This window comes from Vulpes lagopus, chromosome 24 (genome assembly GCF_018345385.1).
Source record: "Vulpes lagopus strain Blue_001 chromosome 24, ASM1834538v1, whole genome shotgun sequence".
Taxonomy (NCBI): domain Eukaryota; kingdom Metazoa; phylum Chordata; class Mammalia; order Carnivora; family Canidae; genus Vulpes; species Vulpes lagopus.
Genome location: NC_054847.1, coordinates 13,084,965 through 14,123,724, shown reverse-complemented (window position 1 = coordinate 14,123,724; position 1,038,760 = coordinate 13,084,965). Strand labels below are relative to the sequence as shown.

Sequence of the window (1,038,760 nt, the reverse complement as noted above, 5' to 3'; positions counted from 1 at the left end):
CAATTTTTACAACTTTTCTATAAATCTAAAATTATTCCAAAATAAAATGTTTATTGAAGTGGGAGATAAAAAGAAAAAGGAATGGGAGGAGAATAAGAAGGGGGGGGGGTATGTGTCAGAAAAAATCATTTGTTTTATTCTCCTTTCTTCTAATCCCATACTGAGAATAAGGGCTCTCAGATGCCAACCACAGACTGTGTGGCTGCCTTAACATAAAGGTCAATACTAAGAAAAGCTACATGGTGGTGTTGGACGTCAGGATGTCTGTCACCCTTGAAGGGGCAATTGTGACCAAGCGTGGGCCTGAGGGAACTACCAGGGTTCTGAAAGTTTTTTGTTTCTTGCTCTGGGCACTAGTTACATGGATATGCTCACTTGGTGAAAAATCATCTAACCGGACAATTAAGATTTTTTCATTTTTCTGTTTTTGTATTATACTCAAATTTTTAGTATACTCCTTTTTTATATGAAAAAATGAATGCCAGAGGGAATAAAGCACAAGTTTAGAGTTCACTTAAGAATTGGGTCATCCATCACCTTTAAGTTTGAGATTGTATTCTACTAACTGCATTAAAACTAACTCCAACCTCTTCTCAGGGTGATCTATAATACAGCCCGCACATGCTGCCCTTCAAATGCTAGCAGCAGACGGAATTCACAGTGGGGCTACCTCATTCACTGGATCATACCATAACTCTTTGGGACTTGACGATCCATTCTGATCTCAGAAAGCAGCAGAGCACAGGATTGAGACCAGATGGACTCACAGAAGTAAAGACACGGTTCCTGATAACTTTGTGCTAAGTCTACCCGCATGGATCCGTATGTTTTCTTTCAAGCCTCAGTTATTTTTAAATTCTTTATGTCTGGCTGGGAAAAAGAAAAGAAAAGTCATTTCCCCCTTTTGGAGAAATTCATTTGGAGAATGGGGTGCTCATTTTTTCACATGACTTGAAGTTTTCTGAGGTTTGTCCATAAGCAGTGTCAGGCAACCAGGAAATATTGCTGTGGCACAGGGAAAAATATGGAAGGAGTTTTTGACTCAAAGGCACTACTCAGAACAGACTCTTCCGTAAGAAATACCTATTAAGTAGCTTTAAAATAAATTGGAAAAAGAAGTAGAAAAAAAGTATGTGTAGGGGAGGGCAGGGCAAGTGAATGAAGAGTCAGCAAATGAGCAGGTTTCCATTTGAAATTTAAATTGGCAGCTGGCACTATTTGAATCATTCTGCATTTAATATAATTTGAATGGGGTAGATGATAGTGTTGCATTTTGAAGAGGCAAAGCAAAACCTTGAATATGAGGAACGTACAAACCTCTGATACTCTGCTTTGCTCAATTTGACACACTTCCCTTCACTAGCTTAGAAGAAAATGAGCTGTAGGTATTTTAGTTGTTTATTCCTCATCAGCACAATGCACAAACGATGTAAGAGCAAGATTCAAACCACATGCTATGTGGCTGTAAACTATTAAGTGAAATTATTGAAACAAGAGGCAAAAACGAAACTTTGGGCTTGAGATAGACTGAAAGGGAAATATCTAAAATGTGGACATTAAACTGGGCTTAAAAGATAGTCATTATATAAACTGATGAATCACTGAGATCTTTGTCCGAAACTAATAATACACTTATATGTTAATTAATTGAATTTAAATTTAAATATTAAAAAGTCATTAATAATAAAGTGTACTAGTAAAGGTTAATCAGATAGGGATGATCTAAAGAAAGGAAAAGTTAATATCAGAAATATGTAAAATTGGGGTGCGTGGGTGGCTCAATTGGTTAAGCATCTTCCTTCGGCTCAGGTCATGATCCTGGGGTCCTGAGATCTAGCTCAATGGGGAGCCTGCTTCTCCCTCTCCCTCTGGCGCTCCCCTTGCTTGTGCTTGCTCTCTCTCTGTCAAATAAATAAATAAAATTATGCTGAGTGAAGTAAGTCAATCGGAGAAGGACAATCATCATATGGTTTTACTCATATGTGGAATATAAGAAATAGTGAAAGGGATTATAAGGGAAAGGAGGGTAACTGAGTGGGAAAAATTAAAGAGGGAGACAAACCATGAGAGACTCCTAACTCTGGGTGATGAAAAAAGAGTTGCAGAAGGGGAGGTGGGTGGGGTGTTGGGGTAACTGAGTGATGGGCACTGAGGAGGGCACTTGATGGGATGAGCACGGGGTGTTATACTATATTTTGGCAAATCGAACTTCAATAGAAACAATGAAAGATAAAATCTTTGGAAAAAAGAAGTATGTAAAATTAATTTTCATAGATCCAAGAGAATGTACTTTATTTCACCCAACTACTGATTTTGTACATTTATTTCAATTAACATTTTAAATACACACATCCCCAAAATACAAACCCTTCAAATACAAGGAATAGTAAAATTAGGCTGGAAAATAAGTCAGAAAACAAAAGGATGAAAGGAGAAGAATTTTATAAGCAAGACATTGCAACAGGCATATGGAACACATGGTGTCTTAGACACATGCTATGCATTTTATTGTCTCACATATTAGAGAAGGGAACTAATAGTTATTGTTCCTCTAGAGAGAAGAGGCACTTGCCTGTATTATCACATTTTACCCTCATGACACTGAAAAGCATGTGTTACTATTTCAGGTTTATCTGTGAAATAACTTAAGCTTGGAAGAGTGAGTAATTTTAGGACCATTAAAATCAGAACCCTGGCCTTTGTGAGCCTGAAAGCTACTGCTTTTGTACAACATTTTCTGGACTTTCTGTTTTCCTTAGTGATTACCTATGAATACACAGATAATAGAAAAATACCTCAGGGGAATCTTAATACTTATTTAGAGCACGAGGAACAAAATGGGGATGTTTTCAATTATATTCTTTTCCTGAACTGGCCTGTAATGAGACAGAAAATAAACAAATAAGTGATACTTGACACTAGGGCATGTAAGTGCCTAGTGATCCTAAAAGAGTGAGCAAGAAGTCTGGTTGGGACCCCAACTCTCCCTCAGGGGCATGATGCAAAGAGAAGCAAATCTTAAAGTCATCCTGTTTGTGGTTTGGTGTCTAACTCTACACAACTATTTATATGATTTTGCACACAACCAACCCCACCCCAGAGAGAATGTACACCACTAGGGTTCATTGTGAGTATGAAATAGGTGAGACACGTAAAGACTCGAATATAGATGCATTAGATGTCATTCCGTCCTCATTTTGTACACTTGCTTTGAAGAGCAGAATGAAGGACACTGACAACCAAGGGCTGGGTTTATTTGCGCTGCCCATGGCAAAGAAATATACAGAATCCAAACAATTATTCAGCATCATGTGGATCAAGCATAGAGATATTCTATTTTTTTTCCAGATTCTTGGATTCATGTACATAAATTTACTTGTTGCTTAAGGACCAAAAACTGAAATGTTCAAAGTGGAGTTGCTTATTCAAGTGGATCCAGTTCACCAGTTCCCAAATTTCTGCTTTTCTGTGAGAATGAGATCTTTCTGGCAATTAGCTCTCAGTATCCACAGTTCACTCAATTTCCCTAATTCTGGGTGTTAATACTGTGTTAGAAATAGGAGGGCAAATAAGCTCAATAATTGGCCGGTATAACTCACTTCTCACTTAAAGTGTCAGCCTGGAGAAGACAAATATTTTATGTAAATTCAACAAGAAGTAAAAGAATATAAATTATCAAGTAACCAATATCTTAAATACATAAGCTGAGAATATAATCAGGCTTGAGGGTTCCAGGAAAGGTGTTTTTACAGTGGTGCATAATTTAAAAGGAGAGGGCAAGTATAAATATAGGTAATAAGGAATGAAAGTATTTAAACTTTTAAAATATTTAAATGCAGTTTGATTACATCCCAAAACAACTTTTTTGCCCTGTCATCTGGCATGACTAAATATAGCCTTGTGTTCCGGTAGATCAGAGATGGATGTACTCGATGGATAATTAGCCTCTTGTATTAAAAATAAAATGTATAAATATCACCTCATTAGTGGGATTGTATCCTGTTACCTGCTCTCTTCATGATCTGGAATGATCCATGGGACTGATGTCCAGAATGGAATATCCAAGGCTGGATTTCAGGACTACTGGGTGTTATGTTATGGGTCAGTAATGAAAAGTGATGGCTCTTGGATTTTAGATAAGTGAGCTCTGAAAGGATATAAGGGAAATGAAAAGACCCTGGTATTGGGAGATTTACTCTCTCTCTCTTTTTTTTAACTTTCTGTATATTCTTCTTAACTTTTCTTGCATTTCAAACCATTGTGTTCTCACCAAGAAGATAACGATGAGTACTTGATTGTTAGTTGTTTTCTTTCAAGTGAGTCCATAATTCTATCAAAGGCAAATGGTAATGCCATAATCCAGTTATTTTAAGGATCACCTGTGACTGGGTTCAGATGTGCATACATTAACATAAATGCACAAAGTCTGATAGTTCTTGACCATTGAGGAATTTAACATTTCCCCAGAGTTTCCAGGAATCACCAAGAATATGTCCAATCAGTATATTGTTCATGTCCCAATCTTTCTTTGAGTTTCCTGAGAACTCAAGGGCACTGCTTTTGAAGTACCAAGCATTCTACTTCCTTCTATCTTGAGCATAGAAGTGTTTTGGGGTACCACTCTGGTGCTAAGGGGTACCAACACAGTATTCTGCACTGTGGGCCAATGGGAATGAGGTCTGGGCACCTCCTCCCATTAACAGGATTATTCCTGATTACACACCCCCTGATGGAGAAAATCTAATGTGAGCAAACTCCTTTAGTCCTCACTCTAGCCCTTCTCTCATAACTATGTTCTACATCCAAAATCAACATAATATTATGTGCAAAGGATAGTTCCATCGGAAAAATCTTAGCCAATCAATACTGCTTAAGTTATGCTATTCTTAAGTCGCAGTGATTTAGCACCAATATGTGTGTGTATATATCTATCTCTATATACATATATATTCTTTTTCTTCTGAAAGATATCTCAGGTGGTATAATCACTCCCCATCTCAAATTCTACTGAGATGGACAGTAGAATGGACAGTTCTTTTTAATGGACAGTTATTACTTGACCTGAGAGTGACACATATCACTTTCACTTACAACATGGCTGTGGCTGTCACATGACTTTACTTAAAAGAGGAGTGAGGTCCAGGAAGTACTGATTTACCAGGTGCCCCAGTGGAAGGAGAACTGGAAAGATATGATGAACAGCACCACCAATTTGCATTTGGGTTCAAAACCAGTCTGAGTGAGGATCACTGTAAGCCTGTTGCCTGTATTATTCACCACAATTTCATTTTCCTTCTCCAAATCTCTACCGGGGCACCTCTATACCACACCACTCCTTTAGAAAATAAACAGAATCACCCATCCATCTCAGGAAGTCAGGTAATGCAAAAAAGACATCTTCACAGCTTCCTTACTCTCTAGGGTCACTAATCTAATTTAGACTCCGGGAGCAGCTGAGTATAATATAGTCTTGTTTCTGAAAGATGTTTACATTACAAGCTACCTTAAAAGCTGTTTTACTCTCACAAAAACATTTAAGACCAAAGTAAGTCTATTTGATGTTATGAAGCTAAATCACAGAAGTTTCCTTAAACCTACCCAGCTAGTTAATGGTAAAGTTTAGTTTATAATTTTCGAGCTCAGGTCTAACTATTCTTTTCTTTCTGGACCATTTAAATTCCTTCTTAAAAAAATGGAATAAGTGGAATTATACTCTAGAGGCTATAGAGAATTTCTTTTTTCATTTTAGTTATATCACTTTCTTTTCATAATAACTGGGAATGATGGGTGAAAATCTGAGTAGAAGAATTTGTTCTTAAATCTTAATTATCATAAAGGTATTAACTGCTGGATAATCTTAGTAAGTGGTCATCAGATTTTTAATTTTACATATTCACTAATCACAAAAGCATAGATCAGGAAAACTAGGCATATTACAATAAAATCAAATGCTAGTTGGTGATACTGAAGTGCATAATAATCTCAGTTAATACTGTCACGATCCAACCAATTACTCAAGTAAAACATTTATAATCCTTCCTGACTCTTCTCTTTTCTGTACTCTCCTATCCCTACCTAATCCAGCAGGAAATCCTATGATAGCTCTTATTTCAAAATATATTGAAACCAACCTGGTTTCACCAACTGCACAGTTAGTCCCAGCCGCCAGCGTCATTCTCATGAAGCAGAAAAACAGCCTTGTAACTTATTTTCCTGATTCCCTGCTTGCTTACTGGAGTCGTCTTTCAACCAGAAGCCAGAATTATCTTTTTTTAAAAAAAACTTTTTTTATTATGTAACATAATTCACATATAGAAAAGTGTTTAAAGCATAAGCATAGGGCTTAGCCAATTATTATAAGGTGAACACTCATGTGGTTACCAATTTAAATAAGAAATAGAAAATTATCGGGATGCCTGTGTGGCTCAGGAGATGCCTGTGTGGCTCAGCAGGTTTAGTGCCTGCCTTCAGCCCAGGGTGTGATCCTGGAGTCCCAGGATCAAGTCCCACATCAGGCTCCCTGTGTGGAGCCTGCTTCTCCCTCTGCCTATGTCTCTGCTTCTCTCTCTCTCTCTCTGTCTCTCATGAATAAATAAATAAAAATCTTAAGAAAAAAAAAGAAAGAAAATTATCTATACCAGGAAGCATTAGTGTTAGGTATCCCTAATCAAGGTGTCCCTGATCAAAACCATTTTTCTCCCCCTTACATGTAGTATTTATCCTGAATTTTATGGTAACCATTTCCCTTATTTGTTTTATATGCACCCTCAAACAATATAAATTTTCTTACTTCTTTTTAAATTTTACACAAAAGGATTAAAATTATTATTATTATTGTCTAGCTTATTTTGATAAATTTATCTATTTGTTCATGTGTTTCTATGGTTTTGTTGATGTTGTTCCAGTTCGCATAACAAGCCACTCCCATTGGCACTCAAAAGTAGCATAAAATGAACAACTGTTTTCTTCTGCTCATAGATTTTGGGGGTTAGCAATTCAAATAAAGCACAGTTTAGAGACTTGTCTCTGTCATGCAGTATTGCGGCCTAACTGGAAAGACTCTAATGTCTAGGGACTGGAATTGTCTGGAGGCTTCTTCACTCACATATTTGACAGCTGGGCCAAGATAACTCAGTGTCCTATCCATATGGCTTGGGCTTCCTTACAGCATGGCAGTGTCAGGGTAGACACTTCTTTATGTGGCACCTCAGGACTTGAGAAGTGATTGTTCTAGCAGATTTGGGTAGAAATATATAGTCTTTAATGGCCTAGACTCTGAAGACATGTGGCATTTCCACCAAAATGTCAGATTTGCCACAGCCCAACTAGATTCAAAGGGATCATGGATCCCAAAGGGTATGTTGACCCCACCTCTCGACTAGAGAGGCTGTATTTTAAATAACATGATAGCACTCCATTGTATGAATATACTATAATTTATCCACACTTTTCATTTTTAAAAATTGTCTTCTTTGGGGGTGCCTGATTCCCTCAGTTGGTTGAGCGTCTGCCTTCGGCTCATGTGATGATCTCAGGGTCCCAGGATCGAGCACCAGGTTGGGTACCCTGCTCAGTGAGGAGGTCTGCTTCCCCTTCTCCCTCTGCCCTTCCCCACTGCTTATGCTTACTCTCTCTCTCTCTGTTAAGGAAGATAATTTTATATTTTTAAAGATTTTATTTATTTATCAAATAATAGCAATATTAGGAGAAAACTATATTGTGAATCAGAATTTCATCACCTTAACTAAATAGGTATTTTCACTAGTCTGTAATCCCCTTTAGAGGTTTGTCCATATAACTGAATAATCTTACCTACCTGTTATCATAGTTTTCTACTCAGGGCTTTTCACAGAACATTATAACATTGAACACGTTTTTGCTGCTTTTTATCTATTTTTATTTTTTAATTTGATTCATGTATCTTCTGTTTATTTTTTATTGAAGTATAGTTGACATACAATGTTATATTATTTTCAGGTATATTGCATAGTAATTGGACAATTCTATCTATACATTACCCTGTGCTCACCACGATTAGTTACCCTCTGTCACCGTACAGCATTATCACAATATTTTATTACCATATTCCCTAAGCTGTACCTTTCATCCTCATGACTTATTTATTTTATAAGTATCTCTTCTATTCTTAATAGACATTAGGATTGTTTCTATTTTGGACAACTATGAACAATGTCCCTATAAACATTCCTGGGTATCTATCCTGGTACACATTAGCATGCATTTCTAGGAGAAACATACTTAAGAGTAGAATTGCTGGGTCTTCTCTATGAAATATTCAGTTTTACCAGATACTGTCTATGTGTTTATCAAAGTGATTGCACTAATTTACATTGATCCCAGGCATAGATATAAGAAAACTTTTGCTAACATAAAATAATCTCTTTATATATAATGCTTTTTGCTTTAATGCTCCATAGAGATTCCAATAGCACTTGCTATAAAAAAATTAAATCCTTTCCCATGGCTTACAAGGGCCCATATGGCCTGGTTTATGCAAACTTTTGTGACCTCCTGGCACATCACCTTGCCCTAAAGCTCCAGCCCTACTACCTTTCCTTCCAGTCCTAATATAAAATACACTTGTCCCCTACATAAGACTATTGCACCCCAGTTTCCCATGCTTGAAAAGCTTATATCCCCCAATTCAAATATCTGTTCATTACCTGAGTACCATTCTAAACTGTGTCCCACTCTCCACTCCTGGTCTCTCTCTTCCATGCTCTTCTTTTATCATCATATCACATAAAATTATCTTATTTATGTGCTTATTTATTTGTTTTATATATGTCACCAATAGGCTCCACAGTGACTTAAAATGTGTAAAAGACTGTTTTTCAAACTAATGCATTATTATTATAAATGATAAATAATTGAGCAAACTCGCCTAGGTGTTTGAAAATAGAAGCTATGTTTTATATTCTTCTCATGTATTTCTTTACACCTATTACCATGCTTAAGACAGGTAAATATTCAATAGTATTAATAATTTGAATAATTTGATCAAAAATGATGTTGAAATCGTATCATGTAGATTGGCTCTTGAAAGTTTGAGTTGATTACTATTGAGTCTGAGATGTCAATAGGAACTATGGCCATCCTTGAGTTTGAAAAGACAGTTTGAAAAATAAAACCCACTTGACTGCTATCATTATCAATTTTCTCCATTTAATATTTTCAGGGTTTTCTTTGTTGTCTCTCCCCCCACCCTTTGATAGATAATGCTCAGGCCTCTTGCTGCAGGCTATTAGGATGCTAAAATTTGACTCTAATATTTTTGAAACTGTGATAAAAGTAGCAGATGCTAGAAAAACTGTCTTTTCAACACAGCAAGCAGCTCTTTGTTTAGCAATATGTGGAGACTTAAAAAAGATTTTGGTGCAAAGTGTCCCTTTTCGTGTGACCATCACGTGAATGGGTCAGTTAATTATGTGAATTTAAAATTTCTGCAATGAAAGCAGCTGAGAAGCTGCATATGAAGAAGTTGCACTGCTCTGGAGAAAGACATAAATGGTCAGTTCAGTTGAAGGCAGTTACAGCTCAGCTGAGGGCGATTCCTTCAGCATGTGATTTTTCAAGCTTTAGCTGCATCAGGTTTGTTAAAACACTGAGTGCTGGGCCCCTCACCCAGAGTTTACTCAATAGATCAAAGGCAAGTGGAGCCTGAGAATTAGCCTATCTAACAAGTTCCCAGGTGATGTGCATGCTCTGGTCTGTGTGTTCCACCCACGCTGTTTCCAGACAAGCTGTTCTTTCCCACCTCCACCCCCCACCCTGAAGTCTCTGAATTCATGCTCTCTGATTTTACCCTGGAGTTCCAAAGACCTAGACACAAATACTCAGTTTTACCCCCAGCTCCACCTTCTTTTGGAATGTGACTCTCTTATTTCTGAATGATCAGTAGATATTTCTAGCTGGATGAGATTTTGTCAGTTCAGACTCATTGACCTTGGGCACATCTTCTCAAATCCTGCTCCATCTCATCCTCCCATATTTTGGTAAATCACATGCCCTTGTTTCTCCTGTTATCCAGATTTAAATATTTTCCACCTGTTTTACTTCCTCTCAATCTTTGCTTTTGGGTTACTTGATTATCATAAATATGAAGAGTGATTTCTATCTAGAGTAACAGTTACTGATGACAGATAAATTTATCATTGTGGACAAAACCTCTACATCAGCTCTTTCTGAATTCTGGTACACAGACAAGTCTCGGTGGGCTGAACAAGAACCTCCTGGAGGAGATTACAAGTAAAACAAGGAGTTTCCAGTTTGGCAGTTTTGAATCAGAAATCCTGAGGATGGTGCCCAAGAATCAGCATTTTGAAAGAGTAGTCCTTGAACCAACCTTTGCAATCCACTGATTTAGATGGTGATATGAGATATTTCAATGCCTCTTGTTCAAGTCTGGGGTAATCCAAGCCTTTTTCAACCCTATGTACTGAGTTGAGAGTCATATTTTCCAGCAATATCAGTATTTCCAACTTTTCTTTATCCAACATTCCCTTGGTGTGTGTGCAAATAGACGTTAGTTTTATGTTGCTGCATTGATGTTATTTTCTTTATTCCCTGCTGATACCCACTTTGGAACTCTGCATGCAAAAAACATGGATAATGATGTGACACAGAGAAGGGTCCTCACCTTGAGTTTCCCTCTGAGCCTTTTTTGCTAGCATTCTTTAAGTTTGCCATAGCAGTTTATTCACACAATTGATCTTATCTTTCCTGTCAATGAAACCAGCCCAGAGGTTTTCCCCAGAAGACCTTTCTGATAACACAGAGGCACAACAGAAAGGGCATCATGTTAAAAATAGAATAGATAATATTTTCCCAGCAATATGATTGCCCCCACCTGCTATGTCTTTCTCATCCCTGGGTTTCTCCTTTGGGAGCATTTTTTTCCCGAGATTTTTTCTAAGGCAGAGCCAACGGGAAGGGAAACAAACTAATGTTCTGAGGCCTATCGTGAATTCTGTGGCACAGAAGAAGCTGGGAGGACATTCCTCACCTCTCCTCCCTGAGCAACCACCACCACAACAAAATGGCATTTTGTATTCAGATTTCAGTTGACTAGAGTGGGGAAAATAGAAACTCTACAAATTACGCAATTTGGTTATTAAACTGCAACATTGCAAGAAGCCTAAATATATACGGTGAAGGAGGAGGTATGTCAGGGAATGAATGACTGGAGCAATTGGGGTGTTGTTTAGAACCCTCAAAAAAAAAAAAAAAGAACCCTCATTGTCCCATCTCTGAGCACAGTGTTCTTAGTCCATATCTTCTTTCCACCAATGCTACTACTGCCCCCACCTCCACCATCACCACTGCCACCACCTTCCATTTTTATCACTGCCCCCTGTCCTTATCACTTCCACCATAGCAGTAACTTCCCATCCCAGTGCCACCAACCATCACTCCCCTTACCCTGCCAGCCACAACTTGCCAGTACCCTCTGCTCACTTCCCATTCTCCTTTCTGAGGAAAAAAATCTCATTAATACTATAGTTTAAAGGACAGATGGGGCTTGATCCATGTGCTCTCTCTACAACAGAGATCAGTTGTTGTTGTTGTTTGTTTTTTTTTTTTTTCTGGACTCACATGAGTGGTTCATATTCCCCATTTTTCATAGGGCAAGGCTTTTAAGAACAGAATCTCTCAATAGAAGAGCATGTTTGGGGCCTGATATCTCTGCCTTCCAACCCCCATAGGAACTGTTCCAGACTCCACTCAGCTTTGCCCTGAGTTGTGGTTGCTCTCCACAGGTTTCCAAAGTGAAATCAGACCTCTTGTTTAAAATAAAACCTAAGCCCCCGGGATCCCTGGGTGGCGCAGGGGTTTAGCGCCTGCCTTTGGCCCAGGGCGCGATCCTGGAGACCCGGGATCGAATCCCACATCAGGCTCCCGGTGCATGGAGCCTGCTTCTCCCTCTGCCTGTGTCTCTGCCTCTCTCTCTCTCTCTCTCACTGTGTGCCTATCATAAATAAAAAAAAAAAAAAAAAAAAATTAAAAAAAAAAAAAAAAAAAAACAAAAACCTAAGCCTCTGTGGAAGAGCAGCGTCAAAGAATGCTGCTTGGAGGTAGCACCTACTTTTAATTTTTAAGTATTTTATAGAGAAGTATGTAACTCTACATACTCTGTGGGATTGTTGTTTGCAGGAACCATTAGTTAACACCAAGGGATATTTGAAGTTAGAAGTCCTCAAGACCTTGATTTGCCGTATTTTAATGACTCCAGTATTTTCTCAAACTGACTGCATCTTTTTCTAAGGAATAATAACTCAAATATAAAAAAAAAAAACATGCAGCATCAGTGCCTTTGTTCTCCATCCCCACATCATCCTCTACCCCTACTTCCACTTACACAGTCTGTAGGATTTTTGTCTTGTTTTGTTTTATTTCTGTTGTACATATTCCAAGATAATAAACTGGATGATTGTCACAAAATGAAAACATTCGCAGCTCTGTTCTCACAAATATACAGTTTGGGGCTTATAGAGGCCAGTTCTCCAGTTTACAGAACAAAGCGATACATGCTTGGGTAAGGCCCCAGGGTAGCATGTGATCTGTGTTATTTTATGTTGGGGGGGTTCTGTGGTTACCCTGATCATCAGCATTGAGTTGCATACGTGCAGTGTGCGGCATGCAGCAGGTTACCTATGCACAATTAAGTCTCAGGAAGGCTGAATTCCAAACAGGGCACTGCTCATCTGAGTTTTCCCTATGATATGCGTCATAGTCATAATTCATATGGTCTATACAGTGATCACAAGTATCCCTGAAAAAATCTTTAACTGTGGCCTCCTTAAAGCAAACAAAAAGATGTGTTGATAGACACACAAAGTGTTTGAGATGGACAGACACTCCAGGTGGAAAATGGTGTATAATTTACTACAAATAATCCTGTATGAAAAGAATGCATATGGGGCACCTGGGTGCCTCAGTTTGTTAAGCATCCAACTCTTTTTTTTTTTTTTTCTAGATTTTATGTATTCATGAGAGACACACAGAGAGAGAGGCAGAGACACAGGCAGAGGGAGAAACAGGCTCCATGCAGTGAGCCCGATGTGGGACTTGATCCCAGGACCCTGGGATCAGGACCTGAGCCAAAGGCAGATGCTCAATGCTAAGCCACCCAGGCATCCCAAGTGTCCAACTCTTGTTCAGATCCTACTGAAAAAAAAAAAAAAAAAAAAAGGCAAAATAAAACACATCATCAAAGGAAGGAATTATGCAACCCAACATAGACCTATTTGATTTTAAATTCCAACCAAATCACAAGCTAGATATGGGAACTCTGATGATTGGGCTTCCCAGATTTCCATTTTCTTAATCTGCAAAATGGGAATAAGAATACCTAAATTATACACAATATTTGCAAAATGATTGGATCTATACAGAGTAAGCACTTAGTAAGTTGTGTCTCCACAGTCTTTGGGTTCTGTTCTGAGTCTTTAGCTTCTCTTCAACAATACTGTTCCTACAAAAATAAGTCTGATATTGATGACTAGTATCTATTATACTGTTATGATCTATGTTATAAGTTTTTTTGCTTCAAAGCCCTTCTGCTTTATTCTAGTATTAAGTCTTGTGAAAAGTATGTCTGAATGGTACTAGGACACTCCAAGTCTCAAATCTAAGAATTTATTGTCACCAGTGTATTTGGCAGAAGCATCATGTCTATAGGACTCACATTCTCCACTATAAAGCTCCTGGTTGGGAAGGAGAGAGAACCACTTTCAGTGGGGAGAGGTTTTTTGGCTGGGAATGGAAACTGAATATGGAGTCCTCATCAGGAATATGTCTCTTATCACCCCTAGTGTGTATTGCTATTAAATATTTCCCTAGGATTGATAGCTGGGGAAAAGGGAGTCATGTTTAATAACTTCATGCTAAATATTGTGTGGCCTACACTGGCATACACGCATAAACACACACATACAACTAAGCTGGCCATTCATTCAATAACTATTTATTCTAAATCTCTGCTTTTATCTTATTTTGGTTAATCAGATGATCAATATTTATTGAGTGCTTATGTGATTCATTATTTTAGTAGACCTAAATTCATTTCATCATTCACCTAGATTCATTATTTTAGTATCCATCCTAGGATGGATAAAGACAAGTATTAGGATGCATTCCTTGCTTTTTAAAAGCTTACAGAGTCCTGGAGGCAGCAGAACAGAATCATTTGATACTAATCAAGGACAGATAATGGTTTGGAATGGGGATGATTTCCAGTGATGTGAGCTTTCAGAGGATGTCAGAGGATTAGTTAATATATTATTCTCTTTGGAAAAGGGAATTAATGAATTAATGATGTTTAGAGTCTTTTCTTTGTTCAAATTGGGAAATTGGGTGAGGGTTATTTACTGTTTTGTGACAATCATCCAGTTTGTTTACTTATTTTCAATTTTTTAAATTTCGTAATTCCATTATAGTTAACGCACAGTTCTGTGTTAGTTTCAAGGGTACAATATAGTGATTCAGCAATTGTATATATTACTCAGTGCTCATCATGATAAATGTACTCGTAATCTCTTGTCTAATTCACTCACTTCTCTGCCTCTGCTCTGGTAACCATCAGTTTATTCTCTATAGTTAAGTCTGTTTTTTGGTTTCTCATTTTTTCCTATGTTCTTTGTTTTGTTTCCTAAATTCCACATATGAGTGAAATCATGTGGTATTTGTTTTTCTCTGACTGACTTATTTCACTTACCATTATACTTCTAAATCTAACCATGTTGTTGCAAATCGCAGGATTTCATTCTATTTTATGACTGAGTAATGTTCCATTGTGTACCACTTCCTCTTTATCCATTCATCTATTGATGGACACAGGCTGCTTCCATAATTTGGCTATTATAAATGATGTTACAATATACATAGGGTTCATATATCTTTTCAAATTAGTGTTTTTGTATTCTTTGGATAAATATTCAGTAGCAGCATTACTAGATCATATGGTATTTCTATTTTTAATTTTTTGAGGAACCTCCATACTCTTTTCCACAGTGGCTTCACTAGCTGGCTTCCTACCCACAGTGCACAAGTGCCCTTTTCCTTCACATCCTTATCAACACTTGTTTCTTGTGTTTTTGATTTTAGCCATTCTAACAGGTATGAGATGACAACTCCTTGTAGTTTTGATTAGCATTTTGCTGATGACTAACAATGTTGAGCATCTTTTCATGGGCCTCTTGGCCATCTGTATGTCTTCTTTGGAGAAATGTCTGTTCATGTCTTCTACCCATTTTTAATTGGATTATTTGGGATTTTTTTTTTTTTTGGTGTTGAGTTATACAAGCTCTTTATATATTTTGAATATTAAACCTTTATCAGATATTCCATTTGCATATATCTTCTCCCATTCGATAGGTTGTCTTTTAGCTTTGTTGACTGTTTCCTTTGCTGTACAGAAGATTTTTAATTCGAGGTAGTACTGATAGTTTATTTTTGCTTGTTTCCCTTTGCCTCAGGAGATATATCTAGAAAAATATTGCTACAGCTAATATCAGAGAAATTACTGATTGTGCTCTCTTCGAGGATTTTTATGGTTTCAGTTTTCACATTGAAGTCCTTAATCCATTTTGAATTTATTTTTGTGTATGGTGTAAAAAAGTGGTCCAGTTTTATTATTTTGCATTTAGCTGTCCAGTTTTCTCAACACTATTTGTTGAAGAGATCTTTTCACATCAGATATTCTTATTTCCTTTGTCAAAGATTAATTGACCATATAATTGTGGGTTTATTTCTGGACTCTCTGTTCCTTTGATCTATGTATCTATTTTTGTGCCAGTACCATACTGTTTTGATTACTACAGCTTTATAGTATATCTTGATACTCAGGATTGTGATATCTCCAGTTTTCATCTTTTTCAGGATTCCTTGGCTACTTGAGGTCTTTTATAGCTCCATGCAAATCTTAAGATTCTTTGTTCTAGTTCTGTGAAAAATGCTGTTGGTATTTTGAAGGGAATTGCATTAAATCTACAGATTACGTTGGGTAGTATGGACATTTTAATAATATTTATTCTTAAAAAATAATATTTATTCTTCCAATTCATGAGCATGTAATATCTTTCCATTTGTTTGTGTCATTTTTAATTTCTTTCATCAGTGTTTTATAGTTTTCAGAGTATAGGTCTTTCACCTCTTTGTTCAATTTATTCCTAGGTATTTTATTATTTTTGGTGCAATTACAAACAACATCGTTTTCTTAATTTCTCTTTCTGCTTTTTCATTATTAGTGTCTAGAAATGCAATGAATTTCTATATACTGATTTTGTATCCTGTAATCTTAACTGAATTCATTGATCAGTTCTAGTAGTGTTTTGGTGGAGTCTTTAGGGTATTCTATATATGGTATCATGTCATCTTCAAACAGTGGAAATTTATTTCTTCCTAATCAGTTTGGGTCCCTTTTATTCCTTGTCTGACTGCTGTGGCTAGGACTTCCAGTATCCTATGTTGAATAAAAGTGGTGAGAGCGGACATCCTTGTCTTGTTCCTGATTTTAAGAGAAAAGCTCTCATTTTTTCCCCATTGAGGATGATGTTATCTGTGGGTTTTTTATATATGGCCTTTATGTTGACGTACGTTCCCTCGAATGCTATTTTGCTGATGGTTTTTATCATGAATGGATATTGTACTTTGTCAAATGCTTTTTCTGTATCTATAAAAATGATCATATGGTTTCTATCCTTTCTCTTGTTGATGTGATGAATCATGTTGATTGATTTGTGAATATTGATCTATCTTGCATAGCAGGAATAAATCCCACTTGATCGTGATGAATGATTTTTTAAAAGTTTTGTTGGATTCAGTTTGCTAATATTTCATTGAGGATTTTTTCATCTATGTTCATCAGAGCTATTGGCCTGTAGTTCTATTTTTCTGTAGTGTTTTTATCTCATTTTGGTGTCAGGTTAATGCTGCCCTCATAGAATGAATTTGGAAGGATTCCTTACTCTTCTGTTTTTCAGAGTACTTTAAGAAGAACAGTTATTCACTCTTCTTTAAGTCTTTGACAGAATCCTGGGTGAGGGTTTTTTATTCATCTTCTGTTTACGTTCTATCTCTTAACCTTACTTGATCTCCAGTTTTATTTTTCTTTTCTCTAGAGCAGCACTGTACAATACCATAAATGTAATATTCAATTTAATTTTTTCTAACAACCACATTTTTAAAGTAAAAAGAAGGATGAATCAATTATAATGATATATTTTATTTCAGCCAACATATTCAAATATTATCATTTCAACATGTCACACTAGTACATTTTAAGTGTTCATTAATCACATGTGGCTAGTGGTCACTATATTTATTGGATACAGAAGCTCTAGAGTCTAATAACCACTGGATGACATCAGGGAGATCTGGGCATCACCATGTCTCCTGTTAGAAAGAACACTGACGGGATCCCTGGGTGGCGCAACGGTTTGGCGCCTGCCTTTGGCCCAGGGCGTGATCCTGGAGACCCGGGATCGAATCCCACGTCAGGCTCCCGGTGCATGGAGCCTGCTTCTTCCTCAGCCTGTGTCTCTGCCTCTCTCTCTCTGTGACTATCATAAATAAATTAAAAAAAAAAAAAAAAAAAAAAAAAAGAAAGAACACTGACTTCCTTCATAGATGTTCCACTTTCTTCTCCCTCTCTCTCTTTTTTTTTTTTTAGAAATATTTATTTATTTATTTATTTATTTATTTATTTATTTATTTATTTATTTCAGAGAGAAAGAAAGAGAGAGATTATGCATAAGTAGGGAGAGGGGCAGAGGATAAGACAGGTGATACAGACTCCTCACTGAGCAAGGAGGCTGCCTTGGGGCTCCATCTCAGGACCCTGAGATCATGATCTGAACTGAAACCAAGAGTCAGAAATCTAATGGACTGAGCTACCCAGATGCTCTAGAGGTTTCACTTTCTAGAAAAGTACATTCTCCTGTCAAACACATCTTCTTCTTCTGTTTGTCTGCAGTAGTCCAGGTGAGAATCCTGTCTTAGTTCTCAGCTCTTCCTTTCTTCCTCCAGTTGCTGCTGCTGTTGTTCAGGGAAAGATGAGGGCAGAGCCACACCTTAGAGGAGTTAGCCCAGGTTTTGTGGACTTGGATTTTGGGCATAGAACATCCCAAGGGACCTGGATGGTGTTTGATTAGGATCACAGAGAAGGGGGAAAGAGAAAGGCAGTGGCAAACCTGAACAGAAGGACCCTCCTGCCCTTCTGCTTTCTCTCACTTCAGTGCTCCATTAATATGATCTGCCAAATCCTGCTTCCCCACATGAGGATGGTGCTGGCAGGTGGTGGGGTCAGAGAGTCAAGAGAAGAGAAAGAGCCTGATTTGAACATTTTCAATTTTACCATATAATTCTACTTACATTTTGCATACAAGTTCTGAGTCCAGAAAAGCTCTATTTTGGTGCTTGATCTGGAATTATTTGTATCTAAGAAATTTACTTCAAAAGCATAGCCTCAGCATCTAAAGTTTGCCAAGGTCTAAGCCAAGGGATGAGGATATAATGAAAGGTAGGAGCTGGTCCTTATTCTCAAGGTTCTCTGTCACACACTAGACAGGAAGTTTGTGGGTGTCATCAAATTAAAACTTTCTGAAAACATTTGTTCCTTCATTGAAGATATCTTTAGTCAGAAGGACTACAGCTATTCTTGCCTTGTTGTCTTATTTTTATTTGAATGCCATGCACTTCTTTAATTACTCTTCAGAAAAGTTAGTGTCTAAGTGAACAAAGTAAATAGGAACAATTATTCTATAACCTAGGTAGAGTTGCTAAATGGTTGACCTTCTGATGGTGGAATTTCAAGCATCACTAAACACACAGAAGATGCATTCAGAAGAACATACTATCCTTCTACTCTCTCAATTATATTTTTACTGTCTATGAGAGCAGTTGAGGTGTGGAGGCTGGTGTAGCAGGAACTGGCAATTAGAAGTAAAATGTCTTATTTCTCATGAAGTCACCAGCCTCTTGGATTTGAGAAGGTCCCAACTCAGCCACTTGCCTTTTGATCTCTGACTTAAACTCGTTTAGCCTTTATTTTTCTCACCTCTAAAATGAAACCAATTATTTTATCTGACTAGATATGTATTAGGAAGAAATGAGATAAAAATCTGTATATGAAATACATCTCCTAGATTTTGGTATTTCAAAAGTAAATACAGATCATTTCACCCTCAAAATAAAAACCAAAGTGTCTTCATTCCCCATGTAGAATGAAATCCAGTCTGTTTATCATGGTTTTGACCATGGTTTTGTTAATAAAACAGGATAATGTGTACCCTATGCTGTCAACCAGCATGCTCAATCTAATGTCAAGTGGGTGGCTTTGCAGTGGATACTGAAGGCCCTAGTAAAATGAGGCAGCCTTTTTCTTCTCTGCCCTCTTTAAGAATAATTTTTGTAATGGGAGACAGACAAAAATTCAATACATAGTGATAGTGGCACGTCAGATGGTGTTTTGACATGCAACTGAGGGCGCATGCAAAAGGTTTAACCAAAGAGAATTTAAAGGAGTGATGAGAGTACTATGTACAGAAATGAGCACAAGCCTAAAGAAACCATCTGGGAAATGTGAGGCACTCAAGGACTCATAACAGTCAGAAGTCATTCCAACTCTTTAGCCAGAAGGAATTAGAGAGGAAAATTATATTACCAGAGTCCAGTGAGACTAGATCCTGAAGTCGAAGCCAGCCAACAGAAACTCTGGCCATGGAGAAATGTGGTTCTTATATACAAGTACCTCAGCAGGCCAACCTTTCTGTCATTTCCACTCTGCTAAACCCAACAGAAGTCAGAGGGCATGAGAGCTGATGTCTGCAGTCTATAGAAGTCAGGCTTCCTGGGTACCAAGTTAAGACAGAGCATAGATCTGGCACTGAGAGCTGGGGAGAGCAGAAGAAAAAGAGCTAGCACAGTAGGTAAGGTAGGTAAACTACATGATAAGAGATTACATTTTAGAAATCTGCATTGATTCTGTGGATTTTATTTACTCTGCAGTATGGGAATGAAATAGAAAATACAGGATCAAAGAAGTTTTATGGGTATGTATTTTTAACACTTAAGGAAGTAGGTCAGAATAGTTCCAGGATTACTGGCAGAGTTTGCCTAACTCAAGCCAATCCATTTGAAGGCTACAGTTTTGAAGGATTAGAAAATACCTTTCCACTCTGATGCCTGGGGAAGAAATATCCAGAACTAAGTATAATCTTTTGCCTGGGAAAAAGAAACCAGAGTAAAATCCTTCATCACCAGAACAACACTGAATCTTCATTATTGCTGAAAACAGAAAAGAGAGAATTTACACGTTTCTGGTAATGAGGGATAATCACTTGAAAGCAATATGCGCTGCCCCCTCCCCCCCCCCTTTTTTTACTATTATCAAGCGAAATAAAATCTCTTTTTGTCTGCCAAAACAAAAATTACAAAACAAGATCCTGAAACCAGCATCCTAGGACTGTGATCTCCAACAGAAGGCCACTTTGCTTTAACATCTACTAGAATGAACACAAATTAGATGCTAATCCACCTAGCATCCACAGATTATATGCTTGCCTAGAGGATAAATATCATGCTATTCCTATGAGTCTTTTCTACCATATGCAGCCTTCCTTCACACTCCTTGTTATTATTTCATTGCTATTTCTTAATAAGTGAAAGTATAATCTTTTGCATCTTTTACACCACAATTCTTCAAGCAACTGTATTTTAAACTCTTGTTGTGAAATGATAAATTTGATTTTCCCAAATTACTAGTTGCTTTATTAATTGACTTGTGATAACGTGACCTAACCTTCTTGCAAAATCTTGGTCCCAGTGGCTGCTGGAAGGAAGGAAAGGAAGTGCTGTTTTTTTTTTCCTTAGCAGATTTCAGAGCACGATTCTTTTATTATACTAAAGTATTTATCTCTCATGATGTTCAGAGTTGTCTTCACATGATCCAAGCAACTTATTTTATAGTGCTTTCATCATAGATGTTATTAAGCCCTTTCTAAAGAGAAATTTAGAAGAAAGTGGAATTTGTATGAAATATTTTTAATAGCTGTCTATTTGAAATTGAAGTTGGTTTCATTGTTATGCTGGTTTAGCTGCTAACTAACTTTGTGACCTTAGACTAGCCACTTACCCTCTGTGGTCCCAGTTTTCTCTTCTATAAAATGAGAGGGATGGGTTAAGAGGTCCCAAAAGCCCTTTATAATTCTAACAGACTGTGATTATGAGTCTATGTTATCCCTGGAAATATCATGAAAAATAAAAATAAAACTGATTGAGTTGAAAACGGTCCAACAATTACAAAGAAATATTTGACATTGTAATCATGAACTCACATCAGTTAGTCTTTTGGCTTTTTAATTTGGGAAGCAGATGCTTGATTGCTTGTTTAAAGACTGTGTAAAAAGCCCAGCCTAGCCTTTCGAAAGCTCAAAATATTCTTAAGCAGGGATATCAATTACATAATTTTCTAGACCTGACAGTTTGGTTGAAATTAACCCACAGCACATTTGAAAGCCTTTTTCTTTTGTGAACATCTAGAGTATTTCCTATTGCTCTCCTCCTGGGGATCCATTTGTTATCAAAACCAGAAGCACAGTATGGCATCCAAACTGAAGTTCAGTGTCAGCTGAGGTTACTTTTCTACATTTCCCAGAAAAGGAACTATTGTCATAGGAGAGGATTGATGTGTGGCCATTTGGGGTCCTTATTATAATCTTTTCTTTAAGAATGAGGGATTGGAATGTTAATGCATTCAATAATCTATGAATTATAAAGGTAGCTATACTGCTTTGACCTTTTCATCGTTTGGTATTTTGATTGAGTGGCTATTCTGAGTCCGTTCTTTTTAACAGCTCTATTACTCTGTAGGAAAAAGGAAGGCTAGCCAGGTTTTGAAAATACATTCATCTTGAAGCAAGAGTAGTAGGATTAAGTTTCAATGTGCCAGAGACAGTGCTGAGTGTTTTCAGAACTTTCTCATGTAATACTAACAATGTCACTTATGAGAGTATTATCAGATGAAGGCACTGAATGAAGCCCCAAGAAGTGGCCACAGTACCTGAAAGGTAAAATGGAAAGACAGACAGCAATAATTTCAGGACTGTGTGGTGCCAAGGTCTATGCTTTTCCAGAGTATGTCAGTCTTTAAGTTTTGAAAGTTGTTGAGTATATATATATCATACTCAGTAAACCCAAGTAAACATCCTAAAATCTCCTCTTATTCTAGACTGAACTTTTAACATTGGCATCTCTTAAGAACCTATAAGTGCCAAGTACTCTTCTGTGGCTGGTAGAGTGATGAACAGGACCAAAATCCCTACAGCCTAGGAGTTTAGCTCAGGGGTAGGAGAACACAAACACACAAGGAATGCTGAGGTACCCAGTGACGAGCAATTTAGGGCACTGATACCTAATCCCTCTGCTCAGATCTTAATGGATAGGGGAATAAAATAGTGTTATGGGAGGCTACTGATAAATGAGAGTGGATGAGGGGCTACCCAGTAGGAAGAATATTTCTGGACAGCAAGATGAAATGCTGTGACCAGAAGAAAAGGAAGAAGAAATACCACATTTTCTTTCTTGTCCTCTCTTCTCCTGACAGTGCCTTCCAATAGCTAAAACCAACCAGAGAGCAGCCATTAGAAAAAACAGTCTGTAAAGGACACCCTTTAGTGACTCAGAGCAGACAAACAACATGGAAAGTTGAATAGGAAAAGGATGTGGGATCATCAAGACTGTTTTTCAAAGCAAAGGAATAATGTGGCTCAAAGATAAACTCATATCTCTATTTCTTTCAAAACATAGTAACTACCTATAGTTTTTAACTGATGTCATTTCTCAGCTTCTTCACCCCAAAAACCTCTATGGAGTTTTAGCTAGAGCAACCTTACATGTGGAACACTGAGGGGATAAAGTGGTACTAGGGATAATGGGATGAACTCACATCAATCTGCGCTTATGACCTAGGTGTTAAGAGTGAGAAATGCAAGAAATATTGTCCTTCCTCATTTAGTTGTAGAGATTCTAATCCTACACTCTTCTTCAATTACTGAGATAACAGCATATAACTGATGATGAATTCGCAGATAACATTGGGGCTGTGTGCCTTTGAAAGATTGAGAGAAAGACTCTTGATATTGATGGCCCATCAGAACTGAAGATGAGATTTCAGAATGACAGTGGTAATGAGGATTCTTTATTGGCTCCTGCCTTGATTCAGTTCTATACAAGGCAAAGAAATAAATACATGATTCCCTTGAGTAAAGTTCAGGCAAAAGCTGATTCTGTGACATTTTTTAGATTGCTTTCAGAGTCGATGCATTCAGCAAGTTTTAGTCTTCTAGGATATTTGATAGACTACAGTTTTATGTTAGCTTATTTTTTTATTTTAAGAATTAATTATTATAAATAAGCTACCTAGAATACTGGTCAATAAAAGGATGATAATGAATTATATTATTTATTGCTAGGAAGACTCTGGAAATATTAATAGTTTTAAAAGTGAACCATTATGTGAGGAACCTTGACTTTTAGCACGCATAAGCCCAAGTGCCAGAAAAATATGTAAAAAGGCTTATGTAATAAAATTTCAGAAAACCAGGGGAAAATAGCCTTATAAAAGAGCTCTATATTCTCTCTCATAGACATGCTATTGCAGATAAAGGAGAGTTGTGTTCCAATAATAAGGATAGTGAAATCTTGGTTAAACATTCTGGAGTGATATTCTCTAGCAAATAGTCCTGAGAGTAGGTTTTGCTTTGATTTACTCAATATGTATTCATTGAGAATCTTCTCTATGCTATTAACTCAATGCTGTAGAAGGTATAAAAGTTATCATCAGATCAACAGTAGACCTATAAAGAGGAATGCAGTTATCAAGAACTTCAAAAAAGTGTACTTTCTGCTGTGAGCCTTAGTAACCTCATCTATTGGCATGAAATCTATTAGGAGTCTTCCCAGTAGGTTTCAAGAGTGACTATATGTCTCCCCATCCAAAGCATTTATCCAGGAATATAATTAGTTTTACATTTAATATCTGAGACTCCCTCACAAGCAGAAAATGTCATGAAAGAGGAAAGTACTGGGAGCTAGGAAGAAGATGATTTTTTTTTAAAGTTGGAAGGGATACATTTAGCCTGCTTTGCCTTTGATATGAATTGTATGCCTGCAACTTCTATTTCCTTTGTGTTCGTGTGCTGGCTGACTCATTGGCCAGCTGGGATTAGGGTGACCACCCAACCAGGTATACTTATTTCACACTAGGTTGTCCTAGGATTTTTCTTGGATTATGGAATATTTTCTAAACATAAACAAGTTATCTCTTCTACTTTTTCCTAAAACATTACTTTCTTATCAGGTTTAGCATAAACAAAAGATACACTTAGTTATATGTTGCCTAAAAGGATGATTCATTGAAGCATATTGTGAATTTTATGTTCTCTCTACCCAAAACATGGACCTAGGATTTGAGATGATTAGATATATGCAGTTTAATATGGTTTTTATCTTTTTTTTCATAGGGAGTGACTCTGAAGGAATAGATGTTCACTTCAGTGATGCTGAAGTATGTAGTGACAAGTATGAGCAGTTTATATATGGTGGTGCATAGCTGAAACAATGGAGGGTGAAGGAGGTTAAAGAGAAAGAAGGAAGGAAGAAAAGTTGTGATTCTTTCTATTGGTAAGGAAAGGAGACGATTTATAATGTAGCAAAGAAATTATCATGGTGTTTCTATTATCTATGGAGCTGTTTTTGGCTTCAATTTCAAAGTTAATCTTTCTCCCCAAAGAAGCAGGTTACAAAATGCCTTTCAATTGCTGCAGTGATGCAGACAAACTCAGAATATTTAGAAATGAGCAGATCAAAATTCTGTCTTTAAAAACAGAAAAAACAACATTTTCAATTAATTAATATCTGCTCTCCAGCATTTTGCAGCATATGGAAGGGGTAGAGTGAAACTTTGCACTGATTAATTAAGAGAGGTTGCAAAAGCCATAGAAACTGTAACTGAAACTTAGTGTTTAAAGTCTGAATTTTGTAAAATTACAGACAAGAGACAGAGAAGTCTAAGTGGCAATATGTAATGAAATATGAACAGAAATGTCCCAGGAAAGTAAATTGAAAGAACCCTGATAATGAAATGAATTAGGTGTGGTTAATATATAGTAAAATTTATTTATTTATAGTGTTAGTGAATGATGTTTCAGAGCATTTAATAGGCATGGAGAATGTTAAAATAGAAGTAAATATGTAGAAGCACCCATACTTAATAAACCAGAAGTGTTTTTCCTAAAAGCTTCCAGGAATAAGTGCTTTTGTATATATACTTTGGGAAATGTTTTTATAGGATGCATATCTGACCCAGGTTAACTCTAACTGTAAGCATTATGGTTCCTCAAAGGGATGGGCTAGATAAATCGCGTGCCTTCCAGGTATGTATTTGAACATGTTTAATTCACATGATGAGCAAGTATAATAATGTTGAATGTGCTCTAAAAATAGAAACCTGATCTTCATTGAACTTATTTAAACAAAAGATTATTAAAGAATCAAAATAAGGGTTCAGTCATCACAAGTGGAATCATGGAAAGATCGCAGAGGATAGAAAGGTGACCAGGACGTGGTAATCTGTAGAGGTGTGTGATCATTAATGTGGAATTAGACCACCCTAACCATAGCCAATGCCAGTCAGGTAATAGGAGATGTTTCATGGGAAATGATTCAGTAATGTTTCAATCGTTGAATCTCCGTGTAAGAGAAAAGCAATTGTAGATAGTAATTTGTCCATGAATGTATTAAAGAAGTTGGGGTACTGCCTTGGTGATTCTGACTAGTGGGGACAAGGCCACAGTTACAGTTCTACATTATAATTATGGCTAAAGTCCTTCAGCTGATTAACAATTGTCTATATCCAGTAAATATATTTACTATACCTGACTCCTCAAACCACTTTGTTGGTCTACTTTGTTGTTAATTTAATTTTTTTGGTGTGTATGTGTATGCTCTTATGTGCTGGCAAGTGTTTAATTCTTTAAGGTCTCTTAGCACATCAAATGTGTTTGTTTTGTTTGTTTTTGTAAAAAGATACACAGTTATTTAGCTGGCAGTGGGGAGGGGTTCCAAGAACAAACACATCTTACAATTCTGTAAGCACTCAAAGCACTCAACATTTTTGTTTTCTAGTGAGTCTTTTCTGCCTTTCAAAGGTGAGCATGCAACTTTATTTTCCCTCTTTCTGGCAATCTGCTTTCAAATATGATTTTTTTTTACCTTGAGTTTCACCATTTTCTTATTTTGCAACAACAAAAAGCAGATTTTTACTCACACATGCGGTGGCTGTTTTTTTTTTTTTTTTTTTCACTTTGTAGAAAAAAGCTGCACTTACTTATTTATTCATCTTTTTTTTATTGTCACAGTCAAAATGAAATTTGCTTTTCCTGTTTACTTTGACATTTCAATGCCGATGTGCTATTTCTGAAAAAAAAAAAAAAACAAGTGGCAGTATTCTGTACGCAATACTTTTAGAGACACAAGTGAGAAAGCATGAAGAATAGAGCAAGTTTCATCCTTTGATAGTGGTTGGATATTCTGAAAAGGCTAGTTGTATGAGAAAGAGAGACAAAACATAATTTTTTAAAAGATTTTATTTATTTATGAGAGAGAGAGAGAGAGAGAGAGAGAGAGAGGCAGAGACACAGGCAGAGGGAGAAGCAGGTGCAGGGAACCCGATGTGGGTCTCGATCCCTTGACTCCAGGATCACACCCTGAGTCGAAGGCAGATACTCAACTGTTGAGCCACCCAGGCGTCCCAAAAAACATAAATTTGTATGTAATTGTATGACATCACATAAGGTTCATTATAATCAACTTATTTTTATTAGCACTTCTTTCTGTTATTGTTACTTATAGAAACTTGTAGTGATATAAGTGATTCCACTCTGGACCTAGTGAGGTCATCCACCTGTGAGCCCTCTGCCCTCCCCTAAAGGAAAGTAATTTTACTATAACCAACCCCATTTTTTTTTTTTTTGCCTAGTATAACTTCCTCTCTCCTGTTCTCTTCTGTCTATAAATGTCTTTCATTCTGTATAGGTCCTCGGATCTCTCTTCTATCTGCTAGATTGAATGCTGCCTGACTCAAATAGATTTTTGTTCAAATAAGCTCTTAAAAATGTTAATATGCCTCAGTTTGTCTTTTAACTATATATATATATATAGTTATACATATTAAACTATATATAGTTATATATACACCATAAATGTATGTATTTAATTATATCACTATAAGTGCCTGTATCTCTGCCTCTCTCTCTCTCTCTCTCTCTCTCATGTTTTCTCCTCTGTGATCTCTTCACCCTAGTTGGTCTCTCCTACCTCTAGTTGAGTTTCTGCAGCCATCTCAGAATTTTCTTTATAAATGCTAACAGGACTATATAAGTTCCCATGTTATAAGCCTTTATTACTTTTTCTTGCCCAGAAGATCATGCCAAACTCCCTGACATGGTATTTGTATGTGTTATACTATGGCCATCAATTAGTGTCTCTTACACTATTTCCCATTACTTTTTTCTATTTGCACCTCCCAGAGAGTCCATGTGCCTCTCAGCCACTGTTTTGTTTGGTTGTGCTCTTCTCTGCCTAGAACATCCTCCTTTCCTTCTTTTGGCTGAAAAATTCCTATTTACCTTTCAGGACTCAAGTAAAATGTCACATTCTATTTGATCGCCCACTATAAAATATTGTAATATCTTAACTTTTCTTTTCCTATTTCTATACAATTGCTACAGTGACTTACTTATTTAAACATGCCTGTCCCCCTTCTGGTTATACCCAGCACACATAATGCCTGGCATATAGTTCATTCTTTGAAATTGAGGCAGATCTAATAACCTCTTATTTGTTAAAAACACTTCCATCTTTTTATTTTATTTTATTTTATTTTATTTTATTTTATTTTATTTTATTTATTTATTTATTTATGAGAGATGCATAGAGAGAGGCAGAGACAGAAGCAGAGGTAGAAGCAGGCTCCCTACTGGGAGCCTGATTCAGGACTAGATCCGAGGACCCTGAGATCACAATCTGAGCCAAAGGCAGATGCTCAACCACTGAGTCAACCAGGTACCCCATAAAACTACTTCTATCTTTTGTCAATTTCTTCATGCTGATGGATATCTTTTTCAGTATCTCTGCCACAGGGAGAGAAAAATTTATATATAGTTTCTTTATTAGGCTTGTTAGAGGCTTATTTTTGCTATATTAACATAGAAGCAAACTCAAACAACTTGTTAAATTAGATAAGTGACTAATTTTACATTCACTCTTTAGATTGCATTAACTAGACTGATTAGTCACTTTTTAAAAAAAAAAAAAGGTTTTATTTATTTATGTGTTTGAGAGAGAGGGAGAGAGAGCAGGAAGGGGCAGAGTGAGAGAGAGAGGGATGAACACACCCTGCTGTGCACAAAGCCCAACATGGAGCCTGACAAGGGCTCAATCCTACCACCAAAATCATGACCTGAGCCAAAACCAAGAGATAGAAGCTCCACCGATGGAGCCACCCAGGTGCCCCAATCACTTTTAAATTTATAGTCAGTTCATGATTTAAAAAAAAAATCAACAAAAATTCCTCAAGCCTTTTATTTAGTGTTAGGTGATCTGCATAGTTTTAAATGAAAAGTTTCAGTTTCAACCTACAATGGAAAATCTAGATTACGCAGAGATTTTTTTTTTTTTTTTTTGCTCTATTTTCCAAGGGCATCAGAAATCTTTTGTTAAAAAAAGTAGATGATACGGTGATAAAAGCACATTTTATGTAATAGAAGAAATGATGAAAATAAGAAAGTACTAATGTTATCATCATAGCACTCCATTGTCTCCACTTTCTCAACTTTTTATACTAAAAGTTCTTCAGTAGAATATACCTTTAAAAATAGTTCTCCTTCTAATAGGTTCATGTACTTGTGTCCCATATTTCACTATAGGGGATGTTTGTAATATATTTTTGGAATGAGAAACAGGTCAAATATCCAGCAGTTCAACATTTCACATTTATGAACAGAGCCACCAAATTGAAAATTAGCTTCGGGTGTTTCATAACCTGGGACCAACTCAGAAATAAAGGCCTTTGGAAGGCACATAATTATGACCCAATTTACAGAGACCATGTTTATTTTTTGTGGCAAAGAGGAGGTATCTATCTAAGTTTTAATTACAGGCATTGAGTGTCTCTAGCAAAAACTGTCAGTTCCATGGGGTGTTAACATGAAAGATCATTTGGGAAAGCTGGATTTGCAGAAAAGGAAAGAAAAAGAGAAATTAGATGTATAGAGTTAGATATTCTGCACATAATTTGCAAAACCCTAAGCTCATCAAAAGGAGAGATCGAAATTTGATTTAATGGCATTGGAATTAAGTTGCAGAGGAGTACAATTTAGCTAAAATATCACATTGATACTTCAAATAGTTTATCAGCAAGAAGACTAAAGAAAAAAAAAAAGACTGGCTACGTGTCCAGATAAGGTTTGCTTTTCTCTTTATCTTTCTTGGAGGAAAAAAAAAAATCTCTAAATATACATAGGACTTTGGCCAAGGCAAAAAATAAGAGGCTATCTTGATGCCCTTTGTTCTGTCCCCCTTCCTCCTCTTTCTCTAAACATATATTCATATGCAACATATTCTTATCTTCTCCAAGTTAAAATTGTTTCAGAACCTTACTTGGACACATTTAAGTGATTGACATCTTTTGCTTAACTGTGCTTTCCATGATTTATTTACCATTTTTTTTTCGACTTTCCAGAACAGAGTCATTCCTTGGTTATGAAACACCAAAAGGAGTTCATGGGAGAATACTTTGAAAGAGCTTTTTATCTCACAATTGAAATTAAGTCACATAAATGCAGAACATAACTCTCATATCTTGCTCACAATAAAACTAAAAAAAAAAAAAGAAAAGAAAAGAAAAGAAGAAAAGAAAAGAAAAGAAAAGAAAAGAAAAGAAAAGAAAAGAAAAGAAAAGAAAAGAAAAACAACAACAGCAACAACAAAAACCCACACCACGTCATCCTATTGTTGCTGAAGGTTCTGGAAAGAGGCTGGAAAAAATATTTCCAAGTGTTTACCACTTGTGAATGAAATCTAATCAATAATAACAAGAACCATTTCCTTTCGTCTGTGATTCTGCCCAAGAGTGACTTAGTTTTAGATAGCCAATCTTCACCATAAATTTACCCTTAACTGAGCAATACTATTTAGTGTTGATATAAAATCTTTCAGCAAATTTGTACAACCTTCATATATAACAGGGTAAATGGGCAAATATCACTGTTTCCTATTTATAGAGATATCTAGAAACTTGAACAAATATTTGAAATCAAAATTGCAATACAATGTATATATGGATAGATGAGTGGATAAACAGAACAATCTAGCCCAGTTCTGAAATGCTGTGTCTATACACCTCTAGCAAACAAACAAATAAAACACACACACACACACACACACACAAATAACATGAATTAAAGCTACCTAAGCATGTTTCTGGGAAATTTCAAGTGATCTAAATATTTATTATACTTGACTAACCATGATTGCCACTTGGAAGTGGTTAACCTTGAAAACAAAATATATATACTGTGTGTACATATATAGTCCCTCCCCCAACTGCCACCTTACATAAGGCTTCATTTTCTGTAGTAGTTTCAGTTCGCAGTGGTTAGCCATGGGCAGATGTTCCTCCTTTTGATGAATCCTCAGAAGGTCAACGTAAACCTAATGCTACGTCACTACACCTGTGTCATTCACCTCACTTCATCTCATCAAGAAGGCATGTTATCATCTCACAACTTCACAAAAAGAAGAATGCGGAGCACTTGGGTTGTTCAGTCAGTTGAGCCACGGACTTTTGATTTTGGCTCAGGTCATGATCTCAGGGTTGTGGGATTGAGCCCCTGTCAGGCTGCACACTCAGCAGGGAGTCAGCTTTGGATCCTCTCTCTCCCTCTCCTGCCCTTCCCCCTTGTTCTCTCTCAAATAAACGAATAAATAAATATTTTTAAAAAGTTTAAAAAGAAGAAGGATGAGTACAGTACAGTAAGATATTTTGACAGAGATTGATCACATTCCCCTTTTATTACAGTATATGGCTATAATTGTTCAATTTATTATTTGTTATTATTGTTAATTCCTTACTGTGCCTAATTTTTAAATTAAACTTTATCATAGATAGGTATGTATAGGGAAAAAAACCTAGTATATATAGGGTTCAGTACTCTCTGTGGTTTCAGGCATCTAAGGGGTCTTGGAACACATACCCTATGGAAAGGGGGTGGACATTGTACATACACATATATGTGTGTGCACACACACTCATACACATACACACTATAATTTATAATCTTAAGGAATATAATATTCTAATTGTAATTCTGGTCAAAATAACTAAAATTCACATATTCAATACTGTAGAAACAAGGATGACTATTTTTTGGACTTGTCAGTGAAAATCTTGACATTTTTTTCCTCCAGCTGGATTTTTCTATGGCATATTCATTTGGCATAATTTTCTGTAAATTTTGTAAAAACAACATATTAGCTACATGATTTACTAAGTCAACTGAAAGAAATTTTAGATATAATTTGTGGAAGAAATGATCTATGATGTGACTGTTATGTTTAAACATTTGCAATAAGTTGTTTACAAAAAAAATTATTGGAATTAATTAAGTTTTAAAAATCTACTCACTTGCCCGAAATTTTTTACTTCTTTCAATTAAATTATCTAGATATTTCTCAGGTTTCACTGTAGATCTTTTCCTCAGTAAATAACCTTTTATTTTTTGTTTTTTAAATATTTTATCTTTTATTTATTTCTTTGAGAGAAAGCAGCAGAGAACAAACAGGGGGAGGGACAGAGGCAGAGGGAGAAGCAGGCTCCCTGCTCAACCCAATCAGGAGCTGAAACCCAGTGTCCTAGGATCATGACCTGAGCCAAAAGCAGGCCTGTAGCTGACTGAGCCACCCAGGTAGATAATCTTTTATTTCATTAAATTCTTTCTCCTGAATAACAAAGATGTTTTGTTTTGATTTAGCCATAAGGCCCCCAACACAAAAATAAAATAATATAAGGAAGGCTTGAAAGCAGTGAGCATAGTTCTTTCTCTTCCATACATATAGGTGGAGAGGATATAATATCATGGAATATACTGTGACATAATAACTTTGGGCACTGGTTTTTGGTTGCTTGGTTATGCTCTCCAGAGTCAGGCAGCTGTAGGTTTGCCTCCTTACACTGCCAGTGATCTCCTTAGTCCTTAGTTTTCCTACCAGCAAATGTGACCACTGTTCTTTATCTCATTATGCTCCTATGAGTGATATATAAAATGAGCTGCTGCATAGAACACCTTTAGCTTAAAGCAAGACATAAAATAAATATTCAAAAAACGGTATCTATAGACAAAGCGACAAAAGGATAAGAATTGATGTGTTCAGAATCACAAATCCTCGTTTGCCCTAATGAAAGCCCACAGGCAAAACATTTCTGTGACACATGGTGATGCTTTTCCCTTATTAGTGACCCAAAGCCAATCTGTGAAAGCACAGTGACTGAGTCTGTAGAACTGCCACTAAGAGATGTATATGAATACATGCACGTATGTACGTATGTACACGTATACATATACCTTTTCCGATTTTTTTTTGTCACATTAGCTTCTAACTAAATCACATTAATGACAAAATAAGTATGTGCTTGCTTTTCTACTCATTTGTTTGGTTCCTGCCAGCATATTCGGGCTTTCTTAGCAACAGGCTGGTCTCTTGCTCCATAAATCTATGTAATCCAAACTGTCCTGGAGGGACTCAGGCATGTTCCCAGGTGAGGTCAAAATCTTGTTTCCTAGTCAGTAAGAGCAGATTTACTCTTAGTGAGCAGAGCATAGGAGCAGATTTATTTTACTTATTAAGAATAAAAGTAAACTCTAGAAATACTTGTGAAAATCCTTGTCAATCTGACAAATACAAATACCTCTCATGTCCCCAGTAGGCTATTAAACTCTAGGAAAAGAAATATGGCCCCTGTCACTGAATTTACAATTCCATCAGGGAGAGAGGAAAAAAGAAAAAAAAAAAAAAAGACTGTATCTACTTATTACTGAGTTGTCTGATGAAGTATATAACCAGAAAGTCTCTTACTTTGAATCCTGATAACTGAGAGAACCCTTTTGATTGAGTGACTAGTACTTATATTTTCTTTTGTCTTTGGTCTCCTTTGCAGGATTAAAAAGCAAAAAGATCTATCATTGGTCACTTGTAGGTTTTGGTGCTTGTGGGTAGTGATACCTTCATTCTTACCAACAAAGCCCTCCTTTCCATCCACCCCTAACTTTCCCCTAAATCTCTGAAAGTCCCATCCAAGGTGACCTAAAATATTCCTTCCCCTCCAAAAGAATTTCCTGACTCCCACCTAGAAATAAGCATTCTTCTCTGCTTTCCATGGCACCCCATGACACTGCTCTATTTGTGACTTGTGGTACATTCCATTATAGTTCATCCACAATTATAGTTATAATTCTCCAGTTGTCCTTCTTGAAGGCAAGGTTCTTATCTTATCCCCACAGCAGTTAGCAGATTCCTGAAGATAGCACATATTTTAAAAATATTTGTGAACCCATGAGTGCATTTCAATAATTTGAGTACTTCAATATGAAAATTAAATGCTTTAACTTAGCTTGTATAATGAAAGTCTCTTTTCTGTCCAAAGAAGTGCAGAGCTTGAAAAAAAAAAAAGTAGGCACAATATTGGAGCAGTAAGCAGCCATGTGTTAGATCAGGCTACTTTGTACTGTGGCAACAAACAGACTCCTATACCTCAATGGCAATTAATATTTATTTTTCACATGATCTGCTGCTTATGTTATTGTAGGAGGCAATTTTACCAATGTTTATCATTCCATAAAATACTCATTATTTTCCTAGCCTCTGATATCAGTTTCTTCATCCCCCACTGGTCAACAATACTACTTATTTGCAGGCTTTGGATGTAATAGCAGCCCACCTATGGTATTAATTTATAAAATTAGCAGTGCTATGACAATCAATAGATGCTCAAATATCACTGGCATGACAAATTAAATGCTATTTTCTTATTCATGTAAGCCCAGTGTGAGTAAGCCAGTAGCTCTCCTCTATCTTATGGCTATGCCATCCAAAAATGTATCCTTAAGGTTACCATGCTTAAGATGAGGGAGAGCTGAAATACCACGTGGAATACTTTCAAGGGCCACACCACTTCTTCCAAATTCATTGGCATGAACTTCAAGGAAAACTAGAGGAGCACATGGACACGTAGTAAGCAATAATAGCCCTTGGCACAAGATCCTACAGTGGACTTTAAAAATTCACTTAATTCTTGTGACAAAGCTGATTTTAAAAATTACTGAAAGCAGTTCCAGTCTCTCCCCAAGACTATGCCTTATGTCAGCCCAGCAGATGCTAAAGGTGTATTTCAGGGGTTACCATGGAGTGTCCTTGCATGTGATCAGAGCAAATTGCTTCTGGGTCTTGGAACCTGTCATATCCCATCAGTGTAGATTGCTTCCCCCTCCCCATACCCATCTCTCTGGGCTTGGGCTGACTGTGCCCTATCTTATACATTCTTAGCCCTTTCCTTATGTCTCCCCATTTAGATGCAGTTTTATAGTTTAACAAATATTTTGAGAATATTTTTGTTAATGTTAATTATATTTTAGAATTGGATTTTGTGTTTTTTTCCAATGTAATGATAAATATTTTAATGCTTCAACATGATCTCAATTCTAATAACAGAATCCTAATAAGTATACTATTGAAAATCATCCTCATAATTAACAGAGATATTACTTCATTTCACTGCAATTTAATCATTGCTTGCCTTATCTTAGCAATTATATCTGGGATGGCAAAACTGTATAATCTGTATTGCCACATGGGGAATATCTAGATAAATGGTAATTAAATATATCCTATTAAAATACAGTGTGAGAGAGATGGATTTAAGTTGGAAAATTGCTTCTTTGTGACCTTAGAGAGTTTCTAGATTGATAATCAGATAAGTCTACAACAGATCCCATAGAAGGTAGTATGAATTTAAGTGAATGTATTGAACTAAGCACGTATGCCATTTCCATGAGTTACTCCTTATATCAAATTCTATTAGTGATCATCAATAAAAGATATTAAGATAAAAATAATAAGGCCATTTGAAAAATAATTACTGCTCATTTGGAATGAAAACAGTACAATGGTGAAAATGAAATCTGTGAACTTAGGGATTTTTGTTAATTAACCAAAGATTTTCCTTTCATGGCTTTCAAGGAAATTCTTACACTTATCAACTGTCATACTTATTAACTTTCTTCTCAAACTACTTTATTCTGCTGTTCTTTTACAGTTTTGTTCCAAAGATTGCCCCTTCTCTTCCTACTAGTTTTTGTTTTCTTCTCTCTGTAGCTAGCTTGAGAGAAAATCAATTTTAGGACTATGTAGGGGAGAAAAACATTTCCCTTTTCCCTTCTAGGGCTTGGTCTGTTCTAATAATTAAATTTGTATAAGATAGTCTAAAAGAAAGAAAATAATAATTTTGTACATACAGAGACCCCAAAGACTTTAGGCTTCATGATAGTCAAGCTTTAACTAAGTTGTATGCCATCCTGAGCTAAAGAGAAGGAGGTAGGGTTCTCAGGCTTCAAAAGGGACAAAGACAAGTCATTGTAAGAAAGGTAAAGCAAGTGTTTGATAAAAAAATGTTTGTATCTCATGCAGATGCATTTTTTTTCTAGTATAAAAATTTATCTCTGGTATTAGCTCTCTTCCTGGTACAGGCCCTCTAAATTATTTTAGGCGGTTAAAGAAGTTAAAAAAAACAACAAAACTTTCTGAGTCTGTTAGGCCTTGATTGCCTTTAGCTCAAAATAATCTATATGCCAAGTGGAATGTTTTGGGGTCACATATCCTGCTCCCCTCTCAACTGTGAGATTAAAAGGGAAATTTGCCCTTGTTTATGGCAAATATTTAAGAAGGAAAGATGAAAAATTCTAACCCATTTAGGAAACTAGAAGAGGATATAAGATTTTAAGAATTACCTTTAATACTATTGAGTAGCTTTGTATACTCAGAACCCACAATAGTAAAAAAGAATCTGGGCAGTTTTATGCATGAAAGATGCAAGAGACAGCTGCTGGTCTATATGTCATTTTAGGAAATGTGGTAGTTCTCTCCAAGTTTATGTAAAGCTGAAGTAGAGTAATATTTCTACCACTATGAAAATCCTTCTAAGGCCTTCACATAAACCTGTTAAACAACAAACCAATATTCTTCTAAGTCAGTACCTAGTACTGGCTTTAATGAAATCCATTGAAAATATTAATAAAGCATATATAACTTGTGATCCCACCCTTGAAAAGTGGTTATGGATTGAATGGATGGAGAGAATTTTTTTTTTGTTTGGTTTGGTCTGGCTTGGTTTGGCATACCCTAGAAGAGAAAAGTAGAATAGTTTTTGAAAGGAAGAAGTAGTACTATCACTAAAATGGGAACAACAAGAAAACTCACTGCTCAAAAAGAGATACACATTCAGAGGGCTACAGGAATTATATTCAACCAGTTGTCTTGGACAGGTTATTTTATTTGAATCACTGTGCTGGGATTCAAATTCAGAATTTTCTGGTTCTGTAACCCCAAGCTCTTTATTACGCAACTTTAAAGCTAGCTGAGTAGATTTCAGATTTTGAAATAAATTCAAACTCCCCAAAACTTAAGAAATGTACTTCCTTTTCACCATTGAACATGGGGAAACAAGTGGGAAGAAGAAGAAGAAAAAAAAACACCTCCTCTAAAATCCTATCATCCCAAACCGTCAGTTTAATGTAATAGATTTATTCAAGAGCAGTTGTCACTCTGTTTAGTTAGAGGTTGCCTATTGTTTTTCATCCTTTAACTGTATTTGATGCCAGCAGTCACAGACTATTTATGCTCTGTGGTTGTTTTTCCCTCACTAATCAACATAAGGGAGAGGAATTTTATTGTCGCACTATTAAACAGCTTCTTTGACAAGTTTGTGATTTTCCTGTGATTTTTCCTCAGCCTTGTAAGTGACTCATTTAATTATGACTAGAATCCTGGGCAGATGGAGTTTTTTTTATCCATATCTGCATCTGCTGCATGGGCATACAAAATCAGCCCTACAAATGAAAAATATATATTAAATTAACAAGACTCTACCAGACTGGAAGTTGCCATGGATTGTTTATGTGCCATGTTTATCCCTATATACAAAACTGAACCTAGCCCAGAATGACACAGTAGAGATTCAGTAGTTAAAGTATATATTTCGTTTCTTAAAACCACACTGAATTTGAGCTATGTCTTGTTGTATACCAAGAAGGGAAAAGCAATAAAATCAATTATATAATGAAATAATACTTTTGATATTTGCCCCCTTTTAACTATTTTTTAGTTGTGTTATCCAGAAAACTAAGTATTATTGAGATTTGGCAAGCTTTGGTTTGGCAAGTTGGTTCATTTGACCAGGTAAGTTTGGTAGCCTCCATCCTTCCGAAAACCTGACACCAAGTAAGACTAAGGAATATGGGCAATCCATTGAGGTTAGTTTTCCAGGTTTAGGGGTAGTTTGTAGTCTGAAACAGACACCCCCCCCCCTTTTACAAAACTACCTGGAACATAATCCAGTTAATGACTGCTTCTAGGACATTGGGTTCAGCAAATGATAGTCATTTATTTCAAATGGGGGTTCAGTGTGAAAATCTGGGATGGATAATAAGTTTATATTTTTCATATGGAACCAACAAGTTATGGATTGAAGTCTTCCAGAAAGACAGGTACTAGCTAGGGTTTATAGTCAACCTCCAGGATTGAAGAAAAATTAGAATATTAGATAAGTTAACAAATCTACCAAGGAATTAAGAATCAAAGTCAAAATTTAATCCTATGAACTGAAATGAATATGGACAAGAAAAATTATGAATTAGGACTACATGGAAATCTGGGAATTGTGGTGCCTCAGGTTGAGGTTCTGTCTGGCAGTAAAGGAGTCTTAGAATTAGAGAAGGCCTCCACACATGTTGGGGTGCACCAAATTAAAAGGAGTATGGCTTGACACTAAGACTGACTCAATGATGAGAAAAAAAAATAGTTAAATAATTTATTTATCAGGCTTTGCTTATGAACTGGACTAGAATTAGAATGATCATATAATTTATTTTCCTTACTAGTTCACTTTTGAGCATGGAAGGAAGCACCTAAACAATCGTCATGACCACATACAAAAGCTTGTCTTGTGTTAAACAGACTAGGATACCCTAACTAGAATAGAGTGTCTAGAAGGTGGTGGGAGTTGAGCTTCAAGTATTATTCTGGGAGGAGTGGAGATGACAGAAGTATGAGAAACTGTGTTAGCTCTGACAATCACATCTTCCTGTGTGTGAATGTCATTTGGTCTTTCTTCCCAGAAGGCATTAATGACCAGATTAGACTGGAGAGAGCCAGTGATATTCTGGAGGCTTGTAGCATGCCCATGGAAGGGATGCTGAGAGGAAATTCTTCATGGCCACATTCTGTTTTTTTTTTTTTTTTTTTGCAATTTACTTTATTTTTATGTTGCTTAATTTTGTAGACATTAAACATATCATACATACACACCTGTTATACAAAAATCTATAGAAGATCCAAGTAATTTAATATCTAAAAAAGGAAGAGGGAGATACTGCATTTGATTTATGGCCACATTCTTTAGAATTTCTGAGTCAATCAGGAATTAGATGGTTGAGAGGAGTGAGTGAGCCTACAGGACAAGTGGAAATAGAGCAGTCAAGATGCAGGGTAATTTCCCAAGAAAGTAGCACATACAGATCCAGATACATGTAGATAGAGTTCTTCCCTTCCTCAAGAAAATATCTGAGGTGACTACTTAAGAACATGTTTTTTCATGTCTTAGGGACTCATATTTGGGACAATGACATTTGTGGATTTTCTGCCATGGCTAATCAATTCACGTCATTGGGTAAAAGTACCAATTTTATTTTGCTCTTTATTTGCTGGAAGATTCATAAAAGCTCAATAACTTGATTTTCCAGGCAATGTGGAAGACTGCTAGAAAAAAAAAAAAAACAACAACCCTAGAAATACTGAATAAAATATCACAGACATCCTTAAATGCAGTTCTAAACTGCTAGAAATTTAGAAAAATCCCCAGAGGGGGGGAAAAGTAGAGACAATTGAAAACCTGAGGCACACAGTGACTGCTGAATAGGCCTAGATCAAGAAAAAGGAGACATTGGAAATGAGACACTGGTATGAAGACAGAGAGCCCTGAAAACGTGATATCCTCAGTATTAGGGTAGATTTGGAAAAAAATATGCCCACTGTCAGGGAGATAAGAAGAATGTCTGGACTAGGATGGGAACAAGCAAACAAAAAGTTGTTTGAAGCTCATGCCATAAACATGCCCTCACGATATTTGTGCTTTTAATTTACACCATTCCCTTACATGGCTCTGAACTTAAAAGTAATCCCAGGATGGTAATATTCATGTGATTTCTTGGCCAAAACCAATACAAAACCTTGTTGGAGAAACAATGTCCATGGGGTTTTTAAATAAATCTGCATATTACTCATGTTTTTATCATTGTTCCTCTGAAGAAATAAATATGCAGCCTCAGGGATATTTTATGAATTGCTATTTTAATTCTGGTTTGAATCCTTGTCCTTTTTCTTACAATGATGCATAATGTTTTTGACTCCATGCCTTCCTGTGCTCTGATTGTTCAACAAAATAAAGATAATTTAGGAGTGGACAGACTATGCAGGGCTTTCCTGAACAACAAAAAAAGTAATCTTCTCGTCTCCACTGCTTATTTTTAGAATGTGTCCTTAAATTTCAATGTTTGTCATTATCGTTGGTAAAGCTTATCTATACTGACCTTTACTATCCTTTCTAACATCTTAAAAGCTTCAATCATATCTCTGCTCTTCAATGTCTTTTCTTCAGCTATTGTAATCTCAGTTTTTCTAGCTCTCAAAAGTAATATAACCTCCTTTCCCATTTATCATTCTGGTCCCGTCAATCCCTTCAGCCTCCTCAATGTCTTTCCTGCAACATTATTCCTTTCCCTGCTGAGGGAGATTGTCTCCAATGGTAAGTCACTGAGTGTATTTAATCAGCCACCATTACACTGTCTGGCTTCCCAAGACATGTTTGTAGCCTATTTCATAAATTTATTGTTCTTAAAAGCAAACCTAATTTCGCAATGAAACTACCCAATCTCCTTTTCATCAAAAACCAGGGTAAAATATGTCTTTGGTGTAAACAGTTCTGTTCAGTCGCTGTGATCTAATTGGGATTAGTTTACACTGTGTGTTCTCTAAAATCATTTCTCTTGGGCTTCTTATTAGAATGGCTATTGCTTTGATTCCTTCTTCAGTCCCCTTTTGTCCTCTATTTCTTCTCTATTTTATCTTTCCTTCACTTTTAAGTTGGGCACATTCCTATAACCTAAAGCAGGCTTTAGGTTGCCCACTGCCCCAGGATACTGTACATAATGATCTCTGTGTGGTGTTTGTATGCTTTACATCTGATCCATGGGACAACCCTGTAAAAGAGGCAGCTTGGTTACTAACACTCAAAAGATAAAGCTTCCTCAAAGGCTGAATACCTTGCCCAAGATTAGATAATAATTTACACAGGAGCCAAAATGAAAAGTCAGATCTTGACCTTCTGAATTTGATAACCTGAAAACTGAAGATATTTTTGACATCTGAGTCTAGGCTAGTGGGATATCACAAGGTGCTTGATAAGGTTAAGATTCCATTTTTGTGACTACAAGAATAACTGGATTTGCATATATTTGCATAATCATGCCAAAGTCCCCAGTGCTCAGTACATAAGTTGAAACATAATGAAACTACTGAGGTCTACATGATTCTCCTAAAAACTGCCTTTGGGAGTGTCCCAGAACATTTCTCAATGCCTAAAATTAAAATAGTTCTATTTCTACTTTCTCTGTGATCCTTCTTTGTCAATCTTCCTCTTTTTCCTTCTAGGTTTAGTGATAAATGTTATCAATTTATATATTTACCCATTTAAATTGAACACTTAGGCAAGATAAAAGTATCTGAATTCCAGGGGGAAAAATTACTATAAAATTAGAATAGTTAAGGGGTGGGATGGAATAAAAGGAGAAAGATCATGTTCACTAAGTTACTTACCAAAGTCTGTGCTGGAAATATTGCACACACATTCTCAGTAGACACATTCTCTTACAACATTTGTGCAATGTAGTGAGTGGTATTTTACTTACTTTTAATGAGAATTGAAATTTTGAAGAATAATAGTCATTAATGAAGTAAAGGGGCAGGATTCACATTTGGTTATGTCTGATTCCAAAGTCAATGTTATTCACACCACATCAAGCTGTCTCATGTGATAAGGCATCTCTACATGACATTATATCAGGATTCTTTAAGGCCCTGGCATCTCGATCACTCAACCAAAGGGCATCAGACTCCTCCCAGATATGGGACACTGAGAGGTCGAGATGTAATCTTCCTAATCAAGATACTTACAATCTCATGAGGAAAACAGGAATAGCAGATATCAGATGATTGATAAACACTGCAAAATAACTCAATGTGCATGCTTGAGCTTGGGGAGCATATAAGAACTGTCTATGTCTTCCACTTAAGTTTGCTGCGAAACTAAATCTGCTCTAAACAATAAAGTTTATTAATTTAAAACAAAATCAAAGAGAGTTGAAGATTTCTGAGACTTCTTACAGTTCCCAGAATAAGATTCCTACTAGAATATCTAATCCAACCCAATATATCTCTGTGAGGCAGAAAGGGCCACCAACAACAGGCCTGAGATCTAAGCAATTTTTAACAGCATTTTAGTTATTTCTCAGCAACTTTCATGTTGGTGGGTTTCCCCAGAGTGTTGCCTCACTCAGCTGGGTGGTATGTGAACCACAAAATGAATTGCAGCAGCATTGCAGGTTAACATCTACAAGAAGTGTGAAGCAATAGCTTTGGGTTGTCAACAGGTGTGAAAAATCTAGCCATCGAAATATTGCCAATCACTTCTAAATGGACACTTTTTCAGGAAGCCTGTTTTCTTTCTTATTTCTCACTCTCTCTTGTGGCAGGGCTAATGTATAATAGTTGAAGATGTTTGAAGAGCAAACTCCATCTTAACCTGTTTATTTCCCTAGCTGAGACTCTGAAGAATACACCATGAGTAGCCTGGAGAGAAAACTGTTTTTTGTTTTGTTTTGTTTTGTTCTGTTTTTTAAAATCATGACATCTTCCTTCTGACTCACTGCAGATATTTCTTTCTCACACAAATATATTTTTATATATTCAATCTCCCTGAGGACAAATTTAAGGAACAGGCAGGCTGAGCTAATATAACTAAGCTGGAGGCTATTCAGCTCTGTTTTTTTACTAATAATTTCATCATAATATAAACATAAATGTTTCTGATGAAGTATTAATAAGAATCCATCATTATTTTGAAAAAAAATTGATAGCATATGTTTGATATAGTATAGTTTATGATAGTACATGTTTACCTTGAATGGAGGCTGGTTAAGAACCCAGTTTCTCTAAAGTTGTCTCATCCCTATGACATATTACATTGAGAAATCAAAATACCAAGCCATGACATTCAAGTTGTTTTCATGAATTTAAAGTGCTGATCAATTACTCAATAAATACCTCAGGAGAAGACTGTAAGGATCTGTTGGATTACCAAGTGTCTGAAACATGGGCCTTTAAGAAACAAGTAATTCATTTCTCATGTCCCATCCTTCTTTCCTACAGTTTAGACCCAAATTGGTAAAATTAAGTTGTATTGGTTCCTAAATATAAGTTCCACACTCAAATTCTGATTCTTCTGTTTCAAGATGAGGATTAAAGATGGCCAAAGTTATACTCTTCTGGATCCAACTCTGCACTGGTATTAACCTGACTATAGTTGAGACTCCCTGAATACTCCCTAATTTAATCAAGTTCCACATTCTGTATCAGTAGACTACAATTTCAGAGTTGTCCATAGGAACATGAAGGAGAAAAAAAACACCTCTACTGATCACCCTACTGATTCCTGGTTAAGTTGTTTTCAAATTGTTATTAATGGGGGTCAAGCTGTGGAAAAGGGCTGATGACACCTGTTCATATGGTCAGATATCTGGGTCTGTCATAGGAGCCAAAATGTCTTTCTAAAACACAAAGTCTGATTGCACAATTCCTTTCCTATTTTTTTTTTCATTAGCATGGTCTATCCCTCTTTGCTGACTGAACTTCAATATGGTGTGGTCCTCAGTTGCCTTCAGTACCTTGAGTCTTGCTGGACCTTGCCTCAAATTCTGTTTCTTGCATGCCAATTTGTAACAGTTCTGTTATCTACAGATTCCCTCATAGTTTTACGCCTGGACTGTCCACCTCTATATTCCCCACATCCAAACCCTGCAGCCCGATCCCGGTTATTTACTTTCAGTTCCAACCGTGGGGTGATGTCTGACTTCCTGGAGCACTTCCATCTCCTCCTCCCAGTACAGTAATTGTGGTTTTTGATCATTGACTCTACAGCAATTTAGTTTGTAAATTCCTTAAGAATAGGGAGATACTCTTATTCATTTCTGTACTTCTAACCCCTACAATAGTGCCTAACACAATTGAGGTTATGGATGAATATTTCCAGAATGATTGTGCTAATAAATTAATGAGCAAAGAAGCAGCTCATCTGTAGAAAATAAGTATTATGTGAGTGTATCCAGGGATAGCCTTTTGCAAAAGTAAAATCCTTTATTTACATTGTGTGATTTTAATAGTCTTGGTAAAAGTTCATCTTCATAAAAGTTATCTTTTAATGGATCTGCTATAATGATCACTTCTTTATGTAAAGGCATTGGTTTCACTAGCTAAATGCACCAAATAAATGGTAGGTTGGTGCTATAGTTAGGGAAGGAACAGTGAATCATGGCTCAGGAAACAGAGTAAACTAACATTGCATGTGTCTACTAACATTAGCTATGATAGTAGTATAACAACAACAACATCTGAAAGAGTTTAAAGACAAAGAGAAGAAAATTGATAGCTGTTGTTTTAAATACATGTTATTAAATTGTTGTTTTTAAAGTCAAAGTCAAGGTAGTTGGCTTCACTTACGCTGCCAGAAAGTACCAGACTTGAGAAACAGTCCTCTATGTCTAAAATATTAAAAAGCAAAGGTGCTCAAAATACAGGGCTCTGCACCCAGGTGTGTTGGGGAACTGGCCCCAACTTGGGACCTTTCAAGAATAGCCCAAGTACGTATAATAGACTCTAGATGAACTTGGATAACAAATAGAAGATGACACAGAAACTGCCATTTTTCTATCCCATTGATTGTAGAGAAGAAATTTTCCCACAAGAAATTTAAATGCCTGGTGCTGTGCATGAAAATGGGGTTAGATTTACTTCATATTAGTAAGAGCCAAGAACACAATAGATATGGATCCAAAATTCATGAAACCCTTGGTCCTAACAAAGAAAATTTAAAACTATTCTATAGAGATACTTTCTATAATCCAGGGCACACAGTACTTAAAAAGTAAATAAATCAAGCCCAACAAAAAATGAGTTCTAATAAGATTGTAGTTCCCTTGAGGAGATAACAATAAGGGAGTGTCAGAAGATGCAAAATACAGAAATTTGATGCCCCAAAGACTATAAATAGGGAAAATTATTTGACATTTCAAATTTTTGAGATTCAAATATATGGGGTCACATAGACACCACTAGGATTTTTCATCAAAGAGAAACTTGATGTGAAATTGAAGAAAATGAGGTCACTATGATAAATAACCATGCCACAGTGATTTACACAAGTCTTGTCTTATCAGAAGGTCTCAATTTGATTTGGGGAAAATTGAGTAGTTTTGTGTTTCAGGAGGGAAACACTTCAAAGATCTGAAAGTTTTTAGAGCAAAAGCACCTACTAATGAAAATCCTCAAAGATATGTTAGTTTAGGGGCAAGATGACAGAGGAATAGGGTCTTCGACTCACCAGTCCCACAGCTTACCTGGATAACTTTGAAATCATCCTGAACACCTATGAATTCGACCTGAGATTTAAAGAGAGAACAGCTGGAACACTACAGAGAAAAGGGTTTTCACTTCTAACAAGGTAGGAAGGTGGAGAAAAAAATAAACAACAACCCAGTGGGGGAGGCCCCCGGGGAGCCGGGCTAAGGGGACGGGGAGAGCCTGGGGACAGGCAGGCCCAGCGCCGGGAAGCGGGAACTTTCCACCCCGCCCTCCTCTCTCGGGAGGAAAAGGCCTCCAGGGTGTCGGCAGGGGTCAGGCAGGCCGGCAGGAGGGCGGGGGAGCCCCCAGGTCCCGGGGTCACGAGCAGTGGAGGGCGCCGGGGGAGAGCGCACCCCCACCGCGGCCCATCTCAGGGCAGGGCTGGAGCGCACCCCGGGGCCTCGGGGGAAGCCAGGGGTCGGGTGGGGGACCCGGGGAGGGGGCTGCGCCCTGCTGCCTTCGGGGGCTCCCGGGAGCGATCCCAGGGGGACACAGGCCTGGGAGGCATCTGGCGGGGGCGGGGCATCCCCCAGGGGCGTGCACCTGAGATGCAGCACCGCAGGCCCTGCCCCCGGGAGACCAGCTGGAAGGACAGGGGAAGGGCGAGCCAGCAAGCAGGCTGGGAAGCTCCAGGACCGAGGCAATAAAGTATGTAGAACTAGAGGGTACCTTTTTTTTTTTTTTCTTATTTCTTTTCCCTTTTTCCATTATGACTCATTTTTATGTAAGACTAAAAATTTCCAATATTTTTCCTCTTTTCCCACCTTAACAACTTTTACCAGCTCTCCATTTTCAAGTTTTTTTCCTTTTTGACTTTCATAAATTTACAATTGTATGTCTTAGATATGTTTTTCACTTCTGGGTTCCCTTCAATGTATTCAATTTAATTTTGGCAGATATACGAGATAATGGGTTTTACTTTTGTGTTTTTTTGTTTTTTTCTGTCTTGTTTTGTTTTATAGTGCTGGAAGTTAATACCTTCTAAAACACAACCAACATACACCCAGAACCAAGTGGAACACTGTACTGGTTCATTCTGAGATTATATTCTCTCTTCCTTCCCATTCTGCCCCCGTCTTTTTATCTTGTTTATGTCTTGGTGGTTAATGTTGGGGATTTCTACAATTATTGCTGGTTTATATAAATTTTGGATTGAGCTTCTTCTAACATACAGAACTTAATACACTCAGAACCAAGAGAATCACCCTATAGGACCCCTCAAGCAGACTACATTCTCTCTCTACTACCACTTCTTCACCACCACCATCCCCTTGCCCCCTTATTTTCTTTTTCTCTTTTTCCTCTTTTCTTTAGTTTTTTTTTTTCCTTTTATCTTTTTTTTCTTTTTCTTTGTGGTTTTGGCTTTTTATTTTGACTACTTTGTTTTAAAATTTGTTTTCCATTTTAGTGTTCCTTTTGTTTTATTTTGTTCTCTTCTTTGTCTTTTATTTTCTGGTCTCTGATCTCTTTGGAAGCATCTAGGGTGTATTTTACTTAGGTCGTGGTTGATATTTTTTGCTCAGCCCAGTCATACAGCCACTCTGCACTGGACAAAATAACTAGAAGGAAGAATTCACCACAAAAGAAAGAACCGCAAACATTACTCTCTGCCACAGAGTTACAGAATTTGGATTTCAATATGATGTCAGAAAATCAATTCAGGAGCATAATTATAAAGCTACTAGTGGCTCTGGAAAAAAGTATAAAGGACTCTTGAGACTGTTACTGCAGAATTGAGATCTAATCAGGATGAAATTAAAATAGATTAAATGAGATGCAATCCAAACTGGATGTCCTAACTGCTAGGGTTAATGAGGTGGAAGAGAGAGTGAATGACATAGAAGACAAATTGATGGTAAAGAAGCAAGCTGAGGAAAAAAGAGAAAATGAAGAACCCATGAGGAAAGGCTTAGAGAAATAAATGATAGCTTGAGAAGGAAGAATTTATGTATAATTGGAGTTCCAGAAAAGACTGAAAAAGAGAGAGAGAGGACTGCAAGGTATATTTGAACAAATCATAACTGAGAACTTCCCTGATCTGGGGAAGGAAACAGGCATTGAGATCCAAGAGATAGAGAGGACCCCCCCCCCATAAACCAATAAAGAAAATTCAATACCTTGACATTTAATAGTGAAACTTGCAAATTTCAAAGATAAAGAGAAAATTCTTAAAACAGCATGAGATAAGAGACTCTTAACTTATATGAGGAGAAATATCAGACTAACTGGAGACCTCTCCACAGAGATCTGGCAGGCCAGAAGGGGCTGGCAGGATATATTCAGGGTCCTAAATGAGAAGAACATGCAGCCAATAATACTTTATCCAGCAAGGCTGTCATTCAGAATAGAAGGAGAGATAAAGAGCTTCCAGGATAGGCAGAAACTGAAAGAATATGTGACCACCAAACCAGCTCTGCAAGAAATACTAAGGGGGACCCTGTAAAGAAAGGGGACGCCCAAAGAAATAATCCACAAAAACAGGTATCATGATGACTGAATAGGTATCATGATGACACTAAATTCATTTCTTTCAATAGTAACTCTGAACGTGAATGGGCTAAATGATCCCATCAAAAGACACAGGGTTTCAGACCGGATAAAAAAGCAAGATCCATCTATTTGCTGTCTACAGGAGACTCATTTTAGACCTAAGGACACCTACAGCCTGAAAATGAAAGGTTGGATAACCATTTACCATTCAAATGGTAGTCCTCAAAAGAAAGAGGGGTAGCAATCCTTATATCAGATAAATTAAAGTTTATCCCAAAGACTGTAGTAAGAGATGAAGAGGGACACTATATCATATTTAAAGTGTCTATCCAACAAGAAGACCTAACAATCATGAATATTTATGCCCTTAATGTGGGTGCTGCCAAGTATATCAATCAATTAATAACCAAGGTAAAGAGATGCTTAAATAATACACTAATAGTAGGAGACTTCAACACAGCACTTTCTGCAAATGACAGATATCCTAAGCACAACATCACCAAAGAAACAGGGGCCTTAAATGATGCACTGGACCAAATAGATTTCACAAATATATACAGAACTTTCCATCCAAACGCAACTGAATACACATTCTTCTCAGGTACACATGGAACTTTCTCCAGAATAGACCATATACTGGGTCACAAATCAGGTCTCAACAAATACCAAAAGATTGGGATTGTCCCCTGCATATTTTTAGACCACAGTGCTTTGAAACTAGAACTCAATCACAAGAAGAAATTTGGAAGAAACTCAAACACCTGGAGGTTAAAGAGCATGAAAGATGAATGAATCAACCAGGAAATTAGAGAAGACTTAAAAAATTCATGGAAAGTAGTGAAAATGAAGCTACAACTATTCAAAACCTTTGGGTTAAAGCAAAAGCACTCCTAAAAGGCAAATGCATCGTCCTACCTCAAAAAATTGGAAAAAAAAACTTGAATATACAAGCTAACCTCACAACTAAAGGAATTGGAGAAAAAAAAAACCAGCAAATAAAACCTACACCAACCAGAAGAGAGGTAATAAAGATTCGAGCAGAACTCAATGAAATAGAGACCAGAAGAACTGTAGAACAGATCAACAAAACCAGGAGTTGGTTCTTTGAAAAAATTAATAAGATAAACCCCTAGCCAGCCTTATTAAAAAGAAAAAAGACTCAAATTAATAAAATCATGAATAGAAGAGGAGAGATCACAACCAATACCAAGGAAATACAAATGATTTTAAAAACATACTATGAGCAGCTATATGCCAGAAAATTAGGCAATCTAGAAGTGGATGCATTTCTGGAAAACCAAAAATTACCAAAACTGGAACAGGAAGAAATAGAAAACCTGAACAGGCCAATGACCAGTGAGGAAATTAAAGCAATCATCAAAAATTTTCCAAGATACAAAAGTTCAGGACCAGATGGCTTCCTGGGGAAATTATTTATTTTTTTGTATTTTATTTTATTTTATTTTATTTTATTTTATTTTATTTATTCATGAGAGATACAGAGAGAGAGAGAGAGAGAGAGAGAGAGAGAGAGAGGCAGAGACACAGGCAGAGGGGGAAGTAGGCTCCATGCAGGGAGCCCAACATTAGACTTGATCCCAGGTCTCCAGGAGCATGCCCTGGGCTGAAGCCAGGTGCTACACTGCTGAGCCACCCAGGCTGCCCATTACCAGGGGAATTCTATCAAATGTTTAAAGAAGAAATAATACTTATTCTACTAAAGCTGTTCTGAAGGATAGAAAAGGATAGAATACTTCCAAACTCATTTTATGAGGCCAGCACTACCTTGATTCCAAAACAAAAGACCCCACCAAAAAGGAGAATTATAGACCAATATCCCTGGAGTTGTTCCTGGCTGCAAAAATTCTCAACAAGATACTAGCCAATAGGATCCAACAGTATATTAAGATTATTCCCCATGACCAAGTGGGATTTATCCCTGGGATGCAAGGGTGGTTCAACACTCATAAAACAATTAGCATGATAGATCACATCAACAAGAGGAAAAACAAGAACCATATGATCTTCTTAATAGATGCAGAGAAAACATTTGACAAAATACAGCATCCATTCCTGATCAAAACTCTTTAGAGTGTACGGATAGAGGGAACATTCCCCAGTGTCTTAAAAGCCATCTATGAAAAGCCCATAGTGAATATCATTCTCCCTGGGGAAAAGCTGAGAGCCTTTCCTCCTAAGATCAGGAACACGACAGGGATGTCCACTCTCATCACTGTTATTCAACATAGTACTAGAAGTTCTAGTCTCAGCAATCAGACAACAAAAAGAAATAAAAGGCATTAAAATTGGCAGAGAAGAAGCTAAACTCTCCCTCTTCATATATGATGTGATGCTGTATATAGAGAACCCAAAGACTCCACCCCAAGATTGCTAGAACTTATAGAGCAATTCAGCAGTGTGGCAGGATACAAAAATCAATGCCCAGAAGTCAGTGGCATTTCTATACACTAACAATGAGACTGAAGAAAGAGAAATTAAGGAGTCAATCCCATTCGCAATTGCACCCAAAAGCATAAGATACATAAGAATAAACCTAACCAAAAAGGTAAAGAATCTATAGTAGATTTCTAAAAACTACAGAACACTTTTGAAGGAAATTGAGGAAGACACAAAGAGATGGAAAAACATTCCATACTCATGGATTAGAAGAATAAATATTATGAAAACGTCTATGCTACCCAGGGCAACTTACACGTTCAATGAAATCCCTATCAAAATACCATGGACTTTCTTTATAGAATTGGAACAAATCATCTTAAGATTTGTGTGGAATCAGAAAAGGCCCCGAATAGCCAGAGGATTATTTAAAAAGAAAACCAGAGCCGAAGACATCACAATGCCAGATTTCAAGCTGTATTACAAAGCTGTGATCATCAAGACAGTGTGGTCCTGGCACGAAAACAGACACATAGATCAATGGAACAGAATAGAGAACCCCGAAATGGGCCCTCAACTCTATGGTCAACTAATATTCAACAAAGAAGGAAAGACTATCCACTGGAAAAAAGAACAGTCTCTTCAATAAATGGTGCTGGAAAAATTGGACAGCCACATGCAGAAGAATGAAACTAGACCATTCTCCTACACCATGCACAAAGATAAACTCAAAATGGATGAAAGATCTAAATGTGAGATAAGATTCCATCAAAATCCTAGAGGAGAACACAGGCAACACCCTTTTTGAACTTGGCCACAGCAACTTCTTGCAAGATACATCAATGAAGGGAAGGGAAACAAAAGCAAAAATGAACTACTGGGACTTAATCAAGATAAGAAGCTTTTGCACAGCAAAAGAAGCAGTCAACAAGACTAAACAACTTACAGAATGAAAGAAGATATTTGCAAATGACCTATAAGATAAAGGGCTAGTATCCACATTTCTATAAATAACTTATTAAACAACACCCAAGAAACAAAAAAATCCAATCATGAAATGGGCAGAAGACATGAACAGAGATTTCTCCAAAGAAGACAGAGACATGGTCAACAAACACATGAGAAGATGCTCTGTATCACTTGCCATCAGGGAAATACAAATCAAAACCATAATGAGCTACCACCTCACACCAGTGAGAATGGGGAAAATTAACAAGGCAGGAAACAACAAATGTTAGAGAGGTGGGAATGTGAACTGGTACAGTACTCTGGAAAACTGTGTGGAGGTTCCTCCAAGAGCTAAAATTAGAGCTACCCTATGACACAGCAATTGCACTGCTGGGGATTTACCCCCAAAGATACAGATACAGTGAAATGCTGGGACACCTGCACCCCAATATTTATAGCAGCAATGTCCACAGTAGCCAAACAATAGGTTTTAACTAACCTAAAACCTAAAAATAAAGGAAAGAGCCATGATGTCCTTTGACAGATGAATGGATAAAGAAGATGTGGTCTATATACACAATGGAATATTACTCAGCCTTCAGAAAGGACGAATATCCACTATTTTCTTTGACATGGATAGAACTGGAGGGTATTATGCTGAGTGAAGTAAGTCAATCGGAGGACAAACATTATATGGTTTCACTCATACGAAGAATGAGAAATAGTGAAAGGGATTATAAGGGAAAGGAGGGGAATTGAGTGGGAAAAATTAGAGAGACAAACCATGAGAGACTTCCAACTCTGGGAAATGAACAAAGGGTAGCGGAAGGGGAGGCAGGCAGGGGGTAGGGGTGACTGGGTGATGGGCACTGAGGAGGACACTTGACAGGATGAGTACTGGGTGTTATACTATATGTTGGCAGATCGAACTTCAATAAATCAAATTACTACCAAGCTTCTTTTGATTGATTTCCACACGGCTGAGTGATGCCTGAGCCCCCAACTTCTCTGAACTAATCACATTGGGATCTCTTTTCTCTTTTCTTAGCTGTCCTTTGCTAGGACAATGGGGTAAATGGGGTGAAGGGAGGGGAGATTTATAAACACCTTTTGCTTAAAGTAGTTTCTTAAATCCATGTTCCACACAAAAATGGGTATCAAAACACAAATCAATATATCTTTTTTCTGTTATCAATAGCCGAGAGGTAGTTCAGGGACAGCATTTTGTGTGATCTCAACTTGCCCAAAATAATCTAGATAACACAGCATTTTTATCTTACTATCCTTGACCCTGATCCCAGACACCTTTTATTTTTAAGGAATCAGAGAATTGCTGTATCCTAATATTTTTGATAAAAATTAGGTCGATATTAACTAACCTAAAACCTAAAAATAAAAGATGAATTGAAAGTCTATTAAAGTAATTCTTTTTATAGAATAGTATCTCAATATAAATAATAAATATTGCAAGTAAACTACTGCTAATTCTTTTAAAATGTTTGCACTGCTTGACACAAATCATTTTTAAAATCATTATTATCATGCCCTAAGAGGTAGCCATCTCATTGTTCCCAGGTGTATTTCATTTTGTGTGTGTGTGTGTGTGTGTGTGTGTGTGTGTGTGTGTGTGTTTTAAACTGGTAAAATCTTAGTACAGATCCTAGAGACTAGAGCCAAGTGAACTTGGGTACAATCTTTATGGATGTTTCCCAAGCTGCTTCTTCCCTATTTCTGCATCCAGACTTGAGAATGGAATCCACTTCTTTCTATAGGTACCATAGAGGGTCAAGGAGAAGGAAACTCAGACTGTAAAGGGGTCTCCTTTCCCTAAGATAAGAACTCCAGAAGACTCACACACCAAACACTTCACAATAACTGTTTATTGCATTTAGTCTTAAGGATTTTTTTTTCCTGCACTATAACCAGCCATGTTATGTTAGTGTATTTTTTCCATATGTTTTTAGTTTCTTTGGAAAGCTTCCAGATTGTTTTGTTCAGAATTTTTTTGTACAAAAGGAACTTAAACCATTTATAATATTTAGAATAAAAAATGTTTATGTGATAGGAATGTATTCTCTAGACAGAATTTTATATAACTGTTTCATTTTGATTTAGCACCTCTACTCATTTTTACCTCATTATTTTTTTATTATAGAGAGGATAAAAGGCCAGCAAAGGGAAGATCAAAAGCTAATTAAAAGTAATCAAAAACTTTTCTCTTTAACATTTATTTCTGACAACACTTTTGGCTCATATCATTTGTAGCATTTTTAAAATCAATGTTTGGAAAATTATTACTCAGATCCTTATTCAGGGTTTAATGGTTTTCTTATAGATATTGTTAGATGGGAGTTTATGTGTGTTACTGAAGGCAAAACTAATACAATTAACAACTGCCATGCACTGAATAGTTATTCTGTATCATGAAGTACCAAATTTTTAAAATCTATACTTGAACTTCCTGCTCACGATAAGTCATAAGACGTCCCCATTCTACAGGAGCTCTTTAGTTTGGATTACTAATTTTTTGCACTTAACATATTGAGCACCAAATATGTGCCAGGCGCTGTGCTAGATTTTAGGAGTTTAAATTAAAACAAATTAAGTTCCTTCTCTTAAGGTTCTCAATTTAACAACAAGGTTAGTTACACAGTTATGTAATTCTGTATTTTGACTCAATCTACATTAATGATCCTTTCATGTAATGGCTTTAAACTATGTGAGACAAAACCTTAGTTCAGAAAAAAAACACATCCCCGTGCCCCCACAATATACATGCGTACAACTAATACGGTTTTATGTTGTATAGTGTCAGGAGACTCGGGGACCTCTAGAATACCTGGGCACTCTCAGGATTCAAGGATGTCTGGAAAGAGCCTCCGTGAGAATGAGTTATACCTGTAACCTTTCCTAGGGAGGATGAAAGAGCCCTGCTGTTGCTGACTTCAGGGACCTCTCTGAGATGCATCCCAGGACAGGGTCTAGGTCCTCATTATCTCTCATTTATATCATAATTTACCTCTTTTGTGGCCCTCCTCCCATTTTCTCCTTTTTTCCAACTCATTATTTAAATTGCTGCTAGAGTTATTTTCATGCAAATCTGATCTTGCCTCTTTCTTAAAATGTTCCACAAGGGATGTTTGGATGGCACAATCAGTTACGCACCAGACTCTTGGTTTTGGCTCAGGTCAAGATCTCAGGCTCTTGATGGCTCATAGAGTAAATATAAGCTCATAACTGTGGCTTGCACAAGGTTCACTGCCTGGACAGCCCTCACCTCTGCAGCCACATTCTCTAGTCTCATTGCTTCACCATGCCATCTCTCAAATGTGTTATGCCCATTTTTTCTTAATTTTTTATAGATATTGCATCCTTTCTTTTAGCATAACCCCTAATATATATGTCAAACTCCTAGTTATTCCTTCTAAGCCTACAGAGCAGACTTCAAACATTACCTCTCTGACCTTTCTAGAGAGCTAGGGTAACTATTCTTGATCTGCTTGCTTCCATGATAGTACTTGTGTTGTAATCATTCCTGAATCTGTAAACTAGAGCTCCTTTTGATTACAAGCTATGCCCATTGATGTTTATATTCTAGTCTTGTATTCCAATACCTGGCATCTAAGAAGAACACGATAAATATTTATTTAATGAATTTATATAAACAAAGGCTCTCTATCTGAAGAAAAATCCAGAAGTTTACTTTAACTCCCAAGTATGCTACTGTATGCTACTTCCAGAAAGTATACCTCATCTCTTAAGTAAATTTTTGGTGATAAGAATTCCAAACACCTATACAGCTCCATTTGGAATACATGGACTTCTGACTGGACTCTGGATAACCATCTACTACACTTAAAAATAAGGTGCATTGAGTTAAAAAAAGCTAGATAAGTAAACTTATTCAGGATAGGATTCTATTTAATTAAAGTCTAAAAACTAATCTATGGGAATAGAAGTCAGGGTAGGGGCTATATTTGGAGGACACTGGTATCTGGTAAGGGGTTTGAGAGCCTTCTGGAATATTGCGATGTTCTCTAATTTAATCTACATTGTAGTTACATGGATGTAAACATGTATGAAAATGCATCAAGCTGCCAAGGAAATAGCCTGACTACAATAACTACTAGTAGTATTATGGTAAGTAAGGCTGGTTCTAAGACTTTCAATATGATATATATACATCAGCAAGGCCACCATTCTGAGTCAGCACTAAAAGAGGGGCATAGTTGGTTAGTCAGCTTCAAGAAGACTTGAAGCCCATTTTTGCAAAATTTCAGGGGTTTTAAGGACCTACTGAAATTGACCCATGGCTCTCACCCTATTAATTTTTATAGATGCTATGACAGTTTAAAGCCATCTCTGCATTCCAAATTCTTGGATATTTCTCTCCTCAAGAGGAGGGCCTAACTTCCCTCCCCTTAAGTGAGGGCTGAACTTAGTGATTCACCTCTTTCAATAAAAAACAGCTAGTGAGAAATGAAGTAGTGAAATTTTGGAGACCAGTTAATAAGAAGGCACTAAGGCTTCTGTCTTTTTCACTCTCTCTGGAATCATTCACTGTGGAGAAAGCCAGCTGCCCTGATGAGGAGGGCTCTATGGAGAGGGCTATATGTTGAGAAACTGGGGTCCCCACAGTGGCTTGTGAAATACTGGAGCAGTCTTCCAACACCCATGTGAATAGGCATGGAGTAGATTTCACAGCCCAGGTCCAACCTTCAAGATGTCTGCAGCCCTGGCCAATATCTCAATTGTCACCTCATTAGAGAGCCTGAGCCAGAACCATACAGCTAAGCCACTTTTGGATTCCTGACTCTGGAAACTCTATACAATAATTAGTATCTGTTGTTCCTAGGTTGTGAAATCATTTGTTATGCAGCAAGAGATGACTAATACTTAGTGGAAAACTAAGGCCCAGAGAGGTTAAGTGGTTTGTGTGGGATCACAGATGGACATTGGCATAATCAAGATCCGATCCACATTCGTCTCTTATATTGCCTAACTCCTAGAGTTGTTGTGAGTCTAAGAAGAGATGTTCTTGTAAAGCATTTAGAACAATTTTGACACGTGGTAAGTTGTCAACAATATTAGCTTCTCACTTATTATCCTTCTTCAGAATTGGTTTTTACCAATTAAAGTCTAAAACAAAATGCATGTTAGAGTTTGTATCTTCACCTTAACTCGATTGTTATTAAGTACTTTCTTTTGTTGTCATTAAATATTTTTTAAGAAACACAGATAAAGAGGTCTTCTATCTACAATGTTCAAAAGCCTAAGACTATTCAATTTATATGAATACTGACTGAAAACATAAAACACCTCTGGCAGGGAGGCCTGTTGATGCTCAAAAACTTCAAGAAGACTTTACAAACTCAGAGGAACAAGAACAGGTGCCATAGTCGGAAGGCAGATATGACCTTGAGTGATAAAGAAACAAAGCTTGAAGAAGTCCTCAAAAAAATCTATACTTTCCTTTGTTATGGAAATTGTAAAGACTAGGAGGAGATGGTTCTTGAATTTTGCTGTTTAGTAGCATAAAAGTAAAATTAAGGATTGGGGCATTAGCTATATGGCACTTTCATTTATTTTATTCTCTCTAATTTGTCAATGAAGCGTTCATATTTTGTCATATTTCATTTGGGAGGTAGAAGTTTGGGAGTGGATATCTGATTACTTCACAGTGGGAGAGTATTTGTGCATTTGTGTGCATGTGCATTTTTATAAACCTTGTTTTAATCTGTGAATCCTTTTTTTCTGTTTCTTTTTTGTTGTTGTTGAGCTATCATTGACATATAACAGTGTATTAGTTTCATGTGTACAACAGTGACTCGGTATTTGTATACATTGAGAAATAGTCACCACAATAAGTCTGGTTAGCATCTGTTGGATAGTTACAAAAAATGTTTTCTTATGATAAGAACTTTTAAGATCTACTCTCTTAGCAACTTCCAAGATGCAATACAGTATTATTAATTATAGTTACCATGATGTACATTTTATCCCTATGACTTACTATTTTATAGCTGGAAGTTTACACCTTTAGACTTTCTTTATCCATTTCTCCTGCCCCCACTCCTTACCTCTGGCAACTACCATCTGTTTTCCATCTATGAGCTTGTTGTTTATTGTTTTCAGACTCCACATATAAGTAAGATCACAGGGTATTTGTCCTTCTCTAACTTATTTCACTTAGCGTAAAGTCCTTAGGATCCATCCATTTTGTTGCAAATGGAAAGATTTCATTCTTTTTTATATAGGAGTAATGTTCCTGTGTGTGTGTGTGTGTGTATGTGTGTGTGTGTGAATGTGTTATCCAGTCATCCATTGATGGTTATTTGAGTAGTTTCCATATTATGGCTATATAAACAATGATGCCGTAAACTTGGTGCCAATATCATTTTGAGTTAGTATTTTTGTTTTCTTCAGATAAATACCCAGATTTTATGGTAGTTCTAGTTTTAATTTTTTAAGGAACTTCAATGCTATCTTCAATGGTGGTTGCACCAATTTACATTCCCATCAATGGTAGAGAGGGGTTCCTTTTCTCCACATTTTTACCTACACTGTTTTTTTTTAAATCTCTATCATAATATCTGATAGGTATGAAGTGATATTGCATTGTGATTTTGATTTGTTTCCCTGATGATTAGTGATGTTGAGCATCGTTCCATGTGTCTGTTGGCTATCTGAATGTCTTGGAAAAATCATATCTCCTGTCTATTTAAAAAATTCAATTTAAATTCTGATTAGTTAAGATACAGTGTTATATTAGTCTCAGCTGAACAATGTAGTGATTTAGCACTTCCATACATCACTTGGTGCTCATCACAACAAAGGTACTGCTTCCCCATCAACTATTTCACTCATTCCCTTCACTTCCCCTCTGGTAACCATCAGTTTGTTCTCTATAGTTAAGCATCTATTTCTTGGTTTGTGTTTCCTTCTCTTTTTTACTTTGCTCATTTGTTTTGTTTCTTAAATTCCACATATAAGTGAAACTGTGTGGTATTTGTCTTTTTTTTACTTATTTTGCTTAGCATTATACTCTCTAGCTCTCACCATGTCATTGCAAATGGCAAGGTTTCAATCCTTTTTGTGGCTGAGTGATATTCCATTACATTGCATATAAACACCACATTTCTTCGTCCACTCATCATCAGTCAGTAGACACTTGGACTGTTTCCATATCTTGGCTATTGTAAATAATGCTCAATAAACATAGGGGTGCATGTATCTCTTTGAATTAGTATTTTGTATTCTTTGGGCAAATACTCAATAGTGCAATTGCTGGATCATAGAGTAGTTCCATTTTTAACTTTTTGAGGAGCCTCCAAACTGTTTTCCAGAGTTTGCATTCTTACCAACAGTGCACAAGGGCTCCTTTTTCTCATCCTCACTAACACCTATTGTTTCTTGTGTCATCGATTTTAGCCATTCTGATGGGTATGAGGTGATATTGCATTATAGTTTTGATTTGCATTTCTCTGATGATAAATGATTATGAACATCTTTTCATATGTCTGTTGACTATCTGGATGTCTTTAGAAAAATGTCTGTTCTTATCATCTGCCCATTTTTAATTATATTATTTGTTTTTGGGTATTGAGGTTTTTTGTTTGTTTTCTTACTTGTTTTAGTAATGTCTGTGCCCAGTGCAGAGACCAAATTCATGATTCAGAGATCAAGAGTTGCATGATTTACTAACTGAGCAAGCCAGGCACCCTTGGATATTGATTTTTATAAGTTCTTTATATATTTTGGATGCTAAACCTTGATCAGATATGTCATTTGTAAATATCTTTTCCCATTCTGTAGGTTTCCTTTAGTTTTGTTGACTGTTTCCTTCATCATGCAGAAGTTCTTTAATCTGATGTAGTCACAATAGTTTCTTTTTGCTTTTGTTTCCTTTGCCTGAGTATGTATCTGGAAAAAAGTTGCTATGGCCAACGTCAGAGATGTTACTGCCTGCACCCTCTTCTAGGATTTTTATGGTTTCAGGTCTTACATTTAAGTATTTAACCCATTTTGAATTTATTTTTGGGTATGGTGTAAGAAAGTGATCCAATTTCATTCTATTGCATGTTGCTATCCCATTTTTCCAACACCATTTTTGAAGAGACTTTCCCCATTGGATATTCTTTCTTGCTTTGTCAGAGGTTAATTGACCATATAGTTGTGGGTTCATTTCCGGTTATCTGTTCTGTTCCTTTGATCTATATGTTTGTTTTTGTACTGGTACCATACTGTTTTGATTACTACAACTTTGTAATATTATTTGAAGTCTGGAATTGTGATGCCTCCAACTTTGCTTTTCTTTTTCAAGGTTGCTTCAGCTGTTCAGGGTCTCTTGTGGTTCCATAAAAATATTAGGATTATTTGTTCTAGTTTTAGATGAAACATGCTTTTCTTCTCCCCATTTTTAAAATCAGATTGATTGGAGAGGTTTTTTGTTTGTTTGTTTGTTTGTTTAGTTTAGTTTTGCTATTGAGTTATGTGAGTTTTTCGTATATTCTGGCTATTAACCTCTTATTAAACATATGGCTACAATTATCTTCTCTCATTCCATCAGTTGCCTTTTTGTTTTCTTGATGGTTTCCTTTGCTGTGAGGAAGCTTTTTAGTTTGACATAGTCCCATTTGTTTATTTGTACTTTCATTGCCTTTGCTTTTGGTGTCAGATATTAAAAAATTATGTCAAGAAGTTTATTGTCTATGTTTCTTCTACGGGTTTTATGGTTTCAAGTCTCACATTCAGGTTTTTAATCCATTTTGAGTTAATGTTTGCAAATGGTGAAGGATAAGCCTAAATAAATAAATAAATAAATAAACGCAGAGATATTCCTGGGGGCACCTGGTGGATCAGTCAGTTAAGTGTCTGACTCTTAATTTTGGCTCAGGTCATGATCTCAGCATCCTAAGATCCAGACACAAACCCTGCATCAGGCTCTGTGCTCAGCATGGAGTTTGCTTGTCCCTCATCCTCCCTCTCTGCCCCTCCCTCCTTTCTCTTTCTCAAATAAATAAATTAAATCTTTAAAAAGACATATTACTTCCTGTGTGAAATCATTGGTCTTCTTCTACCTACAATCTCTAATGAGTCCACAGAAAAGCAAAAAGATAAAAAGTACTGATTGAGATGCAATACAACAAACTCCCTTTCCATTCCAGATAGATCCAATTTGAAATTTAGTCCAGAAGAGAAAATGTCAGGGAGGGAATGAGAAGGGAAGGAGATAGGAAAAGAAGGGGAAGATGAGAGAAGATAGGACAAGGAAGAGGAGGGAAGGAAAGGGAAAGGAAGGGAAGGGAAAAGAAGGAAAAGGAAAGAAAGGGAAGGAAGGAAAGATAGAAGGGAGGGAGAGAGGAAGGAAGCAAGGAAGAAAGAAGAGAGAGGTAGGAACAGGATTTAAAAAAAATAATAGGGATTCCTGGGTGGCCCAGGGCATGGTCCTGGAGTCCCAGGATCGAGTCCCACATCAGGCTCCCTGCATGTAGCCTGCTTTTCCCTCTGCCCATGTCTTTGTCTCTCTCTCTCTCTGTCTCTCATGAATAAATAAATAAAATCTCTTAAAAAATAAATAAATAAAAAAATTAAAAAGTATTTTAAAATACATGGAAGTAACACAGGCCCTCTACTGTAGGACCTCATTGAGAACACCATCTAATATAAAATAGACATTCATTTTAGAAATCTGTCATAATATATGTTATCCAAATTAAAACGTAATCTTAGAAACTCCCCTGAACTATCTGTAGCCCGTATATATGAGCACAGCTTTCTTCTCTGTGCAATGTTAAAGCTGTCTAAATATCAAAGTACTGTTGTGCTTCTCTCATATGTGCTTCTCTCTCAAGGTTGTTCTGTTATCTAGTATGCAGATAACACACACAGCTTACTAGAGACAAATAGGGACTCCTGCCACACCCCAAAATCAGCACCTTATATCATAGAAATAATTTATAAGAGGAAGTTTTAAAATTTTATAAGTCCATGCAATTTTCTTTTGGTAATTCTAGTTTTTTTAATGGCTTAGTCTCAGTATATAGTCTTGGATGAGATGTTCTGTTATCTTAGATCTGACATAAATACACTCCAGATAATTTCTTGAATGTTAGTGTTGTGAGGCATTTTGGCAAAGGTCACATCTTTAGGCATCTCTGAGGCTAAAGGAAATGCCACAGAACAAACTGTTAATATTTTCCTTCAAGTGGCAAATTATTTATATTCTGAATATATAAAAATTTTTAATGAACCAGAAGGATAAAGGAAAAAAAACAAAAAGACAAGAAATAGGAAGAGTTGAATACATCAATAAGAACTTTATATAAGAAAATACTGAAGTGGTAAATAAATATATAAAAAGAATTCAACATTATTAGTTATCAGTGAAATGCAAATTAAAATTCCACGATATGTCATTATACATCCACTAGAAATGGATGACTTCTTAAAACAATTAAAAATACCGCATGTTTATGATTGTGACACAGAGAAATAGAAACTCTTACTAGGTGTCAGTGGGAGAGTAAATGGGAAGAATCCCTTTGAAATTGCCCTGTATCATTTCCTAAAATTAAATACACACATTCTCTTGATCAGCAATTTCAATCCTAAGTTTGTATAGAACAGAACTGTGTAATATTGTCACCAGAGCTAAGTAGAGACTTTCTGGGGAAATACTATTTGTAAGTAGCTAAAAACTAGAAATATTTCAAATGCTCATCAACAGTATAAATATCTTTACAAATACAATACTATATGCAATGAAAAGGAATGAACTGCGACATAGAATAACATCTCACACATGTAATATTTTGTGGAAGAAGTTAAGTACTAAAGAAGACAGCTGTACAAATTCTACGTTTATAAGAATCTCAAGAAGCATGCAGAACTAATCTCTAGTATTAAAAGTCAGAATTGTGATTAATCTGAATTGATGGGGAAGGTACAAAACAGTTAATTCTTCCTTTATCTAGATTCTTGTTATATCAATATGTTCACTGTGTGATAACTCTTCTAGCTGTACACATATGATTTGTACACTTTTCTATACTTCAAACTATAAAACTCACTGGACAATGATAATAATACAACAGTAGTGACTACTATCTTTTAAAGATTTATTTATGTATTTGAGAGAGAAACAGGGTGTGCACATGGCTGGTGGTAGGGATGGGGGAAGGTTGGAGGGAGAGAATCTTTGGAGCAGACTCTCTGCTGAGCTTGGAGCCTGTCGTGGGGCTCAGTCTCAAGATGCATGAGATCAAGACCCATAAGATCATCATCTGAACCAAAACCAAGAAGAGCTGAACACCCAACCGACTGAGTCACCCAGGTGCCATGTAGTGACTAGTATTTTTCAGTGCCTTGTACCTTTCCACTATAATAAATATAATATAACAATTAATTCTTACAAAACTTTTTCTGGATACATATTATTATTCCTTTTTGAAAGGAAAAGAGTCTTTGAGGATTTGAGAGGCGATGCAACCTTCTTGAATCACCCAGAGCTAGAAATTGAGAGGACCAGGATTCTAGGATAGGTGCCTCTGAATCCAAAGCTTATAATTTTTCCTGCCTAATTTTTAGTATATAGGAATTTAGGTTCTAGTTCATCCTGTAGTGCTTCTAGATTGATAAAAGATCCATTTATACACTATATAAAATATTGTATCCTTATCCATACTGTAATCTAGAAAAAAAGGCCCCAGTTTTGTTTTGGTTTGGGGTATGTGTGTGTGTGTGTGTGTGTGTGTGTGTGTGTGTGTGAAAGATGTTATAGAATAGAAAAGAAAATAGAAAAGCTTTTAGATAACACTGTTCTTTACAGAGCCCTCCCGTCTTCTAACCTATTGGCCGGTCTCTTGAATCCCTGACCTATTAGTGGGAACTTTTATCGTTTAAAGATAAGTAGGATTGCCTGCACCTACTGGCCTACCCTCCTTGGGTATATGCTTCAGTACACTCTATACTGAGCTGTTTTTCTTCTACTTCTTGTCCTTCCCTTTTGGATGTTGGCTCTATGCTCTGAAGTTTAGTTCCTCTACCTCCTCACAGTCATCCCAGGCCCTGGAAATATTCCTTGGGCTTTCATAGGAGGGAATTTTGGACAAGTATTAGTCATGCTCGCGTTGTAAAGTCTCACAGGTAGGAAGAAGTTAGCTGTTAGAAAAAATAAAAGTAAGATACCTGACTGAAATAAATCCATGAAGAAATTTAGAGATGAAATGGATGAACAATCTCTAAGAAGCAGTTGTCCTTATTTAAATCAGCATTCAGTAGGTTGATATTCCACTCTACATTGATAGCTGGTTCCCGAACTTTTGTGAGGCAGGTGCAGAGTAGTGAACTCTTTCTGCTTATTTTATGCATGACTCTGAGAAGGTAACTTGGCTTTTGCATCTCAATTTCCTCATGTATAAAATGGGAATAAAAAATATCTAACTCATAGCTCTGTAACAATTTAATTTAATGAGGAAAATTATATAAGTGTGTCTTATGACTTATAAGAAACTGCAAAAATAGGGGTTTAGTTAATATTATTATTTAGTTTTTTAAATCTATTCCCCATTCCTGAAATTCTAGGGTATAATGATACATTTTAAGTACCCTTTGTATCCTCACTTTTTGTTCTTCTTTTATTCTTTAAAAATGTACTTTAGAGCATTTTGCGTGTCTATGAATTAATTCACCATGATCTAGCAAACAAAGTTGATTGCACTATTTCCTATGCAATAGGTTACTAATAAAATGTATATCAATTGTGTTCGCAATGAACATTTACTTAAAGAGCTTTGCAAAAATGGCAGTATCCTTTGTGCTTCACTTAGAGTAGTAATTAAAATGTGCACTCTGTTGAAACTCTGAAAATGATCAGATTATTTTATGAGTGTTACAACTGTGAGTGGAGTTTCTGTTAAGGTTTAAATAAGACATAGAATAATATTAGAATTATTATTATACCTACCGCTCATATGATGTTTACAATGCATTCTATGCCTGTTCTTAGTCCTCAAAACAAGCCTGTGAGCTGCTTTTTTAATATTTCCATTTTACACCTGAAGAATTATGGAAACTTTTCCAAGGGAATTTAGGAAACCGGGTATACTAAGAGGCAGAGCTGGAAATTATATCTGAGTGATTCAAATCCTTTGCTTTGTTCCCATATAGAGTCTATCTGTATAGATTATCCTTTGTTACAAATCTCAACAGAAGGAGCATCTGATATTCACCTTGTGTTTACACAGCGTCAAAATAACTGGTTGAGAAATTAATCATTTAATTGATCATTAGGTTATTAAATGTTCCTGTGACCACACCATATTTTTTGCCAGATTTCATATTTTACTTAATTGAAAGTGGGTTTTAATTTATTTTCTAACAACTAATCAATTTGTTTCAACCGATTGTGCAAAGGAAGAAATAATCAAACTAGTTATTTGATTTAGATATAGCAATGATGTTATATGTGATTTGAAATAGAACTCACATCTTCCCAAATTAGTGCAATACTTTTCCCACAAAATACAGAAAAAAAATATATATGCATATGTCTCACTGTGGCTGTCTTTGTGTCTGCTGTCTGTCTGTTCATCCATCCATCTCTCCACCTATCTAGGATCTTTCCCTCACAAGGGATTTTGGGCATTTTTCACTTCTCTATTAGGTGTTTTCACATAATTTTATCGATTTTTACCTGAATTACTCGAGTTTATTGTTTTGCTGATAATTATCACAATTTTAGATTTAGTTTATTCCTAGATTTCTAAAACATTAATGTTTCATCAATTATCTGGGGATCTTGTTAAAATGTAGTTTCTAATTCAGTAGGTCTAGGATGGGCTCAAGATTCTGCATTTCTAATAAGTCTCTATATGATGCCTGGCTGCTGCAACTCGGTTGACACTTTGAGGGACAGGGGGTCTATGCAGACCTGTTAAGTAACAGATTGATTCATTCAAAAGAACTTGGGTTTTTACTGGGAAATCTGACTTATCTTAACTCTTACAGGAATTAACTACATGAGTTAATAAAATCACACATTCTCTAGGTTTTGATTTCTTTAAGGTTATATGTGGTTTTATGATTGATTCTATGATTGTCCCTATCTTGGCCACGTTCCCTGATCGAATATGAAATCATAATATTACATATAACATCACTACTGGTTAACTAACTTACTGAGTACTTGCATGTGCTAAGCATTGCATTAGAGACTGTACTTACCTTATTCCATGTTTATCTTCACAAAAATTCTACTGGTGGTTACTAGAGGGAAGGTAAGTCGGGGGCTGGGTGAAATACATGATGAGGATTAAAGAGCACACTGATCAGGATGAAAAAAAAAACTCAACAAAATAAATACTATAGCCTTATTTTTAGATAGAGATATTGGGCATTAAGAATAAATACATTTTCCAAGGCCACAGAGTGATTGGTGCTAGAACTAGAATTTTATTTTCAAAATTTGTACTTTTGTTTAAAATTATATTTTATATGACTTTTTGATAGAATTTGTAAAGATGTTTTTGTGTAAGCATAGTATTTGACCTTAATGGCACATATTTATTTGTTAACATCTTGGACTCTTTTTTTTTTTTTTGATGAAGAAAAGCTGAAATTCAGCATGACAAATTAAATTTTCAAACTTTAACTTTGGCTGTATAACGAAACAGGGACAGAAATTAGTGGACATTATTATATTGAATATTACATCCTTTTTTCACTTTAGCTTACATCTTTATTTTGCCCTATTTTTTTTTACTTTTTTATTGTAATGCATTCTCATGATTCAATATTCAAAGTACATTAAAGAATATATGATAAAAGTATTTCTCCCAATGCTGTTTGTGAGCCACTGGATTCTCCTCCCCAGGGGCAATCGATATTTGACCTCTAAATTCTTCCTGGATGTCTTAAGCTTTTATATAAGCCTAAGACAAAGTTTTTTTTTTTTCTCCATTTTCCCTGATGTATTCATTTATTTAAAATTTTCCACATGAGGAGCTAGGGTTTAAACCCAGATACTCCTGAATCAGAAGCCCATGCTTTCAAACTCTACAACATACCTTTTCTCTATTATGAATATATGGTTTAAGTGTAAATATTTTATTACAAAAGCAAAATATGTAGGTCCAAAGAGCTTCCCTGGCTTAACCTCCATTATTTCCTTAGAAACTTTGTTGCAGGGAGCCACAGATCTGCCAGAGCCAGAGAGTAGGCTCATCCAGCCTTCATTAGGCACACTTCCCATTGCCAAACTCTGTGTTCATGTGGAACCCAGAGTCTGCAACAGTAGATGCTACAGAACTCAAGGTTATGATGGGTTATCATCTCCCACATGATACAGGCACCTAACTTTGATTATTATGAGTCAGTCCACACCATCAAGACTATGCCAAACCCTGGGAAGTAGTATTCTCATAAAAGTTAAGAATATGGTTCTCAACTAACTGAAAAGTATCACTATGTTTTCCAAACAAAACAAACAATCACAAAAATATCCAATTAGTTTTATTACCAATAAATACATAAACTATCATTATAGTGGTCCTAATTTATTTTTCACTCCAGTATCAAAGAGAGTCAGTGAATATTTAAACAAGTAGACTCTTGAGCCAAATCAATCAACAATATTAAGTCGTAACACATGGAAACATGTGCCAGATAAGGTTGAGTGAACAAGCGAGAAGATTGATTTGACCAGCTTCTGCAGGTGGTCCTTGGGTGACTTTGTTCAGGCCATAGTCTGAGAAGTTAGTCCTCACTAAGCAGTGTTTGATTTATACAGCTCTTATTTTTCCTAATGTAAGTTGTTCCACAAAATAGCTAAGTAACACTGGGAAATATGCCTAATTACCACCTCTCTGTGATCATGTTTTCATCATCTATAATGTACAGTGCTTGAACTAGATACTTGTAGTTTGTTTTGAAGGGACTGGATAGTTTACTCTTTGGTACTTAGAGATAGGGCTTAGGAAAAAAACACTTAAAAATGAGTGTCCTCTACCCGAGAGTAAAATATCCTAAAAGGAGAAAGATTGTGTCTCCACCAAATAATAATAATAATAATAATCAAAATAACTAGGTGATCATTTTTTTTTAATTTTTATTTATTTATGATAGGAACACAGTGAGAGAGAGAGGCAGAGACACAGGCAGAGGGAGAAGCAGGCTCCATGCACCGGGAGCCTGACGTGGGATTCGATCCCGGATCTCCAGGATCGCGCCCTGGGCCAAAGGCAGGCGCCAAACCGCTGCGCCACTCAGGGATCCCTAGGTGATCATTTTTAACCAATCAATTCAAATAGTTTTAGTGCATATAGCACAAAAGGTTGATTCATATTCTTATTCCAAGCCCAATGATCTTTAATTATTTTTTAAAACAAAAAATGCATAGAAACAAATCCAGAATTTTATTACTTACATCAAAATTCCTCTTTCCAATATAGCATTATTACAGACAGCAGCACCAAACATAGATTTTAAAGTCCAAGAGAACAAAGGCAAAACCAAATAGATTTTTAAAACTCTGCAGATACAACTCCATCTGGAAAGCTATCACATACAACTGTCCAAGTGGAAAAAAAAAAAAAAAGACTAAGAACTCACAGCTCATGTAAGATAAAAAGAATTTCTTTCTCCATCATAAGATGCTGCAATTGCATTTTGCTATTTCCCCCCAATGTCAGAACAGTATGATACAATATTGGCGACGTGTGTGCTAGCAGAGTGGAAAAAAACTAAATCTTACACCCGGGAACCAGATGCTGACAACCCTTTTTGGCAGATGGACTGTGATTCTCTCTCCTGTGAAATCAAACATTCCAATTAAAATGGTTCTTTGATTTGGGGGCCATGATAAAAGGAAAAAGAGGCTACATGAAGAGCAGACAGAAAAGTTAGGACAGAAAAATGAGCAAAAGGGAGATGAGATAAAAACTGGTGAGAAAAATATATCAGGAATAAATGTGAAAGATGGGAAAACAGAAGAGAAGAAATGTAGGTTGAAGATTATTTGAACAAGCGCTGTGTCAAAGCACCGGTGATATTTGACAAAAGTCAGGCTATGATGTGTGAGGTTTATTTACTATTTATAATAAACAAATTTCTCATTTTACTAGCTGCTCGAAGCCCAGTCAGGTGGTATTATACATTAGGAGTTTTCATTTTAGGACCAAAAGATCCAGTTTTATTTTATAGGTTTGTTGTGTGGCTCCCTCAGTTATTCAATAAACATGATTTAAGCACCTCAGATGTGCCAAAGACTGTGGTAGGATTTGTAGCAGGTAGGTTTACCAGTGAGTGTCTGTGTATGTGTGTCATGTGCATGAGCGTTTGTGCACGCATGCACACACCCATACACAGGCATCCGAAGAACATAATGAAATCAAAATATCTGTCTTAATTTTCAGGGTTGACTAGTTTTTTTTTACAGATTTTATTTATTTATTCATGAGAGAGAGAGGCGGAGACACAGGCAGAGGGAGAAGCAGGCTCCATGTAGGGAGCCTGACATGGGTCTCGATCCCGGGTCTCGATCCCGGGTCTCCAGGATCACGCCCTGGGCTGAAGGTGGCGCTAAACCGCTAAGCCACCCGGGCTGCCCCCAGGGTTGACTCATTCTCGGTGCTGCATGTGTCCCCTTGAAACAGGTATCCTGTACCTTGATGGCTACCAAAACCCAACTTAAGAGAGGTGACCAGCTTTTTGGATAAATGCCAAGGAACAGGTTAACTAGAATCTAGTTCCTCATGGGACAGTGTACTGGGTTGTTCTACTTGTGAACTTGATTATTCTGGGAATTACATTTCTGTAGATCCCTTTTCTGTATGATCCTTTATTTCAAGGATTGGAGTTGATTGAAAGTGAAGTGAAACAACTGCCATCATGTCCTCTGGTAGTGAGAGACAGACAGCATAGTGTTGGTGGGTTCCCTGTCTTCACCATCAGCTCTCCATCCCAATTCCCATCCATGTTGATGTGCAGCTATTGATCTCAGGGCCAAAAGGCTGCAAACTCAGAGCCACAACACCTAAACCTGTCATAGACTTTTTCATCATCCCCTTTCATGCATTCATACATGTATCTTGTTTGCAGCTCTGACCTGATAACCAGCATATGGGATAGTTAGGATTTTGCTCCCTTTCTTGGCTTTTTTCTCCCCAGTTCTTTCCAAATTGTCTAAGGTCTAATTCATAATTTCATAAAAATAATGGTAGTTCTGCTTCCCCAAATTAACCCTAATGAATACAGACAGAATGTCTTCACTACTGTGTGATTTGAGACGGGACAAAAATCAGCCAAAGTTCAACTACTTCTTCAGATACTAGAAGGTTACAGCCATGGTTGAAGATACCGTGTTTGTATTTCCATTGATTTATTTATAAGTAAAAGGAGAAATTACTATTTTTCTTAGCAGTGCAAAGCTGCCCCCTCACCACTACCCCCCAACTGTGGCTTTGTTATTTCTGTGCCTGTCCTTTGCACACTAGGGGAAGATGTGGATGAGTAATTTGATAAATTGCTTGGGGTGGGGCTCAATGCCTCAAAGTCATGTTTGCATCATGCAGCTGGTTGCATATCTGCCTTCTAGAGAATGTCAGTTCAGTTAATTGAAGGACTTTTATTCTGCTCAAGGGACAAGCAATTTGAGGACAGAGCTAAAATGCTAAGACAATAGAGGATATTGGAAATACTGTTTTAGAAAAAAATGAACTAAAAACAAAAGAGCTGATGCTAAAAGAGAAATATAGAGAAAGAACAGAAATGTCTAACAGAGAGTTTTATTAAGTTGCTTGCAGTATTCCCATGAGATATAAACTCTTATTTTCCTATGGAAGCCAATAAAATCTACATTTCTCACTTTTTTTGTAGTATAGATTTATTTTACCAATGTGACATTTGAAATAAGCACAATGATGCATAAACAGTTCTTGAGTGTTTATCCAGCTACTGCATTAGCATGGGGAATATAGTATTGCCCAAAAGAACCACACCTCCTCCTTAGCAGCCCCACAGTCATCAAGACTGAGGGTAGGGACATCATTAACAACTCATACGGTCCAATCATGAAACACCATTTTAAAGGAGGAGATTGAGAGAAAGCACTCAGTCCCACTGACAAGTGTGTTTGAACACATCACAGCTGGGCATTCCATGGATTGTGCTCCTGGAGAGGGAGCCTACACTCATGCTGCTTTACTTATTGATAGGGAACTTGGGAGGAGTCAGGGAGCATGTAGTTGACCACCCATAGAAAAACAGGAGCTGTCTGGCCTGTGAAACCGTTTGCTGAAAAGAGTAATATCAGGTTTGGAAGTCAATTTGTATGGTAGTGCGCACGCCTGTGCAGTATCACCTATGAACCTTGTAGCTCTTTCTGCAATTCTGGCTCTAGCTTGTTGTTTAAGGTGGAAGAAAGGGAGTCATGGGGGACGTTCCACACAACAGACTTCCCTCTCCTCTGTAGTTCTTTAGAACCAAGAACTATTACTTATTTGAATAGTTAGGATATAGAAGTAAAGAATGAACCACTGCTATCACGCAACTAAATTATAAAGTCACTACACATCTTTGTTTAGGCAATAGGACTCCCAAAGTAAAATGGCCAAAATCAAGCTTAGGACCTGAATAGACACATCCTGTTCTACTTTTAACACTTCAGATGCAAATTTCCAGAGATTGACATGAAAATGTTAACACTAGAAAGAGCTCTCAGAATAATTTCAAAGTGATTAATAAAGTTAAATTCAAAGAGATACTCTGTAATGTTGTCCAGCTGTACAGTGACCCATTTAGGAAGTGATTATGAAAGTCCTCTTGTTTGGCTCCAGCACTACTTAGATGAATGAAAGGGGGATACATTTAAACTAATTTTCCCTAATACCCCATATTAATTTAGACAAATAGGAGTTGTAACAATATTCTGTTTTGTCAAGACATGCACCTCATGTAAATTGTCAAGTGAACGAATAACTAAAATGCTCTGAAAAGCCCTATTTGAGTGGCAAATACCTAGTCCTTAATTTGAAATCTATTATCTGGGGAAAAATTTAAAAATTTCTGAAAATGAGATTACAAGTGTCTTATTCATCTTCTTTGTCTCTCTGTCTCTTAGTCTTTTCTCTCTCTCACACACACACACATTCTTGTAGTTTATTCATCTAATTTATGAATCCTTTCATTCCTATATATTGAGAAATCTTTAATATGCCTAATACATCTGATTTTTATTAGATTCCTTATAAACATCAGTTGAAAAATAAATGGCAATTCTTTAAATTCATCTTGCTGTAGGTAACTTTTTGACCCAATCTTCACAAAACAATTCTTACCGTTCTCTCTTGGGAGACAACTGGTCATCCTAAGAAATGATGTGAGAAGGGTTTTCTTTTTTCATAAAAGGGTTTCTTTCTAATGTGAAAGGTCATCCTAGGAAATAATAAAATCTAGGAAAATATGCAGAGAATAGTAAATCATCCTAGGCTTGAGGAGTGGAGATGGACACTTTTTATATCTATTCTAATTGTAAGCACAAGTTCTCGACTATCTGATTCTATGGAAACAGTGACGGCTGCTATTAAAGTTGTACTGTGATTATCAATTATATTTTCATATTGAGGACCTCTAGGTTTTTATACACCCTAAGAGAGTACAGTTTCACTGCAGGAGTCTTAGAAGTAAGGTGAAGCATTAAGTCAGGAGTGCCTTAGTTATCCATACTAATTGGTCTGAAAATGACAGTTATGTAAAAATCTCAGGGTCAGAGATCTGCATTATTTACTGGTGGAACAAGCTTTCAATTCTTTAAGTAGAAAGAAAAAAATAAATATTTGCTGCATGAGTTGCTTACAGAAAAGGTGAGATAAATTCATAAATAAATCTATTACAAAGCCTGACTGAAAACTAATGGTCTACTTTACACATTAGAACTTAAAATGCAGCACTCAATAATGGGAAAGACATTCTTAATCTCTTCACTGTTATTTAATTTAACATGTTGGGCAACAGGTTCATTAATCATTTCACATTAATATTCAAGTGAGAGAGGAGATGCTGGGACACGTTCTATTCCAAATAGCAATCCCATTTGGCTGGGTGTTGTCTTAGGCATGATGGGGAGGAAACAGGAAGGAAGATTAACTTTCTGATACACCTATTTCTGCTTCATTACTCTGAAAATCTTTTCCGAACCACTAGGAAAACTTAACCAGAGTAAAGCCAATCTTGACACCTGCTCAATTCTAATAAATTATTTTATTTAAAAGTTTGTTTATTTATTCAAAACATAATCACACTTATAAATCATGGCAAAGGAAGAATGGTTATTAATTTCATCCTAGATTTTTACTCACCTTTGGGGCATATAGTAGCTAATGAGAAAAGAAAAACAAAAACAAAAAACCTGTGTATTGAGCTCTTATTCTGGCTCTGAACTTGTGTTTTTGTATTGTTATCTAATAAGTTAATATGCATGTGAAAAATACCATATGCTCTATATACTCTGTGCAAAGTATTCCTATTTGGAAAGTGTGATATGAGAGGTGCTATATAATTTACAATATTTAGGTTGCCTGTGGAAAGATTATGTACATTGTTAGTAGTAAATATGAAGCTTTATGGAATCGTAATGATAATGTGTTAGAAGCCTTAAAATCTTGATCTTATTTGCCTCTCAAAAGTAAATATTTTTATGCCTATTTAATTGTCAAGGTAGTTGAAGTTTGGAGACGTTCAGTAACTTTCCCAGGGTCACACAGCTAACTGGTGAAGTCAAGAAGCAAAACGTAAAGCCTGTACTCTAGTCATATATGCAAGGAATAGAACAAGTGGTAAATTCATCTCCCAGAATTTAGTAGCCTGTGATCTAAGGAAAGGAGAAAATATGCTCCACAAACCTTCCCTTGACCTCTGTGGTTAAAAGTGGAGACTGGACACTCCTCTAAGAGTATGTAAAGGCTCATTAACAGTTCAAATATTATCACATCCACATATGTAGGCTTTATTCCTTACTAGCTTATGAATGTTTACTTTGAACACCTTTCTAGGTTAGGGGAGATTGTCGCTGGTTCCCTCCTTGACCCATCATGTAACTAATTTATTTCCATGAAGAATTTTGCGGTTTGTATTAATGAACAAAGTACAGAAGATGAAAGACAAGACTCATTACATTTCTTTGCTTCCTTCAAGATCTTTGTTTACTTCTGTCTTTAATCAAAGTGAGTTGTTTTTCCAGGGTTTGTGCCACCTCTAAAACAAGAAGATTCTTGGGGGGCAACTCAGACACATAGAAATCTGGGTTAGAGAGTCTCTTTAGCTCACTCCCGATTCTCATTTCCAGCACAGAAGAGCCTCACCTTTTGAATGATCTTATTCAATATGATTTGAGTGGTGGGAACTTTTTAATTACCCTTTCTGGAACCCTTTGTTCAAAGATTTTCATTCTAGTTTTCAAAAGATAATGCAATCAAAACTGGACTTATTGGATTTTAAACATCTTCCCAAATCCTTTCCTTTTAGGAACACAAATATCAGTTATGCTTTTTAGCTTCTTTTTGCCCTCTGGGCAGAAAGTGCCATCCAATTATGTTGCTACAACTTTCCTTATGCCTCTTTCCTTATAAGTTAAAATCTCATTAGGTTTTATGAAAAGTTTCAGTAATATGCAGTGTATTGCAATTATGAGCATTGGCATCTGTCTTAATATGATCTTGTACAAACTTTGAGAATATTTATTTATGACTATATGTCTCATTATGCACCAGGCTACAGCTTGCTAAAACTGAAACCATTTTCATGCCTATACCATGTTGTGGAAGGAAGTAAGATTCGCCTGATAGATTGCTCTTTTCCCTTCTAGAGAAGTCCAAAAGCATAGCAAGATGTTGATATCCAAAGGAAAATGAGGTCTTGGTGTCACCAGTAAAGGCCTTTGGATCAGATATCCCAGGCTTCACATGTGACCCTTAGCTCCCCAGATTCAGAAACTCAACCTTGTTGGGAGTATCTCACACTTGATTAGATCTGAACACTAAGTCCAATTAAGACAGTTCTCATGAAATTATATTCAAAACAAGAATGGCCAGGTATTAATTTTTAGTTAGATGGATTACTACCAGAGGAATGTGATAGTCACATCACCTAGTCAATATTCTCTCCTGGTGGCCCAGTACATTAAAGCCAAATTATGGTCAAAATTGCTTGATGTTAACACAGTGAATTCATTATGATTTGAATATTCAAGAGCTTCAAGAAATTATGACCTAAGGTGTTTATCTAAAGAACTATTTGCCAGCAAAACTATATAGGCTGAGTCTTTGATTTGGATCCCTTCCCCCAGGAACTGCTTGAACAGTGAATGGATTTGTCTCTGGCCCCATGCTATTCACATATTCTGTTATCAACCAATCTGTTTTCCTGACTGACACTTGATTATATATATATATAATATATATAATATATATGATGTGGTCACAGTTAAATATTGCCAGCCTTGAGACAATTGTATTTTGAGAGGTTTTTGTTAAAAGAACTACTATATCTTAAGGTGATTTTGACCTCATCCATAAGGTGTTGATTTGTAGTTTAACCCTCCAAGGGTGATTTTATTTTCCCCATTGTACCGCCTTCACTTTCAATTCAGTTCATGATAGAGTGCCAGAAATGGTCTGTTTATCACATGAGAATCATGAGACCAACTTGAAGAGACAAGGAATAAGCCAAAGACACGTACCTAGTATGGGCAAGCAAATGACAGGACATTGATTTTGTTAGATTAAATTGAGATGAGTCCTAAGATCCAGGGTAAATCTGGGAGATGGACCCCCCCAGCAGGAAAAAAACAAACAAAACCGTACACCTAGATCTGATAGGAATTTCAGGGGCACTTGAGCTAAGATTTAAGATGAATGTGAAGTCTAAAGACTTGTTAAATTAATCTTGAGAAGTAATTATGATCATGAGTTTTAGGGTCAGCCAGAGTTGGCTCTGACACTTGTTAACTGTGGGAATTTGTTAACCTAGACAACCTATCTGAGTCTGTTTCCTCAGCTTCAAAATGGGAAAATAAGAATGCCTATCTCACAGGGCTGGGAGAGTTAAGGAAGTTTATGAAAAGATTGAGCTCAGTGTCTGCACCATAGAAAGCACTCAGTCAATGAAAGTTGCTGTTATATTTATTGAATTTAGAGGTTAGTTTTATATTACTTGGGAAGGATTATCAATTGATGGCTAAGAGCATCATGATGCTTTATTTATGAAATAAGCATATGCAGTAAGGAATGAGTTTTGGCTTTTATTGGACTAGAAGGTACTATATATATATATATATTTGTAAAAACAAAGTTGTTTTTTTTTTTTTTTTTTTTACAAATTGGCAGGACTAGCTGAAACAAAAGTATGTGCCACAGGGATGAAGCATTTGAAAGTAGTGGCTCTGGAGCCCACATGCCTGGGTTATAATGCTGGCCTCTCTCTTTGCTAGCCATGTGTACTTAGGCAAGTTATGTGCCCTCCTTGAAATATTAAATAGGAATAATGATTGTAATTTTTTAGGGGTGGTGAGAATGAATGAGTTAGCCAGTATAAAACTCCACAGAGTATCTGGCCCATAATAAGCACCACATAAGGATACTCATTTTCACGTGATTGGTCATAGTTAACCGTGGCAGTATGTAGACATCAGTGTTTACTATAAATTGGATCTTCCATTACACTTCTTACTCTAAAGTTGCATTTCCATACCCAAAGCAAGATTGTTCATCAGCTTTCTGTAGTTTCTCCTTGGGACTACTCCAAGTTGCTTTTCATAGAAGACCCTACAATCATATTCAGAAAAGCTTTCAAGTATGAACTCAGAAAGTTGTTGTTCTTGGTGATCCAAGCCTTGTCCCATCTTTGCCGATTAGGAATTTATTTTTGCATCTAAAAGAAAGGAATTAAAAAAAGGAAAAATGAAAGAATAAGCAAACAAGCAGGAAATCACCAAATTCTAGGGTTGATAACTAACCAGCTAATTCTCTAAGTTCACTAGCCGATAGTGGTGAAGGCAGATGCAGTAATATCTATGATAGATATTTATTAAATCATTCATTAAACAAATACATATTAGTCACCTTCTAGAACTTATACTAGCTGGCTGGTGAATTATAGATAAAAGCCACAGCTCTTTCCCTGGAGGTGTTCCAAATCCAGTGAGGGTGACTGACTGTTAGTTTGCTAAAGCTGCCATAAAGTACCATAGACTGTGAGGTTTAAACAATACAAATTAATTTTCTCAGAATTCTAGAGGATAAAAGTCCAAAATTAAGGTGTCAGCAGTGTTGGGATATTCTGAGTGAGATCTCTCTTCTTGATTGTAGATTAGTCGTCTTATGGCTATGTTTTCACATTGTCTTCCCTTTGTATCTATGTCCAGATTTCTTTTTTTTTTTTTTTTTTTAATGAGGATATCAGATTCAGGACCAAACTAATGAACTCACTGTAACTTAATTACCTATTTAAAGACCCTCTTTCTATATACAGTCGCATTCTGAGGTACTAGGGTTGCAACATCAACATACGTATTTTTGGAGGACACAATTCAGGCCATATCACTGACTAATATGTGGGCTGTTATCACCTGGTGTGTGAAAAGTATAAAGATGAAATAAGTGTATAATAAAATGGGAGCCTAACTCTAACTAGGGGAGATGGGTAGTGCGAATTAGGGAGGGAGATGGTGAGGGAAGGTAGAAATTCAAGGACTTTCTGCTGGTTTTTCACATTCAGGAGTACTTGCAGGGTTCTAGGTGGTCCCTAGATCACCTCGAGAGCTACCGTCTCTGCCCCCTTACAGGACTTTGTTCTATGGACATCAGAAGCTGACTGACCAGACTCCACTGTACCTTCACCTATGGCCTTTAGAGAGCAAGTCCTGGGCTTTTGTCTAACTGCAGAGGACAATGTGGTCTTATACAACTTTTCATAACTCATCTGAAGAACAAACACAGCTCTTTGAAGATTTTTAACGATAGGGAAAGAGACAGTAGAAAGTCACAATTGTACAAGAAAAGTCAGAATAAAATTCATTCCCAATGTGTGTAAGAATCTAAATGAACCTTCTCTCAAACATGTAGCTTTCCTGGCTCTTCCTCTAATCTTGGACATGGTTCTCAGTGAAGAACATTGTCACCCTGAACCTGTTATTTTTGTTCTTTCCAATAGAAATATAACATAATCATTAACTTTGTTTCAATATCCATTTTTGTATTAACTACTTTTTTACCTTAAACTTCTCAAGGCCTCAGTTTTCTTTTTAGTAAAATGATTATAATAATAATCCTTCCTTCTCATAAATTCTTTGGTGAGAAGCAAATGGCATAATGCATGAAAAACACTGCATGCATACTTGATCCAGAGTAAACATTCAATGAATTATATTTCCTATTTTACTGCAAAACACACAACAGTGATTCCACGTAGGGATGAGAATGGCAGTGTGTAGTTTGAAACTTTTATTCCTTATGGTAATAAAATATTTCATAAGGGAGAATAGATGGTCTATTGTTTGGGCAATAGAAGGTATAGATAGCTGAAAAGTGGAAGGGAAATCCTTGGCTGGAATATACAATAGACTGAGGAGACATTTAAAGGTGAAGATACCTCCCTGGGGTGATTGTTACAGAATCTCAAGAAAATATGAGGTTTTAATTCTCATAACAGAACATAAGTTTCCATTTTTGCTAAAAATGGGCTTCAGTGGTTAGGTAAATATAGGATTTAGGGATACTGAAACATCTGTATTAGCTCATGGAACTAATACAAAATTCATTTTATCAACAGATAAATGCCTGTTTTAAATACATTTCCTCAGGGCTCCTGGGTGGCTCAGTTGGTTAATCGTTTGCCTTTGGCTCAGGTCATGATCCCAGGGTCCTGGGATTGGGGCCCTACATCTGGCTTCCTGCTCAGTGGGGAGTTTGCTTCTCCCTCTGCCTCTCCCCCTGCTTGTGCTCTCTCTCTCAAATAAATATGTGAAATCATTAAAAAATAAATATATTTCTTCTTATTATATGATATCCATCAGGATCTTTCAATCAACATAAAGCCCTGGTGAGAATAAAACATTTAGCACATCTTAGTTGGGTTTGTTGTAGCACTTGCTGATTAAATGATTGTGAACCCCTAAAGGACACAGGCAATATTCTTAAAAGATCAAAGAGAACCAAATGTCAGCTGTGTCATTGCTCTTTTCTTTTTTTTTTCTTTTCCTTTCTCTTTTTTTCATTTTGTTTTTGTTTTTATTGAAATTCGATTTGCCAACATATAGTATAACACCCAGTGCTCATCCCATCAAGTTCTCTCCTCAGTGCCCTTCACCCAATCACCCCAACCACACCCACCCACCTCCCCTTCTGCAACCCTTTGTTCATTTCCCAGAGTTAGGAGTCTCTCATGGTTTGTCTCCCTCTCTAAATTTTCCAACTCATTCCCCCTTCTTTCTCTTTTTTTTTTCTTTTTCTCTCCCCTCCTCCTTTTTCTTGCTTCCTTCTTTTTTCTTTTTCAAGTTAAAACAGCACCCACTACTTTTCTTTGTTTTTAATTTATTGCCTTATGGAAGATGATGTACATATGGCATTCCTAGTTACAGTTATCAATGCTCCCTATGAGAAAGTAAATATTTACCCTCTAGCTTTTCATATTTGGACCTTGCCCAAACCTGGATTTTGCCCTATTTTGGAGAAGTTGCTGCCACGAGTCTCTTCAGAAAACAAAACAAAACATAACACTCCATAAATCCTCATAATAGGCAAGTAATATTGGGGAAATAAGACTTATGCCCATAAAGTAATTACAAAGAAATTCAAGGTGTTGTAAAATTTCTAAATGCCCCAAATCATTTTCCAATCAAAATGTGCTGTACACATCAGGAAAGGGAGAAATTAAAGTGCCTGGAAGGATTCTAAGAAAGATCTAATAATGGAAATAGAGTTTACTTTGAACCTAGAAAGGTACAAAAGATTATCTATCATGTGAAACTAATAAGAGCTAACAATCACTAAGCTCTTGGTGTGTGCCTGGAACTGTACTCAGCACTTCTTTCTGAATTTTGGAAGGCCCAACACCTCCGTGATGTATATTCTGTTATTACCTATATTCTATAGGTAAGGAAATTGAAGCTTAATATTATTAATTTGTCCCACTGCCACACAGCTTACAAATTGAGAAGAAGGCTTTTGACCTTGGGTACTTTGAATCCAGAACACCTATTATTAAACTTTCCCTTGTACTACTGGAGAAGGAGCTGGTGGTTTCTTGGCTATTCCAGTATGTTGGATCAAACAGTCCTCAAAGTCACATCTTCATACAACAACAGCAACAATACCAACAAATACCAGTAACACATAGTTTGTCTGCAATTTGGGTGCTAGGTCTCATTTTTCCATGAAAATGTTGTTAGGAAGTATGGCTCTATGATATAATTTGGATTTTTGTAGTTTGCCTTTAATTCATATTAACCTCAATGACCCGGAGTCAGAAGTAACTATTAAAGGTTTGGGAGTTACTGGTGCCAGTCATATAATGCTTTTTTTCAATATTCATTAATTTATCAGACATTTATTGAGCCCCTATAATGGGCAGGGCATTATATAGAAGAGGAGGTCTAAGAAGACAAATAAGACATGGTTTCTATTAACAAAGACCTCACAGCCTAATGGGAGGGCAGACATGTAAATGAATAAATTACAGCACAGCATAATGAGTGCCATAATGCAAGCTGCTAAAGGTATTTGTTGTTGTTTTGTTGTTGTTTTTTTCCTTACTGCAGATTATTGCAGAACTAAAACTAATATCTTTATTTTGGTTCTGACTTGGAATAAATCTTACTTTGCCTCCTGGGATGCTGAAAGCTCTGTTGAGAAACTAATAAGTTCAGCCCAAATTCTCAGCAGTGTGCTTGATGAGAAATAACAAATTTGGAGAAGAAGAAAAGGAGTAAGGCTGTTCAGCTTACCAGAACTTGATCCAAATATTCAGAGAAAAATTCAGGCTATGGTTATCTAAATAAACAGGTGGAGACAGTTAAGAAATTAGCATAAGTTAAATAATGAAACATTCATTTTTGCACAATTGAATTACTGAAATCCTTGGCATAAACACATCTCTATGTCATATGCTGCTTTATTGTTACTAGTAGAAGGGAGGCATGTATAATTTAAAGAGATACTTTAATTAGAATATCAATTACTTTCAAATATATATATACATATAATAAGAAACAGACAAGGGCATCTTTAAAGCTATAAATCTGAGTATCATTGTATGTGTAGCGGAATATGACACTTTAGAATGAGTTTTTAGAAGTTCCAATATATTTATATACTTTGAATTTTTATAAAGTGAAATGTCTTGGTCATTTTTTAGAGTTTTGTTACTATATTCAGTATTCTTGCAAACTATAGATAAAGTAAATGACTGTTCAAATATTTGACAAGGAGTTTATAAAGAAAAATATGAATGATGTAAAATACAGAATATAATATAATGAAAAGGCACAGCAAATACTTTCTCTTTTATACACTCATATTTCTCAATTTCTGTAACTATCCTGTAAGATATTATGCAATATTGGGAGATGGATGAATTGACAAGACACAGTGAAAGGGATATTCATTATTGGCATCACCAGCAGTGCGGGGAAATCCACAGATCAGAGCAGACAAGGAATAAAGTCCTTTGCTGTGTTCCACAGACTTCCATTCACAACAGGCTCCATAACTTGTAAGCGAGCCTCATTCAGCCTGCGAATTTCCAATTATGGGAAGCAAAGTAGCCAGGACATGCTCTTGTTGAACTCCAAGGTCTTTGGATTTGAACTATGGCTCTACCCTTTATTAGTTTGTGATTTTGGGATGACCACTTCTAACCTTCTTTTATAAAATGAGGAAAATGATGTATATTTCATGTCACTCTTATAAGGGTTGAATTAGATAATATATGTCATCACATAATTTCTCCACTACTTTACCTGTTACTCAAGCCCCAAACTAGTTACCCTTGCTCCCTCCTCCTTGGCAGTGCTTTCATTAAAAAGTCCAGTTAACTATGCCTCTAGAACAAATCTTGTATCTGTCCACTTTTCTCCATCCTCCCTGACATCCTCTACACCAGGAATTCTCAACTTTGACATTATTGATGTTTGGAGCCAGAGTCAGCTACATAATTTACAGGGCCCAGTGCAAAATGAAAATATGAAGTCCTTTATTCAAAATGCAAGGAAAATGTGACATTAAAGCCACTAAAACATAAAGCTTTTTCCTATCTTCTGCAGCTTCTCTCTTTTCTTGTCATGGTGTTATTTTTCTATTTAATGTTGTTCTAGCAAAGAGAAAAGGTTAAATTATTAGCATAAGTTTTACCATTCATTTTTACATCGTGCAATGCCAGTTTTAAATGTAAATTTGAGAGCATTTAACTCATACATAGAATCATGGAAACTACACAAGTAGAATTCTATTACCTGTGCATGCATATGTATTTTATTTTTACCAGAACAGTGGAAATGCTGCACAATACCCAACTAGTTTTCCTTTGCTTCCTCATGTGTACATTCCCAATGCATTCTGAGTAATAAGAGAAAGAAAAAGGAAACAAGAGTTGTCTTTTTTTTCACTGTCCTTCAAATACCATTATTTTCAAATAAGTTGGTAGCCAATATGATACAGTAACACGAGTCAGAGAGCATACATAAGACTTCTTGGTCATGCGTGTTGCTTTAGGAAGTCATTGCATCTTTGTGCATTGGAAACTATTTCAAACAGAAAGTGTGGTCACCTGAGGTTCTTAGGCTCTGCTTATTAAATCATAGACGTAACATGGTTATCTTTTATTCTCTTTGAGTCTCCTGAAATTCCACAGGTCACCAGAGCTCTGTTGCTCATCAAGAATGGCAAACCCTATGTGTCAATGGGCCAGCAAGGATAGAGGACATGCTTAATGCATATATTTCCTCTACTTAGAGGCATGCTTCATTGTCCCAAAGGACTTAACTCATAAATGGAACATTCGAAGATAAGATTATTAAGAATTTCATGGCAGTGACCAATAAATCTGGTGTGGCTACCTCCTGAATGTATTTGGGGACCTATGAGATTGCACAGGGTGTAACCCATGAAGTTGTCTCTGTTGACCCTGGATAATTCTGTTTGCAGGGGCTGTTCTGTGCTCTGCAGGATGTTTATCAATGTCCTTGACTTCTGCCCACTAGATGCTAGTAGTAACCTCCACTTTCCCAGTCATGACCACCAAAAATGTCTTCAGACGTTGCACATGTACCCTGGGGAAATGTCCCTCTTTCCCATTGAGAGCCACTGCTCTAAACCAAATCACCCTTGTTTTTTGCTTGGACCACAGCCGGACATTTAACCAGCTTTCCTGGCTTCCAAGATTTACATCAAACATTCAACTGCTACATACCAGAGTGATCTTTAAAAAGATTTTGCCACTCTCCTGCTTAATGCACTACAGTGCCCACTCCTCCCCAAAGCCCTCCACAGACAAATGCTTACAACTATCCCCACACATCTATAACCAAATTCAAACTCCTTACCCTAGCTCAAAAAACATCTTAAAATCTCTTCCCTGACTACCTGTGCTTCTTCAGGTTCCTCTACCTTCTTCTTGCCAACTATCCTCAGCCCCACCAGCTTTTTTTTTAAGGATTTATTTATTTATTTATTTATTTATTTATTTATTTATTTAAGAGAGAGAGAGAGAGAGAGAGAGAGAGAGAGAGGGGCAGAGACACAGGCAGAGGGAGAAGCAGGCTCCATGCAGGGAGCCTGATGCGGGACTCGATCCCAAGACTCCAGGATCACTCCCTGGGCCAAAGGCAGCGCTAAACTGCTGAGCCACCCGGGCTGCCCCAGCTTTTTTAATTTAATATTTCTCATGACTGCTTATGATTCTGAATCTAAAAATTATTTCCTCAGTTTGAGTTTTCTTGACCATTTTAACTTTAAACAGAACAAAGAGCAATTTTTTAAGTGAAAAAATTAATTTACTCTGGAATAGCAGGGGAATTGCAATTTGGGACAAGCAAGCTATGATGAACCATAGGCAAGTCTGAAGGGACAAAGGGGTCAGCATTTATTAGGTTTTATTTATTTATTTTTTTAATTTTTATTTATTTATGATAGTCACAGAGAGAGAGAGAGAGAGAGGCAAAGACACAGGCGGAGGGAGAAGCAGGCTCCATGCACCGGGAGCCTGATGTGGGATTCGATCCCGGGTCTCCAGGATCGCGCCCTGGGCCAAAGGCAGGCGCCAAACCGCTGCGCCACCCAGGGATCCCATTTATTAGGTTTTAGGAAGAAATTGAGGAGGGTGGTTCTAAATGAGAGTTTATTGGAGAAGAATAAGAGTTTGAGGTTGTTGCAGTTTCCCGTAGGCTGCAGGCGGTGGTTAGTGCATTGTGGCTGATGCAGGAAGGGCTCTTCCTAACTTTTCTTAAGTGTGAGAGAGAAATCCTGTATGAAAAGTGCACTCCTTTGTCACAACAATTATCTTTCTTCTTCCTGCTGGTTATGTAGGCTTCAGAGGGAAATGTACATGAGAGCTCCCCTTTTGGGGCTTCCCTACTGCATTCTGAATGAGATCTCTTCTACTTATTTTCACAATTATCAAAATAACGTAGCCATCCAGACATTCTCTATTACATCACTGCATCTGTAGGTTTTCTGTACAACTCTCATCGCTATTATTTTTTTCTTGCTTAATTATTTACATGTCAGTTGTCTCACTTCCTTCCCCAATAAAGTAAGGTCTGTAACAACAGAGACCTATTTGTCCTTGTTCTCCATACCACCCCCCCGCCCCTTGCATTGACCCGTGAGTGCCTGGGACAGAGCAAATATAGAAGCCATAGTTGTTGGATGTCTGAGGAGTCAGAGTACAAAGGCTGTTACATACTTGTTAAGTGAAGGGAAGGTGAAAGGTTCCTAATAACTCTGTTCTCTCTTCTTGGATTGCTTAATTGTTTGACCCTCACCACTCAGAAATTTGAACCCAGCCCATCCTAGAATCCCTGTCTATTCAACAGACTGTGATGACCACTCTTCGTGTGTTTCACCGATGACTTTGAAAGCTACTGTTTCACCTTTGAGCAGGGGCATACCTCAAGGGCAGGTAGCTAACTACTCTACTGTGTCCCTAACACTGAATTTAATGTTGCATTTGCTACTAGAAACTCAACTAATATCTGTGTCATTAAAGACATTTTTGTTGTTACTGTGGCATAGAAAGAATACTATATTTGAGAGTCAGGAAATGTAGGGTTCAATTATTGCTGTTGTCAATTACTAGCCCTTATAGTTTGGTCTAGCTTCTCTGCCTTTCACTTTCTTTATCTTCAAACATGGGCTGAGTCTTTAAAATTCTCCAAATTCTAGGGGTACCTGTGTGGCTCAGTTGACTAAGTACTCAACTCTTGACCTCTTGATTTCAACTCAGGTCATGATCTCTGGATGGTGAAATTGAGCCCTACATCTGCTTGTCCCTCTCCCTACTCCTCTGCCCTGTGCCCACTAGAGCGTGCAAGCTCTCTCTCTATCAAATAAATAAATAAATAAATAAATAAATAAATAAATAAATAAAATCTTAGAAATAATAAAATTCTCCAAGATCTAAGATTCTGTAGCATTTAGAAATTTTTTAAGTATTGTTTTAGAATAAGAAATTCTATAAAATTATCAGACAGATGCTATGGCAGGTAAATAAAAAGAAATACTCTCTGAAGATGTACGTATATACACAGTTAATGAAATCCACTAGGGTTGTGATGTAATCTTCTTTAAAACTTCAACCTTTGGGAAACTCTCAAAAAATTTACCTTGAATTAAAGCATTAATTAAAAAACATCACACATATCAGTAAGAGCAAATTAATTGACTTTAAAAAACCACTTCCTTTTTAATGTCCACAAAGTTGGGGAAGGCTATTTGGAGAAGACTGGTCTTGCTAAAGTAAACCGTGAAAATTATATATAAATAAATAAACTCTGTCTCTAGTATAGGGTTTCTGAGTGTGTGGAGGAAAAGGGTGGGGGGAGTGTTTCTACAAATGGATTCCTTCAATCCGTAATGAAGACATGATGGAGTGCTTGCCCGTGGCAAAATTGTGGTTGACCATTCGTCTTGGTGGCATTCTGTCAATTCTCCATCACCCCAATCTACCTTCCATTTGCCCACCATCAATTTCTGCTTGAGGGAAAATATTTATCATTGTCAGAAGCCAAGCAGCCTCTTCAAGGTGCTATAGGGCCACAGCTATCACATAAGTAGGGGCTAAAGAGAAGGACAGAAGGAGGTGGGTGGCATTATTTGGCAGGCAGCTCTTCTAATAATATCATACTACTCTCCCCTTACCTGACCCTGTACCTGGTTATGAGCATCTGGCTGGGACTATGGATATGAAAACCCTATAGCAGGTCTTTGTTGCGTCCTCACAAACACCTGCACTCATCTGTTGCTACTTCTCTTTTCTCTGCCTCCCTGATCATTGATGTAACTTACCACTGCTTGTGGATTATTGATGGGTTCAGCAGTGGCCCTAGAAAGTTGTTACATGTTCTGTTGGCCAAGGGTCTTTGATATTTGTCATATAAGATTCATGACTTTGGAGTTGGACAGTATTTTAGAGTTCATTTTTCCAAATTCTGCAGAAATTCTCCATTATATCTCCAAAAGATAATCTATCTTATAGTTTCTGCTTGAATCACATTAAATGATGGAGAACTCACTAGTTTTTTAGGCAGTTCCTTCTACTGTTAGACATATCTAATTGGAAGAAAGTAGCTTTTATCTTGACTCAAACCAGACTTTCCTCTGACTTGCACTTACTGATCTCAGTTCTATCCCATTTGAATGCCACATAAAATAAGATTACTCTTTTTCCTCCCTAGTTACCAAGTTTGTTCTCATGTTCCCTAAATCAGGGGTTCAAAAGTCATATCATGCACCCTGAATGAAGTTCACAGTTATACTTTGGCTTATACAATGATATTCCTACTCTGTGTTTTAAAGTTGATTATTTTAATTTGGCTATCATGTTATAGGACCCTCTATGTGTCATTAATTTTTTAAATGTTTTAGAAATACTAATTTGCTACTCATAGTATCCTTATGAAATAAAGTTTCATTATTCTATTATCATCCCCTTTTGACAATGAGAAAACTGAGGCACAGACAGCAAGTCAGTAGTGGAACTGAGATTCAAACCCAGGCAAAATGGCTTTAGGGCCCATACTCTTCCTAGTTATGGTGCTATGTTGTGCCCTTTAAAATATTAACATTTTATAGGATAATCTAGATTTCTGCTTCCTCTTGAAACATGAGATATTTCAATGCCACTGAGCTCACAATCCCATAAAGTCAGAAACTACAGGAAGTGAAGACCATTTCAATGGGGAAATAGGCTGTTCAATTTGTCTCAATTTTAAACCATTTTTCTGTACTCTCTAGCCTACCCATTTGTGGATGCTTCCTGCCTGTGTCCCCTAAGTATTGATGACATTGAGTCAAATTTTATCTTTTCTGTATTAAATATATTTTCTTCAACCATTTTTCATAGATTCAGAGTTCAAAGCTCTTGGTAAAGAGACACAGTAAAAAACTTGAATAGACAAAGATAGGTTTTGGGAATCTCATTTGTGCTTTCTTTTTGTGTGCTTTGGGATTGAAGGGGAAGGATCTGAAAGGGAAGAAGGGATCTGAAGGGGAAGAAAAAAGTTGACCTGATAATAAAATAATTTATAATAGTCATGGTATGTGAAAGAATTTGAGGCCATATAGAATCAAAAACATTTGAGTACATTTTAATAATGTTAATGATCTGAGATCCCATGGAGAACATGGCATTGTGAATACGATAAAGACTACTGGCTAGCCTTTCATCCCAGACAAGTGCTATTCCACGATTTGGCTGTGTCGAATGGATATCTTTTTGCCATTAAGAATGAAGGCATAAAGAGAAAAAAAAATTACCTTTAAATATGGTAGATGAAGAAATGACTAGGTCAAATATAAAATCAACCAGTCAAAAATATGTATGATGTATTTAATATTTATAAGATACCAATGAACTATAGGAGAGAGGGGATCAGAAATTTCCTTATTTATATATAAACAATGTTCAGAATAATACTTTCTAAAACACAGAACTTCAGCCTAAAGAACCCATTATGATTTTGTTTGAATAATTCTAGGGAAAAAAAACCTACCTGGATAACTATGTATGGATTTACATGAAAAAATTTCTTTCACATTTCCTTCTGTCTTTGATTCATACAACAAGCTTTTGTTAGGTACAGCAAATACCATCAGTACCCTCATTGGGTTTGGTTTTATCCTCTTTTTATAAATTTTTCTCCTTATGACCACAATGTTGCCATGTATACAAAACATTCCAAGTATCTGATTTCTGACTCATGAAATTCATTCATATCCAGCTTTCTTTTTGCTGCCTCTGAATCTATAATTCACTGACATACCCTCATATCTAAAATCATCCTGGTTCCCATGCTCAAAATTACTTCATGGTCTAAGATGGCAGTTAGAGCTCCAGTGTTTTCATTTGCATTCTGCATTTATAGAATACAGCAAAGGGCCAAGAAGGCCATGCCTCACCATTTAAGATCTTTTCTGAAGCTTTGTAATCATACTGAGTTTGAATCCTGATTCCTTAAACTATGTGTTCTTAGGTGAATCCATATATATATATATATATATATATATATATATTAAAAATATATATATTATATATATAATATATATTATATAATATATAATATATATATCGGGCAGGGAGCCCGAAGTGGGACTCTATCCCAGGATTCCAGGACCATGCCCTGAGCTGAAGGCAGACGCCCAACTGCTGAGCCACCCAGGCGCCCCAGGTGAATCCTTTAACCTCCATGAGCCTCATCTTCCTTATCTATAAAATCAAGATATGAACTTACCAGAGGAATTGACATTTTGTGACATTTATATGAAATTGGTCAATTTAAAGTATGTAGAATTACCTGTGCCTAACCCAGAAAATTATCATCATCATCGACAACATCATCATCAGTATTGTTACTATTATGATTATTATTAGCCGATTAGTTGTAACATTTTCTTACACCCCAGACTTTTGGTATTATTGTCTCTATTTTTTGTACCTTATTTAATTTGTATTTAAGACTAACTGTAATTTAAGTACCGGCTAACAAGTTTAACAAAATCAAATTCATTCTTCTTGTAATGTCTACTTAGTAACCAAGCTGTTTCTTTCTTTGCCTCTTTATGTAGTCACAAGTATTTTTATCCAAACTGTTTCCCCAGTCATGTGTATTTCTGACCCAAGGAGAAAAACATTTGAGGAGAAAAGCATTATAACTACAGTTGTCTATTTGGCCATTTTAAATAATGAAACAGTGAAAGATCTGGAAGGAAAAGGCCACTGGTTATCTAAATACCCCAGCCCCTTATGTGTGCCCACAAAAGGAAATAAAATGAAAATGACATTACTAAAGAACTATAAAGACAAGCAAAAGAAAAAAAAAAAGTCCTTCATAAATTAATCAATACAGACTTTAGAATAAGAAACATCAAAATGATTTTTAAATGATTTAGTCAGACATTTAGAAAAAAAGTCACTCAAACTGATTGATTAGCTGGATTCACCTAAGAAAATTGAACTCATTTCCTTGTAGACATGATCTAAAAGATCCATTGTATACCATGCTATTAAAGACAAAATATACTTGGCCAACTATTCTTGCACTTGTAATATATATGCCTAGTATTTCCATGTGAAAGGAATAGGATTTGCTAGGAAGGTGTGTGACTCTCGTTCCTAAGATTTAGTGGCAGTTGGCAAATATTTGCTTGTCTGGGGTACTGAATTATTTATGTCCTTTGGATTTAAAAGATGATTCAAATAATAGACGACTTTAGAGGTAAATTATTTTGCCATTTTCTTCATTTGTCCCTCTCTCTACTTCTCTGACTGTTAAACTGAAGTTAGTGCTTATTTATTGACCACTTAACCACCGAATAGGCTGAGCATGTGGGCTAAATGTTTTATAAGAGATAGTTCCTGTCCTCAAGGAATCTACTGTCTAGCAATGAATAAGTTTTTGTTATTTCACTAGTTTTCTGCTCAATAAACTGTCCACTTTTATTGCTATTATCATTATCATTTCTCAGATACCCTCATTTCCCTTTAGCACTCCATCATAGACCTATCTGGCAAATTTATCTGAATTCTTAAAGCTATTTAACTTGGCAGTCTCTGAGGAATATCAGGAGCTGAGAAGCATGAAAATTAGTGTTTTTACATTTACGGCGCACCTTTTCTTTCACTAAAAAAAGCAAACAGTTGCATAATTCTCAAATTATTTCCAAGTGCAAATAGGAAAGCTTCAATTATAGTAAGGTAAAAAAATCAAGTGTGTTAAAAAACAAAACTAAATGATTCATGAATAGGTCAGCATCCTACTAGCAAATACAAAGGATGTCTGCTGACCTGGGGGAAAGGAAAGGTTTGTTAAGGCAGGGAGGGGGACAGAGAAAAAGGAAATTAATAGCAAAGAATGCATTATTTTAGGCAAGGTTGCCCTCCTAAGGGGAACAGTAGGGTCTATCAGTGGGTTATCTCCTAATGCTAAGCAGCAAACTCCAGGTTGGCTGGTTAAAGGTCATATTCCTAGAGGGAGTGAAACTGTAGTTAGATTAGGTTTTAAGTCTTGGTTTGCTGATGTGAAGCTTTAATAAAAGTGACTCTACTTTGGGCCTGTGGGTTTGTTTCTTTTTAATACATGATTCCAATAACTGTAACATCAGCCTCCAAGAAAGTAGGTAGTTGGGTGGGTGAGTGTCTGTGGTAACTGAAATATTTGACAGTTTAAAAAAAGAGAGAGAGAGGCAAAAAATGTGCTTTAGAATTCAAGAGAGTAAATAACTCAAGAGAACTTTAAAATAGTTTTACATGGAAGGTTGTTCAATGTGGTGACCACTTCTTCTCATTGCAGGAGATTCCCTGTACTGTCCATGTTTCTCTGCAAGAGTTAGGATGCTGGGATCTTTTGAATTGGGTAGAAGAGACCATACTTAGAGAATTTAGTACTAATAAAGATGAGGATGATTGTTTATAATGGGATTTCAGAATTTTAGCAACCCTAGTTTAGATGACAAATGCCATCACATAAAGTTTTTTATGACAACATATAATTATACTTATTCCCTGTGGAACTTTGTCACCTCCATTTTACCTACTGTTAGGATCTGCCCTGAATAAGTAGTGGAAACTATGAAATTTGATTCCTCCCAAACACTAAGGGGAAAATGTTGAATAAATCTACATAAAAGACATCCACAACATAAAGTTGAAGAGCTTAGTTTACGTGTTAATCATTGCTTTGTGCTGTTTGCAAAACAACCACCAAATTTGGCCCAAGACAAAATAAAGAATATTGCCTCATTAACAAATTTGGCAGTGCTATAGTGACAGTAATCACATTTTTATTCTATTTTCATATTCAAGACTTCAAAGAAGCTTAAAAAATATTCATTAACAAAGCAGGTTGCAGCATGCCAACAAGGAGCTGCATCAGCACTGTCGTATATAATTTTGTGAGCGTTATCTAGGAGGGCAGAGTTTAGTTTTAACTGCAGGAAATACACGCACACAAAGAAACCTGCCAGATAAGATTAATGAAAATGTTCTCTTAAAAATAAATGAGTTTTATTTAACAAGTGGGAGAAATAATTCTACAGTGTAATTTGTTGTTTGGGTTTTAAGTGCTATGATCAGTTGTTAATGAGCAATATTATTTAAGGAACTTTCCAAGGACTGAACTTTCACTAAATACAATTATATTAAATAGCAAGAAAGTATACCAACTGTACCACATTTTTCAAACTTAGTCAAAAACATAAAATGAGGCAAATACATTAACACATTTACTTGGAAATGTAAAAGATGAGGTGATATGAATGAGACAGATGAATTGGTTTCAAAATCAAATACAGTGTAAATGTCATAGAATTGTGTGCATCCATATTGAAAAAGAAAATCCAAAAATCTGGTTTCTCAAAAAAAGATTTAGGCAAAGGACTAGACTGGATCAGAAACATGGGCTAATTGCTCTCTGAAGGCCATTCCTGGTTTATCTTTGTGATGTTGATGTCACTGTAATTCTGACAGGTTTTATTTAGTTCACCTCACTTTGACTTGATTTCTGATCACCTGTGCTAGAAATGGAGCAGATATTACCTGTGTATTTTGTGGATGTTTCATGGGTCTGTATTTGTAGACATGAAGATCCTAGAAAATAATTTATTTTGACTTTAAAATTAAATCAAATCAGAAACCTCAATACAGAAGAAGAATGGCCCATTGCGATGTTGATGGTGGATAACATGCCTTACATGTTGTCTTACACAACATTTAGCTGAGGTAATGTGAGATATTGGGGCCCCTTGTCTCTAATACCTACCAGATGAGAGGCCCCAATTTCTCAGATATCAAGAAGCTCAGGGCTTCTTCACATGGCATTTTGATTCCAAAGAAATTTATGAACCTTTTGTACATTTACTCTAATAGATTGCATTGAATCTTTTTTGAGCCATATGGACAGATTATCTATCTATCTATCTATCTATCTATCTATCTATCTATCTATCTATCATCTATCTATCGATCATCTATCTATGATGTTCAGTTAATAAGGCAAATTTAATAAGAGATGAGGGGTAATTGAATGACCTAGGATATAGTCAAATGAAACAATAGAGGTTAAAAAATCAGCCCTTTGGTCACTGAAGATTATGCCACTAGCTTGTACAAGGAATATTCTTTCTTCTGGGAAATTCAGAGAGGCACCAGAGATTCTTAAGCCATAGCACATATGCCAACAGCAAATGAATTCTATTGATAGCTATACAAGTATATTGGCTCCTGGGTAAGTGTACTTGTTCTAATGTCCCATGGTCATTTAAAATCCAAAAATTTACCAGATAGTTCACGGTGTCCTAAAGTTATATCAGAGGTGGGCCCATTCCTTCCCCTATAACAAGTATGTGTTGATACATATGCATGTTTGTTTTAAAAAGCTATTTACTAGCTTTTTTTCATAAACTGTTTGGAGTCATTTATACATAATGCATATGATGAAATTAAATACATAATCAACACCTAAAATAAAATAACATGAAAAATTTCTACAATCAAGATTAGGAAAAATTTGAATTATAATAAAAATCCAAGCAGAAGAAAAAAGAACATATAAAACTTATTCGAGAGTGCAAAATCCACACAGTAGCTATGGTTTACTTTCCTGATGGGTGAAACTAAAAGAGAAGAATATGCCAATTCAGGTCTTCTCTTTAAGTATAGAAAAATGAAATAGCTATTGTTCCAGTTAATAAATTTTATCTGTGCTGTTTAGTTCTAAAGTGCTAAATTTCATTTCTCAAAGAGTGAGACAAAGAAGGTAAGTTCTTACCTCTCAAACTATAAGTGAAAAAAAAGCAGGTTTAGAAAAACTAGGTGTCAAATCCAGAATCACACAATTACTTACTAAAAGCTTTGGGATTAAGACCAAGTATATTGGGTTTTGGGTACTTTTCCTAAAGTCCCAGGTTCATCTCTTTCTTGAGGACTACGGAAGGAGCGACTACACACTGTCTGGGGTTAGAAGAGCCTGGTTTTGCTTCCTGTCAAATGATACCAATGTGGGCAAGGCTATCAGAGCTTGTGCCTATATGTCTTATAGGTTGCATTCACAGCATCCCATATAGTATAGAGGATAGGAGCTCAACTAGTATTTGTTGATTAATTAAATATAGTTTCCTATAGCAATAACAATTTCTAACACAAGTTAGTAGGGTGAGACACCATGAAAAAATGCTATTCTTTCCATGAGCTGCTAGACTTTCATTCTCAGTGAGTTAGGAGTAGATGTGAATAAGCATATTGTTAATTGTTGAAGCATGCTCATTGCAGTTCATTTGGTCATAACCCTGGCTTGTTTTCCTGACCTCTTTCAATGTATTAGTAAAATCCTTCTTTATTTACTTGATCTATAATAGAATATTTCTGAGAGCAATATTTTGATGAAAAATAAAACATAGTTGCATATCTACATTTCTATCCCAGCTATTATAAAGCAGCTGAACATCAAATACTTCCTTAAGATGTGCCAGAAGCCAGCCTGATCTCACCTGGGCCAAGGATGGGGTCTCAGATGGCCTCACTCAAGTGTCTGGCATTTGGTGGGGAAATGGGAACAATTGGGACCCCATGTTTTAAAACATCTAGCAGATATTTTAGGCTTATCTTCATGGCATTTAGATTCCAAAAGCCCAGAGAGTAAAATAAAGCCAAATATTTTAAAAGCTTCTCTATGTAGGCATAAGGTTTACTAATGGTAAGAATTAGAAATATTTGGGTCTTTATTATTTTTATTATCTTTTATTTTTTGTCAGGCCTTCTACAATGAATGCTAGTATTATTTTTTTTTATAATTGCCTTGCATTGTGTTATTAAATTGACATGGCTCTTTCATATTAAAGATATATTAGAAATAAAATGAATAATAATATATTGAAGAGCAGTTTTATAAATATAGCCCCGCACTAGCTGATAGGAGAAGTTAAAATGGGCCCTTACATAATTCAATTAGTTTATAATATATGGTAGTCTCCTTGATGAGATCAAGAGATTGTTGTCAATGTTCTCAAATTTCCTTATAGGTTGGACAGATTTTGTAAAGAGAATCTCTATTGCTGCTAACTATTCTTAGAACTGGAAGACATTTGTCCATACAAACGACAAAGCAACAGAATGCAAACAACCCAGTGCAATAAACCCAGAGTTGCTGCTAAAGTAGGATCAAGGCTGAGATCAAAAATACAAATATTTCTTACTCATGGCTGCCCCTTCATTTTTATATTTTTCAACTGTTTGTTTAAAATTCAGTGGGCATGGGATCCCTGGGTGGCGCAGTGGTTTGGCACCTGCCTTTGGCCCAGGGCGCGATCCTGGAGACCCGGGATCGAATCCCACGTCGGGCTCCCGGTGCATGGAGCCTGCTTCTCCCTCTGCATGTGTCTCTGCCTCTCTCTCTCTCTCTGTGACTATCATAAAAAATTTAAAAAAAAAATTCAGTGGGCATGAGAAGAAACTGATTTTTTATTAGAAAGTCTTTATCAAAATCTGAGGGATTTATTATGTGCACACAGTTTAACATGGGTCTTTGAACTTACTTGAGTTTGCCTTCATTGTACTCCTTTTCCACTTGACAGTATTCATCACTGATACTCATTAGGTAATCTCCGGACACCTAAATACTTTATAAAAATAAGGGGAGATATAAAACTACATTCAGAAGTATGCTATAGATGAGGACTATGGATTGTGGTTTAGCAAGTAGAATATATGGTTGATTCTCTGGGTGCAATCCAAGTTCTTCCACTTGCCTTTCGTGCAAATTATTTAACATTTTTAAGCATCAAATTCCTCCTCTGAAGAATAAGGATGATGATTTCAACCTCAAAGGATTGAGACAAGTATTAAAGGACCTAATGTATAAAGAGTTCTTTTTTTTAAGCTTTTATTATTTGAGAGGGAGAAAGAGAGAGAGCTAGAGTGAGAGAGAGCATGAGCAAGGTGAGGGGCAGAAGGAGAAGCAAACTCCCCACTGAGCAAGGAGCCCAATAAGGAGCTCTATCCTGGGACTTCAGGACCATGACCAGAGCTGAAGGCAGATGGCTAATCAACCGAGCCACTAGGTGCCCCTGAAGAGTTCTTAACATACACTCAGCACTCAACAAGTTAGAGCTATTGTCTTTAGTTTTATTCATGACAATGTTCTGACCGTTATAAACTTAAATTTCTTTAAGTCTATGAATATAATGAAATGGTTTTTGTTTTTGGACAAAACTTAAAACAATACTGAGAGAGATAAAATTTTATTTCTAGTAGAATGTACACTCTTATTTTTATTTTTTAATTTTTTTTAATTAACTTTTATTGGTGTTCAATTTACCAACATACAGAAAAACACCCAGTGCTCATCCCGTCAAGTGTCCACCTCAGTGCCCGTCACCCATTCCCCTCCAACCCCCGCCCTCCTCCCCTTCCACCACCCCTAGTTCGTTTCCCCGAGTTAGGAGTCTTTATGTTCTGTCTCCCTTCCTGATATTTCCCAACATTTCTTTTCCCTTCCTTTATATTCCCTTTCACTATTATTCATATTCCCCAAATGAATGAGAACATACACTGTTTGTCCTTCTCTGATTGACTTATTTCACTCAGCATAATACCCTCCAGTTCCATCCACATCGAAGCAAATGGTGGGTATTTGTCGTTTCTAATTGCTGAGTAATATTCCATTGTACACATAAACCACATCTTCTTTATCCATTCATCTGTTGATGGACACCGAGGCTCCTTCCACAGTTTGGCTATTGTGGACATTGCTGCTAGAAACATCGGGGTGCAGGTGTCCCGACGTTTCATTGCATCTGAATCTTTGGGGTAAATCCCCAACAGTGCAATTGCTGGGTCGTAGGGCAGGTCTATTTTTAACTCTTTGAGGAACCTCCACCCAGTTTTCCAGAGAGGCTGCACCAGTTCACATTCCCACCAACAGTGTAAGAGGGTTCCCTTTTCTCCGCATCCTCTCCAACATTTGTTGTTTCCTGCCTTGTTAATTTTCCCCATTCTCACTGGTGTGAGGTGGTATCTCATGGTGGTTTTGATTTGTATTTCCCCGATGGCAAGTTATGCGGAGCTTATTAAACTCAACACCAAAGAAACAAACAATCCAATCATGAAATGGGCAAAAGACATGAAGAGAAATCTCACAGAGGAAGACATGGACATGGCCTACACTCTTATTTTTAAATCCACAGTTTATATGAAAATTTGCAGGAAAAATTATTTTTAACATCTGAGTAAATATGTTCCTGAGGCTATCCTGGATTTTTTTAAGATTTTAACTTTTTAGAAAAGTTTTAGATGTACAACAAAATTTAGAGGGAGACAGACACTTTCTATATACCCTTGTCCTCACACATGCATAGTGTCCCTCATTATCAACACCCTTCAAAAGAATAGTATACTTTTTACCAAGGATGGACCTACATCAACACATTATAATCACCCAAAGTCCCATAGTTTACCTTAGAGGTCACTGTTGGTGTTGTATATTCAGTGGGTTTGGACAAATCTATAATGTCATATCCATCATTATAATATCATAGTTTCACTTTGTCAGATAGGCTTTTTTCACTTAGTAATATACATTTAAGGTTCCTCTGTGGTTTTTCATGGCTTGATAGTGCATTTGTCTTTAGGGAGGAGTAAAATTCCATTGTTTGTATGTACCACAGTTTATATATCCACTCACCTACTGAAGGACATGTTGCTTGCTTCTAAGTTTTAGCAATTACGAATAAAGCTGCTGTCGACATCCTTGTGCAGGTTTTTATGTGGACATAAGTTTTCAACTCCTTTGGGTAAATATCAAGGATCGTAATTGCTGAGTTGCATAGTAATTATGTTTAGCTTTGCAAGAAACTGCCAGCTGTCTTCCAGAGTGGTTATACTATTTTGCAGTCTCACTGACAATGCATGAGAGCTCCTGTTGCTCCACATCCCCACCAGCAGTTGATGTCATCAGTGTTCTGAATTTGGGCCATTCCAGTACATGTGTAGTGTCATGTTTCATTGTTGTTTTGATGTACATTTCTTGATCACATACTGTATGAAGCATATTTTCATATGCTTGTTTGCCATCTGGATACCTTCTTTGGTAAAGCGTCTCTTAAGGTCTTTGGCCCATTTTTTAATCAGGTTGTTTGTTTTATTAATGTGGCATTGAAGAATTCTTTGTATAATTTGGATTATAGTCCTTTATCAGGTATATCTTTTGAAAGTATTGTCTCCCAGTCTGTGGCTTGTCTTCTCATTCTTTTGAATTTGTCTTTTAGAGGGTAGAAATTTTTAATTTTAGTGAAGTTCAGTTTGTCAGTTATTTCTTTCATGGATCATGCCTTTTGTGTCACATCTTAAAAGGCATCACCATACCTAAGTCATCTAGGTTTTCTCCTGTGCAATCATCTAGGAGTTTTATAGTTTTGTGTTTTACATTTAGGTCTCTGATCCATCTTGAGTTAATTTTTATGAAGGGTGTAATGTCTATGTCTAGATTTATATTTTTGCATGGGGACATCCAGTTGTTTTAGCTCCATTTAGTGAGGAGATTATCTTTGCTCCATTGTGCTGCCTTTGCTCCTTTGTCAAAGATCAGTTGACTGTATTTATGTGGGTCATTTCTGAGCTGTCACTTTTCTTCCATGGGGCTATTTGTGTATTCTTTTACCAATACCACACTGTCTTGATTACTATTGCTATCATAAGTCTTGAAGTCAGATAGCATCAATCTTCAAATCTGGTCTTCCCCTTCAATCTACTTTCAATTTTAACTCTATCTCACATCTCAGGAGTAAAAATAATTCATCTTAGGTGTCCTTCTTTTCAACATAACACAAGCACCAAAAACATTTTCTAGGCTCTATTTGATATTTTATTGTATAAAAATATGAATTTCCGGTTGCCATTATCATGGGAGTATCATCATGAGATAGTCCACCAGAGGTAACTTTATCCAGAATTTCCTCATGTACCTACAGACTGTATAATCAGCCCTATCTTTGGAAGATCTGCTTTTGAAGATATCTCATATACTTTGTCAAGGGCTAAGGTCTTGGTTATGACAGCCCTAATAAAACACATCCCTGTTCATTTGTCTCTAGCATTGGATTTAGAAAAATCTCCCATATTATTCCTTAATCTGCCCAATTTGAAATATGATCTTCAGGTCTGGATTTATGTGACTCTAAGTAAATTTTAAAAATTTTACACACATTTTTGCACATATTTCTAATGATATTATTACATGAACATGAACCACATCACTGTCATATTTACTCATGATAGCATCACCTTTCACTTGAATGTACAATTTTTAAAATTTCTATGTAACATTATAAGCACTTAATTTTATAGGGTATTTTTATAGGGCAATTTTTTTTTTGTCTTTCTGAATAGCTTTTGAAAAGAAAGAAGCCCAAAGAAAATCATTATCTTAGAAAAAATGGTTCTCTCAATTTGTCTCTACCTAACTCCAACATGTCCATATTAAAACTGATGAATGAAGTCATCATAATATTGCTTCCAAATATCAGGTTATTTGACAGATGGCTGTCACAATTGTTCCACTTTTTTTATTCGTGTTTTGCAGTCTAAAGTAAGAATGACTAATATTTTAATTGAAAACATTTGGCAAAAAGAAAAATACACATTGTATACATCCTTATTGTGTCTGTTCAGATATTATTAAAGTCAATATTCATTTGCAAAAATTAAGTTTCTCATGCCTGTCCTGAGAAGACGGGATACAATTCCACCAATGCTTATTGGGTTGACATTGAAGCCATCAGTTATGGATATACACACGGATATGCCATGTCTTCCTCCCTCAAGATCTCATGGTCTGATGGAGAAACAAACACAGTTTAATGTCACTTAATGTAATATGTGCTAAGAGGGACACCTGCATATTCTAATGCTGATCAAAAAGCTAAAGAAGTGATCTCAGATTGACTGATTCACTAGCAGGTGGTAAGACGGATTTGATGCAGGAGCACATTTTCTAAATGACTTTGTGTGCTTCAGGGCAAAGAGAAAACATGTTGTCCATGAAATAGGAGATAGTTGGGAAAAGGCAGTTTGATCATGAAAGGCACAAGAAACAATATTGAGGAGAAAATGAGGATGGGAAATAAGTATAAAATCCTCCCTAACCCAATTAAAGTAGAGAGCAGGAGCCTTGGAGAGATGAGAGCTTGAAATAGAACACACACAAAGGGGGAAAAATTTGAATTTGATCCACAAATGCAGAACAGTCCTCAATAGCCCCAAGCCAACTTCTCAAAATTCTATAAAAATAAACCACAATTAGAGCAATTTAAATTATCACCCATTTGTTGTTGCAGCCAATATTCAGATACTTATTAATATCATTCATTCTTGAAGCATTTATTGAGTGCCTACTATGTTACTATATTCCAATATTTCAATGACAGATCAAGTTTGAAGCCAAGTGAGGTATGGATGATGCATATCAAACTTAGAAATAACAATATCTTAATTTTTCCTATTTATTGAGTATATTCAATGTGTAGAGCACTGTAGCATTGTACAATATGGGCAAATGCTGTCACTCTGCTTAAAAAAACATATCAAGCTATATCTGGTACTCATTTCAGTTGCCAGTAGTTCTGGAATATCACATCCTGATGAAAGATGCTATTGTATAAAGTCAAAACTAACTTTTTGAAAAAGGACACATAGGGAAAAATACGTCCTAGAGAAATTCCAAGCCAAAGAGGAATGCTCATCTCAATGAATTCTATGGAAAGAATATCTTTTGGAAGTGGTTGGCAACCAAGTGTCCAGGTACTGTAATGGTGAGGTAAAGAAGTGTCACAGGAAGATATTCCAAGGACATATTAAAGTAGAAGTTCAAGGAAAAAAAAGAGGCACTATTAGGTCACAGAATAAGCCTTGGCACAAATTATGTGACAAATGCTATTTGCCACATATACTTAATGTGCAATTAGAAACCTAATTTTGCCTCTTTTTACCTTTCAGGACTATTATGAGTTTGATGTGGTACACAGGTGTTAAAGTACCCTAAAAATGTTAAATACCAGATAAATGGAAAGGTTTATTATTAAAAATTAAGCTTAACTGTATGAGGAAATGCCACAAGTAGACACACGTGCAGAAGGGTTGTCTTCAAGTATGAGGCTATGGGGAATGAACCAAGGATGAACTATCAGTCTTAATTATGCCCACACATAAAGCCATTGCCACCAGCAGTGCTTTTATCAAAAAGGAGCATAATCAGTCATTAGCAAACAATTTCAAATCACTGCAAAAAAAATCATGTGACCTTGCTGAAGAGTCATTTTGCAACATCTTTAAATGTATTTTTTTCCTGGTGGATGATTAAATAGCCTGTTAATCTCCTTTTGCTATGAGTGATTGAAGGACACTGAGTCAAAATTACAATTTAGACAAGAAGAGGAAATCTGCACTTATCTTTCAATATCATATGATATGTTAAATGATGATTTACACCCCAGTCCTTCTTGGCAGGATGTGCTCTTCCTGAAGATGTCTGTCTGTGGAAATAACATATGCCTTTTTTTTCATGGAGCCAGTATCAGCTCTCTGTGGGGCAGAATCTGTAATTTCCTTTAGAATGAGAACCCCTCTAACTATCTCTCTCAGCTGGCAACTAAAAATGTCAGCAAAATGGTTGCAGATAGTTGGGAGATGCTCCCTACAACTAATGTCTTAAAACTTTATACTCATTTAACAAATATTCATTAGATCCTAACCATTTTTTGCTAAGTGCTGTAGACTAAACAACACACAAAGATAAACTTCAAGGAATTTATTGGCTGGTAAGGGAGGTAATTCATATATATCAGTGTTTTAAGATAATAGTTTGTATTAACCATCTATTCTCGCTACCCTTTCCAATCTCCCTTGAACTCTGAAGTTCCATCCTGACTCTACACCTCCAAAGTAGCCAAATAGACTTAATACACCAATTCACTTGGATGAGATTTTTCTTCGGAGAATAAAGGAAAGACAACGTGAAACTCTTGGCTCTTATGTTCAAATGATATGGTCCATTGAGTTATTAGACACACACATACACACAAATTTTTTAAAAAAAGAAACAAAATCCCTGATCCAGTTTGTAATCTCCAAACCAAAACTAGTCAAAGGATCCTCAGGCTGAATGAGAGAATGAGGCCAAGTACCATACAAACTGGAATGGAGTCATAAAGACAACCCTCTTGGTTCTGCTCCATGAGCACAGAAAGTAGCTCCAGAGAGCCAGCAGAGTTCTTTGGCTCCTTGAAAACCACATGCAGATAAACCTGTATAATGCCTGTGACAGAGTCAAATTATTTTTTTTCCCTTTGCCATTTGATGAAGACAGCCAACAAACTGCAGCGTGTAGCTTTTTAATGACTCATATTGCTCAAAACTTCTCCCCCGCCACCATATCCTTCCCACGTGGAGAAGCCTCCTTTCCAAAACTCAGGACAGATGATGGAGTCCTAGACTCCAAGAAAAATGGCAGTGACAAGAAAAAAAAATTCCCATTAAGTAAGGGATTCTTACTTTTTCTGCTATTCTCTTTGTATCTGTTCACTTGTGAAGTAAGGATGATGAGATTTAGCAGAGCTAACTTAAGATCTTCCACTGAACTGAGGCAGTAGTAAAACCACTGCTCATTGGACATAAGGTTTTTCCTAAGTGTATTCCATGGAACATTGATATACTATAAGAAAATAGGGTCTTTATTATTTTAAAAAATCATTAACTTCATAGTTAAATAAGCTTTCAAACACTTTATATTCTAAACACCTCCTTGACTATCTTAGAGCTCCAAGAATTAAATACTAGGGAGAAATGACAATTTCCTAAACATAAATGATCCTAGAATTCTTTTTCAAAAAACACCAGTCTGCCAGTATACTAATGATGCTCCATGTAATGCAATTTGCAAAACATACATTCAGCATTAAATATATTGCACATGTACTGTGAGTTAAATATGAATCTAAAATAAACTAGAAAGCAACACGAGCCTTAACAGAGATGTAGATCAAATGTTATGAAGGTTCAAAGGAGATAACTCATTTTAGCCAAGGCAGTTAGGGGAAGTTTCAGGGACATGGCATTTAGGCTTGGACTTGAAATCATCAGGCAGCTTTTGGACATTTGGAGGTGTATGGGGCAGCAAGAAGCCATGCTGGGACAAAGGAATACCAGGCACATAGGCACAGCATAGAGAAAGAGAACCAGTAGGAGGAAGAGTAAGTAGCTTATCTTAACTGTGAAATGAGGAAACTCAAACAGATTTAAGAGTTATCAAGGTGGAAGAGGCTAGTTGGGACCAAGTATGGAGAATCATGATTTCTAGAAGAAGCAACTTGATCTTTCCTCCATAGAAATAATAACAATCCATTCCATGTTTATGAACAAGTTAGCAATGCTTTTAAAACTTGAACTTCATTTCATCAAATCAGCAAAATAATGAAAATATTTTGATATAGCTTTTAGAGTGATATAAAGCCAACTCTCTAATTAAAATTGGGAAACAAAAAAAATAGTTTTTGGCATTGCCCTTTGCTCCTGCTCCCTATAACCTTACCAGGGTTAAGTCTGCTCCTATTCAAATTTAGCTCCCAGACACCTAAGAATCTTTGCTACCACCTTCTACTTCCTCATAGATAGCTTTCATTTTCCTCGCCTTTTTCTGCTATTCTCTTTGTATCTGTTCACTTGTCAATTATTCTTCATATTTAACAAAGCCCCATGAGGGAAGAGTGTCCAGCTGGTGCAATTTATTTGAAAATAACTGATATTTACATAACACATGCTGCATTTAAAATTTTGTACCCATTTATTTTTTTATATTACCTCCGTAAAGTACACATTATTATTTCCATTTTACAGGTGAGGAAGGTAAAAAATCAAATGACTTTGTACAATGTAGTCCAGGGATTCCAATCTATCCCTGCCAGATTACAAAGGCTGTACACACTTCTAATAGTCTGGAAGCAGTTTATTTCTGGGTCTCCAGAGACAGTATTATGTAACCCTTAAGTAATTCTAGTTAAAAGAAAAGTAACAAAAAACTTTAAAGGAGGTCGCAGGTGTAAATTTAGCCTTAGGAAATCCATAGGCCATTGAATGTTGGCCCATTCCCACCAGGCAAAACCACTATATTTAATAACTCTATTAATCAACATCCTTGAAAAATAATAAATGTTCCTTTTTTGTCTAAAAGGTATTTATCAAAACAGCAGAATAGTAATTGCAATTAAGTAGTCACTTTTCAGAGTTACACTCAGCACAGGTAATTCTTTTTAAGAATTAATAGATTTTAAAAACACCTACTTTATATGGTCAACAAAATTGACTTAACAAGAAATGAAACCAAGTTCAAAACTTAAGCACAATTTACCAGAATAAACTTAATAATAGATGTGTGATTATATGTCAAATTATTTTTTAAAACCTGTATTAGGCCTTCATAGAAAGATATAAAAAGACAAAATAAATGAAAAATATTATATCTATAAAAGATAAGAAAATACATAATTTGTGGCAAAGAGATTATGTATAGAAAAAGTAGTGTGTTGTCAATTAAGTTGAGCAAAAATTCTTACTAGAAATATGATAATTAAACAAGTTACTTAAACTCTGTACTTAGTTTCCTAATCTACAGGAAAAAATAATGCCTCCTCCTTATATAGTTGTTGAGAATTTAAAAATAGTAAATAATTGTAAAGGATGGAGGAGGTGCTTAGTATGTGGCATGAGCCACATAAATATTATCTATTATCATTATTTCTAAAGGATCTGAAAATGAGGACTATTTAGCATATGAAAATGAGTATTTAGCATATGGCTTGAAAATAAAATAATGCAGAATGGATGCTAAAATATCAAATGAGTTATAGAAATGTGGTTGGCATTAGTGCTGAGAATAGAGGCATTATGGCAATGAATAGAAATTCATCACATCCCTCCTCTTCTTCATGGGCACATAGTAGGACTTCATTTCTGAGCCCTACTGCAGTGACAGGAGGCCATGTGAGGAGCTCTAGACAATGGAATATGAACGGAGATACATAGGCCATTTCCAAATGTAAATTTTCAAATTATTCCACAAGACCCTTGATGTTCCTTCTCATCCTGGACAGATGCCAAAGGATCCAGGGGAAGACCACTGACCTTTGATAGCTAGGAGCTGGAGGAAGCCTGGTCCCCTAAAGGCTGTGGAGTACACAGCCCCTACCCCTCAACCTGGCATCCAAATTTTGGATTGTATTATTCTTTTAAAACTGAACATTTATTTGTTTTAAGCCACTTGGATACTGGGGGTTCTTGTCAAGAGTTAGCCTGCCATAACTAATACAGTAAAAAGAAATTATTCAAACAGATTGAATTAGGACTCTTGTGTCCAATCTGTAATTTCTATAGCTATGTACCTTTAGATAATTTAAGTAATCACTTTAATTTTCCTTTTCTTTGCTATAAAATTCTCATCACAAAGTTGCAAGAATGAGAGTATAGTTACAGAGCTTAGAAGAGAGCAGAAAACCTGTAAGTGGCACTAATTATACCCAAATTTAATATTATCAGTCCTAACACACCACTGAAATATCTATACTATAGAACAATCGATTAAATTATGTTTTTTTTTAATGATGAAATAGTTTTGTTTTGTTTTGTTTTTTTAATTTTTATTTATTTATTATAGTCACAGAGAGACAGAGAGAGAGGCAGAGACATAGGCAGAGGGAGAAACAGGCCCCATGCACCGGGAGCCTGACGTGGGATTCGATCCCGGGTCTCCAGGATCGCGCCCTGGGCCAAAGGCAAGCGCCAAACCACTGCGCCACCCAGGGATCCCTAAATTATGGTTTTAACAATAATACAACTATTTAGTTGGCAGAAGATTTTATTTTTCAATAGTGTGTGTTGATTTCACATAGAGGCAGTTCCCAAAGTGCTTTCTTCAGATACATGGCATCGACATACTGAAGAAAAGAACAGAGTTTTATTTTCTTCCTGATGCCTCTACACCAATTTGCCCAAACTCTTCTCTAATAGAGTTGCCCGTATTTAATATGCACAACAAGTGCAGATCATTAATTCTCTAAGTCACTCCTAAATCAATCCTCCTTATGTGGACTAGAATCTTAATGCAGTTTTGGTAGTTGGGAATCTCATCTAATTTATTACATGGAGAGAGGTGTGACACAGGAAAAATGTATATTAACTATTTAGATGAACAGTTTCTAAAAAAAACAAATATTTTAGGAATTCACTGTCTTTTCCAAATGGTTATGAACAGATTGCTACCCAAGAAGGCTATTCATAGTAGCTTAATCAATATAGAAATTCTGTGTATAAATAGACTTTTATGCATGCATACATTTCATAGCTAATTGTTATCTATTTTCTAGAGTCAGCTAGATGGTAGTTAAAAGCAAATTTCATTTTTTTTTCTTTTGAACTTTTTATTGGAAAATAAAATATATGACCAGAAAAAGTGCATTAAACATTGATGTAAAGCTTAACAGCTTGCTATTAAATAAGCTATTGTACAACCACTACATAGAACAAGAAATATAATAGTGCTAGCACCTCAGAAGCCTTCCATGTGACCCTCCCCCATTAAAATTCCTCCCACTCCCCTAGATGAACCGGGCTCTTGCCTTTCATGATAATGAATTCCTCACTTTCATTATACTTTAACCACCGAACTATATACATTCTTAAAAACTGTAGTTTGACTTTTATAGATTTTTGAAGCTTACATAATGGGACCATCACTATTATTCTTTTCTGATTTTCTTCTTTAACTCAAGAATACATTTGTAAGATTCACCCATGATAATACACAGAGCTGCAGTTCTTGCATTTACTTTGCTGATGATATTCCAAATTTTATGTCTGTTTTATACTATTGATGAACATTTGAGTTGTTTCAGTTTGGGGCTATCACAGTTGTGTTGCCATTAATATTTTGCATATGTTCCCTGGTGGCCCTGTGTATACCTTCTATTGTGTATATACCTGGAAGTAGAACTGTTGACTCAGAAGCTTATAATTTACATTTCCATCAACAGATTATGAGGGCTTCAATGGCTCCCTTTCCTTGCCAGCACATGCTATTATCAATCTTTTTAATTGGCAATCTGGTGAGTGCATCGCGTTATCTCATTGTGGTTTGAATTTTCATGTGCCTCATTACTAATGAAATTGATCACATTTTCACATATTTATTAACAATTTGGAGTTCCTCATTTGTGAAGTGCCTATTCAAATTTCTGTTTATTTTCAACCAGGTAGTTTACCTTTCTCTTTTCCACTTGTATGAATGCTGTCCATTCTGGATACAGTCTCTCATTCATTTATATGTTGCAAATAATTTTTCTCATTCTGTAGCTTGTCTTTTCATTCTCCTCATATTTCATTAGATTGAAGTCCCTATTTTTAATGTAAGATTTACCAACCTTGTCTTTTATGACTATTGTTTTTTGAGATTTGGTTAAAATATCTTTTTCAAACATGAAGGTAAAAGGTATTCTCTTATATGAACTTCTGGAGGCTTTGCAGCAAAATGTCTTTTAAACTTAGGTGTAGGGATCCCTGGGTGGCGCAGCGGTTTGGCGCCTGCCTTTGGCCCAGGGCGCGATCCTGGAGACCCGGGATCGAATCCCACATCAGGCTCCCTATATGGAGCCTGCTTCTCCCTCTGCCTATGTCTCTGCCTCTCTCTCTCTGTGTGTGTGACTATCATGAAAAATTAATAAAATTCATAGAAAAAAAAAACTTAGGTGTATAATATACTTGATTTATTTACATGATGTGATATAGGTATCAAATTTAATTTTTGCAAATGAATATCCCATTGTTCCCAAACCATTTACTGAAAAAAAAAAAACTGTCCTGTTACCTCTGCTCCACAATGCCACCTTTATAAAAAATCAACTGCCTATGAATGAAATGATTTACTTCTCGACTCTGTAATTGTTCAGTTGTCTCTTTTCAATCCTTGTACCAATACTACATTTTCTTAATTGCTATTGCTTTAAAGTAAGTCTTGATATCAAGTTGAGAAACGCCTATGTTCTTCTCTTTAAAAGAATCTTGGCTATTATTATCGGTCTATTATTTTCATGTACCTTGAGAATCAGCTTATTAAGTTCTCCTCAACTCCCACCTCCCCAAAAAAGTATGATTGTATTTTAAATTGGACTGCATTGAATCTCAGTAGGAATTTTTGGAGAATTGTGATCTTTATAATATTAAACGATCTAATCAATGAACATGTTATAGACTGAAATGTATCACCTCAAAATTCTTATCTTGAGGTTTTGTCCTCTAACGTGACCATATTTGGAGATAGAGGCTTTGGAAGATAATTAAAGTTAATGAGGTCATAACAGTGGGGACCTAATCCAATAGGCATGTGACTTTATAAGAAGAAAAGAGAGAGATCTCTGACTCCATATACATGTACCAAGGAAAGCCTCTATGAGGATATGGTGATAAGGTAGTTATCTATAGGCCAAAAAAAAAAAAAAAGAGAGAGAGAGAGAGAGAGAGAGAGAGAGAGGCTTTAGAATGAAATCTACCTTGTTGGCACTTTGATCTTGGACTTCTCAGCCTCCAGAATGGTGAAAACTAAATTTCTGTTTTTCAAACCATGCAGTCTATGGTCTTTTTGTTATGGCAACCTAAGCTAATACAAATTTTTGGTACCAGGAGTGGGATGCTATTATAACAAATACCTAAGAATGTGACAATGGCTTTGAAATTTGGAGTAGAGGCTGGAGGACTTTTGAGGCACATGCTAGAAATATGAATATTCAGGGTAATTCTGGTGAGAGCTCAAAAAGAAAAGAAAAGACTTGGAAGATAGAAGCTTTCTCCTTAGATAATATATAAATCATCATGAACAGAATGTTGGTAGAACTATAAAAATTGCAAGCCATTCTGATGAGGTCTGAAATGGAAATGAGGGACATGTATTAGAAATTAGAAGAAAAGAGAGGATTATTATAAAGTAGCAAATAATATGGATAAATTATTTGTGTTCTAGTGTTTTGTGGAAGGTAGAATTTATAAGCTATGGAACTGGATATTTAGCTAAGCAGATTTCTATGCAAAGTGTTGAAGGAGCAGTATGGATTCTCCTGATTGCTTATGGTGAAATGTGAGATGAAAGGGATGAATTGAAGAAGAAATAATTTAGCAGAAAGAAATAAAACTTGAAGATTCAGAAAATTAGGCTGCCCGTATTGCAAAAAGTGAGAGCCACATTCTGAAGAGAACACTACTGGTATGACTGGACTATAATTCAATAAAGAGTTTATGGGATTATATGAGCAGAAGTGGTGCAGTTTGAATTGAAGGAAATGGGGATGGGAGGAAATGAATAAAGGCTGTCAGACTCCTTAGATCTGACAAGACTGATTAATAGAGCTATTTGGCTATGAAATATGCTATTCTTCAAGACGAGGGGAAGATGAATCAAAAGATGACTCTGATATCACCGAGGCCACTAGTGCAGTTTCAACAGGCACAATGGCTGGTTCCTGGGGCCTCAGGGGTGGATCACTCTCATCAAAACCAGGTGTTTCTGTTGCTAGATTATTTGGTATCTTTATCTTATTATATATGATCTATGTGGTGACCTTATTGTCTGTTCTTTGCTGAATCGTACCAAAATCTCTTATTAATTATAAAAATTTATCTGAAGTTATCTCATATTTTATACCCAAATCATTTATCATTCTATAATAGTGAATGGCTTATTTTGATTTCATTTCTTTTTATAACTTTATTATTCTGACAAAAGCCTCCAATAAAATTTTGGGGTAAAAAGTGGTGATAGAGGATGTCCTTGTGTTTTTTATTTTTTTAAATATAAGTCTTCAGCATTTCATCAAGTACTATGTTTGCTTTAAATTTTATTTTACAAAACATATGTGAAATCCCTTTCTATTTTAAAACATTTTTATTTATATATAATTAATCTATCATATAGTTAAGACATTTAAGATAGAAAATTTGGTGTTTGTAGTATATAAAAATGGGGTTGAGATGCCATCAAAATATTCTAATTTTAGGATATTTTTCAGTATCCCCCAAGAACCTCCATACTCATTAGCAGTTACTTCCCTTCCCACCTTAGAAAACCACTGATCTACTTTCTATTTCTATAGATTTGCCTATTTGGGACATTTCTTATAATAGGAACCATACAATAATCAGTTTGTTTTTAGGGGTTTTGTGTGTGTGTGTGTGTGTGTGTGTGTGTGTGTGTGTGTGCTTGGCTTCTTTCACTTAGCATAATGTTTCCATATTCACCAATTTTGTAGTAAATATTACTACTTTGTTTCTTTTATACTGTTGAATAATATTCCATTTTATGGATAGACCACATTTATTTATCCAGTGATTTCCAATGATGGACATTTTGGTTGATTCTACAGGCTATTTGAATATTTGTGTACAGGTTATTTGTGAAAGAATAAGTTTTCATTTATCTTGTTCTGTAACAAAGGAGCAGAATTTTTGTTTCATATAATAGCTATATATTTTGTAAACCCTACCAAACTGTTTTCTAAAGTAGTTATATCAATTTGCATCCCCACCAATATTCCGTGTGTTCAAATTTCTCATATCCTCACCAATACTTGATATTCTCTGTCTTTTAGTATAATAAGCATCCTAGAGGTTGTAAAATGGCATGTCATCATGGTTCATATTTTTCTGCTTAATGACTAATGATGCTGAGTATCTTTTCATGTATTTACTGGCCATTTGTATATCTCTGTTGGAGAAATGTCTATGCAGATACTTTGTAAATCATATATTTACCTCTTTGGTAAAAGTGTACACATCTTCACTTCTGGTTAAATTTATTCGTAGGTATTTTATTCTTTCAATGCTGTTTTAAGTAGATCTTTTTCATTTTGAATTGTATATTTTAGTGTATAGAATGATTATTTTTTTGTATATTGATCTTGTATCCTGCAACCTTGTCAAACTTGCTTATTAATTTTAATAGATTTTAGTGGATTTACTAGGATTTTCTATTTATATGATTCTGTTATCTGCAATACAAAGGTTACTTCTTTTTTTCCTGTTTGGATGCCTCTTATTTTATTTTTTTGTCAGCATTTTGTAGGTCTAAAGAGTGTTAGGAGCCCTAGGCATTGTGTCTACTGTGTTTAATGGGTAATCAGGCTGTGAAGGACACAACAATAATATGTCAACAGCCAGATTTGGGAAATAACCAAATAGAACTTCCAGATTTTAAAACATTCAATTATGAAAATTAGAATATTAATAGATAGCCTAATAGCAAACTATTGGTCAGATATATTAGTAATTCATCATATTTAGAATTCAAGATTCAAGATGGCACAATTTGTTGCAGTTATTTATAGATAATAACCAGGGACTGGACATAATCTAAGAAAGTATTGACTTTAGAGAGAGCATGATTTATTACCTACAATTCATGTGTATGAAAACTGAGATGATTTATTTTGCCAATTTTTTTCTGAAATCTTTTTTTCTTTTAAAATTTCAGTGTTTAGTGTGGGCCTGAGTCATGTTATTTCTTTTGCCAGAGGTACTTTCAACATATTTTCATTTGTTACCTAATGAAACAAATTCTATTGGATGGTGTAAAGCTCTATTTTGCTTACAGCACCTCTTCAGATTTACCAAAAGCCTCTGAGTAAACTGACTGCCCTTTATTCTGGAATTGATATTTTGTTGTTGTTCTTACCAGAGAACATCTGCTTTGCATTGTCACATTCCTTATCCTTTTGTCAATTACTAAGACTCTAAAGATGCATATTTTCTCGCCTTGAAAATTAATAATTTCTTCAAAAGTTGAAAGTGTTCATAGAATCCTTGCCACTTAGCATGCTGTTACCTATTTGCTGAATTTTAAATATGGAAGAAACCTCAGAAATACTTTGGTTTAGCCTATCTGGTATATCTGAATTATGAAGCCATTTGCTCAAGGTCCCCTAGTATTTCAGGGCATATCAAAACTTAAAACACATTTTCTTATTTCTGATCTAACATTTTTACTACATTCTGATTTTTTTAAAATTGGGGAACCTGTAGGCATTAGTCACTTGTTTTGTGCCTATAACTGTACTGTATGGCATGATAGGCATAGATATGGGTCTGAGAATAGGTAAAGATATAGATACTCTTTGATTTGGAAATTCTAAAAATCTTTGTGCCTAGGATATTTCTAAAACCATACTCTAAGAGCTTATCCTTTAAAATATAATAGTTCATGCTCAAAAGACATCTAATACTATTTGGAATATAGGACATAAACCTTAATAAGCTTATTCAACTTCATGTTGATCTTTTTGTTCTAATGTAATCGTTAGCATCATTTCTTTTGATTTCATCCTTCCCTCCATGAAGGAAAGTTGAACTTTGAAGAAATGTATGGCTTTTTCATGTATTTTAACATTCAAAAGTGGCCACTATCCAAACTATAGATAAGAACTGTACATTTCGAGGATCCCTGGGTGGCTTAGCAGTTTAGCGCCTGCCTTCGCCCCAGGGCATGATCCTGGAGTCCCGGGATTGAGTCCCACATCAGGCTCCTATGTGGTGCCTGCTTCTCCCTCTGCCTGTGTCTCTGCCTCTCTGCCTCTCTCTCTCTCTCTCTCTCTCATGAATAAATAAATAAAATCTTTAAAAAAAAGAAATGTACATTTCTGTGTGCATACTTCATTCAGTAAATATTAGGCTGATATAAAATAAATAAGTTACCTGATATGTTCTCTTTATTCAAGTACTTAGTATGAGTCTAAGCACAAATATGTCAAATAAAAGTTTGAAATCAATAGACTTCCCTTTGTCCCCCATTTATAGAAAGATCTCACTTTTGAATTAAAATTTTCTGATATTTTTGTTCTCTATTTTACTTGAATTTATGTTTTAATTATTTTCTTGGACGTCCTTTTATATTTTTTTTTAATTTTTTTAAATTAGTTTCCAACATTTAATAAACAAAGTTTAACATAAAAAGCAGCTTCTTATGAAAAAAAAAGCCTTTAATTTGGCTGGACTGGGCCCAAATACCCACCCAGCAACAACAGGCTGGAGCCAAAGAATGTCCCCTTTATTTATTTTTTTTTATTCTTTTGTTTTTATTTTATTTTATTTTATTTTTTAATTAACTTTTGCGTCCTTTTATTTTTATTTATTTATTTTTTATTGGTGTTCAATTTGCCAACATATAGAATAATATCCATCCAGTGCTCATCCCATCAAGTGCCCCCCTCAGTGCCTGCCACCCAGTCACCCCCACCCCTGCCCACCTCCCCTTCCACCACCCCTAGTTTGTTTCCCAGAGTTAGGAGTCTCTCATGTTCTGTCTCCCTTTCTGATATTTCCCACTCATTTTTTCTCTTTTCCCCTTTATTCCCTTTCACTATTTTTTTATATTCCCCAAATGAATGAGACCATATAATGTCTGTCCTTCTCCGATTGACTTTTTTCACTCAGCATAATACCCTCCAGTTCCATCCATGTCGAAGCAAATGGTGGGTATTTGTTGTTTCTAATGGCTGAGTAATATTCCATTGGATACATAAACCACATCTTATTTATTGGACGTCCTTTTAGTATCAAGGTGACAAGTAATAACCTCCAAGAGGGGAAGCAATCTATTTATGAATGATTTTCTGTACATAGCCCGAGTTTATCTATTTACTCATACATTCTTTTCCCCAGTAGAAATTTGTGGAACACCCAGTCTCTGCCAGGCATGGTGTTGAGCACTAAGGATAATACATAAGAAAAGACAACAAAGATCTCTGCCCTTCTGGATCATAGCGAGGAAAAGAAACAATAAGCAAGTAGGGCATAGAACAATTGAAACATCTTTGTGAGGGTATAGAGTTGGTATTGTGATGGAAAATAGGGGAACGTGAGCAGCTATTTTAGGATATTCAGGAAAGCCATCTCTAGAGCAGTGCCATTAACCTGAGGCCCAAATGAAAAGAAGAAGCCAGCCATGCCAGACAATCTTGCAGAGGCACTGTCAATGCCAAAGGCCCTGTGTGGGGAGTAAGCTTAGTAGTCAAAGAACTGAGGGAGGGCTAGATCACTATAGCCTTTGTGGGCCATGCTAAATAAGCAGGACTTATTCTACTAGAGTGGGAAACCTCTGAAGTGTTTAATCCAGTGAGTGACAATGAGATTAATGTTTATATAAATCAAGCTTGCTGCTTTATGGAGAATGGATGGGAGGAGGCAGTGTGCAAGCCAGGCAAGGACTTAGGACAGATGATGATGGCTTCACTAGGTGTATGTAGTGCTGCAGAGAAAATATTTCCATTTTTCTGCATCATTAGGGCTTTCTAGAGGGCAAATTTAACTAAAACTTGGGAACTGGCTTTAAAAGGACAAACTTGGGGCAGCCCTGGTGGGTCCGGTTTAGCGCCACCTTGGGCCCAGGGCGTGATCCTGGAGAACCAGGATGGAGTCCCATGTCAGGCTCCCTGCATGGAGCCTGCTTCTCTCTCTGCCTGTATCTCTGTCTCTGTCTCTGTCTCTGTCTCTGTCTCTCTGTGTCTTTCATGAATAAATAAATAAAATATTTTTAAAAAATAAATAAAAAGACAAACTTTGGAAGTTAAATTATAACTGATTAGATAGTGCTAAACTATCTAGAAAGATTTATCTCCTCAAAGATGTGCATTTATATTGTAAGGGAAAGGAGGGGAAGAGGCTCTGGGACCATAGGCGTGATCCTATGTTATAAAGTTGGATATGCTTGTCTTATCTCTCTCTTACAGACGTATACATTCCCAAGGAACCATGGATCCTTCCCATGTTGGATTTGTTTATTCTAGGGAGCAAAATATTTCTCTCCATCACCCAGGAAAGGAGTTAAAACAGCTTTCTATCTGTTATATCCAGCATTGTATATTCAGGATTCCTTATTTACCTATAGCATGGGATGATATTCAGATCTACCAGAACTGGAACAAAGGGAATACAATGCAGTTATTTCTATGAATAAGTAATATCTAATCTGCTTATATTGCAGGAAACCTCAAGGATAATATTAATTCATATAGTTATTCAAAAACTTAATACTAGGTTAGTAGAGATAAAGAAAAGTAGATGGACTTTAAATATATTTTTAAAATGATGCAAGACTTTCTGACTAATTAAATGAGGGTTGGGGAAGAAAAGGGAGGAGTCAAAGATGACTCCAAGTTTTATTTAAGTAACTGAAGGAAGAGTGGCATTATTTATTGAGATGAAGAAAGACTAAATATGACCAGGTTGTGGGTGGAACAATAAAATTCTGTTTTGTCCAACTGAAGTGTGTGATACACATGAGACATAAAAATAAGTTGTCAGATTATATAGTTGGATGTCCATATTTATGGTTAGGAAAAATCACAATATATTGTACTTTTAAGAGAATTTGCGACCACACAGTTACTCTTTTATCTCACAAAGTCCTCAGTTATTCACAAGCAGGGTATATTTCCTAAAGACAAACAGTTTAGTGACACTCCACTAGCGTAAATGGGGCAAGAGAGATGTGAAAGAATGAACAGAATTCCATAGAACTAGCCCACAAATTAGTCTTTTGACTTTGAAGATGTTAGATTGTAAAATAGTTGGCATTATGATCAACTCTATAATTCTGTATTTCTATCATTCTAATTAAATTTATGGACTTCTCATTACTAAAGTTACTAGTGGTAACTATAGTTGAAACTATACCCATAATCTTCCTGTAACTCAACAGACTTTCTTCTTGAAAAGAGATAATATAACAAAATCTTGCAAATATCACCAGCTCTGGTTAGCTATTACTTTAAAACCCAACCACCCTAAAATTCACTGGTTTTAAACAATCTGTTAAAATTCTGCTAGTTGACTAACATACATTGGTAGTTCTCACTTGATTTCATGTGTAGTTATAGTCTAACCGTGTTTAGACTAGAGTCATCTGAAGACATCTTTAATCATATCCTCAGTGCCTAGGCTAAGATGATGTGATATTGTGATATCTAATAAGCAATTTATGTTTGGTCTTTGTTTCTGGCACAAAGTTTCTAAAACCCTTGACATTTCCTATGTGAAGAAAGCAATTAAGATACCATTTGTTGGGATGCCTGGGTGGCTCAGTGGTTGGGCGTTTGCCTTTGGCTCAGGGTGTGGTTCTGGAGTCCTGGGATTGAGTCCCACATTGGGCTTCCTGTGTGGGGCCTGCTTCCCCCTCTGCCTGTGTCTCTGCCTCTCTTTCTGTGTCTCTCATGAGTAAATAAATAAAATCTTAAAAAAAAGATACCATTTGTTATATTAATGATTTGACTTTAGGAAAACACCTAAGGATGTGAACTGGTTGCCAACTATGTGATTATACAGCGTTGGAACTTCCAGCCTCACACTTTGACCTCCCTGGAAAGGAAGAGGCTGAAGGTTGAATCAATCACCAATGGCCAATGATTTAATCAATCCAACCTACATAATGTAGCCTCTGTAAAAACCCAAAAGAACTTGGTTTAGAGAGCTCCCAGGTTGGTGACACATTGAGATATGGGGAGAATGGGAGTCTCAAAGAGCACAGAAGCTCCCTATGCTTTCCCCATACCTTGCCCAATGCATCTATTCAATCTAGCTATTCCTGAGTTATATGTTTTATAATAAACAAGTTATGTAGCAAGTAAATATTTCTCTGAATTCAATGAACCACTTTAACAAATTAATCAAACCCAAAGAGGACATCCCTAGAACCTCTGATCTGTAGCCGGTCAGTCAGAAGCACCAGTGACAACCTGAGCTTTGCAGTTGGCATCTGAAGTTGGGAAGAGGGAAGTCTTGCATGACTGAGCCCTCAACCTGTGAGATCTGATGCTATCCCCAGGTAGAGAATTTCCAATTTTAGTTGAATTGTAGGACATCCAATTGGCATCACAGGATTTTTCCGATGTGTGATGGGGAAAACGCCCATGAAATGGAATTGGTGATCAGAATCTTAGATGGGCAGTTGGAAGCTAGATGGGCATCTCTCTGGCCTTTGCATAGAGCTAGCCTGGTTTTCCTAACAGCATTGAGATCCAGGGCTTGAACTTTGTTTATTATAGCTAATTTTTCTTAGAGCCCATGGTCCACAAGACCTAAGAGGAAACTACAGTGTTTCTTCTGATCTAATCACAGAAGTCTCAGAGTATTATTTTTACAATATTCACTTGGTCAGAGCAGTCCTAGAACAGCCCAGATTCAAGGGTTTGGAGGAATAGACTCCATCTCTCCTTGGCAGAAATGCTTACGTATAGAGGGATGGAATGGGCCAAGAGCACCTAATCTTGGAAACAATCTATTACCATCTTTCTGACCATAGCCTGGTTCAAATGGAAAGGAATATTGTTATTTTCCAAATATCAGCTCCCAGTTGGAGATACTAATCAGATACAATAAATAGTGGGCTGATAATTAGGGCACAGATTCAAAAATAATAATTTATAAAGCTTAGCGCTCACTCACCTCTAACATATAGTCTTTAAAAGTACTAAGAAGCTGGCATATCTGATGGCCTCCTACTTTGGCCATACCTTTTCCCTTCTTCATGTATGCTATCACCTATGGTAAAAAATACAAACTCTACCAATCTTATAACTCTTTCCTTACTTCTTGCTTGTTTCCTTACATTTCCACTTTAATTTTGGTAATTCTACAGAGCTCAGAAGTTCTCTACTCTACTCTAGAACTGTGATCTTCACACTGTGCTGATACATTAGCCCACAGTGACATAGAAAGACTTTCCACTGGTGTGTTTGTACCAAGAGTTTTAAGGGTACTTATTTCCATGTCCTCGACCTTCAGATTCTTGCTAGAATTGATCAACTCGAGAATGCAGCAATACTCACAATACTCTCAACTTATCAAAATAAACAAACAAACCTCTCACCATTACCAAATCTTACTGTGCTATTGTAAAATCATCCCTGGGTTGTAAAACCCACCTGGCCATCAAACAAAGAAGAAATTGAAATATTAGCTTAAGAAAAATACATTTTAATATTTAATTTAGACAACATAAATTCATAAGGCTACTTATCTTTTTCTGCCTTGTTATATATTTCCATAAGGGAAGGATAAAGCATGCTATTAATAATATTTTGACCTTTTTGGAGATCCATGCAATTCATAGAGCTGAAGCTATAGGTTAGTGAGCTGATTCTTTGAAATGTAGTTGAAATGCATTGAGAATATGTCACATTTTAAAATATATATTTTGTAAAACATGTAAGTAAAACTTCTACATAATGTATCTCAGATATTTTGTGTTTAATACATACTTAAAATCTATCTTAGCAAATCATATAATGAAATGTATCCTAGTTATAGTCATTCATATTTTATCTTATAATTGTTTCTAACTACTATAAATAAGATATATTAATCCAAACTCATAATGAAAATATTTATTTGTTTTTAGAGGAGAGAGAGTGATTGTGTGCATGCCCAAGGGTAGGGGCAGAGACAGGGAAGGGGAGAGACAGAGAATCTTGAGCAGGCTCCTGCCCAGCTTGGAGCCTAATGCGGGGGCTTGATCTCATGACTCTGAGATTATGACCTGAGCCAAAACAAGAGTCATATGCTTAACAGACTGAGCCACTCAGTCACCCTTCATAAGAAAATATTTAAATGCCAACCTAAAAATGTGTAGGGAAGACATAGTTTATCAAAATTATTTTAGGCATTATATAACCAAAATGAATAGATTATCTTAGCTTTATTATCTATTTTGTTTATCAGGCTTTGTGGAATATTTCTTTAGTTTGACTTTACCTCTGGACTGTAGGTCACATTACTGCAGGATAATATGTAGCCATCAGAGCTGTATCCCAGATGCCTACCACAATGCCTCACATTTAGTACACATTTAATGAATCCATTGAATACTCATATAAATGAATGGATAAATGAGCAAAGGGAAAGATATATAGGATGCAGTAGTAGTCTTTTCTTATTTAAATTTGTATTAATTTTTATAGAAGCCACACACTGTAGTCATTTCTTTATCATGATGTTTTTATCTTTTCAAAAGTATAAGACATCGATCTTGGATACCAGCCCTTTATCTGATAGGTCATTTGAAAATATCTTTTCCCATTCTGTAGGTTGTCTTTGAGTTTTGTTGACTGTTTCTTTTGCTGTGCAGAAGCTTTTTATCTTGATGAAGTCCCAATCATTCATTTTACTTTTATTTCCCTTGCCTTCATAGATGTATCTTGCAAGAAATTGCTGTGGCCAAGTTTAAAAAGGGTGTTGTCTGTGTTCTCCTCTAGGATTTTGATTGATTCTTTTCTCACATTTAGATCTTTCATCCATTTTGGGTTTATCTTGGTGTATGGTATAAGAGAATGGTCTAGTTTCATTCTTCTGCATGTGGCTGTCCAATTTTCCCAGCACCATTTATTGAAGAGACTGTCTATTTTCCAGTGGATAGTCTTTCCTGCTTTGTTGAATATTAGTTGGCCATAGGTTGAGGGCCATAGGTTGAGGTGAGGGCCCATTTCTGGATTCTCTATTCTGTTTTATTTATCTATGTGTCTGTTTTTGTGCCAGTACGTCACTGTCTTGATGATCACAGCTTTATAGTACAACCTGAAATCTGGCATTGTGATGCGCCCAGATCTGGATTTCTTTTTTAATATTCCCCTGGATATTTGGGGTCTTTTCTGATTCCACACAAATCTTAAGATGATTTGTTCCAACTCTGTGAAGAAAGTCCATGGTATTTTGATAGGGATCGCATTAAATGTGTAAATTGCCCTGGGTAACATTGACATTTTCACAATGTTAATTCTTCCCATCCATGAGCATGGAATATTTTTCCATCTCCTTGTGGCTTCCTTGATTTCTTTCAGAAGTGTTCTGTAGTTTTTAGGGTATAGATCATTTACCTCTTTGGTTAGGCTAGTATCCAAGATCTATAAAGAATTTATTAAATTTAACAGCAAAGAAACAATCCAATCATGAAATGGGCAAAAAACATGAACAGAAATTTCACAGAGGAAGACATAGACATGGCCAACAAACACATGAGAAAATGCTCTGCATCCCTTGCCACCAGGGAAATACACATCAAAACCACAATGAGATACCACCTCACACCAGTGAGAATGGGGAAAATTAACAAGAGAGGAAACAACAAATGTTGGAGAGGATGTGGAGAAAGGGGGACCCTCTTGCACTGTTAGTGGAATGTGAACTGGTACAGCCACTCTGGGAAGCTGTGTGGAGGTTCCTCAAAGAGTTGAAAATAGACCTGCCCTACGACCCAGCAATTGCACTGCTGGGGACTTACCCCAAAAATACAAATACAGTGAAATGCCAGGACACCTGCAGCCTAATGTTTATGGCAACAATGTCCACAATAGCCAAACTGTGGAAGGAGCCTCGGTGTCCAGTAACTGATGAATGGATAAAGAAGCTGTGGTCTGTATACAATGGAATATTACTCTGTCATTAGAAATGATGAATACCCACCATTTGCTTCAATGTGGATAGAACTGGAGGATATTATGCTGAGTGAAGTAAGTCAATCAGAAAAGGACAAACATTATATGGTCTCATTCATTTGGGGAATATAAAAATTAGTGAAAGGGAATAAAGGGGAAAGGAGAGAAAATGAGTGGGAAATATCAGTGAGGGTGACAGACCTTGAGAGACGCCTAACTCTGGGAAACGAACTAGGGGTGGTGGAAGGGGAGGTGGGCGGGGAGTTGGGGTGACTGGGTGATGGGCACTGATGGGGCACTTGACAGGATGAGCACTGGGTGATATGCTATATGTTGGCAAATCAAACTCCAATAAAAATAATAATAAAAATTTTTAAATGTATAAGACATAGAGGGCACATGATGCGATGAGCTCTTGGTGTTATATGTTGGCAAATTGAATTTACATTTAAAAAAAGTACAAGAGGTAATAACTGAACAGTGTATATGTTACATGTTATTTAATTTACCATTTGATTTTTAAATGACAGCTTTATTGGGGTATGAATTCCATAGCATAAAGTTAACTCTTATAAGTCTTAGTGTAAAATTTAGTGGTTTTTAGTGTATTTATATAATTCTATGGTTATGACAACTAATTTTATAAATTTAAGCACCCTAAAAAAGAAACCCTATACCCAGTACAATCACTTCTCCTCTCCCCCTAGGTAACCACTAGTCTCTTTTTGTTTCTATAGAGTTGCCTACTCTGGACACTTCGTATAATTCTTTTTTTTTTTTTTTATGATAGTCACACACACACACACACACACACACACACACAGAGAGAGAGAGAGAGAGAGAGAGAGAGAGAGACAGAGACATAGGCAGAGGGAGAAGCAGGCCCCATGCACCGGGAGCCCAACGTGGGATTTGATCCCGGGTCTCCAGGATCACGCCCTGGGCCAAAGGCAGGCGCCAAACCTCTGTGCCACCCATGGATCCCTGGAGACTTAGTATAAATGGACATTTTGTATAAATCATGCAGTACGTAGCTTTTTGTGTGTGTGTTATTGGCTTCTCTCAGTTAAAATAAGGTTTATACATGCCATACCTTGTATCAGGACTTCAATTTTTTTTTAATTGCTGAACAGCATTCATTTGTATGGATATACCACATTTTGTTCATCCATCAGTTGATGGACATATGTGCTGTTTCCACTTTTTTGGTTGTAGTTATCAATAAGTTGCTCTAAGGATTCATGCACAAGTTTTATATAGACGTGTTTTTATTTCTCTTAGGTATATGCTTAGGAGCAGAATTTTGGGGCCATATGGTAATTGTGTTTAACACTGAGAGACTGCTAAATGTTTTCTGAAATGACTGCACCATTCTACAAACCCACCAGCAATGTATGAGGGTTCCATTTTCCACATCCTCATCAACACTTTTATTATCTCCCTTTTTGATTAGAGTGTCCTAGTGGATTTGGTGTTTACATTTCTCTAATAACTAGTAATGCTCAGTATCTTTTCCTGGACTCATTGACTTTATTGGACACCTTCTTTGGAGAAATAAATGTCTAGTCAAATCTTTTACTCATTTCTAAGATTAGTTTTTTTTATTAAGTTGAAAGAGTCCCTTGTATATTCTAGATACAAGTTACTCATCAGATATGTGATCTTCCAATACATTCTCCAATTCTTTGACTAATTTTTCACTTTCTTGGTGGTTTAGTTTGTAGCACAGTTTTTAAAAATTTGGATGCAGTCCAAATTATCTATTTTGTTATTATCACTGAGCTTTTGGTGCTATATCTCAGGACACTACTTGATTTTTAATTAGCCTTGTTGAAAATCACTATCAACCAGTGCCATCCTAATTCACTTGCTATGTGTGACTCCCCTCATAGTACAAATCCTATAGATCTCCTCAGACCTTTAGCTGGAACTGCCATATGTTTTCTTTAAAACAAATCCCGAATCCTTAATAAGGTTAGACTTACCAGAATTGCCTTTTCCACTGTTCGGTTGAGATGTGAGATGCACTTTGCAAAAATGGTTTTTACCTTTAAAAAAAAAGGAAGAAAAGAACCAAAAAAAGTAAATGCAAACAAGAAGAGAGAAAAAATGTAGAAGATAAAGTTGAAAGTCTCATCAAACAAAAAAAAAATACCTATTTTAAGATAAAGCCCAGGGACATCAGAGAGCATAGTATATTTGGGAAAAGGAAATAAAGCTAGTCTGGTGGAGGATGCACCTGCTGTTGAGAATGGAGGCTCTCCCTTATTATCATTGGGAGGGGATTCTCAATTGACCAAATGCATTCCAGTCCCTCAGGGAAACCAGACAAAACACAACAAAAACCAAAGCAACAGGTGCAAGATTAAATGTATCGTTTGATTCTGCAGAGCTGTTCTTCTCACACTTTAATACATGTACATCACCTATTAAAAATACAGGTTCGGATTCAGCAGGTACGTGTGGGGGCTTGAAATTCTTCATTTCAATTTTTTTTTATATTTTATTTTATTTTATTTTATTTTATTTTATTTTATTTTAAACTTCTTCATTTTTAACAAGCCACATGTGATGCTGCTGCTGCTGTTCTGGGCCCACACTTTGACTATCAGAGCTACAAAGGGCAGAAGAGAACAGTGTCATTCACTCCTTCAGAAGGGAAGAGAGTTTCACTTTTCAATCAGGCTCTGTTTATCGAGATGATCTTTTTGCATGTGTTCAGATTTAAAGGTCAGATCTGTTTTCTTTTCAACAGCTGCTTGGGAATTGCTCATCTTGCAGTTCCTGTATGGGGTTTGATTACCTAAGTGGATCAAAAAGCTACAAGATAGCTTAGAGGACAAGCCTTCTAACAGCTTCCAGCATTCGAGGGTTCAAATTTGAAAGACAAGCTTGCAAAGGCAACTTCGGGTCATATCTCTGGTCCTCTTGAGATAGGAGAGCCCACAAACTATCCTCTCCCAGAGCCCAGTGGCCATGTGTGCATGTGCATGTGCATATGTGTGTGTGTAGAGAGGTAAATTTAGACCCTGCCACAGAAGTTCCCCCGAGGAAGAATCCTGTCTTCAAATGTGCCATTAAAGCATCCATTGGACACTCTAAGGCCCAACTGCAAAATCAAAGAAGTCTTTCCTTGATAACTCCTCAGACAGACAAATGGTCTGACAAACTATTCCAAATGTCTAGCATATTCTAAGCACACTGTTGATGTCCTGAGGGACAGAGATTAGCAAGTTCCTACTAGCAAAAGCACACAGTTTGATGAGGAGACTCCCAATTAAATAGACAATTGCAACCTAGTAATTAAGGTGGTACAATAGAGTTAAGCACAGGTTGGAGAAATGTGTCCGATTCAGCCTCTGGAGACAGAAAGCTCAGGAATCATTGTTCAAATGTGATGCTTGAACTTGTCCCTTCCTTTCTCTCCCCCATCCCAGTGCCCTTTGCAGGCCAGGAACCCTCCTGTTAAGAAGTGGAGTAGGTGGGGATGGGGGGGCCTCTGAGGAAACTCTTTACCTGGTATTATCGATGGTGACATACCCTCTGATTCTTTGTCCTTTTCACCACTGAACACTATTCTTAAAACCTGTTAGGAAGGGAGACTATTTGGGAGTCGAGGCACCTCTCTTAGAATCCTTCAAACCATACTGCTGGATGGCTGATCATTTAAGCCTGAGTAGACCATGAAAGCCCTTCCCTGGAGAAAGAGGTCTCCCCCAGGACTAGGCTCAACTACCTGGCTGGTCCTTGGATTTCAGGACTAGAGACAAGCATCAGGAAAATGCTAACAGCCTGCTCCCCTGTCTGACTACAAAAGAGTCATTTGTAGTAGTAGCAGGTACTTTCCTCCTCTGGGAAAGAACAGTAACCATGCCTCTCCCACATGGGCAGCCTGGCAGGTGACTTAATGTGAAATGACACCTCTGGAGGAGACAGGTGAACCCTTGATCACCGGGGTCAGGTCTGAAAGGCAGCAGAGTATAGATTCAAAGGTCAGTGGGAGTTTAAAGTGACAACAAGACATGAAATTATTTTCTTCTTCAGCTTGAAGAAGACAAATTTCTAAGTAGCATCCGAGGCTAAAGTGTGAATCTGCGAATCCAACTGATGCTGGGCTAGCAGTCCTGGAAACTGACTTTGTCTCTCACTTGGGAATGGGCAGCATCTGGGTTGCAGGAAAGGCAGCATGGTTGGTGTGGGCTGACCGTAGAAATCTGCTGCTGCCTTTTATTAACTGCATGGCCTTGGATAATAACCAAGCTGCATGTCAGGGCCCTTCGTGAAAAATACAAGTAATATCATGTCAGTTAGGGTTACTCAGTAAAATGCTGAAATCCCAGTTCAAATCTTGGTGGTTAAAAGAACAAAAATACATGCTTAACTCATACTAAAGGTTTTGAAAATGGGAACTCACCTTGGCCCAAACACATGGCCACACCTACCTTCAAGGAGGCAGAGAAGCATATCTTTCCCAGAGGGAGACGTAGGCCAGAATATTTGTGAACAACCCTTATGATCCTTGGAGTTCTGTGTAATAGACGTATTTGTATTTTTTTCATTCTTTTTTTTTTTTCTTTTTTTTTTTATTTTTTTCATTCTTATATTCATTTATCCAGCACACATTTACTGATTATCTGTAATGAACAGGCACTTTTTTGGACATGTGGGGGAGATAAGATAGAATGATCTTGCTCTTATGGAGCATATACTCTAGCTAGAAAAAAAAAGAGACATTACAACATTAATTGGTATTGTGATGGATGCAATGACATTTTGACCATTGTTGATGCAAAGTACACAAGCTTTAAAAAAAATTAAAGGAAAAGGAATAGAGTTTTATTGGAGCCCAAGTTAGGACAGCCGCCCTCAGTACACAATCTTCACAAAGAGAAGTGCTCTGGGGAAGGAATATTTGGTGTAGGGTTATATTTGTTTGTTTGTTTTATGTATAAAGAGTTACAAATCAGGACAAATGACATTACATAAATTTCCAGACTTTATGTTCTGTTAGTACGTGCAAGGGAACTGATGTGATTTTAATCTGATGGGAAATAGTAAGGTTTTTTTCTTCTTATCTTTATGTTTGGAATACTCCTTTTTGGTTATTTTTTTTTAATGATGCAGATGTACAATGTGTGCTCAGGGCAGAAATAGAGCCTGTGTTTTGAGGTTTTGCTGAGTCATTTTGATTGACCTTGGTAAATGTTGAAGTCTAGCTTCCTTGGGAGCTCAGAAGCAGAGCCCACAATCATGAAAAGTTGAAAATTTCCTCCATTTTGTCACCATTTACCTTCATCATTTTCTTTAAGACCTAGACCTCTCTAGGCAGCACCAGCTGAAGTCTGTATGGTACATTCTGGACCATCCTTCCCCACCATTGACAACACTTCAACAGCTCCATGAGTCGTCAGCAGCTCCATAGTTTGGGACAGAGTCCAACTGTCCAAGCCAATGTTGAGATTCTAAATTGCATTAGGAGCCGAATGCAGAGTTCAGAATAATCAGACAGGCACAAGAAAGTCTAACAGGGCTTAACACTCACTGCCGATAAAGCACACGATCCAACCAAATATTCTAAAATATTGACTAAGTTTGCAAAAGTGGAAGGCAAAGGCAGAAAAACACTAACAACAATGACAAAATATCCTGCAGGGTGAAGGCTACAAGATAGAAAGTACCCAGAAGAATATCAAATACCTGGAATAGAGGTTTTCAAACCTGATTCTGCATCAGAATTACCCAAAGGGCTATTTACCCAGATTCCCGGGTCATATACCCAGATCCTGTCACTCAGTAGATCCAGACAGAGAGCTGAGGCTTTCTGTTTTTAAGAATTCTCAGGTCAGGCTGATTCTGTTTGTCCCCAGGCACACTTTGAGAACCATGGCACTAGATGAAGAAAATGTACAGTTGAACTGTTCTCCCTTCCCTCTTACTTTGAACAAACTGCTTTTATTCTCAGACAGGAAACTGAAAAGTTCTGCATACTGCTGCTATTATTTTTATTAAGATATAGGGACACCATGACAGTGAAACCTCCCCTGAGTTCCTGGGGCTTCCTCAAGTCCATTACGAACCCATTAACTTTGCTACTGGTCTCTTATTCATTTACAAAAGCGCCTTTTTTCTTTTTAAATGTATTTGTTAAAATGAGTGGGAAATATCAGTGAGGGAGACAGAACAAGAGAGTTTCCTAACTCTGGGAAACAAACAAGGGGTAATGGAAGGGGAGGCGGGTGGGGGGACGGGATGACTGGGTGACAGGCACTGAGGGGGGCACTTGATGGGATGAGCACTGGGTGTTATACTATATCCTGGCAAATCAAACTCCAATAAAAAATATACCAAAAAAATGTATTTGTTAGGTTGACACTACAAAGGGCAACTGCCCCCCAGGCCTCAGAAGCTGGACCTGGATCTAGTGATAGGAAGTGATCATGGAGGCCCTCTTGTAGGGGACACTGGGGCCTTCTAGTGATGGGTGGTCCTGCTCAGGGGAAGGTTAGTGAGATAGTGGGGCTGGAATAGGGGATAGTAGCCCGGCAGTCATTTTCATCTTGCAAACATCTTTTCTCTAAGCTCTTACAAAATAATATTTTAATGCATTTTTCCATTAGTACTAAACAACTGGTAAATTATCCCATTATCATTATAATCATGTCTATTCATGTGAAGACATTTTTTGAACCTTTAACAAGTGCCAATTACTGGTACAGATTTTGAAGATTCACTAATAAATGAGGTAAATCTACCACAGGTACTTAAGTTACAGGGATTTTTTTTTTTTTAAGCTACAGTCTTTTAATCATCTCACTTAAAATCCTTTCATCCTACTCCTCTACCTCTCATCGTGCTCCCTCTACTTCCAGTGTTCTACTCTTATCTCTCCCTACTATCCTAATCAATATGCCACTTTGCTTGCTCTTTGCTCATTCTCTTCTACTGTTGAAAAGAAAGGTCCTCTCATTGCTTTTAAGCCTGACTCATCCTCATTCATCTGTAAAAGTCTGTATCAACCACCATTTTTCTGAAACCTCTTACATCACTGCAGCCCAGAGTCCACACACTCTCTCTCTCTCAGTTTCTTTAGCACTTAATGTGTCCATGAGGCACTTAAATATATGCACTATTGAATTTGTATTGAGCCATGTCATGTGTAAGTGGTCCCCTCACCCTGCAATTTCAATTCATCAGATTTATAGATGAGACTTGCTGGCCCTTCACAGAATTGTCTTTCCACAGTAGTGTCATTGCAACTATGATTGCAATCTGGAGCTTGGCTTAAAGGAATAGACAAATTTAGCCATTCCCAAATAAATTTTGCTGGTCAGAAGTAATCACCTGAGTTGGTGTGTGTGTGTGTGTGTGTGTGTGTGTGTGCGTGTGTGTGTGTGTGTAAGTCCCAACTGTAGACCAACTATATGGAGACTTTTAAATTATGTGTCTTGGGAATCCATCTTTTAAATAAGAGCCTCCAGTGAATCTTTATGAAGAAACAAGTTTGGGAATCTCTGGGCTGTATATTATAATGAACAATCTAAGGGGTTTATAAAAAACATCCATATCCCAGAATAACTAACTCTGGGGGTGAAGTTCCCCTGGCATAAGTAGTTGTTTCTAAAAGCTCCCTGAAGGACATCTGGGAAGCTCAGTGGTGAAGTGTCTGCCTTTGGCTCAGGGCATGATCCAGGAGTCCTGGGATCGAGTCCCACATCCGGCTCCCTGTGTGGAGCATGCTTCTCCCTCTGCCTGTGTCTGCCTCTGTCTTTCTGTGTCTCTCATGAAAAATAAGTAAAATCTTAAAAAAAAAAAAAAAAGCTTCCTGAGTGTTCCTAATGTGCAGCCAGAGTTGAGAACTACTGCAGTCTAATTTTAGTCAGTAAACACAGGAATTTGGCACAAAATTGAGTCATGTATGTTTCTTCCACAGGACGTGTGGGGAGAGGGCCTTTAGATTAAAAACAATATTCATTCCAATTCAATTCTGATAATATAAGTAATATTCATTTTGGAAAAATTCTAAAATACTAAGCAGTATAGAAAAGTAAATAAAGCCACACATCATGCCAACATTCAATGCTGTGATGTATCTCATCCTAGCCAATATCCATTCATATTTTAAAGATAGAGGAGAGATAGAGGTATCTTGCTCTGTTAGCTCTATTGGTAATAAAATTAGTTCTATATTTATATACTATTTTAATATACATTTTTCTTTTAATATAATATATATTTTACATGTCATTATGTTTTCCTAAAATATAACTATAAAGAATGCTATTAATGGGTATAAGAAATTGTTTAGCAGAAATCTTTTGTTTCCATATGTTTTCCCATTATTTATAATGACACTGTAAATATTTTATACTTACAGTTTTGTACATACTACTGATCATCTTCCAGTATTATGACAGAGCTTATCTCTTCTGTATAATATAACCTCTTCTCTATCACATAATAAAACGTAATTATTTTTCAAGTAACTAGAAGTGGCTTTCTGAGTTAAATGGTGATCATATGATTCTGGATTTATTTTCAGAAAAATGATGGCAGCTTACCAAATATGCATGGAATTACCTGTATCCATTAACACCATTATTGATAAACATATTTAAGTGCTGATTTTTCAGGCAAAATTTGTGCCTAGTTGTTCAATTTGCATGATTAAGAACAGTGACTTTGAATATTTTTTCCCCAGGCATTAGTCTACTTATTCCTTTTGAGAACTGCCTTGGCATCCCCCGCCCACTCACCCCACCCCCGGCTTTTTTTGGATCCGGGAGTAACCTTTCTAACTCATTAGTTTGTATGAGATCCTTATGTTTGGTAAGTTCATCATTCCCTTTTTTCTCTCATCATGCTTCTTCCCTCTTATGCTTTTTTAAAAAAGATTTTTATGACAAAAAAAAAATGGAACCGTTTATTTAGTCAAAGCTACTCAATTATTTCATTTGAGGCTCTTGATTTTGATATTATTCATGTATTTCCTAATCCAAGTTCAGATAATTATTTACTCATTTACTTTTTCATTCTCTTATAGCTTTGTATATAGGATATAAATTTCCATGTGTGTCAGTGTATATATATATGTATATATATAAATTGGCATGTGGAGTGTGTACTTCTAATCTTTCTAGAATGTATTGCAGTAAATGATCCAGTCATCCTTTTGTTCACTTTAAGAAATAATTATTCATTTCTCTCAGTACTGATTTAAAACCATTTTTACTTATTCTAACTTGTGTACTACCTTTATCGTATGTTGAATTATTTCTACACTTGTTTTTCCCTCCATTTTCAACATTGTGTGATTACTGTCAGCCTATCTTGGTGCCTATTTCACTCTGTTTAAAATATTTCAACTCCATAATACATGTGAATACCACTTAGTGCAAACCCTGCCTTATTTCTCCTTTACAATACATTTGAACAATTTGAACTGAATCTAAGGTGATATTAATAAAGAAATGAAAGATGAACATAATATAGATAAAAATCTATAATAAATCTCATCAATATTTAATCTAATTCAAACTCTTAATTTTGAAAAAAAGTATTGCATTTTGTCCTACTCATATAAACACCCTGGAATATGTGTTTAATTATCTTAGGATAATTTCTGTATTTCATCCACCACCACCTCCACCACCCCCTTTTCCACTCTGGGGTTGACCTACATTTATGGCTCTACCAGATGTATCAGTAAGCTTGGGCTGCCATAACAAAACACCACAGACTGGGTAACTAAAAAAGCAGAAATTTATTTTCCCACTGTTCTGAAGGCTGGAAGTATCAGGGCACCAGCATGGTTGATTTCTAGAGCTCTCTTCCTGGATGGCAGAAGGCTACTTTCACGCTGTGCCTCACATGGCATTGCCTCAGTGAGCATGCATGGGAAGAGAGTAAGGGAGCTCTCTGGTGTCCCTTTTTACAAGGACATCAATCCTATAGCATCAGGACCCCAAATTTTCATATCCTTTAACTTTAATTACTTCCTTAGAGGTCCCATCTCTAAACATAGCCAGGTTGCCTGTTATTTAGGGTTTCAACATGTGAATGAGAGTGTTGGGGGCGGGCAAAAACATTCAGGCCATACCACCAGATCATTCTTCGTGAAATCAATGTTTTACTTTATATATGAAATGTAACTCATAGCATAATTTTCTGGAATGCATTACTGCATAAACTGAGGTATGTGGGTCTACAATGGATCACAGAATAGATATCCAAAGTATCCTAATTGGCACGCATGTAAAGGACTTACGAGTAGTCTCTTGTGACATTCAATTACTCACCTTGCTTATGTGTTCTGCCAGTTTATTTAAGCTTATTTTAATCCCTGGTAGTTGGGTAAACATTCATAATGTATGTGAAACAATTATTTCTAAAATGCCTTCCTTCTAGAAGGACGAATAATCAAAAGGTTAATGCACAATCTAATATTGTCCTTTGTGGATCAAGCCTGTAACTATTACACGGTGAAACTCTCAGAAATTACCCTCTTTCACCAAGAAACTTAAACTGCTCTTTGAGACACAGCCCTTTGGATAGTCTGTCTTGTTGTGTTCCGTTGATACAGTAATCAGTTAGAGGCCAGACACATGTTTTATTATAAGAGCAAACAGAGTACATCTGCTCTAGGGATCAGAGAGAGAGAGAGAGAGAAAGAGAAACGTACAAGATTTGACAGCCATAGACTTCTAAAAACAGACTAGCCTGAAATGAAAATTTTTGTGAGCTTGAGCAGTTAGTGTTGTGACTGTCAGTTTACATCTAAATATCAAAATCTCCACCAGAGACCACTCAGGAAAAGTGATGTTTTAATAAGATTCTTGCATGTTTGTATTGGTTCGGCCAATAAGCAGTGTAGCAAACCCCAGATCAAGGTATGAAAATTTGTCTTTACCTTGTGTTAAGGGAATATCAATTAGGTAGAAAAGAAATTAAAATGTCAGGCCTTGATAACATAGCATTAAGTGATAAACTGAACTGCCAAGACAGCAAAGCCATTACGGTAACAGTATTGTGCATTACTATGACTTGTGTTTACTTCTGTGCCACACACATTTTATTTTGCTTGTGTCTTCTAGTCTCTGGACTCTTAAAATGATTAAAAGCTGTAATTTTTCCTTAAATATATCTCCTAAGTCACTAATTACATTCTCTAGACTCTCACATCCTTCTTTATGTGACCATTGCTTGTATTTTACAATGGGACTATTGTCAGCTGAACAATCTAGCCGTAATGCCCAGGCAAGGCCACACACACTCAAGGCTAAATCACATTACTAAATACTTTTATTCTTGGAACTTGTTTTATCGAACACTTGAGAAAGCTTTAATTGCAAAGGTGCTAAATGGGAATTCAAAAACCTGTTCCTTTTTCTTAAGCAAATTTAAAACTACTTTGCTGAAAAGCATTAATGATGCCTCAGGTATGTGTGGTATCAAAGAATAGACAGACATGACTCCAATCTCTATGGGTTGGTTTCCACATGCTTTGGCACCCATCTTGTTGTCTCAACTGTCCACTCCAGGGCATTTGCTGAAAGTTTCAGATTTCTTTAATGCTTCTGAGTTCCTATTTTCTTTTGTGTCTATTAGATACCATTCAGTTCTAAAATCTAAACACCCAACAGCTCCCACAGTGGTCTCTCCATGAGCAACCGCTGTTTATTCCATCAAGGAACCACATGTTCCCAGGAAAATAGTTATTCCTTGATTGTTCCCGAGTTAGCAAAACAATTATTTTCTAGGTATTACAGCATAGGGGATACACAAATCATAAGCATAAGAATATTATTTTAAATGTCTACAGCATTTCATGATACTCCAAGTAATTCTCCATCTTTGAATATTGGGGTCATATGGTTCAGGGGTCCTAAAAGTTGCTGTATTACATTGCAACATATGCTAGATTCGTGAGATTCAGTCAATGTCATGAAAATACACTCTTAACAGATGATAAATAGCTGTCATACACTTACTGTCTATACCAAGTAATGCACTCAATGTTGATTAACGTACCTGTAGCAGCTGAAAAGGCACATTCCCTAGCTTGCATTAATTATTAAGCTTGCATTTTTTCTGCCACACCATGATGACCTCTGTGGGCAGCTGAGAAATGGGAAGATTTTAGAAAGGCCTTTACAGAAAGGCTTTGGAGACAATATGCAATCCATATAGAGAACTGTAGCTCAGATAACCTTGGTTCTAGACATTTTATGAGATCAAAGATTATGGTATTGCTACACTATCATTCAATGTTTTTGACTAGTTCAGTTGGTCATTTCCAGATGGTGAGTGTCGCTGGAGGACTGAGACCAGGAGAAATGAGCCAAACCTGTCTTTTGATTAGACTAATCAATTGGTTATTTTTCAAAATTGTTGTTTTGCTTGTCAATATACTTCTGCAGCTCACTTAGGCCCTGTGGCAATGGTCAACCTGCTATTTTGTGCCCCAATCCCAGCACTATTTTCCACAGACATTCTTAAATTAACTAATTTACCCCTCATGCATCTTTTCCATCTACTGCTCTGGTCAGTCTCTTTTACTGTAAAGACATGTACACACACTCCATCCTGGTCTATGTAATACAAATTGTATATATGCTAAAGACCGAGGTCTTTCATGGACATTTAGATTTTGAAATATCATAATAAGTCTTCTCAAAACTAGAAAGATAATTGAGTTAAACTGAAATAATTCTTTTCTTTCACAGTCTAAGATAAGCCTGTTTTTTTCTAATCACAATTTAAGTCATGAATATAATAGAAAATATAGACGTTTTGGAAAATATTTTAAAAATCAGCCATTACTCCAGAGAAAATTATCATTAAGATGTTGCTCTATTTCCTTTCATTGTTTTTAAAAATGGCTTAGACTATATAATATGGGGAACATTCCCTCACTCCAGTCATACTAAAACTTTATAGCACAAATATTTCCCCATGTTATTATTTTGCTTTGAACATAAGATGTTATGAGTGCACAATGTTTCATTGTATTCATATGCTGTAATTTATTTACTTATCATTTCATTATCATGATATAGTTTTATAATACACATTTTAGGGTAAAATATTTTTTTGTTAATTTCAATTTCTGTGTGATGCTTTTCTATGAGAAGACTATTTTGTGTTTGTGCATTACAAAATATTCTTGGGCACGGAATGGCAACTTACTTTCCCTTGGATATGTATGTTTGGGGAAAATATTATTTTCTTGCTATTATTAATAATACAATTTGTAGTCACATTTCTTGACACTCTACTGTTAATATGTGATTTATTGTTAAGCCAGTATAGCAATATGTATATATTTATATTTATATTTAACTATTTAAACTAAATATAGTTTAACTATATTTAACTATTACTGTCTTTGAAAACTTGTCTAATTTGACAGAAGAATAATGGTACTTCGATTTCATTCACATTTCTTTTTCTCTGATATCCGAATTTGCCTTACAGAATTGTTTGTTAGGCATCTATATCTCATTCGTTAAATTCATTATTGTTTGCATCCTCTATTTTTGACCTGCACTTGAAGTATTCCTTTCCTTAATGTTTTTTAAACTATATCTCTTGTTACCTAAATGTAGGAAATAAATGGGCATGATACTTTGTGCCAGGAATCATTTATGTCATGACCTGAAGGTTTCTGGAGCCTTCACATGGCATTACAGGTACTCCTCTTTCCACTGGAAATGTATAATGCAATAATGACTACCACTCTATGCCACTCAGGTTTTTACTAGGCACTTTATGTATATTGCCTGGTCTAAGCCTTTACACTGTAGAATAGATTTTGAGGTTGAAGGAAGTTTAATAAATACTGAATATTTTTGTTAGATTTGTATTTTCAGATTATTTGTATCCAAATCAAGAGTTGATTAGCTTACTTAGATGAATTGAAAACTCCCCCCCGCCCCACCACCTCAGTTTTGTTGTTTGAATGTTAAACTAACTTAAATTCCTGGGGAAAATCCACGTGTTATTAAAATTTTTATATGTTGAAGGATTTAGTTTGCTAATATTTGGTTAGGTGTTCTGTTTTGTCTGTCTCTGTGTCAGTGAGATACAGGCAATTATCTTTTCATGTCTTACAACGGATTGGTGTCAGGCTTTCTTTGGCATCATCAACATGTTGGCAAGCATTTCCTCCTTTCTTTTGCTGTAAGGGTTGGGTAAAATTGCTACTGTGTCTTCCTTCAGGGTTTAGAAGCATTCTCCAAAGAAGACTTATAAGTCTGTAGTTTTCTTTTTCTTTCTTTATTTTTTTTTTTAAGTCTGTAGTTTTCTTACCGGGAAGACTTTTACATGTAAATTAGATTTCTTCTTTTTTTTTTTTTTTTGTAAATTAGATTTCTTAGACAAATCTAGGAATATTCAGATGTTCCATTTCTTGTACCAGCTTGGAAAGTGGTGTTTTTCAAAGAATATGAGCATTGCATCTAAATGTTCAAATGTGTTGCATGATATTTGTCTATTTGTTTAATCATTTTCTGAGAGAATCAAAATATTCAAGTGAAATTTAAGAAGAAACTTTGCCTTTTAGTTCATCAGTTACTTCATATTTTTTGATGCTACAGAGAGGTCTGCATATATTTTCATTTTTATTTCTTTTTCCATTAGCAAAATTTATCAGAATATAATATCTACTTGGATATCATCAAGTTTCACTTCTATTTTTTCATAAGAAAACCACATTATCTTCCAAAATTATTGAACTAACATACATTTTTTTCCAATTAATAAATTTTCTTGATATTATTTCAGTGGATCTTTTATAAAATTATCTAAGAGCCAATTTTTATATTCATGAGGTGGATTTCAGTTCTGTTATAATTACAGTCATTGTTATTGTTAGCTAATTCCAAACAGTGTATCTCTCTCTGTGCTGCGGTTTTCTTTGATTTTTATCTTCTTTATATTTTCTTGATTAAAAGAACTTTTCTTCAGTTAGTTTTAATTTATATATTCTTTATTTCTCAACCTTTACAGGCCCTCACATGTTTATTTTTCTAATCAACTTATAAATATACAATATAATATAATTATATATACATATATATCTGTATACCTACATCTACTATATATTTATCTGTCATAATCTTATTTTCTCCAAATAAAGAAAGTTCTTCAGCATTTTTCACTAGTTGTCCTGTTTCTATGTGCCATTCCTATCCCAAAACATGTTTTGTTGGATTCCTGCCTTTTGTCATTGCTTTGGTTGACATTAAAATTCCATAAGTTGCTTACCTTTTCATATTTTCCATACTTCTTTGCTTTTTGCTATAGTAATTTCTTGAAAAATCCTTTCAAAGAGGATTTTAATAAGATGATGTTTCTGAGCCTGTGTAACACAGAAAACCTCTTTATTTTTAAAAAATGACAATTCTGATAGACATACATTTTAAGTTCAAAGTCTTTTTTTTTTTTTTTTTTTCCTGACAGGGACTTTGTAGATGTAAGTATTTTCCCTCAAGAAGTTTTTAGAAAAAAAAAATGTTTGGCTGTTAATGTTGTTAAATTTAATTTAGTTATGTTCTCAAGTGTTCCTACCTTCACCTCCATCTCCATGGTTTAGTTTTGTTAAAAAACATAATTTAACTGAGCGAATTTTAAAGATCATATTGGCTTTATTCAACAATTCATGAATTAGGCAACATCCCTTCTAGCTGACAGAAAGGAGCTCTGAGGAGCTGTACAAAATGAAAGATGTTTATAGGCAGAAGGGAGCAGGACAAGGAAATTATACTAGCAACAAGTGGACTCCTGTGGCAAGGTCACTTTCCTTCCAGGGAGGACAGGGGTCTACCCAGCCAATTACTTCATTAGTGCTGACCAGGTGATTCCCCACAACTGAGTTGAGGTCCCATTTCTACAAGGGCCAAAACTGTAATTAAGGTAAGTCCTGGTTTGGCAACTGGAGGCTTAGTATAAGTTTGTTTTTAACAGTATATTATGAACCCTTTTAATCTGTGGTCTTAGTTCTGAAAAAATCTCGGTCATTATTGCTTCAAATATTCTTCTCGTATTTTCTCTCGTGGAACTATTATTAAATGAATATTAACATTTCTCCTTCTATCCTTTCTATCTCTTAGCTTACTTTGTCTTTCATTATTTATTTCTTTATCTTTGCCTTCTGGGAGAATTCCTGAACTTAATCGTTCAGTTTACTAGTTTGTCCTTTAGTTGAATTCATCTGGCCATGTAACCCATCAGTAAATTAATATTTTCTTTTTTTATACTCATTATTTCTCTTTGGGTTTTCTTTAAAATTATTTTTACTTGGGCAGCCTGGGTGGCTCAGTGGTTTAGCACCTCCTTCAGCCGGGGCCTGATCCTGGGGACCCAGGATCGAGTGCCATGTCAGGCTCCCTGCATGGAGTCTGCTTCTCCCTCTGCCTGTGTCTCTGCCTCTCTCTCTCTCTCTCTCTCTCTCTCTGTGTGTGTGTGTGTCTCTCATGAATAAATAAATAAATCTTTTTTTATCTTTTAAAAATTTTAAATCTTTTAAAAATTTGTTTTTATTTAATATTTTATTTAAATTTTAAATAAACAAAATTTTATTTAAATAAATAAAATTTTATTTAAATTTTATTTAAATAATATAAATAAAATTTTATTTAAATTTTATTTAAATAAAATATTTTATTTAATATTTTATTTAATATTTCCAATATTACTTCTTTACCTTATAAGGATATTGATAATGCTTCTGGAGATTTTAGAAAGAAAGTTAAATGCTTCAGAACAGAAAGGCTAGAATATATCACGTTCATTTTTCTCTCTTCACCCAACTATCATCATCTTCTTCCTTTAGGATTTTTTCTGGAGGACTATCGTATCCAACACTGTTGTTCTTCCATGGAAAGAGATTTTTGCTAGAAATATACCTATATCTCTTAACCACTCTCCACCCTAGTTAGGCTCTAGAACTTCTCAAACTTGAGTGCTCCTAGCTTCCTGCCAGAAGCTCCTAGCAAACTTGTTAAAACAAATAATTTAGCCCCACCTCAGAGATTTTGGTTCACAAGGCCATACTAGTTGGTGCCCATGAGTTTGTATCCTAAGGCATTACTCCCAAATTCTCTGGTTTGGGTTGGGCTAGTCTTACTGTTTTTGTTTCTGTTTGCTTTCTCCTTTTCAGTGCTAAGGACAGAGCATTGACTCACCCATTGCAGTGATGAGTGGGGGTCAGGGAGAAGGAGGAAACAATATGAGAATTTTGCCTCAGCCTCAGCTCTGGACCACTGTGTAGTTTCTCCCATTAGATACCAACCATCTTTAATCTCTCCAAAAGATTTTTCATAGTTTTAATGTGTCTGTAGTCCATCAAATTCCTTGCTTCTCTGTGGCATCTTCCTATAGATTAGATTTCAGCAACCTATGTTGGTTCATCGTCTTTTCAGAAATCTGAAGGTTAATGTAATTTAAAGGAAATCCTGAAAAAGCCATTGAATGCCATGTTCATATATCCATATGCCATTCCATTACTTTGATAATCAGTTTAATTTAAATGGCTTTTTATAGCTCTCTATAGCTACAGTAATGTAAATTCAACCCTGTCTTGTCTACATTGAACAACGTATTTCAATTATATTATTTCCTTTAACATCTTTACAAGTCTTTTGTCATTATTGTCAAATTGCCAAAATGACCGTCTAGGTGAGCAAAGAAGCAAAGATGATAATTTTTTTGAATACAGCACTTTGAGTAATGTTTAGATTCTAACATCTGTACTAAGAAAACCTGAGTTCTCTATCCATACAATGTGTAGATAAGCACACTGTTTAGTTACTTAGGTTCTAAAAGGACAATATTAACAAAAAAGAGATACATTTCTCTAGAGCCTGAACAATTTTGCCAAATTAGTGACAGGATTTCAAAAATTGAAAAATGTTGGAGCCTTTTCAAAGACTGGAAAATAAATGACATGGAAAAACAATATATGACAATGAGACAGATGTGAGCTCATATCTGGTAATGAGGGTCCATAGACCACTTATTTGGTGGGTTGAACTAACATTTACATTTATGTCAATTGTATGGATTATAAGGAAAGCATCTCTTGTTGGGATGACAATAGCAAGATACAATGCTATAATGAAATCTAATTGTTATTAGCTACTGCACTGGAATGTCAATGAGGGGCTGCTTTGTTCAAAAGCTGGCATTGGCAAAGTTATTAAATTGGTTGGTTCATCAGGGAATATAGTACATTAGTGAGGTATTCAGCCGTGACTGGGTATATGTATTAGAAAGCATGCCTTCATAGGTTTCCAACATCATAAATCAAAGTAAGATTTAGTATGAAACACTCACAGGAAGGAGCGGTCGTATATTTTACAAAGTTTAGCTCAAGTAAGCTAAACCCTCAATCATCTTTGAGTTAGTATTTCATTTTTATAATTTGCTTCATGCCATTGTCATGTTTATTGTATCTGGTTCTTGTACAGGAAACTTTATAATGAAGATGGATATGATAACTGAGTGATAAAAAGATGATCCCTTCAGATTTCTATTGAGTTTCCTCTGTGCTTGGTAAATAAATTGTATTTTTTTGACTTTTAATTATATATGCTTAAAAAGTGATCATAATCAACCAACTTTGCATTTATTTCCCAGGGTGCTTCCATAAGTAATTACTCTAGGTTATTAGAAGTAAATCTAAATATTATAAAATACCCTAAAGCTAGACTGAAAATGAAGGGTTTTAATAATGAAAGGACAAAAATTATCTTAAAGTAACAAAATAAGAGATTTATTTTCTTATACTATTCCAGCTCAAATATCTCCTTCTTTTACTTTTATCAAGTCTTCCCTAGTTTTCCAAACTGAATTAATATCACTATTTTAGATTATATTGCTTTGCTTTACATTTATTAGAGCTCTGAACCCATTTGGCTCATATTAGAGTTTTCACATACTCATCTCTTCTAATGTTCTATTTGTCTATTGAGAATAGGAAGCATACCTGATAAATTTCAATACTATCTCTCTTTCCTCTAAAACACTAACAGACACTTAAAGTGTCAATATTGGTTGTAAGAAAATTGATATTTATATGACATTATTATAAGATTTGATAGAATCTTATCAAATATGTGTTTGACTTAGCAATAATGATTACATCAAAACTGTATTCCTTGGGGATCCCTGGGCGGCTCAGCGGTTTAGCGCCTGCCTTTGGCCCGGGGCACGATCCTGGAATCCCGGGATCAAGTCCCACGTCGGGCTCCCGGCATGGAGCCTGCTTCTCCCTCCTTCTGTGTCTCTGCCTCTCTCTCTCTCTCTCTCTCTCTCTCTCTCTCTCTCTCTCTATATATATATATATATATATATATATATATATGTCTATCGTAAATAAATAAATAAATCTTAAAAAAACCCTATATTCCTTAAGTATTAATTGATATAAGTAATTTACTCTGATTAGAGATATGAACATATTAGTTACCAAAATAACATACTAACATCTCAATAGAAGATATTTGGGGAGGATTATACAATCAAGTAAATATGTAATAAATATACATTGTATATGATAAACTTCCCATGCATAAGTTTATAAATATAAGTGGATATATATAAATTACATTAGTATATATCCATTTTCTCTACATTTTCATCAACATATGCTACCTTTTATTTTTATTGAATATTATTATTCCTATTACCATTGTAAGGGGTATGTACTGGTGTGCCATCATGGCTTTGATATATGCATTTCCCTTATTATTATTTTTTCATTTCCCTAATTATTAATGGTATTAAATAGCTTTGCATGTCCTTATTGGCCATCCATATATCTTCTTTGAAGAAATGTCCATTCAGACCCTTTACCCATTTTTAAATCAGATTATTTTCTTTTTGTTATTGAGTTCAAGACCAGCAGCGTATGAGAGTTCTACAGACCAATTTAGATTGTGGTCATCATTTTGGTGCAACATACACACCTCATTTATAATTAGGAAACAAACAAACAAACAAACCAACAAACAAAATTAACCAGGCATCTGGTGCTAAGCAATACTCATCATGTATAGGTGAATTCCCAGCAAGAATGTGTCAATTGTTCATTCTACTATTTGAAGATATATACTCCATCTTTTTGCCAGCTGGTATTTCAGTGCTTTCTCAAAGGCAACGTGTTTATTATATTATGAACTTTCGCTCTAAAGAAAGAAAGTAAAAACAAAGATGTTGTTACTATGGCTCTCATTAACAAAAGCCTATTCCTAAAGAAAAATTTGTAATAAATAATAGAGGACTATGCATTTAGTAATCTAGTGTCTCTGATGTGCAGCAAGTATTTTGTTCATATACACTTTTGTTGGCTGGGATATGATGAGTTATCTGTGGGTGTAACTGCTGGAAAACTAAGGTATTGGAGTATTCTTTGTGAAGCTAATATTTTTTACAGCTGTTAATTTTCCTCACTTAAGAAAATATAAACAATTTTATCATGCATTAATTTCAAGTAGCTGGACCATGAGAAAACTAAAATATGATTTTGCATGTTTAGCTTATACAGGTGGAATCTCATTATCTTTCCTCAAGACCATTTAAATGAAAAACCAGTTGCAATCATAATAACACTCTGCACAGTGGTGATGGGTTATATCCATATAGTTTCTGCTCCAGTGAAATCCCATTTTAAGAAAATACTGTATGCTATTCATTCACTGGACATTCGTTGTAATGGAATGTCATCTGTATAACCAATATGAATTGTAATCTTCTGTCAAGTGGACATATGTTGAGGTATAGGTGAGTTTGAGAATGATTCTATACATGGTAACTGACCAATGCGTTTTTCTGGCTATGAAGCTCAAATGAGTTCACTGGGTAGCAATGGTTGGTATCCTATCAAAAACAGACAAGGATGCATTTTAACTAAAAGGTTTTTTGTTTGTTTGTTTTGTTTTATTTCTTTACATTTGAGCAGACAATATTGGAATAGCATAAAATATGTGACATCTGCCAAGCCATGACTCTTTATGTGCTTTTATAACGCCTTGTAAAATGTAATCAGAGCATTTGTCATACTGTATTTTTGTGTGCGTTTGTGTGTTTGAGGGTGTGTGTGTGTGTGTGTGTGTGTGTGTGTGTGTGTGAATGACTGTGTTTCACAAAAACCTGAGAAATGATTAAGGGTATAGAATGTGTGGTTTATCTTCAGTTTGCCAGCACTTTAATGCAGTATCTGGCTTACAAAAGTTTCTCAATTCTAGTTCATGAGTTCATAAATAGGGCTGCTGCTGAATTCATACTATTCCTACTATTGATAACTATTATTTACTGAATGCTGATTGTATGCTATCATCTTTGTACTTTATCTCCTTAATACTTACGTATCATGTATAATATCAGTACTCTTGTTATTCCAATCTTATCAGTGAAAAAAATGAGATCAGAGAAAATAATGCTGGCAAGAAGTTAAATATCCTTTTATAAAAGTGGATTTTTGGCTATTTTTGTGTTTGTGTATTGGTTTGTGTATATGCTTTGCATATATAGTTTCTTCAGAACATGTGGAGGTACAGCCATAGGATCTAGTGTGTGTTTCAAGAATAAGTTACAGTTAGTGGGATTTGACCCCATGAGAATTTATTTTATTCCTCGTGCATTGCTAGGGGAAGGAGAGTGGGAATGCACATGTGATTTTTTACTTCAAGCATCTAAGAAGAAAGATAATGTCTTCTTTTATTTGCCTTTCTGCTCCAAACCCACATTACAAAGCTTGTCCAAAGTGAATACTCACTAAAGATTATTGATAGGCAGTCTACCTGCCACACATCGTCTTTGTTAAGTGAACCATAATGAAAATACTTCAGGTTATGATGTCTGCCCTTTGAGAGAAAGAGAATTTAAAGTAACCACAGACTTTCTCAGCCTGCCGGAGATATGAATCTCTTGGCACCTATTAGCATAATCTACTTATGGAAGAGACATAAACGTGGAGCTGAAGACCAGCAAAATGATTTGCTGGGCACTATTGTTGAGCTCTAATTTAAACCACTTGGTTTTCTCCATTATTATTCCAAAGCCTCATCTGAATCCTTCTGATGCTAAATATACTTTATAGGGACAATATATTTTCATAACTTGCAAAATCTTTAATGTAAGATTTATATATCTTCAGTGAGATGGATGAGAATAATTACTTTGAGTCTTGTTAAGTTCCTCAAGCAATGCTGTTACAAATTTGTCAAATAGAGAGAATTAAAATGTCACAAGATGTATTTCTGAGGATAACAACCTTAGCATTTAAAAACATTCTTAAGCACACTATTTCTTTAAACAAAAATCCATGGATTATCTTTGCATCTATTTACACATGAGGACAGTGTGGCTTTCCTGAAACTGTAAGTACTGAGACCCAGATTTCAGGTTCACTGGAAGTGTGATTGCTTCATGTGGAGGCAAACATTTCACCACAGTGGCAAGGGCACTGTAGTTTTAAACAGCAAATGTGAAACCACGCCACTGGTTTCTGAATAAACTTGACAAGAAAGGACACAAACTTGGGTTTCCATCCAAAGAGATGCAATTCAAAATGCATGCCCTTATACCAGTTAGTAGAATCATTTTTTTATTCATAAGAAAGTTTTATGTCAAAGACTTTAAGTGAGCCTTCTCTAAATACAAATGCTGAGACTTAAATGCAAGGAAAGAGGTAATAGTTGCATATTATGGCATAATTGTATTTGCAATGAGGAAAACAGTTAGAGCCAGAAGCTCTTCTGGGTGCTTCATTGAACATTTGGATGCTTGTTGAGCTATCATTTTTAGAAATACATAATTTGTTATGCCTGATGTCAGTCTCATTTCATTTACACTTAAAAACTCATTCATTTATTCATTGCATGTTTACTGAGCCTGTAGTTTGCCAGGCACTGATCTAGGTTGTGCAGGTATAGCAGCAAGCAAAATGCATAAAGTTTCCTGCCCTCCTAGAGCTTATTTGCTAGTGAAGGAGGCAAGACAAACAGGTAAATCACAGCCCAATATTTGGTCTTTATTCCATGTGAGATGAACAGGCATGTTCATAGTTTGAACAGAGGAGTGACACAATGTGACTCAGTTTTTAATAAACATTCCCTGGCTGCTTTGTGTTCAGACTGAGGGAGGAACAGGGAGGCTACTCTAACGGTTCAGTGGAGAGAGTGGCTTAGACCAGGGTGGCAACAGTGAAGGTGGCCAGAGGCAAATCACATTACCCACATGCTTTGAAGGTGGATACAGTAAATCTGATTGTCCATCAGACCAATGCAAAGAAGAGGAAAATGCAGTTTCCTTATGCCAAGAAGCAAGGGGAAAACATACTTTCATTTCAACTCATATATCATCTCTATAAAAATTTCAGGATGGATTATTTTATTTAAATCAAAGATCAGACTTACGTGACAGTGTTCAGGTAAATTTTCATTCTCGTCAGGTTATATTTAACAATTTTGAGTCATCGGAAACCCCAGACATGACTCTGCAGATGGCTTCACTGATTACAGCCACTGTCTTACATTATCAGGGAAGTTCTTTGAGTCTTTAGTAGGGAGTACATTTTAATGCAGATATAAGCATGTTAGGGGAAAATATATTTTTCCTTTCAAATTAAGAATGGCTAAGATTATTGTGTGGGTAAGACTGTTTCAGGTTAGGCTAGTGTGTGGTCTATTGATTCTCCTTTAAATGTATTTAAAAGGATAAAGTACAATGTTGTCCAAGAAGAACACTCCGGCAGCTTATGGGTCTTAATGGTGCCTACATAATAAAGGAAGAGAAAGTCAACAGATTTCTGCCATTGCCAATGTGAAACAAAGTTTTGTTATATAGTTCCCTCAAGGAAACTGAACTTGGGTCACCTGGGTGGCTCAGTAAGTTAAGCATCTGCCTTTGGCTCGGGTCATGAACCCAGGGTCCGGGAATCAAGTCCCACATTGGGCTCCCTGCTCAGCGGGGAGACTGCTTCTCTCTCACCCTCCACCTGCTAGTGTTCTCTCTCTCATAAATAAATAAATAAATAAATAAATAAATAAATAAATAAACATCTTTGAAAATAAATGTGAAGCCATAGCAGGATAAGGGTCCAGGAACATGGATGTTAAACAATTAGAAGAGAGGCTATGCAAGATTTACTCTGACTCTTGATCTCTCATTGGAGTTGTATTAATAAGGAAAGTAGAGACTGAGAGACAGTAATATAAATGACTCTCCTAAATTGAAAGAACTCTTTTTCCCATGACATATTAAAATAGCAAAGTAGTGGCATTTCATATATTAACAAAACAGGTTTGCTTCAAGTGTCAAAGATTTTCATAGATTCATTCATTCATTCATTCATTCATTCATTTTTCCTGTGACATAAAGGGCTAAAGAAACAGAGGTCTCTTTAGGAAGAATTTAACTTTAAAAAATGAATAAAGACCCATATGGCATTTATTATCCCAGCAAAATCAGGTTTATAATTCAATGTTGGATCATTCAGTGTTCAGAGAAATAGGACCACTAGGAGATTGTGTGTGTGTGTGTGTGTGTGTGTGCATGCATATGGATATACATTAATATTATATATTCTATATATATACACTCTATATGTGGATGATATATATGGATATATATGGATCTCTATATATTGAATTTGTATATGTAGAATCTATATTTGGAACCTGTATATGGAATCTCTATACATAAAGTCCTTATTTAAAATCTCTATGTATATATATCTGCAGAGGCCAGAGTCCCTTATGACAACCTAAACACCCACCTGGTGCAGGAGTCAGGAAAGCGGAAGGATTCAGGGGGTCAGTAAAGTGGTTGCAGGCACAACTGTAGCCTCACAGCAACGAAGGGGTAGCAGGTCAGTGATAACATATGTGAGCTGCTCCCTCATTTTTGCCCTCCAAATCTCCCATGAGAATCTCTAGTGGCCCTTTATAACTGAAAACACATAGGAAAGAAAAGTCTAGAAAATGTAGTGCAGCCTAGCCACATGTTCAGGCATGCAGGACCAAGAACAGAAAAATTAGGCCCAAGTCATAACTTCACTAACTATAGGATTTGCATGGAGTTGTATAACCACCCTGTGCTTATTTCCTTAATCTGTAAAATCATGTTAATAATAGATAGTTGTGAAGATTAATGTAGATGCTTTGTATTAAACATATTAAAACAGTGCCTCATTCTGACAACTAAAAATACTAATTTTATTTATTTATTTGTTTGTTTGTTTGTTTGCTTTTAAAAAAGCATGGGCATAATTTGTTTCTTAATTTTTTTTAATAGTAAAATAACATTTTTGTAAACAATATATAAATCGAAGTTAAAATACTCCTTAGACTCCTGAAACATCTGTTAAGAAAAGGAAGTCTTATATTAGTAACTTTAAAATATCAGATCAGAATTTTTCAATGTATGAGTAATATGCAAACTATTTTAGTAAATAGTATTTAAAATTGCAACTTTGAGACCATTGAGGGAATCCAGATTTATCATCTTTTCAAAAACAAAAATAAGAGTGATAATTTGTTTTGAGAAAAATGCCTAAGGAAAAAGTTAAAAACCACAGATCCAATTTTTAGATTGAATACACAAGAAGTGTGTGTGTGTGTGGGAGGGGGGGGAGTTTGTAACACACATACAACCAGAGATATAAAATTTATATGTGGGGGATCTCTGGATGGCTCAGTGGTTTAGCGCCTGCCTTCGGCCCGGGGCATGGTCCTGGAGACCAGGGATCGAGTCCCACATCGGGCTCCCTGCATGGAGCCTGCTCCTCTGCCTCTCCCTCTCCCTCTGCCTGTGTCTCTGCCTCTCTCTCTCTCTCTCTCTCTCTCTCTCTCTCTCTCTGTCTCTCATGAATAAATAAACAAAATCTTAAAAAAATTTATATGTGGCACTAAAACACCACATTATGGATTCCCTTTTCTCCATAAGCAGGCTGATACTCTGTGCCAATGTAAATACAGTTATTAAAGCTCTTGGTGCAGCAAAAAAGCAAAAGAATTCAGAGAAAGTGCTGTCCTCAGCTCTTACCTGGCTGCCTCAGCATGTGGGCTGAGCTTCAGAGCCCACAGGAATGACCTGAGTCTTCCAAGGAAGCAGTGAAGAGATGATTTCACCTGACAGTCTCGGTTGCAAGGAGCTGGCTGGAGATCAAATCCTAAGGACCCAAAAGAGCTGGATAGCCAAATGAGAAGTGGACGGTGTAAAACAGAGACCTAGCAGAGCTGAACTCGGGCAGGGTTTTTCAGAGGGGAAGCTAGTCCTTTGTCTTAGTCTCTATGGGCCCCTGTAACAAAATACCATAGACTGGGTGGCTTATAAATAAAAGAAATTAAAAAAAAATAAATAAAAGAAACTTATTTCTCATAGTTGTGGAGACTGGTAAGTCCATGATCAAAGCACCCGCAGATTTTACATCTAGTGAAGGCCTACATCCTCATTCATAGGTGGCAATGTTTTTGCTACATTCCATGGATGCAGGAAAGCCAGCACAGGTATAGCACAGGTGCACTTAGGATGGATGTGGTGGGAGAGCCTGCAGAGGCTCTTTGCTGATTGATTGTAGGTTCTCCGTGGAATATGAAGCTGAGAATAAGGCTAGTACTGAATGTCTAAGGACATAGTAGATAGTGGAAGAGTGAAGAAAAGAAAGGACTAGAAGAATCTGGCAGATTGCCAGACTATACTGTGGGCCCAGAGGAAGTCAGCCCTGGGAAATAAAAGTGTCTCAGTCATCACTGGCTTGTGATTTTTTTCAAATTATCTATCTCCAGCTATAAAATGCAGATAAAGTGTAATCAGGGCTCTGGATTTAACCAGGTGTTCCTTTTAAAAAAAAAAAGATTCTTATTTACTTATTCATGAGCGACACAGAGAGAGAGGCAGAGACATAGGCAGAAGGAGAAGCAGGCTTCCCCGGAGGAACCTGAAGTGGAACTCGATCCCAGAACCCCAGGATCACGCCCTGAGCCAAAAGCAGATGCTCAACTATGAGCCACCCAGGTGCACCAACCATGTGTCTTATATATCAAAATAAGTGTAACGGAATGTAGAGCTGGGAACAAAGCAGTGAGACAATAAGCAAAGGAGTGGGTATGACTCATCACTTCAGCAAACAAAGTAAGAAGGAAAATGTGAAAAGGAGGGAATGGGGGGTATAAAGGAAGGACAGTGAAAGCTGAGAGTTTGTACATTGCAGTGAAGTAAAAGGATTATCTCTATGTTTTCAAAGCTTCGTATTGGTCCTAAGATCCATTGGTCTTAGTTATTCCATCTGCTACAGTGTCTTCAGCTTCTTTTTATTCATATAGACACTGCTTTGTTTCAGGTTATCATAATCATTATTCCAGGGACATTTCCTTGCCTCGAATCCAGTACTAATCAAAGTATGGTTCACAGACCAGCAGCATGAACATCACTTGGGAGCTTATTAGAAATGCAAATTCTTGGGCCTCAACTCAGGCACACTGGATAAGAACCTCTAAAAGTGGGGCTCACATGATTCTTTATGCACATAGCATGTCAAAATTACTGCCCTTGCCGTGACCCACTCCTGAACCACTATCCAGGGATTTTCCAAATAAGCAAACCTCATTATATCACATTGCCTCTCAAAATTTTTCACTGGGTCCTCTTTACCTAAAGCATAACATCAAAAATTCTTTACTTAGTCTATTTCCTTAACCCGTCTTATGATCAAGCTTTTGTTTATCCAGTCTTCATGACTTTACCTCTGCTATTGTTTGCCTTGAATGGGCTTCCCAGTCTTTCTACACAGACAGGAGCAAATATGATTCAGTCTTCACATGTTAGCTGAGACCTTTCCTGGTTCCCCTATGTCAGCTTGGATGACCTTCCTTCTCTGTTTCCATTGGACTGTCTATATATAGACTTCTGTTTCAATATGCATCTCATAATCTTATTATTGTTTTACAATTATTACTCTCCTCTAGAAAGAAAGGTCCTTGATGGTAAGGATGTTTTTCTTCTATCTTTGTAGTTCAACATCTAAAACAGTTATTAGGCATTCACGATATATTCTTAAAGGATGAGTGACTGAATGTGTTATTCCAAAGTGAAATGGTTTCTGAATTCAGATGCTATGCCATGTCCACATCTGATTCACAACAATTTATTATGTGTTATGCACAGCCAGAAATAATGAACAATCTGTTTATAGGTATATTTCTTTGTACCAGGCCATTTATGACTGTATTAAATAATAAAATATTCATAATACTTTCATTCTTCATATGTTAAAACCAACATTTACTAATTTTTCAATAAGACTATGTGATTTGAGTGAATTATTTTTCTTGAACTACATGGAATTTGTTCCAAGTATTCATATTCTTTCCCCAAGAGTTCTCTTGTGGTTCCTAGAAATATTTGCCTATTCCTTTGTCAGGGCAATACAACTAGTCTTGTCATTGTATAGCAGAGTTTTCCAATTTGAACAATGATTGAGGCCATGATAATGGCCTCATAAATTTCACATTCTGGACAACTGAGCCAACCAGGCCCATTCAGATTTGTTATGCCGTTCATTTCGTGGGGCCATACGAAACAAACACTTTATTGTTAATCTCGAACAGCTGGGCCAAGTGACACATTTGAAGAAATGATAAGATATTCTTGGACATAGGAGATACAAAATGGCAAAATGTTTAATTTTGAAATGTCTATATCCAATAGCACAGCTTAAGTAAATTTTTTTTTCATTTAATGTTGGTGAATTAATAAAATCCTCTGACGGGTAAACCACCAAAGATTTTAGGTTTAGTTTCAATACTTTTGGCTCATGTAATATACTTTTCAAATAGTAATACAGACTCATATTAGCCTTGAATTATTACAGTAAATGTGTTACTTCTTAAATCCAACTGTGTAATACCCTTGTTTTAAAGGGATCTGTAAATTTTGGGGCAACTACCTGTTTTGGAAGAAGTTCAGTAATTTTACAAAGGAATTCACATAGCTTCCTTTCATAATGTTTTTACAAAATAAATACATTATTTGAATTTTGGTTTTTCTCTGTTATACAGAGATTACAACCATGATATACACACTAAATTAAATGAACCTGTGCAGGACAGTTTTACAAAGTTACATACCCCTGAGATTGACACTCGTGAGGATCATCTGCTTGAATTTTTGAGATATTGCCTGTGGCAGATTATATCAGTGCTGATAATGTGTGTCCTCTCTCTTCTGGGGCACAAGATTGACTCCATTTTCCAGCATCCTATGTAATTCTGGTCAATGCAATATGAATGGAAATGATATGTGCCTCTTTTCAGGGAAGGCCCAAATAGCATCTCTAACACTCTTTTCCTGTCATCTGGCTGATGGTTCAGGATTCTGAAGACCTGATTCTGAAGAGGTTCCATGGAACGGATAACACCCACCACCCTCCAATCCTCATTGAATTACAATGTGATTGAGAAACTTGAATTGTTTTTCACCACTCAGATTTCAGGATTTACTTTTATAGAAGCAAGTATTGTTTGCCTTAATTAACATCACTAGAAACTACTCTCTATAGCCAAAGTCAATTTTCTCCTACCCTTGACTTCTCCTCAAGTATGGTTGAATGTCCAGGCTCTGCTTGGCAAATGATTTAGACAATAAGAGGGCAAAAGTAGAAATATGGGCAGGGATTAAGGCAGATTACAGCCAAATTTAGCCTGGACATACATCAACTTCCAACATGATGTCAGTAGGCTTACTTATAGCCTCATGATGAAATGAGGGGAAAGTTAAAATGGGGTAATAAGTCTGGCCTTAGGAATCTAGATATGGTTTAGATGAAGGTGAAGTTGACGAGACTAAGAAGAATGAATAAAAAGAATAAAAAGAACTCTACTCTCACAGTACTTCTGTCATCAAGCGTGTGGGATTTCCCTCACCTAAGCAATTCTGACACCAACTACGCAGAATTAGCCAGACCCCAAAGGAAAGGGCTCAGTACCACAGGACTGTCTCCCACTTCAGATTCCTAATTGCAAGTACAGAGTCCTCAAGTTATCCATACTTCTGTCCAACTTGACTACAAACTCAAGGTTTCCATGACTCCCTCCTGAGATTCCATTATTTGCTACCATGGCTCATAGAGATCAGGGAGAGACTTTAACTCATTATTATTGGTTTATTATATAGGATACTTAAAGGATAAAATGGACAGGCAGATGAAGAAGTATATAGGATGAGGTCTGGAAGTCTCTCATGTGTAAGAGTTTAGGGCACATGGCCCTTTGGGAACATGTGGATCTGTTCACCAACCCAGAAGTTCTCCAAACTCTTTTGTTTGAGGGTTTTATGGAGGTTTCATTATGTGGGCTTGGTTGATTGAGCCATTGGCCATTGATAATTAACCTCTAGCCTCTCTTCCCTACCTAGATTTGGGGGTGGGACTAAAAGTTTCAACTCCTCAATTACAGTTGTTTCCTCTGGTATTCAGCTCCCACCAAGAGTCAGTATAAACTCAGATATGACTGAGAGAGACTTCTTATGAATAACAAAAGATACTCCTCTCACTCTTATTACTCAGTAAATTACAAGGGATCTCTGGGCTAGGAATAGGGACAAAGATCAAATATATTTTTTATTACATCACAATATCACAGAGGCAATTATGAAAACTTTTTTTTTTTAGAGATTTTGAACTATTGAGGTTTACTGATGAAAGCATTATGTCAGCAACTCAGACTCTATGTAGCTCAATCATATTTTAAAAGCACCCCCCCCCATAATGGTGAACACTGTTTCCTATATTGGTAGTCTAAATATAAAACTAAAACTAAAATTAAAACTCCTATATGCATTTGATGAAGTTCAATGTTGTCTTGGCACACTGAAGAGAAACTGGCAATAGGGACCCATCATAGGCAGGCCAGACAGTGTATAATCTCCTAATACCTGGAACTATCATCATCAGATTTTCTCAGGATGGAATAAAATCCAGGCATCTGAATTTTTATTAAAACCATAGCATTTATTTAAACCATAGCACCTGGGTGGCTCAGTTTATTTAGTATTTGCCTTCGGCTCAGGTCATGATCATGGGGTCCTGGGATGGAGGTCCCTGCTTAGCAGTGGGGCAAAGTCTGTTTCTTCCTCTCTCTCTGCCCCTCCTCCCACCCATTCACTGCCTCTCTCTTCATCTCTTTCGTTCTCTCCCAAACAAATAAAATCTTTAAAAACATAAAAACAAAACGATGGCAGCTAACCAGAAACCCTCATATTCAGAGTTTTTTCTCTTAACTGTACATATTAGCAACTATTTCTTTCTTGGTAGCAATCTATTAATGCAGCTTTGTTTACTTCACACCAAATTAAATTAAGATTTAGCAATAAATTGGTTCAATTTGTTTATTCTTTCATCCTATCCCAAGGTTATTGATCTCTAGTAACTGGATCCCAGCCTTCAAGGGATTCAAAACTTAATGGAGTAGACAGGCATGTGATAGATGGCTGAGTTAAACACAGGCTATTAAACTAGCATGTTGGATGTGCATTTAACTCAGACTAGAAAGTTGAAGGACAGCAAACGGAAGAATTTGTTTAGGAGATTATTAGCATATAATAGTCCAACAAGATAAGTTAGACAGTTGTATTTTATAACATGCATTTTGTAAGAATAACCCAGATTTTGTGGCTCAATATATATTCTATTTGAATAAGAGTGGAATTTGAGTACCTCTTGTGTGTCAGAAACACTGTACCCAATGTTTTAGTTATGTTAACACATTTAGAGCTCACAGCAATTTCACAAAGTTGACATTCAATTTGAAAGATAAGGAAACTTATTCAGATTTTGATGTCACATTTGGATACCATAATTTATGGCATGCTAACCACTTTAAGAAACTGCATTTTTACAGCCATATATTAATTTGCTAGCTTACCTACCCATTTACTTATTGTTTGGCAAAAAGATAAACTAGATTATAATCACATGGCACCATTAATAGTCCCTTGGGAAAGGGTTTTCATGCCCTCTTAAAACCACTACAACCTACTCACTTATATTTTGAATCTGGTTTAGAAGAAATAAGGCTTTCCCTCTATTATTAGAGCTATGGCTTTAGATGTAAAAACACCACTGGAAGAAGCAATGCATTAAAATTGATACACACAGAGATATAAATGAATGCCAACCTTCATTTAATTTTCTGTGAATAAACAAAATTATACTAGCTATATTGTGACTAAAAAATAACAGTTGGAGAGGGCAAGTAGAACTAAAGAAGTGGAGAGGAAGAGGCCATGAAGTTTTATGCAAAACACAGAGAAAAAAGAGGTAAGGAGGAGTGAATAAAAATTTAAGACTACTTCCTATTTTCCCTAAGGCACAACTTATTTAGATGTTTAATCTCTCATTATTAAAGAGGAAAACCAGCCTTCAAAAATAGTTGTTTTTCTCTATTATTTTTATGTCTAATCTTTAGATTGAGACAGTCCAGTTTAACTTCATATAGTAATTTGCAGTAGTAAAATGGCTGAGGAGAATTCTCTGGTTTAATCATAACCACTGTGAAAATCAAGCCAGCAAACCTGAATTCACTGATATCATTTGTCATAGGAACACTTAAAAACCAAGTTAGGCTACTATGAATAAGTTGGTTCTTCACAGTTTATTCACTGTTTTGTTAAAAATCTCACATAGAATGTGATTGATTTAGTTGGTAATCGCAAATATTCCTAGTTGGGGATCACTCCTTGGGCTTCACATTTTGCTATTGTCCTGGAGAAGCATCAGCTTTGAACTTGCTCTAATTCATTTTCTGAACAAATATTAATTTACATAGAAATGGTTAGGTCTATGTTCAAAACCAATTTGACTGACTTAATCCGAAATTAGGGAAACTTCTGATTAGTCCTCTGAATTTCACAGATTTAATGTTCAGTTTTGAAGACTCACAAGGTTGGAAGATCCATGGCCCAAGTATTTTGAAATTATACTCAAGCACAAATTTGATTATTGTATTTTATGTAGTATGAAGGATTGATGTTCTGGACTAATGAATGAATATCTCAGTCAGGGTGCTTTAGGTATCCTACTCAATCCATTTGCATATGCACAAAAGACTTAACAGGAATCTAGAGGCATGCGGGGCCACAGGATTGATGGCTTCATTGAATCCCTGAAACTAAAGTTTGACCACAATTCCCCCCTGCCATAGTGCCAATTTTGTCTTATATTGATCTTCCTAATATCTGAAAGATGATTTCTATTAGCAACTAGATGTTTCTTTGCATATATCTAAAGGCTGAGGAAAAAGTGTTCCTGTCTAGTATTCTAATTAAGGAAGAATGGGACGCCTGGGTGGCTCAGGGCATGATTCCGGAATCCAGGATTGAGTCCCGCATTGGGCTCCCTGCATGGAGCCTGCTTCTCCCTCTGCCTGTGTCTCTGCCTCTCTCTCCCTCTCTCTCTGTGTGTCTCTCATGAATAAATAAATAAAATCTTTTAAAAAATCTAATTAAGGAAGAGTTCTATGATTTAACCTGATTGAATTGTCTAAATCACATGTTCACATTTAATATTCACTGTGGTTAGAGGAGCATAATTAATTTATAAGGATGAGGTCATACTTTACATACTCTGTTTTATAAAAAGTGCAGTGGCCTGTCTGCATTGACATCCATTTAAGTGACAGCCTATGGGGCAATAGATGTTCATGGTTGGCAGGTACCTCTCTAGTACAACCACGAACTTATATTCCTACCAGTTGAGCTGCCTGTTAAGTCAGAAAAGTTTACTCCCCCCCAAAAAAAAATTAAAAAATAAAGAAGAAAGAAAGAAAGAAAGAAAGAAAGAAAGAAAGAAGAAAGAAAGAAAGAAAGAAAGAAAGAAAGAAAGAAAGAAAGAAAGAAAGAAAGAAAGAAAAGTTTACTCCCAAACCTGCTTATCTAGGTTATAGCTGTTATTTTCATTTTTTAATGAAATATTATATAAACTGATGGAACATGAAGTTGAAAATATAAGAATTATATCTATGAAAATTAAATGGAATATTTTTGAAAGACATGTTACAATTAAGTTGTCAGAAATTTTTGTGGAATTAGTGTGGGAGAGACAACTGTAAACCATTCCGATGAGATTTAAGAAAAAAAAAATCTAGAAAGATTTGCATTCAGACTATTTTGCAAACATTTTTAATGTTAATGTGTTGCTTATCTTTAAAAAATGAAATTGAAAGTTGTAGAAAATATGGTTTCTACAAAGAGATATGATTATTTTGAAAGGAAAAATTTTGTACTTCAATTGGTATATATATGCACAAAGAAGAAATGTTTATTTTACATCAACTAGTGAACAGTGACTAGTGAGAATGTCTTCTGGTTAACATAAAAATGTTAAAATATGTTTTAATTTCCATTTTAACTTATTATTTTTAAATTCAATGGTCAATTGCTTTACATGAGAATACTTTCTATTTTAAATTAGAAAATTAAAATAAATTTAAAGGAAACCAAGTAAATTTGACTTGATTTTAATGGAAATAAAATAATTTGAAGACCAATTTTTAAAAATTGCTGAGCTTTACATAAATGTTTTTTATTACAAGAACCCTAAAAAACTTGCTCAGAAATTTTTTGAAATATGAAAATTATTAAAATATGATTAATTTAAACTTTGCATTTCATTTTTATAGTCAGTTGATTCTTTACTGTGAAAGACACGATGATTAGAATTTTTTCTCTTCCTATTTCTTTCTTTTAAGTTTCTTCCAGATTCTGTCACTTTATTCAGCATTTATATGGCATTCTGTGTCTGTAATTTACTTACCATATTGTCTAAGCGTTATATTTAAATAGATGCAAAGCTTACCTTTAGCTTTTCTACCTTGGAGTCTCCATTTTTGTGTAATTTATCTCTTTGTTGAATTTCACCATTGAACAGTTTATTTTTTTCAAGAACATAAGTGTAATATTTCCTGAAAAGAAACAGAATTTGAATATTCCCTATTGCTTTTTTCTCCAATGACAATACAGTAGGAAATAACGGAATTATTGAATTATACTTTCCATTCTGAATTTTGTAAGTAGTTTTACATTGTCTTTTAGTAAAGAATATTTCGGTGGAGAAGATTGGAAACAGACTATTTTTTTCTTCCTTACAAGTGCTTCTTCTTTTCTGCTTATAGGATAGTAAAATGTTTTCTTTAGCTTTGAAGTTCAACAAAAAAATGTACTAGAATATATATGTACATACTAGTTGTTCAGTGGTAAATTTTCCTGATATTTTATTTAGTGTACCTACTTAGTATGCAGACTCAATGCTCCCCTATTTCAGGAAATGTTTTGTTGTATTGCTTTCCTCAGTACTATTTTCAATTCTATTTGTTGGATTTCTACTTCAAGAACAACAATAATCTTTATGTTCAAATTTCTTTGTCCCCTTTCCATATCCATCATTTTCTATTGTTTTGATTTCTCTGTCTCTTCCTTTGCATTTACTCTGATTATTTCCCTCCATGCCAATAATTTGATATTCAAGGGCCCACTTCGTTTAAAATGGCTTCCATTCATTTATAAGCTCTGTACTGAAGTTATTTTAATAGGCAACTTGTTTTGATCATTTTTATTCTGCTGTTATTATCACAGCATTTTTCCTTTTTTGTTGAATTCATATTTATACTGTTTTTATCTTATGCAGCAGTCTCTGTTTCTTTGTTTTATGTCTTTTGTTTGTTCTGTTCCCCTCAGCACACACCTCATCCCTGCTTAAATATGTTTGCATAACTATCAAGCAATTGTCAAAATCTTGTTTATCTTTGAATTGGGCAGCTCTGTCCCTACCTTCTATTTACTTTTTCACTCATATGAATGAATTCTTCTTCACATTTTAGTCATCTTATCCAGCACCTTTGTTTTTCCCTTGAAACTATAATTTAAATGGTAGATATCAAGTTTAAACTATTTTTCTGTATCAGAGGTCATGAAGACAAGGGAATGAATGGGGAGATCTTGGATGGAGCTGAGACCAATTCTTGCTGGAGCATAGAGCTCTGTTCTGTTCTTTGAAATGATATTAAAAGTTTTGTACTAGAGTCAACTCTCCTAGTTAGGTAGGCAACCCTTATTCCCTCATGCCCCCCCAGATAGGAATCCCTTTAGGCTTTTCCTATCTTGGCCAAAGCCCTTTATTTATATGGAAAATTTTCCAGTCCTAATAGCTGTTGCCATTCTTAAAATTGTTCCTGCTTAACAACTTGCATTCCTAATTTCTTAATTCTCTTTCCAAACTGGAAAATATCATTAAAGTTGAGAGTACTTAAATAACTCCCTCTCTTTTCCCAGTAGTGCTGTACTCAGTTCTAGATTCTTCCTTTTTCTTCTTGGCAGCCACTTTAAAGTGTTTATGATTATTTGCTGCTGGTGAAACTTGGCAATTAATTTTGACAGGTTCTATGGTTTGTGCAAATTTGAAAGAGAGAGATTTTTCAACACTGCTTCCCTTTGACACTTTAAGCCCCAATTCTCTCGTTTCTAAAGTAATCTGATCATGACAAAAGTGAAATAAACAGAAGAAAGTAAAAAGAATGAGGGTCTTAGAAGTTTTGGAGTAATTGAAGATAGCATAATGAATTCAGCAGTGGTTTGGATCATTGACATGACCTAGGTAATGTTAACCAATAGAAATCTCTATGGTCATGGAAATATTTTGCATTGTTCACAAACAGAAATTCAACTGAGTAAATTCCAGGATCTAATTAGCTTTATTAAGTGATTCATGAATCAGTCAGCATCTTATCTAGCAAGTAGAGGGGAGCCTAAACTAATTGTACAAAATGGAAGGTTTTTATAGGAAAGAGTGTGGGATAAGAAAATTATTAGCAAAAGAAAAGATTGTTCCAAGCAAGGTAACCTTACCTCATTACCTTTGGTGCCAAAGCAGGGGGTCTTATTAGAAGGATTACCTCATCTTCCTTTGGGAGATGGAGAGAGTCCTTATGACAGATTACCTTTTTGGTGTTGATTAGCAAATTCCTGAAAGAAGGTTAAGACTTATTCTGGAAGAGGTCAAAACTGCAGTTAGGTTAGGTATTCAGCCTATGTGTTGACTTGGCCAGAATGACACCATTCTGAGCCTGTGGTTTTCTTTTTGACAGTTATCTTTACTCTCCAGTATGGTAGTCACTAGCCAAATGTGGTTATTAACCACATGAAATGTGACTAGTGTAATTGAGGAACTGAGTTGTTCTTTTTATTTTAGTTAATCTGAATACAAAACTGAATAGCCTATGTGGCTATCTGCTACCATATTGGAGAGATGAGCTGGTAGTTTTCACACTTCACATGCATGACAAATCCCTTTGCATGGATTGCTGAGCTCCAACAAAAGTGATTTTCATTCATTCGGTACATCTGGGATATGGCCAGTGATGATAATGCTCTCTGTCCAGGGTACCACACTTTGAAAAGCAGCTCTAGGTAACCAAGCTTTCTTTACAGATTAAGAACACACCATTCATAAAATTGTCAGAGGAAAAGTATCAGTTCATGAAAAATAGTGGTATTTAACAATAGAGAGATTCCCAAAAATATCAGAACATAAACTCCAATAAAAGACAAAACACTATTCTTTGTTCTTTCCTCACAGAAAATAACTACCTTGACTGTCCCATCCCTTTCAATTTTTACGTAGCTCCCTGTGGTCATAGAGTTTCAATCTTCCAAATCCTGGCTTGGGATTCAACGACCTTTTAAAATAAGAATTAGGTTTATTTCCAAACAGAAAGTAATAGTAATATTTTAATATAGATATATATTCAAATGATTTCTACATGGCATTGCTAGATATTTTATCAATAAATCAGTAAAGGCAAATCTTTTGAAGATGAGGAATCTTTTATTTCATACATACCTGCCATCATGATCAACAAGATAGGGATTGTAATTACTTCCTCCCTTACATCTACTCCTAATACACGGTTGACATTTCATGTTGCTGGACCATATAATTCACTATGGTTCATCTCACACAACTAAGACACTTTGTCATGTTCATACACAGAGAAAAACACAGCCCTGTGTTTCCTAGATAAATAAAATTGGCAGCATTTTCTTCCATTAAAATAATCTCATCATGTAGTTTTATTAGTCTAACGAATTATTTTTCATAAATCAGTTGGATTTTGGAGATATTTTTCAATAGTGTTTTGCAGAGAGATTCATACTAGCTCTAATATTTAAAATGGGGAATTTATCTGACTTTATTAAAATGTTAACAATGCACATGGGGAAAGAGAACCAAGATAATCAAGACACCTATTTTGAATGTTTCATTCAAAATTTTTTATCTTTAAGTATATGACAGATCCCATCAGTTCTCTCCACCAGTTTTGTGTTCCTTATCACTTATATTATTTATATTTTCCCCCATCATGTTTATTATTACTTGAGTTTATTATTTAGTAGGCTTTCCCAACGGATTTGGGATTAGGTTCTACCTATGGATTTGTACTTAATTATCTTGGATTCCTATCACTAGTTGAGTGAAGCTACTTGATATTGGGTGGTAATTACTGAACATCAGTATACTTAATAATGTGTAAAAATTATGGATATATAATCTTATAGTTTAAAAACTTTTAACTACAAAAGATATACTTAGCCCTGAAAAGAGTCAGAGGGGAGATTTATTTAGGGCACATTTAAAAATTTTGCAGCATCTCTACACAAACTAGTTTCAAGAATAAATGGTAAAGGGATCCCTGGGTGGCACAGCGGTTTAGCGCCTGCCTTTGGCCCAGGGCGCGATCCTAGAGACTCGGGATCGAATCCCACGTCGGCTCCCGGTGCATAGAGCCTGCTTCTCCCTCTGCCTATGTCTCTGCCTCTCTCTCTCTCTCTCTCTGTGACTGTCGTAAATAAATTTAAAAAAAAAATTTAAAAAAAAGAATAAATGGTAAATAAAAATTAATTTAGCTACATTGGTAAATACATTAGAGAATTAGAGAAAAATTATTTAAAACTTATAAAATATTGATTTTAATTATATAAACTATGTGTTTAGATAAATTTCTTTTATAGTATAGGAAGACCCAATCAAACAATAATTTTCTGCCTTCTGGCACAAATGTCAATTGATTTCTTCCTCAGAAAATTTTGCCAGTTTTCGTAGTCTTTTCTAATTATTAATACATAACCTAACAATGTGTGTGTGTGCTAAATCTCCATTAATCAACAGTGAAGATAATTTCATTTAGTCTTTTGTTGATTTGGAGCTTTTGTAGTTGTTGTTTTTAAGTGACTTTATTCCCTTACCTTCTATTATTTTTCTTGATTCCTCAGTCAGACTGCCCCTCTCTGAGAGCAGTGATGTGAATGCAGTATGTTTCTGTGTGTCTGCTCTATTGCTTTATCCCCAGTATCTAGAAAAACATATAGGAGCAAGTAGAAAGGGTAATACTGTATAGATAACTATGAATCTGATATTATTTATCTTATAAAAGTTAATATAGTCACAAATTTTATGCTTTCCACTAATATGTACAAATGACTCATAATACATTTTATTTTTTAAGATTTTATTTATTGGAGAGAGAGTGTATGCAAGACAGCACAAGTGGGGGGAGCAGCAGAGGGACAAGCAGACTTCCCACTGAGCAGAGACCCCAACATAGAGCTCTATCCTGGGATAGAGCTGGGGATCATGACCTGAGCCTAAGGCAGATGCTTAACCAACCGAGCCACCAAGGTGCCCCTCATAATACATTTTAAATATCACTCTTACATGACACTGACATTGAATAATATGGTTAAGAATCATTACTCTACAGATGCCAAAGTTCCATAAACAAATTTCAGGGACAAGTGACAAATTTGGAAAATTACTTATAACCTATATGAAATACAAAAGAGAAAAGCTATACTTTATAAAGGGTTTCTAGAATTTGGAAAGAACAAAAGGATGCTATGGAAAGATAAATAAAGAATATAATTAGGAATTTCCCTAATATAGAAATACAAATAGCCTAAATCCAATCCTAGTCTCAATTTAGTTCAAATCCTAACAATGATAACACAGCAAAATTTGACCATTGAGATTGACAAAATGTAAAGAATGATATGTAGTGTTTCAGAGAGTATAAGGAAGACAGGCACTGTCATACACTATTGATAGGAGAATAAATTGGCCCAACCGTTTCAGAAAGCAATTTGTCTGTATTTCTCAAAAATGTAGATGCTCAAATCCATTAACTTATTAATTCTACTTCTGCAAAGGCCTTCAACCAGTGCTTCAATGTCTGTGCAAATGGCCTCTGAAACTTGTAGGTAATGGTAAAATATTGCAAACACCTCTATGTCAATCTTTGGTATCATAAATTATGTAGAATCAATAGAATGGATTACTTGCAGTCATTACAAAGTAAGAAACTCTGTGTGAAAATTTATCTTTCACCGAAGAAAGCAAGTTGAAAGACAACAGAGCTAGTTATAATTCTTTTTCTTTTCAGAAAAGATATGTACATTTACAAAAATGTATGAGCCCATATAGTTTTATAAGTGTAAGGAAAAGGTCTAAAATGATATACTCCAAATTGTCAACTATGATGGGATTTGAGATTGGGTAGCTAAGTAAGAAACCTTAATGTTTTTATTTATCAATTTTTTTAAATTTAGGATGGGTATGTATTATATTTGTAATTCTTAATTTAATTTTAATGGCATTTTATATTCCATTGTATAAAACAATATATTATTCTTATGGTCTTTTATTTCAAGAAAAAATAATTACATGAATGTAGTTGTATATAGGTATGTAATATCATTCTTTTGTCCCAACTGAATGAGTTAGGCAATAAAATTGATTATACATGTCATATCAAGAAATTTTCAATAACATACAATGTGCTTTTTCTTTTGGTAGGGAGAGTATAATACATTAAATTAATAACTTTAAGCATTATAACTAAAATAGATTTTAATTTACAACATTGTAGACCATTATATTTTCCTATTGCTCTATTTTGTCCAGTTATTTATCATAGAAATTCTTCAGCTATTCCTTCTCAACACAAAGTTTATAATGATCTATAAAAAAATCTCACAGGAATAGAGCCAGTAAATTGTGATAAAACCTTTTATAATTTTCCCATCATACTCATCCCACACATTTTATTGTTTTAGTGACGGAGTGTTTGTAATAAAACTAACTCTAGTAAGTGTACTTTCTTTCAGCACTAATGAAGTTTCAGCAAGATAACAAAATATTAAGGAAAAATTTAAAAATTGTTTACTTCAAATATAGTTTTCAAATTCAACTTTTAAATCTGAAAGATTTTTATTAAACATTATTGTCCTACTAAAATATTATTACTATATATTAACTATCCTCCAGTGATTTTAGGTTCGATATCAAAACTCATTTTCTTTGTAACAATATTAATGGCACTACTCAGAGCTAACAATGCATTATACACTTGATTATTAATTTTGTGTTTTTTAAGTGAATATGAAAATTGTATACGAAAATAATGAAAATGGTCTTCATTGCTGTGAAGATTTCCTTTCCATGATTTTAAATCAGTTACCAGATGATACAATTTCTCCCTAGAAAGATTTAATTAGTTACACTTGTTGAAAAGTTTGACATAGTTCCTAGATGCCTTATATTTAAGGTTATTTTATAATTAAATGTCATATTATAAAGGCCCTTCTTGCTTCTGAATTAACTTATTAATGGATATTGAATTAAAAATCATAAAACTTAATACTAACTGGTGAATATTTCTTGAATCTTGACTAATAAACAGTTGGCATATGAACGTTCTTATTGAAATATAGGAGATTTTTACTGGTGAATACATTTTTCTATTTAAAATTTTTATGCTGATATAATATAATTGGTTCCATTAAGCCATTATAATATAAATTGCATTCCCCTAAGGTCATTTTAGCCTTTACACATGGTTAAAGGCGTTCATCAGTTATAAAAAATTGAGTGCTGTCAATGAATTTTACGATTGAGTAGGGAACTGCCCAGTAGACTGAATAACTAAAAAAGTTGAGAAAAAGCAAAATACGACTGACCCTTGAGCAATGAGGGGTCAAGGGGGCTGGCCCCGCACACAGTTGAAAAATCCATGTATAACTTTTGACTCTGCAAAAACTTTACTAATAGCCTGCAATTGACTGGAGGCTTTACAAATAACATAAACAGTAGATTAACATATATTTTTATGTGTTATATACAGTATTCTTACAATAAAGTAAGCTAGAGAAAATAAAATGTTATTAAAAGAAAATCATAAGGAAGAGAAAATACATTTACAGTACTCTACTGTGTTTATAAAAAAAGAAATCTTGGGATCCCTGGGTGGCGCAGCGGTTTGGCGCCTGCCTTTGGCCCAGGGTGTGATCCTGGAGACCCGGGATCGAATCCCACATCAGGCTCCCGGTGCATGGAGCCTGCTTCTCCCTCTGCCTGTGTCTCTGCCTCTCTCTCTCTCTCTCTCTGTGACTATCATAAATAAATAAAAAATTAAAAAAAAAATTAAAAAAAGAAATCTGCATGTTGGTGAACCTGCTCAATTCAAACCTGTGTTGTTTAAGAGTCAACTGTAGGCTTACACCATCATGCATTTTTAAAATTGTCTCACCTATATTAAATAATTTAATTCTTTTAAAACTTTAGAAGTTTGTTCCTATTATCATGCCCATGTTAAAGTTGAAGAAATAGTCCCGGAGAGGCTAGGTAATTTACCCAATGCCATAAAGCTAATAGGGAATTTAGTATGTGAGCCCGATCCTGTAGTTCCACTGGCCATTCTCTGACCTAACCATTAATCTACACAGCCTCCTGTGCAGATTAGTTTTGATTGACAGACAGGCACTTGGAACCAAGTGATATATAAAATTGCAGACACAGATGGACTTGACACTTCATAACTTTAATGTGCTACCAGACCAGAGACCCATTGGACAGAAATTCTGATTCCTCTACTTATTTAACACTTTATTAGAGCCACTCCAATAAATCTGATTTGATTCAGTTTTGCTGCCACTCAGCATTAAACTCTAAAGAACTGTAGCTGGTTGCTTCTAAACTCCTGCCAGATAATTAATCCCAAAAAGGATAAGCTTTCCCATCCAAACCACTGATGCTTTGTCTTTTAAAAGCCTCATTGTTCTCCCATTTTTGTTAGAAGATGTGTATTTCATTTAAAATATAAACCATGGGTGTTGGAGTGAACCTGATACACATTTGTGACTGCTGTCTTTGATTTCAAAAGGCCATCTTGAACCAGAAGGAAGCTTATCTAAGGTGATTATATTTATAACACATTTGAGCAAAAAGAAAAAAAAAGAATGGTCCAAGCTGCAAGTCAGCAGAGTGTATCAGTGCCACAGACATATTAAGAACAAAAGCAGGAAAATTGCTGTTAAAAAGCAAAAAAACAACAGTTAACAAAGTTTGCAGATAAAAATGTGTCATTTGTAATGAAAAGACCTACCAATTACAAGTAACACCAAAATAGGTTTTAAGTAAATTTGTGTCATCCAACATGTTGTTCTCTCTAGGATTCTTCTCTGTGAACAAAAAATAAAAGGTTAAAAAAGGAAAGGAAAAAAAAAATAAAAACAGCAGGCACCATTCTGTCATTGAAAACCTACCCTTATCTTAAGTTTTCCCTTTCTCTCATTTCCTTGCTGTGACATCAGAGCCATTAGGAAGCCCTGAGGTTCACTTTGAAAATGAAGGTAGAATGTAGCACTTTCTCCTACTTCATTTCTCCAGCTCCCCAGCCCCAGGTGTGATCCTGTCCTCTCTGTGCACATTTCCATGGCTTCCCCCTCCCCTCCAGTTGTCCTCCTTAACACACTCCAGAGAACTTTAAATTAGAAATGAGATCATATCACTTTCTTGCTTAAAGCTTATTTTAGTGAGAAGCGGAAAACTCGGTGCATTCCCATAGACCTTTGAATAAAATCCAAACTTCTTTGCAAGGCCTGATGACTGTGTCATCTTGCCTTTCTCTGTGTCTTCTTTTTAATTCCTTCCCACCCCATGCTTTGCTTCTTCCCAGTTATATGATCCTCCTCCTCCAAAGAGCCTACACATTTTCTTGCCTAGGGTCTTTGCACTTTCCCTCCTTTTTGGTCTGGAATGTTCTTCACAAGCCCTTCAAATGCTTACCTCAATCTTATTCAGTTCTCCACTCAGTATCACATTCTCAGTGAAAGCTTTGCTGGCAGCTATTTAAAAAAGAGGTGCTAAATCCCTTCTTGCCACCACTCTGTTTATTTCCTTCATGACAATTGCGACAGTCTAAACTGTCCTCCTTCCTTATTTAATTATATGTGTTTTGTTTGCTCTACTAGACTGTAATCTTCACCAGAGCAGGATCCCATTCTGCTTCATTTTGACTGTGCTGATCTAAATACTTGGCATGTACAAGGAGCAGGGTAATTCGGTTCAATAAATGAAACTAGTGGTGAGTTAGGTCAAAAGGAAGAGACCATGACTGAGACCATGGCTGGTGAACAGGTTTTTTGCATGTTCAATAGAATAGAACAGGTTTGAGGAAGTCATATTGGAGCCGAACCCTCTCTTGTATTAAATGATGAGGACATAGCAAAAGAATGATGTGTGTGTGTGTGTGTGTGTGTGTGAGACACTCACTTTTATCCTTTCATGAAAATTGTATTTGATTGTCTTCAAATTTAATCATAACATGGCCATAATTAAAATAGGAAAATAGATATATAAAAGGGAAAAGCTAAAAAAAATAAGTGCATACCATCCTGAGTGTTCAGAAGTTAGAAATTTAAATAAGGATGCCTTGATCCTCAGTGTCAGATTAACTAAAGATATAGTGTGTGATGTGGCTGTCAAATTACATGGTTAAGTAGTCTCTGTAATTGAAATGCTTATACATAATTTGAGTATCATCATTTGAGATGATAAATCTACAGCAGCAACTGAAATAATGTTGGTTAAAAGTGAACTTGTCTTTTGGAAGTTAAAATAATTAAGTAGTAAAATATAGCAATTTAATACATGTTATATTTATATTGTATTTTCCTTTCATTTAAAGTCCAGTAAATCTGTTCCAAAAACCTTTAAAAGCATTGAAATGTGTGGTTAACCAACATCAGAATGGCCATTGTTTGTAGTGAAGGTTTTCCTTTCAGTTTGGGCTGGGCCTTGAGTTTGCAGTAATTACCACAAAACTCAATTAAGACTTAGCAAGATTTTAAGGAGGAGATCACTGCATTCATGTTCTTTCCAGAAATTGCAGCAATGTCATTTACAGCCCCTCCCCAACGTTTCATCTCATAAACCCTTTCTGGATATAATTATTTAGAGAGTATAAGAATCTTTGCAAACCACTCCAAGAGCATGGTCATGATTTTATATTAACTGCCACAACCGATCAGATCTAAAGAGCAACTTATTTAATGAACACAAGTCCATAAAAATAACAATGAAATTGCCAAACTCATCACTTAACAGCAAAAAGGTAAATAATACAAATAAATAGCATGATTAAATAGTAAGAGGTAATGAGAATCTAGGCATTTAAGATTATCTGCAAAAAATCTAAAGCTGACTTTTACAAGTGCATTGCTGCAGGATGAACTTTCTAATTGCCTTTAAGAAATTTGGGGGGAGGGGTCCCTGGGTGGCGCAGCGGTTTAGTGCCTGCCTTTGACCCAGGGCGGGATCCTGGAGACCCGGGATCGAGTCCCACATCGGGCTCCCGGTGCCTGGAGCCTGCTCTGCCTGTGTCTCTGCTTCTCTCTCTCTCTCTCTGTGACTATCATAAATAAATAAAAATTAAAAAAAAAAGTAATTTGGGTGGAAAAAGAAATTTTGGGGGAAAAAGTGTCAAAGCTCATTGAAGTGTACACTTACCTGGATGAATTTTATGGTATGCAAATTATACTCCAGTAAAACTGCCAGAACTATTCTCCAACTTCATCTCTACTCCATGTCTTCAACTTTGTTCACTCTATGCCCTAGACACTATCTCCTGCACTCACCATGGCTTTCGCCTCCCAGTCTTTTCCTCAACCCAAATTCCATCAACTACTTAAACTGATTATTTTCAAGGACCTTATACTCGGTATAACCTCTCCACTATTAAGCAAGTGTTTCTAAGTTATAACTTGGCATAACTTCTCCCTCCCCTCATATCTTCCTTCCTTCTTTCCTCTATTATTTTATTTCTGTCCCTATAATCCATGTGTTCTCTCAAAATGTTATCCTTCCTAATGTCTATAAGCTGTGAAAGGCTGCATTTCTTTGAAGTTCCCCTTACTTCTGAATGGAGTTTAGCTATAAGCACTTTCTTAATGCTGAAATTAGTAGGAATTGCCCTTAATCTTGCTCATGTAGAAAGAGCCAGAGATCTTGTGTCATACTAGGGTGCTATCTCTCACTAGTAGTCCAAGACTGTACTCCTTGAGTGCAAAGGTTGTCTGTGTGAGAAAGAAATGACAAAAAAACAAACAAACAAACAAACAAAAAAAAACAAACAACAACAACAAGATTGTCCCTTCTTCTAGTATGTTGGTCCCTGATCCTTCAGGCCATTATACCATAAGTCTTCACATTTTTCATCATGTACAGTTACTTTATCCACCTTCTGAGCATGCATTCATACTCAGAGCCATCTTCTTAATACAAAAAAAATCTTTCCTTGACCCCTTTCCCCGTGATACAGTCATTTTCCCCTTCTTTTCTTTGTCAATAACATATCACCAATATTATCTACACTTCTTCATCTATCAGCTCAGCTTCAATTCTGGCTTTTTTCTACGTCACTCTTATGATACTTCTGCAGAAACGTCATATATAACCTCTTAATAGTTAAGCTGTGTGGTTTATAATCAGCCCTTCTGTCCATCAAAATACATTGTTTTCACATTTTGCTTGATCCAAATAAATATCTAGAATTTTCAATAATAGAGAGAGAACCAAAATCTCTGTTGCTCATATTCAATGGCAAACAAACTCCAGCCTGAGTTGACAATGAATTGGTCAGTTTAAATCCAAAGATAATTATTAACAACCACCTGTCATATAAAAGGTATAGCAGGAACATAGCAATAAATGAATGAACCAAATAGTATTTTTTCCCAAAAAAGACTGTTATGTAGTGGTAAAAACAAACATAAACCATGCTGTGATGATAGAAGACAGAGAGCTACATACCAGGAGAACAGTTATTCTGCTTGGGGGGCTTGGTGGTAGCAGGGGGTGGTTTATATTTCTTTTTTTTTTTAAATTGTTGAGATTTGCATTAATCACATTTCTCAGTTTATGGAAAAGTGTAGTTATGGACCTCTGCAAGGCTCTCTTATACTTTATGTATTTATTTACTCCCTGCAACTTCACTTTCCACTGAGAAAAATTTTATAAAGGAGATCACGTATTAAGTTGACCTGATGGGATGAACTAGTCCATAGTTCAAGGGAGCGAAGGATACTCCAGAAGGAGAGCAAAGGTGAAGAGAGGGAATAAGAACTGATTACTGCTTAAGTCTGGGGGTAGTGACAGCAAATGTGTCTGGAGAGCTTGTTGCAGCCCAGTGGTAACAGGCTCAGATTCATGTAAGATCATTTGAATGGAGGTAGAGAATATCCATTTTAGTAACTGAACGGGAGAGATTAGTTTGTCAGTGGTCCATTATTGAAATCATAATCACTACGCAGATTTAAAGTAATATTTCCCACTGGGACAGCAGTTTAGAATAAAACAGATCTATTTGCAAATAATTTTTTCTCACATTCTGGTCTGATAGGTTTTATACTAAGATTCTTTTTCAAATATTTCTGTTTTCCTTATACAGACTGTTGGAGTTTTTGATTGACTTCGGAAATATAAGAGTGATGATGATCATTGTAATCATTCCGGTACTAAACCATAATATATCAAGTGGTAGACTGGCAGATTCAACTTCTTTAATTTACCATATAGATATTTTAGTACTTTTCCTCCTTCTCCCTCCCCCTTTCCTCTTCCTCCCTTCTGTTCTCTTCCTCTTCCCTTTTTCCTTCACACTTTATAACAACTATTCTCACAGTCACTGGTGATGTGTTTCCCTGGCATCTGGTTTCTTGTAAACTGTATCTTTCCTTCCTTTCTCTGAATTAATCAATATCAAAGTGAATAACTGAGCAAACCTTCATTAATTATTAATGCTTCTTGTATCGAAGCTAATTAGTTATCTTTGTTGTGCAATTTAAAGAGACTGAAGTTTTATAAAAAGAAGTAGCTTCTTTTTTTCTGTAAAACTGACACATGTATAAACATATAATCATAGTTTGGACATATTAACAATGTGGCTTTCAACACAGTCACATAGGAACTATAAAAAGGGAGATGCTAAATCTTCTGTGATGACATTCTATTAAAAACCAAATGGAAGTGTGAGAAAAAAATTACTTGAAGATGTGTGTCTGCATGCCTGTCTGTCTGTCTACCTATCTACCTATCTCTCCCTCTTCAGCCTCCCTCTCTTTAACCAGCCTCCTGACTTTGAATTTTTTTGTGTATCTTTGATTCCCTGGTTTCCATATATTAGGTTTATCAGTAGCTGAGCTATTTGCTCAGATTTTTTTATTATTCCAATATAAATTTAAATTACTCTTTCTTATTCTAAAAAAATAACGCTTTTTTTTGCCCAACAGTTACCTGATAACTTCCTTTTATTAATATCCTTTCCCCATTCAAGTATGTAAAGCAATATTATTTTTACTTTTTCTTCCCAGCACTGTTTTCTTTCTTTTTTTCTTTTTTTTTTATTTTTAATAAAAGAGCCTTGACTTGGAAATCTCTCTGGTCAGAGTTTAGACATCCCTTTGAAGTTAACATCTTGTGTTTTTCAGAAGAGAGTTTCTACTCCTTTCTCATATTCTTTGACCTTAGCCCAGCCTTCAATAATACATTGAATTTGCTGTCTCTAGCACCACTGCCACTGACATTTCATCACTGTTTTTCTTGCTCTGTGGAACTCAAAGTCTTAGTTATTCTCAAAATATTTTCATAGGCTCTATTAGCACTTAAAATTTATAAATAACAACCAATGGCATGTCTGTTACATGTGTTGTATAATATACTTCCTATACATCGAAGGTGAAGTTTGTTGAATTTTAGGATACCCCCATAAGTGAATAATAGGTAGGACCCAATCGCAGTCACACAAACTCAGATTATTTGGAAACTTTTAAGGATGCTTCATATGTTTGTCAGTAAATATAGATTTGCTTAGGCTGTAGTAAAACATCAGTGTCTTACAGCGAGAAAATTATACTTTATCCCAAAGTCTACCACCAGCCTGTCCAACTGTCCAGGGCAGCTGTCTTCTCAGTAATGGCTCAGTAGTCAAGATTTCCTGATCATCAAGAGAGGTGGAGAGTTCTGGAGTATTCACACCAATAATTAAGGCATTGACCTAAACACGATAAAAGTTACTTCCTCTGAAAAGCCATCAGCCAGAATTATTCACAGGTTTTCACTCAAGAAAAAGGAAAAAAGAACAAGGAAGGATGATTTCCTTGAGTAACCATAGAAATTCAGGGAGAGATATGGATAATGACTAGAAATTTTTACTACAATATTACACAGTGAACCCCCATCTTAGTGCTAATACCGTGTTAACTTTTTTTTTTTTGACTCCATGGCTGGCAATACCACAAGGTATGTTAACTAATTAACAAGTATTAAAGAAGAAAGAGAAAATTTATTATGGACGAGGCATTACAGATCTGATGAATGTAAATAAATTATCTGTGGCTAGAATAAGCCCTGCAAATATAAGAAAAATAAAGAGGATGTATCAATTAGAAGGAAGGAAGCATATTCTTGAGAGCTTTTTAGAGATAAGCGTGGGGAGAATGGAGAAAATGTAGCAGGCGGGAGGAATTATATAGTGGCTTCTTAATGACTATTAACACCAAAAGACAGTGTCTGAGTATGCCTGTGTTTAAGCAAGTCCACAGATGGGCAGGGATCTTGCTGGAGAGAAACAAGGAATGGGTTGTAGAGGTATACGGGAACAGACCACCACCAGGTATTTGAAATGAAAACCAGGTTAAATATATCAGATGTGAATCCAAAATCAATAGCCAAAAAACTGACTTATGCCTCATACAGTTATTGGGAAGCTGGGGTGAATATGGAATCGTGGTAGAGAAAATAAAGACGTGTTGAAGAAGAGGAGCTTTTTGAGGTCCTAATAGATCTACTGTGAGTGCCCAGAGTGGAAATACATTTTTCTGCAATCTGTGTGTGGTTTCATCTGGCTTTTCTTGTTTATAGTTAATAAAATGTTAGCCATCTGCCTGGTCACAAGATAGCCTTCCCTAGCTCCCTGTTCAGAGGTCCCCAATGGGAAGTTTTGGGATACATTAATGTCAGCCTCCGGTGGAGAACTTACACAACTCCTGCAGCTGTGGCTTCCAGATCCAACCTAAGTCCTGCCTTATACCAGCTACTTGTTTAATATTTACTCTTATTCCTTCCAATAAATCCCCTTTTGGGTGATGTTAGCCAGAAGCAGACTCTGTGACTTGCACCCAAAGAACCAAATTAAGACTGCCCTCCCCACTCCACAAAAAATGAGATTTCTACAACCCAGGTAACTGAGAAGCATCTGAAAAATGAAGAGCAGGTTTCAGATCCATTCTAAACAGCAGAAGCAAGAGACCTTTAAAGGAAGAATGAGCAGAATTTGATGACTAAATTGTTTTAGTGAGGAAAATAACAAAGAAAGAGAAGCAGCAAAATTAAGAAGAATTTAAAATTGAGGGCATCTGAAAGATATGAGACCATTAACAATTATAGAACATCAGCCTGTGGACTATTTATGGACAGTGAGTGGTATTTATATAAGAATATTCATAAACTTGAGTGTTACTATCTCAACAATTCCACAAGGAAGAAGGGGCACCTGGCAACTTTCCTTCTCCAGTGTTACTTTTCCTTAAAATCACGTTTTCAACTACACCCAGCTATTTGCATTTCTCTGAATATTTCATGCCCCCGAACACATATATATTTGCACTGAAGCTAGTCCTCCCTCACTGAAGTGTGTCTTTCTCCCTTGCTTGCCCGTTACTTCTTAGATCAGTTTTCACTCTGTGACACCTCTAAACAACAATAAGGACTGCAGAAATCATTGCTCACTACTTTCTTCATACAGTTCCTAGAATCTGCACCTCATATTCCATTTATCAAATTGCAGCCTATCATTTAGTTGCATCTATTCTCTACTCCACAGTGAGTTCCTAGAAGTGAGGCTGTGACTTATTCTTTATTGCATCCCTGGTATTTAGTACAATTAGAGTGAGTAATCCTTTTCTTCAGTTATTATTGTTACGTGGATGAACAAATAAATAACTGTTCCACCCTTCAGGTTTCTCCATGTCAAAATCTGACATGTATACACAGATTTTCAAAGCTTTAAGTTTAAAAAAAAATCAATAAACTAAAAGCGGTACTATCCTATTATTTTTAGTCTGTAAACTCAAATGTGACATGGGATGAGTTTTTATTGTATATTTATACAATGTGATTCATGCTTTAATATTTAAGTATCTGTTCTTTTTTTACACAAAGCCAAATTTAGCTTGTGCATATAATTTGCATAGCATGCATGTGCTTGCAAATAGTTTACATTATCTTCCTTTAATCTACTCATGGCTTGTATGACTATCTGTGTGCATGTGGTTGCGTGTGCGTGCATGTATGTGTGCACATGAGTCTATACGTGAGCAGAACTTAGGGAGCAATTGCAAAGCTTGGTGAGGACCAAATTGACTTTCTAAATATTTCTGTGACAACTAAATCATTGACCTCGTCATTTCCTTCCTGATTAGCCATATCCCTCTTCCCCATCTTCTCAAGGATCGCTCCGTGCTCCTGATCTGAACCTTTATTCTCTCATTGTCTCTCCATTAAGTGTACTCTTTATGAGACTAACAGGCTTTATTTTAGGACAGTGATTTTACTTACGTTAAACTAAGGTAAAAAAAAAAAACCAATTTTCTGAAGATTCTAGGTTTTCTTATTATTATTGTTGCTAACTTACAATCTTACATTTTTGTTTTGGCCCTGCGCAATCCAGTGGTTAGCATAAATGTATGAAATGTAAAAGGGAATTTTTTTAATACACTTGAAAAAGTGCATTAAAACTCTGGATAGAATATGTGAAGCAAATGTAATTACTATGTATGGTAGCATAGTATTCACATATTACATGAGAAAATTACCTAGGGAAAAAAAATATATATGATTTTTTTAAAAATTCAAATGACCATTATCCAGACTAAGTCTCAAAAGTACTGTGAAGCAGTAGAATTTATATTGGGTACTTCCATGGCTTCCTTTTTACATCCATCCCTCCCCTTTCATATAACCAGTGCCTTCTGGGTACCTCCCTTCACCTCTCCCCCTACCCTGTTAAAAACTACTCTACTGAGAACTATCCAATGTGTCATGTACACTCTCCAGGCTGTGACTCCCAGTTTTCTGTAACTCAAATTCTCAGCACTCAGGCTATCTTTGCCCTCCATATTTGCACTTGATGTACTATCATATGCTGTCCCTATAGTTCCACTTACTCATTATATTCTTTCTGTATATTCGCTTTTGATACATTTACAATTATCTGAAATGCCCATATTTCCTTGGCAAATGACCATTTTTCCTTATGTCTCGGTTCCTCTGAGATCACCTGCTCTTCCAATGACATAGCAGTTTTACAAATTGAATTATATCTATGGTCTCCCTTATCAACTGTAATATTGTGATTACCACACTGGATTTATTTCTGTGTGCAATTTTTATATTAGATTGAAAAACTGTTAGATTGAAATTCATGATCTCTCCCTGTTTCCTTTTGCAATGTTACTTTGTGGTGTCTGCCCACTTTTAACTCTGAGTCCAACCACGTGAATCACTTTGGCTAATAGCATGTTTGCACATAGGATGCAAGCAGAGGTTTGAAATGTACTTTCACACTGAAGTGCATTTGCTCTTGCCTTTTGATAAGAGATGACATGAGAACCTGCCTAGGCTGGTTCTGCTGGAGGGTGAGAGATACATGGAGTAGAACCTTATTGTGTAGGTTATTTCCACCGTGGCCATCTTGGACCAGCTGATAACCAGCTGACCAGCAGATATGGTGGAATACAATATTATTGTAGCAATCAATAAACAATATGATTGCTCTGATTCCACCCTTCGAATTACTAGGGAGTGAGGACTGTATGCCTTGAGTAACCCTGTTTCTTTCACACATAGAACCAAAGTTGACCTGATACATTTTGATTGAATTGAACTTGCTTATGCCATTATTTTCCCTTTACCAAAAGAAGGGAATTCTATATCTTCTTTTTAATAGGTAAATTAAAATTTAGTCTCCTCTCAAAGAGATTCTAAACAAAAATAAAGATATTGGAGAGAGAATTGTGTAGTCTCCCTCAAGTAATCAACATATACACATGACTAATTTACATACCTTTATAGCCAATCTGAAGCTTATCAAGAGTCAAAATTATATATTTTTCCTCAATTGTCTTCAGGTAATGTTCTGCATTTCTCTGAAATCAATTGTAAGAATTGTGCCTGTTTAGGGGGAGGAGGAGACAAACTTTGAAACATCATCAGTGTTCTTTTTCTATCCTTCCTCTAGTGAACATATCAGGCTCTGTCCATTTTCAATGTAAAATGCATGTATAAATTGTCTCTCCTGTTCCATGTACTTGATAAGGTACTATTTCTTGGATACATTTTTAAAATAAAATTATGTATAAATCTGCAAGTCTGGCAGGTAAAACCAAATAGGTAAATCTCTCACTTTTATAGAAATAATGAAAGCCATACACATAAGATATGGATGTAGACAGATTAAGAATTCTAGGATTCAGCTATTTGGAAAGATTGCTCTGACCCCCCTCACAAAGGACTTCTCTTTCAAGCTTTGAAAGAATCAATCTATGTAAGGATATTTCTCTAAGCTGCTAGTGCAAAAGTAATAAACATCAAGCTTATGGACGGGTTTGGAAACTGAATGGCTTTGCTTTTCTTCCAGGGATTTAATTTATTTTTAATATCACAGGTGGCTTGAGGCAAGGTGTAATCATCTGTCACTCTTCAGTTAAATCATATCCCCTCACTTCTGAAATATTCTTTGATCTTCCTACCTGTAAATCACATTCTACTTTCTTTGTCGTAGACTGTAGTGTGTAGATATAATAATGACATTATAAATTGCCTAAGAAGGTGGGAAGTACATCCATTTAAAAGATGATTGAGGGACAAAACACATGCAAATATTAGCTCAGACATTCACTATTTTTTAATGTTTTTTCTTCTTTTCTGACTTAGTTACCAGAAAATAGAAGTTACATACAACAGTGGTTAAAGGCAGTTTTTAATTTCTTTAAATTAAAACAGACCAGGCATTTTCTTTTCTTTCTTTTTTTTTTTTACTGGCTTTATATTTTAGGCAATATCGATACCTTAAGTCCACAACTCTCTGTCTTGAGCATATAGATTTAAATGTCCTTCTTATCAATTGAGCAGATCCTTGTCCAAACTGAAATTCTCTAGATGTATACTACCTTAATAAAATCTTGGTTTGTAGTAACAAGTCAGTTCACAGAAATTTCCTAAGCGAGTCACTGGGTATAATATGTACTACTAGTTTATATTTTAAAAAAACAATAGATAAAAAAATAATTTTTGTTACTTCTATATGAAAGGGAGCCTTTTCTTCTCCCAGCCAATGTAATCATTAAATAGTTTATAAGAAATTTAAATATTGCAAAAAGATGTCAACCCTCACAGATGAAAGTCATAGATGGAACACATTTCTGAAAAATTTAACCTTTGAAAAACTGTTAACATTATAATTATATACATTGTATAGTTTATATATATTTTACAAAAGAGACAAGAATTGGTAAAATTACAACCAAAAGAAGTCAATGTAAAAAAAAAACGTTGACAAAATGAATCAGAACTTCTGGAAAGAGAAATGTTGGGATGGAAGGAAGGGCTTCTATTTCCATGAGGGAAGAGATCTGGAGAGAAAGGAGAAAGTTGTGTACTAAATCCTCACTAAATCCTTTTCTGCTTTTACAGTTCTTAAGGGCAAATAATCTTGAATTTGGCATTATCCTGTTGAATGATTTTCAATGTTGGGGTTCTTTGTCACGTGATGGTTTGATTCTTTTCTCTAATTGGAACAATAATCATTCACTAAGAAAATTTTCAGGTTTGAGTGGGTTAAGAACGACTAATTTATGTGAGTTTACATAGAACTATAACACTGGTCCAAACCAACAAAACTATATAGGAAGAGTGACATGAAGCAACATTATTAATTTCTAATATTGGCACAATTAGACTGAAACTGCTTCTATATTTACTGTGAGCTAATTGAATTTGGCAATTTGGTCAAGTCTTGACTTTGGAAAGGAACAACATGAGTGCATTTATCAAGTCCTTAATTTGAGAATTTATCTTTATGACTTGTATGGTTGACAATACCTCCCTTAAAGACCACTAATAGGACTCAGTCTTAGATCTCCCTGCCTCACCTGTTTACATGGAATGTACCTGAGGGTCTCACAGCCAAAGGTTTACCCCAACCTGAGAAGTTCTTTATGGACTCATAATATGATTCCAGTGTGGGCCTCTGGAGATATAGCCTTATGGTGCTCACGTAAAGCAGTACTCATATTCATAATCCAACCCAAAAGCTATTGTGTAGTAGCTTAAGAATATCTAGCTTTGGTGTAGTATCATGCATTTTATTTTCTTTGGAGCTTTGTAAGAAATTTATAAGAAAGTAAGAAGAACACACGCAGTTATAACTGTCTAACATGAGAAAACTAAGTAGTGAGTTGCCTTAACCAAGGAAAGAAGTTTCTAGTCTATCACCAAGGGTCTGCTAAGTAATGGCCTTTTTCCTCCATCATTAACATCTAATTGGATATAGAACATTAAGAACATTGCTTACCAGTATCCGTAATGGTGGATAGCAAGACAATCCGGAACTAATGATTATCAAAAGAGATTTAGTGTCCAGTTTTCTTAAAAAGAGTAGAGTATTTTACATGGACAATGGTCTAGTTGCTAGGACATATGCTACAGTGTAGTATTTCATTTTGCTCCATGAGATAGATACCTGGTATTTTTAGGTTATTCTCTAGTAAATACTTCTTTTTCATATAAGTGCTGTTCTAATATTCATATTGTTAGATAAAAAAATAAACAGCCTAGCACTTTCAAAATAACACCATTTGCATTTTTGATGGTTTATTTCTCTGAATACTAAAACCCAATTTTCTGATTCTTCACAGTACATCCTGATACGTTTGACTCAGACTCTTTTTTATAAAATTATAAAATTTTAAATTTATTTTTTATTGGTGTTCGATTTGTCAACATATAGAATAACACCCAGTGCTAGTCCCATCAAGTGCCCCCCTCAGTGTCCATCACCCAGTCACCCCCACCCCCTTGCACCTCCCCTTCCACCACCCCTAGTTCGTTTCCCAGAGTTAGGAGTCTCTCATGTTCGGTCTCCCTCCTGATATTTCCCACTCATTTTTTTCTCCATTCCCCTTAATTCCTTTTCAATATTTTTTATATTCCCCAAATGAATGAGACCATATAATGTTTGTCCTTCTCCAACTGACTTATTTCACTCAGCATAATACCCTCCAGTTCCATCCACGTCGAAGCAAATGGTGGGTATTTGTCATTTCTAATGGCTGAGTAATATTCCATTGTATACATAGACCACATCTTCTTTATCCATTCATCTGTCGATGGACACCGAGGCTCCTTCCACAGTTTGGCTATGGTGGACATTGCTGATAGAAACATCGGGGTGCAGGTGTCCCCGAGTTTCCCTGCATCTGAATCTTTGGGGTAAATCCCCAACAGTGCAATTGCTGGGTTGTAGGGCAGGTCTATTTTTAACTCTTTGGGGAACCTCCACACAGTTTTCCAGAGTGGCTACACCAGTTCATATTCCCACCAACAGTGCAAGTGGGTTCCCTTTTCTCCGCATCCTCTCCAACATTTGTTGTTTCCTGCCCTGTTAATTTTCTCCATTCTCACCAGTGTGAGGTGGTATCTCATTGTGGTTTTGATTTGTATTTCCCTGATGGCCAGTGATGCGGAGCATTTTCTCATGTGCTTGTTGGCCATGTCTATGTCTTCCTCTGTGAGATTTCTCTTCATGTTTTTTGCCCATTTCATGATTGGATTGTTTGTTTCTTTGCTGTTGAGTTTAATAAGTCCTTTTAGATCTTGGATACTAGCCCTTTATCTGATATGTCATTTGCAAATATCTTCTCCCATTCTGTAGGTTGTTTTTTAGTTTTGTTGACTGTATCTTTCACTGTGCAAAAGCTTCTTATCTTGACTCAGACTCTTTCATCAAGAATATATTCATTTCTGGTTTTAATGGAATCTTTTGTATATTGGGCAGCATCCTTTTAGCTGCAAGTAAAACTAAACTAAGCTAAACTAAACAGAATAAAATGCAGTACTGACAAGGGATAGTGAAACACCCTGGGGCTAGGAAGAACAGGAAGTTATTATATCTAGGCCTGGTGAAGCAGAAATAGAGCAGGGAGCTCAGAGAGGGAAGCTGCATGGGGAAGACCTCCCAGAGGGACCCAGCCATACTGATCTCTGCCTTCTTCCACCCTCCTAACTCCTGCCTACCCATTGGCTGAAATCTATCAGAACCTAGTGGATCAGAGTCTAATGGCCATTTTCCTGGGGCACAGAATAAAAGAAAAGGGGTGAAGAGTGATTTAAAGGCACAAACAGAAAAAGCTCAATAGGTTATGGCTCATATTCATTCTTTTTATGATTTTATATTTTATATTATTCATATTCCAACAATTCTTTATTTAATAGTCATTCATTTTATAATTTGGAGGCAAAACACTTTTTTAATTATCCTAGATTAAGTGTGAGGATATATGCATGCATACCCAAAAACAAGCATAATTCCACATATTCCCCACATCTCACCAATTCCCAGTCCAACACACCCATCTGTAGATTTCCCATCTTCTCATGTCTTCTTAAGGGAAAACTTCTCTGCTTTATAATAAAATTGAATTCTAAACCCACCTCTGCCAAATTGTTCATTAATAATGAACAAGTTGCTTAACATTTAGGCTTCAATTTTCTCTCTGTACAAAGAGAAATCTTCTTTCAGTAAAACTTTTAGTAAACCAATATTCCTATAACTTTTTTTTTTTTTCCAGGCGCTGAGTTTTCTTTTTTGGGTCCCACAGCTAGTGGAGCAGTTCTTCTCAAGCTGTCGTTTCTCAGACCTTTCTTCTGTTGTCACTTCTGCTCCATGATCACAAACAAGAACAATTCTCCACTTTTCAGAATTCATATGTTACACTGGGCCCACCTGAATAACTCAGAATAATCCCCTACCTCAAGATTTTAACTTAATTAGTCCCTCCTGTCATGGATAAAACACATTCATGGGTTCTGAGGATTAAGATGGAGACATCTTTTGAGGGGTCATTATTCTATCACAAGCCTGAATTTATTATGTTATCCTAAGAATTAATTGAGAGAGTGCATATAAACTATTTAAGATAGTGTTTTGAAAATAGATTGTCAATAAATGTTGAAACTGTAATAGTACATGAAATGTTATGAAGAGGAAAGCAGTTAGCTGCGTGATACAATTTCAAGAAACTGACGTGGGGTTTTTTTTGGATTCATAATATCTCATCCTTTGTCTTAGTGCTTGAAATATCACCAATGGTCATGTTTTCCTTTGAGTGCTAAAAAGACGAAATTGTCCTCAATAACCAAGTACTGAAGCAGGCATTTCATTAAGTGTGGAGAAGTTATACTTGAGTCAAAGCAGAATTTGTTTTGCTTACTGCTTTACTCTCAGTGTTTATAAAAGGAGCAAAATAAATAGTTGAATAAAGGAATGAATGTGTGAGTGAACAAGTAGGGAGAAAAAGCTTGAATGCGCAGTTTTGGGGAGTGAGAGAAAGGGAGGTTTCAACAGCATAGCTGCTGCCACTTCTGGAGGCTTTCCTTATCTCTCTTCCGTATTGCTTCCAAGAGTCCCTGTGAGTTCTGAATTGCACTCCCATCCAATCATTCCTCATTTTAGCTCTCTGAGGAACCTGCCCTACGACCCAGCAATTGCACTGCTGGGGATTTACCCCAAAGATGCAGATGCAATGAAACGCCGGGACACCTGCAGCCCAATGTTTCTAGCAGCAATGTCCACAATAGCCAAACTGTGGAAGGAGCCTCGGTGTCCATCGACAGATGAGTGGATAAAGAAGATGTGGTCTATGTATACGATGGAATGTTACTCAGCCATTAGAAACGACAAATACCCACCATCTGCTTCGACGTGGTTGGAACTGGAGGGTATTATGCTGAGTGAAGTAAGTCAATCAGAGAAGGACAAACATTATATGGTCTCATTCATTTGGGGAATATAAAAAATAGTGAAAGGGAATAGAAGGGAAGGGAGAAAAATGGGTAGGAAATATCAGAAAGGGAGACAGAACATGAAGACTCCTAACTCTGGGAAACGAACTAGGGGTGGTGGAAGGGGAGGAGGGTGGGGGGTGGCGGTGAGTAGGTGACAGGCACTGAGGGGGGCACTTGATGGGATGAGCCCTGGGTGTTATTCTGTATGTTGGCCAATTGAACACCAATAAAAAAATAAATTTATTATTAAAAAAACATTCTTGAAAACAAACAAACAAAATTTTCATTTTACAACTAGAATGAGATTTCCTTAGCCAAGTCTCATTCTCTGGTTAACTTCCACCTGGAGTTTCCTTTTGCCTGTCTTAATAAAAATAAGTTCCTGGAACACCTTTGAAGATCTGGCCCCGGCCACCATTTTCTCACACTTGGCTCTACCTCCACTTGAAAACTATGCTGTTTACTGGCCTCTTATCCCTACTTATCCTGACACTTTGGTCCATGCCAACTCCTCCTTTATGTACTCTACCTTTCTCTGGCATTTTGTTTTGATTTCAACACTCAACACAGATGCTACCTTCTCCAAGAAGCTCCCCTGGCTTCTCCCTCCTATCAACTCCTTGTAGGGGAAAAGCAAAACAAAAGAAGGCAAACTTTATTTCGTTTTTTTGCATTCCCTTTGTGTGGCACAGGATTCAGCACACAATAAGAGTCTTAGCAAGAAGTGAGCTAAAAACTGCCAAACAACAGATATCCCACTTTGCAACGGATAAATAGACCTTAAGAAAGCTAGACATTAAAAATATAAAAACATAAAAAATGCCTTTCTCCTTTGAGATTGAATCCTGGTGCCCCCAGCATACGGGCGTGGGGAAAGAATGACAAAGATAAGTTTATCCTCCCTGCTTTGCAATTTTGTGAGACACCCACCAGCCATACTTAACCTCCAGTTCTCTCTGTTTGATATGTGTAACGGTCCCCCAGGGGAAAGAAGAGTCTAGCAATAAATGCTGTTTCTCTCCTCTCTCTCAGTATTCAACATCATTTCCATGGGTGGGAAGAACCCTGAAGGGCTACTGTAAAACCAGAAAATTTGACAGCCAAAATTAGGAGAAGAACTGTTTTAGAAAGCATGATATGGTCTGAGACTGTGAAATCCTTAACTGCTCACAATGGTTCTTAATCCTCTCTGTTGACCCCGTACCTAATGTGTGCCTAGCTCAGAGATAGAAGTAAGGCTGTATTTGTTCAATGACCCAGGATTCATGGAAAATGAACTCTAGGTGCAGAATGACAATTAACAGTGTAAGTAAGTCTGAGCAAACTTAGTAAATGTTCAGCTTTGGAATTCTCATTTGCCAAACAACATTAATGTCTATATGAGACAACAACTAAGTCCCATTCAACTATTAACTTCATATAATATGCATATGGCTTCTGAAATTTATTTTTGATCATCAAACTCACAAGTGAGTAAATAAAATGGCCAATGTATCTATGAAAATACTCTCAAATTACCCAGTAGTCAAAAATATGTCAATTAAAACCAACATGAGATGCTTTTTTTCATCCTTCAGATTGTCAAATATTTTTGAAGATTGATATCTGGTTCTAGTAAGAAAATCATGCCAAAAGCAGGTGGGGAAAGTGCTATATTTCTAAAAGAAGCAAGAGTTCCAAAATTTTATTTAAAGGTTCTGTTATAAAAAAAAATAAAATAAAATAAATAAATAAATAAATAAATAAAGGTTCTGTTATGTAACATTTTAAAAGATGTACAATGTTACCATCATGGGAAGTCAATGTTGTCTTTGGATTTTCTTATGTTTATTTTTTTTTAATTTAAATAACATGTGGAAGTAAAGAGATACTATAAGATTTTTAGTACTCAGAGCTCAAAGTTTATTCTAGCTTTAGGTAGAAATGCAAATTGCTATAACCTAGCAATATCACTTGTAACTCAAATGTACAGAGTATTTTACCAACAATTCCAAATTGGGGGTTCTGTTTCATAACAATACAAACAAAAATTAATCATTTTATATAAAAAAAGCATCTGCTGCAGTATTGTTTCAAGGCAAAAATCTAAAATCAAGCATATTTCATCAATAATAAAAAGCTGACAAACATCTATTTAAAGGAATGAATTGTATGAGTATGAATCTGGAGAGATGCCCATGGTGTGCAGTTGGGAGAAATGGAAAAGTCAAAGAATAAAAGCAAGTTGCAGATCAATGTAATGGTAAAATGACCTTTAAAGGAATACAAATTATATGTATATGATAAACATTTAAGTAAATACAATACATAGTTTTGTAAAGTTATACATCTAAATTTCTGATTTCAGTTACCTCAGTGGGTGAATGTACAAGTAGCATGTTAGAGGAAATATTAACATTTTAAAAAATCAATTATGTTATATTTCCCAATTTCAAAAGCATATTTTACTTTTTGATTTAAAAATCTAATAAAATACCTGTCTCTGCCTCTCTTTCTTTGCTCTCTCATGAATAAATAAATAAAATATTAAAAAAAAAAAAAAAAAAACAGAGGTGGGGACGCCTAGTGGCTCAACGGTTGAGCATCTTCAGGGCGTGATCCTGGTCCAGAGACCAGGGTTCCCTGCATGGAGCCTGCTTCTCCCTCTGCCTATGTCTCAGCCTCTCTTTCTGTATCTCCCATGAATAAGTAAATAAAATCTTTAAAACAAATCTAATAAAATACAAAAGTAAAAGTTTAAAATGATAAAATTTGCTGGAGGTGGAAGTATTGATTGGAAGGAGGAGTGAGAAAAATCTTGGAGGTATTTAATAGAAATTCTCTTTATCTTGACTGTGGTAGAAGTTGCATAAATGTATACATTTAGCAAAACTCATCAAATTGCACCTTTAAAATACGCACATTTATGATTTGTATATTATACCTCAATAATTTTAAAAGTCTGAGGAGGAGTTATAGGACTTATTGTTTTGTCTTCCACCCTATACTTACATGTGTCTCAAGAGCTATTGTGCCCTAAAACCCCGACTTGGTTTCAGTCTTGGCAAAGGAGTCAGCAAGAGAGGAACTGCTACCAAGTTTTTATGACTTATCCTACTAATCAATTCAACTTTCCCTGTGGAAATATGATGTGTCTATGTATTTTTCCGGTTGTTATTTTTAATAAGATTTTTAAAAAAAATTCATCAGCTTCCCTTTCCCTCTTGCTCATTCCTAAATTCAGTAGAATTTCCAGCTAAGTTACTTACATTTAATCTAGTGTATTTTATGATCTTCCCATTTCTGTTTTCTGACCTTTCAATCTCATCTAGATAAGAACCTAGTGTTGAGTCCCTTTTTAATTAGTTTTATTCTTAGTTTTGCAAATTAATTATATACTTTAATAAATGCCTAGAAACAATTTATAGAAAAATAAGACCATACAATTTTAAAATCTAATTCATCAAGTTTCAAATTAGTGTTTCTTATACATCTAAGATTGCTTGAGATAAAAGAGAAATAAACACATGCAAAAAGCATTAATTCGGAGTCCTACGTCCTAGAGTTGAGAATTGGTGCCATCAATATTTTCTTGAGATAAAAGAGAAATAAACACACGCAAAAGTCATTAATTCGGAGTCCTACGTCCTAGAATTGAGAATTGGTGCCATCAATATTTTCTTTTTTTGGAGTTAAGAACTCCAGAAAAAATCTCCCAAAATAACTGTGTTATGTAATGTGGAAAAGAAAAACAAACCTAGTTAATTTTTTCAGAAGATTTTGCAGTACCTGTGGTTAAGAATAAATTTGCATCTTTTACAATAGTTTTTTGTCATTACAGTAAATAGCTTCAGATGGTTATAACCTACTCTGTTGCTCATAAAACCCATTTGATGTGTGTTTAATCATTTGCTTATAAGTAGCTTTTCATTTCTGTTTGTTCCTACCATGGTTATAAAATATGCTACAATAACAGTTCTTAAACACACAATAGCACTGTAAAACAGTATCTTTGGTGGATATTTAAATGACTTTAATGTCAAAGCAAAATAATTTGATGCCCCTCCCATATGTTGAATGTTCCTAAAGATATTAAAAAATAAATAAATAAAACTGTCACAACTGAAAATATCCCAAATTCTTTTAAACATATTCAGGCTTATGAGTAATTCCACCACCAATCAAATCATGGCATTAGACAAGAAGGAGATAATTCAGGCATGTCCGTTTTCTCTAATATTCATTGTTTCAGAGCTGAGAAAATGATTGGCAATTTCAGATCTTGGTTTTGTGACATCTATGACTTTTGTGGTGTAAGAAAATAAGAACTTTTCAAATAAACTTTGAGGTCCATTTGTCCTGCTCCAACATTTTCTGTATAGCTAAATTTACATCCTTTCTATTATCAATAAAAGTGTTATTTCTATTTATATTCAAGATATACCTTTCCTCATTTTCTTTCTTTTTTTTTTAAATTTTTTAAATTTATTTATGATAGTCACACAGAGAGAGAGAGAGGCAGAGACACAGGCAGAGGGAGAGGCAGGCCCCATGCACCGGAAGCCCGATGTGGGATTCGATCCCGGGTCTCCAGGATCATACCCTGGGCCAAAGGCAGGCACCAAACCGCTCCGCCACCCAGGGATCCCACCTTTCCTCATTTTCAATGTTAACTTTGACATCTATATAACTATCTATACATCTATAACAATGTTATATTTCGACATTTTGACTTATGTGAAGATTTTTTTATATTATTTTGAAATAAATTGTGATATTTTTATTTTGTAAGTTAAATATTTAACATAAGGATATGGAGAATTTTAGAACAATTACATCATTTATGTAACATGAATAACTCACAAATTTCAAAGCATACATAATACTCAAAACTGCTACAAACTACTGGGAAAGAAATATTTTATATTCATGCCGATATTCATCAGTGTTTCTCATATATATAGGACTTAATATATAAATGGAGAACAAATTTTAATAGCAATCTTCCCAAAGTTATATACTTGATTTATTATATTTTATAACAATTTTATATTATTAATATATATTACTAGATTTTTCATCAATCCAATGAATATTTTCTTAATCCTTACTATATGTATGGAACTATGCTATGCACTGAAGATATAAAGTTCCAGAAACATCATTTTTGCCCTCCAGGAACTTTCTTTTAAAGAAAATAAAATAGATAAAGTAGATAAAATGTAGTGTGATAAGTACTCTGATAGTGGATGGTAGGTCTTCAAAAACTTTTCTTCTGATCTATCTTCAGTCTGTCATCTTCTTCATTTTGTGAAAATAAAATGTAGTTGAATATTTTTGTGTTTTTCTTGATCATTTGGCCATTCATAGTTGATTTCTGCAAGTATACAACTTTATGATTTTTATAAAGCTATTCTAAAAATTCTATGGCCAATCAAGTAAAGGTAATGCAGAAAGCTAAGCATCAAGCTTGTAATATATGGTGACATACTGTGAAAATGTGTACATCTGAATGTAACAACAGAATCGACTTTTAATGTATTCCTGCTGGTAGATAATAACAGGAAGTCATGCAGACTAATGTGCAATTGCTATTTATCCAGTCATACGTTGTTTGTAACTAAGCAAAATGCATGAGACCTTTTTTCTGCCTCACTAAATAAGTTAATCATGTAAATCGGAGGGAAATTTCTTAGAAAATATGGATATAGTTTAAACACAAATGATGCATTTTTCATTGCCAAGAATAAAAACAGATGTGACAATGCCCAGGTGTCAATTACAAAGCATTATCATTCTTTAGTATCTATGTGAGTGAATGAAAAATTAAAAGGTCAAATTGATATATACTGATATCTGTAGAACATGATCACCAATACAAATCATTCTGCATAATTAAAATAAGTCTAAAGGGCTCAGATGCTGTGATAAGAATTGAAAAGTGGATGCATATCATTTCTGTAAATTGCAATGAGATACTTTTGCAACAGAAGCTTAAATATCTTTCATTTAGTCAATGAAAAATCCATTAATGTTCATTTAGTGAATTCATAGCAATAAACTTGGCACAGCCAAATCCTTTTATTTTTCCCAACCCCTCAATGTTCCACACGCCTTCTCTTAGTATAAGCAGTACTAGCCAGACAGAGGAAGCAACACCTGAAAAATTGATGGGGAGAAAGGGAATGAATGAAGACGAGGCTGTAGAGATGGTCATTACAAGGCACATAATTAAGGTACTGCCTCCAGAGACAAATACAGGCCCTAAATTCATTGATATGTTATACTTTCATTTCTAATCAGTTCAAAATTCCTTCAAATTTTCCTTTGATTCTTTGATTAACAGTTTATTTTGACATTTTATTTCATTTTAAATGTTTGGGCACTTTTGCATATATTCTGTTTTATTCCTATTGTGGTCAGAGAATATGCATTGTATGGTTTTAAACATATTAGATTTATTGAGACCTGTTTTGCAGCTCAGAATACAGTCTATCTTGATAAATGTATGGTGTGCACTTGAAAAAAAATGTACTTTTTGCTTTTGTACGGTGTTTTATAAATGCCAATTAGGTCAAGTTAATTGACAGTGTTATTCACATCTCTTACATTCTTCTTGATCTTCTCTTTGTCATTTATCAAGAGAAGAATCTTGAAATTTCCAACTATCACTGAAGATATTTTTCACTAAAATTCTATCAATTTATTTCATGTATTTTGCTTCATTATTAGGCATATAAAAATTCAAAATTGTTATGTCTTCCTAAGAAATTTGGTTTAGTGTGAGCATGATACATCGTGTTTCATTATCTTTTCACCAACTTGCATATCTATATTTCAAGGGAGTTTCTTGTAGAGCGTAGACAGTAGAGTTTTGGTTTTAACCTGACATGACAATCTCTTACCTTCATTTGGCATTTATAAGCCATTTAAGCCTACTGAATGTGAATATTAATATACTTGCTATTGCTTTCTATTTATCCTTTTTTTCTTTTTCCTATTTCCCTCTCCTCTATTTATATTAAATTATTTTTAATGACTCCAATTTTATTTCCTTTTTGACTTATATGCTATAATTCTGGTTTATTGGGGTTTTTTTGTGATTGCTTTAAGATTTATAGCATGCACATATCTTTAATTCAAGTGATATATCTACTATACATACTATACATACTATACTTTACATATAGTATGCAAATCTTCCTAAGGTTACTTCTATTTCTACCATCCCTAGGCTTTGTGCTCTTGTTGTCATGTTTTATTTTAACAATATTTTAAATTCTTCGATATGTTTTTATTACTGTAGTTTAAACAGCTGCCTTTTAAAGAGAATTAAATAGTGTGAGAAATAAGTCTTTCTGTTTGCTCACATAGCTACAATTCTTTGGTGTTTTTCATTTTTTTGTGCAGATCCAGGTTTCCATATCATTTTCCTTCCGCCTTAAGGGCTTCCTCTAATAGTCCTTATGGTACAAGTCCGCTGGTTTTAAATTAAGCTTTGATAAATTATTGTTATAAATTATTTATATTGTTAAAAATTATTTTTATTTCACTCTGAATTTTGAAAAACATTTTTACTCAGTCTAAAACTCTAGATTGTTGTGTTGTTGTTGTTGTTTTCCCTGCCAATGCTTTAAAGGTTTTACTAAATTGCCTTCTGACTTACATTGTTTCTGCTGAGAGATTGGCTGTCATCATTATTGTTCCTCTCTATATATTATATTATTTCACTCTGGTTGCTTTTGGGATTTTATATTTATCAATATTTTTTGAAATTACAGTATAGTTAACATACAGTTTTATATTAATTTCAGAATATAGCAATTCTACACATTACTCAGTGCTCATCATGATAATTGCACTCTTAACCCCCTTCACATATTTTATCCATCGCCACCCACCTCCCCATTAGTAACCATCAGTTTGTTCTCTATAGCTAAGAGTTTTTTGACTTGTCTTTTTTTCCCTTTGTTTTGTTTCTTAAATTCCACATATAAGTGCAATCATATGGTATTTTTCTTTTTCTGACTTATTTCACTTAGCTTTACACTCTCTCGATACACTTGTGTTGCTTCAAATGATAATATTTCATTCTTTTTCAGGGCTGAGTAATATCCCATTATATAATGAGATATATATATATTTATAGTATATATATTTTCATATTTATATTTATATATATTTATCTCCCATAATATAATGGGATATTACTTATATTACTTATATATAAATACATATATTTATTTATCTCCCATAATTTGGCTATTATAAATAATGTTGCAATAACCATAGGGGTGCACATATCTTCTTAAATTAGTGTTTTCATAATATTTGTGTAAATTTGGAGATTATTCAATCTCATATTAATTCCATTTTTAATTTTATACAGAACTTCCAAACTGTTTTCCACAGCAGCTACACCAGCTTGCATTACTACTATTGATGTACAAGCGTTCCTTTTTATCCACATCCTTGCCAGTACTTGTTATTTCTTGTCTCTTTGATACTAGCCATTCTTATTGTTGTGAGATGATATCTCATTGTGGTTCTAATTTGCATTTCTATGATGTTGAACATTTTTTCATGTGTCTGTTGGCCATCTGCATGTCTTCTTTGGAAAATGTCTGCTAAAGTCTTTTGTCCATTTTTTAATTGGATAAAACTTACGTCCTTGGTATTGAGTTGTATAAGTTATTTATATATTTTGGATAGTATACCTTTATCATATATGTCATTTGCAAATATCTTCTCCCATTCCAAACTTTGCCTTTTATTTCCTTTGCTGTGCAGAAGATTTTATTTTGTTACAGTGTCAATAGTTTGTTTTTGCTTTTATCTCTCTTACCTCAAGAGATATATCTAGAAAAGTGTTGCTGTAGCCAGTATCAGAAAAATTACTGCCTGTGCTCTTTTCTAGGATTTTTATGGTTTCAGTTCTTACACGAGTTAATTTTTGTGTATGGTGTAATAAAGTGGTCCAGTTTCATTCTTTGCATCTAACTGTCCAGTTTTCTGAATTCCGTTTGTCGAAGAGATAGTTTTTTTTCCAATTGGATATTTTTGCCTCCTTTGTCAAAGATTCATTGACCATATAATCATGGGTTTATTTCTGGGCTTTCTACTTTGTTCCATTGATCTATGTGTCTATTTTTGTCTCAGTGCCATACTGTTTTGATTTCTAGAGCTTTGTAGTATATCTCCAATTTTGTTCTTTTTTTTTAAGATTGCTTTGGTTATTTTGGTTATTTGGTGTCTTAATGATTCCATACAAATTTTAAGACTATTTATTCTAATTCTGTGAAAAATGCTGTTGTTGCTTTCATAAGACTTGCCTTAAACCTGTAGATTGCTTCGAGTAATATGGAAATGTTAACAATACATGTTCTTCCAATCCATGAGTATGAATGTCTTTCCTTCTGTTTGTGGAACCATGTATCAATGTTTTTAAGTCATTTGATTGTAACATCACTTGGTATAGATTCCTTCATTTTTCTTGTGGTTTTAAGTACTTTGAACCTCTTGGACTCTGTGGGTTTATAGTTTTCACCAATTTTAGAAAAAAATTGGCCATTAATGTCTTCAAATATTTTTTTTCTGTTCTTACCCTTCTTTCTTCCAGGGACTCATATTATATGTATATTTGACTACTCGAAGTTGTCACACAATTCACTGATGCTTTGTTAGTTTTTTTTCTAAGCTTTTTTCCCCTCCATTTAATTTTGCATAGTATCTATTTATTTATGTTTATGTTCACTAATCTATTTTTCTGTAATGCTAATCTGCCATTGATCCTATGTAGTATTTTTGATCTCAAAAATTGTTTTAGTCCTTTTTATAATATTCTATCCTGATGTTATTTCTGGGAGGATTTCAAAGGATTTTTCTCATTTTGAATCATATTTCCCTGCTTCTTCAAATGTTGTTTGATTTTTTTAAAGCTTTTACTTATTTATTTCAGATAGAGAGAGCAAGCAAGGGGATGGGCAGAGGCAGAAGAGGAGAGAGAATCTCAAGCTGACTCCACCCTGAGTATGGGAGCCCAAGATGGGGCTTGATCCCACAATCGTGTGATCATGAACTGAGCCAAAATCAAGAGTCGGATCCTCAACCGACTAACCACCTAGACACTCCTGATATATATATATCAATTTTCTGGGTATTTTTTCATGTATCTAAATGTAATTGAGCTTTGTCCTGATATTCAGTTAAAGTTATTTGGAAGTAGTTTGATTCCTTTACATCTTGCTTTCAAGCTTTGTTTAGCAGGTCAGAACAGTGTTCAGTCCAGGTCTAAGTTTGCCCCACTATAATGGCAAACTCCTTTGAATATTCCATCCAATGCATAGCATAGTGGTTCTTTCCCTGACCCACATAGTTTCCTTTTCTCTTCTTTTCTAAGATTTGTTTATTTATTCATGAGACACACACACACACACACACACACAGAGAAAGAGAGAGAAAGGCAGAGACACAGGCAGAGGGAGAAGCAGGCTCCATGCAGGGAGCCTGATGTGGGACTCCATCCCGGGACTCCAGGATCACACCTTGGGCTGAAGGCAGGTGCTAAACTGCTGAGCCACCCAGGCTGCCCCTTCTCCAAGATTGTATTTACTCATTTGACAAAAACAAAGAGCACAAGCAGGGGGAGTAGCAGAGGAAGAGGGAGAAGCAGGCTCTCCTGACTTGGGAGCCCGATGCAGGGCTCAATCCCAGGACCCTGAGATCATGACTTGAGCTGAAGGCCGACTCTTAACCAACTGAGCCATCCAGGCACCCCTGACTCAGGTGCCCATAGTTTCTTTAGTTGAAAAGTTTAGGGATCCTCTGCATGTTGTGCCCTGTTTATGCAGATTTCATCCTTATGGTACTCTCACACAAGCTCATGAAGCCTTGGTGTTCCATGACTCCTGCCAACTATTTTCAGTTCATGGAGATCTCAGAGTTCTGCCTAATTTATCCTCTCTCTGCACCATATCTTGGAATCTCTCCAGTGGTTAAGTCTTAGGGCTAATTTAAGTTTACTAACTTAGATTCTTAGAATCACTATCCTTCACTGACTGACATTTAGTGTCTTGACAACCATTTTTTCATGTATTTGCCTGGTTTCTTGTTTTTGTTTTGGTTTTGGTTTGGTGTGGTTTCAGTTTCTGTTTTTAGTTGTTTTAAGCATGATGGTAAATCTGTTCCCTAGGACTCAATCCTATCCTAAAATGGATATCTGAATTTTGAAATTGCATATTGACCTTAGATTATGTTTTACCTCCTGAGGGCAGGATTTGCTTAAGAATATAATTTTCCAGAAATGAGATAGATAATGTAAGGAATTTTTCTCTAATATTTAATCAGGGTACCATTTTGGAACATAGTCTCATAACTCTTAAGATTCCATTGTCATTGAAAATCTTTTGACACGTTGGCCTTGGCTAAAAGCTTTTTTAGCATAAATTGCTATTTTTCTCACTCAGACATTTCTCACTTGGAAGCATTCTAAACACCATACAACAGGTTTCTTATATACTCAAAAGTGCCGACATACCGCTTATACCTTCTTTTCCTCTAGAAGAGTATTTCCCAATATCTTAGAAGAATTACTTGGAGAGAATGATGTCTCCTGTCTATTCAATGTATATTTGGAGACGGGAAAAGATCCTGGAATGACTTAATGAGATTCAAATTCTGTGAAATCATAACACTGATCTCTCTACCTCTGTTGATAGCTAATGCGTATTACGGGCTCTCTGGATGGCTTATCATAGAAGATGACTATGAGCTTGCTTGGTTTGTGTCCAACAGGGATACATTGAGAACCCAATTATTTAACTTTTTTTTTTCCACCTCTGTTCACCTTTAAGAAAATAAACACAGGAAACTTCCTAGATCATTGAATCATTGCTTTCTCTAAATGGAAGTCATCTTCTGCATGTAGATTGTATTTTAAACATAAGCAGTTTCATAGATGTTAGAATGCTGTTGAAAGAAACAAAGAGAAAAAGTGAGAATTTGTTCTGTTTATCCTTTTCTTCAATGATTTCATGGAAGAGTAAATCTTTACAAAAGCTCTCAAATATAGCTTAAGAATAGCTTTTTACAATGTGAACAATGCAGCTTTTAACAGTTTAGCATTTCTAACCTTGCTATCTGACTTAGGGGAAATTTTCTTTGCTTTCTTCATGTCAGGTTTCTCACCTGAAATATAGCCATAATGTATTTTGTTCTTGCATGGACGACATAAGATAATAGTTATAAAAATCACTTTGAAACACAGACTACCCATTACCTACATAATATACAACCACAATGGTATGTATCATTGCTGAATTATTCCTTTATAAATGCTCAATATAATGGAAGAATGCAAAGCTTGACTCTATCATATATAATTTTCTTATAAAATCCTCTAAAAGAAGAGTCAAAATAAGAGAACAGATTACTCTGACTTCCATGTAGTCTTCATGAGAGTGAGAACAAAGTAGTTAAAAATAAAACAAGTAGGCAGTGTTTGTTAACAACAAAAGGAAATATCCTGGTATCTATTTTTCTTAGGAATGGGCAGTCCTTTTCAAGTCATGTTCATTCTGAAATTACCTTTTTTTCCCCTATTAAAATGCCAAGAGTATCCATACAGAAGAACAAGGACCATGCAAAGCAGAGAAATTATTCGCAGAGTATATCACTGCAGTTTGCAGATAGGGAGATGAAGTAAAACCCTGAAATGTTAGTATCATACATTTCTATGTAGTTAATAGAAAGAGTTGGTCATGATTCCTGATGTCTGTACCTTGAACCATATCTAGACAAAGACTCAAAAACTTTGAAATTAAGTAATTGTGTTTAGTGTTCCTCTGAATTAAAAGAAAGATATTTATTTCCCTTAGCAATGAATAACTGTTAATATTCCTTAGAGATATGGAACATTTAAAAGTTATTTTATAAGCAATATAAAAAGAATAAAAGAATATCCCATGTGTATTTAGAATATAGGTTCATTGTTAGGTGACCTTTGTCATTTTTGTTCCCTTTTTTTGCTTTATCACAAAGACTAGTGATTCTCCTTCTTTCCACAATGGCACCTTACACTTATCTCTTGAATATAGCAGTTAGTTTTGGGAGGACACTTACCCAATAGTAGTGTGTCCTATTCTCACAAGCCTTATCTCATTTGATCCTCCCAGAAACACTGGGGATGACGGGAGGGGGTACTACTAGTTTGCCTTTGACAGATAGGAAACCGAGGCACATAAAGGTTTAGTAACTTCTTGGTTCACACAATTGATAAGTGGGAGAGTCAGAATTCAAACTGAGCTGCTTGACTCCAAACACTGAGGCCATAAACATGTGAGATATTACATTTGTTACATAAACTTATTCTCTCACTTTGTGGTCTCCCCTAGGACTACACTCCATCAATAATCACTCTGCATCCTGCTGACCTTCCATCACTACCTTGTACCGTAGCTTCTCCATCCTTAGTGGCCCCTTTTGCTCTGTTTATATGTTAAAGTGGTTTTCATTTTTTTCAAAACCTTAATAATACCGTCATCCTTACCCTCCAGCTCCAACTGCTGCTGCGTCAGAATTCTCGAGGTGACAGTCCACTTGGCCTCTGTCCTGACTTCTCATTCACTTTGTCACACCTAATGCAACTGAAATGGACTCCTAGAATTTACCACCCATTTTCTAATTCCCAAATTTTTACTTTCAGTTCACCTCCTATTTAGATTGAATGCAAAACTTGGCATTTTTACTGCAATATCTTTCTTTAAACTTTCTCCTTTTTTACTTTTTTCCTCCTGATTTTCCCTTTACTTCATTTTGCTCATCTTTACGTTTTATCTTCTCTCCCTTTCCTTATGTATTTGTGTTCCAAGAATTCCAACTTTTACTCTCTCCTCTTCTTGTTCTACAAAGCCCCATTGATGCATGGACAGTAAGAGCCATAAATATATATCTCCAGCCCTGACCTCTCTCTTCAGTGTGGAACCTATGTCACGAACATCATGATAGACATCACCACCCAGAGGATATGTAGACTTCTCAAATATTTCCAAAAGCAAACATATTATCTCCCACTGCCCTCAGTATTCTCCCCCTCTTCTTTATCCTCTACATGTGAAATGGGAATCATCATTCAATTATCCAGGTTCAAAACTCAAGGCCTTCTTAAATAAGTTAAAACCTGTAAAATGTTTGAGTCCTGCACCTTGGAAGCTCTCTATATTTATAAAGTTATATATATATATATATATATATATATATATATATATATATATATAGCCTTTAACTTGAGCACTCTTCCTCATTGCTATATCCAACTGATTTCCAGTCATGACAATTCTATCACTGCGCAGTCTCTGGAATTTCTACCTCCTTTTGCACTGACATTACTTCAGTTCTTTCACACTACTGATTTATAAAACAACTGAACTGGTCTCCCTGACTTTAAATTCTAATCATTTCTATTATATTTTCCCAGTACCTGCAGAGTTATCTTGCTAAATTAATCAGGATCACAGAGTTATGTGATAAGTTCATGTAATCATGCTACATAAAGTCTTTCTCAATGTAAACACAAATTACCATACCAGTCACTCCAGTTGCCGTTTACCTTATAACACATTTCATGCTGTGCTCTAGCCAGATTGCTTCTCAACTCTGAGACTAACCTTTCTGTGCCTTCACACATCGTATTCTTTTTACATGTTTCCTCCATGGTTTCTCTTTTTGCCTTGAAAAACTCCTACTTAATTTTTAATCCTAAACTTAAACATAAATCTTTTCCTATTTATCTCCCTATCCACTTCCATTCTTAGCCCCGTTAGGCAGAATGGAGTGCTAGCTCCTCAGATTTATATGCAATTTTTAGAAACCAATCTTATAACACAAACTCTTTATCCATCACTTCCATAATATTGTATCTTTACAATATGTTCTTTTTATTGTACACTACTTGAGCAATAATTAATTACAATTACCATATATTTTCATGGAGGAAATTCAATCTTGTTTAACTTTGGATTCCAGAACAATTAATGTATTTAGCACATAGCAATTCTCAAAAAATATTTGTGGAATGAATAAAATTAGACTACTCTTAAATTTCACCTCCTCAGCCAAGCCGGTGTTGAACTGTGATTATGGTAGAAACTGCCTTTACGCTTCACATCCTTCCTTTGGATCCTTTAACACCCCATGTAAATGTGGTAGGAGGCCTGAATCTCTATTTGAAGATTAAATTCTAAATCTCGTTATCCTCAATTGTAAAGTGATGCAACTACTTCATAAGGATGTCACGTTATTTTAATAAGTTTATATTCATAAAATAATAGCATTAAAAGTAGTACATGCTTTAATAAAGCATTAAAGCAGTACATGATTAGCATCTAAGAAAATTAATTATTATTATGACTTATTTATTTTCCTGTTTCCCCCCTCTGGTATCTTTGTGCACAGTGCTTCCTAAAAATCATATTAATGTTGTCCTATGTTTTCCACCTATGAGGCAGAGAGCAGTGATCCCTCTTGAAAGAAAAAATATACATATGTATTAAGCCCTGTAATGTTTATTGTTGAAAAATTGTCAGTCATAACAGAGTGCAATTATTATTTTTTGTTTATTATTATGTTTTATTATTATAAGAGCAAGGAACTTTTAATCAAATTATTATAGTCTCCAGTTAAAAAATCTAAAAATATTTAAAAGTAGTGTTTAATTATCACATAATTCTAAAAGTTTAACAAAGGAAACAGAAGGCATTGATGTGCTTGTGCTTGCTCTTATTTTCTAAGTTAGTACCTCAATGTACAAACTACTTGGCACTTCCTAAATTCTCTTCAGTTAATGCTTCATCTGACCACAATTAGTTTTTTGTTGTCATTTTACATTGCTGTTTTTTTTTTAATCAGAGTACTTTATGCTCATTAACCCATCATCTATATACATTTACAATTCAGTATCTCAACATAAAGTTTTCTTGTTACAAGGTTGTTGTTTTTTTGGGGGGAGGGGGGAGAATTAAAGAAACTTGAATCTTCTACAGTAGAAACATATTAAAATGTAGGAAAAGATGTATCTGTAAGTTTCCCCAAATCTGCAAAACATGAACCACCTCTTATCACTCACTTTTTCAGGCCTCAGGATTGAACTAGCTCCGAGAGAAGACCATGTAATGTTTTTTGAGAGGGAGAAGCAGTGGGTTCAGGGCCATTCTTCTCCCTTTCCAAGTGGATTAAGCTGCCAAGAGAGTCATTTGTCTACCATCACAGACCAGAACTCAATAGTTAAGTACAAATCATGTGAAATGCACTGAGCAACCTGTGGCGGGGTGTGTGTTGACAAATTTAAAAATAATCTTCTGGGATTACACATTTTTAATGATTTTGCTCTATCATTTGGTTTGTACTTCCTAAATATTATTATTTACACATATTGAAGAACTAGAAGATTCTGAAGGAAAGATAAAAATTATTAATACTAAATATTCTAAATATTCTAAAGTTGTTACTGGAAATCTTTGTAGACCCATGTAATATGTGTGTGTGTAATATATACACATGTATGTGACAACAATTTTTTTTCTTTCCTCTTTCTTTCAAAAATCTTAGGTGAAGTCCTGGGTCATTTATTCATGGCTTTCTTTCATTTTTAAAACAAATATACACTTAGCAGCTACTAAGTTCCAGGAACTCTGCTAGGCAAGAGAAACTAAAGAAGGCAAAAGGATCACTCTCAAGAAGTTTGTATTTCCTATGCAATGATTTTCAAAGTGTGATACTGAGACCACTGACATGAAGAGTCCCTTGAGTATTTGTTAATTATGTAGATGCTTGATGTCACTCCAAATTATAATTTCTGTTTATGGGCTTCCAAGATCTATATTCTTAACAAGCACTTAGTTGATTATTTTGCTCTTTAAGATTTGCACACTGACCTGGGTGTCTCAGTCAGTTAAGCATATGCCTTCAGCTCAGGTCATGCTCTCAGGGTCCTGGGATTGAGTTCCCGCTCAGTGGGAGCCTGCTTCCTCCTCTCCACTGCTGGTGCTCTCTCTGTCTCTCAAATAAATAAATACAATTTTTAAAATAATAAATAGGGACACCTGGCTGGCTCAGTGGTTGAACGTCTGCCTTCAGCTCAGGGTGTGATCCCAGAGTTCCGGGATTGAGTCCCACATCAGGCTGCCTGTGGGGAGCCTGCTTCTCCTTCTGCCTGTGTCTCTGCCTCTCTCTGTGTCTCTGCTGAATATATAAATAATATATTTAAAAATAAAATAAAAGATAGATAGATAGATAGATAGATAATAGATAAATGTGCACACTGAACTACCTTTGCTACACAATGTATGATCTGAGAAACAGTGAATATATATATATATCAGCACTTCCCATCCCCATACCTTCTGTATCAAACTCTACATTTTAACTTGTCAGGTGGTTCATGTGCACTTTAAAGTCTAAGAGGCATTGATCTGGTCTGTATGATCTCTGAGGCCAACCATATAATGAAGCTATGTAATTGAAGAGTAATGAGTGAGACACTAACTCAAATGTTCTCCAGAACTTGAATTATACCGTTACCTATTATTCTATTTTAACATTTCACAAGTAAGTCTATTTTAACTACTATACTTGAGTTTCTTTGTTTGTTTAAGTTCCCAAAAGGCACCAAAATTTTGAATAGTCATGTGTTGTTTGGGCTGATACATTAGTGTCTGGATACCTATTGTCTGCCTGGGGGTGTAGGCAATGAATACAGGTGGAAGATCTGTGTTACAAAATGAGAAAAAGAATAGAAGTCAGTTCAACCTGTCTTCAATCATCTGTTCATTTATTTTTTTGTAAATTTATTTTTTATTGGTGTTCAATTTGCCAACATATAGAATAACACCCAGTACTCATCCCACCAAGTAGGGGAGGTGGGCAGGGGTTGGGAGTGACTGGGTGATGTTCATTCATTTTATTTTAAAAAATTGAGTAAGCTTCTGCTATAAGCCAGAGATTTAAATAGAATTTAAAATACCAACTGTTCAGTGTTATGGGTAAGGCTCTGGTCAACCACAGGCTACTAGTAGTTCAGTTTGGGGGGAGTCAAAAGTTATATGCATAATTTTAACAATATGAGATTTTTGCTTCTAACTCCTGCAATATTCTGGGGTCCACTGTATAAAGTTTTTGGTTTTTTGCAGGACTGTAAGTTTTGAGATGGGAGGGAAGTGGAAAATGACGGACAGAGAAAGTAAGGGGCCAGATATTGCAGAGTTGTATGCCATTCAAAGAATCTCAGATTTATCCCATAGAAGGTACATGTCTATTGAATGGCTTTGATTAGATAAATCATTTCAGATAAATTGATTTTTAAAGAATGACAATTAATAGTGTAAACTTTTAGATACTAGTGAATCCAAATTTTCTGTGACTGCATTTTTTGGCTTCTGGAGAATAAATACATAAAGGAAACAGCTAGCTGTATTGTGAGAATTTGTAGATATTCTGGCCCCAAGAAAAGGGTCAACATGATATGATTTCTTAGACCAGAGAACAAGACCTTCCCAGTAGTTTTTTGACCTGGCTAATTATGTGTACACACTTTTCCCCCATGAGTTAGTGAATTCAGTTGTTTTTCTTGTAGGTCAGGTGCATTTAAAAAAATTGTTTTGTGATTACCTCCATAATCATGGCCGATTTTTAAGCTGTCATTTTAAAAATAATTTTTAGGTTGTTTGGTACATTGGGATCTTAGAGACTGCATATTATTGGGCACAATAACTAATGGTGCCAGACTCTACTGAGGTACGAGTGTACATATCAGGGGCACCTGGGTTGTTCTGTGGTTAAGTATCTTCCTTTGGCTCAGGTTATGATCCTGGGGTCCTGGGATCAAGTCCTGCATCAGGCTCCTCACAGGAAGCCTGCTTCTCCCTCTGCCTGTGTCTCTACTTCTGACTCTCTCTCTGTGTCTCTCATGAATAACATAAAATCTTAAAACAAAACACGTGTACATATCCATCAGCAACTGTCCAATGGGCAGGGTTTTTTAAAAAGATTTTATTTATTTATTCATGAGAGATACAGAGAGAGAGAGAGAGAGAGAGAGAGAGGCAGAGACACAGGCAGAGGGAGAAGCAGGCTCCATGCAGGGAGCCCGACATGGGACTCGATCCTGTGTCTCCAAGGACACGCGCTGGGCCTAAGGCAGTGCTAAACCGCTGAGCCACCTGGGCTGCCCGAATGGGCAGTTTTTAAGCATTGCCTTACTAACACTAACTCCTAGTCCTCAACCTGACACTTACAAACCTTCATCTGATGAATCCATCCAACCAAACATTCTGAAGACCAACCATATAAATATAAACATAGATGATACTAGAATCTAATTTGTTCAGCCTCCCTCAGATCCATTCAAGCCACAGGTATATGTCTTATCTTACTTTTAAAGCTTCTAATTCTAAATTGTTTTAAAAAGTGGGCTAATTTATCATTATCATTAATTTATTTTTGTACCTAAGTAATTTTAGTACCAATTTCAGGTACAAACCAAGAGGAAAGGAGAAGACTTACCCTACGGTCTTGTCTAGAGCAGATATTTATTATTATTTTTTGTATTCTGTGATCACCCGGCCCATAGAATAAAATGACTTATTGATGGGATCTCTTTCATTAACTAACTTTCAAGGAATACCAGTTCTGCTCCCACTGATGTGATTTTCAGTGTCTGGCACTTGTGTCTTATGAAACAAATAATCACTGGTTTCTTACTTTGAGTTTGGCCTGGCATCCACCCAGGAAAGAAGGATTGTACATCATTCTTCCTGACCATGAGATGTTGCTTATCTGATAGGATAAAATAGAGAAGATCTCCAGCTTTGTGATTTTTTTATGACCGAAGTCAGGATGTGAACTTAGGGATCTCTCCTTTTATGATTTAAAAGTTATATTCTTTATACATTTTTCATAGTAACAGTGCTGTTTTCTTCGTGGTGTTTTTTGTTTTTCTTGCTGTTTCTTTACTTTTCCCCTTGTATCACAGTGGAACTTCTTCACTCTCTTTCTTCCACATAGTATATCTTTCTAGGTCACACCATGGCTGCCTCAAGAATTTTAATGAGAGTTATAAATCTACAGTGTCCACATACCTGGAAATTCTCTTCCTGACCTTATCCTTCATCATTTTCGCATGAGAATTTGTTATGACTTTGAGGAATGGTATGTTTTAAGAAAACAAATTCTATAAATAGGCGATGCCCTTTGTTACACAGTGAGGATGGCATGAGCCTACTGGTCATCTGTCAATAAGCCATCTGTTGCTTGTTGGTTTTCTACAATAGAGTTCTCATTATGAAGCTTGCACCTCCTTTCCTCAAATTAAGCTATGTTTTGTTTTTGTTTTTGTTTTGCTGTCTCATTATTTTTCTCTCAAGAACCTATGATTTAGTAGAAAGAGCATTTAAAATTAAAAAACAAAATGCAAGTTTCAGTTTGGGGCTGATCACCAATTCACTAAATGATTCTCAGTTCCCACATCTGTTAAATGGATAAAAAGATAGCAAACTTCAAAGGATTGCTCTAAGCTTCAAATCATGAAATATAGGTAAAATGCTAATATTTTATCTTATAGATAAAAACCTGGTGTCATTGCTATGTAATATTGTGAACATATTTTACTCCTGATTGTTGATTTATGGAGTGTTAGAACCAAAACATTTCTTAATTTCAGCCCTTCATATTGCAGGCTAGGAAAGGATGTTGCTCAAAGAGCAGAGGGCAAAAATAGACTAGTCTCTTCAGACCATCATGATACTCCAGTTTCAATTCATGCCATAATCTATTTTATTTTATTTTCCCCATGCTGGTATTTTTCTACTTCCTCCTCTTACTTCATAACTTTCACTTGTAGACCATTTTAAATTTGAACCTAATAATCAGGGAGTCTGCCTAATTAACTAAATCTGCCTAATGTTTCATGCAAAACCCTTGGACTTTGATATTTTGCATATTAAATAATTTCATAATTTTGAGTTTATTTCAGTAATGATATGTGCATAATTATTTCACCAAGTAGTGTTGTTTGGCCAAAGCTATACTCTACCCCACAGACATAGGCAGATTTCCCCGGTTCAAGGGTGCTGTGATCTATTTAAGCCTTGCAAGCCAAACTAATTAAGATATTTCATTTAGGGAATTCAGAGTGTTAACTTTTTTTTTTTTTTGAGAGTCTCTGATACTTTATGTATTAATAAAGAAATATTTATTCTGTTGATTTGTTTCTCCTTAAAATATAATGTGATGTTGCATGATTGGTTTAGCCAGTTTTGATTATCAGAAAATGATGCAAAATCACATGAATCTTGAAAAAGTCATATTTATTTGAAAAATCAATTGATTGGACTGAAATCAATTCAGTTTCCAAGATCACAAAATTTGAGAGACCTTACAGGTTTGTTAGGCTGTTGTTTATAAGCACCCTTATCAAAGTATGTAGTCATATAAATACTAACAATTTGAATAGCTGGTAATTTAAAATGTCTTCTTTTACAGAATGTACATCAGGCTTCATAGTTTTCAGTTTCTAAACTCATCATATATGACTATTAAAGAAAATACAGTGAACCCTCAATTATTCAGGGATGGACCAATTGACATATCCATCAGTTTCTTAATTCTTCTATTTCCTTGCTGCTTGTTTTGTGATCCTTATCAGTATCCACTAGCAACTTGGTCAAAATGAAGAAAAGAAACTTAAAAAAATATCCAATTTAAGTTTTGTTTTTTTATTTGCAAGTTAGCTTTTAAATTTGAAAGTAGAGAAAACATTTGAAACACTGGCTTTTATTGGAAGTTTTGATGTATCTGTATATATAGATATATATAGATATATATATAGGTATCTTTTATTGGAAGTTTTTAAATATCTGTATATTAAAGATATCAAAACTCTTCCCCTCTACTAATTCTGTGGTGTTCAAAGATATATTTTGGCCAGATAAAGAAGAATACAGATGATACATTTGATTTATCAATTTTGTTAGTTTGTGTTTTTCTGTTCAACTTTGTTTCATTTTGTTTCTTTCAGCAATTTGGTGAGTAATTTTCTCAAATTAGTGTTTGCACAAGAGAGATGTTTGATGTGTGCTGGGAGACTGTGTGTATGCCTTCTGATTGATGTTAAATAAATTCAATTGGTAATTTTGAATTGACCAGCTATTTTCATGTAAAAGCAGTAACAGACATTTTGGTAAGATAAAAAGGGAACTTAAGGTTCTAGCAATTAATTAAAGTGTAAACAATTCAATATCATCTCCATCTATAAAGCCATCATTTTCACAAATCATACTGTTTTAAACAAGGACAGAATCTATCTCTGGTTACAAAGGATATTAATTTTTATCTAATGAAATAAAGATAACTACTCAAAACCATATCATTTGAATTCTTGGAAACTTTTAAAGCTTAAATAGATTTCTACCCTTCACACCCCATGGGCATTTTTAATAAGCCACAAGATATGATTCTCAGCTTGGGTGAGGAAATAAAATGGGAATCTCTCTCTAGAGAACCTTTATATATATTACATCCAATTAGACCTGTGCTGGCTCTGTGAAGTCGTCCTAAATCACGGTGGATGATAACAGTTTGCAATTTTCAACCAGAGAATCCACCTTAGTTTGTAACTTCAGTAGTCAGTGCTTGCCAGTAGAAACTTATTTTGATAGAGGAGACATATAGCAACTACCTTGTAAAGGCTGAAGACCAAAACATTCAATTGTCCAAAAATATTATGGAGAGAAGGACATATTCTAATATAATTAATTTTAAAATGTGATGATAGTATATTTATTAAAAATGTATTATTTCCCAAATTCTTTTCAACCTTTGCATAAATTTGCTATATGTGAATTTTATTTATTTCAGCATATCCATTCTGTTTTTGTCTCCTATGAGGTTTTTTTTTTTAAGATTTTGTTTATTTATTCATGAGAAACAGACAGAGAGAGAGAGAGGCAGAGACACAGGCAGGGGGAGAAGCAGGCTCCATGCGGGGAGCCTGACATGGGACTCGATCCTGGGTCTCCAGGATCACGCCCTGAGCTGAAGGCAGCACTAAACCGCTGAGCCACCTGGGCTGCCCTTTTAAAAATCTGAATTGCTATTTCTTAATATTATTACAGATTTTAATGTGTGGTTGGTTATATTTTGTATTTTAATTTTGTTTTTGTTATGTTAGCTTCATCAGCAAAATACCACCTGGTACATGTTAAAAATGGACAGTATCCTCATTCAATTTAGTTAATGTTCAGAATCCAAAGTCGAAGAGGTGTCCCTCTATGTTGCTTTGTAGGCATTTGTTGTTTGCAAGCATATGAGAATTAACTATTTTAATAGTAGTAACACATATATATTGTTCTGTGGAACAAGATATTCCTTGATCCACAAAACACATTGAAAATTTTATAAGTTATAAAGGTGCTGGATAGGTGAACCTCATGCCAGTGTTGAATAAGTCAAATGTTTTGTCATTTTATCGATTCTTCTAACCAGTTATCTGATTTTGACAAATATATCTACACTGTACCCTTTTAAATCCACTTATTTTGTCATTGCTCTTTGCCAGAGATGCTAAATGTTAATTAAATCTTTACTATATCAATCACTCTTATGTTGCAATTGAAAAAATACTGTGTATTCAGTCTCATCTTAATATTTCTCAACTTCAGAAAATATTTGTCCATAGTCATACTGTAGTTAGTATGAATTATTTCTAATCATATTTTAACCCCTTCTCTTTCATTCTTTTAAATCAGTAAAACTTTAATATTTTTCTTCCTTTCTTTTAAGTCCAAACGTTGTAGATAACAATAGTCAATGTGAGTCATATACAGTTTAATATGTTTAATATGTAAAATAAAAGTGCAGCAACCTTGACATCTGAACAAATTAATAATGAAAAATATATTAGACATAAAAATAAAATTGTAATCTTCCAAATAATATTAAATAAATAGATAAATAAATAAGCTATATTTCCTGTATCTTCCAAATAAGATTAAATAAATAAATAAATAAATAAATAAATAAATAAATAAATAAGCTATAAGGACAGTTTATAAAATTAGAAAATCTGAAAGTAATACATATAATAAAATCAGTAACTAAAAGAGAGGCTCTCTTGCTGATCTTCAGGTACCAGAAATATCTTTTGCCAGCTCCCCAAAATGTCTCTTTCTCAAACTATTTCTGTCTGCTTACCTAAATATGACTTCTCACTCACCATCCCTTTCAGTTTCCATTCTTTATGAATCAATCCCTCATCTGCTGTGTCTACAATTTACTCCACCTTGTAAACAGTAACATTCTATGTATATAGAGCTCAGTTTTATAATTTTCTTACTCTCTAGTGATTTATCATATTTTTAATTTAATTTTACATATAAATGACTTGTTCCCTCAAACTAAGTGTAAAGCCACTAAGGACTAGAATCCATTTTATTCTTTTGGCCTGCCCATGATCTCTGGTACAATGTCATGGCTAACAGCCTATTGAATGCATACACTTGGATGTTCTCCACATATCTAAAATTTCACCCATGCTCAACTTCTCATCTCTTTTTCCTTGTTTTTCAACTAAGTAGCTCCAGCATGTTACTCATTGGTCAAACCAATTGAGGAATGTCATCCTCCCTAGTCCAATTAATTAGTGAGTTTTATCTGGTGTTATTTCAAGTTTCATGTTTCTCTCAAATGTCAGCAAGTAAATTAAATGCAAGAAGTTACGTCTTCACAATTTTACCACCTGCAATTAAAGAGAATATGTTTAATAAATATTTTAATGAGCAAATGGATGATTGAATAGATAAATGATCAGATAAATAAGTACTAATACATAATAAATAAGTGTCAAAGGAACGAGCCATAAAATTATATAGCATGGAAAAAATAACATATTACTTTCTTTTAAAAATATTTTTAGATCCACTTAATAACACATTAACTTTAGTATAGTATAAATAATGATAATAATGATGAAGTTGGCCATCCAATATCTTAAGAAGTAACATTGTTAAATATTTAGTGCATGCTGGATATTTCACTGTGTCCATTTATACCAACATAATATATGCCACACTTAATTGTTGATTTTCTTAACAGTCTTGAAGAGTGTATCAGACTGTAGAAAGCTAGCTCTGGCTTCTAAGTCATCAACAAAACTACTCACTTATAGTTTTTCATTCCCTGTCCTTATCTATGCAACAGAGATACTATTTGCTGACTTTATGGCTATATAGTTATGAGAAGTGAAACAAGATGTTGGGAATAAAAATTCTATAACAAAGATATGCCAAAAATGTAGCTATTTGGATGACAACAGAGTAAGACCTAGAAACACACAAACTACCAAAATGATTCAAAAACAGAAAATCTGAATAGACTTATTATAAAGAGATTAAATTGGTAATCAAACACAGCGCATAACCACTGGTGAATTCTACAAAACATTTGAAGAAAAATCCATTATTTCTCAAACTCTTCCAAAAAATGCAATAGGAGACAACACTTCTTAACTCATTATATTAGATCTAAAAATCCCTAATACCGAAGCGAGGCAAAGGCCACACAATAAAATTAAACTGCAGATCAATATCCCTTATGAATATAGATAGAAAAATCCTCACAAAATACTAGCAAACTGAACCCAGCAGCATATTAAAAAGATTATACACAATGACTAAGTAAGATTTATCCTAGGAAACAGCAGGTGGTTCAACATTTAAAAATAATTTAATGTAATACACCGTATAAAGAGAATGTAAGAGAGGAAAAAACACCATATGATCTCAGTAGACCCAGAAAAATCCTGGCAAAATCTAATATCATTTTTATGACCAAAATATTCAGCAAAATATTCAGCCAAATAGAACTATAATGGAACTTCCTCATCTTGATAAAGGGCATTTATGAAAATCCCACAGCTAACTTCACATGAATGGTAAAAGACTGAAAGCTTTTGTGCTAACATAAGGAACAGGCCAAGGATGTCTGCTTCCATCATTCTATTCAACAATTACCGAAATTTCTAGTTGGAGCAGTTAGGCAAGAAAAATAAATAAAAGGTATCAGCACGGAAAGAAGCAAAACAATCACTTTTCACAGATGACATGATTTCATAAATAGAAAACCATAAATAATCCACAAGAATACCTATTAGAACTAATCAATGAGTTCAACAAAGTTTCAGGATACAAGATACCAAAACTCAGTTGTATTTTAACATACTTGGAATGAACAATTCAAAAGTGAAAATGTTAGAAACATTCCCACATATAATAGGATCACAAAATGAAGCATAAGAAAGCATTCCTAAATATAATAGCATCACAAAGAGTAAGATACTTATGAGTAAATTTAACCAAGGAAGTACAAAGCTATTCATTGAAAAACACAAAATATTCTTGAAGTCAGTTAAAGATTTAAATAAATTGAAAGACATCCATGTATATGGATTGTAAAATATAATATTATTAAAATGGCAATATTTTCCAAAATGACCTACACTTTGAATACAATCCTATCAAAATTCCATCTTCCTTTTCTTTCCAGAAATAGATAAGTTCACTCCAAAATGTGGATGTCATATGTCAAAATGATTGATGTCATATTTAAGAAAACCCTACCTAATCCAATCATAATGAGATTTACAAATGTGTTTCCTTCTCATGTATATATATATATATATATATATTTCAAAAAAAAAAAATATATATATATATAATTCAAAATAGCCAAAACAATATCAAAAAAGAAAAAGTTGGAGAATTCACAGTTCCTGATTTCAAGACTAACTCCCAAGCTGCTGAGATGGCCATGTAGTGTTTTTTCATCTCCTATATTTTACTTATGTGACATAATGCAGTAATCAAAATAGTGTGTTACTGGGCGACCTAAGTGGCTCAGTCAGTTAAGTGTCTGCCTTCAACTCAGATCATGATCTCAGGGTCCTGGGATTGAGCCCCACATCAGGCTCTCTGCTCAACAGGGAGTCTGTATTTCCTTCTCCCTTTGCCCCTCCCCCTGCTCATACTCTCTCTCTCAAATACATACATACATACATACATACATACATATATACATACATACATACAATGTGGTACTGGCATAAAAATAGATATGTATGTCCAGAAATAAAACCATACATGTACAGCTAAACTGATCTTCACTGAGAATGCCAGGACATCTCAATGGGGGAAAGAATAATCTTTTTTAACAAATAGTGCTGGAACAACTGGAAAGCCAGAAGAGAAAGATGGAGTTTGGACCCTAATTTCATACCACATACAAAAATTAACACAGAATGGATCAAAGACATAAAGGTAACTCCTAAAAAAGATATAACTCTGAGAAGGAAACACATCAATAAATCTCCCTATGATTGGATTGGGCAGGGTTTTCTTAAATATGAGACCAGAAGCACAAGCAACAAAAGAAAAAAAAGGTAACCTGAACTTAATCAAATTTAAAAACTTATTCCTCAAAAGACAATATCAAAAAAAGTAAAAGGATAGCCCATGGAATAGGAGATGATCTTTGCAAGTAACATATCTGATTATCTGATAAGGATCTCATATCTGGAATATGTAAATAACGTTCACAACTCAGCAGCCAAAAGATAGCCAAACAACTGAAAAATCAACAATCATCTGGTGTGAATAGATATTTCTTCAAAGATCTACAGATGGCCAGCCAGTAAGCACATGAAAAGATGCTCAACACCAAGGGTCATTCAGGAAATGCAAATCAAAACTGCAATGAGATATACTTCAAACCCATTAGAATGGCTGGGTAAAATAAATTAATAAAAATAATAAACAAAATTGGTAATAATAAGTGTTACTGATAAAAGTGGAGAAGCTGGAATCTTGGCACATTGCTGGTGGTAGTAGGAAATGCTGCAGACAGTATGAGGCATAATTTGACAGTTACTCCAAAACTTAAACATAGAGTTACGATGTGACTCAGCAATTCCTCTCCTAGTCTTAACTAAGAGAATTGAAAATATGCTTTCACATAAACACTGGTCCATAACGTTCCTATCCACATTATACACAAGAGGTGGGAATAACCCAAATGTCCACCAACTGGCAAATGGATAGACAAATAACTGGTATAATCATGCAATGGAATATTAATTCAGTCATAAAAAGGGACAAATACCGATACATACATGAGCCCTGAAAACAAGATGCTAAGTGAAAGAAGACAGATGCAAAAGGCCATGTATTGTAAAATTCCATAAAAATAAAACATCCAGAATAAATAGGACATTCATAAAGACATAAAGTACATTACTGGTTACAAGAGCTGGGGGGCTTGGGAGAATTGGTACTGAAAACTGAATGATTCTGACATTTCTTCTGGGGGCAATGAAAATGTTCTACAATTAGATAGTGGTGATGGTTGGACATCATTGTGACTCTACTAAAGATGACTGAAACATACTTTAAAATGGTAAGATGGGAAATAACATCTCAATTTTTAAGAATTGGAAAAAGAAATATCTAACAGAAATTTTGAAAATGAATATGAATGTGGAAAATATATCTCATGTACTTTCTTTTTTTTCTCTTTTTTTTCTCATGTACTTTCAATGTAAGGTGTATTTACATGAAAATTCGATTTTTCAGACTCTTTCTCCAAAATGTATAACGTACTCATTTACAACTTATTGTCATATCAATAAGTTAAATGTTAAATGACTTATTTATGTTCTGGCTTGGAAGAATCAAGTTAATATACTATCACTGGCAGGGCCTTGCCCCATTTTTGCCTTCGAGTAAATGCTTTTTTGTCAGTTACAAAATGAATAGAACAGCCAAAACATGTTAGGTTCATGGAGATCAGATCATTTAATTGATGCACATAACTAAAATTTTAGCTAATTTTCTTGTACTTTATGGAATATGATCAGGTTATATCATCTTTGGTTTTAGTACCAAATATTCTGTGGCTCCTTAGATCCTAGAACAATGTAAAAGAAGATGGAAAAGTGGTCCACTTTCTAGTCACAGAGACTTTCAAGCCTTAAGGTGGTTGACATTGATGAACATCATATTTGACTCTTGCTTCCTGAAGGCAACTCTTAAAAACTTGAGTCTGTGGAACTCAGTTCTAGCATCACTTCCATCCACGACACTTCATTGCAAGTGACAGAGTGGACTTCTCTTCAATAACATTCTTGGCGGGGAAATGTACTATGCGGTTCATGTTTGTAGGTTCTTGTGGCAACTAGAGTGAAACTCAAGCTTTAAGCAAACAACTAAAGGTAAAATGTACTTTCTTAATTCAGCTTTTGGTCTATGATAGCCTCATACCTGCTCTGAAGTAGAAATAGATATCATACTTGCTATACACAATTTCCTTTCAAAATATAGTATGTTTGGCTTCCACCTTTCACTGTATTTCTTTGCTAACATATTATTATTTTATTTGAACATCCCTTTTGAATTGCCTACAGTCCTTTAATAATAATGCTGCTATTTATTTTTGTAGTGCTTGAAATGAAACTGTGCGATTGGTCCATCTTGTCTGTAATTTCTCATGCAGCTTGTTTTCTTTCAGTGAGTCAGGCTTTTACTAAAACACAAAGATGACACGAACTACTACTAACGTCTTGACTACTCGAGGCCCCTGGAATATGTTTTTTTTTTTTTTTCCATCATTCTCTTAAATTTCCAAACAGCACTCACCACAGGAAGTAATAATACACATAAGACTTCAAAACTACCATCACAACTTTTTCATTGTTTTGAAACCTACTGTAAGTGATAAATATAGCAGAATTCTTATCAATCAAATAACTTATCAATGTCATTCTTGGAAAACGTAGCTTTCTTTTTCAATGATGGTAGAGCTCACTTTTTTTTGACAAAGTGTTTGGTAGAAGATAAACAGCAGGCTAAACACCACCTGACCAGTTAACTTTAAGGAACTTTTCAAACTTGAAATTCTATCATTCTCTCAACTTCATAATTTTTATACTGAATCTCAGAAACAAAATGAATATTTAAGGAGCAAACTATCTGGAAATGCATATTTTCAACCAGTTTTCTAAGGGGGGCTTGAAGGAGATTCTACAATTGTTGATGGAAGTAGCGTAATTTGTCTGCCGCCCACTTCCAGAATGCAGGGCTAGCTGAATCTTTGTTGCATCCAAGCTACCGTAAGAGAGAATTTGCTCATAATTTCATACTTATTATTTTGTAATAGTCTCAAACATTTGCTATCATTTAGCCTTCCCTGTCATATAACAATGTAGAGTTTTAATGATATAAGACTAAACATGTGTCATATTAGACTCCCTCTTTGAAAAATTAGCCCATTATTCTGCATTTAAGACTTGAAGAATTTATAAAGAATGCAATGAATAGACATACCTGCTGCCTGGTTTAATACATAAAATACTGCCCCATGTCAAATCATTGTTTCTTACTTCTTTTTTAAAAAAGATTTCATTTATTTATTCAAAAGAGACACACGCACAGAGACAGAGAGAGGCAGAGACACAGGCAGAGGGAGAAGCAGGCTCCATGCAGGGAGCCTGATGTGGGACTCGATCCTGGGACTACAGGATCACGCCCTGGGCCAAAGGCAGGCACTAAACTGCTGAGCCACCCAAGGATCCCTGTTTCTTACTCCTGAACATCTCTCACAGAGGTAAACATGATTCTCTTTGACTCCCTGAATCTCCCTATTTATTGACTGCATATAAGTATGGATCTATAAACAACAATCTGGGGTTGTAAGGTGGAGCACAATAGGCTATACTTTACAAAAGGATGCATGAGTCAAGGACACTGTAATTTGAAGACCAGCATGAACAGAGTATAGCTAAGTTGGCACTGAAGTACTAGTACATCCAGCATCTGAAAAATGTGGGTTTTTACATACAATCATGTCCCAGATAGCTATGAACCATGGTCAGTGTAAGTTCAATGCTGTACATCCGTCCTCTCCAAATGGCCCGAAATGGAGGCCAGGGAGTGGGACAGTGAGTTAGAAGAAATTGAGTGGGAAGAAGCTAGTTTAAAAGAGAACCACTCCTTAAACAAGAACAACAACAAACAGTAACAAAACTATGTTTTGTTTCTACCAAAGCTTATATCTGGAAAGAACTGTACAACTGAAGCTGCTACTTTCTGTTTAGCCCTTTTTGACTCCTTGGATAGGAGCTGCCAGAAAAATATACCAAGATACCAGCTTATCTCAGCACTATATCCCCTACCCAACTACTCACACCATGTGCCAGTCTACCTGTTTATCTGCTACGATGGGAATAGAGTTTTGCAAATGTTCCCTTCTCCTTGCATTTATTATATATGAGAAAAAATTATTTTAGAATTGAATGGAGGAATGGAGGGATTGTGAAAACAAAGGCTTACATTTAACTAAGGATTTAGAAGTTTCTTACTTTTGCATCATCATTATTTCAACTATGGAAGCAGGTAGATATACCTGCTTCCATGAGATGAGGCAACCAGGAGTCAGATGAGGCAACCAGGAGTCAGTGACTTGCTGAGAAGGTGCGGAGTTGCGGTTTTTATTGGGTGATGTTATCTTCCTATGGAAGGACAGAAGGGGGATAGGGTTTTTGTTTGCTTTATTTTGTTTTGTTTTAGTAAATGTGCATGTTATTACAAAAAAACAAAACAACATGGTAAATTATTCACTTTAGGACTTCAAAGAACTTCTACTTTATAATTAGTCTCAGAAATCAATAGATCATGGGTATAAGTAAGAGTCACAGGATTTAGGAGATGGAGACAGGGCTTTTGAGGTCATTCAGGGCAACCCATCCTAGGGGATGATTTTGTCCCAACACCTCTGAGAAAAAGTGGCCTAGGCCATACCTACCAGTCTTGTCTAGGTTTGAATTTGGGTGAGAATTTTCACTTGGGGTCGGTGCAAGCTTGCTTTCTCTTTGGTTTATTTACAAAGCAGTAAATAAGTGTACAAAAACTCTACAGGAGCTAAGAATGTTTTGTGTCTTCAAATCCTTGCTGTGTTCACACAGGAGCATTCTTTCATGTGACCTGCTCTGGAGGGTTTAGGAGATTTCCTATTTTGTTTCTTTGTTTCTTCCATGGGCAGAGCTGCCCATGATCTAGCACAAGAAATAACCCAGACTTTGTGACAACATTCCCCATAATGGGTAGTTGACAAACATCATAGAGTTTTCTCTTTCAGTTTAGGAAACATAATTGTCAGCCTTTCTTCGACAGCTTTCATATTGAAACCAAGGCTGGGTTTGAATCTTACAATGACAAGAAACAAACTCCTTAAAAACTCAGTTTCTGCTGCTCGTTAACAGCCTCTTCCTCTCATGGAGACATGAAATCCATCTCTCAAATTTCTAACTTTTCATACTATTTTTGTAGTCTGATCCAGCACAGAGAAACTAACTAATCTTTTCTACAAAATGACCCCCTTCAAATATTTCCGTGAATTACCTCCTTTCCACAGTCGCTTCTAGCATTGATATTCATTTTTGTTTTCCAGTCCCGAAATCCTGATACATCGTCCCTTCCCATAAGACAGACTATTTTGCCTTTGTGTACTCTCACTAGAACATTCTCCAGTGTGTCACTTCCAGTTTTAAAGTATAGATTTCTTAGCAAATGCAAGCTGAGCTCCACCATTCTAACATCCCTACTAAGGATCCATTCCTAACTAGATTGGAAATCCTTTATTGTCAGTCCTCCCACTAACAGTGGCACCTGCTCTAACAATAGTATTGAAGAAAAAAAGGGGAGGGAGGGAGGGAGGAATGAAGGGAGGAAGGAAAAAAAGGAAGGAAAACAGGGAAAGAGGGAAAGAGGAATGGAAGGAAGGAAGAGTAAAAGAGGGTAAAAAAGAAGGGATGGAGGAAGGGAAAAAAGGAACGAAGATAAGAAAGGAAAGAAAGAATGGGAGAGAGGAAGGAAGAGAAGGAAAGAAGGAAGAAAAAAGAGGGAAGAGAGAAAAAAGAAGGAGGCTGAGCAAGGAAAGAAAAAACAAAAGAAAGGAAAGAAGAAAGGAAAGGAAAGGAAAGGAAAGGAAAGGAAAGAAGGAAAGGAAAGGAAAGGAAAGGAAAGGAAAGGAAAGGAAAGGAAAGGAAAGGAAAGGAAAGGAAAGGAAAGAAGGAAAGGAAAGGAAAGGAAAGGAAAGGAAAGGAAAGGAAAGGAAAGGAAAGGAAAGGAAAGGAAAGGAAAGGAAAAGAAAAGAAAGGAGTCTACTTTGGCATCATATGTTCTTAATAAATCACACAAGTTTTAAAGAGTCTCCTTTTGTCTTCTAAGTTCTCATAAACTATTTGACAAATATTGCAGTAGATACTTGTTATTTGCCTATGTAATATCCATTCTCCATTTTTCTAACAGTACCCAAATTTCCTAATGGATCCAGGCTCCCTCACTTCCAGTGCAAGTGTATTGGGAGAGCTCTGTCTTATATGATCTAATGAAGTCTGATCTGACCAGTCAAAAACATTTTATTCCTTTATCCGTGATAACTAGAGATGGACATCTGACCCATTCAGAGCCAATCAGAGCTAACCCCAGGATTGTGAGTAAAAAGAGCAAATGATAAGTCCTATTTCAACAAGTTTTGGAAGAAAGCTTGGGGCTGCTAGGAGCTCCAAGAGGGAAAAAAGAAGATGTGGGGAAGAAATGACTAGGAAAAAAAAAAAAAAAAAGACCCAAGAGATGGGAACAGCTTCCTGATAACCTGGAAGTACAGAGAGTACAATATGTCAAAAAGTCATTTCTACCAGTGACCTTTTCAGTTACTTACACTTTTTATTTAAGCCCCTTTCAGCTGGGTTTCTTTTATTTGCAGTACAAGAGGCATGCATGACTAGTAATATTTACTTTCCCCAAGCAGATGTCAAGTTGCACTGGAGTTTCCAAAATCAATTATTTCCAATTTAAAACATGAGGATGATGTTTGTACATCTTTAGCATTCTTTCTTTTTCCAACCTTTTCTTACTTTGATTTATTGTCTAATTATTTAAACGACGTTCTTCCCCCACTAATGTAAGTTACATGAAAGTAGGAAGCATTATTTGTTCTATTTTGTCAACAAATATATTATGTGTCTAGCACAGTGTCAAGCACTCAGTTAACACAGCATAAATATTTAGATGATAGATACATACATACATAAAAATAATTACATGAACTATCAACTCTCCCATTCTCCAGCATTCTTCAGAATTTAGTAGCATATGCTTTGGGAACTCATTCACAATATCTTGTATTTTTCTAACAAGTTTCATCTTTTGATCATATCCTTCCCTGAAATCTTCTTCTCCCTTCTGATTACATCCTGGATTATTAATTTTCCTGTCTAAGGAATGTTAATTTTATGTAAATAATAAGCTGAGCTCAGGAACTTGCTTCTCAAACTCTTTAATCTTGGCAAATATCCCTGGTAATGTGTGGCAAGGGTTCTCCCATCATATTTGGGAGAACAGATATGCTCTCTCCACACTCATACACTTCAGTCTTTTTGAAGGTTTATGCTGTTATGCTTTCTGTTGCATCTCAAGATAAATTAGAAATTCTCTATGATGGCTTACTCCCCTTTAAACAATTAACCAGGATTTTTTTTTTTTTTGGTTACTTTGGAGACTTTTTTAAGACTCTTAACATTTTACTTGTCTTCTCCCAAGGCATTAGAGCTACAAGGCTTTAAATTACCACAATTAACAATACTGTTAAATGCCAGAATCATTATTCAACCTCATAAAAACAATAGAAAGGGAGACATAGAGATTTCCCTCCTATTTAGGCACTTGCTTAAGAAGCATCAAACCTCTGCAGAAGCTTCTGGGAAAAATTATATTTTGTCTATTTGTTATTAAAAATTCATAGATAAATGCAGATGAAAATGACTCATTTACTTTTTTTCAGTCATGCCAGAATTAGCCAAATGGCTTTTGAAGCTGGTAATTTCCAGTTGCTCTTTGCAATGGAAAAGTGCTACCAATTTATGGAGAGAGGCATTATAGTGGTATCCAATAACGCAATTTGAGCAATGACTTACACACAAATAACACATTTGGTCCCCTCTGTGCAAAAGCTAAGCCATTTGCAATTTGTAAATATAGACTTACATTGAATTTGTTCTTAAGAAATTTAAAAATGCGTACTAATTATATGAAATGCATAGTATCTATAATTAGGAAAAATAATAATTGTAATGATGATGATAATAACAGTAGCTAAATAGCACTTATAAAATTGTTTTTTTTTTAATTTTACAAGTGTACCAAGCATGCTCATAAGTGCTTCATACAAATTAATTTAATTTAACCCTCCCAAATATCATTTGAGTTAAGTGGTATGATCATCCTAGCTGAGAACTGAGGAAAATATTACACAGACTAGACAGTAAACAGCAAGTGTCAAAGGTCAGAGGTGACACCTATCACAGCACTTTGCATGAACCACAGGGGGTCAGATGCTTTCATATAATTTTTTTTATAAATTCAATTTTCAGTTTCTTTATAATACAAGTTTCTTTTAATATATTAATTTTTTAATAAATTTTTTTATTGGTGTTCAATTTGCCAACATATAGAATAACACCCAGTGCTCATCCCATCAAGTGCCCACCTCAGTGCCTGTCACCCAGTTACCCCCACCCCCCGCCCACCTCCCCTTCCTCCACCCCTAGTTCGTTTCCCAGAGTTAGGAGTCTTTCATATTACATTTTTAAGCAAAGAGATATTTAGCCATTTCTGGACTTTTTTAATTTTACCTTCTAAATATTTTGCTCAGAGAATGTGGCCTTCTGTTATATAATTTGTTCTGCTTTTTTTTTTTTTTTTTTTTTTTTTTTTTTTTAATTTTTTTTTAATTTGTTCTGCTTTTAATTGTGATTCATTATGTGACTATTTTAAATAGTCTTTTATGAGTGTCTGAAAAATTGTATTATTATCTTAGAAGTACAATTCTCTCTGCCTCCTTCTCTGTACATATATATTGAATATAGATGTGTAGATATCTATATATAGCTATTAAATCAAATTGTTTTTTGAATAATCTATTTCTCTTTATTTTTATCTTAATATCACAATCAAATACATTTAAAATGAAATATCCTTAGGCTCTAACATTTACAAATTAGTAAATTTCTCCTTATATTTCTATCAGCTTAGTTTTATATGGTTCAATACAATATTTTAGATACATAAGGTTTCATGATTTTACTTTTACCAATATGAAATATTTCTAAGTGCTTCATTATTATTTTGTTTTCTACTATTAGGAACAGAAAATGCTGGAGCAATGCTTATTTGTTTTTGTTGTAGTGGTTATTGTTAAAATTTGCCATAAATACTTTCCCCATTATTTTTTATCATATTTTTAAGTGTCTTACTCTCAAACAGCATATAGCTCAGTTTGAAATTACTGTTAATTTGACTTCTTCCTTTTTCTTCCTTTTAACTTTTGTTTTTATTTGCCTAGCGCTAGGGCCTTTGTTTTATAATAAGGAAATATGGTGTTTATGGTTATGTACTAACTTAATTAGCATTGCTTAAGTTGAGGTCCCCAGAGAGAGGAGCCAGAAGCATAAGGTTTACATGCTTCTACTACTTTGGAGAGTATGGTCCCAGGGAGAAACAGTGAGGTCAATTGGAGGGGAAGCCAGTTGAGAATGTCTTATTGAGCAGGCTACCACAGTGACTCTGACCTTCAGAATCACTCTCCCAGAAATTATAGGACTTGGAACAGTATGATCTAAGGAGACAGAGTGAAAGCTTATCCACTCTCTTATTGCCACACTACTTCCCCATCACCCTCCTCCCCACTGCCCCATATCCTGGTTGGACATAGATGGGCATCGAGCACTTATATGTGAATATGTGAGAGACAAAGGGTGGGAAGAGGAGGTATGAATGGGGCACAAGGCAAGGATATTGCAGTGACAAGCCAGGAAGTCACACCTGTAGAAGTTGGTCAGTCTTCTCAGAGCTGGCCATCACAGAGGTGGCTGAGAGAAGAGCAGGTGAGCATGAGGAGGGAAATGAATGGTGAAATAGAGTTTTTTTAATACAGTCTTCCTCCTGACATCTAATTGGATTTCTTTATTTCATTTTACTATATCGAATCATCTTTTCCCAATTGTTCTAGTTTAAGGCGTTATGCATCATATGCCTGTTACTCATGAATGTTTAATATATATTTACATATTATAATTTTTGAAGGATAATTTAAATTAGTACCTATTTAGGAAATTAAAATTACATGCATTCCCTATCTTTGTACCCTACATGCTTCATCTCCATCAGTTGCTTCCTATGTTGACATTCTCAGAGTTTAACATTAATTTTTTGTAATATTCCTAGATTGTTACACACAACTGGGTTACATATTTCTTTTCTGAATTTTTAAAAAGAAACCTATTTCTGAAGCTCACTAGTTTCTTTTTTTTAAAGATTTTATTTATTTATTCATGAGAGACACAGAGAGATAGAGAGGCAGAGCACAGGGAGAAGGAGAAGCAGGCTCTATGCAGGGAACCTGATGCGGTAATCGATTCAGGACTCCGGGATCATGCCCTGAGCCAAAGGCAGACGCTTTAACCACTGAGCCACACAGGTGTCCCTCACTTGTTTCTTTTATAGCTCTATCTGCTCCTCAATTCTACCTGTCAATTGAGTTTTCTAAATGCTTTATTTCAGTTGGAAACTAAAACTGTAAAGCAAATTCTCTAAAAGCAGCTGCTTGATAGAAACTGGGAAGGGATAAATGAGGAGTGGGTCATCTGGTCCAGTAATCACCCTGATGAATGACCAGCTGGCCTCTCCCTTGCTTGGCATCCACTCACTCTGATCACTAGGGTCTTCCAGACTTACAGCCTTAGCAGAGGATCTCACAATACAAAATGTTGGGGCTCTGGGTTCTTATGTTTATTTTATTATCTTCAGAGTGGTTTTTAATCTTCTTTCTGAGTTCCAGGGATTCCTCAAAATTTCTGGTTCTCTAACAGTACTCCAGTTTTTTAGGTGTTCATTTTGAAAATGTACGCCTGTGAGTACAGCCACTTTTTTCGATGGTAACCCTCCCCCTACTTCTTCTCTCTCTTCCTCTCTTCCATCCTACTTTATTCCCTGGTATTTTCTCATTTTACATGATTTTGAAAAAAACAGAACAGTAGAGTTGTGTATTCAGTCTACCCCTTTGAGCCAATCTACAATATACTTTCTCATCAAGAATGCACATTTGTGACTCTTAGTTTTCAATAGAACATACTTACCAAAAGAAAAAAAAAAGTGAGTTTGTGTGGCAGAGTTTAGTGGATATCTTTTTTCATCTTACAATTTTGTCAACTTTAGCATGTTGCCTGCCATCGTGCAGTTGATTCAGCTTCTGAACCAGAATAATACTTAAAGTAATAATTAATAACCAACTAAGCCTTTAGATCTATCAACATTCTAAATGATGCATATTTTCACCTAAGATATCTAAATATTTCATTCTGTGTTAATAGTGCTGCAGATTATACGGTTTTAGAATTTAATAGCAGTTGCAATTTTTGTCAGACATGTGACTACTTGTGTACCTGTGTATATATGCATAGGTACACATTAAATCTCTACACATTATTTCATTAATAAGGGCCACATTCAAAGATATTTAAAACCCAAGGAAAATACAAATAACAGTATAAAAAGAGCTAATGTAGTTATTTGTACAACCTAAATATAGAATTAGAGCATGCTTCAGGTATCTAATGGGATCTTGCGGTCCATTACATGGCCCAATTGATTTAAAATTGCAAAGTCTCTCAAATTTAGAAAATTAAAAGTTACCTTCAACTTAAAGCAAGTGACAATAACAAGATGTTTGAATAACATATGGCACTAACCAAATTTATTCTAAATGGCCACCTGTTCCTAATACCTATAATTTTCTCAACAGATAATTATTGGATACCTGCTGCTCAGTTCTGTTTTAGGCATTAGAAGTATGATGATGACTAAAGGAACAAAATATCAACCTAGAATGATTCTTATTGTTGCATTTCTCAAAATATTTAGTAGGGTAAGGAACAATAATAACAGTATTTTGTTGTTGTTGTTAAGCATTGGGTTTCATGATCCCAATAAAATAAGAAATGATCAAAGATATACCATACTCATAAATTAAAGAAGTAATATGGTAAAATATCCACACTACCCAAAGCAATCTGCAAATTCAATGCAATAACTATGAAAATGCCAGTGGCATTTTTCACAGAACTAAAGCAAATAATCCTCAAATGTGTATGGAACCACAAGAGACTCTGAAAAGCCAAAGAAATCTTGATTTAAAAAAAAAAGCTGGGAACATTATACTCTAACTTCAAACCATACTACAAATCTGTAGTAATCAAAACAGTATGGTACTGGCACAAAAACAAACATGTAGATGAAAGGAATGGCATAGAGAGTCCAGAAATACACCCACACTTACATGGTCAATTAATCTTCAACAAAGGAGGCAAGAACATACAGTGGGAGAAAAGACAAGCCTCTCTAGTAAATGCCTGGGGGAAACTGGACCACTTTCTTGCACCAAATAAAAAAATAAACTCCAAATTGATTAACGACTTAAAAATAAGACCATAAGTAAAACTCCTAGAAGAAAACATAAACAGTAATCTTTTGGATTGATGTGAGCAATATGTTTTTAGGTCTGTTTCCTCAGATAAGAGCAATAAAAGTGAAAATAAACAGGACTACATCAAACAAAAGCTTTTGCACAGTGAAGGAAGCCAGCAACAAAATGAAAAGACAACCCACTAAATCAGAGGTGTTTGCAAGTGATGTAACTGATAAAGGGTTCATATCTAAAATATATAAAGAACTTATACAGCTAAATATCAAGAACCAGCCAACAATCCGATTAAAAAATGTGCAGAGGACCTGAATGGAAGGCCAACAGACACAGGAAAAAGATGCTCAACACCACTCATCATCAGGGAAATGCAAATCAAAACCACAATGAGTTATCACCTCACACCTGTCAGAATGGCTAGGATCAAAAAGGCAAGAAATAACAAGTGGTGGAAAGGGTGTGGAGTAAAGGGAGTCCTCGTACACTGCTGGTAGAAGTGCAAAATGGTGCAGCCACCATGAAAAACAGTATGACATTTCCTCAATAAATCAAAAATACAACTACCCTATGATCCAGCAATCCCAATTCTGGATATTACCTAAAGAAAATGGAAACACAAATTCAAAAGGATATATGTACTGCAAGTTCACTATAGCATTTTTTTTGCAGCCAAGATGTAGAAGCAACCTAAGTGTCCATTGATAGATGAATGGATAAAGAAGACATGAAATACATATACAGAGCAATATTACTCAGCCATAAAAAACAAAGAATGAATTCTTTTGGGACAACACACGGACAGACCTAGAGGGTATTATGCTAAATGAAATAAGTCAGACAGAGAAAGACAAATACCACATGATTTTGTTTATATGTGGAATCTAAAAAAAAAAAAACCAAAACAACAGAACAAACATAACAAAACAGAAATAGACTCATAGAAAACAAACCTGTGGTTGCCAGAGGGGAGAGGAGGATGGGTAAAATGGATAAAGAGGATTAAAGGTTATAAACTTCCAGTGATAAAATAAGACACAGGATGCAATGTATAGCATTGGGAATATATCCAATAATATTGCAACAACTTTGTATGGTGACAGATGGTAGCTATATCTGTAGTGGTGGTCACTTCCTAATGTATAGAACTGTTGAATCACTATATTGTACACCTGAAGCTAATATACTATTTTATGTCAACTATACTTCAATTTAAGAAAGAACTATCAGATTAATTAACTGATATCTAAAACTAGGTTTCCAACCAGGTTCAGGAACCTTAGGGGTCTGTGAAGACATAACGGATTTTCTCCAGACTGCTCAGGCATTTTCTTACAGAAATTACAGTTTTACTCTCAATATCCTCAGTAAGATTTCAAAGACTAACTAAAGGATTAATGTTTCTTTGCTTTTGTCAGAAATGCATTAACTCAGTCTTTACTCAGTTTAGCATATAGTGGTAAAGTGTATGAGCTTTGACAGTGATCCAAATTTGAATTCTGGTCTCATAAGTTACACTATATATATAAATGAATATAAGATTCAGCATAAAATAACCACCTACCTGTAGGGGTTGGATGTGGTGTTTGTTAACAAATCTAGTGTGTATGTTTATATAGTGTACAAATTTAAATAAAATTGATTTGAGCTGAATACCCTGGAAGGTAGATTTATATCATCATAATCTATTAGGTTAAAATGTGGATGCTCTAAAACAAACAAACACAATGAAACCCCATGGGCTCATAAAAATATAATGAGAAATACATTATGTGGTGATAAGAGATAATACTTCATGCAAATGTGGCATTACATATCTCTTCGTGTTTAGGAATTAGCTTGTCAGCTATGCAAACGCTAGTCATTATTTCTTAACATACTCTGATCCTTAAACAGCACGCAGAAACAGGTGCTATATTTCAATCATTTAGTACATTATAGTATTGTGATCTTTTAGATAAAACTGAAAAGAACTAGATTGCCCTACCATCTTTCATCAATGTTCAGAACAAATATATGGCAGAGAATTATTAAACAGTACTTCAAGCATACTCTGTCCAGAGGGCGATAGATTATTTAGCACCGTGTCAAATCACATAAGCTAATTCAGATATGATAAATTACAATAAAAAAGCATGCTGATGTTTTGTCCCTGAATTCTAATAATGAGCGTAAAACAGTGCTAACTACAATCAATCAGACACATTTATTAGCATGATAACCCACCGACTACGATGTATTGGCTCTCAAACAGGTAACAGCATACGATTATAAAACCGATATAGACATTACTCCCAGCATATGGGCTCATTTACTTTAGGAATAATAAGTACAAAGAAAAGTGTAGCAATACTAATTTGTTAATTAAGTGTGGTTAAATTCATGATTATCGACAGTTACTGGCTGTTTCTTTTTGCCTCCCTGAATTTTAAATTAAAAGTGCATTAAATAACTTAAATTTTCTCAAATTCATCTTTCAGTGCATTTAGCCTCAATCTAATAAAAATGTGTATTTGGCTTCAGGCATGAAATTTTCCAGATAGTCAAAAACAAATCTGCCCAATCAATGCCAATAATTTTCTAAGTATTTTTGAAAATTAATATTTATAAAGGACGAAAGGTTACTTGCCTAACTTTGCAATTAAATGACTATTTTCTCTTCATAAATAGAAATTAATGAATCAATGTTTATGCAATTGTCTGCTTGCCAATTAAACACTTATCTTAGAATTCATAAATGTCCTTGCTCTTCAAGGAGTCAGCAATAGAGAATTCTTTCTTTTTTCTTTTTTTTATAAACTTTTCTTTGTATACTTTTTCCCTTATCCCTCATACTTAACTATTTTTTTTTTTCTCATCTTCTCTGCTTTTTTACTCCTTGCTCTTTTCTTCTCTTTCCTGAGCACTCACATAGGGAAGGAGTTGTGATGGGCTGTGGTGGGAAGGTGGGAAGCAAGGTGGGAAGCAGTGGCTGAGAACACGGTGGAGGCACAGGACAGACACCATGTTCAGAGGGTCTGATCACCTTCACTTAAAACATTTTGAAGCCAAGAGGGAGGATATTCCCTGGCCCCTTAATCTATGGACTCACACACACACACACACACACACATTTCCATTAGGTTTTTTCATATGAATAAAAGATAACAATGTTCATGACAATGAACAGTGTTCACGATACTCAGTGTCATTGACAGGGCCAGACCAGGCAGAGCCAGAGAGTGAAGAGTTAGAGGGAATGAGAACAGCAAGAGAGAGATCATCCAGTTGTACACATGAGAGTTTAACCCAGAGTTAAGATAATGGTCATGGATCTGGAAAAGACAGGGAAGATATTGAGAATATATAGAAGAGAGACACTTTAGGATGCAACAATAGGTTGGAGAAAGGACAGAAATGAGTCACAGATTGGAAATGGAATAAATGCACATTTATGCATTCTTTCCCATCTGTTTTTTTAAAAACCACATATATCACCTGATGGTTATCTGAATGAGAGCCCTGCTGAAGAAGATGACAATCAGACTAAGCCAAGCAGACAAGTAACATTGCTATAGGGAACAGTCCTAGAAACAGGTCTTACGATTTAGCATAGATATGTCTTTTTTCTTAAAAGAAACAATCTTGGCTTATATTTTATTCATAGAAGCCATTCTTTACTCTATTGCCTTGAGTGATTTTGGCTGTGTGTAGATGTGAGTATAGTAGCTTTAAATTCACCTGTGCCCTTGAAACAGCAGCCTGTAGTACATTCAACATTGTTACCCTGCCTGCTGCTCTGCTGCCTTCTCTGTGAGCCTATCTCCTCTTTTCCGAAAACTGTGTCCCGGTGCGATTACCGAATTAACACTTTGCTTAAACACACACACATCTTGGACAGAAAGTTTAAAACACAAGAGCAGCAAGAAGGCACATTATCTATGAAGAGTATTTAGGCGTCTAAAATACCTGCTTTCCATGAGTTGCAAGGGAGATGCAAGGATTTATTAATAATGAGTGCAAATGATATATATTAAATAGAAAGTGAAAGGATATATTTTCTTTCAGATAGAAATAGTAAGCATAATGTTCCTGAATCTGTCTCCCATATTAAAGAATAATTTGCCTATCTAAAATTTAGTGTTCATTTGTATACTAAATTTAAAGACGCAATGATACATTCCTAAAAAGAATTTGAACCGTGCTTTCCAACCTTATCTGCACGTTGGAATCCTCTAGAGAGCTTTAAAAATACTGTAATCTGAATTTTACCCTGAGAAATTCTGATTTTTAAAATTCCCCCTGGTCAGTCTCGTGAATAGCCACAATAGGGAATCACTGTATTAGGGCCTGCCCATGGCTAAAAAAAAAAAAATCTTCTCCAAACCTACCTATTCTTTTTTTTTTTTCTACCTAACTATTCAATAGGATGTTGGAGGAAAGTTTCTCCTGATATAAAATCAACCTCATTCAGTTTATAATAATTCTTTCACAGAATAATCTTATAATAATTCTTTCACAGAATAATCCTGGTAACAAGTAATCTGGGCTACTCCTGATTTGAGAAAACATAGTCTACAAAGATTAGAATAGGGATTTGAGGGGTGCTTGGGTGGCTCAATCAGTTAAGTATCTGACCTTTGATTTTGGCTCAGGACATGACCTCGGGGTCCAGCAATTGAGCCCAGCACTGAGCTCAGCACTGAGCACAGAGCCTGCTTAAGATTCTCTCGCTTCCTCACCCTCTGCCCTCCACACTGCTCTTCACTCGTGTGCACACCTGCACACACATGTGTTCCCCCCTCCTACCCCACCCCCCACCATAAAAACAAAAAACAGGGATTTTGGAATCAGAGATGTTACCTGGAATGTTGGCTCAGCCATTTACCTGCTGAGATACTTAGGAAAAGCAAAATCTCTTGCAATATCAATTTCATTTATAAAGTAGAGGTGGTTAAAAATATATTCAACCAGATTTGCTCAAATTAAATGGAAGATATGTAAATGGAATATATGTAAGACTTAGCGCATAGGAAATATTCAGTGTGTGTTTCCTCCTCCTTTACAACTGAATTATAACCTTTCATATGATCTGCTGCTCCTTTATTATAAAATAGGAAGAATCAGGTAAGGGTCATCCAAATCAAGCCAGCCTATTTACTACTTCAGCAATGTCTTGTAAAGACTGGGGAAAAGATTGGCACTTTTAAGTTTAAGGGTGGGAAATGATTTTTTTTTTAACACACAAAGCAAAATGTTTTTGTCTTGATAAGTACCATTCAACCTAAAATCCTGAGCTATGAGAGCTCTGGGGTCATTCCAAAGACACTGCTACTGCTGAAAAAAATTCATAAGCACACATGTGAAATTGCTTTCCAGAATTTAGGGCACATAGGCAGGATGATAATATAATGCAATTGCAGGGTGCTAGGAATAAACACAAACCTGAGAAAAACAAGCAAGTTTCTTGACTCTACAGTTTACCTTTTAGAGAAAGATTTTAATCAAGCAATCCTATATGTCATTGGAACAAATAAAATGCCACAGATAGGAGGGAATCAAATGTGGACAACAGCAGATATTTGAAGGTAACAAAATTGCCTAGGTGAGAGAGATGTAGGTACCCTGGACTAGGGGGGGGGGTGGAGACAGAGAACAGTTGATTTGCATAAACTACATGGGAGAGAGAACCAACAGGATGTGCAGGTAGAGAGGATTTCTGCATATACTACTTTAGAGGTTAAATCAACAGGGTATGAAGGAGAACCTTGCCTGCGATACCGATGTATCTGACTTGAGTAGCCATTTGAACAGTGTTACTATTCAGTAAAATTGTATATCCTGAAAAAGTCTTTCATTTGGAATGGAAGATCATGTTCTTTGAACACACTGAATTTTATGATTCCCTTGGGGTATCCAGGATGAGAAGCCACATAAGCCGTTGGAGAAGTCCTCAGCCCCATGGAGGAGAGATGTGGAAAGCAGATAAACATCTGTGGGTCATTGACTGTGAGATGGTAAGGGGGCAAGTGAGGTTGTGAGTGTGGGAGATCATAGGCAAAACAGGGAGAAGAGTGCACACATTCTTACTGAGGGCTGCCTGTGCTAACATGGACTGCCTGTCACGCTGATGCTTTGCATAAAATACCTAACCCACGGGGTCCTCTTCCTTAGAAGCTGTTCAGAGGTGAAAGCAGAGCTGCTCGTCAAGAACTGTTTTTTGCATTTACATGTAAGTCCTAGGAAAAGCCAAAATTTCCGAATGGCCCTTTGATACAGTCATTGTGCAGAATGATCAAGTAGAAATTCCAGATTGGGAACTTTGAAGATTGTTTTGCCCTTTTAGTTTAGAATCCAGTCCAGAATCCTGAGATTGTTTTGAGACCCTAATGAAATAGTTATCTGTGGAGCTTTTGCCGAAATGCTCTCCTTTAAGAAATGACTTGCGTGTTTGTCAGCTGCTGTCTGTAATCTAAAATTTAATTAGGGGTCCTAAGTCTTCTCTGAATCACCAATAATCTTAGCAGCTCTAAAGGAATTTGAGAATTACTAGTTCTGCCCATCTTACTGTGGGGAAAGGAGCAAGAAAGCAATAATGAAGGATTTTTCCTCTGTTAAGCAATTCCCTCTCCTCCATAATGCAGAAAACACCAGCTGGTTACTTAAAATTCTGTTTCTATCCACCTTAGGCGGAGTGGTTGAATTCTTACTATTTGAGGATAGTGAGTCAATTTAGAACTCCAACAAGTAAAATTTAGTCCACCATTTCTTAAATTTAATCTTACCATTCAGGGTCAAGAGTGCTTTGATAATTTGGATTCCAAATAGAGTGCAGGAAGCAATTAAGAAAGAGTGCTGCTGTGAATCGTGCACCGCACTCAGAATCAAAAGGTCTAGGTTTCCATTTAGCCCAGCCAACCCACAGTATGTGCTTGTGAACTGAGCTCTGTGGCAACAGACACATTTCTCAACTTCCCTACCCATATGCCTTCCTCATCAGGATTTGGCCTTTCCCTTTGTTTTTGTCGCTGTTGGAATTTTGAATTTTAATTGTGAAATATTTCAGACACTCGGGTGAGAACTAAGGTGTTAAAGTGAACATCATGTTTCATTGTGTTAAATTAGGAAATAATTATTTTATATATTTTTAGGGAATAATTATTTTTATTTATTTGTTTTATTTTTTAAAGAAATTAAACAGTAGAGATACATTCGAGATCCCTTTTCTACTCTTCCCCTGCATAAGTTCATTTTCTTCTTCCTTCAAACTAATCGCTAAGGAAAATTCAGTACACATAAAAAAAGAGCTTTTCTTTTTTCTTTTCTTTTCTTTTCTTTTTTTTTTCTTTTCTTTTCTTTTTTTCTTTTAATAGTTGAAGACCCTTACCTGTGATTGTAGAGAGAGGGAGGAAGTCAGAGATTGTGCTCAATCTCTAGGCATTGGTCCTATATGTTGAAATTATAATAATTTCTATACAGGCATTCTATACTTTCATTGCATAATTATGTATCCATAAATGCATGTAGTGTTTTATTTTTTGTTCCCTTTATTTAAGTAGTGTTTTACTACATGTAATATTGGATGCCTTACTTTTACTCAGTATTTTGGTTTTGAGTATTATTTATGTTGGTAGAGCAAGTCTAATTCATTCCAACTGGTACACAGTGATGGGGTTCAGGGCACCCCACCCCAAAATAGGGTACCTTGGCAGACTGAATACTTTAAGTTGAAGGAGTTTGAGAAAACAGCAGAAACAGGGAAGTCACTCTCATCTCCACCATCCCTTCTCCCCTAAAGCAGATCATAAAACCCTCATGCAAGAGGTGCTCTCTCTATACCTACAGTAAAGGAGCACCTTTGTCTCCAAAGACAAAGGGGATACTAGCTGAATCTGAACAAACAGGCTTTGCTAAGTTTCCTCCAGCTTACTATATCTATCTGACACTCGTTGACCTACCACATTTCTCTGTAACCAACCATTTTTCATCAAACCTCGCATAAAAATACTCAGGTTTAAGTGAGTCTTTGTTTCCTCATGAACTCCTGTGTCACATAAAACCATATTAAATAAATCTGCATGCTTTTCTCCTGTTAGTCTCCTCCTGTCAGCTTAATTTTCAGACCCAGCCAGGAACCCTAAGGGGGTAAAGAAAAGATTTTCCTCCCCCATGGTAGTATTCCGTTTACAATTATACCAAAATGTACTCTTCCACGTTCCCCTGGATAAATGCTAGGTTGTTTATAGTTTTATTATTATAAATAATGAAGCAATGGGCACTGTTGTCCTGGCACATGACTTCTTGTGTTCATATGTGCAAGTTTTATATTTTGAATATTTATTTTTGATATGGATTATAAAATTGCTAACATTTACCACCACTTAATTGCATAATTGCTCTCTGAAGTAGTTGTAAAACTGTTGTAACCATGGGAGTACTCTTTTTTTTTCATATCTTTACCAAAAAGTGGTATTTTCTTTTTTTCATATGTTGGCGCAATTCTATTCAGAATTTCACGGCTACATCTATGAAAAGTTGATATTACCGTCATTGTCACTGTCATCCTCTCTACAAACACCACCAGCTCCCTGATTCTTTTTGTATGGGCAATTCTTAAATATTTAGGTACAATGAAATGGACTAAAGACTGTAGTCTAATATGTGACTGTGCATAAATCAAAACAACCTAAGTAAATTCTTTTATTTCATTCACCATATATCAGCTAGTGACAATGAAAGTGGTTATGATTCTTATTCAATAATAAAAAAATTAAGGGATTTTGCAAGCACTGATGAGAACATACCAGATTCACCATGCACAAAGGAACCATGCAGAAAATTCTTCTTGTATTTGAGTCAGATACATAGCATCTGACCCCAGCAGTAAACTAGGAAATTGAACAAATTGTTAAACCATTCTTTAGCTCCATCTCCTCTTCAAAATCCCCTCATTTCATATAATTTTAGAATTAAAAAGACTATGCTAGCAACTTTGCCCAAGCACATTATTTAAAGTTGAAAAATGATTTTTCAAATTATGAGACCCCAGAGAAGTAAAATGTCTTGATGAAGTCACATTACAACCGTTAACTTCTAACATCTTTTATTTGACTTTTTGGCAACCTAGGATCTTGAAGTGTGCTTGAGGTGTGATGCCCTGCCAAAACATGCTAACCCTCTTGTCCTGGAGAACAGTTCAAGTGATCAAGATTCTGCTGCTTCACTTATTTACTCTAACATCTCACCTATTACTTAGATATGTTACTTAGATATTATTTCAGGACTTTTCTCCTTGGTAACAATCTGGTAAGCAAATTAGCCAGTACTAACAGTGGGCTTAATGCTCCCTCTATCCTAGAATACATTTGCCCTGGAGATAATTTTTTTTTACTTTGTTTCCTTTTTAGTCACTCAAAAAATTATTCTATAAGCATCAAACTAAGCTTCTTAGATTTAGGGGGAAAACAGAAGTAATCTTAGGGTTTTGGGGGTTTTTTGGATTCACTTAGATATCTTTAAGGAAACTCCTCTACCATCACCCACCCCATAAAGGCCTAAGACAAACTCACCATTTAAATTCAAAGATACAAGCACAATATGCTAATGCAACTAAGTCAAATACATAGGTAACTGTTTTTAATGCCTATTAAGTATTGTTAAATTATAATGAAACATTTAAGAAAATATATGTGACATTCAAATGAACACCTAATGATTTCATTTCACACTAGTCAATATTAAATTAACTCCATATTACATGAAAATATTAAACATTACTGAAATAAGCAATAAAAGAAAATTATGCTGTAATCTCACAAACATATCATTGTTGGAAATTTGTTATTAAAAAAAAGAATAGGGTAAATATTGTAAAACTGTTTTAAAGTCATTTATTTTAGAAGTAATTAAAGGGAAATAACATCACACCAGAAGTTCCATTATGTGTTTTAAATCAATGAACAAATGGAACACATTACAATGCAGGCAGGCGTAAACAAATTGCTATTTGTACATGCAGTGCTTAGTAAAGGTAATTTAAGTAACTGAAAATAACTGAACATCTAGGCAATATATAGAATGTATGAATGCAAACTTTTAAAATTATGTTTTAAAATTTAAAATTGAAGTAATTAACTGAAGGGATTGCTAACCTAAACAGTCCTGAATTTGTAATAGACACATGGGATTGGTCTACTGACATGAATATTTAAATTCTTTCAAATTCATGCCCTTCATCGAAACAAAAAGTTTCCTTTGTCTTTATACCCATTCTCATTATTTCCACACATTCATTCAAATTACAGACATGTTTAAATATTACCAATAATTTAAATTACTCAAGTGATTAGTTAAATTGCTGAAAGTCTAACACCATAATTACTATACAATAATATTTTGATTAATTTGACCTCTTTATAATCATGCTCAATAGATATTTGTGGGTTATTTGATTAATGGGTGATGTTGATTTGGATTGATTCTATAATAAACTCAAGGATAACAGCTTTGTTGTTTTTCCAGTTAGTGTTGCTCTTGTTTTTGCTTCATCCAATCATTCATTGAAACAGACATGCACACTTAATTGCATGCCCAATCTACAGCATGCTGAGACACAGAAATAAGAGATCCTCAAGGAGACCACAGATTAATGTGGAAGACTGACACACAAGAACATATTGTGTGGCCATTGGTGCTTGGGAACTGTAGTTGAGTACTAGGAGTCCAGAGGGACTGTGTATGCTGAATTTGGAATGTCATCCAAGTGAAAGTGCAGCCTGGGTGGAGCCTTGAAAGACTAGTATTTGTCACTAGACAATGCTGGGGAGGAGGATCAGTATATAGAGCTCTCACTCCTTGCAAGCAGCCAGTACACCAAGCTCAGGAGACTGTGGTGTTCAGTTCAAGTGGTAAATTGAGCTTGGATGGAGTGGGGAACAAGTGGTGACAGTAGACAGGAAAGATCAAATCCAGGTCATAAAGATTTTGTGTCATTGTGAGGAATTGGGGCTTGATGACCACAGAGAAGCCCTCAAAAATTTTGAACCGGGAAATGTCATTATCAAATGTGTGTTTCAGAAAGCCATTCAAGTTGTTTCGTTGTTATTGAATATTTCTTATAATTTACAAGAATTAAGTGGAAATAGAGGAAGCTGTGTAATGCACTCCCAGTGTCACCCCGACCTGTGCCTGGAGAGGGAGGAGTCAGAGCCTGTGCTAAATGTGTAGGTACTGGCCCCCTATATATTAAACTGTAACAATAAAGGACAGGATGAGAACTTGTTTGGTCTTTCCTATCTTTCCACTAAGCATGAAGGTAAATCAAAAGAGCTCAGGAGTAGAACTGGAAGTTCACTAAAGTTAGGGTCTGTACACTATGGCCTGCAGGCCAAGTGTGGCCCACTTCCTGTTTCTGTAAACAGTTTTATTTTAACCCGGCCACATTCTCCTACTTTTACACATTGCTTATGGTTAGTTTTTTTCACCATATCAGCAGAGTACTCACAAAAGAGACCATAGAGTGTACAAGCCTAAAATATTTACACTGTGGCCCTAATATAGACAAAGTTTGCCAACCCCTGAGTTAAGAGATAATTCAGTCTACAGTGTGTGTGTGTTTTTTTCCCCACTTATTTCCACTTTATTTGCTCTTTATTTCTTCTTATACCTGAGACATGCCTGGGATCATCTTCCTTCTGCCTCATGTAGATTAGATATTGTTCTGTGCAGTTCTGCCACGATGACTCTTCTTCTCACTTTGTGTGACATCCTTTTTCACTGACATTCATGATATGTTTTCTGGGTTGTAATCATTCTCTTTTACACATTGAAGATGTGATTCCTCTATCAATTGTCTTACTTTGTTGCTGTTAGAAGTCAACCATCAGGGATCCCTGGGTGGCGCAGCGGTTTGGCGCCTGCCTTTGGCCCAGGGCGCGATCCTGGAGACCCGGGATCGAATCCCACGTCGGGCTCCCGGTGCATGGAGCCTGCTTCTCCCTCTGCCTGTGTCTCTACCTCTCTCTCTCACTGTGTGCCTATCATAAATAAATAAATTAATTAATTAATTAATTAATTAAAAAAAGAAAAAACCTTAAAAAAAAAAAAAAAGAAGTCAACCATCAGTCTAATTCTTTGAAGATAATCTCTCCTTTTTTGTTTGCGCCTGGCCTCTCAAGATGTTTCGCTTAGTCTATTTTTTCCTGCGCTTTCTATGTAATGTACTTAGTTGCAGATTTCTTTTTAACAACAGATCTGTGGGCTTCTGGAATCTGCAGATTACTATCTTTTGGGTCTAGAAAATTCTGAACCACTGCATATGTCTGCTGTCCCAAATACTCTCTTCTCCGTCTAGGACTCTGATTACAGATCCCAGACCTTGTTAGACTGTCCATCCATGGTTATTAGCTTCTGTTTTGCACAGTGTCCTCCTTTGGTCTTTCAAGATAATTCTTTTCCAATCATCTTCCTCTAGACCATGTCTGTCTTTAGCTCCTCTTAGCTTGTTAAGCTCACTCACAGAGATTTTATTTTCTATTATGTATTTTTCCAGAACTTTTTTTTTTAATTTGCTATGTCACTTTTTACAGTCCCAAGCCCTCTGCAGATATCTTTCACTTGGTCCTTCATTTATTTAAGCATCATCAACATAGCTGTTTTGCAGTTGGCATCTAATTATTTCTACATCTGAAATCTTCACCTTTTCCTGCATTTGTTTCCATTTCTGCCTTTCCTGTGTATCCACATTTATTTGCACCTACTTATTATTTTTGATGTTTTGAACTTTCTACTTGAAACGGTTTTGGACTAATCTCTCAAGCAGTTTTTCAAAGAGAAAGGCCATTGCTTCATCAAGCTCAGGGCTTGATATGGATAACTCAATACCTGAATGTAATTCTACTCAGGCTTTGCTATTTCTTTAGGGTCTGGCTGACCAAGAAGGAGACTGATTCAACCATCTAGGTTTATTCAATTCTGGGCTTTGATTTGGGTCCCATTCTCAGAAAGTGTCTGCCAAGAAGTCATATACCTTCAGGGCAAAATCACTTTCCACGTTGGCATAAATCTCTGGGTTTTGTTATATTTTCACTTTGGCCTGGTAATTCCTTACTATCCTGTTGTCTGTGCGATGCTTTTAAGAAGCTCTTTTGTAATATTTTATCCATCTTTTTAAAAGTGGTTTTCAACTGGAACATTCATGTCAATAACCTGGCCCTGCCATTACTAGAAACAAAATGTCTTCTGAACTTGAATTAAAAAAAAAAATAAGGAGACTAGGTTAAATGAGACCTCAGCTTTCTGCTAAGAAGAATGCTCTCTCTGCTGCTTGGATGGGGTAAGGAGAAATTTCTCAGTATTTAACTCTCTGTAGATGTAAAGGGTTATAGAAATGTGCCTTGCTCTTTTTGCTCTGACACTTTAAAAAGCTCACGCTAAAATAAATTGAGGCCATTTTTGTCCATAAAGGGCTGTGGCTATGGAGAAAACCGGAATTCCAAGAACTGTTTGCTGGTACTGCAGGAGATTGAGAAAATGGCAATTCATCGTACCTTTTCTGCCCTTCGAATCTGAGCAGACCTTTATCTTTCTTTGGTAGACAAAATGCTACAGAAAGGATGTTATATGTGTTCTAAGAAGAGTTTCAAGAATCTTTGAGTACATCCATTCTTACTTTTGGAGCCCTGTGAACCTGAGCAAGCCAGTGGTAGACTACTGGATGCTTTAAAACCATATGGGAAGATTCTCCACTCACCAGAGCCAGTGAACCTTCCATCTGACTGCCAATCCATGAGAAATCTTACCTGAGATCAACTGAGTTCAGTCAAGTCTGGCCCAGATTAGAAAATCCACTAAGCCAAGCCCAGCCAAGGCTGTCAACCTGTGGTTTCGTGAGCTAAATAACTGGTTGTGTTTTGAGCCACTAAATCTAGAAGTGGTTTGGTTCTCAGAAAAAGCTAATTCATGTAGCTCTGTTACTTTATTAAAATTATTCTTGCTAAAGTCACTAAAAACCTCTTACTTGTCAAATCAATAGACATTTTTCAGTCCTTATCGAAGAAGACCATTTGCATCATCTGATAATGTTGATTACTATTTAAAAACCCATACTCTTGACTTCTGTGACACCATTCCTTCTTCCTTCCACTAGAAGCTCTGCCCTGTTTTTTCTCCATTTCCCTTGTGGATTTTATCTCTTCTGGTTCTTCCTTTAAGTGTTAGCCAGGTTTCAATCTTCTTGCCACTTCTCCATCTACAAACTATCCTGTGGACTCTCTTCATTTTTTTTTTTCTTTCAACAACCTGCTGTATGGTTATGATAACATAATCTCTATCTTTGTACAAAACCTCTTCCTGCATTACAGACTTGAATATGTAATGTGACGCTTAGCCGACAGTTAGATACATGTCCCCGGGCCCTAAGATTGAACATATCCCCAACTGTGGAATCTCTGTTCTTCTCTGCCATCTGCTGGCTTGCTGGCTACTCCTCCACCTCACATCATGTCACAGGTAGTCACCAGCAGCCAGCTAGAGAAACCTGGAGGTAACACAGGACTCTGCTGGACTCCATTCTCATCATATTTGTGTCTTCTCCAGAGCCAATCGCACTGCCCCAGTCCAGGCCTTCCACTTCTCTGTCTTGAAACACTGATAGCTTCTTGAGTAGTTTCCCTAACTCTAGTTTGTTTCTCTCTCTCTCTCTCTCTCTCTCTCTCTCTCTTTTTTGTTTCTCTTATAGCCATCTTAAACTTACCTGCCAAAATAAGTTATTAAAACAAACAAACAAACAAACAAACAAAAATTTTCAGAAGCTTAGCATTTACTGTAGCAGATTTGGCAAATCATAAGTACATATGCTGCTACAATTATCTTCTTTGCCTCTGATACTCATCCCAAAGTCATTCCTCTACAAGACAGCCCAGCCACTACCAACGGCCAGGATATAGCTTTAAAGGTGAAATCTTGGGATCCTGTGTCCTTAACCAGGAATGCCTGGCCATTCTCCTATTATTCACCGCATGTACTACTGCACTTCTTTTAAGATTCAATTCTATTTTCATTCAGGTGGCCTTTTATGAAACATCTAGATGCTCCTCCTTTATGATGCTATTCAACCCCACAGGGATCCCTATAAATATACCTGTATACAATTTTGCAGTTTTTTGATAATGTGTCCATTTACTTTATTAGAACTATGTGAAGTCAAGTATTGCATCTTAAATGTCTTTATATTCCCAGCATTTAGCTCAGTTCCTGATAATTATAGTCATTCTGTGTCTCTAAAATAGGGGAAAAAAACACTTAAAGGAAAACATTGATCTCCCCAAACTCCAATAATGCTGTGGATTCAGCATCATCTGAGAATTGGTCTTTCAGCCAGGATTATAATTCCAAAATCACTAAGGGCTACAGGCAACATTTTCTCTTATCTCAGGGAAATTCCCAAGGAACCCTACACTTTGTAGACAAGTGTTGTTTGACAAAAGGTTGTGAAATCAGGTTCACTGCTCTCTCAAATTCGGTCTGGTGCTATGATTTTAGTGCCTAAGCAGCCTGAATTTCCTGGGCAAGAGTACACTGTGCTGTAATAATTCAGAAGCTGTTTTTTTGTTCTTGAAACATATGGTGCTAGCTAAGATTTATCTTGGGAAAAGCTGGTCAGGAAGGGAAAGTGCTGAAGAGCTGAAATCTCTCCCAACAGCTAAGGAAACTATGGAGGGGCACTGGCGTCCTTCCCCGGAGAGCTCAGGCTCTCTGCCAGTTTGTGGTCCATATGCTGGACCCAGAGAGCTGCTTCCATTGTAATAATGATTGCCTCAAGTTGTGTGGGGTTGATATTCCCCCCTGAGGGCTCACAGTTTCAAGTATACCTAAATGCACTCTGTTAGACAACACAGCCTCAGAAAAAAAAAAAAATGGATTAGCACATCTAAGAAAAGAGTTTATTTTTATTCTTCCTGGTTACAGAGTTGCAAGTTCGCTGGTTCAGAAAGAGTTCTACTTTTGCACCCACTGCTGTTCAGTTGGGTGCAACATTTATTCTGGGGAGAGCACATAGCTCAAAATATGGTTACAGAGAAAATGCTAACTCTCTCTGGGTTTATCTCTTGTAAAAGAGTTTGCACTGGGGCTAAGACTATCTGAAAATGAATATGTCCTGAAAGTACAATATGTATCTACCTATGCATATATATATATATGCATGTATTATGCATGTATTATGATATATATATGCATGTATTATGACAGACTGAATTTGAGTCAATAATTTGCCCAAGGAATACAAAACTTTTCCTTGACTTGTTTCTGTGCTCTTTTGTAATATCAGCTTTATCTACTCAAGCAATCCCATCCTCCTCACCTCCTCCTGCTCTTCTCTCCTCTCTTTTATTCTCTCTCTGTGTATGTTTCTGTGTTTGTATAAATTAAATATTTATCTATATATGTATCTATGAGTAGATGCATATTTAAATATATCATTTGCATATATGCATATTTAATATAAATCAGACTCTCTGAGTGATTATAACAGACCTTATGACTTGAAGTATATATATTCAGGTACCTTCCAGACAAGAGTAAATGTTAGTTTCCTAGCACTTAGGAGAAAAAAATAGGTTAGTAAACATGTAAATATTGCAGGGGAAGAAATTTTAAGAAAATACTGGCAATATGGGATGCCTGGGTGGTTCAGCGGTTGAGCTTCTATCTTTGGCTCAGGGCATGATCCCAGTCCCGGGATCGAGTCCCACTTCGGGTTTCCTGCAAGGAGCCTGCCTCTCCCTCTGTCTATGTCTCTGCCTCTCCCTCTCTGTGTTTCTCATGAATAAATAAATCAAATCTTAAAAAAAAAAAAAAAGAAAGAAAATAAGAAAATACTGGCAATAGTAAAAAGCAGTTCAAAAGTTGGGGAAAAACACTGAATTTAGAAAGGAAAAATATTTTTATTGACTTCTAATAGAAGGAATGGTGTTGTATAAATATTGCATCTTTATTTACAATAAAGATTAACAATGTAGCATGTTGAGTTAGAAAATATTCTGATTTTTTAATGATTTTTAAAAGTAGTCTTATTCTAATCTACATAGGTCATACTTAAAGAAAGAGATTGAGAGATTAAAGACTAGTGTTAATACACCCATAACATTAATTTCTAGTTAGCTTACCAGGGAAAGCATGTCCTAGATAGGATACTCTGATTTCCTATGTATATAATTTCGAGGTGTGTGTGTGTGTTCATATTCATTCTGTGACAGTAACTGAAAGCATGCCATTTGCTGGAACAGGTAAAATATTTCCCCTGAAATATAAGTATGTTTGGAACATCTCTTTCAAAAAGAATAGAAGTGCTAATTTCAACCCAGTTATTTCCAAATTATAATAAATTACTCTAATCTGAATAGATGAGTTTGTAGTACTATATTTAGAAAATACATAGTTAAAAGGGAACATTCTAATAAGTAATACTTCTCAAAAAGCTGAATTTTAACCTGAAAAAATCAGAAGTAGATATAACCTGAATATTTGGCTAATGCCATTAAATTATAGGGTAAGAAAGCTCAGTGTTTCCCCCTCACAACCTCTACTGAAAAATAATAATAATTTAAAAAAATTGTTCCCCAAAAAATATCCTATTTAAATCAGCCTTTTTAGTCTTGGCTCATTAGAATGCTGTTTCTATCGGAACTATTTTATAACATAAAATATGTTTTTATAAACAGCTAAAATATCTTACCTTACTCTATCTTCCAAACTATGCCTTTAACCCATGATAACAAGCACTGCAGGCTCTTGTGTCTGGCTCTTACCCCAAGAATATTAGCTTACAGGACCAATATCTTCAGCCAATAAGCACTTTGTGTGTTCTAACTTGAGTTTAATGTGTTTTATTTATTTTTGTTGCCCTCTTTTGTGGTTCTGCCATTTATCTTATCTTATAGTAAACAGGTTTGATCCATCATGGTTAAAAGAAGCTGAATCTGCCAAACTGAAACTCCCAGTTGAATACACTGGATGTTAAAATAGCAGCATTATGATGTTTGTAGGTACCTTCAAGAAAACAGCTGAAGGAAGCAATGTATAGCAAAGACTTGTAGAAAAATATGGGTGTTGGGAGGCCTGGGTGGCTCAGTGGTTGAGTGTCTGCCTTTGGCTCAGGGTGTGATCCCAGGTTATGAGATCGAGTCCCGCATGGGGCTTCTTGTGGGGAGCCTGCTTCTCCCTCTGTCTGTGTCTCTGCTTCTCTCTCTATGTCTCTCATGAATGAATGAATGAATGAATGAATAAATAAATAAATAAATAAATAAATAAATATCTTTTAAAAAGAAAATTATGGATGTCAAAAAATATCATTTGATCAATTAGTATAAATAACTTGTAGAGCAGCAGTCCTAAAATTCAAGCATGCATCGGAATCCCATAGGAGTCTGGTTAAGGCACAGAATGCTGGCCTCATCTTCTGAGTTTCTGTTTACTAATCTAGGGTAGGGCCTTAGAATACTTATTTCCAGCAAGTTCCTAGGTGATAATGATGTTGTTAGTTAGGGAGCATACTTTGAAAACCATTTTTCTGGAGCTGTAACTATTATTTATTTATTTAGAGGGAGTATGCAAATGGAGGAGGGGCAGAGAGAGAGAGAATTGGAGGCTGACTCTGCACTGAGCATGGAGCCCAATGCAGGGCTTGATCTACGACTCTGAGATCATGACCTGAGCTGAAATCAAGAGCTGGATACTCAACCGACTGAGCCGCCCAGGCACTTCTAGAGCAAACTATCAAAGAGGGGTTTTCAACTTGGATTTCATCAGGTTTACTAAAATACTATTTGAGCATTGTTTGAGGAACACAAAATTGATGCTATTTAGCTAACTTCTACAAGGAATAAAGAACAACATTCACACACACACACACACTGTATATATTTTATATAGACTAGAGAGAGAGAGAGAGAGATAGTGAGATTTATATTAATTTTGCATTCCTTTTCCACTGAACAATGAGTGAAATGTTGAGTGAATTTTTGGCCAAATTTAGCCAAGAAAAAAATCTCAATTCTAGCATGATCTGAATTCCTACACACAGTAGACTTCCACTCATTACTGCTCTCCCATTTGGCTCCTCACCACCCCGAGTAACATCCTGGAAAACTGTCATTATGCAAACCTCCTCCACCTCTTATGTTTTAAATTCTGATATGTCATCCTCTTACCTCCTTGAAGCTTCAAGGCTCTGATTTCCTTTTTCTTTTTAATCTCTTTTTCCTGAGGTTCTAATTTCATTCTCTTTGGCCTTCCTCGTTTTTCTGAACACACCTAGACTTTGTGGCAATCATCACAATCAGGAAGAAATGACCATTTCTTTCTACTATTAAAAATCTCATTGCTTTCTTGTCATTCTTACACGTGGCCAAAATAATCCAATCCAATCCAATCTTTTTTGCTTTGACTTCTACATTACTGATCATTGCTAGAAATAGATGGTATAGCCATTGTGTGAATTTGCAACTGGAAATGTGTGAGCTCCAGTATTACTTGGGCAATAGTTGTATAGCACTGTGATTAGCACTTCCTGTCATTTTCCACAATCCCTAGTTCAGTATCTTATTACTGAACTACATTCTCCATCACACTCTGGAAAAAGATTTTTCCTCCTATACCAGCCACACAAAATAATAATAATAGTAAAAATAAATAATATTATTAATAATAGCCACCAGTCAGTTGTCCCTTTCAACTTCTTTCACCCTTTCCTATGCTGGTATTTCTGTCTTCACTAGTCTGTGCCTCATTGCTTCCTGCTTCAGAGGAACATAGAGCAGAAACAAGAGCCAGCAGCACATGGGTAGTGTTGGGAAAGCACCGCATTTCACTTTATGTGTCCATCACCAGGGCAGTGCCTGAAAAAGTAGACAACACTTCAATGTTCAGAAATAGGATCCACCTATAGCAGTCTGCACTTCCATTTACTAAAACAAAAGCAAAAGCAAAACCTCACTCTGTTGAAATCATTTCTTTCCTGGCCTGTCTCCTAAGTTAGACTGTGCACCATCAGTTCCCTGCGACTCTCACCTTTCATCTCTGATTCCAACAACCAGCTCAGGAGCTGGGGCATCACAAAGTTAGCTCAGTACATGAATCAATGGGTCCATCCCCTTTTTCCATTGTCTCGTTTTCTCTGATTCTCACTTTGTGCCCCATCGTCATTTCCCCTTAGTTTTCCCTTCTTCACTATTACTTTTTGTATGACGTTTCATTTCCTTATCCATTTACCAAATGTTTACATCTCACTTTTTTTAAATGTAAGACATAAACATGCAAAGAATTCTACTCACCCAGAGGTGACCTTCACTGGCACTCACAAAATGACATTCTGAACATAACTCTATGCATATTTAAAATTTGTAGTCCCTGGGTCTGTGCTGATTTCTTTCAGTTACTGCCTCTGTTTCAATGGAGGGAATGGCATGGGAGTGATGCCATCTGGAGTAGGTATTGAAGATGAGTGAAGTAGAGTAAGTGGGGGAGGTGGGGCACTTGCCTTGAAACAAACTGAAACACATTCAGGTTTGTTGTTCCAAATTCCCTCTCACAAAATCTAGTATGTCTTCTGATTTAGGAACATCTCTCTGTTTAGCATTGAGCTTTTAGGGCAAAGCTGCAGCTCAAGGAAGTCCTATGATGTAAGCAGACGATCTGTTTCCCCTCCGCCCATCTTCTCTTCTGGCGGGTCACCTCCCTGTGCTTAGAAGCAGAGTTGAAGATAAAATGGCACATCAGCAGGGATCCTCAGTAGGTGCCTCTCTCCCGTTCTGCTTGGTAGCTTGTGGTCTGCACAAGGTCACTCTCCCTCTCCCCCCTCAGACCATGCACACTTCTGGACCTTGTCAACACTCTCCACAAAGTATTTTTGAATCACCTTTTCAAGACCATCTTCCTCTCTTGTAGAGAAGTCTGCAGTTATCCAAAGTCTGAGAAGATAAATATCGACCCTAAGCAGCCATAGTCATTTTGATCCAAACTTTAGTGTATGACGAGGATATTTTACAGTTTTAGGTTTGCAGTGAGGGGCCTTTCTTGGCACTTTGGGAAAAGAAAAAAAAAAAAGTGTCCTCTCTCTTCCCTCCTGCATGTACATATTTGTTCAGTGAGACGTGAGGGAAGGGAGTAGAATAAAAACGACTGTAACATTTTTCACTGGAAGCCCTGTCAAGTTACATTGAAGTTATCTTTATGAACAATGTCTTAAAAAGGCAGAATTACAATGAAAAAAAGCCAAAACCCATTTGTAGTCGTAATCAGCTCTGGGAAAGGCTTCATTTTGTTTTCATTTGACCTGCAGCTCAGTTCAGTTTCTCTTCTCTCAGAGTAGACAGTCGTACCCCTTATCTGTGATTTCCCTTTCTGCAGTTTCCTTACCAGTGGTCCCCTGCCTTTGGAAAGCAGATGATCCTCCTTCTGAGGAGTTGTCAGAAGGTCAACTAAGGCTAATGCTAAGTCATGGTACCCATGTCATTCACTTCATCACATAGGCATTTATCATCTCACAGCCTCACAAGATGGGCGAGTATAGACAGTAAGATATTTTGAGAGAGAGAGACACCACATTTACCTAACTTTTATTTTAGTATATTGTTATAATCATTCTATTTTATTGTCACTGCTAATCTCTTGCTGTGTCTAATTTACAGGCTAAACTGTGTGTGTGTGTGTGTGTGTGTGTGTGTGATATATCACAGTATATACAAGGTTTGGTACTATCCATGGTTTCAGGCATCCACTGGGAGATCTGACACTGTACTCCCAACTGGATAAGGGGAGACCACTGTACATATGCAGCCCACCTGCCTCTTCATTGTGTTATCTGGTGTTACAGTTTTGTTGTTCCGTACTGAGAAAAACACCTTGTTATTAGTGTAAAATGAAAATAGTCACAATGGTGCTCTGAGACTTTCTAGGGAATGCCGTTAAACAGTGATCCTGGGTCACCTGGGTGTCTCAATTGGTTAAGCATTTGACTTTGGCTTGGATCATATTTTTGGGGTCCTGGGATTGAGCGCCATATCAGGCTCTATGCTCAGGAGGGAGTCTGCTTGTTTCTCTCCCTCTCCCTCTGTCCGTCCTCCTATTCATGCTCTTGCTCTCTCTATCTCTTTAATTAATTAATTAACTAATTAATTAATTAAAAGTCTTAAAAAAAAAGTGATCCTGATTCTAGCTACCCAAAGATACTACTACAAATAGTAAGTGTGGGTGTCACGCAAGGCACTCTGTTAAGGGCTTTTATATATTTTATTTATTTATTTATTTATTTATTTGTTTATTTATTTATTCATTCATTTATTTATTTTGCTTTTATATATTTTAATCATTTTGGCAGCCTGAGACTTGTTTAGTAGCATTTTTTAATAAAGAACCTAAACCTCAGAAAGCTTAAATAATTGGTACTACTTTATCAAACTAATAGATTGTGGATTCTCTCTGTTCAACTTCAGTCTATATTCTTGAATACAATCCAAACTACTACCAAATAACTCACTTTCCAAACAATTTGTGTCTATTATCATGTGATTCACACATTATCACGTCACTAATTTGTTCATTTTATTACTCATTTCCAAAATGGTTTGGGCATTCTTTTTAACATAAAACATCCTATCCAGTCTTAAAGAGCTAGTTTATTTCTCATCTTGCATCTTGTCCTCCCCCTGATTACTCAGCATGATGTAATGTATCTTTTTTCTATTCTACTAAGGTATGTCTGTTTCTAATGCTTATTTTTAATGTACCAGGTCATGTTGGAAAAACACTTACCATCTTTAGGTCTCAAGAGTTGTACTTTGCATCTCCCACTCTACCTGGTACCTGACTGTTTTTCGTTTTTATTTTCAAATTTGATTTCAAAAAATAATGTCAAGAGAGAAGGCATGATAAAATGAAAAAAAAAAATAACATAGCACTTGACATAAGAAGATTTAAGTTCAATTCTAGCATTTCCTAGCTGTGTAATGTTAGCAAATGTAATGGTATTGCATAATCGTATTGTCCTCTGGAAAAATGGTAACATAATAATAACACTGGTTTACTTTTCACTTTAGGAGAGAATTGAATAGGATAATGGATGTAAAAGTGTTTTTACAGCTCCAAAGTACTATGTAACTGTATTTTATCCTTGCTACTAAAAAAACATTGATTGACTAATTACTGAATTGACTTTTAGGCAACTATATAGTAGACAGTAAACAAAACAAAACAAAAAGCAAAAAAACTTAAAGCCAAGACTGTAAATCTGAAATACAGTAGTGGAAGTTGTTGACCCTGTCTTCCCTTCAGCTGAAGTGCCTCTGGGCTTTTTCACTGCCCATTAAGATAAAAAGGCTAGAAGATAAAAATCAGGAAAAAAATGGAGACAGGAGGTCAAAGTCTAGCTAGAATTCAATGCAACAAACCATACTAAGTCAAGACTCATCTTAGAGAAGGGGTAGAAGGCCTGTGAAACTGTTTCTACACACAGAGATGCAGTTGCATGAAACAGTTGACATACTGGTGCTCCTGGGGAATCTGCTAATGTGAGCTCAGGCACATATACATAATAGTATGCATCACAGGACAGTATTATAAATGTCAACAATGTGTTGTATATCAGTTCAACTAATATAAGGAATATACTACAGTGAAGGACTATGCTATCATTTATACTATTACCTGACAATTCTAAAAGACAGCTACACTTACAAATGAAACTTTCTACATTTAATCCATACTTTAAAAAAGGATAGTTATAAAAAGTTTATTTATTTTACTTTGGAGGGAAACCGAATTTGGAGACATAGCAAGGCTTTCATGTCACCTAATGTCTGGGAAAGAGTAGATACCTAATAAACATTTGTTGAATGAATCAGTGAATGGCAGCCACAGGAATTATAAGCGAGACAGCCTTTCTGGGTAAATGACAAGGCTGAAATAAGGATTCTTTTGACCTGTGAGTGCTGGGTCATTAATTATACTTAAAAAGTAGAATTGAAAAAAAAATTCTAAACTTTAGGCAAATGCATTATATATCACATAACATGTTCTCTGTTCTCCTAACTTAATTTGTTGTCATTTAGGAGAGTGTATCTTGTCTCTGTATGGACACATTTATGAACTACTTTAAAGAGATTATTTTTTTCTTTTTAACATTCCAACAAAGGAGAAATTCTTCTTTGCATTCATGAAACATATATTCTCAAAGATATTTTATGAAACTGAATGGGTAATTTAAGGATAAAAAAGAAAAGTTTCATATGTTACAGTGTGATTTCTTAAAACTGAGTGGGAGGCTTTGAGACTTACCTGCTGTATTTTTAGAGGTATCAGGTAACTTTGAAGTATTAAAGAGTGAATTGTGAATCATGGAGTTCATGTTTCCATTAAACGAAAAGAGAAAAAATGTTCATGTATTAGATTTAATCATTGCTACTTTACATAGTGATGTACCAATTAAAGTCAAGATCATGTCATTTAAATAGGTTTATTCTATTCAGAGTTAAAAATATGACAGCAGCTGACCTTCGTGGTTACGCTTTGGTGTGACAAAAGCTCTGTGGATGTTATTCAATTTCTAGTGTGAATTGACTGAAAGTGATGAAAGAAGTCAAATATCTGGACTGGGTACATATCTTGGGAGAAAGAAAAAATTATTTTCCTACCTTCAGCAAATTTTCTCATTGATCATAAGAGTCAAAAGGCAACCCTCAATCCTCTAACTTACAACAGGTGGTAAACTACTTCAATCGTAATATATGATATGAAATCTAAAGGAGATATTCTCTGAGTAAAATGAGGAGATCTCATTGAATTGTGAGCTTCCTGTCTTATTAAATTTCACATCCCCTGGACCTAGCACAATGCCCATTTTGAAATAGAAGCTCCATGAGTATATATTGAGGTTAACAGAATTTGGCTATCTGAATTCAGATGTAGTTGAATTACCTAAGCAATTAATTTAGCTTAACTAGTTATACTTGACTGATGGTGACAAACAGCATTAAAATGGGCACTGAAATAAGGATACTAAAGTTTTGCAAGCCTTTTCTATATAGAGCCAGATAGTAAACATGTTAAGCTTAGAGTATCAAAAAGCAAAATTGAGGCTGATATTCATATATTCATATTCTCTTTGGCCTACTCCTGACTCTCTCTTCCTCTAGGGAAGAAAAAATTAAAAGTATGAAAACTATATATATATATATATATATATAGTTTTTTATATATATAAACATTCTCAGCTCACAGGCCATACAGAAACAGACAACGGGCACTTTTGGTTCATTGGCTGTCGTTTGCTGACCTCTGAAATAGATCCTTGTGCAATAAATTTGAAGATTCTGTTCACGTAGCTGACCTAAATATTTCTGTAGATTTGGTCCTTCATGATGCAAATTTATGGACAAAATGGTAATCAGGTGATGGATTGAAATCAATTTCTTGTGAATTCAAAGCAAACAATTGAAATGAATTGTTTAATTATGCCTTTTTTTCTTATTTTTAAATTATGCCTTTATTTTGCACATAAGTTAGCAAATTCTAGGAGCTGTGTGGGTGATGCGGATACTAGGGCTTAAATGAATATGGAAATTCTACTGAGAATGATATCATCGGGAGAAAAAAAAAATCGATGGAGTTTAAAGTGCACCTTAGAAAAAGGATGGCTTTAGATAAAGGAACATATCATTCCTGGCAGTAAGAGGAAGATCAGAAGCAAATGGGTGTTAGAAACAATGTGAGTGTGAGGTAGCTGGAGCCGGAACCACTGCTTGCTCTATGAGTGGGTCAGGCCATTGTCCTTGAGGTCTGACTTCTGAGGTAAGAATTACCTGGCCCTGGGAACTGTTAAACACAAGTGAGGAAACTGTGCTATCATTTGCCAAAAGGAATTCTGCACTTCTGCTTTTATTTTTCTTAGAGATTTCCTATATTTCAGGGTCACCTGGGTGGCTCCGGTAGTTCATCTGCCTTCAGCTCAGGTCATGATCCCTGGGTCCTGGGATTGAACCCCGTATCAGGTTCCTTGCTCAGTGGGGAGTCTGCTTCTCTCTCTCTCTTCCTCTGCCTGCCACTCCCCCTGCTTCTGCTCTCTCTCTCTCTTAAAATCTTTAAATAAAAAAGATTTTATTTATTTGAGAGAGAGGGATCAGGAAGGGGGAGAAGTAGAGGGAGAGGGAGAGAATCTTCAGGAGACTCCACACTGGGCACACACCCCTGTGTGGGGCTCGATCCCATGACCTTGAGATCATGACCTGAACCAAAACCAAGAGGTATATGCTTAACCGACTGAGCCACCCAGGTGCACTGAAACTCTGCATTTCTTTCTGAACAACATGTGCAGTATAATACATAGGAGCAATGGAAATGAACTGTAATCAATTCATTTCTGTATTTTAAGTGAGATTAGACCACGGTCCATTAATGTTGCATTATAAAAGGAGTCACATTCCATTTTCCAGACTGTAAAATATCTTACATATAGTACCTTCAAGTGGCATAACGATAAAATTTGTAAGAAAAACTGAAAAACTATGAAGGTAGGCAAGGCCTTTAATCTTTCAGAGCCTTAGCATCTTCATGGGTCAGCTGAAGAGACTTCGCTTAATGATTGCTAATAACCTGTTTATCTTTGAAATGCCAGGGAGCCATAAACTTTCTATAAATTAAATGTCTGAAATGCAAAATTACTCACCAAACCACCCAAGGTACACCGACGTTAACGTATGTACTTATTCAACACCTAGACCCATAGTTCCCAAACTATATGTCAAAGTGTCCTAATATCTTGCTAACAGATACATAAAATAAATTGAGACAAAGCACAAATGCTCAGAGACACAGTTCTAAGCTATGGCAGCTTGATGCTGAGATGCTGAATGTTGTTCCCTGGGAGGAGCTTGGCGGGGGCACGCACATGGTTTAGGGCGCATGCTGCCTCTATAGCAAATCACTGCAAAACAGATGCTGAACACTAGTTTTGCTTTTTGCCTTTTTTTTTTTTTTTTTTTTTTTTGTAAAAGTGAAAATCTTCTTTAGATTGCTTTTGGTTAGAGAAAACAGGTACTAATGTAGGTCTTTTCTAAAAGCAAAGTGGCATAATGTGAACTTGCTAAAAGTGACAGATACCTGTAAGGTAGTTTCAACTCGTTCCTTTTCACTATGTCCTATCTCTTAGGAACTGGCTTTTTGGAAGGTGCTCTTGCAAACAGCAGGAACCATGTGAAAATAAGTGTGGAACAGAAAATGAAGGGTTGTGTACAATCTGATTCCAAGTTTTGAGAAGTGGCACAATGTTCAACAGGTTGTTAGGATATAAATGATCATTACTTTTTAAAAATATTACGAAGCCACTAAGCATGCTGTGAACCAAGAAAGTTTGGGAAACTCTAAGATGATGTATACATCCATTCTGGGTCATGTCTTTCTAGTACATTTGATTTTCTAATTTGGCTAAATAACCCAAATATTAAGTATATCTATCAGAGTAATTGTGATTTAAAAACCCAATCAGTCGGAGAAGGACAATCATCATATGACTCCACTCATACGGGGAATATAAAAAATAGTGAAAGGGATTATAAGGGAAAGGAGAGGAACTGAGTGGGAAAAATTAGAAAGGGAGACAAACCATGAGAGACTCCTAACTCTGGGAAACAAGCAGAGTTGTGGAAGGGGAAGTGGGCAGGGAGGTTGGGGTAACTGGGTGACAGCCACTGAGGAGGGCACTTGGGATGAGCACTGGGTGTTATAGTATATGTTGGCAAATCAAACTTCAATAAAAACAAAATTTTAAATAAATAAATAAATAAACAAACAAACAAACAAACAAATAAATAAATAAATAAATAAATAAAAATGGAATCACATACTTTTATTCTTCACTGTTCTAACCACAAAGCCACATTTGATTTACAAAGCAACTTCAGACTCACGAGAGATACAGGTTCTTAAAGAATTGCATGCAACCCTAAAACACCATTTTTTCTGTGATAATATGGTAATGGTGGGGTGGAAAAGGGAGGGGAGGGAATTTTAGTCATACTCGGGAGACATCACATTCATTGTAGTCTTTTTAACAATATACTGTATTTCCATGCATTCCTAGGAGTATGATGAGAATTTAAAAGTATGGGGTGAGTGGTAGGTAGAGAAAGAAAGTGAGTAGAGGAGAATCACTGGCGATTAAATATCTGAACAGGCAATCTGCGTGAATTTGTTAGGGTGAGGTCCCACTAGTGAATATGATTCCGGGGCAGGCAATCATTTTAGTGACAAAACAGATGTGACTAGGTTGTAAATTGTCCTTTCCATGAAGGTATGGGTACTCCTTAAAGGAAAGGAAAACTTCACACCGTTAGATGTTCAGATTAATGTACCAGTTGTCAAAGATTGAGCTAGAGAAAATTCTAACATCAGAAGTAACTGTACCCAATATACATGGGAAACCCAACTCAGCAGAAATTAAAATGTGGGCCAAAGTAACAAATACACACACACACACACACACACACACACATACACACCAAGAAGGGTCTTGACTTAGAAAAATACCTCTTAGAAAAATACCTCTTTTTCACCAACATAATGCAATGCAATGTACAGGTGCAAAGGAATAGACATTAGTCCACAATAAGTCACAGAAACAGAAAATCCACACCAGCAGAAAGACTGGTATTTAAAGAATTGATCTTAACTATGTGCAGAAAGAGTCAGAGGAGCCCCACAGGATGTAAAGTACCAGGACATTGATATTAGCAAATAAACCCAGTTCAGGGAGGATGAATGCAGATCCAGGTAAAGGTCAGTGAGGACGAATGCAGATCCAGGGAAAGGTTAGTCTAAAACTGGTCTCTCAGACTTAAATGCCAGATGGATAGGATGGGCAAGAAGAATTAGAAGACATGGGATGTAGGAAAGAGCAGCGAACCAGAGAATGTTCAAACGTTGAATCAAAGGTGTCAAATGTGTTAGCAGTTATCCAGCTTTTTGGAGGATAGTGAGATGGCAAAGCAGGACTATCATTATCAGATCTTCTAACTTTAGATAAGCCAGATAGCTAGATGTCTTATTGTGAAACCTGCTAACCTTAATATGTTAGCAACTAATTAAAAACTAAATTAACAGGAATGAATTTGGAGGCTGGAAGTCCAAGATCTGGGTGCCAGCACAGTTAGGTTCTGGTGAAAGCACTCTCTTGGGTTGGAGAGTATCGGCTTCTTGCTGTGTCCTACCATGGTAGAAAGAGTCTCTTTTATTTTATTTTTTAAAAGATTGTATTTATTTATTCATGAGAGACACAGAGAGAGGCAGAGACATAGGCAGAGGGAGAAGCAGGCTTCCTGTAGGGAGCCTGATGTGGGACTCGATCCCAGAACTCTGGAATCATGCCCTGAGCTGAAGACAGACGCTCAACTGCTGAGCCATCCAAGCGTCCCAAGGGGTCTCTTTTTTAAGAGTCCCAAACCCATCCATAACTGATCCACTTTAATGATCCAATCACCTCCCAAAGACCCTAACTTCCTACTATCATCACATTGAACATTAGGATTTCAACATATGAATTTGCTATGACAGGGGAAGGGACACAGATATTGACCATAACACTGATACTTTTGGGTTTTTCCCAAAATCTTCCAAGCTACTTGTTAGAGAGACATCAGTTTCATACCCAACCACAGAACCAGACAAAGTCATCTGAGAATTCTTGGTGACTTAATCGAATTGCATTAAAACTACAGTGTTTAGGGAAGGCTTTCACTTAAAAAATATATATATATGTATTTTTGCTTTAGACACAATCCTAACATGTCAAGTATAATTTTCCAGCCAATGCCAGGATATAGAAAATTAGAAAAAGGAAATAAAATCTGAGGATACTGCTGAACAATCATAAAATTTAAAAAGAGCTATTTAATTCTATTTAATTACTTGGTTTCGTGATGACTGTTCCATACAGTTATACCCATCAATAACTCCCAAGGCCATTGCTCTATTAGAAGCCTATATATAAATGACACTAGAGAATGCAAAGCTACTCATGAATATAGGTTAAGTTATATTCAACATATTCGGGGGATCCCTGGGTGGCTCAGTGGTTTGGTGCGTGCCTTTGGCCCAGGGCGCGATCCTGGAGTCCCGGGATCCAGTCCCACGTCGGGCTCCCTGCATGGAGCCTGCTTCTCCTTCTGCCTGTGTCTCTGCCTCTTTCTCTCTCTATGTCTATCATGATTATATAAATAAATAAATCTTAAAAAAATAATCAACATATTCTCTATAGGGAGATAAGATAAAATGCCAGAGAGTTGTGAAAATGTTCTATCGTGACTATTCCCAAGTTTTTGTAGATTCATTTTTGAAGTCCTGGAAAGTATTTTATAAGAAACATTTTGTTTCCTGAAGTTGCCAAATAATATGAAACAATATAATCTAGAGTATATTTGAGAGGAGTACATTCCAAGAATAAAAGAAAGAAATAAAGAAAAAGAAAGAGTGAGCGAGAACATAAACTTCTTCAATTTCTTTATGATAAGCTTTTAATATGTGATTTTTCTAATTTTCCCAGTAAGAAATAGTCAATTTTTAGAATGCCTTGAAATTCAGCTTGTCTCTGACTTAATGTGACCATTATAATTTGATGGATGTGATATTCTAAACTTAGGACTCTAAGCTACCTTACAGTTTCTGCTCTTGTTTTCTTAGAATGCTACTCTGATAACACCTTGAGAAAAAAAGGGATGCTAGCTTTCTTAAGGATAAGGGACCAAGTGAGAGATGTCCCAGCCAATATTCAGCACCAACCACTAAACACAAGGGTGAGTCTCTCTTGGCTGATGGACTCCCTGCTGAACAACCAATTGAGTGAGTGAGCCTAGAGGAGACCTAAGGCACAGTTCTCCAAATGGACTCAGTGTAAACTGCCAACATTCAGCATCTGGAGCCAATAAAGGAGTGGTGTTTTAATTCACAAACTTTTAGGATGATTAGTTTCACAACAGAATATAACTAATACAGTGTGTATAGATTAGGGGTTAGCAAACTTTTTCTTAAACAAACAGCCAGCTAGTAATATTTGTGGTTTGTGGATCATAATTTCTTACACAGCTACTTAACTCTGTTGTTGTAAGACAAAAGCAGCCATAAATATTTTTTATGATTTTATTTATTTATTCATGAGAGACACAGAGAGAGAGAGAGAGAGAGAGAGAGAGAGAGAGAGAGAGGCAGAGACACAAGTAGAGGGAGAAGCAGGCTCCATGCAGGGAGTCTGACGTGGGACTTGATCCTTGGTCTTCAGGATCAGGCCCTGGGCTGAAGGTGGCGCTAAACCGCTGAGCTACCAGGGCTGCCCTAAATATATTTTTTAAATGAGCACTCTATATTCTAATAAATCTTTATTTATAAAAAGGGGTAGCAATCACACAAGTTGTAGTTTCCTGAACTCAGATTAGATTTAGATGCATAGATATATAGGTACACATTGTACAAATATATGAAGAGTTTCCTGGTTGGTGAGTAAGATAGAATGAAAAATAAGTGCTTAAGTGGAGAATGGGGAGAAGGAAGACAGGAAGTAGATTAGAGATAGCCTGGGTCAAAAGGAATAAAGACCACTAGAGTGAACAGCTTAATAAGTTTAGTATATAATATGCACTTCTACGCACATATAAATACCTATAAGTATTTATGTCAATTTCTCTAAGAAACATTGCTAGTAAATTCATTCTTTATATGTTGCAATGCTTATTTCAGATATGATAGTATCTGGTTTATATTTCTCTGAAAGTTGTGTTTCAGATAAATCAATGAGTGTTCATTTTAAACCTATTTCTCAAGTTTAAATTCATTCCCTTGTTGCTATCTCTTAAATAGTAATAAAAGGTTTTGCTCAAGCCAAATGCCTACCTAATCTAGATATTATACTCTTGTGAAAATAACCACTTTGATAGTAAGGAGATAGCTCAGTCTGGTTAAGATTAAACTAAGCCAGCTATGTAACTGTGTGCTGACATTCCTACTGGCCACATTAGCAAGATCCTACATATAGGGACATTTTTTTTTTTTACATAATTAAAGGTGATAAGACTGTTGCAGTCTAGCTAGCAAAGACCCTCAAAAAGTCTTTTCCACTTAATCAGTGTTCCCCTAACTTCATGTTAAAGATCATCTCGATCCTAGTTAAGAATCAAAATTTTTATATATAGATACTTCAGATCGGTATCTATATTGAATTCCAATGTGACGGTCCTTCCTAGAATGCTTTGAAAGAGATTAGAAATATTGATTCTCATTTAAGTACTCTTAGATCACTGAAATCTCACTAATGAAGAATTTCTTTAGATAATGACCACTATTGTCTAGTTAACAAACTATATCATGAACATGTAATACATTAATCCCCCAATAAACATGACCCCAAATCTCTAAATGATAAAAGTATCACTTTGTTTTCTGCCTATAATTGATTAAAGTGTAGCATTAATGAATTGTACAAGGCTTGTTCAAAATTCATTTGGGTATAACTTCTAAGGCAATAATAAGGCTGCAAAATTTCTTGGAAACCATATTTGACTTTCCTCAGATAAGAAAGAGATATGATTGGGGTACCCAGAGTGGGACAGTAATATCAGATAAACTATAAAGTTTATCCTGCTACCTGGAAGTGTTTTGTTTTGCTTGTGCTTGTGCTTTTGGTGTCTTGGGGTTTGGAGTTTGGTGGTTTTTTTGTTTTCTGATAGTTCTTGAGGCTGAATCCTTGTCCCTAAGTCTCAATTCAAACACCACATTTGTAGGGAGATCAGTATGATCACTCTTTTAGATAGAGATCTCCAGAATTTAGACTTTGGGACAGAGATATGCATGTAGGAATTTTCCTGGTCAATGTCCTTGGGATTAACACCCATGAAGGAAACCAGTTTGGGCAGAGGCATGCAGTCAGAATCAAGGCCTCATCAGATTTACCTTTTCCACCAGCTCTGGTGCTGGGATGTTAACAAAGAATTATCCCAACTTGTTGCAAAGGAGAAAAACATTTATACCTCCTCATCAGTCGAGCATTGAATGAGCAGTGGAGACAAAGTTGTGGGTATATCAGCTCACTTTGGCTGAGACTAAATCTCAGAGGAAGGTCCTGGCTGAGAGCTATCAGCCAAAAATACTCACAGAAGCTAGGGGATAAGTAAGAGCCTCAATCCTGCAGAAAGAAATGATAGCATACAAGAGCATCCACTGCATTCCACTCCCTGCACTATCCAGATCCTTGTGCTTCATACATTAAATTCTGGGACAAGCTCCTCCATAATTCCTGGGGAAAACATACAAATAGTAAATGAGATGAGCTAGCCCACACCATACAGCTAGTCTGAAGTCATAAACTATACTCATTGTTTCCCTTCTCCATTACCACTTCTAGATTCCCCTTTCCTTTGTTTAGTGTCACTGCTAATCTAGGGGCCTCACAGACTGAATGTTATTGAACATCATGCCAAGGGTGTTTGGACTTACTATCTATAAGCTTCTCAGGCTTTGCCTGTTGCACTCACTGTCCAGTTACTATAAAAAACTGGCAAGAAAATATGAAGAGATGCCTGGTAAATCACCAGGTAAATCATGTGGGGGTCATGCAATTCCTTCCCTGTCCCTAATGTGCAATAGTAGCCTTACATTTTCCTGATGATCAAGCTGCCTTCCCAGGATAATGATTTCTTTATCTGTTGGTCTATCGGTATGAAAAGCTCAGAGTGACTTGGTAGTAGCTATAGCTTAAATTTTAATGAGGCTTTTGTGACCCTCTGTGATCTAGCTCTTTAAACGTAAGGAATCAAGATTTGTGGAAGCACAAATTCCTCAAGTGGGTCCCTGCGAGTAATGGTAAGTGAAGCCATCTGTTTGTTCCCATATCACATATTATATCTGTTGAGGACACAGTTATACATAATGGTCATTGATGCTTAGTGCATACTTTATCCACTGGAAGATAAGGCCTTATCCTCTCAGTGTGTCATATCCAAGCTAAGGTCTCAACTGTGCCTTCATAAGGGCCTCCTATTGCTCTATAAGTCGGGATATTTCTGAGTGTTGTGGTTTGTGATGGAGTCAGTGAATCCCGTGTTGAAGTATTGAATACGTGGTTCAATATGATGTTATGTGGATTCCATGTTGGTAATATCAAACACTTTTTAGTCTATTTTATAATGGTGCTGATGAAGGAAAGGCAAATCTACTCTTTGGTACATGGACAATTCTAGTCAAAATGAATGTCTGCTCCTTCCAAGGGAAAAAGGGATCTGATGCAATCAATGCACTAATAAAGTGCTTTGGTTTCTTCAAAGGATGGTGCACCACTGGTTTCTTTGTCATTTACAAGTAGCAGTAACTTAATCAAACTGGGTGAGTATGAGCCCATACTATTGGACTTATGCACAGATTCTATCCTCATCATCAGAGCTGCTCTATTTTTCATTTTTTATTTACTTATTTATTTTTTTGCCTGAGATGGCAGATGAAAAAGCTTGACTGACCTGAACTGGCTCACTTAAATTTGGTTGATAAGTGCTTCTATGTTCAGCGTTCTCTGTTGAGTGTTCACCTATGCCAAAGTTTTCATACTTTGTGACAATCCTCCTAGATCCATCCACATACCTATTCCTCATATACTTCCTTATCTCAGTTGTTGAATCTTCCCTCCTCCCTCCCAAATAATTGGCCATTCACCATAGTCCATAAGTCCATGTGCCCTTGACACATTGGTCTTAACATACCGAGTAGAAAACCAGATGCACCAGTTGAAGCTCTATTTGGGAAACTCTGAGATGTACTCATACAGCTGTTTTTCAGGGAAATTTTTTTCATTTTTTATTTTTTAAAAGGATTTTATTTATTTATTCATGAGAGACACAGAGAAAGAGAGGCAGAGACTTAGGCAGAGGGAGAATCAGGCTCCATTCAGGGAGCCTGATGTGGGACTCGATCCCAGGACTTCAGGATCATGCCCTGAGCTGAAGACTGATGCTTAACTGCTGAGCCACCCAGGTGTCCCTCAGGGTCATTTTTATTTATTTTTTTTTCTTCAGGGTCATTTTTAGATTGCACTCTCATAATTAGCCAACTACCTATAGCAGAGCTCAATAACTTGCCCACCTGTTAGCTAGTCATAATGGTCCTCTCCATAGGTGTGTACTGAGAGATAAATATAAGAGTGATGGATGACATGAGGTTTAAACTACCTGTTTGTGCATATTATTTATGCCTCCTGTCCCTATTCTTGCTCAATCCAAATGTACAATTCCATCTTATGATGAATTTCTTTTGGGTTTATCCCACCTTAGGACTTTTTGGGTCTTTCAGAAATCAGTTAATGATAGAAAGATCTGGCTGAATGATCACTTGAATATCTCAGAGTCAGCTGACCTGTATCTTCTGAAAAATGCTTTTTGAATAGAGTTCAGTTCTCCATTGCAGGTGGCAAAATCTTGTAGCAGAACCCTTGGGGTCTATTTTGTGATTTTTTAAAATTAGAGCTTACAGTAAACTTCACATGGCATCCTTTCCCATCACTGATACAGGTAATAGTATAGAATCTGTTGGATCACATGCTCCAAGCAGTAGAACTACCTGCATTCCGGACCTGCTACAGAGACCTTATTTTTTCTCATCTTCAGTGAAAATTGGCCATCTTTGCTGTCACCTAGTTAATGGATCAAATAAATATTCCCAAATATGATGCATGCTCTAGAATCCAAAGTGGTGTGATAACTTTCTCTTTTAATTTTGTTAGATTCTTCCAATGCCTCAGACCATTGGATTCCTAAAAGCATCACTGATATGGCTGGCTCTTACATCTTAATAAGGTTTATTTTTTATTTTCTGGAACATGTGTCTTTTTGAGGTCCCCAGCACATTTGTAACTTCTTGCTATTCTTGACCAGTTAACATGACGTCATTGATATGGTGAGACGATCAAAATGTCGGGGAATCTGAACCAAGTCTGCAAAGTATCTACATGATCCAGATTTCTTCTAACTAATTATGAATAGAAGGAATGGGAAGTTAACATAGTGTTGGGTCAAGACAGTAAATATACAGTAAGGTATGTTGGTCTGCTCAGGCTACTGTAACAAACTACCATACTCTGTGTGGCTTACTTAGACATATATTTCTCACAGTTCTGGAGCCTGGAAAGTCCAAGTTTAAAATGCCAGAGGATTTGGTTCCTGGTGACATTTCTCTCCCTGTCTTACAGATACTGTTTTTTCTCTGTATTCCAATGTGGCAAAGAAAAAGAGCACTGAAAAAAAAAAAAAAAAAAAAAAAAGAAAAGAAAAAAAAAAGAAAGAGCGCTGATAGAGCTTCTTCTTTTTATAAGGACATTAATCCCATTCTGAGGGCTCCACCCTCATTACCTCAACTAAACCTAATCATCCCAAAGGCCCCCACCTTTAAATTCCATCACCTCACAGAGTAGGGCTTCAACATGTGATTTCTTCAGAGGGATTCAAATATTCAGTCCAATATTATGGGAAAATACGGGAATTTTGATAAAGATTTGCTATGTTGACGGAAAAAAATACAGAAGAAAGTCCTTTTGAGCCCAGTAACTTCCTCTCCACATCCTATCCCTTCTACAGTTTTCCCTCACTCCATGATCATAGTGTCTGAAATGATGGCAACTACTTTTGGCCATGTAACAATAAACACAAGGACAAAAGAGGCAATGCACTGAAAATGGTGGAAGGATGATAGTCTCCCAGGATACTGATCCTCGAGCTGCAAAACTTTCCTGGAGTTCTTATTACATTAAGAAGATTTTTCTTATTTAAAGCTCTAGCCATTTGGGTTAGTTGATGCAACAATACATGCTCTAAAAATAAACTCCAAAATATCAATAGCTGATACCATACAAATTACATATCTCTCACTTAACAGTTAAATTAGGGTGTTTCCAGTCAAGTGATTCTCCTATAAACAATGATAGTAGAACTATGGCTTCCTTCAAATTTTGGCTACACCAGTCTTCAAAATTGGGCTTCAAATTTACCTTGGGGATCACCTCATGTCCAGCTTTAGGAAAAGGGGAAAGAACATGGAAGATTATGCAGGGTAGGTTTTTAATAAATTAGGCCTAGAACCAGCATATATCACTTTGCTGACATTTTCTAGACAATATGATTACTATCAACTGCAATTGATAGTGAGAAAGTATTTTTAAAGAAAGAAGTGGAAAGGGTTTAATGGTTAGTTGAGATGTCATAGTCCATTCTCTTGTGCCTCAAATATCACTTTGCTCCCTTCCTCTACATATTTAACACCTTCCAAAAAGAGACAACCCAAAGTTCCTCCCAGTACTGCCACCTGCTCAAATTTCACAATTTTCAGGTGAAGTACAATATCTTTTTTTTTCAGATCCAGATGTGGCTCTTCATGATGTAGCAAATTATCAACCAAAGTAAAAATTATCTGTATCCTGACCTAATGTGTAATGGGAGGTCCGGCAGCTAATAACTGGTGATTATCTTATTCAGTAAAGGAAGAAACACAAAACAATTCTTGGTCCATAGCATTTATGAACTCTTGTATGAGTCATGAAGGCTTCCAAAATAGGATGGAAAAATTCTTCATCAGATCGTGATCCTGCTCTCTTTCAGAAATTCCTTTTGTCCATTGTTCTCTGTGGTTTTTGATTCCACTCTCCATGATGATATCTACAGTGTTTTCTAAAAATTCTTGTAGGGGAAGAACATCGCTCACCACATGCTTCCTATCCTGGAAGATTATGAATCCAAGAGTTGTTTTCAGGATGCAAATGCCAAAGGCTTTTTAAAAGACTAAGTTTATAGAAGTTTTGGCAATACAATTTCTTTAAAAACTTAGTAGGCATACGGTCTATTTTATTCCAGTCATGTTCCACCTACTTGTAGTCGCAACCAAATTTTTTTCAAGATATACTTCTCAAGCCAGATTGATTTATTTAATTGTTTGCCTTCACAATTTGTATTTCAGTTAATGATGGAGATGTTGGGGTTTTCTGGTGCAACACTTTTGGAGGAGATGGCTACAGCTTTAATCTGATCCTTGCTTCCAGGCTGCATACGAATAGCCCTTAATCATTCAAAATATTCTGCCTCTTGTCTGATGCTCTTCGTGGTCTATGCTGTAAACTTTGGTAACTATTTAGCACTCTAAAATCTGAACTCTTTAATTCCTCTTTATTTTTTTCATGATTCAACAAATTCTCAACTGGATACACAATACACAATGTCAATACACAGTCTTACGCTTATCCATTTCAACCATTTTCTCTAGAGGTACAGGCTCAGTAGATACCAGTCTGATTCTTGAATTATCATAGGCAACGATTTTATTAAATAGTTTATAGCTGTACTACATACATTGGTTCCCATCTGAAATGCTTCCAATATTATCGGTTCCCTTCCTGCCTGCTACCGAACCACTAAGCTACTGTAGTTTATTTAGTTGTTATAACAACACCCTATTTTCTGGTACCACTCTCCATTTTAAGCTTGTCAGAGCTACTATTAGAAATAATCATGTTTATTTCTTGTTTTTGCTTGCTTAATACCTGCCCTTTCTTACTAAAACATAAGTTTTATGAGTTTTATGTCCATCTTTCATCACTTAATCATCTGTATTTAGAGCTGTGCCTGACTCATACCACATACTCGACATATAACCATTTAATATATGAATAAATAAGTAGTTTGTTTTACTGTGTTTCACAGCCAGGATTATATTTTGAGAACTAAATACATATCTTTTCAATATTTTACATGACCATAGTAAAGGATCTTGGAGAATATCATATATATAAAACAGTAGCAATCTACTGTATTTTTAGTAACCATATTATGTTATTTTTCTGGTTCTTCACACTGAGTCTCGTTAGTGTGATTAAGAGGTAGTCTTTTTTTTCTTTGCCAACAACTCAATGAGAGGCCACTGCCCTGTAACATTTATATACAAAACCAAAAATCCCTAATCAACTAAATAAGACATTTTCTCAATCTTTTGTTAGGAAAAAACAAAATCATTTATCCTTAGCTCTTACTTGGGTCTAGGTCTTCCTCACTATTGATTGTGCTTCCTTTTAATTTTTCTCTTAAATGGTCACACTGTGATTCTAAAAATCCATATGATTTAACACATCAAAATGGGTTAGCAAAGTTATAGATCACTGAGTAGGTTCCAAAGCCTATTGTTAATATCAATCCTTAGCAAACAAAATATTTATGTTTTCTAACAAAAGATGTACTGAAGTTAAGCATGCATATTTGATGAATCTTTCACTCTTCTGTGTTTTATTATTGTTGTTTCAGTACACAAATTTTCTGTGATTACAAATACACAAAGACTACAAATAAACAAATGAACATATTTGGAGGAGATATTGAATACCAATGGCAACACAAAGGTTTTAATTTTTGTTTTAGTGTAATTTAGACACATTAAAGGCATAGATCAGTTTAATTCCTGACATAACCCAGTTTCTTAAACTTTGTTTCCTAGTTCTAAAGACATGGACATACAAATAATTTCTATCACTTAAAGCTATTTTGGCATCATTGTGATATTTCTGCAAATTACTTTACATTTCTTACCATTTGGCAGTTCTTCCTGTCAATGCCATGTCTCTGATAATGTCACTTTGAACAGTGATTGTGTAAATGCTTAGAATTACTGATAATTTCCACAGACCGCATCTTGTAGTGAAGTAGGATGGGAATATTTTTCTATTCTGTGCCGATGTCTTACAGTGACTGACTTCCTACAAGATGGCTTTTTTGGCGTCCAAAGCAAGGGTTTTAGTCCCAAGAGAAAACTCTATGCACAAATTAGAAATGAATGAAAAAAGTTTCCTAAAATAGAGCTGCATTGGAAGACGCATTCTCTCCCCAAAAAATGTTTAAATTCTGATAATCTCTAATTAACAAAGATTATTATAACTCTAAACACAGAATTTTGTGAGGTAACAGGAATGTGAAGGTCTTTTGTCTGAACGATTTTTATATCACTTTATTTGGGTATTATAACCTGAAGGGAATAGAAACCACCTATTTGACAATCTATTGCTTAGTCTAATTGTTTACAAAGCTGAATTTCCTTAAAATATTAGAACTCTAGGTTTAAAAATAAATGACTTAATAGAGAAAGAGGGAAAAAGAAAATATAATAAAGAAGAGCAATAAAAATGTTTTTGGATTGGTTATAGCTTTATATATATATGTATATATGCATATATATCGTACATCTTTTTAAATTTAAGTCAAAATGCTCTTATGCATTACCACTTGATCATAAATTCAAAATGTACTCTAAAATGCTAATTTATAGAAAATATAATGCCTAAGGCAATTTTACAGTATTTGTGATTTGTGCCATTACTGTCTTACTTATTATAATTTCAAAAGATTTATAGAACTTTTCTAGTCATTCATTTTAAGAAGACCTGAACATGCAAAATTTAAAATAGGACATTGTCTTTCTAAAAGGAATATATTAATATATTCTCATCTTTGGAGGAGAAATGAAGTTGAAGAACACTTACTTTATTGCAAATTTTAAGTGTGCACATGTCTTGATCAACATAACCTTTTGAGATTACTTTACACAAAATTAATCTTGTCATAATTGTTATTGTTAATCTGACCATGTAGGATAACATTGAGTCACCCATTATTTTTCATGATCCTGGTTCACTTTGACCAGGCTATTTCCCAGGGTTATACATAGACCCTTGATGGTTATTTATCCCTGGAAATAAATTTACTTATTATCAATATGTGTATGTCTTAAGAGACATAGATGAAATATACAGGGAAAGGAGATTGTGGATGTGTGAATCTGGAGTAGGATCAAAGAATCATAGCACTTATAGACTAGAGTTTTCAAACTTAGATGCCAGCAGAGGCTTGGAAGGTAATATAAATGGATTGCACAGGCAGGTATAATCCAATAGACTGTAGTGAACATGAAAGCCTATGCTTCCTCAAAAAAAGAGAGCATCTACAAAGGTCAAGCAATTGTTTCCCTGCTGAAATGTGGACTAGATATCACCAGCATAGGAAGACAAGTCAGAAATAGTTTTTTTATACCAACTCTCAATTAAATGTAGGGATCCAGTTCAAATTATTGAACAGTATAAAAACCATACAAAATATATCACTATGGTCTACCCACAGACAATTTTAAGCCATAAATAGATTGTGTGTAGAAATTAGAAACTTACTATTATTTACTGCAACTTACTGCAAAATAATTTTTAATTGAATGTAAGTATCAAAAAAAAAAGAGTGTAAGTATCTTTCAACATTGTTCAGTCATGGCTCCTCTCATTTCTTATTATCTCATGCCTGTTAGCTTAACTTTTTTCATATTAATTTATTTGTTTTTAGATTTCTGAATACTCTTGAGATTGTGGCCAGTGTTGGTCCAAAAATCCCAATGACAATGGTAGTGTGGCCACTCATCAGTGGAAGAGAAGGTGGGTGTAAGGTTGAGAAATGGAGACAAGAGACTTAGAAGACTGGTTGATAGGTTAATTCAAGGAACCGAGACAATCCCTCTTGTATCAGGAGTGACACCTCTTCATCCATTTTTCTTATTTCTAACTAGGTGGAAAAAACCTGAATTCATGTCATTAATGGTATTTTTATGTTAAAACAGCAAGAGAAAATTCTACTCTAAAGTATCAGTCCTAGGAAATAAAAAAAATAAAAGAGTTGGACCCACATCCAAAATTTGGGTTGAGAAGCAATAATTTTTGAAAGCAATAATTAGCAGAACAGGCAAATGAAATGGCTAGAAAATTATTGTAGACAAAATTCAGCTACTGGTGGAACTAGTTTTGCTCCCCCATTTCTCCCTTCCTCATCCCCACCTCCCATGGGTTCTGCTTCCTGTTAAATTACAGAATAAATTAAAGTGGTTTCAGAATGGAAGAAACACATCTGACATGGCTGCAAAAGGTAATCTCTCCATGGCAGATCAAGTTTTGGCTTTATTTCTGTTCCACCTTTGCTCCCTTGAACTAACCTTGTCAGTGGTGAGCCATTTCTTAGTCACCGAGACTGCTCTTGGAGACAAGTTGGCTTCTCATCAATCCAGACCTTTGGGAGGCAGTTTAAGCAAAGGTTCTATGCCTCAGGCAATGAATCTCATCACACTGTTTTCTCATTTAGAGTCACTCACTACAGCTAGCTTTGCCCTGACCATTTCAATACTCAGCTGACATGTCAATTGTGTCCTACGCTGACAAATGCATAGATGTTAGTTCTTGAGCAGCTTTTTATTCTTGTTTCCAGCCTGAGGGTTCCAAACAAGCCGACTTAGAAGGCTGTGAATATAAGCAACTTTTGAGGTCATGGAATGAAATATCTTTTTCTTCTTCTTCTTCTTCTTCTTCTTCTTCTTCTTCTTCTTCTTCTTCTTCTTCCTTCTCATCATCATTATTATTATTACTCAGCTATGTATTTACAATGTATATTCCACATACTTTTCTTTTTGAATTAAAATTGTATCTTAGGTTAAATGCAGGATTTTGATTCTGTCCTAAATGACATCTTTGTCATTGGCATTATTTTCTGTTGTTGTTGTTTGTTTGGTTCTCTGTGTTATCATAATGTCAAATAAAAAAACACATCTGGATCCAGATAAAGAAACACTTTATTTGAAAACAAAACAAAACAAAACAAACAAACAAAAAAAAAAAAACAAAACATATTACAATGGAGTGGGGGGATGAATTATTGTAATAGCAGGAGGGGGCTTTTGCAAGAGAAGAACATCTAACCAAGAGATGACCAGCTTCTCAAACATTAGCCAGAAAAGCTCTTTTCTTGGTAAAGAGAATTAAACAAAGCTACAAAAAGATGAAGTTTGAGGAAGTGAAGGAGCAGGAGTAAGATAAGTGAGAGAGTAGATGGGAGAACGTTTTGTTCGGAGGTATGTCTACTCTCAGGGTTGGGATCTTAAAGAGAGGATATAGGTAGGCTCAGGCTAAGAGTAGATCAAAGTCTGGAGACCTGGGAGGAGAGAAACTTAATCAATTTGGTTACAAGCATTTTGTTCTGATTTATCGGTGGGGACAAAACAGTTCATCTAATCATTCATCAGACAAAGAATGGGAATTTGGAGGGTCCACGTCAGGGTCCTCCTTGTCAGAGGTGAACACGTGGAATGTCTGTTGTTTCGTCTAAGTCAAATGCAGAATGGTGGTTCCTTGCAGTTAAGTCCTTCCCTGAACACAAAGAGGTGGAGGGATTGCCTAACCATGGCTGCCTTCCAGACTCACTTGGCCCAGATAAAATTCAACCTCCTCAATAAGAATTTCACAGTAAGGTACAAAGAGAGAACTAAAGAGAATCCAAGTGCAAGGAACTAAAATCCATTGGGGGGATAGTCTGCAATATAATAAAGCTCAAGAAGATAATCCATACCTAGGACAGTGGTTCTCAGCTGAGATTGATCCCTTCATCCTGTGCCCTGGGACATCTGGAAATACTCTTGGTTGTCGCAAATGGAGATGGGGATGCTACTGGCATCCGGTGTGTAGAAGCTGTTAAACATCCCCACAAGAAATAATTATCCAGTCCAAATAGTCAATAACATGGAGGTAGAGAGAAACTTTGCTTAGGGGAAAAGACACAAGTTAAAGAACTGGATAGTTTGTTGCCATTTTTTGGCTGAGTAAACTATCATAAGTAGCTAGTTTGGGCCTGGATTTCCTTACATATTAACTGGAGACAATACTATTTATTTCATAAGGGTTGTGAAGGTTAAAGAAATAAAATCTGTAAAACACCTACCACAGTGCCTGGGAAATAAAAGTCAGATATAAAATATTATTTGCTGGGACACCTGGGTGGCTCAGCAGTTGAGCATCTGCCTTTGGCTCTGATCGTGATCCTGGAGTCCTGGTATCGAGTCCCACATTGGGCTTCTTGCATGGAGCCTGCTTCTCCCTCTGCCTACCTAATATATATATATATATAATTATATTTATTAACATATATATGTTTGTATAAAACATATATATGTACATGTATAATTTAAAAAAAGAAAATATTATTTGCCTATGCATTTCCCAATTCTCCCTCTGTTGACTTTTATCCATTTCTCACATTGGCTCTTCTGGATTAACTCCTTTGGCTATCATTCATTTTCCATTAATGGAATGAGAGGCCAGCCACAAGAAACTGGGTTTGAGTTTGGGAGGACAGGGCTCAGAGCTTTTGTACCTCCAGGATGAGTTTGATGACCTTAGGCAAAGCAACTTACTCTCTGTTTTATTTTTCTTAACTGTCAAGAGGACGAAAGACATTTTCCCTTACCTGTTTCAGGAATGAAAACAAATGACTTAATAGAGAAAGCAATGGCTTGCCCAGAAGAAGTGATCAATAAATGATTTTTACTTCAACAACATGTGAAAGCACTTTCAGAGGGTATGAGCATTATCTAAAATGAGGGACATAAGTGACTATTAAAATTTATTTCACTGTAACTTACTTACCTAGTCTTTGGTTGATATGGGTGCTCTTTAACTTTCTTAAGGTTATATTTTAAATTAAAGAACTATCTACAGAATTTCTAAACATGTGTATGTATGAATCTCAAATTAAGAGTGTAAAATTGGGCAGCCCTGGTGGCTCAGCGGTTTAGCGCTGCCTTCAGTCCAGGGTGTGATCCTGGAGTCCGGGATCAAGTCCCATGTTGCACTTCCTGCATGGAGCCTGCTTCTCCCTCTGCCTGTGTCTCTGCCTCTCTGTCTCTCATGAATAAATAAATAAAATCTTAAAAAAAAAAAGAGTGTAAAATTATTTCTACATTCCTACCCATTTCTTCTCTGGCTAATTTCTTTTCATAGTTTCTGAATTTTATTTCTTTGGGTACTATCCTTCATATGCTTAGAATAAATATTTTTATTTTTTCATGATTTACTAATATTTGACAGTATTATTTGATTCCAGTCTTTGAAAATTAATCATATAGTAACTTACCCAACTCTGTGTTCTTTTCTCCCTTGTCACCTAAAGTTTATTGCTTATACTATTATTTTAAAATTTCTAAGTTTATAAAAAAAAATAAAATAAAATTTCTAAGTTTATAAAAAAAATAAAAATAAATAAATAAATAAATAAAATTTCTAAGTTTATAAATTTCACATCTGCAGTGCAACTATTTGTATTCCAGTTTTACTATGGGTTAAGTCCAAACAGACAAGGAAAATGAAAATAATTTACAGTTATTAAATTATGTAAATATAGTAAATTGTAGAAATATGTAACCCAAATGCTGAAATTAAAACTGTAAAGGAAGAAATATAATCTTATGATACTGAAATTTTAATGCACAAAGGAATATCCTAAACATCTGTATCTAGTGACTTCTCCTTTCTTTTGAGCTTACTTTATGTATGTGTGTGTGTAAATATATATAATTTCAGAGACCACTAATGCATAATTATCTTGTCATTTTCTTCTTGAATACTTTTTTTTTTTTTTCTCTGTAGTTTCCTGTTGCAGTTAAGTTTCCCCAGGTAGCAGACTCTGAGACAGAGATTTGTGTTCAGGAAATTGAATTGATTGAGTCTTGCTCCTAAGATCAGCCTGGTACAGGATGGATTGGAAGGAGGATGAATTGAAGAAAGGAGCAGAATTGAGGTAAAAGGAAAAGCTGAGCTGAAGTAGTCATAGCAAATGCCTCACATGATCTCACGAGGATTTCTTGGCCAGAGATATTCCTTCAGAATTGTGCCAACTTAGGACAAGAGCGTAGGCACTGGGGGTGAGTTGCACCGAGGAGGCATGATATTGGGACAATATTGGGGTGGCTGGTGGAGAGGAGGCGAGCTACTGTCAGCAATCCAGCAGCTTGGGGAAATGCATGCTCAGACTCTGAAAAGGGTCATAGCCAGGGAGGAATCTGGGAAGCCCACAGTGGGATCCAATAAAATTGCAAGGAGTCCTTTTCAATATGAGGTCCTTGAACATTTGAAACATTGGATTTTTTTTCTTTATACTTCACTGAGAATTTGAGTAGATTCCCTTTTCCTCAGATTGTATCTTTATTATCTTTTTAGCAATAGTGTTCTTATGAGAAATCAGTCAGCCAACAGATTCTTGCAGTACGTCAAAACTTTTTTTCTCTTTATGAAAGGTCATGGAATTTCTCTTTATCCTGTGAAGTTATGTAAATCATATGGTATGGGTCTTTTTCATTCTAATCAGCATTTCTATGTGTCTGTGATATGAATGTCTTTCTTTACCTAAGATAATCTTTATTTTATTATTTATTCCATTATTTCTTCCCATTCATCATCTCAGCTCTTTTAAGATTTTATTTCTCTATCTAGAGAGAGGCAGAGGCACACAGGCAGAGGGAGAAGCAGGCTCCGTGCAGGGAGCCCGATGTGGGACTCGAGCCCGGACCTCAGAATCACGACCAGAGCCGAAGGCAGACACCCAACCACTGAGCCACCCAGGTGTCCCTCAGCTCTTTTCATCTAGGACTCCTATTCAATGAGATCTAGAGTCTTGGGTCTTTCCTCCTTGGGAAGAATCTCCCTTTTATTATCTTTCCCTTTGTCTTTTTCTCTTTTTGTCTTCTGGACCATTCTGTCAATTTTTCTTTTTCAGATCAACAACTAAATCCTTAGCTTTGTTCATCTTACTTTCCATTCTATAAGTTGACTTTAAAAATTATCTAGGTAGTTGTTCTTTTAATACTCTTTTTTTCCTTGACAGCAGTCTCTTGTATAAGTGCCATAAATGCTTGTTTTCCTCTGAATACACTAAATCTATCCTGTAGATGGTGTTTTCTTCTCTATATCATTTCTATTTCTGCCTAGGCAGCTGTATGTTTCCCTACCCTGGTATTTTCTTTAATATTTTGCTCACATTTGGTGACTCATGATTCATTAGTTCATGAACAAAAACAACTAGTTTGATTACTATAGGTTGTTTTCACAGGTTACTCTGCATATAGATACGTCTTTTTCCTTAAGTGACTATTAAATATGCATGGGGTGTGTGTATGTGTGTATCACTATGGGCTAGGCTAGATAGATAGATAGATAGAATCATATGTATCTACATATAATCATTTGTATCATATATAATGTATATTTAATGTATGATATACTTAAATATCATATTTAATTATTTACTTATAAATTTCTATATTATATATAATAGTTAATATATGTTATATATTTTATATTGTGCTATATTTATGTTTTGTTTTATATGTTTCACATGTTATGTTATATATGATTTGTATATATACAAATACATACATTTTTTTCAAATACATGTGTTTATATTTATATTTAGACACACATATATTGTGTGTGTATGTGTTTAATCTAAAAGTCCTAAATGGTTCTTCTGTTCCCAAATATCTCCTTTATTAGTCTCAAATTCTCATTATTTTAAGTATCTTCATAATGTATATATTTTTGTCATGTTTTCTACTCTTTTCTTCCCACAACCATCCTAGCTTTACTTCTCATCCCCAGTCCCACACCTTGGCCCAATGAAGACATTTCTGATCTGATTAGTCAGCCATCAAACAATAATGAAGTCATTCTCATTAATGTTGAGTGTGCATTAAGTCATATGCATCCATTTTCTCTATCTCTATTCTTTTTCCATCTCTTTTCTATCTTCCTTGATGTTTATTTGTTGGTGGAAGAGCTCACCAAGGGAATTGGCCATCATAAGCTTATTCTTATCTCTACTTTTTTAATTTATGTGACTGGTCTGACTGTGATAAGTCCCTAAGGTAAAGATTTTTGGCAACATATAAGGTCCCACATAGGCTACTAGAAACTAGACTCTACCAGAGCTATGTATGAGGTATCAAGCTTTTTTGCACAGCACATAATAATGTCTAGGTTCCTGGTCATGATTATTTCTTTTGCGTATTACCCTTCTAAAAACACAGACAAAAGAAAGTATGATATGCAGGCATTTGATTTAATGAATACCTCACCATAATTCCTAATAGTATCAGTTCATTTGTTTTCTTATGTCTACATGAATCCATCTAAAGTTATAAATATTTATTAAGAGTAAACCTATTTATGGGGTGCCTGGGTGGCTCAGTTCAGTTGAGTGTTCAACTCTTGATTTCAGCTCAAGTCATGATCTTGGGGTGGTGAGACTGAGCCCTGCATTGGGCTCCACACTGGATGTGGAGCCAGCTTGGGATTCTCTCTCTCTCTCTCCCCCTCTTCTTTTGCCTCTCCCCCCCAAAAAAGAATAAGCTCATTTATCAAATAGCTTCCACCAACATTTTTTTTAAGATTTATACTTACAATTTAGACCTTCTTTATGTGCCACCAACCACCACACCCACCTTCACTCCCCAGCCCACTCAGGTTACTGAATTTTAATTTTACTCCCTCATTTCAATTCTGCTGGGAGAAAATAAAGCACATTTCAATACAAGTGAGTATTTTTTATACTGATAACCTTGAAGAAAGTCTAATTTAAATAAAATATCCTTCATATAATTTTTGCATTTTATCTAATATTAGTAACAAATTACTTTTGGCATGCCTCTCTCTTGATTAGGGCATGCCAGTGTCTTTCTACTTTGAGATTTAGAAATGTAGCATTAGCACATTGGCATGGATTAATTCCTTGATTTAACTAGAAAATTCAAACAAGGGAAGTGGGACATAGATGGTTTGTTAAGAATAAAGAGCATCCAAAACTTCCCATTACCTGCAAAGGGTAATCCTTATTAATGTACAACTTTGAGAAGAGGTGAGTAGCCATAGGGTACCATACAAACAGTTACAAATGCAGTTGCCTATGTGTATGGCTGTGGGCATGCACTGAGGAGGTGGGATGGGGAATTGGCAGGAGATGTTATAGAAAACTCTTCCTTCTTCACAGTTTTGCCAAGAGCTCTTATTGTTTCCCGACATCACTGTGTCCAGAGGTAGTGGGACTATAGAGCATTATCTGAATAAATGACAGAGATGTGGGAAAAGAAGGGTGAATGACCTGAAGGCAGAAGAGTGTGAAGACGCTTGTCTGGGCTTCAGAGTCTGTCACTCTGTTGCTGAGGCAACCATTTCTAGCATAAAAAATAAGATCCATTGTTACCTTTATGGTTGTGTTGTGTTGTTGGAGGAAAATTAGAAAAGAATTTGGATCATCCATTCTCAGGAGACCCATTTGAATCATTGAAGCTTAATGTCATTTGTCTGTATCTCTTTCAACTACACATTCCACATACCAATTTGCTTAAATGGTGGATGCACATGCCAAATCTAATTATCCCTTATCTCACAAAGTCATTAATCATTCCTATCCATTATTCATTGACTACCGATAGCTACTCCAATCTTTAGTACATGAAACTTCAATATGCATTAGAATACCATGTTTATGAGTGGCATTTATTTTTGAAATGTACTGCATGGCATTTCTTAGTTAGATGAAGTATTCTTGGCGTGAAAACTGGTGGTGTGTTTTATGTTGCTCTCCTCCTAATCTATAAAAATAATAAAATAAAAACAGTATGCTAGAGACAATTGTAAAACTGCTGATAATTATTCATTGTGATGTTAATTAGCACAGTGGAGTGGAAATGTTGTGCAGCCTAAACAGTATCCAAGAATCTCAAAGCACACTGAAGAGAAATTGTAAGATATCGCAAGCATCAGATGGGAATAGTGTGAGGGGAAAATAAGTCTAGTTAAAAGAAAAAATACTGTGAAATAGGATAACTACAGCATTCTCCAGCTGTTTAGCTTCGTCAACTGCTGCATTCTAAACAATTCATATTGCCCCATATATATCTTGATCTTTTGTTTTCCTCTAAAACATTGAGTGGTACTGAGATATGTGTAAACAAGGATCATGGTCAAGTCCCTTTTAGTTTCAGACCCTCAGTCTATTGCATAGCAGAGATTTGAAGTTGGATCTCATGACTGCAATCTAAGTTTTCATCCATGGATACCAAAGGATATAACCAAAATTTTTTCAGTGCCTCCTTCACAACCAGCTGTGTAATACAGCAGTGTTACATATTAGTTTCATTATCCAAAAGACTACCTATGTTAATATCTATATTTATATCTATACCATCTATCAGTTGATCAATGAAGAATAAAGGCACATCAGGGTTAAGCATCTTGTCCAAGTTTCCTAGATACCAAATGGATCTGCCAATATTTGCATCCTGGCCTGTCAGATTTCAACTATAATCTGCCTATTTCCAAACACTCTGCCTTTTGTTGATTTCCTATAATGCTGGACAAATAAGAAAAACTTTTTCATTATAATAGAAACTAATGTTAAATTTCAGAGACTCTGTAGAGAACACTTAATGTAATTCCCTCATTTTAAAAGTGAGAAAATGGAGGTCCAGAGGTTACTGCTTTTGCATATATATATATATATATAGTTAAATTTGGTTAAAACACAAATTCTCTAGCTTTTAATCCTGTTGATACATCCCCGACAACACCACAATTTACTCTTGAGCTGCTTGTAATTGGAATATTGTATCATATCAACCTTTTCTTTCATTTCCTCTCTTTCTAGCTAAAATCTATATATAGTAACACCAAGCTCAAAACATTTATCTTCCATAAATCTTGACCAAATTTTCAATGCACAAAAATTTATCTTTTCTTGGAACTAGTAGAACATATACATGGTACAATGAATCTGTTCTTACTTGCTGTATCTTTTTATTTATCTCTCCTTGTATTCACTTATGTAAAAATCACCTCTCAAAAATATGTTCAGATCTTGTCCCACCAGCTAGACAGGAAGTTCTGTGAGAAAAACTTGTATACTTCCTTGTAGCTCTTTACTCTTCCCAGGGTATTGACTTTGCCCTGGTAGGCACTCTGTCCTTATTTGGTGATTGCTTGATTGATTCTGGTCATGACAGCCAATTATTTGGTTTATTTACAAGGTATGCCAAGTCAAATGATGTGAACTTTTTTCACTGAAAATAATAAAAAGGGAATTACAGAGACTGGAAATTCACTGCCTGCTACCACACAAGTGGAAAATCAAAATAGCAATTTCCGTAGCCAGTCTTTTCTTTTGTGTGCCAGTGAGTTCCATGTTTGAATGTGAATTGCCTGAAAATAATTGCTAGTATTTATATTTAAAAGTGTTTCCAGGGTTGCCTGGGTGGCTCAGAAGTTGAGCATATGCCTTTGGCTGGGGTCATGATCCTATGATCCCGGGATCAAGTCCCTCATCGGGCTCCCTGCATGGAGCCTGCTTCTCCCTCTCCCTCTGCCTCTGTCTCTGCCTCTCTCTGTGGGTCTCTCATGAATAGATAAATAAAATCTTTTATTAAAGTAAAAATATTTATTTTTTATAAAAATAAAATTTTTTATTATATTATTTTTATAAAATCTTTTTTAAAGTGTGTCCATATATTTTTCATACTTTTGGAGCACTGACTTGTGCACAATTTTCTAAAGAGATTTTGTAAGCTTACATATGACGAAAAGGAATATGAGGAGGATTGAGCTGATTTTGTTAAAAATTTTGCAGAGGTATGAAAAAAATAGGTATGATTACACAGGGGAGCTTAAGAGAGGGGTAAAATAATGTGCTTTTTCTCTTTTGGTACTTTTTGATATATTTATCAATTGCCTCAAACATCTTTAGGGTAATCATGTTGGGGAGAGGATGGAAGAACATGGAGGAAAGAGAAAACCTTGAAATGCTATGTAAAACCAGATTCCCAAATGGAAGCATCCCTAGGGTGGCTTTTCACGGATGTTTTTACACGACAGTAACTTTTGCCTTAGCAAAGCCTTCTTTACCTAAACCCATCCCTTCTCTAGGATAGATTCTAATTTTGATAAATGACACCACCATCCAGCCAGTTGCTCAACCCGAAACCTGGATGGGACCCCTTTGTTCCTTTCTCTTTCTCACCTACTACATCCAATCGACCATCAATTTCTGCTCATTCTATCTCCCACATATCTCTTAAGTCTTTCTACTTCTCTCTAGTCTATTTCTATTGCAATAGTATGAACCAACACCATGTCTTATCTAAACTATTTACTCCTTCAAACTAATTTCCATCTGTTTCTACCATAAAATAAGTAGAGAGGTTAAAACTGCTTTAAGTGAACTTGTTGATTGACTCCTACACCCTCTCTAACCACATCTTTGCCATTCATATGCTTATTATCTGATTTATAGAACCACTGGCTTAATTCAAATTCTTAGACATATAGGACTCATTTTGGTTTAAGCCTTCACATAGGCAGCTTCCTTCCACTTTTCCTGGGCTGGACCATCTCACATCTTTCCTTAATTCCTGGTGTTATTTCAGAACCCGTCATAAAGAGCACTTCCTTAGGAGCATTTATTATGTGACATTATTATTTGATTACTCAAAATTAGATGAAATCTTCTTTTAGGTGTAGTTTCATAAGACCTAGAATTATAGCCAATTAATTACTTATGTAATTATATGTTTTTGTTCCTTCCCGTCACGTAAGTCTTATTACATTAAGTTTGTAGTGATAAATGAGCAATGTCTGTTTGTTAATTATTGCATCACTGGTGTCTAAAACAGTACCTGACATCTAGGTGTTGTTTAGTAAATTCTTATTAAAGCAATTAATCAACCGGTGGATTAGAAAAATAACTGTAGAGTTACTCTGATTCTGTTCTTTGACTTACGAGGGGCTTCATCCTATATCTTCTTACCAGGAAGAGAACCAGGGACAATTTAGAAATAACCTATTCTTTGTATTCCCCACTTTAGAGAAACCTACCAAGTCCATGCAGCAATGTAAAAAGGCAGTCTCCAATTTCCAACTGTCAAAAGTTCAACTGCTTTCCTATTCACTGTCACTGTGGAAGGAATCCCAAACATTAACATGGACATTAGTGAAGGTTAGTTAGCCGATTTATAAAGTTTTACATTGCTAAAAGTGGTCATCTAAGGGTCCAAAATTCAAGTGGTAGAAGTAACAATATCAGTAATACTAGGATAAAAAAAAATCTTGGAACCATAAACAAGTATTTCTCATCTGATTAACATCATCCCTGTGCATGCAATATAAATTGCGAGAGGTATTGTTAAAGAGTTTTCAAACTAATTCTAAATAGAAAAAGACAAAATAAGGACCAGAAATTTGGATCTTGGCAGGCACCTTAAAACCTAACCTTTTCTATTTTCCAATGTGGAAAAGAAATGACATTTCTAATTTGAGGAAAACCAAACACATATAGTATAAACCTGGGTATCAGAAAAACTGGAAGTCCATGTACAATTTTTAAATTACTTCATTTCTTTATTTCTTTAAATAGTGAACCCTATCAGATCCATAGTTTGATTTCAAAAATATTTCAGTTAGATTTTTAAGAAGCCATACTATTAAGTAAGAGACCTGTTTCATAATTGGAATTGTACCTATATTTTCACAATAGACCAAGTACAAGTTTTTGTGGAAACAACTTCATTTGTTGAGTATTTCCATTCATAACATTTTACTGTAGTTTACACCATCTTTGCTATTGATAAAAATTAGATAGTACTTTTTTATTTCAAGTTATTTTGTGTTTTCTATGCTTAGGCAATCTTGGTTGACTCTGAAAGCTCTCTTGTTGTCAACCTGGAGCAGTTGGAACATATTTATTTAAAAGCAATACTAATGATACAAGTAGATAGAAGCATAGTATCACCTGGCTAGGATTTTCCAAGTAAGAGAAAAGTTTATGATTAAAGTGAGGAGATAAGGTGAATAAATATATTAAAACTAGTTTGTTTGTTTGTTTTTTTTTTTTACATTATAAGTTCAAGAGTTCTTTTTGCTCTTGTTGTTCTTGTTCAGATGATCTCTCTCTTGTTCCTTTTTGTGTGTCACAGACATTTATATTCCTCTTTTCCTAACCTAACCTTTCCCTGATTACAGACTTTGTGCTAATTACTCACCGTGATTCCAAGGTTCGACACAGCCGGCTTTGTTTCCATTTCTGCAAAGGCACACAGCTGCATCAACATTCAGTAGGGAGTTCTTGAAAATAACCTAAGGGGCATTTGGGAATAGATCTTCCTCCAGTGGGCAAATACCTATTCAAATCAACAAAATATACATTCAGTAAGCATATTTTTAAAATGCTACAGACTTTCCAAATGAGTCTTTTTTACAATGAAAGATTCATAATATGCTAATACAAAAGTAAATAATATATCAGGTCACATCATCTAAGGATGGACAAGCCTAGTAAGTAGAAATGTCCATTACCCATTCAAGATTTCCTGGCAGACTAGCTGTTATACTATATATTGGCCAATTGAATATAAATAAAATTAAACAACAACAAAACAAACAAAAAGATTTCCTCCAATAAAGGATGCATGATAGTATCATTTCTTAACTGTAAAGAACCAGGAAGTTTCATTGTTCTTGTCTTGTTTTGTTTTGTGGGTATGTATAAGCACAAGGTGCCAACTGTAGGGTCTAGTATGTGTTTTGTTTCACTCTTGAATTCTGATGCTCTTGTTAAAAGGATTAATTCCTATTTGAAAAAAGTCAGATAGTAACACATAAGTACTGGATTTCTGTCTTCTCTTGAAAACTATGAGGATCTGCCAACTTTTATTTTCAGTCCTGGTTGGCAGCAGTAGCTAGCTGCTGCTGAGTGGTGGCCGCACCCTCAGTCAGTGCTCTTTCCCCTCTCTCAGCCTCCCACACACTGAGGCTTAGAGTCCAGCACCATTTATCTATTGTTTTTCTAACATTAGAGTTGACAAAATAAATTTTTTTATACCTGTATCCACGAAGTGTAGTTACATTAAAAATGGACCCAGATATGGCTATATGTTTGAAATAAAACATAGTGCAAAGATGTAGTGGGAGGAAATAGTATATTTCCTTGTGGAAGGCAAAGAACATTCCATGTATTTAATTTGTAATGTGTCTATGTGAAAGACTGCATCTTCAACACCTCACCCTCTCTAGCCTGCTACACACATTTATATTAACTTTCTTACCTCTTAGGAGTTTAGTTTTTAGCCACTATGACATGGAGTGGGCTGACTTTTCAGAAATGAGTGTGTGAACGTGTGTGTGCTTAGGAAAAATTGGCAAAGGATATTCCCAATGTCAACTGCATTATCTGGTCATTGCATTTATGAGTGATTTTAACTTTCTTTTGTTTACTTTTTTTTTTTATAAGATTTCTACCATGTGCTTGAGTTATGTTTAAAACCAGGAGCAACAATGAAGTTTTTAAAGAATGAAAGAAATGGTTTGGTCAGAATGCTAAAGACATATTCCCTATTTATTCCCCTCTGGATGCAATTAATGCATAGTTCAATCTTCATAGAACCTAACCCAAAAATGCAAGGGTCTTTATAATCAGCCTTGCCAAATTGATTTTCACTCAATCAAAACCCTCCTCTCCAGGCATATTGATTTTCTCATTGTGGTTTAAACACACCTGAACCCTGAACTGTTTCCTCCTCAACATTTTTATTTATTCCGTTAACCCTCTCAGCTTCCATCCAAATCCAGAATATCTTATTTTGTGAATGCTCAAACTACTCACATCATTCAGTGTCAGTTCCAACTCCTCATTAATGTGGTCCCTGATTTCTGAAATGATTACTGGCTTCCCTAATAGCAATTGCACTGACTGTAGCAAGGATTTGAATCTTTGCAATAATAGTCCCTTATTTGTCCTCTGAGGAATACTAAGTCCTTAAATTAGTAATAGTGTTTACGATATAAAATAGTACAGTGGTTTTAAAAAAAAAACAAATAACTTTAGAAACTTTAGAACAGACTAATTTACTGCCATAATTCTGAGAATCTTTAGAAATTTTCATCTATGGTATTTTATAAACTCTTATCAGCATCAAACTCTCTTTTAGTCCACATTTCTTTCTTTCTTTTTTTTTTTTAGTCCACATTTCTAGTAGAATTTCATGGAACACTACTCTGCAAAGGACTTTTGGCCAATGCTACTTCGTAATGTAGTTTTATATTTAACCCTTTCTTCTAAAGCAGCTAGCAAGTTTCTAAAGACACTGAACTTTCTCTTACCAATCTTTTTGTGCTGCTCCAATGTTCTGAACGGCTATAAGCACACCGTGTGTGATGGAGGTAAGAATAGCACAAGCAATGTGTTATCCATAGGCTAACATGATGGAGTAGCAGCAAAAAGTGGGGTGGGGGGTGCAATACAGTAAACAGGAAGAAATGCCTAAAAGAGCACTAGGTAATTTCTCAACATCTAACATTGTTTCTTCTCTTCATGACATTTGTTCCTTGTCATGTCTCTTCTGTCTGAACCAAATGATTTCAGACTCATGGTTCATGCAGCTCTCCACTGTGAAAAAGGCTTTTAAAGAGATAGGATCGCTTAGATTCAAGGGGCAGCCTTCTTTTTCCTTCTACTATTCTCAAATTGATGAAAACTTTACATCTGTCATGTCTTCTTTTAAACTTGAATGTGGGGAAGGTGGATGATAATTCACTCAATATGTATTCAACTTCAAAATTAATGGTCAGTTGAAAAATTTTGTGATGTCTGCATCCAAAAAAATTAATCCAAAGAAATATTTGAGCTGTCTAGCTACCATCCCTAACAAGTGTTGCCCATTTTATATCTATGTATTAATTGCTAGAATTTTCTTTTTTTTTTAATTGCTAGCATTTTCTTTATGTTTTCTTGCACATCTTAAGATATCCTTAAACTCAGAGGCTGGACCTAATGTGCCTTGTGTTATTCTCGACAAAGGAGAGACATACACAGATTAAATAAGAATTTGGTACATTTTTTTAAAAGATTTTATTTACTTATTCATGAGAGATACATAGAGAGAGAGGCAGAGACATAGGCAGAGGGAGAAGCAGGCTCCTCGCAAGGAGTCTGATGCAGGACTTGATCCCAGAGTCTGGGATCACATCCTGAACTGAAGGTTGAACTGATGAGCCATCCAGGCATCCCAAGAATTTGGTACATTCTTAATAAATACATGAACTACTTGTAAAATGCATTCTTGTTGTTCCTCTTTGCTATGTTTTGTGACTTGTCAAACTAGGTCCTTATTTTGCATTTATGTTGATTACACTCAAAACCCATGTGCCTTACTCATGCACTTTCCTCTATGTCCTTATCTCTCTCAAAGGGTGGTCAGAGAACCAGTAGCTCGGGCATTACCTGAGGGCTTGTTTGAAATACAGAATAAAAAAAAAAAAAAGAAATACAGAATCATAGGTCCAACCCCAGACACAGTGAATCAGAATATGCATTTGAAAATCCCATGGTGATACTTACACTCATTAAAGTTTGAGAAGTTTTGCTCTATTTCTCTTCTGGATTTCCTCTGTGGTCTCATGCACATGGCTTACTGTGTTGCCCCCCCTTTCACCTGGCCCTGTTATCCAAGGAGATTTCTTCAGCTTTTCTCCTTTCTTCTTTCAGTGAGTCAGCTTGCTTGGAACTCTCCAAACCACCTTCACAATTTATCTCCTTGCCCAATCAAAGCCTTTTTATCCATGCATATATTCCATTACCACTCCAAAAAAATTGTTGTTTTTTTTTTCTTTACATCTGCCTTTTCCATAGCTTGCTAATGCAGATAGAATTCCTTTCTCTGTCAAGATACTCAAGATACCCTACTCCACTGTCTAGGCATTCTTGGGCTCATTGCCAGCTCTATCAGTCTCCCGAAACTTCTTAAAGTCACAATTATTTTAAATTGCTGGACACAATGAACATTTTCCAAACTTCAGTTGATGCCTTTCTCCTTATATCTCTCTTTTCCCTCAGCTTCTCTGGCCTAATCCTGTTCTGATTCTACAAAGACTCAGATCTTTAATTTTTCATTTCCCTACCAGTGCTTTTTTATGAGATATATTGTCTCCAGACACCCCCATCCTCACTCTTTCCTTTTATCTCTCTCATAGTTTGTGTAAGTAATGTTACCTACTCTCAAGATTTCAGCTACCAAGTTCGGTGTTACCAGCTGCTTTCATGTGTGGCTGTACTTTCTCTCCCGAGCTCCAGCCTCATGTCTCTCTTTACATGGTAGATACCTCTCCTTGTCAGCATGCCCCCAACTGAACTTACTTTCTCTTCCCTCATTCTACTCTGTATGTCTTCGCTGGGCTGGTAGAATGAAATGCCTTTCTCAATTGCTCCTTCCCTTTGCCCTCCATACCCAATTATCTCTGAGTTCTGCCAATTTCACTGTCTTAATAACTCATTTCTATCCTCTCTCTTCTATGATACTGTTACTGACTCAGTTCAGCATTTCTTCATGATTTCCTACTTGCACTGTAATAACTGCCCCCCTACTAGATTGTCTTGTTTTTCACCTGCAGGGCTCTTTCTAATTAATCTTTCTCACTTCCTCCAGAGTGAAGAAGGTTCCTTCCTCAAACTGTAGTCAGCTCAATGGGTTTCTCCCTGCAGGTCCACAAAAGGCAAGGAAGGTCTCCTGAGGTTGCAGCAATGTGAAAGGGACAGGAAGGGAAATAATCCAAATGAAACGTGGTTCCTCAGGCAACATTTCCTTCTAACAGCCATGTATAAATGAAAATAAAGCAACAGTTCAAATAGATTCCAGGTCAAAAACATGACTGCAAATTGTTCTTAAAATTTTCGATCTTAGCCTTTAGCTAGTAATGCTTAAACTCCACAACTTGCCCGACTAATTTAGGTGTGGTTTATTCATATCTCTGCGACATCCTCATCTTTTACATCTTTGACTTATACCTGAAAACTCTGCTCAGGCATAACTGTCTCTCATTGCTGAATTCTCCACGCTCAATTGACTTTCTTTTCCTAAACCTACTTCTTCTAAAAGGGAGTTGGGAGACCGACTTATCTAGTTAGAATTCATGGGCTAAGTTTGGGAAAAGGGAATTTTATTCCAGGAATTTATAAGGGATTCCAAAATCCAAACAGAAAAGGAATCTCAAAAATCACCATTTGATAAGCCAAAGATGGGGAGCAGGATCACTAAAAAGGCCTTTCATAATGCTGGGACCAAAGCTAAGTCCTATAAAACCAGAAATCCAAGATCCTGCTAGACAAGAGCATATGCCAGGAAAAAAGTATGTAGCAGTCACTTGCATTTACAATGGGACATTTGCCTAACTGACTGCCTGGGGCTGGAATTCATGTTCAAGCACTTGGTGGGTTCAGTAATATTTAATAGTACAGGTGAGCCTGTAATATTTAATTAGGTACCATTGGTATATGGAGTAATGTTTTTTTATTACCATTGTATGCTTGATTCTACATTAGAAATGTGAGTATGCGAGAAGGCCCAACCTAAATTAGGATGCATAAGGGTTCCCTAGGTTAATAAAAGGGGCAACCTCAACTCCTGGCAGAGAAAAGCCTAGCAGCTCCCTCAGGTGAGGAACTATCTCACTCAAATCTGTCTTCTCAGGGCCTGTCATACCAGTAGGTCCTCTAACTTCATTAATATGCTAGTCTCTCATTTGTAATGACCTATTCTATCTAGCAGTAATTAGGAAGAAACAAACATGGGATAAATGCAGAAACCAAAACAAATGACCATAGAGTTGAAACAAATAGACCAAAGATGAAGCTTGTACAGATTTGTCCATAATTAATGACTGTTCTGGTATTACTCTGGTCAGCAGGGCTTCTGTGAATCAAAATCCGTTCACTGGATGCCGTTTGGCAAATGGGAAAATTTCTAAATATAACTATGAACTATAGGATTAATAGAAAAAATTAGTTTGCAAACTTGAAATTTCATCACCTGACCACTCGAACTGTTAGAAACATACCATTTAATCAAACCAGTAGACAATCAGATATTTTTAATATGAATTCATTAAACTCTTCAATGTAGACAGCTTTTGAAACATGTTCAAAATGCTACGAGAGTCAGAAGAGCTAAGAGCTTTATTGAAGAATTCCAGTATCAAGTCTACAAAAGTAAGTGTACAGTGCCTGCTTCTTTTGAATTCCAATACAGAAACTAATGTACAATCCATTAATGCTTTCCTCAATAACATGTAAATATAAGTTCACACATGAAAAGTGATATTAATGGATAACCCCTAACAGTACAGACTGACCAGGGACATTTTTCTTTAGGAGCTTAAAGATCAAGGAACTCAGGGGCACCTGGGTGGCTTAGTAGGTTAAGTGTCTCAATCTTGATTTCAGCTTAGGTCATGATCTTGAGGTCTGAGAAGGAGCCCCCTGAGGGGCTCAGCACTCAGTGTAGAGTCTGCTTGTTCCTCTCCCTCTGTCTCTGCCTCCGCCCCATATCCTGCTCCTGCTCCTGCATGTGCAATCTCTATCTCTCAAATAAGTAAATTTAAAATCTAAGAAAGAAAAATCAAGGAAGTGAACTGAGTAGTTATTATATTCCAAGATCTGTTACTCATGGCATTTAAATAGGTTTTCTTATTCAATCTTTAAAAAGTTCTATAAGTAGGTGTTATCAATTGAGGAAAATGAGGAAAAATAAGTGAAAATAACAACTAAGTACTTAATGCTGAGGACTTTATTAGGCATATGGGCTATTATTGAAACGTCATTTTGCAGATGAGGCATGCTGCTCAGAAATCGCAGGTGACTTACTTAGAGAAAGACCACCTTTAAGTGGTAAAGGGGAATGTGAAGTTTTCCTACCTGACTTCAAGGCCCGAGCTATTTTCCTTATAAGCACCTGCATTGCAATCTTTAAGACAGCTGAAGACCATTTTGGAGACAAGTGAACCAAGCCACTTATTTGCTTTTCAATCAGGTCTCTCTGCAAAGATGTCTTCCAGATATTTTGTATCTGCCCCCCAATGCCTAGCACTACCATACTCAATAATCAATGAACACTGGCCCAAATGATGGAAGATCATTAAAGAAAATTATCTCCTCTGAAAACATGTTTTGTAAAAATGAGATTTTTATTATTATTTGGAGTTTTTTGGGGGTACCAATCTTTAATACAGTTAAGTAGCTAGAAGGAAAAAAAAGAAAAAAAAGTAGCTAGGACAGGAATAGCATTAGCAAAACATTCCTTTATAAGACATGGTAAAAAATAATTATTATTTGATATATAGATTTAAGTATGAATTAACAGAACTTCTTATAAAGAAATAACTAATTGTCTATGCTTGAGTATCCAACCAAATACCTCTTAATAGATAATTTCACATATATGCTACTCATCAGTAGAATCCCAAATAAGTGTAATAATTTGGGCCCTATCCTCCACACATGAGCAGCAGGATGATACCTATTGTGTCTGTCCTGCATTAGGCAGCTAGCTAGGTACACATGGCCTGCCTACAATTGATATTCAAAACAATCATGAAATATGTATTCCTATAACCTTATTTAGATGTGGAAACTGAGTCTGGGAGAGGTTAAGTTAGTTGCCCGACTCACACACCTCACTTCTTAAGGCCAGAATTTAAACCTGCCTGTCTGATTCCAAAGTCTTTGTTTTACTTATAGTATGCTAACTCCAATGACTCGAAATATAAGAAAGACACGGCGATGCAAATACAGCCTTCATCCAAAAGAATCAGAGTAATAGCGTAATGGGTAATAAAATATTTATAATATCTACAGGGTCAAGGATAAGTGCATTTTTGGAAAAAAAAATGACTGGAAGGAAACACACCACAATGTGGACAGTGGTTTCATTGCATTACATTTTGTTATTTTAGTAATGGAAAAATTTTAACTCATAATAAAGCAGGATAAGTGCATTTTAGGACAAGGCTCTACATCAAATTATAGAAGAATTCTGGGGAGGAGCCTTGTGAGGTCATCTTTTAGCTTGGAAAGAGGGAGGGAAACTTCCATGCTGCTGTTCTAACTAAACACAAACCATGGCAGTTCGCACTGATTTGTGAAATTACATTTTCACTTCAAACCCAGGATAGGAACAGTAGTCATGGCTGGGTGAGAATGCTGAAGAAGAGAACAGTGGTGAAGCCTTCTATTTATTTATTCCCTAAAGCAGTCAGGCAGTATGCGAGATGTTAGAGATAGAAAGGTGGACAGCCAAGTAGGGAAATACAGCATCCTCGGGGATGGATAGCTCTAGTCCTGTTGGGTCCTACTCCTTTACAGCTCCCCTGAGACTGGGCACTGGAGTTACATCTCGCCGTATCTGTGTGCCTTCTCCCTGCAGTTTTGATGATGAAGCACAATCCAGAGATTTCGAAGGAGAGCCAAATGGTAACAAGAGCAAATAAAATTTAGTAGTTTTTATTCCTCCTCCTGCAGAGATTTTACTCCCTCCTTCCTTTCTTCCAAATATATGTTCTCTGCACCAATTTCCTAGTCGCCTCCTTATATCCTGGACAGGTTTGGAGGATATATTGATTTTGGCTTTCTTTATCAATAGCACTCAATTACCTGTTTTATGAAAACCAAAACAAAATAAAACAAAACTCAGATTTTACACATTCCATTTTTAATGCCCAGAAAGAGAAGAAGTCACCAGCATTGTGATAGTGCTGCCAGATTGAATGGCCTACCCATTAGGACACTGCTCATGACTTAGAATACGACATTGTAATGCTTAATGAAACAATTTCTGGTCCCCAGTACGATGTACTTTGGTTCTCTCACCTGACGAGTTTGACCTGAATGTGGTAAATTGGGGTCTTTTTAGTTCTCCCAGTGAATGTGAGTGTAAACGTCAAACCACCAACCTAGTCCAAGGGGTAGTTTCCTATGAGTCTTTGAGGCTGGATATTCAATCTTCAACATTTTACTCCTAAAGACAGACCTTTCTGCAGAAAGGCTTCTTGACTTCCATCCAGGATCAAAGGTGAGTTTTCTCATGGTTTGTGACTCTCATGCCTCAAATGAACATGCCAGAAAGTCACAAAACTTCTCTCCCTTTCCCCTTTAACTTGAGCACTCAGGCCTGCTAATTTGGCCTCCTGCTGTCATTCGGAATCTTCCACCTGAAGAATTTTGTGAGAAGCAGGAGACAGAACACTTAGGCAAAAAGGTAGTTTTAATTATTTATTTTTAAGGAGTGGGAAGAAAAAAGGGATGTCTTGTGTCTTTGAGGAGTCTTTCATGTATGAAACTTTATGGGACTAAACAGAAACTACTTGGTTTATACTGAAAAGAAAAAAAAAAGTGAATACAAATCACAATGCCGCAAAGGCTCTGAGGTAGATGGAACTCTGAGGCGCCCAGCACACCCAGATCCCTGTAAGCCTAGCTACGTGTGTTAAATTGTATACTGGGGAAGATGTGTTGTGCGTCTATAACCACAAGAGTGCACCTGTATGAGTCCTGTCTCAGTATTTGTGAGGATGTGGATGTGCTGTGAAGATATTTGGAACAAATGGCAATGTTTTTCAAGCTTTTATGTCTTCTCATAGAATTTGTAGGGACACATCAACTGGGCAGAGTTACGGCTATGAGCAAGAAAGTAAGGGCATAATATTTCAAAAATTATTCTTCCTAAAATTTCATGCGTATATTCTCAAGAGATGTCCTCAGGCGCTCAGTCAGAACCAATGTATTTTTATGTTACGACCTATTCTTCCAAACATGGCTATCTCATTTCGCAGGTCAAAACAGATTAAAAGGGGAAATGCTACTAGCAATTGGCAAAGGCAAAAATTGCAAAGAGATAGATAGAAAAACCATAAAGCAGACCTAGAGATTTACAGAGCCAAGCAGTGTGAGGACACCTATTTTAGGAGCCAACAATTACACCTCTGCTAATAATCTTTGGGGGCATAGCACAGAAATTGATGTTCCAAATGTTGACCAGAGTCATCATATTTAAAATCCCCAGGGTAAGAAAGCTGAGAGCAATGTAGTAATTTTAGAAAACTGTCCATCCAAAATAGATTTTAAAATATTTTCACTTAAAGAGAACATTTCCCTTACCAATGATATGGGATGAAGTAGGTATTATTCCATTTGGGTCCAACATTTAGTTAACTCGGTGTTTTTTGCATTAGGTGTAGGTGGTGGCTACTCCCTTATATGATCCAGATGATTTCACTCTTTTTCAACAAGGCAGTGCCAGAGCCATTAGCATGCAAACCATGCACAGGTGTTGGGGGGTGGGGGCATGGGGAGTGGGTGGGAAGAGAAGGTCATTTGTGCTAATGGAAAATAAACTCAAAGGGCATATCCTGTCTCGCCCTTATATGTGAAGGGCATCTGTTTGCTTTCCATTTTCTGATAGGGAGTGATAGATTTACAACTAATACAGTAAATAGAGCTTTAGGGAGTGCAACACGAGGATCCCAGTCCTGGCCAATGATTTGATTTGCTCTAGCACATCTATCTGATTGAACCATCTGGCAAAAAACCAGTATATCAGCACAGCAAAGGGTGTAAGCTTGAGGCCGGCTAGCCCCTTAGCACACAGACTAGGGAGAAAGTGCAAGATGTGGCAGGATCGAGCCTGGCCAGTTACCCAGGCTGCAAAGGCTATGAAGGCAGAAAAGGGAATGAGTGGTCCACGTCACTTGTCTAGTGTTTGGCCGGGCCAGGGGTGGAAGGCATCCAAGCTCAATGACCAAAGAATCTCTAAGGGGTGGGTCAGGCATTAGGGAAAGTCAGGTTCTAGTTAAGAAGAAGACACTGACTGGCACTGTGGTTTATAGAGAGAAGTCCATTCATAATAAGGGGGAAGGGAATTCTATGGGAAGGAGAAAACATTCCCCAGTTGGAGGATGGTTAATGGGTTAACAGAACTCCAACTGAGAAGCTGTTAAATGACAGTATCTTTCCCTTCGGGGAATTGGAAGGGGTCTTATCTGCCAGAGGACCTCATCTTTCTTTGTGGGGATGGTGGGAGCCCCTCTGGCAGACCTCTTTGAGCTGATCAGAAAAATTCCTGCCTGACGGATTGTGGGAGAGGTTGAAATTGCACTTAAGTTAGGTATCAAGCTCTGGTTTGGGAACTCAGTCTAAGTGACACTATTTTGGGCCTGTGGTGTTCATTTTAACAAAGTCTATCAAGAAACAGGACAGTTAGATATGTAGATAAGGAAGGATCTAGAGAATGTCGTGACTTAGAGTGCAGGCAACCACTACATTCCCAACACAACTGTGCCATTAGACAAAGAACTAATTCAAAGTTCTCTTCAACTATGAGAGTAAGGCTGCCAGTAGTTCCCACATGTGGCTAGGCCAGACTTACACTGAGAAATGTGGGTCGCCAGTATGCAGATAATAGATGTTGAAAGCTTAAGAAAGAAGAAGTAGAGGATATGATGTAGGGACTGGCAGAGGCACTGGCATCCATGACACTGCATTAAGATGGACCTTACAAAATTGGAACAAATACATTTTTTATTCTAATTTACTTTTCCAAAAGTTACACACATAAGTACTTGCCATGGAGGGCTTGGGTGGCTCTGTGGAGAAAAAAGAAAAAAAGCTTATCAAGGTTTTTTTGTTTTGTTTTGTTTTGTTTTTTGTACCCTATTGAACACATCACTGCATTTTAATCTGGAACAGAGGGTGGAAAAATAGCATCTGGTTAATCAGAGGTTTATAGATTATTTGGTGATACAACTTAACTGTGTTGATGATGAAATGAAAAATTGTGTGTCTTCCCTAGAGCAGCATTATAAAGCATCCTGCCTGGTACTTAAAATTGATTGTGCATTATATTGGTTAAAGAGTGGCATTTTGAAAATAAAATTAGGGCTGATTTGCATTTGTGTTGAAATAGTTGCACATGCATTTAATAAGAACATTTTTTCCCTTCTAGAACACATTTACAGTTTGCATTAATTTATATTAACTCAATGTTTTCACTCAACATTATTTTAAAAAATAAGACAAACATAGATATAATTACTCAGTAGGAAAATAACTCTTGTGAGTAAGAATGATTGCTATGTATTTCATTTGGGAAAATAAAATGCAAATGTGTTTTTTATTAATTAGAGCACCAGCAATACCTCCGTAAATAAACCAAGGTGATTTAATTTTTAACTGACAATTTTGTAAAGCATTGGGAAAGTTATATATCACTAATTTTCACATCTAGAGTTGCATTTGTAGATGGTATCGGGATCCTTAATCAATATCTGTTTATTAGGATTTAAGCTCCATGACTTTGTTGCATTATGTTTAATTTACATGTATTTCCTTGATTCATACTCAACAGTAAATTCTTATAACTTACATGTGGGCAAAATGTCTTTAAAATCATCAGTGACTTCCAGGCAGTAGAAAAAAAAATGAATTTAATATTGATGGTAAAGTAAAACAAACTGCTGTGTGTGATGCACACGGATTTATTATTTAAATAAATCTTTATTTCTCCTTCAAATATGATTGAGAGTTATATTCTCTCTAGAAAATTCCATTTTCCAAGAGGGTGTTTGCAAAGGCATCATGTTAGCAATTAAAATAGCAACTATTCCAGTAATTACAACAGAAATTAAAAATATGCAAAAAGAAAAGAATAACTATCTTATTTAATTTATGGCATATTATCTTTGAAAAGGGAATCAGGAACTTAAAAACATGCAAAAAGAACAGAATAACTGTCTTATTTAATTTATGGTATACTATCTTTGAAAAGGGAATCAAGAGACTTAGTATTCAAAATTTTAATCACATAAGTGAGAAAATATATCACTGTTATAGAACTCATGTTATAGGTGATGTCTGAGACAAAAATACAATGGAATTTCCTAGATTTCGTTTTCAATTTTTAAGTTATTTAGTGTAAATCTCCAATGAACTCTGGAAAGACATTCTTAATTTCTCTCTCTCCCTCTTTCTCTTTCTCACACACACACCCTTCTAAAGCTTCACATTTTAAAAGACCAGGTAAATACTACTGAGACAGTGAAATATGTAGTAAGCATCTGTTTGTAAATCTAACCATAATCATCTAGAAAAATTGACTAAAACATGGACATTTGGGGCTCAGTATCAAAAGTTTAATACATTAAGTTCTGTGAGGCAGGAGAGGGGATTGAGTTTCAAAACAGTCTAGAAGTCAAAAGCAAGAATGGAAAGGCGCTCCTGTGATACATCTAAGGCATTAACAGAAGAACCTAAACTTGAAAGATCTGAGAAGTAAAAATAATAAAATCTTGAGACTATTTTGTTATAAAATAACTTGATCATTACGTGCTAATGACACACGAATCAACCTATCATTAAGACATGAACTTGGTAGGTGAACTGGCTTGAATATGAACCTCTTTGCCCTAGGCAAATGGTTCTAGGCTAGAAAATTTAAGCTCTGGAACACTGGGTTCCACTGAGATCAAAATCCATACCTATCAAGTGCCTCTCAAGTGCCAGATCCCATGTTGTATATTTAAGGTACGGAAGTGGATAAAAATAGACAAAGGCCTTGAGCTGTGGAGTTTATGTAACACCAAAAGAAGAGAGATAATAAATATTAACATGTTCCAGGAGGTGATGGGTTTCATTAAGAAATAATAATAGTGGGGCAACTGGGTGTCTCTGTCAGTTAAGCATGTGTCTTCAGCTCAGGTCATGGTCCTGGGATCTAGCCCCGTGTTGAGCTCCCTGCTAACTGGGGAGCCTGCTTCTCCCCCTCCCTTTGCCTGCCACTCCCCCTGCCTGTGCTCACACTTTCACTCTATCAAATAAGTAAATAAAGTCTTTTTTTTAAAAAAAAAGAATAATGAACCAGAATAAAGAAGATAGAGAGTAACAAGGCTGCTACTTAAGAGAGAGTACTCAGGAAAGAGCTTCCTGGCATAGTGGCATTTGACAGATATTCAGGAGAAGTAAAGAATGAGCCATGTGGATTTTAGAGATTGCTTCGATGTGGATGGACCTGGAGGGTATAAGGCTGAGTGAAATAAGTCAATCGGAAAAGGGCAAACACTATATGGTCTCATTCATTTGGGGATTATAAAAATTGGTGAAAGGGAATAAAGGGAAAGGAGAGAAAATGAGTGAAAATATCAGTGAAGGTGACAAAACATGAGAGACACCTAACTCTGGGAAATGAACAAGGGGTGGTGGAAAGGGAGGTGGGCGGGGGTTGGGTTGACTGGGTAATGGGCACTGAGGGGGGCACGTGGTGGGATGAGCACTGGGTGTTATGCTAAATGTAGGCAAATTGAACTCCAATAAAAAGAAATTTAAAAAAAGAAGAAGAAGAAGAAGCGTGCTCCTGACAAAGGAAACAGCAGGGAAGCTCGGACAGTTTCTGTTTAAGGACCAGTAAGGTGGCCAGTAAGTCTGCAGGGGTGTGAGCAGAAGAACAGTGATTGGAAACGATGGCTCAGAGGTAGTGACAACAAAAGAGCAAAATCAATGAGAGCCTTTGGGGCGTTATCGGAAATTTGGCTTTTGTTTTCAATTAGAGGAGAGGCCATTAGACACCTTTGAGTAAAAGAATGGTATGAGCTGACTTCTTTTTTTTTTTTTTTAAATAGCTCTTTTTGACTTCTCTGAGAAAATTCAAGGGAAAGGAGGGTATAGGAAGGGATGACAGCAAGCTTTTGCCACCATCCAGACAAAAGATGCTGATAACTTGAACGGAGTTTCACACAGTGGAAGTAGTAAGAAGAGGTGGAATCCAGGATCTATTTTGAAGGTAGGGTCAACAGGATTTGCTGATAGAATGGATATGATGTGTGAGAGGAGAGAGATGGGAAGAGAGGAGTAATTGATGACTCTGGGTTTTCCAATCCAAGTAATTAGAAGAATGGAGTTGCCATTTACTGAAATGGGGTGGGTTATGTGAGGGAAATAAATCAGGGGTATTTGTGCATGATAATTTTGAGATGCCTATTGGACCTTCAAGGACAGAGGAAAAGAGGTGAACCATTTATCTTGGAAAGTAGGAGAATGCATAGAGTAGAGGAATATCATACGTTGACCAGATAGCCCTAAAAATCCACCATAGTTTGGGAATTTCCCTGAGCGCTCTAACGTTCAGCCACGAATGAAAGCTATTGAATAGGACAAGAGGGTACAGATGTTCGGTGAAGTGGTTAGGGCTATTGGAATTACTTGGAGGTATTCTGCATCCACACACGACAGTGGTGGTATCAGAGGGGACGGGCTGCAAAATGAGTGGCTTCGAAATGTTCCCTAGCTGATTGTCACGGCCTTTTCCCAACATGGAAATCACCAATGTAAATGCAGGAAAGAAATTTTTCTAGCTTCTCTCAGGAGTATTCTCAAACTAATACCCAGACACTTGGCATTTATAAAGGATGGCAAAGGGAAATTCATAGGATGCGTGTTGTATCCCAGATGATTGTGTTTGCTGCTTTTCACATACTATTTTAATTGATCCTCCCAGCATATGTTTGAGAGAAGACTCTTAGCTCTATGTTAGAGGTGGGGAAATTAAGGTTAAATCATAATACCTAGGTGATTTAGCTAGCATGGGATAGAACTAGCATTTTGCCTTACCTGTGTTTTTTTTTTTTTTTTTTTAATTAGAGATGGAGAGAGAGAGAGAGAGACAGAGAGAGAAGCAGAGGGAGAAGCAGGCTCCATGCAGGGAGCCTTACATGGGACTCGATCCCAGGTCTCCAGGATCACGCCCTGGGCTGAAGGCAGTGCTAAACAGCTGAGCCACCAGGGCTGCCCCCTGTGGTCATTTCTATCTGAAGTTGAAAAGATGCTTCCAAATATTTTGGTGTAAGATAGGAGTTTAATAATTTAAGTGCACACAACACATTATATATTATTAGATTCTGGAAGGAAATACATCCAGGTTTGTAATCTGCATGAGGAGAGAGTCCATGCTGTCCTATACACAGGTGTCTTCTTATATTCATTCATTTGTCTCACATTCATTGAGTGCTTTTGGTAGGCAAGGAGCTATGTACTCCATAGCCAAATAAGACACAGTTCTTGCTATCAAGGATTTCCTATTCTATCAGAAAAGACAGATAATAGCACAGTGTTTCTGCTTTAAAGGCTGTATTCCTCTTGCTGTTTAATATTCATCAACTGCCTATAATCCTGGGCTTTGCAGAAATCATTCACTGCTTTATGCAGTGATCAGTTAATCAAGCATGGCCACAAAGGGGCTCAAGCAAGGGTGGTACAAGTCTGGATTTTGGAATTCAGGAAAAGCTTTTGCTAGCCAGAGCCCAAGGTTCTAAATACAGACAAAGTCAAAGCCTGGGAACAAAGCAATGTATGCTCTTTACGTACCCTGAACACAGGAGATTAGCCCTGGGAGTGGAGATCAGATGGAAGCCAACACTGCTGATCTAAACAGAGGCAAGCCAAGCTTAGAAATTCCAGCTCAGAAGCTTAACTGATTCAGAGAGGCGGTTTTGCTTAAACATGAACTAAAAAGTAGGGGTGGGTGTGGCAAGGCTCAGGGGCCCCCAGAGAGAGATGATCAACTGGGATACCCCTCTAAATCTCACACACTTCTGAATGGGCTCTATAATTTTCTCTATCAAGACTCAGGGAAAGATGGCTTATTCCCTAAGAGTGTTCACTGCTATGTGAGAAGGAAGAGAAAAACCTGGATCCCAGGTCCCCAGTTCCAGAGTTCCTTGGGAGTCCCTGGTCTACCTCCATTCCTCTTTCAAAGCCACTTCACTCTGAGCAGTGTTTCTTTTTTTTTACAAGAGGGGCCTGCCCCCTTTGGTCGTGGTGGTGTGGTTTCCTAGAAATGACAATTGCCTGGGCTTTGAGGGCTGTATCCTAGAATTGCATTTGAGCTTGTATTAAGGGACGGGGCTTTTGATCCACTTTTCTTTGGTGGTTTGCTACTCTCAGAGAAGTTCCATTGCTGAGCTCTCTCTAATTGGGCTGGAGATTTCTGGAGGTACTGAGTTCTAAATCCCTCTGCTAGATTCACCTGCCTTCGGATGTTGCCTGGTCCCAGGAGGAACAGTAGGCCATACCATGACAGATGTGGACAAGCATGGTGCTGTGAGGCTGGCTGGATTTGCCCTGGATGACGTAGAACAGGCAGAGAGATGCATCATTTATACCTGGTAGGGTAACCCTTTGCTAGTATGTGGCTGGATGAATAAACTATAACCCCTTTCAGAAGCTGGAGGTTAAAGTATCAGTTATGAAACTAAAGAAAATATACAGGCAGCTAGAAGTGATGGTTCATTATGATTTTTAAAAAGATTTATTTGTGTATTCAAGACACACAGAGAGAGGCAGAGACACAGGGCAGAGGGAGAAGCAGGCTCCCTGCAGGGAGCCCGATATGGGATTCAATCCTGGATCCTGGGATCACACCCTGAGCCAAAGGCAGAGGCTCAACCACTGAGCCACCCAGGTGTCCCAGTTCATTATGATTATTAAAACAACAACAGCATTGGCACTTCCCAGGCTAAGGGGATATTTAAAGTATTATAAGATGCTTGGGTAGAACAGACTTGATCAACAGACTGGAAAGATTAGTAAAATAGGAGATGAAATAGATGACAGAGAATGAATGGATCTGCTCAGTGAATGGGGGCGTTATTCAAAATATAGAATAATTTCCACAAAGCTATGAATTCTGTGGGGAAGGCACAAAAGGTTTAAAATGTGCTGGGGATCTTAAATATGCCAAATGCGTTACAGAGTCCAACAAGCTGGATCCTGCTGAGGATGGCTATACCTCACGAGAGTTTGGTGTTCTGAATCTTGGATAATTTCTTTGATCTTATGGCCTAAATATGTTTGACATCATGAAATGGGGTGAGACCATGTTGGAATGATCTTCTCAGACACCCAAGGGTGTCCTAGCACATCTCATTATGTTTTTTTTTTTTCAACCCCAGTACCAGTAGAGGATGGAGAGCCTCCAAGATGCAGCTTCTGTCCCATAGATCCCTTTAACTGACTTCCTCTAGCCTCCGGGAGATGATCCTCACTTCTCCAGGGTCTGGGTCTAGATCTTCTTCAAACTGTATCAAGCAAAATGCCAGAAGAAAATGCAGATATTCTTTCGGCTGAGGTCCTGTATGTTACATTATATCAGAGAATCATGAGAGCTGTGTATAGCAGGGGGTACAAGTCACTTGGTTTATTTTTCAACATTTAAATAGTAGAACTTTTTCTAACATAAAACCATTTGGCCCACTCAGTGACTCACAGGAAGATGGAAAACTCCTGAAAAACTGTTCTTGAAAGTTTAGAGTTTCTCAGAGGCAACCAGGGCTATCTGCTTAGGACGCCCAAGAATGGGAGGAAGGATGCACACATTGGAGAGACCCAAAAAGTACTAACTGGCTCCAGATGATGCTGGTATGTTACCAGTCAGGGCTCTGGAGGTGACTACAGTCCAGAGGCAGTGACTGGACAGTTCAGTTATAAGACAGGATGGAAAAATTGGGGTGATGTCCAAAGGATTAAACTGGCCTTAATTTTTTGTTAGAATTCATCAAGGGAGGAAAAGTGATAAAAATAATTTTATGTAGGGCAACCCTGGTGGCTCAGCGGTTTAGCGCTGCCTTCAGCCCAGGGTGTGATCCTGGAGACCTGGGCTCGAGTACCACGTTGCGCTCCCTCAGTGGAGCCTGCTTCTCCCTCTGCCTGTGTCTCTGCCTCTCTCTCTCTCTCTCTTTCTCTCTCTCTCTGTCTCTCATGAATAAATAAATAAAATATTTTTTAAAAAATGAAAAATAATAATTTTATGTAATTAAGAAAAATAATGAAAGATCATTACAAGACACTTAGGATATTGATGAGTATCTAAGATTGCTAATTTTTGGAAGGCCTGTTCTATGCTAGAAACCTGCTAAGCATTTCACAGATCACATTGCTCAATAAGGTATAATGTGAACCATATGTATAATTTATAAAATTTTAGTAGTCAATTTGAAAAATAAATATATGTGAAATTAATTTTAATATATTTAATGCAACATTATATCCAATAATAACCAATATAAAATTTGTAAATGATATGGGTTCCTTTTTTTGTGCTAAGTCTTTAAAATCCAAATGTGTATTTTTTTTTCACCTAGATCCCTGAGTTCAGAACTAATGTTCTTTCTTCGATATCACATTTTCTTACTTAACTATGAGGGTAGCACCTACCTTTTCTGTATTAGTTTGCTTTGTTATTATCGACTTTATTTTTAAAATCAGTTTTATGTTTACAGAATAAGTAGAGTCCCCATATGCTCCCTAACAAACACACACAAAATTTCCTGCTATTGTTAATAGCTTGTATTAACATGATACTTTTGTTACAATTGATGAGCCAGCATATTAATATATTATTAACATTGATGGTTTATATTAGAGTTCACTATTTATTTTGTATGTACTGTGTATTTTGACACATGTATGACATATATTCATCCCCCAGTATAATACAGAATAGTTTCACTGCCCTAAACATCTCCATAACTCCACTTACTCATCCCTCTCTTCCTACAAAACCTTGGCAACCACGGATCTTTTTACTGTCTCTAAAGCTTTGCCTCTTCCAGAACATCACATAGTTTGAACTACACAGTATATAGACTTTTTAGATTGGCTTGTTTAACTTAGCAATATACAGTTAAGATTGCTCTGTGTGTTTTATGTGTCTCAATAGCTCATTTCTTTTTATCAGTGAATGATATTCCATTGTCTGTATATACCACAGTTTGTTTACTTATTCACTAATGGAAGGACATCTTGGTGGCTTGTAAGTTTTGGCAATTATGAGTAAGGCTGCTATAAATATCTGCATGCAGTTTTTTCTATGGATATATTTTCGACTTATGTGGGTAAATATCAATGATGGAATGTGCTTACTGGATTGTTAGGTTAGAGTATATTTAGTTATATAAGAAACTGTCAACCTGTCTCCCAGAATGGCTATACAATTTTACATTCCCACCAGCAGTGAATGAGTATTCATTATTCCACATCCTCACCACCATTTGGTGTTATCAGTGTTCTGGATTTTTGCCAATCTAATAGGTGTGCAGTGGTACCTCATTGCTGTTTTAATTTTAATTCCCTCATGACATATGACTCTGAGAACACCTACAATTTTTTACACTAGTAATACCACCACTACCACTATGTGCTAGCAATTATCACGTCTTATGTACCAGGCATTAAGCCAATCACTTTTCATGTATTTTCTCACAAAGCTATGAGTCAGAGAACATTGTTATTATGCATTTTACAGAAAAGGAAACTGGCATTTGGAGAAGTTAAGTACATGGCAAGTAAATGTTGAATCAGTGACTCTCTGGTCTTTCCAACTCCAAATTTCTTCTCTTAACTGCTGTATCTTTAATTTTGGTCTCAATGTGGAATTCCCCAATCTCTTCAAAATCAACTAGGTGTTAATAAAAATTCAGATTCCTAGATATAACTCTATTGCATCTTCACAATGGAGATCTGGAAGTGAGAGATTCTGAGAAGCACCCAACACGGAGAACCACTACACTATCACACTAGAATGACCTAAAATCCAAATAGAAGTTTCAGTATTTTGTTTGTATCTTTCTTCATGCATTTGCCTTTGAAGCATACTTACCAAAACACATTTATTATTTATTTACGTCGAATAAATTATACTGAAAATTGTCAAAGACTATCTCAAATATAGGCAAATAGGTGGTTCCCTGTATACTCTGATTCGAGAATACTATATAAATTTTTCTCCACAGCTTTCCAGACTTGCATCTGAAAATTTCTGCCAAAGATTCTTATTGTTAGTGTAGGCTTTTGGATACAGATTTTAAAATACAGGTCTTCTCACTTAGATAAAGATTTTTAAATAATATATCTGAATGAAGAAGACTGCATGTAACCAATAGTTCATAAGGATCGTGGGGTGGCATAGAGATAATTATGATAGCAGAAAAAAGAAATCCTACTGAACAACTACTATATCCTCTGTGCTAGATAAATTGGACAAAGATCTTACAAAATACTTTCAATGTTATGTCATCTACCCATTTCATTTTATTTATTGCCTTTTTATGGGGTAGCTATATGTATATACTATGTACATACAGATATACTTAGTATATACATATATATTTATATAGTATATATACACACGCATATACTTATAAAATTTATAATATATTACATAATAATGGCAGGCAAAAAAATCAACATAGCAAGCACTCTATGAAACTTTATGGATTAAATTAAATAGACACCTAATCTTTGTGAGTTTTGATATAAGAAAGGATATTACTAAGGATACTTGCAATAGTACCACCTGTGTTCAAACCTCTTTTATGCCTCTAAATAGCTGTGAAACTTTGGATGACATCTTTTAAGCCTAGGTTTACAGGATTTTAAATGGAGGTAGAGCTAACATCCACCCTATAGAGTTGTTGCATTAAAAGCATTAGACAGTGCCTGAGTCACATTAAGCAGTCAATAAATATGAGTTATTATTATTTTCACTATTATTATTATTCATAGGAAAAATTCCAAAATGGGAATAGACTCGATAGAGTGGTAGAGTGGAAAGAGTGCTAGAAAACCAGTGTGATGACTGATGGTACAAGGAAATAAATGATACGAGACAAATGCGTGGTAAAGAGATTAAGTGCTCTAGGAATGTAAAACAGAAGGAATCACTTTTCACTGGAGTGGGCAGGGATGGCTTCTTTGAAGAGTCTAAATGAATTTGGAAACATTTTGAGGTGGAGAAAATGTGCATTTGGAGGGGGTATCTTTCCAGGGATGTACAAATGCAGAGATTTTAGCACTTCTTGGCAGATAGAAGAACCCCATTTGGACCCTCAGACACAGCCCACTGTGCCAAGATCTGGCAGTGTGGACAGAGATAGTTCCAAGGCAGGTGCTACATAAGAAAGAAGTATGGACATAAGGGAAGAGAAGACATTCTTCTAATACTAATTGAAGCTCAGCTTGAATAGCAACTGTACACCTGTTTATAGCCAGACAATTGCAGACTGAAGACTATAGCCCTTCAAACAGGCATGTCACTGAGTCTGGGAAGGCAAGAGGCATAGCCACCTGAAACCACAAATCCTGCTAGGAAGAGCACGGATTGTTCTGTACATCACACTGTCTGTGTAGTTCTGCAGTCAATAGGAGAGAGTGGGCTCAGGCTGGGACTCATTGCTTTTTCCACATAAACTTGGAATTCAACAAAATCGATCACAATCTACAATTTTCTCCATGGTGTCAAATGTAGGCTAAGTTACTTTAGTATTTAACAGTATGTTAATGGTCTTGCAATGAGTTAATGGTCTTGCAATGAAGATCCCATAGGGGATCCCCATCAAAACATAAAGTGCCTTTCCCTTTACAACCTCCTGTCTATCTTGGTGTTTGCTAACTCTGAGGAGTTCTAGAATCATACACAAAGTTATTACACCTTTGATGACATAAACGTGTTTTGGAAAGGCAGGAGCAATTTTGTAGCTCTACATACATTGGAGAGAGAGAATATGACCTTGAGAGCTGGAGGTTTACCATCACTTAAAAAAAACAAGATGGAAGGAATTGTTCTAAATGTAGTCCTTATCTTTTACTTTATAGTCTTTAATAGCCACCCTTTATTGAGTGTTTACTAGGAGCCAAGAACTCTATTAGGCATTTTTTAAGCTTTTATGTAAAAATAAAACACAGGTACAGGAAATCACACAAGATTATTATTAAACCAAATACCATTTTAGCCACCACCCAATTCAAGGAAGAGAGCATTGCTAGCTACTCACACTGTTCCATATACTTTGTCCTCCCTCCCTCCTAAAATGAACACTGTCCTGATTTTTATAGTAATCATTTCCTTGTATTTTATGATGGTTTATCACTTAGGTGTGCATCCAAATGCACTATGGCTTAGTTGTCCATTTTCTAATTGATATGTTTTGTAACTTCATTTTAATCAAGTCATCCCTTCCCCCAACCCCCACTAAACTCTCTTTTCTCTTCCTTAAAATTTGTCTGTAGATGAACTTGATGAGTTGAACAGAGTTTAAGCCAGGGTAGAGTTACTGACTGTGTGAATGTTCTCTGCCTTGTACTTCTTACAAATGAGAGTAGACCCTTGGTCAGACATAGCTTTGAAGTGTCTGGCAAGACTATAGGTAGTCTTATGTTCTTTTATGAGGGTACAAGCTGATGCTTAATATGTCAATTCATTATTTTATTGGAGCTTCCAAAATGGTAATACTCTAATTATATCCATTATTTTTTTATCTATTTGCTAGGATAATTTTATTTCAAAAGAGATGCAACCTCTCCAACAACAATTGGAGTAACAGTTTGGTTACTCAGGCATGCAGTACCCAAAAAGGGCAGAATCAACGTTCTATTTCTTTACCTTGTTTCCATAATAAAAAATTGGTTCCCCATAATCCTTGGGAGAGGACCATTTGGCTCTTAAACATACCTGATGGATTCCCATCAACTATAATTGTTATCCTTACCAAAGTTAAAATTTTTCTTTGGCTGCCTAGAACTTTTTCAAGGTTGCCTTTTAATTCCTTTTAATATTATCCTAGTATTTTTTGATGGCTTCCATGCTAGCTTATGCAAAAATGTTCCAAGTTTGTCTGGTACATTTCTCATTCCAGATACAGATTCATTTCTCTAAGAAGCCTTGGTTTCTTTTATGACCACAATCTGAGTGTAAGTGATAATCACTGCTACTAGGGTTGGTAAAATTAACAAATAAAAATACAGGACCCCCAGGTAAGTTTCAATTTCAAATAAATGACAAAGAAATTTTAGTGAAAGCATATCCCTAAAAGTCCACAGTGGACAGCTTATACTAAAAATTTATTTTTCATTGAATTCGAAATTAATTGGACACCCTGTATTTTACCTGACAACTCATTGCAAGTAGGTTGGTCATTATTGCTAGACTGTGTTAGTCTAGGTGCTCTAAGAAGTAGGTGTGGTTAGACATGTAAGAGTTATTGGAGGAAATGCCTATGAAGGAACAAAGGGCAGTATTTAAAGGAGTAGAGAGAGATCTCTGACAGTGACACAGAATTCACTGCTGTGAAGGGTAGAGGGAAAAAAGGAGAGTTAGAAAATAGTTTAAATTTACAGTTTAAATCTAAGAACATGAACATGAACATTTTGGGGCTTCTAGGTGGCTCAGTTGGTTAAGCATCTGCCTTTGGCTCAGATCATGGTCAGGGAGTCCTAGGATCCAGCCTCTGTGGGAAATCTGCTTCTCCCTTTCCTTCTGCCCCTCCTCCTGCTTGTGCTTGCTCTCTCACTCTCTCTCAAATAAATAAATATAATTTAAAAAAAGAAGTATAAACATATATAAATACATAAAATTTCTGGCCTACATTTTATTTTTTTTTGCATATTGTATATATAATTTCATTTTTTCCCTTGAAGATAAAGTGTTGTTGTGGAAAAGTCTAATGATAATATAATATTAGTTACTTTTTAAGTTAAATGTTGTTTTTGTCTAGGTGCCCAAATCATTCATTCATTCAATGACTTATTTAAGATCCTTTAATTTTACTTGGTGCTAATTGTGCTGCTCTGATCTCAGGTACACTATATGATTTTTAAATAAGTAGTCTTAAATTGTTTTTTTTTTTTATTTCAGGTTCATTCTCATGATTTAAAGTTCTTAACATTTTTCCCACCCCATTCCCCCAACCTTGCTTTGATTTGTTCTCCCACTCAGAACTCCCCTAGTCTGTATGTTGGATCTTCTTTGCCACCTCCAGTATTTGTTGCTTTGTCTTGAGTGTATTTTTTCACTTGTTTATGGTTAACATTTTTTTTCCTTCCTACCTCGATTTCTCTTAGAGTATCATTTGTTGTGTTTATTTGCTCTTATGTATCTCCTAGAATAGTCTCTATTTCTCATATGACATTTATTTCACATTCTTTCTTGAGTTCTGTCCCTTTTTATTACTGAGTTTTTCTAATTCTGATTAATGTTATTCTCTCATGTATTCGTATGATATTTTTAAAATGTTCTTTAGCTCATTTTGAAATAGTATGTTGCAGTTTTGAAAAATTTTTGAGCATGACTTTTTTGGCAAGCTTTCTTTGTCAATAGCAGAGTTGGCAAACTTCCCATAAGGTGCAAGAGAGTAAATATTTTATACTTTGCGGGCCATATGTTCTCTGTCACAAACACTTAACACTGCCATTGTAGCATGAAAACAGTCTTCAGCAATATGTAAATAAGTGAGTGTGACTATTTTCCAAGAAAACTTTATTTATAAAAATAGGAAGAGGTCCGGATTTGGCCTGTGGACTGTGATTTACCAATTCCTTATCTATAGGGATATGATTCTTTTTATTTCTTGTGGCAGTTTTGTTTTTAAGGTGACACTTATCATAGGCTATGACCAGGATAGTTTTGTATTGATCATTTTTATGTGAATTTAGTTTTCTTGAACTTGTTTTGTTTTCTTGAACTTTAAATAGTTATAAGTTCAGAGAAGAGAGGCTTTCCAACTTCAAATAGATCCTTATATTTTTGTTTTCATGTAGTATTAAAAAATATATGATGGCTTGTGCTCTTAGGTTGCCTGGATCTGTCTATCTTTTGGCTGAATTTTATCTTTTAGTCATCTGTGTTACTTCCGTTCTGCTCAATTTTGCTTCCACTTCTAGTAGTTTTTCCTAGTATGGGATTTTGTGTTGAGGAGAAATGCTGGCGTGTCAATTTCAAGGATTCATAGGATCTAGCTTTCTCCAGCCACCTTAGATCTTGACATCAGCCTGTTAAGAATTGAGATTTTATACAAATTGCAAGCTAACAAGTCAGTCAACTGGCTTTATGGATATTTTCAAAAGACATGGGACTTTTGAGTCAGAGACAAAGAACTTTATTACCCATGGTACAGCAAATAGAAACGGGGGGTCTTTTTTACACACTGGAATTCATAAAAATCTTCTAGTTCTCTTGGATGTTCTTAAATTGATCCATTGTGCTTTCTAGTGACTATCTACTGACTATTTGGGGGCTTTCTTGAATGTTTTGGGATTATCAGGTTGGTTATTTGTCCCACAACTTCCATATGCTTTGTCCTATTTAGACACCAAAGACTACATATGTATGCAATGGAATATTACTCAGCTATTAGAAATGACAAATACCCACCATATGCTTCAACGTGGATGGAACTGGAGGGTATTATGCTGAGTGAAATAAGTCAATCGGAGAAGGACAAACATTATATGGTCTCATTCATTTGGGGAATATAAATAATAGTGAAAGGGAATAGAAGGGAAGGGAGAAGAAATGTGTGGGAAATAATCAGAAAGGGAGACAGAACATAAAGACTCTGGGAAACGAACTGGGGGTGGTAGAAGGGGAGGAGGGTGGGAGGTGGGGGTGAATGGGTGACGGGCACTGAGGGGGGCACTTGACTGGATGAGCACTGGATGTTATTCTGTATGTTGGCAAATTGAACACCAATAAAAAATAAATTTATTATTTAAAAAAATAGACACCATAGACATCCAAGCTGTGTTGCTTTTGGTATTTAGAAATTTGGAGAGATATCTTGCTATCTAGATTTATTGTAAATGTTGTGCTTTTGGTTTTGATATCTACTTCTCTGTTTAGCCTAAACCCATGCTGGCATCACTGCAGTCTATCTTCTTGAAATAACCCTGTCATTTAAAGTATGTCCAGTGTGATTTTACTTTTTCTAAGGTCCTATTTTGAACATCAACTTTATTATGCCATGATGTGGTTATACTCTAAGATCCAACTGAGTTGCATAGGGATGTTTGCCTCTTTTTCCCTCCCCACACTAAATGGTATTAATTTGTTCTATTACTTTAAGTGGAAGGTCCAATATTTTTCTTTTTTTTTCTCTAAGTATATAGATTTTCCTTTCTTGCTATTATTTGTATACCCCATCCAATGACAATCCTCTCACACTATTTTTGAAATGTGGTCCAAAGGCTAGTAGATTAGGTAAACAAATTTGCTTGAAATGTATGGAGAGGACACAAGGCAAAACAAATTATGAGCTAGGATTAGGTATAATCCTGAAAAATTCTATTGACCTTGTGTTAATTTTTGGCATTTTATAGGCAAGCTATGGAAATTTAAGCTATATTTAAAACAACAAAATATCTTATTCAATTAAACATTTCCTTATCATTTTACTCAGTATAGCTCCTCCTTTCTCAAGGAGTATAATACTTATGTATTATGGGTGAAAGAATAAATTAGGAGTGGTACTGCCAATATAGCTGTTATCTCCAAATTCATTTTGCGCTTTGAGTTCACAGCATTGGAGGTTCAGTATTTTATTAACAAATAGGATCTGCTCATTAATGTGGAAAATTCCAAATTTATCTGACTTTTACTTAATGTTTTGCAATCAAGCAATATCTTGTGGGCCGTTACTCATACCCAGCATCAGAGGAATATCAAGATTATATAATTTCTACATGGCATAGTAAAGGTGAACAATAGACAATAGAGAGAGAAAAAATATTTCACCTGGTGACCCTGTTCAATAAATTAAAAGAAAGCAAAACAAAACAAGTGTATGGAAGTTTCTGACAGAGCTTAATATTCAGGGGGTGAGGAGAAGAATTTTTTTTCAACTTACATATCCCCCAAAATCTCTACTTAAGCAAGGAGACTGATATAGACCCCTACCCAGAACCCTTTGCACACACACAAACTTTAAGTCAGTCCCCAAGGGGCTGTTCTCTCTCCCCGAGAATTTACAGTTTGTTAGGAAAGAGAAGTCACTTGTGACAATTGGGATGCTACACAAGCCAGTCCAGAAAAGTGTCATGAAATATGTAATGACTTTTACACTATGAAAATACTGAATGAAGAAAATCCTTGTGAACTTGAGTTGGAGTTTGGAGAGGAGCTGGGTCCTAACAGGTCAGTCACATTTGGGAAGATGGAAGAAGGAGTGGAAGGTTTCTCCACAGGGAGGACTAGGGGACTCCAGGAGAGAGCTGCTCATTCATCTGTGAGGCAACTTTGACATCCTATCATGTAGGATTAAACACTCATACAAATACTGCTGATTCAATAAAATAGCTAGTTAAAAGGCATTTTTCTAGTCACTGATTTATATAAACTGTGCTATTTGTTATAGATTCTCTCTACCTTCTCCATTGGTGCTTGCAATCAACTATTAGGTGCAAAAAATGATAAAATATCACAAGAAAATATAAGGTTGATATTATTGATTGAAAATATCAAATATACAAGAAACCAGAAAAAAAATTCAACACCATTAAAAAAAAAAAAGAAAATATCAAATATAAATCAGCTAGAGAAAAATAAAGAAATTAAAATTTGGACTATGCTTTCTAAAATAGCCAGCAGCAGGAGCAATACATAGGATCTAACCAATAGGAATTATAGTATTTCTAGTCCTCATGTGAAAGCATGAATAAATATGAAAGGCTTAATATACTCTACTATCTCCAACAGCTTCAAAATGCATTGTTTTGGCTTTTTTATTCTCCTCATTTTCTCCATCCACTTTTCCTTAACCTCTTTCTCCTCTTTCTCTGATTTAAATAAAGAGATGACATTAGTAAATATTTAGATGTTTAAGATAGATATTAAATGACTCCGTTATTCTCCCCAAAAGATATAGATGGACAAGAAATACGTGAATATGAAGTGAGAGAGTAGGGTTCTTGTCTCACAGAGTTGAAGAATGAATCTCATGGACAAAAGGTAAATAAAGTGATAGAAGTTTATTGAACAAGGGTACAAAAAAAGCTTTCAGTAGTGAGAGGGGTCCTGACAAGGTTGCCACTGGAGGCTTATAGGGTTGGTCTTTTATTGAAAGCCAACCAGGGAACCTAAGTCCTTTTAACATCTCTATTGATATCAGCATTGAGTACCGACTGACTAGTGATAACACTTTCATCGGTTTACTTCCTTTTTATGGTCCTGTAATTCTCTGTTGATCACAAGTAGCTGTTATAACAAGACCCTGCATCTGGCACCTGGGACAGGATTGTCTGGTTTGTTCATCTCTGGTTTCCTTTCATCTTCACATTTTTGGGATTTTTGTGAGGCTGGTCCTATGGCCCCCTATCTATCTCTCCCTACCTAGCCCTGCCTGTCCCTTACTCAAATATTAGAGTATAAGAAGTGATCTAGGGATCCCTGGGTGGCGCAGTGGTTTGCTCTTGCCTTTGGCCCAGGGCACGATCCTGGAGACCCGGGATCGAATCCCACATCAGGCTCCCGGTGCATAGAGCCTGCTTCTCCCTCTGCCTGTGTCTCTGCCTCTCTCTCTGTCTCTCTGTGACTATCATAAATAAATAAAAATTAAAAAAAAAAAAAGAAGTGATCTATACCAGTAGCAAACAACCCATCTAGGCTAATAGGTTAAACAGTGTTCAGTAATGAGAGATGTATCTTAATGTGCCTCATTTCAATAGAGGTCACATCCCAAGATGTCCTGAAACTATATTTGTATAATCTAAACAGATGACTGTGTGGTAAAAGGACTAGCTGTGAATCCAAGGACTTGGCCTCAATTTTTTTTTTTTTTTTTTAGGAGAATAATTCCCAGTGTTAGAGAGTCAATTAGTGGGAAAAATGCCAGGAGCCCTTTAATGTCAGTGGATGCTCGGGAGCTGCTTCACCTATATGCTAGACTATCTCTTGTTTTCAAAAGGAAAATTCATGGGAAAGTCTGAATCTAGTATTAACTCCTTAAGAATAAATTGAACATGATGAAATTTTTACAAAAGATGGAAATTCTCTCTTCTCTCCAAAAATTAGGATTTCACGGTAGCATTTTCTCTTGCAGTTTGTGAAAGATTTCCCTGAATGGGAAATGTGCTTTGTGCTGTTGTGGGAATTATATAAGGGAAAAAGTTAGGTAACTATTATGAAATCTGAGTATAAGAGATGTCTCACTAATAATGTACTTTCCAAGAACAAAGATAGAGATATTTTGACTTATTAGAAAATCTAATCTTAGTTATGAAAACGAGAAATACCAAGTTCAGAGAAATTTATTTATCAAAGGCAGACTCACTGCCTGAAAAGAGCAAATGTTACGCCAGTGTTTCTAAATACTCTTCCACATCTGACAACCTTTCTGTTATTTGCAGACAGAATCTGATTTGGAAAACCTGATTTTATTTCTAAAGAAATATGAAAATCAGACAAAAAAATAACCACTAATATCAACTGAAAAAGATAAAATGTCTTTTTTTTTTTTTTTTTTGCTAAGCCAATATAACTGATTCATTAAGTAATTACTCTTAAAAAAAAATCAAATAAACAAACACGGACCCCTTGTCAAGCTTCTACTGGGTAAAAAGAATGACAACAGGTAAATTTCCCACATTCTCAAGTGTTTGGTGTTGACTCAGCTATATGAATGGAGAGAAAATATTACACAGAAAAATCATAAGCATTATTTTCCTGTCTTAAAACCATTACATATGTTTTAGAAGGGCTGTGTTTGTTAAAGAGGCTGTGAGGTTTGTTAATATAACAACTAAGCAGACTCTATAGCACTGGGTTTCAATGTGAATGAGCAGTTTGTCAATATCTGCAGGTCTCCAGTGAGCAACAGAATGGCTCTCAGGATATTGCAACTCTGTCTGCTTCCACCAGAGATCATAATTGGGCTATGAATTTTTACAACAGGAAAGTCTTCCTGTCATAGAGACCGACAAAAAATTTAGTTAAATTAATGCTGCAAGAATCTCTTAACAGTATGAGTAATGTACATGGTTATCACTTAAATATTTAGGGCCTTTACTTCTTTTCCTTCCTTTTTTTATTTGTTCTTTTTAAAATGAGTTTTTTGAGATATTTTACTAGTTAGGGTTTCTAAAATATAGCTTGTTTCTGAGGATTGCTCAACATCTCGGTTTTCTGCACAATGACATGATGTGCACTTTGGGAAATTCAAGAAGCCGATTGAGGTGAGTAGAGGTGATTGATAAATCGAAAGCAAATGATAGCAGAAGATGTGAACTAAAGCTATTTCTTGATCTGTGAAAAGCTAATTGGACACATTTCAGGCCAGGTCTCTGAAGGCACAGCTCATGAACTCTGTCTTCCTGATGCTGTGCTCATTAAGGGCACTCAATAGAGGACTGGCTAATGCTAGGGAAATCCCCATCAAAGTGGCCTTTACATGACACTGCAGAATTATCTCAGGAAAGAGAGAGAAGAGAAGGAAAAGGTGTGGACAGAATCCAGGGCACTAGTTGCTTACAGAATCCTGTTTGCCTTATCTGATTTATCTGAAACTGAAGAATTTATCTCTAAAGGCTACCCTACTTCTCAAAATCTCAAAGGACTTTTGTCTTTCTCTGACATATCAGAGTTTAGCCAGGCCTTGCTGTGGGGGGTTGTTAAAGTAAATTAGGGATTTTAGGGTCCTGGACTTACTATTTGATATGGAAGACTGAGTATAGCACACATGACTTAAGTATCTCTGGAACATCCTCTGTTTGCCACTGACACTTAAACATTTTAATGATTATCTTCAATAAATTTAATTATTATCTAAATCTCATCAGCCATCCTCAATTATTCATGTTAATAATTTTAGGTAAAATGAAATGTACTGAATTGGTATCTCACTTTTGAAGAATCAAATATCAATGAAAGATATTGTAGATGCTTACAATATTTTATGCAAGAAAATTTTTGAGGGACTTTGGAAATTATCAGTATGTTGAGGATGCAACATGATAGGTCATATCTCCATGGGAACCCAAAACTAGGATTTGAGCCGATGAAAATTTTCAGAAGGAAGTGATGGAGTCTAAATCCTAGAAATCTTTCTGAGTATGTTGCAAAGTTTAGAAATTTATAACTTAAAATAGAGGGAATTTTGCTAAGCAGTCTCTCCACAGATTGGAGACAGGTCTTTTGCAGTTACGAGAGTCTGATCCCATTCCACAAAATCTAGGAAAAGCTCTTTTACTATTGTATCAGTATTTTAAGTTTTATGGTTATCCATGAGTTAGTTCATCAAACATATGAGGAAAAGTACTCAAAAATATTCTATTAATTTCTACAAAGCTCTCCTTGAATCTTTAATTTTTAGAAATGATATGCTGTAGAGAGATTGTTTTAATTAATACCTTTAACTTAGACCCCCAACAGATATAAATAATGCATTTAGCTTAGACAAACCCACACAAAAAGATGGACTCAAATCAAAGAAACTTTCCTTTAAAAGATGATACATATACACATATACACATTATATATGAAACATATACAACTTACATCTTTTGTTTGTAACCAAAGTGGATTTTATAATGAATGCTGAAAAAGAATGCAAGTTGAACCGTCGACTTCAATCAAATAAGTAATCAAATAGGATGACAATGATTCCCTCTGATCTATGCTTGTCCCATGTCAACAAAAATCTTTGTACATAAACTCTCAAGTTTAATCAATTGTCCAAAATGGAAGCACATTCAAAGGATGAATGTACTAAAATGATAAGCAGAAGAGCAAAATATAAGGTCAGAAACACTTTTGGAATAATGTAGACCCCTTTCTTCCTTGGGGGAAGAGGGGTAGCATATGGGAAAACAGAGATTGCCATGTTTACTGGATAAACTACTCAATAGCTACTATACCCATGTTTCATTTTTTAAAAGATTTATTTATGTTGATAGAGAGAGAGGGCACAAGCATCCAGTGAGCCAGAGGGCAGGAGGAGGTGAAGATTTGGTGGGGGTGCAGAGGGAAAAAGAGAATTTCAAACAGACTCCCTCTGAGCCTAGATGGACCAGGGCTTGATCTCAGGACTTTGAGAGCATGATCTGAGCAGAAATCAAGAGTCCCATGCTTAATGCCCTAGCCACCCAGGTACTCCCCATGTTTCTAAACTTTGCTTTATACTTTTACAAATAGCAAAGTTATTCCTCTCAAAAACTTATTTCCATTGGACTGATGCACTATCAGAAGTAACTCATAATATTCATTCGACTACCTAGTTTTGAAAAGTAAGCTCTCATCATTCAAATCCAACCTTTCTGAAGAAAAAATTCATATTTTTATTTTCTAATCTAATAAAACCTAGAGATCACTTTTTTTTAATTTTTAAAGATTTTATTTATTTATTTATTTATTTATTTATTTATTTATTTATTTATTTATTTATTTATTTGAGAGAGAGAGGGACAGCACAGGGGCAGAGGGAGAGGGAAAAGCAGACTCCCAGTTGAGCAGAGGGCATGTGGGGCTAAATCCCAGGACCCCAGGATCATGACCTGACCCAAAGGCAGGCGTTTAACCACTGAGCCACCACCCAGGTGCCCTTGATTTTTTTTTTTTTTTTAACATATTTTAAAGGAACTGTTGTCACAATACTCAGGACAAATGTGACAGTTCACTAACAGGCAAGAGCACAACTCCTATTATCCTAGGATAGCCTCTCTCTAGGAATAGCTAGTTCATAGACTCAGACAAGGGTGGGGGAGCTAGGCCTTAGCCAATAAAAACAAACTCAAAGCTACTAGCCGCACTCCCCCATCCATATGCTCCATCCCTTCCCACTAGAACCTTGCCACAACCCTGGTACTGAGTGCAATAACATCCGGTTATTTAACTGCTTCCAGCCTTTTCTCTGGTGAGCAATCTCCAAAACCTGTGCCTGAGACTGGGGACTGCTCGTGGCCCATCTTCTTTGGACAGGCCCTTCTCAGCAACAGGGAAAACCAGGTAGTAATGCACCTAGATGAAGCCGGTGGACTTGGTGTGTCGTACCCACCCACAGGAAGACAACTTCCAAAGAGTTAAATGGACTCATTTGACTCATTGGTTCATATCCCTGCTCTAGGCTCCCAGTACCCACCGTACCAGGTACACACCTTGCAGGCAGGGAATTTGCTAAATTTGTCTGGGTATTTAGTGTCCCCCACAACCCCCTCCCCCAACCCCCGCAATCCGTGTCCAAGCCTTGCAGTGTGTGTGACGCATGATAGGTGCTCAGAAAACCAACTTTGGAGGCGGAGAGGGTTGTGTTAAGCCAAGGGAAGGTTGGAGACAGACGGGACTTAAAATGTGAAGACTTGTCTATGTATCCTGGGGGGGGGGGGTGAGTAGTGGAATGTCATCCCTCGTTCTCATTGTTGGCAACCCAGCCACCTTTGGGAATTCCACTGGCAGCTAGCGGAGGGGGGGGGGGGGGGTCCAGGCTGGAGACTCCAGGCTACCGCTGTCCATTGGCACAGATGGAGAGACGCAGGGGCTCGGCCCGTGCCCTGGGGCCGCCCCTTGGGTCCCGACAGGTGCGGGCAGCCCCAGCGCCCCCAGCCCCCTGCCCTCCCCGGGCGCTGGAGCATGCCCGGTGGCAGCGGCACAGCCACCGAGGGCTTCGCACGGGCGCGCTCCGCTGCTCCGGGTTTTGCAGGAGCCGCGGGGGGCGGGGGCGGGGGGCCCGCGGCGCGGGGCAGCGGCGGCCGAGCGTGTGCGGAGCGCGCAGGGTCCCTCCCGCGCTGCGGCTGCTCGGGCGATGCGGGCGCGCTGAGCGCGGCGCGGGGAGCCCCGGGGCGGGGGGCGCGGGGCGCGGGGCGCGGGGGGCGCGGGGGGCGCGGACTGCGGTAGGATGTGCGAGCCGGGCCCCGCGGGCGCCGGGAGACGCGGCTGGAGCGCGGTCAGGTGCCTCTCGCGGCGCCGCTAACTTGCTCGGTCGCGCTCCCTCCCCGCGGCTCCGCACGCCCGGGAGGCGGGGGCGGGGGCGGGGGCGGGGGCCGCGGAGGGTCTGCGGTAGCGGAAGGAGGGGTCTGGCGCGCGGAGCCCGCCCGGTGCCGCTCCCCTCCCCTCCCTCCCTCCCCTCCCCCGCCGCTGCGCCCCCCCGAGCGCGCCGGCTGCTGTGCCAATGCCCTCGCCGCCAAGTGACGGTCCACGCGTCTGAAGTGCCCGCGAGGAAGTGAGCGCCGACGCGGGCCGCCGGCGATGACAGCCATGAAGCAGGAGCCGCAGCCCACCCCCGGGGCCAGGGCGAGCCAGGCGCCGCCGGCGGACCAGGTGAGAGCGGCAGGGGCCGGGCCCGGAGGGGTGGCTCGGGGCGCGCTCCCCCCCCGCCCCGGCTCGGCTCGGCTCGGCTCGGGCTCGGGCTCGGGGCTCCCCGCTCCCCTCCGCTCCTCCGCGGACTCGGCAGGAAGTTAGAGCATCCGCGCGCGCTCTGGGGCCGGGCGAGAGGATGCGCGGGGCGCAGAGCCGCGGGGAAGGGGGCAGAGAGGTAGAGGCCGGGCTGGCCCGGGAGCCCCGGGGGGGGCGGGGGGGCTCAGATCCCCGCGGGGTGGGGGCTCCGCTGCGCCCCGGGGGCGCCCGCTCGCAGGGTCGGAGAGGGGCGAGCGCCGCCAGAGCCGCCCACTAGGCGAATGACCTCCAGCCGCCGGAGTTTCCCCCCTGCTGCCCCTCTCTGGGGGAGACGGGACGGGGCCGGGGCTGCCCGCGGCGGGCGGTGTTGCGGGCTCCGAGGGCCGGGCCGGGAGCGGAGCTGGGGAGCAGAGGGCGTCAGTGCGGGAAGCTGGCGGGGCACCGGGGCCAGAGGTGCTGGTCTGCAGCGACGAGGTGCCTGTGCGGCCCGAGGGCTATTTCTGGCCCCTTCCTTCCGCACCGGCCACCCCCCTCCCCCGCTTTATGTGGCGTTTCGGGGTTTGTAGCCGAGCCCGTAGGGTGGACCTTCCTCTGGTCTCCGTGCCCGGATTGGGGTGACTCGGGAGTTCGGTGTCGCTTTCTCCCAAAGTTGTAGGGTCGGGAGCGCCGGGGTGCCCGGGCGGGAGGAGGGGCGCGGTGCTGAGCCCGCTCCAGGCGTCCTCCCGTTTACATCCATCGGGGACCCGGAGCCGAGAGGGCAAGCGTCAGGTCAGCGGCTGACGACGGGGGCGCCCGGGGACCGGCGGGCGGCCCTTTGCCCCGAGCGCACGGGTCTGCCGGACGCGCTCCGAGCCAGCTCCTTGCTGCAAAGGGGCCACCGCGAGGCTCCGGCGGTCGCTCGGCCCTTCGCGTAGTGCAGCCCCGAGGAGCAGGGCAGGGGAGCCGCGCGGATGGCCCGAGGGGCGGCGAGCGGAGGGGGGATGCCAGGGCTGCTCTTATTAACATCCCAGGCTTGGCCATCCCTCCTGGCTTGGGGGCTCTGTCGTCTCCCCTTCCCTTTCCCCCTCATTTCCCGCACATATGTTCACACAGGTGGCGAGGGTTGCTCGGTGCCTTACAGCCCCCCCCCCCCCCCAAGTACTGGAGTGAACGTTGCAGTTTGTGCAGAGCAGTGGATTCCTTAAACTGGCCGCTTTACTCCCCGCCCTGAGAACTGTCACGATATTGACACGTCTGTGTTGTATTGTCTGTCCTTTTCCCTTACATCCTTTTCCCCTGCCCTCTCCAACTACAAGGTGGCAACTGGTCAGCAGATTATAAAGGGAATCTGGGGAGAGGAGCATGGGTTTAAGATCCTCTTTCAAGCTGACAGCCCTTAAATTTCATTAACAAGGCGCTGAGCCTCTCTCTCTACTGCTCTTGGAATGATGCTTCCAATAGGAATGATTAGTCAGGTGAGAGTCCCCCCATGAAATCTTTGCTCACTAACCTGTGACACCAGCTGGTTACTTGAGGTGCTGCAAACTGCTCCAGTGCCAGTGGAGGTGGGGAGGAAGAAGCAGAGCAGAGCACGCAGGGACTGAAAATGTGTATGTAAACAGTGGACAAGCTGCATGTGCACCGGGAAGCCTTTTGTCAGGACTAGTCGGGTACTTAAAATTCATCTGGAGAGATAGAGTCAAGCTTGAAGCCGTCTTTTTGGTTCGCGTGCATTTTTGTGTTTTTTGTTTATGGCCACTTCACATATTCAGGGAGTGGCCATTTGCAGAACTCTTGTTTTAATTGAGTTTTTTAAGTGCCTTTTTGGACATTTACAGGATTTTGAAATGTCAGTGGCACGCATATTATGCTTGGGTTAAAAATGCAAGAGAATGGGTTTGCTAGGGGAAGGAAAGCAGAGCGCAGTCCCATTGAGGATTTTCCAGGCGCTCCCAGAAAACATCTACATCTAGCATATTCTTTGTCTGAAGCCTGACATGTGAAATGATGACCAGATAATGTGGATGATTGCTGTGATTGCTTGAACTACTTGCTCTAAGAGTACTAAGTTTTTATTAACCGTGTTAGACATTGTGGCCTGATGCTGCGATTGTCCGACAACTCTCATGTGGCACTAGCTGTAATACCCCCAACTAGATGTGAGTGATTGTCTGATTTCTATATTTCTGAAAGAAAAAATTGATTCACAAATTTAAATAAAAATATAGCTTTATGAAGTCCTACTTAATGGTTAAATAGGGGGCATGCTCCAGCTAATCACTCACTGTGTATTGATTTTGAGTGATTTAAGCTTTCAAATATTGCCAGAAAGGTCTTTGGCTTTTCATGGTAGATATTTTTTTATGAAATCTCCAAAACGCCTTGTCCCGAGGTCATCAGCACACCTGTTTCCACTTACAGAGCAGTGGAAGACTGTGGTCTTTCCTCTGGGTGAAATGGTTATGAATGATATAATTTGGTTGTTGTTATGGTCCTTTAGTGGGCTTGACCCCCCTGTCTCATCTCATCTGTGACTCTCCTAAGGCACACGGTGCCACGACAATAGTCACTTCTTCCCCAGGGAGAAGCAGCCACAAAAATAGCAGGGACTGTGTACCTTTATTAATAATCTGAATCATTGGAAATGTTATCATTTCAGTAGTCTTTCCTTTAAAACTTCATTGATTAAATGTTTATGACAGTTATTTTTGTTGTTCTCATAATGCTCCACATTTACAAAATCTCTAGGTAAATGATTTGATACGGGTGGATAGAATTATTTTTAATATGATCAGTATCCCACTTTACATCGAGGGATCTAAAATCTTGTGTGACAAATTGTAACTTACTATTCTTAAAAAGTAACCTCCTGAATGCTGGCCATGTGCAGAGTACTGTCCTCTGGACTGATAAGGTAACATTTATTAAATGCATCTTTCTACTTGGTCCTCAAAGAAACTTTTTGAGTTAGGTACTGTGGTTCTTCCCATTTTAGAGATGAGAATATAGAGGATTAAAGAAACTAACTTAAACTTGTCTTCATATGTGGTGGAGATGGAACTTAACCCTAGTCTGTGGTACATAAGATAAAATATGGTCATTTAATTCTAAAGCCCTACCTTCTAACTTCTACACAATTACAGTTCAACACATTATTATTATTAGCATAATTAAAAATAATTACAAATATTTTGTGTGTACAGATTTACTTTGAATATAACATGAAGAATTTGTTTAAAGCTTTGATTAGAAATGTAAATAATAGCTCTTAAAATTGAAAAATTAACTTAATATCTCTTCCATTGATGGAAATAATATAAAAAGAACCAGGTAGGTCCTGATAAGTACACAGGAACTTAAAAAAAAATCTTAGTAATGATGGGACTTTCAAGGTTTTTTAAATGAGGTACGTTTTTATAGTTAAATCTGGTTTATCCACATTACCACCAGGTGGCACCCTTCTGCTGAATCCAATGGGTAAAAATATTTCCTAAAATGTTTGGTGGTCCTCTCAGCTCCAAAAAAACCAAACCAAAACAAGTTAAAACAAACAATAACAACAACAAAAACAAAATTCCAAACAAAATGAAAAGCTAAGCAAACAAACAAAAAAACCCCACAACCCTACTTTCTGAAGTATGACTAAACAATATATTTTTATAAGCAACAATTTGGTAGCAAAGACATCATTAGTTATGCATTTTTCTCTAACAAACATATTCTGGTGGAAAACCAGTCTCTTATGGTTCAGTATGCAACAGCCTCTTGATGAAATAATTCGTGGTCAAAACTGCAATTAAATATGTAACATGCAAAATGCCTCTTGTAAAATATCTCTTGTACTTCTCACTTATAGGTAATATTAATCCAAATGTTATCATACAGAAATTAGGATTCAGTCTTTTTATTTCAAGTTTGGTAAGGCAAACTTGATTAAAATTTTCAACTATATTCTTGATGAAAATTTTTTCAAAAGTTATTTTTCCATCTTTCCCTGACAAATATAAAAGATGTTATAATTTAGTCTATAAACTATTGTTTTTAACACAGAACCTCAAAAGTAGCTCTTAGAAATCATGCTGAAAAAATACTTAATAGGCCATTTATTACTCTTTACTCAACATGACATAAATATATCTAATTGATCGGAGACTTCTTTTGATTTGGTTTACAAAAGATAATTTACATTGGGTAAAGGGTGCTCACTTCGGGCACATATACTGGAATTGGATTGGGTAAAGGTATTGTGTAGAAGTCTTTATGACTTAGGAGATATTATACACTTTCTACTATCGCTTAATTTCTTATTACATATGCATGGTATATCTTATTACATGTATATATGCCATTTTATCTAGGGAGTTTAGAACATTCCACAAAACATCCCTTGCTTGTAAGCTTCTAATCTTTTTGTTTATTTCAGGGACTGAGCAAATTGCACATTTAAGAAAAATTAAACTATATAAAAAGAGGTTAAAGAAAATTGTATTATTAAATATTAATGCTGCATTTTCTTATAAAGTGCATTATATTAGAACTAAAACACTGAAAACAAACTTCTCTCAGCCTGAGTAAAAATAATGCTATTTAAAAATTTTGGTTCATTGAATCACTTACAATTACATAATGTTACTATTGTCTATGCATTGGGTTATGCACTGGAAACCACAGATTCAAGTTTATATCCCAGCTCCACTAGTCATCTCTGCTTCCTTGGGCAGGCGAGCTTATTTTCTATATTTCTTTTGTGAATGGAGGTGATCCTTTACATATTTATTGTAATTATTAAGTGAAATAATATGTGAAGACTTTTGAATAAAGCCTATCTCATGAACAGGAACCTAGAAAAAGGTGGGGGGGGGGAGGCTTAGAGGATCATCGAGTTACCTATAACTGGTATGTTATTTTAACATTTTACAAAACATTGCACTGTTCAGTACCCATGTTAGGATTACATATGAGGTTGCACATGCACATACATATTATATTAATAATATGTATTATGTGGTTTGAACATCAGGGCTGATTTGGCAGAAACATACTCTATTACATCTCTACTTCCATTCAGGCAAAACTCACTTCTTTACCATCCTACTCTCTAAGGACCCAAACTGGAAGTAAACTTTGGCTAATTCTCACTAACAGGTGAATTAGCTGCAGAATATGCTGCACTCTGTTTTCAGTGTAATATGCTTCCTAAGGTAATGAGCATGGAGAAAGGAGATATTTGAAATCCTCTTTAATATTTAAGATAATATTTCATATTTGGTGTTCCAATTATAAAACTATATATTTCCATATATATATTCCATATATTTCCATACTCGTTGAGTGGCTTTACCTGTGTTCCAATCAAGTTCATATTTTACGGAAACATGATACAATAGCCCCACCCTTAGCCCCATTCCCATTCGTTGTTCACTTTCCACAATTTCAGGTCCCCAGGTCAGCTGAGATCCCAGAAACAGACGATTCTCTGTCAGAGATAGTGTCAGAAGGTCAGTAGTAGCCTCACATTCTGCCCCAATGCTTGCATCATTCACCTCACTTCATTTCCTCACATAGGCATTTTATCTTCTCACATTGCCATCATCATCATCATCATCATCATCATCAGAGGATGATGAGAGAGCACATTCATATAACTTTCATTATGGTATATTATAATAGTCCTATTTTATTAGCTATTGTTAATCAGACTGTACCTAATTTATAAATTGAACTTTATCATAGCTATGTGTATATAGGGAAAAACATAGTGTTATATATATAGGGTTCAGCAGTATCAGAGGTTTCAGGCATCCACTGGGGATCTTAGAATATATCTCTCATGGATGAGGAGGGGCGACTAATGAGGACATAACCTGGGACATGCATCAGCAAGGAAAATTGGAGCTTGTCCCATCTGAAGGCCTGTAAAAGGTCCCCCCAAAAAGGGCAAATAAATAATGGACTATAAATATCTTAATTAACACATGTCCTCCTGTAAATTTAGAAGTGTTTCTGCCCTGGTGTATGTCCTAGTGTATGTTTTAAAGTTTGTACTGACCTGATCTACAAGCTTTTTGACAACACGCAGTCTTTGTTTACATTCTCCTAACTAGACAGTCCCTGTCCTCCAACATTTTTAAACTGTACACCGTCTCCTGGTAGACATTCTTTTCATTTATTATGTATTAACTAAAAGGAATGATTGTTACTTCCAGGATGATAATGTGGGAAGTAGGTTTAGTGGGGAGGATGGAGACTGAAGAAAAAGCTCTTCTCTTATGGATTCATTTTTGTTACATTGTACTGATTCCTCAGGGTTTCAGACATACCCTTATATAATGGTAGATGTAACACTCACTGCCAGGATACATACAGAAAATTTGCTTTTATCCAAAACTGATAAAATATTTTACTTTGAACTAATCCATTCAATAATTGATGTTAACAGTACAGTACCCCTTGTAATGTCTTCCATATAATAAAAAATGATTTCCTTTTTCTTTTCAAGGTTGGCATGCTATAGTTTATTTGAAAGTGACTGAAATATTAATACTTTTTAACTTAATTTTCAGATGATATGCTAATTCCATTAACCAGAATAGTATATTCTACAATAATTTTGGAATTGACAAATGATATTCAGATTTAATTATAAGTGGGGGAGAGGCAATGTGATGTAGGATTGAGAACAAAGTCAAAACAGATTTCATATTAAAACTTTCTTCTACCATTCCCTATGCAATGCAGGGCAGACTATTTAATCTCTCTAAAACCATTTCCTCATCTTGAAAGGAAGAGGATGGTGAGAATGATAACAAGGATTAGAGACAGTCTGTGGGAATGGACTTGCATAACCTCTGGCCGAAGATAGAACTTAGCATTTTTATTCTTGTTGCTACTATGATTCTAGATTATCTGAGAAGATTATTTCATGTTTTGCTAAGACAATTTTACATTAATGAAAATGGTGAATATATGTATGTGTGGGTGTGTATACATAACAAACACACCACATGTATATACATATAAACACTTATCATCTAAATATATGGGGTATTTTAGAGTTAGATTATTAAAGAGCATTAGGTAGAAATCAATTCATAACAATCTGACTAATTTTTGCTATTTTTAGATGATAACCTGTTTTCCTGAAAGCCTTAGGATCTTCTTCAAAGTGTTCATGGTTTAATATTCTCTTTCTGGAAGTTTGGTTTCGAGAAATGATGGACTTATAAATTCGTTGCATACAGGAGCTGATAATAGGTTGGGTTAAAATTTAAGTAATGTTAGTTGAGTGAATAGTCAAAACTGATTGTGCATCTGAGAAAGCCAAGGCAAACTGTATATTCTTCAGCCAAGTTGAATATCACCTGACTTTCTTATTATTGCAATTTATCATACTTACTGATTTTCTCAGGTCAATGCGAAAGCCTGTGTATCAGGTTACAAAGTAGCAAATGAAGAAAAGTGAGGGAAAAAAGGTATTTTTATTATCTTTATTCCCACCCCCTTTTTGAGATCTGAATGAAGATTCAATTTTTTATACCATCTGAAAGCCTCTGCTCTGAAAACAATGACAAACCTGAATTTTATAATTGAGAACTTGAATGGCAGGCTCTCCTGCGATTTATTTTCAAGTAATGGACCAGTGAGACCACTTGAGATTGCATTAATAATGCTTCTACAGGGTTAGAAGTAGGCTTTTCCTGTTATTGTTACTTGGATTTACTTTTGGCAGGAGGAATCAAGTGAAAACTCTTGATACCCTTGCTTCCATTAATCACATCTCATCTCCAGGAAGGGTTTTATTATGAGTTAATGATTGCAAGACATGGCTGGTTTGTTTTTTGTTTTTTGTTTTTTTCATTTCACATGTTTTGAAAAAAGTGTCAGAAAGTTGTTGTTATTGTTTTAATAAAGTGACCTTTTAAATCAATGTCTTACAAACTTGCACACTGATTCTTCTGCACACCAAATCAAAGATTACGAGTCAAGATACCTTCTGAGTAGAGGTCAGAAATAGGTCTTTTCAAGAATAAAAATATAAAATTCATAAATTTCTAAAAATATAGAAATAGGTAATTTGTTTGGATAGATTAGTATATAATTTGTATTTCCTAGTGTCTGAGTTTATCCTATCTACTCCACTATTTTTTATGGGAAAAGAATATACATTTGTTTGTTTCTTTTCTAAGTACCATGAAGGGATTAGAATTATCCATTTCCTCTGATCCTAGGAATTATGTGTATTTCACTTTTTGACAGTCCTATTGGCAGTGATAGGTGGGTGTGAACTGAACCTCGAGTTGATAATGGAAGAGATCCACCCCTGTTCACATTTATGGAGGTTGCTTATTATTGTTCTAAAATGAGATTTACCTAACAGTTGTGCCACAGTGCATTATAAGCAGTTTCTTCTGCATCTGCCATTCCTTAAAAATGTCTGCTTACAGAATCAGTGCCTCTTATGTTACAGGATGGTGATTTTGAATCCTTTGTCTGTATTTCCACCTGTGCCATATCCAAATCCAAATCCATTTCCTTCCACCTCTCTCCATTTCTGAGATTGATCTCTGGCCAAGATTGATACTCTGATGTCTAAACTACTTTGATGTCCACAGTGGCCTTGCCTTTCCAAATTCTTCCTTGAAATGGCCATAAAGTAATAAATGATGGTAGCATTTTGAGAAAGTATTCTGATTGCTGAATCTAATGTCTTTGTTTTCAAATCAGGAGATATCCAATGGAGAGATGAAGTATCTTGTCTCAGGTCACACAGTAGGTTAGAATCAAGAGGCAGTACTTGATTCTGGGCCTCTTCACTTATGGCCATTTGCTGCATGTCCTGCTGCTAGATTCAGCTGTTGATATAGCACTTTTGTTGGTGCCTTAGTGACACATCTACCTTGTTAGCACTTGACAGAGGAGTAACTTAAAAAAAAAAAAAAAAGTCCTTAAAACCTTTGAATCTTTAGGCAGAACTCACTTGACATTTCTTGGTTTCTCCTTGGTTTCTCCTAGGCCAGTGGTCCTTAGACTTTTAATATCTTGCCACAAAGCTTTAGAGAACCATATAAGCATTTTCTCCAACTTGCCATGACAAGAAGTCACCTCAGTACCATAAAGCCATTTTGGAAGTAAACTGAGATCCACTGTTCTAAGGACATGTTAGCACCTTCCATTATACATGCACATCCTGGCATTCTTAAATCTCTTCCTCTCAGCATGAATGACCTCCCATTGATCTCTCCCTCAGCATTTGAAATTACAATTTAATAGTGAGCAGACTAGTGACTGGTTGACTCCCTCCTTCAGAAAGGAGGGGTATACTTAGGAACTCTGGAAAGCATGTCGGCGAATTACGGAACTTCCTTGAGAATAGAAATAACAGGCTTCTGATTCACTGGATTTCTTGTAAGGCAATTTTAGACCCTCTGATAATTTTGTCAAAGTACCAAGTTTCAATACAAGACCCGAGAGACTTCTTTTTAAATTATTTTTTTAACTGGAGTTCAATTTTCAACATATAGTATATCACCCAGTGCTCATCCCGTCAAGTGCCCCCCTCAGTGCCCGTCACCCAGTCCCCCATTCCCCCCACCCACCTCCCTTTCCACTACTCCTTGTTTGTTTCCCAGAGTTAGGAGACTCATGTTCTGTCTCCCTCTCTGATATTTCCCACTCATTTTCTCTCCTTTCTCCTTTATTCCCTTTCACTGTTTTATATATTCCCCAAATGATTGAGACCATATAATGTTTGTCCTTTTCAGATTGACTTATTTCACTCAGCATAATACCCTCCAGTTCCATCCACGTTGAAGCAAACGGTGGGTATTTGTCGTTTCTAATGGCTGAGGAATATTCCATCGTATACATAGACCACAGCTTCTTCATCCATTCATCTGTCGATGGACACCGAGGCTCCTTCCACAGTTTGGCTACTGTGGACATTGCTGCTAGAAACATCGGGGTGCAGGTGTCCCGGCGTTTCACTGCATCTGTATCTTTGGGGTAAATCCCCAGCAGTGCAATTGCTGGGTCGTAGGGCAGGTCTATTTTTAACTCTTTGAGGACCCTCCACACAGTTTTCCAGAGTGGCTGCACCAGTTCACATTCCCACCAACAGTGCAAGAGGGTTCCTCTTTCTCCACATCCTCTCCGAGAGACTTTTTTTTAAATTTATTCATAGAGATGCAGAGAGAGAGAGAGAGAGAGAGAGAGAGAGAGAGGCAGAGACACAGGCAGAGGGAGAAGCAGGCTCCATGCAGAGAGCCCGACGCGGGACTCAATCCAGGGTCCCAAGGATCACGCCCTGGGCCGCAGGCGGCGCTAAACCGCTGCACCACCGGGGCTGCCCCCGAGAGACTTTTATTTGCAAAATAAATAAGAATGTTCAAGGACACAATTTTTTATAGTGGGAAGAACTAGGACTTTTTCTACATTTAACCTCAGATTAAATTCTGTTTACTACTTTGAGTAAGTTACTCTGTCTCTCTCTGAATTTAATATTTCACTTGGAAATGGGATGATGCTTATATTGCAGGATTGTTCTGATGATTAGTAGTGAGATAGATTTATTATCCAGGAGGTGCTGAAAAAAAGTTCGTGTCTATTTATTTACTTTTTTGTTATTAATATGTATTGGGCTACTACACCAGACAGAGGCAAAGTGATGCAAAACCAAGTTTCACTGGATGTTGAAACATTTGGGAACATTCCCAACATTTGGGAATACCAGCTTTAAAGCTCATTTCTCCATTACTTTAACCAAAATACAGAGTAAATTTATTATTAAATTCCTGTTTTTACTGATATGGAGATTATATGGAAGTATCTTGGCTCCAAAGCAAACATGGATTAGGGATTAATTAAGAAAATATATGGCATCCATTTTTATATTACTTATAAGTACAGGAAAACCAACAAAGTTTGCATTTTGAAGGTGGTGAACTGAATATATATTTGCTTTTCCTGAATTTTTTTTTCTTTCCCCATTCCATGCCTAAGTTCTCTTCTCATGCTTATAATACATTCTACATTTGAAGTGCTGCTTCATTTCTACTCAAAGCTGTAGTCCTTGGGCTGTAACAGTGAGTCAAAAAAAAAAAAAAAAAGAAAACTAATATAGAATCACAGATGGTGCAAATATTTGAAAATAGGTAAATACAATTTAGGATTAGCTACTTGGGCTCAGAAATGTCAGCTTGATATTGCTTATTGGTCACATAAGGCAGTTTCAGTTAAGGAGAAACCAGGACAAAAGCATCATGATATAAAATTGCTGGTATGGAGCTATGCAACATAGCAAGCCCATAATTGTTATATAAAGTCTAAAATGCATCACTCTGTAACAAGAAAAGGTGTTTCAGAGAGGTCACAAAGTATGAAGAGGTTATACTATACAGGGGATAAAAAATTAAGCAGTTATCATAATGTGGAACTGCTGTACAGTACCATTTTCTGTTTAAAGCCATTTTTTTAAAGAGAAAATATTCATTCTTATGGATATCCTGTAGGCAAGCACATATTAAATGACTCGAGTGTGGGAACGAACAAATTGCCAGCATCAAGTCCGTTGATGGTGATTATTAGTTATATGTGCTGTGTGTTCCTACTTCTGAATGAGAGTTTGAAATAATGCAATCTAATTTTCCTTTATTTTTGTCTTTTTAAGAGATACAGTTCTTTTTAAAGGATCCTAGAACTAACCGTGATGATTCAGTCACCTCATTTACTGATAAGATGGTGGGAATGATAAAGGCAGACTTGTTCAAGGTCATACCAGTGATGAATTTGGTAGATCAGAAATCAGAGCTTTTCCCTCCTAAGTTAGGAATTGCTAGGAGACTCACTCAATCATTAGGATCATAAAAATCATTTTTGGTTGAATGTATTGACATCAGATGAAGAAAAAGTAGATGATAATTAAAATGGGAAGTTTCCAGTTGGTCTTAAATTTGTGGGGTTTTTTCCTTAGTTTTTTTTCCAGGAAATAGGTTTAATAAAATTAGATCTGTTATATAGATTGTATCTGGAAGTATCAAGGAGCAGAATGTCACATGTGTAATGGTTGGAGGAGGCCTACGTTTTCTGTTGTTTCTCTTTTCTTAGATGAAGTGGCAGAGAATAGGAAGGTGTGGTGCAGATCACATGTGAAGGTCTGAAGAACACAGCACTGATCCTTTCAAAGTATATGTTCACAAATAAAAAATCCTGGTTCCTATCAAAATTTACAGAGAACAAATGTCAAGGATTTAACTTATTAATAAAGGAATGGTGAAGATGGTAAAAGTAGCCCAAAGAGCATTTCAAGGAGGGTGATTTATATATTCATTCAGGAAAGGAATGGCACAATAGTTTGCAAAATAAGATGCACAACTGGTTAATATCTGACAGCATTTAAATCATAACTTTTGTGGTTATCTATAACAGACAAATATTTTGTAACTTCTACAATTAATGTTTATGTTGTAGATTTATGACAAAAGTAAATAGTGTAAGAAAGGTGTATTTTCCTAAAATTGTGTAATGCTTGTGTGCACCAATTAGACCATGATTCAGCCTGCCATCGAAAAGATGAACATGCAGTCATACTTAAGTTTTATTTCCAAGTTCTCAAAAATTTTCTTATCCCCTAACTCACAAAAATGGTGCCATCTGGGTCTACACTTGATATCACAGCCAACTTCTTAGGCAATTTTATCAAAGCTTTCTACAGGCCCTGTGGAGCTTCAGGTGTCAAATCTAATTCACCTGCAGTGAGGTCCTGGAATGCAGCCAGTCAGCCAATACTGTCTCTCAAGTTCATGCCAACAAATTGGTCCAGGTGTTTTTGAGGGATGGAAGGGAACAACTTGGTAATTTCAAATAGCTGTTTGCAGGAAAAGATTAAGTAGAATAATTGCCCACAAGGTGGTGAAAAGCCATCCTTGAAGATTCAGCAAAATAAGGTTCAGATGAAGTTGTGTGGTGGTGATTGTCTCTAGAAGATGGCTGCCCTTAGGAGGAGATACCATACCTATCCACACAGTCGGATTTAAGACGTGTAAGTTTTCCTTCTGTTGACACTCATTTTCTTTATTGCCAGTCAAGAAATAGCTTCTTCTCATCCATCTGCATATTTGGGATTCTCCCATGATTTTCTTTGTTCCTTTGATGGTAACCAAGGAGTAGTAACAATGTATGTATTACTTGAATGTATTTGTCTCTGTGTGATGGCTTAGTATGGCCTGTCTTGAGAATTGACGGTTAGGGGCCATACAAAATGAAGGCCTTATGAATATGAAGGGAAATAAAGAAACATAGAAATGGGTCTGGAAATCTCAAGAGAGAATCATGGCTTGCACATGAAGCAAGCCACTTCCCTAATTGGCCCTCTATTTTCTTTCTTTCTTTTTTTTTTCCCCTCTATTTTCTAATCTGAGTTTGAAAGAAAAAATGTTTGAATGAATATTTATGTACTGTGTGCAAAGGGATTTGTGAATCTGGGGTTGAAACAATCTTATCGAACTATTAAAGCTTATTTTCCTGATATATCTTTTATTGCCTACAGAAACCTTTTATTTATAGGCATTGTCCAATAGTACATTCTGGAATGATAAAAATGATCTATATATGTGCTCTCTGGTGTGGTACTCATCAGCCACATGTAGTTAATAAATCCTTAAATTATGGCTAGTGTCACTGCGGAACTCATTTCCAATTTCATTTAGTTTTAATTAATTTAAATTTAAAAAGCCATATGTGACAAATAGCTACTGTATTATTTGTAGATCTTTGTTTTTCAAACTTTAGCATGCATTGAAGTCCTTTGAAGATAAATATGATATAGCAGATTCTAAACCAAAGAATCTGGAATGAGGTCCAAGAATCTGCATTTATAACATGATGATTTTTTTCTGTGGACCATACTCTTAAGTAAGGCTTTATTTCTTGACAGCAAAGATTCTTGGTTGAATTTTAATTTATGGCTTTACCTAGGCTGGCACCTGTCATGGAAGGTAAGCCTGTGGTGGCTTATAGCAAAATTATAAAGTATAGCTTTGGAAATATAAAAGGAAAATAGTTTTGGTGATAAAAAATTGTCATTTTTACTATAATTGAAACCTGAAATTTCAAATCCATAGTATTCCTATATGCAAAGCTTAGGTGCCTATATCTCATTGAATCATCACCATAAACTCTATGTAACAGGTACAACTTTCATTCTGGCTTTGGAAAAGAGAAGCTGAGAATCATATCATATTAATTATCAATTGCTTTCCTTTACTGAAGTTAAATGATTTATTTGATGTTTATATGATACTAAATGATTTAAATTATATTAAATTATTTGTTGTTTGTGGCTGATCAATAAATCATAATTTGATTCACTCCCATAGATAATAGCAGTAATAGACTATAGTTAATAAATCATCATCAGAACTCTGTGCAAGTTAGTATTGTCTTCTTACTTTAAAGATGAGGAAACTGAGGCATAGAGAAAGTAATTTGAATAGGGTTGCATGATGTCTAACTGGCAGAACAAGGTTTTGAACCTTGGCTGTTTGCCCCTTAGGCACACATGCTCATGTGCTCCACTAGATAATTTTTGAGTTGTTTAGTGAGTATCTGTTTTAGGCAATGTGAAGAGATCACGATCCTTGTCTTCTGTGGGCACACAAGTGACCAAGCAAATGCATGCACCAAGACTAGTTATCAATTTATGAGACACAGAACTATTAATCATGAATAAAGGAAGAAGATTTACTGATGAATGAAGCAAACAGAGGCTCTATTTTGATAATCTCCAGATTTTTATAAAAAAAATAAACAACATAATAATGTCATATACTTTAAAATAAATGTGTATTAAAAAAGATGGAGAAAATGTTGGATTAGCTTGTATATGTGAACATTTCTCTTCAAAGGAAAAATGAAAATAATAGTAGCAGTGATCTATTAAGATAATGGTACAATGAGAAATTGAGTTGCAGAGGAACAACTCTAGGAGAGAAACATTCCACAGCATATATTTGTGTTATATCTGGTTTTGAACCATGTGACTATGTTATTTAGAAATTAATGAAGACAACTGCTTTATTTAAAATCAGGAAATAAAGAAGTAGACTTGGTTAACATTGGTCATTTAACTAAACAAAATGAACTAAACAACTCTAAAAAAATAAGGCTTAGATCTTATACTTAGGTTACTGAATAACCAAGGCTGAAGAAATCACCTTTTCACTCATTAAAATGAGGCCAATTTGTTGTTCAAGGTTATTGGGAAGTAATAAGGCAGATAATTTTAAGCTTCTCTAAATTGTGGAGTTTATACACATTGTGCACACATGCAAGTGGGTTTTTTTTCTGTTTTTAAAATACTGTGGATAAACAGGAAATTATGCATAGTTAAAATGTTCAAAGTAAACTGCATTTGCCGTGAACATACAGTAAACAAGAATCATGCTCTTAACACATTGTCTGACACACAATAGATACTCCCTAAATACCGAGGAAATTGTCTTGCAGGACAAACAAGAGCATAGACTCTACAGGCAGATAGTTAGGTTCAAACCCTAGTTTTGCCACTTTAGACATCATGCGACTCTAGTCAAATTACTTTTTCTCTCTATCCCTCAGTTTCCTCATATTTAAAATAAGAAACAGTATTAGCCCAGACTTCTGATGAGGATTATTACATTAACTGTCAGTCTGAGTATTACTATTACCTATGGAAGAGAATCAACTATGATTTTAGATCAGCCACACAAACAGATTACTTAACATAATTTAAATCATTCAGTATCATGTAAATATCTAATCATTTAACTTTAATAAAGGAAAGCAATTGATAGTTATTATGGTATGTATGATTGTGACCAAAAAGATGTTTTCTCCATTTATTAGCTGTTCTACCATGGGAATCTCTTATCTTCTCTGAATCTCATCTCCTCATTTGTAAAATTGTAATAAAACTATTCAATTTAGCAAAAAATTATTCAATTTGTTGGCATTCACTTCACTGCCATCTATCTATCTGCGCCATATGTGTGTGTGTGTGTGTGTGTGTGTATAAAACCTTTATAGAACATTGATCTCTATATGAGATTCTTTTAACATCTTGAAAAGAGTTTAGCTTCCTTCCTGTCCTAAACATTAGACTCAAGAATAAGTGACAGCCTTTGCAGTCTAAAAATTTGTATATAATTGATGAGTATTTCCCATGTTTCTAAAGACAGGTCTATATTTTGTGTTTTATTCATGTTAAGGAAATGAGACAGTATTTAGAAATTTTAATAGAGAATTTTATTTTTTTATTTTTTTAATTTTTATTTATTTATTTATTTTTTTTATTTATGATAGTCACAGAGAGAGAGAGGCAGAGACACAGGCAGAGGGAGAAGCAGGCTCCATGCACCGGGAGCCCAACGTGGGATTCGATCCCGGGTCTCCAGGATCGCGCCCCTGGCCAAAGGCAGGCGCCAAACCGCTGCGCCACCCAGGGATCCCCTTAATAGAGAATTTTAAAAATGCCCTGTGTCTTCTGTAAAAATAAGGAAGATTTTGTCTTAGAGTAGATGAATGAATGGTCCCATGAAGCCAAATGTCTGCCAAGGGAAAGGATTCAGCATTGTGAAAATATGGTTTCTTTTAATTTTATTAAGGGATCTAGAGACTTTTAATAAGTGATCATGAGTACATTAACATGCTTGCATTTTCTTATATCCTTTGGAATTCATCTAATTTGGGAAATGGGAAGCACCTCTTTAAGGAGCATAGTACACACATTTACATCTATTATTGGGCCTGGAAAGGCTGTATATTGCTTTCAGTTACAATTATTTATTCTCCTAGTGAAGAGGAAGGAAAATAACAGTAGTTGAGGAAGAGATGAAAGGCTTTGGCCTTTGCAGAGTCCTTCTTTATTTTCAAAGAAAAATTACTTCAATAAATTAGAAATGCATGAATTTTTATGTCCTTACCACCTCATGTAATGAAGAAGCTGAGAACCATTTCAAACTCAGAAAATTGATTTGGTCAAAATATTCCCCTCATTTCCACCAAGTAGTACTGAAAATTATTAACAAACACACCAGGAAGAAAAATGGTAGTTATCAAATGTTTTATTAGTCCTTTAAGGATGACCAGCCCTTCTAAGACTTCAGCTACTTTCAAAGGAAGAATTTTTAGTTAGACTATTCTTAACAATAGGAAAAACAAGGTTTATTTTCCTAATTTATTTTAAGATTCTGTAAAAATTACAGAGCTATTTAAAACCAAATACCTTTTTTTCTGAAAAACTTTAAAGGAAAATCAATTTTTTACAATACACCTGCTGCATTCTGCTAGAACATACTTTGTAGCTGCTAATCTTTAAACACTAAGAAAAAGAACTTCTTTTCTAATAGCTCTGGAAAGTCAAAATACTGAACTGGAGGTGGTTCTTAGAGTTCTGAACAGGCATCCTTGGTGTCCTGCCTGAGATATTAGAAGAATATGGGCACAATTTAGGGGAGGTACCTTGATAGGAACTAAGCAAGGCTTTTATAATTTCTTTTTTTTTTTTTTAAGTCTCTTTAAATGACCCAGACCAAAAAAAAAAAAAAAAGTATCGTGTGAAACAAGACCAGAGAGATTCCTGATTTCATGTTGTAAAGGCTGAATGAATATGATTTAAACCTTAATATATTACTAATCACATATTCATACATAAAGATCAAGAAATGGTACTATTTGATTTTTATCATGAGGAATTAGCCCTCCTTTGCATTTTAATCCAACATCTCTTAGTTTAGGCCTATTACTTTTCCAAATTAACCTGGAACCCTAGGTTAGATAACTCAAGTTTGATGAAACAGGGCAGTTTGTCAGGAAGTCAGGGTTCCTTTGGCCTGTGGATGTTAGTATGTTGGTGGCACAGCAAACCCTCTATTTCCCCAGATTGTCAGATATATCTCTCCCTCCCTCCCTCCCTCCCTCCCTTCCTTCCTGCCATAAAGAGATAAGAGGAAATAAAGAAGTGAATAAAAAATCACTCTCTTCCTCCTGAAAATGTGCATCCTTTAACAAAAACACCTCACCTTTATTTTGATTTGTGAATACCGAAAATTTAAAAGCCACTTTCTAATGTGAAACTGCTTTATGCTAAGAACTCAGAAGGCACATCTGTTTCTTTTATCCTAGACCTTGAGAAACAATTTTCAGACAAACAGTTTTGCTGCAAAAATTCTTCAAATGAACAGCTTTCATTGTTTTTAAGAAGTTGCAGAGAAAAGTCTGGTGAATTATTGTGCTAACCTGTTGGTGTTCAGAGAGTATCTCAGGCATAATTCTGTTTTGATTATCTATTGCTTCCTAACCTATTACTCCATCACTTGGTGGCTTCAAACAACTACTGTTTCACTTTTTCATGATTATGTTGGTCAGAAATTCAGGCAGGGTTTGGTGGCGGCTCTCCTGTTCCATGTGTTGTCATAAACTCACCTGAATTCAGCTAGTAGCCAGGTTAAACTGACAGGCAGTGAAGACTTCATTCATACATGGTACCTTGGTGCTGCTTTACATGGCCTTTCTCTCTCCACACAGATAATTTGAACTATTTCACAGTACAAGTCTTAGGACTTCTTACCAGGTAGTTGTCTTTCAAAAGGGAACTTTCCAAGCAGTGAATGTAGAGATTGCAGATATTTTAAGGATTAACTATAGATGTTACAGAGCTTCTCTTCTGCCACATTTTATTTTATTGGTGAAAGCAAGACACAGGGCCAACCCAAATACAAAAGGGAAAATCAACTCCTTGTCTCCATTAGAGATGTGTAAAGAATTTGCAGTCATCTTACATCCACCATGGACTACCAAAGAACAGCCCAAACAACAAACCTATATTTGGATATAAATGTTCACTATATGAGCATGTGGAGAATTTAAGGGTGCTTAAATGATGAAAATATTGTAAGGATAAAAGTAATGCTACGGTGTCAGTGCTGTACTTGGCTGTAATCTGTGAATATATGTCCCTTTAGAATTTTGAAGGCAAATTATAATTGATAGAGAACAGCCCTTCAAATGCGATGGTTCTTAAAGTATGAGGGTTCATATTTTCATTGTAAAATAGAAATATATATAAAACATTCACCTTTATCTAAGTTACTCATTAAGTATATTTATTTGGGAGTAAATTTAATGTACTGCTTGGTTGAAAATATGGCATGGTCTAAATAAACTCTTAACTTTAGGGAAATTATGACCATGTAGAGTAATTTGGTGCCATAATGTAAAACATATATCCAGACTTCTGAGAAGGTATATATCATAAAGGAAGGGACAACACTGTGCACAGAAGTTGACTATTATGGCTATAAAGGTACTTTGATTCTGAGATATAATTACTTTAATGAATTCTGTCACTGTGAAATATTTTATGTTGTCACATTTCATGCTGGAAGAAGCAACGAAGCTGAGCTTGATATGTTCTAGAGGTTTCACACAAAGTCTGATTTTTCACATGAGAAGAAAACGATCTGGGGAAAAAATAACATTGGGGTTTTCAGGAAGGCAATGGAATTCTCTTTAAATTGTTCGTGTCCCTCCTTAGACACTAAAAGTGCATGAAAAACTACTCTGCTCTCAGTGGTTTAACTTTTTAAAATGGATTCCAAGTGCCAAGTGTAGATACTTTTGTGTATGGTATATGTCCTTCTTTATGATAAATTTCCCCTTTATTTACCTCTTGGATCAAGTGAAAGTTATTTAACTAAGGGAGAAGGTGGGAAGGCTCTCTCAGGAGATCCCTATTTAACCTGACTTGATGGGAATTTCCTTTCTTGTACTTCCCCCTCCTCCATACTGCCTCATCTGCTTGAAATACTGCTTTATACCTCTATCTTTCTTTATTTTCAGAGGATATGAGAATGTAGAAACTGAGAAGTCCCAGGTGGTCAGCTGGACCACCTAGGAAGAGTAGCCTACACCACTTAGAGCACCAGCTGCTGCAAGTCATTTTAGGAAAGTGAAAAATTTCAAACCCCAAACATACCCACACACATCAACTAAGGAAAAAAATAATAACTTATTTGAAGATCTGTCTCGATATGATAATGTAAGACCTGCACAATTAGTTGCGACCACATTTTAACTCTCTCTTGCCCTAAAGCAGAAAAGAACATAGAGGAAACTGTTATGATGTCATTCTACCTCAAAATGCCACATAAGAATTGTCTCTCATTTCTTAAACATTGGTTCTTCCTTTAACACTCCAAATTCCATGGGGAAAAAAAAAATCCTGTTCTTCCAAATTGATTCTGCCTTGTGGTCCTTGGGAGCATTTTTAAGTGTTCCGATCTTGGTGGTTTGGGCTAAGTGCCCTCCAGCCATATTTTCACAGAACCTTTTTCTCAACTCCATCATACTTGGAAATTTCTTGTTTACTGGTGTCTCTCCAAATAGCTACTTTTTTTTTTTTAAAGGAGAGTGACTAGGTTTTGCTAATTCTGTATCATCAGTGAGGAGGTTTCAAAAATATTTATCAATTTGTATTTGTAGTAGAATGCTTTGATGAAAAAGGAGTCTGGCATTTAGGAGGGGGCACATGGCAATCTTTATCAAGCTGATTAGTGTTTACAGTAGTTCCCAATCTGTGGATCAAGGGTACTACACAAGGTGGGCTAATGAGGCCTGGATGAACTCATTGTGAGAGGTGGAATGAATATTTAGTGTTTTGGTGTATGATCTCATAGAGAAAATCTAGAGTTAGTTAATGCACAGCAGAAGGACAAGAGCTTCAAGAGCTTCAAAAGCTGGATCAAAAGGATTTTAAAGAAATTTGGAGAGGCATACAGGGGAGATATGGAATCCAAGGTGGTAGGCTAGGAAGGATGTGTGTGCCTCATGTGAGCCTCCAAAGGCCTCTACAGAGATAATGCCAGTTGGAGACTTCTCATGGGAGCAGGCAATGGACAGGGCAAGGCAAACGGACAGGGAAGTGTATTGCAATGTGAGTTTTAACTTTGAATCCAATCATTGTCTTTGGACTTGAGGCCCATACAGGGTGAGGGAATAGACACCTCAATGACTTTCCCACTAATCAGTCACAAGAAACTCTATAAAACCTAATAAGAATGATGGCCACAAAGATAGGACCTATCCCAAGGGAGACAATGTGTCAAAAAGGGAACAGTACATTAAACCGTGTCCTGTCATCTGAATGATGTCAGCTTCAGTTATTATTTTTTTTCACCATAATAGAATATTAGGAAGAACTCTTGTACTGCCTAATTGAGGATTAATTGCACATCTGAGCTGACTCTGCTAGCCTGGATTGGTAGGGTAGAAGAGGAAGTTTCAAAAAGGAGGGAACAGAGAGAAGGTGTGTGAACATCTGTAGATGATGTACGTGAAGTCAGATTTCTTCTGTTTCTTAGAATATTGCAGGATGAACATCTGTAGATGATGTACATGAAGTCAGATTTCTTCTGTTTCTTAGAATTTTGCAGGATGATGGTACCCACCAAAAGGGACTTGACAAGAGTAACATTATCTTTTCAGGCTACCCTTGAGGCATGTTCCCATTTATCACAACTGCACAGAAGTCCTATATGGGGGAGCTATAAAAGACAACGCCAAGCCATCAATAATTAATGGCTCAGGCCAATGTTGGTCTTTGAAGTAATTGGGTATTAATAAAAGTTAGATAAGAAAAGCAGCTATTTATCTCTTCACCCAACATACTTTCAAACATTTGTACAAGAGATAGATATCCTAATGTAAACATTCGCCGCCTCACATATTGTTGGAATCTCTTAACTGTGACAGGTGACAGCAGATTGCCTTAAGTAATTGCAAGGCAGCAGAATAATCCAGTAGGAGCTATTGTTATCCTAAGTAATATTTTCTGCCAAACATTGTTAAGATAAAAGAGGAACACTTTTTAGTAATGTATAATGTAGAAGTCAAAGAGGATATTGAGGATCTTAGAGGATACTTTATTGCCAAATTCATCATTGCTTGAGAAAAATTTAAATTTTATATGGTAGTCTTTTGTTGTGTTTATCTAATAATGAAATAAGTTGCAGTAGAAAAATGGCATTGCTTGATATATATTTTTTTATTTTTAGAATTAGATTAGGACCATAAAGTAAGGTAGATCATAGTAGGATTATAACTTTTAAGTTATTTTTTTAAGATTTTATTTATTTGAGTGTGCACACAATGCATGTGTGCACATGCAAGCAAGTGTGGGGAGGGGCAGAGGGAGAGGCAGAGAATCTCAAACAGACTCTGTACTGAGCACAGAGCCCCAGCACCAGGCTCAATCTGATGATCAATCTGATGATCCTGAGATCATGACCTGAGCCAAACCAAGTGTTGAACCCTTAATGACTGAGCCACTCAGGAGCCCCATCTTTTTTTTTTCCTCAAGATTTTGTTTATAAGTAATCTCCACATCCAATGTGGGGCTCAAACTCATAAATCTAAGATCACGAGTAGCATGCCCCACCAACTGAACCAGCCAGGTCCCAAGTTCTCACTCTTATAAATGCTATGACATTGTTTTAAAGGTGTTTCATGCCCAGCAGACTAACTGGCTTGTTTCAAGCGTTTGTTTTTACAGATAGGGAAGGATTTTTTCCTTCTTTTTTTTTTTTCTTTTTTGACTTTTGAACTGTACACATTCAGTGAATTACAGAAACCTCTGACCTGTTTGAAGAACTTTGGAGGCTGAACCACATTGTATTAATGGAGAAGTTAAAGTCAGGGAGTTAAATTTTTAACATCCATTAACATATATTTAGACATTTCAACAGAGAAATAAATATAATGACAAAAGTTTTAAAGTATTGTGAAAGAGTCTGTACTAAAAAAAGAGCTCATAGAATATTAACTGTTTTATCAAGCTTGTTAAGCAGAAGAATTATCACTAGAGTCCTAAAAACTGATAGATTTGAAAAAACAAAACATGTAAAATTTGTTATTGAGAAATATTTTAACTTTATCTCAATTTATATTAAAGCTTATTTCTGTAGCAAATTGCATTAATAATATATGGTTATATTAGATTATGATTAAATAAACCAAGAGGAAAATAATATAAATCAAGATATTTAATGTTATCTAATTGGGCATAGATGGATGCGGCTCTAATTCAGTGTAGCAGAAACTCTGGGAAGCTAATTTTAACAAAAGGATATAATCTGGACAATATTACCTATGTAGGTCACTATACTTGAAGTAATTACTATAATTATAAACCTGTTAATATAGAGTATAATGCAAGTGTAATCTAGAGTTCTTCAGGAATTATCCTCACTTTTCCTGGTGAAAAATGCTAAAATTACTTTCAAGAATAAAGCTGATTTAAAAAAAAAAGAATAAGGCTGATTACAGTATAACAGAGCAACTCCCCACCACCTTTACCTCACAATAAATATACCCAACATTATTATGTTATGAACCTAACAAAATACATTAATTGGTTGAATTTTTAAAAGTCTATTTTGCTAATTATTTTTAACTCTTTCGCAATTAAATAGAAATTTTCTCTTATTTCCTCCCCTGTTCTCTCTCTCTCACCACTCAGTGATTTCATTGTTTTTGTATCTTATTCATAGTTTTTGTTCTCTCTGTTGGTTTTATTTAATTGTAAGCTTATATTTATGTATATGGTTTTCTATGTAGAGAAAATAAAGGTATATTTTATATGCTTGGGACAGCAACATTTACAGAATGAACCTTATGCACCAAGAACTGTGTTAATTGATGGATTTATAGAAGAAGACATGATACAGCTCTCACAACCTAAAATGGAATAATATGTAGACTGACCAATACAGTAGTTTGGTGATTGTGATAAAGTATGCAATGAATGCCATAGTTTTCTTGTAAGAGCTTTGCTTAGCTCATCCTTCATGGTGGTAGTGGAATCAAAGAAGTCTTCTCAGAGGAGATGACCTTTGACTTGACACTTGAAACATGATCAGCAGATAGAATAAAGAATGGAAGGGGATAGTGGTCATTTCACGAAATATAGTGTCATGCACAAATTGTTTAGATCCCAATCACTTGGTACTTATGGAGGAATTACAAGCAATTTTTTGTTACGGTCATATAAATTCAAAGAAGTGGTATGTGATGAGGCTGGAGGAGCTACATCCCAGAAATTGTCTTTATAGGATATTCAGAGCAGCTTGGGCCTTATTCTAGAAGATGAGGAGCTTAGGAGAGGACTTAAACAGGTGACTGACATAGTCAATTCACAGATGTTTCATTTTGGCAGCAGTATGTAGGATGGACTTAGAGTAGTAATATACTAAGGCAGAGAGTCTAGCCAGAGGCTGCCAACAAAATTCAGATGAGCTAATAAAGCACCTGGACTAAACTGATTGTAAGGAAAGAACAGAAGTAAAGTATTTGAAAATATAGTTTTAATTCCTCATGACTTGAGAATCAAGTAGGATGATATATCATCAAGGCTGACTATTTGAGTAAGAACTACTCTGAGTGGGTAGCGTAAGACTACAATGCTTCTAAGTTTTTAGCTCTATTGACTTAGGGAGGAGATGTGAAGACTCTGAATATATGGGGAGAAACAAATCCAGCTGAGGACAAGTTAGTTTTTGATATGTAAAGTTTGAGATACTTATGGACATTATTGGGCTGAGACTAAATCTTGGAGGAGGAAATAGGACATAAGTTTGGAAACACCAGTACATAAATATGAATATATATGTATGTGTGTCTGTACACACACACATATTATATATTTATAAATATATAGTTTATATATGTGCGTGTGTGTGTGTGTGTGTATATATATATATAGAACTAGATGGACTTTGCAGGTTTAATGTGTATAATGTTTTTCTTTGGTAGTCAAAGAAAAAACCATAGAGGACAAAAGTCTAATAGACAGATAGAAGAACAGAAGTCCATGAGGCCACCAACACCTGATGGCCAGAACGGTAGGAGGAAAATCAGGATAAGGGCATCATGGAACCCAAGGAATTATGAGATTTCAATGATAAGGGAAGAATTTCCATGTTAGAGGCAGCAGAGAAGTCTGAAATTGAAATCAATACATTTTGTAGCATTTGGAAAAGTAGCGGTGAAAATGTAGTGGGTTGAAGCAATGAGAAAGAGCAGATGGAAAGTAAAATTTCAGGAGTTTTGCTGAGCATTGAAGGAGAAAGACTAATAAGACTAGAGGAGACATGGAATAAAGATTTCATGTTTTTAAATTTTGTTTTCTATTATCTGTGTGACTTCTCTTATTTTTTTAGAATAAAGAATACTGAAAAGTGTTTATAGTCTTCAGACTGAAACTAGAGATATGGGAGAAAGGGGGATAATCAAGGAAGCAGGGTCTTGGGGGAACATTAGTTAACTGAATTTTTCTGTATAAAGAAGAGATTGGACTATGATCTAGAAATTACATGAAGGTTGCTAAATCTTCATTGAATTTTCACTGAAAGGAAGCATAACTCAAGTAATTTTAACCTAACTGAAATTTATTAAGAAAACATGAAGTCTTTTTTGTCTCTTCAGAAAATTCATGGACCAGGTCACGAAATACAGGACATTCAAAAAGTTCAATGCTAGAAAATGGTTACAAAAACAGAAATGCAAATGCTTCCTAACTCTACATAACAATGTTTATAGTCTCACATAAAAAGAAACACAAATTTAAACAGTATTCACTACCAATTATCACTTTTTGGATTGGCAAAAATTGAAAAGTTTGATACAACTGTGGGAATTGCTGATAGAAATGCAAAAAGGTATGATTTCATATGGAGAGGAAGTTGGCAGTATCTAGTAAAATTCTGTATACTTTTGCCTTTTGACTCAGCAATCCTGCTTTAAGAAATCTGTTTCAATATATATTGGCAGGAAAAAAAAAGTACACCCAAGACTATTTACAATAGAAGACCAGAAACAATCTAAGTTTTCTTGATAGTGTTGTGATACATCTATACAAATGTAATTTGCAGCTGTAAAAATGATTCAGAAATACATCTGTTGTTATATTGTCATCATTATCTATCTATCCTAACACAAAAAGTGGTGAAATGCATACTACCATTTTTCCAAGAAGGACAATATGTATTTTCTTGGATAAATGATACATAGTATGGTTACATACACAGGTATCTGCTCATATTTTAAAATAAAAGCCTGGGAAATACATAGAACATTTAAAAATATTTATTTGTGACAGGAAGAAGGAAATAATAAGGGAGAGGGTAATGAGAAAAATGCATATTATTCTTTGAATACACGTTATCTTGTAGAAGTTATTTTTAGGATCTCTATAAATAATTTACGTAATTTAAATTATGACAACTAAATGAATGAAGGAATATCTAAATGTTAAAAATAAAACATATGAACAGATCTAAACGTGTGTATATGAGATTACACAGCCACACAGGAAGAAGCTATTCCAAGTAACTTAAAAAAATCGTAATTTGAATGTATATGCCTAGTGTAATATCCTTAGATTTAAAAATAAATTACCAGAAAAATAACTCTTTTTAGTTTTTTTTTGTTTGTTTGTTTGGTTGGTTTTGGGGTTTCAATTTTTTTTTTTTTGGAGTATGGTTCTAGCTATTCTGGGGCTCTCTGTATGGAATGTAATGAGATATATGATCCCTGATGCACAGATGAGGAAACTGGAGTTTAGAGAGGTTCATAACCCATTGACCAAGCTGACCTTCAAAAAGAGGTCTGACTTTCTGACAGACATTCTCAGCTCTTTCCATGCTGCTCTTGTAAGAGCTTAAAGTGATTGTCAAGCCACTGTTTCCTGCTACCTTACAACAGGCTATGAACACTTGCTGTAATCTAGATGGCAGGGGACCAGAGTGGGCATTTATGTGTGAAGTTCAATACACTAATGCAAGATGTTTAATACAATAGGAAATTATGCAGTGTTTCACATTCTTGTCACTTAAGCTTGGCAGAGGCAGTATCTCAGTTTCCCTCAGGAAGACAGCACTTTCTAGAGTCTTCACTGTGTTATGCATCAGCAAATTGTGTTGGTCAACTTCCTTGTGTTGAGTTTTGGTGTCTGATAATTCTATTTGGGTAGTGTCAAAGGCAGATTTGGGGTTATATTTCAGGCATTCTTTGCATGTTCATCTTTATCAACGAGGAGCAAACATGTTGAAGAAGCAACATGTAATTAGCAGCTGAAGGGTGCTCTGTAATCCAAACACTGGTTTCATACTCCTAAGGCCTTGTAGAGGATTCTAATTCTGATTCATGGTGGCTCCAAGAAAACCATGTCTTCAAGATCATGTAATTACTGTCCTTCTCATGCTTTGTTGTGTACTATTAAAGATGTTATGCGTAAATGTTATTTATGTTCTAGTATGATAAGGAAGAAAGACCATACCCCACACTCATGTGTAGAGATGAATATTTTGTTGGGTTTGCAACTGTGGAAGGCAGAGGCTTGTTTTGGACGTTTGTTTTTTAAAAGTGTGAATATGTTTTGTGTGTGTGTGTGTGTGTGTGTGTGTGAATATATTTCTAGATATTACTTTGAGCTTGTGCTTTGAAAGCCACCCAGTTACATCCTTATGTAGTCACACTCTCAATTCTACTTCATTAATGTGTTTGATTGCTGTATTATGTTAGTGCTTTTGGCTGCATGTGACCAGGAACTATTTTCTACAACCAAAAGCTGGTAATGATACAAACCCTGTGGGACCTTGATTTTTCATTTAGAAATGGTAGCCTTTTGATGAGTTGTCAGAATTTGTAAGGCTGCTTCTCCTTTGGTTTTGCTGCACGGTATTCCTTTTCTTAATGACCCTGGCAGTATGTTTTGTGGCATTCCATCCTAAACAAAGTAGCAGGCAGGTCCTCTAATTTTCCCTTGCTTTCTTCCACATTTGTGTACAAACAAATAGTACATCACTTATTTTATTATTTCCAGTTTGGTGAAAAAGTGAATTTGCCATGACAACCAAGTATTTAATGGAACAACAGCGTAGATAAAGAACACATCTTGAAAGGAATACACAGGAACAATATTTCATGTCAATCTGAGGTGTTTTCAGCATTGGGGAAAAATATGTGTCATTGAAGTGCCATTTTTCCAGGGACCAGATGTTCATTTTATTTATTAATTGTGGACAATCCATGAAGCACAGCAATATTTTTCCGGAGATTTCCAATTTCAGCTGAGGCTGAAGAATTAAAGTTCACCTTACATACATTTGATCATGGGAGCATGTTCTTCCCTCAGATGTCAGATATTTAACAAAACACATTAACATCTGCCTTGGTGAATCTTGCATCTGCCTGCTCCGCATATAGGGGCTTGGTATGTTAATAGTGACCTACTAGGTTAGTTGTTCCTCTCTTCTATCTTATAAAAGCATATTTAAAAAATATTACTATAAGATAATGTTTATCTTAAACACTCTTCAAATAATTGGGATTTCAGTGTTTCCTGTGTTGAAAATCCTCTTTCCTAAATATTTCCCTATTAATTAATTAATTAATTAATTTAGATTTTTAAATATTTATTTATTCATAGACACACAGAGAGAGAGAGAGAGAGAGAGGCAGAGACACAGGCAGAGGGAGAAGCAGGCTCCATGCAGGGATCCTGATGCGGGACTCAATGCGGGGCTCGATCCCAGGACTCCAGGATCACACCCTGGTCTGAAGGTAGTATTAAACTTCTGAGCCACCCGGGCTGCCCAGTATTTCCCTATTTAAAAATCCTATTTCCCTTCCTTTTAGTGAGTAGCTATCTCCATGAATAAAGGACAATGTTTAAAAGATTGACATTTACATGTATTCTACCATAAGTAAAATCAGGCAAGACTTCTGACCATGTCCTTCTGAAGATTGTTAAGGCTTGCATGAATTTTTATTGAGCTCTCTGCGTGTACCTCTGACTTTATTCACATATATAGAGGTGCAGATATGGTATACAAGCTAACTTTCCTGAAGAAGCTTATCAGAGAACATTTAGAAGAAAATGCACAATAAAATTGAAGCATAAAGTTAAATATATCCACATACAATGATGAAATGTGTGGAGCTGAAAAGAATAGAGCTTCCTGTGGGGTCCTGCTTTATTTTAACACTGTAACTAAGTCACATCTCGAACATGAAATGTATAATATAGGCCTAATTTTGCAATGGTGAGATGGTTGAGAGTTGCGGGTAAATACGACATGGACAGGGTTAAATGATGGTATATAATACTTGAGAAACAGGAATAAGTAAAGTTGAGGATATCGACTTAAACTTACTTTCAGGAGTTACTGGAACAATTTCACTTCAGAAGTGCTCAAAATATCACTACTGAAAGTCAGCTTTAACCATGTTTAGTCACTGTAATTCTCAGAATTCAGATTTTAGGGCAAGAGATCTTATTGGCTCTATCTTCAAGTTTTTTGACCTCTTATTTTCTATACTGCATTTAAAGCCTACCATAAACCTTCAAGAGACGACTTGATTCATTGACAGAATATGGAGTGTTGGTAAATCTTAGCCATAAAATTTGGAGTTGGCTCAATCCATATCCTACTTGGATGAAGCAGCAGGATACAGAGGTCTCGAAGTATGCTTATGAAAATGAATATTCTATGGCATTTATAGTTGGCATGATTCAGAATTCAGCTGGATATACTGCATAGCATGTGTCTACATTCTTCAGGATCTTATTACCGACTTTTGTAGCACTCCTCAAAGAGTAATTTTGCTAATATGTGGTGTGCCTATAGTCATGATAAATGCTCTTACTTCTCCGTGATATGTAATAGCTCATCTATGCAGCTTTTTCTCTTTGAAATATTTACTGCCAAGTGATTTAATGCATTTCCTCTCTAACTCTTTTTCTGTATTTCTCATTCACTGTATTTTCTCGTCACAACTTCATGATCGTTTTCTTGAAAATGATACATGTAATTTCATCAAGATTAATTAAAATAGATATGTCTGTTCTGAATAATGTAGGCTAAGACTTAAACGAGCTATCTTCAGCTTAAAATGCTTAATTTTTCCCCCTTTTGCTCAGAGTAAAAGCCAAAGTTCTTTTAATGGTTTGTAAGAACTGTTTAATTTAATATCCTAATACTTCTCTGAACTCACCTCCTCAAATTCTCTCTTACTCATGCCATTCAGCTTTTTGGTACTACTGTAGGTTATTGGAAAAGGTATCAAATTAAATATCTGCTGTCTGTGCTTTGTGTGTGAGTGAGTGTGTGTGTGTGTAACTGTGTGCTGTCACATCTGGAAGATACTTACCTCTTATGCCATTCTATATGGAAGATACTTACCTCTTATCCCATTCTATATGGACACCCTGAAATTCTTGCTATTCCTCAGATATGCCTTTGTGCTTGCTGTTCTGTTAGGAATGATCTCTCAGATATCTTCCTGGATTCCTAAGCTTTTTTTTTTTTTTAAGAGCTTTATTTATTAATTTGACACACAAAGAAAGAGCTAAAGAGCACAAGGGGGTGGGGGTAGCAGAGAGAGAGGGAGAAGCAGGCAGAGAGCCTGTTGTAGGGCTTGATCCCAGGACCTAGAGATCATGACCTGAGCTGAAGGCAGATGCTTAACCGACTGAGCCACCCAGGCACAGCATTTCCCTCAGCTTCTTAATGATATTAATCTAATTACTTCTCAGTGATTCTTTCCTTAAAAGGATTTATTTAAAATTGCACCGCTTTCCTTCTAAGCACTCTTTATTTTTCTCCACAGCACTTTCTTATATATTGTATTTTACTTATTTATTCTCTTTGATTGTATCCCTTCCTCATCCACCACAGAACATCTGTTCATTGAGGACAAGGTTTTTTTTTTTTTTTGGTTCCTTTTTTACTATTAAATCTCTGCCACCTAAATCAAATCCTGGCATGGAGGAGGCAGTTAATAAATGCACAGTGAATTGATGAATAGAAGTTTTTTTCTAAATAAGAATCTACCATTATCGTTACTTGTCAAGGAGATCTAATGATGGAAAAAGATGGAAAAGCTTTTCCTCTTCTAACCAAAAGCCTTTGACATGCTTGAGGCATAAATGGATCCAGATTCTAGTTTTCTATTTTCATCTTTAAAGATTTTCAATATATGAGAACGTGTCAGAAACTAATTACAATGGTATAGACAATAATAGTGCTAGTACTCCTAATTTTATTTTATTACTAGTAATAAGTACTGATAATAATAATAATAATAGCTAATATTTATCAAGGACATTAGTTCTCAGCCACAATTTTTAATTAATTAACAGATCTTATCAAATTCTAAAATGTTAAATTTCTAAACAAACTTAGAGCTTTTGATAAGCAATCAGTTGATAATCTTATTATGGTTACTTAAGATATGATGGAAATCAGCCAGAGAGATTTAGGAGAATTTGCCCAAGGTTAGACAGCTAGTAAAAAGAGTAGATGCCAGATACCAGAGAGATACCTGCCTCGGAGGCCACACTACAGCCAGTGTGCTCTACTGATCACTACTAACTACTATCTTATTTAGTAGAGTCTAGATGGGGCGGGGGTGCAAAGGACTCTTTAATCTCTTGTTTGTTTGCTTGCTTATGTGCTTCTCTGTATGTATGTGAGTTTTCTACTTGGAACCTCTCATAAATTTGTATGTGGGTTTTACAAAAGCTGTATGTAGTATGGAGAATATCAGGGTCAGCTAAGTTCTATTGCCTTTTTTAAAATTTATTGAATTTGAAGCACTGGGAGTCAAAAACTCTTATAAATAACCATTAGGTTGTTGTCATTTGACTTCTTTTGTCTTCTGCACTGACGGAATCGTGCTTTATTAGTCATTTGAACATCTAGATGTTAGATTTGTATATCACAAATACCTGTGAAGACCTTTTTGTCTACCCAGAGCCATGTAGCTGTATCTTTATTTCAATATCATGGTTCTTTCCCAGAAGGATTTGAGGGGAAATCTGTGATCCATTTAGGATTTGACATTTTTTGGTTCTGGTGTTTGTTTTGTCCCTCCTTTTGTGCCCATGCTCTTTTTTACATTTGAGTCTCTGTTCATAGTACTGTGTGCTTTTAAATTTGTATTTAGAGTGAAAGGTGATTTAAAGAAAATAATTATTATGTTATGATTTCCTTTTCATTCATTGTCTTCATGAGATGGTTAAAAATCTCTGGATTTCATAAGGCATACTTCACAGGTTGTAGATCTGAGTTTGAGACCATGTCAAATAGTATATGAAGCCCTGTACTTGGCACTTTTGAGATCAAACACTGTCCTAACACCCACAGTGTTTTAAAATAAGGCAGGAGGCTGGCCTCCTACATGGATGACCTTTAATCAAGAGGAAGTATATAAAATGTCTCTAGAGTGGAATGATTATATTCCAAACTTAGACTACACAGACATGGCACCAGCTCTGGGTCCTATCACTATTTCTGTGCATTGGTTGTTGCATCTGAGAGGCAGAGTACTTTTTGCTCCCCCACAGTTCATCTAGTTTGAAGCAAGAAAATTTAAGAGTGCAGCAAAACAAACTGCCTTTTCCAGCTGAACTCTATCTTCTCTGACAGATGGTTTGGTTGGGCGTCTTTTCCATCCAGAGCTGAGCTATATTTGAAGAATGAAAGCATTGAGAGAGATCATTTGTGGTATAGCAGCAGAGTTTCAAATAACCATTACTACTGCCAATCTTGGCTGTAATTCTTAGATTTTCACATAGGTGTACAAGAAGCCCTGTGGTGAGATTAAACATTTAGCTAATGTTTTTTCCAAAGTCATTAAGCACCTAGCATTTAATCTTTTCTATAAGCAGATTAAAAATGATGGTTGATTAAGTAACAACAAAGGAAGATTCATTCAGAAAAATTGTGGCATATTCATTGGTGTCTTTGGTGGAAATGATTAAGCTATTATGCAGAAAGTAAGACTTTATAAGAGCATTATTTCCCTATGCTGGTATAGCTCTTATGAAGGTTATGGAATAGCTGTTTACTTTGCTAATTTAATTTACCCCCTATTTCTCTCGTCAATGCCTTTTTCCATTTTGGCAAAGAACACTTCACCTAGGACTACTCTGCTGAATGCAGGTCAGGCTCTAGACCCTTTTTAATCATGTCCTCATGTATCATGATTTTATTGTTCTTTATCCTTGACTACTTGAGTCCTTCCATATAATGGAAGTTTATTTTGTTTACTAATTTAAACTACAGTGCTACTGACTGACTTGTCTAATATATTTGCATTTTTTCCTGAGGACTTCAGAGCTTTATCCCAAACAAATAATAATAATGGATGGGAAGTAGACATGCAAATCATTCATTAGGAAAGGGAGAAAGCAAATTTGGAAATAAGAGAGATTTCTTTGTTCCTTAATTCGTGGCACTTACCTAGTCCTAGTTGAGATCATTGTATTTATCCCACTAAAAAAATAAGTGGGAACTCAGCCCTCATAAAATCTAAAAGAGTTTTAAAAGCTAAAAAAAAAAAAAAAAGACTGCTTTGAAACTGTCTCTTATCAATCCTCACCTCTAAGTTAAAGAAGTCTTAACTAAGATCTACTTGTTGTGTCTATACATAAATAGCTTGGAAGTGAGTCCAAGAAAGGAAACAAGAAGGACTCCTTGGCAGGTAGACAATTCTTTTCAAAAGCTCAAGGTACCCTCCAGGTTATGGGAATCCATTTTTTTTTAAACTGGTCTACACCAGTCCCACTCTTTCCCCATACAGTAGAGTCATAAGTGAGTTAACTCTTGATGTGTCCTCAGCAGTAATATTTTTCCAGGACACCTGGGTGGCTCAGCAGTTGAGTATCTGCCTTTGGGTGGGGCATGATCCTGGAGTCCTGGGATCAAGTCCCACATAGGGTTCCCTGCATGGAGCCTGCTTCTCCCTCTGCCTGTGTCTCTGCCTCTCTCTCTCCCTCTGTCTCTCATGAATAAATAAATAGAATCTTTAAAAAAAAGGAGTAATATTTTTCCATATTCAGAATTACTATCTTGAGGTTAAAAATCCTTATTCGAAGAAGGAGACTATTAGAGAATTATAGCACGACAGTGTCTTTCTCATCCCCTTACATTAGGATCTTTCCTTATTTTTTTTAAGATTTTATTTATTAATTTGATAGAGAGCACAAAGGAAGAAGCACACTCCCCACTGAACAGAGAGCCCAATGTGGGGCTCAATCTCATGACCCTGAGATCATGACCTGAGAAAGCAGACATTTGATTGACTCAGCCATGCAGGTGCCACCATTAGTGTCTTTCTTTAAAATATAGTGCTCTTACTTCTGGGGGTGCCTGGGAGGCACAGTTGGTAAAGCATCAATCAGACTCTTGGATTTGTCTCAGGCTGTGATCTCAGGGTCATGAGAGCGAGCCCCGGGTCAGACTGTATGCTCATTGCAATCTGATTAAATTTCTTTCTTTCTCTCTCTTTGCCCCTCCCTCCCATACATTTGTCTTTGTGCATGTTTGTGTGCATGCTCCCCACCTCTCTTTCTCTAAAATAAATCTTTAAAGTTAAAAGTAAAATAAAATGTTGTGCTCTTATTTCTTTGGATGTGGCTCCTGTATTATGAAAGATTCTAAATTTTATGTTAGTGTTTATGCATTCTTAAAAATGCTTATTACCAACATTATTTAAATTTGATCAAAATTTAGCCACAGGTTCATAATTCATTTCATTAATTGATTAATTGAAAATTCAAAAAATAAAGGCCACTGATTTTAAACTCAAGCACATTTCTGTATCCTAGCAACTTAAAGTACAACCTTTTTCTGGTTTGTTGCTAAATGAAAAATACCTGTTAATTAAGAAGGGGGAAATCATAATTTTGTGGAATTGAACTGATGTCAGTTTTCTGGTTAAACCCCCTTGGAATTTTAAGCTCATCTACTTCAGCTTCCTGTTGAGATTTTTTTTTTTTTTTTTTCCTGTTGAGATTTTTTATTTTAGTTGCATAGCTTCCATTTAAGTACTTCCAATGGACCTGCTTGCCTCTCTTTTTTCCTAGAAAGTCTATATCTCTGACAGTTGTATTTATTTGGGAGTGTTTCATTATTTTAAGTCCAAATTAGATTTCTTATAACTTTTCCTATTTCTGTGCTAGAGGTAGACTGTCAAGTGACACTTTCTATGATGAGGAAAGAAATATTGTATATTTGTCCAATAGTGGATATGTGACTGTCGGGCACTTGAAATGTGGCCAATATGTTGAATAACTGAATTTTTTTTTATCAAGTATTAACTATATTAAATGAAAATAGTCATAAATGGCTAGTGGCTGCTGATTGGCTATTGTGGCTCTAGAAACACTGCTTTCATCAGGGACAGGGTATTACTGCCTCACAGGCAATAGACACATACAATTTTTTTCACTTAATTTTGAGAAAAAAATCTTTTGGTATTAATGCTTATTTTTGCATAGAAAAAAAGCATTAGGAAAATTTCAGTATGTCCAACTCAACATGAGAGGATAATCAGTACTTGATGGTAATCGATCAAGGAAGAGATGGGTAGGGAATGTATGGAAGGGGAAGAATAGAGAGGGCATTAGAACAACCAACCAGGGGCAGTAATTTGAATGTACTGACCAAGTTCATGTTTTCTACAGGAATAGATGGGTCTTCAGTACAAGAAATAGCGTTGCCTTGAAGTCTAGACTTAACTTTTTGTCTACTCATCCTTCAGATTTTTTTCACACGTTGTTGTTTATAAAAATCCAAAGATCTTTGCCATTTCTCAGATCTCTACTGAAGAGTTCGTTCTGTAAGTGTGAAAGTGCTACGAAGATGAGAAGGTGGAGGGATATATATATATATATATATATAAAATTTTACTCTGATTTGACCTGATTTTAGATTACTTGTAAAGAAAAAGAAAGCTAAAGAGCACCTGGGTGACTCAGATGGTTAAGCATCCAACCCTTGATTTTGGCTCGGGTCATGATCTCAGAGTTGTGGTATCGAGCCCCCTGTCGGGCTCTGTGCTAGATATAAATATGGCTTGTTTTATATGATTTTTGTCTTTTATATGATTTTTCTCCATTCCTAATTCCAGGGTAAACAGATTAGAGAGAAGATGCTGAGTTGCATCATTTTGAGTTGAGCTGAATTGATCAGAGCTAATGGTGATATCCTTCCCCAAAACCACAATAATTTATTTTCAGCCTTATGTAATGAGTGTAGCAGCTTTTCTCCTCTGGGGGAAAAATAAGGGGGAGGTAGACAAACAGAAAGACACACGTGTGAATACACACACACACACACACACACACACATACACATACACACACAAACAATACCATGGAGTTGGCACTATACCTTTGGCCTCTCATTTTTCTTTTTGAACTGCTCTGTACCTACCTGAACCTCCCATTCCAAACACAATATTTTTATACTATACAAGATTCTTTATACTATACAGTATATTTTGTCATGTTTTCTTCTGATTAATTTTTCTCCTCCCTTTCCAACAAATTTTTTTTTTCCTCAGCATATCAGAGTTTACTGTAATTATCATACTAAAGCAATTCATACTCAGAAGTAAAAAAAATTTTCTCTGGGTTAAGAATAAAAACTGTAGAGAAATTTTATCATTCAAATGAATATCTAAATGATGAAAGTCTGCAGGAGTGAATGACTTTGAGCAGGAAAGATTTCCCTTCCCTTCTATAAGTTTTCTTCAGTTACTCTGATTTGACCTGATTTTAGATTACTTGTAAAGAAAAAGAAAGCTAAAGAGCGCCTGGGTGACTCCGACGGTTAAGCATCCAACCCTTGATTTTGGCTCAGGTCATGATCTCAGAGTCGTGGTATCGAGCCCCCTGTCAGGCTCTGTGCCAGATGTGGAGCCAGCTTAAGATTCTGTACCTCTCCCTCTCCCTCAGCTCTTCCATCTCCCCTTTCCCCTCCCTTTTTCTCCCTGCCTCTCTTAAAAAAATAAATAAATAAAAGCTAATTAGTGAAATTATCTTCTATAGTTAAAAATCCATTATGCCTTATCTACCTGTCTCTGCTTAAAGCTATGCATAAGCTGGTGGTCTCCTAAAACACCAAGTGCCCACTTCTAATTTAGGTGCAGTAGAAAAACAAGTAGCACAGAAGGTAATTTAACTTGCTCTAGGGAAGTCTTTATTGATACGTGAACGAAGAACTGGCCATGTGTCTGACATTGTCCTGAGCATTCAAGGAATTAAAAAAGCAAAGCCTCTGGCAGCTGACAGAAGCAATATATACCACAAGGACTGTGTAGATCCAACATGCAATTGCGGTGAATTCTATGCCAGTAACAGAGAAAAATCTACTAAACCTTTAGATAATGCCGGGATTTTGAAATCCTCATATTCATGTAAATGCTAATCTGCAAACAACCCACAAAGCAGGTTATCACCACCTGCATTTTACAAATGAGGATCCTGAGGCTGAGGGAAGTGGCCTCTATGGATGAGACCTTGGGCCCTGACCCTGGCTGGAGAAACAGAGAAGAAAAGTATCCACACTCTCAGGGCAAACAGGTCATAAATGAAAGAGGAAGCTGCTCAATTTCTTTTCCCTGCCTCTTCTATCAGTTCGTGATAGCTCCTTCCCTGGGGAGCAGTGACTTTGTCAGTGAGAGAAATCCAAACAGGGAAAAAAAACAATGTCTCATTCCTGGAGGAGACTAGTGTACACTGGTTTTTAATGGGACTGTAAGGACAAGGAAATGTTCCCCCCTCACTGGTGACTGGGCTGCTTCCTAGATGTAGTAGTTAGGTAAATGCATTAGTATGAGATAACGTAGTAGATGCCACAGGAAACCTATTGCATTTTTTTTTTTTTAAAGAATCTGTAGCACCTTAAATCAGTGTTTTCTGTTATGTTGTTAATAACAGAATTCTCAGAACAAGAGTTTCATGAACAAAGGAGCACTATTTACAAGTACATGTGGGGGAAACTTCCTACCAGATTCTCCTATTCAGTGCTCTGAAAAGTACTTCAATACAGAAAACATTTGATATTTGTTTAAAATATTTCTTCCCACCTTTGACAGTGGAACTGTGTGGGGTTTCCCCCCCCCCTCCCAAAGCCAACCTATTTACATATCAGTTCTATAGAACACATGAAAAAAACATTTCATTAAACTGAAAGAATGAGTGGTATGGAAAATTCAGACAAATTTATATATCCTAGTGGGATTCGGGTAACATTTTTGTCAGGAATTTGATTTAGGCAACCATTTTGTTACACTATTCAGCTAGGTTTATACCTCCATCGAGTGGTATCTGGTATTGAGAGGGTTGCATTATCTACTTTTCTGGGGTCATAGAACCAGGTGGCTTTTCATTTATTCTGTAAATGCTAAGCAGTGTTAAATATGAATGCTAAGGTTAAGCATGTGCATGTTATTTGCTTAATCTAGATTCAGGAAGGGCGCAAAGAATTATGTGACATGAATGAACCAGGTTGAGGGTGGGATCTCTCTAACAGTCTTCCAATACGTGATCGTTGAGATTTGTAAAACTAGAAAGAGAACATGACTGAACAATTATGGATTATGGGAGATTTTTCCAACTGCCAAGAAGTGTTTTGTTGACTGTTCCAGACTTTTCAAAGTGCTGTAACTTCAACATCCGAACCCCCTTTTTGTGTGCATAATAAACATTTCTGCTCTGTGTAATTTTAACTAGACTGAAGGATGCTTACCCTATCCAGATACCAGCTGTTGAAGCAGCAACTTTCAAATGATTTTGCAGATCGGCAAACACATTATATCATTGTGGGTTTTGCAGCTGTCTCTTCGGTTAGGCTTGCTTTGCTTTTTGCAGAGTAACTTGTGTACAGTTACAGAAGAGTATTTGTTTTCCTCCACCAGTCTTGGCAATTAGTGCTTTCCGATCCCCAGTTTTTCTTCAGCGCAATAGGTACTCTGTACTATGAACCATTTACAAACCGAGGTAATGACTTACAAGTTTTTAAAGAGCAATTACCATAGAAAAATAAAGGGAAGAAGGGAAAATGCCTTTTCCTGGCTTGAGTCGTTTAAAAATTAATAAACATTTGAGTTCCTCTTGTGTTTAAGGCACTCTGCTAAGTGTTTTACAGCCTTTGAATTGTTAATAGTTTAAGTCAGTTGGATCAAGGGTAGAGGGGAAGGTTGTTCTTAAGGGGCACCCAAATTCCAAAGGTGAGAGTGCATTACTGTCTTAATGCAGTGGAAGGAAACCCAGTGAGGTGAGAACAGAGTCCAAAATCAGAGTATCTTGAGATAAAACTTGGAACTCAGCAGGTAGATTGTGTGTGAAGGAACTTGGAAGGGAGCCTGAGGTAATGGAAAGAAAGCTTTTGGAAGATTTTCAGCAGGAGATACCAAGGTCAAATTTGCGTTTCTAGATGAAGATGACTCAGTATAGTGAGAAGAATAAATTGGAGAGAGTCAGGCTAGAGGCAGGAAAACCCTGGGGATGTTAGTGCCTCTTATTTTACAGTGGGTTGTCAAGAAAGGGATAGATGGAGAGTCCCAAGAGTTTTCTTAGAGGCATCTATTAGCAGGTAGATCAGTTATGAGTTAAGGATGATAGAATTTTAGGACTAGAAAGTCCACTAATCCAAGCCCTTGGTTTAAGATGTAGAAACAGTCTCAGGACAATTCACCTTGCGAAAACTTTAGGGCTCATTAGTGGCAAAGCAAGGATCAGAATCCACGTCTCTAGGGAAATGTGGCTTTATATCATGTCTTCGTTGTGATTTTATTTTGTATTTTATTACCTTCATTTAGCCTTAACTGCATGGTATTGAGTAAAAGAATAATTTCTTTTAATATCGTTATAAACTGCCAAAAGGAGGGGTTCCATGGTAGAGGGGAAATGCTTAGTGGCAGCTGCTTCTGCCTCAGTCTCTTGCTATTTGACTTTGAGCAATGCATTCATTTAGCTCTAAAATCTGCTTTATATCCTGTACTTTACCAGTCTCTCTTGTCTCCATTATTCAAGTAAGCAAGTATTGATCACTGCCCATGTTTCAGGGACCATAGTAGGTGTTGGGAATGCACAGTGACTGTAGCTGTGTCCTTGAGGTCCTTGCAGCAGTAAAGTGTACAGGGCAGCAGGTGAGAGGAAGCACAGGCTGCTGGCTTTCCAGCCACACTAGTGGGACATTCAGCCCTCTCCGAGGACTGAGATAGGAACAGCTGCCTGGGCTTGAAACTTTGTTAAGGGCTATGCCAACATCATAGTTTCTAATTGTCTGGAAGTGTTAAGTTTCAGAGGAAATTTACAAAGGTATAAAATAATATTCATATTTTGTACCTGACACTTTCGATCGGTTGTGAAATATTTATTCTGAAATGGTGTCTGGGGTTAGCCTAATGGACAACACTGTCAGTACTCAGATTATAGAACTGAGTCACTATAAACTGGTAAACTGAATGTTGAGTATTTCAGGCCAGACCTCAGTCTTCAGCTGTGAAAATGATACGTACTCCTGAGACATTCCTTTCTATCCTAGATTATATCATCCAGATCCCAAGGAGGTATCCTTGATCTTGAACACCTTTCCACAACTTCACACGTTGAATGAATGCAACCCTTCTCATTTTAAGGAAAATGTTAGTGCTTCATAAAACCCATATTCTGTCCAGGGGGACAAATATGCCTCCGTAGGGAACATGAGAATCTTGGCAGAAAATAAAGCTGTTTCCAGATCTTATATTTATATTTGGTACCCACTCATTCTTTAATTGCTTTTATGAGACAACTTTATATAGCAAAATTTAAGATATGCAAATTAGATTCAAAATATATATTTGCATATATCTAACATATTATAAATATATTTATAATATATAATATTGTATATTATATTTGTATGTTTATACTTGAAATAGTCTACACTTAGGCTTAAATGTAAAAAGTCTTGATATGTGAAATTGCAATAATTTCATTTAGTTGCCTTCTTGCTAAAGTGGACTTTATTCTGTGGGGTTTGCTTCTCTAGTATTGCTTTCTTAATACTTTTTTTTTTTGGTCCAGTGTAACTTTCTTGCTTGTAACTTATACCTTGCTTTAATCATTTTGCTTTTGTTCTTGCTCTTCTCCTGAGCAAGCAAACAAACCTCTGGGCAATGTGGTCTTGTAGCTCAGAATAGCAAAGAAAAAATAAATAACACTATAACTGTAAGGAAGAAACTGTGTCCTGGAGATGAATTCATATCAAAGCAGATGCAAAAAGAAGCTGCTGCTCTGGCAGGGACAAGAAAGAACTACAGCTGTCTCAACATTTATACTTCGTAGATTTAGTGATACTGATAGTAACACAGATTAAAAAGCACTACGTTTCTACAATATATTCATCACAGATACTAAAGATATAGAGAGGAAGACTAAATAAATCCAAGCAATACCAAAAGAAATACTCAAGACATTTTTATTTTAATGCAATTTGTTTATTTTGCATAAAGCAATCCACGACTGTTCGAGTGATGATGTAAATCTGATAAATCTGTACTTTAAGAATTAATATGTAATGACATGAACAATACTGTCTTTTAACTTCTACATCATTTTGCTAAATTTCAATGTGCTGTTTGGAAAAATGAGTTGCTTGATTTCCTTTGTTGATATTCATAGTGTTTTGTTGCCCTTTTGTTTTAGATCATAAAATTTCCAATGTAACTCTATTTTTTTTAAGTCTTAATATCAGTGTAGTTAACATACACTGTTACAACAGTAGAGTGATTCGTCAATTCTATACATTACTCAGTGCTTGTCATGATAAATGTGCCTGTTAATCCCCTTCACTTATTTCACCCAACACCCCTCCCAGCCCCCTTCTGATGTCCATTAGTTTGTTTTCTATATTTAAGAGTTGATTTTTTGGTTTCTTTCTTTTTTCTTTGTTTTGTTTCTTAAATTCGACATATGAGTAAAATCATATGGTATGTGTCTTTCTCTGACGTATTTCATTTAGTATTCTATCCTCTAGTTCCACTCAGGTTGTTGCAAACGGTAGAATTTAATTCTTTTTATGGTTGAGTAATACTCCATTGTGTGTGTGTGTATATATGCCCCACATCCTCTTTATCCATTAGTCTGTTGATGAATACTGGGTTGCTTTCATAGGTTGGCTATTGTAAATGACGCTGCAATAGACATAGGAGTGCACATTTTTCAAATTAGTGTTTTTGTATTCTTTGGATAAATACCCAATAGTACAATTACTGGACCTTATGGTAGTTCTGGTGATTTTTTTAAATTTTGTTTTGTTTTTGTGTTTGAGGAACCCCCATAGTGTTTTCCACAGTGGCTGCCCCAGTTTGCATTCCTACCAATAATATCTGAGGGTTCCTTTTTCCTCCACATCCTTGCCAACACTTGTCGTGGATTGGATACTAACTCTGTATTGGACATGTCATTTGCAAACATCTTCTCCAACTTAGTGGGTCAGCTTTTCATTTTGCTGATGGTTTCCTTCTCGGTGCAAAAGCTTTTCATTCCATGTTGAATAAAGGTGGTGACAGTAAACATCATTGTCTTATTTCCTGCTCCTAGGGGAAAAGGTCTCAGTTTTTCACCATTGAGTGTAATGTTAGCTGTGAATTTTTCATATATGATCTTTATTATGTTGAGATAGGTTCCCTGTAACATATTTTTTTTTCTGTAACATATTTTTTGAGAATTTTTGTCATGAATGGATGTTGTACTTTGTTGGATGCTTTTCTCCACCTACTGAAATGATGATATAGTTTTAATCCTTTCTCATGTTGATTGATTTGTGAATATTGAACCACTCTTGCATTCCAGGAATAAATCACACTTGATTGCATTTCCCTGATGATGAGTGATGTTGAGCATCTTTTCATGGGTCTGGTGACTGGATGTCTTCTTTGGAGAAATGTCTGTTCATATCTTTGGCTCATTTTTAAAATTGGATTATTTGGGGGTTTTTTGGTGTTGAGTTATATGAGTTCCTTGTATGGTTTGGATACTAATCCTGTATGGGATAAGTCCTTTTCAAGTATCTTCTCTCATTCACTACATTACCTTTTGTTTCTTTGCTGAGAAGAAGCTTTTTAGTTATTTATTATTATTTTTAAAGATTTTATTTATTCATTCATGAAAGACATAGAGAGGCAGAGACACAGGCAGAGGGAGAAGCAGTCCCCATGTAGGGAGCCCGATGCGGGACTTGACCCTGGGGCCCCAAGATCACAACCTAAGTTGAAAGCAGACTCCAACTGCTGAGCCACCCAGGTGTCCCAGAAGCTTTTTATTTTAATGTAGTCTTAATAGTTTATTTTTACTTCTGTTTCCCTTGTCTTAGGAGATCCATCTAGAAAAATGCTATGGCCTGTGTCAGAGAAATTAATGAATGACTGAGTTCTCTTCAATGATTTTCATGGTTTCATGTCTCATATTTAGGTACTTGATCCATTTTGAGTTTATTTTTGTGTAAGAAAGTGGTCCAGTTTCTTCTTTTACATGTTGTCCAGTTTTTGTAACACCATTTGTTAAAGAGACTGCCATTTCCCCATTGCTTATTTTTGCCTCCTTTGTTGAGAATGAATTGAGCATATAATCAGGGGTTTATTTCTGGGCTCTCTATTTTGTTCCATTGATCCATGTGTGTTTTTGTGCTAGTACCATTCTGTTTTGTTTACTACAGCTTTCTAATATAACATTTTGTTTATATTTTCCAAGATTGCTTTGCTATTCCAGGTCTTCTGTGTTCCATACAAATTATAGGTTTGTTCTAATTCTGTGAAAAATGCTGTTGGTATTTTGATAGGGATTGCTTTGGGCAGTGTGGCCATTTCAACATTTGTTCTTAGAATCCATGAGAATGGAATATCTCTTCATTTCTTTGTGTTGTCTTTAATTGCTTTCATCAGTATTCTATAGTTTTGAGAGTACATGTCTTCCTTGGTTAAGTGTATTCCTAGGTATTTTATTATTTTTGGTACAATTGTAAATGGGATTGTTTTCTTAATTTTTCTTCTACTTCATTATTAGTGTATAGAAATACAATGGATTTCTTTTATTGATTTTGTATCTTTCTGCCTTATTGAATTTATCGATTCTAGTAATTTTTTGGTGGAGTCTGTAGGGTTTTGTATATGTAGTATCATGTCATTTGTATATAGTGAAAGTTTTACTCATTCTTAACTAATTTGAATGACTTTTATTCTTTTTTCTTGTCTGATTGCTGTGACCTGTAGTTTTTCACAATATTCTCTTATAATCGTTTGTGTTTTTCTGGTGTCAGTTATTTGTCCTTTTTCATTTCTGATTTTGCTTATTTGAATTCTCTCTTTCTCTGTCTTTTGAAGTCTAGGAAGGGTTTAGCAATTTTGTTGATCTTTTCTGACAACCAGCTTCTGGTTTCATTGATCTGTTCTGTTTTTGTTTTTTGTTTTTCTTTTTTTTCCTTTTTCTTTTTTTTTTCATTTCTATGTTACTTATTTCTGCTCTTTATTATTTCCTTCCTTCTACTGGTTTTGAGTTTATTTGTTTTATAACTCCTTAGGGTGTAGAGTTAAGTTGTTTATTTGAGATTTTTCTTGCTTCTGGAGGTAGGCCTTATGTTGCTATAAACTTCCTCTTAGGAAGGCTTTTGCTGCATCCCAAAGATTTTCGACCTTTGTGTTTTCATTTTAATTTGTCTACATGTATTTTTTAATTTCCTCTTTGATTTCTGTGTTGGCCCATTCATTGTTTAGTAGCATGTTACTTAAACTCCACATATTTGTTCTCTTTCCAGATTTTTTCTTATGGTGATATTTAGTTTCACAGTGTTCTGGTTGGAAATGGTGTATGATATGACTTTGAATTTTTCTGAATTTGTTGAGACTTGTTTTGTGGTGTAATATGTGATCTATTCAGGATAATGTTCCATGTGCATTTGAAAAGAATATGTTCTGTTTTAGGATGGTATATTCTGAATATATTTGTTAGATCCATCTGGTTCAAAGTGTCATTCAAAACCTTTGTTTCCTTGTTGATTCTCTGTTTAGATCATCATTCATTTGCAATAAGTGATGTAGAAAAGCCTCCTACTATTATTTTATTATCAATCATTTATGTTTGTTATTAACTGTTACATGTGTTTGGGTGCTCCTATATTGGATGCATAAGTATTTGTAATTTTTATATCTTCTTGTTGATTGCCACCTTTAATATTATATAGTGTTCTTCTTTGTCTCATTACATTCTTGTTTTAAGGTCTGTTTTGTACAATACAAGTATTTCTACCTCAGCTTTCTTTTCACAGCTCTCCATGATAAATATTTCTCCATCCTTTCACTTTCAATCTGCATGTATCTTTAGGTCTGAAATGAGTCTCTTATAGGCAGCATACAGATGAGTCTTGATTTTTTTTTTTTTCCGTTCTGTCACCCTGTGTCTCTTGATTGGAAGGAACATTTAGGTTACTTACATTCAAATTAATTATTGATAAGTATGTACTTATTGTTATTTTGATATTTGTTTTGTGGTTGTTTTTATAGTTCCTCTATGTTCCTTTCTTGATTTCTTCTCTCATAGTTAGCTTTCTCTAATATGGCTAGTCTAGTAGTAAAGAATTCCTTTATTTTCTGTTAGTCTGGAAAACTCTATTTCTCCTTCTTTTCTGAATGGTTAGTCTTGCTGGATAGGGCAGTCTTGGCTGCAGGTTTTGTTTTTGTTTTTGTTTTTGTTTTTGTTTCTTTTAGCACTTTTAATATATCATGGCACTCCCTTCTCACTAGCCAAGTTTCTGTTGAAAAATCTGCTGATAGCCTTATGGAGTTGCCCTGCTATGTAATTGTTTTATTTTCCTTGATATTTTAAAATCCTCTATTTAGCACTACATTTTGCCATTTTAATTACTAAGTGTCTTTTTTTTTAAGATTTTAGTTGCTTATTTGATAGAGACAGAGGGCACAAGCAGTTGGAGCAGCATAGGGAGAAGCAGCCTCGCCGCTGAGCAGGGAGCTTGATGTGGGGCTCAATCCCAGGACCCTGGGATCAGGACCTGAGCTGAAGGCCAATGCTTAATTGACTGAGCCACTAATGTGCCCCTAAAACTATGTGTCTTCGTATGGACCTCCTTGGGTTGAATATTTGGGGGTACCTCTGTGCCCTCTAGATCTGGATTTCTTTTAATATTTTATTTATTTATTTATTTGAGAGAGAGAGAGAGAGAGAGAGAGAGAGAGAGCGAGAACACATGCAGAAGGAGAAGCATACTCCCCACTGAGCAGGGAGCCTGAGTTGATCCCAGGATCCCAGGTCATGATCTGAGCCAAAGGCAGACACTTAACCTACTAAGCCACTCATGCCTTCCTGGTCCTAGATTTCTGTTTCCTTTCCCAAATTTAGAAAGTTTTCAGCTATTTTTTCTTCAAATAAATTTTGTTCCTCCCTTTTCTTTCATTTTTTCTTCTGCTAATCTCAGAATGTGGATGTTGCTGTGCTTCATCATATTGCTGAGTTCCCTATATCTATTTTCATTTTTTATTGTTACATTTTTTTCTCTCCTGTTCAGCTTGATTGTTTTCCATTACTATGTCCTCCAGGTCACTAACCTGTTCTCCTGCTTCCTCTAGTCTATTATTCATTACATCTAAAATATTTTTAAATCTCATTTATCAGGTTCTCCATCTCTGATTGGTTCTTTTTTATGTTTTCTGTCTCTTTGTTAAAGGTCTCATTGAGATCCTCCACTCTTTTCTCAAGTCCACTGAGTATCTTTATGATTGTTGCTTCAAATTTCCTATCAGGCATATTACTTACCACCTTTTCACTTAGATCTCTTGCTAAGATTTTGTCCTGTTCTTTCATTTGGGATACTCTTTTGTTTCTTCATTTTATCTAGCTATCTGTCTGTTTCTAAATTTTAAGAAAGTTGGCTACATTTCTTGCTCTTGAAAGTTAGTGGCCTTATGATGAAGAGTTTCTGTGGTGCCCTACTGTGCAGTGCCCACTGTTCACCAGAACCTGGTGCTTCAGGGGTGTCTCCATGTGTGTTGTGTGTGCCCTATTGTTCTGGCTGAGCCACTTTTGCCTTCAGTCCAATCATTTGCAATGACTCTTTTTGCCTGTTGTGGGCACAGTTGGGTCCCCAGTCCCTGTGTTGTTAGTGGGCCAATCTGAGGCCACCTTGGGCCTGAGGTAAATCGGACCAGGCATTTGCCAGAGACAAAGTAGAAAAAACTGCAAGATGCAGTTACCTGTTTTGTCCTTTGGAGAAGCTTTTGTTGGTGGGCAGGGCCTATAGTCAGGCCAGCTGTCTGCCCCCAGCCCTCTGCTGGGGCCACAGTCTGACTCCTGGGATAGGAGTCATTTTGGAGTGGTGTTGGCCACTGTCAGGGCTGCTTGTTCACTGTGAGGCTTGTGACACCTCTTTGGGTGGGCTCTGACCAAGACCATATTGGAGGGGGCAGTCTGCAGAACATGGGTAGAGGAAGCAGAGTTAGCATGGTTTGAGGGGGTCTGCTGGGGAGGAGACCTGGAGCCAGGCCTGGATAGGGGGTGCCTATAGGAAAACACAGGGGCTGGACACAGTGTTAGCAAATAAGGTAGTGAGTGTCAGACGTTGCACTGGTTCCTGCAGGCAGCCCTGTGTTTATGGTAGGAGTAGGGGGAGGAAATGGTGTATACTACTTCCTGTTTTGCTGGAGGAGTCTCCTAAGGATTGCTGCCTCTCCAGCACATACTCTGAGATTAGTAATCAAACCTCCTTCCCATATATCCCAGGTGTTTTTCAAGTTCTGCTTCTATGCTGCAGCTCTGCAGGCTGTTTGTTGTGCTGTCTCTTTAAGGGCAAGGACTTAATTTCCTCTAGCTCTCCAGGCCCTTCCAGAACTGAACCTGCTGATTTTTAAAATTCCATGTTTTGAGCCCTGCTGATTGTAAGAACTCTCAAAATTCGGCCTCTCTGGTTTTCAAAGCCAAGTGTTATGGGGATTTGTCTTCCCAGTGTGGGCTCCCTGGTGTGGTAGTCTATTTCTCTGCACCTGTGGGGTTTCTCCCTCCTACAGACAGTCCCTCATGTTCCTCTAGCTCCTGAATGCATCTCTGTCCTTCCTACCCTCTTTGATGTGGCCGCTTCTCTACATTTGGCTGTAGAGAGTTTGTTCTGCCCATCTTTGGGTGGTTTTCTGGCTTATTTACTTTGATGCGAATGTTATCTAGTTGGATCTGTGGAGTGGGGTAAACTTAGCACCCTCCTACTCTGCCATTGCCCTGGAAGTCCCTGAGACTATTTTTGAAATGATCATTTATCACTGGGCAACAAAAAGTTTCAATTTGTAAATCTATTTAAAAATGTTTGACCAGTTTATGTGGATATAAAATCAAAGATCAAGTTTGAATAAGAAAAATGATTTTTATGTGTGTGTTCTGGAATTTCTGTAAATCACTCTTAAAACAATGAGATTTGCTAGAAGAGAGAACACCCTAGTGTTGTGAGTAGGGCATTGGGCTTTGACACGTGCCAGCAAAGACTTAAAGGGTTGGTCTTCTTCTTGGCTGTGTGACATTAGGTGAGGAAGGACAATGATGATAGTTAAGCAGGATCCAGGCTTCTTCCTTGTAAAATGGCCCAAATATCAATGCCTACCCGAGAAGAGAGTTATGAGACAATACATGAAAATTACCTAGCATAGCCACACCCTGAATAAATGGCCATTGGTTAATAGTATCATTATCATTTTCTAAATTTTATTAGTTCCCATTTATGAGATTAGTCATACATCATCTATCATACAGTACAGACACATTTTGGATTTAATAACATTGGCTTGTTTGTTATTGAAGTATGTTTAGAATGTACTATGTATAATGTATTATATAATCCAAGGAATAGCTCATTATATTATATATAATATATATAGTCTAGCATATAAAATGTATATTATATGCTATATAATTATATATATATACACACACGTATATACTATATATATAAAGCGATCCTTCCTTATAATGTTTTCTTTTGTTTTATACTTAGAATATTGACATTTGGAGGACATTCACTGTATATTCTTTCATTTAATAAGGCAATAGTATACTGGTTGTCAGTCAGTTGTGCACATCAGAAGCAATAAAATTAATGCTGCCTCAGTCCATTCATATTTTGTCGATATATGTGCTTTTGCATTTCATTAAGAAACAACTGCTGTCAAAATTTGTGTTAAATACAAAGATGAACTCTTAGTGATACTCATTTTTTGTTTTGTTTTGTTTCTTGTGTGGGAGGCAGCAAATGCTTTATTTGAATGGTTGAAATGTTTTCCCATTCAATGTATTACTATTTTTTTAATTAACAAGTAAGTGCTAGTTAACACTGCTTGGTTCTATAGTTATTCAACACCTTATGCAAAAGACAGGTCAGAATCATTTGATTTATGGAGTTAAATGTGCATTCAACGTTATGCAAAACAATAACCCAGGATGCATGGTTTAGCTGTGACCTTAGCCTGCAATTATTTCTCAATGAAGCTCTGCCAATGCCTTTGTCAAGTACTTGTACTTTACCTACCAATTAGCCAATTTTCAAGTTGTGATGTTAATCTTTATCTATGTTACCTTTAAACTAAATACTTATTGTTCCATTAAGCACTTTAGTACTTTAGAAACTCATTGGAGTGAACTTCCTTGCCTGAATCTGTTATGGCATGACCTGCTGATACAGGCTCCTTTGAAGATGTGAGGTGGTTTTATATTAGGCAGAGATGATCGGAGCAGTCTACTTTATGAAGAGAATCAGCCCGATTCTCATAGACAGTGTTTCCTTTTGCCATAGGACACTCACTGGTCATTAAGATCAGAGACGGCCTTCAGTTCCAATAGCTGAAAATACCACTTTGATCTGCATCTTCTTAGATTCAACATAAACTTTTGTGGAGCATGCCTTTGAAAAGTCCATGCTGGCACTCAGGGGGTCACTATATAGTACTACACTCTTAACATATGAGAGAGAATGACATTTTTGTTTGGTAGAATGGTAATCTATGTAACCATAGTGTGAAACCACATTTCTTCAAATGCTACCTACCTGAAGTACATACAAGTATGCTAAAATGTCTTTTACTTTGATACACTGATAAAAACTTTATTATAATAAAAATGTGTATATACATGGTAGTATTTGTTCCTAAATTCTTAAACTAACATGGTTCTACATGCTGTGTCTTAGGCGAGTTCAATGAGTTCTATATTTCATTCTGATTCTGAGAAATACTTGAGTTTATTACATATGAAACTAAGAGTATTTTACTTCTTTCAGAATTATACGCACAGTTCTTTTACGTTAGTACAAAGGGAAGACCCACCACATGACTAACCATGTCCATGAATATTTAATTTTTATTGCTGTTATCCTTTAAATTAATTCTTAATTTAACTCTTGTATGGCTTATAGAATATAGTTGAAGGGATGATGTGTACTTGCAGGAGGGTAGAGTTTCCAGGAAGATGAGAGGAAAGTCTTCACTGAAGACTCATTTTAGAGAGCTGGGGTATTTATCCACCTCTGAATCTGTCAAGATATAATGCAATTTCATTTTCCAGAATTTCAGAGTTAATAAGAGATACATTGGAGTAGGAAGCCTTGTTCTTGACTGCTGTTAACTTAGGGAAAAAAAACTGAGACTGTGAACTCAAACATGTTAACGACACCTTTTCAAATCTCATGGGTCTATATATGCTTACTTTATCCATCTTCATCCAGACTGATAGTAAATGTTTATCTTTCTTCTTTTCAGATTACGCTATTTTTTTTCTTATTTTTATTCCTTGTTCCTGGCAAGTGGTTCCTCTGACATTTTTGTTTCATGTAATTTTGTTGTTTAATGACTTCGGTAGGAGAGAATAAAGTCTGTATTTTTATTTGTGATCTTGTCCTAATTATACCTTGTTTTATTTCCAGTTGTATTCCTGCAATTAATATTTATGTTTGTTAACATCCATGCACTTAGTGCTGTGAATAGTAACAGATGCATTACAGTGCACAGTATGTTCAGTATGACTGGCAAGTCCCCATGTCCTAAGTACTAGGATGATAAGCTTAGGTGTTTAATACCTAGATTGCTGTTATTTCAGGGCTTACTATAATCACTAGATTTTTAGGAATCTTTACGAGCTTAATAAACTGACTTGGATCTCTAAGGTACTGAAATAAGGGCAGGATTTATAGATGGAAAAAAATAGGCAAGTGCTTTTTTAAAAAAAATTGAGAAAAAAAACTAGGGACACATAATTTTTTTTTTTTTTTAGCACTATTTAACATTTGGACTTCAGTTATGCAGAGAAATCCTGTTTGAGAAGCAAGCCTTCCATTGACAGAAATTGGGAAGCCGACTTGAGACTGTAACATAACAACCTGGCAAATGTGGCCGGTGGATTGGAGAGTGCCATGCAAATTGAGAACCGTTGTGGCTCTGCAATGAATGGGGGTTTGGTCTGGGTGCCAAGTCAATGTAAGGAATGAAAGCTACATCCCATGAAGATGGTTTAGTGACAACTCTGGCTTTCAGCAAGTTGATGAAAAGCTTTATTATTCCAGTTCTGCTGCAGTTGCAGGAATCCATTTGGGGGTTAAGCTTACCCAAGATATTACCTCATTTGCACAGAACTTGAAAAATTTCAGTGATTGATTTTATAAATATACATGTGTCTAACTTAGCATAATCAAAAACATGCATTAAAATATTTAAGAGTTTAATTGCAATATACCTTTCAAATCGATATGTAGCATCTGTTTGGATTTATCCCTTTATCTGTCAGATAAGCTTCTATTAATCCTCAAGACCTAATTCACATATTAATTTCCCATCTTCTCCTAGGTGAATAGTTTTCACTGCTGGGTTTTACCAAGATATTCCATAATTAGGAGCAAAGAACAGACATCAGACAACCTAACTGTGAATCCTAGGACTGCTAATTACTAGCAGTTTGACCTTGGGGTAACCATCTCATGGCTTTAAATCTTGATTGCTTCATCTGTAAAATGATAGACTAGTAGCTACTTAATGATAGCTACTGGACTTCTTTTGGGAGTAATCAATAACATAGTGTATGGTAAATATCTATAAAATGCTTATTTATATAAAGCTCATTTAGCGATCATTCTGTTTTTGTAAGCAGTAGTTACTATTATTTACTTAGGCCTTCTGACATTTTTGTTTTAATTTTCTACTTGTAGTACTTCCTCTGTTATGCTGAGGATCTTCGATACAGCAATAACTTGCTATGTATTGATATTCCTCAGTAGACAGCATGTGTTCTGAATACAGGTATTTTATTAATTTAGAGTGAGTAAAGAAAGAATGCCATTCCTTTAGAAAATGCCACCAGATGGACTTAACAGATACACATTCAGTATTATGTACCCTCAATGCCACCCATCACCTGTCCTAAAGCATCTAATATTCTGCATGTGAAAATCAAGCTCTTTTGAGAACTATGTCACTGGTGTTGGTTCCTGTCATTTTGCCCAGCAGTCTATATATTGAACCTATTTTGTCTCCTAAAGCACACTCCTGGTTCACGTCTTTTTACTCACTCAGTTATTGTTTACTCATATCTAAGACTGTCCTTGTCTTATTTCTTTGTTTAACCTGCTTATTCCAAGACTTAGCTCAGGCATCACCTTGTCTCAGTCTTCCAGCTAGGTATAGGCTCTCATTTTGCCTACTCGTCCTATGTTACATAACCTTTGTTGTTATTGTTTTGGTCTCTTCCCCATGAGATTTTATTGTTTTCAAGGGCCGGCCCAATTCCGGTGTCTTAGTTAATTATGAATGATTTGTCAGTTCTCAGTTCCTTGAAAAGATTCAATAAACATGTGTTGAGCTGAACTGAATATTTTATATAGAATTTTGCTTTCTTGATACAGCTTTTTGACATGTATTCAAAAGGACACAATTACTATATTTGCATTTGCCTGTGTAAGATGTTACTTTGAGGCCCTTGTAACATAGCTGCCAAATATATGTAAAAATGAACTCAAGAAATAAGTAACTTTGAGCTTTTGGGAAAGAAAAGAAAAAGGATTTGATTCTTCTTGGAACATGATATGTAGCCTTACATCTTTTCCATGATTTTGATCAGTGCATAGCAAGCAAGTTTGCTGGATCCTTACATTTTCTAGAAAAACTTTTATTCTCTTACTTCTGCTTATATTTGGCTTCTTTAGAGCATGATATTTGAATAAAATATACATCTTAGGAAAAACATATTTCTTTTCAATTCTATGGTTTCTGGTATTGTACTGGCATAAGATTTATTTATTTATTTTTTAAAATTGGAGTTCAATTTGCCAACATATAGCATAACACCCAATGCTCATCCCTTCAAGTGCCCCCCTCAATGCCTGTCACCCAGTCACCCCCACCCCCTGCCTACCTCTCTTTCCACCACCCCTTGTTCGTTTCCCAGAGTTAGGAGTCTCTCATGTTCTGTCTCCCTTTCTGATATTTCCCCTTCTTTCTCTCCTTTCCCCTTTATTCCCTTTCATTATTTTTTATATTCCCCAAATGAATGAGACCCTATAATGTTTGTCCTTCTCTGATTGACTCATTTCACTCAGCATAATACCCTCCAATTCCATCCATGTCGAAGCAAATGGTGGGTATTTGTCATTTCTAATGGCTGAGTAATATTCCATTGTATAAATAGACCACATCTTCTTTATCCATTCATCTTTTGATGGACACTGAGGCTCCCTCCACAGTTTGGCTATTATGGACATTGCTGCTATAAACATCGGGGTGCAGGTGTCCCAGCATTTCACTGTGGCATAAGATTTAAAGCAGTAGCCAGGGATCCCTGAGTGGCTCAGTGGTTTAGCGCCTGCCTTTGGCCCAGGGCGTGACCTTGGAGACCCGGGATCGAGTCCCATGTCAGGCTCCCTGCATGGAGCCTGCTTCTCCCTCTGCCTGTGTCTCTGTTCTGTCTCTGTCTCTGTCTCTGTCTCTCTCTCTCTCTCTCTCTGTCGCTCATGAATAAATAAATAAAATCTTAAAAAAAAATAAAGCAGTAGCCAGCTGTATCAAGTTTTGTAAAGAAAAAAGATATCCTTTAATAGAACAAGAAATTGATTTCTTAACTAGGCTCCCCAACCAGTGCCCCTCCTCCAAAATTCCAGCATAATCTAAGTAATTCTAATGCTATAAAGATTCTAGCCTCCTTTAAAATAAACTAGTTGGAAGCAGCAATATCTTGTTTTCTTTCACTCCACCAGGCTGTATCTTTCATCATTTTTTCTTTTTCTTTGAGAATGTTGTAAGTAAAATCCTTGGCTTTCTTCTCATTTCAAGGAAATCCTCTGTATAGTGGTATATACTGAAAATAATTGTAGCAAACTTACAATTTCCCATGTATAGTGTCTGGTTGCCTAATGTTCATGAACTGTAAGCCAGTTTTGTGATTTTTTTTTTTGCCATAATTTAAACAAATAATGCTCCTGAATTAGATTGTGTTTTAATTGAGAGAAACATAATATAGTTTTTATAATATATATTTTCCTAAAGGGGTCAATAGTGTATGCTTAAATTGAAATCAATTAACCTGTTAGTGCTAGAAGCATTAATATTACCCATCCTAGTAGCCATGATCATGGCCCACCAAATCACATTGAGTGCTTAAGATACTAGGCTCTGTGTTCAGTGATAACACGTACTAAGTTATTTATCAAAATATCTAAGGCAACTATTATCTCCACTTATAAATAATAAATAGGGCCACGGAGAGTTCATAGTTACATAGTTTTAAAAAGTAGAAACGGTTTTCAGTTCTATAGCATAAGATCATAAACACTCAAAATATAGGCTTACATTTGCCTTTTTTGTATCTGAGGTTCTAGGTATACTAATTTTGGTTTCTAGACAGTGAACTGCTTGAGAATGAGGAAAATTATATTGCATCAATTTCTCTACTATTTACTACATAATAAGGATGCAATTAATTTTTGTCTGGTCTTGAGATCATGTACATATTTACATGGTTCAAGGTTTCCAGCTATAATTCTAAGTACTTTTCTATATTTATTTTACTTAAAGCCACAAATATATACTTTCATTCTTATTATTGATCTTTCTTGTCTATGGCCCTGAAGTCCAGAAACATCCATAAGGAATAACAACAATGACAATAACATAAGGAGCCATATTCATCAACCATCAAGATGATTGATATTTATTATATGTGGTACCTAACATAGAGAGATTTGTAATTCTTAAAATCTTATCCTATATTCTCAATTTAAAAATTAGGAAAACTTGGGGTACTCAGGTGATTAAGTGTCCAAATCTTGGTTTTGGCTCAGTTGATGATCTCAGGGTCATGAGATCGAGCCCCACATGGGGCTCTATGCTCAGTATGGAGTCTGCTTGAGATTCTCTCCTGCTCTCTCTGCCTTCCTGCTGCTTGAATGTTCTCTCTCTCTCTTTCTCAAAATCAATAAATCTTTTAAAATTTTAGTAAGAGAATAAAATAGCCTTAAATACCATTAGCTAAATTACGAGGCATAGAACGTTAGAGATGGAACCACACAGTTGCACAGTTGACATGGAAATGAGCTGAGAGGAAAACACAATTATACTGTCATATTCTTGTTCCCTTTAATGATGCTACCTTGCTTTGGCTTCTATATTAACAGAGAAAAAATTGCTCTAAGAATATGAGTGGTTGAATTTTTTATCAGAATTTATCATCCCTCATCAAGAGCTAGAGAGAGAGGTGTGAGCCAGTTAGCCCCAACCTAATTAACTTGCTGTGATAGAGTGATGGCGGTGATGCTAATAATACCACTGATGACTAGTATTTATTGGGTGCGATCTTTATAAGCATTATCCACTTTAATCTTTAACCCATAAAAACTAAAGTTCCTATCATGTAGATGGAGATCCTGATACTCAGGGAGATTTAATTGCCCATTTCCCTTGGCATTGTTGCAGGGTAAATGTTTGAAGACAAAGTAATATCACAGTCTATACTTTTAGCCATTATTCTGTATTTTCTACTTGGGTCCATACACCACTGTAATCTGCTTGTAGCTAGCAAAAATGTAGGAATTCTCACTACCAAAGACTAATTTTGTGAGTTCTTGTTAGACAGTGGTAAGAAAAAAATAGTGGGGCCCCTGGGTGGCTCAGTCAATTAAGCATCCTATTCTTGATTTCAGCTCAAGTCTTGATGTCAAGGTCATGAATTCAAGCTCCAAATTGGGCTCCACGTGGGATGTGGAGCCTACTTAAAAAAAAAAAAAAAAAAGTGTATTTCCGATTTATTTCCATTGTTTAGATTTTTCCATGTGATCTAATGAAGGACACCTTGAGTTTAATATTATTCTAAGAAAAATGCATTCAGAAAAATTGTCATCTGTGGGTGATTATGTATAGTATAGACATAACTAACCCTTGATAGGGGAACAATATATCACTGATACAGATGAGCTTGAGAAATTAGTAGGCCTGGCTTACCTGTGAGTTTCCTTAATTGATATTTCCAAAACCAAGACAAAACAAACCACTGTGATGATTCTTGAGAGGCTCAAAAGGTAAATATATTAATTGTTCACTACTCTCATACCAGATGCTGCGCTATGTATTTCACATAATTTACTTTTAACTATCATATCCATTCTTCAAAAAAATATATATATAAATATATTTTATTTATATGTAACTAAATTATTATTATACAGTTAGTGAATAGAATTAAAACCATGGTGTTTATTTTGATTCTAAAACATTAAAAGGTGTTAACTACATTATAAGTTACAAACTTTTCAACCTAGGCCAAATGAATTATGTATTACATGTGTACTCCAATATGTATTTTTTTCCCAAAGTATTGCCCAAAGTGTTGTTAGAATTTGTTAACAACATTTAAAAATTAATTTCATAAAGAAATCCATATTTCAGTATTTGAAATAATAATTGGTAATAATGGGCTGCACAACAATGTATGTATGTGTGTGTGTGTGTGTGTGTGTGTGTCCATTGATATGCTTCTAGTTAGGCGGAAAAATAGTAAATTAATCAGTGTTTTAATAAAAATGTGTGGCACAGTGGCCTCAAAAATGAAATATAATCTCTTAAAATTGAAGTTTTAGGGGTATCTGTGTGTATGCATAAATCTATGTATTCTTTTTAACAAACAGGATTAGGGTAATACAACATAACTTTGTCACAGTGTACTGTGAAGAGATGCAAGGCCCAATGAAATACCTAGAAATCACCAGTTTAATTATGGCTGTGCCAGTTGCTTGTTAAGGAGGTTTTGACAAGTAAATTCTGAATCCAGTTAGATTCCTGAAAATGGAAAAACTGTGCTAGGTACAGACACTACGTATATAGTAAACTAAGATTATGCATATTATTTGTAACAGTTTGAGGGGGAAAAAGTGAATAGTTTTAGTAGACTGTATCCAAAACGATACTGAGCATCAGGCATGTCCCCCTGCAAGGCAGAAAAAGATTAAATGAAAAATATGAAACTAAAGAGAAACTCTTAAGAAAGAGTGTAGTCTAGCGGCAGCAATATACTAGAAAGCCTGAGAAATAGAAAGCTGTTGGGATCAGACTGATTGACAAAAAATACTGAGGGGAAACTCTGAAACTTCTATACAAAAATGATTAATAACATGCACAGAGATGCTCTATAATGTTGATCACACCAGTATTTGTCATAGAATTTGGAAGTAAACTTCACTCTCATCAAAATGTATTCTTTAATAAATCATGCCATATAAATACTTTGGGACATTAATGAAACCATTAAAATGACATTGTAGAATTGTATCCATTAATATAAAAGCTGAATATCACACTTAATTTATTGAATAAACATTTATTAAGCCCCTATTATGTATGAGATAGTATTATGAGTGTTAAAGCTCCAATGATGATCCCAAACTACCATGAGTTCAGCCCCCTTTGGGTTTATGGTCTGTTAAATGAAAGACATCCATCAGGTAAATATGCAAATGAATGAATGTAAAATTACAACTGTGAAAACACTGTGAAAATAAAAGTATGTTTTAGCAAAGTATGCAAAATGGGTACCTGGTCTAACTGGCCTTCCTAAATCTGAAAGATGGGAGAATTAAGAGTTAACTATGTGTAAGTCAAGAGTTAACAATATAAGGAAGAAGAAGAAAGGAACGAAAAGTCTCTATGGCTTTTGGTTTTTTTAGCCTAGAAACTGAAATGTATAGGTGGCTAGAGGTTAGTGAATAACAGTGGATTTAGGAGAAGTGGAACTGGAGAAACTAGTATAAAAAATTGCTAGGTAACAAATACCGAATATTTACTATATATCCAACGATATGCAATTATTACATAAAATACTCTCAGATACTTTTGAAGTAGATATGACTATTTTCGTTTCTACAGATGACAACACTAAAATTAAAAATTGGCCCCAGGTCACACAATCCTGGCAGAGCTAGGCTTTGAATTCAGATTGAATCTTATTCACCACATCATACTCACCTTTTAGGTAGGAGCCAGATCGTAGGTCTATTTATGATATTGCAGCCTGTTCATTCTAAAAGTGAAATAAAACCATTGGTCCATTGGCATTTTTAGATAAATTCCTCTGATGTTTGTGGTGAGGAGTTTTCAAGAGAAGCAGCAGGGACGGCACAGAGAGACCAGTTAGAAGGCTATGAAATACTAGGGATCCCTGGGTGGCTCAGCGGTTTAGCGCCTGCCTTTGGCCCGGGGTGTGATCCTGGAGGCCCGGGATCGAGTCCTGCATCGGGCTCCCTGCATGGAGCCTGCTTCTCCCTCTGCCTGTGTCTCTGCCTCTCTCCCTCTATCTCTGTCTATCATGAATAAATAAATAAAATCTTTAAAAAAAAAGAAGGCTATGAAATAATGCACAAGATAGATCATGATAGCCTGAAGTAGGGAGAGGACAGTAAAAATGGGGAAAAGATCACAGACGAAGAGATGTTTAACAAGCAAAGTAGATGGTCTTTGATTTGTTGAGAAGTGAGAGAGAGGTGTTCAAGAGACCACAGATTTATGACTGATCAACGAGATGGAAGGTGAGATCTTCTCTAAAATGGGCAACTCTGAACAAGCACCAAGTGACAGCAATGATAGGCACTTGATTTTCATCTTGACTGCTTTTGAAACATGTTAATGTTGAAACCAAAGCAGATGAATAAATCTGGGGCTCAACGGTGATAATTGGGCTAGCGATGTAGATTTGGGAGTCAACTGTGGAGAGTTGACAGTCAAAACTGTGGGCTTAAATGAAATTACATAGGAAAATATATTAATGGATATGGGTAAATGTAAATCACATATTAACGGTAATTATATCTCTATTGCTCTAAGTATTCTATGTACTTTTTCCTATACCTGAGGTTTTTAAAAAATATTTTATCTATCTATCTATCTATCTATCTATCTATCATCTATTTAGAAAGTGGGAACGGGGGGAGGGGCAGAGGAAGGAGAGACAGGATCTCAAGCACACTCCCCACTGAGCTGTATGTAGCCAGACATGGGGCCGCATGACCCCCAAGATCATGACCTGAGCCGAAATCAAGAGTCAGATGCTTAACTGACTGAGCCACCCAGGTTCCCTAAAATCCACATAAAAAAAATGATTTTATTTATTTGAGAAACAGAGAGCATGGGAGCAGGAGAAGGAGAGAGAACCTAAAGCAGACTCTGCACTGAGCATGGAGCCCAGGGTGGGGCTTGATCAGATGACCCCAAGATCATGACCTGAGGCCAAATCAAGAGTCAGCCGCTTAACTGAGCCACCCAGGTGTCTCTACCTATGTGTATTTTTAAAAAGTAATCAACATATATTGTTCTCTGTGGGTCAAAATTAAATAACTTTTTATTCCACTTTATTGAGATATAGTTGACAAAATTATATTTAAAGTATATAGCATAATGAATTGACATATGTATACATTGTGAATGAAGTTCTTCCATGCTTTCATGGAGGAGAAGCATCTATGTATTGATTATTAATCTATGTATTAATTAACACATCCATTATCTCACATATTTAATTTTTTGTTTTGGTGAGAAATCCTACGCTCTATCCTCCTAGAAATTTTTACTCATACAATACAGTATTAACAACTATAGTTAGCATGCTCTACATTAGATCCTCAGACATTATTTACCTTAAATTCAAAGTGTGTATCCTTTTACCAACCTCTCGTTCTTTCTCCCACTCTCCAGCCCTGACAACCACTATTCTACTGTGTCTATGCATTCGACTTCATTTTTCAGTTTCTACATATAAGTGATACTGTGCATATTTGTCTTTGCCTGGCTTATTTCATTTAGAATAAGTTCACTTTAGAATAAATTCAACTATGTTATTGCAAGTGGAAGGGTTTTCTTCTTTTTTAAGGCTGGATAATACTCCACTGTATTTATTTGCCACATTTTTTTAATCCATTCATCTGTAGAGGGACACTGAGGTTGTTTCTATACTATTGTGATATAGTGGGTATACAGAGAGATGTAAAAGAGGTATAAAAATATCTTTTGGGGGGCACCTGAGTGGCTCAGTGGGTTAAGTGTCTAACTCTCAATTTAGGCTCAGGTTATGATCAGGGTCATGAGATCAAGCCCTGTGTCAGGCTCCATGCTGAAAGTGGAGCATGGAAAGTGGAGCTGAAAGTGGAGCCCTCTCTCAGGGGCGCCTGGGTGGCTCACAGTTAAATGTCCCACTCTTGATTTTTGGCCCAGGTCATGATCTCAGGGTCCTAGGATCCAGCCCTGTGTAGGGCTCTGTGCTCAGCAGGAAGTCTGCTTGTCCCTGTTCCTCTGCTCTTTCTCTTACTTGTGCTCTTTCTCTCAAATGAATAAATAAAAATCTTTTTAAAAGATTCTCTGTCTCACTCTCCCTCTGTTCCTCCTTTCTCACTTTTTCTATCTCAAAAAAAAAAAAAAAAGATAATTCTTTCAAACAATGATTTAGTTTCTCTTGGTTATATGCCCAAAGTGGGATTGCTGGATCAAATGGTAGTTCTATATTTAATTTCTTATTTTTCATAGTGATTGTACCACTTTATATTACCACCAACAGTGCAAATGTGTTCCTTTTTTCCACATCTTTGCTAGAATTTGCTATACCCTGGCTTTTTAATAATAGATAACCTGACAGGCATGACGTGATATCTCATTGTGGTTTTGATTGGCATTTACCTGATGATGAGTGATGTTGAGTACCATTTTATGTACTCATTTGCCATTTGAATGACTTTGGAAAATGTCTACTCAGATCGTTCACCTATTTATTTATTTACTTATTTATTGGTAATTGACTTGTATGAGTTACTTGTCTCATGAATACTAACCCCTTGTCAGATATGTACTTTGCAAATATTTCCCCTCATTCCACAAGAATTGGACATTGCTTTGTTGACGGTTTCTTTTGGTGTGTAGAGCTTTTTAGTTTGATGTAGTCCTACTTGTTTGTTTTTGCTTTTTGTTACCTTTGCTTTTGGTATAAAATCTAAAAATTCATTGCCAAGACCAGTACCAAGTAACTTAACCCATATATTTTCTTCCAGGAATTTTAGGTCTCAGGTTTGAAGTCTTTAATCCATTTTGAATGGATTTTTGTGTATGGTATGAGATGATGTTCCATTTTCATTTTTTTGCTTGTGGCTCTCAGATTTTCCCAACACCATTTATTGAAGAGACTGTGCTTTCCTTATCATGGATTTTCAGCACCTTTATTGAAAATTAATTGAACATATATACATGGGGTTCTTTCTGCACTCTTTGTTTTGTTCTGTTCTGCTGATCTATGTATCTTTTTTATGCCACTGCCATACTCTTGATTACTATAGCTTACAATATAGTTTGAAATTAGGGAGTGTGATGCTTCCAGCTTTGTTCTTTCTCAGTTGCTTTGGGTATTGGGTATTGGTGGTCTTTCTTGGTTCAGCTCAAATTTTAGGAAATTTTTTTTTCTCTAGTTCTGTAAAAGATGCCATCAGAATTTTGAGAGATTTTGTGCTGAATCTCTAGATTATTTTGAGTAGTATGGACTTTTTTAAAAGTAGGTCCCACACTCATCATGGTGATCAAACTCATGACCCTGAGATCAAGAGTTGTGTGCTGTACCAGCTGAGTTAGCCAGGAGCCCAGTCTGGACACTTTAATATTAATTCTTCCAATCCTTGATCATGGAATATCTTTCCATTTATTTGTATCATCTTCAGTTCTCTCATCAATACCTTGTGATTTTCAGTGTAGTGATTTTCACCTTTCTGGTTGAAGTTATTCCAAGTATTTTATTGTTCTTAATACTATTGTAAATGAAATTTTTTTTGTAAATGAAATTCTTAATTTGTTTTTGATTGCTTATTTTATTTTTAAAGGTTTTTAAAATGTATTCATGACAGAGAGAGAGAGAGAGAGAGAGAGGCAGAGACACAGGTAGAGGGAGAAGCAGGCTCCATGCAGGGAGCCCGACGTGGGACTTGATCCCTGGTCCCCAGGACACACCACGGGCCGAAGGCTGCACTAAACCGCTGAACCACCAGAGATGCCCTTAATTGCTTATTTTAGTGTATAGAAATGTAAATGAATTTTGTTTGTGGATTTTGGTATCCTGCAACTTTTTTGAATGCATGTATTAGCCTAACATCTTTTTCAGTGGAGATTTTAGGGTTTTCTGCATACAATATCATCTTATCTACAAGAGAAAATTATACTTCTTCCTTCATATTTGAATGCCTTTTTATTTATTTTTCTTGCCTTAATTGCTGTAACTCAGGTTTTTAGTACCATGTTGAGTAAAAGTGGCAAGAATGGGCATCCTTGTCTTGTTTGGATCTTAGAGGAAAATCTTTCAGTTTTCACCATTGAGTATAATGCTGTCTGTGGGCTTGTCATTTCTGGGCTTTATTGTACAGAAGTATGTTTCTTTTTATCCAATTTATTTTAATGTTTTTATCATGAAATGATGTTGAATTTCCTTAAATGCTTTTTCTGCATCTCTTTGGTTTTTATCTTCTATTCTGTTAATGTGGTGTATCATATTTGATTGTCATAAGTTGAAACATCCTTACATCCCAGAAATTAGTCCACTTGATCATAGCAGATGATCTCTTGACTGTACTTTGAATTTTGTTTGCTAATATTTTTTGAGGGTTTTGTGTCTGTGTTCATTAGGGAAATTGGCCTATAGTTTTCTTTCCTGGTAGTGTTATCTGCTTTGATATCGGGGTAATACTGGCCTCATAAAATGAGTTTAGAAGTGTTCCCTCCTCTTGTATTTTTTTGGAAGAGTTTGGAAAGTTTTGATATTAATTCTTGTTTAAAAGTTTGATAGAATTCACCAGGGAATCCATCTGGTCCTGGTCTTTTCATTGTTGAGAAATTTTGGAGTACTGATTGAATCTCCTTACTAGTAATTTGCTCCAATTTTTCAATTTCTTTGTGATTCAGTCTTGATAGGTTGTATGTTTTTATTATTTATTTATTTATTTATTTATTTAATAAGGGATCTCCTTTTTTTAAGGTTTTATTAATTTATTAGAGAGAGAGAGACAGGCAGAGGGAGAAGCAGGCTCCATGCAGGGAGCCTGACGCGGGACTCGATCCCAGGACTCCAGGATCACTCCGTGGGCCAAAGGCCGGCGCTAAACCGCTGAGCCACCCAGGGATCCCAGGTTGTATGTTTTTAGAAATTTATATATTTCATATATGTAAATAAAGTTTAAAAAATATTGAGGAAAAAAAGTTAAAACTTGCAATGATAGGATAAATATCACTGCATGTGATATTTGCAAAGCATAAAGTTTAGAATTCAAAGATGGGCCTGGGGTTTCATGTCTGGGTTAAGAGGCTTTTCTCATCTCATTCTTTTGCAGTGCTCATTCCACTTGGCTGATGACCATTTTCTCTGACTCTCTCATAGTATCATCTCCATCAAAACTCTCATTGTCAAATCTGTCATCTGACAGCAATGCAAGCTGTTGACAGAACTTGTCAGCAAAGCTTACATTCAGGTTTACTTACTATTCAACAAACAGAGTGTATATGATATGAATCTTGTCACTTAGAATGCTGTTGTCATCTGCCTGGCTTGCAGATTTAGTTGTCATGATGCAATGAGCAAATTCTGGTATTAGGTGACCTAGACTAAGTATTATTTTCTCTCATAATGTATTTATCATGCACTATTTGGTATGTTCTTTATTAAAGATGTAATTACTTACAGCTCTCTCTCTCTCTCTCTCTATATATATATATATATATATACATACATATATGTGTGTATATATATATATATATATATATATATATATATTCATGTGTTGTATATATGTGTGAATGTATGCCAAACTGTTATGCTGAGATTGACATGTTTCTGCAAGGACACAGTGAGAAAAAGAGGTTGTTGTTGAGACCTTTTGATTTGGTTTTGAGTGAGAAAAGTTTTTTTGCCACTTAGTCATCATGTGGTTCTCTTCTATATGTCTATGAAAATCATTTTTGGCAAAGCAAACCCATATTTTTAAATTAATACTTACAAGTATACAGTCAGCTATCCACATAGCAAAATAGAACTTGAGAAGCATGAACAAAATCTTCAAACTGTCCCTGTATTACGTTAGGTAATCTCATTTGGCTATGAAATGCTTAATGCTTTTGAAATGACACTTCACTGAGCACTTCTGTCTATAACAGAGTTTATTAAAATGCTCATTTCAACTACTTATAACTGTTGTATCAATTCACTATTTCTAGTTGTAGTTAGAGGAAGCACAATTTAATTAAATATCTTGAAGGAGGAAATTGATTTCAGAGCAAAAGTTGCTATTTCAAATTACTTATTTGGACCTCAGATTTTGCTGGTTAATAGAGTTACCTATGTATAACCAATTGTAATAGGTTAAGCTTTCCATGTGGCATAATGGATATGTTCCTCTCTAAAGATCTACAAATTTCAAGTAAGTCAAAACACAACAAGAAATCACCACGCTAAGGCACATAATTATTGACTGTGGATACCAAGGCACATTTTCTATTTATATTAAAGGCTGGAAACTCCATATGAATACTCATGTTCCCAGGACATTCTTATACTCTGTGAATGCAGGACCATGTTACATCTTGCATTATTATGATGTGAAGACACTTGGATGGAACTGATCTTCTCTAGATTAAATTTTAAATTGTTGCTTAGAGTTATACCTGAAGTAAACATATGCTTTCTTTTTTTTCAGCTTACATAAAATAAAATATGTTGTGGATAATGTGAATTATGTGAACATGTAAGATTCTAGAGATTTAATGAAATAAGGAAATTGTATATTACATTTCTGTACAGACTATTTTTAGCAAAAAATTATCAGAGTGAGGTTAAGCTTCAGAATACATGAAATCATTTGGTAATCTTTATCTTTATTTTTAAGATCTTATTTATTCATGAGAGACACACAGAGAGAGGCAGAGACATAGGCAGAGGGAGAAGCAGGCTCCCTGCAGGGGAGGCACTTGATCCCAGGACTCCAAGATCAAGCTGAACCAAAGGCAGGTGCTCAACTGCTAAGCCACCCAGGTGCCCCAGAAGTATTTATCTTGCAGTAAAGGAATATGCTGATTCTTCAATTTGGAGGATGCAATTTACATACAGCAAAGTTCATTCTTGTTAGTGAACAGTTCTCAGTTTTGACAAATGCATATGCCATGTAACTACTATCAGGATTAAGATACATAAGAGTTCCTTAAAACTGTCTCTTAGCCCTTTTTGGGCACCCTTCTTTGTCAGTTATTCAAAGCTACTGACGTATTTTGACGTATTTTGACGTATAGCTATTTTGTCTATAGTTTTGCCCTTTCAAAATTGTCATAAAAATAAAATTCTACCATATGTAGTCTTTAGGGACTAGCTTCTATAACTTAGCATAGTACATTTGATTTTCATTCATGCTGTTGGGTGTATCAATAGTCATTTTCCTTTATTGCTAAACAGCAATGTATGTATTGTATGTATATACTATAGTTTGCTCAGTCATTTTATGCTTTCTTTTTATTTTATAGATAGTGTTCCTCCCATGAACAATTAGCATTTTATTAACATTCTAATTATAATTTTCTGTACTTTTATTTTCTTTTAGGATTTTTCTAATAAACTTTCCTTATTTAAGTCTTTGGAAAGAGGGAGCTTTATAAACTTATATTTTTTGTACACATTTACATTTTAGTAAGTATTACATTTAATGAAAAATGAATCATATTAGAAAAGATTCTACTGAACCTCCCAAGATCTGGTAATAATTTATTTGTTGTACTTTTGGGGGGATACTTTTTTGGTATCAAATTAATTGTAAAAAATTTAAAACTATGGGTACATAAAAACTATAAGGAGAAAAATCTGTAATGCTTTAATACTGCTTATGGTTTGCTGGAAAAGAAATACAATTAATATCTTTTTCAGTCTCTAATGTCCGTAAACTCAATCTCAAGGACTGAGAACTAATGACATAACTTGGAAGTTTTAAAAGTGAGACCAAAACTAGTTAATTTAATTAACTTAGGAGAAGCAAGCTGAGGTGATGGAGTGTGAATGAGAAAGATGATTCAGTGTTCTAAACATAAAAATAAAGAGTGAAAACTAATTTATTGTTTGAACTAGGTCACATCCTTCCAGGGAGTTCTGTACCTTTATTAGACTGTATACAACTGTGTTTCATGTGGAGTTAAAACTGAGATATTTAAAATTTTCCAGTAGAAAAGTAGCATGGATCTATAGACTAAAACATAAATTACTTACACGTAATTACCAATCTAAGTTTATGAAATATGGAAAACTGATTCTAAACTCAGTAGCTTAAAATAAAAATGTGCATATTATTTTACCTTTATTAAATCTATATAATAACACACTTTCTATTTGTAAATGAGTATGTCTGTCCTATAGCACATATATTTATGATCTTTTGTTGTTGCTGTTATACTCCTCACATTTTCCCATGAAGAGTTTCAAGTACCTATTTTATACTGCAATTCATATTAATATATAAATGTTTTGTACAATTTATAGGTCCATTTAGAACTGAAAAGGGCTTTAGAAATCGCCCTAATCAAATACCTCATTCTTCTGAAGAAATCTTCTCTTGAATGGTTAGTGAACAGAAGTGTTCCAAGAGCTATAAGAACTCTAAGTCTCAGTTCTGTAGAGTATCTCCTATTCCTTGTTGCATCACTAATGAAACTCACCAGAAATTTTCTATACTTTTGTTTGGAACAATAAAACAACCTCTAGCCCCCAAATCTTTGATTCAAGAAGTAGACACATGGAAAGTAAATCTAATCTAGTTCACTTTTTTTTTTTTTTCCTGTGGTTCTCCCCTTGTTCCCTCCTCATATTCACAGGGCCTGTACCCGGGTCATTCCAACACTATTTCTTGTCAGACCAGTGGGTTCTCATACTTTGGTGGGTAGAGAATCCTCTGGAGAGCTAATATTGCACACAGAGACTCAGGCTTGCATGGACTGGACCTTTAGATTTTTATAAATTCTATGTGTGATTTTCATGCCCAATAAATGAGAATCACTGGTCTAAGGTCCTGCATGTACATCCACATGGGCCCTTCCAGCCTTTCTCATTCTAATCAAAAAAGCATCCTTTGGTGGGCATAGTCTTCATAAGGCCCAGTCCATTTTTTTGTTCGAAATCTATGTTATTGGCATCCATTGAATGGGATCATACTTTCTGCCTCACTATTCAAGAGCCCTGGCCCAACTTTCTAGCCTGTGTCCCTTTACACCAACACCACTAAACTCATTACCATTGAGAGGCAACGTTGAAAGTGTGGTTTCAGCTCTTGGAGACTTGAGCTACATTCATAGTTACTCCTAATAGAAGTTTTCTAGGCTTGACTTTTTTTTCTCTGAAAAATAATAATTATTTGTTATAACAACAATAAAAATTATTATTATAACAACAGAGCTTTTTATTAGTTTTAAATATAATATACATAATATGTTGAACCTAGGGAAGAAGGGACTGATTTAACCTAGAGACTGAATTAACCTGCTTATATGGCAGGCTAGTCCCCAAAAGTGCCATTTTGTCCCTTTTCTCATTAATTATTTTGCTTATGGTGTTTCATAACAATATAACAGCTTTGATTTGAGCTTGCACGTACTTGAACGCCCAGGTTTGATTTCACAGACTCTCTGAAGCCTTCTGTGGTTTTCCCTGTCTTATGAACTCTCTTTCTCCTCTGCACATGTGTACTGTGGTCATGTGCCTGCTGTTGTGGAAGATATTCACACACATGTCCATATATTTTCTACAGTATCTTCACATAAGGCAAAGGAGCTAATTTTATTCCTTTTCATCACTGCACATGACAAGCTTCCTAAAATGCATATTGAATTCCGTGAATACACTCATTTTGAGCTTTTAATCTGTACAGCATTAATATTTCCCAATAGTCATAATAACAGCTGCTGTTTATCCAGTAGTTAATATGTACCAGCATTGCTAAGAATTTTATGCATATATCATCATTATATATCCTTAGAACAACCATCCTGAGATGTAGGTTTATTAACTGTATTTTATATATGGAGTAATTTGAGACTCAGAAAAGTTAAATAACTTAATTTGTTACATTAGCTGTTAGGGATCTGAGCTAGATAATAAATACAGATGCTTAGCAACTTTATTGATAGTGTCCATAATCATCTTAATCTTGACTATAGATTATCTTTTCCAACAAAATGAACTCATTGTGGCAAAGCCATTAAGTGACTATCTTGTCATATTTTAAAGGCTAACAATGACAGAATTTTTTCTGTAATACAAAATCAAAGGTGATCTCACAAACAAGTTAAAGAAGGTTTGTAACTGTGTTAGAACGTGTGTGCATATGTGCACGCATGTGTGTGTATGTAAAATTTGTTTATATAGTTTGATTGAGGTTAGATAGGTGATATGCTTTTCTCCAGTAACTGTTACCACTGTGCTTTCTGGAAGCACAGTGTGTGCACAAGATCCTAATCCCCATATAATTTCTTCAGCATCCTCTGACTCCAGGAAAACTCCTGTATCTCTGGCATACCAGGTCTGGGAATGCAGGCTCTGCTCTTCTCTACCCCTCACAAACACCCCATCTCTGTTCTCCTGCTTCAGTGGTAGCAGGTGGCTTTAAAACACAGAATTCCAGACCCTCAAATCAGTGCGAGGGTAATCCTCAAATCAGTGCGAAGTTTAGTGAAAGAAGTGGGGGAAATGCCTTCATGTCACTTTAACCTTAAGGAAAGGAGTGAATTCTAGTAAGTGGTAGGAAAAACTCAAAGAAATAGCTATTTTCTCCCAAATTCAGTTATTCCCATTTTAGTGTTAGATCAGTATTTATCATTTTTATCTCTGGCCCAAAGTAGGAAATGTATTTTGGGTCATAATTAATTTCTCTGCCTCGCTCTGTCTCTTATACTCACACACACCTCTGAGATACATTAAAAAAAAAAAAAAACCTGATCCTTTTCTGTACTACACGCCCTGCACTATAATTTCTATTTCTCTTCTATTCAGTCCTATCAGTTTTCAAGACATTTGTTTCATGACCTACTAAACTGATTAGATAACCTTTGAACAGATTGAGTCTCACAGTTCATAAAACATGGCTATAGAGGGTAAAGACTAATAAACATGTTGGCCTTTCTCTCCCCAGTACAATAGATTCTCAGATCAATAGCTGGACTTTCCTAAAATTGGTCTGGAAAAATTTTCAAATCTTAATTTTCAGCAGAAGTTTTGTCTACTCTAATCCCTGCACTCCTGGGGAGCATTTGGAGCCAGGAGAATAGCAGTCAGTATGTCATGGCAACTACTCACCGTGGCCACTCTGACTAGAGGATAGCCGTGTGTGTGTGTGTGTGTGTGTGTGTGTGTGCGCGCCTTATGTTTACTAATCCAATTTTATTGCTTTCTCTGAATATGACAATGAAATAGCCTATTGAATTATTCTGAAATATATAAATGAAAAAAATTGCCCAGGTTTTCTCACTCCTGCCGAGTAGGCACTATTTCAGATCTTTTTCAGATTGTAGACAATGCACAAATACACTCATGCACACTTGTATTTAGTAGTCTTTTCATTTCTACCAGGGTTTTATTTATTCTAGAAGTTGATCATCATAGACAATATGACCTTGGTATAAAAGTCAGCTCTTGCTCTAGAGTTTAGACTAGCACCTCCTTATTGCTTTGAAGGGTAGATTTATGATCTCTCTGGGATGAGAACATGATCTTTAGACTCTATTAGCCTTTCTCTACCTTCTCTCTCATTTAACATGAAAATGCTTAGGTTTTTCTTTTTAAATTTCTTTTTTTTTTCTTTTTAGCTTTTATTGTACACTTGCTAATTTTATTCTCAGTGTGACCTCTCAGATATCCACAGGGAAAGGCAAATTGCTCTAGGAAACTTCTGTGCAAGGAAGTTCAGAAAACAGACTTCTCTTTGTGAGAATAATATGGGCTAGAAAATGGTTCGCAGGAGCACAAAAACCCTGTGCATACCAAGACTGAAGAAGACTAGATGCAATGATCTGGACAGTAAAAATAGTAGTAAGACTTCACCTCAATTATTTTTTAAGTATTTGTCATTTGAATTATTAGGGTATAGGTCTCTGCTTTCCAATTTACAAAAAAAAAAAAAAAAGAAAAAGGAAGGAAACTGGTACAGACTCCTTTAAAGCATTGCAATTCTACTTTAAAATCAAGTTGCCTTATTTGATTATTTCAAAGCCAAGTATATTGCATTATTTTCTGAAGTGCTCCGGTTTATCCTAAAGTTGAAATTTGACACTGTGACCCCAAGAAGTACATTTTGTGGGATGGTTTTGTCAGTGCTAGAGTCGGTCTCATGGGCGATTTCTCAGTGAAATGTTTAAATCATCAAATCTCTACTATCATTCCTTATCTCATGACTAAAATTAAGGCTTTACTCTCGATAAAGAAGTGCAGGAAACAACCATAACAAAATCCATACACATTCCCCCTTTTTACACACACAAGCACACGCTCGGAGATCTCTGTCAATGTCTGTGATGATGATTGTAACCATATATCAACAGCTTTTTGTGTGTTTGCCTGACCACAATGCTAAACATTGTCAGTAAATCCTCAAAGAAAAATGTTGAGTCAAATATTATCAACGTTTTACAAATAAAATTAAAAAGACTCAGAACGTTTCTTATTGAACTAACATCTCGCTGGTGGAGTTTTTACTCAAGTCCTCAAGAATATCCTCTGGACATTGTTGTCAGGCAAATGTGTTAGTGTACAGTTACCCTATGTTAGTTAATCATGGATACCTTTCAAATATCTGATGGAAAGCCAGTAGTTGCCTAGTAATAATGAAGATAAAGATGGAGAGTAGTGGTTTCTTTGGTCCTCTTATTTCTAGGCAACATGTTTGTACTACTAATAACTCCCTAAATGAGCATCAGGGCTTCTCATTTACTTTCTTTTTCTATGGCAGACATTATTAACCTATCATAGCATTCTTTCCAGTGGAATCCTTCTTAAACAGCACTTCAGCCAGCCATCAGCAATTAGTTGTTTAATGACATTAAACATTGAAACCATTGTGCTGTTCTGGCCTTCTCCCATCCAGTGACTCTTCTACTCTGATGATTGAAAGGATAGTTTTAAATTCTATAAGAGATATGTTGATTTGCAAGGGACACTTATTAGTCATTATTCAGAATAAGCTGGTTAGCTCACAGGATACTCTTTGTCATGGAGGATAGCATAAGTCCTGCTTTCTCCACTAATGCTGCTCTACATTAAGAGGCTGCCAGGAAAACAATGAAAACAATGAAATCTATCTTGAACTCTAGTTGTTCATGGCAAATCCTAAAATGGAGAGTGCAAATGTAACGCTCTTCCCTCATATATAGCATCTAGCAACAACCACCACAATAATAATAAAACTTTCCTGCCTTCTTAGTGTGAGGCTAAGGTCTTTACTAGCTACTGCCTATGCACTCAAATGCAATTTTCATAAAAATCTTATGTACAAATAGAACCAAAATAACTATGATTTACTCTTCAGTAACAGATAATAACTGGCAAATCCTTCACTAAATACCAGGCCTGGTTCTCCATCTCTAAAGCTTATTATGATACAACGGAGAACTTAATAATAGCAGTGCCTTTGAGTAGCAAACAGAAAATGAGTTTTTCTGATATCTCCAAGACTAACTTTTTACAATCTGCATGTTTAAACATTTTGATAGACTCTAACATTTTGATTATCCTTGGTAGCTACAAGTTTCCTCTATATCTTTTCTTAACTTTCTGAAAGAACACAACCGACCTCATTTCTGACATCCTCAGAATCTTGCTTTGTGTAGATCATTGATATAAAATAGTAATGTACTTATTCATAAAATATGTTCTTAGGTATTGTGATTTACAACAAATCAGTAATAGCTCATTGAACTTCCTCTGCTCCCTATCAGCATTGGTGATGTTTGTGCTGGGAATTTTGTAGTCATGGCATCATAATGAGAGAGATACACAAGCTAGCCTTCTGCTGTCAGCCACACCACTTCCACTTCTCCCTGACTTTTCATTAGACTTATTTTGGCTACCTATGACATAGGAACACTTTATACTTCATACTTTATACTTCAGAATAGAACTTCTCTTACATATATATATACATATATATATGTATGAATATATATATATATATGTATATGTATATGTATTTTTGGTTAATTGTTTGACTTTCACCAAAGCAGCCAGTCCTTCTGTGCCTTAAATTTTATCTTGAAAATAGAGATAACTCTAGTTATAAGGTTGTTTTAAATATTTTAATATATTCATGAAAGATTCCTTTGATATTAGTGCTCGGGACGCCTGGGTGGCTCAGCAGTTGAACATCTGCCTTCGGTTCAGGGCATGATCCCGGAGTCCCATATGGGGCTTCTTGCCTGGAGCCTGCTTCTCCTGTCTCTGCCTCTCTCTCTGCCTTTCTCTGTGTCTCTCATGAATAAGTAAATAAAATCTTAAAAAAAAAAGAAAATAAATTAGTGCTCAACAAGTGCTCATTGACTTATTAATATCATAGGCACTACTATAAGATAGATTACACTTGGATATATAATTTCTAAGAGTTAAAGAAAGTAAGATGAGGTATTGTCTCATATTTTGAAAAGTTTGAAGGGGCAATACTTAACAGGAAAATGATTATTAATATTTATTATGTAAATCCTTAATGGTATTCGGTGATATTTCTATAATTTCACATAGACTTATTACTTTTCAAATAAATTAGAATAATGGCTATATATACATATATATATGCATATACACACACATCTCTCTATATACACACATATATACACACAAATATGAGAGTATTTGTGTACATGTCCATAATGTTTCTTGTGTTTTACTAAATTGTGGGCATATATTTTGGCTTCCAATTTACTGTAGGTACGAGTCTTACCTATGTTTTGCCTTAGCATAATCATGGAAAATCATCTTGCCAGCCTCCAATATTAGTTTCTTGGAACCAGATACCTTATAGCTAAGGAACTGACAACTCTTTCTGGTCTAATTGTAGCAGCATCCTGCTTTGGTTGGTACCGAAGTGGTATAAGGTCGATTATGCACATTAATCCTAGTGATAGAACATCTCAGTGGCTGAACACATAAAGCCTGGTAGTTGTCTTAAAGCCTGAAAATAAAACTATGCTTAGGTTAAAACAAAACAACAAAAATAAAACAACAGAAGTAAAAGTTAGCAAAAAATCTATTTTTCTGTATTTTTATTCCCTCACGTTTCCATGTAATTATGTAATTATTTTTGTAAGTGCTATAATAACAAAAACTGTAAAACTAGTCACCTGATAAAGAGTTTTGTTTTTAACCGAAAATAATTGAGTGTAAAATCTCATTATGATCTTTGACTTAATTAATGATAGCTTTGGAAAACAATTTATATAAATTAAAAGGCCATAACCCAGGCGATCAAGTATTTGATTTTTCCAGATTCATATCATAAAGTCTATTGGCTCAAAATGTTGACTTCTCTTCTTTTTTCCTTCTTCCTTATTTTTCATTTACCCATTTCTCTCCTCATAGTCACTATTGAAAGTTTATGGGGAAGTTAAGATAAATATTAGGCAGTGTTTTCAAACAATATATATGCTTCACTAGACAAGGATCTGTGTAAAAAAAATAGTTAAATGTATTGGCTAAAATGGATAATCTACAGGTCAAAATGCTATTAGAGTTTGGGTGACTACTTACAGGATTTCTTATTATTTTGAAATTCAAAAATATTTTATATATAATCTATTACCTTTTAAGATTCAAGTCTTTAATGTGTTGGCTATTTACTAATCTACAGAAAGTGGCATCTTGGGGTAAGAAACTAAATGCCCATTATAATAAGCAGATTAAAAACCCATTTGACATTAAAACAAAATTCTGTGACATTTATTTTTGTGTTTGTTAGCATCAGAAGGGAAGACAAAGCCCTGGCATTCTATAAATATGTACACAACTATATTACTTATATATTTTAATGTCCAGTATGATACGCTGGTCTTTTTAAATTACTTCTATAATTGCTGTAATTATGCCATAGTGATAGCAAAGTATTTTGCCAAGATGAAAGTAATATAAAAATGTTTTGGCATTATGAAAATTGCAATGGCGAAGTTAGAATTTAAAGCCAAAACAAATAACTTACATAAATAAAACAGAACTTTGTGGTAAATTTTTTGGCCTCGTAGTATAAAATATTTCTTAGTGATTCAAAGAACACTGTGAACACTATAAAATGAGAGTGTGAGAGAGAATGCATTATATTTAAAAGTTGGAGAAATAAACAGAAAGTCTTCCATAGTTGTATATTTTAAGCATTTATTCTGACACTTCTGAATACATTTTAGTAAGAATAAAAGAAATTAAAAATTAGCATAGACTTTATATACAGTTAACCCTTGAACAATACAAGGGTTGAGGTGTTGACCTCTGCACAGTTGAAAATCCGTGTGTAACTTTTGACTCACCAGAACCTTACCTACTACTAGTCTACTGTTGACTGGTAGCCTTATCATTAATATAAGTAGTCAATTAACCCATATTTTTGTTGTTTATATTATATACTATATTCTTACAATAAACTAAGCTGGAGAAAAGAAAATGTTATTAACAAAATCCTAAGGAAGAGAAAATCTATTTACAGTACTATCCCTCTATTTATTGAAAAAAATCCATGTGTAAAGTGGATCCATGCAGTTCAAATTCACGTTGTTCAATGTCATCCATATATATTTTCTCCCATCTGTGTCCCAAGACTTTCTCTGTCTTTACCTTTGCTTTCAGATTTTGTTTCACGAGTTGTGGAAGTTCTGTGATTGAATAGGAATACTTGCCATATTAATACATGTAAAATTCAATCAGAGTAGGAATAAAGGAAATATTCTTATGTGACCTCCTTGTAAATTTCTTAATGAGACCAACAAAGTGGCAGTATTAATTAACGGAATTTCAGGCTCAAAAATATATCAACTATCTCAGATATCTCTCTCTTTTTTAAAGATTAACTTATTAGAGAGAGAGAGAGAGAGGGAGGGAGGGAGAGAGAGAGAAAGCATAAGTTGGGGAAAGGGAGAGGGAGAGAGAGAATCCTAAGCTGACTTCTTGCTAAGCACAGAGCTGGAAGCAGGGCTCAATCTCAGGACCCTGAGATCATGACCTGAGCTGAAATTAAGAGTAGGCCTCTTAATCAACTGAGCTACCCAGGTGCACCAATTTCAGATGTATCTTAATAGGGTATTTAAATTGCATTTTGTACTGGTTACTTTTGCTTTAATTTTTTCTGTTGAAATGTAATCAGCATAACATATTAATTGCAGGTAGATGGTTAATGATTTAATATTTGCATGTACTGTAAAACAATTGCAATAAGTCCAGTTAACATCTAATGCCATACAGTTTACCGATTGTTTTTCTTGTGATGAAAACTTTCAAGATCTATGCTCCTATCTACTTTCAGATATGCAGTACATTATTAATTATAGTCGCCATGTTGTATATCACATCCCATGATTTACTCATTTTATAACTGGAAATTTGTACCTTTGTCCCCCTTCCCTGCTTTTACCCATAGCCACCTCAGACATCCATCAGTCTCTTCTCTGTATCCATGAACTTGATTTTTTGTTTTTGTTTTGTTTTAATTCTACAAGTGACATCATATGGCATTCATAGTTTTCTCTCTGACTTATTTCACTTAGTATAATGCCCTCAAGGTCAATCCATGATGAAACAAGTGACAAATATTTTTATGGCTGAATAATAATCCATTGTATAGATCGTTCCCACATTTTCTTTTTTTATTTTATTTTATTTATTTATGATAGGCACACAGTGAGAGAGAGAGAGAGGCAGAGACATAGGCAGAGGGATAAGCAGGCTCCATGCACCGGGAGCCCTACGTGGGATTTGATCCCGGGTCTCCAGGATCGCGCTCTGGGCCAAAGGCAGGCGCTAAACCGCTGTGCCACTCAGGGATCCCTCCCACATTTTCTTTATCAATTGATGGACATTTGGGTTGTTTCCATACCTTGACTATTATAAACAATGTTGCTGTGAACTGGAGGTGTTGATATCTTTTTGAATTAGTGTTTCCAGGTAGAATGGCAATGTAGTGATATGCAGATGAATCTTAAAAGTATCTTTTCTATTAAATTAATGTTTTGATATAAAATACGTTGTAAGAAATATTAAGCACTTAAAAAAGTAAATGTTCTGGGAAGTTCAAACAGCAGGTCTATATGAAGTGATCAGAGAAATCCTTGTAAACGATGACATTTTAACTGGACTTTAAGATGGGTAGCATTTTAAAATGCCAGGGAAAATATGGTGTATTCCAAGAAGAGAAAACCTGATAGACAAGATAACAGGAATCAGTGAGCAGTGAGGATAGAAAATCTGGCTTATTTTTAGTAGGTCAACTGCTTTAGAAGGGAAGTTAAGAGAAATGAAGTTGAAAGTGAAGTAAGATGCTAAGCCATTGCATACCACATTAAGAGTATCTTAAAGAATTTTATTGGCATTTTTAAGTCAAGTTCTTATATGATATGAAAGTTTAGAAAGAAATTACTGCATAACTTTTGAGTTATGTATTAAAAAAAAAAAAGAGACTTCATAGAAGAAAGAGAATTCAAGTCCTTGGACAAAAGGAACTTTAGTTTTCTTCCTTAAAGAGCTGGCTAGTTGATGTGGAAAAGGTCAATATGGTTCTAGGAGAAGAACAGTAATAGCTGGGGTCAGGGAGGGTGCTGTGGTGAATGAAAAATGATCCAGCATTCCTGAATGATAGTGATTATGGCTATTGTGTATTACTATGATTATCTTTTATTTATTGAATTTTTGCAATGGGTGAGTTACCAGACAGTAAAGAAATATGTCCAGTAAGCTGATCAAACACTGAAAGGATAACAGAAGCATAGTGCTTTTGGCCTTTGAATTCACTATTTAAGTATTTCCCAAAGCCACTAGGTTTTTTTTTTTTTTTTCCTTCCTGTTCACTCTCTGTTTATTGTCCCTGGATGGAATAGTTGCTTATGTTAGAATATATCACACGATCCAGATCTTTTTCTAATGGATCTAACTAGCAAAGTCTGATTTTACAGCTAACATACATTGTTTAATTCTTTTGTAAAATAGACACATAATGTCAGACTACAGTGCAATAGACTCATTACCCAAAACCAGTGACCGTACTGCACCATAACTGATTAGGCGGGTATCTACCATGAATCTGAACTGAGACGTAGATCTTGCTTTTTGTGACAGAGGTTAAAATTTAAAGTTTGTTTTAAGAAGAGAAATTCATTGAACAATACTTTGGACCATGTACAAGATCTGTGAGCAAAAAGGTCCAGAAAGAAGGGAGAAAAATGGAATGGATGTATCAATGGGGTATGTAGGGAATGTAGGGAATATGGAATCAAGAGTATGAGCAATAGGGACAAATATGAGCCTATGAGGTATGGCGATGATAGTCTTAGATCTCAGAACATCTATATTATGCAATCTTCTTAGATTCCTGGAGAATTTTCCAGGAAAAGTATTGCTATGGATGCCAACCTAATAACAGCTTATGTTCCAAAACTGTATTTGGTAGGTATTGACAACTAAGAAAGTTTTTACTTCAGCAAAAGTACTATGTGGTATCTCTTTCCCATGTTGGCCTACCAAAGTCTTCTCATAACTTCTGGAATTATGTTAATGAATGATAGTAATATAACTTGCTATTCAAACATGGTTTATGTGGGGAAATGTGTATGGAATATGAGTGAAATGCCAATATTCTATATGTCCAAATCGTGACAGTCTTGTGTGTAATGGAGAAGATTCCAAGAGCTGGGACTTCTTTGTAGTAGCAGTGTACAGGGGAATGGAATTGAGAGATCTGGTTTGGAAAAGTGTTTCATTACTTTCTTCTTTGGTGGCTTTGGAGGGATGTGCAACTGCAGTTACTGAAAAAAAAAAATACAGTTAGAAATAATAGCAACCATTGGTAGTTAACCAGGGCAGGATTATGTGCTTTGGAAATTGAAGTACTTGTATCTGTTCCTTTATCTTGATTGGAATCCACAACCATTTCAAATACTTTTCCACCATTTTTAACAGTTTCACTAAGGAAAGCTCCACAGCTTTCTCTAAGAAAATTTTGAGATGTAGGTGTGACTGGCCTAATTTTATTAATGACTGTTTTAACGCATATTGAGATTGAGGCTGTCATTGCTAAACACAGCAACTTTTTTCCCTAAATACTGTTCCCCACACATATACACACATCTTACTTTTCTGCTACCTTTTTAGCTGTCTCCAGTGTCTCTGTTGATCTGCAAATTTAGTCCTTGGGGAAAATGATTTTTATATAATTTTCTTATTAGAAAGCTTTTATTTGAACTCCAAATACCCCAAATCTGAGCTCTAAGTTTCTTTAAATATCTATAGAAGATAATGGAAGTAGTAAAGCATAACAGAGAGAGAAAAAAGAAGCAAAATGAAAAGTGGGGGGTGATGTCTGCAGAATGGTGGCAATGGTATTTCTAGTGTTTGCCTCCAAACCCTGCTTTCCAAAACATATATCTGAACACTATCCACACATAAAAAATACCTTCATAAGATACCAAGGTGAGGAGTTATAGCACCTGGGTGGAACATAGAAAGAAAAAAGATGCATTGAGGAAGGTAAAAAAAATAGATTCACATTACCTCCCATCACTACTCCCCTCTTGTCTGGCTACCTGTCATGGAGAGAGACACTTCCTTTGTGGGGAAAAGGAGAATGAAATGAGTCTCAACTTCACCACAAACCTGAGAACCAGTCTTTACAGGCACTAGACCAACTACTGATGCCTTAGATATCCTGCCTTAGGTATCCTCGGTTGCTGAAAACCCAGGTTCCAGGCTTACCTAGGTGCCTGCCAGCAATAGTGACCCCAGGTGCCTCCCATGGCCTCCAGCAGCTTTCAGGACACCAGGCTCTTGGCAGATCCTCATAAACCCAGGTCCCTGGCCCAGCCAGATTCCAACTACCTCCTGCAGCCCCAGCCAGCACCAGGTTCCTGGTAGTCTCCTACAAATCCAGTCCCAGCACATTTCAGCAACTGCCAGCTCCCACAGCTCTAGGCATGACCACAGGCTCCCAATCAGCCCCAGGGACTTAAGTTCCTAGCCAGGATCAGTGCTGCACCAACTACTGCAGCTCAGGTCCCAGGCTCACTCCAACAATAGGACATATCTTGTGGTCCTAGATTTCAGACTGACTCCCTCAGATACAGGCTCCTGACCCACCTCAGGGCCAGGCCAGCCCCCATGACCCTACAATCTGGCTTTTACAGACCCAGGCTGCCAGACTGACCCCTACAAAGCCATCCTTCAAAGCTATTCACCCAGTTCTTAGTTTACAGGCTTACTCCATGACCCCAGGCTTCAGGCTTGCACTTTGTTAGATTGGTCTCTCTCATCCCAGCCTTTAGGCAGCTCCTATAAAACTAGGCTCCTGGCCCATCCTAGTACAAGAATGGCCTGTGTGGACCCAGTGGTTCTTGGTATATGGATGGACTCTGTGGACTCAAGATCTAGGTTTACCTATGTAGACAAAGATTGCACGTCCAGCAACACAAACTCATGTGCCAGTCCTGCCCTGTGAACCCAGACTCCCCATGTACTGAAGCACGAGGCCTGCCCAGCCAATGACTTTAGCAGTGAGTCTACACACAGATACCAACAGATCTCATCTAAAATCTCTGGGTCAGCTGACTAGTGAAGGGCTTTACCCGCTGAAGCCAGTATATAAGGACTGAAGAGGTGTGTGCTTTTATAAATGCACAGACAACAACCCAAGGCCTCAAGGGTCATGAATAATCAAGGAAATATACCAATAAAGGAAATTAATAAAACTTCAATGACTGACCCTAGAGAAATGGAAATCTATGAACTACCTGACAAAGAATTCAGACTAATTTTAAGAAAGTTAGTGAACTAAAACTTATATAGATAACTAAATAATATTAGGAAAACAATTCATGAACAAAATGAGAAGTTCAATGAAATAGTGGAAATAATTTTTTTAAAAAAAGGAAATAAAAAAATAAAATAAAAAGAAGTAAAAAACCTGCAGTTAAAGAATACAGTGATTGAACTGAAAAATTCTACAGAGAGCTTCAACAGCAAATTTGACTAAGCAAACAAAGGAATCAGTCAACTAGAGACAGCTCATTTGAAATCATTCAAAGGAGATTATACACACACACACACACAACACAGTGGTAATGGTAAGCATATAATCAGATTCATACACTCCAGTACTGTAAATGGTGAAATGTTAGCTACTTAACTCTAGTATAATATTTAAAAGACAAGAGTAGTAAAAATAATTACAGTTGTAATAACTTGTATAAAAAGGGGAAATGTTTACAAGAAAAATATAAAATATGGGGGGCAGTAAAAGAGTAGAGTTTTTGTACACAATCGAACTGAAGTTATCAACTTAAAAGTAGATTATTATATCTATAAGGTGTTCTCTGTAAGCCCTGTGATAACCACAAAGCAAAAACCTACAGTATATACACAGAAGATAAAGAGAAGGGAATCAAAGCATACCACAACAAAAAATCATCTGTTCATAAAGAAAGATAGCAAATCAGGAAGAAAGAAAAAAAGGAACAATGAATAAGATAACATTGGTAAGTACTTCCTATTGACATAATTTTAAATGTAAATGTGTTAAATTCTCAAAAGACATTGGCTGAATGAATTAAGAAGCACTCTATATGCTGCCAACTAGAGATTCACTTCAGTTTTAAGAACAAACTTAGGGTCCAGATGAAGGGATGGAAAAGATAATCCATGCAAATGGAAACCAAAAGTGAACAGGGATAGCTGTACTTACTTATATCAAATGAAATGGAAATTACTTATATCAAGTTAAATAGACATTAAGTAAAAAACTGTAACAGGAGATAAAAATAGTCTATAGAATTATAAAGAGGTCAGTACATCAAGAGGATAATACAATTGTAAATATATTGAATATTGGAGCACCTAAAAGTATTAAGCAAATGCTAACAGATCTGAAGGGAGAAGTAGACAACAATATGATAGTGGGGGATTTCAATATTCCATTTTTAACAAAAGATCATACAGTCAGAAAATCAATAAGGAAATAATGGATTGGACTATAATTACATGAACTAGATCTAACAGACATATTCAGAATATTCTACCCAATAGCAGCAGAATACACGTTCTTCCCAAGCACACATGGAACATTCTTCAGGACATGTTAGGTAACAAAACAAGTCTTAACAAATGTAAGAATATTGAAATTATACTCAATATCTTTTTTTTCTTTTAGGGTTTGGGTGTTTAATTTCATTTTTTTATTGGAGTTCAATTTGCCAACATATAGCGTAACACCCAGTGCTCATCCCATCAAGTGCCCCCATCAGTGCCTGTCACCCAGTCACCCCCACCCTGCACACGCCTCCCTTTCCACCACCCCTAGTTCGTTTCCCAGAGTTAGGAGTCTCTCATGTTTTGTCTCCCTCTCTGATATTTCCCACTCATTTTCTCTCCTTTCCCCTTTATTCCCTTTCACTATTTTTTATATTCCCCAAATGAATGAGACCATATAATGTTTGTCCTTCTCTGACTGACTTATTTCACTCAGCATAATAACCTCCAGTTCCATCCATGTCAAAGCAAATGGTGGGTATTTGTCGTTTTTAATGGCTGAGTAATATTCCATTGTATACATAAACCACATCTTCTTTATCCATTCATCTGTCGATGGACACCGAGGCTCTCTCCACAGTTTGGCTATTGTGGACATTGCTGCTAGAAACATCGGGGTGCAGGTGTCCTGGCATTTCACTGCATCTGTATCTTTGGGGTAAATCCCCAGCAGTGCAATTGCTGGGTTGTAGGGCAGATTTATGTTTAACTCATTGAGGAACCTCCACACAGTTTTCCAGAGTGGCTGCACCAGTTCACATTCCCACCAACAGTGTAAGAGGGTTCCCTTTTCTCCGCATCCTCTCCAACATTTGTTGTTTCCTGTCGTGTTAGTTTTCCCCATTCTCACTGGTGTGAGGTGGTATTTCATTGTGATTTTGATTTGTATTTCCCTGATGGCCAGTGATGTGGAGCATTTTCTCATGTGTGTGTTGGCCATGTCTATGTCTTCCTCTGTGAGATTTCTCTTCATGTCTTTTGCCCATTTCATGATTGTTTCTTAGATGTTGAGTTTAATAAGTTCTTTACAGATCTTGCATACTCAGAATCTTTTTCAACCACTGGTATAAAGCAAGAAATGAGTGACAAAAATGAGGAGGAAAATTAGAAAATTCAGTACCCTACTGACCAACCTATGGGTCAAAGAAGAAATTATATAGGAAATAAAAATGTATCTTCACAAACAAATCTTGAAACAAATGAAAATAGAAATATACTGAACTAATGGGATACAGCAAAAGCAGTGTTAAGAGAGAAGTTTATGACCATAAACACCTGCATCAAGAAATAAGAACGATCACAATCTAACCTTTACCTCAAAGGGATAGAAAAAGAACAAAGTAGTTCACAGTTAGCAAATGGAAGAAAAATAAGCAACAATCAGAGCAGAAATAAGTGAGAGACTAGAAAACAATAATAAAGATCAACCAAAATAAGTCCTTTTTTAAAATTAATTAATTAATTTATTTATGATAGTCACAGAGAGAGAGAGAGAGAGGCAGAGACACAGGCAGAGGGAGAAGCAGGCCCCATGCACCGGGAGCCCGACATGGGATTCGATCCTGGGTCTCCAGGATCGCGCCCTGGGCCAAAGGCAGGCGCTAAACCACTGCACCACCCAGGGATCCCCCTGATTTTTTTTAATAACAAACTTGACAAACTGTTAGCAAGAATAATGAAGAAAAAAGATGATTCAAATAAAATCAGAAATGAAAGAGACATTAAAAGTGACACCACTGAAATACAAAGGATCATAAGAGACTACCGTGAACAATTGTATACTAAAAAATTGAATAACCTAAAACAAATGGAAAAAGTCCTGAAACACACAATTTGCAAGACTCAGTCATGAATTTTAAAGCAAATACAAGAGCCAAATAAGGACACTACAAGAAACCTCCAAGACTATATCTTGATGAAGATACTTGTAACAATTATCAACAAAATACTAGCAAACCAAACTTAATCATGCATTAAGTGTCTTATATACACCAATATGAAGGGAATTTGTACCTGGGATGAATTGGTGGTTCAGTATATGCAAATAAACAAATGTGATATACCACATTAATAGAATGAAAGTTAAATATTGTGATCATCTCAGTCAATGCAGAAAAAGCATTTGTAAAATTCAACATCCTTTCATAATAAAAACTCTACACATTGGATGTGGAAGTAAAGCACCTCAACATGATACGGGTCATATATGAAAAACTCACAATTTCCAATGGTGAAAGTTTAAAAGGCTTTCTCCTAAGATTGGGAACAAGATAAAGGTTCGTACTCTCATTATCCCTGTTCAACATAGTACTGGAAGTACTAGCAAGAGCAGTTAGGCAAAAGTTATAAAAGCCATCCAGGTCATAAAGGAATATAAAAAGCATCCAAATCAGAATTGAAGAAGTACAATAATATCCAACTGCAGATGGTTTGATATTATATATAGAAAATCCTGAAGACTCAACCAAAAAAATGTTAGGACCAATATACAAATTAAATAAGGTTGCAGGATATAAAATCAATATGCAATTTAGTTGCATTGCTATACCCTGATAATGAATTTTCATATATAATTAAAAGTCCTGTATACAGCATCATAAAAAATAATAAGATACTTGAAAATTTTATCCAGGAAGATGCAATATCTGTATACTCAAAATTGCAAGATATTGATGAAACAAAAGACACAAATAAAAGCCCATGTCCATCAGAAAAAAATAATACTGTTAAAATGTGTATACTACCCAAAGCAATCTACACATGTAAAGTAATCTCTATAATTTTCAATGGCATTTTCCATAAAAATAGAAAAACAATCCCAAAATTCATGGGAGACCCCGAATAGCCAAAGCAATCCTAAAGAAGAAAAATAAAGCTGGAGATATCATACATTCTGATTTCAAAGTTTATCTCAAAGATATAGTAATCAAAACAGTATGTACTAATACAAAGCAGAGACTCAGACCAATGGAACAACATTGAGAGTCCAGGAATAAACCTGTGCATATATGGTAAGCTAATATTTGACAAGGGAGCCAAGAATACTCAATGATAAAAAGGTAGTCTCTTCAATAAATGGTGTTGGGAAAACCTGATACTCACCATTTTTCACCAGAATGGGAATGAAATTGTATCCCTAGATTCTAGTTATAAATTTAATTCAAATTAAAAACTAAAACTACTAGAAGAAAACCAGGACAAAGCTTCTTGTTGTCGGTCTTGACAATCATTGTTTGGCTATGACACCAAAAGTCCAAGCAATAGAACAAAAAACAAAACAGATAGGACTATATCAAACTGAAAATCATTTGTGCAACAAAAGAAAGAGTGAGCAAAATGAAAGGGCAACCAGTAATGGGAGAAAATATTTGTAAATTATATACCTGATGATTGGTTAATATTAAAAAATATGAGAAACTCATATAACCCCATAGTAAAAACCCAAATAAACCAATTAAAATGGTCTTGTGTAGACATTTTCTCAAAGAAAACATAGAAACAGCCAACGGGATGTGAAAAGATGCCCAACATTTCTAATCATCAAGGAAATGCAAATCAAAGTCACTTCACACCTGTCAGAACGGCTGTCATCGAAACCACAAAAGGTATCTAATATTGACAAGGCTGTGGAGAAAAGAGAACTTTTGTGCACTGTCAATGGAAATGGAAGCTGGTACAATCCCCATGGAAACAATATGGAACGTCTTCAAAAGATTAAATCTAGAAATACTGTATTAGGCAACAGTTCCACTTTTGGATATATAAGTGTAAAATCACCATCTTGATGAGACATCTGCACCTCCATGCTCTTTGCAGCATTATTCAAAAGATGTGGAAACAACCTGAATTTCCATCTATGATTGAGTGAATAAAAATATAGGAAATATATTACTATGGAATATTATTCAGCCATGAGAAAAAAGGAAATCCTATCTTTTGGATAACATGGATTGACCTTGAGCATGTTACACTAAGTGACAGAAACCCTACAGTAAAAAGCAGTACTTAGGTTGTTACTTTTATATGACGTCTAAAAAGCTACAGACTAGAATGGTTTCCTGAGGCTGGGGAGTGGACTAAATGAAATATGTTCATAAAAGTGTACAAATGAACTCTATAAGTTATAAGAAGAAAAATTCTGAGGATCTACTGTAAGTAATGTCTCAATAAAGCCGGGGGGGGGGGGGGGAAGCTAAAAAGTATTTGAAAACATAATGGGTAGAATCTCAAGATGTTTTATAAAGTAGAAATTCATGAGTGTATGCTATTAGAAAAGGAAGGAAGAGATGGACAGAGGGAAAAATAAGAAGAAAGAAAAAAGGAAAAACATTTTCTTTATTATAAAAGGCAAGATAGTATATTTAGAAGGAATGATGGTTTTCAAAAATTGAGTGCTTAAACTAGTAGGAGACAGCTTAATGAGAAAAGTGTATTTACAATCTTTTTTTTTTTTAAGATTTCATTTATGTATTCACGAGGGACACAGAGAGAGAGAGAGAGAGAGAGAGAGGCAGAGACCCAGACAGAGGGAGACGTAGGCTTCCTGTGGGGAGCCCAATGTGGGACTTGATCCGGGGACCCCAGGATCACACCCTGAGCCAAAGGCAGATGCTCAACCACTGAGCCACCCAGATGTCCCTATTCACACAATCTTAAGTATCTTACCACAAAATACTTTTAAAATGCCAATAAAATAATGCCACTATACAGTAAAGAAATCTGCAAGACGTCTCTTTAAACAGATGATTAATATTAACATCATCACACTTGGGAAAAAATGACATTATCTGCTTCCAGATAAGATACACTGAGAGTAATACAACATTGTGTTAGTAGTATTTCTACCAAAAATCTAAATGTAAGAAAACACCACATAAATTAAGATTGAGATGATTTTACAAAATAACTGGTCAGTTTTCTTCAAAAATGTCAACGTCAAGAAAGGCAGTTTATGGAACTGTTTCAGAATTTAAAAATTGAGAAATACAACTATGCAGAGTGCACAATACCAGATTGCATCTTGGACTGGGAAAAAATGAGAACTATAAAAAATGTCATTCGAAATTGATAAATTCTGTACTTGTACTGTAGATTAGGTAATAATGTCATTGTTTCATTTTTTTTGAATTTGATATTTTCATTTTTACCTGTACTTCAGAAATATATGATATTTAGGATAAAAAATAATGAAGGGGAAAAGAACTAGGAAAAGTAATAGAATGTGAAAAATAATTATTTACTCTGATGCTCATACTTCTCTAGATGTAGTTATTTTCCAGTATAATTTTACTATAATTAGAGTATCGGTGAAAGAAATGATGGGAATTAAGAATTTAGCATACCTGTGATGGGCCCTGGGTGATGTATAGAAGTTTAAATCACTATATTGTACACCTGCAACTCATGTAACACTGTATGGTAACTAACTGGAGTTAAAATAAAAACTATTATGGTTGACCTGTCAGCTAGGAGTACTTCAACTGAAATAATTATCAAGATTTTTGATTAAACTATAGTTTAACTGAGAGACTACATTAATGCTACATTGTGTATGTTATCTGTATTCTGATCCTTCTCATCTGCTTAATTATGATTTATAGGGAGCAGCCTTTTTCATCCCTGTGTTTAGTTCAATCCACAGAGCCTATAGGAAGGGAACTCTGATGGATTTGGTGCTCACTGTAGTTGTTGGCTTTAAATAATTAAGATTTTTATTTTAAACTTAGTCCTGAGAATAAAGCATTGTCATAATTTTCTTTAGGTACTTGAATGAAGTTTGCTTAAACTCTTCAAATCTCCAAAGTCTCAGACTAATTGCTTTCTTTGGTGTATTGCTTCTCTATCCCAATTGCATTCTTTGAAATGAAAATTATCTCTTTTAACCCTCTAGCGATAGAGTTTGCTGAAGGCAAAGCTGGTAACAAAGATTTTTATTTCTGATCTATGGTTCCAACTTTCTTTTCTTTTCATTTTAATAGTGAGTAAGAATGCAGTATGTCCTAAAAACCATTTTATCTGGAATGGAGGAAAACCTGAAGTAGAAATATGGTCATTTTCAGATAGGTGTGGAGTTTTTTCCTAAATCACATAAAATCGTGGCCTCCATTAATCCATTAATCCATACATATTTGCCTTGATAATATAATCTATGTTGTATTTGAGTTTAAAATTATTTAATAGGATGTTTTTGAGACAATAATGCCAATGGAATTGAATTTAAAGTTACAAAGAATTCTAGAAGAGCTTTTTGTTCAGGAAAGGAGTCAAACTGTGGAAGAAAAAACACAGAATTTCAGGTGGAACTTAAAAAGTTGTGGCCTGGCTTTTCTTTTTCTTTTCCTTCTTTTTTTTTTCTGTTCTTGTGATTACTCCTAATCCTTAAACGGAAACAGCTGTCCTTAAAAGTTGAAAACATTTCTGTTTTGAAAGCAAATAGGATTTATTGATGCCAGAAACATCAATAAAACAAAAGTACTTTCAAGGCAATTTTGTTATTGTTGTAGTACAAAGAAATAGAATTTATTTTGTTTTATGGGTCTGAAGTTAGTATATTAGGCAAAAGAATTAGAAATGAGAGACTTAAGCAAATCAACAGTGAAGACACTGATAGTAGTAGATGTCAGCTGACCACTCACTGTGTGTCAGCTACATTCATTTTTGTTGCTTAATTTTCTTGACAACCCACTGAAATATAATTCTTGTTATCATTCTTGTTTTATAGACGACAAAGCCATTCAGAGAGTTTAACTGATTGTAAAGCAAGAGAGTAAAGACAAGAATCTAGGAATAAATAAAATCTCAAAGATGTTCAAATTAAACCTCCAGAATTCAATTTGGCAAATTAAATCTCCATAATATTTAGTTAAAGTTTAATTAAAGATGAAATTAAATTGAAAATAGAATAATATTTTTAGACCAATGTTTAATAAAAACCACATACACAGTATTTTAAATGAGAAGAAACAGATTTCTCACCACAGGCAAAATTATTCATTCATATATATATATATATATATATATATATATATATATCACAACCAAACCTTAGATTCAGCTACATTCATCAGAACAGCACAAATAATATGGCTATAGCAAAGTGGATGCTTATTTGTCTTGTAAAATTAATCCAGAGGTTCGCATTCCAGGGCAGTATATAGGGAGCAGTTGTCTTATTTCCTGTATCCTGCTAACAATTATGTTCCAACTGCTGCTGGGGTTCCAATCATTGTGCCTGGATTCTAGGTAGAAGAGAGGAAAGATGAGGAAAAGAAGCAGATTTCAGCTAGCTGTACTCTTTTTAAAGAGCCTTCTCAGAATCTGCCTCAAAAAAGTTTGCTTACTGTTCATCGGTGAAGAACTTTATCACCTAGCCACGCTTAGTGATAAGAGTTTCTAGGAAATAGTCTATAGCAAAACATATTGCTGCCCTAAGGAGAGTTATTTTGTTTAAATATGTGCAGGTATGTTGAATGTCAATTATACCTCAATAATGATGTTTAAAAGAAAATAAAAAAGGATAGGAAGAAGTATATCAAGCAAATATTATTAACAAGAGAAACAATGAGATCTAATTCATGCAATAAAATAGACATTAAGCCAAAAATCATCATTAGTGTTAAACATTACTGTACAATGATAAAGATTCAATTCTTATTAGACTGTGATTTCTATAGACTTAAAATGTATGGTGTTAGATATAAAAATACGAAGTTTTGTGCACAGATAGTCTCAGAATATTTTTCTAGCTCAAAATAGAAAGGAGTTGTTAACTAATCCCTCATTATACTGGAATCTTTCAGTATACCTCTCGTAATCGTTGATATATTAAGTAGACATTAAATGAAACTAAAATTTGGGGGAATGAAACAAAATTTTAAAGTCAGAACCTTTTCCGGAGTTCACTAGTTCATTAAATTAGAAATTAAAAGTAGAGGAAACTGACAAGGGAATTGGGGCATACCACGGAATTACTTTTGAAGCTAAACACAAAAGTGAAACTGTGTCAAAATCATAATTAGTATGTGCCCTTGAATTGTCCTTGTTAGCAGAAGTAGAACAGAGAAAATACTGCATAGAAGCATTGGCTAGAAATAGTGTATTTCTTAGCCAATAAATCCCAACTACTCTAGCAAGAATGTAATCAAGAGGAGGGTCTGTAATCCGTGGGTGAAAAAGAAAAAAGAAAAGAAAAAGAAAAACACGTGTACATTTCAAACTTGCATCATGGAATCAGTGGAGTCTGTGCCCCTCAGGATTTCATTGCCACCAGGTAAAAGCTGTATAGGAATTTAAAAAAAAAATAATAAAAATGTGTTCTGAATGATCCAATTTTAGTGACCCTAAAAGGCATTAGGTAACATAATTAACTTTAGTAGGTCATTTTGCTTTAGGTATTTCTAGTATGTACCCTGTCAGTGTGATAAGGAACTTGTGGTGAAGTGGGGTTAAGTGGACCTGGAAGGTGGGAAATTTGCCTTGGCATTATGGGGAATTCCCATTCAGTCTTGAGCATTTTAAACTACCTTGGCCTTTCTGTCTCAATATTTCTATAATCCAATTTATCACTCGCTTTTTTGTTGAGAGGAAATAAAATTGCCACATATTTCTTGAGTACACGTGTTGTAGAGGATAAGGAGAGAGTTTATTTGTATGGAAGCCAACATTTTGTGTCTGTTATAAGACCAGAAGCAAATGTTTATAGGTGATAAATGGTTCGAAATGCATGTGAGTCTCTTGCACTACACTCAGTGGTTATTACAAAGTTTCCCATCTGTCTTTTTAACCTTTCTCAAATTCTTCTATTTGGCAGAAGTATTTTACTCATCTCCATATTGACATGTCTTTTCCAACATTTAGTTACATTATTGTAACTCTTCTCAGATGGCCCAGACATCCTCCCAACTCATGACCCAGTCAAATTCTACTAAATGAGTAGTAGTTATCTTAACTTGACCTTACATAAACAGATTCTAGAAAGTCTTACCAGTTTGGGATTTTAGTTAAAGGCAATTGGCAAGGAATTAGAGAGGACTTCACAAGCAGCCTGCAGATTAGATGCTGTAGGAAATCTTAACCAGAGATTTAGTGCTGAAGCTGAAATAAAAGTGTCTCATTGAAATACTTTCTGAAAATCCTGAGCAGTAAGGTAGAAACCTAATGTGAGCCAAAGGAATCAAAACAGAACAGGTGGGTGTAGATATAAATTGACACTCTAGAGCCAGAATGCCTTCCTTTTGGTGCTTACCTAATTTGCACATGTTTTATTAAGACAGCCCAGCCCCACTGGTTGGAGAGGAAGTTCTTAGGGTCACTTAGTTGATTTCAGTTCTTCTCAGAGGGAAATTATCACCTGAGGCATAGAATAGCATTCTTCCATCTGACCTTGACTGGAAGTTGAATACCCAGAGCAAATCCATGTGATGTATGGAACCACAGTAGTCAGGCAGTAGGTAGATGACACTGATGCTCAATAGAGAGGAAACTCACAAAACCCCACTGAATTTAGAAAGCTTTTAAAACCATCAAGATACAAAGAGCTAATTATCTTCTTTATGTTGGGGAAAATGGTGACCTCCTTGGGCAGTTTCAAGGAAAATTGGTGAAGCTGCATTCTTTATTATATTTAAATGAAAATCAGTTATAAATCCCTTTGAAATGCTTCATACCCCTTCAATTTCCACATTGGGAAACATTGAAATGGTGGAATCAACAAAATGATACCCAGTAGAATTATATTATCACTTCTATTTTTTAATTAAATTGTACTTAAATGATTTTCTGTATCATTAAAATTTTTATCTAGGAATGAGTTTAGACCAGCTGGAGTAGTAATTTTGGAGGCCTTCTACCTTAGTCTTCAGGGAGATAGAAAATAGTCTCCAGGTTTATTATTCAGTAGCACTTAAAAATTTTTTTATTTATTTATTCATGAGAGGCACAGAGAGAGAGAGGCAGAGACATAGGCAGAGGGAAAAACAGGCTCCCTTCAGGGAGCCCAATAGGGGACTCGATACCAGGACCCCAGGATCACGACCTGAGCCAAAGGCAGACAGTTGACCACTGATCCTCCCAGGCATCCCAGTAGCACATTTTTTTAAAAACATGTGCTGAAGCTGAAATAAAAGTGTCTCATTGAAACACTTGGTGTTTGAGACTTCATGGTGTCTACATGGTGTTTGAGACTTCATTTAATTACTTTATCATGCATTTATATCAGACCATCAGGAGAGAGACAAGGTTTATTTTACTGGTACTGTGATACAAGGGAAAGCATTTCCTACCTTTTGTTCTTTTCTTTCTTTTTCCCCCCTTTTTGAGTTGATGCTTAACTTACTAATTTTTAACTTTTGCCATATCTAAAATATGCATTCAAAATACTTAATCTACCTTTGCCCCTTTAGCTTTGTTTCAAATGTTTGATATGCGATATTTTTATTTTCATTTAATTCTAAATATTTCTAGGTTTCCATTATTAGTAGTTATGTTCTGCATGTATATTTACACTTTTCAAAATTCCAAATCAAATTTTTGACTTTTTATTGTTTTACTGATTATGCATTTTAAGGAGCATTGATGGAAATTTCTTTTGTGTTATATTATTCATATTTGATTAGAGTATATACAGAATGAACCATATATTATATTTATAAATATTAATGTCTACTTGAATAGAATGTATATACTTTAATAAATTTGATGAAGTTTAATATATATATAATCAAGCTGTTTATACTGCTCAGATAATAAATATTTTTATTCATTTATTTGAGTCCTTCAGTCTTATATTTTGAGTAATTGCCTTGACTTTTTTTTTAGATTTTTTTTTTTATTATTTGAAAGAGAGAGAGAGAATTCATGTGAGAGAGAGGATGAGCAGGGGCAGAGTAGAGGGAGAAGCAGCAGACTCCCCACTGAGCAGGAGTCTCAAGACTGAATGGCTCTATCCCAGGCCCTGTGGATCATAACCTGAGCAGAAGGCAAATGCTTAGCCACTGAGCCACACAGGTGCCCCCCCCCCTTTTCTTTTAATTTTACCACATATAGATACGTCTAAAACATTTTTTCTCATACTTTTAACACACTCACATATATTCAGTCTTTTAAACTTTACAACATTTTATGTTCTTCATTCATGTTGATGGGTAGCTGGAGTTCATTAATTTTTATTTTAATGGAGTATCTCATTGTATGAATGAATATACTACAATGTACCTATCCATTATCCTTTCTTTGGACATTTAGATTATTTCCAGGTAATGCTAAACCATTTCATGAAGGGAAAAAGAATTCCAATTGCCCTAATTATTTGTCAACATTTGATAATGTCTTACCCTTTTCCCCTAATCTGTTAGATGTGTGCCATGCATCTTGCAAGTTTTGGCTCAATTTTTTATTACTAATAAGGATGAATATATGTATATATATTCATATATATTATGAATATATTCATTCATATATTCATGATTACGTATATATATAATTGTTGGCCATCTGTACTTTCCTCTAGAATAAGGCAATCATTCAAAGTATTCTTTAATTGAATTCTATTTGTAGAAATTTTATATGTAGTCTGGATCTTAATTACTTGTCAGTTATATATATTGAACATTTCTTTTTTCAGTTTGTGGCTTGCCTTTTCATGTTGTTTGTAGTGTTAGTTGACAAGTAGAAGATTATAATCTTGATTTAATAGATTTGCTAATATTTCACTTATTATTTATATTATTTATATCTTGTTTACATAATCTTCTATCCTGAGATCCTTCAAGATATCACTTACATTGTTTTTAAAACTTTCATAATGTCTTGATCACATTTATGTTTTAAATCACTTGAATTGGATTGTTGTTTTTAGGGTAAGTTAGCGTTAACTTTTTCCATATAGATATATAGAATATTTAACTGAATAAGCAACCTCTACTGATCTGTAATACTATAATAAATCACATTTCCATATAACAGTAGGTCTTGTACAAGGACCTCAGTTTTGCTGTATTAGTCTATTTTTTTATCCTTTATGCCAACACCATGCTATATTTGCTACTATAGCAATACAAGTCATGAGAATTCGTAACATAGTTCCCCAGCTTGTCTTTTTCTTGTTTTACCTCAGACATAAATTGGTAATTCATTGTCATTCACTCTTCCATGTGAATATCACAATGACAGTTTTCAAGTTAAAAAAGAAAATTGCTGGGAATTTCCCTGCTATTGATCATTTTGGAGAGAATTAAATATACAACACTCAGTTTATAAAGGCTATGTTTAAATGATGAGATAAAGCACTATGGTTTTCTAAAAACACTTGTTTTTTTTTAATTTTTTTTTTGTTTTTAAAGATTTTATTTAATTCATGAGAGACAAAGAGAGAAAGAAAGAGAGAGAGAGAGAGAGAGAGAGAGAGAGGCAGAGACACAGGCAGAGGGAGAAGCAGGCCCCAGGCAGGGAGCCTGATGTGGGTCTCCATTCCAGGACTCCCAGATTATGTCCTGAGCCAAAGGCAGACAGACACTCAACCACTGAGTCACCCAGGTGTCCCAAAACATTTGTTTTAAAATGTATTTCTACATATGTATTTATACCTGTTTGCATATATATATATATATAATATTGAAATTATTTTAAATTTCATCATTTGTTGCTGATTTATAGAAATTGATTTGTTCTTGTCTGCAAACCCAGAGCTGCTTCGAGATTCTCATAGATACTAAATTTATGCTTTGTATTTTTCTTGATATAAACCAATTTTATTTACTGATAATGACAGTTTTGTTCTTTCTAATCCCTTTACTTTTTGTTTTGTTGTATGTGTGATTACATACAAGTGTCAGGAGCTCTCCTTCTGATTTATTTCTAGTTTTAAAGAGACTTACGTATTTTAGAATTAAGTATGAAGTTTGCTGTTGGTGTTTAATAGAAAACATTTGTCATGTTAAAAAAGCTCCATTCTATTTCTATTTAAAAACAGACAGGGACTCCCTGGTTGGCTCAGTGGTTGAGTAGGTCAGGGATTGAGTCCCGTGGTGGGCTCCCTGTGAGGAGCCTGCTTCTCCGTCTGCCTATGTCTCTGCCTCTTGTGTCTCTCGTGAGTAAATAAATAAAATCTTAAAAGAATAAAACAAAACAAAACATTTAATTCCATGAAAAACTTTAAGTCTTGGGGTGCTTTTTTATTTAAGAAACAAGTTATTCTGTCAACAGAATGAATGGATGAATGAATTGAATTGAATTTCTAATATTAAACCAATCTTGCTTTCTTAAACACTGGATTTATGTTGCTAATATTTTGTTGAGGCTTTTCATCAATATTCATATATGAAATTGGCTTTTAAGGTATTTTGTTTTTACTGTCATTAATTTTTGGTCTCAAGATTATACTGTTCTCATGAAAAAAATTGGGAGTTTGTGTTCTTATTTAAATTTGATATAATTTTTTTGCTTGTTTGCATTTTTCGAGAGAGTTTGTGTAAGATTGTAATTATCCTATTCTTTGAAAGTTGGGTTAAATATATCTATAAAACTGACTGAAATAAATATTTATGGGGATGTTTCTAATCACTTGTTCAGCTTATTTAATTATTACACGATTATTCAATGTTTATGTTACTAAGTGAAGCCCGACCTGTGTATCTAGAAGTATTTATTGGCTGGTCTTTTCTGTCTCATATGCCTATACCAACTTTCTTTAGGTTGTTTTCTTCCTGGTCAGTCATATCACTTTCTAGTATTTTACTTTCAATCGTTACATTTTTTATTATGGTTTAGGTATGCCTTTTGTAAATAATAATATTAACAGCAATAATAATAGTAGTAACATTAAGACTCCGGTTTTTAGCATATTTTTGTAGTTTCCAAATTCACCTCTCCCACTTCAGAAGGAGTCCTTTTTGTACGCTTTTTCTGATTTTCATGGTTGCATCTTTATTTCTGGCACATAGAAATTTTTTTCTTTCTCTGTAACATATTTAGGTATTTTTAAAATACCTGATAAATAATTTATCTTGCATATCTGTGTTTTTTATTTTTTTTTTTTTTTATTTTTTTTTTATTTTTTTTTTTTTTTTTAAATTTTTATTTATTTATGATAGTCCCAGAGAGAGAGAGAGAGAGAGAGAGAGAGAGAGAGAGGCAGAGACACAGGTGGAGGGAGAAGCAGGCTCCATGCACCGGGAGCCTGATGTGGGATTCGATCCCGGGTCTCCAGGATCGTGCCCTGGGCCAAAGGCAGGCGCCAAACCACTGCGCCACCCAGGGATCCCCATATCTGTGTTTTTTAATAGAAAGAAGTCACAAATTAGTTCACTGTGTCAATTTGTCACAAGTCAAAAAACGTGGGCTATTATATCTTTGATGTATTGGTCATTATAGATCTGTTGCTTTTGGTTTAACACTTCATTTTGTCACCAGTTTTTTTCCTATTTCCTTTTAGTCTTCTCTCTCCAAATTTCTTTCATATCACAACAGCTTTTTTTCCCCTTCATTTTCATATATTCACCACTATTTTATTTTTATTTTTTGAAATATTTTCTCAGAAATCTAAAATGTGAGTGTATATGGAGCAGTATTACTCATTCTTTTATATATATATATATGTATATATGTATATATATATATAGAGAGAGAGAGAGAAAGTCACATAATATAAAGCAACTGTTGATTGTGATGTGTACATTTACACTTAAAATTTAACATAATCTTAAAAAATGCTTCTTTGTATCCTAAGCAAGTGTTGGTGATTGATATTGAGAAAAATTCAATATGTTAAAAAAAATTGCAGTTATCAAAAATCAGATAAGGTGATCTTTATACTGAAAGCAGTGAAGGTTCTTAGATAAATTATGTGCTTAAAAATTTCACTTTAATAGTTTTTCTCCCCATATATAATCCTCTCCCACTTATTGTCCTAGCATCTCTGTAGTCACTGCTCTCATGAATTTTTTTTATCAAGGTCCTATTTAAAAGATAAACTTATTATAATATGTTATATATTAATACCCAGATTCCATGTATTCCCACAGGACAAAATATAAATTAAAATCATGATACTTTCTGTGGAAGCAGTAGAACCATCCCAAGAAGTTATATTTTGTAGGTTGTACCTTCCACACTAATGATTAAATGAACCAATAAAATATTAGCATTTTTCTTACTCTAGAAATAATAGTTGTGTTCTAGAGCAAGTAATTTAATTTCCCTGGATGTAGTTTTTCACTTTACTAAATACCATATGGAGTATTTCTACAACAGAATTCACTTATTGTTTTTACTAAAATGCCCATTTTAATAAGTCCAGTCCTTTGGTCCCTGGCCTAAAGTGATCTTTAAGCTATAAGTAGCCATAATATCTATGATTGTTTATTCAATGAATGCTGAAGGGATTATCATATTACAATATGTGATATTCTATCTTTTGAGGATCTTACCAGGTACACATTTGGCATCTTTAAAAGTGATAGCTAGGTGGACTAGTTTAAATGCTTTATCCTCTTAACAACTACCAATCCACAGAAGTCCTACTCTTATATAAAAATATCTCAAAAACTATTCCATTGTAGGAGAGTTATTCATTAGTAAGTTAAGAGTGCTTCACTGCTGCAGTATTTATTTCCAAACACATGATAAATAGCTTTGTTCTCTGCAAATAGATTCAAAACTTTATTTTTCCTTTGAAAATGGTAGTACAAAAACCCTGAAGATGCTTAAAATACACATACACGTGCACACACACTCATTATTAAATACAGTAGATGGCAGCCGATAAGCCCATTGGTTTCTATATGTCTGAACTCAAGCATTTATAAATTATATTGGATTGCATTTGAAATGGACAGGAGAAGCAGTCTTATTTCATTAACAGAGACTGGAAAGTAGTAAAAAATGGTTCCTGTAATAAATATTCAAAAGGATGATAAATTTAGAAGAGTGTATATACCAAGAAATTCATGCTGAAAAACTTAAACCATTGAGGCTTTTCAAGAGTGCTAATGGATTTTTGTGATTTATTTTTTAAACTTTAATTTGGTTATTATGATACTCTGAGCTGTGAAGTATATTAATCATTTTTACTAAAGTAAACCATCAAAACTCTCAATGACAACAAAATATTTATTCTTCACTGAAGGGACTGCACATTGGTTGGTGTGACTCTACTTCATGTTATTTGTTGGGTTATTGTCTCTTCCACATGTCTCATGTTTCAGGACTGAAATTAATTAATTAATCAATCATTAAGTAATACTTGGATAGTTTAGGGAAGAATTGCGTATGTAAGCCAAACCATACTAACACATTTAAAGACTGGTTGGATATGGTTCATTATATCAACACACACCGAATGGTCAGAACAAGTCACAAAAACAAGCACAAAACCAGTGAGGAGGTACACCACTAAGAAGTCATTTCAGGATGAGGAAGGAAGAAAGGAAGAAAGAATTGTGAACAAACAATACTCTTCATCATATGGAGTGTGCTTCGTAATACTCTGTATCATTTTGGATACTTTATGTAGCAAATTTATAATTTGAGAAATATGATAGACAAAGATACCATATATTTAGGATGATGTTGTTTAGACAGATGGTGTTATTTTAGTTCTATAAGCTATTTAATGTTTATTCATATGCCATCTTTGCTTTAAAATATAAAGCTTTATTTACCATATGTGAAAAGTAGATAACAAATTCTGGGCTGTGTGAAGGAAATGGTCATAAGAAAATGATGAATTTAGATAAACACCATTTATGGATTTTATTAAGTGTCAAATGTTCCATGTTACATTGAAGAAAAACAAGCCCATCTTTCATATTGGTAGGTGGTACGTCTTGCTGGTATTATAACCTATTGTAGATTACACTTGAATTTTATGATAATCCACAAAAAATGCCTTCACTGAAGCGTAGTACTCAATGTGCCACATAATCTTGGGCCAAATCAGAACTGCTCTAGGCAGCACTGAAAATGAAATTTGACCTTGGCAATTTCACATTCCCCACTTTTCTCATTCTGTAGATATTCACTGATACTCCCAACATCCCCCCAATTCTGTCCTTTAGATTTGGCTTCCCTTATGTGTATGTGATTCTCCTAATTTCATGTGGTTTCTACCTACCCATTTTATCCATTTATTTAATATATAATTCTTCATTAGACACCTAATGTTTAGATAAGTATGAGATGTGGTCTACTGGGATTATTACTTGCAAACTTTTTATTCAGTCTTGTAGTAATGTAAGAAATATTCACTGCAATTCACTAAACACATATCTATAGACATAGATAAAACAAAATTTCACAGGTAATACCTACCCTTACTACATGTGATGTATTCTCATCTATTTCATTGGGGATAAGGGCTGGAAGCAACTCACTAACTGAATGTCAGTCCCACTAATATATCTCAATTCACTGCACAATGCTACTTTAAGATTTTTAGGTCAAAATGGTGACCAGAGCTAAAGAACAGAAGAGACATCCACATTTAACATATACTCTATGGTATCAGTAAGTACTAAATAAATAGTGCAGGAGACCCCTGGGTGGCCCAGTAGTTGAGCATCTGGCTTTGGCTCAGGTCACGATCCCAGGTCATGAGATTGAGTCCCACATGAGGCTCCGTGCAGTGAGCCTGTTTCTCCCTCTGCCTATGTCTCTGCCTCTCTCCATGTCTCTCATGAATAAATAAATAAAATCTTTTTAAAAAACTAAAAAAATAAAAATAGTTCAGATTATAAGTACTAATAGTGTCTAACAAGGAATAGGCTAATTTTGGTTAGAATATTAATACCAGACGTCATTACAGATGAAGGAAATGATAGGACTTGATTTCATGTTGATGTTTCAGGAGGGTTAACACGAGAAAGCGTTTTAATTGTTAGATTGGTTTGGTCATCAGCTAGCCATAGTTTGGAAACTGATTGGATAAGATGCATTACATGTAGGAGTTCAGTTTGAAATTCTTGTGAAAAAAAACGTGAAATGCAGGATTGATTCCAAATTACATTTAAATGTGAATTCCAGGCCAGGTATCTTAAATTTTATTCTTTGAACAGTGGGAAATTTCTTCAAGTTTCTAATATGGAAGCTGGAATGATGTAAGAAGTGTTTAAGAGGGGAATTTGGTAGCTGTATGGCATGGCTTTTTAGCCATTTATTGTATTTTTGCAGGTTTTTCTTAGACTTTCCAATAAACCCTTTGATATTAGGGCTGTTAATTGCTGAACAGATTTAATCTACCCCATCTTTTAGGAGCTTGTTTTCATTTTTTTAAAAGATTTTATTTATTTGAGAGAGAGCATGAGAGCATGAGAGCACGCACTAGGAGCAGGGTAAGGGGCAGAGGGAGAAGCAGACTACCTGCTGAGCAGGGAGCCTAATGTGAGTCTTGATCCAAGGACTCAGATCATGACGTAAGCTGAAGGCAGATGCTTAGCCGACTGAGCCACCCAGGTGCCCTATTTTTTTTTTTTCATTTTAGTGGGAGTTAAATAGAATAGTGTTTTAACTCTGCTGAAGAGTAACAATAGGTATAATATTGAGAAGCTGTCTATGGGGATATGATGCATTCATCTCTCAAATCATAAATTCAGTCCTGAAAATTTTAAAGGTTCTTAAAAGCGTTATTCTAAGTATCACATATATGTTGCATCTGCTCATTACTGTTCAGAATGGTTTTATCTTTGCCTGTGGTCCTGTGCAACTTGGCTTCAGATTTGAGAATGATGATAATTTGGTCAACCTGTATTTTCTAAGAAACTAATTAACGAGAGTTTTTAGAATAATTAAGTAGCATGAAATATTTACAGTGACTGTATAGTGAAAACCAGAGATTTCACTATAACCCTGGTTTCAGAAACCAGGGATTCTCCAGAGAATATCAGCAAAGCCCTTATGGTTTCCCTGTGGTGGCGTGGGACAAATGTTAGATTAATTATGTTTTAAGGCACTGGATTTTGTTTTATTATAGGCGGAAAATATATTCACTCTTTAGACTCACTGTCAAAGCTGATTTACACTGTTTTCATATCCATCCCTATAGGGAGGGCTTCACTAAGCTAAAAACATCTTAAATGCCATATAACTTTATTTGAAAAACTTTATTCTGCAGTCTAGAAAGATGCTAATGTTTAGGCACTAAAGGGAATCAAGGGAGGTTTGGAGGAACTATTTTTGTATTTTTTTAGATTATCATCTTGGAAGCAAATCCTGGTTTCTGTGAGATGTCCCTCGGTGCCTATCTCAGAGACAGAACAGAAGGCTGTGCTTTCATGGGGCTGAGTCTGAGGGGGAATTTAGCTTAACACATTTCTAACATAGAGACATATATACAATATATTTTAAATAACTGCAGAAAGATAAGTCTGCCTTGAGACATAGTTATTGAAATTTCTTATTTCACGAATAGGAATGCATTGGCATATCAGAGAATTGTCTTTAGGAAGGATCTGCTATGCATTAGCAAGCACTATTATACCTAAAAGTGATTTTTTTTCAGGACATAAAGGATCAAATTCTTGAAAATGAGAGCACCATCATTATCGTATAACTGCATTTCAGCAACACTTTTCACCAGTCTGTGATATATGCCCCAGGAAGCTTTCTCTTTCTCATCTAGCTCTCTCTCCCTTTCCCTCCCCCACTCTCTCCCTCACCACCTCTTTCTGCCTTTTAATATAGTTAAGAACACTTTTCCTGCACTTTGCTTCCTTAGGACACTTGCTCATATAGTTTCTTCTGCTTTGCATATGTTTTTTCCTTTCTATAGGTAAACATGATACCTAGCCATTTTTTTTAATCCATTTCAAATCACAGAGTCTTTAAGAAGTTTCCTGAAGCTTTCATCGGATTTAATTTTGTGTCTTTATTTTCAATGTAGCTTGTGCCTTTTAAATTGTAGTTGCTCTTCTCTGCCTTATTTGACAGTGACTTATGTATATGCCCACTTATTCTTTTCCTAATATTCTGCTATAGGTCATGGCTACGTCTGTCTTACACACATCTTAGTTATTGGCACAGAGTTGGCACTTAATGGGTATTTACGCTGAGTTTCTACTATAAATTGTTTCTAATCATGTATGTGGCTTTATACTTTATTGATATTGTCATTTACTTAGAAATCTCTCTCAAAAACTACGTGTAACCTTAATACTAGCAGTATGTCTCACTTATCTGGGTGTCCCCATGTCTGTAGCTACCACTTACTGTGTTCTAAATATGTTTCAGACTCACTTTTAGGCTCTTTGCACTGTAATAGACTCATCTTATTACACCCTCATAATAACCCTTTGAAATAGGTAAACACTAATGTCTTAAAATTGCAGGAGAAACAAATTATGGGTCAGAGGTTGATTTACTTCATAAGATCTTAAGATCCAGGCACTGACAAAACCAGAATTAAAACTCAGAGAACTCTGATGTGAAAGCTTCATCACCTTCTGCAACCCTTGAACAATTTAATGAATAAGCAAACATGACTTCATAGCTATAATATATGTTCAGCAGGAGAGAGAGAGAGAGGCTACCATGTGACTTTCTAAAATATGATGTGTTAATTCTATTCAGCATGTATTGGAGTCAATGAGAGAAAGATGTTAGGGGAAAAATAGAGTAGGAGAGAAACAGTGGGTCTGTTTATTAAATGTTTAAGTGATTTATCATTATTTTTATTCTATGAGTATTTAAACTTTATTTTCTTTTTAATCTTTCAATTTCCATTCTATTGTAATTTCATTGTGTATAATTGTGAGAGTAAGACATTTTATCTTCATATGTACTGGACTGTTACAATGCCTTATATGAAATAAATGCTTATTAAATGCTATTTGGGCAAAAGCATTGGTTGATTTAAAGCTTAGGGTTTGTAAACAACTCAAGATTATGCTTTAAAAAATAACAAAATCTACCATCTGTTGAGCTCCCATGAAAGCATCATACGATACGAGGAGTAAGAATACAAAACACCTGTATAAGTTATCTATTGCTACATAACAAATTACCCCAAAACTTATGGCTTAAAACAACCAACATTTATTATCTTCCGATTTAAGATCTCTAAGGAAAAAAAAAAAAAAAAGATCTCTAAGGAGATTGCAGTAAAGCCGTTGGCAGGGGCGGGGAGTCTTGTCAGTGGACTGGGGAAGAATTGCTTCCAAATTCAGTCAAGCGAGTTTCTTTTTTCTTATTTTTCTTTCTTTCTTTCTTTTTTTTTTTTTTAATGGCAGTAGCCCAGATACCTCTTCACTCAGTTGCTTGTCATGTATGTTGTTCCACAGGGCTTTCTCATGACATGACACGTAGTTTCCCCAGAGTGAATAGTCCAAGGGTGTTGTGTGTGAGTTCCAAGGTGGAAAGCCAGAGTCTCTTATACTCTAAATTGAAAGTGACATTCTTTTACCTTTGCCACATTCTAAGGGTTTGAAGTATGTCACCAAGTCCACCCCACATCCAAGGAGGAAGGATGATTGAAGGGCATAAATATCAGAAGAGGATTTGGGGGGCTTGCTTGGAGGCTGTCTACCACAGTACAGCCATTCTCTATTCTCAAACCCACGTCAGCATACTGAAAATGCTCAAGCTCTTTTTACCACGTGATAGTGTTTTCAATATAAGTTTATTGCAGCTTCAATGGGATTTTCATTTAGGTATGTGTGAAATATCAACAAATAGGTGTTACAGGAACAGCTGATTTTTTACAAGAATACTTAGAGGAAATCAATTTGATAACCCTGATTTAAACGGCATTAAAAGGAACATTTACCCATATTCTGTACTTAAGAACTACTCCTGACCATTCTAAGATAGTTAGGTACTTTACTAGGTGACGAAGTTTTGAAATAAGGACATTTTGACTGAAGTTTTGAACAGTGTATTCTTTATCCTTTCAAACTGTGAAAACTATGCACTTTCCTAAGAGTAGATTTTTAAAGTCACACAAGGGATCAGGCTGAAAATTGACTTCCAGAGTCTTTGCTCTGCAGGTTGTTGCATTTTTTTCCTTTATCATTGAAAACTCTCTTGTTCTTGCCAGTTTTTCTTACTGCCTTTAGAAATGTAGTGACAAGCTCCAAATTCTCACAGAAAGAATAAGCAGTAAAGATACTGGGTACCACTGAACAGCTGTGATGTCTTTTGAAAATACTTTTTTTTTTCATTTGAACTGGAAACTTCAACATCTATCTGAAAGCTAAAATATAAGTTGGAAAACAAAAATAGGTTTTAAACAACCATAGGTGAGAAACACTTGGGTAGGAAAATATGAAAAAGAATGGTAAAAACTTTGGATGATAATATGATGCCAGCAGGATAATTCATAATGTAGTTGTTTTTATTAAAATTTGACAAATAGGGGCTCTTGAGTGGTGCAGTTGGTTAAGAACCTGACTCTTCATTTGGGCTTAGGTAATGATCTGATATTGAGCCCTGCATCTGGCTCTATGATCAGGTGAGAGTCTGCTTAAGGCTCTCTCTCCTTCTTCTTTTGCCTCTCCCCCCTACATTCTCTATCTCTGAAATAAATAAACCTAGAAAAAAGAAAAGAAAATTTGACAAATAGTAACAAAAACGTAAACATGAAATTAGTGGTAGATATCTTAATTGAGAAAGATGAAGTTGGCAGTATTTTTAAAGATTTCCATGAGTTCCATTTGTGTTGAGAATAATATTTTCATTTATTCAGATATATGTGCAAAATGTTAACTAGATAGGCCTTTTAGAATTTTAGTAGAAGATGAAAGCAATGTAAGCATATATGCTCAACCAGTTATATTCACATGCTCTATAAATGATCTTTTAAGATGAAATATTTTATAAATACTTACATAATAAAATTGAACAAAAAAGGTTCTTGGCTAAATTGATGTTACTTGTTTTACAGACGTTTGGTATTGTTATAAATCATTCTTCATGTAATATCTTAAGTATCAAAGAGATTGACTTAGCATCAAAACATATTCTAGGAACTGGATACTGAGCTGTTAAATGAAGAAATGAGCACTTATTTACTTATTTATTTATTTTTATAGGTATATTTTTTATTGGAGTTCGATTGGCCAACATATAGCATAACACCCAGTGCTCATCCCATCAAGTGCCCCTCTCAGTGCCCATCACCCAGTCACCCCATCCCCTTGTCCACCACCCCTTCCACGACCCCTTGTTCATTTCCCAGAGTTAAGAGTCTTTCATGAGAAGAAATGAGCATTTAGATTGGCAGAGTAATAGATAATGTTAGGCTGACAGAAATGTTGACTTATGCTCTGAATGCCCAAAATAAGACTTTCCAATTTTTCTTAGAAAAAAAATATTTTTATTTGGTTTATAGAAATATTACCAATGAACAGAAAAAGTCCACATTTTTACCTAGAATATATGAATTCATTAAAGAATAAGTATGCTAATTTTATACTGCTTTGAATTAGTCTTTACCTTGAGTCACTAAAAGGAAAAGAGAGTAGAACCAAGGTTATTATAAACATTATAGGCTTCACAATAAAATATTTCTTAGACATACATCCAGGTGGTGGAAAAAAAATACCTGTCAGATTTTCACGGAAGTTATCTGAAAGAGTGGCTTGATCTGCATTAATTTATTGTTATTGCTTATGTTTATTTGGTACAAACAAACCAATAGAATTTATTAAAACTATTTCTTTTATATATGAAGCGTTTTTAAAATGAATGGATAGATGGATGGGCCGGTGAATAGATGGATTAATGGATGGGTAGATGGATGGATAGATAAATAGATGATAGATATAGATAGGTAGGTAGATAGATACATAGATAGATACATAGATACATAGATATGGAAAGAGAGAAGTGACAGGGAGACAAATAACTGTATTTATTTACTTTTCTCAGTTCCTTGGAAGTGTTTATCTTTCTTGCTTCAATGTGAATTGTTTGAATGTTCAAGAGTGGAATACATCCTTAGTACATTCCTGTCTGATCAAGGTTAGACTTTTTATTTTTCACCGTTACTATATTTGTTTTTAAAGACTATTTGTTTTTAAAGAGGTCTCGCAAATAGTAGCATTTATGACTACCTTCTGATCTACAATGTGATATTTCAGAACATATTATTGGAGATTTGAAATGATATTCTTAAAAATCATTAAACTTAGTGATTTTTTTCCTAAAGCTCAATAATGAACACTATTTTTTCCTGAAGATTGAATTTGGAACATGAGGCCCATTTAGATAGTTTCCATAACTGTTTTGAGTATAACACAAGTAGTATGTTCTTTTTTTATTTATTTATTTTTCTTGTAGTGTAGTTGACATGTAATGTTACATTTAACTTTCAGGTGTGCAACATAGTGATTCAACAATCCTGTATATCATGCTGTGCTCACCGTAGTATAGCTATATCATCTGTCACCATACAACACTATTAGAGTATCATTGACTATATTCCCTGTGCTGTACCTTTCATCCCTGTGACTTATTAATTCTATAACCAGAGTCCTGTCTTTCATTCCCCTTTACCTATTTTGCCCCATTCCTCTACCTCCCTCCCCTCTGACAACCATCAGTTTGTTCTCTGTCTTTATGGCCCTGTTTTTGCTTTATTTATTTTTTAAATAAATTTATTTTTTATTGGTGTTCAATTTACCAACATACAGAATAACACCCAGTGCTCATCCCGTCAAGTGCCCTCCTCCCCTTCCACCACCCCTAGTTCGTTTCCCAGAGTTAGGAGTCTTTATGTTCTGTCTCCCTTTCTGATATTTCCCACACATTTCTTCTCCCTTCCCTTATATTCCCTTTCACTATTATTTATATTCCCCAAATGGATGAGAACATATGATGTTTGTCCTTCTCCAATTGACTTACTTCACTCAGCATAATACCCTCCAGTTCCATCCACGTTGAAGCAAATGGTGGGTATTTGTCGTTTCTAATGGCTGAGTAATATTCCATTGTATACATAAACCACATCTTCTTTATCCATTCATCTTTCGATGGACACCGAGGCTCCTTCCACAGTTTGGCTATTGTGGACATTGCTGCTAGAAACATCGGGGTGCAGGTGTCCCGGCATTTCATTGCATCTGAATCTTTGGGGTTGGGAAATATCAGGAAGGGAGACAGAACATAAAGACTCCTAACTCGGGGAAACGAACTAGGGCACTGAGCTGATAAGTATTCTATTGTATCTATATACTGTGTCTTCTTTATTCATCCATCTATGGATAGGCACAGGTTGCTTCCATGTGTTGATCATCATAAATAGTGCTGCAAAAAACATAGGAGTGCACATATATTTTCAAATTAGTGTTTTTGTTTTCTTTGAGTAATTACTCAGTGGTAGAATTACTAAATCATATGCTATTTCTATTTTTAACTTTTTGAGGAAACTGTATCCTGGTTCCCATAGTGGCTCTCCCAATTTGCATTCCTACAGATAGTGAGCCAAGGTTCTTCTTTCTCTATATCCTCACCAACACTTTTTATTCCTTGTCTTTTTGATTCTAGATTCTGACAGGTGTAAGATAATATCTCATTGTGTTTTTTATTTAATTATTTATTTATTTTTAGAGACAATGCACATGAGTGGAGAGTGGGGAGTGGGGAGGGGCACAGGCAGAGGGAGAGGGAGAGAGAATCTTAAACAGGCTCCACTCCCAGTATAGAGCCTAATGCAGGACTTGATCTCACTATCCTGAGATAATGACCCGAGTTGAAATCAAGTTGGACATTTAACTGACACCACACAGGGGCCCCTTACTGTGGTGTTAATTTGCATTTCCTTGATGATTAGACATATAAAGCATCTTTCTATGTGTTGTTGGCCATCTATATGTCTTCTTTGAAAAATATCTATTAAGGTTCTCTGCCCATTCTTCCATTAGATTTTTTTTTTCTGTTGAGTTGTATACGTTATTTATATATTTTGGATATTAACTCATTATCTAATACATCACTTGCAAATATCTTCTTTTATTCAGTAGGTTGCCTTGTCATTTTGTTGATGATTTCCTTTGCTGGACAAAAACTTTTTATTTTCGTGTAGTCCTAATAGTTTATTTTTATTTTTGTTTCATTTTCCTGAAGAGACCTACCTAAGGAAAGGTTGCTTAAGGTGATGTTCAAAAGAAGTCTATGTTTTCTTCTAGAAGTTTTATGGTTTCAGGTCTCACATTTAGGTCTTCTGTCCATTTGGGGCTTATTTTTGTGTCTGGCATAAGAAAGTGGTCCAGTTGTGTTCTTTTGCATCTGACTGTCCAGTTTTGAAAAGATGGTCTCTTTCTCATTGTATATTCTTGTCTCCTTTGTTGTAGATTAATTGACCATATAAGTCAATTTGGACTTATAGCCAAATGAATTTGAGGATTACAAAGTTAAATGGTTTGTAGCTGTTCTATAAACTTCACAGAATCTACTGCACTAGGATGTGTCATGCTACTGTCTCTCAGAAAGATAGTGTAAGGTGGAATGTCATTGATTGGAGTAGGCAAAGAACTCCTGCCTCCATCTCTAGAGCATTCTGAAGAACTGAATGAACACTAAAGGTGTATACCCTTTAGATCACCAGTTAATAGTTATCTAAATGAGTCTTACATTTGAATGGTACTTCTATTATACGTAATTGTATAACTATTCTTGAAAATACAGTCTAATTCTTTTGTCTTTTATTTTTAAAGATGATTTTAAAACTTAACTATTATGACTCCCGCCTTGTCATGTTGAAGTTCTTTAATACTAGAACCTGCAGAATTTCACCAGCTCTGATTTAAAACTATTACATTCCCATCACCTCTCTCCTATCCCCTAATTCTTAGGTGAAATTTGAGATCTGATTTGTTATTGCTCTAGTGGTGTGGCCAGAGTACTTGCTCTTTTCTTTTTTCATCTTTTATTTTTTGTTTAATCTACAGAGAATTTCTGACACCCTCCAGAGCTGTGGTCGGTAGACTTATCAGTGTATCCACTGCCAAAAGATGTAATAAAAAATTTACAGAGTGGAAGCTTTGGTTAAATGAATTATTCATTGACAACTATCCATTGGGGAATTAGAAATTTATGGCAACATGAGTGCGAGAAATAGAAAAAATAGCGATTATCAACTTCTTGAGTGGGAAAGTCAGAAAGTGAGACAGAATCTGAATTTTAACCCATGCTCACAGAGAAGACACAAAGTAAAACTGAGATGCAAACTGTTTATGTAGCTCATTATCAGATGAACCTTAGACTTGTCATTTAACAGTCATTGCCTCTTTCTTGTCTTTTTCCTCCACCTGATTAAGCATAATAATATCCTCAGAACAAGGATGTTCTGGTTTGTAACTTTTTAACATTCCTCTATAAGATTGCTAGTCTTTAGCACTTCAGGCAGGCAGAACCATTCCCAGAATAGAATCTTATTTTGTTTTCTTTTATATTAGTAACAGTCCATTGCATCTTGACAAGGTGTTATGAACCAAAGAGGAAAGGTCAATGATTTAAACAAGCTTTAGTAAAAGCACATATATAGAAGTTGTTTCTGCCTTTCTGAAATGAATTTTAACAGCCACCTATAATTGAAAGCATTTCATGCAGGGCATTTCACAAAACGGACATTCAAAACCTCCAGGTTGACCAGTATTGCAAAAGTAGAGTTGCTCTTTGCCTTTGAGAAGTACTCTGAGATAAATCAGGTACCATGTGTATTGAGTTCCCTGATTAAATAGTAATCTCTATCTTATATCTCTCTAGCTAGCCATCCGTCTCTAAGTGTGTGTGTGTATACACAGATGCTCAAATATATTTTACATAATTTATCTATTGATGTATATGAATAAGTAACTACCATGCATCTAATGCTTGAGGCATGTGATTTCATATGCACTTTGCAAAAATCTATGAGGAAAATAGTGCAATTAATATTTTATATATAAGGGAAGCCAAGGTTCAAAGAGTTTAAAGGATTTTTCCATGTTTACATAGTAAAGGAAAAAGTTACTGCATATGTCATTTTGGCAGCAAACGCTAGCATTTCTTCTTTTTCTAGATATCATATAAATGTTATGTAGACAAGTTTCTTTATAAATTCATGCCAGGAGAATAATTCCACAGTTTCCATCATATTCTGGGGGATAGAAATATCTTTCTTATATCTCACCTAGAGGTGAAATCTATCCTCATTTCTTTATTTCTTAATGGATATATGGTGAGACCAATTACAATCCTACTTTTCTCTTGGCTTTTAGCATAATTATTGATAATGAGAAAACACACAATTGTCCAGTTGCCAGTTGGAGAAGAGGGAATAAAGATACATAGAGCCTGGCCACTCCAAATTTGAGACAGCCATCTTTTAAGAAATGGAGAGTTCACTAAGGTTGCTAATGAAGCTTGTCACTTATATCACTCAAGAGGATAATTTGTAAATGGCTGGTAGAAAATCACAGGCCAGAATCTGCTCTCTTTTCTGAAAAACACATTATATTGAGCTAATTATCTGTGCATTTTTTATCTAAAAAAATGCTTTTATAATTCCACAGGCAAATGCATTTTTTTTTTTCTGAATATGGGCTACATTCAAGAATCTAAAGTCACTCATTCTAGGGAGAGAACAATGCTAAGTTGACTGTCTAAGGGACAACTATCACAGGAGTTGCTACATTACTGAGAAAGGAGACATTACTTCAGAGGAATTTAATGATGCCATTTATTTCCTGGTGCTCTGAGGCACAGCCCCCATTTAGATGGATTACTCTGAGACTTCTGTAAGATATTCAATGAGATACAATCACCTTTATTGGTGGCAGTATAAAGGCAAGCATGAGAGATTTTGGCAAGATCATCTTATTTTAGAGACACGTTTATCACTTTCCTTTTCTTCTCCTTTATTAAGTAGGTGCTAATAATGTTTCTGATTCACTGCTGCTGTATTCCCAGGACTGCACTAATAATATAATTTTCATAAAGCTCTTGACCACGATTTCCGGCTATTGACCTATGCCCCTCCGTTTCTAGGCTGATCCAAAAGATATTTCAGCGCACAGGTACTTGCCAACAAGTTTCAAGTTTAAATTTTTAAAAAGTCCTATTTCTTTCTTGTTTTCCTAAAAGAGAATCTAAAATGAATTTATTGAGCAATTTTATTGAGATTGAAAAATAAAAACCTTGTATTTTTATACAAGAAAATTATACCTGGTATATTTTTAACTTAGATATTCCTTAAAAATCAAGTAATTCCTAAAAAAAATTTCCATTTTTATTTCCTGTCTCAGAATTTAGGGAAACAGCCACTGTATAGTAAAGTAACTAATGCATTTTCTTTTTAAAAAAATATTTATTTGACAGAGAGAGCACAAGCAGATGAAGCATCAGGTGGAGGGAGAGAGAGAAGCAGACTCCCCATTGAGCAGAAAGGCCAATGTAGAGCTCCATCCTAGGACCCTGGGATCATAACCTGAGTGGAAGGCAGATGCTTAACCAACTGAGCCACCCAGGCACCCTGCTAATGCATTTTCAATTATCTCTCAATAAGGGATCCTGAAGTATCTGACTCTCCATTTCTGTTGTGAACTAAACAGTCAAGTGCCATGGTAATGAATAACTTTATAAAACTCCTTGCCTTAAGGGCAGTCAGTTTGCAATACTATACAATCTTTTAGTACAATGTACTTTTTGGTATTACTGTAGGGATGGAAGAGAATGATAATGACACTTAAATCCTGCCAGTTTTTTTTTTTTTTCCTATACTCAATAGCACTTTCCTTGTACTCCATACATTACATTATATTATAGGATGAAATGTTTTATAATAAAGTCATTTAGGCACTTCAGTCACTGTGTCTCCTTGTAAAGAATAACTAGATTTGGGGTGCCTGAGTGGCTCAGTTAGTTAAGCATCTGCCTTCAGCTCAGGTCCTGATCCTGGGATTGAGCCCCAAGTCTGGCTCCCAGCTCAGTGGGGAGTCTGCTTCTCCCTCTACCTTTCCCCCTAACTTGTACTCTCTCTCAAATAAATAAAATATTTTTCTTTAAAAAAAAAGGAATAACTAGTTTTGTAATAAAGGGCATCCCACTGATGCATGTATACTTTCTTCATATTTTTTTTTAGTAGTTGAAACTTAATGAATATAGCATAACTTGAGAACAATTTCTGTGGTGGTATTGCTTACTAAATAAATTTCAAACTTTTATTACTAAATGTATCACATGAACAGAAAACTATATGTAATATTGGTGACATTTTGAAGCACAGACATTTAAACTTTCATAAAGTATATACAATTAGCATTGTATGTTGTTATAACTTCTGTTATTAACATTGTCATAAAAATTTATGGTTGACAGAGTACAGGACAGTGTTGACTTTACTGTCAAAAAATGTGCAGTCCTAAAGGCCTCCATAAGTGTCCTTGACCCATACTTAGAGATGTTTCATTGTTGTATGATTTGATGAGGTGGTTAAGGACATAGTTTGGAAGACAGACATTGATTCCAGTCCTGTCTCAAGCATTTCTAATTATGTGCAACCTTGAGCCTGCCATTTATTCTTTCTAAGGCTCATTTCCCTACTCTGTCAATGGGCAAATAATGCTTTCCCTATAACTTAAGGTTGTGGGAATTCTGTGCCAACATGCAAATGTACAGTAAAGTCTTATACATACCTACATATCAATGGTTGCTTCCTTATGATCGTGTCACTCAACCACAGTCTACTCACTGCCTCTGATGTGAAGCTGTCCTGTGTACACTGTCTAGAGGTTGAGCCCTTCCTCATTTCCAGAATAATTATTGATGATACCACTTACTTGCCTATTGAATTCATTGTTGTAGATGCCTTACCGAGTCTGACTACTCAGAAGCCATCTTTTTTTTAATAGCTTTAGAGATAGCTTACATATTATACAGTTAACTGGGTTAAAGCATGAAATTAATTGTATTTTAGCATTTTTACATGCTGCCACTGCCATAATGAAACTAGAAAACCCTTAGAAAAAAATAAAGATGTAAATCTTTGTTATATTGGGTTATATAATGATTTCATAGATTTGACAACAAAAGTACCAGCAATAAAAATACAATGGATAAGTTGGATGTCACCAGAATTAAAAATAAATAAAATAAAATAAAATAAAAAAAGCTTTTAAGCTTCAACAAACACCATCAAAAGCCATTATTACACCATGTGACTGACCCATGACCATGCTTGATTAGATTAGAACTGGACATTTCACCCATGGTAGTCTGCCAGATACTCTTTCACGTCAGAATTGGAGACAGACACAGGGAACTATCATGAAGACCATCTCTATAGATTTATGACTTTTGAACTTTAGAAAACTGCTTTCACCATATTTTACTCACTGTGTGGAATGAGGAGCCAGAAAGTCAATGAAGAGAAGGAGAGGAGGGAACAGAAGAAAGAGGAGGGAAAGAGAACTTCATCTAGGAGAGAGTGGTACTCAGAGCATGGAGTGCAGATCCATACCAGCCCCTTGTTGGTGATCTCTACACGATAAGGAGCTAATACTGGAATGAATAGGACAGTAGACATATCCTTTCGGTAGCAAGATTTGCTAAATTAAAAAAAGTGCATGTTGATTTCCATTTAATATAGTCTTAGGGTCAGAACTAACTTTTGGGGTGGTATTCTTTCAGATTATTGGAACATCAAGCTTTTTGAAGGTACATGTTGTATTTTTCCTATAATTTTATGTCCAATGGTAGCAAGTGGCCTGACCTAATCTTATAGAACTTAACAAGTATTGGTTGAATGAATTGTGGAAGAGTGAATAGGAAGGTAAGATCTTGAGGAGGGTAAGATTATATGATTTTTAAAGAAAAAAAGTGACATGATGAAAAATGTGTCTTTAGGATCAGCAAACCCGTGTGAAAACTGGTACTGAATAGCCTTAGAATTGATAACTAATAATGAAAACTCCATTACTGTTTTGCTAAGACATGAGTGAAAACTTCAAATCTGTGTCTTCTACTTTCAGGTATGCCGGTGAAATTATTAGTAAAAAAAAAATAAAGAAAAATATTTTATCAACTTAAAATCGTAGTCTGGAAGTTTTGAATCTAAGGCTTTTAGGAATTCAGGCTTTTCCCAGGAGAACTGTGACATCTTAAAATATGCTCTATAAACAATAAGTAAATATCAGTTTTATGGTTCACTGGTCACCTTTCATGATTTCTCACTCATGAGCAACATTATGGTAATTAGACACTCATGAAACAGTTTGGATTGGGCAATGAATCCACTTTAAAGCAAAATATCACATTTGTTCTTAGATATTCCACATGTGTTGAGAAATTGTATCCCTCAAAGATTTCCCTTAGACAATTAGCCTCTTTTGCAAGGTTTGAAAGAGTCTTCATTTTCTCTGCTCATTGTATTCTGTTATCGACATCCTTCCTCCTCGATTTGTGAGAGAGAAGTGGTAGCTATTTTACTCTTGGTTATCTAGGAAGGTCATATGAGCAAATGCCTTGAATATCCTAAATCTATGTCTATGGCTAACTCTATATCTCTGTTCTCATCTGATTTCTTTTATACCCTTTTGAACATGAAAATTTTACCCTGTCCTCCACAAAAGCTATCGTTGAAATACATATTTCATGTATTTGTCCATAAAATGTGAAAAGATCAGTCTGGGGAGATGAAACTGGAATTTGGTGCTTGTTAACAATATTCTGCATACTTTTTGTGTTTGCTTTTTTGTGTCAGCTAGACCAAGAACTAGAGATTTAATTTTCCTCTTTTTATCTAGCTGCTTCTAAACAGATTTCCACTACATCCCCTAAACTTCAGTTCTCTGTTAATATTCACTCTTAGGATAAAGTAGAATTCTTGTGTTGCTTCAGTAGAAACTAGAATTAAGTGCCTTAATGAGGCAACTCCTGATTCCATTTCAGAACCAGGTAAAACTTTTATTTTCCATTTCAGAACAAAGACAGGCCTTTGGTGTTGATATGTGTGTCTCAGAGAGGGTTTTTTTTTTTTTTTTCCCCTTTCTGTATTTACTAGGTAGACATGTGAGACAATTCCCATAGGGTAATTGTGTCTGAGACACCACAAACACGAACACTTCATAGAAAAGGATGCTTCTTCCTCAATGGAGCTTATTTGTTAATAGATGCCATCCTGCATGATCGATGCTGGTTTGAAATGGAATACCTGCTATAGTTGTGCTTCTTGGTACAATCACATGAAGCCCACTAGAAATAGGATATGCTTATAGGATTAAATATAACTTATTTTCAAAAAGTATACATAACCTCACAACTTTTGTTGTTTTAAATTATTATGACATTAATATATTTTGCCTTTCAGTGGCCTAGCAAGAGAATGTCCCCCATAAATATTACTTGAATTAATAAATGCTTTAGTCCAAGTAGTATATAAATATACTTGATCAATATTCTGCAAAAAAAACTAGATCTTAAAACATTATAAATTGAAATGTGGGAAAAATTTGCTCTATTTTATGATTATAAAAGTAGAGTATGTCCACAGGAAAATATTAAAAATCACTGTGATGTTTATAGGGTAAGATTGCATTTTAGAAATTCTAAAATACTAATCCAGGAGTAATCTTGAAGTTTTGTATTGATTTTTATATATGTACTTTAAAATTACTATTGTTGTTGCTATTATGTTTATAAAGTCTAACTATTAGTGATATATTCTTTACTTTGAATTGGGGGCAGGGAGGTTGTTTAATAACCGTAGTATTTTTTAAGAGAGGTGAGCCCAGGGATCCCTGGGTGGCGCAGCGGTTTAGCGCCTGCCTTTGGCCCAGGGCGCGATCCTGGAGACCCGGGATCGAATCCCACATCGGGCTCCTGGTGCATGGAGCCTGCTTCTCCCTCTGCCTGTGTCTCTGCCTCTCTCTCTCTCTCTCTCTCTCTCTCTGTGTGTGACTACCATAAATAAATAAAAATTAAACAAAAAAAAAAAATTAAAAAAAAAAAAAGAGAGGTGAGCCCTGCCAACTTGTAACATTACTTTAGTAAGTGTAAGAAGATAAATACACATCAAACATAATTGCATGATACAGGTATAGTTAGCTTTATGATGTTGATTTATATACAGTAAAATTCACTAATTTTAAATAAACAATGTGGTTAATTTTCCTTAATGTATCTAATCATATAACCATAATCATGTACCTTAAAGTGTTTCCATCGTTCAAGGTTTTTTGGATTTTCTTCTAAAAGTTCTATACTATATCTAATATTCAACTCTACACCCTTCTAAGTTAATATCTTTACATGGTATAAGATCATGATTATGGATCATTATTTTGCAAATGGATAGTCAATTTTTCCAGCATCATTTGTTAGAAGACTATCCTTTCTCCATTGAATTACCTTGGCATTTCTGTTGAGTATCAATAGACCATATATTTTGTGTGTGTGTGTTGCACTATAGTGTTCCACTCATCTATGTGTTTATCTTGACCCCAGAAATGTACTATCTTGATTATTATAGTTCTTATAGTGGGTCTTTAAATCAGCAGGTAGTGCAAGTCCTCTGGCTTTTTTCTTTTTCAAAAACTATCTAGGTTCTTTGCATTTAAATATAAATTTTAGAACCTGCTTGTCAGTTTCAGTTTCTATAACAACAACCTAAACTTGCTGGGAGTTTGATGGCATTACATTGAATCTGATATGATTAGAAATAATATCTTAATAATGTTAAGCCTCCCCAATTTATAAAATGGGTATGTATCCCATTTATTTTGGCTCCCATTAATTTCTCTCAATGGACAGTAGTTTTCAGTTAACAAGCCTTGCACATTCATTAAATGTATCATTAAGAACTTTATTTTGGATGCTATTGCAAATGGCAATTTTTTTAACATTAGATGTGTATAAAAATATACATTATACACCCTTATACTCACAATGGATTTTTTTCTAGTCAGTATCCTATGACCTTGCTAAACATACTAATAGTTCTAGGATTGTTTTCATCTATGTTCACTGGGATTATTTTTCTATAGACAATCGTGTCATCTCTGAATGGAGAAAATTCTTATTTTTCTAATATCTGAATGGCTAGTATTAATACTTTTCTGTACATGATATTTACTCTGTCTTCTGAAAATAATATTAAAAACTCATGAAATCTTTTTTTCCCCTGAATTCCACTCCAATTACATTTTATATTTTAGATTCTCACCTAAAAAAAATCTTTTTTTTTAAATTTTTTATTTATGATGGTCACACAGAGAGAGAGAGAGGCAGAGACACAGGCAGAGGGAGAAGCAGGCTCCATGCACCGGGAGCCCGACGTGGGATTCGATCCCGGGTCTCCAGGATCGCGCCCTGGGCCAAAGGCAGGGGCCAAACTGCTGCGCCACCCAGGGTTCCCACCTAAAAAAAATCTATAGAATACAGTCTTTTAAAAGAGGAATTCTTTTTGTTTAGAGCCAAGAGGGTTTGCTCCTCAGAGGATCTTTTCCAGAAAGTAACCCATATCTGCAACTGTAGTATTTCACTAGCTATCTTTCCTTTACATGTGCTAGAGCCTACTTAAATATCAAAGGGGGATGAGATAGTCATGTTTGGGGATAGAAGGTAATGTCCACTTTTAAGCTATTGTTTCAAACTAACAGTATTTGCAGATTTCGAGATTTGGGTGGGGGGGTTAAGTCTCTAGCAAAATAATATTTCTATCTTATGCCCTGTTTTCCACTTTGAGCTTCAGAGTCTTGATTCAATCTTTAAATATGGACACTTTTTGCCCGGTCTCCTTCTAACATGTTTGGATAAGGATCATACTAATAAGTGTATTGCAATCTATTTTGGACATTTGAGTATTTCTTAATTTCTAATGAGACTATGCCTTTCTTGGATTGGATTCTATAACCTGGCCATGATTTTTCTCTCAGCCTTGTTACTAGGCTCGCTTTTTCCTATTATAATATCATTTCCTGCCCTGGCCTCTTTTCTTTTTCTTTTTTTTTTAATTTTTATTTATTTATGATAGGCACACAGTGAGAGAGAGAGGCAGAGACATAGGCAGAGGGAGAAGCAGGCTCCATGCACCGGGAGCCCGACGTGGGATTCGATCCCGGGTCTCCAGGATCGCGCCCTGGGCCAAAGGCAGGCGCTAAACCACTGCGCTACCCAGGGATCCCCCTGGCCTCTTTTCAAGAGTAAAGATAGTAGCGTAGGTTTCTATTTCCTTGGGTTGCCTGGAGATAATGCAGATCACTCAATTATATTATTATAAATCATCTTTTTGAATCATTTAATAATATCACCATCTTAATAATTTAATTCATAATTGGATTGGAATTAATCAGTGAAGAACTTTGTGATATAGAGCATTACATTTTTGGATGGACAATTTTATTGAAATTCTTGCAGCTAGGAAGTGGTATCTGCTGACGATGTTTGTTGGCTGACTCTCTTCATGCTAGTTGTTTTAACTGTTTAACTGTGTTTATTATTTATTGCTTTACATTGGTTGAGGTTATTTTTTTAAAGTCAGTAATAGGTAGTCAATCTTGATAACTTTTGCTTATTTATCTTAGGTGTGAAGTATCTGATACCTCTTGATCAGAGCCTCTGATGATTGGTTAAGCTCAGTGTTAAACTCAGTCTGATGGCGCTGTTACTTATTAGGCCAAATAACTAACATTGATTTCTAATCAATCTGACTGTCACTGAAAATGTGGCTTCCGGAGTGTGTATACATATGATACGGGGTTGTAATTATATAAACCAGTTATTACAAACAGAGCTGATACAAACAAAATAACTCTGTTTCCTCCACAGTATCAAAATCTTAAGTAATTCTAAGTCAAGTAGTCACGGAAAGAAAATCTACATCATTGTGCTGAAAAGTTCTGTGTAGTTTCTGTGTCACCAGAGCTATTAATGACATACTCTATTAATTTTTGGTGACAAAGGCAAATTACTTTCACAATATGCCTGTTCTCTGTAACATTCTGATTTGTTTAACCTGGCTATGTTTCTACAACACCAAATGAACAGAGAGGGCCCAACAGTTTAAATAAATAATATATTACCTCTCAAATGCCCTATTAATCTTTTGTTTATAATCTCTGAGTGGTCTTGATAAGTCAAAACATGGACTTATACTCTAACCTGTCAGATCCTTAGGCATGCAGTAATTTTTCCTGAACTTTTAATTAATTGCACACAATACTATCTGTGATGCATGTATGTTTACCAGTTATAAAACAGGACAAAACTAGCTTTAGGCTCAGTGAGGAAGAAAAAATGTAAATGCATTTGTTATTGTTTGTTAGCAGATAAATTATGTTACAGTTTTGCTATAGGAAAATGAGATGTTTCTGAAATAGATACAGGGATGAAGAAACCTAGTAGTTACAATGTGCACTTTACAAACCTGTGCCAAGGTACCTCACAGAGAAGGTAGCCCTATTAGGAACAGTGGAATACAGGTAAAGTCAACATCAGATTAATTTTTCCTTTATCCTCTAGATCATTTCCTTTTATTTTTCTTTCTTCTAAAACATACCATTCTCCAAAATCTGCAACCATTGTCCGTGAAATTCTCAGCTTCTCAATGGTGTTGTTTATCCACCATGTTTTCATGTCCAAAGTATGGGTTTTGTAACTAAGTATGCTAATAGCTAAATGTTTACTTTATATTGACAGCGTGTCTGGCTCTGCCCTAAGGGCTTAAAACACATTAACTCACTTAAAACCCTAATGAACTCTGCGGATGAGGAAACCAAGGTTCTAGGAATTGAGTCACAAATTTAGCCAAGTGGAAGAGCAGGCGCAAGGTCCATGTCTTTCCACAGTCAGATCCCAGTCCTTAATTGCTGCTCTCCTGTATCACCTATGAAGTCATTATTGTGCTAATTGTCTTTAAAAAGAGAATGAAGATCTGCTATTTCATCAGCTAAAAGATACACTGACTGTAATATTGCAATGTGATGTAACTTGCCATATATCTAAATGCAGGTGATAATGAGCATTTAACAGGAAGTAAATGGGAGGCAATAGCAGGAGAGATCATTATCTGTATGTGCAGACTTCTTTTAAAATTTCTTTCAGTATTTATTAATACTTTGGAATGTGTGCAAGTTATACGGGTGACCTTTCTACACAGAACTCCAATGAGGAAAGGCATCCCATTGTTAGATGAAACACTTTTCATTTCAAGCATGTAAGCAATACTACCTGGTGGATTAAAGATCGATTGATCTCAGCAAGCGAAGAACATTGTTAAATTGGTCAGGCCTCTTTTCTGGCTTTCTCTTTTTGCTAGGAATGGAAAAAGAGAAGGCCCCACTCTCTATTGTCTCATTCTTGTACCTAGGATTACAGTTGCCACAAATCCAAGAACAATTTGGGTTTGGTTTCTATGTGTAATTACGTTATAGCTGCTTCTCTGTTTGCCCTATAGTCGTGTTTGCAATTTGTGATTACAGTATTAGTGGAAATCAAGTAATGATATATTGTAGTTAATGAAGCATTTTCTCTATCTGTTGTTTCTTCATTGCCTTTATTTCTTCCCATAGGTTAACATATTTATGTTAATTTTTATGCATGCTGTGGTTATGTTTCTATGTATTATTTAAGGAATCTTTTACATTAGTGCTGATAAACTGTTAGGTTTAAATCAGAGTCGTGGTCTACTTAATTTATTTGTATTTACTCTTTTTTATTACTGCAGGAGGAAACAGTCCCAGTGTTTTATTTTTATAATAAAATACTCTGAGAAAGAGTTATTATGGGTCCTAATACTGGTATGCAAACATCATTAAAGTTTACACGGCAGTGGCTTTTCATAACATTTGGAGAGATTTGGGCTGGTGCTGTTTTTGTGCTAATATTTTTGCTTTAAAATAAGAGAAACTTTAAGGAAGGGATTTAATCCTTCCTAGGATCCTAGAAAATGCTGATGTCATATTAGGAGTGTAGATTTAGAAGCATTTAACTGAATTTCTTTTTAAGGTCTACATGTGGAGTCACATCTTGTCACTTTGAAAGTTTAAGATAGGATTTATTTTCCTGTGTCAGGTGGCCTGTGATGATCAAAGTGGAAAATATAAGCAGAGGGCTGAAAATTCAGCCAGTAATGACTCACTCCTGTCAATAGCAACAGGAATAGGGCTTGGGAAAAGGCAAAGTGGGTTCATTTGGAGAAGGAGATGAGGGTGTGGATTAGGGTGGTTAAGTGAGTTGACAAGAGAAGGAGGAAATGAAGTTTATTGTTAAAATCTTCTCTATAAAAAGCGCTAATTTTGAGTGATCATTTTGCTGTTGTTTTGACTCCCTATTAAAAATGAATAGGATCGCTGAGGATGTAGCCAGTTTTGATTTGATATGCTTTCGATAGCAAAGGGAGTGTACAAATCTTTGTCAGGAAATTTCCTGAAGTAACATGACACTGATTTGTCACGAACCAGATGTACAGTAGTAATAGCATCCTATTTAAATTCCCTGCTTCTTTAGCCATCTCTCTTTGTAAGAGATGGCTAAAATCCTACAGAAATAATATTACAGATTCAAGTACCTATTTGTGATGTAGAAGAACTGATGAGAGTTTTAATAATTGGATTTCTTCATTCTAGAAGGGCAGAAAAGGTAGGACTGTATAGTCAGCATTCATGAAATTATTAAATAGACAAATAGAACAATGGATTTACAAAGTCCCAAAGTTTCAGAAAATGGAGGAGGGGTGGGGGCCTGTGAAAGTTTTACTAAAATTTGAAAGAGGTGAATATCAAGGCAAATGGAAAGTAACAATACCTGAATGTATGAGCTTTGTACATTTCACTCTATGTAAATTTACCCCCCCCCCAAAAAAAAAGTTAATGCTATGTACAACAAAATAATAATTCTGGATCCTAGCTGCTGAGTACATGGTTGTTCTCTATGCATTTTCCTCAACCTTTCTATACGCTTAACAATTTTCATAATGGGGAAAAAGTAAAGCTACCTGAGACAGTGGTAAGAAGATTATTAATGGCTATTCAGGTAATGATAATTAAAAATGAAATTACTTTTAAAAATCAATTGATAGTCATAGATTATATAAACAGTGTTCACCTCTATGAATTCCCCAGTGTTCTGAAATTATAGGAATCCTGAACTAAACTGTGTATTTGATCAAAAATATCCATTTTTTAAGGATTTTATTTATTTATTCATGAGAGACACAAGAGAAAGAGGAAGAGACATAGGCAGAAGGAGAAGCAGGCTTCCCATAGAGAGCCTGATATGGAACTGGATCCCAGGACCCTGGGATCACGACCTGAGCTGAAGACAGATGCTCAACCACTGAACCACCCAGATACCCCCAAAACATACAGTTTTGATGTGCTTTTGATACAAAAGAAATTATAGCATACAAGTATTTGGCAGAAAATTTTATTCAGTCACATGATCTCTTGCAAATCAGATGTGTATTAGAAATAAATATTGAAGTTTCCTGCTTCTCGGTATACAGATTGATGTGTGTATTTGGAACCTAGACTAAAGCAGGGATGAGAATAAATGTGAAAATAGCCTTTACATGGAGATTATTGTCTCAACCCAAAAGATGTCACTGACGTTGGATTAGTTAGCATTTCTTTAAGGTGGTACATTATGTTTTGGGGAAAGATATTTCCTTTGGTTTTCTAAATCATGACATAGCAATAAGCATACATATACAGTAGGTTGTCTCTAATTTCTCTAACACTCCCATTATCACTTGTTGGGGAGACTTTGCTTTTTCCCCTTAAAAAGGTGAAGATGGGCAGCCCAGGTGGCTCAGAGGTTTAGCGACGTGACACCTTCAGCCCAGGGCGTGATCCTGGGGTCCTGGGATTGAGTCTCACATTAGGCTCCCTGCATGGAGCCTGTTTCTCCCTCTGCCTGTGTCTCTGCCTCTGTGTGTGTGTGTGTGTGTGTGTGTGTGTGTGTGTGTGTCTCATGAGTAAATAAATCCTAAAAAAAAAAAAAAAAAAAGTGAAGGTAAGGCAAATCACTTTACAGTCTCTGAGGCAGGCTATATCACTGCTGATCTGCCCATCTTCCCAATTCTAATCCACAAGGCAAAGGCTAAAGTTGTTATATGATTGCAGATAAGGCTCTGTTCCTTTATCGCATACCACTTTTTAAACCTTCCCCAGACTAAATATTCAAGGCCATTAGTAAAATGTTATTAAATTTGAAGACATAAAAATCCTGACTTTAAGCTTTACTAACCAACATAACATATTGAATTTTACTCACCACAAATTTCCAATAGCTGGTAAATTAATGGTGTGTTTTGTTTTTCCTCTTTAAATACTGGATGAAGCACAGTCTTGCTGTATACTGATATCATAGTACTTGTCTTCCTGAACAATTTATATGGCCACTGTATCCATATATTTTATTTATTCATATAGTTTTCTATCACTGTCTTTGTGTAAATGATGGATGTGTTGACTCTTAAGCCCATTTATCCATAAAAATGAAATTAACTATAGTTGGAAACTTTTGTGAGTTATATAGGCATGGGAATGTCAGAACTGATCTTTTATGACAATGAAATAGTCACTGACCGAATCTTCATTGTAGACTCATTACTTTTCAACATATTTATCAAGAGCAAGACCTTGATAGTGACTGGACTTTATGAATCTATAGCACTGTGCCACTGTGTACTGCTAAAAAAATCCATTACATACTGTAGACCATGTTTTCCCAACCTTAAGGCTAAGAAAATTTCGTTGCCTTTTCTGCAAGTTTACACAATAAAAAAAAAAAAAATCTAGAACTGGAAAGCATTATAAGCAAAACACTTGCTCCCTTATATAACTAATTCTTCTTTAACTATCCAAGATAGGCAACACCAGTTTCTGTTGTAAAATGTTCCTGGAGAAAATCTTTATTCCATTTAAATGTCATATGTGTACCCAGTCCTTCATTGTATCTAGTTATTAGTCTTGTTTTCTTCAGTGCTGTGTAAGCCTTTATGAATCTAAATTTCACCTCCATAGAAATGAATCCCTCCTTGTAACATCCTTTGTATAGAAAACTTCGTATATGTGTAAAACTAGATTACGTTTGCTTTTATATGCATATGTACTACATATAAAACAATGATACTTTCTATATATATTTATGTTTATAATGTACAGTTTACACTCTTTTGATCTTAGTTTACAGCAGCATTCTTCACACTTTCTTGCTAAATATTAACAAGAAAACCTAGAAACTTAATAAAAACTAATACTTTTTTTTAATTGAAGTATATTTGATACCTAAAATTACATTAGTTTCTGCTGAGCACAATGATGATTTGACAAGTCTGTACCCTATGCTCTGCTCAAAGTATAGCTGCCATCTGTAACCATGAAACATTATTTTGAAGCTATTGGCTACATTCTATACACTAAGACTTTTCATTCCTGGGACTTACTTATTCTATAAGTAGAAGCCTGTAACTCTCACTCCCCTTCACCCACCTTGCCCATCCTTCCAACCTCCTCCCTCTGGCAACCACCAGTTCTCTGTACTTATGAGTCTACTTCTACTTTTTGTTTATTGTTTTATTTTGTTTTCTTAGATTCCGTGTATAAGTGAAATAATATGGTATTAGTCTTTCTCTGTCTGACTTATTTCACTTAACGTGATACCTTTTAGGCCTATCCACATTGTCACAAATGGCAGAATCTAATTTTTTAGTGGCCAAGTAATATTCCATTGTGTTTATATACTATAAATTTATTTATCTATCGATGGGCATTTGGGCTGCTTCCATATCCTAGCTATTGTCAATAATGCTGTAATAAACATAGGGAAAAACTACTTGAAATTTCTTTGGGATCTAAATGATTTGTCTTTAAAACATACCATGTACTGTTTGCTTTCTACTCCATTCTGAATCTATGCTTGTTTCAAAATACCATATTTTAGGTTAGTAATTAGATAGAACACTTCCACGTATCAGATGTTAGATGTTTAGGTAGAATATATTCTCTGTGAATGGGCTTTGAATAGATTATGTAGCTTACCATATCCTTGCCATGCTGCTGTGTCATCCAAAGTGATGTATGTCCAAATCCGGGGGGCATAGCCTTAGTGGATTACAGGTACAATATAATTTTTGTTTCCCCAAAATTGTTTCTTACAGCTACTAAAACATGGAGGTATCAAACTGAAACATTTACTTCTAAGGATCTAAGCATTGTTACATGATGTGTTAAGATGTGCTCTTGCTAAGTGTGTGTGAGGATGGTGACTAATCCTGGAAATGTGTCTATTGTGAAAGTGTGAAAGACAGGTGATTGTCAAGTTCAGACTACCCCTTGGCAAAGTCATCTTGCCATGTTTCTCATAGCATGTCATTTATTTTGGTGGATTCTCCTAGGTACAAGATATGTCACTCAATTTTAAGGCACGGATCCTTTGATGTTTATAATCACATTAAATTGATCCATTTCTTAAGTGCATATTCTCATTAACCAATGGCACAACTGGCAAATAAACCACAGAGCTCTTGTAAATTAAGAAATAAAATAAAAATGGCCTTGTAGCCTGCAGGATTCAGATCATTCTAGTCATACCTTTATGTCCCAGTTGGTAAGTATTTCAAGGAAGCTAAGTGAACATCTAGAAGTTGCTTGGTGAATATGGGATTAGAATAAAGAGAATTTGTTTTATGATTATAATATTTAGAGCCCAATATTTCCTTATGTATTTATGTCTTCAATAGAAATTTATGTGTTTGGGGGATCAGAATGGTCAAGAACCAGAAGGGCACTGTTGGCATTGACCTGATTGCTACATAGCCTTTTCCAGATACAGTTATGAGGGTACAGGGAGTATCTTTCTCTGTAGACAGAGCCTGTTCTGTTTCTTATGATTCAACTCTAAGAAAGCATTTCTTCCTTTTACTCCCCCAATTCCCTGCTATACCATCATGCGGTGCAGACAAGCTTCTGATAAGGAAAAAATATAGGGAAATATTCAGCTGTTCAGAAATTGTGGAACTTAATAACACACAACAGTGTCATATATTCAGCATGCTGGGAGATAGGCAGAATGAGAATTCAGAAATGAGTTTTACAAAGAAGAGCAAAAGGAGAGAAAGTTGAAGGACAGTTATGCTAGATCCATATATCCTGAATGATCTTCTGAAAGTTCACATTTGATCACTGAAATCTAAATCAACATGCATGTCTGTAAATCTCAGCTTTTACTGAAGGAACGAACTAGGCTGAGAGAAATAGTTTATCTTGCCTGACAGCCAAATCAAAGGAAAGAGATAAGCAATAAGCAGTTTTGTGACATGAAGAATAACAACAAAAGAAACAAATCTTTCCTTAATAGAAAATATTTGCAAACCATATATCTGATAAGAAGTTAACATCTAAAATATATAAGAAACTCCTACAACTCCATAGTAAACATAACAAAAGAAAAACAAAAACAGTACAGTTAAAAAATGGGCAGGGACCTGAATAGACATTTTTTCTAGAAGATATAGAGATGATCAATAGGTACATGAAAAGGTGCTCAGCATCACTCAGGCCATTGCAAATCCAAACTGCAGTTACTTCCCACCTGTTGGAATGGCTGTTAATCAAAAAGACAAGGGCTAATTTGTGTGGGCAAAGATGTGGAGAAAAGGGAATGTAGAGCACTATTGGTGGGACTGTATATTGGTGCAGCCACTGTAGGAAACAACATGGAGGTTCCTCAAAAAATAAAAATATAACTGCCATGTGATGCAAAGATCTAACTTCTGGGTGTATTTCCAAGAGGAATGAAAGCAGGCACTCGGAGAGGTATCTGTACTCCCATATTCACAGTAGCCAAGATATGGAAATAAACTAAGTGTATGTCTACATTTGAATGGATAAAGAAGATGCAAAATACATACTCATATGTACACACACAATGAAATATTATTCAGCTGTGAGAAAGAAGGAAATCTTGCTCTTTTTGACAACACGGATCAACTTTGAGGGCGTTATATTAAGTGAGAAAAGTCAGAGAAAGACAAATATTATATGATTTAATTTACATGTGAAATGTAAAAAACGCCACACTCATAGACACAGTAGAATGATGGTTACCAGGGGCTGGGGAATGTGGAAATGAGGAGATGATGGCTAAGGGTTCAGCCTTCCACTTAAAAGGTGAATAAATTGTAGTTAACAATACGTTATTATATATGTAAAGGTTTCTGAGAGAGTAGATTGTTAGTGATGTCACCACAAAAGGGAAATGGCAATTACATAAGATGATGGAGGTGTTAACCCTCCTATGGCAACTGTTTCACAGTTATGAGTACATCACACCATCACTTTGTGTATCTTAATCCTGGACAATAGCTATATGTCAGTTATAGCTCAATACTGCTGGGGGAGAAGAGAAAATAGATCTTTTCTGAAAAGAAAGACACTCAGTCTCACTATTAAAGTGTATTCTTTGGTACTCATTCCCATCCAGTTCACTAAATATTTATTGATTAAAAATATTAGTGGGTAAGACATATGAAAGTGGACAATCAGATGCAATGTGATAAGTGCTACCATGAGGATAAGTGAGGATGCCATGAATCAACTGGGGAGGGTGCCTTGTGCAGCCTTGGTGCATCATTCAGTCATTCTGAAGAGGCCCAAAAGGCCATGGTGATATTGTAGATATACATTGATTAGGAGGTTGGCTTATGAAGAAAGTATGCTTCTGGTCTTAGAGTTTCATTTGCTTACCAAATATACGTTGAGATCTTACTATACCTCAGGCTCTGTTAGCACTGTGGACACAGTGAACAAACAAGATTCAGATCACATGGCGTTCTTATGCTAGTAGACAGATTTTGTTTATTTTTGGATTGAAAAGTATACATTTACATCTGGAAGAGATTTTGCTCTCTCTCCCTCCTTGCACTTCCCACATTTTTTTTTTTTTTTACTTTTTCCAGGGAGCTTCCAAAATAGTATTTATAGCTTTTCTTCTTTGACAAGTTTAAAGCTATCTTCTTATCTCTTCTGAAAGACTTAATGATATAAAAAATGGCTAGGTTCATGTTGGTAAGCTTAAATCCTTTGTGATTATTAATATGGAATCCTTACATTGATGTATTTTATGAGGGGAAGCTTCTGATTGGTTTGAGACCACTATTAGCCCCAAATTCTCAGATTGCTTTTTATGCTAATAGATATCACCAGAAAATGTTGATGATGATTTTACAAGAGGGAGAGACATGAAGTTAGCTATCTTTTCCTGGCAGGTGATTGTCACTCCCACCTCCTTTTCCCCAATGCAGACATTAGGTTGATAGAATTTTATTCTCTTCTTTTAGAGAATGAAAATATAAGACCTGCAAAATAATATAAAACTATAAGATAGATTTAAACTACCCATAACCTAATAACTCAGGCAAAATGAGCCTTTAGAGCAAACCTCTTTTGAAAGTGAATGGGGGATGGTCTATTTTGAACTAGCAGTACTGAGGGGACATTCTGAGGACTGCTGCAGATACTGGCTACTGTATTCACAAAGACTAAGGAAAAAGAAGACTCTCTTCAGCAGATGAATAGAAACATTGACTGGCTTTGAGGCAAGTAATTGCCTTACTCATCCATACAAAAATTTCAGCCAGAGAAGTCCTCTTTTAAGCAGAGCACAAATAATGCATAATGCATACTTATGCAGATAAAGTATAACTCACCTTGGATTTATTTAATTATTCCTGGTCCAGGAGGCTTCTGGAAAATAATCAGGGTCCTACCTTACTGCAGATTTAAATTAAAGGCCCAAATCTCTGTTAATTTCTTTTCTTCATTGAATAGTGTGCATATATAGTATATACGTGTTAGAATTGATTATAATCAACACAGAGTGGTAAAAAAGTTAAAGCACACACATCCTTAACATTTCCAATTAAAAGGAGCATAGGAATATCAATTACTACAGTGGAAGTATAATCTGTTATTTCTTTCCTTCTTAAATACCTATATGATACTTATTAACATTTTAATGGCAAAAGCAATAAAAATAATTAAAAGCACATTTAGTTCCTGTTCTGCCCCATTTCATTAATTTCTGCTTTTTTTTCTTCTGAAGAAAAAGTTGTATAATTGATGTCTTAGCTATAGCTGCCTCTTTATGATATTAAATTTCTGTATGTGAAGAGGGAATTAGATTTTCTCCTACACACATGCTGTCCTTAACACACATACTGTCTTTAAAAAAGAAAAAGTGGCTGTTTCCATTCCTATTACTAAACAGGCAGAGTTGGAAAGTTTTACAGTGACGTGAATGCTTAATTTTCAAAGTGTATTATGTTTTCTTTTTTTGAGAGTTCACATGTAATAGATGTTCACTAAGTAAAAGTGTCAAAAAAGTAAGTTTTGAGCAATATCACAAATGACTATTTCAATTTAATATTGGGTTTGACTCCTTAAAAACCCTAAGGTATTTCTGCTGAAAGAGGTGAATCCTTCCTAGCCAACGACTTTTTCTCTGGCAAGGGATACAGAGAAGTGACACTTGCTCCTGAAGAGAGGGCTTTCCAGATTGGACCCAGTGCTGACTTGCTGGGAAGGTTTTTGGCTTGGGACATGGTGGTGTACAAGTACAGTTAGTTAACATCGGAGCTGTAGTGAAGGGCCAAATGTTTCCCCAGATGCTCCGCAGCATCTAAAGGTCAGCTGTGTTTGAAGAGCACATTAATAGTGCTGGCTTTGAACTTAGCTGGAAGCTGTGGCTGCACTGGTTCTTTTCAAGCACTCATATTTTGCCGGTGGCTTTACTATTTTCTTAACCTTTGTTTGGAATCTTATTTGACTGCTGGACAACTGCAACCTCTAACCCCTAGAAAAGGCAGCAAATTAAACACACCTTGTTCAACTGAAAGAGAGAACAAGGAATGAGGTTTTCCTCAGGTTGGGATGATGTTCTTCTGTCTTTCATGTTTAAGCTCTTCCTAATCAAAGTCTTCTTTAACTAGAGGAGAGTCAATATAGGTTTGATCTTTAGCATACCTTACACTAGCATCATCAGGGACCTCCCTCTTCTCTGGAATCCTATTGCATGAAGCATCTAACACTACAGTATTGAATTTTTTTTTCTGTTTTTCCCCCTCTGTTGCTTAATAAACTATTGCCCTTCCCGACAAGATTGTCATTTATTTGAATGCAGTGAGCGTATCCGGAGTCCTTTCTCTCTTCCTTTCTCCTTTCTTCCTTTATTTTTCTTCTTTCTTCCACCCTTCTGTCTTTCCTCCAGTATAAATTGACCTCTACCTTAGCAACAGGCTGAGGCCATACTTCTCCTTCCTTATCCTGATCCTTCCTTATCCCATACTATCCTTTTAGTATGTGTTCATTAAGACGTTACAGAAGTCTTAAAACTGTTTCAAAAGGACCTACTTTTCCTTACTCATTGACAGTTAATACAGTTGCACATAGTTTTTTTTTTTTTATTCTTCCAATTCGAGAGACATGGTTACAAAACTTAAGTGGATGCATATTGAATAGTTTATGAACAGTTTTCACTGGCATTATTTCCTGGAAGGCTCACAAATATATACAAGTTGGTAATATCACCCCTATTTTATGTGTGAACAAAGTGAGGCTGTATCTCATCTAGTAGATTGGAAAGTGGGAATGGGTTTTGTGGCATATTTGATGCATCAGATAATTCCCGATTGCATTATTTGGACATACACTGCTATTTCTGTTTGATGCCTAAGAAAATGAAAGCTTTACCTTAAATCACACAAGTAATTATTAATGTAAGCAGACTAGGCTACTCGGTTTACTATTTTCCATCCCTCTACAATGAATATTTCTCATAAGACATAGATAATCTATTGTTAAGTTAGTTTTATATCACACATTAATATAAAATTAGTTTTAAAATACTATTAAAAATTAAGAATTGAAATTCGGAAAGGACCTTCATTTTTTTAAAATTTTTATTTATTTATGATAGTCACAGAGAGAGAGAGAGAGGCAGAGACACAGGCAGAGGGAGAAGCAGGCTCCATGCACCGGGAGCCCGACGTGGGATTCCATCCCAGGTCTCCAGGATCGCGCCCTGGGCCAAAGGCAGGCGCCAAACCGCTGAACCACCCAGGGATCCCCGGAAAGGACCTTCAAAGTAAAGATAAAGATTACATATTAAGCCCCCAAATGGTTTCTTAATTGGTTACGTTCATATATCCCATAAACATGGGTACAAAAAACTGCAAGGGGCAATGCAATATTATGAGCAATGACTAGATTCTTCCTTGTGCATAGGCAAGAGGTTAAAGTACTAAAACTGGGGATCCCTGGGTGGCGCAGCGGTTTGGCGCCTGCCTTTGGCCCAGGGCGCGATCCTGGAGACCCGGGATCGAATCCCACATCAGGCTCCCGGTGCATGGAGCCTGCTTCTCCCTCTGCCTGTGTCTCTGCGCCTCTCTCTCTCTCTGTGACTATCATAAATAAATAAAAAAAATAAAAAAAAAATAAAGTACTAAAACTGTAGGAAGACTGAACCTTCTCATTTCCTGAAATCTCGTTCAAAGATTGGATTGTTTGACCTGTTAGCAATTCATGTGGGTAATCAACCATAGAACTTTAGGGGTATTGATCCAATTTATAGATCACTGAGATTCTTTTAGTGCTCTTGAACCACAAACATTCAGCCCCTGCGATGAGTTGATGGCTAAGTTCCTGGAATGTCTCTTCTCCTTAGATTTCAGATGAAGATAACTAGTTCAGCTCCTAGTTTCCATGTGGTCTTTAATCCCTCAAGATTAAAGACCCTATTCTTAATTCTTAGAGCATAAATCTGAGCATAGTGCTTCAACCTAAATATTTTTTGGCTATTTACCATCTGCAGTACTAGGTCTTGAGGATACAAAGATGAATATGAAATGATCTCTGACAAGGTACAACTCATTTGAGACTAAAACTTGATTTGCTTCCTAGAGCGAGTAAGTAGATAATTGGAGATTGAAATCTTGATGTACTGGCTACAAAGCCACTAAGTCCTAATGCTTCCACAAAATTCCTCTGAGACTAAGATGGATCATTTTAGCAGTTCCAAAACTATACCACTTCAGAGCTTAATTTCTGTGGTCAGCTTCTCAGGCTTACTGTGCCAAGGAAAGATGCACAGGAATTGTTAAGGGTTTGTTGCAATAACAATTGCTTAGCCTTTCCACAGAAACTTACTGGGTCTGTAGTGCTGAGTAATTTTTATTCCTATAATCTCATAGGTGACACTGACCATTATTTGCGTAGCTCTGACCTTGGGGAATGCTTGTCAAACTTTAGCATAGAATGGAATCATCTGGAAGGCTTGTTAAAATAAATTATTGGGCCTGCTCTAGCCATGGTGAGTCACAAGGTATGGGGTGGGACTGAATAGTTTTTATTTACAATAAGCTTTCAGATCCTGCTGGGGAGCATCTAAAGGTCAGCTCTACACTGCTGGTTCTTGGACTGCACTGAGCTAAGGAATTATCTAAATAGATCAACAAAAGCAACCTACTAAGAATCCCAAATTTAAAACATGTAAAACCTTTGATCAAAATAGGTACTTCACTTACCATGGAGCTCTCCTCATCAGTGTAGTAGAAAAAAGTGACAGACTGTGAATGGCATGAATCTAATGGACAGTGTTAAGAAGCAGTAAGTACTATTAAGTGACAGGTGATAGTGATACGTAAGATGTTATCCCTACAGAAGGAATTATAGGATGCTTGAAGGATACAGTGATGATGTGTAGCAATCTGCCTACTTCGAGATCGAGTTTTTTTTTTCTTTTAAAAATAGCTTGTCCATTCATTTTCTTTTTAACATTGACATATTAAATTGCTAGAAAATGTGAATGATGAAAAAGTGGAATTGGACTATCACTAGAAATACTGTTCATGGAGAGCAAAAGAGAGGAGTCAGGGCCAAGAGCTGGGGAATTCTAAAGTTTAGAACTAAGTCTGAGAAGAAATCAGTAAAGAAAAGGGAGAAGTAGCCATAATTTTAACACTGGAGGATTCAAAAAAACAAACAAACAAAAACAGGAGAATGTGGTGTCCTAGAAAGCAAGAAAATATTTTCTTGGGAGGATTTAACGGTTGATGAGGGAGAATGTTGCTAAGAAGCCATGTAAGAAAACAGAAAAATTGTCTGATTTGGCACCCTAGAGATCGTGAAGACATCTAATTTGAATGTTGTGTGGAACCCCAACCTTCCTTTCTTACAGAAAGAAGGTATAATGAGAAAATGGATTATCAAAAATGAGTAATTCTATGTTTGTGTTTATCCATCTTTTTTCTTTGTTTCTAAAGCTTTTATTAATGTCACACTTTTTTTCTTTAGAGCAGATTTAGATTACCTTTCAAGATCTGGATTCTGTCATTATTTTTCTTTGTTTTAAAATTATTCTATTCTCATGTGATAATATTTCCATATGAACTTTAAGATCATTTTATTAGTTTAAGAAAACAGAGTTCTGTTAGGATTTTTATTGGAATTCCTTTCAATTTTTTGGTTAATCTAAAAAAAATGAACATATTTACCATATTGAATTTTCTTTACCAGGAATTCAGTGATTCCCTTCATCTTTTATGTGGTGTTGATAAATCCTCCAGTAAAATCTTGTGGTTTTCTTTCTTTGGACACTACAACTTTCTAACGTAATTTAATATGTATCTTGCTATTATGAATCCGCTGTTATCTACATTTTTAAAACTGTGGCAAAATATGTATAACAAAAATTCCCATTTTAATTATTTTAAGATGTATATTTCTATATTAAATATATTCACATTCTTGTGAAACCATCGCCACTATCCATCTCCAGAACTTATCTTCTTAGAATAAAACTCTGTATACACTTAGCAGTAGCTCCTTCTTTCCTCCTCTTCCCCAGCCCCTGGTAGGCATCATTCTAATTTCTATCTCTATGAACCAGACTGTTCTAGGTAACATTTATAAATACTTGTATAACTGGAATCCTATATTTAACCTTTTGTGACTGTCTTATTTCACTTAGAATAATGTTTCCAAGGTTCATCTGTGTTGTAGCATGTGTCAGAATTTCCTTTCTCTTTAAGGATGAATAATATTTCATTGTATGTATATAATATATTTTAGTTTTCCATTCCATTGATGGGCAATCAGGTTGCTTCCACTTTCTGGTTATCGTGAATAATACTGCCATGACCATGAATGTGGAAATATCTTTTCGGATCAGACTTCTTATAGCTCCCTTAATTTCTCTTCGGTTACTGTTCACAGGGGATGTCTTTTCATCCTTTTGATTTCATCTCAGGTGTGTCCTTAGATCCGAAGAGAGTCTTTTGTAAACAGCATATAGTTGAATCCTGTTCTTTTTTGTATCCCCTTTTATCCATTTTGCTAATCTTTTTTTGATTGAGGGCACTTGATCCCTTTACTCTAAAAATAATTACTCAGGGAAGGACTTACTGTTGTTTGTTTTTTCTATGCCCTATAGTTTTTTGTACATTTCCTTTTTTACTGCTTTATTTGTTTAGTTGAGGTATTTTGATCCCCTTCTCATTTCCATTTGTGTAAATTTTAAAGATTTTTTTTTGTGGTTATCATGGTGATTATATGTAACATCCAAAAATTACAACAGGGGATGCCTGGGTGGCTCAGTGGTGGAGCATCTGCCTTCGGCTCAGGTCGTGATCCCAGATTCCTGGGATCAAGTCCCACATCGGGCCCCTGGTAGGGAGCCTGCTTCTCCCTCTGCCTATGTTTCTGCCTCTCTCTCTCTCTCTGTGTCTCTCATGAATAAATAAAATCTTTAAAAAAATTACAACAGTCTAGTTTAAATGAATACCAACTTAACATCAGTTGCATACAAAAAGTCTTTTATAGTACTATCCTTCCTATGTTATTAGTGTTATAAATTACATCTTTTTATTATGTATTTATAACCTAAACTTATAATTATTTTTAGTTTTTATTATTTAAATCCTGTGGAAGCCTAAAATGTGGAGTAAGGAGCCAACATTATTACAATAATGCTGTTTTGTTTTTTTTTTATAATTGTCTTCATATTTACCGTTATGGAAGAAGTTTGTATTTTCATATGGTTTCAAGTTACTGCCTAGCATTTTAATTTCAAATTAGACTCCTTTTAGCATTTTGGGTAGGGTAAGTCTAGTGGCAATAAGCTTCCTTATCTTATGTTTGTCTGGAATATCTTAATGTCTTTCTCTTTTTCAAAGGATAGTTTTGCTTAACGTAGAATTATTGGTTCATTTTTGTTTTCCTTTCAGCGCTTTTAATATATCATCCTGCTGTCTCTGGCCTGCAAGGTTTCTGCTGAGACAGCCTCTGATAATCTTATTGTAGATACTTGTAAGCAACGAGTCCCTTTTCTCTTTATTCTTTCAAGATTCTCTTCTTGTCTTTGGCTTTTGGTAGTTTGATTATATGTGTCTAAATGTGGGGCTCTGTGTTCATTCTGCCTGGAGTTCATTTGTGCTTTTCTGTTTTTTTGTGTTTTGATATGCATGTCTTTTCTCAAATCTAGAAAGTTTTAGTCATTATTTATTTAAATAAGCTTTCTGATCCCTTCTGTCTTTCTTATCCTTCTGAGATTCCCATAATGTATTTATTGATTCATTGAGTGGTATCCATTAAGTCCCTTGGTTTCTGTTCAGTTCTCTTCATTCTTTTTTTTTGGCTTTTTGCTCCTCAGACTTAATAATTTCAAATGACCAGTCTTCACTGATATGTTTTTTCTGCTGATTGAGTCTGGAGTTGAACCCTTTTAATGAGTTTTTTCAATTATTTTTCCAAGCCAGAATTTCTAGATTTTTTAGAAATAATTTCTATAGTTTTATTAATATTTATATTTGGCTTATACTGATTTCCTTTAGTTCTTTGAGCATATTTCAGACAGTTGTTTTAAGGTCTTTCTCTAGTAATTTTGAAGCCTTTGTTATTTCACAGTGCAATTCAGAAAAATTGCTTTGTTCTTTTCAGTGGACTATTTTCCCTGATTGTTTCTATTCCTTTTGCTGAAAATTGGGAATTTAAAAATATTAGCACCTCTCTCAGTCTTTATAGTCTGGCTCTGTGCAGTAGAAGATGGTCACTAACTACTACAGAGAGAAGGCTCAAGATCTTCTTAGATCTTTATGCAGCATTTGTCTTCCTTACATTTGTGTGTGCACTTTCCCTCCAAATTCCCCTGTATATATGGATATTTTTAAATGTTTTAATTTCCCCAAAAGTTTCATCCCTGTTTTTTTTCTTGAGGCCTTAGGTATTCTACTTTGTTCCTCTGCCTGTCATTTTTTGTTGCCATGTTCTGCATGTCTGTTCCACGTAGTTTCCATGCACCATGGAAACTATCACTGCCCTCTAGGTCTTCCAACCTGAGACCCAATCTATGTAGCCATTCTCACCGATCTCCAAGTCAAGCAAGACAAAAATGAGTCCTTCTGGTAGCCCACAGACAGGCAAGAAGGTGCAAACAAGTTCCATTGATTTCCTTCCATTTGAGGGAAAAAACTGGGATTGGGCTACGTCCTCTTGACCATGCTCCACTATATAGGAGGCAGGAGGAAGGTAGGGAATTAAAGAATGCCATGAAATTCCTTTTTGAATGTAGTCTTGATTGGACTTGTGCTCAATTGCTGCAGATCCTTAACTGGTTTGAAGAGCGCCCACAAATTATTTCAGTCTGCCGTTGTTTACTTGATGTTTATGCGGGGAGAATGAGAGCCTAGAGCTTCTTAGTCAGCCATCTTTCTCATATCAGATCAGGGTTTTTGTTTTCATTTTGTTTTGTTTTAAATGCTGTATTTTTAAGTTGTGGTTTTGAATTATAAATATGTCCAGAGTCACAGATACTCAGGCAACCCATAAATCATGATAGAAATTTAAAACTATTACTACATAATATATTGATGATAGCCATCATCTTTGTTTTCTAATTTAATGGTGGTCTATCTAGGAGTGTGTCACCAACATCATAATTATTGAGGAAAGATAAATGTCATAGTATTACTAAGATAATTGCTAGTTTTCATAAACAAATTAATGGTGAACAAATGAAAACAAATCAGATTTAAAAAAAATAAAGCAAATAGCAATAAAAGATCCTATTTTGCTTATCTAACAAGCTCCCAGGTGATGGTAATGGTATTGTCTGTAGTTCACACTATGAGTAGCACTGACTCAACACTGCTTCATGTACATTGACAGCTCAAAACTATAACAAGCATAATTTTGAAGAATATATAACTTGTGATCATTTACCAAAAATGTAGACTTAGCATAGAGTCCTCTACTCAGAGAAGCATGATGAATGAGAAAATCATGAATGGCCATGAATATAATGGGAAATTTTCAGAAGTGGCAGGCATTATAAATATTAACTGCAAATTAGAAATGAGACACCATCTCTATGATTCTGTTTTTATTGATATTCTTAATATGTTGTAGGAAACTATGGCTGTATCTCCTAATATTGGCTCATCTTTCATAATATTTAATGATTATTTTATTAAGCCTCTGCATCTAATTCACTAAAATTTTATTTGATAAATTGTCATATATATTTATTTAAATTTTAAAATTTCTTTATGTGCTATATTTTTTAGACATAGTATTGAGACAATGTAGGAACTTAATAAAATTTAGAATTTTTCCTTCTTTCAGTACACTCCAAAATGTTATAAATTGGTAAAGGAATTATCTGTTCCTTGGAGGCAGAGTCTATGGTCCTCTGTTCTGGGAGAGATCCCTAAAAATCCTCACAATTTTGTTTATTGGGCTGTTCCATTTTGTAAATGTTGTCAATTATTTTTGCTATAAAGAAAAGAAGTGCACACTCTGTTGAATTCCTAAATACCTAAGTCTGTATTTTTATGCGCACTTCACACTTAAAAAACTCCTGTGATTCCTTTTTTCAATCCAGATTCTGCATAGTTATGTAATCTCAGCACAACTAGCACCTCATTTTTTACAAAATGCTGATTGGGGTGTTCAAAGCAAATTTTTTTATTTCAATAAGGAAATCGAAACTTCTCCCCTCATTTCCCATACAAAAACTTTGTGATTTCCTGCTTTATCTTTAGTTGCATAACCTAATATTACATTGGTGGTTAGCAAACTCTTCATTAGAGTTTATGCTCATTGGGGACAGTTCTTATTTTAATTTGTATTCCTAGCTGCATCTAGTGTAATATCTTATACACTAAAATATTCCAGTATATTTTGTTAAATAGGATTGTTTAAAGATAATTGGCTAACTGTTGAATCCCTGTATCTCAAGGTTTTTCAAGCCAAACTCATTTAAACCTTTCTTAGGAATGATATAAAAGTATTTTTCACCATTTTGGAATTTTTCCAAGGTATCTGTAAGACTCTTAACTCTAACATGCTGTGTTGTTCTAATATCATTAAATAATATAGAACATTTGAAAGTATTTTAAATTTAATTAAGGTATTTTCTAATTATTCAGTATAAAAGTCTGGATTATTTCTAAGCTATTTATAGTTGAGAATTTGAACACACGTGTAAAGTAAAATTATTCAAATAAAAATAATCCAAACTCGTGAGCTATTTAACCAAAAATGAAGTGGTGGACTGTGTTGTCCATGGTTTTGTTTTGTTTTGTTTAACTTAAGGAACTTACCTGAATTCATTTAAAAAAATATAAACAGTCTGTTTTTGTGAAAACTTTAACATATCAGAGGGTTTTGAAGTAATAAGTACAGTTAGGGGATAAAATAAAAGTGAAGACCTGAGTTTTTGGATGGTTGGTATGGTTGTGTTGAGAACCAAACTAAGAATCAATGCATTAAATAATAACACTCTAAACCCGGAAATCTAAGTTCAACCTTTTCAAGTAGCAGTAAAGATATTTTAAAGAACCTTCTCTATGATTCTCTGAAAGTAGACATGTGGTAGAAGAAAATCTATTTTTATTAAAACACACTCACATCTAATCTACAGGCATAATTTAACATGATTTTTCCCTTGAATCTTCCTCTAAATGTTATCACTTTTTGAGACTATTTTAATATATAGACGGATCATATTTCTTCTCATGGTGCATATGGCAGTGAATACATTGCAGTTGTCTAAAGGGAAGTACAAGTGGAATATTATAAGTTTAAAAAGCTCTCAATTTTTGGTCTTCTTTACTTTTTTTAAGAAAATAGAATCATTTTGCCTGTTTTCCCTTATTTCACTAAATGAAATGATATATAAATCCTGTTCATTGCTTATGTATTTTGCTTATGATTTCCAGCACCTTTTTCTTTGCACTTGAACAAATAAAAAATGCATTTGGATTTCAATAAACTCTGTATGTAGTGCACAACCTTGTCTTATAAATTTAACTCTTCTCTGGAAGATGATGAGTAGATAGGTAGATGCAAAATGAGTAGCTAGGTTAGCTAGGTTACAGATCCATTTCCCCTCTAGCACCAACATTGTCTCTAGACAATCACAGCACTGAAAATTATCTGGAATTGTACACAGGTCTTTCAACTGATACATCTCTCCCTGGAGGGCTGATTTACAAGCAGCTTTATATATGAATTATTACCTGTTTGTCTTTGTGACTTTGAAGGTACCTTAAAGCCCATCCTGGGAATAAAATTTCCCAGCATTGACTCTGTTCTGCCTCCAGAGCATCCAGATACCTCACTACAAACTTCTTAGCATGTTTTCTCAGGTTGCTGCACAGCTCCATACCTGTGCTGTGGACCTGGCATGTGCACTTGATTGGGTTTCAGGTGTTGGTTTATAGGAAGTCATTGAAATGCAAAGTCAATTAGAACCACTTCCCACAGCAATAGAAATTATCAAGTTTGTTGAAGAGGAAGTTAACTTGAAGATTGGCAACTGCATTTTGGAAAGCTAGCATCAGATAAAGGAAGCTAAAAATAATCGCAGTCAAATTGATCTTTAGCAAGTCGGTACATTTTAAAAGTTTGCCATTAATGTGTATTTGACTAATGGTACTGTACCTCCATCCCCATTTGGGTTTCCATTTATTCTACTCAATTAATGGGGCAATTATTTTCTAAGCACATAATAAAAGAACCAGAGGTTGTTAAGTGGTCTAAGTAATCTAAAGTTGTCTAAGATGTCATTCTTACTTTAAGCAGATAGTAACTTTGACAGTGATATGATGGCTTTAATATACGGCTTTAAGCATTATCATCAGAACCACTGCCACCATCATCATTATCATAGCTGCTATCATTCATTCATTCATTTAAAAATTATCTATAACATACCTAGTATGTGCCAAATATTGTTCACACTGCTAGGGATATAGCAGATGAACTACCCTAATGACACCATGAAGTTTCTATTCTGCAGAGCTGAGAAAGATAGAATGAACATTTAAATGCCTTAATATATATATATTCTTAACTAGCTTAATATATTATTATAGATACATGATTAAATAGGACATGTGATATGCCTAAAATGATAATGCTGTGAAGAAAAAAAGAAAGACTAGTGAGAGATTATAACTGATGTGAAATGTTAGAGAAGGTGATCAAGAAAGAGGATTTGAAATGAGACTTGAATGTAGAGAGTGATCTACATTAAGTGTGTTGAGGAAGAACATTCCAAGCAATTCATTTAATGTGAACCTTATTGTACCGAAGAGTTTTGTTTGAATAATTGGTTTTAATACTCACATCTAAAAATAATTATATCATTCTATTTGTTCAGCTAAAACAAACCAAAAAAAATCTGAGGCTCAAAAAAATGCGTCTTTGCAATCTCACAGCTCTTAAGTAGTAGAGGTGGATTCAGTCTATTGGTATTTTAGACATTTTTTTTTCAAAGGAAGGAAAATCATATTTGGGTTGCATAATTAGGTGAAATTCCCTAGAGGAGAGCCATTAGCGGTTGTTGAATGATTGGCTGGGCCTATAAGTAGAGGCATGCTAAAGGGATTGGTTGGGGAAGAATTAGGAAGGAAGGTGATATGAAGGTTGAAGCATTTGAGACATATGTGCCAAATGGTAATCAGAGCTGTTTAGGGTTGTGTTCTTTTTCAAAAGGGTTCAAGCTGGATGAGGAAACTGGAGCTTGGCTATAGACAATTGTTATGCTAAATTCTGTCATTTGCATTTGATTCTTTAGATAGTATAAGGACATTAAAGGATTTTATAGAATAAAGTGACATAAGTAAAACCATGCTTTAGAAATATTGCCATGGTAATAGAATCTAAGATGGATAGAAAAGAGGGAATTATATTAGGAGCTCATTAAGTCTGCAGTTCCTAAACAGACGTGTAGCCACCTTGGGTATTGATGAGTCATCTTAAAGGAGGCACACATTCTTACATGCATCACTTTATGAACGGAAGTTTTGTTTTTTTGGTTGTTGTTGTCATTTTGTTTTGTTTTTTACTCAAATGTATTTTACCATTTTAAAAATCGTGTATTTTCTCAGTCTGCCATGACTGGGAAAATATAAATTTATTTGAAACCATTACAGAATTTGGAATAGCTTTTATTTAATTGTGAATGTTGTTAGACAAAAAGTAATAAAGTACAACTATTATTTGCTGGGGTCCAAATCGACCTTCAATTCATTGATTTGTTTATTGATTCATACATTTATCCTTGACATATTTATCTTTAGAACAACATATTAAAGTGGTTAAGATCCAGAGTTTATGGACTGGCCCATGAGATCTTCCATTTGAACAGTCAGTGGATTTTTAATTAATCTCTCTGAATCCCATTTTTCTCATCTGCAAATCTATCAAAATAATAGTAACCTCACCTGATTTTTTTAAAAGATGTTATTTATTTATTCATGAGAGGCACAGAGAGAGGCGGGGGAAGGGGCAGAGAAATAGACAGAGGGAAAAGCAGGCTCCATGCAGGGAGCCCAGTGTGGGACTCCATCCCAGTATTCCAGGATCATGCCCTGAATCGAAGGCAGATGTTCAACCACTGAGCCACCCAGGCATCCCTCTCACCTGATTTTTATGAGGATTGTGAGATACTATGAATATAAAGTGATGAGGGAACACAGGGCTAGCTGGGGACAAAGTAGAAGCTACGGGTGGCACATTGACAGGTCCTTGAAACAGGCAGAGGGATGTTCCTCTATGGATTCAATTGTCTTGATGTTACTTCTTTGCTAAGGGTAAAAGGCAATCTTAGCTGAACCCCCAGGATCCGGTAAGTCTACTTGAACATATAAAAATTCCTTTAGATATTTCCTTTATCTCTACCCCCAAGATATGTATTGGAAATCATTCTCTGAGCACATGGCTCACCGATACACATCTGAAGGGTCTCATGACTAAGGTTTTATTAGACAGCAATAAATGACCTCAACAATAGCTAGCCCCCTCAAGGTCCTGGAAACTTTGCTTCCAAAATTCCTTAGAAAGTATGCTATCCCCAAACCCCTCCCAACTCCCAGGTATATTATCAGCCACCCCTCACAGGTCCAGGGCAGCAGCTCTTTCTGCCCACAGGTCCATTCTTGTGCTTTAATAAAACCATCATTTTGCATCAAAGATGTCTCAAGAATTCTACTATCTTGTTTGTCGGCTCTGGCCTTCACCCACCAAATTTCACCTACATTCCAAAACTTCATCATAAAGCATTCAGTATAATAAGATATCTAAAGTATTATTACTGTTAGACAACATTTGGTAGACATTACATGGTTACATCTTATTCAAAAACTGAAAAGTATACTCAAGTCATTTCTTTAATAATTTGCCTTGTATTCAAGTGTATGGTACCTGCTGATAACTAATTTGGGAAAGCATACCCTGAATGCCCCCATTAATCATTATCTTGAGACTGTAGAACTCCTGTCCTCCCTCTATATTCCAATGAAGAAAAATATACAAAAAAACATGTTGTTGAGTGTTCAAGGTCAGAGGCTCTGGGGCTGACCAAACAGGAGCATCTCCTTTGTAACAATGAGTGTCTAGATGGCAGGCCTTGGTCTCCTTTAGGGCTCTGGCCATGTAGGGAGGGAGAGGCAACAGATAGTTGCTAAGATAAGCTGTTGTGGTATAAAAACATGCTGCATGTAGATCCCAGCAGTGTATGCTTGTCTAGTTGGCCATTCCTGGATTTCCTGTATGTAAGTTTCCCCAATAAACCTAAGCCTCTATCACTGTCTCTGGGTCTTGTCTTTGGCCTTATGGGACTATCACTCACCCTAGGTTTAGAGTCTGTTGATGTGCAGCTGCATATCAAGGAACAGGGAATCAAGATCAGAATCAGTAGATTTAAAATTATAATTTATCTTGATTCTTTTTTTGAAGTGAAACATCGGTTGTAATTGCTTATGCATTTGACCCTTGAATAATGTGGAGGTTAAGGACACCAACCCCAGCATAGTCACAAACCCATTTATAACTTTTAATTCCCAGAACATAGCTATTTATAGCCTACTGTTGACCAGAAACCTTACCAGTAACAATAAATAGTTAATTGATGCATATTTTGTTATATGTACTATATACAGTATTCTTAGAATAAAGTAAGCTTGAGAAAAGAAAATGTCGTTAAGAAAATAATAAGGAAGAGAAAACACATTTATAGTACTAGACTATAAATATCCGTGCTTTTAAGTGGACTTACACAGGTCACGTATCAATGGAGATTCTAACCAAAATGCAAGAGAAATAGAGGTATTGGATAATGAGCATTAATAAGCCTGAAAAAGAAGTATGAAGACAGTTATGTTAAAAAGAGAGTAGAATTGACTGCTGCTGGATTTGGTTCATCAGACTGAAAGACAAAGCAGTTGATCTGAGAAGCGGAAAAACAAGAACAAAAAGAACAAAATACCTTCCATGCATGTTCTCTTCTTGCATTTATTTAGGATCTTGTTCTGTATGTCCAAAGTGTTTATGGCAGAATTGAATGCCAACATCACTGTATGAAAATTTGCTCAATGTTTTAATCTGTGAGTCACAGGAATCCATTTCTAATTTATTAAATGTTTGCTATTCTATTTATCTTTGTTTTAAGCAGGGCTGCTCTATGGCTTGTTGAGTGATTTGTGCACACACAAGGAGCTGGATACCTTTATGTTTTGTTTCATTTGTCTTCAAATCATTTAGCTAGTTTTGAATAAAGGCTTTGTTGGGAAGGAGGAAAAGAAGCTGGAAGATGGGGTAAGAAGAAAGAAAGGAGAGATTCGTGTTTTTTGAACTTCATTGCAAAGAAAATCTGGCATTCATTTTAATTCAGTGTGGTGTTTGCTTTGCTTTGGTGAGTTATGCTCACACATTTCTAGTCAACAGGGTAGAACACAGATCATCTGAAAAATGAAAAGCTTTACTCTATGTATTGTGAGAGATGTTCAAGTTTATCCTTCTCCATCAATCTTATCTCCTTGCCAATATTAGGCATGCTGCCTAGGGAGAGGATGCTATCAACCATTGATATAGAAGCACTCATTTAATTTAGTTACTACATCCTGTTGATTTTTATGAGTGGTGGGGGAGCTGTTTAAAAAGGACCTGTTGTGTTGACAGATGTGCCCTGCTCTGCAGCATGGGGCATTTTGAATGATTTTCCCATCTCAAATCTTTTTCCCCACTAGCCAGTGAGAAAAGTAGTCCACAGTGCTTAGGAAATATTTGTATCTAAATCTTTATTGTAGGTTCTATTGTAGTAAGAAAAAATGTAAGTAGGTACACTTTATTTCCATAATTATGTTGCAGAGTATTTTGGCTATTGTCCTAGTGTTTAAAGTCAATGCATTTTAACACCATCTACATCTTGGACAGCAGGCAAAAAGCTCTGTTGGTTTATCTCTTAGAGAAAAGAGATTACCCCCCAAAAGATAGCCATTTATAATATATGCACCTTAGAATAATTAAGTGAGCTGCTGAAGAGGAAAAGGATCCTAATCAGCTTTCACACTGCGATTGTGCCATGCACTGAATCATTCCTTTATGAATACATTTCTTTTGGAGCATGTATAATTATGAACCTTTTTATTTTTTCTATCTCGGTAGGAACTGGGAAGTAACAGCCCTCCACAGAGAAACTGGAAGGGAATTGCTATTGCCCTGCTGGTGATTTTAGTTGTATGCTCACTCATCACTATGTCAGTCATCCTCTTAACCCCAGGTAATCTGTCTTTATTCCTCTCTTATGATGGTATTGCGGATGATAATTTCACATTCAAATGCCTTAAGAGGGTAGCCATATGTGGTATCTTAAGACACATTACATTGGTTGGAATAAAAAAAAAATGCATAACCAGACATTTTGCAAATGGCACAGTAATTTTGTGGTTCAACTCTCATGTAAGATATTTTTGGAAAATGAATTGTAAAATATATACATTGAGAATGCCAAAGAGATGTTTAGTCTCCATTGCTGCTTGGAGACTTACTATGTTAGTCGGTTAATAAATTCAGGGGACTTTTGACTTTTATTGTGCATTGAAGATAAGGGAGTAGAGTCTGGAAGTCCCCATATGGAGGTGATAGCTCAAGTGTAATGAGGGTGGTGAGGGAGCATTTGAGAGACAGTGAGAGTTTGATCAAAAGAGAGTGAGCTAAGCCTGTACATGCTTGTTTCCTCTATTTCTTTCTTTTCTTAAAGTTTTAATATTCCCAGTCTCCCCTTTGTCTAAAGAACATCGCCAAATTGCCCTTGCAATGATCTTTAAACTGTGTCCTTTATATTAAGGAGTTTAGCACTAATATATAAATTAGCAGTAGGCTTAATTCTTCTTTGGGGATTATTTCAGTACCCAGAAGTTTTACTGCTCTTTAGTAGGTGCTAATATTGGAAGACAGACAAAGGCTTCTGACTTTTAAAACTCCCCAAAATGTCTTCTGGTAACAAATGCATTTGGCATGCTGCTACGCCCACCCAACTAGCTTCCTCAAAGACTGGACACCCATAGATTACTCAGGAGTCTAAAAAATAGTCGTTTCTAGGATAGGATTAAGCTATTCCCCGTATCAACTGATATAATGAAGCTACAGCCTATAGTTGAATAATATGTATTTACACTTCAGTTCTTGCACCACTTTTGTTATTTACAAGCCCTTAAACAGGTTGAACTTATTTTCCTATGAACAAAATGGGATTAACAATAATAGCTCTCTTTCAGAGTTAGTCAACTAATTATAGTGACTAATTATACAAATGACAATATCAATTGTTCCAATGTGGTACTTTGTGAAATGTATCATCTCTGTAAAAATATTGTTTTAAAAATGTGTAAATTGCCAAAAATAGTTTGTAATTATTAATTAACATGAAGAGATTGAATATGAAATTAAGGGAATCAGGAGGAAGGAAAGGGGAGAGAAAGAGAATTAGAAAAGATAAAAAGGAAAGAATGGGAAGGAAAGAAAAGAAAAGAGAGAAAGAAAAAACTTCCTTGATAAGAAATGACTTATCCAGCATTCTCTGTAGGAACCCTGTCTTAACTGTCTCCTATGTACATCTGTCATACAGCCTAACTGAGCAATGTGATGGCTCTAAGTTGCTGAAGAATGACAAGAATCATTGTTAAAGGAAGATAAGCATATATTCAACATAGTGTTCCGCTTAAGGAATTTTATTTTAATTATTAAAAAATGAATGGCTTGGGTATACTGCATTCTACTGGGGACTGTTAAACAAATGGAGAAATCGATGCCCTGATGTCCGTGTGTATATTTCTCTCGATCTTTCTTTCATCTGATTATAGTAACTTTTCCCACTGTTTCATTCTCTCAGATTTTCTTGTTACCCTCTGAGGCAATCATAATACTTTGGGGTCTTTTGGGTATTTGGTATCACAAGGCCTTATAGAGTTGGCCATTGACTAAATTAAACTTCCTCTACCCAGCTATTTCCATGTTGTCCAATATAAAAAGAGAGTATGATTGGAATCACTTTGTTATACACTTATTCATTTATTAATACAAGGACTTTTGGCAAGACACACCTTGGTTTGGGTTCTGAATCTATAATTTCCTGGTTTTCTGAAATTGGCCAGTTATTTAACCTGTTCATTATTTCATTCAGCTGTAAAATGGGTACAACATATAGTGCCAAATTTCCACTGCTATTACGAGGGACAGATGACATGAAATAATTCAAGTGTTTGGTATAGTGTCTAGCCCTGCTGTTCCTATTCCTTTTATTATTGCTATTATCAATGCCCAACCCTGTGTTACTTGAGGGAGATTTCTAAGAAAAAAACATAAAGTCGCTTCAGAATATATATCTGTGATTTCAATTTTGGATTATGGCAGATAGAAAAGAACTAAATATTTAATCTGGAGTGAGCCTTTCAGTGGTCTGTTGGTTTATTCATCAATAAATAATTATAGAATTCTTACTACATTCTAGTTGCTATGGGCTATTGGTCTTGCTTTCTCCTATTTTATATCCATCACCTCAAATCCCTTTTCCCTAATGACACAAACACATAATGACCACACATCCTAAACCCAAAGACTTAATTTCATGTGAATTAGTCATATGAATGGAAGTATCAATAATTATATAGATTTATAGTTTAAGTGCATTTAACATACTACATGTTCAGAGGTCTATGGTTTTTACTGTTATTTTTTCAAGAATATTATATGAAAAATAAAGGTTGGTATGTTGGAGTGGAAAAAGTGATGCTAAGGGAAACAGTTAAACTGCGTTGTGCATTCTTGGTGTGTAAACTCAAAGCCACTGGAAACTTAGGAAATTCTAGAAATTTATGAAGTAGGTAGGTGTAATGAGAGTAGTTAGGAGTTTACTTGAGTTATGAACAAGCAAATACCAGCCTGGTTACATGGCCTTCATGGTGGGCTCAAACTGAGTAGCATAGTGAAATAAGGCCAGGAGACTGTTTGCAGCCTAAGACTTACATCATAAGCCTGGAAGCATTCTTAGAAGGTATGTAGTCTTGACTCCCTCATGAAATATGAAAACACCTGAGATTGCTTAATCTAGAAAATATATTGAGACCATTAGTGTAGACTTTTGACTCAGCTGGTGTGTGTGCCTCTGCATGTCTGTAGTCAGACTCTAGTGCTCTAACCACACCATGTCTTCTTCTGACTCTCAGGTTTAAGACTCCTCAGCTGGGCTGGAAGAGACCCACAGAGGAAAACCTCCAACTAGAAAGATAATATACTATACCCCCTTCTGTTGTTACCTTTGTCCACCAGTAGTCTCTAAGGCCAACTTAGAACTACTAAGGCAGATAGAAACTTTTAACCAGGAAGGGGAATCCATGTCCTAAGGAGAAACTTCTGATCCAGAAATTTTCAGCAAAACACTAGACCTTGAAGACTAAGGGCTGACTCCAGAACAATCCTTCCAATAAGGGTGGGGTCAGAAATCTATATGCCTTTAAGAAATTATTTTATTTATTAATCTATTAGAGAGAGAGAGAGAGAGAGAGAGAGAGCAAGCATGGGAAGGAGCAGAAGGAGAGGGAAAAGCAGGTTCCTGCTGACTGCGAAGTCCCATGTGGGGCTTGATCTCACAACCTTGAGATCATGATCTGAGCCAAAACCAAACCAAGTGTAGGATACTTAGCCAACTGAGCCACCTCGGTTCCCCTCCATATACTTTTTGTAGCTATAAAATAACCTTAGGCAAATCACTTACCTCATTTGACATCAAGTGTTTCATTGAAGAAGGACATCTTTAGTTTAGTAGACTATGAAGTGATCTTTTGAAGTTTATTACAGTTCAAATATCTATGATCTAATATAATATCAGTAACAACAATAGCAATAATTATGGCTTTTTTGATAACAAATGTAGCAACAGATTAAATCTGGTGAATTCTTATAGTCTCTTCTATTTTGAAAATATATTTAATGGATTTTTTTGGGGGGGGAGGCAGAGGGAAGAAAGCATATAAAAAGTTATCTAGTCTAAGAAATGATTTAGAAACTGTTTTGCTCAAAATAGCATCACATTTTGGAGGTAAGTGCTAAGGAATGCAAGCCTATAACCAGAGAAACACATGTTCATTGTAATTTTGGTTTGATTGCAAATTTTATTATAGCAGTAATTTGACACAGGTGTCTTAATTTCCAAGATTGTCAGCAACTTCCCTGCCTGGTGAAGAGAAGTCCTAATTATTTTTGAAGAGTGGGTTAACCATTCAAGTATTTCTTTAATAAGTAACTATTTTTGAAAAGAACAAATTATTCACTTCATTTTTTTATTAAAGGGCAGACTTATTTAGATGCATTGATCAAGCTTACAAATTTTTTTTTGTTTGAACTGAATCAGCTTAAAGAGAGCATCCACATTTATTTTCAGAATATGTAACTATAAGATTAATACTTACACTCTACAAATTAAAAACTAGTCTTGCATAGCCATGCATTCACTTTACAGTCTCATATTTTTATTGAACATGTAGAATGAGAATGGTCATGGTCTGGAAATATTTCATGCAGAATGTAGTTATCCATTTTGATCTGTTTTGAGAGGAGAGACATATTTTATGAGTTAGAATGTAGTAGGTGAAGAATATTCGTTAAGCTTTGAATTTGGTTGCCATATTGAGATAGCCACCGGTGTGGGCTGTGTGTAGTAACCAATTTTCAGCAACAGTAGCCTGTTGCCCTTTGATTGGTGTCTGTAATCACCCAGTGTCAAAACAGCATCATTGGATTAATTTACTACCGTGGCTGACTAAAATCATAAGGCACTGAAATTATGCCTTTATCATTAGCTTTAGTTTCTTCAACAATTTCCCAATCCTTTAGTACCCTTTTTGGGTGAGCATCTTGGGCTGGTCTTTGCAGGTCTATCAGAGCATAAAAGAAAAGAAGCATTCATATATAAGTCATCGGCATTCGTGTGTAAGCCATCAGGACTCTGCTAGATCCCACTTAAACAAGAATTTAATAGGGATGGTCTACTTTCACTATATGCATGACTTTACTTTCACTTCTAAAAGTATTTCTAATAATAAGAATTTTACACTAGTTTCAGATGTCATGTTGGGAAAGCATTACACATGTTGAGATTACCACTGTGGTGTTAATAGTTAGGTAAATCTTTATGTCAGGTAAGGATTTGATCCATGAAATTATGCTCAAACCATTCACTAGAGCCAAGATTTAAAACTAAGGAAGTGGAGGGAACCAGAGAGATTTTGGCAGCCTTAAATCCAGAAAAATAAAACAGAAACTAGAAGCTAATACTTAAGGACATGTATCTGTCTGAAGAAATGCCCACTTCCATCTATTTTTCAAAGAGAGTGTATCATCCTATCATTTATTCCTCATGAGACACCAGCTCAAAGAAAAGGCAGTTTTCTAGGTAATACAGCGAAGGCCAGGAGAATTTGGATGACTGAGGTGCCTAATTTGTGAAGAAAGTATTGCAGAGTGAGTGATTACAGTGACCTTCACATCAGACTGACTTGAGTTCATGCCCTAGTCTTGATAGGTACTTGAAAATAAGACTTTGAAGTAAAGGATTCTTTCTTCCTGTCATCTTACACACCAGGTTTTTAAATAAAGAATGGTTTGACCCTTTGAACAGAGGCTTACAAAAGATTAATCTGTTCGTATTTATGAAAAAAATAATTTTCTAGAAAGCGTTTGATAAAATTAAATATTTTATTGGAATGGTGACAGCTGATTAGTTATTGTTATGCAAAAACTCAAAATGAATTTATTCTCATTACTATTATGTTCTACCAAAACAATCGCTCCTGGTGATAGTTAGTTAAAATGTCATGTTATATTATGTTGCAAGCAATCTCTTGGCAGCTGCAATTTAAAAGGTGTCATTTAAGCATCTGACCTGTGTTTTAAAATGTCAAAGCAACAATTAAACCATCCCATAATGCTTTTATGAGAGGGAAATAATGTTTTACAGATTTTAAGATTAGCATTACTCACTTGTAAACATCAACATCAACCAAGATGCAAATTGTTTATTTTATTTTGTTGAATTAAAAAAAGGAGATATGTTGTATTGATAGGCATAAGCTAAATTGTCTCTGCTTGTTTTTCCAAGAACAGCACAGATGAACCCATTTGAATATAGTATTACCCAGGCATAATCAGGTTGCCAAAGTGAAAACAATGACAGATTCTAACAGTTACCCCCTGGATAACATGGCTTATTGTTGCTTTCCTAGTAGATTTATCTCTCATGTTGAATGAAAAATAATTTTCTCTGACATCAATAAGTAGGAGTGTTATATTTTTGTGTCTTTGCTTTACAGTTACATTTACATTTAAGTGAAATCTGATTACTTCTTCTCATCTTTTTGTGTTGTCTAATCAGGTAAATACTGGATTTAGTTTATATTATAATATACTCGGTTTCATAAGTCAGAAAACAATCTGTTTTAATAAGTAACATTTATTAGCTGCTTATTACAAGTTAGATATTGTGCTAAGTGCTTTGCACACACTATTTTATGTATCCTACACCGCTAATGTGAAATAGATACTGTTAATTTATGCATATTCTACATTATTCAGTTGAGTCGTACAAGTTAAAGTAAATTATCTGTCACAGAACTGGAACATGGAAAAGCTGGATCACTATTTCAGGGCTTTTTGACTCTAGCATGTCTTAACCTTTGAAATATAGGGTAAGATATATCATTGCACCCATGGAAAATATGGATAAGAAACATGTCAAAAAAATGAGCTCTGCTTCATTCTGACCCTGATATTTTTAATAAGTGAGTTGATTTTTTGTCTTCTTTAAATGGGATGTATTACAGAGAAGGAATAAGCTGAGGTACATAAAGGATAAATGGGAAAGGAGTGGCAGCAGTGGGCAATTGAAAATTATGCATATAAATTCTGTATGAATTTTTATTTCAGCTATTATGTTTTTTTGAAACCTCATATACCCATGATAAAATATAAGGGCACACTTACTTTTCTAAACCACATTGTACAAAAATTATTTATATTTCACTGTACAGCTTTAAATATTTTGTCATATTTTTCTTTGAAATATAAATTTAAAAAATATGAGAGCCTGGGCTCTCAAAATCGGGGGTGAGGGTGGGGGGAACCAAGGCAGCTTGACCCTTGAGATCAAAGTTTCCTTAAAAGTGGGAGTTGAATTCAACTGCCTGTCCTCCTGCCAGAAGAAAGAAGAAAGCTTTTAACATACATTTGTCCCCAGTGTTTGTGGGAACGGGGTATTTTAGTATGCAGTGATTTTCTAGGAAATTTATCATCCGGTTCCTTGTCTTTGAACTGTAACTTAAGTCATCCCATTCTAGAGTTCATTCATTAGGTGTAAGAGGAGACTCTATCTGTAAAAACAAATGAAAGAACAAATAAAAACCTTAATTAAATAGCTCTTTAAATAATATCCTACTTTCTGCCATTGTTCTGGAAAATGAAATTTTAGCTGGAACAATTTCAATGAGCGTTCATTGCTTTGGCCTGTTTTCCACAATGTTTCTCTTGGTCTAAGATTATTCTACGGAGTGTAAAGCCCAGTTGAATAAACTCTAGAAAAACTGGAATCATTTACACGAGACTTGGGAAACATCTTTATTTATACAGAAGACTTTCTTAAATTTGTGTCTCACAATTTGCTTTTGCATAGGGGATAACATATCTGCAATCCTAGATTCAGAGCTTACCTTGTTTCTCCTGGGGCATCACCTGTGATTATATAACAAGGAAGAAGAACAGTAAATTTACTTTTTTATATAGAGTATAGTTCAACATTTACAAGTCTAGTTACTCTGATCACCTTATCTTTTCCAATCATATTCATTATCTTTATTCTCTGACTCAAAGCTCTGTGTTGAGAACAATTTTCATCTTATTAAAATGCAATTCACAGAGTACCTGGCTGATCCAGGCAGTAGAGCATACAACAGTTAATCTCAGGGTCATGAGTTTAAGCCCCATGTTGGACGTGGAGCCTACTAAAAACATGAAATTTTAAAGCAATGGTCAAGTGTACATTTAGTACATTCACTACCTCTAGTTGCAAAGTATTTGTGTCATCCCAAAAAGAAACCTTATGCCCTGTCACTCCCAGTTAATACCCATTCTCCTCTTTCTCCTGGCAATCACCAGTTTGCTCTTGGACTCTACAGATTTGCCTATGTAAATATTTCATGTAAATGTGACCAAACAATACGTGAAAGTTTTGTGTCTGACTTCTTTGACTTGATATAATGTTATAGAGGTTCATACGTATTGTTGGATCTTAGTACTTCATTCCTTTTTCTTGCTAAATAGTATTCCATTGCACATATGTACCACAGTTTGTCTATCCTTATATTCACTGATGGGAATTTGGGTTGGTTTTGCCTTTTGGCTATTGAGAATAATGCTGTTATCAACGTGTGTACCTGTATTTTTTTGAGTCCTATTTTTCCATGTTTAGGGGTATATAACTAGGAATAGAATTAAAGAATCATAGTTGTTTTTTTTTTTTTAATCATATGTTTTTTGAGGAAAAGCCAAACTATTTTGCATAGCACTGGAACCATCTCACATTTCCAACAGCAATATACATGTATTCTAGTTTCTCCACATTCTCTCCAACACATATTACTATTTTTTTTTAATGATAGTCATCCAAGAGATGTGAAGTGGTATCTCATTTGGCTTTTATTTGCATTTCCATAATGTTAGTGATGTTGAGCATCTTCTCATGTGCTTATTGGCCATTTGTATATCTTCTTTGAAGAAACATCTATTTAAGTCCTTTGCTAATGTTTTAATTGGGTTGTTGGTTTCACTGTTGTTGAGTTTTACGAGTTCTATATTCTGGATATAATCTCCTGCCAGATATATGGTTTTCACATACTTTCTGCTATTCTGTAGATTGTCTTCACTTTTTTGATAGCGACCTTTGATGCACAAATTTCTTAATTTGGATGGAGTACAGTTTATTTTGCTGTTGTTGCTCATACTTTTAGTATCATATCTAAGAATCCATTGCTAAATCCAAGTCCTAAGGGTTTACCCGTATGTTTTTTTAAAGAGAGTTATAGTTTTGCCATATCTGTTTTAGATCATTGATTGATTTTGGGTTAATTTTGTTATATGCTGTGAGGTAAGGAATCCAACTCCAGTTTTCTTTTTCAAAGATTTTATTTATTTATTCATGAGAGACACAGAGAGAGAGGCAGAAACACAGGCAGAGGGAGAAGCAGGCTTCACGCAGGAAGTCCCACGTGGGACTCCATCCCGGGTCTCCAGGATTAGGCCCTGGGCTGAAGGCGGCGCTAAACCACTGAGCCACCCAGGCTGCCCACCAACTCCAGTTTTTATATAACTTAGATTTCTATTGCCATCATTTGTTGAAAAGACTATTTCCATTTAATGGTTTTTCAACCTTGTTGATTATCATGGATCACATATACTATGGATTTATTTAAGGATATGTAATTTTCATATATTGCTCTATGTATCTATCCTTGTGCCTTCATCACACTGTTTTGGTTACTGTAGCTTTGTGTAAGTTTTGAAATGAGAAAGTATGAATGATCAAACTTTTTAAAATATTGTTTTACTATTTAGAGCGCCTTGCAATTCCATATGAATTCAAAGATCAGCTTTTTAATTTTCGCAAAAATAGGCAGTTGGGGTTTTGATAGTGGTTGCATTGAATATGTGGAATCACTTTGGGTAATATTGCTGTCTTAGAAGTATTAGTCTTGCAAGTGAGAAACACAAATTATCCTTCTATTTATTTATGTCTATGATTTATTTCAGTAATACTGGAACTTCTTTTCAGTTTTAAACATCCAAGTCTTTAACTCTTGGTGAAACTTATTCTAAGTATTTTATTCTTTTGGGTGTTACAATAAAGATAATTGATTTTTTTTTCAGTATCCCTTACTTTTGGATTGTTCAATACTGTTGTATATAAATACAACGAATTGTCAAGTGTAGGTTGTATATCCTTTAAACTGTACTGAATTCACTTATTAGCTCTAGTAGTTATTAAAGATTCTTTGGGCTTTTCTATGAATATGGTTTTATTTATTCCTTTCTAAATTCACTTCCTTTTATTTCTTTATCTTACCTAATTATTCTGGCTAGATTCTAGTACCTTGTTGAATAGCAGTGGTGAAAATGAGATCCTTTTCTCATTTCTGATCATAGCAGTAAAGCTTTCAGTTTCTCACCATTGACTATTGTCTTAGTGTTCTTAATAGATGACCTATTGAGCAGGTTGAGAAAGTTTCCTTCTATTCCTGGATTATTTTTAAAAGAATGCTTTTATAAGTAAAGAGTGATGGATTTTGCTAAATGCATTTTATCATCAATTGGGATGAATATGTGTTTCTCTTTCTCTCTTTTCTATTAATGTGTTGTTATTTTGGCTGATTTTCTTTTTTTGAGCTACACTTAATATTTCTAGGGTAATTCTCTGTCCTTAATGGTGCATAATCCTTTTGATATGCTGACAGATTTGACTTATTAACTAAAAACAACCAAGAAACATTCTGCCATTCTCTGCTAGTATTGCATTGAGTATTTTTGCACTTATATTTATAAGGAATATTGATAAGTGGTCTTTTCTTGTGTTATCTTTATCTAGATTTAGATCAGGATAATTCTAACTTTATAGAATGAATCAATAAGTATTCCCTCTTTTTTTGGTCTTTGGAAGAGTTTGAGAAGCATTAGTGTTAATTTTTTTAATGTTTTGTGGAATTCACAAGCAAAGCCATATGCTCCTGTATATTTCTTTATTGGAAATTTTTTCATTACTAATTTAATTTCTGTTTTTTAATTAAATTTTGTTACCTGTTATAAGTCTATACAGAGTTTCTATTTCCTAGTAAGTCTGTCTGGTAGTTTGTGTGTTTCTAGAAATATGCCCATTTTATCTAGGTTATCTAATTTGTTGGCATACAGTTGTTGATTGTATTTTATAGCAATCCTTTTCATTTCTGTAAAATTTGTGGTAATGTTCTCAGTTTTGTATCTGATTTATTACTTGCATGTTCTTTTTTTATTCTTAGCTAAAGGTTTGTCAATTTTGTTTATCCTTTTAAATAAACAACTTTTGATTTTGTTGAATCTCTCCATTCTTTTGCTCTTTTTCCCTACTTTATAGATAAAGCTAAATTACTGATTTCATTTCTTTCCTTTTTAATGGAGATGTTAATAGCTATTAAAAATCCTTTAAGTAATGCTTTCATTGCATCCCATAAGTTTTCGTATGCTGCCTTCTCATTTTCATTTGCTCCAATGCATTTCTAAATTTCCCTTGTGATGTCTTCCTTGAAACATTTCCTCTTAATAGTGTGTTGTTTAATTTCCTTATATAGATGAATTGTCTGGTTTTCTGTTGCTTATTTCTACCTCCATTCCAGGGTATTCAGAGAAGACAATTTGAATGTCTTTGGTATTTTCAACTTATTGAGACCTTTTCTGTGGATTAAGATATGTTGTATCTTGGAGAGTATTCCATGTACTTTAATGTATTCTACTGTGTTTGGGTGGAATGTTTTATATATAAAATATATACACACATGTATATGTGTGTGTGTGTGTATATGGGTATGTGTATGTCTGTCTACATATACATATATAAAATGTCTCCTTATTAATAGCATTGTTCAAGTCCTATATTTTTTTATTAATCTTCAGTCTAAATGTATCATACATCTGGAAAGTGAGCAATTGAAGTCTCCAAATACTTTCAAAGACCTATTTCTTCATTTGCATTGATGTTGGATTCATAGAATTTGTGATTCTGTTGTTTGGTGCAGGTAAAACTATTCTTGCTATATCTTTTGGGGACAATGATTTTCAATACATAATATCTTTATTTGCCTCATAACAATTTTTAACGTATTTTTTTCTGAGATTATAATATAGTCACCTCTGTTCTCTTTTCATTACTATTTCTATGGAATATATTTATCCATCTGTTCACCCTCAACTGATTTGTATCTTTGGATCTAAAATGAATATATCTTTTAAAAAAATATAAAATCCATTCTGCCATCCTCTGTCTTTTTGATTTATTTATTTTATTTTTTTTTATTTTTTATTTTACGATAGTCACAGAGAGAGAGAGAGAGAGAGAGAGAGAGAGGCAGAGACATAGGCAGAGGGAGAAGCAGGCTCCATGCACCGGGAGCCCGACGTGGGATTTGATCCTGGGTCTCCAGGATTGCGCCCTGGGCCAAAGGCAGGCGCCAAACCGCTGCGCCACCCAGGGATCCCATCCTCTGTCTTTTTGTATAGAGAGTTTAACGTAGGATGCCTGGGTGGCTCAGCAGCTGAGCATCTGCCTTTGGCTCCGGGCATGATCCTGGGGTCCTGGGATCAAGTCCTGCATTTGGTTCACTGTGAGGAGCCTGTTTATCTCTCTGCCTATGTCTGCCTTTCTCTCTCTGTGTCTCTCGTGAATAAATAAAATCTTTAAAAAAAGAAAAAGTTTAGCTTTACATTTACATTTAAAGTAATTTACATTTAAAGTAATTATAATAAAGGATTTACTTCTAACATTTTGCCATTTATCTCCTATATGTGTCTTTTCTGTTTCTCAAGGTCCTCTGATACTGCTTTCTTTTGTCTTTAATTGATTTTTGTAGTTTACTTTTTTTTTCTATTTGTGTGTGTATATGTGTTAGATTTTCTTATGATTACTGTATTACTATTAACATCCTAAATTTACATCAACTTATTTTGTATGTGTTTTTTAGGGAGAGCGGAAGGGCAGAGAGAGGGAATCCTCAAGCAGACTCCCTACTCAGTGCAGAGCCTGATATGGGGATCAATCTCATAGCCTTGAGATCATGACCTGAGCCAAAATCAAGAGTCAGATACTTAACTGACTGAGCGACCCAGGCTCCTCTATAACAACCTAACTTGAACTGATGCCAGTGCAACTTCAATGGCTTTTATGTAACCTTGCCCTTCCTTATATTAGTTTTGTTGCAAATTATATCTTCTATATTATGCACACCCTTTAATAGAGATTTTTAATTATTTCTTTATGCATTTATCTTTTAAATCATATAAGAAATATACAGAGGAATCCCAAACCAAATATATAATAATACTGGCTTTTCTATTTACCTATATAGTTATTTTTACTAGAGTTCTTAATTTTATTTCACTTGATTTTAAGTTACTGCTGTCATTTTACTTTATCTCAAGAACACCCTTTAACGTTTGCCAGAGGCCAGACTTACTTGTAACAAAGCTTCTCTACTTTTGTTAATCTTGGGATGTTTTAGTTTCTCCTTTAATTTTGAAGGATGGTTTTGCTGAATATAGAATTTTTGGTTGACAGCTTTTTTCTTCAGCACTTTTATAATGCCATTCATCTTCTTCTGGCCTCATAGTTTTTTATAAGAAGTCTGCTCTTAAACATATTGAAGATTCCCTAACTCTAGGTTGATTGTCTCTTGTTGCTTTCAAGATTGTATATTTGTCCTTAGCTTGTAGCAATTTGATTACAATGTTTCTCAGCCTGGTTTTCTCTGTGTTTATCCTTCTTGGATATTTTTGAGCTTCTTGACCTGTAAATGCATGTCTTTTGTCAAGTATTGCAGGTGTTTGGCCAGTAGTTCTTCGAATATTTTTTTTTTTTCTGTCCTTTCTTTTCTTTTCCTTTGGAACTTCCTTTGCTCATACATTAATATGCTTAATGATATTAAACATGTCTCTTAGGTTTTGTTTTTCTTTCTATTTTCCACTTTTTGTTCCCCAAGGCAGGTGATTTCAGTTAACCTAAATTCTAATTTACTGGGTTTTTTTCTTCTGCCTCTTCAAATCTACTATTTGGACCTTCTAGTGAATTTTATTTCCCATTGTAGTACATTTTAGCTCTAGAACATATGTGGATTTTTTAGTCTGTCTCTGAGTGCCTGGGTAGCTCAGTGGTTGAGCATTAGCCTTCGGCTCAGATCGTGATCCCAGGGTCCTGGGATCAAGTCCTGCATCAGGCTCCCCACAGGGAGCCTGCTTCTCATTCTGCCTGTGTTTCTGCCTCTCTTTCTGTGTGTGTCTCTTGTGAATAAATAAATAAAATCTTTTAAAATTATCTATCTCTTTAATGTTATTCTTTGCTGTTCTCATGGTTTCCTTAAACTCTTTGTCCGTGATTTCCTTTAGTTCTGTGAGTATATTTAAGACAGTTGATTTAAAGTCTTTGTCTAATAAGTAACTTGCCTGTGCTTCCTCAATGGCAGTTTCTGTTAATCTCTTCTGTCAGTAGACCATAATGTCTTGATTCTTTCCATGCTCTAGATTTTGTATTGAAAACTGTACATTTTGAATGCAGCAATATGGATCACTTGCTATTGGATTCTTCTTCTTCTTTAGAGCATGTTTTTTGTTGTTTGCTGTAAGCTAAAGTTGTTTCTGTTGTTGTTTAGTTGACTTTTCTGATGTATCTTGAAACATAATTTTTTGTCAAGTGTAGTCTCTGAAGTTTCTTTTCTTTAGCTTGTATTCAGTTAGTGTTTTTGCAAAGAATTCCTTGAATGTTAGGAGCCAACAAACATTCCCATTTTTTTTTTTTTTTTTTCAGATGAGTTCTGTGCTGAGGCACTTGTTTACTACTTAGCCAGGGAATTGGCAACCCTGCCCTAGCCTTCACTTCCTGTTTTCACTAAGCCTGAAGTTCAGCTAGAAGTGAAAACTTAGGGTTTTCTCAGTTCTTTTCTGAACATGCAACCTGGTCTGGGCATGCATGTGGTTTTCTGAATTTCCCGGTATTATATGTAGGCACTTTGGATGCCTAATTTCTCAAAGAAAAGCTCTCCTCAGCTTTTCATCTCAAGCTTAAGTGCTCTATTTTATGCCTTACTATACCTTTATTTTCCAAGTGGCTGTTTCATTTGCCTTGCAATGTTTTTCAGAATATCTACTGATTTTCTTTGCAGAGTATTCTGGGTCAGGTGTTAAGAAAAATAAGTGCCTCATGACAGTCCTTTTGGTAGCCCCAGATAGGAAAGAGAAGGCAAACAAAAGTTTTTTTTTGAGATAAAGTCTATTATGCTTCCTCTAGAGCCCAGGGACCAGGGTCCCATTCTTTAAATGTAAGCTGTTGACTTGAAGATCAACACTGATCAGGGAGGGGATTGGAGTAATGGCAAATAAAAGTGGCACAAAGCTTTTCTACTATTTTTAAGTTACGTTTTTCTTGAGTCTGTGTTTGCTAGATTGTTGTAAACCTTTGACTGATTTCCAGAGTTCTGACAAATTTTATTCTGACAGTTTTGCTTGCTTTTTGATGCTTCTGTGGAGAAACCGTCTCCTGGAGCTGCCTATGCCTCCATGTTCATTGATATTACTCTGATATCTGACAAACTTTGCTGCTGTAATTTGCATGTGCATTGGCCTCTGTCTGTGATTAACATGAATTCTTTATTATATTTGAAATCTCAAGCATAGGATTTATGTCTTTACCATCTACACAATTCCCTATGCTTATAATACCATGCATAATATTTTATAATCAGTTCATACTGGGTTTCCAGTAAAATCTGACCAGTGACAGATTTATCCAATTATTCACTCTTGAATTAAAAAGTAGATAACGTAACAGAAGTATTTTGTGAAAGTTCATGAGAATGAATATAATAATAATCGAGTATGATCATTAAATCTGATGAAACAAATCTGATGAAATAAATGATGATGTTGTCAAAAATAAAATCCACATGTATAGAGACCTAGAATATTATTTACTATAAATTTAGCAGTTTGAAATGTAAAAATAATAAAATACACAATGATGTATATACAGTAGAGCTTAGTGTAGGATATTCTAACCGATTTTTGAGAACCTCAAAAATAGTTTTTGGGCATATCAGTTGTATCTGTAATCATTTACTGGATTGGAAATTAAAATATAATTTCTAAGACATTTTCTAAAATGTTTCTTAATCACTTAAAATGACAATAATAAAACTATATGTGTAAATATACATAACATGTAATAAAATAGTGATATTTTTCAAAAGAAAAATGAAATGCAAACCACATTAGTTTATATATTGTTTGCAAATCTATTTAATGTCTAGATAAATAGAGGATATCAGAACTCTCATATGTGCTCCTGTGTTAATTCTTTTGTAGTAAGTTGTTTTGGTTGATATATATGAAAGAATCATAGTCTCATAATTGTATGTATTTAGAAATGGAAGATGTGTTTTGATGGCTTTTTCATGTAATTGTCCTTCCTTAATCCTCCTTATAAACTTAGCAAGTGATTTATTTTCAAACTAGTTGCCATGTGAAATTTGAAACTATGTCAGTGAACTATCAGTACTTTGCTACATTAAAACCAACAGGTCCACCTTTTACTTTAAAAAGATCTCTTACCTATGTGTGATTCTGTAATATTGTGCCTTGGCCATTTGCAAAATATTGGTTCACTGCATTATGCTAATTGTTGGTGGGTTTATTGTACAACATAAAAACAAAACAAAAACATAGTTAACATCACTGATGGTACACTACTTAAAAGTCTCACTAGAAGAGTTTGGGGGGTGCACCTGGTTGGCTCATTCGGTAGAACATGTGACTCTTAATCTCTGGATTGTGAGTTCAAGCCCCATGTTTGGTGTAGAGACTGCTTAAAAAGAAAATGTTAAAAAAAGTTTTCAATAGTTGTTCAAGAGCTATACACTGCAAACCTGGGCTTTAGAATAATAAGGGTAGGAAACAAAAATTTGCTCAGGGTAACATAATTGAAACAAACGGTATACTGGTGGGAGGAACTTAAACTAAGTTGTAGAAGAACTCAAAGGCTCAAAGTAGAACCAGAGCACTTTAAGGTTAAAAAAAAAAAAAAAGAAAAAAGACATAACCAGAAAGTGTGCCTGCATGTGTCTGCATCATTGCATAATTTTCTCACAATGTGAAAAGCCTTTGTGCATGTACAGTTCTCATATTTAACTTTTCTACTCATATTCAGGAGATGTTAATTTGAAAAAGGCCTCAAAAAGAGGTTTCAGAATGATTAGCATTTTGAATAATCGACTAATTTGACTAATTAAACCTATGAGTAAATCCTAAAGCTCTTGATTTATTTATTCAAGAGATGACAAGTTTGAGGTGGAACTTAATAAGTCCTTCAGAACCTGAAAATACATTCTTTATTTGATGAGCACTTAGAGTCTGCTGAAAACAAGGAGAAGGTTGTACAAAATACAACAGAAACCAGGGGGGATTTTAGAGATGCAAGCTACTTCATAGGCCATCATGTGTGTATGTGTGTGTATGTGCATGCCAGTGTGTGTTCATAGTATTTCCAATATAATTTTATATGGAGAAGCCAAAAATATATTAAAGCAGAGCTGTTCTGACTGTGGAGTTCTGACCACATAACCCCAGTCCTTCCTCATCTGATTTCTGTCCTGAGAGAGCTTATAGGAGTTTCTAGAAGATAGCTGGCAATGGTATAATTTGGTCCAGGCTTTTCTCTCTACAAGAGAAAACTGGTACCTAAGTAGACTAAATGAAAGTGTCATTGGGCATATGCTAGTTAAGGGTTGAACTAGAACTTGCATATGACCTTCTAGCTCCAATGTCTATTACTCAGCATTATTGGTTATCCTTCTTTGAGGATAGAGAATGGGAGAATAGGTCCATAATTGTGTCTGTGGGGGGGGGGGCGGAGGGAGGACCTTAGAGAAGATGAAGGTATCATTGGAGGTAAATTTCATGGAATCCATATTTCATTATTTCATAGTCAATATAAAATTCCTAAAAACTCTCCCCATGTATGGTGAAAAAGGGGCAGTATGGGAAAGGGGAAGAAGGAGGCACATAAATAAATACAGAATAACTTTTTTGCCAGCTGTCCTGTTCAATTCTATTTAGTATAGACACAGCTTTGGTCATATTTTTGTAGCTTTTCACATAGCTTATTTTTAATATGCATTTTTTATAATTAAAATATGGCTTTCAGTGTGAAAGCTATTTGAGAAATACACTTAAGAAGGAACAAATGTTCAGTGGAAGATAATCTGATTTAGGGAATACATTCAATTAGAAGAGTATATATTAGTAGACTTTATAAGATATTGGGTTAATCTCAATCAAGAGTAGTTCTAGGTGAAAGAAGTGATGAGGAATTAACTGACCTCTTTGTTCAAGAAACTTAGATATTGCCACAAGATATTGGAGTAAGAAAAGGCAAAGAAAGAGATACAGAAGTAAATTCCCAGCATTCCGGAAGGAACAAAGGTAGTTTTCTGGGACTATAAAACAGATGTTATGTGATGCACTAATTCTTTTTGTGCTTTTGCATGAATGGCTGAATGGTTGTTCACAGCAATACTAAGTGACAAGCTGCTTGAAGTTTCCTTCATTGAAAAGAATAAAAATTTAATATTTGTTGATTCATATTTTTGACCTTATGGATTCAACATAGTCAATTGTCCTTCTTCCAAAAAGAGACTTTTGAATGAATTTTACATTTTACCCTTTTTTTCCCCCATTAATTATAAGAAGAAACTCAATACTGAGCTTCTGGTAGGGTAAATCTGAGAATGTACATATTGAAACATCTTGACTTAAGGAAACAACTATGAAAGAGGAGGAAAGTCCAGAAGAATAAAAAAAAAAAGAAACTTTTCTTTGTGGTTCTGAAATTATAAAATTTAAGGCTACTTCATATTGACATATGTTTTAGTGTTTTAATCAAAATAATGATAATGACTAACTTTAAGTGAACCAAATGTTTTGCCTAATGATTTCCATATATTTGCTCATTTATTTTAAAAAAGAAATAGGGGGGCACCTGGGTGGCTCAGTTAAGCATCCAACTCTTGATTTCAGCTCAGATCATGATCTCAGGGTTATGAGATCAAGCTCTACAACCAGCTCCACACAGTCGGGGTGGAGTCTGCTTGAGATTATTTTTCCTTTCCCTCTCATACTCATGCTTACTCATGCTTTCTCTAAATCAATCAATCACACCTTTATAAAAATGTCCACCTCTCATAATCCTTATTCTTCACTAAATATTGGGTAACATGTCTCTAGTTATTTTGCAACTAAATATGAGATACCTCTCTGATGTGTGTATATATGTGAGTGCATATCCATGTGTGAAAGTCTAAAAACCTATAATAACTAATAGTTGCTGATAAAAGCCTAGGTATTTGTTAAGCAAAGGGTCCCTATGGTTATAGTTATAATAATGAAGAGCATCACAAAAATCTAATGAGATGCACAATATGACAAACATCATAAGAGGATAGGGGAAAAGAGGAGTTGGGGGTTGGGTAAAATAGGTAAAGAGGAGTGGGAGAAATAGGCCGCTAGTTATGGTATGAAAAAGTCCTAGGAGTAAAAAGCACAGCATAAGGAATACAGTCAATGATACTGTAATAGGGATGTAAAGGGACAGATGGTAGCTACACTTGCTGTGAACATAGCATAATACATAAGCCTGTCAAGTCACTAAGTTATACATCTGAAACTTATGTAACATTGTAGGTCAAGTATATTAAAAAAAAAAAGAATTGGAAACAGAGTAATCATTCATTAAATAGTTACAAAATACAGAATCTTAGCTAAAACATTCAGCTTTGGCAACATGAATTCAGTGCTACAACTGACATTAAATAATTCATTTCATTTTTTTTTTTCTGCTCTAGTCTGTCTTTTAAGATCATAGACTGTTACTGGTATTTGCGTGCTTTCTTCCAAAAATCCAATCTTGCTTTTAAATGGCCTTTTGAAATAAGTTGACTGCATAATCTTAGAAGAAAAAAGAAAATGCTTTAGTATTGAACCGAAGAAAAACTAATTTATGACTTTCACTTCTTGGTTTCTCTTTATAGAAACTAATTGTGTTACTTTGTATCTAGTTTACTCTTACATCGCAGGTTCAGAAATATTTCTTTTAATTTAAATCCTATTGGAAATAATTTCCTGTTAACACACTAATAAGAAATATCTAATCAAGTACTTAGAATTTCCCGCAAGAAGTACAAAACTGTTTCCCCTTTCTGTTCATGTGATTCTCTTTTCTCTTCCAATAGCCACCATACCACCACCTCCATTTCCAACTGCAATGTTTAAATCTCTGTCTAATTTTACAGATTGTTCTCATTTTCTACATTTAGTGTCACTGTAGACTACTCTTGTAGCACATTTCCATTTTAAACATTGGTGAGTTTTTAAAATTCATTGAAATGATAACACCCCTGCCACCCCTTTTTGTATAATAGTCATGGATAAATTCCAGACCTATGCAAAATATTTGTTGTTTGTATATTTCCTAACCAGTCAACAGACCATAAAGTTTTTATTATCTAACAGCTGAAGCATTAGTTCCCTTCTTATTTTCCATCATTTTTCCCCATCCTTTTCTTTAACTGGGATGCTGAAACACTTACAACAGACCAAATGTCAACATTTATGTCATTTGAGATCAGATACACAATCCCAAATTCTCTTTGTTTCTTAATTTATCACCTAGGAAATGAATAAAGATTTGTTAATTACCAGTTAAAGAATTTTATAGTTCATAATGTAAATTTTAAGAATGAAAGCACATATTATTGAAGCAGGGGGAAAAATCACAAGATTTCTATATCTATTTTTTTTTTATTTTTTAAACTGCTTTTTATTTATTTTATCTTATTTTAGAGAGGGAGCGAAGGGCCAACCAAGATTGGGGGTGTAACCAACTGAGCTACCTAGATGGGCACTCCAAAAGAGGTTGGATATTAAGTCTAAGTATTATTTTGCTATATTAGGAAATAGGTAGTGTTTCAGAATTTCCTATTATGAAGATTTTTTTTTGTTTTTTTTCGTTCTTTAATTTTTTTAATAAATTAATTTTTTATTGGTGTTCAGTTTCCCAACATACAGAATAACATCCAGTGCTTATCCCGTCAAGTGCCCCCCTCAGTGCCCGTCACCCATTCACCCTCACCCCCCACCCTCCTCCCCTTCCACCACCCCTAGTTCGTTTCCCAGAGTTAGGAGTCTTTATGTTCTGTCTCCCTTTCTGATATTTCCCACACATTTCTTCTCCCTTCCCTTATATTCCCTTTCACTATTATTTATATTCTCCAAATGAATGAGAACATATAATGTTTGTCCTTCTCCGATTGACTTATTTCACTCAGCATAATAGCCTCCAGTTCCATCCACGTTGAAGCAAATGGTGGGTATTTGTCGTTTCTAATGGCTGAGGAATATTCCATTGTATACATAGACCACATCTTCTTTATCCATTCATCTGTCAATGGACACCGAGGCTCCTTCCACAGTTTGGTTATTGTGGACATTGCTGATAGAAACATCGGGGTGCAGGTGTCCCGGCGTTCATTGCATCTGAATCTTTGGGGTAAATCCCCAACAGTGCAATTGCTGGGTCGTAGGGCAGATCTATTTTTAACTCTTTGAGGAACCTCCACACAGTTTTCCAGAGTGGCTGCACCAGTTCACATTCCCACCAACAGTGTAAGAGGGTTCCCTTTTCTCCGCATCCTCTCCAACATTTGTGGTTTCCTACCTTGTTAATTTTCCCCATTCTCACTGGTGTGAGGTGGTATCTCATTGTGGTTTTGATTTGTATTTCCCTGATGGCAAGTGATGCAGAGCATTTTCTCATGTGCCTGTTGGCCATGTCCATGTCTTCCTCTGCGAGATTTCTCTTCATGTCTTTTGCCCATTTCATGATTGGATTGTTTGTTTCTTTGGTGTTGAGTTTAAGAAGTTCTTTATAGATCTTGGAAACTAGCCCTTTATCTAATATGTCATTTGCAAATATCTTCTCCCATTCTGTAGGTTGTCTTTTAGTTTTGTTGACTGTATCCTTTGCTGTGCAAAAGCTTCTTATCTTGATGAAGTCCCAATAGTTCATTTTTGCTTTTGTTTCTTTTGCCTTCGTGGATGTATCTTGCAAGAAGTTACTGTGGCCAAGTTCAAAAAGGTGTTGCCTGTGTTCTCCTCTAGGATTTTGATGGAATCTTGTCTCACATTTAGATCTTTCATCCATTTTGAGTTTATCTTTGTGTATGGTGCAAGAGAGTGGTCTAGTTTCATTCTTCTGCATGTGGATGTCCAATTTTCCCAGCACCATTTATTGAAGAGACTGTCTTTCTTCCAGTGGATAGTCTTTCCTCCTTTATCGAATATTAGATGACCGTACATTTCAGGGTCCACTTCTGGGTTCTCTATTCTGTTCCATTGATCTATGTGTCTGTTTTTGTGCCAGTACCACACTGTCTTGATGACCACAGCTTTGTAGTACAACCTGAAATCTGGCATTGTGATGCCCCCAGCTATGGTTTTCTTTTTTAAAATTCCCCTGGCTATTCGGGGTCTTTTCTGATTCCACACAAATCTTAAAATAATTTGTTCTAACTCTCTGAAGAAAGTCCATGGTATTTTGTTAGGGATTGCATTAAATGTGTAAATTACCTGGGGTAACATTGACATTTTCACAATATTAATTCTGCCAATCCATGAGCATGGAATATTTTCCCTTTTCTTTGTGTCTTCCTCAATTTCTTTCAGAAGTGTTCTATAGTTTTTAGGGTATAGATCCTTTACTTCCTTGGTTAGGTTTATTCCTAGGTATCTTATGCTTTGGGGTGCAATTGTAAATGGGATTGACTCCTTAATTTCTCTTTCTTTAGTCTCATTGTTAGTGTATAGAAATGCCATTGATTTCTGGGCATTGATTTTGTATCCTGCCACGCTACCAAATTGCTGTATGAGTTCTAGCAATCTTGGGGAGGAGGCTTTTGGGTTTTCTATGTAGAGTATCATGTCATCGGTGAAGAGGGAGAGTTTGACTTCTTCTTTGCCAATTTTAATGTCTTTCTGTTGTCTGATTGCTGAGGCGAGGACTTCCAGTACTATGTTGAATAGCAGTGGTGAGAGTGGACATCCCTGTCTTGTTCCTGATCTTAGGGGAAAGGCTCCCAGTGCTTCCCCATTGAGAATATTTGCTGTGGGCTTTTCGTAGATGGCTTTTAAGATGTCGAGGAATGTTCCTTCTATCCCTACACTCTGGAGTTTTGATCAGGAATGGATGCTGTATTTTGTCAAATGCTTTCTCTGCATCTAATGAGTGGATCATATGGTTCTTGGTTTTTCTCTTGTTAATATGACAAATCACATTGATTGTTTTACAAGTGTTGAACCAGCCTTGTGTCCCGAGGATAAATCCTACTTGGTCATGGTGAATAATTTTCTTAATGTATTGTTGGATCCTATTGGCTAGTATCTTGCTGAGAATTTTTGCATCCATGTTCATCAGGGATATTGGTCTGTAATTCTCCTTTTTGGTGGGGTCTTTGTCTGGTTTTGGAATTAAGGTGATGCTGGCCTCATAGAACGAATTTGGAAGTACTCCATCTCTTTCTATCTTTCCAAACAGCTTTAGTAGAATAGGTATGGTTTCTTCTTTAAATGTTTGATAGAATTCCCCTGGGAAGCCATCTGGCCCTGGACTCTTGTGTCTTGGGAGGTTTTTGATGACTGCTTCAATTTCCTCCCTGGTGATTGGCCTGTTCAGGTTTTCTATTTCTTCCTGTTCCAGTTTTGGTAGTTTGTGGCATTCCAGGAATGCGTCCTCTTATGAAGATTTATAATAAATGCACTTTACGTGAGGGGGTCATCTCTAAAAATTGTTCACATTCTGTTACCAATTCTCTTTGATATACCTTTTTTGTGTTCAATGTAAATGATTTGGGATGAATGAATGGTGTCCATGATTCTTTATTGTCAAGTAAAGCCTTCATGTTAAAATACAGAGAAAATTGTTAAAAATGTATCAAATAAGATTTCTCCAGATTAAAAATAAAAGATTTGGGTAGCCTGGGTGGCTCAGCAGTTTAGTGCCACCTTCAGCCCAGGGCCTGATCCTGGAGACCCAGAATTGAGTCCCACATCCGGCTCCTGCATGGGGCCTGCTTCTCTCTCTCTGCCTGGGTCTCTGCCTCTGTGTGTGTGTATCTCTCGTGAATAAATAAATGAAATCTTTAAAAAAAAAGATTTCTCCAGATGATTCTAATATAAATTAAGTTTCTATGTAATTAGGTTCTAAAGTATGTTATAAATGTTTGCTGGTGGGATGTGATGGGGAATGCTCCTGAAGTGGTGACATGAAATAGCACCCAGCAGTGAACAGAGGTTTAATTTGGAATTTTGCTGACATGTTTCAGGTAATTTTCTTGTAGAAAACATACAAACAGCTCTACTTCTTAGTGAGTGCTGTGACATCACTCTGAGAAAAGAAAAGGGCAATGACAATGGTATTTTTTTGGTCAAGTTGGGCCAGAAAGAAATGCTAATAAGGTCTGGAGAGGGTATGCTGAATAGCCAAATTTCAATTTGGGGAAGGGTTCTTGTGGCTAAAAGAGAGTAAGAATATTCTTAAAATGATGTTTATAGAACTGTACATTGTTTTTCTTAAGAAGATGTAATTGGTATAGTCTTAAAGAAGATGAGGAGAGAAAACTTATTTTGAGAGACAGAAGAGCAATTCAGAGAGGTAGAGGTTCCAGCCTCAGTCTTGCCTGTTACTACCCACCTAATCTTTGTCACATTTAACCTTGCTGGGGCTTTTTCCCCTGTGGAGTGAAAATACTAGTACCCAATATGGTTTGGAAGGCATTTTTGAAAATGGAAGATTAATTGCAAAGGATAAGCACCCCCAAAAGATTATGAAGAGATTTGAAGAGACAGGAGATAGAGGATGGAAGCCAACTTGGGAGGGTATTAAATGAGAAGCTTATTTATTCATTCTATGTAGGCAGAAGTCTTTATTACAGGACCGAAAAATTCAGGAGACCTCAGGGATAGTGCTCAGCGGCTAAGGTAAATTTAAAGAAAAGAATGAAAAAAAAAATGGAAAAAGGAAAGAAGATAGGAATGAAGTATATAGCTCATTCTCTCAGTAATGATTGAAATCAAAGAAATCAGAATCACACACATACACACATCTGATTATTGCTTGAAAGGAAGATTAACTACAATAATTTGAATTACTTTGATGAGTTGACTTTAAAATCAATTCCAGGTACAATTAAATTAAAAGAAAAATTCTTTTTTTTTAAATAAGTTACTACAGGTCACAGGAAAAGTTAAAATACATTTAATATATTGTAATATTAAAATAACTAGTGATGAGTATGATACAAATTGAAAAAAAACAATAGATTGTGTAATTTTTTTCATCAACACAGATATAAATATTTAAGTAAATATTTTTGCATATTAATCTAAGAGTATACAATAATAATAATTCACCTGACCAATTGGGCTTGGTTATAAAGATAGAAGTTGACCAGAAATAGGAAGTCTCATTTATATAGTTTTTATATTAGTACATTAAAGGAGGAAAAATACGTTCACATGAGAGAATCTGGAATTGCATTATGATATAGTAATAATTTCAAATAAAAATTCTGACATAGTAAAAAAAATATTGCTTACAAATGATAGACATTCCTTACCCAAATTCTAGAAAAAATATATTATCATATAATGAAATATTAAAGATGGTGCCATTGTAAAAGAAAAGGATAGGTGTGTCATTAGCACCGTTATTTTTCAACATTGTTTTTGACATCCAACATAATGGAATAATTCACTAATATGAACTAAATGCTTTTTAACAAATGATGCTGGAGCAATTGGGCATGTAGTAGAATAACACTTAAATAAGATATGAATCTCAAACTAATCTTTAAACCACATATAAAAAGTACTTCAAAATGCCTCAAAATGTAAATTATAAAACTATGATCCTGTTAGAAAAACACATAGAAAATCTTCAGGATCTTCTAATAGGTGAAGGATTCTTCGCTTTGATGGCAAAAGTATGATTTATAAAAGGAAAAATTGATAAACTGGACCACAATGATTTAAAAAACTTTTTCTCTGGAAAAGTCCCTTTGAAAAGACAAGATGGAGACTATGAGGGAAATAGTCTCCTATTAGTTATTAGGGAAATGTAAATTATAACCACAATGGTATATCAGGACATTGATATCAGAATAGCTAAATTAAAACACGCGCACACACACACACACACACACAAAACGTGGCAAGAATGAAGAGAAACGTGATCATTTATATATTGCTCTTGAAAATGCAAAATGATAGAACTACTCCAAAAAAGCTCTGACATTTTCTTGCAAAACTAAACATATACTTACCATATGACTCAGCAGTTGCATACTTTGGCATTTATCCCAAGGAAAGAATAATTTATGTTCAAACAAAGCCTGTCAGAAATGCTTATAGAAGCAATAGTCATAATAACTTAAAACTACAAAGGACAACACAGATGTACTTCAACAAATAAAAGGTGTAACAAACTGTGGTGCATTCATACCCTGTAATATTACCCAGGACTAAAAAAGAAACAGAATATTGATAGACTCAACAACTTAGGTGGATCTCAGAGTGATGTTGAGTGAAAAACACCCATTTCCAAAGGTTGCATATTGTATTATCCTTTTTACATAGTGTTCTTGAAATAACAAAATAACAGAGATGGAAAGTAGATTAATGTTTTCTAGTGATTGCAGAGGGAGGCTATAATAAAAGTCCCTATCACCAGGATAGAACTCTTCTCTACCTTGACTGGTGCTGGTCATATATGATAAAATTGCATAGAACCAAACATACTCCCATATACATGCACAAATGAGTACCTGTAAAATTCAAATCTAAATAACTCTGAGTGTATAAATATTAATTCCTTTTTGTGATATTGATTATGCAAGGTGTTGTATGTACTTAAGAGAAACTGGATGAAATATGTAAAGGATTTTCTCTCTTTTCACAACAAATACCTCAAACTGCATGTGAAACTGCAAATAACTTACACATATATATGTAATATTTAATATTGAAATAAGAATGAGAAATATTCTGTTCAAGGTAATGATAAACTGTATACAAGAAGGATTAAATCTAATAGGAAAAGTAAAGGATCTATACGAAAAATAAAAGATGTGATATTATAAATGTACATAAAATGTGACTGGTATAAATAGTTCTGAATGAAAAGCTTCAATATTACAAAGTGGTTAAAGTTTTCAAATTTACTATGCATATGTAGTCAATTTTAATAAGATTCTCCATTTGGTAGGTTGAAAATGATTTTTTTTTAACATTTTATTTTATTTTTTATTTATGATAGTCACAGAGAGAGAGAGAGAGAGGCAGAGACACAGGCAGAGGGAGAAGCAGGCTCGAAGCACCGGGAGCCCGATGTGGGATTCGATCCCGGGTCTCTAGGATCGCGCCCCGGGCCAAAGGCAGGCGCCAAACCGCTGCGCCACCCAGGGATCCCTGAAATATGATTTTAATGCCTATATAAAGGAAAACATGTTTGAAATATCATTTGAATTTGAAATATTATTTGAAAATAAGATTATTTGGTATGTGTACTTGCCTTATAAGGTATTTTTTATATTAGCATCTATATCTATATTTGTATTATAAAAGATGTAGTAATAAAATATGTGTAAGCATCTATATCATAAAAGATACAGTAGATAAAATATGTGGAATTTATTTAGAAACAAAAAGAATCTTAAAGAAAAATAGGTGTGTGTATATATATGTGTATATATATGTATATATATATATATAGGGTTTCTTTTTTTAAGATTTTATTTATTTATTTGAGAGAGAGTGCAGTGGGAGGAGCAGAGGGATGGGGGGAATAATCTCAAGCAGACTCAGTGCTGAATGTGGAGCCTGATGTAGGGATCGATCTTGCGACCCTAAAATCATGACCTGAAGTGAAATCCAAAATAGGGTGCTTAAACGACTGAGCCACCCAGGTGCCCTGGTTTAGACAAATGTATGATGACTTGTATCCACCATTGTAGATCATACAGTGTGGTTTTATTGCTCTAGACATCCTCTGCACTCCACCCATCCGTTCTTCCTCCCCCACACTGTCCACAATCCCTGGCAACCACAGATATGTTTAGAGTCTTCATAGTTTGCCTTTTTCAGAATATGACATAGTTGGAATCACATAATGTATAGATTTTTCAAATTGTCTTCTTTTACCTAGTAACAGGTATTTGAGTTTCCTCCATGTGTTTTCATCCTTGATAGTTCTCTTTTTTTTCTAAAAATTTTATTTATTTATTCATGAGAGACAGAGAGAGAGAGAGAGAGAGAGAGAGAGAGAGAGAGAGAAAGAGGCAGAGACACAGGCAGAGGGAGAAGCAGGCTCCATGCAGGGAGCCTGACGTAGGACTTGATCCCAGGTCTCCAGGATCAGGCCCTGGACCAAAGGTGGCACTAAACTGTTGAGCCACCCGGGCTGCCCTGATAGTTTATTTTTTATCACTACATGATAGTCCATCATCTGGATATATCACAGTTTTTTTTATTGATTCACCTCCTGAGGGACACGTTGGTTTTTTTCCAAGTTTTGACAGTTATGAATAAAGCTGCTATAAATGTTCATATATGTGGATATAGGTTTTCAACTCATTTGGGTAAATGCCACAAAGCACAAATGCTGGATTTTATATTTAGTATTGTGATTAACCACTTAACTGTCTTCCAAAGTTGCTATAGCACTTTGCATTCACTCCAGCAATGGATGAGAGTTGGTCATTTTATTTATAACTGAGACCTTCTTTGATGCCTTTTGCAAGATACTTCTCTTCCTTTCTTTGAACTTCTACAATACTCTGCATCTTCATTCTGACATTTGGCATATTCTTTCTTGCTTTGCAAGTGTGAAACCCTCAGGATAGATCATAGAAAGGTCTCCAGCAACTTACAATATTTCATTTAAAATTTTGAAAACTAAAGATCCAGTATTTGTTGAATGAATAACGAAAGTTCATATTCTGATGTGACAGACTATCAAATGGAGCATTTTGTTTTGAAAATTATATATAATCACAATGTCCAATACTAGCCTTGGGATCATACAGTTCTTATTATCGCCATTAGTAAAAAAAAAAATTTCCAGGTGTTTCTTAGCAGTTATTTTGTGTGTTAAATATGTGGTTGATTCATGTGAAAGGAAATTGCATTTGAAATTATTAATTCTTTACCCCAGCTTTTTGGCTGGAAGAAACAAAGCTCCCACTGCAATAAGTGCTGAACTTTTAAAAAACAATATCTAATGAGGTTAGTATATATCTTTGACATTTTATTTCCAACCGAAGTGAAGGTCAGCACTGAGAGGTAACAAAGGTGAATTTATACAGTAAATAAAAAGTGCCATTGAAAAGAAAATGAAATACTGCTAATATTCTATAGCCTCTTGTATCAAAAGCATGTTTGTTATGCCTGATTTTGGTACTTAACCATAGTATCTTACACTTCCTAGATTCTTGAGTTTAAAAGGGGAGTGCAACTAATTTTTATGTCAGGGACATATATAAATGTCTGCTTTTTATTAATATTCTGGATTTGTATTATTTGAATTCTTATACTTAACTCCTAAATCTATTTAGTATTTGTTTGGTGGTAATTGTTTGCTGTAACTTGGTATTCACTCTGTTTATTTGGTGAACTTACTTCTGAGTTGGGAAGTTTTCTTTATCGTTTATATCAGGATCTTCAACTCTCTTATCTTTAGTGTTTATAACAAAAATACAAATTTAGCATTAGAAGAATATGTCAAAGTTATTTTAGAAAGTAATGGACTAGATTATGGTTAATCCCTGAAAAATGTGTGGTACAATGCAGAACAGGAACTCTTCAACTGCTTATATATTATATATTGCTCCATAGCAATTGGTTGCTCTATTAAATTTGTGCTAGATGAAGACAATTATAGTATTTCAAATAGCTTAATACCTTGAAAAAATTCATGAAGCAAAAAGCTTCAAATGTCAAAGACCATATGAAGATAACTGTATTGTTTTCTAGTTAACATAACTTTGAAAGAAAACATTCCAAATTTTATAACTCATTAGTTTTAAAAACTAACATGAGATAAGTGCCTAATCTCAGATTTATTTTATTTTAGATGAACTTACAAATTCATCAGAAACTAGATTGTCTTTAGAAGACCTCTTCAGGAGAGATTTTGTGCTTCACGACCCTGAAGCTCGATGGATCAATGGTATGTGCATGAATTTGTATGTGCATGAATTTGTATGTGCTATATTTATTTTGAGTTCCATGTAATTAAAATTAAAGCAAATAATGATATTTATTAGTTAGTATTTTAATTGACATTGTGCTTCAACAATTACGTGTAGCAATACACTATTTAATCAGAAATTAATATCTTGGCTCTTGTGAGATAAAACTAATTCCTAAGATAGATCATCAATCAAATTATTCTCCAAGTATTAGACATACTGTTCTATCTCTGCTATTCTTCACGATCACCAATTATGTGGCTTTAAGCATGGTTTAAATCTTAACATTTCTCTGGATAATTCTTCTTGCTGTGGAAGTATAGATTTTGAGAGCCTATATAAGCAAGTGCTTCAAATTAGGCAATCAGATGCATTTTCTTTTCTCTTTTTGGCTTTTCTTTTTAAGCTCCAGTGCTACAAAGTAGGAAGGATCTTTGCAAAGTTGAAATACTTAGATGTGGCCTGGAAATATATTGCACTTTGTCCTTTTCTGGCTTGGCAAAAACATTGCCTCCTTTCCCTCGGGTTATTTCTGATTTTATTATTATCAAAAGTTCTAAAAAAGCATTTAGATTAAAAAAGAAACAACCAAAAATAAAAACCACTGAATATCTTCATGGACTGTGGTTTGTCTTAATGTGAGGTAATAGGGGACGTTACTGCAAAATCTAGTCATGAGAAATATGTTGGTAAAAAGGAAGTCATGTATCCATTCCTTGAATATTCCAAATTGCCTGACCATACTAATCACTGTTGTTAGATAGCTGTTAATCTTTGCCCTTCACTTTATTTAGACATAATAACTTTGCTTGTTTGCAAGGCATGGAGTCAATTATTTGTATGACAGATAAAAAGAGCTTTGCCTTTTTATCTAATAAAGATCATCTCACATATAGTCCATTCTTTCTTCTCTAATATTCTAATTAAGTGCATTTATGCCTGCAAATTAAATGATAATTTGTGGAAGGTATAAAAAGAATGTAATTTAGTTTGTGAGGGCAGAGGCCAAATCATACTTGTTTACCTAGCACTGATACAGTTCCTTGAGATCAGCAGGCACTCAAGATTTGAATAAATGAATGAATGCATTTAATTGAAGTCCAGTGTTACTATTTTTAGATAAACTCAAGGTACAGTTAAAATTGGCTGAAAGATGAGTGTGTATCATGGTGATGGTACATGATGGTATTATAGATAGAGAGAACAAGATAGCATTTTATTAAATCATTTGTATATTTATATTTTGAATTGTTCATAAATTTGAGACTTGCCATACTGTTGCTTTGCACTATGATTACTTTAGATGTACAGTATGTTTAGTTCAAATGAGCGCTATGGCTAAGGAAGGCTAAGAAAAAGGTATATAATTACCAGATATTGCATGGACCTCTCACAAATCTTTCTCCTGCTTTTAATTTTAGAGTCATTTTTGTACTTCCTAGCATTTCTATTTTGTATCAAAGGTGACATAAAAATTGTGGAAGAAACTCAGGGTTATTAGATTTGAACTGCTCAGGAACATTCTGTTTTATTTAGCATGATTTTGGCCAAACAGCAGAAACTAATGTAGTCTTTGACTTTGGAAAGCAACAAAAAATCATGGGCTTCATCTCCCTTCTCAGGTGAGCTTGGACTATTTAAAGAGGCATTTACTCCTGTGTATAACTGACACTTTGATATTGAAGTGCCAAAGGCCTGGACAGATACTTAAGCAGTGAACTGCATACTAAATTAAGCCACATTTCAATATCTAGGACACACATTCTACTTTAACGCTTTAAAAGATACTGAAATAATATAATTGCAGTTAATCATTTTCATCATTGTTTTCATAATTTCTTTACCAATCATTGGTAAGTGATCTTGAGAGAATACCCCAGGACAAAGCTGCAGCCTTATTATAATACTCTAACTAAAACCTAAGGCCTAAACATTTATAAAATAATTTGACATAAAAAATTTTTTTGAACAAGGTTAAACAAAATTTAAACTTTCAGGTGCATGCAGTCTTTAAAAATACCACTGAAAAAATTGACTCACTGTCAGTAGATTGTGTGCACCAGGTTGCTTTTCATGCTTTTCAAGTAGAGGAATAGATTTGTGCTCATTCATTTCTCTTATCCAACTCAGATCTCCTTTCTGGCAATCACTAGATACTTGGCCTATTTACATATTCCTCACATAGCCAGAAAATACAGTGGGAACTATATGGATAAAATGTGTAACCTTGGCCTCATTATCACAGATTATATCTAAGGGTGAAATGTGATCTTTTTCTTTATGAGATGTCTCATAGGTCATCTTACCATATAAGTGGCTTGAAGGAGTCAAAGCTGAGCTCATTTGGAGGCTTCATTTAATTCTTGGAGGTCACCTAGGAACACTTAATGCAATACTGATCAAGGAGAAGGAGGGAGTTGAGATGGCCCTGGCATGTCTAAGATGTAGCACAGCCATGTCGTTCATTATGCGGTTTCTCAACTAATATATCTGTGAATGTCATCGCAGCCTTGGATGGGTGCTCATGTTCATGGCTAGCTTAACAGCTGCCTTCCCCCAAATCTGCTCATATCCTTGAAATCTCCATTTTTATAGCATCTTCTTCCTAGTTATGTCACCTTGAAACCTGGAAATCCATCTTCGGTAACATTACTCATCTCCTCACATACATTTGATGATCAATCAATCATCAAAGAAAGACCTAACATTAATTGACAGCCTTCTGTGTTAGGTTTTGTGCTAGATGCTTTCTATATATTTTTCATGAATAGCATGTAAAGTTAAAATTATTAACCCCAGAAAACTGAGACTTCAGCAAAAAAGTGTATCCGAAAACACTGCTGATAAGAGATGGACCCTGGTTTACTCATTATGTTTAAATGTAAAAGTTACTGTTTTTCATTGTTCGGCTCTGAGATACCATTCTCAATCTCTAACGTGTGCCAGCTACTTTAATAATCTCCTTGCTATAGATTTCATTGCTTTAATTATTTAATATTACAGTGATGTCCTTTCCCTAGGTATATCCATATAATGTTTTACCTTATGTGGTCACTTAAAAAAAAAGATATATAAGCATTTTTATTGATAGGCTTATGAAATAAAAAGTGAACAAAGAGGCCTTCTAAGCAGTGTTGATGGCGTGTGATATCACACTATCTATATTGTGTACCAGTGAATGTGTCCAGAGGGCTGGATTTGGACTTTTTTTTTTTTCATTTTGCCTATATATTTTTTCTAAATTTTCTTTACCAAAGAATATATTTATGTGACTTTTATAACTAATTAAGAAAAAAATGCACTCCCCCTTTTTTAGTCATATAGGTCTCCAACCAATCCCTCTACCAGTTCTTGTCAAATACAACTTTATAAGGTCCAGCTGAAAGGATTCATGCACTTCTCAAAAAACATCAGAAGAACCCCTTTGCCAGTTGCGACAAGTTCAACTCATTTCCCAAGATGATATCCAAAATAGATATGTAAATCGGGGTTTTTTAAAATTATGTGTGATATTATGACATATCGATATAGGAAAGTCACTAAAATGAGACAAACCAGGGCAATTTTTAAAAAAATACTAATACTACTAATGTTAATGTTTTATTTTGCTTTCATTTAAACTGGGTATGATAGTTCCCATATGTAGAAGCATAGTGAAAGTTAAATAACATAATATATAAAAAGCAAATATAACAAAGGTAAAGGCAAAAAGAAAAAGGTAAGAAAATATGTAAGTAAAAAATGAAGATCTGAAGCCTTATACATCTTCAAATGGTTAGGATCCTGATAGCCTCTTTTAGACATTCTGTAGACTAAGGGGGGCACCTGGCAGGTCATCACTAGGTGTTATGCTATATGTTGGCAAATTGAACTCCAATAAAAAGAGAGAGAGAGAGAGAGAGAGAGAGAGAGAGAGAGAGATTCTGTAGATACCAGATATTTCTTTGTAAATACCCCTTTCATCCTGATGAACAGTATACGGGATATTGAATAGAAAATGAAAAGCCATTGTTGTATTCTTCATGAAAAAAATAAAGCAAATGATGGAAATAATATCAATAATAAGAGAACTAATGATTGGGTGAATCAAACAAATGAAGCTTGTTAGTTATTTTTTGGCACTTTTATCATACTAGAATTTTTGTCTATCCATTCACTGTGTTGCAGAAGCTTTGGATATTTTTGTAGATAGAGAGCTAGTTACAATTCTGACAACATTCTCACTCCCAGCCCTCCCGGTCATAATTTTAACTCTTTTGTCTTATTTTTTATCTTCCAGAAAAAAATTTATAACCATCAATCAAAATGATAGAATTGAACTCAGGACTATGAGATTTCAGGGGATAATTTATATTTTTATTACAATATAATATATAAGGACAAAATGTTGTTAGTATATGTGCAAAAGTGGATATACAGTTAGATGATTTATCCTCATCTAGTTTTCCATCTATTTAATGGAATATTTTAAAGCTATAAAGTGATTTTGTGAAAGAAAAAAACTAGAACAGATCAGAATAAAATGTGAACAAAAACAGTTGAATATAGAATTGCAGTCATATAGAATTATGTGCACAGTACATTCATAGTTATGTTACGTGCATGTACACAATATAGATGCAAAGAACATGGTATCAGGATTAAATATGATAATATATCGGGACGCCTAGATAGCTCGGTGTTTGGGCACCTGCCTTCAGCTCAGGTCGTGATCCCAGGATCTGGGATCAAGTCCCGCATCAGGCTCCCTGTGAGGAGCCTACTTATCCCTCTACCTATGTCTCTGCTTCTCCCTCTCAGTCTGTCTCTCTCACATAAAAAAATAAATAAATCTTAAAAAAATATATGATAACATCTTAAGTAACTTTCTGAGGGAGTGATTATGAGTTACTGTTTTTAATTTTTTCTCCTTTTTTGTCTGTATTTTGCAAATATGCAACAAATGTGTTGTTACTTCTTTAAGATATAAAAAATTACTAAAATTCTTACTAAAATGTAAATACTTTCAGCTCACTAAATATTTATTTTGTCACTGTTTAGGGCACTTATTTATTATCTTAAAACAAATTAGATAGTGCCTGGAGGACTCAGTTAAACATCTGACTCTTGGTTTCAGCTCAGATCTTGAGATTGAGTCCCATATCAGGATCTGTGCTCAGTGCAGAGTCTGCTTCAGATTCTCTCTCCCTCTCCCCTTTGCTTGTTCTCTCCCCCTCTCTCAAATAAATTAAAAAAATCTTTTTTAAAAAAATTAAGAAAACAAGTTAGAGACATGATGTAAAATGAGTGCCAGGGATATCTGACAGGGGCTGGGGAGTGTGGAGCCCTTAAAGATGTGAAGGAGGACACTGGAAATACAGTATCATTTAGGGAGACCTAAAAAGAGCTCCCCAGCCCTGCAACCCTAGGATGAAAGACAGACTATGTTCCTTTTGCACAAAGACCAACATGAGAGAGAGAGAGGTACAGATAGAACATAGGGTTGTTACTAAGCCTGGGAGAAGGGGAATGTTCTTAGTGCTGTGCCCGACGGCCTTTAAAAAAATATTTGATTATAGTTGATACACGATGTTACATTAGTTTCAGGTGTACAGCATAGTGATTTGACATTTCTATAGGTTATGCTGCGCTCGTGCAAGTGCACCTGCCATCTGTCACCATGCAATGCTATTGCAGTATCAATGTCATATCCCTAATGCTGTGCCTCTTCTTCCTGTGACTTACTCATTCTGTAACTGGAAAAAACTTGCATCCCCCACTCCTCTTCACCCATTTTCCCTCCACACCCTCTGCCTTCTGGCAACCAACAGTTCTCTGTATTTATGGGTCTGATTCTGCTTTGGGTTCATTTGCTTATTCATTTGTTTTGGTTTTGTTAGATTCTACCTATGATTTCAGTCCAGCAGGATCAGATCTGGACTAACTTCAGGGGTGAAGTATTTTTTTTAAGATTTTATTTATTTATTCATGAGAGACACACAGAGAGAGGCAGAGACATAGGCAGAGGGAGAAGCAGGATGTAGGACTTGATCCCAGGATGCCAGGATCACGACCTGAGCCAAAGGCAAACACTCAACTACTGAGCCATCCAGGTGCCCCAGGTGAGGATTCTTATCATAGGAGTTTTACTCCGTATTTCCCAAGAGATTGGGACAGACTAGTCCCTGTATTTTACTAATGTTCTTTTCTTTTCTCAGTAATAAAAACATATAAAGGATGATTAAAATTATGACATCCCTAGTTCCTGATGCATAGTTCAGATAACTGAAAAATTAGGTTAAAATATAATTAATTGTTTCCTGGCCAATGTTTTTTTTTTTTTAATTTTAACAGTAACATATGTCAAAACAACTTATTATCAAAAGTAGACCATTTCCTTCCAAAATTAAGTAAGTACTTAGAAAAGTATGCCATTAAGATAATTTCTAATCTCTAAATCACCAAAAATATTTTCCTCATCACTATATGATTTATATGTCATAAATTTTAAATTAATCTACATTAGGGTACTTGAAGTAAAAAATAAAATATTTGCTATAAAAAATCATACTATGGTGACCTTATATACTTAACTACAAGTATTCAAATTTTTATTTGAAATTTAAATATAAATAGCTTTTTTAAGGAAATATTTTTAAGATTCCAGCTTGCCTTAAAATGACATAATTTATACTAAACACTGAGAGAGAATAGAGGTAAGAGTTTACCCATAAAATCCAGTGTTAACATTTCAGGGGGAAGAAATTCAGGAAGACAATATTTCTATGTTTTAGAAATACAATAATTACTTTAGAGAATTTAAATGGAGTTGGAAATAGAAACCAGACTTTAAGAGAACTGTATTTCAATTCATAAAAGAAGGTGGGAAAAAGTCTAAGTAGGATGAAACAGTTATGTTTTAAGTTTGTCAACAAGCATTACTGAGTTTCAACTATTTGCCCTGCATAAGCTTTCGTATATTTCAGGTGGGATCTGTGGACATTTGAAAGGTTTGTGATAAAATAGTCATAGTCATAGTGCATTTCACACAATTGTGGTTAGTCTTGGCTTTGTAGGCCCAAAGACTGAGTTTGTCAACACAAATGTAGACTAATAGACATTTTGACATTGACATATATCTTTCCACTAATTTGTCCATCTATCCTTTCACATGCTTAAGACATATTCATGGAGCATAGCCAACAATTCTTGTAGATACAGGGGCATAAAGATGAATAAATGTAGTCCTTTTTTGCCCTAGGAAATTATGAATATTAACATTCTATCCCCATTGTGTACAGTATATTTTCTGATAACTAGGGTTTAAAGAAGTGAAATTAGTCATCCAAGGCTGCTATTGGGCTGAAAGTAGAGATAATGAGATTTATGAGAAGTACTTAGTACAAACTATGATGAGGTTTGATTCACCTTTTTTCTCCATAATCTAAAATAAATCTGCACATCCCACACCTCTCTCTCAGATATGATAGCGGATACACACTAGCACATTTTGGTTTTTGAACAATTTTTTGTTCTTTTTGCCTCACTTTATTTGATATAGTCTTCACTTATATGTGTTAATAGTCATACTAATATATACAGGTATCACTGACAAGGTTACAAGAAATAGAATATAATTAAGGTACCTAGAAGATTTATAAACTATATGAAAATTCTATGATAAGTTTCTGGATTAATACTTATATAAACACACGAAACAGTTGGAACTAAGAGATTAGTTTGATTTAAGATTAACTGGAATAATGTTTACAGAAGAGATGAAGTCCAGTGTCCATGTAGAGGGCAGATAAGCATAGGAGAAAAGAGAGGACATCACTGGGAGAATAAGGCTGTGTCGTGACAGTTTCATAGAGATTAGCATAATATATAGGATTAATGAAGAGTAATGCTTTGTGTGTGTGTGTGTAGTGTTTAAAATTAATGGTGAAGAAGTTGATCAATTCAGTATTGGCATATAATTAATATTATCATTTTACCCCACTTATACTTTATTTATTTTTATTTTTTTATTTTTTTTTCCCACTTATACTTTAAATACTATTAGATTTAATATTTTTTATTAAATCATTTTGAAACAGAGGAATTTGAAGTTGCTCTGATGATTTTTAGCTATTTTATTTTTTTAGAATTAAAAGGAAGTTCACTTTAAAGTTTATAGTATACTCAAATTTACATATAGTTTCCCACTTTTCCAGGATATTTCCACATTTCATTTATTTGCAAGTTTTTCTTTGAAAAACTTACTTTGGAAGTCAAAGTGGCATTAATTTTGTGTTATAGATGAGTAAATTGAGACACAAAGAGGTTTTCTTCACTTCTTTGCAATTCAAAATCAGTAATGAACTCTGGCTGGATTCCAGCCTTCATGTGCAATGTTCAATAGAAAAAAAGAGTCTCATGAATTTTTTGTGTTGTCATTAAATTAACATTTAGTAATGCTTACAAATTAAAAAAAAAACAACACCACATTGACAGTTTAATGAAAAGTGTATTAAAGGAAAGACCCAATACTAAGTGAAGATTTCCTTTGACTAATATCTGACTGAATTTGATTAGAATTTCTTAGGTGATTTTCAGAAAAAGTAATCATTTTGTGTCATTGATTGTAACTGAAAAGAAAAAGCCTTGCAGCAAACCATAATAACAACTTACATTTGCATATTAAGCTTTTAATTCATCTTGCTTTCCTTGAACATATTTTCTGCTGTTGTGTGTGTGTATGTGTGTGGGTGCAGAGGTGCATTTCTTTCTAAGGCTAATTTTACTTAATGGGCTTGATCATGTAGTCAGTTTGGATGGGCCATTGAGATATTTACAGAGCACACAATTAACTATTCCATAATTTTGTATTGAATAAACAAGTGTTAACATGTAGGCACATTTCAGAAAATCTTTAGTGAGAAGACTTGCTAGAGATAATATTGTTTATCATTATTCTCTATGGTAAGTCATTTCAAGCACAAGCATTGAGTCAACTGAAATGTTTCTTCCAAGCAGTGGTTTGGTTTCAAGCATGTTCATGTGTTGTGTTCACATGTAAGGGTAGATTTACTAGATCTAATTCTATTTCTTTTCCATATTTGCCTGTTATTTTGTTTTTGATTAAAAATACATGATATGTTTTATTATAATTATTTTAGGGATGCAAAAAATAAACTTGTAATATCTGCCTTCATCAATTTGTTGTTAATGATAATAATAAAAGTCATGCTTGGTGGGGGCTTCTAATAGTAGTCAGGAGTCATGATTTGCATTTTTAACTTATTATATGTAATTTTATATTTTCCTAAGTAGAAATATTTTCATTTTATAAACAAAGAAACAGAGGTTTAAAGCAAATAGGTGATTGATATCTTCAAGTTCACACAGCTTTTCAACATGGATCTGTAAGTCCTAGCTACAGCAATCAGACAAAAAAAAAAAAAAAAAAAAAATCCAAACTGGTAAGGAAGAAGAAAAGTTTTCCCTATTTGGAGATGACATGTGTTACTATACATAGAAAACCCTGAAGACTCCACCAAAAACACTTACTAGAAGTGATAAATTCAATAAAGTTATACAATACAAAATTAGTATACAAAAATCTGTTGCGTTTCTATACAATAATAATGGAGTAGTAGAAAGAGAAATGTAAAAAAAAAAAAAAATTACAATTGTACCAAAGAGATTGAATTGCCTAGGAATAAACTTAACCCAGGAGGTGATAGACCTGTAATACAAAAACTATAAAGTACTGATGAAAGAAATTGTAGATGACAAAAACAAATCAAAATTCCATGCTCATGGACTGAAGCAACAAATGTTTTTTTAATATGTCCATACTGCCCAAAGCAATCTATAGATTAAATGTACTCCTTATTGGGGCACCTGGGTGGCTCAGTGATTGAGTATCTGCCTTTGCCTTTGGCTCAGGGCGTGATCCCAGGGTCCTGGGATGGAGTCCTGTATTGGACTCCCTGCAGGGAGCCTGCGTCTCCCTCTACCTATGTCTCTGCCTCTCTCTGTGTCTTTCATGAATAAATAAATAAAATATTTTTAAAAATGTACTGCCTATCAAATACCAACAGCATTTTTCACGGAACTAGAATAAATAATACTAAAATTTGTATGGAACCACAAAATATACTGAATAGCCAAAGCAATCTTGAGAAATAAGAAGCTGGAGATATCACAATCCCAGATTTGAGATATATTACAAAGCTTTCATAATTAAAACAGTACAGTGCTGGCACAAAAATAAATACATTGATTAGAGAGCTCAGATAAATCCACACTTATGAAGTTGATTTACCTACAATAAAGGAGACAAAAATACACATTGGAAAAAGATAGTCTCTCCAACAAATGATGTTGGGAACACTGGACAGGTACATGCAAAAGAATGAAACTGGATCATTCTCTTACAACATACACAAAAAGAAGCTTAAAGTAAAGACTTAAATGTGAGACCTGAAACTATAAAACTCCTAGAAGAAGACATAAGCAGTAATTTCTTTGACATCTGCAATAGAAATCTTTTTCTAGATATGTCTCATCAGGCAAAAGAACAAAAGCAAAAATAAACTGCTGAAACCACACTGAAAAAGAAGGTCATTTGCATAGCAAAGGACCTCAATGAAACAACAAGGCCACCTACTGAATGGGGAAGATACTTACGAATGATATATCCCAAATGTAGAGTTAATATCGAAAATGAAGAAAGAATTTATACAACTCAATACCGAAAAAAAAATTGATTAAGTAATCAAATAACTTAATCAAATAATAATTCTATTAAAATGGGCAGAGGACCTGAATAGACATTTTTCCAAAGGAAACATACAAATGGCCAACAGACACATGAAAAGATGCTCAATATCCTAATCATCAGGGAAATGAAAATCACAATGAAATACCACTTCACAAAGATCAGAATGGCTAAAACTAAAAAGAGAAGAAATAACAAGGATTGTTGAGGATATGGAGTCAATGGAACCCACACACACTTATACTGGGAATGCAAATCGATGCAGCCACTGTAGAGAACAGTATGAAAGTTCCTCAAAAAAATAAAAATAGAATTACCACGTGTCTAGTAATTCCATTATTGAGTATTAATCCAAAGAAAATTGAGACACCAACTCAACAAAGAGAGAGATGTACCCTTGTGTTCATTGCAGCATTATTTATAATGTCAAGATATAGAAGCAGCCTAAGTATTCATTCATAAATTAATGGATAGAGAAGAAGAGGTATATACATAAAATGGAATATTACTCAACCATAGAAAAGAATGAGATCTTGTCGTTTGTGACAACATGGATGGATCTAGAGGATATGATGCTAAATGAAATATATCAGAAAAAGACAAATACCATTTGATTTCACTTGTGTAGAATTTGAGAAACAAAACTAACAAAGAAAAAAAGAGATGAAAAATAACATCTTAAATACAGAGAACAAACTGGCGATTGCCAGAGGGGAGGAGGGTGGGTGTTTGGATGCAATGGATAAAGGAGACTGAGTACAATTATGATGAATAATACGCAATATGTAGAAATGTTGAATCAGTATATTGTATATCTAAGAAACAAAAAAAAAATAAAAGGTTGAAGAATCAGAATTTAAGTTCTCATATTCCACTGTTAAACTAATGATGAGCATAGTAACTGTTAACAAATATAAGTTTAAGAAAGAGCATAGTAACTATTAACACATGTAACTTTAAGAAATAGAATATTAAGAGAAAACAAGAAAATAATTTTACACATGAGATTAAGCATATGCAACACAGAAAAAAGTGAAATTTCTCTGATAAGTGTATATAAAAACTTTGAAATAATATGTACACACAACTGAAATTTAAAACAACGTATGTGGAAAATAGAGTATTACACTGGGTTTCAGGAATCCTGGCTCAATGGTTGAATATTCATCTTGGGCAAACGTTATCATCTTGCTGGACCTCAGATTCTTCATCTGCATGAGAAGAGGGTTTGAATGACACATGGGATCTCTTCACTTTGCTCATTTTGGAATTATCCAAATACGGGTGTTATAGTTTATAGTGCAGTAGACTCTAAAGCAAAAGATAGTATGGCTAGTGCATATTACTAAACTGCATATCCCCTGGCTTGGGTGGAAGTCTTATTATTATTTAACACTACTAGTGAGTATTTTATAGTTTTCTACTATCATTTTCAAAACTTGATTTTACTCTTTCTTAACTACTAATGGACTTGCTAAATGGCATGAGTTAAGCTGATAATCAAATTTATGATCTCTTATGTAAGATGCCAATATTTTTTTAACATCAGTAATGAATTAATGCCCTTAATGCACTATACATCCTGTGAATCAAAATATGAGTTTTACTTTGTTGTAAATGAGACGTGAGAGTTTGGGGCAGTGCAGATAGTCTGAGAATGAGATATTCTGATTATGTCATCTTTCATACAACTTTTATAGTGCAACTTTCTTATTATACATAAAAGTGGAAAGAGTAGTACAATGAACCTCCAAGTAATTATCACCAACTTGTGAATGGTTGCCATGATCTTATGAATTGTTTCATCTCAGGATAGAGATATGAGTGTGAATAACTGAATTATTGAAGTTAGAAAAATTATGTTTCTAACATGTTATATATGAATTAGAAAAAATAAAGGAATAAATCTAATTGAAGTAGAAAACAGCATAGACTTCTGGAGATGTGGTCAAGGGGAAGAATCTATGCTGATCCTAACTGGTTGCTGGAATTGTACTACTTCTGGGTAAGAGTTTATTGTTAACCATGTTTGCAAAAAAGCAAATCAGAATTATGAGCTAGAATTCCTGAAATATGGTTGTAGAAATTCAGACCTAGAGAAGCAAGGAATTAAAAATGTTACCATAAAAAAATAAATAAAAATAAAAATGTTACCATAAGCATCACTGGATATGAAAGGTCGTCCTGTGAGTAAGAAATCAGATTTATTCTATGGACTTGAGTTAACTAAATGAAAGTTAGCAGGGACAAGTGTCTGCTCCACTGTGGTAAATTTAATCTGGCAAGTGCAGTTTTCCAACTTTTGGTTGGAGTGAGCTAGAAAATAATAATAATAATACTAAAATTTGGGTAATCCTGTGATAAGAATACCTTACCAGGATTCATATAATTGATATGAGGTGATAAAGATGACTTCTAAAACCAACTTTCATTCTAAGGTTTTGTCATTTATCTCCAAATCAACATAAATGGTTTAAACCACTCTTTTAAGTCTTTGGTTTAGAAAACAATTGATTCTTTGGTCTAAAATAGTTCCTGGGGAATGAATGGTTTCAGCTTTCACAGACATTTATCTGCTTCTCATTTCCATATAGGAAACCTTCAGTATATGACATGGAAGTCTTTTCTCTTTGGTCTGACTAGCCATATGGAGTAGCTGAAAAATAATTTAAAAACTGATCTCATTTTGCACTTTCAGTTGATAACACCTCAGTATAATCCTTCATACTGTCAATACTCATGCTGGTTTTAATGAGGTTGAGCATTCATTGCTGGGGCTGTGTACCCAAGCCATTAACTTGTCACTACCACGTGCTTGTAGATAGCATCTGAAAGCAGGTAGCTCGCAACTACCTGGTCTCTGATGATACTCAATTTGTAAGTGAAGAAAGAAAGCAGATATTAATTAGTTGTATGTGTGTACATTTCCCTCTTTCTCAAGAGTGTGAATGTTAACTTGGTTTTCTGCCATTACCTGTTCTGCTAATTGTTTTAATTTTTTTTTCCCTGTGGCTCACATATGTGATGATATAATATTTATTTTAAATATTGAACACCTTAGATTTTATTTCTACCAAGATTCTACCATACTCTAAACATTAAAAAAAAAGATATATACTATTCAGAAAAGTAAGTATGACTTCCTGGAGCATAAGGACTCCATAAGGCTCATGATTAAATGAATTTGGGGCTTTGAGCCATCCAGATGTATCATTCTCTAAGGGCCTTATCAGCCATCAAGGTGGAGAAGCGGACTGTCTGTATGTCAAACAGATGTGTGACAAACCAGGGGTTAGATTTCTGGAAGTCAGAGCTTTACTTCTTTCTCTGGTCAGCATGGTAAGCAAGTCATTTGACTTTTTGAAGTTGCCATGTTTTCACCCATACAAGTGAAAACATAATTCCTCTCATGCCTTATTTCTAAAACCATTGTGAACATCGTAAGCAATATATGTTCTCCAAAAAATTTAAACTACCTACCTTTTTTTCTCTTTTTTATTGAATGAAAATTGATTTTCACTTCACTAGACTGTATGACCTTGGGCAGGTCAGTCAATATTTCTGGGCATTACTTTTGTCAAAGCACAATAGCAATAACAACTAGTTATTTATTGGGTGTTGAGTATGTGCCAGACACAGTGTAACTGCTTTTAATGATACAATATTATTTATTCTTTACAACCATATGATTTTTTTGTATTATGATCTCTAGTTTATAGCTGGGAAAACAGAACTCAGATCCCCAGGCCCACACAGCCTAACTAGAAGATGCTCTAGATCATTACATAAGGAGGGATTAAAAGTACAAAGGTTCAGTGATGCAAGACAAATTCTGGGGATCTGATATACAGCAGTGTGACAATAGTTAACAATACCATCTTGTTATACTTGAAATTTGCTAAGAGGATAGACCTTTAGTGTTTTCACCAAAAAAAGAAAAGGAAAAAAAAAGAAAGAAAGAGAGAAGAGAAAAGAGAAAAAAGAAAAAAAGAAGAGAAAGGAGAAAAGGAAGGTAACTCTGTGGGAGACAAATAAAAAAATATATATTAAAATATTTAAAAATTAGTCCAAAGAAACCTTGCCTAGAGAGTGCATGAGTTGGAAGAAAGTAAAAAGTAGAGAATGAAATATTTACTACTTGACTTTTTTTTTTTCTTTTTGCCCAGTAGCCTATATATGCTCTCCTAATTTGCTTTGAAATTCAACTGCTGCTGTCACTTTGGAGGGCTACCTCTGCCTTTCTTGCTATGTTGAAGTTCCTATTTAAAGATCATGTAACTCACTGAATGAGCATAAAAGCCTTAGTTATACTGACCTGGTGTTTTCCTGTTATGCCAATATATTATCCCAGTATAGTGTTCCTCTCTGCTCCCTGAGCCTTGCCATACCAAGGAACAGGGAGGGCTCAACCCCTTGAAAGAGGATACCTTATTGCATATTCCCCAAATCTACTCTCATTTCCATACAGAAAGCATATTCCTACTTTTACTTATAAAACATCAATTCTACTCTAACTTCAGCTCTGACTTTCCCAGGCATTTTTATATATAAAAAAAAAATCTCCCTGGACTATTTTTATGCTCTGCCCTGTTTGAGATCCAAGCTCCTAAAAATCACTTTCCTCAGAACAGGGATATTAACGTTTTGTCTGTTTCTACCATCAAAAACATTGCTTAGTAGATAGCTACCTTGGCAAATGAATGTGTACTTTGACACCACAGGCCCACATTTTAATTTTTTAAAAAGATTTTATTTATTTATTCATGAGAGACACAGAGACACAGGCAGAGGGAGAAGCAGGCTCCCTGCAGGGAGCCTGATGTGGGATTCAATCCCGGGCTCCAGGGTCATGCCCTGGGCTGAAGGCAGACACTTTAACCGCTGAGCCACCCAGGTGTTCCCCACATTTTAATTTGAAAACAGACATAATTGTGAACGTAAACTTTTAATGTTTAATGTTTCCTTATAGTTTTAGAGAAAATATAAATACTGGAGAACATTATTTTTTCTTTTAACAGTTTAAAACAAGGAACTCCATCAGTTGGCTTTAAGCAGAAAAGAACAAAATCACTGTGACCAACAGTGTGTAGAGGGTGGTGTGATTACTGATGGGAATATATAGGAAGAACAATATTGTTGTCCACGATTGCTGAGACAAATTCTATGAAATAGAAGTATTTGTTTCTGTTGGGACACTTGAAATACTCATTTTTGTCATGGAACTCTTGAGCATACCAAATCTCCCAAACTAGACACACCATGCTAGAATCCAGTAGTCTGTTGGAGGTATCCTGCATGCTAAAGGGACAGTGGATTTTGCTGAAGCCTAGAATTATCTAACTCCAGATGGGATATAAAATAAAAATTTTAAAAATGCAAATATGTAGACTTTTAAAATAGAAATAATTTGGACCCTTAAGAGAGAAGTATGAGTTAAGGGCTAGATGGTTCCTTAGGGTCATCTGGATACCAAGAACTAGAAGAAACTGTAGACATCAGCTAGGGATGATCCAAGTAATCAGGCAGGAAATTGATGAATTACTCAAAACACACTGTATCTTCAGTAACACCTATGGGATTTTCAGGTTCAGAAGTTGCTTTTTTATCTTCTTTTTTAAGACTGGGTTTTTATATATTGAGTCTTTTTTTTTCTTCTTGATTTTTCTACCTTCTCTATACAATTCTAATCCTAGAATGCTAAAACTGGAAGAGTTAAGTAGGCTCCAAACCCAGCACAAAGCCCAATGTAGAACTTGAACTCATGACTCTGAGATTAAACCTGAGCTGAGATCGAGTCAGGGCACTTTACTGACTTAATATATATGTACCGAAGCCATATCCATTAGTTGCCACCATCCATGGTCATCACCCCAAGCCTTGTTTTAGGGTTAAAGGAAGTAAATCCTAGGATGACTCTGGTTTTTCTCAAGGTCACAAGGCACAGAGAAAGCTATATTTAAAATCGACCAGTGATTCTTAATTTTGTTATTAATCAGTATTAATATATTGCTAGCTTTTCTGACCTCCTATAATGAAAGTTTCTGATTATTGATTTATTGATTTCATGCATTCTAAAAGATCAGTTTTAAAGGAAGAGGACATAAAGAGTGACTGGTAGTCAGTGCCTGGGATTTTGCTGAGAAGTCACACTTAGATAAAAGAATTATCTGGTTTCTTCCCCCAAAGAGACCTATGATGCTTAAGATGACTCTATAGTACTTTGCTTTTTTATCACTTTGTCCCTTATTACTTTCGTCTTTTGACTAACCTCCTTATTCTGAGAGTTTCCCAAGTTTACCTTTTACATGTTTCCTTTTCATTTTCTTTCTTTCTTTTTTTTTTTTTTTAATGCATCAATCCTTTTCAGTACTTCCAATGCTGCTAATGAAATTTTGGTTCCATTAAGATCATAAATATATTCTTTCTTCTTTATATCATTTTAAGTTTTTTAATCTCCATTTTATTCCTTACAGTTTTATGCTATGATTATATACAAAGCACATTGTCATATTATCCCTTTTAGTTACTAAACAGATTTTTAAACTTTCTTTCTTGGCAAAAAAAAAAAAATCTGGTCTTGTACAACTAAGTCAGTACCAGTCACTGCCTTTCCCTCTGATTCCTCAAGATGATATTTTGTAGTTTTCATTTATAAACATTTTTTCCTGCTTATCTTTGGAGGTAGGACTGTCTACTTAGACGCAGTGTTTATTCCCCTTGGTTTCAATAATTTTCTAAGATCCAAAGATAAAGGATGGGTAGAGCTGTCTAGTTCCTGGGTCGCTTCTCAGTCTCTAAACAGATGCTAGTTAGTGAAGTCTCATGGGAATTGATATTGCATTTTTTTTCTCATTTCTTCATTTCTTGCCTCCTTGACTCTAAAGAGCATTGATAGAAAGCAAACACTTATATTCCCAAGAATTCCCTTTTAGGAAGGTTCTTCTTGCTTAAGTTCAAGCCTACATTCTTATGTGTAGGGTCTCCATCACTATCTTCTCTAAACTACCCTATATATACCAAGGTGTTTTCTGGAAGTTGATATTTTAATGGATATTATAAGAGTGATACTGTAGGGAGGAGTTGGAAGGTAAAGCACACATGTGGGAAACTTGACATAACACCTATGCAGCAGGACATGGCTAGCTTAATTACCTGGTTGATACATCACTTGAATTTTATTTTTATTTTATTTTACTTTATTTTATTTTATTTATTTATTTTTTAAATTTTTGAGTGGGGAGGGGCAGAGGGAGAGGGAAACTGAATCCTAAGCAGGCTTTAGGCATCCAGCACAGAACCGGATGAAAGGCTCAGTCTCACATTCCTGAGATCATTATATAAGCCAAAATGAAGAGTCAGACACTTAACTCACCTAGTCACCCAGGCATCCCCACCACTTGATTTTTAGATGCCAGGGACAAAGAGTGGTGACAGATTGTAGATTCTTCTTGATTTTTTGTATTGTTTCTATTTTAGCCAATTTTTGGGCAACAGCCTGGTGATTCAAATATTGTGGATTTTAATCTAATGCCAGAAGCATTATAGGTGATAGAAATTCTTCCAAGTTTCCTGGAGACTGTTCTACTTTTCAGTATACTGATGCATACTAAATCCACCTATTCTGTTTCCATTTATAATTTGGTAGAGTTTTGAGAGACATATGAAAAGCACTGCTAACCAGGTACCATTTAATATTAATAAGTTTATGAAATTTTTTACTTTTTAAATTCTAAATGCCATTTTTTGTCTTGACTGATTTCAAAATTCTTCAAATCACCAAAATATTTCTCATAGTTTAAAGGGAATTAGGATGAATAAGTCACTAAAACTTCAATGAAGTACACTACTGAAACAGTCTTTTCCCTAGAAAGAAATTGTAATTATTAATTAATAACAAGAACTAATGAACTTCTACATGTTTTGTGAGCTATATGCTTGCTGTTTCTTTATTTTGAAGTTAACATAATAGTAAAATTCTCTATAATAGCTAATAAAACTAACTTTAATATTTATGAAAATAGAAGTTGATATTCAATAGATGTTCAAATCGAAAAAATAATAGTGATTATTCTAGATTTTGGATTGACTTTTAAGATTTCCAAATGAAAACAATTTAGAAATCAAAAGTACTTCGTCTCAGCTCCAACTCCATCTTGTGTGTAAATTTGGAAAAATTATGTAATCTCGAGCAGCCTGGGTGGCTCAGCGGTTTAGCACTGCCTTCAGCCCAGGGTGTGGTCCTGGAGGCCCAGGATCAAGTCCCACGTCAGGCTCCCTGCATGAAATGGAGCCTACTTCTCCCTCTGCCTGTGTCTGTGCCCCCCCCCCTCATTCTCTCTCTGTGTCTCTCATGAATAAATAAATCTTAAAAAAAATTATGTAATCTCAGGCATATCACTTAGTTGGAGTTGATCATTGAGTTTACTATACTTTTTCTTAGCCTTCACAGTAAAGTCAGTGGCAATAATTAGAATGTCTAGGAACTCCTTAAAGCATTGGTTTTCCACATTTTTGTCATAAGATTTGTTCTGGTGAGCCTCTGGGAGCCTTTATGGAATTGCAGGACTTCAAGGAGCACTGGATGGAAATCAAAACATGTAATATGTTTTCTGAGATCAAAGTCTGTATTAGTACCTTTCTAGTGATATGCAAAGCCTACATATATTAGGTTAAATATTATTTTATTTATTATTATTTTACTTATTTACTATTTTACTTGTATTAGTTTTATTATAAAGTATCCATCTTTTTCTAACTTATTATTTTTAAAGCATTTGAGATAGTGTATTATATTATTCTTAATTATCTTTTTATGCAAGATTTAATTGAGTCACTAATTTGAATTGCTTTTGGTAGGAAGGATGAGAAGAAATATTAATTTGTAGAAAATGTAATTATCCCTAGATTAAAATGCAATAATTACACACTTTTTATGGCTCAGTGGTTAAGATATATTTTAGTACAGTGTTGTTTTACTGAAGGGCTGAATGTCCTTATGCACTCATACAGATGTTTGATAGATACAGTGGTTGATTCCCTTTTTAATTTAAAGTACTTTGAGATATTTTCTTTGAGCAAAAATTGACACTATTATGAAATATTTATTATATTGACTAACTGCCTTTATATGCTAACATATGGTAAGTTTATATCTCATTATTTCTTTGATTGCTATCTATTTTACTTGCTGATAAAAATGAGGTTTTCACTAATTATAGTCGTCACTTTAAATAAACATGGGATCTATGTATATTAACAGAGAGTTTTTGAGTTCAAGCTTTCATTGAAATGGTTTCCTAAGAGCTGATTACATATGAGAGGGAAATTTTTCCTAAAATAGCTGGAAATTCATATTTCAGTATTTCTATATCCAATGGCAAATGATTAGAAAACTACCCAATGTGACTTATCTTTAGCCTTATTAGACTGAAAGTATAATCAAATAAATCAGTAACAAACATTGATGAAAAGAAAATGTTCTCAGAAGTATTTAAAAGATCAAAATTAGTTTGTAAACTCATCTATATACTCACAATTAAACAGAAAATATTTGTTTGGCTTATTATAAACAAAGAGCATTTGCCTCAATTATGATCAGTTAGTTTTTCTTTGAGTCTTTAAACAATTTCACATGAATAATTGTCTTAATTTTTCTTTGTAGTTTTGATTAAAACATACATTTACTGAGTGTCATGTGACAACTTATGTTTTATGTTGGAAGTAGAAAGAAGAATAAGGTATTATACAGCTCAAGGATCAGATAGGATGTAGGCAAATAATCACAGTAGAATGTTTGGGTATCATATAATGTTAGAAATTCATTTAAGATAAGTTTAAGATAACAGAAAGATTGACCTTTTTTTATTTAAAAAATGAAGCTTTTGAATGGGAGAAGATATTTGAAAATCATATACCTGATTAGGGATTACAATCCAAAAAATATTTTAAGAACCTATATAACCTAATAAACACAATAAATGAACAAACAAAACAAGATATAAACAGACTCTTAGATGCAGGAAACAAACTGTCAGTTACTAGACTGGGAAGCCTTTGGTCGGGTGGACAAAATAAGTAAAAAAGATCAAGAGGTACAAACTTCTACTTGTATAGTAATAAGTCATGGGGACATAATGAACAGCACAGGGAATATATTCAACAATATTTTAACAACTTTGTATAGTGACAGATGGTAGTAGATTTATTGTATAGTGACAGATGGTAATAGATTTATTGTGGGGATCAATTTGTAATGGATAAAAATATCAATGTACTGCACACCTCAAACTAATAGGATAGTATTATGTCAGTTATACTTCAATTAAAAGAATGAAATCCTGACATATACTACACATGAATGAACTTTAAATACATTATGCTAAGTGAAATAAGCCAGTCATAAAAGGACAAATATTGTATGAGTCCACTTATATTCAGGTCCCTACGGTAGGCAAACTCATGGAGATAGAAAGTAGAATATTGTTTGCCAGGGGCTCAGGAGATAAGAGGGGATGGAAGTTATTGTTTAATGGGGACAGAGTTTTATATTGTAATGATGAAAAGTTCTGGAGATTGATGGTGATGGTTGCACAAAATGTGAACACATTTAATGCTATAGAACTGTTTATTTAAAAATGGCTAAAATGGTAAATTTTATGTGTATTAACACAATTTTAAAAATGAAGAAATATATAGTATAGTAGGCATTCAATAAATAAATTCTTAAATAGATGAACAAAACAGAGCTTTCGTAGAATTTTCAAGAATGAATAAAAGTTGCTAAATCTACAAGGATGGGATTAATAATCATAGGTCAGAGGCTGAGGAAATAAGAGTGTCTTTACATGGAGAGATGCAGCCTGAATGCTTTTCTACTCAATATCTGAGAAATGTCTGTTCCTTTCTTCTATTGTTCAGTTTATTTATTGACTTATTACTCTGCCCAAGCCAAAAACAACAAAAAACCAACAACTTTCCATTTGTGACAGTTCTTGTAAATCTATCTGTAATACATGTAAACATACTCAGAGAAAAAATGTTTTTGATCAAAGTTTTCAGACTTGACTAAGCAAAAAGTTTGCTTTCACATTTGGGTCTCTGGAGCTATGGAAGGAGCAGTACAAGAAAAGATTTTCTGATTCTCTGCTTCGGCCAGAACAGTCTCACTTTAAACTGGTTTTAATACTGAGGTTTCTCATCTGGAGGAAAAAAAAAAAAAAAAAAAAAGATTCTATTGCAAAAAGTAAATGTACAAGCAAGATACACTTAGATACATTTAACTGAATTCCCCTGTCAAACACTTAACCTTGTATTCCTTCTGTTTGTTTATTCTAGATGATAGAGTAAATGAGAATTTATTCATAAAATTAGAAACATTCATTCCTTGAAATCTATGTTAACCTATTTGAAGATCATTTATTTTTGCCCCATGATGATTTTAGAAATCAGAGAAGACGTACTAATTAATCATGTTAGAATGGAGTTAAGCCATGAAAAACTGGAAGTTTGATCTTGAAAACTGTAGCACATGAAGATTTTGAGAGAAAGAGAAAATAATTAGAGACGTGGAGAAAGAAGAATAAATATGGACGAAAAGCTCTAAAATAGTGTCAACAACTGGTGTGCTAGTCCTAATTTCATCCCTTGTTTAGAAAAGAAAAAAAAACACAAAAAAAAACAAAAAAAAAACATTGAAAAATTAAGGTTTAATTTCTGGGTATGTGATTTGTAAAATGAGAAGATAAAATGAAACAAAAAGATATATTTAAACATTGATTATGTGTCTTGGAGCCCTTGTCTGTCTCTATCATCTACTACAAACATTCATGCTCAGAAAATAAAAGGTAAACCAACTTCAGCATGTATTAGAATCACCTGGAGCCTTGCTAAACCAAGAATTGCCAGGCTTCATCCTGAGTTTCTGATTCATTGGTCTACATTGGGCCCCAAAATGTGCATCTTTGACAAGTGCCAGATGATGTTGCTGGTCCCAGGAATACATTTAAAAATCCTCTAAGAACAACAAATTGCAGGAGTTTGAATTTCTGAAATTATATCTTCTTCAAATAAGAAAACACAGTAATGACCATGCTCTTACCTGAAAACTTGAGGAAGTCTTTGTAATTGAGCAAATTAAACTAGTTTTGTTTAGAAATTAAAAGTTTAAAAAGTTTGCCCAAGTGAATATGGCAATATCCCCTACTTCTATGTTGACACAGTTATTTGATTTCCAGTCCCTTTCTATTAATCTTTTCCACAAAAATGAACTAGATTTGATCAGTTGATGAATTTATCACATTTTATACCCTTTGCTTTCATAGTATGTGTGTCATGTATATTTTAAATTTTATATTTAGATTCTCAGGATGAACTGTCAAGTTGAACTCTTTATGACCCTCAGATACTTTTCCTGTAATTTGAATATCTTGCTGCCAGATGGCAGAATTAATACTTTAAATAAACCTATCTTATGAAAATACGTGCAAACATCTTTTTAGCAAACAGCAAACCAAGGCTTTTCATTTAAATACATGAACCTGAAACTTTTTATGAAACGTTGTTTAAAGATGATTGATTTTCAAACAAAAGAATTTCAATGTACTCATAGTTATATAATGCCTTTTTTCCTGAGTGAAAATTTTAGTATAATTATTTGGATATGGACCCAAGCTTACTAAGAATGCTGTGATCCTCATTGTGGAAGAAATGTATTAAAGGGAGAATAATACAGATATTCAAAGATTTTAAGAAATAACATTTGAAAAAATGGTATAGATTTTTTTTTCTTTTTAGCTATAGCTTTATAACTTTTCATAGAGGGAAGTTATAGGGAAACCTATTTCATCCTAATATAATAAAAAATCTAAACAGTAGTAGATCATTAAATAATGTGCTGATACTTTCCATAAATGTCTTCAAATTGTGATAGAGTGGATGCTTATGAGAAATATTGTACAAGGCATTCTTGAATAGGATGAGTATTAGTTTGAATGCTGTTCTGATTTCTTTGTGGCTCTAACAATGACCCTAGTATAATTTAAGCTATTTTTTCCCCAAATGCTTATTTTCTATGTAATTAACTAGCTTTTAAAGTCTTTTTAATATTCATGTAGTTAAAAGTGTAAAATTCCTTGGGGTCTTGCATTCTAAAGATATTTTTTTTTTCATTAATAGACGCAAGTGTGTTCTCATATGGTTTAGACCATGAAACTATATTGGAGAAATGCTATTCTCAATTCTCAGTGCTATTCTTGTTATATAAGGGAAAACAACTGAAAATAAGAAAGACCTTAGAAAGAAAGAAGAAAAAGAGGACATGTAAGCTTTTTTGGTTTTAAAAATATGAACGGCCAATTTCTGGTGGTAGTTTCTAAAAATTGCAGTTCTTTTTTGGCTATTTCTTTAGCTTCTAGATATCACTTAAGACAGTGAATGAAAAGGTAATCATTACCCTTCAGAGGTAAAAGAAAATCTCTGTGGGTTTTATAGAACCTGCTTGATTTCAATAAGTATTAAAAGGTTTTGTAATTTTGCAATGTTCCATATTCTGGGTGAAGCCAAGTTGATTCTGCTCTGAACTCAGCAGGATGAAACTTTTAGCAAGTATGAAACACTCTTAATTGGCCCACATTCTTTCAGTGATATAGCACACAGCCAGAGGCCATTACTTGTGATAACTGGCTATTGACTCAGCAACTGCACCAGAGAAAAAGGTTCTTAATGAATCCTAATCAGAGACCAGATTAGCTGACCAGGCCCTGGAGTTTATAATCCAGCATATGGAGTAAACATAAAGCCATCATTGAAGTCAGAGTAATTTAAACACTATACCAGAGTCAGTACAGCCTGCGCGCTATTGCCAGGTTTGTGTTGAGTCCTAGCCCAGACCTTTATTATGACCTAATGCCAATTATTTAATTTATGTTAAGCACTAGTAATATGAGTGTAATCAAGCCTTAGTATTTGCCTGCTCTCAAAGAATTTATGACCAACGAAGTTGTTGATGCAATAAAGTTATTGATATTACAATATATAATATATAGTATGGATTAATGCCATAGAGCTCGATGGTGCTATGGTAATGGTTATACAGTCAGCCCTAGGAGGGCTTCCTATTTAGGGAGATCGGGGAAAGTTCTCAGGAGGAAGGAACAACTTAGTAAAAACCAGCAGGAGAAGTAGAATGAATAAGTCTTTAGTAAATATTGAGTGCTTGTCTATTTGTGTCAGACATTCAGGTAATAACAATATAAACAAAGTAGTTTAGTAGGGACAATCCAGTGAGATAGGCAATCTTATTCTGTTTCCTCCAGATGAGAACTTAGATGTGGAGGGAGGTTATATAAAATTATTGCAATGTTGCAGCTAAGCTGGGAGTCAAAATGAAGTTAATGCTATCAATTTCTGTGCAATACTGTGCAAAGGATTAGACAAATGAATTTGTAAGTCTTTTCTATAAAGATGATATTGAAGCTATAGAAATGGATTAGATGCTCACTAATAATAGAAAGAGGGGGAAAGAAACCAGAGCATTACACCAGGAACTCCCTCCCATAGGTTGTAAGAATAGGAAAATAAAGAGCCAGAAAAATAAGTGAAGAAACTAGGAATGAGAAGAATGTTTCAAAATAATATAGTCAGGAAGATAACATAAAATCATTGTGGCTTTAGTACTTTTCAATTCATTAATAGTCTTTGATGGAGGAAACATATTAGACTGCTGAGTGTGAAGCCTCCAACAAGACATCAGTGGGTGAGTGGTGAGAGAGGGAATAAGAAAGTACAGGGAGTTAAGCTCATTCTTGTTTAAAACAAATCAGTGGAGCTATGGGTGGAGACAGGAGCATGTAAAACAAATACATTTTTGTCTACTTGTTTGTGTGGAGACTAGAGGCTTTTATAGGGAATTTGCTTCTCTTGTAACCATTATATATTCTGTCCTAGGTTTTGTGAGATTGGATGGGAATGAGGGTAGTATCTCCTAGAGTTTAAATTCCAAACTGAAAAAGCAACCTGTGAATTTTATAGATGAACACCAAGAACTATTTTGGGTTTTGTCCCCAGTTTTAGGAAAAGGTGAGATTTTTATTATTATTATTATTATTATTATTATTATTATTATTATTAATTCATGAGAGACATAGAGAGGCAGAGACACAGGCAGAGGGAGAAGCAGGCTCTACCCAGGGAGCCCAATGTGGGACTAGATCCCTAGTCTTCAGGATCAGGCCCTGGGCCAAAGGCAGTGCTAAACTGCAAGCCACCTGGGCTACCTGGAAAAGGTGAGATTTCAGAGTATTTCCTTCAATGATTAGAAAGCCTGGCATTTACAGTATTACCAAGGAGACAGTCTCAGTTCTCTCCCTCTTCCCCCGCCCCCCACTCTTCCAGACTGACATTCAGAACTTGAATTACTTAAAGAGATCTCATTAGTTCTAATGGTCTCTTTCCATTGCCATGTTTATGTTCAATTCATATTATTTGGTTTCCTCTCCCATCTAAATTGTTTTTAGTGGAGAACAGATATGCAGAGCAAGTATGATTTATAGAGAAAAATCACCAAACCCAAAAGCTGGTTCTTTGGAGACATCTCAGTAAAATATATGCCTCTAGCCAGGCTAAGAAAAGAGAAAGGACAGATATTGCTAAGAAAAGAAATGAAACAGGAGAATCACTAGAGATCCCATGAACATTAGAGGATAACTTTATGTTTATAAACTTGGTAACTAATTCCTGGACCAATTCCTTGAAAGACATAAACTGCAAAAACTCCCACAACAAGAGGGATGCCTGGATGGCTCAGTGGTTGAGCATCTGCCTTTGGCTCAGGGCTGTGATTCCAGGTCCTGGGATCAAGTCCTGTATCAGGCTCTCTGTGGGGAACCTGCTTTTTCCTCTGCTTATGTCTCTGCCTCTCTCAGTGTCATTCATAAATGAATGAATGAATGAATGAATGAATGAATGAATGAATGAATAAATATTAAAACAAAAACTCCCACAAGTAGAAATAAATAATTTGAATAGGTCTATTCAACAGAAATTGGATTAATATTAATAATCTTCCTAAACAGAAAGTAAAGGCCCAAATGATAAGTTCTATAAAATTTAAGAAATTTTACCAATTTCTACAATTAATTTCAGAGGACATAAGTAGAGGGAATACTTCTTAGCTCATTCTATGATGTTAGCATTACTCTAATACTAAAGCCAGACAAAGATATTACAAGGATAGAAAACTGCACACCGGTATCAGTCATGAACATAGATTGTAAAATCCTCAACAGAATATTAGCAGGTCAAATATAACATGTATAAAAAGAATTATACATCACAATCAAGTTGGGTTTATCCTAGGAGTGCAAGGCTGGTTGAATATTTGAAAATCAGTACCATCCATCACATTAACAGGCTAAAAAGGAAACAGTACATGAGCAATATGAAAATTATCAGTAAACTAAGAATACAAGAGAATTTCCTCAGTTTGATTAAGAATATAAATACCTAAAACCCCCTATATCTAGCACTATACTTAATTTTAAGAAGCTAGAAGCTTTTCCATTAGAACAAGATAAGGATGTTCCTTCTCACTGTTCTTTTACAACATCATAAGTTAATGAACCTGGAAATCCTGTTTTGCTTAAACTAATTCAGACTGTTTCTGCCATTTGCAACTTTGTCAAGTTAGTCTAAGAATCGTCTTAATTTGTAGTTACCACTTTTATGCTTATTTTGCCATAGCATTATCAATTTATATCTATTAAAAGCATAGATTATATTTTTTTATGATTCGTGGTTTTTATAGAATAATGATTTGGAACATATTATGGTACTCATTTTTTTTACTCTGCATTTGCTTATTGTATTAACCAGAAAAGGTTAGGATAATTCACCTTCAATGTAGCGCTGCCTCTCTGAAAGACTGCCTTACCTATTTTCCTAATATTAACCCAAAAAGAACAAATAGGGCGTAAGTAAGAAACATGACCAAATATGGACTACTTGCCTAAGCATTAAATATAATTAGAATCTAGCATCTTTATACCAGTATGTACTTATTTTACATAAGGTATGATGTACATCTGGTCAACAAAATTGTCAAATACCAACAAATGAGCTGAAATGTTATTCTGACTAATTTTCCACATGGAGGAATTAATATTGATTAAACCAAGATTGAACATTAAGATTTATTAAATTTATTTTTTAAATATATGTTATATGATAGAAGAAATGGTGATTGGACAATTTGTATACCTTATATTGACTACTTAGAATCTTCTAGGGAATTAATTGTATTGGGCAATCTTTATAAAGGCAGCCAGAGTAATAGAAATACTATTTTTTAAATAGAAATGCTATTAATTAAAAGCATCAAGTAAACAAGGTAAACAGGCATCTTTTTTCCATCTGCCCCAAGTGAAAATAGAAAATTCTGTGTCACAGGATAGATTCATTTTTAAATGTTTTTTTACCTATCAGTATATATTTTTAAAAGATTTATTTATTTATTTGAGGGAAGGGTAGGGGCAGAGGGAGAGAGAATCCCAAGCTGACTCCAACTTGGGGCTTGATCCCAGACCCCTGAGATAATGACCTGAGCCAAAGCCAAAAGCCAGATGCTAATGGACTGTGCCACCCTGGTGCCCCTACCTATCACTATTTTTTGATTACATGTTCAGTTCTTAAAAAAAAAAAAAAAGCTATGCAAGAATACTGAAATAGGCATAGTACATCATTTCAAATACAACTGTAGGCCTTGTAAATATCTACCTTTTTATTTTCTTTTTATTATGAATAATTTCAAACACACCGAGAAGTAGAGTGTAATGATATTTTGTTAGGTCCTGGGTCTCTGTGTTCTTATACTTTGTGGCATTCCTGGATGATTTAGCCAGCTCTGTTTCTTTATTTATACTTCCAGTAAGATCATGAGTAAACTACCATTGTAGCATCTAAAATGCTGGTGTTGGAATTTCTGAGATTGTCATTTTTCTTTTCTCCAGACTATAAACCTTTTGTGGACAGAAAAAAAAAAATGTGTTTCCCACAGCATTGTGCTCATATTCAGTGCTCAGTACATGTTGTGAAGAGGAATTATTCAATGGTATTTGCTTTACATTCCGTAATTGTGCATTCTCATAAAACATGACTCCCGCTATTATATCAACTAAAAATTCAAAACATACATATGATGTATAATTATGGCTCTTATATATGATAAATATTGTTATATATGCAATATATAATGTATACTATATGAAATATATATCACAATATATGCTATATATATGATACATGAGAATATTTGTATGTTACAAATTGTTATATATCATACTTTTCGTATATACTTATGTAATATAATGTATGTTATATGACATATAATTATGGTGCTGTAGAAACTTTAAAGAGTATTTCTTTTTTAACCCTTGAAAATTAAGCTTAGAAAAATATAGTGTAATCTTCCTGTGATCATGGCAAGAGTAGTCAAACACATATGTTTTCAACTTCTTGAAAGGAACCAGATATAAGTCCTCATTTTTCCTTTACCAAATCATAAACCTGATATCTGAACTCATCTTTTTTCCTTTGCTCCTTTTGCAATCAAAGCTATTCCCAGAGGGGCACCTGGGAGGCTCAGTCAGTTAAGGGTCCAAATCTTGATTTCAATTCCAGTTACAATCTCAGGGTCATGAGATCTAGATTCGTGTTGGCTCTGCACTCAGCACAGAGTCTGCTTGAGATTATCTCTCTCTTCCTCTGCCCCTCTCTACTGCTTATATGCACATACACTCTCTAAATAAATACATGAATGAATGAATGAATGAATGAATGAATAAAATTATAGAAAAAAAGAACTGCTCCCAGTTATCTTGGTAATGAGTATAATCCTGTCAACTTAATGAAATCAGTTTTCGAAATGTTTTCAGAGCAAACAAAATGCACCCAAGCAGTATTCCCTCTGCCTGCATTTAGGTACTCTTGAAATAATCACAGACATACACACTCATTCTACAACATTCAACTACATGGAGTTTGGAATTATAGCTCAGTGATGGCAAATCATATAATTTCTTGGCCCTTTGAAAATTAAGATTGAAAAATCATTTGTGTAATAATTTTTATTTTTGTCTGTCCTCTAGCTCTCTGACAGGGCATTACTGTATAGATTTTCTATCTACTTTGTCTCACATGTGCTTGACACTCGGAATTCAACAAATTTTGCATGAATAAATAACTTATCTAAACTAAAGAATAACCTTACTGAATCTAATGTTAGAAAGTCAAGTGTGGTGATCTCCAGGACAGTGTTGCTGGGTAGGAGGATGAGAAGAGTCCTGGTTAGAGAAGCACCAATGAGTTGTAATACCCACTGCCAACAAAGCAGCAGTCATGTTCTAGAGTAGCTCAACTTAATGTGTGAGGACTAGGGAAATTCTTGAGAATAGCAGTCACAACAAAGCAATATTCAATATGTAATTATTTGTCTTAGAGTCCCTGAGTGAATACTCATTTGGTGAACATGTTTCATTTCATAAAACATGACACTCTTAGAATTACTCAATGAGGCTTCTCTATAATTGATTCGTATTTCATTTAGTGTAACCCATTTGTTATAAAAAAAACCTTCCAATCTAACCTAAAACTAAGCTCTGATTGCATCAAAGCTAATGCACACTTAGTCACCATGGGGGAAATAAAGACCATGTGAGAATTCTTGTGTGTGTGTGTGTGTGTGTGTGTGTGTGGAATAAAGGACTTCTACATTCAGTAAGATTCTTTACTAAACTCATTTCCTTATTTTGTTGTATGATTTTTGCTATTTAGTTCTTACTGAAGGGACTGAAAACTTAGAGATACTGAAGTACTATTTGTTTTAAGTTGAATGAACAAAAACCAGCACATGAGTTGAAATGGTTTGTGTTTATGTACCCATAGATGCTTGTTGACTACACACAAACAACCATGCTGAAGATAATCACCCAAGGGAACAAAGCTAAGCTGAGATAATTCCCACAAGGGCTATTTTTAGTCAGTAATAATTATATGTTAACCAACTGGTGTTTTCTGCTAAAGGGGAGATGGCATTTCTGTTGATGATAAGTTGTATGTGTTCTACAGCTGCATCTTCGTGGTATAACAGGCTCCAAGTTTCCTTGCAATAAGAATTAACTATCACATGATCTTGCCCTTTTATTGTCACTGCTTTATCTTTGTGCCCTGCTTGATGTAAATAGGGGTACTGGCCATTGCTTAAATGATCTTTTTTTCTTTTTTTTATGATCTTTTTTTCTATCTTTCATTAAGCATACCAGTTGTTTTCTTTAATACTTAAGCTTAATGTTGAGAAAGAAAGGGTCTCAAAAAAAAAAAAAAGCTTCTTAATGGTTGTATTTAATTAATGGCATAAACAGCTTTTTGTTAAAGATTTTATTTGTTAATTCATGAGAGATAGAGAGAGGCAGAGACATAGGTCGAAGGAGAAGCAGGCTCCCTGTGGGACTCAATCCCAGGACCCTGGAATCATGACTTGAGCCAAAGGCAGACGTTCAACCACTGACCTACAACTTTTGTTTGAAAGCGTTATATGATAACTAACATGCTAAAATTTTACACTGTATAAATTGAATGGAAACACATTAAAACAAATACCAAAACTCTCTAGACCTTAACTGGAATCTAACTGCCTTATTTTAGTAGAGAAGTTTGAAGTAGGAGTCATTAAATAATTGGTTTAAAGTGCAGAGTACCATCCCAGGATTATTTACTGCATCCCACTGTTTTTGTCTGTATTCATAACCAATATCAGCCTATACAGGTTATCTTCTCCCTTAAAATAACCTTACACAAAAATATTGCTTTGTCTTTCTGGTTGTCACTGTTTGAAATCCTAGTATTGGTTTCATGAAGTCTCTTATACAAAAGCTTGTGATGTTAAAAGGAAAAAAAGAATTAGGGGAAAGGAGAACTGCTCAGGAGAGCTGGTGTCTGTGAGTTTTAGGCACCACAGGAGGAAGTAGATTGGGAACTCAGAGGTGAAATCAACTCTTACCTAATATGTGACTTTATGCCATTATTTGCTATTAGCCTGCAATATTCAGAAAATATTTGCTAATCCAGAGTCTTCCAAAGCATGACTATACAACAGTGGGATAGTGATTAACAATATGGACCTACCTATGCCTATATCTAAGTTTTCTAATGAATCCAGTTACTATGAAGACCTGGCTACTGGGCACAGACTATGTGCCAGCATAACACCCTACATGATGACACTGATCGTTGGAGCATGATCATGTTCTGAGATCATTCCATCTCATGACAGCTAACACGGAGTGCATTTAAAGTGCTGTGAGAGCATTCAGGACAAATACTGGCATCCTGAAGGAATGGATTTTGAAGTGGTATATGAAATAGCAAACAGTTTTGATGTCAGACAGGTCTACATTTGAAACTTGGATCCTCACCCTAATAACTTTATGAGCTTCAGCTAACCTCTTTAAACTGCAGGTTCTGAATCTATGTATCTGAGATAACAATATCTAAACTTTAAAGGTGCAATTAAATGTGTGTAATACACTGAATATGATTTTAGCACATATAAATAATTTAAAAATCCTTTATCATAATTATAAATCTGTATCTGTAAATAAGTGGTCCAAAATTCATTTTATTTAACTGAGACCAAAAAAGAAAATATTTAATTTTTTTCTCCTCCTGGGGTGCCTGAGTGGCTCTGTCAGTTAAATCTCTGACTCTTGATTTTGCCTCCAGTCATGATCTTGGAGTCATGATATTAAGACTCACATGAGGCTCCATACTCAGAATGGAGTCTTCTTAGGATTCTCTCTCTCTCTTTTTTTCTCTCTCTCAATCAATTTTAAAAAAAAATTTTCTACCCCAAATTAATGGGAGAAAAATATAAAGTGTGTTGTAGGAGTGATATATGAATGAATCATAATATCTTTATAGTTAAGCCACTTCACATATTCATTTCTCTTTTTTATATAAACAAATTTTAGGAAATTAAAGAGCTAGTTAATCAGATGATCCATTAGGAGAGTCTTAGGGCCGTAACAGAAATGGTATTGACCCAGGCTACTAGGATGTGAGTTCTCCCAGTAAATGCTTGTGTAATCCAGGACAAGTCAGCTATTTGTGTGCCCATCTTCACATATGAATAATAGAGAGTGGGTCCTCATGGTGTTTGAGGCCCCTTCTGGATGCAAATTTCTGTGGTTCTGTGAAAATATTCTCTACCTGCTGATATAATAATGCTTCTCCAAATTATTCATTCTTGTGCTGCCAAATGGGAAATCAACAAAAAGCCTTACATTTTAATGTCATTTTACTTATTTTTTTATTTTTATTTTTTTACTAATTTTTTTAAAAGACATTTATTCAGCCTCATGATCAGACTATTACATTTAGCAATCAGGACCAGGTGAGCCAAAAAAATCTATACTAAAACCCTCTGTTTAGAATATTTTACTTTCCACAGAACAGAAACTAAGATAACTGTTATGTAAATAGTCACAAATATTGTCCTCAAGTTTTTACCCATACACTTAAGTAGTGTCCAAAACATGTCTTCTGGGCAGCCCAGGTGGCTCAGTGGTTTAGTGCTGCCTCCATCCCAGGGCCTGATCCTGGGGACCCGGGACCTGGGATCGAGTCCCGGGTCGGGTTTGGTTAAAAGATGTAATAAAAAGGCAAATTAGCCTTCCAGACCTGATCTGTCTGGCTTGGTTTATAAAGGCAGCAAAATCTAAGCTGCCATAGGAAGCATGACTTGGAGCTGGCCAGGCCAAGTAAGTGAAGGTGATATGTTAAGCTATCTGGGCCAGTGAAATAGCATATATGTAGGTCCATTGATAAGAGAATATGGTTTATTCTAGTAACTGAAAGGAGTCTATGGTTAATATAATGTAGACATGAAGTTTGTTATAGGTAGCAGGTGGGCTCTGATGGAGGAAAATGGGCTGTAGTTGGACTATTACACAGAGAATGACTTACAGTTTTATCACACTTGTAAAGAACTTTAAAATTGATTTAGAAGCCACAAGTAAACAACCCAGTGTTTTAACTGGAAAGTGACATGATCAAATTTCCATTTCAAAAATTGGAACTGAAAATTTTAGATTGTTGGTATCTTAGAACTTCTGAAGCTAGAAGATAAAAGATGGCTTGTGGTCATCTTCCGTAAGAATGCAGGTCCCCAGAGAAATGAAATGACTTGCCTCAGCATCACAGTGCTCTGGGAATGGAATGGAAGGTCTATTGAAACACAGACCATAGCTCTTGAAGGCACTCTGGGGAAGGTAGAAGATACTAAAATTCTTTCTTTAATAAATTAAAACACTCTCATAGGCTGCTATGAGTCATTGAAACTCACCAACAAACAAAAACAATGAAAGTGGGGCCCCTGGGTGGCTCAGTGGTTGTGTGTCCACCTTCAGCTCAGGTCATGACCCTGGGATCCTGGGATCCTGGGATGGAGATCCACATCAGACTCCCTGAAGGGTGCCTGTTTCTCCCTCTGCCTGTATCTCTGCTTCTTTCTCTGTGTCTCTCATGAATAAATAATTAAATCTTAAAAACAAACAAAAAAAACAATGAAAGTAAGAAAAACAAAAAGAAAGAAGAAAAAACCCTGCTCTCTGACACCAATGAAGTGGCTGAATAAAATATATATTTTTTAAAAGCATTTCTCCTAGCATGATACAATTTTCTATGAGAGGTAAAGATTTAAACGAACTATCAAAATAGTTCATGTCAAGCACAATATTTTTCTGGAATTACCAGGTTTTTGTAAAATAGAAATCTAAACAGAGTAGATTTTTAAGTGTCACCCCACTATCATTTGCTCATGGAAGCACAGATTTTATTACTCTGCAGGTCAAATGATTATCTACTCCTCTGTATCCAGATAGCTTTTGATAATTTATTTATCTTTCTTGAATATGCAAATTATAACAATAATAACAGTGTTAGACTTACTTGCTAAGAGTAATGGTATCAAGATATTATCAAGAGTTGATGGTGTCTCACAAGAGAGTTAAAGATCAAGAAAAAGACCAAGATCATTTTGGCCCAGGAAAAAATAAATGCTTCATCCCCTCCTCCCAGTGTTTGCTTTCTAACAATGTAGGAAAAAAAATGCTCAAATTCTCCAAAGGATTTTCACATAATACACTAGTCACCTCTGCATTAGTTTGCTAGAGCTGCCATAGTTAAATACTGGGTGTCTTAAACCACAGACTTTTATTTTCTCACATTTCTGGAGCTGGAAGTCCCAGGTCAAAGTGCTGGCAGAGTCAGTCTCCTCTGAGGCCTCCCTCCTAAGCTTGCAGGATGGTCACCCTCTTACTGCCTCTTTACGTGGTCATCTTTCTATACATGTGCTCCTTAGGGTCACTTTTTTGCATGTGCAAATTTTTCTTCAGGATTAAACTTGGATTAAGCCACACTCTAATGCCTCATTTCAACTTCCACTGAAAAGGCCCAAAATCCAAATACAGTCACATTCTGAAATACTGGGGTTATAGCTTCAGTGTATGAATTTGGTGGCGACACAGTTCAGCTCTATGACAACCTCTAAATGTTTCAGTGATGCCTTATTACCAGCTCAGACATACCTGTGACTTTCTTTCTAGGCCTTCCCCTATTTGCCTTACTCTGCTAATTAAAATTTGCTCATCCTTCTATCTGATTTTCCCTACCTAGTAAATGTCTACCCCTTTTGCATCTATTTCTGTAAAAGCTACCTAGTACTGGCTTACAACCCACTTCAGAATCTTCACGAATAATTTTACAGATAAAAACCTTTGCTCTAAAGAAAACTTATAGGTCACTAATATACGATTTTCCACTTAATTTTAAGTTTTTCTATGTTGCATTCTAACTATCATATATATTTCAGTTGTCTCCCATCTAGATTATAGTTTTGAATATGGGAATGATATTTTATATCTTTTTAATATTCAACAGAGTATTGTGTACATATGCTATTCTCAAATAATGCTGTTTAATTGAGTTGCTGATCAGTAACATATGCAGCTACCTGAATTTTTCTTTTCAATGTCACATTGATGGCTTTGTGAATTTCCAGCACTAACTTTGATTTACCATATTACTTTGTAAACCTCTACAGTGCTTGAGTGGGCTGTTAAGTGTTTTAGATAGCATTGTAGCTACCAGTGCACTGCCATACAGTGTATACCTCATGGGTTGTCAGCCTGGTTTTTACTGATGTGGATGGATGGTTATCTAGTTGTATTCATCATATCTTGCATTTCCTTGTGTGTCCTTTCAAGAAGACAACCTGGCCTGATAGAGAACTATTTTTCTTTAATTAATGTTATACAAGCAAGCATCTGTGCTCTTTTGTGATAATCTTGAAAATTATGGGTAGTTTTGAACTATGCCACAGTATTAGGTAAAAGATTCATATTGATCTCCATTAATTATCAAGATTTGTTTTTAGAAGATTTGTGGAATAATATTAAGAAATAAATTGATATCTGAACTAAGTAGCCAATAACTCAACCCATTTCTCATGTGATTTCTTTTTTTTTTTTTTTAAGATTTTATTTATTTGAGAGAGAGAGAGAGAGAGAGAGAGAGAGAGAGAAAGAACAAGTAGGGGAAGGGAAAGGGATGATTAGACTCCTAGCTGAGCACAGAGCCCAACATGGGGATACAAGATCATGACCTGAGCCGAAACCAAGAGTCAGACTCTTGACAGACCGAGCAACCCAGGCTCCCCCTCATGTATTTCTTAAAATGGATATTCCTTAGTGTAGTCCTTCAGCTTGAAATAACAAAATGTCAAAATGAGTAAAGGGCTTTCATTAGCCATTGTTTGTTTATTCTTTATTCTTTATTGTTGCCTACTAAGTCACTTAGAGAGACACAGCATACAATGTCAATAGCTCCCACTGTGTTAGTGTTTTACTGTTCCAACATATGTCCTAAAGTTTAAAAAGCAATTAAAGGTTTCTATTCCACAGTCATTAGCTTTGGTTGTTGCAGTCAATCACCCATAGAAGTCAGAGCCATGTCAGTTTTTTTTTTTCTCTATCCTCATTGAACAATCAACTACAGTCATTGTCCATCTTTATCATAAAAAGGAAAATAAACCAAGGAAACTGCCAAGACTCAAAAGTGAATTTGTAATGTGAGAAAACTCTTAGCACATTGAGGGAAGATCTCCTCATCATGTTGAATAAAAAAATAAAAATATATGAGATTAACACTATAAATGAAAGTGTTTTAAACGGATTAATCATTTTCTAGTATTAAAATGTGTATTTACTTCAGAAAAAATGACATGGATCATTGACAGACATACTTAGATAATTTTAGATGAAATTCACTCTTTGTGACTTGATCACTTCTACTTAAAACATCATTAGGAATGCCAATAGGATTTGAACAGAACCTGATCTGTCTATATAATCAGAAAGTAAAAGAAAAATAGAAAAATAGAAAAATAGAGGATGGTCATTTGAGTGTTCTTGATGGGTTATGTGCCTTAAAGCAACTTTAAATAGGTTAAGGAAAAAAAAATTTTTTTTAAAAATAAATAAATAGGTTAAGGAAATTATTTTTTTCAATAACTTCATTTTGAAAGAATAAATTAGAAACAGATGATTTTATCTTTACTTATATCTTACCCTCTAGTTTTCACATTTTATTTCAACTCAAGCTGCATTTATTGATAATATATTTTGTGTTCCTTACATCATTTAAAAAAGAAGGGATAGTGTAGCATAGTCATCTAAATGACTAGAGTTACATTCCAAACGTTTTGATATTCAGTCAGTTTTTCATAATTGAGTTAAACCTATGTGAATTAAAAACATTTGGAAGTGGGCATCCAAGGCTGATTATGAAAACCATATACAAGTAGTCTTACTGAATACAAGTTATAGCACAATATGCTTTCACTAATCAAAAAGGGAGATGATGTTTTACTTGTTACTTATGGTCAGCTTCCTCTTTAGCTTATACCCAGTTTTGGCCCAGAAAATTCTTCTTGTGTTTTTGGCCAGAACTTTTTATTTTATTTTTTAAATATTTTATTTACTTATTCATGAGAGATTCAGAGAGAGAGAGAGAGTCAGAGACATAGGTAGAGGAAGAAGCAGACTCACCACGGGAAGCCTAATAGGGGACTCCATCCCAGGACCCCCGGATCACCACCTGAGCCAAAGGCAGGTGCTCAACCACTGAGCCACCCAGGCACCCCGTGGCCAGACTTTTTATTATTCAAATTACCAGTCTGCCTCCTTTGAGGTAATATTTTCAGAGTTAGTGTTTGTAAGGGTTGAGAAATGTTTGCCATAAGTATTTTCCCCATATATTTGTTTATATTCTTAAACAATGGTCCTTGCTTCCATCCAGATACCTCGGTCATCCCACATTTGCCCCTTCTGCAAATTGCTAGGCTATTAGTATGAAATTTGATCTGGTAATGTCACATAGAGTAAATGTTTATGATTATTTCATAATTTGATAAAGTGATGAAATTTATGGATGCTTTCTTCGTAAAGGTGTTCATGACACAAACAGTTGTATATAATTTAAAGATTCCTTTTTGAACTTGACCTGGCTTAGAGGTGACTTTGAATGCTTTTCTTTGTATATTTTCCTTACATATGATTTTTCTTTCTTTTTCCCTTGGTTATATTAAGCTGCTTATTAGTAGTTAGGAAAGTGCTACTTAAGAAACTAGAATATCCCTTTCCATATGAATATGTGATAAAATTTATTGCGACTCACATGATTTATTGAACTGAGTCACCCCTGAAGCAAATGCATTATTAAGTAGTTAAAAAATTCATGGCATGTCCTTAACATAGTAAGAGTGCCTTAGAGAAGCTCATTCATCCAATAAATATGTGTTTAACAAAATTACTTGAAATGAATCTCTTTTATGGGTTTTTGTAATTATTGTTCTTATTTAAGACATATATTTATATATGTATATATCATAAATAACAGAATGTTTTTCATATAGAGTTGTGGTTTGTTTTTGAATGCAAATAGTCTTTTGTGAGTATGTAATAAAATGCTTTTTGCATCATTAAAACTGCTCAATAGGCTGTGATGTCCTAGAACATATTCTCTACCTTGTACATAGCTGCCTTTCTATTTTGATATTTAAAGGAATATCACAGTGGAAACCTTCTATGGTTTCTGATTATAGGTATTGGACTCCAAACTCAATCATTTGGTTGCAGAATGAAGATCTTAAAATTTAACTTTCCTGAGTTTTCAACCATGTTCAAAGGAAAAGGGTATTCTGTTTTCTTTGTCATCTGAAATAGAAGTGGTTCTCTATTAGATCATATCTTTAGATATATACAATCAAAGACAAGTCTACCTCAATGACCCAGTGTAATTTCCCTACATAGCAACAATTATTTAGAGAACAGGACTCTTTAAGAACTGCAGCTTTCCATTCCTTTAGCACTTATTCATACATGGATTTGCATTGTTGCTTAGAACATTACATTATTTTGACTATGTATTCTGAGTCAGTGTCCGTGACCTTTCATTGGCACCTCCCCTTGCCTCATTACTACTATTACTACCAGTACCATTATCGCTAATAATTACAACTTACTGAATACTCACACTATGCCTGACACCAAGACAAACACTTCATTTATTTAATGATGTTGCAGATAAAGAAACTGGCACCCAGTGATTTTAGTAACATGTACAAAGGCACAAAGGAGATGACTAGGAGAATAGATAAATAGATCGAGATACATATCTGTATATTTGGTAATCCAATATATAATCTAAAAACACAATGATACAATTATAAACTACCTTTCAAATTTGTATTAATTGGGCACTTATGCAATAGGAACACAAGACTGAAATTTTATTTTTATTTACCTAAACTGTTTGAATATTCCTAGTTATGCTCTGCATTTCCCGCTACATTATTTGCCTTCAAAAGAACCTTAAAATTTTGTTAAAGAATCAACACTGCTTGCTGCAGTTTCATGCATTTCTCTCTTTCATTTCTGAAGTTCATAATATATTAATATATCTGCTTAAAGGTCATTTTATGTAGCTTTCTTTTTGAGTTAAGAATCTACCTTGAAGAAAGAAAAGTTTTATTTCAACACAATTTCATCCAGGTCCTTTAAAAATGCTCAGATGATTCTCTTGACTGTTTGAATTTACCAGATCAACTGTGAATAGAAAAAAAAAGTTAATGAATCCCAGCTAATAAATGTACTTTAGATTAATTATTTCAAGAAGCTGAAATAAACCCTCCTGTTTAAATTAATTATAATAGACTTTCAGTTACGACAATATGAAGATGTCACGTTCTCCCCAAAACAAAAGTATAATATTGGGAAAGATAAATGTTAAAAATATATCAGGGTACTGGATACCAACCAAAGCAAATGACAAGTTGATAAAAATTTACTCTTGTAAGAAATGCAAGAGCTGCAGGTTAGAAGACTGAGTACCTGTCGCCTGTTTGCGTAGGTGTCTTCCATCTTTATTTGCTACCAGAGTATGGTCAGCAAAAACAATGTTATAACAGTTAGCATGGAAAGCCAAAAGCTTTCAGGCTGTAGAAAACTGACTCAATTCTGAAGAGTACATAAAAATCGATGACTTTGACAACTAAAAGTAGGGACCTAGACGGGAACAAATGGGAAAAAAAAAAACACCTCACAATTTTGTTCACTCAAGTTTGTCACCCTGGTTGAACTGAATAGTGGAGCAGCCAAAAATTTAATCAGGAGATCCAAGAAATTAAAAAAACCATGGGAGGGCTGAGATGAGCTGTCCTCATATCAATGGTCGATGGAAAAACTTGACATCTGTCAGGGAGACTTTAGAAGACATGGGAAATACAAATGCTGTGAAAGAATAAAAAACTAGGTGCATTTATAACTGAGCTTCCCAAACCACTAATTAGAGTGAAAAGGACAGACACCTAATGGGAACAAGGATGTTGAGCATACCTTTTGTCCAAATAATTAGATGACCTCTAAACTCTAAAGGCACAGGAGAGATGTCTAGAAAAGTAGCCATATACATAAGGAGAATGATAATAATAGGAAAGCTAAGCAGAAAAATCACAGGTTGTGTGTCATGGGGGAGACAGATTCTATAGTAAGTTCAAGAAAGTCAATTGGAAGGAAGGAAGGAGGGAAGGAAGGGAAACAAGGAAGGAACGAATGAACAAAGGAAGGAGGGAGGTAGGGAGGGAAGGAAGGAAGGAAGGAAGGAAGGAAGGAAGGAAGGAAGGAAGCTAGCTCAGCAGTTGAGCACCTGCCTTCAGCTCAGGGAGTGAAAAAATAAACCGTAAGTAGTCACTTATTTACAAATAAGTAAGTTATGATTTGTTCATTTATTTTGTTAACTTGTGTCAGTTGGTATTGTTTTTTCATAGGGATAATATTACAAATGTTGGCTTTTTTAAATAGACAAACAGATTTATTTCAGGTCATGATAAAGCTGAATACTTTACTAAAGAATAGAATACTAAGAATACTAAAGAATACTTAGGATAAATTCAAATTTAACAATTTTTTCCCTCAACATTGTATTATGAAATGTTCAAGCATACTGAAAATTGAAAGAAGTATAGGAAGCAATACATCTATTGTCAACTTTAAAAATTGATCATATTCTGCCCTATTTGCTTGTTCTATATATGCACTATGTTTCTTTTAGTTAATTATATATGTGAATTGAACTTGGATACATCATAGTATATTATTATTAAATACTTCTGCATGCGCCTGTATTCAACTTCACATATTGTGTTTATGTTTTTCTATTTCCTTTAAATCAATAAGTCTTCCCTGTCCATTTATCTATCTACTATCTGTCCATTTATTTATATTTCCTAAGATTTTTGTTATTGTTGTTTTTTATCATAACCAGGGCCTTCGCCGGAGAAGGCCCCCATTATAGATTTGATTTATTCTCGTTTTGTGTTGTTTGCTTTGTTCACATATCCCCTAAAATACCAAATACTTGGAAGTTGGGTTTAAGGGCTTAATTATTGCTAAATTATTCTTGGTCTTGGCAAGAATAACTCAGAGGCTATTTACTTCATATTGCATCACATCAAAAGCACAGTTTGTCAGGTGGTTCATTTATTAAGGATGCTAAGTTTGGTAATCTGGTTAAGGAAATAGCCACTGTACTCCCGTTGCAAAATTATATCTTTGCTATTATTAGCAAGAGATTTCTGATGTGCTAGTTTACTTTAGCACCAAGCTGTCCTTCAATCACCTTTTATACCCAAGGTTTTTAGCATATACTTACAACCTTTACACAAGTTGATTTTTAACTTGGCATTTACAAAATGGTGATTGTTTTCATAATTTGGTTATTTGTTTTGTATTTATCACCCATCATTTTGTAAAACTTAGCCTTTTCTTAACAGAAGACAATAAATACATTTTTTTTAAAAGCCAGATAACATTATTATTATTAAGTGGTTAGAGTGATAGCAAATGAGTCTCTGTCTCTCTCTGCCTCTGTATCTATCTCTCTTGCTTTTTCCCTCTTTTTCTGGACATTTGATGTCTTACTATCAGTCACAGCTCCAGGCTCACAAGAAATTACCTTTCTCCAAAACCCTGGATTTTTTTTTTAATAAAGAGTACAGAATAATATTTAAAAAAGAAAAACAAGATTTAGGGATATACCTTTATGTGTATAATTTTAAAAACTCATAAAGTAATTTTAATGCTTAAACTTAGGGTTCTTCTCAAGTCTATTTTGTATTTGTATCTCTTTTGTTTTACACTGAAAACTTTGGTTCCTACTACATTAACATATTTAAACATTTTTTTAATTCCATGATAGTTATGCTAGCTTCAAAATTATAGTATGGTATTATTAATAACAATCTATGAGTGAAATAGAGTATTTCTTTGAAGTTTGTCTTGACCTTAAAATGTAAGAATGCAAATAAGCTCAGTGAATGAACTTGCAGAAGTCACTTAAAATAATTCTTTTATATCAGTGGTTATATTAACACTTTGATACACAATTAGGTGAAATTTGTCTTCCATTTTATTTTCCTTTTTTAATTTAATTATATTTGTTTTAATTTGTAAAATATTTACATGGTTCAAATTTCAAAGTGTATTTTATTAAAAAAAAAAGAAATCTGTATAGAAACAACTCAATTCACTCTGTTCCTTGTCACATGATGGCTCCTCAAAACTCAAATAACCAGAAATGGTGGTTGTTTCTCCCTGTGGTAAAGGAGCATATTATTTTGATAGAGTCATAGTGGAGTCTCGGAGGGAGGAGAACAAAATTTGGATATCTTTCAGAGTTTTAGAATGTGGTTTAAAGAATTCTTTCTTGAGATAGCTTGATTAGGGATGGGTAAGGGTTTTGGTTTGGTTGTTTTGAGGAGAGGGTTTAAAAGAACCAGGGGTAGTACACTGTGCTGAACTATTTGATGTGATCAGATTTTCAGGAAGCTCCTGGAATAACAAGTTACTTTCAACTCTTATCTTCCTGGAAAAGCTTTCTAGAATTTAAGATCATGTGAATGCTGGCAGTGGAATAGTGAAATCAGGATAATGTAGGCAGTAAGCTGTGTCGAGGCTGGATGGTTTTGGTTCTCAACTTCAACCCCAATTTCCCTGCTTCGAATGGGTTCTCACGTATAGTAGATGCTGAATTATATATCAAGTGTTTATTTTTGGGGAAAAATAGTGCAATTGCAGATGGTGTTATTTTTTAGATACGTGGTCTGACCATATGTTTATGTAAGCACCTATTATAAACCATGAAAGGAGCTGTGCTTAGAGACAAAACTGGTCTAACAAACAAACATCCAAACAAACAAAACACACACCAGAAACAAACAAACAACCCCAACATTTTGTCCCACATAAAAACTCATTCTAATTTCCTAATTAAATTGCTAAAGGCACATAAACCAAGAAGTTGTCAGGAATTGGTAATGGTTTGGGAGGACAGGAAAGTTCCTGTCTACTCTGTTCACATGTAATTGACTGTTGAGAGACAGCTGCTGCTATGTGCATTGCTCAAAGGACTATAAAGAGTCTATTATGACATTAGAAGAAATTAAAAAGAATCATGATATAATATTTAGATAACTTTACACTATCCTTTAATTAAAATATAAATTTTTGATTTATGGGAAATAGATCATCTTTAGACAATTTGACTAAAAAGGGCAGATTTTGAGGAACAAAAAGAAACCTCTTTGTAAAGACAGGTGTATATTTGGAGAGCCATTGACATTTAAATTTGTTCTGATTCTTCACAATGAGCTTTGAATAGCATTTTCACTTGCAGTGTTACTGGTCTAGGGTTGGTATACAGTTGCATGTGATGATCTTTGTTTCCTTTATGGTGACTCTAGATGACTTACAGTAGGATTTTCTTTGGCACAGCACTAAGCTATTCTGACCTATTCGACAGACTGTCAGTACTTGGGATTGTTCATCTTTATTACTTTTTGTATTGAGAAGGTTTTCCCCTCATTTTTTTAAACAAACAAGTTATTTGGGGAAAACAAAACCTTTAACTTTCACTGGGAGGGAAAATGAATTTTCTAATCCTGATATATGGCCACTTGATGTGGATAAAATAATATGTGCTCCCATTGTACTTTTAAGCGCAGCTCAAGAGAGGATCACCATTGTACCAGGGTACAATGGAATATTCATGACTATTGGTTTCTTCCTTTATATAAATACTGTAAGTAATTATCCTTGAATTACCAATGCCATCAAGTATTCTACTGCATGTTCTTTCTTTCTTTCTTCTTTCTTTCTTTCTTTCTTTCTTTCTTTCTTTCTTTCTTTCTTTCTTTCTTCTTTCTTTCTTTCTTTCTTTCTTTCTTTCTTTCTTTCGTTCGTTCGTTCTTTTATTTTTCTGAGATGTTGTGTGTGCACAACCACATCCCATTTTCCAAGGGTTTCCCTGTATATGAGCCATCAAGTCTTGTTCCATGAAACCCTCCTACTTGGAACACAGCTAATTGGACCAGAGAAGGGCACTGAAGGAAGAGGCTGTTTTTGGTTGCCTGGCCAGGAGTTGACAAAGTACCTGGTCGCCAAGCTCTGCCCCACAATGTTACTCTGTTGAATCATAATTGAAACTATCCAGCTCTTCTTTCTAATGGTGTCCAAATGTAAAGCATATAGAAAACAGACACAAAGAGAGGCACAGGAGAAAGTAAACAGAGACCCTGAGTCAGTAAAATTCATGAAATACAGTGAAGAGGAGGTCAAAAAAGCAGATTGGGGCAGAGCCTCCACAACAGTGCAGTATGAGAGTCAGTTATCTCTGCATAGTGAGGATTGTGTAAATTCAATTTCTTTCTTTTTATTTTCTCTATTTTTTAGGTTGTCTGCAATAAGAAATGTTATTTTTATGATCAGAACAACATATCCAGATTACATATAAATGTATCTGAAAATTCTGAGAAAAAAATCACTGGTTAATTTAACTAGATTTTCTTTTGTTTATCATCATGACACTGCAAAAGCTACCACATCTGTTGCTTTATGAATGAAATACTGATTGGGAAGCCAAAACACAGTTTTTCAGATCTCATATTCAGGCCACTGTAAAAGCCTTTTTTTTCTGGGAATGAACCATTGATAGCTATCCTGTGTTCCAGCAGAAGGGCAGTTGTGGATGGTGGGGGAATTTCAGCATGTTAGTCATCAAGTCTAATTCTCCAATTGTGTGTTTTAACCATTTGGCTTTGTCTGAGGAAGGTAATTTGTATCCCCCAGTGATTTTTTTCCACTTAGATTTCTCTGTTATAACAGATGTCTTTGACATACTGGCCAGAGTCTAAGGGATTTGATATATACTTCCGATTCAGTAGCCAAGGGTTGTTAGGGATACAACATTTTTCTGAGGAAGGGCCTTAAGCTTCTCTCTCCCATTAGTGTGCACTAAATTCATGCCATGTTTATGCCAAGTGCTACCTGAGCGAGTAATAAAATACATATATAATTACCCTGCCCCAAACTCTACCTATGTGGAGTGATTTCAGAATCTTATTTCAAACCTAGATTTTAAAAATAATTTAATGTAACTATTATTGTCAAAATGAATACATGTAAACCCAGCTCAATAAAGTGACTTGCCAAGATTATATAAAAAGTGCAAGACAGAGCAGAGTCTAGATCTCTGTTGTCTTCTTTCTTGTTAGATGCTGCTTCTACCTGACCTGGAGGAGGTACATTCTCATTGATCTTTTATCCAACACTTAGTATTTATTCCTGACACTTAGTAGGAGATTAGTTAATGTCATTTAAATGAATACTGAGTATACTCTGTAACACATATCAGAGATGTTGTCTTCGGAGAAGATTTTACATCCACAGCATACATGTTACAGCAAATTTTGAAACTAATATATATTTAACATCAAATAATACTTATATATAAATTTGTGCTTGGCACTCTGCCAGGATTTGCCAAAGAGATTAATATAACATTAGCCTTGCCTTTCTGAACACTTAATGTCTCATGCAAAGTCAAAAGAGAAGGAGAGAAAGGGAGAGAGAGGTGGAGAGGAGGGAGAGGCTTAAAGAAAAGTGCTGAGCTCCTAGAATACTTTGAGCAAAGCATGTATCAAAGACCAAACTACAGAGCCACTATCTCCCAAGTTAACATTAAAACAGAACACTGTGTTCAGGAAGCACACTGGAAAGAAATCACAGCTTTTGACTCAAAATATCCAGATTCCCACTGATAAGCCATGTTCCTTAAGATGGGGACAGATTTCTTTGAAGAGCTATTGCTAAAGTCAACTTTTAAACTTTCCTGTGTCATCAGAAGGCTTCAACATGATCTCAGATTTTAGAATTTCCTGTGTGCTTTTCTCTTCTTGAGCTTTTACTGATGCCAGTGATTTGTGATCTGTTTGTAGATCTAAGCCTTACTACTTTATTTGCCTAGTAAGTGAGGTGTTTAATTCTTTTTTTTTTATATTTTATTTATTTATTCACGAGAGAGAGAGACAGAGCCAGAGCCAGAGACACAGGCAGAGGGAGAAGCAGGCTCCATGCAGGGAGCCGGACATGGGACTCAATCCCGGGTCTCCAGGATCAGGCTCTGGGCTGAAGGTGGCGCTAAACCGCTGAGCCCCCTGGGCTGCCTGAATTCTGGTCAAATTTCTCCTCTTGCTTTCTTCTCTTTTTAACTGGCCTTACATATTCTTTCTGTTTATTATTGCTCTGCCTCAGCAACTGTATGTCTGGCTGTACCCTGGCCAGTTTCATTGTTTGTGGTTTTTGGGTTTTGATGCCTCCCTAGATGATCAGTTCAAGACCTAGCTCTGTTTGTTGGAAAATTCCATGGCCCCATCGGAGGCCAGACCTTTTCAGTAACAGCCACATCTGCATCTCTCTTTGACATTTGTGTTCATGTGTATTAACATTCTACCAATAGTTGTTTCTAAAGGGTTAACTTCTAAAGTTCATCCTTTTGTATATCGTCTCTGTTTAAAATGAAACTAGAAAGTAACACAGTCTGTATTAATTAAAAGGTCCATTAAGGGCTCAATGCCAAAAGCTGGATAGATGAAAGCTTGCCAAGTGCACAGGGCCAGAAACTTAATTGCACCTTTCTTTAGCAAGAGTTCTATTGACTGTAATTCTCAAATATGACCTTCCCTTAATTTTGTGCTAATGCATAAAATGAGGGTCCTGCTTGTCTTTGTGCTTGCCATTTGCATGATATATATGCATGTGCCGTAAAATGGAGTTTGCATATGTATATGTGAAAGTAGGGATCCTGACCTGATGTCAGTAAGAAATAAACTGACGGCTCTGCCTGTATGCCTGATATTTTTATGTAAATATATATACATTCATATTTATTTTAATGAGCAAAATATTTTAGGATATTCACAATGAGTTTTTAATATATTGTATATTCTGATTCTAATTATTGCAATTTTTCATACAGCATGGAAAGGAATCCTGACACAAATCTGAAAATGAAATAGTAAACTTGAAGTCATTTGTGTTTATTTTCTGAGAATATTAAGCTAATTAGACTACAAGATATCCTTCCAAAATTGAAATTATATTTTGACGCTTGCAACTAGGTTATACTACACAATATGTTGCCATGGAGTGGCCACTCTAGTGGCTGTTGAACAGACATTTTTCTTTGCCAAGTCACAGAGGGAAGTAACAGGATGGGTCCTGTGTTGATAGAATGCAAAAGTCAGTCCACACTTTCCAGCTCCCTGGTGTGCAGTGAGTGCACTTAGGGATTTTGGAGAAGGGTTAATTAGGGTCTTCTCCCTTCTGTTCTCATAATTTGCTGATATTGGTTTCAAGCTTATTTCGAGTAGAAAACAAATCAGCATTAAACTGGTAGCTTTCTCAATGGGTAGCTAATGTAGGTGGATAAGCAACCTCGAAACCATAGCTAAATAGCCAAAACAAGTGGATGGGAAATTGATAGTACATTCTGGAGATCCTGAGCTATACTACTCTGTATCATTTTTTTGTCCTTGCCCTTCCTTGTTATCAAGCACTTAACTGGTAACTTAAGGCTTAGAATAGAGAATAGAAGCTTGGAAAATATTTTTTAGACATTTTTATACTCAAAATACCATTAATCAGTTAATTAAGTCATAATTTAGTGTGTGCCTTTCATGTGGCAAGCATTTTATTAGTTCTGGTCTTATAAGAGATAAACATAAGACACCATTTCTGCCCACCGAAAGCTCAAAGGCTTTGTGGGAGTCAGACCAATAAATAGGCAATTATAAGGCTGTGTTCCAGTTTCATGAGTAGCAATTTACACAAGGAGATTGAAATCTATGAGATTTCTAGAATTTAGATGTGAGAGGGACTAATCAAGTGAAGAGACTTTACCACAAGAGGTTGTGTCGCTTGCTATGTGATTGCTGCCTGGTGACATCCTATAGGTCTTATTTTATAACATTTCAGAGACTTGTTCTGTAACTCATACATAAGCAACAAAATTCTGATATTTCCACTCATACTTGCCATATAAGATTGATACAATCTTGTGTTAGCTTTTCCTCTGAAGAACGGATATTGGACAGTGCATATGTTTGAATTAAGTGCTCCTTGGTGCAAATAGAGCTCTTCAACATAGATACAAGTCTTTCATTATTAATTTCTTGGTACTGTATACTCTTTTTTTATAAGGATAGCAGGTTTTATTAAAAAAGATTTTATTGATTTATTCTTGAGAGAGACAGAGAGGCAGAGACATAGGCAGATGGAGAAGCAGTCTCCCTGCAGGGAACCCAGTGTGGGACTAGTCCCAGGACCCTGGGATCATGACCTGAGCCAAAGGCAGACGCTCAACCATTGAGCCACCCTGGCATCCTGGTACTGTATATTCTAAATTGCCAAGGGCCTAATAGAAAAAGATAAGATCAGTAGATACAGACTCCCAAAATAATGTAAAAATATCACCTCCCTGACTCTTAGATAGCGGTGTCAACTTCTTTCTAAGGAATATGGTTACTGTGGCATTCAGAGAGAAGTACAATTTAAAAGGGTTTGGGAAACAATTTGCAGTTTGGAAAAGGGCTTATATAAGTTTTGGCAACAGTTTACATCAAGATTAATAATATCGTAACAATATAGTTATTGTAGCCAACTCTTCTGTATTGAAACAATATTCCCAGTGCTAGAGATACATTAATTCTTTTAATTCTTATAAGAATTCCATGACAGGGATCCCTGGGTGGCGCAGCGGTTTGGCGCCTGTCTTTGGCCCAGGGCACGATCCTGGAGACCCGGGATCGAGTCCCACGTCGGGCTCCCAGTGCATGGAGCCTGCTTCTCCCTCTCCCTCTGCCTGTGTCTCTGTCTCTCTGTGTGACTATCATAAATAAATAAAGCCACTCTGATCAACTAAAGAATCTTAAGCAGCCACTGAGGAAGAGACGTGCAGAAAACCGAGAATTCCCAGGACATGATGGGTGGAGGACTTCAAATTCCTTGCTTATAAAAACTAGATTTAAAAAAAAAAAAAAAAAAAAAAGAATTCCATGACATAGTTTTCTATATAACTCCATTTTATATGTAAGGAAACAGAGGGAAAAGGAGATCACAGTTATAGCTATACCAGTCATAGCTAGCATGTGTCACTGATTGGTTTTGTGTGTTATTTTCAGCTTCATAATGTCTCTAATTTCATTATGTCTCACTCTTTCTTCTGTGTTGTGCTTGGTGTTTCTTGAGATTTGTTAATTTTTCAGTGGAATTATCTGTGCTTTTTAGGTATTCAGTCTTGTCACCAGTATATTTTTATTCCATTCATTTTCATTTTTCTCTATTTTTTTCTAGTCCAATTGTGTTAGCCAGTACCTCCAAAATAGTGATTGTGGTAGTGGACATTTTGTCTTAGTGTAAATGCTTAATTTGTTCCATGCAGTATGTGTGCTTTGAGGTTCAACTAGATATATTTTAGAAAATTAAGGTTCATATGAGAAAGCAACTTTAGTAATCCAGGTGAATTATGTATGTATGAAGTATGTAGCATGAAGAAGAGGAGTGAGAGTCCAACTCATCTTGAAGGTAGAGTTTATAAGATTCCCTGATGAGTTAGATATGACATGCAAGAGAAACAACTAATTCAAGAAAGGTTACTTTGATCTGCAAAACTTTGAACTGAAAAAGAAAAAGTTCATTATTTGCCAAGTTATGGAAAATACCAGAGGAGCAGGTATGTAGAAAAGATCAGGAACTTTTTCATTTCACATGTCGTACGGTTCTCCAGAGAATCAGAATCTATAGGAGATGATAGATAGATAGATAGATAGATAGATAGATAGATAGATAGATGGATGAGGGATAGATAGAGTTTAAGGAATTGCGTCAAGGGCTTGCGGGGCTAGCAAATCCAAAATTTTTAGGACAGGCCAGTGGGCTAGAAATTTTGGGAAGAGTTGATGTTGCAGTCTTGAGTCTGGAGGCAGAATTTCTTCCTTTATCGAAAACCTCAGTCTTTCCTCTCACAGCCTTCTTCAATTGATTGGAGTTAACATACAACAAGTTAACACATAAGATCAACCTTCACAACATATTAGGCTTTCAGTACCTATTAGACATCTAAGTAGAAATGCCAAATAGCCAGTTAAGATCACGTTCCTCAGCACAGAGATGCCTTTTAAGCCTTCCCACTGGCTAAGAAAATCTTATCCCCGAGTCCAAGTGAAGAAAGGGAGTTTAATGGTTCAAGGAGGGAGTGATTATCTGTATTAAGGCAGCTGATGAGCCAGGTAAGAGTTTGAAGATTAGACTATTGGGTATAGTATTGCTGAAGTCATTGTTGTCCTGACAAGACTAGTTTCCACTGAGTAGGGAAGGTATAAGCTTGTAGAAGTAATACGAAGGAGGAGTGAGGAGGACATGAATTAGCAGTGCTTTTAAGTGATTTTGGTGTAAAGAAGAATAAGAGACAGTAGCTGTGAGTAAAGGAAGGTGTGGGGTCGACTAATTTTTTTAAATAAAATGCACTTTATCATGCTGTATGTTAATGAAAATAGTCTAGTAAAGATGAAAAAGCTGATGTAAGAAAGAGATATATAATTGCCAGAGGTTTGCATTTGATGAGGTGAAAAGTTTAGGACTTAGGTCCCAAAAGGAGGGGCGTTTTCAGAGAGTAGAGCCTGATAGTTGATCCAGAGTAACAGAGAAGGCAGGGCACATAGAAACAGGTGCATAGATCGGGTGCTGGGATAATGAGATAGCACTCCTCTGATGGCTTCTATTTTCTCTGTGAAGCAATGCCATCTGGTGAAAGTAAAAAAGAGGAAGGAGCTATTGTGTATTTGAGGAGAGAGAAAATATATGAATTGATTGTCTAAGAGAGTGGTACATTTGTAGAATTCAGCAACAGCTATTCTTTAAAAATGATGCTTTTCTGTCACCTGCCAGAAAATTGCTATAATACGTACAAATCTACAGTGACTGTGAATGTAAATGGTACCCTCGGTAGTTGAGCAGTGCTCAAAATACATGTTGATGCTGTACTAGGAAATTACAGTAGAAGAGTTTAGTATTTATTTGCTGACTGAATGAATATAAAGCAGAAAATTCCCTTAAAAGAAAACTAATGAAATCTATTTAATTTAAGATGGGTGACCAAGCTTATAGCATTTAGTTTATATAGTTTGCTCTGTGAGGTAACCAAAATTAGGAGTGGGATTAAGAGATAAAGTCCACCACTAGCTTTATGATTTAATGTTTTGCCTAACAGTGTCCAAATTATTAAAGTAAGCTTTCAAACATTTATTCGAAAATAGGCCATCCTTTTCTGTTCTTTATGACTTAAATGAGTCCATTTTTCAAAAAAAAAATGTATGTGCTGCTTGAATTCTATAGAAAAGAAAGAACTAAAATACATTTTAAAAATATCTAAAACCATTAAAATGTCCCCTGGTGATATTTAAAATGAGAAATAGGGCACTACTTATTTAAGTAGTGTATTAATAATGTATAAATGGGTTGAATCTTCTCCTCTTGGGGTTCTGGAACTTTTCTCGTATAATTGTATATACTCGTAGATGAATTATATTGTTGATAACTGAGATATAAAGAATGTGACATCAAAGTATTCTTGACTCAGGTTCACATACTTTATGTAAAATGTCAAATGTAAGTTATTAGAGGTAAAGGTGAGATTTTGTTTTTCCAGAATATTTTGGGCTGATAGTAAACCCAAATCCTATCCTACCAGTCATGAATTCTCCCCATGGAGTTCTTTAGAAGCTATACATTTGGACCTCAATGTATCACCTCAGCAATAGTAATGTTGGTTGATCTAGACTCAAGGCCTAAGAAATTTCTATTTTCCCCTTCATATGTGCCTGGTTACTGGTTTACACAAGCATGTATGCAGGAGAGACAGAATATATATGACTGAGCCAAAAAGAATCCATTGATATAGATATCACAGAATAAAGCTGAAATAGAAATGCAAAGACAAGGAGAGAGTGAATCATGGATGATTGCTTGCTTATTAAGGCACTATTTAAGCCCGATAAATGCCTAATGCTCTGACCAATGAGCTCTGCAGCTCATCCTTCACAGAAAGATCTGGAAAAGTGTTGTGAGGAGCCTGCATTATGTGAGAAGTATGAGAAGTATGCCAAAAGCCAACTGTGATGTTTTAGAGATGTTATACCTCTTCACCTCAATTGATATAATTTAGGGGATGGCAGTTACCTTGTAAGACATCTACTTTAACTCACTGATAGTGTCAGGCAAGTAATGGAAAGCCAGAAGGCTTAAATGACTTGTCCAGAGTTTCAGGGACACTTAGAACCAGTACCATAACTTGACTCTTTCCTTGGGAATTTTTTGGGTTCCTACATATGTATAAGTTGTATATAAAATCTTTCACTTAATAATCATAGGATATAGAATTATCTGGCTAGTTGGTGAGAATATACCACTAGGAGTCTATTTCACATGAAAAACTAGGATGTGTCCTGGAAGAGACTTGTCCCTAAGGCGAATTTTTTTGTGTGTGTATTGTTCCAGCAACTGAATCTGAGCTTGATAAAGTCATCAGTAAAAGGGAGTGGGGTGAGGCAGGCCAATGAGTGAACTGCCCAAGTGGCTGGATATCTGTGATTGCCACTTATTGCTGTGACATAGGACACATGTGATTTGCAACTCATCCTTCACAGAAAGATCTGAAAAGGGATTGTGTAGAGCCAGGACATGTTGGAGAAGTGTGCCAAAAGCCAGACATGATGCTTTAGAGATGTTATACCTCTTCATGTTTGACCTGAATTGATATAATTTGGGCAGTTACTTTGTAGGACATCTACATAACCAAACTATGTGAACAGGGTGAAAAAGTGTTTTCACCAGAGGTAGTATAAGACATGGGGCTAAAAGCCTGTATTGCTTGGTCTCTGTCAAACAGGTTAATTAACATAAAGTTGGACCTTCTCCTCTATGACACAAGATACCATAGATATCATGTTGATCAGACATCTTAGAACTTTGGCTTATCAAGGATGAAGGAATCATAGTTTTAGTCTGTAATATAGTGGTCCTACCTAAATTTGTTCCTTATTTCCCCTGCTTTCTTCCTCATTCACATTTAATTCATTGATTATTTATTGAATCTTTAACATGTTCTTATCATTAAGAACTTTATACCTGTATACATTCATAGAATGTCAAACCTGAAAATGATCTCAGCAACATCAATTTATTTATATTAATTTGAATCAATTAGACTCGGGCAAATAGTGAAAAATATATGAGGGGATTCCATGAGAGACTAAAATACAGTCATCACTTCTTTTTTTCATGCCTGTTAAAATGTAAGGATGCCAAGTTCAGGGCCTGCTTTCTATTTCAAAATTCCCTTCATCTCCAACAAGTTGAAAGCCCTCCTCCCACCCCAAGGCTCTTTGTAGATTAGGGAATATAAATAGGACCTTCAACTCACAGGAGTTTTATGCCTGGAACAGATGAGAAGTGACTGCTCTGTGGCAAGCCTCTATGGGAGATTCCTTAGCAAACTCAAATGGATTTGAGGGAGAAAATTGTTGGTGAAAAGCTTTTAAATGAGTTCTGTTACTTTGAGGGGAGATCAGTCGTCCCAAGGATCATTCACCGTGAGAGGCAGAATGGAAACTCCCTTAATATTATAAATTGCTATTTTGATATGTATAGCACAGGCAACATAGAATTCTGGGGTTTGAGTTAGGTTTTTTTTTTCCTTCCCAATGAATACATTTTGGTATTAGTTATTTATTTCAACCAGAGGTATTTGAGAGAGCAGTTCTGTTTGGGTGGTCTCCTTAGCTTTGTAGTTTAGGTAAGAAGTCTGCATGACTGTGCCTGCAGCATATTTCTTTGTGATAAAAATATGCATCATTCTGCTAAGCAAATGACAAAATCATTTACTGCAAACAAGCAAAAATTGTTAGAAGACTGAAACCACAAATGATGAAAGTTTTACTACCCATAGATCTTCATTTCTATGACTTTCATTCTGTCTCTATGAATTAGAGAATGACTTGATAAAGTTTTAGTAAATAATCACATTTCATATTGCTAACCTTTTCTTTTTTTTTTAATCTTAAATAAACTTGAGTTGATAATGAGAAGAGTAAATCATTCCCAGTGATATTATTCATATATTGTGGGTTCGTTCAATTAAGGGAGTTAAATAAAAAGTATATAAATTTATTCATGTCCTATGACTTTCTCAGTGGTAGGATTGTTTGCTCAGATTCATAAGGGGCAAAATTATTAATCATTTAGTGTTACACGAGACAATGACATTCTTTCGAATGCCACCCTCTTACAATGTGTAACCTCAGTCCTGAGAATACCCTAGGTGAGCTCTCTCTCTGGAGAACTATCCAACTCTCTCTTGCTATCCAATTGAAATACAATAAGAGCTACATATATAAGCATATGAAGTAGAAACTGCCTAGGAGCCACACTGCAAAAAAGGAAACAGGTAAAATTAATTTTAATGAAAGAATCCATTTAATTAACTCTATTCAAATTTTAGCATTTCATCATGCAATTAATATAAGAATTACTAATGATATATTTTACATTGTTTTAAAACACAGTCAGTGTTTTATACTTATAGAGCCTTTCAAGTCAATTCAGCTACATATGGAGTGCTCTGTAGTTAAATGTGCCTGGGGTGTCTATTCTATTTGGAAAGAGAACTCTAGGGTACATATTCTTATTGATATACAAAAATTATTATTGTGATGAAACATCATAAAAAATAGGATTTTTTTAATGTTAATTAAAAATTCAAATGACAAAGGAAAGTCATCCTTTTTAGTATGTGTGCTGCCAAAGCGAGCATGCAAAGCCATACTTTTTAAATGGATGCCTTGTTTGTATATATAGCCATCCCTGTCTGTGTGAAGTTTCTATAGAGGAAAAAACTGGTAATTGAGGGAAAGAATGGCTTTGCCTGGGATAGTGGCTGAGAAAACTGGCTGAGGGAAAGTATGCTCCAAGGCTAGTTAAGCAAACATTAACTTTTGATATCATAAATTATATAAGGGACATTTCTGAGATAAGTATTATAATGTGCATTGTACAGCAAAGTGGCAGTGCCTTATTGGAATTGCTGTCTGATACTAACTAGAAAACAATATTTGAAAATTACAGTTATTTTGTTTTATTATAACTATATTCTTCTGCAAGGAGATCTTATATAGTACCTGTTATATTTGCTTACTTTGATTTTTACTCATATGCATTTATCTTTGGCAAAAGCTGATTAAAAAACAGATCTATAATTTGCATTCCTGGGGATGCCAGATTCCCCAAACACAGCTGTCAAATACTAGCTATCAAATACCTTCTGGCACCAAATGCTTTCAGCACCTGATGATTTAGAATCATACCAGAGTCTTTGTTAGAATCTGGATAACTTTATGCCAACCTGGCCAGAACAACAGTTAGTTAAATGTTTGAAAATCACTATAGGAAATATCCCGTTATAAAGAGGCCAAAACAACCAGCAACCACTAAGGTTAAACCTTAATCTAGATGTAATCAAGTATTATACTTGTCAGTATTATAGAAACAATAGTACCATTATATTTAAGATTTGAGTTTTGTGGGCAGCCCGGGTGGCTCAGTGGTTTATCAACTCCTTTAGCCCAGGGTGTGATCCTGGATATTCAGGATCGAGTCCCACATCAGGCTCCCTGTGTGGAGCCTGCTTCTCCCTCTGCCTGTGTCTCTGTCTCTGTCTCTGTCTGTCTCTCTCTCTGTCTCTCATAAATAAATAAATAAATAAATAAATAAATAAATAAATAAATAAATAAATCTTAATAAAAAAAGTAAAGATTTGAGTTTTGTGTAGCAGATTTTACATTTGACTAGCATTCATTTTTTGTGAAAATATTAATGTATAGAACATTTTTTATCATGAAATACCTACCTGCCTTGGTAACTTTTTTTTTTTAAGATTATTTATTTATTTATTCATGAGAGACAGAGAGAGAGAGAGAGAGAGAGAGAGGCACAGGCAGAGGGAGAAGCAGGCTCCATGCAGGGAGCCTGATGTGGGACTCGATTCTAGGTCTCCAGGATCAGGCCCTGGGCTGAAGGCAGCGCTAAACTGCTAAGCCGCCCGGACTGCCCTGGGCTTTGGTAACTTAAAAGTTTTTAAAAATTTAGTGCTGGGGCACCTTGGTGGCTGACTCTTGATTTCAGCTCAGATCACGATCTCAGGGTCCTGAGATTGAGCCCCACAATGGGCTGCACCCTTCGTGGGAGTTTGTTGGAGATTTTCTCTCTCCCTTTCCCCCTGGCCCTCCCCTCAGTTGGGCTCTCTCTCTCTCAAATAAATGAATAAATCTTTAAAAAAATAAAATTATAATGCTATTGTTTTCTAAAATATTACTTTTAACATAGATTGTTGTCTTTGGGTGTAGGGGTGAGGCAAGTTCTTTGCTGGTAGAAAGCAGAAAAAATAATGAAAATAGAGATGACACAGCAAGATGGAAGGCCAGCAGGTCCGAAGGCTCCCTGTTGCCAAAAACAACAAAAAACAATAAACAACTTCAAACTGACAAAAAGCTCAGGGAAAGCTCTGGATCACAACGAAGCAGCATCAAAAACCCTTAAGAACTTAGGAGGACCCCCACAGAAAGGCATAAGAAGCATCCTATCTGTCTCTGCCTCCCACAGTCCAGAGCAGCTTGATGTCAGCAGGCGTTCCCTCAGAGCAACATTACCCTATGGGGAAAAGGAGAGCAGGACAACTCCAGGAAGCCTTATCACTGTGGACTTTTGCAGCCTTTGCTCTTAAGGACTCCCACAGACTTCACCAACAGTGATTCCAGCTGAAGAAGCTTCTCAGAGTCTTTGTTGGTCATCAGCTTCCTGGGCTACAGCTGTTGCTGCAGTGAGACCCATCCCCAGGGATCCCGGTGCTAAGCTCTCTAGGATCAGGACATCAGGGTGCCTTGCCATGTACAGGACCAGAGCTGCACTTTTGTATGCCCTGCTCCAGGTCCCCACGTCATGGCTTTGTCCCACCATTCTGGGTGCAGCTTCTGCTGCTCTGAGTCCTGCCCTCAGATCTAGCATCACAGTGTTGACCAACCATTATCAAACTGAGCTGCTGCTGTTCTAGAACTGGGTCCCAGGGTCCCGACATGAGGATTTAGTGGGCTACTATGAGGGGCCTGCTGCTGCTGTTTTGTAGCTGTCCCCTGGGCCAGAGCCAGGACTTTGACACATCATCCCCAGGCTGCACTGCTAATGTACCCTTTACTCTGGGCCCAAGCACCACTGTATCCTATCATCTCAGGGGCTATTGCCACTGCTCTGCCTCCCTGCTACCCGCTGCCTGAGTCACCGCAGTGAATCCTAGAGACTCAGATCCCTGTTCTGCAGGAGCTTTGCACACCCATGCACCTTAGAAACCAGTACCATTGCTGCAGCAAGTGTGTCTGTACCCCCAAGACACAGGCATTGTGATAACTCTGTGTGTACTTGATCCCAGGACCCCATCTCTGCTATGTTCTAGTGCCAGCTTGCCAGACCAGGCACCAAGAGGTATACCCATGGCTAGGACTCCCTGTCATGGGCAAAAAAAAAAAAAAAAAAAAAAAAAAGGAGAACAGGAGAATCCCAACACCCTTTCACATCTAAGGATTTCAGTAGCTGTAGCCACTGCTGCCACCCTCAGGACCTCCAAAGTTTCTGCTACAGATGACCTGGCAGCTGAGGAATTTGCATAGAGACTATGCTGCTGTGTAGTCCCAGGAACCAAAGACACTGCACCTTCCAAGCTGGTGCCCTCAGCCACCTTCAGGTGAAAGCTTTTTCACACTGAAGCCAGTATGAAAAGCCTGGGAGAGATGAATGCTTCCTCAAATGTATCGATATTAACAGAAAACCATCAGAAGTATGAAAAAACTTTAAGGCACACATGCACATCAACAAAAGAAACACAACATTTTTCTATTTATGAACCTCAAAGAAATTTTAGTTTTTGAGTTCCCTGAACATACACTCGCAGTGGAATATTACCCAGCCACAAAAAAGGAAGGAAACCTGCTGACGCAGGAGAGCGAGGTTCTTGTCTCACGGAGTCGAAGAATGAATCTTGCAGACAAAAGAGAGTGAGTAAAGCAATAGAAGTTTATTGAGCAGAGATCCAGAGAAAGCTCTCAGATGTGAGGGGGGCCCAGCAGGGTGCCACTGAGGGCGTGGAGTGGCAGTCTCTTATTGAGAGCCTAGCCGGGAGCCCACAGCCGTGAGATTCTTGTGCAGTCTTGGTTTGAGCAGGGACTACTGATGACACCTTAATGACATTTCTTTGTGGTCTGGTGAGTTTCTGTGATTACTTAGTAGCCATTAAAAGAGGATACTCCCTAACATTTAGAAGCTAAGGAGCCAGTTTTTTTTCCTCTATTTTTTACTTATCTCTGTTTTCTTGGGATGGGTAGGAACCTGGCTTTAGGCCTTTTGGTGTCCTTGGGGTTTATGGGAGCCCGTGGATCTATGGGAGCCTGACTTTGAGCCTTTCCCTTATCGTTCCCTGCCTAGCCCCATCTGCCCCTAACTCGTTCCTGCAACACTGCCATTATTAACAACATGCAGGAAACCAAAGAGCATTATGCTAGATGAAACAAACCAAACAGAGAAAGATGAATATTATACGGTATCACTTTTATACAGTATACAAAACAAAGCAAAAACAGTTTCATGGAAACAGACTAAATGTAGGGAGAAATGGGATAAAGCTGATCCAAGGATACACATATTCAGTTATAAGAAAAGTAACTTCTGAGGATCCAATGGGTGTCATGAAGACTAGTTGATGATACAGCACCACATACTTGGAGGTTACTGAGAAGAGATCTTTAGCATTCTCACCACATGCACACAAAAAGAGTTAAGGAGATGAATGTGCTAATTATCTTGTTCTTGGTAATCACTCCATATTGTATATCAAATCATCCTGTAGTACACTTTAAATATGTACACTCACATTTCTCAATTATTCCTCAATAAAGTTTAAAAAACAAAATGAAAAAGAAATTTTTTATTTTTCTCCTAAAAATCTTGTTTCATCAAATTACTGCTCTGTAGACACTTTGTAACTTCTCATTTACATCAGTTTTATATCTTATTTTTTTCTAGGAGACTGGATTTTTTAATACAAATAAACAATACAAATTACATTTTTTTAGGATGAGCATTGGATATTACATGTGAGTGAACAATCAGTAAATTCTACTCCTGAAACCAATATCACAGTATATGTTAACTAACTAGAATTTTTTTAAAAAGATTTTATTTATTCATGAGAGACACAGAGAGAGAGGCAGAGACATAAGCAGGGAGAGAAGCAGGCTTCTCTAGGGGAACCGGATGTGGGACTTGATCCTGGGACTCTGGACCATGCCCTGAACCCAGGGCAGATGCTTAACACCTGAGCCACCCAGGCATCCCAACTATCTATAATTTAAATAAAATTTTGAAACCAAAAAAAATGTTTTTCAAAAGTTAAATTTTATATTGGGGATTCCAAAAACATGTATTTTAATGATTGAAAAGAGGTAGCTGATTTATAGAATCATTAAGACCTGAGTCTTGGATCATTAACATAAGTCACTAAGACAAAAGCCATACTATTTATTATGAAGGCCAATTTAAGTAATTTGAGGTTGTGACTAATAGGTTATAATCAGTTGTCTGTAGAAGGGGATTGTGTTGAGTCACACTAACAGACTATTTGTACTGGGCAGTCACCTTTGCCAAACATGCCTGAAAGGCAAAATTTGTGCATATTCAACTGACTTGATAAGAGAAGTGTAATAGTGGGAGATGGAGATGGTGCTCTTCAAAATGCACAAATGTTTTGTGGAGAAGCAATTCCATGACTCACTACTAAAGAGAGCACAGGGTACGAATAGAAGAAGGACTCTAGGAAAAACTGCAGTTTGCTGGGAGGTATTGGCCCCTGAGAGATTTATTGCATTATGTAATTGACTGCTTTCAGGAGAGGAGTAATGAGTTTGCCAAACTGGGAGATGGAAAGTGACACCAGGAAAAGAGAATTAGAGGAATATAGGTTGTACAATTCTAGAAGTAGCTCTTGATATTAGAAGTGATTTTGAAATTGAATTCAAATTCTTCTCATAGTAAGTAGCAAACATAGTGGCTATGATTAAAGAACATCTTTCTTTCCCTGCTAAAACTTCTTTGAAAAATATAATTTCTCCAAATGACTCCCCCCCTCCTCTTAAAACATTGCTACAAAAATCACAAAACACTAAACACTAAAACGCTAAAACTAAAATAAAGATTCTCTGTCCTCCATTAGTGTTAGTTTTGTTCTTCCTTAAGTGTTGGAAAGAGAGGGATCACATTGAAGAAGGGAGGATATTATTTTATCACCAGAGATTATTTGTCACCATTATTTTGCTGCAGTCCACATCTTTTTCTGTGGGACTTTAACTAAACTAAGCAGTAAGCAAGGGAGGGAATGGAACCTTCTTATCCATACAAATTGTGGAAGTTGAGATGATAAGAGGGCCTGGGTAGCTCCGTCTGTTAAGCATCTACCTTGGTTGGGTTCACGTCATGATCCCAAAGTCTTGCGATCAGGCCCTGTGTAGGGCTCCCTTATTTTTTTTAAAGATTTTATTTATTTATTCATGAGAGAGAGACACACACACACACACAGAGAGAGAGAGAGAGAGAGAGAGAGAGAGAGAGGCAGAGACACAGGCAGAGGGAGAAGCAGGCTCCATGCAGGGAGCCTGATGTGGGACTCGATCCCGGGAATCCGGGATCACACACCAGGCCAAAGGTAGGCACCAAACCACTGAGCCACCCAGGGATCCCCTAGAGCTCCCTTCTGAGCTGAGAGCCTGCTTCTCTCTCTCCTCCCTGTTTGTCCTCTCTCTTACTATCTCTGTCTCTCTCTCACAAATAAATGAAAACTTTTTTTAAAAAAAATCAAGTAGTTCCTTATAATAGGATATTATTCAGCTTTTAGAAAATGAAAAACATGTATATGACAAAATAAAAAGTCCATCTAGTCAGTTTTTTTTGTTTGTTGGTTTTCCTTCTGAAAGATAGAGGATTGATCTACAGATAGGTAGAAGAAATAACAGGAAAGGCAGGATGGGGATGAGTGCAAGAAGGAAGAAAAGAAAGATGCATTTAAAAGAAACAAATGGTACATGTTAAAGTTTAACTGCGGTTATTTTTGTGAATAAAATTGTAGTGAATAAAGGACTTTTTTTGCTTTATACATATAAAGTTGCTTTCAAACTCCTTGTACTATTTTTGAAATATTAGATTAAAAAATAAACATTTTACACATGCATATGCTTTTCTTATTTGCTTTCATTTAAATATAATCTATGATTGTATTTTTTATGATTCTATTTAAAATGAATTTTAGGGGCATTTGGGTGGCTCAGTGGTTGAGCATCTGCCTTTGGCCCTGGTCGTGATCCTGGGGTCCTGGGATCAAGTCTCGCATGGGGCTCTCCGTAGGGAGCCTGCTTCTCCCTCTGCCTATGTCTCTGCCTCTCTCTCTCTCTCTGTCTCTTATGAACAAATAAATAAAGTCTTTAAAAAAAAGTAAAATAAAGTGAATTGTATTTATTAATATACCCCTTGCCTTATTTGAAAAAAAAAAAAAAACATTAAGTTTTACAAGCATACATAAAATTCAACAAGCTAGCATAAATTGAATGTTTGGGAAAAATAAATGATAAGGTGAAATGTGATCATAAAGTACAGTAACAATGAGGCTTAAAAATGCATCACATAATGTCCAAAAATGCTTTTCCATGCTGCCTGTGCTGCCTGGCATGTAAGCAAAGCACAAAATAAGGAGAGATTTATTTTACATGTACATTAATAAAAGCCAAATGACACTTCCCTGACACAATATCCATAGTGTTTTGCGAACTTTAAAAAATTCATGCATATTTTACAATGAGAATAAACATTAAGCAAGAACCTGACTTATTTGTCCACTTACTCAGAGTCAGAGCTTATCTGGAACCTTTCCTTGGTCCACTTCGTTGTAATATATATAGAAACATAACCTACCCCTCAGAAGCAAACGATTAGGTTGAGGTCATTACCAGTGGAAGGAAGGTAACGGGGCAGGTTTTTATTAGCAGTCCTGTAAGAACCTTGAATGACTATGATCACCCACACTCTGTTGAACAAGTCATGCTTGTAGTTCTGTGTTCAGTTCTTGTTTTCATTTTCAAAATACATATATAATGAACCTCGCCTACGTTCAAGGAAATGTTTACTTAGAAGGATAAAGTAACTATATATGACAAAGAGCTGAAGAAACCAATAAAGGTTTGGAGAGATTTAAAAATAGTAATAATAATAATAAAAAAAAAAACAGAGAGATACAAGGCTGTGTGATATTCATTTTCAAATACTTAAAGAAAAATTTCCACATAGAAAGTAAAGGAAATGAATGAATAAACTTGGACTTGCAATTAGAGATCAGAAGGTGGTTTGATCTAAGAAAATAAAAATGTCTAATGAGTAGATCTGCTCCCTGGTGAAATTAATTGCTTCTTCACAAAATAATGTTTGCCATTTCGCTGTAGCTAAATGACTAAGAGATCAGGGCTAGACAGTTCTAATATCTAAAATGTTACCAGATCTATGGCCAGGTTCTCTTCTTTTTTTGTTTAGCAATTGAGGGATATGAAACTAATGTGAAACATCATGAAACACACACACATAAAACACAAGCATACTATTTTTATCAATCCATGTAGCAGAGGGAAATGATATTCTTTAACACTAAAAAAAAAAAAAAAAGGTTAACAGTAACATTGTGACTCCTTTTCATCTAAATGGATTTTATAGGTCTTTGTCAATCAGAGTTCTCAAGTACTTGAGGAATTCAGCTATTTATCAGAAATAGGGTGGATCAAATTATATAAAACCAACAACAAACAAATAAAATGTAATATATTCCAACGGAAACAAATTAGAAAATAGTACTCCTTTTACAACATGGATGAAGAAATAGCTTCAATTGGTAGTCTCAGGTTTTTGCTTTTTATTGAATTTTCTAACTGAAAAGCCTCAGGCAGTACTTTTTTTTTAAGAATGGTATTCTTTTTGTAAAGGAGTTTAATAAAGACAGCACACTGCCAAGATCCATGCAATGGTAGATGAGCAAATTGCTCTGTGTTTTACTTCTCACTCGATTCCTCCATTCATAGTATTTGACAAGGAGGACTTAAAAGGGAACACTCTTCTCCTTCTCCATTCCCTCCACCACCTGCCAGAGAGGGCAGTTTCTCTGAAAGCTTAAATGAAACATATTGGAATAAGGTGGCATAAATTTCCTCCTCATTTATTAAGATCCAATCCTCATGCAAACTCTGCCAGGAACATTATATTAGGTTGGTTAAACAGATATGATACTAGCTTTTTAAGAGAATAAAAATCAAAGTAGGGATTCAGGACTATTATTCATGTCAGTGCACTCTGATTCTTCATGAACTAATATCTTGCAAAAGAAAAGGAATCCAGGTATGCTGTAATAAATATTAGATAGCCCATCCTGACCAGAGAAATCTATAGGATAAAAAGAGGCATGAGAGGCTTTCAGGAGCCTAGGGGGCAAGTCCATGAATCTTACTAGACAATGGAGCAATAGGTAAATATTAGCACCCAGGCATGGATTCAGACATAAAGAGTAGATGACCAAGTGAAGGGACCCAGCATTAAAAGGTCAGTTACCACACTGCAGTCAGTGACCCTAGCACAGGATCAGCACAGCATGGAATCAGGAATCCCAAAAAAACACTTCTGCATGGTAGAGGTCAGTATCTAAATTAGGTAGGAATACACATGGACCACAAGAATGGAGCTTGATACGGAAGTTATTAGGGGTGGTGCTGCCTACACCATTCTGCCAGAGGCCATTAGTCTCTGGGTGGGAACTGATGAAAGCTAGTGGTTCTTGAGAGCTTTAGGGCTGGGAATCTAAATTTAATAAGGAAAAATCACAGCAGGTTCCTTACTCCTTTGTAGGTCTTGACTTCTCCATTGTGCTAATCAAGGTCATTTTGGCCTGGGATACTTCAGTGGTCTTCTCAGTTGACTTCCCCTTTTTTTTCTGTGACCCACCTTGACCAAAAGGCACATGTTCTAGATATCAGCCAACCATTGTAGGCCTGATGTTACCTCTGCACTCTTTGGAGATCTGGATATAAAAATAGGACAAACAAGCACTTGTATCTGCCTAAACATTCATATGAACTACATTTAGAACAGTAGTAGTATTCTGAATCTTTGTACTGCAGGATGTCTATAATGTGGGATCTGGAATTTGATTAGAATAATGTCAGAATTATTGCTAATGAGACAAATAAGCTGTTTTCAACGCTGAGCAGGAAACCCATATACTTTATTCTGAGAAAAATCATGCCAGTGAACATAATAATCAAAGCTATGTATAAATTACCCATATTCAAAATAGAAAGCAGACAAAACACCATTACCCACAAAAGGTTTTTTGGACAATATAGTCAACATTTGGACTCAATTTTATACCCTGGTATTCATTGTTACCTATCAGCTGTCTTTCCTCAGCAAACATCACATCTATGGACAAGTACACTTAATTATGTTAGCTGAGATGGTCAGCTTTGTCAGGCCTCATCAGTTGCCTGTTTTTGTTTCTGTTTTGTTTTGTTTTTATTTAAGCTCTTATAAACTTCACTAATATCTGAATGAAAGCAGAGACAGTTTCTTTTAACAGATAGTGCTTGAAAATGAAGACTTCATTTCAAATGAGAAAGACATATATAAAACAGAGAGAGTTGGTCTGCCAGGTAGTTACTGTGTAGCTCTATGAGAGACTGTTGGCAAGTCATTCAGTAATATGGACTTAGACTCTTATCTGTGATTTTAGGGGATTAAATTTGATGATAGAGAGGTACCGTTCCTTTCTCTAATGCTGTAAATAATTATTGATGGATAGGTGAAATGATTGGGTGAAATGACTGGGTGAAATTGATATCATTTATATTACTTTTGAGGGGTCCTGGTATAAAAGGCATATATATATATACAAAAGAGTGAGACAGAAAGAAAGAGAGAATATTTTTTAAGTCAGTGCTTATCAATAGGAGCAATTTTGTCTCCCAGTGGACATTGAACACATCTGAAGACATTTTTGAATGTCACAGAGATGCGGATGCTAATGGTAGAAGCCACAAATGCTACCAAACATCTTAATGCACAGAGTACTGCTCCTTGCAACATTTAATCAATCCAGAATATGTCAATATTGAGAAATACTGCCACCGGTTATGGTTTAGATTAATAACATACTCCATCCTTCTGGATATTGTGATCAGTCCAGAAGAGGGTGGCAGTTCAAATCAGACACAGCAGGGACAGATTCCTGCCCTCCAGGACCCCCCCACACACACAAAAACGATCCCCCTACTTTCTGTCTGAAGCACTATGAGGTGGAGAGTATGTTTGTTTCCATGATTGAAATCTTACTGCACTATGAGGTTAACTACCCTTAGGGAATTCAGGCTGTGTATTTCTTTTTTATTATTAGTTAATATATTCTTTATGTCCTGATACAATAGTTTTTTATAAATGTTTCGTGGGCTACAAAAGAGTGCATTCTTCATTTTCACTTTAAGTATATGAATACAATTGCCATTACTATTGAGGTTTTCTGTATATTTATAGTCAATTAAAAACCAATAAAGATGCTTTCCCTGATTATTGTAGTAATATTAATGGTTTTTAAAATTTGGGCAGGATTGATTTGACTATTTGTGTGTGTATGTGGTACATATGCAAAGGCACATCTATATATAAAAGAACAAAATTTCTACTCCTATAATGTACTATTTTTCTCTGTGCAACACACATTTTTTTTCTACTTAAGATTCACATTTACTAAATGTTTTATATTCTCTTGATTTCACTTTAAAAGTAGAACATCAGCATAACATATGACTCCTTCACACTAGGTATACCCACAGGACCGCCTAAGTTGGATACACCCTAGATTTTGCTCCTGATTCCTTTATTAACTCCATTATTTTTACCCTGTAAACAAAAAGAACAGTATTTTCAAAGATGAAGTTGTCTAAGTGAGCTTCTTGCTTAACTTTATATAACTCAGATGTAACCTTCATATGTTAATCAGTTTTAATGACTAACATGCTCATATCTAAATTCACATTTCTGCATTATGAGATTTCAGAAGTTTCTGAAGATTTGAATTCCAGCCTGGTTCTAGCAGTCATTTTCTTTGTATCTTTAGATAAATAACATCTATATAGTGTGATTAATTTTCTTTTTTAATAATCTTGACATAGCTTTCTGCTCAATTTGTCTCAGAAATAGGGTAGGATAATAAATGTTAAGGAACTCTGAAAAATATTAATGACTATATATATGGGTAATGGTGGTAGTATAATTTATACATTGGACAAGAGTAGCTCTTGCAAGAGCAACACAAACATAAAATTGACCAGGTTAAAACAAGAAAGCTATGGAAGGAAAGTTCCTTGGTAATTTTACATTTAGATCATGACATTCATCCAAAATTTGGAATTTATTTTATTTTTTTAAAAGATTTTATTTATTTATTCATGAGAGACAGAGAGAGAGCGAGAGAGAGAGAGAGAGAGGCAGAGAGGCAGAGAGACACAGGCAGAGGGAGAAGCAGGCTCCATGCAGGGAGCCTGACATAGGACTTGATCCTGGGTCTCCAGGATTGGGCCCTGGGCTGAAGGCGGCACTAAACCACTGAGCCACCCAGGATGCCCTAAAATTTGGAATTTAAAACATTAAGTTGATTTTGATCACTGAAGCTTCTGAAACACTGGCTCATTTCAAGACAAAGTAAGTTGTGTTCTGTTCACTAAACAAAGTTCACTGGACATCTATTACTTACCACATTTTGAATTATGTCCTGAGAAATTTCAGGATGGTTCAAATATGGTTCCTCATATTTGAAAAGCATCCAGTTCCTGTGAAATGGAGTGACAGATGCAATAATAGAGCTCTATATGTTGTAGAGTGGGACACACAGAAGCATGGATAAACCCTTCCTAGTAGGAGGGCTCAAGACAAGCCTCACAGTGGAAAAAATGTTCAAACTGGTATTTTATATGTGTGTGCTTATCTTGAAGAATATATCAATACTTAGGGGCAATTTACTTTGACATTCTGGCCTGTTTTGGAGCAAACGTTTTGGTAAATATTGTAGAAATGTCACAAACAGGACTGCTACTGCTCTGTTGGACTCTAGAGTCTAGAATAGTGGCATATGCTAGTACTTTTGGGCTGTGGGCTTACTTACTATCATTATGATACCATACAATTTGAAATGCCATGCAAAAAGTCCTCAAGAGCTTTCTTGGGGTTAAGGGTTATATATATTTAAAACAATTTAAGTAACTTTTTGTGTTTAATACCAAATGAGTTATTTTTCTGTTTTCTGGAGGAATATTTAACTCATCAAAAAAAAAAATGTGATTATACACCCCCCCACACACACACATACCTTGTGTATATTGTATTATACACCCCCCTACACACACACACTGGCAAGAGTAGATGTATGTTTTATATTTCCAAAAAATACTTAGAAAATTTTGGTTACTATTTCCTTTGTCCTTTTAAGGTAATCAGTGACATTAGGATGGAAACATAACACATTTGACCAATTAGTGTTTTCCTCTTATGCTTACCTCTAAACTATTATACTATTTCAAATGTGTGTTTGTTGTAATTGCATGTTAAAATTATTTTCCAAGTATCTGAGTAAATTTGCTATCAAATTCAAAAGTACAAAGTAATTTTTTTTTACTTTATTGTAAAAAAATAGGTTGTATAAGATCTTTTCAGCAGACAGAAGCTCTTTGGAGATAATTTGAATTGAAAAAAATATATTCTGCAAGTATAATCTGAAATATTTGACCCACTGTCCAATTCAGAGCTAAGGACATTGATTGGATTTTGAATCTCAGTCTATATCTCTGGCAGTGTGGCAAAGTGTTTAAGAGTCCAGACTCTGAAGATAGTGTTGAATTCCTCCTATGTCCATGATAGACTATGTGAGATTTGCATATTGCTAAGCCTCTCACATCTTTCATAGATTCAATATAGTCACACCAAAAATAATACCTTCCAAAAGGATTGTTGATACAATCCAACCAAATTGTGTGTATGCATGCACACGTGTGTACATGCGTTTGTGTGTGTGTTTAGCAAAGTGGCTGGCAGATAAGAATACTTGATTAATGTTAGCTGTTACCATCTTGTTATTGCTTTATTGTTAATATTATAGATTTGGGCAGAAGTCATATATTGTGAAGTCTTCTCATTCTCTTCCCCAGATGTGTACAAATGTTGCTCTCTCAAAATGAAGATCTAGGATTTCCTTGAAGGGAAGGGTGTGCCAAAATAAAGATGAAACGTTGTCCATAGGGTGTGAGGGGTGGTGGGAGGAGTAATTGCCTCTATTTGAAAAGGCAGGGCTAAACCTGTGTTCCCATGACTTTCTCTTCCTAAAATAGTCTACTTGATAGGCACCAATTCATTTTCTATGACTCTGCGCTGGGTACTTTCCCTAATTAGATATTTCTAAACTTTTTATCCTTCTGCCCCTTCTTTCCATTTCCAACCTTGAAGAGCTATCCACTCGTCCCTTGAATTCACACTCTTCTGTTTCTAGTATGCACCTGGCATGTAATAGGTGGTAACCCTTAAGTGGAGACTTAAATATATGCATATATTCTCTTTATAGGGTGTACGTGTTTCCAGATTTTATTCTATATCTCTAGAACCTAGTAGGTTGTAAGAATTTCATAGAATTTTAATGTGTGAATGAATATGATGGACTCTTGTGTCATGAAAGAGGAACAGAGGCTGTCTGAATGCTGCAGCATATCAAGTTTTCTTGGGTTAGGATGGTGGCCCCTGCCTGCTGTACTACTGAGTTATTTCTGCAACTGGAATATACTGTCAGGAAGTATGTCATCATTTCCTGCTATGAGTCCTGCATCCTATCTTGTGGTCTTGAAAACCCAATGGCATACATTCATATGAATCAACAGGAGTGAAACACTGGACCTACATTGGCCCTTCAGAGGATAGATCCATGACTATCATTTTAAAGCCATGTGTAGCAATCCAGGGTCACATGCTTGATGGGTTTACAAAAGGAATGGACATTTGTGGGCTACCTTCAGGTGGAAGGCATTGCCCTGCAGCATGTACTTAGGCCTTATGAAAGAGAGATTGTGGATTTAAGGAGGCAGAGAAATAATTTGCTGTGTGAAAGCTTTAGGGAGTTCTAATGAATTTTTTTGAAACAAAAATGGGTTGAGAAATCTAAGGCAGTTTATGAAAGACAGTTGTGTGTAGCAGGTTGATTTTGGCATTGAGAAAAGGATCATGGAGAACATCAATAATGAGAGAAAGTCTTATTTATGTTTTTTGTTTTTGTTTTTTTGTCTTTTTGCTCTTAACCTCCTGTCAGACACAACCTTCTATCCTTGCTCCCACCTTCACTAGAAACATGGTCCTTTTTTTTTTCAAAATAAACCCATATTTATTATCCATTTTTTTGTTCTTTTATTTATGTAAATATCCATGTTCATTACTATCAGTAAGCTTTACTATTCTTTTTTTTTTTTTAAGCTTTACTATTCTTAATCCCCTCTCCTCTTTCCTTCCTTAATCCCCCTTCCCCATGCTTGGAATGCCTCCTTTTCTGACCCTCCTCTCAACTTTTTCTATTGTTCCACTTCTTTACTAAAGTAGTAGTTAGGAAGCTAGTTTACCACTTTGGTCCACAGTAGTTGTCCAAGCTTGTGTACAGTCTCTCTCAGTGGTTCCTAAATCCCACTGGTTATGGAAGGGCAACTCATCATACAGTTTTAGACTTGTGTCCATGGAGACTAGACTTTTATTGGTCTAACTTTATTTCAAGAATGTCTTTTTTAAAACACTCTGAGTGTTAGTGATTGTCATTGGGTTGGATGGCTACTGGTAAATATAGTATATATATTTTCTAGGTAACCACTGGCCTCTTTTATCTAATACATTTTAATTATTGATTGGTTCAATTATTTCATATTTTTGGTCATTTCTTCTCCAATATATTGGAAACTCTTTGAGCACTGAGGCTATGTGTTATATTCTCATATGTAATAAAAATATTTTGAATTTACTTGATATTAAGGAAATAATTTAGTTATTCTTTTTATTGTTTATCTTTTTGATTTCCTGGAGGAAAATGTACAATTTTGGTCCTTAGGTGAGATACTTGTTTAATGACAAGGGCTATTGGATAGAATAAGAGGAAAGCAGCCTCACCTATGATGTTTTAGATCAACTAAAGAGATGTGAAGCTAGAGACAGAAATGTTCCTGAAGTTCCAGCAGTAAGACTGGCTAGGTAATCATCTTAGCACAATGCACAAAAAATGTTAGAATACAGATACACATGCACACACACAGTCTTCTTTTTTAATATTTCATTTATTTATTCATGAGAGACAGAGAAAGAGAGAGAGAGAGAGAGAGAGAGAGAGAGAGAGAAAAGTAGGCAGAGACACAGGCAGATGGAGAAGCAGGCTCCATGCTGGGAGCCCGATGCGGGGCTCGATCCTAGGACTCCAGGATCACGCCCTGGGCCAAAGGCCGGTGCTAAACCGCTGAGCCACCCAGGGATCCCCCCCAGTCTTCTTTTTACACAGTTCTGATATACATGAAATCAGGAACCATGCTTTAGCTAAACAGCATCTGTCTTTCAGCACTCTGATTCAAATTTGAATTGCCATGATATATTACCTGTATGTTATTTGCATAATATACAAACTTTACTGCTAGTTCTTCAGTCCCCACCTCATTGTGTAAATAAAAGTTGTGCATCATGATCAATGACCAGTCATATTACTTCAGAGTCTATCTGTGATTAATCACTGTGCATCTCTTATTCAGTTTGTGGACAAGCAAAGTAAAGCAAGTGACATTTTAAAAAAACGAATAATCGGAAGATGGTTAACAAAGATAAAAGTGGATCAAACAAATGAAAAGTGGAAATGACTGAAGTGAAAACTGAATGTAAATGGATTGTAACACAACTAGATTTATAGAAGAAATAGCTGATATGGGAATGTTGATGTCACTGCCCTTCCAGAACCTCTAGATATAAAGCTAGAGCAACTCAGTCAAGAGGAACTTGGACAAAATGAAGAAAGTGTTTTTGACGGAACAGTCAAAAAATGTCCCCAGAGGAAGTAACACAACCTAAAAACTTGGCGTTAAAAGAACTCTCAGAGATATTTCACAACATTTAAGGCACAAAAGATAAAATGTTGGAAGAAGGTCCAAACATAGAAAGATGTTTACAAGTAATCAAGTCATAGAAGTGGCGCTTTCTATCATTAAGCTATAATAAAAGACCAGCATTGTTCAAAATACTTTTAATAAGTTTCTTATAAAAAACAATAAAAAATAAGCATCTTAAATTTTAATGTTTCTGATATTTGAAGTTACACTGTACTAATAAATAAATATTAATTTTATTATTTTTCATTTTCTCATATATTTATAACTAACCAGAAAAAGTTTTTAATGCTTAGAAAAATTTTCAAAGGCCACAGAACAATCACAATTTTTCCCATTGATTATTTTTTAAAGATTTTATTTATTAATTTATTCATGAGACACACACACAGAGCAACAGAGACACAAGAAGAGGGAAGACAAGCAGGCTCCATGCAGGGAGCCCGATGTGGGACTCAGTACTGGGACCCCAGTATCATGCCCTGGGTCAAAGGCAGGTGCCAAACCACTGAGCCACCCAGGGATTCCACCCCTACCCCAATTATTAAGATCACTTTGCACAGTCTTAGCTATTGTGAGCATTTTTGCAATCTCAGATAATGTATAAAGCTAGGATTGCCTGTATATTCTTTATATGATGGGACTGTGCTTAGAAGAGAATAAAGGAAACCCTTTGGACCAGTAAAAAAATATAAGTGCCAGATTGTGGATATTAGAACCGATCCCAAACTTTGAGTTTTTACGGAGGCAAGGACAATCTAGACAGGGACAAAAACGAGCAAGGTATTGGCAGATCTTGGGCGCGTTCATTGGTACTATTGGTATATAGTCAGTCAGTCATTATTAGATACCATTTATTGATGCCCACTTAGAGGTACAGTATTGATGTTTGGATACAGTAAAGGACAAGGTTGGGATTAAAAATGAGAATTATGAAAAATGGAAAACTGAGATGTGAAGGATTTGAAACATAGAAAACTCATCTAATTTGAAATTTTCTCATCCTAGTTCTGAATATTCGTGTAGTTTGTATTCCAACTATGTTCAAAGTAATGATTAGTGTTTATATGAAGAACTTTCAAAATGAACTGTATTCAGTTCAATAAATAAATTTTCTACCAAAATAATAATTAATAACTCTATCGAGTCGATTAGAAATTCAAGTTTAATAATCTGTAAGATACGACGATTTCCTAAAATATAAGATACAGTATTTCTCTAAAGTATTTCTCAAAGTCTCACTGGTGATTATAAAAACATGATTATGGGAAGTTAAATTAGAATACAATTTATTGATAATTACATATCAAAAATTGCAGATCTTTTAGAGTCAATAAAAGATTTCAGATGTCATCTAACCCAGCCCCCTAGATAGTTTCATCTAATGAGCAATTTCCATGAAAAGATGATCTTTGAATTGATCCAAAGTGACCTATGTTCCCTAATATTGCCAAAAAGATTTCTTTGTGAACCTTCTTTAGGGTGTAGATCTGATAGCAGACTGAACTTTTTCTGTTGTTGCTGCTCCTTTACAAATGCAAACCAGCCTTTGATTTAACCACATAGATAGGTTTCCAGCTTTAAAGAAGTAACACAGTTTACTAATTTCTATAATTTATAGGGCAGATTGAAGCTGTGACCCAGAGCTCTACCCACCCCCAACTTGTGATCACTTTACTCTGTAGCCATTGCTTATTTGTTATACTCTAGTTATTGGCTGGAGTGGATGGAATCTATTTTTCCCCCAGAGATTACAAACCATGATGTAGATTCATCAGAAGGAGTCTATGGATTCAAAGTGGAGTAAGAGTGATAGAAGAGGCACTTCCTCAGTCACATTAATTATATAAGTGGGAAAGTATGCTAATAAATCATCAGGTTGAATCTAAGAGAGTGGAGTTTCATTCCCCAAGTGTTCAGATTGATAAGCACAGCTCTAGTATTGTTTAAATTATTTATGACTACAGCAATCCCACGGATAATCGTTGGTGCTTTTAAAAACGGAAAATGATGCTGAATAGGAAAGCAGATGGCAACTTAAATATTCTAATCCAGTGTCCCTTTGCCTTAATCATGTAGTAAACAACAGTTTGCACTACAGTGTGTGATATATATTAAGAATATGACAAATCTGTGTAAGTTTATTCATTAGGACATAGGGAATTCTGAAGGTGATAGATGATGCTCTTGGTAGTAATGTAAGAGCTATCACTTAAAAAAAACAAACAAAAACGATACGGAATTTTTATATCTGAATTTTTGTTTACATAAATTTACCTTCTTTCATTACATGTATTTTATTTTATTAAATTCATCTTATGTGGGCAGCCCCAGTGGCCCAGCGGTTTAGTGTCACTTTACCCCGGGTGTGATCCTGGAGACCTGGGAGTCCCACATCGGGCTCCCTGCATGGAGCCTGCTTTTCCCTCTGCCTGTGTCTCTGCCTCTCTGTGTGTGTGTGTCTGTCATGAATAAATAAATAAAATCTTTAATAAAAAAAAGTTCATCTTATGAATCTCATAGTGCCAAACAGCTAATATTCATGTGCCTTAAGACTAAAAGGAATATGAGTTTATAGTACATATTTTTAAAAGCAGTCTTTTTCTATGACATGAATTTCAAACTGAAAGGACGAGAGAGATAGGCTTTTTTTTTTTTTTTTTCTTGAGACAGGCTTATTAATGTGGATGGAATTTCAAATTAAAGAAGAACTATGACAAAAAAGTAGTGGAGAAAAACACATGAAAAAATATTAAACTACACTAATTACCAGAGAAATACAAAGTAAAACCATAATGACATATAACTTCCTACTCATTAGGATGGCTATTGTCAAAAACAAACAGATGAAAAAAATCTAACAAGTGTTGACAGGGGCATGGACGAATTGGACGCTTTGCATATTGCTGGAAGGAGTGTAAAATGGTACAGCTGCTGTGGAAAACAACACGGCGGTTCCTCAAATAATTAAACTTAGAATTATCATATGATCTAGAAATCTACCTTGGGTATATACCCTCAAAAAACTGAAAGCAGGGATCTAAGAGGTTTGCATACCAATGTTCATAGAAGAATTATTCACAATAGCCAAAATGTAGAAGCATCTCAAACATTCATCAGTGGATGAATGGATAAACAATTTGTGGTATACACATGCAATGGAGTAGTATTAAGCCTTAAAAAAGAAATGAAATTCTACTCAGCCAAAGAAAAGAATGTCATGTTGCCATTTGCAACAATGTGGATGAAGTTAGAGAATATTATGCTAACTGAAGTAAGTCAGAGAAAGACAAATACCATATGATTTCATTCATATGTGGAATTTAAGAAATTAAACAAATGGGACATGTGGGGTGAGGAAGAGAGGCAAACCAAGAAGCAGTCTTAACTGTAGAGAACAAGCTGATAGCTACTATAGGAGAGAAAGGGAGAGGGGTGGGTTGAGTAGATGTTGGGGATTAAGGAGGACACCTGTGATGAGCACCAGGTGATATATGGAACTGTTGAATCACTATACTGTACTCCTGAAACTAATATTACACTGTTTGTTCACTAACTGGAATTTAAATAAAAACTTAGGAAGGAATGAAACTCTGATACATGGTATAACATGGATGAATTTTATATTAAAAAATAGGCTAAAACAGTAGTTACCAGGTCCCTAGAGTAGGGAGTAATGAGGAGTTATGGTTTAGAAAGATAGGTTGTTGTGTGTATATGTGTGTGTGTGTGTGTGTGTGTGTGTGTGTGTGTGTATAATATTGCCATATATTATGTGAAGAGTGAATTTAAATGACAAGTTTTTCTTCTCTGAAGAAAAATCAAGTTTCTTTTGTTAAGGTAGTAAGGATTGTCTGACTGACATTGCTTTTTTTCTTTCACTGGTTTTCAGAAAGTTCAATGATATATTCAATGCTATGAGCCATGTAGAGCTTCATTTACTTATTTTATCCTTTCTAAATATTTTTATTCACCTTGTATTGCGTTTTTCTTCTTCCTGATTTAATGTCATGCACATTTTATTATTTTACATCATAGTGTCTTATTTTAACTACAGATTTTGAGAAAACACCAAATCTAATAAGATAGGATGATAGAGTCGGTCACAAGACAAAAACAGGAGAACATAAATAAATGTAGTGTTAAGAGTCAAAGATGAGGTTGAATAATGGTGCTGTGTGAATCTAGAGACAGAAACATGCAACCATACACCTCCAGCTGGGCACTTCAACCTGCTGTGATTTATATGACTTCGGTTTAGCTGTTTGATGTGGGATTTGGTAGTAGATGAAGATTTTATGTGCAGTGGCCAAGGATGAAATTGAAAAGGGCTTTTGTATGTGACCAATATAGGTCTTATTTGTAAAATGATGTCAGATGAACTTTCCCTTCTAGGGAACTTTTCTACTTAGACCTGTTCATGTTTAAGATAAATAATCACTGTGGTTGCCTAGGTTGTCCTATGGTTTTATTTGCAATGTCGTATAGCTATCTCATTCTCTGGATCTGCAGTGGTCAGTGCAGGAGACACAAACCATATGTGGCTATTGAGCACTTGGAATGTGACTATTTCTTGGCTTTGAGTTTCCAAAATCACGCATGGTTAGTATAAATTAAGATTCCAAAGTTGTGTAAGAACATAGACCTACTAATCTGATTTACCATGGGATGCTTTTGTTTGTTTGTTTTAAATTCTTCTCAGACCCAGATCAAGACCAGCTGCTACTTAGTTTGATGCATTGGTAAGTGAAGATTTTTTTTTTTCTTCAACAGGCTTGCACTCCTGTAAAGTCTTAGATTTAATATTTAGTGTGTTTCAGTACTGCCTGAAATGCACATTACAATGCAATTTCCTTATAACTATGTCCACTGCTCTTGTCCCTTCTCACCAGAGCTCTTACCAGTTAGCGTGGCTGCCTCTTACTCTAGATTTCTATTTTTCTTTCAGCCTTGCAAGCATACCTGTGCTCTGTATGTGTGTTTGTATTTCATCCATTATTTCTAAGGGTTATTATGGGAATGTTTTTGAGCTAGCCTAATTTTCTGGAGTCAGAAGGGGTTTTTTTTTTTAAATTGTATTCTGCTGTTCAATGAAACATATTTTTAAGATTTGTAAAAGGAAGACGATCAGGGTGGAATTTTAGGAAATTTGTTGTTTGTTTACTTGCAAGTGAGTAGATCATAAAAGAGAAGATACTACATCAAATTGCTATTTATTTAATGCTTTTGATAATCCTGAGAGATCAGGTTTTATATTGAATACACATCCAAAGAAAAAAATCACTACATACTGTATGTTTTGAATATATATAGAGAGTAGCTATTCCTTACAACTATATTAAAGTTTGTTATCACAGACTCCCCCCCACCACCACACACCCCCTTAAAGAGAGTTTCATAAGTGGTAGAAATGTAAGGGGAGAAAATTGAGCTTGCAAAACTTGCCAGAGTTCTCATTTGGCCCATCATCTATCTAAGAAGAGTTGTCTTTAGTAATTTTGTACATAGCTTGGCTTCAGTTTTATCTGAGAATGCAGAATTAGAAAACTAGAGATAGCATTGTCTAGGTGAGCAGTTAAATAGGATCAAGACTATTGTTCTGTATTATATTTTACTTGTCCTTTTTAGTTTGTCTTTATTTTACACTCATGCTAATAAATAATCTCTTTAAAAATTGAACAATGTCTTCTAATAAGTTGATTCTCAATTTGGTGAGGCTGAAATCATATTCACATGATTTCCATTAGTATCAATGACATATAAATGTTTTAAGTGAATTCTAAAAGGATGAAAATAATTGGAGCAGTTTTGTTGATGCTTTCAACTTTCAAGGCAGGATGTATATAAACAGTAGTAAGTTTTTTTTCTTTCTCTTTCAATATCAAAACTTTTCTCTTTCAATATCAAAAACCAGACTTTTCTCTTTCAATATCAAAAATCTCTGATTAACAAGCATTTGGTTGCTGTTCTTCTATAAAGAAAATGGCCTTCAATCTCTTAGATTTTAAAACTTTCTAGCAGTATTCAAAATACAGAAGTTAAATAAATTTTCTATTCATTGGAAATTTGAGTGCTTGTTATATGAATAAGCAGGAATAAACCGAACAGACATTGCTTTTGCTTAATTGAACTTAGAATCTAGAAGGAAAGTGGATATTGCATTTGTGATTATAAATATGATATATAAGGAGAAGTGGAGGATTTTATGAGTGTTTCCATCAAAATAATTTAGGTCAAGATGATGGTTCTCCAAATGTGGTACCCAGACAAGTAGCATTAGCAACACCAAGAAATTTCTTAGAAATGTAAATTTGAGGGTCCCAACCAAGACCGAGTCCAAAATATTTGAGATAATACTTAGCAAACTGTGTTTTTGACAAGTTCTCCCTGTGGCTCTGATGGCTGAAGGTTGAGGACAACTGACCTGTTCACAGCTTCTCACTTACTGATATTTAGAACAGAATTCTTGTTTGTGGGTGCCTAGCTTGGACACTGTAGTCTGGTTAGCAGCATTCAGGGCTTCTAACCACTAAATGCCAGTAGCATCTCCCAGTGATGTCAACGAAAAATGTCACCAGATATTGCCAAATGTTCCCTAGGAGCAAATTCTTGTTGCCAGGGTCCTCTCTCACCAGGAGCCCACTCCACAAACATGCATTAGATAATATTCAAGTAACATGCTTTGCCCTTGTTATCTTAGAGTGTGTCTTAAAGCACTCGGAAAGAAGAAAAAACAGATTCCACCATGTTTCTTTCACAGAAGAGCCCTAAATAAAGTTGTTCTAACATCTAAACAGAGAGAATCTTGTCACTTTAATATTTTTATTTTTTTCTTGCTTCTAACTTCCTTCTTTATTCTCCTCACTTTCCTTCACCCTATATTTTTCCTCCTTTCTTTTTCAAAGTAGGAAGTGAGTGAATATTCTTATAGATTAGGCCTCTTGTGACCTTAAATAGTAACTTTTTCTGTATATGTTTTACATTTAGCAGTTTGATGAACCTTACGTAATTAAAGTGGGGTTTATTTTCACATAAATTAGATCAAGGCACCTGCTCCTTCCTAAGACCTTTAAATATAATTAATAAAATGAATGAAAGGTGCATTTTTTCTTGTATTAATAGTAAGTCAAAATTGTCTCATTGATGAATTATCTTATATAGAATCATTTGTCAATCATAGACTACTTTGGGGAGACATTTCTTTCCAAGTCGTCGTCGTCATCGTCACTTTCTTCTTCTTGTAATTACTAAACCATTATATTTCAAATACTTTGCTTCAGCCCTGGTTATAGAGTAGGAAGATGTTCCAGTTTTTATCTCTGAAGCAAATTCCAAAGTATTTTAGTGTTTTGGTTTTCAGATTATAGGAGATCCTGTTTGAGGACAGATTGCTAGGAGCCAAGGAGATAAAAGTAGTTGCAATTAAAAAAGCAGACATCATTGCACATATGGCAGTAACACTTTTAGTAGGTTCATAAACATATGCATTTTTAAAATAGATAGATCTGGACCCATGGCACGTTTCTACAGGTTACTTGTGCTATCAGGCCTGTAACAGGATTCAAGTCCCATTAACATTTGGCTCATACTAACTGATAAGGGTCAGTGAGGGCCAATGATATTTTATCTCTACTAATAATAAGATTCTTGAGCAGGATGGCAGTTGTATGCTAAAGATGATGGATATAACAATGTGATGGCTTTGATGATAATGATGATAATAAATAATATGTAGTCGGAACAAGCTTCAAGTGAGTATGTTTCAAAGAGAGCAGAGGGTTGTAAGATATGTGTGGCAATAGAAGACATATAACATCATCTAGATTTTGGACAGAAGATTTTAGATATAACAGAATCTTCTAGGTTTTTTTTTTTTTTCATTTTTAAGAGATTTTGACTGGTAACAGTGCAGAACTATAGTGGGGATAGGGACAGTGGCCCGATGCCATGTGCAAAATATGAAAAGAATCAAATAGGACATGGGTGGGAGGATGAAGATTCATAGGTTGTGGTCTACGGAGCAGGCCCTGGTCACAGTCTCATACCAGCACCCAGAATCCCCAAAGATATAGATTGTAAGAATCCATGATCTCTCAAAACAAACAAACAAACAAAAAAATTCCATGATCTCTCAGGCTTATTCACAAAAATAAAATCTCATGTCTCCAATGAATCCAGTGGAGATGACAGCTGGGAGATCAGGGACAGTCAGAAAGGAGACAGATAGCAATAGTCAGATAAAGACAAGCAGAAAAAAGACAGAGTGGGAGACATAGAAAGGAGGGCCAGGAAAAACCAAAGCACCAAGACAATAGAAAAGATAGCTAGAGACAGTCAGAGCCAGAGAAACAACAGCCTGCTAGAGGCCAACCCCCAGTGTACAGAAGCCATGTTTCCGGTTCAGTAGCAGGCTCTGGGGGCCATCGTGACATAGGCGGAGGTTACAGAAACACCCATGCACTCACACTCACACACACTCATATGTAATATATCTATTTTATACACGATCGATGCAGTGCCTTCCAGATACCAGAAAAGGGATAAACAGCTCCAGGAGGCATCTAGGTGCAGGGCATGCACTTGTTTTTCTTCGTAGCCCTGGGTGTTTGCTTTTTGTTTAGCATATGCTTTTAGGTAGGAGAGACTGCTCAAATATTATTGACTCTTGTTCAGACAATTGTGCAGAGTCCTGAAGACACTGTCTTTTCCAAGGTCTTTACAATTCACTCATACATCTGTGCAAGTTTTTACATTCTATTTGTTGTGATATTCAAAATAGGAAATAGAAATAGAAACATAGAATTCTGTAGTTTATAAAATGTAACCATTGACTACTAAATGACTAAGAAGAAAAGTGCAAGGATTTCTAACTCAGAAGCCTTTGGTTTTCCCACTGTATTTCTTGCAGCATCTGTTCACAGGCATGAATATTGTTGTTTCAAAGAAATCTGTCATCTGCTTAAATGGAATTATCACTTAAAAATGCTCACAAAAATGTGACAGTATCATAAATGAACTATTAAATTATTGAGGATGAATAATTAGAACTAGATGGGAAGACTTAAAAGATACAGAATTCAAATATATGTATATATAATTTATTGTTGAAGAAACTTCTAATGAAGAAGATTCTATTCCAGTGTGACTGTAATTTCCAAACTTTCAGTAAATGTTACTAAGTGAGCATCTCCAAAATTCCATCAGTATGCCAGACTCTGAAAGTAGCCTGCTGGTTGCTCTCCAGCTCCTTTACATGGTTAAATGTTTGGAGGTGTATTGACAAAATTATAACTTCCACTTTACCATTTTCTTTATTATAATTTCTACTTTACCATTTTCTTTATATTGTATTTGAGAGAAATTACTTAGCTAAAAATGCTATCACTGGAAAGCAGCTGAAAATTGAGAAAGCTTAGCCTCCTGGGTTTATTAGGTAACATGACAATGATATGTTTTAAGAAGTCTTTTATTCATATCCATATTCATATTCATATTCAATAAATAATATTTTTCTAGTTGTTTTAAAATATTTTTATTGAAGAAATAATTTTTATGTATTAAATATTGAATAATAATTAAAATCCATATGTAATACAATGCTAGTACTTCTATGTTTTTGTACAGATAAATTTAGAATAAATATCTTTTTTTATATAGTTGTGAGCAAAATTAACTTGCTTATTTATTTGTTGAAGTATGTTTGACATACACTGTTATATGAGTTTTAGGTGTGCGATATAGTGAATTGACCATGACATACAATGTGTTGTGCTCACCATGATAAGTGTAGTTACTATTCATCACCATACAAGGTTACTACAGTATTACTAACTATATTCTATATGCTGTACTTTTCATACGCATGACTTACTCATTTTATAAGTGGAAGTTTGTACCTTTTGATCTCCTTCATATTTTGCCAACCCCTCAACTGTTCACCTCTCTGATAATTTGTTTTCTATGAGTCTGTTTTTATCTTTTATTCACTAATTTTGTTTTTTTTTTACTTTGACATATAAATAAAATCATATAGTTTTTGTTTTTCTCCATCCAACTTATTTACTTAGCACAGTACCCTCTGGATCCACTATTTTGTTACAAATGATAAGACATCATTCTTTTTTGCACCTGAACAGTATTCCTCTGTGTGTATGAGTGTGTATATACGTGTAGTTCCTCTTCTTTATTACTTGCCTATTGTAAGTAGTGCTGCAATAAGCATATATCATTTTTTGAATGAACAAAATATCAACTGCATAGGGTGTGTGTGTGTGTGTGTGTGTGTGTGTGTGTCTGTGAAGATCCATTAGATTCCAGAAAGTTTGTACTGGAAGTGACATTAAAGTCTATCCAGTCTACCTAGACCACTTTACTGGCTAATGAATGGAAGCCAGGAGAGCTTAAATCAGTGATTGAGGTCACACATTTTATCAGTAGCAGAGGAAAGACTAGAACACAGTTCCTCTCATCCAGTTTTCTTATTTCATTACTTTGCCTGCTCTTCGCCTTTAGTTATATTAATTTACACTCCTTTTGAACTGATATGCTTAGGAGACTTCTATCCAGCAATACTTCATCTTGCTATGCTTATTATATAGGTACACCTCACTTGACTATAGGCAGGACATTTCGTTTGGGATAACATTGATTTACAGAGCCCCTTAACGACCACCCAAAATGTTTTAGCGTCCTCAAAAAGCTGGGCTTTCATTTAAAAAAGTCAGTTACATCCACGAAGGCAAAAGAAACAAAAGCAAAAATGAACTATTGGGATTTCATCAAGATAAGAAGCTTTTGCACAGCAAAGGATACAGTCAACAAAACTAAAAGACAACCTACAGGATGGGAGAAGATATTTGCAAATGACGTATCAGATAAAGGGCTAGTTTCCAAGATCTATAAAGAACTTATTAAACTCAACACCAAAGAAACAAACAATCCAATCATGAAATGGGCAAAAGACATGAAGAGAAATCTCACAGAGGAAGACATGGACATGGCCAACAGGCACATGAGAAAATGCTCTGCATCACTTGCGATCAGGGAAATACAAATCAAAACCACAATGAGATCCCATCTCACACCAGTGAGAATGGGGAACATTAACAAGGCAGGAAACCACAAATGTTGGAGAGGATGTGGAGAAAAGGGAACCCTCTTGCACTGTTGGTGGGACTGTGAACTGGTGCAGCCACTCTGGAAAACTGTGTGGAGGGTCCTCAGAGTTAAACATAGACCTGCCCTATGACCCAGCCATTGTGCTGCTGGGATTTACCCCAAAGATACAGATGCAATGAAATGCCGGGACACCTGCACCCCGATGTTTCTATCAGCAATGTCCACAATAGCCAAACTGTGAAAAGAGCCTCGGTGTCCATCGACAGATGAATGGATAAAGATGTGGTCTATGTATACAATGGAATATTACTCAGCCATCAGAAATGACAAATACCCACCATTTGTTTCAAAGTGGATGGAGGGTATTATGCTGAGTGAAGTAAGTCAATCGGAGAAGGACAAACATTATATGGTCTCATTCATTTGTGTAATATAAATAATAGTGAAAGGGAACATAAGGGAAGGGAGAAGAAATGTGTGGGAAATATCAGAAAGGGAGACAGAACATAAAGACTCCTAACTCTGGGAAATGAACTAGGGGTGGTGGAAGGGGAGGAGGGCGGGTAGTGGGGGTGAATGGATGACGGACACTGAGGGGGCACTTGACAGGAGGAGCACTGGGTGTTATTCTGTATGTTGGCAAATTGAACACCAATAAAAAATAAATTTATTATTAAAAAAATAAAAATAAATAAGAAAGTCAGTTCAATAGGGCCTGTGCCCTCCAAACTTCCTAATATGTAAGGGTTTTCTATTCCATTCTGATGTAAGTTGAAGCTGATTGAACTTCCTTCACTATGAGTGGAACTATCTCAGTAGTTGCCTCCTGGGTTTGAGTGTTCAGGGTCCTGATGACACAAATAATGACTGGACTCCTCCATGTTCTCAGACCTGAAAATGGGCTATGATTCCATCTGCAAACTTTTTGTGCCTGCCTGTGTTTTTGCCCCAGCATTCCCTGGGCTTTCTAACTTCTGTAGACCTTCATGATTCTTATGCACACTTTTCTTCCTTCTTTTTATACTTGTCGACAGGTTCACACTTTTGAAAACTTTTGCATCAAAACTCTAAATGCTTTGGTGTTTTAACATCAAAATGATAAAGAGTAATACAATATTAAATAATAATAAAGAAGGAAATTCTGCCATTTGTGCAACATGGATGGACCTCAAGGAGATTATTAGATCTGAAATAAGTCAGACAGAGAAAGCCAAATAACAGATGACCTCCTCTGTGAAATCTAAAAAAAAAAAAAAAAAAAAAAAAAAAAGGAATGCACAGATAGAACAGATCTGTGGTTGCCAGAGGAAGGAGGAGGTAAAGGATGGATGAAATAGGGAATATAGTCAAGAGGTACAAACTTCCAGTTATAAAATAAATAAGTCCTGAAGTGACTGTAGTTAATAATAATACCGTATTATACATTTGAAAGTTGCTGGGGTGTCTGGGTAGTTCAATTGGTTAAGTATCCAACTCTTGATTTCAGTTCAGGTCATGATCTCATGGTCATAATATTGAGCCCTGTGTTAGCTTAAGATTATCTCTCTCACTTTTCCTGTCTCTCTCCTCTACTCTCACTTACTGTCTCTTTCTAAAAACAAAAACAAACAAACAAAAACAAGACAAAAACTTGCTAAGAAAGTGTATAAGTTCTTATCACAAGTAAAACTGTATAACTAGTAACCATTCTGCAGTATATAAATGTATTGGGTCATTGTATACCTGAACTAATATAATGGCATATGTCAATTATATCTTACCAAAATACTAAATATGGATCAATGCTACTATAAATCCTTCCAATGTACTGCTGGTTGCATAAAATCGTGCAAAGGAAGGTAACGTGTCATAGTTTTATAGAATTTTTGAGAGAGCTTCTAAACACACAAACCAAGGAGGAAAAATTAAAGGCCTAGAGATATCATTAAAAATATGAATGCAAAATTTGTGCATGAAAAACAAAAACTTGATGAGACAAATAAAAGATTCAGTGCAAATACTTATCAAAATTCCAATAGTTTTTTTTGAGGCACAAATTGAAAAACTTTCTAAATTTTATATGAAAATTCAGGGGACCTAAAATAACAAAGATGATATTGATAATGAAGGAAGAAATTGAAGGACTTGACCTACCTGATTACAAAACTTTATAAATCTATAGTAATTAAGAAATTGTAGTGCTGTCTTAGTACAGACTTATAAATCAGTGCAATAAACATTTCAAGTCAAGAAGTAAAGCCTTATATTTATAGTCAAGTGAATTATAAAACCAAAGAGGCAAGGCAGTTCAATTGGAGAAAGAATAGTATTTTCAAGAAATGGTGATAGCACAATTGTGTATCTGCTGCAAAAAGATGAATTTGGACCCTTCTCTCACAGGATAAAAAAATTGAAGATGGATCATATATAAGAACTAAATGTTAAAGCTAACACTTTAAAACTTCTGGAGAAAGCCCTATGAGAACATCTTTGTTATCATGATTTAGACATTGGTTCTTACGTGATATGAAAAGCACGATCCATAAAAAAATGAAGATTGATAAACTTGAATGAACACTGATAAGAGAAAGAAGAGAAAAGCCATAGGCAGGGAGAAAATACTGCAAAGCTTGCATCTTATAAGAACTCTATCTAGAATATATTTTAAAACTCAAACCTCAATATTAAAAAAAATAACTTAAGGAAGTGGAAAGAAATTCAAAGAGATATTTCTGCAAAGAAGGCATATGAATGGATAATACACAAATCGAGAGGTGCTCAACTTCATTAATCTTTAGAGAAATGTAAATAAAACTCATAATGGTATACCACTACATACCTACAAGAATGGCTCTAATAAAAAAGACATTACAAGGTGTTGGCAAAGATGTAGAGTGATTGGAGCCCTCCTATGCTGCCAGTGGGAAAATAAAGTAGTGCAATACTTTGGGAGACATTTTCACAGTTACTCTAAAAAAGAAATAGATGTGGGATGCCTGGGTGACTCAGCGGTTGACCGTCTGCCTTTGGCTCAGAGCGTGATCCCAGAGTACCGGATTGAGTCCCACATTAGGCTCCCTGAATGGAGGCTGCTTCTCCCTCTGCCTGTGTCACTGCTCCTCTCTGTGTGTCTCTCATGAATAAATAAATAAAATCTTAGAAAAAAGAAATGTGCTAATCAGATGACATGATTACACAATTAGATATATGCTCAAGCACAATGAGACTTATATCCATGTAAAGACTTGTATGACATTGTTCCTAAGACAATATAGCCAAATATTGGAAACAGTCCAAAGGTTTAACTGGTGAATGGATAAACAAAATGCATATATCTGTGCAGTAGAATACTAATCAGTAATAAAAAGACCAAACTCTCGAGGTATGCTATGAAACTGATGAACCCTGAAAACATCATCGTATGATTCCACTTACATGAAATGTCCAGAAAAGATGAATTTATAGATACAAAACGAAGATTGTCTGGTGCAGGGGGTGGGGAGAGATTATGGCAGATGGACTTGAGATGGATTGGGAGGATGATGGAAATGAGTTAAAACTGGATTAAAGGTGAAGCTTGAACAAATCTGTTAATTCATTACATATCTTTGAATTTTGTACTTACAGTGGGTAAATAGTAAGGATATCTGTTATTCATGAGAGAAAGAGAGAAAATACTACCATCAAAGGAGCCATTAGATCTATTTCCACATTTAATTTTGGCCTCTGAGATGTCATAAGGTTGACAATGATGGAGGAACATTTCAAGAACATGTTTATTTTACTTATGACAAGAACAAGGGAATTTTTAAAAATAGATAAATCATTTTAAGGATAAGTCCTATTTTCATTTATTCCATATGTGTATTAAATTCATAGTTGTTTAAGAAAAAAAAACCTTAGGCAATCTTATTGGATTGAAAAAGAGTGCATAAGCATATATAGCAAATATAGAAAGCTTAATCTAATTTCATGTAGCCTTCAACTTTCCTATGTCCCTATTTCAACTCCTGGAAGGAATAAAAGTGAAGAGGAAAATATAGAAGAAAATATTTTATTTGACTAATAAGCACACTTTATCTTGACTAGTCTAAAGCTCATTTCTCTCTCCACCTCATCCTACCTACCTCTGTCATCTTTTCTCAAGATCTCTTTAGGATTTCATTATGTTCCAACAATGGATAGTTGTCTGGATGGAAATTATTTTCCTGGAATATGATAGGCAACTTCTGTAAAGTATAAATTGAACCAAGTCACTCCTTAGTTTAAAGTAAATCCTAGGACTAAGATCCAAGTCTTACCAAGACTTTCAGGGCCCCACTGATGCAGCCAGCCTTCAGCATCATTTCTTTTACTCTTTGGCTCACCACATTGGAGCTACCAGGTTTTCTTTCCATTAATAAAAATGACTGTCATAAGCCAAGCATGCTCAATCCCTACACACGAGAAAACCAAGGCAAAGAGAGGTCAGTAATACATGGCTAGTAAGGGATAGACTTAGGATTGAAATCCAGGGTGCCTTTACTCTTGGCCAATACATGGTGCTGTGCTGCCTCTCACCAACATTTCAAGCATGCCAAATTCTTCTCTGCCTCAGGACTTTTGCACATGCTATTCCTCTGTTACTCTTCTCCCAGCCTTTCTACTAGATAACTTTTGTTAGTTAATAATTAACTATATAATTATAAGAATAATTTGTTAGTTAATAATTGTTAGGTAATAATTTTTACCCAGTACATTTTGGGTTCAGTGAAAGCCAATATTTGGTCAGTATTGTGTGTGTGTGTGTGTATGTGTGTGTGTATGTATACACACACACTGTCCTGTAATTATGAAGTATCACCATGAAAATATTACATCTATGTTTACTAGCTTTTACTCAACAAGTCAAATCTATATGCAAACTAGTATTTTGTGTTTTATTTTATTTTATTTTATTTATTTTATTTTATTTATTTTATTTTTAGGGAGGGATGTGGGAAGAGCAGAGGGAGAAGGAGAATGAGACTCTTAAGCAGGCCTCACACCCATTGTGAAGCCATTGCAGAGCTGGATCTCACAACCTTGAGATCATGACCTAAGCCCAAATCAAGAGTTACGAGATTAACTAACGAATCCTCCCAGGTGCCCCAGTCTAGTATTTATTTTAAAGAAATGCTTAACTAATATGTGTGAAATAGATTATGAGTTAATCAGAGACTCAATCAGTATCTAATGTCACCAAACCTTTCTCCCTAATTCAATCGGAAATTTTGGCAAATTTTATGATTACTAGGGCAAAATAATGCATTTCAACTTAATAATCAATTGAAACCTATTGGTTCATGAGGAGTCTCCAATTTTTTTTTTTTTAAATTTAAGTCCTACCACAGATTTTCTCATGGCAGTTATATTCATGCCAGCTCTAAGAATTCATTCTTATCTTGGTATTATTGTGAAGGATTTAATTTCTCTCCTCATTATTTCAACATTTAAATTAAAAACAACATAGGTAAATGTCATTGTAAAGTCTTAACACTTATTTGCTTTTTGTCATGAAGAGCAGCAACTGAGATGTCTTCTAAGAGACAAGCAATGATCAAACTGTATCGATTGAGCATCCATGACTTTGTTGTGTGTGTCTTTAATCAAGTTCTCTAGTCATTAACTCACATGCTATCTTTGAGTATTGCTAGAATATTGAGAGTCTTGGAATTATAAGGTATACTAAAATAAATTCTGATATAGAGAACCAGTGTAAAGAAAAAATTAATGAAAGGGGATAAGATATATTTGTATTATGCATATCCTGTATATATGTAGTCTGTCTACATATATCACGTATGTGCCTATTTTCATTACATATAAAGTATAAGCACCCAAATAATGTTAAACGTAACACATGCCAGCAATGTATGGTTGGTAGATAGCTGATATTTTGCTGGGTATTCCTTTAATCACAAGGAATATTAACCTGATTAAGACATAGCCCTTTCCTTTATGCCTACATTCCAACAGCAGGGACTTGTTACTAAAGGGACAGTCTCAGTGATCTGGCATAGGCAGTGGCAGAGGCTTGCAGTTGACAGCAGCCACTGTAGACAGTTAGCATTGGTTAGCACCTCTGTTAACCTCCTTGGAAACCATATTGGTGACTTGGGGGAACACATGACTGTTAGTTGTCAGACTTCGGGATGAGTCAGTTTTCATTTGCACGTTTGATTTTGAAGTTCTCTAACCACACGAAAGACTGTTTCCATGGCTTTATTGTCATGGCTATCATTGGTCTTTTTATTCATTCATGCAGGTGGTGCCAGCATTATGAAGCGTAAACTGTGTACTAAACCTAATTTTCCCAAGTGCCTACCAGCCCCTCCTTTAAAAATGACTCTTTTCTAGGGTTGAATAAGGAAACTTGATGAAGGATGGGACATGAAGTACTTTGTCAGAGGATCCACAAAAATAGAAATTTTAGGGAAAAAACATTGAATTCTGAATACAGTATGAATCTAAATTAGTGTGTGTATTTCCAAATGTAATTTTCCCAAATTCCGCTTGAATGATTGAAATAATTTTTAATTTCTGAGATTTTATTTTCATCCAACGCCTAGAGTTTAAAGAAAAAAAATAAAAAGGATGGCCATCTCATCAGGCCACCCTTAGGTATTATTACTCACAAGGCTTATATAAGGAAATATATATATATATATATATTGGGCATCTTTGCTCATATCACTCTGTAGAGGATATGGATATAAAGCTGAATAGGATGTAGAATTTGTCCTTAAGGATGGAAAACTACATTTAATTTTTTTCTTTTCTGCATATAGCAATAAATGTAGTAATTTTCCTTTTTAGAATTAGTAACCATAGTATTCATTTGAATATTCAGTGGTGATGGGAGTTTCAAATTTTAGCTTTATGGTACTTTCTAGTGACTGATATAATAGGTTTCAGAGGCCCATTAACTCTGCCTGGTGTCCACATAAGTAATCACACACTCTATTGTATGAATGGATTACATTTTTCATAACGACTTGAAAATATAAAACCTTTCTTTCTCTCCCTATTAGTTATTCTCTTTTGGCACATAAGTGGAAGAGACATAATGAAGTACTAGGAATTTTATCTATTTGAACTCAAGTAATATCTCCCAAGGTGACATTCCATAGCTAAAAAAGCAGTCTTCTTGGTTTTGTGTTTTAAAACACACCTATTTAAATCTAGATTTAGATGATGCTTTTCTTGCAGGATTTTGAAAATGCTTAACAAATGTTAACATTAATCACTTCTCTTTACAAATATATTCAGGGTTCTGAAGTTTTCTAATGAGCCGTTCTTCTTGGTCAGCTGCACATACATGTCTCCAGAAAGTTTGCATCATTTACACATGGTAGTAGCGACACAATTATGACCCTCCTGTTTGATTCTGGGTCTTTCTCTTGCTGCCCTATCAGAATCCTGAGACAAGGCAAAGAAAGGTCACAGCAGGGTTACAGCGGGCAGAAGCATGATTTAGCTACTGCTGTGTTTTGTGAATGGGAAGAGAGAAGAGTTGATGTGCATGAAAATCAGCAGTCAGAGTGCTGTAAAATGAATCTGATCAGGAGACATTGCCTGGTCTAATCAAGGTCTGTTCCTACATGGGCTGAGTCCATATGAGGGCAGGGACTTTTCATATAATGAGTTAGGGAAGTGACCATTTCAGTGTTAGTTTCAGGGTTATGGGAGCTTAACTGTGGGGTAAATTTGAGTTCATACTCCAAGAGAAAGATGAAAATAAATGCAACAGAGATGCATTCAAGAATGAAAATTTTATTATTTAACGAGTTTTAATTGATTAGCTCCTCTGTGCCTTCTATGTCAAAAAGATAAAAAGACTAATAAAACCAGTGTATTCTTATGTCCTGTCATCTCAAAAACTCAAAATATTCTTAAACAAATTAGTAATTAACTTTAAAAAAATTTTTTCAATAAATCTTGAAGCATAGTGACTAAAAGGAAATTTCTTGGGGTAGTTGGGAGTAAATAGGTGAATTTTACTGTATATAGATTATACCTCAAAAAGCTTATTTTAAAAATTGTGGGTGATCTTTCTCTAGTAGATAACTCTATATGTTACTTACCTCAGATAGAACTATTATTATGAAGAATAGTTTTGATATTTACTTTTACACTAAGAGATAGTGTCCCCTTTGCTCTGATACTCTGATTATGGAAGTCAATTCCGATCTCCTTCCCTCCCTTCTTCCCTCTTTTTCTCCTTCAGTCTTCATTAACAGTAGGTACCCTTTGATTTTTTAAAAAAAAGAGGGGGGGGGGTTCATTTAGTCCTCTCTGAGCCTATGGTGCCTTGAAATTTCTTTTATTCAGTTATATCTTTTGGAAATTGTTGCATCTTGCTTTACTTTTCTGATCATCCACTGAAGAATTCAAAAGTTAACTATCCATAGGCATCTCAAATTCAGCTTGTTCAAAATTAAACTGACTATCATTCCTTGCTGACTCTACTGTTTCCCAAACTCTGGTGAATGATACCATTGGGTGCCAGTCCTTCAGCATTCCTTTATGACTCCCTTTTTCTGATCCCTTATATCCAAAGGACACCCGATTTCAATCAGTTTTACCTCCTTATTGACTTCATTGACTCATTTTCTTGTATCCATCTCTTTCCTTCCACATTAATTCAGAATCCTTCATCTTTTTCCTAGCCTACTGCTTCTTCTGCATGTTCTTTTTATATTAGTCTTGACTTCCCTCAAACCATGTATCTGCTGCATCCACATTATCGTTACATCATACTGGTCATATCAGTACCTGGGTTAATCATTTTTACTGATTTTTCATTGCCAACTGGGTTGGAATCCAAATTCTGTGATATGAAACATGAGGTCCTCCATGATATGGAGTCTGTTTACCTCTTAAACAATTATAGGACCCGGTAAAATTTAATATTTTGTTTTTTGTTATGGGTTGAATGTTTGTGTTTCTCCAAAATGCATATATTGAAGTCCTAACCCTCAATGCATTGGTGTTAGGAGTTGAAGGCCTTGGGAGGTGTTTAGAGCATGAGGATGGAACTCTCATGAGTGATATAAGTGTCCTTTAAAAAAAAAAAAAAGATTGGAGAGCTTGTTTTCTCTCTGCTTTTTGCCCTATTAAGATAGAAGGAGAAGGCAGGCATCTGCAAACCAGAATGAAGGATGTTACCAGACATCAATTCTGATGGCACCTTGATCTTTGACTTCCCAGCCTCCGGAACTAGAGAAATAAATGTTTTTATTTAGGCCACCAAGTCTATAGTACCTTGGTATAGAAGCTTGAACTAAGGAAGACCCTAAAATTATGGTACATTGCCTAGCTCCTTGGAATTTTTATTTAAACTGTTCCCAAAAAGGTGGAATTATGACTCACTCCAGTGTCAACCACATTTGGAAATTATTCATGTTCCTCTGAGGGAGAATTGGATACTCCTTCCCATGTCACCACAGCATAGTGTTTCTGTATCATCCTTGTTTAAGAACAACATCCATGAGTGATTCATCTCAGAAGTATGATACACTTAGCATGGCTTCTGGCACATGCTACACACAAAACCATGGCTAAGTGCTAATAGCTATTCATATTTTATGCCAGTCATTGAGACTGAAATAATTTTGAGCTTTTCTTAAAGCTCAATACAAGAGTTTTAAAATCAGTGAAATCCAAAGGGCATATTGAAGAATTGGTTTCTGAGGTTTTTAGAAGGGAAGAAACTTGGGTACAGGGTCCTAATACTGTCAGTCGTCATCTCTTGGAGTATATAGGGATGATGTATATTTATCCATGATATCACAGAATTGCTAATACTTCAACTTAAATAAACAGAAAATATATTTTTTTATTTAAGTGATTTGGTCTTATTTGCATATGAGACACCACCTGGTTAATAGTAGGAGAACATACCTTATCTTGATCTATTTATGTCTAAACTATTGCATTAACCTATAATGCAGTGGAGTAAGCTATCCCATTAGGCAATGCTGATTCCCTAGCTTAAAAATGCTCAATCTGATTTTTCTTTTATATTCCTAAAGAGAACAAATCATCACACAATCTATCTGGGAACAATAAATTTTTGGCCCCGTCTTGAATAGATTCAAGGAAAGAATATAACGATAAAATTATTAAGTATTGTTTAATATTTGCAGTCCATTTTCCCTGGTACACCTATATAAATTCTGCACTTGACCTTTTCTAGATTGCAATAACATGTACTCCTAAATTCAGCAGTTAACTCCTCTAGCTCTACAATAATGCTATTGATTATTTCTTTAAAGAATATGGTTATCCTATTATGCACTGTGAACTTTGGAATAAAAGTACATATTAAAATAAAGTATGACTAAAAATTAGGATAGATCTTTTTTTTTTAAATTAATTTTTATTGGTGTTCAATTTACCAACATACAGAAAAACACCCAGTGCTCATCCCGTCAAGTGTCCACCTCAGTGCCCGTCACCCATTCCCCTCCAACACCCGCCCTCCTCCCCTTCCACCACCCCTAGTTCGTTTCCCCGAGTTAGGAGTCTTTATGTTCTGTCTCCCTTCCTGATATTTCCCAACATTTCTTTTCCCTTCCTTTATATTCCCTTTCACTATTATTCATATTCCCCAAATGAATAAGAACATACACTGTTTGTCCTTCTCCGATTGACTTATTTCACTCAGCATAATACCCTCCAGTTCCATCCACGTTGAAGCAAATGGTGGGTATTTGTCGTTTCTAATGGCTGAGGAATATTCCATTGTATACATAAACCACATCTTCTTTATCCATTCATCTTTCGATGGACACCGAGGCTCCTTCCACAGTTTGGCTATTGTGGCCATTGCTGATAGAAACATCGGGGTGCAGGTGTCCCGACGTTTCATTGCATCTGAATCTTTGGGGTAAATCCCCAACAGTGCATAGGATAGATCTTAAAGGCGATAGAACTTTTGAATTTTAAAAATAAACTAGTATAATTTTTACATTGAGAGGGGAAAATTTATTGAAATAAATTGTACTATGTCAAAATATTTAGTAGAGCAAATAAAGATTAGTGACAGTAGTTTAGTTATCCTTGCCTAACTCTAAGAAATTATCTAAGGGGCACCTGGGATTGATTTTAAGGGTCATGAGATTGAGCCCCCTGTTTAGCTCTGGGTTGGACATGGAGCCTGCTTAAGATTCTCTCTCTTCCTCTCCCTATGCCTCTCCTCTCAGCTCATGTGTGCATACATGGTCTCTCTCTGAGAGAGAGAGAGAGAGAGAGAGAGAGAGAACAGAAAAGAAAAGAAATTGTATTTTAAAATTTCAGGAGGGAAAGATGGGCCAAAAAAAAAAATTTGAGGAAATGCTAAATGTATTCAAATGGAAACTGAAATAATGAGCATAATATTTTGGTCATTTAGTTGACATATATGCATGTAGTTTTTTAATTTGCCCAGAGTCAAACACTAGCTTCCTAAATTAGTGTACTTTCATAGTAATTTGCCTTTTTAAAGACTTAATGTAAAATTCCATTATTTTTTTTTGTAAAATTCCATTATGAGTAACAATGTGAACTGTGTTTTAAAGAATTCACTGTCTATTAACTAACTATTTAAAAGTGTGAAATTTAAAAGTATGAAAAACATTGTTTTGGATCAGTATCACCAAGATGTTTATCTATAAATCCCTGATTAACTTATTTTCTACCTCTAAAAAATAATAGGCTTCTGCATTACAAACTAATGTGGGAATATCAATCTATATAAATCTTTATCCTATTGCCTCTGATTATGGACCTTTAAGATTCTTTAAACTGCTTTTTTGGCATTTCTGAGTTGGAAATTAGAATGGACTATTCCTGTACTTTTAAAATCATAGAACCCACCATTTGAAGAGCCAACATTTTGCAGAGCTCGTATTCTTCAGAAAGCAGAGAAATACTTTAATTAAAACATTTTCCACAAACAGAAAATTTCTAGGAATATTAATATTCCCCAGATTACACTAAGCATCTACCTCTATTTGATGTATGAATAATAGAACAATTTAAATTATTTGAGTTTTTGAAGATTATTTTTAACAATAAATTTATTTTTTATTGGTGTTCAAATGCCAACATACAGAATAACACCCAGTGCTCATCCCGTCAAGTGTCCCCCTCAGTGCCCATCACCCATTCACCCCTACCCTCCGCCCTCCTCCCCTTCCACCACCCCTAGTTCATTTCCCAGAGTTAGGAGTCTTTATGTTCTGTCTCCCTTTCTGATATTTCCTACGTGTTTCTTCTCCCTTCCCTTCTATTCCCTTTCACTATTATTTATATTCCCCAAATGAATGAGACCATATAATGTTTGTCCTTCTCCGATTGACTCATTTCACTCAGCATAATACCCTCCAGTTCCATCCACGTTGAAGCAAATGGTGGGTATTTGTCATTTCTAATGGCTGAGTAATATTCCATTGTATACATAAACCACATCTTCTTTATCCATTCATCTTTCAATGGACACCAAGGCTCCTTCCACAGTTTTTGAAGATTATTGCCAAAAGTTCTTTTCTGTAAAAGTGTCCAACAATAAACCTAATGTAGTCTATCTATATTGCTAACAACTTTTATGATGAAATTAACATTTGAGATGATAAAATAATATAAATCCTATTACATTTGTGAAAAATTGAAAAGACTAGAGAATAAAACCTCAGTTTTCTAAAATTCGGCTGACTGTAACTACTGGTTTACATAGAAGCTTAAAGTATTTTGATGTAGCACTAAATTATAGATGTTCTTGTTGAAAATCTAATTCAATGCTGGATCCATCTCTAATTATCATTGTGATGAGAGGCAGATTACTGGATCTCTCTAAATTTGTTTACTCATAGATAAAATGACAGTAATATTATTTTTCTCCAAAGGCTGTAATATTAAAGAGATGACCTATATATTGAAAGTACCTGGCCTATGGTGGGAATATTGGTTACAATTTACTTCTCTTCTCTGTTGATTTTCTTAAATACTATCCTCAGGAAGTACCTAGATTTGTTAGAAAATGCTTAAGTTCCCTCAGAAACTTGGAAAGCATAGGGGAAAATTAAAGATAATGATAGATAAAGAAGTATAAACAGCATTGGTGGCAATGAAGAGAAAGTATAAATACATGTATACTCAGGCACACATGCTCATAAAACACAAACATATTACAAATTAAATAAGTCATTAAGAATGGGAGACAGTAGGCTAGGATACTTCCTATGCTTTTGGGATTGATCAATTTATATTGCTATTTAATATGGCAAACTTAAAGACACAAGACATTTTAACCAAATTTTTAAAATTATTATTAGATGAGTGACACTTGAAGTGTTCCCTCTGACTTGTATAGCAAGTTTCATTATGGAGAACAATCTGTACACACGCAGGATCTTGTGAAACAAAAAATGTAACCCTTAGCCAACAGGAGAGATTACAAACATAAACCCAGGTAACAGAATCAGGGCCCTCTCAGAATACTGTGTTTCAGTTTCACTAAATTATATTAGGAGAATTGGAAGGAATAAGAATCAAATCTTATTTGAATAAGATTTAAATGTGAATGAAATATAAAACTATGGTTTTTAAAAAATTATTTAGAAGGGGGTAACAAAAGTCTTAAATCAGTTTTCAAATTAAAGTATTCTAGAATGTTCTCAAATTCAATTTAATCTAATGAAATGTTGACTGGACTTTAGATAGCAATGTACAAAGTATCTGATAAGATAATGAAACTATGTGATACATTTACCAGTTGTCATTTTGCTCCTTGTGATTTTAGCTTGTAGTCAATTTTAGAGGTCTGGTATTTAGTAGGTATTGCCTGTCTGCTATTCTGGCTAATACCTTTTATACTCTTATTTTATTTCTTTTCAAAGAATTAGCATCCTTTCAAAATTTCTACAATCACAGACTGAAATACTTTTGAAAAAGTTAGCTTATCTTGATATCTTGGTATTATTTAAAAGACTGTTTGCTTAAGAATTTGGATTAAAAATCTATACATTTAATTGCATTTTAAGTGCATTGGATAGATTCCATTTTAAAATAAAATGTGTGACAAACCTTAAGTGGAAAATCTCTCATGAAGTCAAATTGCTGTACCCTTAGGATGTCTGCCTATTTTAGAATTTGGTTCAAGTTACAACAAATACATAGGATCTGTATCTATACGAGTCCTGTGTTCCACAGCAGGAATTTTGAATCTCGGTAGCTATGTAAAGACAAAAAGGAAGAGTTTCCTGTTAGTCTTTTTATATATTGTGGAAATCGGCTGTTTGATTTTAAAACTTTATAGAATGTATTTCAGGGCTGACTTGTTGGTAAATCTGTTTCTATTGCCAAGAATGTAAGAGGACAACCCAACCTTTTAATTTGGTAAACCTCATTTATCATCCTGTCACTGTACCATCTTTTTCCAGTTTTATTCTGGACTAGGATCTCTGGCACTGAACGAAACCTGGGCATCAAAGCACAGCATATGAACAAGTAGATAGCCCAAATGTTTGAAAGCATGAACGTGCCTCTCTCATTGGGCACTGGATAAGATGGTTGAAGCCCGTTATTTGTGATCGCAGTTCAGACTAGGGGAAAAAAAAAAAAAAACTGTGTTTGGATGAAATACAATTCGAATGTGTGTGTGGATTTGGATTTTAATAGCTTCTGTCACATTCCATCACTGTTTGCTTGAGCATTTCCCAATCTGCTCTCCCAGCACTGAGTCCATGTTGACACTATTCTTTTTTTTTCTATATTGCTCATTGTTTTCAAATTTTGTTTATTTGTACTCTCTTCCCAAAAACAGTCACAGTGAGATTTGCAATTTAATGAAAGGTCAGTAAAAAAAAAAAAATATGGACCACTAAGAGCTTCGGTTCTTAAATAACATTAGAGATAATTTTGTATAATATTTACTTTTACATTTTTATTTCTTTGTAGTTCTGACTCATCTGAAGATACATCTGTCTTAGCTAGAATTTTATTTTCAAAATTTATGTTGACTGCATCATTAATTTTCAAATCTAAAGGACAGTAAATTAAAAAAAAAAATCTAGCTCAAAGAAGAGACAAATGGAAAGTTGCAGTGTTGAGCCATGAATGACTGGTAAATGTGGTCTGTTTGTGAGACCAAACAAGACAAACTATTGCCCTAAGAGAAAGAACATGCTTTCCACAAAAGCAAAGGGGCAGACATGCTTTCGTGATGCATTTGACACTGTGGTGTGGAATGACAACAAATGGGACAGAGACAAACTCTGAGAAACATGCTAACAACATACTACCAAGAATTAATTAAGGTGCCCATTATGATATCAACTAGGAATATTCATTCAGGGGCTGGCATAGGATGTTGGCATGGAGTTGTATCTTGCTGTTTAGAACATTCATGACAAAGCAGTGACTTACTAGAAGAGAAGACAAAGAAATGATTCTAATCAAAAATAATAATTATTTCAGGTAGGAGACCCGGAGTCAAGTCCCAAGTCGGGCTCCCTGCATAGAGCCTGCTTCTCCCTCTGCCTGTGTCTCTGCCTCTCTCTCTGTGTCTCTCATGAATAAATAAATAAAATCTTAAAAAAAAGAATTATTTCAGATATTATTGCTGTTGCTTACTGTTACAGGCTCTCTTATCTGCTTTTAGTATCTACTATATGTGTACATGGATACATGTATTTGTCTATTTCACTTTTTATAATGTGTCTTTGTTTGACATATTTAAAATTTAATCCACCATATTTCTTTCAAAAGAGTCACCTTTCTCATTATTTTATCGTCTTCATGGCCACCCACTGCAACTACTATTAAAATAATTTGACAAGGAGGCGATTAGACTGTGGTGGCTCTAATGCCTTGGCAGTGTATGTAAGCAACTCAGTACCTACGCCAGAGCTGATATGCTAGAAGCCAAAAAACAAAACCAGACAAACCTTAAGAGCAGTCAATCACAAACAGCCAATTAAGGCTTTCTCAATCAAATAAGGTGACTGCTTAATTTATAGCTGATCAAATGTTTTGTTTTCCTTCTGTATCTTCACCATAAAAGCCTTTTCCCTCAGTGCTGCCAGCAGAGAGCTCCTAACCACTTTCTTTGGCATTGTCCAATTTGCATCCACGTTTATTCGAATGAACTCTTGAAAATTCTTGTGTGTCTCAGTTTATATTTTGATCCTGTGTTCCTAAGACAAAGTAACCCTTTCAAATAGCTTCCAACCTTTTCTCTTTCTCCTGGGAGGTAGCTCTCTTTTGCCCATACACATTATAAACAACTTATGAGTGTTGGTGTCCATCAATAATCTGAATAGAATCTGAGCAGTAATATTTATTTTGGTGGGCTTGCTGATTTACAAAAATCAAAATTTCTTCAAACCTAGCTTACAATGGGTATAATAAATGGCAATAACTTTTAAGGCTTGTTGGCCTAATAAGCTCAATTAGTGAAAAAGAATAATTTTCTAGTTATCAGAAGCAGCCTGCCTCGAGAGTAAGCAAACTAGGGAAGAGGAAGTATGCTTTACTCTTCAGAAATTCTTTTATTAATATTTTAGCAATCACCTGAATGACAACACTTATACCCTGTTCAGTTCTTCTCTTTGTATATTTCCTTTGGACTGTGTGCTTGATTTTATAGAGAGAGTTCTCAATTTCCTAAGTTCCTTAGAATAGGATAGGACAGTTCAGTGACCTGTTTTTTGCCTCTTTAAGTGTCTTTTCCCACCACTGCTTTGAGGAAATTTGCAATCTCATATCTTGAAAACCACTTTTAGTTCCTGGAATGGGACACAGTTCCTTGCAGTTTTGATGACTTCATTCATTTTGTTCCCTATTACTAGAATATTCTTCCCCTCTTATTATAGACAGCTCTCTCATATTCTTTTAAGACTCTGTAAAACCATTTTTTGTTGTTGTTGTTCTTTTTTATAATTCTTCCTTGAATTTACTTCTCCTGGCCTGAGATGGGTACTCTTCTATGTGTCCTCCTGGCCTGAGATGGGTATTCTTCTGTGTGCCCTACCAAATAGAAGAGGAGGTGCTCTATGCTTACTTATATCGTAACAATACCCTTTTAAGTGATTCAATTCATTTTGACTCATTCCAGCAACCTTTTCAGTCAGTAATGTTTCTTATCATCAACCTCTCTATATGGATGAGGAAACAGGCAAAGAAAATTAAGTAACTTTTGTCTGAGGTCTCACAGCTAAAAAATGATTGAATGAGTTGTGAATACAAAAGTTTTAGCATAAGAGTTCATACCAGTGATATAACAAAACTTAATGTGAATTACAAATGTATTGTGATTTTTAATTTTTTTAAAGGACACATTAACAAATTAAAAGATATAGGTGAAATTATTTGTGTTAATACATTTTGTTTAGTAGAATATATCTTGAATAGCATTTAAGTATTCAGTATTTTTAAAATGATATGTTTTATATTATTTCATATTGAATTTTGAAAATCCAATCTATATTTTACACTTATAGTGCATCTTGATTTTGGCTAGTGTCTTAAAATACAGGTAGCTAATTGCAACTTTTATTCAGCAACACAAGTCTTTACTCTTAATCACAGTACTTCTCTTTGTAATAAAATAGTTTTATTTTTATTTTATTTATTTATTTTTTTAAATAGTTTTAAATAAAACTAAATGCCTGTATCCTCCATTAAAGAGTGAGCTTCTTTAACTGTGAGGATGTTTTATTCATATTTTTTCTTATCCCTAGCACATAGGCTAGTTAGTACCTGAGATATAGTAAAAACTAAATAAATGTTTATTGAGTTTTATTGCTGAAGTATTTAAATAGCTTCAGCATTTATAGGTTTATGGATATAATTTTTCATCATGGTTGAGTTGAAACTTTATGAATCAAAATGGTTGAGCAATTTCAAAATGCCATGCATTGGCACTCTTGAGCAGATCATGGGAGAAGATTGAGAAAGCATTTGGCAAGATGATTGAGGTTCTCAGGAATGTTAAAATATATTTAAGATTCCACTTAAAATTATGCAAATGCTGAGCTTCACAAAAACCATTAATTGATATAATAAATTAAAACACAATCTGAAAGTATTCTGAGAAATGTTTTTACTATAGAGTACAGTGTTCTGTTACAATTGTTTAGTAAAAGAGAGACAGAATTAGGATTGTAATATTATGTCTGATGAAATCATGAGTGAAACCATGGCTCAAATATAGTAGATGCCTAATAAATTGTTTTTAAACTTGATTTATTTCAGCCAGGGATAGTAAGTACAACTCCTGCAGGTGTTCATTATTTATTTGAAATCCTATCCAATGTACCATCCATTTGGACAAGCTGGGACAGTTCCTCAAAATGAACTCCATTATAGTCAAATTGTTCCATCTGTTTTCCCTAAATGAAAGAAGCTTCCCTTGATGCTAGTCAAAGAGTGAGGGCTCCTTGACTCACAACCAGATGCAAGCTTAATACCAGCCTTCCATTTCAGCACAATTACATTCTTGGCAGCCTATGAGGCTCATGGGGTAAACTTTTTATAACAATTATCAATATCAGCCAATTTTTCAGAATGGGCAAGAATAAACTTCAGTGGCTCCAGCACGGGTTTTCAGTCTTCCAAAGGCTTCCTCTGGCTGACTGCCATAGAGAATGTGTAGGAGTATAGAGTGCAGTTTTATGTATCACTCTTGAAATCAGCTAACTTTATGTCTACTTAGGTTGTAATGATTTAATCAATTTAAGTTAACTATTTAATGTTGGTTTAGAGTACTGGTTTTGTGAAAACTTATTTTTTTCCTCTGATATTTTGCATACAGAACTGTGTGTGTGTAACATTATCTAACAATGCTTGAAGAACTGGCCTGTCATTGTCTCTCTCATAAGACTATTGTGGAGAAAAAGAAAGCATATTATTGATGAGGTATAATTCAATGAGAACCCAGGACTTTTAGATTACCAGTGGATCAGAGTATGCGTGTAACAGAGTTGAAGTTTCTGTTAAGAATATAACTGGAATTTAGGGTGCTGTGAGATGACATTAAGTCCTTGAATCCACGAATGGCTAAATCCTGTCATTATTCACATTCTTTATACCTTGTAACCTCAGGTAAATAATTTTAGAAGGGAAATACCAAGTATAAATATACACCACTCTATTAGCTACTGAATGTCCATAACAAGAAAAGTGGATTTTTAAAAATTATAATAGGGCACCTAGACTTTTCTGGAAGTTTATTTTGTTTTCAAAGAATTTATTTATTTATTCATGAGCGACACACCAAGAGAGGCAGAGACGAAGGCAGAGAGAGAAGCCAACTCTATGCAGGGAGCCTGATGTGGGACTCGATCCTAGGACACCAGGATCATGCCCTGAGCTGAAGGCAGACACTCAACTGCTGAGCCACCCGGGTGTCCCAACTTTTCTGAAAGTTTAAGTGAAACTTTTCTTTTTTTCAACAGTCTTAATCTTAGCACCAGACTGCTCTAAAAACTAAAGCAATGAATTCACTTGAAAAAGGCATAGGATGTCATAAGGGTCATCTTGCCTCTCAATCAGGCTCTAAAGGATTCAGCTCATGGAGGCAGAAAGTGAATAAAAGACACCAGAGACTGTATGAGTTTGAGCTTCTTTGGAACTTAACCACAGAGACACAGAGTTTATGTTTTTGGATTCACAATATATAAAGATGTAATTTTGTGACATCCACAACTAGAATTGGTGGGGATGGGCCTATAAAGGAACAGAGATTTGTATGTTATTGAGGATAAGCTAGTATAAATTCAAATTAGACTGTTATAAACTTTAAGATGTTAAGTGTAGTTCCCATGGTAACTGTAAGGAAAATAGCTACAGAATATACCCCAAAGGAAATGAGAAAGGTATTTAAACACTTCACCATTAAAAAATCAAATAAACATAAAAGAAAACTAATGCAGGAAATTAGAATAAATACCTATAAGGCATATAGAAAACAAATAGAAAGATGGCAGAAATCAGTTTTTCATTATCAGCAATATCTTAAAATTACCAGTAAATATATATACATTAAACTCTCCAATAGAAAGGTAAAAATCTTACCTTTGTCATAGTGGATTAAAAATATGATCTAACTATATGCTGTGTATAGGAGACACACTTTCAATCCAATGACACAAATAAATTGAGAGTGAAAGTATGACAAAAGATATTCTATCCAAACAGTAACCAAAAGAGATCATGGGTAACTGTGCTAATATCATATTACTAAAGATTCAATGCGATCTCCATCAAAATCCCAACAGTATTATTGCAACATTAGAAAAACCCATCCTAAATTTCATATGGAATCACAAGGAACTCTGAAATAGCCAAAAGAATCCTGAAAAAATGGAACAAAGTTGGAGGACTCATGTTTCCTGATTTTAAAACTTACAGAAAGCTATAGAAATCAAAACACTGTGGTACTGACATAAAGACAGACATAAACGCCAATGGAATAGAATAGATATAAACCCTCTCATATATGGTCAATGATTTTTTACAAGATCCTGCAATGGAGAAATGACATTCACCTACAAATTATACTGGAAAAACTGGATATCAACATGAAAAATATTGAAATTGAATCCTTACCTAACACTATATACAAAAATTTATTCAAAATGAAACCATGCATCTGAATCTTTGGGGTAAATCCCCAACAGTGCAATTGCTGGGTCATAGGGCAGGTCTATTTTTAACTCTTTGAGGAATCTCCACACAGTTTTCCAGAGTGGCTGCACCAGTTCACATTCCCACTAACTCGGGGAAACGAACTAGGGGTGGTGGAAGGGGAGGAGGGCGGGTGTTGGAGGGGAATGGGTGACGGGCACTGAGGTGGACACTTGACGGGATGAGCACTGGGTGTTTTTCTGTATGTTGGTATATTGAACACCAATAAAAGTTAATTAAAAAAAATGAAACCATGACCTAAATTGAAGACTTAAAAGTATAAAAATCTTTGAAGAAAGCATAGTACAAAATCTCCATGACATTGAATTTGGCAGTGATTTCTTGGATATGACACCAATAGCTCTGATGATCAAAATTAAAATTTGGCAAATTAGACTTCATGAAAATTAAAAAGATTTGCACATCAAAAGGTGCTAATAACAGAGTGGAAACACAGCCCACAAGATAGGAGAACATATTTGCAAATCATATATCTGATAAGGGATCAATAGCCAGCACATTTAAAGAACTCTTAAAACTCTGAAGCAACAAAAACTGGATTATGGATGAAGGACTTGAATAGACATTTTTTTCTAAGATATACTGTAAGTTAACTGTAAACACATGAAAAGATGCACAATATTGACATCAGAAATATGCAAATCAAAACCACAATCATAGGATGGTTACTGTTAAACAAACAAAACAGAAAATGACAAATGTTGGCAAGGATGTGGAGAAATAAGAATCTTTGTACATTACTGGTGGGAACGTGAAATGGAATAGCCACTGTGGAAAACAGTGTGGTTAGGACACCTAGGGAGTGGAGTGCCCTCAAAAAATTGAACAAAATTACCATGTGATCCTGAAATTCCCGCTTTGGGTATATCTCCCCAAAACTGAAAGAGATATTTGTTCATCCCTGTTTATAGCAGTATTATTCACAATAGCTAAATCATGGAAACAACTCAAGTTTCCATTGATGGATGAATTGATAGCAAGATGTTGTATATACATACAGTGGCATATTATTCATCTTTAAGAAGGAAGAAAGTTCTGACCTATGCTACACCTTGAGTGAATCTTGAAGGTGTGCTAAGTAACCCAATCACAAAGTGACACATACCGTACCATCCCACTTCTCTGAGGTACATAGAAGTAGTTAGAATATATAAACAGCAAATAGCATGGCGATTGTCAGTGGCTGTGGGAAGAGGATATTGAAGAGTAACTGTTAAGCAGGTGTAATTTGGGGAAGATGAAAAGAGTTCTGGAGCTAGATGGTGGTAATGGCTGCACAACAATATGAATGTACCTAATACCACTCAACTGTACACTTTAAAACATTAAGACTGTAAATTGTGTTATGAGTGTTTTATCACAGAAATAATTGGAAAACAACATATTAAATTTTTAAAATAAAAACACATATATAAATATTTCATATGACCACATGGAGTCTCATATAAGAGCAGGAGGGCTTGGTCATCTTTTTCCAGCCTCATAGTCTGTCTTTGGCACTGTAGAGGTCATCACACTCTTCCAGCTGAGCTTTAGCGGTAGGTCTGCACCAGCCAAGCTGGGGCTAGCTCCCCAGTCACCCAGATGCTATGGCACTGTTAGCTCGGTTTCGGACAGGATTCTGTCCGAATTTCTTCCTGGGGATAGCGAAAGGAGCAGGAGCATGCACCTGCAAAATAGACATGGAGGCATATGCTCCTGAATTTGCCAGCTTCAGACCCCAGTTGTTTCCCAGAATGGAATATTGCAAGGACTTTCAGGAGTTGCCCCTTCAATGACCTACCTCTCTCTCTGCTCTAGGTCAGGACAGGACACCATCCCAGACTGGTGAGTGTGGTAGAGTGCTAGAAGGGGATGGAGACCAGGAAAGTGGCATCCCCAAGAGAAGCTATTGTAACTATCATCATCAAATTGTAGTTAAATCTGTCTCTGATACCACTCTGGCTCTACCACTCTTTTAATTGTGTTGTGTTAGCCAGTTAGTTAAATTCCCTGAGGCTCAACTTTATTTTCTCTTATGTAAGAAGGACCATTATTGTAAGAATTAAATGAGATAAGTATAAATGCCTAATGAAACGCCTTCGCTCTGGCAGACAGTAATAAATGGTGGCTCTTTTTTTTAAGATTTTATTTATTTATTCTTTAGAGAGATTTAGAGATCTCTCAGTGTCTCAGAGAGAGAGAGAGAGAGAGAGGCAGAGACACAGGCAGAGGGAGGAGCAGGCTCCATGCAGGGAACCCCATGCAGGAGTCGATCCTGGGACTCCAAGATCATGCCCTGGGCCGAGGGCAGGCACTAAACTGCTGAGCCACCTGGGCTGCCCGGTGGCTCTTTTTTTAATGTACCACATAACTTTATTTGAAGATTTTTGATGTTTTTTTCCTCCTCCTTCACATTCCTCAGAAACATGGTAAACACTTAACAAATAAATGAGTGGCTTGTCTAACCATAGGTTGAAACATTGTGTGTATTATCTTGTTACTTGGTATATCAGAACACTTTGATAAGGATAAAAAATAGTGCTTATTTTCTGTATCGTATCTGCAAACGCAGTTATCTGCTAGTCAATCACGTGTATGCTTCCAGCTGTGCCCAAAGCAAATGTTATGAAGGTAAAATACAGGTGAAGTGAGGCAGGATCTGCAGATTGTGGCTCTTATCTGCTTAATGATGTGACAGTAAGTGTCACATTAAGAAGAGGGACAGAAAGGTGCATCTTTTTAAAGCAGAAACATAATGTTCAGTGCAAAGGATCTCATATTGTGTTTTCCAAAAGACGATGGGAGACAAAAAAGGTGAAATAGAATGTGTAAGGAGAGACATCTGTTCTCTCTGATTCTTTAATTCACTTGAAGCTTGGAGAAACAAAGCAAAGTGACAATTTAACTCATGTTTTGTCAGGCCTAGATCTTTAGCTTTTGCATAAAAGTGAGCAAGCTGCCATCTGTGCAAACAGGTGGCTTGAATTAAATATGATGTTGAGTATTAAAAAAAATCATAGTTGGAGAGATGGCAAGGAGTGGAGAATTTAAGAAAACCCAGAGCACCTTCCTTAAACTGAGAAATGGGAACCATCCTGTGCATTAGAGTTAGAAGAGAAAGTGTGGGACGACTTGTCCAACAGGCTTGAAGCACCTTCCTGCTTCATGTTTTTTTCTTAATAATTCTATCATCTGGGACCCCTGGGTGGCTTAGCAGTTGAGTGTCTGTCTTTGGCTCAGGGTGTGATCGCAGAGTACCGGGACTGAGTCCCACATCAGGCTTCCTGCATGGAGCCTGCTTCTCCCTCTGCCTCTGTCTCTGCCTTTCTCTCTGTGTCTCTCATGAATAAATAAATAAAATCTTTAAAAAATAATTCTATCATCAATGTGTTTATCCCAAGGAATGGATGGAGCACCATGACCCTTGCGCTCCCTCAACAGACTACTGTGGGTCAACTGAATCCATCTTGGAAACAGTAGCAGGGAGACACTTATAGCTCTAATGTATTGCTCACCAGGACTTGTGACATGGTAGTGCCTCTCTTACTTTCATGAAGGAGGTTCTTGAAATTTAAAGCTAAGGGGAAAGGGAAAAGGACATCCAGATTATAGGGCTAGCTTAAGGAAGCAGTATAAGCATCTGTCATTATTTAAGAGATAGCCAGTGTCATAGAAATTGGACTGAACTTGGATCCCAATCCAGGAGTCTTAGTTACTTATTCAGCACCCTGATTTTTCTGTGGCTTTCCCAGCAGCTCATACTTTACTGTTGCCTTGTCAGACCCTGAGCAGAGGGCCCAGCTAAACATTCCTGAGCTCATAATGTAGCCCAAGAACTAGGTTCTGGTCTCACGGAGTTGAAGAATGAATCTCGCAGACAAAGGAGAGTGAGTAAAGCAATAGAAATTTATTACGTGAGAATACATATAAAGACATTCCCTCAGGAATGAGAAGTGTCCTTACAGGGTTGCCACCTTGGGTCCCCATGGACAGCCTTTTTATTTATAAAACTGACCAGGGTGCCTGTGGCCTTATCATTTATGTGATGTCCTGGTTTGAGTAAGGACTGGTGATACCATCTTTAATGGCTTCCTTTTCCTTTCCTTCCTTTAATGGTCTGGTTGTTCTTTGTTGGTCATAGGCTGACTGTCATAAAAAATATCTTCTCTACCCATACCTAGGGTAAGGTGTTCTGGTTTGTTTGTTTATCTCTGGTTTCCTTATATCTCGGCATTTTTTGGACTTTATTTTGTAAGCCTGATTCCATGACCCTATCTCTCCCTCCCTAGCCCTGCCTGTCCCTTACTCAATAACCCATGGAAACTGTGACATAATAAATGTTTACTTTTTTTAAGTTTTCTGTGGCGTTAATTTTTCATGGATAAAATTAAAGAATTGGATAAGATGACCTATTTGGTTCCTCCCAGCTCTTCAGAATATTTTGGAGTTAATTATTATTAATATTATTTTTTATTCTCAGGACTCCTTTATAGAAGTGATGTATATAAATTACTGTTTATATACATTAGATAAAGCAATTAGATAATGTATATCTGTATGATTAATGTTTACATATTTAAAATATGCCCATGTGGGATCCCTGGGTGGCGCAGCAGTTTAGCGCCTGCCTTTGGCCCAGGGCACGATCCTGGAGACCCGGGATCGAGTCCCACGTCGGGCTCCCAGTGCATGGAGCCTGCTTCTCCCTCTGCCTGTGTCTCTGCCTCTCTCTCTCTCTGACTATCATAAATAAATAAAAATTTTAAAAAAAATGTATTAAAAAATAAAATACAATATGCCCATGTATGATACAGGTATATATATGTATGTATACACACGTATATGTATAACAAATATTGATTGTTTGGAAAGGATTCATGGTGGAGGGGTGGATTTTGAACTTGTCTATGGCATTTAGCAAGGGGGACTTGGTTCACAATAATCATAAGTAGGGTTAATGTGGGTAGTTTGAGGGAAATAAACATGGTAATAAAATACATACTGTTAGTGTTGTAATACTAAGTGATTCATTTTAAATAGTATGTTTAGAGTTTATCCTTATTGGCAAGACTCATTTGTAAATTCAGTCTGTTCCTTGGCAAATCTGATAACTCTTAACAACTCAACAGGAGACTTGAAACTTTGAGGGAAATTTGTAATTCTTCCAGGATGTGCATCTATATATCCCCTCAGCAGTCTCAGACTGATCTGCTGCCAGCATGATTTCCCCCTCTCAGTAGAATGAAATCTCTGACTACACATCCTGGCAAAAGCACACAGTCCTCCTGGCAAGCTTCCCCAATGAGCCACAAAAGTCCTGTCATTTTAGGCAAAATCATTTTTTTTTTCTAGGGGAAGCATGGTTTGGGAATATGGCAGGACCCTAAGCAAACTTGAATTTTTTTCTCAGGATTTTAACAATTACTGTGATATAGTTCCTATTATGGACCCATTCTGCTCCTGCCAAATACCACCCTCTACCTACTCTCATTCACTCTCACAATCAATTCTCCTTCACTTTCCTATATAATAAAACACCAATTTGTGATAGGTTTGGAGAAGCATTGTTTTTGTTCTAAACAACATCCTTCATATGTGAAATTAGTCATTCACAGAGCACATACACTGTGTAATCAATCTGTTGTCTGCATCACTTGGCCAAACTTGACACTTTTCTAACGTCCACAAAATATTTTTTTCTTAAAAATTAATACTCAACCCTTGGCATGAATGGACATGGGATTTAGTCCTGTGCCTGTTCATATATTGCAAATTCTTAACTTCCAGGGCAAGAAGGTCTACCTGACCCAGTCAAGAACAATGAGAGCAATGAATCTCTAATTGAGAATCCTGGAAAAAAGAATTTTGATCTTTCCGGTTGGGCTTGAAAGTAAGAGGCTATAAGCTTTCCATGTTGTTATGGCCATCTTTTGATTGTGAAGAGAAAGCCTATCTCAATGGAGCCATCTGAAAAAATTCAGTAAAGTAGATCCATGCCCCCGATGGCATCATTTGAGCTCCTGCATCAAGTCATTCTTGAAGCCAAATGTACAGTATAATCCTTTTTTAATTATTATTATATCCATTTAGGTTGAAGCTTTTGATACCAGAAACAAAAAGAATCCTTTAATTGTCCCCATCTCCTACCCTGAAATAGAAAATACTAACAGTGACTTATCCAAATATTCTTATCTGATCAATTTTTTCCTAAGAACATCAATTTGTGTAATAGCTGTTTATAGTTGGCTAAGTTACATCCTTGGCATATGACAAAATATGATTAAAACCATTTTACTACTTGGACTTAATGAGCATCTTTCTTTAATCAGCTGAGTTTTTCTCATGAACCTTAACACTGTTAAAGAAAAGAAAGGCCTAAGAATGCTTGAGAAATGACTTAATCCAAACTCAAAACAAAAACCTGCTGCCCAAAGTTAGTGCCCCATTTCCACTAAACTTAACCATAGGACTAACTATAGTTTTCTGATGTTGATAATTATCTTATATACATTTTAATATATTTAACATTTCCATTTCTGTTATTCATTCCAGGGTCTGGCTGTCTTTGAGTATGTGAATTTCAAATTATTCTTTTTGTCACGTCTTTCAATGTTGTTTTTGTTTAAATCAATGCAATGCTTCTATCTTATTCAACTAAGTCAATTTTCTATTTAATGAAGTCTTACCTTATGGTTCAATTATATGCTTCTTGGAGTGCAGTGATCAATTTTAGTCTCTAGAGATTTAATTGAAAAATGCAGAAATTGATAAAGGTATGCCATTATGCGTTTGAAGAGCCATAGCATCTGTTGTTCAGATGTGTGAATTAGTTTGCCAGACAACAAAATTCCTCAGTGCTACTATATGAAACTAAATTCAGGGCTATCTTATCTACATTTCCTTTTTTCCTACATTCTAAATATTGCCACTTTTCCTCTTTGATATTACCAATTATCATGTTTCAATTTATTTTTCTTTCTAAAGTATCATTTGGGCTGAAATTGTTAGGCATTTGAAATAGCTAATGGAGAATTATTAATAGTGGGATATAATACCTAATCTTCAATTTTAAGAGAAAAAAATGATGCAAACTGATATACAATGAGACCTCAACTGTGTATTTTATGAGGAAATACATTAACATTTCAGTTATTTTCCTTGATATATTTGCCCTATACCAGTTTTCAGTGGTGAATGTATAATACTTTACAATCATAAAGATGTCACAAGTTACTGGCTTTGACCTCATGTCTTTTTTTGTTTTCCTTTTTTTTTTTTTTAATTTGGGTGCAATTGACACACATGTTACATTAGTTTCCATATTCAACATAGTGATTCAACTTCTCTATACCTTATGCTATGCTCACCACATGTGTAGCTACCATCTGTCACCTACAACACTATTCCAATGTTGGCTATGTTTCCTATACTGTATCTTATTACTGTGACTTATTTGTTTCATAACTGAAGCCTTAACTCCTCCTCTTCCCCTTTGCCAATTTTGCCCATCCCTCACTGTCAGCCACCAGTTTGTTCTATTTATAGGTCTGATTCTGCTCTTTGTTTATTTGCTTAGTCATTTATTTTGTTTTCTAGATTCCACACATAAGTAAAATCACCATCTGTCTTTGTCTTTTGCCATTTTGAACGTGCTGATATTCAACATGACAGGAAAACATTTCCATGGGATAACAAAATCTGTCCAAAATAAGCTGGCCCAGTATAGGCACAAAGAATAAAATTGTATGGCCATTCAACAGAAAGAACCATGGCAGAGCACTGCATCTTGAGAAGAAGGTCATAGCCTTATCAAAGATATTAGAGAGTAAACATGCTTGTCTTTGGGACAATGTCAGTAGTTAATGGAAATTGACTTAAGTGCATGGACCGGCCAGGAAGGATCCAAAGGGGTTACCAAAATAGCTAAGTGATAGGTGAGTAAATCTGCACAGATAGATGTTTAACTGGTGTGATTCAGAGCTTTAAATGGTAGTCGGTGTTGCAGTATGAGAGCATAAATTGGATGTGTAGAATTAGTGTTCATTTTGAGTTTTTAATTTGCAAATTTGATGAAAGATTATTTATGATTACATTAATAAAATTTCACTATGCATTTTGAGGCTATTTTATTAGTGATGTAGAAATTAATATTAAAATTAAAACCTTGAGAGAAAATGGGAGGATTTTTAGAAATGAGAGATAAGAGCTTTTAAGTGAATGCAAGGACCTGAGGTTTGCCCTCTGTGCAAATTAACCTGTATATAAAACATGAGGCCTTTGCATCAGAGATAAAGAGTTTATTACTCACAGCAACAGACAAATCACTAACGCAGTGTGGTGAAGGTCAGATGGTATTTTTACAAACAGAGAGGCACTTTACAGGAGTAGAACCCTGATATAAGAAACTCTCACTTTGTATAGGATTGATGGCTCCTCCTCTAAAAGTACAGTAGGAGACTGAGATCAGCCCAGTTCAATCTTCAGAATGAGAAAAAAAAAAAAGGTTGATAGTGGCTCAAACAAAAGCAAAATTAAAGGACAGAACAGTGCTTTAGGTGCTTGCTCAGTCTCTTTTCTTTTTTCCTGTATATTTTGCGGTTTAGGGGTTACTTTAAAATGAGCTCTGTTCTCTGCAAGTATCACTGTGATTGATGTAGGAAAGATGTTAGACATTAGGATTCAAAGCTAATGGCCAAGAAAAATTCTGGTGAATTTTGCACCAGATCTCTCTCTCTGGTGCAAAAAAAAAAAAAAAAAAAAAAAAAGGTGATTTTATTAAAGCATGAGAATAGGACCTGTGGGCAGAGAGAACTGCATTGGGATCATGAGGAGTGACCCATTATATACTTTCAAGTTGGGAGGGGGTAAGGGATAATGTAAGTCTCTAAGGAATTTTGGAAGCAACGTTTCCAGGACCTTGGGGGGTGAGGGTCCTATTGTTGGTAAAGGTTATTTATTACTATCTAATAAAACCTGAGTCTTGAGACTCTTTAGATATATATCAGTGGGTCATAGGCTTGGGAGGTGATTGCCAACATGTATCTTGGGGGTTAGAGATAAAAAAAAGTTTCCAAAGAGATTTTTATATGTTAAAGTAGACGTACAGGGTCCTGGGAGTCCAGATAAGATTGCATTTAGATCTTAGCAAAGTATTAACATCAAGAAGCTGAGTCTCTAGAGAAAGATCACTCTGCCTGTTTCAAGGACTTGTCAGTGGGCTGTAGGTAGTAAGGAAATTTAATAATTTGTATTATGTCTTTGTTTTCCATATCAACTGCAGTAGAATTTTAGATCTTTAGGATTATGGAACACATGCAACTTTTATGTTCCTTTTGCATGAGATACTCAGTGAAGAGAAGATTTTAATCTGTGTATGTCTTCCTTTTGCCTTTGGCATCAGTAGACGACCATTCAAGCAGATCTTTGATTATAGGAGTCTGAAGTTAAAGAAAGTTTTTGGTAAACTCCTGTAGGTTTTAACTGAAGAAAGTTAAGAACCACTTACAATGTGGTACTTTGCTGCTGTTATGCAAACAAACCTTCTGGTGACAAGAAATATTTGAAATTCTAGAGAGGGGTGTTTTATTTTCCTCTTGTGTGAATTTTTTTACAAATAATCTAAAGAATGAAATGATCATCAGAAAATTGCTGCTATTCACATTTTAGCTACAAATCAAAAAGACATAATTTAGCTGAGTGGCCATCAACTGCTCCATTATTGAGCCCAGAAAGGGCTTTTTATTACAGGAAGTGCCATTTATAGGATTGACACTTTCATATGAATTAATAATGATTGCTTACAATTATGATGACTTTTAAATAAAGATGGCCTTTATTCTGATTACTTTTTAGGAAAATGCATTTGTTTTGTACACCTGAGTTTATCCTAGTTACCAAGGATTCCAACCATTTTAAGGCAAATATATTTCTCCTGCCAGGTTGGAAAACAAAACAAAACAAAACTCTTCAGAATATATAGATATTTGGAGGGTCTGAAGAACATTCTTCTTGTGACATTGCAATGATAAGTAACTAAATTAACATTTATAAATACATTGAGTAAAAAGTATGTTCTTTGAAGGAGGCAAACAATTAATAGTCTAACACAGAGGCCAGCAAACTTTGTCTTTAAGGGACCAGAGTAAATATTTCAGCCATTTTGTCAGCCATTTGGTCTGTTGCAGCTATTCAGATCTATAATGATAGTGTGAAAGCATCCAAAGACAAAGATAAGCAGACACACAAACAAATGTGGTTGTGGGCCAAATTTGGTGAGCCCAGGTTTGGTCCACAGCCATAGCTAGAGATTGTGCACCACCGGTCTTGAAGCGGGAGAGCAGATTCTTGTCTCATGGAGTCAAAGAATTAATCTCCAGTACAAAGGAGATTGAGTAAAGAGACAGAAGTTTTTTAGCAAGGATACGGAGAAAGCTCTCAGGAGTGAGAGGCATCTTGACAGGGTAGCCACTGAGGGCTTGTAAGTTTGGTCTTTCATTGAAAGAGAACCAGGGAACCTAAATCCTTTTAACATCTCTATTGATATCACCATTGAGTAAGAACTAATGATAGCACCTTCAATGTCTTACTTCCTTTTTAGTATCCTGTAATTATTTGTTGGTCACAAGTAGCTGTTATAACAAGACCCCATTTCTGGCACTTAGGACATGGTGCTCAGTTTGTTTATTTCTGGTTTCCTTTCATCTCCACATTTTTGGGATTTTTGTGAGCCTGATTCCATGACCCCCTACCTATCTCTCCTTGCCTAGCCCTGCCTGTCCCTTACTCAGTCTGGCATACTAAACCTACTGTGTGTGTGTGTGTGTGTGTGTGTGTGTGTGTGTATCTCCTTGAACAACATGTAGGTTAGAGGTGCTGACCCTCCACACAATCAAAAATGTACATATAATATTTGACTCCCTAAGAACTTAGCTACTAATACCTAGTATTGACTGGAAACCATACCAATAACATAAATTGTCAATTAGCACTTATTTTCTATTTTATATGTATTATAAATACATATAATAAAGTATGTATAATAAAAAAATACATACAATAAAGTAAGCTAAAGAAAACAAAATGTTTTTTAAGAACATCATGAAAGGGATCCCTGGGTGGCGCAGCAGTTTGGCGCCTGCCTTTGGCCCAGGGCGTGATCCTGGAGACCTGGGATCGAATCCCATGTCGGGCTCCCGGTGCATGGAGCCTGCTTCTCCCTCTGCCTGTGTCTCTGCCTCTCTCTCTCTCTCTGTGACTATAATAAATAAATAAAAATTAAAAAAAAAAAGAACTTCATGAAGGAAGATAAAATATGTTGATAATGTTATTGAAAAGCATCTGCATAAAAAAAAAAAAAAAAGAAAAGCATCTGCATATGACTGGACCTGTGTAGTTCAAACCTGGGGTTGTTCACAGATCAACAGTATGTATAAAGTTTATTTATTGATATGTATATATTCTTATATATAATTTAAATTACATTAAATTTGTTAATTTAATATTAATAACATATTATTTTAGAATACATAATATATAATTTAAATTTAATGCCAGAATATTATTAAAGTAGGTTTCCTAAGTTTAGATTTCCAAGGTAATGTCAAATAAAAATACTGACACTTGTAAAAATAGTAAGGAGGGCTTTATTCATGACTATTATAATAGAGGTAAGACTATGGCAACAGGGGGAGAGACTGAACTGAACTCTAAATACCACAAATAAACTGGAGATTTATTGTCAAAGAGCAGAGTGAGAGGGTAGTAGGGAAAATTTACTAAAAAAGAAAAAAAGAAAAAAGAAAAGAAAAGAAAATTTACTAAGAGGACCTATTGAGAGTAAGGAATTTTTACTAAACTGGCCTAAGAGGATTCTCCTTATTTGTTGGTTTGTTTGTTCATTTGTTTGTTTGTTTGTTTATTTATTTATTTATTTATTTAGGAGGATTCTCTTTAAATACATGGCCAAGCACTTAGATTTCAAGGTGTGTGTGTGGGGGGGTGATGAGGAATTTGATTAGACATTAATGGTGAAGGTATTCTTACCAAAATGACTTGGTAGGATTTGTGCTAAAGGTAGACCAAGGTCGTCAAGGACTAGTCAAGAAGAGCACTCAGAGGAGTCTGGCTGAATTTTGGTCAAGGAGGGAGTCTTTGTCAGTGGTGTTAATACATTTCTAAATAAAGTTGTAACAGTGAAAAAAAAGAAATATGAAAGATAGTGAAAAGATTTAGTCTTGTAGCAGAGAAAAATATTTCTTGAGATCCTTCAATGGAATATACACTATACATATCATGCAAATATATATTATATAAAATAGAAGTTTCAAACAGTGAAATGCTGGTTCTATCCCCTGATCGCCACCAAGAAATTCATCAAAAAACAAGTGAGGCTGTTGCTGACTTTGGTAGAGGAGATCAAGGTCTTGACAGTGAGTGAGTAGCACATGGAAAGGAGGACCAAGGAGGGTGTGTATGTGGTTTTGGGGATCTGTTTTTTCTTAAGATTTTATTTATTTATTTTTTCCTGAGAGAGAGACATAGAGAGACACAGGCAGAGGGAGAAACAGGCTCCTCACAGGGAGCCCGATGTGGGATTTGATCCCCGAACCAGAATCATGCCTTGAGCCAAAGGCAGATGCTCAACTGCTGAGTCACCCAGGCATCCCAGGGGGAATCTGTTTTGACAGATCTCTCACTAGCAATGTTGATTGGAATTGGGTGAGTGTGTATGGTAAGAATTTAGGATTGATAAATTCAACGCAGTGAGGGTTTGGAAGAGGATCTCAAATATTAAACAGTAATTTGGCTGAACTATGTATTGTTGTAAGAAAGAGATACTTACTTTAGTGGGCACTGGTTGAACAGTCTATTTTTCAAGTAAATGGGTTTTTGAAAAAGTTCCATGGGGAACTGGGGAGATGAAATGATTTGCAACCTCGTCTTCCTGGTAAGAATTTCCTGACATATTAAAGTTATATTAATGCAGACAGTTGATGGTAAACTCATGTTAATATAGATAGTAAGATGTGTGGGTGTGAATAGTCTCAGTTCTCAAAGGAACATGATGATATTTCTTGAGTTTAGAAAGTAATTGAAAACCCAAAACAACACATCAAAACTAAATAAAAATAGACAGTACTTTTTTAATGAAGTATATGATTAAGTGTTAAATGACTAACATGAAGTTCAGAAAAGAGATTGAATGAGGACTTTAGATGTGTTGGGTTAACGGTGCTTAGAAAAAGACACAGAATCTGGGCAGGACTTGGGCAGTGAGTATCATAAACAAAATAGAATGAGGGTGATGTATAAAATATGTGAACAAGTGTAAACAACAGATGATCTGGGCTACTTTAGGTTGTCGGGTGATAATAACTATGTAAATAAATATATGTTGACGCCAAGTAGTGGGTAACCTGAGTGCCAGTCTTTCATTTCATAATTTATTAATAGCAAACAATGAGTCTTTTTGGTGCATATGACGAAATGCAAAATGTTGTTTAGAATGTGTAAGACTATGTAATTAGTATAAATTGGAGGCTTAGAGAAAATGGAAAAAATTAAAACAATCTCCCAAGCAAAAGGTTGTAAAGAAAAATATTAATATAGGAAGTGAAGAGATAATCTATATGGAACTTTGAGGGAGGGTATATCCATAAATATAAGGAGTGTAGTTTTAGTCCACTGACTTTTATATACCTGCAAGATATTTATGTGATCTAGCATAGAACTGAAAATACAAAACTGACATCTGGGTGGGATCAGAACCTGAGTTGAAAGTTTAAGAATCAATATAGGAAAGTCTGATTAGAAAGGATCACTCAGAGAATAGCAATTGGAAATTAAATAAATAAAGCTCAGAGCTGAGCTTGGAAGGATGTCTGTTTCGTAAGCAAGGAAGGAAGTTAGGACGTACTCAAATTTTGAGGAAATAATTCCAGGGCAAAGCGATGGTTCAAAGTCAGAAAAGATGATTTTAAAATCTTTGTGTAGTTAATCATTATCACACACTGCAAAATCAAGGGAGGTGGGAAGAAAGGTTGGAGGAAGAGCATATTGGACTTGATTTTTGCAGGCCGGTGGTAATGTTGGAAGTTTGCAAGTTCAGTAGAGTGAGGACACAGCTATAGTGCCGGGAAATACTAAGAATAGTATGTAAGGAAGACACACAGAATGACACAGAAACATTATGTAGAGGGTTTATTGAAGGTTCCTGTGAAGGGAGACAAAAATCCTGGGAGAGAGCAAAAGAGCTGAATGGAGCTGATTATCATCGTCATCATCATTATTATATTATTGTTACTATTATTAATATTGAAAATAAATATATACACTATGAAAAGCACTAGCAGCTGGCAAGAGGTACCAGATATTAAAGATATTCAAGAGTTCAGAGCATAGTGGTTTGGCTACAAAAGAGAAAGATTACCTCATTCTAGAAGTCTGGAGAAAAAGGAATAAGTATAGGATGTGTTTTTGAGGTTGACAGGATAGTGAAGCCATTCAGATGTCCTTGGTTTTCACAGGTAAATACATGACAGGCTTGTGGCTCTTCAAAAAGTGAGGACAGTTTTGTACGCTTGTGAGCAGTTCATCAGGAGAGATGAATGAGGGATCTGCTGCGTTTCAGAGATGATTAGCTCAATATTCCAGACTGGCCCTTGAATGTTTGATGATTAAATCTTAACTTGATATTTAACAAATTCTTTCAAAAAGCATTTTAGTTTTTCCTATGATAATCATTTCATGATATTATTTCACCGGTTTTAAATTTTGTTCAGTTTATTGCTTATGAGTTAAAACTGTATCAGATGCTGTGGAGTTTTCATTTTAGATATCAAAAACAGACTTTTTTAAAAACAGATTTTTTTAAAATGAAGGTCGCATTTGAATTAACATCTCCCAAATAATTTATTTGCCAAGCTTTTTTTTTTCAATTTTTGAAAACTCTCTTTATAGATAGATGGTATATTTTGTTTTGAACTATCCAAAGCAAATATCCAAAGCAAATTATCATGTCAAAATTGAATGCATACTTACATTATCAGATTTTCTGTTATCAGCAGAAAAACAATGTCTTTATATGGACATGCATGGGAGGTGAATTTTGTCTGTTGTTAACCCTAAGTATAACCTGTTAATCGGAGCTGAGTTTATTATCTACTGCAGTTGTGGAGGATATTTTGACAGTCTTAGAATGTCTAGAAACAGGAGCTGGTTGGGTGGGTGTGGGGAGGTAAGTGTAGGGCTAGGGATCTGGGATTGAGTGGTGAAGACAGTCTTTCAATATGAGAATGAGTTTGGAGTTGGGCACATCTCATGATGAAGTAGCTTAGGATTGGTGGACAGAGAGGCAGGCATCTTGAAGTTAGCATTAAGGAAAGAGGTGCTTGATAATTAAGAAATTTGCTCCATTTCAAGAGCCTATTACTCAGGTAAATTAATTTTCGTTAAGTTCCTGAAAACATTGTTTGTATATCTTTACACTTATTTTCATGGGCAAGAATTAGTAGTAACTCAAAATAAAATATTATGGATGTAGGCTGCTTTGATTCTTGGTCCTGACATTTGAGGTGGATGTAGAGGCTAATTTCATTAGCAATTTGAGAATTGAACTGTTCTGTGAAGTGCTTTACTTATCTGCTTTGTATTGAAGAGGTAGAAAATAAAAGATTACATTTACCTGAGTGATCTTAACCTAAAACATACTACTATGTTTTCCCTTTCTTTAGACACATTAAGGAAAAGGGGGGTAGACAGAAATTACAGTGATAATAATAATTTAGGGAGACAGATACTAAACATACATTCTTGGAGCTCAGGATGGAGAGGATAGATGGTGATTCTGTCTTGTTTCACCTTTTCATTTTAAAAAAACTAACTGAATCAAATATGTGTTCAGGATAATTGACTCTTAACTTTCAATGAGCTGAAAAGGAAGAAAGATTATTTAATCAAAGTACTGTGTAGACATGCCTAATACTGTGTTTTAAGAATATTTCAAGTATACCTACCTTAATCTTCCTGGGTTAATGTACTTTATTCATTGCACTTATTCACTAGTATTTCATTACCTAATATTAAGCAAAATATGACATGAAAATTTTGAAATATAGTTCCAGAAAGTAATTTATTAATGCAGTAACAGGAGTATCAAAATGGTAGATTCCACTAGTGATTGTAAATCAAACAGTAAAGTAGGATAAATATGAGACCCAGAAGACCACATTTTAAAGACCAGAAAATAAAATTAAACAGAATTAATAAAGGCAGATATTAGATGCTTTTAAAATAATTCATGCAGAAATCTGTATTAAATTTTAAGCTACGGAGTTACACTTGAATTAAAAACATTTCTTCTTCTAATTCAGCATTGGGAATCTAATAGGAAAATTTGCAAATGTGCAGATCTAAAGGTATTTATAAATCCCAAATCTCTGTACATTTTTTCAAGTCTAAATAATTCAGCAAGATTTACTTTTAAAATATTAAACATAGTTTTTATCTTCTCAAATAAGCTTTGCTTCCTTCTACTTTGGGTCTAAGGAAAACAAAAGTTAATTACCCTCTTTCTAAATCTGATTCAATCCATCATTGGCTTAGAGTTTGCTCTTACTGTGAGACTGTGGGGCCATGTGTTACTCATCCTTACCATTAAAGATGAACCATCATACATACTGCAGATGCTCTCTGAGCTCTTCTTCCTCCCTAAGTCCACAGACTTCATCCCTGTTTGAGATTCTTCTTTTTTTTCAAGATTTTATTTATTTATTCATGAGAGACAAAGAGAGGCAGAGACACAGGCAGAGAGAGAAACAGGCTCCATGCAGGGAGGCTGACATGGGAACCGATCCTAGGTCTCCAGGATCACACCCTGGGCTGAAGGCGGCGCTAAACCGCTGAGCCACCAAGGCTGCCCCCTGTTTGACATTCTACGATATGCTTCCCCCTTAGCAGAAGAACCACTCATTGATGGCTTTTGGCTTTATTTTCCTTCACTGTGCAGTATAAGGGGTAAAGTCCTTTTTCTCTTAATTTATAGTGAAAATATTACAAGGATGACTTGTTAAGACATGCTCTTTGGCTCTTCTTGCTAATCAATGATGGCAGTTTCCTTTAGTATCTAGAAGTGATCCAGAACTGAGAATATGAAGAAAAATAACAGAAGTCTTGATTGATTGAATCTTGATTGAGTCTTGATTGAGATCGTACTCATTTTTTCAAGCAACAGTAATTGAGAGCTCAAAGACAGAAGACCAGAATTAGCTGGCAAAACCAAATGAGTAACACAGGTGACCAGTGTTCCTATTGAGCTGTGATCAGAAGTACAGGATAGGAAAGAAAGGGAGAAGAGGAAAGAAATATAAATCAAAATAAGTATTTATTCTTTGTGTAGAGCTCAGATTTGTTTTACATCTCTAGAATAGACAACAGGTAAAGTTAATGATAGGAGAACCTAGTTTATTTATAGCTGATTCAGTTCAGAAGGTGATAGAGGGCCTTATTTTAAATATCACATACAACTGCCTTTCTGCCCATACAGTCCACTTCAGATAGTAACTTGAAAATCTTTTTTGTCTATTTTCCTCCCTTTTTAAAGCACTGTTTGTTTTTCCCAACCCAACATGTCATTGTCCTTATTGAGCTCAAGAAGTACTGGCTTCCTGTGCCATCTATAACTTTAATAGGAGAGTCATTTTTAGATATAGCTTTTTGTAATATTGAAATAACTAGAGAACAAATCAGAAAAGCTTATTCTGATAAAATTGTATCTTGTTTAACTTCATTTATTGTGGATAGTGGACCCAGACTGCTTCAACATTGCCTTTCTTCTAAGAATGGACACAGGATTAGGGAGATGCAATATCATGCAAAAGGTTAGAATTGAGTAAAACTGGAAAGAAGATTATCATAAAACAAGAAAAAGCACTCAAGTCTTCTTTTATTTGGGTATCTTCCCTTTAACACACACACATACATGTGTGATATGTAATATATATGTATTTCTATGTGTAATATATAATATGTATGATGTATAAAATTATGTATATATGTGTAATTTATACATATATGTGTAATATAATACATATATATGCATATAATATGTATTATATATTGATCAACTACTTTGACCAAGAAGCAAAAGATTTTCTTTAAGTTAGAAGATAAAAACTGATGACTACTTAATGTTCCAGCCAGCATAATTCTTTACATGGGCATTACATTATTTATATCATGTTTACAAATAATTGAATTTATTTGTCTTCATACTGGGCATATCTCTCTTCTACCCAAAAGCAATAACTCCTCCTTATCATGGGGTACATTCATATTTCTTTCATTTTTTTTTATTCAGGTTGAAAATATTTATTTTTTTAAAGATTATTTACTTATTTATTCATGAGAGACACACAGAGAGAGAGAGAGAGAGAGAGAGAGGCAGAGACATGCAGAGGGAGTAGCAGGCTCCATACAGGGAGTCCGATCCCAGACCCTGGGATTACTCCCTGAGCTCAAGGCAAGTGCTCAAGCACTGAGCCATCCAGGCGTCCCTCAGGTTGAAAATATTTAGATCCTCTTACACCCATATTATTAATTTAAAAAAAGGTCATTATATTAAATTATCTTATTTAGGTAATTTCTAAGTCATAGTCATCAAAGAAGTATCAAACTTTACACATATCATCTATGCACCTTCAGGGGGAAAGAAATAAAATAGCATTTTTCAGCAAAGATTGGGATATTTCTTTTATATTCATTTAGGGAGGAGAACATTGAATCTACTATAAATATTTAGCTTGTTTAATTTTTTTCTAAGATGAATGTGAAAATGAATATATATGTATATTTAACTCCCGAGTATCCTCTCTGGTAGTTTTACCTTCTGTTGATACTTTTAGTCTGAGGTATTCTTTTTTTTTTTTAAGATTTTATTTATTTATTTGAGAGAAAGAGTGAGCACAAGTGGGGGGAGAGGCAGAGGGAGAAAGACAAGCAGACTCCCCACAGAGCAGGGAGCCCTACTCAGGGCTGGATCCAAGGACACTGAGATCATGACCTGAGCCAAAGTCAGATGCTTAACTGACTGAGCCACCCAGGCATCCATGAGGTATTCTTTTTTTTCTTTTATAAGATTTTATTTATTTATTTATTCATGAGAGAGAGAGAGAGAGAGAGAGAGAGAGAGAGAGAGAAGCAGGCTCCACGCAGGGAGCTCAATGCGGGACTCGATCGCAGGACCCCAGGATCATGTCCTGGGCCGAAGGCAGGCGCTAAACCACTGAGCCACCCAGGGATTCCCTCCATGAGGTATTCTGAAGAAGATTTAATTTGCTGACAAATGTGGCTGAATTGAACTCAAATATATATAAAATCAACAATTAGCCAGAAGCAATGCAATTATTTAAAATGAAGACGTCAAAAATCAAATAAGATACAATAAAATAATAAAATAAAATAAAAACATCATTTTCCTAAAGTTGACAGAGAGGTTGCAATGGCATGCTAACTAACAGTCTCAGAGATTTTGATCTGTGATCACACAAGCCAGGTAAAATATCAGGGACAAATTTCCTAAGGAGAAAGGTTGGAAAGGAATTGAGAAGTGGTAAGACTGGAAACAGGAAAAAGTCTGCATGAGGATGGTCTGGTAGGAGTAGCTCAGAATTGTGTGGAGTTATGGTAAACTGGCAGCCCTTGTTGTCAATTTAACTAGATCATGATTCAGTAACAGTGCCTTGGAAATGGGAGGCACTTCTTTGCCCCTTCTTTCCATCACACAGTGGGCAGCAGATTTTCCATATTTTAATTAATTTTCAGTTGTTAAACCAGAAACCTGAGTGGCCCTTTCACTAACCCTGTCTTCACTGTACAATAGACCATGTGCTAGCCAGGCTTCTTGATCGTTGAAGATTAATGTGAGCCAAGTACAAAAATTTGCTCAGGTTATTAAAGGCTAACAATGATTGTTCTAATGTGCCTGCTTATTATGCACATTTTCTCCTTTATAGTTTATTATATTACCTAGTCAATCTGTTTGTCAATTGTTAATATCTTTGTTGTTGCAGATACAGATGTGGTGTATAAAAGCGAGAATGGACATGTCATTAAACTGAATATAGAAACAAATGCCACCACATTATTATTGGAAAACACAACTTTTGTAAGTAATGAAAGATTAATTACTTTATGCATTTCAGTATTGTTTAGAATGCTCTCTTGGTGCTCATAACTTTTTTCTTCTTCAGCTTCAGCACCTGCAACACATTTCAGGTAAAAAGTTAGGGTTCGGCACATCATTAGAATCAGTACATCTATTAATAGGAAATGCCCATGTGACCATCTGCTTCATGTCTCCCCATTTATCTTCATATCTCCCCTTTTTAGTCAATGAATAAATGGTTCCAAAAATAAAATATCACTACAATGGAAATTTTTTCCAGTATTTCCTATGTAAGGTCACTCATATGAATGTCAAGATTAAAAAAAAAAAACTAACACAAGTTACCACAATTTTTTTCTTACTCTTTATTTTTCATTCTTTTTGACTTCCAACTTTGTTGTAGTTTTCTGGATCAATCAGAAGGCAGGCTTTCTAAAACTGGCCTTCTGCTGATTTGATGAATTTTAGTTTTATAACATAGGCTTCTATCATCATTTCACTGGTTAGCCTGACAATGTTTAAGTAATAGAATATATTTATTTGTTCTTACAAGAGAATATGAATTTTGTCTTTCATGTAAATTCAGGCTTCTTAAGTTTGGATTTAACTATGATTATCTACAGGGCAAGTATTAATGAATTAACTTTTGCAGATATTCAAACTTTAGCTGTCAAACACCACGGAAAAATAGTGCACAGTTTATTCACTCATGGTTTTATATAATGAAAGGTTCAATATATTGCCTATTAAATAATTTCCTATGACACAGAGAAAACATACTCCAAGGCCTAAGAGGATCTTCCATGCAAATTAAATCAGTGAGCAAATCATCAGCTACTTTTTTTTTTTTTATTTCTACTTCTACATTTGGAATAGGCTTCTAGACTTCATGTTTATTATAAAATGGCTGGTTAGGTGAAAGAGATAGAATGGAAACTTCTGTTGTTTGGTGGTTTTATATTTTAAGAAAAAATGGTCATTGATATCAGGAAATGCTTTTATAGTTATATATCTATTAGTCTAAATTAAACCAAACAGCTGATGCATTTTAGTAATTAGGGCAGCAACTGACACAATAAGGACATTTTGTTTTTAAACTAATTGGTTAATTCATAGATACTAGAAAAATAGCTACCCTGAATGCAACTCTTGATGGCCCTTGTAGAATGTTGAGAATATAGAAGCCATATTGCTCACTTTCTAAAAATTTGGATTTCCTTGGGGCAGATAATACTAATTCTATTGAAAAAGCTTAATAAGTAGTATAGAACAGTATATATTGTTTCTTAATTATTTTTTTAAGATTTTATGTATTTATTAATGAGAGACACAGAGAGAGAGAGGCAGAGACACAGGCAGAGGGAGAAGCAGGCTCCATGCAGGGAGCCTGATGTGGGACTTGATCCGAGACTCAATTCTTAGACTCCAGGATCATGACCTGGGCGGAAGGCAGGTGCTAAACCTCTGAGCCACCTATGCTGCCCTTTTGTTTCTTAATTAGATGGTCCTTTGAGGTATTGGAGAAAAGGCTAAGGAATCATCAAGAGATGTTGAAATGAATGGAAAAAAAAGCCCTCAGTAGGACAGAAGGCAGAAAGCAGGAATTGGTAATGAGGAGAGGATATGCTAATGATTTGCCCATTAAAGTCAATATGAATTGATTTTCAATAAAATTAGTTTTGGGGAAGAAACAAAATACATTTCTTATTTTGTATGTTTTTTTTAATCATAAAGTATCATTTTTGAGGTGTAGTATAGGCCTTCAATGGCCAAGGATTTTAAGTTGGATTTGGACACTCAGTATCTGAATATTCAGCTATGTGACTATTTCTTGCTGATCATTCACTTTTTTACAGTTTAATGGAGTCTTCATTATAAAAAAACCGTAAACACAGATTATGTTTTTTTTCAACATTTATTCCTTGCTTTCTTACACTCTATGATACATCAAAAAATAAACAAAAACAAATAAAACCTTGTGGCTTTAGTCCATTATCCCAGTGGTTTTGTTGCTATCTCATACCACCTCCAGCTCATCTTATTCATGTGCTGTTAATACCATTTTATCTTTGTGCCTGTGTGTTTAATCTTTTTAAATCCTTCAGAGGTCTATTTCTACTCTCTTCTATGTAGGCAATGACTCTTAATTACCACAGAGTCATATTTAGCAAATATTCTAATTTACTGATCTTTTAAGATTCATAGTTTCCCTAAAGACATTTATCTCACAACACAGATAATTAAACAATTTATAAGTCCTAGAGGTATCAGAATTCACTGGGGGTAGTGGGATGCATGGATAAGGGATTGGAGTGTGGTATATATTTGCAACCAGTTAACTTTAAACTGTAAAACATAGGGATGCCTGGGTGGTTCATAGTTGAGCGTCTGCCTTTGGCTCAGGGCGTGATCCTGAAGTCTTGGGTGGAGCCCCGCATTGGGCTCCCTGCCTGAAGCCTGCTTCTCCCTCTGCCTGTGTCTCTGCCTTTCTTTCTCTGGTCTCTCATGAATAAATAAAATCTTTTTAAAAATCTGTAAAAATAAACAATACAAATACCATGATTCCACATCTCTACAGAGGAACTCATTTAATCATTTCCCCCCCACTCCAAGATAGCATACTTAAATATAGTTGTATTTTCAAAGCTCATGCTAGGCTAAAATCTGGATTTGCTTTCTCTCCAAGGCCACTCTGCTTGAAAAAATCTCTTACCAGAGCATAAGGATTTTATTCATACTGCAATTTTTTTCATTGAGCAATTATCAATATTTTAATTAGAATCCTAGTTAATTGGCTAAGATCACTATAAAAGCTGTGTAATAAAAGTGCCAAATCAATTAAGAAAATAAACTATTTATTGATAGAAGTGTGATAACAGAATAGCCTATTATTTAGTGGGACATATTTTTCTAAAATGTAACAGTTTATTTTAATAATTAAGATAACACCACATTGTCATTTCTCCTCTTAAAATCATTTTAAATATGAATAGTGGGTACTTTTAGCTATATAATCATGGTTAACAGACTCTATGATTAACAGTAATATTGGGCATGGCTGTCAAAAATAAAACAAAAGTAAATCATTTTCCTGAAATAATTGTCTTAAGGCTTCTTTTGGATTGAAGATAGGTGGATTTCTAATGAAGGAGGAAATTGAAGGGTATATAACTTTTTGAAGAGGAGTTATGCAAAAGAAGTGGTTTAGCCCCAAAACTGCTCTTAATCATTTCTAAGTGTTTGAAAATGTTATCTCTTAAAGCCAGAACTATTTCAAACAAAAGCTCATTCACAGTGACATAATGAGGAAATGTTTCATAAGTATTAGCTGTATGTACTCTTTCTGCTGTCAGTAAATTGAAAATCACCAGTGGTCTGAGCAGAAAACACCAGAAGCCATAAACAGTTCTATCGAATCACTTTTTGAAATTAGAAGGAAATTAGAAACATGTATCTAATGCACTAATATGGAAATGGGTGACTGATGGGTAAGACTCTTACATCTTTTTGATTCTGAAAATCTACAAGCTTTTAAAAACATGCTATAAAAATAGCCCAGAACAGAGGGAAGAAATTCATATTTGGGGGCAGAATGATTCCAAAGAAATGTTAGCTACGCATTTTGGCGGCCCAATTGTATCTTTATAGGCCATTCTTAGATAGTACATTTGATTAGAACCAGGGAGAATTTATTGACTTAGGCATAGAGATAGCATTTGTAGGTTTGCATGCCACTGTAATGTTTATATTTATTTATTTATTTATTTATTTATTTATTTATTTATTTATTTATTTTTTCTTTGTTCTGCCACTGTGTATGTGTGGGTGGGGGGAATGGAACCAACTCTTTTTTTTTTTTTTTTTTCCCACCATGAAATCAATCAAGGAACTTATTTTCTGATTCATGTTTAAGGAAATAGGTGCCCTATGGAAAAAATTCTGTGGTACCAATAAATACTTATTGGATAAAGGCACTCAAAATTTCACCTCTTATTTCGTCCCTTAAAATTTGAAATAAAGATAAGAAGGGCACTTGTGATGAGCACTGGGTATTGCATGTAAGTGGTGAATCAATAAATTCTATACCTGAAACTAATATTACACTGTATGTTAACTAACTGGAATTTAAATAAAAACTCAAAAAATGAACTTACAAAACGTAATTAGAAAGTTCTGACTGGACAAGTGACTTTACATGTTGGCTATAATTATGGAGACTTTGTTATTTTTTTTAAGATCTGACTGGCAGTATGTGTTGGTATCTCCGTAGTAATGACATCAGTAGTGTGACCAATATTGATTGGCCAGTGAAGTCACAGGAACTGCACATTTACCCAGTTCCTGTGTGCACAATACAGTTTCTTTATTTAGACTAGTGATTCTCATTCGGGGGTAATTTTGCCATCAGGAGACATTTGGCAACTCTGGATATATTCTTGATTGTTATGGCTGGTGAGGTGTAGTGTGCCATGGGAATCTAGTGAATAGAGGTCAGAAATGAGATTAAACATTCTAAAATGCACAAGACAGCTCCTTACAACAACAACAAAAAAGTTACCTGGCTGAAAATGTCAATGGTGCCAAATTTGCAAAATCCAATTTGAGGCAGGGATACCAAGGGAACCCAAGATGATTCAAAGGTAGTTTTTTAATGGGTAAGATCAAAGCAATGGTTCTTTTTGTCAGAGACTTTAAGCTGTGGCTTCTGGCTTCATTTTCTTGAGACATGTTTCTTCTTTTTATAGATAGATCTCTAAAGAAGACCAGCAAACATGAATATAATCACATAGCCTTGGATTTCTCCTCTCTAGATAGTGTAGAGTATAGGCTAAAAGTATGGCCCTAGTTTTCTTATAGTTTTCTGGAGATACTTCTAATTGAGATATTTTGTTGTTGTTCAGACAAGTTGGTATCACTTACTGAAATTATCCACTCCTTTGACCAAAAAAAAACAAGTGATTTTCTTTAAGTTAGAGGATAAAAACTGATGACTACATAGAGTTCCAGCCAGTGTAATTATTCACATGGGCATTACGTTATTTATAAATAATTGAATTTTTTGTTTTCAGACAGGACATAGCTGTCTTCCACCCAAAAGCAATAACTACTCCCTACAATTGGATACATTCATATTTTTTCATGTTTTTATTATTCAGCTTGAAAATATTTAGATCCTCTTACACCCATATTATTCATTCTTAAAAGGATCATTATATTTAATTAGTTTATTTAGGTAATTTCCAAGTCTTAGTCATCAAAGAAGTATTGAACTTTACATATACCATCTATGCACATTCAGGGGAATCAAATAAGGTAACATATTTTTCAGCAAAGATTAGAATATTTTGTTTATATTCATTTAGGAAAGAGAACATTGAATCTACCATGAATATTTAGCTTGTTTAAAATTTTTCTAAGTTAGATGAATGTGAAAATGAGTTTTTGCATAGTTTTAACCTGGCAGTCTCTTCAAGGACAAATCTAAAGTGTGCGAACAGATACTCTTTTCTCCATATGTTTGCAAGTGTGACATGATTACTCTACAATTCTGTAGTTATTCTTACAGTTCCACATAGGTGAGAAAGACTCAAAGAGAGACCATTCCATAATCTGTTTCACCCTTAATTAGCAGTGTGAATGATCCAGGAAACAGATGCTACAAACAAATTTACTCACCGGGATAAAGTATTTTGGATGGTATAATCATTTTTGTCCTCAGTAGTGCTGTTACTAATAAAACCATATCAATGGCTCCATTAATTGTTATGAAGATTCTTGAATGTCATCCTTGACAGAAATCAAAATTTCCTAAATAATACATCTAAAGTCTCTGTTGTATGGAATAAAACACCACTTTCTATTAAACATCTTTTATTTAACCCTTTGAAAAAGAGCTTGTTTCAACTATATCTAATATATCCTCTTAAACATGTGCAATAAAATTACTACAATTCCAGTATGCTTCCTTCAAGATTCTTATTTAGAATCCCTGGGGCTGTGGATGTAAATTGCTTTGTTTTGTGTCAGATAGAATGAGAAGCTAGCTGGCAGCCAGATTTATTGCAATTAATTACAATTATTTTAAAATTCAGCTTCCTGGGAGGTCAGTGCTCTGAATTATATCTAGGACCAATCAGTCTGTTTTGAGCAGTTCAAGGCTCTGATTATATGTCCTTGACCATCTGATGAATATTTCTTTCATTTTCTTTCACGGGAATTTTATATTTGACTACCTACCATTCATGGAGAGCCAATTAGACATTTCAAAAAATATTAATAGTGAAATATCCAGATTCTTCTATTAATTCATGGTGGAATTTGAACAAGAAAAATGCATTTTAAGAGACCTTAGAAAGTTTCCAAGCTGATGATACAGGGATTCTTTTTCTTCTCTTCTCTTCTCTTCTCTTCTCTTCTCTTCTCTTCTCTTCTCTTCTCTTCTCTTCTCTTCTCTTCTCCTCTCCTCTCCTCTCCTCTCCTCTCCTCTCCTCTCCTCTCCTCCCCTCCCCTCCCCTCCCCTCCCCTCCCCTCACCTCCCCTCCCCTTCCTTCCTTCCAGTTTCAGAATACCTTGGTCTATGCAGCTTTTCTAATAGAGAAGTATGCATTATAACTTTGTAACCATTTATAGTAAAGAGTACAGATATTTTCATAGTACACTGGGAATATAGTAGTTCAGTTTGTTTATGGAACATAGTGTAGGGTATTCAGCATTCAGCAAACACTAAATGATAATGGAAGCCGATTACAGAGTTAGTAACTACTCTACGTTTGATATTCTTCCTTCCCTTTAAAACTTACAGAACTTTTTCTCCCTGTTTTATTTTTTTTTTCTCCCTGTTTTATTTTTTTTTCTCCCTGTTTTATAATGTTGTTGCGTCATTGTTAAAATGACTCATCATATCTTAGCTTATTAATATTATTAATTCATTTATCAACAAATGATTTCACCTCTGGTATATATCAGATAAAATTCTAGGTTCTGGTGATACCTGTTGAACAAGGAAGGCTTGTCAAACCAACCACAAACACTCAAATTCTCAATATAAGCAATTGCAGCTGATACTAAGTCCTTGGGGAAAAATGTAGCAAGGAGTGAAAATTAGAGAAGTTTCAGGACCCTGGAAAGGTCCACTGTGGAGGCAACATTACAAGGTCAGGTTCAAGAATTTTGTAGGCTCAAAGAAGAATAATTACAAAAAAACTTGGGTGGGAACTGCATAGATCTATTTTAAAAATAGGAAATATTTTTTAAAAAAAGAATAGGAAATATTGTAATGAGGAATGTAGAGGATGAACCCAGTAGAATAACTATGAGAAAAATTATGTTGAGTTTTATAGGCCAAGGTTTTTTTTATAAACAGTAGGCACACTTTGAAGAAAGTGGCTATATCTAAGTCACATTTTAAAAGAATGTTCTCTGTTTTTGAGGAATAAATTCTAGGGATGTTAAAGTAGAAATTATAGACCACTTTGAGGACTACAGCAATGGTATTTCTGTCAATGAGAGAATATTTAGGGCTTGAACTAGAATGGACTAACAGAAAAAAAAAATGCTAAGTATGTGGATCAAGGATTTGTTTGAGGATAGAGTGGACGGGTCTCTATCTAATTGCTTTGTATCTTTCAGACATAGAGGAATCAACATTGTGTGTTAGGTTTTTACATGGCATTAAGTCATCATTTCTATTTTAATGTTTTCCAACTAATCTTGACATTAGACTCTATTTGGTTTTCAGTTGATGTAGTGTATGTTTACATTTTTTTTTTTTTGTATATAACAGTACAATAAAGGAATTTTTGAGTCTTGGTTGAAAAAGATTTGCAATGAAATTAGGAAGTTTACATAGAATGTAGAAATTCAATCCATCATCTCCTGGATGTTAAAAGTGTACTATTTTTCAAAAGTACTGTTTTAATTATAATTATTTGGATCATTCAGTACTTTTTTAAGTTTTTATTTAAATTCCACTTAGCATACAGCATAATATTAGTGTCAGTTGTACAGTACAGTGATTCAACACTTCCATACATCACTGGTGCTCATTACAACAAGTGCCATCCTTAATCCCCATCACCTAATTTTACCTGTCATTCCACACACCTCTCCTTTGGTAATCATCAGTTTGTTTTCTATAGTTAAGTGTCCATTTCTTGGTTTTCCTCCTTTTCTCACCCCCCCCATGCTCATTTGCTTTGTTTTTTATTTTTACTTATTTTTTTAAAAAGGATTTTATTTATTTATTCATGAGAGACACAGAGAGAGGGAGGCAGAGACACAGGCAGAGGGAGAAGCAGGCTCCATGCAGGGAGCCAGAGGTGGGACTCGAACCCGGGACCCAGGATCACGCCATGTGCCGAAGGCAGACGCTCAACCGCTGAGCAACTCAGGCATCCCATCATTTGCTTTGTTTTTTAAATTCCACATATGAGTGAAATCACATGGTATTTGTCTTTTTCTGACTGCCTTATTTTGCTTAGCATAATACTCTAGCTCCATCCATGTCATTGCAAATGGCAAGATTTCATTTTTTTAAGATTTCATTTTTTTATGAATGAGTAATATTCCATTGTATGTATATACCACATCCTCTTTATCCAGTGATCAGTCAGTGAATACCTGGACTGTTTCTGTAATTTGGCTATTGTAGATAATATTGTTATAAACATTGGATGCACGTATCCCTTATAATTAGTATTTTTGTATTTTTTGAGTAAATACCTAGTAGTGTGGCTCCTGGATCATAGGGTAGTTCTATTTTGAACTTTTTGAGGAACTTCGATGTTGTTTTCCAGAGTGGCATTTACATTCCCATCAACAAGGCAGAAGGATTCCCCTTTGTCCACATCCTCACCAACACCTGCTGTTTCTCGTATTGTTGATTTTAGCCATTCTGACAGCTGTGAGGTGATATTTCATTGTAGTTTTGATTTGTTATTTCCCTGATGATCAATCAGTATGTTGAGCCTCTTTTCCTGTGTCCATTGGCCATCTGATGTCTTCTCTGGAAAAATGTCTATTCATGTGCTCTGTTCATTTTTTAATTGGATTATTCATTTTTTGGATGTTGAATTATATAATTTCTTTATATATTTTGGATGTTAACCCTTTATCAAATATCTTTTCCCATTCCGTCGGTTGCCTTTTACTTTTGGTGATTGCTTCCTTTGCTATGTAGAAGATTTTTATTTTGATAAAGTCACAAAGTTTATGTTTACTTTAATTTCCCTTATCTCAGGAGTCCTATCTAGAAAGAAGTTGCTATGACCCATGTCAAAGAGGTTACTGCCTATGTTCTCTAGGATTTTTATGGTTTAATGTCTCACATTTAGGTCTTTAATCTATTTTGAATTTCTTTTCATGTATGATGTAGGAAAGTGTTCCAGTTTCTTTGTTTTGCATGTTGCTGTCCAGTTTTCCCAATACCATTTGTTGAAGAGACTGGCTTTTTCTCACTGCATATTCTTTCCTGCCTTGTTGAAGATTAATTGAACATATAGTTGTGCGTTCATTCCTGAGTTTTCCATTCTTGTCTATTGATCTGTATGTCTATTCTTGTTCTAGGGCCATACTGTTCGATTACTACAGCTTTGTAATATAACAACGTCTGAAACTGTGATGCCTCCAGCTTTACTCTTCTTTTCCAATGCTATTTTGTCTATCTAGGATCTGTTGTGGTTCCATATAAATTTTAGGATTGTTCATTGTAGCTCTGTTGATAATGCTGTGGGTATTTTGATAGGAATTGCATTAAATGTGCAGATTGTTTTGAGTAGATAGACAATTTTGCAATATTCTTCCAATACAAGAGCATGGAATGTTTTTCCATTTCTTTATTTCATCTTTAATTTCTTTTATCAGTGTTTTGTAGTTTTCAGAGTACAGGTCTTTAACCTCTTTGGTTAGGTTTATTCCTAGGTATCTTATGGGTTTTGGTACAGTTGTAAATGGGATTGGTTCCTTAATTTCTCTTTCTGCTGCTTCATTATTGGTGTATAGCAATGCAACACATATCTGTATGTTGATTTTTTATCCTGTACCTTTACTGAATTTGTGTTTCAGTTCTAGCAGGTGTTGTTTGTTTGTTTGTTTTTGTCTTTTGGGGTTTTTTTTTGTTTTTTTGTTTTGTTTTGTTTTGTTTTTTTGTGAAGGCCTTTGGGTTTTCTACATATCAGATTCCTTGATTGAAATGTTAAAATTAAAACTTTAATTTCAAAAGAGTTAAATAGATGTTTGACATAATTAATGAAGTAATTATTGATTTAGAAATCCTGAAATATGTAAGCATATTCAAATATAAATTTTGATGATATTTTGATTAAGCAGTGATACATTTTTATATCTTTCATTAAACTTCTCACTAGTTTATGAATATCTTAAGAGGCCAACCAAGACAGAATCAATTTTGTGTTTTCAGTGACTAGAACAATGATGGCATAGCCCTAAGTAGACACTTAGTGCACATTTTATGAATTAATCAGATTTATTTTTTTTTTCCACACAGCATCATTTATGTAAATATTTGATTCATAGTGGTCCATGAGACAGTGTAGGAGAAAAATGAGATTTAATTAACTCTCCTTAAATTTGAATCAGCTGCAAAAAGGATAATTTATAAACCAAAATAATAATTTTCCTCACTCACTAAAGGTATGAGCCCATCAGATTATAAGCAAGTAAAAAGATCTTCCAATTATGGAAATGAACAGTATTTATTTTCGGTAAAGATTGAAAGATAGGAAAGAATTACTTGATTCTTTGCAACATATTTTTATTTTATTTTATTTATTTTATTTTATTTTTTCCATTGTTAATTATAAGATATCCAAGAAATATATATGTACATATAAGGAGCTTTATTTCATACTCCAATATATTCATTGCTTATTAGAAATTGAAAGAAATGTCTCTTTCACCTTAGTTTCAGGAAAATCTATTCATCTCTTAATGAATTGACATATGATAAGCAAAATATGACTCCTATAATTGATTTTTTCTAACTTTTGGCTAATGGGAAAACTAGAGATTAATTAAAGCTTAATTTTAACAATTGGAAAAGAAACCATGGAAATTTCACAAATCCTCTGACTTCATCACACAACTCTTCAATTTCTTTTTTTTTCTAATTCCCTCCTCCTCTTTCTTCTCCCTCCACTACTGCCCTCTGTTTGTTTGTAACAGCTTTATTGAGAGCTACTTCACAGACCATAGTTTTCACCCATTTGAAATGTATAGTTCATTGTTTTTAGTATACTCACAGAGTTGTACAACTGTCATCAGTTTTAGAATATTCTTCAGGTGCCTGTAAAGCAACCTATACACACTAGCAGTCTTTCTCCAGGACTCTCCCTCTGCAGCTTCCTGCAACCAGTAGTCTACGTTGTACCTCTTCAGATTTGTGTAGTCCATACACTTCAGATAAATGAAATATACAGTATGTGGTCTTTTGTGACTAACGTCTTTCATTTAGTACAGTATGTCAGGATTTATTTATGTTTTAGGACTTTAGGACTTATTGATACTTTATTCTTTTTTATTGTTAAATAATATTCCATTGCATGATATGCTACTTTTGTGTATCCATTTATTAGGTAATTGACATTTGAATTGGCTCATTTATTTTTGAGGAGTAAAGGAGGGGCAAAGGGAGAAGGAGAAGGAGAATCCTAAGCAGGCTACACACCCAGCACAGAGCCTGACACACAAGGCTCCATCTCACCCTGAGATCATGTCCTGAACCAAATTTAAGAGTCAGATGCTGAACTGACTGGGCCACCCAGGCACCCTGAATAGGTGCTATTATGAATAATGTTTCTGCATGTATATGCAAGTTTTGTGTAGGCATATGTTTTCATAATTCTTGATGTGTTTCTGCTATTTGGAGTGTAATTCTGAGTCATATGGTAACTCTATTTAGCAAAAACGGTTGCTTGTGTGCATCAGGAAAAAGATCACAGAGATTTATTCAGTTATAGTTGCACACAACCCCTGGTGTCCTCAACTAGCATGGGATCTATTAATGGACATTTCTGAGAAAGTGGACAATAAAGAATGACTTTCAGCTTCGGACCATTAAAGTGCAATTTAGTAAATGACAACTCAATTTTTAAAGTAATTCACTTTGGAAATTATTTTTACATCTTTGGGGGGTTTCTGGTGAATATATAACTCTGTGTGTCTGTGTGTGTTTGCCTAAGTAACATATTATGTAGTCTTAATTGGTTTTGAACTCTTAATAGAGGAATCAAGCAGCCCATGATCTTATACTTCCCTTTATCACTCAGCATTCTGTTACTGATTTACACATATTTGTATTTAGCTGTAGTTCACTTATTTTCATGACTGTTATAAGATATTCCATTCTTTTCATGTTATTTTCATGGTTATATGGTTATACTTATTTTTATATATTTTTATCTGATATTCTGATATTTATCTGGGCATCCTATATTTTTATTTACCAAATTTATCATGAATTACACTAAGTCACAATAAGAAAGTTATGATTAATCTAATTCTGTGCATCCAAGACCCATCAAGATGAAAACAGCTAATAAGTATTATATACTGTATATAATAATTTCATTGAAGGTAAAATATAGGAAGAAGTAGATATCAAACATAATAATGAGGTATATGTCAGAATACACCAAATCTGGAATAAACAATTTTCTTTTTAGTTACTAACTTCTCTCTTTTTATTTGAGACTATTAATGTTAATACTAAATTACTGATGTCATATGAACTCTAAATGAGCCTTTCATCTATTAAAAAAATGATGAGCTTTTAGGAAAATTTACTTTTTAAGCACTATTATTTATTAATTTCTCTCATTTTTAAAGAAGAGCCAGGTTAAAACCTTTTTTTTTAAATAAGACAATAATGCTCATTATGCTTTCCTTTCTTTTTAAAAATAGGGGAATTGCCAAGCCCTCAGTAGCCATCTTCTTGCCAATGGCAGAAATAAAACCACATGAATAACATAAATACCTGGAAATACATGTCATATTTTATAATAATAACTCTAGGGCACTTAGGTGGCTCAATTGGTTAAGTGCGTGCCTTCGACTCGGGTCATGATTTCAGGGTCCTAAATAGAGCCCCACCTTGGGCTCCGTACTCCATGGGAGTCTGTTTCTCCCACTCCCTCTACTCCCTCCTCCCACTGCTCTTGCTCATTCTCTCTCTCTCTCCTCTCTTTCTGTCTCAAGTAAATAAATAAAATCTTAAAAAAATAAAATAATAACTCTATTAACCAGGTCTGTGAGATCATAGTCTTTGATTTACCTGATGGAATATTGCAGCAAGAAAAGACAAGTAATTTACCGATGAAGAGCACTAGTCCACCTAATTTATAAGCATTCTGTTGAACATGTATTAGGCCATAATGTGGAAAACTCATCCAGAAATTCTGATGTTACAATTTTTAGGACTTCCCTAACTTTTCATATATTTCTATGTGGTCTCTCTCTCTCTCTTTTCTCTTTTATTTGAAGAGCAGTTGACACACAATTAGTTTCAGGTATATAACCTAGAGAACAAAAATTCTGTGGGTTATGCTTTGCTGACCACAGGTGTAGCTACCATCTGTCATCATACATCGCTATTACATTACCAGTGAGTGTATTCTGTATACTGTCCCTTTCATTTCTGTGACTTTTACATTACATAACTGGAAGCCTGTACGTCCCAATTCCCTTCGCCCAATTATTGCCCCTCCCACAACCCTCGCCCTTCTGGCAATTATGAATTTATTATCAGTATTTATGGATTTGTTTCTGCTTTTTTTGTTCATTCATTTTAGTGTGTTTTTTTCTTTTTTTTAGATTCCATGTATAAGTGAAATCATATTGTGTTTGTCTTTCTCAGTCTGACTTCACTCATTTTAGCATAGTATCTTCCAGAACCATCCATATTTTGCAAATGGTAAGATCACAGTCTTCTTCGTGGCTGAAGAATATTCCTCTGTGTGTGTGTATGTGTGTGTCTGTGTTAGTGTATATATGTGTGAATATACATACATTCATTTATACCACATCTTCTTTATCCATTCATTTATCAGTGGATACTTGGGTTGCTTCCATATTGTGGCTACTATAAATAATGCTGCAATAAGCATAGGAGTACGTGTATCTTTTCAAATTATTGTATTCATTTTCTTTGAGTGAATACTCAGTAGTGGAATTACTGTATTGTATGGAATTTCTGTCTTTTTTTATGAAAATGTATACTATTTTCCATAGTGGCTCTGCTAGTTTACATTCCCATCAACAGTGGATATGGGTTTCTTTTACTCCATGTCCTTACCAACACTTTTTTCTTGCATTTTTGATACTACAGGTGTAGAGGTGTAGAATGTAGACAGGTGTAGAGTGATATCTCATTGTGGCTTTGATTTGCATTTCCAAGATGATGAGTGATGCTGAACAACTTTTCATGGGTTTGTAGGCCATCTGCATCTCCATTGCTTTATAAGCTCTGTTCTTTAGTCCAGCATCACCAGAATGTGACCACTTAAAAATATATTCAAAATATGATGGTTACAAAGCCCTAGATAATTTGAAGGGTCAGTAGAATAGCACAAGCTAAATTTTAAAGAAACAATTTATATAATTATACATGTTACAATATCCCTTTCTTTCTCCAGCCAAAGATTTCGGATTTATTGACTTTTTGGGAGGAAGAATATTGGCACTCTCATCCTCAAAATTACCTTGTCTGCCCTGTTTTTTAAGTTATTAAGAGAATTCAGAGACCATTTTCACCATCTTATTAAAAATAAAAATTGTTTTTTAAATGTTTTAGTGCATGGCTTATGATCCAAATCAATAAGTACTAATGTGGCTGTTTATATTTATTGAGCAATAAATATATATGCAAGGTACTCTACAGGGGTTAATAGGTACCCATTCAATAGCCTTAAAAACTACCTACTTGTACCATGGCATTTTCTTCATTTAGTAGCTTTAAAAAATATTCTATTATCAATAAGATGCATAGTTCCAAGAAAAAAAGGGAAGAGACCATCTATTGTATTTATACAACATGAATATCATGGGTATTGCAAATAAATAGAATTCAAACACTATAATAACTAATTAGATAGCTATGAAAAGAGAATGTGAAAAAAGATACACAGTAAAATATTTGATTTTAAACTTCCTGGCATATAAGCACAGTCATGGCTAAAAAAACAAATTGTGGCTTTGTTTAAAGCTACAGGATAAAAAATAATCTCTTTTCCTCTTCCTCGTTCATTTCATTTGAAGCCAGAGAGAGGAGAGCCCATTCTTGGCATCATACTGTGAACTGCATTTTGGTTTGCCTTTTTTTCTGGCCTTCCTTGATCTTTGTCTCAGTATCAGTTAACTGCAGTGACCTTTTTCGTCCTCCCATCCACTTAGGGTCAACTGCCTTCTAAGATCCCTCATTAAGTGTTCTTAATGGTCTTTATGGTCTGTAGTATTAACAAAATTTATTCATAATATATACTTAATCACATATTTGAAAAAATAATATTTTATTTTTCTAGAATAAGAGATGATTTTTATAAACATTTTTGTGGGGGAGCGCCTGGGTGGCTCAGTTGTTGAGCACCTGTCTTCGGCTCAGGTCATGATCCCAGGGTCCTAAGATCGAGTCCTGGCATCATGTTCCCCTCAGGGAGCCTGCTTCTCCCTCTGCCTATGTCTCTGCCTCCGTCTCTGTATCTCTCATGAATAAATAAATAAAATCTTAAAAAAATAAAATAAACATTTTTGTCAGGTATCAATAAACTAAAAATGAGATTAGGTAATGAGGATAGTTATGGCCCAAATAAAAATAAACAGTGCATGTGTGTGCATGTGTCTGTGTGTCTGTAGGGAGTTTGGTAGGTGGAGGTGCCAGAAGCAGGAAGGAAAGATCATAGGGCCCACAAAGACCTACCTTCTGGTCTTCATCATTCTCTGTTAAAAATATACGTACCGGGCCGCTGGTGGCTCAGCGATTTAGTGCCATCTTCAGCCCAGGGTATGATCCTGGAAATCCAAGATCGAGTCCCACATCAGGCTCCCTGCATAGAGCCTGCTTCTTCCTCTGCCTGTGTCTGTGTCTGTGTCTGTGTCTGTGTCTGTGTCTCTGTCTCTCTCTCTCTTTCTGTCTCTCATGAATAAATAAATAAAATCTTAAAAAAAAAGAAATATACCTACCTATACTTTAAGGTTTAGAGTATTATCCAGTTCATGTTCCTAGGCCAGTTATTTTTTGGTTTGTTTTGTGTTATTTATTTTTGTAAGTGGAGATGAATATAAATATTTTTACCACCAGCTTGGTACAAGATCAAGAGCAGTAGTTACCCAAACTAGACAGTTCTCATCCTTCTGTCATGCCTCAATCTTAAGGCAACCAAATCCTTCTTACCAGTTTGTGTTCATTGTAACTCCATATCTTATTCCTGTCCTCTTGCTCCATCGTTTCTCAGCCTCAAGTCATACAAATGCAGGTTTTACGTTTTCTGGCACTTCTGACATTTACGTTTGTATTTAATGATTTCTTGCCCGATCTTCAGTATCTGACATCTTGGAACACTATCATTATCTTATTTCTACCTCTAGTTATAATGCTTTTGACAGGAGTGAATCATTGCACTGGAGCCTGTTAATAGGGGCATTACTGTGGCAATAAAAGATGTAAATCGTAGTTCCAAACAACCTAGTAGAGCAATCATGAAACGGTGATCATTGATTAGATGAACTGCACATATAATTATATACATATAAGGTCAGATGAATCACTTGAGCCGAAAAGGACAGGGAAGGTTTAAGAGGGAGAATTAGAGTATTTTAAAGAAATACAATTTGAATAGGGACCAGATAAAAGTTGTGAAAGTATTGCAGCAGGTGGAGTACCTGGAGAAAACAGCTATATTTGAAGAATATAAGTAATAGTAAACAATACTTGTAATGACTGCACTGTTACTGATCCATCCCTAGTAGAACATGCTGTTTTGGGGATTTTATCCCTTTTCTTTGTTGAGGATGGATTTGTATTGAATATAAACTTTTGTCTAATGCTCTATATAACTGATTAATAATGCAGCTCCTAGATATATCCCTTAAACTCTAGACTTTTATACAAAATCTCATACATTTCCTGTTGGATATTCTAAAAGGACTATAAACAATAGCATATCTAAAACTGACATGTTTCAGGATGCCTGGGTGGCTCAGTGGTTGAGTGTCTGCCTTTGGCTCAGGGCGTGATCCTGGGGTCCTGGGATCAAGTCCCATGTCAGGCTCCCTGCATGGAGCCTGCTTCTCCCTCTACCTGTATCTCTGTCTCTGTCTCTCTCTGTCTCTCATGAATAAATAAATAAAATCTTTAAAAAAATGACATGTTTTAAGCTTTCTTCAAATTTTTTTTCCCAATTCATGTTCTAATAGCAACATTTCACCCAGTGGTAAAAACATGAAACACAAAATCGTTTTGTACACCTTAGTAATACTACATGCATTATTAATATTAGCAGTAATCCATGAGTTGGCCCCCACCTTTCCAGTAATCTTTTTAAGCTTCTTGTGTATTTTGATAAAATTATTCTAATAACATAGTCTATAATTTCATTTATATAGAAAACACTGGATCATGAATTTTTCAATTACATTACCACAAAATATATGAAAAGGATACCATTATGTTCTTTATTTTTTAAATAATTATTTTATTTTAGACAGACAGAGAGAGAGAGAGAGAGCAAGTAGGGGAGGAGAGGGAGAGAGGAAATCTCAAGCAGACTCCCCACTGAGCGCCGAGCCCAATGCTAGGCTTCATCTCACAACCCTGAGATCATGACCCTGAGATAATGACCTGAACCAAAACCAAGGGTCAGACACTTAACTGAGCCACACAGGCACGCCACCATTCTGTTCTTTAAGTTTCATAACATTGTCTTCTTTCCCTTCCTTCATCCTTAAGGCAATTATTGCTTTACCAAAAATTAGCAAACTCATAGCCCCCAGGCAGAAATTTGTGCCTATAAATCTATTTGGAAATATTGAGCTATAGTTAAAAAATCTTAAGATTGTAAAGTAAAATCTTGATTTCTAGCTTATCTTGAAAAAAAATTGGAACACCAGAAATTCTATATGCACTTTCCTGTAAGTTAATGTTACCTGGAGCTGGGACTACTGCCCCTTTTAGGCAGTGTGACTATTCCATTTACCCTCATTTTACCCATACAGCTTAATTCTGCTACTGCATACCCAGTCCCTAAATGCACTTGGATTTGAAACTCTTATTCTACTATGGACTATAGAGAAACAGAGTGCTGTCTTCCCTTGTCCAATATGGGATGGAGATTATTTTAGGGAACTTGGTTTCTTAACCTTATAGCACTTTCAATATCTACTATGGTACTGGTTACATGTGAATGTTCAATAAAATGTATATTGGTAGAACCAAATGGTACATGCAAATAAGTAAGGTACTATAAAATCTTCCCAAGCTGCCTGGAACAATGCATTTTATTTCTCAACTTGATCAAATGTTTTGTCTTCCCCATTTAATTTGTTTAGTTAACCATGTGCATGATTTCCCTGTTTATCCTACCCTGCTTGGCTTTTTTCCCCCCTAACTTGCTTGGCTTTAATTGAATGTTCCTGGATGGTAGACTTGATGCATTTTAATATCCTTTGTACATTCCCGGTGTCAAAAAAGGCACTGGTAGGCATTATTGCTGAACATCAATAAACACATGTAGAAAATATTTCTGCATCCTTTTATTTCAATAGTAATTAAGTGATTCTGTAGGTGACATAATAGCATTCTTGGCAATGATAAACCTTTCAAAACACTACTTCAAGGTCATATCAAGTTGAATCTCAACCAGAACTATACTAATATCTGTAATTAGGGTGAGTGTGGATCAAGGGGTCTCAGGTGCCTGCTAAAAAGAATGAATCTCCCAGACCAACAGATGATCACGTTAATGGCTATGCTAAGAGGTATTTATCTGAGACTTCTGATGTCTCTTGACTAAGCAGCATGTACCATCAGCAAGTTACTTTGCAGCATCAGTGACCTGCACACAACTCTCTAAATTCAGATAAAGTTCAGCAGCTTGGGCCCCTGCAAAGGTATTTAGAAAATTTCCCAGGTTGTATGCCACTTAAGCTGGAAGCAGTATAGCGATAATTAATAAAGTGCCAGACTGGATAATTGTAGGAACCATAAAAGACACTAAAATTAGTGTTACTGGAGCCACAGACACACCTGTAAACGTGTGAGGTTAATTTGTGTGAGGAGCATCACATGAGAGGGGATGAAGACAGGGGAGGTGAGATGTTCTTTAAATAATTCAGTTTGGTAAGCTCTTCCATACCATAAAGAAAGAAACTCCTGCTAGTGCGATAATGCAGGGTTTATTAAAGGAGTTTTATCCTATATCCTATTGTTATGTGTGCTCATCATCTTGACCAATTTTTAGATAATAAACTCCCCCTTACTGTGTTACAGTATACTTCCTGATAGTGTAATATTGAGAGACCTGACCTTATTTTCTCACTGTCACCCTAAATTCTGCACAGACTAGGGGGCACCTGGGTGGCTCAGTCAGTTAAGTGTCCACCTCTTGATTTCAGCTCAGGTCATGATCTCAGGGTCATGGAATTGAGCCCCGCATCCAGCTCCGTGCTCAGCAAGGAGTCTGCTTAAGGATTCTCACTCTCCCTCTCCCTCTGCCCCTCAGTGCCCCCCATCCTCGCTTACTTTTTTTTTCCTCTCTCTCTCTCTCTCTCTAAAATAAAAACAAGTAAGTCTTTTAAAAAACTCTGTGCAGACCAATTTCCATCTGGTTTCCATACACAATAAGTTAATGATAGAAAAGGAAGAATAACAATGAGGATACCTACATCATAATACTTATCATGAGAAGGGCTGAGAACTATTGAGAACTACAATATTATAAGCAATTTACAGAGCTGATGAATTGTAGCTCTGTTGTTATTGTTTGTTGTTATTTCCATTATTATTGAGTGAACTTTTAAAAAATTAAAACTAAAATCTTTGAAATGAATTACTGCCAATGATTATTCTGACCATCTCCTAAATGTCTTTTTTTTTTAAATTTTTATTTATTTATGATAGTCACAGAGAGAGAGAGAGGCAGAGACACAGGCAGAGGGAGAAGCAGGCTCCATGCACCGGGAGCCTGATATGGGATTCGATCCTGGGTCTCCAGGATCGCGCCCTGGGCCAAAGGCAGGCGCCAAACCGCTGCGCCACCCAGGGATCCCCTAAATGTCTTATACAAAGGCTGTACAAGATAGATGTATGTAGGTTTTATGTAAGTAAAACCTCAAAATCTTAGTATTACCCTATAGTAGTATTTTCTTCCAAACCACTCCATTTTCTTGGCTTCTGGGCTCAGAGATTAGCTGTGTGATTCCAACAAAATTTTCTGACACCATCTGGTTATCCTACTAGTTAATTCAATTCTAGCTACCCAGAATTAGTATACACCCTCCAGGTTAAGGACTGCCCCCAGGTCAGATGCAAACTGCATGTCCCAGGTCTCCAGGCTACCTGGGTTTTGGTCTAACTTAGCTATAAATTTGATGTTTCCCACAGTCCTACTTTAGTTTCAATAATTTGCTGAATGATACAGGAAGTGCTATACTTAGGAGTACTGGTTTATTTTCGAGGCTACAAATGAACAGCCAGATGAAAGGTAAATAGCACAGTCTTGTCTATAGAGTTGGAAGGTGCCACCCTTCTGGTATATTGATATATTTACTAACAAGGAAGTACCTTCCAATTTCATTGTTTACAATTTTTATTGAGATCTCATTACCTAGGCATGATTGATTTTACATCATGGGCCGCATGACTGTACTCCATCTCCTATCCTTCCACCCGCCCTGACATCCAGTTAGGGTTGAAAGTTCTAATTCTCTAATCAGGTGGTTGGTTCCCTTGGTAGGCAATCCTCATCCAGAAGCTGTCAGCCACTCTCCCCCGCTACCTCTATCCCTTGAGTCATCTCATTGGCGCAAACCAAACATGGTCAAAGGGAACTAATAATTAATTAATATCAAATGACACTTCTATCACTCAGAAAATTCTAAGCATTTTAGGAGCTCTATGCAAGGAATCAGGGAAGAAGACTAAATATATATTTTTTATTATACCTCACAAAATTCTTTCAAATATTAATTTGAATTTCTTGTTCTTTCCATTGTGTTTGGGGAGATTCTAAGTATAAAAACCATTACTTCACTCTTTTTTCATTTTTCACAGAGAATTTCTTGTAGAAATTGACCTCTAAAATGGTGGATGAAATTACTTACATATGCTTTTGTCTGCAAAAACCATACAAAGTAGTTCGCCTAAAATGTCTATAGAGTGCATTTTATCTTTAGTTTGTATTTTGTAGGCTTTTGATGCATTAACTCAACTTGTTTGACTTCATTTTAGATCTGAAATTAAATATAATCTTTATCTCAAATAAAATTATTTCTCCACCCTCAGTATATTTCTCCTTCACTTTATGTATTTATTTTCAATTCTTATATTAGGTCTATTCAATGATAGAATTATAAGATCAAAATCAGGGACAGTGTAGTTATAATCAAGAATAATCAGTTATTTGTGTTCTATTTTATTATAGGAATATCTTTTTATTTTATTTTATTTATGATAGTCACAGAGAGAGAGAGAGAAAGAGAGAGAGAGAGAGAGGCAGAGACACAGGCAGAGGGAGAAGCAGGCTCCATGCACCGGGAGCCTGAAGTGAGATTCGATCCCAGGTCTCCAGGATTGTGCCCTGGGCCAAAGGCAGGCGCCAAACTGCTGCACCACCCAGGGATCCCTTATTATAGGAATATCATCTAAAGAGTCTCTGTCTTTAATATAAACATCTTCTTTTAAATGCAAGTATGCAACCTGTAAGAAAACAAACTTACAAAGACAGCATATCATGACACCACAGTGTTACTGTTTCCTTTTTTTTTTTTTGCTTAATCCAACATGCAAATATAAGAACATTTTGCTTATTTATGAAGTTGTGATTTTTTTAGTTTTTTTCTTCTAATGAAAATATTAACATAGTCTGTAAGTGATAACATGTAAAAACGATATGCTAGCAAATTTTCTTCTTAATGGAATGCTAATATAGCCTAAATTTTTATGTCCATCTGAATAATCATACATGCATGCATGTATGTGCATATTTACAATAGGAATAAACATGCCTATGCCACTGTGTTGTGATGAGAATTGATATCTTTTTAAATATCTACATACCCAAATGCATATTAACATCTCTGTTATTAAGCTTTTCACTGTTTTTATAACTGCCTTTTTTTTTTTTTTTTCAATTTCTAGGTAACCTTCAAAGCATCAAAACATTCAGTTTCGCCAGATTTAAAATATGTTCTTCTGGCATACGATGTCAAACAGGTAAAGGAGTGATCTTCTTTGAAAAAACAAAACAAAACAAAATAAAACCTTTTCTTTCGATGCATTCAGGTAACAAGTCATAGTTTTACTTGGTCATCTACTCATCTAGAAAAAAATTTGCACATCCCATAGTTGCAGGGGGATACTGATAACCAATATGGCACGAGAGAGGTTTGGAGGAAGTAGCTGCCTTCCATACCTGGCTAGCAGGTAGCTGGGGCAGTCTACTACTTATGTGTGCTAGTCCTAGTACATTTCTTTTAAAGGAGAGTGTGGCAGGTTGTTTAGCAAATCAGACAAATGGATGCCTTTGCTATTTTCAGGACAGCCTTATTCTAATGTGTTTCATGCATGTATATATGAAGAAATTTCCTGATGGCTCTGCCCTAAGCTGCAGTGTGTATAATGGGAGGGGACTGGTGAAAACACTGATTCAGGTTATGGACGGTAAATTTTTTGGTGGTATTTGAGCACAAGCCTTGTGGTTATAGAAAATTCTGAAAGTGGGTCAAACCAAGGAATCAATTCTGAACAAATAAAATGTTCTAATTGCAATTAGCATTTCATTATTCCATGTCAGCTCTACAGCACACAATTAGAGCAATATGTATGGTTGTTGAGTATTTTGTATTTAGATATAATTTGCACTGTTAAGAAGCAAAGTAAATGTTGAAAGGCAATTCAGCGGATTAGTTTCTGTAGAAAATAAATGATTGGAAACCATTCAAAAAATTTTATGTCCTTTAAGACAATAAAAATTTATAGACTTAAGGCAAGAGGCCTCATATAATGCATTGAAAGGCTTTGAGCACATAAAATTTCACAGTTCAAAGGACCTTCTAAGTAATTAGTCTTTTGGAGTATACATGTACTGTATTTTTAGATAAATTTGTATATTTTTATTTAAAAAATAATTGACACTAAAAAACAAGGAGATTATAATCAAAAACATCTTTTCCAATTACAAATCTCAAACTTTTTACTTTATTTTTGCTCTGTATTATCTCTATTCTTTGAGATTCTGAAAAGCACATGTAGTAGCAAGAAAAATACTTGTTTTATATTTTGCTGAAATATCCAAAGGTATTTTTATCTACCTCAGGAAACATACAATCAGAGGCAATATGACACAGACACTTAGATCTACTATATACAGCATTGTGTGAGGTGTTATAGGAGTAGTAATATTAACAAATAGAGAAAATTTCTACTCAAGATAATCATGTTGGGAAAGGAAGCATATGATAAGATTTGAAGAGTAAACAGGTAAAGATGATTAGAAAAGCAGATAACATGGGGCTTCATGGTAGGAGATTCAAGTCTTTGAGGGATGACAGTTAGTTCAGATTCTCTAGATCACTGGTAACTAACTAACTAACTAACAATAAATAAACCTATATACCTAGTAAAACCCAAATTATAGAATATTTTGAATTCCATTTTATTCTCTACAGCTTATATTGACTGAGATAGCCATTTGGGGCCGTTGATGTTTTTACATTAATTAAATGACATTTTTACTCTGTGTGTGGGTCTGGTGTACGTGTTTGTGTTTGTGTATTCATGCACATGTGTATAATGCTCACTAACAAAGATGGAAAAGGGCAGCCTGGGTGGCTCAGCGGTTTAGCGCCACTTTCAACCCATGGCATGATCCTGGAGACCCAGGATCGAGTCCCACATCGGGCTCTCTGTATGGAGCCTGCTTCTCCCTCTGCCTATGTCTCTGCCTTTCTCTCTGTGGCTCTCATGAATAAATAAATAACATATTAAAAAAGAAAAAAAAACAAAGATGGAAAAAACAAGTCCTATAAAATACAACCCTGAAAGCACATCCACTAAGATTATTTTAATGTATTTTTTTCCTTTTGTCCCCTTTATATGTAAAAGTAGGTAAGTGGGGGAAATCATATATTAAGCATTGTTTTAGGCAGGCATTATTATCCTGATTTGAGGGAGGAGAAAAGTTAATCTCAGAAAAGCTGAAAAACACAGAGTTTGATGATTTAGAAATTTATCCAAGATCTTTCAATTAGGAAGTCATAGCCATGCACTAACAAATGAAATTATACAATATTTTGTCTTTATTTTCAATATAAGGCAGATGAGCTGAACCAGAAAAACATAATCAAAAGCTAGATTCCAACAACTTACAGATTCTCCCTATTGTTGGAACTTAGTTATCTTCAGGTTTTAAAATGTTTTGAAAATATTTTTTAGTATATTCCCTTTTTCCTGATTTATACAATTTCTATAGAATGCATTTACATACATGGGATTTCTGAGTGAAACTTATAACATTGTTTAATTGAACTGAAATTCATAAAGGTTATCACAAAATAAGCTGCCTTAAAGTGTACAAGTCAGTGGCACTTAGCATATTCACGAGGCTATACCACCCCTATATAGTTCCAACACACTTTTATCAACCAAAAGTAAACCCCATACACATTAATCAGGCAGTCCCCATGTTTCCCTACAATACCTTTAAGTAATCCCCAATCTGATTTTTATCTGTATGGATTTACCCATTTTGATATGTAGATGTAACTGTATGACATGGGACCTTTTTGTCTGGCTTTTCTCTTTTTTCTATTTTTTTTTGTATATATTTTTATCAGAGTTCGATTTGCCAACATATAGTATAACACCCAGTGCTCATCCTCTCAAGTGCCCCCCTCAGTGCCTGTCACCCAGTTACCCCATCTCCCTGCCCACCTCCCCTTCGACTGCCCCTTGTTCATTTCCCAGAGTTACAAGGCTCTCATGTTCTGTCTCCCTCACTGATATTTCCCACTCATTTTCTCTCCTTTCCCCTTTAATCCCTTTCACTATTTTTTATATTCCCTGAATAAATTAGACCATATAATATTTTATCCCCTAATTGATTTACTTCACTCAGCATAATACCCTCCAGTTCCATCCACGTCAAAGCAAATGGTGGGTATTCATCATTTCTAATGGCTGAGTAACATTCCATTGTATACATAGATCACAGCTTCTTTATCCATTCATCAGTCGATGGACACTGACGCTCCTTCCATAGTTTGGCTATTGTGGACATTGCTGCTAGAAACATCAGGGTGCAGGTGTCCTAGCGTTTCATTGCATCTGTATCTTTGGGGTAAATCCCCAGCAGCACAGTTGCTGGGTCGTCGGGTAGCTCTATGTTTAACTCTTTGAGGAACCTCCACACAGTTTTCCAGAGTGGTTGCACCAGTTCACATTCCCACCACAATGCAGGAGGGTTCCCCTTTCTCCACATCCTCTCCAACATTTGTTGTCTCCTGTCTTGTTAATTTTCCCCATTCTCACTGCTGTGAGGTAACATCTCATTGTGGTTTTGATTTGTATTTCCCTGATGGCCAGTGATGTGGAGCATTTTCTCATGTGCTTGTCTTCCTGTGTGAAATTTCTGTTCATGTCTTTTGCCCATTTCATGATTGGATTGTTTGTTTCTTTGGTGTTGAGTTTAATAAGTTCTTTATAGATCTTGGATACTAGCCCTTTATCTGATACGTCATTTGCAAATATCTTCTTTCATTTTGTAGGTTGTCTTTAGTTTTGTTGACTGTTTCTTTTGCTGTGCAGAAGCTTTTTATCTTGATTAAGCCCCAATAGTTCATTTGTGCTATTGTTTCCATTACCTTCATAGATGTATCTTGCGAGAAGTTGCTGTGGCCAAGTTCAAAAAGGGTGTTGCCTGTGTTCTCCTCTAGGATTTTGATAGATTCTTGTCTCACATTTAGATATTTCATCCATTTTGAGTTTATCTTTGTGTATGGCGTAAGAGAATGGTCTAGTTTCATTCTTCTGCATGTGGCATTCCAATTTTCCCAGCACCATTTATTGAAGAGACTGTCCTTTTTCCAGTGGATAGTCTTTCCTGATTTGTTGAATATTAGTTGACCATAGAGCTGAGGGAGCATTTTTTGATTCTCTATTCGGTTCCATTGATCTATGTGTCTGTTTTTGTGCCAGTATGACACTGTCTTGATGATCACAGCTTTGTAGTACAACTTGAAATCCAGTATTGTGATGCCCCCGGCTCTGGTTTTCTTTTTCAGTATTCCCCTGGCTATTCGGGGTCTTTTCTGATGCCACACAAATCTTAAAATGATTTGTTCCAACTCTCTGAAGAAAGTCCATGGTATTTTGATAGGGATTGCATTGAACATGTAAATTGTGTCTGGCTTTTTTCACTTAACATAGTATTTCGAAGTCTATCCACATTTTAGTATGGATCAGGACTTCATTCTTTTTTTTGTGGTTAAATAATATCCCTTTGCATGAATATATCACAGTTTGTATGCTTATCCTTTGAGGAATATTTGCTTACTCCCCAGCTTTTGGCTTTTCTGAATAGTGGGTACATTTATACATAAGAATTTCCTGTGTACCTATTTTCAATTTTGGGAGTTATATCGAGGTGTGAAATTGCTGAGTAAGTTGCTGATTCTATGTTTAACTTTTTGAGGAACCACCCAACTGCTTTCCAAAGTGGCTGCACCATTTTTTACTCCCACCAACAATATATGAGTTCTAATTTCTCTATATTCTCACTAATAGTGGTTATTTTCTGTTTTTCTTATTATGAACCATCCTAGTATGTATGAATTGGTATCTCATTGTAGTTTTGGTGTATACCTCCTTAATGACTAATGATGTTGAGCATATTTTCATATGCTTGTTGGCCCTTTGTATTTCTTCTTTGGAGAAATGACTATTGAATTCTTATGCCTATTTCCTTTTATTTTTCTTTTTGGTAGTTGTGCTTAAGAACTGTCTACATATTCTGAACAGTACACAATAGGACTTGAAAATATTTTCTCCCACTCAGTAGATTATCTTTTCACTTTCTTTATAATGTCCTTTGAGACATAAATTTTAAAAATTCTGATTAATGTAATTTATCTAAACACAGGCTTTTGGTGTCATAGAAATCCATTGCCAGACTCAAGCTCATAAAGGTTTACCCCTATGACTTTTTTTTTTTAAATGTTATGTTTTTGTTTCTTATATTTAGGTTATTGATTCATTTTGAATTAATTTTTGTAAAGTGTGAGATAGGGGTCCAAGTATAACACAATATATAGGCTCATGCTATATATAGAAACACTGCTTTCCAAAATGGTTATGTTGGTTTATAAGTACCATTAGGCAATGTTTGGCCTCTTATATTACCATCTTTACCAACATAGAACTACATTTTTTAAAAAAGTAATTATTAACTTGATTATCTACTAATCAAATACATGCACACATTCTCTCTCTCCCTCTCTCTGTCACACACACACATACAATCAGTATTAGTTTTATATTACTATGCAGTAAATTTCCCCAAACTTAGTGACTTTAAAAAAAAAAGCATTTATTGTGCTCAGTTTCTGTGTAATGGAATTTGGAATTGGCTTGGCTGGGTGTTTTCTGGCTCAGGATTTCTCATGAAATTGCAGTCAGCTATCAGCAGGAGCTGCAGCCATCCAAAAGCTTGACCGAGGTTGAAGAATACACTTCCAAGGTCTGTCACTCACATGGATGGCAAATTGGTGCTAACTATTGGCATGAGGCTTCAGATTTCTTCCTGACGATCTTTCTAAAATGCTGCTTGAGTGCCCTCATAATATACCTGGATGTCCTCAGGATGAATAATACAAAAGATTAAAGAAGAAACTTAAATGCTTCCTTAGGAGTTACCTATTAGGGGTGCTTTGGTGGGTCAATTGGTTAAGTGTCTGACTCTTGATTTCTGCTCAGATCATGATCTCATAAGATGGAGCCCTGTGCCAGGCTCTGTGCTGAGCTTAAGATTATCTTTCTCCCTCTCCATTTGCCCCTCAGCTCCACTGCTTACACTTGCTCTCTTAAAAAAAAAAAAAAATTACCTGTTACTTTCACAGAGCTTTTTTTTTTAATTCAATTTCTTTTTTTTTTTTTTTGAAATTTATTTATTTATTTCAGAGGAGGGGCCAAGGGAGAGGGATAAAGAGAATCTTAAGCAGAATCCACACTCAGTATGAAGCTCCATCTCACGACTGCACTATCATGATCAGAGCTGAAACCAAGAGTCAGACACAACTGACTCTACCACCCAGGTGCCCCTTAACTCAATTTATTTAAGCAACAATAAAAACCAAAAACAATTCACCCATTTCTCCTACCTCTCAGCTCTATCTCTAGCAGCTACTAATATAGTCTCTGTATCTATAAGCTTAGTTTTTATATTTAATTTTTAAAATTTTCTACATAGAACAGACATATGGTATGTGTTGTTCTCTTATCAAATTATAATAATGCCCTCAAGGTCCATCCATGTTGTTCCAAATGGAAAGATTTAATTATTTTTATGGTTGAATATGTGTATATGTGTGTATACATATATGTGTGTGTGTATATCTGTCGAACCCATCTAGTATATTTTTTCAGTTCAGTTAGTGCATTCAACTCTGTAACTTCTATTTGGTACTTTCTTCTATTCTCCATATCTGTTGAAGTTCTCATTGTGTTCATCCATTCTACTTCTTGCTTCGGTGAGCTTTCTATGACCATTACTGTGATCTCTTCATCAGGTAATTTAGGGTGTGTGTGTGTATGGTTCATCTTGTTCTTTAATTTGGAACATATTCCTATGTTTATGCTTGATTCTGTTGGTTTCTGTATAGTTGATGAAACAGTCACCTCTCACAGTTGACAAGGAGTAGCTTTGTGTAAGAGATGCATTTTGTTGTTCAACCTTGCCTGAGCTTCTGGTGGTCTTGCAAACCTTTGTGCTTCTCCAAGCAGCCTATTGTATTTTTAGACATTCTCAGTAGTTGAGTATGTGCCAATACTTGTCAGTGTCCAAAAAAAGAGTATATTGGCACCTAGATTCAAGCTGAGTGGAATCGAGACCTCAGCCATCAGCTTTTAAAAAATATGCAAATATATACAGTTCTGTGGTGGTCCCACAAATGTGAGACCCAGGTGATCTGAAGGTGTATTTTTCTTTTCCTTTCTATTATTACTATTTATTACTATTACTATTACTATTATTATTATTAGTAGTAGTAGTAGTTGGCCATAAGAGTAAGCTCTAATTCAGTGTGGAAGGAGACTACTAAGAAGAGAGAATTTGGGGGAACCACCTTAGTGGCTGGCTAACTTAGTCCCTTATTTTCTTAGTTTACATGCCAAGTATACTCAGTCTCTCTAGGGCTCATCATATTTTCATCCTTTGCAGTCCAGCATTTTTATTAAGCAGGTCATGTCCAGATCTCGAGAAGCCTCCTCAGACATGGTTCTTGGTTATAGTTCTTTGAGTATATGTATATATTCATACACAAAATTAAATATATTCAATATATTCATATATACCCATATAAATATAAAAATACATATATGCATTTCCTAGGTATATATGTCTTATGTATTTGAATACTGATTTGACTAACATTCCCAGCACATGATTTCAGTTTTATTAATTTTATTGTGAATAATGTGTTTATATACACCATTTATCTTCTTAGCCTTTGTGTATTTTTAAAATATATATTTGTATAATTCAATTATTAGTTTTATTATCTTTTTTTAAAACATAAGACCAATTTTTTGGCTTTAATTATTTTTTTATTAAGAGAAAGTTTGAATTTTGTGATAAAACTCATATTTTACATTGCTGTGCTTTCTTTTGTCTCTAGGCTTAGAAACATGTCCACCAATATGGAAATATATCATTGTACATTTTCCCTTCTTCATAGGTTTTTATGCATATATATATATGTATAAAAAATAAAATGGAATAAACATATATATTTATAAATGAATATATATTATATAATATACATTATATATTTGCATATTTTAAAAATATTAAATATATGCATATAACATAGGTGTATATATTTATTAAATATGTGAAGAGATATATTTATTCCATTTTATTTTATTTTCAACTGTTTACGGTGGTAAGTGATTAAAACCAATCTTCCTAAAAGATCATAATAATGGGAAATACCTATCTTTTATATAAGTGAACATAGTAATAGTCACCTGGAAAGACCACAAAGGAATATTCTTGTTGTATTATTAGAAGGCCCTACAACACAGTTGAGAGATGTGAGCTGTCTCATGGATATGACATGTGTCCTCAGCCTCTGTTTCCCCATTGCTATAATGAAGAAGAAGAAAATATGAATACTTCTCAAACTTACTATCTTGTATAATTGTCTGATATAAAGGGAAAGTCATGTGATGATAATTCTGCCTTAAGGATTCTGTGAGAGAGTAACTATAAAGGATCTAGCACTGCTTTTTGTTTTTGTGTTTGGTGTCAGGGTAGCTTGCTTGAGAGTGCTGATTTAGCCTTTTCTCCCTGCCAGTGTCCTCAATCTGAGTCAAATGTCATTTTAACATAGGACAAATTTAGAAGGTGTTTTGTTTTTTTTTTAAAGGTCAACAACTGAATTCTTCTGTGTTACCTGTAGGCTTCCATTATTGAAACATGAATCTGTAGGTTACCCAATGTTGAAATGCTTTATTCAGAGCTTGACTTGATACAGTCTTTGTATCTGAAGTATGAAGAGTATGATCCTTTTTTCTCAGCCCTTTCAAGTTAACTATACTATTTTAACACTTAAATGGTCTGCAGTTACAGTGTCAAAAGTCATAAAGCAAGTGTGATTGATTACTAATATGGGTTTATAGACAGTTTTTGAAAATTCTTTATCAAGACCTTCATTATAAATAAGTAGTATAAAATATAAACCAGAGGGCTCAGTGGTTGAGCTTCTGCCTTCAGCCAAGAGCATGATCCTGGATTCCTGGGATCCCACATTGGGCTCCCTACAGGGAGCCGGCTTCTCCTCCCTCTGCCTATGTCCCTGCCTCTCTCTCTGTGTCTCTTATGAATAAATAATTAAAATCTTAAAAAAAATATAGATTACAGAGTACAATATATTAATCTTCATGTATCAAATTAACATGTTTACTCTGTAAATTTGCACATTAGATGTCAAATATATTTCAAAAAAATAATAAAGAGTCCTGCAGTGGAGGGATGATGTGCTTACATTGTCTCTGGTTTGTGAGAATACCAGGCCCCTAGCATGTTTTCATTCAATCACTCTTATTCTTTCTATTCAGTTTTCCAAACAGGATAAACTGATCTTGTTAGAAAACCTGATTGGGGTCCCTGGGTAACTCAGTCAGTCAAGTTTATGACTCCTGGTTTTGGCTCTGGTCATGATCTCAGGGTTGTGGAATCCAGCCTACATCAGGTTCATGCTGGGCAGGAGCCTACTTAAAATTCTCTCTCTCCCTCTCCCCTCCTGGCCTTTCTCTCTCATAAAAAAGCGTAATTGTCATTCTTCTTAAAATGTTCCCCAGGCTTCTTTGGTATAAAGACTAGAAGTCATTGTATAGACTATAAGGCCCTGCTTTTCCAGCCTCACCTCTCACAGCTTGCCCCTTACTTTCAGCAGTTCTCAGGTTACCTACCATACCTCAAAACATGGTTTTCCCTCCCTCTTCTACATGGAACAAACTCCTACCTCATATTCTCTGTTTCCTATCAGTAACTTTTACTTTATTCTTTAGATGACAATTCAGTCATGTATTTCAACATCAAAGCTGTTCTTGATTTCTCTGACTTGGTCAATTTCCCTCATTATAAGATTCATGGTATGCTACCTCCCCTTTGTAGAATTTATCATAGCTGTATTTGTGTTTAACACAATGCCTGGCCCAGTGTTGCTGAAAAAATAATTTAAAATTTAATGTGTTGAACTAATGAACCAGAACCTTTAGCAAATGTTTCCTTAAAGTGTCAGGTGAAAGTAAGTCGCCCATCTCTATGCATTCATGACATCTGGTTTATACTTACATCTTCATATTTCTGCCATTATATTGAACACATTCTTTTTATTAGTGTATCCCCTTTACTAAATTATAAGACCTTTAAGGTCAAGAATTTTTCTTCACTTATTTTAATGCCCATAGAATTTCCTACAGTGAATGGCACATAGAAAACAGTGAATGTTTGTAAAACTAAAACAGTGATTCTCAGTCTCGGCTGCACATCAAAATCCCCTGGATAATTTTATTTTTTTTTATTTAAAAATATTTTTTGAGAGAGATAGAAAGAAAGAATATGTGCTAAGGATGGGGAAGAACAGAGAGAGTGGGATAGAGAGAATCTTAAGCAGGCTCTATGCCCAGCAAGGTGCCCAATGTAGGGCTTGACACGTAGGGGTCATTGCAGGGTTTGAGCTCATGACCCTGAGATTATGACCTGAGATGAAATCAAGAGTCAAATGCCTAACCCACTGAGTAACCCAGGTGCTCCTGGAGAATACCCTTATTCCTTATAAGTTTTCTTTATAGTGATTGCTGTTATTTTACTGGTGGAAATAGAGAAATAAAGGAGCTCCCAAGCTTATCTAATGTATGACTCAGGATTGAAACAATTTTTTTTTGAATAGTACTTCTCAATATATGGTCCTAAAAAGCAGCCTCAGGGACTACCTGGGAACTATTAGCAATTCAAGTTCATGGGCTCTGTAAAGAACCCAACCAAAAGAGAATCTTTGATTTTGGGGTCATAAATTGTGGTTTAATAAGCCACTGAAGTAATTCTGATGCATGCTCAAGATGGAGAACCACCTGTTGAGAGAAACTGAGTTTTTTTTAAAGATTTATTTATTTGAGAGAGAGGGAGCGGGAGAGGCAGAGGGCAAGACAGATTCCTCAAGCATATTCTCTGCTAATTACAGAGCCCCATGCATGGTGCTAATTCACTACCCTGAGATCTTGACCAGATGAAACCAAGAGTCGGATGCTTAACAAACTGAGCCACCCAGGCACCCCAAGAGAAACTTATCTCTTAAAATCCTAGAGCTGTACCTAAGAAAAGACCTAAGTAGCCAAAATTTAACCATTGTACATGACAGTGATTTAGAAAAAATATCATTTAAGAAAGATTATCTACCGTGTTTTTTTCTGTAGTATTTCAAAATAATTTGATCATGGATTTGATGTCCACCTGTTCCTTTCTGACCTTGAACACCGCACTCTGGCCTCATTTACTCTTCAAGACTGATGCGTAATCTGTGATGTTATATGTGACTTAGTGAGGATACATGAGATTTGGAGCAAAATATATAAGATTGTATTCAAACTATTCATACTTAATTTTTTGTTGAAGTGTAACATGCATACAGGAACATAACTATATTATGAGAATAGCCTGATGAATTTTTAAAAACTGAACACATCTTTGTAATGTAATGATTGCTCTGATCAAGAAGCAAAACACTACTGTGCTCCTTTGTAGGCAAGGAAGACCACTGTTCAAGCTTTTAAGGCTTAGATTAATTTCATCTGTTTTTGTACTTTATCATATATGGATTCATGCATTATGTAATACTATGTATATTTTTTTTGCTCAACAATAAATTTGTGAAATATATCTGCATTGTTCAATAAATGGACAATACCTTGTTCATTTTCCCTACTGTATAGTATTCTGCTACATAGATCATAGTTAATTGCCAACTGGAGTAAATACATATGTTGTGTGTATGTGTATGTATGTGTGTATAATGGATTTTTATATAGATAATTTATCTGATCGCTCGTTTTCCTATTACCCTGTTTTTCTTTGGCAACTAGTTAAAAAAGAGATTAAGTTTAAATCAACATCTTAAGTTAAATTAAGAGATTACAATTAAATCAACAAATTTTGGTTGATTACTAAAGTTCTCTCTATTTTATGGGAAGTGTATATATAAATTTAAACATCCCAAAGTCCTTGCTCCTTGGCCAGTGATGTCTTTTTTTACAGAGTTAGGAGACTTAGAAATCTAACTAACCTAAGAGCACTGCCATTTGAGAGCTGGAGCATTATCCAATCTTTCTAGATCCAAAGTCCCTAGTCTTTTGATCATACTACCATTGTTAAAGTCCTTACATATTTTCAAAGATTTATTCTGTACTCTGGCATTATTATTTTCTCATTCATTTAAAATCATATCAACTGTATTTTAATTAAGTAATTATAAGAAAAATAGTACTTGTATTGCATATCATTATTTGCAATATTCATGTAGCATTTATTATACTTCTCCAGCCTTGTGATTTTACATTTCATTTTTGTATCTGCTTCTTAGTTGTTTTTTTTTAATAGTTAACTAAATCACTATGGGATGCATTTTGATGCCACAAATTTGAAAATAATAAAGAAGAATAACATATTACAATGTATGATGAAATCGAGATTTGAAATCTTGATGATCGGAATACTTATAGTTAGGAACTAATAGTTAACATTGCTTATATTAGGCAAAGTTATTTGTGTTATTCTGAGTCATAAGTCATAAATAGTTTAAATATTTAGGTCCAGTTTATTTTATGTATTTTCACAGTCTGTTTGAAACTATTGGTCCATTTGAATTATTTAACAATTGCATTTTTAAGCCATCTTTGAAATCAGTAGTGTTTTTATGTGCACATTTTTTAAGACAAACAAGTAGAAATGAGTATTTAAACTCATTCTAATTTATAGTTTTCAGGGATCCCTGGGTGGCGCAACGGTTTGGCGCCTGCCTTTGGCCCAGGTCGCGATCCTGGAGACCCGGGATCGAATCCCACATCAGGCTCCCGGTGCATGGATCCTGCTTCTTCCTCAGCCTGTGTCTCTGCCTCTCTCTCTCTCTCTGTGACTATCATAAAAAAAAAATAATAATAATAATAATTTATAGTTTTCTTATTGTTTGGATTAAAAATACACATTAAATAGACTAATGAGGGATCCCTGGGTGGCGCAGCGGTTTGGCGCCTGCCTTTGGCCCAGGGCGTGATCCGGGAGACCCGAGATCGAATCCCACGTCAGGCTCCCGGTGCATGGAGCCTGCTTCTCCCTCTGCCTGTGTCTCTGCCTCTCTCTCTCTCTCTCTCTCTCTGTGACTATCATAAATAAATAAAAAAAAAAATTTAAAAAAAGCATTTAAAAAAAAAATAAATAGACTAATGAATAGTTAAATTAACCATTTATTTTACATTGTTATCTCCCTTATTGTGTCTTATGTTTGAGGTCAGAAACTTTAATTAAATTTACTGTCACTTTGGCATAATTAGAACTGTCCTTTCTGCATGATGGGGCTTAAATCTTCATGAGAATAAGGTCTTTTTGAATAGAGTGCTAAAAACTGAGTGAATCTTTTAAATTGTGTCTAATAGAAGGAACAAATCATTTATATATGTGATATACTTGCTGTGTTGGTATCTGTCCTCCAGAATTGATGCTCTGCCAAAGAACAGTATTGTTATCCTCTAGAGTTGGATGCATTTATTTCCATTTATGTTCCTACTAGTTTGTAACTCTGCAGACGTGACCCTCTTTATGATAAATATCTACTTTAACTAAGAAGGCATCACTGTAAAAAGAATTCTGTATGCACTAGTGCCTAAAAAAGTAACTCGTCTCTAGTGAATTATTTAATTAAATTCTTAGCCTTAATACTTCAGTGCTTTACAATTACAGACACATATTTAAGAAGTCTGGGGGAGTGCATGATCTGGTCATGAGATTGTCTAAGCTATTAAGCTTCATACACTTGGGATACACAAATATTTCAAATAATCCTGTTAATAATAAACTCAGGGAAATTTCATCCTAGGAAAGTGACTCTATCCAAATATATGGGGTTTGGAGTTGACCCGGAGAGTATCCTGCCTCCAGAGTGCAGAGAATGCAACTTCTGTTTCTGTTATAGCTGCTGCTGCCACTAAAATGACTCCCTGGTTAACTCCTCCTTACTAAAGGAAGATGAAAAGGCATGAAACATATATTAATAAAAAATATTAATGTCAATTTCTATCTATTGATCGATCATTAAAGAGAAGAGTCCTAGAAGGGAGAAGGAAGGGAGGGAGAAAGAAGGAAACCTAAGCTTTGGAAAAATAGTATTTGCAACTCTTCCCTTTTTGCAGTAGCTACCAATGTATTTATTTATCAGTTTAGCACTAATTCAGATGCATCAGATCTATTGTCCTTTGTTTTTGAAATAGTATGTTTATTATAGGTATTCTGAAAATTCTGAAATATACAATGATTATAGTGCCTGGTTTGAGAAATACTGTATTAGCAAAATGCTGTCATACTGTTAAGATCATGTTCTGATGACCCAATGCCCTGTAATCACTCAAAAACTTAGTAGTATGAAACATAAATTTATTATAATTATGGACTCTGTGGGTCAGAAATTCTGGAAGGGCTCACCTGTGCTATTTCCACTTGGGCCTTCATATGTGATTGCTGTCAGATGGTACGTTGGGTAGGACTGCAAGATGCACTATGTGCTGATAGGGTGGTCAGGTGGAGTGCCTGGGGCTGATAGGCAGAAGGCTGGGTAAAGGGGAGGAACAATGTCCAGAGGGGAGGGATGGTCTTGCAGGGAGCCTCATGCCCCCGACCCCCTACTCCTGAATCCTCTACAACTGAATTGCCCAGCCTCCGATGCCTCCAGGTCTAGCTTATACCCTTCTCCATGGTGGCACCTTAGCCCATAGGCCTCCTAGAGTCTAGGCACTCATGTATGGGCATAGCTGCTGTTGGGCACCAACTAGTGGTACACGTCTAGGCAGATGGGGCCACCGTACTGAGTGCCCAGGCTGCTCTCCCCACCCTCATCACCATGTGGCTGCCACTGCTAGGCCAAGGCCACAAGGCTATGTCACATCACCATTCCTGGGCCAGCACCCACCCCACTACCCTCAGCTTCCACCATCCTTGGCCCAGTCATTCCTGGCCTGCCTGTATATGGGTTTGTTTCAGTGAATGTATGTATAGTATTCTAAATGTATTTTCTTTTTCTTTTGACTTTTTCTTTTTTTTAAGATTTTATTTATTTATTCATGACAGACACAGAGAGAGAGAGAGAGGCAGAGACACAGGCAGAGGGAGAAGCAGGCTCCATGCAGGGAGCCTGATGTGAGACTTGATCCCCGGACTCCAGGATCACACCCCGGGCTGAAGGCAGCACTAAACCTCTGGGCTACCCGGGCTGCCCTTCTTTTGACTTCCTTTGTTTTTGTTTTGTTTTAAGATTTTATTTATTTACTCATGATAGACAGAGAGAGAGAAAGAGAGAGAGAGAGAGAGGCAACACAGGCAGAAGGAGAGGCAGGCTCCATGCTGGGAGCCCAATGCGGGACTCAATCCTGGGACTCCAGGATCACGCCCTGGGCCAAAGGCAGGCGCTGACCGCTGAGCCATCCAGGGATCCCCTTCTTTTGACTTTCTTAATAACATTTTCTTTTCTCTAATTCTTATTGTAAGCATAAATAATACAAATATAGCATATGTATTGTCTGTTTCTATTATTGATATGGCTCAGGCCAACCTTTAGGGACCTGAAAGTTATGGGGGATATTCCCCCTGGCAAGGATGGGCACCTCTAACTCCCACAATGTTCAAGTATCAACTGAATTTGTTTCAGGCATACATCATAATGATTCAATATTTTTACGCAAAATGATCACCACAAAAAGTCCAGTTAACTAGTTATTTTGGTAAATCCAGTTAATTCACTTATTCTGATAAACCAGTTTTAAATAAATAAAGGAATACTTGTCAAAGATTGTAATGAGCAGGCTAGAATGAAAATTTGATTTAGTAAACACAAACTTGGTTAGAATAAATGTAAGCGTGTGTTTTAGAACAAAAATATAATTCTTAAAATATAGGATAAGGGATACTAACTGAATGCCAATTTAGATATTTTCATTAGCTATAAGCAGTATGAACACAGATTATCATGTGAACTTTATTTTTTTTTAATTTATTTATTTATTTTTTCATGATAGACATAGAGAGAGCGAGAGGCAGAGACACAGGAGGAGGGAGAAGTAGGCTCCATGCAGGGAGCCTAACATGGGACTCGATCCTGTGACTCCAGGATCGTGCCCTAGACCAAAGGCAGGCGCTAAACCGCTGAGCCACCCAGGGATCCCATCATGTGAACTTTAAATACATTGATATATTTTCAGGCTGAGTTCATAAAATTAAGCTTCCTAAAACTGTGGTATTTGGTGTGCTATAGCCACCGGCTACATGTGTCTATTGAACCCTTGAAATTTGCTTATTCCAAATAGAGGTGTACCATAAGTGTAAAATACTCCAGATTTTGAAGGTTTGGTAAAAAAGGAAAAATGTAAAACATTGATAATGTGTCATATTCATGAGAGATTAATAATTAATGTTTTTGATACATTGGATTAAATAAAACATATTAGTTTATTTCACTTATTTCTTTTTTTTTTTTTTTGTAAATATGGCTAAACAAACTAAACTTATACATGTAGGGATTGCATTATAGTTCTGTTTGGTACTGTTCTAGAACACATGAGGTTCTAAATCCAAATTAAAAGACACTTGAGGGCAGCCCGGGTGGCTCAGTGGTTTAGTGCAGCCTTCAGCCCAGGGTGTGATCCTGGAGACCCGGGATCGAGTTCTTCAATCCTGCATTGATCCTTCATGGAGCCTGCATGGAGCCTGTTTCTCCCTCTGCCTGTGTCTCTGTCTCTGCCTCTGTCTCTCTCTTTCTGTGTCTCTCATGAGTGAATAAATAAAATCAAATAAATAAATAACAGACACTTGAGATGCTGTACCCAACCAGACACTGTGTACAAGGAGACAGCCATAATTCTCCAAGATTTAGAAACCATAATGAAGGAATTAGATATCTATCTGTGGAAGGAGAATGCTTGGTAAAATATGAGGCAAATAATAGATATTATGAGTGTTAAAGGACTGTCATAGAGAATAGAAATTAGATGTATTCCTTAGTGTAAAACTACAGCTAGTGTTATCAGATGGCATCAGGAAGGGCAGATTTTGACTCAGCATAAAGAAAGTCTTTCTAACAGTTGCTTGTTCAACAATACAAGGGCCAGTGTCAGAGAGAGTGTACCTACTTTCTTTGAAATTTTTAAAAAGGTGGATGGATAACTATTATAAATGTTGTACAAAGAAATTTTAAATTGTTTTAAAAGCTATATAGGTAAACTCTATTGGAATAGGTTGATTTCAGTGCCTCTCTGAGAAAAATAATAGTTAATCTGAGAAAAATAATAGTTTTCCCTCTGAAACACATTATACTATAAACATAGGAAGAAAGAAAATGTGGCTCTCTGCTTACTATGTCATGTTTGAAATTTTGCAGATTAAATACTCCCTGATTTTCCTTGGTACAGATTTCAACCAAAATCAGATTTGCTTTATTTTATCCTATTTTGAAAACAATCAAATAGAAGATAACATTTTATAAAACAGTAATAATAGTTATTCTTAGTAGAAATAGCAAAAATAGACTGTGCACTCATAGAGAGGAATCCACAAGTGGCATTTTCTAATTATACCAGGAGACAGTAATATTACAATTTCTAATTGGAATTTACACCAATTAACTTCTCATTGCTTTTATGTTGCCTATTTAAAAAATAAAAACAGTTAAAGATTGTGTGTTAGTAAATTAACTAGCTCAAAGACAGTATGTGGTGAAGGGGGCCTCTTAATTAGCCAAATGGAAAGGACCTTAGCATTTCAGCATAAAGAGGGAGTAGAGAATATAATTAGAGTAATGAGGCCATGCATTTTTGAAAATGACCAAGGCTTATTGTCAGAAAATTGAGACTTGATTTTTAAGAGCAAAAATGTATGTTTATATATAAGATTTAATCCAGTGTACCTGAAACATAATGAAGAATTATATAATTGTACTTAGCTTCACTTACTTGTATTTAATTATGTTTAATTTAATTTGATACACATTTTTCTTCCCTGAGCTTTTGAGATTTTTTAAGGCTCTAACTGGAGCTTAGTTTGTGTGGAACCCCTACTGCATTAAGTACCTTGCAAGCATACATGGCTGCTATTTGTTTGTTGAATAAATGTATGGTCAGGGGAAGGAGGGACCAAAGCTCATCGCTCAGGGAGAGAAGATGCATTCTCTGCTTCTTCTTCTTCTTCTTCTTCTTCTTCTTCTTCTTCTTCTTCCCCAAAACTGTTTCTTCTTTTTAAAAAGTTTCAACACCTAGTCTCAAAATAAGAGGTACTTTAGAGATGATGACAAGCCAGTAGTATTCATGTGAAATTTGATCTTCATAAAGAGATTAATTAAATAATTGAAGCTCTTCACATATAATTTTTCACCTTAAACTAGTTTTATCACATATAATTCTGCACTCAAATTTGTGAATAGTGTCTGATTGACATGATTTTAATCACTTTTCTCTTTTTGAATAGGAAAATGCCTATGATATTTCAAATGCAGAAACATTAATAATTTCAGCATAATGATATCACTTTGTCATGATTACTCTTCCTTATATATGGAATTGAGGAACAAATTTTTATTTATTTATTCATTTTGCAGTTGCATTTCACTTAGTATGTATGTCTATTATGTAGAATAACACATTCTGTGGGGAGGGCATTTTATTAATAACTTACATTATATCTGTGGATTCAGTAATGCCAAGAGACCAAAATAGTGGGAGGCACGCTCACTTACTATCCCTTATAATTGCCAATTTTTTTCCTTTATTGGTGTAATGCAAAATATAGGCATATTGCAAAAGGCAGTATAAAGGGGAAATTTTTTAAAATAATGATGTTGTTGATAGTGATGATATTAATAAAGAATAGAAATTTAAAATCTGACCATAATTGACTTATTGTGGATTACATCTGTATTAGATATCCATTCATAAAATGAAATGAAGTGTTTGTTTCCAAAAATAATCTCCAATTTATATGTTAAAAACATAGCCCTTTTTTTTTCTGCCTTTGGACATTTAGGTTACTTCCAATTTTCCCACTATTTAAATAATGCTGTGGTGATCTCCCTGCACTTAAAACTATGACCTACATAAACCATAGGTCAAATGATATTAATTTTGTAAGGTTATTGAAGCATATTCCTGTAATTATTTCCAAGAAGTTTATCTCAGATAGCATCCCACCGTCTCTGTGTTATTGTGTATGTACTTTTTAAAAAATTTAACCTTTTAAGCATTATTAATTTTTTGGAGTGAGAAAATTGAATAAAAATTTCAGGAGTTTGGTTGAAGGTTTTACTAGATAATAGCAGAGCTGGGATCACAATCAAAGGTCATGATATTAATCACAATGTTAAGATGATTTTTAATGTAAAATATTTTCATTAATCATAAATGTATTTAATAACTATTCACAGAGAACTTACTGTGTGCCTAGAATTATCTTCTGTACTGTGAATACAGCACTGAGCAAAAACCAATGAGAATTCCTTGTCCATATGGTGCTTGCATACTAGGAGAAAATATAGAAAATAGTTAGATGGTTAGATGGTGATAAGTGCTGGGTAGAATTTTTTATTTTACTTTTTATTTTATTTATTTGTTTATTTATTTTTAAATACAGACTCATGGTTTACAGCATAGCACACAGATGTCTGTCTTCTGTACTCATCACTAAACTTCCCTCAGTGGTGACATCTTTCAAAACAATAGCACATTATCAAAACCAGGAGTAGTGCATTCATCAAAAATTCCAGTAGTACATTTATTAAAAATTGCACAATAAAATTAAATAGCCTGTGGATCTTACTCAGATTTTCCCAGGTTTTGCATGCACTCATTTTTTTGCAATACCTTTATTCAGAATTCTATTGGATTTTTTCACATATAACCAACACCACCACCTCAATTGAGATTCAGATCTCTTCTGTCATCACAAAGGAAACCTCTTAGGCTGCCCCTGTATAGCATTATCTCCCTCTACTTTTCCAATCCCTGGCATCTATTGTTATCCATCTTTATGATTTTGTTATCAACAGAATGGTATATCAGTGGGATCATACAGTGCATAACTTTTGAGATTGACATTTTTTTTATTTGGTATAATATCCTTAGGTTGCATCTCAATTGTCATGCATATGACATATATGCATATTTTTATTGCTGATTAGTATACAAAGATATATAAAAACAGAAAAGGAAATGCCATTAAGAAGAGTGCAGTTCCCAAGAGAGTGGTTAGGGAAGGTATTCCAGAGAAAATAGCAGCAAAGCATACAGTTAGGGATGTGAGAAAAGACTGATAAACCTCTCTTTGGGGAGAAGTTTCCTAGGTGGAGGAAATATCAAGACCTTGGTCCTATGTCAGAATCTGAAGCAGCAAAGAAGCCCAGTATGACTGAAGCAGAGAGAGAGAGAGAGAGAGAGAGAGAGAGAGAGAGAGAGAGAAGCATGAAGAGATGATGTCAGTGTTAACAGTAGGGGAGATCTTATAGGGCTCTGTAGACCCTACAAGGTTAATGTACCTGCAGAGATTATATATCAGTAGTGCCTCAATATTCTCCCATGATCTTACTTCCAAAGCTGGGAAGACTTAAAGGATTCTCTCTTCTCTGTGGGTCTAATGAAACTGAGCACTTCATAATAGCAAAATACTTTGGTTAGAATTTTATCTTTAAAAGGATTAAATTAATTTAGTATTCAATTTATGAAATGTTTGTGTTGATTATATCAAATCTTTGACTTTAGCATGAAGTCAGAAGCACACATACTACTTTTCATTATCCATCACTCACCGGTGCCTGCAGGCATTACTCTTTTCATTTTGAACATTTTTTTTTCAATTTCAGTGTAGTTAACATACACTGTTATATATTAGTTTCAGGTGTACAATACAGTGATGCAACAATTCTATACAGTACTCATTGCTCATCATGATAAGTGTACTCTTAATCTCCTTTACTGATTTCAACAATCCTCCCACCCCCCTCTCCTCTGTTAAGCATTTATTGGCTCTCCATAATTAAGAATTTGTTTTTCAGTTTGTCTCTTTTTTCTTTGTTCACTTGTTTTGTTTCTTAAATTCCACAAATGAGTGAAATCATATGGTATTTGTCGTTTTCTAATTTATTTCACTTAGCAGTATAACCTCTAGATCCATCCATGCTGTTGCAAATGGCAATATTTCATTCTTTCTGTGGCTGAATAATATTCTGTTGTATATAAATACCACATCTTCTTTATCCATTCATCTATCAATGGACACTTACGCTCTTCCGTAACTTGGCTATTATAAATAATCCTGCAGTAAACACTAGAGATGCATGATAAATGATGTTGAGCATCTTTCCATGTGTCTGTTGGCCATCTGTATGTTGTCTTTGGAAAAATGTCTATTTTTTAATTGGAATATTTGTGGGGTATTTTTTGAGGGGAAGGGAATTAAATTGTATGGGTTTATATATTTTAGATACTAACCCTTTATCAGATATGTTATTTGCAAATGTCTTTTCCCATTCAGCAGGTTATCTTTTAGTTTTGTTGATTGTTTCCTTTGCTGTGCAGGAGTTTTTTTATTTTGATGTAGTTCCAATAGTTTGCTTTTGTTTCCTTTGCCTCAGAGACATATCTAGAAAAAAAACTATGGCTGATATCAGAAAAATTACTGGCTGTGCTCTCCTCTAGGATTTTTATGGTTTTGGGTCTTACATTTAGGTCCTTAATCCATTTGAGTTTATTTTTATGTATGATTGTAAGAAAGTGATCCAGTTCATCTTTTGCATATAGCTGTTCAGTTTTATCAACACCATTTGCTGAAGAGACATTCTTTTTCCCATTGGATATACTTTTCTACTTTGTTGAAGATTAGTTGACCATGTAACCATAAGTTTATTTCTAGGTTTTCTATTCTGTTCCATTGATCTCTGTGTCTGTTTGTATATTAGCACCATACTGTTTTGATTACAGCAGCTTTGTAGTCTTGTAATTTTGGATTGTGATACCTCTAGTATGTTCTTTATTTTCAAGATTGCTCTGGCTCTTCAGGATCTTTTTTTTTCCATACAGATTTTAGGATTGTTTGTTCTAGTTTGCGAAAAATGCTGTTGATATTTGGATAGGGATTGCATTAAATCTGTAGATTGCTTTGGCTAGTATGGACATTTTAATATTTATCCTTCCAATCCATGAGCATTACATACGTTTCCATTTGTTTGTGTCACCTTTATTTCATCAATATTTTATAATTTTCAGAGGACAGATCTTTCACATCCTGGGATCAGTCTATTCCTAGGCATTTTATTATTTTTGCTGCAACTGTAAATGGGATTGTTTTCTTAATTTCTCTTTCTACTCCTTCATTATTAGCATTCAGAAATGCAACCAATTTCTGTACATTGATTTTGTATCCTGTAACCTTACTGAATTCATTTATATATATATATGTGTGTGTGTATATATATATATATATGTATATAAAATCCTATCTGCATGCCATCTGCAATTAGTGAAAATTTCACTTCTTTCTTACCAATTTGGATGCTGTGGGCCTCACTTTTAAGGCTTAAGAATGTACTGGCAGAACAGAGATGACATCTTCTATGACTCAGAAGACATTGCATTAGAGTGAGGTCCTCAGCACAGCCAAGTGTCATGAAAGTCAGAAGAAATGGAGATAAAGTCCAACCAGACATTATCTGTGGTTCTTTAAGGTCATGTCAGGTGGCAAACACTCAGTGGATGCCCCAGAAAATCCACCCCACTTGGGAAATTAAGATTTGAGCCAGTCTTAGCCTTTGACCTGGTCAAAGAATAAGGGGTACTAAGTCCCTTTGACAGGTCACAAAAGCAGCTTAGTAAATAAACAAAATTCAGGAAATGATATTTGCAGATATTAATGAAAACTCTGAATTGATCTGGTGTCGCGGAAAGCTGGCAATCCAAATTTTGTCCACACACACACAAAACTGGTAACAATAAACTCACAGGTAAAAGCATAACCAGATACAAAGAAGTTCCTTCATTTCTGCTGAACACTAACATTTCCATGAAAACTTGATCTCTTCTATTCTGTATTATGTAATTGAACTCTTATCCCCTCAATATTATATGTTGTATTTCCACTAACAATAAGCTCCTTGAGGGCATACACTATGTTTTTATGTTTTCTTTTATTAATTTTTCCTTTCCATGCCTAGAGTGTAGTAGAAAATAGTAATCACTCAGTCAGTATTTATGAAAGGGATGTGTTCATCTTATATCAAAGAACATAAGTTATGACTTGCAGATGCACGTGGCAATGTTCCTACTGCTGTAAACTATTTTAGACAATACCTTCATTGAGTACCAATGTTTAATTAGTATACCCCTTGGTTGTAACAAAGAATTAAGAAATGAAACTTAGCTGCCAAGAATCAATAAGGGAAAGTCATCATTATGATGATTTGAATTCTTGCTGTGGAAATGACATTCATATTACATGGGTTTTTATTTAAGAATTGTATTTTAAAGGGTAAAATTAATTATCTAAAAGAATTTAGATCATTCTTGTCCCTGACTAGATAAAGGAAAAAAAGAACAACTGAAGAAACACTGACTCTCACATGCTTATTTTCTCCCTGAAAGTGTGAGATAGTGAAAACTGAGAAACAAATTAAAATGTGCTTTTAACTATTTATAATATCATGTCACAGAAATGATAATAAAAGAAGAGTTCTTTTATAGTGTTAATTAATTCTTAGGAAATTATCAATATCGTTAGATTTCTGGAATTACAGCTATTTGTTATGATTGTTTTAATTTCTTGTTTTTATTTGTAAATCTTTCACATTACCTGCCACAAAGGTGTCCACAAATAATATGATGGAAGATAAACACCTGCTATTTCTGCAGGTCTTTTCAGGCTGACACTCTTTCCCACTTACTTCATATTAATTACTAAAGTCTCACATATTTAAAAATCAGGTGTGAGAGTGTAATCTCTGTAGAGGCCATAGAAAATAAAAGGAATGTTGGTCAAAATTGTAAACTTCACAGAGGGGATTATTTGTACTTGTCCCATAGTTTATTTCTGCACAAAATTTAATATATATCCTATAACTCTTCAGCCCTTTCTTCCCATCAAGAATAAAACTCTGGCTAGAAGTTTTTAGTCTGACTCATTTAGATCTGGCTCATTTTAGGGAAAAAAGCCAAAAAGACCGATCATATTTAGACCAATTCTCACATCTGCTGTCTTAAGGGCAACAGAACACATGGCATTCGAGCATATGCTGCCTAAAAGTTGGAACTCCACATGGAAGAGGTGCTAAATGTTCTGCATCTGCTACTGCAAGTGAACTGAATGGTGAAAATTAGTTTGGGATTATTTCCTTTTGTTTTGCTACATCATGTGTTTTCTGTTTGATAAATAAAGAGACCTTGTTTCTTGAAAGTTTGTCTCTAGGGGCACCTGGGTAAAGAAGTCAATCAAGCGTCCCATTCTCGCTTTCAGCTCAGGTCATGATCTCAGGGTTGTGAGGTTGTGCTCCATGCTGGGTGTGGAGCCTGCTTTATATTCTCCCTCACCCCCAGACCCCCTACCTCCCCTTTCTTGCCAAAAACAGAGAGAGAGAAGAGAAGAAGAAAGAGGAGAAAAGAGAGAAAAAATGGAAGAGAAAGAGGAAGAGGAAAAGGAAGAGGAAGAGAAAGAGAAAGAGACTGAGAAAGAGAAAGAGAAGAGAAGAGAGAAGAGGAGGGGAGGGGAGGGGAGGGGAGGGAAGGGAAGGGAAGGGAAGGGGAGAAGAGAAGAGAAAGAAAAGAGAAGGGAAGGGAAGGGAAGGGAAGGGAAGGAGGGAAGGGAAGGGAAGGGAAGGGAAGGGAAGGGAGAGAAGAGAAGAGAAAGAAAAGAGAAGGGAAGGGAAGGGAAGGGAAGGGAAGGGAAGGGAAGAAGGGAAGGGAAGGGAAGGGAAGGGAAGGGAAGGGAAGGGAAGGGAAGGGAAGGGAAGGGAAGGGAAGGGAAGGGGAAGGAAGGGAAGGGAAGGGAAGAAGAGAAAAGTTTGTCGGGAGCATGATTTAAATTGTTTCCTTCCTACTGGGTAAAGAAGGTGCTCTGAAATGATAGCATTTTTATGTTAGAGGGGACTTTAGAACGCTCTGATTTATTGCTAAGGAAATTAAGGCCCAAAGAAGTCAAACAACATAAAGGTAAGCAGTGCAGAGTTTGACCTGGATATTAGGTCTCCACATTGCAAAGTAAAGGGCTTTTTCACATTATTCTTTAAAATGTACCTTATCGGGGAGGAGGGAAAATTGTATTCCTTCAAAAAAAGTTAGAAAAAGACAAATGTATCTTAATCCCTTTTAAAAACTAATTACATTGCATTTTCCTCACACTTCTACTATTCCTTTTGAAATAATTAAATATCAGGAAATGTGGTGTAGCCACTAGGAGTAAAACTGGTTATGTATCGTTCCCATCTTTCATTCAAAGAGTTTGCACTCTAGTGGGGACATCTGTTTTAATAGACGATTTATAATACATGAGGCAAGGCTCAGCCTTCAAGAACCAGAGAAAGCTCAAATTTCCCAGGAGAGAACATCATGCCTGTGGGGGCAGCCCCGGTGGCTTAGCGGTTTAGCGCCACCTTCAGCCCAGGGCCTGATCCTGGAGACCCGGAATCGAGTCCCGCATTGGGCTCCCTGCATGGAGCCTGCTTCTCCCTCTGCCTGTGTCTCTGCCTCTCTCTCTCTCTCTCTCTATCTCTCTCTCTCTCTCTCTCTCTCTGTTTGTGTGTGTGTGTCTCTCATGAATAAATAAATAAAATCATTAAAAAAAAGTGGTAAGATGCCTTAAGACATGTCCACAACCAGAGTTATGGAAGGTCCTGGCATGTGTACAGAGCAATGAGATATTTCTGTGGCAGGAATGTTAGAAAATGAAATATGGAAATGGTTCAGAGGAAGTTTAAGCCATCTACTTGCTAACTATCTCCATTCTTTGAAGTTAGTTGTGGTGAAATAAAATAATGAAACTTCAAACTCAATCACTTATAGGCTCACAAAAAGTATATGAGTTTTTGTTATCAGAAAAAGTGGTCTATTATGTTTACCTCTGTATGGCTCTTCTAGTGTTTTTTTTTTTTTTTTAAGATTTTATTTATATGAGGGAGACAGCATGAGCAAGGGGAGGGGCAGAAGGAGAGGGAGAAACAAACTGCCTGCCAGAGCAGGGCGCATTGCAGGGCTGGATCTCAGGACCCCAAGATCATGAGGGAACTGAAGTTAGATGCTTAACCAACCTAGCCACCCAGGCACCCCAGCACTTCTAGTCTTTATTTTTTTCCCCCAGCACTTCTGGTCTTAATGAACTTGGCAATATCATAGGAAACAAATGTCTCCATTCCACCCTCAAACGCAGGGCAAACAGTAAAATTTCTTGTCTTGGTCTTCTATTTACATGTTCGTATGATTGGTATTCAGAGCTTTTCCAATGTTATTGACCTTGATACTATCCTTTCTGTTTGGGAGTGGAAAGGCAGGAGATGGGGGATGGAAGGCAAAAAGAAGTTCTCAGCAACCTCTGTATTTAGAAATAACACTCTTAAACTAGGGTAGTCTGCACTGGGATTTGGTACCATTATCTTTTGGTTTTCCACTTCTAGAAAGCAGAGACACTGATGAGTTCTATCCACTCCTTTCTCAATCGGTTACTAAAACTTCTATCCAAGGTGAAACATTGAAATAAGTAAATTCAGTAATAAACTCTGTTCTAATCCAATATTGAATATGTGTATCTTGGATATATGTTTATATGTATTTTTCTTCAGGCAGGTAGACCATACTGCTCTTGTATTTGTAAGGTGCCCTCAATGTGGATAAGCCAAAACCTACAATTCCATGGTTCCCTTGTGACAGGATGAGCAATGTATTTCTTTCCCTTCCCGTTCATTTTGGGTTTTCCACATTATACCTTTTTATTTTTCTGCAACATTCTTAATCCTCATTTATTTTGCATCCTGGCAATGATAACTAAAAGGATTCTCTACTCTCATTAGGATGGATTAAATCATCAGTATCCTGATAAAATATGGGTGTAAGTGTAGGATAAAAAGGAAAACACTGATAACTGAACCTTTCAGAGACTGCTGCAATTCATCTCCTTTCTTTACTATCTGGTAAAGAGCTCAGAGAGTGTTATTTGAGGAACTAAAGTCTAAAGCTGCTAGAAAACCAGTCAAAGTAGGATGGTATAGTGGGTAGCGTGATAATGTTGGGGAAGACAGACATTTTGTTTATTTTGCTATTGCTGGTTTTTCCAACTCCTCACATTCTGTTTGCAATATTGCAGCCTCGTCGTGTATACAAATATAACTTAATTTGAATATTAATTAGTGAGCTCTCACTAATAGAATTAATATCAACTGAACCTGATGAAGAATAGGAAATTCGTAGAAGCTATGACCCTAGCCTTTGAGAAGCTTATAATTTGATATTCTTTCCTTGACTCATTTTTAGTTCTGCATACTACCCTTTATCCCTGGCACCGAATGCCACTTCATATCCATTTCCAGCCCAGTATTGCCCTACAGAAAAACTCTAAGCAAGAAGTGAATGATAACCTACTATAAAATTCCAAGTGAGGTCATTCTTCATTTTGTTAAATAATTAGAGGACTATTTTAAAAGCTGTCTGGCTATAATGTACAAAACCATTTTGAAGGATGCTTTTGCAGAATTATAGCACTGAAATCTTTTTTATTAAAACTTTAAGATCTTTAAAAAGTCCTTTTGACATGAGAATATTTAAGTCTTCTGTGCTACAGTGGCAGCTCACATTAAAAATAAAATTCAATGCCTTATCTCATTTGCCATTTCTAAATTTGTTTCATGAACCTATATCAAATAAACTTTTCTTAAAATGGCTTATAAATGATTTTATTAGGGCAAAATGCTAGAGGATCAGGCATATTTTATATTTCTTTACATGTAATAAAAGCACTCCCCTAAGAGTCTTGAGTAGAATCTATATCTTTACTTGTTAGAATAAAATCCATTTCTTTTATGTTTCATTGTTCAAATGCATTTTACTTAATAACTCAATTAGACTTGAAAATAGCACTCAAGTAAATTTTAACTTTTACACAATAAAATCATGATTAGCTGGTACAAAACTAATGAGAAATATCAATTAACCAATAAGAATTAAATTTTAAGGCAACTCAAAAGTACCACGAATTTAGAAAGCTATAATAGAAGTTTGGTGGAAATGTGCTGTAGGTTATAATCATCTGATCTGATTTCTTTGCTTTTTATAGTTTTCAAATGACAATTTAGATATTTAATTCTTCTGGGATCTGTAAAGCAAGTTTTCTTTTGTGCATTAGATTCTTTTTATATGCCAGGAAAGTAGAATAAAGTCCTGAGAGTAGAATCATCTCAGAATGAAAGAAAAGCTTCTGATGATTCCTCAGTTAATTGGGTCCAGCACAACTTCTGCTTTTGCTAGTATCATGCTGAAAAAAAAAAAAATATATGGAGGGGCTGATATGAGAGTTGGTCAAGTAGACAAATTAGGATAAAAATGTGCAGAGAGAAAGACTCATTATGCAGGAGAATATTTTTCAAACCTCTGTATTGAAAAGTCAGTGATACCATGAGGAGCTTTGTTTAAGAGGCTTTAGCTACTTCCTAAGAAGATCTCAAGATCCCTTATTATTCCAGATATTACTGACTACAAGAGAGACAGTTTCTGGCCTTCATGGATTTACCACCTAATGATGAATTGTGGAGGGAAATCAATTATTAGACACATAAAAAGCGCAGTCAATAAATGGCACGACCATTGTGTCCACAGTATAAACACGTGTGCACTTTGACGTGCCTATATATTCATTTAAAAATAGCATTTGTTTCCATTTCAGTTATAATTGTTGTTTGATTCTGTAGTATAGGAATGACATCCCATAAATTTAAAGGATTTATACAATTACCCTCTTCTTTCACCAAAATATAACTTTCTCTTGACTTTTCTGTTTCTGTGAAGAGTATCATTACCCACCTCACAATCAGTTTGAAGCCTCAGTTAGTTTTGCACCATCACTTACCCTATTATGCTTTGTTATCAACAAAGTGCAAGTACTTACTGAGGCCTCTTTCATCCCTCTCCTTAGCTGGAAATCTAAAAGTCATGTCTCTACCACAGCTAGGTACTCACTATTCAAGTATAACTTTGTTTGGATAAATTGATTTTCCAAAAACTTTAAATGAGCCATGTCTACTGTTGAATAATGTATGCATGAGTAAACTTGTTATCAAGGCCAACACAATAGACCCAGAGCTTACACTCACACATTATTTTCTATGTATGCATTAAATGTTTCTTTTGTGCCCCAAGTGAGTGTAATTATTCTCTATCCTACCCAGCATGATTTTTTTGTCCTGTCCTGTCTTATTCTGTGCTCCCAGATGCCTCTCTGACCTCTGCCTTTTTTCATCACACTTTGCTCTCCTTTAGTGTTTAGTCCAAAGATCTTACCATCCATGCATTCTCTCCTCATCCACTCACTTTAAGATGACCTTTTCTGTCACTGAGATCTTACAGAATTATCTACGACTCCTGTGATACTTAGTACATATTGATGTGTGGGAGTCCAAACATCTATGTGCCACTTGTACACATCTTTTAATTCTATCTCTACAACACCCCACACTGGTCAGAATCTCTATTTTCTTTAACCTGAATGGCTACAATAGCATCCTAAATTGGTTTCTCTACAATCATGGCATCCCACCTCCTCTCTAGTTCATTCTTTACACAGAAACCGTAATATTTTTTTTTAACTAAAATGTGACTGTGCCAGTTATTTGTATGAAATCAATCAGTGACACTGCATTAGGATAAAGTCTCAATCTTCCTCAAGTTCTACATGATTTGTAAAGCACAGAATTGTGTCTACATCTCTGGCTTTTTATTCTCCATTGTCTTTCTTCACCATCTATGCACACTAGATATAGCGTGCTTTTGAATATATCATACACTCCTTCTCACCCCAGTCTTCACACATGCTATTCCCTCAACTGTCATTCTCTCTTTCTACCTCACACCTATCCCTGAGCCAAACACTGTGATGATGTGATTGTGCTAGTCAGCATATAGAAATCAATTCCATCAATGTAACTTGGGTGGAATTAATCCCACTCAGATAATTTTGTCTTGCAAGAAGGAGTAGAGAAAATTTCTAAAGCAAGTCCAAATTTTGTCAAGAATAATAAAGAAATAGAATAGATGCTAGTTAAGCAACAGTGAAACTCTACTACAGTCAGTGATGGCTCTTGTAATAATCCATAATTGCAAAGGCTTTTATCACAGCTATGAAGTATAGTGAATTAGTGATACATGAATAAAAAATGAGGAAAAATCATCATCAGATATTGTACACATATCAGTCTAGTGGCTAAAGTAGTTGACCTGCTTCTTTGGCCCAGTTAGAAATTACCATTCTCATAACACCAATCTCTTTAACCTCATTATTGTCATGGCATCTCTAAAATATTTTTCATACCTGACAGCCATAATGAAACAGATGATACAAAATGTGTTCAAAACCATACTCATGGGAATATACATAGCACATTGCTGAGACAGATGAAGAGAGAGTCCCCAGTGCACTTAACAGCACAGAAATATCTGCTTCATTTTCTAACTATTTTACATGTTGAAATGGATCCCCATTTTTTTTGTTTTTTTTTTTGTTTTGTTTTGTTTTGTTTTCTTTCATGAAGTTCCCAGTAGCCATCTGCTTAGACTGTGACCTATTTTCTTTCTCAACTTTTCAGTTGAAATGAGAACCAACTTTAAAGCTTATTTAAAGGAATGTAAAAAAGCTAAATATGGGGTTGCAGCTGGTTCAGTCTTTCTATTGAAATCCTCATGGCCTGATATAATTTAAGAACTATTTATGTAATTGTCATGAAGTAAGAAAAACAAAGAAAGCTCCATGTTACATCACTTTGTCTAAGTGAGGTATGTCAAAAAAGACACTGTCTTAGTCTTCTTGTTTAAAGAATTTAGCTCTAAAATAGTAATTTGGCCCATACTCAGATAGATTTAGATTGACACTGATAGTATTGGTTCAAATATTGGCTAAAAATGTAAAAAAATAATCAATTGTCACCATTTAAAACGTGGGAAATCTTACATACAAGCCTATGGGTTTTTTTTCCTCTTGAAAACTTGGAAAATGGGATCCCTGGGTGGCGCAGCGGTTTGGCGCCTGCCTTTGGCCCAGGGCGCGATCCTGGAGACCCGGGATCGAGTCCCACATCAGGCTCCCGGTGCATGGAGCCTGCTTCTCCCTCCGCCTGTGTCTCTGCCTCTCTCTCTCTCTCTCTGTGACTATCATAAATAAATAAATAAATAAAAATTTAAAAAAAAAAAAAAAAAAAAAAGAAAACTTGGAAAATATTGCAATATTAACATATTGAGATAGCATTTCCTTGGGGAAACAGTGGTCAGACATTATAGGTCATCCCTTTTCAGTTAGATGTAGCACTTGTCATATTTGATATAGTCTTATTCTCACATAATTCACTTATTTATGTCACCTGTCAAACTTGTGTAGAGCTTTCAGGTTATAACAATTACTTATAATAATGTGAACCTCCAAAAATAAAGGAATTAACCAAAATGAACAGTATAAGCAGCTTAATATGCAATATTAATATTAATTTGAATCTTAAGAACAAATCACTCCAGTGACTAACATAACAAATTGAATAAAGTAGAAATTCTTTCAGCTCCAGTAAATATATATATTATTATATTATTATATTATCATATATCATATTTATATATATATATATAAATGTTGTTAAAAATTTGTGAGTTATTAGTCTCACAAAAGAAGTCCATTAGCAGGCAGTCGATATTTTTGCTCTTTGGCTTTGCTGTGGTACAAGTGTCATCTTTAAAACCTCTAACTTTCCCCCCATATTTGTCACCTAGTTGTTATAAGAAGGCTGCTGTAGTACCTGGGGTCTCAAATCTATTTCAAGCAGAGAGGTGAAAACAGTTGTATAGGCAATAGACAAAATTTGTTGCATATACCTTCTAGGCCCCCAATTCAAAGAACTTCACCATAAATTTTGTCTTATACTTTAGAAAAGCTCCTCCCAGGACAACCATTGTCTCACACTTACAGAGTTATTATCAAACCAATCAATATTTTCTGATAGATTAGACTGCTGAGCTGTTTACTTTAGGCTTCATATCCTCATCTTTTATCTTGGACTGCAGTAGACCTTGGCAAGTGACACATATGTGGAGAGAAGTGGAAGATGTTTCTCAGAAAGTACTGTTTTAGGATGTGATAAAGTCAAGGGTCAAAAAAAATTTTTAAAGCATCTTTGTTGATTTAAGGGACTTTATATAATATGCATAATGAATAATCATGGATTAAAAATACATTAGTTCATAAAATTCAAGATCATGATTTCCAGACTGGGATGGTGCGAAAGAATGGATTAACCAGAGAGAAAAGGCAGGGGAGGCTAAAATTTTCCATGGCATCTATATTTTAAAGCATTCTTCCTTCTTTGATTTTAGGCAAGATGACATTATACAATTTGTGCAAAAACTTACCTACCATATAAATTCCTAGATTTGGAGCCCTGAAATTTGAAACTAGGTTGATCCAGCTGTGATGAATGAAAAGAAGATAAAGAAAATAGAAGATTCAGACCAGAACCTCCATATTGGTGTTGTTGTCTTGGCCTAAGAAATGAATGGATTTAAAGGGAATTCACTATGCCAAAAGCAATTCAGATAAATTTAATGTGAACATTTTAGTGTACACTCTTGCATTATTCATGTACTATCCAGATATTATAACTTTATATGCAAGGCTATAGTCATTTGACTTTCAAAGTATATCCTGTAGATATCATAGACCTGATAAACTTGGTTTAAATTATGAAATTACACAATAACATTACCATGAATCTTTATATTCAAATGCAGCAAATAGCTATGAGGAAAAACACCATAGCTATTATTCTTGGTCTTCTACATAATATGAAGCCAATATAAATTGTATTTGTGAGTGGGAATTATCACTATTTTCAGGAATAATAAGTATATTAACATACATTAATAAACTTTCATATATGTCATTGCACACATTTATAGTTCTTCCTCAAGAAACAGATGACTCTCATTTTACTTTGGATAAATAAAAGGGTATATTAAATTAGCATAAAATATTCTGACTATTGAGTATAATACACTTGTATGGGCTTCCTCTGGGAAGAAAAAAAGGGATCCTAATTGGATTAGGACATTGATCAATGAATTATTGAGGGAATTGAGGATAGTATTTACTAAACAAATGACATATTTAACTTTATCTGTGCTATGATCTTTATAGCATAATAATCTATTCTGATTCCTTTATACAGACCACCCCATAAGCACATGATTTGGATTCATGACTCTGCTGGGAAGATGCTCTTATGATGCTCTGATGCTCTCTGGGCTTCCAAAATTATGCTGAGGTTCAATTTGCCTTAGATTATCTTTATTGTACTAGTCAAGCAACTTGCTAAATAAGCCACTGCAAAAAAAAATTTAAAAAATAAGCCAATGCAGACTGAATTATTCAATGTTTCAGGTGGAATGAGTAATGAAAAAGACCAGATCCAGATTAGCTTCTTAGCGTTGATACCTCCCTCTCCCTCCCCACCCCACAAGACAAATTAACAGCTTTCTCCAGCCCCATGAACATATTCACTGAAAAAACTTGATCTTGGCTTACTTTATTTTTTTAAGAGTTTATTCATGAGACACACACACACACACACACACACAGAGAGAGAGAGAGAGAGAGAGAGAGATAGGCAGAGGAAGAAGCGGGATCCCTTTGGGAAGCCCAATGTGGAGCTTGATCCCAGGAACCTGAGATCATGCCCTGAGCCAAAGGCAGATGCTCAACCACTGAGCCACCCAAGTGCCCCATTGATCTTGGTTTAATATAAGTACTTACTCAAGTGTCCTTCTCCCAGAATCTACCCAGAATTTTGACATGACACTTGGGGAGTTAAAATTGGTTATAATTGCTGAAATTTTATCATGTGTAAGAAAATAGGGCATAATCACATATGTGTCCTCATGCAAGTTTACTATGAGAAAAGCCAATAGGGAGAAGAGAATCAAGTTTCTGCTTTAAGTCTCATTATCATTCTCTCCCCATGAAGACAACCATCTATCATTTTAAGAAGGACACCACTGGAGATGCTCTTCCTTGGGTTTACAAGTATAGTGAAAACTAATATTTGTTCTTGACTAAAGCAATTTGCACACCTACTATATAATGAGGAGATGAAATAAATATATTAAATGCATTCGTTCCCAACCTTCAGTTGTTACATGCATTGGTCAGAGCATCTCTAGTTTATGTTATGTTCACAAACCAACCTTGATATCTGAAGTACTTAACATAATATACCTTAGAGGTCTCTATTGTTAGTGGATCTTCACGCATTAATCTAGAAACTTTTTTCATAAACATGTACGCACTCATGCACATATGTCTCTTATACAAGGGGACTAGTATGCCGTGTGTTGTTTTGCAGGGAGGTTTTATTTATATTAAACCATTTTCATAAAATATATCACCAAACAAAATAGAGGCCTTTCCTTTTGTATAAAATCATCTTTTTTAAAAATAATTTCTTTGGTTTGTATTATAGTCTTGTCTTTTGTACAAATTCTATTTTACCATATAAATCACTTGCTACATATTAGGTTGAGCTTTTTATTGATGTTCTTTTCAGAAGCATCCCCTTCTAATAGAGAGGCGACTCTTACTCTTCAGTTGCTGTTGGATGCTTTTCCCACCTCTGAAACATAGAGGGGGAGGTGACTGTAGTCTAATATCAGCATCTCACTCTTGTTTCTCTTTGGTATCCAGATTTTTGATATGGATATTGGTGTGGGAATTAATTCCCAATCTAAAGTCAGAGGCAAAAATGAGTCTTCTCAAGCTATTGCTTACTGTGCCATGTACTAGTCCCTAGGAATTTGTAACACATTATTAAGTTCATTGTTCTTTTCTAAAAAAATGTCCCCTAACTTACCCTTGACCTTTTCTACCTTCTATCTTATTAGCATGTCAGGAAATAGTGGAAATGCTAACCTGAACTGATGAAATATGGTTTTTGTTGTTTTGTTTGTTTTAGTTGTATGTGTGTGTGTGTGTGTGTGTGTGTGTGTGTGTGTGTGTGTGTGTGTATGTTTTGCAGGATAGAGAGATATAGATCCTGGCAGAAATTTCTTTGCAGCTTCCAGTTTCTTCACATCTATTGATCGATTCCCAAGGTCTATATTTCTTTCTGTATGCATTTCCAAGTTGTGATCATTAACATGCACAGACTCTTGAGTGGTCACTTGAGAATCAGCAGAATCTTTTATATCTTTGAAATGGGAAGCGTTTATCTAAGTATTAAGAGTATAACCTAAAGTTAACTCATAGGTTATTTCTTTTTTTATACCCTTAAGTCAGCCGTGTAAAAGATGAGCAAACATTTCTTAATAGACATTCTTTATACCATTTATATGGATCTGGGAAAAATAAGAGAAAATAATTGTCTAGAAGGTGTGAAAAGAGGTGCCATTACATTTACAAATGTGTCTTGATCAAGAGTAACACCAACATCAGAATTGTGTACCAAAATGAAAGCACTGTTCAAATCCTTCTGCTCTTACAAAAGAGGTTAAATAGTGCTCACTTCCATGCATTCATTCTTTACATTACACACTCATGTTGTTGTTTTAACCAATGTGAAATGCAGTATGTACCATATCCATTCCTACAAGGTCATTCTGATTAAATTAATTTAGCCAAAATGCTAATACCTAATGTTTTCTCCTCCAACGTGAAACATATTCATGTTAGAGCTGCTTTCACTGTCTGAATGGGTCAAAATCGATAGAACAGCTTTCTGTTTACTACTTCATACACTATTTTAAAGTTATAAAATGTAGAGTTTGCCCAGCCTTATGATATAAAACTGTTTATGCTATTTTCAGATGACATGATAACATACTGTGTTTCCCACACTTTCCCAAGGTTACAGAGTAGTGCTAAAGTCAAGATTCAAAAATTTGTTTTTCTGACTGCAATGAACATTCCGTTTCCACTTTGCTAAATAAACAAAGAAAATTAGTAGTTTTACAACTCCAACTTGGCAGTACTCAAGAAATTACACAAACAATAAATTGCATTACAGTAAACATTGAAATTTAACCAAATGAAGTGTGTGTGTGTGTGTGTGTGTGTGTGTGTGTGTGTGTGTTTGCTTGGTGTAATAAAATTCTGTTGGAAGAGTATCAGTTTTTTTTCAATTGTCACTTATAATGAGAAAATTAATGAGAGGTGTTTGGATAGCAGCAGGAAAGAAGTTGAAGCAGCTTTTAAAACAGATTACCAAACCAGCTTCCATTTTGTCTTTGTATAAACCAATCATAGAATTATGTATCATAGAATGTTTTGCCTCAAGAATCCTACCTTTCACCTTTACAGAGATTACAGATTGAACCACTGTCTCACTCAGTATCTCCTCTCTTGCCTTAACCCTGACTTCTTGCAATTGCACTTCTTTTATGATAAAAATCCTCAACAAATTAGGTATAGAAGGAATATACAATAATATAACAAAGACCATAAATGACAGACTTACAACTAACTCATATTCAATAGTAAGAAGTTAAAATTCTTCCCCTAAGGTCAAGAATAAGTCAAGGATGCCCACTCTTACCATTTGTCTTCAAAATAGGACTAGGATCCTGGCCAGGACAATTAGGCAAGAAAAAGAAATAAAAGGCATCAAATCAGAAGAAGTAAAAATGTTTTTATTTGCAGATGGCACTATAGAAAACCCTAAAAACTCTAACAAAAAAAAACTTTTAGAATAAATGAATTCAGTAAAGTCACAGGATACAAAATCAACATACAAATATCAATTGTGCTTTTGTACATTAAGAGTGAGCTATCTAAAAGAGACTCTAAGAAAATAAATCTATTTTCAATAATATCAAAAAGTAAATACTTGGAAATAAATTTAACCAGAAGAGTTGAAAGACCCTGACCCTCACCTTAAGGTGAGGTGAAGAAATGATATTTTAGTGTTTTTACATATGCATTTCTCAACCTTAAGGTGAGGGTCAGGGTCTTTCAACTCTTTTGGTTAAATTTATTCCTAAGTATTTACTCAACCTTAAGAGTAGAAAGACACTGAAAACTATAAGGCACTGATGAAACAAATTGAAGACATAAATAAATGTAAAGATATCCTACATCCTTGGATTGGAAGAAGGAATATTTCTGAAAGTACTCAGACTAATAATCTACAAAAGCAGTGCAATTCCTATCAAAGTTTCAATGTTATTTTTCACAGAAATAGAAAAAACTATACTAAAAATTTTATGTGGTACCACAAATGACCCTGAATAACTAAAGGAACCGTGAGAAAGTTAGAGGAATCACATGTTGCATATCCAACATTAATTCTGAAAGTCAAAATTATATGAAAAGAGAAGGAAACAAAATTGCACAAAAAGATAAACCCCAGGAATTCTCACTGCCCTACTCCTTCTCACCCAATTCCTTTTCCCCATTCTTCCTTCCAGTTTTCACCCATCCCATAGACTTCATTAGCTTCCTCATTAGCATCTAATAATCAACTTCATTAGCTTCTTTTTTAACTTTCCAGCATTTCTTTTTTTCAAAATGCATAGATAGAGGCGTATTATAGCCTCTGCTCTCACACATGAAACATGGCATACCTTGGATATCCTTTCATAATTTGCTTTTTTTCACTAACACTGATATTTTAGATAGCACCCCAGATTACTTCTTAAAGATTTTCTCATTTGTTTTATAATTTCTTAGTGTGGATTTGTGCAAGTTTACGAAACTCATCTCATGCAGTGGTGTTTGGCTTGTTTACAATTTTGTGCATAGGCATTTGACTTGATTTCAGTTTTTAGCAATTACAAATAGTGCTTCAAGGAGAATTTCTAGAGGTTGACTTTTTAAGACATGTGGAGTTTTATTGATTAAATGTTACTAAATTCGCCCCTACAAAATTTGTATCACATTGTATCAATTTGCATTCACGATTACAATGTTGAGGGTGCCTGTTTCACTTGAACTTCATCCATAGAATATGTTGTCATATTATTTAATTTTTGACAGTATGAATGGTAAGAAATGATAGTTTAGTGTGTTTACATATGCATTTCTCAACCTTAAGGTGAGGCTGGGCACTTATGTTTAAATGACATTTTGGATCTTTCTTGTGAGCTGATTTTGTCGTTTGCTTATTTTCTATCATGTAGTTGGTCATCGTTCAAAACCAAATCAATGGATAAGATTATTATATGATATTATACCTCTATCTGTAATATAGTGTACAAATATTTGCACTCAGTTTTTCAGTTGTCTTTTGAATGTATTTATGGCAATTTTTTTGACAATTATTTTTTATGTCAGATTTATCCAAGTTTTCTTGTATTATATTTGGATTTTGAACCTTAGTTTCAAAACCTTCCCAAATAAATAGAACAAACATGTTACAGGTTATAGCAGAATTCACACATGTCTTACAACATGATTTCATTTTTTACATTTAGACCTCTAACCATTTGAAATTTATCCTTGTGTATATTATGAGGTATGGGTCTATCCTGATCCTTTTTGACAAATGACTGCACAGTTGTTTTAGACTATTAAAAAGTCTGTCTTCCACTGGTTATTTGAGATGTCCCCTTTACTATATTATACGAATTTCATGTTTAATATATATTTTGTTCTGAGAGGTTTTTTTTTTTTTAATAATTTTCCTCCACCATTACCTTACTTTACACCTTTTGGAGAAATATGATCTCTGGGTTAACTCCTTTGCTCTTATAAACTATATGATCTAAAAACCCTTGAGGTCATCAAAGATATTTTCTTTATCAACTAAGTCCCGTACATTTATTTGCATATGTCTTGCAATTGCTCATTCTCAATCAGTTTTTCCAGATATACAGTGCCCCCTTTTAGTATGCAAATGCAGATCTATTTTCTAAAATGTTTTCTTGGATTTCAGTTTTATTTATTTTTTTAATTAATTTTTATTGGTGTTCAATTTACCAACATACAGAAAAACACCCAGTGCTCACCCCGTCAAGTGTCCACCTCAGTGCCCGTCACCCATTCCCCTCCAACACCCGCCCTCCTCCCCTTCCACCACCCCTAGTTCGTTTCCCCGAGTTAGGAGTCTTTATGTTCTGTCTCCCTTCCTGATATTTCCCAACATTTCTTTTGCCTTCCTTTATATTCCCTTTCACTATTATTTATATTCCCCAAATGAATGAGAACATACACTGTTTGTCCTTCTCCGATTGACTTATTTCACTCAGCATAATACCCTCCAGTTCCATCCACGTTGAAGCAAATGGTGGGTATTTGTCGTTTCTAATTGCTGAGTAATATTCCATTGTATACATAAACCACATCTTCTTTATCCATCATCTTTCGATGGACACCGAGGCTCCTTCCACAGTTTGGCTATTGTGGACATTGCTGCTAGAAACATCGGGGTGCAGGTGTCCCGACGTTTCATTGCATCTGAATCTTTGGGGTAAATCCCCAACAGTGCAGTTGCTGGGTCGTAGGGCAGGTCTATTTTTAACTCTTTGAGGCACCTCCACACAGTTTTCCAGAGTGGCTGCACCAGTTCACATTCCCACCAACAGTGTAAGAGGGTTCCCTTTTCTCCGCATCCTCTCCAACATTTGTTGTTTCCTGCCTTGTTAATTTTCCCCATTCTCACTGGTGTGAGGTGGTATCTCATTGTGGTTTTGATTTGTATTTCCCTGATGGCAAGTGATGCAGAGCATTTTCTCATGTGCATGTTGGCCATGTCCATGTCTTCCTCTGTGAGATTTCTCTTCATGTCTTTTGCCCATTTCATGATTGGATTGTTTGTTTCTTTGGTGTTGAGTTTAATAAGTTCTTTATAGATTTTGGAAACTAGCCCTTTATCTGATATGTCATTTGCAAATATCTTCTCCCATTCTGTAGGTTGTCTTTTAGTTTTGTTGACTGTATCCTTTGCTGTGCAAAAGCTTCTTATCTTGATGAAGTCCCAATAGTTAGTTTTTGCTTTTGTTTCTTTTGCCTTTGTGGATGTATCTTGCAAGAAGTTACTGTGGCCGAGCTCAAAAAGGGTGTTGCCTGTGTTCTCTTCTATGATTTTGATGGACTCTTGTCTCACATTTAGATCTCTCATCCATTTTGAGTTTATCTTTGTGTATGGTGAAAGAGAGTGGTCCAGTTTCATTCTTCTGCATGTGGATGTCCAATTTTCCCAGCACCATTTATTGAAGAGACTGTCTTTCTTCCAATGGATAGTCTTTCCTCCTTTATCGAATATTAGATGACCATACATTTCAGGGTCCACTTCTGGGTTCTCTATTCTGTTCCATTGATCTATGTGTCTGTTTTTGTGCCAGTACCACACTGTCTTGATGACCACAGCTTTGTAGTACAACCTGAAATCTGGCATTGTGATGCCCCCAGCTATGGTTTTCTTTTTTAAAATTCCCCTGGCTATTCGGGGTCTCTTCTGATTCCACACAAATCTTAAAATAATTTGTTCTAGCTCTCTGAAGAAAGTCCATGGTATTTTGATAGGGATTGCATTAAACATGTAAATTGCCCTGGGTAACATTGACATTTTTACAATATTAATTCTGCCAATCCATGAGCATGGAATATTTTCCCTTTTCTTTGTGTCTTCCTCAATTTCTTTCAGGAGTGTTCTATAGTTTTTAGGGTATAGATCTTTTACCTCTTTGGTTAAGTTTATTCCTAGGTGGATTTCAGTTTTAAATAGTATTCCAGATTATTTTGCCTGATTTCCTTTTCTGCTATATTCTCTTGATCTTTTTATCTCAATTTCATTTTGTTGACATATTTTCTCCTTTCCTTCAATCCCTTACTGGATTTTCATTTGACTCTTTTCTCCATTGACATTTCTTAAAAATTAATGTACAGATCTGAAGATGATTTTTGTCTTTTTCTTCCACTTATTTCTAGATTAATCAGCTACCTTTCTTCCTAAACATTTCTTCCATTTATTGTCTGATTATTGTTTTATGTTTCAATTTCTCTGTTAGGGTGCTTTTTTCACATTGTCAATTGTTCAAATCATTTTGAAATGTGGAGTTTTAGGTTTGTGTGTGTGTGTGTGGTTAATTTTGCAGTTTCATATGAAGAAGTGGGATTTCATCTGCTTAAATGCCTTTGTTCTTATTTTCTGCTATATTATAATTTTGTTGTGTAGATATCTATAGTTTGCATGTAGTCATTTGGAAAATTTTTGGCTTTATATAAGACTCAATATTCAGTGGTACTCTCATATTTCTTTACTTTTGTTTTATTTTTGTTTCTGATTTTGAGAAAGAGAGGGATTATATGTAACCTCTAATTTGTTGCTTTTCTTTTTCACAGTAGGACCCTAAATTCCCCACTTGCTTATTTTTTACTTCATAACTAATTTCTAAAAGTATCTCTCCTTCCCTCTTTATCTTCTTCTTTCCCAGAAGTATTGCTTCTACATTGCAATTTTAAATGGCATGTCCTTTCCTGTAGAAGTATTCTCAAGCTGCCATGACTCTTTTTTGATCTTTGTACACTAAGAAGGAACTCTTTTTTTTTTCCTTCCTGTCTCTCTTTGGCAGCAATTATTAGCTAATTTTATACCTGCTACTGGCACTCATTTTCTCTCTTGCCATCTTTACTCCTGACAGAGGTTTGCTGTAAAAACATGAGATAGTTCACCAGGATTTGGTCTTTTTTCTTTATTCTCCCCCTTTTCCTCCTCCCTTCCTTTTCTTTCTTCAGAGAGGTAATTTTTTTTAATCTTTTAATTATACAGAAGTTTTGTTTTTTCCTTGTTGTTATATATTGTTTCTGAAGAATATGTGTGAGACACCTTTATTCTATTTGTTTTATTCTGCTATCTATTTATTAGCAACATTTCCTTGTCACCTAGAGTAAGCATTACCAGAATAAATTGACTCTGAACTGGCCACATTGGCTAATGAAATCCCATTAATCCTTTTGTGGCATTATAATCCTTTCTTTTTTATTTTTTTTATTTTTTTTTAATTTTTTTTATTTTTTATTTTTTTTATAATCCTTTCTTGATCTGTGTTTCTTTTTCCTTAGCATATTACTTCCATATGGCTATTTAATACTCTTCCTTAATTTCTTTCTACTGTCCATACAATAAACAAAGATTCTTCCTTGGGTAGCTGTGTTCAAGTAATATTCTAAGTCTTCTTTTTGTACTATATTGCTTGTCCTTTGCAATAACTATATGAGGCATGTTCTTTCACTAACCTTTAGTTTATAAATAACAAAAGAGAAACAATGTTAAGAGATATGAAGTAAATAAATTCAAATGGCTACTAATTGATAGAACCAGGTTTTGGACCTAGGTAGATGGCTTTCAGAGCCTGAACTCAAAACCACTAATCTATTTGTTTAATAGGATGAATATATTTCATTGATTCTGAAGAAATATAATACAGTACCCTAAGCTTTAAAATGGCAAATGTTTGCCTGACAATAATGAGGTATCTGATTTTAATTAAAAGGGCAATAGTATGCTATAGTTCATATATTAAATAATTTCAACTCTGTAGGGTTAGTGGCTTTGAAAATTAATTTATACTTAATGAGATATATCCAAATATTATCCTTTGAGAGGGAGAAGTATTAATACAGAGTTAATTAATAGGAAATTGCATTGATTGATTTTAAAATATACTTATATGTCCATATGATTTATGGGATTTTTTTGGTTTATTTGGTACAACAGTTACATGATCCAAGAGTAAGTGATCAGTAGGGAACTACACTAAAACCTGATGAAATTACTTAACAGAAGTAATTATATCTGGCATGGACCACTATTAATATACATTCATAGCCATCCCTATATGCAGACTACAGACTATATAGAAACCTGCTCAGGCAGGATGCACTGTGAAGTCATCTGAGTCAGATATCAGGGAAAACCTAAGTAATTTAACTGACATTGGCTCATGATCTCAACTTTATTTATGATTATGATTACCATGAATTACAAATAGGAACCAATATTAATTTGAAATACGATAATAATGTACCATGTGTGACCACTAATTATTCAAAATAAAATAACTTCAAATAATCAGAAAACAAAAAATTTTTAAGACTTTTAACACTTATTATTCATAGAGACACACATAATGAGAGAGAGAGACAGAGGCAGAGGGAGAAGCGGGCTCCATGTAGGGAGCCTGATGTGGGACTCGATCCCCGGTCTCCAGAATCACGCCTTGGGACAAAGGCGGCACTAAATCGCTGAGCCACCCGGGCTGCCCAGAAAACAAATTTTCATATCACCAAATTCTGTTTAAATCACGCTTATAAAAAAATAAATAAATCAGGCTTATAGAAGTTGAAATTACAAGGATGCATGGGAAATAGACTGAAGTCAATAGTCTGAGGAGAGAATTTTATTTAATATATTTCTTCTGACATTGAAGTGTTACTTTCTGAAGTGTCTTTTTGCCTGCAGAGAAATCACGACAACTGAAAAACTCTTGTCTTTCATGCCTGCTGTTTTCTTATTTTATGCAAGCCACATTCATCATTGGTTAGTTGATAGAAACTGAGCAAAAAATGAAGCTCTAAGACTACATCTGCAGAGCCAAAATAAGCAGAAGCCCTTAAAATATTCCCATGAACTCAGAATAGTCAAAATAGAATAAAGGAGGAAAATCCTAAATCTACATTTACGTAAACTGGCCCAACAGTTTCAATGTTAAACTTGTAAAAAGTCATTCTTTACTGTATTAGACATGTTACATGTATTTCAAGAGTAAAATATTTGATTGGAGCTTCTGGTACCAAATACTCTGGTATTTCAAATGGAATCTATACTTCAGATGACACATAGAATCTGCCTACAATTCTCCCTCCCTGCTGACCTTTCAGTTGAACTTCAGAATCTAATATAGGGATTTCCTCCTAAAGATATCACTTCTCCATCTGCCATTTTGCTTTGTCATCTTCAAATACATGACAAATATCTGTCCCTGAGTTAATGTTGCAGTGTCATTATTCTAATCTCCTAACAGAAAAGTATTGAAGGAGAAAAAGGTCTGAACATAAAGTTCTTTTGTTAAAAGCACAGACTTAGAAATGCTTTTCTTTTAAGCATACTTATTAACCAAAATACAGATATGGATACAGTGCTTTTCTCCATGACCAAAGGCTTTAAATAATTTCAGTAAACATATAAACATAAAATAACAGGACAGAAATTTCCTTCATCTCACACACTGCCTTGTATCATTCTTTGCTGTTATTGAAGCGTTTCACGTGTCCTTTGTGACTTGCTGAGTCCCACCAGCTGAGAGGAGGGTTGGTGGGTGTCACCCACAGAGTGAATTAGGATGCTGAGGTTCAGAGTCAATCCCTTGCCCTTGACACTCACACACCTACTTAATGTTTGAGGAAGCCAGACTAGCTCCAATGTCATTGTACTCTTAGCCTGGTTCTTTTTACTCAACTCACTAAGGAAGAAAATAATTAGATCCATTGAGACATTAAATATGAGTCAATGGAATGCAAAAAGTTTCAAAGCCTTCAGTCCCTACATCGCCTTGAATGTTGCCAGAATGTTTTATCCAATCTACAATGTGTAGAAATATGCTAGGAATAGCAGTGCACTGAAAACAGGCACTGACATGGTGTCACTTTGCCCTCCCTTAATCACAAAGACGCTGCCTAAGAAGGCTGAGCCCTCTTTTGTTAAAAACCACCTGTAGGAAAAAAAAAATACACCTGTAGAGTTGTTTGTTGTTATTGTTGTTTTTCATTTTAGAAGAACTCGGTTTTTATTATGGAAGATGTAAAAAAAATGGAGAAAAATTTAGAAAGAAGAAAACAACAATCACTCCTAATCTCAAAACCCAAAAAGAGCACCCAAACAGTTTTGGTGTTTTTTCCTCCAAAATCTTTGTATTCACATGCCTATATGCATGTATGTGTGTATACACATTTTATAAAGTAAAAATGTGCACTCCCAAGTGGGGATATAAATCATTTTCACCTTTCCAAACCCAATTGTTAAGGGCCATTCTTCTCCTGACAATCATTACCACTAAATTTAAATAGAACGTGTTTCATCCCCAGCTATTGTCTGAATAAACCAAAGCTGTCTAATTACAGTATTATATATTGTAATCTTTAAAAAGCTTGATATATTCACAGATCAACGAACGTAATACAGCACCTGGGTTGCTATAGAGATCTCTAAATTTTATCGAGATTAAAAAATTAACAATAAATGTGTTTGTTTTATAAGGATGTTAAAGACTTACCATAGCTTATGCACCCACAAATATTTCTTTCATTAGTTTTGTGGGACAAATACAGGTGCAAGATATTATGTGCCTTTAATTAGCCACATTTTCCAATCTCTTTTATTCTTCTGATGTATCCTCTCTATGGATACATTTCCTCAGGTTAGAATTATCAGGGAAAAAGTTATATTCTTTAAATTTTTCAAATTGACCTGCCAAAATTATAATGTGAAATGTATACTTGTACATGCACAGACACCATCTATATCTCTTCTCTCTTTATGTATGTGTGAATATGTGTAGATGAAGATTCTTGTAGTGTTCATGGGACAGAATCACAGTCATTTGAACTATATAAGAACCATCAAACAGATTCATTGTTTTTAATTCAGCACTTGAGGAGGATATTTCTCAAGGGATCTAAAACTTTAGCAATAAGGCTTTTGGTTTGACAGAACCTTTAAAGAAATTACTTAATTATTAATGAGACAAAAATTTAACAGTATTATGGGGTTTTTTTTCAACTATATTTGGAAACCTTTGCAGGTAACTTTGGGTCTTATGCGAAACAACTGGCCCATGTTAGGCATGACTGTTTCATGTTGCCATTGGGAGAAAAGAAGGTAAAAGGGAGAGTGGAACTAGAATTCCATCTATAATAACAACATACTGAAAGTATACTGATTATTGCTTAAGCTATGTCTCAGTGCTATGTTAGGGTCTGGAAAAAGGCTGGCATCATCCTTTGGAGATAATTTAAGCAGAATTTGTTAGTCACATTCCCAAGAAAGCAAAAATGTTAGAATGTTGACTGATGTCAGGCAGGGCTAGCACTCCGGCAATAAAAATTTAGAGATCTTCACTTTACAGTTGTGCTCATTAATATAACTCTGCCAGATTCTGACAACTGGTCTAGTTCCCGTTTGCTATGAATAGTTTTTTTTTACTCTCTCCCCTGAGAGGCAGTGACTTCGTGACCCTTAAGCCTCAAAAGTGACCTGAAATAGACATTCACTATTTTTATAGATGAAGTTCATAACTGATACAATATTTTAAAAATATATAATTTTAACCACTGACTGACATTAATCATTATCATCATCATCATCATTAATGTAGGCTGAATTGTGCCTACCTCCAAATTCCATAACCCTCAGTATGCCAGAATGTGACTGGGTTTGATGACAACAAAAGCTGAGAGTATAGCTCTAGCACTTCCCTTTAATTAAATAGCCACTGAAGCCAGTGCCTTTGGCTTCTGTGGGGTTTTGCTACTTTTAACATGAAAAACTGTCCTCAATTATGGTCCCATTTTTTGCATTTCATTGGGACATCTAGTTTAACTGTAGACATGATGCCAATGACAAAATAAATATGGAAAGCAGCAACTTTTTTTTTTACAACTCTAAATTCCCTTCTGGGGAAGAAACAAACCACTGAAAACTGTCATGTTTAATTGGCATTTCCTATAAAAGCTTCCTTCCAACCAGGCACAGAGACTTTGCGGAGTAATTTAGTGAGAAGGTTATATCTAGTCATCAGACAAGCAAAGATGTGGATAGTGAGCACATTTATCCTTGGGAAACAGATCAAAGAAGGGAAGCCACCTGGTAAAAACAAGTCCAATAAACATGCATACTCAGAACTGTGATTTGAGATGCTAATCATTCCAGAAGTGTGCTTTATTGGTCCATTTAATTTGATTTGGGGAGAAATCTCCCATAAGGATTTGGGGATTTTTCAGACCTAAGACACTGACATAAAAAGTAAAGTTGTATTATATCAGCGGCCCCTGTGGAATCTGTTCATCAAGCCTCCTTATAACCAACGCAGTGACTTTCAAACTCCAATGTCTTTAAGAATTATCTGGAGAGCTTGTTAAAATGCCACAGGCTCAGTAGATTCTGATTCGTCTAGTCATGAGTGGGACCCAGAAACCAGCATTGTCTCAAGCTGTTCTTCCCTGAGGTAATGTTTGTTTCTTCTAACACTTACATAAGTATTTATTACATGCCAGACACTGTTATGAGTATTTTATTTATTTGTTTGTTTATTTTTAGAAAGAGAGGGAGAGATAGAGAAAGAGAAAGAGAAAGAGAAAGAGAAAGAGAAAGAGAAAGAGAAGAGGCAGAAGGAGAGGGAGAGAGAGCATCTTAAGCAGGCTCAACGCCCAGCATAGAGTCCAACCTCATAACCCTGACTGAGGTCGTGACCTGAGCCAAAATCAAGAGTTAGGCACTTAACCTACTGAGCCACCCAGGTGCCCCTGTTATGAATATTTTATAAATGTTAACTTCTTTAAAATCATGAGACACTACATTTTGTTATCTGTATCTTATGAGACAAGTGGAGGTAGAGTTATTTACCCACTGACATGCTAATAACCAGCAGGGCTGGGATTTGAATTGTCTGTTTTATTGTACAGTCTATGGTCTTGGCCACTATATAGTGTAGCCACCTCCTTTTGATGCAAACTTTCCAGAACTCGGGCTTTGAGGAACACCACAGTAAAGCATATTCATGTGGATATAATAATTGACCCCCAAAAGCAAATGATTCCTATAAGTCATGTGTATTTATTTGGGAAAAAGAAAAACACAAACATTTATTGAGTACCTGTTTCATGTTAGAAGTTCTGAGACCAGAAGGGTTTTAAAAATATTATAAGAGAAATGCTAAGGAAAAAAACCCAATATTTTTAATCTGCAATAAGCCTTAGTTAACATTCCTCAACCCTACTGAGTCTTTCTGTGGTTCTAATGAATGATTCCAATCATGTAGCAAAGTGAAAGCAGAAGTTCCCAGATACTCACACTGCTGCTGACACAGTCTCAGGCTCCATCCACACATGGCATATGAATTTGCCCCTCTTTTTTTTTCTTTTTCTTTTTAAAAATTGTTATTTGTAAACAATTTCTGACCTACAGAGAGAAAACTGAAATAAACTGCCCTCTGTATATCCTTAACCCAGAATCACTGACTATTAACAATTTACCTCCTCTGTTTTTACATTTATGCTGTCACTCCTCCCCTCATCTCTCTCTCCCTGCCACCCAGCCCTGAGGAGTCCTCCACAAACCTCTGTTGAACAAATATCCATGTGCAGATAAGGAAAATGACACCCAAATAAGTTAAAATCTCTTGATCAAAGTCAAATTTCTGGGAAGTGGTAAAGATGTGCATGCAGGCGATTGATTGTAGAACCTCGGTTCTTATTTGCTATATGTTTAATCACCCGAGAGAAACATGAGGACCATAACTGAGGCTTATGTTTTAAAGTGCTGGGCCTTAGATCTTCTTAGAAAAAAAGCGGATTGCTCATGCATCGTATCTCTGTAATCACTGTGCTCAACTCAGCTGCAGAAAAAATTTGACTCAAAAATAATAAGTAGTCATAGCAGTAAAGTGTGTTTCCTTTGCAGGTCTCTTAAGTATTCTCCTAATACTGTTATATGCATTATGTCATTTTACTTAGTAATGGGCCAGTGAATCAGAGCTTATTATCACCATTCTGTAGATGAAGAAATTAAAGCTCAAGGAGTTAGTAATTTCCTTAAGGTCATATAACAAAAATGTCCTTGAGTCACATCTAGAGCCCAGGTTCCTAATTTCCAGTCTGATCTTTTCACCACCAACCTTCTTCCTTAGAGATGCAAATACTACTAAACTGTTATATAAAATAATACTCTGCTAAAAAGAATTGACAAACCACTGACTTATACAGAACTGAAGGTATGATAAGAACAGAGTTCCCAATGATACCCACAAATGACCACATTACTTAGAATTAATTTTACTCAGCAGTGCTAGAAGTTTCTAGAAAGTTGAGCAAGGCCATCTGATTATTTGAGGATAGGCATTTAGTAGTGAATTGTGCCTGAATGTTACTGTGAAACCAGAAGCTGACTTCCAAAGTGACTAAGAGGAAGTGGAATCTAAGGAACAAGTATATTTTCTATAGGAATTACCGTTGTGCTCACCACAAATCACAATGACTTGAAGTTAAAACATGGATCTAAAGGTTTGGGTTCAGGAAAATGATAGACTCATCATCTTTGATGGTAAAACTTAATATTTCATATTTTCTTGTACTTTTTAATTTTATCAACTGTTATTAGCAATTGACATACTTGAATCCCAATAAAATTACCCAGTGAGATTATCAGATAATGTCCCAATCTTCCTCATTCTAAAATTGTAACAGAACTCCTTAGAGATGTCAATGGTTTATCTAATATCTCATGGTTAATATTACTCAGTCTCCTGATGCCAAGTCTGTCCTGCTGTTACCAGTCTACAATGGGGAATTCAGCTGATCCGTGACTGCTGTGTATTAGGCCGTTAACATTTCTCTCTCTCATTCTTTCTGCTTTGTAATTAAGTTATTTATTATCTTGAAGTTCTCTGCGATTATCAGACACTGTAATCTTTATTTTTATGAATAAGAAACTGAGTCTCAGAAAGCTTGTGTAACTGAACTTAAATAGAAGAGAGGTTTAAGCCCAACAAACAAAGAATGGGGAAATAGAACACTGAATATTTGCATTAGGTTTTACATGTTCCAGATCACATTCCAAACAAAGTGATTTTCCTCTTAGCCCTCTCTGCTGTCAGGACTGCTAGGAAATTAATTCCTTCTTGGCCCTTTTAGAATCATTTGCACTCAGAATTATTTCATTCTATTCTAATTGTTGATAACAAAACTAACTCCAAATTTACTAGCATAAAACAATGGGATTGCTTTATGTATCACAGTTTTATGGGTTAGGAATTTGAGGAAGAAAATTATCCTTCCATTGGACATCAACAGAGGTTACTTGACAGTAGTTGCAAATGTGCTGGATTGGAAAGTTTGAGAAGGCTTCTCCTGGTGTCTTGGAGGAGATAGTCTTTAGAAGAGGATGGTACCTTATTGTAGATGGCTGGGAGGTTGAGTTCATCTGGGACTACTGGGATACCCCACATGGCCTCTAAAACATTGGTCTCATAGCAGTTGGGTTTCTTACTTGGTGGTTCAGGGCTTCCGTAGAGAGTGGCCCAACAGACAGGAAACTGATAGTGCATTAGGACTGTGGAGCAAAGCTAGTAGCAACATTTCTACTATATTCCACTGCTCAAAGTGGTCACAGGGCCTATTCAGATTCAAGGGATAGAGGTATAGGCATTGCCTTTCAATGAGAAAGTGACACAGAATTTGCAGCCATCCTTAATCTTCATTTTTGTATATTTCTACTCCATAATGATGATCATGCAACATTTCACCTGGTCAGTCTAAGCTATACGGCAGAGAGAAGAAGAGTAATGAAATATGGAGAATGATAAGCATTAGCAGATACTTCTTGCATCTGAGGAGAAAAATTTCCCCAAGCAAAAAAAGAGAAAATACCTAAATAATAATTGGTCTTTGCTAGTTTCCTAATATTTTTGCTATTAATCTATGAAGTGGAAGTTTTGTCAAATGTATTGAATAACTGAATTGTTTTCCAGCAACCAACCCCTGCCACAGCCTTATGTATGAGGTTTCCCAAGTCAGTGGTTTCAAAACTGCTTTAATTCTGAAACATGCTATTATTTTCTACCATATTAGAGTTCTTCTCGAAGTATTTTTTAATCTATTTTTGACTTTAATAGAGCCTATCCCCCCCCCCCACACACACACACACACGCTGTTTACCATTATGAAGTTTTGACTTTGAGCCTGGAACTGGACTAGAAAATCTATGAGTTGCAAGAACTACTTTTGTTCCTCTAGTATAAGACCAGGAATAGCATTTCTCAAGTTGCAGTTCATGAAGGATTTGTGTTCAGTGAAGTGTTAATAAGTATTCTGGAACAAGCACAAAATACAAAGGCCGCTGATATTTTAGGAATGTTGTAATTGACAACCCATTTTGAAAATTCACAATGTTCATTTTAGTACATAAAAGTCATTGAGAAAACCGGTTTTGTTCAGCATTTCCCTGACTGCGTGACCATTGAATGCTTTTATCATTGGCCTCCTAGATTTCATTTGGCAAATATCTATTACATGTCTATGTTGTGCCAAATATTGTGCTAGGCCTTAGGATGAGAGCAGTGAACAAAGCAAATGTCATCTCCGCCCTCCAAGATTATAGTGTAGTAGGGAGAGCCAAGTATCACCCAGGCTACACATAATTTCAAGAAACAAAATGGCAACATTGTTTTGGAAAATGTCAGGTTACCTGTGCTGTGCAATACAGTAGATGCTATCCATATGTGGCTATTTAAATTAAATAAATGTAAGAAAGTCAATGCCTCCCTTGTAGTAGTCACATTTCAAGTGCTCAGTGGCCACATGTCACTATGGCTACTGTAAAGCATAGTGCAGAATAAAACCCTTCCATTTTGCAAAAAAGCTCTGTTAGCCTACTCTAGAGCAAGGCTCTATAAATTATGTATTGCCTCAAATTTGCTTCATGTTTTTTAGATTCAGAAATATATGTTTACTCGGCCAAGAAATAAACACATACACAATTTATTTGAGAAATGTCTAATTCCATTCCACGTTGCATTTCCAACAGTTATGGAGAAAAGTGCCTGTCTTCCCATAAGCTTACCAAGATGTCCAACACAGAATTTTGGTTGTTCTCTCATTGGACAAAAAAAATGTTTCTTACTGTAGCTTTAATTGCCTTGTCCTAATTATGAGCAATTTGAGCATCTTTTCATATGCTTAGAGGATATCTCTAATCTTTCTCTAAACTTTCTGTTCTTATCTCGTGTCCACTTTTTTTTCAGTTTGTTGATTTTATTCTCCTCAATTCCTTGAACTCCTTTATCTATTAGGTGTATTAAATTTTTGTCTGTGACATAATTTGTAAACATTTTCTGAGATAGAAGTTACAGTTATTATTCTGTGATACAAATATTTGTTCCAGTTTGTCATATTTTGGTTAAATATGTTTGTGGTGTGTATTAAGAGTTTAAACAGTTATATAATCAATTTTATTGATCTTTTCCCTTAATGCTTTTGGAATCTTAGACCTAGGGAATTTCTTATTTCTAGATGTATAAAACAATATAAACCACTTTTAAAAGGTACTTGAATAATTTCAGCTTCATTTTAGATTTCTGGATAATTGTGTATTTACTGTGGTATGTACTATGAGAATTGGTTTATGTTTTTTTCAACTTTTAGTTTGGTCATTCAAATATATGAGCTACTACATCATGTATTTAAAAGTTTATTTTCTTTACTGACTTGAAAACCCATGTTTATCATTCACTGATACAGTCTATCTTTCCTTTAGTGTTTATTTCATTTTTAAGAAACTAAGGGTTGGCTAGAGGGAAGTGTATTTCAGAAACTCTATGTATTTGTTGTATAAATGAATGAATAGAGAAGAATGAATTCCATGAACCATGGCAGGGATTTATGTACTCAAGTTTAAATAGTATTCTTCTGTACAATTATAGTTAGGGCAACTAAAAATAAGACATTCTCAAATATGTACAGACCAAAAAGAAACTCAGACTGGAAAAAGACTCAGATAAAATTGTAGATCTGATTATTAAATAAAATAATGTATATTAAATGGGTGAGGTGAGAAAGAGCCTGAGAAGTTGGATACGAAGTATTAGAGAGTTTTTTAAATGACATCCCCAATGTAGGCATTCATTCATTTGACCAACTAATATTCATGTTATATTTCCTATATAGTAGGCAACTTCTATGAAGAGTTCTTTAAATGATAGGTTTTTGAGAACTCACAAATAAAGCATTTGATAACTAGAGAGCTCCCACTTTAAGTCTTTAAAACCATGAAGTGCTAAACTAACTGTGGCTTCTCTTTTGATAGATTACTCTTATTAGATTGTTTTATAGAAATCAAATATTATTATACATTTTTATTTAGTGGCACATGATTCAGAGACTTCCATGGTGTTTGTGGAATAAATGAGATGACCGTAGCTCTAAAATTGTTCACTTAATGTGAAGGAAGTTAGACAACCACAGCTTAAATACTGGCTAAAGTCTAAGGTCAAGCCATAGGGAAAGCTTTTGAAATCATTTGCCAAACTCTTTTCAGAGCCCTTTTTACTATCTGTCAATAACTTCAGTAACAGAAATAGCTTTAATAAAAATTGTATAATTTATAAGCAATTAAAATCTGGAAGAGGAAGCAAATATGAATTCTAGATTCACTACCCATATTCTAAAAGCTGAAACATCACAACAAAGGTAACAAAGTGAAATCTAACCAAAATCTTTTTTTTTTTAAGATTTATTTATTTAGGGATCCCTGGATGGCGCAGCGGTTTGGCGCCTGCCTTTGGCCCAGGGCGCAATCCTGGAGACCCAGGATCAAATCCCACGTCGGGCTCCCGCTGCATGGAGCCTGCCTCCCTCTGCCTGTGTCTCTGCCTCTCTCTCGTTCTCTCTCTGTGTGACTATCATAAATAAATAAAAATTAAAAAATAAATTAAAAAAGATTTATTTATTTATTCATGAGACACAGAGAGAGAGAGAGAGGCAGAGGGAGAAGGGAGCTCCTCACAAGGAGCCCGATATGGGACTCAATCCTATTCTGGGATCACACCCTGTGCTGAAGGCAGATGCTCAACCACTGAACCATCCAGGCATCCCAAGTCTAACCAAAATCTAATTGGGTTGACAGTCTATGTTTTAGGAAAACATTTATAAAAAATACATGCGCAGGGAATTATAGGGTAGCGGAAGCTCAGGAAAAATGTTTAACCCAAACAATGTTGACACTTTAAATTCTACAGTATAAGTAATATCCTAAGAGTTCCATTCATCTTTGCCAGAATATTTGCCAGTATCCTAATTATTTCTGCCAAATATTTTTTTTTACTCCACGGACATGCATGCAAGTGTCTCTACCTGCATATGTTCATCTATTCAACAAATCAGAATGTATCCTGTAAAGCATGAGAATGTTGCTTAGACTATAACACTTTTCACTGTGCAAAAAATTAATTCTCTTCTTTTTCCTGATGAGTCTTTCTCATTGTCATTTACCTTGAATATTGCAAAGCCTCAGATTAGAGTGATGCTCCTCCCCGTATCCTTTATGACTGAGGTCAGTTAAGATAAACAGCACGCAAAGCAAAAGCAGCTCCCCTGATCCCCTAATCTTATCTACCAAAAGAGGTTGGCAGTATCACAAACTGTTAGATCTTATATTTTCTCAGTCACTGGCACCCTAGTAAATATAATGGCAGTTCTGTTTAACTGTAATTAAAACGACACTGATAACCTGGATGCTAATATATTCTGTTCAGCGACCTACTCAGGCTTTCAGCAATTGCTGAATCAGAGAGTAGTTCTGTTTTTAACTTTTCGAGGAAACTCCGTACTGTTTTTCCACAGTGGCTACACCATTTGCATTTCCTCCAACAGTGCAAGAGGGTTTACCCTTTCTCCAAATCCTTGTTGTTTCTTGTGTTGTTGATTTTAGCCATTCTGGCAGTTGTGAGATGATAGCTCGTTGTAGTTTTGATTTATATTCCCCTGATGATCAGTAATATTGAGCATCTTTTCATGTGTCTGTTAGCCAGCAACTGTCCCTTTGTGTTCACGTGAGGATCAAATAAGATAATCCATGTGTAATGCCTAGCACAGTGTTGGGCTCATAGTAAATATTCCATAAATATTATACATATTTATAATATTTATATAAATTTAGTTTATATAAATATAAATAATACTGAGAACTCTCAGTATTATTACTGATGCTCTTATAAAAGAAACTAAGTATTAGACTTGACAAAAAGACTTGATAAGCGAACAAGATTTTTCTTTCTTTTTTTTTTTAATATCTTTTTACCTTTTGACCCCTTTTACTTATTCCTCTCACCTTCCACCCCACCTCTGGCAACCACCAATCTGTACCTTTGAGCTTGTTTTTGTTTTATTTTCCACGTATAAGAAAGATCACAGGGTATTTGTCTTTTACTGTCTGACTTATTTCACTTAGCATAATCCCCCTGAATTCCATTTATGTCATCACAAAAGTCAATATTTCATTCTTTTTTATGGTTGAATTACATTCCATTGTATGTGTCTGTGTATGTAGGAGTTTATCAATTCATTCATTGATAGGTTTTTAATTAAAAAAAACTACTAGGGGCACCTAGGTGGATCAGTCAGTTGAGCATCTGACTCTTAATCTCACCTCAGGTCTTGACCTCAGGGTTGTGAGTTCAAGCCCCGCTTTGGGTACCGTGCTGGGCTTGGAACCTACTTAAAAACAGAGGAAAAGCTACTAGTTTTCCGAAGCTGTGGTACAATTTACATTTATAAAAGCAGTTTATATATATTCTAGTTTCTTCAAATCCTTGCCACCATTTGGATTTATCAGTCTTTTTAATCTTAGTTTTTTAAATGGATTTGCATTGGTACCACAGTGTACTTTGAACTTGCATTTTCCTTATGACCTACGATGTTGAATATCTTTTCATATAGTTATTGGTCATCTACATATCTTCTTTTGTGAGATATCTCCTCAAATATTTTTTGTCCAGGCTTTATTATGTTTTATTTCTATTATTGCATTTTAAGAGTTCTTTTCTTATATTAGCCCTTTCCAGATAAATGTTTTACAAAGATTCTCTCCCATTGTATGGCCTAACTTTCTGCCTTTTTGGTAATATTATTTAAAAATTAAAAACAAATAATTTTGATAGAGGTGCCTGGGTGGCTTAGTTGATTAAACATCTGCCTTTGGCTCGGTTCATGATCTCAGGGACCTGGGATAGAGCTCTGTAGCAGGCTCTCTGCTCAGCAGGAAGTCTGCTTCTCCTTCTCCCTCTGCTCCTCCCCACTGTTCATGCTCTCTCTCTCTGTCTCAAATAAATAAACAAAAAATATTAAAAATAGTAATTTTGATCAATTTCCGTATCTTGTTTTTCTTTATAGTTTGATATTTTTGTACATTTTATCAAAATTATTATTCACCCTGAAGTTATAAATGTTTTCTTTAAAATTTTTTAAAGGATTTATAATTTTAGCTTTTAAAATTTTGAATTTAGCTTTTTAAATTGGTCTATGGTGCACCTCCAGTTAATTTTTATGTATGGTGTGGGATAGGGATAAATGACCATTTTGTTTTCTATATAGCTATACAGCACCATGAAAAACAATTTTATTGAATTATCTTGATACCTGGATCACTTAATCATATGTCTTTTTCTGAACTCTTCATTCTGTCCCTTGATCTATTTGTCTATGCTTATACAGACATTTTCCCAATAAAGACATAGAAGTGGACAACAGGTTCATGAAAAGGCATTCAACATCACTCATCATTAGGGAAATACAAAGTGAATCCATAATGAGATATCACTCACATTGTTAGGATGGCTGTTATAAAAAAGACAAGATATATCAGGTTTCGGTGAGGGTGTAGAGAAAATGGAACCCTTGCACATTGTTGGTGAATGCAATTGGTATGGTCATTATGGAAAACAATATGGGAGTTCCTCAAAAAATTAAAAATGGAACTACCATATGATCCAGAAATCCCCCTTCTGGTTACATAACCAAAGGAAACAAAATCAGTATCTCAAAGGAATATCTGGACTCCCATGTTCATTGCAGTATTATTTACAGTAGCCAAGATACAGAAACAGCATATTTCACGGATGAATGGATTAAAAAAAAATGTGGTACACATATATAAAGAAATATTATTCACCCATTGAGAAAAAAGGAAACAATGCCTTTTGTAATGACATCAGTGAACCCAAAGGACATTATAATAAGTAAAATAAGCCAGATACAGAAACACAATACTGTATGATCACAATAATATGTGGAATCTAAAAGATTTGAATTCATAGACTCAGAGGGTTGAATGATAGTTGCCAGGGTTTGGAGCGGTGGGAGGGGGACTGAGATGTTGGTCAATGTGTACAAATTCAGTAATAAGATGAGTAAATTCTACAGATTTAGTGTAAAGCATGGTGAATATAGTAAATAGTACTATATTGTATACTTTAAATTTTCTAAAAGAATGGATTTTAAGTGTACTCACACACAAAAAAGTGGTAACTATGTGAAGTGATGGCATGTGTTAATTAACTTGATTGTGTTAATCATTCCATTACATTGTATACCTTCAAAAAATCATGTTGTACAACCTATATATTCGTATAGATTTTGTCAGTCACATCTCAGTGAGGCTTAGGGAATTTTTTTTTCAATTCACTGGCTCGATTACTATAGCTTTATGATAAATACTGGAATCAGTAATATTAGTCTTCCAACTTTATTTTAAAAAATCATTTCAGTTGGGATGTCTGGGTGGCTTAGCGGTTTAGCTCCTGCCTTTGGCTCAGGGTGTGACCCTGGAGTCCCAGGATGGAGTCCCACGGTGGGCTCCCTACATGGAGCCTGCTTCTCCCTCTGCCTGTGTCTCTGCCTCTGTGTGTGTGCTATGTCTCTCATGAATAAATAAATAAAATACTTTTAAATAATTTCAGCTATTCTAGTTAATTTACATTTTTATAAAATTTTAGAATCACTTCTCAAAATCTAAAAAACAAAAAATCTGCAGGAATTTTTATTTCGTTTGCTGTAAATTTACAAATAAATTTGTGGGAGTTGACAGCCTAAGAGTATTGAATTTTCTAGCCTCTGAACATGGCATATCTATTTATTTAGTTTTTTTCTTTTTTAACATTTCAGCAATTTTCTCTTGATTTCAGAGTACAAGTTTTGCACATCTTTTGTTAAATTAATTTCTATATATATTACATTTGTGTGCTTGTCAACATAATTATTTTTTTGAATTTGATCTTCCTAATATATAAAAATATATTTTTAATATTAACCTAATAGCCAAGTTTGCTAAGATTACCAATGATAAAAACTGTTGAAGATCTCTACAGATTTTTTTTTAATTTTTATGTATTTATGATAGTCACACACAGAGAGAGAGAGAGAGAGAGGCAGAGACACAGGCAGAGGGAGAAGCAGGCTCCATGCACCGGGAGCCCGACGTGGGATTCGATCCCGGGTCTCCAGGATCGTGCCCTGGGCCAAAGGCAGGCGCTAAACCGCTGCGCCACCCAGGGATCCCTCTACAGATTTTTTTTGTCGATAATCACATCACCTGAAAATAAAGGCAGTTGTACTTCCTTTTATATGATTTTTTTTCCTTTCCTTATTAAAATGACAAGATTTTCTAATATAGCAATCAACAGAAATTGTAAAAGTAAACATCCATTCCTTGTGTTTGATCTTAGTAGTAAAGTGTTTAACATTTCATCATTAAATATGATTTGGGCTGTATAAGTATTTTTCACAGATTCTATCACATGGAACGTTTTCTTCTATTTGTAGTTTACTAAAAGTTTTCATCATGATGTTAAATTTTGTCAAATGCTTTTTCTCTGTCAAAAAGATCATATGGATATTATCCTTTATTTTATAAACATGATGGATTATAATTAATTACAAATGATTATTTTTTAAATATTAGATCAATTTTGCATTCTTGAGAATATCCCCAGAATTGATATGTTAATAATTTGTTAAGTATATTTATATATATATATATATATGTTTATGTACACCATTAGTTTGTATGTGTGTTGTTATTTGTTTATTGTTATATCTTTGTTTTTGCTATCTAGGTATAGTCAAAGTCACAAAATACGTTGAGAAATGTTCTCTTTTATGCACAAGTTTGTGTAGAATTATTTCATTTATTACTTAAATGTTTGGCAGAATTTACCCATGGAGTTATGTGAACCTATAATTTCCCTTGCATAAGATGCTTAACTATTTAAATTTATGTGTTCGATTTGTATAATTAATATAGGGCTATCCAGGTTATCTATTTCTTTTTGAATGATCTTTTACAGTTATCTTTCAAGGAATTTTTCATTACATCTAAAATGTTGATTTTTTGGCATGTTTGTAATATTATTTCATTATTCTTTAAATGTCTGGAGGACCTTTTATTTCTGATACTGGTAATTTGTCACCTCTGTTTTTGGTTGAATATTTGGATCTTAATATTTTCATTGAACAAGTTTTGGCATCACTAATTTTCTCTATTGTGTGCATCTTTTCTTTTTGCTGCTTTTGCTTTATTTATTTTTTTTAAATTTTTTTATTTATTTATGATAGTCACAGAGAGAGAGAGAGAGAGAGAGAGAGAGAGAGGCAGACACAGGCAGAGGGAGAAGCAGGCTCCATGCACCGGGAGCCCGATGTGGGATTCGATCCCGGGTCTCCAGGATCGCGCCCTGGGCCAAAGGCAGGCGCCAAACCGCTGTGCCACCCAGGGTTCCCTTGCTTTTGCTTTAAACATTAATATGTGTTTTCTTCTATTTACTTTGGGCTTACTTTGATCTTCTTCTTTTTTTTTTTTTTTCCTATATCCTGTGAGTGACACTTAACGGTACACATTATCTGATTGTTTCTCAGGCTCAGTTCAATTTTTTGCTTGTTTTATATTTTTTTCTCTCATCTTCTGATTTAATAAAATCTATTGATAGGTTTTCAGGTGCCATGGCCTTTTTCACTGTCATCTTCATTCTACTATTATGCTTATTTAGTGATTTTATTGGATATGTTTATTTCAGTTCTAACATTTCCTCTTATTTTTTTTATGTTGTGTGTATCCTTGCTGAGACTTTGTTTCAATTCATTACAAATATATTTTCACTTACTTTACAAAATATAATTATAAAAGCTACTTACCATCTTCTTCTGATAATTCTAGCCTCTGAGCCATCCAATTTGTCATTTGTTGATTATCTTTTGGCCTTGGAATTGGATTACTTTCTTGGTCTTTTTGTATCTAGTCATTTGGATTGTATCTTGGGTATTATGAGTGTTATGTTGTATAGGCTCTGGATTCTGTTCTTTATTTCCCCCAAAAATTGCTTATTTTTTTTTTTTATTTTAGCAGGCAATTTACTTGATAAGCTCAAGTAAACTGTCGCATCTGCAGTGTATAGTGACTCACGTATTCCCTGTTTTGTTTTTTTATTTTGTTTTGTTTTGTTTAATTCTCATTTGTAAGTTGCTTTCATTCTTTTCACCATCCCTTGCTCTCCACATTAGTGACCTAATGGTCAACTAGGAAGTTAGACTGAGTTTGCACATCATATTAATGGTTTATTTCCCCCTGAGTCGCTCCTTCCTGCCCTTTACTCTTGGGCAGCCCTTGATATTACATGTCTTTCTCCTAGTTCCTCTGACCAGTTACCATTTTAGTCTGGCTCTGCTGAAATGGCATCTTCCCTAAGGGTAAGGCACCTTACCCTTAAAATGGGATCTACTATATGCTGGTCATTTCTTCCCCACGTCTTAATTCCCCTCTAGAAGCTCACTTCTTTGTTCAATATCTACAGCCCTCAACCAGTTGCTTTTTGTATTTATCAAAAATTTATCGCTTTTACTTATGTGTGGATAGGTGTGTTAGGAGCTCACTTCTCCATCACAAAAGTACAAACTTCATGCCCAGTATTTTTTAATAACTAAAACTAAAATAATAACTAAAACTGAGATAGTTTTTTTTTCTCAAATGAAAGATACAAATTTTAATAAGCTATGTCAGGTTCATTAGTATATATTTCGAAAAAGAACAATCATAATGGTATATTCCTGAAACTTTTATTTACATAGCAGTCCTATTATATATATATATATATATATATATATATATATGTATGTATTATAATATATATATATATTGAAATGCCATACTAAATTGTTCAGGTAATCTATTCTTGTGCATCTTTGGGGAAATGATTTCTGCTTGATTGCCTCTAAAGCATGGTTCATTCACATTTAATTAGCATAAGAGTAAGCCACTTAAAACATTAATCCACAAAGCTGAATTTATAATTTGTAAGATATGGCAACTTTGAAGTTGACATTTCTTTTATATCAATGAGATTGCAGCTGTAGATGAAGTGCAAATGGCATATTATGCAAAATAAAAGTTTAATTATGAGGGAAAACTTGAGTTGAATATTTCTGTTTGATTAATAATCTATAAGCAGATACCATCTAATTTAAATTTACACAAAAGCATAACTGCTGTTGAAAAATTGCTACAATTTAACAGAGACACCAATCCAAATCTCTTTCCCATCCTCTGTGTATAAGCGAAGCTAATAGTCACTTGGATATGAACTGTCCCTTTTAGAATTAATGCCTGGTGAATAGAAAAACAATACAAACTTTAAGCAATTCTGTTTCATGCTCATTCAGTTATCTTGTCCATGTAGTTTTGGGTGCTTATGAGGCTAGAATATCTTCTCCAATTTTGGCAAAAATACATACTTCTTAGAAGAGGAAGTGTTTATTCATTCATTAGAACTTTTAAATTATGGCTGATATTCATGGGATTTGTGCTAGTTGCCAAATACCATTTTGTTGACTAGATTTGAACACAGAACTTATTCAAGTAATACGGGTTTCATGTAAAATATGATGGATGGATTTCAGTTTTCCCATTAGGGGGACTTCAAAATGATATTAACCTATATTTAGATTTAATTTTTGTTTGTTTTGTTTGTTTTAGCAGCTCTGTCACTCTTACAACAACAACAATACAAACACCAACTACCCAAGTAAAAAACCATGATTAAAGGCTGTGTCTTTCACATTAAATACTGTCAAGTGTGAGATTTACCACCTGAAATCTGTAATACAGATAAATGATGTTAAGTGTGTTCCTATTAAAATTGATCATACTGATACAATTTGGCTATTTGGCCGAAGTTCTATCTCATTAAAGAGGAATCTATAGGGGCAAAAGAAGGAATTATTACTTGGGTTAGTAAGCATTAGATAGGGGGATAGAAAGCTTAATTCTTAACTAGTTGGGCAACAATAATTGTGTAACTTCAGTCAAAACATTTGACCTCTCAAGGCCTCTGTTTCTTCAACTGTGAAATTAGATATATTTGTATTAAATCACTTCTTAGGTTTCTTTTTTTCTCAAAAATTAACATTTCCATGAATAATACCCTGAATGCAAGCAAGAATTTAACCGCTTCTCAGTAAAAGTCTTATTTTTTCAATAGGATAGAAGACACTCAGCAATGATGCCTCTCATAATCTCATTCACTTGTATATGTTTTAAGGCCTCAAAGACCTATTAGATATGGTCTTTATATAAAAAAATGGACTACTTTATGGAATAATAAGGTGTACATAAGGAAACATAATGAATATTTCAAAGAATGATGCAGGAATGTTTACATTTCCAAAGTTGGTGTGCATTTTTTAAATTTTTTTTGATGTGCATTTTTAACTCAGAATCTTGTAAAGACCTTGCCATCAAATTTACATCACATTAGTTTATTTCAATCCTTTATTTTCTCTTTATCTTAATATCTGTGTCTTGTGAGGGAGATTATCTCATATAATATCTAAAAGGATTTCTTCAAAAATACTTTCTTTGGCATTTCTCTTTACTCTTTCAAGCAATATAATTTTGCCTGTATTTTTCTTTCTACTTTTTCATGTGAAGTTGTGATCTTATGAGGCTGGGATTTTTTTTTTTTTTTAAGGCTGGGATTTTTATGAAAGGAAAGGAAGGTCTTCCTTACAGGTATATGTTTTATGTGAGAAAAAATATATCTATGTTTGCAAGGTTACATTTCTTCCAGGAATCTGTCATTGTGCAGCCTGGTTACACACAGATCACGTAACAGTGGCTGCAGGGAAGAAGTCAGAGTTTTGCAAATTGTTTTAATCTTATCTGCCAAGGATTCATTTAGTGCCCTGAAAAAGCCACTTACTCACTGGCTATTTTAAATACCATTGCAGTGACTAGACATACAGATAAATTGGCATACAGCTGTCTTCTTATTTCCTTGAAGTAATTTCCATGTAGTATAATTATTATTGACTACCTTGAAAGTAAGTAATTGAAGAGAAATGATTACTATTAAAGTCCTTGATATACATTGGTATACTGCCTTCCAGAAATTTGGTACATTGTTGGCTCTTCTACCTGGAATGATTGAAAATCAGATTTGTTTTTCTTGGCAATATTCTAGGTATTGTAACTTGAAAAATAATAAATCCATATAAATTTTCCCATCTGGTAATTGAAATAGTGGAGAAAAAACAGTCTAGATTTCTGTCAATTTCCTGGTCAACCTACAACCTCTCATTATCTTATACTTTCTTTAGCTGGTGACAAGTGCACCATACTGTTTCTGAATTGTGACTTGGAAAAGGCACAAAAGGAGTCTAGTCTCAACTCTGACAGTAGGAGTGACCAAGAAAATAGGACAGATCTGTTTTCTCAGCTTTCTCTGTACTCCCCAGTGTCTGAAGAGGCAAGTAAGATAGAATGTAGGCTCATGCTCCTATGTAACATTTGGACCTAACAAAACTTGGCTGGAAATACTTGGCCTCCCTTCAGCTATGTTTTTCTTTGGTTTTCCTGACAGCTATTACCATGTCAGCCTAAGAGCAAGAAAAGGAGAAAAGGCACAGACTTGTCACGTGCAGTGCTGGCATATTTTTAAAGCAGCATTTTGTGCAAAATAAATCTTAACCATTTCAGAGCAGTGACATTTCTTCCTCAGAACTTTGATCTATGAACACATTTGGCCTGCTATCCAAGAGGTGGGATAAGCACAGGGTTCCTTTGTGTGTGTGTGTGTGTGTGTGTGTGTGTGTGTGTGTGTGTGTGTGTTATTGTTGTTTCCTGTAAGATAAAATATTTCTGACTTATTATCAAGAGGTACTTATTAACAGTCTCTCCAGACTCTAAACTTGGTGTAGAGCTATCTATACAAACTTTTTTTTAAAGATGTATTTATTTATTCATGAGAAACACAGAGAAGCAGAGATATAGGCAGAGGGAGAAGCAGACTCCTTGCAGGGAGCCCGATGTGGGAATCAATCCTGTATCCTGGGATCACACCCTGAACCTAAAGCAGATGCTCAACCACTGAGCCACCCAGGCATCCCTATCTATACAAAGTTAAACTAAGGTAAATACACCTACAAGTTTACTTCTTAAGAAAGACAAAGTTCATCAGCAACTAAATGCTGAATAAGAATGTGCATTTAGTACTATATGTTGGCTAATTGAATTTATTTTTTTTAAAAAAGAACATGCATTTATGAAGACTTGGTTTATAAAAGCAGAGAGGTAAATGTATATTAGGTTGTTGGACAAAACACAAAGAAAGAGACAAACCATAATCTGAATAAACCTCTCTTCAAGCTATTTTTTTTTACAATAGTAGCTTTTGAAACATTGCAGTCTTTCAAGATCTATAGATACCTTTTCACAAAAAAATTGATATTGTGCTTCTTAAATTGTGCTTCTTAGATGAAAAACATTTGACGACAGCTGATTCTTAAGGTTGTTCCTCTTGAAGGGGTAGCCCAGTACTCCATTTTCAAAATATGTTAACTTTCTACCCTTCCTTGTATATCCCTCAGAAACTTTAGTGTCCTGGCATCAACCTTACATAGGAAACTATCTCAACCTCTGATTTAATATCAAACTGCCGAAGTGCAATTCTCATATCTGTCATTTCTTCTCTGAACCCAGAGGGACTCTCTCACCCTAGACTACTTGCCCACTCGATGCAACATAACAACACTCTGAGCCTGAACTGGTCAGCCACTACAGTTCTGTTCTGTCAAGGTAATTGCTGTCATGATTCACAAGCACTGTCTCTCTCCCTCAATGAAATGTCACTCAGATTTATCCTACCTCCTTCACCTTGAATACCGTCACCTAAATCTAAGTCTTTTTTTTATTTCATGACCCTGCATCTGCACGAATCTCTTAACTATTATTTCATTCTCTTCTAGGGTGCCAGTATCAATATTCTTGCCCATTATACTTGTGTATCATGTTATTTATTTTTGAAAACATTAAATAACCACCTCTTTCCTACCACCTTGCCAAAACTCCTTTGTACAACTGTTAAGGTTATTTTTAATCTGAAATTCTCCAATTCATCTCTCATTCTTATCACAAAAAGTTTAGGATACAGCAGTTAACCAATGAACTACAATGTTTTCTATTGCATTTTATTCTACTTCTTTAAATGCCTGTTATAATTTAATAAGTGATTTCATGACTCCCTCAATTTTTTTTTTATAACTTCTTGCTTGAAGATGAGTTCTTTGGAGTCTTCCATGATCTCACAACAAAATACAAGGATGGTTAGATGATGATAATATTACAAAGAAAAACAATCATCAAGATTCACCAGCTTTAAAAAAAAATACGCACCAGCTTTACAGGAGCAGATAGATTATGAATATATTTTTAGAAAATGAATGAATTTCATTATTGTCTTTTGGGACAGATGATGATTAACAGGCATGTATTGGGCTTTATCAATTTTTGAGATACTCCATATGTTTTATCATTTAAAGCTAGTAAGAAACACACTAGTTACATTTTTCTCTCATTTTAAGTTAAGACTCTAAGTCAGACGTATTATATACCATAATTTTTCTAAGAAGACACAATTTGTGAGATGCAGGTCAAAATTCTAAACTTTTCTATCACCCAGTGCTGTCTCCCTGAATGTTAAATAACAGTTTTAAATAAAGCCATTATTTGTCTAATAAACTCAATTTCTACTTCTTAAATCTATTCAAATCCTCATTAATTGCCCATTGTTAGAACTCAGAGCATTTCTATTTTTGTCTCAATATAGAATTTAACTGTATAGTATATGTTTCAGTAACTACAAACTTGGTAAAGCATGGGAAATAAGATCCAATAGTACCTGGATAATATTGTTGAATTCCTGTAATGTTTTCCAACCAGAGGGCGATAGTACTTTCTTACATTTAAGTTTTTTAATCTGGGAGAATAAATATAAATGGAGGAATTGGTAGAAGAGGGACATGTAGAAGGGTAGATGGAAAAGGAGGTAAAATAAAGAAGAAAGAGGGGGGAAAGGAAAAAAAGAAAAGAAACATGTTTCAATGTCATAACACATAGGCAAAAGTTGGGACTGTCTGATATTAAAATTATACCACTCTCAAATATCCAGAGGTAAGCATCTATGCCCTAACTGACCAATTGTGCAAGTAAACAAACAAACCAATAAACAACAACAAAACCTCCTCCAACAAACATGACATCCTCTCACGTGCTTCATACTCCCAGAATAGAATCCCATTGCTTATTTCTTTTCAAAATGTCTTCATAGAAATTGAAGTTGGCATGTACATATTGAAAATTATTGAAAAACACCTAATTTGGGATTTATCATTCCCTAAACCCACTTTTCTTGCCAAGAATCTTCATAAATACTATAGAATTTATAACAGATTTGTGACTCTTCATCTTGTATCTTGGTCTTTCTCTTAGTCATTCTATACTTCTGGAAAATAGGTTATATATCACTTGTTTTGCCATTCACTTAGCCCATGGTCTTTAGACCTATCTTGGTAGTTGGTATGACTAAGACTTGGAATCCTACAGAATCTGGTGACTTAATGGTACTACATAGTAATTGAATAGCCTTCCAAATTGTGAATTAAGCTCTTTCTGTCTTTAAAGCTATAATTAAGCTCTCTATTAAAGCTGTAATCAAGAGTTTCTAACTCCAATCTTTCTAGGTTCTTTTTTTTCTTTCCTTTTGGTAAATATTTTCCTGGATTTATGAGATTTCTATTTTTTTCTCATATTCTGATTTGGTCCATGCTAAGCAAAAATATATTTTCCTTCAAATTTAAGTGAAGGTCTTGTCACTTACAATGGTGTCCCTCTTCTTCAGTCTAAAGTACAGAGAAAAGAAATAGAAGGAAGGAGAGGGGGAGAAAGATGAACAGTTCCTACCAGTTTTATTTTTTTTTAAGATTTTACTTATTCATGAGAGAGAGAGAGGTTTTTTTTTTTAAGATTTTATTTATTTATTCATGTGAGAGAGAGAGAAAGAAAGAGAGTGAGAGGCAGAGGGAGAAGCAGGCTCCATGCAGGGAGCCCAACGTGGAACTTGATCCCAGGTCTCCAAGATCACACCCTGGGCCAAATGCAGGTGCTAAACCGCTGAGCCACCCGGGGATCCCCTCCTACCAGTTTTCAAACTGTGATATCTTATAGCCCAGAATATTCTCATCTTAGGATCAAATGAAGTAAATTATTTATCAAGTAAATTATTTTAGAAACAGGAGCTTTTGCCTTGCCTTTTAATGAAACTCAAATTCAATCAGCATTTCTGGAGCACCTACTATATAATAGGATCATCTTCTCTTTCAACTTCCCAATGGCACCATGAATGAAAATTATAATGGATCAGATAGGATCAGCAACTAAGCTCTGAGAGGTTATGCACCTGATTAAAAGTCCCACCAAGGTTCAAACCCAGATCTCATGTCTTCAAGGTTCAATGCGTTTGCTATTCTGTATAAATTTAGATGATATTGTGTCTCTCTAGAGAGTCGGTAATAGGAAGATCTGTAGCTAAAATTTAAATTGACATAAGTTAGTAAAAAGGTACTGACTGATTCCTAACATAATATTTTTAAAACATTTTTAATTAACATTCTTGTTGATAACTCATAAAACTAAATTTTTATTATCCCAGAAATAATTTTTCAATAAAATTAATTTTTAGCATTCATAACAATTTAAGAATCGAGTGAAAAAATGCTTTTTAAGATTCCGCAGGGGAAAATTAATCATTAGATATTTATTTCTCAGTATGCACATTTTTTATTTTTGAAAGCTGCAAAGGAATTTAAATAAGTTTTCATTAACATCTCAAGCATTATTTTATCTAAAATAATAGACTCAAATTGAACTGTATGTCTATAAGATAAAACCAAACTAAACTAAATGGCACTACTTTAAAAAATAATCAAAATGTGTTCCCATTTTTTCTTGTCTGCTTCATCTGTGTAACTTCTCACCTAGTACTGATTACTTTTCTTTGAATTGTTTCTCTCTTTCTCCTCTTGAGGTGGGTTGTTGGATCTAACAGTGGATTACAGCTACTCGTAAACACTTGGCTGGAGGACTCTCAACCTCTCTAATAGTAGAACACTTTGAGTTCAAATGAGCCTAGGATTTTGAAGGGATACCTTTCAAGCAGTGAAGATCGTACATCCCTTCATTAGATTCATTCTTGTCTATAAAGATATCGCAAAAGTCAGAGTTAAAAGCACAGTGCTGATTTTCTGGGCTAGCTCTCAAGGAGGCTTCTGCTTGCCTGGTGAGAATGTGGATAAGTGTTCCTCTAGCAGAATTCTTACACCACAGAGATTTTTGTGCAGTACTACTTTGGGAGATAGAAAGTGATGAAAGGCATGTCGGACAAAAAGAAGGAAGAATGTGCTTTTCATTTTCCTCTTTTGCCTCGATTAGAACTGGTCAGTTGCAACCTACTGTGTCCTTAAACATCTCAGGTTGAGATTACTCTTAAGTAGTCTGTGATTCCAAAATATATAAAGTGGGAAAGAAAAAGAGTTGTGAGAAGCAAAACCAAAGGTACACAGAAAACTAAAAATTAAAGCCTAAAGTTGATAAATGAAATGACGTTAGCTCAGATGAAGTACGTGTGTGGCTTTACTCTAATCTCTTCCATCTTGTCAATGATTTGTTATGCTTAGACGTTATACTTACCATGTCTGTAGATGGCGTAATTCTGGGAGACTTGGCCAGTATATTTGGAGAATGATTCAACCTAATTCAAATATATTTCAAAGTATAAAACAAAATTAGATGTTCCCTTACAAAAAGAATAAAAGTTCACATTTGGTAAAAACAAACCAATGAAAGCAAACATATTTACACAAATATATAAGGAGAGGAGTTATTTAATAACTATTTTTAAAAAAACAACTATGTGGGAAAAAAAAAACCAAACATATGAACCCTAAGTGATTACCTTTAGCATAGTATCAGTCATCAGCACGTTATGGCTGTTAAAAAAAAAAACATTCTTGGGCAGCCTGGGTGGCTCAGCAGTTTAGCACCACCTTCAGCCCAGGGCGTGATCCTGGAGACCCGGGATGCAGTCCCACATCAGGCTTCCTGCATGGAGCCTGCTTCTCCCTCTGCCTGTTTCTCTGTATCTCTCTCTCTCTCTCTCTCTGTGTGTGTGTGTGTGTGTGTCTCATGAATAAGTAAATAAAATCTTAAAAAAAAAATTCTCAAGTCATTTTAGCAGCATGATTTGAAGCTATGTGTAAAAATGCAATCAGATAATGCTTTCATTGTGTTCTGTATGTCTTATATCCTTTAGCATTTATTACAACCTAATATCATAAAGTTTATTTCTTTACTTTAATGTGTATCTTTCCCACTAGATTGTAAGGTCCACATTACACTGGTTTTATTTACTAACACTTGTTCAACCTATACCTCATATAGTATACTAGTCCATGGCCCAAGGTATATGTTCACTACATCTTATAAAATAAAAGTATATGAGGATACTTAAATGGGAGTAATATAGCAAAGCTAAGGCCTGGGTGGGAATATCATATGATATTGTGGAAAGATCTTTCCCAAGATCTTGTGGAAATCATGCAGAGATTAATTTAAATTCAACATATTTTATTTGAACTATTCTAAAGTTTAGAGATACCACAAAGTGGAGTAGCCTGGACTTCTCATTAAACATGGTGGAATAGGGGTGTCTGGGTGGCTCAGTCAGTTGACCCCTGCCTTTGGCTCAGATCATGATCCTGGGGTCCTGAGAGTGAGCCCCCATAGTCGGGCTCCCTGCTCAGTGAGGGCTCTACATCTCCCTCCCTCTACCCCTCTCTGAACTAATGCTCTCTCTGAAATAAATAAATAAAACCTTTTATAAACAAATGAACACAGTGGAATAAAAGCATATTTTTACTTGTAGCCTTGAGGGCACAGGAGCTTACTAAACAGGAAAAAAATAATAGTTTCTATCGTGAATAAGACATCTCCCACTCCTTTTCCAAGCTGAGATCCAGAAACCCTCCCTGCTAAACTCTACTGTCTCATAAAGGAATTTGGAAGGCTCTTATCTGAGAATGGAACAGTCCAACAGAAAAGATTCAGAGATGCTGAATTCACATAGTGATACCATATAAAATGACCATATGATCACTCTACACTGAGGATCTTCATTCCTCAAACTGTGTTTGTGATAAGAATTTCCAATCAGCTTTTAGTGTCTCTTCCTTAAATCTGAATAATTCAGTGATGCTCATATAGTGTGAATAAGGTTTCAACATGAAAAAAACAATAATAAACAAACTAGAGAAAGAGAACATGAAAGTAAAAGAGTGTGAAGAGTACAAGAAGAAAATAATATAATGAATATCCACAAATAAATGTCAAAAACTCTTCTATTATTGGGAAAATACAATATTAAGAAATGTTTGGAAAAGGAAAAAAATAAGTGTTGGAAATCTGAAATAACTGTGATGGATACAATTTTTTTTAAATACAAATTTTATTAGATGAAATTAAAGATACTGAAAAGGAACAAATATATTTGGGTATCTAATATAAAAGAAGTTCAAACAAAGAGCAATCTATGAAGGTCAATGTGAAACTCCAGAATGTAGAAGATAAAGAGAATATCCTCATCTTTGTTCATGAGAAGTCAATAGAGAATAGATAACATTTTAAAATCTAGAAAATGCTATGTAATAGTTATCAGTTCTGTGTAACCAATTATCCACAAATTTAGTAGTTTAAAACAATATTAAAGATCTGTTATCTCACATAGTTTCTGTGGATCAGATATATGGGAGTGGATGAACTGGGTGGATGAGGTCTCTCATGAAACTAGAGGTAAAATGGTAGCCAGGGCTGCAGTCACTAAGGATTGACTGGTGCTGAAGGATCTGTTTCTAGAATGAATTACTTCACTTGGATTGCAGACAGACTATTGGAGGGAGCCCTCTGTATCCCCAACGTGGGTCGCTTCCTTAGGGTGCTTAAGACTCATGGTATAGCAGCTGCCTTTCCACAGAGTGATTCAAGAGAGAGCCCACAGCAGAGGAAATGTCTTCTATGATTAGTCTCAGATGTCACGGATTATGTTCACAATATTCTATTAGTTGCTGAGATCAACTCTAAATTCCTGTAGTGAGAGGATTGATGTGGTAAGAATACTAGGAGAAAAAGATCATGGGGCTGTCTTGGAGAATAGCTACCATGAGCAGCGTGCATGTGTGTGTATACACATGTGTACACGTGCTTAATATGAAGTGAATCCTAGAACCATTTCCAATACAACTAACAAAGAGCTCTATGAGTGGAGATCTTAGTAGTTGAGAGAGAGTAAGTTTTGGATCTATCCGTGTTTATAAAACTACATCTTGGATCTTCACTTCCTAAAATACTTGCAAATAGCATCTTAATCATTGAAAGAGATCTTGAGTTACCTGAGGATGAGCTATATGCCTCCTTTAAATTTTCTTTGTCTGCTCCCCAGCACCCACTACCATAAGTGCAAGCAGCATATGAGTACTTGGAATTGGCTGGTTTGTGGTAATGTCTTGAAGAGTACTGTAAAATTGCAAGTACTGAGTAGGATGGTAAAGAAAAGCTAAAAGCAAAAAAAAAAAAAATGGATAAAAGAGAAAAGCAACAGTGACGAAAATGAATATCTTTAGAAAGCATACTTCCTAGGAGAACGTTGATATTTCTAGGCATGTCAGGAAATTAATCCAACCACTTGACAATGGTTGAAAATTGGTATCTTAAGACATAGGTCTTTTTGTCTACATATCTATATTACATCAGATCGATATGGCTTACATTCTCACAGTGAAAAGGAAATAGAATTTTAATAAAAGCTGGATTGTGTGACTAATATTCTTGAATTGTAGTGCATAAAAAACCTTCATGCAGGAAATGAAAGAGAAAAAAATAACCATGATCCTAACTTTTCAGTAGGGGAATGAAATGTAAAATGATTATAGAAAATAGATCATTTTCAAATTAGTATTCTGCACTTCAGGGGAAGAGCATATTTTTCTCCTGCATAAATTATGTGGGAACACATTTCAAAAACCCAATCTTAATCTAAGCAATGAACATTTCAAAAAGTAAATTAATATCTTCAAGGGAATGAAATATAGCATCTTTGGGGAGCCGACTCCAGCGCCACAGTAATTATGGCTTTGCCAACATTTCCACGAAAAGCCTGATTCTGAAACCGCTTCTTCCTGCCCTCCCAGCCTTGTTGATGACAGAAGTGTCTATTCTTGGCTTTAATACAAAGCTGACCTATTTTTTCTTCTTTAAGCGAAACTCCTTTATAACAATATGACTTTAACTTCTTCAAATGAATATGTATGCTTCCAGATTTCTCTCATGCTTCAACTATTGTAGCTTACAGATAGGAGAATGTCACAGAATGATTGAATATTAGGATCAAACTTTGGAAGCATGTTGCTGAGACCACATCATAAGTGGGGAGACAAGGGGATGCAGCCCATGACTTTTAAAAACCACTGTTCTTGAAGTCAGAAGCCCTGTATTATTAGCCTGGCTACTTATTTGACTGGTTGTCTCTAGTACCTTGAGTCTATAATTTCACTCTTAGGATATTTTAAAACAACAACAACAACAACTGTAAAATGAGAGTGAACTTGATGGACTCTCAGGTCTCTTGGGGGCATTAACATTACTCAAGGCTGATTGGAAAAATAAAAAAAAAAGACTGAATGGAGAGGTAAGGTTTGAACCAAGTCTGGAATACATATCTCTTGACTCTCAGTTTGATATCTTAACAGATATTAGATATTCCTTCACAATTTATTATTTTTATTGAAATATGGTTAAGAATATTTAACATGAAAAAAGAACATTGAACATGAAGTCTACCATTTTTTAACATTTAAGCGTGCACTATGTTATTTTTTACTGTAGGTATAATATTATCCAGGTGATTTGTTAGAATTTGTTCATCTTAAGTCACTGAAACTTTATACCTGTTGATTAATAACTAACTTCCCATTTCCCTCTCCCTCCAGCCACTAGCAACCAGCATTCCTCCCCTGGATTCTGTGAATTTGACCGATTTAGATACTGTACATAAGTGGAATCATGCAGTATTTGTCTTTCTGTGACTGGCTGCTTTCACTTAGCATGATGTCCTCAGGGTTCATCATGTTGTCACAAATAGCAAACTTCCCTTATTTTTCTTCAAGACTGAAATCTATTCTTTGATATGTATATACCACATTTTTTAAATCCATTTGCCCACCAATGGACATTTGGGTTGTCTCCACATTTTGGGTATCATGGTGAGTGCTGCAGTGAACGTGATGATGTGCTTATATCTCTTTGAGATCCTAATTTCAATTATTTTAGAGAAATACCTAGAATTAGGATTACTAAATGATATGATAAAGAAAATGTAACCATTCAGAATACATTTTTAGGCATATGCGATATATTTAGAACATGGCAGGAAAATGATATCTACCTGTGACACTTCTCTGTGGCCCTCATCATATACATAGTGGGACATGTGTCTAGCCAAAATTCATAGTTTTATATTCCAGTCAACTTCTAACTTAACTATGTGCTTACCTTGACATCTTCTTAATATGACCAAATTATAATCTTAATGAAGCATGAAATATTCCAAACAAAAATCTCAATTACAAAAGTAAGATCAAGTACTATAGGAATTTGGTAACTATTTGCCAGGATTTTTTCCTCTGGACCAAAGGTGGAATGTCATTCTGGAAATCAAGATTATTTGATTAGAATATAGCCCTGCTTTAGTTTAGTGTGATGATTATCCTTGTGAGTTTCTAGGTAATTATTGGCAGGATTATTTTACAATGTGGTTTGGCTAAATGAATTCAATTCTGAAGTTATGTGTTTTTTGTGTGTGAAATCTACTACAAAGTGCACCACTAGCTATAATTTCATTTACACATTTCTCCTACACATATAGGGAAGTAGTGCATATCTTCCAAGTTCCCATCAAAAACCTCTAATTGGTGATTTCTTCTGCCAAAATGTAGTAAGTGGGAAACATTGTTTTGCAGGCAGAAAAACCTAGGTTGGAATCTGATTTCTGCATAGCATAGTTACTATGATCCTGGGAAAATTACTAATGTCTCTGAGCCTCAGTTTCCTTCTTTTTGAAATCAATCTAATAGTGCTTCTCTTATAAGGATGAGTGTGTTAATACTTATTTTAGATCTATATATGAGCTTATATGAACTTATGAAGTAGAGATCTTGGTATGCCTAGTACAGTTAGATGCATTAAAAATGCAGAACATGAATGTCTTTTTTTTTTTTTACCACTTCCATCATTTTCCATTCAATCACAGTAAAAATATCACAACTGGTAATTTTAAGAATAATCTTACCACTAGGCAGAGTTGATAAATCAATTGCATAAAATGGGACATAAAGCAAAGAATGTGTTTCTTTTTTTTAATGACTGTAACCGTAACTGTTACGTGACTTTCATACTTTGCTGCTGAGAGAGAGCATATTTAGCTAAGAGCTCAAGGAATTATATTCTCATGGCGTTTAGTAGTTTGTTTCTGTAACTTGCGGCTGGAGTGATTTCTAGGAAAGCCAGATGCTTGGGTGCTATTTTTATATAGATAGAAAGGAAATCTCTCCATTTACTGGAAATTACATGGTATTTTCTAATTTGGTGGTTGACCAGGTGGAAGTTTCATACTTATCAATGAAACTAAGGAAATTCCAATGCTTGGACCAGTGTTTAATAAGCACCTAGGACATATTTGAAGGCACAGTGTATCTGTGGTTTCTGACATATATGCTGATAGAATATCTTTAGGTCCTTGGTGTATAGCAACTCTTGTGTTATTGTATCATCAGATCAGTTCTGTGTCTCAGTGCCCATGAGTTCTATGGATAAATGCCTCCAGCTTGATTCCTGTCTCTCCATGATGTAAAATCTGCACTGTGATTTCAAGGCACCCATGCACAGAGCAGGCTGTATTCCAATGTTCTCCTCTCTCCTTTTCCCTTCAATTCCCTGAAACAAGGCTCCATATTCAGAGAATCTTTTCTGACAGCTTGATCAAATACAAAGATCCATCCCTTCTCTGAGTCTTTTTAATACTAAGAGCCGATACATTACTGTCTCATTTGCATTCCTGTAAGAGCTGACTTTGAGGCATGGATTTGAATAGAAGTAGATTATCTGGGAGATGAGCTTAAGAAACCCCAGTGAGAAAGTGGGACAGGGAACGATAGGTAAATTGTCAAGGGTACATTGTCAAGCATGTTAGCATTGGAGAAACTAGAGTTCAATCCTTTTGAGAAGACACAGAAAATTGTATAAAACACATAATTCACAGTTAACTGCCCTATGTGCCCATGGGACACATAAGGGTGGGATCAGTCCTTGATTTAAAGGTGACTCCAGGGGCATTCGTTACCAACCAGGACTGCTAAAGGGAAATTGAAGAAATCACTGGGGCAGAGCAACAAAGGTATTATTATTTTTTAAAAGATTTTATTTCTTCCTTTATTCATGAGAGACACAGAGGAGAGAGAGGCAGAGACACAGTCAGAGGGAGAAGCAGGCTCCTGCAGGGGGCTCAATGTGGGACTCTGGGATCACTCCCTGAGCCAAAGGCAGATGCTCAACTGCTGAGCCACCCAGGCATCCCAACAAAGGTATTATCAGCTAGAATTCAGAACATACCCCCAAGTGGTAAGGGTCAAAGAGATACAAGCAGAGAACTGACATGTCTACTCTAATCACCTTTAAAGCTTATTTTTTATGCAATTTTATAACTGGATATAACTTTAAATATATATTGGATATAACTTTAGAGACCAATTCCCAGCTTATGTCTCTCAAAAATGTTGTTGAGAGTACGTTAGGTGGGATATTTCATCTGGCAGAGCTGTGAATGCACCTGGCAGGGCCTGCTCACTTAGTGTAGTCAGGCAGTGAGTCTGGCTACACGAATCACCCTTGACTCTTGGTTAACATATTCTCTGAGCTCCACTATTTTAGAGAGGAAGCTATTCTGTCTTGGAGACGTTAAGTGACTTGCTTCAAGGCCCTTGGCAACCAGAGTACAAGTCTCCTGAATGCCCATGCTGCGAGAACAGAGGTTTTGTACCAGGGTAGCAGTGGATGTTAGATACATATCCATTTAAAATGTTTGAGTGGATAATAAATATTAAATTATTATGTGGCTAGTCAAATAGCCCTGTAAGTCTCTATCTCTGAATTTGTCACCTCCTTTCTCATGTATAAATTATTATTATATGTGTGCAGAGGCAGAGAAAAAGAAACGATCAATTTTAAATTATTATAAGTCAGCAAAAATATTTGCATATACGTATATATGGAACCACCTCTCTACTGTGACCAGTGAAGCTTGCATGATACCTGCTGTAATTATAAGATGGCATCACAAGCAAAATACTTGCTCACCTGAGTAGCTTCCTCTCGTTAGCCATTAGTACTTAGTGTTGTCCAGCTAAGTGAGTGAGTAATCCTTGTGCTCATGGATTCTTAATTGGTATCTAGTTTGGAAAAAACAAAAAATGAAACACTGAGCATGAGGGCATTTAAAAGAACACATCCTTCCTCTCTTAACTGTGGATTATATTTCTATATCTTCTATATATTCTCACTAAACTCTCTATCTCTTTGATAGACACATGCATTCAGAATCACACTGGTTCTGAGAAGTGATAATCTCTTGGATCACTTGGATTAAACCTTTTTAAAAATGGCCAACAGCCACTAAGATAGAGAAACTAGACCCCAAAATGGCTGGGGAAAATTAGGAATAAATAACATTTTAAAAGAGCACCTGAGAACACATCAGGATCAGAAAAGAAAATAAAAGTAAAATTAGGCATGCCTGGGTGGATGCCTTCATCTCTAGGATCAAGTCCCATATCGGGCTCCTTGCAGGGAAACTGCTTCTCCCTCTGCCTGTGCCTCTGCCTCTCTCTCTCTCTCCCTCTCTCTCTCTCTCTGTGTGTGTGTGTGTGTGTGTGTGTGTGTGTGTGTGTGTAACTCATGAATAAATAAATAAAGTCTTTTAAAAAAGTAAAATTAAATAACTCTGAGGTTAAACAAAGACAAAAGATGAGATAAAGAATTTAAACTTTTTCTTTCCCCTGTAAAAAGGAATAGACTGAATGTAAAATTTTTAGCAAGCACTGAAATTTGTAAAACCTACCAAGAAAGAAATGGAAAAGTAAATAAATATTTAATAGTAAGACAATAGTCATAAAACTGGTTATATTTCTTTTATGCCTGAAAATTTGCTGGCCAAGGGTGATATTATACATAAATTCAATTTTAAACATGTGCATGCAAATATATGTATACACATGAACTTTAAAATATTTATTTATTTTAAATTCTAGGTAGTTAACATTCAGTGCATTATTGGTTTCTAGAGTAGAATTCAGTTATTCATTCCTTACATACAATACCCAATGCTCATCATAACAAGTGCCCTCCTTAATACCCATCACCCATCCAGCTCATCTCCCACCCACCTCCCTCCATGAACCTCTAGTTTGTCCTCTATAGTTAGGAGTTTCTCATGATTTATTTCCCTCTCTCTTTTTTAACCCTCCCATATATTCATTCATCTTGTTCCTAAATCCCACTTATGAATGAGATCATATAATAATTGTCACTCTCTGACTGAATTATTTCACTTGGCATAATATACTCCAACTCCATCCACGTTGTTGCAAATGGCAAGATTTCACGATTTTTGGTGGCTGAGTAATATTCTATTGTATAGATATACCACATCTTTCTTTATCCCTTCATCATTCAACAGACATTTGGGCTCTTTCCATGATTTGCCTATTGTTGATAAACACATCACTTTTTTCTTTTAATTTCAGGCTATTTTATCTTTAAAACAGAAGCACATATTTTGGAAAAAACACAAGACATCGTTTATCTCATCTGATTGATAGATTATAAATTCTAGAATGCATGGAGTTATAAGCTGCATCACCCTTGACTCCACAGACTAGTCAAACACAAATTCTGTTCATAAGGTCACAGCATCACAAAGTAAATGTATTCACAAGTTACTGCCGGTTTCTGTGAAAAAAGAAACTCAAGCAAGAGGATAATTGCTAAAGAGAAAGGGCAGAGTGGCATATTTAAAAATATATAAATGAAAGATGAAAACAGTTCATTTCATATTAAACAAATATCTAGAAACCAGTGCTTCAGACTAGGAGGTTATATCTGTTTAAGATCACTGATATTCATGGGAATTAAGAAAATTAATGCCAAACTTAATATTTTGGACAAATAAGAGAGTCAAGGACTTAACATGGAATTTGGAATTTCATCCTGAAGTCCCCATTCCTTTTACTTTCCAGAGGGAATTGAAATGGAAATTATATTTGAGAATTCAGTATGATAATACATTTTGAAAAAGTAATGTTGTGACTATTAACTAAATATAGATGGGAGATGTATGGAATTAGTCTGAGTTATTAGACTGACCATTTCAAAAATTAGAAATTTCTCCTTTCTAATATAGGACCTGTGAAATTGTTAGCAACTCTAAATTATTCAGACCTGCTTAAATTTGATGAGTTGTGATTTTGATGAAATAGGAAAGTAACTTCATTTATTAAAATTGTAAATCAGCTTTGGGATCCCAAACTAGGATTCCTCATCTCATTTCACCGTAGCTTTGCTAAGATACCTTTGAGCTCATATTCTGGGCAACAGGGTGTATTATCATAGGAAAAAGAAATGACCAATTGTGATCATGAAAATACTCTTCTGCACATAAAGCAAATATCTATTGTGTGGTAATTGTGTCCTAGAATGTTACTTGTATATTACCTCATTTAATTTCATAAATCTATGTATTAGGTACTGTAATACTTTTCCATTTTCCCAATGCGATAACTGAGTCACAGAGAATTAAATTTCATGATATTGGTTAGGCAGCTGGTAGGTAAGGGACGAGCTTTACCCCTCCAGTGTCCCTGCTCTAACCAAAGTAGGAATATAGACATTCTGATCAGCACAAATATATTTCAATTTCAAAACAAACAACAAAACCTTCCTAGTGTTCAATCAGCAGGTATTCATCTACATATATACACATGTATGTCACAAATTGCAGTGTGTACAGGGTGTTTCTTTTGTTTTTTTTATTGTCTCTCTTTGTAGCATTTGACAAAGTTGGCTACAACCTCTCTCTGGATCCCACTATTTCCTTATCTTCCCAGAAAACTACATCCTTTTGGCTGGACTCTTACCCTCTGATGGGATAAAGTCTCCCGTAAAGACTTTTCTTCTGCCTTTCCAAGCAACATTGGTGTTTTCTAGTGTCTTATTTTTATTCTATGCATTCTCTTTAGGTAATTGCCCACATTCAGCCACCATCCCATGATACTGACTTCAGTCTAGATTGCTCCAGAATTTTAGTCTCTTATATCCAACCATCCACTTGCTGGACACCACCATTAAAAGCTTGACGTATATAAACTTGATCTAAGAAATTTATGTACATGTAATAAATTGTATTCTCATAAAATGTTCTTATACCCAGTCACCTACACTAGAATCCAAAAAGTCCTACTTGAGTGCTTCTGCTTTTTCATATGTCCCCATTATTAAACGTCATTATCCAGTCATCATTCATTCATTTTTTTTCAAATGTCCCACATTTATCTGCATATGAATTGTGTGTAATACGGTCATAATGGAGGTAGTGCATAACACCTGACAGCAAAACAAGATGTTTACTATAGTATATCATGCAAGTGTCTCTATATACACAGATTAAATTCCTTATGTATATAACATATATATTTGTTATATTTATATATGTATTTAATATTTGTATATCAGAGATTTTTCCAGGTGCTGGAATGTAATTATAGTCCTGATTAAGTATTACCTTCACGTGGCTTATATTCTTGTTCAGGAGTTGGGATTGAGAAGACAATAAATCTGTCAAGAGAGAAACAGGGGGATGCCTGGGTGGCTCAGCGGTCGAGCGTCTGCCTTTGGCTCAGGACATGATCCCACGGTCACGGGATCAAGTCCCACATGGGGCTCCCTGCATGGAGCCTGCTTCTCTCTCTGCCTATGTCTTTCTCTCTGTGTTTCTGATGAATAAATAAATACAATCTTGAAAAACAAAAGAGAGAGAGAACATGTTTTCTACTAAGGATGAATGTTTTTGAAGAAAACATAAAACAGTGGATAAAGAGTGTACAGAAGTTAACATTTTATCTAGAACTGTACAATGAGTGAAATGTGTTAGTTAAGTGAACTGTCTTTGTTTTAAATTACCACTTAGGCTGTCAGAAGCCACAAAAGCCTTATCTGCAGAGGTGATACTTAGGGCTATGAATAGGAAAATGCGTTAGTGGGGAGTTGGAGAAAGAGACAGCAGGAAGAGCAAATTCAAAGGTCCTGAGGAATAAACAAGTCGGCACATCTGTTGGTTTCACCTACTGTAAGATTTGCTCTCTGAAAGATTTCTCTGCCCACCACCACTGGTCTTTCCAGGTACTCTAGGCTCTGAGTTTCCTTCCTATAAATCCACTATTCACTCTGCAGCCAGAGTTACCCATTTATCTAACATACAAATCTGATTGTGTGACTTTCAGTGCTTAAAACTTTCAAGGATTCCTGTGTACAGCTGTGCATCACAAAACGTCACGAGCTATCATTCAATTTGACTGTGTTATAAACAGTGCTCCCTGCAGTTGAATGCCATGGTGGCCCTGAATTACATGCCGTCAACAGTGAGGGGGAAGTGTAAATTCTTTATGGCATTCTATTTTCTTCTCGATCTGCGGTGTGGCTTTTCTTGCAGTCCTATTACTCAAAATGTCCTATCACTACCTTTATGCTACATTATGATATCGCATATTTCTGCACATCTGGTATCCATTCTTCTCTCTGTAAGGACTTTTTTTTTGTCAGGTTAACTCCTGTTCATTCTTTGAACTAAACTTTATTATTTTTTTAAGATTTTATTTATTTGTTAAGGAGAGACACAGAGAGAGAGAGAGAGAGGCAGAGACATAGGCAGAGAGAGAAGCAGGCTCCCAATACAGGACTCGATCCCAGGACCACTGGATCACCCCCAAGCCGAAGACAGATGCTTGACAGCTGAGCCACCCAGGTGTCCTTGAACTAAACGTTAGCTCAGCTATCACCTACATGGAGTAGCGTTCCCAAGTCTAGATTAAACATCTGTATTGCAACCCTGCTCACTTGTTTTCCAGTTGTTCATACCATTTATAGTTCTAAAATTCAGGTCTGGACATATTAGTTCCCTGCTTAAAATACTTCATGTGCCCCCATTATCTGTATTTTTTTTTAAAAAAAAAAGTCTAATATCCTTTAGCGTGGCATTCTCTCTACTTCCCATCTCCTGACCAGTCTCTCATCGTTTTCTATGAAAGATCAATACTCAAGTGTCGACTCACCTGTAGCTCTCTGAATAGGGCCAGCTATTTCTAACACTCCTGCTATTACCCCTGCTGCTTCCTCTGTGTAACCCTCTGCTATTCTAGTCACCTGCTCTTCTTTTCAGGCACAGTCAAGATTCAGACAGGGAGACTCTCTCTAATTCAGGGACAGAACTGCCTTTTTCTGTGCCCTTGCTTTCCTGTGCGAACTTCTATTACAACACCTGGTACCTTTTATTGAGTTCAGCATTTACCATTCTGCCTTCTTCGATAAACTCACTGGAGATGAGGCTTTGCTCTAACTTTGTTTTCCAGCGGCAGATGGAGGGGACACCTGAGGATTGGTTACTATTTGATTGACTAGATGAATGAGTAACTTTAAAACTTTGGAAAGAATATTGAAATTGGCTCCATACTTGAAACTATATTCTTAATAAATATGAATTAAGAAGGGAGAGTTATTCTGTGAGTTCAGTTTTCCCCTCAAAAGGAAATTGCCTCATATTTCCTATATGGCACATTGGAATGTTCTGGCACCGCTTCGTTACTAACAACATTACCATCTTTGAAATTGTTGCTCACTGCTATCGATGTCTATCAGCTGTCCTTCAGGAAAAGGGGTGGTGCAACTTGAAAAGCCAGCCTTGCTTCCCCAACAGGATGCTGGTCCAGGTTCAAACTTGACATCTGGTTGCCTGTTGTGTGCTCACCTAGCCTGCCTTTCCACTTTATCTCTCTTTTCTTTCTGCATACACAGCCACACATTGTTTATATTCAGAGGAACAATGTTCCATTTAAGTCATAGCACATATGGCAAAGTTTTAAAGAGGGAAAATAGTCTAGGTTCAGAAACCTATAGCTACCAGCTTTAGTTTCCCCCACTGGAAGTATGGAGTAGAATTTATAGAACTAGAACGTGAGTTTTTCACTCTTTGCATTTAAAAAAAAAAGTCTTACATGGACAACTAGAAGACTAACGCAAAACACAGATAAAATATTGTGCATAGGAATCAAGCCTGCAAAACACCGTCAGCTAGACAGAAAGTTTGTCATATTTTTACGAAGAAGCCATAATTCTTTCCTGTCTATATTAACTATTCTGTTGGAGTTGACACCCTTGGATTGCTTAGAGAGTCATAATGCTTTATCCATTTGCTTGAGAGTATGCCTTTTTGAAATTTTTAGTTCATCATCTATGATAAAGATCAATAATGTCATCTTTCCCAGAAACTTCTGCTCTCGTCAGATCTTTGCACAGTTACTTTGATAATCTCCATGAGAAATATAGTATTAGGGTAGAATGGCCCTATAATTTATTGTCCAAGTCAGGTCAGTTTTTGAGAATAAAGAAAGCTCTCATGTATAATTACATCAGTGTGGCAGGCATAAATTGGAATGTATGGTCAACCTATTTTATGAATGTCATTTCTTATAGGAGGAAATGTTTTCAGATAGCACAAATCTTAAAATACCTCCAGACACTTGCAGCCCATTCTGAAAACATAATTTGCCCTTTATATTTCAAAATGACATGGTTATCATCCAGCGGCAGAGATATGGTGACAATGAATGATGTATGATGCATCTCAGAAAATCTTTTTGTACTGGGACACCTGGGTGGGTCAGCGGTTGAGTGTCTGCCTTTGTCTCAGGGCGTGATCCTGGGGGTTCCAGGATCAGGTCCTGCATCTGGCTCCCCACAGGGAGCCTGTTTCTCTCTCTGCATGTGTCTCTGCCTCACTGTCTGTCTTTCTCATGAATAGATAGAGTCTTTAAAAAAAAAATCTTTTTGTACTTAATTCCAGTTGTTGGGTCCAAACACCTAGTGAAGAAAAAACATGCAGAGAATTGTACTGTTCGAGCATCTCTTTTTGGATCATAGAGAGCCAATTAACTTTTAAACGATTTTAGATGCAATTTCCAACAATTTTTATTTTGGGCATCTTTTGAACTTAAATGCCAGTATTCCGAAGAAGTGGAAATAAGCATATATACTGCAAATATCCTTCTATTATAAAGCATTACATTTTAAATTATAGTAATTATTTCTAGCTATTAATCTTCAAATGCATGAGGTTTTATTTTTCTTTAATAATAAATAGACAATACTTTGTGATATACAGTTAGCAGGGAACATATCTAAATAAGAAAAAAAAAGATGAGCCTCCTTTTTTTAGAAGCAGATTTTTTTTCCTTGACTTTACCTTGTATTTCTGTAGTTTGTAAGCTTCATGGATGGCATTAGGAGGATTTTAAACATTGTAAGGAATACTTCTTAATGGAATTCCATAAAATAAAATCTATAATATAAATTTAAAAATGGAAAAAATAATTCTGAGTATATATTCCTATTAACATGGTTTCCAGAGTGAACTAATAGTACCATATGGAGTGCCATCTCCTTGCAGTCACTTGTCAACTCTAGAGATCAATTGACTCTTATTTTTCTCCCTAACCTGGCTCTTGAGCATGCATGAATATTTTCCTCATATTTTTTTACACCTCTAGATGCATGGCCTTGGCCCTCTTTGAAAGAAAGTAGACTTACATTCTGTTTGTTTTGGAATACTTTCCTTTCTACTCTTTAAACTTCATTCTAGAGGAGGGAAAAAAAAAAAAGATAAGTGTCAAAGAAAACCAGTGCCTCTAAGAATTTTTTTTTCTTATGTTAGAGGTGTTTTTTTGTTGTTTATTTTAATTTTTGCATTGGGAAAGCTTTCATTGTATTTTTTCTTCTCCCTATTAAGGCCAAATTAATTATAACTTTTGTGGACAACCTATGAGTAATTTTGCATTTCTCAAGTTTGTGTTAAAGCAATGTTTTTAAAGTATCATACAAAAATAACTGACTCTCAGTGATCCCAAAGATGATCACATTTAGGAAATGTTAAATGTGTTTTTCATTATACCTAATAGCATTGCCTGGGGTGGGTATCAACAATACTTTTTGGGAAATGCTGATTTAAAGGGATTGGGAGCATTTTCAAAGATATCTCACACAGGAGACCCCAGTGCATGAACCAAACAGTCACATCTACTGTTAAATTAGTGCACTGGGCTTTTTTTTTTTTTTTTTTAAGAAAAACACTGGTTATAGACAAATGTCATTGAGTTTTAGGATAACAAATTCAGTCCTTCCCTGAATCCTTCACCTAAGGCATTCTAGACTAGCTGCCCGCAAATATATCCTGTTGATCATCAAGTCAACTGAAAGAAATCCATTTCACTACAGGCAAAAATATTGCCCAGTAGGTGTTAAGTATAAGAGTTTATTCTTTTTATGTGGAGTGTACCATGATCTATTATTACCCAGTCTGTGTGTAACGATTAGATTCCTTGGGTTTAATCTCTGCTGCATTTTGTCTCAGAAAAGGATAAGATGAGTCCCCTGAACTCCAAATACCTTTTATCTTTATTCTTGATGTTGATGAGGTAATAGCAGTTTGGTAAAATGATTTTTTTAAAGATTTTCTATTTATTTGAGAAAGAGGGAGAAAGTAGAATGATGCAGGAGAGAACATGAGTGGGGAGGGAAGGGGCAGAGGGAGAGAGAAAAGCATGCTCCCCACTGAGCAGGGAGCCTAATCATGACCAGAGCCAAAGGCCGATGTTTAACTGATGGAGCCACCTAGGTGCCCTTGGTAAAATGATTCTTAACATGTGGATAGCCACAGGCCACTTTGAGAATCTAACCAAACCACAGACCTAGAAAAATGCAAACAAGCTTATCAATACACATATTTGCATTTAAGTTCAGGGCTAACAATCTGTGTAGTTTATCATTGGGTTCATGGTCTCCAGATTAAGACTTTGTTACTGTAAGGCTTGAGTCTCTTCTTTTAAGAATTCTTATACTATATGGCTACAAATCATTTTATCAATTTGGAAGTTTATAAAAATTATTTATTTGATAAGATCCAATGTTGCCAATTTTGTAATTTCTGATTGACTATACATTTATGAATCAGGAATATGTTCTAATTTTTCATGTTTTTAATATGCAGACAGTTTATGTCATGCTTTTTAATCAAAAATACACTTATTTTAATAATATGAAAGAGCAAATCTTTCAATGCAGGAAATGTTTATGATGCATCAACCAGATGCCAAGCATTGTTCTAGCAGTGTGGTTACAAAGATGGCTATGATAGAACACCTGCCTTTAGCAGCTCACCATCTATATATAACTATAATCTAAAGTAATTAAATTTTTCCATATAATTAGATTTCCCAGCCGGATTCAGGCATGTCTATAATATACTTGAATGCATTTACTTTCTTATGTGTGTGTATATAAACATATCTTGCTCCTAAGTTCCAAGAAAATTAACATAAAGAACACAAAAACAAATGGACAAAGGCACATCTACCTTAAATAATCATTATATTGCATATCTCTGTAGCAGCTTTTTAGAGTTTACACAGATCTCTTTTTCTTTCCATTTTGTGAATTGAATAGGAAGATTTTTATCATTCCATTCCATTTTTTCTGCTTGAACCAGCCACATGCCATAAGTGAGGATCCTAGAAATTTTAAAGTTGGGCCTTTCTTTAAAAAAAAAAAAAAGATTTGATTTTTTTATTCATGAGAGACACACAGAGAGAGGAAGAGGCGCAGGCAGAGGGAGAAGCAGCCTCCATGCAGGGAGCCCGATGTGGGACTCGAGCCCAGGTCTCCAGGATCAGGCCCTGGGCTGAAGGCGGCGCTAAACCACTGAGCCACCCTGGCTGCCCTGGGCCTTTCTTTTTTAAAAAAAAAAATATATATATTTTATTTATTTATTCACAAGAGACACACACACACACACAGAGGGGTGGGGGGGCAGAGACACAGGCAAAGGGAGAAGCAAGCTCCATGCAGGGAGCCCAATGTGGGACTTGAATCTGGGACTCCGGGATCATGCCCTGAGCTGAAGGCAGATGCTCAACTGCTGAGCCACCCAAGCATCCCAAGTTTGGCCTTTCTAATTCTAAATCTTATGTAGTTTTTACTTCCATAGTTTCAATATAGATTAATTAAGAATGAAATTTTTGAAAAGCACTGGACTGAGTTCTGGAGACCATATTAGTGAAACAGTAAGTCACAGTCCTTCATGCTTAGAATCTAGAGATCAATCCAGAAAATCAAGGAAGGACTTAAGGGAGAAAATTTATAATGAATATCATTGGCAATGACTAATTCAGGCTAATAGAGATATGCCAGTTTCTGCACTGACAAGGGGCAGGAGGATGTGTTCATTTGCATCCAGGTATTCTAAATTCATGCCTGTGATTCGCCTGAAATGTGGGCCAAGAGCTCTTCATCTACATCTGTGTCAGTGTAGGTATGCATTCTCATAAAATACAGGAGTTCTAAAAGATTATTCACAATTCAGGTTTTGGCAAATTCAATTATTTCTCTAGTAAAAGGAAGCCTTATGACTCAATTAGCATAGGGATTGGAAACACTCTGCCACTTAAAATTGTTTTTGCTTGTTTTCTAACAGGTTTATTAGATATAATTAGCGTGCCATAAAGTTCAGTCATTTTAAAGTATACAATTCAGTTGTTTTAGTCTATTTACAGACTTGTGAATCTATCAGCATAATCTAATTGTAGCACATTTGCAGCATCCTCCTGAAAAGAAACCTTGAATACATGAGCAGTGATTTCCCATTCCCCTGTCCACCGCTCAGCCAGCCCCCCAGCCATGGACTATGCTTATCTACCTTGTCTGTCATATTTATCTATTATGTACATCTCATATAAATGACATGGTCCAGTATGGCCATTTGTGCCTGGTCCTTTCACTTAGTGTAGTGTTTTTGAGGCTTCTCTGTGTGGAGCAGGTATGAATAATATATTTATTTTTTATTACCTAATAATATTCCTTTGCATGGATATACCATTTTTATTTTTTAAAAGATTTATTTATTTATTCATGAGAGGACACAGAGAGAGAGGCAGAGACAGAGGTAGAGGGAGAAGCAGGCTCCGTGCAGGGAGCCCAACGTGGGACTCAATTCTGGATCCTGGGATCATGCCCTAAGCCGACGGCAGACACTCTACTGCTGAGCCACCCAAGTGTCCCTGTACCACTTTTTATTTATCTATCATTTATTTAGTTCATGGAAATTTGGGTTGTTTCTACTTTTGACCATTAATGCTTCTACTATTCATAAGTTGCTTTTGTGTGTGTGTGTTTGTTTTGAATACATATTTTCATTTCTCTTTGATAGCAATTCACCTACAAGCCGAATTACTGGGTCAAATGGTAACTCTTTTTAACCTTTTGAGAAACTGCCAGACTGTTTTCCTAAGTGACCTGGCCATTTTACATTACCCACAGTGTACAGGGGTTCCAATTTCTCCACATTCTCGCTGAGACTTATCCATCTTCTCTCTCTCTCTCTCTTTTTTTTAGTTTGGGCATTTTTGGTGGGTAACCAATGATATTGATCATCTCTGCCTGTTTGAATAAGTAACATTTTTCCAGAACATAGCCACGCCCATTTATTTATTCTTATCATCTGTGGCTTTTTTTGCAGTGTACCAGTGCAGCTAAATAGTTACAAAAGAGATCCTATGGCCTCCAAAGCCTAAAATATTTGCTGACCCCTTCTAGAAGTTTGCCAATCCCCGCTTTAGCAAATCAAAAATTCACATCTTCAATTATATCTTGTTTACAAGTGAATTTCTATACATTGGGGTGTATGGAAATGGTTATCAAATATTCATTTATTCCAAATACTTATTAAAGTCTTACTTTGTCCCTGTTGCTGGTAGACCCTGGGGGTGTTGCTGTGAGGATGGACAGGGCCTCTACCTTAACAGAGCTCACAGCTTATGGAATGGCTGCCTCTTCCATGGTGGAAATGGGGAGGTGCCATGTGGACAGCAGGGCCACAGGCCTGGAGGAAGATAGGAAATGAGAGCAGATAAGAATTGGTAGAAGAAACTGTCAGGACAATATTTTTCCGAGCATGAGCATATTTCTCAGTGTCATGAGAGGAAAAAAAATCAGATGCAGTATGTTTGAGTCTGAGGAACAGAGTTCTCTGTTCATATAGTTTCTCAGAGCCTTTAATATGTGAAATGTGCATCATAGATCTCTAGCAGGATTCTTCAAAATTGCCTATCACCTTTCAGGTTGACAGAGCATTTTATAGAAGTCAAGTTTCCCTGAAACATTTTTTTTTATAAAAAAAGAAGATTTAGAACTTTACTGTTGGGATGCCTGGGTGGCTCAGTGGTTGAGCATCTGCCTTTGGCTCAGGACATAATCCCCAGGTCCAGGATCAAGTCCCGCATCGAGCTCCCAGCATGGAGCCTACTTCTCTCTCTGCTCTCTCTCTCTCTCTCTCTCTCTCTCTCTCCATCTCTCTCTCTCTCTCTTGAATACATAAATAAAATCTTAAAAAAAAAAAAAAGAACTTCGCTGTTCACGAATCAAATTGAAGGTAGCAAAGATTCAAAAGAGCTCCTGGAAGCAAAATGAGATCACATACTAACACCTTTGGTTTCCTAGTACAATGTGACCTTTTAGATCTTGAAACTTTCCCTTGTGTAGATGTTAGGCCTGTAAATTAGTTATGGTAATGCCTCCTTCAAAGGTTCTTTGAAGTGAAGTTTTTCCTTTATTAAATACCTGTCTTTCATATGAGTTTTTCTAAAGAACTTTAAGATCCTGGAGAAGAAAGTTCAAGGAGGGTAATATAATAGATTGTTCTTTCTTGGGCTCTCACACTTTTAAAAGACTTATCCCTTACCTTTTTGTTAAATTAACTTAGATAAAATTTTCAAAGTGAAGTGTTTGGTTCTCAAAGGCTAGGAGTATCTTTTTATCCCTTTTTTTCCTAATATTTTCCTTCCTTGACTAATTCATGGCTAGATAATAGTCTCAAAAATACCACCTTAGTTGTCTTGCCATTTTTTTAATCAAACTCTTAGAAACACCCCCCCCCCAAAAAAAGTAAAAGCAAGCATTGTCAAGGATATTCATTTTAGTAGGATTAGAAGCACAAGTAGCCAGCAGACCATGAACACCTGAACTTCTGTTGCAGTCCACTACAATTCAGAACCATATGAAACTCAAACTCATTTGCCCACACTGCACTTCCATTTAGTACCTTTATGCTTCACATGAATCATTGCCTTCCTTCATAACTCAGTTTCTTCAGTTGTGTGATCTCATCTTGTTGTAAGATACCAAGTAGATAGATGACATGCAGTAAATGTAAATACCTATATATAACACTAGTCTGACAAATGAATAGACCTCTATTAGAATTTTTCTTTCTTTTCTTCTCTTCTCTTCTCTTCTCTTCTCTTCTCTTCTCTTCTCTTCTCTTCTCTTTTCTTTTCTTTTCTTTTCTTTCTTTTCTTTTTTGTTTTTGGAGAAAACACTAATAGTATTGTGATGCAAGATTTATCTGCCCGATTGTGTCAGAGTTACTAGCTGAATAAATCAGTGAAATATGAAAGACTTAATGAATACATATATCATGATATCATTATGATCATGAAATAAATGGGCTTGCATGTAGAATTAAAGATTCAAAACTGGATAAGTCTACAATTGAAAGAGTTGTTTAATATTTAGAGAGAAGTTCCTTGAGGATTAGTGTCCTCAGCCTCATCCAATAACTATTTTTAGCAATGTCTTCAATAATGATGTAAAAGCAATTTAATCAAATTTCTCACTGACTTAAAGCTGGAAAGGATTGATGTATGTTTGATACAGAATGATGACCATACCATATTGACAGGTGGCAGGATATATCAAATTTGTGAGATAATATTTAAAATAAAGAAAAGTGAGTAAAGACCCTTGTTTGAATCAAAAATGCCATCTTAAAAGTCTGTGAAGATGCAAATATGAAAAATACTTAGGTATTTAAAGTGACTGTAAAAGCAAAATAATTGTTAATAGTGTCATAAGGAGATGTGTGTGTGTCAAAAACGGTCCAGTATAAAAGTATGATTATGATAACTGGCCCAAATAGACATAAAATATCTGCAACAATGGGGATTATAGTGCTACTCAAATTTGGACTTGATTATTAGTATTAGATTCAGTTTTAGTCACTCCACTCTGGGGGATAAAGTTAAATGTTTATGTATTCGAGAAAAGTAGTTTGTGGCAGCTGTCAATAAAAGGATTAAGACATTAGGGACAGTTGTAGAGATATGAAAATCAAATACAAAAATTATGGAAATATCTACTCAAACTACTTGACTTCAATAACCCCATGTCTAGGAATTTACCATGAAGATAGTTCTCCACACTTAAAGCAGTGTATATCCAAGGTTTTGAATTTAAGCATGAATTGTAACTTTCAAATGCTGGAAGCAACCTAAGGTGCTGGTTGAATAATTTATGTACAACCACTCAGTGGAATACTATTTTTCCATGAAAAAATGGATAAGGAAATTTTCCATGAACTAATATAAAGTGATTTCAGAATATTTGATATAATAATTATAGCCTGTTAGTGTTTATGTGATAAATAGGGGAAATTAAAAAAAAAAAGATGATTCTCTCTTGAGAGATTTCTATTACCTGTCTGTTTACTTTTGAAGCAAAAAGAAACACAGGAAGACTAAACAAAAACTAATGAAAATAGTTACATGTGAGAAGTAGAAGAAAATTCAGGAGAGAGACTAGCACTGAGAGTATGTATTTCCTGAAAACTCCTCTTTATATAACTTGATATCTAAATTATAAAAATATTTTATACATTCAAAAAACACAATTAGATTTAAAAGGATGAAAAAGCAGTTGAATGAAGTAAAAATAAATGATCCTGAGTATCAAAGTAATAACTACCACATTAAGAAAATTATTCAAGTAACTTTTATTTGAATAATTAATGAATGGATGGATATGCCAATTAATTAAAATACATAACTCACATATTGTTATTCATAACGCACATGCTTGGATGTATTTTGAAGTCCAAAACAGCTACAGAAATATGAGCTTTTCAAAATAAGTTAGTTGTTGGTAATTGTATTAGTGTGGTCATTATGAAACTAGTTTATTTCTTTATCATAGGAAAAAATTTCAAATGAATAAATGTATAGATATTGTTGGGAAAAGGAAGATTAAAACATAGAATAGGATAATGCATAAAAACACTGTAGTACTGGGTTTTATTTAAAAGTGTCTTTATGAACCCATTATACACACACAGACACACACATGCCCACACAGACACACACACACGCATTTAATATATCCTTTAAGTGCAAGCTCATATTCATCCAACTTGAGTCCATCTAACTGTACTATGTTCCGATATTATATTTCTCCTCTTGGCTAAAGGAAACCATGATATTTTTGTGCATCCAATGCCCAGATCATGACTGGGCATACACATGTGTTAAAAACTGGGGATCTTAAAGACATGGTTGATTTCAGGTCTGAAACAGGAAAGACCAAGGTGATTGTGGAACATTTTATCATGCCAGAAAGCAAAAGAGTGCTCAAATATTAACAGGGTAAGAGGTTGAAATGTGCAGATATTATGTATAGAGAATTTATTGAACTCATTTGGGATATATATCATCAATAAGGAAAATGTACAATAACAAGTTGAATTTTAAAAATAAATCCATGGATCCATAGTGACACAAGAGATAAAGAAGAAAGAGGAGTACCTGTGTGGCTCAGTTGGTTGAGTGTCCAACTTCTGCTGGTTTTAGCAGGTTATAATTTAGGTTATAATCTCTGGGTCCTGAGATTTAGCCCCACATTAGGCTCCATGCCCAGCATAGAGTCTGCTTGAGATTCTCCCCCTCTCTCGCTACCCCTACCTCCCTTAAAACAAATACATAAATCTTTAAAAAAGAAGAAGAAAGAAAAAATGGGGTAGGGTGATTCTTTTTAAAAAAGAATTATGTGTTTTGTGAACATGTGGCCTTGACTTTTCAAAGGATTCAATATGAAAGACTAGGTGGGAGGTCACATCAACTTTTATAAATGAAAGCAGACTAAAATGGGATAACCATCTGATGCAACATATGGACTTTTTGTATCATGTATTAAAAAGATAAATATAGAAATGTTTATATGAATACTGATGAAATTTAAAGATAGACTGTGCATGGGATAATCTTCAGATTGATTTTTCTCAGGTATGGTAATGGTGTGATCATATGTTCTTAAGGGAGACATCCTGAAATATGAAAATCTAGATTGTTGGACAAGACAGCTCTGTGTGTGTGTGTGTGTGTGTGTGCATGTGTACATATGTACATATGGAGAAAGAAAGGGAGAGAGATGAAGCAGATATGACAAGAGGTTTGTAGTTTATGAATCTCATGGAGGACTATTCAGGACTTCATTATTCTGATATTTCAGTTTTTCTTCAACATTTAAATTCTTATAATTAAAAATCATAACTGATATATGCCTGAATGTGAAAGCAGATTAACTATTACAGAGAAATAACATAAAGAGGGATGCAGAATTGTATCCTCATATCCTATATATAATAATAAAAGATTCAAAGGAAAATGGAATCTTAAAAGTTTCTGAAGGAATGACAAACTACAGAAGATGGGAAATTAAACAACACCACTCATCAACAACTAAGAGAAATCCAAATATAGTGGAGTAATAACTTCAGTGTGCTGAGAGAACTTAAAATTCTACTCCCAGTAAAATATCTTTCATGAGCAAGGATGAAAGAAGATATTACTAAACATAAATGCTGAATAAATAAAAATAAAAGATTTTTTAATAAAATAAAGGTATAAGGTATAAGCAGAAGGAAATGGTTCCATATGGAAAGGAAAGATGCAAGAAAAAAGTATGAGCAATTATATTGGTAAGTATGTGATTTAAGCTAAAATAATGATGCCTATATAAAGCAATAATAATTTGAAATTTTTTCAAGAGAGAGATCTTAGAACTTAAAAGTAAAAACCAAAAACTTAATCACAAAATCACCTGTGGAAATGTGAGTAGAGTTGTAGTAGGCAATAGTCTTTGTATAGTTTCGGAAGTGGGTAATTTAAGTATCCTTAAATTCATCAAGTTACATTAGAATAAGAACTAAAAGGATAGACATTTAGCACAGACATCTGAAATTAGAGGAGGAAAATAGAATAAGAAAACAAGAGGCAGGCAGTTGAGTCTTGGAACGTGAAAAATGCAGTGTAGTCCCAAAGGAGGGTGGGACGACAATGCCAAGAAGAGTATGGAGTTCAGAAGAATCAGGCAGCGAATTATTGGGGGAGGATTCCCAAGAGCCAAAGAAATCTAGCACCTCCAAATCACGAGTAAAGTTTACTTAGTGGTAGTTAAGATGAAAAATATTACTGAATTTACTATTGAGTCCAGAAATAGAACATGTTTCATAAGCATGAAACTTGGATGAAATTTCCCTTTTCCTGGGGAGGAGGGAGGTCCATACTATTTGTCTAAGGCAGGTCTATGCAGTTTTTACCAACTGATTAACAGCGATGCCGATCAGAACAAACTTGTGTGAAGTCAAATTGAGCCTGATTGTTAGAAGTATGTGACTTCTGGTAAGATTCTTGTGACCACTGCATATATGACATTCAGTTGATATAGTTCAAATGTAAGTGAAGAGTGAAGGCATTGAATCTCGGTAGAATGAGAGTGTGGTGTGTAGGATCATAGCCAGAAATCGGATTCCAGGTTAGGTTTAGGAGAGAATCTGAGGGTTAAAAAAGCATTTGGAATGCAAAGATCACTCTTCATCTGAATAGGGCTTATGAAAATCACTGATATATATATACTTTCATATGCATCTGTGGTTCTGCTTAATTTTAATGGGTACTGCTTTGTGATTGTTTGGAAAGAAAAGTATCATGAGACTTTGAAATCTATCAGTTGATTGCACATTTCTTGTTCAGTCAAAACTTACTCTGAATTCTAAGTGTACATTGACTAAGATTGCTCGAAGGGTTGGTAATGGGTGATTTAATTCTCTGATATCATATGTGATTGCAATCTGGAAGGCTGAACTCCTTTGGTGATGGCCAACCATGCAGTAAGAAGGTTAACACAATTTGCAATGGTAATTGTTCCTTCATCTATATATTTCAATCAACCTTGGCATTTATCTCTAAGGACAGATCCAAGTGCCTGTAAACCAGAATTCTTCAGGAGACAGAATTGGCTTTTTCTTCTCTTAATTCTTAGACTCTAGGTCAAAACATCTGGTGAAAGTTTTGTGGCTAGAATATCAATACTGACTTCTGGGGATAGAAGAGAAATGCCTGAGGTTTCTGTATGTTTTTCCCATGGGTCACTCAAGATAACCTGATATGCTATCTTTAAAAATTGGTTAGGGGATCCCTGGGTGGCTCAGCGGTTTGGCGCCTGCCTTCGGCCCAAGGCATGATCCTGGAGACCTGGGATCGAATCCCACGTCAGGCTCCCTGCATTGAGCCTACTTCTCCCTCTGCCTGTGTCTCTGCCTCTCTCTCTCTCTCTCTCTGTATGTCTCTCATGAATAAATAAATAAAATCTTTAAAAAATAAAATAAATAAAAATAGGTTAGGTCTCGATTGCCCTACTGTGTTTTCTTTTGATGTCTCTCTGTGGATTATAAAATATGAAGGGCCTGCATTGAGAGTTGCATTGGGTTTAGTGGTTGTATATATACATTTGATTTCAGTCAACAAAACAGAGCTGCTTAAATCATGTGGGCAGAGGAACTAGACCTTACACAAAAATGGGGGCAGCAGATGAAGTGAAGGTCTTTAATGGTGAGTAGAACAATTAGGAAAAGAATCTCTAACAGGTTTTCTGAAATTCTGGCCAAAGTGGGCAGGCGAGAGCTTGCATGGAAATGCAAGAAACCAAACATGTCTACCACCAAAGTGGAATTCCAAAGAGGGGACTTGAGGCAAGAGTTCTAAGAAAATGCTGCCTTTGGGAGCCTTTGTGGATCCATAGCTAGGTGTTCAGTGGTAGGTCTGGGGCTGCCATTGGTCAGTAATACCAGCAACAGGAAAGGTGTGTGGGATTCGTGGAAGAGAAGAATGAGAATAAGCCAGGGCATACCATGTACCTGTGTCTACCCATCCATGTGTCCTTTCTTAGATAACTTTCTGAAAGTTATGGCGGCTTTTTCTCTTCTACTTTTCATATCTAACAAAAGTGTCTCTTCTATAACCTGGAACTATATGGAAAAGGGAATCTGGGAAATGTAATGCCCAGTATTAGCCTGACATAACACAACCCAGCTCCTCTAGTGGGAAGCCAATGTCTAAAGCGGTAAGCAAACTGGGAAGAAAGAGGCAAATAATAGTAACAAGGAAATAAGTCAGGTAGGTGCTATATTCAAAAGCTCATCATGCAAAAGAGGGCAGGCAGGAAAAGAAAGACTCTGTAGAGGTGTATTCTGTCCTGATGTTCTATGCCATGCCAGTATGTAGGAGGTCAAGGGTCAGAGGTTTTTGATAGGAACCAGAGTTAAAGCAAGGCTTACTTCTGAAATGAAAAAAAGCCATAGATGAATGAAGCTCAAATTTGTTGCTGTTTCTTTTTTCTCCATCTATAATTAGCAGGAAATTAATTTCAGCAAATTTGAGGTGCTCATTAAAAACATAGATTTCTGGAATCTCCTTGCAGATCTAAGAATCAGAATCTCTGAGGTTCAGACTCAGGAATCTGTTTTTTAAAAAGGATTTTATTTGTTGGGAAGCCTAAGTAGCTCAGCTGATTAAGGATCTGTCTTCAGCTCAGTAGTGATCCCAGGGTCCTGGGATGGACCCTTATGTCGAGCTCCCTCCTCACTGGAAGGTGGGGAGTCTGATTCTCCCTTTCCCTCTGCCCCTCCCTCTGCTTGGGTTCTCTCTCTCTCTCTCTGCTTCTGTCTCACTCTCACAAATAAATATTTTTTAAAAAATTAAAAATAAAAGATTATCAACTATCTATCATCTATCTATATCTATCTATCTATCTATCTATCTATCTATCTATCTATCTATCATCTATCTATCTATCTAAGAGAGAGTGGGCACCTTAGTGGAGGGACGGGCAGAGGAAATGGGAAAGACAGAGGGAAAGAATCTCAAGTAGGCTCCTTGCTGAACAGAGAACCAGACACAGTTCTGATCCCATAACCCTGAGATCATGACCTGAGCCTAAACCAAGAATCAGAGGCTTAACTGACTGACCCACCCAGGTGCCTCAGAAATCTCCATTTTTAACAGGATTCTCAGATGGTTCTTCTGTACAGTGATGCTTGGAAATTTGCAACTTGCAGAGTGGCTATTACATGCCAAACTCATATTAGGTCCTTTGAAGCACTGGTGTAGCTCAACACTGAAACCAATGACTGAGTTAGAGAGACTGAGGAATAAATGAAAATAAAAAACAGAAGAAGAAAAGAAAAGAAGAAAAAGAAAATGAAGAAAGCTAATAGTTTTTGGTGTCTTTTAGAGAAGAGAAAATTGAGGGTAGAGATGACAAATTATTCATGTCACATATCTAGTAAGTGACCAGGTCCGTATTCTAACTTAGATCTGTTTGGTTCCAAATTGTATCCTTGGGCTGTTGAATGTGGTTGAGAAACAAACACCTAAGACACACACACATATACACATACAAAAAACAAGCTTGCTGAATTACTCATGTACATACTAAACAAATATTAGTGAGACCCTTCAGGGAAGGAAAAGTAATACTTGTCTCTCATTATGCTAAGGGTTTCTAAAAAATGTCCTGGAGTCTCAGACCTTCCCCCTAAAACAAGCAAAAAAGTAATGCATAAAGTAAGGGCCTGAAAAAAATCCTTCCCAAGAAAGTGAAGACTTAACATTTATCCTGTTTTCTGGTCCTTTTGTCCTCCCTCTGCGGACCCACCATATACACCAAACAAGTTCTGCATGTCTTTTCTCATCTGTGTTTGACCTTAGCACACTGAGAGTTTACATTTCTTCTCAGGAAAAAAAAATATTCAGCTTGTTTAGTTGGTATTAATTTTATAGTTAATAAACAAACCCTAAATTTCTTTACCTACCATTTTGAGAGCAACAGTGTGGAGTCATGTTGGCCAAGTTATTAATTGTATTTTTGTGGGACTAGATGAGTGTGAGTGAGCTGCCTTGGAGGTAAGCCTCTCTATGGCAGCTGCATTGTGACTTGAATCCTTGCATTTTAATTTAGGCTCCGCTGGGAAACATCCCAGGGATTGCTGGATTGCTGGGTACCTTTCTAACAATCAGAGCTGGCCTTGTTGGTTCCAGTTGCCTTGGGTATTAGATAATTCTTCTGTATAAAAGATGATTTTGCAGGAGCTGGTGTTTATATAAGGATATCATAAATATTAATTTACAAAATACAAAGTTTCAGTCCCTCAGCCTTATTCTATCAGCTATCCATTCACCGTGTGATGGTTAAAGCTATCTTTGTTGCCATATTTTGCTGAATTCCTTCTAATAAAATACAAATAATAAAATAGCTTTGGAAATATGTGGAGTAATATGTGTGATATGATGTACATCCAGCACATGGGAAGCACTCTCACTTTCATCAGCAAAAATTCCATTAGTTTCCAGTATCTCACGTCTGGAAACTCTACTATCCCTCCTAGGCCAAGCAGCATCTATCCTAAATGATCTCCCTGTGTTCCATCGGCTTCCTCAAGAGTCCATTGTCTACTCAAAGTAATTGAGGTCCTGTCTTCTCCTTGTAATAAGAGTCTTTCAGTACAAGTTTTGGGCTTTAAGGCCCTGTGTGATTTGTCCTCAGGTGTTTTTCCAGGCCCCCTCTGCTAATGATGTTCTTTTAGTTCTCTCCATTCTGCATCATGGACTTGCTTTCCAGTCATCAAATGTACCCAGCTCATTCCTTTTTTGACTTTACTCTTCTCATTTTGTTCAAATATTACTTCTTCAGAGGAAGCACTTTAAAACGGCATCAATTAGCCCATACTTTTGTTCCTCTACCATTACGCTGTCTATTGTCTTCATAGTCCCTACCACTTTCTAAATTTATTTCCTGATTTTTGAATTTATTATTTGTTTCCTGATACTAAAGTGCAAGGTCAGTAAGGGTAATAATACTTTTGCCATGTACCCCTAGTTCCTAGGAGAATCTGTGTCATATTCTGGGTTTAGTGCACATGTTGCATAAGTGAATGAATAAATGGGAGGGACTCACTTACATGTGATAGCTTGGTAACTGGCCAGATTCAGGGAAATTATGGGGTATGATGGCTCCAAAGAAAACCCTTTTTTATGTCATTTCATATATCAAAGTCTTATGAAATATCATGCTTTTCAGCCACAGGGTCTGAAATAATGAAACACTATACTAGCTGGCCTTGGAACCAACTTCTCCCTTAGGCAGATGGAGTAATGAGCAGAAAGCTCATGAAGAATTTAAGTTGATCATTTAAACAAAAATCATCTTCAGCACACACAGAAGGGATGGGTAGGCATTAGTTTCTAAGTCATTGAATTTGCAGTGGTTAGATATTATAATTATGTTATTTGCTTGTTGTATATTACTGTAACTCTAGTCCAAATTTAGTTTCTCTTTTCAACATGGGTATAAATTTAAATAGCAATGGAGCAAATGCCTCATAAATACAATCCAATGATATTTAACAAATAGCAATCCAGTGATATTTAACAGATAAGATACTGCAATGTTTAATTTTATGTATGTATCATTTTGGCGGGATTACATTGTCCAAATATTTGGTCAAACATTATTCTCGATATTTCCATGAAGGTTTTATGTGTGTATGTATTTAGTTTTCTTAGTAAGATTAATGTTTAAATCAGTAGACTTTGAGAAAGCAGATTATCCTCCATAATGTTGGTGGGCCTCTTCCAAATTGTTGAAAATCATAACAGAAGAAAGACTTTCCAGAGAGGGAAGGAATGCTGCCAGCAGACTGTTTTTAAACTCCAACTGCATCTTTTCTCTGACTCCTCGTGTTGCCAGCCTACTCCATCAGATATTGGATTTGCCAGTCCTCATAATCATGGGAACCTATTCTTTAAAATAAGTCTAGATAGATAGATGATAGATAGATAGATAGATAGATAGATAGATAGATAGATAGATTGATTGATTTTTGGTTCTGTTTCTCTGGAGGACCCTGATGCATAGGGACATATTTCAGGTTATAGATTTAAAATATATTACTGAGAAAATTTTATATAACCTGTACAAATATTTATCTGGTTATTAATTTGATTAAATATTATTGGCCCCATCTGTCACTTCTGAAGGTCTGTAGATTACTATTAAGAATCAAGAGATGATAAGTAATGTCCCATGAAATACGACATCATTTAAATAATTTAACATATATTAAGAAAGAAAAATGAAGGAATGAACTCAACTTAGTTCATTTCCTCTGGCTTAGCAATTAAAGTCAGTCTTGGCCTTGTCAATAAAATCCTCTGGGGGGAAAAAAGGTAGAGCAAGTGTGACAACCGTAGTATTAGTGAAATTACTGCTTGAGTGAATTCATCGTAAAGAAGTTCTTACAAGACGTAGAACTCGTTGCTGTAGTTCAAAGTTATGCTCAGCAGTTTTTCTTTTTAATTGCTCTAGACACTCCACTGTGACATTGGCTATTTTGGCTGCATAGAGGGTTTAAAGAATCAAGTCATTGTATTTTATAGTTAACATGATTGCTAATAAAGAACAGTAGTAGCATGAAAAATTGCAGAGACAGTAAACTTTAAGGCTCAAGGGTTCTACCTGTGCAGATTGTGGAATGCATATTCCACATAAAGGTGTGAAAAGGGGAAGAAAGACAAACCCTTGACATGGTGGATGAACTCATGACAAGAGATGAGGTGTCTAATTCTGAATACTGGATGGTATCTGAAGTCGAGGGGTGGTAAGGCCCATATGAATTTATATCAACAGAATTATTCTCCAGGTCTCTTTTCAAGCTACAAGAATTACTTATACTCTTGGTAACATTAAGTTTACTTGAAACGCCGGGACACCTGCACCCCGATGTTTCTAGCAGCAATGTCCACAATAGCCAAACTGTGGAAGGAGCCTCGGTGTCCATCGAAAGATGAATGGATAAAGAAGATGTGGTTTATGTATACAATGGAATATTCCTCAGCCATTAGAAACGACAAATACCCACCATTTGCTTCAACGTGGATGGAACTGGAGGGTATTATGCTGAGTGAAATAAGTCAATCGGAGAAGGACAAACAGTGTATGTTCTCATTCATTTGGGGAATATGAAAAATGGTGAAAGGGAATATAAGGGAAGGGAAAGGAGGTGTTGGGAATTATCGGGAAGGGAGACAGAACATAAAGACTCCTAACTCTGGGAAGCGAACTGGGGGTGGTGGATGGGGAGGAGGGGGGGGGGTGGAGGGGAATGGGTGATGGGCACTGAGGTGGACACTTGACGGGATGAGCACTGGGTGTTTTCTGTATGTTGGTAAATTGAACACCAATAAAAATTAATTTAAAAAAAAGTTTACTTGAAATCTAACTATGTTCAGCATACTTTTAGAAAGTTGATCACAAGGTTTTTGGTGTGTGTTCCAATGAAATGCCATCAGGACCATTCAGGTTTTTTTGTTAAGGTAGTAATTGTTAATTTAACAAATACTTATGAATTCCTACTACATATCAGACCCTGATCAACTTAGTCATTTATTTTGTCTGTGGTCACAGTTAGTTCAGGACAAGAAAGTGATTTTCTAAGTACTCCTTTTGGACTATCTGGTGAAAAATGTATTAGAAATGGACATAGGGATGCTTCACATGGTTTCTGTGCTTATCCTTGTTGGTGCTCTCCTGTCACTGTCATAATTGTCAGAACCATCAGCGCCCGACTGGCTAACCAGGTCAGTTGAATTTGATTCTCTGCAGTCCACTTAACATTTCTTGAACCCAGCTGCACACTCTGTACCAACTGTGGTTAACCATCCTGAAAATTAGAAAAACTTAACCATATCTAATGTATAGGAAACAAACATTTTGTTTACATATTCATTGAATAGGAGTGGTTGTGTGTGGTTGAGTTTAACAGCCAGCTTAAGTCCCCATAATTTAATGCAGTTTAAATAAATTACACCACCAAAGATATAATTATTTATGTTGAAACATAAACATGCCCAACAACATAATTGTGTTATATGTTTCTTTGCAGTGGTGAACAAGACAGGAAAATTTATAGAGTAGTAAAGTCAGATTCCAAAGCAACTTGCATAGAAACTTGCCTTTTGGGCTTACAGCATTGCCTGCTCTTATTCTAAGTGTGTAACTTAGTGCTGCTGTGAAAATCATCCTGTAATGGAATCAGATAGGAAGCTAAGACACAGACTATCTTATTAAATGGGTCCTGAGAATTAATATATTCTTAAAGTCCTAAACTCCTTCCTCATAGGCCAAGTCCAACCCTCCAGATGTGTTTTGCTTTGCTGCATTGTGCTTTAACATTTTTGTATTAGATACTGACATTGAAAATGGTGAGATTTGACACACAGATGACAGCTTTCAATTTATTGGAAAAATTTAGAAGACTTGATACATATTCCTACATGATTATAATCATTTGGAGCTCAAAAGCTGAATCTACTTTCGGATAAGTCTCATGATCCCTAGGGCTTCACAGTCCCCACCAGCCACTTTCGCTTTACACTATCTGCCTGCACTCTGCAATCGTATGAGCTTGTAATGCCCAATTTAGCCTAAACCTTTCAATCTCCCCCAAATAAATATTTGAATTATAAAGAGAAAATAATTTTCCTGAAATGGTAGAAAATGAAACTTTTCTGTATGAAGTCATCATGCCATATGCCCTTCTTCCTCACTGTAAAAAAAAAAACTTATATCTTGTGCTATATGTCTAATTAAAAAAAAAAATACAAGAAAGCATAAAAGCCTTAAGTTTCCAGCCTCCCTTGCAAAAGGGTTGGTCATGTGACATACTGTGTTCCAGTATTATATAAGCAGAAATATACTGGGGATTCCTGGGAAAATTTTGTCTGCTCTCTCTATCTCCTTTTTCCTGTGTAAGATGTTAAAGTGGTCCTGGACAGCCACATTGCAACAATCATTGAGACAAAGAGCATAATGTAAGCAACATTGTTAGGAAAAATAGTTTGAATATATTAAGCCATAGTGGTTGACTTTTGCTAAATGGACCAAATAGAACCCTAACTGATAACTGATAGACATATATATTTCCCTTTCCAGCACACACATACACACACATGCGCATTTTGCTCCCTTTTACTCTTCTATTTTTTATTCTATTCAATAGAGCAATAGAGAATTGTTTAGTACTTGTTTTTTTTTTTGAACTTTTTTTAAAAATTTTATTTATTTATGATAGTCACACACACAGAGAGAGAGAGGCAGAGACACAGGAAGAGGGAGAAGCAGGCTCCATGCACCGGGAGCCCGACGTGGGATTCAATCCCGAGTCTCCAGGATCATGCCCTGGGCCAAAGGCAGGCGCCAAACCACTGCGCCACCCAGGGATCCCCTGTTTAGTACTTGTTATAAGTCAATCACCATACTGGTCCTGCTTCTGTCCGGGAATAAAGGAGACCAGAGAGTGGTACATTGCTCCTGGGTCTCATATTTTTTTATTTTTTTTAAGATTTTCTATTTATGTATTCATGAGAGAGATGCAGAGACAGGCAGAGACATAGGCAGAGGGAGAAGCAGGCTCTTTGCAGGGAGCCTGATGCGGGACTCAACTCAATATCAGGACCGCAGGATCATGACCTGAGCCAAAGGCAGATGCTAAACCACTGAGCCACCCATGTGACCCCTAGGTCCCACACTCATATGCTCATAAAGACTAAGAAAGTCAGACAAAAGAGCACATCCCACTGAGGTCTTTAAGGATCCTAATAGTAGGGCTATAAGCACTGTGAATGAGAACACAACCTGACTCTTGGTAAAAGACTCGGGGACTTGATATATGGGGAATTCTATCATATATCCACAAAATTAAGAGATGAGGAAACAAAAAATAAAACTGATTCTCAGGATCAGTGTGGTAATTGTTCAGTCCCATCTGCACTACTTAGTGCCCAAACACCAGTGGATGTAAGATGTAATGCCATTAAGACATAGATGAAAAAAAAAGACATAGGTGAGAGTATATTTGTGTATGTGTTTGTGTGTGTATGTGTGTGTGTGTGTTTAATATCCATTTAGATATTTCCTTTGTCTTCCTTAACTGATAGGTGGGGAATATTGTATGGGTGAATATACCAAAAGATTATGTTTTACCCAGTGTAATATCTTCTCAGATCCTCAAATGAATCCTATTTTCAAAATATTTCATATTGGTAGGTTAAAAAATGTTTCAAATGAGTTCTGAGAAAGTTGACAGCCTTGAGCCTCAGTTTCCTCGTCTCTGAGTTGAAGCTGTTGAGTTGTACCATTACTAAGCTCCTTTCAGATCAAGGATTTTTAGAATTCTAGAAAATCATTTTCTAATGCATTTTCCCCTGCCACTGTGTGTGCATTCCTTGGTCCTGGATCAGTCTCAACAGATGAGGGAGATCATTGGTATAGAAATTAATCAGAAATGGTAGGTCATGAATATGAAGTAAGATATATTCCCTTTATAGTAACCATAAATAATTATCTCTATCACATTGGAATGAAGGAAAATCATCTACCTCACTCTAGACAGTAGAGATTGATCTATGTATTTGCAAAGATCAAATATTTGGAAAGCCTTTGGGCTTGGGGCATAGATAGAAAGAAGGAAGAGAACACAAACTCTGAAGACTCATCAGTACCTTTCCTTTCTTAAGTGTGCAGCAGTCAGAGGAGGAGGACAGCTTCTCTCATGGGTATCACTGATTTAATGAGCATCCCTCTAGGCATTGTGCACAGAAATACATTCCTAATGATAGAATTTCAGGCACTAAAGTAGGCTGTTGAGGATGAAATACTGGCACAAAGAAAGCTTTCTAAACCCCTGCAAGTGGCTATATAATGATTACAATAATTCATTCGTTCTTTGTATAAACAATAACTCAATGACTAATATTTACCAGACACTGTGACTGAAACGCTATTATACAAAGCAAGATATTTCCTATAGGGAGTACAAATAATTAAAATATGACAGGATAAAAACTGTGTTAGAAGTAATACCTGATAGGAGAACCTGGGTGGCTCAGTCAGTTAAGCGTCTGCCTTCAGCTTAGGTCATGATCTCAGGGTCCTAGGATCGAGCCCCACATCAGGCTCCCTTCTCTGTGGGAAGTCTACTTGTCCCTTTTCCTCTACCTGCCACTCCCCCCACTCATGTCGCCCCCTCAAATAATTAAATAAAATCTTTAAAAAAGAAATAACACATGATAAAAAATAAATTCACAAACAGAGGACTATGATAACTTGGGTAAAGGATGTGGCTAAATACACCCAGTAAAGGCTCAACACTTTTATTTTGGAAAGAAAGAAGAATTTATTTCATATTGTTACTTTGTGTGTCCAGAGGAATAGCAAGTAACCATCTCATCCCAATTTAGCATACCAGGAGAGATAAAAGTGATTTTTACTTACGGGATCATGTGAAGCATCTACCACAGCAAGAAGAATGGTGATGATTCTTTATGATTCTTTTATTTAAAAGTAATCCATAGGAATTTTGTTCACCCTAGGATATCCTTACTAATTTATATCAATTATACCAACATGGGAGTAAGGTAATGAGGATCTATAAAAGCAAGAGTAGAGTAAAGCATGAGTTCATAGGTTAATGGAATAGAGATCTCAACCCAGTCAGAAAGCAAAGCGATAATTGAAATCAGATGGAGGATCCTCATTATTCATCTTTGTTCCTTGAGCACCTAGCAAAGGTAGAATGAGCCAAGACTTAATAGATTAATGGCGTAGGGACACCAACCCAGTTGGAAAGCAAAGCAATAATTGAGACCAGGCAGAGGTACTGGCATGGGTGATTCTGCATTATTTTGATTCTCTGAAAAATATCTTTCCAGCATTGATAGGAAGGAAAGCATGAGGAGGAAATAGAGGAAACAGTGCAACAGCAAGAATGAGAGTATTAATGACAGAAAATAATGTATCTGTCCTGTCAGGGATTAGTGAATTAATGTTTATAAGTGACCAGAGTGCCTGGGCCAAATATTCAATAAAGTGAGAGGAGTTATTCTTATTTTACTTTATCTGAGTTCATTAACAACCAAAATAATTATTATGGACTTTGACAGAATTAGGTGCCAATCAACCAAGTATGATGGAAGTTTATTATGAAGAATATTTCATGGTTAGTATTAATTTCATAAAACATATTTTAGAAAATATGGATTAAAATTTACAATATTTATATTTTTGTAATTCAATCTTTTTTCTTCCTTCAGGGTACTCTTTATGTAGAAACATGTTACTTTTAGAAAGCCATCGATCAATGTCCTATTAATATTTTCATTCCTTTATATTACCTTTTAAAATAAACTTAAGTTGCTTTTAGAATAATTTAAAATAATATTTGAGGTTAACAGTGTTCTACTTTCAATGGTAAAAAAGGAGAGAATTAAATTTTACATTTACTCATCATGTGGATTTGTATATGTTATAAAGTATTTAATAAGAATGGAAATGTTCTCCATAGAGGAGATTCTTCCTTAGTTTTTCGTATTAATTCAAAGAGCAAGAAAATAAGTATTCTCATTCTTCCTCCTATGTATTTTTCTTATATTTAGCTTCTAACCAGCCACCAGACTTTGTTTCCATCTTTAATACCTGTAAGTAAGTCTGACTGCTGTTAAGGTCATCCGCCAAATATCACATTTCCTCTAATATTGGAAGATATAAGACACGTTTTTGTTCATGGTGTGTTAAATATGTCAATTCAATTAACTTCTGGATTTGTTGGCAGAAAACAGACTTTCAAAAGAATGTTTGATATTTTCCATGTGGCCAGTACTAATTTGTTGGCACGAAGAATTTCTATCATATGAATAATACTCAATTTTCTCTTTGGCGGCACCACTGTAAAAAAAAGATTTTAACACAACAGATCTTAGTGATACAGAATTTCAGTCATTTGGATGTGTGTGTGTGTGTGTCTGTGTGTGTGTGTGTTTCAGTTAGATACTCAAAAATGCCTTTTATTCACTTCAGTTTGAATCCATATGTTCTGAAAGACTTTCTATTACTGTGATAGTTTCAGGGAATATTTTAAAGTTTTCACTGAGTAACTTTCTTGACATGAGAACTTTTATCTCCATGATCTTGAAAAATCTGTGTCAAGATAAAGGTACGTTTTGGCGTAGGGTGGTAAGGGAGTTCTATACTTGGCATTCAATAAGAATAATTGTGTTTTTACTCTTTCCTGATAAATGAAGGGTTAACATATAAGCCTGGTTATGACTATAACTTTTCCTGTTAATTTGTTCTATATCTTCTAATTTTCTGTCAGAGTTCTTGGTTCTGTCTTATATATATTGGCATATAATCCACCTGTGGCCACAGGGGTTGGAGTAGAGTATCTTTCTACTGTTTGCAGAATATTTTTTTCTTAGAATGACACCTAAGTTCTTTCATGCTGTGACTCCTTTCTGGCTCCTCAACCTCATCTACCCTCCTCTTTCCACGGTATTTTCTTTTCTAGCAACGTTGCTCTAGTTTAATCATGACACCCTTAGGTGACCATGCTTTTGCCCATAGTCCTTCTCTTCTGGCAGCACTAAAAACAAAGGGTGGGAAAGGGAAGAAGAAGAAACAAAGAAGTAACTCCTGTTCATTTATTAAGACTCACCTCAAGTGCCCCCTCTTCTTCAAGCCTTCCTATCCCTCACCTCCAGATACTTTTCCTCTACCCTACCTTGTACTGTCTTACCACCTACTAAATTCTTGTGGTATTATAAAGTGTGTGTGTGTGTGTGTGTGTGTGTGTATGTGTATAAATTTCTCCTATTCAGATGATTAGAAAATTGAAGGAAGGGTCTGAGTCTTGTCTGTCTCTGTTAGAAGTAACGAGGGCTGAAACATTTTTTTTAAAGAAGGAATAAATTGAAACTACAAGTTTATATTTTAAAATAAAGAAGAAAAAAAAAAAACAAGCCAACACCATAGAAATGATTTACTTAACCCTATTTGTGTAATGGAAGTAGACATGTAAATTAGTCTTTCTACTTGGTAAATTGGAAGAAAATTAATGATCCTGAAAATTAAAGGTAGGGCATCACATTATAAGCTTTGTAAGAACATAACTGGGATCTTTCATTCCTCTGTTGCCTGTATTCCCCTTTCTACCCTGAATTACCTTCTAAATTAAATTGTCTTTTACTCAAGTAGTTTTTTTTTTTTACTTTTTTAAAAAGAGATTTTATTTATTTATTCATGAGAGACATACAGAGAGAGAGAGAGAGAGGCAGAGACATAGGCAGAGGGAGAAGCAGGCTCCATGCAGGAAGCCCGATGCAGCACTCGATCCAGAGACTCCAGGATCACACCCTGAGCCGAAGGCAAACCCTCAACCGCTGAACCACCCAGGCATTCCCCAAAGTAGAAAGTGAATTAATTTATATTAAGCAATTAGAGGAAGAAAAGTAATTTTCATTTTCAAGGTAAAGAATTGGAAAAAAATGGAACTGATTTTTAGGAAAGGCCTCTAAGGGCCTCTATATCTAAGATATAGAAGCCAAAATGTTTCCCATATATATCAAGACAAAAAGGTTGAATATCATGAAGATGATCCTTGGAATGACATTAACAGTATCAGTCAGAGAATAGAGATCTAAATATGCTGTATCAACTTTGATCATACCATGTGAAGACTGGAAAAAGAGAGAAATGACACATTCTTTTAACCATGTTCCCTAGCCTCCATTTATACTTAAATTTTTACTTATAAAAAAAAATGAGCAGTTAGTTTCCAGACATTGTTCATTTATTCATCTATCTATCTATCAATCAATCAACCTATCTACCTATCTATCTATCTAGTAAGGTACTGGAATTCATTGTAAGGAATTAGCGCATATAGTTGTGGATACTGAGATGTCCTACACTGGCCATCAGCAGGCTGGAGACTCAGGAGAGGTGCTCATGTAGTTAAAGTCAGAGTCTAAATGCCTAGGTCCTAGGAAAGCCGATAGTTTAAATTCTAGTCTTAGCCTAGGTCTAAAAGCAGGAGACCAATGTCTCAGCTTGAAGATAGGCAGAGAAATCAAATTCTCTCTTCTGCCTTTTGTTCTATTCAGGCCTTCAGTGGGTTGGATACAGAGGGCACACAGTGCCCATATTCAAGAGGGTAGTTTGCTTCACCTAATCTATTGGTTCAAATGTTAATCTAATTATTCACCATGACCAAGTAGGATTTATCCCTGGGACACAAGGCTGGTTCAACACTCGTAAAACCATCAATGTGATTCATCATATCAGCAAGAGAAAAACCAAGAACCATATGATACTCTCATTAGATGCAGAGAAAGCATTTGACAAAATACAGCATCCATTCCTGATCAAAACCCTTCAGAGTGTTGGGATAGAGGGAACTTTCCTCGACATCTTAAAAGCCATCTACGAAAAGCCCACAGCAAATATCATTCTCAATGGGGAAGCACTGGGAGCCTTTCCCCTAAGATCAGGAACAAGACAGGGATGTCCACTCTCACCACTGCTGTTCAACATAGTTCTGGAAGTCCTCGCCTCAGCAATCAGACAACAAAAAGACATTAAAGGCATTCAAATTGGCAAAGAAGAAGTCAAACTCTCCCTCTTCGCCGATGACATGATACTCTACATAGAAAACCCAAAAGCCTCCACCCCCAGATTGCTAGAACTCATACAGCAATTTGGTAGCGTGGCAGGATACAAAATCAATGCCCAGAAATCAATGGCATTTCTATACACTAACAATGAGACTGAAGAAAGAGAAATTAAGGAGTCAATCCCATTTACAATTGCACCCAAAAGCATAAGATACCTAGGAATAAACCTAACCAAAGAGGTAAAAGATCTATACCCTAAAAACTATAGAACACTTCTGAAAGAAATTGAGGAAGACACAAAGAGATGGAAAAATATTCCATGCTCATGGATTGGCAGAATTAATATTGTAAAAATGTCAATGTTACCCAGGGCAATTTATACGTTTAATGCAATCCCTATCAAAATACCATGGACTTTCTTCAGAGAGTTAGAACAAATTATTTTAAGATTTGTGTGGAATCAGAAAAGACCCCGAATAGCCAGGGGAATTTTAAAAAAGAAAACCTTAGCTGGGGGCATCACAATGCCAGATTTCAGGTTGTATTACAAAGCTGTGGTCATCAAGACAGTGTGGTACTGGCACAAAAACAGACACATAGATCAATGGAACAGAATAGAGAACCCAGAAGTGGACCCTGAAATGTACGGCCATCTAATATTCGATAAAGGAGGAAAGACTATCCATTGGAAGAAAGACAGTCTCTTCAATAAATGGTGCTGGGAAAATTGGACATCCACATGCAGAAGAATGAAACTGGACCACTCTCTTTCACCATACACAAAGATAAACTCAAAATGGATGAGAGATCTAAATGTGAGACAAGATTCCATCAAAATCCTAGAGGAGAACACAGGCAACACCCTTTTTGAACTTGGCCACAGTAACTTCTTGCAAGATACATCCACGAAGGCAAAAGAAACAAAAGCAAAAATGAACTATTGGGACTTCATCAAGATGAGAAGCTTTTGCACAGCAAAGGATACAGTCAACAAAACTAAAAGACAACCTACAGAATGGGAGAAGATATTTGCAAATGACATATCAGATAAAGGGCTAGTTTCCAAAATCTATAAAGAACTTATTAAACTCAACACCAAAGAAACAAACAATCCAATCATGAAATGGGCAAAAGACATGAAGAGAAATCTCACAGAGGAAGACATGGACATGGCCAACATGCACATGAGAAAATGCTCTGCATCACTTGCCATCAGGGAAATACAAATCAAAACCACAATGAGATACCACCTCACACCAGTCAGAATGGGGAAAATTAACAAGGCAGGAAACAACAAATGTTGGAGAGGATGCGGAGAAAAGGGAACCCTCTTACACTGTTGGTGGGAATGTGAACTGGTGCAGCCACTCTGGAAAACTGTGTGGAGGTTCCTCAAAGAGTTAAAAATAGACCTGCCCTACGACCCAGCAATTGCACTGTTGGGGATTTACCCCAAAGATTCAGATGCAATGAAACGTCGGGACACCTGCACCCCGATGTTTCTATCAGCAATGGCCACAATAGCCAAACTGTGGAAGGAGCCTCGGTGTCCATCGAAAGATGAATGGATAAAGAAGATGTGGTTTATGTATACAATGGAATATTACTCAGCAATTAGAAACGACAAATACCCACCATTTGCTTCAACGTGGATGGAACTGGAGGGTATTATGCTGAGTGAAATAAGTCAATCGGAGAAGGACAAACAGTGTATGTTCTCATTCATTTGGGGAATATGAATAATAGTGAAAGGGAATATAAAGGAAGGGAAAAGAAATGTTGGGAAATATCAGGAAGGGAGACAGAACATAAAGACTCCTAACTCGGGGAAACGAACTAGGGGTGGTGGAAGGGGAGGAGGGCGGGTGTTGGAGGGGAATGGGTGACGGGCACTGAGGTGGACACTTGACGGGATGAGCACTGGGTGTTTTTCTGTATGTTGGTAAATTAAACACCAATAAAAGTTAATTTAAAAAAAAAATGTTAATCTCTTTCAAAAACACTCTCATAGTCACACTTAGATTAATGTTTAAGCAAATGACTGGCCACCTCAGGGCCCAGTCAAGTTGATACATAAAACAAACCATGATAATACATTTCAAAGGAGTGAAATATTTATAGAGTCACTTAAGAATGAATTCTCAACATGAAGATTATAATCATATTTTACAAGAGACATGAGGAGGTGGAAAGCACAAAGGTGAATGGGTTCTAATCCATGCCTCACACACAGCAAAAAAGTATTTATTCGATGAATAATTGAGATCGTCAATTAGAGATAGATATGCCAAATTTAGAATAGTTACAGGTAATTCAAAGGACAAAATGCAAAATGAAGTCAAAAGAGGAGACAATAAGGGTTAAGCAGAAGAAGGGAAATGATACTGAAAGGTATGTCCAGTTGCTCAAGTGTTTAAGATAACTACAGGTATAGATATGGTCTTTAGGGGCAGCCCGGGTGGCTCAGCAGTTAAGCGCTAACTTCAGCCCAGGGCCTGATCCTGGAGACCTGGGAACAAGTCCCACTTCGGGCTCCCTGTATGGAGCTTTCTTCTCCCTCTGCCTGTGTCTCTGCCTCTCTCTCTCTCTTCTCTCTCTCTCTCTCTCTGTCTGTCTCATAAATAAACTTAAAAATCTTTAAAAATAAAGAAATAAAAAAGATATGGTCTTTAGGAACCAGACAAAATATAAAGTAGAATTTGTCAGATACAAGTTGAAAAAGGGAAAATATCCTTAGAGTAACAAATGATGACTATGCGTAAGAAATACCAAACTCTAGCTTCTCCTGTTGTACCTGATTTCAGTTCATCCTCATTAGTACCAGTAATTTGATTTTAAAACTGTAAGTCTAGGGACACCTGGGTGGCTCAATCAATTAAGCATCTGCCTTCTGCTGAGGTCATGATCCCAGGGTTCCAGAATCTAGCCCTGCTTTGGGCTCCCTGCTTGGAGGGGAACCTGCTTCTCCCTCTCCCACTCCCCCTGATTGTGCTCTTTTTCTGCAAATAAATAAATAAAACCTCTAAAAAAAACCCTGTAAGTCTGCTTGTCTTCTACGTGCTCAAAAATGTCTTAGGGAATTCCCACTGTCTAAATAAAATTCAAACTACTTTGTATCCCATTAACATTCCTAATAATTTGCCTTGCTTTTCATTTCCAGTCTCACTTCTTGCCACTCTTCCCTCCATATGTGCTAAACTCTGTCTACAATTAACTTAGACTCCTCCTCTTCCCTAAATAACTCCTTTCCCCTTTTACAACTGATGAGCCCTATTCCTTGAAAGGCAAGTTTATGTTGATAGTGACAATAATGGAGATGATGATATGGGAGAAGAGGAGAGTGGTGGTTATAACTCTCTTTTATTTATTATTTCTGACCAACCCCTGTAGAGAAAGTCTTACCTGCATTATTTTATTTAATTCTTATAACAAACCTAGGTTCTGTTATTCACAGTTTATTGTTGCAGAAATTATAGTGTAAAGAGAATGAATGAATGACTTATTCAAGGTCATTCACTTAATAAGAATAATTTCCATTCAGTCTGAATACCAAATCCACTCAGCAAACTGGCAAAATGGATTTTTCTAAGAACTATTTTATTAATAATAAAATTTAAAAACTCATGAAGCCCTCCAGTATGTTCTCTTTATATTGTATCTAATTATGTCAGAATTATTTACACATCAGTATACTCAATTTGATTTAATTTCCTTGAGTCTAGGAATGAGTTCCATCCAGCATGCTTCCCCCTTGCCCTACACAGTGTTCGTTTCATCATAAGCACTTTATAATCTTTTATTAACATAAACAAATATAAAAAATAAATTCTAAATATACCCAAATGAAGGCTATATAAACCCAATAGTAAAAATAAGAAAGCAAATTGCCTTTGCTATATTAAATATTAGGAGAGATAAAACCTTATTAAAATTTCCTTCTATGGAAATGTCAATATATATATGCACTGGATGAAAATAAGCACAAAATTTAATTATTTTTCTTAATTATTATTTAAGGAAAGCCTTTGAAAAGAGAAGTACCAAAGGATTTAAAAACAGAAAGATCAAGAAATGTACCAAATTGACAGTGACTGGCTAAGCAAACAGAATGGTCTATAAATCATTGTTTCGGGGTTGGGGTGTTTCTTACATCAGTCACAAAAAGCATGAAAATTAAGTAATTTGCTTTAAGTAATCTTGGATAGGAAAACACCACATGCTTCTTCCTACTTTTTCCTTTTCTATGAATCCCTAGTATGTTTGCCCTTTGAAAGGTGGGATAACAGTCTTTATTGTTTATAGACCAATCAATATCTTTCAATCCTAATGTGTAAGCTCTTTGTCACCGTTAAGACAGGAGAGGGCAAAGGAGGTGCAATAAATGTTAGCATGGACAAGATGAAGTAGCTGATAGACTCATTAGAGTAATTATCAGGGACAGAGAAAGTTGGCTCCCAACATTAATTCCCACAACTCTGACCTTTTAGATTGAATTTTTTCATGGAATTCAGCTAGTGTGCATTTATCAGAATAAACTTTTTATTTTTGCTTTAATTAAAGTATACCAATTCTTTAGAAAAAATTTCACATCAAATACTATAAAAATCATGTTATATAAATGTGGAATCTGTAAAAAGTCACAGAAATTTATGCTTTATTCATTGGTTATATTTATTTACATCTTACCTACTCCATCCTCTTTCCTTCTAGATGACTTTTGAGTGATTGGTTCAGGTACATAGGTGTAAATTATCAAGTCATAGGGACCCTCATCCCTTTCCTCCTTTAGTAAATTTTCTTCAAATCCACAATTCTTATCACTTACGTAGTTAAATAAATAACTAAAAATTAATAAATACACAAATTATTGAGTTGATCACATAATTACTAACATCTTCCTATTGAGTTGATTCTAATCTTTAGAGAATTAGCTCTTCATTTATGATAAATAAGTTTCTAAGACTGAAGAGAAAAGACAGAGAATGAGACTTGGTGATTGGGTGTTAATTACTGTGGGAAAGTCAGCAAGACAGTGATGCATTGCAAGATATTGTTCATATTATGAATTGCTTTTTTTAAGCTCAAATTTAAAATTTGGTGCTTCCTCATTTTTTGTTAATTCTGGGGAAATAAAAAAAATTGGAAGCTGAAGTAGCTTTGAAAACTATTAATATTTTACATGTAGAACTGAAACATATGAAAGAACCTTGCTCTCTTGAAACTTCTTGTATCTTTGCTTAGAAAAAGGAGAATGGTAAATTTGTGGGTATTAAAAGGAAAATTAGAAATTCTAGTTAGGGGCTTATTCTTTATAAAGTTTTCATGTTATGATAAAAGATGTTCATGTTAAAATTTCAGATAATATAAAGAAGAAATTGTAAATGAACTGAAATGCCACCAGTTGAAGGAAACCATCATTATGTTTGGCATATATTCCTCGAGAACATGCATAAGCACAACTACAATGTTGACATGCTTATTTGACTTATAAAAATGTAATCACTCTATATATATAATACAAAATGCTTTTTTCCCATATAATTTGTCATGGTCATCTTTCCATGATAATATGGTAATTTTATCTTAAATTATATTTATTGACCCTAGAAAATTAACATTCTTTTGCTCCTATTGACATTAAAGCACAGTTATGTATCAGAAATAAATTTAGGGTAAGCTTCTTGTTTAAGAGATAAATATTTGTAAAAGCCAAAAGTAGATAAGGAAAGAATAATGGCAGGGGTAGATTTTCTCAGAAAATCACACGTGAATTTGATTAATAGAAGGTAATAATAGTGGTAGAACAAACTTCTCATGACTTTAAAACCAGCCATTTAAAAATTAGGCACTCATATATCAGCTTCCATATTTATCTGTGGCCCTTGAATCTGAAATCAATAAGAGAACATTTCTTATAATTTATGGAACTTAGGAAATACAGTACTTTTCTCTAGTTCTTTTTTCAAGACATTTTTAGATCTCTATCTTTGCATTTGTTCTTCTTCCTTTTCACTCAATTACGTTCACTTGCTCTGTTTTATTTATTATGTTATGCCTTAAATTCTCAACCACACTTCCAAAAAAGCTTCTTCAGAACTTAAATTATTAATCTGAATGGTTATTATTACTTTTAGAAATCCTTGGATTTTTAATGCTGTTGAGTAACCTAAATGAACCTAAGATAGATAATCACAAGATTTTTAAAAGATGATAGATAAGCTTTAATTTATATTAAGTGCTTCATATTTATGTACTTTCCACATTAATGGCTACTAGAAATAAATAGTTTCAAAAAGTATCTTCAAGGTTTAGAATATAGAAAGAAAATAGTATTTGAAGCTGCATGTCTAAAGAGAACCCTCTTCAATAGCTCATAGTAGGGATCCCTGGGTGGCGCAGCGGTTTGGCGCCTGCCTTTGGCCCAGGGCGCAATCCTGGAGACCCGGGATCGAATCCCACATCGGGCTCCCGATGCATGGAGCCTGCTTCTCCCTCTGCCTGTGCCTCTGCCTCTCTCTCTCTCTCTGTGACTATCATAAATTAAAAAAAAAAAATAGCTCATAGTAGAATATATATTCATGTTGCCCCTTTTTCCTCCAATATGTAAGGCGTTATGTGTGATATAAAAATTGCTGCATTATTCCAAGATAATAAAACTAATTACATTTTGTGTGACAGTGATATATTAGTCCCTCCAGATAAATTATATGAACTATTCTTTCTATAAGAAATAATTCACCTATCCAAGATTACTGTGTTGTGTTTAGAAGTACTGATCTGAATGCTAGCAATATCTATCTTTAATGCTTAGTAAATGCAACAGCAATCTGAAAAAGACAACAATAGCTGCTTAAAATGAACATAATTGATTACTAATTGATAAGCACTCTGCAGAGGTCTCTCTCTACCATCTCATCATTATCTTTCTGCTAAAACTATTATGATGTTCTTGGATTTGACCCATTCACTTGTCCTTTCTCTGCCCAAGCCTACCATGTTTCCCTACTTGACAACTTTTTTCTTAAGGATGAATTAGATGTGTTAACATATCTTTCTCTCTCTAAAAATATGCATTTATTTTACTTTGGCAGCAGACATTAGTTGTGACTTTCTATATTTCATTCCCCAAAGTGTTAATACCATCTATAAATTATGACCCATAGTAGGCACTGGTTGTTATCAATCACCAGCGAGTAATTGATGCTGATTGAATCAAATCAATGTGATGTTTGCAGAGCTCTGACCTTGTCAGTTAACTTGGGTGCAACAAATCAATTAGATCTATAGGAATTGAATCTTAAAGATAACTGAAGAAGGTAGATTTCCATTAATTTAGAAAAACAAAAATGGCTTTTATCTTTGACTAGTCCTTTCTTTATAACAATGGGATTGTCTAAAAGCTCTCCAAAAAATCATTACTAATCATTTTTTATGTGGAATCACAGACTAAATGGAAGTTGCTGAGAATATTAAACATGAAAAAAAGCTTATTCAAACTCCCATTTTATAAACAAATTATATAAATACAAGGACCAGAGAAGTGGAATTATTCTAGGTAGTACAATGAGCCTTTAGCAAATTTGAGACCAGAATACTCTTTTCCAGACCAACTCCCCATTCCACTTTGTACACAGTACTTTTTCTACAGTGAAAGTATTTTGCAAAACATAGTTAGATTAAATCTATTTCCAATTATCTTTAAAATGCAGATGATGGCTTTAATAATACAATTATTTTAATAATATTACAGCTTTTTATATGTCTACCGTACAGAGAGACTTCCAAAGATATCAAGTCTTGGTCAGTTTAAAATAAGGAATTCAGTCAGTAAACATTATAAGGAAGAATCTATTAGTTTTCATTCATTTGCCAGTTCTGCTAGCCCCAGGCCAACTGATTTCTGTTGTCACTATTTAATTAATTAACCATATCCTAAGTGCTTAAAGTAATGAGTCACTTTAAGAATTTATTTATTTATTTATTTATTTTGTATGTCATCATTTCTAGTTTTGCCACGTTGCACTCACAAACAAGCCACAAGTATATTGATCATTATGTCATCTAAGGACATAAATACATAGTATGGAGGTTAATTTAAGAAATAGATTGTCCAGGGATCCCTGGGTGACTCAGTGATATGGCGCCTGCCTTTGGCCCAGGGCGCGATCCTGGAGTCCGGGGATCGATTCCCACATCAGGCTCCGGGCATGGAGCCTGCTTCTCCCTCCTCCTGTGTCTCTGCCTCTCTCTCTCTCTCTCTCTGGCTCTCTCGCTCTCTCTCTCTCTCGCTCTTTCTCTCGCTCTGTGTGTGTGTGTGTGTGTATCATGAATAAATAAATATTTTTTTTAAAAAAAGGAAGAAATAGATTGTCCTATGGGATGCCTGGGTGGGTCAGCGGTGAGCCTCTGGCTTTGGCTTAGGGTGTGATCCTGGAGTCCCAGGATGGAATCCCATATCCCTGCATGGAGCCTGCTTCTCCCTCTGCCTGTGTCTCTGCCTTGCTCTGCCTCTCTCTCTCTCTCTCTCTCTGGCTCTCTCTCTCTCATGAGTAAATAAATAAAATCTTAAAAAAAAGGAATAGATTGTCCTAGAATTTATAATAGCTTCCATTTATTGAAGTCTTGCTGGTAACAGTGTACTAGGCATCCTTCTTATATCATTTCCTATTTCTAACTGGCGACTACTTAAGGACTGTCTCATTGAAATTCCTCCCTTTACATAATGAGAAACTGAGGCTCAGAAAATGTGAGCATATTGCCCAAGGTTAAATGACTGGTGAGTGGAAAACCCAATGCTAGTTATCTGTTGATCTCTGGATTCTGAATCTTAGGTTTTTACTTCTACCTCAGTCTGATTTTATAGATCTGAGAATTCAGAAATAGTAACTTTGGTCTTTTAAGTCATCATCAGTTAACAGAAATAGGAAAAATCATGTCAGCAGCTAGTATGACCATTCCTGAGTGTCAGATTTCTTTATTAGATTTTTGCAAAGTATTTTTTGCAAGATATTATATTGCAAGTATTTTGACACCAAAGCTGGTTTGACTGTGCACATGGTTTGAAATAGAACTTAAATTCTAGAAGAAAATATAATATGACAGGTACTCCAAGTAAGTAATGCAAACAAAATCTAACTCTTGAGTGGTATTCAGACCAGTTATATAATTATATAGGGGGGCCAGGGTAGAATGAAAACATGAGGCTCCTTTTTCAAAAAGCAGGTAGAAAATGACATTAAAGTTATTAAAATATATAACTTTTTTCTTTCTCTTATAGTCTCTTTCTCTCAAATTGCCATAGTGTTGGGTTTCATTATTGTTATTATTTGCTATTCAATGTCCTTCTAAATAAAGAAAATTAAAATTTTAACTATTAGCATGAATTTTAGCATTTGTACTTATGCTGTACAATAACAATTTTATTTTTTTAAGATTTTATTTATTTATTCATGAGACACAGAGAGAGAGAGACAGACAGACAGACAAATAGAGACATAGGCAGAGGGAGAAGCAGGCACCATGCAGGGAGCCTGATGTGGGATTTGATCCCGGGACTCTAGGATCACACCATGAGCCGAAGGCAGACATTAACGACTGAGCCACCCAAGGTGTCCTGTGTATAATACCAATTTTAAATGAAAATATGAGTTTTTATCTTATCTGTAGAACTGCTGAAATGATACAATATATATTTCTTAGCTTGTATATGTATATGTATTTCCTTCCAACTGGGCAATGGAAATACTGAATGTAATTAATTCAGCTGTTTTTATTTTATTTTTTGATATATGCATAGTCTGCCAACGATCTCTATGTTTGACTTAATGATGAGTAACATAGGACCTAAAAGGTAAAGGAATTATGGGCTTTCTTCTTTCCCTTTCCTTCAGTGGCATTATTTTCAGCATAAAGGGTTGACTAACACAGGGAGCTATTACATGTAAAATGAATATAATGTGGTCCCTTGATCATTCATGTTTTTCTTTATTCACATAAGCTCTGGTTCAAACAAAGAACATGGGCTCTTGAGGCTGTCAGCTTCTTGCCTGCTTACTCAATTGTGAACACAACACACTTATCTGGTACACAGTTTGAGTATTTTTGAACTTTGACACGAGTTTACCAGAAGTGTATGCTTAGGAGGCATCATAAATACCATACATGAATGGATGGCAAGCAATGGCAGTCGTGCCTATTCTTTTTTTTTTTTTTTTAGATTTTATTTATTTATTCAGAGAGAGAGAGAAAGAGAGAGAGAGAGAGAGAGGCAGAGACCCAGGCAGAGGGAGAAGCAGGCTCCATGCAGGGAGCCTGACGCAGGACTCGATCCTGGGTCCCCAGGATCACGCCCTGAGCTGAATGCAGCGCTAAACTGCTGAGCCACCTGGGCTGCCCCAGAGATGTCTATTATGTGTATCTCCCCTGGTCACATGTATGCTCTGCTGTCCCAGCAAACTTCAATCACAAAACAGATTCAAAGATGTAATTGTTAAAAAATGTCAAGATGGTAAAAAAAAGTCACATATCCATGAAGCCAATTCAGCCAGTAAAAACATGCTATATCTTCAGAATATTAGTTATGTAAAAGGGAATTGAAGAAAGACTTCTATTCAGGATTTTGTCCCCTACTAAAACGTATCTTTGAAATTTGAGAAATTTCAAGAAGTTGGGGAATTGTTAAAAGAATACCTGGTAAATTTAACAATGAATGAATTATAGCATCATTTTATTGGTGACTCCAAAGCCTCTAACATAGATTGGAATTTAAGTTGTGTTGGTTTTGGGAGGAAACACATGGGCATTAGAATAAGAAAATCTATATTTCTATTTTCCTGCTATGTAAAATCAGGCAAATTATATAAACTTATTTATAAATGGGGATGATTGTGCCCATATCTTGTAGTTTTATTTGAACAATTCTGGTAATATGGAGAGGATTCTAATCAGGGCTCCCAGATGAATATGTTATTTGGCACAATAGACATTTTATAGATCATAGTTTTTTTTTTTTTAATTTTGGAACTATCCTATGGCACTTGTGGAAAAATCTCATTAATATGTTCTAAATGTCAAAAATAGTTTTGGAAGATAAATCAAAACTCGAGCGATATATATTGGAGCCTTTAAAAGTAGCACCCAAGGAAAAGCAGAAAGTAAGGGGAAAAAATCCAAGATTTCATGATGAGTTTTCAAAACTATGAGAAAAGAATCAGACAAAAGAGAAAAACATTCCAGACAGAGAATATTGTTCAAGAGAAATCAGAAGTGCATTTTAGAGATCTGTTTGGAGGACTGTCCTGGAGCAAGAGTCCCAGGAGGCCCTCTCTGCTTTCTGAAGCTTCTTTTAATCTTGTTTGTCCCTCGGTCAACACCTTTCACTATGCCATTTAATTCTGTGCTTTTTACATCATTATCTATCCCCAGATATCAGTTTCTCATTTTCACAGCTACATTTCAGATTTCTTAACCATAAAAAAACAACTCTGGTAACCATGCCTGTTTTCTTTTTCACCTGCTCAGGGTGAAGCACAGTCAAGGTGAATTGCGTTTGAGATGTTTGTTTTTCACATTTCTGAGACCATATCCATAGTCATTATAAAATAAAGTAATACATCAAATATTTGGATGTAAAATGAGGGGCTTAGGCTAAATAAATTATGAAGTGTTTTCTAAGTTCAAAATTTTAATGCCAGTGTCTCTGGGATATGAGGATTCTTTTAGTGCAAATAGAGTGTCTGGAGCCTAATAATTCTGATTGCTATTTATGTAATCCAAATCACTTAGAAAGCAGTCTACAATCGATTTGAGGTCCAACAGCCTAATTGAAATTATCATTTTATCACAGATACCATTATAATTCTTGTTATTATTCTCTCCTTTCATTTTTCTCTGATTTTATATCTTTTTTTTTGTATATTTTTTATTGGAGTTTGATTTGCCAACATACAGTATAGCACCCAGTGCTCATCCTGTCTAGTGCCCCCCTCAGTGCCCGTCACCCAGTCACCCCATCCCCCTGCCCACCTCCCCTTCCACTACCCCTTGTTTGTGTCCCAGAGTTAGGAGTCTCTCATGTCCTGTCATCCTCTCTGATATTTTCTCTCTTTATCTTTTTCTAATTTTATTTTCACAGTTACACTGCATAGATGTGTGTTTTTTGTTCTGCTTTGCTTTGCTGTAATCATGAGAGTCTTAGTATTTGGAATTAATAGTTTACCCTATAAGAATATCCTTTTTGTAACACGTTTATAGACCAAGTTCTTGACTAATAATTGGTTAACAAGAGTTCTGGAACTTTTCTTAAGAAACAGTAAGTTTTGTGTATTGTCATATGAAAACCAAGAATAGTAATAATGAGGGGATCCCTGAGTGGCTCAGCGGTTTGGCGCCTGCCTTCGGCCCAGGGTGTGATCCTGGAGTCCCGGGATAGAGTCCCACATTGGGCTCTCTGCATGGAGCCTGCTTCTCCTCTGTCTGTGTCTCTGCCTCTCTATCTGTGTCTCTCATGAATAAATATATAAAATCTTTTTTTAAAAAAAAAGACTAGTAATAACGAGAAATAAGTGGGTAATAAGTTAATGATTCATTTGCTATAGATGCTAACATTATTGTTTCACATGCAATGTCATTTTTTCTATTTGGCTATGTATAGGATAACATAATTTTGTTGGCTTTCCATCATCTTTTGATAAGCCTTTCTATAGTTCCCATATTTTAGTTTTCTCAACATGGTGATCTCTTGGAGTTAGGATATAGGTAATGTAACTTAAACCACAAATAATTAACTTCACTTCAGAATTATTTAATATGGAAAAGAAGGCTTTCTGTTTTGTCAGGTTGCTGGTTTGGCTTTCCCTGGCATCACTAGAAACCAATCATGTTCCTAGTACTACAATGGTTTTTGTAGAGAGAGGGAGGTGGGAGTTTTCTATAAAGTACCATGCACCAGCAGGGTTTCTTTTTTTTCACCAGCTAATTCCATGCTGTAGCTTCAACCAATATGTCCAGAAACTTAGTCCCCATCCTTGTTTTTTTTTTTTTTAATGTTCCCAATTCTTCTTTGAGATCCCCAATAGCTTTCTAATAACCCCCTTTTAAGTTTAAGTAGCTAAAATCCAATTCTGTTACTTGTAATCAAGAATTCTGAGCTTTCCCTAAGCCTTTGTCCAAATAATGGAGATCTAAACATGAATAAACATAGCATTATACATGGAACACATCTAAGTAATATGTCAGGGCCATAGCACCTTTGTGTTAAATAGTGGTACTCTTGCTCCAGATAGACAAATTATGAAAAGCTGTTTCTTGGAGCATTTGCATCCATGGGCACACTGCTTGACAAGAGTTCAGCAGGCTGTGTGACAAAAAGGTGCTTTCCTGGGTAGTGGGAGGGGGTGACTAGGTGATGGGCATTAAGGAGGGCACTTGGTGTAATGAGCATTGGGTGTTACATGCAACCAATGAATCTAAATTTATCACTAAATTCTACCCCACAAGTACTAATACTTGACATGTTAACTAACTTTAATTTAAATTAAAAAAATAGGACAAGCCGCTTTCTCTTCTAGTCAGACACAGCTCTATGCAGGAGGATAGACAACGTATAGATTGGCTTTCAGTGTCCTGTCTCCTCTGCTGGGTTGTTTTGTGTACAGAATAAGCTGTACAACCTTAGGAAATAGCCCTGATATATTATACATATATAGCACATGTATGTATGCATTTATGTACATGCATGCGCTGCACCAGTGATGAATTAAAATAAATTATTTTAAGTTGACTTTGGTAAGTCATTAAGTTTTACTGGTAGTCAAATTACTATCTACTGCTTATAGTGTAAATGTGTCAAGACACTTTGGAAATAATCTGAATTTACTAATTATTTTATCCTGAAAACATTTTTTCTTTCAAAACCGTTTAATCCAACATATGTAATAAATGAAATACAAAAAATATACTGGGAAATTGCAAAGTGCAATAATCAAAAGTGATATAAAATGTCAATTACTGATTATAAATTTTTGGTTCATCTGCAGGGAAGGCTGTGATCTCTGTTTAATCTCAATAAGATCTGGATTATAGTCCTGAGCCTTATTTTTCCCACCATTAGCTGTTATCTCTTTAGTAAATATAACAATATTAGTACTTAATCTACATCTTTTGATTGTGTTAATCTTCTTACTACCACACTGAAAAAAAAAAAAAAAAACGAAAATAAGATCAGGGCTACTAGAGTTTTCTCTGCTGGAAAAGGGAATGCTTAATTGCATGAAAAGCCTCAAAGCCTGTAGATAGGATGTGAGAAAGGAGAAATGGTTGGTGTCCTTACTGCTGACCCAACTGCCTCCTGTGCTAATCTTCTTACCTGTTATTTCTGCCTTATCCTCAAAAAGTTGATGATGCAGGACTGTGAAGGCCAAAGCAGTGCTGATACTTGCAGAGCCATGTCGTAGAGCCACCAACTGCCTGTTCCTTTTATCCTAATCCTAGAAATGCTTCAGTGCAGTGGCTAAGTCTGTGTTGTCCATTACAAAGCCACTAATCAACATACGGCCATTTAAATCTAAATTAATGCTAAGTAAAATTATACGTTCAGCTATTCAGTTGCACTTTCTGTATTTCAGGTAGTCCATTGCCACCTCTGGCCTGTGGCCAGAGCAGATTTGAACATTTCCTGCCCTGCAGAAAGTCCAGTTGACCATGCTTGCCTACGCTCTTTACTTAGAAATTAATTTTCATTTTTAACTTATGATTCCCTAAAGTCTTGCTTTAAATACTCCAATGATATAGGTAAATCCCATTCCCATATTGATTGTATCCTTCCCGTTTTGTACTTGATGGCAGGTAATTAATTAATAGTGTCTTGTAGAATGAAGAGCAGCAAGGCAGCATGTTAGCCTTTAACCTTTTTGAGAAAGACATACTTCCTCTTATCACAACTTGTTTGCTAAAGTAGATGAATTACTGCATTTCTTCAAATCTGTCATATCATCAATTAAAAGATGCACCATTATTTTGTGTTCTAGCACCTCTAACATTCTTGTGTTTCAGCGTCCTCTCAATTTGAGATCTTAAAATGTGAAAAAAGTGCACAACTAGATTCTTTGAAATATAATGAAAAGTAAAATCTTCATATACAAAACCATATCTCGAGATGTAGAGTAAGACAGTTTAAATATAGAAAATTATTCTTAGTAGTATCTTAAAGGATTGAGAGTTTTCTGAAAATACCTCCTTATTCCTTTCTTCATCTATATCTTGCTTGATCTCAGACAGCAAACAGCTCATCTTTGTTTTTTGTGGGATTTTTGTCTTATTAAGATATAATTTAGATGCAGGAAAATCTGGCCTTTTTAGTGTACAAGTCTACAAGTTCTAATAACTGCATATAGTCATGGAACCACCACTACAGTTAAGATACAGAATAATGCCGTCACATAAAAAAATTACCCCATGCTACTTGGCTCATACCCTTCTCTTTAATCTCAGCTCATGGAAACTATGGTCTTTTTTGTTTTCCTCTACAGTTTTGTATTTGCTTTATCTTTTTCTGTGATAAATAGAAATAATATAGCCTTTTAAATCTGGTTTCTCTTACTTGGCATGGTGTGTTTAAGGTCCACACATTGTTGTATCTTTTTATTTCTAAATTATATTTGATTGAACTGATATACCACAATTTATTCATCTATTTTTCCAGTTGAGGAACATTTGGGTACTTTCAAGGTGTTCGTGATTTTCCCAAAAGCTCCCAAAACCATTGGACACAGGTTTTTGTATGAATATAGATTTATGTTTCAATTTGAGAAATACTTTAGAATGGAGATTGTTGAATATTATGGTAAATATATAACTTTATAAAGAAGTGTGAAATTATTTTCTAAAGTACCATTTGGTACCAAAAATGTTTAAAACTTCCACTTTCAGTATAATTACAACTTTGTATTGTCAGTATTATTATATTACCATTTAGTAAGTAGTGGTATTTGAATTTTCCTAATGACTAATCATCTTGAAATTTTTTTCACATGCTTAATTTCTATCCATATATCTTCTTTGGATAAATGTTTATTCAAATCTTTCCCCATTTTTTTGATTGGGAGAGTTGGTTTTATTATCTATGAGTTCTTTATTTTTTTGCATACAGATCCTTTATCATAGAAGATTTCAAATACTTTCTCCCAGTCTGTAGTTAACCATTTCATTTTGATATAAATGATTTTTAATATAAATTATTTTTTTGAAAATCAGATATTCTTAATTTGGATGAAATCCACTTTGTTTTGTTTTGTTTTGTTTTGTTTTGTTTTGTTTTCATTTATGCGTGGTGCTTTGGCTTTCTAGCTAAGGAATTTTGCCTAACCTAAAGTCACAAAGATTTTTCTCCAGTGTTGTTTCCTTTTGGAACTTACAGGTTTTACACTGAGGTCTAGAATTCACCCTTAGTTAATTTTAACATATGATGCAAACTATAAAGATTTATTTTTTTGTATGTAAATCTCAAATTATTCTAGTGCCTTTTGCTGAAAAGTCTAATTTTTCTTTTTTCATTAAACCATTGACTTGCCATGGAATCTTTATTTGAAATTCACTACGTATATGTTTCTAGACTTTATCTTATTCTGTGATATCTGTCTATAATTTCTGTAATATATTGTTTTGAACACTGTACCTTTATAAGGAATCTTGAAAAAACATTGTGTGAATCGTCCAACTTTGCTCTGAAAAATTATTTTGGCTTTTCTAAGTTTTGGTTTGGTTTGGTTTGCTTTTTTGCAACTCATATATATTTTAGAATTGTCAATGTGTATTTTTTTAATTTGCTAGAATTTTATTTGGAGTTATGTTAAATCTATAGATTAGTTTTGGGGGACTTGACATCTTAAGTACATAGAATGTTCCAACCCATGAATACTGTGTATGACATTATACTTATATTGTCTCATCCATATTTAAAGTATATACATTCTGCATATTTATATATTAATATTTAATATTTATATTTATATGTAGATAATATTGAGCTATTATATTTTAGATTTATATTTAAATTCTGTGTACTTTTTTAGATTTATGTTAAGTATTTCATAATTTTGACACTATTATCAATGGTACTGCTATTTCAAATTTAGTTCCCAATTATTTATTGTTACTTTTTGATTCATTTTTCTATATTGACATGTTAAACTTTAACATTGTTAATTTCTTATCATTGTTTTATTTATCAGTTCTGAAACTTATTGTAATTTCTTTGGATTTTCTACAGAGGCAATTATGTCTGTTGAGAATGGACACTGTTTCATTTTTTTTTCCTTTCTATTAAGCATATATGTTATTTTATTGTCTTGCCCTGGCTAGGAATTCCAGTATAATGTTCAACAAGAATGGTGAGAATGGATTCTTTGCCTCATTTCCAAGAGGATGAGCACTTAATCTTTCACCATAAAGAATGACGTTAGCTGTATGCTTTTGATAATGCTATTTATCACATTGAGAATTTTGCTTCTAATTATGGTTGTTCAGAAGTTTTAATCACGAATGAGTATTGAATGTCAAGTGATTTTTCTGCATGAGTTAATATATAATATGATTTAGGGGAGACTGTTGATAATATGAAATATATTAAAGCAATCTTGCATCTAGAATAAATCCTATTTATAACTCATTAGATATTCCCCTTTTATAGGATATTATTAGAATTTTGGGGAGGCTTTTTGCCTATATTCATGAAGCGTATTGAGTAGTTGTATGTATTTTAATGCCTTCATCTGGTTTTGGTATTAAATAATGCTGGCCTTATAAAATGAATTAAGAAGTATTCTGTTCTGTCCTGTATTCTGATAATGTGTGTGTATTCATCCTTCATTAAATGCTTAATAGAGTTCACCAACGAAGCGATCTGGACCTGCAGTTTTCTTTGTTTCAAATTTTTGTTAGCTATTAATTTAATTTCTTTAATACATATAGTATTGTTTAGGTAGCCTATTTTATTTTGAGAAGGTTTTATAGTTTTGTGTCTCTCAAGAAGTTTGTTCATGCCATTTATGTTATCAAGTTTCTAGATACAGAACTGTACTAACTACTGCCAATAAGGTAATTAATACCTTGTAATGGTTTGGTGATACTTTTTATTTCAGTGTTTCTAGTTTTATTTTCCCTTTTTTTTTTCTTTTGTCAGTCCTGTTATAAGATTATCAATCTAATTGATTTTTAATAGAACATGCTTTTGCTTTCAGTGATTTTATTATTTGTTTTATTTGTATTATTCATTTGTATTATTCATTGATCTTAGTTTCTTATCCTTGGGTATGCTGGTATTTAGTAGAGTGGTATTACAAACAAATGCAGCTTTGTCGTTGAGTTGGCTATCTCTTATTCAGCCTCAGGAGAAGTTAATTTAATTGCTTTCTTCCTAACAAATACATGTCAATGAGTTAATATCGTGGAGAACATGTCTAATTACGAATAATACAGGCTAAGGAGAAATTTTGTAAGGAATGTTTTTATCTTTTTTTCCATTCCAGGTATCATAATCTGGGATGCAATTGTTAATTGGGAGTTTAAGAAGTCTAGATATTTCTAAGAATGGCTGGATAATTAACTTATCTCAGAATTGTATAATAAAAACCCAGTGTAGTTCAGGATGACTAAATTAATTGACATTGTATAATAAAAACTCTAAATAATCACAATTATTTCAAGCATGATATTCCTAATAAAAAAGAAACAACAATAATAGCATCTAATGTTTATTAAACCCTGAAGATATACCAAGCACTTCACAAACACTGTCTCAATTTATATACCCAATAAGCTTATGGGGTAGGTCCCCTTATCATCTGTGTTGTCCACATGTGGAACTTAAACCTTCCCCTATCCAGAATGTAATCATTGGAGTTGAAATGTAGTAGGTTGCTGAGACTAACTCCTGATAGCACATCAAGTGCCTTAACCAAGTCACTGAGACAACTGTATCTTTTGTCCATTCTTTGTCATCAACTTGTTGTTCAGTGTCTTCTACTGAACATGAGAATATGATTTATTTTCTTCATTTCTAAGTCTCATACATCAATTTTTAAATAATTTTTCTTTGATCTTCTGATCCTTGGTATAAATCATATATACCAACTCCCCTTTGCAAATAGTTACATATTTGTGGCATTAGGCTTATTAAGGAAGAAAAAGTCTACTCTCAAACCTTGGGCCCTGGTTCCTGATCTACCTAATGATTTCTGGACAATCTCTTTGCCATTTTCATATTCAGTTGGTTTGGTTGAGCTTTAGGGGTGAAGATTTGGCTTCTTCTGGAAGACACTTCTGTTTTGGGTAATAACCAGGGTGGCATGGACCACATGCCAGCCAGTTGAATATACATAAAGTATGTGAGATTGAAAATCAGTTTGTTATGTATTTGAGGTTCATGCCATCAGGTACCTTACAAGTACAGACATCAGAGGAATTTTTTTTTAAGATTTTATTTATTTATTCATGAGAATACACAGAGAGTTGAGAGAGAGAGAGAGAGAGAGAGAGAGAGAGAGGGAGGCAGAGACACAGGCAGAGGGAGAAGCAGGCTCCATGCAGGGAGCCTGACGTGGGACTTGATCCCAGTCTCCAGGATCATGCCCTGGGCTGTAGGCGGTGCTAAACCACTGAGCCACCAGGGCTGCCCCATCAGAGGAATTTTATGTTACTTTTGCTATGGGAGAAAACAATTTTCTTCAGATATTAATATCACCATTAGAGTAATTCTTCTGTAAAGTTCTATCTTGAGTTCTGTTTCCTTTTGGAAAAAAAATATACACATATATTTCTCATCAGCTTAGTATTCAGGTAATTGTATATGCTACTTTTTCATAAGTAGCATATAAAAGACAGCATGAATCTTTATTAGTGTCTACTTGTATTTTTATCAAAAGGTCAGTTATTCTGAAATCCTTCCAATGTACAACCCTTTTCCTTTATAGGACTCCCTCTTTATTAACTCCTCCAGTAACTGAAGAGTTACTTCTAAACTGAGCAGTTTTCTTCTAAAAGAAAAGAATTGATCATCTCTAAGAAACTAAGACAAGCAAAGTTATGTCACTTTTCCAAGTCTGCACAGTAAAGGTTGAGTCAGACACACAATCCACACAAACCTTTAATAACACCCCACAAACAATCTTCATTATGGTATCACCATGCAGATTAATGTGATGATGACAGATGTTAAATAAAAACATGAGCAAGTAAATGGTGTTCATCACCAATCAAAATACTGGTGTTTTAAGAAATGATTTGAGGGACACCTGGGTGGCTCAGTGTTGAGCATCTATCTGCCTTTGGCTCAGGTCATGATCCTAGAGTCCTGGATTGAATTGAGTCCTGCATTGGGCTTCCCATGGGGAGTCTGCTTCTCCTTCTGCCTATGTCTCTGCCTCTTTGTGTCCTCAATAAACAAAATCTAAAAAAAAAAAAAAGAAGAACTTAAATGGACTTAAATAATCATATGATGATTTTCAATCTTCCCACAGAACACACACACAGTGAAAAGACAAAGAGTTGGGTAAAATATTTATTGCATTCATTAAAACAAAATTATAATTTACAATATAAAAAGAGCTTTTAGAGATCAATAAGAAAAACATGAATAACCTCATAGAAAGTACACTGATAGATACAAATGAAGAAACACAAAAAATTAAAAGCTATGACAAAATATTCAAGTAAAATCATAATCATATTACAACTCTAAATGATGTTTTGTGTTTGTTTTTGTCTTTCAAAGAATCTAAACACACTGGGTGACATCATTTTATTGTGGTGTTAAACAAATGCACACACATATACACACATACTTGTGTAGCATACAGCAGTATAAATTGGCTTCATTCTTCCCAGAATTTGACTTAGTAATGAATCAAAATGTAAAATGTGGGTATCTTCTGACCTGTAAGCCCTATTGGGGCTGCTTTTGCTGCATCCCATAGGTTTTGGAATATTGTGTTTCCTTTTTTGTTTCTCTTATTTTTTATTTCCTCTTTGATTTTTTGCTGACCCATTGATTCTTTAACAGCATGTTATTTTACCTCCATGTGTTTGTGTTTTTTCCAGCTTTCTATTTGTAATTGATTTTTAGTTTCATAAATTTTAGTTAGAAAAGATACTTGATATGATTTTAATGTTCTTGAATTTATACTTACTTGTTTTATGGCCTAACAGGTGATCCATCATGAAGAATGTTCCATGTGCATTTGAAAAGAATATATATTCAGTAGTTGGGTTAAATATTATATGTATGTCTAATTAAATAAACCTAGTCTACTCTGTCTTTTAAGGCCAATGTTTCCAGTGTTTCCATATTGGCTTTTGGTCTAGGTGATCTATCTATTGACATAAGTGGGATGTTAGAGTCCCTTACTATCATTGTGTTATCGCTGATTTCTTTCTTTATGTCTGTTAATATTTGCTTTACATATTAGGTGCTTCTATGTTGGGTGCATAAATATTTATAAATTTTATGTTCTCTTCCTAGAGGACATTATCGTTATGCTATATCCTTCTTTGTCTTTGTAACACTCTATTTTAAAGTCTATTTTGTTTGGTATGAGTATTACTAGTCCACCTCTTTTTCTTTTTGTTTTCACAGAATATCTTTTCTCATCTCTTCACTTTGAGTCTCTGTATTCCTTTTGGTTTAAAATATGTCTTGAAGGGGATCCCTGGGTGGCGCAGCGGTTTGGCACCTGCCTTTGGCCCAGGGCGCAATCCTGGAGACCCGGGATCGAATCCCACATCAAGCTCCCGGTGCATGGAGCCTGCTTCTCCCTCCGCCTGTGTCTCTGCCTCTCTCTCTCTCTGTGACTATCATAAATAAATAAAAAAAAAATTAAAATATGTCTTGAAGACAGTATATAACTGGGCCTTGTTTTTTGTTTGACATATAGTTAACATACTGTGTTATATTAGTTTTAGGTGTACAATATAATGATTCAACAATTCTGTTTATTAATCATTGCACATCATGTTAAGTGTAGTCTAAATCCTCTTTATCTATTTCACCCATGTCCTCTCTGGCAATCACTAATTTGTTCTCTATATATGAGTGTTTTTTGTTTGTCTCATTCTCTCTTTTCTTGTTTGATTTCTTAATTCCACCTATGAATGAAATCATATGGATTTATCTTTCTTTGTCTGACCTATTTCACTTAGTATCATACCTTCTAGGTCTATTTATGTTGTTTCCAGTGGCAAGATCTCATTCTTTTTATGACAGAGTAATATTCCATTATGTAGACATACTACATATTCTTATCTGTTTATCTATGGATGGACACTTGGGTTGCTTCTATATCTTGGCTATTGTAAATAATGCTGAAAGAAACATAAGTGTGCACATATCTTTTCAAATTAGTATTTTTGTTTTCTTTGGGTAAATACCCAGAAGTGGAATTACTGGATCATATGGTAATTCTACTTTTAATTTTTTGAGTAACCTCTAAACTATTTGCTAAAATGGCTGTTCTTGTTTTGTTGTTGTTTTCATTTTTTTTTTTAATTCAGCCACCCTATGTCTTTTGATTTAGCCCATTTATATTTAAAGTAATTATTGGTAAATATGTACTTATAGCTATTTTGTTAGTTTCTGGTTGTTTTATAGTTCTCTGTTCCTTTCTTCTCTTGGACTTACATTATGATTTGATGGCCTTTTTTCTTCCATTTTTCTCCCACTTTGGCAAGCAATGTTATGACCATTATTTTAAAGTCTTTATCAGGTAAATGACTAGTCTCTGTTTCATTGGCTTTTATTTTGTTTTGTTTTCCTTCCCTGAGGTTTTATCTTATTTTTTTGTTTGCTTTTCTATGTTAAATAAATAAATAAAAATATTATGAATTAGGTAGAATAGCTACCTTTCCTAGACTTGAAGGAGCAGCCTTGTGTCAGAGTATCTTTTTTTTTTTTTTTTTTTTTTTTTTTTTTTAATGAACTGTGTATACCTGAAGGCTTTGCTGAGGCAACTGGGGCTGAATCAGACGCAGCTTGGGGGTCGTCCCAACATATGCAGCCGTGGGCTGCCTTGATAGGATTGCTAGAGCTGGAGCTGGTGTGGGCCAGGAATGCCAGGTGCCCTGGGGAGCCCTGGAAGGCCAGTTAGAATGCCTGGACCCTACTCCCATCTGTGCTATCAGGGTGGAAAAAGAACATAAAATGTGCTCATCAGCACCTCTGACCCTAGAGAAGATTCCAGCATGTCAGATCATCTAAGGTTAGTAAGTGGATATTTTTTTCCACGTAGACTCTAGTTGCCCTTTAAACTGCTGGAGTTTTTGTTTCTGTTTTGTTGCTGTTTGTTTCCTTGTTTGTTTTTTGCTGGGGAGAGTCTCTTCAACTGCCCTTCAGTGATATTTCTCCCTACTGCAGATATCACATCAGGGAGTGGGATTCCTGTCATTTCTGTATCTCTGTCTCTTCTACCATTCTCTGTGTGGTCTTTCTAGTGTTTGTTGTATAGAAGTTATCCAATCGGCCCTCAGTTCTTTTGGAGAAATTTCTCTACATATAGGTGTATATTTGGTGTGTCTATGGGAGGAGGTGAATTAAGGGTCTGCTTATGCTATGTTGGACCTTCTGTTAGTAAGACTTTTATTCAAAAAAGTGACATGTTGTCAATTGAAATACATTTTGGTTTTTCTGGCTCTCTTTTCTGGTATAATCTCATGTAATAACTGAATAATGTCCATATGGTTTTTCCTCTAATTTTTATAGCAAAACTGTTGGTTATATCCTGCCTTCTGCATTTTTCTGATGAGCAGATTAACTATTTCAAATAAATTGCTCAAGAAAACATAAATTAAGGTTTGAAACTATTGAAATGAAGAAATTTTTCACCAAAGTTGCTGGGGAATGAATGAATTGACCATTTTTCTAAGTTATATACCTGGCTCACCTGCAAAATAGCTGTAGATGGAAACACTGATTTTTATTCTTGCCTTTCTAATTCTAGCACTGAGTAGAAACAAGGTTGCATTTGTCCCTCACTCTGTCCCCTTGCAATATATTTATTTTTGCATTGATAGGCTAGAGAGAAAACTAGTTTATATGGGGTTAGATGGTGTATAAATTTATTTCACTACACATTGAAAATCTACTCTACCACTGTTAGTAATTGACCTTTAAATGCTATTCAGGTTATCAAACTAGGTATTTTCAGTGATGGTACATTGGAAATAGTTTAAAGCCAATTGGTGTGAAAATATCTCATTTGCATTAATTAATATGGAAAGGTCTGGTACATGAAAATATTTTATTTCAAAGAGTAGCATTGTCAATGAGGTTGGTACTTTAATCAGAGATATATTATGGGAAAATTCCATGTCAAATAATTGAGAAACTTGGGTTATGAGCATCATTGAAATAAAATTTTGCATTACAGACATCTCATGGACTGAACTGTAAGAATAACCTGAAGGGAGTTTGCTTATGATGATCAGTTACTTTATCTAACATGGAATATATGAGAGAATAATTTATTCTGTTCACTCAAAGATCTCCTATTATATAATAAAGTATCTTCTTCTTGTGCTGACTGTTGATAATATTTAGCCCAGTTAGATTATATTCTGGACACAGCAGTACTATCTAAAATTGAGAAATGATGCCCAGGTACTTTTTGGTGTGCTTTTTAAACTTGAATCATCAGTCATTCATTTTTGTAAATAAAATAAATGTAGTAAATGGAAACACGTTTTACCTAATATAATCTCCCATTAGGTTTCTACTTACATAGTATGCTGAAAGTATCATATTTCAATTCAGAGTGACTGTACTATTCAATTCAGAGTGAGTACATGATAAATGCTAAAATATCCCAAATAATACCATATTTTTTCCAAATTGGAACCCAACTAGACCCAATTAAGGCAAGGAAAAATATAAATATTATTTTACTATGTATCTTGTGTGGTGATGGCATCATGATGCCTAGAAGCTAACAGAATGACTAAATTGGTTTAGTGGCAGGTAGTCTTTATTTTTTATTACCAAGTTTATTTTTTATATAGGTTTTGGCATAAAGGGAGCTGAATTTGAGCAACACCTAAATTGTATCCTTTTCACCAACATTTATATTTCATTTTACCATCTTGAATATTTTACTACATCCACCACTTACCATACTGGTGATACAATTAAATAATCCTACATAATACTTTTTGTGGTAACACATTAAAACAGTCCTTACATGTTTGGAATATGTAAGATTTAGACTCTACTCTTGATTTTACTAACTATATCCTGGATGAAAAACACCTAAAAGTTTATGATGAACTTTAGGTGAGAAAACAAATGAAAGTAGATTAAAATACTGATCAATAAATATTCATATATCTTTAATTCCCCAACCAGATTTCTTTTCCCTTTCAACTAATACTTATTTAGTGTTCACAAAGTTTTTCTCATACACGGCTTTAGAAGTATTTTTGTAGAGCTGCGGCTTATAATTTTATTATTGTATTTATTATATTAAAGTATCCTAATGGTCTAGTTCTTCACTGTGTAATAAAGATAAAAAGTTTCCAGCAACAGAGTCACTACTTACTCATTTTAATATATGTGCTGCCGAAGCGAGCACAACTTACTCATTTTAAAAGGTATTTCATTATCATAGAACAAACTTGGCATCATCATACCACTTACTTCCAGGAGAAACAAATGCCCTTTTGCCTATATTGTCTTTTCTCTCACTGGCATTCTTTCATAAATGCTATTTACTCAGAGACTTGCTTCCTCATATTTTAGTTTTCCTGTTTGAGTCAATGGCAAATCCATGATCCCATTTTAAATATCCTCCAGGACATGAAACTGCATGCTATTTATACCAATTCGGCAGTTTAACTGCAGTGTAGGAAAAGCTTTGGCACCCTGAGATATAAACCTCTGATTTAATCATAAATTACTAGTGTCCTGTTCTTTTTTCTTGTAAGTGTAACTCTCCTTGACATGAATCTCCATAGATGTATTAGGTAATAACTGATATTCCAAGAAAAAAAAATGTGAAAAACAGCTAGAGGAGAAGGGGATTTACATTTTTAATCTGATCTATTAGATCATCTTTCCAAAATGAAATCTCTCTTCACTGCGGTAATCACAATTAATTCATGCCTACTCCTCTCAATAAATCTTTGGATGATGGCTTAATAGGTCTTTCAGAAATGAATCTTTTGCAGAGCTGGAGCCGTGCTTCCCATCCCAGCTCCCTGAAAGAGAGTGTGCAGGGAGATTAAGTCACAATAATCAGACAGACGTGAGCTCAAATTATTGTTGTGTCTCCTACTTAAACTTTCAGTACTTCCAGAGCCTATTATGTGAATTGTGAATGAGACTATCTATTTCTTAAGGTACATTTAAATGTTAAATAACATATTTAAAGCATTCAGATGTCCAGTATATAGTATATGCTCGATTCAAAAACTTTTACTGAAAAAAAAAAAAACTTTTATTGTTATAGTCACAATCTTAAAACCAAAAAGAACAGTTGCATCTTGAAAAGCCTATAGATTTATAATCTGCAAGTCCTAATTTAACTATGACCTGCAACAGAGTGCTCTAAACTAATGTAATGTTTCTTAATCTTGTCACCCTGGCTGAATCAAGAGCTCCTTGGGGACCAGAATTACATTTATTTTGGCTTTTGCATTTGGCAAGGTACTTAACTCATGAGCTTGCACATAATTAGTATTCAATAAACATTTATAAACTGACAGATAAAATATAGTAATAAATTAAAATTATCAATTCATATTCTTTTATATTTTATCCTATTTTTAAATAATCTTTATTATCAAAATCTTTTTTTTAATAGTACTTAGTACACGACCTGTGTCAAAGAAGTTACTTAACAGATATTTGATAAATGAATGGAAGTAGCTAGTTTTCATTTATAGAACATGAATGCCACCATTCTGGAGAATTGTATTGTTCTTCTATCCAAGTTCTGGTAGGCCCTAAATATGTCTGCTTTTTCCTTTCCTCCAGTAACATATCATGCTACGTCTACATTGCCAGTACAGTTCATCTTCATTATCTGTGGATTCCAGATTTCCAAATTTACCTGTTTTCTAAAATTTATCTGTAACCTCAAAATCAATACTCGCTATGCTGTCTTAAGGTTTTCCTAGACAGTGCAGAGCTGCAGAACATTTGAGTTGCCTGATACACACTTTTCCAGCTGAGATCAAACAAGATGACACTCTGCCTCCTTGCTTCAGCTGTCATACTGTACACTAAGCGTCCTTTTCAGTCTTTTAAATGCTGTTTTTCACATTTGTGTTTTTTGCTATTTTGACAGTCTTTTAAATGCTGTTTTTCACATTTGTGTTTTTTGCTAATGGGTTTGTTGTTGAAAATAACCACCCCCATAAACAGTGCTAGAGTGCTATCTAGTGTGTCACGAGGTACAAGAGGCTGTGATATACTTTGCAGGGAAAGCACACGTGTCAGATAAACTTTATTCAGGCATGAGTTATAATGCTGCTGGCCATGAGTTCAGTATTAATGAATGAAAAATATTAAACATTAAAAAGTGTCTTTAAAAAGAAATATATATGAAATAAAATTATGTACTGATGACTTGATGAAAATGTTGCAACCAGAGACTCACAGGAACCTAACTCTTCAAGGAGTCTATGTTCGGTATTTGCTAACTCAGTGTTTACGATGACTTATAGAAAAAAGACTACAGCAAATGATAGAACCAATTATTCTACTATTAGTAGTAAACACTTAAGTAATCAGCTTCTTCTTGCGGTTCCCAAGGTAACATAGAAATGATTGCAGGATCTTATGAAGGTTTCTCTATACCCAATACCTTTGCATCATGAGATTTAATGATTGGACAGCTCAAGGCCAGCTTCCAGGAGTAAGCTTTGATCAAGTTCTTACATATTATTTCTCAAGCTTGCCCCAGTCCCACTACCTTTGCCATAACCATTCACACTCTGTAACAGGCAGTGGAGCATCATTTGCAGAGAAGTGATGAATATGTGATTTCTGACTGTGAAATGTCTTTCTCCCCAAGGATCTCATCAGACGTTCAGTTTGGCTCTCATTATGCAGCAGCCAATCATACAGGAAAAAGAATGTTCCTAACCTTTATGACTCCAATTTTATCCTCTCATCCTGAAATAAGACCTACCTGGCTAATGTAGAAGAGGAATCTAGGATAAAAGGAAATGAGGAAATGATAATAATAATAGACATGCTATCCAAGGAGTGGGGGGCAGGGGAGAGATAGAGAAAGAGAGAAATGCAGATTAACAGTGATTTTAGACAAGTGCAACTTAATACAGATGTTCAGTAAAGCTAAATCCAATTCTCTTGGGAAAATATCCCTTTTGAAATCTCTGTAACACAATGCAAACAAATAAACAAAAGGAAACCTCCACCTCTAACCCTGTTCAAGATCCCTTCTACTCCATACTGGCTGTATTCTGTTGTGGGTATCAAGTGCTATTGTAATGATGAGAAATTATACAACAAGAAGTATTTGAGATCTGCTGGGAATACACACACACACACACACACACACACACACACCAAAGATGAGCGGATTTAGAGGAAAGCTCTAAGCTGGTAAGAAAGGGCTAGGTTCTAATTGTCTGCAGATGACAAAATACTGGCTTTGTAAGACATCTGTAGAGGAGGTGAAACCCTGCAATTTGTTACTGCAACCTGCTCTGGGCTTGCACACAAGTCAAGGTTAATTTCTTCTATCATGATCTTCCACCTCAGTGCATGAGCTAAGGGGGAAAATGTTGTATTGGGCTAAGAACTATGAAACAAACAGTAGGTTTGTACATCCCTTTGGAAGACATTGTTTGGAGTCCTTTGGATTCATATATTAAGAAGAGCCAGCAATTTCTATTACAAGAATTATAGAAAGAGAGCAAAATTCAGTTGTTACATCTGGTTTGTCTTGATTGTTTTGGCCTGCTTTGGCGTAAATAGTAATGCACAGGAACTTTCTCTCAAGATGCATGTGAGCCTAGAATTCAGCCAGAACGTGTTGTTAGGTAAGTAATAGGATGAATAGACACACTCCTTTTACCCATAACGTCATTAGCACATTTGTCTGCTTGGAAGATGAAATGCTCACTTGGCAGTCTGCTTTGGCAAAAGAACTTTCTGAGATGGGAAAAAAATGTGTATGAAGGTAGTCACATTTCTTATCTTTTTGTCAGCTATGGTAGTAAAGTCAAGGTTTAAAATTTGTAGTCAAATATGGAATTTTATAGAATACAGTGTGAATGTCAAAAAAGACACCAGGAAAAAATATTTTTGCTTCTACAACTCTATAGCAAAGTCAATCTTAGATTTAATAGTGGTTTTAAAAGGAACAGGAGAATAAAGGTTCATTATAAAACACAATACTATAAGAAATGGTGTAACAATTGCAATTTCAGTGCAGAGAGATGACACTAGTATTTCCTTACCATATATGTGGCCAATCATGTTTAATTGAAGCTATTATTGCAGCAAGAAGAAATAACAATTTGACTTTCAGGCAGTTTTAATTGACAATATTATAATATCTGTGCAGTGTACATCCACCACAGGAATAAAAGCTTTTATAATTGCATGCTGAATAAAGTATCACTAACTTTTCCCCTACGATGTTCTGGAGGGTGGGGGGAAAACAGTACAAGTTCAGGATACATAGGGGGAAGTTGTCTAATGTGACTGAAGTATAGACCAGGTAAAGGGAAGTTGGTGGATGGTAAAGCTGGAAAAGGATGTGGAGCCCAAAGTACCAAAATCATTGAACATTAATGAAGCGGCTTGAACTTTACTTTATAGGCAATGAGGAATCATTTAGTATTTTGAACAAGACAGCAATATAATCACAATTCTACTAAGAATAGAGTGGATTGAATAAGGGATTGAGCTAATGGTCAGAAGAGTCAAGAGGCTCCTGAATAAAACTCAAAACTGTAATACTTCACATTTTGATTTATCTCTAAAATCAGTTCTCGGATTCCCTAGATTTTGTTGAGAACATGTCTGTATCCTAAGATAGAGCTTTTATTCCAAACTGCAGTCCTTAACTCTCTTTTTTTTTTATTTTCAGATTTTTCATTATTCCTATACTGCTTCATACGTGATTTACAACATACACACTAGGTAAGTTCTTTTATTTTCTGGTTTTCATGAGCTGTTGTCCAGCTAAACTGTTGGTGTAAATGTCAATTTGTTCATGTAAAAATATTTACCTTTTTTCAAGGGAAGTTTGGGAGTTAAATCCTCCTGAAGTAGAGGACTCCATCTTGCAGTATGCGGCTTGGGGTGTCCAAGGGCAACAGCTGGTAAGCACAGGTGTTGGTACCTTCCACATAGTGTCAACCATGGGCCTGTGGACAATGTCTACAGAAGCCACTTCCTTGTGCACAGTATCCTGGTATACTTGATGTTTTCTATTTACTCTTCCATCTTTTATCTAGTATTCCAGTTTAAGAATATATCAAATAATACCAGTATTATCAATTAATTAGAGAAGAAAAAAAGTTTATACAATTAAGTGTGATTAAACTGGTAGTTGACAGTGAATCCTAGAAGAGATCCCAGAATACCAAGGTCTAGTTCTGTGGAACTTCCATTACATAATGTTGTCAAAGTTTACTTATTCTTAAAGCATTGTTCAGGGTAAAAATTTAAGACGGTGGTTTACACTTGACAGAGGTCTCGTAGAGGAAGATTTCTTGTCATATTAGATTTTCAAATTATCACAAACTCAAAAGAGAATTACTGACATATAAAGGAGTTTGACCAAAACCATAATCTTGTCTGTGCCTCATGGTCAAAGTATAAAGACTTTAAAGGAGTATTGCTCAGGAAATGGTATTGCTTGGTTATAGAGCATGTGAATGCTCAAGTGTAGTACGTCCTGCCAAATTGATTTCTAAATTGCTGGAGTGTTTACACTCCTACCAGTGACAATGTGAGAGTTCCCTTTGTAACATATTCCTGCCAATACCTAGTTTTCCCAGACTATCATATTATTTCTTAGAAATGACATTATTGCTTCTCCCATTTCAATATTTTCTATTTTATAAAAATGTTCTTGCACTGGCTACCCTATGAACATGTCTAGATATGGTGCAGTATTTGTGTGTTGGGGGGACACTTTTAAAAACTTATTCTATTATGGTGATAAGATTATGTTTTACATTGCTAAAATCTGTTTTAGTAATGTATACATTTCTAAAAATCCATTTCACCTAAACTTCCAATTTTTAACATAATTTTATAACTTGTTAAGTCTTCTTTTAATCTTTGTACTTGTTTTTCTTTTTCTATATTATTTATAAGTACTTTCTTTTTTCATGATCAACTTTGATATTTGTAATTTTCACATTTGTCTTCTCAAAAAGCCAAATTTTAAATTTATTCGATGCTTTCTATTATAATGTTGGATTTTTCTAATATAAATACTGAATACTGTAAGATTTTCTCTAAATTTACCTTATCTTCATCCAACAAGTTTGATAGTAATATTTTTAGTAGAATTTAATTTGAATATTATTTCAATTTTCATTGTATGTTCTTTTTTCAAATGGGCTACTTTGATCTTTATTTTTAAATTAATGCAAATGTAGAGTTGGCTTTAAAACTATATGTAAAGCTCAGAAATAGATCTTTGTAATAATGATTTTTTAATTTTATGACATGATTTATAGCTTATTATAAACTTTTATGTTTTATATGTGATAGGTACAGTGTTTAATATTTGCCTACTAGATCTATCTTAATAATTACATTTTAAACTTTTATTTCCTTGCTAGTAATAGTTATCCTCTACTTTAGCATGCTATCAGTTTTGCATTATATAACTTAAACTATTTTGTGCTTGCCTCGGCAGTACATACACTAAACTATTTTAAGAGTGAGGGCTTTTTAATGGTAAGTAAATCTCTCAGTATTGGAATTCTTGATATTCTTATCAATATAGCAAACTATTTGTCTTTAATAATTCTGATTGACTAATCCTAACTTTGATCTTTGACACAGTCCTGTAAGGGAAGTTAGAATCCCCGTTGTTTTTTTGTTTGTTTGTTTGTTTGTTTTTTTGTTTGTTTGTTTTTTAAGTGCTGCTTCAACAACAGCTGGGTAGGTTAAGGTATGTTTCTTATTTCCTATGAGCTTCAAATTCCTCATTATAAAATAGAAATATCTACATCATCATTTCATTATGATAATTAATTGGGGAACTAGAAATATTTCCCTTAATAAGTACACATTATTATTGTTTTTATTCAATTTTATAAATCTAAGAAATACCTTAAAAGGCTGACTGGTGAAATAGGGAAGTAGCCTTCACATCTCAAGAAGGCTGTAGAGTAATATATTGCTACTAGATAGTGTTTCTTTTCATTAGAAAAGCATTTGTACCTAAAATATTCTGGAAGTAAATATACTTGAGATAGAATCTCTGTAAGCAGTTGGCCATGTGACCTTGATCAAGTTATGTTTCCTCTTGACACTTCATTTTCATCCAGAGTAAAGTGAGGGCATTTCCCATGCTTCTTGGCTTTGTTCATAGTACATTCTATATAATACATTTCTAAATATTGTAATTTTCTAAAAACACTGAAATTATTAAAATAATTTTTGGAATGATTGGAATAAAGAAGGGAGAGTATGGGAGGTTGAAAGAGTTGAGGAGTAACTGCCATGGCAGGTTTTCTTCATTTCTTTCATCTTTTCTTTTTTAAATAATATCCCAAAGTCTTTTGAGAAAATTTTGGGATATAGTTCATATCTGTCAAGCTTATCTTTGGTGTCAATTCAATATAAATTAAAGGATGCATCTCCACAAATGCTAATCATCCATTTCACATGAGTATGACAGGCTTTGTCAATATTTGAAGCCATCAGCGAACTCAGCAATAGGATTTTATTAGAGATGAGTCATTACAATGCTTTAATTAGTTTTGCATTAAAATAATTAAAGAGTCCTGTGGTGTTTATAAACTAAAGACAATTAATTTCTCATCCTTAATTCTCAGTTTTTAATTTTATTTGCTATAAAAGAAATCCCTGGCTGTACAGAAGAGAGGTACGAGATTAACATAATTTACAGTTAAGAGGGTCTGAGTTAGAATTCACAGGGAGAATTTTTCAGTAACAGTAGATATGGTAGAAGGCAATTTGTGGCAAACTTTGTGGGGAAAAAAGAAATTAAACTCTATCACAATATGACATGCATTATTTAGAACAAGTGGTGAGTAGGCCACTTTAGGTGTAGTAAATGTTTTATTAAAATAAATAGTGGGTCCTAAAACAGGAAAAATATCTTAATCATTCAGCTGGAAAGGCTTCTGGTTTAAGAGGGTATGACCTTTCTCTTTTGAAAAGTAACCTTCTCTTAAAAAAAGTTAAAATCACCCATTGTAGGACATTTTTAAAATTTGCATAAGTATATGAATTCATATAAATTCATATGTAAAAAAATAAAATAAACTTACTTATAATTCTACCACAAGAATTTAAGGACTTTGAAAATCACATGAACAGGTTTGAGCTGGAGAAGGGAAAAACATTTCATTGATCAGAACTTGGTATCAAGAATTGAAAAAGCCTAAGCTCAAGCCCAGATTCCTTTTGCATTTGGTGATGTAAGGAAGGTTGCAGTTCTAAGGTTGAGCTTACTTATATAAAAATTACAGAAAATTGCAACCACTTACAATTTTGTTTGAAGTTTAAATAAGATAGGGGTGTGTGCATTAAGTCAAGAGTCTCCAGAAAACAGAACCAATGTTGTGTGTATATTTATGTGTGTGTGTGTGTGTTCTCTCTAAAGGGAAGAAAGGAAAGAAAGAGAGATTTTCAGGAACTGGCTCATGCAATTATGGGGCAGTCTGGCAGCCTGGAAACTCAGATAAGAGTGAATTTTATAATCTTAAGCTATAGTCTTGAGGCAGAAGTCCTTCTTCAGGAAACCTGTTTTTGCTGTTAAAGCCTTTCCACTGATTGGACAAGGATCACTCACATTATTCTTTTCTAAAAATCAACTGATTGTAAATGTTAATCACATCTACAAACTGCTTTCACACGACTTGTTTGACCAAGCATATGGACACCATAACCCAGAAAAGTTAACCCATAAAATTAACACCATAACCCAGAAAAGTTAACCCATAAAATTAACCATCACAGCATAGTAACTGCTTAATGAATGGTAGCTGTCTATTTGATTCCAACTTGTCCTTTCCTACAGTAACACGGTGTAATTCAGTTGTATCATCTTTCACCTAAATATCCCTCCTTCACTCACTTGCCACTCTAATCCATCCAGCATCTGCAGAGGTATGTGTTAAAAATGGAGATTCTTAACAGTTCCCACAGGTTATAAAATGTCATTGATGTGACACACAAGATGCAAGCTAAGGTGACACATCATCTGGCTCCTGCCACTCTGTTGCAGAGTAGAAACACAGATTTTTCTCTATATGAACCGAACTCTGCAATTTCCAGATGGTAACGTACTGCTCCTTCATGCCTCTGAGTCATTTCCCTTTGTGTACCAGGTCATTGTTTTCTTTTCATCAGAAGTCTTTATTGAAAGACTAAAATACAAAATGCTAAACTATTCCTCTTTTCTGATAGTTTTTCCCCAGTATTTCTAAAGGCTAAGTGAATACTTACTTCTCAGGATTCTAACATTCTTCTGTTTTATCTCAAATGACTTACATTGCTGTCTTCCATAGCTGACCTACAGTCATTTCCAAAGGAGATGGAATACAGAATATGCTAAACAATCCCTTTTTCCCTCCCTCCCTTTCTTTCTCTCTCTCTTTCACTCCCCTTCCTTCTCCTCCTTTGTAAAACTCATTTTAGCACAAGGCAAAATATAGATTTAATAAATATGTGGTAGCATTGAGCAATTAATGAAAGGCTGACAGCTGTTTGCATGGATGATCAGATACCAGAGAGGGTTTTGAGGATAGCATGATGTGAAGAGAAGTCCTGCATGAAAGGACAGGTCTGGTGGAAGAGTTCATGTTAGACTGTAGGCAATTGAGTTTATAGACAGAGAGCTAGGTTTAGAGGCTATTGTTACAATCTGGAACTGTATTATACAAAATATATTCAAGAGATGAATGCATCAGCTATTGAGTTTGAAAATTTGTTCACAATCTGGGAAATAAAAATTAGCTTATATTCATTCAAATACATTATATCATGCAAAAATTATATCAATATATGTCTACAATTAGTATATTAGTGTACTTATAAATATCATTTTAGACATAATTTTTAAACTGCTTTATTGAGAACAAATATTGATGCATATAAATGGTTGTACTTTGCATCATTGAGTACATACAAGAAGCATGTACACATTTTAAGACTTGATGAAAAAAAAAAAAAAAAAAAAAAAAAAAAAAAAAAAAAAAAAAAAAAAGACTTGATGAGAAGGAGATATGTATATACCTGTCAAACTATCATCACATTCAATGCCATAATATATCCATCACATTGAAAAGTTGCCCAGTGCCCTATTTGTTTTTGTGTGTGATGAAACACTTAACATAGAATTCTTTGATACTACTCATATTTTTTCAGTGTATTCAGGGTAAAATAAAATCACCATACCTATCCTTCCAATGGCATGAAGCTTTAAAAATATCCAATGTTTTACTTATCACTTTTAGGCATTTGAAGAAATCACATTTTCTACATTTTATTACCTATGTCATTGAAAAATATATTTTAGGTAATTCTCCAAATAAATATACAAATTATCAGACTTTCCTATCACCTGAATTTTCACTTTTACTGCAGATTTAATTTAAAATTACATTAAAATCTTAAGTGATTAACAATGTAATGTAATATTCTATACCTACAGGGAATTTCCAGTTTCCTTGATGTGTTTACATTTTCAGTAGTGGAAATTTTGAACAATTTCATTGGCTTTTCCAGTAGGACCTTAGTCCTTATGGTTTAAAGGAGGTATCATTGAAACCTTATGTTTCCTACTAAAAATCAAAATGTTTTTACTTCACATTCTATTAAGCACTCATTTTTTTATATAAATTTAATTATTTGGGGGGCACCTGGGTGGCTCAGTGATTGAGCATCTGTCTTTGAGGATCCCGGGGTCTTGGGATCAAGTCCCACATTGGGCTCCCTGCAGGGAGCCTGCTTCTCCCTCTGCCTAGGTCTCTGCCTCCCTTTTGGTTCCTCTCATGAATAAATAAACAAAATCTTAAAAATCACCACATACACATATACACACACAAACACATAGACACACACATACTCTCTGCTGCTAATATCATATACATTCTGGGATGAAAGTCTTGGGTATCAAGTCCTAGCATATATGAGGCATCCTAGTAATAGATAAAAAAGGACCAGCAAGAGTCAAGTTCTACTTCACGTAAGTTCTTCACTCTAGTGTGTGTAGTGTTCATTCCTAGTACATTCAATTGGTGGAGGAAAACTAAGCAGTAAAATCAGAAAATTTACACCATTAACATCCTCAAGCACCTATTGCAATGACTGTTTCCCATATAAATGAATTCTGAGCATTTTTTTTTACCTCATTCATCTTCATTAGTGGAGATAATTGAAAACAAATTACCTTTTTCATGTTATCTGTAACAAAATTTAATGTTCCTGTTTTTTGTTCCAGAAAATAAAAGCAATCCCTCTTAGCACATTTAGTGCTAGGCACATCTAAAGTCGAATGGGTCTTGCTTCAAATTTGACATGAGGAAAGTTAATATCAAGAAGCTGTTATAATTTCTTTACTCAATATTAGACTGGAAATAACCTAGTGAGCCGTAATAGGATAACTGTTTGGACTTAACAAAAATAACAAAACACCCTTAAAATGTCCCAAACAGGGATCCCTGGGTGGCGCAGCGGTTTGGCGCCTGCCTTTGGCCCAGGGTGCGATCCTGGAGACCCGGGATCGAATCCCATATCAGGCTTCCGGTGCATGGAGCCTGCTTCTCCCTCCGCCTGTGTCTCTGCCTCTCTCTCTCTCTCTCTGTGACTATCATAAATAAATAAAAAATTTTAAAAAAAAATGTCCCAAACATTTTGGCTGATAAATTTGCATTGTATTCAGGTATATATTTTCATTAACATATTATATATTTAAATGTGACAGAAAATATATTCTTATATGAATAAAATACTATAACATTATAAGTATATGAGTAGAAAGGGAAAAATAAATATGTGTATATATGTGTATATATATATGTGTATATATATATACACATATATATATACAATTACTACATATAGTAAAGGAAAATTAATTTTCATTGCTATGAAAATAACCTACATATCAGTTAAGCACTGCTGTAGACTCCAGTGTCAGATAATTATTTGAATAGCATATTTATAACTTTTTAAATCTAAATTCAGAGATCTTTCAAAAGAAATAGAAAATATGGTTCTGGGGCTCCTGGGTAGTTCATTTGATTAAGTGTCTATTGATCTCAGCTCAAGACTTGATCTCAAGAGTTGTGAGAAAAGAAACAACAACAACAAAAAAGAAAATACAGTTCTCATTTTCTGTAAGCACACGTATAAATGGTTCCTCTAGTTAAGTGTTGCATATTTCAAGGTAAGGAGAAATGGAGCAACTTGCATAAGGTTAGATGTCTTCACATTGCTTTAGGTGTGTGCAATGGCCTTATTAGAAGTCACTTGATAAATATATGTTGACTTGTCTTTGCTGACTGCCTTGGACTGTGAACCCTCTGAAGGCAGGGAATCCTCATAGCGTGTATTTTAATTCTATACTGAGCTCTGGAGGCAGCAGGCATGGATTTTCCACTGAAAATAATTAAAGGGAAGCTGCTTTGAGAGAGTGTGGAACCCTATGTCAGCATGTGAAAACAGAAATTATGTAAATGCTGACAGTTTCTAGTTGAGGCCAGCCCTAGAGATTCAGAGAGTAAGTAGAAATATTGCCAGCCTTATGTGAAATAAAGAAAAAGAAAAGAGAAGAAAATCATCAATCCACTAAATACTATTTGAGATAACCTTTGCCTATGTTATGTGTTTAATGTTTTATTTCACATTTAGAAGAATCAAACAGAAATCAATATTTCATCATAAAAAGTACCAATATTAATAATGAGACATCTGAAATTTACTTATTTCTTTTGGGGAAAAGCGGTAATCTTTATTCCTATTTAAAGGAATTTATATTCCTATTCATAGGAATATAAAAGGCATAATCTCTATATGGAATTTGCAGAAAATAGAGCCAAATGGGGATACTCCCCTCTTGGAAAACCTGAAATGGGAGGGTCCTAACACAGACCTCATTTTGCAAGGGCAGTTTCCTGGAGTAAGTGACCTAAAAGCTGAGGTTTGAAGTAAATTTGACCCTTGAACAACAACACAGAGGTTAGGGGTGCCAACCCTACACCCAGACAAAACTCCATTTGTAACTTTTAACTTCCCTTAAACTTAACTACCAGCTGACTGTTGAACAGAAGTGTACTATATTCTTACAATAAACTAATAAGCTAAAGAAAACAAAATATTATTAAGAAAGTTATAAGGAAAAGAAAATACACTTGCAGTATTATACTGTATTTGTTGAAAAAAATCCACATATAAGTGGACCTGCACAGTTCAGATCCATGTCATTCAAAGGTCAATTGTACATAGCAGGACCTATATTTAAAGGTATTCCTCTAGACTATACAGAAGTTCTCAATACGAAAAGAAATAGAATAGATGCATATGGAATCATTAAATGCTTTAATTAAAGGCTTTAATTCATTTGTTTATATTTTTAACAAAAAACTATGACTTGATATAACTGACAATTGTGAAAAGATAAAAGGAATCAAATAGCCAGAAATATAAAATATGTCAGATTTGTAACAGAAAGAATAACCATTGTTTGTTTCCTACTTCAAATAGGAATTCACAAGATTTCCCTAAACTTATGTTTAAACAGTTTTGAGTTATTTAGCAATAATGGGGTAAATGCAACAACCATATCTTTTTTCCCTGTTTTCCCAGAGATAGCAATTTTGCTGGCAATTCTTTCCTCAAGCTGCTCCTAACATTAAATAAAATAACAAATTGTGTAGTAAGAGCTGTGGAGGCTCCATGGTTGCAGATTTTTAAACTATAAATCTAGGTCACGCATAATCCAATGTACTGAACACTTTGGACAGTTCCTGCTAAGAAACCATTTGAATAGAATAACAATGTAGATGATAATCACTGAAATTTCCTAGTTTCTGTTTCATTGCAACTAAAGTTTGGCATATCTCTTATTATCACTCTGAACATACAGGGTTATCCTACAGTGATGTCAAGTCATATTCCATCAGTGGTCTAAACAGAACCTTTAAAAATAAAATTATAATAGTGTTATTTGTAAGATGTAAACCATCCTACACAACCCCTGAGGTAAAGAGATACCAATTATGAAGAGTTTAGTATTCTAGTGATTTACTTTGTTTTACTTTGTTTTATTAAATGACGTGAAAACTCTCTGAGGGGAACTACTGTCTGCATTAATGGCAAAATTCTTCTTGTCAGAAAAACTTCAGACATCTTTAAATGGTGCATAGAGGAGTTCTTCCCTTGTTCTCCTCCTTAAAAACAACAAAGGAAATGAAAATGTGAAAAGAAACCCTACCTTTTATGATACTATTAATCAACCACATCTTATACTGTAATCTCTAAGGAACATAAAGTAACAATTCCCCAGAGCCAGAAAAAGATTGAAAGCAAATATATACTTAACCACATTCTGGAAACAGAGAGAAATAGACAAATTGACAATTTTAGCTGGTAATTTCAGCACTTGTGGTAAAGTACAGGACAGGTAGACAGAACATCAAGAAAGATATAAAATATTTGATCAACCCACTCAACCAACATAATGTCATTGACGTTTGCAGAACACTGTACTTGGCAATTACAGAATATTTGGCATATACAAGTGCACACACTGAGCCATGAAACAAGTCTCAATAAGTATAACACAATGGGAATCACACAGAGCATGTTTTTGGACAACAAAGGAATTAAATTAGAAATAAAAACAAACAAACATAAATCTCACAGACACATTCTTATTGGACTAAGATTATATCCAGAAGAAATGTAGTATTATATATCTAGCAATTCCAAATGTAGAATCCATCCGGAAGACATATTACATATGTGCCTTAAGGCATATGAAAAGAAAATTCACTGGGGCACTATTTATAATTTAAAAAGTAAAAAAAAAAAAAGACTAGAAATAATTTAAATAGGTCACCATTATTAGACTAATAAAATGAATTAGGGTACATAAAAGTATAAACTATTAGGAAGCCATTGAAATAACTATGATTCTTCTGCATGTGCAGATATGCAATGCTATCCAGTAATAAAAGACTAATCAGTATGTTCTCATCATTATAATAAACAAAACAATGATTTTATATCATTTCTACTTCTGTATTGTATATTATGGTGTGTATATATATATATATATATATATATATATATATATATATACACACACACACACATACAGACACTGTTAGGAGTGGTTGTCCCCTGGGAGAGAACTGGAGCTTGACAGTGACATTATATCATTTAGTTTAATATTTTTTCAGAGCATTTCTTACATTTTAAATGAAGTATGTTTAAAGAATTATTATGAATGACAAAATGAAGTTCTCAAGACAAAAGTGATTCCTTAAACAGCATGTAAAAACTAAGGCACCTCAGGGACTTTCAAAATAGAGAAAAAGATGACAAGTTATATATATGTGTGTGTATGTAAAGATAAAGTGGATAAACAGGATTATATGTATATCTTATACTCTGCAGCACATACTAGCAATGAGCATATAGAATGGCATGAAATTTTATCTCTGCTAAAAATGTGAAACACAATTGGTGACAAAGGTAGCAAGGGAAGATAGTAAAGTAAAAATAATTACTGGTTTAGAGTAGTAGGATAATAGGTAATTTAGTCTTTAAAATATATTTATACTATCTTATTAGAATAGGAATTATAGTTTGAGAAGGAACAAGGAACATAAAAAAGTACATGGCTTGATAAAAGAACCCTGGTTTGGTCCTTTAGTTTTACTTGTTAGAAAAACAAAACAAAACAGAACTACTAATGTTGAAGAAGAATGGTAAAAGATTTTGGTCAGTATCATGATATTTTCTAATGTGCTCTGATATGAATGATAGAATGAAGATAATTATATATAAAACCATATTTTATATATGTAAAATTAATATATATTATATGCAAAATTATATTTTATGTATATTATATATAAAATTTGGTACTCGAGTCCTTATTGATTCAAAATTATTTTAGTAATTACATTTTATGTCCCAGAACTAAAACAGAACAAGGGTAATCATAGCCAAGTTTGGCTATTCATTAAAGAATAGAAAAAGCTAGTTCATGAATTTCTTTGACGTCTGTTTATGTTACCCAAATTCAGTGTCTTTCCAAAGAACTTTCCCTTTGAAAACTTACATAATTTTCTGTTTCTGTTGTCTGTTTTCTTCTTAACCATTTTTCTGTCTCTAAAAAAATCCCTATTTTGTCCCTGGAAAAGTAATGGCATATATCTAGTGGGATATCATATTTTTAAGTGGATTCTTTGAACTAGAGTTGTCTTCAAATGTAAACCACTATCACTTTCTTGAAATTATGTCATTTGCCCAATATCAAGAGATTCAATATGAAAAGGAAAAATAAATGTATTACACCAGGAATACGATAAATTTCATATTGGAAAATACCATTCCATTTCCAGAGCATTCTCCAATTAAAAGAACTTTGACTAAAGTTGAATAAATAGGGGCACCTGGGTGGCTCAGTGGTTGAACATCTGCCTTTATGTCAGGTCATGATCCCAAGGCCCTGGGATCCAGTCCCACAGCAGGCTCCCCAGGGGGAGCCTGCTTCTCCCTTTTTCTTTGTCTCTGCCTCTCTTTCTGTGTCTCTCATGAGTAAATAAAAATAAAATATTTTTTTAAAAGCTGAATAAATGACTTCTCAACTCAGATATGGAAGAGTAAGCTGTTAGCAAAACAAGCCTCATGGGAATTCTGCTACAAACTCTAGACAAAATATTTTAAAAAACAAAACTACCCAAAGATTCTGGAGACTAAACAAAACTATGCAAATTTGGGAAGGAGGTAAAAATTAGTAGCAAAGTGAACAGCAAGATGTGAGTTCTCCATTTTTTTTTCTTTAGGATATTATCTTAAAAGCAGCTGTATTTGAGGCAGAGGTAGATATGTGGGGGGCTGACTCTCTGAAAGGAAAACCCCTATCTTCAGACAGGAGCAAGAGAAAGAGCCCCTGGCTGACCATAATTCCCAGAGTGAAGGGAAAACCCTGAGAGAGTTAGAGAAGAGGTATGAGCAGTTGTGTGAATTCAATCAACCCTGTGACTGAAACTGAATTATAGATTCTTTAATTTTCAAACAAAGTCCTTAAAGTTGCTATTCTGTGCTCCTTGAGAGTCAGAAAAATAAATGCATGAAAAAGAACCAGATAGGATGTATCAGCATAGAAACATGTGTGTGTGTGTGTGTGTGTGTGTATACTGTATTTTATACACACATATGTAAAAATATGAAAGAGAACAAAATGGGCATTTCTGGAATTGAGAAACACCTAACATAAAAAAGCAACTACATAGGATTTGTAGCAGAATGGAAATGACAGTGCAGACAGTGAAATACAGATCAATACATATCATTCCATCTGAAAAAAAAGTGAGAAGATTTTTAAAAAAAGGAAAAAAATAGATCCCCAGGGACCAGAAGAAAAATTACAAAAAGCCTAACATTATGGTAACTGAAATTTTAAAAGGAGAGAGTGAAACTGGAAAAAGTCTTTGAAGAAATGATAGCTAGATATTCTAAAATTATTAAAAGATAATACATATTCAAGATGTTCAGTGACCACACTCCCCAGAGGAAAACAATAAATTCCAAGAGAACCACTCCTGGGTACATATTAGTCAAACTGTAAAAACTAAAGATAAAGAGAAAATGTTGAACCTGCCAGAGAAGCACCACAACAAATTAGATACAAAGGGACAACAATTAGAATGCCTGCAGACTTCTTGCCAGAAACCATGGAGAATTGAGGTAAAATAAATAAAAACAATTTCAGATTAAAACAAAAAAGGGAATAAAATAAGGGAATTTGTCTTCATCTGACCCATACTACAAGAAATGCTCTTCAGCTGAAGAAAATACCAGAGGAAATCAGACCTTGGGAATGAAAGAACAGTGAAATGTTAAATGTATGAGTAAGCATCAAGCACTAAATTATGACTTAATTTCTGCATAAAACATGCTGCCATTAAAATTAAAAATGGTCATAAGCCTTTGAAGGTATATAACATAAGTATTTGTAATACTCTTGACAACCGTAGTGATGAAAATGGTGGGAAAGTAAGAAACTGTACATTTACAACATTCCTATATTTTTTCATTAGCTTATTAACTTCCATAACTTATAAAAGGCACTTCATGTTGGTTGTTGACTAATAAGAATCAAATTATCTGGTGTTTTTAGAACTTAAGGGTATGTGATACTTTATGTCCATCAGTCAAACAATAGGTGGAATCATGAATTCATAAACAGCATTCCTTTTTAAACAGTTTTGTTCCTAGTACATTTGAAAAATTGAAACAATTCATTTTGAAAGTGCTTCTTGAATGATCAATGATTTATAATTGTTTCAGTTTTTTTTTTTTTTTTCTAGAACACTAAGCTTTTGAGGTTTCTGTCCTTGGTCTTATTTCCAAAACCTAAGATGTATTCTCTTGGTAGCTAATCTATTTTCAATCATATAGCTAATGAAATATTTCAGACTTCCTGGTAGCATGTATTACTCCCAAAGGTCATGACCTCCAAAAATTTAGTGAGAAAAATGTGGAAAATATTTCCTATAAAAAATAAATAAGCACTTGAGTGTTGAAAGAACAGAAAGTGTGTTGTTAGAATTTGCTATGTGTTAGTCACTCTAGAGAATTGTTTGGAGTGAAACTCATGAACTGCTGAGACCGTAAAATCCATAAGCAGAAGGTGATGATAAGTCAAAAAATAATTTGAACAAAATTGCAACGGATGTAGCACATGCGGAAAAGCTTATTAAGTGCATCTCTTTTTAAAAGGAGAAAATAGTGGGTCTGTTTTCTTTAAATCATGATTTCTTGATTGGGGTTTGGAAGTGATATGTGTGTATTCACAGAAAATAAAAAGAGACTATACAAAACAAAGAAAGTTATTTGCAAAGACATTTGCAAATTTAGAAGATTTAACATATTTTCCCTGGAAGTTTGTCTTGTTGTATCAGAGAATCTAAAAGACAAAAAGAATGAGGGATGTGCTAGGATAAAATGGTTTGGGCTAGGTTGATCTGGAATACTGTGGTGGCTCCATTTTTGATGGAATTGTTAATTGAGAATCACATTGGATTCTTGTGCACCTCAAATGGAGTTTAAGGTAACTCCAGCAGGTGTATGGAAGACAGATATGTCCCAGTGTGGGGGACTAACTTGGACGGAGTCCACTGAGGTGACTGTCCCAGTAAAGTTTGAAATGCTAACCCATTACAATTGTACGTATGAAAAAAAAAAAAAAAAAGCTGCATAGTATTATAAATAGTATGGATAAGAATTGTTTTTGTGGATTTGTATTAAACCATGGGCATATGAGGAGACCCAGAAGATAAGAAAGATTGGAGCTAATTTCTCATGCATAACTTGAAAAGCATAAGAAAACGGTGGATCCAAGGGAAAACAATGGAAAGCTGACAAGTGAAGTCTGTGAGGGAATGAGGCTTTCCTGTTAAGTATCAGGTGGCTGAGTAGGCAGGTGCTTAAAGTAAGGTTAATATGTAAATATGAATCAGTTGGTTTTGGAGACCCTCACCCATGTTTTTAAAGAAAATATGAAAATGTTGCTCTAAATTGATCACATTAATTCCAGTCAATCCTTAACATTTAATTTCTTCAAGATGAGGTTTGTGATTGCTACTGAACTTTGATGACATAGAGTTGACCCACATCTTAGAGAAGTGCTATGCAATTTGAAAGCTGTGAAAATAATTGGTCCTTAAGGATGCAAATAATGATCCAAATACCAGTACATTTTTATTTAAGAAATAGGACCTGTTTTAAAATGTGATTTTAAAACTTTTCCCTTAGAATATTTGGCCTGCAAGATGTTTTGATTAAAAAATAAATAAATAGTCATGGTCAAATGCATTTAAGAAGTGCAACATTATGTCATGAATATCAATGATTCATAATGGAATTAACAAAAGTGTTGAGGAATTCCAAATTTAAAAGAAATGAAAGCAAGAAAGAGAGGAAGGGAGGAAAGAAGGAAAGAAAAACTGTAATTTTGCTTAGTTTGATGTTTTGTTATTTTCCCCTAGACCAAGGATCAGTAAACTTTTTCTGTAAAAGACCAGGTAGTAAATATTTTTGATTTTGCAGGACAACAGGCAAAATTAAGAAGGTATTCTATGGGTACTTACGTAACAAGACAGAAAACAAATTACCAAAACATTTTATTGAGATAATGCAAAATAATGATTAAGTACAGTGTTTTATAATACATGTCTACCAATGGGAAGAATGAAAATACTTTTGTGGGAAATCTTTTTACTTAATTTCTCAAGTAAGTGAGTAAGTGTCCCCTCTCATCAAATCACGAATGATTGTCTGCAAAAACCATTCATAGCTTGTGAACCATGCAGTTTCAAAGACAGGCTAGATTTTGCTCATGTGCCATAGTTTGTTGAACCCTGCCCTAGACCATGGAATTCATTTTCATATAATGCCTGCCCATTAGACCTAGTATTTTAGAATATCACTTCTGTACTTTGAAGAGCCAGAGACTGGTAAAGCTGATTGGCATGAACCTCATATGAAAAAGATTTTTTTTAAATAATGGGGTGGAAAAGTTATATTCTAAAGAAGCAATAGGGAGCAGTGAGCATCTTGAGATGTGTGAAAATAATCAGGAGTCACCAAACAGGGCTGCTGGGTAATGATGTCCACAAGGGAGACCCAAGTTCAGTTAATACTAAGAGGAAGAAGAAACTTTCAGAGAAGAAACAGAGTAGGGGAAAGTAGGTTGGTTGGAGAGTGCCTGTTTTCAAATGTAGCATGAAAGAGTATGGAAGGCTGAGATGACAAAGTGCTGAGCATTATTTTGGGGATGATGGCAAGGTGGAGATCAGTTGTTAGTGGCAACAGTTACAATCTTGAGGGACACAAACAGGAATAAGTGACAATAGAGATTTAGTCAATTCTGTGTGAGGAAGGTGATCACAGAGCTGGGGGCAAGGAGACTTAATTGTTGTGATAATAGGATCCTTAGGAACCTTGAAGGTCTTTGGTAGGATAAATGCTATTACAAAACATCCTATTGTTCACCTTGGGTCTTGATCCCAGTGTCCTGGGAGGAGGCCCATGTAGTTTGGGCTCCCTGATCAGCAGGGAATCTGATTCTCCCTCTGCCCCTACCCCTGCTTGTGCTCACTCTTTTTCTCTCTCTCTTTCTCAAATAAATAAAATTAAAAACAAAACAAAAGCATCCTATTGCTTAAACTGTGGGATGGATTCTGGATAGCAGACTTGCTGCCTAAATTATTTTGATGAAGTAACTTAAAATTCTGGATATATTTCCTGAAATCTAATTCTCCCCCTTTTTGTATGTCTCCTCTTTCTCATCCTTCTCGTTACTTCTAAATTGTAAGGGAAAAAAATCCTTCATAAGGAGACTGTTCTGAGAGGAAGCTTAAATCAAACCATGATCACTTTTCATCTTTTCTTATCCCATTCTCCATTTATAAATCAAGAAATGGGTATGCACTGGTGATGGTACCCCAGGATCCTGCTATTTGTTCATCAATCATAGATCTCTTCAGAGTTATGATACCCAGTCATCAGTGGCAACTGAGTTTGGACTTTCTCAAAAAGCATCTTGCTATCTATCTTTTTTCTCTCTTTATTTTTTTAATTTAAATTCTAGTTAATTAACATACAGTGTTATATTGGTTTTGGGTACAGTATAGTGATCCAATAATTTCATATATCACACAGTGCTCCTCATAAAAATGCCCTCCCTAATCCGCATCACCTGTTTTGCCCATCTCCCACCTACTTCCCCTCCGAAAGCCATCTATTTGTTCTCTTTCAATGAGTTTGTTTCTTGGTTTGCCTCTCTCTTTTTCTTTTCCCTTTGTTCCTTTGTTTCTTAAATTCCACATATGAGTGAAATCCTATGATACTACATTTTCTTTTCTATTAGTCTCTGTTTTGTCTGTTCTAATGTTAGAGTATAATATGCATCAAACTTAGAAACACACCTACCTCCCACCAATGGCTAATGTGAAAAGCAGTCCGTTTTAATACAGGGCACATTATTTGTTTTAGGGTATTAAATACCTGTGGAATCAGGAGACCTATTTGGGAATGGCATTTGGAGTTTCAGTAATAGATAGGCTTTGCCTTAGTTGTTAACATTACATTATCAGTGAGATCCCATTTCAACTGATGCTCAACTAGGACAGAGGGTACAGAAAACAATTGAGATTAATTCAAAATGAAATTAAAGGCCATAGGATCATAATTAAAAGTTTTCAATACACTTTATCCATCCATGTATCTCCACAAATGGACTAATATTTTTCTAGTCAATTTTTAGATTGAACTGGTTTTCAGAATGCTCATTCAAACCAGTAAAAGGAAAATTGTGAAGAAAGCATCTCCTTTTCTTTATATGTTTCTCTCACTTCTTTCTAGTTCTCAGATAATTCTTTGATATGTATCGTCTGGCCTCACTCACTCCTATCACACATCTCTTTGTCTTGTCATCTCTCTTCCTTTCCTTTCTGTTTTTCCTGTTCACTGTGTTTTCAGGCCGGATCATCTAAATCTGCCTTCTATTTCCTTGCTTGGAAGCTTGTTTTACCTTTCTCTGCATCTGCTGGAACTTGTCAGCTCAGCTGAATGCCATGCCTCATCTGAAGCCTCTTCTGACCCTCCTGTTCCTCAGCCAAATTTGGATTACAGGTATCCCGTGCTCTCAGAAAGTGCACATTATAGCACTTTGCTTTCACAAAAGGCCTACCTAAGTACCATAATGACTTTTTCCTAAAAGCAAAAATTCTCTTAGGATTGATTTCAGTTAGTTAAAAAGGTTATGAAGGTAGGTCTTTCAGAAAAGTGAAGTGGCCTAACACAAACTTTTGGAAAGCAAGGGAAATCCATATTTCATATCTTTCACTTCCATTCCCATAGTTCTGTGTGTACTACTATATCATAGAAATACCATATTTTATTAAACAGCTTTTTTTTTCTTATCTTTCTTATTTTAAACTGTGAATTCATCAGCTACAGGGACCAAGACTTAGCCAATGTTATCATAGACGTGGTACATACTAGAAGTGTCATAGAATTGCAAATGAATGAGTTAAGTATACCACCGTCATCCCTCCGTGTATAGCCTTCTCCTATCCTGAACATAAGTTACTGTCTTCTTTCACCTTTAAATGTTCTCCATTAAGAGAGTTAAACATATTTTTCCCAGGAGTAAATATTTATTTATATGTATCTTCAAATAACATAAAACTACAATATCCTCTGACACTAGTTTTTGAAAAAAGTGACATTTCGCTAGGAAGTCTATATAACCAACCTGTTCAAGGTGGATTTTTCTGTTTTGTTTTGTTTTGTTTTGTTTTTGTGTGTGCATGTGTCAATGCCTTTCTAAGGGTGAAGCAAATGAAACAAATACACTCAAAAACCATATGTACGTGATGGCAAGTGGATGAGATTTACAAAGGTGAGGGCTGCCTTCTAGGTGAATTAATAACATGAGTCCTATATAATATACTTTGGCTCTGAATTTTCGCCTAAAGAATTTAGCCTTTATTCTTTGTTGAATGCTGAGTAATAGAATACTTCTTTAGTTGGGTATCAATCTCAGTTGAAGCACTGACAGATGATGACAAAGTTTTGTCATTTTATTAAATGGATGGAAGTAGAGACCTGAAGGGAGGGACAGCAGTGAATAATCTATGGCAAAGAACCAAACATGAAATGCGAAGAGTCAGAAATGTTGTGCCCAATATTGCGAATCCAAGAAACCACTGACGAGCCGACACCAATGCAAGCACATGAGGGTTTATTAACAAGCTTGAGCTTGGGTCCAAGTATACCCAACACCGTGAAGCAGGGACTTGGACCACGAGGTGGGTTCCAGCTTAGTTTTATGGGCTGGTCTAGGGGACCTCCAGAAGGGGTGGAGGAATTTCTCAAGTTCTGTTTACATTCTTATATGGGGCTTTCAAGGGCATTAAGCTCTGTTCTCATTCTGATATGGGACTTTCTGCCACTGGCATTGAGCTCTGTTCTCATTCTAATATGGGGCTTTCTAGGGCGTTAAGCTATTACCACCCCCCCACCTCACCCCCACCCCCACCTCCAGTAACTGAAGTAAGGTAAAGTTCAGCTCTTATTCATAGGGGCCTGAGACAGCTGTACTTAAGCTAACACTGAACTTAAGGTGGAATGGCCTTAATTTTCTCAGCCTCCACAAGAAAATGCTCTTTTACACACCTTCTTACATACTTTCATCCACAAAATAAAAAGTTATTATGCTATCTTATGCTATCTTGTGCTGCAGGTATGCATACGTCACAGGTAGGGTTTAATTATACCCCATTGCAGCAGGCAGATTAACTAAAGCATAAGAGGTACAGCCATTTCTATAGAACTTTAGGGGGCAGGGGAATATTTCAGGTGCTTTTATTCTGAATCCCAGGTTATGCTTGAATGTATATGATGCTCATCCTCAGTTTATCATTGTACTTAAATTTGAGTTCATAAGAACATTAACTAGAATAAACAAATTGATTCTGGACATAGACATTCCATTGTTAAGTCAACTTTTCCATCGTCATTTTACTGATATCCACTATTTTTGGAGGCTATAGTGAAAAAAATTGGATATTTCTGTATTGTTAAAAACAGTAACAACAACAAAAAACACAGCCAAACAAACACCTATATTTCTTCATTTGTGGCCAAGGATGCCTTGAAATTGCCTGAAGTGAAATAAAGAGTCTAGAGCTGTGGGAAATGTGCATGGGAGATAGCCAAGGCTGGTTCCACATTCTGCATTTTTCAATTTGTTTTCTTATCAGCATGCCTATAAACTGGAAAGCATTAGGCACAGACTCATTGATAAGCATATGAGAATTTCTTCCAGTTTCCCTCAACCCTCCTTCAGGGAATCTCTTTTACGAACATAGGAGTCCCCATTTGAAATAAAAGGAGTCATAAGGCAAATATAAAAACAAATTGTTTTAGCATCAGAAGCTAAAGTTCATATGCGCCATGCTTTTTGCAAATCTGTGGAGGGATTAAGGAGGGGAGAGCTAGCTGGGGCAAAAAGAGGGGTTAATTCAGTTTGCTCCCAACATAAAAACCAGTGAAGGGCTTTCCTTATCCATGAGAGTTGACTGTTAAACTGTTGAATGCCCTCTGGCAATTAGGATTCCTGGAAATAAGCAAGAGAAATACTCAGGTTCATTTCAAGAGAAAGTGAAAGCTGTTGGAATCAGTGAGAAGGTTGAAATTCCAGGACTGGAAAATGCACAAGAGTCACAAAGACCCAGGCATTGTTGGACACTGGGATGTGATCAGGAAAATCCAGTTGGGATGCTGCAGGAAATGTGATTAGGATGCTGTACTGGCAGCACATCAGTGGGCATTTTGCCTCTGCCTTTGCTGGACCCTTGAGGGTTTGCTATTGCTCTGGTGAATAATTTCTCAACTGCAGCTTTATTCCTTCAAGATTCAGAATCATAGGTAGGATCATAACCTAGAGATGTTTATTTGGCTTTTTATCTTTATGATTAGAGATGAGGCTCTGCTTCTCCCCAACACTCACATAATTCAAGAATCCTCCAAAATAAGAATGGAAGTCAGATCTTAGTGTCTAGGAAAGAGAAGAAATATAAACATTATGTAGTTGATACAGAGAAACAGAAGGTAAAGTCATTAACTTACCTTCTTCAAATACTTCAGCTTCTTTTTAGGATAATTGGAGAGGAATGTTTGATTCTCTTTAAATCATGATATTTTTTATGGCCAATACTTACTGGCTTCAATTAGTTTTGGAAAAGTTGAACATCTATGTGCAGGTACATAGAACAACATTCATGACCTAATCTGGGTTTCTTTCACCCTGTAGACCACCAGGAAAAGCCTTAATATCAGCACTTGATTAATGAGGAAAAAATATCAGAGAAACAAAGTAACTTAATTGCCCAGTTTTACAAAGATCTCTAACAGAATTAGGTCCCATGTCTCTCTAATAGCAATCCCATTTTCCCACACTTTTGCTTTTCCTTCTATTTTCCATTTCAGATTCGACTGCCATGACACATTAAGCAGTCACATTTTATCCTGAATTAATGTCCCTGTACATTGGTTTTATTTTTTGTTACCTACCACACCTACATTAATTTGTAAATGCTTGTATTGTAAAGTCACTTTAGATCATGGGATACTATATCCAAGGCTTAGCACAGTGCCTAGCATATAAACGGTACCAGATATATATTTTGGCATCTCATGGAGAACTAGAAGAAGGGGGAAAAAAGGCAAGACGATGGATGGTGAAGGAGAAAGGAAAGAGAAGAACATGAGATAGAAGAGGAAATGTATACAGAGTAGCTAGGTCCTTCTATCCTCTAGCATTTGACATGTAAATAAGTACATAAGGATATTTCTAATAATGTAATAATGCTGATGACTATCTTCTGTAGGTCCCAGTTTATTACTGGAGGCCCATAAATATTTTTGTTAACCTCGATTATCAAAATGTTCTATTTATCATAAGGTCTTCTCTTATGCTAGATGAGTTTGACGGACTGACATATCCAACATATAGTCTGCATTGTCACATTTCACTGATTAGAGTTTGCTGTCATTTGTCTATTTGCTAACTTTTATCTGGTGTCCATTTTTCTCCTAAGAAAGCATGGATAAAAGGGCTTTGGAACTGGGAAGTGACTTACATAATTATGAATTTAAGACAAAGGGATATATTTCACTTCTTTGAAAATGCATAATGTTCTGTAAAGGTTTTAGGAAATAAGAACTCTTTGAAAGGGCTTCCTGATATGAATAATTGCAAATGTCAAGGGATGAGAGTTCTCTGATAGTGATTATATCTCTAGAATGTCAGGTACTGGTGCAAAGGTGACATGAATGATTTGAGTGAGTTGTTCTATATCCGAGAGATGGTCCTGCAGAGAAATGAAAGCGGTACTCTATAACCCACAGAGAGATTTATTCAAAGCCAAAATGTCAGAGGTAATCAAACTATTTAACTTGTGCTCATAGCTTTACTTTGCATTATATAAATGGACACTCAGAATTTATTACATACTGGCAAATTAAAGAAACAGAATTTTTTTAAAATTGAATGATGCACTGTAGTTTTCAGTGACATACTGGTAATCTTTACAGTAGTATTTTAAATGAATTATGATTGCAAATAAAGTTTGGCATATTACATTTTCCTTTTTCTTTAGGTTTACCATACATGCAGCGAATATGATAATTGTGTATACTCCCATCTACATAGTGCTCAGAATAGAAACAGAACATTTTTTATATCCCAGAACCCCTATTCTACCCTTTACAGGTCACTGTCCCCTCCAAAGGTAATCTCTACCCTGATTTGCAGTATCATCAGTTATTATAAATAGCACTGCTATGAGCATTCTTGAATATGTGCCTTGATTTATATATATATATATATATATATATATATATATATACATATATATATACATATCCCTGATTTCCTATATATATACATATGTAAATCAATCAGTCCATCCATCCATCCATCCACCTACATACATTTCTGTTAAGAAACCCTTTGGATGGAGTTGCTGAGTCATGCAGTTACACATATGTTCTGCTTTGATAAAACCTGTTACAGAGATTTACAAAGTGTACCAATTTACCCTCCCACCAGAAGTTCATGAAAGTTCCAGCTGCTTTACATCCTTGACAACACTTAACTTTTGGCTCTCATTTTCATTTTAGCCATTCTAATCGTAAAACCAAAATACTCCATTTTTTTTCCTGCTTGTATTCTTTCATATTACCCAAAGATTCTAAGTTATATAAATCAAAATAAGGACTTTTATTTATAAAAGTTTATACTTAAAGGCTTTAAAGAATTATCTTCATGATGTTTCCTAGACTTAAATGGTAGCATATTGCTTAAAAGGAAAAATTTTATTTCAAATTCAATGGAACTAGATTCATTAATAGAATATGGCTTAAATATGTCAAATACTTTTATTCTTTTATATATTAAAAACATTTTAAATGTCCTTCAACAACTTATGTGTATGATGGAGTTCAAGGTGGTTTGTTCTTTATAGTATTCCTTTATCTTGATAAAAATAATTGGATGCATAATTATATGTTTTCATACTGTCCATATGATGAAACTTTCTCATTTATTGAAAAATGATAACATCTGTCACTAACTATGACTCTAAATCACTGCAAAATCTTCTTTTGTGTCACTTATTTCCAAAATAATATTAGATGAAATTCATTTTAATAAAAATATTTAGTTTAATATAAGTTCTTTTAAAAAAATGATAAGCAGGCATGATTGAAAATAGAAAATATGTTCCTGGTAAAGCAAAAGGCAAAGGTTCTACACAAATTTTGCAGCCAGTTTTGGGCCAGGGAGAATGATTAGGCAGGAGTAGAGGTGGGCCAGAAGCCAGAAGGAGCCAAGGATTTGGTTGACTGACTGTTCAGTTTCTCTTTGGGCAGGGTGAAAGGTCAGAACTGCATATTGTTTGAAGGGTATGAAACTAGTGTGAAAAAAAATGTAATGTCTAACTTTAAGAATGAAGCTTTAATGGATCCAAGTAAGAGTTACTAAAACATTGGCATTGGTATTCACAAATGTTTTAGACATAAGCAGGAAGTCATATGTTAGGAATAATGACTCCATTTTTACAGTTATTGTCCCTATTAAGCATAATATTTGAATTATCCTGCCAGCATTCTCTGGTTTCCACTTTCCATTCATTTATTGCTACCAATTATTTTCCTAATTACCCACCTGCTCATAAACATCTTACAGCTGTCAGTTATTGAAAAAAATGGGATTCCAACCATTTGGTCTAGCATTCAACCTCGTCTATGGTTGGTTACCATCTTAACTTTTAGACAGTCATAGGTAGATAGAGGTGTTCCTAAATCTTAAGAAATAGTTATTCTAATATTTCGATAGTTCAATTTTGGCTGTAGCTCATTCTTTTCCCTTAGCCTGGCATTTCTTCTTCTCTACCTTCCTTATCCCATGAAATCACCCCTTGTCCTTAATGACATGATTTAAATTCAGTATCTCAAAAATGTCTTCATGAATCACTTCCCTCACCTGACCTCTGCCACTCATGGCTATGCCTTGTAATATGTATTTTTTCTTCATTGGATTTTAGTAGTTTACCTGCCTATCTCTCACATAAAATTATAATCTTATTGAAGATAGGGACTACACATTAAAATCTTTATAGCCCCAGGTGCACTTAGCAGCGTACTTTCAAACGACAAATTGCAAATTGGCTTTTAAAGGTTTGGGGAATTAAACTAAATTATTTCATTTATGGAGCATATACATGTAGAAAACTTATGTCAAAATCAATGGTTCTCAACAGAACGATTTTTTTCTCCTCCCCTGCAGGGGACATTGGGTAAGGTCTGGAGACATTTTTGGTTGTCACAACTGAAAGAAAGAGCTGCCACTAGCATCTTGTATGTAGAGGTAAAGGGTTGTCGCCAATCCCAAAATGCCAGGGCAGTCCTCCACAACAAAGAACTATCTAGTCCTCTGGACGCCTGGGTGGTTCAGTGGTTGAGCACCTGCCTTCAGCTCAGGGCATGATTCTGGGATACGTATCTGATCAAGTCCCCAATAAGGCTCCCTGCGGGGAGCCTGCATCTCCCTCTGCCTTTCTCTCTGTGTCTCTCATCAATCAATCAATCAATAAATAGATAGATAGATAGATAGATAGATAGATAGATAGACAGACAGATAGATAGATAAATAAATCTTTTAAAAAAGAAAAGAAATATCTAGTCCTCAATGTCAGTAGTTTGAAAAACCCTAATCCGGGAATCCCTGGGTGGCTCAGCAGTTTAGCGCCTGCCTTCAGCCCGGGGCATGATCCTGGAGATCCTGGAGGGCTCCCTGCATGAGGTCTGCTTCTCCCTCTGCCTGTGTCTCTGCTTCTCTCTCTCTCTCTTTTTCTCTCTCTCTCTCTCTCATGAATAAATAAATAAAACCTAAAAAAAAAAAAAAGAAAAATCCTAATCCAAGTTAAGAAGACACCGTTTATCATTACTTCCATATTTTAAAAAATAATAAAAAGAATCACCTGTTCATGCATACACGCCAGACTAATTTTTATATCAGTCATTATTTTTTATTATAATTGACATTATTGGTGGTACTTTTTATATATAAATATATGATTACATATATATATGTAATCAAGTCTTTTTAACATATTTTCCCAGTATTTTCTGTTTGATTACCTGTTTTTTATTCCTCTCTCATTGTATATCCACCTTCCAACACATGCACCCATATTAAAAGGGTAGCATGTGGAACGCCTGAGTGACTCAGTGGTTGAGTGTCTGCCTTTGGCTCAGGGCATGATCCCGGGGTTCTGGGATCAAGTCCCATATTGGGATCCCCACAGGGAGCCTGGTTCTCCTTCTGCCTATGTCGCTGCCTCTCTCTCTCTCTCTCTCTGTGTCTCTCATTAATAAATACATAAAATCTTAAAAAAAAAAAAAAAGGCTAGCATGTGTCTTTCCAGAGTCACAGTCATACATACACATATTTCTGTGACTGTATAATTTGTATAGATACACAATACATATGCATATATGTATTCCTATAATTCTTTATAGTTATTTATTTATTTATTTATTTATTAATAAATGTTATAAATTATCACTGAATCAGTCTGGCTCATGTTGGCTAGACAAACTGCCAAAGGCAAAGGTTTTCAGTACCTAACTACTGGTTCTCTCTTTTTACAGAAAGTAACTAGAACTCATATGGCTAAGAAGCTTAGAAGACTAGTTTGCGAGAGGGTCTGGGAAATGTGAATTTGGAGCTTCTAATGGCCCACTGTAATCAAAGACTATATAGGGGCAGGCATGGAGCTGACTAGCAATAGACAATGGCCAATGTATATATGCTGATTAGGTTAATGCTAGTATAAATTTGTATCAGTACTGTCATTATTTAGTGCATGAAATAATTTTTGTGTCTTTTGTCCCTCAGTAATATCTCGGTGAACCTTCTCCAAGTCAATTCATGTAATACTACTTTGTTTTCCACAAAGCCTGAATGTTCTAACATGATACAGATGAATCATAATCCATCCAGGCATTTGCTTCGATGGGTTTTCACCTTGAACCTTCTTTTTGGCCATCATAAACACTGCTGAAATAAATATCATGCATCAGCATTTTCTACACATTGGTTCTTTTTTTTTTTTTTTTTTTTTTCCTTACAAGATGAGGTCCCAGGTTTGGGATTGCTGATATAGACTATGTTTTGTTTTCAGTTGCCACATTGCTTTCCCATATGGGCATACCACTTTGTTTTCACAATCAACATAGGAAAGGACTCCTTTCACTATATCCCTGCCAGCAGTATTTGTTATCTGGGATAGTCTCTTAATTGCATTTTTCCCCAGAAAGCAAGTCATAATAGAAAGCACCTCAAATGCTATCCCAACTAGACTGTTGCAGATCCTCTAACGCCATTATAGTGCCTGGGGATTTTTGAATGATTCACAGTTTTCTAATTTAAAATTATGAAAATCAAGGAAGGTGGATTAGCTTTATAGCAGTATTATAGCAAAAATAGGTCTAATATTCAATTATATTCATGTTTTATTCTGCTAAGTTGCTTTTAAGCTGGTTAAAAGTTCGTAAGAGTCTGCTATTATCAGGCATTGTCTCTGGTTGAATCAGTCACAGTAGACTAATTTACATTGTAAATACTCTCACTTCCAAAATCTTAACTTTCAACATCAAATGTTCATTTCTTGCTATGTGTCCATTACAAGTTGGCTAGGGGTTGGGAGTGAATTTACTCCAACCTTCTTCACCCAGAAATCCAGGCTTCTGTTGTGTCCACCATCAGAAGTATTCCTGTTGATTGTGGCAGTGGGAAGAAAAGGTGAAAAATTGGCCTTTATATATAAACTTCTGCAAAGCAGTGACACTGCTGTGTCCAATCACTTGGTAATGACCAATATCAACTAATACATTGACTAATTTCTTAGAACATTAATTATGTATTTCTTGACTTATCATGATTCAGCATATAGTACTTCAGTTGCCTTCCTGTTCCCTTTCTGGCAACTTTACCAATTTTGAGTTATTTTTTAAGTACATTAAGACCACTGATTTTGAAAAACTAGGTAGTTGGCTTGCTATCTAAATTGAAGAGTAAAATGGTCAAATAGCTATGTATTCCTATTTGTTTTTTTTTTTCCTATTTGTTATTTATGTGGCTCTTTGAAGGCATTAATTAATGGCATCAAAAATATTATGACAGCTTAATCAACATTAGGATAAATGGCATTAGTGTTTGTCATGATTTCAATGTGATTTAAATCTAGTTGCAGTCCTTGATGACTGACATTTGGATCCAGTTTAATTTCATCAGAGTGCATATTTGCACTTCTCATATTGTTAAGCTAGTAGTTAGAGTTTGTGCTATTATGAAACTAATATAATCCAAGGAAAAACTTTAGCTTTTTAAAAGAAGTTATAAGATTATAAATGTACACTTTCATGAAGGCAGTCACTAATGTCACTAGTTTTTTGTCCACAGAAAAAAGATCTTATGGACATTCCCTGGTATTGCAGCTTTCAGCAAATGGCATTAAAATTCTGATTCCATATTGCTTGTTCTTTTACATTGAAGCAGATGTCAGTTTCATATGGATTCTGAATATCATCCAATCTGTTCTTCAAGTATAAATGTAATTACTGGTCAATGGTTTTGGATAATTTATACATCTGCTAGAATCGTGGAGGTTTTATCAATTGTTTTGACTTAGAGTTTGTTCCTTTATGAAAGCTGAGGATCTGGAGCTATATTAGTTTGGACTAAGTAACCTCTGCTCCTTGGAATAGCCATATGAGCCTAAGTAGCATGGGTGTGGATGATCTGAACTGTTACTACTCACAAGTCCTAATAGAAGGTTCAGATACAAAAAGAGGATTCCTTCCAAGTAAGGAAGACTTTGTGTGCCTATTTCACATTCTCTTTGTGAAAGGCAAAAGAAGGTAGTATACAAAATAGGTAAAGCTTAAGCTTTAGATGGCTAGAATAAAGTGAATATTTTTTTCTCCATTACAAGAAGTTGTAATTAAGACCACCTTCTGGGACACCTGAGTGGCTCAGTGGTTTAGCGCCACCTTCAGCCCAGGGCATGATGCTGGAGTCCCAGGACCGAGTCCCATGTCGGCTCCCTGCATGGAGCCTGTTTCTCCCTCAGCCTGTTTCTCTGCGTCTCTCTCTCTCACTCTCGCTCTCTTGCACTCTGTCTCTGTCTCATGAATAAATAAAATCAATCTTAAAAAAAAATAAGACCACCTTCTATCCAGTTTTAATACAAGTGAGATAATAGTTCTCAAACTTCTGGCTACATATGACCCACACAGTTTCAATAATTATTTCTTATTTCCTATTGTCACTTGAAAACTTTCTAAGTGAAGGGAAACCAGTAAATATCATTTGTTATTACCTCTCCTCTTCCCACTATTGGTATAAAACTACTGCTGTTAGTATTCTATTACTCCTGGTCCATATTTTACCAATATAACATGTAATACTGGTCAATAGTTTGTGACAATTTATACATTGGCTTAAGCCATATCAGTTTATTTTGATTTAGAATTTGTCACCTCTATAAAGCTTAGAATTTTGAACCAAATTATCTATCTGTAGTAACAGTCACATGTATTATATGTTCTGCATTCATCATGTCATGGATGCTTCACAACAAGTCTCTAAGGCAGGTGTGAGACTTATCCACATTTTATAAAAGGAGAGGACTGAGATTTTAAAAGGTTAGGAAAATTATTAGAGTCATTTGGATATTAAATTTAGGCTGCCTGTTATAAAGCCCTCTCTTTTAAACAACCTGTTATAGCTTTCTTTCTCTCTACCCCACCCCTCAAAAATTTGTATTTGTATTTTGGCATTCTCACCTGTGATATAAATGACATGTAGTGTTGAAATGATTAACTAGATCTGATCATTGTTACATACTTGCCAAATCACCATAATCAAAGTAGAATATCAATGAAGTTTTCTGGATATTAAGATTGCTTTCATCATTTTGCACACTGAGATTTAAAATCTAGGATCTCATAATTAGAGGATTATATCAGAAGTCCTGGCATTTGCTCTGTTTGCTATTATGTAATGGTCCTGTAGCATGCTAGAACACAAGGCCTCTAGAACATCTTCTACCTTTTTAGAATGTTCAATGTAGATAGTAATTTGGCTTCCATTAGACAATATTCTACTGCCCAAACATATAGACGAAACACGGTTCTCTGAAGGTTATATTATCATACAGGCCAGCAGTTTGAAATGTTTGGCATTAAATATATTTGAACATGGATTTTAAATAATTTTATCCTGAATTATCTCTATTTTGTGTAGACAAAGCCTGTTTAATTTCTGTTGTTCCTGTTGTGGGGGCTATTGCTGATCCTAATATTATTTTGGAATGCTTTGTGATGTGTTGAAATTAAAAGCCTCTCCTGAACTCTCAAGCACACAGTTACTATTACTGCTATGCTAGTTAGAAAAGAACTGCCAGTGAAGAGTGGGGCATAGCTAGGTGTGTCCAATTTATCAATTCAAAGGGATTTTGCCACCCTTTGCTTTCATCAGAGTATTTGTGAGTCGAGCTGGATGGAATCAGAAAGATTCTGTAGAGACTATTTTATTGATGACCAAATCCATTTTTGTAATAAGATCCCAAATTGAAACTTTTCAGCTGTGAGTTGGCTATTACTAAAGTGACATCTATCATAGTTTATCAGTCTCTTAAGTATGCAGTGTTAGCTCAAACCCAAATCATTTTTGTGGCATAAAAAAGGGATTAAGCAGATGAACAATTGTTGTTGAAACTATGGATTTAAAAGCTTCAGTATTGGTACTGTGTAATTTCTAAATGACAATTTGATATTGATATGATAAGGAAGGCAACAGCCATTAATAACTGAAAGCGATGCAAATGTAGGTATTAAATAAAGACAAACTAAAAGCAGGCAAACAATACAACACTTGGCTCTTCAGCAATTATTCTATAGTATGAGTACTTAGAAAGCTTCCTAATGTGTTACATTTTTTGATTTGTTTCATATGTTTCCGGATCCAGATTTATATTTTTGAAAATAATATCTACTATCAACCTGACATAAAGAGTAGTTCATTGAGACTGACATCTTCTGGAAAAGAAGGAATTATTTTTAATGGGATTGCTGACTGGTTATATGAAGGTGAGTTGACTAGATTTTGTTTCAATAGAACACAGATGACCTGTTTTTATACAAAATCTGTGAGAGAAATATGTTCATTCTAGAACAATACTTAGAGTTCCATTTCCTCTTATTTCCTCTCAAGACTGCCTTCATGCTTTCATGTCTTTGCATGTGCTCATATTTCAACTGGTTGTGATTCACATCTACCACATTTAGGGTGTGTGTGTGTGTGTGTGTGTGTGTGTGTGTGTGTGTAGACACACCCATACATACACATACATTTTGTTCAGGCTACATAGATTTTATTTTGGTGATGCTTAACTAATGAAAGTGAATGATGGTCTTAGTCAACTCTGGAGTTAGATGCTAAATTTTTCTGACTATAGAAGAGAAGAAACAAAAACTTTTACTGCTCAAAAAATGCATCAAAGTCACTTGATTTTAGTCATTCCCATTAAGAACAGTCTGTCACATTTTAAAAGCCATTGCATAGGGAGCAAAATAAAACCCACCTAAAGAATTATTTGCAATAACTATTGAATCAGGTTTTCATGATAGCTGAGAATATAAAAAGGAACCAAGTAATGAAAACCTCTATCCAGCTTGATCATGCACCAATTATCAGCTGGGTTGTAGGTACAGATTTCCTGGGAAGACTCAAGGTGTGAGGTTAATACCTAAGTTTCAGACTCTGCAACTGATCTTGGCAAAATATGTCAAGATTTAAAATAAGCTAGTCATATTTGATTAGAAATTATAAAGCTGGGATCCCTGGGTGGCGCAGCGGTTTGGCGCCTGCCTTTGGCCCAGGGCATGATCCTGGAGACCCGGAATCGAATCCCACATCGGGCTCCCAGTGCATGGAGCCTGCTTCTCCCTCTGCCTGTGTCTCTGCCTCTCTCTCTATCTCCCTGTGACTATCATAAATAAATAAAAATTAAAAAAAAAATTAAAAAAAATTATAAAGCTAAGGCTCATCTAGAACATAAATTTTATTTATTGAGCAATATTGGCAAATGCAATCTTTCTATCTCAGAATCAATATTTTTAATTCTATAAGAAAAGTAAATCACTTGCCTATTCATTTATTCATCCATTCTGTCATTGAACATTGAACATTGTTAAAGACTTACTATGTTCCAAGTATTTGTAAGGGTGCTGAGATATAATAAGAAACAAAGTACTTTCAGGACCTTACATAAAGAAAAACATTTAGCTGGGTGGAGCTATTTTACTAATGAAGAGACACTGTAGCCTTTGGGATTTATACACATATGTGTACACGTATGCTTATATATTTTCTATGTATATATACTAGCATCAAATAATAAAGTATTTTAGAGGCCACAATTTATTCTGAGGAGTAGTGATAGCTACTTTGAAAATATCAACAATAATTACGCTATAGATTTTTAAAAATTCAAACACAAGGGGGATCCCTGGGTGGCGCAGCGGTTTGGCGCCTGCCTTTGGCCCAGGGCACGATCCTGGAGACCCGGGATCGAATCCCACATCGGGCTCCCGGTGCATGGAGCCTGCTTCTCCCTCTGCCTGTGTCTCTGCCTCTCTCTCTCTCTCTGTGACTATCATAAAAAAAAAAAAAATAAAAAATAAAAAATTATAAAAAAAAAAATTCAAACACAAACTGATAAGTAGGGTTCTTTCATTCAAAGTGTCAGAAGCTGACTCTGGCTTTCTTATTTCAAAAGGATAAATTGTTGAAAGAGCCTCAGATGGCTCAAGAGATTAAAGAAATAAGTGGAGAACAAACTTGAAACTTGGGTAATTCCAGGAGTCTAGGTAGCAAGAACTAACCATTTCTTACAGAGAGGAGCTAGGTAAGAGATACACTTTATCTTCAAAATATTGTTGCTACTATGTGAGACCCAGATGTCAGTCAGTGGAGTGTGGACAGAAGTCAAATCACAATAAACACAGAATTCTATGAAAGAACAAAGGAGACTTAGCCCTTTCTAGGGATTTGCAAACATTTTCCCAAAGGAGAAACCCTCTGAGTTGAGTCTGAAAGATTAAGAACTATAAGAAGAAACTAGGTAGCGAAATAGCCCAAGTGTCCATCGACTGATGGATAAATAAAGACGATATAGCATATATATATACAATGGACTATTACTCCCCCATAAAAAAGAATGAAATCTTACCATTTGCAAAAACATGTATGGAGCTAGAGAGTATTATGCTAAGTGAAATAAGTCAATAGATAAAGATAAATATAATATGGTTTCACTCATGTGGAACTTAAGACACAAAACAAATGAGCAAAAGAAAAAAGAGAGAGAGAGAGAAGGAAACTAGAAATAGACTCCTAACTATAGAGAACAAACTGGTGAACACCAGAGGGAAGGTGGGTGGAGGGATGAGTTAAATAGGTTATTGGGGTTAAGGAATCCACTCACTGTGATGAGCACTGGGTGCTCTATGGAAATGCTGAATCACTATATTGTACATCTGAAACCAATATTACACTGTATGTTAACTAATGAGATTTTAAATATATTTTTTTTAAAAGAAGAAAGTAGGTAGGGAAATCTAAGCAAGGGTTAAGAGCTTGCAAAAGCATAGCTAAGTTAAATAGCATGGTGTGTGCCTTGAGAACTAAAGTCTGCTCGGTATTATTGGGTCATAAGATTTGAGAAAAAGGAAGGCAGCAAGAACCAAGGGATAGGGGCCCTAAAAATAACCTGGGATTTCAATTATTTTTCCACTAGTAAATGGGGTAACTAATAGAGCTTTTCAAGTAAGGGAGTGTTAATATCATATCTTCCATATAAATAGATCATTTTTGACTACAGTACAAAGCTGGGTTTGAAAAGCAGAAAGAACCAGTGAGCAGCTGGGAGGCTTTTCTAAGTTCTGCTGAGAGATAATGAGCAATATTACTCGGATTAAAGCAGTAAGAAGGAGAGAAAATTCTAAAATTAATGAGGCAGTGAATAGATAGATCTTGGTTAAATGGTTGGGGTGCAGATGAGAGGAAGTCAAGAAAGATTCTTTGGGTTCTGGTCTGAGTCACTAGTAACAGACCCAGTGAGCAGGCATTCATAAGAGTGGTGGGTTTCAGTGGGCACACGGTGCTTCACAGTGTGCTGGCTTGCTACCTTGGGTAACAAACTGTGATCCTTCACATCGAAGAAATTTTAAGTTAACTTAATGTAGAATATACTACCTTGACAACTGAACAGCATGCCCTGGGCCTCTGTCCTTTATGTAAGGCTTTATTCAATTTATAGCATTACATTTTTTTAGAAAATGTCAGAAGAGAATTTAAAGACCATTATCTGACAGCTATTTTCTTAATTAGAGAATAAAATTCTATATATTTGGGTGGAGAATGAACACTGTGTTAGGGAATAGGTAGGACTAATAGGACAAAAACTCTGGAAAAATTAAAGTTTTGGCTATTCAAAATAAACTCAATCCTTTGGGCTCTTATGTTGTAGGTATACTAGCAAATCCTAAATGTGTTACGTGATGAATCCTCACAATGCTAGCATATTTAATCGTTTACTGAAGAAACCAAGACCCAGGGAGACAGGTGACTTGGACATGGCCTCAAAGCTCATGAGTGCCGGAGCTGGCACCTGAATGTGTGTCCTCAAAGCCAGCACTTCACCCTGGTCTACTCTACCTGTTAGAATTCAGTGCTTTTCCTCATTCCCTAAGGGATGATATACATTATGGACCTAAGCCATTAGATTTCACTGATCTGTTTCCTCAGCCAAGGACTCTGAACCCTATTGGCCATGGACTTACTTCAATTCTTGCTTTATTTCCAAGAGAAGGGGTAGGTTATATCAAGGGAATCAGTGTTAAGGTTTGATACAGGGACTTAGGCCATTCAGATGTTATTGTTTTTTCCCTCATGCATCATCCCCAACCTATGTTTCAAGAGTCCCACATGTACCTTCATTTCCCAATACCACTTTGCTTTTCCAAAGGTGCTAAAAACTCCCAGATTCCAGGCTTCCTCTTTTCCCTTTATTTCACTCACCACAACACAGTGACATCTACTAGGGATGCATATGATCTTCAACGGGTATGTGTGAGATGCTCTAGTGTGGAGATTTCCTTTTTTGTTACTTTACAAAAATCAACTACAATCTGAATTAGTATGTGTGGAAGAATCAAGAAGTAACACATAACATTTCCACTTACTTTTTTTTATTTGAAATTTGCCTTTATCATAGAAAAAACAAGATTTGAGAAGGAGTCACATAAGAGATAAAGTGGTTTTTTGTCGCACATTTTAAAGGCATGGCTTAAACTTTTTAGGTCTAGGCCAATCTGTGAGTGTGGCTCTTGATCCCAATCACAGGCACTTATGTTAACTTTTTAAAGTCTTTAAAAGTGTTATTGTAAAATCTCCTTGTTTCTATTTCTAGTAGTATTCAACTCCTAAGGAAAATAAAGGCAAATAAAATGTATTTTAAAGAGTCAGTGAAATTCAGAAGAAAAATAAAACATACTTAAAATGAAACATCATTTTAAACACAATTCACATAAAATGCACCTAATGTCATTCATATGAATTGGAACATTTAAAGTAGTAAGTTAGCTAAATAAAATATCAGATGAATGGTTTGTTTAAAAAAACAGAGTTCACAGCTACCAAGTCTACAACTTTGAAAATTTCCATAAAGTATTGAATCTATTAAATAGAAACAAAAAACGACTATCACTTTAAGTTATATGAGCATATAAAATATTGGAACTAATGTGCCTAAATGATTTACAAATGTGTTGTTAAGGAATTCTTCTGTGATAATTCAGTTCAGGATATTGAGTACATATATCTTTCCAACATTACCTGAGAGCGGTATGAAGAAGAATAGGATTTCTATGTTTCATACATTTCCAACTTAGTGGAATGAAAAACTGTAAACACCTTTTACATAAGCAACCATTTGGAGCATGGTAAATAGAAGTACATGCCTACATACCAACTAGAAATGTAAGTAGGAATTAAGTCTAATGGGATGGGGAAATATAGGGTGGCTTCATAGAACAAATGGTATTTGCACTGAGCTTTAAGAATTACAAGAATAGAAAAGTGAGAGAAAAATGACAGCATAAACAATATCCTTATCAACAGATAGAGATTGTTGCATTTTTTGGTTGTTTACGAAGAATAGTGCAAAATACCTACTTTCACTTTTTTTATGACTTGTCTTGGACACAGGAAATTACATTCATCCATTCATTGATTCTACATATTTATTGAGCACTTACTAAATCCCAGTAAACCTGGACTATGACAGGAAAAAGAAAAAAAAAATTAGAGATGCAGCCATGGAAGCCAGAGGAAGATAGACTAATAAAGCTGAGTTTCAGGTCAAACAAACTAAAGATCCCATAGTTACTGTTGGATTTGCTACCAGAAATTGATAAGAGCAAAATCAGTTAATTTGTGGTACCAAAAGCAAGATTGCAGTGGATAGAGGTGTAAACAGGAAGTGAGAAGGTTATGCATATAGACAATTCTTTTAAGAAACATGACAGTGAGATACAGAAAATAAAGGGGGGAAATGAACCATAGACCCATATGGCTGGCAGTAGCATATTCAGGAAATCTTATCTGCCTAAATTGATAAACTATAAATGGATAAAATCAGCTTACTTTCCAGAGTAGCATGTTAATCTGCATGCAATGATTATATATTAGTTTTCGGTAAGTACTTTGTGTTGAGGCTATGTTTTTAAGTGTCTTTGATATAAAACAACATGTGTTGAAAACTCCATCTGTTCTGCAGTGAGATTCTCTAATCATTGTAATAAAGACAAAGAAGAACCAAACCTTCATTGACATGGAATGGAATGCAATTTGTAGAAATACATTATTTGTAAATAATCTAATATAATTAACACAGGAAGTTTCAGTCCATGAATAAGAGTCCTTATTAGTTACAATTGAAGAACTGTGTGTGTTATCCAAGAGAAATCTTAGGCAGATGCATATTAAAGATTCTTTTATTTACCTCCTTCCCATTTCAGTTAGCTTTATTTTGGGACCTGAAGGAAGTCACATAACTCTTTGTGTGTATGACTTTACTATTTTAACATTTTGTGTGAGGAACAACTTTAGGCATAGATCATTCTAAAATAAAGTAGAGTAGAAAAAAAAAATAAAGTAGAGTAGATGATACCTAGTTTCTGCTGAATGGTGCTCTCAAATCTGGGCCATTCTTACTCTTGGGAAGTACTTGCACACACATACTTCAGCACCTAGGATACAGCTCATTTCTTTAGGAACCCTGAGTGTTGATTTTAGACAACACAATCTGATCTCTCTGTACCTTCAAGGCTCATGAGACCAAGAGTTTATACTCAGTTTGGGTTCAGCATTTTTTTCCCTCAGTGTGTCATGTGGATGACTCATGTCTCCTCATATGAATTTTAAGTAATTTGTACAAGTCAGGGTCAGGATTACAATTTGAAAAAAAATGGCCATTTCAAAGGAATATACACAATTTTATCTATGAAGGGGCCACTTGTCAAAGAAAAGGGTTATGTAGCAACTTGTAGCTAGTAATGATTTCGTCATTAACAACTGCAGTGAGAAGGGTAAGCTGTTACTAGAACCTAGAAGGAGGGAATCCTATAGTTTCTGCAGTAACAGAAGCAGGAAGTTTTGGCTGAGGAACATAGCCAGACACACATGTTTCTAACAGGTGAGAACCAAGAGAATAAATGCCGTGCACTAACTTTATTCTCTTCATTTGATTTGTCTGGTTTCACACTGGCCACAGCCAACAAAAACTCAGAGATCATGGGGATATTATTTATTCAAATAAAAATTTCATGTCCTTGAAAGAACACATGAAGTTCCATCTGCTACTGTTTCATTGTAGAGTAGTATTAGTCCAGTTGATATATCTGTCTGAAATTTATAACTACAGCCAACACTTTTGTTTTCATGTAAGGTTTTGGGGCAAATGTCCCCATTAAGAAAAAAAATAAGGTTGTCATAGGGCCTTAACTAGTAATCCTGGTTCCCTCTGTCAACTACTCATTCCTTTTTCCTTTTACCTTCTGCCAGCATTTTGACTATACAGGTCATTTGCCTGGTGGGATCAAACCAAAATTTTATCCCTGCCAAATCCTATTCCTTTGCTTCTTTTTCCTAGGTTCCTACAATTTCAGTTTTCCATTGAAATGGAATTTGAAATGTGGAAATGTAGAATTGGAAAATGAGATCTAGTTGGACAAAGGAGTATTTGTGAATCTGCTGAGTCCAGACATATTCTTCTTTGCTCTCTTTTATATAGTGAAGACACACATTCTTCCTGGCAGATAAGCTTAAGCATCAGACACATAGTGACTATGCATTCTGTTAGTTTCTTTTTCCCCCAGTCCTTTCGAGCCCTACATGGTCAGGGGGAAATTTCAGCTTCCAATTCAAAGGAGCAGAAGTATGACGTTCCCACCCTTAGGCGTTAGGACTTCTAAACCCACTGATCTCCTTATCATGAAGAGAAGAAACAAAATATATCCTGTGGGGTAATGGTGTGATAGTGATAGAGAATGCTACGTTTCTACCATTTGCTTTCTGGCTATGCAAGAGTGACACTTGCATGTTGTATGGGGACATCCAGACTTCAAGGTTGTTATAGTGTCAAAACTGAGAAAGAGAGAGACTAGTTTGTGCTTCCATCAAGCCAGGTGTATATAGCTAACAGAGAACAGTGAATTTCATGGTCCGAGCCTCTCGACCTTCTTTTTGCCATAAAATATTTTCTGTTGGGTGGTGATGTAGTGTGGATTATTGTGGTGATGGGTAAGCTATTCTGTAAATCCATGAAGAGTGATGGTAACAGGATTTCAAGCAGCAGAGGCACAGCTATACTAGACTATGTGTCTATCTTTGTAATGACAAAATGCTACCCCTTCTCAATGGAAGCTTCCTGTGTAATCTGCCTGCCACCAGGTAGCCAGTTGGTCCTGCTGTGAAATAATGCCATATCAAGTTTAATGACAGCCCCTATTATTGGCAGGTAGTGGTGGGAGCCAAAGCAGACTGACATGAGCTCAGTAGGCATATTGTTCATCTGATTATCCAGAGCCAATTCTGCTATGGACGTGTTCTGGTGGATATTTAAATAGGACACTAATATCTACATATTTTTACATTTTTTTAACCACTCTTGATAAGTCGATGCAGTTATCTTTCCCTATACCTCCTTGTCATTAATTTCCATCTTCCCATAACCCCAGTCAGGCCTTTTATTAGTTACTGTGCATGAGTCAGGATAGATCCATGCTTCAAGCCAATTCTCCTTCCACAAGAAGTGAGAAACTAAAGATCTTGTTCAAAAGTCAGCCGACTGGAAGAATTTATGTTTACTTTAGTCTTTTAGTGCCACTCTTCAGGCTGTAGTACAGAGCTTATCCAATTCTAGACCCTCCAAGTATAGCACATACACACACACACACACCCATAAACCAGGCCTGCTTTTGTTCTTGCCCTGCCAGCTTATATTAAAAGCACATCTTGAGGTTTAGTTTGAGCTGGAAGAGAGAGGGCAAAACAGAACATGCAATATTCTGGACATTTTACTTACACATTCTGTCCCAATCCCTTCTATTTTATAGTGGGATGTTGCTATATATATTCAGTTTTATGGTCAGTGAATGAATGAGATAACAGTCAGTTCATGATGGGTAGTTTGGGTTCCACAGCCACTTGGTATCCTGTGGTCAGGCTAATTGTTTCTGCAAGAGCCCAGTAGAGCTGCTTTTGAAAAGGAGAATATTTATCAGCACAAGAGGAAATGGCCTTCCTTTAAAGCTTGTAATGCCTGTGTTTTAATTGCCATATAGTGAGTGCCAGAAGCTCCACACAGCATCTCTGTTTACCATGCACAATTACATTAGCATTGTTATCTGCTGGGTCACCAGGTAAAGATGGGCGGGAAGGTTGTACCATGGCCTTGATCTGCTACATGGTCCTATCCTGCAAAGGCTTTGCTCAGAACAGAAAGCTTTATAGGTTATCTGGGAAGTAGAACAGGACAGCATATGTGAATATGTTTTAAGTTGTTATTCAAAATCTGAAGAGTCTATTCCCACTTTACTTTTGCATAAGTATGATTCCAACAAATTTTCTCTCATTTTAGAAAAACTATCCCAGTAAATGCTATGGTACTAGATCTCTAAACTCTCCTCTAAGGATACAGACTCTTAAACATTATAGGAAATATATCTTTCACTCTGCCTTAATGCAGAGAATGTTTAGCTCCCTTGGATAGAGGCTGCCTCTGTCAGCAAGAAGGTTTGTGGGAATTTAGAGGTTTGACATCTTCAGCCATAAAATTAGACACATATAGCAACATTCCACTCCCTTTTCTGAGTCTCTTACTGGTATTCATCATGGTATCTGTCAGGGTACGAAGTTAGCACATTCAGTAATCTGAAGAAGTTTTATTTATAAAGAGACCACATTTACAAAGTGAAATCATGAAGGACAGAGCTATGATCTAGACTAGTAGCAACCAAGCTATAATCACCCCTGTGACCACAGAGATGAGCCATTACAAGATAAAAAAAAAAAAAAGGAGAAAATTTCACAGAAGAGACTGCATTGACAGGAATAGTGACATCATTTAAAGCACACAGCTAGACTGAAGTGACATTTCAGGATAGAGCCAAGGGAATATATACTCTGACTTTACTCTCCTCCTTCTAATCTCTTGCCATCGTATCATAAAGGCTGTGCCCTGGAGGGCATGGCGGCCCTTTTGCTATAGTTCACCCATATTAATTTTCTGGACCAGAAAGCAGGTATAGACAAATGAAGAGTGGATCTGGGGTCACATGAAAGATATCCAATATATTTCTCATTCTCTTTCTTCAGAGCTTAAAATAGTTTCATGAATCCAGAGGGGATTCAACTTATTCAATGAAAAGAGTGGATATTTAACTTGTTTGATGATGGAAATATGACTGAATGCAAATGTGAATGAATGGTGACAAAATACGGTTTTATGCCATATTTCAGTGTTCATTTACTGTTCTTATTGTTTTTATTCCAATAGTGCTTCCATTTTCTCTGTTCATGTTGCTGACAGTCTATGAAATCCTGGCTTCATTGTTTCATCATTCTTTCCTTCCATTCTGTCTCTTATCCTGTGACTAAAAGGATAACTCAGAAATAGAGAATTCTCTATGACATTGATAAAAGCAAAATCTGACACATTATATAGAAAAAAAATGTCTATGTGCAATGGAGGTTTCAAGGACAGATGTTTGTGGGTCACTGAGCCCACATCTCTACAGTTGGTTTTAATAATACTCATTTATTCTAGAGGAACTTCTGCATTCTCACATTGCCCACTGGTGGTCACCAGATGGAGAAAGGCTTGCTTTCCTGATGATAAATGATTCGTTGGTGCCTAACATGGTTATCCCTCGATTTACTGGAGCGTTGTATCCCAAAGGAAAGCAGTACCCATATCCTAAGGTAAGTAACGTGGAAGTACTAGTTTTTTTTCTCTCTCTCCTCACCAAGACCTTGATTGATAGTATCCTTCGTTCATGAACAAGTTGTCTTTGAGGGGGAAAAAAAAAAGGAAGCTTTTCTTACTGGTCAGACTCCTCTTTTAGAACTTGCAATAGCCTGTACACAGTGTTCTGGTAGGAAGAAGTAGAGATGATTCAGGGCTTGGGCACTGCCACTTTTGCTGCATTTTTTTTTTCTTTGATTCTTTCATTCTTGTTTTCCCTCACCTTCCCAGTTAGAAAGGAGATGAGGACCAGCAACGATGCCAGGGTACAGGTTTCTCCAAAGTACATTCTGTTTGTTAATATTTGTTATATTATAGTTGTTACTAGGTATTATAAGGGAAGAAAAAGTCCCACGGTCAAATAAGTTGAAAATTCTTGTTAAAAAAAAAATCCAACTTCTTGCAGATGCTTTCTTAGAGCACTTAATATACTATATGTTAATGTGCATTATAAATCTCCCATAAAAATTGACTAAGCATAAAGTATCTCTAGTAAGGGATAGACTAAGCATAAAGAATCTCTATAAAGAATAGACTAACATAAAGAATCACCGATAAAGAAGAGACTAAGCATAAAGAATTTATTAGTATTAGTATTAACATCAGCATTATTTTGGCAGAGCATACTCTGGAACATACTTTATAACATGATGGGGTAGAGCTATAGCCAGGCGTAGCTAAGATAGATAGAATTGTTTTATTGAGTGAGGCAAATATGGAAATCTTGCCCAGTGAGCAACACTATTTTCAAGAAGAGAGCAGGTTGCAAAAGCATCTGGAGTGTAACTATTTTTTTCTCTTGCATGGCGTTTTTGATAACTTGAGGTCTCTTTTTTAAAATGCATTTCTCCTATGTTTATATTACAAAGAAAAAGGCTCATGAATGAGGCCGCCTGTGTATTAATCACATAAAGAGGTCTTGTAGGAAATTTTTTAAACTCCACTTTATACTTTTCAGCTCTTAACCAGGTAAGAGATGGCTGCTAACTGATTTAGAAGCTATTTTTAAGCCATTCCTTTAGGGAGCTGTACTCTTCTGTTTCCCAAGCACAATAGGTTTTATACCTTTCAACTTGTATGTTACATTAATTGGGCAAGGTATTGGACAAATTACCCATCACACAGATTATTCTATACTTGCAGTGAAGGCATGGTTAGGGTAGGCATGACTTTTATTTTCCTGTCTTCCATCAGACTCAAGTTACTTAAAGTAGGACAAGGAGGAAGGAAGCAAGGGATAGAGGGAAAGAGGGAGGGAGGGAAAGAGAGAAGGAGGGAAAGAGAGAGAAAAACAGCCTTGAATATAGAGAATCAGGGATAAGAAGAATATTTCCTCTGTGAGATTCTGTACCACCTGTTTTTTTGTTTTTGGGGTTTCTCCCCCTGTCAATCTTACCTTCCTTCCATAGATTGTAGTATTAAGTGACTGGCCTATAGCTGAGAAGGACACCCGGGTTGAGAGGAATCTGATCCTGTGATTTGAATTATTATGTTTAGGGTCTTCTTTGGATATAAATTAGAAGGCACATATACTCAGTGCTGGATATAAATTAGGCACATGTACTCAGTGCTGTTCAGGAGAAAATGGCAACCTGACCTAACAACAACAACAAAATGATCATATTCACCAAGAGATTTTTTCTTGTACTTCATGTACATGACTTATGAATTCTCTAGTATAGATTTAGTCCTGTTTTATGAATGAAAGTTTGTTCCTCTGTAACACAACTGTACCTGTCTTCCCCCCAGAGAATGAGTGAGAAAACTTCTCCAATGTATTAATTCTCACATCATTTGATTTAATTATGATAATGAAAGTTCACCTTGACAATTTATTTTTTAAGCTTTCATTTATTCATTAGAAAAAGGGAGAGAGCAAGCACAAGCGTGGGGGAAGGGGTGGGAGACAATGGGCAGAGGGAGAAGCAGACTCCCCGCTGAGCAGGGAGCCCAAGGCGGGGCTGGATCCCAAGGACCCTGGGATCATGACCTAAGCCAAAAGCAGATGCTTAACCAACTGAGCCACCCAGGCACCCCTCACCTGACAACTTAGATACAAAACAAAGTTGTGTATTATGAAAAGCGTATGTGAATAGGCAAATATTCACATACTACTATTCAGTTTGTCCACTGCACAAAGCAAATAAAATCAGCCCCAGGGAAGGAACAACTTTTTATAATTCATTTCGCAAGAGGAGTGGGGATTTTAGGACTCACACAGAAGAGCCTTAGACAATACGTACATTTTCAAATTGCCTTCTCGGTTAAGGGCTGCTGGCACTTGAACTTGGACACCCCTAGGCCTCATAACTTTAACAGACTAAGAAACAAATAGATAAATGGTAATGTCTGAGAAAATGTAATTCAGAAGATGCTGGGTTGACAAACCTAGACACTTTGTTACTAATAGGTTATTATTTAATTATTTAATATTTCATAATAGTAAAACTGGGCCTAAATTAATGTTTGCTATTGTACAAGTCATGTTTGCTAATAATAGGCTTCATATTTTCAGAGACAGTTTTCATTTCCTTTTTTTCCCCTTATTTGGACGCCCTCACAATTACCTCTGTTTACAAATGGACAAACCAAGCTCTCTCAAAGGCTAAGTCCTTTTATAAAAGTCACAGTTCTTTTGAGAACAGGGAAATAACTCAAATTTAGTGATCCTGCCCCTCCCTGTAAAACTATGAGAGGTTAACCTGTATCTCTGAAGACATAGCTGGAATCAAAATTAACTTTATGTGAAGTTAACAAATTCATGTGGAACTCTGTTTTCTCCATTTATTCCTAATGACTTGGCTATATATAAGGTGGGATATACACAGGATTCTTAGTCTCACATCCAGATAGATAGATAGATAGATAGATAGATAGATAATAGATATATAAGGATTTGTAAAACAAGGTAAAAGCCCCAAGTATGTGTTAATGACTACAATTGAGGAGTATTAAATGTAAAATAAAGATAGCTATTCTAGTAGACAAGCCAAGAGAAAGAATCCTAAATGCTCAGGTGTTTTTTAGTAGGAATCCCGGACCAGGTACTTGAAACAATAGGACTCAAAAAAAAAAAAAAAAAAAAAACAGTCTGGGCTTGATCCTTGTTCTTAGGTAAATTTCAGTATCATTTTGGATATATTCCTTGAACTTTGAAAGTCTTATTATTTTCTACTCTGTTTTAAAAAAAATGTTCGTTAGTTCTTTCACTCACAACTGTATTATTTTGATTTGCTCTTACTTTTGTAATAAACCTACAAAAAGTAGTACTTTAGACATTGAAGTAATTCACAGAGTTCACACCAAATTGTGCCTCAAATTAAACTAGATTAAAATGAGTGCAGCAAATACTCGATGTGGTCAGATTTACTAATGAAATACTTACACTAAACAAATACATTTGTATTTTACTTAATTCAGCATGATTCAGAACTCATAAAATACTCTATCATTAGCAATTCAGCACAAAAGAGATGCACAGTTCTATGTCAGTAACCTCAGGTTAATCTTTTTAATTAAAGCATTATCTCGTTTAATGACAATTTAGTTGCCAGTAAAATAAGGTTAATTATTATTGAGGCTTGTGTTTCAGAATCATAGAGGAAGGATTCTGTAGATATGCAGTCTTTCTGGCAAATGTGACTGTAAAAAGCAAATAGACGAACTCTTCTAATTTGCAAACTATTGAATGATCCAAATATTAAAAGGTACAAATGAACTTGCAATGTGCACTTAATTTCAAAACTCCATGGAGAGATAAAAATCTAATTGAGATTATAGAATGTTGGATGGCTGAAAATTAGAAACAGCCTGATGTTTGCTTTTTGTCTAAAATTGGCCACATGTATACACAACTTTTAATTTGTTTCCCTGTAAAAGCTAGGATATCAGTGATCCTATCCAGGTAAAAGCATACCAACTGCAGACATTAAAAAATAATTGCCTTAGTATGGTAATAACCATATGTATCTTTGAGAAAATATGTAATAAAATTATTCATCATTGAAAAGAACTGACAAAAAGATCAAATTTAATTTCTCTTTTTCTTAATGAGCTAAATGAAGAATTTTAAAAATAGGCAGAATTTTTCACCAACTAGAAAAATCAGTGTCTTAATGAAATTATCTTTTTAAATCAGTACTATATACTATTTTAGACTTAAAAAAAATTATACTTTTTAAGGACACCTGGGTGGCTCACGGTTTAGAGCCTGCCTTCGGCCAGGGGGGGTGATCCTGGAGTCCCAGCTCGAGTCCCACATCGGGCTCCCTGCAGGGAGACACAGAGGGAGAGAGGCTGAGACACGGCAGAGGGAGCCTGTCATGAGAGACACAGAGAGAGAAAGGCAGAGACACAGGCAGAGGGAGAAACAGGGATCACGGCCTGAGCCAAAGGCAAATGCTCAACCGCTGAGCCACCCAGGAGCCCCAATTTTAGACATTTTTATAAATAATCATCTTGTTAATCCACATAACAAAATTATAATATATTTATAGCTACAGAAAGGAAACCTACTTTGGCTCAAAACTTCTGACTTGTAGACATATTCTCAGTGAAGCGTCTCATTTTTTATAATCCAATAAATTAATACTTAAGGATCTTTAACATCTTGCCCCCAGTTATATTCAGTATATTGCAGTCAAAATGTAAACCCAGGTTTCTCTGACTCATAGGTTAAGCTAATCCAGTTCTCATATTTACCAGCACTATCAGCCTCATCTGAGAAACTGTTAGAAATACAGATTCCCATGTCACATGACATTAGAAATACTGATTAAATCTTGTTAAACAAGCCCTCCAGCCCTCTGTAATTCATTTCTTTCTTTTTTTTTTCTTATTTTTAAATATTTATTTACTTTAGAGATAGCATGAGTGGAGGGAAGATCAGAGGGAGAGGACAAGCAGGTTCCTGAGCGCAGAGCCTGTTATGGGGCTCCGTGCAGGACCCTGAGATCATGACCTGAGCCAAAATCAAGTTGGACACTTAACCCACTGTACCACCCAGGAGCTCTCTGGGTAATTCTGATGCAGGTTAACACCTTTGATAACCAATGAGCTGTAATATATATTATTGTGTACATATATATATATATATATATAATTGTATATATACTAGTATATAGTATATAACTTGTATAAATACTAGTTACATATACTAGTAATAGTATATTAGTAATATATTACTAATAATATATTACTGAAAAAATAGACATGTGTCTTATAAAACTTGCACACAAAAAACAAAAGATAAAAAAATAAAATTTGCACACAATTTTGGTTATCTGAATCTTGTTAAAATACAAAATCTTAGGCCAATATACCTAGAGATTCTAATTTTGAATCTGTGTTTGGACCAGATTTGTGTTTCTAAGATTCCAGGGGATGCTGATGGGTGCTGCCAAAGATCAACACTTTGAATGGCACTACTAAATATTATGTCCCAGCTCTAATTTTTAATATACCTGGTCAAGCTAGAGAAATGGCTAGATTGAAAAATATGGATAAAGCCAATATTTTCAGGGAAGATCATGGCAGTTCAATTGAAATGGGAGTGATGTGAAAGGGAACTCAGTGTGTATGGTAGGAGGCTAAATTGCCCAAGACAAATGTGCCCAGTTATTTGAGGGTTTTAGAACAATGAAAAGCTTTATAAAATCTGACACCAGAGCCTTCTCTGTGAGACAGGATCATAGCTTATCTTCCAAGAACCCCTTCACCGTATGAACTATTTCCATAATATCTCTTTATAGCTTTGCGTTTTTACAGTAAAGGATTTTCCTAACTCCTTTATTTGGCTCAAAACTTCTGACTTGTGTATGATGTACCACCACGGATGTGCTTGTCATTTTTGTTTAAGACTTTATTTTTTAGAGTGGTTTAAGCTTCACCACAAAATTGAAAGAAAGGTACATATGCCCCCTGCACTCACACATTCAGAGAGCCTCCCACAATATCAGTACCACTCACTACAGCAATACATTTGTTACAGCTGATAAAGCTACACTGACACATCATAATCACTCAAAGTCCACAGTTTACATTTATAGTTCACTACTGGTGTGGTACATCCTGTAGGTTTGGACAAATATATAATGACATGTATCCATCATTATGGTATCACACAGTATATTTCATTGCCCTAAAAATCCTCTGGGCTCCACCTATTCATCCTTCTGTCTTCCCTGCCATACTAGTTGTATTTAACAGGCTAACACAGTACTTGAGGACTATAATGGACTATTGATGGAATATATTTTGTTGCTTCTGGTCCTGTTCAACTTTGGGGTTTGTCAATGCCAATTATCTGAACATGGATTTTTCTTTCTCATCTTTAAGTCACTTTTATAATTCTCCTTTGATTCTTGCCAGTCTTCTATTTTGACCCACTTTTAATTTCCTGACTTTCTTTGTACATCTCATATACTCTTCTCCTGAAATCTCAGCCACACTCCAATGACACATCAGTACTTTGTTTAGGAACACACTGCACCACAAGTAGTCAACTGAATCTATAAATCATTTATTGATGTAAACATTCTCTTACTTATTCAAACTGCTTGAGATATATTGTGAAAAGATCCCTTTTTGCCCCCTACTAATTCACAGTATATTTAGAAAAACTCTGGGGGCCTTTGCCTGGGAATGAACTGAAGGAAAACCACAGCAGGGAAGGGAATCCTGGGTTTAAATATTGGCTTCCTCAGTTATTAGATATCCATCTTCCATGGTTTGCTTAGCTTCTCCATTGTTATCTGGAAAATGGGTATAATTTCATCTTTGAACAGAAGTAAGAATATTTAGTAAGATAATTCATGTAGTGCCTCCACTATAAACTATGAGCCAGAAATATACTAATGCTCTAGGCTAGTTATTACCTATTATCACAATCCTTCTACTCATCTAACTATGCACTGAGTGAGGGCAGACTGCTCTGTGGCCCACCACTTCCCAAGGTACACGTTAACACCCCATCTAGGGGAATCCCTGGGTGGCTCAGTGGTTTAGTGACTGCCTTGTGGTGTGATCCTGGAGACCCGGGATCGAGGCCCACATTGGGATCCCTGTATGGAGCCTGCTTCTCCCTCTGCCTGTGTCTCTGCCTCTCTCTCTCTCTCTCTCATGAATAAATGGATAAATTTAAAAAAATAAATAACACCCCATCTAGTATTCACTGAAGTTTAAAAGGAAACCTAGGGAGAAGGGAAGGAAAAATAAAATAAGATAACAGAGAGAGAGGCAAACCATAAGAGACTTAACTATAGAAAACAAACTGAAGGTTGCTGGAGGGGAAGTGGGTAAGGGGGTATTGGGTAATTAGGTGATGGGCATTCAGGAGGGTACTTGATGTAATGAGAACTGAGTGTTATATGCAACTGATGAATCACTAAATTCTACCCCTAAAACTAAAAAAGAGAGAGAAAGAGAAAGAAAGGAAAGAAAAAGAAAAAAAAAGAAAGTAAACCTATGAATTCTTAGTGCAATGGAATGGATTAGGTATTGGGGAATTTTAAGCATGTGCCACCCAGATTGGCACATCTTACTTATTTTTTTATATTTATTATTTTTTTAATTAGCCAAGATTTTTTATCATTGCATTTCTTATCCTATAATATAAGTAGCAGCTTGTTCTACTAGTTGTTCTGTAAAGCCAGCCCTCCTGGTGTCATTCTAGGGAAAGAACACAGTAGCACTGCCTAATGAATAAACTCATCTTGATTTTCCATCACCTTTAATTGTCTGACTAAAATGCTTGAGAAACAGCAATCTACAGAAACAATTGGAGGCAATCAGGTTGTTGAATCTAAAATCATTTCTACTTCAGAGAAATTAAACTTTTTCCCTGTTCTAACACAAAATTGTAAAAGAATCACACCACATTTTCTTTTTTTCCTCAATATATTTTAATGCTCAATATATTTGTATTACAATCTTCATTTTCTCAAAGGCAGGTCAAATGAATCCAACCATCAAATTATATGTTGTAAACCTATATGGACCAACTCATACTTTGGAACTCATGCCTCCCGACAGCTTTAAATCAAGGTATGCAATTTCCATTTTACTTTTACTTGGAAATAGTTATTTTTACTTCAATTATCATTTTGTTGCAATTTAGAGAGATGTGATCAGCTCAACAAATCCACTTGAAAATAAATATGAGGTTGCCCCATTAGTGCAGGAATGAACTCATTCTGTGTTTCTTGTTGTTCCCAGGAGCATTTAAAGTTTCAAGGTGATTAGCAGCACCACAAAATGACTAAATGTAGTAATAGTGAGAATTAGACTTTTTGTAGGAGATGTGACAGGGAAATAGGGGCAAAGGATAATTTTCCATTGGATGTTCTTCCTGAAAATAGTTATTCCATTTTTCTAAAATGGTCCTCTTTAAATGAGTACAGTCTTCCTAGAATTTGTATAATTATTTCTAGCAGAAATTTTCTCCCTAGCTTGGGAGTGATTCCCTAGCTTTCTTCCACAGGCAGGGAAATATAATGAGATATGGTTTCAAAATATCCTACATAAGAAGCTTTCTTATCTAAGAACTTAGAATGGAGAGAAAAGAGACACATTCTATGTGTCAGAAGCATAATTTTAATATTAGTAAAATCTCCAATAACACAAAATTAATCAAATAATCATGTGGATTTTGAAATTTAGAGTGGTCTTAGACTTCAAGGGTATTCTTTCAAATAGTACAACCCTTTGAAATTTAACAATGGTCCTAGAGATGGAATAGGTAGCTGATTTAGGAAAACACTTTCATGCTATTGAATGATATGAGGCTAAGCTCAAACTTTGTTTTGATGCCAGCAACAATCAGTGCTGGGGGACTGATTCAAATATAAATTTCATTAGAAAGTTGTTCCATTAATGTATTTGGGAAAATTCTATCACAGTTGGGGATTTTCACAGACAGTGCTGCCTGCAATGTGGAAATTTTCCCTACTTGTAAAGTTATTAAAAATATAGGGACTGCTTACACTGGAAGGGTGCCCATAAATACCTAATACAACCTGTTCCTATTATTGATGGAAAAGATGAGGCCCAGAGAGAAAATTAGCTGGTAACGGAGGTAGAAAATATGGTAAAGCCTGTTTCAAGTTATAGAGCATTTCATGCAGATCATGATAGAAATCCTTACAGGGCCTTTGGAATTGATATTTAGAATGCAGTAGAGTTAACTAAATCATATAGGAACTCTACTGAACTTTGTTTACCAAACATGAAAGTATTCATCACAAATGAAGCAATTATGGAAGCCATTAGTATTTTATGTGGTCTTATCTTAGCTCTTATCTTTTTCGCTGATTTTTAATGCTCAAACTGGAGTGTTTGAGTCACATCTCTTCCACCACTTCATGACATGAGCTTGGACAAGTCACTCTACCTCTCTCTGGATCTGAGTAACCTCACCTTAAAGTAATATTTTTTTTTTTTATTTTCATCAGTCTTTTGAAATCTTTGAAATGGAAGTCAACTTTACTACAGCCAGCTTTCTGTGTAAGAAAGAGTAGTGATTCTGGACCTTGATTTTATAACCCAAGAGGTTGTAGTGGGTTTACCGCATAGATATAGTAATGTCACCAAACACAAAAATTCTTAAAGACAGAATCGATTGTCATTTATTGGGTTATAAGTTAAGTATATATCTGTAATATTTGAAGTACAGTATCATAAAGTTAGTCATCCATGGCAAAAAGGTATCATATCTCTTTAAATATAAACCGAGTATACAGAATAATATACAAGATCCCACTAAGAATGAGGAAGAATCTTGTAGAGAAAAATCTCTTAAATGTAATTCAAGTACGTTGGTTTAGTGATGAACTTGTTCTACAATTTGGGTAGAGTCACGTAATACCTTATATATACAATGCACCAAACAACTTTGCTTTTTCTGCCTCAGGGTCTTATGTAAGTACCACCTGTAGCATGTGAAATGTACCAAAATGTATGATTTTTTATTGAAAAACTCAAGATCCAAGTTTACTTCAAAACTGATATTTTTGAATATTCCCTTGGTTCAGTTATATAGAAATCATTCCTTACTCATTTGTTTCTGGTAGAAGGTTTCAGTCCAAGTCACAGAGGGATAAGAAATGAATTTTAGATCATCTGCATTTAGTCACTCTGTACACAGATATTACTTGGATGAGCTCAGAAACATGCAAACATGAATAAAATAGATACATCCATGGTGTGAATCAAAGAAAGTTTCATTCATCTAGCTGCACATAAGATGGAAACCCAACTTTTTATTTTTTCCTTGATTTTGTTTTAGGATTAACATCTCTAATATTTTATACTTAATGCTTTAGTCATATAGAAATTAACTAGAAAACTATTGTGCCCTCCTAGTTAGAGATCTTAAGAGCTTAAAAAATTAAAAAGATTATACACTCAAGAAGGGTAAATGAAATGCAGTTAATTAAGGGGCTATTAACAAAAATGTGAGTAGAATGAAGGAAACTCACAGAGGATGGGAAAGCAGCTTTGAGTCTACAGTAGGGGAAAGCTATCACTGTCCTCAGGACTGAAGGAATGAGGTGCAGGCTCAATTATGAATCCTGAAGAGGCCTGTACCTGAAGAACAGGATGGACCAGGAGGACCTGTCCACAGATTGAGCAATTCAGTCATTGCCGAACCACACCCTAGTTAGGAAGTGAGTCCTGGGAATTAATACCCCAAACTCTCTCTCCTCTTAAACTTGGAGTTCCAACAGAAGCATTCTACTGGCAAAGCAGCCCCACGGTGGTGGCCAGCCTCTGGAAACTACAAGGAGAGAGTTGGAGAATGGACCTGGCAAATGGAGAATATTCCATACAAATAATTTAAGAATAATATTGGCAGAAGTATATCATACTTTATGCAAGTGCTGGAGATATCCACACCAGCACACAGTGATTTTTCTGAAGACATGTGAGAAGTGTTTTCTCTCCCTGACAGTCTGTCTTTTCCTGTGTGTAGTGTCTTTCTGTCTGTTTCTATACAGACACACACACACAAACACACACATACACAAACACATACACACATCTATGATTCATCTAACTAGTGCATGTGCTTCTCCTGCAAACCTGCCTCATTTTCTCATGTGCACTGCGAGTAATTTAAATAATGGTGTTTTAACAAGTTGCATTAGTATATGGTAGACCTGGAGTTTACCCATGGTGACTAACACCCATTTCCCTTTTTAACTTATTTTCCTTTTTCTTCTCCTAATTTACTTTACCATGTTATTCTTAAATCTTTCTAAACTAACTCAAATTCTTTATTTAAAAAAATAAATATATTAAATACATAAGTTAAATTTTTGATACCAGTATCAGTATTCTCCTATTTATTAGTGACAATACTCCTACAAATTCCAAGAAATAGAAACCATATTTTATTTTTTTAATGCATAAGTATAAACATGCATTAATTACTTATTAATAACATAATTTCCCCATGCCTTATTAAGACAAATGCCCTCTCCTTTTTTTGGATTTTGTGTTGTGTTCATAGCTACTCATACATTTGAGATTCTATTTTATACCATTTTATACCATTAGATTCTACCTAATGAATAATTCATTCTGGAATAATTTACTTTTACTCATCTTTTGTATGTTATTTAAGCATATACCATATTTTATATTATCTTCAGATATACATAACGGCAATTAATAATCATATTCTAATACTCTTTGCAGTTATAACCTTTTTTTTTCCTTTTTGATCCTTCCTTTTTTCTACTAAACTTGAACTTCATATGTGACCATCTCTAAGCCTTCTTTTTTCTCATAAAAGCACCATTGTGACAATAACTATTATTAAATGTATATGTGCACACCTAAGTAGGTAGGAAGATTTAGAAGATACATAGAAAGATGGTCTCTTGGGACTTAAAGTATATTAGAAACTGTGTTCTTTGACTCCCACTCCAAAGATGAAGAATTTTTTAGAATTTGAAGATGTTAAGTCATCTGGTCTGCTGATTATTTGGTTGATTTGATTTTAACAACTCAGGTGTGTAAGTTATTATATGTCTTGGAGAAATATGTCTGCAAGATAAAATCAGCATTCAGTAGACATTCCCTAATACCAGATACTTAAACTCTAGTCAAAGATTGTGAAATAAATTTCAATTCATTTATATCGGTTTAAAAAGAAATTAGAAGAATACCGTAACTTGGAGAAAAGTATATTTTTTTTCTTTTTTCCTTCTCCTATACTCCATTTTTTAAAAAAGTATATTTGTGATTCATCTTTAGCTGAAGATCCTTTATCAAGCAAATTCAGATCATGAATGCAACTTTTCTTCAATAGTGATTCAGCTCATACTCTTTATTTATTGTCTGTGTTGATTCTTCAGAATGTAGCACAATAGGAAGTAAGATAATGCGCTTTCGTGAACATTTTAGACCCATTTGGGAGTTAGATGATTCATCTATCTCATCTTAAGAGGAAGGAACATTTTGTAAATTTTTACACTGTGTGTTTAAGGTATTGCAATCATTCTATATCATTATTGGACCGTATAATTAAGATTTTAAAAATATATATTTAAGTTCTGGTGGAAAGATTTTTTTTCCACCCAGAGCCACCAGGCGCCCCCCGCCCCCCCAGGTGGAAAGATTTTTTTATAGTAATGAAATGTAGGTTTATCTACAGGCTAGGCAGTTGTCACATTGTTCTGAGGAAGTGATTATCCTTTATATTCAGATATCTCCAGACTAAAGAGGAAAGGTAGTATTTTGTCTTTGGCTTTTCCTTACTCTGTGCCTTTGACATTATTTTATTTACTTGAAATCTTTCTTTAGTAATCCACTCTTTGTGACTCATTATTCTTAGCATGTATCACTGATGTGACATTGTCATATTACCTGTCACCTGGGCTTGATAGCACTGTATTATCACTGAAGTATGCCTAGTTTATATCTTCCTCTTTGCCAAAGAATATTTCTGTCTTACAAAAAAATCAAATTAAGAAAATTTTCTGTGTTCATGGAAATGTCCTAAATGACCCTTCTTACAAGTAATTCATTGTTATTAACAGAGGTCTTTGAACTAGCTATGAGTTGGTCATTCATGCCATTACAAGATAATTATCAGTTGAGATCCTGGATTATCTGGAAGAGAGTGAGCTTGGTGCAACTATATGTATACAAAGAGTAGTGATTGGACAGAAAGCCAGTGAAAATACAGGTGTGACTTCTAACATAGTACCTGTCTGCTAATGATGCTGGGACCTCCATTCCACATACCCTTGTGAATAATTAGATCTTCTGTGCCAGACCACCTAGCTGATAGAAAGTCTTTCTTGACTTGAGTTTAATACCTCTAACCTGCTTGTCTGTCTCTGTGGCTTAAGAGGATGAGTTCCTTGAAGATTTTCTGGGTAATCCAGAGCCATGGAGACTAGGAACAAGCAGGAAAGCCAGTTATAATATAAGGAGGGGGCACTTCTCCTAGTCACTGGTCATGGTATACCAGATCTAATGTGTTCATGAAATGGAGTTCCAGGAAGACAGCCGCATCAGCAAAAGACAGGCCAAGGAGTGTGATTTCCAGGTAAGGGCCCTTACCTACTCCCTCATTCGGAGGAAGCTGCTTACTTATGAGCAAAACTAAGTAGAGGTATACCTAGAATCCTGGGATAAGGAAAGAAAGAATACTGACTGTATCTTACTTCTTAAGTGCCAGGCTCTATTTTAACTTTCATTTTAGATAATCTCAATACTTTATCATGGAAATTTTAGTGGCTTGAAATTATCCCTGAAAAATCGTATAAATTCAATTTTGGAGAGAACTCCCATCTTTCAGATTATAAATAAGGTATATACTAAGTTCACATCACACTAAATTCTGATTATAGGCATTAGATATGTTATATAATAATGTAATATAAATAACCACAATGTTTAATCAAAGAGAAAGATAAGTGGTATAACTATGAATTTATTGTTTTAACTTAATTTTACCCCTAAATTAGCATTCCCTTTTAAAAAATCACTTAATCACCAGATTTACACTGGTTGAATTTTGTTTTTCTAATATGAAATCCTTTTTTAAAAGTTAAGATTTTCCTTCATGGATAATAAATATGTGTCAATGTCTATAAAGACATTATAAGGAAGATGCTCTTGCAACATTATATTTGAGGGCTACTTTGAAAGGGAAAATACTCAAGATGAATATTTAAATTATGTTTTATGGTTGCAGTTGTTATTAGAAATTATTCATGTTGGTTGTCATCTCATTTGACATGATATGGAATATTACTCGCTTTAACTAATTAAGATAAATTCCTAATTGGGTTTGAAAATTTATGTATACCAGGTCTACCTAGATTTTTCTGTGAATATAACCTCCTTGATTTTGCAGTCTTTGGTCAGTTGTTTACAATAACCAAATTATTTTTTACTTTAATTCTAAACAGCATTTACACTAGTTAATCAGAAATATATATTGTCAGAGTTTAGCATTTCCTTTCCTGATTATAGTATCCATTAATATTTTCTTCCATGCTAAATTCTCTAGATAAGTCCATTAAAGATTAACACCTATCTTTCCTTTTTTAATAGTCACATTGCTGAACATCATAATGCATGCAAAATAAATCAATTTAAACAAAAACAGTAAAAATGAACAGGATATCATTCTTTGAAGAATCACAAAGCCCATGCATTTGACCAAATTAATCCTAAACCAGTTGCATATTTGTTTCAAAGTTGCCTTTGTTAACTATTTAGGGAACTTCATGTTATGATTTCACTGAAATTCTTGGCATTTTCAAGTGAGACTTAGCTGGTTTAGAAAGCTGCCAGATGTCTTGAAGAGGTTGTTAAAGAAATTACGCAGGCTTCGCTGTATGCTAAGTTTTGCTTGCCTTCTACTGACATCTTTGCTTTGATGGGTTAACCGGTTTTCTGGAGGAAGCAGTAGCTATTCAGAAATGTTAGAAGTGTAAGATTCATGTAGCTAAATGTCTAACCCACATGTGTCTAAGGATAGGTGATTTGTATCACAAAGCATTTCTCCCATACATGATTTTTCCTAAGGCCCACAAAAACTGGGTGGATTTTTTAAAAGATTTATTTACTCATTCATTTGGAGTGGGGAGAGGCAGGGGAAGAGAATCTAAGCAGACTCCCCACTGAGCATAGAGCCTGATAGAGGGCTGAATCTCCCATCTCAAGAGATCATGACCTGAGTGGAAACCAATAGTCAGATGCTTAACTGACTGAGCCACCCAGGTGGCCCTGGGTGGGTTAATTTTAAGATAATGCTCACAGATGGCACTTTAAATCATCTCATCTACTCTGAAACTGGGCAAATTTGTTGGAAGTTTTTTTTTTTCTTTTTATCATAAATTGAATTCAATGTTGACCATTGTGTTTTGTCTGTGTGGGTTGAGCGTTTTTGATATAGTATGTAAATTTCCAATCACAGAATCTATAATGAAAAAAATATAAACTAACTATAAGAAAAAATACAAGCTTTCCCAATCTACAAATAGCCTGAAATCAAAGGCTCCACTAATTAATATCCTCACTATATTGAAAATTCTATAGTCTCTCATCTCCTCATTTTAATACCTCATTTGTTTTAAACTATTTCAAATAAAGATTTTAAAAATTAATATATGTGTATATATATGTTATATATGTGTGCATATATATATGCGAGTGTCTGTATGTGTGTATATATATGTATAATGAATAGGATTGGGACTGGCCCTTGGCTCACACCTGAGAAAGACCACACACACAAAATAAAAAAAATGAAAACTAATGACTTTGTCATGCAAGTCCCCATCAGTAAAGTGAAATAACATGAAAATCATGCATAAGAAATATTAAATAAAGAATAAGTTTTGCCTTTTAATTGATTAGTAATTTTATTTTTTACAAAAATAGAATGTAGTTTAAAAATTTATGCTTATTGCACATATTAGTGCTAATCAATAGAAAGTTTTAAAAAATTATTCATAAATGTCTATCATCTTGATTATTTTTATTTTTTAAAGATCTCCTTTCAAAACAAAATAATAAAAATAAAGATCTCCTTTCTAGGATATCATTCATTTTCATATTTATTCCCAAATTTTCTGTACATTTGTATGTGTATGTATATATACACATGTTTACATACACACATATATGTATTTATATATGTGAGTATTTGGAATAGCAGATATGTATTTATAGATAAATAGAAATTAATATGATTTTGCATCCTCAAAGTGTTTCATTTATCCTTGTATATAAAATAGCAATTGTATATTATTGGTACTCTATAGGTTCTCTGCTGTAAATGTAAATATTTTTTTGTTTCCAAACTAGAGAATATTATATCACTATGGTTAAATGGGTAAGCAATACCAAGACAGTGGTCAGATGGTTAAACCGGCCTCAGAACATCTCCATCCTCACTGTCTGTGAGACTACCACTGGTGCTTGCAGTAGAGTAAGTATAGTTTACTTTTCTTTTATGCTTAAAATGAAGTAGTTTATGCTATTCTCTGAGGGATATCAGGCAATCCATTGTACAAAGACCAATATTTAATTTCCAGAGGTAGTTGGGAAAGAGTCATTCTATTAGAAGAATATACTTTAATACATAAATTATCCAAACTTTGAAGTGAGAAATATGGATGATAAGCAAAAGAGAACTATAAAAAAATGAATTCTTGTATAGTATAAAAGAGAGTCTAACCCCATTACTTTAATCCTGAAATATGTCTTTGACCTTGGTTAATTTGTGAATGTGGAATGTTTTTCCTATCTTTTTCAAACATATTCCAAAAATTCAATTTTTTTGGTAGTTCAGATTAGTCTTCTAAAATAATGGACAGTGTCTCCGTTTTTAACTTAAATAAGAAGAGTAAAAAAGAAAAACTGGTCCTTGAACCACTGTGTTTTGAAAGTAAGTTGTATTTCTATTTCTACAATCAGTTTTTATAAACTCTGCAATAAATACTATATGTGTAATTTTTAAAGTTCTTAACAGAAGGTATACTGTAATCAGTTTAAATTGTTTCACTGTATGCCTGTATTGGTACTTAGTAAACTATTCTCAATTATTTAGCAACAGAATTTTCAAACTTCTGTTTCTGGACAGGATAGAGTAAATGTTGCCAGCCTAGCATCACTGCTGTAGTCAACTATAAAACCATACAAAATGTATTTAAAAACTACTCTCAGATATTGGACAATAGCAGGATCAGGGCATAAATAGTAAAATAATGTAAATATGTAAGATAAGCCTAACTTCCTGTAGGGAACATGCTGATAGAGTGCAAGCTAATGGAGTCCTAGAAAAGCACAGTGGTATCACTGATCCAAGGAGGCAGAGGGAATCAGTTTGAGGCTATTGTGATGGGTGAAATTTGCAGGACAAGTACCACAAGATCTGGAGCTATAGAGAGAAGAGCTCTGGCAATCTATGTAAAGGACCTCTTAAGGCTTTAGCTCAGTGCGTAAGTGTGCAAGTACAGGATATGCTTCACAGGGAGAGAAGCAAATATAGAACCTGCAGGTTGCACAATGCTTGGAGACTTTGGAGTACCAAACAACAAAAATAGAGAGCTCTCACTGAAAAACCCTTTGCATTTTTCAACTCACAGCCCAGAAAGAAAAATGCATTAGAAATAAGGCTGTTCTATACTCTTTACAATAAACTTTTATATTAAATTTCAAAAGGATCAAGTACATGCCTATAAATTAGCTGTCTTCCTAGAACAAAGTTTACTCTTTTAAATGGAGAATTAAAATTTAAAATATCAATTACACAATCAAAACATACTATATGTAGAAAAACAGAAAATATAACCTGCCCCCCCCAAATGGTTATAAAAGCAGACTTACACAGAATAGAGATATTAGAAATAACCAATATAGAATTTTCTAAAGGTGATTGAAAGATATTTGGCAAATTAAAGGGTGGCCCTAATTAATAAATAGATGAGAGATTTGAGTAGAGAAATGAACTTTAAAATACAGAACAATGGAATTTCAGGAACTAAAATGAACAGTATCTGATATGAAAATGTCTGGACAATGTCCAGACAATAATGTCCAAACACAAACTGGACATTGTTGTAGTCAGGGAAATAAAAAAAATCAAACTGAAGTCCTGAGGGGAGGAAAAACCTGAAAAAAAAAAAAGGAACAAAGCCTCAGTTATATATGGAATAATTTGAGCTGATATATATGTAGGATGTAATACACACAGAAGGCAAGGTTTGAAATATTGGAGCAGGAAAGAAAAATTAAGAAACTTAATATATCCCAAATTTGAAGAAAAACCATCAACCTATATATCTAAGAAGTTAGCAAATCCCAAACAGGATAAAAACAATGAAAATAAGTAGACACATAATATTCAAAGTATTAAAAACCAAAGACTAAGAGAAAAATTTTAAAACAGCCTGAGAGGAAACATGTTACATATGGGGGAATAGAATGATGAAAATAACTGCCTCTATCTTATTGGAAATGATATAAGCCAGGGAGCAATAGGATACATTTTTTAAAGACTCAAAGAAAAACAATGTAAACCAGAAGTCTATATCCTATGAAAGTATCTTTCAAAAATGAAGACTGACATTTTCAGATAAATACGAGCTAATTCAGCACAAGTATATCTGCATAAATACCATGAAATGAAGTTATTCAGTCTGAAAGAAATAGCATCAGATGAAGACTCAAATCTAAATAAAGAAAAGAAAGCTACCCAAAATGGTAAATATGTGAGTAAAATAAAATAAAAATACCTTTTAGTTTTTGTTTTTTTCTAGAGGTAATGGATAACCTAAGTAAGTTAAAAGTCAGCCATGCACAGTAAAAGAAACAGTCAACAATAAAAGAAAGAAAGAAAGAAAGAAAGAAAGAAAGAAAGAAAGAAAGAAAGAAAGAAAGAAAGAGTCAATGAATTGAAAAGCTACCCTGTGGAATGGAAGAACATTTTGCAAATCATGCATCTGATAAGGGGTTCATATCTAAAATATATAAATAACTCATACAACTCAGTAGCAAAATAAAACAAAAACAAACAAAACAAACAAAAACCTCAATGATCTAATTTAAATATGGGCAAAGGATCTGAATAGACATTTTTCCATAGAAGATATTAAAATAGCCAACAGGTATATGAAAAGGTGCTCAGCATCACTAATCATTAGGGAAATGCAAATCAAAACTGCAGTCGTTTATTGCCTCATGCCTGTTAGCATGGTTAGTGTCAAAAAGACCAGAGATAAATGCTGGTGAGGAACTAGAGCAAAGGGAACCCTGTGCACTGTGTTAAGAATGTTATGTCGGTATAGTCACTGTAGAAAAAAGTAGGACAGATCCTCAGGAAATTGAAAATAAAATATAATACAGCAATTCAGATTCTGGATATGTATCTAAAGGAAGTGAAATCACTATCCAGGATATATCTGCAAGCCCATGTTCATTGCAGCATTACTTACAATAGCCAAGATGGGGGTAGAAAGCAAGTGTCCATCCACGGGTGGATGGAAAAAGAAAATGTCACAAATATATGCATACACGCAGGTACACACACAAATGCTATTCAGCCATAAAAAGGAAAGAAATCCTGCTATTTGTAACAACAGAGGAGGGACCTTGAGGGCATTTATTCTGAGTGAACTAGGTTAGAGAACAAATACGGTATGATCTCACTTATATGTGGAATTAGAAAAAGAGAGATTATATTTTATTTGCCAGAGGTGACATGATGGTAAAGGTAAGGAAACTGTGTGAAGGTGATTAAAAGGTACAAAGTTCTAGTTGTAAGATACGTAAGTTCTGGGAATGTAATATACACCAAGAGGACTATGGTTAACAATACTTCATTTATGTTTGAAAGTTGCTAAGAGAATAAACCTTAAAAGTTCTCATCATAAGGGAAAAAAATGTAGTTATATGGGATAGTGGATGTTAACTAATGATATACATTCTCACTGTGCTATGCAAACTTTATTAGAGACTCTAACCAGAATAACTTGGCAAGAAATAAATATCATAATGATTCGTGAGGAATAAATAAAATTCTCTTCATTATTGCATAAATAAAAAGTAGGAAATCTACAAAAAAACACAAATCCTAGAGTGGGTCACAATTCACAAGTCAGTGTACCAACTTAAATTGTTTAATTTCCTGATTTCGATCATTTTACTGTAAAAAAAAAAACATGTACACAGGATACTGTCATTTTCTTAAGAAATGCTTATTGAATTATTTCGAGGTAAATGGATATAATACCTAAAAAATTCTATCAGATTATTTATAAATAAGGTATATTTCTAACTTCTAATTAATTTTGAAAAAAAATACTTTTGCCTTCCTTTCAAATGGTTTAGAAACAGTAGAGGGATATAATAATAAACAAATGGAGCAAAATATAAATAAATGAGTAATTTGTCTAGAGGATATGCAAATGTTTCTTGAACCAGTCTTTAACTTCTCTGTAAGTTCGAACTTTTTTCAAAATAAAGAGTTGAGAAGCAACAAAATGTGTTTCTATATATTCATAATATGACAATGGAAAATAAAAATGCCACTAAAAAATTTAAAACATTAAATACGTAACAAATAGTGTGCAAAACCCCCATATTGAAAACTACAACATTTTTGAAAGACATTAAGGAAGACCTAAATAAATAGAAACTATATGCTTGGAATTGAAAAGCTGGATATTACAGATGGCATTCTACTCAAAGTGAACTGTAGTTTCAATACAATATAAATTCCTAGAAGATTAATCAATTGATCGATTGATTGATTTATCCGGTAGAAAAGACAAGCTGGTTCTAAATGTATATGGAAATGCTAAAGATCTGATGAGCTATACAATCTTGTAGAAAAGCAAAAAATGTTGGAAGTTGCATTACTGGATTTCAAGAATAACTAGAAAGCAACAGAAACTGAAAGATTGTAATGGAGACAGAAGAACACACAAATATATCAACCGAACTAATAGAGTTTCCAGAAATAGATCCATACTTATATGATCAAGTGATTTTTAACAGAGGTGCAAAGACAATCCAAATGGGGGAAAATGATGCTGGACCAATCAAGAACCAAATGAAAAGTGAATGGTATCTGGCACCTATCACATGCCATATTCTAAAATTAATTTGAGATAAATTGCAGTCCTAAATCTAAGAGATGATACTGTCAATCTTCTAGACAAAAATATGGGATATATATGTTATATATGTATATGTATGTAGATATATAGATAGAGGTATAAATATAGATATATATATATAGTCCATACTTCAGTAACTCCATTCCTAGATATTTGGACAAGAGAAAAAAAAAACTGTCCAACGAGGCTTTGTTAAAAAAAAAAAATTTAGAGAAGCTTTATTTACAGTAGCTAAAAACTGGAAACTAATTATCTATTAACAAGGAATTAATAAACAGAATGAGCCATATCTATACAACAGAATTCTGCTCAGCAGTTGAAAAAGAAACATAATACTGATAAATGCCCAGCAATATAAGTGCATCTCAAAAACAGTGTGAAAGAAGTCCCACTCAAAAAGGTGCATAATACATAATTTCAATTATCTGAACTTCTAAAATAGGCAAGACGAATCTATGGGGAAAGAGTTCAGAAGAGTGACTGCCTTTTTGGAACCTCTGGGAAGGGGCATGAGAGAAGGTGTGAAAGTGTGAAGATCTTATATCTTGATGGCCTGTGAATATATCTGTTAAAACTCATCAAAAACACATTAGAGCTATCCATATCACTATATACAAGTTATTCTCCAATATTAAAGTATAATTTGGAAGGGGAAAGAAATTTGTTTTGATTGGAGTGATAAGCATAGATAGGGAGATAAAGTTGATGAGTTAGTCATTTACTTACTGGATTTGACTAATGCTCTTTACATTTAGCTTGTATTAATAGGAAACTTATTTCAACCGTCATCTGATAGGCTGATAGGATTTCACCATTTGTTTGTGAAAGTATTCTGCACCATTTTTTATTCAGCTAAGTACTACATCATTTAGAAATTGGGGGATCCCTGGGTGGCGCAGCGGTTTGGCGCCTGCCTTTGGCCCAGGGCGTGATCCTGGAGACCCAGGATCGAATCCCACGTTGGGCTCCCGGTGCATGGAGGCTGCTTCTTCCTCCGCCTGTGTCTCTGCCTCTCTCTCTCTCTCTGTGACTATCATAAAAAAAAATAATAATAATAAAAAAAGAAATTGGCATGTGTATATTCTAGTCAGAGAAAACCTGTGATCTTTTCTATATGATGATAATCTGTGTATATATTGGCAAGAAGGTATCAAAATGCTTCAGAAGAAAATAGATATAGGAATCCAATCATATTATTGATTTGATACCTTATTGATATTGTTATATTTCTTTTCTTTTAAATTTTAAAAATTTATTTATTCATGAGAGATACAGAGAGAGAGAGAGAGGCAGAGACATAGGCAGAGGGAGAAGCAGGCTCTCTGTGTGGAGCCTGATGTGGGGCTAGATCCCAGGTCTCTGGGATCACGACCTGAGCCGGAGGCAGATGCTCAACCCCTGAGCTATCCAGGCATCCCTACATATTATATTTCTAATATATTTCTAATCCATTATGAACTTAAAAATTATTTTACTGTCTACTATATTGAGATAGTAAGATAAATGCATGTGAAGACTTTGGACTTCAATGGATTCTAACAAAAGAGTAATACTAATGAAAAGGCCATTGATATATTTTTGTGTGTCTATGTTTTATAGATACCAATAACCAAGGATGGTTATTGCAGAGATGCAAAAAGAAAATCAAGGAATAGTTTAGTTAGATGTTTCCTTGATATCTATATGTAGAAAATCTAGTGAAAAAAACATTAAAGAAAAATAAAAACAGGCCCTGAAAAGAGAAAGTGTTCGATTATAATGTAATAATACAGCTTTGAAAGAGGATAGTGGTAAAAAAAAAAAAAAAAAAAAACCTATAAATAAATTTTTATAACAATTTTAAATTATACCTCTGCATATATGTAATACTGGTAATATACTGTGATTTAGTTTTCTTCATTTAAATATTTTTATTATAGATTAATTTTTTCTAGAATTTTAGACTTTCATAAGTTCCTATATGTAAACATTACTAGTAAAACTTACTGTATCTACACATATTTAATTTAAGATTAAATTAATCTCATTTTGCTTTGTGAAATATGATCTTGGTTCTGATCATTTGCAAGATTACCTTAATGGTACATAAAATTTTGTCATTTCAAATGTTTATGTTTCCTTAAGAAAAGAAAATGACTATGATGGAGAGTGGATTAAATGTTGAAAGAGCATCTACCTTTTCATTTTATTCCTGGATGTTTGCCCAGTTCTTTTGAAGGACTTAATAATTTTGTTTCCCAATGATGCCTAGAGGTGAAAACAGACAGTTCCTAGTGGTTCAAAACAGTTCGAATGAGGTAATCAAACAGCACTGGAAAATGATCTTCTATCCCTGGTGACATACTACTGGGAATTCTAAAGGAGCTCACCAAAGGAAGGATTTATAATTAAATTATCATTTAATCCCAATTCTGTACTTATTCATTCAGTTGAAAACAGTAGTGATAAAACGATCTCTCATGGTATTTCACCAGTTGAAGAGAGGGGAAAAAAATGCCTAATGGAAACATGTAAAAAAAAAAAATTGATGCCTACTCATTTTAGTGTTCAGAAGCTTCATGGAGTTCATTATTTCTTTTCAGAAATACGAGATGACATCAGATACTTGGCTCTCCAAACAGGTATGGTATATGAGGTTGCTTTATGTCACATTTTGGCTATTGTGCTCATTCTATTTACCCATTTTCTGTATAATAACTTTCTCTCAAAAGTTATCTCAGTAATATTACTTTCAGTATTTGCTATGTTTGACTGAGCCTTTCCATTAAAATATTTTTGGCTTGGCCTTTCTTTTTTTTTAAAGATTATTTGAGAGAGAGAGAGAGAGGGAGGGAGGGAGGGAGGGAGGGAGGAGAGCACAAGCGGGGTGCATAGGGAGGGAGGGTGAAGCAGACTCCCTACTGCACAGGGAGCCCGACATGGGGCTCAATATCAGGACCCTGAGATCATTCATGACCTGAGCTGAAAGCAGACACTCACTTGACTGAGCCACCCAGGCACCCCAGACTTGACCATTCTATGACATCATTTATTAAAAAGTTACTTCTATTTTCTGTAGAGCATAAGTTGCAGAATAATTAGTAGGATCCAATTTCAGGATCACTCACATAAGTCAACTTTTGTATAAATTAAAAGAGGAAAAAGTTGTGACCCAATAAAGCTGGAAACCATCAGCATTGATCAAATTCCCCAGAAAACTGACCAAACCTCCACATGAATTGATTATGTGGAGGTTATTTAGATGAACGCTTCTTTCCCTACATGTATCCTACCTCCTGATGCTAATTTATGACATAAATGAGGCTGAAATTCAGAACACTTTAGAATAACTACCAAATGTCTCCACGACATGGTCTCATTCTGAACAATCCAGAAGGAAACACAAGTAAATTATCTGAATATGGCTGAATTCATTTTACTACTAACTCCATCACTTTTCTACAAAGGGAAATGTGTTTGGTTCGCTTTTGATTTGTTTTGTTCTCTATAAAGATCTTTTACATTCTCTCCTGAAGTGTCATACACATCTCTGGTTTCAATCACCACCATGTAGTGAGATCTCTAAATGTATAGCCCTGCTCACTTCGCTGAGTTCTAAAACATCCAAATTCATGCTTGGCATCTTCTCCTAAATCTGTACAAGTAACTGCACACTCCACAGGTCCAAACTGAACATATTCCTCTTCTAGTCTTAGTATTGTTCTTATCCTAGGAGTCAAGGACATAATTACCCATCCAGCTATTAAAACCATAAACCTAGTAGTCATTCTTAAGGTTTTCTTATCCTTTTCTGCATATTATTTTTCTTAGACTATTATTCTGTATATTATTCATCACCAGGTTTTTCAATTTTACATTCCAAGATCTCCAGTCAATTTACTTTCCTCAGCTTCACAAACAGCATCCACTATTTGTGTAGAAACTGCAGGTCCAGGCAGCCCAGGTGGCTCAGCGGTTTAGCGCCGTTGTCAGCCTGAGGCGTGATCTTGGAGACCTGGGATCGAGTCCCACATCGGGCTCCCTGCATGGAGCCTGCTTCTCCCTCTGCCTGCGCCTCTGCCTTTCTCTCTCTCTACTCTCTGTGTCTCTCATGAATAAATAAAATCTTTAAAAAAAAGAAAGAAAAGAAACTGCAGGTCCTCTTTACCTGCTGAAAGCTCAACTCCTCAGGCGCATGCCAATCTCTTCTCCATGCTGCAGGCTGGCTGACAGACCATGGCAAAGTGTATACTTGGTTGCCCTTAGCCATGCCTATTCTACAGCTGAAACAATTGTCAGTTCCTTCTCCATTCTAGGCCCATTCTAGGCACATTAGCTCTAATATTCCCAGGTTCTTTGTATATGTGCTGCTGAAGCGAGCACTTCACAGGTTCTTTGTAATGAGCTTTTCTTCTAAATGGAATTCTATCAACTATTTTGTTTTGTGAAGGCTGCTCCTTTTTCAAACCTCAGCTTAAATCACCCATCTAAAATACTACCTCCTCCAACCACTATAACCACATCACATCCGTTTATAAAAGCTTTTTTTTTTTTTTAAAGTCAAGTGTAATCTTTTTTGTAATACTTACACAATTATTTCTATGTTGTTTCCCTACATTCACAAGGGCAGGAGGTGTCTTCACTTTTTTTTTTCCCCATTGTCGACTAAATGCCTCATATAGAGTCTGTTTATAAGAAAATTTCCATAAATACTTGCTGGATAAAGAAAAATAGGAAGGACTATAGATAAGCTAAACCTTCTCTTGCTGGAAGCATAAGCACTATCCTTATTTATATTATATTTATCTACCAATAAATAAGTAGATATTAATATTAATTAATTAATTAATTAATTAATTTCATTTAATCTAATGAAATTGGAAAAGAATCAACTTTGATCTTGTAGTCAGTAATGGAATTTCTTAAGTTAGATACTGAAAATAAAAACAATGAGAAGCAATAACATAATGGATATTGACATATTCTAAATTGCCCTGCATTATTAAACCTATTTTGCTATCAGTTTTATTTTCAGTGACATTCATAATAGTGTAACATGCATCAACATAATCCATGTGCTTTAGGAATTGTGTTATCTACATTTTGAACCCCAGATTTATGAATGTTTAATAGAAATTCTTCTTAAAGCACAGAAACTAGTTATCAATTATCAATTAACTATTCAGTAAAAAATAATGCAGATGGTAGTTTGTCACAGTTGAGTTTTTCTCTAGAAGCTTTTATAGATTTTTAGAATTTGATGAAATTTAAAGTATGAGAATGATAGTAGTAATGAGATGAAACAAATTTCTAAGAAAACTAGAAACTTAACATAATCATCATATGCTTACTTTCTGGACTGTAGTAAGAATAAAGAAGTAGCCATATTTGGCCTGGCTTTCAAGAGACTTGTGATAACCTCTGTACAAAATTATTGGTCAAGAGATAGAATTTGGTATTCCCAATCCATTGCTCTCTGCATCATAAACACTGACTCACAAACATGAAAGTGGACAGTGCAATTGGCTCCATTTCCATTATTTGATTCTAGGAAGAGGTTGGCATAGAGCTCTATTTATAGGCAGATATTGCCTAGTGGTGAAAGTTATTAAGCGCAGCAATGCATACGAGATTATAGTCCCCATCTCCTCCTTCACTGAGCCATTTATAAGGCACTAGAATCTCAAATATAAAAAGTAAAATAGATACAGATATCCCTGTACCTTAAAAAGGCAACTTATTTTTGGAGCAAATCACAAAGGGATAATATTGAATAGGGGAGGAGCTAATAGGTTGGAGCAAATGTGGATAGAGTGATATATAACAACCATTTTTGCCTGTGGTACACATTCATCTATTCAATTATGAGTTGGACACCTACTGGGTCCTAGGCAATATAGCTAAAAAGATAAAATTGCAAATTTAGTTTAATTATTACTTGCCTAGTGAAGGAAGCCAACCATATAATAGAATGCATTGAATGCCATGATAGAGATGAACACAGGATAATTGTTAGAATCTCTGAGAAGAGATTTCCTAACTATGAGATACTCTCTAACTAGGGAGATTTGGAAATGGTTCCTGTTCCTTGAGTTTAAGGAGGGGCAGGCGAGGGAGGAGGGGAGAGTAAGATTCAACATAAAGGGAAACAGAAAGGTTGTTCCAGAGAGAAAAAGCTTCATGTGCAAAGGCCAAGAGAAATCCCAGAGCACAAGAGATGGAACCTACAGAATTATTGACTCTATCATAGTTGAAAGATGTGATTCACTCAGTCAAGTTTCTTATATTATATGCCTAGAAACGGTGCATTGTCTTCATCCTTGAATTGTATATTATTTCAGTTTTAAATGTTTGCATATATCATCTTATATTTTCATGAATGTCCATGAAATAGACAAGGAAAATATTATCCTTATATTTCTATCAAAGGATGATCTCACTAGTAAAGCTAAAATCAGACTCTTAAGATTATGAAAATAGTCATTTACTTACTCATTAAGTATATAAGTATTAAGCACAATTTATGTGATAGTCATTTTCTAGGTGCTGGAGATAGAGCAGTGACAAATAGAAGGTTCCTTCCCCAGGGAGCTTGCATTCCAGGGGAACACTACCTACTTGTCTACCTACCTGCCCACCTCATACATACACATATATACACCCCCAAAAAAATGCATACCTGCCTATAACATAGTGTGTTGGATGCTATTAGGTAATATAGAAAGAAACGGGAAGTAGGTAAAAGGGGATGAAGGGTTCAGATAGAGCTGTGTGATCTCGCTCTAAGATCCCCTTCTAGATGGGTAAGTGAGAAGCACCTCACTGATAAGGTGACAAAGAGACAACATATGGAAGACATAAAAGAAAGAACCAAAGGGAATAAAAAGTGCAAGGAGAACCAAAGGGAATAAAAAGTGCAAGGGCCCTGGAGCAGGAGCATGCACAATATGGAAATAGGAGAATGAAAAGAGATCAGAAAGAGAGTGGTGGGCCAGATCACCTCAAAGAGCTTGTAGGCCATTTTAAAGACCTGCAGAAGAAACCATAAGCAAAGCCTTTCTTTTAATACATGTGTAATCACTTTCACTAATCCAATAGGAAAGAATCCAGTGTTTTGTCAGGCAAATCCATTTTCTTAATGTTTCCCCTGGAGCAAAAGGAAAGCAATCTATATGTATAGCTTCCATCATTTAATTTTCAGAAAATAATTCTATTGATTTAACATGCCACTAGAGTTTAATTAAAAAATGATCAAATGGGCATTTGTGTTTGTGTGTTTTTTTTTTTTTTGGAGGGGTGAGAAGTGAAGATGGGAAGTTTGAATTAAATGATTTTCACTAGATTCCTTCCAATTTTGCATCCTTTTATCTTCTGTGTTTTCAGTAAATTTATATATACATCAAGAGAAATGTATGTTCAAGTAACCAGAATTGCTGAGTCAAAGATTTCAGAACACATATATTAAAAATTGCATGTTTTTTAGTAAACCATTCATTAAAGAGCTTCTTATGGTAGTCCAAATCAAAGAGACAGAAAAGAGAATGATGGGGAGTAAGGTAGGGAGGGATGAGAAGTTACTGTTTAATGGGCACAGTTTCAGAAACCTACAAAATTTCTGAAGATAGGTGGTGGTGGTGCATTCACATTATTTTCAGAGGTAATTTGACCATTTCACAAACAAATTCTGAATCAGAAATTTATGTAACCCATACTTAAATTAGCAATGGTTGGCAGCACAAAGCACATACCATCTTGAGATCATTATATGCACTTCTGTGTTTTAGAATGAGGAGCCGGTGTTTTCTAGAGATGGCAGCAAATTCTTTATGACAGTTCCTGTTAAGCAGGGGGGCCGTGGAGAATTTCACCACATAGCGATGTTTCTTGTCCAGGTAGGTGCTGGCTTCTTTCTATTCGGTGTCATTGTGGTACAATTTTGTGACATATTATGAATCTACAGTTAATGCCTGTGAAGTTCAGCCATATATTTAACCCAAGGACTACGTTTTTAGGAAGAGGATTCCCCTCCATAGCTACAAGTTCAAACTGTACCTTCCCACAAGAGTCTCAACACTCAACAGAACTCAGTGAGTCATACACGTATGCTAAGAGGTGAGGGCCTTTGGAAATAGAATTGAATACATGAAAATTACCCAGCCCCTACTTTCATAGACTTGAGGACAATCTAGAGAAAACTTTTCATTCAACAAATACATATTTTTTATTTTGTACAAGCAGTATTTCAAAGTGCTACAAATGTTTTAAATACTTGAAGCAAACTACATGTCCATTGAAAAGTTGGATATATTATGGTAGATGCTCATAAGCGAATGTAATGCAGATTTGAAAAACTAGGATAAAGAGAGACTGTGCTAAATTTTTACAGACTTCCTGATAAAAAGAAGGAAAGGGTTATTTTTCCTTTAAATCGCAAATGAGTTTACAGTTAAAAGTTTATAAAGTTGTATCCAATTACTAAAAAATTAGAGAATTTAGAAATAGTTGAAATATGACAAGGTTAATGAATCAATTTGAATGTAATGGCCAGTAACAAATATTCATGAGAACTAGTTCCCTTCAAAATCACATAAATAAACATCCTAGTCTCAGGTAAAAGATAATTTATAAAGATAAAACTTTGTGGAAAAATTGGAATCCTCTAGGAGAGTTTCCAAACAAACTAGCCAAGAATCAATTTCATGCTTACAAAATATAGAGTAAAAAATATAAATGTGCCAAAAGATCCCGAAACAACCTAGCTACTTTTATGTCGTTAGAACCTTTAAGCCTTGTGCATATTCTTATACTTTTATCATTATCTACATACATATTTATGTTCAGCAACTCAGTGCCTTGAATTCTCAAAATCTTATATCAGTAGTTTAAAATTAAACACTTGTCTAAGGTCTGTACCTATTAAAATAATTGTCATGGCTTTAATTTTAATCAAAGCTGAAATAAAAAATTTGAGACGTGTATAATGTCCAAAATAGAGATGTAGATTAATTTTCATAGTATATCATTAAGTTGGAAAAATAGGTTATAGACTAATGTATAATGTGATCTCATTTATGTTCTAAATAAATATATTTATATATGCATAAATTTTCTGACAGTTTTATATCTAACTTTTAAAATGATTAAATCAGAAAGGTATGACTAAGGGAACTCTTTTCTTTTTTTTTTGTTTTTGTTTTTTATTTTTTAATGTGAACTGGAGGAAGCTTCACTAGCAAATTGCTCTACCTGATTAACTCTTGCTAGCTAATAGTCAACTTTGTTATCATAAATAGGAGAGATATTTTGGCCAAAAATAATAAATCACACTTTCCAAATCTTAAAAGTGAATGTAGCATTTTATTAAATTTTTAAATTGATTAAAATTTTAAAGGCCAGTATTTTATATTCAAGAAATTGTGTGAAAATCCAGGTGGTCAAAATTAGATACAAATTGTAAATATTTATAAGACAGAGAGTGAAAGATAGGGAAAGATGTGTAATACATCTTTTATATATACAATTCCAGGAAAACAATCTATTCAACAAATTAAGAAGAGAAATAGTGTCTTTTAAAAGTGTGGGACTGGCTGGGAATGGGGGGGTGCTGATGCTGGTATGTAGGAATCAAGATATTTATGAATCAGCAGAAGTTCCTTTATAAGCTTTAGGAAGAAATACCTTCTGCCCCCAATCAAATAGTCCTGACATGTGTTCTAATTCATTATTACAAAAACTTAATAGAGCAGATGTGTTTACTTTGTTCCTCTTCTATATGAAGATTATAACAAAGCTTTCCTTGAAGTAGAAGATATTTTGATCTATTCTAGTGGCAGTTCAGAGAATTTGTAGCTTGTCTCACTGAGAAATAAACATGACTGAATGATTATTTATGGATATTTTGGCAATGTTGATGAAATAAATCTACTTTGCTCATGAGTTAGAGGTCAGTGGTTAGATAAATGTAAGTTATACCTAAATCTACACACACACACACACACACACACACACACACACACAATCTGAAATAGTTTGAATTCCTTTGCCTCAATTTTTAAAATAGCTTATGAAAAAGCTCTTTTATGAATCTTTTATGATTACCATAATGACACGTATATATGTATAAAAATGTGTATGATTCTAAACTGAATTAAGTGAACAAATTTAAAATCAAACACAATCTCATCACCCCATACTCTTACAGTATAAATCATACTTATTTCTAATATATATTTCTAATTCCTTTTAACATATCTGTGGTATTTCTAATACATATTTCTAATTCCTTTTAATATTAAAAACTATATGATTTTCTCTTAAATATTGTAATCATAGCACATATATATTTGTAGTATTTAAGGAATAATCTATAAATATCTTCCATTATTTATTACATTCTTAATATTTAATATTCTGAAGTATGGTTTTAATATGTATGTTATGTATGTTCATTCTGCCAACTAGATTTACTATACTGTATTTAAATGAATCAATTTGAATCATCATTAAAGTGACGCTAGTTTTGATACTAGAGATTATTCAGAGATAAACATTCTTATACATACTTATTTGTGATTATTACCACAAATATATATGTTATCAAAAGATACCTAGGCAAAGCACATATGTACATATGTATTTGTTTAGGTTTTTTTTTTTTAAAGATTTTACTTATTTATTCATGAGAGACATGGAAAGAGAGAGGCAGGGACATAGGCAGACAGAGAAGCAGGATCCCTGTGGGGAGCCTGATGTGGGACTCAATCCTGGGACTGCAGGATCACACCTGAGCCAAAGGCAGACACTCAACCACTAAGCCACCCAGGTGTTCCATGTTTAGGGTTTATTAAAATACTTTATTCATGAAAGACACCGAGAATCAGAGACATAGGCAGAAGAAGGAGCAGGCTCCCTGTGGGGAGCCCAAAACAGTACTCGATCCTGAGACTCTTGGATCATGCCCTGAGCTGAAGGCAGATAGTCAACCACTGAGCCACCCAGGCATCCCTGTTTAGGTTTTTGATATGGAGTGTCAAATTGGCTCTCTAAAATAGTATACTAAAAAAATAAAAATAAAAAATAAACATTGAAAAATAAAAATAGTATAGTAATTTACAGTCTAACAGCAATGCATTACCAACATTGATGACTTTTCACCCCCCCCCTTTTTTCCCTTGACATACTGAAAGTAAGAATTGACAGAACAGAGAGTTTGATGGCCAACAATCAAGATGACTACCCTAGCAGTATCTGATGTCTAGCTATATTTGAGAGCTTCCTCACTGAATGAAAACAAATTTATCTGTTTGAAGTATCTTACTAAATGAGATTAGTAAATTTTTACAAACCCTTTTCCTTTTCACAATGACTATGTAGAAAAAAACTATTAATTAAGACCAGGCTATAAAATTAGTCTTTCAGGTTATTTTCATTATAGAGAGTGATGGTTGTCATTACAGATACTTTAGTGGGTTTTTTCATATTTACAAAGTTGATTGATCCTTACTAATTTCAAAAAATACAAGTAGAAATAATTTATGTGTATCCTCCTTTTAGACAAGATTATAATTTTATGTAAACTAGTATTTCATTCTAATATTTTAAATTCTAATTGTAAAGCATACTTTTCCCATAATGCGATGAATTTTTGAAAACCAGTTCTTTAGAAGATTAATATTTAGTTGACTGGATATAGATAGTTAACCAGTATTAATTTATGTATAATTTGTAGCAATTTGCTGTAGTTACATCTGTCACTCTACAAAAAGCTACGTTGTATTATGGAGTATTTATTTAGTTTTGATTAACAGAACTGGAATTCCTCCATCAAAAGTAAAATATTTCTAAGCTTATATATACATATATATATAAATGAACATTTGGCAAAATGAACAGCTATTAAAACCATACTTAAGAATAACATTAAATACTAAGTCTATAATAATGGAAGATATTTATAAATTATTCCTTAAATACTACAAATATATAAGTATGTATATATACATTAATATATACATATATTATTTAATTTCTAGATTATTTTCAATTTGAGTATGTGATAGCAGAATTCCTCTATTTTTATATGTTGCATTAAAACAATATTAATATAAATAAAAACTGGCTTTTCTAAAAATCTATAAAGTAATTGTTCTTTTGAGTAGAATATACAATATGCAATATTAACATCAATTTATATACTGCCTAAATCAAACAATGATGTAAAACTTCTTTACTTCAGACCATTAAACTTGTGATTGCTTCAGAAATCTCCTTCCTCATCTCTCCATAGTATTTCTTATGTAGACTTTAAACTTCTGAACTGCCATATTTGGAACTCTAATATCTTGCATCCTGTAATGCAGGCTGCAGTTAAGTAAAGGGTTTTTGACAAAGACATGGCTACTTTTTTCTCTCAAATATGAAGTAAGCAGAGTTTCAATCATGTTAAGTGGTTCAAATTCATAAACATAAGGAATTGCCCTGTCATATTCCTAAATTGTGTTAAATGAAAAATTATATATGTTGCTGAATCCATTCTCTTTCTGTATGTAGCAATACAAAGTATTGCTCATGAGAACTGATGATTTCACTTGGAACAATTTTAAATGCATTCGTTACAAATACTTTAGAAAATGGCATGCCCCCAATTCACAATTCTGTCACGTAATCAACCCAATAATTTTTTTATTAAATTTCACTATTGTATCTGATTATAACATTGTCTGAAAACAATTAACTCACCTCATGTGATAAATAGATAGTAAATTAAAGCATGCTATTTTTAAGCACTACAAAATTTTACTTACTTAGAAGCTGCAGAAGTTCAAAAGAATTTTTAAGAAATTTGAATGAACCGTATATAAACAGGTAAAAAGCACATGTATTATTAAATTTTCACTGATACCAACATCTTCCAAATTTTTAAATATGAATATAAGATTAATTTTTCTGAGTAAGAGAAAATCTATACTAATTTGAGGAGAGGTATCTGATGTGTAATAGTTTGATGTCATATTCTCAAATTTTATTTTATTTGGGAATAAAAATACTTTATCTGCATCCTAGATTGTCATCCCTCCAGTGAAGGAAATCACTAGTTCTACTACTGTTTATTCTAAAATTAAAAGTGAAATACGAGTTTAATTTAAAGTACATTGCATGTTGCCCTTGTCAAAAGCCCACTGTGCTTTCTTATTCATAATCATTTTTCTGTTCTACCAAGTTAATATAGTAGAGACTGTGGTTGCATGGAAATAATTATTACTGTACAGTAAAAAATGATTATTCTTTCCTTCTCTGTTAAATTATCTTAGCTGTGATTGCTTGTCCTTTGAAGGTGGATTTAAAACTAACTGAGGTATAGATACCTCCCTCGAGCAGACTAGCCAAGTTCCTTGATGTTTATGTTGAACTTACTGTATGGCCATCTACCGTATTCTGATTTGTATTAGAATTATTTATCTAAGGTCCAGATCAAAAATAATATGCTCAATGCTATGATAAAATCTGATATGCATTAGTAGAAAATAGTTGAGTCTTATAACTGTAACTATAGAACTATAAAAGATAAGCTATGTATTACATGTGAAATGAGGTTCTACTTAGTCCACAACCCAGATTTTCCCTGATAGATAGAAAGCAAGCAGGGCAATTACAGATGAAGTGAATCTGATGGTTGTGAGGCTGTTGTTAACGCTTCTAACAGGAGGACTTTTGGTCCTAAACTAGAAGCATAATATTTTTATGCTAGATGGATCACTGAAATTAATAATGTGGTTTTTAATCTTATGTATGTTGTGTTCATTGTCTCAAAGCACAAGATTTTTGCTCATGATCACTTTTAATGTGGACACTTTTAATATGGACACTCTTCTACCCTTAAACACTTATCTACAAATAACAAAATTTTCTGGAAAAAAAAAGAAAATATAGTCAAGCTAGAAATCTCTGAGCCAAAAGCCTCCCTAGGTATGTACGAATATAGAGCAGAATTTCTTTATCTTTAATGTTTTGAGACATTGTTCATCTTAAAATTGGGCACCAAAGATGCAGTAAAACCTTAAGATCTTAATATCCTGTCCTTCGCTCATTCAAAGCAGGATTTATTTTATTTTATTTTATTTTATTTTTTATTTTTTTTTTCAAAGCAGGATTTAAAAATGAGTAAGGGAAACCATCTATGGGATGTTGACCTGTGGGAATCTGGCTACTAAATATGTGATTTCAGAACTCTGTGTAAGTCTTTGGTCTATCTCAAATCAGAGAAATTTAGTTTCATCTTTGCATTTATACTTTCATTCAGCAAATACTTGTAAAGTGCTGTAATGTGTCAGACAACATGCAAAGAAAAAAGTTAAAAATAAGGAAGTCATATATTGTTGTCAATGTTAAAAAGCTAGAGGTCTAGGGAACTCCCTTTAAAAACAAGGAACAGATGATTTAAGGAGATGTCAAAATACAGACATAAGACATAGAAACATTTTTGAAGGCAAGTTATCTTACTACATATACATAGTGGAGTAGAGTGGCCTTTTTAGTTTCTGCTTCCAATAGTATGCGAAAGTTGATATTGTAATAAAGCTCTCTGTCAAAAACCCCAGATTATAGACATATTTATACCAAAAACACATGAATTATTACTCAGCTAGTAATATATTTCATTCTCTAAAGATAATGCAAATGAATTAGAGGTGAGTTCCAACAATTATAATTGTACCAAAGTCACACACTGGGAAATTAAAATATAATTTCTACATTATTCATGGATTTAATAGAAAATATATACATTATATTATGTACATAAATGTTATCGATAAAAGGAAATATGGAATGTATGAATTAACATTCAATATCAGAATTTAGAAAAAGAACAAAATAAATTCAAATGAAGAAGGTAGGAAATGAGAAATACAATAGAATTCAGTGAACTATAGCAAAGGTAAAATAATGAGGCATAGCAAAACAAACACTTGGCTCTGCAAAAAATACTAATAATAATTAAATGTATCATGTCTATTAAGTTAGCTTAAAAAGTAGAAAAACTCAAAGTAATCAAAAGGAAGCATAACTGAAGATATTAAAATATATTTTAAAATAGTATTAATAACTTCATGCCAACAAATTTGAAAACTTGAGTAAAATTAATAAATTATAAAAAAATTACCAAATCTAAGAAACTATCTGATTGTCCTATATTATTAAGGAAATGGAACAGTGTTTTAAAATGTCTTCACATTAAGTATAGGTGGTTTTCAAAGTTGGGATCTACCAAATATTCAAAATATTCAAGAAGCACACTCTTAAATTATATAGAAACACATTCAGAAAATAGAAAAGATGGAATATTTTTCAGTGTATTTTATGATACAGGTTATTGTCTTGTACCCCAAACCAAATGAAAACAGTATGAAGGACAATTACACGTCACTTAAGAACTCCTAAACCAAATAATAGCAAATTGAATTCTTCAGTGGATTAAAAAAAATAACTTATTTTTCACATAAGAATTCTAAGTTTGCTTAAAATGTAAATATCTATATCATAATTCAATGCATTTGCCTCTACATGAAAAAATCATCTTATAGATGCAGACAGCCTCCAATAAATTCTACAAAATACATATTCAAAAACTTCAGAAATTTGTTAATAAAGACAAATTCTTTAAGCTGATAAAGGCATTCACCAAAACCTTAAGTAATTTAGCATAGTCTACAGTGCACCACTAGTTAATCTTCCTTTTAAATATCAGCATTGAAACTTTATATATTGACAGATGGTAACCAGACTTAACCTGGGGATCATTTCCTAATGTGTAAAAATATTGAATCACTATGATTTACACCTGAAATTATAAAATATTTTGTCAATTAAGTTTAAATAAAAATAAATAAAACTTAAAAATAAAAATCACCATTGAGACAAGGAATCAAAGTGAAGGACCTTGACTATGCACAAAACTAAATATGATGGTTTTTAAAAATTGCCACCTAAGAAAAAGAGAAAAAAATAGAGTCATTTCTGGGAATATTGTTGGTGAAAGGAGAGGTGGAAACTAGAAACTAGTGATGGAAATTAAAGACCCTGCAGGGGAAATAAATATATAAATATAAATATAAATATAAATATAAATATAAATATAAATATAAATATAAATATAAATATATACACACTGTCAGAAAATACGTATCCACTTCTAACAGTGCTGGGGAATAAATTCTTAGAGTTCTAGAAAAAGTATTCCTTAGGGACATAGTTCCTTAGAGTAATAGTAATGTAAGTCTAGTGGGTCATCTAATATTGTACTATCCTTACACATCTATATTCCTAGAAAATCTGAGATCTTTATAAAGAAGAATATATAGCTGGCGACAGACACACAGACATAATGTATGAGGTTAACAGAAAGTGATAATAAAAAATATTCAATAGATAAAGATACCCCTCCCTCAAAATCAACTATGAAAAAGAATACAGTCATATGATACTCCTGAAAGAATTAAGTATCATTAAATAAATACTTGTATATATAAAATTATCAAACGTGAAATTTAAAACTCAGTAAAGGCTTCATACAGAAAAGTTGTAAAGCAAATAACAGATTTCAGGAAGGAAATTTAAAAAAAATAGTACAAAATAGTAACATAAATTAATGGAAAGATGATCAAGAGTAAATAGATACCGCTGAAAATATACTAGTGGGTATATAGCAGGGAAATGAAAACAAATGAATAAACAAATGAAATAAAGTAGAGAGGATCAGAAATAGCTAAGATAGGGAAATACTATGAACTGACATCTAATTGGATTTCTTAAAAAAGAGAAGCAGAACAGTAGGAGAGAGGCAAAATTTAAAACCATAATCCAACAATAAACTAGAACAACAAAATGGTCAAGAAACAAAAGAGAAATTTGGAGTGGTGGTGGTAAGAACATTATTAAAGTTATTAATACAATAATAATATAAAACTAAGAAACCTAGCAGACTTAAAAACATTAACAGAATTACAAAAAAAAAACTGCCTATAAAAAACCTCATTAAACATGATATCCATAATAAATATATAAAATACAATAGAAGTTTTCAAAAGGTATCATACACAATAAATGTAATTTGGCTTAATTTTTAAGAAAATTTTTTTCTAAAATTTTTAAGAAAATGTTTTTCAGCGGTTTAGCACGGCCTTCAGCCCAGGGCCTGATCCTAGAGACCCAGGATTGAGTCCCAGGTCAGGCTCTCTGCATGGAGCCTGCTTCTCCCTCTGCCTGTCTCTCTGCCTCTCTCTCTCTCTCTCTCTCTCTCTCTCTGTCTCTTGTGAATAAATAAATAAAATCTTTAAAAAAAAGTTTTTCAGATTGGTTCTTGAAACTAATGCAATTCAATCTTTTTGAAAATACACATTTAAAACAAAAGGATTTAGAAAGACTAAATCTTGATGCTAGACAAGAGAGCTTTTATGACCCAAAGCATTAGGAAGACCCAAAGACACTTTAAGATGTTCAAAGGCACAAATCACAACGAAGGTAAAATGTTAAAATGTTAAAAGTTAAAAGTTAAAAATGTCTGTATCTACGTGTCAGATAGTGCAATAGCTACCTTCATAGAGTGGAAATGCACAAAAGCTACTCGGTATGTGGAAACCTTCTTGTACCATCCTTTGTCCTAAGTGAATCACATTATATGATTTTTATATGTGTGTGTATATATATATATATTTGATTGTTACATATATTTTATATTTTATTATATATTATATTGTATTCTAATATTAACTACATTATATATTATGTATATATAGTTATAGTTGGTTTTTATCACTAGTTTCTAGTTTTCACTTCTCCCTTCATCAACAATATTCCAATACATATATGATATATATTATATATCATGTAATATATAATATATATCCAAATAAAAGATAAATCCTTTTCAAATACATAGGGAACACTGACAAAAATTGAACATGCATTAATTATTTTAAAGGCTCAATAAGTTCTATAAAGTAGAAATTGTATGAAAGCATGCTATGATCACAATGTAAATCAAGAATATATTTTTAACAAGTTTTCTGGCTAGAAACTTTTTTAAAGTAAATCCTACTAAACAAACAATTCCTTGGAAAGTTCAAATTTGCCAAATTTATAATTAGTAATAACAAGAATTACAACACACACACACACACACACACACCCAAAGACAAAACACAGGCTGGTCCAACTGAGTAAAAATGAGAAAGGAAACACATACAATTAGAAATGACTGGTGGGAAATAGCAAAGGACAGTTTAATAGATCCCGAGAGAATATTTTGAAGAACTCTATGCCAATTAATTTGAAAATTTAGATGAAATGAACAATTTCATGAGGAAACACATTTTACCAAAACTGCCCCAAGAGAGACAGATAGATTACATTGACTAATGACATAGAAATATGTCATCAAAGAACTACACCACAATGGAGCACCAAGGCTCACCTGAATTTACAAGAAAATCTTACCAGACTTTCATAAGTAATACCAACACAATTTGAAATGTTCTACAACAGTGCTTTATTTATGGTTGCTGTAAAAGCCTTTTACAAAATTTAATATCAATTCCTGGTTTTAAAAAATTAAAAACAGGGGCAGCCTGGGTGGCTCAGCAGTTTAGCGCTGCCTTTAGCCCAGGGCCTAATCCTGGAGACCCGGGATCAAGTCCCACATCGGGCTCCCTGCATGGAGCCTGCTTCTCCCTCTGCCTGTGTCTCTGCCTCTCTCTCTCTCTCTCTCTCTCTCTCTGTGTGTGTGTGTGTGTGTTGCTCATGAATAAATAAAATCTTTTAAAAATAAAATAATTAAAAGTTAAAAATATAGGAATTGGTAGATAATTTCTTAACATGATAAAACATATATGTTTCAGTCCATAATCCAATAGAGTAGGATTCCCATCAAGGTCAGAAACAAGGAAGGATGCACACCATCTCCACAATACTGTGTTGGGAGGTATTTGTGTAAATCAGATGAGAATAAACCATAAGCCGTAAGATTTGGGTAAGTAATCAGTGAGATAGCAGGATAGATATTTAGCATATGGAAATGAATAGCGTCCTTATTTGCGAATAATAACCATTTAGAAAGGATATGATTTTTAAAAAGGTATGAAATAGAAAGCTACTCACAATAGCCACAAAATATAAAACACTTGGTAATTAATATGAAAATGAAATATATATAAAATATAAATGTGCTAAATGTACAAACCTGTATGAGGACAATGCTAAAAGACATAAAAGCTTTCTGAAAGGCATAGACCTGAAAAAAATGGGAAAACATTCCTGTTCTGGGATAAAATGACTAAAGATCAAAAAGAGGTCAATATTAATTATAAATTTTATTTTATACCAATAAGAAATTCTATCAAGTTTTTATGTGCTTGAATGAGAAATGCTTATTTTTAATATCTGGGGAAATCCTGACAAAAATAGAGAAGGGGTGAATTGTAAATAATATGGATGTTACAGAAATCTGTATTTAAGAATGTGTGGTTTGGGGACATGAATTAACAGAGACTAAAGAAACAGTATAGACAGCCTAGACATATGGAAATTTAATATCTGATAAAGATGGCATTTCAAAGTACAGGAAAAATGAATTTTTTCATAAAGTAGTCTTGGAAAAATTGAATATCATTAGGAAAAAGATAAAAGTAGATATATGCTACCACATAATTCTAAAATGATCAGATATCTAACTTTGAGAAATAAAACCTTACATGTACTGAGAGAAGACATCAATAAATTATTTGTAACCTTAGTTTGAAGAAAGCCTTTAAACTATGCACCAATACCTAGAGACAATATGATGGTAAATTTGATTACATAAAGATTAGAAAAAAACTTTGTGAGAAATTGTACTATAACCAATGTTAACATAAAATGACAAACCAGGAGGATATATTTGCAGCTTAAGCTCACATAAATAAAGACATAAAAAGCTCTTAAAAAATAAAGAAGACCAAAACACAAAAGAAATCTGATAGATAATATAGACAAACATTAGCAGAGAGATAATGACTGAATCTCACTTGTAATTATGCAAATGATGTTATATATGTTGTACTATACATATATACATATATATGATGTTCAACTTTTTTCCTAAGAGAAATGCAAACTGAAATTATACCAGTATACCTGTCATAAGTTGAGTTTCTGACAAATCCAAAATGCTGAGTATTCTGTAAGACCACTGGACCAAGAGTCTAAAAAATGGCCATTATTGTAGAGATCAAAGAAGACAAATGCTTTTCTTTGAGACTAAAGAGATGATAATCCAATATAATATGTAAAGCTTGATTGAGACATCTATTTTTATCTAAATACATAAATATACATACATTTAAATATGAAATATATATATAGTTATTTGGGTTACTTGGGATTGCTGTGGAAATTAGGGTATAGACTATATATTTAGATTATGTTAATGTTAATAGGTGTGATATGTGACTTGCTTACATGTGAAAACAGTTGTAATCTTGAGAGATGTATATTGAGTATTTAAGCAAAAATACCGATATTTGCAGCTTTTAAATGATTCAGCAAACAACAAAACAGGGGGGACAAATTCTCAACATGTTGACATTTGGTGAACCTAGGTAATGATCTTATGGATATCCATGTACTTTCCATTCTGCCTTTCAACAGGTTTCTCTATTTTCTCAATGAAATGTATGAGATACAATTTCATACTCAGTTTGACAAAAAATTAAATAGTCTGAGGAAATTAATGTCGGTAAGGCAGTGATGAAGATGTGGAGCAATGAAAACTCATATTGCTAGTAGACTGTAAACAGGGACAACTTTGGAAAATACTTTTTCACTGCCTGTTTAAGTAGAAGACATCTGTACTAATGACCAGTCCCCAATTTCTTGGTGTTTGTCTCAAGAAAACCCTGCCATGTGCATCAGGAGACATTAATAAAACTGTTCATAGTCAACTTGTTTTTAAGAGCAAAGATTTGGAAATGTTCAACTGTTGATAAAACATAAATTATGCTATCTTCATATAAAATGCTATATAGCAGTGAAAACAAACTATGGCTACAAACATTAATAGGAATAAATCTCAGGGATAAGTTATTGTGGGAAAATAGCAAATCTTAAGGTGACAAACATGCTGTAAAAGTTGAAAGTATGTAATAGTAATTATTTAGAATAAAGTTTGTTTTGAAATGTTTTATTTAAAGGCGTCCAAACTGTGCAGTTGCCAGTCATCAAGATGAGAGTTACCAAAGTCCTATGTCTGTAACAAATGCCAAGAATGACATCCCATGTCAAAGTGATGCACAGGCAAGCCTCACCCAGAGGTGTCTTCTGAATGGTTTTCCTACAGTATAGGAGAAAAGGCACTATCCTACTCTGGTCAATGTTTGCGTGCGTGTGTGTGTGTGTGTGTGTGTGTGTGTGTGTGCATTCTTGAGATTGAAAGCAAAAAACTGAATGTTAGCTGAGAATTACAGAATTAAAAGTGACACAGGCAGTTAGTACTTTTGTGTTGACCAGAGAGATGCTGTTTAAATAAAAAAGAAAATCAATATTTTCTATTTCTTTGCAGAGTAAAAGTGAGCAAATTACCGTGCGGCATCTGACATCAGGAAACTGGGAAGTGATAAAGATCTTGGCATACGATGAAACTACTCAAAAAATGTGAGCGTTTTTGGTTCTCTAGTCAGGTTGGAAGTCAGGGCTGTCAAATGCAATTTTTTCTGCCAGATTTACGTTTTGCTTACTGTGGTCTTAGTCCAGACAGTCCAGCTGTGTAAAGAACAACTTTTCTTTTAAAGAATCTCCCTATCTTTATCCAGGGACACACCTGCACGGACACACTTACACAGATATGTGCACACACCCTCAGACGTCCTTAAGAAAAAAAAAGATGTGTTTCCCAAATGGACCAAAGTTCTGTGGTTGAATAATGAAACAGCTCTTGCCCGTTCTTTGGCAGTTTGAAAATTCAAATGAAAACCCAGCCTGGCAAAAATTGATCTGTGCCTGATGTTTGTGTTGTTTTCTTTCCTGGACAGTTACTTTCTGAGCACGGAGACTTCTCCCAGAGGGAGGCAGCTGTACAGGTAAGGAAGGTGGAAGGATTGCCCTGTATAGGTTGATTTCTCAATGGCCATCTACACAGATTAATGATAGGATGGGAAAATCTGAAGTTTCATTTTTGACATGACAAAATCTCACACTCTTAATCCATTTTCTCAGCTCTGAACCTTTGTGAGCCTGAAGGGTTGGACTTGAGGGGAAAAACATCTAGCTGTTACTTCATTTTTTCCTTACCTGCTTTCACAGTCTCAAAATATCTTTTTTTTTTTTTTTAAGGCTTGCTTCTCTCAATTGCCCACATCATAGGCATTTACGTATTTTCCTCAGTGGACTTTTCTTCTAAGCCTCATTTTTCATTTTCAATGCATTAATACTGTATACCAGTAATTTATTCCCAAACAAAATAAAACCATTGTGACTACTTAGAAGAGTGGATCAAGGAAAATTTTTTTCTCCCCCCGACCCCCCATAGTGTGTAAAACCTAGTAAGATTGCTATTGAAGCCAGGGACACTCGTTGCTTACTAAAATAAAGCATTAGATGGGAAATGTTTCATCTGCCCAATTTTCCAAGATGGAAAGTTATATTCATTAAAGGTACTTAAGGTCATACCTATTTAGTATTAAATTGTTTCCTCACTCAGAAAGCTTTCACCAGGACCTCACAAGAATGACTTTTATTTTTGTCTGGCAAGCAACTTATTAATTCTAGACTTTATATACACTTTCTAATTTCCATTTCACAGATCCATTTTTAAAGTGTCAAAACTGCCATGGCATATTCTCAGTAGAAATTCTTCATGTTTGAAGAAGTTTCACCACTGATTCATACCCAATGGCGTAGACTTTCCTTTGAGAGTAAGAATGTATGTTTAAAGCACCCTAAACTCCTCTATTCACCACTCTTATTTATGCATCAGTTGCTTTCATCTGAATCGTGTCTCATTTTATCACCTCTCCCAGTATATGATTTCTATATTCAGTTTTTGGATGTTTTGTTTTTCTCAGAGTCCAGCACCCATATTCTCAATGACTTCCAAAGGGAGAACAGCCATTTATTTAGAGACTGATTCTAATTTTGGTTTAGAGTTCTTGATTAAAGTACTGGCTACTTTTGTTGTTGTTGTTCTTCTTGGTGATCGAATGCCTATCTTGAAACATATACTCTGGTTGGTACTAGTAGTCCTGAACTATTTTTTAAGGTCATGAAACTACTTGATCAGTTTTATTTTTCTCATTTTATGAAACTCTTAAAGAAAAGTGATAATGTCAGAAGATTAGACTTGGACAATTTTAGCCAATGGAACTATCTCGATCTGTCTTCCCTTTATTAGCCTAGAATGTGATTTGAATCAAAATGACTTCTTAGATTTGTGTGCTTGTCTTCACATTCTAGTGACTGAGGCAGAAGAGTCAGCATATCTATGAACTGTACTATGGAGCAGGCTGTGTTATAAACAAAATGTAGTACCAATAAATTTCCCCTTAAATAGCTCAGCAAATGCCAGTTGGCTTGACTATTATGGCTAACAATAGTGTATAACCCAGAAAACTCACTCATTGTCTTTTCCAGGTCATAAAAATCATCATTGGTTTACTAAATGTATGGGACGAGATACCCCTGCATAAACACAACTGCTGCCATAGTTCAGAATTTTGTCTCAAAATGTGCATTTATTTATTTCAGTAATTTCATAATCTAATGAGAAAATAGCATCAAATCTCTGAGGAACTTGAACCTGAAAAAGTATAGGAAAAAGTAGAGAGATAGAAGTTGGTTTTCTTTTTTTTTTTTTTTGATAAAAAGTTTTAAACTATAGTTATGTCACTTAAGTATCTGTAGACAACTAGCATTCATTCTTAGCCTCTCTATGGAGATTCTTACACAACACTGAATATAATTAATGACATTGACCTGTACACTTAAGAATGATTAAAGTGGCAAGTGCTATGGTGTGTGTGTGTGCCTGTGCATATGTATATACACACATACAGCAACTTTAAAGAGAAACTAGGTATGATTACCTTGTAAGTAAAGGTAAAATGGTTAATGTGTTGAAATGCTTAGTGTATATTAATTGCTTGATCAGTAAAGGAAAATTTTGGATTGTAACAAGTTCAGAATGCTTCAAATGTGAAATTGTGAGTTTATCAAGGATACTTAACATTTATCCTCAATTGCTTCTAATGCTTCTGTTACCCATTGAATACCCCTGTTCCCAAACCCATGCCTGCGGCATACTGAACACCAAAATGGCTAGGATTCATTTACAAATGTATAGCCAAAATCATGTTTCATTTCAAAATGAAATTGAGAGTATTTTATCCAAGTTTAAGATACATCTTCACCAGCATTTTCATCTGTTTGCACAATTTATGATTCAACTCTATTTATAAAATAAATGATTCTATGTAGGATATTTAACCTTGAGTAAATAGCTCAATCACTCTGACTTTAAGCATCATTATTCGTAAAATAAAGGGATTGTTTTCTTTACATACCTCTCTGATGTCTCAAATTATATATGATCATTAACATATTATCATACAAAAATAACTATCAAAAATTTCAGTGCAAGTATATAAAGCAAGTATTTTCAGTGCATCTATTTAGTGGGAAAAATCTGACACTGATAGCAAATTAGAATACTGAATTTAGGAAATCATGAGCTTGATTCTTTGTGTGATTTGTGAAAGCATGTTATTAGTTCTTTCAATTTTTATTCATGGTGAGTTATGCCCATCTGTGGGCAATTCCTTTTACAATTTTATAAAGGAATATCTATAGAGAAAAGGCAGATAAGAATAAGTTACATGGAGTCCTGTAGAAGTCAGTTCCTTGGTTATAAACATACATACATTATATATGCATGCAGGTGTACATAATTTTAATTTTATTAGAGGAGAAAAATGTGTATGTCTTAACATTAATAGAAATTGACTTTGAAAAAAGGGAAAAAAAGAAATTGACTTTGCATTTATATGATAAGTCATCATTTACAAGGAAATGCAACATAAATAATGCTGTAATTCCTCAGTTTAATATTTAAATATTGATGCCATACATTTAAGTACTTGGAATAGTACCATTTCTAATTTTCTTTTTCTTTCTCCAGTGCTTCTACTGAAGGACTATTGAATCGTCAATGCATTTCATGTAATTTTATGAAAGAACAATGTACATATTTTGACGCCAGTTTTAGTCCTATGAATCAACATTTCTTATTACTCTGTAAAGGTAATACATGATTTCTGATGAAATTTACTTTATTTGACCAGTATCTATTACTATCATGAGTAAATATTTTTCTCTAGCTATGATTTGATATTCTAAATGTATGTTTCTTTTAAGTTGTAAATTATGAATTTACTGAGCTATAAATTATATCTTCATTTAGAAAATGAAATTTGAAATCAACATTTACTCATGATCAATAAAGGCTGTTTGAGAGTGAACCTTTTAAAAAAGTGAATAAACATTTACATCAGCCAAGTCATGCTACAACAATAAACTAATTTACCTAGTCTTTAGAAAAAAAAAGTCCTCTTATTAAAATAATAGCTTGGTTGTTAAGAGATTGGGGATCTAGAGTAATTGCCTGGGTGGGTCTAGCACCCTTCCATTCTAAAAGATTACATCCACCTCAATTACTTCTACTTGGTAAAAGTACTTATGTCTTATATATTTGTATGGTATATCAGGTTATACTGATAGGAATCATTGCCTCTTAAGTAGATATTTAATTTCCTAGACACCGAGGCTCCTTCCACAGTTTGGCTATTGTGGCCATTGCTGATAGAAACATCGGGGTGCAGGTGTCCCGACGTATTATGCTGAGTGAAATAAGTCAATCAGAGAAGGACAAGCAGTGTATGTTCTCATTCATTTGGGGAATATAAATAATAGTGAAAGGGAATATAAAGGAAGGGAGAAGAAATGTTGGGAAATATCAGGAAGGGAGACAGAACATAAAGACTCCTAACTCGGGGAAACGAACTAGGGGTGGTGGAAGGGGGGAGGAGGGCGGGTGTTGGAGGGGAATGGGTGACGGGCACTGAGGTGGACACTTGACGGGATGAGCACTGGGTGTTTTTCTGTATGTTGGTAAATTGAACACCAATAAAAATTAATTAAAAAAAATAATTTCCTAGAGATGGAATGGAAGAAATGTATCCCTTATATTGTGATAGACTGAGTGCTTTTGCTCTAAGTGGTACCTGAAGCTGTCCTGTTCTTAAGAAACCCTGAGGAATAGAACACTTTGCTCTTTTTAGTGTTTTTTTCTCTAGATATCAAAAAGTACGTGTTTGATGGCACCAGGAAAAAACTATTAGACCTCTAGATTATAGTTCCTTAGAGGAGTGAAGTTTCAAGATAACATGGCTATACTGAGTTAACTAATATATTTGAAATATTTCATGATTCCAGTTAATGTTTTTTTTTTCAATTGATATATAATTCATTAGAACCAATATTTCTATTCATGTATTCTTCCTTGGTTGAGTGGTAAATAGAATTTAATCTTGGATGAACTAATGAGGGGTCATGGGATCATTAATCTGCTTTCTGAACGTCAGTGACTACTCTATGAAAGAGAGTAAGGTGAAATAGAAAGACAGTAAGGAGCATAAAATTGAGTACCATACAATTATAGAAGTGGAGATCTTAATAATCTCTGCAAATGGTTTATTTCCCCATATGTTCTTTTCTGAATAAAATACGGATAGAAATGAAATCTAGTTACCTGGTTTCTGTTTAATTATGTTTTTTAACTATGAAATGCTTCAATTTGGAAAATATAACTGTCACATAGCCTTTCCAATAATTATTACTTAGATGTCTTTCAAATATTTATACATTTTTTTAATATATATTTGTTTTTAAAATCCAGGCCCAGGTGTCCCAGTGGTCAGTCTACATAGCACAGAAAACCCAGCAAGTAAGTACACACACATGACAATAAGGGATAGTCATGGTGGGCATTGGTCTTAGGTATTCTTTATTCTGAGTGTCATATTCTTATAAAATCTTTTTCAAAGGAGTTTCCAGCATGGAGGGAGATGTGTAGGTACCATCAACTTGACCTTGGTTATGTAAGAGAAATAGTAAAGCAAGTCATTTGAGCCATGTTACAGTTGGAATTGGATCTTATATGCCTGGATCTGGATGTCTAACTGTATCTAAATTGAATGAGGACTGGTTGATGACGCTCATTTAGGTACATTTCAGCCTACTGGCCCTTTAGTGCTCTGATTCATATTTCCCTGGGCCTCCTATAGGTTATTCCTCCAATGCTTCTGTGTACTTTTGTGAAAAATATGAAAAGTATATTATTTTATATTTTTCTATCCTATTTGTTGGACATATCCAGGGCTTCATCGTCTTATATATTCATTTTTCTTTTATGTATTTAACTGTTCATCATCTATTAAGTGAGCCCCTACTTCATCAAGCAATATAACAGGTTGGGTGGACACTGCTAGAAAATATGGTCAGTGTGTTTATGACATTATAGTGGAACATATAAGTAAATAAGTGGTTGAAGTAATCTTAAAAATGAATAGCCAGATTGCTTCCTGCCTTTTCTTCCATGTTTCTTTTCCTTCTTTCAATTTTATTCAATCAATACTTTTTTTTAAGATTCTTATTTATTCATGAGAGACACAGAGAGGGGGGTGGGGGGAGACACAGGCAGAGGGAGAAGCAGGCTCCATGCAGGGAGCCCGGCGTAGGATTCAATCCTAGGTCTCCAGGATCATGCCCTGGGCCAAAGGCAGTGCTAAACTGATGAGCCACCCAGGCTGCCCTAAATCAATACTCTTATGCTCTGCTATGATCTAACAAATGAGTCTATATTTATGAACTTAATCCTCAGAACTCATCCTGACATAGTTAATTTTATTATCTTCTTCTAAAGATGAGTAAACTGAGTCACAGGGAGGTTAAATAACTTGCCTAATTCATACTAATGGATATCAGAGCCAGGAATCATATGAGATAGTCTGACTCCAGAATAGTATTTATAATTAATGAAAGCAGGCTGGAGGAAGGTCCTGCAGGACCAGCCAAGAGTGTCCTTGGTTTCATATAGGATAGACATCAAATGTGATTCCGTGAAAGTGAAAACAGAGTTTATTGAATAGTGTAAGTAGAAATAGCAGACGGAGTGTCTAGGAGACTTGGAAAGGAGAATGAGTCATCATTGCTTGGGGTTAGGGGTTTATATTGGAAAAGGATCTAGGAATATGTGTTCCTTTAGGAATCCAGGGTAGGGTCCAATCAAAGGTGATGACAGATGAATAATAGGATGTATTGGTGCTAGTGTCAGTGGAAGTTTGTTTGAAGCTAATGTCCTGGAACTTGTTTGATGCTATTATGTGTTTGGAGCCTGGGAAAAAACTCAAGAGAATGATTAATGATTTTTGCTTTCCCCTTGAAGTGGGAACATATCTTCTTTGGCTGTTCAGAGGTAAAATACAGAAATGGGGCCTAGCAGAAAAACAACAGAGACACAGCCTTTCTAAAATTGATTCCTTTCGGCTTCCTTAACTCATTATCACTACTGTATATGGCAACTTATTCTGTTTTTATCTTTCATATCTCGTATTTAAGGAGTTTTATTCATATGCCTTGACTTAATGGAGATGCAGGCATAAGACTGTAATGTTGAAGCACAATGTAATGTTATTTTTAGAGAACAGAGAAAGACCATTCATATTCTCCAAATACCAACATATGGAGACTTCCTCCCTGTTCTAGAAAAAAAGACAAAATTACTCAATGGAGTTTTGTGTGGTTGGAAAGACATAGAAAGTAAATGATGTACTCACCTATCAGTATGAACCTTAAAGAAGTTGTGGTAAGCAAATTAGTCTATTCAGTATTAAAATTAACAGCAACAATAATAAAACAGTATATTGGATTAGAAGGTTGAATTTTACAGATTAAAAAATCAGCATATAAAATGATTTTATTCCATACCTTTTGTGAGATCTGAGACAAAGGAATAGATCATAGGATCAATTTCCTTGTAGGCAAATCAGCAAATGAATTTTGTGATGTATTTACAACACAGAATAAATGGGAACTATTCCTGTTATATTGCATATTCTGCCAAAATAACTTTTTAAAGATTTCCAATCTGATTTTAATTAACTTTATTCTACTGTTACAAAGCAGTGTTGTTTTCTAGTAATTTCTGCTGCAAATAATGAAACATTTATCTTTCGAATTTTCCCATTTATAAGCCAATTACGATCATCTCAGAGTCAAGAAAAACAAAGTGAGCAGTGGCCAGGTGCTTAATTTTCCTTTTAAAAGACATTTATTGAGCTAAAACTTATATTCAGTTTCAAGTAAATCTTTTGGTTAATGGATCTTGGATTAATCTTTGTTACACTAATGAATTAATTGTAATGCATTTGAGGGCCACATGAAGTAAAAATAGAGTATGAAAAGAAAATTTAAGAAAGACGAAAATATTTAACGAACATGGAAACCTTTATACCCAATAGTTACCAAAGAAATGCAGAGTAAAACAGTGCCATGTAATTTGCCAAACAAATTACTAGTACCAAAAAACTTACATTCCTAATAAGGATACAATGCAGTAAGGCTCTCATAACTTGCAGGTAGAAATATAAATTATAGCAATCTCTTGAAAAAAAATCTCTTCAATCTTTTATACTTATTTACCTGGTATTTTTCCTCTTAATGGTTTATACTGAGGAAGTAATTCTAAATAGAAAAAATCTAACAGCACTGGTGATGATAATGAAAAAAACACAAATGATAAAAAGAGGAGGATCTGTAAATGACTTTAATGAAATATTAATTAGTGCTTGAATATCTTCTATTTATCTTTCCAGAACCTCTGGATCTCATTTTTCCCCCTTTGGTCACTCCAATCTATATAGATGACTTAGGTTCTGTTACCATTTGGCTGCCAGTTAGGTTCTAGCTAAAATGAATCCTGTGAGTAACTGAAGTAGTTTTAGAGTATCTATTCTTCCAGTGTTCTATCTATCCCTGTGGAGTTACCCCAGGTTGCCAGGATTCCTAGCTGAAGGTCACCATGGATCTCTCTCTCCCACTCAACTATCACTGCTTACTGCTCTTGACCTGCAGGCAAGGCCACTGTCCTAAGCCCTGGATTACTGGACTGCCCCTTATGAACTCCCACCCACTGCTCATATATTTGTAAATAGTTCTTTATTAAATTGTTATTATTCTGACAAAGTCACCATCAGTTTCCTACTTGGATTAAAAAAAAATGTTTACAAAAATGTTTAAGCTATAGTTCTAAGTGATCAAGGGGTCCAAATGTTTATACCACTCTAACAAAACTGTTGGAAAAATGCATCTAAAAATTTAAGAAAATAATACTCGCAATTGTTAAAATTCATGCATTTGCCTAGCAGCCTTTCAGGTGACTTTTGTTCCTTATTCTTGAGTATTTGCTTCATGTTCTACAATGAACACGCATTACTTTTTTTTTCATATATTACTTTTTTAATGAAAAAGAAACCCTTCATTAAAATGCTCAGTGAGTTGAGACAAAGTATAAATATGCAAAATTTTACTTGTTAATATTTCAAAAGTCCTTTGTCTCATATTATTACCATTTTCTTTCTCCTTAATTTTGTATATATGCCTGTTTCCTTTTTCTCTATCCCATCTTATTCTCATCCTTCTTTACTCCTCTTCTACTTTCTTCTTTTCAGTTTTCATTTTCCCTTCAATTCCATGCTTAAAACCATGTCTTAACATTTCCTCCTCTCCACATTATTTCACCAAAAACTGTGTATTGCATGTGTTTTGTGAATTTATCATGAAATAAAAGCTATCTGTTCTTAATATTTTCAAAATAGCTTTACTATTTCCTATATTTCTCTTCCTCAAATATATTTCCTTGTGACATGGATTAATTTTTTCCCCATGAGTAAATAAGTAGCCTTTGATTTAGAAGTAAAAATTTCTCAACTGCCCCTACATTCATGTAATTAGTTGATATGTAATTAGGTTTATTTTTTGCCACTGACATTTGATAAGAGAAACCATGAGAAATTTATTAGTATATCATTCTCATATTGGTGCCTCTGGCTGTATCTTTTCAGTTAATCATTTTAGATAAATTTGTTAAAAAAAAAAAAGCCAAGAATATGATCTGCAGTTAGAGGTATAAAGGTAAAAATTAAATAAGATGAATTCTTCCAAAAACTCTCTTCATTGTAGTTAGCAAATATCAGGTGACATTGGCTTCCTCTAAATACAAAACAAATGGGGGATCCCTGGGTGGCTCAGAGGTTTGGTGCCTGCCTTCGGCCAAGGGCGTGATCCTGGAGACCCAGGATCGAGTCCCACGTCGGGCTTCCCGGCATGAGCCTGCTTTTCCCTCTGCCTGTGTCTCTTATGAATAAATAAATAAAATCTTAAAAAAATAGAACAAAATCCAAAATATTATAAATATTACAATCATTGGAATCCAATAAAATATTACTGGGTGTGTGAGGAAGCTAGAAAACGTGACTCATAACTGGGAAAAAAGCTAGCGTAAATAGAGACAGACTCTGAAATGAGAGAGATGGAGCCTTCTGGCAAAAATAATGAAGCAGCTATTATAAATATGATTTTGAAGTTCAAGAAAAAATGCAGTATGAATAAAAGTGGAGTATTTTTTAAAGGAACTTCATGAACGTAAAATATCTGAAATAAAAACTTCACTGGAAAATACTAAAAGCAAATTAGACACTACAGAAAACAGATCAGTGAACTTGAAACATTATCAATAGAAACTTCCAGATACAGAAAGAAAAAGAATGAAAAAAAAAATGAACAGAGCCTAAGTTAATATAGGCCAATATATATATATGATGTTTTTAACTAAAGTCAAAAGGGGAGGCATGTAAGAAATATTTGATGAGATAATGCCAAGGCCAAATAACATGAAAAGTATAAAATTGTCAGATCTCAAGCAGATGTATCCCACTGGAAAAGGTGATTTAAAAACAAAATAAAATTAAACCTTAAATCATCAAAAATAAGAAGATTCCTATATATCTACACATTACATACATGGTAGTGAAGCCAAGAATTACTTGGCTCAGAGGTCTCATCATAAAAGAAAAAAAAATGAAAAATAGAGCAAAATCTTTAATATGATGATGGAAGAATTTCAGAGAAGACAGAATAGGACAACACAAAGCACGCCTCATCCCAGGAACACAACTAGATAACACATCAGTGTAAAAACCTAGAAAATGACAAGAAGACGAGGAAAACAAATTCTACAACTAAAGGGAAACTTGGGACTGTCTGTGGGAGGTTGGGAAGCTGCTGGACTGGAAAGGAGAGAGAAACACTCTCCTACTGGGGAGCCCACACAGGGAAGACAAGTTGCCATAACATTTGGCTTTGAAAGCCAGAGGGGCTGAATTTCATGAATTCTTAAAACCAATGGGACTCAAAACCTGAAACTTGAAAAATGAGTGGGCTCAGTATTGGGAAAACCTGGAGGGCAAGAGGAAATTGAGTCCCCACCCTTAAGAGACAGCAGCACAACAAACGATGGTCTGCAGAGATACAGCATAGAAGCAGCAGTTTGAAAAATGCCTGGAGCATACAGAAAGGAGTATGATGGAAGGGCAGGGATCCTTAAGAGACTTCTTCAGAAACAAAGGAGCTGGTGGGCACTATTATCTGCCCCCACCATCCAGCATAAACACATGTCCACCTGCAGGAACCAGAGAGGCCCAGACACTTGTCACTTGCTAACACTGCAAATCTTGCACCTCCCTCACTCCCTGCACTTCAAATCTGCCCTCTCCAGCCTGGCTGGTCTTAGTCCTAGTGAATGCAAATCCCCTCCTCTAGAGGACAAGTGCAAACAAACCTTGGTAACACCACTGCACCTCTCCTCCACACACATCTTTGGATCCCTTAGCAGAGCCAACCCCTCCAACATCTTCTTGGCCAGAGCCCATCCAAAGCCTGGCAATGTGCAAACAACCCCAACAGGAGGCAGCATCACTGCAAACTGGCTTAGGAACAGGGGAGGATAACTACACACACCACTTCAGCTGTGGCCTGAGCAGTGGGCAAGGTACAGACCCCTGGTCTGACTGCAGGCTCCATTCACCAACAGAAGCTTCTCAGGGGACAAAACGAATAAAGTGTCCTGCATTCTGGAGCTAATGTTTACTCAGGCAAATGGTTGGTCTGATGCAACTCAAGCCCAAGGTAGTCCAAGCTTGGCCCACAGCACAAAAGAGAACAAACACGGCTGATAACAGGCAAAAAAGAGCCATTGCAGATGACTGGATGGAAGGCAAAAGCAGCTCAGCCACAACAGCAGGGCACAAGCAACACACATAGGAATCACCCTTGAAGCACCAGGCTCTGGTGAACAAGGGACACTGCACTGCAGGGCACTACACATCTCCTTTTCATAAGGCAGGAGATGTAGCTGACTTTCCTACCATACAGAAACAAACACAAAGATTTAGACAAAAGAAGAAAAGGAAGTATGTCACAAATGAAAGAACAAAATCACAGCAAATGACCTAAGTGAAACAGACCAAAGTAATATACCTGATAGAGAATGTAATGATCATGAGATATTTACTGGACCTAAGAAAAGACTAGAGGACATCATTGAAAAACTTAAAGAGAAAACACAGGAAAAAAATACAATCAGATATGAACTCAATAAATGAAATTAAGAATACACTAGATGGAATAGATAGTAGACTGCAGGAAGAAGAACAGATCAGTGACCTGGAGGATGGAGTAATTGAAAGCAATCAAGTTAATCTGGTGATAGAAAAAAAGTTATGCAAAACCGGAATGGACTTAACATCAAGTGTAATAGCATTCACATTACAGGGATCCCAGGAGAAGAGAGAAAAGGGTGTAGAAAATTTATCTGAAGGAATAATAGATGAAAACTTCCCCAATCTAGGGAAGGGAACAGCCTCCAAATCCAAGAGGCACAGAGAGCCCCCTTTGAACTAAATCAAACCAAGGTGGTCCACAGCAAGACACTAAGTAATTGAAATGGCAAAAAGTAGTGATAAAGAGATAATATTAAAAGCAGCAAGAGAAAAATAAAACAGCAAAAGAAAAGAAAATAGTTATATACAAGGGAAACCCCATAAGGCTATCAGTTGAATTTTCAGCAAGAAACATTGTAGGTCAGAGGGGAATGACATGATATATTCAAAATGCTGAAAGGAAAATGTATGCAGAAAAAAATGCACTAGCCAGCAAGACTATTATTAAGACTCGAAGGAGATATAAAAAGTTTCCCAGGAGCTAGTTCTTTCAAAAGATAAACAAAATTAATATTGATGAACTATTGGAACTACATCAAAATAAAAAGCTTCCACACAGCAAAAGAAACAATCAACAAAACTAAAAGACAACCTACAGAATGGAAAACAATATTTGCAAAGGACCCATCTGATAAAGGGTTAGTATCCAAAATATATAAAGATCTGATACAATTCATCACCCCAAAAACAAATAACCCAATTAAAAATTGGGCAGAAGACATAATAGAAATTGCTCCAAAGATGACATCCAGATGGCCAACAGACCCATGAAAAGATGCTCAATGTCACTCATTATCAGGGAAATGCAAATCAAAACCACAATGAGGTATCACTTCATTCTTGTCAAAATGGCCAAAATCAACAGCAGAAGAAACATCAAGTATTGGCAAAGGTGTGGAGAAAATGGAATCCTCATGCACTGTTGGTGGGAATGCAAACTGTTGCAGCCCCTCTGGAAAGCAGTACGGAGATCCCTCAAAAAAATTAAAAATGTAACTACCAGAGAGTCCAGTGGTCACAGTATTGGATATTCATCCAAAGAATATAACACTAATTTGAAAGGCGATATGCACCCCTATGTTTACTGCAGCACTATTTATAATAGCCAAATTATGGAAGCAGCCCAGTGTCCATCAATGGATGAATGGATAAAGAAGATGAGACACACACACACACACACACTATGGAATATAATTCAGCCATAAAGAATTAATGAAATCTTGCCATTTGGAACAACATGGATGGGTCTAGAGAGTATAAGCTAAGTAAAGTCAGTCAGAAAAAGACTAATACCATATAATTTCACTCATCTGTGGAATTTAAGAAACAAAATAGGGCAGCCTGGGTGGCCCAGCGGTTTAGCGCCACCTTCAGCCCAGGGCGTGGTCCTGGAGACCTGGGATCAAGTCCCATGTTGAGCTCCCTGCATGGAGCCTGCTTCTCCCTCTGCCTGTGTCTCTGCCTCTGTGTGTGTGTGTGTGTGTCTCATGAATAAGCAAATAAAATCTTAAAAAAAAAAAAGGAAAAAAAATAAAAACTACAAATAAACATGGTTACCAGAGAGTGGGTGGGGGGAGGGTAGATGAAACAGGCAAAGGGGATTAAGAGTGCACTTATCATGATGAGCACTGAGTAATGTATAGAATTGCTGAATCACTGTATTGCATGCCTGCAACTAATACTGTATATTAAGTATACTGGAATTAAAGTTAGTTAATTAAATGATGATGGAAAAGAAAACATAATCCTCAACCTGGAATAAATGATATTGGAAAACAGCCTTCGAAAATGAAGGAAAAATAAAGAATACAGAAAAAATGCTGAGAATTCTTTACTATCAGATTTGCATTTCTAAATAAGACATAGATCAAAGAATAATTTAGGAAAATACTTTGAGCCACAGAAAAATGAAAATATAATTAATTCAAGTTTGGAGATACCTGACAAGACAAACTTATAGCTGTAAATTCTTGCTTAATAAAGAAGGAAAACTATAAAATCAGTCATCTAAATTTCCACCTTAGGTAGCTAGAAAAAGAGCAAATTAAGTTGAAGAGAGGAAATAATAATAAAGAGTGGAAATAAATGGTAAAGGAAATGTACTAGCAGTAGAAAAATGTATAAAAACAAAGATTTTTTTAATATCAATAAAATTTTTTTAAAAAAATTTTTTAAATCAAAAAAATTTATAAAGTTCCATATAGAATCATCAAAGAAAACATATACTATCACTATTTCATTAATGAAATACATGATGTTAATAATGGATCCTACACACATTAGAATGATAGTAATGGAATATTATAAATAATTTTAAGGCAATGAATCTCACATTTTAGATGAAGTGGGAAAGTTTCTTAAAAGACATTCGTTGCTAAACAATCAGGAAGAAATACACTATATAGGGATCCCTGGGTGGCGCAGCGGTTTAGTGCCTTTGGCCCAGGGCACGATCCTGGAGACCCGGGATCGGATCCCACGTCGGGTTCCCGGTGCATGGAGCCTGCTTCTCCCTCTGCCTGTGTCTCTGCCTCTCTCTCTCTCTCTCTGTGTGACTATCATAAATAAATAAAAATTGAAAAAAAAATTTAAAGAAAAGAAAAAAAGTTTAAAAAAAATACACTATATAAATATCTCCTTATCTACAAAAAAATTCTCAATATTCTTCCACAGAAAAAATTCCAGTTAGCTTCACTGGTGAATTCTGTGCAATATTCGATATATTTATGCCAAGCTTACACAAACTCTCAAAAAATATAAGGCCAGCATTCCAGAACCAAATCCATATTACAAGGACGAAAACAACAAAGGGGGTGGTGCATGCCTGGTTGGCTCAGTTGGTGGAGTGTGCTACTCTTGATCTCAGTGTTGTTTGAGCCCCATGCTGGGTGTAGCAATCGCTTAAAAAAATAAAATTCTGGGCAGCCCTGGTGGCTCAGCAGTTTAGCCCCACCTTCAGCCCAGGGTGTGATCCTGGAGACCAGGGATTGAGTCCCATGTCGGGCTCCCTGCATGGAGCCTGCTTCTCCCTCTGCCTGTGTCTCTCATGAATAAAAAAAAATATATTAAAAAAAAAAAGTTTTAATTTTTTTCCTAGTGAGTATAGATACAAAGTTCACTAAAGACTAACAAATATGCCAATTTAAAAAGGGATAATATAAGTACATGGGGTTTACCTGAAGAATCCATGATTGCTGCAACATTCAGCAATCAATGCAATTCACTTTATTTTACTATTAACTCAGAGTATTCAGAAGAAAGCATCTGATAATTTTGAAAAACAATAAAAATAAATAATAGCAAGAATAGAAATTCCTTAATTAAATGAATAGAATTTATAAAAATACAATTGATATCATACTTAATGTCTTAATGTTGAAAGACATTGTTTTCCCCCAAAATTGAGAGAAATTAAAAACTCAATGGATATACATACATACTAATGGATTAGAGGGCTCACTATTTTTTATTATGTCTCCCTAATAATTTATTGATTTAGTATATCAATCAAAATCCAGCAAATTACTGATGTTCATGTTTTGTCAACTTGTTTTTTATTTTGTAATGCTGTCTATTGCTGTATTTACAAATTCATTTATTATTTCTTCTATAGTACGTAAACATGCACTAATCCCTAAAATTTTTTATCTTAAATCTTAGTTTTTATGAACACCAGGTTTTACAGGTTTTAAATTTTAGTATTTTAACTTGTGTCTTTTTAAAAAAATTCATTCATATATCTCAATATCTCATGCTTATTTTTTAACTTAATAAACACACGAGAGATAATCATATTCTCTTTTTCAAAGGTATAGTCAATCAGTTATATCACTTGTATTATTTCTGTTGATTACATTTTGTACTCATCATGGGTAATATTTTCCTGATTTTTTTACATGCCTCATAATTTTGTATTGGAATCCCAGTGTCATCTTACTAGGTGATAGAAAATTTTGTGTTCTTTTAAATGTTCTTAAGCAGAGTAGTAACATTATCAGATTTACATTTTGAAAATGTAAATGCTAAGTATAGGGAAAGTAAAGAACATTTCACCGGAATAAGAAAGCTCAGTTAGGAAACTGTTGTAATAATCCAGCCAGGAGGGAAATTATGAGAGTTTAATCAGTGCCTAACACAGTGCTTGCCAAATGATAATTACTGGATGATTATTTGTTGTGTTGCACTGATTCCTGATCAATGCATAGTAGTTATTTAAATTAACTTTTTTAATTTATAGAGTATTTTATACTGGAAGGCAATTCCATGCTGAAGGAAGCTATCCTGAAGAAGAAGATAATAAAGTCAGAAATTAAAATGCTTCATATTGACGACTATGGTAAAGTTTTGTGCATGCTACGTTATTTAAGAACAACATTCTCTGCATCTTACAGTTTTACATGTAAATGACTCTCCATCTTTAATATTCTGCTCTTTCTTTAAAAGAACTTCCTTTACAGTTGTCCTTTCCCAAAGATTTTACGGACCGAAACCAGTATGCTCTTCTGTTAATAATGTAAGTATTTCATTTGTTTTTGAAATGAAGGAATCTAAAGGCTTTATAATTTTTCTTATGCCTCACATGACAGCATTCTGAGTGAAAAACAGAAGTCCTTTATATGTAGTTAAGTGGGGCACCTGTCAGTGGTATGAGCCCATCAAGGACCCCACCACTAATCAACATGGAAGGATGTGTAATTTGTTTGTACTTCTTACTCTCCTAAGGTGAACTCAGTGTTAACTACCGGGAAGAATGACACATGTAGTTTGGCTTATGGATGTCTGTTTAAGCAGTTACCAAACCCTACTCTTATTTTTGTTTAGTTTTCATATATAATATTGGTCTATTATTTTCTTTCTTTGCAATATATTTGTCATATCAAAGTTATGCTGAATTCATAAAAGCAATTTTTTATTGTTGCAAAAATACTTAATATTCTACTCTTTGGACAAATCTTAAATGTACAATAAAGTATTGTTAACTACAGGCACAGTGTTGCATAGCAGATCTCTAGAACTTACTCATTTTACATAACTAAAACTTTATACCCATTGAATCCCAACTTCCCGTTTCCCCCTCCCCTGGCAAACACCATTCTACTCTCTGCTTCTAGGAGTTTGATTATCTTAGATGTCGTGTAAGAGTGGAATCATGCAGTATTTGACTTTTTGTGACTGGCCTATTTCACTTAAGATAATGTAAGGTGCATCTACGTTTTCACAGTTAGGCTCCATGCTTTTTATCAGTTGCTTATGCAACACTGAGGAAACATTTATTTCCATTGCGGAAACCACTAGTTATTCTATCACTCCTGCTGGTTTTTCTTCCTGAATTCATGGTCAGCAGGAAGCACCTCCCATGCTCATAAAACTGGACTTGTGGTTTTCTCCAACATAGAATTGACTTTGGAATTGAATTCATTCACTTTCGGAGATCATACTTTGAAATAGTACTGGGCACAGAGGTCCCTAACATCTAATGGCTATTTGATGTTGATGTAGCATTTTATTCCTGAGAGTTATTAGTTATGTTCATTATTAAGAACCTAGCCAGGGGTGCCTGGGTGGCTCATTCAGTTGAGTGTCTGTCTTTGGCTCAGGTCATGTTCCTGGAGTCCTGGGATTAAGCCCTGCATCGGGCTCCCTGCTCAGTGGGCCTACTTCTCCCTCTTCTCCTCCCCACATCTTGTGCTCTCTCTATCTCTCACTCACTCACTCTCTCAAATAAATAAACATCTTTAAAAAAAAAGAACCCAGCCAACATATATTTCTATGGCAATGCCTAAAATGATATCAGAACCTTATTAGGAAGAGAAACGAAAATAGCATAACTTGTCTAGTGAATATAGAGGATAAGTGTTCAGCCTATGAAATCAAACTTCCTGGATATGAATTCCAGTTTTGTCACTTATTAGCTGTGTTCTTGAGCAAGTTACTTAACCTCATATAAGGCTCAGTTTCTCCAAATATAAAACTCATTATAAGACAGTCCATGTTTTAAGTCTACTTTTTAGATTAAATGGAGTATAACGTGTAAAGTGCCACGCATATATGATTGTTTTAATTATTTTTATTATAGTTCATTATTTTTACATAGATTGTATTTGGAGTCTTTAATAAATAGAAACAATTTATCACTTAATTTTAAGCAACTAAATACAGAATTATTATACTTAATATTTCTCCACATTCCATTGTCCATCTTAGGCTGATGATACCTTGACTTCTTCTAGTTTCTCATGCCCAGACCATTCTCCTTTGTCCCTAATAACCAGAAGGCCCTGAAAGTTCTTGCTGACTCCCTTAAGTTCTTATTTGCTCTTTTATAATTCCTTCTTCTGTCTCCTCTCTACTAGCTACTTTTCTTCAATCCCTATTTGAAGTATATGTGTGATTTATTGAGGACAATACTTAAGGCATTAAAATGAGACAAAAAATTCTTAACTCTATATTATAGAGCCACCATTTGGGAGAAGAAGCTGTTCTGTTTATTCACTCTGGGGTAAGGGGATATGGTTCTCAGGTAAAGGAACCCTACTAGGCATTCTTTCATGAAGCATGCCTCAATTATGTAGATGGCTTTGTAGGCAATTATTATCACTTGCCTATCCACTGGCTCCAGAGTAGTCACACTTTGGGGTGAAAAGTAGACAGGAATTACAGATTCTCTCTAGCCTTGAGTCAGAGAAAGTAACCGACTTGTTTTGGCATCTGATATGAGTTTTATTATGGGTGATTTTTAGTTTGTAAGAAGAACGTATAGATTAGTACAAGACAATTTATCTTGTTAGAAAAGGGATAGTCAGGTCTTTTTTATAGGCAGGATAATAGAGTAAAAGAACTAGTGTAGGAGTCAGGTATGCTTGGGTTCAAATCTCAGCTCAAAGATTTACCAATACATTGCATAATTTTTCTAAGTTTCAGCTTCCTTTAAAAAAAAAGATTACTTATTCATGAGACAGAGAGAGAATGAATGGCAGACATATAGGCAGAGAGAGAAGCAGAAGCAGGCTCCATGCAGGGAGCTCAATGTAGGACTTGATCCCGAGACTCCAGGATCATGCCCTGGGCCAAAGGCAGGCGTTCAACCACTGAGCCACCCAGGTGTCCCTAAGCTTCAGCTTCCTTATAAATAAACTGCAAATGATAACTTGGGATATTTAAAGATGTGTCACCATAGTGTTTGGTAGATCATAAATACTTGCACTCATTGCTTAATAAATTGTAACCATAAACATAGTTATTATTAGCACTGGTTTTTAATAATTAAATATCAGCTTCCATGGATCTACTGCTTCAGACACCATCTCAGTCTGGGAGGTACAGGGCCCCTCTTAAAAGAAAAACAGCAGCATTCAAAACTTGCTAGCACTGCCACCCTGCCCTCCCTATGCTTCAGTGGATCCACCCTCTCCAATATACTCTTGACCAGAGCCCATTCAAGATGCTGCACCCCTGGCAGTGTGAAAGCAGCCCCTAGAGTAAACAGCACCACTTCAAAGTGACTCATGCCTGAGGGAGGAAAAATAAACATACACCAGTCAGAGAACCAGTAGTAGGCTGGAAGCAGAAAACTAGTCTGATTGCAGACCACACTGTGCAATGAAAGCTTCTCAGGGGACAACCAGGGAAGTGCCCTGCAATTTGGTGCTACTACATCTCTGGCCAATGCCTGGTCTGACTCAACTCAAGACCATTGTGGCCCACTGACACCCCAGGGAGTAAAAACTGCCCACAACAGTCAAAGAAAGCTATTGCAGACAACTGGACTGAAGGAAAAAGCAGCTCAGTTACAATAGCAGGGTACACACATAAGATAGAGGAGACATGCCTGAAACTGTGGGTTCTGGTAAAAGGGGATACTGCACAGAAGGAAACTACGGGACCTCTTCTTCATAAGACCATTAGTTGCCAAGTAGAGATGTGACTGTCTCCCCTAACACATAGAAACCTACACAGAAAGAAAAAATGAAACAGCAGAATATGCCCCAAATAAAAGAATAAAACAAAATCACAGCAAAAGACCAAAGCAAAATGGAGATAAATAATATGCGTGTTAGGGAATTTAAAGTAATGATCATAAGGGTACTTACCAGACTTAAGAAGAGGGTAGAGAACATAAGTGAGACAGTTAATGAGATTTAAAAAAATTATGATTAGCAGCACAATAAATTAATTTAAAAATACACTAGATATAATAAACAGTAGGTGAAGCAGAAGATTGGACTGGTGTCCTGGAGGAGAGAAGACATAGAAAGTAATCAAGCTGAGAAGATAGGGGGAAGAAAAAATATATATATATACACACATACATACATATAGAGTATATATATATGTGTTATATATGTGTGTGTATATCTATCTATACATATATATATATACACATATATGTATAAAACCAAAATGAAAATAGAGAACTCAGTGATACCATCAAGTGTAATAACATTTGCATTGTAGCATCAAAAGAAAAAAAGGGGGCAGAAAGTTTATTTGAAAAAATAATAGTTGTAAATCTCCCAAATCTGGGAAAGGAAACAAATCCAGGTAACCTAGGCACAGAGATCATCCTCCAAAAAAAATCCACCCAAGGAGGTGCACACCAAGATACACATTAATTAAGATGGGAAATGAAGTGATAGAGAATTTTAAAAGCAGAAGAAAGCAGTTACACACAAAAAAACACATAAGGCTATCAAATGACCTTTTAGTAGAAACCTTGCAAGCCAGAGGGACTGACATGATCTATTCAAAATGCTGAAAGGGAAAAATCTGCAGCCAAGAATACTGTGTATCCAGCAAGGCTATCCTTCAGAATAGAAGGAGAGAGAAAGAATTTTCCAGACAGACAAAAGTTAAAGGAACTCATGACCACTAAATGAGCCCTGCAAGAAATGTTATAGGGGGTTCTTTGAGTGTAAAGGAAAGACCATAAGCTAGAGTAAGGAAAGTAGAAAGCACAAAAGCAGGAAAAATAAGTGTATTTTTAAAAATCAGTCAAGGAATTCACAAAATAAAAGGATATAAAATATGACACCATATTCCTAGAAGGAAAGTTGTAAAGAATGAGTTCAAACTTATATACACTGCTATGTACAGAAGATGTTATATAAAACCAAATGGTAACCACAAATCACAAACTAGTGACGTGCTTTGAAATAATAAAGTGAATAATCCAAGTATATCACTAAAGAAAATCAACTTATTGTGAGAGAAAAGAGCAAGGGATGAAAGGAACAGAGAAAAATTACAAAAGCAACCATAAAATAAGTTAAGAAAAAAAAAAGACAATAGGTACCTACCTATCAGTAATTACCAATAGGTAATTGAATGAAAATGGGATATTCCAATCAAAAGACAAAGGGTGACAAAATAGATGAAAAAACAAGAGCAATCTATATGCTGCATACAAGAGACTCATTTTAGACCTAAAGATACATGCAGATTGAAAGTAAAGGAACAAGGAAGCATTTATCATGTAAACAGGTGTGAAAAGAATGCCAGGGTAAGCAATATTTATATTAAACAAAATATTTTAAAACAAAGATAGAGAATCCTTCAGGGGACAAGCAACAGGAAGATATAACAATTGTAAATATTTATGCACCCATCACAACTAAAACCATAGAAATAAAAAGGATTATAAGAATACAATGAAAAAATATATGTCAACAAATTGGACAACCTGGAAGAAATGGATAAATTCCTAGAAACATATAATTTATTAAAATTAAAATTGAAGAAGAACTAGAAATTTAAACAGGCCAATTATCAGCAATGAAATTGAATCAGTAATCAAAACATTCCCAGCAGACAAAAACTTAAGACCAGATGGCTTCACAGGTGAATTCTACTAAACAATTAAGGAAAAGTTAATACCTTTTCTCCTCAAACTATTCCAAACTAAAAGGAAGGAAAACTTCCAAATTCATTATATGAAGAGTGCATTACCCTGATACCAAAAGACACTACAGAGAGAGAGAGAGAGCATACGCAAGAGAGAGAATTATAGGCTAATATCTCTGATGAATATAAATACCAAAAAACCTGAAAATATCAGGAAATTGAGTCCAACAATACATTAAAAAATTCATTCATCAAAATCAAGTAGGATTTATTCCCAGGATGCAACCATAGTTCAACATTGGCAAATCAGTCAACATTATATATCACATCAAGAGCAAGGATAGGGATGCCTGGGTGGCTTAGCAGTTAAGCATCTGCCTTTAGCTCAGGGTGTGATCCTGAAGTCCTAGGATTGAGTGCCACATGGGGCTTCCTGCATGGAGCCTGCTTCTCCCTCTGCCTGTGTCTCTGCCTCTCTCTCTCCTCTCTGTGTTTCTCATGAATAAATAAATATTAAAAAAAAAAAAGAAAAGTAGGTTTAAAGGGAACATATTAAAGGCCATATATGAAAAATCCACAGCTAAAATTATACTTAACAATAAAAAACTGAGAGCCTTCCACTAAGATAAGGAACAAGTCAAGAATGTCCACTTTCACTATTTTTATTAACATAGTACTAGAAATCCTAACCACAGCAATCAGATAAGAAAAACTAATAAAATCATCCAATTTGACAAAGAAGTAAAACTGTCCACTATTTGCAATGACATGGTACTATATACAGAAAACTCAAAAGACTCCACCAAAAAACTATGAATAAACAAATTCAGTAATGTTAGGATACAAAATCAATGTACAGAAATCCATTGCTTTTCTGTACAATGAAGCAACAGATAAAGAAATTAAGAAAGCAATCCTATTTACAATTGCACCAAAAATAATACCTAGGCATAAACTTAATTAAGGAGGTGAAAGACCTATACTCTGAAAAGTATTAAATCATTGATAAAAGAAATTGAAAACAAACAAATAGAAAGATATTCCATGCTCATGGATTGGAAGAACATATATTGTTAAAATGTCCATACTACCCAAACCAATCTACAGATTTCATGAAATCCATATCAAAATACCAATAGCATTTTTCACAGAACTAGAATAATCCTAAAATTTGTATGGAACAGCAAAAGTCCCTGAATAGGCAAAACCACCTTGAAAAAGAAAAAGCAAAAATGGAGGCATCACAATTCCAAACTCAAGTTTTATTACAAATCTGTAGTAATCAAATGAGTGTTATACTGGCACAAAAATAGACTGAGATAAATAGAACAGAACAGAAAACCCAGAAATAAACCCAAAACTATATGGTCAATTAATCTTCAACAAAGGAGGCAAGGCTATGTAATGGGAAAAAGATAATCTCTTCAACAAGTGGTATTGAGAAAACTGGATAGCTACATGCAAAAGAATGAAACTGGACCACTTTCTTATATCAGACACAAAAATAAATTCAAAGTAGATTAAAGACCTAAATGTGAGACTCAAAACCATAAAACTCCTAAATAGAGCATAGGCAGCAATTTATCTTATGTAGGCCATACCAACATTTTTCTAGTTAGGTCTCCTTCCTGGGGCAAGGGAAGAAAAGCAGCAAATGAATTATTGGGACATTAAAAAAAAAACTGCACAATGAAGGAAATAATCAGCAAAACTAAAAGACAACCTATGGAATGGGAAAAGATATTTGCATATGCCAGGTCTGATATAGTATCCAAAATACATAAAGAACTGATACAAGTCAACACTCCAAAAACAAATAGCCCAATGAAAAATTGGGCAGAAGACATGAACAGATATTTCTGCAAAGAAGAAATGCAGATGGCCAACAGATATATGAAAAGATGCTCAACATCATTCATCATTAGGGAAGTGTAAATCAAAACAGCAATAACATCTCACACTTGTCAGATGGCTAAAATCAACAACACAAGAAACGTGTTAGCAAAGATGTGGAGAGAATGGAATCCTCATGCATGTTGATGGGAATGCAACCTGTTGCAGCCACTCTGGAAAGCAGTATGGAGGTTCTTCAAAAAACTAAAAACAAAATTACTTTCTGATCTGTAATCACACCATTGGATACTTACCCAAAGAATACAAAATGCTAATTTGAAAGGCTATATGCGCTTCTATGTTTATTGCAGTATTACTTACAACAGCCCAAGTTTCCAATAATAAAGGAATGGATAAAGATATGGTATACGATGGTATACAATGTGATATTATTGAGCCATAAAAAAATGAAATTTTGCCATTTGCAACAACTTGGATGGAACTAGAGAGGACGATGCTAAATGAAAATAAGTCAATAAACAAAACAAAGTGGGGGAGGGAGGGAGGGAGGGAGGGAGGGAGGGAGGGAGGGAAACCAAGAAATAGACCCTTAACTATAGAGAACTGATGGTAACCAGAAGGGAGATAGATAGGTGAGGGTATGAGTGAAATAAGGGATGGGAATTAAAGAGTGCACTTATCATAATGAGCACAGAGTAATGTATAGAATTGTTGAAGCATTATATCATACAACTGAAATTAGTATAACACTGTATGTTAACTATATGACAATTAAAATGAAAAAGTTAAATAAAATAAATATGTCAAAGACCACTAAAATAATTATGAAAAAAATTATGGATAAAGATGACCTAGTAAGCATTATTTTCTTTGAAAGCTGTTTTTCACATAAAATACAATTAAAAATAAAAAATATTTTCTAAATTATCAATAGAAATATGTAATGTATAATTTAGCACCTATAGTTATATAACAGACATTCATTATGAAAGCAGATAAATAATCTAATCAATCTTATAGAATTTTCTTTGCTATACTTTTGGTTGACAAAGGGAAAAATGAAAGTATTTTTATTTGTATATGCTGATTAAAGCAAATATTAATTTATCCAAACTTCTTGTTTTCAGAGGTAAATTCTCAGAAGTTTTGCAGAATATGACTTACTATGCCAGATTGAGGATTTTTTTTTAATTTTTAAATAAAGTGGTCTAGTGTTTTAAGCTGTTTTCATTTCTGAAATATTTATATATTTATGCTTGTAAATCTATGTGGGTGAAAATGGCTTTTTGTTTGTTTTTATAGGTTGCTTATAATTTAAAGGTCTGTTTTTTCTCTCTTAAAATTAGACATGTTTTCAGTGACAAGTGGAATCCCCACTGTAAAAAGAAAGTATAATTGAATTTTTTTTCTAAATGGACGATTAGACAGAAATAATAAAGTGACTATTATTTTAATGAGGCTGAGATGATTTAGTGATTTTGGTGTCACTACTTTTTTGCTATTCTGTGCAGTCTATCTAGTACCTGACAGACTTTCATGTTCAACTTACCTGACAGACTATGTAAGTCCTTTCTTCACCTATACAGATGGATTTACATCCAGGAAATTCTATGATGAATTTATCAGTTGGAGACAGGCTGCAGCAAATACCTGAGTAGCTGGAAGGAAGATTGGCCTTGAAGAAAGTAGCCTCTGACAATCTGGAATTCCCTTTCTACTAAATCTTTAAGGAACCTCAGAAGAAATAGTCTTCTGAGGACCTCTCTGTGGCCACATTTTCTGAAACCCAAACCTAATTTTGTGATCTTCAAAGTAAAAGTGAATCAATGGCAACAGAATATTTTACTGTAATAGAAAATCTGCAAAGCATTACTATTACAGATAAATCCCAGTGACCTCCATTTACAGTAGTCTCTATGGGGTCATGACCTCCTTTTTCTTTCCTATTCTATTCTCCCTTCAGATAGCTAATTGTCTTTCTCTAGTCTAACATTAGAGGGAGCCCTGAAGTACCCAGTAGTCTATATTCATCTTTGTATTATATGTATCTATATCCATTTCAGCATTTATAACCTTGAATTGTTTTTTTGCTATTCTTATTTTCTACTCATATATGTGATTTAGTATAACACACTTACATGTTGCTTTTGTGTGCAAGAAGTTATGCCAATGGCTGTGGGGAGATAAAAGATTGCAAGCATCTTGAAATCTATGATTCTTTTTTAGATTTGTTAAGTGTGTCTTCATATTGCCTGGCATACATAGAGAAACCCTATAAAAACTTACTAATCTTTCTTTTATGATCCAAGACTACAGATTATGTGGGAAATAGCCTACAGTTACAGGTATTTGATAAATACATATGAACCTAAATGGCTAGAACATGGTAGGACACAATCCAGACAGATGTAGTATTATTAAAAATGAAAGGTTGTTTGCTAAAACAAAGACATATGAATACGATCACTATTAGTTTTTCCACTAAGTTATTCTAACTGGAGATCATGATTCATTTTTATCTGGATAATTTCAGCATTCATTCAATGTCATGCATATCAAAGTACTACAACTTGGTCATCTAGATGGAAGTGAACTGTTTGTCAGCTCTTTTCTATATTGTTAAATAGCAGGATATAATTAATTGGTACATATGTAGTGAGAGAAATTATCCAGCCACTCATGTCCAACAATCAAGATATCATTACTTGTTCTCGTGAACATACTTTCCTTTCAACAAACAATATGGATATGTATATTGTTTACAATTTTAATAACATCATGTTCATGGGACTTCAGTATCTTGCCTTCATCTTTGAAACAGTGGGGTTGTCCAGGAGCCCACACTCTTCTTCTGAAGCCTTGTACAGGTAGACACCATATCTGGATAAGTCAACTCCAATCTGCCACTCTGCTCTCTACCTACACTTCCTTTCTGAAGTTTGTTGCTCTATCATCTTTTAGTGTTATTCCACTCTGATGCTAAAGTGAACTTTGTGTGATCCATATCTGAAAATGTAGCTCTATTGATTTAATCTGATTCCACCTACCCCCTAGTAGAGATTCAGTCTCTAGATATTTAAAAAACATAAAATGAAAAATAAATTAAAAACTGCTTTAATGAAGAAAATACCAATTTCTAGATCATTCCTCTGTGTTTTTTTTTATGTGTTTTTTAGTCTTTCAGTACTTTTTTTTTAACCTGCTGGAAAACTTTCCCTTAACACTTACAAATGTATTTCCTCAAATTATATGCACACCTCTGTTATATAACCACACCAGATTATAATATTTGCTTTGCTATCTCTATTAACTATAAATTCCTTGTTTATAAGAACTCCTTTGTATTATTTTGCCTTAACACTGACAGAAACATTATTTGTGTTCAGGAAATATTGACAGAATGAATGAGTAAATGAATGAATGTCAAACAAATCAATCAACCCTGAGTTAATCACTGGGAATGAATCAATCAAGATAGGGAATGAGGGAGATATAAATGATTTGAAAGTTTATAATGTGTTTAAATTCAGTCTTTGAATAAATTAATTTCTCTGCCGTGTAGTTTCCCACTTAGAAAAATGTGAGGTGCAGTTCTCATTTCCCTAATAATCTTCCTGGATAATGCCTAATAATTGATTTTCATGTTACTTTTTCAGTGTTTCTCTTTAACATTTGATTTTTGAGCATCTTAAAGTAATTATTTATTGGATAAGGGACATAATTTTAAGGATGTGAAGATATGACCTTTAAACCTTACAGAAACCATGCAAGATGAATATCATTGTCTCCATTTAACACAAGGAAATTGTGACTAAAATAGGTCATGTATATTATCTCTAAGATTTTGAGCAGGATAAAATTAGGGTTGGAACCCAAGTTTTATTTCTTTCTTTTTTGGATCAAAAAGCTGCTCTTTTTATTACTTAATTCTATCTTGTTGCATAGCCCATTGATTAATTTTTTATTGGAAAATTATCAAAAATGCTGACCAGAAATCAGTAGAGACTTCACTACAACGAAATTCTTAGATATTTTTTCTTCCCAGTTAAATTTATAATAATCTCTAGGATGTAGACTTTTCCACCTGTACCATGTTAATTCATTGGTATAAAATAATTATCATAAGATGCATGATTAAGTTTCTAGATATTCCACATGAGAGATAAAATTCTCACCCAGACTATTTCCAACTAAAATGTTCACTTTCTGAAAAATCTTTATATCCATCATTTATTTTGTGGATTCATCTACTTTTGAGATGGTCAGAAGTAAGTTTGTTTCCCAAAAGACACATATATTCTAAAACCTGTAACATTATTTGATCTTCCACCTGTTGATGCCAAATATATACTTCACTCTCAGTTCTTACAAAACTAACACATATATTGAATGTATATAGACGAGAGATAGCTAGTACTTGCCTAAAAGAGTTATTATTATTGCTTTGTCATGTAATACAGGTCAAAACCTAAATTTTAAGTTTCTGATTTCTCTTATTTTTTTAAACCTTCCACATTTAAGCAGATGAAAAATTCACCCACAGTGAAATGCAGATGAAATGATTAAGAAAAGACAGTGGCGTTCAATCTAGGTAATGGAAGGAGAGAAGGCTATTGTTGTTCCATTTAACCTTGAACAAATTGGACCTTGTTCTTTCACAATCTATAGATAATGCATCGTAAATGTCAGTATTAATTTCCTAGTACTATTTAAAAGTGTACACAAAGGTGGTGGTCTTGAGAAGGTGACACATGAAAAAAAATTCTAAATTTACAAAATGTGTATATAATGTAAAAATTATCATATTCTCTTTGATGATTCTTTTAAATTGACAGATCTATATATAGAGGGAGAAAAATATATAATACACTTCTATGACTTTGATATTTATACCATTTTAGCTCTCTTCCTCTCTTAATACAGATATTAATGATTTCATATGAATGGCATGAATTATAGTTTCACATGAATGATATTGTTTAAAACCTACAGGTACGTTTTATATATAAAGGTATGCTACAAAATGCTTTTCATAAGAAATACTTGCTAATTTACTCTGTTTTTAAAGTTTCAGTGGTCATATAGTAGGTCATAAATGTAAAAATACACTTTTATTTAAATCATTATTTTTTTGTAGTTTAATGATTGTTGTTTCTAAAATCCATGACAGAATATTAAATGTTAGTAATTTAATGTGTCCTTGAAAATTTAAACTAGAGATGATGAGATACTGTGCTTTCTCCCTTGGTAATCCAACAAAACCCCAAGTTAGAGTACATCAATGACACATTATTCAAGGATTCTCTTATCCCTTCTTCCTGTTTGCTTCAAATATAAAAATGTACTATGACTCATATAAAGCTATGCAGCATATAGGCAAAGCAGAGTTAAGGGGTGTCAGTGACAATGAGAAGCTCTGCCAGAAGCAAAGGCCTTTCTCTTATAACATCACACGTATATTCCAAAGAAATAAGTATTAAACAAGATCACACATTAAAATTTATAGGATATCTAGGAGAAATGAGACTGGGGAAGAAACTCAAAACTATTAAACTTTTAAAACAAAACCATAAACAGTAATATGCCTATTAAAATACTTGTAGGGTTAAATCATAAATAACATTTTTACCTAGAATTATTGTATTTTTTTTTCAGCATGGAAGTAGGCATTTGCACTTCCTCTTTGAGGGCATTCTCTTCTAGCCATTTTTTATCATATTATTTTAATCAAAATTATAAACCTGATCTAGGTGTGCCCTTCATCCGCTGCTTATTCTAGTCCATGGCTTTGCTAACTCTAAAATTAGAACTCTCAGTTGTCACCAAAGAGCCCAACATAGAGGGACCTAGTGATTTTGAGAGCTACTATGCCATCCATAACTTCCCTAAATCAAGGTGATTCTACTGATTTTCATTTTTTTTCTTAATATATTGTTAAAGCTTTCCCTTTCATTGTAAGAAAGTATCTCCCTATCTTCAAATATTAACATCTTTGAAAATCTGTGCCAAAACCATAGTGACATCTATGTTGGCATTATTTCCCTTTTAATCCATCACATGAAATATATCATACCAAATGAACACATATTGGACAGAACCGACTGCATCTTTAAGAATGAAAATTATTTTAAAAAATGACATATGTAAACATAACATATATATCTTTATATGGATATTCATGGGAAAATCATCTATATATCATTCAGTTTACCCGACAATATTTACACATCATTTTACTTTTCTTCTCATAGTCCGATGAGTGCTTGGGCAGATGCTGTAATCAGAAGTAGTTGGTAGAGTGTCCCTGTCAGACATCTACTAAGATTTGTTAACACTTAGCCAAAAGGTACATTTTCAGACTTTTACTACTTTTCCCTAAACAATTCTAGGGATAAGAAACATTAAAAAGATATTATATAAATTCAGGAAAAGGCCCAGAGTTAGAACTTGGTAAAAAAAAAAAAAAACAAAAACAAAAAAAAACAGAAACAAAAACAAGGCTTTCAAAATCTTATGTTCTTAATTCTATTTCAGCTAAGAATTCTAAATTCTTTTTAAGAATGTAATTATTTATATGTCAAAGATAGTAAATTAATGTTTTGCTGAGGTCTACTTTTATAATTGTGTTCTCTCAAAGATCTATCTGGGTTATTCATCTATGGTTTATAGTTGCTTTACCTGTGTCTCAGTTTACTAAATTGTAAAATGGTTCTTCTAATAACTGTCCATAGTTAGCACTTATTAGTATTTCTATTTAACTAATTAAGTAAACTGAGTATCACCTGCATTTATACAGGCACATTTTCCAGTTGATAAATTAATTGGCTTCTAGAATCCAGATTCCATAATTAGGAAAAACACAATGTATGATATAACCACCACATATAATTGAAGAGGAATAATGTCCCACTGAGGATAACATGCAGATTCAAAGTTTGTATATAACTGTCATCCTTTCCTGTATTAGAAACCCACTGTCATCCCTGACATATAGCCCATGTATTATTTGCCTCCATGTTAACATTCACAATAGTCCCATGAGGAATTGTATTCTCCATTAGAAAATGAAAAAATAGGACACTGTTATGGAGATGGTCAGCTGCTGCTGCTTTTTTTTTTTTTTTTAAGATACACATGCTTTGTTCTATTTTTATTTGGAAAATTCCTCTATTTTTTAAGCCAACGTATAAAATATTTTGTATTATAATATCTAAAGCAGACCTACTGTATAAGAGATTTATATAACAGTTATATACACATGTAGCATAAGGCCAGTTCTCCTGTTCTTGATCTGTTAATACAATGTGCTAAACATACTTTTGACTGGCTCTCTCTAAAGAGATCCAAAGAAGTGGAACAAATGCTGGTCTACCTCAGTGATGAATGATATAGTCATTCCCAGCAACTGAAGGTAAATATCACCAAACCCCCTTCTCTTTCTACTGCTTCAGCCACTCTGTCAGAAATTATCACAAATGGAAACTGGCCAATGGGTAGGAATTAATGTAGTAAGACTCTGACAGCAGAGATGATTAGGAGCTTGGAACTGGCTCCCATTTTATTGCACAATTTCTATCTGTGAGATATCCCTGAGGCCCTTTGCTGTTGGTTCTCTTCCAATATTTTCATGTGCTAAGATGTTTATCCTGAGGTTAATTTTGTGTGGATAATACTAACAGTCCATTTTTGAGTTTTATAGCTGGCTCATTAATAACCATGCTGTTCAGTATCTCAACCTGCTTTCTGATAAGCTCTTCATTTTTTTTTTTTTTGGCATCCTACAATAGAAATAACTTGATTTAATGAACTGGATTCTGCTTTTTCTTCATTACTCTAATGATAATTGTTATGCAGTTTTTGTGTCATGCTAAGGCTACAATCTCTGGCTTTTATTAAAGAGATATCAAAGAAAACTATGACTGAATTCCTTTCAAAACAAGGAAGAATCAGGGACAGAAAGTGACCCTGATATGAGGAAGCTTATTCTATTAACAAATAGGAGGAAAGGGGAGAGATTGAGTGGAGGAGTAGGGAAAGGATGAAAAGATCCCTTTGTGCAGCTCACATTCAGAGATCCAAATTCTGATCAAGAAAAAAAAAAACATTAAATTATGTGTCTCAATAGCTTTTTGAATATAAAGAAAGCTTACTGGAAAAAAAATGACTTAGAAAGAAGACCTAATTTCAATGTCACAAATTATATAATCCAGAAAAAAAGTAGATTTTTAATGCAACTGAATTTTTCCTTAGGCCCAACAAAAGAAGAAAAACTTGACTGCTGTTTTACAAAGACTCAGGAATTACCTAAATTCGCTAAAGCCACTGGATCTGGGCTCAACTCAGTTTTTTTTTCCCTCCGAGTGGATAAGTTTTATTTCATAGTTTGCTTTACAAAATTTAAGTCATTTAATACAGGTACAACAGAAGCATGTGAACATGAACTCTACACCACCCCCCAAAAGCATATGAAAATACACAAGGATAGAGAAATTCAAAACTAAGTGGCCTAAACGTACAATTTTCGAACTAAGCCTATCATTAAGGTTCACAGTTTCAGTACAAAAGCATGGTCCGCGAGTAGTGATCATGCAAGTCCACCTGGAGGGCAGTCTGATCTCTGTTCAACTTTAGTGCCTAATCACAGCCATACCTTTTCCAGGATGGCACCCCACATCCCTGTAATTCCTAATCCCAGCGGATTAATGCCATTTTTCTAAAAGGTTTAATACTGAACAGATCTGTGAATTCAATTATATGGACACAAGTGTTGAAGATATAATACAATTTGAGAATTTTGTTGATAAGCCTAATTTTGTATATATTATCAGGTAGGCCTTATCATAACCACCACCAGAAACACAGGCTCTGCCAGTATAAGAATGGCTCTAGGCAGAAGCCTAAATAACCTTGATCTATCAAATACTTCCCTATAACTCAGGGGGAAAAAAGATATTCAGCCAAAAATTATATTATAAACAAACCACAGGATCAGAAAATTGCAGATATTAAGTGATATTCCTAGTGAAGATAGATAGGGATGTGGATGAGAAATAGTTCTCTGACAGGAAAAAAAAATGTTATTTCTCATGTTGTAGTTAATAAATATATGAGAAAAGTCATTCTACTGTTCTGTATGTAGGGCAATCCATCCATGAGAAGAAATCTAAGGATCTTAAAATGAGAAAAAGAAGGAATTGGTCAAGAAGCTCTTAGCCAATGTATGTATCTCTATGCATGTATTGAAAGAGGTCAAACTTAATGCTACAACCAAACCATCACTAACTATAAATTTCTATTAAATAAATTTCAGATTAAGGCAAGACAAATATTGTTTAAGGCAAATGTCCTATGTCAAACTCACCTTCTATTGAATCATCCAGCAGATGACTAAGTCCCCTATGCCCCTTCCCTTCCACACCCCAGTGGACAGATACACAGCTGTTAGTATAGCAATTTTAAAGTTCTACCACATAGGAAAAGAAATCTTGCCATGCAATAGATTGGTCAAGGAAAGTGTACTCATTCAAAAGTATTTTCCTTCCATCTATTGTAACCAAGTTTTACTGGTTAGGAAAAGACTTCTTAAAGTGTACTGCAGGTGATCTTAACTATTTACAACATAAAACTATTTTATTACAAAAAAATAAAAACAGCATATAATTTACTCAGGGTAACTCAGCATATCCTAACCAAGTCAGGACCAAAACATAGGTCTTCAGCTCTCTTTACATGGATTTAAGTAGCAATTTGTGAACCTGACCAAACATGTAGTCTGCACACTTTAGCTGGTGTTCACTTGAATTCAATTTTGGTATAAATGGTATTTTGGTTAGTCATAAAGATTGTTTTGTCATTCTAAAGGCCTTTTGGATATTGTGTGTTTACTCATCTTTTTTTTCTATATTTTATTATATGCTCATATCCTGAACTCTCTCTCCATACAGACATACTTAGTGCTGAAGGTTTTGAAATAAATGAAGACTGCCTTCTAAGACCTTAACTCTTAAGAAAAGTTCAGTCTTAATTTTGCTGTGTTATAAAATACACATTTCATATCGCTACAGTCTTTCCATGGCTTAGAACAGGTGGAATTGTCTTTTACCACAATCTTCAACAAAATTGTATGTCCCCACTCTCAGCCTTGAAATACATCTCCTTTCTATGGACCTCCAGAAATTTCTGAAACAGAGAGAGTAAAACAAAATACCATAGTAAAAAAGATGAAGATGACTATATGCCTGAGACTAATATAGCACTGTATGTTAACTGTATTTGAATTAAAAATTTTAAAAATAATAAATGCTTAGAGCTTTAAGAGATGAAGATGACATTCAGAATGTCAAAGAGGAATCAAATAAATTGAAGCTTGCCAATTCTACATAACCAATTCATATTCTTCCATAACTCATCTTGAAATAGATATGACTGTAGCGTGCACCAAAATAGAACAACAAACCCAACTAAATGGAAAAATGTGTTAAAGTCATTGGCTGGTTATGCACTGATATCATTGTGTGTTCTAACACTGAAAACTTGTAAAGACAGGTTGAAAAGTTAAAAATGGCCCTTTAGAGAAAATACCAAAGGTATAGAATTCTATGTTTTCTCTGGGTTTTGCAAGCCTTAGTAAGATATTGAAGGCTTTTGTTTATAAAAATCTACAACTATTTATTAATCATTAAGCTTGAAAGACATGCTTTTAAACTGTATTTTTAAAATGTCATAAAATATTTATGACTTATTAACATTTTGTCTACACTTAATTCAGCTTTGAACTCATTAAATAGCTGTGAACAATAATAAGTTCATTGGAAAATTATATCTTCTACATCAACAAAACATTTTATAATGTTACCTTAGAGCTGCTACCAGTGTTAGGCTAGAAAATTCTGCCTTAATAATGGACAACACTCTAATAATCACTCCAAAGGATCTGTGGATTACATTTTTTTTATATTAGAAGTCCATCTGACATAATATCTCATATGACATGACAATACATTTATCCATAGACACTGCCCAGTTTAATTTCTGGACAATTGGTCCAAGGCTTTTTTTCAGTTCTCCATTTCTAACTGCAAGGAAATATGCTCAAAATAAGCAACACTGGCTACAAACAAAAGAATAGTAACAGTTTCTGTTGTTTCATGAATTTAATAACTGTCTTACATTGCTTACTATAATTCACAAAGTATTTTCAAATATATTATGTCACTTAATGCATGCAAAGCTGAGGAAAACAAGACTATCCTGCCATCATTAAAGATAAGGAAACTGAATCTTGGAGTTTTAGTGTCTTGCCTATCCATGTTCAGAGTAAAGCTGTGACTCAGATAGCCATATTTTTATTCAGCTTAAAAACTGAAGTTAATCATTATAACTTATTCTCTGTGGATCATGTTTTACTCTCTAATATTTGCAATAAATCCCCCAAGCTTCAAAATATAGTATCTTTATATAAACAAAAGGCTTTTAAAGGTCCTTCCATTTTAAACCTCACATGAGTCTCACATGACTCATGAAGAATTAGTTCAACAGAATTAGTTCAACAGAATTTTCAGTGTTCAGGCATAATGTGCCAGGCATAATGATTCATTATATTTCTCAAATGACAGACAAGTTGTATCAGTGTCACCTGGGAATCTGGAGAAGATAGCAACTCCACACTTCGTTCTGAAATAGGCAATTAGAATTCTAGGCACAAGCACGTGCATATGTGTAGTAAAAATTTGCAATAATCTGGTAAAGAGGTAATGTTGCAAAAACTAAAAAATTAAAATTAAAAAATAAAATTACAAGAGCTAAAGATCACAGACACCACAGAAGGACAATACAGACTTAGATTTGGATCATGGGGTCACCATTAATTGTGTGATTTAGAGGATGGGGGGAGATCATGACTAAGACACTTTGATGGCACAGTGTACTTATAGTACTGGAATAATAATACACTTATAAGCCACACAAAAAAACAACTTATTCCCCAGAAAGGTTACATAAATCTCGGTAGTGAAGAGTAAATAAAATAATAGATCTTAAGTACTTAAGCCACAAAAGACATTGGTATTAGCTTACCAGGGTTGGTTATCCTAAACAATAGAAATGTATCTTCTCACAGTTCTGGAGAATAGAAGTCTAAGAGCAAGGTGTCAGTAGGTGTGTTTTTCTTCTGAGACCTCTCTCCTTGGCTTGCAGCTCATTTCCTTCTTGCTGCCTCTTCACAGGATCTTTCTTCTGCATGGTTCAGGTCTTTAAGATCTCTGTTGTATCCCAATTTTCTCTAGTAAGGACACCAGTCAGATGGGTCACAGCCTACCCTAATATCTTCATTTCAACTGACCACTGGGAAGGCACTATCTCCAAACACAGTCACATTCTGAGGCAGTAGGCATTAGAGATTCAACATATGGATTTTGAAAGACAAAAGATAGCCGATAACAGCATCCAGTAAATTTTAGTTGTCCTATATTTTGTCCCATTCCCTACCTCCTCCTTTACCTAACTCAAGGGTTTCGCACAGCCTCTGTATCTGTTCAATTCTATTTGCTGCCTAGAAGTTATTTTCTTTAGCAAATCTGATAATGTTAAAAGCCCGTTGATGAGGATTATTTTGTGTATTGGTACGTACTGGTGGTTCTCAGCAACACATTTACATAATGCAGCCAAGGGAGTTTGGTGTCTTTACAGGAGAGTAAATAGGGTGAAGATTTCTGGTATGCAGCTCAAATAAAACTAGAGATTTTCTCAGAACCTTGCATGCTCGATGATCTTTAAATCTATCACAAGGACAAATAAATGCATGTTTGAACTATGTCTAGGTTTGGGTCTAAATCTGATTTTATGAGAGGCTGTTGTCTTAGCTTTTTTATATTCTAGAAAAGAGGATACCATTGTACCACTATAATTTGACTTTTTAAGATTGTATACCCTATCCTTTGAGAGACAAAGTTCATGCTTTATAACCTGTGTGTCCTTTTTTACTTCTAGCTTTCAAATTTTTCAAATATATGCATCTCTCTTTCCTTTTTTTTTGTTTTTTTTTTTGTTAACTTTGGTGATGCTAAGTAATTTTTCCTCAATATATGCTTAAATTCTCGTTAGTGAAAATTCCATCACAAAAAAAAAAAAAAACAAGAAAACAAAACAAAAATTCAGGGAATATTAATGTAGTATTTTCTTTGGTGTCAGAAATTCTTTAGGACTTTTCATTCCTTGTGTTAAGAAACAAAATTCAACTGAGTAATATAAATATCTAATTAACTTTATTCAATGATTCATGATTTGGACAGCATCCCATTCAGCAAATAGAAGTTCCATGGACTTGTAAAAAATGGAAAGATTTTATAGGCAGAAATGGGATGGAACAGAAGGCTTTTAGCAAAAGAAAACAAAAGATTGTTTCAGCACAGGTCACTTTCCCTTAAGGGGGAAGTTGGGGGCCGGGAGAGGGAGGGGGTCTTAACATTTAGATTACCTCACTAGTACAGATCAGGAAATTTCAAAGCGATTGGTTTAAAATTCCACTCATGGGAGAGGATGACATTGCAATTAGGTTAGGTATTAAGTTTTGGAGGAATTTTATAAAAGACACTTCATTTTGGGTCTGTTGTCTTTTTTAATGCTTGTTAAACAATTATTAAGTCTCCATAACTGGTTCTGATCTCTATCAGATCCTTTAGGCATTGCATACCATCTGCAAGATATTTCTAAAACACAATGTCTGGAAGAAATTCAATAAAGTGGTCCAGTATGTCAACTTGATTATCATTCTTTAGAAATGCCTATGAAAAGTGAATGTATGTTTCTTCAGTTCTCTCAGTTGAAAAATGGTTAAAATAATCTCTTAGAGGGATCCCTGGGTGGCGCAGCGGTTTGGCGCCTGCCTTTGGCCCAGGGCGCGATCCCGGAGACCCCGGATCGAATCCCACGTCGGGCTCCCGGTGCATGGAGCCTGCTTCTCCCTCTGCCTGTGTCTCTGCCTCTCTCTCTCTCTCTCTCTGTGACTATAATAAATAAAAAATAAAAAAAAAATTAAAAAAAAAAATAATAATCTCTTAGAAAATAAAATCTTCAAATCTTTTTTTTTTTTTCATTTTTTCAGCCCATTAGAGAACTTTTCATTTGAAATTTTACAAAGGAAAATAGCATTATATTTTCAGGTTTATTATGAAGGATTAGCAGAAATTTTAATAACCCACATAGGTCTTTTCCAAAATTTTTAAATATTAAGTGTGAAAGTTAAAAATTTCTACCACATTGCCAATTGTTTTGCCTCATGTTTTGGTCCAATGTGTTGGTATTTACAGGGATGAAGAACCAGGAGGCCAGCTGGTTACAGATAAGTTCCATATTGACTGGGATTCAGTACTTGTTGACACAGATAATGTCATCACGGCACGATTTGATGGCAGAGGAAGTGGATTCCAGGGTCTGAAAATTTTGCAGGAGATTCATCGAAGGTTAGGTTCAGTGGAAGTAAAGGACCAAATAGCAGCTGTGAAGTAAGTGGGTGCACATTTTCCTGTTTTTCCTATAATGACAGAAGCTAGGTATATGATACATTAATACTAATTCAGAAATTTATACTTTACTGAATGGAAAGTTCTAAGTCATAAAGACTATATCATTTTTTCAAGTATTTTTCACTCTTAGCACCATATACAATAATTATCATATATCTACCACCGGAATGAAAATTTATTTTGAATTTATGAAAGTGGGAGAGACCTTGGGGTGTCTGGGTATTTCAGTCAGTTCAGCATCCAACTCAAGAGTTTCAGTTCAGGTCATCATTTCAGGGACATGGAGTGGAGCCCTGCATTGGCCTCCGTGCTGGGCCTAAAGTGTGCTTAAGATTCTCTCCCTCTCCTTCTCTCTCTGCCCCTCCTACCCTAAAAAAATGGGAGAGACCTTAATTAAACCACTTTATTATTTATTTACAATAATGTACAGTGTCTATTATTTCCCAGTTAACTACAATTCTTGAACTTCACAGATACCATTCCCACGGTGGCATGAGTGACCAAAAAATCGAGTAGGTTCTTCAAAACAATACACAGAAATTGACTAGGATTTGTCAAAATGTAGGTCAGTAGGTCTGAAATGGAGCCCCAAATTCTGCATTTGTATCAACCTGCCAGGTGATATCCAAACAACTGGACCATCACTTTGAGTAGCAAGGTTTTGGAATATATGATCCTTCAACATAAATAGAACTCCAATCACTAAAGTATTTCTAGTTGGAGGTCTGGTTTTCTTTGTGTGCATGTGTGTGAGTGCCAAGAATGAATTCCCATGTGCATTTGACTCAAAATATAAGTGTTATTTTTCTCCTTGCAGATTTTTACTGAAACAGCCATACATTGACTCCAAAAGATTAAGCATTTTTGGAAAGGTAAATAGAAATGTTGTCTCAAAAAAAAAAAAAGAAAAAGAAATGTTTCTATGTATTTTTTATGTATATAAAGTACATATATATACACACACACACAATGTGTATTATATGTGTTTGTATTTGTGCCTAGTTTCTTCATTTTACTATAATCTCTCTGTACTATTCTTTAAAATGTAATATTATAATTAATAATGTGTACATCAGTCACTTATTAATCCAGCAACTATTTATTATCTAATTGGTCCTGGTATTAGAAGTAGAGCAATAATGAATAACAAAAAAATAGGGTTTCATAAAGCTTATCTTTTAGAAAGGAGAAACAAACACATAAATGAAAAACATAGTTTCATATAAGTCTTATAAGAAAAATAAAAAATAGGTGGACAAAAGTTAACTCTAAAAAGGGTCAATGTTTTTGGATTAAGCAGTCAAGTGAGATCCCTTGGATTAAATGCTATTTAGGCTGATACCTAAATAACAAAAGGGAGCCAGTCCTACAACCCTCCTGTGGCAGGGTGTTCTCTATAAAAGGTTCAAGTATTATAGCCTTAGGGAAGACTGACAGGGCTTAGAAATGGAAAGATGACCAATATGCATAATTATGTCTTTAGTGTTTTCTGCATGATATATTTCATTGCAATAATTTTTATGTGAGGTTAAACATCATTTTCACAGTAGGGAAAGAGACGCCATATAGATACTTACTAGGCAGCTAGTTTATCCCTATCACTGGGCTAGACACTATAATGGATACTAAGATGAAAGGAAGGAGATCTAGTATTATTTTAGTTTAGAAACAAGGAAAATTATTGGTGTGCATGGATTTAAACATAAAAGATGTTTTACTATCCATAAATGAACCCAGAGATACATGACAGGAATAACTGATAATTTTACTGGGGTATAAATTTTAGTGGTGTTCACTGACAAGTAAGTATATGAAAAGACATTTAACAAAAGAATAAAATGTAAATCATTACAAATCACTGCCATTCTCCCCTGACTTCAGAGACCTGCAGTGCACCATGTCTTTGCTTTATTTTATTCTTGTTCTCAGTAACACTCAAGAGATCAATACAATGTTCCTCTGACATAAGTACAAATACATAGATTAAAGCCCAAACAATAAAGGTTTTTAATGAAAAAATGGAAATGTCTAAGAAAGTGATCATTCCAAAGAAATGGAAATGCTAGACAAATTAACAAGTACATACACCAAAGTCTTCTCAAAAGCTATTGTATGGATGAACCTTGAAGACCATGTACTCAGAGAAGTGGACCCATCACAGAGGGACAAACTGTGTGACCCAACTTACATAAGATATCTAGAGTAGTGAAGTTTATGAAGACATTGTGGAATGGTGGTTGCCCAGGGAGAGGGGAAAAGGAAAGCTTGTTGCTTAATAGGTAATAGAACTTCACAATTGCAAGCTGAATAAGTTCTAGAGATCTGTTTCACAATAATGTGAATACATCTGACACTATTGAACTGTGCACCTAAAAGTGGTTACCTTAGTAAATATAAAGTGTTTCTTACCACACACATAAAAAAGTGCATCTAGTGGAGAACATTTTACTCTTTAATGGTCCTGATATATATAATAATTTACAACAGACTTAGGGCTTATTTATTTTAAGACTCTATCCACACACAAATAAGTCTAAAATGATCAAATGAGCTAAACAAATATTCATTACTATGGAAATTTAGGTTCGGAAGGTTGTAAAATACCTCATGGAGAAAGTAGAACATAAACTGGATGGTAAAAGTCATTCAGCAAGCAGAGAGCAAGAAGGCTTTCATGTAATGCCCAATGTCAGTAGGAAGAGCATAGTTGAAGAACATGAATAAAGTAATTGACTATAATTAAGGCTCACATAAAGGAATGACAGGTAAAACAGTGAGAGAAGTATGGGTACAGACCTTAGAAAGTCCTTCATGTTAACCACAAAGTCAGATTTTGGTCCATAACCAGGAGAAAATAAAGTTCTAGGCCTCAGTTTTAAAAGTTCAAAATCCTGTATTTATCATTTTATAAGGGGGCTGATGAGCCTCAGGTAACTGATTCTGGTAATCTAAATATACAAAAGACTGATATAGGATATAAACAAGTAAAATGTAATTAGATTTAGTTTAAATGGAAAAAATATTCCATTTCAATTAAATAAATTAAAATGAATATCTGTGACTGAATTATAGTTTAGAACGTGGCTTTCTGATAAAAAAAAAAAAAAGAATGCCATTAGCATCAAGACTTCATAGATCTCATAGTTTTTTTTCTTAAAATATACTTATTTAATTTCAGTATCAAACTAAGTTATCCAAAACTCATAAAATAGGCTGGGGAGTTATGATTCATGCTTTTTTTGGCATCAGATTATAAAGGTATAGGAGGCTTTGTTTCCTTTGTTGGAAAAATGTAATGTTAAATTTATTTAATCAAGACAAGAATACTAAGAGTTTTCCATTTCTTTTGGAGTCAGTTTTAGAACTTTTAAAAGAATTTTTTTTTCGTTTCATATATTTTTATGTTTTTGAAGCATAGTATATATTGTTATATGTTTAATCATTTCATTAGTGGGGGTAATGTGCTATTTGACTCCTAGTTTGGTTTATTAGTCCCTTTTTGCCTTTGCTAGAACATTTTCTCTTAATTGCTATTGTTCTCCCTGCTTGTCTCTCTTCTACCCCTCCCCCCCCATGCCTAACTCTCTTTTAATGAACCATATTTTGGCTTAGTTGTTCTCAATTTGTCTTTTCTATTTCACTAATCCCTCCACTTACTATCCTTATTTTTTTCTTCTACTGTTTAAACCATTTGTTCCTAAATTACTGACTTGAATGTCTACCTTATTAATTTTCAGCAGTATTTCTTTCATTTGAGTTATGAAATCCCTTGCATTACTGCCTTAGGTACATCCCACCAGTACTGATAGGTAGTACTTTTTTTAAAAACTTCATATAGTTATCCCCAGACCTCAACCTAATCTCACATAATGTATAATAATATTAATGCTCATTCCATCAAGTAATTATATCTAAAAGTTAAAGAAAACTATAAAATGTTCTTTTATTAAAAAAATATAATTACACGAATTGAGAATAGATGGCAAAATTGAAAACCCAAAAATATTATATGGAGAACTGATATTGCTGTGATTATCAGGCTACATCAATAGGGAATAAAATTAATTCCACATTTATCAAATGTCTACTATGTGCCTACTTTTGAAAGTGCTAGACATATGGCAATCACACATATACACAAGTTTTTTGAATTCCTAGTTTAGTGACAAAAGAAATAAAAACAAATTTTAAAAATTAGGAAAGTATGTAAAATGTCAGTAATAGAACAATTCAGGAAAATTAACCAGAGAGTAAGATTGGGTGCCCAAGATTAAAGAGGAGAGCAATTTCCATTTGTATAACAGGGAAGATTTCACTAGGAAATCATGTGACCTAGGACTATGAAATTTGAGAAGTCAAGAAACATCGATATATGAGAAATGTTAAAAAAAAAAGTACAAACATTAATATGGAAGCTTGCTAAAATTTGACTTAAAGAGGTAATTATTATACTTTTATATATTCTCAATTGACATAAGGCTTGATAGTGGCAGTCATTTCTAAGGCTTGAAGCTTTTAATATATGTAGTATGAAGGACAAAAATCAAGACAGGATGGTAAGAACTGTGATAAAATGTGTATAATTACAATAAACAAAAAGATTTAATGTAAAATAATACAATGCAATAAATTGTGTTACTAATGACATATATAGAGTATTTTTATTTTACATTAATTCATTGTGTGCCATAAGTGATGTGGTTCACAAAGAGTCTTAAGTCTAAGGCTAGGAAGAACTTTTTATTTTTCTCCAGTTCTGTCAGTGTTTTTGACTGTATTCATTAACTCTCAGAGTACTCAAAAAAGTCACTTAAAAATTATCTCAAAATACAAGATGCATGAAAATGTAATTTCTCAGTAAAATGGTTACTGTAGACACTACCCCCTGGCTCCTCTAAATCATCTATCTATTGGATTCAGTTTCTTTCATCACGGGTATATCTTTTTTAAGATAAAAAATTCTCAGGAAACATTTCTATACTTTAGGTCCACTGAATAAAAAAATTTAACAGATAAATTTGTTAAAATTGTATAAGTAAAGTTAAAATGCTATGCAAATGAAAAGTTGATATCAATGAATGGAAAAATGTGACCACTGAGAAACCAATAAAATGCACAATTGACCAGAACAACCTATTCCATTAACTATTTTTGATCTTATCAAATAAAAAACACCCTCCAACTGACTAAGTCAATATGATGACCCACAGTTTCTGGTATCTTCCCGATAGACCAGAGTTGTTCTGAAAATTAAAATCACCATCTTGTGTCTACTTAGAACTTACATCCGATTCCTACCCTTTTCCAGGATATAGTTTCTTAGAACTTTTTTATGATCTACTCTTGCATTATGTGAGCAAATATAAAATGGTACTGAGGAAGGTGGGCAATTAAAATTCAATTTATTCTAATGCCTCCCAGTGTTGATTTTCTTTTAAAAGTAGAAATTATTTGGTGGGGATCCCTGGGTGGCTCAGTGGTTTAGTGCCTGCCTTTGGCCTGGGGTGTGATCCTGGAGTCCTGGGATCAAGTCCTACATCAGGCTTCCTGCGTGGAGCCTACTTCTCCTTCTGCCTGTGTTTCTGCCTCTCTCTCTCTCTGTCTCTCATGAATAAATAAATAAAATCTTAAAAAAAAAGGAATTATTTTGCTGAAATAAATTAAAGCAACATTTTGGATTAGGTTTTTGAATACTATAGAGAGAATTTTATTTAACAGATTTGCTATCAGTAACTCTTAAATAAACTATTTAGCTTAATTCTCAAATTTTCATGTTAAAAAAAAATGTAAAATGCAACTCCTTTGCAGCAGCAATGATTTACAACCCTAGATTCACTTTAGAATTACTTGGAAAGCTCCACAGCCCATTCTCCACAACTAAATTATTTTTGAGAGCATTGATATATATATTTAAATCTCCACTAGTTTGGGGAATGCTGGTTGAAGCTAGGGAGAGGTTTGGGTAGATATATTTGTTATATTATTATACTGTAAGAACTTATTATTCAAAACATGGAACAGCAGTCTAGGCATCCCCTGGGAGTTTGTTAAAAATGCAACATCTTGGGCCCCACTCAGGATCTACTGAATTAAAATAATATGCATTTAACAACATCTCCAAGTGATATGAATGAACTCTCAAGTATTGATCTAGAATCTGCCCCTCTGTTGGAAGACACCATTCTACTTAGTTCCTAGAGATAATCATACTGAGACTTATACGAAACAGGATTTAAAAAAAAAAACATAATACCAATGTATTAATTTATATTACTAAATTGTGATTTATAGTTCTGTGGTTTGAAATATTCAGCTATTCTTTCAAAGTAGGTTATATAAACAACCAAATCATAATCAAATTTGTTCTAATTCTATTGCGGAATTAGAACCAGAAAAGTTACCAACTGAGATGACCATTTCTCACTGTGGGAACAGTGTTGCCCCATGGGAAATATGTGAAACCTCTTGGCTTCAACACCTTGGTCATACCTTCATGACCAAGAACAAGAAACAATACACTGGAAAAGCTCTCTGTAAGGGACAGAACTTTTAGAGGTTCTCTATACTTTTGCTCTATAATAGCTACTTACTTACTTTGCAGAACTCACCCCACCCCTGAATACTTCTGGAGTGGAGCAGAATATGCCATCCTAGAATACACCTCTTTGGCATAAGGATCATTTTGAGCTGATTATTTTAAGACACAGGAGAAGCTTTGGAAACAGAATAGAAATTACTCTTTTGTAAGAGACATTTACATTTATAAAAGAAATCTCCATTTGTGTCTCCCTCCTTATACTGGGATGAGAAGGTTGACTCTAAATCATAAGAAACTCTTATTAGGGGGCACCTGGGTGGCTCAGTGGTTAAGCGTCTGCCTTTGGCTCAGGTCATGATCCCAAGGCCCTGGGATTGAGTCACTGGGCTCCCTACAGGGAGCGTGCTTCTCCCTCTACCTAGGTCTCCGCCTCTCTCATGAATAAATACAATCTTTTTTTATTTTTAAAAGAAATTCTTATTAATAGAGAAGGAACTGACGCCAAAGCAGACTTAAATCCACCTCACCCCCTAACAAACCTTGCCCTTGTTTATAGTTCTTTTCCTGGTAACTTCCCATAACTGAGCTCCCTCCAACCTCTTTGTCTTTGGCTAAAGATGGTTTTTGGGGTGCTGGCTTGGGCGACCTCCAGGAGTTATTATTCAGCATCACTAGGTATTTCCTGTGTGTATGTGAGGTACACATGTTAATAAACTATTTTTTTCTCTTGATAATCTTTTATTATAGGCATCTCAGCCAAGAACTTGGAAGGAGAGAGAGATACTATTTTTTTTCTCCTCCACTTCTTTTTTTAGATGCCTTAACACTTTTAAGCTTAATACTTCTGAATTTTACTGCCCTAAGGGTATTTTTGTATCTTTCAAAAGTTAGGAGTAAAGACACTCTGTGGTACCTTATCTGTTATAATCATTTTATTTCCCTCTTTTTCCCAATTGGTGGAGAAGCTTTGCTCAAGCTTCTGGGTACTAGCTAAATATTCTAGCACAAAATTGACATATGCAAAAAAAAGAAGAATTTTCCCCCTACTCTTCTGAGCTCTTATTTGAGATCCCTTGAATAAAAGATTCAAGAGAAAAACAGAAGTTTATTGATATACATACATGAGACATACTCAGGGAAAAGTGAGTAACTCTCTGAGGTGGGCTTAGAATTAAGGCTTAAATACCACCTTAATAGGGAAAGAAGGGCAGGATGTAGGCCTTTTAGGAGACTGAATGGTTGTTAGGAAAGATGAATGGGCCCTTAGAGAAAGAGATGGGAAGAGTGATAGTTTATGATGGTCTTTCTAGGTGTGTTGTGGATTTCTAGTGATGAGAATAAATCTTCCCTCATTGATGAAATTCCCAGGAAGAGGGTCTATGACCCTCTTCCCTCAGTTCCTTTCAGAGTGCCTTTGGACAGATAAGAGGAGTTCAGAGAAAGCCTTTCCCTGCATTTGTTCTTTTTCAAATGTCTACAGCTCAAAATAATCAATAGGCAAAGTGGCATATTTTGCTACTCTTTACATAGGTTCTCTCAAATGCTTAAGTAATCTTTGCATTTGGGACTTTGATGTCAGTCATCCTATTTAAATAATGCTCCAAATAAGATAAATGAAATTTGTATTTCTCATCTCAAGAATTTAGTGAGACTAACAGATTCCTATCACAGTGGACTACACTAAAATCTTCTTGGTAATCTTTCAAAAGTAGACCTCATCATGAACCAATTGCATCAGAATAGCTGAGGCTAAGGCCTGGGTCATCGTTTTTGTTTTGTTTTGTTTTGTTTTTTAAATAACTCCCAGGATACTCTGATGTCCAACAAGATGAAGAATACTGTCCACAGCATAGCTAAAAAATTTCTAAAATGAATATATAACTCAGTAGGTCATTACCTTAACCTAAATCTATTAAACTGTTAAAATCTCCTCTGGAATTCTCTTGGTCAAATCATGGGCTACAAAAGAAAAATGCACATCTTTGTTTTTTAAAAAAATATTCATAATTAACTTAGTTCAAAGGAACTGCAAGAGGATATTTAAAATTAAATAATAATCCAACTCATGCAACTAGCAACATTATTTACCAAGCTCATTTCCTTCAAATATTTAGGAGTGTAGAACTTGGGATGCCTGGGTGGCTCAGCAGTTGAGTGTCTGCCTTTAGCTCAGGGCGTGATCCCAGAGTCCTGGGATCGAGTCCCACATTGGGCTCCCTGTGTGAAGCCTGCTTCTCCCTCTACCTATGTCTTTGCCTCTCTCTCTGTGTCTCATGAATAAAGAAAATCTTAAAAAAAAAAAAGCATAGAACTGAAAGCAGAATCTATATTTGCGATGATAGATTTTACTTATTTTTATTAATATTTATTCATTTGAGAGATACAGAGCATGAACGGGGGGGAGGAGGGAGAGGGAGAGGGAGAGGGAGAAGCAGATTCCCTGCTGAGCAGGAGCCTGATGTGGGGCAATATCTCAGGACCCTGAGATCATGACCCAAGCCAAAGGCAGATGCTCAACTGACTGAGCTATCCAGGCACCACTCGATGACAAGAGTTCAAATATTTAATTCTACTTTCCTAATTCTACATAACCATCATTATTAAATATTTCACTAAATCTATGTGTGTGTGTGATTTGTTGAAATGATATATGATTTAATAAGTGCTATATTTCCCTAGCTTTGAGTTATTTGGAGTCGTTCCCAGATATACTACATGAAATCAAAGAGCAAACACTGGACACTGGCAATATATAATTAATTTTATATTTTACCTAAAGTTATTAAAATAGCTTGTCTTATAAAAATTTAGATTCAAAATTTTCATTTACACAAAGTGATCTTCGTGTATTCTTTTCTCATATCTGGGACATTATAAGACATTCTGTTATGTATATTACCAAACAGTGATCAACAGCTAAAAATACCTCTAAAGATAACTGATATACTCTCACTATATATATATATTTTTTTTAATTTTGCCAGGGATATGGTGGCTATATTGCATCAATGATATTAAAATCAGATGAAAAGCTTTTTAAATGTGGATCAGTGATTGCACCCATCACAGACTTGAAGTTGTACGGTGAGTACTTCCTACAGATTGACTTAACATACTGATTTGTAAAAAAGAAAATCCCAGGAGCTCAATTGAGCTCATTTATCATGTGCTATCAGAGATGTTTTCAGCTGTTTATCACCCCCCTGATTCAATCAGTTTTACTGGAGCATGGCAATTAAATATGAAATGTAGAAATTAAATAATGCTAGTCAAATGGTTTTTAGTTTATCCTTAAATTTCTGTTTTCTTGGGTCACAGCCTCAGCATTCTCTGAAAGATACCTTGGTATGCCATCTAGGGAAGAAAGTACATACCAGGTAACACATTTAAAATAATGAAGAAAGAAGAGTATATTCTAAAAATTCAGTTAAATTGCAAATATAGGTAGATTTATATTCATACATATAGATATTTATGCTTTCCTTTATAGGCATCCAGTGTGCTACATAATATTCATGGCTTAAAAGAAGAAAATATATTAATAATTCATGGGACTGCTGACAGTAAGTATTGTATTTGCTGTTGCTGTTTGATGGGTTCTGACCTTGAACAAAGGGGTACATCTAAGAACTCGACAAGGGGCCCTGTAAACTTTTTGAAGAAGATAGCAGAGGATAGTGGCACAAGAAATCCAACATACGACAGAAAATAAAGAGGAGGAGGAGGTCAGGACGACTAAGAGGAAAGAAGTTGTGAGCCTCAATGGCAACACCATCCAATAAAACTTTCTGGGATGATGGAGATGTTCTATATTTGTGCTGTGGAACACTAACCACCAGCCACATATGGCTCTTGAGTACTGGAAATGTGTTTAATATGAGCAGGAACTGAATTTTAAATTGTTTAATTCTAATTAATTAAAATTCTAATAACTACATATGGCTACTGACTACCACTATGGTGTTATTCAGCACACTGTAAATCGAAACAAACTGAGAAAACATCAGGACAGCAAAAAGATGCCAGCACAGAGATAAAATTCTAATAGGATAACTCACAGTTAAAACAATCACTTTTTAAAATGCATATTTATATCACTTCTCCTTTTTTCATCACTTTAAACATTGGAGATGGATGTGATTGATATTACTAGTTATAAATATAATTTTATATATTCACTTTGAAGTGTTTAGGGGTCAAAGGGTTTTTATATATATAAATTACATATATAATATATATATATCACATTAACATATATCATATATTTATGTGATACTTTACAATAGAGGAATGCGTATTTATAGCCCCATTCACAGATGAGAAAAATCAATTTCAAGGAGAAAACTGATTTAACCGAGGCTATCTTGGCTAGTGAGCAGAGAGTCAAAGCCTTGAAGCAGTATTTCCTAATATCGAACTACTTTTTGTTGGTCCATCCTGTCCTGCCTCAGTAGTTTCACCCCATTTTACAGAGACTATCACTAAAAAGGTCTTTTTTTTTAAAAGACTTGTTTATTTATTCATGAGAAACAGACAGACATAGGCAGAGGGACAAGCAGGCTCCATGCCGGGAGCCCAATGTGGGACTCAGTCCCAGACCCCAGGATCACACCATGAGCCAAAGGCAGATGCTCAACCGCTGAGCCACCAGGCATCCCAATAAAAAGGTCTTATAGCAAAGGTTATATCAGCTCTTTAACTTAACTTTAAAACATGCCAGGTCATGATTAGAGTTTAGATGCACTGTATATATGTGTGTATGTGTGTGTGTGTGTGTGTGTGCGTGCACGTGTGTATTTGACTAAATGGGTAAATAAATGGGGGAGAAGAGACAAAAACCACTCTTAGTAGAATTCCAAATTTATGTAGATATAACTTTCTTATGGAGGCAAAGCTTAACTTTCTTCTTACTCTTTCAGAAAGGGTTGCTCTTTTAATTTGTTTCTAAAGAGTACTGTATGGAAAAGGGAAAAAAAGAATAATTTTACAATGGAGAAACTTGATAAATACCATCTCAGAGTAAGGACATGTTCTTATGTAGCCACAATATCAAAATCATTTTTAAGGTAGTTAAAAATAATTCAGTAATACCGTTTGAGATCTGGTCCACATGCAAAATGTCTAATTGTTTTTGAACCAGGACTCAATCAAGACTCATGCATTTTACTTGGTTATGTCTCTTCAGTCTCTTAATCTAAAATGTCCACCTGTTTTTATTTTTTAATTTTTTTCCTGTGTAACATTGACTTCTTAAAGAAACCAGGCTGGTTCTACTAGGATTTTGAAAGTCCTGCCATTGTCAGGGAAAAGTTAATGATCTCTGGAGGTGTATTTGTATTTGTATATGTAATTGATGTGATAACTTACACTTTCCTTAAATTTCACTTAAAAGAAAAAGTTTGACTTTACCTACTAGAGCATATATTGTATATATATTTTCCCTCTAGCTAGTGTGGCTGGTGTCTGTTTAAAGTACTTATTTGAAATTTAGTGTTTTTTATATAAATTACTGTATGGAAACATGAATATGGATATGATTTGTTAAAATTGGAATGTGAATAAAGGTTTATTTACTTAAAAAAAAAAAAAAAAGGTGGTCAAGGTTAACATTAACTGTGACAAGTCATGTTGATGGTATGCACCCTTGATATCACTTTATGAGAATGACACTCCCTCTCTCTATGGTCTTCTCCCAAAAACCTATAACCTCACTCTTCCCATGAGAAAAACATTAGACAAATGCAAATGAGGAACATTGTAACCCATAATTCATTAGAACTGTCAAGGTCATCAAAAAAAGTCTGAAAATTTCTCCTGGATCAGAAGAGGTTAAGGAGTCATATTTAAATGCTTCTTAGTTGTAACAAATGGACCATAATAATGTGAGATATGAACTACAAGGGGAAGTGAGTAAGGGATCTACATGAACTCCCTGTACTGCCTTTGCAACATTTTTTGAAAAGCTACAACTATTATAAAATAAAAAAAAAAACTTAGATGATGCCATACCCATGCTGGATGAAACATATATAAAGACAAACATTTTGACCGACATTAGAATTTTGTCCTAAGGTATTAAGATCTTACATGTATATTACTAGTAGTAACAAAAAGAAATTAAGTGCTGAGTATATTTCAAAAACATGCCAAAAGATTTTAATGTTATATTAGCTGTTTTTCACAGAAGTATTGTGCAGCAGGTGTTATTACTCTTATTTAACTGACTGGGAAAATAAATACTCCAGAATTTATATAACTTGCCAAAAATCACACAACTGCTAATTCATGGAATGGGCACTGGAATCTGGCATGAAGGCTCTTTTTCATTGTGCTCTTAAGCTTCAATTGTAAGAATAAATTTGGGGATAAATTATTTCAGGTCTGGCCATTACCCTAGAATATATTAGTGGTATTCAAATTCTTCTGTCAATATGTTGCAGCTGTTAAGGTAAGTCATGTTCTTCCAATCTCACTTAGTCATAGACCTAGTTCTTCACTCTCTGGTAAAATGGAAGCAGGGGTTCAGCATTGGGCACTTCAAAGGAAAAGCACAGACATACACAAATACATGCACACACCTCCACACACCTCATATGGGCCTGGCAGATTATAGGTGCTCAATCACATTATAATACTACCATTATTATATATCAACCTCAGGAACTACTAGCAAATTAGTTCACTAAGACAATAGGATCCTTAATGTCTCTGTTTTAGGAAATGGACAAATTAAAAATATTAACAGGCTTCACACCAGAAACTAAACAGAAAAATATCCAACTGTACCTTTGTACATTAATCTTTTCAGCTGCATCTGTGCAGAGAAATGACAGAATCCTTTTCAGACTTTTTCAATAACAAACATTTTACTTTAGTCATTGCCCCCATTTATCAGCATTTCTCCTAACTGACATTTACTGAGCAATTTGCAAACTCATTTAGAAGTACCTGGTAATACTCCTATTAAGTGTAATAGGAAGATGCTGGAAAGATCTTGGGTAGATGTTGAAAAGATTAAATGATCTTTTGGAATCTTTTGTCTTCTATGTGATAAGACTAACCAATATCATAGAATCAGAATGACGAAGAAGCCGAAACTATTGTTAAGGCTGCCCTAGTTTGACAAAGACACTTAAAAAAAGTTAGCTTAAGAGTGATTTACAGAAGTTTGAAGATGCACAGAGTATAAGCATAAACAGCCAGGCAGCATATGAGCAAATTGCTGTTCAAATAGATCTGAATGAATCATCCAAATATTCATAGCTACTTAGGGCAGTTCTACACAACCCCGGTCTACCGTGATGCATATTTCAGAGGTTCGGACCTCAGGTTCAGGCAGAGATGGAAGCTAGAAAGAAACAGGAGAAACCAATATGATCCACATTAAATACTTGGCTAATGAGATGTAGACTCTAATTTCTGAACATGGTATAGTTTTTTCTAATTTAAAGGAAAACAGTGTCAGTATCTAACTGAGACTGGGCCCCAGTAGATCCTCAGAAAGGAACAGAAAGATGGCTTGCTATATAACTATGAAGGTAGGCATTCACTGCATTAAAACTGTATGACGTATTGTGAACAATTAGAAATAATAAATGATAAACTTAAAGACTATCCTGTATAATAAGTAAAGCCTTAGTAGCTCCCGTTTATTTTTTGTAATGTATTTTTTTTTTTTGTAAAACTTAAGGTTTTATCTGCATGTATCTTACCAATTTCCAAAAGTTAATGACAGGTATCCATCTTTTAAATGTGAAATGTATGCAAAGTATAATACTTAATCTCCTTGAAAAAAATGATATAAAAAAGTTCTGATCCTAATAAATGCATTCCTATCAAGTAATAGAATTTAATTTCTTGCAGCAAAAGTCCATTTCCAGCATTCAGCAGAATTAATCAAACATCTAATAAAAGCTGGAGTGAATTATACTATGCAGGTAAGTCACTTTATCACAAGACTATGTTTCCTACCTTGCTTTTTCAGTTGTGAGATACAGAATACAGCTTCTGTACTGTTCCATCCCCCATGCTATTGTTTTTTAACAATGATTTTTAGGTACCAAAGAGTCCTAATTATGCTGAGAAGGTAGATCAGCTCAGGCTTTACAAGTAAATTGCAAAAACTTTCAAGAATGTCTTTTTCTTCTCAGGCTTTGGTTTCTATCGCTAATAATGAATTGTTTTAAAGGAGTCATGTTCTACTTCCCTTCTAGTCCCTTTGTTTTTTCCTCACTTTCTATTACCATTACCATAAAAGGTAGGGAAAAAAGTAGTTTGAGGAGATATTGAGAAAAAAAGGAGAGAGCAAAACACTTAGATCTGCGCATCCAACCACATGTAATGAATAGTACCAGAGACTTGCTTCATAGTGGTCACAGTGATAGGTGGGTAAACAGACTTTACATCTTTGAGGACTTTCACTCAGGGAGGAGTCACAGAAAGGAGAGGAAAATAAAAAAGGCAATTTTAATTTCTCAGCATTTGAAAGAAATAAAAGTGGTTCAACATATCTGTTAAGCCCAGGTACCAAGGTTAGGATGATGAAAGAAAATGATTAGAGATCAACAGATGACAGATCAGGCCACAAACAATGTGAAGAAGCAGAAGGCTTTACTTAGATCATTGAGGCACTGTTTAAAAACTGTATCCCCAGGTTCTCACACATATACTAAAATTGGAATGAAACAGAGAAGATTAGCATGGCTCCTGTGCAAGGATGACACTCAAATCTGTGAAGTGTTCCATATTTTTTTTTTTGTATGTAATTGTTCAATTACTGTGTTGTGCATCTGAAACTAATATAACACTGTATATTAACTGGGATTAAACTAGTTTAAAAAAATTTAAAAATAAAATCAGTAAAAGTGATGTCTTGTTAATAGTAAAAAATACAGGGATCCCTGGGTGGCGCAGCAGTTTGGCGCCTGCCTTTGGCCCAGGGCGCGATCCTGGAGACCCGGGATCGAATCCCACGTCAGGCTCCCGGTGCATGGAGCCTGCTTCTCCCTCTGCCTGTGTCTCTACCTCTCTCTCTATCTCTCTGTGACTATCATAAATAAATAAAGATTAAAAAAAAAATTAAAAAAAAATAAAATAAAAAATAAAAAAATAAAAAAAATAGTAAAAAATACAAATTAAAAGAAAAAAAATTAAAGAAAAACTTTATACCGAGGAATTGACAAATATTTATATATGTGATTTTAGAAAAATTATTGTCATTTATATTAGAAGGGACAGGATAAAATGAAAAAATATATGGGACAAGGTTAGTCAAGGAAGGCTTTGTTTAAAACTACTGCAATAGGGGAGAGAAACTAAACTCTGTTGAAACATAGGGCTGGAGAGTTTTTAGTAACTGGGGTGGAGGGACTCACAGGCCATCTGCGTTTGGCAGTTCCCTTTCCCAAAAGGAAAAGTACACTGTTTATGACAGGAGGTAGTTTTACAACATGGAACAAGGGTTCTACCCTCCCACAGGGAGAGGGCTGCTATCCCTTTTAATATTTACATTAATATTTACATTTCACAGAGATGGTGTTTCAGTCCTTGAGAAAGGCATTTCCTAAACTGTAAAACTGGAAGATGATTTACATACAAAATACAGAGAATTTACAATCTAAAATAGGTATCAGCAAAAGAAGGTCAGGGCCCTACTCAGGAAGAAACAGGGAGTGTTAATGCTTTTCTAGCCAACATGAACATAGAAAGCTCTACTTTCTTTGACCAATGAGCTCTAATTGAAATACATTAAAAAAAAAACTATATTTTGTCTCAATTGTTGACAATCAAATTGCTGATTGTAACTTTAAAAAGAGTGGAGACTTTGGCATAAAAACTCCAGAGTTCTATTAGGCTAGATGTTGGTCTGATGATTACTTGCCAAAGTTTTATTGCCACTGGGACTAAACAAATGAATTCTAGAGGGATAATATCTGCTTTGGTAACTTCAAATCTCCCTCCCCCCTCAATATCTTAGGTCTACCCAGATGAAGGTCATAACATATCTGAGAAGAGCAAGTATCATCTCTACAGCACAATCCTCAGATTCTTCAGTGATTGTTTAAAGGAAGAAATCCCTGTGTTACCACAGGAACCGGAAGAAGATGAATAATGGACCCTATTTATATAGAACTGAAGGGGATATTGAGGCTCAATGAAACCTAACCAAGAGACTGTAATATTGTACATGCTCTAGAATTTCAAGGGCAGCTGAAGGAGATGACACTGGAACAGCACACTCAGAGACAATGAACTAGAATTTGCATACAGATGTCCAAGTCTACTGTGTTGCCAAGGGTGCAGAACCTGTTTCTTTGTGTAAGGAAGGTCAAAGGGTTGGTTTCCTGGGAGAAATTCGTTTTGCATTAAAGTAGAAGTAGTGCATGTTTTCTTCTGTTATCCCCACCCCCAATTTGTTCTGTAACTAGTTGCTCTCATTTTAATTTCAGTGGCCACCATCATCTTTGCATATGATGCACACTTATCCAGTATCACATCCCTGATCTTTGATGGCTGAGCTGCAACCTAACACTTCACTGTATCTTTACAATAAGTGCAATTCCTTGTCTATTATTATGCTTAAGAAAATATTCAGTTAATAAAAAACAGAGTATTTTATGTAATTTGTTTATAAAAAGACATTATTAAATGGGTCCAAGGTCTTGTAGAAATATGGATTTCAGCACCTTCCTGAGTTCAGCCAGTTATCAGTAGATACAGTATCTTTAAATCAACACACGTGTGCATATACAGTCAATAAATCTATCTTAACATGTTATTCATGCTACAAAGGATAAACTTCTAATGAATTAGAAGAGATGCTCTTTTACAGGCTATAACGGATGCTTTGTTTAATGAGCCAAAAATGATGAAACCTTTTTTCCAGTTCAGATTCTAGCTATTGCTTTCCTATAAATGTTTGGGTTGTGTTTGGTATCGTTTTTAGTGGTTAATAGTTTTCTAGTTGCAATTTAATTTTTTGAATATGATACCTTGTCACATGTAAATTAGATACTTAAATATTAAATTATAGTTTCTGATAAAGAAATTTTGTTAACAATGCAATGCCACTGAGTGCTATTTTGCTCTTTTGGTGGAGAAGGCTTTTTTTTTTTAAACACTTGGTCCTTTTACTTCTCTCTCTCTCAATGCAGAATCAATTCTCATTTTCATTGTAAAAGCAAAGAGCTGGATTATTTCATTTGCCAGTTCCTATTTAGTATTCTATGCCTGCCCACTTCATCTGTTACTGTTTAATTTAAATCCTTCTGGTGAGAATTAGAAATGAAATATTTTTTATTCATCAGCCAAAAAGTTCACAAACAGCAGTGTTTCCTATTTAATTTGAGTTGAAGGCACAAATGCATTAATTCCTGTGCTGTATTGACTTGCAGTAGTAAGTAACCGAGAGTATAAAATAAACTTGACTGTATGAAGTCAAATTTAAGTCATGAGAATATTAAATTTGGTGACTAAAATCACTTTGGTGACTTAAGTGATCTTCCAGAAGATGTCTGAAAGTGTAACCAAGCTTAGAAGTTTAGATCAAGCTAGGCAGTGTACTGTGTTTTTGTGGTTTCTCTCAAATTCCTCAGGACAGACTGGATTATCATGACATCAGAACACCAGGAGGAAGCTTAAAAAAGTCACAGAACTGTTCAGTAACTCTCCCATTTTCTTGAAGGATCAACCCCAAAATCTGGGTATTTGGAAGCGTATATATTGTTTTTTGGATATTTGACTTTTCTTCTGGATGCTTTGGAATTGTGTCTTCACTGCTCCGCTGGATTCAGTTTAAAATGGGAAAGGCTCACTTTTCTGAGAGACCCATATCAGGTCTTTTTTCAAGAATAATAAACACATTTTTAAAAAAAATAAGTTTAATGTTTAAAAGGAAAGTTTTGCCTATTTTATTAAGATGGAAATTTCTTTTTAGGCTGATTTGAAGTCCAACTGAAGCTTTTTAATCAATATTTTAAATTTCAACCACTAGAGTTTTTTATGATGCAAATAATTATGTTGTCTGAAAGATGTGGTTTTATTGAATGTCTATTTGAGCAACATTTTAAAAGTATTTACCATTTACTGTTTATCATTTCTCTTGTTTTATTACTATTATCAATGTTTATCTATTTTTCAATTAATTTAATACAGTTTCTAATGCGAAAGACATTTGTCTGGAACCCACTTTCACCTTAAAGGCTAAATGGACCTCAAATGAAGACATACTGTTTAATAGGAAGGTGGACATTTTTCATCTCCATGATTCTTTGAGTTTTAGTCACTGGGCCACTTTAGAAAAGGGAATGCTCACTGCTCACCAAAACAGATACCAGCTATTAAAGGAATCATGTAACTGAACTTTCTCCTTTATACATTTGCCTTTGGTTGTAATCCAACTATTTCACATGGATTTGTGCATCCTAAGGGTTTCCTAGAACCCCAGTAGCAAGCTTTTCAAGTGTGATTTGCCCTTTAAAGTTTAAAAAGAACTCAAAAAATTCTATAAAGCAGGTAAGCAGTATCAAATCAACCATAAACACATAACCTGTTGAAACTATTTTAAAGGAGGAAAGAGTTGTTACCTTTTTTTTTTTTTTTTTTTTTTTTAATGTTCATTGCCTCCATTGAAGTCTCCAACTCAACAGATAGAGACTAAGGAGACCATTGGATCTTGAGTTTCCTGGGAAATAAAAAAGATGCTCTTCAAAACCTGGGTCTCAAAACCAAACACACACACACACACACACACACACACACACACACACACACACTCTTAAGGGTCTCAGTTCACCCTGAGAAAGTCTTTTCTGATTGGATATTTATTAGAAATTCCCTTTGAGGGTTGTGCACATTCCAGTTGTAGTTCTACCAGGATGAGGTGACTGGATCATTGGTCTTTACCATACAGGGAATTATTGAAGCTGCTGTCTTCAAATGGTAGGCGCTGAAACAGAAGAATCTAGGACTGAATTGCTCTCAAGTTCAAAGGTCACTGAGGGCACACAGCTTATATAAAGAATCATGTATGAAATACCTCTTGTGTCGCTCCTCAAATGCTTTCACCATCTTCACATCGCACAGCAACCAGCAGTGCATAAATAAAACCTGAGCCCTCAGCTGCACGCTCTTTCACTTTCTGTTCTGAGGATTCTCTGACATCATGTTACCTCTCTACTGGAACCAACACACATCATTTAAACATTCCAAGTCTACAAGAGGATATTAATAACCCGCACTGAAGTCCAGTTAATGGAAGACGGGAGCAGTTGACTATATGTTCTGTGTGGTCCTTGAATCGTTTCTCGACATAAAATACACATGCAACAGGCCCTACTTTGTGGGGAAACCTTTCTGCCCACAAGATTTTACCACTGTGAATACTATAGAATGAACAAGTAAAATCAGAATAATGAAGTGCTTCCTTTTCAGTTAAGAATAAGCTGTTTTTACCTAAAATTTCCTGGATGCTTATGAAACACCAAGCATGTACTAAGCGCTCTACTTTCATTGTCAAATTAAACTACTCAACACCCCCTGATGTAAAATGATACCCTTTTTACAAATAGGAAAATGGAGTCTCAGAGGAATATGTAAAGTGTTCACATTTACATAACTAATGAATGAGTAGCCTAAAACTTAGCTCTAGCCATCTGATAAGCCCCTGTTCTTAGCCATTCTGCTTTATAGTACTCTTGAAGTAGGAGAGGTTTCATCTAAGGATTTTGATTATTTAAATATACATTTCAGATATTTTTGAGAATGATTGGATAGCGATTATACTGAAAGGTAAATGATAGGCTAGTGTTCCACTGTAGCCATATTTGAAGCTACATGGATTCCCTGACGTCAAGAGGACTTATGTAATATTAAAATACACTTTAGATTGGAGATATGCAAGAATTATTTCCATCCATGGAAACCTTTGCCTAGAAGACAATGTCTATATGCCTAGCATATCATTAGTAAAATCCCTTGCTCTGACATTAAGCCAGGAGCATCCCAAAAATCATTCCAACAGGCATTTAAAATGTGTTGATCAAAGCACCCAGGTTTTTGAGCATGAAAACTCCACCTAATCTTCAAACATTAAAATCCAGAAAGCACGTTGCAACATTTAGAGCCTTAACTGGCATCCACAATAATACTTGCAACCTGACTTAGGAAAATTGAATTACCTCCCACTTTTCTATCACTATAGGAAATAGATTTTTTTTTTTTTTTACCACTGATCAAATCTGCTAAGGACAGTCATTTCATTTGGCAAAATTCCAGCAATTTGGAAGAGAGATTAAAAAAAAATCTCCTTTCTCATCAAAGACAGGCAGACAGATTAAAAAAAAAAAAAAAGAGGTCATATCAAAGTACAATTTTGATTTTTTGTTTAGACTTCCAATTAAGTTTAAGACAATCTGATAACAAGTATGGAAGCCTTTTGATACAGCTTGGGTAGAATGAAAGCCTCTGGGCTGATTAAAACAATCTGTTCTCTATCAGACTTAGCACCATTTTATCTAAGTAATCTCTGGCATGAGTGAAGCTTAACAACACAGAAGTCCAAAATCATTAATAGAAGAACAACTCACATATGTTCAGTATCTAGGCTTTTTGTCACATAATCTCAGCAAATGCTCAGACCAACCATGTGAGACATTGTTCTCTGATGAGATCAAGATTCAGAGAGGTTAAACAATTTTCCAGGGGTCACACTGCTTATAAATGACAGAACCAGGATTTGAACACAGACCATAAGAACTCAAATCCTTCACATGTTGATAATCCTCTCTATGAATTTTTTTAGCTGGTAAATTCTTAAAGTTCATCATGCTTATCTTCAGGTTGGATTACATTTTCGAACCCCTCACTATTCAGTGTTGCCACTTAGTATGCATCTGATTTCAAGTAATTCAACACTAACTTAGAGGTAGCTTAAATACTTATGACCCAGTATGTGGGCAATTTGGCAATCAGAGGTTTGTTAGAAATAGAGTCTTGGGGTGCCAGGGTGGCTCAGTTCATTATGTGGCTGCCTTTGGCTCATCCAAGATCAAGCCCTGCATTGAGCTCCCTGCTCAGTGAGGAGTCTGCTTCTCCCTCTCACCCTGCTTGTGCTTTTGTGCTCCCCTCCCCACTCTCCAAATGAAAGAAAGAGAGAAAGAGAGAGAGAGAAGAAAGGAAAGAAAGAAAGAAAGAAAGAAAGAAAGAAAGAAAGAAAGAAAGAAAGAAAGAAAGAAAGAAAGAAAGAAAGAAAGAAAATAGAGAAACTAAAAGAAAGAAACTAAAAGAAAAAAAGAAATGCAGACTCTCAGGCATCACCCAGGCCCTCCTGAATCAGAAACTTAAAGGCAACAGATCCTGAAGTGATTTATATGCAAAGTTCGAGAAGCACTGGCTTAAAGGACCAGAACCTTTCTTTACTCAGATCACAAGGAAGCTGAAGTTGGGTGCCTCTAGGGGCAGTTTAACAGATCAGTGAGGAAATCAAACCCCAGTCTCTTCCCTCTTCTCTGTTTATAATTTGGCCCCTTCATTAGTTTCAAGATAACCGCAATTGCCCCAGACAGTATGTGCTTTCACAGCAATATCCCAGGATAGACAGGCAAGGAGTGACTGTGTTTTTATCAGGAAAGGTAACTCTCTCCAGAAATCTTGAGCAGAATTCCTTTCCAATCCTTTTGTCCAGGCTTTGGTTGCAAACCCATATGGATGAGTATGCCAGGCTGGGAAGTCACATATCTGAAATTGCAATCTCCTTAGTGAGGGTGCAACAAAGAACAAGGAGAATGGCTGTAAGATAGGTGCCCAGAAGGGGCACAGAAGAATGAGGTAAATGCTACCAAATGTGGTAAAAGCCTGTCACTAGATACAGCAAAAGGCATTGAGCAGTGAGGAGGAGTGGGGTTACACAGACCTTTTGTTTAAAGGTGTCTTACTTTTGCTCCCAGAAGACCCTCAAAATCTGTTCTGTCCTCTATTCCTAAGAGTTGGTACACTCTTTCCTAGCTGACATTTTCTCTCTTCACCTTTGCTCTTCATTATCGACACAGTTTCTAGTGCAGGCAGGCAGTTTTGAAATTTGATTGCTGTGCTAGCAGTCCCATTTTGCAGGCTTTATTTGCTCTAACACGATTTATGATGCCTTGATTATCTCCGTATGGCCTGAATTGCTAGTCACACCATTAATTTTCCTGATTGATGGATTACATAAGGCATATTCCGATGGGAAAAGCAAAGGAAACACAGGTAACCCAGCCTCCCCATTCATATGCACTTTTAATGGGAGTAATTGTCATTACACTCCAACTCTCTATCCCTTTAGGACACCATGTGTGACTTTTAATGATCTGTATGATGTAATTGGATTTTAAGCCTCTGGGGAGAACAAGTTGTAAATTCTCTTGCCTAGGATAAATGGCAAATTTCAACTTCAAGGTTGACTTTAAATCATGTGATAACAAAAAATTTATTTTGCACTTACTATGTGCCAGGTATTGTGCTGTTTGATACAACATTAGATCTTTTTTTTTTTAAACACTTAATTTAATTAATATGTCAAATGTATAAATGGGTATTTTAGTTCAAATGTTATAGCTAAAGGAGTCATCACTCACTAAAATGTATCAGCATATTCAATCATGTTTTGATTTTCACTGAGTCATTTATAACTCTCCCTTATGGTCTACGCTATCCCCTTGGACCTGCTCCTTTGAATAATCATCCCATAACAAATTTACTGGGTTTTTTTCCCCCAAGTCAAAAGGACTCTGCAGCCCATGGTCACATTGGATAGCAGTGAGTCTGTATGCAGTTACCTATCCCACTATCAATTTAGGGAAATTTGTAGTAAAGTCCTGCCATTTCTTGACAATTATTTCTCAATTCAAATAACCTCCTGAAGAGGGACACTGATTTAAAAAAAAAAGGGGGGGGGGTAAGTTTAATTTTCTTATCTTGTGTGTTAGCTTGGTTTTAACTAAAGGAAAGAATATCCTATAGAAAGATTAAGTATTGCCAAAGAATCAGAAATAATAAATAAAATGACCCACTGCCCTAGCTCACCACCTTAGGATTTCAGTTGAGTGTTTACTCAGCTTAGACCCCAAACCAGTCATATTCTTTGTGTTTAACCAACTTTCTTTTGGTATGCTTTCCTCATTCCCCAAATCCAGGAAACTGTATCATTTGCCTGCTTTTCATTTGTTTCCAAATTGATAGGTATTAGTAAAAGGAGTTAAAAAAATTTGGTTGTGAAATTATATATATATATTTTTTTTACCTTCATCTGGACTCCTTACAATATTTGGAAATTTTCTTTAGTTTATCCTCATTCACTTTGTCAAATTCTAGCATACCTCTCAGTTATTTTGAATTCTTCTCAAAACCTAAATTCTCTCATTATTCCACATCATTGAATATAATGCCTCATTCATGTATACTTTTTATATGTGTGATTTATACACTACCCTAGCCTGTTTGTTATTTGCTAAGGAAATAGAAAGGTAATAAGAATAGCTAACATTAACTAATTGCTTTCTGCCAAGACCCAGTGAGGCCACCTGAGCCCCTCCAGGCAATCCAGACACCTTTAAACTTTAGTAAATAACCTTAGCCCACATGATGGATTAACCAACCTTTCTTTATATATCTATACGTTGTGTATTCTTTCCTAAAAAGAACAGAGAACTTCGGCATACCACCAAACAAAAACCAGACCCCTTACAGAATCCCTGGGCACTAAGGGACCATACCCCCTTGTATAACTTCCCAGCACTGGGATAACATCTGTCACTGCACCATCTAGTCTGTACATAAGCAAGAAATATTATGACCACTGCATACCCCTTACTGATTAACTGCCCTTAATCCCTTTAAAATTCCCTGGGCCAGAGAGAAAGCTTGGAATTGGCCTTTGGATAAGAGTCTACCTTCTCCCCCAAGTTACCAGCTTCCTTAGGAAAGCTTGTATTTCTTTCCAGTGAAAACTCATCTCTTGAGTAATGGCTTTTCTAGAGACAGGCAGCCGAACCTGAGTTTCAGTAACACCAGGATAAGCTCATTAACAGACATATTTATTTCACCTTTATAGCAGCTGCAGGAATTAAGTATAATCACTATCCCAATTTTTATATAAGGAAACTGTAAGCTTAATAAAGTCAATTTACTAAAAGCCAATGGCTTAGTCACAGCAAGACAGGCTAATTAGTTCACTGTAAGAAAAAAAAAAATGTTAAAGAAATAAAGCTGGGACACCTGGAGGGCTCAGTGGTTGAGCATCTGCCTTCAGCTCAGGTCATGATCCCGGGGTGCTAGGATCAAGTCCCCCATCGGGCTCCCCACAAGGAGCCTGCTCTCCCTCTGCCTATGTCTCTGCCTCTCTGTGTCTCTCACGGGTAAATAAATAAAATCTTAAAAAGCAAGCAAGCTTTCTTACGCACATGATGTCATGCACAGACAGGTGTCATACATACGGTTATACTCCCACTGTTATCTGAAACACCTGTCTCCTGGCTGTAACTTCAAGGTTGAAGGAGACGCCCAATAGAAGCTTTCAATTGCCATCTCTCTGAAGTGATACCATCACACCTCCCTGTAGGCCGTTTTTCTGGGCAGCTCTTAACAGCAAAGAGATTGGAAAATTCAGGAAGATAAAGGTAGCATTTAGGGAGTGCTATCACTGGCTCAGTCCATAATGTTGAACATGATACATTTCAAGCACTCCTTTGATTTTTCCCCATATACAAAGCACAATGGACCCTACCCCAAGAGACATAATCCCAATTCTTTCCTGCACAGAGCCCAGGATTTCTGGGAGGATAAGGTTCAAGATGGTACTTAGATCTTGAGCTCACCTTTTCTCACAGACAAATCCACAATGACATATGCAGTAATTTTCTTAGAAAAAGACCTGAAGGGTGATTGGATGGCTCAGTCAGATAAACCACAGATTCTTGATTTCAGGTTATAATCTGGGGGTTTTGAGATAGAGGCCTAGGTCCTGCTGAGGCCTGAGCTTGGAGGCTACTTAAAATTCTGCCATCGACTCGTGCACGCCCTCTCTCTCTTGAAATTAAAAAAAAAAAAAAAAAAAAGGACTTGGTAACTAGATGAACTGAGTCTTCACAACAAAAGATGAAAGGGCAGCGCGCAAAGGGGTAAAAGATTAGGGTCTCATCAAAAAAAAAAAAACAAAACACAAACTCACAAAACAAACTTTTCAGGGGTAGCAATTCACAATCAGAGGGGATCTCTAAAATGCAGTACTTTTTTCCTGAAAAGCGAGGGCTCTGTGTTCCACATCAGGCACCCCAAATCCTACATCCTTCACAGAACAGGCGAGCACCCAAACTCCTCCTGGCTGTGAAGGCTGCCAGTGAGGAAGCACAGGAAAACACAGAACTTAGGGAGATGAGAACCACCCTTGAAGGGAAAGGAACCAGGGGTAGTGGAAGGGGAGGTGGGTGGGGGCATGGGGTGACTGGGTGACGGGCACTGAGGGGGGCACTTGACGGGATGAGCACTGGGTGATATACTATATCCTGGCAAATTGAACTCCAATAAAAAAATGCACAAAAAATAAAAATAGATGTTTAAAAAAAAAAAGGTCCCATGCAACTACTCACCTGTGTCAGGACACGGAGCAAAACACCTTTGAAAAGCACCCAGAGGGACGCCGGGGGCTCCGTGGCTGAGCATCTGGCTTGGCTCAGGGCGTGGTCCCAGCCCCTGCACCGCCTCCCGCAAGGGCCCCGCAGGGAGCCGGCTTCTCCCTGTGTCTCTGCCTCTCTCTCGAATAAGTAAAATCTTTAAAAAAAAAAAAAAAAGAAAAAGAAAAAAGAGCACCTGGAGGATATGTGGAAACCCACTTACTAATCCCACAGTGTCTGTGGGAGCGGCGGGAGCTCCCCGGGAGGGTCTCTCCGCCGCAGCAGAGGCGCTAACGGAGGCCAGACCGCGGCCTCGCCCGCCCCCCACTCTCCGCCGCACCTTTTTGAAATTCGCGGCAGCTGTTGGGCACCAGCGCGCATGCGCAGCTGAGGTCCGGCCCATACCCCGCGGGGGCTGTAACCGCGGGGAGCCCGAATCTAAGGTACAAGGTGGTATGTCCTAAAATATATAAATGTTATATATATGTATTATATATGTATTATATATATATAATTATATATATGTATTATATATTTATATATGATTATATATGTATTATATATTTATATATGATTATATATGTATTATATATTTATATATATATAAAAATATATAATTTTATTTTTATATATAAAAATTTATTTTTTATATTTTTATATATTTTTATATATTTTTATTTATATTATAAATATAAATAAATATAAAATAAATATAAAAATATATAAACAATATAAATATAAAATAATATATATTTTATATATTTTATATATATTAAAATAAATATAAAAATTTATATTTTATATATATTTTTATTTTTATATATAAAAATATATATTTTATATTTTATATATATGTTTATATATAATTTTTTGTATATAAAAATATATATATTTTTATGAAAATATATATTATATTATATTATATATATTTTTATATATATTTTTATATATAAAAATATATATTATATTATAGTATATAAATTTTATATATGTATTATATATAATTTTATATATATGTATTATATATATTTTTATATATATAAAGTATATATTATATTATATATTATAGTATATGAATTTTATATATATGTGTATTATATATATTATATTATATATATGTATTATATATGTAAATATATATTATATAAATTTTATATATATGTATTATATATATATATATAAAATAAGGTATAATATGTTACCTACAATGAGGTCTGAAGACCTTTAAAATTTTAGGGGATCAGTTTTAGGTTCTCCAATTAGTCCCATTTGGAAAGGGAAATAATAGGTCAATCTGCTTGAAGAGTAGCACAGCCTCCTTTCCCTCTTGCCTATGAGGTTTGGGAGCCCGAATGCCTTCTTAAATCTTATATAGTCACATACTACTTATTACAGGATTACAGATTTTTAGTATTAAAAAAATAATATATTTCTTAACATTTACTTTTAAACAGGTCTGAAATCAGTCACTAAACCTAAATTCTTTTTACAGCATGGTTTAAGGATAGACACAATCTTTGGAGGAATAGAGAACCTCTTTCCCTATCACTCAAAATACGGGTCGCTAATTTGAGATCATCTGTAGCAACAGGAGACTCCATCCTTCATCTGAGCTTTACCTTTATTGAAAACATTTTAATCCTGTCACTTTCTATTTGTGATCAATAAACTGTGACTTTTCTTGAATGCTGAAAGGACCCAGATATATTCTCTTTCTATGACCTTCTGCTTAAGTTTATTTTTTAATGAGCTATGTAATTCTTAAAACCACACAAATGATGTTTTAAAGTGTACAATCTGGGGTGCCTGGCGGGCTCCACTGGCAGGTGCATGACTCTTGATCTCATGGTCATGAGATGGAGCTCCACACTGGGTGTACAGATTACTTAAATAAATAAACTTTAAAAAATTACAGTGTACAATCCAATGGGTTTTAGTATATTCACAAATTCATGCAAATATTACCATTATTTTGAGAATATTTCTATCATCCATAAAGAAACCTTATAACATTTTTGCCATCACCCTCCATGTCCACTTTTCCCTAGCTCCTGACAACCACTAATCTATTTTCTTTTTCTATAGATTTGCCTGTTTTGGAATTCTCATATAAATGGAACCATACAATATGTGGAATTTAGTGGTTGACTTCTTTCACATAGCATAATATTTTCAAGGTAGATCCATGTCGCAGGATGTATCAGTACTTCATTCTTTTTGTATAGCTGAGAGATGCCCCCGTTATATGTTTATACTACATTTTCTTAATCCATTCATCAGTAGACATTTGGTATTTTGTCACTTTGGGGCTATTATGAATCATGTTACTGTAAGTAGTCGTGTTTCTGTGTGGATATGTTTTCAATTGTCTTGTCTGTGTACCTGGGAGGGGAGTTACTTGGTCATAGGAAAACTGGCTTAGCAGTTGCCAAACATTTTTTCAACATGACTGCACTGTTTTACATTACTACCAGCAATGTGAAAGTCTCCAATTTCTTGACATCCTGAAAATGCTAGATTTTTTTTTAAAGCATCCTAGTGAGTGTGAGGTATCTTTTGGTTTTGATTAGCATTTACCTAATGCATAATAATTGAGAATATTTTCATCTATGTATTGGCCATTTGTCTTCTTTAGAGAAATGTCCAAAATGGTTGCCATTTTTTAATCGGGTTGTTTTTAAATTTCTTTTAAAGATTTTATTTATTTATTTATTTATTTATTTATTTATTTATTTGAGAGAGAAAGAGCAACTGAGAGAGAGAGATCATGAGCTGGGTGGAGGAGCAGTGGGAGAGGGATAAGCAGGCTCTGAACATGGAGTCCGCCTTAGGGCTGGATCCCAGCAGTAGCTTAACTGACTGAGCCACCCAGGTACCAATGGGTTGTTTTTTTTTTGTTTTGTTTTGTTTTTAAGTCTTTTAATACTCTGATATCGATCTCTTATCAGATACATGATTTACAAATAATTTCTGCCCCTCGAAAAGATCCCTAATGTGGATCTTTTCATCTAAGATATTGTTTTGTTGTGCTCATACAAACTTTTTATGTACTTTGCTTGCTCTATTTGTTCATTAAAGATCCCGAAGCTTGAAATTCTACATCTCTTCTTTCTTAGTTAATTCAAAATTTTCTATAAAGGAAATAAATGTATTGCCTTCAAACCTTTTCCTACAGTATGTGTAGAAAAGGCAGGACAAACGTCTCAGATTCCCCCTTTATTTAAAACTTTTCAAAATGATTAATTGATTTCCTGTCATTCTCCAAATTTACTGTGGAATTCTTTTAGTCTTAAAATTGTTAGAAACTTACAAATTTAAACATAGTATGGGCCTTAATTGTTTGAATTTATTATCCAAACTGATGCTTACACCATGCCTCTTTTATGCTGTTGGAGCTGATCTTTACGTTCATTCCTGAGTCCTTTTGTTATAATCCAGGTAGTCTGTGATAGTTTCTTTTTTTTTTTTTTTTTTTTTGTATATGAAGAAATATTCTGTACTTTCTTTGTATTTCTTTCCCCAAACTTGGAGCTCTCCTGCTTTACAGTGTGAAATTGTATTTACACATTATAATTTCCAATAGAAGTGCTCAGTGCTATTGGGTTGATCATTTTTTCGAGGCTTTTTCAGTGGACAGAATAAGAAAACTTTTTAAAAATTAAAATGTTATGCATTTACTACCCATTTAATAAAAGTGAGGATTCATTGATTTCAACCTATAATTCAACATTGCAGTCTCAGGGAAAACATGTCAAACTCGCCACTAATAATAAGACTAGTAAATCATATTTTATTTAGTTTATTTATTTTCTTTTTTTTCAATACTTGGAGTATAGAGGTATATTAATGTACTTAAAAATCATTTGGAAAAAGTCCTTTCAATATACTTGTACTTTATGTTCAATATAAAGTTAGAATTATTAGTTTTATTTTCTTTAGATATTTAAGTACTGCTTATTACACTCAACTTTGTTGTGTATAATCTAACATACTTGGATGATTAAAAATTAAATACATATAAAAGGAAGTAAAAACTAGGTCCTATTCTTCACTCTACCTAATCTCTCCCTATACATATCACTTAAAAATATGGATTATGCATTCATTTTAAACAGTATGATTTGACAAAATATGCATAGATGGTACTAATTTCTAGCTTCTTAAATAAACAGTAACATATTAAAACACATTCTCCACCTAAATTTTTCACTCAAAAATAAATCCTGGCGATCACTCTGTAGGATTATCAGGATGTATTTCTCATGCTTTATTAGTGGTGCATGTTGCAATAATATAATAGTGTTAATACCCACTATGTGGAGACACAGTATTAAATTTATAAATTGACTTCAGCAAAAGTAATATCTTTATACTGCTGAACCTCCCTAAGTAAGAACACAGCATGTTTGGATATATGTTTCATTCAGAAGTGTTTTGTCGTTCAGCTCATATGGATCGACACATCTCGTTTTTGCCTATTTTTACCTATTTTCTTTTTCTGTTTGTTTGCTATGATAAATATTTGTTTCTTCTCTTTCTTAGAATTGGTATTTTTGTATCCATGAAGTCTACTGACTTTTCTATGTTTGTTTTTCAAACCAGCTACTTTACAAAATCATTTAATTTTCAGGACAGGTTTACTATAATTATTTTAGGAAGCTATCAGATATGGATATGTCATATGCAAATAGAGGAACTTTTACCTCTTTCTCTCTAATTGTTATGTCTCTAATTGCTTTCACTAGCCTATTTGCATTTGCTGAAGATATGGGATGTCCCTGTCTTATTCTTAATTTTAATGGGAAAGAGTCTGGTGTTTCTGCATTAAGAGACAAGATAATTGTTTGGTTTAAATATTTTTTGAGTGCATTTAGTCTACGCAGGTATTGAATTTTGTCATATATCTTTATGGTATTGAGAGAATCATTTTTTTCCTTCTTAGATATTTTAATATGAGTTGTAAATAGATTTCCTAATATTGAGTGCCCTTGAAACAGTGGAGTAATGCTATATAAGTTTTAAATATAATATCAGATTCTCTTGATATTTAAAAGTGAGATTGATTTATAGTTTTCATTTCAGGGTATTAATTTTTTCCCCCATTTTTGAAACGATGTTATGCTTGCTTTATAAAGGAATTGTGGACATTTTTGCTTATATATCCATGTTCTGGAATGCTTTAGCGTGTATTGGCAAAACTGATCTTTAAATAAAAGGTTTTTTGTTTTGCTTTTGTTTTTTAGAAATTTTTTAAGAAAACATCTCAGCTGTATTTCATTTTTGCATTCATTTGAGTGAGTGCTTGTATATGTGCATGTGTGAGGGGGCTGTCCTTATTTATAGATATCTTGGTCTAATCTTCCTATCTCTAATTCTATTCAAATTTTTATTACCAGTAATTTTCAAAATTATTTCATCTGGGATGTAACATTTATTTTTTTTTTCTTCTACTGTTTTCAAGCTCATTAATTTAGCCTTTTATTAGATTATTCTCTATACTTTATTTCTGTGAACCTTATTATTCTTCTTTGACTTTCAACTTGAATGTTTTATTCATTCATTTTTGTTTGGTTTTAATCCTAAGAATTTTCTTTTACTAAGCACTTTTGCTCTATATCATTGCTTCATGTCATGTTTTAGTTACTATTAAATCAGTAAATTTCAAATTTTTAGTTGATTCTTAGACCAATGAATTATTGAATAGAATATGTATAGATATGTATAGCTTTTTTTTTTTCCTTAGGGGTAAAGACTTGTTTTAAAATGTCTGGTGATAAACACGATTTAAATTATTTATATTATTTGAAACACGAGATATTCCTTGTGTCCTAAGATATGGTCTTTTGGTAATTTTTTTTTCCCTAATCACCACTCACTTTACATTTTGAAAAGAAAGCTTAATTTCAAGAACTTGAGTTCACTGTTATATGTATATAAATATTATTGCCTTATAAAGGGCATTAATTTATAGCCAATGATTAGGAGGGGTGGGTGGGAGGACACCTTTAAAATTTTAGTCCTGTTTTTGGCAAATAGGGGGTATACAGAGAGCTTTTTTTGTATCTGTTTCTTTTTATTTGCCATCAGCTCAAAATAATCCTTACATCAGAGTGGCAAATTTTAGGGTAGCATATTTTGCTATAATTGATAAATCTGCTTTATTTTTAATTGTTATAATTGTTAAATTGTTTATCATTCATTGTTAAATTTTTACATTATTATAATATTTTGTTCACTTCATCTATCTTGGGTTGAGAGAGATGCATTAGAGTCTCCTGTATCAGTCTGTAGTCTGCATCTATTTTTTTTTAATATCTCCCATGTCTGCTTTATAAAAGTGTTGCTACGTTATATGAGCCCTGGATGCCTAAAGAATTTTCTCCTATGATATATATTGAGTTTAATAATTTTATTAGAATCTATGTCTGTGAGTTGGCCATTCAGGATTGATGTTTCCAGATACACAGTATGTTTGTTTAATTAATAGTTTAAAACTATTTTTCATATTTTGTTAAGCTTTCAAACTTAAATTATAGTGTAAATTTAGTAAATTTCTATTGCTTTAGTTTTCTCCTTCCTGGATTATTATTAAATATAAATTGAATCTTCTTTGCTTATGTTATATTAATCAAATCATTTTTTATATTTTTAATGCATTTTAAAATTTCTTCCCTTTATGTCATCTATTTATCTTAAGTACTTTATCATGTTGTTTATTCACCTTTGTGTTTCATTGATTCTTCATTTCTGAAATAATTTATTTTTTTAATTTGTAAAAATGTCTTTGAATTCTGTCAGTACAAATTCTGTCAGTGTCTTTTCAAATTAATCTCCCTTTTCTCCAATTACCTCATTATGAGTCTATATAATTCTATATGCTATTATTTCAAGTTCTATAGTATTTTCTTAATTTCTTGAAATTTATTTTAAAATATGCAGCTTTAATCTACTTTGTTATTATTTTGCTTATATTCTTCTAGTATCAGCACTAACTAGTTTTAGAAGATTTCTATGTGAATACTTGGCAACAAATACAAGTAGTGCTGATTTTATATGATAATTTATCTAAAAGTAACTACATTAACGTTTTATTGCTGATGCAAAATCAGTGGGGTTGGGTCATTAAAGTGGTGTCATTTAGCAAACAAAACAGTGACACCAAACAGAACTAGTAGGCATTGTATTCTTCTTTGTCATACACTTACAGAAAATGAAATAACCAAAACCAGTGTCTCTTAAGAATGTTTTTGATGAAGAAATGAAAAAATATAAACTTTATTAAATGTCAGCCAACAAAGATATGTCCTTTTAATATTTGATGTAATAAAATAAGCAATATGCATAAAGCACTTTTCCTGCATAACAAAGTACAATGGTTGTCTTCAGGAGAAGTATTTGTTTTGTGCTGTTGTGTGATTTGAAAGCTGAACGTTACTTTCTTAATTTTTATTTGAAAAAAAAAAGTCAGAAGAATAAATTAGGTTATTCAGAGTTGGATTTTTGAAAGAAAAATTGTTGAAAATTAACATACTCAACCTGTAATTTCAAGAGAAAATCTGATTGTATTTGTTACCCATAAAAAAATCTCTATTTTCAGATGAATATTAAAATTTAGGAAAACTTAGTTATCTGCCACCATAAGATTGGCAGCTTTTCAACATTTATGAATTAAGAGATTATTATGAATATGATTTTTATATCATACAATTAAATGTATAAATATCTGGAAGAATTGCATAATTTTGTGATCCAGCATTTCCAAAATGATCAATGTATGATGTTACAAAATCATACATCAATTATAAGTAGACTTCAACAAATTCTCATAATCTGGGGGCTTTGTCCTGAAAGGATATTTTAGTGGGTCATTTCAAGAGTTCTGAGATCCCCAAATACTCTAGCACCATTTAACTTCACCTCAAAACAGTCAGTTCCCCCATTCCTTGGAGGCTTGAAACCACTTTCCATTGCCTTCCATTAAGCTCTCCAAAAGGACCTCCAAATTCTCTTCTCCCTTCTGCGTCCTTCTATACCACTGTGTACACACAGGGATTTTATTGCTGTGTGTATGTATGGTGGGTTTTTGTTTTGTTTGTTTTTTCCCACTTAAATTTTGGGGACTATGGTAGTACTTTGTCACTTAATTTTATCGTAGATGCTGGCCATATGCTTCTTTTGCTATCCTGACACATATATTTATTTTTGTTCAAATGTTCAGAGACATTCTAAAATCATGTTACTGTCATCCTACCAAAATTCCTCTGCCCAAAATAACATGAATTAGAAAAAAATAACTCTTGTATTGGGACTCTGATGCTTGATGTCAATGTTGATGTATTGATAGCCCAAATTCCATTTGCTAAAACTAGGGCTGATATTTAACTGATAATTACTATGGTTATAAATGATACCTGCTCTCCTCCAGAGAAAGTTCTGGCTTTAGTCAGCATGCCTTATTTATGATTAAATACTTTAAATATTATTCCTGTAAAATATATTTTTATATATTTATACACAACTAAATGAAATGTATTTATTTTGAAAATATATGTGTATATTCATATAATATATACACACACATACATGTATTTATTTAGGTAAGTTTAACCCCCAGAAAGGCATGAAAACAGAGATAGGATAAAAGGATTAGAAGTGGCCTGACTTGTTGTTCTCTGCAAATGAATATTTTCATCTATTATTATTAAGATGAAATTTTTATTAGAACTTTGCCTCTTCAACAAATTTGTATATGCAAGCAGAAATTGTTCGAAAAAGAAATAGCATTATCCAATCAGATATTATAGAAAAACTACTCAATTTGCAGCATAAATCTTAAATTGTAAGAACATATTTTCCCCCAGAGCTCAAAAGAAAGCTTAAATATGCAAATACAATCTGTGCGATCTTTGAGTAAAGACATCATCTTTATACATCGTTGAACCCCTGGGACTTAGTAGAAATTGACATTCAGAAGGTACTCCATAAAGATGTTTTGATTTTCTGAAATGAGGGGCCTACTTGAATTAGTGAAAACTACATTCAAACACGTATACTGAAAATATGATTTATAATTTCATGTGCAGTTGAACATTCAGACATGGAGTAAAATTTGTGATTTGCAGCAGGATAGCCTTATCCCATCTCTTAAATATGTCATTGAAAATTCAGTTGAGGGGATCCCTGGGTGGTTCAGTGATTTAGCGCCTTCCTTCAGCCCAGGACTTGGTCCTGGAGTCCCAGGATTGAGTTCCACGTCAGGCTCCCTGCATGGAGCCTGCTTCTCCCTCTGCCTGTGTCTCTGCCTCTCTCTCTCTATCTCTGTCTCTCATGAATAAATAAATACAATCTTAAAAAAAAAAATAGATCAGTGAAACCACAGAATTTCCATAAACAGATGAGGTGTCAAAGGTAATCATTTAAGTTTTTATAAAACAAAGATACATCATTATGAATCTAAAATATTGAAAGAGTAAATATTACTGGTAACTTTTAGCTGAGACTGTCTTAGTTATATTTTATATGTATATTCATATATCTAAATTTTAAAATATATACCAAATGTAAATGAAAGCAAGCAACCAAGTAAGTTTCAAGAAAAACATTATACCTGTAGAGAAACTATTTCAGTCAGGTGAATTTAAAAAAAATTAAGTTTTTGTATAGGAGATAGTTCTTAAAAGAAAAGGTAGAGGTTGAAGACAAAACAGCAGAAATTAGCCATAAGTGAGATTGCATATAAGACATCTCAGAGATTGACTATACAAGCACTTAAAACTCTCTGATAGACAGATAGATAGATGATAGATAGATAGATAGATAGATAGATAGATAGATGCTAGATAGAGACTAACATCTTTCATTGATTGTATACCTTTGTATACCTTGAGCACCTTTCATCATATCTCCACAAAGTTACCTGAAAACAGTCTTTTCCATACACTTTTATTCCTTAACACAGAAACCATTTCAACCACCAGTTTTTTTAACAAATTAAAATATAATATTTTTATTATAAACAGTGACTATAATTATGTTTGCCAAATATTTTCAAATAGATATGTTAGAAGACCAGTTATATGGAAGAGATTATAGTTTTATTTTAAACCAATACATGTTTCTGATAATCTGGGTAAGATTTTTCTCTGAATAAGATTAACTAATTCATTTTGATATTTAAACTCTGAATTCTGTATTGCAGGGGAGGAAATAAACCTTTTTTCTCTATTCTCTTAGGTTCCCTGGGGCCCTGCAAATTAGATTTACAAAAGACAGATTAACAAGAGAAAATCAAACAATTTATTAATACGCACAGTTCACATATATAAGGGAGAAACTCGGTGATGAATAACTCAAAGAGATGGTTAGAACTAGGGGTTATATAGCATATTAACAAAGAACAAATTTGTAGACAAATGACAAGACAGAAGAAAACGGCTTTATATTTCCAAGGGAGGCAAACCATAGGAAGGTAAATATATAGGGAAACTAATGGAAAGTAAGGGCTGTTTTAGTAAGGTTTGTTCTGTAGATGCCTCTTGATGTCTTCTCAGGGCTGGTAAGATTCACCAATGATTAAATGCCTAAACCTGCTTTTATGTGAATTGAAGGTGGAGTGCGGCAGAGAGGTTTTTTTGCTTCTCAGTTGTCTTCAGCTCAAAATAATTTTTATGCCAAAATAGCGTATTTGAGGTGACATATTCTTTTTTCTTTTTTTTAAGATTTTATTTATTTGCTCAAGAGAGACTTAGAGCGAGAGAAAGGCAGAGACATAGGTAGAGGGAGAAGGCTCCTTGCAGGGAGCCCAATGTGGGACTCCAGGATCACGCCCTGGGCCAAAGGCAGCTGCTAAACCACGGAGCCATCCAGGCATCCCAAGGAGGTGACATATTCTGATCTCTTACAGTTTAAGTGCTTTTAGAAGGAAATCAAGGCCAAAACTACATCTTTTATCTGTTAAAGTAATTATTACAAAGACAGGTTATTGGCATGGACATTGTAAATTTATGGTCTGGGATGACCAAAGAAGACAGTAAATACGTAGAAGCCTTATGGGAGCATGTGGGGAAGAGTGTCATGAAAGCTGGATTCCTCTTCCATGTGTACTCTAGCTCTGTGATCTTGCCAAGTCATGTCAACAAATATTAACATGTTTGCTTATTGCGATTGAACTTGTGGTGAATAATGAGCTTATCTTAATAGTTAAAATTACTTTTTTAGAATTTCTTTTTTTTTTTTTTTTAATTTTATTTATTTATGATAGTCACAGAGAGAGAGAGAGAGAGAGAGAGAGAGAGGCAGAGACATAGGCAGAGGGAGAAGCAGGCTCCATGCACCGGGAGCCCGATGTGGGATTCGATCCCGGGTCTCCAGGATCGCACCCTGGGCCAAAGGCAGGCGCCAAACCGCTGCACCACCCAGGGATCCCCACTTTTTAGAATTTCTATATGTATAGTCCAGATGCTGTCTTAGAGTAGAGGGATCTAAGAGTCAATTCACAACTGATAAAAAGCAGGCAGATTGTTCACTTTGGTTTCAGAAATATTGTTAAGGCTCTTCTGATCAAAATGCCTCTTGCTCATTTGGAATGGTACTTAAAATTCCTCCCATTGAAGCTGTCCCTTTAGATTAAGTGATTGTCTCTAGAAGGCTGTGAGTGAAATGAAAAAGACCATTATAAAGGATAACACATTCACATTAATACAAAAGCATTGATATAAAGAGATGATAGAGTGGAAACATGGGGCAAGGGGCTGTCAGAAAATTGCAGTAAAATGAGTCTTGCTGGTCAGGAAAGACTCAGCTACTGTTAGGATGGTAGACTTCATGACAGCAAGAAGAAACAGAATGCTTTGAAACAGGGAAGGAGAAAAATCTGGAATTATTTAATGTCCATTTACTAGAGGATGGGGATACTTAATGAGCATGTAGTTGCTCTGGATATCCATGGCTAACAGCCTCCTGAGCTATTTTTTTTTCTCCTTATTACTTCTCTTTTATAACTTTGAAGGTTCCTCTCTCTCAAATTTAGAATATGGACTAACTCTTCTATTTCCCTTTTAATGCCTGAGGTTACTTTGTAAACACTTTATCCACTGAGGAGCCAACTCTTTTGTCATAAAAATTTCCTAGGATTTGTAATGGCTTCTTTCTATCTCTGTCTTACAGATGTTGAGCAGGGATCTTACACATAATGTCAGTATGTAAGTTCAATGATGAATGGCTCAGTACCACAGGTTAGTGATCAGATTATATGAATTTCAGTAGTACTAAAAGAGAGAAGTTATAACATACAGAGGACTTACCACAGTGCCTGGGTCATAATTTTTTAAATTTTTATGTAACTGATCCAGTTAGTGGTTTATTATGAAGTGGTGAAATAAATAATTTTCTTTAAAGTATTTTTAATTTCCTCAGCCAAAAGCCTCCTATTCTGATTTCAAGATTGCGAGAGAGTTTGATACATCCATTAAGTATCACTAAGATTTAACATGGAACCAGGAAAATACAAAAGGTCCCTGTTTATATAGAGATTGATTAGGTATATTCATACATATGATAGATTTTTGTGTTTTCTGAATAAGTTATCAATTTCTATAGAATCTTGATACATTTTTTTCTCATTAAACTTTTGTTTTAATGGGTCTTAAAATTCTGTGACAGATTTTTGGTCAAGTTGTTTCCATGAAAAAGCACTGATTTAAAAAACTAATAATTTAAAACTGCCACACACACACACACACACACACACACACACACACACACACACGGTCCACAAAACATTCTCCTTTCCTTCTGAAGGTTTTATGATGCACTGTTATCATAACCAGTCTTTTACTATTAAACGTAAATGGCCAATCGACACAAACAGTTCTGAGACCCTTCTTCCACCACTGATTAAGATGGGTGGCAGGTATTTGGGATAATACTCATTTAGCCTTCTGAGCTTTCTGGGCAGACTTGATGCCTTTGACAGCTCCACCTCCCTTCTTGTCCACTGCTTTGATGACACCCACAGCAACTGTCTATCTCATGTCACAAACAGCAAAACAGCCTAGAGGAGGATAGTCAGAGAAGCTCTCAACACACATAGGTTTGCCAGGAACCATATCAACAATGGCCAGATTTCAAGAACTTAGGACCATCTTCCAGCTTTTTTCCAGAACAATGATCTGTCTTCTCCTTCAGCTCAGCAAACTTGCAAGCAATGTGGACTGTGTGACAAAACATCAGAGGTGCATATCTAGCACTGATTTGGCCTGGGTGGTTCAGAATAATCACCTGAGCCGTGAAGCCAGCTACTTCCATTGGTGGTTCATTTTTGCTGTCACCAGCCACGTTGCCATGACGAACATCTTTGACAGATATGTTCTTGACATTGAAGCCCACATTGTCCCCAGGAAGAGCCTCCCTCAAAGCTTCATGGTGCATTTCAACAGACTTGACTTCAGTTGTAACATTGACCGGAGCAAAGGTGACCACCATGCCAGGCTTAAGAACCCCAGTTTCCACTTGACCCACTGGGACAGTACCAATACCAACAATTGTGTAGACTTCCTGGAGAGGCAGGTGCAAGGACTTATCAGTTGGACATGTTGGTGGCAGAATGCAATCCAGAGCTTCAAGCAGTGTGGTTCCACTGGCATTCCCTTCTTTATAGGTGACTTTCCATCCCTTGAACCAAGGCATGTTAGCACTTGGCTCATGCATGTTGTCACCATTCCAACCAGAAATTGGCACAAATGCTACTGTATTGGGGTTGTAGCCAATTTTCTTAATGTAGGTGCTGACTTCCTTAATGATTTCCTCATATCTCTTCTGGCTGTAGGGTGGTTCATTGGAATCCATTTTGTTAACACCAACAATTAGTTGTTTTACACCCAGTGTGTAAGCCAGAAGGGCATGCTCATGGGTCTGCCCATTCTTGGAGATACCTGCTTCAAATTCACCAACACCAGCAGCAATAATTAGGACAGCACAGTCAGGCTGAGATGTGCCTGTAATCATGTTTTTGATAAAGTCTCTATATCCTGGGCATCAATAATGGTCACATAATACTTGTTGGTCTCGAATTTCCCAGGGAGAAATCAATGGTGATATCACGTTCTCATTCAGCTTTTAGTTTATCCAAGACCCAGGCATACTTGAAAGAGCCTTTTCCATCTCAGCAGCCTCCTTCTCAAATTTTTAGATAGTTCTTTTGTCGATCCCACCATATTTGTAGATCAGATGGCCAGTTGTGGTAGACTTGCCTGAATCTACATGTCCAATGACAACGATGTTGATGTGAGTCTTTTCTTTTCCCATTTTGATTTAGGTTTAGCAGTGGTTTTCATGACACCTGTGTTCTGGCAGCAAACCCGTTGTGAAAAAAGTGAATCTCGATACATTTTAATTGGTTATATCTTCTGTTAATGTCATATGCTAAGTACTCCTAGTGTCATGTGTCTATGGCAAAATCCAAATATAAAATAAAATAAACGCTGTGTAATTCTAATGTATAGAGATTCAAGCAAAGTCATCAGGGTATGGTCCATCTCTTTATTGGTTGGACTTTCTATCTTCTCTCCTGGCTTCATTCTTTAACAGACTCTCTCAACATTATTCATTGAGTTTCAGTAAGGATAGAATTCTCGTTCTTTAATAGTTACAACAAAGGCTTGAGACGGAATACCAGTAGTATTTTGGGTTACTTGGCCATCCATGGATCAATTGTTGTGGTCAGAGAAATGATATGCCCTGAATAGGTAGGCTTGATTCTCCTTAAATCAATCGTTGAAATCAGCCGTAAATGTCCACATGAAATGAGAGAGACTGCAAGAAGTTTCGCATTGGAAAACCAAGGCACATACCAAAAGAAATGGTAAAGGATAGTAGGCATCTATGTTCACCAGTGTTGATAAAAATCTTCTTAGTGCATTATCTTTATCTTTATCAGTCAAGGGATTTTCTTACTAAGAGATATTTTTCTTGTTGAAAAATAGGAAAAAAAAAGTTTAAAATTTTACTTAAAAGTTTCTTAATTCATATCCCTGGGACCTAGACTTTATCCTGTCCTTTGCATTGCTTTTGAGAAGGCACAAGCATGATTTTAATAAACACATTTTCATCTTTTCCAGCATTTGGCCTTGTGACTTTGTATCAGCAGTGTAAATGTTATAGGAATTGGACTGACCATTTGCAAAGAGAAAAAAAAACCTGACAGTGTGTGTTGGTGGAGAATCAATTCTAGAAATAAATAGAATATAACCCTAGCATGTTAACCTTAATTATCTAAGCAAATATTACACATTCTGACAGTGCATCATAAATAGACATCTCTTTGTTATAGGAATCCTCTTCCAGATTTAGGAGTGTGGAGGGGTTCCCATGTTACCTTCATTACCCTAAGTAGAAAATTGTTGGGGGAATCCATTTTTTCAGTTTTATAGAATATGAAATCTTGGTAAGGTTTGGAAATTTCTATGTCTCCTTTCTCGATGTGAACCTCCTAAGGCATAAGATGTAAAGGTAGCAAGTATGGGCTTCTGGGGACAATCCAAAAACTAGTCCCAGATCTCCTGTGGCCTATGCATGTATCTGTGTATAAGTAACTTTAACAATTGGTATTTCAAACTCTTCATATTAAAATATGTTAGTAACTCCCCTATCTCCATGACATGATTCATATAAGGATAGACTATTGCTGTGACTACTCACTGAAAAATCTTAAAGTATTACAAAAATGCAAAGTAGCACTCTATTATTCTTGCTATTATTTTATCACCTCCAATTTTACCACCATCTTTATATATGGTAACACATAGCTGTATCCTACAATCTTAATAGTAATAAATTCCACTCCACAGCCTTTAAATGAATACTGATAATCTCTAAGTGTCTATCTTCAGCCCCAAATTCTCTTCTGGTTACTAGTTACATATAGCCAGCTACTGATTTAGCAAATGCACTGAGATATTTGATGGGTCTCTCATACTTACCATGCCCAGAGTGAAATGTGATGTTCTTCCTACAATCTTTTCTATACCTGTCTTCTCTTCTTCAGTAAAGTGAATTACAAATCGGCAGTTATTTAGGTCAAAAATCTGTCATTCATCTTTTATTTTTCTCTTTATATGTCTCATTCAATTCATAGGCAATACCCCAAAAGATATTTACCACGACCTTACTTTCACCACTTTAAGACGGCCTTCCTTTGTCTACTTTCTCTTTCTTACAGGCTGCATCTAAGGAAAGCAGGCTTGGTGGTTCATTTTGCATTGATGGTCATATTTTGCATCAAATGATATTAACTGTAAATCAGCTTTTTTGATAGTTGGGCCAGGAATTAAATTAAGAGGTGTCTTAAAGGTTCTGTTGGACAAAATTACTCTATATTTGATCATGATGGGCTACACTAACATAATCAGGAATTAGTGAATTTTACTGTGAAAGCAACAGCTAAAAACAGAATATACTGGCAACAGAATCTGAACGAGTCTATAGGAGGGAAAGGAAATAAAAACCTATGGAGCTGGAACAGTACATGTGTATGTGTGTTTGGATGTGTGTGTGTATGTGTGTGAAGTATATAAATATACACAACTGTTAAGAGAGAAAGAGAAAATAAGCTTAGACATTGCATCCCTAGGATAGAAGACTACTAGGGATCATATTGTGATCTGAATGAGTTTCTAATTCAAAGTCTTACCTATATAGCTTTAAAACTGTCTTTCTTTCTTCTTTCTTTCTTTCTTTCTTTCTTTCTTTCTTTCTTTCTTTCTTTTTCTTTCTTCTTTCTTTCTTTCTTTCTTTTTCTTTCTTCTTTCTTTCTTTCTTTTTCTTCTTTCTTTCTTTCTTTCTTTCTTTCTTTCTTTCTTTCTTTCTTTCTTTCTTTCTTTCTTTCTTTCTTTCTTTCTTTTTCTTAAAATTAACCATTAACTGAGGCAACCAAAGCCGGTCCATGTTCCTTGAGGTATGAAAAAATAAAATGCCATCTAAGATAGTTATTGCAAGTTAACTTGCAAGTAATGGATCCTCATAAAGGCTTGGAGGTTATAGAACTGGCAATAGTACAAAGCTGGAGGTGGTAGCACAAAGGAGCTCATGATTTGTCTGTGAGGTTGATGATTAAGCTATTATATAAAATATTTCTCTACCAAAAGACTAAAGCAGAGCTTTGGCTGCAGCTTTGGAATACTTCAATGTGTTAAGTAATGTAGGTACAGTAGATGTAAAAGTTCTCATACCTCAAAATGACTTCAGTAGAAAAAACACAAGACAAAGGGGTAAAAAGAGTATTATCATATAAACACCTTAAAGTATGTTTTCTCCCCATACCGAATGCTCTGAGATAAAACTAGCTCTAGAGATATGTGCAGTGCATTTTAAAGATAATTTGAGGTCTAAAGATGATAGGATTTCATGGTCAAGATCAGTACCTTAATGGTCGAAGGTCTGGCACCTAAGAATTTGAATGGGATTATTTAGGAAGAATTGAAAGTGCCCGGGGTGTTGGAGATTCCCACATTTAAAAAGCATACAAATCTGCTCTTAATTTATCCCTGCAACTAGAGCAAATGCTATCTGAATGCCCTGTGGACCCAAAAAAGATATCAAAAAATCAGAATAACAAATAAATGGATTATGAAGAATTTTTATAGAATCTTCTACAAGAAACCAAGAAAGAATTAAGTATATATGAATTTTACTGGCTCCTGGTGAGAAAGTTTATCAAATAGGTAATTATACTGAGATGATTGGTTCCTTGTTTATTTGTGTAGGTATATGGGGATATAACACACTGTTCATTCGGTGTGTTAATCTGAGCCATATTTGGTAGCCATTTTTGAGTTAACTGATTCAAACTTAAACCCAGCAGTGGCCCATGCTATTGGAGGAAAGAAAGTAGAATTGCCATTTATCTCATGTATCTGGCTGACTCACTCCTGCCTTAAAAATCCCTTCCAGGATGCAAAATAATATTTTTTTGCACTGCCAGTCCTTTAAGAGAAGCCTTCAGAGGTTAAAATAGCCCTTGCCTGATATTCCTACCTGAGCCCAAAGAATGCTAATGAGAAAGGAAAACTGAAATAGTCCTATTGACCATAGCAGGAATAGGAACCTATCAGGCATATGTTTGGTTAGGATTGATTATTTCATGCAAGTAAAACACATTAATCATGAAATCTCAAAGGTTTAACACAACAAAAGTTTAGATCTCTCTCAGGCACTGTTAGGGGAAACAGGCTGAAAAAGTACACAAGGATTTTTACTAACAAAACCAGGAGATGGCCCAGATTGCTTTTCCTCACAGCCTATTGAGTAGAACTACCATATGACTATGCAAATTATAAGGAGGTTGGACAATGTCAGTCAGAATACAAGTGGCCATTATTGTTTCTGCCATAGTCATCCATCTTGACCTCAAACTTTTTATTCCCTTTTGCATAGAGCGTACTCATCCTTTTCCCAGTGGAGACAATCCCTACATTTTTTTAGTATGCAGCTCAAAGTTTGTGATACTCAGGTAATGGTTGTCTCTACATTGAATTTATAGTTGTTTCTTCTTGGTCTCATGACCAATTAACTTAAAAATACAGGTTATCCCACCACACCCAATATGCATGGTAGACAGTACTGATGTGGCTATAACATATATTTCAATTCAAGAAGGGGAAGAAGTACATAAATACTCTGAAAACCCACTGGGCAGGCACTAAGTCCCCACCCTGAAGAAGGAGACTGTTGAGTAGGCACAAATTTCTCACCCTGAGAATTGTTCCACTGTCCAACATCCTCTAAGATTCCTTTCTAATAGTCTCCTCTATTATCCATTTTGGGCATATCTAAGGCTGCAAAATAATCTTTTCTTGGGTACTATGCAACTTTCTCAACCCACTTTTTGCCATAAAAGGTTAATGTCCCAATGTTCATTAAGTTATAATCTTTTTCAATCTAGATTCTAAAATCTGGTAACTATGTTTCTTATGAACTGTTGTTCATCTGTATCACAAGACAGTAATCCTGCCAAAAGATTTTGGGAGATATCTGTTAATCAAATTCTCTCATTCTGGCATTGGACTCTTAATTTATAACCCAAGATCAAGAGTTGCATACTCCACCAACTAAGCCAGCCAGGTACCCCTTGACTACACTTGAAAGTTGGCTTTTCTAACACTGCAAGTACTCCCTCAATTTCTGAGATTTTGCCATTCCCTTCTTTTCTGCTCACAAAGCCGAAAAGAAAGTCCTTTCTCTTTCCTACAGTACCCTATGCATCTGAAAACAAAGCCCAACACAAGCATCCTTTGCCAAGCTCTTTGTGCAGAACTAAAGGTTCATAATGTAGGACTTGTTTTCCAGGTTTCCACAGATAAGAATATTGCTTACTATTTTGCCATTGTATTATGTGGATCACTACCTTTTTGGAGTTTTAGTTTACTCTCCCATATTTTCAACAATGAAGCTTAATTGTTAAACTAAAGCCATGCATTTTAGGCTTTTGTTTGTTTCAACAAATTCTTTTTTCTCTTTCTCTCTTTTTTTTAACCAGTAGGAAAGGCTATGCCGTGGTAACAATAACCCCAAAATAATTTTACAAACAACTTGGCGGATGACATTTATGGTTTTCAAGAGAAACTATTTCTTGCTTATGCTATGCTCCATTATCTTGTGCCTCCATCATTGAAACACACACATGCGCACACCCCTACAAACAAACAAAAATGACCTTTTTGGTTGTTATAAAGAGAGACTAGAGAATCATGCATGTTTGTCTGTAGGTTTATTTTTACTGATTCAACTACATACTTTGCTTTTCTGTACAACCCAATAGCCAAGTCTCATGCCTCTGCAGAAGATTTGAAAATTTAGGGGTGCAAATTGATATTTGGTAAGCATGACAGTCTTTCCCACAGCAGACTCAAGTGGCACCTGTTAAGTAGTGGTCATGGTCATTGGCTAGGGGACTTCAAATCCTTTTTAATTTCTAGACAAAGTATACTAGATACACTATATCCATAGTTCAAAGCTAGGATGGGCTTGCTATAGGGAATGTCTTGAAGAATAATTAAGAAAGTAATTACCACCATAAAATAATCATAGCCCTTTGGACTGAGAGTAGTTCAAGGCAAAAAGATAGATATTAATAGGAGGATCATTTGGCTAAGAAAGGCTTTGTGAAATAGTTCTCACCCAGCCTGCCCCTCAGTATTATATTAAGTCAGGACCATCTTACTCCTTTTGGAGACTTCTGATTATGGGACAGAGCCAGTCACTAGGAGATACAGAGGCAAAGATAGATAAATACATAGATACATATACATAGATACATAGATAAATAGGGTGACCAAGTGAACTGATTGGCAAAGCCCTAAAGTAAGCAATAAGTATTTTGATTTTCAGTACCTAAAAGACAACAAGGTAGTGACCTTGAATCATGAATCATGATTCAAGGTAGAGCCTTGAATCATGAGATGTATCTTATAATAAATGTTAATTTACTAAGGTAGAGTAAGTGTCTCTATTCCTTGCAACTTGGAATATCCTGACTCATGTAAAAAGTGAATATGTGCATCTCATGAACTGAATTGTGTCCCTTCAAAATTCATACACTAAAGTCCCCTTTTAAAAAATTTTTTTAAAGTCCTAATCCCACATATGATGGTATGTGAAAATAGGGTCAATAAGGAGGTAATTAGAAAATTATAAGGTTAGGGGCCTGCTCCAATAGGTTGGGTGCCCTTATAAGATGAGGAGGAGACACCAGAGCTCTCTCGTTTTTTTTTGTGAACTCACATGAAAGAAGGGCAATGTGAGGACACAGTGAGAAGTTGTCTCTCAGTGAAACAGGAAAGGATGCCTAAGGTGGAGCCAGCCCTTATGATACCTTGATCTTGGACTTCTACTTCCAAAACTGTGAGAAAGTTTAAAGTTTTAGTTTAAAATGCTGTTTAAACTATTTGGTCTGTGGTATTTTTTTTTATAACAGCCCAAGCAAATTATTATTATTATTATTATTATTATTATTATTATTATTTAAAGATTTATTTATTTCTTTATTCATGAGAGACACAGAGAGAGGGGCAGAGGCACAGGCAGAGGGAGAAGCAGGCTCCTTCCAGGGAACCCAATGTGGGACTCAATCCCAGGCCCCAGGATCATGCCCTGAGCCAAAGGCAGATGCTTAACCACTGAGCCACCCAGGCGTCCCTAAGCAGATTATTATTATTATTATTATAACTCAAGTGTCTTCTTGTCTTCTTTTCTTTTGTCTTAAAAAACTCTACAGATTTATATTTTTTTTGTTTCACAAAAAAATTACCTATCTTTATATTTATTTTTTACTTTGATTTTGCAGCTCAGGGTAGCATGATGGTTAGAAGATCAGCAAAGACACCCCGTGGGCTTTACAAATTAAAACACTAAGCAAATGTGAACATTATTAGTATTTTAATAGTCCTCATGGGTGCTGATGTGGAAAATTGAGGTAATTACATGGACCAGTGGCCCTTGATATTTACAATATATGTAATGATATTTTGTTCACTACTTCACTTTTTGGAAAGCTTTTGTCTAAAACAATGTATTCTTTCTTCAAATTATAAACTTTCTATTTTAATCATATTTACTAAATGTATACAACAAATTATGAACACTTACCACAATGCCACAGACAGAACTAGGTGATAAGGAGTTATTGTTGAGCGAAATAGACACAAATCCCTACCCTCATGAGATTTGGTAAGAGGAGATAAGCAATAAATATTATAAATCTGCTAAATATCTGATATATGATATGATTTGCACTGTAATGTTGGAAGGGAGATTTGGATGGGAGGAATTGAAATTTAACTGAAGGTGGCACTGGGGTCGAAAACCTGAAGCAGATATGAAACAGTCATGCATATAGCTGAAGGGAAGATCATTCAAGCCAGAGGAAACAGTGCACCCAAAGACCTGAACCGAGTATGTTGGGCTTGTTTATGAAGTAGCTAGGAGGTCATCATGGCTGGAAGAGTGTAACGAGGGGAAAGCTGCAGGAGATGAGGATCAGAAAAGTAATCATGTGGGTCCTTGTAGGTTAAACAACTTGGCTTTTGCCCTTGAAGAGCTGGAAGCCACTGAGATGTTGAGTAAAACAGTGATGCGCCCTGATTTATACTTTTTTTTTTTAAAGGTAGCAGTGAGAGGAAAGGCGAGAGAGAATCTTAAGAAGTCTCCCTCCCCAGTGTGGAACCCAACATGGGGCTCCGTCTCACAACCTGGAGATCATGACCTGAGCCTGTAATCAAGAGTTGAAGGCTTAATCAACTGAGCCACCCAGGCCCCCCGCTCTGATTTATATTTTAACAAGGTAATTCTGGCTATTGCATTGAAAATAGACTGAAGGAAGACAAGGGGATAGAAATGAGACCAGTTAGGAGGCTACCTCAGTAACTGGGGAAAGAGAGCAGTGACTTGCATAAGGAGGGATGGGGTGGAGGAATTGAGAAAATGACTTATTCTGGACATATTCTGAACCTAAGATCCTTAAGACATGCTGACATACTAGATAGGAAGTATGATAGAGAGGAGTGAAGGGTAAGTGTAAAATTACTGATCAGAACATGGAATTCATTAACTGAGATAGATTAGGTAGGAGGCAACACATGTGTTAGAGAATTAATGGCTCCTCATTGATGATGTGAAGTTTCAAATATTGAATATGTCTGTATGTAAGATGTCAGGTAGGTAATGAGATAGGTAATTGAGGGGAATGGAACAGGAATATTTGAGAGTTGTCAGTGAATAGATGATAGTTCAAGCTACTGCATAACTATCTGTGATACCACGGAGGAAGGATGTATACATAGGTAAGTTGAAAACTTCCAGGGTTGGACTGTGGGACATGGTTGGAGATTCTGATAGATGCAGGAACTTTTATGAAACTACTATCGAGTCTCTATTGCAATATTTCTTTTTTTTAAAGATTTTATTTATTTATTCATGAGAGACACACAAAGAGAGGCAAAGACATAGGTAGAAGGAGAAGCAGGTTCCCTGTGGGGAGCCCATTGTGGGACTCAGTCCCAGACTCAGGATCATGACCTGAGCCAATGGCAGATGTTCAACCACTGAGCCACCTTGGTGCCCCTATTTCAGTATTTCTTGATTCTATTCATATATTATATTCAAATTACTTTATAGAATAATTCTGGATATTTAGTTCCTAACATAAATAATAAGCCTTTAATGTGTCAAAAAGTGTGTGCTTTAAGGCTGAGTCAGTTGTAGTGTAACTCCTTTTGGGTCTTGGTGAATTTTTATATCCTTTAGTTTACTGATTTTATGAACTTTCTGAAGTATGTTTGTTTTCACTTTTATCAGCCCTGTCATTTTAGAATGTGGGACCTAATTTGTTGATATTTCTGAGTATCATTTTAGTATAAGCCACAATGATTGCAGTTTTCGGGAAGTTTACAACTTAGTTGGTGATAAACAGAGACATATGTAAATAAATAATTTCAGATATGTTGTATGTTAAAAAGAAAAGACAAAAGGGTGAAGAGATAGGGAGTGACAGCAGTGGGGGACAGGCAATCTGTTTTATGGTAATGATCAGGAAAAGCCTCTCTACAAAGATATTTGAACAATGAGCTGAATAATGAAAAAGATGTGTTCAAAGACACACAGACACAAGAAATAGGGAAGATTGTTACAGAGAAAGGGAAGAGCAATTGTAATAAATGTATAAGCATTCATTTAGCAATCATTTACATAATAACTGCTAGATGCTACAATTTAAATAATATAGTCCCGATTCTTGAAAATCTTATTGTCTGTTGGTCTAATGAGCACTCTTATCAAGCTTTACTATTCAATATCAACAACTAATTACCAGAACGCATGGAGGTGTGAGTTGAGTTTTGAGGAGCAGTTTTTTTTTTTTTTTCGTGAAAAACAGTTCTCATGTTCCTTGGGATTAGCTAGGTCATTGTCTTAGGTCTACTCCTGTTTTCTCTGCCTTTTTGCCATTTGTCCTTATTTATATGCGTTATGCAAAGATCTACACATTCTTTATGAAATCTTTTCCATGTCCCAGGACTTCAATGATAGGACATTGATGCTCATTTTATGCCCTTCATCTTATACCCCTTCTACCTGCTGCATACTTTGCACCTCACACTCTTTCTGCACTGTCAGTATACTTCTTTCTGTACACTTCAGTTTCCTGCAGAATGCAATTCACCCCCTTATCTTTTCCTCAGTGTTATCATCTGTTCCTATGTGCTGTCCTATTAAACTTTTAGTTTTAGGATAGATTGAGGTTGACAGAAAAGAAATACTCATTTACTCCTACCCAGATTCCACTATGATTAATATCTTGCAGTAGTATGCTACATTTGCAACAATTAATGAACCAATACCTATACGTTGTTGTTAAGTGAAGTCCATATCTTATTTAGATTCCCTTAATTTTTACCTAATATCATCTTTTTGTCCTCCAGGGTCCCATCCAGTATATCACCTTACTTTTAGTTGTCATGTCTCCTTTAGCTCCTCTTCTCTTAGCCGTGACAGTTTCTCAATCTTCCTTTGTTTTTGATGATGTTGGCAATTTTGAGAAGTCCTGGTCAGTATTTTGTAGTATGTTCCTCAACTTGAGTTTATCTGATATTTTTCTCATGATTAGGTTGGGTCTGAGTTTGGGGAGGAAGAAGAGGTAAGATGCCATTCTCATTACACCAAGGGGTACATACTACCACCAAAACCTAATGATGCTGATGTTGACCTTGATAAGCTGGCTGAGATAGGTTTTGTCTGTTTTTTTTCATGGTACAATTATTCTTTTTTTTAAAAAGGTTTTATTTATTTATTCATGACACACACACACACACACACACACACACACAGAGGCAGAGACACAGGCAGAGGGAGAAGCAGGCTCCATGCAGGGAGCCTGATGTGGGACTCGATCCCAGGACTCCAGGATCATGCCCCAGGCCAAAGGCAGGCGTTAAACCGCTGTGCCACACAGGGATCCCTGGTACAGCTATTCTTAATGTATTGTACATGGTGTAATAAAGTTTCTGTGCACAGCCCACATTTAGTGAGTAGAGAATTGTTTTCTACCTCTTTAAAGGCAAATCTACCTAAGTTATTTGAAATAACTACACAGCAGTTTTGTCCCTTTCTTTTTTCTTCTTTCTTTCATCTACCATCTTATCTATCATTTAACTATATTTATGCCAGTATATATCAATGGATATTTATTTTGTGGTGCAAGCTGTTTGTTTATTTTGTTTTACCCTCTTGTCTCATCTCAAAAGCAAGGAAGACACTTTGTTGTTTTTTGTTTGTTGGTTGGTTTGTTTAAATTTGCCTTTTGTTTGTCAGAGAATACCAACACACACTTCTTGGGGTTTACTTTGGACTTTGGGCTAAGGAGTTGTTCTCATCATTTGTTCAGTTTATAAAGGAGAGAGTCCTGCCAGTATTGTCTTTGGGAACCAAAAAAACCCCAACTTTTTCAGACACAAGGACAGCAGTAACTTTTCATCATCTCATTGGCTCAGAAGTAAATAGCTGAATTAGGAGACAGAAAGAAAGCAAATAGCACTGAAGTCCCATGGCCAATAATTCTTTGTTATCCAGCCTCTGGGGTAGGCCAACTTTTCTAACCAGAAACTGTTTTTGTTTTGTTTTGTTTTGTTTTGTTTTTCCCTAGAATATATTAATGTATTTAAGAAGTACTTTTTAATACATTTAAGAAGTACTCTTTAGTAGTTTTGCTTTCTTTCTTTCTTTCTTTCTTTCTTTCTTTCTTTCTTCTTTCTTTTTCTTTCTTCTCTTTCTTAATCTCTGGTTACTCTACAACTCCTTGAAATCTGGTTTCAATTCTGCCTTATACTAGAACTAACTCTAAAAGTGTAAATATTTCTTAACTGCCATATCAACAAATATTCAACATTTTAATAAATACTCCATACATAATGATTCAAGCTCTTGGCAGATTTTATTTTTATTGGGCAGCCACTGTTTTCTTAACCAGAAATAGTGGTTAAAAATGTATAAAGGAAGAAAAAATGTATAAAGGGCTCTTCTCTGAATCTTCTGGCTCCACATATAGTTCTCTCCTTGCCACTGTTGTGTATCAGAACAAAACTGTCCTCTTGGTAAAATCAAGATCAATATCCTGCCCCGTGCTGTGGGACTCCTTTTTATGAATTTTAGTCCAGTTGCATAAGGATTCTAGGCCAGTGAAATAAACTTCAGATTATTAACTCTCAGGAATTTTTTTCTGAATATCTTTCATGTTTTCTAATGTTTTATTGTGTATTTTAGAAATCTGAGCATGCCCCTTCTGTCCTTTGGTAGTTGAGAAATTAAGACAGATTCCATATTCTGTCCTTTGGTAGTTGAGAAATTAAGACAGATTCCATATTTTAATCGACTTACATGCTTTTCATGATATATATCATTTTAATAGATCATTGGAATAAGCTGATTCCAGTTACCACATTTGCAGTATTCTTAATAGTTGTTTTAAGAGATTTTCTTTCTTGTGGCTCCTGGGTGGCTCAGTCGTTAAGCTCCTGACTTCTGATTTTGGCTCAAGTCGTCATCTCAGGTTTGTGAGATCAAGCTGTAAGTCTGGCTCTGCACTCAGGGGGGCAGTCTACTGGAGATTCTCTCTTTCCTTCTCCTTCTGACCCTCTTCCTACCTGTGTGTGCACATGTGCATGCTCCATCCCTCAAAAAAAAAAAAAATCTTAAAAAAAAAAGAAAGTTTATTTCCTTTTCATCTCTTTCTTTTCAAGCAAGAAGCCATTAGGTAATTTATACACATGTTCTGCCATCAAGGAGGTGGACCACACTCCTTAGGTGTAGGGTGCACAAGTGAATTCTTTCCAAAGAGTACTGTTTGGAAAAGTAAGAAGAAACAACTTTACGGGAGAAACAAGAGCTTTCTGCAGGTGATCAAGATTAACAGTAGGAGTAGTAAGTCATACTGATAGTATGTATCCCTTGATATGATGTGATGATAATGGCACCTGATTTCTGTGGTCTTTCTCCCAAGCAACTATAACTCCAATATATTCATAGGAAGAAAAAAAAAAGAAAGAAAATCAGATGTATCCCAATTGAGGAAAATTCAATAGAATACCTGACCAATACTTCTGAAAACTATCAAATTCATTTAAAAAATAAAAATAAAAATTAAAATTAAAAAAGGATGCCTGGGTGGCTCAGTGGTTGAGCATCTGCCTTTGGCTCTGGGTGTGATCCTGGGATCCTGAGATGGAGTCCTGCATCGGGCACCCCACAGGGAGCCTCCTTCTCCCTCTGCCTATGCCTCTACCTCTCTCTCTCTCTCTCTCTCTCTCTCATGAGTAAATAAATTAAAAAACCTTAAAAAAGAAAGAAAGAATGAATGAAAGAAAGAAAGAAGAAAGAAAGAAAGAAAGAGAAGGAAAATCTAAGAAACTGTCATAGCCAGGAGTCCAAGGAGACATGATTGATCACTAAATGTCATATGGGATCCAAGATGAAAGTCTAGAATAGCAACAATGGCAGCAGCAACAACAAAAGGACATTAGGTAGAAACTAAGGGGAATTCAGTAAATTATTGATTTTAGTTAATAATAATGTCTCACTATACCAGTGAGTTATCAAACTGCTTTACATTTCCTTTAATGTCTATTGCTCCCCTATGTGGGTCTTTAGCTCTAGTTGAAGTAGTCTGTGTCCATCTACCCACTGTCCTATTTCCTGTGTCCACATCTTTATTCACATTAGTTTCCATACCCCTTATATATTCAATCAATGCTTCTTCCCCACTCTGCTTCCATGGGAGATGGGAAATCAAAACTGTATCAAACATTAATTTTCAACTTAAAAGCATTTGTAGGTTTGTCCTTCCTTATATTGCCTTAACTGAAATAAACTTTCCTTCCCTCCACACCTGTAAGAATTATTAACTGTGTTATTTCACTCTTCATGTGCTAGCTTACACAGTTATTTTTCCATATGTATTTTGGAAGGCAATTTGTTATCATTTTGCATACATCTGAACTTGCTGAACAGAAACATTTCCTAGAATTACCTTTCTTTATAGTCCTACTTTAGATCTTATCATAAGAGAAAAGTGTGTGAGATAGGGAAAGTAAAAGGGAAGTAGCTCTGGAGGTTGGTATAAGGTGTAGGCACTGTAGTAGCTCACACACATTGCTGATCTTCTGGATCACCTTGCTTTGGTGGCGCAGCAACCTGGCCTCTGGGTGTTTGAATATCATAGGACCTCCTCCTCCTAGTTCTGGGCCAGGCACAAGAGCAGTTCCTTAATGAAAGGTCATCAGAGTAATCAGGACAGGATCAGATTTGGTTTCAATTTGTCCTCATGGGTTTCCTTAATGGATTTGTTTTTTTCTCTTATTCTACTTCACATCCAGCTCTCCTTTCTGTCTGCTAATCTTGCTGACCCTTAGTGTTCATGGTCTTGCATGAACTTCATCACCAGCATTCAAGTGTGCACACTCTAGGACAACTATATATATATATATATAAATATAAATATATATATATATATATATATATAATGGTAAAAGGGAAAATTGAATCATATAAAATGTTCCTAGAAAGAAGGTAAAGAAAAGATTATAAGAAAAAAATTGCAATGAATAGTAAACAGATACAAATGCAGTAGGTATTAAGCCATACCTATCAATAATTGCTTTAAATGTGACTGATCTAAACACACCATTTAAAAGATAGAGATTGTCACAAAGAGAATAAAGAACAAGACCTGCCTATCTGTTATCCAAAATAAATAAATAAATAAATAAATACTCCACTTAAAACTCACGAACTCAGCAACTCTGCTAGGTTAAAAGTAGAGTTGGAGAAAGATATACTGTGCTAACACTAATGAAAAGAAAAATGTAATAATGGATTAGTTACATTAATTTCAGACAAAGACTACAGAGCAGGAAAATCATCAGAGATAAAAAGAGGCATTACATAATGAAAAAGGGGTCAATTCTCTAAGAAGACAATCCTTAACGTATATGTGTTTAATATCAGAGAATCAAAATATGTGAACCAAAAACTAATAGAACTAGAAGAGGAAATAAACAACTAGTATAAGTGAAGACTTCAACACCCTTCTATCAATAATAGATTCAGCAGCCAGAAAATCAGTGAAGACACTGTTGAACTCAAAAGCAGCATCAGTGAACTAAATCTAATCAGCATATGTGGACTACTTCACTAAGCAACAGCAGAATACACCTTCTTCTTCTCAAGTTCCTGTGGAACATTTATTAAGATAGACCACATTCTGGGTCAGAAAACATACCTTAACATATTTTAAATAATACAATGTGTACTCTCAGACCACAGTGGAATTAAATTAGCAATCAATAATAATAAAAAAAAAGCTGGAAAATCACAAAAATACTCGGAGATTGAAAAACATAATTCTCAATAGCACATGGTTCAAAGAGACAATATTAATAAAAATATTTTGAGCTTTAAATTATAATGAAAATACATCTTACCAAGATTTGTGGGATACAGAAAAGAATAGTGCTTTCCTTTTTCCTTTTTTTTTTTTTTGATATTACAAAAACTTTTAAGGTTTTAACATGTTACATATTTCTTTTCTTTTTTTAAAAAGACTTTATTTGAGACAGTGAGATTGAGAGAGAGAGAAAGAGAGAACAAGTGGAGGGAGGGGCAGACTCCTTGCAGAGCAGAGAGCCCAACTTTGGACTTGATCTGAGGACTCTGGGATCATGACCTGAACCAAAGGCAGATGCTTAACCAACTGAGCCACCAAGGCATCCCTTGGCATGTGACACATTTCTTAAAGAAAATGAAAAGTTTTCAATACATTGAAATATAAACCACCATACATACAACACATGGCAGGATAAAGTAAAACAATAAGATTACACAATCCCTGCAGTAGACATGATCTTTTTAATATTTATTTATTTATTTATTTATTTATTTATTTATTTATTTATGATAGTCACACAGAGAGGGAGAGAGAGGCAGACACAGGCAGAGGGAGAAGCAGGCTCCATGCACTGGGAGCCCGACGTGGGATTCGATCCCGAGTCTCCAGGATCACGCCCTGGGCCAAAGGCAGGCGCTAAACCGCTGTGCCACCCAGGGATCCCCAGTAGACATGATCTTAATCTCAGATGTTTCTTTTTTTTTTGTTTTGTTTTAATTTTTATTTATTTATGATAGTCACACAGAGAGAGAGAGAGGCAGAGACACAGGCGGAGGGAGAAGCAGGCTCCATGCACCGGGAGCCCGATGTGGGATTCGATCCCGGGTCTCCAGGATCGTGCCCTGGGCCAAAGGCAGGCGCCAAACCAGTGCACCACCCAGGGATCCCTCAGATGTTTCTTCCATCTGCCAAATGTGTTCTTCTGGATACATAGCTCAGCATAGATTCTGGGGTCACACTCAGCCAAGGCTATAGCCCAAAGAGCACTCATCTGGCTGGGTTGTGGTGTTGTTGGCTCTGCTTAAAAACAAGACAGTTATCAGGATAGTCAAAAGTGTATTGAACATACTTTAAATATCAATGTGAGAAACGTAAAGGCAAAATAATAATGTTATCAGAAAGTATTTAGCAATTAAGGACAGCTGTGTAATGTTTGAGGCTGAAAAGTGGCTCTCCAGCTACATTTCTTTAGTTTCCTGGGCGGGGACCACTGAAATAGCAAGATCTATAGGAAATTGTAACACCAAATACATATAATAAAAAAAAAGAATGAACATCTGAAGTCAATAACCTAAGCTTCCACCTTAGAAAAACCAAAATAAAATAATTTAGTTTAAATGAATCAGAATAAAATCAATGAAAATAAGAGAAAAATCAGTTAAATTGAAAACAGGGAAATGATAAAGTCAACAGAATCAAAACCTCACTTTTTAAAAATATCAATAAAATTGATATACTTCTGGCTGGAGAACAAAGAAAAAAAAAAGAGAGAGAGAGAGAAAACAGAAAATCAAAGGCCTAATAATCTGGAAAGCCAGTGGTATAAGTTCTATTCCAAAGCGGGGAGGCTTGATATCCAGTTTGGGTTTAAGCACAGGAAGACAGACACCCCAGCTCAAAGCAGCCAGACAGCAGTTATCTAAGGAAGATAACTTACTTGTTCTGTTTGTGTTTCCAGTTGATTAGGTGAGCCTCATCCAAATAAAGCAAGGCAGTTTGCTTTACTCAGTCTACTGATTCAATGTCAACCACATGCAGAAACACCCTTATAGACACACCCAGAATAATGTTTAACCAAATGTCTGGTCATCTGGTGGTCTAGTACAGTTGACACATGATGTTAATCACCGCATATAATATGAAAAATAAGAGAATGCATTACTACTGAGCCCAAAGACATTAAAGGAAAATAAAGTAACATGAACAATTAGATGAACTGGGCTAATATCTTGAAAGACACAAACTATCAAAAACTAAGCAAGGAGAAATAAATAATCTGAAAAGGCTCATAACTATTATAAAAATTTAAGCAATGATCAATAATTTTACAAAATTAAAAAGTACTAGGCTGAGATGGTAAATTCTACTGAATATTTAAGGGGGAAATTATTCTAATTTCCTGTAATATCCTTAAGAAAACTTAAGCAGATGGGATATCTCCTAACTCATTCCTTGCAGCCAAAATTGTCATAAAATCTGATAAAGAAATGACAGGAAAACTACTACAGACCAATATCTCCGATAAATGTGCATACAGAATTCTCAGCTATTTGCATATTAAATCCAGAAATGTGTAAACAGAAATATTCCCAAATACCACTGGACTTCATTCCAGATTTGCAAGTCTGATTCAACATTCAAAAATGAATTTACATAATCCTTCACAATAATAGGCTAAATCATATGATCATCAATGGATGAAAAAAAAAAAGTACTTGAAAAACTCAGCACTCATTCAAGGTAGAAGTAAGGCTATCAATAGAGAGAAACTTCCTTAACTTAATAAATGGTTGTTTTGGAGGTTTTTGCTTTTTACTGTAGTTCCCAGTTCAAATCAATCTCTGTAAAAATGCAGCATTGCAAAATCAAAGCAACACTAGTTGAACAGAAGCTAAATGAAAGAGACAAGTGACCACAGATGAAAAAGAATATAATTTGTGCAAGAATAGTTGGGGAAAATCACTAAACAAATGGACTACCACTGCCTCAACAATCAAAAATAAATATATAAATTTAAAAATAAAGCACACTAAGGAAGAGAAGAATCTAATTTCCAGAGTTACCATTTTATAATATTCAATTCTCAACAAAAAATAACAAAACAGGTTATGCAGTTTTACATACGGTGGTCTCTAAGGGGGCAACGATCGATCAAAGACCTGCATAAGAGAGTGAGTGAACCACACAAATAACCTGAGTAGGCTCCAGGCAGAAAGAAACTCAGAAAAACTCAAGATCTTCACTGATTTTTTTGGAAAATAAATAATATTTGGGGCTAATAAAATTGGAGGAGAGGTAGCCATTGGCAAGATCACAAGATGGTGAAATATGTCTATAATGCTCACTAATATTTAGATATCTTGTTCAATAATTTTATGAAGCCTGGATTATCTCTGATTCTCATGTTTCTTACCTGTGAAATCAACCAATTACATATTCATTGTTATAAGTCCAAGATAGGAATGTGAAGTTGGGTCTGGGATGCTAGTTGCATTCTGTTCTTTGTTCTAGGTGATGGTTACATGGATATTTTCATTTTACACATACTCATGACTTATGCATCTTACAGTATATGTGTTAGACTTTAATCAAAAGATTAAAAATACATAGCTATTTAACAGTGCTCTTGTAAAAAATAAAGTAATATGTATGTATGTTAAGTGTCATGCAAAGTACCTGGTAAATATTAGAACACACCTTTTATCTTTTTTTTTTCCTTTAGCCTAGAAGCCCTAGAGATTTCATAGTCCTTCTTATTGCTTATCTTTGTTTTTTTAACTTATTTTATTTTATTTTTTTTACTTATTTATGATAGTCACACAGAGAGAGAGAGATAGGCAGAGACATAGGCAGAGGGAGAGGCAGGCTCCATGCACTGGGAGCCCGACGTGGGATTCGATCCCGGGTCTCCAGGATCGCGCCCTGGGCCAAAGGCGGTGCTAAACCGCTGCACCACCCAGGGATCCCTTATCTTTGGTTTTAAAAGAGCAGATAACAAAGTAAGTAAAATATATTTCAGGAAAAAAAAATTAAATGATAATGTGTTCAATGATAAAGGACAAAATCCAAAAAATGAATTTCCCTATCAGCTGTCAACCTAACAAAACATTCCAGTCTTCCTCTCCCTTTCCTCTAAAACATTTTTGGTTCTTCTGTGAGTAGAACATTTCATTTTTTGGATACATTTACTTAGCTTTCTTACCTTCTTCCAATTTTCTTCCCTATACATTTTTGGTCAGTTTAATTTTTAAAATTTTTTTTAAAGATTTTATTTATTTGACAGAGAGCATAAGCAAGGGGAGAAGCAGAGAGAGAGGGAGAAACAGGCTCCCCATTGAGTAGGGAGCCTGACTTGGGGCTCTATCCCAGGAACCTGGGGTCATGACCTGAGCCAAAGACAGATGCTTAGCAGACTGAGTCACCCTGGCCCTTTTTCTCTTTTTTCATTTTTGGTCAGTTAAAAAAAAATAATAATAGATGAAGGCAGGGGTAGTAGTGGAATAAAATAGAATTCTTCAAAGCAATGTAGGTCAAGAAAGGCTTTATATTTGGGAGTAAATAGTGTCCCTTTCAAGTTTTTCTATTTCTATATTCAATTACTTAATGTTTCCAAACATCTAGATTTTTTTCTTGCTATTGTAATAATAGTATTGTAATAATGTAATAAATAAATCCATTTATTTTTATCTGGATATTTCTATTATTTCAGTGGAGTTTGGAAAAGGAAAAATAAGTATGTGATTGTGTGATATTCTGAAGGGGAAATATTATTTTTCTAACACATATTTTTAATATATAGGAAAACTTTTTTCTATAGTATTATACTGTTTTATTCTTTAGCTTTTGGAATGAGAGTTATACTGGCTTTTGAAAAATTTCTTCATCACTTGTATCATTCATCAGTGGTATGAAAGAGCTCCTAAGACACCATCTGGGTTGCCCTTCCGTAAATTTCTAAAACTTTATTTCACAAGTATTAGTGTACTTATTTATACTAAAGAAGAGTGCTCATAAATTATATAATAGCAATCACAAGATGCTTTTGACTTGTCTAAATTTTCTTCTCTTAGAACCTCTCCTCACTTACAGACACTCTCATCTGGAGAAGTCAGCCAATTCCTAGACTCTCCTTATTATGTTATTTTCCTTGGAGAGTTTCTGAGCCCAAATATAAGCAAAAATGTATACATGCACTTCCTCTAACTTGGCGCCATTTCAGAATTGTCTCTGTGCTGTTTCTCATGCTCTGGGAAATCAATAAACTCTGTGTTACTATAACATAACAGGACACTTTTCTTGAGGAAAGGAGTTTTTTACAATTTGGAGGAGGCATTAAGAGTCAGCAATAAATCTTAATGACATAGGCTAGGACCTTTTTTACCAGACAACTTTTAGAAATATCTTCTGAGATTGTTTCATCTCTTCTGCTTGATAATCCTAACCTAAACTGCATCTGAGCCCCAATTTTATTAAACTTCTCAGTCCATGAGTTTTATTTTATCCCATAAAAATTAGAATTCACCTGCCAGAATACTAGTTATTCTCATGAGAGCAGTCTGCCTAAAAATTCTTGGTGGCATTGTGTTCTTCATCTCACCTCACATTTATCTTGTTGTGTTTTATTTTTAAAAAAGCTTTATTTGCCTTAGAAGAGAAAAAAAGACTACAAAAAGATCAACAGAGAGAGAGAGAATCCTAATAAAATTGACTAGAACCATCCTTGAGTACTAATAAATTTTATTTTTGTTAGCCTAGCATCCTGTAGTGGGAAACTCCGCCCTAGGTTACCATCCAAAATACTTAAATGAGTTTTATAGGCTTTATCCTGCCCTCGTGTCCCCAAGAGTTGATTTGGGAAATGAAATCCCTTTTGAGATATAGAAGCCATGTTGTTACCACATGAGGAAATCCAAGAAAATCACGGAGAAGCTGATCATGTAATTACCCAATTAACCAATCATTGGCCATCTGACTGTGTACTTATGATCGTGTGGAAATTTTCTGTTCTGTGGGTTTATAGACTTCTTAGCCTCAGTTTTCTCATCTGTAAACACAGGGTAATAAAAGTATCTCAGAGTTATTGTGAGGAGAAGTAAAATAAAGCAGAAAAACACTTAAAAATGCACATTGCATGCAAAGTGCTCAATAAATGCCAACTGTTGTTGTATTTTCTTTGTCATAGTTATGCTTCTTTCATCAGATGTTTTATTATTTGCAGCCAGAGGTGCACTAGCCATTACAACCACTGCATCCTTCATACATCTAGCAGGATTTCCTGCTGGCAGCTATGAGTGGTTAACAGTTCCATGGCATATATTGTAATGATAGGTTGGATTTAGATATCTTTTCTTTCAATAACATTAAATGTGATTTCTCATCAAGTCTAGTAAATTCATGTAAGATGCCATTCCTTTTTTTTTCTTGTTCAAAAGCATTGATAAATTGAACATCATTCTCCTCCAAACAAAGTAAAGCAAAATAGAGCCAAGAAGAGACTTTATATCTTGAACTCATTCTTTTCTGATACCATTCTGAAATTTCTGATGTTATTGCCACCATTTAATCCCTGCTCAAAAATATATGTTCATCTTTCCTTTGGTGGGGAGCAGCCATCATCATTAGATTTATCTTTCATCAAAAGAAGTATTTTTGGAATAAGACACCATCTAAGTATAAGGAGGTTCAGTAGGCTGTCTGTATCACATGCAGCTTTGCTTGTAATACTCCACACCTGTCAATGAACATTGTTACTGTGTCTCTTCATTAGATTGTCTAGGTTGGTCTGACTTTTGCATGGGAAATATAATCAGAAGTGGTTGGTGGATGCCTGGCTATTACTTTAGTGTCAGTGGACACCCATTTTCCTTTCTAAACTTCTTTTAAAAAGTAAAAGCCCTTACTTGCCCCCATCATTCCTTCCCCCAGGATTCCTCTGCCCATCTTCCCAGCTCTCTACTCAGTATTATTTTTACCTAATTTATGAAGGGAATAAAAACATTGCTTTTTAACAATCACCTACTGGAGTTATGAAAGATATCTGGAATTCAATGTGTAGTCAAAATATTTCAAGAGCATTACGGTATACTATATGCCTCCTTCAATCTTTTAGGCAGTAAATGGTACTACTGTAAGTATGGAAATAGGAGCACCATGCTGGAAATGAGTTAAAATTTGTACCGTATCTTGACTTCTCATTTTTATTTTTCAACTAACTTATAAAAATGAATAACTACCTTAATAGAAATAGCTTCTAGATTTTCTTCCTGTTTTTTTTAAGTCAAGCTATACTTGGTATCACCATAAATCTCTTCCTACCTCAAATAAAAGTTTAGTATCTTGCAAGCAAATGGGTGTGGTGAGGAAAACTAAAAGAAAATTGAACAATCAAATCAAATTATTATATTTCTTATACCCAGCCTTCCAAAGAAAGCATGACTGGATTGAATGGTTTATATATGTTCCTGCCAAAAATGCTAAATGCCTAGAACCCACAACATTTCTTTAGAGCACTATTTTCATGCTCAGTTTGATGAACAGTGTAATGCTCCTTTTCTATCACAGCAAGTAGCAGAAAACAGGAAGATAGTAAATCAAATTTTAATAAAAATTATTTTAACAAGAATAAGTTATGTCCCATTAATTTGATCTCATTAAAGTAGAAGTCATTAACTAATGAATGAAACATTAATGGGGGACGCCTGGGTTGCTCAGTGGTTGAGCATCTGCCTTCGGCTCAGGGCATGATCCCAGAGTTCCGAGATGGAGTCACACATCAGGTTCCCTGTGAGGAGCCTACTTCTCCCTCTGCCTGTGTCCCTGCCTCTCTCTGTGGGTCTTTCATGAATAAATAAATATATTTTTTTAAAGAAACACTAATTGGGATCAGATATCATGGAGAATCAAAAAACACTGGGATCCCTGGGTGGCGCAGCGGTTTTGTGCTTGCCTTTGGCCCAGGGCGCGATCCTGGAGACCCGGGATCGAATCCCACGTCGGGCTCCCGGTGCATGGAGCCTGCTTGTGTCTCTGCCTCTCTCTCTCTCTCTCTCTCTCTCTCTCTCTGTGTCTGTGACTATCATAAATAAATAAAAAAAAATTAAAAAAAAAAACAGAAAAAACACTGGAAACCATGCTAGAGAGTTAGAGAGGAGTGAATGTTCATTCATGAGTATCCACCTTACGCTTAATTTTGTTATTATCTCACCATGTCTTTTAAGTCATCTTTTTTAATTATTTTTATTTTTTTTGAGATTTTATTTATTTATTCATGAGAGACACAGAGTGAGTGAGAGAGAGAGACAGAGACACAGCAGAGGGAGAAGCAGGCTCCATGCAGGGAGCCCGACGTGGGACTCGATCCCGGGTCTCCAGGATCACACCCTGGACCAAAGGCAGCGCTAAACTGCTGAGCCACCCGGGCTGCCCTTAGGTCATCTTTTTAAACAAAATTCAGTGTGTAGCACAATGCTTTGAACACGGGATATTGGTAAACATAGATTATTTTGCCCTCCATTCTTTTTGTCTTCTTCTACCTCTCAGGGTCTTTATTAATATATGGTTTTTACATACTAGGGACTTAATGTTTGTGTCTACCCCAAAATTCAAATGTTGAAGCCCTTATCATGAATGTGATGGTATTTGGAGGTAGGGCCTTTGCGAGGTAACTAGGTTGAAATGAGGTTATGAGGATGGAGCCCCCATGATGGATTACTGCCTTTAAAAAAGGAGTGAGCTACAGGAGATCTCACTGCACGCCTGAACCAGGGACAGATCTTGTAAAGACATAACCAGGAAGAGGGTCCTCACCAAGATTCCTACCCTGCTGGCCCCTTGACCTCAGATTTCCAATCTCTAGAACTATGAGAAATACATATTTGTTGTTTAAGCTGCCTATTCTGTGGCATTTCATTACAGCAGTACATATTAAGGCAGTACTTAATGTGACTTGTCCACTCCTCAAGGCCAGGGGTGCCATTCACTTGATAGGGCTTCTAGCATCTTAATGATTAAAGTCTTAAATGATTAGTCTTTCATAAATAATTTTTCCTTAGCCTTTGAAGGCCATCTGAAAACTATTTTGTTGTTGTTGTTAAAAGATAATGTTTCTGGCAGTTTGAAGCAATGTAAACGAATCTGGAGTGAAATCCTTTTATGCTCTGATCATACTGGATACTCCTCAACACATTAGCTTGTCAGATTCCTTAGTTGTCACCTGAAAGTTTAAAAGTTTTTCCTGGATGGCTCAGTCAGCCTAAGTGTCCGACTTTTGGTTTTGGCTGAGGTCATGATCTGAAGATCCTGAGATGGAGCCCTGCATTGGGTTCTGCACTGAGTGTAGAGCCTGCTTGAGATCTCTCTCCCACTCCTGCTGCCCCACCTCCTGCATGCACATGCTCTTTCTTTAAATAAATAAATAAATAAATAAATAAATAAATAAATAAATAAAAATATAAGTTTTTCCTAATGGAATGTGTGAGAGGGGAAGGAATATTTTGTATTGAGTGGAGGCATGGCCACATAAATATTACAAGAATAAAATAATTTGGGAATCTTCAGCACACTGTGGAAATAACACAGTGCCTCATTCTAGGAAATGAAATAATGATAGACTTCTCCCTCCTGCTTTTGCAGTGGTCAAAAATTTAGGGAGTATGTGAAAAGTGAAGAAATTTTAAAACATCCTGATGTTTTCTTTTTACTCTTTGTTCTCTTAAATCTTGACACCAGGAGGAAGTGTGTACTAGAAATGGCCTCTACTTGACAAAAATAATTTTTCTTTTTTTTAAGATTTTATTTATTTATTCATGAGCGACAGAGAGAGAGAGAGAGAGAGAGAGAGAGGCAGAGACACAGGCAGAGGGAGAAACAGGTTCCATGTAGGGAGCCTGATGTGGGACTTGATCCCGGGACTCTGGGATCACACCCTGGGCTGCAGGGGTGCTAAGCCGCTGGGCCACTGGGGCTGCCCCCAAAATAATTTTTCTAAAGATGTGACATTCACTAGATACAAACCAATAGTTACATGTGGCAACTTAATTAAACATAAATAAAATAAAAAATTTGGTTCTCTGAAAAAAAAAAAAAAAGTTTCTCCAGTTCCAGAAACTGCATTTCAAGGGCTCAGTATAGATAGGATAGCATAGAGCATTGCCATTATCATAGAAAGTTTTTTCAAAGAGCTCTGCTAGAGTCAGTTTTCAAGATACAGCTGTAGTCAATAACTACTTCTAAAAGTAGTTAATTAAACAAATTAATTAAATTATACCTTATTTTTACAAATTCAAAGATACCTATTTCTTCTGATTGGAGTATAATCATTTAGCAGTATAAAAACCTACAGCTATTTTACTTAAAGGTGAAATGTTTGGAAAAAGGAACAGCATAAATTGGCTAGCTATTCAAACTGTAAGCATTTACTAGTTACAATTTTGAGTCGCTAACAGCTAGAATAAGCTAAGAAAAACAAATCAAGCTAAAGGAATTAGGAAGAGAACAACAAATCATTTTTCACTTATGCTATGTAGGGGAGAATATCAAAAGGATATTATTATTTTAGTTAAACATTAAAAAAAGTTTGTGAAGAATATGAAATCAATATATTTTTAAAAGATTGTATTTCTATAAAAAGGAACAAGCAAATTGAAGTAATCTGTGTCTAATTTCCAATAGCATCAAAATAAAAATACCTAGGAATAAATCTAAACAAAGATACATAAGAGTTTTATATAGAACAAAATATAAAACTCCTGAGGATCATTCAAGAAGATCTAAATGGGGGATCCCTGGGGGGCTCAGTGGTTTAGCGCCTGCCTTCAGCCCAGGCCTGAACCTGGAGTCCCAGGATCCAGTCCCACATCAGGCTCTGCATGGAGCCTGCTTCTCCCTCTTCCTGTGTCTCTGCCTCTGTCTCTGTGTGTGTGTGTGTGTGTCTCTCATGAATGAATAAATAAAATCTTAAAAAAAAAGAAGATCTAAATGAATAAATTAATATATAGTGTTTCTGGACTGGAACACTCAAATGTATAAAGAAGGCAGTTCTCCCCACATTAATCTTGAGATATGGAGCAATCCCAATACGAATTCCGAAAATGGGGTATGTGTGTGTGTGTGTGTATTTAAGTTGACAGTCTGAACTGCGACATTTTTATGGAAATGGAAAGGGCCACTACTATCAAAATACATTTGAAAGAGGAAAAATGGGAGAATTTAGTAGTTGCAAAAGCTATAGTAATTAAGATGAAACAAAATTATGAAAGAACATAAGTAGAAAAAAACAGAAAAGAAACTAGAAACTATATAACTATGACAACACTTATTTAGAAAAGACAAAAAAATAGAACATATAAAATTCATTAGTCTGTAGCAGTTCTAATACCTTGTTGAGCAGACATTACAAGGGATCTTGTACCTTGAGATTAATGGTTAGGAATAACCTCTTAAGATCCGAACTTGACTCCATAGATACTTACACAGTTCACACACACTCATAAATATCTTGTGTGTGTGTGTGTGTGTGTGTGTGTGTGTGTGAATGTGAGTAGCCTTGACATCATCATCATAACAAAAACTGAGGAAGGCCTGAGGCCTGAATGTCTACCATTCTTGTAACTTGACAAGTTAGCCTGCCACAGTTACACAGATACTGGCAGAAAACATGAGACTCCTGTGACAGAGACAAAAATTCTTATTATCGTAGCAATGGTGCCAGCTTGGAACATCAGCATTTTCTTGTGCCTGTCCCCTGAGCCCCAGTTCCCTCAGGGAGACATAAAGAGGTTCAGCTGATACTCGAACACACAGTGGGCTGCATGATAGGGAAAAACAAACAAACAAACAAACAAATCCATGAACTTTGAGAACTCATATTAAAAATGAGCAGTAAGAGTACCTAATTCAGAGGGATACATTACCCTTATTACACTGGACAGTAAACATTCCACACTTTTGCCTGAATAGACATTATTTCTGTTCTCCAAAGCCGCACTATACAAACACATTTGAAAAGATTATCCAGAACAAAACCAGTAATGCTTCTGCTAGCAAGGCAGACAGAAACCTGAGAAGTCCCTGGAGAATTGTCTCCTAACACTTGCATTTTCATCCTCTTCCTTGGCCACTTCTAAAGTAGGCATTGGAGAGTAAGTTCTCCCAAGAGGGACCAGGAGTTGGGGAGACGTTTTAGCTTGTTTCCTGTTTATAAGGATTTAAGTTCCTAAGGATTTTTGCACATTTTATACTGTCAAAAATATTTTCAGTCCAGGATATTGTGTCTTTGGGAGACAAACTCTTTCAGAGCTTCTTATCTATTTGGATTTATAGAGTTCCATGTTACTAGCCATATGCGTAAATCTAGACATTTCTCTATCTTTAGATTTAAACGTGGATATGCAGAGCCTATCAGTTTAGTGGGAGAGCAGTCTCCTTACCCTGAAAAAATGTGTTTAACTGTTAAGATTACCAGGTATCTCAACTTATTCAGCCATTTCAACCACCGATGCCTGAATTTACCCTAGATTTGCCATTTGCCATTATGCTGAGTTCTAACTGACCTTTCTTGCTCATAGCATTTCTGAATTTTATCGTTTACTGTTTAGGATTATCAATAAATTGCCATTCCCAGTTCTTCATGTCCACAATCCCTGTACTCTTCATTTCCTCTAATTCCTTCTTGCAAATGGAGATTATTTTCTTAAAGTAACTCTATTAAATGCAACCTAAGAGAAGCCAATGCACACATAATATTACCATTCTATTTTTTAACATCTAGCTCTAAAGTCATATATGTAATAGCTGTATTATCTGCTTTTCAAATCACAGGCAGAATTATTATCTAGTTTTTTGCCTGTCCATTGCACGGATTACCATATGTCCAATTCTCAATATTAGTTTTCTGTTTGTAGCCAGTCACATATTTTAGTTTTCCTTTTTTTTTCTTTTTTTAATGATAGTACTCTAATTCTAGGAACCAGTTACTATAACACATTCTGTATCAGCTACTATAGTAGATAATCCTCAAAATTCCAAGTTGTTGAAAGCAAATATTTGTTTCCTATGGTCACATATGTCTACTGAGTGTTTTTAGGAGTGCTCTGTTTCTAATAGTCTTTTAGCAACCTAAGCAGACAAATCAGCTAGGAATTTGAATGTTACTGGGCACTGAGTTTGAAGTAAAAAATTGGAGGTGTGGCCGGAGAGTCTTGCATTGGCAATTAAATGTTCTAACCAGAGGAATCACTAACCAAATGTTGTGATTCTTACAAGTCATGTCATAACTGGTCACATACCTCACTCAACCACATGGGGTCATCAAGTATGGTGGGCCCACATATCTAAATGATGATATTTCTGAAATATCTGGTCAGCAAAATTAATGATGGTCATAATACCCTGAAGATAGTTTTGGTTGACACAGTGGAAGGAACTGACTAAATGTTTAGCTAATTCCTCCTGCCAGAATATTGCTGCTTCCGCCACAGACACTAGAGGGAATACGAAGGCGTGCATCACGCCCATAGGCCTGAGAAGAATCTTTAAACAGAGATGAATAATCAGATAGAGGTTTGGGAATGGAGAGAGAGAAACTGAGGTGCAAGTAGTTGATGATTGCCAGGGGGCTTAGGAGTTGATTTGTGAAAAAACAAAACAAAACAAAACAAAACAAAACAAAAAAACGTTCTGTGCCTCCTTCAAATAGGTCCCTGAGCAATTTGGGACAATGGGGAGATGGGACTGCTACAAACTCTTCTCTCCAACTGTGTGGCAGGGATAATCTCTACAACCCGATTTGTCATTTGACTAGCAGTATAGCATGGCAAAAAGATGACTTTGAGATTACAAAACCCTGTACCGCAATACCAATTTTTCTGTTGACTATATACGTGACCTCAGGAAAGTAATTTAATAATATCTGAATCTTTATTTTGTCTTTATAAACTAATACTGATAACTGATATTAATATTGATATTCACGTACTAGGGCTTTATACATTAAAGATTAGGAAACATATGGAATGATGCCAGCACAAAATAACTATTTAATAAATAGCAGCATCTGTCATTATTATCATTAATAGTAGTAGTAGTAGTAGTAGTAGTAGCGGAAGCTGCCTAAGTGCCTGATGTTGTTTACTAATACATTCCCTGGAGAAGTCCCTAAATTCTTTGGGTTACTGTTTGATCTGATATAGTGTGTATTTTATCCTTATCTGCACCTTGTTATTTTCTTTTTATCTACATGGTTGAAAGCAGGAGAAATAAAGAGGAAATTATACTTTTTGTAGAAGACACCACAGACAATTATTTAATTATACAAAAGTACTCTGATGATAAAATTCAGCAGTAAGAAAACAATTGAGATACCATGACACAACTATTAGAATGGCCAAAATCCAGAACACTGACAACACCAAATATTGGCAAAGATGTGAAACAATTGGAAGTCTCAGTTGTTTTTGTGGAGATGCAAAATAATACATCTCCTTTGAAAGACACTGTCAGTTTCTTAACAAACTCTTGCCATGCAACCCAGCAGTCACAGTCTCTGGTTTTTATGTAAATGAGTTGAAAACTTCTGTACACACAGAAATCTTTTCGCAAATGTTTTTTATAACAGCTTTATTCATAATTACCAAAGCTTGGAAGCAACCAAGATGTTCTTCAGTAGGTAACTGCATAAATAAACTGTGGAATATTATTCAGCAGTAAAAATAAATGAACTATCAAGCCACGAAAAGACATGGAGGAAAGTTAAATGTATATTACTAGGGAAAGCCAATCTGAGAAGTCAGCACACTGTGTGATTCCAACTATGTGAAATTCTGGAACAAGCCAAACTATGTAGTAAATAAAAAGATCAGTGGTTTCCTGTGGCTAGAGAGGAAGGAGGGAAGGGATAAATAGGCAGAGCACAGGGAATTTTTAGGGCAGAGAAAATACTCTGTATGATACCATAAAGGTAGATAAATGTCATTATACATTTGTCCAAACCTAAGAATGTAGAGCACCAAGTGCGAACCCTAATGTAAACTATGGACTTTGGATGACAATGATGTGTCAAGGTAGGTCTATAGATTGAAACAAATGTACCCCTGGTGAGGCATGCCCATAGTGGGCAAGGTTTTATATGTGTAGGAACAGGGGGTACATCAAATTCTTTGTACTTGATGCCAAGTTTTGCTAAAACTAAAACTGCTCTAAAACACAAAGTTTTTTAATATGAAGGAAAAAGAAAAAACGTATTTTTGTTGAGCTGACCTGCATTTGAAAAAAAAAAGCAAACCTAACTTATGAAAGAGTATTTGTCACCTTGATTAGTTGGATATCTTTATTGATTCTTCCGGCATGATATATAGGTTAACCTGTTCTGGTGAAGAATCACATGATACAATTAATCATAGGGAAATGAGGCAAAGTTAATCTAACATTAAATTATCTGAAATGTCCTGTATTGCATAAAAGCAAGCTGAAGAACATTGACACATACTCCATCTCTCTTCATTCATTTTGTTTCCTTATAGAGAGATGTGCATAATTAAAGTGTCAGTGTCAACAAAAAAAAAAAAAAAAAAAAAAAAAAAAAAATAAAGTGTCAGTGTTTCTAGGAACATGTGGCTAAATAAGACATTCATGTCATTTTGTCTTTCTGATAACTTCATGGGAAGTTATTCAATTAATTCGACTAACACCCCAGTATAAGGGGAGACATCTCTATGTAAGTTGTTATGAAGCAGGAGTGACTTGATCAGACTACTGGAGTTGCCTTTGAGCCAAGTTTTGACAGGATTTTTGACTTCTCTCTCTCTTTTGTATTTTCCCCCCATGGAATTTTGACTTGTTCAAAATGTGACAGTGAAACAGAATAGGCTATATTTGACCGTTTTCTAAAAAAAAAAAAAAAAAAAGAAAAAAAAAGGAAAATATCTGGAAGTGGGATACATGCTACATCACCTAAATGCATTGCCTCTCGGTTCCAAATCTTTCTTCTTTTATTCTCCTTTGAGATACTGAAACTGTGCGCTCTAGACATTTCTCCCCTTGCAGCTGTCTCGGTGTTAGGATTTGTCACTAGAAGGAGCTGGAGGGATATTGTAAGAGGAAGGGGTTCCCTGCTTCTATGTGCTGTTTCCACGCACAGGACAGCCTGAATCAGCATATAGGAGGTCTGACGTACCCTCTTCAGGAACCTTCATATACTATGTACAGATGTCACTCTCCTGCAGGTTTTTCTAATCTGGCAGGCCACTCTTGCATATGAGCTCTGGCCTGCTCACTCTGGCAAATTTCTTCATCTCTGGAAGGCTGTATTCCCTGTATTCATGTAGCAGCAACAAACTCTCCAAAGAGGTCTGAATTGAAGATGGGAATGGGGGGATACTCTAAGTCTGTTCCTTCCTTATTCACGTGGGATAGTAGTAGCTGAGTTAAGCCCTATCTGCTTCTCTACATCTTATAGTTTCCTTTTATCCTTCTACCATCCATTTGATAATTTGGTACATAAAATTCCCCCCCCTCGAATCCCCAGGATGATTTATGTCTTCTGAATGATATACATGTATTAAGTATGTACCTTTGCGTCACAATAGGAAGTTCAAACATGGTGGTGTGAGTCTAATCATTTTTATTAGTAAAGGCTAGGGCAAAAAGCTACTTCTTCTGTAATGTTGCTTAGTAAGAATGCAACTATTTAAATTGAGCATTCATCCCATCAGTAAGGACTAATAAAAATTTCAGTATATCCAAGATTTAATCCCAGCAGTTAATTATGTGTGTGTGTGTGTGTGTGTGTGTGTATTGGTAGTATATGGTCTCTAAAGATAAACCCACTAACTAATTTCTTGAAACTATTATATTTTCTGCCATACATATTTGCATAATTCTACTGCTTTTATCACTAGTATGTGAAAAAGGAGATGATTTTGGCTTAATCCAGCCACTACTGCATGCATGCATTGTTTTATAATGGTCTATTTAATTGTTTCACTTTAATTAATTAATTAATATATTTATTTATTACCAGAATGAGAATTGCATTGATATAAATTGCATATCCTCTCTGTTGGACAAGATAAATTACAGAATTCAAAATACTTTTGCTGCTGCTGCTTCTAGGTGTAGATCCCCCAAGGTAAAATTTGAATATTCTTTAGAAGGATTTTTGTATATTGGTACAAGTTGTCAGAAAGAAGAGAATTTTCCCAATAATTTCTGCTTTATTTACCACAGTGAAGGGAATCCAGCACCTGCCTGCTGAATGGTTTATCTTCTTGACTTAGCACTGTAGAAGGAGGATCTTAGTGACACTTCAAAATTTGAATATCCTGAATTTTACTGATTATTTCTTTTTTTCTTAAATATTTTATTTGCTTATTCATGAGAGACAGGGAGAGAGAGAGAAAGCAGGCTTCATGCAGGGAGCCCGATGTGGGACTTGATCTCGGGACTCCAGGACCACACCCTGGGCTGAAGGCAGGTGCTAAACCACGAAGCCACCCACGGATCCCCCTCCCCTGATTTCTTATAAATTATTCCATTCTTTTATTCTTCACTTTTAATCCTCACTTTCTCATTGTACTCCACTTTAAGTCACATACTACCTGAATTAATTTCTCTGTTACTGCCCTCACCCTATTGTTTTCAATGATTTTACACATTTCAGGAAGACAGTGATATGAAAAAAAAAATCACTTTCCCATCTTTGTGTTCTGACTGCCTCTTCATTAATATATTATCTTGATCAAGTTACTTAAATCCTCGGATCCTTTAATTAAATAATGATAATAGTATGGTCCATGTGATACTTAATTACATAATTATATTAGTCAGGGTCTGCTAAGATAATACTTTGTACTAAAAAGTTCCATAATCTCAATAAGCACTTATTTATTTGTCAGAGCTCTAGAGGCCTTCTGAGACAGTTCAGCTGAGGATATAGTTCAGGTTTATGTCAGCTTCATCTATGCCACTTTGGGAACTGCAGCTACTGGGGCATAATCTTATAAGAGATGCTAAAACTGAAGAGACTGTGCTAACCCAAAGTTTAAATAAACATATTTAAGTGCTCTGTTTACATTCTCCTCTAATATTCCATTGACCAAAACAAGTCATATGACTATCCTAAAGTCAGTGAAACAAGGATGTACATTCCACATATTCTTCAAGCAAATGCTACAAAGACACACAGGAAAATACGCAGATGTATTAATCTATTATTATTATTATTATTATTATTATTATTATATATTACAGGAAGGAAGTGAAAATTTGGAAACTGCCATCCAATTTACAATAGTCTTCCTCTTGTTTACAAGCATCTGCTTCCCTGTCACATGCAAATTCCCTATTCCAAACCAGTCATATCAATGTCAGTGTTATTGAATAACTGCATGAATCTCAATATTTAAAGTCTCATGTTCTGTATCATAGGTATATGTAGTTCCTCTTTTCTTATAAACCTATGAAGTAAAAGCATAAGCTCTTTGTCCCCCGAACCCCAAGTAAAACAGGGATAGAAAAACCATTTAGCAGTCCCATTTGGAAAGGAGCAAAGAGGAACATAGAAGACTGGTTCATAACAATTCTACAATCCTTTTGGACAAATGTTGAAAAATTTCCTACTCAAAATGGTAGGAATGTTTCTGGATTGAGCTTCTATTTTGCTTGTGAATAGGTCCTAAAACATTGTCTTTAACAATTCTTGGCACTGCCCTATGATACCATGCTTGTTATATGATACAGTTTTCTATTGCATATAGATTACTTGAGGTTGCTCACTTTTACCTCCAATTTTGCAAAAGGTCTTTCCTTGATAGCAGCTTTCTTTTCTTTTCTTTTTTTCTTTTCTTTTTTTTCTTTTCTTATCTTATCTTTTCTTTCTTCTTTTCTTTTCTTTTCTCTTCTCCTTTTCCTTTTTCTTTTCTTTTCTTTTCTTTTCTTTTCTTTTCTTTTCTTTTCTTTTCTTTTCTTTTCTTTTCTTTCTTTTCTATCTTAAGATTTTATTTATTTATTTGAGAGAGAAAGACCACAAGCAGGGGGTGTGGCAGAGAGAGAAAGAAGTAGATCCCTGCTGAACAGGGAGCCCATTGCAGGGCTTGATCCCAGGATACTGAGATCATAATCTGAGTTGAAGGCAGAAGCTTAACCAGCTGACCATCCAGGTGGCCCAAAATGTAGACCCTATAGCAGTTTTCTTTTAGAACCTGGGTGGCTCAGTGGTTGAGCATCTGCCTTGGCCGAGGTCATAATCCTGGGTTTCTGGAATGGAGTCCCACATCAGGTACCCCTCAGGGAGCCTGCTTCTTGATCTGCCTGTCTCTGCCTCTCTCTGTGTCTCTCATGAATAAATAAATAAAATCTTTAAAAAAGGAGCATTGTTACAAAAGAGATTGTGTGTGTGCATTCCAATAAGCCTGTGAAAATATTTACTTTCTCATAAGTCATTAGGAAAATGCAAACAAAAAAAACAAAAACAAGAAATGTGATAACACTCTCGCCTATCCATTTGTCACAAATAGTTTATATTTGGTGTTCGAGAATTTGCAGGGAAACTGTCACACAGTTGATGAGAGTTGATGTCTAAATTGGTAAACCTTCTCAGAGAGCAATATGTTAATATCTAGGGTAAAAAGTACACATCCTTTGAATACTTGCTGGGTGTTTAGCCACTGGACACATTGTCAAAAAATGTCAAGTTATTTATGTGAAGAGTTTACTGCAGCATACTTGCAATGATAAAAATTAAATGAAATACAGAAAAAGTATTTAATTAAAAGATTTAAAAATAATCTAAATTTCCATATATATATCACAGTTTAAGTATAATGTACTACCTGTGTACAGCAAAAGGCTCTGCAGTTATTGAAAGGATTGAGTCAGATCAGTATTTGCAGACATGAGAATATGTCTGAGATCTATTCTTAAGTGGAAAAGAAAAAATAAGCCCTATATTTATGTTTTAATGTGTGTCAAAGCACTGATTTGTTGACAGATACACCCTCCCACTCTCCCCGGCTTACCCCCCATGCATGCATGCTTTTATTTCATTAGAAGAATGCAAAAGAAAAGATATAAATAAAGTTTGGTCTTGAGGAGAGTGACTATGATATTTTTAATAACTTTCAAATTATTTGAATTTTCTAAAATGAATATTACTTAAAAAAATCAAAGGAAAAGTAGAAAAATTACTTTTCCTATAAAATGATTCAGAAAATATTTGATATGTGGCAAATGAATCTAGAGACCAAATAAATCTATAGATGCTCAGACCTTCTAAGATAGTGTAGTGGTTGTAAAATAGGATGTCATGAGGAGACCATGCTTTACTGGCTGCTACGTGGGAAGCAGAGTGATGTATCAGGTGAAGAGATGGGGGTGGCTGTTCCATTCAGTGGGCTTTCTATAAAATTCACAGTTTAGCATAGTGATTGGAGGAAATATTTATGGAGTCCATCTGTGTGAGCTTAGTTCTTAGCTCTAACATTCACCGTGTGACCTTGGGTGTGGTTTTTAGTGTTTGTGTGACTCAGTTTCCTCATCAGTAAAACACAGTTGAAAATAATGCCTACATCTGAGAGGATTTGTGATAATCAAACAAAATACTACTTAAAAAAGCTTTTAGGATAGTGATCGGCAAATAGTAAACTGTAAGTACATGTTAAGCAATATTTTAATTAATATTTCAAAAGTATTAATTGTGGCAAAAATAGGCTGTCTTTTGAAGAGTATCACTGACATGGTAAGGTGTCTGAATGAGGCTCAGCAGAACTCTGCTGCATTTCTGGTAGTGCTTTAAACCCTTTGTTTATAGCTCTTTTCTACTCAAAAGGAGCCTTTGTTTTTTCAGATATCAAGAAAATAGAAGCTGATCACCTCTGGCTGATAGGTCAAACTTTTTTTCATGTCTTTTTAATGGAAATTCAATAAAAGCACAGGATTCTTTTGGTCTCAATAGATCTGAAGAAAAATGTTAAGAATTTGGCTAACTACATCCAATGAAAGATTTTTCTCTCTGAACACAGAGCTTGTTCTCTCTAGATAAGTGAATTAATTTACTCATGAGAATTACTGTGTGAAAGCCCTCCTCATCTCCAATCTTAACACTAATTTGGGACAATCATCCAAGTTTTCATATATGTTGATGGCACATCATCCCGGTTCCTGTCACCTAAAATTAAGCAAAGACAAACTCAGTAAATTCAGGTTCACATCACCCTCATAATCCCTGTTATTTTCCTTGTTTTTCAAAATATGCTTCAACAGAATTGTAAGCCACATTCTTTGCTTCTTAAAATCATTGTGGTGGTAGTGTTTGGTCATTGACTTTGTGGCACTTTGCCACACCACCAAACGGAAACTATCTTATTCTCAGATAAAAATAAAAATTTTAAACATAAGTAAAATATACATCTAGTTCAGCAACTTCTTCACAAATCCTTTGTCAAATAAAGCAAAGCAAAAACGAATCCAGACCTGATAAGAAGGGGCCTGATATGAAAAGATTATTTGGGGGGTGGGGGAGGCGCTAATGCAATAGGGAGAACATTCTGACCAAAAGGATAAGCAGGTGTCTCAAAGGTTCCACAAAAGCAGTTTTTCCTTTACAGAGAGGAGTGAACAGGGCAGGGAGGAGCCGGGTACGGGAAGTAGGACAAAGGGTGTGCAGTGACAGACAAAAGACACACTGTTTCACTCTGAGGCCACTTCTCAGGAGGGGCTTTTAGGTCACAAGCTTCACCAACGGAGCTTTCCCAGTGCTCCAATGTTCAGTTTTTACATATGGTCTGACCATTGTTCATTTGTATGTTGCTTCTCTCAAAGTGTTTTGTTCAGATGAATTAGTAAGGAGGAAACAATTCAGCTAATCACTGATAAGAATGGGAATTCAGAGGGTGTGATTTTGGTTTGGGGCCTTGTCATAGGTAAACAAGGGGCACATCTAACGTGGTTCTTTGCAGTAAGCCATTTCCAGGAATACAAAATGTCGGGGGGATTTCTCAGCTTTGCTATTTTCCAGGACCATAGGGCTTAGGTGAAATTCAACATTCTCTGACCCTTATTTATACAGCAATATACATATGTATGTAAATAGTTATGTTAGTGTTAATTATGGACCAAATATCCCATAGAAGTTCATGTAAACATCTCTAGCAAATCTCTTTCTATTTATCTATGTATATCTACATATAGATATAGATATGTCTTAAAATACTAAATATTTCATATTGAATCTTTCGGTTGTGTTTGTTTTTTGAAAAAGAGATGAATCTAAATATTTGGGAGCCTGCTGAGGACTTTTCAGTGTTCCTTCCTATGATATATTAATGAGGTATTTGAGGAAATTTAGAAAATGTTCCACACCTACTGAGGTTTCCTGCTTTTTAGGTTGAGAATGCACTTCATGCCATCACAAATACAAAGACTCCTTTCTCTGTTACTGAAATTAATAGGTATCTTGGCCCATGTTGGCCGTAGATGTGATTTCCTCAGGCTTTTCTTTCCTTACCCTTAGTGATAAAGACTCAGCCACTTTTTCATTTGACTCGAGTTCTATGATTGTCCTGCCACAGACTTTTACACCTTCAGGGAACGGTGCTTGGAACAGATGTAATAGACACTATACTTTAGGATCTACCAAGATTGCATTATAATTCAGAGCTAAAAAGAAATGCAGAAAAGGTTCATGCATAGGATTGTTCATTATCACTCTCATCGATTGCCTTAAATTTAGCTTCACGTGTCCATAATGATTCAGTAGAAGAGCCTCAGGAAATTTGAAAGGGCTGTTTAAAACAGCTTGATTGCTTTGTTTGTGTGGACATCTCTTTGATCATCTAAAAGTGAAATAAATTAGATGGTGGCATTTCCATTGTTGCTTTCTCACTGCTTAATCTATATCAGAGCAATATACATGTTATCAACCCATTTCAATCTTAACTCGATGTGAGGCTTTTAAAATTGAGCCATAAATCATTTTGAAAAAGGAACCCAAAAAAAGAAACAAAGATTTTCATATGGGAAGCAGCATTCTAAAATTTAATTTTGCAAGAATCTTATTTAGAAATGTGAGATATAAAATGAATGGCCTGGAACAACTGGTGGAAAGCACAGGGTCATGTGAAGACAAGTATGAGACCAATGGATCAAAGATGTATGTATACTCTGGTGTCCCTAAAGGGAAAGAGAGCACTAACATAATATAAATGAGAAGATGCTAGAGAAGCTCCCTGTCTCCCAAGATATGTGAACATGCCAATTCAAGTGTTAAAATATATCATGTACATATTAGAAACATCAAATATAACTGGGAGAAATAACTGTAAGCATATGTGAACCTTTAGCTTTTGCAATGTGAAGAGTTGTTGTTGTTCTTTGCTGGATCAGTATTGCTCCATAAAATAAAGAATTTTAAGACAAAGAAAATTTTATAAAATTTTTGTGGTAGATGATCAAATGCAAAATATTAGCATTTTTAGAATGAGATTAGGGAGGGATGAAAGTAGCAGAATGGGTAAGTGAGAGATACCTGATAAATCCCACAAAATAACACTCTGGCTTAAGTATTAAGAAAACTTTTCTATTAGTTTTGAATCAGATTCCAGATGAAATCAGGAGTTAATTAATTAGATCATGGAAAATTTGAGAACTTTTGTAGCAAAAAAGTGAACTTCTAAGCCATGTTTTCCATGTAAACAAGAAAGGGCAAGCAGAGATGAAATAAGTGGGAGTGTGAGTAAACTTGTCCTAAATTTCCCATATAGTAAATTTGACCATAAATGTGTAGCAACTAGATTGAACTAGTGTATTCTTTACAGTGGTCCCCTCCCCCTAGAAAAGATTCAGTTATTCAATTAAAAACAAAACTATCATCAGTATTGTATGTGTGCCACCTGCATCCCCTTATCTTTATCAATTTGGTACATGCTCACCTGACTTCCGTTGCAGAATCTGCATTCCTTTCCCTGAGATCTTTCTCTAGTTTGTAAGCAAGATTCATCAGCCCAAGCATGGGCCAATTTTGCTGAGGATGTAGGACCTCATGGGAGCAGTGATTAACCAATGACTTTATAAAAAGGGAGGTGATGCAAAGAATGCATCTCTCTTCTTGTCCCTTTTGTGGGGTAACCTGGAGGCATGATCTTCACACTGGGTCCTAGGACTTCCCCAAAAGAATTAAGCTTCAGCGATCCACAATGGTAGTGGGCTTGACTATGTACCTTCACTCCTGTGTTTCACTTCCCCTACTGTTTCCTTCATCTTTTAAACAAATGTTTGCAAGAGACCCTGGTCTCAAAGTCTGCCACAGGGGAACCCAAACTCAGGCAAAGTCAACTGAGCAGTATACTTTATATACTGTAAGTGTATCACTGTTAAAATCCTCTTGTTACAAGGATGTTACCTTAAAATAACCTGTTTGGTGAATGGATCTCTGAAATCTCTGCTTAGGCAGAGAGGATGAGAGAGAGAGAGCGAGTGAGCAGGCTTGGGTGTTTCAGTGGGTATAAGAAAATGAGATTCATTCTTGTGCAGCCGTTTTCAAGAAGTATAGGATGCTGTGAGCAGCAGCTTGTGGTTGAAGTTAGTGATGTGGGCACAACTGCCGAGGCATAGATTTGGCCTGTACTCCATATGCACTGCACAGCTGGCTAGGCTGCTGGAGGAGCCTACTGTAGAAGGACAGCCTGCTGGGCTTGAGATAAAACACACCTGCTCCTCATTGCTTCCTTCTGGGACCTTCTTTGCTAAAAGGGATCATCTCTTTTTCAATAAACACTGGGCTCCGTTATGGGAATACATCATGCAGGACTGAAAAAAAGCCAGCATCCACAGAGAAAAGTTGGTAGAACATCATTCCAGGCAAAAAGAGAGTTGCATCTTCCAATTTATATTGGTCTCATACCCACTATCATTACTGAGACATCCATAATCCTAAAAAGACTTTCAGGAGAAAAATAAGCTCAATTGTCAAAGGACCACACAGATTTACAGTTGGTTTTGGCGGTCCATTGCCAGTTACATAGCTCGACATTTGAGATCTTCCAAGCAAAAATGTTCGGAAGACCTCCTGGAAACTATGATTGCTATGTAAATAGATCATCAGTCTCCTTAAAATTAAAAGTATTCTTAAGCAATATTCTGACATATGAAAAATTAATATAATACAGTCAACAGTATATATCTGTGGTTCAAATTCTCCCAGACCCTTTTCCCTTGTGTGTTTGGTTTGTAGACTCAAGAATCAGAAACTACTGCTCAAGAAAGCAAAATGGTTCTTTTTTTTTTTTTTAGCAAAATGGTTCTTGAATAAATATGTAAATGTTGCCTGATGTAAGAATTTCTAATGAATGCATTATTTCATGGTGTCTTAGAAGCAGCTATTGAGAGTTATTATTACTCTTATGAGCCAGATCAATCTAAGAGTTAGGAGAAAGGACAGATCCACATGCTTATGATAGCTCTGGGCTAAGTGAGTCAGGCAATCTGTCTGTCTCTCTTTTTTTCTTCTCTTTTTTTCTGCCAGACCACCTTTCCAAAGGCTAGCTTACTATCCCTTCCCTAGTAGAGCAGTTACTTTTCCTATGAAATGTGCACTGTGGGGTTTATAGTTTGCAGAAGATGAAACTTGAGTTTTCTTTCTATTTCCTATAGCTATTTCTTCTTGACTCCTAGCTATCCTGATTTTCATTTGATCCCCAAGCCTGGGTTATAATGAAGAAAGCAGGAAACACGTTTGAATAGAACACAGTTGCAGTTTATACAAGTTGGAAAACCAAATATAAAGAGGATAGTCTTTCACAATTTTCTCTAGACATGCTGTGTTAGTCTTCAAGACGTTGCTACATAACAATATTCCCTCTTCCAAATACTGAAGAAGTTAAGAGCAATTTGTTGAATTCAGACCAAGGGAGAAATGATAAACTGCAATAATTAGTGATGGCCTAATGAACTCTTACCATTATGTAATTATGGAGCTTTTTGTAAATGATGCCAACTTCGATTTTGCCAGTGCCATATCACAGTCCTTCTGGTGATAGCTCCAACCAGGAGTTGTTTATAAATGTCAGTGTATATGATTCGAGAAAGAAAATCCTATGAAAGGATAGTTTAGTTTCTCCCAGCCATATTCAATAGAATATAATGCAAAATGCATGTAATTTCAAATGTTCCAATTGCCACATTATTTTTTTAAATTGGTAAACTGATGATACATTTACTTCAATACATCTAAACATTTTTTTTAAAGATTTTATTTATTTATTCATGAGAGACAGAGAGAGAGAGAGGCAGAGACAGGCAGAGGGAGAAGCAGGCTCCATGCAGGGAGCCTGACATGGAGCTCGATCTTGGGTCTCCAGGATCACGGCCTAGGCTGAAGGCAGCGCTATACCGCTGAGCCACTGGGGCTGCCCACATCTAAACATTTTTATTTCAAGATCTAATTAATATAAAAATTATTAATGATATATTTTGATTTTTTTGGTACTAAGCCTTTGAAATTTGGTATGCTATTTGCAATTATAGCATATTCCAATTTAGATTGGCTGTATTTCAGACTCAATAGCCACATGCGCCTAGTGCCTACAATGTTGGATAGCCAGTCTATAAAGATCTGGATACAAAATCTAAGACAAAAAGTGCTGCTACTTTAAAACCCAATAAAATGCTGCATTGTTCTGGTGGCATTTTTGAGAGAGAAGGGAGCTTCCATAATATAATGATAAAAATTCACAGCGGATAATGCCTTTTTCCAAAATAAATTGGTTATATTTAATAATTAAGTCTACTGCTCAGCACTGTATATTTGGAATTGTTTCAGCTCATTTTCTGACATCGGAAGGAGGATGCAATGACTTTTATTGCTTCTAGGACATGATCTGTTTAGCATTTGGTAGGTGAACTATGACAAAAAATATGGAAGGTGTACATATTAAGGTATGCATATTAAGGGTGGTTTACGTTGTATATCTAGGAGTTTTTAGAATGAGTGTAGTCAGTTCTCTCTCTCTCTCTCTCTGTCTACTATTATTAGTTTGTTGAGATGGCATCATGGTGACAAAGATTGCTGCAAAATTGATAGGGCATTCTCTCCTAAATCAAGTTGCCTTTTTAATCAGTAGAAAATGGAATAGAGACCATTTTTAATGGTGCTGTTTTTGTTGTGGTTTTCTAATCACTGTGGGCTGCAAAAGATGCAGAAGTGCACTGGCTCCAATTTGGATGCCCTAGGCATGAAACTGTTCTGTTCTACATACTGAGAAGAGACCATTTCCAGTTAATCCTACATGGCCATGAAATATCAACAAAACATTTGAAACTAAAATGCTTTTCCTATGATGCTTATAGAAACATAAAACATTTTACTTGTCAGAGAATTAATACTACTTATTTATTTATGAATATTGGCAACAAAGATATGGAGCAAATATATGCTATTAAGATATTTTTCTCTTTTTTTATTGGAGTAATCTAGTATTTCTTTCCAACTCCTTGTGTTCCCTCTTTATATTCCTTAAAGATTTTGCTGGAAAATGCAAAATGTATTATCCTGTCCAGAATATTCCCACAATGAAGAATATAATTAGAGTTTTCCATTTGTCAATATTTACTTCTTAGGTCAACAAGAACTGTAAGAATCAATCAATAAAATCTCAACTACAGAAAACCATTTTATGATGACAGATACCCTATATTAAGGTATCTCAGTTTTTCACAAATGTATATATATTTTTTGCTAAGCCCGAAGTCAAATACCAAGGGAAGTTTTAATAACTCATGAAAAGTAAAAATACAAAAGAGTAAAAAAACCTCTGCTCCGTAAGAACTCTATGAAAATAGTACAGTTTACTTTTAATTGAAACATGACAATTTAAAAATAGAATCAACTCTAGAATTTTACCTGCTTCTATCACTAGACATGAGCTTTTAACTTATGTATAAAGTATATTCAGAAATCTTTCTCAAACTACTGGATCTGCCTTTCACAAAGTTTTGGATCTATTGGAAGAATTTCAAAGCCAGAATAAATAATGTCAAATCACCTAGGGATTGTTAGAAACTTAGAAATATGATGTGGTAAAAAAAGAATGGGGACCGAATGTTAAAAGTCAGTAAGGAGGAGCTGTTATTGAAAAATGTCTTAAAATCATTTTTAAAAGCTGGAGAACAGTTTAACCAGAACTTACATTGACTATTGTCATTAAAAAGAGTTAGGAAAAAAATTTGTATTTTGGAAATGCTTTGAAAACCATTAGGAAAACATTTTTTTCCAAAATGGAAAAAGGAATTTCATATTTGGATAAAAACCCACTCCAGAAATTTAACCACTGAAATGCATATTATATACGGGGAAAAAATCCTCCCCTTGAAACTGGCAGTAATGAGAATGTATGAGCATAAAATAAAAATTGACCAGGGTATCACAAATTTTAAGTAATTTTTAAAAAGCTGTTGCCTTTATATTTGTTGATTCTTTTTGATCCAAGTGTGTGTGCATATGTGTGGCTTCAGTAGGTTAACAGGAAACCTGTTTTCCAAATGTATTTTCCTATAAGATCTTAAGTTTTTCAAAATGATTTTTTTTGTAACCGTAGGCAGTTTTATTTACTTCAACCAATTGGTTCTGTAGTGATTACTTATTTTGCACCATAGTTTCTAGTTGTCATCCATTATAACATAAGCAACTTTTTTTTACAAAAATATTTGTAAATATGCTCATATTCACATGAGCATCTCAAAGTTCCTACCAATACATATCTTGCTTTCTGTACTATGATGCATTTAATACTCCCATATTAATCCTACCGAGAAATCAACATTCAGTCTCCATTATTTTTGCACAGATATTCCAAGTGCATTCATATTTAAATGTATCACACAGCTAATTTCTGTTGCCTAGAAGTTCTGTTTGACTCTTTAGGACTTGAATCTTTAAACAGTCTCACTTTTATGCCATTGCTACCTAATAATTTATTGCCAGGAGGCTGGTATTTGATTTGTTTTTCAAGTAATTCTATATGGGAAGGAATAGAGAAAGAGATATAAATATCTTGTAAAATAGAAGTACCTTTTTTTTTCTAATACAAACGTGCATCTCTATTCAGAGGACCTATTTTTGTTCATTAGTTAATTGAATTTATTAGCTAATCCAATATTCACTTATTTAAAATAGTTCAATAGCTAATTATCTAGAAGCTACTATCGACAAAGCCAATGAAAAGTGTTTATGGTGTGGGTTGTAGGGTAATATAAACATGAGTAAGTTTTGTGTTATCAAGGAAAGTTTAAGCTCTTAATGAAGACAAACTATACATACATAACAACAATATAAGGAAGGAAGTAATAAGGGCCATGAGAATGGGTAGAAGAATTTTATATTCAGAAGAGGGAGAATGCACTCAGCTGTGATAATTGGAGATTTCATGCATTGGTGACCTATTAGAAAAATACAAAAGAGGAATGAGATTTAAATGGAGTGCCATATTCAATGAGAGTAACAGTTCAGATTTAGAAAGGCCCATATTGTATATTGGAAATGAGGCTCACTGTGAGGAGAAGTAGATGTTCCTTGAAGTAAGGTACAAAACCATTTTCTTAAGCCCTTGGAAAGACCAGGGAGTTAGTCTTTGATTGAGGTGTTCCATTCCCAGTGTTTGGGCAGGGAAATCATATTACAAGGTAGTGAACTTGGAAGTGCATGGTACTGTGTGATTAATGGGAGGAGACTGGTAGCAATCTTGTTAGGGCAGGGGAAAGCTTGTGAAGGATGCAAAACATATTGTGAAAAACAGTCAACCAAGTGTATGTCATAAAGGAATGGGAAAAATAAAAATCCACTGTAAAAGACTGGTGAAATTATTAGAAAGGGAATAAGAAGCTGAGAGAGGAGCTACTGTGTGAGAGCAAAGACAATTTAATGACAGTCGAGACAGGGGTAGGGGTGTGCAGATGTCTAATGAGCTAGAAAACATGAGAACTGGAACACCGGAGTGATCTGGGTCATTTGAGAGGCAAATCTTTATGTAGGCACTAAATTTGATGGGTAGATATTCACTTTATGTTGGAGCATCCCTTAAATATTGGGAGGGTTGTCCATGGGCATTATGACAAATATAAGAATATGAGACATTCAGAGGCACAAATCCCGTCTATACTCTGGCTGCTCATGTGCATGACAGCAAAACAGGACAAATGAATGGATGTGTTAAAAATCAGAATGAGTTCTAACTCTTTAAAAATTCACATTAATTTCCTTGTGCCTTACTTATGTTGAGTTTTGGAATACCACAGAGTTTTGTTGAATATTTGTCAAAAAGTGATGTTGTGTCACACAGAACATGGAGATCAAAATGGAGAAAGCAGAGAAAGAGCTGGATATGGTAATCATGAAATACTCAAGGGATCAGATAATATGAGAGGTGAAGGAAGTCATGGGTAAGAATCAAGGCAGCAGGGCAGCCTGGGTGGCTCAGCAGTTTAGCGCTGCCTTCAGCCCAGGGCCTGATCCCAGAGACCCGAGATTGAGTCCCACGTTGGCCTCCCTGCATGGAGCCTGCTTCTTTCTCTGCTTGTGTCTCTTCCTCTCTCTCTCTCTCTCTCTCTCTCTGTGTGTGTGTGTGTGTCTCATGAATAAATAAATAAAATCTTTCAAAAAAAAAAAAAAGAATCAAGGCAGCTGGCCATGGTCAGATAATGATGTGCAAGGACCAGAGAAAGCAGCGTGTCAGGATCCATTTGAGAACAAAACTTTAGAAGTTCACATATTCTGGAGGGCAGAGTTAGAATGAGAAGTTCAAAGACCAATGAAACACACATGCACCAAAGAGCAGAGGAAGCCAAAAAGAGGTGCCTGGGATGAAGTAGTTACTTAATACTCAGGCAGTGTTTAGCCGGTATAAAAAATTTAGGCATGTATAAACTAATGACTGAAGTCACTTGTAGGGTTTCATTTATTTGCTCCTATTTTATTTTGTTGTTGTTTTATGGCAGGTAAAAATTCTCACAGAATCTCTATATGTCACTGACTTTCAACTTTGGCTACTCATTTGAATGACCTGAAGAGCTTTAAATTTTACTGATGACTTGGTAACTCCCCCCACATTCCAAATTACCTTTCCTGATTGTATTTTGGGAATCTGGAGTTTTTGACCCTCCCCACATAATTCTGCTTGCCCACGTTCAGAAATTCTATGTATTTAAAGCTGGCCATAATGGAATTGATCACAGGGAAGGGGAGTGGAGACTAAAGGAAGCTGTATGCCATGAATTGTCTCTATACCAATTTTATATAGGTTATGAAGTAGACTACCTAGGGGATAATTCTAAAAATACAGAATCCTCAGTCCTACCCTCTTGCCCCCTCCAACCCCCCACAATTGAATGGAATCTTAGGTTTGAAGGCAGAACATAAGTGATTCTGATACATACCCCTGTTTAAAATTCCCTGTCATGGGTCTCCCTAACATATATTGTGTAAACTACTATCGATAAAGATTTTGACTTCTGCCGAGTTTCCAAGCTTTGTATGAAAGATAATGCTGTGGCCTGCTTAGAACTCATGATTCAGTACAATTAGTTTCCATCTCTATATTAAATAATAACTAATTACTATTAATTAAGAGCTATGTAACTAGGTACTGATAGTCTCTGAAGATTCACAAAGACGAGCCATAGTCCTTGTCTTTAAGAAGCCATCCACCTAGTGGAAGAAAAACAAGTAAATCACTATGAGTGTGGGGGCTGAATACTGTGCTAAAACTGGCTGGGGCATGGAAGGCTGGCATGAGCAGGGAGGAAGTCAACAGTTCTGCATAAAGAAACCAGGTGGGAATGTTTCACTAGTAGGAGAGATCGGGAGAAGACCTGGGTAGCTAAAGACAGAAAAGAAGTATATTAGAGAGACAGGAAAAGGGACAAACTAGGAAGTAGACAACACTCTAGTGCAAATTTCAAAGTTTGACCAAGATACAAGTAGCCTTCTCTTGGAGCTTCATGATGTCTCGTGCCTTCCTCTTCCCCTTTGGCATTCAGACCAATAGAATATATGCACAAAGGTCTATTAGTTTGCTGCAGGACAGATGAGAGGGTTCAAAAAGCAAGTCTGTATTTTTTAGGCCAACAACTCTGCCTATTATTAAAATTGGACAAAATTAGTTTTAACCTCTGATGAATCAAGTTGGCTAATTCTCCATTTTTGGGAACTGGATTGAACACAGGTGATGAAGTAGGGGAGAGGGAGAGCAGAAATTCTCTTCTTGGTCCTTCTTTTTTTAAAAATTTTTATTTATTTATTTATGATAGTCACAGAGAGAGAGAGAGAGAGGCAGAGGGAAAAGCAGGCTCCATGCACCGGGAGCCCGATGTGGGATTCGATCCCAAGTCTCCAGGATCGTGCCCTGGGCCAAAGGCAGGCGCCAAACCGCTGCACCACCCAGGGATCCCCTTCTTGATCCTTCTATGACAAAGACCATTAGCTTCTTATTAATATCCATTCTCTACTTCTTCCTTAACAAATAACCCAGGTTTCATTGGGACAATGTACCCAGTCTAGAAGCAAATTTACCAGTCCCATGTTGGGTTACTGATATCTGTGGGACAGACAAATTTCTTAATTTACTCAAACCACTTTTTGTTGTTGTTGTTGTTGGAAGGAGTGGTGCTGTCCCTGCTGCTTACAGGAGTGTTATAATTTCTAACTGATACTTTCTCTCACAAGGGAAGAATTGACTGAAGTAAGTCCCTGTCTCCATAAGGCGAGATTGAAAACTTTGCATGTGACCAGTAAAATCCACTGACTTATAAATATGTATGCGACACCAAATTGCAGAACAAGCACTTTTTATAATCTAAAGTAAGAAATAGCCTTAACGAAATCCCCCAAATCTGAATTGGATCTCTTAATAACAGAAACATCTCATTCTTAAACAACACTAATAAGACTAGCTTACCATTTCATGTTAAATCAATTCCTACAACTATTTTGGAGAAAACTCCTTCCAGGTTTTTCCAATTATTAGGTGAGTAATTTGCAAAAGGCTGCCCCAGGAAGTGTCCGTGAGAGGATGTGCCAGTCCCTTAAATGGAAGTGACAGCTGCTGGATAATGCTGGAGTTCTGGCTTATGCCTTCTGCTCACTCACTGTGACAGAGTTGTGATGAGTCACCTTATGCTACGAGCATAGACGCATCCCTTATGAAGAATGAAAAAAAATACCAACAATACTTCTTTTTTAAAAATGGACTGAGCAATTGTAAGAAATCTGCACAATTATTCTCTGATCTTTTTAAGGAGTTGATCATCACTGTGGACATTTCATGCTTTTAATGGCTTTGGTTTAAAATTAATGACAATCCTCAAGCTCTAATGATAAACTTTACAATAATGTTTTCCACAAGCATTTAGGGATGCAACATTAGCCACTGATCTGACATTACTCAACAGTAACAATATCCCTCCATAGAGTTTGAATGCTCAAGGAAAACAACATCAACAGAAAGCCATTTTTATTAATAAGAAAAAGGAATTAAACCTCAGAAGAAATGTCCTTTTTCCCATTGTTTCTTGTAATAGGAAATTTCATTTTATAGTGCCTCTGGTGTTCGGGTATAGCTTTAAGTCCCAGGAATAGCTGGAGACTGTGGGCACTGGGGCTTAGGGTTCTTAAATAAAGATACTTGGTGTGGGTCTGTAGTCCAGCTGTGGGATCCCAACATCACAGGATGCAATTTTCAAAAATTTTTTTGTTAGAGGCAAATGTGTAAATTTGAGGTTGCAGCCAACACAGAATATTTTTTTTAATTTAGTGAAAAATCATTTGGATTATCTTTATACTTTGGGGTTCATATTTTCCAGATTATTATTCAGTCTTTAAAGAGCATTGTGACTATACACTACTGAGCCCACATTCTAGCTAAGTCCCCGAACTGAGAAGTGCTTTAAGGAATTCTACAACAGCCTCCATGATATTTTGGATTAGAAGTAGACTTAATGTGCATGGTACTTTAACTTGGAAAACCACTGCGCAAACTTTATTACTGATAAATTCAGCATAGCTGGGAGCAGAGGAAGACCAGGAGTGCCAAGACTGTTTTTCCATACTCTACTCATTTAATGGGATAATGTGGCCTTTGTTTCATGCATAATAACCATGTGAATATCAACAAAGCAGAAAACTCCAATCTGGCTCTGTCAGCCCTTCTTACTCAAATATTAATTTCTCCTACACCAAGAGGCAAATTTTTATTTTTATTTTTACCAAAGTAAGTGCAGCAAAAACTCTTCTCTTTTTTGTCATTCACATCTCTTTCTGGCTTATCATGACCAGCTTTACTATGCTGGAAACTGAGACACAGAGCCAGGACCAGGGCTCAGGAAAATGCCAGTGTGTCATAGATGATTTAGCTTTCGCTAAGCCCATTTTCCAGACTTCTTTGTACTTAGACATGACTCACATTTTTCCCTTTCCATCAACCTGATGCACATGGGCTTAGTAACCTCAGTAAAAGTCATGTGTTCAGATCATGAAGCCATGAGATAGAAGAAAAGTGAATTTCTAAGTTATCAATTGGAGCAAAGCTTGCCTGTCAATTAAGAACAATGGTTTTGGGGTGCCTGGGTGGCTCAGTGGTTGAGTGTCTGCTTTGGCTGAGGTTATGATCCTGGGGTTCTGGGTTCGAGTTCCACATCAGGCTCCCTGCAGGGAACTTGCTTCTCCCTCTGCCTGTCTCTGCCACTCTCTCTGTGTCTCTCATAAATAAATAAATAAAATCTTTTTAAAATGGGGGAGGGGCAATGATTTTACTTAACATGTTCAAGAAATGAACTGTCATACTTGAGCCTTTATATTTCAGGGGAATCTGTTACACCAGCTAAAATTACTTTAAGTAAGCAGAGAAAAGATTATTAGTATTCTTCTATCTCAGTGATACCCTGCTTATTTTGAAGGTCTCTCTAGGAAACCTATCTCTTCATTTCTTTCTTGTCTGTACTAAATCTGCCCCCAACCATGTCTGCCTATGATCAGGGTTTATACACATCTTCCTATAACCCCAGCCTATTTCCTCTTTCAAAACTGATTATCCCTATCTCATATCTTCCTGGGCTTTTTCCTCAAAAAACAGTGAATGAATTCACTCAAATATATAAATACCTGAATGTGATTTAAAACATTGCCTCTCAAAAAAAAAATAAAAATAAAAATAAAACATTGCCTCTCAAGTACTAACACCTTTGTATTTTTTAAGAGATTCACAATGCACTAATTCAAATGAATGACTAACATGAGAAACATAAGCCACAGGACCAACATTTTTTTTTAAAGATTTTATTTATTTATTCATGAGAGACACACAGGGACAGAGAGAGAGAGAGGCAGAGACACAGGCAGAGGGAGAAACAGGCTCCACGCAGGGAGCCCTACGAGGGACTCGATCCTGGGTCTCCAGGATCACGCTGAAGGCGGCACTGAACTGCTGAGCCACCCGGGCTGCCCCAGGACCAACTTTTTGAAGACCTACTTACTAGTTTAGGAAGATTGTTGGTTCTTCCTTTCACATCTCATAATGTGTTCCCTATCTAGCAGTACACAAAACAAACCCTCAGCCTGGTAATCAATTGGTAGCTACAGATTAGGTGCCCCCACAATATCAGTCATATCCTCATCGCTACTGTCTTCGCCTCTACCCCCCTCCTCTGCTTGCCCAGTCATGAAATTTGTATTCCCTGGAGATTTTGAAACTGGTAATTCTTCCAGTGCAGCCACTTACTCCCTACCTGTCTCCTCCTCCCTTCCTGATGCCCTGATGACCCAGGAAGCAGGAAGGGTGATTTCACTGAGGAGTATGGATTGATGTTTTGTGAATTTCCCAACTGGAAAATCAGCTAGGAAATGCTAATAGCTACATCAGGATAAACTAAAGTATGTGAATTTGTGGTGATTTACCAAATAATGCCCCTGCCCTTCCTATTTTACTAAAGTGTCCTTGATTTATTAGAGAGATACTCAGTGGAGAAAGTCCGGTCCATTTAACACAGTGGGTCAAAAGTGTTAACACACCCTTCAGAAAGTTTGCCCACACAGCTGCATGCAAAGTGGCTGTCATGCAGGTGATTCATTCCACATAGATGGCTGTTCTGGATAGCACAGTCTGAACAGAAAACAGTCTATAAACCTGGAAATGCCCAATGGCCTATATTATTCTGTTTGAATGCCTGCGTGACTCTAAAAACCTGGAAGCATATTGGGTTGTATTAAATGAATGTTTTCTCTCTGTCCTTCTTAGAAGGTATCATTCTGCTTCACAGCGAGCTTGTGGAAATGCAGGGGCTGGGAATGCTTGCCAAATGGCCTCCTCTCATCAGGGCCTCTGATATCCAATTCATTTGTATTTGGCCCCCATGCATTAGAGCAAATTGCTAAAAATGCCATAAAAAGAGTTATTGTAGGGTCATTGAAGTTCTGATAGGTGATTGATGCCTTAATTAGGCCTGTTAATAGTCTTCATAGTAGTATGTAGTAATAACTAAACAGTCAGGTTGGGATTTAGGGTCACTATATTAGTTTGTTGAGTGCCACTAAATGAGCTTTTCTCTTCAGAACCAAATTATAATTTTATAGCTAACTCATAAACTTAACTCCGCTCAAATACTATTTAAAAGGCTCAGAGAGGTGCTTATTTACCAAGCTTTGAGCCACTAAGTTCTAAGCTGTAAAACTTGAAGTCTAGCTATTGGAATCTTAATCTTTATTTGATTATAACTCCTTTTTAAATAAAGTTCTACATTTTGTAAAAGCAAAAAGGTAAATTCTACTATTCTGAAGAGAAGAAGAAGAGTTGTAATTATACAAATAGTAGTATAAAGTTACATTCACTATTTCTGTCAAAGAGAAAAATTGATAAGCGCTCTCAGTATTAAGTGTTCCCATTGGATTAAGCCTAATTCCAATCAGTGAGAGGTACTAAAAAAATCTATGTAGTTTCAAAGGCTCCATAAGAAAAAGGAATTCCTTGATAGTCGAAATTTAACACGGAAGAGTCTATTTCACTGTTTTTAAGCTGTACTTATTCTGCTATTCTTTTTAATTCTATATTTGCCCCACAAAGACTTCAACATTTACCACATTATTAACAAAAGAAATGTTCTTCTCTGTGTATAAAAAAAGATGAGCTTGCTTAAATTCTCATCTGTGAATAATATACTTCAATATTCTGACTTTATTTTTTACTTTGCTCCTAAAAGGTATTTTCAATAAGACTTTACATAGGTTATATCACTTGAACCAAACAATATCTGTGGATAGGCAGGACAGGCATCGCTTGCTTCATTTGAGAGAGACAGACAAAAAAAGTGCATGCTTGTCTGAGTCAGCTTGCAAATCAGTTGCAGAGTGCCTATTAAATCCAGATGCCTTCATTCCATGCACTAAACCTTTCTAAAACTAATTCTCATACCATAAATATAGAGTAAATGAGCTAAACAGGAAGATATAATTAAAAACAAAGTTTTACAAATATGGTCCCTCTGCCATGGCAATGGAGAGAAGATGAAAACTAGCCCCTACCACTACCATCCCGGCCCCCTGAGACCTTAGAGAAGATTGACGGTGGAGTTCATCATACCTGTGGAGAACATGGGTATGGCTAGAGGGCTAGCATTTAATGGTATGATTCAGAGGCTGTGCTGGCTTCAAATGTAGATGTTGAATCCAAGTCAAACAGAGATCTAGAGAAAAGTGGAGGTACATAAATATGGAGGGAGATAAAGGTAGGTTAGAAATGCAGTCAAACAAGACAGGGGAAACTAAGAGAAAGAAGTTTCAGAGTCATCGAGTGATGGAGGAGCAGGCTCATGAGTACTCTAAAGTCTGCTGCAGAATTTTACATGCTCCTAAGACATGCTTGAAGAGATAATCATGTACTCTAGGAAGAATCCTCTGTGCATGATCCTTATCACAGGATAGTATAGACCCCTCAGTGATAGTACAGATCAAGTTGGTGCTTTCAGGACTTGATGATTCATGGACTGTAAAACCAGGATGCACATAAGAAAAACCAAAGTTGGTGGTTAGAATATTCATTTGGTCTGGTTATTTGACAAATACAGGCTCAGACTCCATCCACAGTACTGTTTACATCTATTAAGCTCATTTTTACCAGCATTTAATTTAAATCATCTGTGTGTTTAGATACTGTGAAAATCTTATGAACAACTTTGTTTTGGAGAATGACTGCTTAAGAGTTGTTCATTTTCAAAATATGATTAATTAATTAATTAATTAATTAAATAGTTTCTTCATTCATTCATCAACAAATCATTACTGACTGCTTACCATGTGCCAAGCAAAGTAAAATAAACATGATAGCATGGTACAGATTCACACAGCCTGCAATCCAATCTGAATCCAGCACTTACTAATGAGTTACCTTAGACAATTCTGAAACACTTGGTACCTTAGTTCCCTTATCTTTAAGATGGAAACAGGGATGCCTGGGTGACTCAGTGGTTTAGCACCGCCTTCAGCCCAGGGTATGATCCTGGAGACCAGGGATCGAGTCCCACATCGGGCTCCCTGCATGGAGCCTACTTCTCCCTCTGCCTATGTCTCTGCCTTTCCCTCTCTGTGTCTCTCATAAATAAATAAATAAAATCTTAAAAAAAATAAGATGGGAACAATACTTCACAGGTTTGAACTGAAAATTGGATTTTAAAGAACATGAACTAATTAGAACATTGCCTCATATGGTGTAAATAATCACTTCCTCCCTCACATGATTCTATCATCTCTCTATGGCTTTTCTCATATGCTATTTATCCTGATGGGAGGGTCCTCTTGTCCCAAACATAGACTCATTCATAATTTATCTCTCCCAAGAAACTTTTGCTCTTGCACCTCTATACAAAATAAGATGTGTGGGGGATCCCTGGGTGGCACAGCGGTTTAGCGCCTGCCTTTGGCCCAGGGCGCGATCCTGGAGACCTGGGATCGAATCCCACGTCGGGCTCCCGGTGCATGGAGCCTGCTTCTCCCTCTGCCTGTGTCTCTGCCTCTCTCTCTCTCTCTCTCTGTGACTATCATAAATAAATAAATAAATAAATAAATAAATAAATAAATAAATAAAAAATAAATACAAAATAAGATGTGTGCCCTTCTCTACTTCAAACCACTTATGTTCATATTCCTCTTGACCTGTTATTGCAGTTATTTCTCTACTTTTCTATTTCCTTGCCTGAAATTCCTTGAAATTTATCTCAAGACTGTCTTCCATACCTGCCTCTTAGAAACTTAGTTCTAAACTGGCCACATAGTGCTTACTCAATAAATGTTTATAGAAGAATGAATCAGTGAATCCTTGGGAAATGTAAAATGTGGAAGTAAGTAGAATCAAATTATGAATTTGAAAGGTCCTTTAAGGCACTCCAGGGATTTGACAAGAAGACTCTTCACCCTTAAGAATATTCTTATGACTTTGAGGAAAAAAAGAATATTATCATAGGTTTGAAAAATTTTGCATTCAGAAAGATTTGGCTAAAAATCCTAGAGTAAAATGAGTGTCTCTTTGGCCCTGGGGAACAGAGGGGCTTCTGAAATAGAAAGTGCACATCTATAACCACCAAAAAGTCTTCACTTATGTATTCTGGGATTTGGGTTTTATAAATATTCTCACTCATTGCAGACTCTTCTATTGTCAGAGAGATTTTATCTTAATGACAAATGAGATCTTTTCCAAATGTAGAATCTACTGCACTGCACATGTAAGGACTCTGATTTCCAAAGTTTTTATGAACTACTCTCCTCTGGGAAAATCAAATCTATACGTAGGCAATAGCCTGATTAATTAAACTTAGAAAAAGTAGTTTTTCTTTCTATTCCTCTCTTTACTTCTGGCCCAAATAATTCAGTTGCTTTTTGGTGGAATTTTCCACACAATTACTTTTCCATTTTATTTTTCTGAGGAGGCCTGATCAACAGGAATTACTATTTTACCCATTTCCTCCACATGAAAAAAATAGATGGTTTGTAGTTAAAGCTCTTCTGGTTAGGAACAAGAACTCACCCAAACTGGTGGTAGAAAAAGAAAAAGGAGGAATTGACTTCAGGCCTGGAAAACACTCTGGAAATAAAGCTGTGTTTATTTTTTATAAATGTATTATCTTTCATTCCTATTTCTATATGGGCATTTAATTAATCCTTTTCTCAGCCAAATGTTTTCTCCTGCTTGTCATATGAATATCTTCTTAGTTCAACTATTCACAGAAACTAGCTACATATCATACATATTTCAATCCCAGTTTTAAATGCTTGGGACCAAGAACCTAATTATCCCAAATGGGTCAGCTGTCCACCTCAATCATCTATAACAATAGAATGACCATGACCGTAGACATGACAGGGTTGATCCTGGTCAAGTCTGAAGGCACATTATGCATATTTCTTAAGATAGACCTAACTGGAAGAGCTGCCTAACACACAGAACAGTGTATCCATCCAACAGAAACTGGTAGTTTATTTGTGGTTTAGCACTAAAATTTAGAGGCGAAACAAATCCCTCCCCTTTTTTTAGCCAATGCTATAGCCTATCCCACCAAGATCTACTGAGTAACATAACTTGATAACCAGCAATAAAACAGTTAAAAAATAAGGCACAATCTCGGTACTTCCTCAATACTTCATTTGCACATATAGTCTGGAACTCTCAAGAGAAACTCTTTTTGTTTTCCTCTTAAACTAACTTAAAAAAATTATTTGAATATAGTTGTCACATAATGTTACATTAGTTTCAGGTGTACAACATAGCGATTCAACTTCTCCATGCCTTATGCTATGCTCACCACAAGTGTAGCTACCATCTGTCACCATGAAACTAACAATATCACTAAACATATCCCCTGTGCTGTGCCTTTTATTCCCATGACTTATTCATTCCATAACTGGAAGTCTGTACCTCCCACTACCCTATACCCATTTTGCCCATCCCTGCACCGCCATGCTCTGACAACTGTCAGTTTGTTCTCTATATCTAATAGGTCTGCTTCTACTTTTTGTTTGTTTGATAAACTAACTTTTTTTGATATCTAGAAATATACACGGTTCTATGCATTTTACTTATAATCAACATATTTAATTCTCATAGAAATTTGAGTTAGGTATAATTTTATACCATTTATAGATGAGCAAACAAAGGCACAGAAAAGATAAGTAATTTATTCAAATCATACAACTAGCAAGGGGGATCCAGAATTCAAATTAGGACTGGACTTTGGAGCTCAAACTAGCATCATTGCCTATCTTTCTACCTACTTGTATTTTATTAGTCATCTTCAATTTTCTAACATCTTAACATTACTAATGCTAATTCAGTAAGTACAGTGTGTATGTTATAATTGAAATTCATCTCCTTTAGCCATTAACTAAGTTAAATATACTTTCCATGTCTTAGCAAAACAGACTGAATGTATTTCTCCTCGCGTTATTTGATATGTTCCTTTTTAAGTCTGTTTGAACTCACAATTTCATTACATAATTTTATTTAGTAAGATATAGACTGATTAAATAGGATAAGGAAAATAGTTCTTTCTATAAAAAGCAAAACAAGTGTTATTAAGAACTTAAGAAAGATGAACTACCACAATAATAGTCTTTCTCAATAGGCTTAGAAAAGATAATATTAAAAAATTAAAAATAATAATTCCACAGAGAAATGGGCTAAGAATAATTGGCAAGAATCTTTAATGTACTGTTCCATTTAAATTTATGACCATAAATATATAATTGCGTATTATTGATATGATTATGCAACAAAGATGGTAATTTCAGTCAGTAGAGAAATGTTTAGGGCCTACATCAAAATTGTCAAATGTAGATTTATATGTTATACAATAAAATAAGATTTTTAAAGCAGACAAATGTCTATCTATCTATCTATCTATCTATCTATCTATCTATCTATCTATCTATCCCATCCTCTCATTTGTCTTATTTTTTCATGGAAAAACCACTATAGAACACTTTGCCTTATATACATTATCTTTTTAAAAATTCTTAAAGTTTATTTTAAAGTGTACAAACTCAGTACACTGTCAATAGTCACCATGAACATTTTTAAACACCTCTGGGAGAAATCTTTTTTTTTTTTTTTTTTTTTTCCTCTGGGAGAAATCTTATACTCATCTGCAGTCACTCCTCTTTCCTGCTTCACCTACTCCCTGAACCATTATTCTACTTTTTTTCCTCTAAAGATTTGTTTAATCTGGACATATAATGTAAATTAAGCCATATAACATGTGGACTTTTGTGTATCTGACTTCATTAAATTATAATATTTTCAAGGTTCATCCATTTTGTTGCATGTATCAGCACTTCATATATTCATTATATGGATATACCACATTTATTATTCTTTTATCAGTTAATGGATGTAAGAATTGCTTCTACTTTTTTTAAATTTTTTTCGCTATTCTGGATGAGTCTACTATAAAGACTTATATACAAGTTTGTGTGTAAATATACCTTCCACTTATGTTGAATGTATAAATGGGAGAGAAATTTCACAGTCATATGGTATAATGGTTAGTTTTATAAGTCAACTTAACCATCATGTCTAATTATTCAATCCAACATTAATATAGGTGTTGCTGTTGCATCTACATTTTATAGATGTGCTTAATATCTAAAATCAGTAGACTTAAAGGAGATTATGCTTGATAATGTGAGTAGTCCTCATTCAGTCAATCCTTAAGAGAAACACTGAGATTTCTATAAGAAAAAAATTTTCCTGAAGACAAAAGCATCCGCTCCTGCCCAAGAGTTTACAGCCTGCCAAATTGGTTTACTAATTCAGATTGGACAGTCCGCACAATCATGAAGCCAATTTCTTTAAGTAATATACCCATATATCCAAATGGTTATGTTTCTATGGAGAAAATTGACTTATTCAGATTTTTAAATTGAAAACTGTTTTGAGGAACAGCATCTTAAGGATGAGTTTTCTTTTTTAAAAATATTTTATTTATTTATTCATGAGACACAGAGAAAGAGAGGCAGAGACACAGGCAGAGGGAGAAGCAGGCTCCATGCAGGGAGCCCGACATGGGACTCGATCCCGGGTCTCCAGGATCACGCCCTGGGCTGAAGGCGGCACTAAACCACTGAGCCACCTGGGCTGCCCAAGGATGAGCATTGGTTCTGGGCTTTTTGGAATTACCTAATCTGATCAGATTTTAAGGCAGTAATGACTATTTCCAGTGGTAAAGAGAACACTATTTGATACTCCTAATCAAATACTTCTAAAAGGTACCTTTCTGGGTGACTGTATATTTGATACCTTAGGTATTTTTGTCAAACTGATGAGTATAATGAGATTAGTTGCTTCTAAAAGTGGGGGATATAAAGCATAAGTTTGGGACGTAAGATTCCCAGCTTAAGTTTTGCATAAATGACCTGAAAATTTCTGTGAACAACAACAACAAAACAACAACAAAAAACACATCTTATCTCCTGTATCTGTAGGGTGGATATTTCTGAAAAGTATATTCAGATTCTTACCCTATTAGTGACTGAATCACAGCAGGAATTGAATTCCCAACCTCTGAGGATTCCTGTTAAAGTAAAGACATTAATTGGGAGAAAAATGGGGTCAGGAACAAAGTATTTCATATGGGACTACTAAGGAGAGCATCTGGATTCAGTTTTGAAGCTCAAGGAGTTAGAAGGGGCTCTAACAATTTGATTGGTTGGGTGGGTGAAACATGGAGCAAAAGGTGGCATACACTAAATGAGGTTGAAATGCCAAAACAGTCTTGGAATACTTTTGAAAAGATCCGAAGGTTTAGGGAGATTGTAGTGATAGAGTGGATTTATCATGTAAGACCTGGTCTCTCATTCTGGAAGGATCCACAAGACCATACTTTCACCAATTTTGTGAAAAGTAAATTTGTGAAGGGTGCCCTAGCATTCTTGAAGACTACTGTGGTTGCTCTCTTCTGTTGGTCAGAAATCACAATGGAAAGTGTTTCTTCTGATTTGGGATTATTAAATGTGGTGAGAGACTGTTAGATGCCAATGGCAGCACTTAATTGCCAAAATCATTTAAATGCCAAAGGCAAGCATGATGGCCTTAAAAGACAGACAGTCAAAGCAAGAACCAAAAGTCTGATTCACAGAGACCAAAAATGTTGTCCAGTTGATCTTGATGTTTCTGGAAGAAAAACAGATTTATAATCTACAGCAATTCGTACTTGATCTTTATAGACAGAAAACTTCTAGGTCAAGTGAACAGAAGTCTAACTTGAATCACCAAAACAGTCACAGACTCAGTCAGTTCCTACACTGGATCCAGTTTACAGACCCAAAGCCCCTTGAGTAAAGGTGGGGGGAGGTTGAATACACTTAAGGAAGAATCCTACTTCCCTAAAATTAATATTGATAATTTATAATCCTGATCATACTGATAATCTTTGTCTCAGCATTCCCCAAAGGGACCTGCAACCTTTAATTAGGTAGGATTACTATTCATGAGGGAAGAAGAAACTGTCAGACTTTTTTGGGATTACTGGACACTACATCAGAACTGACATTAATTTCAGGAGACCCAGAGCATAAGTGTGATCTACCAATCAGTATTGGTTATTTCCACAGTCACCGTTTGCAGAATCCCTGTGTTGTTCATAGTAGCCTCTTATGATCCTCTGTATTTCTGTGTTATCAGCTGTAGAGTCTCCTCTTTATAATTTTATTTATTTGAGCCTTTTTTTTTTTTTTTTTTGGTACACTCTAGGTAAAGGTTTGTCAATTTTATTTATCTTTTAAAAATATTTGTTTTGGGGTGCCTGGGTGGCTCAGTCATTAAGCATCTGCCTTTGGGGCTCAGGTCATGATCCAGGGTCCTGGGATGGAGCCCCAAACAGCAGGCTCCTTGCTCAGTGGGGAGTCTGCTTCTCTCTTTCTCTTTCCCTCTGCTCCTCCTCCCTGCTCATTCTCTCCCTCAAATAAATAAAATCTATAAAAAAAATGTTTGTTTTGAAATCTTTCTTTCTTCTTTCTTTCTTTCTTCTTTCTTTCTTTCTTTCTTTTTCTTCTTTCTTTCTTTCTTTCTTTCTTTCTTTCTTTCTTTCTTTCTTTCCTTCTTTTCTCTCTATTTTGTTTATTTCTATTCTGATCTTTGTTATTTCTTTCCTCGAGCCAACTTTGGGTCAATGTATTCTTTTTCTGTTTCTGTGAAGTGTAAAGGTGGGTTGTTTATTTGAGATCCTTCTTTTTCCTTAAAGTCGATGTTTATTGTTATAAACTTCTCTCTTAGAACTGCTTTTGCTGTATCCTGTAGGTTTTGGTATATTGTGCTTCCATTTATATTTATCCCACAATATTTTTTGGGTTTCCTGTTGATTTCTTCTTTGATCCATGGAGTTATTCCAGGGTCTGGTTTGTTGTTGTTGTTTTTTAGTTTTCATATATTGTGAGTTTTCCTCCTGTTACTGATTTCTAGTTTCATGCTATTTAATTAAAAAAAATACCTTTGCTTTTAATTTACTTAATTTTACTTTTTAAAATTTTTATTTCAATTCCAGTTAACATACAGTGTATTATTGGTTTCAGGTGTACCATATAGTGATTAAAAATGATATTTGATATGATTTCAGTGTTATTAAATTTGTTAAGATTTGTTTTGTGGCCTACAACGTGACCTTTCTAGAGAATTTTCTATTTGCGCTTAGGGATGTATATTCTGCTGCTGTGGAATAGAATGTTCTCAATGTCTCCTAGGTTGGTCTGGTCCTAAGTGTAGTTCAGCTTCAATGTTTTCCTATTTATATTTTGTCTAGATAATCTATGCATTGTGAAATTAGGGTTTGGAAGTCCTCTATTATTATTGAATCTCTGTCTCTTTCTCTCTTCAGTTAACTTTTGACTTACATTATTTAGGTTCTGATTGGATACTATATATTTACAATTGTAAATTAAGATATATCTACATTTATCTTTACAATATAACTTTTCTTGTCTTTTTATAGATTTTAACTTAATATCTATTTTGTCTGATATCAGTGTAGCTAGCTCTGCTCTCTTTTGGTTTCTACTTGCGTGGTTTTTATCTTTTTTCCATTCCTTTACTTTCAGTTTCTGTGTGTTCTTTTTTTCTTATCTTTTTTTTTTTTTTTTAAGATTTTATTTATTTTTGAGAGACAGAGAGGCAGAGACATAGGCAGAGGGAGAAGCAGGCTCCCTGTGGGAGCCTACTGTGGGCCTCTATCCCAGGGCCCCAGGATCACAACCTGAGCCAATGACAGACACTCAACCACTGAGTCACCCAGGTGCCCCCTTTCTGTGTGTTCTTAAAGATAAAGTGAATTTCAGGCAGCATGTATATATAGCAGATAGTTGGGTCATGGTTTTTTTTGTGTGTGTGGTTTTTGTTTGTTTGTTTGTTTTTATTTTCCTGGCCACTCTGTGTGTTTCAACTGCAGAAATTTATCCATTTACATGTAAAAAAAACATTGGTGGTAAGAATTTACTATGGACATTTTTTAAAAATTGATTTGCAGTTCTTTTGTTCCTTTCTTCCTCTCTTGCTATCTTCCTTTTGATTTAATAATTTTTGGAGTCATATGCTTTGATTCCTTTCTTCTCTTTTGTGTATCTCCTATAGGTTTTTGCTTTGTGGTTATGAAGCTTACAAAAAACATCTTAATGTTCTAATAGTCTGTTTTAAATTGTTAACAACTTAGTTTTAATTATATACAAAAACTATATTTTTGCTCCCCTCAATGTTTTGTTTTTGATATCACAATTTATAGATTTTTATATGTTTAACTATTAACAAAATACCATAGCTATAGTTATTTTAAATCATTTTGTCTTTTAGTCTTTCTAAAAGTAATTTATATGATATCATTATAATATCAGTATTTTGAATTTGGATATATATTTACCTGCACCATTGAGTAATATACTTTCATATATTTTCACGTTACTACCTAGCATGCAGTTGTAGGCTTCTTACAGATATTCTTCATCAGGGTGATGATTTTCCCTTTAATTTCTTTTTCTGAGAATTTTTATCATAAATGGGTATTGTATTTTCAAATTGTTTTTCTGCTGATTAACATAATTTTCAGTTTTTTTAAAGCTTTTTTGATAGAGTAGATTATATTGTACAATTTTTAAATGTTTAACCAACCTTAAAACCTAAAATAATCTTACTTTATCATGGTATATAATTCTTTATAAACATTTTTATTTTATTTGCTAATATTCTGTTTGCTATTTTGCATCTAGCATCATGAGGATTATTGGTCTATGGTCTATATGTTATGGATCACAGGGGAGAGTTGCCTTTGTTTACATTTGGTACCAGGGTAATAATAGTCTAATTAAAGGAGTTGGGTAGTGTTCCCTTATCTTCTATTTTCTGGAAGAGGATATATAAATTTAGTTAATTTTTCTTTAAATGTTTGGTAGAATTCTCTGGCAAAAACATATGTGCTTAGAGATTTATGTTTTGGGAACTTTGAAATTATTAATTTAATTTCTCTGGTGGATATAGGGCCCTTTAGATAGTTTATTTCATTTTCTTTGAGTCTTGGTAGTTTGTGGTCTTTGAGGAATTGATCCATTTCTTCTAAGTTGTCAACTTACGAGTGCAAAGTTGTGTCACATATTCCTCTTTTTAATGGCTGCAGGATCTCTAGTGATGTTCTCCATTTTATCCTGATAGTTGCAATTTTTGTCTTTTCTCTTTTTATATCTGTCAGTCATGTTAGAAATTTATCAATTTTACTGATTTATTTCAAAGGACCAGCTTTGTGTTTTATTGATCTTTCTCTGTTGTTTCACTATTTTGAATTTCATTGATTTTTGTTCTTTTTTTAATAATAAATTTATTTTTTATCGGTGTTCAATTTGCCAACATACAGAATAACTCCCAGTGCTCATCCCATCAAGTGCCCCCCTCAGTGCCCGCCACCCAGTCACCCGCACCCCCTGCCCTCCTCCCCTTCCACCACCCCTAGTTTGTTTACCAGAGTTAGGAGTCTTCCATGTTCTGTCTCCCTTTCTGATATTTCCTACCCATTCATTCATTTGGGGAATATAAATAATAGTGAAAGGGAATAGAGGGGAAGGGAGAAGAAATGACTTTTGTTCTTTGTTAATTCCTTCCTCCTGCTGGTTTTGAGTTTATTTTTCTTTTTCTAAAGTGCCTTGTTGTAGGGAATAAGATTATTCATTTGGTAACTTTCTTTATTTATCATGTAAATGTTTCCATAAATTTATTTCTCATCACTGCTTTAGAGCATACTCTATGCTTTGGTGTGCTTCATTTTTTTTTCCCCATTCAATTTTTGTACTTTTAAATTTCTTTTGAGCCCCATGATTATTTAGAAATTGTGGGGGTTTTTTTTAAGATTTTATTCATTTATTCATGAGAGACACACAGAGAAAGGCAGAGACATAGGCGGAGGGAAAAGCAGACTCTCTCGCAGGGACCTGGGATCATGCCCTGAGCCCAAGGCAGACAGACGTTCAACCACTGAGCCACCCAGGTGCCCTAGAAATGTGTTTTTTAAAGAAATTCCTACATTCTTATATTTTCCTGTTCTCATTCTATTATTTATTTCTAGCTTGATTTTGTTATGGCCAGAGAACACACTATGTAAGATTTAAATTCTTTTGAATTGATTGAAGTCTTTTTATGACCTAGGATATAGTCTATCTTGGTGAACATTCCATGGGTCCTTGAAAAAATGTGTATTCTGCTATTGTTGGTTGGTGTGTTTTTATACATCAGTCTGTTTGTTAGCTATGTTGTTCAGATCTATATTCTTGCCAATTTTCTGTCTAATAGTTTTATTATTTGCTAAGAGGTGAGTGTTGAAGTCGCCAACTGTAATTATGCCTCTTTTTCATTATAGCATTATCAGTTGTCACCTCATGTATTTTGGGTCTCCATTTTTGGGTATATACACACTTAGGATTGTTATATTTTCTTGGTGTGGGGTGGATTAATCTATTTATCTTTTTATCTTTAGTAATGCTCCCCCTCCCCCAAGGTTACTTTATTAGGTATTGATACGTCTCCCCCTGTCTTTTTTTTTGATTAATGTTTGCATGTATATCTTTTTCCATTCTTTTAAATTTAGTCTATATCTTTGAATTTGAAGTGACTTAGTTATAAGTAACGCTGAATGTGAGATTTGTCTTTTTCGCTCAGTTTATTAGAATGATATGCGGAGGAGACTTTTAATAGTGACAAATGGATGTAGATGTGCTTTCCCTGTCCCTCTCTGCCAAATACAGCTGAAAACCCTAATAAGACTAGGCTAGTAAGTTATGTTATATTTTGTTTATCAACCCCACCAATCTTTGTTTTTTAATTGGTATATTTAGAACATTTACTTTTTGGGTAATTATTGCTTAAGTCTGGTACTTGATTATTTGCTTCTTGTGGTTCTTCTTCTTCTGTTTCACTTTTCTTGCCTTTTCTGGGCTATGTATATTGTCTAAATTGTGTGAATGTTAGCTGTTTTTAGATGTAAATCTTTGTATAATTTTTGTGGTGGTTGCCATGTGTATTAAAATACACATATATGACTGTTTCATGTATAATTTTATCAGTTATAGAATTTGTAAGTGACAGTTTTTATCTTTCAGCACTTAAAAAAAATCAGCTTACTTTCTCCTGGCCTCCATGATTTTATATGAGAAGTCCACTATCATTTAAATTTGTGTTCTTCTATGGCAATGTATTGCTTCTCTCTGGTTGCTTTCAAGATTCTCCTTGTCTTTAAGCTTTTAAAAGTTTAGATACGATAAATCCTGGCAAATATTTCCTTTAGTTTATCTTGATTAGTGTTTATTCAGCTTCTGGGACTTATAGGTTATGTCTTCCACCAAATTTGGAGGGTTTTTTTGTTATTTCTTCAAATCAACCAGCCCCAGTCTTTTACAAAATATCATGAAAATATGAACATTAGACCTTTTGTTTTTATACCACAAGTCCTGGAGGCTCTGTCTTTTTTTTTTTTTTTCCAGTCCTTATTCTCTGTGATATTCAGATTGGGTGAATCCTATTGTTTTCATTTTTAAGCTCATTGAATCTATCTTTTGTCACCTCTATTATTCAGGCCATCCACTTAGTTTCTTTCTATATTACATTTTTCAATTCTAAAATTACTATTTAATTCCTTTTTAGAAATAATTTCTAGTTCCTTGCAGAGGTTTTATATATATATTAAATTTGTTTAAAAAGAATTGTAATTTTGAAAGAGTTTTATTAGGGATATTTAAAAATTCTTGTCAGATAATCCCAATATTTGATTTACCTTTGTGTTCATATCATTTGATTGTCTTTTCATATTGAGGTTGTGATTTTCTTGGTTCTTGTTATAAGATGTGATTTTTGCTTTTGCTTTGTTTTGTTTTTATTTTAATTTGCCCTGGACATTTTTACCTATAATGTTAGAAGACTGGATATCGTGTCTTTTATTTTGTCAGTATTCTTCTGTTTAGATTTAACATGCTGGTGTTCATCTATTTTATGGGCTGTGGTTCAATGTCAGTTTAATTTTCAGAGTCTTAATGGTGTTATTCTGGTCTGTTTAGTTAATCTACTGCCACTTCCCCAGGTCTGGCAGCAGAATGTCTTCAGTGAAGGAGCAAGTGTGGTAGGATCTAACCACTGTCCACTCCTCTTCTCACCCTCTACTGTTCTGGTGTTTCTGGAAGAGGAAGAAGAGTTTATAACCCTCAGAGAAAAAGAGGCTTCCCAACCCAGGTTACTCTCTTCAGTTAATTCTCTCCATCTGTCTTCTTTTTACATCAGCATTTCTTAGAGGAAAAGAAAATGTTTCATGCCCTGCAAGGGAGAGTGCCTCCACTGGTAGCTTACTTCTCCAGATATCTCACATAGCTCTCTTTGTTGATGGTGTTTTCCAGCTCACTTGATGTTGTCAGGAGATCTCTCTCATGTCTAGGGGAAGAATGAACTACTTTTTGTTGCTAGGTCAGACTTGAGTACATGCTGGGTCTGAGTGGACTTCCTCCATTGGGTAGGAAGATGCTAGCTGCCTGCCACTATGCTATTCGTCTCATTCTGGGGTCCCAAACCAGATCACATTCTTCTTACCACCTTTCAGAGTTCTTTTTTATTGTTTCTTGAGCCATTTACAAGATTTTCAGTTGTACTTAGCAGAGTAGGGCAGGGAAAGCAGATCTACACCCTTTTCCCCCATCAGAAGCCTCTGGGTATAATTTCTAATAAACTCAAGGGTAGAGGGCAAATCTCACATTCAGTGTGAATGAGTGCAATGTAAAGGAGTCTATAATATCAAGCTTTTCTGTGATAGGAGAAATTTTTAAAATATTTTGTGTATGGTAGGATATTATTCCTGAGATATATTTATTAAATTTTCCACTTATTGAAAGCCTAGGGTATTTTAAACATGGCTCTGATTTCGAGATTTCCATATATGGTGATGATGTAGGCTCTGGTGTTTATACCTTCACATAGAAGAGAAATTTGTATTGTTACTCTGCCTGAGGAATGTTGTCACTCTCATGCCAGAACTTAAGGACTTTCAGTGATATAGAACAGTAATGAAATTGGAATCAAAGAAAAATTATGGGGTGATTTTTAATTAATAATTGCACATTTGTTAAGGTATTAGAGAAAGAGAATGAAGCCATACCAACACTCTTAACTTAGAGGGTGAAAACCAGCCAAAGACAGGCAGACAGAAGAAATAAATGTGTGTGATAAGGGAGCTGCTGGATAGCAAGGCTATCCATGCCCCTGGTAGCAAGGCTTTGGGATAGAGTACCAATCACCAGTTTTTCATGTGGTAGATTTTGATCAGGGCAAACAGTGAAAAATATCTCCACAACTGTTATCATAGTTAGAGCCACAATAAACAAGGTTGACTTAAAAAAAATAACCTCTTTGGGTTCATGGAGAGCCACCTTAAATCAAAAGAAAGTCCCTACCCTGAAAAATCAGAAAATTTGTTTATTTAAAATAGTTTCTCTATAGAATCAAGAAAATAATTAGGCTATTTCTGATTTGTATACTCACACATACAAAAAAGCACGTACAAAATTGATTGGCTGTAGCCATGAAGAAGCAATAGAATGAGATTTCTAGAAATGAATAAAGGTTACAAATACGACTGCTAAGTAAAATGAAAAATAGTTTGGATACTGTAGAAAATCAAATAATGACTATAGACTCTGGATTCTGAAGGCCTAAGATGCATGTATTTGCTCCAACACTCACATGTTGACTGATGTAGAAGGAAGAAAGGCAGGCAGAAGAGGAGGGAGAGATGGAGAGGACAGGCACAGAGACAGAGAGAGATATAATTGTGGTATAAATCTTAACAGGTTGGGAGAAGTTTTGTTTTGTTTGTTACGTTCTTTTCTTTTTTTGCTTTCTACAAATGAGCTAACCCTAACAGTTTGTTGAATTAGGGCAATGAATGTACTTGAAAGTGCAAGAGCAGGAAGAGGGCATGCCAGGATAAGTAGAGGAGGTCCAGAAAAAAGGCTATAGGGAAAGAGATTATTCACTGAAATAATAAAGGAGAAAGATTTTGTGTCAGTCAGGGTCTAATCAGGAAAAGAAAATCCACTTTCAAAGTTTACAGCAGATGCAGTTTACTGCAAGAGTTGGTTGCACCTATGATAGAGAAGTTAAGGAGCAAAATAGACAGATCACACTAATAAGAGACTTCCAACGTCAGGAAACACAGTGCTTTCAGGCAGAGAGACAGGGCAAGAAGGTGATTTCCCAGAGCCCACATACCATATAGTAGAAGCTGGAACAATTGCAAGCCTGCCCAGTAGGAGGTGAAGGAACTAAGGAGAGGTAGCCACTGAAAAAGAAAGTGCTTGAATCCAAATAATATCGTGAAGCAAAGAATGGCAACATGGACTGTGTTTAGCATTGGCTAAGTGATGGAAGGATTCAAGGATGCTAATGAAGGTGCTGTTAAAAATTTGTCATCATTTATTCAGACTGCATAGAGAATTGGTTGACTTAAAAAATGAAAAAAAAAGATTAAAAGAGAAAGAGAAAAAACAGTTAATGTGTACATCATATCAAATGTGACTTTGGGTATAGTTCACTGGAGTGGCTCAGATAGGAATCAGATTCCTAGAGGTTCCAGTGGGTATAGGTTGCATTATATAGGCTGTAGATGACCACCAGTTGATCCAGAAATTAGAAATGAATGCAAGATGAGAATAAAAGAGTGATTGGGAGTAGTTATAAGAAAGTGAGTTACTTTTTTGTTGTTCAGTATAGTAAAAGTTGTAGCTACATTCAGAAAATTAAAGGAAAGGACAAGTTTCCACCGACATGTAATTAAGAGAATTATTTATAATTCTGTTTAAAAAGTGGTTTCAGTCACCTGTCTACACACCCTTTATTTTGAATCAGCTGATTTTAAATGCTAACATCAAATTAGTAGTATCGAAATCAAGATATTTTTAAGACCTTATAGAAATTTCGCATGTATAGCCTTGACAACTTTATCTTTAAACATCCCACCAAGAACATCATGCTAATCCCTGGGAACATTTCCAAGCACAGTCTTACAATAGCAGTTTTGAAAACTGGGAAACAAAATTTTCTACTCACGATGACGGCAATGTGTTGTCAAAGAGGATAAAAGCAAATGATGTACAGGTGACTTTAGCACAGACAACCATCTGGGAAATAGTCCAAAGGACAGGTCCTGAAAAGACACATAGCATTGGCAATGGACTGGGTAGATAATCATGTAAGCTTTGTGGTTCTATACCACTTACAATTTAGAGCAACTCAAGGGAGAAAACTCTAACAAGGAAACCACTGCAATAATTGAGCCATAATTATTAGCATTTTAAAGAGAACATTAAAATTAAACTCAGTGTACTGTATCTGTTCTCCTTAAAAATGGGATACCCTGTGGAGAGAAAGAACTCTGAGTAAAAGTCATCCGATTATAATGAAAACAAAGTAATATTGGAAACCTGGAGGTCAGGTGAGGTGTAGGAAGGTCATCTTACTTCAATATTTTGATACAATTTAGAAGACTGGGCTATTTCTTGTCCAGAAACTCACTCACGACATTTGGAAAGAGTGAGTCATATTTAAATTTCTTGGGATGCATTCTGTATTAGTCAGCTTGGGTTGCCATAACAGAATACCATAGACTAGTGGCATGAACAGCAAACATTTATTTCTCACACATTAGAAGGCTGGAAGTCTAAGATCAAGATGCTAGTCAGTCTGGTTCCCAGTGAGAGCTTCCTTCCTGTCTCGCTGATGGCCTTCTCACATGTCCTCACATGTCAGAGATAGAGACAGAGACAGAGACAGAGAGAGAGACAGAAACCTTCTTATAAGGTCGCCAATCCTCTCAGATTAGGAGTCCACCCATATCATACTATTTAACCTAATTACAACCTAAAAGCCCTATCTCCAAATTTGGGTGTTAGAGCTTCAATAACCAATTTCGGGGTGATGCAATTAATTCCATGGCACATTCTAGTAGTTTATTTGAGTCAAAGTCCTTAGCATAGCCTTTGGAGCCTATTATGTATGGCCTGAGCTCTAGGCCAATTCTCTAACATTTCTGTCCACTTGATATAAGCATCCTAAGCACTTGCACTTTCTTGAAATGCTAAATATAGTCTTTCCTGGGGCCTATATATGCAGTGCTTCCTCTGCCTACTTATATACTACTTCTGTGCTTGGCTTCTACTCTTCAGTCAGATCTCTGCTCAAATGTTGCCACCTTCAATTTTTTAGGTATTTATTGTATACTTTCATCAATAGATTATAAATTCAGTAAGGAGAGACACTGTTTTGTACCTATTTATTGTATGATGAGTACTAAATAAATGTTTGTTGAATAAGTAAATGGATCTTGAACCAAGTTAAGAATTTAAAAAAGCTTGGGAACCAACTCTACTTTCATTGCATGCCAAGAAGGAACTGAGTATCTAGCCTTCTTCTCATTTGTTTATAAATAATATATCTTGGACCTGGGCAGCCCGGGTGGCTCAGCAGTTTAGTTCTGCCTTTAGCCCAGGGCATGATGCTGGTGTCCTGGGATCGAGTCCCACGCCAGGCTCCCTGCATGGAGCCTTTTCTCCCTCTGCCTGTGTCTCTGCCTCTCTGTGTCTCTCATAAATAAATAAATAAATAAATAAATAATAAATAAAGTCGTTAAAAAAAAAAAAAAAAAAAAAAAGATATCTTGGACCTGAGAGTCACTCATGAAGAAGGGTATCCTTTCTCCCTCCCTGGTTTTCCTATTCCAGCACACATTCATGAATACACATATCTAATTCCTTTTTAGATAACTAGTGTGATCAGTGAACCATTGGGATCCACATTACTACTCACTCACATCTCCAGTTTGGAATTATGCTTTCTCTAAAGCACTATGGGATGGCATTATAAAAGGGGTCTCTCAAAGGGAGTCAACACTTACAGTCTCATCTCAGGAAATCCAAAATTCATTATATCAAACAGTTAAAAAACAAAAACAAAATGTTAAAAACAACTCAATAATCTTGGTTGTAAGAAAGCATAATTTGATTGTAGACTTGTTTGAGTAAAAAGTAATTTACTGGAAACCTGTTAGCAAAGTTGAATCCACTGATGATCCCTCCTATTCTCTTTGAATGGTATCAATATTCTCAATGACAACAGAGGGCAGTAAGAACAATCAAGGTAGCAGGTTAACGTATTTATAGAAGCCCCAGGCAATTCACACCAGCCCTTCTACCAAAGGAATGGCTCTGTCTTCCCCAATCCTAGCATTCCTTTCCTATGCTACAGGGGCCACCAGATAGAATATGAGGCCATATACACAGGTGACACTATGCTATTTAAAGTATCAGAATACAGTAACTATTCTCTTGTGTGTGTTTGTGTGTGTGTGTGTGTGTGTGTGTGTGTGTGTGAGAGAGAGAGAGAGAGAGAGAGAAAAGCAAGAGAGAAGCAGACTTCCTGCTGAGCAGTGAGCGAGGTGCAGGATTGATCCCTCAATCCCAGGCCCCTCTGAGATCATGACCTGAGCCAAAGGCAGACACTTAGCTGATTGAGTCACTAGGTGTCCCTGAATTCAGTAACCATTCTTAACTTGCAAATTCAGCATACTAACTTTTATTTACAATCTAAAGCTCATCTCTTGTGATTTCTTGTTTCTTATTCCTCAAAACACACAAACAACTTTTCACAATCTCTTAGACCTCCATAATCATGAAATATAGGCAGCTGAACCCAAACATGCTGTTTATTTCAGTTGCAAGTGGCATATCTTTTTATAATATATTTGGCATGAGAAGGCAGTTATAAAAATGCTCACTTGGAATATCCTTTTTCAATTTAACCAAGTTGAGTCCCATTTGAATAGAATTGAGACATCTTATTTATCTTACATCTGTCAGCCAGCTATGTAAACTCATTTCTTTTCCTATTAGCCAAAGTAATTTCAATAGAGCATTTTAAATCATTCAAGTACTTATGTCCATAGGATCACCTCACATAATGTTACCAATTTTTTTTATTGTTGCCAATTTTTAAACAAATTACATTAACTTTTTAATTTACAAGATGGCATATAAATTTCACTAAAAATAATCTTTAATTTTTTACATAAAAGGTTTTCTTATATGTTTGTTGTTTTTTTTTTTTTAATTTTTATTTATTTATGATAGTCACAGAGAGAGAGAGAGAGGCAGAGACACAGGCGGAGGGAGAAGCAGGCTCCATGCACCGGGAGCCTGATGTGGGATTCGATCCCGGGTCTCCAGGATCGCGCCCTGGGCCAAAGGCAGGCGCCAAACCGCTGCGCCACCCAGGGATCCCGGTTTTCTTATATGTTTTATATGATCTTATGAAGGATTGTGCAACGTGCATGGGAGGCAGAGAGACCAAATTTAGAAACGCTGGGAACTTAAAATGTCCCAGAAGGATATAAAAGGAAGAAACAGCATGGCCAGGAACTTAATACTTTGGTGATTTCAGTGTTAATCCCAGCATATTTACCAATAGAACTGTTTTTCAGTCACAAAAGTATCCCAGTTTGAATATTAAATTATATTATTAATCTTGTAATGACATCAAGAGATATCGAACTATTGAATTATTCATTAACTGGGTAAATTGCACAAGATGAAAGACCTATATGTGAGTAGAGAGTGCAGGCCACAGCTGTGAGATGCTTCATTACATCTGAGTGACGTGTTAAAACAAGTGAGTATAACTTATGAATCTCCTTATTCTTTCTTCTGCATTTTCTCGGGGAGAGAAATACACAGAGGGTAGAAACCATTGGGAATGGAAATTGAAAGTCTATCTGAAACTCACTTGGGAGAAATGTATGTCCAAAAACATCTCCTACAGTATGACCGATAAAATGTGTGAACAGAAAAAGGTTTAAAACCATTGGAAACTAAGGAAAAAAAAATTAAGACAGAAAATCACATGAAGTCTAAAAATGCCTCAGAAAATTGAATGAATAACACATTTATAACCGGCCTTGCTGGTTATCAAAATCTTTATCTAAAGAAAGTATTTTTTCATCTATATGGACATATAATTCTTTCCATTGATGAAATGATCCCCAGTGTTAGACCAAACCAAGGACATACTATTTTCTGTTATGCTCCCACACAGATACAAGGAGAGGTAACAGAAGCCTGTCCAGCTGCTTCTTCTCCCTCCCAGGTTAGCTTCAGAATGAGAACTGCTTCTTCAAATCTGAACCAGGATACTTCAGTTATTATTTTTAGTTTCACTATTGTTGTCATTATTCTGAAAGAAATGGTAATTTTAGTTCTGCAGATCTTTGAGAAAGAAATACCCATGTGTATTGCCTGGGTTCACTGTGAACAACTCTCTAGGCAAAAGTGAGATAAAGCTGAAACAAATTAGTTCGACAACAGGAAAATATGTACAATGGAAAGGATAATTGTTTCTTTTTCTCTTTCTAGTATTCCATTAGTTAGGATTGTTATCTTTTGTGTTAAATTTCAGATTTTTCTACCAAGGCAAGAGAGTGTTCTGCACATAAAATAGAAGAAAAAAAAAAAGGACTAGAATTAGGCTTTTCTTAATGCTTTGAATAGGCTGGTTTTGCTTTAATAAATTAAATATGAATCATTCTTCTTTTATCTGAAAAGCTGTGTATGACTGCCTTGATACTGTCAAACAAAAGCTTATTATATACTAATATACACAATATGTGTATTTATTAAAGTATAAAATAATACAGGTGTGCAAATTGTGGCAGCTTAGTGTGTAAAAGATGTCTTTATTTATTGAAATATTATTACCATACAGTGTTCTGTTAGTTTCAGGTGTACAATATAATGGTTTATCAGTTCTATACATTTCTCAGTGCTCAACAAATGTACTCTTAAGCCCTTTCATCTATTTCACTCATCCCCCTCTTCCTCTCTGCTAGCCATCTCTCTGTTCTCTCTATTTAAGAATCTGTTTTTTTAATTTGTTTTTCTCTTTTTTTAAGAGATGTTATCCATAATTATGTGACTTCCTTCAGGGGTCGAGACAGGCATGAAGCTATTATTATGCTATAAAGGCAGCAAAGATTTCAGAACAGTTAGGCCAGAAAAAAATGAGAGAATGGAGGAGACAGAAAGAGAAACAGACAAGGAGAGAGAGACAAACAGACAGAAAGGTTAAGAAGGAAAAGAAAAACCATTGAAGTCAAGGATTTTGAAAAGCTAATAATAGCAGAAGTAGATGGACAGTGGAAAGATAGAATTAATAAAGAAAAGAACACATTTCAAACAAATGCAGTGACAATACATAAATCCAAACATGATTTATTTCAAAAACAGGAAAATCTAACTCAGTCAGGAAAAGATAAACAAGAAAGCATAGACACAAAAGATTAGAGAGAAAAATGGAAAAGAACCAAAGATACAGAGAAAATTAAATGAATTAAATAATTTATCACTTCTTCAAATCAATTTGAAAGCTGAATATAATAAATGAGATTCTGGGAATATGAGAGTTGCAAAAATCAAAAGTTGAAGTGACAGGAAACATAAACAGACCAATTTCATGAGGGAAACTAAACATGCTCCAAAAGAAAATAACCTCCTCCTAACCACTGCATCTCTAATATCCTGCAAAAGGCCAAGAACCAGAGGTTATTATAGGTGGATTTTATCGATACTCCAAGAAATTGATCACGGTGATGCTATTTAAACTTTTCCAGAGCACTGAGAGCAAAGGAAAAGTTCAAAACTATTTTTAAAAGTCAAACATAGCCTTGATACCAAAACCAGAGAAATCAGTTCAAAGAAAGAAAACTCATTTAAAAATATTGATTTATAAGTCTCTAATAAAATAGACTCCAGCAAAAAGCTAAATTAGGAAATACCATAGAAAACTAGGTTTTCCAAAATAAAAAAATGACTTAATGTTAAGAAACATATGTATGTAAGAAATATATGTATATAACATAGTAAGAAACATATACTAGTATGAAAACGTATGCAACATAGATTAGAATTAGTACAAAAACATATAAATATAATTGCTATAAAACATCTACAAAAGCTAGACTGATGGCCAGAAGACATATGATAAAATTTAAAATGTATTTTTCATTAAAATCACTTAGCTTTCAAGAAAATAGTAATCGATGGATACTTTCAGTGTAAAGTTTAAAATGAAACACTGAAAAAAGCATTACACTCGGAAAACATAGAGTATGTGTATCACTACCAACACTATTATTTAACATTATTCCAGAAGTAATAGTCAATATAAATATTCCAGAAATGTGCATAAAACATACATAAAAACATCTTTGTTAAGGAAGATATGAAACTATCCTTATTTAAATATGATGAAATCATACAGCTGGTTATTCAGAATATTTAAATTTAAACTCTATTAGGAACTCAAAATAAATTCATCAGTGTGGGTACAAAAGTGATATACCGATATAGAGTTCATGTTTATCAACAACAACTCCTTGGAAATTAGAGATTCCATTTATAATGTAAACAGATGTAAATTATATAAAAAAATAAACTTAAGTAAGATCTGGACCTAGAGGAAGAAACTTTACATACCCATCAGTTGTTCACTACTGTGTAATTAATAACCTCAAAACTTGGGACCCCTGGGTCTCTCAGCAGGTGAGCGTCTGCCTTCGGCTCAGGACATGATCCTGGAGTCCTGGGATGGAGTCCCACATTGGGCTCCCTGCATGGGGCCTGCTTCTCTCACTGCCTGTGTCTCTGCCTCTCTCTCACTCTCTCTCTCTCTCTCATTAATAAAATCTTTAAAAAAGATGATCTCAAAATTTAATGTGTTTAAAGCACAATTATCTATTCACTTATGTTTCTCTTGGTCAGAAGTTTGGGCTGTGCTCAGCTGAAATGAATCCTCTCTGCTGCTCGTGGTGGTGTTGGCCTTACCTGTGTCTCCATGGGTCCCTCCATGTGTTCTCTCTTCCTCTAGGAGGATAGCCTGGGTTTATTAACACATGGTAACAGCCTTTCATGTGAGAATATAAGCCACAAGATTATTTTAGGCTTAAATTTAGAATTTGTAGGGATCCACTCAGAAATTGAGAGCTGGTATAAAGATGATTTTAAGCATTTGAGATTTCACAGATGCAGAAAGAAACCTTCTGAGAACTTCTCTGATCTGACTAAAAGCAAAAACTTCGGAGAAGTGAGGACTGCAATAAATTCCCTTTCCAGGGCACCATCTATTCCCAGGAGAAAGGCTGCAAATAAACGTACTAAAAATCTCCTCTCCAGGAGTTTTATGGTCCCGAAGAAGACCACTCATACCTAAATAGACAAACAGTATCACAAGCTTTATTATCTCCCATTTGTTCTAAAAACCATTGGTCTTTCCTTAAGAGACCTATTTGTACTTCCCACAGAAGCCATTTCTTTCCTTTCCCCTACTACTTTAAGTATATAACCTTTACCTTTAACCATTTAACAAGCTAGCTACTTCTTGTATTGGCTTCTGTGTGCCATGAAAAAACATGTTTCCCCTATTAATCTGTTTTTTGCCAGTTTAATTTGCAGTTTCCAGGTACCAAATGTAAGTGAGTAGAGAAGCTTTTTCTTCCCTGGCAAAGTCAAGTTACAAGACCAGCCTGGATTCAAGGCCAACCTGGGAAAATAGATTCCATCTCTTGATAGGAAGAGCTACATAGAATTTGTGACCACTTTTAATTTTCTATATTCACAAAGGGAAATTAAATGAGACACCTAAATACCTTGTCATTAGTCAATAAGAATAAACGTTGTGGGGCCCCTGGGTGGCTCAGTGGTTGAGCATCTGCCTTTGGCTCAGGTCATGATCCCAGGGTCCAGGGATAGAGTCCCACATCAGACTCCTTACAAGGAGCCTGCTTCTCCCTCTGCCTATGCCTCTGCCTCTCTCTCTGTGTCTCTAATGAATAAATACATAAAATCTTAAAAAAAAAGAATAAATGTTTAAGCATTCCAATTCCTTCAAAGTGCGTCTATAAAATTAATGGGATTGATTAAATTTTGGCTAATTATTTTGTTTGACACTTAACTTGATGCTAAACATAATATATGATAAAAGGTAACAGTTGGCATAAAAAGTGACAAAATAGATATGGTGATGATAAGTTATGATAATAATTTTAATTGGCAGTAATATTTCTACAGATGTTAAAACATATTACAAAAAGATAGTAATAGAAACTTTTGATGTTTTCACAGAAATCACCAGGTAGATAAATGAAATGGATTGAAGATTTCATAAATATACTAAGAATATGATAAAGATATTATTTAAAACCAATGAGAAAACTATTAATTAGTGAATATAGAGTTCATACATAACTGATAAACCAAGTAAAAATAAAATGCTGCATCTGTACATTTTTTACACTATGCTCTTCTTGCAAAAACTAAAGCTAGAGGACAATAGAGAGGAATTTATTTTATAATCTCAGAGAGGAAAAGGTTTTCCTAAATAAAAAAAAAATCCAGAATCTATAAGATAATCCTTATTATGTAAAAGTAAAAATATATGTATGGAGGGGCACTTGGCTGGCTCAGTTTGTGGAATATGCAACACTTGATCTTGGGGTTGTGAGTTTTAGCCTCACATTCAGTACAAAGATTATTTTTAAAAAATCTTTAAAAAAAAATTAAGTATGGAAAAGGAATACCAGAAGACAAAATACTAAAAGCAAACTGATAAATACATGGAGGACAATTAAGACTCAGTAAGACAGCTATCATGAACCCAACAGGAAATAGAGTAGGCAAGGGATATGGGTAAGGGGTACAGTGGTTAATTCCATTTGCCAACTTGACTGGCCTACGGGATGCTCAGACAGCTTGCAAGACATTTCTGAGTATGTCTGTGAAGATGTTTCTGGAAGAGCTTAGCATTTGGTTTAGCTGAGTAAAGCAACTTGCCCTCACCAATGTGGATGAGCATCACCTAATCTGTTGGGTGCAAAATGGGACCAAAAGGAAAAGAAAGGGCAAATTTTCTCTCTCTTCTTGAGATGGGGCTTTCATTTTCTCCTGCCTTTGGACTTCAGATAAAGATCCTGGTTTTCCAGCTTTTGGACTCCAGGGTTAACTGGCTGGAAATACATGAGCGATTATTACAACAAAACAAACAAACTCTAGAAAGGTATTTTAATTAAGTGCCCAAAATTGAAACCAACATACTTTCTGTTACTGTGCTAAAGTATTAAAGAATAGAGAGTATTGTTCTTTTAAACCAACTAAACAACACAACAGTTTCTTCATCAAGGTTCATTTTCAAGACCCTTGTTTTACTTTCTTATGACCATTAATCCAAAATTATTAGTTCATATACTTTCCCTGCCTCATCTCAACCAGTTTTCCATTTGCAATACTTACCTCAAAAATCACCAACAAAGACTGAATCCCAATTTTTCCATTTTGAGACATTATTCAGAATTGGTTACGAAGGTGATTCTCTACTGCTCAGCTCTGAATAATAGATTTTACTGGGGGGTATTTGGGGGAGTTGACAGTTGACTACATCAAGTAATCTCAAGAAATAGGTCATTTAACCAAATGTTGAAATGAAGTGTTCTTAGGTTGGCAGTTAACCTTCTATCAGCTTCTACTCATCTCATCACCTTTACCTAAATGATAACCCTTTGTAGAGCCACAATCATCCAGTAAGCCCCTTTCTATATATGAGTACAGAAATGGACATCTAAGAATATTACTTGAATAGTCAACATTAATGCATGGACTTAAAGACAAGTAAAGACAACAGACTAGAAGCCCTGTTTCTGAACTTTCAAACGTAAATGTTCTATTAAAATAATGCCTATTGATGAGGAAATCAACATTTTTAAAAAGTAAAGCATAAGCCTCAGAATTATTCTATTAAATTTGAGGGGATCCCTGGGTGGCTCAGCGGTTTAGTGCCTGCCTTTGGCCCAGGGCGCGATCCTGGAGACCTGGGATGGAGTCCCATGTTGGGCTCCCAGCATGGAGCCTGCTTCTCCCTCCTCCTGTGTCACTGCCTCTCTCTCTCTCTCTCTCTCTCTCTATGTCTATCATAAATAAATAAATAAATAAATCTTTAAAATAAATAAAGAAAGAAAGAAATTTGAAATGTTGGCTGAGGCACTTCCAAGATGGTACTAATGATAAGTAAACATGTTACCAAAATGTAGTTCATTTATTTTAGGGATATATGTGGAATTTTGAAGTAGGGTTTCTCTAACTTACCTGACAATAAGAATTGCATATAATTCTTGTTGAAACTGTGGTCCTTCCTTGATCTGTTGAGTATTTTTTGGAGGTGCCTGCGAATTTGCTCTATTGTCAATTTGTTAGATGTTTCTTGACCTAAGGCAAGTGTGGGAAATGATGCATTCTCGGCCAGTGGCTCACAAACCTGTCTGTACTTTTGAGTAACCTAGGAAAACATTTTTAAAACACTCACAACCACCTATGTCCTAGATCAATGAAATGAAAATTTTGGGAGGAGTGATTCAAGCATGTATGTTTTTATATCTTCCCAGGTTATGCTAATGTGCACCTAGCACTGAGATATAGTGTATCAAAGCAGAACTTCTCATTTATGTGCATGCAAATCTTAATAAAATGCAGATTATGATTCAGTGGATGTGGGGTCTGGTCTATGATTTTGCAGTCCTAACAAGTTTCTAAGGGAGGCTGATGTTGCTGTTCAGCAGACCACACAATGAGTAGCAAGAAATTAGAACAGTAATTCTCTAAGTCTGATCCTCAGACCAGCAGCATCAGCCTCATCTGGGAACGTGTAAGAATACAAATTCTTGGGCTCCATCCTAGACCTATTTAATCAGAAACCCTGGAGCACAGATATTGCCTTTACAATGCACCTCCACACCCTCAAAAAATAGCAGATTCATAGTCATTTGATACACTGAGATTCCAGCAATGATTTTGCTTAAGAGCAATGATTAATAAATAAAAATGGGGTTGTAGGTAGATGTAGGTAGAAGCCCCACATTTGTAGGGAAATTCTGGATTTAGAATTAGACAACCAAATTCTTACTGTAGTTCAATCTTCTCTCAGTTATGGCAGCTTGGTGAGTCAGGTAACTCTGAGCCTTCAATTTCTTAAATTAAAAAACACTAAAAATGAATACCAATACCTTCCTTCCCTACTTTACAGGTAGATGTGAGGAACCAAGCTGTTATAGGTAGTGTAAGTCTCTACTTGGTAATAACAAGTAGGATGCATAAAGAAATATATAATTAAACTTTTAAGCTTGGTTCTAGCTGCACAAACTTTATTCAGAAATGAAGTTCAGCCAACACTAAAGAAAGCAAAAAGTTGCTAGAAGGAGAAAAAAAAAGTATAGTAAAATTTATGGAATTCCCATTTGGTGCTTTATATATGGTAATAATTCATTTTTCCAACATCCTAATAAATTACAAGTGAGGAAATTGGGATTTGCCTTTGGAGTTACATTAATGGGCTTTTGTATCAGAAGACCTAAGTTTGAGTAATACCTGTCAGTAGCTATGCAGCTGTTGATTAAAATTCTCTGTCTCAGTATGTCTTTAATGAAATGGATATAATATCTGCCTAACCAAAAACTTAGTACTTATGGATTTAAAAGAGATGTGAAATTGCTATAAAAATTTCAAAGATTTTTAGTGATATGAGGCATAGTTGTGTAAAATAGCATGTAAAAAGTCTTATGATAAAAACTTTAATATTTTCACATTTTCCTAAATTTACTTCAATTTCTCTGACTTATACAAATATCATAGGTAATGTTGAGTTGTAGAATATACATATATCTTCAAACTTAATTTCCATATATTTTAATTTCATAAGTTATTTTTATGAATATTATTTATTCGCTAGTCAGGAGAGGACTCTGAGTATAATCATGTTGAAGATTTTGTCTGATTGTTATGTCATTTTCATTTTACTAGAAGGGAATTCATCTACTAGTGTTGGTTTTATTGGTAACGTCTATAGTTTCATTGTACTTTATATATTTAGAGCTTTCTTGTACCAGTGTTTAGGGACAGGCTCTCTCTCTCCATCAGATCCTCACTTGCTTGTGGTTTTGCAGGTGCTTTCATAAAGCCTCCCAGGACTCCCAGGTGAGAACTGAGCATCCTGCATGCATGGCTCAATTCCTACTCCATGGTGACTATAGGTATTGCTTTTGATTCAATGACTGAGCTGGCAGGGGTGTCTCTATCTTGTTGCTGCTTAAGAAAACAGATGGATGTGAGCTATGTTGCCAGGCAAGGGTTGGCAGAAATATTTTTCAATTTTCTTACTTTCATAAGCAAAGGTCATTATCATACTCTGCTTTTAACACAGTGACCCTGACTCTATTTCCTCACCTTTTCTGGAGAATGTTCATTCTTTATAACCCTACATGAGTCAGATTCTCAGATGCTTCTATGTGCTTTGGGGCCTGTAGCCTGGAGTGCTCATGGCTTTAGCTCCGCTTTGAGATTTGTTTTCTGATTTTTAGAGACATTTATTTATTTTAGTTAATTTTATAGCAGGTTCATATCTTTTTTTAATTTGCTGTTTAGAAATTATTATTATATCTTTAGAGATTAGGAAGGGCCTCATAGTATAACTTTCCATGCCAGCTTAATAGGACACAGTGCCAATTTTATGAACTGGATGTTAGAGATATGAGGATTAGAAGAGTGGAGAAGGCATCATGGAAAATGGCCCAATAGCGCTCACACAGGCAGAATCAATCATTACAATAATTTCTGTGTGTTTACTCCATGGGTACTGAAGCAATACCTTTCCATACTCAGTGCCGTCCTTTGTTCCTCTTCTACTGTTTGTCACTTCATTGCTTTTCCTCATGTGTTGGCCCCTGGCCCCTGAGGGGGAGTGAGCTTGTTTGCTCTTTACAGAGGCCTGTAAATTGGCTATTTTTCAGTTGAATGTGCCCCTAGATGACTGGGACTAAATCAGATCAACCTTTTGCAACTTGATGGATTGTCCTATACTCTATGATAAAGAAGGCTGAGAAAAGAGTAACAGAAAAGTTATCAATTTGTAGTCTTTTCCTAAGGACGCATTCACTTGTCCCATGCTCTGCTTGCAAAAGTCACCTATCCAGCATAAAGTTATAAAATACATTGAAAAAAACATCAATTATAAGCCTTGAACAGAGTTTTTGGTCCCCTTTTCAATTGAATGGGTTATATTAGCTTTGGGCCATAGTTGGGTAAAATCATAGTTGGGTAAAATCAATTACCTTGCGGTGTTGTCTCAAGAAAGATACAGAACTCCTTATTATTGGGACCTTATCCTGAATAATATACTAAAATGGCTCTATGTGAAAAATCACAGTATATATTTTTTTAAATTGTACTGGTTTATTCTCAGAATCATTACTGAGCTTCTGAATTTATCTTTGTGAGAGTGGGAAACGTGTAGATCTAGAGATTTTTACTGTATTAAAAGTTAAAAATTGCACATAGAAATCATTGCAATATAGTTTATCTAAACATAAAGAGAATATATAGAGAAAATAAATCTAGTAGTTTGAATATTTTTTTTCATTAGGATATACTTTTTGTTTTAACTAGCAATCTGGAAATGCAATTATCTATCATTTATGCAAGGGGTGGATCAATCAGTGTGTAGACTAACAGTGATTAAAAACAGTAATAGTTGGGGCACCTGGGTGACTCAGTGGTTTAGCATCTGCCTTTGACTCAGTTCGTGATCCTGGACTCCTGGAATTGAGTCCCATATCAGGTTCCCCGCAGGGAGCCTGCTTCTCCCTCTGCCTGTGCCTCTGCCTCTCTCTCTGTGTCTCTCATGAATAAATAAATAAAATCTAGAAAAAAAAATTCTCAATAAAATTGTAATAATGTGTGTGTGATGTCAAAGAAAGGAACAATATTAAGTTAAACTTTTTTACTTAAAAATATTAACAGATGCTAGACCATCAATGAAGAAGAGGCAAGGAATTGTTAAACAAGTTTCAGAAGCCTTATTTTATTCTTCTCTTGGATAGGTTCCAGCAATGAGAAATTCCTTGGAGAATGCAATCAGTATGCAGTATGTTTCCAGAAAAGACGGAGTTGAACTGGTTCATTCCCAGCCTGTTAAATTTGGGCTTCAGTATATGAACACAGGAACTTGCATTCAGCTCATTTCTGAAATAGCCTCTGATTGCAGAATGGGAGAAATAGGCCAAAGTGGAACCAATGTGTTCTTCTACCAAGACATGAGCTAACATCTTGTTTCTCATTGTTCAGCCATCACTCTATGAAAGGATCCCATCTTTGAAGGGCCTTCATTCAGGAAGATTACGTGAGGAGCGAGATACCCTCTAGTAGAGAATGTTTCCTGAGCCTTCCAGATGTGTTTAAAAGGATGTGTAGCAACATGGGAGCTGGATGGGAGCAAAGATTGAAAAGATATACATACACCTTAAATTTTGTGGTTTAGTGACAAGAACATAAAACCTGAAGCTTCAAGTTTCTCCCCTATCACTTTCTCTTTTGGAATCTTGGGTAAGTTAGTCTCTGGTACCTTAATCTGTAAAATGATGACAAGTATATAAGCCACATACTATAGCTAATGATTATCAATTCAGGGGACTCTGTAGGGATAAGAAAAGAATATGAGGGTGGTAGATGAGAAGAGGAAGCTGCCCCTCCCTTCTTCAATTGAAGGGCCTCAGGATTCATCAGCTGTGTAGGTAAGATATACCAGTGAGCTTTAATTTGAAGAGGAATTGACTAAAAAAATGAAAACTGGAGATGATGAATGTAAAATATAAAGGACAGGATAAGGTTATTTTTCATTTCAAGTTTTCAATTCCAGAAAATTTAGGATCATGAAATCATAACAGGAGAGATAGACCTGGGAATATGAGGTGGTCATAATGGAAATCTCAACAAACTGCATGGCTCTCAAAACGTTGGAGGGAAGCAAGAGTGGAAGCCAAGTCAGGGCAGTGCTAAAAGTAGGTGTATAGAGGAAGTGTGGTATTTATTTATTTTTTAATATTTTATTTACTTATTCATGAGAGACACAGAGAGAGAGAGAGAGAGAGGCAGATACACAGACAGAGGAAAAAGCAGGATCCATGCAGGGAGCCCGAAGTGGGACTCAATGCCACATCTCCAGGATCACGCCCTGGGCAGAAGGCAGCACTAAACCGCTAGGCTGCCCTAGTGTGGTATTTCTAAAGAGTGTGGGTTTGACGTTAGAAGGTGAGTTTGAGAAATGGCTTGGGTAGCCTTTGGCAAATCATTTAATCATTTTGGTCTCAGAATCTCATTTAGGAACAGCACTGAAGTCAGGCCCTTCTCTTTCATCTTCTCCTTCAGATTCTGTCCTGCATCCATGTTCTACTGTTTGTCATGTCTTTGAACACAGAAAGTTCACCCATGTCTACTGCCTGTGTGCTCATTACTTTGTCTTCCCAAAGTATTCCAAGGGGGCTTTGAATTCCAGGACAGCAGGGCTTAAATCCTCCTTTAGATCTCCAGAATGTAGCACAGTCATACATAGAAAAGCATAGATACTCGAGTGTTTTTTAATGCATAAAAGAATAAAAGAAGAAAGCAAGAAGAAAGGAATGAAATAAAATGGTATAGTATTGATTCGTTCATATTCAAAGACCTGCTCAGCCCTATAATTAGGGCCACACATGTACATGTCTCATTAATACAGATTTCCAAATCAGTGAGCTAAGCAGCTTGCCGCCTGAGCAGGGTGGGGATTGAGAGAAAAAGAGCGAGAAAGTATATAGGTAATTGTGAATTTTAAGGCTATGAATCCCAGCTGTGCCCTCTGAAGTAGGCAATATCCACTACCAATCATTCTATATTGACTTTTTACATACCATCTATGGTGATGAAGATAGAAAAGATGAGCAGGATAAATAGCAGAGCCACCCAGGCATCAAGTATGCCAGTGCTTTTCATTTCTGCTGAAATAGTTTTCAGCCAGCCAGTTTACTTTTTGGACTCTTTGGCCTGCCATCTGGGTACCAAACTCCCTGCAGCCACTAACTCAGAGCTCAGCCCAAGTGTTGGAGATAATCCAGGAAATGTTCCCTTTTACTATCACTTGTCAGAGCTACAGTCTTGCACCTAATACAAAATTGTCTCCATGATTTGATTCCACATGTAAAAAAATTAATTGGGGCCTTCATAGATTTTCCCATTGTAAATGTCACCATTCTATCAAGCTACTCCTAACTGCCCAGAGCTATATACAAACTCTCTTTGCTATTATCCTTCAACTCAGACTTTCGACTTTTAGCAAAGGAACTGTTTGTTGGTATTATAGTTCTTAATGCAGAATTTAATGTGGAACATCAGTGTGATAGAATAACCCTTGCAGAATGAGCTGAGACACAAAGGGTTTGGGTTCTATTTTGAGGCCTTTCTTATGCCAGTTTGACATTAGCCCATTGGGAAAAGAAAACAATGGATAGTGATCAGAAAATTAGCTTCCAATTTCAGTGTGAAAAAGCAGTGTGGATTTCAACTCAGCTTACCTTTCTCACATAATTTAATATACAAAACAAGGAGATGGAACAAGATGATTTCTGTGATGCCTTTCAGTCATAAAATTATTTAGAGTGAAACAATTTATTATACTTGGAATCTTAATCTTGATACATTAAAAATGGTTTTCCACATCAAAGATAAGAAAATATCAACAAAAAATGTGTTAAGGAGCATGGATTCATATAGCTTAATATTGCACAGAGAGGCTGTGTTATTCATTAGGGGACTGATTAGTTATTGACTTGATGTAAGAGAAAAAAGATCTATGATAAATGAAGAAATAATGTGAAAGCTACATTCTTAAATTAAAAGTTCAAGCAGATTTCCATGTGTTGGTGTCATTTCTCTACTTTATTGAACACAATTTGAACAAAACATTTCATTGCTATGCCCCAGACTACTCTGCTGGCTCAAATAAATATTGAATTCCCCAGATATAAAAAGATTTTTCACCTTTCAGAGGGACTTTGCAAGGTTCCAGTGACCTGCTCCTTAGGCAAACAAAATGTCTTTTTCTGCACATAATTTTGACTTGAGAGAAGGTAAATTGAAATGACATTTTAAAATTTAAAATTAGTTTTAGTAAATCCAATATTGACAGTATACTATTTGGGGGCACCTGATACTTGAAAGATCAGAGATCAGTCCTTCCTCAGAGAAATCCTGCTTTTCTGTATCAAGAATATTTATTTATTTTAGAAACTTCAAATGTGAAATTGAGCATCAAAAATAGCAAGTGGATGAAAATTATATGCTTAATTTTTCTTTTTTTTTACTTTTTTAAAGTACTTCCATATGACTAAATTTAATTATCATATTTTTTTTTTTTTTGAGAAAGAGAATGCATGTAAACAGCAGAGGAGGGACAGAGGAAGAGGGAGAGAAACAATCTTAGGTAGGCTCCATACTCAGTACAGAACTGTACACAAGGCTCAATCTCATGACCTGAGCCTAAATCAGGAGTTGGACCCTTACCCAACTGAGCTATCCAGGTGCCCCATAATTTTTGTAGATTTTAAAAGCAAGATATAATATAAAATTAAATGTATAAATCCTGTGTGTGATTTTTTTCAAATGTATAAACATCTGTAAGTATCACCCAAATAAAGGATATTACCAATTAGCAAACATATTAGCACATCAGAAACTTTGTTTGTATCTTCTCGCATTTAAGCCCCACCCCATAGTTATAACCTCTGCAACATTTATAACATAAATTGATGTCTATTTCTGAACTTTACATAAAAATTATACAGCATATGATACTTTTTTCATCTCCCTTATATTTTATTTTTTTGTATATTTAATTTATCTCAATTATTGCTACCAGATTTATCCGTGTTGTGTGTAGAAGAATTTCTTTTATTTTCAGATTTTTTATTGCTGTTATATTCCATTAATAAATATATCATGATTTATCAAATTTAACATTGATAATAACACTGCTATCAGCACTCATGTACCTACATTTTGGAAAATATAGCTTCTGTATATGGGGTGAAATTGCTTGGTATTTAGCTTAATAGTTACTACCAAAAGTTTTCCAGTGTAGTCGTTGGAATACTAATTTACATGCCCACCAGCAGTGCCAACACTAATTTCCATTAACATATTATCAGTGTTTTTTAAATTAATGTTTTCAATTCGAAAATGAGCATAGTGATATCACACTTTTTCTTCATTTTAATTTCCCTAATATAGAGTTATATGAATATCTTTTTGTATTGCGATTCTATTAAACTTATCTCTTAAATTCTTAAGTTCCACTAATACAGCTTCTGTTGTAAAATTTCCAAAACTTGTTTTCAGTTTCTGGCTAAAAATCTGTCTTTTCTGAATATATTAAGTATAGTTATCTTAAAATTTTTCCCTGATAGTTCCAGTATCTGGATCACTTTTAGGTATATTCTTTTATTAATTTTTACTCTTGATTTTTTGGTCATTTGATTCTATTTCTTGGCATGCCTATTAATTTTTCACTAAAAATAGGTTATTCTGTGCTATGGATGATGCTTTTTCCAGAGAAGGTTTAATTCTACTCTGGCAGGTGGATAGCATACAGGTAAATTACCTTAGTCCAGTGGAAACTTTGTTTCCAGTTTTAACAGGGCTGCTCTGCTTTAGGCTGCTTTTATCCTAGGGTGTGATTTGCACTCTTACAACATAGCTTTTTCAGTGTCTCACCTGAAACCACTCCTCCTTCCTTCCTTCCTTCCTTCCTTCCTTCCTTCCTTCCTTCCTTCCTTCCTTCCTCTCTACCTCCGTAGCCAGGCTTGAATTTTAACTTCTTTGTAGTAAGGCTGCCAAACTATTTTCTCAGCTCTCTAGCTCCTCAGATACTGCTCTCCACTTGCTTTTTAGGAGTCTCAGCCAAAAATAAAAAAATAAAAAATTATAAAAAAAAAAAAGGAGTCTCAGCTTACACACATGAAGTATAAGAATTGAACAGTGCCCAAAGAGGGAATGACCTGTAAATTTCAGGCTCACTCTTTTTGGCTTCCTGCCTCTGGTCTTTTGCCTCTTAAATTTTTGTCACCCTAGGCACCCCACACTCTGCTCAGTCTTCAGGCTACCATGGCGTTGGTTTCTCTAAAATGTGATTGGCAAGTTTTCCGAGGCAACAACATAAGTGAATGAATGCTTATCTTTGTGCGCTTCCCTTCTCCTGCCTGCTTTCCTATTCTTTCCGACATCTTTGGACAACTGTTTGTGTATTTTATACATCTTGTATAGTTTCTCTTAGTAGTGGGATTAATTTTCTGCATGTCCCATTTTCATGGTTGCAAGTAAGAATATTTTGTTTTTAAGCAGTGTGGTAAGCTTGGTAGTACAGATTTGAAAGATGGAGAAAGAAAAAATAAAAAGTAAGCATTTCCTATGATCACAGAGCAAGGCTATTGTGGACTGGGAATTAGGATTTCAGTCTCAGGAACCTGTTATCGAACTTTTTTGTTTGTTTTTTACTTTACATGCTTCAAATTTCAGGTAAACTGAATTTCTATGGCTCAATTTTAGATTATATTGAGAAGGAAAATTAACAAGCCAACAACCCCAGTTTGTAACAGAATGCAATCTTGAGTGAATCCTTATTAATACTCACTTAATTACATATTACATTCAAAGAATGGGGAGAATTTTTCTTGAATTAGCAGCTACTGATGAAGTCCACAATTAGAAAGAGTATACGGAGAACTGTAGAAATAAAAGAAACTTCTAACTTCCATTTACTGGAAATCTAATGCCATAACCTTATCCAGAAGTCATAAAACAATGATATTGACATTAATCATAAATCAACGATTCATAATATCCAAACCAGTGACTGACAAGTGGACCCTTTAAATGGAAAATGACATTCATTTTATGACATCTTACAATGCTTATAGTGATTTTCACTTACTATCTCATAAGTATTTTACGGTGATACAATAAGGTAGCTCTGTATGTTATAAAGATGAAAGAAAATGGATGCACAGATATAGTCACAGGAATTGACCTGAGGCAATGAGGAGTTTATGACATTCTGAAACTCAGCCTCAGTCTTCTTTTGCTATACTAGAAACCTTGAATGTATTATGGATACAGCCCAAGAGCTCTTCTTTACCCTACATCTCTTGAGCTACCCTCAGGCAATTGAAAATACAAAATAAACTCCATGGGGAAAGGTTTATAAGGCTTATGATAAAAATGTTGTGGAAAGCACCTGCGATTTAAAGTATAACTAGCACATTTCTCTTTTGCTTGCTATATGCTTCCATAGGAATGCCAGTGTTCTCTACAGATCCTCTCTTGCTTTAGAAACTTAGGACATCCTCAATGAGAATTTCACATGGGCATCAATGACACCATTTACATAGATCTCAACACGAATGATGTGTTAGTGGTTTGTCAGCCTTGGGATCAAATGTCCTTCCATGATTCTTTTTCATGTTCTACCAATGAAGTTTCAGGCATTTCCCCTCCCTTGTATTTGCCACTGCTTTGCCAGACACAATAAGTCCTGAAAATGTTTTACAGCTGTTTATGAGATTCTCTTCAATGTAAAATATTTATGAGCTGATTGATCCCCCAATTAGAATTTTAAATTTTTACAAATATCAGGAGAGATTGAGTCTTTTCCCTGTGTATCACACTCTGTCAGAGAAACCCCTATGAAATCATACTTGAAATTGAATGTGAGACAAAGTTTAATGAAAAAAAAAAACCTTGTCTTCCCAGTGGATATTAATTTCCTGATGCTTAGGTTAGGAAATTAATACTATTGACAAAAACGATGATGTACTCACATTTCACTTCCCCTCTGATGAACAAGCCATCATTAGGTATAAAACTCTTTGCTCAATTGACTTTCCAGTATCATTTCAAGAAATGACTATCAGAGTAGCTCAACATTTTTAAAAGAAGCTCAGAAATATCTGAATTTCTCAGTATACAATTGGAAAATCCCACTATAGAAATTATAATTGATTTCATTTACAGATGGAAGAGCCTGGGTAGAAAGCAACTGTATAAAATAAATAAATTAAAATGCTATGTCAGCTCCAAATAGCAGATAATTAGTAATGATAAAAAGAGGTATTCATGGGTGATATAGCCCTTTTTGCAACTGGACTATGGTGATCCTCATTTTCTAATTAATGATTTATCTAGAGATAGCATTGTAGTTCATAAATATGAGTCATTAGTTTTTGAATGGTCATAGTAATTTCTAATTTTTACAGAACCTAGTCACATACTGTATAGAACTTGGTGAAAATTGAGCTCTCTCTCTTTTTAAAAATATTTTATTTATTTATTCATGAGTGAAACAGAGAAAGAAGCAGAGATGTAGGCAGAGGGAGAAGCAGGCTCCCTGTGAGGAGCCTGATGTGGGACGCGATCCTGGGAATCCAGGATCATGACCTGAGCCAAGGCAGATGCTAAACCACTAAGCCACCCAGGCACCCCTGAAGTTCTCTCTTTTAATGAAAGCTTTCTTTCTGATTCTTAGTATAGAAAAGTAGATTAAATTGTCCTAGAAAGAACTTTTACAATGGTGGCCTATGAAAAATTATTTAACGTTTTCCTTGAATCATATGAGTGTTCAAAGATTACCATTTCATAGGTTTGCTAATTTCCCAAAAAAGAATGATTCAGGTAATTGCTATGATTTCTTTCCTTAGGTGTTATCACTTGTAGTATGCTATTATTCTGTCACAGAATAAAAGGTTAAAAAAAAAGCCTTTAGCAATTTCCTGAAATGAGCCTTCTTATTTTGTGTAAGAATTCAGAAAAGATCAGGATTTAATAAAATGCATTTTGTTCAGAAATAAAAATACTTAAGAAAAGAGAGTTAGTGGGGGAGGGGAAGAGTTGCAATTGTAGTGTTAAGTTTTACCAGCAAATGCTCAATTCCAGTTAAGTAAATATAGTTGCTTTTTGAGAAATAGATGCACAAATGAGTTTGCGCTTCAGTGCCAACTGCTTTAAATCTCATTGTTACCTAATTTTGAGACCTAAATCTGTAGATTCTCTTTTGTTTTTCGGCCAAGAAAAACACTGCTGCTTGAAAAAACTACAACTGTGGCAGGGTGAACTCAAAATAATAAACTATATCATCCCAGTGACCATGTTCTATGGTGGCAGCTAATCATAAATAGATTATTTTATATGCATAACAGGCCTCTCACTGGCTAACTGTTAGAGTACAGTCACAACTATGACCTCTGTGCTTGTGTCTCTGTATGCCATCTAGCCCTTCAGGGATATTTTTTTATTATTAATATATCCCCCATAGCTCAACTTCTTCTTTACTGACATCTCAATATTTTTGTATTTTACTTCAATTAGGTTAATATTTGCCTGTGTATGAATACTCTAGTTGGAGGGTTCTTAGCCCTCTATGTTGTCAGTGAGTCCCATAGAAGAATATATTTTTTAAAGATTTTATTTATTTATTCATGAGAGACAGAGAGACAGAGACAGAGAGAGAGAGAGAGAGAGAGAGAGAGAGAGAGAGTCAGAGACACAGGCAGAGGAAGAAGCAGGCTCCATGCAGGGAGCCCGATGTGGGACTTGATCTCTGGACTCTGGGATCACACCCTGAGCTGAAGGTAGATGCTTAACTGCTATGCCACCCAGGTGTCCCCATGGAGGAAGATTATTTTTCCATGGTTCATCAAGCTAAAAATTAGTGGTACTAGTCTGGAAATAATGTCTTGCTTTCTGTCCTCAGCATTAAGCTGGAAATTTGTTCACAATCTTTCTTTTAGATAATATGCATCATCATATCCATGTGTGAACTAGTTGCAGTGACTTCTGTCATCTTCCATTTCTTCTTGGAACCCAGTGAGAGAATTATATATTTTTATTTAACATCACAATTAACCAATATGAGAGTATCATTGGAAAGCTTATAAAATGTTATTAGTGTCATGACCCATTAGCTAATACTGCTTCAATAATACACAATTCTATTTATTCCCTTGATAGCATTGATTTGAAATCATTATCACATTGTCTCATTTAAGAATTTTTCCTGTTATTTTAAGTTCTGAACTCTGAAGTGCATGAGTTTATCAAGATCATCTTAATTCGGGTATTGTGACCAAGTTTTGGTGATCTGGGTTGTCTAATTGTGTAAATGCCAGATATTGGGATTAGAATATTCTCTTATCTTTGTACTACCTAATACCTACAATAACACATTCATTGTTTTCTTTTTCTTTTTTCTTTTTTTTTTTTTCTTTATCCACTTTGCTCCTTGCCTCCTTTCCTTTCTTGCAGCAGTTGTTTTTCAAAGGCTTGTTGTTGTTTACTGAGGACAGACCTTCTAAAGATGTCCTAACATAAATCAGGCTCAGGCTTTCAGGAAGCTCAGAAGGCAGTGGGGGAAGCAACCTGAGTCAAATCTGTAAAGCAGTGAAGGTTTCTCTGGTGAATTGGTTTAGAGAATGTTGACCTACTTAATTCATTAGGGAAATGGGAGAGGATTCCTTTGAAAAGATGACATTGAAAATAGGTCTTGAAAGATGAGCAAGTTTATGTAGACTAGAGGAGGTATAGGTTGTCTGCTCGGGGCTGACCAAGTGCAAAGCCATGCAGTCATGAAAGAGCACAGGGTATTTAAAAAGTGTCAATGGACTCATGCAGCTGTGATCTTTTTGCTCTGTTACCACAGTGAGGGAGTGATAGGGGGATGACACAGAGGGGCATGCCTGCATGGGACAAATTAATCAAAGGTTACTGTTGTAATTGTGTTCTGAAACTGGTTGGTTGAAAATTATTTTTCCTACAAGTTGCTCTAGGAATATAAAAAACCCATTTAGATTACCAAGCAAATAATTTTGAGAATAAGAATAACACAACTAGGGCAGCCCGGGTGGCCTAGCGGTTTAGCACCGCCTTTGGCCCTGAGTATGATCCTGGAGACCGGGGATGGAGTCCCACATCGGGCTCCCTGCATGGAGCCTGCTTCTCCCTCTGCCTGTGTCTCTGCCTCTCTCTGCATGTCTCTCATGAATAAATAAATAAAATCTTTTAAAAAAGAAGAATAACACAACTACAAAATATACTTTTAGAAGTGACATGCATTCTTCGTGTTGAAAGCAATTCTTTAAAAACAGTATTTAAAACCAATCACTTAAAAAGTTAGAATATGGTTCATGAGGCCTTTTAATTGAGGAAAGATGGCTCTCTACTCAACCTACCATTGGGCAGGATCAGTTATTCATATTTATGCTGTCTTGGTGAAACATTTTTTTTTTAAATTGATATCCTTGGGTGCCTGGGTAGCTCAGTGGTTGAGCATCTGCCTTCAGCTCAGCGTGTGATTCTGGGGTCCCAGGATCAAGTCCTGCTTCTCCTTCTGCCTATGTCTCTGCCTCTCTGCGTGTGTCTCTCATGAATAAATAAATAAATAAATAAATAAATAAATAAATAAATAAAATCTTTAAAAATAAATAAATAAAATTGATATCCTTTCCCTTATGGGTATTTTTCTTTACTGTCAGTGACTGTTCCTAGTCAAAACAGATTGTTAGAAAAATCTCTTTCCTTGGCAGCCTGATCCCCTTAGAATACTGAAGAACCTATGGACATCATCTGCCCATTAGGATTAAAAGTTAAGGGTCATTAATGGATTGCATGGACAGGTGTACATTTTATTTTCTTCCACTCTTGGCAGTAGAATCTAATTAGAGAACATCCTTTGAGCACTAAGAGGAGATCCACAATGGTACTCACTGAGATAAGAGCCTTATGGTGCTGAAAATTCCTGTTGCTACAGTGAATAAAACACAATTTGAGATATCACAGTGAGCATATGCATGTATGCTTCTCTCACTTCGAGAAGATTTAGATCAGTGTTTCTCACACTTAGGTAGTACACTTCAACTTTCTAAAGAGAGAAATACCTGTGTGTGTGTGTTTGCACGTGCGTGTATACAGATGCATGTGCATGTGTTTATAAAACTAGCACTTGAGGGATCCCTGGGTGGCGCAGCGGTTTGGCGCCTGCCTTTGGCCCAGGGCGCGATCCTGGAGACCCGGGATCGAGTCCCACATCGGGCTCCCGGTGCATGGAGCCTGCTTCTCCCTCCGCCTGTGTCTCTGCCTCTCTCTCTCTCTCTGTGACTATCATAAATAAATAAAAAAAAAAATAAAAAAAAAAAAAAAAAACAAAAAAAAAACTAGCACTTGAGAATAAATATATTAAAACCCAGGATGAGAAACACTTTAGTAAAAGGTAAATGTTAACTTCTGTTTCTGGCCATAATAAATAACAGATACTTCAGGGATCCCTGAGCATGTGATTCTTCATCTTGGGGATGTAGGTTTGGGCCCCATGTCAAGGGTAGAGATTACTTGAAAATTAAAAAAAAAAAAATCTAAAAAAAAAAAATAAATATTTTCTCCAGCTCATGGCTTTTCTGTCCATTCTCTTAACAGTTATTTTTATAATATAGTCATTCTTAATGTTGGTGAAGTTATTTTTGTTGGTTTTGTTCTATTTTTTAAACTATGGATCATACTTTTACTCTTCTACCTAAGAAGTCTTTATTTAGGCAACACAAATTTTCTGTTTAATTCTTAATGTGTTGTAATTTTAAGTTTTACATGTACACCTATAATTAATTTTGAATTAATTTTTATATATGATGTGAAGTAGGAACAGGGTTTTGTTTTGTTGGTTTTTCTTCTCTTTTTTTTTTTCTTTTCTGTCTAGAGTACTATTTGTTAAAAACAATCCTTTTTCCTTCAACTGTCTTAATAATCAATTGACTGCATACATTTTGGTCTATTTCTAGACTCAATTCTGATACATGGATATATACATAATTTTGTTATAAAATTACCATAAAGCTGAACAGTAAGATGGTATGGTCATCCATACCGTAAGATTTTCCAAATTCATTTGTCTTTTTCTATCTTTAGCTACTTTAATTATTTTTGTTTTCTCAATTAAGATTTAAAATTGGCTTGTTGATTTCAACAAAATATATTTTTTAAGACTTTTTATTTGCGAGAGAGAGAGCAGAGCAAGTGAGAACACAAGTTGGGGAGGAGGGGCAGAAGGAGAGGAAGAAGCAGGCTCACTTCTCAGTAGTTATCTGGGCTCAATCCCAGAACCCTAGGATCATGACCTAAGTGGAAGGCAGATGCTTACCCAACTGAGCCAACCATGCACTCTGATTTCTACAAAAGTCTTTCTGCATTTTTTTTTAATTGAAATTGCACATTCAACTTCGGGAAAAGTTTTATTTTAACAACATTGAGTCTCCCAAACCACGCACATAACACATCTCACCATTTATGTGTATATTTTAAACTTTCTTTCATTAGTGTTTTTATAGTTTTGCTGTTTAGGTTTTGCACAGGTGTTCTAAGATGTACACCTAAAGTATTTCATGGTTTTGGTGCAGTACTAAGTGGATCTTTCCAAATCACAATTTACATTTTTTTAATTGCTATTATATAGAAATACAATTGAATTGTGTTTGTATATTGATCTTATATCCTGTAACCTTGCTAAAATCACCTTCATAGTTCCTGTAATTTTGGTAGAGTCTTTGAAATTTTCCAGGTCAAAGATCTTGTTTGCGAATAAAAGCTATTTTACTTCTCCTTTTCCAAAGTGTGTAATTTTTAATTATTTTCCTTGCCTGATTACCCTGTCTAGGTCCTTTAGTACAATGATGAATAGGTGTGATTAAAGAAAATACCTTTGCCTTGTTACCCATCATTTGGGGAGGTCATTCAGTCTTTTGTTTTTACATAGGAGTAGCTGTAGTTTGTTTGGTTGTTGGAAGCTTCCTTTTTTTTTTTTTTAATCAGATGGAGGAAGTTCCTTTCTCATGCTAATTTTTGAAAGTTTGTCACCAGTAAATTTTTAATTATGTAAAAGGTTTATCCTTCACATTTTGAGATGATGTTTTTCTTAGCTTGTTGACATGGTGAATTGTAATGACTGATTTTTCAATGTTAACCGAGTCTTGTGTTCCTAGGATAAATTCCATATAATTATTTTTAGATTGTCCTGAAAAGATTTTAAAAAGTCATATGTAATTCCTAGACCATAAAAATGTATATATATATATATAGTTCTACTTTAGAAATTTTTTTTTCCATTTTTAAAATATTTGTATTTATTTATTTATTTAGAGAGAGCACTAGTTGTTGGAGGAGCAGAGAGAAGGACAGATTCCACTCTGAGTGTGGAGCCCAACATCGGCCTTGATCCTACAGCCCTGAGATCATGACCCTGAGATCATGACCTGAGCTGAAACCAAGATTTGGAGCTTCAACTGACTGAGCCACCTGGTGCCCCCCATTCTATTTTTCTTTTTAATATTTTATTTATTTATTTACGAGAGACACAGAGAGAAAGAGAGGCAGAGACACAGGCAGAGGAAGAAGCAGGCCCCATGCAGGGTGCCCAACGTGGGACTTGATCCCGGGACTCCAGGATCACACCCTGAGCTGAAGGCAGCACTAAACCACTGAGCCACCCGGCTTGTCCATTTTTTTTCTATTTTATCATACTTTAGATTCTAAAATTTTCATTTACATATTTAACTGGTGTTAAATTAATTAACCAATTAAGAAGTGTTATTTTTAGTTTTCTTATAAGACTGAGGGAGATCTTTGTTCCAGGCATCACTGGAAATTTAAAATAATATGGGTCAATAAATATTCAACAAGGTGGAAAATAATGTTGATTGAATGCAATGCTAACAATGGCAGCAATGTAACCGTATTGGAATGTGAGTATAGAAGGATATCACTGACGAATATGATGGATGGCTGGGGAATACATGACTGAAACAGCTCAGGAGAAAAAGCAATTACCTCATCTTCTTCTGGGGGATGGAAAGGGCCTGTGTGGCAGGTGACTTCAACTGGAGCTTACTAGAAAATTTCTGACTGGTTAAGACTATATTCCTGGGGCATGTTGAAACCGTAATTACATTAGATATTAAGCTCTAGTTTGGTGATGTGAACATAGCACAAATGATTTCATTTGGCACCTATGATTTTTCTGTTTTCTTTTGTTTCTGTTTTTTTTTTAATGGCAGTTATTATTATTCTTTTTTGTACCTGTTGATATTAAAGGTTAAGTAATTTTCTATGTCACACAGCTAATATTATGGGCAGAAATCAAACTTGAATGATAGTGATCACCATGCTAGAATTTGACCACTGAGAAGGAAGGTGGGGCACATTGTTTGAGAACACCAGAAACACCTTTGAACCTAAACAGTAGCTAACTATCTCTATAGGAGTTTGAGCTTAATGGTCTTATGTGTGAAACAATGAGACAAAAAAAAAACAACAACAACAACAACAACAACAAAACAACTGTGAAGTTTATGTAAATGTCACGGAAACTCACATAAACAGAGCTTCTGTAAAGTTCTAAAGGAAGGAAAATAAATTCAAATGAGGCAAAACATTAGGATATTTAGTTCCAAGTTAATTTCTACTCACCTGAAAGGTATAATATATTGCTTTGGATTGTTCCTAAAATAAAATTGGAAAATGTTGTAGATTAACATGGATATCATGTAAAGAACACCTTTTTGAAATAGATTGGTGGAGATAAATTTGTTTGCCTATATACATGGTCCTCAAATGTAAGAGTGCTTTAGAATCACCAGGAGCCTTGTTAAAATAGATCACTGGGTTTCTTCCTCAGAGTATGTGATTCACTAGGTCTGTGGTGTGTCCTAGAAATGTGCCTATCTACAAAGTTCCTGATGATGCTGATGCCTCTGATCCTGAGATCAACGTTGACAACCACTGGCCTACCCTAGATCATTTCAGTTGCAATCTTCTATCAAGAGCTAGGAAACAGGACATCTAATTTCTAGTCATAGTTCCTTCCCTACCTACTTTTGTGGCCATGAGAGAGTTATTTAATCTCCCTAGATCTTATTTTTTTCATATCTAAACTGTGGGTATGGACTAAGTGACTTTTCACATTCCCTACAGCTTTATAGATGATTTTTTTCATTTTATTTATTTTTAATTTTTTAAAATAATTTTTATTTCATTTTTCCCATGTTTTCATGTCTGAGTCTTTCCTGTAGTTCCTTACTATTGTCTGATTTGAGAGAATCACTTTTTCATTAATTTATAAAATACCAAGGCCTGCTTCAATGCTGGGCATTGAGTTGTAAGATGAATGAATTATTCTTGTTTTCTAGAAACTACATCTAATTTTACAGATCTCCAACTTTACCATACATCAGAATCACTTAGAATTGAACGCAACAATGCCTTTCCCTGAGAGATTTTTATTCATTAGGTATAGGTAGAGCTCTGGTACCTAATTAATCTCTAAAATGATTAAGTAAACAGTGTTAGGAATTACTGATGTAGTGGAGGACATAAGCACAGGAAAGAGGGGACCATAGTGCAGTATGACCAGCACTAAGGAAAAAAAAAAAAAAAAAAAGACTGCATAAGGTTAGGAAGCCAAGAAAAACAGGTTTTTTCTCTTTCTTTCTCAGCAATTCAGTTACCCTTTGCTGGCTATAGAATCTCGAGGAAGCTATGTTCTCAGTCAGATAATAGTGATCACAGCAAACACATTGAAAGTATAAATTAGAAATTGGAGACATTTATGGGGCCACTATTCTGACATTATTCTCCCTAGATTCTGGGCAAATCTTTCTACCTCTAGAGTCTCAGTTCCTCCATCTGTGAAATGAGGGCATTGGAATTGGCACCATCTGAAATGCCTTTCAGCTCTCAAAGCCTGGAAGTTTAGAGCTGAGCATATAGACATTGCAGGTGGTTTCTAATGGTCAGCTCCAAGACAAATTTCTGAAGTGGGCTTCTTTCCAACAATTTTCTTATTTTTCCGGGAAGCGTATTCAGAGGGAGAGCTGATCCAGTGGCTTGCAGGTCTGGTTCCTTAGAATCCACCCATCAGTGCTTTTATTCTTTGAGAAGATGATTGTGTATGTCTCTTCTGTGTAGTTCAGTATCATTGCTTTCATGATGTAGACTTCCTTTACAGCAGTCAGAAATAATCAAATAATCACTTTCATTGCCATGCTTCCAGAGTATCCTTTTAACTAGTAAGTAAATTAAAAACAAGAGAATCCAGTTAAGGAGCCACTTCCTTGTGAGAACTAAAACTCAGGATAATGTCAATTGAAATGCAAATATTTCAGTTTAAACAGCCCAACAATTGCTCCTTCATTAAAAAAAAAAATCTAGTCTACTCCAACAGAGCTCTCTGAAATATGTATTTCTCAGAGTGATTAATCTCTCTGACACACCATTCAGCAGGCAATATGCAAGGAGCCAAGAGGCTTCAGAGAGTAATGCAATTCTATTCAGCATGATTTTTCTCTTATAAAAATGAAGTTAATGTTATGCCATCCTGTTAAGTCTTTGCATGTTTTAATGCAAAGTGGTATTTTTTAATGTTACCCTTGTCTTTAAAAAGCCAGCCCATGTGTCTAGCTTAGAAAACGCTAATGACAATGATTTAATATGGGGGTGGAGGATGGCATTGGTTATGAAAAATAGGGGAAAAAAAACCAATTTACTATATGGTTAGAACGTCCAACAGAATTTTATTTTGATATATAAAGAGGTACATGGATAAATTACTGTATGGTTAGACACAGTATTTATTATTATTAATATTATTTTCATCATTGCAAATAATGCCGTGCAAGCACATATTACATTAGAGACCAGTACAGTGTTCATGCTGCTTAACCATCCTAACAACCTAAGAAATATAAATTATTGCACTTATCTTAAAGATGAAGAGAGGGACAACGGGGTGGCTCAGCAGTTGAGTGTCTGCCTTCGGCTCAGGTCGTGATCCTGGGATCCAGGATTGAGTCCCACATCAGGCTCCTTGTGGGGAGCCTGCTTCTCCCTCTGTCTATGTCTCTGCTTCTCTCTTTCTCTCTCTATCTCTGTCTCTCATGAATCAATCAATCTTTAAAAAAAAAGATGAAGAGAATGAAGCACAGATAATTTAAATTCTTCATTCAGGGTCATGAGGGTTTTAAGTGGGATTTGAATTTAATTCTATCTGCAACCACTTCACTCCATGTTCTCCTCTGCTCATTTCCTGGGAAGTCTCCATCCTAGCAACATAACCAGGAAAAGATTAAAGTGGGCAGACCAGAGATGTATCTTGTTTTGCTGGGTGGTAAATTATGACAAAAAAGAACATGAGTACTTCTGGTCATGCACTGATTCCAGCTTTTACTGTAGCTGTGATACACACCTGCCATTAGCAGGAGACCTAGCCTTGGCCTTATTGACAAAGAAAATTTTGCTGGTTGCTTTTCTAAGATCCCTGTGAGAGTCCGATGACTTGAGAGATAAGTGAAGACAAATCCATACCTAGAATCCCATAAAGGCAATTAATTGTCTGAAGTTGTAAATGTAATCCATGTTCAAATGTATTGTCAAAGTCATCATCTTAACTAGTTAAGTGTTTTCAGATGTCATCTTTCCCGTTGATAAGCATCACCTTTAGCACCCACAAACAGAAAAATTATAAAGGCTGGAAACAGCTCAGGAAGTCCTCTTGGTGTTTCTGGTGCTGTCTCTCACATGGAATATCTGTAGGCTCTGCAGACTGGGGCAGAGCTCCTTTGCACACTAGCAATGAGAGTTCTTTCCTTTGTCTTTCTTCACTTCTACATTCATGCTATCCAGGCTAAGCTACCACATGTGTGTTATGTTAATATATGTGAGAGCTTGCTGATTTCTCTGAGCATACATATTAAATGCAATATATTCACTATGGCACTTATTCTATTTTTGTGCCAGGCTAATATAGGATTCTTTCTAGCATCAGCACCACTGTGCTCATATGCCCTCCTTTCATGCTCACTGCTGGGCTCCGTGATGAGTTTAGTCATACACAATTTGATTCTTCATCCTATTCTAATGAGTTTCCTGAAGAGCCTAAAAAAGATAGCATTAACACAACACTATGGCATGCGGGTGGAGGTGATATTTGGGAAGCACCCAGTCAGCTTTTATTAAATGATAAAATAAGTCACGTCATGTCAACCTTCCTATCAGTAGGTACCCATTGCCTAGTAAGTCATGATCCTATAATTAGCCCATAAGCCCTATATAAATCCTAATAGCATTCTCACCTTAGACTCCTTGTCCTTTCCCTGTGCTCACTTTGTTTTCAGCCATGCTACCCTCCTTGATGCTCCTCAGGAGTCTTTTCTGCAATCTTTACGCTTGTTATTTATATCTGAACTGTTTGTCTCCTATTAATCTACAGCAGGTGATTCTTTCCCTTCCTTTATGTCTTTGCTTATATGATATTTGCACAGTGAGAAATTGCTTAATAATCCTATCTGAACAGCAACACACACATAGAGACTTCACATTCCTTCATCCTTTCATCTACTGTTTTCTTTTTTTTTAAATTTTTATTTATTTATGATAGTCACACAAAGAGAGAGATAGAGAGAGAGAGGCAGAGAAGCGGGCTCCATGCACCGGGAGCCCGACATGGGATTCGATCCCGGGTCTCTAGGATCGTGCCCTGGGCCAAAGGCAGGTGCTAAACTGCTGCGCCACCCAGGGATCCCCCATCTACTGTTTTCTAATGTGTCACTTAACTCATTCTTTTCCTCTGTCTCCTCTCTCACTCAAATCAGGTTCCTCTGGATATAGATGTAAATGGAGATGTAGACATCGAAAGAGGTGTAGACATAGACACAGACATAGATATTTGCATCTATATTTATATCTCATTTCTTTGTTTGCTACTATGTTCCTTTGTTATTTACTGAGTTCCCAGGGTCTTGATCAAATACCTGGCACATGATCTCCTCAATATATAGTCATTATATAAATAAACATGTTTAGGCCGTTCTCTAAGTCAACTCAACACAGTCATTTTTCTTTGTCAGGAATGAGGAACAAGATGAAGAAGAGGAGTTTCCAACAATCTGGATTAGGAAACAATTTTTGGGGTAAGGTTTTAGTGACTCTCACATAATAGAAATAGATTCTGTTAATTGAGAAAGTGCATAGTAACAACAAAGCTATTTTTAATTTAGCAATTTAAATCAATCTTCACTTTATTTCTTTTTAAAAGACTTTATTTATGAGAGAGAACACAGAGTGAGAGAGAGAGAACATGAGAGAGGGGATGGGCAGAGGCAGAGGCAGACTCCCCACTAAGCGGGCAGGCTGATGCAGGGCTCCATCCTAGGACCTGAGCCGAAGGCAGACGCTTAACCAACTGAGCCACCCATGTGCTCCCCTTTCCACTTTATTAATCACAAAAACAGGACATATAATATATTCTGTTTGGTTGTACAAAAGATCTTTCAGAACCTTTCTGACTCAGAGGTACAACTGTGAGGCCAACAGTCCTCAAAGTCTTGAAAATAGTTGGTTTCTTGGGCAAGCATGCCTGAATTTTTGTTCTAACACCATCACCTCTCCAAGCCTATCCATAACGTGAGACCAATAATTCTCATCTCTTGAGGATTTTAAAAGGATTAAACATGATGGCATTTTAAATGATGGTATTCAACAGTGGCCTGTTGGGACCTGCACCTCACAAATTGGAATTCTGTTAAGAAATAATGGCAAGAGTGAAGATCAAAAGAATAGTGAGAAAGAGTGGCTTCTCCTTGAACATAGATGTTGGTTGAGCTGCTGCAAAGCAAGAGAGGCACCAGCATTCCCAAATTGTACTTGATACTATACATTTAAGGCCAGTCTTCATTTAAAGGTGTTAGAAAAATAAAACAGTCATTTTTTAATCCTGTGTGTTTCCACACAGAAATAACTAATGAATTAAATATTGTTTTCCCATGAAGCATTCTGCTCAACGTTTTATCTCTGAGACAGTGAACAAGTATTATACTTGTTACTTATTATGTGCCTAGCATTGTTCTAGGCAGTGACAGGAACATGGTGCAACCCCTAGGGGTCAGGCATTGGGATCATTAAGACCTGGGAGTGAGCCTGGCTTTTGGTTCCCAGCCACGTTGTCCTCCTGAGGTCACTTATGTACAACTCAGTTTTCTCATTTTTGGTATACGCATAATTCTTCATAGGTTATTTATGAGGGTCAAAACTTGGTATAAAGCAAATTGTGAAAAAATGTAATGAAATAATTAATATATTAAATGAAAAGCAGCTAGCAATGGAGCTCATTAAAATCCAAAGTAGTTGTATAATTAATTGTAGAAAGATTACAAAAAGTTTCTAAGCCAGAATGGTAAAAGGTACTACACGTAACCTTAACCAATTAAGGAAAACATCTTCAATAGTATATTTTAATTTTGTCTGAGACCACAGGGAAAGTCTAAAAAGCAAGAATGTTATTATATATGTCATGCAACTTGTTTTTCCCACAAAATATCATTTTCAATTTCTAAAAATAATTTTTAAGTGCCACATGACCTTCATTTTAACTAAAGATTATGTCTTTAATCTTTAAAGATTAAATTGGTCATAATAAACCCAGTTTCTCTTATTAAATTCCTAGGCTGCTTTCAAATAGTTTTCATTGTTATAAGCTAACACTTCATAAACAATTTTGTGTCTGTATGTGTCTTAAGATATATAAATTATTTTGCTAGAAAAAATTTTAAGAGTAAAATATATGAATTAAATGATATTTAAAGTTTTACGGATTTTAAAATATATTTCCAAATTTTCCTTCAGAAAAAAGTAGATATGATTTCACCAAATGATGTGGAAAATTCATGTTCATAACTTGCTGATATGTAATTCTTTTTTTTAAAGATTTTATTTATTCATGAGAGACACAGAGCGACGCAAAAACATAGGCAGAGGGAAGAGAAGCAGGGTCCATGCAGGGAGCCCGATGCGGGACTCGATTCCAGGACTAGATCCCGGGACTCCAGGATCACGTCGCGAGCTGAAGGCAGACGCTCAACCACTGAGCCACCCGGCTGCTCCTAATATTTGTAATTCTTTCCCAACTTGATAGATAAAAAATATTTTATTGTGTAGTCTTGTAAAATTAAACACTAAGCATGCACAAAAAATTAATGTATGTATATAAGTCACCTTTTATTCTCCAATGATCATTATCAATGAGATATTTTTTTTTAAAGATCTTATTTATTTATTTGACAGAGAGAGAGAGAGAGAGCACAAGCAGGAAGAGCAGCAGAGGGAGAGGGAGAAGCAGGCTTTCTGCTGAGCAGGGAGCCTGATGTAAGGCTTAATCCCAGGACCCTTAAATCATGACTTGGACAGAAGGCAGCCTCTTAACTGATTCAGCCACCCAGGTGCCCTAGGTAATTATTTTCTATGAAACTTGATTATTTTGTTGTACATATGTGTGCATGCATGTGTGTGTGCGTTGATACACACATAAAGAAGATAATTTGATATAAATTTTTTTTTTTGATATAAATTTTAACTTAACAAAATGTTTTAGAAATTGGTGTGTGATGCTGTGGTGTGTGTGTGTGTGTGTGTACATTTAGAGTAAATGGTCACATTGTTTTCCATACTAGACTTGGAGCGTATTTATTTCTTCTCTAATAATATATTTTTAAGTTGATTACAATGGTCTATTATTAAAACTAATGTATCATTTATATATATATACATATATATGTGCAAACATAATACTATTATTAGTTTTGATGTCAACCTACTCTCCAATAAAACATTATGATATTAAACTTCAAAATTAGTATATAAAATTATCATTTTTTTCACATATTCACAATAATTAGTTCAGTTTTTTTGCATTTTTTTTATATCAGCTGAGGATGACATCTTTTCATTCATATATTTAGGGAACTGTACATATAATGATTTTAACTTGGTACTTTTTCTGCAAGGAATTTTTATTGTTTACATAAGTTTAATGTATAGCTTCAATATTTTTAATAATATCTTCCCTATATACTTCCTAATATGTAGTTTTATCTCATTAATCTACCATTTATATTTGTTAACTTTTTTGTCATAAAATTATAGTTTTTCCAAGAACATAGTCGTATGTTGATAAGCCATTATGTGTTGAACTTAAATTCCATTGTTATCAAGTACTAAAATGCAATATGTATTATATATGTCTTATTGAAATACTAAAATTTTCACCAACATCATGTTTTAATTATTATAATAGAGTTTAATATCTAATACTAAAGTTAAGCTTTCATTTTTCACCTTCTTCAAATACTTTCTTTCACAATTCTTAATAAACTGGTGGCTTGATGGTTATTCTTTCACTTACTACTTTCACATTGATATTCATAGATAACTTTACATTTTATCTCCTGTACTTGACTAGTATTGATCTCGTAATTGTTCTAGGCTTACAGAATTGGTTGTGATTTGGTTCATGCTTTTGTGCTGTAAAAGCATTCGTTTATGAGAATAATAAACTATTTATTGAAGATATAGTAGACATTTTTCCATTATTTATTGTCAATGCTGTAAATCTTTGACTGCCCTTCTAGTTGCTCCAGTGACTTTTAGATTTGGTTTCCATTTTTCCTGTCATTTAAGTTCTATTTTCTTAGAAATATATCCTTTTGTCAATTTAAAAACATTTGTTACTAAAGAGTTCTACAGGTTACTAAATATTTTAAAAACATTCTCTATCTTTAAGAATGTGCTCTTTTTGTGGGGTGCCTGCCTGGCTCATTTGGGAAAGCGTGTGACTTTTGATCTCAAGATAGTGAGTTCAAGCCATATGTTGGGTGTGAAGCCTACTTAAAAAAAAGAAAAAAGGAATGAACTCTTTTTCAAATTATGCTCATTTGTGCCATCTTTTTCATTTTTTGGGTGGGGTACACATTATATTGACTTCTACAAATTTATCTTTTATTAAAGATGCGTTTTGAAGTACACTCACTATCATAATCCTGACATTATTTTTGTCTACTTTTCCCTTGGTAAATACTCATCTGTAGAAGCACATTCTATTACACAAATTGAAAACAACTTCACCTTTCTCATCCCAGTTTCTTTCTTTCTCTGATGATAAGTGATGTTTAGCATTTTTTCATGGCTCCATTGGCCATCAAGATGTCTTCTATGGAAAAAAATGTTTGTTCATGACTTCTGTCCGTTTTTTGATTGGATTCCTTGGGTTTTATTTGGTGTTGAGTAGTATAAGGTCTTTATATATTTTAGATACTAATCTTTCATTGACTGTGTCATTTGAAAATATCTTCTCCAATTCAGTAGGTTGTCTTTTAGTTTTGTTGATGGTTTCCTTCACTGTGCAGGAACTTTTTTTAAAAAGATTTATTTATTCATGAGAGACACAGACTGAAAGAGAGAGGCAGAGACATAGGCAGAGGGAGAAGCAGGCTTCTCACAGGGAGCCTGATGTGAGACTCCATCCCACATCCCGGGATCAGACCTGAACTGAAGACAAGCGCCCAACTGCTGAACCACCCAGGTGTCCCTGCAGAAACTTATTTTTCTGAGGTAATCTCAATAGCTTATTTTTACTTTAGTTGCCCTCATCAGGAGATATATAAAAAAATAAGTTTCTATGGCAATGTCAGAGAAGTTATTGCCTGTGCTCTCTTCTAGCATTTCTATAGTTTCAGGTCTTACATTTAGGTCTAATCCATTTTGATTTTATTTTTGTGTATGGTGTAAGAGCATGGTCCAGTTTCATTCTTTTGCTTGTAGCTATCTGGTGTTCCCAACATTTGTTGAAGAGACTGTCGTTTCTACATTTCATATTCTTGCTTCCTTTGTCAAAGATTAATTGACTATATATTCATGGATTTCTGACCTTATTCTGTTCCATTGACCTATGTGTCTGTTTTTGTACTAGTATCATACTATTTTGATTACCACAACTTTGTATTTTGTCTTGAAATCTGGGATTATGATACCCCTAGTTTAGTTCCTTTTTTTAAAGATTGTTTTGTCTATTCAGGGTCTTCTATGGCTTCATGAAAATTTTAGATTTGTTTTAGTTCCATGAAAAATGCCATTAGTATTTTGATGGGAATTGCATTAAATCTGTAGATAATTTTTTGTGGTATGGCTATTTTAACAATATTTGGTCTCCCAATCCACAAGCATGGAATATCTTTTCATTTGTTTCTGTCATCTCTGATTTCTTTCATGAGTGTTTTATAGTTTTCAGAGTACATGTCTTTCACTTCCTTGGTTAAGTTTACCCCTAGGTATTTTACCATTTTGGTACAATTGTAAATGAGATTGTTTTCTTAATTTTTCTTTCTGCTTCATTGTTAGTGCATAGAAGTGCAATAGATTTATCTTATTGATTCAGTATCCAGCAACATTACTAGATTCATTATCAGTTATTCATTTATCATTTATCAGTTCTAGCAATTTTTTTATGTATTACTTAGGGGTTTCTATATATATAGTATCATGTCATCTTCAAATAGCAAAAATTTTACTTCTTTACTTAACTGGATTCTTTTTATTAGTTTTCCTTGTCTGATTGCTGAAGCTAGGACTTCAGTACTATGTTGAATAGAAGTAGTGAGAATGGACATCTTTGTCTTGTCCTGATCTTAGAGGAAAAGCTCTCAGTTTTTCCCCATTGAATATGTGAACATAAGTTTTTCATATAGGCCTTTATTATGTTGTATGTTTTCTCTGAATGTATTTTGTTGAGGGTTTTTATACTGAATGGGTGTTATATTTTGTCAAATGCTTTTTCTGCATCTATTGAAAGGATCATATGGGTTTAATCTTCCTCATGTTGATGTGATGTGTGATGTTTGTTGATTTGCAAATATTGAATCCCTCTTGTATCCCAGGATTAAATCCCACTTGATCGTGACGAATGATTTTCTTAGTGTATTGTTGAACTCACAATTTTTTATTATTTTCTTGGTGATTTTTGCATCTATATTCATCAGAGATATTTGTCTGTAGTTTGTTTGTTTGTTTGTTTAGTTGTTTAGTGTCTTTGTCTGTGTTTAGTATCAGGGAAATGGTGGCCTGATAGAATGATTTTGAAGCTGTCCTTTCTCTTCTATTCTTTTGGAATAGTTTGAGAATTTTAAGTATTAGTTCTTCTTTAAATGCTTGATAGAATTCACCTGTGAGGTTGTTTGGTCCTGGACTTATATTTGACGAGAGTTTTTTGATTACTGATTCAGTTCCATTGCTGATTAATTTGTTGAGACTTGTTTTGTGGTCTAACATGTGATCTATCCTGTGTAATGTTCCATGTGCAGAATGTGTATTCTGCTGATTTAAGATGGAATGTTTTGAATAGATCTTTCAGGTCTATCTGGTCCAATGAGTCATCCAAAGCTACACTTTCCTTTTGGGTCTTCAGACTGGATGACTCATCTGTTTATATAAGTGGGTGTTAAAGTTTCCCACTATTATTATATTAAGGTAATTTTTTTCTTTATGTCTATTAATGGTTGCCTTATGGATTCAGGTGCTCCTGTATTGGTTTCATAAATATTTATAATTGTTTTATCTTCTTGTTGGATTGTTCCCTTTATCACTTTTTAGTGTCCTTCTTTTTCTCTTGTTACAGTCTTTGTTTTAAAGTTTATTTTGTCCAGTATAACTACTGCTAACCCAGTTTTCTTTTCACTTTTCACTTCCGTTTGTGTGTCACTTTTTTTTCCCTTCACTTTTAATCTACATGTGTCTTTACGTCTGAAATGACTCTCATGTAGGCAGCATACAGATGTATAGATTGGTCTTGCTTTTTTAT

The 1,038,760-nt window shown here is 35.4% G+C and overlaps 1 protein-coding gene, 1 non-coding gene and 1 pseudogene across 2 annotated transcripts; 2 read left to right on the top strand and 1 right to left on the bottom strand.

Moving 5' to 3' along the window:
• The first annotated feature begins 306,741 nt into the window (after positions 1 to 306,741).
• DPP10 (dipeptidyl peptidase like 10) lies at positions 306,742 to 908,140 on the top strand. The gene is made up of 26 exons (XM_041739998.1): positions 306,742 to 307,194; positions 451,873 to 451,987; positions 481,772 to 481,867; positions 605,878 to 605,972; positions 628,336 to 628,410; positions 767,806 to 767,858; positions 767,959 to 768,040; positions 798,281 to 798,401; positions 808,706 to 808,860; positions 816,849 to 816,946; positions 825,236 to 825,359; positions 832,635 to 832,673; positions 837,816 to 837,923; positions 851,621 to 851,712; positions 852,090 to 852,137; positions 855,230 to 855,351; positions 857,006 to 857,053; positions 868,183 to 868,281; positions 868,389 to 868,458; positions 889,946 to 890,140; positions 890,979 to 891,033; positions 899,684 to 899,783; positions 900,018 to 900,076; positions 900,190 to 900,262; positions 904,563 to 904,636; positions 906,676 to 908,140. The coding sequence occupies exons 1-26, from the start codon at positions 307,123 to 307,125 to the stop codon at positions 906,808 to 906,810; spliced, it is 2,403 nt and encodes an 800-aa protein (XP_041595932.1). The 5' UTR covers positions 306,742 to 307,122; the 3' UTR covers positions 906,811 to 908,140.
• On the top strand, positions 905,343 to 905,450 carry LOC121482185. The gene has a single exon (XR_005985541.1). It is a non-coding gene; the product is annotated as a U6 spliceosomal RNA (small nuclear RNA).
• Positions 908,141 to 929,268: 21,128 nt separating the features above from the next.
• Positions 929,269 to 930,646, bottom strand: LOC121481804 (annotated as a pseudogene).
• Positions 930,647 to 1,038,760: the final 108,114 nt, after the last annotated feature.

Coding starts and splice junctions, on each gene's coding strand:
- DPP10 (XM_041739998.1), top strand. CDS start 307,123: ATGACAGCCATGAAGCAGGAGCCGCAGCCCACCCCCGGGGCCAGGGCG. Junction 852,138..855,229: donor AGAGGGAGGCAGCTGTACAG/GTAAGGAAGGTG, acceptor TTCTTTCTCCAG/TGCTTCTACTGAAGGACTAT. Junction 855,352..857,005: donor TTTCTTATTACTCTGTAAAG/GTAATACATGAT, acceptor TTTAAAATCCAG/GCCCAGGTGTCCCAGTGGTC.